The sequence below is a fragment of the Homo sapiens genome, chromosome 12 (assembly GCF_000001405.40).
Source record: "Homo sapiens chromosome 12, GRCh38.p14 Primary Assembly".
Lineage (NCBI taxonomy): Eukaryota > Metazoa > Chordata > Mammalia > Primates > Hominidae > Homo > Homo sapiens.
In genome coordinates, this window is record NC_000012.12 from 66,179,723 (window position 1) to 67,256,047 (window position 1,076,325).

The 1,076,325-nt window shown below is 38.7% G+C and overlaps 3 protein-coding genes, 3 long non-coding RNA genes, 2 other non-coding genes and 6 pseudogenes across 35 annotated transcripts, besides 30 other annotated features; 7 read left to right on the forward strand and 7 right to left on the reverse strand.

Annotated features, from left to right (window-relative positions):
• Positions 9,492-74,900, forward strand: IRAK3 (interleukin 1 receptor associated kinase 3). Of its 2 annotated transcripts, NM_007199.3 has the most exons (12): positions 9,492-9,710; positions 23,989-24,171; positions 29,734-29,798; positions 30,425-30,479; positions 31,724-31,875; positions 37,449-37,513; positions 47,001-47,115; positions 48,530-48,648; positions 64,764-64,962; positions 65,226-65,288; positions 65,376-65,540; positions 67,973-74,900. In NM_007199.3, exons 1-12 carry the CDS (start codon positions 9,578-9,580, stop codon positions 68,447-68,449), a joined length of 1,791 nt encoding a protein of 596 aa, NP_009130.2. In that variant the 5' UTR covers positions 9,492-9,577; the 3' UTR covers positions 68,450-74,900. The 2 variants fall into 2 exon arrangements, with proteins under 2 accessions (NP_009130.2, NP_001135995.1); NM_001142523.2 differs by lacking the exon at positions 23,989-24,171.
• Positions 9,597-9,646: a silencer, noted in NCBI's record as "silent region_4635". NCBI's record gives its function as "represses an Ori minimal core promoter by ATAC-STARR-seq in GM12878 lymphoblastoid cells {active_cell/tissue: GM12878}" and the evidence as "EXISTENCE:reporter gene assay evidence [ECO:0000049][PMID:35858748]".
• Positions 9,667-9,826: a silencer, noted in NCBI's record as "silent region_4636". NCBI's record gives its function as "represses an Ori minimal core promoter by ATAC-STARR-seq in GM12878 lymphoblastoid cells {active_cell/tissue: GM12878}" and the evidence as "EXISTENCE:reporter gene assay evidence [ECO:0000049][PMID:35858748]".
• Positions 43,043-43,544: an enhancer, noted in NCBI's record as "NANOG-H3K27ac hESC enhancer chr12:66616545-66617046 (GRCh37/hg19 assembly coordinates)". NCBI's record gives its function as "activates a minimal SCP1, AML or CMV promoter by ChIP-STARR-seq in naive H9 embryonic stem cells {active_cell/tissue: H9 hESC(naive)}" and the evidence as "EXISTENCE:reporter gene assay evidence [ECO:0000049][PMID:30033119]".
• Positions 43,545-44,044: an enhancer, noted in NCBI's record as "NANOG-H3K27ac hESC enhancer chr12:66617047-66617546 (GRCh37/hg19 assembly coordinates)". NCBI's record gives its function as "activates a minimal SCP1, AML or CMV promoter by ChIP-STARR-seq in naive and primed H9 embryonic stem cells {active_cell/tissue: H9 hESC(naive and primed)}" and the evidence as "EXISTENCE:reporter gene assay evidence [ECO:0000049][PMID:30033119]".
• On the reverse strand, positions 53,294-55,504 carry RBMS1P1 (RNA binding motif single stranded interacting protein 1 pseudogene 1; annotated as a pseudogene).
• Positions 55,350-55,429: an enhancer, noted in NCBI's record as "active region_6615". NCBI's record gives its function as "activates an Ori minimal core promoter by ATAC-STARR-seq in GM12878 lymphoblastoid cells {active_cell/tissue: GM12878}" and the evidence as "EXISTENCE:reporter gene assay evidence [ECO:0000049][PMID:35858748]".
• Positions 55,490-55,769: a silencer, noted in NCBI's record as "silent region_4637". NCBI's record gives its function as "represses an Ori minimal core promoter by ATAC-STARR-seq in GM12878 lymphoblastoid cells {active_cell/tissue: GM12878}" and the evidence as "EXISTENCE:reporter gene assay evidence [ECO:0000049][PMID:35858748]".
• MIR6502 (microRNA 6502) lies at positions 71,360-71,435 on the forward strand. The gene has a single exon (NR_106757.1). It is a non-coding gene; the product is annotated as a microRNA 6502 (primary transcript).
• Positions 92,057-92,682: an enhancer, noted in NCBI's record as "H3K27ac hESC enhancer chr12:66665559-66666184 (GRCh37/hg19 assembly coordinates)". NCBI's record gives its function as "activates a minimal SCP1, AML or CMV promoter by ChIP-STARR-seq in naive H9 embryonic stem cells {active_cell/tissue: H9 hESC(naive)}" and the evidence as "EXISTENCE:reporter gene assay evidence [ECO:0000049][PMID:30033119]".
• Positions 96,211-96,927, reverse strand: PDCL3P7 (PDCL3 pseudogene 7; annotated as a pseudogene).
• On the forward strand, positions 112,961-113,203 carry RN7SKP166 (RN7SK pseudogene 166; annotated as a pseudogene).
• Positions 122,771-163,921, forward strand: HELB (DNA helicase B). 5 transcript variants are annotated; one of them, NM_033647.5, is made up of 14 exons: positions 122,771-123,068; positions 125,009-125,428; positions 126,623-126,792; positions 129,984-130,886; positions 134,264-134,441; positions 135,520-135,661; positions 138,916-139,070; positions 142,226-142,307; positions 143,002-143,061; positions 144,261-144,489; positions 145,261-145,404; positions 151,432-151,923; positions 158,279-158,490; positions 163,734-163,921. In NM_033647.5, the coding sequence occupies exons 1-13, from the start codon at positions 122,882-122,884 to the stop codon at positions 158,378-158,380; spliced, it is 3,264 nt and encodes a 1,087-aa protein (NP_387467.2). In that variant the 5' UTR covers positions 122,771-122,881; the 3' UTR covers positions 158,381-158,490; positions 163,734-163,921. The 5 variants fall into 5 exon arrangements, 3 of the variants coding, with proteins under 3 accessions (NP_387467.2, NP_001357214.1, XP_047285849.1); NR_135080.2 differs by lacking the exon at positions 163,734-163,921 and having other exon boundaries at positions 145,185-145,404; positions 158,279-158,477; NM_001370285.1 differs by lacking the exon at positions 163,734-163,921 and having other exon boundaries at positions 158,279-158,477.
• Positions 122,841-122,890: an enhancer, noted in NCBI's record as "active region_6616". NCBI's record gives its function as "activates an Ori minimal core promoter by ATAC-STARR-seq in GM12878 lymphoblastoid cells {active_cell/tissue: GM12878}" and the evidence as "EXISTENCE:reporter gene assay evidence [ECO:0000049][PMID:35858748]".
• Positions 122,951-123,030: an enhancer, noted in NCBI's record as "active region_6617". NCBI's record gives its function as "activates an Ori minimal core promoter by ATAC-STARR-seq in GM12878 lymphoblastoid cells {active_cell/tissue: GM12878}" and the evidence as "EXISTENCE:reporter gene assay evidence [ECO:0000049][PMID:35858748]".
• Positions 123,662-123,761: an enhancer, noted in NCBI's record as "active region_6618". NCBI's record gives its function as "activates an Ori minimal core promoter by ATAC-STARR-seq in GM12878 lymphoblastoid cells {active_cell/tissue: GM12878}" and the evidence as "EXISTENCE:reporter gene assay evidence [ECO:0000049][PMID:35858748]".
• Positions 123,792-124,101: an enhancer, noted in NCBI's record as "active region_6619". NCBI's record gives its function as "activates an Ori minimal core promoter by ATAC-STARR-seq in GM12878 lymphoblastoid cells {active_cell/tissue: GM12878}" and the evidence as "EXISTENCE:reporter gene assay evidence [ECO:0000049][PMID:35858748]".
• On the forward strand, positions 165,997-166,100 carry LOC124903104 (small nucleolar RNA U13). Its single transcript, XR_007063641.1, has one exon. It is a non-coding gene; the product is annotated as a small nucleolar RNA U13 (small nucleolar RNA).
• GRIP1 (glutamate receptor interacting protein 1) lies at positions 167,709-889,616 on the reverse strand. Of its 22 annotated transcripts, none has more exons than XM_005268754.5 (25): positions 889,328-889,616; positions 417,125-417,205; positions 362,093-362,228; positions 359,356-359,501; positions 350,109-350,192; positions 338,179-338,254; positions 335,897-336,042; positions 285,553-285,700; positions 283,202-283,371; positions 276,465-276,620; positions 275,687-275,842; positions 265,600-265,786; positions 264,862-265,007; positions 252,826-252,906; positions 240,998-241,067; positions 226,561-226,706; positions 214,486-214,630; positions 212,955-213,094; positions 212,586-212,780; positions 199,558-199,714; positions 197,452-197,563; positions 197,295-197,339; positions 191,972-192,205; positions 173,695-173,841; positions 167,709-169,524 (listed from the first exon to the last, which is right to left on the reverse strand). In XM_005268754.5, the coding sequence occupies exons 1-25, from the start codon at positions 889,383-889,385 to the stop codon at positions 169,297-169,299; spliced, it is 3,390 nt and encodes a 1,129-aa protein (XP_005268811.1). In that variant the 5' UTR covers positions 889,386-889,616; the 3' UTR covers positions 167,709-169,296. The 22 variants fall into 22 exon arrangements, with proteins under 22 accessions (XP_005268811.1, NP_001366274.1, NP_001353651.1 ...); NM_001379345.1 differs by lacking the exon at positions 889,328-889,616 and adding an exon at positions 624,331-624,547; NM_001366722.1 differs by lacking the exon at positions 889,328-889,616 and adding an exon at positions 499,128-499,354.
• LOC105369811 (uncharacterized) lies at positions 177,416-192,111 on the forward strand. Of its 2 annotated transcripts, XR_007063352.1 has the most exons (4): positions 177,416-181,645; positions 182,308-182,866; positions 188,214-188,320; positions 192,035-192,111. It is a non-coding gene; the product is annotated as an uncharacterized LOC105369811 (long non-coding RNA). The 2 variants fall into 2 exon arrangements; XR_945040.3 differs by having other exon boundaries at positions 177,416-182,866.
• Positions 228,103-228,603: an enhancer, noted in NCBI's record as "H3K27ac hESC enhancer chr12:66801605-66802105 (GRCh37/hg19 assembly coordinates)". NCBI's record gives its function as "activates a minimal SCP1, AML or CMV promoter by ChIP-STARR-seq in primed H9 embryonic stem cells {active_cell/tissue: H9 hESC(primed)}" and the evidence as "EXISTENCE:reporter gene assay evidence [ECO:0000049][PMID:30033119]".
• Positions 317,295-318,143: an enhancer, noted in NCBI's record as "OCT4-NANOG-H3K27ac hESC enhancer chr12:66890797-66891645 (GRCh37/hg19 assembly coordinates)". NCBI's record gives its function as "activates a minimal SCP1, AML or CMV promoter by ChIP-STARR-seq in naive and primed H9 embryonic stem cells {active_cell/tissue: H9 hESC(naive and primed)}" and the evidence as "EXISTENCE:reporter gene assay evidence [ECO:0000049][PMID:30033119]".
• Positions 318,144-318,991: an enhancer, noted in NCBI's record as "OCT4-NANOG-H3K27ac hESC enhancer chr12:66891646-66892493 (GRCh37/hg19 assembly coordinates)". NCBI's record gives its function as "activates a minimal SCP1, AML or CMV promoter by ChIP-STARR-seq in naive H9 embryonic stem cells {active_cell/tissue: H9 hESC(naive)}" and the evidence as "EXISTENCE:reporter gene assay evidence [ECO:0000049][PMID:30033119]".
• Positions 320,995-321,104: an enhancer, noted in NCBI's record as "active region_6620". NCBI's record gives its function as "activates an Ori minimal core promoter by ATAC-STARR-seq in GM12878 lymphoblastoid cells {active_cell/tissue: GM12878}" and the evidence as "EXISTENCE:reporter gene assay evidence [ECO:0000049][PMID:35858748]".
• On the reverse strand, positions 383,524-389,845 carry OSBPL9P4 (oxysterol binding protein like 9 pseudogene 4; annotated as a pseudogene).
• OSBPL9P5 (oxysterol binding protein like 9 pseudogene 5) lies at positions 383,802-383,972 on the forward strand (annotated as a pseudogene).
• Positions 404,750-404,986: a silencer, noted in NCBI's record as "fragment chr12:66978252-66978488 (GRCh37/hg19 assembly coordinates)". NCBI's record gives its function as "represses an EF-1alpha promoter that drives an FKBP-Casp9 reporter gene in an ReSE screen in both phorbol 12-myristate 13-acetate-treated (for megakaryocytic differentiation) and untreated K562 erythroleukemia cells {active_cell/tissue: K562 | K562(+PMA)}" and the evidence as "EXISTENCE:reporter gene assay evidence [ECO:0000049][PMID:32094911]".
• Positions 448,453-448,592: an enhancer, noted in NCBI's record as "active region_6621". NCBI's record gives its function as "activates an Ori minimal core promoter by ATAC-STARR-seq in GM12878 lymphoblastoid cells {active_cell/tissue: GM12878}" and the evidence as "EXISTENCE:reporter gene assay evidence [ECO:0000049][PMID:35858748]".
• Positions 479,203-479,704: an enhancer, noted in NCBI's record as "NANOG hESC enhancer chr12:67052705-67053206 (GRCh37/hg19 assembly coordinates)". NCBI's record gives its function as "activates a minimal SCP1, AML or CMV promoter by ChIP-STARR-seq in naive H9 embryonic stem cells {active_cell/tissue: H9 hESC(naive)}" and the evidence as "EXISTENCE:reporter gene assay evidence [ECO:0000049][PMID:30033119]".
• Positions 509,370-509,419: a silencer, noted in NCBI's record as "silent region_4638". NCBI's record gives its function as "represses an Ori minimal core promoter by ATAC-STARR-seq in GM12878 lymphoblastoid cells {active_cell/tissue: GM12878}" and the evidence as "EXISTENCE:reporter gene assay evidence [ECO:0000049][PMID:35858748]".
• Positions 514,187-514,481: a silencer, noted in NCBI's record as "tiled region #5579; HepG2 Repressive non-DNase unmatched - State 13:Ctcf, and K562 Repressive DNase matched - State 12:CtcfO". NCBI's record gives its function as "represses a minimal TATA promoter and a strong SV40 promoter by Sharpr-MPRA in HepG2 and K562 cells {active_cell/tissue: HepG2 | K562}" and the evidence as "EXISTENCE:reporter gene assay evidence [ECO:0000049][PMID:27701403]".
• Positions 553,602-556,228: an enhancer, noted in NCBI's record as "VISTA enhancer hs1498". NCBI's record gives its function as "enhancer in: hindbrain (rhombencephalon)[10/15] | eye[4/15]" and the evidence as "EXISTENCE:transgenic organism evidence [ECO:0001131][PMID:17130149]".
• Positions 602,463-602,964: an enhancer, noted in NCBI's record as "NANOG hESC enhancer chr12:67175965-67176466 (GRCh37/hg19 assembly coordinates)". NCBI's record gives its function as "activates a minimal SCP1, AML or CMV promoter by ChIP-STARR-seq in primed H9 embryonic stem cells {active_cell/tissue: H9 hESC(primed)}" and the evidence as "EXISTENCE:reporter gene assay evidence [ECO:0000049][PMID:30033119]".
• Positions 650,599-650,769: a silencer, noted in NCBI's record as "fragment chr12:67224101-67224271 (GRCh37/hg19 assembly coordinates)". NCBI's record gives its function as "represses an EF-1alpha promoter that drives an FKBP-Casp9 reporter gene in an ReSE screen in phorbol 12-myristate 13-acetate-treated (for megakaryocytic differentiation) K562 erythroleukemia cells {active_cell/tissue: K562(+PMA)}" and the evidence as "EXISTENCE:reporter gene assay evidence [ECO:0000049][PMID:32094911]".
• Positions 705,595-706,095: an enhancer, noted in NCBI's record as "H3K4me1 hESC enhancer chr12:67279097-67279597 (GRCh37/hg19 assembly coordinates)". NCBI's record gives its function as "activates a minimal SCP1, AML or CMV promoter by ChIP-STARR-seq in primed H9 embryonic stem cells {active_cell/tissue: H9 hESC(primed)}" and the evidence as "EXISTENCE:reporter gene assay evidence [ECO:0000049][PMID:30033119]".
• LOC124902956 (uncharacterized) lies at positions 721,398-743,521 on the reverse strand. Its single transcript, XR_007063353.1, has 2 exons — positions 727,774-743,521; positions 721,398-727,474 (listed from the first exon to the last, which is right to left on the reverse strand). It is a non-coding gene; the product is annotated as an uncharacterized LOC124902956 (long non-coding RNA).
• Positions 721,460-721,669: an enhancer, noted in NCBI's record as "active region_6622". NCBI's record gives its function as "activates an Ori minimal core promoter by ATAC-STARR-seq in GM12878 lymphoblastoid cells {active_cell/tissue: GM12878}" and the evidence as "EXISTENCE:reporter gene assay evidence [ECO:0000049][PMID:35858748]".
• Positions 887,658-888,164: an enhancer, noted in NCBI's record as "H3K4me1 hESC enhancer chr12:67461160-67461666 (GRCh37/hg19 assembly coordinates)". NCBI's record gives its function as "activates a minimal SCP1, AML or CMV promoter by ChIP-STARR-seq in naive and primed H9 embryonic stem cells {active_cell/tissue: H9 hESC(naive and primed)}" and the evidence as "EXISTENCE:reporter gene assay evidence [ECO:0000049][PMID:30033119]".
• Positions 888,165-888,669: an enhancer, noted in NCBI's record as "H3K4me1 hESC enhancer chr12:67461667-67462171 (GRCh37/hg19 assembly coordinates)". NCBI's record gives its function as "activates a minimal SCP1, AML or CMV promoter by ChIP-STARR-seq in primed H9 embryonic stem cells {active_cell/tissue: H9 hESC(primed)}" and the evidence as "EXISTENCE:reporter gene assay evidence [ECO:0000049][PMID:30033119]".
• Positions 889,967-890,026: a silencer, noted in NCBI's record as "silent region_4639". NCBI's record gives its function as "represses an Ori minimal core promoter by ATAC-STARR-seq in GM12878 lymphoblastoid cells {active_cell/tissue: GM12878}" and the evidence as "EXISTENCE:reporter gene assay evidence [ECO:0000049][PMID:35858748]".
• Positions 897,904-916,562, reverse strand: LOC102724421 (uncharacterized). The gene is made up of 4 exons (NR_120490.1): positions 916,384-916,562; positions 915,008-915,135; positions 911,825-911,906; positions 897,904-898,022 (listed from the first exon to the last, which is right to left on the reverse strand). It is a non-coding gene; the product is annotated as an uncharacterized LOC102724421 (long non-coding RNA).
• On the reverse strand, positions 951,845-952,483 carry RAB11AP2 (RAB11A, member RAS oncogene family pseudogene 2; annotated as a pseudogene).
• Positions 1,008,333-1,008,834: an enhancer, noted in NCBI's record as "NANOG hESC enhancer chr12:67581835-67582336 (GRCh37/hg19 assembly coordinates)". NCBI's record gives its function as "activates a minimal SCP1, AML or CMV promoter by ChIP-STARR-seq in primed H9 embryonic stem cells {active_cell/tissue: H9 hESC(primed)}" and the evidence as "EXISTENCE:reporter gene assay evidence [ECO:0000049][PMID:30033119]".
• Positions 1,057,430-1,057,959: an enhancer, noted in NCBI's record as "NANOG hESC enhancer chr12:67630932-67631461 (GRCh37/hg19 assembly coordinates)". NCBI's record gives its function as "activates a minimal SCP1, AML or CMV promoter by ChIP-STARR-seq in naive H9 embryonic stem cells {active_cell/tissue: H9 hESC(naive)}" and the evidence as "EXISTENCE:reporter gene assay evidence [ECO:0000049][PMID:30033119]".

Consider the following 1,076,325-nt stretch of genomic DNA (forward strand, 5'->3'; position numbering starts at 1 on the left):
TGGGACATCTATGGAAGTAATTAAGGTTAAATAAGGTCATAAGGGTAGGGCCCTGATCCTATAGGATTAGTGTCTTTATATGAAATGTCTTCATAAGAAGAGACATCAGAGAGCTAGTTCACACTTGCCATATGCATGCATCAAGGAAAGACCTTGTGAGGGTGTAGCAAGAAGGGGGCCATCTACAAGCCGGAAGGAGAGCCTTCCCAGAAATTGGACCCTGCCAACACCTTGATTTTAGACCTCCAGTCTCCAGAACTGTGAGAAAATAAATGTTTGTTTTTTAGGCTATGCAGTCTGTGGGATTTTGTTATGGCAGCCTGAGCAGACTAAGATAGGGTTTATTTGGCAGATTTATTCAGTGACAAGGAAAAGAAAGTCAAATCCTTTTTTTTTTTTTTTTTTTTTCCAGACGGACTCTGGCTCTGTCGCCCAGGCTAGAGTGCAGTGGCGCGAACTCGGCTCACTGCAACCTCCACCTCCCGGGTTCAAGCGATTCTCCTGTCTCAGCCTCCCAAGTAGCTGGGATTACAGGTGTGTGCCATCATGCCTGGCCAATTTTTGTATTTTTAGTAGAGACAGGGTTTCACCATATTGGTCAGGCTGGTCTCAAACTCCTGACCTCAGGTGATCCACCTGCCTCAACCTCCCAAAGTGCTGAGATTATAGGCGTGAGCCACCACACCTGGACAGAAAGTCAAATCCTTCAGAGTGAAAATACACAAGATTTATGTTCATTATATGCCAAAGAAATTTTGGATATCTTAAATAATATTTTTATTGTATAAACATTTTTGTAAGTATTTTTCCAATAAATATTGCACCCAGAGTTCTTATGGCCAGCAGCAGTTGTGTCACTTGTAAACTGTAGGAGTTGGACTAGGTCCTCTAAGTCGTTTTCCAGTCTCAAATTGTAAGCAATCTGAGTATTTTAATGAAAGAGAAAATGTTTAGCCATAATCTCAGATTTTTTTTTCCCACATGTCTGGGGTTCCTAGGGGTAAATAAATGTTTGCTTCAAAAACAAAACTTTAGGCTGGGCGCGGTGGCTTACGCCTGTAATCCCAGCACTTTGGGAGGCCGAGGCAGGCGGATCATGAGGTCAGGAGATTGAGACCATCCTGGCTAACACGGTGAAACCCCGTCTCTACTAAAAATACAAAAAAATTAGCCAGGCTTGGTGGCGGGCGCCTGTAGTCCCAGCTACTTGGGAGGCTGAGGCAGGAGAATGGCGTGAGCCCGGGAGGCGGAGCTTGCTGTGAGCCGAGATGGCGCCACTGCACTCCAGCCTGGGCGACAGAGCAAGACTCTGTCTCAAAAAAAAAAGAAAAAGAAAAAAAAAAAAACTTTAGCTAATATTGAAATTATAAAAAGCCCTTGGCTGAAAGTTATTCAAACATAAAAATCAGACTTTTAAAAGTCAGTGGTGACTAGGCAAATGTTATCATAGCAACATACCCTAAACTGAAAAATGCCATGAAAATGGTTTAGAAAGAAAACAATCAAATGAGATCAATCACAAAGTGTTGGAGGAAATTATTTTTTAGAGTTGAGGATTTTCTAATCACAGAGATGATACATAATAACTGTAGAAAGTTTTGAAAACACAAAAAGCCCAAGTAAGAAAATGAAGTACCGAATACTCTTTTCCTCCATCAATCCTAAGAGGATAATTGTTAAAATTTTAGTATATATCATGTTGTGACATAATCGATTTTTAGAAAAATGTTTTTCATGTATTAAATGGGAAAAGATTGAGTTATAAGAGAACACAAACCGAATGCTATTTTAAAATATTATATATTATCTGTGTATATAATATGTAAATACGTATATACACACACATGCATATAGAACTGGAGGAATAATGAGCACATGTTATTTTCTTTTCTTTCTTTCTTTTTTTTTTTTTAAACAAGGTCTCTCTCTGTTACCCAAGCTGGAGTGCAGTGGCATGATCACGGCTCACTGCAGCCTCAACCTCCTGGGCTCAAGCAATCCTCGCCCCTTAACCTCTGAAGTAGCTGGGACTACAGGCACACACCATCATGCTCAGCCAATTTTTGTATTTTTTTTTTTGTAGAGGCGGGGTTTCTCCACATTGCCCAGGCTGGTCACGAACTCCTGTGCTCAAGTGATCCTCCCGGCTTAGCCTCCCAAATTGCTGGGATTAGAGATGTGAGCCATGGCTCCTGGCTACAGGTTATTTTCATGAGGTCATTGTGATGAAAGCCTAAGAAACGTTCAGTTTATTTTTTTAAATTACCAAGTAGCCAGGTGCAGTGGTTTATGCCTATAATCTCAGCACTTTGTGAGGCTAAGGTGGAAGGATTGCTTGAGCCCAGGAGTTTGAGACCAGCTTGAGCAACATAGCAAGACCCCCATCTCTACCAAAAAAAAAAAATTTAAATAAAATAAAATAACCAAGCAATGTGTACCACAAATGTCTTCACACCATTCCCGATCTTTACTCTATCCCTGAACCCCAGTGTATATATAACTCTCTAGGGTAAGGTCATAGGTTATAGGTAAGTGATGAAGCTCAAATATGGGATAGGTTCTTGATCTTTGTTTTGAAATTACTTCCCAAACCAGAAATATCCTCGGTCCCACAAGCTTGAGAGTCTTTTGAACATCCATGCCTAAGGGTGGCTGTAAAAATAGCTACTACCAAGATACTTGTCTCATGTATATTAAGAGCTGTTGTCTGCCTCACCTCATTTCTCCCTCACCTGTTTCTAGATTTCTGAGGATTTGTGCCTGTGCTTAGCTGGGGCTTGGCCACTGATATTACTGTGTATCTGTGCCATTGTCACCATGTCCTTCAGGATTTCCTTGGCATCTCCATTTGTTAGTCTTTGCAGTTCACTGCTCTCTTCTTTCCAGCTGGGATGAAAACACTTTATTCTTCCGGTATCCAAAACTTGGGGGCGGGGGATGTTGGAGAGGATCCCACAGCAAAGGGCTATGTCACATAGTGGAACAGTTTTGTGACTTAACCATAGTCCTCTCTTTTCCGGATAATATGTATGCTGGCATTGGGAAGGTAGGATGGGGTTGAAGTGTCTGGGTCTACATGGGTTCTAGTCCAGTTTCATGAACTTCTAGGACTTCAGACTGCTTCTGCCCATACTGCCAGAATCATTCTTTCCCAACATTTATTTTATCTCAGGGTCTCAGCTGCCTCTGTCTGCAATCTGGTTTTCACATACATCTCACATCCCACTAGATATAGTGTATACATTTGAACTCCAGGTTTAGACAGGGATTAGTTTTCTTCCCATAGGTTTTATAGGTGCTCAACAAACCAGAGAGTATTACCAAGTGCCCACTTAGTGCGTCAGCTAGGATGCGTTTGGCTTCAAATCACAAGATTCCTGGCTTAAAAAGGAAATTTATCTCATATAGTTATAAGACCACAAGTAGGACAGGCTCCAGGCATAGAATGAATGAACTGCTCAATGACATCAGCAAGGACTTGGTTTTTCCTCTCACTAGGTTTTTCCTGTCATGATTCCCAGGGCTTGTTTCATTCTAATATTGATGTCCATGTGGTTGCAAAACGGTTCCCTGCCATGACCAGAGCTGCTACATGTTCTTATTTTGATCCAGAAGAGAGCTATCTGAATGAAATATGATTCCCCAACTCATACATTATTGGACCAATTTCAATCATGTCTCAGCCCCAATCTGAGTGCATGGACCATGGCAATTTTAATTATGGGGGTCTGAGTAGACCTTAGCCATGTGGGAAGAGCATACCAGGCAAGGGAGTGGCAAGTGCAAAGGCTCCAATGTGGGGCTCTCTCTTGTGTGTTCAAAGACCAGCAAGGAGATACTGTGGCTAAAGCAGAATGAACAATGAACAAGGAAACAAAATCAGAGGGCAAAGCAGCAGAGTGGGAAGGGGAGAAAGAATGCAGATTATATAAAGAGTTTGACTTTTATTGACTGAAATTAGGAGCCATTGCTGGCTTCTGAACAAAGGAGAGACACAGATAGGATTTAAAAGAGTCAATCTCACTGCAGTGTTGGAAGCAAGAGTGGAAGCTATCCTTAGTTCAGAGGCTAGTATAACAATCCAGACAATATTTGATGGTGTCTCAAACCAGAATGGCAGCAGTGGAGGTGAGGAAAATTGATTAGATTCTAGACACATTTTGAATAGCCTTGACAGGATTTGCTGGTAGATTGAACATGGGGTCACACTGGTAGCTGCAAATGAGTAGAGGAGTCAAGGATGACTCTATAGTTTTTAGTTCAAGCAACTGGAAGGGTGCAGTTGCCAGGGGAGCATTGTTTGGAGGGGGTGTGTGTGTGTGTGTTTTGAGACAGGGTCTCACTCTGTCACCTAGGCTAGAGTGCAGCGGCACAATCATGGCTCACTGCAGCTTCAGCTTCCTGGGATCAAGTGATCCTCCCACCTCAGCTTCCCAGGTAGCTGGGACTACAGGAGTGTAACATCACACCCAGCTACTAATAATTTATTATTATTATTATTATTATTATTATTATTATTATTATTATTATTTTGTAGAGACAGGGTTTTGCCATGTTGCCCAGGCTGGTCTTGAGCTTCTGGGCTCAAGCAGTTTGCCTGCCTCAGTCTCCCAAAGTGCTTGTATTACAGGCCTGAGCCACTGTACCCAGCTGGTGGAGTTGCTGTTAACCTAGACAGGGAGGAATGCAGGAAGAGTAGGTTTAAGAGGCATGATCAAGAATTCAATTTTGGACATGACTCTAGAATTTAAGAGAGAGGTCTGGACTAAAAACATAAATTTGGTAGTCTGTGGTATATAGATGTATATAGATGGTACCTAAAGCCTTGAAACTGATTAAGATCAGCAAGGCAGTGGGTGCAGATAGAGAAGAACCATGGATTGAGTCCTGGGGTGCTCCAACATTTAGAGTTCAGGGAGAAGAGGAGGAACAGCAAAGGAAGCTGTGGGGTGATCAATGAGGTAAGTGAAAAATATAAGAGAATGTGGTGTCCTAGAAGTCAAATGAAGAAAGTTTCCAAGGAGGGGGTGATCAACTGTATCAAAACTACCAATAGGTCAAGTAAGTGAGGACTGGAAATTAATTATTTTACGTAGCAATGATGTGGACATGTGTGACCCTGAAGAGAATAGTTTTAGTGGAGTAAAGTGGGAGGGGTGCTTCTAATTAGAGTTGGTTTAAGAGAAGATGGGAGGAGAACATTGGACACAGTGAGAATATTCAGCTCGACACTGCAAAGGGGAGCAAAGAATTGGGGCCAAAGACAGAAGGGGGAAGTGGCATCAAAAATTTTGGTTTGCATGGAATACTATGCAGCCATAAAAAATGATGAGTTCATGTCCTTTGTAGGGACATGGATGAAACTGGAAACCATTATTCTCAGCAAACTATCGCAAGGACAAAAAACCAAACACCACGTGTTCTCACTCATAGGTGGGAATTGAACAATGAGAACACATGGACACAGGAAGGGGAACATCACACACCAGGGCCTGTTGTGGGGTGGGGGGAGTGGGGAGAGATAGCATTAGGAGATATACCTAATGCTAAATGATGAGTTAATGGGTGCAGCACACCAACATGGCACATGTATATGTATGTAACAAACCTGCACGTTGTGCACATGTACCCTAAAACTTAAAGTATAATAATAATAAAATTTAAAAAAATTTTGGTTTAAGTTGAAAGAAACAACATCATATTTGTATGCTGATGGAATTGAGGTGGTAAAGAGTGAAAAACTGATCATGTAACAGGGACCAGGGAAAGCATGTGCCCTTGATGCCTTTGAAATGGTAATAGGGATAGGATCCAGTGCACAAACGAAGTATAATGATTTACATAGGACCCTAGATAATTCATCCATGGAAAACACGAAGAAAGAGTATGTTGGCAAAGATGCTAGTAGATAGTTCGATGTAGTAGTGAGATTCCGTGGAAGTTTTTTCCTGATGCATCAGTATTCTCAATAAATATTCTCAAGATAATTGGTGGAGGACAGGATGATGGGAGTTGAGAAAAAAGAAAGTATAGCATAGCTTTCAAGGAGACCAGAAGAATGCATGGGCTAAAGGTGCATAGTATGCTTGTCCAGTGGCATAAAGGACCCACTTGAGAGTCTTGGCCTTGATTTTAAATTGAGTTCAATTAACAGGATTTTGGTTTTCCACCCCGTTCCCCAGCTACACTCAGGTGCATGGGTGTGGAGCCAACTTAGAAAATTGGATTTAATCAGAATTGCAAACTTGCCAAGAGAGCTCAACAAAGTGAGAGAGGAGCAAGGGAATGTAGAGCATATGCAAAGGAGTGAATAAAATAATTGACCACAGACTTAATGGATAAGCAGAAAAGTCAGGATGTCAAGAGGGTGGAGCCAGAAAAGAGGCAGCAAGATTTTGGATTGGATATCTGGTGAAGGGACAGGATTGTTGGGGTCAGAGTACTAGAGGGAATGTGCTAGAAAGACAGGAGGTATGATCAGAGAGTGGATTCATGAAAGAAATTATAGATGGGATGCAGCTATTGATAATGACAAATTCTAGGGGACGCTCATGGGAGTAAGTGTCTGAAATGGAGCATTGGGTGGAGTACAATGTCACCAGAGAAGAGGAGTCAAGGAAATGAGAGGCCAGGGCATTGGAAAGATCACCATCTATTCTACATATATATATATATATATGTGTGTGTGTGTGTGTGTGTGTGTGTATGTTTTAATTTTGTTTCATCAACTTTTATTTTAAGTTCTAGGGTACATGTGCAGGATGTGCAGTTTGTTACATAGGTAAATATGTGCCATTGTGGTTTGCTGCACAGATGATCCCACCACCTAGGTATTAAGCCCAGCATCTATTAGCTATTGCTTCTGATTCACTGCCTCCCCCTACCCCCTCCCCTGACAGGCCCCAGTATGCATTGTTCCCCACCAAGTGTCCATGTGTTCTCATGGTTCAGCTCCCACTTATAAGTGAGAACATGCAGTATTTGATTTTCTGTTCCTGTGTTAGTTTGCTGAGGATAATGGCCTCCAGCTCTATCCCTATCCCTGCAAAGGACATGATCTCATTCCTTTTTATGGCTGCATAGTATTCCATGGTGTATACATACCACGTTTTCTTTATCCAGTCTATCATTGATGGGCATTTGGCTTGATTCCATGTCTTTGCTATTGTGAATAGTTATTCTACATATATTTTAAATCACTGAGAACTAAGATAGGATTAGTACTGGAGAGAGCAACAATGAGCCAGGAGCTAGAGAGTCTAAAAACGAGGAGAAGGAATTGGAGTCGGGGAGATCAGCAGTTGATAGCAACCATGATGATACAACCTGATGATATAAAAATCAAAACTCAAGACAGTTTTAGGAATAGGAAGGCAACATGGTCTGAGAACGACTGCCAACACTGAAAATACAGGAAATTTCACATACTCTAGCTTTCACTTAGGATCCTTGCTTCTTGGTAAATTACAAGATCTGGTAAAGCAGGCCTTTCTGATTGCTTCCCTCATCTGCAGTGATTTCCTGTTTCCTCTGAGTGAGTTTGCCTCCCTGTAGTAGCAATTCAAAAGCTACCAAATAATTAATGGCCTTTTGCCTCTGTTGCTCAGCATGTTCAGGTAGTCCCTTTAAGAGATGTATAGAGGGCCGGGTGTGGTGGCTCATGCCTGTAATCCCAGAACCTTGGGAGGCCTAGGGAGGTGGATCACTTGAGCCCAGGAGTTTGAGACCAGATTGAGCAACATGGGAAAACCCCGTCTCTACAAAAACTACAAAGGTTAGCCAGGCATGGTGGCATGCACCTGTAGTCCCAGCTGTACTGGAGGCTGAGGTGGGAGGATGGCTTGAGCCCAGGGGGTGGAAGTTGCAGTGAGCCGAGATCGCACCATTGCACCCCAACCTGGGCAATCAGAGCGACTAAAAAAAACAAATAAGAAAGAAAGGAGGGAAGGAAGGAAGAAAGGAGGGAAGGAAGGAAGGAAGGAAGGAAGGTAGGTAGGTGTACAGTGTGTACAGATTGACAATAAAACCTTGAACAACGGGATATCGAAATTCTTGCCCACACAGTATGGGCTTTGCCAGTTTTCAGATACATTTTTATGAAGTATTTTCGCTGGCAAAACCATTCAGGTAGGGGCATGAAATGATAGTGTTTCATCACTCGTGATCTCTAGGGGCAGCTATTCCAAAGACTACAATCTGAGAGGTTTCAAAACACCTCTGGTGTTTTCACTTGATGGCCACTGCCCACTCTTCCAGTCACTAAGGCTGAGATTTTTCTCACCACTTTCAAAACAACTTTTTGTCACTGGTAACATGCCTCATGTGACCTAGAAGATTTTGAAACAACAATTTTACTTAAACTCCGTGAAGATTTCAAAACAACAATTTTACTTAAACTCCATGTTGAAGGCAAAAAGGAAGATTGTGTGAAGCACTTTGAGGAAGGAAAAAATGATGGAACGATATTTCATCAAGGAAGCCCATGAGGAAGAAAATTTATTAAAACCAAGTAGGTGTATGGAGGAGAGGCCGCCTCGTGAAGAAAACGAACATAATTTTACGCTGATTTGGTGTCTTTTCTGTTTTTCTCTTGTTGGTATCTACATTCATCTTTTCCAATAATAATCCCATATATGTACATTTTTATCTGTTTAAATTCAGTAAAAGTTGGGAGGAAAATGTGTCAAAACTTTTAGAGTGTGATGGGCTGAGTGGGGTTGTGAGTGATTATCTTCTTTTTTCAGTTTTTTTCTGGGTTTTCCAAGTGTTCCTCGATGAACATGGATAGTTTTTCTGACAGGATAAAAAAGAAGTAGTCCGGGACAGTGGCTAACACCCCGAATCCCAGCACTTTGGGAAGCCGGAGGTGGGAGGATCGCTTGAGGCCAGGAGTTTGAAACCAGCCTGGGCAGCATAACGACACTCCCTCTCTACGAAAAACGAAAAAAAATAATTAGCCGGACGTGGTGGCGTGCGACTGTGGTCCCAGCTACTCGGGAGGCTGAGGTGGGAGGATCGCTTGAGCCCAATAGGTGGAGGCTCCGTGAGCTGAGATAGCGCCACTGCGCTCCTGCCTGGGCGACAGAGTGAGAACCTGACTCAAAACAAAGAAAAAAGGAAGAAAAGAAAGGAAGGGAAGAAGGAAGGAAGGGAGAAGCTTTCAAAAATAAACTTTTGTAAGAAGTAATGACACCGCTAGCCGTCCACACCAGGAGACCGCCTAGCCGTGGGGCACGGTGGGCTCCTGGGAGCTCTGAGCTCTGGGCTTTCTCCAGTTCGCACTCTGCTTGTCTCGGCAGCTCCGTCCCCACCGCAGAGGTGTGAAGGGGCGCAAAGCCAGCGAAGGGAGAACCCGGGTCGGGTAACCCCCAGGCCTGGCCAGGCGGACGCAGGGGCATCTCGGGCGAGGCGCGCCTTGCGTCACGTGGGCACCGCCCCTGCAGTGACCGGAGAACGGCGTGTTCCTAGGGCTCTGCTGCCGTCGTGGAAGCAGGATTTCCGCGGTTGTGTAACGGCCTGTCGCAGGCGTGCAGGGACCTGGACTCCGCCTCGTCCCCGGGGCTCGGGCAGCCGAGCCATGGCGGGGAACTGTGGGGCCCGCGGCGCGCTGTCGGCGCACACGCTGCTGTTCGACCTGCCGCCCGCGCTGCTCGGAGAGCTCTGCGCTGTTCTGGACAGCTGCGACGGCGCGCTGGGCTGGCGCGGCCTGGGTGAGTCGGCGGGGACCGGCCGGGGGCGGCGGGGGAGCCCAGCGCGCCGCGGGGCCCGCTCGGCGTCGCCCTGCATGGCTGGGGTCCCTCGCGGGGCTGGCGCGGCCTCCGGGAAGTTCCCGCCAGGGAGCCGGCCCCCTCCTTTCCTGGGTTGGATGCAGAGACTCCCTGGGACCCAGATGCCTTCCCTCCCTTCTCTTTCAAAGAATTTTGGGTATCGCTGCAAAGTCAAGGGAGCCGAGGCCTGGGAAAGACAGATAACCAGCGTGAAAGCATCTTCTGTTCGTCCGCGATGCCACCCTCACTGGGTTCGCAATGTATGATGTCTTCTGGTCCTTGCAAAATCACCCCAGAACATCATTTTAGTATTGAGACATTTTTAGAACTTTGAGATACTTATCCTTTGGTGTTTTCAATGCATCCCTAAGCCCCTAACTTAATTACAAGTGAAATGCTAAAGTAAACTACGGTTTGCAATGAACGCGGCTCCTAATTTTCTTAATTAAATCTTATTTACCCAATTTCGTTGAATGAAGGTTTATGCTAAAGGGTGGCTTTTTATTTTAATCTAAAAAAATTGGCTTCAGAACTGTATTTTATGCAGACATTGGAAAGTTGAGCAACTGCCTGCTGGAAGTGTTGAGTGTAGCCAGAGATAATTCGGACAAAAATCTTCGTTTTGTTAAGTACAGGCATTTTTGGTTAGATTTGATATTCCACAATGTCATGTTTAATGTTTATTGAAAAGAATCATGATTATGTCAAAATAACTTAGCTTTAATGGTCTGAAATAGGATTTTTCTTACCAGGACTAGCAGAAGGCCTAAGAGGAGAGTTTTCTTTGTTACTGATGAACAGTATGGTGACAGTCTTTGAATTGTAGCAATGGGCTTCTGGTTATACAAAAAATGTTTATATATTTTAAGCTCTGTAATTTTAAGTTATGGCCCTTAAGAAAAAAAAAAAAGTCTGATTTCTAGAAAACGAGATTTCCAGTGTGCATTTGAGGGATTTTGAGGGATAAGGTCACTTCCCCATCAGATCTTTTTGAGATGGATTTTGGCGTGGACAGTATTTATACCCGTTGATTTCCTAGAGTTACTGACTTTGAGAAAGAAAAGTGTTTTTAGTCCAGTTTAATGTTGGTGAATGGGGCCAGGTGGGTGTGGTAAATTAGTGAGGCAGATTATTCTCTCTCTTTCTGTTGATAGCATTGAAATCCAGATATTCATGCTTTACATGGCTTGTCTCATATAACTTCTCCAATTACTCTGTGAGTCATTATCATCGCCAGTGTTTTTTTAACAGGTCAGGAAACTGGTACAAATTGGTTAAGTAACTTGTTCAGGTTCACCAGCTGGAAATGGAAGAGCCAGGATCTGAACCATGGTAGTCTGGATCCAAGGCTTATGTCCTTAACCCCAGCTACTCTACACTTCTCCCCTTACTGCTGTGTTCTTTCTGGCCACATCTAACAGCCTCCCTAAAGTACAGACATTTCTGGCATCAAAGAACAATTCAGTGATCCATTTCAAGCATGCAGCCCTATTTTCCTAGTGGTGAAAATGAATGAGGACCACCCAAATGAGAACAAACAAAAGCTATTTTTTTCAAAGCAAGGGAGCCAGCACCATTGCTTGTGTTTGGCAGAGACTCAAAAGCAGACAGAGGATGGAGGAGGGTGGGAGAAGAAGGCTTCAGCTGTGTCCTGATTGGAGGCTGTTGATATGGGGAAGCTGTAGTTGAGCTACCTAAAAGGGGGTATTTTGTGTGTTTGTTTAGGGGTACATAATTGGCTTTCTCTGGTTGGCCCTAAGTTGGAAGTAGGAGCAAAAATTGAGGAAGTGGTCAGTAATTATTCAAGTCCTGGCCATTTGAGACAGGTTGCTACAGGGGTTCTTGTTTGGCTGCCTGGGCTAGTTGCTACAGTTTAACCCAGTTACTGATAGTTTAACTTGTTAGATACTGTAGACGGTAGGTTGGTTTCTTGGACTGGTTGATGTACATTGCCTGCAGAGTTCTATTTTTATATATAAGCTGGCCATTGTCCCTTTGTGTATTCATTCTCTCACAGGGAAAGGGTCTAAAATGTTTACTCCATGATACTTCAGCTGTAATTCATTGTGCAGGTGGTCATGCCTACTGACTGCCTGGACTACTGAGCTGGCCCTGACCAGGTGCTGCACAAGTTCTTGGCTCAGCAAGAAGGCAAGGCTAGCCCAGTTCAGGGTGTTGAGGCAACTGCCTGTGCTAAACATGCCGAGTTTTCCTGTGGGCACAGCGAAGGGAGAAAGAGGGGAAGAGGTGCAGGTAGGGAAAACTTGACCTTCGAGAGGGGAAGGAGAGTGACAGAGGACTGAATCAAAGAGGCAGTCCTTTGTATGCTCAGGACAGCTGACAGCCCAAGCTTAAATGTAGAAAACAACTGTAATATACTAAGTAAAGCTCTCTCGAGCCGATCGTGATTCTTGATGACGGTGAGTGTCAGGTTATGTTTACAAAGGCAGCTCATATAGCAGCCTATATGATATGACCAGTGTGTGCAGGATAAGGTAAGCCAGTCATTCACAAACACAAATCACCTATGCAGTCTTTTAAATACACAGATGCAGGTCCCACTCCTAGAGCTGCTGATTCAGGAAGTCTGGGTTGAGGGTCCAGCTTCTTTCATTTTTTGTCAAGCCCCAGGAGTGAGTCTGAGGCACAACCTGATTGGTAAGCCATTGCTTAGGCCAAATTCTCTTTTTTAATAGTGTCTTCATATAACAGATATTTTACTACATTCTTTCATTACTTCATTTAATTACTTTTATTTTTAAACATATTCTACATAGTACTCTTCAAATCACTTTTGTCAAGTATTGTTATTAAAAATAATGTAATCACAAGATAATATATTCTGTGGTTATCATTGATGACTTTATGGCTTTTAGTGAAAGCAAGAGCCCAAAAGCCCAAATGAAATATGTTGTTTACGTTACAGACATGATAACGTAGTACATACAGAACCTCTGGAGACAACTCATCTGATTACATTACCATAGATTGGTATTTAAATTAAATTATTTGGAGCAGCTGACACCGTAAAAACCTCTCAACACTTACGATGTACTGAGAAACGCTTTTTGCAAATGATATATAATAGGCTGTATTCAATTTTCTTCCTCTCAAGAAAGAAAAGGGAAATTATTATATAAATCATTAATAATTACTTTAAAAATTAAATGTAAAATCACATTAAGTGTGCATTTGTATATTCAATAAAGATTCAAAATAATAGTAGTAATAATAATAAAGCTACCTCCTGTCAAGGCTTACTATTGGCCATTGTGGTAAGCATTTTACATGGATTATCTCATTTACTTATTACAACAATTCTATCAGGTAGACACTCTTCCTATTTCCATTTTATAGATAGGTGAACTGATTCTCAGAGAATTTAAGTAACTTGCCTTGAGTCACAGTCTTCTAAATGGCACACTAAGATTCTAACCAGATGATCAGACTGCATATTCTATGTTCTTTTTTTCTTTTCTTTTCTTTCTAAATTTTAAATAGATGTGTTTTTTTATGTTATTATTATCTTTTTTTTGAGATGGAGTTTCGCTCTTGTTGCCTAGGCTGGAGTGCAATGGCGCAATCTCAGTTTACCGCAACCTCCGCCTCCCGGGTTCAAATGATTCTCCTATCTCAGCCTCCCGAGTAGCTGGGATTACAGGCATGCACCACCATGCCCGGCTTAATTTTTTTTTGTATTTTTAGTAGAGACAGGGTTTCTCCATGTTGGTCAGGCTGGTCTCGAACTCCCGACCTCAGGTGATCTGCCTGCCTCAGCCTCCTAAAGTGCTGGGATTACAGGCGTGAGCCACCGCGCCTGGCCTAGATGTATTTTTTTAAGAACAGTTTTAAATTTATGGAAAAGTTTAGCAGATAGTAGGAAGAGTTCCCAGATACTCTACATCCTTAGTACACTCCGCACCCAGTTTCCCATTATTAACATCTTGCATGAGTGTGCTGCATTCATTACAATATTGACACATTATTATTAACTAAAGTCCATGCTTTATTCAGACTTCCTTTGCTTTTACCCGATGTCCTTTCTCTGTTCCAGGATCCCATTCAGGATACCACATTACATTTATTTGTCGTATCCTCTGGCTCTTCTTGGCTGTGATGGTTTCTCAGACTTTCCTCGTTTTGAGGAGTATTGGTTGGAACTTATCCACTATTTTGTAGACTGTTCCTCAACTGCGATTTGTCTGATGTTTTTCTCATGATCAGACTGAGGTTATGGATTTGGGGGAGGAAAACCATAAAGTACTGACCTGTATCCAGGGTCGGTACTATTTACAGGAGTTATCACTGCTTATGTTAACCATGGCTGAGATGGCATCTGTCAGATATCTGCCCTGTAAAATTACTTCACTTCCCTCTCTTTCTGTTTCTTACTTTTTGGAAGGAAGTCACCATATGCAGTAGAGCCTGCTTTTTTTGTGTTGCTGTTGTTGTTTTGGAGACGGGATCTCACTCTGTCATCCAGGGTGAAGTGCAGTGGCACAATCACAACTCACTGCAGCCTCGACCTCCCAGGCTCAAGTGATCCTTCCCACCTCAGACTCCCAAATAGCTGGGACTGCAGGCACATGCCACCACACCTGGCGAAGTTTTTGTATGGATGGGGCCAGGCTGGTCTCAAACTCCTGGGCTCTAGCAATCCTCCTGCTTCAGCCTCCCAAAGTGCTGGGATTACAGATGTGAGCCACCGCTCCCAGGTAAGCCTGGTTTTTTGACCACTGTGTTATTTCTGTCACAAGTTAGTTAGACAATGTTATGTCTAGCTCTCACTTCTCTAAGCTAACACCCCACTGCTCTGTTCCTCTTTGTGGTAATATTCCTCAAAAGGGCTATTTATACTCCAGGTCCTCCATTTTTCCTTGAACCCCTCCAGTCAGGGTTTCACCTCCCACCGCTCCATTGAAAGTCCTGTCATCTGAAGTCACTACAGCTAAATCCAATGGTTGGTTCAAAGTTTTGATCTTATTTGATATAGTTGATCACTCCTTTCTCCTTTCTTCTTGAAGTGCTTTCTCCGCTCTAGAACGTTACATGCCCCTGCCGGACGCGGTGGTTCACGCCGGTAATCCCAGCACTTTGGGAGGCTGAGGCGGGTGGATTGCTTGTGGTCAGGAGTCCGAGACCAGCCTGGACAACATGGTGAAACCCCGTCTCTACTAAAAATGCAAAAGATTAGCCGGGCGTGGTGGCAGGTGCCTGTAATCTCAGCTACTTGGGAGGCTGAGGCAGGAGAATCCCTTGAACCTGGGAGGCCAAGGTTGCAGTGAGCCGGGATCACACTACCGTACTCCAGACTGGGCGACAGAGCGAGACTCCTCTCAAAAAAAAAAAAAAAAAAATTACATGCTCCTTGATTTCTTCTCTTCTTATAGATTTATCTCAATGTCTTAGCGTGCCCCTGGGCTTAGTCCATGGACCTTGTCTCTTCTGTTTATCTGCTAAATTCACGTAAATTCAATCTATATACTACTCCCAAATTTCTAGCCCAAGTCTCCCTCTGGAATGTCATCTTCATCCATCTATTTGCCTATTTGACAGACATCTCCAATTTAACAGCTCAGAAATGCTCCCCCAGCCCTCCCAAAGTTTTCCCATCTCAGTAATGGCAGTTCCATTCTTCATTTGTTCAGGCCAAAAATATTAGCCTTTTGTGACTTGTCACTTTCTCTCACAAACCACATCCTATCTCTCAGTAAATAATGCTGCTGACTGTGCCTTCAGGATCTGTCTAATAATCTGACCATTTCTTACCACTGCCACCGTAACCATCTTGGCACCAACCACCATCGGTTCCCACCTCTACTATTTTAGCAGTTGGCTGACTGGGCTCAGACTCCCTGCTACTGCCCTTGACCTCCTTGAGTGTCTTTTCAGCCCAGCAGTCGGCAAGCCTGTGATGCCTGTAAAGCATATGCTATCATTGCCCTATTCAGAACCCTCTGGCGGCTTCCCAGGCCAGTCAGAGCAAACCCTGAAGTCCTGTGTGGCTTTTCTCACTTTCTTCTCCCTCTTGTTTGCTTGACTCCAACCACATTAGCCTCCTTGTTCCTTGAACACGCAAGGAACGTTCTTCCTGCCAGTAACCTGTAGGCTTGCTTCTTCACTTCCTTCATGTTTTTGTTTAACTATTACCTACTCTGACCACTCTTTTGTTTTGTTTTGTTTTTTTAAGACGGAGTTTCGCTTTTGTTGCACAGCCTGGAGTGCAATGGTGCAATCTTGGCTCTCTGCAACCTCTACCTCCCGGGTTCAAGAGATTCTCCTGCCTCAGCATCCCGAGTGGGATTACAGGCGCCTACCACAAAACCAGGCTAATTTTTTGTATTTTTAGTAGAGACGGGGTTTAACTATGTGGGCCAGGCTGGTCTCGAACTTCTGGCCTTAGGTGATCCACCCACCTCGGCCTCCCAAAGTGCTGGGATTACAGGTGTGAGCCACCACACCTGGCCATGGCCACTCTTTTAAAATTGACACCCCCCCCCACCACTCTCTTATGCCTCTTTTCCACTTTATTTTTCTCTATATCATTTATCACCTCTCACATACTTTATGTATGTAAGTATCTCTATGTATATATAAAATAAACTATATATATATGTAAACATATATATGTTTATTTGTTTATTCTTCATCTAGAAATAAGCTTCAAGGGAGCAGGGATATTTCCTTCCTTTGTTTCCTGCTGACTCTCTTAGCATCGAAAATTGTACTTGGCACAGAGCAGGCACTCAGTAAATATGTACATTCTGAATAAATTAATGAATCAACAAATGTCTATTAAAAACCTTGTTGGGTTGTCTATTAAAAACCTTGTTGGGCAGAATCTTTGATAAAGCACTGTAAATACAATGTCCTAGTCCCTGCTTGTAAGAATTTTCCAATTTAGTGTAGGCAACAGACCTATAAAAGTTTAACAAGGGAAGAATGTGTGGGGAAATAGTATTGATATTCACCTGGGAATGAAATTACATAGCTTCTGACTGAAACCTTGGTGTTGAGGGTGAATTATCTCCCAGAGGTAGTTAATGTTAGGTTCCTACCTGTGTCTAGGATTAAGAGAGCAGGACAGACAGAGGGGCACCTGAGAAGTCACACACAGCCCTCCGCAGTTATGAGTCCTACTCAGGCATGGGGTAAAACATACACATGAGCTTAAGTATGAATAAGAACTATTTCTTATAAAATATATTAACTAGTAAGTGTTAATGCTAACAGTCTGGTATGAAGAATAGATCTAACTTATAATTTTGACTTTTGTTTTACTCTTTTGGAATTAAAAATGTCTTTAACCTTAAAAGTTCTTTTAAAAAATTGTCTAATTTTTTGCATGCTTTGTAGAAAGAAAGAGACATCTTTCCTTTTTCCCTTACAGTGTCTAAAAACAAGCTTTGTGAGAATGGAGTCTTAATTTTGCAGGGGTTTTGGCATGTGGTTGTATGCAAATACAAAGATTCCAAATACGGATGTGTTGCATTATTTGAAAAAACCCCTTCAGAGACATATTTGCATATGGAGACGTGATTTCTGCAACTGAAAACAGTCAGTCCTGCACTCTCAAAACAGCCTTCAAGGACTTTTGAGCATCTGATTTCTGAACTTCTTAGGTTGACTTTTTGGCTTATGTGACTCCAATACGACTTTCAACAAAGATTTGTGTTCCAAAAAATGGTTTTAAACAATGCTTAACTAACAGCATGTTTTTCTTAATTTGTATTTTCAGTTTAGAATGCTTTTAACTTTATCAACATAATTAGTCATTGAGAACTTTTCTCTGTATTTTTATTTGATATGTACTGCGAGTAAACAAAGTCCTATATTCTGAAAGGGGACACGTAAGGGAGAGTTGAAGAAAATGATAAATATTGAAGAATGTAATTAACATGTTGAGAGTTTGCATTCCTGTTGTATCAGATTGGAGCTATTTTATAGAATTGGATCTAAATGAAGTATACATTTTATGGATGCTAAAAATACTCTTTAGCAATGTTTCTATTCAGAATGCATCATCATTAGAGAAAAGCTATTAAGGTTGCAGTGTGAATCACCAGTTGGAAAAAGAGAAAACATATTTCATTTCCAGTCCGGAAGCAATCCATGCATGCAGGCAGTATTCATTTTAACAGTCTGGATCAGTTTTTTACCATGAACTTCTGCTATTAGAAAAAATGCCTTTGTCTAATCTAGCTTTCCTTAGATGTGATGCAAACTCAGAACTATATGCCCCGGTCAATGTTAGAGACCCTAAAACCCCAGCTCATTTGGCATCTGTTCATTCATATTCCAGCTGAATCTCAGAAATGTGCTTAAGGGAAAGCATCTGATATTAGCAGTTTCTCAGCCAAGTCACAGGACGGGACATCCCAGAGTCATGGCCTGCTGCACTTTTAAAAGGGAAATTCAGGAATCAAAAAAAAAACAAACAGAGAATGGAATTTATGGAAAGTATGGAATGAAAAGCTGACATTCCCTGGGACTTGAAATGTTAACTCTGGATTTCCTTAATAGCTATAAACTGTGCCTTTCCTACTGTGGCAATTGTTGTGAGCTAGAACATGTTTATACCTTTTTATGTATAAATATTTTATCTGAGACTCCTGCTACTATTGCCACCCGATGCATCTTCCAAAAGGTAAAGCTTCCATCTTTGCATCACCTTCTCAGAAATCTGAATTGGTCCCATTGCTTTCAGAATGAAGTTAAGTTCATATGCTAACACTCAGGGCCTCTGTCTGTCAATCAGCAAAAATATATTGAACGTGTACTATGTGGCTAAGCATGTTTCTGCAGATACAAGGTAACATGGAGACCTCATGGAGCTTGTTCACCTTTTCTTTAACGTGAACACTCTGCTCCAAGCATTCTGGCCTTCCCTCTGCCCTCTTGTGTTGTCTTCACTGTTTCTGGAACAATTCCCCATTTGACATACCCTTTTCTATTCCTTTAGCCTAGTTAAACCTTACCCCACGACACGACACTTCTATTGCAAAGCTAGGTGGTATTTGGTTACCCTTCCTTTCCTTTCCTGGCTGTGGTAGTCCACAAAAGCATTTTCTCCCTTCAGTCTTGTTAAATTTTGTGCATATGTCTTATCCCAAAGTTTCAAAGGGTAGCAGGAACGATTTTAGCTTACAAAAGAAAAATGAAGAAGTCTATTATTTAAATATTCATTACTATGAATTTATATGATACAGGATGCCTAATACTATGTAAATATTAGTCAATTAATTTTCTTTTCCTTCTCCTTTTTTTTTTTTTTTTGTTTTTTGGAGGCAGAGTCTCACTCTGTCACCCAGGCTGGACTGCAGTGGTGCAATCTTGGCTCACTGTAGCTTCAACCTCCTGGGCTCAAGCTATCCTCCCACCTCAGCTACCGAGTAGTTAGGACTATAGGTGCATGCACACCACCAAGCCTGGCTAATTTTTAAATTTTTTTAGAGATGGGGTTTTGCCATGTTGCCCAGACTGGTCTTAAACTCCTGGGCTCAAGCGATGCTCTTGCCTTAGCCTCCCAAAGTGCTGGGATTACAGGCGTGAGCCACTACACCCAGCCTCGATTAATGTTCTAATAGAAAATGTGGAAACCTAAACTTTCCCTTTGCTGAAATTTGATATTTAGAGTTCTCTTGTTGGAATGTTCATTTTGAGAGTGGGAAGTGTTTTAAAGATAAGAGGTGTTATAATTAATTAACAGGCCAGGGAAGAGCAAGAAGATTTATTATATGTATTAGGTGGGACTACAAGAACATTTGTTATTAAGAAGTTTGAGATTGTTCAGTGAGGCTGTGTTTTGCCTGGAGTTGTGTCATAGGTCGATGGCAGTGCCACCACTAAATACATGTGTTCCTGTACTCACCCAGAGGCCCACGGGAATGCTCTGTTTTCACTAAGAACTTTTTTCCTTGGAAAGCAGGATAGTCTGCGGGGCTCAGACTCATTTATTTGTCTTGTTTTCAATCTGAAACTGTAGTGATTATTTTTTCCTCCCCAGGATAGTGTACTCTATCCAATACTTCTTTAAGAATTGGCCTCTCTTTGGAAGTACTCAGTTTTAGACATGGCATAGCTCAGGCTCCAGAAGCCACCCCTCCAGAAAGCCTTCCCTGCTGTTCTCATCTTTAGTTAGAGGCCTGTCTTCATGCTCAAACCACACTTAGTGCATACAATTACTGTATTACTGGCATATAGCAGATACTCAACAAATGTTTGAACTACACTGATTTGCAGTATTTCTCTTAAGAGTTTTTAGAAATAGCTAAATAAAGTGTTTATAAAAAATGTGCCTCAATGATATAGGCAGATTACCTCATCAGAAAGAAATATATTAAAATAACATTACCATATTTGGCTAATATTTTTGCTTTTTAAAGGCTTCCTTTTAAAAATGATAAGCTATCTAAAACATATATTGGCATTTGGATAGTCTTTGCCTCTGTGAAACATCATCTCTTCAAAGAGATGAGGAATGAATATATTCTTGCCAGAACTTGAAATATGGAGGAAGGGCAAAGACATTCTAACTCAATGATGTCAGACATTTTATTCTAGCTATTTTTCTTTCCTTACAGCCTAAACATGCATTGAAATAGAATGTCTCAACTTTATCTTCTCTTGTTTGATATGTAATTGCAAATGCTGCCACTCTATTTAACTCTGTTCTGGTACAAGTTGTAACAGAGTAACAAAATTCAAGATATGACCTTGTGTATATCAGTCAGGATAAACTAAGTTATGCTGCAGTAACAAGCAGCACCAAAAATCTCAGTGGTTTAACATAGCAGAGGCTTACTTTTTGCTCCCAGGAAGAACACTGAGAGTCCAGCAAACTCTCTTCCATGTAGTGACTCAGCATTTCAGGCTGCTTTGATCTTGAGGCAGCCCCCTGTCAACTTGTAGTGAATTGTGCCCTGGTTCTTCAGTGTTTCTGGCTGGAAGAGACACAGAGGCATGCCTAACCTGAAAGGGCAGGGAGATGGAATCCTCTATGATGGGATAGAGGGTTGGAAGTATTGGCAGCACTAGTAATGTCTACCGGGTCAATTTTTAGCTCATAGAAAGAGGGCCAGTCATGGTTTCATATTGTGAACACTTTCAATTTTCAGGATTTACTCACAGCCTCAGTGGGAGCATAAAGTTGAGGTAAATTGAATATTCCAGCAAAGGCTTATACAACGAAAAATTGGGCATGGGGGGGATGCCATATTAAGGCAGAAGATATTTGCCTTTCTGCTGGCTTGATTTCAAATATTATAACTGGTGTAGAAACTCCCTAAGAAATTAATGACCTTTGGACTCTAAAACAGACTTTTGTGTGTTTGTGTGTGGAAACAGAGTCTCACTCTGTTGCCTAGGCTGGAGTGCAATGGCGTGATCTCAGCTCACTGCAACCTCTGCCTCCTGGGTTCAAGTGATTCTCCCACCTCACCCTCCTGAGTAGCTGGGACTACAAGTGCACGCCATCACACCTGGCTAATTTTTGTATTTTTGTATTTAGTCAAGATGGGGTTTCACCATGTTGGCCAGGCTGGTCTCAAACTCCTGACCTCAAGTGATCCTCCCGCCTTGGCCTCTCAAAGTGCTAGAACTACAGATGTGAGCCACCACGCCTGGACCCAAAACAGACTTTTAACAGAAGAAAGTTTCACAAGACTTATCATTTTTCTGAGATCTGAACAACCATTGCCTTTTAAAAGCACATCTGCCTTTGAAGTCTCCCATTGGTGGACAGGGGAGTCCTATCTCCTATGAGACCACCTTGGTTCCTGCTGGAGGGCAGCTTCCACATATTGGTGTGTGGCAGGATGAAAGGATGCTGAGCTCCTAAAGCCAGTTATGGTGGTGTGTCAGGGGTCCCCCGTGACCACCTTCAGATAACAGTGGGATTTTATCCAGAGACTTGCATCCAGGATCCTAAATTTTTTAGTTTCTCTGGAAGGTAAAGTTATGAAAGGATGGTGCCATCACCACCAAAAGCCCAAAACACATTGTTAATTTTAGTGCTCAATATTCCAGATTGGGAATATTATCATAGGAACAAGACCACCTTTTCTGTCATTTGCTTTCTTTCTCCCCGCTTTGCCTCAAAGTACACTTTAAAATTTGGAAGTTGTGCAGAAAGGCAATATAAATTTTTGCTTGAAGAATCCTGTTAAATCAGGGCACCATAAAAACTCATATACTTTCTGTACAGTTTTAAGATGTTTATGCCAAACCTTAATTGAATTATTTAAAGCCTAGTATGCTAGTAAAACATTTCCCTGATTTTACCCAGATATTAGCTTTTAATTGCTCAAAAGTGTTCAATGGGAAGACAGGGGGAACAAAACACCATTTCTCAAACCTTCAACAGCTGAATCTAACTGTATTACGAATGAATAATAACCACACTGAAGGGGTGAGGAAGAAAAGAATTAATCTAAGTACTTTGGAACACAGCATCTTAACTGGATGCGCTTATGCTAAGGACAGAAATAATTATTGTGTTCTGATTTTGCTAATGTGTGTCTCACAGGGGTATGGGTTGGCAATTCTGAAAGCACTTTATGTGCATTGTAGAATTAAACAAATGAGTAAATATATTATCAATAATATTACTGTTCAAGAATAAAGTTACAAATGAGGAAGGACTGAAATATACCCTGTGATGTTGGATTAGAATCAGAAGCATCAGAATAAATTCTTGGTATTTAATATAAGCGCCTACTGATAGAGGAATAGAGATCCACGGATGAGTGTACATACCTACATTTCCTTGCTCTGTGCTCTTGGAGGGCCTAGAAGCAATGGAACCCTGGCCACAATGAGCAATTCTGGCACCAGGATTGAGCTTCTATACACCATTGTCCAATCAAGAAACCAGAGATCATTAGACAAATAATTCCAGTCCTGGAAAGGGGAAAATACAAAATGAGCCTGGAGCACCTTGTAGAGCCAGAAAATAAGGAGATACTCACAAAAAGATAGGGCTTGTCAAAAGAACACAAAAGGCCTGCCGTGGTAGTTCTCACATGTAATCCCAGCACTTTGGAAGGCCAAGGCGGGCAGATTGCTTGAGCTTGATCCTAGGAGTTTGAGACCAGCTGGGGCAGTGTGGCAAAACCCCATCTCTACCAAAAAAGAAAAAAAAAACCCACACAAATACAAAAATGTGCTGGGCATGGTGGTGCAGTGCACACCTGTAGTTGCAGCTACTTGGGAGGCTGAGGTGGGAGGATTGCTTGAGCCTGGGAGATGGAGGCTGCAGTGAGCTGAGATTGCCCCACTGTGCTCCAACCTGGGTGACAGAGTGAGATGTTGTCTCAAAAAAATAAAATAAAAATAAAAGGAAAAAAAAAAAGAACACAAGAGCCAACCAACCTATTGGACAAAGCTAGAATAATTTTAGCAACAAAATTATTAATGATAGTACTGGATTTTAACCTGTATGGTAAAATAAATATCCATGAGCCCATAGATATAAATAAACAACTGGATAAATAAATAAATAAATGTAGGAGAAGGGACAGCTGTTTCTTACCAAACAGTTCATGAAGGAAAAAGGGAAAATAGAAAAATCACCATTAAGCAAATATTGTAGTAATAATTGTGATAAATAAGATCCACTGGTGGATGCAAATATTAGTGGCCCAAATCTGAGGAGAAGCAGAGTATTTCCATAATCTCAAAGTATCTTCCCCGAAATATTTATTAATTATAAAGAGAAAGATAATTTTATAGTAGAGAAGCTCTGCAGACAGTCCCTTCACTGAATGATAAAAATAAACATTATTATTGATAAGACATTGCTATCTTAAACCTCTTGATATTATGCACTGAGAAGGACAATATCATTTCACTGTCCTGAAAGACAAGGAAAGACTGAGGGACCATCATAGATTGGAGGAGATTAAGGAGAAGGAACAATTAAATATAATATGGAAAACTGGATAGGATCTTAGAACAGAAAAGAGGCATTAGTGGAAAAACTAGTGAAATTAGAATAAGGTTTGCAGTTATCACTGATTCTGATCATTGTATTGTGGTTAGTAAGATGTCAACATTAGCAGAAGGCAGGTGAATATATTCCAAATTAGTTCAAAATAAAAGTTATAAATAAGAGGAAAGTTAAAGTTATAAATAAGAGGAAATAAAACATTAGGTACACAAAAACAAGTATTTTGATAAAAGTACAGTAAACAATTCTTTGTTTATATTGCAATTTCCACAGCAGAGAGACTTTCAAGCAGCTGGCTGGATGTTCGTCATATTGAAAAGTATGTAGACCAAGGTAAAAGTGGAACAAGAGAATTACTTTGGTCCTGGGCACAGAAAAACAAGACCATCGGTGACCTTTTACAGGTCCTCCAGGAGATGGGACATCGTCGAGCTATTCATTTAATTACAAACTATGGTAAATGCTGATTCTTATAATGTGGCTCTTAATCTGTAATAGGAACTGTAATTTGTAAATTCGAATATTGCATTTTATCCAAGACATTGACTCATGCTCTGTGTCAGTGTTTCCTTACCTGTGGCTTTTATCTGGAAGGGACTTTCCAGCTTCACATTTTCTTGTGACACTTTCTTCCCTTATCACCTAACTTATACAACATATTTCTTTCTATCACTTTATAGTTTTGTTTTTTTAACTTACTTTTACTTACAAACTACACTTTTAAAAATGTTTCATTTTTAGCAGTTAATAGAATCAGCTCTCTGTCAAAAACTCTGAAACTCTTTGAGTCATAAACAGTTGGAATCACAATATTTGAGATACAGATCATGCTATTCTTTGTTTTACTATATATTACAAGTTAAAAATATAATTGTATTTTCCCCCATATTTAATATTTTATATTGTACCTACCTCCAGAATAATCTGGGGATGTTTCTTTTATCTTCACTGCTGTTTTTACACCACAGCGTTTAACCCTGCCTTACTTGTTACTACCCATTCCACAGTAGCCTAATTCTTCCCTTTGTCTTCTCTATTTCTGGGTCTGTGTCATGCCTTATATTTAGAACAACATGATCAATAAAGTTCATGAAGTTTTCTCCATTTATTCTTTGTCAGTGAAATAATCTAACATCACCTGTTCTGTTTGTTCCACTTAGATGTATTCATTTCAACAATAATGATCTTGGGTCTTATGTTATAGACCCAAGGCTCTTAGATTGGAAACTCTTTTGAATCAACATCTTTATTCTTTGGCTCTTTTCATAGATCGCATTTTTAGTTTTGTGTATTTGCACACATGTTCTTTGGTAATATATTTAGTGCGCATGAGCCCTTGCGCACACACACACACACACACACACACACACACACACACACACAAGGAATCCTGAGAGATTTGTACCAGAAAACTGTAGCTTCACATTGACTTTTATTTTGATCTTTCCTATTATTGGGATATTAGTTCCTAATAGACTTCCACCATGATATTATTCATATAACTTGGCTAATTCCCTTTGTCTTTTGCACATTGTTTCTTCACTTAGTTTAGGGCAGCAGAATACTTCACTGTGAAGTTGACTGAGCAAGTGAAATTCAGTGAGTCCCTGGGAACTGTAAATGCAATGCCTTTTCATTATCTGAGCCTTTCCCAGCCACTGAAACCACCCACATGGCTTGCTGTTCACAATACAAACTTACGCCACTTTAATAGGACACACAGGTATGTTTTATACTTCAGTGTTCTGGAATAAATTTTAGGGTATATTTTCACTCTCTATGTTGTTTATTTGTGCAGCAGAGAATAATGTGGACTGTAAGTAGACAAAAATTCCACATTCTTGGTTGACTCTTAGTCTGTTGCACATGCAACATTTATTTTTCTTTTTTTGATGTGAGATTAGCCGATTGGTAAAAAGACTTTACTGCCCTAGTACAAAGAGATAGGTAAATCTGAAGTGAAGAGGAGGATAGCACCTTACTTCTTTACTAAAGAAAATAGCATTATTTAATTGTAATTGATTGAGTTGATGTTTCAAATTAAATAACAATTTTGAAAAAGTTAATTATGTAGTTGTTAAAAGTGAGATGTGATGATTTGTTGGAAGCATAAGTGTAGCTTGCTCAACAGGCGTTTCCTATCATAGCTACTCATTAAATTAGGAGTTGGAGCTCCTAACTAAAGATGCATAAAATGATTTAGTCCTTCTATGCTGCCACCGTGGACAGATTTATCAGTTATCTAAATAATCAGTTATTGCCCACCTTTCCTTGCAATTTTATTCTGTTTTGTGGAACTGATTTTATTTTAGAAGAATTTGGGGCTTTTATATTCCAGCTTCCAGGCATCACTTTGTAGATTTGGATTTTCCTAGTCATATTGAAATGGGCCTTTTATTTCCTCCCAGGTACTATGCCTACAATTCAGGTTGCTGCTGCTAGGTGGTTTCTTCACATCAGTAAAGCATTCTCTCAGATCTCAGGACATAACAAAATTGCTCAAGAAACTAGAATCTCTATTTTTTGTTATTATATTTCTGGCATGCATGTCCTTATGTATCACATTTTGTATTTATAATTCAATGTTCAGCAATTGTTTTCCAGTTTTGACACAAAATTCGCAGCTTTCTACTGGCTTCTTCTTAAGAGAGACATTTTCAATCTTCCATTTTATATGACAATGAAGGATTCTCTCTCTTTTCACAAACAGCAAAAGAAATAATGACTTTTAGTGCCCATACAGCCCCCAGATTTCACATTTTTTTCTACACAAATTCAGTATGTTTGTTATTTTTTCTTCTTGCCTAGTTGCCCTGGCTAGAACCTTTAGCATGTTGAGTAGAAGTGGCAAGACCAGACATCCTTATCTTGTTCCTGACCTTAAGGGTAAAACATTCAGTCTTTCATGATTAGTGATGTTAACTGTCGGTTTTTTGTAGATGGCCCTTATCATATTGAGGACATTTTCTTCTGTTGGTAGGGCTTTTATCATGATAGGGTGTTGGATTTTTCAGATGCTTTTTTGTCATCTATTGAAATGAACATGTGTTTTTTGTCCTTCATTCTGTTAATGTGGTGTATTACATTGATTGATTTTCAGATATTAAACAAATCTTGGATTCCTGGGATAAATCCCATTTGGTCATTGTATCTAATCCTTACATGCTTCTGGATTCAGTTTGCCAGTATTTTGTTGAGGATTTTTGCATCTATATTTGTAAGAGGTATTGGTCTGTTGTTTTCTTGTAATGTCTTTATCCGGCATTGGTATCAATAATACTGGTCTCATAAAATGATTTGGGAATTGTTCTATCTTTTTCTATTCTGGAAGAATTTGTGAAGGACTGGTGTTAATCTTCTTTAAATGTTTGGTAGAATTCACCTGTGAAGCCATCTAAGCCTCGGCTTTTCTTTGTGGGACGTTTTAAAGTACTAGCTCAATCTCTTGTTATGAGTCCATGTATATTGTTTATTTTTGCTTGAGTTAGTTTCAATAGTTTGTGTCTTCCTAGAAACCTGTCCATGTCATCTAAGTTATCTAGTTTTTTGGCATATCATTGTTCATAATATTCCTTTATAATTCCATTTATTTCTGTGAGGTCAGTATTGATGTCCCCCCTTTTATTCTTGATTTTAGTAATTTGAATCTCTTTCTTGGTCAGTTAAGCTAAAAGATTGTCAATTTTAATGATCTTTTCAAAAAAACAATTTTGGTTCTATCGAGTTTTCTTTTTAAAAAATCTTCTATTTCGGCCAGGCGAGGTAGCTCAAGCCTGTAATCCTGGCACTTTGGGAGGCCGAGGCAGGCAGATTGCCTGAGCTGAGGAGTTCGAGACCAGCCTGGGCAAAACGGTGAAACCCTATCTCTACTAAAATACAAAAAAATTAGCTGGGCGTGGCAGCATGCGCCTGTAGTTGCAGCTATTCAGGAGGCTGAAGCAGGAGAATTGCTTGAACCTGGGAGGTGGAGGTTGCAGTGATCTGAGATTGCACCACTGCACTCCAGCCTGGTTGACAAAGTGAGACTCCATCTCCAAAAAAAAAAACAAAAAACAGCAAACAAACAAAAAAATTCCTCTATTTCATTTATTTCTAATCTTAATTATTTCCTTCCTTTTGCTTGCTTCAGTTTAGGTTGTGCTTCTTTTTCTAGTTCCTTAATGTGAAAGTTTAGTTTACTGATTTGATGCCTTTCTTCTTTTTTTAAGGTAGGCATTTGCAGCTATAAATTTCCCTCTAAGCATGGCTTTTGCTGCATCTCATAACTTTTGATATGTTGTGTTTTCATTTTCATTCATCTCAAGGTATTTTCTAATTTCTCTCATGACTTCTTTTTTAATTCATTTGTTATTTATGATTTTGTTGTTTAATTTCCAGATACTTGTGAATTTCCCAAATTTCCTTTTGCTGCTGATTTGTGCTTGTATTTCAATATGATCAGAAAATAGACTTTGTATGATTTTAATCCTTACACATGTATTTGAGGTTCATTTAATTGCCTAAGGTCAGGTCTGTTCTGGAAAATGTTCAATTTATACTTGAGAAATATGTGTATATTTTGGTTTTGGATGGAATGTTCTATAGATGTCTGTTAAGTCTAGCTGGTTTATAGTGTTATCAAGGAAATTTGTTATTGATTGGTTATGCTTTCTTGCTAGTTTTCTAAGCAAAATAATTTAAGAAACACTAGAAGATAATCTAGAAAGAAGAAAGCTAGACTAGAAAATGAAAGTTTTCTAGTCTGAGACAAAATGTTAGAAATGACAGCAAAATATGGCAGGGTTTTACTCTTTTGTAGGAAGCTACATAAATTACCTCAGTCCAGACAGCACTCTACCACATAGAAGTTATAGTCGACATTTGGGGTGGTAAGTATTTGTCATTGATACACACACACACACACACAAACACACACACACGCACACACACCACCTCCAATACTTTATGGCACAAGATGATATAAAAAAATAAACTAACCCAGGAAGATATAATATCATAATTGTAACATTTAAAAATATATGTGCAAAAATGCTGATAATACAGCTGGGCGCTGTGGCTCATGCCTGTAATCCTAGCACTTTGGGAGGCTGAGGCAGACAGATCACTTGAGCTCAGGAGTTTGAGACCAACCTGGCCAACATGGTGAAACCCTGTCTCTACTAAAAATACAAAAATTAGCTGTGCATGGTGGCAGGGGTTTGTAATCCCAGCTACTCAGGAGGTTGAGGCAGGAGAATCACTTGAACCCAGGAGGCGGAGGTTGCAGTGAGCCAAGATTGCACCACTGCACTCCAGCCTGGGTGACAGAGCGAGACTCTGTCTCAAAAAAAAAAGAAAAAAGGCCCAGTGTGGTGGGTGGCTCATGCCTGTAATCCCAGCACTTTGGGAGGCCGAGGCAGGCAGATCTCTTGAGGCCAGGAGTTCGAGACTAGCCTGGCCAACATGGTAAAACCCCATCTCTACTAAAAATACAAAAAAAATTAGCCAGGCATGCTGATAGGTGCCTGTAATCCTGGCTACTTGGGAGGCTGAGGCAGGAGAATCACTTGACATTCTCAAGTGGAGGCAGAGATTGCAATGAGCCGAGATCATGCCACTGTACTACAGCCTGGGCGAGAGTGAGAGTCCATCTCAAAAAAAAAAAAAAAAAGGCTGATAATTTTTTTTAAATTTTCTTCTTTGTGCTTTAATATTTTTAATGTCTAACAACAATTTGTCTTATTACTTGTTTATTATTTAATTATTTAAATTATTTAAAGTTAATAATAGATTAAGGCAACTACTTATGTTTTAAGTGAACAAAAGTATGTTTGTATAACATTTGTTAATTAGAAAGCTATTTCACAAATATAATACTTCACAAATAATACTTTCACAAATTTATCGTAATGTTGCATGGGAATGAAACTTTAGAAATGAACAATGGCTAGCAAGACATTTATTTTCAGAGTCTCAGAAAGGAAAAACATTAGGGACATAAAATTTTTTTGTATCTACCTTCCCATATTTCTCTTTCAGGAGCAGTGTTGAGTCCTTCAGAGAAGAGTTATCAGGAAGGTGGATTTCCAAATATATTATTCAAGGTAGAGTATGTGTGCATAGAAAATGAGCCTTGAACTTTGTTGCATGTATAATTGAGCATAAGGAATGAAATTAGCAGGCAGAAAAATGCTGGATTTGCCGGCACTTTTTAAAAATCAGAAATGCCTTTGTTCTCTCATTATTCTCTATTTAGTTGAGGATTTAGGAAATTAGAGATTTATAAATATTTGAGAAATTAAGAGCTTTCTGTTCTCAGTGATCTGTCAGAGATGAGACTGAGAACTACTAAGGATGCTGTGATTTATACATTTGTCTTAACTCAGCTTTTAATTTTCCTTTTTTGGTTGGTGTTTTGCATGTCACTGTTAGTTTTTATTAGAGCAAACTAGCAGTGATCATTTTTATAGCATTAAAAGTAATTTAAAATTGACTTTGACTGACTATGACATTGAAACTTGAGTTTTTACTGTTGGTGTGAAAGCCTTAAATATGGCAATGAATGCTATTAAATAAAGTGAAATAACTTTGATTTCTGCTAGCTTTCTTTTAAATTAGGTTGCACTCTGTTGCACTGCATAGTCCCCAGGGAGCTTTGGATTTGTGTTGAGGCTCTGTTCTTTCTAGATGTATGAAATGGAATTACTTTAGTATATATTTCTTCTCTTAGGAAACAGCCAATGTCACCGTGGATAATGTTCTTATTCCTGAACATAATGAAAAAGGTATGAAAAAACCAGTTTTTTTCCAACAATTTTTTTAAAATCATACTTTCATTTAAGTGAATTAAGAGGGAGAAATACCCAATAAACACAATAATCATTTATATTCAAATTCGGTATAAAATTTCATAGATATTAAAATAACTTCAATTTGATTGACACTTATAGTTCTAATAGATGATATGTTATTATGTTAAGGCTCCATTGGCTAATGAAGAATGCAATTGTGGTCTCTTCACACGGGGGATATTTTAGTTTTTTGTTGGTAAAATTTGCTATGTTTGTGTGTCATGGGAAAACATTTTTAAAATTATGTTGAGATTTATATAGTTTTAGAAATGCTCACAGCAATTACAGAAATCTTTCAAGATGATTGTAGAGCAATGCTGAAGGTCAGTATGAAAATCTAGTTATCTTCCATATCAACTTTCCTACTTTATTAGTAGGAAGAATAATTTAGTTCCACCTGGAATCATTCTGATAAATGTTAAAGACTATTTAAGGCTGCGTTGCCTAGTCTTTGCCACTAGATCTGATGCTTCTTTCATTGAAAAAAGAATTAGGAAAGTTAGATAAGGCTTTGGTTCTTCAACAATAAGGTCTAAATCAAACATTAAGTGTCTTCAGAGAGGATTTTGTATTAGCTATGGAAATATAGCCAAAGTTGGGTTCTGAAGGACATAGCCAAACTTTTCCTTTTCAATTTGTATTTGATTCCTGTTTGCATGTTTTCTCCCAATCTCCACTTTGGGTGAGTTTTTAAAAGGCTGAATCATCTTTCTAATTCACTCTGAGGAAGTAAATTAGGCAGTTAGAGGATTTGGCACATGAGAAGTGTTTCTATCAGTCATGCTTGGAGAATATTGCTTAGTCATGTCCATATTTCCACTTCCATAATTTTTTAGTAGTTTTAGGTTCATAGTGGGTCAACAGCAACACATTGACCTAATGACCAGAAAATTGAATCTTGGAAGAATTTCTTCCACTAAGCTCTTTGGCTGATCTCTTTTGAGAGGAGGTAAAAATCACAATGCTGCTGTCCGAAGAAACCCTTTGCTCTGTGGAATGGTGGGAACTAGATCCAAGTAAATGTGCAGAGAGCACATGGTGGTCTTCGGCTTTGGTTCCTGGGCCTTTCTCTACTAACCTTCCACTGGACTCTGATTTGTTTCTAATATAGAAATTTTGGTTATAATGGTGATGTTCCTTCTTAGCTAACTTATCTTCCCCCTACTTTCCTTCCTAAGGAATACTGCTTAAATCTTCCATCAGCTTTCAAAATATCATAGAAGGAACTAGAAATTTCCACAAAGACTTCCTAATTGGAGAAGGAGAGATTTTTGAGGTATACAGAGTGGAGATTCAAAACCTAACATATGCTGTCAAATTATTTAAACAGGTATGGAAAGAATTACTGTCACAGGACATCAGTTCCACTTATTTGTTCATCTTTCATATTAAAATATGTCATTTTTCATCAACATTGAAAGGGGTATTTGAAAATAAAATTTTATAAGTGGAAATAAGAGATATGATTTCAGATGACTGGAGAAGTAAAGACCTGTCTTGCAAGAATGAGGAAGTTAAATGCTTTCCATCCCCAGATGTTATAGCATGAAAGACTTTTCTGGGCTGGGTGTGGTGGTTCACGCCTGTAATCCCAGCACTTTGGGAGCCCAAGGTGGGTGGATCACTTGAGGTCAGGAGTTTGAGACCAGCCTGATCAACAGGGTGAAACCCTGTCTCTACTAAAAACACAAGACTTAGCTGGGCGTGGTGGTATGCTCCTGTAGTCCCAGCTACTTGGGAGGCTGAGGCAGGAGAATCGCTTGAGCACAGGAAGAAGAGGCTGCAGTGAGCCAAGATTGCACCACTGCACTCCAGCCTGGGTGATAAAGTGAGACACCACCTCAAAAAAAAAAAAAAAGACTTCTGAAAAGTCTCCAGGACTTTGTTAAAGAGGGTCAGGTAGTGCTAGCCTGCCCTGATTTTCTTGGATTTTTAGGATGAGCCGGGTCCTCTCCAGGCAGCCTCACAGGCTAAGCCACAGTTTGGCATTTGGTACTGCTTTATAAATTGTCTTCTATCACAACTCAGAAGGGTGGAAGGAGGAGGCTTTCGAGTAGGAACAACAAACCAACAAACAGAGTAGGAGGTCAGAAGACAGTTGATTGACTGCAGCCAATGAAGCAAAAAGGGAATTCCAGGATCAAGCTCAGGAGTCAGTCAGAGATAGGTCCACACACAAACACAGAAGAGCTGCTCTTCGTTTTCTTCATAGTTGGTCAACAATAAGTAAACATTTACTAAACTCTTATATGGACTGGGTGCTGAGCATGTAGAGATGAATAAGGCATAGTTCTGTCCTCAAGGAGCTCACAGTCTCTCTGGTGAAATAGCCAGGAAAACAAAAGATTAAACTGTTGTAAAAGAGGTACTTTAGCGAGAATTGTACAAAAGATCACAGAAGCACATAAAAGATAGCAACTCTCACAGCCATAAAAAAGAATGAGTTCATGTCCTTTGTAGGGACATGAATGAAGCTGGAAACCATCATCCTTAGCGAACGAACACAGGAACAGGAAACCAAACACTGCATGTTCTCACTTGTAAGTGGGAGTTGAACAATAAGAACACATGGACACAGAGGGGAGGGGAACATCACACACCCAGGGCCTGTTGGGGGGTTGGGGGAAATGGGAGGAAGAGTATTAGGACAAATACCTAATGCATGCGGGTCTTAAAACCTAGATGATGGGTTGATAGGTGCAGCAAACCACCGTGGCACATGTATACTTATGTAACAAACCTGCATGTTCAGCACATGTATCCAGAGCTTAAAGTAAAATTAAAAAATAAATAAAAAAGAAAAAAAAAGAAAAAGAGGTTTAATGGACTCAGTTTCACATGGCTGGGGAGGCCTCAGTATCATGGCAGAAGATGAAAGGCACGCCTTACGATGCAGACAAGAGAGAAGTTGTGCAGGGAAACTCCCATTTTTAAAACCATCAGATCTTGTGAGACTTATTCACTGTCACAAGAACAGCACTGGAAAGACCCACCCCCATGATTCAATTAACTCCCACTGGGCCCCTCCCACAACACGTGGGAATTGTGGGAGCTACAATTCAAGATGAATTTGGGTGGGGACACAGCAAAACCATATCAGAAGTCTATCTGAAAAGGTTACATACCATATGATTCCAAGTATATGACACTTTGGAAAAGGAGGAACAATTGAGACAGTAAAATATGGTGTCTGGGTGTTTGGTAAGGGTTAGATGAATAGGCAGAGCACAGATGATTTTTAGGGCAGTGAAACTACTCTGATACTGTAATGGTGGATACATATTATCATATATTTGTCAAAACCCATAGAATATACCACACTAAGAGTGAACTCTAGTGTAAACTACGGTAATAATGATATGTCAACTTAAGATCATTGATTTTAACAAATGTACCTCACTGGTGTGAGATGTTAATAATTGGGAAGCTGTGTGCATGTGTGTGGGAACGCCTTACTTTCCTCTCAATTTTTTGTAAATCTAAATCTGCTCTAAAAAATAAAGTCTACTAATTAAAAAAAAAAAAAAAAAAGATAGCGACTCTCTCCTCCCAGAGGAGGGCTGTGTCTGGCACCCAGAAGAGTATCTGGCCAGAGTAACCACTCAGTAAACAGTTCTCAAAAACAAATGGGGAAACCATCCAGCTGGATTTTGAAGGATGAGTAGAATTTTGGCAGGCAGTAAAGGAGGGGAATTACATTCCTGGTGGAACAAATAGCAGTTGCAGAGACCTGGAGGTGTGTGTATGAAAACGTAGGTCTTCCTCATGAATAGCATTTCATTCAGTGCAGCGGACTGGGTGTAGGGAAGATGGTGAGAAGAGGATGCTGGAAAGATATTAAGTCTGTGGGTGATTTTTAAGTAGGAGACTGAAAGATTTGTGTTGTTAAAATATGACTTAGATTCTAGGTTAGATAGTGGATTGGAAGTTGGCAGAAGAATTGGGGGAAAGATGGCAAGAGCTAGCTGGAGGCAGGCTGGGCATGGTGGCTCATGCCTGTAATCCCAGCACTTTGGGAGGCTGAGGTGGGCGGATCACTTGAGGTCAGGAGTTCGAGACCAGACTGGCCAACATGGTGAAACCCTGTCTCTACCAAGAAATACAAAAAAAAAATTAAAAAAAAAATAGCTGGGTGTGGTGGTGCCTGCCTGTAGTTCCAGCTACTCGAGAGGCTGAGGTGAGAGGATTGCTTGAACCCAGGAGGCAGAGGTTGCAGTGAGCCAAGATCACGCCACTGCATTTCAGTGTGGGCAACAGAGTAAGACCCTATCAAAAACAAAACAAAACAAAACAAAACAAAACCACCAGACTGGAGGCAGAAAGACCTGGTAGAGGGATATTTCAGATGTGCAAACCAAGAAATGGACAGGGTATAAACCCGTGTTCCCAACCCTGACTATATATTAGAATTATCTAGGAGCTTTTTAAAAAAATGAGCCTTTAAAAAAATTGACTTTTAAAAAAATGGGCCTTTAAAAAAATGAACTTTTAAAAAAATGGTAGTCACCAGTATTTTTTAAAAGGTCCCAAGGTGGTTCACATGTGTAGCCACTGTTGAGAGTTAATGCTGTTAGCCTGGGCAAAGTCAGTGAGGATGCAGAGGAGAAAGCATGTCTAAGAGACGAGGTGAAGTGGACCACATCTGATTATCTGTTGGATAGGAGTGGGGAAGAAGGAGGGTTTCAAGGTGATTCCGAGTTTGCAGCTTGCATTACCGTACCGTTTTAAAAATTATTTACCTAATTTCTCCATTTCTCCAAATTGCATTTAGTACTACTTAATTGTACATAGAAATCTCAAAATTACTGAGAAGATGAACAGTCTGCTAAAGAAACAACCAGCTGGCCCAACTATTCAACAAATAGAATGTGGTTGCTCTAGAGGTGGCCAAGCTAAAGCCTGTTTCTTAATGCCAATGTGTCCCTGGCCCCAATTCGTACATTGTCTTATGGTTGAGCCTCAGGACCCCATCCCCAAAGGGTCCGTCCAGTCTACTTTCCTACTCTCTCTGCAGCTGCCACCAAATCACACTCCCTTTTGGGAGTTTTCTTTCCATGAGTCTGAATGGTATTGATTGCTTCTAGAACCCCTTCCCTTTCTTTCTTAAAGAAAGGTGTTATTTCCTGGATTGTCTTTGACCCCTCCAGTGTGGTTTGGGTGACACTCCTATGTGTAGCAATAGCATCAAAGCATTACGTTATTCACCCACCTCTCTCAAAGGACTGGGCAGCTTTTTTTGAAGAGCTCTTATTTGTCTTTGTATCCTAGTGCCTTATTACAGGGCCTTGCCCATAGTAGCTCAGTAAATGTTTGCTGGATAAATTGAATGCAGCATACATACCCTTTTCAAGAATTTAGTTGCTAGTTGTTACGAGTAAAAATACCTGAGATTACCAAGGTGTGTACAAAGTCTTACTGTCTCTACATACATTTTAACTTTCTCTTAAGGTGGTAAATGAAAGTATGGCCGGACTTTGCCCTTCTGCTTTTATCTCCGCCCCCTATTTTAACCCAACATGCACACACACACACACACACACACACACACACACACACACACACTTATCAGGAAAAAATGAGAGCATTTAATGAAGCCTTAGCCACAGAACATTGTTAAAGAAATGCAGTTTTGTAACATTGGTTCATTACCAATTACTTTTCTTAGAGGGACTGAGGTGGGAAATTGTACTAGGTGTGTTAGATCTGTGCTTCTCTAACTTTAATCACCTGGGAATCATCTTACAATGCAGATTCTGATTCAGCAGATCTGACAGGAGCCCTGGATTTGCCATTTCTCGGCAGCTCCTAATGAAGCTGGGGTTTTTTGGTCATAGACCACATTTCAAGCAACAGGGTGTTAGAGTGCTACATTAGCATAAACAAAAAAACCGACTCCTTCATTTTTCAGACTGGAAAACTATGGCCTTAGGGAAGTTAAGTGACTGACAAAGAATCACAAATAGCGAGTGTTAGAGATGGGCGGAAAATCCAACCCATCTGGCTCCCAGGACAATGGTCTTGTAAAATGTAAATTCTGATAAAATGGTCCTTGAAAATGATTTTTTAGCCTGATTTATTGTTTCTGACTTCCTAGTTCAACTTGGAAAATAGTTTCCAAAATTCCTGTTGAATTTCTCTCCCTTTATTCCTGAGGGCAGAACTCCAAAACTCCACCTTCTCTAGCAATTTGCAAATGATAGAACGTTACAACTGGTGAGACCTAGGAGCATACTTAATTTAACTCTTTTGGTAGAAGTTGGAAACCTGAGATCCAGAGACATGCAATGACCTAAGATATATGAAGGCATCAAGAACAGTGCTAGGGACAGAGTAGGTGTTCAGTACAATGTTACTGAACTCATTAAAATATTCATGTGTCAGGCTCTGGGCTATCTTCTAAAGCTTCTTGAAAGTAAAGAGTTATATTTTTATTTGCTTAGTAAGCCCATCTTTTCAAAAGGCAAAGGTAAACTTGAACTGACATATCCAAATAACCCAAGTCATAAACACCAAATTAGTGAAATTTTGTAGCAGAATAGAAATAACACAAGTTGGATTCTTTATAAGATCAAGTTGGGGAGGTTCTAGCTGTCATGGGATTGTCTTTGAATACATAGAATGTTTTTGAATTTATGTAAATGTGTGCAAAATATGATGAAAGAGTTAACATGGCGATACACTGCATGAAAAACCTTCAATTCAAGAACACTGGTTCTAGATCTCTTTTGGGGCTAATGGATTGTTGAAAATCTGTTGAAAGCTAAATGTCATCTCCCCAGAAAAGTGTTCATATGTGTTTACACCAAAAAGTTCATCTAATTTAGGGAGACTATAGACCCTGGGTTAAGAATCCCAGAAACAGATCCTTTCCTTAATTTTGTTCTTGTCTTTCTGTATATGTAGGAGAAAAAAATGCAGTGTAAGAAGCATTGGAAGAGGTTTTTATCTGAGCTTGAAGTTTTACTACTGTGAGTATGTTTTCTCTGGAATTTCCTCCTCTTTGTGCCTGGGTTTCATCTCTGTTCATTTTTTATTTTACAGCACAGAGCTTGGCGTGACATGTAATAAATTTGGGTTGGATGTTAGAACTTCGAATAAATTTTGATATCTGCTTTAGTATATTCCTTAAAGTACATTTTAAAATAGATCATTTACATAATTCACTTGAACATATTTTAACAGGAAACTGTCACAAGGAAGTAGGTTAAATCATGTGTGACTAACATGGCTGAATAGTAATACTTAGAACATTAGAGTGGTCTATATTTCACCATTTCCTCCTTCCTTAGAGAAATTCCAGTCTAGAAGCTGTTTCATCAGTATAACTCTATTCAGGAAGAGAGTTTTAGACAAAGAAATCAAGCGCTTTTGATGTGCATATTATTTTTCTGGAATTCACTCCTGAGTCTGAGAGTCCTTGGAGACAAATTGAAATGACTTCGTTTTCATATACATATTCATATCTGCAGCTGTGCAGCCTTCCTCATTGAAGGCCTCTAACCCTGTAGAGTTCACTTGTCATCCTTTACAAATAGGAAACTTTTTCAGATTTTTTTTTAACCAAGATGTGAAGTCGGGAAGCAGGGAGGAAGCTGAAGAGAGAAGGCATTATACTGAATCCATTTTCTTTTATACTGAAGACCAGAAATCAAAATAGTAGAGGCTAATCATCAAAGCTTACATATCACTTAGTCAATAAAAAATGAAATCCAAAATTGTAATAGTAAAAAGTTTTTACATGTGAGTTTTATTTATTGGCTTATGAAAGTAAGATTCAAACATTGCAAAATTTCAAAAGTACAAAAGCATAGACCAGGAAAAGATTTTCTCCCACCATTATCATCCAACCACCCAGCTGATCTTTCCAAAGTAACAGTATTACCAGTTCCTTGTATATATTTCCAGAGATATTTTGTGTGTAGGCAAATATGTATTTTGTTTTCTTATTTTTCTCCCTTAACACAAGAGGTGACATGAACACATTGTACACATTGCTTATTTTCATATTCTATTATATTCTATACAGTAGTTTACATAACCCACTGTTCACAATTTCTTAGATTTGTTCCAATATTTTATTATATGAAATAATGCTGCAACAAGAAAACCTTGTATATATGTTATTTCATACTTATTTGAGTATATCTGTAAAATAAATTCTCATAAATAAAATTATAGTATCAAATGGTTATGTGCATTTTATCATAACAAATTGTCCTCCAATATAAGTTATACCAATTTACTTTCAAAGCAGTCATATGAGAGTGCCTGGTTTTCCATTGTTGCCAACCTAGTATTTATTCTTACCTCTTAATTTTCGCCAATCTGATAGGTGAAAATAGTTTATCAGGGTAGCTTTTGAAAAAATATTTAATTGACAAATAAAAATTGTATATATTAATGTGTACAATGTGATTTGATATACAGTATGTACACATTGTCTAAAGATCACCACAATCAAATTAATACATCTATTACCACCCATGCTGTACTTTAGATCCCCAGAATGTGTTCATTGTACAATGGAAAGGTTGCCTGCTTTGACCAACATCTGTCTATTTTTCCCAACCCCCAGCCCTTGGTAACTATTTTTCTACTCTCTGCTTCTCTACGTTTGACTTTTTTAGCTTCCACATATAAGTGAGATCATGCAGTATTTGTCTTCTGTGTCTGGCTTATTTTACTTAGCATAATGTCTTCCAGGTTCATCCATGTTGTTGGAAATGGCAGGATTTTCTTCTTTTTATGGCTGAATAATATTCCATCGTGTGTGTGTGTGTGTATGTGTGTGTGTGTGTGTGTCTCACACTTTATTCTTTATCCATTCCTCTGTCAATGGACATTTAAGTTGTGTCTATGTCTTGGTTACTGTGAATAATGCTGCATTAAACATGAGAGTGCAGATATCTCTTTGAGATACTGATTTTATTTCTTTTACATACGTACCCTGATATGGTTTGGTTCTGTGTCCCCACCCAAATCTCATCCTGAATATACTCCCATAGTTCCCATGTGTTGTGAGAGGGACCTGGTCGGAGATTATTGAATCACGGGGGCAGTTTCTCCCATACTGTTCTTGTGATAGTGAATAAGTCTCACAAGATCTGATGGTTTTAAAAAGGGGAGTTTCTCAGCACATGCTCTGTTCTTTTGTCTGCCGCCATGTGAGATGTGCTTTTTATCTTCCACCATGATTGTGGGGCATCCCCAGCCACATGGAACTGTAAGCCCATTAAACCTCTTTCTTTTGTAAATTGCCCAGTCTCAGGTATGTCTTTATCAGCAGCATGAAAATGGACTAATACATACCCAGAAGTGAGATTGTTGGATCTTATGGTAGTTGTATTTTCAGTTTTTTAAGGAACCTCCATTATGGCTGTACCACTTTATATTCCAACCAACAGCATACAAGGACTTCTTTTTCTCCATACCCTCAGCAACTCTTGTATCACTTGTCTTTTTGATAATAGCCATCCTAATAAGTGTGAGGTGATATCTCATTGTGGTTTTGATTTGCATTTTTCTGATGATTAGTGATGTTAAGCATCTTTTCATATACCTCTTAGTCATTGGTATGTCTTCTTTGAAAAACTATCTCTTTGGGTCATTTGCCCATTTTTATCAGGTTATTTGCTTTTTTGCTATTGAATTGTATGAGTTCCTCACTATTTTGTATCTTAACACCTTATTAGATATATGGTTTGCAAGTATTTTCTCCCATTCCATAGGTTTCCATTTCATTTTGTTGATTGTTTCCTTTGTTGTGCAGAAGCTTTTTAGTTTGATATAGTTCCACTTGTTCATTTTTGCTTTTGTCACCTATGCTTTTTGTGTCATAGCCAAAAAATCATTGCCAAGACCAATGTCAAGGTAAATTTTCCCTATGTTTTCTTCCAGATTTGTATGGTTTCAGATCTTACATTTAAGTATTTAATCCATTTTGAGTTAATTTTTGTATATGGTGTAAGACAAAGGTCCAATTTTATTATTTTGTATGTGGGTATTCAGTTTTCCCAACACCATTTATTGAAGATAATTTTCTTCTTCTGTTGTATATTCTTGGTGCCCTTTTCAAAGATTAGTTGATGATATATATGTAGGTTTATTTCTGTTATTTTTTTTTTTAAATTCTATTCCATTGGTCAATGAGTCTGTTTTTATGCCGGTGCCATACTGTTTTTATTACTATAGCTCTGTAATATAGTTTGAAATCAGGACGTGAATGCCTCTGGCTTTGTTCTTCTTTCTTTTTTTTTTTTTTTTTTTTTTTTGAGACGGAGTCTCGCTCTGTCGCCCAGGCTGGAGTGCAGTGGCGGGATCTCGGCTCACTGCAAGCTCCGCCTCCCGGGTTCACGCCATTCTCCTGCCTCAGCCTCCCAAGTAGCTGGGACTACAGGCGCCCGCCACTACGCCCGGCTAATTTTTTGTATTTTTAGTAGAGACGGGGTTTCACCGTTTTAGCCGGGACGGTCTCGATCTCCTGACCTCGTGATCCGCCCGCCTCGGCCTCCCAAAGTGCTGGGATTACAGGCGTGAGCCACCGCGCCCGGCCTGTTCTTCTTTCTTAAACTCACTTACTGTTTTGGGTCTTTCATGGTTCTATATAAATTTTAGCATTTTTCTTCTATTTTTGTGAAAAATGGCATTGGAATTTTGATAGAAATGTGTTGAATGTGTAGCTCACTTTGAGTAGTATGGACATTTTAACAATATTAATTCTTTCAATTCAGGTATGTAATGCATCTTTCCATTTATTTGTGTCTTCTTCAGTTTCTTTCATCAGTGTCCTATAGTTGTTAACGCACAAAATTTTCACCTCCTTGGTTAAATTTATTCCTAAGTGTTTTATTCTTTTTAATGCTGTTGTAAATAGGATCATTTCCTTAATTTCCTTTTCAGATTGTTCATTGTTAGCATATAGACACATAGTTGATTTTTATATGTTGATTTTGTATTATGCAACTTTTCTGAATTTGTTTATTGTTCTAACAGTTTTTTTGGTGGAGTCTTTTGGGTTTTCATCATGTCATCTGTAGACAGAGCCACCTTTAACTTGCACCTTTCCAATTAGGATGCTTTTATTTCTTTTTTATTGCCTAATTGCTCTGGCTAGGACTTCCAGCTCTATCTTGAATAGAAATGGAAAGGGTGGGCACACTTATCTTTTTCCTGAACTTAGAGGAAAAGCATTCAGCTTTTCACTGTTAAGGTATGATGTTAGCTGTGGGTTTGTCATATATGGCATTTATTACATTGAGATACATTCCTTCTATACCTAATTTGTTGAGAGTTTTTATCATGAAAGGATGTTGAATTTTATCAAATGCTTTTGCATTTGTTGAGATGGTTTTGTGATTTTTATTTTTCAGTCTGTTAATATGGTGTATCATTTACATATTTGCACATGTTGAACCATCCTTGCTTCTCAGGGATAAGTCCTGTTTGACTCTGGTATTTCATCCTATTAATGTTCTGTTGAAGACTGGGCACAGGGGCACATGCCTGTAATCCCAGCACTTTGGGAGACCAGGAAGGTGGGTCACCTGAGGTCAGGAGTTCAAGACCAGCCTGGCCAACATGATGAAACCCCATCTGTACTAAAAATATAAAAATTAGCCAGGTGTAGTGGTGCACGCTTGCAATCCCAGCTATTCAGGAAGCTGAGGCACAAGAATTGCTTGAACCCGGGAGGCGGAGGTTGCAGTGGGCTGAGATCATGCCACCACACTCTAGCCTGGGCAACAGAGCAAGACTCGATCTCCAAAAACAAACAAACAAACAAACAAAAAATGTTCTGTTGAATTTAGCTTGCTAAATTTGTTGAGGATTTTTGTATCTATGGCCATCATGGATATTGGCATATAACGTTTTCTCATTGTGTTCTTATCTGGCTTTGATATGAGGGTAATGCTGGCCTACTAAAATAAGTTTGACAGTGTTCCCTCGTCTTTAATTTTTTAAAAGATTTTGACAGGGATTAGTATTAATTCTTCTTTAAATGCTTGTTAGAATTTACCCAGAATCTCTATGGTCCTGGACTTTTCTTCGTTGGGAGGTTTTTGATTATTTAATCAATCTCCTTGGTTGTTATTGGTCTGTTTAGGTTTTCTATTTCTTCATGATTCAGTCTTGGTGGATTGTATGTTTCTAGGAATCCATCTATTTCTTTTAAGTTTTCCAGATTGTTGGCATACGATAGTTCATAATAGTCTCTTATGATCCTTAGTGTTTCTGTGGTATCAGTTGTAATGTCGCCTCTTTCATTTATATTTTATTTATTTGAGGCCTCTCAAAAAAACAAGTCTCATAGTATCAATTTTTCTGAGAGATATTAATAATCCTTTTATATATTTAAGAGATATATTTTATTTTCTATGAAGTAGCTTATAATATTCCTTACCTATTTTTTAAAATTAGGCTTTTTTTAGTGGTTCAAAGGAATATTTTATAATTCCTATTAGAAAATCAGCCTATTTTTATGTTATGAGACGCAAATAATTTTTTACCATACTGTCATTTCATCTTTGCTTATTATAGTTTTGACATGTAGAAATGGTTTTAATATAGGTAATTTCACTCGCGTCTGTGTGAAGAGACCACCACACAGGCTTTGTGTGAGCAATAAAGCTTTTTAATCACCTGGGTGCAGGCGGGCTGAGTCCGAAAAGAGAGTCAGCGAAGGGAGATAGGGGTGGAGCCGTTTTATAGGATTTGAGTAGGTAAAGGAAAATTACAGTCAAAGGGGGGTTGTTCTCTGTGGGGCAGGAGTGGGGTGTCACAAGGTGCTCAGTGGGGGAGCTTTTTGAGCCAGGATGAGCCAGGAGAAGGAATTTCACAAGGTAATGTCATCAGTTAAGGCAAGGACCGGCCATTTTCACTTCTTTTGTGGTGGAATATCATCAGTTAAGGCAGGAACATGCCATTTAAATATCACTTCTTTTGTGATTCTTCAGTTACTTCAGGCCATCTGGATGTATACATGCAGGTCACAGGGGATGCAATAGCTTAACTTGGGCTCAGAGGCCTGACAGTTAAGTTTATCAATGTTTTCTTTTGCGGATTCCAGATTTTATGTTATAGTTTTTGCCATTAAAAGTTATCATGGTTTGAGGCCAGGCGCGGTGGCTCACGCCTGTAATCCCAGCACTTTGGGAGGCCGAGGCAGGCGGATTATGAGGTCAGGAGATCAAGACCATCCTGGCTAACACTGTGAAACCCCGTCTCTACTAAAAATACAAAACATTAGCCAAGCATGGTGACGGGCGCCTGTAGTCCCAGCTACTCGGGAGGCTGAGGCTAGAGAATGGCGTGAACCCAGGAGGCAGAGCTTGCAGTGAGCTGAGTTCACGCCACTGCACTCCAGCCTGGGCAACAGAGCGAGACTCCGTCTCAAAAAAAAAAAAAGTTATCATGGTTTTTGCCATTAAAAGTAAACATTACTTTTTTTTATTTTTATTTTTTTTTGAGACGGAGTCTTGCTCTGTCACCTAGGCTGGGGTGCAGTGATGTCATCTCAGCTCACTGCAAGCTCTTCCTCCTGGGTTCACGCCATTCTTCTGCCTCAGCCTCCCGAGTAGCTGGGCAAAAACCGCAGTAATTTTTGCACCAATCTAATAAAATAATTCTCCCATTTTTTCCCAGTACTTTCATGGTTTCATTTTTTACATTTATTTGTCTGATCCATTTATTTGTCTGGTGAGGTGTTTTCTGTGAACTACAACAACAGCTTGTCTAGGTTTCAAAAATTCTATCGGCATTTTTAATGCAATTTTAATAACTTTATAGATTAATCTGGAGATATTTACAATTTTATAATGTTGGCTATTCCTGGGGTACCATTTTTATTTTGCTAATATTTATTTTGTGTTAGGCCCTGTTTCAAGTGCTTTACATGTGTTAATTCATTAATCCTCATGACCATCCAATGAGATAAATTCTCCTGTTATCTCCATTTTGCAGATGAGGAAACTGAGGTAGATCTTACCTTTTCTATAAGATCCAAGTTATTTCCTGAATCATCTTCTCAGATGTGACTAAGGCAGATGCAGCTTTCTCCTCTTAGAATGTACTATCAGAAATGGGATTGGGAGAGAAGCCCCTAAGTAAACAGACAATTTCAATAATCTAATTTAAGTGATAAGATGAGGAAATACAGAGCACAGAGGAGGAAATGATAACTTGGGGGATGAGCAGCAGAATAGGTTTCTTGATAGAAATAATATCTAAGCTGAGACCTGAAGGATGAGGTTTCTTTAGTTTAATATTAAGGAAATTACCTTAAACAGAATTGTAAACTCCATAGAATGTGGCTTCTGATTCCTTTTTTCCCTCCTTTCTCGAGGGAAGGGGAAAAAGCTAATAATTTTTGTGGACCTGGCTTTTGGCTTAACCTTTTATTTCATTTTCATAAGAACCTTGGAAATAGATGTTTTAATTACTGATTACAGTTAAAGGAACAGGCTCAGAGCGATTAAATAACTTGCCCAAGTTAACACAGCTGTTAAAAAGACCAGAGATTCAATCCCAGGTTAGTTGTTCAAATCTGTTTACCACACCATGGGGTCTGCATCATTTTGTCTGAACAAGGCACTCAGAACATTTGCTGAAGTGATTTTAGAAGGTATCAGATCTGCTAACCTTCTGATGTATATAATCTAAAACCCTACTGATTTAAAAATTTGTAGCAAAAGATTGGGTGGCATGGGTCCATAGGTACAACACCAGCAAACTTTCTCCAAGGTATCTCCATGTTCCATACCTTGGTAACCTCTAAAGTATCCGTTTTTCTGTTTGATCAGTAATACTTAAAAATAAGCACATGTTCTTTTCTCCTCTCTGAGCAAGAGAGTAGAGCACCAGGCCGTGGCTCTGTCTATCTGATGTCCACTATCTACTGCCTTCCAAAAGATTAGTCTCTCTGAATTATTTTAAGTTGCAGGAGAACCAACCAGGTATACACCGACTGTGAAATACACTACCTCAATTTCCTTTCAATCCACTGCTTTTCATTTCATAGATATAGTTGGAATCATAATAGGTGTAGGGATCTTGTATCACAGAAGACTTTGATATATTTAAAAATAAAAACTTCTCTATGTGTATTGTGTGTGTGTGTATGTATACATACACACACACACGCTTCCTTCCTTGAAGAGGAAGAAAAGGAATCAGAATCCCCCTCCCCCGCCACGTACACACAATATATGTAGGAATGTGTGTGTTTATAGGAAAATTTTGCTACTGCAGAAATGAATAATAGGTTTTTATAAATAGAATCTTTTTTACAGATTTATTTTAATATCCCCAAGCCTGCCCAGAACATAGTAGATGTCCCATAAGTAATTTTTGAATTAAACCGAGTTCACAGTATGTGTGAATTTCACATTTTATATTTCATAGTTGTTACCTGGGCTCATAGTGATGGCACACACAATCGAGGAATAGAGTTTTTGTTAATAAGCTAATAAATAATTATTAGGAAAAAAAAAAGCCTGAGAAATGCATACTACACTGACATAGAAATCTGTGATTTAAAATCAATGGTATGTTCTCAACATCAAACATTACTAGTCATATGGATTTAGACAATAATGCAAGCTTTGTGAAGACACTGACATCTCTTTTGAGCTGTGTAGCTGGTATCTAGCACAGTACCTGACATAGTAGTGCTCAATAAGTGGATGAATGAAAATGGTCTTTATTCTTATGTTTTGGTGACTTAAACTTATATACTTAAATAAATCAAGCTAACAATTTTAGTTGCACTGTTTTTACTTAATAAGTCATGTTGTCTTTCATATTGATAAAAATAAGTTAATATTGAATAGTGTTGTCTATCTTTTGTAAACTTTCCAACATTACAAATCTTTAAAAATCTTTATTTTTTTAAATTTTCTGCCTTATATTTGGATGTTTTATTTATATTTACATGATTACAGTCAACCAAAAGCAGTAACTAGTATTTGTTAGAATTTTTTTTTTTTTCTTTTTTGAGGTGGAGTCTCGCTCTTGTCGCACAGGCTGGAGGGTAGTGGTGTGATCTTGGCTCACGGCAACCTCCGCCTTCCGGTTCAAGCAATTCTCCTGCCTCAGCCTCCCGAGTAGCTGGGATAACCAGGTGCTCACCACCATGCCCAGCTAATTTTTGTATTTTTAGTAGAAACGGGGTTTCACCATGTTGGCCAGGCTGGTCTCAAACTCCTGACCTCAAGTGATCAGCTAGCCTCTGCCTCCCACATTGCTGGGATTACAGGTTTGAGCCACTGCACCTGGCCGTTAGAACTCTTTAGACCAATTTGGAAAGCAAATCTGTGTCTGTACCCAATGTGTCCGGCTGAATTTATATTCCGCTTTAGGCCTATTCCCCATCCCACCTTACTACCCCCACACCAGTGTGTTGTTCATTTCCTGTCTGAATAAGCAATTTGATGGCTTTAAAACATCTTTTGTTTCAAGGTTTCATCACCCAAACATACTAGAGTTGGCTGCATATTTTACAGAGACTGAGAAGTTCTGTCTGATTTATCCATACATGAGAAATGGAACACTTTTTGACAGATTGCAGTGTGTAGTAAGTTCTATCTATTATTCTGTCTGATCCTCTGACCCCTTGAATCCCTGGGAGAGCTGCTGAAACCGTCTGGGAGAGTTGGGAGGCAAGATGTGTTTGCATGAGGGGAAAGCCAAGAATGGGTTTCCCAAGGAAGCAGTACTTCTTGGATTAATTTCTTACTTTTAGAAGGCTGAGCAAATACCTGAGTTAACGTGTTCTGTGCAACATTTTGGTAACCATGTTGGGTTCTTACTCATTATATGGTAAGAACCCAGCAAATCTTTTGGCAACCATGTTATATTATATTTGATTCTGTACCTCCAGTGAGTTGGCATCAACTACTCTTATTCCTTAAATAATTTTAATTTGTATAACTTTATTAAAGTATCCTTCAATACAAAGGATCACCATAGCAGTGACACAGACTCTAAAGAGAAAGAGGCAGCCTGGACAACATAGCCAGATTCTCGCCTCTACTAAAAAAATAAATTGGCTGGGCGCAGTGGCTCACGCCTGTAATCCCAGCACTTTGGGAGGGCGAGTTGGGCGAATCACAAGGTCAGGAGTTCAGGACCAGCCTGAACAACATGGTGAAACCCCGTCTCTACTAAAAATACAAAAATTAGCCAGGCACCTGTGATCCCAGCTAATCAGGAGGCTGAGGCAGGAGAATCACTTGAACCTTGGAGACGGAGGTTGCAGTGAGCCGAGATTGCACCATTGCACTCCAGCCTGGGTGACAGAGCGAGACTCTGTCATAAATAAATAAATAAATAAATAAATAAACAAACAAACTGCTGGTCATGATGGCACATGCCTGTCCCAGCTACTTCAGAGGCGGAGGCAGGAGAGTTGCTTGAGCCCAGGGACATGGAGGCTGTAGTGAGCTATGATTCTGCCACTGTACTCCAGCTTGGGTGACACGGAGTGAGACCTTGTCTCAAAAAAAAAAAAAAAAAGAGAGAGAGACAGAGAGAGGGAGAGAGAGAAGGAGGTTGAATAAATGTCATGATTCCTCGTTAGATGTCTTTGGAGGTTAAGTTTAAAAATTGATTCCAAATAGGTTGTTTCAGTTAGGATGAGAATAAAAGCAGATTGTCTCAATTACTCATACTGTTGTACCACAAGTAACTTAAAAATCTTATTTAATGAACTTTTAAGCAGTGTTACCTTACTAGCTATGTTTTGATTAAGCTAATATTGAGAAGTATTGAGTATTTTCGTTGTCTATAAAAGAGGCCTAGAACTGTCATCAGTAGCAGAAGGAAACCCATCTGGAATTAAAAATAGGTTTTGGAAAACCAAAACGTTGATTCACCCACCTCACCCCACCTTGCTATCTACTTCTATTCTGGTGTATGTCTGCATAATGAATACATAGGTAGTTTTTACTCAGAAAGTGCAACCAAACCAATTGCTGTTGTTGTTTTAGGGTGACACGGCCCCACTCCCTTGGCACATTCGAATCGGTATATTAATAGGAATATCCAAAGCCATTCACTACCTGCACAACGTTCAACCATGCTCGGTCATCTGTGGCAGTATATCAAGGTAAATTATTCCAGAGCTTTTGGTTATACCTGAAAGCTTCTTTTATCCTCACATGTGAGTCATACTTCACACTATTCTCTGCTGTAGTTCTCCTGGTATGTATGTGTGTGTGTTAAGAATTCTCATCTAGGTATTTAAAAATCCTATATTTTTATTAATGAAAATGTGTCTACCAAATTTAAAAAGCTATATGTATGTTGCCAAAAAGAGAGTTTACATTATCTTTGGTAATTATTAATGAACAATGTAGGATAGACAATTCTGTGTACAGATGGTCCCAATTTATGATGATTCAACAAAATGATTTTTTTTACTTTACAATGGCACAAAAGTGATATGTATTATGTAGAAATCATACTTTGAGTATCCCCATACAATCATTCTGTTTTTCACTTTCAGTACAGTATTCAATGAATTGCATGAGGTAGTCAACACTTTATTATAAAATAGCCTTAGCACTAGATGATTTTACCCAACTGTAGGCTAATATAATTGTCCTGAGCACATTTAACATAGGCTGGGCTAAGCTGGGATGTTCGGTAGGTTAGGTGTATTAAATGCATTTTCGACTTACCATGGGTTTGTCAGGATGTAACCTCATAAGTTGAGAAGCATCTGTATTTTAGTAATTATTAATGGCACTTTGTGAAATGAACCTGTATTTATGTACTTTTTTTAAAACTGAAGTTTAAAGAAAAATTAAGCAACTTAAATGGGGATTCCTAGCAAGCTGGCAGTAGTAAATAGCAATAAAAATTGTTTGTCCTTGAGTCTCCAGTGTCTTGCTCATCCTACTGAGCCTGCTGTCTCATAACTTTATATATTAACCTATGACAAGCTGAGCAGCAACCCCAATGTTCATTTTTGAGACATGAGAAAATTAGAAGCAACATCTCCCACATTTCTTCTTCTAGACATAAAGAATCATTCACCCAGAGTAAATACCCCCTGTCGGTGAATTTTTTTCTATTTGCCCTTTATCTTCAACCTGTCCAAAAGTACATGAATACACCTTTGCTGAATATCAAGGAAGACTGAATTTAAAAGGCTGCTGCTGCTTCTGAACCATTTCCCAGTATCTTGAAAAAAACTTGTAGTATGCTTTTGACTTGGGCAGAAAAGGAGCTGATTGCTTACTTGTTTTTCTGATGAAATGAACTCCATAGGAAAAGACTCTAGGTTTTACTTAGTTCTAGAGGGGCGGGGTGACCTACCCATAGACGTCTGTGCCTGTTGCAGTGTGGCAATCCAGCAACTGCTAATGGCTTTGTAGAATCAGCATAAAATTAATGCACACTCATGGGACCTGAATATAGAGGGACCATGAGGGTCTTCAGTCAGTGGAGTTATCCGTTGGAATTGCTTTCAAAGGGCTGAGGTGGCCACCCACAACCTAAAACAATCCCTCCTCCACTCAGCTTGCAACCAACACTGAGCACACTAAGTGCTCAAATATATGTTTTACTGAGTAAATAAATATCTGGAATGTTGCTAAACATATTTGTCCTTTGGTCTAAACTTAAAATAAGTATTAGCTTATTTTAAAGCCCCAAGCAGCAATAGATTAATTTTATTAAGTTTCCTTTTGTGTGACTGAGTTCATCAAATCCTTTCCTGAATGCAGAGTTTGAAGAAGAAAGAAAAGAGAAGGTGTTGGGGTTTTGGCTCTTGATGGGAGATGGGGACAGAGGGTCACTAACTGAAGCAAAGGGAGCATCAGGGCAGGGAGGGAGGCAGAGGCAAGCTCTGCCCATGTCCCGTTCTTTTTCACAGCTGAAACTGGGCAAGGTGATTTGGATGTGCCTAACAGTGTCTCTCTGCTGGTATTTGGTGAGAGCACAGGCTTTGGGCCCTCATTTCCACTTTCTCACTGTTGGTTCGTGTCTTCAGGTAGGTCCAGGAAGTGGGCTCAGAAGCACAGATTTACCTGCAGGAGGTTTTTAAGGGAGGGCTCTCAGGGACAGCAAATGAAGCGAGGAAAGGAAAAAGGCAGGATTGGGCAGCTGGAGAGGTTGAGTTGGGATATTATTGTCATAGAGGCCTCAGTCCATGCCATGGGGAAGCACTGAAGCTGGGGTGGCGCATCAAAGACATCCCAGAGGCAGGCAGGGCACTCTGAGCTTTGCACCCCTGCATCTGACCAGCCCTCTTGTGGAGCAGTAATGTGGCTGGGTGAGGCAGCTCCCTTCTACCAAGACAGTTCCCAGACTGTGGCTCAGCTGTGAGCCATCTTTAGCCAACTCTTACTGCTGGGGAACCAGAGCCTCCCTGGAACCCAAGGAGGGAGCCAAGTAGGGTGGGGAAGGACAGGGTGGGGAAGGAAGGGGTCGGGGGGCGGTGTGGAGTCATGGTGGGAGAGTGCACCATGGCAGCCACCACAGCTATGAAGGAAGATTTGACAGGACAGAGTTCTGAAAAATGTGACTCGAAGATTTTTCTTTTTCACATGTTTGCTCCCCACCCTCCTCCCATCCTTTTCTCTTAGCTCAGTGTCCCCTAATGTTTAAATCAGAGAGACCTTCCACTTAAAATGCGATTCTGAGCAAATTGCTTAATGTCTCTAAGCCTCAATCTTCCTCTCTGCAAAATGTTAGTAGTAGAATAATAGCTTCTATCTCCTAGGGTTAAATGGCATAAGGTCCTTGACAAAGAGCACACACATCTTCAGTGGTAATTCCTATCCTGACTGGTTGAGAAGTGGTGGGAGTGGCACAGTGACAGAGGCCAAGTAGTGTGGTGGCCAATCAGTCTTTTTACTTAACACTCTTACCTCTATCGTCAATTTATAGTGTTTGAAAAGTGGACCCACTGACTAAGCTCTAGTTTAAGAAAAATTACTTCTCTGTTAATATGTTTACTGGCCAGGTGTGGTGGCTCACATCCATAATCCCAGCACTTTGGGAGGCCAAAGTGGGCCAATTACGTGAAGCCAGGAGTTCAAGACCAGCTTGGCCAACATGGTGAAACCCCATTCTCTACTTTAAAAAAAAAAAGTGTTTATTAAATATCTTGACAATCCCATTCATCTTACTTCACAAATATTTATAGAACATCTGTTGTGTGCAGAGCATTGTGTTAGACCACAGGGGGAGAGACAGTGATGATAATAGTCTTGTCCTTGAAGGTTCAACCTGGTGATCAGAAAGATAACACAAACACAAAATGTGTAGTGCAATGGTAACTATGCCCACTGAGTGGTTGGTCTGAGAAGGCTTCCTCTCGTTAGAGAGTTCCAAGCCAAGTCTTGGAAAAAGTGGGTCATTGCAGTGGATTGGTTGAAAGAAGCGGAGAGAATATTCCTGGTGGAGGCAATAATTTGTTCAAAGGAACAGAGTAAAGAATTGCCACGTATATAGTAAAAGCAAGAGAAATCAGTTGGTTGGAAAAGAAAGGACAAGGTTGGAGAATAAGATAAGGTGAGACTACAGAAGAATGAGGACTGTGGTGAGCAGGGGATGGAATGCAGCTTTGGATTCTGACTAGGCTGAGGAACTAGGTTTGACAAGCTGGGCTCTAGTGAAAGTCTGCAGCTTGTCTAGGATATAGGTGGAAACTGAAAGGTTCTAGAGTCTCTTAGGTGGTCTCACAACTTAAGAGGAGGCCAGTTCTTCCAGGTCACTATCCCAGGAACTTGTCTGGATGTGCAGAACTATAAAAATCATTTAAGCAACACTGCTAGACAGAATGCCCAACAGGTAACAAAGATACAGAGTACCCAGAGAGATCTGATCAGAAACAAGAATATTATGGAAGAGACAAGGCTTGAAATGCATCTAGCAATGTATTTTATATTTTACTTGGTGGTGGGGCTGCTGACAATTGTTGCCTTTCTGAGTGTTCCAAAGAGTTCAAGGACTTCAATGTAACCCATCCATAGAATGTGCCCACCCAGGCATGTGTCAGGGTATGGAGATCCATGGCTGTGGGCATTTGTTTGAGAACTGTGGTTTCACAAGGGCTCATCAATGTGTCCCTGCCTGTTCCAAAGCAAATCAGTCCCTTCCACGGCCATTGAACTTTTGGCCTTTCTGCTGAGCCTGCCAGCAAAGATGTTAATTAGTGCCAACTATAACAGTAGATTTCCCCCTCGTGTTTGGTGATATGCACACCTGTTCTCTAGAAGCTGGAATGAAACTAACTCAGTTCATTTGGGCCACTGAACACCTGTCAGATGGTAATGACAGTCAGTCCCCAGCAGCCTCGGCCAGATGTGATTGGCTGACCTAGATTACCCTCCTGAATCTCTTTTAAATGAATCCTCCACTGTGCTCTAAACCTAGGCCTCCCTGAGTGTTGGTCCCTCTGTGTGTAGCTCAGTGCTTTTAGGACTGAGCTGTCCAAATCCCTGCCTGTTTTGCCTTTGTCATATTAATTTTCTAAATCTATGTAAGGGAAGATAGCTTCTAGGAGGGATGCAGTTTTATTGTACGGCTTTGATAATTGGCTGAGAAAAGGACATCTCAAAATCTGTGTTAAACAGTGGCCTTTTCCCAGAGTAATTCAGGGCTCTGTTTTTATTGGAGGAGTGAACAATGGAAGATGCTGTTACCTTTATTTTCTTTTCTGTATTTGGGCTTCAGAGTGATGAGTCACAAAAGACTTTATCCTAACCCTTTGATATTATTATTATTATTATTATTATTATTTTTAAAAAGCCAAAATTTCAGCAACTTTTATTGACTACCTTTTAAAAGCCCTATGCTGCTGTTTTACAAGGCATAATAGACCAGCTCATCTGGTCAAAGCATTCTACATCATTAGTTTGAACTAACTTTTACTGAAACAGCTACAGCATCAAAAGAGTTAAGGCAAATTGGAATTCATAGAAAAGGATAAGACACTTCACACTGCATTGAAAGAAAGACAGGCCGGGCGCGGTGGCTCACGCCTGTAATCCCAGCACTTTGGGAGGACGAGGCAGGCGGATCACGAGGTCAGCAGATCGAGACCATCCTGGCTAACACGGTGAAACCCCGTCTCTACTAAAAATACAAGAAATTAGCCGGGCATAGTGGCGGGCGCCTGTAGTCCCAGCTACTTGGGAGGCTGAGGCAGGAGAATGGCGTGAACCCGGGAGGCGGAGCTTGCAGTGAGCCGAGATCGCACCACTGCACTCCAGCCTGGGCGACAGAGCGAGACTCCGTCTCGGAAAAAAAAAAAGGCCGGAAAGCTAAGAAGAGAGACACTGACGGCAACACTGAATTACAGCAACACTCGCACTGCAAGCACAGAACACCATGGGTGAAGTCGGACTAGTTAAACTTCAGAAAGCCCATTTCATACAGCTGGAAAAAAAAAACACAGATTAAACACAAAATGAACAAAACCACAAAAATCCGGTCATGCACTTGGATAAGTCTTCACGGTCTTTGTGCATACCCAGAAAATTGAAGTTTTCTTTTCTTTTTTCTTTTTCTTTTTTTTTTTTGCATCATAACATTTGATAAAAATCTGTTTGTTTGTTTGTTTTACTAAAATAAACCTGTTCGGGGGAACAGCTACTAGATGAATTTAAGGTTTTTATGCACCTTATAGAACTTATAGCAAAAATAGTTTTAGTTGATTTCGTTATAAATAACGTTTTCAAGAACTTGTGCAAAATTGTCAATAATTTCCTAAAGCACAATTGATCAGAAAAATCCATGATTGTTCAGCCTTCACACCCTTCTTCATGTAAGAACACCTTTCTGTACATCTCACAGTTACTTATTAGGTTGAAAGGTATATGGAGAATGGTCATTAGACGTCTCGACAGCCACCTGCTGTTGACCACTTGCCTCCTCAACAGGAGCCGCTGTCGTCTGCATATGTTCATACTGTGGCAAGTAGGCTCCTTGCATAGCTGACGTTGCAGGCATGTATGTTCCGGTGCTGCCTAGTGACAGATGACTCATCTGCTGGGCCAGAGGGCTGATCATTGATGCGGGCTGTAGTGACATGGTGTGCTCCATTGAGGGAGTTAACACGGCACCGGGGTGCTGTAGAATATATGGTTGAGGTTGCGTCCAAGAAGGACTTTGCACCTGGTAGGCAGATACAGGAGATACAATATAGGGTGTAATAGAAGTTTGAGTGATCATTCGGTTTGTAGCAATACTGTATGGTGAAGGATAAAATCCGTTTTGTATAGCAGCTGTAGTTGGGTCGTAAGTAAGTGTCATTCCAGTAAGTCTCACCTCTCCTTCTCTATGCCATGGTCTTCCATTAGGGATGTATTTGTTTGGGTTCTGTCTCTTTTTCTGTCCTCCATCAGAAAACTTACACAATAAAGGTTCTGTGGGGGCAGAAACTCCTGGTGGTGTCTTAATAAATTTTCCATTAAAATGACCAGTAACAGCTTCACATTTTTCTGTTGATTCCGTCCTAGCAAAGCCAACACCACGACTTGTACCACTGGCATCACGTAGTATCCTTGTAGAAATAACTTGTCCAAATGGTTTGAGCATATTTTCTAGTTCTTGCTTATCCATGGAGAGTGGCAAATTAGAAATGTAGAGGTTGGTAGGATCTTGTTCCTGTTGCTTTGCCATTTGAGCTTGAACCCCACTGGCCTTCAGGGCAGACACAGCTTTTTGAGCTGCTGCAGGGCTGTCAAAGTCGACAAAACCATAACCTTTGCATTTGTTCGTTGTCTTATGCAAAATTGCGTTTGTGGAGACTATTTTCCCATATGGTTGACAGAGCTTCACCAGGTCCTGGTCGGTGGTGTGGGGAGGCAGTCCTCGGATATAGAGGTTCGTTTTGCTGAGCTGATCCCATCCTGAGTTGCTGCTGCTGCTACTGTTGTTATTACTGCTGGTGGTGCTGGGACTGGGAGGGGCCATGGGGTGGGCTGGGACCAGAGACTGCTGCTTGCGATAGGGCGTCCGGCAGTTGCTGCTGCCCCCGGGGTTGCCGCTGCTGCTGGGGAAGATCATCGCTGCGGGCCGCGGCGGCGGGCGCGGGCGCGGGGCAGCCTGGGCGCGGGGCAGCCTCGCCGCGAGGGGGAGGACGCAAGGAGGGGGCCGGCCGGGCCCCGGGCCGAGGCAGCTTTGGGAACTCCCTCTCGCCGCGCGGCGGCGGCCGGCGGGGGCTGCAGCTCCGCGCTGACTTCCCCTCCGCACTCGTCTAAAAGTGCGGCGCGGCGCGGGGCGAGACTCGAGCAGCTCGGGCAGCCGCCGCTCTGCGTGCCATGGACGGGAGTTCGCGCGCGGAGCTGGCGGCGTCGCCGACTCTCCCGGCGGCAGCGGAGGAGCAGCGCCGCCGCGTCCTCCGATATTATTAAGTTATGTTTTTAAATAGTATGAAATAGCATGGAACAATGTATATAAAGTGAGATTAAGTGGAAAAGACCAAATTAAAGTAGCGTATAGTATATAATTATAACTTTGTATAACTACAAATTCATGCATTAAAAAAATATTAAAAGTAAAATATACCGAAATATCAACAACGTTTTGTTTGGTTGGAGAACCTATAGCTTATTTTTCAATGGCTTATTTTTTTACTTCTTTATGTTCTTTAGATTGTATTTAAAGAAGTATGTTCTAGTCTAGCAATAACATAAAATTTATTAGACAAAAATAACTTGGCGTCAGACCTTACTGTCTCAAACCAATTAATTGGAAAAAGTTCCAAAAGACAGTCTCAAGTTACTAAATGAAATCCTTATCAGTTCAATCATTCTCTGTAATTAATTTTATCAGTAAAGAAGCTTGATAATCTGTCATTTTTATGGTTTTAAAATAGTTTTTAAAATGAAAGTTGGAAAATCATTATTCAGCAGCCTGGTGCCCAAAGTGTGAATAACATCTTTTGTCTAAAGCAAAGTGAAATGGTTCTCATGTCTTCAGCAGGGAGGAGGGAGGATGAGGATGAGGATGTGGATGTGGGAAGACCACCAGAAATCTGGGTTCAGGCCGGGTGAGGTGGCTCACACCTATAATCCTAGCACTTTGGGAGGCTGAGATAGGCAGATCACTTGAGGTCAGGAGTTTGAGACCAGCCTGGCCAACATGCTGAAACCCCATCTCCACTAAAAATACCAAAAAAAAAAAAAAAAAAAAAAATTAACCAGGCATAGTGGCTTGTGCTTGTAGTCCCAGCTAGTCTGGAGGCTGAGGCAGGAAAATTGCTTGAACCCAGGAGGTGGAGGTTGTAGTGAGCTGAAATTGCATCACTGCACTACAGTCTGGGCGATAGAACAAGACTCCGTCTAAAAAAAAAAAAGGAAAAGAAAAAGAAATCTGAGTTCAGACCCAGGTCTTTTTTCTCTTTCTGTGGCCAGAGAGTGGCCAAAAGTTTTCGCACTTGCACATTCGGAGCCAACCAAGACAGTCTTAAGGTGACCTCTTGTTGCTGTCAAATTCTTTGACATTACACCTGCCTATTTTTGTACTGGGCTCTGTACTCACGAGTCTAGGACTGTTACAGGAGAACGTGACCCTGTATTCTCTTAAATCCTGGTCAAGCTTTACCCTGATCAGCTTCCAAATCAGAATGAGGTCAGATATGTTTAGGGAGGCGCCTCCAGCCACCTGCCCACTCTGGAGCAGGTTTTAGTCAAAGTTCTGAAATGCCTGTTTTTCTGAAACACCCTCTCCCTAGTCTTTCATCTGTCCTTCCCCTTCTTTACCAGCCACCCTAGCGATCTCGTTGTTGTCCCTGTCTCTCATCACTGGTTAAGAGTGTGGCCTTTGGGGTCACATAGATCTCAGTACAAATCCCTACTCCTCTACTTTCTGGCACTGTGATCTTGGGCAAGTCACTTAATCCCCTGAGGCTCAGTCTCTTACCTCATCTGGAACTGGGGTGACAGTGCTCCACCTTCTCCCAGCATTGTGAGGAGGAAGTGAGGTGATAGACTGAAAGCACAACCCAGGCCTGGCAATGAGCTGTAATTATCCCCCCACAATGTGAGAAAAGTGCTTCATCCAACCTGTACTTGAACCCTTGCTGTATGGTGGGCCCAGCATGTTGTGGGGGTCCAGCTCCATTTGGGTGCAGCTCTCATTATTCAGACTTCTTTTCTGTGGAGCTAAAATCCTGTGACTTGCCCATTTGCCGCTGGAATTATCTATATACAGCTAAAGAAAAAGGAGATAAAAGCTCATTTCATTTCTCTTTGAAATCAATAGTCTCTTAGTCTTTCATGAGTAGCTGAGTAAAAAGATGTCTCAGTTAACTATAGTAAATCAAAAGAGCACCAAACAGAAAAATAGTGGGGCTAGGTGTTAGTTCTGGCCCTGCTATTAAGCGGTTTTGCATGGAACAAGTCATGTCAACCCTGTGGGCCTCATTCACCTCCTCTGCAGGATTCTATAGCAGTGATGACAAGTCAGTGTTGTCTCATGTTCCATGTCTGATTGATTGATAATGATTTCCCACATGCAGGGTTGAAAGAGAATCTATGGTGGGTGCTTTCTGAACTAAATTTTTGATGTTTGCCAAGAATATGGGAGGATGTTTTGGGAGGATAAATGTTATGGCAACATTTAAGCCACATATTCACCATTCCTATACTGAGTAGTCTAGGGCTACCCTCAGTTTCAAATCCTCTTTACATAATTGATTATATCAACAAATATTTACTTAGTATCTTCTATAGACTCAACATTATGCTTAAGTAAACAACATCAGGTGGGCTCCCTGTGGGTGTCAAACAATGTCGTTGGAGCTGTACAGCAGGAATTTTGGAGAAAGGAGGAGCACTGGAATTTGGAGCAGTCAAGTGAAAAGTTTATGGAGGAAGTGAATCTTATGGCTGCAGAGAGGACTCAGATAAAAATAAAGCAGGGGAGAGTATTTTCAAGATGAGGGGAACAGAATGGGGAGAGGCCAAGACAGCAGAAAGCATAGTTTGTCCTGACTGCATAGTAAGTACTAATACCTTAAGGGTAGCAGATAGACTGCAGTCAGATGAGAGAGCTCAATGAGAGCCAGAGACTTTTCACCTGGCATCAACGCCTGCTGAATAACTTGTTAGCAATCCTCCCAGCAAGCCTGAGTTCAGGTATTACAGTTATTATCTCCATTTGATAGAGGAGAAAGCTGAGGCTTACAGAGATTAGTGACTGGCCTCTGTCTCATGGCTGTAGAAGGGAAAAGGGAGGTTGCATTCCATGTTTGTGTGAGTCCAATCATCATGCACTTTTTAAGGAATTAAAGGTCTGGGATTAATGGAAGCATGTTGGCGTCATCAGCAGAGACAGGGAAATTGGGAAGGAGAGGAGAGCATAATTAGTGTGCAGAAACTTGGAAATGCTGACATTGGACTCCTGGCAGAAGCAAGAGGCATTGAAGAGGAGATCGGGCCTGGAAAGCGGTGAGAGTAGATAGCTTTCTAAGGAAGAAGCTGTCAAAGACACAGCTCAGAAACACCCACAGGAGAAGCAGTGCCCATGTTTCCAAGGTGTTTTCAACAAGTCTGGGGGTTTATTTAGCTAAAAAATGTCTTAGTAATTTGAACTCTTCAAAGAGAATGTTATAAAAACAAAACCTGCTTCCAGGTGGTGGAATTTGAGAAGGAAAGGACTTAAAGAAAAGAATCTTGAAAAGTTGCAGCCTATATTCTTGGCCAAAGACCCTCACATTTTTATTGGAGAAACGAAGATGTTTTTGACTTACAGGATCACTTAAAAGCATCTGAAGGCAGTAAACTTCCTTGTTATTTCCCTCCTAGCCCTTAGTGAGCTTAATTGTTTTCACATTTATGAACTATTTTAAATGGAAATGCATTTTATCCTTAGCATTTTCCATCCCAGACATTTCATTCCTGCTAATGTTTCCAAAGCAAAGAGATAATCTTGGTGAACATTTCTAATGTTTCCTATAAAATCATGTTCTTTAATCAGTATTGCCATTTGTCTCCTGCCAAGTGAAACAGTCTTTCATACAAGGGAAATGGTCTAGGAAAGAAACAAAGAAGAAGCCATTTGCTTCAAAATGGACTTTTTTTTTTTTTTAATGGAAATTGATCAGAGATGTAAGGTCAGAGTGAGTGAGTGCATGGGTAATTTCCTCTCCAAAAGACTAGAAAAACTGAGTGGTTGGGAAGAGGGCATAGGGGGCCACAGATTGGCCCCTCCCTGCCACCAGGACACCCTTGCCTGAAGACCCAGGCTCCTCCTGCCTTTATCCCCAGACGGGAAGGTTGGAGCCCAGCTCAGTGTTTAACAGGCATGTCAAAGCCTACAGGGAATGCAAAGTGTCTTTCTTTGTTTGACTGATAAGATTCTTTAATCAGTCTCCTCCCTTTCCCTCATAACCCCCTCAAAAAGCCTATTTTTATCTTTCAGAAAAATTTTAGATATATATAATTCTTTTTCCTCAGATTTTTCCTGTTTTCCCCCAGTGCCTCCCCTCTTCTAAAATATCCAAATATGATTTTTTCTAAGGGATGCCAAAACAATTAAATATGACATAAATTAAAATTTCCCCTATTAATTCTATTTGCCACCACTCTAATCCCCAACATTCATTTACTTATATACATAGATACATACACATATGCACGGTACATGCCAGTTTTTTTCTGTCTCTCCATTGTCTTAAAATGTCTGGAAAATACGTTTGCCCAGAACTTCCTGGAACTATTTGAAACTCAGCCAATTTGTTGGCATTAACTAACTGAAGGGTCCTCAGATTTCCAGGGACATCCTACAACCCCCTGTATTTTTGTTCCTTGAGTTGGTGTCTTTGGACTTCTAGAGACATGCAACCAAGCCTTTTGGGATTTTAAGGTAAGGTAATGGACATAGGATGGACAATGGCCAGCCTATATCCTTTAAAGCATACTTTGAGCCCTCTGTGAGTGTCACTCCTTACGTTTTCTCATTTAATACTGGTAAGAACCCCGTGAAGTAAGCAGTATCAGATCTTTATACCAACAGGGAAACAGGCTTAGGGGGGTTGTGCTAGTTGTGGGTAGATTTGGAGTTTCACAATTAAAGGAGGAACACCCATTACTGGGCCTTTGCACCGAGTGCCTAGACTCAGAAGGCACCAACAAGCAAAAACAAGCTTGAATACTGTGTCTCTCAGACCTGCCTAGGTTCAGTGGGGATGAAAAAGAAAGCTCCGCAGTCCCACAGGGGAATAAAGGGTTTCAGATTTGTAGCATTCCAGGCAGGATGCAGTGCACACTTAAGTTGGGGTGGGGTGCACAACTGTTTTAGTAGCCTGCAGGTTCTAGGAGAAACTGAGTCTTGCCTCATCTGGTTAGGGGAGGCAGGGCATCTGGTGAGGGGTGTCTCAGTGTTGCAACAGCCGTAATACAGACAGCACATGTGTGCTGTTGCCTCAGGCTGTCCCAGAGGGGCCGTTGGGTCCTCTTTATCTCTGGAGCCAATCTGTGGCTCCCTGCCCCCTCTTCCCCAGGTCCTTCTGTGGAGTCCTGGCCTTTCCTGAGAGTTTCCAGGCACCCAGGCGCTGGACTGCTGGACCCATATATATACTATATATATACCCACATATATATATATATAAAATATATCGGTATATATATTATATATATGTGGGTATATATATCTCTCTCTCTTTAAAAACCAATCATGCTCTTTCATGCCAAATATGGTATTTTCACTTGAATTCAAATCCTGCATTATAATCTAGGTGGAGCATCTTGTCTTATGTTTAAGGTCCAAGGGATTGAACTTAATTAGGAGATAAACTGGTGAGCAAAGAAAGCAATTCTCATTACAAAGTAGCATTTGTTTGGGGGATTCAGGTCCCCCCGAAAATTGTCCTAGAGACCCCTACTAATAGAGAGATTAAGTAACATCCTAGAGTCAGGTTACAAACTCATCATCTGTGTAGGATTCTCCATACTTCCTCAGTGTACAACCAATGATCATTCTGTTAAAGGAATTATCTGGAGAGGGGATGGCCTCTCTGTTAAGGTAAATAGCCTTGTGATAAAGAGTAGAACAAATCGATTGTAGAAGCATGAAATTGAGGATATGAACCATGGATATGGGTCAAAGATGTCTTTTATCTATCTCTTTGGTGGCCACAGTTGCTTGCAGGCTGCCCTTTTGCATGATATTGCCATGACTGTAGTTGTGTTAGGTTCTTAATTTTGTTAGTTTATTTTCACCCCACAGGATTAACTTACTCAGCTGACCTGCATGGAAGCTGAAGACACTTTGTGTTTGAACATTCTATTTAAGGTTGAAGCAGGGGAAAAGAATTAAGGTAGAAATTGATCGTTGAAGGGCCTTTTGCAATTTCCGCTTTCCTAAAACAGAACATCCTTCTTCCTCAGCTACCGCTAACCTTTATTTAGAACAGAATAAATCACTGGACTCAAAATTTATGTTATACACTAAAGTCAGCTGAAAAACGACTTATCTTTTCACCGATTGTCATTATTCAAATTGTAAATTCAGTACCCTAGAATAATTTCACATCTTGTTGATGGCCTTTCACTGACCCAAAGTCCTCTCTGGGTTTTATGGTGTAAGCATTGTTTGTGGTTACTCAACTCCCTTCTGCCCAACTTTCACAGAAGCTGACTCACCATTTGCTGAAAGCATCCCACCAGCTTTGCTATGGGTCAAATAAAGAATTAGATTGAAGGTTTTGTTGTTATTACTGTTGCTCTTTTCTCCCTTTTTGTACTTAAAAGATTCAGGGTTTTTTTGTGTGTGTGTGTGTGTTTCAAAAATTCAGCTTTTGCAGTCTCATGATTCTGGCATTGTCAATTATAATTCTATGCCTTTTTTTAGAGCTGTGATAGAGGAAGATGTTTAGGTGTTTGACATTGAATATCTGCCATTCAGAACATTCCCACCCTCCCCCTGTGCTGAAATGAAATGGGGCATGCAGAAGTGACTCCAAAGTTGAAGGGCAGAAGGTGGGGTCCTGGCAATGAAGGTTGGAGAACCTTTTTTTCCCACCTCGCCTCCTGGCCCACCGGCAAACTCCTGCATTCAAATGCCCCCAGGACTCTGAAACCCTCAGGGCATCTCCAGGAGCCTCAGACTTGATCTGATCCATTGAAGAGTCAACCTAGGGAAGAAGTGATTATGAACTGACAGTCTCTTCTTATCTAGAGCTGGAGAGAAGTCGGATCTGACTCTAGTCTGTTCCTCATCTGAGGTATGTCAGGATAGTCAACAGTTCTCCAAGTGAGAAAGTAAGAGTGGGTGAGGAGTGACAGATGGGGGTGTGTGAGGCCCAGGCTGGCTTTAGCAGCTGCTGGGTTCTCCAGGGAGAAGGGAGAAGGCAAGGAGAGAAATGACAACTGTGCTCATTGATACGAGCCTTGGGAACCAGGCCTCTCTGACCTTCCTTCCATAAATGCTAAGAGCACACAGCTGATAAGAGGCCCTAGAGCTCAGAAGGTGGGCTTTTTGGATTTTACAATTCCCTTGCCACCCTTAGCGGAAGGAGGAGTGAAATAAAGTTTAAAATGTGTCTTTATCCTTAAAAGACCGCGGGGTCTGGGCGCAGTAGCTCATGCCTGTAATCCCAGCACTTCGGGAGGCCGAGGCGGGTGGATCACCTGAAGTCAGAAGTTCAAGACCAGCCTGGTCAACATGGTGAAACTCCATCTCTACTAAAAATTAGCCGAGTGTAGTGGCAGGCGCCTGTAATCCCAGCTACTCAGGAGGCTGAGGCAGGAGACTCACTTGAACCCGGGAGGCAGAGGTTGCAGTGAGCTGAGATCGTGCCAATGCGCTCCAGCCTGGGGGACAAGAATGAAACTTTGTCTCGAAAAAAAAAAAAAGACCACCGGAAGTGCCTTTGTTTTTTCTGTTGTCAACTCAGCCCTAGACAAAGTCTGGACTAGAATCTTTAAGGCCTTAGCTTCATACATTGAACTGTTTCCCCCAAACTCTCTAAATAGAAGTAGGACTCTGAGTCCTCTGAACAGTAAGAACACTTGCAGTTCAGACCTATGGAACTGGGGCCTGCCCGTTAACCTACCTGTATAGGGATAGCAAAGACTTCTGGAGCTTTTGTAAGATCCAAAATTTGTTCAGAATTAAGAACTTCTTGATATCCCGTGGCTGTTGCTGTAGCACTTTTAGTAACAGCATGTCGTACTACAAATATGCCTCTTGGCATTTTGGATGGGAAGGTGTACTATTAGATGCTTTGGTTTCAGGAAATAAAGAGCAAGCTCTGAAGAGCCCTAAGCAAAGCTGGGAATTGCATGCCTTTCTGTTGGCTGCCCCACCTCCTTCTCAATATCCATCTGTTCTCTTAGAATTGATTACTAATCTTCCTCCTAGCTGCCATTTTTTGAGCATTACCAAGTGCTGGGGAGGACACTATGCACTTCGTTTTCCCCCTGCCAGAGTTCTGTTCTCCTCATTTCACATGAGAGGAGAGAGGGCACTGAGGCTTACATGGCGAAGGAAACTGTGGGTGGTCATGGAGCCAGGGAAAGGCAGAGCTCCTGGCTGTATGCAGTGGGAAATGGATCTCTCTCTTGGCTTATCCTTTCCGGTTCCTGCTTTGACAGCCCTTTGAAGGTAAAAGTAAGCCAATGCCTACCCCCAGCCAAAATGTCAGATGATTCTTAAGGTTTTTAATGTGACAACTGCTTATATTGACTATAAGCACTTTGCCTTTGTCTCTGCAAACATTTGTATTTTAAATAAGACTCAAAGACCAAAAAACAGAGATGAAACCATGGGATAGGGCTGCCATGAGGGCAGGGACTACCAAAGAGTCCTCAAATCATTCCAAGTTAGTGGCTCTGCGCTCATAAGCTAAGCATTTCACAGCACAGCTCTTGCACATAACAGACACATAATCAGCTGATTAAAACTCAGTTCATGTTCTCCGTAAGTGTAAGAAAAGCACAAGGAAAGCTGTTTTGGTTAACTTCAGTTTCTCTTAGTGAGAAAGCATCAGCTTTATCCAGCAACTTCACATATGTATCTTTAAGTTTGAAATGCCCACTGTTCATAGGTCAGGTTTTTATTCTAGGTTGCAGATAACACTTGGATTTGTACATTAAGAAAAATGAAAGAATGTTCTCCAGTTCATGGAAATTTGTTTGGCTTTATTTTGACAGTGTTTCGAATTAACCAGATATGAAGAAGGTGAGTTTATAGTATGTTTGTTTACACTGAAGTGCCTTTATGATATTTTGTCTTGTTTGTCCCTGATCACAATTTTAGTGCAAACATCCTTTTGGATGATCAGTTTCAACCCAAACTAACTGATTTTGCCATGGCACACTTCCGGTCCCACCTAGAACATCAGAGTTGTACCATAAATATGACCAGCAGCAGCAGTAAACATCTGTGGTACATGCCAGAAGAGTACATCAGACAGGGGAAACTTTCCATTAAAACAGATGTCTACAGCTTTGGAATTGTGAGTACCAACTGCCAGTTAACAAAGGAGAGTTTATTGCCAAGAATGTTCTAGATTCTAAGAATTTTTTAAAGAGTTTTAACTTTTGACTCATTGATTTCCTGTTAGCTCATCTTATATATTAATTTTGTGTAATCAAGCAATTAATAAAATATAAAATCATTAATCAGAATGAACTATATTCATAGTCATGGTTAATAGTTGCAACAAATTGTGTGTATATTTTTAAGATATATAGCTGACTTTCTATATATTCCTTGTAGGTAATAATGGAAGTTCTAACAGGATGTAGAGTAGTGTTAGATGATCCAAAACATATCCAGCTGGTAAGAATTGTTTTCATCCTGGCACCTATCTCTTGGTCATTTTTTGATCAAGTTCTCTGTGATAAAATTGTCTCCCTCTCTTCCAAGCGGGATCTCCTTAGAGAATTGATGGAGAAGAGAGGCCTGGATTCATGTCTCTCATTTCTAGATAAGAAAGTGCCTCCCTGCCCTCGGAATTTCTCTGCCAAGCTCTTCTGTTTGGCAGGCCGGTGTGCTGCAACGCGGGCAAAGTTAAGACCATCAATGGATGAAGTGAGTATATACATGGTTTTATTCAAAACTGAGCCCACAGAACCATGGAAAATCTAAACTAGATAAATTGTGTATCTAAGTGAATTATTTGTTAATGAGACAAATCCAGCCTCCAACAGAGAATTCCAACATAATAGTGTTTCCAGGTCAAAAAGCCACATCATTTGGTACTCTGTTAGAGGTCATTTCTAGGTGGAACCAAGACTCCACAAAAAATTTAATGTAAAGACATAAATGAGCAGTTTGCAGGGAATATTTTATTCAATCTTTTTTTTTTTTTTTTTTTTTTTTTGGAGACAGAGTCTCACTCTGCTGCCCAGGCTGGAGTGCAGTGGCACGGCCCACTGCAACCTCCACCTCCCCAGTTCAAGTGATTCTACTGCCTCAGCCTCCCAAGTAGCTGGGATTATTAGGCACGAGCCACCACGCCTGGCTAATTTTTGTATTTTTAATAGAGGCGGGGTTTCACATGTTGGCCAGGCTGGTCTCGAACTCCTGACCTCAAGTGATCCACCCGCCTTGGCCTCCCAAAGTGTTCAGTCTTCATTAAGAGATCTGGCTCATTATAAATGCAGCATATATTTTCCTTATCCATTTTTTTAAATTTATTAATCTATCCATAGACTTAATCACCCATTCATTTATTTGTTTATTTGCACAAATAAACAAATAATGCCTACTCTGTGTGTGCCAGACTTTGTATTGGGTGCTGGGAATATATCAGTGATCAAGATGCAATGACTACCCTCAAGCTCACTGTTAAGAGGAGTCAGATCAGTAAACATAGAATGTTGGTCCAGCAAGAGAAACATGATGATAGACAGAAGGCCAGGTTGCCGTGGAGCATGAATTCAGAATACACACCAGCCCATGGAAGTTAAGGAAGCTTTTTGATAGATATGACGGTTTAGCTAAGATCTGAAAAACAGGTTGGATTTAGGCAGCAGTAAGGATGGAAAGACATCCCAAGCAGAGAGAATGAATACCTGCAAAGGCTCCAAGGTGATGGAGCCCATGGTGCTAAGACCACAGATAATTCAGCATCATGGAGGGGGAGCAGTGAGGGAAAGCCTGGAGTGGTTAAAATAATAGAAGCTTCCATGACAGAGGGACATGAATTCCATTCTAGGAGTTTGGATTTTATCCTGAGTCTATCATAGAGCCATGCAAGGGTTTTAAACAAGGAGTTGACATAATCAGAATATAAACAGCACTGGCCTTCGAGGCAGGAGAGCTGTATTCCAGGCCTGACACCACCCGTGAGAGTTGTGTGGAGCCAAGGGCTCAGGAAGGAGCTATGACATATATCGTGCAGGGACAGAGAATTGGAAGCCCGGAGATCCGGTGTCAAACAGCAGGTCTGTACCTTACTGACTAATGATACTGCTTCCCTTTTCTGAGCCTCAGGCTTTATCATCTATAAAATGAGAATGATTAATGTTGTTTGTACAGGTTAAATGAGATAATATATGTGAAAGCACTTTGTAAACTGTAAAGCTCTCTATATGTATTTTTTTAATTACGTGTGTGTGTGTATATGAAGGTATGTTGTATGGTGTATTAATTACATCAAGGGTTCTCACATCTAGCTGTACATCCAAATCATCCGAAGCTTCTAACATACAGATTCCTGGACCTTCAACACCTTATGTTTTGAATGACAATCTCTATGTTGGGACCAAGGGATATGCACTTTAAAAGAGCTCCCTAAAACTTCTGGCATTTAGTCAGGGGCCCTGGCTCACGACTGTAATCCCAGCACTTTGAGAGTCTGAGGTGGGTGGATCAGCTGAGGTCAGGAGTTTGAAACCAGCCTGGCCAACATGGCGAAACCCCATCTCTACTAAAAATACAAAAATTAGCTGGGCATGGTGGCACGTGCCTGTAATACCAGCTACTTGGGAGGCTAAGGCAGGAGGATTGCCTGAACCTGGGAGGCGTAGGTTGCAGTTAGCCGAGATTATCCCACTGCGCCACAGCCTGGGCAACAGAGTGAGACTCCATCTCAAAAAAAAACAAAACAAACAAACAAACAAAACAAGAACAACAACAAAAAACTGGCATTTAAGAATTACAGGTTGGGCCCACCATTTCCTTATTCCCTTCCAATCTTCCACATATTATGGTTGAAGTAAAAAATGTAGAGACTTGCCCAAGTTCACAAAGCTAGTTGGTGGCAAATCTGAGGCTTAAGTCAGGTCTCTTGGTATTTACTTTAGTGTAGTTTCTTTTATACCTGGTTTTAAGTCACTTAATTTACTCCTCAAAATAAAGGGCGTTAGCTAATCTTTAAGATCCCTTCTAATTCAAAATTCTATAGCTGAACTAATTTCATGAAAATGAAAGAATATTCTTTATAGGTAGAGTGATAAAAGGTAAAAGGAAAGATTATTCAAACTTAATTTAATGTCTGTTTGCTTCTTTGTTATTAGGTTTTAAATACTCTTGAAAGTACTCAAGCCAGCTTGTATTTTGCTGAAGATCCTCCCACATCACTAAAGTCCTTCAGGTGTCCTTCTCCTCTATTCCTGGAGAATGTACCAAGTATTCCAGTGGAAGATGATGAAAGCCAGAATAACAATTTACTACCTTCTGATGAAGGCCTGAGGATAGACAGAATGACTCAGAAAACTCCTTTTGAATGCAGCCAGTCTGAGGTTATGTTTCTGAGCTTGGACAAAAAGCCAGAGAGCAAGAGAAATGAGGAAGCTTGCAACATGCCCAGTTCTTCTTGTGAAGAAAGTTGGTTCCCAAAGTATATAGTTCCATCCCAGGACTTAAGGCCCTATAAGGTAAATATAGATCCTTCTTCAGAAGCTCCAGGGCATTCTTGCAGGAGCAGGCCAGTGGAGAGCAGCTGTTCCTCCAAATTTTCCTGGGATGAATATGAACAGTACAAAAAAGAATAAATTCTACCAGAAGATAAAGAAAAAAGCAAGTATTGCATAGGCACCTGAGCATAGGTATGACCTTGGGAAGACATTGGCTCCATAAGCAATGCCAAGAGAATGATCAATAGTGAGTTTGGGTGATGCAGATAAACAATCTGGATAATTCCATTTCTTTTTTCCCAAACCCTCAAACAGAGTGCCTTAAAAAATTGTTTTATCAGGATAATTGTCTCATGACCAAATCCACGCTCAATTAGAGCCATTCAAAATTCCTTAAGATCATGGGTTCTGACTTCAGCCAAACAAAACAATCAAAACCTACCAAAAAGGGACTGGATTGTAATGTCCTCTCCATCATCCTCAGTGTGAGTCCTCAGAGCCTCCATCTGCCAAGAACATTCAGTTGGATTCCATCGTTTGGTTTAGCTTGCTTGCACGGGTTGTAGGAAATGTCTAATTTGTAAATGTTAATAGATACCTTTGGAAAGAATCACCTTGTTATTCTGATTGACCCCTCTTGTTTTTTGGTTAATCCCTGACTAGCCTGCTTGTCTGAAAATGAGCCAGGTTCACCCTTAGCTACGGCATGCTCTGGGTTGAAAGGGGATTTCTTCCCAAGATCTATCCTAAACTCTTAGGACAGTTTATCCTGTATTGACTATTATTACAGCTTTTTAAAAACAGACTTAGTGACCTATTATATCTTAAGGAGACTATGTGAAATGTCCATCAAGTAATTTTTATTCCTGAGAAAATGGCTGGTCAAGGGCCTAGGTCAGCTTTTTGTTTAATCTACACCTTTCAACTCTGGGCCTTCATTCCTGCTGTTTCTTGGATCTCCCTCTTTTGAAATCCTACCAATCATCAGAGCTCTACAAAACAGCCACCTCCTGGAAGCTTCCCTAATCTCTACAACCAGAAGTACTCCCTTTATCAGTATTTCCACAGCAATTTCTTTGTATTTCTATTTTATATTTATCACTTTCTGAATTATATCAAAGCTGCTTGTCTTATCTCTTTTTTTTTTTGAGACGGAGTCTCGCTCTGTCATCCAGGCTGGAGTGCAGTGGCACAATCTCGGCTCACCGCAAGGTCTGCCTCCCGGGTTCACGCCATTCTCCTGCCTCAGCCTCCCGAGTAAAGGTGGGACTACAGGCGCCCGCCACTACGCCCGGCTAATTTTTTGTATTTTTAGTAGAGACGGGGTTTCACCATGTTAGGCAGGATGGTCTCGATCTCCTGACCTCATGATCCGCCTGCCTGGCCTCCCAAAGTGCTGGGATTACAGGCGTGAGCCACCGCGCCCAGCCTTCATCTCTTTTACTAGGTTGTAAACTCCCTATATTAGTTTTCTATTGTTTTTGTAACACATTATCACAAATTTAGTGACTTAAAGTAACATAAATTAATTATTTTGCAGTTCTGGAGGTCAGAATTCCTTAGCATTCTTTCTGGAGGCTGTTGGGGAGAACTCACTGCCTTGCCTTTTCCAGCTTCTAGAGGCCACCTGCCTTCTTTGGCTCATGGCCTCTTCCTCCGTCTTCAAAGCCAGCAACGTGACATTTCAGATCTCCCTCTCTCTGTCTGTCTCACCGCATCTCTTCACTACCCTCTTCCTCTCATTCTGGCCCTTCTGCATGTCTTTTATAAAGACCTTTGTGATTTCACTGGGCCCACTCATATAAGCCAGGAAAATCTCTGTGTCTCAGATCCTTAATTTAATTACACCTGCAAAGTCCGTTTTCTCGTGTAAAGTAACATATTCACAGGTTTCTGGAATTGGGACGTGGACATCTTCGGGGGACCATTACTCTGTCTGTCATACTCCCTGAGTGTGTAAGGGCCATCTCTTCAGAGCCTAATGTGTCATCCTACACAGAGCAGGTGTTTCCTTATAAATTAAGTTGAATTAAATTACCCCTATGAAGCCACATAATCAATAATTCAGCTATAATAAACATTGCCGAATAAATTAACAAAGGGAGGATAATGACTCCTTATGATGATGGATAGAAACACTGAAGAAAACCATTTTCAGAGGATTTACTGAATTTTCCTCTCCAAGGAGCTTGTAATAGAAGGGTAAACCTCTAGTTTCTTGTCCAGCAGAGGAATAGGCTCATGTCTTTTGTTTTATTTTATTTTTTTGGTGAGTCAGTATGGTTGGGTTAATCATATTCACATTAGATTCCATGTTGAAGAACAACTAATCAAAGAAGAAAATCATCAGGAATCAGGGTGAGATTAACAGACCAAGGTCAGAAACATGGAGTTACAATTTTCCAAAAAAGCACGAAGTGAGATTAAAACCACAGTAAGTCTTAGTCTGACTGACAGGCTTTATACAGGCCCTCGGTAAGCAGTTGGGAGAACCCATGCCCACCACTGCTCTGTACGGTATCTGGCTGCTCAGAGCTCTCTGATTCACAAAAGAGATCATCAAGAATTGACTCTGTGTTAAACTGTTTTTCACTTAGAATATGGACCCCCACCAATACATTCAATGAAGGGTCATTAAGGAAGCTCTGATTAACACCAGGCCCATGCAGTTACTCCGCACATATAATCTGTGGGTATTATGTTGATTTGAACTTGCTTAGCTGACTTAAAGCAGGGTTTCTCAAACTGTAGTATGCATCAGAATGACTTGGAAAGCTGGTTAAAAACGCAGATTGCTGGGTCCACCCAGCTTCTGATGCAATAGGTCTGGGGTTAGAAATTTTGCTTTCTAATGAGTTCCCAGGTGATGCTGATGCCAATGATGTGAAGCCCGCTCTTCACATCCGTGAAAATCGCTGCCTTAAGGTGCTCTTAAATTGTTATAGATTGGTAGATCCTACCTTTCCATCACTGGTATGTTTTTTGAGAAAAGGATCCTTTCTTTTCATTCTGTTATATTCATCCTATTACATAGGATGTTGGTTAGCACAGAGTGGGAGCTCTAGAAAGATTGTTGACCAATCATCTTATTGACTAGACCATCTTTCTAGAGTATAACTATTTTGGACACCTCAAAGATGAAGTCAGATAAGCTGGCAGTGACCTGATTAACGTTGTGGTAAGCAGATGCCACTGTGGCTGGGAAGTACCAAATCTTCTGTTGAGTGATTCAGTCTTCCTGACTAGATTTGCCTTCTAGTGGGTGTATTAATAAGCGTTAGTTGATATGAATTAAATGTTGCAACTTTCTATGGGTAATAAGAGGATACCTTTATAGTTTCATGATGTGGAGACCAAGATACATAAGAAAGCAAGAATGAGTCTCCGGGTGTTCCCTCTGATCAGCAAACATGAATTCATAATTTCATTTACTCTCATTTTTGTAATGCACTCTGAGCAATCCTCCAGGCAGATCCTATTTACTAAGCTTCAGGCTTTTGTCCCATTTTATAATGCCCAAACACATGGAGAAAACATTTTGTTGTTTTTAAAAACAGGTATGGGATTTCTGATATAATCAATTTTATTGACTTCTTGGGAGTTGTAATGATCTGTGACTCACTGCATAATATTGTAGTTTTATAGGGTGGCACATCACCCTGTGTAAAACAACTTTAATGACCTGAGGACTGATGAGTACAGGAAGTGAGGTTTATCATGAGTAGCATTTATTAAGCATCTGCTAGAATCAAAGCACTGCATTAGCTACTAAGGTACAAAGTAAGACACAGTTTAATAAGGAAGACAGGGCATCTACCCAAGTCAACAGTTCAGTGACATCTGTTATTTGAACCACACACCAATGCAACCGAAGTAAATGCTGAAAGGGTGAGAAGAAGGAATAGATTACTATGCATTTTTGAGAGGATGAAGAAGGCTTCTTGGAGAAGGTTTCTGAAAAGAGATACGGAATTAAGAGAAATAGAAAAGAGCACTGACGAAGCACTCAGGATGGCTATTCAAGGAATTGGGGATCCACAGCAGCTGTGCACAACCATCCCTAATGCCAGAAAAATGGGGTAAGGGTGAAGGGAACTGGGTCTAGAGCTTTGCATGTTTTTTTCTGGTTAACCCTTAGAGTCACCCTGAAGGTGTGGATCCCATCTTATAATAAGGTGAGGACACTGAGTCAGGAAACTAACTTGCTAAAATCAAGTCCTCCCAGTCCTCCCATCAGGTCCTTCCAGATCTGGAGGAGCCAGGATTTGAACTCACATTTGTCTGACTTCAAAATCCATGCTTTTTCTTGTGTTCCAAATTGCACAATGGAGTCACTGCCAGTTCAAGCTCCTATGAAAAGGGATGGATGTGAAAAGTCATTTGTTGATTCCACAGATTTTTAGTAGGTACCATGTCTCCTGCCTTTATCACTATCCTACTCCTCTGCTACAACTTCTCTGCTACAGGCACCCACTGCAGTTACTTGATATGAGTTAAATGAATCCATCCATCCAAACTTCCATTCATTGAATAAATACTTAGCAATGGCTTCCTTTGTATCAGGCACTATTCTAGGAGCTGGGGCTACAGTGCAGATGGAAACCAGCAAAGCTCACTGCCCTCATGGAGCTTATATGTAAGTGAATAAATCTCAGGGTGGTTCTCCTGTCATAGGTCCTGGCTCCTCTGCCAGCTCTTCCAAATGGGTTCAGAGAGGTTTTCTCCTTGTCCTGTTGTGTAACTGATAATCCCATGGTGGACCTCACTTTGCTATTCATATGCACTAAGTAGTTTATGGTGTGCTTTGTGGCTGGCAATTGTGACAGATTCTATTCTTCTATTGGTATGTGGTTTCTTTGGGGCATTTGTTTGGATACTGATGGCATCTTCCGGGGGTCTGAGGCACCTACACAAACCTCAGGTCACTATCACGTGATACTGGAGTTGCCTGTTAAATTATATTTCTTCTTCCACAAAACTGCAGGTTCCCTGAGGGAAAGGTCTATGTCCTGCTCATTTTTGGATCCCTAATGGCTGGCACAGTACCTGGTGCATAATATGGTTCAACAAATATTTGTAAAATGAATGAATCAAATAGTCCTTCAAAGCATCTTCAGAATCAAGATTGTCATCTAGATTGCACCCGAAGTTTATCTTTCTAGTATTCAGAATATAATCAATCATTGCTTAAATTATTCCATTTCATCATTCTTGAATAAAAGCTACTAATTTTAAATACTAATATCTGAGATATCTTCGAAAAGAAGATTAGTCGTTGTATGTGTTGCTTATAAATTTTCTCTATGGTGGAAAATATTCCCAAACCATGTCTAAGCAATGAAAAACCAGTGTTCTGGCAGGAAATAAACTGATGTTTGTTGTGTTTTGTATCTGTCTTCCCGTTCCAAATCATTTATATATACTTGATGGTCTGTGGGCTTGACTTGCAAGTATTTTCCTGGGAGACATTTTTATTCAAAAGACCTGTATTGCCTGCCAAACCTTCATTTAAGAGACTCATTATGGATGTCATCTGCATCATTGCAAACTTTTCTGGTCGTCTCTATAAATAGCAAGATAATATTTACAGAGTTTTACATTGGCTCTTGAATTTTAAAATATTCTTATAGACAAACATTAATTGGAATGGGGGGTAAGGAGGTAGGAATGGCTTACTTGCGGAAATGCAGGCTCATTGTTGTGTCTAGTAGGTGCTAGGTGCATTCACACATCTCTTAAGCTTTAAACAACCTATTGAGCCGGTTTCCATTTCCTTGATCTATTAGATTTAAAAAAATGAAGCATAAAGGAGTTGGCTCTTGCCCTAAGTCATACTACTGATGGAATGAGAATACAAACCAAAAACACTTTATTCAAGTCCAGGAAATATCTGCCTTGAAAAAGAATAACTTAAAAATTAAAAGTGTCCTCTATTTGAACATGAAAACAGCTAATAAAGATGTGTTATTTTATTTTATTATTATTAATTTTGTCCTCCCATATTGGCAAAGATAAAGCAATTGACAAAAATGGAATTCTTGTTCAATACTGGCAGGAGTGAAAATTGGTAGAACCTTTCTAGAAGGCAATTTGGCAACATGTATGAAAACCTAAATGTTGATACACCTTTACCCAGCAGTTTGTTTAGGAATTTATCCTAATGAATAAAAGTTGTCCAAGTCTTCAAACATGAGCCCAAAGGTATATTTCATGATGTTTATGATATTAAAACATTGGAAACAACTGAAACATCCTTCAGTAAAAGATGGATTAAATAAATTCCATGCAGTTGTCATTTAAAAATATTTAGATATATGTTTATTGCTATGGATATATGTTCCCAAAATATTATTGAATCAAAAAGTAGACTACAGGATATATGTTGAATATGAGCTCATTTATAACATTGAATATTTTAAGATAATGTATGTTTCATAGAGAGATCTTCACCAAATGTTAAGGATTTTTTTTTCTGGGCTGTGGTATTTGGGTGATCTTTACATTCTTCAGACTCATGTGTGTTTGAAACTTTTTATAATGAACATATATCATTTTTATTAGAAAAGAATAAAGTTTTTGAAAAAAAAAACAGTCATTTTCTACATTTCTACATTTACTTGGCTCTTTGCTTGGTTGTGCCCTTGGTGGCAACTAGCAACTAGTAATAATGCTTCTATTCCACTGCTCTTTATTATTTTTATCTTCCTACCTTAGTAATTGAAGCTATGAAATGGATTTGTCTGGTATCCCTTGAGTAACAAGTCTTGAGAAGGCATGTGACAAAGCAATGCAAGAGGCAAAAACCAGATAAGCTGAAATACAGAAAAGCAGATACAGATCACAGTATACAACTGAGAGTGTTTTGTAATTAAATATTAGTTGATTTTGCTAAAATCTTTTTTAAATTACCGGTAAGATTTATACTTACAAATCCCTACTTCAAGGAGTTATCTGCAGTTAAATGAGAAGATCTTTGCGGACATAAATTTTCCACCACAAAGTATTCATTCTCCAGACTTGTATCCCACTATCCATTTTTAGTTTACATAAAATTTTTACCTTGCTGTAGTTTTAGTTGAAAATAAAACTTGCAACAGTGCAGAGGAAATGTGACTGAATACAGTGTTTTTCTACAGCAGATAGAGATGAACCTGTGTAAGGATGCTAATGGGATTCACAATGCATTAATTATAAAGGGAAATAGCAAAGTATACTCCAGGGTAAAATAGCAACTCTGAGTTCTAGCTGAGGGGACTGTTTTGTGCACATAACTAAGTTACGAAAGTGTGTAAATATGATTTTAAAACATACTTCCTAGGCAGATCCAGCTAAAAGATAAATGAGTGCTGGTTTTTGAGAGCATAAAAGAGCCACAATTTTTTTATGATACCAAATTAATATTTTGATGCTACTTTGTGTTTTCTGGAAGGAAAATGCCGACTGATACAACTGTACCCTCACTGCAAAGAGTTCAGCAAAAGAGAATTTAGGAAATCTAATACATATAGTGTAAAATGGGATCATTTCTAAACGGCACATTAGAGTGAGGTTACTCTAGTAATCTTCTTAATGTTCTTAACACCATTATTCACTAATTATAATTTCATGTCATTCTAAATGTGTATAGGCTAATTATAGTGCAGTTGCTGGACCATTAAATACTGGGTCTTATGATATTTCTTTTTCTTATGATTATAACCCAGGATTTTAAAAAACAGCCACAATGACTTCAGCCAAGGGTAAATATGAATCTATGACCTTTTATTGTTTTAATTTTGTATGTCCTAGGGGAAAATTTAAGATTCTAGCATGCTTACAAAGCCAAATATGCATGTTTATATTAACTCACTGCTGACAGCTCTAAGGCTATTACTTGAGACAGCAGGCAGAGCAATCTCTGACATTTTCATTATGCATTTGTCTAGCAGCTTGAAGAGGGGAAATAATTCATGTGATTATGAATAGCCTATCTTGGTCATTAAAATGAATTTCCCTAATAGAAAAATGATCACTGTATTTTAGAAGACATATTCTGACATGTCTCCATCTTTCTATCTCATATCCCAGCATTATCATTTCTAATTTCAAAAGCAGTTGAATGAACCAAGTAGCATCACTGCCTTCTGTTTAAAAGGTCTCATCAATTACAGTGAAACTACAACTTCATTTCACTTTAGCCTCTATTTCCAAGGCCACACTCTAGACCCTATCATCACCTGCAACTGCTACATATCAGAAATCATAATATTTTTCCATAAACAAAAATAGTATGTTTTATGACCTCATAAAGATCCTATTATCTGATCCATCAGTGTTCTCCAAAGAAACAGTCAATAGCATATATATAGATGGGTAAGAGGAGACTTATTATGGGAATTGGCTCCCACAATTATAGAGGCTAAGAAGTTTCACAATCTGCCGTCTGCACACTGAAGAGCCAGGAAAGCCAGTGGGGTAATTCTGTCCTGGTCCAAAGGCCTGGGAAGGGGGTATTGGGGCACTGGTTTCAGAGTCCAGAGGCCTGAGATCAAGAGCTCTGATGTCCAAGGGCAGGAGAAGATGGATGTTCCAGCTCAAGGAGAGAAAGTGAATTCTCCCTTCCTCTGCCTTTTTGTTCTATCTGGGCCCTCAAGAGCTGGGTTGATGGCCACCTGCATGACGAGGGCTTCTTTACTCAGTGCACCAATTCAAATGCTAATCTCTTCCAGGGGCGCCCTCATGGAAACACCCAGAAATGATGGTTTACCTACTACCCAAGTCAAGCTGACATATAAAATTAACCATCACAGTTGTTTAGGCTTCCTTCCCTGATGGCAGGCACCACACCTCCATTCCTGAAGGGTCTAAGTCCTTAGTGATCCTGCCTTTTTTGGAGTGTTATGATTTTACATCAACATTCATTCCTGGTTGCAGAACCATTAGCACCCAGAAGTCCCTGGATTCCAGACTTAAGCCTCCCTGCTCTCATTGTGTTCATAAATCTGATTTCCTCTTGATAACTGCAATCAATACCCAGAGCCATAGAACGACTTCTTTCTGTCTTCTTGGTTCAGTGGCATGAAGAACCCAAAATGACAGTGTCTCAACTCCCTGGTGCATAAACCCTATTGTGTCCACATGGAATCATTTCTCACTTGAGATCCAAGACCTTTCAATTGGCAGAACTGAGAGTTGAAGAGATAGAAAGTCAAAAACAGAAAACAAAAACAAAACATGACTGGGTACCTAGAAGTAAAAGTGAGAAGAGCCATTTCGACTTCACCCTTTGGTTGCCAGACCTCTGTTTTCTGGCTGTGAATAGAAGAACACCATGGATCGGTCTTTGGTTTAAAGTCTGTGGTCATCAAGCCTCACAGAGTTGTCCCCCAGCTGACAGCATAGCTGAGCTCTTAGCAGGCCATTTCAAAGTTCCATAAAGCCAACTGCTTTATGAAGTATGCAGTAAGACCAGCAGAATTCCATGGGTGCAAGCCTCATTGCCTTATTATTTTACTCTATATTTTACTGTTTTATTTTTTATTTTTTTCTGAGACAGGGTCTCAGTCTGTCACCCAGGCTAGAGTGCAGTGATGTGATCTCAGCTCACTGCAACCTCTGCCTCCTTGGTTCAAGTGATCCTACCACCTTAGCCTCCTGAGTAGCTGGGACTACAGGTGCATTCCACCATACCCAGCTAATTTTTAATTTTTAAATTTTTTACTCTTTTGCAGAGACAGGAGTCTCCCTCTGTTGCTCAGGCTAGTCTCAAACTCCTGGAATCAAGCAATCCACCTGCTTCAGCCTCTCAAAATGCTGGGATTACAGGGGTGAGCCACCAAGCCCAGCTGCCTCACTTATTTTACTATAAAATGAGTTCTGCATCAGAACTGTGTTTAAAGAGATACTATAAACCTACCAACTAAGGTCCTGACAGAGGCACTGTGGGCAGGAAAGGCAAATCCATATCCAGACTAAGCATCAAATCTGGTGAGGACAAATCACTGCTCCCTCCATGCTAGAAGGGCCCACTGCAGTCAACCTGTCACCAAATAACTAGTAGGCCAGTTCCCATGAGGAATGATGCCAAGTTAAAGGCTCAACATTGACTTCTGCTGTTGGCAGCTCAGGCACTTGGCCACAGTGATAACCACATCAGACTTCGATGCAGAAAAGCCCACACATAACTTTCATCCCTGTTGCCATGGCCACCTAATACCCCCTACACCAGACTTAATGCTTCTGGCACTGAATCTGGAACCCAGTTGTTTTGAAAAGTATTGTCTTGTACGACTTCGTATTTCTTATTGCTCTTGGGAGGAGTCTATGAACACAAAGCATTCAATAGGTATTATGTTGCTGGCATAAAGATGGAAAGAAAGGCAAGGGAAATTCCAAGTAGGCTTTGGCAGAATGGAACAGCATAGAAACCACAGATGAGCATGTAAATGAGCCTGAACTGACGGAGGGCAGTTAGAAAATAGTAGAGAATAATTTGGAGAAGTAAGATCTGGTATTTCACAGAGCCCTTTGAATAACACGTTGAATAATTTACACTTTATCTGAGAGGAAGGCCTTAAGCATTTTAATCAATTAAATAAAATATTAGGAATTGATAGGCACATAAAAGTAACCTTGTACACCTTTTGATGAAAGCAGATATCCTCTCTAGAAGGCCTTTTCATGAATTCTCGTCCAGGATGTGCTGGAAAAAGTCCCAGGGAGAGCATTATTTTGAGAAGAGAGGAAGAAGTCATTTTGCCGCTTTCCTGCAGTTTCTTTCCTACTTTTGTGAGGAGGGGTGGAATGTCCTCATGGTGAGAAGGTGAAGGCCTGCCATTTCAGGGGCTGGGTTAGTACCAGGATACTGATGAAGCAGGGCCGGTGCATAGGTAGGCTCTGAGTCTCTCTCCTGGGGATTACTTGCCCCTCACTTCCTGCTGCCTCCTCACCTGTGTAGAAAGCATAGGCTGGACTGGAGGGGAGGTTGTCAGAAGCTCCCATTTAGGTTTGGATCCCGGCTGAGGTCATTGTTCTCCTTTATCGGCAGCGTGGTAGACTTTCTTCCGGCTCCCGTGTCTAATTCTCTTTTGCTTTGAAATCTAAGCAGGTGGATGAGATGTGATTACCTTTCCCAGGTAGCCCACTGCATTAACAGCTATTTCTACCTGGCTGAGAGTTCTCTCAGACTAGACTTAATCCGCTTCCACTCCGAGGCATTCAGAATAAGCCTAATTTTCCTCCTGTGTATATTCCTACAATGATTTTAAAGGGTTATTTTTTCTATTTTTCTTGCATCCTGAGAAAATAGTGGGAAAACTTTTAATTCATCAGTAACCAGTAACATTTGTCATCCTAAATCCAATGTAATACCTTAAATATGCTAGATGAAAAGAATCCTCGTTTATTATGTTATTTAATTTGGGTAGGGTTCTGTTAATTTAGTCTAAGGTTGTGTAAGTGTAGATGCATGCATGCATGCACATGTGCATGTATGTGTGTTGAAGTCATCATTCTGTGCTAGTTCTGACTTTGTGGATCTACCAAGGCCTTGGGGTCTTTTTCACATAAACTGCCAGTAACATCTCCTTCAACCTTTCCTTGTGCAATTGATTTTTATACACTAAAACAGAGCTCTTACATTTTTATTGTTTTAATACTACTCAATTATTTTTTAACGATTTTATCTGCATCATAGTTCAATGCTATCTTGTTTGTTTTCACTCATTGATCCAACTCGAGTTGGATAACTCTCCATTTCCTACCACTTTCCCCTTGACCAGTCAGCTCTATCCACACTCACCTTCTCGCAGACCAAGCTTGTTCCCATCTCAGGACGTTTGTGCTTGCTGGTCCCCTGCCCGGAATTCTCTTCCTGCAGAATGTCTCCCTCTGCTATTACTCTCTGTTGTCTTTTTCATTATAGTGATTTCCTTCACTTCTTTTGTCATGACATGACATTATATTAGATATTTATTTGCTTAATTTTCATCAGCCTTCTTCCTTAGAATATAAAATCTATGAAGTCAAGGTCTTTAACTTTTCACCACTGGATCCCCAAGGACTTGGAAAGTTTCCTGAAACATAATAGATGCTTAATAATCATTGTTTGAATGCATGAATTAAATAGTCTTTTAAATTCTTAATTTGATCAGCCAAATTTTTTTTGGCTCCTCCTTCCAGATTTGTGTCATTGACCACTTTGGTAAAGCTGCTTTCATCATCCACGAAATTGTTGATTAAAAAGTGCTCTACAGGATAAAGGCAATTTCAGAACCACATAGTCCTCTGCCAAATAGTCTCTATCAGGTTTACATCTTTTCAATTATTAAAAAATCTTTCGAAATAAATTCAAGCAACTCTGATTTCATCTCATTTTCCAACATATATTTCTCCATCTTTAATATAAAATATGATCAAAATTCCTTTAAATCACTTAAAGGACCTTCAAAAACTGGCCCCAAACAACCTTTCCAACATTTATATTTCATCACTATCTCCTTTCTACTTCCTTCCCACAGACTTTGTGTCTTTTGTTCTAGTCTCACTAAATGTGTTGTGATTCTTAAAGCATGCCATGGTCCTCATCTCCATGCCTTATATAGGAGTCGCCAGCATCTGGGCTGCGGACCAGTACCAGTCCATGGCCTATAGGAACTGGGCCGTATATATTACCCAGTCTGTGTCATTTTGTTACAGCAGGAGGTAAGCAGCTAGTGAGTGAGCATGACCACCTGAGCTCTGCCTCCTATCAGATCAGTGGCTTCATTAAATTCTCATAGAAGTGCAAACCTTATTGTGAGCTGCACATGTGAGGGATCTAGGCTGTGTGCTCCTTATGAGATTCTAATGCCTGATGACCTGAGGTGGAACGGTTTCATCCTGAAACTATACCACTCACTTCTCAGTCTGTGGAAGGATTGTCTTCCATGAAACCGTTCCCTGGTGTGAAAAAGTTTGGGGACCACTGCCTTAGCACACCTGTTCCAGTTACCTGGAATGCCTCTTCTCTCCACCCTCACCTCCAAACAAATGGATCTATCCTTGATGTAGCATAAATGCCACTTCCTTCATGAATCCTTCCCAAACTTCCCTAAGTGATTAATCACGCCCTCTCTTGTTCTCCCTCTGTAATTTTGATGTTTCTTTAGTATTTTGCCTTTTGTTTCATTATCGCTACCATATTATTTATGGGTCTCTTTCCAGGGATAAAACTTTTATCTCTCCCAGGCTATGGACTTAGATACCCATTAATATCTATCGAATAAAGTGAAAAACATGATGAAATATTTTGTTCACTGTTTGCTGTAGTTTAATGAAAGCAGGTCACGCCCAATGGTACTGACTGACATCCCAGACTGGCTTCTATCAAGGTGGCATTCACCTAGATGAGTTTTGTGGGGTCCATCTTACACTTGCTATCTCAGAAGCCAGAATTTCTGTTTTATTGGAATTGGAATGGGCTTACCTCTCAATGGTAGATTTGCATTGACCAGGTTCACGTAGATAGGTAAAAACCAGAGTACCCGTTATCTACTGCTATGGTTTGAATGTTTGTGTCCCCTCTAAAATTCACATTGAAACCCTACTACAATCGTATTAAGAGGTGGGGTCTTTAAGACGTGATTAAGTATGATGGCTTCAGCCTCATGAACGGGATGAGGTGCCCTTATCAAAGGGCTCCAGGAAGCTAGCTAGGCTTTTTGCTCTTCCACCTTTTACCACGTGAGGACACAGCAACAAGATGCCATCTTGAAAGCAGAGAGTAGTCTGCACCAGACACTGAATCTGCTGGTGCCTTGGTTGTGGACTTTGCAGCCTCCAGAACTGTGAGAAATGAATTTTTATTGTTTGTATATTACCCAGTCTGTGGTATTTTGTTATAGCAGCACAAATGGACTAAAACTTCTGCTTTCTAATGACAAATACAACTCTTCAGACAACTGAAATTCTCAAGTCAAACTATTAGTGCATTATTTCCCTGTAGGCAAGCTATATATCAAGTGATATGCTATGGGACAGAAGAATTACTTGATCTTAAGTATTTCTTAATAAAGGGAGCATGAGACCACCTCCTGCATTAGCGAAATAAGCCCTCTAAGGAAACCATAAGGTTTGAGGTTGGTTAGCCAAGACTACCTTCCATGGACAGGTCCCAGAGGATCACCTTCAACTTGGTTGCTCACACTCCATTTCCTGTACAGTTGTGGTCAACTAACATCTCTCTGCCCAACCAGGATCCAAAGAAATGTCACTAAATATCTGGTGATTGTTATATTCATATTTAAATTCCCATTATTCCCATTCATATATTCATGGACACCCTCCTGGTTTGTTTCTAGTCACATTTATTGTGTAAGAATTTAACTAATTTAACTCCAAGAACAATTACATTTACACCTCATTGTCAACCCTAATTAATGACAAGGCTTAAAGGGGCTGAGTGACTAATCAACTTGTCCTGGTCTTATTTCCATTATACTGTTCTACATGGAAATGCTTAATAATTATTCAAACTAGTTCTTCACTTTTTCTATCTGTTTAAAAGTATTTTTTTAAAAGGCTTAAAAACTTTGATACCCTAGTGACACTTCTATGAATCTATCCTATGAAAATTATCATAGAAGTATAAAAGTTTGTAGCTAGATAGATATCCATTGCTGCATTGTTTATGATAGTTAATAGTTTTTTTTAAAAAAAAAAAACCTAAATGTCAAACAACAGGAAATTTGTTAAATAAATTATAACTAAAATCAGTCACTGATGTGATGTTACACAACATTGTTCATCATACATTGTTAAGTGGTAAAAGGCAGATTACTAAACACTGTAAAATAGGATTCTACTTTTTGCAGGCAGAAAGTTTATGGATACATAATAGGAAAAAGACTAGAAGAAAATAAACAAAAATATCTAAAAGAAAGTGGTGTTAGGATTATAAAGATGTCCTCCTTTTTTTCTTTTTCTTTTCTTTTTTTCTTTCTCTTTCTTTCTTTCTTTCTTTTCTTTTCTTTCTTCTCTTTCTTCCTTTCTTTCTCTCTCTCTCTCTCTCTTTCTTTCTTTCTTGCTTTTTCTTTCTTCTTTCTTTCTTTTTTCTTTTTTTTTGAGACTAGGTCTTTCTCTGTCACCCAGGCTGGAGTGCAGTAGTGTGATCATGGCTCCCTGCAGCCACGACATGCTGGGCTTAAGGGCTCCTCTCACCTCAGCCTCTCAAGTAGCTGGGACTACAGGCATGTACTGCTATGCCAGGCTATAAAAAAATTTTTTTTGTAGAGACAGGGTCTCCCTATGTTGCCCAGGCTGGTTTTGAATTCCTGGGCTCAAGTGATCCTCCTGCCTCAGCCTCCCAAAGTGCTGGGATTCTCTTTTGTTTTTCTACACAGGTTGAGTATCCCTTATCTGAAAACCCAAAATCTGAAAGGCTTCAATGAGCATGTCAGCACTCAAAAAGTTTTGGATTTTAGAGCATTTCAGATTTCAGATCTTTGGACTGGGGATGCTCAACTAGTATTTTCTAAAGTTTCTGCAATGAATGTGTATTTATTTAATTGTTTAATGGTGCCATTAGTATGATGAAAAATTTATTTTTGTAATCTTATTTAATGGTATTTTAATAGGAAACAAAAACTATACGCAACAATATATCAGTATTTTCCTTATGTAACTCTGTATAAGAAAGTTGTTTTATCTCCACTTTACATGTTATTAATTTCCTGTAGTAATATTCTACTGCTGTACTTCTTTAAACTTATTAATCACCTGTATTTCTATTCATATAAAGGCAGACAAGCCTTTTGTTGTTATTTTCTGGGAGAGGTGATTACAAGATATTGAAGATAACGACCCCTATGCAAATATTCAACGGACTAAGCTTAATTTGTACTACTGTAATGTGATATCAATTATGATTTTGTTTGCCGTGTGGAAGAACAGGCAGTATGCTAAAGCTACAGAAGGTACCTCTTCATAGTTCATCCTCTCCTAATGTTGCATTGATTGGAACAGAGACCACAAGAGAACAAGGGTAGATCAGCATGAAATGTCCTTCTGCTGGTCAATCAGGAACACTATGCTTGTATGTGAAGTGCAGGAGCAGTTAGATCAAGGAATGTTAACATTTAATTAAAGAGCAATTAAGTGTTAATTTAATTTCTAAGTTCAAGGAATTTAAAGCCAGTGTGGTTAAAAGTAATGAAATATAAAGTCCACTGGTTCTGTGTATGCTCTTCTATTCTCATCCTCATATACATCTCTTCCCTTTGGAGTTCATTCACTCGCTGCTGACCTCCCTCCCAGACACTTTTACTCTGTCCAGTGGAATGTTCTCTTGCTTGCAAAGAAACTCCACATCATTCTCAAGCTATTTAAAGACTTTTTTTTGGCCGAGCACAGTGACTCTCACCTGTAATCCCAGCACTTTGGGAGGCCGAGGCAGGCAGATCACTTGAGGTCAGGAGTTCGAGACCAGCCTGGCCAACGTGGCTAAACTACATCTCTAGTAAAAATACAAAAATTGGCCAGGTCATGGTGGTGCCTGCCTGTAATCCCAGCTACTTGGGAGAATGAGGCAGGAGAATCACTTGAACCTGAGAGGAAGAGGTTGCAGTAAGCAGAGATGGCGCCACTGCACTACTTGGAGATAGAGTCGGACTACGTCTCAAAAACAAAACAACACAAAACACACTCACACACACACACACACACACAAAACAGCATTGACAATTTCTGTTGTCTTAACAAAACCCGGCTTTCATCCAAGGATACTGCTTGGCTTCCTTTACCACTCTGCCCAGCAAAGGGTGCTCATTCTTCCATGAGCCCAACACCTCTAGGTCTGGGAGGAGTGGGCCAGATCCTCCTAGCTCCACACTGTTGCTCCTACACCACTGATCTCACAGTGCCGGCCTCATGGGCATGTGTCCAGTGCAGTTACACAGGGCCTCGTGCACAGATGCCCCATGCTTGGGGTTTCATACTTTGCAGTTGCCGTCTTGAAACTCTTAACAATTATAGGCTGATTCATGTCTCCTCCAAAATTCTTATAAGGTTGTAACCCTCAGTACCTCAGAATACAGTGACTTAACTTGAAGACTGGGCCTTTAAAGAGGCAATTAAGGTTAAATAAGGTCATTGGGGTGGGCCCTAATCCAATAGGATTGATAGCCTTATAAGAAAAGGTTAAGACACAGACAGACACAGGTAAGACCATGTAAAGACAGATGGAGATGGCCATTTACAAACCAAAGATAGAGGCCTCAGGAGAAACAAAACCTTGATCTCGGACATCTAGCCTCCAGAAATAGATTTCTGCTGTTTAAGCCACCCAGCCTGTGGTACTTTGTTATGATGGCCCTAGAAAATGAATACAACAATTTTACCTTTTATTTTGTGTTTTATCAGTGAGGTCTGATGGGATGCTGGGGCATGCACCAGGGGCTCGAAGCCTTGGCTCATGTGGGCTCCTGCCCCTTGCTGCCTCCCCACCTCTCCAGGTCAGGTTCTTGGCCTCCTGTTCCCTGCCCCCTGGGTCCTGTCCAGCCTGCCTCTTTCTGTCAGATCCTCAGGCAGTGACCAGGTCGTGTCAGTGGAACAAGCCCACCTGTGTTCTGCCATTGCCCTCTGCTCCTGTTGGGAGACTGGATGCAGGTGCAGGTGGGGCAGAGGTTAAGTGAGCATCCTTGGTGGCATCTTTGGGTGGAGCATGGCAGCACCATCTTCCCTCCAGGATGGCAGTGCCACACTGTGTTTGTGGGCAACTTGTCAGGGCTAAGTGTAGTGAATGCTTGTAACTTTATGTTGCCTCAGCATCCATTGTTAAATACAAGTTTAACTTTTTCATTCCAGAAATAAGGCTCAGTCATGCTTGACACAGTTTCCAATACTATTTCTCACTCAAATGGCTCCAGCTGGTAGCCAGAGATAAAAACTGGAAGAATCTCTCACCCAGCAAGCTGGGCTCCCAGCCTTCACACTGCTTTCTTTAAACGAAACATTCATTCTGTTTTTTACTGGTACATAATATTATACATTTTATGGAATACATGTAATATTTTAATACAGGTATACAATGTGTGATGATTCATTGTATACATGTATTTCAAATATTCACACATTGTATACATGTATTTCAAATATTCTCTATTGAATATTTCAAATATTCCACATTCTCTATTTTCTCGCTATTTTGAAATATACAATATACCATTGTTACCCTACTGTGGTATTGAACGCCAGAACTCATTCCTTCCATCTAACTGTATGTTTGTACCCATTAACCAATCTTTCTTTATTTCTCTACCCTGTTCCCCACATGCACCCCCTTCCCAGCTTCTGGGAACCATCATTCTACTCTCTACCTCCATGAGATCAACTATTTTAGCTCCCACATATAAGTGAGAACATGCAATATTTGTCATTCTGTGCCTGGCTTATTTCACTTAACATAATGATTTCCAGTTCTATTCATGTTCCTGCAAATGACAGACCATTCAGACATTGGCCCTCGAACTCAAAGTGACCACCTTTCAGTCACAGCGTGACCTCCTGGAACTAGTACCTGCTTGCTTTAAACCCACCAATTAAAACTCCCTGCAGGAAATCTGTTTGGATAATGCCCTGTACCCAGTAAAGGCGTTGGCCCCTGGGTCCCTTCTCTCTCTGCCTGAGCTTGCTGACCGTGTCGTGTGTGTGTGTGTGTCTGTGTGTGTCCTCCAGGCATGGTGTGTAACCCCCCCAGGGTCTGTATGCACTAAAAACTCTTAACCTTTCACATGATGGTTGTGTCATTGAAGCTTGCATGCAACCCCTAATGGTGAGCCCAAGGAGATGCATGCAAGTGGATCCCCTACTGATGTGCTACTGTCTGGTCTGCTGATGGCTGCTAGAAACAGTAGCTACCAGCCAAGTTGCTAGAAAAACTCAAAACACTTCATTCAAAACAGACAGACTCTTGCCAATACTGATCCAGGTCCCAAGGGCATCCTGATGTGGAGGTTGCCACTCCTTGATTCTTCCCCTTCTGCTGTGGGTGGGGGCGGTGGCCTGTGGGAATGAGGAGGTGGATCTCCCTGTCTCCAGCTGGGGTGCAGCACTTCAGGGGAGGTAGAACTCAGAAGCCAGTGGGCCATGCACTGAGTCAGGGGACAGAGCCCCCACTGGGTGTCTCTGCACTCCCTCTGCAAATATCCCCATGTCTGAGGGAACAAGAAATGAAATATCAAATAAAAACACCATGACAGGTCAAGAGAGAGAAAGACTGCAGAAGGAAACGGTTTCATATTTCAGTACCTTTCATGGCACTATATTTAGGCCCCCCATTTTTGTTTTGCACAGCGCCCATCAAATTACATAGGCAGTCCTGCCCAGCCCCATACAAAACAGTCAACACTTTCAGGGCTCATACAATTTGGTGATTTCACCCTCTGCATCTCTGCTCAGTACCCTTGCTTCTGGACATACAATCTACTCTCTTAGCTAGTATCTTTATCCCCACTCCCAGCTACCATAGTTTACTCATCCATTATCAACATGCCAGCGCATGTACAAAACTAGTTCTCTAAAAACAAAACAAAGCAAAACAAGCAAGCAAACAAGCAAACAAACTAGCTTTCTGTTTTACTGACCTTGAAACCCACTCTGGAAGAACAATTCCCTCTTGTAGGCCACCCTTATCCTTTTCATCACCCAATAGCTCCACCTCTCAGCACTGGAAGGAAATGTGAAGGTTTTGGGCAAGTCAACCAGCTGTGTGATACCACACAAGTTAGCTGCTGTATTGGAGCTTCAATTTCTTCATCTGTAAAGTAAGGAGAATAATATTAACTTTATAGGTTTTCTGTAAGGATTAAATAAAATTCTATGGATGATGTGCTTAGCATGGTGCCAGGCACATAAGACATTCTCAAGAGATGGCTAGCGCTTTCCTCTTCAATCACAAACTCCTGTCTCTGGGCTCTCAGTCTCTTGCCCCCATCAGAACTGACCTCCAACACCAAGACCCCCGGCCCCTCCATGTCTCCATTTTCTGTTACTTTATCATTACACCATCCTCACCTCCACCCTCAGGCTTTATGTCCCTAATTTTTATTTATTTATTTATTTTTAAAATTTTTTTTATTTTAGCAGCATCCTATTTCTTTTCTGCCTTATCTGATCTGCAAAATGCTGGCCCTGGGATCTGCGTTTTCTGTTTCTGTGCCTGGGTGCTGTTAAAGCCACCGCAGCACCCAGCAGACACATGCCACTACATATTCATGGGTTCCCCTTGGGTTAGTTTCTTTCTGCTGCTTAGGGGTCTTTTTGCTTGTCCCAGGCCATCCATCACCCCTTACTCCACAACAGTTGTTAGAAGGCTTCTCTTCAAGCCTCCTTGCCTTTTCTATCCCTCTGGCTCTCAGGCACTGCCTCTGCTTTCAACTGCAGAGAAAAAAAATAGCAGGTATTGGGCTTAACTCTTCATTCCTGCTTTTGCTTATGGACAGATCCACAGAATATGCATTCCTCGCTCCCGCCTCCCGTCCTTATCTTCTTGCCTAATCCAAATGTTTTCTTCTATGCTCTTGATCCCTTTTCTGTCCTTTATTCAATCAATCATCTTTCCTACTTTATCTTCAGCCACTTATTTTTCATGTCTGCTTCTCCTGAACACATAAACATAGCTTTTTCAATATTTAGGAGGAAAACCCCTTCTTTCATCATATATCTTCATGTAACTTCCGCTTCTTCTTAGCCAGGCTCTTTGATAAAGCAAGCTCTGGCTTGCTCCTTCTTTCACTTCCTGTTTGTTCCTCAGCTCCTACATAAAGGGTTTGCCCTCCACTCCATTACCATTTCTCTCTCTCGGAAAATCCATGGCATCCTGGCTGCCAATCATAATGATCAAAATTTAGGCTTCACCTCACCTGATTTCTCTGCGGCATCTGATATTGTTGAGTACTTTCTGGAAGGTCTCTCTCTCTCTCCCTCCCATTCCAGGAGATGGCTCTCCCTTGATTCTATTTCTACCGCTTTGTTCCTTCCCCCTCTACCTTCTTCATTTCTTCCTCCTCTGTTTCCTCAGAGGCTGCCATTCTCTGGGCTTCTATTAGGTTGGTGCAGAAGTAATTGTGATTTTTGTCATTAAGGTAATGGGTTTTACCTCGCCGCTGCTGTGAACAGAGGTGTTATTTAAAGGTAACTGCCACTCCAGCCCTGCTGGGTATTCGTAAGATCTCAACCACATGTGCTACGTCCCGTCAGCTGGGAGTATTTGCTGTAGAGATGTTTGGGCCCACTGGCTCTTCTTTCTATCCATAATCACAACATTTTAAACTGTTGCTTATTCTCTAGTTCCTCTTGTGTCTAAGCCACTTCCCAGTTCTGTCTTTGCTCCCTGACTTAAAAAATCTTCTAGTCTGTCTGACATGGTCTTTCAGAGGGCTGCAAACAGTTAAAGAAGCCCATTTTTATACAATCTCTTGTATCTACGGGAGGCCTGGTTCATCCTAGCATTCTGACTGTGGTTTGAGCAGTATTTGTTACCTCCATTAATATCCAAGAACAGTGTTTGGGGGACATTATCCCCAAAGACCAGATTAAAGACCAGACCCTGTCGCGTGTCATGGCTTGGTCCTTGCCTACTTTTCTAACCCTATCCATTCTCCTGGAAGTGCTCATTCCTCACCAAATAAAACCACTGGCAGTTTCCAGGAGGCACCAAGCTGCTCAAGCTCTTTGTGTGAATGGCCTTTCTCACTTCTACCCTCCTCTGTCCAGCCACCCTACCTCCCTCTCCTCCAGCCCTTGCCAAGTTAACTACTTCCACTCTCTGACTCGTAGCTCTGATCAATCTTTTCTACAAATGCTTGCTTCTCAACTACCATCCGAAACTTCACTTTCAATCATGTCTTTGTCTCCAGAGCCCAGCCAGGCAGCATCTGTTGATTGGCTAAATAAGTGAACAAAGCTGGAGGAATGCTTCATTAGAATTCCACTAGGGGTCACTTTCTCTACATTCCAGGAAGAAATAGTGCAGGCACTTAGCAAATCAACTTTCTGAAAAATTCAGCTTTGTTTAATTTTTAAAGTAATTTGTTGTTTATTTGATGGAAACTGAAATTCTCCATGTTGTACAAGCCTCGAAGCACCGTATGATTGCAAGGTCTTTCTGGTTTTACGGATAATATCAATATTCATGTTTGTGTAAAAAACTGAAATTGAACATGGCATTTAATTTTGCATATTAATAATTCAGATCACTGAATTTATATGAAAGGTGCTTTCCTATTTTTAGCTTAATAGCTTTAGATAAGGTTAATATTTAATTAGTTCATTTCAAACATGTTTCTAAATTATCCCAAATATCTGTTCTAAACCTTTATTTCTTTTCTACTTATTTTCATTTAATTTCAGTTGCAAAATTAATGATGTATTCTTACTGATCATCTTGATCTGCCTTATATCACAGAGATTTTAATAAGGGGAGCTGAAGAGAGGGAAAGTGATTTTACTAGTAATTAATAGCCACTAAAATGCAATACAAAGACATTTAGCACAGACAAAATGTTCTAATATTTCAGTTACTTCCTTAAATGCAAGATTCTTGAGGGGCCTCCAAAGCAGCCAAGGTATTAAGTTTCTGTTTTTAAGGAAAAATATTGTTCTTAGCAACATTAAACATAGCATAGTAAATAGTTAAACACTAAGCTATATTTCCTGTCAAACTTTTAAGACACAGAGATATCAACAAATGATGAACTACCATGAGGTAAGTGTATGGACAGAACATGCAACAGGTGCCATTGGAACACAGGGAGGAATTACGTAAAGATGGTTTCCTGGCAGAGTGGGTTGCAAGGGATATTTCCTGTAAGCTTTGGGCAAACATAACAGAAGCCTCCCTTTCTAATGACTGTGTATAGGCTTGAGCCATTTCTCCAGAGTATGTCAGGGAAACTCCATCTACATTAAGTAAACCCAGTGTGTGTGAGCATACTGCATAGAGATTTTGGTATTAGAGATACTCTTACTACTATGGCACAACCTCAACATTCAGTAAACTGGAGGAGGGCCTTGCTTCTTCACCGTGGTTTTATTTTATTTTATTATTATTTTTTGAGATGGAGTTTCACTCTGTCACCCAGGCTGGAATGTGGTGGCTTGATCTCGGCTCAGTGCAATCTCCACCTCCCAGGTTCAAGGGATTCTCCTGCCTCAGCCTCCCAAGTAGCTGGGATTACAGGTGCCTGCCACCACACCCAGCTAATTTTTGTATTTTTAGTAGAGATGGGATTTCACTATGTTGGCCAGGCTGGTCTCGAAATCCTGACCTCAGGTGATCTGCCCACCTCGGCCTCCCAGAGTGCTGGGATTACAGGTGTGAACCACCACGCCTGGCCATCACCTTGGTTTTCTGCCCATATCTGTGCCAATTCTGGAAAGAATTCTTGGAACAATCATGATCTGCATGAGTTCTATGATGAATCCCTAAAGCATGGGTTTCCCACACAGTTGGAAGCCATTTCTGTGTCCTCTATCTGGAATGCTCCACCTGCCCGCAATGCACTGAACTCTTCCTCTTTTCTGGACATTAACAGAAAGGTGACTTCAGGCTTGGGCTGTATCCTTTCCTCTGAGAAAACCTTCTTTGACCTCTCAGATGAGGTTAAAGCTCTGTTTTAGGTGATCTGTTAGCTCTAGACACTTCCCTTTTGTAGCATTTATCACTGTTGCACTTTGCATTGGGTTTCTGGTCATTATTGAATATCCGTGTCCCAGACTCAGCTAAAAGCCCCAAGAGAGCTCCAGGTGTGTCTCTGCTCACCTGTACCTAGCAGAATGTCAGGCATGAAATAAGCATTCAATAAAGATTTGTTGAATAAATAAACTCAGATATGATATGAATGTCCTAAAGGACGAATAAATAACTATTTAAGCTGCCACACCGATGGGTTGTTCTGGCAAAAGAAAGAACAAATGTATGCCAGCCTTTCTTCCCAGTGAGACTTATGGGAAAGGTGAGCAGAGGTCCTCTGACTTTGAGTTCTGCTTAGAGAAAAAACTCTATCTTCAGTTTCTATTAAATCTTTTTTTTTTTAATTTCGAAATGGAGTTTTGCTCTTGTTGCCCAGGCAGGAGTGCAATGGCATGATCTCAGCTCACTGCAACTTCTGCCTCCTGGGTTCAAGCGATTCTCCTGCCTCAGCCTTCTGAGTAGCTGGGATTACAGGCGTGCATCACCAGGCCCAGCTAATTTTTTTTGTATTTTTAGTAGAGGCAGCGTTTCACCATGTTGGCCAGGCTGGTCTTGAACTCCTGACCTCAGGTGATCCACCTGCCTTGGCCTCCCAAAGTGCTGAGGTTACAAACATGAGCCACTGTGCTCAGCCAGTTTTTATTAAATCTTTCAAAGCAGAGCTCTAGGGTCTAGAGTCTATGTTTTGTTTGTTTGTTTGTTTAGACAGAGTCTCACTCCTATCGCAAAGGCTGGAGCGCAGTGGCATAGTTTTGGCTCACTGCAGCCTTGACCTCCCAGGCTCAGGTGATCCTCCCACCTCAGCCTCCCAAGTAGCTGGGATAACAGGTGCACGCCACCATGCCTGGCTAATTTTCTGTATTTTTAGTAGAGACAGGGTTTTTCCATGTTTCCCAGGTTGGTCGTGAACTCCTGAGCTCAAGTGATCCACCTGCCTCTGACTCCCAAGGTTCTAGGATTACAGGTGTGGGTCATTGCGCCTGGCCCAGGGTTCTGTATTTAGGAAAGTTTTGGAATGGAAAGAGAGGGTCCTGGATTATGATGGATAGATGGGATTGAGCAAAGGGTAGCCAAAATGTTCTACATAATAAAGAAACAGGAATGTTAGCTATTTTCCTTTGCAGCCCAAGAAACTTGTGATTTGTAATTCTAGATGCAGGGAAGAGACTAGATGTGAAAACAGACTCTGTGGGAAGGAATGGGCCTCTAGAATATATCACCAAGTGAGAGATCTAATGCTATTACTCATTTTCCTTCGTCTACTACTACTGGCATCATTTACTACGTCAATAGCTATTCTGTGTTCAAATACATTATTTATGTGATCCTCAGAGGAATCCCAGAAGCAAATTTAGGTTTATCACCATTTTACAAAGGAGGAAACGAAGACTAATCAGTTAAGTAACTCATTCAAGGAGGCACATCCAGTAAGGGGCTACTCATATGCTATCCTGCATTGAGGAAGGAAAAGGCATTTTAATGGTAGTGTTTGTTCCCTGATGGTAATTTAAATAGTTTCTTGTTTTGAGTTTCTTTGACCCATTATCCCCAACTCTTCGAAAAAGGCTTAGGTACCACCAGATGGAGCAGGTTTACATTATCAGTGCTTTGGGAAATAGGGAGAGCTGTGCCTTAGCTTAGGGTAAAGAGAAAGGACAGCAGAGACAAGAAACAAGACAGCTGTGGGGTTGGAGAATTGAGCACAGTAGGAGGTGATGAACACTAAAGACAAAGCTTCCCCCTCTCCCTGTACCCTGATAAACATTGTAGAGATACTAGACTTTCTGCAATTATATGAGAGGGAGGACTGAGTTATTTTATTTGGATCTTACCAGATAGGTCAATCCCCGAAGGCCCGAGGATTTGGGAACACCTATTTCTCCTGTTGTCTCAGAGGTAGATGCATGCCCATTGGTGCTTGACTGCCAGCCCTAATCTGGTCTCTCTTTGGTCTCTGCTGAAAAGACTCTACACCTGGACCCACCAAAGACAGTTCTTCCTTGTCCCCATTTTGCTGCCTTTCTGCCAGTGTCCAAATTCACCTGTACTTCATTTTTCTAACATTCCTCCATGCTACTGAGCCTTTCTTTGTGCCACACTGACCAGGGAGGTTCACCTCCTGCCCAGAAAATGGGCATTTTCTCAGATAACTTTTTACATTTTTAGATCATGTCAAAAGCCTATAATGTTCTGGGCAAAAAGGAAGGTGGTTTACTAACAATTATAGGTTCAGCCTACTATACAGACATAATAGGTCCCTGTTTAACGGGAGAAGAAACTGAGGCTTTCAGAGGTTGGCTGCCTTGCCCAGTTCACGCCACTGGTAAATAGTAGACAAGTAATGACAAAATAAAATCATTAACTCATTCCTTTAGATTTGTTTTAAATTTAAATTTGTTTAAAATCAATATTTTTTGGTATACTTTTATAAATGTTTTCTTGTGAAATAAACATACATACAGAAGATGCAAGAAGCTTGAAGGTACAGCTTAAATTATCACACACAAAAAACCACCCATGTAACTACCATTCAGACCCCAAAATAGCATGTTGTTAACATTTCAGAAGTCTCACAAGTCCCTTTCTAATCAAAATCTCCAGATTCACCCCAAAGGAAAACATTACATGACTCTTATTATAACCAATTTCTTTTTTCAAAAAAACCTCAATTTTTAGCAGCTTTATTGAGATACAATTCACACACTGGACAATTCACTAAAGTTTACAATTCAATGCTTTCTAGTATACTCACAGAGTTGTACAACCACCACTATAATCCATTTTTGTTTTTGTTTTTGTTTGTTTATTTTGAGATAGAGTCTTACTCTGTCACCCATGCTGGAGTACAGTGGCACAGTATTGGCTCACTGCAGCCTCTGCATGCCGCCAAGCAATTCTCCTGCCTCAGCCTCCAGAGCAGCTGGGATTACAGGTGCCTGCCACCACACCCAGCTACTTTTTGTATTTTTAGTAGAGATAGGGTTTCACCATGTTGGCCAGGCCGGTCTCGAACTCCTGACCTCAAGTGATCAGCCTGCCTCGGCCTTCCAAAGTGTTGGGATTACAGGCGTGAGCCACTGCGCCTAGCCATCAATTTTTATTTTTATTTTATTTGTATTACCCCATACCCACTCCTCAGCCCTAGCCAACTACTAACCTACTACCTGTCTCTAGAGATTTGCCTATTCTGGATGTTTCAAATAAATGTTTAATACAATATGTGGTCTTTTGTGACTGTCTTCTTTCACATAATATGTTTTCAAAGTTCATCCATGTTGTAGCATGTATCAATACTTCATTCCTTTTTATTGCTGAATAATATTCCATTGTATGGATATAACACTTTATCTACTTATCAGTTGATGGGTATTTGGGGTGTTTGCAGGGACTTCAACATTGCATAGCTTGTTTGTGAAAGATTTTGGCTATTATGAATAATACTGCTATGAACATTCATGTACAGGTTTTTGTATGGATATGTTTTCAGTTATCTTGGGTATATAACTCAGAGTGGGATTGCTGAGTCATACGGTAACCCTAAATTTAACATTTTGAGAAATTGCTTAACTATTTTCAAAGCAGTTGCACCCTTTTGCAACCCCATCAGCAACGTATAAGGGTTCCAATTTCTCTACATCCTTGCCAATATTTGTTATTTTCTGTTTTTTTTTTTTAAGTATAGTCAACTTTTGGGTGTGAAATGGTATCTTGTAGTTTTGATTTACATTTCCCTGATGAATGACATTGAACATCTTTTTATATGACTGTTGTTCATTTGTATTTCATCTTTGGAAAAATGCCTATTCAAATCCTTTGCCATTTAAAAATTGAGTTGTTTATCTTTTTATTGTTTAGTTGTAACAGTTTTTTATATATTCTGAATACTAGTCTCTTATCTGATACATAATTTACAAAATATATTTATGAGTTGTCTTCATTTTCTTTCTTTTCTTTTTGTGCCATACCAATAACTGGTTTTAATTTTTTTAAAAAAGGAAATGCTATAATTTTTAAGAAGAGTTCCAAAAAATTTAACAGCATTTCCAGCAATGATTATTTCTGAAATAAAAAGATATGAAACATAATTTATACAAAACTAAAAACCAAAAGCATTCCTTCTTGCTTTTTCCTTTTTAAAAAAATCCAGACCATTTGTCACAAGAAAGTTTGGGAAGTTACAGCAGCTGCAGCCTCAGTCACCCTCAGAATTGCTGTCCTTCCTCCTGGGGACAGAGCACCTCACTGAGGACAGCAACATGTCTTCAATCAGTTTCTTAGGGTTTGCCTCCAGGTCTATCTTAGTTGCTCTAGATTCAGTTTCCACTCCAACTCATCTCTCGACAGGTTCATGCCGCCAAACACCAGAGGACTGATAAACTGAGCCTTGATATCTCCTTCCAGGTAAACAAATATCATGGGCAGATTCCTAACAGGTTAATTGGGTATGCAGGTTGTTGAAATGGCTTTGATAAATTTGACACCAGGAAACTTCCTGGCAAGTCCACCGAGGTGCTGATTTATCAGGGCACAGAGGGGAAATTCCTTGTTTTTAAAGGTGCAAGATTACCCGCAAACTCTCACCAGCTTTGGTAACTTCTTGAACATAATCCTTTCCTGAGATCTCCAAAACTTCTCCAGATTTATTCTTCAGTTTAGTTGCTTTCCACTCAGATAGTCTCTGCTGTCTGTACATTTCAATAGCATGTTCATCCTCCTCATTAAATTTGTCTTCATGATCCTCCAGCTCTTCCAAAGTCATATCTTCATACATTTTCACCACTGACTGCTGGAGGATGCGCTGTTCCTCTTCTTCCTTGTTTTCCAATTCTTTCAGACTTTCCTTGGGGGGCAAGATGCCCTTTTTGCGTAGGATGTCATTCCACTCAGTGTCTGTGTTGGGGCCCTACATCTTGTTTTCAATGAGTTGTCTTCATTTTCTTGATGTCTATTGAAGTACAAAAGTTCTAAATTTTGATTAAGTCTAATTTCTCCATTTTTCTTTTGTTATTTATATTTTTGATATATGAAAGCAACCAGTGCTTAATCTAAGAGTGACTCTGATTTTTTCTGAGTTTAATTTTTTCAGTTCTTACTTTTAGGTCTATGATCCATTTTGAGTTAATTTTTGTATATGTTTTGATATGTGTTCAACTTTGTTTTTTTGCACGTGAATATCCAATTATAGAAGTACTTTGTATATTCTGGTTATAAGGCCCATATTGGTTTTATGTGCAGCAAATATCTGCTCTGTGGCTTGCCTTTCACTCTTTTGATGGTGACTTTTAGATAATATAAACTGATAAAGTTGAGTGCATTAAAATTAAGAGTTTCACTGGGTACAGTAGCCTGTGATCCCAGCACTTTGGGAGGCTGAGGCAGGAGAATCACTTGAGTCCACAAGTTCTAGACCAGCCTGGGCAACATAGCAAGACCCCCATCTCTACCGAAAATAAAAGAAAAAAAATTAAGAGTTTCTGTTGATCAAAACCCCTTAGGAGTGGGCCTTCCTGATTGGCCTCCCATATAATATTCCAGGCTTATCTCCTATGTGTACCATCTGTTTTAGCCACAGTAAATTATTTTCCTCTCTCTAAATACATTCTGTCCATTTCCAACTCTGACTCTAACTAGAAACACTTCTGTTTTCACATTTTAAAGTCGTATTCATTGGCCGGGTGTGGTGGTGCACACCTGTAGTCCCAGCTACTCTGGAGGCTGAGGCAGGAGATTCGCTTGAACCCAGGAGGTACAGGATGCAGTGAGCGAAGATCGCACCACTGCACTCCAGCCTGAGCAACAGAGTGAGATGCCATCTCAAAAATACATAAATAAATAAATAAATAAATAAATAAATAAATAAATAAATAAAGTTTTATTCATTTTTAAGGAGAGCTTAAATAATACTCATCTGTGCTAGGTGTTGTTGCTACAAAGGTGGGCAAGACAGAGAATCCCTGTCTTCTCTACATTATAATAATGGGATTAGATAATCAAGAAAGCAATTTAAATGAAATGTTATGAGAACTTTGATAGGAAAACTATGTTATAGGAGCATTTATCTGTTATTACATATGAAGAGCTCAGAGTAGTACCTGGCTTGCAGTGGGCACTATAATTTTTATCATCATTCTTATCATTAGGATAAGTGTCTCTACAGAATGAAAAACTTTTCCTCTAGAGGGATTAGGGAAGGGTCCTTAGAGAAATTTGTACCTGTAAAAGACCTGAAGGCAAGAGAGAACCTGACATATGAGATAATCCACACCAGGTCAGTAGAGCTGGAGCTTAGCATGATGTGAAAGAGGGCAGTGGCCAGAGAGAAGAGAAACTCAGGAGTTATGCACAAGCCAGCTCAGAAAGGACTTTTTCATCATGTTTTCTGCTACGGGCCATGAGAAGCCATTGATGGGATAAATTTTTAGGATGACTCTTACGTGCATTGTGGAGAATGGGTCAGAAAAGCACGAGAAGGGAATCGGCAAGACCTTTTAGGAGGCTGTTCGGGAAGAAGCCATGGCAGCCTAAACTGGGATAGTCCAGGAGATGGAGGGAAGTGGGCAGAACAAGCATATTTTTCAGAGGTAGAATTTGTAGAACTATAAATTCTATGAAGGAATCAAAGGGCAGGTGGGGAAGAGAGAGGCAGGAGTTGAGGTTGCCTCTAAGATTCTAGCCTGAGCAATCAGGTGGAGGAGAGTACCATTCAAGGTGCTAATGAACTCTGTTGGAGGGACTGGTGCCACAGATAGGTCATGAGGTTTCTTCATGACTCCAGCAGTTGACATGGATCATGCCTTTCTCAGGTCTCATTTAGTATGTCATTTCTATTTCTGTCATAATACATAGTAGGGCCATGGACTATTAGAGCTGCATGGGATCTCAAAGATTAGCAACAACTTCATTTCATAGGATCTTCAAGAGTCACGAAATTCTCCAGCCTTCTGTGGTCCCCCTAAACAAAATATCTCAGGAACATATGGTGTGTAATTGCAGGAAATACAATCATGTCCCAGCTATTTCTGAGTGTTCCAAGGAGGATGTTTCCACAGCCAGTTGTCACCTATAAACCACCAGCACTCCTGTTAGTTGCTTAACCCTCTGTCCATCACCTCCTTGCCTCTCCATGACTTTGGGAGTACTTCCATAACTTTGGGAACTCTATCTGGGCTATTTCACTCTTCCCAAACCTACCTCTCCAAGATAAATTCTGCTGTATTTTTCCAATACTATTTTTTTTTTCTTCCTGACATCCATCCTTTATTTTGATGACAGGCTAGAAATCCCAAAAACTTAAGTGACTTCAACGTTGCATAGCTTGTTTGTGAAAGATTTTAGACCAGAATGTTTTTTCCTGGGACTTCTGACTTCCAGTCCAGTATATGTGCCGTACAAGTCTCTCTTGTCTTCTAGCCTGGGAGCTTCTTGAGGACATGGAATGTTCACTAGCTCATCACATAACCTGGAACATGGACTATGCCCAGTGAATGTTTGCTGGATGCGCATGCTTTATCCATATTCCTTCAACATTATTTTAAGCCCAAGCTGTTGGGTTTTTCCCTCCAGCACCAGTGACCAACCATGACCAGCAGAGGACAGCAGAGGTGGAAAAGCACTGGCTCTGGAGGGGCTAAATGAAGTGTTGGAACCAAGTCAAAGAAGGAAACATCAAAAACAGAGACATGAAATACAAAACATAGGGTGCTAGATTTAGCAAATAAAAATACAGGATGCTCTGGGCCACACTTATATTAAAAATTATTCATTGTTATTTGAAATTCAAATCATCTGAGTGTCTTATATTTTACCTGCAACTCTGACAAGTACTACTGCACCTGAACCTGATACTCAAGAAGTGGCAATGGTCCTTATCAGAAATATATTGGAAGGAAATTGATAGGGAAGGTGTGTGGCGAGCTTACAAAAATCAAACATGAGTGCTCATCACACAGGAAACTGGCTGACTAAAGTTCAGCCAATATCAAAGGCTGCCCTGGTGAAAAAGACTTTGCAGTGGACCCTGGAGTGATCAGGGTGACATATCCTTCCTCTCTTATTTCCTATATAAGATACGATCCTTCATGCAAACAATACAACAGATGAAAACAGAGGAAAGAGGCTGGGCAAAATCATAGATTGAGTAATAATTGTTTAATTCCACACTCTGACTGTTATAACTTCAGTTATAACTTGTATCAATCTTCCTTCCTTTTTTAAAAAATAAAGCAAAACAACAACAACAAAAAAAACAGGGTCTCACTCTGTCCCCCAGGCTGGAGTGCAGTGGTGCAACCAACTGGGTCTACAGGTGCATGCTACCGTTCCTGGCTTATTTTTAAAATTTTTTTTTTGTTGAGATAGGGTTTCCCTATGTTGCCCAGCATGGTCCTGTACTCTTAACTTCCAGTGATCCTCCCTTCTCAACCTCTCAAAGAGCTGGGAGTACAGATGTGAGCCACTGTGCCCAACCCAACTTCCTTTCCTTGATCTTGGGGTCTTTTAACTTATGTAACAATTCTATTCCATTCCAGAATCTACCATTTCCACATAATTTTCAATAACACTTTCTCTCCCTTCAGGCTCTTGTTAGAGACCTCCTGCAATTCCACTTCTTAAATGGACTTTAATTAATTGGAGGCCTCCATTCTTAATCCAATGGATAAACATGAACGTTGAATAATGTGAGACATAAATTTATTTCAATGCCCATTTACTGAGTACCTACTGCGTCGAAGAAAGGCTTCACCATTAAGTAACTCATAATCTAGTTAATAAATTTATTAGAAACCAAAGGGAAGATCCTATGTCTTAGAAGCACATTAATCCAGGTTGCCAGAAAACAACTGGTCCCTTCATAAATCATGGGAATTCCTATGAATTCCTTTGGAAGCCACCTCAGGGTGAGAAAAGTCATGAGTGTGTTGCAGTTGGTCTATGAAATTGGGAAAGTTATCACTAGGGCATTTTTTAAAATTCCTTCCTCTTTCAGAGCACGCTTGGCTGCTTCCTTTTTGGATGCAAGCTGAGCTGACAGAGTCTAACCTCAGTCACATGCTGTGTATAGAAGCCACAGAAACACAAACAGAAGCCAGACATGGTGGCTTTCACCTGTAATCCCAGCACTTGGGAGGCCAAGGTGGGTGGATCACTTGAGGTCAGGAGTTTGAGACCATTCTGGGCAACATGTTGAAAAAAATACAAAAAATAAAAAATTAGTTGGTCATGGTGGTGCACACTTGTAGTCTCAGCTAGTTGGGAGGCTGACATAGAGGATCACCTGAGCCTGGGAAGTCAAGGTTGCAGTGAGCTGTAATTATGCCACTGCACTCCAGCCTGGGCAACAGGATGAGACCTTGTCTCAAAAAAAAAAAAAAAAAAAAAAAAAAAAAATGAAGAAGAAGAATTAAAAAGAAAAGACAGAAAGAAAAAAGAAACACACACAGACACATTTGCAGCAGCATGGCTGCAGGAAGAATGAATGGTGATAACTGGCGAGGAGGGCAGGTTTCTAAGAATCCTAAAATGTTAACACTTGAAAGACCTTAGTTTATCAATCTCCTGGTCCAACCTCCTCATTTATGGATGTGGTGTCTGAGCCCAGAATTGAAAGGACTTGCATAAGGTCTCATGCTAAGCTTGTGATAGGACTGGGATGTGAATCCGATTCTTTTTAATATATGTCTCAGATTAGGTTCTGAAGGTCTAAATATGACCTTCTGTGACATTTGGCTAGTGTATTAGTCCATTTTCATACTGCTATGAAGAAATATCTGAGACTGGGTAGTTTATAAAGAAAAACAGGTTAAATGGACTCACAGTTCCAAATGGCTGGGGAGGCCTCACAATCATGGTGGAAGATGAAGAAGGAGCAAAGGCATGTCTTACATGGCAGCAGGCAAGAGAGCATGTGCAGGGGAACTGCCCTTTATAAAACCATCAGATCTCGTGAGACTTATTCACTGTCGTGAGAACAGCACGGGAAAAACCCACCCCCATTATTCAGTTACCTCCCATGGGGTTCCTCCCATGACACATGGGGATTATGGGAGCTACAATTCAAGATGAGATTTGGGTGGGGACACAGCCAAACTATATCAGCTAGTGACCATTTTCTCCTGGAAACTCTTTAGGTCCTTGACTTCTATGACCTTTTCCCCTCCAGGCTGTACCCTGCTCCTCCTGAATGTTCCTTCTGTCTTCTTTGCTAGTGTCTTCCCCTATTCTACCCTTAAAAAGGAATGTTCCTTAGAGTTCACACCCTTTCTCATTCTCCCTGCACAATCTCATCAATTATTATTGTTTTAGTTACTGTAAAAACTACATCTTTGACTCGAAAATCTTTGTCTTTAGTTCTGATCATTTCCCTAAGATCTATATATTCAACTGTTATCTAGATATCTCTTTCCATATGTTCCACAGACATCTTAAGCTGTCTACCTCCGAGCTATGATCTTGCCCATCTTTCCTCCAAACTAGTTGCCCTTCCTGTATTTTATGTCTTAGATAGTGACATTGTGATCCATTCAAATTACCTTGTCCCTATCCCCGTTATCCAGTTGGCCATCAAACCCTCTCAACTCTGTTGTTTAACATTCCTTGAACCCATCACCTCCTCAACATCCTAAAACCTTTGCTTTAGTTTAGGCCTGTAGTCATAGATTCACAGAAAACAAGTAAGACAGGACATGTGTCATTAACAGGGAACAGTTATGACTAGGACCAATTAGAGACAATAGACCTTATTTAAAGGGAGCACAGAGTACTTAGTTTAAACAGACTCTCTCCTGCGAGAACAAAGGCCCAGTATTCCCAGATATTTTAAATTTAAAAGAAACCTACATTTTTAACGTGAAATCTTTTTAAGTGGGGCAAGTAGTTCAATTTTTTAAATAACTTATATATTGAATAGGAAGTAAACATACACTGTCCCTACCTCCAACACACATACATAATGCCTGTGGGCTAGATTGTGTCCTTGGGCTGCCAGTTTGCAATTTCTGTGTAGCCTCTCATTTTCTCTTACATGGACTATTGCAAGTGTTTCCTAAGTAGTCTTCCTCACTCCACTCTGTGGCCAGAGTAATCATCCTACAGATGTAATGACATGATGATGTTGATCATTATAATCACGGTTTGAGAACTCACTATGTGTCAGTTACCATGACATATTTATCCCATTTAATCCTTCAAAGAGCCCCATGAGGTACTATCATGGTCACCCTTTTGCAGAGTAGGAAATTGGTTAAGCACCTCTGATATTCCAACTCCAGAGCTTACGCTCTTAATGACTGTTTTCTACTCTGTTCCTTTCCTGTGGCCTCCCATTTTCTAATCCAGCGGTTTTTATCTTCTGTAGAGCCTCCATCCCCTAATAAATACTGCAGACCTCAGAAAAATCCATACCTAATTCTTATAAATTTTATATGCAGTATCTGGGGGAAATCATAGACCCACATGAAGCTCTTCCATGGTCTCAAAGGTCCATGGATCCTGAGTTTAAAATCCACTGGTCTATAGTACAAAGTTAATACCCCTTAGTATGGCATTTGAGAGCCTCCATAATCCAGGTGCTGCCTGACTTTCCACCTTCCTCTCCCCAGCTCCTTGTAGCTGCTAAAATCATGCTCGCTTCTTCTTTCTCTGTATCTGCTATTCCCTCTATTTGGAAAGCTCTTTCCTCTACCTTGTCAGCTGACTCAGTTTCTACAGATTCAGCTAATAGAAAGCATTGTCTATCTGTAACCTAACCTAGTGCCTCTAACACTTCCTTGCACTTGTTGTTTACAAGGCTGCTTCCCCATTAGACTACGAGCTCCTTCTTGAGGGCAAGGACCATGCTTTGTCCATCTGCAACTCTACATCTAGCACAGTGCCTGAGACATAGCAGGTGATCAGCAAATACTCGAATGAATAAAAGTGGACTGATGAGGTCATAGGAAGCAAGCTAGATGCCAAGGTCAGAAGGGCTAAATGAGTATAGACATTGGGCATGATAATATGAGAAGTTTTAACCAGTGAGCTTTCTGCACTTTCCAATTCATTGACTTTCTTCACTCATTCAGTGCCCTGAGAACTACTTCCCTTCCACAGACCAGGCAGCTGATGTTAAATATCAAATTCTTGGCTTTTGTTTGAAAAAAATCAGTGCAGAAAGATATGAGAAAGCCTGCTGACCAAGCTCCCCCACCACTCTGCAGTGCCCCTTACACAATGTTCCAACACTAGAAAACAGTCTTTTTAGTGCCAGATAGGGGTGGAAGAAGAGAAGGAAAGGAAGCAGGTGAGTTAGTCATTGGCCGGACTTCCTAGAAGGAAGGCAGAGCTCACCTTCATGATCTTAACTCCAAGACAGGGTGGGAGGGTGGCCCTCAGAAAAGTCTGAGGATTTGAGAAGGGAGGACTTGTAGCCTGCTTTCTGTCTGGGATGCTGGAAGGCAACAGCCTCAGGAGAGTTCCCTGTAGCACTGTGGTGCAAGAGAACTCAGGCTGTGGATGGCTGGATGACGTGCTAATGGCAAGATGCCTTGAGGTGGCTCTATCACTTTTCCTGCAGCCTTGAGAATGGGCAAATTTCCCTGAGTCCCCAAGAAAAGACACAGTGTTTGTTTGAGACAAGGATGTGGGCCCCGAAATTGGCATGCATTTGTGACATGGAAGCACCATAGTGAAAAATGGTGTGGACCCTGCAGCCCTGGACCAGATAGGGCCATGGAGCCTTCAGTGGGTACCAGAGGAGAGACAACCATGCTCAGGGTTAGATAAGACTTGTACACCTCAGCAAACGCTGGCACAGGGAAAAGGACAATTGCAGATATTTCCTACAGGGCCATGAATCCATAGAACATGGATGCTACCCCAGAATGAATAAGCAGGAATAAGAAAATCCTGATAGATATTAAACCTGACATGGAAAAAAAAAAAAACACTTTAAACTGACTGAGTTACTTGAATTGACTAGATTTGTTCTTTTAATCAGGAAGAATAGGAGCCTGATACAAAACTCAAGTTCAGCCTTAGCAAAGTAAAGAAAATCATATTTTTGCACACTGAGTGTGTACAAGCCTATAAAATATTACCTTTACAACAGAAACAGTTCTGGCTAGAGCTGAGGAACGGGGGTGAGGAGTAAAGGATGGAGCCAGCAGGGATAAGGAAGATTAGATGATTATCTTCAATATAAACTGAAGAGGAATGTTTCCTTGAATTTCCAAGAGAGCTGATTCCTATAGTAGGTGAGCATCAAGATACAAAAATTAGTAGATTCCTATAGTACCTGATTTCTATAGTAGGTGAGCACCAAGGTACAAAAATTGGTAGATACAACCAGAGTTTAGTGTATAATAAAGGCAAATAGAATAGTAGCCTGACTCTCATTAATCAGGTAGGGTTCTTCTCAGCAACCACTAGTGAGAAGACAAAAAAAAAAGATTTGATGTTAAAATCATTATTTAAACTAAAAAATTAATTTTAATTACTGAATTGTGTGCATGTTAATGAAAAAAACAATACAAAAGTATTTTATGAAAAAGTCAATTATTTCCTACTTTATTCTATTCTATTCTCATATCATCTTGGTGACTGATGTTGACAGCTTAGTGTGTACCCAGTTACACTTCTACCATGGTCTTAAAACAGTTATGCAGACTTTTGTTTTGCTGTTGTTTTTCAAAAAGCTAATAATACTTTACACATTACTCTGCAATGTGCCATTTTACTTAATTAGACAGCACTGACATCCTTAAGCTTCTAACTTAATTCTTTTTAATCACTACATAATGTTTTTTAATTTGATTTACCATAATAAATTCAATAATTTTTCTATTGATGAGCAATCTGATTGTTTCTAGTTGCTTTTGGCCTATGAGAAATAGTACAATAAATATTCTTGCACAGTGGTGCTCTCATTTCTATAGGAGAGATTCTCCAACATGGAAGTGCTATATTAAAGAATGTGTTGATAGATTTTAAAAGACATTATATAATCGGCTGGGTGCAGTGGCTCACGCCTGTAATCCCAGCACTTTGGGAGGCCAAGGCGGGCAGATCACGAGGTCAGGAGATCGAGACCATACTGGATAACATGGTGAAACCCTGTCTCTACTGAAAAAAAAAAAAAATACAAAAAATTAGCTGGGCGTGGTGGCACTTGCCTGTAGTCCTAGCTACCTGGGAGGCTGAGGCAGGAGAATCGCTTGAACCCAAGAGGCAGAGGTTGAAGTGAGCTGACATCGCATCACTGCACTCCAGCCTGGCCAACAGCAAGACTCTGTCTCAAAAAAAAAAAAAAAAAAAGACATTATATAATTAATTTCAAAAGTTTCTAGCAATTCACATTGCCACAAAGGGCCTTTGGTCTGCTGGACAGAGTAAGCCCCATTGAGAAGATGATAATCTTTTTTCTTAAGCAAAAACACAAAGATAGCGAGGGAGTTAGCCACACAGTTCCCTGGGAAAACTATTCTAGACAAAGAGAGGAGACAGTTCAAGAACTCTCTGGGAGAATCATATCTGATGTGTTCAAGGAACAACAAGGGGGCTGGGCCAGTGTAGCTGAAGCAAAATGAGCAAAGGGAGAGCAGGAAGTGAGAAGGCCAGAGAGACTGATGGAAGGGCAGAGCATGTAAGGCCTAATAGGCTTTGCTTTCACTGCGAGTGTGATGTGGAGCTCTTGCAGGGTTTTGAGCAAAGGAGTTAATACAATCTGACCTGTTTCAAAAGAATCATTATAGCAGCTCCACTGGAAAAAAAAAATGCTGTAGGAAGCAAAATTGGAAGCAGGAGGTCCGTTAGGAGATTATTGGAATAAGCCAGCACAGAGAGGGAGGCAGCTGAGACCAGGGTGGGAGCAGCAGAGGTGGTGAGAAGTGATTGGATTCTGGGTATGTTTCGAAGGTAGAGCCAATGAGATTTGGTGATGGATTGTGCATGGGACGCAGGAAACAGAGAAAAGTTAGGATTAACTCCAAAGAGTTTGGCGGGAGCAACCAAAGGATGAAGTTACCATTAACTGAGATGGGGAAGACTGTAGGTAGAGCAGATCTGGGGAGGAAGAATGGTCAGGAATTCCTGTTTGATCCTGTCAAGTTTTAAAAGATATTTAACTGGCGATGTTAAGCAGGCAGTTGGAAGTACAAGTTTGTAGTTTAAAAGTGATGTATAAGGCCGGGCGCAGTGGTTCACGCCTGTAATCTCAACACTTTGGGAGGTCGAGGCAGGTGGATCACTTGAGGTCAGGAGTTCAAAACCAGCCTGGACAACACAGTGGAACCCTGTCTCTACTAAAAATACAAAAATTAGCTGGGCACTGTGGCACGTGCCTATAATCCCAGCTACTCGGGAGGCTGAGGCAGGAGAATCGCTTGAACCCAGGAGGCGGAGGTTGCGGTGAGCCGAGATTGTGCCACTGCACTCCAGCCTGGGCGACAAAACGAGACTCCGTCTAAAAAAAAAAAAAAAAGAAGAAGAAAGAAAACAGTGATGTATAGACAGTGATATAAATATAAGAACCACAACATATAGGTGATACTCAAGGCCATAAGAGTGAATGGAGTCTGGACAGATAAGAGAAGACTAAGGACAGAGTGGTCATGGAAAGTAAGGAAGGCCAAGGAGGCTACTCAGACAGAGCAGCCATGAAGGAGGGAGACAACTGAAAGATCGCGGCATGCCAGAAACCAAGAGATGAAAATGTGTTCAGATAGAAGGACAGATCAGGGACATCAAATACTGCTGACAGGTCAATAAGAGAACAACTGAGAACAACTGTAGTAGGCTAATTAATGTCCTCCCAGCCCCACAAAGATGTCCACATCTTAATCCCCAGAACCTGTGACTATATTGTCTTACATGGCAAGAAGAACTTTGGAGATGTGGTTAATGTTAAGGATCTGGAGATGGGGAGATTATCCTGGATTGTCCATGTGGGCCCGATGTAATCACAAGGGTCCTTATAAGAGGGAGGCAAAAGATTCAGAGTCAAAGTCAGAGAAGGCAGTGTGACCGTGGACACAGAGGTCTGAGGGATGTGGCAAGGAATGATTGTACCCTGGAGCACCCAGAAGGAAAGCAGCCCTGCTTCCCCATTTTAAACTTCTGACCTTAAGAACTGGGTGATAATAAATTTGTGTTGTTTTCAACCACTGGGTTTGGGGTAATTTGTTATAGCAGCAATAGAAAACAAATGTACTAACCATTGCATTTAGCCATGTGGAAGTCACTGGTGACCCTGCACCAGAGGAATTTCAGGGATGTGTTGGGTTGGAAACCTCATTGAAGTGGGCTAACAAAGACCAGGAGAACAAGTCTATCCTAAACACATGCAGGACCTTTTCTAGAATTAGAAGAGGGGCCTGCTTCAGGCTGGCCAATTGAAAAAGGTGGTGCTTCTGGATAAACCAATTTCCAAATGTTTCTTCTCCAACCATGACAAAGTCCTATGTCAAGCTTTCTGCCTGGCAAGCAGAGAATGGAGTAGATATTAGTCTCCATCTGTGCCCTTCTTCTCTACCAAATGCCTCTGTGCAGAGTACAACCGGAACTCAAGCTGAGTCGGTGCTGAAGGAGAGGAGGAGCAGATAATAAGTACAGATAGCCCTTTCAAGTGGTTTTGCTGCAGGAGCAAGGAAATGAGAAGGTAGCTGGTGGGGAGGGGAGGACAAACAAAATTTTTTTTCTTTTTTTTTTGAAACAGAGTCTTGCTTTGTCACTCAGGCTGGAGTGCAGTGGCACGATCTCAGCTCACTGAAACCTCCGCTCCCGAGTTCAAGTGATTCTTCAGCCTTAGCCTCCCATGTAGCTGGGACTACAGATGTGCACCACCATGCCTGGCTAATTTTTGTGTATTTATGTATTCATTCATTTATTTATATTGATTGATTTTTTTGAGATGGAGTCTCACCCTGTTGCCCAGGCTGGAGTGCAGTGGTGCAATCTCAGTTCACTGCAACCTCTCCTTCCTGGGTTCAAGCGATTCTCCTGCCTCAGCCTCCAGAGTAGATGGGACTACAGGCCGAAGCCACCATGCCTGGCTAATTTTTTGTATTTTTAGTGGAGATGGGGTTTCACCACGTTGGCCAGGCTGGTCTCGAACTCCTGACCTCAGGTGATCCGCCTGCCTCGGCCTTTCAAAGTGCTGGGATTACAGGTGTGAGTCATTGTACCTGGTCTAATTTTTGTGTTTTTAGTAGAGATGGGGTTTCTCCATGTTGACCAGGCTGGTCTTGAACTCCTGACTTCAAGTGATCCACCTGTCTCGGCCTCCCAAAGAAAGGATCTTTTGAGATGGCAAAGGCAACTGTATTTTTGTGTGCTGATGGAAATAATTCAAAAAAGAGAAAAGTAAATGATATAAGAAAGAAGGGAGAATTGCTGAAGTGATATCCCTGAGTAGATGAGAGGGGATTGGGTCTAGACCATATCTAATTGAGGACTACAACAGAGGAGGTTATGTTTGATAAAATCAATAAGAAGGAACAAGGTGCAGTGTAAGATAGTAATATATTAATAATACATGTACACTATGAGGTTGATTGACACAAAAAGAAAGAATGTAGAAGTTGTGCAGCCAATCAGGAGGAAGTCATAATAAGTTAGGGGAGAAAGGTATAGAGTCGGGTGTTGGTATGACTCTTACACTGGAGTAAGCAGGGTTCTTAACCTGGCCTCAGGGGACTCCATTCTTTGAAGTGCTTTCCTCAAATCTTCTAAGACTTCCTCTGGTACTTGGGACCAGCTGATATTGGCAGTGCCATCTGGGTGGGGTGTTGCAAACTTGGGTTGGAACCCCATGTGGGCCCCCATCCTTGTTCTTCCATTTGGGGTGCTCTCTAACCCTCTGTCCCATGGATGAGGTCAACCAGATACACTGAGGAGTTCCATGAAGCCTGCCTATACAGTCACTCTGGTATTCTCTGGCCAGGCCCAGGTTTTGGGAGGGTGACCTGGCAAGCCAGTAACTCCCGTTGGGTAATACAGTATGTATGCATATATGTATGTATGTATGTATGTATGTATGTATGTATGTATGTATGTATGTATTTTAAGGTTTCTGTGCAGTTGAGCTACTGAAATGGTATCGACAGATAGATTTGGAATGGCTTAAGCTGTTTACATGACAGAGCACCTGCAAAATATCCCCAGGGATGGCCCTGAATGTGACATGGGGATCGCCTGGGGTGGAGTGCCGTGGTGTGATCTCAGCTCACCGCAACCTCCGCCTCCTGGGTTTAAGCAATTCTCCTGCCTCAGCTTCCTGAGTAGCTGGGATTACAGGCACCTGCCACCATCCATGCCTGCCTGATGTTTGTATGTTTTGCATTTTTAGTAGAGATGGGGTTTTACCATGTTGGCAAGTCTGGTCTTGAACTCTTGACCTCAAGTGATCCACCCACCTCTGCCTCCCAAAGTGCTGGGATTACAGGCGTAAGCCAGCATGCCTGGCCCTCATAGAGATATTTCAGAAAACCAGGAAAAACACAATTCGGGGAGTAGTGCTTAAATCAGAAATGCTTAAATCTTGTGCTTACTGCTGTACTTCAACAATGATATCATTTAGCAAAGAGATCATAGGTGGAGTTTTTGAAGAGTTGGACAAAAGTAGTTTCTCTCAAAATAAAAACTTATGGCCAAATATTATGGGAAAGATGTCAGCCAACAATAATCTCTCCAAAACAGAGCCACCCAGGAAAGAGGTAAAGAACATTTATTTATCCTGTATGTAGCATATATCAGTCTGTTCTCACGCCGTGAATAAAGACTGATTTAAAGACCTGAGACCAGGTAATTTAAAAGGAAAGAGGTTTAATGGACTCACAGTTCCACATTGCTAGGGAGGCCTCACAATCATGGCAGAAGACAAAGGAAGAGCAAAGGATGTCTTACATGGTGGTAGGCAAGAGAGCTTGTGTAGGAGAACTCCCCTTTTTAAAACCATCAGATCTCACGAGACTTATTCACTATCACGAGAACAGCACAGAAAAGACCCACTCCCATGATTCAGTTGCCTCCCACCAGGTTCCTCCCAAGACATGTGGGAATTACAGGTGCTGCAATTCAAGATGAGATTTGGGTGGGGACACCGCCAAGCCATATCAATGTGCTATTTATCTTAGACCCCTGTGTACAGAGTTCTTACAGGCTCATCCAGCAGCAGTGTAAAAAACAAGTAACCTTGCAATTCAAGTTATTTGTCACTTAGAGATGACAAGAGGTTGTGGTAACTTTGCAACTGTTGTGGTTTTACCCTAAGGTCCCAGAGAAGTGTGTATCTGTTTTACAAATCTCAAACAAAAGAGAGGCAACAAATCAAGGAGATTGATACTATGCTGCAGTGTATGCCTCCTCACAGCCCCAGGTTGGTTCCTGGGTGCATGCAGAGATATTTAGAACACAGAGCTGTGCCTGAACATGTAGCAGCAAAGAGCACGGTCACTGGAGCCTGACTTCTTAGGTTCAAGTCATGGTTCAGCCACTCCCAACTTTAAGCAAGTTATCTAACCTCTCAGCAGAAGTTTCCTCATAAGTAAGATAGATGCTTTAATGTTAACTATTTCATGAGGCTTTTGTGAAGAGTAAATGAGTTAATTGAAGGAGAGGACTTTGTGATGTGTGGAAAGCACAATGTAAACACTCAGTATTAGCCATTATAATTGTTGTTGTTTATAATTAAGGGAGGAAGTTAAATATATAAAATTGTTCTGTTTTCTGAGTGTGAAAGCATTGTCTTTGTACTCTCCAAATTCTGGGGTTTTTTTGTTTGTTTGTTTTCAGAAAAAAAACAAAAACAAAAACAGAGTCTTGCTCTGTCACGTAGGCTGGAGTGCAGTGGCACCATCTCCGCTAACTGCAACGTCAGCCTCCCAGATTCAAACAATTCTCCTGCCTCAGCCTCCCGAGCAGCTGGGATTATAGGTGCCTGCCACCACGCCCGGCTAATTTTTTGTATTTTTAGTAGAGAATGGGTTTCACCATGTTGGCCAGGCTGGTCTCAGACTCCTAACCTCAGGTGATCCACCCGCCTTGGCCTCCCAAAGTGCTGGGATTACAGCATGAGCCACCACTCACAGCCTATGTTTTCTTACATCAAAAATAAAATCTCAGAGATTTTGCATTCTTTAATGAATTCTGCATTGTGTAACACGAGTTATTACTGCATTATGGCTTTGTTTTTTAAAGGAGAATTTTCCAACTCTTTTGAAACTCCCCTGCATCTGCTGTCCATATCTTCATCACATTATCTTTCCACATTCTCCTTCCTGTCTCCCTTTCAGTCATTCTTTCCCTTTTTGCTCATCATTATTCCAACCTAGTTCTTCATATCTCACTTTTCTCCAATGCAGGATGATTTTCTCCCTTCTTGGCCAGAAGTGGATGTTGTATATGAAATCTTGTCACAAATGGAGGAAATTTCCAGCCATTTAAAATAAATCAGGAAAACAGACCTGCTGATCTGAATGTAGTTTATCTTTTGCAACAAGAGTGACTCTGTGGAATGCTCAAATATATTTCTATTCCAGAAAGTCAGTCTTCATCTATTGATGATTATAGATTGCATAAGCATAGCACTTTTCACATGTTCCCTGATTTGCATTCCTTCTATTCAATAATTCATTCCATAGCCCATACAACACAATATCTCATTGTCAATTTTTAATATCTCTACCTTGGTTTCAATCCATCATTCTATCTGAAATAGCAAAACCTCACTACAGTCATGCTCTGTGTTAGTTCATTTTTTGCTGCTTGTAACAGAATACTTAAAACTGGATAATTTATAAAGAAAAGGAATTTGTTTATAACTTAGAGTTATGGAGGCTGGAAAGTCTGAGGTAGAGAGAACATATCTGGTGAAAGCCTTCTTGCTGGTGGAGCAACAGGCGGCATCACATGGTGAGGGGACTGAACATGTTAGTTCAGGTCTCTCTTCTTCTCATAAAGCTACCAGTCCTGGATGTGAGGGTGATCTGTCTGTGACATCTGCCACCCCATTGATAGCCCGAGTTGACTTGGCTGATCTGGCCAGCTAGGCGGTTGTCCCCTTCCTCCCTCACCACTCCATGTGTGTCCCTCCCAAAGCTGTGCTCGGTGAAAGAGGATTACCATCCCTGATAGAAGAGGACTGGTCTTCGGTCAAGGGTATACGGGCAACTGCGCTCCCCTGCTAGAACCTCCAAACAAGCTCTCAAGGTCCACCAGTCCCACTCCCATGATAACCCATTAATCCATTGACCCATTAATCCATGAGTGGATTAATCTATTCACGAGGGAAGATACCTCATGACCCAATCACCTCTTAAATGATATGAAATGAATATACCTCATGACCCTCCTCACCTCTCAGTGCTGCCACATTGGGGATTAAGTTTCAACATGAATTTTTTTTTTCTTGAGATAGAGTGTTGTTCTGTCACCCACGCTAGAGTGCAGTGGCGCTATCTTGCCTCACTGCAACTTCCGCCTCCTGGGTTCAAGCAATTCTCGAGCTTCAGCCTCTCCATAGCTGGGATTATAGGTGTGTGCCACCACGCCTGGCTAACTTTTTGTATTTTTAGTAGAGATGGGGTTTCACCATGTTGGCCAGGCTGATCTGGAACTCCTGATCTCAAGTGATCTGCCCATCTCAGCCTCTCAAAGTGCTGGGATTACAAGCGTGAGCCATGCCGCCTGGCCCTCAACATGAATTTTGCAAGAGACAAATATTCAAACCATAGCACTCTCTATCCCCTTTCTCTCTTTTATCTTTGCTTCTGGTTCTCATCATCATTTGATATTACTTTTACTTGCTCCCTGGCTCCTTCTTAGGATGGATCCTTGCTCCTTCTTAGGATGGATCCTTGCTCCTTCTTAGGATGTACAAGGACTTGGTCTGTTTTGTTTACTGTTATTCTCCAGTACCCAGAACAGTAACTATCCTAAAATATGTATTGACTGAATAAATGAATTGTAGTCATCTACTTCTTAGTAATACTTTGCAAATGTTTGCTTTTTAAAAAGTTATACTTATCATATAGGATGAGATAAATAGTTTTCATAAAATGCCTAACAAAGACCAACATGATCAGCTAGAAACTGATCCCCAGCTCCATCTCTCTGTGGTAGCAGAGTTGATGCATTTTTGTTTTAGTGCTCACCTCAACCATGGCATGTTTGTTAGGAAAGGAGCTTCCAGAAAATGTATTTAGGAAAGCAATTCTTTTTCTTTTTCTTTTTCCTTTTTCTTTTCTTTTCTTTTCTTTTCTTTCATTTATTTTTTGGGTTAGGGTCTCACTATGTCACCCGGGCTGGAGTGCAATGGCACAATCGTAGCTCACTGAAGCCTTGAACTTCTGTCCCCAAACGATCCTGTTGCCTCAGCCTCCAAAGTAGCTGGGACTATAGGTTTGCACCGCCATGCCCAGCTTATTATTGTGTGTGTGTGTGTGTGTGTGTGTGTGTGTGTGTGTGTGGTGATGGGGTCTCTCTTTGTTGCTTAGGCTGGTCTCAAACTGCTGGCCTCAAGCAATCCTCCCACCTCGGCCTCCCACAACTCTGGAATTACTAGTGTGAGCCACCGTGCTCATTGGGAGGCAGTTCTTTTGTTTTTATTTTTATTTTTTGAGATGGAGTGTCACTCTGTCACCCAGATAGGAGTGCAGTGGCACGATCTCAGCTCACTGCAACCTCCACCTCCAAGTGATTCTCCTGCCACAGCCTCCTTAGTAGCTGGGATTACAGGCATGAACCACTGCACCTGGCCAAGGTAGTACTTTTTAACGAACATACTCTCCTACAACTTACAAACTCATATGCTGAAACAGAAATATAAAGGCATGAATTTAGCCCTACAAATGTTTTAGCATGGGTAAAAACATACATAATAATGTAAAGTAAATTGAATTGTAATTAAGGTGATTGGGGTCATTACTTTGTAACATTTAAAGGCAAAGGCTCAACACAGTGTCAATTAATTATATCAACATTTCCACTGAAACACACATACTTCCAGGAAGAAGGCATGAATGCCCTATGGAATCTTGAAGTATTGCCCAACCAACCTGTCCCCTCAAAGGTAGACTTACTTTTAAGTTTTATTCTTTACCTTATTCATGTCAATTTTTCATTTTACATAATATATCCTTATTTGTTTTAATATAAAAACAATGTATTGGCTGGGTGCTGTGGCTCACACTTGTAATTCCAGCCCACTGGGAGGCCGAGGTGGGTGGATCACCTGAGGTCAAGAGTTCAAGACCAGCCTGGCCAACATGGGGAAATCCCATCTCTACTAAAATAAAAAATAAAAAAATTAGCCGGGTGTGGTGGCGGGCACCTGCAATCCCAGCTACTCGGGAGGCTGAGGCAGGAGAATTGCTTCAACCTGGGAGACAGAGGTTGCAGTGAGCTGAGATCGTACCATTGCACTCCAGCCTGGGTGACAAGAGCGAAACTCCATCTCAAAAAAAAAAAAAAACCCAACAATGTATTCAGTAATATAATACCAGTCAATTGGACACGAGAATGCGTTTATCTTGAGTCTTTTGTTCCTTCTGGTATATTACCACTTACTGCTAGGAATCTATATTCCCAGTAAGAGAATTATGGAACAGTTATTCACCACATATAACAATGTTTTGGTTAATGATGGACTGCATTAATAGTGGTGGTCTCATAAGATTATAATAACATATTTTTACATAGCTTTCTCATATCTGGATACACAAATACCATTGACCTAGAGTTGCCTACAGGATTCAGTACAGTAACATGAAGTACAGGTTTATAGTCCAGGAATGATAGGCTATGCCATATGACCTAGGTATGTAGTAGGTTATAGAGCTAGATTTGTACACTCTATGGTGTTTGTGCAATGATGAAATCACCTAAGGATACATTTCTGAGAATGTACCCCTATCGTTAAGTGACATGTGACTGTATTGTTTCGTTTTGTTGAGACAGGTTCTCATTCTGTCACCCAGGCTGGAGTGCAGTTGTGTGATCTTGGCTTACTGCGATCTCTGCCTCCTGGGCTCAAGCAATCCTCTGACTTCCCACCTCTCACCTCCCAGTAACTGGGACCACAGTTGTGCACCACCATGCCTGGCTAATTTTTGTAGAGACAGGTTTTGCTATGTTGCCCAGGCTGGTACCAAACTCCTGGGCTCAAGCAATCCTCCCTCTTCAGCCTCCCGAAGTGCTGGGATTATAGACATGAGCCACCACACCCAGCCACACATGACTGTAGTATCAGCTTTTTGTGGCTAGGGCTTTCTGCCTCCTTATATCCCTTTTAGTGCTGCACAATGCTATCACAGTGTTTTAGCATTCAAAGTTCCTCTGAATCAATGCAGTTATCAAGTCCCTGTTTTCATTAACTTTCAATATACATATCTTCTCAATTAAATTATAGAGACTTTTTGGCAAGGGCCATTACTGTTTCCTTATGTCTTTCAACTGTATCCACCAAACGCAACTATTACATGATCACTATTGTGTCAGGAAGGATAGGCTAGGTTCTGATGACTTAAGAAACAATTCCACAACCCCAGTGCATTAAGTGCATTCATACAACAAAGATTTATTCTCATTAGTTTGAAATCTACTGTGGTTCACATAACTCTCCAGGGCAGTTGTTCATTATATGATGACTCACTGTTGAACCTCACAAAGCAAGAAATAATCAGAGGTGGAGAATTGGTCACCCCCAATTAAATGCTTCTACCCTGAAGTGACATGTTGCTCTCATTTCATTGGTCAAAGTAAGTCAGATGGTCATGATGAATTTCAAATAGATGGGGAAGTACAATGCTACTGTGTGTCTAGAAAGAGGAGAATTCACTATCAGTGGATACTAGTACTACATGCTGTTTGTATGTATGTCTGTTGACTGAATGTAATCTAACATGTCTTTATTATAATTTCTACTCTGTATGTAATTGCATCTCTATGGTACTGTGTTATTGACTCATTTGTTGTCTTAACTCTGTCATACCACTTTGGATCCCACTTTTATAAACAAAACAGACAAAATACTAGTTTAAACATTTACCAGGATAAATTAATATGTAGCGCTTTCAATATAACTGTGAAACTGTCATTATCACAACTGCACCTTAATTGCATCCTTTGCCTCATCACAGTAATTAAACAGATTACTAAATCTTATTCCCTCCCCATTCCCCCAATACAATGTTTAGGTTTTGCTAATGATCACTTCACATTGTGCTAATTGCCTTGATGCCAGCCAGGCACATTAAAACAAATATATTTCTGACATGACTAGAAAACACATTATGTAACACAGGAAAAAAATCTTCCAAGTGAGAAGCATTATGTATGAGATACTGAAAGGTATTGCTTCATGATTCAGATTAATTGATTTATTTAATAACAATTTCCTAGGATAACTTTCAAGGGGACATTGCAATGAAAGTTTAGTTTATGGGAGATGAATAGCCACGTTTTCAGAAAAGAATGGTTAAGCTTCTGTTTAAAACCTCTAGTGGCATCTTGCTGACCTTGCCGTGGCCTCCTGAAACACTGCAAGTTCTGGCTGCCACCCACTTCCTACCAGCCTCATCTCACACCCATTCCTTATACCTTCAACTTCAACTTCACTGACTGGCCACCAGCAATCCTGGAATCCCCAATTTTTTCTCTATGACATTGATGTTTTGGAATATCCAGGTCAGTTGTCTTGTAGAATGTCCCATATTCTAGATCCGGTGTGGGAAAACTACAGCCTGTTTTTGTACAGCCGTAGAGCTAAGAATAGTCTTTACATATTTAAAGGGTTATAAAAAAAGAAGAGGGAGAAGAGAAGGAAGGAGGAGGTGGAGGAGTATTATGTGATGGAGACCATATATAGCATGCAAAGCCTGAAATATTTACTATCTGTCCCTTTGCAAAATGAAGTTTTGTCACCTCTGTTCTAGATCTTTCTGTTTCCTTATGGTATCATTCAGTTGGTACCTCACTTCCTTGGATTTGGGGCAAATTGGAAATTCGGTCTACAACTGTGCTGTCTAATATGGTAGTCACTAGACACATGGATTTCGAGTCCTTGAAATATGACTAGTTCAAATCGAAGTGTGCAGTAAGGGTAAAATACAGACCAGATTTTAAAGACTTAGGATAAAAAAAAAAGAATGTAAAATATTTTGTTAATAATTTTTATATTGATTACCATGTTGAAATACTATTTTGGATATTTTGGATTAAATAAAATGCATCATTAAAATGTCACCTATTTCTTTTTTCAATGTGGCCACTAGAAACTTTTAAATTACATATGTGGTCATATGATATATATCTCTATTGAACAGTACTGGTCTAGAGCCTTGATTAAAATCAGGTTAAATACTTTTGGTAAGAATACTTAATAGCTAATTTTATGTATATCTTATTGCGTCATAGCATGAAATACACATCAATTGTGTCCCATTATTGACACTGTGTTTGATAACTTGATTAAAGGGTGAGTGACAAGTATCTTCACTGTATAGGTACACTTTTCCCTTTGCAATTCGTAATCTATTACTGCCAGGAGACTATCAGTTCCCCAGTGATGTTCATATCCTTTGGTGATACTTGCTTGAATCAGTCGTTACTTTAGGGGGTTGGAAAATGCTGGTTTCTATTTTTATAATTTCTTCTTAAAAATTCTTATTAACTGGCATTTCTCTCTCTCTTTTTTTAACTATCACAATTAACATGTGAATTTTTATTTACTCAGCATGTTATAATCAAGTGCAGTCACTATTCCTTTTGATACTATAATTTTCCTTTTTTTTTTTTCATTGCAGTGACACCATCTTGCCTCACTGCAACCTCCACATCCCCAGTTCAAGCAATTGTCCTGCCTTAGCCTCCCAAGTAGCTGGAATTACAGGCACGCACCACCTTGCCCGGCTAATTTTTATCTTTCTAGTAGAGACAGGGTTTCCATGTTAGCCAGACTGGTTTCGAACTCCTGATCTCAAATCATCTGCCCACCTCGGCCTCCCAAAGTGCTGGGATTACACGCGTGAGCCACCACACCCGGCTGGTCCTTGCTTTTGAAAACAAAAAGTCACCCAGATTAAAAAACCAAGATTAGGCTGGGTGCAGTGGCCTGTAATCTCAGCACTTTGGGCAGGGGGAGGCAGAAAGATCACTTGAGGCCAGGAGTTCAAGGTCACAGTGAGCTATGATTGTGAGACTGAATTCTAGCACAACCCTGTCTAACAAACAAACAAACAGAAAATTGAGATGGTGGGTGTGATCAGAGTTACTGGGGTTACATTGCTTTCAGGTTCTTTTGGCACACAGAACTAGATAATACATTTTAAGAAATCACAAGCCCATATTGATATTTTCAATTCCAGTTTAATGTTGTAGGAGCTTTTTTCAACTTATTTTATTTTACATTTGTATTTCTTTCCATGTACATTTAAAACTTTTAATAAAATATGAATACATTTACTTATTTTCTTTATCCTACAATATATAATTTCAAAATTACACTAACAATATTACAACAAACATTAACCATAATGAGTGAAGTTTAAGATCATTTTTTAGATCTTTTGTCTGCAGAGTATAACCTACCAGGGGTGTACAGTTAGAATAACTTAAAATATTTACCCAAAGTATTGAAACATAACTTGAAATGATTATTTTCTCTTAGTGGTTATGCAATTCACTTGATAGATTTGTTTGTTTCTGTTTGTGTTCAATTTTCTGTTTTGCTTTTGTTTCTTTTATTTTTTGAATGTGTACAACATTTACATGATTCAGAAGTCAAACTACATAATAAATTAATCTCAGAGCTCTTGTCCGTATCCCCTTTCTGTCCTATCATGTTTCCATCTCCTCTGTGGGTAACTATTTTCATCAATTTCTTCCCCCTCCACCTCCCCCTCCTCCTCCTCCTTCTCCTCCTTCACCTTCTTCTGGCTCACTGCAGCCTCAACCTCCTGGGCTCATGCAATCCTCTCACATCAGCCTCCAGGGTAGCTGGACTACAGGCACACGCCACTGTGTCTGGCTAATTTATTTATTTTTTTGAGACAAGGTCTTGCTATTTTGCCCAACCTGGTCTGAAACTCCTGGGCTCAAGCAATCCTCCTACCCTGGCCTCTCAAAGTGCTGGAATTAGAGGCACGAGCCACCATTCCTGGCTATTTTCATTAACTTGTGGTTTATCTTTCATGTGATTTTTTTTTTTTTCGTAACACTGACACATACAAATAAAATGATATGCATTGTTTTACATCTTGCTTTCTCTAATTTAAAACAGTATCTTGGAAACTACTCCCTACCAATTTGTGGCAATCTTTCTTTCTTTTTATAAAAAAAATAGCTGAAGAATACTCCATTGTGTGGATGTACTACAGTTTATTTCATTAGTCTCTTGCTGTTCAACATCTCTGCTATTTCCAATAATTTGCTATTACAAAAATCACACAGTAGATAACCTATGTCTATGTTGTTTTTTGTTTTGGGAAGTGTAGCTTCAGGGTAGATCCAGGTATCTCAATTTTAGAACACATCCCAAGTGATTTTGATGCACAGCCAGATTTGAGTACCACTGCTTACTATGTATGGTAAAGATGGTATCCAGAAAGCCAGAATTGTTAACTTTTTTTTTAAAAGAATGAGAAAACAATAGGTAAAGAAGTAAGATTCTTATCATCCTAAATTCCTATCTACACTATCCAATAAAATGCAATTGAACTATATGAATAGAAGCTGAACATATAGTGACCAGGTGCAATGGCTCACGCCTGTAATCCCAGCACTTTGGGAGGCCGAGGCCGGCAGATTACTTGAGTTCAGGAGTTCGACACCAGTCTGGACACCATGGCGAAACCCTGTTTCTACAAAAAATTGCAAAAAATTAGCCGGGCTTAGTGGTGTGAGCCTGTGGTCCCAGCTACTTGAGAGGCTGATATGGGACGATCACTTGAGCCTGCTGGGAGGTCAAGGCCTCAGTGAGCTGAGATGGTGCCACTATAGACCTGTACCAAAAAAAAAAAAAAAAAAAAGGGAGGAGGAGTTGAACACCTGTGCTGTGTAGTGGCTCACATCTGTAATCCTAGCACCTTGGTAGACTGAGGCAGGAGGATCACTTGACTTTAGGAGTTCAAGACCAGCTTGAGCAACACAATGAGACCTTGTCCCCCCACCCCCCAAAAAAAAAGAGAGAAAGAAAAAAAAGTTTAACATCTAGAGATCTAGAGTTGATTCTTGTGCCCAAGTCATCATGTTGGTAACAAGAATATCCCATGTATATACTCATAAGTGACCCAGATTTGGGAAGCCAATGATAAGTTGCAGTTTAGATATGCTGAGTCTTAAGTAGCCAAGGGGCATCCAGTAGTGACTGACAGTGTTTAGGCAGTTGTTTGTATGGTTTGGAGATCAGATTAGGCTGAGTCATTAGCATGTAGGTGAAGGATGATTGAGGAAAGGATTATAGAGCAAGAAGATGCTTGGGATGGAGCCTTGGGGAATAACAGTACTTACAGGCAAGCAGAGGGGTCCAAGACTGTAAATAGCCAGAAAGGAGAAAAATCTGAGAAGGCAAGCTGCAAAAGCCCCGGCAGCAGAATGCTACAAGAAGAAAATACTTATCAGTATCAAATACTGCTGAGAGGTCAGGTAAAACAAAGGCTGAAAAGTATCCACTGGTTTTTGAAACGAAGAGGACAGTAAGTGTGACATTTGTCAGAGGAGATTCAATGTTGTGGTGGAAACAGTAGCCATGTGAATGTCAAAGGAATTCAACCTCATATAGCCAATCCTTGGAAACACTGGTGTTTTGTCAGCTGCAACAGTATTTCTTTTAAAAGCAACAAAAGTGGGCATTTTTCAATTGGTACCCAAAGGAAAAGAAATCAATTTTTATATTTTCTCCTATACATTTTTCTTAAATATTTGGTGCTAGTTGTCGTTTATATATATTTAAATATAGCATCAGGTGCTTTTGGATTTAGTAAATAGTGTGTGTTTAGTTATTTCAGGAATAATCCCAAAATAAACAGTATCAATACAGTAATGTAGTAATATATTTATGGTATTTCTTAAATAGTACCAAGACTTTCAAGTACCATCCTCATCAAGTAAGAGAATCATAGCCCCATAATAGTTTTTAAAACCACGTTCCTTTCTCTTCTATTTCCCTTCTCCTATTCCTGTCTATACTCTGGGCTGCAAAGAGACACTTTTGCCCCACTGTCAGCAGGTAGCAGCCCAGCTTAAATAAGTTTGGGAGACCAGGGTGTACTCACAGAGGAAAGGATAAAAATAACTTTGAATGTTATCTAATCCAGTGGTGTCCAAACCTAGCTGAGCATCAAAATGGACAGCCCGGAATGTACATTAAAAAGACAGAATTCTAGGTCCCTGCCCTAGATCCGATTCCAGAAGGGCATCTGCTATACTTTCGTTTTGGGAAGGTTGGGGTGGGGGTTGCTTTTCCAGGTTCTTCAAGCTCAGCAGAAGTGGACTTTCTCCCCGTTCTCTCTCCGCAGGAGATGCCGTGCACTGGCGGTTCTGCAGGTGCCACGCCTGTCACTCCCCAGCGCTGATTTCGTCCCAGCACCTTCCTGATAATCACCGCCCAGCACCAGGCTCCAAAAGGAGCGGAAGCCCCGCCCATCTCCCAGCCCCTCGCTCTCCCTTCCCCGCCCCTAACCCGCCTTGCCCCGCCCCTTCCACATGCCCTCCCCTCGGCAATTCCTGGAAACTTGGGGCGGAGCTTCGCTGCCTTTCAGGTTTTATGTACGCTGGCGGCCGCCAGGCCGTTCCCGGAAGTTGATGGCCTTACAGTCGTAGAACTGATTGGCTGATCATGACCATGCAGTTAGCCAGGGTTTTCCCGAGTTGTTTGGGTTGAGTTCAGGAGAAGCATGGCCAGGTCGAGTCCGTACCTGCGCCAACTTCAGGGACCTCTGCTCCCACCCAGGGATCTGGTGGAGGAGGACGACGACTACCTAAACGACGACGTGGAGGAGGATGAAGAGTCCGTGTTCATCGACGCCGAGGAGCTCTGCAGTGGGGGCGTAAAGGCTGGCAGCCTCCCCGGGTGCCTCCGCGGTGAGGAAGGCGTCTGCCCGGGGGATGGGGTTGGAGGGTCCAAAGTAGCGCTTCCCATTCTGGCTTTGCCCTGAGCAAGGCACCCAGTCGTGCTAACAGATTTAGCTTATCAGTGGTCTAGCTGCTTCATCCTACCAAGGGTAAAATTATGACTATAATAATAGCAGTGACTTTAACTGGACACATACTATGTGGTTTTTTTTTTTTTTTCTTTTTTTGAGCAGCAGCAAGATTTATTGCAAAGAGCGAAAGAACAAAGCTTCTACAGTGTGGAAGGGGACCCGAGCGGGTTGCCCTTTTTTTTTTTTTTTTTTTTTAAAATTATTCTCATTTTAATGGTCGTCCTTTAATTTAATGTACCTTTAATGTAAGGTAGTTTTACGCTTAAGGAAACAGTGGATGTTGAGTCTCTATTTCCACCCAGAATCGGAACTTTTATTTTTCCTTCTGACCACTTATCCTCAAGTTCTATAGAATGAGAACTTGTAATTATTATCCTATATTGCCTGGAGTCAAATACGTGGTTCTTCCTCAGCTTCTTGGAAAAACAAAACAGTCCGGGCGCGGTGGCTCACGCACTTTGGGAGGCCGAGGCAGGTGGATCACTTGAGGTCAGGAGTTCGAGACCAGCCTGACCAACATGGTGAAACCTGTCTCTAGTAAAACAACAACAACAACAACAAAACTACAAAATTAGCCGGGCGTGATGTCGCACACCTGTAATCCTAGCTACTTGGGAGGCCGAGGCAGGAGAATTGCTTGAACCCAGGAGGTGGGGGTTGCAGTGAGCTGAGATCACACCATTGCACTCCGGCCTGGGCAACAAGAATGAAACTCCATCTCAAAAAACGAAAAGGAAAGAAAAGAAAAAGAAAAACGAAACACAAGGAACACCTCAGTGCACAGATGATTGTTAATTGGTGTTAGTAACCTTGTGGTTCGGGTAAACCTTGTATAAGTAGTTTCCTGTGCTATGAGGTAGTTTCCTGTGCTATAAGTTATACCTGTTATGTATACTTTGTGACTGAGACTTAAAATATTTTAATGTGCCGACCGGTGCTGTTCAGTAGAACTTTCCATGATCATGGCAGTGTTTTATATCTGCACTGTCTGGTATAATAGCCACTAGCCATATGTAGCTGTTTAGAACTTGAAATCCAGCTAGTGTAACTGAGGAGAGAAATTTTAAGTTTTATTACATTTTAATTTAAATAGCCACGTGGGTGGACAGCGCAGATTTAGGCAGAAAAGTTTCAAGTATTTGTGGAGGGCTTAGTCGTCATTCTAAAGTATCATCAACTGGCTAGCATGTTTGGTGCTGGGAAAACCTAGAGAAATAAAATAACAAGGTTGCAGTCTTAATGAAGCTTACCCTCTAGTGTATTAAACAAACATTCTTTAATCACAGAAGTAACTATAATGTTACTAAATGCTTAGAAGGAATGCTAAATAGTGCTTTGAGAGGTTTTATACATGAGATTCAGGGAAGACTTTTCTAAGTAAGTGATAGTTAAGCTGAGGTCTGTAGTAAATGTAGTAAACAGTAAAGGGGAGATCAGTTAAGGCAGATGGAATAACTTGAGTGAAGGGCCATGGCATTTTAAAGAAACTGCATGAAGGCCAGTATTGGCTGAAGTCAAGAGTAGCAGAGAGGGGACTGATTTTAGAAGAGGAACAGCAGACACCTGCTGTGTACTGTGCTTGCGTTTTGGAATACAAAGACAAACGAAACAGTGTCCTGTTTTAGTATTTACAGTGTAGTGGAGGGAGACAGAAAAAGAGGTAGGCAGAATGCAGTGTTACAGGCACCCTACCAGACATCTTTAGAGAGTGCTGTAGGGAGATTAAAGATAGTGGTAAGTTTGATGAAACTTTGAGGAAACGGTTTCTAAATAATCTCCAGAGTTAACTTTTGTGGGTTTTTGTTTGTTTTTTTTTAGTTTCTATTTGTGATGAAAACACACAAGAGACATGTAAAGTGTTTGGACGTTTTCCGATAACAGGTGCTTGGTGGAGAGTGAAGGTACAAGTAAAGCCTGTGGTGGGATCAAGGAGCTATCAATATCAAGTTCAAGGATTTCCGTCTTACTTTTTGCAGTCTGATATGTCACCACCAAATCAAAAACATATCTGTGCTCTCTTTCTTAAAGAGTGTGAGGTCTCCAGTGATGATGTTAATAAATTTTTAACATGGGTAAAGGAGGTATCAAACTACAAAAACCTAAACTTTGAAAATCTTAGGGAAACACTAAGAACTTTCCACAAGGAAACTGGAAGGAAAGATCAAAAGCAGCCTACACAGAATGGTCAGGAAGAGTTGTTCCTAGACAATGAGATGAGTCTTCCTCTGGAAAACACAAGTAAGTGTGATTTTTATCATCAACTTTCAGTGTAATTGACATACTTAATAACTACAGTGTTTAAAATGTTACCACTAGCATAGTATTCTTTTTAAAAATCCATTTGGTGAAAAATGTGTTTATGTTGCTTTTGGAGTATGCCATTGACATTTCAGGTTTCTCATCTGTAGCATGAAGGGATTATATGAGCTGATCTTTAAAATCTTCCAGTTCCTTTCCACCTCTAAAACTGTGATTTTAATCTCTCTTTCTAACTTTTGTATTCACAGCGATTACCTTGAATCATTAATAAAAAAAAATTCAGTTGCTGGCCAGGTGTGGTAGCTGCTCACGTCTGTAATCCCACTTTGGGAGACTGAGGCAGGAGGATCACTTGAGCGCAGGAGATCGAGACTAGCCTGAGCAATGTAGTGAGACCTTGTCTCTACAAAAAATTTTTTAAAAATTAGCCAGGTGTGGTGATATATACCTGTAGTCCCAGCTACTTGGGAGGATGAGGCAGGAGGATCACTTGAGCCTAGGAAATGGAGGCTGCAGTGAGCCATGATTGCACCACTGTACTCCAGCCTAGGTGAGAGTGAGACACCGTCTCAGTTAAAAAAAAAAAAAAATCAGTTGTAAATGATTCTGTTTAAAGAGGTAGAGAAGAACGACAAGGATGTGAATAATACATTTAGGAAATACTTCAGTCCAAAATGGTTTCAAGTAATTTTTAATATGATTTGTTATCTGGATATTCATATATATGGAATATTTCATTTCCTAATTGTATCAAATAAATTTGATGGTACATCAATGAATGATTTCAATGACAAAAGATTATGATTATAGAAAATGATTATGAAGGTTACTATGTAAATTATTTTATATCCTTAGCTTTAAATTTATCTTTATATAATTGAGTCAGAATTTTTATTCTGTTATAGTGCAGGCAGTAGGAAACAAAAGGCTAAGAAATCATTATTTAAGCATTTAAAGAACATAAATTTTGGTGTTAAACACAATGAAAACCATCTCAGTACAAAAGCAATTGTCATAATATGATCAAAATTTTCTTACTGGTTAAAGCAAGTGTACTAATCTGTTTTTGACTTGGGTTTCTTGAATCGGTTGTGCAAAATGAGAAAGTACTTCAAATCAGTCATTCTTTGGGTTCATTTATGTTTTACTTTGTTCCTTTCTGATATCTTGTAGTTCCATTTAGAAATGTAATGACAGCTTTGCAGTTTCCGAAGATAATGGAATTCCTTCCAGTTCTTCTGCCTCGACACTTTAAATGGATCATAGGGTCAGGTTCTAAAGAGATGTTGAAAGAGATAGAAGAGATTTTAGGTACACATCCGTGGAAACTTGGATTTAGTAAAGTAAGTAAAACATTTGCTCAGCATATAGTAATCTTGTGTAAGGCATGGTTTCAGATTTGGCAATTTTCCTTTCTCTTTCAAAGGAAAAAAATTTGTGTGGACCCCAGTATTGATTTATTTTTATTCAAATGTTGCAACTGTACATAAACTTCTTATGGCTATAGCATAAGAAGCTATAGCATAAGAACATTTTATAAGTTGTTATGCAACTTGTAAAGTTGCATAAATTTGTAAATGAAAAAAAATTGATGACATTCAAATTATGGGTATTAATTTAGTTATGTAATTTAATGTGACAAATGTCCTGTAACTAAATTGTCATTTGCAGCTTGAATCTTATTGAGGTCAACAGCTCTTACAAATTTGGCAAGTCCATTCTGCTGTGCAACTCAATTTCCCACTTCCAGTTTGAACTATTGACAATTTTCATTATTCATGTGGTATATCATGGTGTCATTTGATTTTTATTTTGTACACTAACATCATTTACAAATGAATCCGCTTCTGTTCTTATTATTAGAGACTATGAGTAGTAAAGGGGCACACTGAGGCTCCAGTGGTATTGGAAACCAAATGTGGTACTTAATCTTGGTAGTTCTTGCTTATAAGGTGGTTTTGCAAAGAAAAATACAGTTGAGAAACTCTGAGAAAATTCTTGGAACCTCAAGAATGTTTGCAGATGCTGAGTTTGAGAAATACTGGAATAAGGAATTTTTCCCTTACATAAAATGTCTATGAATTCAGTATGCTTTTAAAGATGAGATTCTGGAACATGAGATTATTATATATATTTATTCAGTGGAGAAGAGTGGAAGAGCAATTACATGTAAAAGGCAGATAATAATAGTTTACCTTTTTGTTTAAAAAAACCCTGTAAAATCCAATGTTCTTTATAGAGATATTAAGAAGGGAAGATCATTTTTTAGCTCTTTTAGAGGTCTTTAGAGCCTGTTCACATTTCAAGAATAAATTATATAACATTTTATTATTAACAATACACATTGTGTTAGGCTAATATAATTGAGTAAACATTTATTGAGACCTTACCAGTGTAGAATGGAGATGCGATCAGGCCCTTACTCTCACTCTTGCTAGGCTCACCATCTTCCTGGTGAAGCACAGACCTTGCGTTTTTCTTTTGTGGTCAAGTGAGTTTGAGGCTATGTCTATCAAGATCCTAGGGCCAGCCTTCTTCCTTCCCTGCCACTATCCCTTTCTCTCTACCTCCCCTTTTCTTTTCTTTTTTTTTTTTTCCCACCCAGCCTGGAGTGCAATGGTGTGAGCTCTGCTCACTGCAGTCTCCACCTCCCGGGTTCAAGCGATTCTCCTGCCTCAGCTCCCGAATAGCTGGGATTACAGGCGTGTGCCACCACACCCAGATAATTTTTGTATTTTTAGTAGGGACAGGGTTTCACCATGTTGGCCAGGCTGGTATTGAACTCCTGTCCTCAAGTGATCTGCCCACCTTGGCCTCCCAGAGTGCTGGGATTACAGGCATGAGCTAACACACCTGGTCTTCTACCTCCTCTAAAAAAAAAAAAAAAAAAAAAATTAAAGCATTACATATCAGCTACTGTATTTTCTGCCTTCTGGATTAAGTGAACCCCTGTTTAAGGAGCTGTTGAAGTCCTAGATTCTCTCCCCATTGTGGGCATTAAGTGATTACTGCTTCCCACCCTAGCAAGAGGATAGAGGTTTCTCTTGCCTGATGCCATTCAACTGAGAGCATCCAGGCTTGGGGATACCAGGTGGGGATAAGGCAGAGATTATCTGGTGGTGACTCAGGTTTTTCATTAGGGAACAGTCCCCTCCCTCCCGCCATGTCAGGATCTGGAAGTGTTTTCTCCTGTCCAGTCACTCTTCACAGAGAAGAATCATACGTGGAGATTTTAAGCCTGGATGCAGCATTCTGGGACTCATGAGAAAAGGAGGCCTGAGGTCTCACCATTCAGCATGTAAACTGCTATCCAAGTATTGTATTAGTTTGCTGGGGCTGCCAGAACAAGTACTGCTGACTGGTTGGCTTAAACAACAGAAATTTTTTGTCTTACAATTCTGGAGGCTACAAGTCTGAGATCAAGGTGTGGACAGGGTTGATTTCTTCCAAGGCTTCTCTCCTTGGCTTGTAGATGGTCATTATCTCTTATTAGTTCTTCACATGGCCTTCCTTCTTTGCCAGTCTATGTCCTAATCTCTTCTTCTTATAAGAATACCAGTCATATTAGAGTAGGGCCCATCTCGAGGACCTCATCAATGAGGTGAATAGTCCCATTTAACCTTAATTACCTCTTTAAAACCCTGTCTCCAAATATAGTCACATTCTGAGGATATTGGGGGTTAGGACATCAACATATGAATTTTGGGGGGACACAGTTCGGCCCATAAAAGGTATGGAGGGCTCAGGAGTGATGTCTCCATTAAGAAAAAATGGAGCCGATAGATGACGTGCTCAGTAGATTATAGTGAAGGGAGTTCTGTATCTCTTCTGCAGAGTTTAGGCAGAATTGTTGATAGACACATAGAAAACTAAACAAGTCAAGAAAATGAGGCAGATGTTAACTTCATGATACACACCGAGTTCAACAGAAAACTTAATGTAACAGAGTACATCCTGTCACTCAGCTGTGAATCCTATTTGCATAAGCATAATAAATACCTATTTAACCAAAATTGAACAAAATGTATACTACAACATTTTTCAAATATAGAAACCAAAGAAACACCTGTGGAGGTAATGGTATAAAATAGAGTGACCTTCCATAGAGATAGACTTTCCATAGTAAGGAGTTAATAATGAATATCTAAAATCTTTTAAAAATCAAGGAAAAATATCTATAGTACTTAGAAATATGGAAGTAAATTCTGGAAGAAATAACTAAAGTGTTGGAGATGTTGCCTTTAGAAGGCATGAGAAGGGATAAGGAAAGGATTCATAATTTTTTTGATAAGCCTTATAGTATTATTTCACTTTTAAAACTGTGTGTTAGTGTGATAAAATATAATTTTTATTTAAAAATTATATAGATCTCTAATTACGGTGCAGCCAGTTAGAAAATTAGTGATGTTCTATGGTATTTTCTGTAAATTTTGTTGAAGTTCATGTCTTCTGGGATTTAAAAAATTATTAATAAAGAACATATTCATAAACACTTATGATGTTTATAAACCAACCTGAACTTTATTTCTTAAAGATAACCTACAGAGAGTGGAAACTCCTGCGATGTGAGGCAAGTTGGATAGCATTTTGTCAGTGTGAGTCTCTTCTCCAGCTGATGACTGATTTGGAGAAGAATGCATTAATAATGTATTCCAGACTGAAGCAGATATGTAGAGAAGATGGGCACACATATGTTGAAGTGAATGACTTAACTTTGACATTGTCAAATCATATGTCATTTCATGCTGCTTCAGAGTCTCTGAAGTTTTTGAAGGATATTGGTGTGGTGACATATGAGAAGTCCTGTGTCTTCCCTTATGACCTTTACCATGCTGAAAGAGCCATCGCCTTTTCAATTTGTGACCTGATGAAGAAACCTCCTTGGCATTTATGTGTCGATGTCGAAAAGGTGCTTGCCTCTATTCACACCACAAAACCTGAGAATTCAAGCGATGATGCATTGAATGAGAGCAAACCTGATGAAGTAAGATTAGAAAATCCTGTGGATGTTGTGGACACACAGGACAATGGTGACCATATTTGGACTAATGGTGAAAATGAAATTAATGCAGAAATAAGTGAAGTTCAGCTGGATCAGGATCAGGTTGAAGTTCCACTGGATCGGGATCAGGTGGCTGCTTTGGAAATGATTTGCTCCAATCCTGTGACAGTCATAAGTGGGAAAGGTGGATGTGGGAAGACCACAATCGTTAGCCGTCTTTTTAAGCATATAGAGCAGTTGGAAGAAAGAGAAGTAAAAAAAGCCTGTGAAGATTTTGAACAAGACCAGAATGCTTCAGAAGAATGGATTACCTTTACTGAGCAAAGTCAACTAGAGGCGGACAAGGCTATAGAAGTTTTGCTCACAGCACCTACAGGGAAAGCAGCTGGCTTACTAAGACAGAAAACTGGTCTTCATGCCTACACACTGTGTCAGGTAAAACCTTTGACATTTCATCTGTAGATAAAACATTTGTCGGCCGGGCACAGTGGCTCACGCCTGTAATCCCAGAACTTTTGGGAGACTGAGGCGGGCAGATCACAAGGTCAGGAGATGGAGACCATCCTGGCTAACATGGTGGAACCCTGTCTCTACTAAAATACAAAAAATTAGCCAGGCATGGTGGCACACACCTGTAATCCCAGCTACTCGGGAGGCTGAGTCAGGAGAATCATTTGAACCCAGGAAGCAGAGGTTGCAGTAACTGAGGCTGCACCACTGCGCTCCAGCCTGGGCAACAGAGCGAGACTCCATCTCAAAAAGCAAACGAACAAAAAAAATTTACCTTAAAGACAAACTTATTTCTTAAAGCAATCAGTAGGAATTTATTGAATGTTTCCTGGGTCCCTGTCTTGCAGTAACTGATCATTTAGATCAATGCTTTTCAAAGCAGCAGTCTGTAAATTGTTACCAGTTTGCATGAGAAAGGAGCTAATGGTAGAAGTAAATCAGTGCACTGCTTCCTTCTTTGAGTAAGTCTTATGGAAAAAAAAAAAAAACCTATTGGGTTCAGTGCTGTGGTTCCTGTCTGTAATCCCAGCACTTTGGGAGGCCAAGGTGGGAGGATCACTTGAGCTCAGGAGTTTGAGACTTGCCTGGGCAACATAGTGAGACCCCCATCTCTACAAACAATTAAAAAATTAGGTGGGCATGGTGGCATGCACCTGTAGTTCCAGCTACTCAGGAGGCAGAGGTGAGAGGATTGTTTGAGGCTGTGAGGTCGAAGCTGCAGTGAGCCGTGTTTAGACCACTGCACTCCAGCCTGGGTGACAAAGTAAGACCTTGTCTAAAAACAACAGCAAAAATTCAGTCCCACTAGAGTGTAGGCGTAATGATATAGTTAGTTTAGATCCTGGTACAATATCTGTTTCTCATGGGGGCTGGTTACAAACATGTCACAGTCCATAGACCACATTTTGAGTAACATTGGAAATGGAAGTAAAAGGCCTATATTTTGTAGGATGAAAGTGAGGACTTTGCTCATCTGGAATAAGTCTTTATTTCTTCCACCTAGAACAGTGCCAGACAAATAGTAGTTACATAATAAAAATTTCAAATAAATTAACATTCTTGAAAAAAATAGTATTGGCTATAATTAAGAATCATGGAGTTTAAGCTTGTAAAGAGTTGGAGAGGTTCCTCTAGCCCTAGCCCTGACCTGCCATTTTTTAGATAAAGAAACATGGTAGTTGGAAGATTTCTGAAGAAGGTAATCATTGAATTGGACTCCAAGGAACATGGAGACTCAGGTGAGGAGAAGGACATTGGACTTAGGGGAAAGGCCTTTGCAAAGGCATCGAGGAATATGATCGTAGTGTGCCTGGAGGATTTTGAGGTGACTTCATTGACTGGAATGAAGCCTGTGTCTGACAGAATAGTGGAAATTAAACTTGGGTTAGACAGTGAATTCGAGCTTTAAAGTTAGTAAAGTATTTTGACTTATCTCATTACATCCTTGATAAAGTGATGTTATCTCCACATTTACAGAAACGCCAGTTGAAGTGTGGGGATGTTAAACATTTTGCCTAAGATCTCAGTTAGGTGTAGAACTGGGACTTGAAATGGAGATTTCTGGCCTTCCAGCTTGTTGTTCTTTCCATGGTGTCATTATTTCCTCATTTATTACAGATGCTGTACACTAACAATGAAACTCGAACTTGATCTCTTAGGGAGCCATTTAGGTTCCTAAGCAAGAGAGTGAAAGAAGTTTTAAGGAAGATCATATAGAGTCATAGAGCCATGAGCCACTTATCATATCTTGCCTGTTACCTTTATTTATCACATGAATGAATGGAGACCTAGAGATGTTCAGTGTAGTTTATCAGTGGAAGAGTTTTCTGATCAGTTTATGATCTTTTTTTTGTACTATGCCTTCATGTCTGATTAATCTGAAGGATTGAATTAGAAGGGGACACCCGAAAGGGATCATTACCAAGTTTTATCTGATGTGTCAGCTCTGATTAGTTGGTAGTATCTTAATATCTGCTTGGGATGCTGAGTGAGAGAATATTTCTGAAGCTATGTTTAGGCTCAGGAGAGAGTGCAAGAGCACGGAAAGAGCACTGGAGTGCCATTTATCATCCTTGGACTAGGGTTGCCAGATTTATCAGATAAAAATATGAATAATTTTTTAGTATAAGTTTGTATCAAATAATTCATTGACTTGCTTATACTAAAGTCATTTATTGTGTATTTGAAGTTCAAATTTAACTGGATGTCCTGTATTTTATGGGGCAATCCCATCCTGGGATTGTGTGTGGGGGAACCTGGCTGCAAAGCTATTGGAGTCATCAAGTTGCTGATAGATGGAACCTGTATTGAGCTGGTAGCACTAGAAATACAGTGGAAAATGTCAGCATTTCTAAGATAATAAATTGAATATATCAAATAAGAGAAAAGAAATGGCTAATTCCGAATGTTGTGAGACATGGCTACTGTGAGCATAGGGGGTTTTGTTGAAGGGAATTGATGCATTTGGGTAGGAAATATGAAGGCTTTACTTAATAGACAGTTGAATCTAGTTTTAGTAGAAAAATTAGATGAAGATGTGATATGATACCATTTAGAAAATCTGTACATAACACAGATTGAAAATCTGAAATGCTCCAGTGAGTGTTTCCTTTGAGTGTTATGTCAGTGCTCAAAAAGTTAAGGATTTTGGATTTTGAATTTGCAGATTAGGGATACTCAACCTATAAATGTTCATACTGATGACATAGAAACATTTTTGGGATGATATACACTAAAATATTGAATGTTCTCTGGTTGTAATTTTACAACCAATTTTTTTCTCATCTATATTAAAAAATAATAAATAGTATTACATTTGTAATAAAGAATTTTGTTGTTTATTTGTTGTTGGGGGTGGTGCGGTGGTAGTTTTTAAAAAGTTTTGAGGTGAGGAAGTTTGGAGTACTTGAAAGAAAAAGTAGTATTTTCATAATTCGGTTGAGAAAGCGCTGCTTTTATTCCAGAATGGAGTACTATGGTTGGGAGAAGGGAAGAGCTTCAGTGGCATATCTCAGATGGCCACGAGAAGGTTTATTTGGGAATGGAAAAGAATAGGGAGCTTTCTGTGTTTAAGAACGATGAGGGAAGTGTTGAGATTTTGGAACAATCTGATTTTTTGTTTGTTTGTTTTTAGATTTATTTGGTCTGTCTGTTCTGCATATTCAACCCTATAACTTTTGTGTTTCTTTACTTCCCACCCACCCCTGCCAATTTACGAGTTTTGCCCCAAAATAACTTGCTATTAATTTTTGGTTTTGTAGATTTTATAACCTGACTTTAGGAATGCCATACTTTGCTTGTAGGTCAATTATAGCTTCTATTCATGGACTCAAACAATGATGACCACAAACAAACCATGGAAATTTTCTTCGGTTAGAGTTCTGGTTGTGGATGAAGGGAGTTTGGTATCTGTAGGAATCTTCAAATCGGTCTTAAATTTATTGTGTGAGCACTCCAAACTTTCTAAGCTTATTATCCTTGGTAAGTTAAAATATTGTTGGAATTCTGATGTTTATTTCAAAGTATTGTGGTTAGTTGGTTGTTTACACCATTTAGTTGGTTGTTTACACCAGAATTGATACCAAAGCTACACGAAGATACCAAAGCTACATGAAATTAAATCTGACCACTCTCCTAATCAGCTTGGGTTGTTTTGTTTTGGCCAGGATATTAGCTGGCTGGGATGTGAATGAAATAGGGTTGTTAAGGGCTACTGCTAATCACCTAAATGATGGCTATTAAAATAGTAAAAGTGCCACAGATTCAGAGTAAATCAGGATGTGAATCATTTGGAAATGATAAAAAGTTTGAATTATAGGCCACTTAAAAGTAATTTCATAATGCTAAGCTAATAAATCAGACCTCACCAGCCTCTTAAGTCCTTCCAATTCTGATAAGATTCAGTTAGATTCTCTTGGGTAGTCATGCTCTGTAGACCATATGATTTAATGGAGAAAAAAATAAAATCACAATTGGAGAATCAAGTTGTATATAAAAATTATTATTTTTTTAGGTATTTGAGGATGTCTTTTAAGCAGTTGATTGTATTAATGGCTTAAGCCTTCTCTCTGCTTCCCCCAGTACATGTTTTTCTTATATTTAGGGCTTATTTGTTGCATGCAAAAAATATTTTTAATAGAGCAGAACATCACTATTAGATTACTGGAACGTATCTGTTATCAAATGCATTTATTTATTTGTTTTATATTTTGTACACTTATTTTATCTATTTGAGGCTGTAGATTCTTCCACTTTCAGTAAGACATTGAACATGATTGAAAAAGGGACTAACTACAAATGTCTAAGGCCTGTTTTTTTTTTCCCCTAATATGTTGACTAAAACATATGCCTGTACCCAGTTTCCCTGTGGTTATAGGTATGAAAGATGTTCTATTTAGATTTTGTCACCTTATTGTGTTATTACTATTTTTATATCTTTTACTGTTTAAATGTTGTTTTTTGTAAGGTATTTAACTTTAAACTGTTAAATAATTTTAAACAATCTTGGGGGTATTTTTTCTCAGAGTAAGTCTTGCTACTGTATCTTTTTTTCTTTTAGGTGACATTAGACAGTTACCCAGTATTGAACCTGGTAACTTGCTGAAAGATCTTTTTGAGACTCTTAAGTCAAGAAATTGTGCTATTGAGCTAAAGACAAACCATAGAGCAGAATCTCAGCTCATTGTGGACAATGCTACAAGGTATAATATTACTAAGAGTTTGCATTTTCTGTCTGTTGTATTAGAAATTTAAAAAATGGCCTTTGAATTAGAATGATTTAGTACAATACATTAACTACACCTTTTAGCAAAACTCTTCCATCCTTCAACTATAAACCTTTTGCCCTACAGTTAGAAAAGCAAAGTTAATGTTTTTCATTACTGGTCCAGTATAAGTTATTATTGAAATTTAAAAATGGATGAGGTTTCCTGATTTTAAAAGTATGTATATGAATTAAAATTGTATTAAGCTTAAGGACTAGAATAAGCCCAAGGGGAATGGAGATTTGGAAATAAGTTCATTTACGTGCAAGGGAGAATTGGGGAAGAAATATCCCCTAATTTTTGTGGGAGAAAGCTGAAGGCAAAATAATTGAATGTGGTATTTCACTCCTAGATGAATCCTAGAGGCACCCATGGCATCTTACTTCCCTTAAATAGAAAAGAACCCTTCTCTTCCCTTCGTCTTTGCATAAGCCTTTGGAGTTATCCTCTGTCAGCTCAGACATTTGGTTTCTCCATAATCCACACATATGAAAATCACAATCATTATTATTTCATGACTTTTTTTTAATACAGTCATGCGCCACATAATGTTTGGTCAACAACAGAGCACATCTATGACAGTGGTGCCATAAGATTATAAAACTATAATTTTACTGTACCTTTTCTATGTTTAAATATGTTTACATACACACAAATACTTACCATTGTGTTACAGTTGGGTACAGCACTTGGTACAGTAGCATGCTGTGCAGGTTTGTAGCCTAGGAGCAATAGGCTGTACTATATAGCCTAGATGTATAGTAGGCTATACCATCCAGGTTTGTGTAAGTACACTCTATGCTATTCACACGACGATGAACATTGCCAAATGATGCTTTTCTCAAAACATATCCCTATCATTAATCGATGTGACTGTATTAAAATCTCTAGATATAATGGGACCTTTGAATACTGAGTCTATGTTAGTCATTGTACCAAAATGTATATCTGGTTTTTACTCTTTTTTACAAAATGTTTTGTTGCTTGAACATCTCCTAAGTAGGATGTAGCAGAAACTAGAAGGGTGTCCAGTCTTTTGGCTTCCCTGGGCCACACTGGAAGAGGAATTGTCTTAGGCCCCACGTAAAATACACTAACACTAATGATAGCTGATAAGCTAAAATAATAATAATAATAATAATAATAATAATAATAAGCCAGGTGTGGTGGCTCATGCCTGTAATCCCAGCACTTTGGGAGGATGAGGCAGGCAGATCACCTGAGGTCAGGAGTTTGAGACCAGCCTGGCCAACCTGGTGAAACCCCATCTCTATTAAAAATACAGACATTAGGCCAGGCGCGGTGGCTCATGCCTGTAATCCCACCACTTTGGGAGGCCGAGGCGGGTGGATCACAAGGTCAGGAGATCGAGACCATCCTGGCTAACATGGTGAAACCCTGTCTCTACTAAAAATACAAAAAATTAGCCGGGCTTGGTGGCGGGCGCCTGTAGTCCCAGCTACTCGGGAGGCTGAGGCAGGAGAATGGCATGAACCTGGAAGGCGGAGATTGCAGTGAGCCGAGATCATGCCACTGCACTCCAGCCTGGGTGATACAGCAAGACTCCATCTCAAAAAAAAAAAAAAAAAAAAATACAAACATTAGCTGAGTGTGGTGGTGGGCACCTGTAATCCCAGCTAGTCGGGAGGCTGAGACAGGAGAATCGCTTGAACCCTGGAGGCAGAAGTTGCAGTGAGCTGAGATTGCACCATTGCACTCTAACCTGGGTGATAGAGCGCGACTCCATCTCAAAAAAAAAAAATTGTAAAAAATATAATGTTTTAAGAAAGTTTATGAATTTGTGTTGGGCTGCATTTAAAGCCATACTTGGCCTCATGGCTCGTGGGCCAGACAAGCTTGAACTAGAATTTTCAAAACCTACTTTCTCTAAGCCTCTGTCTACCTTGGACAAAATTGTGGGAGTAGAGGAGGAATTGACAGGAATAGGGTAGACAGTGTGGGTTCATATTAAGACATTAAGAAAACTAATGGAGTTGGATGTAGAATAATCTTTTCCTGTAATCTTTCTGCTTCTACCTAAAGACCACCCCATTTTTGGTAGACGATTAGTCATTTTAAAGTCCAAGAAACGTGGAGGAATCTGAAGCATATTAGCTTTCTCAGAACTCAATTTTATCTGAAACTCAGGAATTCCTTTTAGTAACTTTTTCAATATCATTTGGTTCTAGCTGTGCTCCTTTCATCATTTCATCTTAATCATAATCCTCAAGTATTTATTGACTATGAAGGATCCCTGCTATATACCAGGGAAACGGTCCTGGAGATAGAAGGTGCTACATGCCTTGGGTCAGAAGCAAAACAGGAAATCTATGATGATTCTTCAGGTCCCAATTAAATCTGGGCTATCGCCAGCAAGAACAGCCTCATTCCCTCTCTGTTCCTTTCCACTTTTGTTTGGGAAAAGGTGAAGAAGACACAGTAGGGTACCACCACCTCTGATAACCAGGCTGCTGTTAGTTCTGTTCGAGGAGTCAATCTTCTTCCAAATAACCATACCTTACTCTGTTTTCTGATATGATTTGCTAGCCTCGGAAAATATAAGAATGAAAGAAGGATGAGGAAGGAATAGAAGCAACTAGATGTGGATACTTGGTTCAGTTGGGAAAGTGGGATTATATGTAGAATATACAGAGAAGAAAGGAGAAGAATATAATGTAAACATATGGAAAAGGCCTGAACCAGTTCAAATTAATTTATATAGAAAGGGGTATGGAGTCAAATGCGCCTATTTGCCTCCCAATTCTCCTGTTTTCTATTATTGTGGCCTTGGGCAACCCACTATACTTGACTAAACCTCACATTGTTTACCTGTGAAAAAAGGATAATACCTTCCTTGCATGGTTCTTTTGTGGTCTGGAGATAAATAGACCAGGTTTTCAGAATGGTGCCTAGTAAATCCTCTGATAATTTTTTTTTCCTGATCCTTTTAGTTTGCTAAGGACTGATTGCTAATGTGTAGTACCATAAGTTATTGCTAATGTGTAGTACCATAAGTTTATTGTCTTCTATTATAAAACTCATTTACTATTTATAATGCATACCTGGATGACCTTTTCTCTCTGTTATCTATTAATAGATACTAATTATTATAAGGACATTAGCTCTGATCATATATGAAGACATTTTTGGATGATAATGTTCTTTGTGTGTGTGTGTTATCTTTATTCAAGAATCTCAAGACGCCAATTTCCAAAATTTGATGCAGAACTAAATATCTCTGATAATCCAACATTACCCATCTCAATTCAAGATAAGACATTTATTTTTGTCAGGCTCCCAGAAGAGGATGCCAGTTCTCAGTCATCTAAAACTAATCATCACTCTTGTAAGTATAAACTTCTATGAGATGTAGAGTTAAGTATAACTATTTAAGTTTTGTAACATAGTTATTAAATGACTAGTTACAATTTTCTTTAATGGTAAAGAGAAATATTGCTAGCAAAAAAAGAGACATTGAAAATAAATGAACTTAGTAATCATCAAAAGCAGAATACTCTAGAATTTGGTAAAGAAGTAAGCTCTTGACACATAAATGCTCAGTAAATTTTGTTGATTGAATAGATGGATGTAGATGATTTTGTTTAAAATAAAGCAAAGCCCCAATAATTCAGGTTCATTTAGGACAAAGCAAGTCTTAATTAATGAAGTTTTTCCTTCCTTGCTATTTGAAAAGCAGATACATTTATTTTGAATACAAATACTCAATGCTAATAAAGGCAAATACTTTTATTTTGTTTCTGAAACAAAAATTGTGACTGTCAAACTGTTGCCAAGTTTAATTCCTAATAGTTCTGTTTTATAAAATGGGTAAACGCATGGCTTCTTATTATGGATGTTAGGATGACAATAGGACAGGGTTGAGAAAGAGTGTGGGACAGGAAATCTTCTCCTTTATGTATATGACCTGTGTCATGTCACTTAACCATTTGTAAAATGGGAACCATAGTGGAACTCCCTGTGGAGCTATTACGAGGGTTGAGGGCATTCATCAGTGTGAGACACTCTATAAATGTCAGTTTGTTGTGACTAATAGATGTTATTAAATTAGCTATTGCAAGTGAATTTATTTAAATAGATTGAACTTATCTGTTGATCTTTATTTTCATTATAAACTCACCTAGCAAACCTTTTAAAAATGGTGTAATGGTTTTCTCAAAATTGAATTAGTAAAGGTTTAAACTATTATTACTGAGGACTTTTTGTAGTTGCCACTGTTCTCAAAGGTATATCCTTCCCACTTAACCACTTTCACTGTGTATGTGAAAGTAATGATATACAACTTCATCTGTCAGCCTTTTCCCCTTAGTGTGTGTCCCCAGTCTCACTTCCCGTGGGTTAGTGATCATTTACATGTTACAACAATGTATTTAAATAAATGCGATCATACATAGTGTTCTATAATGTGCTTTTTTGGTTTTTTTTGTTTATTGTAGAAACTTTTTTTTTCTATTTTTCATTCAGCAAATACTTATTGAACTCCTGTTATATACTAGATACAATACAATAGATAAAGCAGAGGAAAAGATTAAAAAAAAATTGTCCCTGAGGTTATTGTGCTTTCATTCTAGTGTGGGAAACAGATAATTAAAAAGTGAACAAATATATTTTCAAACATCAGAGTACAAAGAATCAAGTAAACTTAACTAAATACTTACCAGTGACTGATTAAATTTGTTGCAAGATTGCTTTAGATTGTGGGGGCCAATGATTTGAGAAACAATTTATACTCTTTAAAAAAAAAAGTCAATGATACAGGAATGTTTGAAGTAAGAATTAATGTTCCCTGGTAATTTTCCTTTCTCTTCTTCCCCCAGGACAATCCCATTAAGGTCACACACATAGTAAAAGCTTGGTGTTTATCCTTTTAACCTTATTATATCCATATACAATCATATTTATTTCAGTTTTACATAAATTGGTTTATAAGCTGCATATTGTTTTGTGACTTAGAAATGTATGTTAAATAATTAATAGCTAATGTTTCTTTTCACAGCTTAGTTAATAGTAGGTCCTATTTACAGGTGAGGAAAATGAGACTTAGTTAAATAGATCTCTTTCTTTGCCACTTCACTTAATTCTACCTAAAATATTGTTGGTTTTATTTCTGGTACCCATTCTTTGCATTAATGAGAATGTACTTTTAAAAAAAATTGTCCATTTTAGACTGGTAGCAGAGCTTACCTGATACTGCTTTTCTAAATTAAAAACTTCTGCTGGAAAATTAGTCTCTTCTTCAAGGAAATTGAGTAAATATTCCTTAGGAAGCATATAGTACTTTTTCACTAATTATTAAGTTATTAAGTAAATTATGCCCATTATTACAAAGTACTAAGACCTAAGACAGGATTCATATTTGGGCTAGAATTTCAGAGTTGCTAAAATGTGAGAAAAATGTATATCTTAGAATCAATAAAATACGTTGTACATATTGATCTGCAAGATGTGGGGAAAGTGAAAAAAGGTATGGAACAGTGCCATCCTGTACATGTTAAAAAGAACAGTATGCTGGGAGACCTTTGGAAATTCCTGTTCCGGAAGCCAGGGGTTGGTTGAGGGTGAGCTGAGTCTTGGCTGTTTTCTAGCGGTAATCTTCCCTTCATCTGAAAAATGAAGGGCTCAGCAGGCAGCTAAGTTTGTCTTCCCAGAGCAGGGCATCACAAGGCATGGGCTTTTTCATTCCCTTGTGATTCATCTGCTATTAGGGAAACATACATGGGAAAATGCTTGTACTTCCATGAGCCTTAGTTTTCACATTCATAATATGGATGTCATCAGAAGTCAGACTACCCAATGGCTGTAGGGCATGAGCACCATTGGAATGGATGCCCCCGCTATGCCAGGGTTAACCTTTTAGTTGCTAGATCATGGGGAGGTCTGGGGAGAAGGAAAGAGATGGTTGGGGTGGGGAGTAGAGCATTGTGTTGTTAGGGGAGTGGCTGTTTTCCAGCTAATATGGAAGTATTGCTATGTTTTATACAAGTGTGTGCCAGTTGAATATCAGCTCTGAATATAAGAGCACCTACCACATGTGGGTGTCCTGCATATTAAGTGATATAACATATAAGGCCTGTATATTGTCAAGTTCTAACTGATTACTAACATGATCACAAGGACTTAAAACAGGAAGTTTTACATTAGTCATGCTGTTACACACTTTGTACTCTTGTTTATTTCTTAAATTCAGTGTTCATAAACCATCAGCAAATACACAGTGAGTCTATTACAAATGGGGAACTGTCCTGGCCAGGGGTTGACCTCTCTGTTGAGGGTGGGTTGTCTTGGAACCCTTCTTTCCATTCTCTTTCCTATTGCCCTGGCTGATGTGGGGAATGAGGTTGACATTCCCATGGTGAACTTGTATTCCATTTGGTGAGATATTTTCCCAGGGCCCTTAGCAGGAATCCCAGATTAGTTTCTTCATAGAAATTGTGTTATAATTTGGTGATTTGCTGTGTTAACTTTTTTCTCTTGAATTATTAGGTTTATATTCTGCAGTTAAAACTTTACTACAAGAAAATAACTTACAAAATGCAAAAACATCACAATTTATTGCATTTAGAAGGTAAAGCATTTATAATATTTTAATGTTTTTAATCTAGCTTTTAAATCTCATAACTTATTAATATAGATCCTGTTTGGATGGGAGATTCCAATATTTCATCACTGTTAATTCTCTTTCTTATTTTGGGGTATGTCTTTGTTAGACATGGCAGAGGGCGCTTTCTAAACAGAGCTCTTTCCACCAAGTATTATATTTAGAAGCTCATAGGGACTCTGAATGGAACAAAAGCTTATGCTAAGATAAAAAATACAGGCTGGGCTTGGTGGCTCACACCTGTAATCCCAGCACTTTGGGAGGCCGAGGCAGGCAGATCACTTGAGGTCAGGAGTTTGAGACCAGCCTGGCCAAAATGGTGAAACCCCTCCTGCCTACTAAAAATACAAAAATTAGCCAGGCGTCATGGCACACACCTGTAATCCCAGCTACTTGGGAGGCTGAGGCAGGAGAATTGCTTGAACCCGGGAGGTGGAGGTTGCAGTGAGCCGAGAGCACGCCATTGCACTCCAGCCTGGGCAACAAGAGCGAGACGCTGTCTCAAAAAAAAAAAAAAAAAGATAAAAAGTAGAAAAATACTATTTCCTGGAGAAAGTCTTGGAAACGTTTTGTAGAATCTAGTATGTCATAATTGCTGATAACAAAAGTAAACCTGTAGCAGAGACCATTAAGGTGACCCCTGCATTTTCGTGTGTTTCAGGCAAGACTGTGATCTAATTAATGACTGCTGCTGCAAACACTACACAGGCCACCTCACCAAGTGAGTGTCTTCGAGAACTGAAACTTTTAAGGACAGTCCTTCTTCGATTTGCTGGTTTTTTTTTTTGCTTTGATGTTTGTCACCTATTTACATATATTCCCAAAATAGTTTTTTTTCCCATTTGTGAAATAGAATGATCTCTTCAATTAAATACAATATATGAATACATCCTTGGGAATTGACATTTTAGTAATGAGTGGAATAAGAAGAAAAATTAGGAGTGAAATTTTTTTGGTTTCAACCTTGGCAGCCTTCAGCTTCTCCAAGATAAGCATGGGGAGCTCAGGGGAATTTTAAAAATTATGTGTGTAGTGTTTCTGAGAATCTTAGCAACAGGGTGCCTGCAGAGAGCAACTTAGTGAGTGTCTGTCTATCAGAGAAATATGAGTGTAGACAAGCCACTGTGGTCATACATAGGAAAAATTAATTCATTTCTCTTGAATTGACCAATACCTGCTTTGCACTAAGTATAGACATCCTAGATATGTATAAGGTATAGGTGGAGTGCCTGTCTGCTGAGGGAAGTTACACAAAAATCTGTCAGGTAGCCCAACAAGAGGCCAGAAAGCATGGGCTTGAGGCCATGTACCCAGGGTCCCAGTAACTGTGATGATGGGCCAGGTCGTTTCCCTCTCCCACGTCTATAAAAGCGGGTATGGACACAGAATTTCCCTTACCAAGTTGTAGTAAGAATGAAATGAAATAATGTACCTAAAGCAGTTAGCGCAGTAGCTGGCCTATCACCACCACTTCTTCAGTTTGCTGCTGTTGTACTGATATAGTGCCATAATTATTACAATAGAAATGTGTATAAGTGCTGTAAGACCTCAAATAAGGTAATGATAAGAGAGATTGGAGAGCAGAGGATTAATTTTAAAGGAAAAAAATCAAAATTTGTGTTAACCTTTAGAATATAAGGGGAAAGAGAGACATCAGCATTTAAGCCAAAATTTCTAACTTGAAAAAATTTGACTGGGAAATGTCATTGAGTTTGAGACGTTGCAGGGAGTATGTATAAATAATCAGATGACAGCTATGGGAACCTGATTTCTTGTTGCTCATTGGAGAATGAAAGTGTTGTAAATAAAATGTGGAAATTATTCTGAAAATTGAAACGAGTCTGAGTAGTAGTTAATGTTTGAACAAGTGAAACGGAGACTTTCCAAACTTTGATTATATATTATCATTTTCTATCCCAGAGACCATCAGAGTAGACTTGTTTTTGGAATTGGTGATAAAATTTGTTGTACCAGGAATGCATACCTCTCAGACTTACTACCTGAAAATATCTCTGGAAGTCAGCAAAATAATGATCTAGATGCCAGTAGTGAAGACTTTTCTGGTACGCTTCCTGATTTTGCTAAAAATAAGCGTGACTTTGAAAGTAACGTTCGACTGTGCAATGGAGAGATATTTTTCATAACAAATGTAAGTGAAAACAGAAGATAATATCTTTTAACTAATTAGAGATATGTTTGGTTATTTTATTGTCCTAGGATTCATTCAGAATCTAATGATATCAGTTGACATTCTTGTTTCATGATTTTTTGTTAAGGATTTTTGGCATCCATGTTTATGAAGGATATGGGTAGTTATCTGGTAATGTCCTGTCTGGCTTTAATATCAGGATAATACTGGCCTCAGAAAATGAGTTGGGAAGTGCTTCTTCTTATATTTTCTAGAAGATTTTATGAAGAAACATTTTTAATAAAATCGAAGTACTTGAGTAACAAAAAACAAGGCATAAATGAGACATAGATTTTAAAAAGCATCATTTCCTTTGTTGCTGCTTAAATGTAGAAACTATAGAAGTGGTTGCCTTGTATTTGTTCTCACAGTGTAGATACCCTCACTGAAAGCTGTGAGGAAAAGTAAACTGCAAAGAATCTACTCAGACTTATGTAGTCAATACAAGAAATGAATGTATAGACTTCAAAATAAGAAATAACAGGCTGTTCTTCACAGAGTCAAATTGAAGATAAGTTTCAAAGACTGAAAACTTCTATTTGTGTTTATTAAAATATTTAGGTATAGATATATTGTTTGTGCTGAAATGCAAATTTTAAGCCTTTTGAAATTCTTAATGGTAATTGTAATTCTTATATTTTATGTTTGACCCAAAGATAGAATATCTTTGAACGTATTTGAACGTAGAACATATTTGAAGGTATGCAAAATAGTTCTTTGGTTTGGTGACAGGATGTAACTGATGTAACTTTTGGAAAGAGAAGATCTTTGACCATTAATAATATGGCTGGCCTGGAAGTAACTGTGGATTTTAAGAAACTAATGAAATATTGTCGCATAAAACATGCATGGGCAAGAACTATTCACACTTTTCAGGTAAGAGGAGACTTTTATCAAACCTTTTAAATAATTTACCAACCTTAGAGCGCCTTGCATTGTTTTCGTAAATTTTTGTTGCACTTATTAGCAAACAAAAATTAGGAAACAAAATACACAAAAGTACAGAACATAATAGAGAAGACGCCACCCTTTTGCTCTTTTTTGCTCCAGAGCTCTCTTTATTTTTAGAAACAAAGGCATTATAGGTAAAGTCTCCTCCTTCAGGTCTTCCCCTCCCTGCCTGAGTCTCCAGTATGGCTTGGCATGGCACTGTACTCATCTTATCTTTGGTTAAATTCTGATATTTTGTTCATCATGGATCCTTTTGTGCCTTAATTTTGATTTACAAAACTGTTACATTAAAATGTCTTGATTTATCTTGATTGCTGAGTTTCTTGGGAACCCATTAAATTTTGTACTGGAGGTGAGTTCCTCACTTGCCTTGCCCTAGTCCTGGGTCTGCCTCCCGCCTTCCTCCAAAGTGACTTCTGCCCCGAATTTGGTATATATCACTCCTATTCATGTAGAAGCAATATATATGATTGTTTTCTGTGTTACTGAGGCTTATGTAAATGGTGTAATCATGTTTCTATACTTTTGCAACTAGCTTTTATTTTTTATTTTTTGCCTTATCAACTTTGTGGGGTATAATGTGCATACAGTTTCATTATAAAGTTGGTTGAGTTTTGACAAATGTATCCTCTCTCTCCATCTTTGTGAGGCAACCTTTTATCCCCCCGCCCCCAACTTATGTGGGAATATTGTTAGGTTTACAGAAGAGTTGGAATGATACTACAGAGAGTTTTCATATACCTTTCACCCAGCTTTCCTTGGTGTTTAACATTTTATAACTATGGCATATTTGTCAAAACTAAGAAATTACTATTGCTGTAAGACTGCTAACTAAACTATGCATATTCGAATTGCACCAGTTTTTCCATTAATGTCCTTTTGCTGTTCTAGGACAGCATATTGAGTTTAGTGCAACTTGCCTTTATGCTTTATTTTAATGCCCTTGAATTCTCATCTGTTATTAGTGAGTCTCTTATTTATCTCTTTGTTTTGAGCTTCCTTCTCTGCTGTTGGTATGTTGCTTTAATGGAGAGGTTGCATCAACCTTCATTTTTTTTTTTGAGACAGTCTCGCTGTGTCGCCCAGGCTGGAGTGCAGTGGCGCGATCTTGGCTCACTGTAAGTTCCGCCTCCCAGGTTCAAGTGATTCTCCTGCCTCAGCTTCCCGAGTAGCTGGGATTACAGGCACATGCCACCACGCCTGGCTAATTTCTGTATTCTTAGTAGAGACGGGGTTTCACCATGTTGGTCAGGCTGGTCTCGAACTCCTGACCTTGTGATCTGCCCATCTCGGCCTCCCAAAGTGCTGGGATTACAGGCCTGAGCCACTGCACCCGGCCCAACCCTCATTTTTATGCAGAAAAATTTAGGTCAGCCCAAATTTTCTACTAGTAAACAAACATTAATTAGCATAGAGTTTTGTTTTCTTTTTTAAGTGGGTGGGGCTTTATTTATTAACTTACCCCATCTCGATTCCAAAAAGAATTTGAAATGGCTTATTAAAAATGCCCACAATTCAGCTGATTTTTTTTTTTTAAAGGTAAAAAAGGGTCTGGTGTGGTGGCTCACGCTTGTAATCCCAGCACTTTGGGAGGCCGAGGTAGGTGGATCACTTGCAGTCAGGAGTTCAAGACCAACCCTGGCCAACATGGTAAAACCCCATCTCTACTAAAAAATACAAAAAAGGTAACTGGGCATGGTGGTGGGCACCTCTAAACCCAGCTACTTGAGAGGCTGAGGCATGAGAATCACTTGATCCTGGGAGGCAGAGGTTGCAGCAAGCTGAGATTGTGCCACTGCACTCCAGCCTGGGCAACAGAGGGAGACTTCATCTCAAAAAAAAAAAAAAAAAAAAAAAAAAAAAAAATATATATATATATATGTTTATATAGAAAGGATGTCAAGTGAAAAATAAGGATGATAAAATGGTTCTTGCCAGGGGTGGTTGGAATGCAGCCATGCCCGCTTCCCTGTTTGCTAATGTCGATTGCAGATTTGGCTTTAAGTTCCCTTAAGACCAAAGTTCCCCAGGTAAAGTGAGAGTAAAAGTGTAATATTTCTGGCTCTGGGTCCTGAAGAATTTCTTCCGTGGATCTCTATGATGCCATCCTTCACCTTTACGAAATTTTCTTTTTCTCAGTTTCCTCTGTTCTGTCTCTCTAGAATTCCTAATATGTGCATATTAGACTTCCAGAAGTAGTTACCTAAATTTCTTATCAAACTGTCTTATTTTCCTTCTCATCACTTTGCTCTATTTTCTGAGAGATTTCCTTAAATTTATAATCCAGTTTTTTTTAATAAGAACGAATGAAGAGTAAAGGTGTCTTTATTATTACTGGGTTGAGGTTGGAGTAGATATCTTTCTGGTTATTTCATGGTTGAAGTAGCATCTCTTAGCTCTAAGAACATTCATGATTGTTATATCAACACACTGTTTCTTCCAAGTTCAATTCCGTTCAACAAATACTTACTGAGTGAGACTCTGTTCTTGGTGTTTGGTACAGGTCAGTCTATAAAACAGACAAAGATTCTTGCCATTGTGAAGCTTAAATTTGGTGGGAAAGGGGATAGAGACAGACACAGTCATAAAAATAAAAAAAATAAAAACAAGAAAGAAAACTCTGTGTTATGTTAGAAGGTGGCAAATCCTGTGGAAAAGAGGTGGGAGTGGGTGCAATTGTGATTTTAAATAGAATGTCGATATAAGCCTCATTGAGAAGATAACATTTTATCCAAAGATTTGAAGAAGGAAAAGAAGTTAGTCATGTGAGTATCTGGGACAGGAGCATTCCAGGTTGAGGAATAACCAAGGGCAGGGTTCTAAGGTGAGAGTCTGTCTGGTATAGTTGAGAAGCAGGAATAGCAAGGTGGCCACTGTGGGAGACTGACAGGAAATGAGACAGGAAAATTAATATGAGGTAAAGAGGGCAGGAGGATGGTGGGGCCAGGTCACCTCCTAGGGCATTTGAAGGCCTGCACTATCCAGTATGTTAGCCACTAGCCACGTGTAGCTATTGAGCGCTGGAAATGTGGCTAGAGTGACTGAAAAACTAAATTTTAATTTTAAAAATGGATACTAGGCTGGGCACAGTGTCTCACACCTGTAATCCCAGTACTTTGGGAGGCTGAGGTGGGCAGGTCAATTGAGCCCAGGAGTTCAAGACCAGCCTGGGCAACATAGTGAAACCCCATCTCTACAAAAAATACAAAACAGTAGCCAGACATGGTGGCATGCACCCATGGTCCCAGCTACTCGGGGGTCTGAGGTGGGAGGATTTCCAGAGTCTGGGAGCTGGAGGCTGCAGTGAGCTCCTAGCCCGGGTGACAGAGTGAGACCCTCTCTCAAAAACAAAAACAAATAAACAAAACAAAAGTTACTAGATACAGTCATTGGAAAACTTCTGTATGTTGGAAAAACTATGTTTGGAATAACTTGGGTATGTGAATCTTCTTTTTCAACTACAAATTTTATGAACTCTAGAAATAGATTAAGTATTTCTGATGAAAATTTAGTATCTAAATTGAAATGTTCTGGTTGTATAAAATATAGAATTTCAAAGATGTAGTCTTTTATTAATAACTTAATATTGATTATATGTTAAAATGATGATATTTTGGATATGTTAGCTTAAGTAAAATACAGGTATATTATTAACATTAATTCTATCCATTTCTTTTTTAATGAGACTACTAGAAAATTTTAAGCTGCATATATGACTTATTTTATATTTGTATTGGACAGTGCTGTTCTAGACTATTTTAAGGACTTTGGCTTTTACCTGAGTGAAATGGGGAGCTGTTGAAGATTTTGTGGCTCTTCATACAAGTGGTTGAGTTGTAGAACCAATTTATAGAATAGACATATACATAATTAAAAGTAAATATAGGAAACTTACTTCCTTAAGCAGTTTGACAGTTCTGATTTTCAAGGGAGATTTAAAGCAATGAGGAAATTATTTATAGCAGGTTATCAAGGTGAAGTTAGGTGTCTTACTTTCTGAGGTAGACTTAAGTACCATCTTGGAGTGCAGAATTCCAGGGACAGCAGATATTTGGCTCCTGTAGCATGACATTTTAATTTTTAATCATCATTCACTCAGTGAGGCACTGGAGAAAGAACAGTGAGTAGGATAAAGGTGAAGCTCTGCCTTCATGGAGCTTCCAGCCTGTGATAGAGGAAGTACAGGGTGCTGGAGAGTAATAGATGGGGCGGCTACTCCAGACATGGGCCAAATTGAGGCCATGGACTGAGGAATGCTGACAGGACCTGGAAGTCCCTTGTGCTGGGTGGAGCATGGTTCATGGAAAAGAAAGGGAAAAAAGTAAGGAGAGGAGCAGGGCCAAGCTGGCTCTTGAAGGGCTTTACAAACACATTAAGGGGTTAGGACTTTATTTGGAGTCCCTGCGAGCCATTAGAGGTTTTAAGCAGCATCTAATATGATTGGGTTTGCATTTTACAAATATCACTGTGGCTGCCATGAGGATGATGGATTGGGCAAGAGAAGGTACAGGGAGACTGATAATGAGACCATTAAGTATTAATAATAGTATATCTACTATTATTACTATATTTTTCTCAGTGTTGCTTAATAATTAAGAACTAGGTTAGCTGAGTTTAGGTAGACATTTTCATATTTGAGAATGTACAATATAAAGTCCAAGGTGAAGAGTGGTGCCATATATCTGTGGAAATGTATGTAATCAAATACCATTTATGTCAATTTCTGAGACCCAGCAACATCGGAAAGATGTATTTATCAAACTTTTACAATCTGAGGAGCTGCTTCAAACTCTCTGTCTACGAAGATAGAAGAGCTTGCTGAGCAAGAGTTTATTTGCAGCGGATGTGTATTTTTTACTTGCCCCATCTTGTCAGTTGTCTTCCCACAATTTTTCCTTTGGCAGGAGCAATGTCAGAGCAATGGGGGAGATAATGGTACAAACCACTTCTTTGTCTGTGTTGGCACTGGATCCGCTGACTCAGAATATAGGACTAAGAATAGCCCTCAAACTTGAAATTGTTTTCTTACAGTTACACGGTGATATTGAGTATTTTTCTTGCCTATCCAATTTTTTGTTAAAAGACAAAGGTTCATTGTTTTCTTTTTTATCTTGATAAAAGAAATAAATTGCCCAACAATGGAAAAATACAGACAAGTAGGAGAAAAAAAAGTCATCCATAGGCCTTCCATTTGGAGACATTAATAAAAAATTTGGTAGAATTTCTCTCTTTTTTTGTGATTTGTTTTGTTTCATTGTACATAGCTATGTTCTTTTTTTATATACTTGTTTTGGATCAGAGTAACTATATTGCTATACAGTTTTGACCATTCTCTATGTGTGTGTGTATCTATCTATCTGTCTATATATATATATAGATATATATATGGTTTTTAAAATGTGGCTTTAAAGTATCTCTGATGTTCACAAAATAGTATGTCAACTGTGTATATATTATATATATAAGTATATAATATATATTCACCTATTGCTACTTAAAATTTCTATATTTTATCATTACATGTAATATTTTTATACATATATTTATATATAATATATCTATATGTTTACCTATTACTGGCTACTTAAAGTTTTCATATTTTGCCATTATATGTAATAATGGGTTAACACATTTACACATGAAGCCTGTACCATCATTTCAGTCTTTTATTAGGAAAGGTTTAATACTGCATGCAGTCTTTAAAATTTGCTGCTGGGTTTCTACAAGCCAGTTGTGGACCTATGAAACCTGAACTTAGCAGCATGTTTAGCAGTGTGTTTAGAGTTCTTGGAGGATGAATAAAAATGGAACCCATAAAATGGACACATAATAATAGTCTGGCCAGGTAGAAGTGCTTGAGAGCACTTTGAACACTTGTCTCCTTTCCTTGTCTGTAAACTGTCTGAACCTATTTTATAGCATTTAGTCTTCACACCATATTTTTCCTGCCAGGGGTCCGAGGAGCAAACAGTTGTCTATGTGGTGGGGAAGGCGGGCCGCCAGCACTGGCAGCATGTCTACACCGCCGTGACCAGGGGCCGCTGCCGAGTGTATGTGATTGCAGAGGAGTCTCAGCTCCGGAATGCCATTATGAAAAACAGTTTTCCTAGAAAAACTCGTTTGAAACATTTCTTGCAAAGTAAGCTCTCCTCTAGCGGCGCACCTCCAGCAGATTTTCCGTCCCCACGGAAGAGCTCTGGAGACAGTGGAGGACCCAGCACACCGTCAGCATCTCCACTCCCTGTAGTCACAGACCACGCCATGACAAATGATGTCACCTGGAGCGAGGCCTCTTCGCCTGATGAGAGGACACTCACCTTTGCTGAAAGATGGCAATTATCTTCACCTGATGGAGTAGATACAGATGATGATTTACCAAAATCGCGAGCATCCAAAAGAACCTGTGGTGTGAATGATGATGAAAGTCCAAGCAAAATTTTTATGGTAGGAGTGATGTTTCCATGTTCCCAAGTTTTATTTAAATATCGCTAACTTCGGTGTGCTTATAAATGACTGTGTGCTTTTATTAGTGTTGCATTGTGCTGTTGGACTTAAAAACAATTGTTTTTCTCATTTCTGTCAAATTTCCCTTACCTCACTGTCTGATTTCCCCTTCATTTCCTCACTCCTTTTCTCCTTCCCAGCCTCTAACTGAAGACAACTCCCCAAAGCTCAGTTCTTTTTTCCTTTGAGAACTGACTCATTCTCACAGTTTCAGCCATCTCCTTGGCACCAGTGATTTGGCTAACAAAGTTTTGACTATAGTAACATTTCAGGCACCAGGAATTAGAGATAAGTGAGTGACAGTTCTCACTCTCACACTGATTGTCATGGTGGAGACAGTCGGCTATCAGTAATGTGGTGATTTGCTGAGTGCTCTGGCACTGAAGAGGAGTTAATGAACCAGCTGCCTAATCTGCATCTTTGTTCCCAGAAATTGATTTTCTGGAACCACAGCCCAGAATCTTACTCTCTTTTCCAATTTCTCCATTTCAATCACCATCTTCCTAGTTACATGGCTTAAAGTCTTAGAATCACCATGGACTCGCCTTCCTTTCACTCTCTACCATCTTCTTGGATGATTGGTGACCTGGCTGCCCTCCCCTTTCTTGTTCCCATTCTCGTAATGTAGCATTCCCCCTTTTCCATGGTTTTGCTTTCCAAGGTTTCAGTTACCCATGGTCAACCGTGGTCCAAAAATATTAAATGGAAAATTCCAGAAATAAACAATTCGTCAATTTTAAATTGCATGCCATTCTGGGCAGTGTGATAAAATCTCACACCATCTCATTCCATGAATCCTCCCTTTGTCCAGTGTGTCCACACTGTGGACACTCCCCACCTGTTAGTCACTTGCCACCATCTTAGTTATCGGAGTAAGTCTCAGTGTTGCAGTGCTTGTGTCAAGTGATCCTTATTTTACTGAATTGCTTTATTTTTTATGTTATTGTTGCTAACTTTTTACTGTGCCTATTTATACATTAACCTTTTTTATAGGTATGTATGTATAGGAAAAACCAATACATTTGGGTCTGGTAGTATTCAAGGCTTCAGGTGTCCGTTAAGATTCACTTCTTTGTTCAAAAGCTTCAGAGACTCCCAGGTGCCTACAACATAAATTCTAGACTATTTAGCTTGGCATTTGAGACCTTTCTCAATTTGATTCCAGTTTTCTCAACATCATTTCATTTCCCACTATGCTTTTTCTGCTTTTGTCAAGCTAGTGTCTTCAACTCACTAAAATGAATCAAACTTTTTCATCCTCCTTTTGACTCTTGCTGTGTCCCTCATCTTGAATGCCTTTTTCTGTCTCCTTCTCATTCAGCATTTGAAAAAAACATTTAGCAAAACATTGAAAAAATAAAAATAAAAACCTGCCAGTCACTGATCTAAATGTTAAGGGAGGAAAGCGCACCAGTGCCGGCTTTGTGGACATTATATTCCAGCATAGGCAATAAATACAAGAGAAAATCAAATTTCAGATTAAGAGTCTATGAGGATGAAAAACAAGGCAAGGACATAGGGAATGGCAGGGGGTGTGGTGGGCAGGAGGTGCTATTTTGACCAGGTCATGCCTCCCTAAAAAGGTGACATGTGAGCTGAGCACTGAATGTTACCAAGGAGCAGCATGGGGGCCTCTGAGGATGTAGATAATGCAAAGCCTGGAAAGGGAATGATTTTATTCAAAGAGGAAGGCAGGTTGGCCTAGTGCAGTGCTCATGCCTGTAATCCCAGCACTTTGGGAGGCTGAGGCGGGTGGATCACCTGAAATCAGGAGTTTGAGACCAGCCTGGCCAACATGGTGAAACCCCTTCTCTACTAAAAATACAAAAAATTAGCCAGGCATGGTGGCAGTCACCTGTAATCCCCGCTACTCGAGAGGCTGAGGGAGGAGTCGCTTGAACCCAGGAGGTAGAGGTTGCAGTAAGCCGAGATTGCACCACTGCACTCCAGCATGGGCAACAAGAGCAAAACTCTATCTCAAAAACAAAACAAAACAAAACAGAGGAAGGTTGGCTAAGGTGGCTAGTGAGCGAGGAAGAGGGTGCAGGTGCTGGTGTTGGAGAGATGGGCAGGGCCACGGGAATGAGTTGGGATTTTATTCTGCTTGCAGTGGGAATTCATTTGAGGGCTGGAAGCAGTGGTGTAATATCATCTGATGCCTGCTTAAACATAGTCCCAGCATGGTGGCTCATACCTGTAATCCCAGCACTTTGGGAGGCGGAGGTGAGAGAATCGCCTGAGCCCAGGAGTTTGAGACCAGCCTGGGTAATATGGTGAACCCCCATCTCTACTAAAAATACAAAAGTTAACTGGGCATGGTGGCATGCACCTATAGTCCCAGCTACGCGGGAGGCTGAGGCAGGAGGATCACTTGAGACTGAGAGGTCGAGGCTGCAGTAAGCTGTGATTGCATCATGGTACTCCAGCCTGGGTGACAGAGCAAGAGCCTGTCTCAAAAACAAAACCACAATCCCTGCTGGGTGTGGTGGCTCACACTTGTAATTCCAACACCTTCAGGAGCCAGGCAGGAGGATCGCTTGAGCCCAGGAGTTTGAGACTAACCTGGGCAATATAGTGAGATTCCATCTCTACAAAAATAGTAAAAAATTAGCTGAACTTGGTAGTGCATATCTGTAGTCCCAGCTACCCAGGAAGCTAAGGTAGGAGGATTGCTTCATCTCAGGAGTTCCAGGCTATAGTGAGCTGTGATTGTGACGTCCCATTCCAGCCTGGGTGACAGACCAAAACCCTGTCTCAAAAAAAAAGAAAAAAAAAAAAAAAAAGCAAGGCTAGGCACAGTGGCTCACACCTGTAATCCTAGCTCTTTGGGAGGCCAAGGTGGGCGGATCACTTGAGCCCAGAAGTTCAAGACCAGCCTGAGCAACATGGCGAAACCCCATCTCTACCAAAAATGCAAACAAAAATTAGCTGGGGGTGGTGCTGGGTGCCTGTTGTCTTAGCTGCTTAGGAGACTGAGGTGGGAGGATCACCTGACCCCAGGAGGTTGAGGCTGCAGTGAGCTGTGATGGTGCCACTGCATTCCAGCCTGGGCGACAGAATGAGACCCTGTCTCAAAAATAAATAAATAAATAAATACATACATACAAAATAAACAATCCCTCTGGCTTCTGTGGAGAGGGAACTGTGGAAAGTGAAGGGGAAGTGAGGAGACCAGTAGGAGGTCATCATGGGGAGAGCCTAGTGAAAGAGTGGGGCTGGTAATCTGTGGTTGGAGTGTGGATGCATTTTGGAGATGGAGTCTGTATAACTTTCTGATTAGATGTGATGAGGTAAAAGAGAAAGTAATCCAGGATGATTCCTGGATTTCTGGCTAAAGCAATTTGGGGAATAGCAGTGCCATTTCCTGAGATGGGAAAGATGTGAGGAGAACTCGTTTGGGGAAATAAAGCGTTCTCTTGTGGCGTGCTGTTGTTTAAGTTACTAATTGGAAATGTACCTGGACTTGTTGAGTAAGTCCGTGGTTGGTAGAGGAGTTTAGAGCCTCAGCAGGGAGTAGGGTAGGAAAGGCCCACTTGGGAATCATTGGCATGTAGTGATATTGCAAGGACTAGGTGAGTTAATTTCAGGAGAGACTGCAGATAGAGGAGGGGGCCTGATGACAGAATTCTGGGGTATTCCCAGCTTTTAGAGATCTGGCAGAGGAGGAGGAACTAAAAAGGAGTGTGAGTGAGATAGAAGGAAAACCAGGGCTGTGGGGAGGGAATAAAAGCCTGGACTGAGGGGGCTGGTGAGAGAATGGGAGCTGAAAGGGCGGAGGAAGCAGTGGAGGCAGGTTTTGAAGAGGGCTGCTGAAAAAAGAAGGAAAGGTGGTTGTATCTGAATAGAGGACTTGTGGTCAAGGAAAACTTTATTGGTTTGTTTACTTTGGATGGGTACATTAAGGCATCTTAGTGTGTTGCTAGAATGGTCCAATGGAGAACCAGAAATTCATGATTCAGGGAGAGAGGATAATTGCAGAATTGGAGTCCTGACGTGGGTAAGATGGGAAAAATCAAGAGAATAACTAGAGGGGTTGCCCTGAGACAGGATTAGGGACAGAGGACCCTTTTTCCATGACAACCAGAAGGAATGGGTGTAGTACGTTGGGTATATATAGCAGAGGGAAGATAAAGCAGTTCCAAGCTGATCACCTCATGCCATCCTCTCTCTCTTCTTATTATAATCCAGCTCAGTTTCTGTGTTGTTCCTGAAGGCTTCTTTTTCTCTGAACTCCTGTAGGAGGGCACACACCCCTTCTGTACTGCACCTGTAGTAACCTTGTTTGACTCTGTAAATAAAGCTTCTTGAGGACAGTGTATCATTTTTGATCTGCTAGAACATTTGGTACAATTGCTGTTCACATGGTAATACCTCAAAAATACTTAGTGATCAAAATATGAGTCATGAATATATGGCGATGAAACTTTTTTTTAAAAAATCAGACATTCAGAATATTGTTCTTTCAGGTTGTACTGAAAGTCATACTTTTATTCTTCTAGTGCCCCTCCTTTAGTTTGACAGTTCCTTTTGGAATTGCTTTTGAGGCAGTAAAAGATCCTTTTGAATGTTTATAAGGGAAGCAAACTTCTGTTGAGACCTATTCTGAGTTTAGGAAATAACCCAAAGGCATTTGCTTTCTGGTTTTATGAGTTAGAGGATCCAATTTGGGTAATGGATTTTGTGTTAAAAAGAAAAAAAAAGGTGGGATTATAAGTAATTTCCAAATGTGGTTCTAATAGAAGTGTAAGAATTGCTTTAAGTGCTGGCAGCAGACTTGTTCAGTTGAGTCTTTAAGCTTCCAAGGCTGTAATAAAGGTAAGAAGGGGCCACAGGGGGAACCCAGGGGAGAAAGTGCTGGTGTAACCTGCCAGAACCAGGCTGAGTTGTAAATGGGGAATACTTATATCCTCTGTCCCCATATGGATATGGCACAGGGAAAACGTTCTCTAGGAGTCGGTCTGACACAGGGCACGGTGTGTGGAGTCCTGGCACATTAGGAGACTACAGATGTAGAACAGCATGGCTGGAGCACAGGGCACAGTGAGAGGATGGGCTGCAGACACAGGAACTGGCAGGGAGGATGGACACAGGGTCTTCTGAAGAGGTCGTAGATTCTTCTGATTGCAACTGAGAACAGTAGAAGCATTTTAAGTACTCTGTGAATTGAAATTTATGATGGTGATATTGACTGAGGTTTAGTGGATGATGATGGTTAGGGAGAGAGTAGGGAATGAGTTCTCAGCCAAAAGATTATTTCAGTAACCTGCGTAAAATGAGGAGGTTCTAACATTAGGTAGTAGCAATGGGGTTGGAGAAGAGATGCTAAGGATAGAGCTGATGGGACTTAATGATCAGTTGGATTCAGGTGGGGTTGGGCCTGAGGATAACTCCAAGACTTCTGGCTAAGGCATACAGGTGGATCCAGCACCATTAATCAGATTGGGAAAAGAGTCTGAGGGTCAGGTTTTGTGGGAAAAGTGAGTAAAATGGACATAGTTGAGGGTGGAGGGGGAAGTTTCTTCTTTTTCCCCTCTTGGACAGTAGAATCCCTGCTGATTCTAGGTTCCATTTTGTACCCCAGGTCAACTCTTTGATAGAATTTCCATCTCAGGAAAATATCTTTTTCTGAAATTAAACTTGTCATCTCTTACAGAGGTCCTGGAATAAGGCTTTTGACATGAGCAGAAAAGAGAGGCAATTCCAAAGAAAGACCCTTTTCCTAAAATTGAATTGTGCTTACTCTTTTCATTTCTTTATGGTGGTGAAACTTCATCATGACGATACTGGCCCACTTCAGAATCATTAGTAGCACAAAGAATATGACTGTGGCATTGCAATGTTTTATCTTACACATCCAGAACTGACTTCATGGGCAGGCAACATGGGCAGTCCTCCAGGACTCAGGCCCACACTTAAAAAAAAAAAAAAAAGTTCTGTAATCACCATCTTGAAATTCTTAATTTTGAACAAGGGGCCATCATTTTAATTTTGGACTGGGCTGCCAAATTATGTAGTGGGCCCTGTCTACACCTTTAGAAGTTAGACACACATACTAATTCAGTACATAGTTACTTCTAAATGCCAGACCCAGAGCTGGGTGCTAGAGATACCACAGTGAGCAAAGCAGATGTGATCCTACAAGGAGCTGATAGCCAATTGCTTTGGTTGCTGAAGCCTTTCAAGGGTTGGGGAAGGTGCATGATTTCTTTTTCTGAAGCAGAGGGAATACAAGTACGTAGGGTAGACTAACTACATTTTTACAAAATTAACTTTGTTATTTTAATTGTTCTAACAGGTGGGAGAATCTCCACAAGTGTCTTCCAGACTTCAGAATTTGAGACTGAATAATTTAATTCCCAGGCAACTTTTCAAGCCCACCGATAATCAAGAAACTTAGTTTTATTTCAAATTGTTCCGAGTAACTATGTTTTTCTATTGGAGACAAAATGAACATCGTAACGTCAAAGTACCAAGATAAAAAAAGTTTCCTATAACTGGAGTTTTAAGGTATTTGTGTTAGCAAATGTTTTAAATCCATTTCATCAAAGTATTAATGATTTCAACACGTCATCATGAGAACTGGTAGCACTGGACATAAGTGAAGAGATTAGATATTTTATATACATATATATTTTTATACAATTATGTACATTAAGCCAGGCACGGTGGCTCATGCCTGTAATCCCAGCACTTTGGGAGGCTGAGGCAGGTGGATCACCAGAGGCCAGGAGTTTGAGACCAGCCTGACCAACATGGTGAAACCCCATCTCTACTAAAAATGCAAAAATTATATGGGTGTGGTAGCACATGCCTGTAATCTCAGCTACTCAGGAGGCTGAGGCAGGAGAATCGCTTGAACCCGGGAGGCGGAGGTTGCAGTGAGCTGAGATTGCACCATTGCACTCCATCCTGGGTGGCAGAGCGAGACTCCGTCTCCAAAAAAAAAACAAACAAACAAACAAACAAAAAAAAACAAACAATTATGTACATTAAAACATTGTATTTTTAGGATAATGCCTCGTAACTTTGATGATCGTTGTGTGTTACCTTTGCCAATGGGTTGAAGCAGTGGCAAAGAAAAGGTGTAATTACATCTGTTGATGTTATTGACATGCCTCCTAGGATGTTGAAATGTGGTCATTTTACAAGACTGCTGCTCACTTCATCACTGCTGCCTGGGGCCCAGCCTACCTGGGACTTTTCCTTGGAAGTGCTTTCTGAGTTGGGAGCACATTGTTTTGAATATGTTCCACTTAGGAAGGTTTTTTCTCTCTCAGAATGATTTGATTTTTAAATTTTTATTTATGTTAAATGGTAAAAGAAAAAGTCAAGATGAAAAATATATCTGTTAACCCATTTATGCCTAGTGGTCCATTATTGGGACACTAAACATGTGAGAGTTATTTATATCCCACTGCTCAAAGTCCTCACCAACGTCTGATTGCAAAAATTCAGAAAGTTGCAACCTCAGGCATAAATGGTTAATAGCTTTATTGAGATATAATTCACATACATTTCACCCATTTTAAGTATATAATTCAGTGGCTTTTAGTATATTCATCAAATTGGACAACTACCATTATTATCAATTTTAGAACTTTTTTTTTTTTTTAATGATAGAGACAAGGTCTCACTATGTTTCCCAGGTTGGTCTCGAACTCCTGAGCTCAAGTGATCCTCCCACCTTGGCCTCCCAAAGTGTTAGGATTACAAGTGTGAGCCAGTGTGCCCAACCTGGAACATTTTCATACCCTACAAAGAAACCTCACACTCTGGCCGGGCGTGGTGGCTCATGCCTGTAATCCCAGCACTTTGGGAGGCTGAGGTGAGCAGATCACCTGAGGTCGGGAGTTCGAGACCAGCCTGACCAACATGGAGAAACCCCGTCTCTACTAAAAATACAAAATTAGCTGGGAATGGTGGCGCATGCCTGTAATCCCAGCTACTTGGGAGGCTGAGGCATGAGAATCGCTTGAACCCAGGAGGTGGAGGTTGCGGTGAGCTGAGTCACGCCATTGCACTCCAGCCCGGACAATAAGAGCAAAACTCCGTCTCAAAAAAAAGAGAAACCTCACACTCCTTAGCAGTAATCCCCTGACTTCCCCCATCCCTAGGTAACCTGATTTACCTAGTCCCAATAGACTTGCCTATTGCAGACATGTGGTTCTTTGTTCCGGACTTATTTGACTAGCATAATGTTTTCAGACTCCATCCGTGTTGTACCAGTGATGTGTCAGTGCTTCGTCTCTTTTATTGCCAAATAATATCCCAGTATATGGATAAAGGATATTGAATTTGTCCATTCATCAGTTGATGGACATTTATTTGGGTTATTTCCTAATTTTTGGCTATTATGAAATGCTGCTATGAACATCTGTGTATAAGTTTTTATGTGGACATATGCTTTCACTTCTTTTGGGTATATAACTAGGAGTAGAATTGATGGGTCATATGGTAACTCTATGTTTAACATTTTGAGGCACTGCCAGACTTTTTCCAAACTAGCTGCACCAATTTATATTCTCACCAGCAGTGTATGAGAGTTCCAGTTTCTCCCTATTCTCTCCAACGTTTATTATTATCTGACTTCTTGATTATAGCCATCCTAGTGGGTATGAAGTAGTATTTCATTGTGGTTTTGATTTGCATTTTTCTTATGGCTAGTGATGTTAAATAGCTTTCGTGTGACTATTGGCCATTTGTATGTCCCCTAGAGAAATGTATATTCAGATCTTTTGCACAGTTTTAAATTGGATATTTTTTCTTTCTGTCACTGAAATCTGTATTAGTGAGGGTTCTCCAGAGGGATGGAACCAATAGGATATATGTGGATATAAAAGGGACTTTATTAGTGTATTAGTTAGGGTACCCTAGAGGGATACAACTAATAGGATATATATATGTGGGGGGGGGGCGGGGAGTTTATTAAGTATTAACTTACATGATCACAAGGTCCCACAATAGGTTGTCTGCAAGCCTGAGGAGCAAGGATAGCCAGTTGGAGTCTCAGAACTGAAGAACTTGGAGTCTGATGTTTAAGGGCAGAAAGCATCCAGCACAGGAGAAGGATGTAGGCTGGGAGCCTAGGCCAGTCTCGCCTTTTCATGTTTTTCTGCCTGCTTTATATTTGCTGGCAGCTGGTTAGATTGTGCCCACCAGATTAAGGGTGGTTCTGCCCTCCCCAGCCCACTGACTCAAATGTTAATCTCCTTTGGCAACACCCTCACAGACACACCCAGGATCAACACTTTGCATCCTTCAATCCAATCAAGTTGACACTCAGTATTAACCATCACAATAAGAGAGAATTGGCTCACACGATTATAAAGCAAAGTCCCACGATAGGCCATCTGCAAGCTGGGGAAGGAGAGAAGCTGATAGCATGGCTCAGTCCAAGTCTGAAAGCCTCAAAACCAGGGACGCTGACAGTGCAGCCCTCAGTCTGAGGCCAAAGGCCCAGGAGCCTCTGGGAAGCAATTGGTGCAAGTCCCAGAGTCCAAAGGTGGAAAAACCTGGAGTCTGGTGTCCAAGGGCAGAAGGAGAGGAAGTCAAGCATTCTGCACAGCACAGGAAGAAAGAGAGGGAGCAGACTCAGCAAGCACGCTGCTTATCTCCATTCGTCCACCTGCTGTGTTCTAGCCTCACTGGCAGCCAACTCGATGGTGCCCACCCACACTGAGGGTGGGTCTTCCTCTCCCACTCCACTGACTCCAATGTCAGTCTCTGTCAGCAACACCCTCACAGACACACAGGGGAACAATGCTTCATCAGCCATCCAGGTATCTCTCAATCTAGTTGACACCTAATATTAACCATCACAAAATGTAAGAATTCTTTACATTTTCAACATTTAAGTCCATTATCAGAAACATAATTTGCAAAATTTTCCTCCCATTCTGTGAATTTTATTTTAATTAACCTGATAGTATCTGATATGGTTTGGCTCTCTGTCCCCACCCAAATCTCATCTCACATTGTAATACCTATGTGTTGAGGAAGGATCCTGGTGGGAGGTGATTGGATCATGGGGGTGGTTTCCCCCACGCTGTTCTGGTGATGGTGAGTTCTCATGATAGCTGGTGGTTTTAAAGTATGGCACTCCTGCCCCAACCCCCTTCTGCCACCTTGTAAAGAAGGTGCTTGCTTCTCCTTTACCTTTTGCCATGATTGTGGTTTTCTGAGGCCTCCCCAGCCATGTGGAACTGTGAGTCAATTAAACCTCTTTTCTTTATAAATTACTCAGTCTCAGGTGTGAAAATGGACTACTAAGTGTCCTTTGAGGCCCAAGTTTTAAATTCTGATGATGACCAGTGTATCTGTTTTTGTTGTTGCTGCTGCTTGTGCTTTTGGTGTTATATCCAAGAAACTATTGCCTATCCAAAGTCATGATGATTTACTACAATTTTTTCTTCTAATAATTTACAAGTTTTGGCTCTTATACTTAGATCTTTGATTCACTTTTAGTTAATTTTTGTATATGGTGTGAGGTAGGGATCCCACATTATTCCTTTGCATGTGACAATTCAATTGTTCAGCTCCATTTATTGAAGAGATTATTCTTTCCCCATTGAATTATCTTGGTACCCTTCTCAAAAATTAGTTGACTGTAAATGTGAGGGTGTATTTATGGATTTTAAATTCTATTCAATTGATTCATGCATCTTTTTTTTTTTTTTTTTTCTTCTTCGAGACGGAGTCTTGCCCTGTTGCCTAGGCTGGAGTGTGGTGGCTCGATCTCAGCTCACTGCAAGTTCCGCCTCTCAGGTTCATGCCATTCTCCTGCCTCAGCCTCCCAAGTAGCTGGGACTACAGGCGCCCACCACCATGCCTGGCTAATTTTTTTTTGTATTTTTAGTAGAGACGGGGTTTCGCCGTGTTAGCCAGAATGGTCTCGATCTCCTGACCTTGTGATCTGCCCACCTTGGCCTCCCAAAGTGCTGGGATTACAGGCATGAGCCACTGTGCCCAGCCCGATTCATGCCTCTTTTTTCTTTTTCTTTTTTTTTTGAGATGGAGTCTTACTCTGTCACCCAGGCTGGAGTGCAATGGTGCCATCTCAGCTCACTGCAACCACCACCTCCTTGTTTCAAGCAATTCTCATGCCTCACCCTCCCGAGTAGCAGGCATTACAGGTGCTTGCCACCACGCCTGGCTGATTTTTTGTATTTTTAGTAGAGACGGGGTTTCACCATGTTGGCCAGGCTGGTCTCAAACTCCTGACCTCAGATGATCCGCTTACCTTGGCCTCCCAAAGTGCTGGCATTATAGTCATGAGCCACTGCGCCCGGCCCATATGTCTATTCTAATGCCAGCACCATATTGTCTTTATTATTGTAGCTTTGTAGAAAGTTTTGAAATTAAGAAGTGTGAGTCCTTCAACTTTGTTCTTCTTTTTCAAGTTTGTTTTGGCTATTATGGGTCCCTACATTTCCATATGAATTTTAGGATCTACTTGTCAGTTTCTGCAAAGAAGCAAACTGGAATTTTGTTCAGGAGTGTGTTAAACCTACAGATTTGGGAACTATTGCCATTTTAACAGTATTAAATCTTCTGACTCATGAACACAGATGTCTTTCCATTTGCTTAGGAAAGACAGGCTGGAGTGCAGTGGTGCAATCACAGCTCACTGCAGCCTCTACCTCTCAGGCTCAAGCAGTCCAACCTCTTTAACCACCCCACCTCAACCACTCTTGTAGCTGTGACTACAGGCCTGCACCACCTCACCTGGCTAACTTTTGTATTTTTTGCAGAGATAGGGGTTCACCATGGTGCCCAGGCTGGTCTCGAACTCCTGGACTCAGGCAGTCTGCCCACCTCGACCTCCCAAAGTGCTGGGATTACAGGTGTGAGCCATCATGCTTGGTTCTTCTTTAATTCTTTGTAGTTTTCAGAGTATAAGTTTTGTATTTCTTTTATTAAATTTACAATGCTCTTTGTTAAATTTATTTCAAAATATTTAATTTTTTATCCTGTTGTAAATGGATTTTCTTAATTTATTTTGGTTCATTACTGCTACTGTATAGAAATGCAGTCGATTTTTATATATTGATCTTGTATCTTCCAACCTTGCTGCACTTGTTTATTAGTTACAGTGGGTTTTTAGTGGATTCCTTAGGATTTTCTATATAAGTGATCATATCATCTGCAAATAGAGATGCTTTTAGTGCTTCCTTTTTCATCTGTAGGCCTTTAATTTCATTTTCTTGCTAATTGCCCTGGTTAGAGCCCCTAGTATATTGTTGAATAGAAGTGGCAAGAGTGAATATCCTTGTCTTGTTCATCATATTAGGGAGAAAGCATTAAATCTGCCACCATTAACTGTGTTTGCTGTGGATCTTTCTTTTAAGTCCTTTATTGAGATGAAGAAATTCTCTTTTGTTCCTAGGTTGTTGTGTATGAAGGGACATTGAATTTCGTCAAATCCTTTCTCTATGTATTGAGATCATTGTGTAGTTTTGTCCTTTATTGATGCAGTGTGGTAATTTTTGGATGTTAAATCAATCTTGTGTCCCTGGAGTAAATCTCACTTGGTCATAGTATACAATCCTTTGTATGTGCTGCTGGATTTGGCTTGCTGGTTTTTTGTTGGGGACTTTTGCATCTAAATTCATGAAAGATATTGGTCTGTAGTTTCTTTTTCTTGTGATGCCTTTGTTTGGTTTTGGTATCAGAGTAATAGTGACCACATAGAATGAGTTGTGAAGTGTCCCCTTGTCTTCTATTTTGGAAGAGTTTGTGAAGAATTGGTATTAACTCTTCTTTAAATTAATCTGGCCCTGGGCTTTTCTTTGTGGGGAGTTTTTGTTTTGTTTTGTTTTTGTTTTTTGAGATGGAGTTTCGCTCTTGTTGTCCAGGCTGGAGTGCAATGGCACGATCTCGGCTCACCCCAACCTCCACCTCCCAGGTTCAAGCGATTCTCCTGCCTCAGCCTCCCAAGTAGCTGGGATTATATGCATGTGCTACCATGCCCAGCTAATTTTGTATTTTTAATAGAGACAGGGTTTCTCCACGTTGGTCAGGCTGGTCTCAAACTCCCAAACTCAAGTGATCCACCTGCCTCAGCCTCCCAAAGTGCTGGGATTACAAGCATGAGCCACTGCACCCGGCATGGGAAGTTTTAAAGCTACTGATTAAATTTCTTTACTTGTTATAGGTGTATTTAGCTTTTCTATTTCTTCTTGAGTCAGTTTTGACAGTTTTTCTCTAGAAATTTGCTCATTTAATCTATATTTTTTAATTTTCTGACATACAGTTGATCATAGTATTCCTTTATGGTTTTTTAAATTTCTGTAAGGCTGGTAGTAAAGCCTCTGTTTCATTCCTGATTTTAGTAATTTGAGTCTCTTTTTTTCTTGGTTTAGCTAAAAGTTTATGAATTTTAATCTTTTTAAAGGACCAACTTTTGGTTTCATTGATTTTCTTTACTGTCTTCCTATTCTCTATTTCATTAATTTTAACTCTTGTCCTATTACTTTTAGGAGGGCCTCTTAAGGAGGGGTCGTATGCTGACTTAAATTGAGGGTTGGTCAAAGTTCAAAAGCCTGGGGGAAGGAAGCTTAATATTTTCTCTAGATCAGTAAGTACAAGCAATTCAGCTAAGAATTTGCTTCATTTATGAAGCAAAGAATGGTAATTTTCAGGACAGTCTGTGTCTGATTTTGTTATAAGTAAATGGGGGAAGGGAGATAAACATCTGTGAGTCTTATCTAAGTCACCCGGGGAAGGATGGTTCTTTATAATAAGCCATTTCCTGGAACACGCAGGCGATGGGCAGGGGGGTTACTACAACCTTATAGAAATAAAATTTCTTTAACTCTGCCTATATTTCAGGGTATAGTCCTCAGGTAAAGCTTCACATTGTCAAGAAGAACTTGAAAATACCTTTTTTCCATAAAAACACAATGAAACTAATACTATGTAACGGAATATTCCAAAGCACTAGTTCTTATAAATAACTATTGGCCAAAATACAAATAACTGACCCAATTCAAAATTCTCTAAGATTTCATTAAGATCCTTTTGTAGTTCATAAGCCTGATGCATGGGTGTTCACACGCATGTGTGAGATGTGCCTCCCTCAAACCTTGTTATGGCGCCAGCCCATTACCGGTCTGTCATGAAAAAAAAAATATTTCAGTAAAAGAGGATACTTCTAGTATCCTTTTTAAAATTTGAATTGGAAGCAAATAGTATTTCATCCCAGCATGTTAAAATTGCAAGGGTCACCTACCCCAGCTTACCATTTGCTAAACACGCATCAGTCACCAGTGGAACACACATTTCCAATGCTAAAGGTCTTGACTGCTTGGTGAAAACCACTTTGCAACACTGGTGTTGGAAATTACTTTCTTATATTAAGCTGAAATCTACCTCATTGGAACCTCTGCTCATAAGTCCTGAGTCTCATGTAGTTCAGACCTTGTCTCTTCTGCCCCATCTGGCTACTTATCTCCAGTTTCTCCTGCCAGTCTTCCGGTGGCATAGCCCCAAACCCTTTCATTTCATAGTTTGTCACTGCCCTTTTTAAGAGGACTGGGGTGCTCAGAACTTATTGGCTGACCCTAGCTCTTCCTTTGGCCTGGTCACTATATTTGAAAAGTGCTACCTGAAATCATAAGAGCTTTTTTGTTTTGTTTTTAACAGCCATTTTCTATTGTTGATTCATTTTAGTTTTGGTTACAACTGAAATATCTGTCTTTCACATGAAATATAGCTTCTCATTTGCCTTTCTTCACAAAGTCTGTTCTAACTACACATTTCCTTGGCTTCAGCCTCATGCTTGATGCAGAAGTGAGGAGAGTGCAATAAAAATTTGAACAGTTGCTTGGATTTTTGCAATAATAGATTGTCAGTTGGGGTCATATGACTCTCAGGTGCTAGAAAATACTCTGCCTTTCAGAACGTAACCGTGGGCACACTGAATGCAACTGTATAAAAATGAATGTGAATTTTTAAAGGTAGCATAATTAAAGTTTGTACATTTTAACAGTTTATGTAAATCTGTCTCATAGAATACATGTAATTTTCTCTGAGGTGGATGTTGTGATACTTGATCAATATTTGTCACCTACAGTAAATGTACCATTGGTCTTGGAGGTATTTCTGTGTGTGTTTTTAGCCCATTCTCATATATTTCACTCCTCATCTTCCGAATGATCCTGTGGTACAGACATGACCTTCAGTTTCAGGTAGAGAAGCTGACTCGTGGTGACTAAATGTCATACTACCAATAAGTACTGGAGCCTGAAATCAAACCTGGACTCAATTTCAATACACAGGTTCCTACTCTTCAGTGGTGCTTCTCAGGTTGATAGGAAAACCTCTCACCTTTAGAAAATTATACAAAAATAAACATTGTGGCCGGATGCGGTGGCTCACGCCTGTAATCCCAGCACTTTGGGAGGCCAAGGCGGGTGGATCACTTGAGGTCACGAGGAGTTTGAGACCAGCCTGGCCAACATGGTGAAACCCCATGTCTACTAAAAAAATACAAAAACTAGCCAGGTGTGGTGGCGGGTGCCTGTAATCCCAGATACTTGGGAAACTGAGGTAGGAGAATCACTTGAGCCCCGGAGGCAGGGGTTGCAGTGAGCTGAGATTGTGCCACTGCACTCCAGCCTGGGCAACAGAGTGAAACTCCATCATCATCTCAAAACAAAACAAAACAAAAAAAAATTGTGTAGGACTCAGGCTAGAACATTGAAATATATTCAAAACAACACCAATAATGCATATCCTCTTTATTTGGCTTTTTAAAATCACTGTTTATTCCATTTGGTAGAGGGTTTTATTTTTTTCCATACAAATATTTGAACAATTTTGAATTCCCCAAAACCATACATAGACGATAAATACCATGCTATTAAAGTATTAAATTTGTACAAAAATACTTTACAGTTTAATACTTGTTTGTTACAAATAAAAATACATATTTAAGTGACTCATGATCTTTTTTTCTTTTTTCTTAACATGATCCTGCTTTATACTTTCTTGCCCTGGCGGTTCTGAAATGTGATTGAAATAATATTTTTTTTGCACAAAAAGAAAGGTGATTTTTTTTTTATATTTCCTTAAACAAAGGACACAGTGTTCGAATACTTTGCCTAAGTGGTAGTTTGAATTATTGACCAAAATGAAAATGTTTGGAAAATAATCATTTCAATATGGAGAGTCTACCATCAATATACAGATCTATTTATTTTTTTATGTTCACCAAATAATAACAGTTATTAGTGTAGCTATTCAAAATATCTGAACAAATGAAAACAGTTGCTGACAAACATTTAAAGCAACTGTCACAATTTATTGCTTTGAGGGATGGTAATAATTGGCAATGCATTTGTGAAAAATGTATTTACAATTTCGGTAAGTGGCATGGCTCAGAGCAAAAGATAGTCCAGTGTCATTTTTAAGTACATGTGCTGTACACCCTCAATATTACCAGTTTTCAAAACATGTCAAGCAGTATGAGTTTGGTTTGCCTATCATTAAGATGAACCTCATTTTAATAGACTCTTCATTCTCTGAAGTTCTTAGTCTTGAATTTTAAAAATAAGATAATATAACTAATTCTCATGTTTACTACACACTCTAATTCATTATCAGAGATTTTCAGCTATTAAAAATGTGTCCTTAAAAAAAAAACAGGTCACAAGACATATCCTGTTTGATAATTTGTTGCATAGGGAATAGCATACATCTTAGTTAAAATCATTCCTATACGTGGGCAAAACATTTACCACCACCTATTATGGTCTCCTACGTGCATCATTGCTGAAACATTTTAAGATAACTTAATTTTATACCTGTACCCCTCCCATTGTGGTAGTCCCAGCAGTTTACCAAACACTAGTTCCCCTAGTAGAGCCAGCCTATGAGAAGAAAAGCTTTGTTGGCCAAGTTCTTACATTAATGACTTCATAGTAAGAAACTGATTTCAAAGTGAATTAAGGAAATCATCACAGAGAATATTTTCAAACAGATGTTTCTCTTTTTAAAAAGTGATAGTAAGATGAACTTGTAAAAAATTTCCTCTGATGTTAATTGTAGAGTTGTGGGGGACGGCCTATTTTTCTCTACCGTTGGGACTGGCAGGGCATTGCCCACCATATACCATAGTGGTCACCAAAAAAGAAACCTCTTCAACTTGAAAAGGGAAGTGAACATGAGCCATGAGAGAGATTTAAAAGACCCCTGTGCTTGCAGTTAATGCCACGTTGATTGATTATCTGTGCTTCAAAGGTCACAGAAATCTTAAAGGATTTTTAGCACCATGTAGATATTGTCTTTTGTCCTGCTTTATAAAAAGCGTTGCTATAATGTATTAGTGGGTTCTCGTGTCTCCAAATTACCACCGTGGCTAGGCTGCTGGAAAAAAGCACTGTTCTGTTCACTCCAATCTCCTGGTAGACTCTGTTGGTCTATAGACTTCTGTGAAGCCAGTGGGTTTCTACTAATAACCAGGTCCAGCTTATTCCCGGATTCTGCTATGAGGGGCACAACAAGGCAGCAGTCAAAGTCTCTGGTTCGGACATGATTCACCTGAAAGGTCAAGAACAGCCATTTTGAATTATCGTTGTAACCATAATTCCCAAAACCCGGAGTAACATTTCAGGTGCAACAAGTTGTTTGAAGTCATGAAGGTGCTAAAATGAGCGCCATGAGGTCTATCCTTGTGACTATGCTGTGACATGGCTACTGGCTCAATTGCCATTGTCTGCTAGTAAATTGTAAGACTCTCGAGGGCAAGGAAGACATACACATCCTACCTATCCTCATGCCAAGGAGGTGGCTCCACCCACAGTGGGGGTGCTGCAAGTGCTGAATATTATCCCTAATTTACAGATGAGAAAAGCAAGCCACAAAGAGGTTAAGAGCTTTGCCTTAGATCAGTAGTTGGTAAGGGTCATAGGATGTAATCCCAGGCCAACTGGCTGATCTCAAAGCCTGTGCTCTGAATCACGATGCTGAACTACCTCTCCCACAAGCGAGCTCCACCAGGTGCAGTGGCTCACACCTGTCATTGTGGCACTTGAGGAGAACAAGATGGGAGGATCGCTTGATGCCAGGAGTTTGAGACCAGCCTGGGCAACATAGTGAGACCCTGTCTCTACTAAGAAAATTTTTTTAAAAAAATGAGCTTATCCCCTCTTCAGCTTATACATGCACCCATCTTCTTCCATTTCTCCTTCTTCACCAACACAAGTTTTTAAAATCACCCACATGCCGGTTCTACTCCTTGATCTTCCATTCTCTCCTCAGTTTTTTCAGGTCCTCCCTGACACATTGCACTGCTGGAAAATGACCCTACTTGTCAAATCCAGGAATGTTCTGGAGTTTGCATCCTCCTTGGCGTTTAGCATTTGCCGCTCGTGACACCTCCTCACCCTTAAAACTCTCCTTCCTTAGTTCTACAACCCCACTTCGTTTTGATCCTTTTACCATTTTAACTGCTCGCTTTCAGTCCTTTCCTGCCTTTATTTCTTCCTGTCCTTTACATTTGGTTATTGTGGCCAGGTGCAGTGGCTCACACCTGTTATCGCAGTACTTTGGGAGGCTGAGGTGGGTGGATCCCCTGAGGTCAGGAGTTCGAGACCAGCCTGCCCAAAATGGTGAAACTCCATCTCTACTAGAAATACAAAATTAGCCGGGCATGGTGGTGGGCGCCTGTAATCCCAGCTACTTGGGAGCTGGCTGAGGCAGGAGAATCGCTTGAACCTGGGAGGCATAGGTTGCAGTGAGCCAAGATCACGCCACTGCACTCCAGCCTGGATGACAAGAGAGAAACTCTGTCTGAAATAAATAAATACATAGATACATTTTGTTACTGTTAGAATCCATCCTTGGTTCTGTTCTCTTCTTTGTTATAAGGCCACCAAGGGCAACTTGTCCTAAACCCCACCCTTCAGTATCCTAAATCTTTAACTCTGGCTCTAATATCTCTCCTCACCAACAGATCCAAACCACCAAATGCTTCCCAGACTGCTCTATCACAATGTGCTGAAAATATTAAAGACTCATTAGTTCTGAAAGAGCTGTCTTATCTTACCTACCCCTACCTGGACTCCTTGCCTGTGATCTTCTCCTCCCCAACCCACCTTCGATAAACCCATAATAATATTGTATTGCCTTTCTATGTTACCAATTATATCATTATCCTGCTTAAGAAACTAATATGCCTCCAGCATAAAGTTCAAGAGCTTTACCATCACATTCAAGGCCCTTTATAATCTGAATGTAGTCTACTTTTACAGCCTCAACTGCGATGAGAGTAGAGCTAGCTCTATTTATGGATTAGGAAGACACTCATAGAAGGTAAGTAACTTGTCCATAGTTATTCATTCAGCAAATATTAGCATGTCTGCGGAAAACTAAGTGTCCCCAAACTCCTAGGATAAGACTAATTGTTCTATTGCCATAGTAAAAATCATCACCAGAATTGATTCCAAAACTATCAAATTGATCAGTGACAACTTGCTTCAGCGAACACATCCCTGAAAGCCAACCAATGAGTGGCAGCCTCCTGCTTTGAAAGTCAGCTGTTTGGTGACAAACTGTTTCCAGGTGAGTACACTGCTAAGACTGACTTCAACCCACTCCATTTTCCTGCAAAATGCTCTTCCCAAAAACTGTACATAAGATCAGAAATCTGCTTTCCTAAATAAAACTATACCTGACCTCAATGTTACTATATTTAAAGTAAGCAAGGTTCAGCTTTTTGGTTTCAGATATTGTGAGAGATACTGAGATATCAAATACCACATAATGGGAAATGAGAGAATAAGGTACTATCCCTGCTCTCAAAAAGTTTACAATCTGCTGGGGAGTATATGCAGGGAAACAGGAAGGTGGTTTTTTTTTTTTTTTTTTTGGAAACTCACTCTGCACCCAGGCTGGAGTACAGTGGCATGATCTCGGCTCACTGCAACCTCTGAACAGGCAGTTTTAATAATGTAAATTCTACCAAAAGCAAAAGCTGCTGTTCGATATAGGAGGGGCCCCTAGTCCAGACTTGAGGTAAAGGAGGTTGGGTGGTGTCTGGTGAAGTTAGGCTTTGAAGGGGAGTCCTCTAAACTAGTGGTTTTCAATTTGGCTGCTCACTGGAATCACTGGGGGAGGTGTAAAAACACACCGATGCCGTATCTGTCTCCTAGAGTCGCTGGTTTAATTGGTCTGGCATTTGATTGAACATTGGGATACATTCTCTAGGTGATTCCATTTTTTCAATCAAGGTTGAGAATCGCTGATCTATGTGAGACCAAAAAGTTGAGTCGGAATGAGGCAGGTAAGGCCTAGGGATTAGAAGAGCATTCAGAGAAAGGAAAGAGTATATAAGGCTCAGAGCCAATGCGCTTCTATTCTGCTGTGCAGTACTGAGCACTTTTATGTGACAGCATTGTTCTTGGAACTGAGAATAGAGTGGAGAATAAAATCGCTGCCCTCATGGAGTTACATTCTAGTGGGCAACACAGAATAAGCAAATAACTAGCATCATCTGTGGTTGTACTGCGAACCAAGAAAGAAGGGTGAAGAATGGAGAGGCAGGAAAGGCCCTTTTAGACGGAGTGGTTTAAGTCGCAGCATGTGAGCAGGGACCTGAAGTAGAGGAAGGAGCAGGGAAAGAGCCTGTGCATGTTTAGCAGAGAAGCGCCACAAGCTCAGGGCACAGCAGGTGCAAAGGCCAGGAGGTGGCAGCATACACCATTCCTGAAACAAATCCAGCTGAAGCTAGAGAGTATACGAAGAGGTTGCGCACAGTGGCTCACACCTATAATCCCAGCACTTTGGGAGGCCGAGGTGGGTGGATCACTTGAGGTCAGGAGTATGAGACCAGCCTGGCCAACCTGGTGAAACACGGTCTCTACTAAAAATACAAAAATTAGCCACGCATGGTGGTGTGCACCTGTAATCCCAGCTACTCGGGAGGCTGAGGCAGGAGAATCACTTGAATGCAGGAGGCAGAGGTTGCAGTGAGTTAAGATCGTGCCACTGCACTCCAGCCTGAGACTCTGTCTCAAAAAAAAAAAAAAAAGGAAAAAAGATTCTAACTAACTTTCCATCAACTTCAAAAGGTCCGTCATCAACCCTCCAATTAGTTAGCAAATTGCATTCTGGCTGGGTGTGGTGGAAGGCACCTGTAATCCCAGCTACTTGGGAGGCCGAGGCAGGAGAATCTCTTGAACCTGCAAGGTGGCGGTTGCAGTGAACCAAGATCACGCCACTCCACTCCAGTGACAGAGCGAGACTCTGTCTCAAAAATGAATGAATGAATGAATGAAGAGGCAAGACAAGATGCTGGCAAGGTAAGGAGAGGCCAAATCCCTGGGGCCTTGTAGGTCATGTAGAAGACAAGTGGTAGGAAGGACTAGACTGGTGGTGCCTGGAGTCGGATAACTACGTCATATTTATGGGACTACTGTGCGATGGTGGGAGATGACCGTGGTTGGGTGAAATCTGTGAGATTGGGAAAGATGGCTCTGAGCTCAGTGCCGAAAAAAACTGGTAAGAAACCACAGAACTTTGGGGTCTGGGTTAGAATTTACTAGAGCTGAAAATTCTTTATTCAGCTGTTTGCTTCTACTGATTCCATAATCTTGATGACAAAGGCTGAAAGGGAAAAGAGCAAAGGGCCCCAAATATGCAGGAGGATGTGGAGGAAGCTCCCAGTGAGAAATTACTTGCAAGGAATTAAAATTCCACCTGAGGTCTTACCTGTAAGAGCCTGTCATAGGGCTTTAAGCCACCAAGATCTCCTGGCCCAGCTGGGCGAATATTTTTGACATACACTCCTTTCTCCAGTAAGCCATCTGCTACACTGAACCCAAAGTCCTCCATGTCAGAGTCCTTGTACAAGGTCACCTGAAGAGAGAAAATGGGATGTGAATATTTAGCTGGGGTGGAGACTTTTCCTTCTGCAACTTCTTGATGAACAATCTTTTCACACGAATTTAGTCACATCATGATTTGTAATATCAGCATCAGTCAGCTCCCTGCACCAATCCTGCAGCCTTTTTTTCCCACTCCAAGAATATCTTTGGACTTTATGAATTCCCAACCAAAGCTGAAAAAGGAGGAGAACTGGAACGTCTGGGTCCTCCCTCCCTCCTTTTCAGTCGTCATCAGGGGGATATAGGAGAGAACTTCCTCAAGGCAAGTTGACTTCTACTATTTTCCTGGGGCAACCTCTGGTCAGAGGAGCTGCCCGCAGCAGCCCTTTACAACTGCTGAGATGTTGGGGAATAAGCCAAAGGCCTTTCCTTCCTCCCCACTCCTGCCTGGTGCTCTGCTAAGCACAGTGCTCGGCGTATCCTCTCTTTGGGCAAGTACCATGAAGTTCATCCTTTTATTTGCTCTGGAACCCCCAATGAGCACCATCACAGAACACTATGTAAAAGACCTGAATGTGTCTCTATGACAACACCTTGCTCTGCACCTCGGCTTAACTCGCTCCCTCAGCATTTGTCTAGGGTTTGATTTGGTAACTGAAGGCATCTACCCTGAGTGCTGCGGCCTGCCCCCCACCCCGGGTCTCTCTGCATCTAAGGCCAACCACAGCTGGCTAAAGCCTCACTCCTCCACCAGCCCTCACTCCTTCACCTGACCACCTGCGAGTGTTCATCTGAGGCTAAAATAATCATTTGTATATTCATCAAATATTTATTGAGTTCCTACCATATTGTAAGCACAGCATGGGGTGCTAGAAACAGCAGTGAACAAGAGGAAGAAAAGCCTGCCTTCCAGAGGCACACACATGAATATGTAGCAGTCCCCAAGCTCTCACCGCACTGGGCACTGCGCCCAGCAGCACACTCAGCGCTTGATGCTCAGTTAACGTTTGAGGGGGCCACGGGTTTTACCAAGTTGTGCCAGATGCCCTCCACAAAGACTTCAAGCAATGGTCAGGCTTAATTTTCTACTGTAATTATATATATATATTTGTTTTTACACAACTAATGCATGAATACATTCTTGTAAAATAGTCAAAACAAAAACAAAAACAAAATCAGAGCTATGCAGGGCAAAATGTGAAGGTTAAAACTCTTATAGCAAGTATCTTTGTTTATATCCAGTGATTTTACTTCAGAGGGCTATGGCATTCTGAAGGCAATATGAAAGTGGTCAGTGTGTGGGTTTTTATTTTACTGGACAGACAGCTAAAATATCAAGCTGACTGGGTCAACACTATTCACCAACCAGTCCCAGTGGTTATTGCCATATTAGAGGTGAGGAAATTCAATTTCACTGGGGTTATGTACCCGCTCAAGGCCACAAAGGTAAGAATGGTGGGGACGTGTCTGTGAGACTCCAGACACCAAGTGCCTAATGGTTCTATTCTCCTGCCACTAAACATGCACCTCTCGGCCTCACCACTTTCAGTGTCCTCCTGGACAGGAGCCACCCTCAGGAGCCGGTGAAAATGCAGTCTCAGACCCACCCCAGACCGACTGAGAATCTGCAGAACTAATGTTCCCTGAGACGACCCTCTTCACACGCTCATTCCATCATTGTGTGTGCATGTGTGTGTGTGTGTGCACACACACTGGACACTACTATGCGTCAGGGACTGTTTTAGGGACTGAGGATATTTTTCACAGGATAGAGTGATAAAAAAAGTAGAGCAGTGAGCAAAACACAACCTTTATGAGGACAGCCCAGTGAAGAAATCTGATTTAATCCTTATAACGATTCCGTAAGATGGGTAAGAGTCTTCATTTTAAGAGGTGACAGATATAAAGTTTTCTCAGTCTGCCCTCACTTATACAGGGATAGAGTAGTAAGCCCCACTTTACTACATAAAGGGTGTGTGGGGTTATGTGTGTGTGTAGCCTAGTGACACCAGCACCCCCACACCGGCCCCACCACCCACCGCCCATCTAACATGCTCACTGGTGATGCTTAGGGAGAAGTGGTTAGGTTCACACTGTGTGGTTGAGAGCACCCCTACCTTCCAAAGCAATACTCACCAGGGGGAGAGGGGAAGACTTTGCTGGTGGCCTGGGCTTAGGTTTGTGGCAGATCCCCACTCCCCAGCTCCTTGAGGGGAGTAGGGGTCCTTTTTGCTCATGGATATATCTCAAGCCCCTAAGGCAGCACCTGTCACATAGTGGGGTTAGTATTTTGACGGACAGAAAGGGCTTGTCCTGCACCTTATGAGGCTGAGGATCAACCATGATGTCCTGTGCCTTTATGAATCATTGCAGAGAAAGAGAGTGTGAACTAAGAGAGATTTAATTCTGGAGTTCCAGCCATCCCCCTCACCCCTCACCCAAGGCCATGCTGGGAATCAGGAAGGCTGTCCCATGACAAAGTGGCCAGGCAAGACAAAGCTCCAAGGTCGACACTGTGTGGACACGAGAGGGAGGGCACTTCTGGTACCAGGGCCAGGCCGGCCTATCTGTGGGCTGAGGAGACCCAGATTCCCGGACAGTGAGGAAGGTAGGGGGAGGGTCCTCCAATGGGGGATGCTAGACTTCTTGCTAGTAAGGCCTGTGGATGTTGAGTGAGCAGTTTAGAAAGCAAAGAGATATTACTGTCTCTACCAGCTTGTGGAGCAGATCATATACAGACAGGGAAATGAAAGCTCAAAGAGAAATAGCAACTTGCCCAGGATCAAACTGATGGCAACAGAGAATCGGCTCAAATCAAGGCTTCTGACTGCAAAGCTTAGATCTTGCCATAGCACACTCTCTCCTTGCCTAGCACACAGTTGTTTAATAAATACTCATTGCAGAGAGGAATATTTAGGCTGTTCCACAATTATGTTTTTGCCTTAGGCCAGATAGGAGATTTCTGCTCCTCTTTCCTAAGGAAAGGAAGAGTAAGTCACTGGAAGAAAATATTCTTGGTGAAAATTTCATACATATTCTAGAGTAGAGAGGTTGGAACACCCATCTATTCACCACTCAGATCCAACAACCACCAAGAGCTTGCCATGTTTCCTTCAGCTATCCTTCTCTTCTTCGGGGGAGTGTTTTCAAGCAAACACCAGTCCGCATGTCATTTCACTCCTACATACTTCAGTATACACCTCCAAAAAATATGATCACTTTCTTTCATAAACTCCACATCATTAATTCACTGGCAACAGCAACTCTTCTTATGTGATAGCCACCACTTCCTAGTCCATAATTTCCCCAATTGTCTCAAAAATGATTTTTTATTTTTATTTTATTTTTAATTTTTTGAGACAAGGTCTTGCTCTGTCACCCAGGCAGGAGTGCAGTGGCATGACCTCGGCTCACTGCAACTTGGCTCACTGCCTCCTGGGTTCAAGCAATTCTCCTATCTCAGCCACCTGAGTATCTGGGATTACAGGCATGAGCCACCACATCTAGCTAATTTTTCTATTTTTAATAGAGACAGGGTTTCGCCATGTTGACCAGGCTGGTCTTGAACTCCTGAGCTCAAGTGATCCGCCAGCCTTGGCCTCCCAAAGTGCTGGGATTACAGGTGTGAGCCACTGTGCCCGGCCTCAAAAACATTTTTTTAAGTTGGCTTGCTTAAGTCAGAATCCCAACAAAGTCCACACACTACCTCTGTGTTAAGTCTGTTAAATCTCCTCTTACCTGTGGTGGGTTCTCGTCCTTCCCCCTGTGCTGCTGATCTATTGCTGAAACTGTGTCATTTGCTCTGTAGTATATTCCTCTGTCTCCCACATTTCTCTAAATGGAAGTTAAATCTAGATGCTTGATTTCAGTCGAGGTTAGCTTTGAGGTGGGGACTGGGGGCAGGAACAGTTCATAGGTGGCACAGTGCTTCCTATCACATCATGTCTAGCTGTCCTACTTTGGGTGGGTTCAGGTGATGACAGCCTCATTCCTCTATTGTAAGGGTTCTCATCAATCTTTAATCTAAAGGTTTTATTTATTGATCACTGTCTGAATCAAAATTTCATTAGGGGTTGCAAAGCGATAATCTTTTTCTAATCCTATTAACATCTTCTGTATTTATTAGCCTAAATGATTTTGTAAAGGAGAATTCTCTTTTATCAATTAGTGCTGCTTTGTTACTCTGAAATACAGCTTTTACAAGAAGGGCAGAATGAATGAATGCTAATTCTTTCCTTTCAATTTCAAAACAGGGAATTTGTTCACTAAATACTTCGAATGGTGGCCCAATGAGAATTTGTGTGTGGGGAAGGTGGGGGATGGGATCAATATGAACCTATAAATTTTGATATATTCAATGCATTTTTTGTTTGTGTTTTGAGATTGAGTCTCACTCTGTGGGCCAGGCTGGAGTGCAGTGGCACAATCTCGGCTCATTGAAACCTCCACCTCCTGGGTTCAAGCAATTCTCGTGCCTCGGCCTCCTGAGTTGCTGAGATTACAGGCACCTGCCCCTACGCCCGGCTAATGTTTATATTTTTAGTAGAGATAGGGTTTTGCCACATTGGCCAGGCTGGTCTTGAACTCCTGATCTCAAGTGATCTGCACACCTTGGCCTTCCAAAAGTGCTGGGATTACAGGCGTAAGCCACCACGCCCAGCCTATTCAACGCATTTCAATCAGTTGCATTATTATTCTTTTGGATGCTCAAATGTTCTCATCTTTGGCCACAGGAAGTCTTTCCTGTGGACTCCTGTGTCCTTTTGATAGGATCCATTGGTTTTGGTCGCTTCTTTACTTTCCGGCACAAAATATGACTCACCATGAATAGTTCTTATCCCCGATCTGGAATCAGCTATTCCTCCAAGGAGCCTTCACTGGAGAAAATATTGTTGATTTATATTCTATTCTAGTCCTTTTTCTTTCTTTTTTGAGACAGGGTCTCACTCTGTCACCCCGACTGGAATGCAGTGGCGCGATCTCGGCTCACTGCAACCTCCACCTCCCAGGCTCAGGCGATTTCTCCTGCCTCAGCCTCCCAAATAGCTGGGATTACAGGCGCATGCCACTCCTGCATGGCTAATTTTTGTAGTTTTAGCAGAGACAGGGTTTCGCCATGTTGGCCAGGATGGTCTTGAACTCCTAACCTAAAATGAGCTCCTGACCTCCTGCCATGGCCTCCTAAATTGCTGAGATTACAGGCATGAGCCACCACACCTGGCCTATTCTAGTCCTTTTCCTTCTATCTCCATGCTGCTTTCTCAAAGGGATGAAGAGGAGAAATAGTGAGAGAAGGGAAAAAATGAGAAGGAGGCTAGTAGTTATTAGAATTGGTAATAGATTGACATTCTTCAGACCCTGTTTACTAGTGGGTGAAATCTCTCTGCCCGAGGTTCCTGCTTATGTCCCACTCTGGCTTTATCTGTGGGATCTCTTGCCTTTTTGCCCCTTTTCTGTCTTTGTTCTTAGCCACGTTTTCTCCACATGGCAAGCAACACACCTGGGGCAGGGACCGTCGCCACCATTCCTAGAGGGTGGGGCATCCTCCTTGCTATCTCCATTCCACTTGCAACTAGGTACAGAGGTGCAGTCCTGCAGACTCTGTGCCTACGGCTAGTTGGGAAAGTGCATCAGCTTCTGCTCTGCAGGCCTAGCCATATCCTTGAGGTGCACCCACATGTGAGGGTGCTAAATCTTAAGCTTTCAATGGGAGCTAGGAAACTCACTTTGGTCTTAGATCTGAGGCATGTTTTCCAACATAGTAAACCAGAATCCTTGCATTTGAGGAAACATTTGGTGTGGGCCTGGAATAATAGTGAAGTTCTTCATGACTCTATTGGCCTGTGATTCTTGGGTGTCTGCACCACAGGCCAGAACCCAGGAGGGGCACAAGGAAGAGTGGCACCTAAAACTAACAACACCACCCAATGGTAGTACACCAACCAAAGCATTAGAGATGAGTGCCAACCACAGTGGGTTAGCAGAGTAGCTCATTAACTTCAAGGTCACAGTTATTGGCAAAGAGCCTTGGTTTTTCTGAGCCTCAGAGTTGAAGAGTTGATGGAAAACTCTTCAGGATGAGAGGCTAATAAATAGTTTAAATCTAAAAGTAATCTATTTCTCCAGAGATATCTCCCAAGGTTAAAGGATACTGAATTTCAATAGCCAGCTATATGGTTCTCCTGGAAGTAGCCTAGTAATGGCAAATTAACAAAAATAAAATTATTTTAAAACTACATAAAAGATAAGAGTCTAGAAATCAATAATTAACAAAAATGGGGAGCACAGGGGGCTGTTCTCAAACCAGTAGCAATGAATTGTGCCATATACCCCTGTTTACCTGGATATTGGTAGTGGTTACCTTGGATTTACTTCCTGTGCAAAAATAATTCTAAGGATTCTGAGGTTTAAGTTCATACTTCCCCCTACCCCTGGAAATGAATCTTTTATCCAGTTACTTTCTTACATATGATTGCTTTTGATCTTACAACACCTCTGGGCAGCAAAATCATTGCCTTTCCAAGAATGAGGATACTGAACCTTGAAAAAGTTGATGGACTGACTTGTCCAGTTAGAATGCAGAAGCACCAGGATTCAAGACTAGAATATCTGACCTCGTTTGCTGTGTTCTTTCCACCAAATCATGATTTTTTTTTTTTTCGACATGTAATCTCCTAGCTGGTCAGGCAGCCTTTATTCATTTCCAACTGCCCAACCAACTAAAGATGAATAATTAATCATGCCCACTGGGTTTCTTCTCATCAGAGCCCTTTGTGGCTTTCCAAGAACATCTGCATAAAGTCCTGCTCCATGCTCCTATGGCTCACCAACCTGTCAGTTGGCTTTGCATTCTACCCTAGCCTGTGTAAAGCAAAATTTTTCTTGTAGGGTCTGTCTTTTGTGCTGACTAGAGGATGCCCCCGGAGAACCTGGACCATGAACACAGTTGCAAGGTTTTTCTGTTCTAAAAGAGCCAGTGAGCTTCTCGGAACATAACACTCAGGGCTAGGATACAGTTCTACAAAGCTCAGTTCAATTTTAACTATTTGTCAGCATGTGCTACAATTGCTTCTAACCCTCCTGAGAACAGAAGCTTTCACAGGAGGCAGGGTGGGTTCACCATGATTCACATTCAACCTTGTTTTATATTTCTAAGCAAGTCTACCGACATGTTTGAAGAACATCCTCAAGGCCAAGATCAGAAACCCGATGCTTATGTTTTCAGTTTTGACACATGTGAAAGGCTTTAACTGCAGAGCCAACTCTCCCCACTTGGATTTTAAGGGCAATTGCATCTGCTGTCTTGAGCAAGTCATGGCAATTGACAGCCATCCCAGAAGCAGTCCTCAAGCTCTGACAGCTCCCTATGGCTCACTCCCTTGTCCCAATGGCCTTGAGAACCAAACTGACACCTACTTCTCAGAAACAGTTTTCCCATAAATCACCAGGCATTTTGGTTTACTCATGACAGATACCACTGGGGTAGCCCCATTCCTTTAACTCTGACAATTTAAGTAATGCCAGTTTTGAGGACAATCCTATACTACCTATGGTGCTGGAAGAAAACGAAATAGAATACAGTCTTCTAAACTGGAAGCCTACAGCCCAAGAAGAAGCAATCTCAGTTTATACTACTAGAAACTCAGGGGTTTTGAGAGGAATTGGGTCAGAAGGCAGCTGCTGCCTTCCTGTCTGGGGAGTCTTCTTGGCTGAGGAGAGAAAGGAAGAGCTGCTCCAAATGCCACCTCCTGCTTCATTCTGGCAACAGTGTGGCACCAAGAGCTGGAAAAAATGAGGGCTCAACAATGAGAGAATCAGTAGCTGGGATTTTGGCTGTAAGTATAAGCAAGCCAGGGGCTACCCTGGCCCTTGGGGAGCTGAGTCCCAACCAAAAAAGTTACACAGTTTTTAAGATCTGTGGCAGACTTAGGTGCTGCCTTTCTCATTCATCCCAGAGCACCTTCACACATCTACTGGTTCACATAGTAACAAAAACGAAAGAGCTAGATCATTCTCCAAATTCTCCAAGAGATCAAACCAAGCTGCAAGCAAGCAGCTAGTCCCCTAGTTATTGCCAGCTCCATTGCTGGTCTTTTGCACTTGCCCCAGCCACCACCAAGCTGGCTGGCTGTGGCGGAGTCCCTGTTGCGGGTGTCTTTGCTCAGGCCTGCCTGCTGCCTGCTCACAGCACCCCTCCTGACTCAGCCTCTGCTTTCTAGCTCCCAGCTTGGCTCTGGCCTGGCCCTTCTCCAGCTTTTACCCTTTTCCCAATTCCCTCTGCAACAGATTGACCTCCGTTCCTCTCAGGACCATGTGGGCCTCCTTGACTCAGGAACATCCTGCAGCTCTGGGTGGGTGGCACACCCTCCACCCACCCTCGGGGCCTGTGGGACTGAAGGCCAGGCACACTGTCATTCAGAAAGGATGACAAGTTGCAACTAACCAAACTCCCACTGCACTCAGGGCTAACTGTCTTGATTTTATTTCCCCACTGTAGAAATTGCCGATGCCTGATATTACGAAGAGGCTGGGACAAGGAAAGAGCTCTCTGTACCCCATCTGAGAGAGAGGAAGAGACATGCCCTGGGCTAGAGTGTTACCAATTTAATCTTTTTTTTTTTTTTTTTTTTTTTTTAATGAGACAGAGTTTCACTCTTGTTGCCCAAACTGGAGTGCAGTGGTGTGATCTCGGCTCACCACAATGTCCGCCTCCTGGGTTCAAGTGATTCTCCTGCCTCTGCTTCCTGAGTAGCTGGGATTACGGGCCTGCACCACCATGCCTGGCTAATTTTGTATTTTTAGTAGAGATGGGGTTTCTCCATGTTGGTCAGGCTGGTCTCCAACTCCTAACCTCAAATGATCCACCCGCCTTGGCCTCCCAAAATGCTGGGATTACAGGCGCAAGTCACCGCGCCCAGCCTTCAATTTAATCTTTACTATAGCCTTGCCTGACAAGTCATATGGCAGAACAACAGTGGAGGAGGAGGACGATAGGACTGTTCTCCAAGAATCTGGACATGAGGGAAATGGAGTGACCTTCAGAAAGTACACCATTTGTAAGTGAACATTCTACAGATAATACACAAACTTACATGCTAGAAATACGTACATTTGATCACAACAGAGATGCATAAGGATATCAGGGAGGGATGAATGGTCCCAGACCAGAATCAAACTTAAGGGAAGCTATTAACATTTCTGAAGAGAGGTGGTGGTGGGTCCAGGACAGAAGCGATAAGATGTATGATCAAGCCCTGAGAAATAAGGCACACTAGACACTAGCGAGCCTGCCGCAGAGGCGTCTGAGTCTAGGGGATGGCAATTCTCACTGCTTCTCTCGCTCAGAGCTCAGACTCTGCAAACGTGGATGGCAACTTGTAGAAAAGTGATAAGATACAAATTGAATTCTGTCTGGTAGAGATGCAAATCATTTCTCCCCTCAGAAAAGATAACCTCAAAGGCTTTGATTTTATTTCCCGACAAGTTATTGGGCAGCTTTGATTCCAACTTAGAAAACTTATTCCAACATTTCTTTTCCCCACTGGCTGATATATCACATATCATATATATATCCTACTAACTTTATATATATATACACACACACATATACACACACATATATACATATATATACACACACATATATGTATATATGTGTGTGTGTGTCCATATATATATATATATATATATATATATAAAGTTTCTGTATCTCTTTTTTTTTTCCTTTTTGAGACAGGGTCTTGCTCTGTCACCCAGGCTGGGGTACAGTGGTGAGGTTGTGGCTCACTGCAGGCTTGACCTCTCAGGCTCAAGTGATCTTCCCACCTCAGCCTCCTTAGCTGGGACCACAGGTGCGTGCCACCACATCTGGCTTTTTTTTTTTTTTTAAATTATTTTTTGTAGACACTGGGTCTCACTATGTTGCCCATGCTGGTGTTTAACTTGTGGGCTCAAGTGATCCTCCTGCCTTGGCCTCCTAAAGTATTGAGATTACAGGTGTGAGCCACTGCACCTGGCCCTCCTTATGCCTCTTTAAACAAGTTTTGCCATCCTGTTATCATTCCTTGCTAATGAGTTAAATAAACATTTTTTGACATGAGCCAGTCATTTACATAAGAATTGTGTTTTTCAGGAAATTCTGTCATTTGTGACGATGTGGATGAACCTAGAGGACATTATGTTAAATGAAATAAGCCAGGCACAGAAAGAGAAATACTGTATGATCTTGCTTATGTGTGGAATCTGAAAAAGTTGAACTCGTAGAAGCAAAAAGTAGAATGGTGGTTACTAGAGGCTGGGGTAAAGAGGAGACATTGGTCAATGGGTACAAAGTTGGTTAGCTGGCAGGAATAAGTTCCGGTGATCCACTAAACTGAAAGTTGACTACAGTTAATAATAATGTATATTTCAAAATCGCTAAAAGAGAAAATTTTAAATGTGGTGGGCATGGTGGCTCATGCCTATAATCCCAGCACTTTGGGAGGCCAAGGAAGGTGGATCATGAGGTCAGGAATTCAAGACCAGCCAGTCTGAGACCAGCTTGGCCAACATGATGAAACCTCATCTCCAATAAAAATACAAAAATTAGCCAGGCATGGTGGCATGCATCTGTAATCCCAGCTGCTTGGGAGGCTGAGGCAGGAGAATCGCTTGAACCCAGGAGGTGGAGGTTGCTGTGAGCCAAGATTGCACCACTGCACTCCAGCCTGGGTGACACAGCAAGACTCCATCTCAAAAAAAAAAAAAAAAAAAAAAAAAGAAAGAAAGAAAGAAAGAAAGAAATGATAAGTGGTTGAGGTGTGAAAGGAAAATAAAATTAAAATCTCAGGACCTCAAACTCAGTAAGCCAAAGGAAACAGTGAAGATGGGCACTGGGTCCTGCAAACCTCCTTCCCATTTCGTTCCTACATAGGTAGCTGTATACCTTTCTCATATTTTGCCCACAAGGAAATTCCTGGCGGGCCCTGAGATCTTTAAAGCAGTTCAGTTGAATTTCACCCCAACAAAGTAAATTAACAGTTTATCTTCACAAATATGGGACAAAGGACAGAACTCAAAGTCATCCTTCTGCTCACCTGAGAAAAATGCATATCTGACTCCTCCCTACCTATACTCTATAATTATTTTATCTTATGTAAAAATGCAGATTCACTGAGCTCCAGATAAATATATAATGGATCACTCCTTTCACATGAAAAATGAAATGAGGATGGTCAGGGCTGGATGCCATTATTTATTCAGTGAAGCTAATCAAAAGGCTCAAAAGAACGCAACAGCTTCCGTCTTTTATCCACCCTCTCCCTCTCTTTTTTTCTTTACTCTTTTTCCTTTAAATATTGAAGCCCACAGACCCTCTCTGGAAAAAGCACAGATCACAGATTTTTCCTGTGGTATGTGTCCCTTTTTCCCCAGGGCGTGTCCATAACCTTGGCAAAGTAAAAATGACTGAGACTTGTCTCAGTCATTTTCTCTGACTTACAGAGGTCATGAATATGCTAATTACTCATGTATAGATTCTACAATGTATACATGTATCAAGATATCCCTTTGTACTCCATAGATGTATATAATTATTATGTGACTATTTAAAATAAAATAAAACTTTAATGATTATGGTTTTGGGGTGGGCATGGTGGCTCATGCCTGTAATCCCAGCACTTTGGGAGGCCAAGGAAGGCAGATCATCTGAGGTTGGGAGTTCGAGGCCAGCCTGGCCAACATGGTGAAACCCTGTCCCTACTAAAAATACAAAAAATTACCCGGGCATGGTGGTGTGTACCTGTAATCCCAGCTACTCAGGAGGCTGAGGCAGGAGAATTGCTTGAACCTGGGAGGCGGAGGTTGCAGTGAGCCAAGATCGTGCCACTGCACTCCAGCCTGGGCAACAAAGCCAGACTTCATCCCTCACCTCCCTCCCAAAAAATATTATGTTTTTACATTTAAAATTTGTGTCTTAACAGAATCATAGAGAAGGGAAGCTAATGGAAATGATACATTTTGAGGATGGTCAGGGCTGGATGCCATTATTTATTTAAAGCATACAAGCCAAACTCCAATCCTTGTTCCACAGTTCTATGTTCCCCTGATAATGTTCTGTTTGCTGTCCCTGGTTCTACAGGGAGAGAATTTGCTGGTCAAACTGATAAGTGACTGGTCACTAGACACACATCCACTTCTCTTTGTGAATGGATTCTCATTCTGGTATACAACCTTATGTCTAGGGTGGCTTTATGGCAGCCATCTGGATCTTGTTGAAGTCTGGGATGCTGAAGAAGTCTCACTGTGTGAGTTTCTGACCCTGTAAGGTTGAGGCAAGATGGAATGATGGTGACTTTACCAGAAAAAAATGCTATCTTGTGAAGTCTCCCTCTTCTGATAACAAGTGACCCTGCTCCCTCTTTGGTAAGTGAGGAAACTGTGGCTCATGGAAGTGGCATGGCTAATGCATGGCAAGCGAGGTCTGCCTGACTAGGAAGCCTATGTTCTCTCTAGTTTATCACTCCTTGCCTGAAGAAAGAGAAGCAGATCTAGCAAAGGGTGGTAGACAAAAACAAAAAGTTCATATATTCAATGTGTTGTTTTTAGCTTCCAGTGATTTCCACAGTACACAATTCTACACTAGGTATTTGGAGAAAGTTGAAGCCTGGCATGAGGATTCATTTGATCTTGAGAGCTGACTCCAAATATTTGTGAAGAAAGAAGCATGTGCAAGAATAAGATACATATTTCCATTTCATACTTCCTCCGAGGGCTGAGCCTGTTCCTGACTCAGAGAGATATTGCAAAAGAAGCTGGTATTATACACATTGAAAATGACACTCCTTCTAAGGAGCAAAACAACTTTATCATATCAAGCAGAGCAAAGCTCCCCTCTTGGAAAACTCAAAAATGTTCAAAATGCAAACTGAACTTGGCAGGGGGAAAAGGCGATGGTAGCAAAAGCAGCTGTGAAAAATAAAGAGGTTACTTGTGAGTGACTGAAATGTCCAAGTGTCATGCCACCAGCAGCCACAAATAAAAGCAGATGCTGCAACATTTTTTAAAAGCATTTCTGTAAGAAGATAAAAATGGCTGCATACAATTAAGAAGTATAATTTTATTGAAAAGCATGAATGACAAAGCAAAAGGAAATGTCAATATGATTTTTGTTTTTGTTTTTGTTTTTTAAAGAGAGGGAGTCTTGCTCTGTCACCCAGGCTTGAGTGCACTGGCTCAATCACAGTTCACTGAAGCCTTGACCTTCCAGGCTTAAGTGATCCTCTCGCCTCAGCCTCTTCAGTAGTTTAGACTACAGGTGCAAGCCACCACGCCCGGCTAATTTTTTCATTTTTTGTAGAGATAGGGTCTTGCTACATTGCCCAGGCTGGCCTCTAACTTGTGGGCTCAAGCGATCCTCTTGCACTGGCCTCCCAAAGTACTGGGATTATAGGTGTGAGCCACTGTGCCCAGCCTCAATATGAATTTTATAAAAGTCCAAATGCTCTGCATGTGGAGAACTTTCCATCTACAAAAAATCGTTCTGCCTTAAGGTGTGCAAAGAAGTGAGGCCAGAACTCATTTCAGAAACAGATTAAGTGGACACCAAAGGATATTTAAGCTTCAGAAGGGAAAGAAGGGTTATCAATGAACGGTAGCTGAGATCACAGGCCCCTTATCTGCAAAGAGAGAGAATCTGTGATAAGCTGTAGTACAAACCAGAATTCATTTGAAAGATAAGATGCATAAGATGCAGAAGCTCCAGGGCCTTACTTAGATGCAGCCTCATTTCCTTTGTACCCTGCCACCCAGCTGTTGCCTATGATTTCACTGAAACAGTTATCACCTCCACTTAGCAAAACCTAAGGGAGTGATTCTCAATTTCTATTCTGCAAAAGAATCCACTGAAAAGGTTGCTAAAATGTAGATTCTCGGCCCATGCTCCCTGAAAGTGCTGACACAGTAAGTCTGGGCTGGGCTTAGGAACCCTTATTTTAACAAGCACTCCATGGAAAAGGTCATCAGGGGTTCACACTCCAAACTACTGTCTAAGGCTTTAATCCTCAGACTATTGGTTGAGACCTACTAGTAAGTCTTGAAGTCAGCTTAGTGAGATTAGCATTTGAAAAGAAACAGAAGAAAAATCAGAAAAATGTCAGTGTATACTGTGCAGTCAATTTTTAGTTTCATTCACATATATGAGTGGGGGTATACACGTGTAGTGAATTGTGAGGTACAATATATTTCAGACTGTGCATCCCAGCTGAGAAAGTTGGAGAAACAGTGGCCTAAAGGGACATGAAGATCACTTCCCTGTGACCCATTTATCATTTTCTCCATCCCCACACTGAGTTCCAAATCACTCCAGCTCCACTTCCCTCCCATGTCTACAAAGAGGATATAAGACTGTGTTTCTTTGTTCTCCAGTGTCAGGCATGACAACTGGCTTTTCAGCTTCAGGAATGAATATGGACAACTTGAAGGAAGGCTTGCCAAGATCCCAGTGGAGCCTCAGATGCAGCAGATGATGAGAAGTGAGTGAAAACCCTTTAGATTCTGACCTGGGGACCTTCCAAAGGTCTGGAGGAAGAGAAGTGGTAGGAAGGAATGGGCAGAAAATGAGGGGCAAACTCTGGAGAGTAGGTTGAGACCTCAGAAGATGGAAGGTGAGCCAATGCATTATTCTTTTTGTATGGAGATGATGTTAGTAACCCACCTGCAGGAGCTGGAGTGTTTTTAGCTATTTTTCCTCCCAGCAATGGCACAGATCCTTGTCCATTCGTTCATATTATCTTGATCCAACTTATAGTGAAAATAATAAGGTTTAACAGGTGCTGGTCTAGATATGAACAGGCGCACCACTTGTTCTCCTGCATACAGCCTAACCATGTGAGAAAGAGCCACCAGAAAGATAGCACCAGGAAAATAACGCCAAGCATGTTTAGCCCGGTGTGCTATTCATCTCTCCCAGCTTCCCCACTCTGGTCTTTTCAGCCCCTTGGGAATTCCTCCACTAGGTCCATTTGGAAAAGAGTACCAAGGAGGCTCAGGGGACTGAAAACCAGCTGTGCACTGTGGCTTGGGTTATCTTCAACTTAAGGAAGGTGTTTTTCTCATTCCCTAGCTCCCTTATCCATGCCACCACCGCAAAACAGTACCTTTCCCTAATGTTCACAAAGGTTTAATACAGGCTAGTAGTACCCCAGGGGAAGAGAGCTCCATTCCTTTAACAAGTCACTTGTCTTTTCATGACATTAGGTAGTCTTTCAGTGTTCAAAAGACACCCACATTCAACACACACACAATTACCACTCTTTGCTCTAAGCAGCTTTTGTAATGACCATATCTCCTCCCCAGCACTTCAAAATTGGAGGGTGTGCCTACTAACAAACATCCTGGATGGTCTATCAGAGTAAGTGAATTCCTTAAAAAAGAACAGACACCCAAGATGCGAGCATAAATCACTCCAATAATTCCATAGTATCTGGCCACAGGCATCTCAGCTATATCTTCACTTAACTAGGTCATTTTAGGGGGCTTACAATGTCTAGGACACCACTTATTTTTTAGAGCCTTATTTTGTTGGGGATCAATTCAGAAAAAAAAGTGAAGCTTCATGGGACATGTATGTATTGTCACCATTTAGAGAAAATGACAGAAGTGAAGGAAAAAAGAAGCATCCTACTTATAAGGTCAATTTGGCTCATGCGTGTCTGTGATCTCAGGATCTTACAGTTCACACACTGCCACACAGATGTTCCAACCAGTCCATCCACAGCCATTCATTATGCCAGTAAGTGGATGATACTTTTTTTTTCTTTTTAACAAGATCTTTTTTTTTTTTTTTTTTTTTTTTTAGCAGAGCCATTTTAAACCTCAGCTATAACAACACTTGCACGTCCAATTCATTGTCATTATCTTTGCTAAATGCTTTCAGTGAAGGAGGGATGAGAAAACAGGTCTTTTGTATTCCTGGGCTATCAATAATCTTCTTCCTTGGAGGTAACTGTTTCACTCCAGAGGGAAAAAATGACTCTGTTTTATACTTGCTATTTGTCTATCCTGTATAAGTGAGGGCTGAGAATGTAAAGTACATAGCACTTGCTAGGCACTCATTATGTGTTGATATGGATTCTCTTTGGGGTGAAGGAAGGTGGGTTATCAAGCAGGCTCCTGTTTCTCTGGGGAACAGAACTGCACAGAAGAGGGGAAGGCAGTGTTCACAGGTACCCGAGGGAACCCGCAGGTGCCAGCCGTCTTCTTGGTACAGCAGACTTAGGACTGAATATGTGGTTTCCGCAATTTAATCACCATTGGACTTCTTACAGCCTAATGGTGTATGTCAATTAGTATATTAGGATATGTGACTTACCCATCAGACACATCTATTTAGGGTAACTGGATAAACAAGCTAACCTGTGGCTGGGGCCTAAACCTGGGTCATCATCCTAACATGTCAGAAATGTCTTTGCTTTTTCTCTTAGTCTGTAATTCCTCCTAGCACACAAGCTTCCAATTCTAGACTCTGGTCATGTTAGAATATTTGCATCCCCTCCCTCAGTGCACCACAATCTTTGACATCCCTTTGCACCTGCTTTTCTCTGTGCTTGGAATGCCCACCCATCCTCTACCTTCCTCTGCATAGTCAACATCTACTTCTAGGAAGTCTTTTCTGTCCCCTGATAGTGGGTTAGGGCCCACCCTCAAGGCTGCCCAGGCTTGCCTCTGTCATTGGACTGATGCCATTATCTTCCCACTGTTTCCCAGGCAGTCTCCTCATTAGACTCCGTACTCCCTGGGGAGTTGTAATACGTTCTTTGAGTGAATTAATGCACAGTATGGGTATTAAATGAATGGAGGAGTGAGTGGTGAAAGAATGAACCCAGGATTGGAACACAAAGTTCAGAACCCAACTTCCCATACTATCCTTTCTCTCACAGTATCCTTGTCAGTTGCAAAACAAATAGCTAGGTTTAATAAGGTGGCTAGGGAAATTGAGGTCTTTAGAGGAAAAAAGCGAGTAGCTAGCCTATTGCCTCCTCTGAATCTGACATTTATTTGCTCTTCTGGGTAAGGTAACGAATGTCTAGCTAATAGATTATTAACCACAAAAAATGTCTTGGTTCTCAAGAAAGATGGCATGAGATTGTTACCATTTTATACATCCTTTTATATTAACAAAAAATAAAGCACTCACCCTAGAAAAGGAAACTAGACCTCCATTGCTCTCCTTGGCCCAGGGTTCCACAAACACTGTTACTTACATATGCCTTGGCTAACCCTGCCAGCAAATCTTGAATTCAGCTTTGTGTGCAAGAGTGGGTTTTGTTCCATGTAGCAAAGTGAGGCAACTATGACAATTAGAGACAGAACATAGCCAGGGCTTGCCTTATCCTGGCCCAAGACATCTAACACATCTTGGAGAGAACTCCATGTCTCCTGAACAACATAATCATCTACTGCAAGTCTGTAATGAAAGATTAAGCCTCCCTGCATTGAACCTGAACCCCTTTTTCTGTGAAGCTATGAGTGTATGACATTTAGAAAATCCTTTCCCCTTCCAATGAGATTGGAATAATAAACTAATTATGCAAGCTCCGTGTGACATTGGAGCCTCAAATTTTTGTAAGAAGATTATGGCCATAAATAATTTTTTTTTTTTTTTTTTGGGACAGAGTGTTGCTCTGTCACCGAGGCTGCAGTGCAGTGGCACAATCTTGGCTCACTGCAACCTCTGTCTCCTGGGTTCAAGTGATTCTCCTGCCTCAACCTCCCAAGTAGCTGGGATTACAGGTGTCTGCCATCAAGCCTGGCTAATTTTTGTATTTTTAGTAGAGACAGGGTTTCACCATGTTGGCCAGGCTGGTGTTGAACTCCTGACCTCAAGTGATCCACCCGCCTCGGCCTCCCAAAGTGCTGGGATTATAGGCATGTGCCACCACACCCAGCCACCATAAATACATTTTTGATAAATACATTGCTTGAAAGCTAGTTTTCCCTGCTTTTCAGGATAACCTCCCAGAGATTGTATTTTGAGAACAAAGTCTCTGAAGATCTGTTTTTAAGCTTCTTTGCTTGGCTGAGCCCATAGGAGGATACCATTGCCATGCTTACATCTCGGCGTACATGCTATGCAGAATGGCTGCCAAATTTGACCCTAGGGAAAGAAGAGAAAGCTTACTGACCTTGTGCAGCTCCACAGGAGTTGGAGACATGATCTCCTTTATTTCTTGTTTCATTTTTCTCAGGGTTACTGACTTCCTACCCACATCTGAAGGCAGGGTGTTGCTCCGAGTTGTTTGGCTGTAGTGCGGCCGCGAGCTGCTGCGCTCCTGGAAGCTGGCCTGTCGCCCCAGCTGACTGCGAGGTGTTGGAGCCTCATGATTCAAACTCATCGTGCTCCCCGACATGATTGTTGCCTGTGGCATTGACAATTTTTAGAAACAATTAAGCCATGGACTAAGGAAAGGATTTGGTGCTCAACAGTAAGCACATTTCTCCTTCTGCGAGGTAAAAATACAGTCTCTTCAGGGCAAAACCAAAGGCTGGAAAATGGATGTACTAATTGAACTATGAAAGTCTGGAAAATGCTTTGCAAGTGACATTTATAATGCACATCTCAAATCCAATTTAAGTACTTAAGCCATTGAGTTTATTTAATCAAATACCACCCCTGGCAGTTTTGAGGCAAATTGAAATGCTCTAACATTTGCTTACTGTAAACTACATTTTAAGCATTCACTTTCCACTCAGTGGGCTCTAACAGATGGGATTCATGAGGCCACCTTGAATATATCTTACAGAAACGAATTAAGAACTTCTCAATGGACACCAGGCTGCCTGTACTTGCAATGCTGCCTCTATCTCCAACTGCAGTTAACAATGGGCTGGAAAGGGATGACTGATATAAAGGCAAGGGGTTCTTCCCAAGCTTCGTCTAGACTGTATATTGTCTTTCCTTTGGCCAAGTGGCCTGTCCCCAGAGTTTGTAGACCAGCTAAGTCTCCATATTATTTGATACAGATTAAGTGTTTCTTAGAAATACTCTTTGTATAAGATCCTCAGAGAAAGTAAAAATAATCATTTATTATGTTATTATATTCAACTTTTTGCTCACAAGCAGTAGGACTTGAATTGGATGTTACCAGTGAATTGGGAAGTTTGTTCGGTTTCAAATATGTTCTTCCCTGAATACTTCACAAGCAATGACAAGATTAGATACCAAAGATGAATAAGGCTCAGAACTGGAAAAAAAAAAAAAGGATTTGAAACCAATATCAAGTAGTGGATATTCATTTCTCATGGTTGGAGAATGCTAAAATTCTGAAAATATGCCTGTAGCCAGTTCTGTACTCCTGGGTATAATAGTATAAAGGTAAACTAGCATTGGTAAATCTTCCTGATACCATGGGGACAGAAAACAAGTTCCATTTGCCATGTGATTTAGTTGTTTATATTAATACTGATGCTAAAAGTAACCGCAGCTTAACTTGTTGAGTCTTTTGAATGTAGTCACTCATTTAAGCCTCACAACAACTCTATGGGGTAGGCACTGTTACTTCTCTCAATTTATTTATTTATTTATTTATTTTCTTTTTTGAGATAGACTCTCACTCTGTCACCCAGGCTGGGGTGCAGTGGTGTGATCCTGGATCACTGCAACCTCTGCCTTCTTTGTTCAAGCAATTCTCGTGCCACAGCCTCCCAAGTAGCTGGGACTACAGGCATGCGCCACCATGCTTGGCTAATTTTTGTATTTTTAGTAGAGATGGATTTCACCATGTTGGCCAGGCTGGTCTGGAACTCCTGACCTCAAGTGACCCACCCCACTTAGCCTCCCAAAGTGCTGGGATTACAGGTGTAAGTCACCACGCCTGGCCATTCCTCCCAACTTATAGGTGAGGAACTGAGGCACGAAGAGGCTGACTCACCCAAGGTCACATTGGTAGTAAATGAGCCGAGGGCACTTTATAAAACTATTGATCATGAGGGAATACTGCAAAGTGAGTAGAGTTTTCATCTGTCACGTCTCTAAGATTTCATAGTTCCCAAATTCACCTGGTGTTCAGCTATACACACACTACTAACAAGATCTTTGAACAACAGCCAAGTGTTGGCACACATGTGCATATATCTAACAACTTTGTTGAAAAAGAAATGAAACAAGTAGACTATATCTTGACTAGATCAGTTATCTCACTGATAATTTTGAAAAAGAAAATTATAACTGTAAAAAGACTTGCTGATCACTGAACATTAACATGTGCTAAGTCCCATACAGATTGCATGTAGAATATCATTTAATACATAAGTAACCCTATACAATAGATATTAAAATTACCATACATCCTCATTTCAGTAAAGGAAAGAGATGCGTGGACAAGTTAAGCAACTTGCCCAAGAGCCTGGGCATGGAGCTCTAGTACTCTGACTCCAGAACTCTTTTTCTTGACTGCTTGGTGCTTCTCAGTCAAATGTTAGGTTGAATCATATAAAACTTCCTTTTTAGTAGGTAGAAAGATGCCTAGCATTTAAAAACAAGTGTGGGCTATTTATACAACAGTTTATTTCAGATAAATACCCTTTTTAAGTTGATTGAAACCTTTCTTTACTGGCTTCATTGGTGTCATGGGATATTCTTTATTTTATGGCACTTACTCATGTATATAATTTCTATGTTTTTTATTTTATTTTTTTTGAAATGGAGTTTCACTCTGTTGCCAGGCTGAAGTGTAGTGATGTGATCTTGGCTCACTGCAACCTCCACCTCCCGGGTTCAAGCGATTCTCTTGCCTCAGCCTCCCAAGTAGCTGGGATGACAGGTACCCGTCACCACGCCTGGCTAATTTTTGTATTTTTAGTAGATATGAGGTTTCTCCACATTGGCCAGGCTGGTCTCAAACTCCTGACCTCAGGTGATCCACCTGCCTCAGCCTCCCAAAGTGCTGGGATTACAGGCCTGAGGCACCGCACCTGCCCCATTTCTATGTTTAATCTAGTGTATCTGACAGCACTCATTGGTTGTTTTCTTGCCATGCTGACCATCCATTTATTATTTTTACCTACTTAGACTAGTTGTTTGCTTTGTTAACATCCATTTTTTAATATTCATTTTTCATGAGAATGACAGGACACATGTTGGAAGTAAAACAATCACTACAACTGAGAGACCACAGTTTTGCTTTGATGAGTCTTAGCTGCCATAGAAGAAATTACAGATTGATTTAGAAAAGGTTCTGATGGAAGAAATAAGATACTATCACTAATTCTTTGGTTCGCATTTTCAGGTAAGTATGTGAATCTGTACAGTAATCAAAGTTTGATTGCTTTGTTTAAAATGAACTTTAGGTAGCATCTAAGAAGGAACATAAAAGGTAAAACAAATATAAAAACTAAAATAAAAAGCTAAAAAATAATTATTTTTAATTACCTAGGATTTGCTTTGGTCTCAAGAGTATGTATTACCTGTTTTCATTTGCCATAATTCATGATTGTATATTATTCCTAAGGCAGCCTAGAGTTCTCTATCTGACATTTAGTTAAACCTTCTTCTTATATTATGCTAAACAAAAAATAGTTAAAGCAGTGATCATTAATCAAGAAAGGGCAAAAATACTAATAGTTAATTTTTATTGAATACTTAAGTGCCACATAATTATTAGCTCATTATAATTCCCATTTTTATAGAAGAAATATCTGATAAGAGAGGTTAAAAACTTGTCCAAAGACTCATTCAAATTTCTCTCCTTTGTTAAAACTATACATTTTTCGGTGCTAAAGTTGAACCTAAATTATTGCTAGCAATAGGGGAAATGATTAGTAAATTAATTTTCATTTCCATTTCAATTGTAATCATCTTTCATCTTAGCTAACCTTCTACATTTATTAGTATTATAGTGTGCTTTAACTTTTAATGCTGGATGTAAATTTAATATGCAAGAATCTAGCTCTAATATTTTTTGTATAATAGCATTTCCAATCAAGGGAATGGGGTTCATTTAAACCAATAAATAAATATTCTTTGTGATAAAAGTGTAAATATAACTAATTTATGAATTTGCCAATCATTCATCCTAGTTGAGGATTTAATTTCTCTTTGGCTTATAAATTCAACTCATTTGCTTTCTGCATTAATAATGTCAAGGGCCACATCTGTCTGGAGCTATGTTACAGCAAATTCATAGGCTGTGGCAACATAACATCTACTCTTACTGATGGATGTTGTTTTCATCAGATAACTCAATTTCTGGGTGAAAACAGAACCTGATTGTATCACTTTTTACATCATTTTCTTTTTGCCTAATGTAAAATAAGCTGTTAGAAAAACAACTTTTTTTCTTCAAAAGGGAAATATCAAAATGCACAATGAAAAAGCAGGATGAGCCAAAACATGCTTTCAAAAGCAGGGCTATGTTCAAGAATTGTGAATTGTGCTCGTTACTCAGTTTGGGCTACTTTTCTTCATCATTCTACATGCAGAAGGTGGTACAGGTTTAAATAAGCCAGCTGATACTTCAGCATTCTGCTCTTTTTGAAAGTTGTATAAAAATGAATCATTGCTAACATCTTACTTCATTTAGATTTTATAGGATTATCCATGTCCAGGACCTTTAACTGTGCTCTGAAGCTGCAATTCATGCCAGATAATACTATGATGTTTACAAGTTCAAACTAATAGTTTTCTTTATAATTCTCTTTGCAGATTCACAAACATTAGAATCACATAAAATAACCACACATGCAATTGAGAAGCAAAATAATATAAAGATGAGTAATCATTTTAGAATTGCAAGAGTTTCACCCCATTATGCCATTCACATTCCTTATGGTGACTTGGGGACCTCATAAGACATCAAAATAAAAATGAGACTTTTGCCACTTTATTTTTTACAGCTCAGAAAATTTAAAAGAACATAAAAGGAAACAGTCCAGGACTTCCTAGACTAAAGTGTGAATACCATCAGCAAATTCATGGCTTTGATTAAAGAACTCACCAGGAGTTCAGCTATTACATTCCATCTCGTTCTTCCTTGAATTCACACTAAGTTAATACAGATGGAATCAGGATTTACAATTAACAGCAATGTACTGTGTAATATTTTTGCTGCTTATCAAATAGACTGGCCTTTTTCACCAGCTGCATTGTCATCTACTTTAAGGACAAAACAAAGTAAAATAAAATTTCCTCTTATGTTCCTCTTAACGATCACATTAATTTCTATTCCAGGTACAAATGAAAACATGCCAAAGAAACCTTTCTAAAGCAACTAAGAGAATGGGATGCGCCGCTGCTGGGAGACTTAGCTCGCTTTTTAGCGATTTGGTAGGAAACAGATACAATCAGGGTTAGCAGGGAGCAATGGCAGAAGCCACAAGTCAGTAAGCTTGAGGGGTGGAGATGGGGATATACTTTTGACTGCATTGTATAAAATCAAATTGCTGTCCAGAAGGCAAGGGGGTAGGGAAGGCAGCTTCACAAGCAAAAATATAAACATAAAGGGTAGCTACCAAGAGAGTCATGTTTCTCAAAGACACACGCCTGTCAGCTTTCTCCTGTGGAAAGGGTTAAAGCTTTTAAATGAACTGGTGTGAGAAATGCAAACTTAAAAGGACCAAAAAAAATGAATGTAGAAACAATAAAAGTAAGTAGCAGGACCAAGGCTACCTCCAGTTCTCTCAGAATTCCTGACTGTCCGCAGGTTTCCAAATCCTCCAGCGCTTGAGACCAGAAGTTCTCCTCTTGTTCTGTCTCTGCACTATCGGCAGCCCCTGCAAAACTGTTGTCAAGAAACACAGGCTGGGTTAGGAACTTGCCAGACATTTTTTTTTTTTTTTTTGAGACGGAGTCTCTCTCTGTCGCCCAGGCTGGAGTGCAGTGGCGCAATCTCGGCTCACTGCAAGCTCCGCCTCCCGGGTTCACACCATTCTCCTGCCTCAGCCTCCCGAGTAGCTGGGACTACAGGCGCCTGCCACCACGCCTGGCTAATTTTTTTTTTTTTTTTTTGTATTTTTAGTCGAGACAGGGTTTCACCGTTTTAGCCAGGATGGTCTCGATCTCCTGACTTCGTGATCCGCCCGCCTCGGCCTCCCAAAGTGCTAGGATTGTAGGCGTGAGCCACCGCACCCGGCCTTTTTTTTTTTTTTTTTTGGATTCAGAATATCTCTCCTTCATCTCACACGAAATATAGAAAGAGAGTCATTTTGGATCTGGCTTTCTTCCACCTGTGCCCTCCAAGAGTATGAGCTTCAGCAGAGGGACGCTTTAGGAAATGCAGTGTTGTGAAGATGGAAAGGATGGTCCATGGTCTTACTACCGGATTTCAGACTATTTGTGGCTGCTGCTAAATGGGCTGCAGCCACATGGCCCTGTTGGAATGGGATGGAACGTCGGAAATGTATTTCAGCTGCTATATCTACAAGGAACGAGAAATCAAATTTTTCTCTAAGAGAGAAACATGTGTTTTTCTCACTTATTTAAAGATCATTATAAGTAAACCAAATGCTATCAGTTTTTATAAATTTCCTTAAAATGTTTTGGTAAGGAACAAAATGGTAAAATATACTTTGCTGAAAAGATGGATCCATGAGGTATCTTTTAAAAAAAAAAAAAAGTAACTTAATGTGAAACTAACTTTTAAAAGAAAGGAGAGGGGCCCAGTGCAGTGGCTCACGCCTGTAATCCCAGCACTTTGGGAGGCCTAGGTGGGCAGATCACTTGAGGTCAGGAGTTTGAGACCAGCGTGGCCAACATGGTGAAACCCTGTCTCTACTAAAAATAACTAAAAACACAAAAATTAGCTGGGCGTGTTGGCAGGTGCCTGCAGTCCCAGCTAATCGGGGGTCTAAGGCAGGAGAATTGCTTGAACCTGGGAGGTGGAGGTTGCAGTGAGCTGAGATCATACCACTGCACTCCAGCCTGGGTGACAGAGTGAGACCTTGTCTCAAAAATAAAAAATAGGCTGGGCACGGTGGCTCACACCTGTAATCCCAGCACTTTGGGAAGCTGAGGCAGGCGGATCATGAGGGTCAGGAGTTCGAGACCGGCCTGGTCAACATGACAAAACCCCATCTCTAGTAAAAATACAAAAATTAGCCAGGCGTGGTGGTGCATGCCTGTAATCCCAGCTACTCGGGAGGCTGAGACGAGAATCACTCAAACCCAGGAGGCAGAGGTTGCAGTGAGCTGAGATGGCACCACTGCACTCCAGCCTAGGCAATAGAGCGATACTCCATCTCAAAAAATAAAATAAAAAATAAAAGTAATACAATATAAAATTAAAAAACAAAAATTAGGCACATGTGGTGGCACAGGCCTATAATCCCAGCTACTCAGGAGGCTGACGCATGTGAATCGCTAGAACCTGGGAGATGGAGGTTGCAGTGAGCCGAGATCTTGCCATTGCATTCCAGCTTGGGCAGCAGAGTGAGACTCTGTCTCAAAAAATAAAAAAATAAATAAATAAAATAAAATAAAGGAGGGGGACCTACTTGTCATAAGGAAGGGAGTGCAAAGTTTATAGAAGCAGCTTCTCCCCAGGTGCTACTACTGTTTTCGTTAGGGGAAACCCAGCTCTTGCCCTGTTGTGTGGTGCCCAGGTTGCCACTGGTCAGGCAGCTTTTAGAATCCTGCCATGTGGCCAGCATGGATGATTATGGTGGCTTTAAGAAGCCCATACTAACAATATGTGCTACTGGAAGTACAGAAGTTCAAATCTTGCCCACATGACCATGCAGTCATCTTGGATGAGGCAGCATTGGTTGAAAACCTTACCCACTGGCTGTGGACCGGTCCCAGTCTTCATAACTCAGCCCCACATCTGGGTAAGTCTGGCTTCGAGGCTTAGTGACTGGGGACAAGCTGCCTCTCTGTTTTGGACTCCTCCAGTCATAGGTGTTGAAATTGTATCCTGAGGCCTGAAAACTAGTGCCTAAAATATAAACAAGGTGTTAGCATTGGGCCCAAGGATTACTTAATCCATTGAGAAATGACATTGTTAACCAGTAGAGGAGTCAAATTATAACGGCAATGACAATAACAATAGTGAACACATAGTGTGTGCTTATTGTGCACCAAAGACTTCACCAAGTACTTCATTTTGAGCCATCTTTCTTCTTTAGAGCCATCTTTGGAGGTAGATACTCCTATTATTTGCATTTTACAGATGAGGACACGGACGGCTTAGAACAGTGGTTTCAAGTACCTAAGGCTATTTGCAAACTTTCTTGGGAGTTCAAGTCATAATTTTTGGAGAATCGGTTTTCAGATCCTCAAGTTCTAGATGCACTTCTTCCCCAAACTGGCTTAGCTGAGATCTGCCAGTTAGTGCTCCCTTCTCATTTCCTCTTTCACAACTGTACTCCTGCCACTTTACAAACAAAAGACATATTTCTCATCCATTTCAAATCTTTTTTCTTGAGATGGAGTCTTGCTCTGTCATCCAGGATGGAGTACAGTGGTACGATCTCGCCCCACCACAACCTCCTCCTCCCGGGTTCAAACAATTCTCCTGCCTCAACCTCCCAAGTAGCTAGGATTACAGGAGTGCACCACCACACCCAGCTAATTTTTTTTTTTATTTTTAGTAGAGACAGGGTTTTACCATGTTGGCCAGGATGGTCTTGAACTTCTGACCTCAGGTGATCCACCCACCTCGGCCTCCCAGAGTGCTGTGATTACAGGTGTGAGCCATCGTGCCGGCCCCATTTCAAGTATTTGAAAGTGCTTGGGCCCTGGGATATAAACTCCTAGTTGCCAATTCAAGGGATAATTTGGGAAAGACTTGTTCCTGTGATGAGGTCTGTTGGGAGCAAGGCCTTATTTCAACCAGGCACAAACTCACAGCAAGGCTTTCACCCCTCTCTCTTGTCCATCTCTCATGCTGCCTCAGAGAACTCAGAAGGGCAACGGATGTCAGGGATAAGAAGCCTGCTGCGTTTATTGTTTATTTGAATTGCAAAATGCTGACTTTTTTCCACCAGGGAGTTACATCTGATTAGCCTGATGGGTGAGACAGTGAGGAATGGCTTTGGCAATTATGTTACATAATGGACACTTTCCACAAAAGTATTTCCAAGCTGTAGTTCCAAGATTTTGATAGAAATGTTTTTAAAGCATTTTTACAACAAACTGGAAATTATAGTCTTTGCAAGTATTTACATTTTGTGAGAAAAACATTTAGACAACAACTTTTAGTAGGTGATGGGGTATGTGGTTCTTTAAAATTATTATGGGGGTTCAAGTGGGGCTCGATTGTAGGTCTGATTCCATAGCTTGTGCTGTAATCATCACATACGCCTTCATCCACTACCTCAGGTTGTGACTTGTGTGTGTGCATGTGTATTTACATGGATGCGCTGGCTTGGAATATGGTATGTGTTTCTTACTGTACTTAAATCATTTAATACAGCAAACAGACCTGTACCCGCATTTTCAGGTACAGTTAAATGGCCTGATTGCGTAAGATGATTCTGTCTCCATGATATCCCTGCTTCCTCTTCCCCATTCACTTTCTCTCCACCTGTTGTCGAAGCCTCTAATGCCATTTTTGCTACTAGTTTAAAGCCCAAGCAGAGCAGGATATCTGAAGGATAATACTCTCTGATCAAAAGGATTTGATCTTAAGAACCCAGGGCAATGCCTACCACCACATGATGGAAATACTCTAAGAACCTTCTATTTTAGGACACCAAGGATTAGAAGACCTTGGAGCAGAGGAAATATTTACAGTTCAATGTCTCATTCTCTTTTTCCTAGATAACTGCAAAAGTGTGGTTAGCCATCTGGGAAGAAGTCTTATGAATGCAGTTTTCTGTCAAAAGTGTTGACTTAAGGAAACACAGATGTGTCTTCTCTTGAAGGGGAACTAAGTAGCTGTGAATTTCATCCTGGCTCCCTCTGATGGACTAACCATTTTCCCCTTCTGAACCAATCAAACCAACCCCAAATACATGAAGTCTCAGCTTTTATAATACAAAGAGTTTGGGGAAGCCTGTACCTCACTTAAACTGGTTTCAACCCTCAACCTTTCAAAGAGCCAATGCTAATTGGTGGTGTCTTCCTGGAGTATCCTTTTCTGATAAACATTAACCCCGATGACCACTGAATTCCCTGGTGAAATTTCAACATTTTAGACTGATTTTCTTTCCAACTGTTGTATGTATAATAAGTAGTTCTTGGAGACTTAGGCAAGAGTGCAAGAATGGGCTTGAGCAGATGTGCACCACCATCAGTAGGAAACTGCTAACCTTGAAAGGCATGTGTATCTCTAATAAGGATGCCTTGTCTTAATAAGCACTATTAAATGATTATTGCATTACAACAAAGCAGAGAAAGAAAAGGGGATAAGATTCAAATCTCTGGGTGAAATGTAAAGTCAGAAAACCTGATCCCAGCTCTTCTCTAGTCCGTGCTACGCTGACCCAGAGATTAAAGTAAGAAAAGTTGACCAGGTGCGGTGGCTCACGCCTAGCACTTTGGGAAGCCAAGACAGGCAGATCGCTTGAGCTTAGGAGTTTGAGACCAGCCTGGGCAATAATCCGTCTCTACAAAGAAAAAAAAGACAAATCCCAAACCCCTCAAAATTAGCTGGGCATGGTGGCGCATGCCAGCTACTTGGGGGGCTGAGGCAAGAAGATTGCTTAAGTCTGGTTGTTGAGGCTGCAGTGAGCCAAGTTTGCACCACTGCACTCCAGTCTGGGTGACAAAGTGAGATCCTATCTCCAAAAAATAAAAGTAACTGGGCATGGTTATGCATATCTGTAATACCAGCTACTTGAGAGGCTAAGAGGATCCCTTGAGCCCAGGAGTTCGAGACCAGTCTGAGCAACATAAAAAGACCCTGTCTCAAAAATAAATAAATAAACAAATAAATAAAACTTAATAAAAGTAAGAAAAGACCAAGGTTCAAATCCTAGCTTAGCCACTTCCTCACTTCACAGCCTGGCCAATTAACCTCAGTGTAAAATGGGGATAACAATAGGTAGTTTACCAGGTTGATAAGAAAATGAAGAAGAATGAATGCACACCTTATGAAAGTGCCTAGAACACAAGGAGGTTTTAATGAACACAGATGCCCATTGTTACTATATACTAAGCCCTTCAACCTCTCAAGATCTCAGTTTCCTTATCTTTAAAGTAGGGAGACAAGGAAAAGAGGTAAGTCTCAGCATCATTAATGCAGTAAACACTTGGGTGTCTCTTAAGTATCAGATACTATATATCAGGAACTAAAATGCAAAGGGAAATAAAACTGATTCCTGTCCTCAAAAACTGCATTGTTTGGTATATGTATAGGAGAAGGAGAAGAAAGAGGCATAGAAAGTGAGTTCTAGTAGCATGTGAAAGTGTCATCCTTTTAGTCTTAATGCACTAATATGGAAGGACAGAGACAGGTTTGGGGATTAGAAGGTGGGTCATGAAGGGTGCCAAAGGAAAAATGACATATAAGCTTGCAGTTAGATAGCAGGTCAGCATTTACTAGTTGGAACTGTTGGGTAAGACAGTACATGGTGGGCACAGTGGCTCATGCCTGTAATCCCAGCACTTTGGGAGCCTGAGGCAGGTGGACCACCTGAGGCCAGGAGTTCGAGACCAGCCTGGCCAACATAGCGAAAGCCCATCACTACTAAAAATACAAAAATTAGCTGGGTATTGTGATGCATGCCTGTTGTTTCAGCTACTCTGGAGGCTGAGGCAGGAGAATCTCTTGAACCCGAGAGGTGGAGGTTGCAGCGAGCTGAAGGCATGCCACTGCACTCCAGCCTGGGCGACAGAGCGACACTCTGTCTCAAAAACAACAACAACAACAACAACAACAACAACAACAACAACAACAACAGACAGTGTTGGCCAAGTAGAAGAGAGCCTGGTAAAGGTGCAGTCAGGGTAAACAGGTCCTCGATTCTATCAGTGGGTCTCTGTTCTACTCCTAAGAAGGGAAAAGTATTCCAGGAATATTCTGGGCCCTCTTACCATGTGTACTTATTCCTCCCCATAGGAGGAATGTGATTTACCCAACTGGTGAGTTTTGGAAAAGAACATTGGGCATGTCACTCAGCCCATTCCTGGCTTTCTCTGGACGCTTTCTCTCCCACTGCTGCTGTGCTGTGCGGTAAGCAAGCCTGGGTCACAATCTTGGGGCTCTCTGAGCTTGATGGAGGCAAGAAAAGGCATGACTAGGCAGTTGGATAACCATGGCAGACTACCTGTTGCTCATCAGAACATTCATTCTCTTCTTCGTCCTTAGTACCAGAATACCAGTTTCGGGGTGAGCAAATTATTGCTCAGACTAAAACTATACTTCTTAGCTTCTCTCAAAGCTAAGTGCAACTTAGTGAAATGTTCTGGTCAATGACGTAGCTAAGGGGACTTCTGAGAAGGCTCCTTACATCTTTGCTACTGCTGTCTGGAATGCAAATGAAATTGCTGGAGCCCCAGTAACTGTCTTGGACTATGAGGTGACCCCAAGGATGAAAGTCAAGTGCTAAGCAAAACAGAGCCGAAATATTTAGAAGCATGGGCCTCTGATGACACTGTGGAGTTACATACCAGCTCGAAGTGCCTGTTTCTTTATAATGTAAGTCAATGTATTATTAGAGTTTTCAGTTCTCTTCAGCTGAACCTAATCTCATTGATTGGTAACCAGTTCAGTTATGGTTTGCTGTGTAGATCTGACTTGCGTCTTATTTAAATTTAAATGTCTAGACTTGGGTTGAGGGTAGGAAAATAATTATCCTGATTCTGGCTGCAGGACCAATCCAGCTTTTTCTAGCAAAAAAATAAAATGAAATGCTGATATTTTAATCCATAGCTGACTCTCATTTCTATTTCTCAATGGATTTGAAACCGATTAAGAGGTTAATTAACATATCAAAATACCTAGTGTTATCAAGATACCAAAATGCAAAGCTTGCTTAGAGAATTGTGAGATATTCCGGGTATGTGTACTAAAAGGTACTGCAAGGAAGTGTCAGCAGATGGACTGACAAAGTATTTGGGGACTAGATTACAAAGAACCCTGTGTTTTAAACTGAAGACCTTTGACTTTATCCTATAACAATAGATAACCATCAAAAGAGGGTTTTTTTGGTTTAAGGGAGTGGCATGACTAGATTTGGTTTTGCTAAAGATTATAGATAGAAATGTGGGAAAAGATGCTCAAAGTAAGAAGATAAGTGAGGAAGGAGTTACCATATTTCATCAGGCCTGAAACAAAGGCAGTGGCAATGGAGGGACATCAGAGATGCTAAGTGAGTAGAGGGAGTGAGATACCTGGGTCCTGATGACACCATGGGAAAAATAAATCCTGATGTTGCTTAAATGCCATCACTTAAATTTTGTTTCGTATGTAGAAGAAAATCTTCAAATCAGCTAAACTTGACCTTTAACTGATACAGCTGGCTGGTGATACCATGATTTAAAAGAGGGAATATCTGAGGAAAATTATGTTTAGGTAAAAGGCAAACCTGTTGCCATTACTGATAAAAAGTTAACAGGCTCTGAGGAATATTCCTTTACACCAGGAGTCAAGCTTAAAAGCCAGGGAATAAATGAGGCAGCCCAGGCGTAAGAAAAAATCAACTGCCAGATAGATAATGAAATTTTTTTTGTTGTTGAATGATGGTGTAAGCACATGAAATACACATATAATATTGGAAACTACATTTTAAATTAAAAATTGATAAAATAAATAAGTTGAAAAAAGAAATAATGTTTTTTAAATGTACTGGCCAGGCACGGTGGCTCAGGCAGGGCACGGTAGCTCATGCCTGCAATCCCAGCACTTTGGGAGGCTGAGGCGGGCAGATCACCTGAGGTTAGGAGTTCAAGACCAGCCTGGACAACATGGCGAAACACCATCTCTACTAAAAACATAAAAATTAGCTGGGCGTGGTGGTGGGCACCTGTAGTCCCAGCTACTTGGGAGGCTGAGATAGGAGAGTCACTTGAACCTGGGAGGCAGAGGTTGCAGTGAGCCAAGATCGCAACATTGTACTCCAGCCTGGGTGATAAAAGCAAAACTCGGTCTCAAAAAATAAAATAATAAAAAATAAATAAAATGTATGGTCCTAAGTCATTTCTCCTTTGGATTATTTATTTATTTATTTATTTATTTATTTAGACACAGAATCTCACTCTATCGCCCAGGCTGGAGTGCAGCAGCATGACCTTGGCTCACTGTAACCTCCACTTCCCAGGTTCAAGCAATTCTCCTGCCTCAGCTTCCTGAGTAGCTGGGATTACAGACACACACCACCACACCCAGCTAATTTTTGAATTTTTAGTAGAGACAGGGTTTCACCATGTTGGCCAGGCTGATTTCGAACTCCTGACTTCAAGTGATTGCCTGCCTTGGCCTCCCAAAGTGCTGGGATTACAGATGTGGGCCTGCATGCCTGGCCTCCTTTGGTTTAGAATTGGCAACTTTTTCTTCTTTCCTTCTTTATTTTACATCTGGGTTTCCATATCTGATCTTATACTTTGTATCCTAATAGGAGGTATAAAATTTAGTCCAGATTCCTTTCACTGATATTAATGTTTAGTTTTATTTATTTGCATAATGGAAAACAGGTCTTCATAAAAAATAGGTCTTTATTTGCACAAGTGGAAAACAGCAAAGTAGGTATTTCTGAAAGTAGATGGAATCTTGATAGGATGATTTTTATTTTTAGGGTAACTATGCCTTAGATATTTGTAAAATTCTAACATTCCAACCTTGTAATATTTGGTTTTCTGTACTAATACAGATTAATATTTGTAGCTTTTAATTCATACCCAGCATTAATTTAGAAAAGTGAACTAATCAGTGTGGGTTCATATTCATAAAGTTTAGAATTCAATTTTCGGCCGGGCGCTGTGGCTCACGCCTGTAATCCCAGCACTTTGGGAGGCCGAGGCAGGTGGATCGCGAGGTCAGGAAGATCAACACCATCCTGGCTAACACAGTGAAACCCCATCTCTACTAAAAATACAAAAAATTAGCTGGTCGTGGTGGTGGGCGCCTGTAGTCCCAGCTACTCGGGAGGCTGAGGCAGGAGAATGGCATGAACCCGGGAGGCGGAGCTTACAGTGAGCTGAGATCGCACCACTGCACTCCAGCCTGGGTGACAGAGCGAGCCTCCGTCTCAAAAAACAAAAAAAGAAAAAAAAATAGAATTCAATTTTCATCTCAACAATTTTGGGACTGTAGCTCTTGCCATTACTTTCATTCTTGGAAACCAATTTTAGTACAGGAAAGAGAGCCAGTTAATTCGCTGCCAAATTTGTTTTCTAAAGACCCAGTTTTGTGAAGGATGAGAAAATCAAATCATATGTTTGTGTAACTATTTGTAATTGATCTTGCCAAGAAATATTCAAAGTATTCAGATGAGGCTGTGATCTAAATGTCAATGCAAAGACAGTTCTCTCTTCTCTCAGAAATCACCTCAAGACAAAAAGTAATGATAAATAACAGAATGCAACCTCCATCTTAATCACAACTAGAGTGTTCATGTAATCTCAGACCATAATACATAAGAAAATACATAATACATAAATCCAGTGGAAGTCAAATGGGAAGGGGGTGGTGGTGGTAAGAAGTGGAGAGAAGACACCTATGGCCAGGACTACCAAACTACTCTTTGGTAGACAACTCAGTCTACCAAAGCAGGGGCGGTGGCATGAGGCAAAACTCCAATGCTTTGTTTGGAACACCAGTATGCACTGCATGGCTGGTGGCAGAAAGTACATGTGATCCCATCTGGCATCAAGGTAAAGTCAGGGAAAGAGAACACATGTCACAGACTGAAGGGAGCAATTGCTCAATGAGGCAGGATAGCAGAGAGGAATTCTGTTTTGTGAGCAGCCTGCTGTTGCTGCTCTCTGGTAGCTGGGGAAGAATTTACTCACACATACCATGCTGGAACTGGGGTGTGTTTGGTACCTTGGAAACAGAGCCTCTAGCAGCTTCCAGTTCAGGAAGAACTCATCTCATTCAGTGGTGAGCAGTAATTGAAAAGGAATTGGCATAACATGTATACCAAGTAAATATCAGACAAATGAGAGCAAAGGCATAGAAAAACAAAGCGATAGCAGATGAAGAATACTCATGAGAAAAAGCCTGGTTCAGAGCAAATGATAAACATGACCAATCAGAAATAATCACAAAATTTAAAAAATACACAGCAAAGCCATCACCTCTATAAAACAAGAGATCAAAGCAGAAATATAAGAACTCTAGAGAAATTGGGCAAGGCAAGATGATGATGAAACATGAGCTTGTAGAGATCAGAAGAGAAACGAAAGAGAAAAATAAAATCCTGCTAATGAGTAGAGGAGGATACCATTGGGTTTCTACTCTGTGCTATCCTCTGTATGATTTGTATTCTTTAATGACATTAAATAAAGTTGGACTCTGACTGCACATGTTGGTGTCCTTTCAGTTATCATCCTTATGAAAACACAAAGAAGGAATATATCCTTATAAAGCAATGAAAATAAATAAATCATGCATCCAACTTAAGTCATAAAAGGAATAAAATTTAAAAGGAACTGAATGAAAGAGTAAAATTAAAAGTAAAATTGTACGTAAAAAAAAAAACTAGAGTAAAACTAATAAATAAATGCAAGAGTCAGTTCTCTGGGAAAAAATAAAAACCAAACAAAGAAATCAAATAAACTGTTACTAATCGAATCATGGGGAAAATAATAAAACCACAAATATACCAATTAAGGAACAATATTATGGATATAATTATAGAAACTGAGAAAATAAAAAATTAAAAAAGAGATTAATTATATAAAATACATTTGACATCTGGATGAAATAATTTCATTTTCTGAGAGAAAACAAATGATCAAAATGACCTCAAAAGGGAGAAAAATAAGATAGAAATATAGCTATCTGAGTTGAGAGTCCAAAGTTACAGAGAGCACAAGAGCTATTCAGCCCGCGAGCATGGCAGTCTATGTACCACCACCAATTTGCCAGTCTCCTCTTGTATTGACCTTTGCTAAATCCAAGTAAAGCAGTCATAGGGTTTTCTCAGAGTTAGAAGGAAGAATTAATAAGATGCAAGGAGGCCAAATGCCTAAGATTTTGATAAGGCAGAAGGGCATGAGGCATCTAATGGGCAAGACAATGGGGAGTGAAAGAAGCTGACCTGGAGGCCAACTGGAAGAAGTCAGCCACACAGTGGAACTGAGAATCAGCCCCTTGTGGGACTTCCTTAAACATATCCCTTCTTTCCCCACAAGGTTTCGTCATTCCATTCTATTTCCCTTTTCACTAACGAAGTGATAGGGCCACTGTTTGTTTATTTGTTAACTGACTGTCCCTTCAGCTGGGTAACCTCTTCCATGGGAGCAGAGACCATGTCTCCTTTGTCCAAGAGTGTATCCACATGGTCTATGGGCCTGATATTGAGCCAGTCATTACATACTGGTTGAAGGAATGAATGGAGCAAGCTTGATATTTTAGAGAAGAAGGAGAGAACAGTAAGGAATGTTGCTGCAAAGACATCGATTTCCAGCCCCAGGAGGAAGATGTGCATTATGGAGTCTCCTGGGAACAAGGCAACTATTACAGCCTTAAAGGGAACAGAGAGAATGTGCAGGGGCTTCCTGGAACAAGGCAGAGAGCCTGCTGAGAGGCTGGAGGGACAGGTTGGAGAGATAAGCTGTATCTCACAACATAATATTGAATAGGAAAAATAAAAGTGTGGTTCTATGCCTTGCTTTTATTTTTGTTTTAATTTTTTTTGAGACGTAGTCTTGTTCTATTGCCCAGGCTGGAGTGCAGTGGCATGATCTTGGCTCACTGCAATCTCCGCCTCCTGGTTCAAGCGATTCTCCTGCCTCAGCCTCCCGAGTAGCTGGGATTACAGGTGTGTGCCACCACGCCTGGCTAGTTTTTGTATTTTTAGTAGAGATGGGGTTTCGCCACGTTGCTCAGGCTGGTCTTGAACTCCTGACCTCAGGTGATTTGCCCACCTCAGCCTCCCAAAGTGCTGGGAATATAGGCCTGAGCCACTGCACCCAGCTGTGCCTTGCTTTTAAAAAGTCAACCTCACAAGCACAATCTGGAGAGATGCAGTTTAACTGAATATCACGGGTAAAGAAAAAAAAACACATTCACAAGACTTTGAGATCTCGGTAAACTGTAAGCGCAAAATGAGTGACAGATGTGCCATGACCACTAAAATTCTTATGTTGAGGTAGGTGTCATTGATCAGTTCTCCTGTCTTCAATGATGCCAGTGACCAGCTTGCTTTGCTCCGGGCTGTCGGGCTGTTGTGTGATTTTCCTTTCTGAATGTTACACTTTAACGGGTACACAGGTAAACTGAAGCACATTCGTAAGGGAGGTCCACAGGACGATACAGATACTCGTCAGTAAATTATAGAAGACACAGTTAAAGGAACTGGGGCTATTTTGCTTGGAGAAGGAAAGCCTCAACAGAGACCCAATAGCTGTCTTCGAGTATCTAAGGGGCTGTCAGGAGAAGAGGCTTTAGTCTAGTGCAGAATGACCTTGAGGGTATAGCCGGGACTATTAGGCATACTGCAGCTCAATACAAGTGAGAGCTTTAGAGTCATCAGAGCTACGTGGAGATGGGGGGCTGCCTCAGCACAAGGAACAACCTGTCACCTTGGGCATTCAAGTCCATGCAGCGTGTCTTGGCGTGCAGTGAGGCAGGACCTGGCACCAAGGGCTGCACTGGACATCAGACTAGCTGACTCCTAAACCCTTTCCAAACCTGAAATCCTGCCTTCAGCTCCCATGTTCGTCACAAGAATTAATGGGGATTAGTTATGTGAAAGTGCTTTGTAAACTCTAGAGTGTTCTATATATATAAAGGGTTATTACTATTTTTTCATTACCTTGGAGTACTTCGATTCTATCCTGATTGCCATTGTCTCTACTTATCCCTCAGTTCCCTTCAACCTCATAAAAATGTCTAAATTATAAATGCAAAATGTAATATTATGACTATGATTCAAAATTTCAAAATGCTTCACAAATAGTAAATGGTTTTTCATCTTTTACTAGTGAGGGGCAGGTCCTATATTCAGTTTGCTTCTCATGGTCCTGTGTCTGTGGTTTCAAGGGATGGAGTAGCTAAGGTCTTACAGATCACCTTACAGGGAAGAACTAATTAATATCAATAGCACCCTCACAAAAATCTCTGGTAACAAAAATATCTCTACATTAATAAGCAATACACAAAAAATACACAAATAAATAACCAATACACAATAAATTGATAAATAAACCTGAGTCTACTCTGATAGAATGTGACTTCTGTCCTTTACTCAGTGTCTTCTGGTGGCCCATCAATTCTCAGGCAATCAGAAGGTCTGTTATTTGGTGGCATAGGTGAACTTGTCACAAGGTATTATGACTTGGAAAAATTAATTGCCAGATAAAGCCCCAATTCTACTTAGGTGTTCAAAGTATTTTCCCCACCTAACTCCAGTATCATCTCTAATGAAAGTAACAACTTGACAACTTTGAAATATCATCTCCTTTCATTTTTTTTTCCAGTTTTTTCTCCCTTCCATTTTTGTTTTTTGTTCACCAGAGGACTTAACAGAGAGTGACACAACATAGGCAGGCTGAGAGAAGGAAACTAGGAAAACCAGGAGAGAGCAAACTGGATACAGACACTCCTAAAAAGTACAGTTAACTCAGTGACAAAGCAGCCCTCACACCAATGTGTTCTCTAAACTGTTTATGTGTTTTATTATTTGACTGACTGAAACCCAGAGCAAACAAGGGATTCAGAGGCTGGAATTTACATAGAACATGAGAGAAGGTAAGGCTCAGATGAGGAGAAATACCAAGAAGTTTTGACATACTTCTCTTGTTGATGCTACGGATCACTGGGAAGAAAATATTTTTTAAAAGAAGCTATTAGTTTATGCTCTGTATTCAGTCTGACACCTTTTATGTGTTTATATTCCATGAGTGAGGCTTTTTAATGTAGATAGTATTTCTTCACATGACGATGACACCTATGAAGAAAAATCTACTCTATACTTTCCTATATTGTGATTATAGTGCTCTAATTATAAACATTCAGGGAAAGGGCATGGTGGCTCATGCCTATTATCCTAGCACTTTGGGAGGCCAAGATGGGAGGATTGCTGGAGGCCAGAAGTTTGATACCAGCCTGGAGAACATGACAAGACCCCGTATCTACAAAAATTTAAAAATCAGCTGGGTGTGGTGGTGTGTGCACATAGTCTCAGCTACTGAGGAGACTGAGGCAGCAAGATCCCTTGAGTCCAGGAGTTTGAGACTATAATGAACTATGATGGTGCCAGGGTATTCTAGCTGGGGTGACAGAGTGAGACCCAGTCTCTAAAAGAAAAAAAAAAGTCAGGAGTGTGCAGGAATAAATAGAGTCACAAATCATTGGCTAATCTCTTATGCACCTCTTCCAAACTCCCCAATCCATCTTTGTGGAAAGCTTGCTGAAAAATAAGGCAATGGGGCCTGTATTGAACGAGCCACTTTATTGTATGGTTTGCCTCACATTAATCTAAGCTTGAAGGACAAGCCCTGGATGGGATACTTGGCCATCAGTAGACCTAATGGAGGCCTGTTAGTGTTTGGTAAAGGTTCATGCCTTATAAGCACTAGAAGAAAATGCATGGCCAGCAGAGTGTAAGTATTCAATGTGTTCAATATGATTATGGCTGCACCAAAGCAGACACAAGTTAAAGAAAGATATTCTCCTCATGGAGCAGAGGATGAATCTTGGAGAAGCATGGGCTTCAACAATGACAAGTCCTCTGGGGGACAAAGTAAAGACATACCTTGAGTTCCATAGCTGGTGTCTATTGCAGACCCATCCCATGAATCCACAGCACTGTCCACACTGGGCACCGTGGAGGGGTACATGTCGGAGAGCTTGCCTGGCTTCTGTGCTGGTGAGGAGTCCTCCTCCACATCCCCCAGGTCACTCAAATGGCTAGAAATAGGGAACTTCTTGGGGCTCGATGCTGACTGGGCTTTATAGACAGGAAAGGAGTTTAAGTATCAGAGTAAATTTAAATAAAAATATACCAAGATACTCCGTGGCTAGAGATTTGTTTCCCTAGAATTACACACAGACACTAGCACATTCTTTCAAGGAAGAAAATGCACTGGAAATCCTTAATTGTGGCTTTCAATTCACTACTCACCATCTGTCTGTTTCTTAATTTTCAAGGTGACAGTCTCTCCTGCCATCTGTAACAAATGGATGGCTTCACTCAGAGGCTTCCCTTTCAAGCTGCTGCTATTGATGGCTAGGATTCGGTCTCCTATGTGGATTGCGCCAGTTCTGAAAAGCCAAATAGTAATAGGAGAGGTAGAAATAATCCCTGTATGGTACTGAATATAAATTCCCTGACATACCTTATACATTCATCATAATAAAGACTTGGTAAGGATCTCCAGAAGTCCCTTCTTGCTTTCTCCTGGGCAATGTTATAAGATAACTGCATCTGTTGTGGATTACTTTTTAGTTTCCAATAAAATTTTAAAAATTGTTTTAATTAGTTATTAAAATGAACTGTGTTTTTTAATTCCAAGAAAGCTGAGTCATTGGTTAAGCACCCTAAAAATCCCAAGAAAATGAACAATGTTGAATGACAAATGTAGTGGATAGCATGGAGCATCCTTTCTTTCTACAGATTTTTTTTTTTTTTTTTTTTTTTTTTTGAGACAGAGCCTCACTGTGTCACCCAGGCTGGAGTCCAGTGGCACGATCTTGGCTCACTGCAACCTCCGCATCCCGGGTTCAAGCAATTCTCCAGCCTCAGCCTCCCAAGTAGCTGGGATTACAGGCAAGCACCACCATCCCCAGCTAATTTTTCTATTTTTAGTAGAGATGAGGTTTCCCCATTGGCCAGGCTGGTCTTGAACTGACCTCGTGATCCATCTACCTCGGCCTCCCAAAGTTCTGGGATTACAGGTGTGAGCCACCGCACCTGGCCTGTATGAGCTAATTTCTAAGGTACACTGCAGCTCCAACATTTTGCAATGCTGTGTCTCTATTTTGCTAGCCACTGTTTTCAACTGTTAGCAGGAACAATGCATTTGTGTATTCCTGAGCTAGGTTACTGGAGGGCAGATTTGCTTATAGGGTTTGTTATATGTCCAACAACACATCTCAGAAAGAAATGCAGTTTAGCGGAGGGTGGGGAGTGGGTGTGTGTGTACATCATTGCCAAAGGAAAAAATGGACATTCCAGCTTTTAAGACATTATTAAAATGGGTTATACACTTTGTTTCCCATAATCCTTGAAGATGATGTCTGTATCATCCTTTTCTGAAAACACAGCAGCTAAGTGTGGCACCTGTCAGGTAACAGAGGCTCAGCAAGTGTTTGCTGAATGAAATTGGACAAGCTGTTCAACCTCCCTGAACTTTAGTTTCCTCCTCTCAAAATGGACACAATACAAATCCGCCTTCAGTCAATTGTGGTCAGCTTATACATTTCAGAGAGTAGTATCAATGCTAAGCCCAAGACGTCTTTTACTGCCTGTAAGATGCCCCTCAGAGTCAAGTCGGAACTCTGCCTGAGAGTTCTCAGGCTCTAAGATCAATCCTTTGTGCAGATTTTTAAAAGCCAACAGATAACCACAGAGAGAGGAGCATGTTTTTATGTGGTTGTGAGGAAGGAAGCCCGTCTCAGACACAGGTAATTATAACAGTTACTTCAAATTTTACCTTTCAGCTAATCCCCCTTTAGTGAGGCTTGAAATGATTATAGGATCAAACGGCTCTTCAGTTCCTGAAATTGTGATGCCAAGGGGCCCCCCGTAGCGTTTAAGCTCCACGGTGTAAATAATTGCTCCGGAACTTTCTTGCTCATCTGTAATAAATGCCAAGGAATCATAATTGATTTCTTTGGAAAAAGCAAAAGAGTAAGATGCATAGATTCATACATAAAAGAATTCAAAACATCCTCGTCAAAGTATCATGTCACAGAAAATAATTATTTTGGGAAGTAGCATTTCCTTAGTAGGATCTTACATTCAAATACAGGGATATAATCATTGTCAGTGCCAGGGGAGAGGAACACTGCCTAATGACTTATGTTTTAAATGTGTGAGATCCGCCCAGCTGGGGCTGCAGGACCTTTCAACTGTGTCCATGTCTAGGACAGTGCTTACCTAGCATTTAGTAAGTATGCAGTAAATATCTGTGAAATAAACATATGGCTGAGGAGGCATTATAATATGAGAGGAGAGAGTCACTCAGTAACAAAGAAGACAGACATTGGGTCACGCTGTTTCCGTTTTAAGCTTTACATGCATGCTAACTTTTGATATAGAAAAGTGGATTTTGCGAAGGGTTGGAACAAATAACATATATATGGTTAAGTGGAACTTAGATAAGTAAACTTGAAGACAACAGCAAGAAATCTAGAATCTCTTAGATATCATTCCACTGACTGTCTTCTAATGTGAGTCCTATCAGTGAATTACGGATATTAAAGTGGAGGTTTGAATGATCATCTCTCCTCTTTCAATGGAGTAACAGCTGTTGTAAGCTATGTTTCAACAGCATAGACCAGCCTGCCACACTGTCATAAACTAATTTTGGCTATTCAACATTATTATAGTTGAAGACACTTGTGAATGTGCTCTGCCTAAAGCACTGGCCAGAAAGATATCATGGGCCGCCTTCAACGTGATGGGTATTGTGATGGTGTCAGAGTTGCAAATAAGAAGTCTCAGAATTCAAAGGTTTTATTTGCTTCTGACATGCTTAAAGTTCTTGGGCACTTCTTGTTTTATTCCTTGGGCCTGGGAGCTGTGAATGGTTAAGGAACTGTTTCATTTCTGCAACTAAGGATAAAATGAAATGGTTCAGTGGCTACTTTAGCAAAATAGTCAGCTTTTACAGTCAGACTACATCCTAGTGAAGCATTAACATGGCCACATTTTTGCAGTGAGCAGCTGTTCGTTTACGATATGAAATCCTAAAATAAGGAGGAAAACCAAAGCTTGAGTTAACAATTCAATTATTTGTGTTTGCAGTGAAGAATTATGATGAATATAAAATGAAAGGTCTATCAAGTCATTTGGGAAGCAATGTGTCCTCTCTCGCCAGCACTTACTTCACTTCTGGCCATAGATTGGGAGTTTTGAATGCAGCCATTACCTCCACTTTCTGAGTGCTCTACTCAACGTATTTACTCCACACATTCAGAACTAAAGACCATCCACCACACACTGCAATGCTTAAGTCAACATTTTAGGGCACAAAATCTTCAACATTGGGCTCAAATTTACATTAGCAGCTGAGAAGCTCCCATATCAAGCCTAAAACAGCTCTGTTTGCTGGTTCACAAGTTTCTTCTGGGCTGATGCTGAAGTTGTGGCCAATAGGCTGGTGATGATCTGCTAAGGGCTCCAGAGAGAAACATCAAGATAGAGGGTAACCAAATAATCAGCAGAGGTCAAAAGTCTAAATTTTCCTACAGTACGATATTTTGTCACCTTTCAGAGCTGGCTTTGACCTAAATGAACAGAGTACTATTGGATAGATTACATGTACTTTGCAGCCCTCATCATCAACAATATCCTGGATGAAATTCTGAATGAGTCATTTGATTAGTAGTCCCTGGCACAGTTGAACATTAGTTACTGCTGGACACTCTGTGTGGGCCATTCAGTGGAGGTGTGTATGCCATAGGAAAGACCTTGACCCCTTATTGCTCTCTGCATAAGGCAAGCATGAGCACAAACTTGTCAATGGGTGCCAAGCATTTTGGGTTGGAGCATCTGCTCTTTATGGGTTTTGGGGAGAAGGACAGTTGCCCAGGACCTGGAGACCCAAGAACCAGTGGGAAGTGTCCATTGAAACTGCAGTCAAGATGAAAACAAACACTGGACTATGGAAGGGGAGTTGGGGGTAGTCCCATTCATTGGGAGAAGGGGGGCACCTGGTTCTACTCAGCTCATTCTGCAGAGTGAGTATTCCATGTTATTTTTTGACAATGTAACTTGAGACGCAAAGATGACAAAATAATACCAGAGATGAAGTGAATGGCTTTAGGATAGTCTGTTTCAGGCTGCCTTATTTGGAGACATTTTTTTATTGGCATCTGAGTCCTCACTGACTAGAAGGCAATTGTTAGGTCACCCAATGAGTTTAGATAGTGATGGAGATGCAAATCTGGGAAATGGTACCTCTTAACTAAGAAGGACACATTCCTGTGATTACATTGGGGTGGAAACAGGATGACATGATATTCTATTTAAATTATGACAGAAATGGAAGCTGATTTCTGTTTTCTTTAACAAATAAATTGCCAGAAACACAAAAGAGAAAGGAGATTTGGCCAGGTGCAGTGGCTCACACCTGTAATCCCAGCGCTTTGGGAGGCCAAGGTGGGTGGACCACCTGAGGTCAGGAGTTCAAGACCAGCCTGGCCAACGTGATGAATCCCCGTCTTAACTAAAAATACAAAAATTAGCCAGGCATGGTGCCTCGTGCCTGTAGTCCCAGCTATTTAGAAGGCTGAAGCAGGAGAATCACTTGAACCCAGGAAGTGGAAGTTGCAGTGAGCTGAGATCATGTCACTGCTCTCCAGCCTGGGCGATGGAGCGAGACTCTGTCTCAAAAAAAAAAAAAAAAAAAAAAAAGAGAAAAGGGAGATTTAAGAGACATTACAATCAAAAGCAATGAGTAGATCATTTGGGATTCTAATAAAACCAACTGTTATAAAAAGGTATCTATTGGCCAGGCGCAGTGGCTCACGGCTGTAATCCCAGCACTTTGGGAGGCCAAAGTAGGCGGATCACCTTAGGTCAGGAGTTTGAGATCACACTGGCCAACATGTCCAAAACCCCGTCTCTACTAAAAATACAAAAATTAGCCAAGTGTGGTGGCACGTGCCTGTAGTCCCACCTACTCAGGAGGCTGAGGCAGGAGAATCGCTTAAACCTGGGAGGTGGAGGTTGCAGTGAGCCAAGACTGTGCCACTGCACTCCAGGGTGAGTGACACAGCAAGACACCCTCTAAAAAAAAAAAAAAAGCTATGTGTTTTTCTATCAGATAGATTGCTTTAAAAAAACAGTTGGTTTTAATTAGGATTTTATATATATCAGGGAAATGTGAACATTGAGTGAATATTTTATAAGATTAAAAATATTGCTAATGATGATATTTAGTTATGTGTTTTGAAAGAGTATTTTTTAGGCATACGTTAGTAAAAAGATGGGATGATGCCTGGAATTTCTTCATAACTCCACCGGTGAGGTGGAGAAACCAGACTGAGAGTGGAGATGAAGCAAGGTTGGTTGTAAGCAAATCACTGTTAACACTGGATGATGCATGGTGATTCATTATGCTATTTTTATTTTTGTATATATTTTGAATTTAATAACAAGCCTTTGAAAAAGAAAATAATATCAATTCCCTTAGAAAGCCCTATGTGGATGCCTTGTGTAAACAGATATTTAATTAGTCTGGCTTTCCTTTCATAGACGGTGGTGATGGCTGCCCGCACACAGTCTTTTCCAGACCATATGGCCCGTCTGCCCACAAGACAAGCTCTCCAGGGCATCCCACTGCCACTTGCTCTTGAGAAGGGCCCCACTGTGGCTCTGCCCAGTTTTTCATAGCAATGGCTTCCTCCTAAACAGTTTTCCTGCTTGGGATCCAGCCTTTGCCCCTCCTCCCCACTTCTATTTTCACCAATGCTGCCAACATATAATTTCTTCTCTTTCCTTCCCAGAATATCTTTAAAACATAAATCTGAATATGTTACTCTCTTACTTAAAGCTTTTCATTGGTTCCTCAGTTCTTTAAGAATAAAATACAACCCCTGTGCAAGAGCTGAGCTGGCCCCCAGAGGGTCACGCCATTCTCCCCCATCCCAATCCAATCTGCTAAATTCTCTCTTCATAGAACCACTGCAATTCCTTAAATAGCACTTTTCTAACATCTTTAGCCCTTGCACCTGTTACTCCCTATGCACAAACACCTTTCTCCCATTTGTTATCCTGTAGAATTTCTACTTTTACTTTAAAGCTTGGCTCAGAGTCTCATCCTTCAGAAAGGCTTCCTGGTGGCTTAGCTGGAGGGGCTAGAGGCCTTCCTATGAGACCCACAGCTTCTGTGCATTCTTCTGATGTTTCTAAACTTTTATTTTCATTCTTGCTCTCAAACAAGGAGAAGAGTGAAATTATTTTTAAATTCTCCTTAATGAGAGAAGTTAAATATTAAGGACTAGAATTCCATCAGGTATGATTGAGATTTGGAGGGCCACAAACTATTATAATATAATATCCAAGCTATCACAAGAACCAACTTTTAAGAACCAATTTTTGCCCCCCTTGAGAATGCATGTTCTAGCATATGCCTTTCACTCTATGTTTTAAGGATCTCGCTACTTGGTTCTTCATTAGAATAAGAATACCTTGAAAACAGAGATTTTTAACTCATATCCCCATAACCTAGAACTATGTCTGGTACCAAAGCAAACTCAGTAAATGCTTGAACAAGTGAGCAGAAGGATGAATGAATATTAGCATGTAGTCATTGGTTCCCAGGCTGAGATCTCCAGAAGAGTATTGCGAGTCAGCTTCCCTGCTATGCCAAGGTCTAGTTTCCTTTTCTAAGACATGTGATGCAAACCCAATCTCATTCAAAGTTTGAGAATACAACCTCAGCTGCCATTGTGGGGACAAGCAAACCTAGAACTTCCTCCCTCCACCGTGCCAGGAGCGTTGAGTCAGCTTTAGGGTCAACTGCCAATTCCACCTGCCTTCTCGGGCTTTAACTCAACTGGTGAGGCCCTGCAGCTTAGGAGGAGGGTAATAATTGCCATTTAAGAAGGAATACTCAGACTATTTTGGAGATTGAAGCACTCCTAGATACACTCTCCTTGAGGCTGCTCCAGTGTAGAAGTCTTAGAAAGGAGCAACTAGGGTGTTTAACTAGAAGAGAAACTTCTGAGAAAGAAAAACGTAGAATCACTAGTAAGTTTCAAAGTGAGCCTAAGCAGATGTTAATGATATTATAAACAACTTTTATATCCCAACAGAAGGTTTACAACGATTAGTGAAAGACAGGAAAGGGGGCAAGCCTACTTGTTTGTTCTGCTCAGCTCTAGTTAACAAAATTAATGGAAGCACGGAACAGATGCAAAATTGCTGCATTACTTATCTGCAATGTTATTTTCAGGCTTCTTGAGTGCTGCCTGTTTAACAAAATGAATGCTATCTGGCTTGAATCCATAATGGTAGCTGCTTCTGTGGCCAAATAGGAGGCTTGGATTTGGGAGAGAGCCTTTGGAAGGCGTACATGTGCAGGTCAGTCAAAGTTCACTTCAACTAAAAGTGATGGAATTAATTTTAGAGTACGGCTAAATTTCTTGGAGTCGGACAGGCCTGAGAAAGTAAACCATTTGAACAACACTCTCTACAGCTCCCTTACTGCTGCACGGTCATTTTACATAGATATGTCACAATGATATACCAAGAGATGTCCAAGCAAGTGTTGAGTGTTTCAGAGTAGAATTCAAATTTCTTTGTGTAAGTGATAATTTTAAGTCTCAAAACTAGGTTTGTTTGTGACAGCATTTCTCAAAGTGTAGTTCTAGGACTAGCAGTTTTGGCATCATCTGCAAACTTGTTAAAAATGCAAATTCTCAAGTTTGCATTTGACTGAGAATCCCTACCCCACAGACCAACAGGAATGGGAACTCTGGGAGAGGGGCCTAGTCATCTGTGTTTTAATGTCTTCTGGGTGATTCCGATGTACACTCAAGCTTGAGAGCCGTCCCTTTATGAGATCAAGCATGCAAAAAAGAGAAAAGTACTTTTTATCATAGGTCCTTCTTGCAGCCAGCTTCTTGCCAACACACCTCTTTCCACTGCTCCTAGGACAGCCAAGATCATTCTTGGGAGCTTGGAATGGGGCATCTCTGCTACACCAATACTCCAATCTGGGTTTAGGGGAAAAAGCTACTGCAAATTACTTAGCTTGGCTTAACACTGGTAAACTATAAATATTTGAAGCCCAAAATATGAATCTGTCTTCAAAGGACTAATTTAATCAGTAATAAGGCTGTATAAAGGTTATTTGTTTTGAATAGGACAAGCTGCAGCCTGAAAATGGTTTTTTTTAAACACAGATTACAGCCCATGAAGGTAAAGTATTGATTTATGGTCTCCAAAAATATGCTATATATTAGAGTAATATTCCCCAAACCAAGCGAGAAATCATTAATAGCTGTATATTTGATTGACAAAAAGGTGGTAATACAAAGCCGACTTTTGAAAACTATATGTGATAGATTTGCAAACCTCTATCTCTTCCTACAAATCCCCAAAAGTCTCTACTGCTTTGCTTCAGGGTTTCCTCTCAGGCCCTAGCCAGGTCTTCCAACTCTCTTCATTTACTTTGGACTCAGAAACCATCAAGGCAAAACAATAGATTTTTTTCAAGAGGATTATTTGCATTGCTGATTGGGTATTGGGGATTGGGTAGCAGCCTCAGGAATCCCAGAGCCTTGGACCCACACAAGAACCACTGGACACTACCTGAGTTACATTCCTTCAGTAATGGAAGACGACAAATGCAGAAGCTCCTGAAGGCAGGAGGGTGGCTGAATTCAGAGTGAGGGAGGAAAACGCCTACAACCCCAAGTGTTCCAAAAGATTTGGCCATTGTTAAATAAAGCTGAAATTCACTTTTAAAATATCCAAATACAGTAATGACCACTGATAGTCAACATTCATTGGGCCTCACTAGGTGCAAACTTATTGGTGAGTTATTAAATATATTACCTCCTTTAGGCCAGGTGCGATGGCTCACACCTGTAAATCCCAGCACTTTGGGAGGCCAAGGCAGGCAGCTCACCTGAGGTCAGGAGTTCGAGACTAGCCTGCCCAACATGGCAAAACTCCATCTCTACTAAAAATACAAAAAATTAGCTGGGCATGGTGGTGGACACCTGTAATCCCAGCTACTTGGGAGGCTGAGGCAGGAGAATCAGTTGAACCTGGAAGGCGGAGGTTGCAGTGAGCCGAGATTGTGCCATTGCACTCCAGCCTGGGCGACAAGAGCAAAATTCCGTCTCAAAAAAAAAAATATGTGTGTATATATATATACACACACACACACACACACACACACACACACACACACACACACACATATATCTCCTCCTTTAATCCTTAAAACAGCCATGTAAAGTAAGCATTAAATGGACATTTACAGATGAGGAAACTGATGCTCAGAGAAGTTAATTTGCCTAAATTTCCCAGATTGTCAGTTGTGAAGCCAGTCTGGCATTCTTAGTCTTTCATTCTACTGTTTCCCCCAGCTTGGGCTAGAAACAGAGTTAATTCAGACTCTCTTGAATGGCTCATTCAGCGCTTTCATCAAGTGATTAAAATTAATGGTCACTAACCAAGTCCAGTGGGCCTCATTCCTGTTTTAAGTCCTCTAATGGCCCCCCATTGGTTTCTGGGATAAAATTCAAATTTCTTAACATGATTTACAAGGCCCATAATGACTTGGCTCCAGTATACCTTTCTAGCTTACCTACTACCAAGTCCTTGCACACGTTATGCTTGAGCCATATCTGCCTACTAGAGTGTGCCATGCTCTCCCTAACTTTCTGCACCACTTCACAAATCCCTTCGAGACCAAGGTTGTTAGAATCTTTTCCTTGAGGTCCTCAGGCTGAAATGGATGCCTTCACATTCTCTTACCATTGTGGAATATTTTGTGCATATCCTTATGACATTCATCATATTGTTAATTATTGATTTTCTTGTTTCTCCTATTTGGTGGTAACTGATTTAAGGGCAGGATTGTGTCCCTTTTATCTAAGAACTGGTAGTCCATGGCACATTGCCTGATACTTCATAGACAATAAACGAATGCTGATGGCATGACTGAAAATCGAGGGCTTTAGCAGCATTTGGGAATAGTTCTACCATCTCCTTGGGTAAGGTACACAGCAGGGTAGCGAGACTTGGGAAGCTGGAAGAAATGCTTACATTTTGAAGTAGTATCTGTTAAACCCCAATTGCAGTACAAGCTAGCTTAGGAAACCAAGTTCCATCAAGTATAGTTATAAACTTCCTGTGACCAGAGAGAGAATCATCACTGAAGGATGGAGAGCAGCCAGCAGTTAAAGGACTGGAAAACTCCTGCAGTGCAGAGGGCCCACATTAGTATGAGCAATATTTCTGGGGGTGGAGAATATACGCTGAATATTACCATTCAAAAATATTGAGACGAAGCATGACAACTATTTAATGTGATAGTTCTAATCACCAGCATAATTTCAGATTAAGCATTATATCAAACTTTCAAAATCAGTGACTGTCCAAAGGGTAAATGCTTATTTTCCACTCAGTCATATCTTGATCAAGGATCAGAACGAATGCAGAGAAAGGGATTTCAGGAGGTAATTAGAATACAGATAGTCCCCACTTATTGAGTGGAGCATGGACTGTGCCAGTATTTCCTTCAGTAAGCTACAAGAGCTCCCTGAGATGGGTACTATTATGTAGACATTACTGAAAATGGGACCAAATCTCAGACAAGTTTACCAAGTTGCCCAAACTCTCACAGCTCAAATGTGGTAGAGCTGAACTTTAAACTGAGGTCTGATTTTTTTTTTTAATTTATTTCAATAGCTTTAAGGGTACAAGTGATTTTTCATTACCTGGATGAATTGTGTAGTGGTGAAGCCTGAGATTTTTGTGCACCCATCACCCAAGTGGTGTACACGGTACCCAATATGTAGTTGTTGTTGTCCCTCATCCCCCGTCTACCCTCTCTTCTTCTGAGTTCTTATATCATGTCTGGTTTTAAAACATTTGCTCTTTGTGAAGATTTAGTTTGCCTTTAAATAATCTGTGGTCAGGCTTTACATTTTGAATAATGTTTTTTTTTCCTCCCTTACTTTGCTCTGAATAAAAATGAATTCAGATACTCAAATTATATTTATGATGTTATGAGGGAAGAGGATACTAGGATCATATAAATTCTTCCAAATCAATAACTGAATAATTTTCAAAGAGTGATCTTTTATAAAACCATGTCTGAATGAGTATATATTTCTGTATATCAATATGAGAAAATCTGGTTTGGGTAAGCATATCTCTCATGCCAATATTTATAGTCTTATTTTGGGTGGTTGTATGTTTTTCAATGGAAGGTTTAGGATTTTAAAAACAGAGCCTCTTAAAATTAAAACATATTTAATAAGCACAATAACCATCATAATAGTATACATAGAGATTGTAGGGGAAGGGTATAAAGGGGGAAAATGAGGCAAAGGAAATCAGTAACTGAAAATAAGATCTAGCTCTCCAAGTGCTCAGTTGTTTCAGAAACTCCTGCCAACTGGTAGACACAGCCTGGCTTTGAAACTGGGTGCATTGCCAGCTGTGCACACTATACATATTCATCTCTGGCTTGGCTTTTTCACTTTGCAAGGAAGGTAGCTGACATCTGCTGAGCAGGGCAAATCATGCAAAACAGGTTTCTCCACAGGGCTTTGCCTCTTCACTAGGACAGAACCCAGGCTGATGCTAAAGGCTTCCTCTCTATTTTGAAATCAATCCCCAAAAGAAAGTGCAACTGAAGCAGGCTTGTAAGGAGAGAAATGCAAATGTTGGCACAGAAAATCAGTTGCTTAAGAAATAATGAGTGCAAACCTGTGCATATTTTTAAACATTGGTTATAAAATATATTTGGATATAATCATTATTATCAATTGTACTGATGGATGCAACTATAGATTTTTTTTTACTTGGAAAAGGAATCATAAACACATAGCCTGACATAACCGTGAACTCTAGATCTAGATGACCTGATTAACAAAATCCCAGAACATTGCCACAACTTCATTATTGGTTGCAATGAAATTATATACAGTAGACGTTCTCTTAACCAATCTCCACTTAACCAATTTACTGAATTAATTGTGGCTGTTCGTCTTCCACCATAAAATGTACAGACCAATGCCATGGCATGCTCCAGAGCAATAGGTTTCTTTATGTTGCCCCTCTGGGCTTCTGCTCCTGCTCCTGCTTGAGTTGTAAACTTCAAAATCTAGAGGCAATTATATTTATTCCTAAACCCGTTTATGCCAGCTGTACTTGTTATTTTAACTATGTAATTTAATTAATCTTATATAACCTATGAAATATGAATGTAGTTGTTCTATGAAAACAAAATCCAATGGTTTGGAAAGATTCAATAAGGGTTCGTTAGGCAAAAATCTATGGCCAGGCGCAGTGGCTCACACCTGTAATCCCAGCACTTTGGGAGGCCGAGGTGGGCAGATCACTTGAGGTCAGGAGTTTGAGACCAGCCTGGCCAACATGGCAAAACTCCATCTCTACTAAAAATACAACAATTAGCCAGGAAAGGTGACACACACCAGTAGTTCCAGCTACTCAGGAGGCTGAGGCACAAGAATTGCTTGAACCTGGGAGGTGGAGGTTGCAGTGAGCAGAGTTGGCGCCACTGCACTCCATGGCACACTCCAGCCTGGGTGTGCCACACAAAACAAGAAACAAACAAACAAAACATCTACTGTTAATTACCTAATGGAAAAACTCTACAACATTGGGGAAAACCAAAATCTAGGTGGAGGAAGAATTCAGATTGCTATAAATTCTTTAAAGTCTCACTGCATTAAAAACCAAACCAAACCAAAATAAAACTGGAAATCATAAAATATATATTGTGGATACGGTTTAGGCAAACAAACAAAAAGACTTGTAAGTATAATCAGCAGAACCATATTAATAGGAAAGGCCTTGACTTTACCCACGAGATTGGCAAAATTGTAAATTAAACGTTTACTTTATGGATCCATATCACATTCTGTAATTCCCCACATTAGCTGACTCTTTTGGTGAATGGACACTTTTCAATTGGCTCTATATTCTTATCATAATCAGATAAGATGTCTCTTATTTCAGGGCTACCCAAAGTGTGCTCCTTGCACCACAGCTGTGGCAGCATCTGGGTGTTTATTAGGAATCCAGAATCTCAGGTCCCACCTGGGGTGGTGCCAGGATCTGTGTTTTAACAAGCTCTTCAGATATGATTCTATGCCCTCCTAAGTTTGATTGGAGGGCCTAAAAAATGTGTATAGCCCTTTTGAAAAGCAACATGGGGCATGACTGACTCATCAGGAATCATAGACATTTCCTTTGTATTCTTACTCAGCCATCCTGCTTCTAGGAATATTTTCTTATTTCAAAAGAAAAAAAAAGCTGGATAAAGATATCTATGCATAAAGATGTCTATAAGAGTACTATTTACAATAATGAAACAATTGGAAGCAATATAGTGATTTAAGAAGAGAAGAAAGGTAAATCACAGGCAGTCAATAAAAATGATAGATATTAAGAGTTTATAAAACGATCAAATGTTTACAATGTAAAATTAGGTAAAAAAATGCAACATTCACTTGGTTATAGTTATGCCATATGAATACCAATAAAAACTAGAAAACTACCAGTTTCACTGTATTAGATGATGATTTAGATTTCATCTTTAAAAATTATTTTCATGCAATTATAATATGTTTTCTATAATGAAAATATCTTAATGATATCATTTACAAGCACCATTATTTAAAATTTGTACTACACTCTCAGCACAAAATTTAAAGACTCTTTTAGCTGTGAAACACTGCTGCCACATCACTAGCCAGCTGTTGTATGTAAAACATCAAGATCTAATATCTTTGGTGACAGATGGGCAGTTCGAAAAATCAGTTTTAACTAAGGATGCTCTCAATACCTGAATTATCTTCATCTTTGCGGATTTTGAGCTTCACCAGGTCTTCACATTGCTGGAGGATCTGAACTGCATCTTCCATGGAACAGTTGTCCAGCCGGATATTATCTATTGCGAGCAATTTATCCCCAAGTTCCAGGGTCCCAGTTCTGTTAGTGAATGCAAAGTAACACATGACTAATGATGAGCACTTAACTAGGCCATTTAAAGAGGCATTAAGCATAATGCAGCATTATGGTAGTCTTTAGAGGAAAAGAGGTTCAACTGTTTTTAAATTGTACTTCATTGACAACTCCCTCCCTTCTTCTAGTCTTATTTGGGTTGCCTGCCATGATATTAAATTGCAGAGTATTAAAAACATTTTTTCTTATACTTTTTTCAATTAAACAAGAACATATGTGTCACTCAGGAAGCATACAATTCCTAGGAAGGGAGGTAATGGGCGAGGGTCTGCATAGACCCAGGTATCCTTGTCTTTCTCCATATTGTTGTATTACTTTTGATCCTTGGTAGTCCAGATACTAGGAGAGCATTAAGAGAATGACAGAAGGCAAGGTGTAATAGAGTTAGTGGAAGCCTAAGGCTTGCACCTCTGCTACTTCCACTTGCATCTGGAAACTCACTATGGCCAGAGTAGCATGAAAATTTATAGATGAATCCATAGCTTCTTATTTGGAAAGTGGCCACTGAGACTCTAAAACTGGCTGTGGACCAGGGTAGGTCTGTTGAAAAAAATTTTAAGGTCCATAATGAAACAACAAAAAAAATAATGTGAATGTAGTATGTATATGTTTCTATGTGTGTATATGTATATATACACAGATTTGTAAGAACAGCCTTTTATGCATTATATCTGTGCCAGAGACTGCTAATTGTCTCCCAGCATCCATTCTCCCTTCCCTTCTTTTAAGTTACCCTCTAAAAATGCATGCCCCAGACTCTCTGGGGACCCTCCCCACCTCCTGCCTGTAGCTAGAAAATGGTAACAGGAGGGAGGCGGAGCAAGGTGGCTGAATAAAAGCCTCCACTGATCATCCTCCTTGCAGGAACACCAAATTTAACAACTATCCATACAGAAAAGCACCTTTATAAGAACCAAAAATCAGATGAGCAATCACAGTACCTGGTTTTAACTTCATATCATTGAAAGAGGCACTGAAGAGGGTAGGAAAGAAAGTCTTGAACTGATGATGCCGGCCCCTCCCCCATTCCTTCTGCAGCAGCCACATGGCATGGAGAGAAAAACTGTGCACTTGTGGGAGGGAGAACACAGTGAGGGAGAGACTGCATTGAAACTCAGTGCTACCCTGTCACAGCGGAAAGCAACACTGGGCAGAAGTCAGCTGATATCCACGGAGGGAACATTTAGATCAGCCCTAGGCAGAGGGGAATCACCCATTCCGGTGGTCAGAACTTGAGTTCCAACACGCCTCACTGCTGCACGCTAAAGTGTTCTTGGGTACTAAATAAACTCAAGACAGTTTAAAGCCACAAAGACAGCAATTCCTGGACAAGCCCTGATGCTGTGCTGAGCTCAGAGCCAGTAGACTTGGGGGGCATGTGACCTAGTGAGAAACCAGCTGGGGTGGCTAAGTGAGTGCTTGCAACACCCCTCCCCTAGCCCTACACAGCACAGCTCACAACTCCCAGAGAGAGTCCTTCACTCTAACTGAGTAGAGAAGAGGGGAGAGTAAAGAAGACTTTGTCTTGCAACTTGGATATCAGCTCAGCCATAGTACGACAGGGCACCGGGCAGAGTCCTAAGGCCCCTTTTCTAGGTCTTTGCCCCGGGATAACATTTCTAGACACACCCAGGGCTGCAAGGGAACCTGCTGCCTTGAAGGGAAGGACCCAGTCCTGGCAGCATTTTTCACCTGCTGACTAAATATCCCTCGGGCCCTGAATAATCAGCAGCATGGCTGGGCGCGGTGGCTCATGCCTGTAATCCCAGCACTTTGGGAGGCCGAGGTGGGTGGATCACTTGAGACCAGGAGTTCAAGACCATCCTGGCCAGCATGGTGAAACTCGGTCTGTACTAAAAATACAAAAGTTAGCCAGGCGTGGTGGTGCACGCCTGTAATCCCAGCTATTCGGGAGGCTGAGGCAGGAGAATCACTTGAACCTGGGAGGTGCAGGTTGCAGTGAGCCGATTGCACCACTGCACTCCAGCCTGGGCAACAGAATGAGACTCTGTCTCAAAAAATAAATAAAATTAAATATAATAAAAAAATAAAATCAGCAGCAGTAGTCAGGTAGTACTTGCTGTGGGCCTTAGGTGAGACTCTGAGTTGTGCTGGCTTCAGGTGTGACCCAGCACATTCCCAGCTGTGGTGGCTATGGGGAGAGGCTGTTTCTGCTTGAGAAAAGCAGAGGAATAGTAAAAAGGACTTTATCTTGAAGCTTAGGTACCAGCTCTGCAACAGTAGGGTAGAGTACCAAGTGGGCTCTTGGGTTCCCTGATTCTAGGCCTTAGCTCTTGGACGTTTGTGGACCTGCTCTGGGACAGAGGGGAGCCCATCGCCTTGAAAGAAGAGTCCCGGCCCTGGCAGCATTCGCCACAAGCTGACTGAAGAGCCTTTGGGTCTTGAGTGAACATCAGCAATAGCCAGGCAGTACTTGCCATGGGCCTGGAGCAGTGGTGGCCAGGGGGAGAGACTTCTCTCCTTGAGGAAAGGATGGGAAGGACTTTGTCTTGTGTCTTGGGTGCCAGCTCAGCTATAGTAGAATAGAGCACCAGGTAGATTCCTAAGGTTTTTGACTCTAGGACCAGGCTCCTAGATGGCATCTTTAGACCTGCAAGGGGCCAGGGGGAGCTCACTGCCCTGAAAAGAAGGATACTACCCTGGCTGGCTTTGCCACCTGCTGATTGTAGAGCCTTTGGTCCTTGAGTGAACATGGCCTAGTGGTAGCCAGTAAGGGTTTACTGGCAGCCATAGTTGAGACCTAGTACCACGTTGGCTTCAGGTCTGAACCAGCATAGTCTCAGTGGTGGTGACCAAGGGGTGCTTGTGTCACCCCACCACCCCTCAGCTTCAGGCAGCTCAGCACTGAGAGAGAGACTATATCTGTTTGGAAGAAAAGGAAGAGAACAAGAGTCTCTGCCTAGTAATCCAGATGATTCTTCTGGATCTTACCCAAGACCACCAAGGCAGTATTTTTGAGTCTGCAAGAGCCATAGTGTTACTGGACTTGGGGTGCCCCCTAATGGAGATACAGGTGAAGTGACCAAAAACTTAGATCACAACACCCAAGCCCCTTCGAATACTTAGAAAGCCTTCCCAAGAAGGACAGGTACAAACAAGCCCAGACTGCAAAGACTATAATAAATACTTAACAATTCAATTCTCAGACACCAATGAACATCCATGAGCATCAAGACCATCTGAGAAAACACGACCTCACCAAGTGAACTAAATAAGGCACGAAAGACCAATCACAGAGAAATAGAGATGTATGGCCTTTCATACAGAGAATTCTAAATTACTGTTTTGAGTAAACAATAAAGTTTTGAGTGTGTGATAATACAGATCATAAATTCAGAATCCTATCAGATAAATTCAACAAAGAGATTAAAATAATTTTAAAAAATCCAGCAGAAATTCTGGAGTTGAAAAATGCAATTGACACACTAAAAAAATGCATCAGAGTCTCTTAACAACAGAATTGATGAAGCAGAAGAGATAATTAGTGGCCGGGCGCGGTGGCTCACGCCTGTAATCCCAGCACTTTGGGAGGCCGAGGCGGGCGGATCACGAGGTCAGGAGATCGAGACCATCCCGGCTAAAACGGTGAAACCCCGTCTCTACTAAAAATACAAAAAATTAGCCGGGCGTAGTGGCGGGCGCCTGTAGTCCCAGCTACTTGGGAGGCTGAGGCAGGAGAATGGCGTGAACCCGGGAGGCGGAGCTTGCAGTGAGCCGAGATCCCGCCACTGCACTCCCGCCTGGGCGACAGAGCGAGACTCCGTCTCAAAAAAAAAAAAAAAAAAAAAAGAAGAGATAATTAGTAAGCTTGGAGACAGGACATTTGAAAATACACAGCCAGAGAAGATGAAAGAAAAAAAAAAGCTGGGCCAGGCATGGTGGCTCACGCCTATAATCCCAGCACTTTGGGAGGCCGAGGTGGGCAGATCACCTGAGGTCAGGAGTTCGAGACAAGCCTGGCCAACATGGTGAAAGCCCGTCTCTACTAAAAATACAAAAAAAAAAAAAAAAATAGCTGGGCATGGTGGTGTGCAGCTGTAATCCCAGCCACTTGGGAGGCTGAGGCAGGAGAATCGCTTGAACCCAGGAGGCAGAGGTTACAGTGGGCCGAGATTGCACCACATCACTCAGCCTGGGCATCAGAGTGAGACTCTGTCTCAAAACAAACAAACAAACAAACAAACAAACAGACAAACAATGAAGCACACCTACAAGATCTAAAAAATAGCCTCAAAAGGCCAAATCTAAGAGTTATCGGCCTTAAAGACGAGGTAGAGAGAGGGATGGGGTAGAAATTTTATTCAAAGGGATAATAACAGAGAACTTCCCAAACATAGAGAAAGATATCAATATTCAAGTACAAGAACCTTATAGACCACCTGCAGGAATTTCAGCAACTACAAATGCAAAATAACTGAAATCATAACAGTCTCTCAAGACCACAGCACAATCAAATTAAACCCAAGATTAAGAAATTCACTCTAAGCCAGGGTTTTATGAATAGAACTCTGATCTTCTTGGGATGGAGCCCCTTGCAGGAGGGGAAGCCATGGTCTCTCTTGTTCAGTTGACTTAGCCTTTCCTGCCTGCTGGCTCTGGAGGGTCTGGGTGGTCTGGATGAGGGTGGTTCCCCAAATCACAGTGCACCTGCTCTGTCAAGCGGCAGCCAGACTGCTTTTTTAAGCGGGTCCCTGATACCGTTCCTCCTGACTGGGTGTGACCTCCCAACAGGGGTCTCCAGGTCTCCAGATCGGCATCAGGTCAGTGCCCCTCTGGGACAGAGCTCCCAGAGGAAGGAGAAGGCTCCCATCTTTGCTGTTTTGTAGCCTTTGCTGTCACAGGAGGGATCCAGGCTTGGGGTCTGGAGTAGACCCCCAGCAAACCACAACGGCACTACAGAAGGGGGCCTGACTGTTAAAAGAAAAACAAATAAGCAGAAAGCAACAACGGTAACATCATTAACGAAAAGACCCCACAAAAACTCCATTCACAGATCAGCAACCTCAAAGATTGAGGGTAGATAAGTTCACAAAGATGAGAAAGAATCAACTTAAAACTGCTGAAAACTCAAAAAGCCAGAGTGCTTCTTCTCTTCCAAATAACTGCGACACTTCTTCAGCAAGGGCACAGAACTGGGCTGAAGCTGAGATGACTGAATTGGCAGAAGTAGGCTTCAAAAGGTGGGTAATAATGAACTTCACTGAACTAAAGGAGCATGTTCTAACCCAATTCAAATAAGCTAAGAATCATAATAAAACATTACAGGAGCTGATGACCAGAATAGCCAGTTTAGTGACAAACATAAATGACCTTATGGAGCTGAAAAACACAACATGATAACTTCACAACGCAATCACAAGTGTCCATAGCCAAATAGACTAAGTGGAACAAAGAATCTCAGAGTTGAAGACTATCTTTCTAAAATAAGACAGGCAGACAAGAATAGAGAAAAGAGAATAAAAAGGAATAAACAAAACCTCCAAAAATATGGGATTATGTAAAAAGACCAAATCTATGACTGATTGGGGTACCTGAAGGAGAAGGGGAGAACAGAACTAAGTTGGAAAATGTACTTCAGGATATAATCCAGGAGAACTTCCCTAGCCTAGCAAGACAGGCCAACATTCAAATTTAGGAAATCCAGAGAACCTCAATAAGATACTACAGGAGAAGATCAACCCCAAGACACATAATCGTTGGATTCTCCAAGGTCGAAATGAAAGAAAAAAATGTTAAGCATAGCCAGAAAGAAAAGCCAGGACGCCTACAAAGGGAAGTCCATCAGACCAACAGCAGACCTCTCAGCAGAAACTCTACAAGCCAGAAGAGTTTGGGGGCCAATATTCAACATTCTTAAAGAAAATAATTTCCAACCCAGAATTTCATATCTGGCCAAACTAAACTTCATAAGCAAAGGAGAAATAAGATCCTTTTCGGACATATAAATGCTGAGGGAATTCATCACTATCAGGCCTACCTTGCAAGAGCTCTTAAAAGAAGAGCTAAATATGGAAAGGAAAAACCATTACCAGCTGCTACAAAAACACACTGAAATGCACAGACCAGTGACACTATGAAGCAACCACATAAACAAGTTTGCAAAATAACCAACTAGCATCATGATGACATGATCAAATTAACACATATCAACACTAAACTTAAATGTAAACAGGATAAATGCCCCAGTTAAAAGACACAGAATGGCAAACTGGATAAAGAGAGAGCCAAGACCTATTGGTATGCTGTCTTCAAGAGACCTATCTCACATGCAGTGACACACATAGGCTCAAAATAAAGTGATGGAGTAAAATTTACCAAGCAATGAAAAACTGACAAAAGCAGAGCCTGCACTCCTAATTTCTGACAAAAGATACTTTAAACCAACAAAGATAGAAAAAAAATGTTAAATTCAACAAGAAGAGCTAAGTATCCTAAATATATATGCCCCTAATACAGGAGCACCCAGATTCATAAAGCAAGTTCTTAGAGACCTATGAAGAAACTTATACTCCCACACAGTGACAGTGGGATATTGTAACACCCCGCTGACAATATTAGACAGATCATCGAGACAGAAAATAAACAAAGATATTCAGGACTCGAACTCAGCTCTGGATCAAGTGGACCTGACAGATATCTACAGAACTCTCCACCCCAAAACGACAGAATATACATTCTTCTCATTGCCACATGACACTTACTCTAAAATTGATCACATAATTGGAAGTAAAACATTCCTCAGCAAATGCAAAATAACTGAAATCATAACAGTCTCTCAGACCACAGCACAATCAAATTAAACTCAAGATTAAGAAATTCACTCTAAACCACACTACTACTTGGAAATTGAACAGCCTGCCCCTGAGTGAACCTTGGGTGAATAATAAAATTAAGGCAGAAATCAAGAAGTTCTTTGAAACTAATGAGAACAAAGAGACCAACAACCAGTTCTGAAATTGAGACAGTAATAAATAGGCTACCAACCAAAAAAATCCCAGGACCACATGGATTTACAGCTGAATTCTAACAGAGGTACAAAGATGAGCTGGTACTATTTCTTCTGAAACTATTCCAAACAATTGAAAAGGTGGGACTTCTCCCTAACTCATTTTATGAGGCTAGTATCATCCTGATACCAAAACCTGGGAGAGATATACAACAGCAAGTAAAAACTTCAGGCTCATATTCTTGATAAACATGGATGCAAAAATCCTCAATAAAATACTGGCAAACTGAATCCAGCAGCACTTTAAAAAGTTTATCCACCACGATCAAGTTGGCTTCATCCCTGGGATGCAAGGTTGGTTCAACATACACAAAACAATAAATGTGATTCATTATATAAACAGAACTAAAGACAAAAACCACATAATTACCTCAATAGATGCAGAAATGGCCTTCAATAATATTCACCATCCCTTCATTTAAAAACTCTCAATAATCTCGGTATTGAAGGAACATAACTCAAAATAGTGAAAGCCACATAGGACAAACCCATAGCCAATATCATACCGAATGGGCAAAAGCTGGAAGCATTCACCTTGAAAACTAGCACAAGACAAGGATGCCCTCTCATCACTCCTATTTAACATAGTATATTGGAAGTTCTGACCAGGGCAATCAGGCAAGAGAAAAAAATAAAGGGTATTCAAATCAGAAGAGAAGAAGTCAAATTGTCTTTGCAGATGACATGATCCTATATCTAGAAAACCGCATCATCTCAGCCCAAAAGCTTCTTAAGCTAATAAGCAACTTCAGCAAAGTCTCCACATACAAAATCACTGTGCAGAAATCACTAACATTCTTATACACCAACAATAGGCAAGCAGAGAGCCAAATAATCAAAGAACTCCCATTCACAATTGCTACAAAGAGAATAAAATACCTAGGAATATAGCTAATAAAGGAAGTGAAGGACCTCTTCATGGAGAACTACAAACCACTGCTCAAACAAATCAGAGAGGACACAAACAAATGGAAACACATTCCATGCTCATGGATAGAAAAAATCAATATCATGAAAATGACCATACTGCCCAAAGTAATTTATAGATTCAATACCATGCCCATTAAACTACCATTGACATTCTTTGCAGAATTAGAAAAAAACTACTTTAAAATTCATATGGAATAAAAAAAGAGCCTGTATAGCCAAACCAATCCTAAGCTAAAAGAACAAAGCTGGAGGTATCATGCTACCCAACTTCAAACTATACTACAAGGCTACAGTAACCAAAACAGCACGGTACTGGTACAAAAGCAGACATATAGACCAAAGGAACAGATTAGAGAACTCAGAAATAAGACCACACACCCATAACCATCTGATCATCAAGAAACCTGACAAAAACAAGCAATGGGAAAAGGATTCCCAATTTAATACATGGCACTGGGAGAACTGGCTAATCGTATGCAGAAAATTAAAACTGGACCCCTTCCTTACACCTTATATAAAATAAAATAAAATAAAATAAAATAAAATAAAATAAAATAAAATAAAATAAAATGGATTAAAGACTTAAATGTAAATCCCAAAATTATAAAAACCCTAGAAGAAAATCTAGACAATACCATTCAGGACATAGGCACAGGCAAAGATTTCATGACGAAAATGCCAAAGGAAAATGGCAACAAAAGAAACTTTGATAAATGGGATATAATTAAACTAAAGAGCTTATGCACAGCAAAAGAAACTATCATCAGAGTGAACAGACAACATACAGAATGGCAGGAAATTTTCACAATCTATCCATCTGATAAAGGTCTGATATCCAAAGTCTACAAAGAACTTCACTTCTCAAAAAAAGATATTCATGCAGCCAGCAAACATGAGAAAAAGCTCGTCATCACTGATCATTAGAGAAATACAAATTGAAATCATAATGAGATATCATCTGATGCCAGTCAGGATGGCAATTACGAAAAAGTCAAGCAACAACAGATGCCGGTGAGGTTGCAGAGAAAAAGGAATGCTTTTACATGGTTGGTGGGAATGTAAATTAGTTCAACCATTATGAAAGACAGTGTGGCGATTCCTCAAAGATATAGAAGCAGAAATACCATTTGACCCAGCAATCCCATTACTGGATATATACCCAAAGGAATGTAAATTATTCTATTATAAAGATATATGCACGCTTATGTCCACTGCAGCACTATTCACAATAGCAAATACATGGGATCAACCCAAATGCCCATTAATGATAGACTGGATAAAGAAAATGTGATATATATACACACAGAATACTATGCAGCCATAAAAAGGAATGAGATCATGTCCTTTGCAGGTACATGGATAGACCTGGAAGGCTTTATCCTCAGCAAACTAACACAGAAACAGAAAACCAAACACTGCATGTTGTCACTTATAAGTGGGAGCTGAACGATGAGGACACATGGACACATTGGAAACAACAACATACACTGGGGCCTGTCATGGGTGAGGTGATGGGAGGGAGACCATCAGGAAGAATAGCTAATGGAGACTGGGCTTAATACCTAGATGATAGGTTGATCTGTGCAGCAAACCATGGCACACATTTACCTATGTAACAAACCTGCACATCCTGCACATGTACCCTGGAACTTAAAATAAAATTTGAAGAAAAAAAAAACACGACGAATTTTGTAAACTATGCAGACACATGGAAATGAAACAACCTGCTTCTGAGTGACCTGTGGGCCAATGAAGAAATTAATAAGAAAATTAAAAAATTTCGTGAAACAAATGATAATGGAAACACAACACACTAAAGCCAATGAGATACAGCAAAAGCAGCACTAAGCAGGAAATTTTTAGCTATAAGTGCCTACATCAAAAAAGAACAAAGACTTCAAATAAATAACCTAACAATGCATCTTAAAGAATCAGAAAAGCAAGAGCAAACTGAACCCAAGATTAGTGGTAGAAAATAAATAATAAAGATCAGAGCAAAAACAAATGAATTTGAAATGAAGAAAACAATGCAAAGATCAATGAAACAAAATGTTTTTAAAAAGGTGAGCAAAATGGACAAAGCTTTAGCAAGACTAATAACAAAAATAAAAAAAGGAGAAGACCCAACTAAATAAAGTCAGAGATGAAAAAGGAGACATTATAACTGATATCACAGAAATTCAAAGGATCATTAGTGGCTCCTATGAGCAACTATATGCCAATAAATTAGAAAAGCTAGAGGAAATGGGTAAATTCCTAGACTCATACAATGTACTAACATTGAACTATGATGAAATTCAAAACCTGAACAGACCAATAATAAGTAACATGATTGAAGTCATAATAAAAAGTCTCCAAGTAAGGCAAAACCTGGGACCCAAAGGCTTCACTGCTGAATTCTACCAAACATTTAAAGAACTAATATAAATCCTGCTAAAACTATTCTGAAAAATAGAGGAGGAGGGAATGATTCCAAACTCATTCTATGAGGCCAGTATTACCATGATAACAAAACCAGACAAAGACACACACACACACACAAAGAAAAGAAAAGAAAAAGAAAAAGAAAAAGAAAACTATGGGCCAAAAACCTCTAACGAACATTGATGCAAAAATCCTTAATAAAATACTAGCAAAGTGAAGTCAAAAATATATTAAAAAGATGATTCATCACAACCAAGTTGGATCACAACCCAGGGATTAAAAGATGGTGCAAGCTATGCAAATCTGTGAGTGAAACACATCATGTCAGTAGAATAAAGGACAAAAACCATATGATCATTTCTATTGATGCTGAAAAAGCATTTGAAAAAATTTAACATCCCTTCATGATAAAAATCCTCAAAAAACTAGGGTATAGAAGAAATATACCTCAACATAATAAAAGCCATATACAACAGAGCTGCTGCTAGTATCATACTGAATGAGGAAAAACTAAAAGCCATTCCTCTAAGATCTGGTACACAACAAGGATGCTCACTGTCACCACTGTTATGCAACACAGTACTGGAAGTCCTAGCTAGAGCAATCCCACAAGGGAAAGATAAAAGCGTATCCAAATTGGAAAGGAAGAAGTCAAATTATCCTTGCTTGCAGAAGACATGATCTTATATTTGGAAAAACCTGAAGACTCCACAAAAAACAATTAGAGCTGATTAAAAAAATTCAGTAAAGTTGCAGGCTTCAAAATAAATAATACAAAATCAGTAGCATTTCTATATGCCAACAGTGAACAATCTGAAAGAGAAATTAAAGAAGTAATCCCTTTTACAAGAGCCACAAATAAAATCAAATACTTAGAAATTAATGAAAGAAGTAAAAGATCTCTACAATGAAAACTGTAAAACACTGATGAAAGAAATTGAAGAGGACACAAACAAATAGAAAATAAACTACATGTTTATAAACTAGAAGGATCAATATTGTTAAAATATCCATACTACCCAGAGCAATCTACATATTCAATGCTATCTGTATCAAAATACCAATGACAGTCTTCACAGAAATAGAGAAAAGTATCCTAAAATTTATACTGAACCACAAAAGACCTAGAATACCCAATTCTATCCTGAGCAAAAAGAACAAAACTGGAAGAATCCCATTATCTGACTTCAAATTATACTACAGAGCTAAAGTAACCCAAACACCATGGCACTGACAAAAAAACACACATATAGACCAATGGAACAGAATAGAGAACCCAGAAACAAATCCACATGCCTACAGTGAACTCATTTTTGACAAAGGTGCCTAGAAACATACATTGGGGAAAAGACAGTCTCTTCAACAAATGGTGCTGGGAAAACTGAATATCAACATGCAGAAGAAAAAAACTAGACAGCTATTTCTTGCCATATACAAAAGTCAAATCAAAATGGATTAACAACTTAAATCTAAGACTTCAAACTATGACACTACCACAAGAAAACATTGGGGAAACTCTCCAGGACATTGCTCTGGGCAAATATGTCTCGAGTAATATCCCACAAGCACAGGCAACCTAAGCAAAATGGACAAATGGGATCACAACAAGTGAAAAATCTTTTTCATAGCAAAGAAAAAAAATCAACAAAGTGAAGAGACAACTCACATAATAGGATAAAATATTTGCAAACTATCCATCTGACAAGGGATTAATCACCAGAATATACATGGAGCTCAAACAAGTCTATAGGAAAAAACAATCTAGTAATCCTATTAAAAAATGGCCAAAATATTTGAATAGTCATTTCTCAAAAGAAGACATACAAATGTCTAACAGGCATAAGAAAAGATGCTCAACATCAGTGGTCATCAGAGAAATGCAAATCAAAACTACAATGAGATATCATCTGACCCGAGTTAAAATGGTTTTTATCCAAAAGACAGGCAATAACAAATGCTGGAGAGAATGTGGAGGAAAGGGAACCCTGGTACACTGTTGATGGGAATGTAAATTAGTACAAGCACCATAAAAACAGCTGGAGGTTTCTCAAAAAACTAAAAATAGAGCTACTATATGATCCAGCAATCCCACTGCTTGGGTATATACCCAAAAGAAAGGAAATCTGTATATTGAAGAGATATCTGCACTCCTATGTTTGCTGCAGCACTGTTCACAATAGCCAAGATTTGCAAGCAACATAAGTGTCCACTGAGAGATAAATGGATAAAAGGAATGTGGTACATATATACAATGGAGTTCCATTCAGCCATAAAAAAGAACGAGATCCTGTCATTTGCAATGCATTAGATGGAACTGGAGGTCATTATGTTCAATGAAATAAACCAGGCACAGAAATACAAACATCACATGTTCTCACTTATTTGTGGTATTTAAAAATCAAAATAACTGAACTCATGGAGAGAGAGAGAGTAGAAGGATGGTTACCAGAGGCTAGGAAGGGTAGTGGGGGGGTCAGCGTGGGGAAAGTAGGGATGGTTAATGGGTACAAAAAAATAGAATGACTAAGACCTAGTATTTGATGGCACAACAGGGTGACTATGGTCAGTAGTAATTTAATTGTACACTTAAAAATAACTAAAAAAGTATAATTGGATTGTTTGTAACACAAAGGATAAAAGCTTGAGGGGATGGGTACCCTATTTTCCATGATGTAATTACTGTGCATTGCATGCCTTATCAAAATATCTCTTGTATCCCATAAGTATATATACCAACTATATACCCACAAAAATTAAAAATAAAAAAATGGTAATAACTGACAAGCTGCTGGGATGGCTCCCATAGCCCTGGATTGCCTGCCTATCTCCCAACTGTTATGAGAGAGAAACTTCTGTCTTGCTTGATCCACTGTCTTTGGATGTCTCTTTGTCATAGCAGTGGAGCCTGCACATATATCACCTAAACTCACACAATGTCCTTCCTACTTTTTGAATGTTAAAGTATTTCTTGGGCTGGGTGTGGCGGTTCACACCTATAATCCCAGCACTCTGGGAGGCTGAGGTGGGTGGATCACCTGAGGTCAGGAGTTTGAGACCAGCCTAGCCAACATGGCAAAACCCCGCCTCTAGTAAAAAATACAAAACTTAGCCGGGCATGGCGGTGTGCACCTGTAATCCCAGCTACTTGGGAGGCTGGGGCAGGAGAATCGCTTGAACCCAGGAGACAGAGGTTTCAGTGAGCCGAGATTGTGCCACTGCACTCCAGCGTGGGTGATACAGGTGACACTCGGTCTCAAAAATAAAACAAAGTATTTATTTAATAAAATAATTGTGATAATAGGTTGAAATTTTTTTAAGTCCTGAATTGGAAAATAAAAAGAAAGTTAATGGTCTTATATCAGTATCCTCAATCATTTAAAAATATTTTTATTTATGAAATGAAAAATTTGAGACCTCCTGATTTTGATGGTATATGGGCCAAATAGGTGACATGAACATTTTAAAACTCAAGAATCTTGCTTGCCCAGAGGGGATATTCTGGTAACAGCAAAATTCTTGCACAACTTATCACCTCTGTTTGGGTACCTCTAATAAGTGCTGCTACTTTCAGGGTTTTTTTTTTTTTTTTTTGGTCAGAAAATGAATGGAAGCTGACCAGTGAAGGAGAGCCTATGCTAGATTCATGAAAGACCCTAAGAAATGTTTTCAGCTGTGCAGAAATAAATTGATAAGCAGGAAGAGATCTATGGAGCCACTGGAACTAGGGATGTCAAATATGATCAATTAATAGTGGCTGCTTGGAAGTTTTTGAAAATACAGTGACCCATTAGAAAGGTTTGCTTTGGGTGTGGAAGGTGTCATGTTTACTTAAATTAAGAGAGGCCTTAAAATGAATCAGAAAATCCATTTTCCTTACCTGTGTGCCACACTCCCTTTCTTGATATCTGAAATGACGAGGGGGTCTCCTGGTTTTCTACTGGATGGTGCTGTAATAATGGAGATAGAATAATCACATCTTTATATCCATTATTCACCCCTTACTGTACATTTCCCCTGTTTTATAATAACTTAATGCAAGTAATGTTTGTATGCAAAACAAAGATGGTCAGCAAATGAATTAGGAAGTATGCACATTATGTCTTTACAAATGTTTGTGCTAAAATATTTACAAACATAAAAACTAAAGCAATGCCACTTTAAATTTGTAATTAGAGAAAGCAATTGGATAAGTACCCATTTAATTTAAATCTATTTTAATAAGCAATTCTCAAGAGAGGACCTGAAGGGTGGGTATCTCAGTTGGAGAGTATTAAAATCAATTGGGGGCTCCCCTTAGTTACCCCTTCTTTTATTCCTTTCCAGTGAGGAGACACCACTGTTGATGGGAATATGCCATATATCACTTCAGTGTAGAGTGGGAAAGTGGATAAGAATTACTGATTTAAAGTTCTTTTTTTTGGCCAGGCACAGTGGCTCATGCCTGTAATCCTAGCACTTTGAGAGGCTGAGGTGGGAGGATCACCTGGGGTCAGAAGTTCGACATCAGCTTGACCAACATGGTGAAACCCCACCTCTACGAAAAACACAAAAATTAGAAAGGCATGGTGGCACATGCCTGTAGTTCCAGCTACTTGGGAGACTGAGGCAGGAGAATTGCTTTTACCCAGGAGGCAGAGGTTGCAGTGATCCAAGGATCACACCACTGCACTCTAGCCTGGGCAACAGAGCAAAACTCCGTCTTGATCAATCAATCAATAAAGTTCTTTTTTTTTTCCTCACAAGGAAATCTTTTGCTAGATGGACTCTAAATCTTTAAATTCTGCTCACAAATTCATACTTAGAAAGCTCTTGGAATGTGACTTTTTTTTTTTTTTAGTAAATATTTTGTTGCTAGTTAACTAAATTTTTATATATGCTCATATTCTAAACATGTACATGTAATTTTATTGAGTTTTTAGATAAAACTATTATACTGCACAGTGGTCAGTTTTGGGTTTTTATCAATTTTCTCAGGAATATTTCCATTTATGAGAGTAAAAAACAATTATAAATGAGCCTACTTAGAATTAACCCTAGAAACTAATTATAGTCCATATAAATACAAAAAAAAATCTTGGATTAGAGGTTTGCACTTAATTTAGGAATTGGATCCTTAAAATTAGCCATACCAACATTTGTGAAAAACAATTTGCCTCCAAGAGGAGATATTTTGCCAACCTGAAGGCTGGAGTGGTTTCCTTTTAGAGATCATTAACAGGCCCCTAAAGTAAGATTTTATTATAAACAGTCTGATCACCCCATAATAATCATAGAGCCATATCATATCCCATAATCCCATCTGAATCCCAGGAAAATGTTTATGCACAAGAACAGATGGCTTAATATCTTAACACAACATTTAAAGAAAAAGAAAACGCATATACCGATACCTTACCCACTGTCTAAATTAGTCCATAGTAAATGCTAATGGGACTTCATTTAATCATTATTCTTAGCTTCCAGCAAAGAATGCAAAACATTCTCTTCACTACAATTAATTCATAATTTAAAACTTCATTCAATGATTTGATAGAATGCCTCTAGAGGCATATAAGCATCCAGGATTTCTAGTTACATCATATTTCAAAACTGCAAATTGTTCTGGGCATAGGGCACAAAAACAAAAACTTTGTTATTACCAGCAAGTACAGCTTTTCTAGCATCTGCCAATGAATTGACACAATATTTTTGCCAAGCTGTAGTAACCATCACATAGCACTCAATGTTTCCTTTGGCTTTTTTAAAAAAAATCCATGTTCCACTGAAATGGTCTGTAAAACCAAACAATAGTAGAGGCAACAAAATATATCAGACCTATCTCTGTCATCCTTGAAAGAGAGAAATATAGCACTATAAGGTCTTGGTCAAACCTACACAGCTTTGCAGAGGAGTTTGAAACTACTCATGGTCTACAGACATGTATGGTGGCCATTTTCACATTTACTAGATTCTTCTCTTTCTCCTTTAATGGACTCGATAGGGTGGATGCCCATTGGGATGATGGGGTCGAACCCAGAAGTGTGTCATCCAGATCTGTATGAGATCCTGCCCATCACCACCATGCATGTTAAATGTGGCTATGCATGGTCCGGGGGCCCAGTCATGGTTTGTGTATCCTAGCCCCATGTTTTAATTTTCTACTACCTAAGAATAAATCACAAACCAAGCATGCTTTGCTTGGCTGGTAGTGCTTTAAAAATATTTAGTTGCCAACACTTACAAATTAGTAGATTTTATATAGATACATGGCTTCTTTTAAAAAAATAGATGGGCAATATGGTGTCATGATTGAGAGACAGGACTTGGCAGCCAGAATGGTTGGGTCCAAAATCCTGGCTCTACCACTTATTAGCTATATGTGCTTGAGCACAAAGTACTCAGGTGCCTTAGTTTCCTCATCTGCAAAATGGTGTTCATGAATAACAGTGCTTACCATACAGTTTTTGTTGGGAGGATTATGTGAGCTATTACATGTAAAGAGATTGGATGAGTGCACACATAAGGAATTACATAAATGTTTATTGTTGCTATTATTGTTTAACAACAGTGGACTGTTTCCCACTACCTCCTTTAGATGGAGCCTTTGATTTCCCATTTGCCTCTATCCTCATTGGGCTGATCTCACTCACTGAGTTGCCTCACCCATGAAAGCTTCTGAGTTTGTGACCCTTTGAATGAGAATACACTAGCATTCACTGAGTGCTTGGAATTTGATTGGAGTTCTCCACAGAACCATTCGTTTATTTAGTACATAGTTTTTGAACACCAACTATGAGACAAGCGCCTCTGCTCTGGGCACTGGCTATGAACCTCCAGGGAAGTTGAATAAAAAGGAGAGACAGGGCTGGTTAAATCTCCTGAAGTTATTAGGCATGAAATAGTTTTCTCTCTTCTGTCAAGTGATTCCAAGTGGGAAATCCATACAAACACATCATATGGGGATGGGGAAGGATACTGAATACTTCCAAGAGTGTGGTTAAGAAGAAAAGGGCAATAAAAGCTTATTAAGTTCTGAAACAGAAAGAAAAAACAATACAACTCTTTGAAATTTCAAACTCCTTGAAATTTCAGCTGAACTGGTCGAACACACAACTGAAAGCCTGACAAAAAAGAGCAATGATGCTAAATCCTGTGTTATATGATATATATTAGTACTGCCTCTTTCCCATTCATATTTTATGAAATGATTTTAATTCAAACTCGTCACTTGTATCTCCAATGCAAGTGTTTTTGTTGTTACTAGATTTGCATTATTTGAGTCATTTACAAGCTTGTTCAGAATTCATCGTCGTCATGTGTGTCTACAGCTCTTCTGCAATCCAGCAAGGCGATGTCATTGGAAATTTTATCCCGGATCACAAGAATCCATTTTAATAACACTGCAATATTAAGATTTTTCATGCTGCCTATAGATATACATTCTTGGTACTCACAAGGAAACAACTTACTATATTACTTTTTAAAATGTATTTTCTTTGTACCAAAAATATACATGCATACAATTTAAAGAGTCAAGAATTCTGAAAGAGCCGTCCTCAATTTCTTGCTTCCCCAGATGCTTTCAATTCTTTTGGCTGTTTCCATATTGCTAAATAATATATGACTATTACTACCAAATTATTTTCTGGTGTTAGTCATTTTCTATTTACTTTCTATTATGAAAGATGAAGAGTTAGTTTCTCCCACCTCTAGACCACTAACATACTCATATACCCTTCTTGTCCCCCCATTTTCCCAATACCATTTTGTCATAATTTTTGGTATTTATTGATCAACATTTGGAATTTATTTTAGCATGACTATGTCAACAGCATCCAGAGGTAAGTCATATAGCATTCCATGATTTCTTTCCTTTTCTGCAGAATATGTATTTCCTTTAGTTATCTGATGTCTTGATGTTTTTGTTTGCTTTGTTTTCTTGTGTTTATTATTAATTCAACTCCTCATATTTCCCAGGATATATAAATCTTCTCTCAATGTGTCAAATCTTATCAGGAATTCTATCAGAGTTTGCTAATCTGTCTGGACTGGTTGCTTTCTAGGTTTGCTACACAGATCTTGGGGACTTCCTTCCCACAAACCCTGGGAAACCCAGAGGTTCTCTTCTCTTCTCTCTTGCATCCTTAGATCCCTTGTATCCTGAACCCAACTCTCCCTGTTTCTGGCTTTACTTTCTCTCACTCTTGGTGGTGCACATTCTCCAGTAGCTTCTGAGGAAGAGTGCAAGGGAGAAGAGTTTATTGAGACCTTGTAGAGCTGAAAATGTCATTTTCTACCTTCATATTTGATTGACTACTTTGCTGAGTAAAGAATTCTAGGCTGGCAATCCTTCTTTTAGAAATTTGAAGGCACTTTTCCATTGCTTTCTAGCTTCCAGAGTTGTTGTTGAAAAGCCTGATGCTGAGAAATGCAAATCAAAACCACAATGAGATACCATCTCACACCAGTTAGAATGGCGATCATTAAAAAGTCAGGAAACAACAGGTGCTGGAGAGGATGTGGAGAAATAGGAACACTTTTACACTGTTGGTGGGACTGTAAAGTAGTTCAACCATTGTAGAAGATAGTGTGGCAATTCCTCAGGGATCTAGAACTAGAAATACCATTTGACCCAGCCATCCCATTACTGGGTATATACCCAAAGGATTATAAATCATGCTGCTATAAAGACACATGCACACGTATGTTTATTGGGCACTATTCAGGATAGCAAAGACTTAGAACCAACCCAAATGTCCAACAAAGATAGACTGGATTAAGAAAATGTGGCACATATACACCATGGAATACTATGCAGCCATAAAAAATAATGAGTTCATGTCCTTTGTAGGGACATGGATGAAGCTGGAAACCATCATTCTCAGCAAACTATCGCAAGGACAAAAAACCAAACACCGCATATTCTCACTCATAGGTGGGAACCGAACAATGAGAACACATGGACACAGGAAGGGGAACATCACACACCGGGGACAGTTGTGGGGTGGGGGAAGGGGGGAGGGATAGCATTAGGAGATATACCTAATGCTAAATGACGAGTGAATGGGTGCAGCACACCAACATGGCACATGTATACATATGTAACAAACCTGCACATTGTGCACGTGTACCCTAAAACTTAAAGTATAATAATAATAAAATAAAAAAAGAAAAGCCTGATGCTATTCTGATTATTTGATTATTGTTTGTATTATTCTAACACATTGTATGACACCCCATCATGCCCTGCTGCTCCAGCACCACAACCCTGTAAGATTACTGCTTCGTCCAGTGTTCTCAGATCTCTTGATGACAAGCTTTTCTGTGGGTATTTCCATCCACAGGTATGGACCCACCATTTTGGAAATAAATCCCTTAATTCTAAGACATTTATACAATTATTTCTTTAATGTGTTTCTTTCCTCTTTCTTTCTGTAACACCTATTACTTGGATGTTGTGTCATTTGTACTCAACCTGTATAATTTTCTCATCTATTCTAGATTCTTCACTTATTTGTTGTTCTAATTTCTGAACATTTTCCTTAACTTTATTTTCCAATATTTGTATAGAAGTTTAGTTTTTTCATTTCTCTTAATTTTCAAGGCCCACTTTTTTCCCCCTCTGAATGTCATTTTGTAATAGCGTCCACTCCCTGCTCACCTCATGAATGCAATGTATTTGTTGCTAATGATGTCAATGATAGGTTTCTCTTTGTTTGGTTTGTTTTCTTCTTCCTGAATGTGCTAATTCTCTGATTTCCCCCTTTGTTTCTGGTGACAGCCTCGCATATTAGATTCTTCCTCAAGTGTCCATTTTTCTCTTAGCTGTCTGTTTATATTAAAGAGTGTGGTCCTAAAGAGCTGTTCAAAAGCTTGGTGTACCCAAGTAGGGCTTGTGGACTGTGGGTCTTAAGTGTAAGTTGAGGCCAGGCTGTTTATTTGGGTCAGATGGTCCTGAATTTTCCTACCACTTGAAGGCTATTAAACTTGGCTATCTGGCTTCTTTAAGCTTCCTGGGGGAAGAAGGCTCTCAGTCTCAACATTCAGTATGCAAACCTTCACCTAATTTCCATTTTTAAAGCAGTACTGCTGCATTCAGCTGTGTGCTCTCAGTCCAAAGAACTCTCTATTGCATGCTTTCCAGAGAATAAAACTCCAGGCTTCTGCCAGGGTAGGGGAAGGGTACTTCGGAGTCGGAGAAGGCATCTAAAGACTAAGGTCATTCTTAGCAGTCTTTAAACCAATCCTCCTGCCTTAGGATTTTCCATCAAATGTACTTCCCGAAGTTTCTGGTCCCTGAACCTGTACTCCAAAGGGAGTACAGGATAGAAATTAGGCTCACTATCAGCTTCCCCTCTGCTTCTTTACTTAAATTCATCTTTCTTTATCTTCTTTGCCAAATTTGGTTGCTGTTGTCTATTTTCCTTTTCTTTTTGTCCTTATGAGTTTTTGCCCTTTGAAAAATCTTATATTGTCATTTAAAGTGGAGTGTAGGGTGGGAGAAGAAGTAAAGGCTTGTGTTCAAGCTACTGTCTTTTAGAAACAGAGCAGGGACCCCTCTTAGGAGCCTGCTGAGCACCACCCCCCAAACATAGAAGTATAAAAAAAATAGTATTTTCAAGGGAAATTCCAGGCACCTAGGTAGGCTTGAAAAGTCAATTAACAACCCTATAAGCAAGAAGATACAATACTGAGAACTTAAACAATAGTTTCCCAAGCAAGTCAGCATCACAAAGCATTTTGGTTCCCCATAGAAACTAAAAGATAATATATTAACATATGTTCTTATGTTGTTTTTCAGAAACCTGGACCCACACCAGATGGAAAATGCTGACCACCATTACATAGACCTCAGAGATCTCATGGAGATAAGGAAGAAGTGAGAACTGAACTCTACCATTTTTTGTTCTAAATTTCTTCCTGAGAGACCTGGAGAGAGTCACGCCTAAAGGCCACACCTTAACATTCCTTTTTTGCGGATCCTAAGTTTTTAGACAAAGCCCTGCTTCTTTAACCAACTGCAAATCAAAAAAAATTCTCTGAATCCACCTATGACCTGTAAGCCCCCACTTTAAGATACCTGCCTTTTGGGGCCAAACCAATGTAAAGTCTCCATGTATTGATTTATGACTTTGCCTATAACCTCTGCCTTCTACCTTTAAAAACCATCTAGGCCATCAGGGAGTTCAAGTCTTAAGCATTAGTTGCCCAATTCTCCTTGCTTGGCACCCTGCAACAAATGCTTCACTTTCTCTCGCTGAAAATCCTAGTGTCACTGTTTGGCATTTTCTGTATGCTGGGCAAGTGGACCCAAGTTTGGTTTGGTAACATTTTGACCTCAGAAATTTAAAAACCACTCATCATCACACACACACATACAAACTCTTAATCATTCAGCTTTACTTTAATTGCAACCATATACATCATACATGGTAAGTAAAACAAGTTAATTGATTTGAAATGGAGCAGTGAGTAGAGCTTTTTACTGCAAAGTTGGCAAAATAACAGGAACCAATCTCTTCTAAATATACTTTAAAACTTAGGGGAAAAATGACAGATTTGTTGTGCTTGTCATCACAAAGGCTGCTTCATGATTTTATAAGAAAATAAAGCAAGCCTTTGTTCCTGCAAACAATTCAGTCAGAACTAAAAAGGAAAGACAGTGAATTCACTGTACTCACAAAATACTGTCTTTTGCTTTTCTGATATAGGATATAGGGAGTTTCATCAATCAGATGGTGACAGGGATGAGTGGTGTGGTGAAAATAAAGCCAGTGCTAAGTCAGAGACAATGGGTTTGGATCCCTGCTTCACTTTTTATTAGCCCCTGGTCTTTGGGCAGGTTACCCAGCTGAGTTGTTCTTTCCTCTTTGTAAAATGGAGATAGATGTCACAGAGCTACTTTCAGGATTAAGTAAGAAAACATATAAAACTGCATAGTGCCATGCCTGGTACAAAGTAGACACAAACCCCTGTAATAAAACCTCAAGGGAAAACACCCATGTAAAAAGGACTTTACTGATAATGGGATGTGACAGAGACAATCAGGATTCGCTGACTCGAAAGAGAGGTGGGCTGTGAGGAAGGTGTGAGCTCTGGGATTTCTGACTGGTTAAGGTGTGGAGGCATCAGGATGTGACTTCCAGTCCTGAACTGCATCCTTCTGCTAGGCTGTTCCACTTTATTTGCTACAATAAATCACTCTATATTACAGCAATAACATCAATAAAAGCAATGCCTGGTGCTAATATGCTGCAAATGTGTCATCGGAACTTAAGAAAATTAGTCTGAAACTGCTCACTGTGTCTAAAATCAGACAGACTCATTTCTCAGTCAATTAGGTATGAAGAGTGAGCCGTAAAGGCTCTGCTGGTATGCTTCCAGAGATGAGGGGCTGTTTCTTAATACTTAGAGCTTGCACAAGGTGAAGACGACAGAAAGAGGACTTGGTATAGAGATAATGAGAAGAATCAAGTCCTTGCAGCACCTCGGTTTCACTAACAGTATCCGTGTGTGTCTGAGAAGAGGGTTCCCAGATTTCCTTCTTATGTTGGCACTAGATTTTGTGGGCTGGAGCTGTGCTTAAAATATTTTAGCAGGCATGGTGGCTCACACCTGTAATCCCAACACTTTAAGAGGCTGAGGCAGGAAAATCGCTTGAGTTTAGAAGTTCAAGACCAGCCTGGGCAACACAGTGAGACTTTATCTCTACAAAAATTTAAAAATTAGCCAGGCATGGTGGCTCATGCCTGTAGTCCCAGACACTTGGGAGGTTAAAGTGGGAGGATCGCTTGAGCCTAGGAGGTTGAGGCCGCAGTGAGCCCTAATAGTGCCGCTGCACTCCAGCCTGGGTGACAGAGTGAGATCCTGTCTCAAAAAATAAAACATAAATAAATAATATAATATTTCAAAAGGCTCTGTGTGTAAAGTAAATAATGACGAAGATCATCATCATTAATGTTTGTTAGGGTTCACAATGTGTTTAAGGCATTTTACATATAGTAATTCATTTAATCTTGTCAACAATACTATGAAGAAGGTAATATGTACACCATTTTCTAGATGAAGAAACGGCACAGAGAGGTTGAGGGAATCAGGGCATGAGACAGTCTAGGCTCTGAGTCCTTGCTCTTAATCATTTTCTAAGTCAGTCTTTCTTCTGTCTATGCATCAGCCTTTGCACAAACATTTATATTCATTTATCATCTCCCTTGGAAGCTCATTTCTTGGAGTACATAGTGCTTAGTAAAACATTTGCAGGTAAAGCTTCTTATTCATTCACTCAGCAAATGGAGGCATTATATAAGCACATTGTATGTCAGGAACTGTGCTAGGCCTCAGGATTTTACTAACTCATAACAATGAAAATGGATTCTGGCCTTTTTGTTTTTCTTTTTTTAAAGAGCAAAGTCTGCTTTGTCATCTGGCAAAATATGAGTATTTCCCATGAGGAGACACAAAAGTCAGCGTGGTGGTGACGACTAGTTGTGCAAATGGAGCTGTAGCTCTAGAAGAACTGACAAGCATGTTTGACAAGCTCATGTATCATTTCTCTGTCCGGGAATAGCATAACACTTTCAGCTTCCATGAATGCGTTTGCTTGTGGCTGGCTAAAATGCAAGCCATCTTTATGGGGGTTTTTAGATTGTTGCCATTATTGCTACTAAAACCCATTTTAGAAGTAAAACACTCATGCAAAACAAAACACCATCATAAAGCATAATATTAAATGATTCTTCATGTGGATAAAACAAATATTTTGTAGTTTGTGTACAAGACTACATCTCAAACAAATTAGCATATAAATGTCTACTTTTTAATAAGAAATACACCATAGGGTATTTTTAGATGGATACTTTCTGACTAAATTATATTTTTTATTTATATCAATCTGTAACTAAGAATACATCTATTGTATAAAACAAAATTAAAGACAATATTCCTACTTAAAATTTGAGAGTAAAATAACTGTGTGGCAGTGGTGATAAAGCTTCTGAGGAATAGATGACTTCACAATACCAACCAGCAGGAAGCATCTAGAAGGACAGGGTGTATATTCTTAAAATTTAGCCTAGGGCTTAGAGCATGGTGGACACTCAGAATGCATTTGTTGAGGGAAGGCAGAAGAATGAAAGAATGGAAGTGGGGGCAGGGTTTCTGTGTACAGAGGCAGGTTATATAGTGCACAACTCCAAGACGCACCACTCCCACAGCTAGTTCTGACAGAATAAATGAATGGATTGGAATAAACAAAAGAGAATAACCTTAAAGTTGCATGAGTGTTTGCATGCAGAAGCCATCTTGAGCCCTAAATATGTTTGGAACAGTAAATTCTGATACGCTTTCTTAATTTTAGTAGCCCTAGTTGTTGACACTATAGTGACATACCATCTTTGCTGCATAGTGAAAAAACTGAGAGGCTAAGTGACCCAATTAAAGGAATAAATGACTTTAGGAGCACTTAGGATAGTGCTGGAGTCTCTAAAATCCCATTCCATCTTTCTACTTTTCTCCCACTAGGTCACATTAGGGTTTGGGGGGATCTAGGCTCTCTCCCATACATGTGGCTTCTTGCTCTTAATATTTATTTTGAATTGCAGTACCGTTCTTTTTAGTGTTGCAGTAGATATGTGTGGGTTATTGGTTATAAATAAAATTTCATTTTTCAGTATTAAATTTGTATCGTCCATGTTGAATCAGACAGCACCATTTCATACTGCCCAATTGAGAACTTTTATTTATTTTTTGCCTGAACCACTGACAGAAATGCTATCCAACAGAGTGCAGTGAGGCACTTTTATGTGGCCTCATCACTCTTTCTTGAAGAAACCAGCTCTTGGTCACAGTCATTACCTCTACGTCTCCTTTGGTCTTTAGGCATTTAACATTTGCTTCATTTTCTTGGGACATTTATGGATGCATTTAGTCTATGGATATTAAAAGCCCCCCAAAACCCTCAATTTCCATTCTATGAAAGTCCACTGGAGCTAACACTTTCAAAGTTGTTTTTACCAAAGCAGTTATAAAACTAAAGCCCGAGGAAAGGAGGGAATTGAGTACATTTATATGCTCCACTTTTCTTTCTGGTTCAGTTTTCCAGACACTGTGCACTATGGAGGAATTCAAGGATTTACTTAAAGTAAGAGACATTGTTTTAGTCTTGTGAAAAGGATTATAGATGCTTAGTGGACAGATGGGAAGATAGTCTTAAAAGTAAATAAAGGTAATTTTTGTTAAATAGATTATAAAAACTTAATTCACAATACACTGTGAATTAATATACAATATGCTAATAATATATATTATACGATATACTAATAATTCACAATATAAAATGTAGAGAATCTATATGCATCTATCTCTCATCTAATTATTTATCTAGTTGTGTGAGATACATGTTTATCTCACCAGGACTCATCACTTGCCAAGCACTGTACTAGGTATATAAATATGGATTTTATTCAATAATTAAAACAATCCTATATTTTCTAGCTATCCTTATTTTCATTTTACAGATGAAGAAATATAAGATTGGAGAGAGTTTGAGTAACTTGTCTCATTCATACAGCCAGTAAGTGCTGGAGGTGTGACTGACTCCACATTTTTGTATCATGATATAAAAACTTCGCAAAGACATATAAAACATTTGTTACACCTGCAAACCATTTGACAACACAGTTTTCTAATGCCTTTAAAAATTATTTAAAAGAAATAACTTCTACTTACAACTTATGGTTATTCCAAGTTCCACATTGTGCTTCTTAGGCAGCTTTACATGAAATGTTCCACTACTTGGGATGACAGACTCTAATATCAAAACAAAAAAGAATGTGTTAATAGAACACTGAGGACTGGAGCACCCATCAATAAAAATGCATTAGGAATACTTGTATCATAATCATATGTAGCTAAAACTGTAGGAACTGAAGTAAGATGAAGGCCTTTAAAATCCTAGTAAATTAAGCTCCTGGTGATGAATACACTTCCTATCCACAGGCAACTGTGCATAATTCACACCAACAGTTGAGTTCAGTATTTCTCAAGTGTGATGCATGCACCATCTACATCAAATTTACCTGGAATGGGAGTTACAAATAATGATTCCTGAATAATTCCAATCTATGAATCAGAATCTCTAAAGATGAGGCCTAGAGATCTCTAGGTGAATCTCAGGCATAGTAAAGTTTAAGAACCTTAGGTCCTATTATATTCTTTCCACCCCCAACCATATTTTCCAAGAGTGTGCTATTCAGTAATTCTTCCCCCCACCTCCACTCCTATTTATTGTTTGAAGGTACCTGGGAAAACAGATTTCAGGAGAGATGTCAGTTTGGTGTGATGGTTGCTGATTGGGCAGTGAGAGTGGGTGGAGAGGTGCCTTAATTTGTAATGTGAAAAGTACAATTAAAGAGGTAGAATCAGGAGTGACATTCAAAATATTTCACAACCAAAACAGTACTGGTTATCAATCAAAAAGACTAAAACAACCAATCAAACTAGATGCTGACCACAGAGTTGGAACACAGGGACCCAGCAGATTCCAACTACATTAAATGATCCTTTAGTTTCTGTATAATGAGGAGCTTTTAGAGATTCCAGAGAGGATCACAGGGCACTGGAAGGGAGTGAAAGTGGGCTCAGATACTGGCCAGTCAGTATAGAAGTAAGCTAATATCAAGGCAACAGAGAGAGAACCAGTGTACACTGGCTGAATCTCAACGCAGGACAGAGCTAAGCTGATTTTATCCAGACCTAATTAATGTCTGAGAAAGGAAGAAATTGCTACAGATTCTTAAATATACTCTTCTTAAAATTCCTTAACAGTCAGAAAGACCTTTAATTAATGATAAGGTTAAAATGGAAATATCCATTGAAGAGATAGCATCTATTCATGCTAAGTTGCTAATGACTATAATCCTTTCTGATGGTTTTGGAAAGAAGTGGGGAGAGGCTTCAGGAACAGTGGAAACTTTAGCATAAGCAGAGGATTGTGGGATGGGTGAGCTATCCACTTGGCCGGCTTGGTCAGCTTGACTCAAGGCAGGTGCCTATCCAGCACACAGACAATTAACCACAGCAGAACCATTAGGCACTCAGGCCCTTAGCTTAATTTACTAACCACATAGTTAACACATTTGAGTCTGTGCAAAGTGGAGGTGATGGTTAGGACTGGATTCATGGAAAGAGAGAGAGGACTCCCTTCTTTGTTTGGCCTTGAATTGCTCTTCTTGACCTCTCATCCTTTCTGAGGAAAAATTCAGGTATTAAATGTCTCACAAGACCAGAATCTGATTTTTCAACTCAGAAGTTTTGCCATACAGTGTTAAACTGGAGAGCACAATAGAAATTTGATTTCCCTGGGCCCGCCTAGCTTTTAGAAAGCCACCTATAAAAAAGGATCCCCAGACTGGCCCTCTCAGCATCAGTGGTGCTATGGGGTCTTCCTTCTCTGGGCTCCCTCCTTCGCTCTGGTTTTTATTTACTTCAGAGGGGAGTGAGGCAATCAGCTGCCTTTCCCATTTCCTCCCTCGACCAAGTGAGTGTCACGGACTGAGTTAACACCTTTGACTTCGGGGTTGTCTTCAGCTAACACTCTCATGGGCCAGGAAGTGAATCCACATATATTTATTTGTTTATTTATTCACTAAGAATTTGTATCCTTTCAATTTCTCAGTAGGACTTGAGATAGAGCAAATTATTTCCCACAGGAGATTTGAAAAAGACTGGCTAATCTGAAAAAGAGAAATGAAGTAGGTAAAAAACCACTTAGGTGTGCTTTACTTCCTGACTTCAGGAGCTGCAAATGTCATAAATATTTCCTTACAAAATATTTTCCAATCTATGCCTTTCCTGAGTCCTCCCCATACTGCGCTTTAACAACAAAAGGCTAATTGCCACCTTCCTTCTACCTTCAAAGTGACAGTTTAAGAATTTGGAATTAGCATGCACACTGGGGGCAGAGAGGGCCTTTGGAAGTGGCCAGGTTTTGCCCATATGCACCAGCAGCCAGTCAGCAGAGAGAAGGAAGAAAGAAGCAAGTGTGTATGAGGAGAGAGCCTGTGCCTGGCCTTGACAGCCATTGAAGTCAGGTTCTAGCCCTTCCTGGCTGTGAAACACAGATTGCGCTTCCAGTGAATGCCTCTTCTCTGATTAAACCAGGTGGAGTGCATGTTTCTTGCTGGCAACTGAAAGATCCCTGATGAACACATTGATTCGGTAGAGGAAATGGGATGAGGGCATGCAGAAAGCCTCCACACAAGTGTTTACGGGCATAGCAGAAAAAAATGATTTGATTACTTGGATAAAGCACACAAATGGCCCATAAGTAAATGTGCATGAAGCATCACTATTTGTAGAACTCATTTCACAAACGTGTGACCATTTTTTTTTTTTTTTTGGAGACTGGTTCTCACTCTGTCACCCAGGCTGGAGTACAGTGGCACAATCACAGTTCACTGCAGCCTTGACCTCTGCAGGCTCAGGTGATCCTCTTGCCTCAGTCTCCCAAGTAGCTAGAACTACAAGCACCTGCCATCACGCCCAGCTAATTTTTGTATTTTCTGTAGAGATGGGGTTTCCGCCATGTTGCCTAGGCTGGTCTCAAACTCCCAGGCTCAAGTGATCCGTCCACCTCAGCCTCCTAAAAGGCTGTGATTACAGGCGGAGCCACTGCACCTGTCCTACCCATTTAATATTTTCTGTTTTAAGAAACAGTTCTCTGTGAAAGGGGAGGGGAGCATACACATATTTGTACATATGTATCTGTATATCTGTATACGTATATAGCATCTTGCCCATGATGCTAAGCTTGTGTAAGTGAGGTCTTTGAAACACAAGGGCCAGAAAATGCTGTTCTAGAATAGTTACTACAGCAACATTTTGCTTTTATAAATTTTTAATCCAGGGAAACTTGACCAAGATTAACATTGTTAATGACACTGCAGGAGATATTATCACTTCCTGGAAAACAGTAATGAATCACTTCTGACTACATGAGATTTGAAATATTCATAATGATGAACAAATATCAACTAATAAATCTCTTTGATCAAGCTGTGGCTTCATTTTAATCTTTAAATGCCAACATGATTTATTTTATATTTGTTATTTTTTCTTTATATAATTATTTGGCTGCTAAAGCAAAGGCATATTTAATTTGGGGTTTCTTAAAGAAACACTAGTAAAGAGGAAAAGGTCCAATATTTGGAAAAACAGCAGGTTTAGAGGAAGTACATAGAATCTAAGAACAAATGATGTTTATTTTGTTAGACTCGCATGTAATTATTTTGTACTTCCCTGATTTTGCTTTATCTTTGTTAATGCTATAATTAAAAACACATTTGGGTAAACAAAGGTCTCCTTCTTTCCAAGTGGTCTGCTTTTCTGCCTGAAGCATTCATTGTTAGCACAGTAAGATAACAACCACACCGTAATTCATCAATGCAGACACCCTTTGTGAGGAACGTGAACGTTTAACTCCCACCAATGCAGAGAAAGGCACTGGGGGCTCCATAATGATGGCAAACATTATTTGATAGGATTCTCACCGAGACTTCTTTCCAGAACAAAGATATATATTTTTTTCCAACAAAATAACTTCAGACTTAAAGTAGAAACTTCAGGTATTATTCATGATATTAGTTGGAGATGGGTGTTTAAAAGGCAGTAACAAACAAGGCAAAATATAAATTGTGCATATATTATGGTTACAGCTTTATAAAATTATATGTATGGTAAGGATTTTGGTAAGAAATATAAAAAATTTAAACATATTTATTAGCATGATGGGGTTATAAGCACCTTTTACTTAAAACAATTTCATTAAAGTTACTATGCTGTTTGTGGAGTATAGTACCTATATTTAAAGAGACAGATTTGGGGCCAGGCGCAGTGGCTCACACCTGTAACCCTAGCACTTTGGGAGGCTGAGGCAGGCGGATTGCCTGAGCTCAGGAGTTTGAGACCAGCCTGGCCAACATGGTGAAACCTTGTCTCTACTAAAGATACAAAAATACTTAGCCAGGCTTGGTGGCACATGCCTATAATCCCAGCTACTTGGGAGGCTGAGGCACAAGAATTGGTTGAACCCAGGAGACGGAGGTTGATAGCACCACTGCACTCTAGCCTGGGTAACAGAGCAAGACTCTGTCTCCAAAAAAAAAAAAAAAAAAAAAAGGAGAAAAGGGAGAGAGATTTGGGCAAAAATGAGTCAAGCTTTTTTAACCACTCCATGTCAGCTTAAAATATTTATAAAATAGAGGAATTTGTCTCTGAGGTCCAAAGGTTTGGGAATTAATATCTGGTTGTAAAACATTTCTGAGGCAGAATTTTGGAAACGGATGGCTTACATCCAGAAAATTAGGAGTGAATTCAGAAGTACTGAACAGTCTTGAAACAACTCACATCCAGTGATTCCCCACCAATGTCCCAAGTTCTTGACTGGCTAGAAAGGATTTTTCTGAATCCAGTAGTTTCCAGTTGATACTAGTAGGTTGGTAATGACTAACTAGAGTGTTTTATTGAGGACTATGATGCTGTATCTGGGCTCAGCGGGAGAATATCGGTGTCAACTAGTGATGTCTGTCATGAGGAAGGAACAACAAGATGGGAACATAGCTTTTCTTGCCCTATTCTGTATTATTGCCATCTATTTGAAGTGGGTTACTTTCTGGAACAATCAAGGGCAGTGGGAGATGAACTTAACATTTCCTTTTCCTGTCCCTTATCAAGTAAGCTGGGTACTGAACAAAGTGGGTTTAACAGACACAGTTCCTATTTTTTAGGAGCTCAAATTTAAGATATTAGAGTATCCAATCAACAAATATTAAAATACACACATATATATTCACAAGTAAATACTTAGATACTGCTTATGAAGAAGACTAAATTGTGCTGGTAATTTGACAACTGGAATGTAGTGAGTGGGTGCTGCTGAATGTTCTACAGTGCACACAATGTTCAACAAATCACCTCCCTGCAACAAAGAATGTCAGTAGGGCAGAGGTTTAGAACTCCTGCTCTAATTGCTTCATCCTGGTAACATCTCTTTGAAGAGTCAGTGCAGTGTGATATGGTGAAGAGAGACTCCAAGTCAACCGACCTAGGTCTACGATTCACCCTGCTGTATGACCTTGGGTTTCCCCAATTGAGCCTCAGTTTCCCCATTTATAATGAATAAAGGTATTGGATTACAAGAGACATTTCACCACTAATGTTCTGTTATTGTAGTTAACAATAATTAACCATTAATGTTGTGTTATTGTAGTTATTGTACATTCTGGGGTTGCTGGACAGCCTTCTTTGAAAACCATATCTTCACCACCATCTGATCCATCCTTGAAAAGTCCTACTTGATTCTTCCGTGGTCACAGCTGACTAGAAGGGTAGGATACCAAACCTAAGCTGGGCCATTAGATTCTTTCTCCTGGGAATGAGAAATTAGAACTGGCTGGGTACTTTAGCAAAGATGGGACAATTACATACAATAAAAAGTCAGAGGAAACTTGTCTATAGGGACAAATGGAGCAGATATACAGAAACAAGCAGCACTGACAGACCAGGAACCCCAGAGAAACAGTAGGGATGATCTCGGCTCCTGATGCAGTCTGAAGTTCCTGATCCCAGTTCCTCAGTAGAGCCAACTGCTCTCTACCCATTCGTTCACCGAGTATTTTTTTTTTTTTTGAGACGGAGTTTTTTTTTTTTGCTCTGTTGCCCAGGCCAGAGTGCAGTGGCATGTTCTTGGCTCACTGCAACCTCCACCTCCCGGGTTCAAGTGATTCTCCTGCCTCAGCCTCCCTGGTAGCTAGGATCACAGGCACACACCACCATGCTAGGCTAATTTTTATATTTTTAGTAGAGACAGGGTTTCACCATGTTGGGCAGGCTGGTCTGGAATTCCTGACCTCAAGTAATCCACCCGCCTTGGCCTCCCAAAGTGCTGGGATTACAGGCATGAGTCACCATGCCTGGCCTCATTCACTGAGTACTGACCAAATGACAGCTTCTTGTATTCCAAGCAATACATTGGGTGCTAGGTGTACATTCATAAACAAAACCCACAAAGTCCCTGATTTCATAGGTTTTTCCACTGGAGGAGAGTGAAAATAAACAAATAAACATACAATATAAGGTCAGAGTGTGAGAATGGCTAAGCAGAACCATAAATCTGAGCAAGAGAATAGAGAGTGATAGATGGCCAGGGAAGGCTTCTCTGAGCATGTGACATTTGAGCAAAGACCTGAATGAAGTGAGCCAAACCACCCAAACATGACAGAAAGCATCTACTGCAAAGCTTCTTCTGTGGAATTGTGCTTGGCATGTGCAATTCAGCTAGTTCTTACTCCCCTCCTAATTCTAAGTCCTGCCATCCTTCTGTGAGATTTCACTGCATGGCTGGTCCCTCCATTACACTGTGTTCCCAATTCTCAGATCTCTCCTGGTTGAGGATCTTTACCTCCACTCCACTTTTACAAATCACCACCCTAAGTCTTGCTGGACCTTCTCTGAAATCCTAAACTCTAATACAGCACTTGGGCCTCAATCTCCTAGACATCAGCTCCCTCATTCCTTTCTCTCACTATCCCTTTTTCTTCCTGAAGATCTCTAGTTCCTTAAGTCTTCCCTTTTCTCTCAGTCTATCAGGCTGATCTATTATTGATTCTCATCTCTCCCACTCAGATTCTTTCAAACACAGTAGTGTAGTGTAGTGTAGTGCTGCAGGTGTGGCCTTTGAAGCCAGACTGCCTGGGTTAAAATTCCAGCCTACCATCAACTATGTGTGCCTCAATTTTCTGAGGACATAATCATAGTAATCTCTTCCATTGCTGTTATAAGAATTAAACAATTTGATGCACACACCACGTTTAGAAAGTGACAGGCCACAGAGCAAGCATTTGATAAATATTACCATAATAATTATGATGTTACTATCATAATTTTTCATCTGCTCTCCCAGAAGCATTTTGAACCTCCCTGACTAGTTCTTCTGTTGAACCTTCTCTGGAAACCTCAATCTCTGGCTCAATCTAATCCTTCATTTTCTCTGCTCTTTTTACTTGGCAGCTGAGGTCTCCTGAAAATAAAAAACAACAACAACTTACTCCACTGTGTAGGCTGATGCTGCTCTAAACTTGAAGCTTCCAGACACTGCTTGAATATCCTTTTACAGCTTCTGGTTGGTTTCCTCATGCATTCCTCTGATTTGCTATTCTAAATCTTCATTCTTTTCAACCCTCGAAGCTGCTGATCTTTTCACCCTTGCTTGACAGTTCTTACATGAACCATCTAAAAGCCAGCTAAAAATGTATTTATATTCTCACATCCTTTTCTTTTCTTTTTTAAAATTATTTTAATTTTTGTGGGTACACAGTAGGCATGTATATTTATGGGTTACATGGGATACTTTGATACAAGTATGCAATGCACAATAACCACATCAGGGCAAATGGGGTGTCCATCCTCTCCAGTACCCACACTTTGGGTTTCAAACAATCCAATTATACTCTTCTGGCTATTTTTAAATGTATGATTAAATTATTTTTTACTTCAGTCACCCTGTTGTGCTAGCAAACACCAGGTCTTATTCATTCTTTCCAAATTTTTTTTGGACCCATTAACCATCCCCACTCCCCACTATCATCACTACTCTTCCAAGCCTCTGGTAACCATCTTTCTACTCTCTGTCTCCAGGAGTTCAATTGTTTTAATTTTTAGCTCCCACAGTTAAGTGAGAACATGTGATGTTTGTCTTTCTGTGTCTCACAACCTTTTCTACAAATTCATAAGAGGTCTTCTACCTTCTGTCCTGGACTTCTCTTTCTCATTCCTTTGTGGATCTGATTCCATTATTATCTCTTCTCTCCCTCATTCATGTCAGGCCCCAAACATGCTCAATCTCTCCAATCTTAACAAAACAAAGCCGCAAAACAAAATAACACCCCTCTGAACTTTGAGTCTCTCACTATCTGTTGTCTCTTCTTCTTTCTCTACAGCTAAATTTCTTGACCTCACCAAATGTCCCCTGGGGCAAAATTGACCCCAGTTGAGAACTACTGAATAAAGGATATAATACAATATAAAATAGAGCAACAAGCACATAAGTAAATGCAGAAGTTCTCAAAAGAGGAGCCCACAATGGTGTCCAGTCTCTTTCATCCATTCAGTGCATTTTTCCGGCCAAACTCTCTTCCAAAATCCAGTTCCTAAAGCAGACAGCAAGCAGAGCATCTCTGTATTTGTCACTCTCCACTCATTCCTCAGCTCACTGCAATCTGACTTCCGCCCCTACTTTTCAGATCAATTCATACTATGGCAATGTCTTTCTTCTTAATGGCCAAATCCAAGGGACATTTCCTACCTTATGTTACTTGAATTCTCCATAGTATATTTAAGCTATCAATAGTGACTTTTGTCTTGAAATTCTTTCTTTGGCTTCCAAAATGCCACCTTCTTTTGGTTCTCCTTCCGTTTCTCAAGGTACACCTTCATCGCCTTTGCTCACACTTTTTTCCCTTTAAGTCTCAGTATTCCTCAGGCAGAGTCCCCTCCTTGGTCCCTTTCTTACTGCCACTCTTTCCTTAGGGGTCTCCTTTTTTCCTGTGACTTTAACCATCACTGCCATGTTGGTTATTCCTCGGTCTTGCTATCCAGCCCAGACCCTGAATCCTAGGCTCCAGGGTAATGCCTGCACTACTCTCTCCTGGGCCCTTCTTTCTGCATTCCAGTGGCAACACAAATTTGGCAAGTCTATTCTTACCATTCAGCAGCTCTTTCTCTCCTATTTAGCTTTGAGCTCTTTGAGGATATGGATCCTTTCTATTTTCTCTTTCAATGATCTGAAAATAGTACAGTGCTTAGCACCTAGTAACAGGTGCTCAATAACTGTCATTTGAATTAAGGAAGAGACATGCTTATCTTTTTTCTCTAGTATTAGCAGTGGATTTGCCAACTCATCTCTAAAATAGAATTATTTTTCCTATCTCCAAATTTCCCCTCTTCCAGTCTTCTCAGCTAAAGACATCACTGTCTACCTGACTGCTCACCCTCACACCTCAGGAGCCATTCATGCTCTTCCTTCTCCCTCATCTTCCATATCCAACCCATAAACAAGTGCTATTAGCTCTGCTTCGAGCCATGTCCTAAATTCCACTATCTGTCTCCAATTCCAGCACTACCACTGTGTCAAGCCACTATCATGCCTTACGTGTCCAACTGCCACAATCTCCTAACTGGTTTTTCTGCTTCTGCTATTTTCCCCTCCCATGTCAGAAGGCTCTTTCTAAAACATTCCTCAGATTAGCTCCTCTGCATAAAATGCTCCATGGCTTCATTACACTTGGAATGTGATCTAAATTCCTTACCAGACACTGCATTAGTCGGTCTCTCTAACCCCTCTAACTCCATCACCAAATCCAAACCAAATCCAAACCCAACTCCCTTATATTGTTCCAGGAACAGCCCTTTTTGTTGTTTCTCCAGCAAGCTAATTGTTCTGGCTTAGGGTCTTTACATTGCCTACTCCCTTTCCCTAGCACGCCTCTTCCGAGAGCCTTACAAGGCTTACCCGTCTCAGCTTTCATATCCCTGCCCAAATGTCACTCCTTAGAGCATCAGCCTACAAAACTAGCTCCCCTAAAGTCATTCTCTAACCCTCTATGCTGCTGTATTTTCCTCAGAGCACTTATTCTCTAAATTTATATTTGTTAATTTTAATGAATTAATTTTTTTGAGACAGGGTCTCACTCTGTCACCCAGGCTGGGGTTCAGTGGTACAATCACTGCTCACTGCAGCCTTGACTTCCAGGGCTCAAGTGATCCTTTCAGCTTAGCCTCTTGAGTAGCTGGGACTACAGGCATGCACCACCATGCCAGGCTAATTTAAAAAAAATTTTTTTTTTAAGAGATGAGGTCTCCCTGTTTCCCAGGCTGGTTTTGAACTTCTGGGCTCAAGTGATCCTCCCGCCTTGGCCTCCAAAGTGCTGGGGTTATAGGTGTAAGCCACCACACTGGGCAATATTTGTTAATTTTTAAATTAACTTTCTATATGCTGCTACAATACAAGCTTCATACAATATAAGCTTTTTAAAAAATATAAGCTTTTTTTACTTTCTTGTCTACTATTACATCTACATTGTGTAGGGGCATAACTGGCCCATGGTAAATAGTAAATATTTGTTGGAATAATGTGATCCCTGAGTCCACAAGCATATCTTTACTAATTGGTAAGGGTTATTGGGTCTGTGAGGTAGTCTTTCATTGTGTGAAGACAATTTTCTTAAATGGGAACTAGCACCAATCTCTAAAATCCACACACCTGTTAGCTACTGATCAGGACTCTGCCTGTAACCAAACTTTAGTTTGGCTCCCTGGAGCCCTCTTCTTGATTATGCCTTGTTTTTGGGCTGGGAGCCCAATTTTAGCAAGAATCCTGCTGAGTCAGTTTAGGGAGAATCCCCTTTGCCCCCCACCTTTGATATTTAATCGAGTTCCTTTTAGTAATTTTCCATTCAATGACTCCCTCCTCTTCACTTTGTCCTCTGGCTATAAATTCCCAACTGCTCTGGCTATATTTGGAGTTGTGTTCAATCTCCCTCCCCTACCGCAATATTTTTTTTTTCTTTTCTCTTTCTTTTTTTTTTTTGAGGTGGAGTTTTGCTCTTGTTGCCCAGATTGCCCAGGCTGGAGTGCAGTGGTGTGATCTCAGCTCACTGCAACCTCCGCCTCCCGGGTTCAGGCGATTCTCTGGCCTCAACCTCCCAAGTAGCTGGGACTATAGGTGCCCGCCACCATGCCTGGCTAATTTTTTGTATTTTTAGTAGAGACAGGATTTCATCAAGTTGGCCAGGCTAGTCTCGAACTCCTGATCTCAGGTGATCCACCTACCTCAGCCTCCCAAAATGCTGGGATTAAAGGCATGAGGTACCATGCCTGGCCTACTGCAATATTCTTGACCCCCTACTGCAGTAGTTTCCAACAAAAGTCTTCCTTGTCATTTTTAACAAGTATCTGCTGTCATTTCTCTTTAATATTAAAAACTAAATATTTGCCAACTGGGCTTGTTTAAATACACTTAGGGAATTTTCATTGCTCTCAAAAGAAGTTTCATGTGTTCTTTGCAGTGTGAAGGGTCAAAGAGAGGCTTTACTTGTCTCTGTGACTGAAGAATATGGTTTCTCTAGTATACAGAAGAAAGAAAGAATGAAGGCCACATGATTTATTTTTATCGCCTCTATAGTTGTGGCTATTATACAATTTGTCACATTTATTTTCAGTTGTTCTTGTGGTGACATTTTAAGGAATAATCCAAAACAATGTTCAATTCAAAACGACACCCCAAACCTCCTAAACAAAAGCAGGTTCAGCATATAAAATAGTTTCCTCTTGGCCGGGCGCGGTGGCTCACGCCTGTAATCCCAGCACTTTGGGAGGCCGAGGCGGGTGGATCATGAGGTCAGGAGATCGAGACCATCCTGGCTAACAAGGTGAAACCCCGTCTCTACTAAAAATACAAAAAATTAGCCGGGCGCGGTGGCGGGCGCCTGTAGTCCCAGCTACTCGGGAGGCTGAGGCAGGAGAATGGCGTGAACCCGGGAAGTGGAGCTTGCAGTGAGCCGAGATTGCGCCACTGCAGTCCGCAGTCCAGCCTGGGCGACAGAGCGAGACTCCGTCTCAAAAAAAAAAAAAAAAAAAAAATAGTTTCCTCTCTGCCACATAACCAATATAACTCACATGCAGTCCACTCCTGAGATGATATGATTATACCTGCAACATCAAACTCGATTTCCAGTGTGACCTTGCTCGTGATTGAAGAGTCTCGGAGGAGCTGACTGGCTTCTTCGAAGGTGCTGTCTTCTGTTGGAATTCCATTGATGGCCATCACTCTGTCTCCAATCTGTAGCACCCCACATCTAATTTAGAACCACATGTGAGAGGTTGTAGATGGAGTAAATAATTACCAAGCTGAGCTTGCCAAATCTACCTTGCTTGATCCTTGCAAAATAGCATCATAATTTGGTCTTGCTTATTCAATGCTGTGGGCATCATATAGGTCAAATTCAACGTCGTGTGTTGTTGCAGTTCATGGTTATAATTGTGAGCAGGGGAATCCTGAAGTATCCCAGAGAAGTAATTAATAATTCATAACCATGGTATTGTTAGAATCTGATCCAAACCAATATTTAGTAATGATGAATGTATATTCCCCCATGGCAGAAACTATTGAAGTTGAACTTCAGGATATGTTTATTTTATGGATTTTTCTCCTTTTTAATTAATATAGCTTCTAGTCCCTTGATGGACAAAATCTGCTAGTTAAAGGCATCCATGCTCATTACTCTTTTCAAACCTGATCAAGAACATAAAATTTTATTGTCAGAAGACAGTTCATCATATCTTGCATTTCCTGCATTGAGCAATGTTTCATAATTTACTAGCCATTCAAAGATAGCAGGTACCAGAAACGCAGAGCAGAAAATGATGCTGTGAAAGAAAGTGTCTCACCTCTCTGCTGGGCTGTCAGCTTCGATATAGGAAATCAGAGGTGGAGAAGAGAGAGTTTCTGTGGCAAACACACTGCCCTGCAGTTGGATCCCAAATCCTGTGACAGGATCTGCCGTCAGCACAACCTCTGTGGTTTCTGTGTGAACAACCTGCCCAGCCAATCCTACTGTGCTGGAGGCTAAGGACACTAGAGGAACAAACAGAAAATACTGACTTTAGGTTGGAGCAAGCACCAGGAATACCAGCATTTCCAAAATAGATCATGTCTCTGCATAAAAACTGAATGGCAATGGTGGGAGGTTAAATTATGGCCTCTGGTTTAGCAAGAGTTGAAAAAGATAAATGAATCTCTCAATATTCATCACAATTCTATAATAACATCAGTGTATCCCTGCACCCTGGCTCCCTACTCCTCAAACCAGGGATCATTGTGGGGGCTTTAAGAGGATGGCCTTAGGGTCAGGTTACATGGGTTTTAGTCCTGGCTCTATCACTGAGCACCAGCTGGGGAACCTTGGGGTAGGCCATTTTGTCTCTTTGTGTGTCTATATCCTATCTAAGAAAAAGGGAGTTGAGCTAGCTGGTTTCATGTTTTTTCCACTTTAGCCATTTGCATCTGGGCTTTGTGACTTTTAAACAATCCTATCTTCAGCTTTGAAGAAATAATTAAACTAAATCTGGCCCCTGGCGTGGTGAGGCTGTGCTGGTCCTCAACCTTAATCTAGTGTTGGGTTGGCATGATGACATTGTTTAAACTCTGTACATTCCTCCTGCCGCCCCCCACCACCACCCCAGAGTTTGGTCTCTTCAGTCCTTGCTCTTTCCCACTGGGTTTCTAGTCTAAGTTGTTGTATTTCATTTATTTCCTATTATTTCTCCTCTTTCATTTATCTCTCTGATATTCATCTACACCTTCCAGCAGACATCTCCATCTTATTTCCATTCTGAACTCATGAAAGGGCTGCTCCACTCCTCCATGTCTTTCTCTCAGCCCTGCCCATTGGAGTGTGGCCACCCGTGCTCTCTGTGAGCACAGCCTCTGCCTGCAGGTCCTATGCTGCACTGAGTCTTCCTCCAGAAAGAGTCTGGCCCCCTTTAACTAAAACCTGATAACACCATATACCTCATAACCCTCTTCAAAAGCCATTTTCTTTTACTCCCTCTACAGGTGGCAGGAAGACAGGTTCATAATACTCCTTGCTCTCCACATACGGTACATTGATTCAACTACTCCTATTTAAAATTCCATATTCTGTACTTATTTCTGCTCTGTCTCATTTTCAAGCCCATAATCTACTTTTTCAAAATTCTCCCCCTTTTCTTCATGACTTCAGGACTTGCCTCTTAGTCTGCCTCCTCTAACCTATAGCTTTTCCTTGTCCTCTGCCTCTTTGCCATTATGATGATAACCTTCTAGCAAGCTGGCTTTATGCTTCTTCAACTCTCTTCATGTCAGTTCCTAGCAATACCACCCTACTTCCACTCTCTGCCAGCAGAGCCCTATGGTGGTCTCCATCTTCCTTCAAAATGAATAGATCTTCAAGATCTCAATATCTGAATCCCCCTTGTTGATCACATACCCTTTATTAGCCATCTCTCCCACTTCCTGCAATCTGTCTCCTCTTTATGACTTTCAGTCCCATTCCCTCTCACTTGTCTCCTGAGTCTATTGATTTTAGCAACAGATTTTTCCCCCTTAAAATGAAAACATATAAGGGATGCCTTTGTATTCCAGATAAAAACAGCTACTGTAGTTGATGTGGGAATGGGAGACCCCTGAGGTTTTCCCTGGCCTCATGTGGGGATCTGGTAAGTGCAGGTGGAAAGCCATTGTCTTCGCCCACTGGCTTTGCTGGCATCATTTTCCCCACACTCTGCCTGGACCCCTGGTGAGCATTTTAATAATGCATCTCCTAGGCTCAAAGATTCCTAAACCTCATGGGATTTTCCTATACCCTAATACTTTATCCTCTATGGTAATGCCCGGTCAACTCCACTGTTGTTACTAAGTTGCTGAAGGGTGCTAGGAAAAGTCACTATGAATTCACAATCCTATTAGGTCCTTAAATTATTTGTTGTGTGATATTTTGACACCTTATTTCATTCCACAAAGGATTTGTCTCAAATGTTTCTACCCTAAATCATGGTCAAATGTTACTCCTCATTTCCTATAAGACTGAAAAGATGCAACCCTTTGACGAGAGTTCCTTAAACAACATTCTGTTTAGCCTCAATTTCTCTTTATCATTATTTGTTCCCTCTTCCTTTTTTCCCCCACTACAGGAGGTTGTATCCTTCCTTCCATTTCAAGGCTAATTCCCCCTTTTAGTGTTTTTAATACTATCCCTTTCCACCCCCCATGATTTTGTGCCATGAAAAAATTTGCCTCTTGCTGCTTTTCCAAACTTTTCTGCTCACTCCCCCAGCTTTCTGACTTCTGTCTATAGACGTGTACTGATTCTGAAGTGGCTAAAAACTTGGCTTCTGCCTTCACCATTTACTGAAACTGCTCTCACCAATGACTTCCTGACTTCTAAAATCAGTGGCCTCATCTGCTCTAGCTGGCGACTGGCTTTAGGACCATCCCTTGCTTTCTAAAATTGTTTGCTTGGTTTTGATGAAGGTTTGTTTCGAGTGTCTTACTTTTTCAGCCCCAGCCAGTTGCTTTGCCTCCCTCTGCATTTCAGCGCACAGTTCCATCCTCCAAGTCTTTTCTACTCTCATTCTTTCCCTCATTCATGCCTACATGTCTTCTGCATGTATCTTCTCAACTCTTTCTCTTGTTTTTGTCAAGCTCCAGTAATGGATCTCCCTCCTTGATGGGTATGCCATCCACACACTCTCTCATTGGCTCCTCAAACTCAATGTTTTCAAAATTGAGCGAATCCTCTTCCCTCTCTCATTGCCACTACTATTTCTGTGAACAGGACCATCATTTTTATTGCCCTCTGGGCTTAAAATCTCAAAGTAGCCTTAACTCACAACTCCCCATTGTCTCAAATTCTATCCATTGCTAAATCCTTTCTGGATGACTAGTGAAATATATCTTACAAAAATCCTCTTTTCCCTTATTAATTTCAGTACCTCAATTTGGGCTTTCATTATTTTTTATTTGAATTATTCTAATGTACTTATTTCTGGGTCCTTACATGCAAAATATTCCCCACATATTATTTCCAGATGAACCTCCTGTCAAACTTTCCGGATATGATGAGGCCCCAACTTATTTACTCTGCATGTATCTTCTCAACTCTTTCTCTTTAGTTTCTGTCAAACTCCAGTGATGGATTTCCCTACTCAATGGATATCCCATCCACAAACTGTCTCATTGGCTCCTCAAACTCAATGTTTTCAAAACTGAGTGAATTTTCTTCCCTTTCTTATTGCCACTACTACAGAGCAAGGCCTCATCATCACCAGTGTACAATACTGGATAGACTTCTAACTAGTGACCCTGCCTCTTGTTTTATGCTAACAGCCTCCAATTGCTGCTAGGGTAGCCTTTCTAACATGCAAGGGTAACCCCTGCCCTGTTTTGAATTTTCAATAGCTTCCTGTTTCCTATAGAACAAACTTTTCAATTCTAGCAGAGCACATAGGACCCTTCATCAGTTCCTTTCTCCTGCCCATCCACTCTCCTGTTTCTCTGTGATCCCTTCATGTGCCATGTGCCCCAACCCTCTTGACACACTTTTGTGTCTTCATATATACTGTGCCCTCTGCCACTCAGCTCTTGCTCTGGGTCCTTTTCTCTGTTTTATCCAGGCAGAATTAGGTACTTGCTTTTCTGCATTTCCACATTTCTAATACATGGTCCCGTTTCAGCATTTATCAGGTCTCTATATGCCTGTTTCTCTCCACCTGACCCTGAGTTTTTGAAAGGTTGGAACCAGCTCTTTCAATCTCTGAAATCTTAGTGCCTGGAAGATTCAACAAATGCTGAATAAATGAGGAATGAATCAAATTTTGGGATGTCATCTACATATTCCTTTTAGGAAACAACACTTCTCATAGATGCTGCTGAGTTACCATAAGGAACTACAAGTCATTCTTCAGGGCCCAGGTAATTGCAGCTGATGGGGCAAGGGAGGGTGAAGTAGATCATTTGTCTAGGAGGAGTAAGAAAAAAAATCGACTTTTCCTTAAGAAGCACCATTCTCATTCCATCTCAGCTGGATTAAGGTTAACATAGCCTGCAGTGGGGGGTGAAGATAGCCTCCAACCCTACGCTTCTTACAGGTGGAAGCTTGCAATTGCCAGGTCTGACACATAGACTGTCATGTATTAATTTAGATCACATGTTCTAGTGTGGTTTCGCTGATGTAGAGTGTACCGTGATTACTCTCCAGATAATAATTTTTGCTATCAGTGGCACCAAACCACTGGGAGACACCATTTCCTGTCAATAAGGATCTGGAGAGTATGTTGCATTCCAGTTATTACTCACAGAAGATGAGAGTATCATGTTACAGCATCACCTATTTGGCAGGTAACTTCCACTTATCTTCTAGGTGAAGCTTTTTGGACTTAATCAGTAATCCTTTACTTTCTTTGACTCTTTTATAGGTTCATATTAATTTTTTTTTCCATTTGAGATCACAATTTGATACAGATTATCGGACTACTTAATTGGAGTTAAAAGCTGTTTCAGAAACTTTAAGGCAGCTGTTTACCATCTTCACTAAGAAAGAGCCAAGAGCCGGGCGCGGTGGCTCACGCCTGTAATCCCAGCACTTTGGGAGGCCGAGTCGGGCGGATCACGAGGTCAGGAAATTGAGACCATCCTGACTAACAGCGTGAAACCCCATCTCTACTAAAAATACAAAAACAAAATTAGCCGGGCGTGGTGGCAGGCGCCTGTAGTCCCAGCTACTCGGGAGGCTGAGGCAGCAGAATGGCGTGAACCCGGGAGGCGGAGCTTGCAGTGAGCGGAGATCTCGCCACTGCACTCCAGCCTGGGTGACAGAGTGAGACTCCATCTCAAAAAAAAAAAAAAAAAAAAAAAAAAAAAAGAAAGAGCCAAGAAAAAAGAAGTCAGTTTAATAGTAACAGGTGAGATTATACTAGATATAGTGAAGCCTTCTCAAAGGAAAGACTTGCTATGTTTTTTTAAACAGAGAAGATAGTTGAATAATTTTATTCTCTAGAAGGTTTTGAAAATAAGTACTAATTTAATGTGAATATTATTAAATTTATAAGCTCTATTTGGAGGCAAGTTGAGATGATAAAAATTATTAGAAAATTGAATTTAGGATTTAAAATAAATTTATGTATTATGTATTGGTTTTATAATTAGTTATAATTTATATTATACATATAGCATTGTAGTAAATAATTTATGATTTTATAATTAACTCTGAAAGTCTTCTGACATATTGGAATCTTTTATTTGACAAAGAGCAAAATTTCATTTGAAATTATATGTATTGATTAGTTACACATATAAAAGTTTTGAAAACTATTACCAGATATGAAAAAGATATATTGTGATTTAAAGATAAGGAATCAAAAGAAAAAAACAATCAATATTAACTTGGAGGAGAAAAAAATGAGCTTGATTATCCTGCTTCATTAATGTGGTCAACCAGCAAAGTAAATGAAGGTGAATATTCCCCCGTCATTTGAAAATGTGGATGGTGAATTGTCTCTCTAGTAGCAGATGCTTCCGCAAGGTATTCAGTCGTCATTGCTGCAAGCTACCGGCTTTGGCTGAGGCTTGCCTACTCCTCAAGGTGAAGATGGAAATGACTAAATTGCTGACATCCTAACTGGTGTATGCCGAGGTTGTGTTCAGGATTCGTTCCTGCTCTGTCCTGTTCCCATTCTCACATGGAGGGTTCTGTTCACAACTCTTCAGATTTGTAGGGAATGACTACATTTTTGTCAATTCTTGTTCTTCCTAGTGTAAGAAAGGGCAGGGGGAGCCAAAAACACCTCCAAAAGTTTAAAAATTTACCAAATGCTTATTTAATTTAGAAGGCTGAAAGATTTCCTATCAGCTATGAGAAGCATTTAAAAAATATAGAGAACTAAGGACCCCAAAGATTTATTATTATAATCTGTTTTTTTTTTTTTTTTTTTTTTTTTTTTTTTTTTTTTTCAGATAGGCTCTCACTCTGTTGCCCAGGCTGGAGCATAGTGGCAGAATCTTGGCTCACTGCAACCTCCATCTTCTGGGCTCAAGCGATCCTTCCACCTCAGCCCCCCAGGTAGCTGGGACTATAGGTGTGTGCCACCACACCTGGTTGATTTTTTCTTTTCTCTTTTTTGTAGAGACAGGGTTTCACCATGTTGCCCAAACTGGTCTCAAACTCCTGGGCTCAAGTGATCCACCCGCCTCAGCCTCCCAAGGAATAATGTGTTTTTATTATTGATCCTGTAATCTAAGACTTCTGTCTCACTAAAGTGTCCCACACTATAGTCAACCTGCCATAGACCTAACACATGTGTATCATGTGATCTGGTTCAGGAACGCAGTAGAGGTGGCCAACAGCTCCTTTGTCCAAATGAGGGTGTGAGGACAGTTCTTAGGGTGTCTTCTTCAGGGCTCCCTGAATGGTCACTTATAAAAGCTTACCAGTAGCTGCCTTTATCTTCCATTCTTTGTTCCCAGGTCAATAGAAGGGACCAGAAAAGTTGTTAGGTTTTTTCATTTTCTTTCCTTCAGCTCTTTTCAATGGCACTCTCTCTAATAGTAGTTACTACTGATGACAAAAGCAGCAAAGACCATTCTGGAAATGTGTTCTAACTTCTACTCTTTGCCGCAATTCAGGCAGACTGGGAAGAGACGGAGTCTCTACACTGGCCCAGGGTACAGTGGTGGGGAACAGAAAGCAGGGCAAACTAGCTAGATCTGTTGCTCAGCCATGCTGTTGTTACAGGGAGATGATGAGGTTCTGGAAGGAGACTTGGCCTCTTTGGCAGAAAAAGAGGCAGCACAGGCAGCCAGGGAAAGGGCAGTAAGATTCCAGCAGAGGAGATGAGAGGGCTCCCTCTATGACATGGCTTGGCAATGCCTCCAGGGCTTTGTGACACTTGTCAAAGCCTAATGTGTGCTGTATTAATTATTTTCTCTATGAAACAAACATGACACCTTCCTGTTTTAATACTTGTAACACATCACTATATACAGACTTCTTGTATTTCCTCTTTGATCAGTGATACAGAATGTTTTAATTTTCATGTGAGAAGATTTCATTTTTTTTCTGGGCATCTCCTTCCTTGGCATTGGAAATACATATGAGCATTTTCTGTTTTGCAAACTCTGGCCTCAAGTCATCACCAATACAGCAAAGAGACTTTTTGCCATGATTCACCATCTACACAAATGGCCTGGTTGCTATAGAAACATATGTATTACAAAGGGGGCAGCAAATGGTGGCACAGGATAAAGACATAAATAAAGCAGTGGAAATAAACCATGGTATACTAAGAGTGGCAATAAAACTTTTATTATCAGTTATTTGGGAAGACCTTTACATCTAATGTGACCATACCAAACCTATGCAATAAAAGAAAAGAAAAAAATCCTCACTTAAAAAAAACAAAAAAACCTTTGCAATGCTATCATTTTTTCAGGTCTTTTTGAAGTGTGAATAAAAGTTCATAGCATTTTGGAATTTATGGTTTGAATAAAATACAAAATGTGTGATCTCCTGAGACACATTTATAAACATTCTGGTATGTTTATTGTGAGTGGTGCTCTAGTGGCCAATGTCTACAGCAAACACAAACAACTAGAAATGTATTGAAATAGGTATTTCTACCATGTTGAAGAATAATGTCCTGATTCAAGAGAGAATTTATGCGTTGGTTATGCATATCAGTGACAGCGCTGCCTCAGCTTTGTTTCCTACTACAAAATTTAAGATATGAAAATATCAACCTGAGATAGCCAAACATCATTTGTTTGTATTCACTAATGTCCCTAATCAACACAGCAAGTCTTACCTAACACAAACAAATACTAGCCTTTGAAGCAGAAGTATGAACACTAATGAATTCATTTTAATTGCTCTTCCCTGCTGAGTGCTGTTAGCCTGTTTTTGTCACTGAGGAGTACTACACACAAAGCCATTATCTGTTAAAAAAATTCATACACAAATACCCACCACAAACCCTGAAGGCATTACATAGAAGACTAAAGATCTACGTATTATGCCAAAATGTACCCCTCGTTAAAAAGATTGAACTTTGAGAGCACTGTCAAGAGATTTTCTCATGTGACAATTCATATTTAGGCCGATGACAGTTAACACAAACTATTCAAAATAGCTAACAATTAAATTGTGCTTACTATTTACCAGGTGTTGTTCTAAACACATATACACATGCAATCTCATGTAATCTCAATTACCCAATGAAGTAATTCTTCCTATTTTCAGTCAAGGCATACCTCATGCAGTCTTCACAATTACCCAATGAAGTGATTTTCCCTATTTTCAGTTGAGGCATAGAGAGTTTACAGAAGTTGCTCAGGGTCCTACAGCTAGAAGGTAATGATGCTGGGATGGAACCCAGGTAGCCTGGTTCCAGAGTCTAGGCTTATAACCAGTTCACTGTATTGCATTCAACTAGTTTCTTCCAAGAGTAAATAATTTACTCTAGTGTCAGCTAAAAAACACATGGGACTCCAGGAGTACTTTGTTCTCATTTTGACTAAACTCAATCTTCCACTTTCCTAATTTCATTTTTACTATCATTTTCATATACCAAAGATGACAAATCTCCTTATATGTAAAAGTATGTGCAAGTCTAAATCATGTACAAACCACAGTGGTGACCCTGTCTTATGCAATGGAGTTCACTGTAGGGAAAGCTTCAGTTTCCTGTATCATGAAGAAACTAGCTCCCAGTGTGGGTGATAGCTGGTCTTGGGCACTTAGGGTGGCCCTGGTGAGACTGGAGAGAGATCCTCCTGGGGAGATGAATCTCTTGCAAACAAGCTGAAAAGCCAGTAAGTCCATAACAGCTGTGAAGTATCTGGCTTTGGTTTTATTTAAGTAACTTAAGGATGTTCCTTATTTTTATTCCCATGGTGAGCACAGGAAGAGATCCCATCTTCTTTAAATTTCTCTGTTTAAATCATAATCATGGCCATCAAAAGGGATACATGACAAGAAACAGACTCTCTAGACTATGATTAGGTCTAGTTAGAAAGGTCAGTGTTCTCTTCTTCCACAAGTTATATGATCATGATAAGAGAGAATGATCTTCCCCAATAGAAACGATAAATGTAGGAGTGATTTATATTTCTTTCTTTTTAAGGCATTCAATCACCTTTTTTACCCCTCTATTCAGACAACCAGCTATCCCAAAGCAAGTAGCCAACTATATCTTCCTAGTTTTGCTTAGTCTATATCGTGTTTGGCTGTCCAGATCATTTTTACAAGAATCATGGTTGAAATTCCTAGACTTTAGGATGCTTATTGTAAAGCTGAGCATCCTTCCAATCTTCCTTAGGCTGGAGTGGACAGTAAGAAGTGTATGTTAGATCACTGATTACCAGTGGGGTAGGCTTCTGGAAAAAGTATTGGAGTCTTGGGGAATGAGATATAGTTTAAAAGGGAATGTTCATATTTATCATTGTTTTGGGGAGGAGGGTAACAAAATATAATTTAGTATAAAATTTATGACAACATTAAATGAATGCATGAGAATCTTATATTTATCAAAAGGGGAGCATCGTTTTCACAAAATTTCTTTAGAATGAGTAAGAAACTAAGAACAAAGGTTTCATGTCCAAAGCCACCCAGAATATAATAAAAGGAGTCTTAAAGGAAAAATCATATCTTTGGGTATGTTATGACATCAAAAGAGCAAGAAAAATCTCAAATCTCAAATAAAAAGTTGTAGGCAAAGGTAGTATGAATGAATTCAGTCTGAAGTTAAATTGGGGTGCAGTCATTGCCAAACAGATACTGGGTATCGTGTCAACGGTCTTTGGCACAGAGCTGTTAGCTGCTCAGCATCTACCTGATCACTTAAGCAACTGTGAAACACTCTTCCCACAATTTCGGTATTTTCAAGGCTCCATTGCCCACAGGTTTTTTCCAGGCCAAATGCCATTGGCTGTCATTTCACTTACATGAGCTTTTGAAGTCTTTCTTTTTCAGTCTCCTCCTCATCATGGTTCCACGTGGGCTGGTGGAGTAGAGGCTTCGAGGTAGAGTCCCCATGTTCAGGGAACTCAGGCTGTATGCACTCATGGAGGTAGGAGAGAAGGATGAAGACACCAAAGCTGCTGCAAGAGAGTGAAGACGTTGCACAGAGCACTCTCAGGTGAGGTGTGAGCCCGCCACACTTGTCAACCAGTAACAATCCAGAAAGACACACATGATGCATAGCAATGGCTAGGAAGGACCCCAGCCAGCTAGAGGCCAGCTCTCAGGAGCATGAGACAATGCTTTACAAGAGCCTACAAATGCTGAGGGGCAGCAGGATCTTTATAAGCTCATAGGAACACAAAGAGACTCTGTGAGAATTGCTTTAAACAAACAAAAGAACAACTTTGTCCATGAACAACTCAATGCATCAGATACATAATCTCATTTTCATATTTTCTGACATGAATTTCATAAGTGATTCCACATATACAAAGAAGACCTGAGAACATTGTCTCTGTATAATATTCTGAATTGTTACTTCCTGAGCCACATATAAAGCATTCTGAACATTTACATCCTTTCCTAACAACAAATGCTTTCTGATGGAAAAGAAAAAAACCTAGGAGATGTCAGAAATGATAAATTGCTACTATAAGAAACAGAAAAAACAACATCCATGAAGCCAAAGATGAGAAAAGGAGAGTGTGAGAAAAATATAATTGAAATAAAAGACCAGGAGGAGAAAGCATGGAACATTACGAGGGCTGTTTGGAGGAGGTGCTTTCGGGAATGTCAGGGCTGGTACTCTGCAATGGTCAGGGTGGTACGTGTTATAGTGATGGTTGGTGTGAAGGCTGCTGTGGTTGCTGGCCCAGGAATCCCAGGTAAGTTGCCTGTCGCTCCTCTGAATTTTCACTGCCCATATGAAGTGATGATGAAAAATAAGAAAAACAAACGAACAAACAAAGAACCAAAAAAGAGGAAAAATAACTGAATTGCCCAAATTAAAAGTATAACAAAAAAGAAAGCTGCTTGCAAATAAAAACAAATCTACTTGGCTTTGCCCTTTTCTCAGTGGTCAGCAAAATAGATGATTAACATAAAGGATGTAAACTTTTCATCTTCCCAAGAATAATGCATATCTTTCCTCAGCTCGTTTTTTCTTCTTTTAAGATGACTATTGAATCAATTTCTAATCTCCCTCAGTGCTTTGCAGCTGAGATTAAGAACATTTTTTTTAACTTAAAAGTCAGCCCCTCAAAGATCTATGGCACACAATTAGTAATTAAAGATTTGCAAATCTTGGCCAGTTAGTAGCACTTGTTTTGAGAAAAAGAAAAGAAAGAGCAATAAATCACGTTGGTGCATGATTCAAGTGGTTTACTAGTCACACATCAGAATTTACTGCTCTGACATTTTAATTGCACTACAATCCATCACTTGGACTTGATTTTCCTCAACAATAAACCACTCTAATCATCTATCAGTATCAGAATCTTATCTGTATCTCGACTAATAAGGAGAAGATAAAAGTCTCTATATTTTATGATTTTTTGAAAAAGCATATTTACATTAGAAATAATTATTAAAATATTTCACGTTTTTATATTTCCTTGATGCCATAAAATTTTAATAAAGTTTATTTCAAACTTTATTAAAATTTCAAATTGCCGTCCCTTTTATGTTTTAGAAAATCTTTATCATGTTTCCATTCTAGCTTCAATATTAAGATTTGATATTCCACCCAGTGTTCTGAAATATGAGCAATATAATGTTTGTTATTATGTCTGATATGAAGTTTTTCATTTAATAATCTTAAAGAACTCAAAATAACATATGAACTTATTTTATTTTTCTAGAGATGGGGTCTTGCTGTGTCACCCAGGCTGGAGTGCAGTGGTGTGATCATAGCTCACTGTAATCTTGAATTCCTGGGTTCAGGCAATCCTCCCGCCTCAGCCTCCTGAGTAGCTGGCACTACAGGCCCACGCCACCACACCCAGCTAATTTTTTATTATTTTATTTGTGTAGAAATGAGGGTCTGCCTATGTTGCCCAAGCTGGTCTCAAGTGATCCTTCTACCTCAGCCCTGAGTTGTTGGGATTAAGGCATGAGCCACCATGCCTGACTTAACATATGAATTTATATCTCCTTCTACTTTCATGATTTTGGTGTTAGGTGTCTTACAAGTGAATATGTAGAGAGGTGAAATACTCTATGCATTGAAAGGACAGTCGTTTAGATAAGAACTTAAGTTACATCAACTGTGATGCCAGCTGAATTGGTCAATTCGCATCCTTTCTAGAATGAAACAGGACATGAAAAAAAAAGCACTAGCACGGACAGATCACTGCGGGGTGAAGCAGACCTGGGTTTCAGCTCTGCCTCCAGCCCTTCCTCTTTGTATGACCTTGGCCAGCTACTCAGCCACTCTAAACCTGAATTTCCTCATACGTCAAATGGAGATCATGAAATCATCTACCTCACAGGGATATTGAGAATTAGGCAAATACGGTGCTTAGCATGGTGCTGGCACACAGAATAAAAACAAATGAGTTTAGAGTATATTGATTTGTCTACTTTTCCATTTACGTGCCAACAATAAAGTATCTTTTAAAGGAAATAAATTTATTTTTCACTCAACAAATTTCACTCGTTGGACATTTAAGTTTAGAGAATTTCTCAGAAATCTGCAGCAGAAACTTTCATAGCCACTATAATTTTGTTACCCTAAACCATCTGGTCTGCTCCTTCTACTCAACTGCCCTGTTTGTGGTTTGGATTCCCCCTCTCTCTCCACTTTCCTACTTCAAGCTGCCACCTCCTTCATCTAGGCCACTGTAACACCTTCAGACATGGCTTCCCAACTCATCTCCTGCATACCTACCTTCCACAACATAGCTAGGGTGGCCTTCTAAATATATAAGTTAGATCATGCCACTCCTGTTTGAATAGGTTACTTTTTTTTTCTTTTGAGACAGAGTTTCACTCTTGTCACTCAGGATGGAGTGCAATGGTGCAATCTCAGCTCACTGCAAACTCTGCCTCTCAGGTTCAAGTGATTCTCTCACCTCACCCTACCCAGTAGCTGGGATTATAGGTGCCCACCACCACGCCCAGCTAATTTTTGTATTTTTGGTAGAGATGGGGTTTTGCCATGTTAGCCAGGCTGGTCTCAAACTCCCGACCTCAGGTGATCCGCCTGCCTCGGCCTCCCAAAGTGCTGGGATTACAGGCATGAGCCACTGCGCCGGGCCTGAATAGCTAACTATTACAAAGAGAATCAAAGGCAGCCCCTGCCTATCTCTCTAGTTTCATCCATATCACTCTACCCATCATTTGTATATTTTAGCCACACTGATCTTATGTCTACTCTTAGAACAAGTCAGGTTCCTTCCTGCCTCAAGGCCTTTGCACTTGCTGTTCTTTCCCCAGTTGTTTGTATGACTGCCTCCTTCTCATCATTCAGGTCTCACCCGAGGTGCCACCTCCTCAGAGAAGTTGTTGCTGATCTCCCTGGCTGAAGGAGCTGCCCTCCCCATGCTATCTCATTACTGTTTTACATTCTTCATGGTACTTATTGCTGTCTGAAACAGCTTTATTTATTTAATATATTTTTAATGTTTGTCTGTCTGTACTAGAATGTGAATTCTATAAGAGTAGGGATATACTTTGCCTGTCTTGCTCACTAAATATATCCTAGCAACTAGAACAGTGCCTGGTATATAATGACTAATACATGAATGAATGAATAAACAAATGCATGAATGAACGGGAATATCAGCCAGAGTGTCCATGTGAACACTGCAGCAGCATTTTCCTTGAGACAAAAGAGTATTTATTGCAGGAGATGTCCCTAATGGATTCTCTCTCACCATCCTCATTCTACTTTGGGTGTACAAGAAGACATTTCAGCAAGACGCAGTTATTACTGTGTTTGGCCAATTTACAACCACCGACACTTTAGCGTACTTTTCACAAAGTACCATCTGTGTTTCAAATGAAGCCAGGGTACGGTGAATGCACTTCGGGATTCTACACCCACCTTTTGACCCGCTTCTTCATTGAGAGCTTTGAAAATTACTGGGCATTTGTTAGGACTGTACAGCACAATTAATAAGTCAATAAGGAAGATATTATTTACCAGCTATTGCTTTCTCAGACTGTGCCAATTGCTACAGGCAGGTTAAAGGTCATACCATTTACCTTGACTTTGAATTACTACTGGGGATTAAATCTTCATACATATAAAATAATTAAGAGACAAAAATGATATAAGATAATGCACAAAACTGTATGCCATGGATGATGAATGCAAAAGGTGTTGAACAAATAATGTAGGCCAGAGAAGAGAGCTGCTGCCTATTTTGAATGTACACTCCAAATGTTTTCTGTTTTACAGTGGTGTACTTGATAGGCAAGTATTTCCAAAGTTTAATAATAAGATGTTACATTTTTGGCATGTCCTGTCATTTTGCAAAGAGCACTTATAGACATTCTCTCATTTAATAAAGCCAATAATTGTAGCCTACTTTCACTGATTACTTATTATATACTAGGCACTGTGCTAGGTGCTTTTTCATGGATTAGCTCAGACAATGTTCACAATATTCCTTTGAGGCAAGTATTATTATGACCCCCATTTTACAGATGAAGCAACTGAGGTATAGAAAAGTTGGGTAACTTGCTTAAGACCCCACGTGGTGGAGTCAGAGGTGAAGCTCTGGACACGTGATCCTAAAGTCCCCGCTTCAACCACCAGACATACCGCCTCTTCCTATGGGTATGTCTAAGTCCCTTGTTATGGATAAGAAAACAACACATTTAAAATATTATGGTTCTTGTATCATTCCATGGTGACGTCACTACTGCAGTCTCAAGAGATATATGGCCACAGAAGTTACTTTTCTTTCTTCTTTCTCTAATTGCAGCCTCTTACTCTGTTCAGGATGTTCGAGAGAGCAGACCACAGTGGTTCCAGGTTGCCCTGGAGCTCTCAAATGGAAGGTCCTCCTGGTACTGAATGTGTCGAGTCTAGTGACTCTGGTCACATTTTCCTTTCCAAAACGTCAGTTTCCTTCAATCCAATTATGTCTCCTGAAAACCCTCAGTGGGAAAAATTTCTAACCTCACTGAAAACTCATTTCTGTCAGCTTCTTTAATGCTGCTATTTATCAGTGAAAGGCATAGCTAATCTCTTATCCCAAGTTGAGATATTCATTTCCACACTGGCCTGAAAACTCTGTGGTATATGCTTTACTGCTAACACAATCTGGAAATTTGGGAAGTGTGTTGAGAGACACACTGTTCAGGCATCAGAGATCTTGAAAAAACAATCAGAACTTTCTTGTGGAGAAAGGGTAAAACTATGTAAAACTCCACTAGTCAAAAATTTGAGAATTGTAAACACAATAATAATTTTTTGTTTGTTTTTCTTCTTTACTATGATTTAATTATGTTTAGGAGCCAAAATTTATTTCCTCTTGGAAATCCAAGTCTGATTTTAATGTGCAATATAACGGAAACACCTGCTTGATAAGAAAGACAGTGAACAACTTTCAGTAAACGTAGACGATGGAGTCAGAAGTGGAAGCTAGAATTACTTAAACTTCCTATCAGTTTCCTATCCCTGCAACACAAACGACATCAGGTTTTCCACAATAAAGGCAAAAAATTTGTGCTTAGTCCATATATTTTAGTGTATAAATTAAACTCAAATTGCCTTGGCAGGTTAAAAAATTTAATATTCCATGAGTTGAAAACACTTGAATTATTTATGAATTGTATATAGGGCCAATTAAAGAAAAATAAAAGAGATTACTAAAGATGCTAACATTTTAAAAGGGTCTGGTATGCATTTCCGATTCGCTGATACCAGAATTTAGCAAGCAAAACCCCATGCTGAGAGAGCACTACACAGTGTACATTCTTATGGCTACTGTGCTCCAAATCCAATGATGACTGCCGATTAATTTAAAGAAACTTAAACAGCTTCAGAAATCTCTCCTCTCTGCCAGAGTGCAGGAAGGGCCCACGGGGCCTCCTGATAGGAATGGTGTGCATCCTTGTGAACGGCACCTTCCTACAGCTGTTTGCATTGCTATTCCAATACTGTGATGCTGATTTTCTTTTCATAACCTGCCTATGCTGCATCATTTCTCTACTCCAATGTGTAAAATTAAAATCTGATAAGGGTAATGTTGTACTAGAGATTTTCATTAGCTTCAGGGCTGTCTAAGCTCCATTTAATTAAAAAGGTTGCATCCAGCTGACTGATTTAGTATGAAAATTATCTGGTCCCTCTTTCCCCCCGCCCCAGACTGTGGAGAAGTGTAGTGCATTTTAAAAGGTGGGAGACACAATACAAATGACCCCCTCATAAGCAAAATTTCAATTTCAGAGAAAACTGCACTGTGTCTAAATATACAGAAATGCATTATCCTCCTTCAGGCCACCCTGACAATACTAGTGAGGCCTCTAATTTCAAGGAGTACAAAGGAATGGTGTTTGCTTTAAGGAATAGGGCAGGAGAGGGAGTCGGAACAAATATCCTACTGGAAAACTTGACTTCATTTGATTTGGGGCTCAAAGACCCCTTTCTCATACCAGGTTTTGCCTAAAGGTGCCTAGGTAGATGGTATAAACACCCAGCAAATGTATCTGTGAATTTCAAGGGAGTCAAAATACAGATACCTTCAGCTGACACTTTCTATTGAATAAATGGAGTTAAATATTCTGATTCTCCCAGACAAGATGTTTGCTCAGACAGGTTGTTCTCTATCCTAAGAAAAAAACTCCACTGGCAAAAGACATAATATATTGTAAACCAAGGCTTCATATAACTGGTTCCCTCTGATTCCTGCCAAATATTTGAAGGTTCTGCTATTAAAATCCACTTTACTTATTTATTTTTAAGTGAGAGCTTTACTATTTGCCTTCATTGGCCTTCATCTAGGCTGGAAATTCAAAATGTATACCAGGAAGTCAAATTATTTTCCTTGTCTGCACATTCAATTTGCACCAAAGACTTTTTTAAGAAAAAAATATCAAATAGCACTAGCCTGAAAATTTTTTCCTCGATGTTAGGGTTTCAAGCAAATTATGTGTGGCTTAGAAAAAAGACTTTGGAAGATGAATTAGAGTAAACAAACATAACCTTGTTTTGAAAAGAAATGATGAGTCTGACCAACATGGTGAAACCCTGTCTCTATTAAAAATACAAAAATTAGCTGGGCATGGTGGCGGTCACCTGTAATCCCAGCTACTCGGGAGGCTGAGGTAGGAGAATGGCTTGAACCCAGGAGGCAGAGGTTGGAGTCAACCGAGATCATGCTACTGCATTCCAGTCTGGGGGACAGAGTGAGACTCCATCTCAAAAAAAAAAAAAAAAAAAAAAGGCAGAATGAGACCCAGTGTCTTTCTGCTGTCTAACTCTGCTAGAGGGAGCAACACTGTGAGGGCCAGAGAAAGAGCTTGATCCAGGTGGACCATCTCACCATGGTCGGGCCCCTTTAGGGCCAGCCGGGTCTGATGATGGGGAAGGATCTCAAGCTTGACCTGGTCAGTGGTGTTGGCCAGGAACTGGGTTGCTTCTGCAAGTGTACAGTACTCCATGCTGGTTCCATCGATGGAGAGGATGTGATCTCCCACATGCAATGCGCCACATCTACGGAAAGGAGAAATACTCGGTAAGAGGCAGTGCCTTCCTCTTTGGAATCTGACTTTCATGTCCTTCATAGTTAAAATTTCACAGTTTTTCATTTACTTAAAATAAAAGAAAAGAAAAGTTTGAGTGTTATAGGAAACACCATCTGCCAAATTTTAAGTACCTTGAATATGAACAAGGAAGTAAAACCTTGTGGAAAATAGAGAAAAATTCAACGAAATGTTTTCTCTTGTCTTTCTTTAAAAAAAAAATCTTATTTTGGAGTGCTTGTGTGGAAAGTTGAGGGAAAGCGAGCAAGAGGAAAGGGAAAAACAGGAAAATGTTTCCCCTGGACTTTTGTCTGTGTTTTTTTGTTCTAGGCTTTTCTATCTATAAACATGAGTGGGTAAATCTTCAGAATCTCAAACATGACTCTCAGAATTGGAATAGGGTCTATTTTATGTGTAAAGAAGAATAACTTGGGGAGATTTCAGTAATACTTCCTTGGAATCCTCACACAAACTCCAAGATCACCAGTTCTTTATTATTATGTTATTCTGGAGTTGAACATGTATTAGTATAAAAGCTCTTGATAATGGTAGAAATTATGCAGGAGTCAAGTGAGTAATAAAACCAGGCCTGCATGGTGAGTCAAGGGGAAAGATGGGGGCAGGGAAGGGGCTAGCTGCTACATCTTGCTGAACTCAAGAGCTGGCTACTGGATGAGTTAAGAAAAGCTAGCGCAGTCGTCAGCATCCCCACATACCAGTCAAGTGAACAGCTCCTTAAACTGGTTACCCCCTGTGGAATGGGAAAAAACAGAGGGAGAAAATTAAAGCATCCTGTGCCATTGAACTGCACAACACCCCTGGATCAATGGCTGTCACTGATAAGGACTGAATGTTGGGTAAGACCACAATGGAGATGTAGACTGACCACTACGGGGGGTTGCTGCAGTTCACTGCACCATGGCTGGAGGTGGAAAGGCAGGTTGAGGGGCACGTGGAGAAGAGGGCTGGAAACATACAGGGGAGACTGGTCATTCAGGTGCAGTATATCTATAAATTCCCAGTGTGAATAGTCTACGTCTCAAGACAAAAGCATTTCAAGTCATATCTTCCAACTAAAAACATAATTCCACATTTTTTGCACTTGGAGTGCTTTAGCTATGGGAGATGAGGTTTTTCTTACCAGGAGCTGTAAAATAATTAATTAGATGGAAAGGTAGTCTTTTTTTATCTTCCCCTTTTACCTTACGAGTATAAAATATTAATTAGAAACATGAAATTTCATTTTTATTGTGGCATTGAAGCGAATGATGTTTTAAGACACCCTCGAAGGTTGTAAAATCCTAAGATTAACATGCTATGAGAGTATAGGACTTTTTAAAAGTATTGTAAAAAATATTTTAAAAAGTATTGTTTTATTTATTTAAGAAACAAAGAAATCAGATTTTATGGTAGCAGGATTTAATTGTCAACAATTCAGGAAAACCCATCACTGCTCTGCATGGGGTTTAAGAAAGATCTACTCAGCTACCCTACATTAAGAACAGGCTAGTGCCCTAGGACACAGTAAGAAAACTTGCTTAGTTGCTTGATTTTTTTTTCTATTGCTAAAGGCCACACCAAACATCTGGATGACGTGAAGTGACATCATGGGGTGGCTGACACATAGGTGAATTTTTAAGCCCTGTAACAGTAACTTGCTTCTGTGTGTGAAACCTGTATAAACTGGCAAGAGAACTGTGTGTGTGTGTGTGTGTATGTGTATATGCATGTGTATATGTGTATTACAAGTGTGTGTACATATGTATGTATATATATTTAAAATTGCACACATGCAATTTTGTAAAGGGGCACTTTCTTTCTTTCTTTCTTTCTTTTTTTTTTTTTGAGATGGAGTTTCACTCTTGTTGCCCAGGCTGGAGTGCAATGGTTCAGCTCACTGCAACCTCTGCCTCGCGAGTTTAAGTGATTCTCATGCCTCAGCCTCCCGAGTAGCTGGGATTACAGGCACCTGCCACCATGACTGGCTAATTTCTTGTATTTTTAGTAGAGATGGGGTTTCACCATGTTGGCCAAGCTGGTCTCGAACTCCTGACCTCAGGTGATTCACCCGCCTCGGCCTCCCAAAGTGTTGGGATTACAGGCGTGAGCCACTGCGCCTGGCGGAAAAGTAGGCACTTTCTACAATACTTACCTGTCTGCAATACTTGCAGATTTGATTTTGTCTATGACAATGACTTGTTTGTTACAGCACATCGAGGTAGTTAGGGCAACCCCAAGGCTGGCACCAGGAGTTTTGGCAACTTCGACTAGTAGTGGCCCGGATGCTGTTGCCACAGAGTCTGTCAAAGAACAAATTTTAGAAAACAAAACAAATAAAACAAATAAGCAAAGAGACAAAAGAAAGAGATGAAGAATATTCAGTTTGGTGTTAGCCTGTTAATTTTATCACTGAAACTTAGATTTCCCTCCATATAATATCCCCACAGCCAATAATAAATTCATAGGGCACCTCTTAACACACCTGTTCCATTCAGCTTGTATTGTGTTAATGTATGTGTAATGTTCATCTCTTCAATGAGATTTTAAGCTTCATGTCACTTGGGATAATATCTTATGTATCTTTATCCCCTCCACAGTGCTTGGCACAATGCCGAGCATATACTAGGTCTCTCAGTAAAGGTTTTTTAAATTAATTACTTAATTCAATAAATATCTTAGCACCTACCAGGAATAAATAGACGGATGGATGAATGAATGGATGAAAGGATGGATATAAAAAAGAAAGGAAGGAAAGAAGAAAGAAAGGAAGGGAGGAAGGGAGGAAGAAAGAAAAGAAGGATGGATGGGTGGATAAATAAAAGAATGACAAGAGGGATGGGAGGATGAATGGATGGGTAGATAGATAATCAGAAGAATGGATGGATGGATGATGTCTCTAGCCAAGTAGTAGGAATGTTACACTAAGTTGAATTTGTAAAGCTTAACTTCATATATGCTTTATTTTTGGCTTGGAACACTCTTTGTTCCTTCAACTCCTTCTAACATTTGCATACTCAATGCCAACATCAATTCCTCGGGAAGCCTAAATTGTAATTTGGTAAGATGCTTTTCACATGTGCTTCTACAGCCTGCTCTATTCCTGCTGTTGTAGCATACATCTCACTGGTTCATAGTGGCCAGTACGGACGACATGCCTGTGTTCCTTGCCAGATTGTAAACATGCTTGAAGGTAGAGACTATGTCTTGTCAATCACAGCATTCTCAGTGCCTAGAATAATGATTAGCACATCAGAGGTATGCCACTAATAGTTGTGGAATGAATGCATGAACAAATGAGAAAGCTCATGATGTTGCTTAAAGCTCATTAGAGCCACAGACACAAGGGAAAGAGTCTGGGACACAGAATTAAAACATCTGGATTCAATTCTCATTTTCACAATATTTGTGTCATGGTATCTAAGACAAGACTAGTTACTAAAACTTTCCTTTTTTTGTATTTTGATAAAATTGACAATTAACAATACTAAAACTTTCTAAGCCTGCTTGCTTACCTATACAATGGTATCTTTTCCACAGTGTTTATTAAAACCAAACCAATGAACAAAGCACTTTGTTATACATATAGGATATTTTCATTATTGCTATATTATGACCTCAAGCCTTTGAGTCATGTCATTTTTCAAGACTGCATATTGGTCTGTAATCTTTTTCTAATTTTCAACTGTTCTGATGTTTGACACTCCATTAATACAATTTTGCCTTTCTGCAAGAACATCTTTGTCATCAAGGCCCCACTCAGATATAGTGAAATAGGAAATCTGTATTCCCATTGCTGAAGCTCAGGTAATATGCACTGACTCATGAAGCTGAAAGGTCCATGGGAGAGAGCCATCTTCAGTTTGAGATAAGATACTTATTAAAGTAAAGATGACAATATCCAGGCCAACAACATGCATATCCAGTGCTAAGGATTCTTGTATGTATTAACACCATGTTTCCTAACTGACTGGTAAGATTGAAATGTTAGTCCTTAAAAAGGTTAAGAGACCATCAGGGCCTATATCTCTTCCTGTCAATTCCAGAGCAGAGTTTCATTAATAATATCTGCAAGGAGCCAAAGGTCTTAATTATTAAGGAGAGTTTTTGGCTCTGGGGTATTACAACTACTCCAGATCCTATGGTTGATTTGCCCATAAGCCTAACTATGGTGGATGCTACTCTCTGCTCTCGCTCACCTTGATGTATTAATTCCCCTGATCTCCTGACATCAGACTAGGGCCAATGACAATGTCCTGGCTTCTCTCTCTCCTTCTCCCTCATTTGCTGCTTTGTTTCTCTGCAGAGTCTCACCTGGTCATTGTGCGTCCTGCCTTACTCTCATCTTGGAGTTTTCAGTGAGTGGGCCCCATGGCTATGTGCAATGGTAGTTTGCACATCATGAGCCTTAGTCAGGAGACCCTAGTAAAGAATCCTTGTTAGTCCCCGCAGCCTCTGTTTTAGTTGTCCTTCTATCACTAAGGTGGTTAGTTTTGCCCACCTCTCAATTTTAACAAAGATCTGTGGCTGAGCCCAGTGCACACAATATGATGCCTCTGGCTCCACCCCCAGCAGTCAGCCATCATCCTTCTGTTCCTTAAGCACGCTGCATAGCAACCTTTTTCTGCTCAGCCAAACCTCACATGAGCTCTGGCCTACCAGGGCCTTTTCTCACATTATCTTTCTAGAACTTTAGAATGACTAATTTTGATTTCTCAAACCCACTTTCCATGGTCTTGTTGGATTTTAATAGGTATGTTTGTGGGGTGACAATCACTTATGTTTTTCCTCATGGTTTTGTCATGTCTAAAGATAAATTTATTTTACTTAACAGGTGAAAGTGATAAAGTTTCTATATTACTTATTAATCTCTTTTAGGAATGACAGAAACTGCTAGGTGTTCCCTGATATCTCATCTTCTCTTCTTTTGTCAGTAATAGGGTTTCTAAGTTTTAGCTGAGCAAATGGCTGCCCAGTTAAGAACCACATTTCCCAGCCTCCCTTGCAGCAAGGTGTAGCCATAGGACCAGGTTCCAGCCAATGGGAAGTGAGATGTGACTGTGTTCCAGGATGTGCTCTTAAAAAGAATGGCTGTGCCCACCTCTCCCTCATTTCCCCCTTGCTGGTGGAATGTGGGCTCAGAACTGGTAAGCCATCTTCAACCATGCAGACCAGGGCATCAAGCCATGAGATAGATGAAGCCTAGGTTCCTAAAATCTTCAGGGATTTCTCAAGAGATTGAGAAAGAAACTTCTATCGTATTTATGTGAGCATTGTGAGTTTGGGCCTTTGATACAATGACTGAATTGGTATTCCAATAGGCCTTTTCATTTGAGAGGACTGCGCCAATGTATCTGTCTTGAACTGTTTTTATAAGAAGTGGCTATTTAAAGTAGGTATGTGCAGATGTAAATTTTATAAAACTACAACCAACCATTACCCAATACTCAAACAAAGTATTCATTTTTCTAAAAAGTACTAAATCATGATTAAACATGAGAGTTTTTAAAAAGGTCATCAGGATATTCAAAAGGTGTCTAAATATAAACCCTTAAGTTAGTTTTTTTTTTTCATGGCCTGTATATTTGCCAAAGTATTAAAACTTATATTTTTGTGGTTTTAATGTTCCAATGATCATGAAGAATTAACATGAAATTGTTCTGGTAGAAAGAAATGATAGGAGTAGGAGTATTAAGAAGCTTAGGAAAAGGATGCCAGATCCTCTGCCATCATTAATTTAGAGGGTGTGAGAGAGAGCATCCACAGCTTCTACAGTATGCTTCTGTGACTGGAAACTAGAATAAGTCTCTCTTTAAGTACAACTTGCCCCATTAAGGCTTGAAAAAACAACAGGTGTAATATTTCCATTTGGGGGATGCAAATATGCAATTAATGAATCTTTTTTAAAACTTAAAGTAGAAAGCTTTACAGTTCTGAGGTAAGATTAATTTAAAGTCATGGTTAAGGGAAGAGGCAGTGTGGTGCTACACAAGGCTCAAGGCTGGAGCTGAGGACCAGCTAGAGGGTGGTTCTTGCTATATCATCAACTCAGCATGTGGCCCGAGCCATCATCTCCCTTAGACCTCATTTTCTTCACTTGTAAAATGAAGAGATTTGAATAAAATTTCCCTAGTCATTACAATCTGTGAATCTACAGAGAAATAATGATGCCAGTTAAGTAGCTAGCCAGAGAAAGTTAAGGCAGGTTAACCAACTTTATGAAAATATACAGTAGCTAGAATCTAAATCCCAGTATCCTACAATCAATAGAAGAGATGAGTAGCTAGATAGAAAAGTGATTCTTGATAACTATGTTTATGAAGGTGGGATAAAAATCCTCAGACCTTCAAATATTTGTATGACAATAACAATATCCTTTAAAGACTGAGTTTGGAGGGATGGCTTCCACCTTCAAAGAGACATCACATAATATGAAGCTTCCACATTAAGAAGTTTCCAGGGCACAACTACAACTTTCTAGCAAGATTCTATCATAGTAAGGTCCTAATCTAACTAACCAGAAAAAAAATGATGAAGAAAAGAGGATGTTTATCTCATGAAAGACAATCAGGGCTTATTGACAACAGTCTACAGAACATGAGCTCAGTCTTGTATTCTCTCACCTCAGTAGCCCACAGTTTCACTTACCTCAGTCACTCTTAAATCCAGCACACATCATTCCCCCAAGCTCCTATCTGTCACTTAGAACAATTTTTGGATATCTCCTAGGAACACTGACACATGTCCCAAACTGAAGAGTGAGACCACCCTACTCCACTGCTTCTGCAGGTTTCCTTCTCCAGTGATGGGTTCACGCTGCCCTCCATCACACAGACCAGAAACCCAGGAGCCATCCCTGGCTCCATCTTCTCCCAGATCCTTATAAATTCCTCTTGATTTTACCCCCTAAATAGCTCTCAATTTCATCCTTTCTTTCCATCTCCATGATCACCACCTTAGCCCAACTTACCATCATCTGATTTCCCCACATCCTCTCATGCCCTTCACCTTCCCCAATCCAGAGTGATCCTTTAAATTGAATATCTCATCACGTTAATCCCAAGCTTAAAAGCTTTCCACAGCTGTTCTGGTAATGGAGTACAGGTTCTTAACATGGTCTACAAGGACCTGCATGATCTGGCTTCTGCTTCCTTCACCAGTTTTGTCTTCCACCATTCTGCCCTGCTTCTCTCTGTTCCAGTCCTGAACTCCTATTTTAGTCATTCAAAATGCTGTCAGCCGCTGCTACAGTGCCTTCATTTATGTTGTTCTCTCTACACAGAATGCCCCACCTCTTCCTGTCCCTTCCTTCACCTACTTTTTTTTTTTTTTAACAACTGCTCTGCTCAAATGTCACATCCTCAGGGATTACTGCCCTGACCTGCAAACTATGTCAACCTACCCATTATACACTTTAATAGAACCCTATGTGAATGCAGTGGACACGATGAAGAGGACATTGTTTGGCTCTAGGAGAATCTACCAGACCTGCTCATCTGCAGGGGACTCTGGGCAAATTATGTTGACTGACAGCTGAACAAGAACCATGGGGTAGAGTATGCTGTTTAAGTCAGGGTCCCAGCAAGCAACACATGGTACACTCAAATTAGGATAACTTGAGAAGAGTTTAATAAAGGAACAATTTAGAAAGGTGTGAGAAGCTTATAGGGAAACTACAAGGGATGATACCGTACTCTGGGGGCAGAAATAATAGGGACCATACCCTACTAAGCCTGAAAAGGCAAAGAATAGAATTGCTAGTAGAACCAGGATTCAGAAAAGCCTAAAGTGATGAGGGCTCCTTGACATGAGCTGGGACCTTCAGTCAAGGGACCAGTTTCAGTGAACCCACAAGGACGAAGTCGGGAGAGTAATACTTTTCATCATTGTCCTCCCTTCCTCTGATCGACTGCCATGATTCCCTACTAGCCAAACTCAACTGGAAGCCAGAAGGCTTGAGAGCCCATAGTGTAGACCATATAGGTCATGGCAGAGCAGCAAGAAGGGTGGCAAGTGGCTCTGGAGGTAAAAAGGAGGGTATTCTTATTTGTATTTATCTCTACTCATCTTTACACAAAAATCTTGAGGCTGTTTGCTTGAAACAAAATAAGTAATACAAAGAAACAACCAGGAAGAGTCTACAAATGCCCTACCACAAGGGTTAACAGAGGTGCAGTTTGACTCCACTGCAAGCATGACACTGGACTATAAGTAAATCCATAGGTACAGAAAGTAGAAGTACAATTAGTAGTTACCAGGGTTGCTGGGGAGGGAAAAATGACTGCTTAATGGATACAAGGTTTCCTTTTGGGATGATAAAAATGTGCTGGAGTTAGACAGAGGGAATATTTGCACAACTCTGTGAATGTACTAAGTGCCACTGAATTGTATCTTTAAAATGATTAATTGTATGTTATGTGAATTTTGCTCCAATAAAAAGAATGACTCAATTTCCCAGCAACCTGAATAATAAAGGAAACATAATCAATTATGCAGTTCTCACTATTGGAAAGGAGAAAGTCTACTAGTCTCTATGGTGGAAATAAAGATGATTCTAGCAGAGAGCTCTAAAAGATATCCCTCTCATGGGCTTTTATATACAGATGGTGGTAAATGATATAATGGATAATGCCCTCAACACATTTTATGATAGGATGCAGAGGTAGTTTCCAACATCTGTTCCCTGATCAAGGTTGAGATATAAGATTAAAAAGCAAATCAATGATGGTGTCTCTAGAATGGGACGAGATAATGTATTGGTCAACATGATCTAAAGGTGGATCCCAGGGTCAACAGACTGAATATCTCTTGGGATCTTTGTTAGATGTCAATCTTTTCTCTCACTTAGGTTTTGAAAAGAAGCTGGATATTAGACAATTCAAGGAAGTCCCCTGTGATAAGGCACTCTTATGCTGGCATTTTACATAAGTGACTAGGACCAGATCCATATGCTTTGGGCATCAGATGAATCAGCAGCAGCATTAATGTACTATCAGGAGGCTGGGGAAGCCTAATTATATTCTTGCTAGGATAGAAGTCTGTCCACCTCATAGTCCCATGGAAGTGGACTTTCTAAGTTGTCATCCATTCAACAACATGAACTTAAAAACTATATTTACTAACTGCCAACTATATGCCATGCACATTGAAAGGTAGTGGGGATTCAAAGATGGACATTTACTATTCCTTCTTTCCTTCTAGTAACCCCTTGGGATCCCATGCCAAGAAGGTGGGGAGTAGTGCTGAACTCCTTGATTCCACTAAAGAAATATATTCTATTGAATCTCATGAAGTTTCTAGTTACTTTTTTCTTTTTAACATACTGTTTGCAACTCCTCTCTTCCTGCCCAATGAAATCTTTAATATAGTATGGTCAAAATGCTTACAAAAATATTGAGTTATCTGGTGGCTGGCAAGATGGTCAAATAGGAACAGCTCCAGTCTGCAGCTCGCAGCAAGATCAACACAGAAGGCGGGTGATTTCTGCATTTCCATCTGAGGTACATGGCTTATCTCACTGGGACTGGTTAGACAGTGGGTGCAGCCCATGAAGGGCAAGCCGAAGCAGGGTGGGGCGTTGCCTCACCCAGGAAGCACAAGGGGTTGGGGAACTCCCTCCCCTTGCCAAGGGAAGCCATGAGGGACTGTGCTGTGAGGAATGGTGCACACTAGCCCAGATACTACGCTTTTCCCATGGTCTTCATAACCTGCAGACAAGGAGATGCTCTCTGGTGCCTAGGCCACCATGGCCCTGGGTTTCAAGCACAAAACTGGGCGGCCACTTGGACAGACACTGAGCTAGCTACAGAAGTTTTTTTTTCATACCCCAGTGGTGCCTGGAATGCCAGTGAGAGAGAACCATTCACTCCCCTGGAAAGGAGGCAGGAACCAGGGAGCCAAGTGGTCTAGCTCAGCAGACCCCAGCCCCATGGAGCCCAGCAAGCTAAGATCCACTGGCTTGAAATTCTCACTGCCAGCATAGCAGTCTAGAGTCGACTTGGGATGCTGAAGTTTGGTGGGGGGAGGGGCGTCCCTCAATACTGGGGCTTGAGTAGGCAGTTTTCCCCTCACAGTGTAAACAAAGCCACTGGGAGGTTTGAACTGGGCAGAGGCCACTGCAGCTCGGCAAAGCTGCTGTGGCCAGACTGCCTCTCTAGATTCCTCCTCTCTGGGCAGGGCATCTCTGAAAGAAAGGCACCAGCCCCAGTCAGGAGCTTAGAGATAAAACTCCCATCTCCCTAGGACAGAGCACCTGGGGGAAGGGGCAGCTATGGGTGCAGTTTCAGCAGACTTAAATGTTCCTGCCTGCTGGCTCTGAAGAGAGCAGCAGATCTCCCAGCACAGTGCTTCAGCTCTGCTAAGGGACAGACTGCCTCCTCAAATGGGTCCCTTGAGGGGACAGTGCTTCCTGACTGGGAGACAACTCCCAGCAGGGGTCGACAGACACCTCTTACAGGAGAGCTCCAGCTGGCATCGGGTGGGTGCCCCTCTGGGACGAAGCTTCCAAAGGAAGGAACAGGCAGCAATCTTTGCTGTCCCACAGCTTCCACTGGTGATATCCAGGCAAAGAGGGTCTGCAGTGGACATCCAGCAAACTCTAGCAGACCTGCAGCAGAGGGGCCTGGCTGTTAGAAGGAAAACTAACAAACAGAAAGGAATAGCATCAACATCAATGAAAGGACGTCCACAAAGAAACTCCAACCGAAGGTCACCAACATCAAAGACCAAAGGTAGATAAATCCATGAAGATGAAGAAAAACCAGTGCAAAAAGCCTAAAAATTCAAAAACCGGAATGTCTCTTCTCCTCCAGAGGATCACAGCTCCTCGCCAGCAAGGGAACAAAACTGTACAGAGAATGAGTTTGATGAACTGACAGAAGTAGGCTTCAGAAGATGGGTAATAACAAACTCCTCTGAGCTAAAGGAGCATGTTCTAACCCAATGCAAGGAAGCTAAGAACCTTGAAAAAAGGTTAGATGAATTACTAACTAGAATAACCAGTTTAGAGAAGAACATAAATGACCTGTTGCAGCTGAAAAACAGCTTGAGAACTTTGTGAAGCATACGGAAGTATCAATAGCCAAACTGATCAAGCAGAAGAAAGGATATCAGAGATTGAAGATCAGCTTAATGAAATAAAGTGTGAAGACAAGATTAGAGGAAAAATAATAAGGAACAAACAAAGCCTCCAAGAAATATGGGACTATGTGAAAAGACCAAACCTACATTTGATTGGTGTACCTGAAAGTGACAGAGAGAATGGAACTGAGCTGGAAAACACTCTTCAGGATATTATCCAGTAGAACTTACCCAACCTAGCAAGGCAGGCCAACATTCAAATTCAGGAAACACAGAGAATGCCCCAAAGATACCCCTTGAGAAGAGCAACTCCAAGACACATAATTGTCAGATTCACCAGAGTTGAAATGAAGGAAAAAATGTTAAGGGCAGCCAGAGAGAAAGGTCGGGTTACCCACAAAGGGAAGCCCATCAGATTAACAGCTGATCTCTTGGCAGAAGCTCTACAAGCCAGAAGAGAGTGGGGGCCAATATTCAACATTCTTAAAGAAAAGAATTTTCAACCCAGAATTTCATATCCAGTCAAACTAAGCTTCATAAGTGAAGGAGAAATAAAATACTTTACAGACAAGCAAATGCTGAGAGACTTTGTCACCACCAGGCCTGCCCTACAAGAGCTCCTGAAGGAATCACTAAACATGGAAAGGAACAACCGGTCCCAGCCACTGCAAAAACATGCCAAATTGTAAAGACTATCGATGCTAGGAAGAAATTGCATCAACTAACAAGCAAAATGACCAGCTAACATCATAATGACAGGACCAAATTCACACATAACAATATTAACCTTAAATGTAAATGGGCTAAATGCTCCAATTAAAAGACACAGACTGGCAAATTGGATAAAGAGTCAAGACCCATCAGTGTGCTGTATTCAGGAAACCCATCTCATGTGCAGAGACACACATAGGATCAAAATAAAGGGATGGAGGAAGATCTACCAAGCAAATGGAAAACAAAAAAAGGCAGGGGTTGCAATCCTAGTCTCTGATAAAACAGACTTTAAACTAACAAAGATCAAAGGAGACAAAGAAGGCCATTACATAATGGTAAAGGGATAAATTCAACAAGAAGAGCTAACTATCCTAAATATATATGCACCCAATACAGGAGCACCTAGATTCATACAGCAAGTCCTTAGAGACCTACAAAGAGACTTAGACTCCCACACAATAATAGTGGGAGACTTTAACACCGCACTGTCAACATTAGACAGATCAATGAGACAGAAAGTTAACAAGGATATCCAGGAATTGAATTCAGCTCTGCACCAAGCAGACCTAACAGACATCTACAGAACTCCCCACCCAAATCAACAGAATATACATTCTTCTCAGCACCACACTGCACCTATTCCAAAATTCACCACATAGTTGGAAGTAAAGCACTCCTCAGCAAATGTAAAAGGACAGAAATTATAACAAACTGTCTCTCAGACCACAGTGCAATCAAAATAGAACTCAGGATTAAGAAACTCACTCAAAACCACTCAACTACATGGAAACTGAACAACTTGCTCCTGAATGACTACTGGGTACATAATGAAATGAAGGCAAAAATAAAGATGTTCTTTGAAACCAATGAGAACAAAGACACAACATACCAGAATCTCTGGGATGCATTTAAAGCAGTGTGTAGAGGGAAATTTATAACACTAAATGCCCACAAGAGAAAGCAGGAAAGATCTAAAATTGATACCCTAAATGTGATCTAAAATGACACGCTAAAATGTGATCTAAAAAAGATCACAATTAAAAGAACTAGAGAAGCAAGAGCAAACACATTCAAAAGCTAGCAGAAGGCAAGAAATAACTAAGATCAGAGGAGAACTGAAGGGGATAGAGACACAAAAAACCCTTCAAAAAATCAATGAATCCAGGATCTGGTTTTTTGAAAAGATCAACAAAACTGATAGACTGCTAGCAAGACTAATAAAGAAAAGAGGGAAGAATCAAATAGATGCAATAAAAAATGATAAAGGGGATATCACCACCGATCCCACAGAAATACAAAGTACCATCAGAGAATACTATAAACACCTCTATGCAAATAAACTAGAAAATCTAGAAGAAATCCATAAATTCCTGGACACATACACCCTCCCAAGACTAAACCAGGAAGAAGTTGAATCTCTTAACAGACCAATAACAGGCTCTGAAATTGAAGCAATAATTAATAGCTTACCAACCAAAAAGAGTCCAGGATCAGATGGATTCACAGCCGAATTCTACCAGAGGTACAAGGAGGAGCTGGTACCATTCCTTCTGAAACTATTCTAATCAATAGAAAAAGAGGGAATCCTCCCTAACTCATTTTATGCTCACTTTATGAGGTTAGCATCATCCTGATACCAAAGCCTGACAGAGACACAACAAAAAAAGAGAATTTTAGACCAATATCCCTGATGAACATCGATGCCAAAATCCTCAATAAAATACTGGCAAACTGAAGCCAGCAGCACATCAAAAGGCTTATCCACCATGATCAAGTGGGCTTCATCCCTGGGATGCAAGCCTGGTTCAACATACGCAAATCAATAAACGTAATCCAGCATATAAACAGAACCAAAGACAAAAACTACATGATTATCTCAATAGCTGCAGAAAAGGCCTTTGACAATATTCAACAGCCCTTCATGCTAAAAACTCTCAACAAATTAGGTATTGATGGGACGTATCTAAAAATAATAAGAACTATTTATGATAAACCCACAGCCAATATCATACTGAATGGGCAAAAACTGGAAGCATTCCCTTTGAAAACCGGCACAAGACAGGGATGCCCTCTCTCACCACTCCTATTCAACATAGTGTTGGAAGTTCTAGCCAGGGCAATCAGACAGGAGAAATAAATAAAGGGTATTCAATTAGGAAAAGAGGAAGTCAAATTGTCCCTGTTTGCAGATGACATGATTGTATATTTAGAAAACCCCATCGTCTCAGCCCAAAATCTCCTTAAGCTGATAAGCAACTTCAGCAAAGTCTCAGGATACAAAATCAATGTGCAAAAATCACAAGCATTCCTCTACACCAATAACAGACAAACAGAGAGCCAAATCATGAGTGAACTCCCATTCACAATTGCTTCAAAGAGAATAAAATACCTAGGAATCCAACTTACAAGGGATATGAAGGACCTCTTCAAGGAGAACTACAAACCACTGCTCAATGAAATAAAAGAGGATACAAACAAATGGAAGAACATTCCATGCTCATAGATAGGAAGAATCAATACCGTGAAAATGGCCATACTGCCCCAGGTAATTTATAGATTCAATGCCATCCCCATCAAGCTACCAATGACTTTCTTCACAGAATTGGAAAAAACTAGTTTAAAGTTCATATGGAACCAAAAAAGAGCCTGCATTGCCAAGTCAATCCTAAGCCAAAAGAACAAAGCTGGAGGCATCACGCTATCTGACTTCAAACTATACTACAAGGTTACAGTAACCAAAACAGCATGGTACTGGTACCAAAACAGAGATATAGGCTAATGGAACAGAATAGAGCCCTCAGAAATAATACCACACATCTACAACCATCTGATCTTTGACAAACCTGACTAAAACAAGAAATGGGGAAAGGATTCCCTATTTAACAAATGGTGCTGGGAAACTGGCTAGCCATAGGTAGAAAGCTGAAACTGGATCCCTTCCTTACACCTTATACAAAAATTAATTCAAGATGGATTAAAGACTTAAATGTTAGACCTAAAACCATAAAAACCCTAGAAGAAAACCTAGGCAATACCATTCAAGACATAGGGATGGGCAAGGACTTCATGTCTAAAACACCAAAAGCAATGGCAACAAAAGCCAAAATTGACAAATGGGATCTAATTTAACTAAAGAGCTTCTGTGCAGCAAAAGAAACTACCGTCAGAGTGAAAAGGCAACCTACAGAATAGGAGAAAATTTTTGCAATCTACCCATCTGACAAAGGGCTAATATCCTAATCTACAAAGAACTCAAACAAATTTACAAGAAAAAGACAAACAACCCCATCAAAAAGTGGGCTAAGGATATGAACAGACACTTCTCAAAAGAAGACATTTATGCAGCCAACAGACACATGAAAAAATGCTCATCATCACTGGCCATCAGAGAAATGCAATTCAAAACCACAATGAGATATCATCTCACACAAGTTAGAATGGCAATCATTAAAAAGTCAGGAAACAACAGGTGCTGGAGAGGATGTGGAGAAATAGGAACACTTTTACACTGTTGGTGGGACTGTAAACTAGTTCAACCATTGTGGAAGACAGTGTGGCGATTCCTCAGGGATCTCGAACTAGAAATACCATTTGACCCAGCCATCCCATTACTGGATATATACCCAAAGGATTATAAATCATGCTGCTGTAAAGACACATGCACACGTATGTTTATTGCGGCAGTACTCACAATAGCAAAGACTTGGAACCAACCCAAATGTCCAACAATGATAGACTGGATTAAGAAAATGTGGCACATATACACCATGGAATACTATGCAGCCATAAAAAAAAGATGAGTTCATGTCCTTTGTAGGGACATGGATGAAGCTGGAAACCATCATTCTCAGCAAACTATCACAAGGACAAAAAACCAAACACTGCATGTTCTCACTCATAGGTGGGAACTGAACAATGAGAACACTTGGACACAGGAAGGGGAACATCACACCCTGGTGCCTGTTATGGGGTGCAGCAATGGGGGAGGGATAGCATTAGGAAATATACCTAGTGTAAATGACGAGTTAATGGGTGCAGCACACCAACATGGCACAAATATACATATGTAACAAACCTGCACGTTGTGCACATGTACCCTAGAACCTAAAGTATAATAAAAAATATATATTAAAAAAAGAAAAAGAAAAAAAAGAGAAAGAAACTGTAGCCCTAAAATGTGAGAGATAAAACAGAAAAAAAAATCAATGAATCCAGGAGCTGGTTTTTTGTAAAGATTAACAAAATAGATAGACCACTAGCCAGACTAATAAGGAAGAAAAGAGAAAAGAATCAAATAGACACAATAAAAAATGATAAAGGGGATATCACCACTGATCCCACAGAAATACAAAATACCATCAGAGAATACTATAAATACCTCTATACAAATAAACTAGAAAATCTAGAAGAAATGGATAAATTCCTGGACATATATACCCTCCCAAGACTAAACCAGGAAGAAGTTGAGTCCCTGAATAGGCCAATAACAAGTTCTGAAATTGAGGCAGTAATTAATAGTCTACCAACCAAAAAAAAGCCCAGGACTGGACAGATTCACAGCCGAATTCTATTACAGGTACAAAGAGGAGCTGGTACCATTCCTTCTGAAACTATTCCAAACAGTAGGAAAAGAGGGACTCCTCCCTAACTCATTTTATGAGGCCAGCATCATCCTGATACCAAAGCCTGGCAGAGACACAACAAAAAAAGAAAATTTCAGTCCAGTATCCCTGATGAACATCAATATGAAAATCCTCAATAAAACTCTGACAAACTTAATACAGCAGCACATCAAAAGCTTATCCACAATGATCAAGTAGGCTTCATCCCTGGAATGCAAGGCTGGTTCAGCATATGCAAATCAATAAATGTAATCCATCACATAAACAGAACCAATGACAAAAACCACATGATTATCTCAATAGATGTAGAAAAGGCCTTCAATAAAATTCAACACCCCTTCATGCTAAAAACTCTCAATAAACTAGGTATTGATGGAACGTATCTCAAAATAATAAGAGCTATTTATGACAAACCCACAGCCAATATTATACTGAATGGGCAAAAATTGGAAGCATTCTCTTTGAAAACCAGCACAAGACAAGGATGCCCTCTCTCACCACTCCTATTCAACATAGTATTGGAAGTTCTGGCCAGGGCAATCAGGAAGAGAAAGAAATAACGGGTATTCAAGTAGGAAGAGAGGAAGTCAAATTGTGTCTGTTTGCAGATGACATCATTGTATATTTAGAAAACCTCATCATGTCAGCCCCAAATCTTTTTAAGGTGATAAGCAACTTCAGCAAAGTCTTAGGATACAAAATCAATGTGCAAAAATAACAAGCATTCCTATACACCAATAATAGAAAGCCAAATCATGAGTGAACTCTCATTCACAACTGCTACAAAGTGAATAAAATACATAGGAATACAACTTACAAGGGATGAGAAGGACCTCTTCAAGGAGAACTACAAACCACTGCTCAAGAAAATAAGAGAGTACAAAAACAAATGGAAAAACATTCCATTCTCATGGATAGGAAGAATCAATATTGTGAAAATGGCCATACTACCTAAAGTTATTTATAGGTTCAGTGCTATCCTCATCAAGCTACCACTGACTTTCTTCACAGAATTAAAAAAAACTAGTTTAAATTTCATATGGAAACAAAAAAGAGCCCATATAGCCAAGACAATCCTAAGCAAAAAGAACAAAGCTGGAGGCATCATGCTATCTGACTTCAAACTATACTACAAGGCTACAGTAACCAAAACAGCATGGTACTGGTATCAAAACAGAGATATAGACCAATGGAACAGAACAGAGGCCTCAGAAATAATACCACACATCTACAACCATCTGATCTTTGAAAAACCTGACAAAAACAAGCAATGGGGAAAGTATTCCCTATTTAATAAACAGTATTGGGAAAACTGGCTAGCCATACACAGAAAACTGAAACTGGACCCCTTTCTTACACCTATACAAAAATTAACTCAAGATGGATTGAAGACTTAAATGTAAGACCTAAAATTATCAAAACTCTAGAAGAAAACCTAGGCAATATTATTCAGGACAGAGGCATAGGCAAAGACTTCATGACTAAAATACCAAAAGCAATGGCAACAAAAGCCAAAATTAACAAATGGGATGCAATGGCAACAAAAGCCAAAACTAACAAATGGGATCTAATTAAACTAAAGAGCTTCTGTGCAGCAAAAGAAACTATCATCAGAGTGAAGAGGCAACCTACAGAATGGGAGAAAATTTTTGCAATCAATCCATCTGACAAAGGGCTAATATCTAGAATCTACAAAAAAAAAAAAACAAATTCACAAGAAAAAAAAAGCAACCCCATCAAAAAGTGGGCAAAGGATATGAACAGACACTTCTCAAAAGAAGACATTTATGTGGCCAACAAACATCTGAAAAAAAGCTCATCATCACTGGTCATTAGAGAAATGCAAATCAAATCCACAATGAGATACCATCTCATGCCAGTTAGAATGGTGATCATTAAAAAGTTAGGAAACAACAGATGCTGGAGAGGATGTGGAGAAACAGAGATGCTTTTACACTGTTGGTGGAAGTGTAAATTAGTTCAACCATTGTGGAAGTCAGTGTGGCAATTCCTCAAGGATCTTGAACCAAAAATATCATTTGACCCAGCAATCCCATTACTGGGTATATACCCAAAGGATTATAAATCATTCTACTATAGAGACATATGTACACGTATGTTTCTTGCAGCACTGTTCACAATAGCAAAGACTTGGAACCAACCCAAATGCCCATCAATGATAGACTGGATAAAGAAAATGTGGCGCATATATACCATGGAATACTATGCAGTCATAAAAAAGGATGAGTTCATGTCCTTTGCAGGGACATGGATGAAGCTGGAAATCTTCATTCTCATCAAACTAACACAGGAACAGGAAACCAAACACCGCACGTTCTCACTCATAAGTGGGAATTGAACAATGAGAACACATGGACACAGGGAGGGGAACATCACACATCTGGGCCTGTCGGGGGGTGGGAGGCTAGGGGAGGGATAGCATTAGGAGAAGTACCTAATGTAGAAGACAGGTTGATGGGTGCAGCAGACCACCATGGCATGTGTATACCTATGTAACAAACCTGTATGTTCTGCACATGTATCCCAGAACTTAAAGTATAATAAGAATAATAAATATTGAGTTATCTAATATGATATGATTTCCAGGTTTCCAGAAAAATTACTCAAGCATGTCAAAAGATCCACAGAAGGTGCCTGATGCTCCCTGTCCATAAGGGCTATAGAAAGCAATTATTGTTACCAAATAACTACAACAATAACTGTCAAGGGAATGGCAGTGTCAGTGAGACTTCTAGGCATCTGAGGATGCTGAGCCTGATGAGCTGACATGGCTGGGATGAGCTTATTAGATGAGATAGAATTTGATTGGAATGTTTCTCATTTGACTTTATTTTAATGAGCTCTAGGAGAACAACAAAACTATTTTAGCAACTACTGTTTTCCAGCATTATCCATGTGGCAGTCACTTTCTGCATCACAGAAGGGAATCTACGAATGTTAATGTTTAATTGATCATTAGCCTTTTCTGGCAATTGTTTTCCATAATAAATGTTTCCCCACAACAACATCAAAGCAGCTCATACTGCCTTGTGGTATTAAGCCTGTTTCCCTAGCTGCCACCCAATTCCATTCACAGAGGGATTTATGAAAAGTAGGATTCCAAAAGCCCTGGCTTTATTCCAAGATGTCTAATAAGATGCATAGGAAAATAAAGGCAGGGAGACAGGCTGGATAAATGGGGCACTCTTATTTAAGAAAGTGCAAGAGAAAAATTGGAGTGTGTCAAAATGAGAAAAATAGAGGAAAAATCAGGAAGAAATAATCAAGAGCCCATCCCTAGACAGAAGATTAGTTTATCCTGCTGAAATGAAGCATGGTTGAGAAAAATGGATGATACAGATATAAATTATTCATGGTTAAAGACATCTCAGTCATTAAGATATTTACACCATGAGTGAAGCCCATGCATGCTGGGTTGATTTATGGGCTACATAATTACAGAAGATACGCTGATGACTGTTTGCATGGGAAACACTCTGGATTTTTATTTTGTTAATCAGTTTTCCCACTTCTGAGTCCTGCATTGCAATCACAGTGCAAGGCTTGATTAGAACCTCCCGGGGGTAGTGGAAAGGCTGTGCATGGTAATATCAACTTTGCCTGCCTTACATTCCTTTAGATAAGAAAGTACCTTTTGGGAGCCTTTCAACTTGCTCGTTAGTTAACAGTATTTTTATTAATAGTACCTATTCATATAATGCTATTAATAATTTCAACCCTTTTCAGATAAACCAAACCCCAATACATTTTTTTAAATATTTTTTAAATTGCTGATTTATTTTTTTTCTATTGAAATAAAGTGCTTGGGAAAGACTCACCTAAAAGTGCACCTTCCAATGTTCAAATAAGCTTCGTCTTAAATCCTAACTTTTCCCCAGGGAGTTAAAGGAGACACAGCATGAATATTTATTGTATTGCAAGAAGAGTACAAAGCAAGTGAAACTCGATAATACTTCCCATGCTAACTTGAGTTTGGATAAAGCATGTTTAATTATTGACTCCCACTCTCTGCAGCAGGCTCACCCTGGTAATTGCATTAATTTTGGAATAACTTGACCCCTTATTTTACATGACAGATTTTTTTGGTACCCTGCTTATTAGGTAATAGTATTTTAAAAACTTTTTATGGAAGTATATCAACATGCAGAGAATGCATAAATCACAAGTTTACAATTTGATACATTTTCATAAACTGAATATATCTGTGTAACCACACCAAGACCCAGAAATAGAACATTACCAGCATCAAATAATCCCCCTACTCCTTTACATTGCTCACCATCCAAAAAGTAACCATTATCCTAACTTCTTTTTTTTTTTTTGAGACGGAGTCTCGCTCTGTCGCCCAGGCTGGAGTGCAGTGGCGGGATCTCGGCTCACTGCAAGCTCCGCCTCCCGGGTTCACGCCATTCTCCTGCCTCAGCCTCCCAAGTAGCTGGGACTACAGGCGCCCGCCACTACGCCCGGCTAATTTTTTGTATTTTTAGTAGAGACGGGGTTTCACCGTTTTAGCCGGGATGGTCTCGATCTCCTGACCTCGTGATCCGCCCGCCTCGGCCTCCCAAAGTGCTAGGATTACAGGCGTGAGCCACTGCGCCCGGCCCATTATCCTAACTTCTAACAGGATAAGTTAGCTTTGCTTACTGTTTTCCTTTTTAGAAATACTATTTATACTCTTCTTTGGCTTCTTTTGCACAATATTAGGATTGTAAGAGTCATGCATATTGTTAGGGGTAATTTATTATAATTGCTATATTGTATTTCATGAGGTGACCCATGCTATAATTCATCCATTCTACCTAAGTTTTTCTGGGTTTTGGCTATTACAAATATTTCTGCTATGCTCTGCACAATGGCCAAGATGTGAAATCAACCTAAGTGTCTATTGATGATAGGTGAATGGATAAAGAAAATGTACACAATGGAATATTATTCAACCATGAAAAAGAATGAAATCCTGTCATTTGTAGCAACATGGATGGGTCTGGATGACACTATGTTAAGTGAAGTATGCCACGCACAGAAAGACAAATACTGGATGTTCTCATTTATATGTGGGAGCTAAAAAAGTTGATCTCGTGGAGGTAGAGAGTAGAATGGTGGTTACCAGAGGTTGGAAAGGAGAAGGGGCGGGGGTGTGAAAAGAGGTTGCTTAGTGGGTATAAAACACATTTAGATGGAGGGAATAAGTTCTAGTGTTTGATAGCACAATAGGGTGACTATAGTTACCAACACTTTATTGTCTATTTCAAAAGAGCCAGAAGAGAAGATTTGGAATGTTCTCAACTCAAAGAAATTATAAATGTTTGAGGTGATGGATAGATATCCCTATTACTCTGAGTTGATCATTATACACTCTATGTAGGTATCAAAATATCACGTGTACCCTATAACTATGTACTATTATTATCAGTAAAAAATATTGCTGCTATGAACATTCTAGTTGTCTTTGGTGAGAATGGGTATGCATTTCTGTAGGAACCATAACTAGGTTTGGAATTGTTGGGTCACAGGGTATGCGTATGCTCAGCTTCAGCAGATACTGTCAAAGAGGTTTTCTAAAGAGTTTTATGAATTTGCTGTCCCACCAGAAGGGAATGAGAATTCCAGTTGCTCTATATGTTTACCACCTCTTGTTGTGGTCAGTCTTTTCCACTGTAGCCATTCAGTTGAGTGTGTAGTGGTATCACACTGTGTTTTCAATTTGCATTTCCCTGATGACTAACGTAGTAGAGCAATTTTTCATACAGTTATTGGCCATTTGAATATTCTCTTTTGTGACGTGTCTGATCAGGTATTTTCCCTGATTTTTTATTAGTTGTCTGGCTTATTGCTTTGTGAAAATTAAATATATATATATAATTTAAAAAATAATTAAAATAGTTTTAAAAACTAAAAAATAATTTCAAAATATATATTCTAGTATGAGTCATTGTTGGATATGTGATTTGCAAATATACTTTCCTCCCTCTATGACTTACCATTTCAATGCTTAAAGGTGTTTTTTGATAAAGAGAAGTTCTACATTATTTATATTATGGTTATACTTTATATGTTATGTTTAAGAAATCTTTGCTTACTATAAAGTCATCGTGATGCTCTCATATGCTTTTTTTTACAGGTTTCATTGTTTAATTTTATATTTATATCAGTAATCCTCTGAAATTGATTCCTATGTGTTGTGCCCGGTAGAGTCAAGATATATTTTCTCCACATGGATATAATTGATCCATTATCATTTTTTGAAAGGGCTACTTTTTTTCTCATTGCATTACAATGTCACCTGTGTCACAAATCAGGTGAATATATGTACACAGACAGATTAATATATATATTCATATGTACCACTCATGTATTTATGAATATATACATATGTATATATGTGTGTGTGTTTTCTGGACACTCTGTTCTGTTTGTCTTTTCTTCGTGTGTCAGTACCATATTGTCTTAATTACTTCAGCTTTTTAATAGATCTTAATATCTAGCAGTATGGGTTCTCTCCAGTTCTTTATTGTTCTTTAAGACTGCCCTGACTTTCTTGACCCCTTTTAGTGTGGTTTTACTGTGTATTTAATTCAGCAAAAAGTAAAGCTCAGTAACTAAATAAGTGAGAGAGTTTAGGCCCTTGCCAAGGGAATAATAATATATGAAATAATCATGTTAGAATTTATGTGACAGATTTCAGTATTAAATTTGATAGACTGACATGGTTTATATATATATATATATTTAAAAATACTCTGTAGAATACTAATAAAAGTCTTCCAACTTAAATTTCTAGGGTCTCAATGGTGTCCCATGTAGCCAAAGAATTTTTAAATTTTTAAGGCAGGTGATATGGTTTGGCTCTGTGTCCCCACCCAAATCTCATCTTGAATTGTACTTCCATAATTCCCACATGTTGTGGGAGGAACCTGGTGGGAGATAATTGAATCATGGGGGCAGTTTCCCCCGTACTATTCTCATGGTAATGAATAAGTCTCATGAGATCTGAGGGTTTTATCAGGGGTTTCCGCTTTTGTGTCTTCCTCATTCTCTCTTTGCCTGTTGCCATCCACTTAAGATGGGACTTGCTCCTTCTTGCCTTCCACCATGATTGTAAGGCTTCCCCAGCTACATGGAACTGTAAGTCCAGTTAAACCTCTTTCTTTTGTAAATTGCCCAGTCTTGGGTGTGTCTTCATCAGCAGTGTGAAAACAAACTAATTCAGCAGACAATAAGAAAAAGCAGGTCTCAATTTTTTTTTTTTTTTTGAGTGAGGGTCTCACTCTGTCACCCAGGCTATAGTGCAGTGGTATGATCATAGCTCACTGCAGCCTCGAACTCCTGGGCTCAAGTGATCTTCCCACCTCAGCCTACCGAGTAGCTGGTACCACAGGTGTGTGCCACTGCACCCAACGAATTTTTAATTTTTTAATAGAAACAGGGTTTTACCATGTTGCCCAGGCTGGTCTCAAACTCCAGACCTCAAGTGATCCTCCCAACTCAGCCTCCCAAAGTGCTGGGATTACAGATGTGAGTCACTATGCCTGGCACAAAATTTCTTAAAGGTCTTTCTGAGCTCAGACATAGTAACTGGGGGCACACTTTGTACATACCATCATGGCCCTCATTGCACAAGCTCTGGAAGCCTTTACTTCCATTGTCAGTACTAATGTGAAGATTTTTTAAAAAGGGGCATACAGGTCATCTACAAAGAAACGCCCATCAGACTAACTGAAACTCTCAGTGGAAACCCTACAAGCCAGAAGAGATTGGGGGCCAATATTTAACATTCTTAAAGAAAATAATTTCCAACCCAGAATTTCATATCTGGCCAAACTAGGCTTCATAAGCAAAGGAGAAATAAGGTCTTTTTCAGACAAGCAAATGCTGAGGGAATTCATCACCACCTCAAGCCTGCTTTGCAAGAGCTCCTAAATATGGAAGCACTAAATATGGAAAGGAGAAACTATTACCAGCCACTACAAAAACACACTGAAATACACAGACCAGTGATACTATGAAGCAACCACATAAACAAGTCTGCAAAATAACCAGCTAGCATCATGATGACAGGATCAAATTAACACATAAGAATACAAACTTTAAATGTAAACAGGATAATGCCCCAATTAAAAGACACAGAATGGCAAGCTGAATAAAGAGCCAAAACCCATTGGTATGCTCTGTTCAAGAGACCCATCTCATGTGCAAAGACACACGTAGACTGAAAATAAAGGGATGGAGGAAAAGTTACCAAGCAAATAGAAAACAGAAAAAAGCAGGGTTTGCAATCCTAGCTTTTGACAAAACAGACTTTAAACCAACAAAGATAAAAAAGACAATGGGATTACATAATGGTAAAGGGTTCAATCCAACAAGAAGAGCTAACTATCTTAAATATATACGCACCTAATACAAGAGCACCCAGATTCATAAAGCAAGTTCTTAGAAATCTACAGAGAGACTTAGACTCCCACACAGTAATAGTGGGAGATTTTAACACCCGACAGGCAATATTGGACAGATCATTGAGATAGAAAATTAGTGAAGATATTCAGGACTTGAACTCAGCTCTGGATCAAGTGGACCTGATAGATATCTACAGAACTCTTCACACAAAAACAACAGAATATACATTCTTCTCATTGCCACACAATACTTACTCTAAAATTGATTACATAATTGGAAGTAAAACACTTCTCAGCAAATGGAAAATAACTGAAATCATAACAGTCTCTCAGACCACAGCACAATCAAATTAGAACTCATATTAAGATATTAACTCAAAATCACACAACTACTTGAAAATTTAACAACCTGCTCCTGAGTGACCCTTGGGTATATAATGAAATTGAGGCAGAAATAAAAGAGTTCTTTGAAACTGGTGAGAACAAAGAGACAATATACCAGAATTTTTGGGATGCAGCTAAAGTAATGTTAAGAAGAAAGTTTATAGTACTAAATACCCACATCTAAAACCTAGCAAGATCTCAAGTTAACAACCTAACATCACAACTAAAGAACTAGAGAACCAAGAACAAACAAACTCAAAAGCTAGCAGAGGACAAGAAATAACCAAGATCAGAGCTGAACTGAAGGAGATAGAGATGTGAAAATCCCTTCAAAAAATCAACGAATCTAGGAGCTGCTTTTTTGAAAAAATTAATAAAATAGACCACTAGCTAGATTAATAAAGAAGAAAAGAGAGAAGAATCAAGTAAACACAATCAGAAATGATAAGGGTGATATCACCACTGACCCCCACAGAAATACAAATAACTATCAGAGAATACTATAAACACCTCTATGCACACAAACTAGAAAATCTAGAAGAAATGTATAAATTCCTGGATGCATACACCCTACTAAGACTGAACCAGGAAGAAATTAATTCCCTGAATAGACCAATAACAAGTTCTGAAATTTAGTCCGTAATAAATAGCCTACCAACCAAAAAATATCCAGGACCAGACAGATTCACAGCTGAATTCCACCAGAGGTACAAAGAAGAGCTGGTACCATTTTTACTGAAAGTATTCAAACAAATTGAAAAGGAGGGGCTCCTTCCTAACTCATTCTATGAGACCAGCATCATTCTGGTGCCAAAACCCGGCAGGGATACAACAAGAAAAGAAAATTTCAGGCCAATATCCTTGATGAACATCAATGCAAAAATCCTCAATAAAATAAGTAATGGCAAACCAAATCCAGCAGCACACCAAAAGGCTTATCCACCATGATCAAGTTGGCTTCATCCCTGAGATGCAAGGTTGGTTTAACATATGAAAATCAATAAATGTGATTCATCGCATAAGCAGCACTAAAGACAAAAACCACATAATTATCTCAACAGATACAGAAAAGGCCTTCAACATCTCTTCATGCTAAAAATTCTCAATAAACTAGGTATTGAAAGAATATACATCAAAATAATAAGAGCCATATATGACAAACCCATGGCCAATATCATACTGAATGGGCAAAAGCTGGAAGCATTCACCTTAAAAACTGGCACAAGACAAGGATGCCCTCTCTTACCACTCCTATTCAACATAGTATTGGAAGTTCTGGCCAGGGCAATCAGGCAATAGAAAGAAATAAAGGGTATTCAAATAGGAAGGGAGAAGTCAAATTATCTTTGTTTGCAGATGATATGATGCTGCATTGAGAATACTCCATCATCTCAGCCCAAAAGCTTCTTAAGCCTGACAAGCAACTTCAGCAAAGTCTCAGGATACAAAACCAATGTGCAAAAATTACTAACATTCCTAACACCAACAACAAATCTCTCTGATTTGGCAAGTAGAGAGCCAAATCATAAATGAACTCCCATTCACAATTGCTACAAAGAAAATAAAATACCTAGGAATACAGCTAATAAGGGAAGTGAAGGATCTCTTTAAGGAGCATTACAAACCACCATACAAGGAAATCAGAGAGGACATAAACAAATGAAAAAACATTCCATGTCCATGGATAGGAAGAATCAATATTGTGAAAATGGCCATACTGCCCACAGTACAGTATAGATTCAATGTTATTCCCATTAAACTACCATCGACATCCTTCACAGAATTAGAAAAGAAATTTTTTAATCTGTATGGAACCAAAAAAGAGCCTGTATTGCCAAAACAATCCTAAGCTAAAAGAACAAAGCTGGAGGCATCATACCACCCAAGTTCAAACTATACTACAAGGTTACAGTAACCAAAACAACATGGTACTGGTACAAAAACAGACACATAGACCAATGAAACATAGTAGAGAACTTAGAAATAAGACCACACACCTACAACCAACTGATTTTCAACAAACCTTACAAAAACAAGCAATGGGGAAAGGATTCCTTATTTAATAAGTGGTGCTTGGAGAACTGGCTAGCCATAGGCAGAAAATTGAAACTGGACTCCTTCCTTACACCTTATACAAAAATTAACTTAAGATGGGTTAAAGACTTAAATGTTAAACCCAAAACTATAAAAACCCTAGGAGAACATCTAGGCAATACCATTCAGGACATAGGCATGGGCAAAGATTTCATGATGAAAATACTAAAAGCAAAAATTGACAAATGAGATCTAATTAAACTAAAGAGCTTCTGCATAGCAAAAGAAGCTATCATCAGAGTGAAAAGACAACCTACAAAATGGGAGAGAATTTTTGCAATTTATACATCTGACAAAGGTCTAATATCCAAAATCTACAAGGAACTAAAACAAATTTATAAGAAAAAAACAATCCCATTAAAAAGTGGGCAAAGGACATGAACAGACATTTCTAAAAGAAGACATTCATGCACACAACAAACATATGAAAAAAAGCTCCACATCACTGATCATTAGAGAAATGCAAATCAAAACAACAATGAGATACCATCTCACACCAGTCAGAATGGCGATTATTAAAAAGTCAAGAAACAACAGATGTTGGCAAGGTTGCGAAGAAAAAGGAATGCTTTTACACTGTTGGTGGGGGTGTAAATTAGTTCAACCATTGTGGAAGACAGTGTGGCAATTCCTCAAAGACCTAGAGGCAGAATTACCATTTGACCCAGCAATCCCATTACTGTGTACATGTATACCCAAAGGAATATGAATTATTCTATTTTAAAATACATGTATGTGTATGTTCATTGCAGCACTATTCACAATAGCAGAGATACGGAATCAACCCAAATGCTCATCAATGATAGACTGGATAAAGAAAATGTGGTACACATATACCACAGAATACTATGCAGCCATATAAAATACCAGATCATGTTCTTTGCAGGGACATGGTTGGAGTTGGAAGCCATTATCCTCAGCACAACAACACAGGAACAGAATACCAAATACTGCATGTCCTCATTTATAAGTGGGAACTGAATGATGATTACACATGGACACATGAGGAGGAACAACACACACTGGGGCCTGTCAGAGTGGTGGGGCTTGGGGGAAAGGGAGAGCATCAGAAAGAATAGCTTATAGATGCTGGGCTTAATACCTAGGTGATGGGTTGATCTGTGTAGCAAACCACCATGGCACACATTTACCTATGTAACAAATCTGCACATCCTACACATGCACCCCTGAACTTAAGAGTTGAAGAAAAAAATAAGAGCAAAAACAAAGAAAAAAGGGGGCATAATTCTTTGAGGACCAATCTTTCAGGAAACTCAAAGTTTATCTTCCTCATTTACTTTAAAAAGTGTAAATAGCAAAACCGATCCAGCATTTAAAGTGACAATTACCAATGGAAAGATGAAAATACTTGCCACCAAGGCAAAAAATTATTTGCCCTACCTGTTAAAATGATTTAGTATATTACACATGGTGGCTGCACAATCATCACATTCCCTATCATCATTCTACAGAAAGTCGGATTCCTCCTCAATCTAAAAATAGTCGGGGCTGGATAAGTGATTCACAGGAAAAATGGAATGAATCTCCATCAGGCTCTGCTGAGGCAGAGAAACTGTTTAAGTAGCAGCCAGTGTGTGCCAGCCTGAGAAAGAATTCCTACTACTCATATTCTTAACTTTCCAAGACTGGGAAGGAACAGTCAGTCAGGAAGAGTTAATGGCTCAACAGCAACATGCAAATGCTCTGGCATCTTGTGCTACAGTTGGCTTCATGTTTCAGTTAAAAAAAAAAAAAAGTATCCTAGTTCTTTCAGAACCAGATGTGAAACGAGACAAATGAATACCAACCACTCAGATTTCCTAAAAGCCAATTTACTTGGAAGTTGCCAAAAATATACTTTGAAATATTTAAAGCATCTACATTTCTGACCGACCTCCTTGGTTTTTATAGGAGGTAAACATAAAATTAAAAACCAAATACTACTAAAGTACCAGTCTAAAGATGGGACTAGATTTTTTTTAATAAAAAGAACAACAATTTGATGATTATGTATGAAAATAACCAATGTCCTGTCAACCGGGAAGCCTGACCAGGGAATCAAGAGAGCCAAGGCACTGAGAGGCACCAGCTGAGACCAGCATGACCGCTGTGTAGAAGTAATAAGCACACAGTCCAGGATCTTGAATTCAGTGAGTCCCCAATAAATGTGCATTTATTAATCATAAAATAAATAAAATTTCCAATTTCCAATTAGAAGAATTTGATATAGCTAGAATTTGACCTAGCTAGAAGGGACAGCAAATAAGTTGGATGTCAGAATCAAGGAATTTAGACTGGCTAGGCCAGGCATGGTGGCTTACACCTGTAATCCCAGCACTTTGGGAGGCCAACGCGAGTGGATCACTTGAGGTCAGGAGTTCAAGACCAGCCTGGCCAACATGGTGAAATCCCATCTCTACTAAAAATACAAAAATTAGCCAGGTATGGTGGCAGGCATCTGTAATCCTAGCTACTCAGGAGGGTGAGGCAGGAGAATCGCTTGAACTCGGAAGGCGGAGGTTGCAGTGAACCAAGACCATGCCACTGCACTCCAGCCTGGGTGACAGAGACTCTGTCTCAAAACAAACAAACAAACAAAAAATTAGGTGGGCTAGAATGGTGGGTGAATACTTTCAAATTACTGTTTAATATGCCTTACATTTTTATAGTGAGTTTACAAAGTGCTTACACATACATCATGCCATTTTCTTGCTCACAAAACCCCTCTGGGATGGGCCTGGGCATTTTAAATGCTCTGTAGGTGATTCTGATGTTTGGTAAGAGTTGGGAACTATTGCTTTAGACTGTAGCATTGCTCAGCAGTGAGTTTTCTTTTATTAGGGGGTTCAAATTGAGTTTGGTAAGGAGATCCTGAAGGCCTCCTAGCATTGTAGAGTGGTCCAAGTAAATGATGCTAATATTCAATTATTGTGTGTTAACAACTTTGCAGATCACCATGTCCATGGAACTGTATATGCCTTCAGGAGCATGTTTTGAAACTCGTATTTTCAACTGTGCAGTGAGATAGGTCTTCTATAGACATCTGTTTTTTTGACTAGGTTTTAGACAGCAAGGGTATTTGAAAGTGATAAATAGCACTTTATGCCACTGGAACATATACTACCACTAACAGAAATTGAGGGAACTCCTGAAATACTGTAAAAGACCAAGGTAGAAAACTTTCCTAAAGAAAGAGCCAAATAGTTCTGTGGATAACTTGATCTATGGAATCCAATTACATGCAGAGCACATTCTGCCCATGTCCATAGAATTAAGGAAGGTGAGAGACTTAGCTAAAGGGCAAGAGTTAACAGATTGTTTCATTTTCAAACTTTCATTATGGAAACTTGATTTTAATGATGGCACTGCAGGATCACTCATGATACCTTTATTATGTTAAGAAGTGAACACAGACTCTAAATTGGGAGTAAACCTGTGTTCCTTTTCCTGGGCTGCTTATTCCTCTCCTCTCTCCTGAGGAAAGCTGGATTCTAACACTTCATTATGAAAAATCTGGGCTGCAGGTGTAGTGCCCAGGAATCTGTAAAGATGCCTCTGGGTATATGTAAAAAAAGAGGCAGGAGGATTCCAGGAAAAGTATGCCTCACTCCCTTAGGCTGAGTAGCTTTACCATAACTTGAATCAATAAAAATACCTGAATGATTAAACAAGAGTAGATAATTAATTCATTGTCTCACTTTCTTCCTTCTTACTCAGAACTCTCTTAGGTGCTTAACATTAAATATTTGATGTTCTGGGATTTTCCTTTGGGTAAGGCTCAATAATGTACTTAAATGTACTTAAACCTAAAACTATTATATTTTAAATAATAAGATTCTACTTTTATTTTTAAACACTCTGTTAAGACTTTTATTTTTGTAAGAATATTAACTGAGTCTTAAACTTTGAATTCAAAAATCTTACATTTAGAATATATAAAGTCACATTCCAATATTTGTTCTGCCTTCAAAACTTTTACCTATACTTAAAACATTGTTTCATACATCTGCTATAGTTTCTTTCAATCTTCTGTGAGTATAATGTCAGATTTGTGAGGTTCATCTGGGTTTAATCCTAGGTTTAACACTACATGGTCTGTGTGAATTTGAATAAATTAATTTCTTCAAGACACAGTTACTTCATCTGTTAAAAATAAGGATATTAGGCCAGGCACAGTGGCTCATGCCTATAATCCCAGCACTTTGGGAGGCTGAGGTGGGAGGGTTGCTTGAAGCCAGGAGTTTGAGACCAGCCTGGGTAACAAAGTGAGAGTCTGTCTCTAAAAAAACAAATTAAAAAAAAAAGGTAGTGAGGTATGGTGGCACATGCCTGTGTTCCCAGCTACTTGGGAGGCTGAAGTAGGAGGATCGCTTGAGCCCAAGAGTTTGAGGCTGCAATGAGCTATGATTGCACCACTGCACTCCAGCCAGGGTGACAGAGCAGGAAGGAAAGAAGCATCTCAGAAACAAAGAAAGCAAAAAAGAGAGAAGCTCTTTTAAGACAGAGCATCTCAAAAAAGAAGAAATAAAAAGAATTATAATGTATGTGTCCTAGGGTTGCTATAACTATTAGAGTTAATACAATGTGTAAGGTACCTTGTACGATGCTTGTCGATACAAACTGCATAAATTAATGTTAGTTTTCTTCTCTACTTCTTCCTGGGTTAATCCCAGGGAATAAATAAGGATGCCATCTATGATGCTTAATTAGTTTTCCAGTTGATGTGAAAAATTACTTTCTTTACTTGGCCAGAGAAAGCTAGAGAAAAGGCTCTTAAGCCAAAAAATTAAATTACCTATTCATATGTCCCCAGAACTTTTAAGTTAATGTTGCTTCTATTACGATGCAGTGAAGTTGTTCCTAAAAGAAAGTTATGAGAGAAAGAGAAGGGCGAGCAGGAGGGAGCCAGACAGCTTTCTAGTGTATCATCAGTTAGATTTGCATGTGCCGTTCCACTTAATTAGCTTTGAGTGTTGTGAATTATTTCAATATTACCCTATCTGCAATTTTAGATTATCTACACTGTTATGGATTGAGTTTTATAATCTATAACTAATGAATTCATATCTTGGGCAAGATATTAAAAAAATCTACATGTGGAGCATGTAGACTGTACAAATTACAAAAATGAAACTTTTTTTTCCCACAGGTGGCATAGTTAATATTCCTGCCAAATAGTACCTTCAGCGTGACTGACCAAACTAAAATTTACGTGAGCCCCCCACCCCCGTGCCCTCCCAAGTGTGAGAATTCTGCGGGAAAGGCTGCCAAGCTCCTGCTCTAATTTTGTTTGGAGAGTTAAATGTAAGGGAAGCAGATTCCACAAGGCGAATGTACCACTCAGCACGAAATCGACTTTTAAGGAACTCAACAGATGCACTGGAGTTAAGGAAATCCCTTCTGAGAAGTCAGAGGTCCCAGAGTTACACAAAGCCGTTCCCGGCAGCGCGAAACATTTCAGATGTGGTGCAGTGAAAGCAAAGGAGTCCTCGGCGGCAGGTGAGCAATGGTGATGAACCGAAGCGCGCCAGGAGAAGGCCGGCGGGATTTCATATGAGTGCAGCTGAAATATGACTTCAGTACTTGAACCAATTCTTGTGAGTTAATGATAACCACTCCTTTCCACTCTCTGAAAGAGTGTGTGTGGCTCAGTACCTTTCTTTTTCTAACCTCTTGAGGGCCACAAGCTTAAATGTGCCAGAAGGAAAGTCTCCAGTGAGCTGGAAATGTAGTCTCGATACTTAGCTTGTTCAAATATATGATGTTTATCTGAAGCCACACCTGAACGTGTCTAAGAGCATCTCCTTTTACCAGTACCTGCAAGGTTCAGGCTCTGTGGAAGATAGGGGATATGGCAGGAGCTGGACCACGAATATGGATACCAAGATTTACATTCCTTAAAAGACCCACAGAACACCCAGCTTTCGATGAGCCAAGTTACCACAGCGGGGCACCTTTCAAAAGCTATATAACTAGGGACTTCTACCATGTAGACTCATATTTGCTATTTTGCTCCAACAAGCGTTATCTAAAATAGGAGGGCTGAACACAAGGTCATACAGGCCACTTTGTAGACTGACCCCAGTGCTTCCCAATATTCAAAGAACTGGAGAGAAATGATTTGTCACTGTGTACTACTGTACCTTCTCTGGGGGATGTCTCTTACAGCCCTTCAAAGTCTGAATCTCCAGACTAATATTTACTGTTAGACTCTGGAGCTATAGTGCTCCTGAATCACTAGAAATTGCTAATGAAAATTTGGGTAGGAAGTCATCTCTTGGTATGGGCCAATGAATGGCCTGAAACCCTTCCACGTGGTGCTCTGAGATTCAGGCATCCTGATGCTTTTATCTGCAGCTGGAGGAAATGCTTCTGTAAGGAAAGGGAAGAAAAGGGAAAGAAGGGCAATAAGGGGAGGGAAGAGAAGGGAAAAGAAAAGAAAGAGAGAGGATAGGAGAGGAAGAGAGGAAAGGAGAAGGAACAAAAGAAAAAAGGAAGGAAAGAGAGGATGAATAAGAATACAAATTGCTTACTTAAGCTGTTACTGCATCTTTTACTACTACCTTTGGAGTTCTTCAGGGAAGAGTAAATGTGCACTCTCAATTTAGATGAAACACTGCTTTTAAGCTGTCTGCATTTCATTCAGATAACAAGTATTTAACACTTTTTTGGTGTGTCAGGTACACACTATGCATGTAGTGGCAAAAATGCATACATAATGTCCCTGTTTCCCCGTCCCTGCCCTTCTGGTACTTATTGTCTAATGAAAGAGACCAACAGCTTAGCTTACCAACAAATTACCATTATAATTGTGATAATTACTATGAAGGAAAAGTAAGGGCTCCCTGGGGGAGTAAAACAGGGAGACCTAATCTAGATAGGATGTTATGGAAGTTTGTTTTGTCTGAGTAACAGACATTTAGGCTGAGTCTTTAAAGAACATTGCAAAATAGCTGGTAAAGAATGTGTGGAGGGATTGGAGAATCACTTCTTAGGCAGAGGGAACAGAACTTGGAAAGTCCCTGAGGACATGAACCCGGCATTGGGGAGGAGCTTAAAACAAGAGCATTGGGAATCAAAGGGAAGAGAGCAACTGGGAAAGTTGAACACTGAGATAGGGGTGGCAATTCTGGGTAAAGGGCATGTAGGATTTGGAGGCAAGGCACAGATTTAGTGGAATGGCATTGAATGGAAGTGATGTGAAGAGCAGAGGTAGACACGAGCTGGGAGGTGACTACAGTTCCTTGGGAGAGAGATGGCAGCATCTGTGAGTGAGAGGCACGGACAAGTGTGTGGACAGCAAAAATGGAGAGGAGCAGGCTGACTGGAGAGAGTCAGGGAACTGTGTACGTCAGGCCTCTGAGCCCAAGCCAAGCCATCGCATCCCCTGTGACTTGCACGTATACGCCCAGATGGCCTGAAGTAACTGAAGAATCACAAAAGAAGTGAATATGCCCTGCCCTACCTTAACTGATGACATTCCACCACAAAAGAAGTGTAAATGGCCGGTCCTTGCCTTAACTGATGACATTACCTTGTGAAAGTCCTTTTCCTGGCTCATCCTGGCTCAAAAAGCACCCCCACTGGGCACCTTGCGACCCCCACTCCTGCCCGCCAGAGAACAAACCCTCTTTGACTGTAATTTTCATTTACCTACCCAAATCCTATAAAACTGCCCCACCCTTATCTCCCTTCGCTGACTCCCTTTTCGGACTCAGCCCGCCTGCACCCAGGTGAAATAAACAGCCATGTTGCTCACACAAAGCCTGTTTGGTGGTCTCTTCACACAGACGCGCATGAAAGTGTAAGGCTTGGGTGTCAGTGGAGTGGGACAAATAAAAGATGGTCCAGGCTTTTGGCTTGAGAATTGCTCAAGTGGAGGCACTCATGCCTGAGATGGGGAAGATGGGAGAGGAACAGGCTAAGGGGAGAAGTACTAAACAGTTAATTTTAAGAATTATCATATAAACGTTGTGTTAAAGCTGCTCTGGTTAAATTGCTGTTAAGCAAGGGTTCTGAAATCAGGCATAACAGTTTGAATTCTGGCTCTCTTATTTTCTACCTGGGCAAGTTATTTTATTTCCTCTGATTTCTCAAATAGGGATTCTTAAGTCTATCTCTTAAGGTAAAAATGCAATGTAATAATGTTTATAAAATACCTTGAACATCATAGGAACTTAGTAAATAAAAATTACTATTACTATAATGGCAATGTATTATGTTAGAGAAAAGACTCAGTTTTGACTTTGACACTTATAAACTGTCATACAGGCAAAAAAAAAATGTATTTGAGATTTCTTATCTTTAAAACCAGCCAAATTACCCTCTTTTCCTACGTCATGAAGAATATAAAAATGATAATTACAACTCTAACATTTTTTATTTAGTCTTGAACCTATACCATTGATAAGTGATAAGAGGCCTTGGAGTGAAATAGTCTTTGTACTACAAGGAGGAGAAGATTATAAATATTTATAGCCTGTGACCACAGGAGCTCTGTGAAAAACAGTACTGTAAAGAGAATAGTGCATTGGGGGAAAGGTATTATTTAAGGTCAGTCTCATGATCACTGAGAAGGAGCAAAAAGATCCCTAGGACATCCAAATGTCAACTACAAAGTTCTTACATAATATTTTGGAAATGTAGCCTTCAACATTAAGTGTATGGTGACCATGAAGCCTATTATGCTCTGTATCTTTTGTTTAGAAAATGGGATTTATTGTCCTCTTAAGTTGCAAATGAATTCACTAGCCTTGTGTGAACTGACCTATCACTGTGGAAGTCATGTGGATTCTTCCATTCATCAAAAAGTGACAGACTCCCATGTCATCACAGCCCTTTCAGTCTTTTTCTCAAAAAACAAGAGGTAGCCTGCTTACCTTAAATAGGTTATCATGAGGATAAAATATGATGAAGATTATAAAAGTGCATATTAAACCAAAAGTACTCTAAATATAAGAAATTATTTTGGATATTATTACATTTGGGAGAAAGGCTCAAAATCAAATACTCTTCATTTATTTGTTCATTTATTTGCTTCATCAACCAATAAACAAATAATATCTTTTATGTACAGGGCACAACAGAGGATACAATATGGGTAGAAATAGCTTCTGTTGTCAAGGAGTTTATAATGCTTAGGAGGAGAGACAGTCACACACACAGATAACTATAGTACTACACTGAATGGGGCAGAGACTATAGGAAGCATCTAAAAAAAGATAAGATGGTATGGGAGTTATTAGAATAGAGGTATTTCCTTTAGCTGGGTTTACCAGGATAACTCTAAGAACAGGCTGGGTACAATGGCTCATGCCTGTAATACCAGCACTTTTGGGAGGTCAAGGCGAGAAGATCACTTGAGCCCAGGAGTTCAAGATCAGCCTGGGCAACACAGGGAGACCCTGTCTCTACAAAAAAATAAAAATACAAAATTATCCAGGCATGGTTGTGCACGCCTGTAGTCCCAGCTACTCAGGAGGCTGAGGTGGGAGGATAGCTTGAGCCCAGGGGGTCAGGGCTGCTGTGAACCTACCACCTCACAACAGCCTGGGCGACAGAGCCAAGATCTTATCTCAAAAAACAAACAAAAAACCCCAAGAAACAGGAACAATTTTGAAAGGCTGTAATAGCAGAGTAAGAAAATTAATCTCATAACAACAACAATAATAAAACAACAATAAAAGCAGATTTCAAAATTTTCTATATGTGCCAAAAATGTGTCAAGTGCTTTAAAGGTATTAACAACTTTGATCATCACAATAACCATAGGAAGGAGCTGCTATGACCAATCCCCATTGTACAGACTTAGAACGGTCACACATCCAGTAAGTTGCAGAGCCAGGAAACAAATCTGAGTCCTTTTAATCACAATACTCTATTGTCTCCAGATAGGACGAAAGTCATGAAGAAACAGAAAAACATAGTAAAACCTCGGTGACAAATCATTAGGTGTTCAGTGTGGCTGAAGCACAACAAAAAACAAATCTAGCAGAGGTAGGTCTGGGAAAGGCTGGGTAGAGTCTTAGTGTTAGACTAAAAATTGTGGTCTTTATTTTATAACTAACAGGGAGATGTCTAAATAGGGACGATGGGAATTGTGAGAACAGATGTCAATGTTATGAGAGAGAGTCTTTAGAGACAGAAAAGGTAAAGAGGTTCAGGGAAAAATTTCACAGTGAGTCTCTTGCATTTTACTTGTTCTTAAGTAAAATAATTCAGTAGGAGAGGTGATCTGTGTAATAGTCAATCATTCAATGTTCCATGTGAATGACTCCATTAGATGCTACAGTGATTTTCAGTGAGGACAAGTCCAACCTGTGATGCCCCCATAGAGATCAGGTGAAAGCTTGCTGGCTTTTCCATTTCCTATTTTACTGCTACCAATAGAATGTCTTCAGGTAGTAAGAACTAGGTGTTACAGAAAGAAGACATTGTATATTGGTGTGCTCTCAAAAGAAATTCACATTAAAAGTATGATCTCAACCTGCTTCTGAGAATTTGCAGTAGAGAAACTCTTCTTTAATCTTAAAAGTAAACCAGAGGGTCCTTACCAAAATGCTCTGACCTCCTGACCTCAAGACAGTTTCAGGGCAGTTTCTATCACGGTTGTGAAACCTGTGTCACACAGAAGAGCCAGGAGACAGGGGACTCAGTGGGTGTTACTGTATTGAGCAACTGTACCCTCCTGGGTGATCTCACAGGTGTATCTAGGAGTCATTTTCAGTGTCAAAGTCATAGAAACAAGTAGTAAAATAGTTTATCTCCTTGACAGCATGACTGTTGGAGTTAACCTGGTATTTTAACACCCACTGGTATACCAGAAATAATTCTTAAAAAAATAATTTTATTACATACCAAGTACTGAAGTTAATACTGTTGGACAAAGATAGCTTAAACATGGAGAAAATTACGTCACGCCTGGTGGGGAATATTGTAGTCTTGTTTCTTTTGAAGCTATATACTATTATATAATGGCTAATGGAAGGTAAAAAAGAAGAATATTTTTTTCCCCAGTGAATGACTGGAGCTCATTTTATTAAGAGGAATGTAAAATTAGTATACAATCACAGAGAAAAGTAATCTTAATTAGTACTTAATAGCACTCTATAAAAGATGGCCTCAGACTGACCTTGTGATCAATAGAAGTGCTTGCCTGCTACTCTTCTCAAAAGGAAAAGCCATTCTTGTCTAACTAATACATATACATGACCTCAAAGAAACTCATCACACAAAGAGAGATCGCCTCCCCTGACAGAATTCAGTCAGTTTTTCCTATTTTTAAAATATGCTAAAATTAAAGGGATAATTTTCTCCCTAAAAGACATGTTTCATTTTAGAAGTCCCATATATAATCTGAAAAGGAGGGAATTTTAACCAACTTCCCATTAATTTAGTAAATATCTCAGAATGCTAAGATCAAAATCTTCACAGATAATGGCTTCACAGCAGCATGTTGGCTTTACACCTACTGTGAGAATGCTGGGAAGTAATCTTTGAAAAATTTGTAATTGTCAATGGGACTACTGGGTTTGATGTGATTAACAAGAGAAATGATCAACTTTCCTTCTTAGATAGTGATTTTAGCTATAATCACTTTAAATTGGTTAAACTATTTTTATTTATAGCATTTTTGTTTTGTATTTATGGTTACATCAATGAAAAAAGCAGTGATGATAAATTCTGAAATATTTTAAGAGAATTTATCAGGTCCAGAGACAGAATAGTGGAGCTGGAAGGACCTCTGAGATGATATAGTCTGGTCTCCTTATGTTACGAGTTAGGAGTAGTGGCCCAAAGATTTTTAAAAAACCCTTCTGATTCTATCACAATGGATATTACCTAAAATATAATCAATTTGGCCCTTAGAGAAAAATTTATAAGTTATTTGTCCATGTTACTCCTACTCTGAATCAACTACTCATCACCATGGTACCTAATACAATGCTAAGCTTCTAGAAGGAGCTCCTAAATTATATTCTACAGTATTTTGTATTCTTACATTTGTGTTACTCAGGAATTTGAAAGTGGTTATGAATACCTCTAATATCATTTGGATGTCATTTCCAAATCTCATGTTGAAATGTAATTCCCAGTGCTGGAGGTGGGGCCTGGTGGGAGGTGTTTGGGTCATGGGGGCAGATTCCTCATGGCTTGGTGCTGTCCTCACTATAGTGTGTTCTCATAAGATTTGGCTGTTTAAAATTGTGTGGTACCCTCTCCTTCTCTCACTCTTGCTTATGCTCTTGTCCTGTGATGTGCCTGCTTCCACTTCACCTTCTGCCATGAGTAAAAGCTCACTGAGGCCTTCCAAGATGCCAAGTATATGCTGACACCATGCTTGTACAGCCTGCAGAACTGTGGGCCAATTAAACCACTCTTCTTTATAAATTACCCAGTCTCAGGTATTTCTTTATAGCAATGCAAGAATGGCCTAACATAATCTACACTAAAATCAGACTATCCAAATTACTTCAAAGACCCAGAAATGAACAATTAGCATATTAGAAATTGTTACATGAAGTTAGGCATGAGCAGGGCAGGAGAGGGCTCTGCTCCCCACCTACGAGGAATGTCAGGTGATTATCAGGTGATGGTTTGGCAGTTATCACATTGCTGCTCTAAAAATGATAATTCAGCAGCCAGTGCACCAGGGAGAGATAATCTCCTGACGGTCCACAGCTGTCACAATGAAGTGTTAACTGAATGCAGACACCAGGGAGAGGCAACTTCCCAAACAGATAAAAACACTTAAAATTGGTAATTGGCTTTCAACAGGGTCTCAGAAATTGGGCGAGTGAACCGGGCACGTGCATTAAGAGACAAAATGGTGGACTATGACTTTTGGGGGCATCCCACCAGAAAAGGGAAGAAACCTTCAGATGGGCATGCATACAACTTCCTAAACACACTGCACATGCTCACTTCCCAAGCATAAGGAGGGCACATGCAGGCAGCCCACCCTAAGGGAGAAATCGTGGGAAAGAGGTGCAAGATGCTGAAGGTGGGCCAGCATATAAAGCCCCAGGGTCAAGGTTAAATGCCTGCTTGGGTCTCTTCCAAGTGTACTTTCCTTTCTTTCCCGTTCTAAAGCTTTCTAAAATAAACTTCCACTCCTGCTCCGAAAGCTTGCCTTGTTCTCTTTTTCTGCCTTATGCCCCTCAGTTGAATTCTTTCTTCTGAGGAGGCAAGAATCGAGGTTGCTGCAGACCCATACGGATTCGCCACTGGTAACCTGAATACCTTCTACCCCTAACAGAATGAGTTGTCAGGATACACATGTGCCCCCTGAGCTGAAAGAAACAATCAGAGTGTGGTGAACAGGAGGCTGCAGGCCTAAGGGAGAAAAGCTTGGGGGAGCCTACAGTGGCTATGAAGAGAGAGACTGGGACTCTGCCAGAAACTTCCCATTCCTCCCAAATATCTGTTCTGGGAAATGTGAGGTTAGAAAGAGAAGACTGTTGACCACTTGGGACAGGAACTTTTCATAGGGATCTTTTTGAGAGTGTATACAAGTTAGGCTGTCTTGGAGCTAGGCTGGCTAAAACAAAAAGGTCATTGTGTAGAGCGGGAATCACAAACCCAAGTGCCTGAGGGACAGGCATGATGGTGACTTGCTATAAGGCTGTACTGTCAGGGAAATGATTTGGACAAACTGGTGAGAACATCCCCATCAAGAGGGGCAGTCTGAGAGTCAACTCAAGCTAAGGGTTACATGCAGGAATGTTGGCCCAGTGATGTCGAATTACTAAGAGTAACCCAATATTTAGATTTATTCTAAATACAAAGTCTCTCTTTTTAGGTGTTGAAAGCAAATTCCAACTTCTCAAAAACATTGTGAAGGCTGAAAAATACATGTTCCACAGCCATGCCCTCCAGTTTGTTGCCTCTTGTAGAGGGTGTAAAAAATGGGGATTAGTTACAGTGAAAAGATGACAACAAACTATTCTATTATTCAGATTTATCATATAGAAAGCCTCTGAAACTGAATTAGATATGGACTGGTTCTTTGGTCTAGTGGCTTGAATCTCACTTGGGTCTCTAAGTGGGTGTGGGATGGTAATAAGATGCATTTGTAATCATATGTACCTGTAGTGCTCAGGTAGATGGTGTAGGTAATCACAGTGCTCTTTTCCTTTAAATTTCAAAATCCTTCAAGCCTCAACAATCTTCAAACTGCAAAATCCTTCTCAATGCAGTATTTCAGATGGCCACCACCAGTTAATCAGAGATGACATAAAAAATAGAAAATCATTGACTCCCCCTGGCCTAGATGAGCCTCATATATAATGTACATAGTTTTGTGATACTTTATCATTTATTTGTCCAAGAATATCCAGAGAAAGATAATAAAACATGCTGTAGTCAAATATGGAGATTAGAAAAAATCTCAAAAGCTACTTATTCATTTGTTTGAAAAATATTATTGAGAGTATCCTTTATGCCAGGCACATTGCTAGGCATTGGAGTTGCTCTAGCTGATAACCTCTAAACAATTGGTTAGACTTCCAACTACTGGCATTTCTTTTCTAGTCGGTTCCTGTCTCTTTGTCTTGATTTTGGTGGACAGTCCCATGACAGGCAGAATTTCTGAATTTATCCCCCAAAGATTCCATGCCCTAAGCCACAGATTCTGTTAATATGATGATACAATATATAACTCCAATGACTATGTTATGTCATTTGGCATCAGGGACCTTAAAAGGGGAGATTATGTGGGTGGTCCCAAGGTCATCAAATGAGTCCTTAAAAGTAGAGGACTTTCTCCAACTAGTAGTATGAGAAGAAGGCAGAGGAGAAAGTCAGAGATATATGAAATACGAGGACTCAATGAACCGTTGCTGTCTTGAAGATGGAGGGCCATGTCAGAAGAAATGTGGGTGGTTTCTAGGAACAGCGAATGATTCCAGAGAGCAGACAGCAAGGAAATGAGGACCTTGGACTGACTCCAAGGAATTGATTCTGCCAACAACCTGCGTTAGCTTGGAAGGGATTATTTCCCAGACCTTACAGATAAGAGCTTAGCCTGCTGTCATCCTGACCTAGGCCTTGTGAGATCCTAAGCAAAAAACTCATCCACGCCTGCCTGGATTTCTAACTTATAAAACTGTAAATCACTACCCTTTGTGGCATTTTGCTACAATGTAATAGAAAAATAATACAGTAATGGTGGGAGGGGTTGGTGTGGGGAACCCAAGAGCAACATCTATCTAAATATTAGAGAATAATTTTATATATTCTTCCAAGCTTCTGTGTTTAATTCTTTAAAAAAATTCCAAAAAGTAACCCAAAAGTTTGTTGGAATGTATAGCTTATATGTACCAATTTTGGCATTTATTTTGCATTCAGTAGCCAGGATGAGTTTGTAACACATAACTGAAAAAAGGCTTGTATACACAATATATAAGGAAATCATATAAACCAATAAGAAGAATAGAATTATCCAATAGAAAGAAAATGGATCAGAACACTTGAGCAGACCATTTCACAAAAATATCTATATGGCCAATATTAAAAGGTACTCAACATTCTTATTCATCTGGGAAATAGACATTAAAACCACAATGAGATATTATTATATTCTTTTCAGAATGGTTAAAATGAAAAAGACTGACAATACCAAGTGCTGGTGAGGATGTGAAGGATGTGAAACTGTTAGTGGGAGTGTAAATTGGTGCAACCACTTAGGAAACACTCGTTGGCAGTATCTACTAAAGCATGTAACTGACATGTAACCTAAGGCCTAGCAATTCCACTCTTAGGTATAATCTTATGGAAATGCATACATATGTTCCCCAAAAGACAAATATTAGAATGTTCACAATAGTATTATTTATAGGAGTGGCAAGCTGAAAAATACCCAAATAGTAATCAAATAAGGAAGTATTCAAATTGTGATCTATTCACACAATGGAATACTATAAAACAATGAAAAAGAATGAACTATTGCTATAGACAACAATATGATACAATCTCACAAACATAATTTGGGCAAAAGAACCCAGCTACCAAAGAAATACACTGTATGATTTCATTTATATAAAGTTTAAAGTCCAGCAAAATGAATCTCTGGTTTAGGAAATCAAGACAGGGGTTACACATGGGGAAGGGATGGGAGAAAACACAATGGGGCTTTTGGTGATAATAATTATGTTTCATTTCTTGACCTCGATGGAGAACACATAAATGAAAATTTAATAAGTTGTACAACTAAGATTTCAGTGCTTTTCTCTTTGCGTGTTGTACTATAATACAAAAGTAAATTTTAAAGCATACTCTATTCTAATTTAGTAATATAAAAGTAACTAAAAATTCATAACCTTTCCTAAACTAGGGTAACTCTTTTCTCACCCGCTAGTTTTATCTCCAGAAACATAGTAAGTGGCTCTGAGTTTGAATATGTAAAAGGGAATGAGGAAGGTGGGAGCCAGAGTATTCTGCAAAAATAAACCTTTTTTTTTCCTCTAAAAAACAGAGAACGTATAAGAAAATCCAATTTTTATCTTAGAAAAATAACATTCTAAGTAAAATACCATTGTCATTTAAAACTTATAGACTTCTTTTATATAGGGAAACCCTCTGAACTTCCCTTTAATGACATTTTCCTTGAAAGGAAAGTTAAGTCGGTAACCCACAAGGAAGCTTGTGTGTCGTGTTATAAATACTTTAGCAGCCCTTGGAAAACTGTTTCCAGCTCATTGAGATCACCTGTAAGAAACTGATAAAGTATGGGCCATGCGTGGTGGCTCACGCCTGTAATCCCAGCACTTTGGGAGGCCGAGGCGGGTGGATCACGAGGTCAGGAGATGGAGACCATCCTGGCTAACATGGTGAAACCCTGTCTCTACTAAAAATACAAAAAATTAGCCGGGCATGGTAGCAGGCACCTGTAGTCCCAGCTACTTGGGAGGCTGAGTCAGGAGAATGGCGTGAACCCAGGAGGTGGAGCTTGCAGTGAGCCGAGATCGTGCCACTGCACTCCAGCCTGGGTGAAAGAGCGAGACTCCATTTCAAAAAAAGAAAAAAAAAAAGAAATCAATAAAGTATGAATAGTGGCTAATTTACTCTTGCGACTGGTAGAAGTTTTATATCTTGATATCCCCCCAAAATAAAATACAAACTATAGCCAAGATGCAGTTGTGATAATGCCAATAAACCTATAGTTTTTGACTGCAAGGGAGTTAATAATCTCTTCTGAAGACTCATAGCAGTCTTGATAAAAAGGAATTATTTAAAAATTGCTATTTTATGTTTGCTCAAGATTAAAGGCGTATAAGTAAGGACTACCCATGTAGCTGCTGGGCAAAGATATAATACCATAGGGCATTCCTTTCTTTCTTTCTTTCTTTCTTTCTTTTTTTTTACAGAGGGATCTTGCTCTTCCACCCATTCTGGAGTGCAGTGGTGTGATCATAATTCATGGCAGCCTCAAACTCCTGACCTGAAACAATCCTCCAGCCTCCGCATCCTCAGTATCTAAGACTACAGATGGGTGCTACCATGCCTAGCTAACACTGTAGGGCATTTCTAAGGAAATGATAAAACTTTTCTCAGTATCCTTGGTTTTGCATGCTAGCATAATCTAGGTGATCAAAAAGAAAGGTTTGAAGCTGAGCAAGGAAAGTAACAGCTAAAGGGAAAGACAGAGATTTACAGGAATTCAGAAAAATGTCATAGGTAGATTAAGAGGTGTTGTGATTGAAAGATCCACGATGTCATTGTGCAATGTAAGATAAAATCATGTAGTAACTTCATTTTAAACCTACAGCATAAACATTGATGTTCTGCTACATTCTACACATACCGCTTAATGATGATGATTCATAAGAACAGCTAATCTATGGGTGAACACATTGTTCAATTCACAGTTGTCTTTAAGTGCCTTCTAGGTATGTGTGAGGGCTCCACATTAGGTGTTATGGAAATACTCAGATAAAGATGATTGGTTAGTGTCCCCACAGAGTTTGTAGAACTAGTGGCACAACAGAAAAACACACAGATTATTAAGGTAAAGTAAAATGTAAATACTTTCAAGAGTCACCAGGAAAGTATTACAGAGAGTGCTCCTTCCTCTCTCAAAAGGAAAAATGAGAGATTGAATAATCCAAATAAGAACAGGATGAATGAGGGAGATGGATTTGACCTGGGCCGGTACTATAGTTTTGCAAAGTTTGTGCATAGGAATACTAGATATTGGGCACAACAGTGGGAAAGCTCAGGGCATTTGGGAAAAATATTTTAGTTATTGTTCCATCTTTATTATCAACTACAATAGTTTGTTGGTTATATTTGAAAGCTACTAAGATCACTGTAAACATTAACTGTCTCTCGTTACAATTACTCTACAGTGAGCCTTGTTTTATTCAGCCAGCAAGAATTTCATGGTTACTGACTGCCGTCTGTGGTTCTCCCCAGGGAAGGAAGTTATAAAATAGACAACTATTAGAGAATCATGTAATTTTAAAAATCCAGAGCAAGTTACAAGTCAGTACAGATTTGGCACAATCTTCTACATCTCTTGTCTCTGTAACACCTGCCCAAGGATTGGTGTTCAGAATGATGTTCTTGAGATAATTGTGTGCTCCTCCACCAAAGACTCAAGTACCTAACTTAATATATATTCTCAGGGACATATTTTATAAATATTTTAGCAAAGGTCTAAGCAAAATAAGTATTCCGATGAACTTATAGAAAATAAAATGATCCAGAACATGTCATTTCCAAATATGCTTCCTAGCAACAATTCAATGTTGTCACAGAGTGAACCATCAGCTACATCTTAATTCAGCATAATAGGAGACTTGAGGTTCATTTTAGAGAAGTGGAGCATTAAGAGCCAATTAAATTTCTTGGTATTCACTAACAGTTTGGTTAAGGCGAGCACTTTACATGTATTCACTCACTTCATCTTTTCATCAGTCCTATGAAGAAGTACTACCATCATCCCTATTTTAGAGATGGAAAAGTTGAAGCTTGGAGAGGTTAAATATTGTCCAAGGTCAACAGAGAGCCAAAATCCAAAACCAAATTTGTCTGACTTTAAAAGGCACTGTATTTTACTACAGTCATTGCTTTCAGAACTTTTTTCCTTAGATGTTCATGCTTTCCAAAGACATGGACCCAAATGCCCATTAATCACAGACTGGATAAAGAAAATGTGATACATATACACTATAGAATATTATGCAGCCATAAAAAGGAATGAGTTCATGTCCTTTGCAGGAACATGGATGGAGCTGGAAGCCATTATCCTCAGCAAACTAATGCAGGAACAGAAAATCAAACACTGCATGTTCTCACTTATAAGTGAGAGATGAATGATGAGAACACATGGACACATGGAGGGGAACAACACACACTGGGGCCTGTCACGGGGGCAGGGGAAGGGAGAGCATCAGGAAGAATAGCTACTGGATGCTGGGCTTAATACTTAGGTGATGGGTTGATCCGTGCAGCAAACCATGATGGCACAAGTTTACCTATGTAACAAACCTGCACATCCTGCACATGTACCCCTGAACTTAAAAGTTGAAGAAGAAAAAAAAAAGATGCTCATGCTTTCCTTATACTTTTATGTTACTTTTCCAACCACAGGGCTCTCAGACCCAATCATTTGGTAATATAGTTCAACCATATTGAAGTGGAAGTTTTTCCCATATGCATTTTAAATAATTTGTTCACAATTTATTGAGCACATATGATGTGCCAAGCACCACATATGCATTAACCCTTCTGCTCCTCATAGCAACTTCTGAGGGTGGTAGTGTAATTACTACCATTTTACACAGGAAAAATCTGGCCTCCATGACTCCACGCTTGGCCTTCGTTCACTGTCTCCATCAGTGCATTGGCCTCCTCAATTTATTCTATAGGGCCCTCTACGCATTCCTGGTTAACTACTGGATGGTCTCAGAGCTCAGTCCTTGGGCCTCTCTCTTCTCTGTCTAAGCTTTCTCCCCTACGTATCTCATCTAGCCTTGCAATATAAGTGATGATGACTTAAAAATTTATATCTTCTGCTCTGACCTGTGTACTGAACTCCCCCCAAAATACTCAACTTTCAACTCATACCTCCACTTACATGATTGACAGGCATCTCAGACTTAGCATATCCAAAATTGAACTCTTAATTTTTCTTCAAACTTATTTTTCTCAGTCTTCCTTATTTCAAAAAAATTGTCCTTAAAATGTCAACACAGACTAAATTAAACTTTATTTAATAAAACTGATAGTTTCAATAGCTTTCCTAAACAGACCACTGAATTTGCTAAAGTTTATCATTTGAGATTTACTGAATAAATATATCTGACTCCAGGGTTGAGGTATTGATATCTATATTGTACACACATACACCACACACACACACTTTCTAAGAAATAATTTGTGTACTTGTAATAGTATGTAAATAAATCAAAGTATTATTAATGAAAGTAAAACCAAAGCCATAAGCATGTCTCACTGGCAATGAAAAGGTGCTCCACATTGTTATTCATCCAGGAAATGTATATCAAACTTAAAATGAGATACTACCACATGCTGATCAGAATGGTTAGAATGAAACAGGCAGAGAATACTGATATGGTTTGGCTGTGTCCCCATCCAAATCTCATCTTGAATTGTAGCTCTCACAATTCCCACGTGTTGTGGGAAGGGCATGGTGGGAGGTAATTGAATCATGGTGGTGGGTCTTTCCCATGCTATTCTCGTGATAGTGAATAAGTCTCATGAGATCTGATGGTTTTATAAAGGAGAGTTTCCCTGCACAAGTTCTCTTCTCCTGTCTGCTGCCATGGGAAATGTTCCTTTCACCTTCTGCCATGATTGTGAAGCCTCCCCAGCCATGTGGAACTGTGAGTCCGTTAAACCTCTTTCTTTTGTAAATTGCCTAGTCTTGAGTATGTCTTTATCAGCAGCATGAAAATGGACTAATACAAATACCAAGCACTAGTGAGGATGTGAAGCAAAGGAAACTCTCATATACTATTAGTGGGAATATAATATTTAACACTTAATTGTGTCTTAAAATGGCACCTATTATTTTCTTTGTCAATCCCACATCATCTACTTTGGGAAATTGCTATTTCTCTGGCTTATTCTGTTTGGGCCATTCAACATATGTTCTTGCCTTCCATACCACAGTTGTAGAGTGCACTATATCCCTGGACACAGTGCTCAGTATAGTGATCAGCATTTGCCCCAAGCTAAATCATTAAGAGTCTTTTAGAGGAGATCAGTCTTGTTTCTTTTTCTGGCATCACAAACTCTCAAAATAATGTAGACTTTTGGGTGGTAGGACCATCTTGCCATGACATAGGAGAGCCTTTCTCAGGCAAGGAGAACTGAGAGACAAAACTCCTATGACATTATTAAACTTGTTTCTAAAGCCAGGATATATCTTGGGCTTTTAAGGCTAATAAATTCCCTCCTTAGGCTAGTTGATATAGTTTGGCTTTGTGTTCCTACCCAAATCTCCTCTTGAATTGTAATCCCACATGTTGCTGGAGGGACCTGGTGGGAGGTGATTGGATCATGGGAGCAGTTTTCTCCCATGCTGTTCTCATGATAGTGAGTGAGTTCTCACAAGATCTGATGGTTTAAAAGTGCGTGGTGCTTCCTCTTTCTCTCTCTTGTCACAATGTAAGATGTGCCTTGCTTCTCCATGATTGTTAAGTTTCCTGAGGCCTCCCCAGCCATGCAGACTTGTGGGTCAATTAAACCTCTTTTCTTTATAAATTACCCAGTCTTAGGTAGTTCTTTAGAGCAGTGTGAAAACGGACTAACACAGAAAATTGGTATTGAGAGAAATGGGGCACTGCTATAAAGATACTCGAAAATGTGGAAGTGACTTTGGAACTCGATAACAGGCAGAGGTTGGAACAGTTTGGAGGGCTCAGAAGAAGATAGAAGATGTGGGAAAGTTTGGAAATTCCTAGAGACTTGTTGAATGGTTTTGACCAAAATGCTGATAGTGACATGTACATATACCACTGAACTATTGTTCCTTATCTAATTTAAGATCTTAAGTTTTTAACTGAAATTGTTGTATCTATTTAGCTTTATCTAAGAGTGATAGAAAGCTATTACAATGGAAGTCCATAAATAACTTTGAAGGGAAATAAACAACTGAGAAAAGTTTTTATGAAAAACAGATGACTAATGCCTTTAATATATAAATAGTTAATACAAGCCAATAAACAAAAAACTAAAAGCACCTCCAACTGAAAAATGAATAAAGGACATAAATGACAACAGAAAATGAAAATGACCATATGAAAAAATACTTACCTGCACTATAAATTTTTTGAGTTAAATTAAAATATAATGCAATGTTTACCTAACAAATCAGATATATTAAAAATGATAATATTCAATATTGACAAACCCTGATGAGATGTACACTTAAAGCATTGCTGGTAGTAATATAAAATAGTGCAACTTTTCTGGAAGACAATTGGAATTATGTATGAAATATATTTAACACATTGTCTAAATGAAATGAGAAATACAGACAAACATTTAGGTAGAAAGATATTCTTTTTAGTTATTTATAATAGCAATCTACTGGGAAATGGTTAAGTAAATATAGAATTTATTTTTGGGTGTAATATGAAGTAGGAATTTAATTTTCCCCAAGTGGCTAATTGTCCCAGCATCATTTACTTATTAGTTGAACATTTCTTCACTGATGTTTGACTATACCTCTGGTTCCATATGGACAGTGGTCTGTTTCAGGCATTTTATCCTCTTCTACTGGTCTCTTTATTATCCCATGTTAATATCAGATAGACTTAAGGCCACAATTTTAGAATGAGTCTTGATATTGGGTAGAACAATATTCTCTGTCTTCAGATTGTTTCAAAAATATTTTGACTATTTTTCCCTGCTTCCTTTTCTAACTTCATGTACATTTTAGAAACAGCTTATTCGGGTAACCTCAAAGATGCTTTTTTTGCGATTTTAAATAGAATTAAATTTGTTGATACATTTGGGAGAAATGACATATTTTAGCTATTAAAGCTTCCCCTCCAAGATCATAATATAGGTCTTTATGTATTTAAGTATTCTTTTATGCATCTGTATATGCATATGCATATCTATATCTATAATGGGTTCATGTAACTTCTATAAGGTTTATTCCTTTTGGAACCTTATAATTTTATTGCTATTATAAAGGATACCTTAAAATTTTAACTTTCTGTTTTGGCTGATATACAGAAAGGAAACTGATTTTTTGTATAATGATCTTATATTCAGCAACCTTGAGGAACTCTTAAAATGAGTTTCCTTCCTGATGGCCCACTTTCTCCTATAAGGAGCTGACTAGGAACTCTAGGGTGTGAAAACTGTCAGGTTTCATTCAGAATGTGAGAGTGAGTTGCAAAGAAGGCAAACAGGTAGGGACACCCCATTCCCTCCTGACCCTGGCAATAGTGAAACTTGGAGGGCTCTTCCCTAAAATGGTATCTATCCCAGTGGATGAGACCTTGTCTCTCTGATGTGGAATGCTGCAGCCTTACAGAGACTATTGTCTTCAGTCTGGGAGCTGGTTCCTTCTAAGCCTTTGGGTTTTAACCTGTTACCTCTTCACTGACTGCTCTATTTAAATCACCTGCCAACCCTCACCTGTGCCTGCCCTTATTCCCTATTACAGAATACTGTTCTTGTCCTTTATGGCAACGATCACACTTTATGAGTTTATTTGTTTGGTAATATTCTTGTTTACTGTCTGTTTTTCCTATCCATTGCAAGCTTCATAAGAGCAGGGACCAGGTCTATTTTGTTCACCTTCTTCCTGGTCCCTGCCATTTAGTTCAATAAATGTTTGTAGACTGAATACATGAGTTAGATGTCAAATACCTGCTTCAATTTTTAATGTTAACAATCCACTTGTCTCATCATTTAAAATATACCCTACTTATGTAATCTGATTTTATCTTCATAATTGTCTTTAAAATAGGGATGCTAGTCCCCATTTGACAAATAAGGCACAGGGAAATCAAATCATGTGCTCCAAATTAATATCTAGAAATTAGTAGAGTTGAAAACAGAACCCAAATCATCTAACTCAACATCTAATTAAAATAAAACATATAACAAAAAGAAGAGAGAAAGAAAGGAAGGAAGGAAGGATGGAGAGAAGAAAGGAGAGAGGAAAAAAGCAAGGTGGAAAGTAAGGGAGGCGATATTCATTTGTGAACTTTCCATGTCAAGGGCATACCACATCATTTATCCTTCTAAAAACTCCTTAAGTTTCATACTTTCCCATTAGGAAACCTCATAGTCTCCAGACATTTCAGGCCAGCAGACAGATTAAGAATAGTCTTGTATGACATTGTTATATATGAGTCATACAGTGTGAGAAATAAAGGAGTATGCAGTTATAGAGTAAGCCTCTTTTTCTCAGCTACATTTCACAACATAAAACTAGCTGGTAAAGTCAGGTCACCTAATCGAGTCTGATAATTGTAAGGTTTACTCACAGCATGATTTAAGTTTCAATTTCAAGTTCCAATTCATTCTCTTATAATTTTTCTGCCTTAGTCAACATTACACAAGACGTTGGCTCTCTTAACATTTAAGATCCACATGAGAATATCTTGTCGGTTTTACTATAGGTATGAGTGTAGAAATAGTTTCTTTCTAGTAGAATCATAATTTAAAAAAAGAAAACTGCACTCAAGTTTTTATTTTAATCAATGATACTACATCTCCTTTATTTTTCTTATCCCTAAATCTGATTGTGAAATAAATGGTCGTTTCTATTATTTTGATTAGCTGGCTTTGTACTGTGAAGTTACAAGAAGGAAAGGAATCACCTACTGCTGTCAGTCTCTATGTAATAATAAAAAAAAAAAGTACCAGTCCTTAAGTTAATAATACTATTTTTGTGATTTGGAGGGGAAAAAACACTTTGCTGCCAAAGGGTAATCCACATAGAAGAGCTGATTGCTAGGTGAAACACTGACAGAATGAGACTCTATTATGGAACCTATTGACATGAGAACTCTACATCACTGTAAAGTACAGCCACTCACATATTCCTGAACTCAAACAGAGTAAAATGATATAGTATTTATGAATTCTGTCTGCTCCAGGAGGGCATGACAATACATACTTAATCCAACATGGTTTATCAGGGACAGACAGTGACGTTCTGGTGCTTAGAGATCACACCCTCAGGACCCCAACATACCCATTACTGAGACATCATATTCTATCAGCAGTGCTGCTTCTTGTCCACATTGTTTAAGAATACTCATGGCTTCAGCATGCGTAGTTCCAAGAAGCCGAATTCCATCCACACTGAGCAACCTGTCACCGGGTTTGATCGTGCCCTCTCTGAAGGGAGAATAAAGGAATAGTCTTGATTAATTTAGCATAATGGGGCTTAGTATTAATAGTCACTTTAGCCAAATTCGTTTTGTCACACATATTCTGCCATCCATCTCATTTGCATTCTTTTTAAGCATCAAATGTGACAGTAAGAGTATAAAGAAGTAACCCTGAACAGAAAATTGCTGTAATATGAAAATCAGTAATGAGAAAATAACTACACATTAGCAAAAAAACCTAATTACCCACAGGTAATTCTTGGAGTACAAAAGTAAGAAGGGCACATTTTCCCTTTTTCTAGGTTTTTGCCTGAATGTCTAAAATGGATTTATTGGAGGCCAGAAAATACTATTCACCTATTTTCCCAAAGTCAGGTAAGCAGAAAAGCCTGCGAATTTCATTCAAATCATTACTAGTGAATCCAAGCAGGATAGGAACTGCTGGTAAGAAATCTCCCTTGTCTATAAATTTCCCTACTGATTTATAAGGCCATTTGGCAATAATTCAATTGATTCGATCTCACATTCCCTGGAAGAGGAAGGCAAATGCTATCCTCCCTGCTGTGACCACAGACACTCAAGGCATTGAGAGATGACTCAGGACTTCAGTGACACCACAAAAGTACAGCCAGGGTGGCCCCCAGATAACACTCCCTGCCTCAGGGAGGGGCACAAAAATAAGAAAATCAAATGGTGGGATTATATGTTTAGGATTTGGAAAGAATAATAATGACCTTTGAAATAAAAATGTTTCACCTAGTTCACTCTCTAAGTCTTTTGGCTCCAATTTTTTTCTTAAATTCTCAGATTTCTTTGAGTTCTAAATTAATTTGGTAATACAAGTATGCCACTCACAAGCTCGTAGCCTATGTTTTGACATTTCTGTCAACTCCAACTCTAAATGTTAATAAGAAATGAAAACATTCTAATTTGCTTCAGGAAGAGTGATTCACTAGACACATGAGAAGGGAAAAGGGGAAACTCTTGGACATTTTGTTACCCGCTGCAAAAGCAAATATACGTCAGCAAAAGTAAGAAACCAGTGTTTTCCTATTTTCTAATTTTATATGAAATATCACTTTCTTAAAAGTGAGCTAATCATATGAGTTTCAAAGGAAAAGAAGCCTGAATTCCTCCCGCAGTTCTTTGACTTACTCACTGCCATACTGGCAGTTCTGTCATCTGTAAATGTGGATACAAAGACCTCATGTAGAGGGTGGTTGTAAGGATAAAATAAGATAATGTCCACCAAGCCCTCAGAACAGTCCCTAGCACGTAGTAAATGCTTAATAAATAATGGTTATTATTATTATTATCTCTATCTCTTAACAAAGGTTTTTAAGTTTATCCTGGTCTGAAACAGAGAGACAGGAGGAATCAGTGCATTTTCCTCCTCCCCTTCAACAATCTCTAATGGCAGCAGTTGTGTTCCCCCATCATTATAGAGTCAACTTTTGCTGTGGGAAACTAATACAGAGATGAGTATCTCCAGAGACACCTAAGTTGTGAGTTTACTCGGGGCCCTAATTATAACAGGAAAGTTGAAGGCATTTGCCCTTCACATATTCAAATTAACAAGGAAGAGAAATGCAAAGAAAACTCTACAGACTAATGAAATGTCTTCCATTTTACGGAAAGTCACTTCCATTCTGACCTACACAGTCACTATCAAAGAATAACACTAATAATAAGAATGTTGAGAATGGTAAGAATCTCACCACCACCACCTATCTGTCCAGGCTGGGAGATTAGCAACAGGCGAAGATGCATTTCCAGCATCTGCCTAAATGCTGAGTTCTGTAAGTACCTCCCCTGTGCCATGCCCCCTGCAAGGCATTATATATCTCCAATCTTTGATAAAACTGATCAGCTCTGAAAGGTGGTATTATTACCTACATTTCCAATGGTGGTGGAAATTGACCTCAGTATTAAGTCACTTGACAAAGATATAGTAAGTATAGAATCTAGAGGCAAACCTTTTTTTTTTCTGATTCCATAGTTCAGACTCTCAATTTTCACATTGTAACATGTTTGCTTAATAGCTACATTTTACTGTAAAATTTCTAATTTATCAACTTCTATGTTAAAGTCCCCAGCTTTATTTATTCTATTTTGGATAGTGACACAGAAAGATAAAGTTTACCTGTCAGCAGGCCCTCCAGGACGAACACATGTTATCACAACTGGACGAGATTTATTTCTATCATCATGTGCTCCCCCTAGCAAAGAAAAGGAACAGAGCTTAAAACTGCTTTCATTGTTGGCATTTAAAAAAAATCACCTACAAGATATCAGCTGAGAAATGTCCTACTTGATGTACGGAGGAAAATATGTAAAATTTTCCTTGAGGCATACAAAAGCCTTAAAGGTCTTGCTCATTTTATATAGAATATATTTTTGAAGTCACCATTTCTCCATCTTTCAATAAATATATGGCTGTAACCAGGTAATATATAAAGTATTTAACAACTGGAATGGCAAGAGAATCAACCGATTATATCAAGTACTGGCCCGATTTGAACAGCTGTCAGTTATACAGTACAGATGTGTATATCTGTGCCAATCAAACTGATCTAAAATACTGGTCAGTAGGTCTACAACCTAACATAAAGGAAACAAAAACCAAAGTAAAAGAAAAATCCTAGTACTAAAAAAGAAAGCCAAAAAAAAAAATTCAAGTGACCAAGTGGCTTTCATTAAAAGTGAGATGTTCAAAAATTTGGGGCAAAATTTTCAGACTGTGTCAAGCCAGCTGCAATCCTTGAATGGGAATTTTAACTTTCTGTTAGAAAACTTCTCCACAAGAATTCATAGAAACATAGATGTTTCAAGATGGAAGGTAATTTATTGTAAATTTTCTTTTTAATCCATGACCCTTTTGTACAATTTCCTTAATCTGTGCTCCCCCAGCGTCTGCATGAAATGCACGCGTGCTGGCCTACTTACTAGATGTGAGGCTGCTCACTCCACATTTGGACACCAAGGAGTGTTAGAAAGTTCTTCCTAATATTTAACTGATATCTCTTTTCCTTTAACTTTCATCCACTCGTCTTTGTTCTATGATCCAGAGCAGTAAAATAAAAATGTATGCTCTCTTTTACAAAAATGCTTTTCCGAAAGTTGAAAACAGAGATTATACGCTGGCTAAATCTCACCTTCTTAATGTTGAACAATGCCAGTTTCCTTATCTATTCTTTATGTGACCTGATTTCTTTGCACATCACCATCCTGACTGTCCATCTGGGAGTTTTCTAGTTTGCCAATATCTGATAAATATAAACCTATTGTCAATTATTGCTCCCTTAATGTTTGCCTGCTAGAACAGATGGACATTTCCCAAACCTGGCATAGGCCGAAAGGTCAACTTATAGAAAATAGCCTAAGAGAAAAATTAAAAGGCATTCACAGTTCCTCAGGAAGGCAAATGCTTCTTTTGTGCTCACTTCTACGACAAGTGATTTGTTTAGTGTGATTGATTGGTAAAAGCTCTCATTCAGTATTTTATTCTTGCATTGTGTTTAGCTTCTTTAGAAATTCCTCTTTAAAATAAGAAATTCACCACTTTCTCAGAAAAAAATTTTAAAATAAAAATTTTAAATGTTACCACAAATGCTTGCCCATATTTATGTAAATACTGTTACATAATTTCTCTTTTGCAAGGTGATCATAAAGGATAGGTTTGCTTTTCCCTAAAGGAAAACTGATTGAGAAAAGGATGGGGGTCAAAGATAGCAAGAAATCGTTCCATAATTTTGGTTTGTATTTACAAATTTCAATATGTAATATCGAATGCTTGTTAAAGTGTGAGGTAGTTTTATATTTCTTGATATGTGGCATTTTACTGTTATTTGTAATGAACCAAGTTCCCTGTGTGACTTACTTAGGTTCTGGAAGTTTGCAGCAGCAAGGCCAAACAGGAACCACTCAGAGACCAGTGATATTCTCAATCCTGGTGTACATTAGTATCAACTGGGATGCTTTTTGAAAATATCAATGCCAGGGCCACAGTGCAGACCAAATCTGAACATCAAGCAGCATATGTTAAATGACTAGGCCCACCTACAATTTTACATTTGAGAATTACTAGAGAAGGTTTCCTTGTCTAAAGTGTAAAGCAACTTCATGGCAGAGTGCCTTTCCTATCAGTCCAACTCATCTCTTCTGGCTTGCTTGCATTAACTGAAATTTAACCCTCCAAGGTTTAGGCCAGAACATCATTTTTATTCTATGGATGCAAGCTTCTATTGTTTAGGGAATAAAGGTTTTAGAACCTGTGACTTATAGCATTAGAAATATAATTCCATTCATCAGCTAAAAGCTTAATGTTGCAAGTTCCATTCTATTAGGTTAGAACTTCTCCCATACTAAACAGATATGCTCCATCTGCAATATCTTCTCTTTCCTGACTGTCCTAGTATTTTCTATTGATCTAAGTTTAGCTCAACTCCCATCTATGCCAAAATATCTTATCTGCCATACTAATATTTACTCACAGCACTTTCTCATTCTGATTAACCAGTGATTCTTAAGTGATGGGTAGTGACCACCTTTTGAACAGGGAAAATCCTCCAGATGGACCTCTAACTAATCTAAAAACAGAAATCCTATATTTGATTCTCATTGAGAAATTATTCAAAACTCCAAAAACTTTTATGTTCAACCAACATATTAAGGGAGTTATTAAGGCCTATAAAAATGCGGTCCTCATAAACTAATACTGGCTTATTGTAACTTAAGTTTTTTAAAATCAGTATAATACTATGAAGTCTGATGTCCACACAAATCTAGGCAACATTCAATCATTCACTTATTAAGTGCCTCCACATACCAGGCAGTATTCTAAGCTCACATTATAAAACTCCTGGATATACACACAGATAGTGGAAATTCCTGCAAACTGTGGGAAGGGTGTTTTACTAACATTACATCATCAGTTGTCTTGAGGTGGTTGTGCATTTCAGTTGCTTCTATTCTGTTTATTTCTTGATAATAAATTACTCTTGGTTTAGCTCTTTCATTAGTAATTTGATTCGCTATTGACTAACCATACAGTCACTATCAATGAATATCTGCAACAGCAGTATATTTTGGTACAGTGTTTCAATAATTAGGCTATGTATGCATGTGATTCAAGAACCTTCTCGTTCAGATCTGTATTGCAAAACAGATTTGTATATATCACCCTTCAGCCAAAAATTACTTGTACAGTGACTTTTCACTATATTCATCTAGTTATTTTAAACAGAAATTTAGGAATGGTTAGGGTAAATGATCTTGGGCTCTGTTGCTCCACCTAAAAATAGGCCTTGGTCAGAAAAATGTAATAACTACAAGTCTAAACCTCTCAATGAGTTCCTAGTTCCACATCCTCTCTACTACTCACTTGAGCACTCTATCAACTTTTGTCTTAAATTCACTGGACTGTAATTCCTTGTAGATCAAGGTATTGTCTTATGACTCCATAGTACTTCTTTCCATGCTGACATGTTGACATGTGCTTAATAAACATTTGATTGATTGATTTGTTAAGTGACTGGCACAAAATGAAAGCTACTATTTAAAACTCAATCACTTAAGACAAATCCAAATCTGTACAAGTTTATCCACATCTCTTTTATTCTTTGATGCATACATATTTATTAAGATGTTTAATTTTAATTAATGTTTTAATAATTTTGATAGAATTTTTACTCTGGTGAAGTATAAAATCTTATAGGTGAAGACAAAAACAATCAAGAAATGTGAACTGTTAAAACATTCCTGGTGGAGCCAAGTGGCCAAATAGGAACAGCTCCAGTCTACAGCTCCCAGCGTGAGTGACGCAGAAGACGGGTGATTTCTGCATTTCCATCTGAGGTACCAGGTTCATCTCACTAGGGAGTGCCAGACAGTGGGTGCAGGACAGTGGGTGCAGCGCACCGGGCGCGAGCCAAAGCAGGGTGAGGCAATGCCTCACTCGGGAAGTGCAAGGGGTCAGGGAGTTCCCTTTCCTAGTCAAAGAAAGGGGTGACAGACGGCACCTGGAAAATCGGGTCACTCCCACCCTAATACTGAGCTTTTCCAACGGGCTTAAAAAACAGCACACCAGGAGATTATATCCCGTACCTGGCTTGGAGGGTCCTACGCCCATGGAGTCTCGCTGATTGCTAGCACAGCAGTCTGAGATCAAACTGCAAGGCGGCAGTGAGGCTGGGGGAGGGTGCCTGCCATTGCCCAGGATTGATTAGGTAAACAAAGCAGCTGGGAAGCTCAAACTGGGCGGAGCCCACCACAGCTCAAGGAGGCCTGCCTGCCTCTGTAGGATCCACCTCTCGGGGCAGGGCACAGACAAACAAAAAGACAGCAGTAACCTCTGCAGACTTAAATGTCCCTGTCTGACAGCTTTGAAGAGAGTAGTGGTTCTCCCAGCATGCAGCTGTAGATCTGAGAACAGGCAAACTGCCTCCTCAAGTGGGTCCCTGACCCCCGAGCAGACTAACTGGGAGGCACCCCCAAATAGGGGCAGACTGACACCTCACACGGCCGGGTACTCCTCTTAGACAAAACTTCCAGAGGAACGATCAGGCAGCAGCATTTGCGGATCACCAATATCCGCTGTTCTACAGCCACTGCTGTTCTACAGCCACCGCTGTTCTGCGGCCACCGCTGCTGATACCCAGGCAAACAGGGTTTGGAGCGGACCTCTAGCAAACTCCAACAGACCTGCAGCTGAGGGTCCTGTCTGTTAGAAGGAAAACTAACAAAGAGAAAGGACATCCACACCAAAAACACATCTGTACGTCACCATCATCAAAGACCAAAAGTAGATAAAACCACAAAGATGGGGAAAAAACAGAGCAGAAAAACTGGAAACTCTAAAAAGCAGAGTGCCTCTCCTCTTCCAAAGGAACGCAGCTCCTCACCAGCAATGGAACAGAGCTGGATGGAGAATGACAAGTTGAGAGAAGAAGACTTCAGACGATCAAACTACTCTGAACTACAGGAGGAAATTCAAACCAATGGCAAAGAAGTTAAAAACTTTGAAAAAAAATTAGACGAATGGATACCTAGAATAACCAATGCAGAGAAGTCCTTAAAGGAGCTGATGGAGCTGAAAGCCAAGGCTTGAGAACTATGTGAAGAATGCAGAAGCCTCAGGAGCCGATGCGCTCAACTGGAAGAAAGAGTATCAGTGATGGAAGATGAAATGAATGAAATGAAGCAAGAAGGGAAATTCAGAGAAAAAAGAATAAAAAGAAACAAACAAAGCCTCCAAGAAATATGGGACTATGTGAAAAGACCAAATCTACGTCTGACTGGTGTACCTGAAAGTGATGGGGAGAATGGAATCAAGTGGGAAAACACTCTGCAGGATATTATCCAGGAGAACTTCCCCAATCTAGCAAGGCAGGCCAACATTCAGATTCAGGAAATACAGAGAACACCACAAAGATACTCCTCGAGAAGAGCAACTCCAAGACACATAATTGTCAGATTCACCAAAGTTGAAATGAAGGAAAAAATGTTAAAGGCAGCCAGAGAGAAAGGTCGGGTTACCCACAAAGGGAAGCCCATCAGATTAACAGCTGATCTCTTGGCAGAAGCTCTACAAGCCAGAAGAGAGTGGGGGCCAATATTCAACATTCTTAAAGAAAATAATTTTCAACCCAGAATTTCATATCCAGCCAAACTAAGCTTCATAAGTGAAGGAGAAATAAAATACTTTACAGACAAGCAAATGCTGAGAGATTTTGTCACCACCAGGCCTGCCCTAAAAGAACTCCTGAAGGAAGCACTAAACATGGAAAGGAACAACTGGTACCAGCCGCTGCAAAAACATGCCAAAATGTAAAGACCATCGAGACTAGGAAGAAACTGCATCAACTAACGAGCAAAATCACCAGCTAACATCATAATGACAGGACCAAATTCACACATAACAATTTAACTTTAAATGTAAATGGGCTAAAAGCTCCAATTAGAAGACACAGACTGGCAAATTGGATAAAGAGTCAAGACCCATCAGTGTGCTGTATTCAGGAAACCCATCTCACATGCAGAGACACACATAGGCTCAAAATAAAGGGATGGAGGAAGATCTACCAAGCAAACAGAAAACAAAAAAAGGCAGGGGTTGCAATCCTAGTCTCTGATTAAACAGACTTTAAACCAACAAAGATCAAAAGAGACAAAGAAGGCCATTACATAATGGTAAAGGGATCAATTCAACAAGAAGAGCTAACTATCCTAAATATATATACACCCAATACAGGAGCACCCAGATTCATAAAGCAAGTCCTTAGTGACCTACAAAGAGACTTAGACTCCCACACAATAATAATGGGAGACTTAACACCCCACTGTCAACATTAGACAGATCAACGAGACAGAAAGTTAACAAGGATACCCAGGAATTGAACTCAGCTCTGCACCAAGTGGACCTAATAGACATCTACAGAACTCTCCACCCCAAATCAACAGAATATACATTTTTTTCAGCACCACACTGCACCTATTCCAAAATTGACCACATAGTTGGAAGTAAAGCACCCCTCAGCAAATGTAAAAGAACACAAATTATAACAAACTGTCCCTCAGACTACAGTGCAATCAAACTAGAACTCAGGATTAAGAAACTCACTCAAAACCACTCAACTACATGGAAACTGAACAACCTGCTCCTGAATGACTACTGGGTACATAACGAAATGAAGGCAGAAACAAAGATGTTCTTTGAAACCAATGAGAACAAAGACACAACATACCAGAATCTCTGGGACACATTCAAAGCAGTGTGTAGAGGGAAATTTATAGCACTAAATGCCCACAAGAGAAAGCAGGAAAGATCCAAAATTGACACCCTAACATCACAATTAAAAGAACTAGAAAAGCAAGAGCAAACACATTCAAAAGCTAGCAGAAGGCAAGAAATAACTAAAATCAGAGCAGAACTGACGGAAATAGAGACACAAAAAACTCTTCAAAAAAATTAATGAATCCAGGAGCTGGTTTTTTGAAAAGATCAACAAAATTGATAGACCACTAGCAAGACTAATAAAGAAGAATAGAGAGAAGAATCAAATAGATGCAATAAAAAATGATAAAGGGGATATCACCACTGATCCCAAAGAAATACAAACTACCATCAGAGAATACTACAAATACCTCTACGCAAATAAACTAGAAAATCTAGAAGAAATGGATACATTCCTCGACACATACACCCTCCCAAGACTAAACCAGGAAGAAGTTGAATCTCTGAATAGACCAATAACAGGCTCTGAAATTGTGGCAATAATCAGTAGCTTACCAACCAAAAAAAGTCCAGGAACAGATGAATTCACAGCCGAATTCTACCAAAGCTACAAGGAGGAGCTGGTGCCATTCCTTCTGAAATTATTCCAATCAATAGAAAAAGAGGGAATCCTCCCTAACTCAATTTATGAGGTTTGCATTATCCTGATACCAAAGCCTGGCAGAGACACAACCAAAAAAGAGAATTTTAGACCAATATGCTTGATGAACATTGATGCAAAAATCCTCAATAAAATACTGGCAAACCAAATCCAGCAGCACATCAAAAAGCTTATCCACCATGATCAAGTGGGCTTCATCCCTGGGATGCAAGGCTGGTTGAATCTACACAAATCAATAAATGTAATCCAGCATATAAACAGAACCAAAGACAAAAACCACATGATTATCTCAATAGATGCAGAAAAGGCCTTTGACAAAATTCAACAACACTTCATGCTAAAAACTCTCAATAAATTAGGTATTGATGGGACATATCTCAAAATAATAAGAGCTATCTATGACAAACCCACAGCCAATATCATACTGAATGGGCAAAAACTGGAAGCATTCCCTCTGAAAACTGGCACAAGACAGGGATGCCCTCTCTCACCACTCCTATTAAACGTAGTGTTGGAAGTTCTGGCCAGGGCAATTAGGCAGGAGAAGGAAATAAAGGGTATTCAATTAGGAAAAGAGGAAGTCAAATTGTCCCTGTTTGCAGATGATGTGATTGTATATCTAGAAAACCCCATCGTCTCAGCCCAAAATCTCCTTAAGCTGATAAGCAACTTCAGCAAAGTCTCAGGATACAAAATCAATGTACAAAAATCACAAGCATTCTTATACACCAATAACAGACAAACAGAGAGCCAAATCATGAGTTAACTCCCATTCACAATTGCTTCAAAGAGAATAAAATACCTAGGAATCCAACTTACAAGGGTTGTGAAGGACCTCTTCAAGGAGAACTACAAACCACTGCTCAATGAAATAAAAGAGGATACAAACAAATGGAAGAACATTCCATACTCATCGATAGGAAGAATCAACGTGAAAATGGCCATACTGCCCAAGGTAATTTATAGATTCAATGCCATCCCCAACAAGCTACCAATGACTTTCTTCACAGAATTGGAAAAAACTACTTTAAAGTTCATATGGAACCAAAAAAGAGCCTGCATTGCCAAGTCAATCCTAAGCCAAAAAAACAAAGCTGGAGGCATCAAGCTACCTGACTTCAAACTATACTACAAGGCTACAGTAACCAAAACAGCATGGTACTGGTACAAAAACACAGATATAGATCAATGGAACAGAACAGAGCCCTCAGAAATAATGCTGCATGTCTACAACCATCTGATCTTTGACAAACCTGACTAAAACAAGAAATGGGGAAAGGATTCCCTATTTAATAAATGGTGCTGGGAAAACTGGCTAGCCATATGTAGAAAGCTGAAACTGGATCCCTTCCTTACACCTTATACAAAAATTAATTCAAGATGGATTAAAGACTTAAATGTTAGACCTAAAACAATAAAAACCCTAGAAGAAAACCTAGGCAATATCATTCAGGACATAGGCATGGGCAAGGACTTCATGTCTAAAACACCAAAAGCAATGGCAACAAAAGCCAAAATTGACAAATGGGATCTAATTAAACTAAAGAGCTTCTGCACAGCAAAAGAAACTACCATCAGAGTGAACAGGCAACCTACAGAATGGGAGAGAATTTTTGCAATCTACTCATCTGACAAAGAGCTAATATCCAGAATCTACAATGAACTCAAACAAATTTACAAGAAAAAAACAACCCCATCAAAAAGTGGGTGAAGGATATGAACAGACACTTCTCAAAAGAAGACATTTACGCAGCCAAAAAACACATGAAGAAATGCTCATCATCACTGGCCATCAGAGAAATGCAAATCAAAACCAGAAGGAGATACCATCTCATACCAGTTAGAATGGCGATCATTAAAAAGTCAGGTAACAACAGGTGCTGGAGAGGATGTGGAGAAATAGGAACATTTTTACACTGTTGGTGGGACTGTAAACTAGTTCAACCATTGTGGAAGTCAGTGTGGCGATTCCTCAGGGATCTAGAACTAGAAATACCATTTGACCTAGCCATCCCATTACTGGGTATATACCCAAAGGATTATAAATCATGCTGCTATAAAGACACATGCACACGTATGTTTATTGCGGCACTATTCACGATAGCAAAGACTTGGAACCAACCCAAATGTCCAACAATGATAGACTGGATTAAGAAAATGTGGCACATATACACCATGGAATACTATGCAGCCATAAAAAATGATGAGTTCATGTCCTTTATAGGGACATGGATGAAACTGGAAACCATCATTCTCAGCAAACTATCGCAAGGACAAAAAACCAAACACTGCATGTTCTCACTCATAGGTGGGAATTGAACAATGAGAACATGGACACAGGAAGGGGAACATCACACTCCGGGGAGTGTTGTGGGGTGTGGGGATGGGGGAGGGATAGCATTAGGAGATATACCTAATGCTAAATGACAAGTTAATGGATGCAGCACACCAACATGGCACATGTATACATATGTAACAAACCTGTACATTGTGCACATGTACCCTAAAACTTAAAGTATAATAATAACAAAATTAAAAAAAAATTTCTGACTGTGGAAAACCAAATACTGCATGTTCTCACTTATAAGTGGGTGCTAAGCATTGAGTACACATGGACACAAAGAAGGGAACAACAGACACTGAGGCCTATTTGAGGGTGGAGGTTGGAGGGTGGGAGGAGGAGGAGGATGAGGATTGAAAAACTGATTGAGTATGATGATGATTACTTGGATGACAAAATTATCTGTACCCCAAGCCCCCATGACATGCAATTCCCCCATGTAACAAACCTGAACATGTACCCCTTGAACCTAAGATAGAAGTTGGAAAGAAAAAAAATCCCTGATGTTTATATAGCTCCCTATTGAAGCTCATTGTCATCCTATGAGTTGAGAGTTGTTAATGTAGGCACAGTCTTTAAGGAATAAAATTACTAATGAGAAAATATAATGCAAGATAGAATTATACTTTAGAATTAGTAGGTTTTTTTTTTTTTTTTTTGAGATGGAGTCTGGCTCTATCACCCAGGCTGGAGTGCAGTGGCACGATCTGGGCTCACTGCAAGCTCCACCTCCCGGGTTCACACCATTCTCCTGCCTCAGCCTCCTGAGTAGCTGGGACTACAGGCGCCTGCCACCACGCCCGGCTAATGTTTTTGTATTTTTTCAGTAGAGATGGGGTTTCACCGTGTTAGCCAGGATGGTCTCGATCTCCTGACCTCATTATCTGCCTGCCTCGGCCTCCCAAAGTGCTGGGATTACAGGCGTGAGTCACTGTGCCCGGCCTAGAATTAGTAGTTTTATGATAAGTTGGAGTCACCTGAAATTGTTATTATCAATGCCATACTATAATATGATGACTTGAGCTGAAGCACATAGATACCCAAGAGATTAGAATCTTCGATCCATTTTTAGAAAGCTACAATAACCAAATGTGTTTCTGGAGAAATTTATTTAAATAAAGTCCCTTAATCCTAGTGTATTAAATCAAATCAAGCATACTAATCAACATTTTTCAGTGATATCGAAAAATATAAAAGGAAAGACAAAAGACATGTTGAAAAGTATAGGATGACTGAATTGACAAGGTTTATAAACATTGGCTTTTTGCTCTGTATTAATGAACCAAAAATAGAGCTACATATGGTTTCCAGTTTTATTATCATTCAATGTTGCGTTTATTTAAAGAAGAGAAGATTTTTCTAACCCAGAGAGTGAGAGAAAATCTTTACAACCAATACATCCAACAAAGGACTAATATCCAGAATCTGTAGGGAACTCAAAGAAATTAGCAAGAAAAAACCAAACAATCCCATCAAAAAGTGGGCTAAGGACATGAATAGACAATTCTCAAAAGAAGATATAAAAATGGCCAACAAACATATGAAAAAATGCTCAACATCACTAATGATCAGGGAAATGCAAATCAAAACCACAATGTGGTACCACCTTATTCCTGCAAGAGTGGCCATAATCAAAAAATAAAAAAAAAAATGTTGACGTGGATGCAGTGAAAAGGGAACACTTCTACACTGCTGGAGGGAATGTAAACTAGTACAACCACTATAGAAAACAGTGTGGGGATCCTTAAAGAACAAAAAGTAGAACTATCATTTGATCCAGCAATTCCACAACTGGATATCTACCAGAGGAAAAGAAGTCATAATACAAAAAAGATACTTGCACATGCATATTTACAGCAGCACGATTTGCAATTGCAAAAATATGGAACCAGCCCAAATACCCATCAATCAACTAGTGGATAAAGAAACTGGTATACATATACAATAGAATACTACTCAGCCATAAAAAGGAATGAATTAATGGAATTTGCAGCAATCTGGATGGAATTGGAGACCATTATTTTAAGTGAAGTAACTCAGGAAAGGAAAATCAAATATCGTATGTTCTCACTCGTAAGTAGGAGCTAAGCTATGAGAATGCAAAGGCATAAGAAAGATACAAGGGACTTTCAGGACTCGGGGAAAGGGGGAGGGGGCTGAGGAATAAAAGGCTACAAATTGGGTTCAGTGTATACTGCTCGGGTCGTGGGTGCACCAAAATCTCACAAATCACCACTAAATAACTTATTCATGTAACCAAATACCCAAATACCACCTGTTCTCTGAAAACCTATGGAAATATTTTTTTTAAAGTAGATTTTTCTAACCAACACCTACCTCGAATTACAAAACCAAAGGTATTGCCTTCTTTATGTAATGTGACCTCCACTGTTCGGAAAATAACACTTGATCCTTGCACAGCTGAATAAAGGAAAGAGAGAAGGAAATATAACTTGTAAGTCATCATAACATTTCTAAATCATTCAATGTGGCATAAAATATTACAGATCCCTGTTGCAAATAAGTTTTGAGTAATAAGCAACAATTCCTTTTCAAAGAAAATGTTTAAAAAACTGTAATGACATAAAAATACCATAAAACAGTCATCTGTATAAGTGACTCATATAGATACAAGTGGAAACAAAATCATAGCTAGCTCATTTCCTTCTATATAGTTCGTTTCTAGATAAGAGGGGGATATTTACATTGTTTAAACTCTACCTAACAAGAGAGACAATATTTATATAAGTAGAATTGTTTTCCTTTTGTAAAATGCAAAAACAATATTTTTGTAACACTTGTACAATAACTTCTGTATTTATTTTTATTTTGCAGCTGGCACAGGAAGAAAAATTATCATTCTCAGATTGCTATCAACAATTAGGCTGATGCTAATAGATGTTCTGACATATAAATAGCTATTAAACTAAGACACAGCAACCCAGATGAAACTTAGAGGGCAAAAGAAATTCTAAGTGCATTTAAAATACTACTACTATCTAAGAAACTACAGATTGACTTAATTTTACTTGATATATTATGCTTATGTTGTGTTTGCATGATTATCACTTTCATTTAACAAAATGGAATTGTATTGTCAAGCTGCAATCTCTAGTCACATTACATACATGTATGATGGTATAAGGTATATGAAGGTACATTTACTAAAATATTCTGTAAGATTGCTTACAAGAACCTGTTGAGTCATTCTAGTTGTACTATATACACCATTTCTGCATAAAAAAACCCATAAAACTTCCACAAACTGGTATTTTATCATTATGCACAGAGAAATGTTTTTATTCATAGAGACTTGTAATGTGTAGGAGAATTTTAGATCTTTATTTTGAATTTGTACCTAGTTAATACCATGTTCATTACCAAGTAACACATTTTTTTACATTGCTACTAGATCCTGAAGGGTTTATTAGATAAAACTATCAGCAAAAAGTATACAGTCAGGCCAGGCGCGGTGGCTCACGCCTGTAATCCCAGCACTTTGGGATGCCAAGGCGGGTGGATCACAAGGTCAGGAATTCAAGGCCAGCCTGGCTAAGATCGTGAAACCTCATCTCTACTAAAAATGCAAAAATCAGCTGGGCGTGGTGGAAGATGCCTGTAATCCCAGCTACTTTGGAGGCTGAGGCAGGAGAATCACTTGAACCCGCGGGGGCGGAGGTTGCAGTGAGCTGAGATCGTGCCACTGCACTCCAGCCTGGGTGACAGAGTGAGACTCTGTCTCAAAAAAAAAAAAAAAAAATATATATATATATATATATATATATATATATATATATATATATATATATACACACACACACACATACATATACATATATACATATATATACACACACAGGCAGAATCCAAAGGCATTGTTTAAAAAAACTTTTCTTACAGAAATAGCAAGTAGTTTTAGGCTTTAATTACAATTATTTTTAATTATCAGAAATTCTGAACCCTCAAGGGAAGAAACATGATTAAGAAAAGTACACATTTAAATTCATAAAACTGTCCACTATCTGGCTGGGACATAAAGTACAATAAAAATTTGGATCGGCTGAAAAACAACATAAACCTACAGTTCAAAAATGTTTTGGTATACTGCTGATTTAATTAAATGTCATATTCTTGCTATCAGGGGAATTTCAGCTTAGACTAATCAACTAGGAACAGTACTCACAAACAGATGAAAGTGTTGAGGTACAGTTTTAATTAAACAAAAAAAATTGAGTTCATTCCAAATATTTTCTTATTTCCATGGCCCAACAAGCCACTTGAAGAAATTGGTTAAGAAAATGATTTTTTTTTTGTTCTCTTGGTAAGTGAGGAAAGGAAAGGATATGGAAAGAAATAATTAATAAGAATTTACTGTGTGCTCAGAACTCTGCAAAAATGGTTTACACATATTATTTCATTTACTCAATAAATCAGCTTTCAATGACATATAATTGAATTCTAATTCTGGGCCACCTGTCCTTTTTGGCTGGGTATCTGTTATGGGAATGCAAAGTACTGCAATTTTGATTTTGCTGTAGCTAAATCTTGCTGACTATAAAATCTTACAATCAAATTTAAAGTCAATATAAAGGCTCTGTATTTTCTACAGCTTTAGATTATCTACGCTATTGTTCTCCATCATTTACAAAGATAAATTTGAATGTTGACTGCGTTTTAATACAATTAATGAAATAGATTTGGTCTTTCTTGTTTTTATTTGCATGGCTGGCTCTTCATGATTGGGTTTTCACGTGCAGTACCAGACATCCTGCATTGCCATGTAAATTTTACTAATGACTCATACATATGTATGTATACACAAAGTTCCAATTAAGGTGCTTACCCAAAAGATCAAAAAGTAGGTAGAAACCAAATTCACAATGCAAAAATTCTCCTCGGTCTTTCAATTGTGCTGTTGTCCCTTCTTTCTACATGTGGATATTCATGTACTTCTACACAGTTATTTTCCTATGGTAGATGAGGTTTTTGAAATTACAAACTCCTTCCCTGCCTCCCTATTCCCTGTCTCAATAGGAGTTGTGAACTTTCCTACCTCATTATGCTGCACTTGCCCATGTGACTTACTTTTGCCACTAGGATGTTAACAGACACAAGCAGAGGCTGGAATTGCACTTACATGGTTGTGCTTGCCCTGTTTTCCCTCTGCCATTGCCACAAGAAGAGCGTCCTCCAGGTAGCTGCTGCTCCCTCAAACTGAATCCCAGAGTAAATCACATGGAGGAGACCTGAGACTCTTTCTCCCTCTCTCCTCCTCCACTTCACCACCACCACCACCACCACCACCATCATCTGTCTATTTTAGAACTGAGAAGTCAGAAGGCTGTCAAAGGGACATGCTTTAACACATTTATTTGAGTTAAAAATGACTCCTTAGGATAGAAAGGTCATGTGAGTTAGCTAATGGAGTAACAGTGAAGAGTGCCTTTGCCAATCAGATTATAGGGCAGACTGTTTTTCATTAAATGAAGTAAACCTGTAGCTCCAAGGTTTGCATGAAAACAGAATCTAAAGACAGATAAAACAAACAATATGCTAGGAATTGCATCCTTTCTAACTATTCATGCTTATGATAATTTTAGGTGTTAACTAAAAATGGATGAGAATTATGTAACATTTCAAAATTCTTTAAGAGTTAAGTGACCAAAAAATTTGAAGGCACTGCTCTAGACCAAATTTTTATTTTTATTATTTATTTATTTTTAATTGAGACAGGGTCTTTCTATGTTGCCCAGGGTGGTCTTAAACTCCTGGGCTCAAGGGATCCTCCTGCCTCAGCCTCCCAAAGTGCTAGGATTACAGGTGTAAGCCACCACAGCTGGCCTAGACCAGCTTTTAATACATAAATATCAGGCCGGGCGTGGTGGCTCATGCCTGTAATCCCAGCACTTTAGGAGGCTGAGGCAGGTGATCACCTGAGGTCAGGAGTTTGAGACCAGCCTGGTCAATGTGGTAAAACCCCATCTCTACTACAAATATAAAAATTAGCCGGACATAATGGTGGGCACCTGTAATCCCAGCTACTCAGGAGGCTGAGGCAGGAGAATTGCTTGAATCTGAGAGGTGGAGGTTGCAGTGAGCCGAGATTGTGCCACTGCACTCCGGCCTGGGTGACAAGAGCGAAACTCCATCTCAAAACAAACAAACAAAAATACATAAATATCTAAGATACAGGTTGGTAATATTCTCTCTAAACACAGTCTCAAAGAATCACATAATTTTAAAGTCAGAAAGAGCTTTAGAGCTTATATAGACCAATCATTTTATTTTCATAAAGAAACTGAATCTTAGAAAGGGCCAAGGTCAAACCAGTTTTCTTCTATCAGATTACACACACACACACACACACACTCACACACACACACACATACACACACTCTCTCTCTCTCTCTCTTTTCTGATTCTTTCTGAACTCTGTGGTTAGCTGAGACTCAAACTGCTGTGATCCTGAGATAGCTACCAGTCTTGGCCTTGGGTCGCTTGTCTTTTAGCAGTCAGTTCTCCTTATGGACCTTCAGGTGTGGATGGCCTGTTTCTGCTCTAGCTGTCTGAGCTAAGTGAAAGGGGAACTTATTAATTCCTTCAACCACTCTCAACTCAAGTATCCGATTACTTTCTTCAAATATAGTAGAAAGAGACAGATTATTCTTGGAGAATAGACCCCTTTTGATTTCCGTCACAACAATTCACACTTTTGTGTTTAAAAATATTTTGCCCCTTTTCCATCAGCTTTATTGTATGACAGGGAAAAAGATGGTACTGCATAATGACCAAGTCACGATAGGTTTTAACTCCTAAACATTTCTGATACTCATCTCCTTTAACTCTACTAATGCTATTTTTATTTAGGATATCACTTCTCTTTTGGAAAATCCTAACAGTCTTTGGGCTTGTAGCCTCTGGTCTTTTCTCTATTTTGCCTCCTACAATGATAAATCTAAATACTCAGATCTTATGATGCTGTTCTCCTTTAAGGGCTCCTCACGGCCCACTGGATGCCAAGCTCCAACAATATGGCTTATAAGGCCATATTATACACTATTTAAATTCTCATTTGGTCCTCGTGTACCTCATTGGCCTCATCTATCTCCAAGCCCCCTCTTTCTTTGTCCCTCCTTCTCCGTCTTTCTCCCTCTTTCTCTCTTCCCTTCCTCCCTTCCTTCCTTCTGTCCATTCTTCCTTCTCTCTCTCTCTCTTTTTGAGATGGAGTCTTGCTCTGTTGCCCAGGCTGGAGTGCAGTGGCATAATCTCGGCTCACCACAACCTCTGCCTCCCAGGTTCAAGTGATTCTCCTGCCTCAGCCTCCCAAATAGCTGGGATTACTGGCGCCCACCACCATGCCTGGCTAATTTTTGTGTTTTTAGTAGATACAGGGTTTCACCATGTTGGCCAGGCTGGTCTCGAGCTCCTGAACTCAAGTGATCCATCTGCCTTGGCCTCCCAAAGTGCTGGGATTACAGGCATCAGCCACCACACCTAGCCCCCTCTCTGTCTTTCCCTATCTGTTTGTAGTTTAACTGTGGGCTGGGCTGTCATCTTCCCTTCGCGCTGCACCCTTTGTCTGAAATATTCCTCTTCCCACCTGGCTAGCATGACCTCCTTTAAGTCTTCCTGGAAACGCCTAGCTCTGAATCACCCACAACACTGGACAAATCTTCACTATTAGCCTTTGCCTAAAAGCTATACTTAGAGTTTCTTTTAGGAAGGGGTTGTGTTTTATTGATATTCATATCCCCAGAGGAATACAGATGTATAATCAAAGAGCATTAGCTCTAGATAACTGGTTTCTCTTATGTCTTTGGCAATGGTTTGAGAGAGTAATTTCAAAGCAAACTGACTCATTTAAAGTTAAAAAAAAAAACACAGTACTTTCAGTATAATAATGTAATAATGGTAATAAGGCTAATGTTATTAGTTACTTACAAAGTGTTTGATAATGGTCTCAATAATGATCATGTGATTATAACATTTAATCATTACAAAAATCCTGCAACTACTATAGCTATTTTATAGATTAGAAACTGAAGGCTCAGAGAATTTAAATAACATGCCCAAGGTCACAAAGACAGAAATGAGCAAAGCTGCCATGTAACTGCTGACACAGTCTAAGCCTTTACACTCTATTTTATTGCCTAGTCTTGCTGAAAACGAAAAAATGTTGTAGCAAGGTTTGTGAACATAGTCTTAAATTGATTTTGTTACAAAATGACTACTAAATCTTTGGTGTTAGACTTTATGTGAAGAATACGAACTTGTGACTGATTATGCACATGTTTCCTGAGTACTGGAATCTGATCCCCAAGCTTCGAACACCATCTATATTCCCATTACTCTCAAATGTATATTTACAGTACAGATCTTTCTCTCAAACTCCAAATCATATCTTCAGGTCTTGACATTTCCTCTTGCATGTCAAATAGGCACCTCAAATGTAGTATTTCAAGCCATGAACTGCTGATCTTTCCCTCACAAATCAGCTCTGCCCACATTCTTATCCATTCCTGTTAACGGATACTCTGTCCTTCCAGCTGCTCATGCTCAAAACCTTGGGGTTAACTTTGACTCCTCTTTTTCTGCACAACTCACAAATCCATTAGGTAATCCTGTAGGCTCTCCCTTCAGAACAGATCTGGAATCTGACTGCTTTTCACTGTCTCCACTGCCATCTCTCACATGGATCACTGTAACTGCCCTCCAGCTCATCTCCCAGCTTCTACCCTGGTCTCTTACAGTCTGTTGTCAACACAGCAGCCAGAGAGCCTCTGAAAACAAATCACATCATGTCACTCCTCTGCCCCAAACCATATAGTGACTTCCTGTATCATTCAGAGAAAAACTTAAGGTCCTCCCAGTGGCCTATAGTGATACCCCACCCCCTTACATTTCTGACCCCATTTCCTAATTCTCTTACTGCTCATTCTGCTATAGCCACACTGTCCTCCTTAATGTTTCTATAACAACCGTAAGTATATTCCTGGCTTTTGGTCTTAGCAATGACTGTTCATTCTTCCGGGAACTCTTTTCCCCCAGAAATCCATACAACCAACTCCCTCACCTCCTTCACAAGTCATTGACTAATCTCACATTCTCAATGATGCTGTCCTAACCACCCTATTTGCAATTGTATTCCCACCCTGATCCCAGCACTCTCAATCCCTCTCCTTGCACTGCTTTTTCGCATAGCATTCATAGTATTCATACTGTATAATTATTTATTATGGTTTTATTTTATTATCTGTCTTCTGCTACAATATAAACTCTACTCATGTTCCCCAAGCTCCTAGTACATAGTGGTGGCTGGAACATAGTAAATGCTCAATAAGTCATTGCTGAACAAATGAATTCTACCAACTCTTCATAATCAACCTGAGTTCTCATTAGTATGGAAGAGCAAAAAGCTATCTCAGGGTAGCATCCATGTTCATAGCTAATAATAGGAGAGGTGGTGCTAGAACAGCATAAACACTGGGCAGCAGTCATATATCAGTATACCTCACAATGAATATGCATATGGACTTTGGAGTCTGGCAGCCTGGATTCAGATATTGAATCCAGGCTTTGTAAAATGAGAAAAAAAAATGCCTATCTTGTAGTGTTGATTGCCTTTTTATTGAAAACTTTGATAGTGCCAGGCACTATTCTAAATGTTTTCCAAATACTAACTTAATTAATCCTCATAACAAATCTATGAGTAGGAACTAATAATATTCGCATTTTACAGATGTGGAAACTAAGACATAGAAAGTGTAAGTAACTTTCTCAAAGGCATGTAGCTAGTAAAATGTGGAGCTGGGATTTGAACCTGTCTATTTGATACTAAAGTTCATCTCTGCTATGCTGACACTCCTTGTGGAAAGGATTAAATAATTCAATGCAAGTCAAGTTCTTTGTAATGCCAGACATTTGGTACAATCAAAATCTGTTGGCTACTGCTGTTATAATTACTATTATTACTACTTGACAATATGTGTTCTGAAGCTATTTTCATGCTTCAGAAATGGATATATCATATATATATATATATGTATACCTACTATGTACCCACAGAAATTAAAAATTAAAAAAGAAATTAATGTATCCATAAAGAACTAATATAAAACATACTAAATATGCTTTTCCTAAACCTAGTCACTAAGTACAAAACCTGGATGGTACTTATTGCACAGAACTTACAAACATGTTGAATTAAAATGGCTTAGGTGGCAAACAGAACATGGGCCCTTCATAATTTCATTGTTAGTGATGCCTTTTTAAATTCTTCCTGAGTAGGTTGTAAGTTTTCCAATTCAAATAATTTTTAAATACTAAGAAAGTTGGCTTTGCCATTCCTGTAATGAGATATTGATGGCAAAGGGAAAAAATTCAGAAGCTGATTTTGCTTTGGAAAAACTGGTGCCGCTGTTCTTCCTCTGCGTTATGATTATAGCAATTCCTCCTTATCTGCAGTTTTATTTTCTGTGGTTTCAGTTACCTCCAATTAACTGCAGTCTGAAAATATTAAGTAGACAATTCCAGAAATAAACCATCCCTGTTTTAAATTGTGTGCTGTTAGGAGTAGTGTGATGATAATCTCACATTGTCTGCTCTATCCATCTGGATGTCTGGCACATTCACGCTGTTTACACTACCTGCCTTAGTCACTTTGCAGCCATCTTTGGTATCAGATTGGCTGTTGTGTTCTTGCTGTACTTTTTTTTTTTTTTTTTTAAACAGGGTTTTGCTCTGTCACCTAGGCTGGAGTGCAATGACACAATCATAGCTCACTGCAGCCTCGACCTTCTGGGCTCAAGGAATCCTTCTGCCTCAGCCTCCCAAGTAGCTGGGACTACAGGCATATGCCACCATGCCCGACTAATCTTTTTTTGGTAGAAACATGGTCTCATTTTGTTGCCCAGGCTGGTCTTCAACTCCTGGCTTCAAGTGATCCTCCCGCCTCAGCCTTCCAAAGTTCTGGGATTACAGGCATATGCCACCATGCCTAGCCCTTGCAGTACTTGTGTTCAAGGAACCCTTATTTTACTTAATAATGGCTGAAAGCAGAAGAGTAGTGAGATTGGCATATTGATATAATTATTCCATTTTATTAATGTTGTGTGTGTTTGTTTTTTTGAGACAGGGCCTTGCTATGTCCCCCAGGCTGGATGGCAGTGGCGTGATCATGTCTCACTGCAGCCTCAACATCTTGGGCTCAAGCAATCCTCCCACTTTAACCTCCTGAGTAACTGGGACTACAGGTGTGCACCACCATGCCCGACTAATTTTTCTATTTTTTGTAGAGGTGGGGCTTTGCCATGTTGCCCAGGCTGGTCTCGAACCACTGGGCTCAAGCAATCCTCCTGCCTCAGCCTCCCAAAGTGCTAGGATTATAGACGTGAGCCACCGCGCCCAGCCAGTTATTGTTGTCAATGTCTTACTGTGCCAAATTTATCAATTAAACTTTATCATAAGTATGTATGTATAGAAAAAAACCTGATATATATAGGGTTTGGTATTATGAGCAGTTTTAGGCATCCACTGGGGGTCTTGGAATGTATCCCCTATGGATAAGGGGGGCTACTGTACTTACAGACCGGTGGAAGCTCGTACTCTACTTCAAGAACCACTCTTTCTCCCACATTCTTCAGCAAGCTGATGATCTCGTCATGGCGGAATTTGGCCAGGTTGATTCCATTCACTGCTTTGATGTAGTCACCCACATCCAGCTGGTCACTTCTGCAAAATAGACAATGTTGTTTCAACAGACCCACCCTCTCCATAGGCCAGTCTGACTATATTTCCACTTTCCCTTCATGGTAAGCATGCAAGTGTAGAAGCAAGCCTAGAAGGCTGACAGCAGAAGTCCCTGCCTCCTAGGAGACGGTGGGCCCTTAAGGGTAAGAGTACAGCTGAAGTCAGATGAGAGCCAGGGATCCCTTTTACTCATGCAGCCTGTGATACTTTGGAAGTCCTGCTCTGATTCTGCCACTATCTCTGATTTTTTTCCTTTTTGCCTGTTTTATTTTTAAAAGCACCATAAAACAAAATCAAGAGAAGCTTTTTTTTTTTTTTTTTTTTTTTTCAGTTCTTTGCCCTAAACCAGTTGGTTCTCTGGGATGGGATCCAGATCCTAGACACAACACATGTCTTTTTATTCTCAATCCCTCTTGTTTTTGCTGCCTCCCTTTTGTACATTTCACCTCTTTCAATAACTTCACTGGGAGTTTGTCCAGGACTAAGGAAAGGGTCAGCTTATTTTGCTATTTATTGCTTACAGCAGGATTGATAAGAAGAGTATTGGTGAAGGAGAAATCACAATGCAAATATTGGGTTTCAGTAACATTCTTATCTCTCTATACCACCATAACAGAATATTGGCTGCTCTTGGACTTTAGTCAAACTCCGTTTCTAAACCAAGAGCAGGTAGCAAGACCAATAATAAGAGTTAAAATTCATGTCACTGATAAGGACCTTCAATAACATTTTCTCCCAAAACAGAAATAGCTAATGCATTTATTTTATATATAAATCCAGCTCCAATCATTCCTCCTTCAAAGAGCCTCCTAATCTGCTCCAGTCTGCAGTACATGCATGGCCCTTACCTCACTTTCCTGACACTTATGTCAACTTAACCGCCTAATGCTCTGTAATAACTTCTGTGCTGTTGCTTTTTGCTATCATGCAATGCCATTTTTACTCCCAAATGTTTCATGTTTTTTATGCCTTATCTCCACTAATAGATTGTGAGCCCCTTTAGGGCAAGGATCTCATCTTTAATTATTCTGATTTACTACCTTCAAAATGGTAGTGCCTTTAACAGTGACTATTTGGTGATTTTTAATTCTCAATATAACTGGCACAGTAATACTTTTAATTACAGAATTAATACAACTGAAAATGCTACCCTTTCCTCCATTCACACTTGCCTTAAGGGAGAGCTATAAAGAAGCTCTGGAGACTTATGAACCCCTAGCATCATGAACTGGCCATGATTGTTATAAAATAAAGGAGGTTGTGGGTGTGGAAAGATGCTTCTTAAAAGCCTAAAGAAAGCAGATTGAGGTGCTTGTGTCCACACCAGCCTCCCTTACAAACAATAACTTCTGATCATGGAGGCAATCCACTGGATTAAGTTTATAAATTGTACAAACAGGTTGATCATTAAAATTAATCACAGAAATCACCACTTCAGATGACATTTTATGGGGCAAGAACTCAGATTTAACCTGGAATTATGTGGATATGAATATTGGTGGCCAGAATTTAAGGTACTTTGGCCTCACTTTTATTTTTTATTTTTACTTATTTATTTATTTATTTATTTGAGATGGAGTTTCGCTGCTGTTGTCCAGGCTGGAGTGCAATGGCACAGTCTTAGTTCACTGCAACCTCCGCCTCCTGGGCGGATTCAAGTGATTCTCCTGCCTCAGCCTCCCAAGTAGCTGGGATTACAGGCATGTGCCATCACACCTGGCTTTTTTTTTTTAATTTTTTTTTTAAATTTTTTTAGTAGAGATGGGTTTCACCATGTTGGTCAAGCTGGTCTCGAACTCCTGACCTCAGGTGATTCACCTGCCTTGGCCTCCCAATGTGCTGGGATTACAGGCATGAGTCACTGCCCGGCCTGGCCTCATTTTTAATGAAACCTGATCTTCTGTCCCCTTTTTCTGAGGCAGATTTAGAATGTATCTCAAGGAAGCCCACCCCTGCCCAGTATCCAGGACATTCTGCCTTTGGCAATAACTAGTGGAATTTGCAGTTCATGGAAAGAAAGACAGGTGAGACCTCCTCCTCTAAGCCTTCTGTCCTTTCGGAAACCAACTCTTTAAAATCTCACAGGTAGAAAAGGAGAGAGGATGTGAGATAAACAAAATTTTCACTGAAAACTCAGAGTTAGGTCTCCCATTCTTTCTAGGGTAGCCATGTCCCCTCTCTGGCACTTTTCCCCATTCACATTATATGGGTCATCTGTTTCACATTTAGATGATTGGAGTGTCTCCTTCCCACTGCAGCTTGTCTGCTGTTCAGTGGCACATTTGCAGACAAGATTCACATAGGCTTTTTGAAATTAAAATCTTGTGAGGGCCTGGCAGCTCCTGAGATGACACAAGAACCTCCCTGGGACTGCAGCCTAGGCTAGAACAGCCACATGGGCAGACCTGGGGAACAGCTTCTGAAACGTGCCCCACTGTGCTTCTGCTGGCCTGTGCTGCCTGGCAGATGGCAGCTGTCATTTATTTATTAGTGACCACTTTTGATGGAGCTTTAATTTTTGAATTAATTACACCCTGTGTTCCTTTCAGTAGATTTCCCCAAGAGGCAGTTACCTAGCAGCAATTCCTCCTTGCCGCAGATTAGATACTCTTGGCTTGCCATCCTTATCAATTCCTCCCGATACCGTCAGACCCAGGGTAGTGCCTTCCTTCTTCATCAGCTCGACGACTGTGGAGCCCTTGAATTCCTCTGTTAAAAGAAAAGCATTTGCCTTATTAAAATGAGAGTAGAATCACCAATGTCATTTCTCCTCCCCAGAAGTTCTTTCCACTTTTTCTTTTATGAGAAAAGATATTTATGGCCTCCTTCCATTGTAATTTGAAGAATATTTCATAAAGATGTGCATGCAGGTAATGCTGAGGCAGATATTCTATTAGAGGTTATGAAAATGGGCACTGGTGGGGTATTCACTCCAGGTTGACAATAGTCCAAATTGTCTTATGTACAAATAATATTCACCCTTTATTTTCTGCCATTCTCAGGTGACATTCTCTGGTTTCTCTCCTTGTAACTCCAATGGGAACAATTAAAAATTGTAAAGTACAGAATTAGAACAGAATTTTAGATGATAATACGAACATATATAGCACAGTGGCACACTCCAAGTTCATGGTATGTCTCAGGTTAGGAAGCCAACTGAAAGGAGAAGAGTGCTTTCTACAGGTTCTAGAAAAATATTATTGACTTTACTTTCTTTGTCTTTCAAAAACAAAGTATGATGGCTTATGTAACAATTCATGTCATTCTTGCAGAATATGTCACAGTATGGCAAGGCAGGATTGATCCTCAGAATTTCCAGGTAACTGACATAAATCTTTCATTCTCTGCTTACGAAATTTTAAAATTTCACAGATCTTGTGGGGATAATATCTATATAGCAAGATAGAACTCAACTCTTTTGATTTTAGTCAGAGCAGAAGGTAAGAAAACTGTAAGAATATCCTTCCCTTCAAAAATAAAAATGAGTAGAGTCAATATTTACCTTCCAGAGGCTAATTAGGATAAATGCTGTTTTAAAATTATCTGTGATGTTATTCCCCTATCTGCAAATATATTTTCTTGGTAGGGATGGGGAAATTGTCCAATTTTCCAACTTCTCCTAAATTAAGTTACACATTTCAGGGGTAATGAACTTCTAGAACATCAAAGACGCATATTAAAATGCAAAAACAAACTCGCTCTTTCAAAGTGAAATTTAAAAAAAGATTATTTGCACACCTTAACCCTTTCCCTAATTACAGTTATTTATAATGTTGAAAATATTTATAAATGTGTATCATAAAGGTTTTTAAATTGCTGCTGCTAGTACATTATCCTACTAGCCAATGAAAAAATGAAATTACATTAGGTAAGGAAACAGTATCTCAACTGATCTAGTGAGGAGAACAGAGTACTTGGGGGAAGAAGGCTGGGGACGGCAGGCTACTTATTTCCTCAGCAGCCTAGAGAATGTCCTTCAAGGCAGGGCTTTTGAGTTTGCCAGCTCCTGTGACTTTAACATCCCAGCATACCATCACTGGAATCCTGCCTTTTCATGGCAGTCTCATGACACTGTATACATAAGTCATTATCGTCTTTTAAAGTAGAAGCCAAGGAGGAGTCTGAGCGTGTATGATGTCAGCTTCATCTACTACATTTTGTATGACAGACCAAATAAAAATTGAAATTCAAGAATGAAAATTCTTGTCAAGTGCATGAAAGTACAGGACCTTTTACATCATTTACCAGAAACATCTGTAACAAAATTCTATCACTGTGTGCACTTCCCTTGTGCTACTTAAAACAAAACAAAGCAAACCCCAGAAATCTCATGAAAACATACGTAGATTCAACTGATATTGAAGACATCACCTTAATAAACAATCCCTCTAAACCCTTGCTGGCAGAAGGCTAGGTATAAATTTTTTTAAAATAAAGTTAATAATTAAAGTAACCAAAATGACATAGATGATGACCGTTCATATTAAAGAGATATAATGTGCCCAACAATTTTGCCAACAAAAAGATTCTCTGCATCTTCTTTAAATATGCAGAGTATCCTATATATTTAGACATCTGATTATAGAACTTTACATGTAGAGTTGGAAGCATAGTTTTTTTTAAGTGCTTATCTTAAAGGTCTATCCAATTTTCATGAAGAAGCAACTCTAAAATACTAACACCAGGCATGTGAGAAGTAAGTTTCTATTCATAAAAATTTTCCTTCTACTCCAAGTTTTCAAGGACATGCTTCCTGCATAAAATAGGATGCACGGGTACAGCCTTATGGGAGGCAGACAATGTCATTTTCTCCAGAAGGAACCCAGGTGCTTCCTGGGCTTCCGGCTGAATCCTGAAAATCTAGAAAAGCTCAATTATTTTAGTTTAATTTCATCATTATTAAAATATAAATTCATCGATCTGGCTACTTTTTCAACTGATACTTGTCAATTACCCTATCATTTAAAAACATTTCAAATGTTTTCCTAAGAGCTAATTTTAATAATGTGAAATTGAGAAAATATTCCTGCACCAGTTAATTGAGTAATTTGTGCATTCATTGATTCAAGCACGTATTGAATGCCTACTCTGAGCCAGACAATAAAACTCAAAGATGGAAAAAGCAAAGGCCATTATCCTCAAGATGGGCCACAGCCTAGTCAAAGAGGCAACGTCACAGACCACTGTACCATACAGCATGAGTTGTAGGGAAGCAGCCACAGAGAAGATGGTCCAGGCAACAACGTAGAGCGAAGGCCTGAGATTCCAAATGCACCATCTATTTTACAATTTTGTCTTCTAGCCAATCTGCTGTACTTATCGACCAGGGTTAGCTGAGCAGAGCAGACCAAAGAAGGAATATAAATTAGGCAAAACTCAGGAGTAAAGATAGAACATACTTGCAAGAAAATTTGCTGAATCGCAAGAATGGTAACTGCCAATAAGTATCTCTGGTCCCAGAAGAATTGACTAAATCTTTTATGGATGTTTCTGTAGGGGGTGGGAGAGAAGTGGTCAGGAGAGAAAGGAACCTGCTTTTGGAGTTTGCTTTTGGCTCACCTGAAGTCTCCACTTGGCTAATTAATCATTTAATACCCTTTTTGGTGTTTAATGTTTGCATAGTGATCTAACGAAGACAGAAGAAATGAAGACAGATGCATTCATTTGCATGAGTTCACTTATATATCAAGGCTTACTGAACAAACACTGTGGTAAAACAGTGGAACTTGGGCAAGTCAATATGTACTGATGATTTCTTTCTTTTGTGATTTAAATTGCAAATATCACTCCCTCAATTAAGAGGACCTTGTAGGGAGCACTGTACACTCTTTCAATTAGCAAGCAGCACAGGCAACAGATGATGTCTAACTAGTGAGGAAGGAAATGGTTCTGAATTTGACTTTTTCCTTAATCACCATATTTATTTATCTTAGAAAATAAATGGTATAGGTTTACAGCTATACCATTACTTACTCAACATAACTGAACAGAATCCCACTGATGAAATGAAATTTAGTTGTTTGCTGTTTTTCTTTGTGTTTGTAATTCAATCTTTTTAATTACTGAACTCCAGAAATTTTTAAGAAAAGTAACAGTGATGGTTGGCAAACACAAGAGAATTATGAAAAGTTCTTACGAACAAATAAGAATATTTAAAAACACAGATGGTTATACAATTAATATGCAGAAAACTATATCCTTTATATAGACAAACAACAGCCAGTAAAAGGTTATTATAGAAGAGAAGGCCCCATTTACAATAGCCAAAAGGTAAAATCCCTGGAAAAAACTTAACAAAACTGTGCAACATCTATATGAAGACAACTTTAAAGTGCTTCTGAAGGATATAAGATTAGAATAAATGAAAAGGCATCCCATTCATTCATTCAATAAGAACTGAGCACTTACTATGTGCCAGACAGTGTTTGAGGCATTGGAGATACAACACTGAACAAAATGGATACTATTCCTGCCATCTAAGAACTAATATTCCAGTGGATAGCATAAGTCAACAGAAAAAAGCATTGATTTTCTTTAATCAGTTGTATATCTATATAGTAGCAATGAACATATGTACCTTAAAATTAATAATGAAATATCATATATAATTGTTCAAAAAATGAAATTCTTAGGTGTACAAGTAACAAAACATACAGTACTTACATTGTGAAAACTAAAAAATGCTGTTGAAAGAAATTAAAGAAGGCCTAAATAATTGGAGAGACAAACATGTGCATGGACTGGGAGACTCAGCATAACAAAGACATTAATTCTTTCCAAATTGATATATAGGTTTAATGCAAACCTTATCAAAATCCCAGCAAAATATTTTGTAACTATAGACAAGATTATTCTAAAATTTATATGAAAGGGAAAGGAACAATTTTTAAAAAGAAGAAAGTGGGAGTATTTAGTCTACTCAATTTCAAAACTTACATAGTTAAGAGTAATAAAGACTGTGTGGTAGGCCAGGTGCAGTGGCTCATGCCTATAATTCCAGCACTTTGAGAGGCTGAGAGGGGAGAATCATTTGAGACCAGGTGTTCAAGAGCAGCAACACAGTGAGATCTCATCTCTGCATAATTTTTTTTTTTTTTAAATAGCTGGGCATGGTAGTGTGCACCTGTAGTCCCAGCTACTCAGGAGGCTGAGGCAGTAGGATCACTTGAGCCTGGGAGGTCAAGGCTGCAGTAAGCTATGATCATGCCATTGCACTCCAGTCTGGGCGATAGAGTGATACCCTGTATCAAAAATCATAAGTAAAACCACTGTGGTATTGATGGAGGGATAGACATATAGATCACTGGAACAAAACAGAGGACCCAGGAATAGACTCGCACAAATATGACATACTGTTTTTTGACAAGATGCAAATGCAATTCAATAGAGGAAAGGTAGCCTATTCAACAAATGATGCTGGAGCAATTTGACATCCACAGGCAAAATAAATAAATAAATCCCACAACTTGACCAGAGTTTCACACCTTGTATAAAATTTAACTCAAAATAAATCACAGTCAAAAATGTAAACCATAATATTATAGAAACTGTATGAAATATTTAGAAACTGTAGGAAAACAGGATAAAAATTTTAAGATCTAGGTTTAGCGAAGGGTTTCTAGACTTGACATAAGCATGATCCATAAAAGGAAAAAAAAATCAGCAAATTGGACTTCATCAAAATTAAAAATGAATGCTCTCTGCAAGACCTGCTTAAGATGAAAAGAACATCTACAGACCAGGAAAAAATATCTGCAAACTACATATCCAACAAAAGACAAAAGACTAGTATTTCAAATATACAAGCAACTTTCAAAACTCAACAGTAAAAAAGCAAACAATCTAATTAGAAAATGGGAAAAAGACATGAAATATTTTATTAAAGAGGATATACAGATGGCAGGTAAGTACACACGAAAAAATGCTCAACATTTTCCATTGGGGAAATGGCTCAAATTACTTAAAAATTAAAACTACAATTGATATCATTACACACTTATCAGAAAGGCTAAAATAAAAATTAGTGACAACACCAAATGCTGGTGAGGATGCAGAAAATTAGATCACTCTGACGCTACTGATGGGAATGTAAAATAGGACAACTACTCTGGAAAACAGTTTAGCAGTTTATTAGAAAACTAAATATGCAACCACCCTATGAGCCAGAAATTATACTCCTGGGCATTAATCCTAGAGAAATGAATGCTTTCATTCACACCAAAACCTGTAAGTGAATAATTATCACAGCCTTATTCACAATAGCAGGAAACAGAAACAACCAAGATATCCTGCAACAGGTAAATGGCTAAACAAGTGTGGTTTGTCTATACCACGGAATACTTCTCAGCAATCAAAAGGGTCAAACTAGTGCTACAAGTAACGACCCAGATCAATTACCAGAGAACTATGCTAAGGGCAAAAAGTCAACCCCAAAGATTTCACATTGTGTGATTCCATTTATTTAACATTCTTGAAATGACAAAATTATAGCACTAGAGTATGGGTTAGAAGTTGCCAGGGGTAAGGGCAGGAGGGAAGTGGATGCAGGTATAAAAGAGTAAAGGATTGATCCTTGTGGTGATGGATATGTTCTGTATCTTGACTCCATCCATGTCAATATCCTGGTTGTGATATTACATATAGTTCTGTAGATATTTCTATTGGGGAAAACAAGGTAAAGGATATAAGGAATTTCTATATTATTTTCTACAACTGCATATGAATCTACAATTATCTCAAAATTAGGAGTTTAATTTTTTAAAAAATGTCCCATCAGTGGGTATATGATTCAATTGGTCTGGAGTACGCCTAGGCATCAGTATTTGAAAAGTTCCTCCAGTGGATTCTAACATGCAGCTAGAATTGAGGAACTACTTGTGGTTACTTAAGAGTGAAATGAACATGTGTTGTTCTTTTAGTTTATATATATCTTTTTTCAAATGGCTAATAAGTTGTTAGGATAAAATATGAACTGTGTTGTTTGGACCTAACTACTTAGTAAATTGAACTAGTGGTATTTCATTTGGCCTGGAGGTGCTGTAAAAAATTCTGAGACACTAAAGGCTCTGTGGACTGAGAAAGTTTAGAAACTTCTGCCCTAGGACTTTATCTTGTTTTCATTCAGCTGGTGGAAGGGGAAAGACAGCTCTCTTGAAAGCCATTACTGGCCTGCTTATGTTCACATCCCAAGGGCAAGAACTTATTCCATCCATGTACACACATAAATTCAAAGGAGGCTGAGAACTAGAGTCTAAATAGAGACCCATGCAATGGGGGTAGGGTGGATATGGAGGGACAGGTACTGACTATGCCACCCAGAGGCAACACATGATGGACTAAAATACATCAGAGGCTATGTGGATGACATGGACACCAGACATATTAATGAGGAGGAATTTTCCGGAGTTAGAGACCAATTAGGATGTGGGAAGCATGGAAGTGAGTGAGGATCAAAAAGGCCCCAAGGTTTCCAACTTGTTTGATTGGTGGATGTTGACATCTGTCACTGAGAAAGGGAATCTAGAAAACAGGAAGTTTGTGTTGCTGCGGGTGATTGGAGTGGGGCAGGCACACTATATAATGTCATATAAGATAAATTTAACATTGAAATACCACAGAAAAACTTGGTCTTAAAATACTTTTCATCACACCTCAAAATGCTCTATAAGATCTTCACCACATGGCTGTAGCGTAAAAAGAGAAAGTACAATTTCAAAGCAACCACTAGAGGCATATTCAGCAAAACAGGCGAAGCTCTTTACTTCTTGAAGTACTATTAACTGCAGAGATTTTTAAAAATACTATTAACAGTTAAATAGAAATACTATTGGTGAAAACTCTGTAAAGTAAGTCACAAATTTTGAAATGCTGGTGTCAACAAGAGTGTTTTTTCCCTGCTGTATCTCCAGCATCTAGAATAGTGCCTGGAACATTCACAGGTCCTCCCTGGTAACTGCTGGATGAACGAGCACATCAGTCCCAAAACAGGGAATTATAATGGGGTGGTGAGCATCAGCTTGTGGCAAACAGAATTATTGCTGGACGGTGCAGAAGCAAAATGATAAAGGAGCAGAATCTGAACAGGAGCAGACAGAGTTATTTCCCTAAGCTTACTTGGTTGATTAATTGTACCAATGCCTTAGTAAGGGGAATTAGGGCACGCACCAGAATACTATAGCTATATCTGTGTACTACTATTGAAAAAAATATTATTGCTCATACTACAGTTTTATCTGTATATTACTTTTGGTGGTGCCACTAGGAAGTTTATTCCCCTCAGGAAATAAACAGATGCTTTTTCCAATACTCATTTCAAGCTCTTCCTAATATCCCCTGGTTCAGCAAAGCTGTGGGGATCAAAGCTGGGTTTCTGTGATGAACTGCTGCATTTTCAGTCTCAGTTTTTGCCACCCAGACTAGCAGAGAAAGGTTTTTGGGCATTTTCCACCTCTGTGTAGTGACATGAGGGATATACTAGAATTTTTCTCATCCCTTGGGAGTCTGAACATAAATTTGATCAGTGGCAGGGATGTACAGCACATAAATATTACCTGGCACAAATATTCATGTGAAACAAAATTATGATTGGGATTTATCTCATGCAGTGATGGGAGGGCTGGATTAATATCTGTATGTTTCCTATTGCACCTCCAAAGAAAGGGGATATACAAATATGCAGTGTCAAATACAAAAATATGTGACCCCTGAAGATATGTGATATATGGGTCAGGATTCTTTTAAAAATAGATTGAACAGAGATGTTGACTGTTTTTCTGGCATAACTGATTCAGGTATCAAATGCCTTCTAAAGCATTAAGTTAAAAAAAAATCCCTGCTTTTAAAATATGGCAATACGAGAATTGTTCCAATTTCTACTGCTCCCAAAATCAGTTATTTAATTGTCAAAATTTGCTATTAAGCTTTCCAATGTCAAACTTATTAACAAGTTATTTAGTTTTCACGGGTCTTAGTTTCCTCACATCTAATTTAGGGATAATAATGGTATCTACTTACAGAATGTGGTGAAATTAAGTAATACAATTCTTATAAGGAACTTATGGTAATAACCCACACAGTAAGTGTTCAATATATGTTAGCCAAGGTATTATTGTTGTCTTATTGTCATTATTATTGTTATTTGGATATTGGAAATTTCCAGATATGCAAACTGCCAATTTTCTACTATATTTTGATTGTTATGAATATAAGACAAAAGAATTAACAGTGGTATTTAACTGTTGGTGAAGTCACAGACTACTTTGAGAATTTAATGAAAGCAGTGAACGCTTGTCCCAGAAAAATTGTGTGCATTATTTCAGGGGAATTCATGAATTCCCCCTGGGGTTTATCCATATACCCTACTTTAGAAACTCTGACCTAGAAGATCAGGTTTGAGCAATGTGACAATCAAAGAACAATTTACGCTGGAGTGACATTTTATAATTCGTGTGTATGTTGGGTAGGGGGATGTAGAATAGCAAACAGCACCCACATCTATCAGTCACGTATTCCTACACAATCATCTGATAGTCTAAATAAAACCATGATGCAAGATATCAGAAACAGGAAATGGCTCACCTCAGTGAAACCGCCTCTCTTCCTAAGCATGATGGCCTGAGTGGTGGACATTTAAATGTAAGAGTTGATAAGGGCCAGGAGAAAGCACTGGGCAGGATATCTCGGAATCACACTTGCTTCAAGAGCCTCAGGCAGTTTTCCTTTGGAAAAACTTTCCATCTGTAATTTTCACTTGTAAGCTATTATAAAATCACATTGTTGACATGATTGAAAATCGGAGTTTACAAGTAAAACTGAAGCAATTGGCATGGCTATCTTTGAATTTAATTACTCTGATTTTCAATGTTCCCTTAGATAAGTTAACTACATTCTTACAACTACTTATGGACTGTTTTGTCCTAAAAACGTTTTTAAGCATTTATAATTGCCAGACTCTGTGGTAGAGGCTAGTATTTTGAAGACCAATAATCACTGCCTCTACCTTTCTGCAATTCACATTCTAAATGTCTAAGAGACAAACATCTAATAATTGCAATGAAATGTCGTCAGTCCATAGCATGGCCTGGGAGCCTGAAAGGGAATAACAGCTCAACGTATGCTGCTGAGAAAGTCCTCTATAGGCTACAGATGGCTATTTAGAGGTTTAAGTTCTTCTTTAGATGAAAGTAGAATATTTACTTGCAGTATTACTGTTGTTTCCACTTAATAGAGAAGTGAAGATACCAAGTATTGCTTAGCAAATTAATGAGCTATTTTTGGGAGGAAATCATTTATTTTTGCATGTATTTTTGGGTGTCCTTTTGGCTAGAATCCTTTTTTTTTTTTTTTTTTTTGAGACAAGGTCTCACTCTATTGCCCAGACTGTACTGTAGTGGTGCAATTTTTGCTTACTACAGTCTTAACTTATTGGGCTCAAGGGATCCTCCTGCCTCAGCCCCCTGAGTAGTGTGTGTCACTAGGCCCAGCTAATTTTTTAAAACAATTTTGTTGTTGTTGTTGTTGTTGTACAGATGGGGTCTCACTATGTTGCTTCGGCTGGTTTTGAACTCCTGGGCTCAAGCGATGGTCCTGCCTCAGCCTACCAAAGTGCTGGGACTACAGGCATGAGCCACAGTGCCAGGCAGGGCAGTATCTTATGTTGAATAACTATTTAAATATGAAAATCCAGAACTACTGTGCGGGGATTAGAATGATCAGATGTTCTGATCTGGGAGTCCAGCTGAACAACAAGGGATGGGAGCAGCTGGGTGGATAAAAAGAAAGAACACTCTGGAAGTGAAAGAAGATCCTGAGAAAGATATCAGGTAAGGCTGCACTACAGCTAGTGAGAGCTAGTCATTGCTGAGTTAGGTCGCTTAGTGTTTAACATAAGGGGCCAAATGTTGCATCTTCAAAGACAACTAAGAGGACAAGGCTTGAGGTTCCATTGTGCCTGAAAGGGAAATGGAGAAAGGATAAACTTCAACAAGAAATCAGACTTCTTAAATAATCAGGGCAAAGTAGAACTTAGAGCTACACTCACTTGGCCTTTTTCTTCCATGAATATCTAAGTACCCACGAATCTAACATGAGCTAGGAACCTGACTGAATAGAGAGATTAAAATGAAGAAATTTGTGATACTTTTAAAGACTATCCATTCTTTTAAAGCAGTTTATACTTTTCCAAGTATTCTTACATCCATTCACTAACTTAGCCTTCAGAAAAACTCTGTAAAGAAGGGCATACTACCATTTTATAGATTAGGGACACTGAGACTTGAAAATTAGGGTCCTTTCATTAGGCCGAACTTCATGTCTATTTTACGTACATGAAATTTCCGCCTCATGTAACTAAATGCTACAAAGTTTCAGACTCATCATACAGTAATTGTCAAACAATGGACCAAAAGAATGTATAGATGAAATACTTTTGAGAAAAGGGAAGAAAAGTAAAGCTAGCCTCAAGCAGACTCCAAGCCACAAGGGCACTAGTAAATCAGTCCTCATTTTGTCACAGATGCCTGTGCATCAGGGGCATTTATTTGATTGTCCCTTGTTTGATGAGACTTGATTCATTTCAAATAGAGGAACAGATGGAAAACTAATAGTGTAGTCACTGCAGATCACCAAGAAGCAAAGCATCTGGGGAGCCCTATGGACTTTCCATGGAGAAGCCATGGGCCTGCTGCAGTGAGTCAGAGCTTCATGAGAGCCCTACTCAGACCCACTGGAATTCAGAACTGGAGAAGGCTGTGCTGCCTATATCAAGGACAGCTCTCACACCCTGTATTTGGCTTTCTCTATCCTAACAGGGAGGGTACCATTCTCTCCTGGCCCCTCTCCTGGTCCCTTTCATTTCTTCTGCTCTACATGGGAAACCATTTTCTTGTCACAGAGAAATGTTCCCCATTGCAGTAAGCAGAAAGAGAATGAGCAGATAAAGCAGTCACTACTGTTTCCTCTTTGATGCCATCCATCCTTTTTATTAGTACCTCAATCACCTTATGTAACACTATCTTACCCAAGTATAACTATCTTCTAGCCTCACTCTGAGTTTGAAATGCTTTAGTCCCTCCCTCTCTTCCTCATTTCCTCCCTCCTTCCCTCTCCCTCCCTTGTTTCCCTCCCTATCTTCCATTGAATATCTATTGATAATTTCCTAAATTCTAGGCACTTTGCTATCTAGCAGTAAATGATGTAGACTTAGTCCCTGACCTCAAGGAATTTATATTCTATTAAAAAATACAGACCTTGGGAGGCAGAGCAAGATGGCTGAATAGAAGCCTCCACTGATCATCCTCCCTGCAGGAACACCAAATTTAACAACTATCTACACAGGAAAAGCACCTTCGTAGGAACCAAAAATCAGGTGAGCGATCACAGTACCTGGTTTTAACTTCATATCACTGAAAGAGCCACTGACAAGAGTAGGAAAAACAGTCTTGAATTGCCGATGCCACCCCTTCCCCATCCCGCATGTCTCATGGCACGAAGAATTTATGAGCTTGGGGGAGGAAAAGTGCTGTGATTTTGGGACTTTGCATTGGAACTTGGTGCTTTCCTATCACAATGGAAAGCAATACCAAGCAGAAGTCAGCCAACACCCATGGAGGAAGCATTTGGACCAGCCCTAGCTGGAAGGGAATCCTCCATCCCAGCAGTTGCCATGTGAGCTCCGACAAGCCCCACCACAGTGGACTAAAGTGGTTTGGGGCCCTAAATCTACTTGAAAGGCAGTCTAAGCCACAAGGACTGCAACTCCTAGGCAAGTCCTAGTGCTGTGCTGGGCTAAGAGCCCATTGACTTGGTGGGCATGTGACCTAGTAAGATACCAGCTGGGGTGGCTAAGGGAGTGCTTGCACCACTCCTCCCCCAAGCCCAGGCAGCACAGTTTGCAGTTCCAAAAGTGACCCCTTCCATCTTCTTGAGGAGAGAAGAGGGAAGAGTAAAGAGGACTTTGTCTTGCAACTTGGATACCAACTCAGCTACAGTCAGAGAGGGCACCACACAAAGTTGGGAGGTGTAGCTTCTGAACAAGATTTCTAGACAAAACCTGGGCCAAAACTCACTGCCTTGAAGGGAAGAATCCAATTCTGGCAGGTTTCATCAGCTTCTGACTTAAGAGCTCTTGGCCCTGAATAGTCAGCAGTGGTAGCCAGGTGTAGTACATGCCATGGGCCTTGGGTGAGAATCTGAGACATGCTGGCTTCAAGTGTGACCTAGCATATTCCCAACTGTGGTGGCCATGAGGAAAGACTCTGCTTGAGAAAAACAGAGGAAGAGTGAAGGGGACTTTGTCTTGCAACTTAGGTACCAGTTTGGCCACAGGGGAGTAGAGCACGAAGTGGGCCATTGGGGTTCCCATTCCAGGCCTTGGCTCATGAATGGCATTTATGGACCTGCTTTGGGCTAGAGGGGGGCCCACTGCCCTGAAGGGAGAATCCTGGGGCTGGAAGCATTCATTACAAGCTGACTGAAGAGTCCATGGACCTTAAGTGAACATCGGTGGTACTTTGGCAGTATTCCCCATGGCACACTGGAGGTGGTGGCCATGGGGAGAGGCTCCTCTGCCTGTGGAAAGCAGAGGTAGAGTGGGAAGGACTTTTTATTGTGCTTTGGGTACCAGTTCAGCTGCAGTAGAATAGAGCACCAGGTAGCTTTCTAAGGTTCCTGACTCCAGGACCTGGCTCCTGAATGCCATCTCTGAACCCATCCAGGATCCAGAGGAACTCTCTACCCTGAAGGGAACTCTTCACCCTGAAGGATGGCTGGTTCTGCTACTTGCTGATTATAGAGTTCTAGGGCCTTGAGAAAACATAGGTGGTAGCCAAGTAGTGGTTACAGCAGGCCTTAGGTGAGACCCACTGCTGTGCTGGCTTCAGGTCTGACCCAGTGCAGTCCCAGTGATAGTGGCCACAGGGGTGCATGTGTCACTCCTTCCCCATCTCCAGGTGGCTCAGCACAGAGACAGACTCTGTCTGTTTGGGAGAAAGTATGGCAAGACAGTAAGAGTCTCTACCTAGTAATCCAGATAATTTTTCTGGATCTTATCCAAAACCACCAAGATGATGCCTCTATGAGTCTATAAGAGCCATAGCATTACTGGGCTTGGGGTGCCCCCTAATGCAGATATGGCTGCAGTGACCAAAAAATTAGATTCCAACACCCACGTCCCTTCAAATACCTGCAGAGCTCTCCCAAGAAGGATGGGTACAAACAAGCCCAGACTGCGACGACTACAATAAATACTTAACTCATCAATGCTCAGACACTGATGAACATCAATAAACATCAAGACCATCTAAAAACATGACCTCATCAACTGAATAACATAAGGCACCAGGGACCAAACCCAGAGAAATAGAGCTATGTAACCTTTCAGAGAGAGAATGCAAAATAGGTGACTGGAGGAAACTTGATGAAATTTAAGATAATACAGTGAAGAAATTCAGAATCCTATCAGATAAATTTAACAAAGAGATTCAAATAATTAAAAAGAATTGAGCAGAAATGCTGGAGTTGAAAACATGCAATTGACGTACTAAAGAATGCACCACAGTCTGTTAATAGGAGAAGTGATCAAGCAGAAGGAAGAATTAATGAACTTGAAGACAGTCTATTTGAAAATAGAGGAGACAAAAGAAAAAAGAATGAAAAAGGAATAAGGCATGCCTATTAGACCCAGAAAATAGCCTCAAAAGGGCAAACCTAAGAGTTATTAACCTTAATGAGGATGTAGAGACAGATAGGGATGTAGAGACAGATATTATTCAAAGTGATAATAACAGAGAACTTCCCAAACCTAGAGAAATATATCAATATTTAAGTACAAAAAGGTTATAGAACACCAAACAGATTGAGCCCAAAGAAGACTGCCTCAAGACATTTAATAATCAAACTCTCAAAGGCAAAGGAAAAAGAAAGAATCCTAAAGGCAGCAAGAGAAAATAAACAAATAACATAGAATGGAGCTCCAGTAAATCTAGCAGCAGACTTTTCAATGGAAATCTTACAGGCCAGGAGAGCGTGGCATTACATATTTAAAGTACTGAAAGAAAAAAAACTTTTATCCTCGAATAGTATATCTGGCAAAAATTGCTTTAAGCATGAAGGAGAAATAAAGACCTTCCTAGACAAACAAAAGCTGAGGGATTCCATGAGCACCAGACCTGTCCTACAAGAAATGCTAAGGGGAATTCTTCAATCTGAAAGAAAAGGATGTTAGTGAGCAATAAGAAATCATCTGAAGTTACAAAATTCACTGGTAATAGGAAGCACCAAGAAAAACACAGTATAACACTGTAATGGTGGTATGCAAACTTAAGAAGAAAGACTAAATGATGAACCAATCAAAAATAATAACTATGACAACTTTTCAAGAAATAGCCAGTATGATAAAACATTAAAAAAAAAACAACAACAAAATGTTAAAAAGCAGGGGGACAAGTTGAAGTGTAGAGTTTTTGTTAGTTTTCCTTTTGCATATTTGTTTATGAAATCAGTGTTAAGTTGTCATCAGTTTAAAATAATGGGTTATAAGACAGTATTTGCAAGCCTTATGGTAACCTCAAATTGAAAACATACAACAGATACATAAAGTATAAAAAGGAAGAGATTAAAACATACCACCAGAGAAACATTACCACTAAAAGGAAGACAGGAAGGAATGACAGAAAAAAAAATAAGACCACAAAACAACCACAAAACTAATAACAAAATGGCAGGAGTAAATCCTTACTTATCAATAATAACATTGAATGTAAATGGACTAAATTCTCCAATCAAGAGACACAGAGTGGCTGAATGGATAAAAAAAAAGACTCAACTATCTGTTGTCTATAAGAAACACACTTCACCTATAATGACTCATAGACTGAAAACAAGGGATGGAAAAAGACATCCTATGCCAATGGAAACCACAAAAGGGCAGAAGTAGCTATATTTCTATCAGACAAAATAGATTTTGAGACAAAAACTGTGAGAAGAGACAAAGAGGGCTCATTATATAATGATAAAAGGGTAAATTCAGCAAGAGGATATAACCATTGTAAATATATGTACACCCAACACTGGAGTACGCAGATATACAAAGCAAATATTATTAGAGTTTAAGAGAGAGATAGAACTCAATACAATAATAGCTGGTGACCCTACTTTCAGGATTGGACAAATCATCCAGACATAAAATCAACAAAGAAACAATGGACTTAATCTGGACTACAGACCAAATGAACCTAATTGGTATCTACGGAACATTTTATTCAACAGTTGCAGCATACACATTCTCCTCAGCACGTGGATCATCCTCGAGAATAGATCATATGTTAGCACAAAACAAATCTCTAAAAATTCCAAAAAATTTGAAATGGTGTCAAGTATATTCTCTGACCACAGTGGAATAAAACTAGAAATCAGTAACAAGAGGAATTTTGGAAATTCAACAAACACATGGAAATGAAACAGTATGCTCCTGAATGACCAATGGGTCAATGAGGAAATTAAGAAGAAAATTTAAAAATCTCTTGAAACAAATAACATCACAAACACAACATACCAAAACCTATGGGATACAGCAAAAGCAGCACTAAGAGGGAAGTTATAGCTATTAATACTACATCAAAAAATAGAAAACCTTCAAATAAACAACCTAAGAATGCATCTTAAAGAACTAGAAAAGCAAGAGCAAACCAAACCCAAAATTAGTAGCATAAAAGAAAAGAGCAGAAATAAATGAAACTGAAATGAAGAAAACAATACCAATGATCAATTAAAAGTTGTTTCTTTTCTTTAAAGTTAGTTTTTTGAATAAACAAAATTGATAAACCTTTAGCCAGACTATGAAAACAGAGAGAAGACCTAAATAAATAAAATCAAAGATGAAAATGAAGACATTACAGCTGATACTACAGAAACTCAAAGGACCTATATTAGTCCGTTTTCATGCTGCTGATAAAGTCATAACAAGACTGGGTAATTTATAAAGGAAAAGAGGTTTAATGGACTCACAGTTACACATGGCTGGAGAGACTCACAATCATGGAGGAAGGCGAAAGGCATCTCTTACATGGTGGCAGGCAAGGGCGAATGAGAGAGCCAAGCAAAAAGGAAAACCTCTTATAAAATCATCAGATCCTGTAAGACTTACTCACTACCACAAGAACAGTATGGGGAAAACACCCCCGTGATTCAATTATCTCCCACTGGGTCCCTCACACAACATGTGTGAATTATGGGAGCTATAATTCAAGATGAGATTTGGGTGGGAAAACAGCCAAATCATATGAGGACCATTAGAGATTACTATGGGCAAGTATATGCCAATAAATTGGAAAGCCTAGAAGAAATGTATAAATTCCTATATAAATAAAATGTACCAAGATTGAGCCATGCTGAAATCCAAAATCTGAACTGACCATAACTCATAACAAGTAATGAGATTAAAGCTGTAATAAAAAGCCTCCCAGCAAAGAAAAGTCCAGGACCTGATGGCTTCACTGCTGATTTTTACCAAACATTTGAAGAAGAACTAATGCCAATCCTGCTCAAACTATTCCAAAAAATAAAGGAGAGAATACTTCAGAACTCACTCTACAAGGCCAGTATTACCCTGATACCAAAACCAAACAAAGACACATGAAAAAAGAAAACTACAAGCTAATATTCCCAATAAACCCTGTTGCAAAAATCCTCAACAAAATAGCAGCAAACCAAATTCAAGATCACATTGAAAACATCATTCATCATGACCAAGTGAAATTTATCCCAGGGGTGCAAGGATGGTTTAACCTACACAAATCAATCAGTGTGATATACCCACAACAGAATGAAGGACAAAAACCACATGATCATCTCAATTGATGCTGAAAAAGCATTTGATAAAATTCAATATCCCTTCATGATAAAAAAAAAAAAACCCTCAAAAAACAGGGTATAGCAGGAACATACCTCAACATAATAAAAACCATATAAGGCAGACCCACAGCTAACATCATGCTGAATGGGGAAAAACTGAAAGTGTTTTCTCTAAGATCTGGAACTTAGAAAGATGCTCAGTGTCACTACTGTTATTCAACATAGTACTGGAAGCCCTAGCTAGAGCAATCAGATAAGAGAAAGAAGCAAAAGGCATCCAAATCGGAAAGGAAGAAGTCAAATTATCCTTGTTTACAAATGACATGATCTTATATTTGGAAAACCCTTAAGACTCCACCAAAAACCTATTAGATCTGACAAATTCAGTGAAATTGCAGAATACAAAATCAACATAAAAAATCAGTGGCATATCTATATGCCAACAGTGAACAATCTGAAAAAGAAATTTAAAAAGTAATTCCATTTACAACAGCTACAAATAAAATTAAATAGCTAGGAATTAAAAGAAGTGAAAGGTCTTTACAATGAAAACTTTAAAACCTTGATGAAAGAAATTGAAGAGGACACACAAAAAATGGAAAGATACTCCATGTTCATGGATTGGAAGAATCAATATTGTTACGATGTCATACTACGGAAAGCAATCTACTAATTCAATGCAATCTCTATTGAAATATCAATGACATTCTTCACAGAAATAGAAAAAACAATCCTAAAATTTATATGGACCCACAAAAGACCCAGAATAGCCAAAAGTATCCTGAGGAAAAATAAAACTGGATGGATCACATTACCTGACTTCAAAATATACTACAGTTCTATAGTAGCCAAAACTGCATGGTACTGGCATAAAAACAGATACACAGACCAATGGAACAGAACAGAGAACCCAGAAACAAATCCATACACCTACAGAGAACTCATTTTCAACAAAGGTGCCAAGAATATACACTGGGGAAAAGGCAGTTTCTTCAATAAATCATGCTGGGAAAACTAGATATCCATATGCAGAAGAATGAAACTAGACCCCCATCTCTTGCCATATACAAAAATCAAATCAAAGTGGATTAAAGAATTAAATCCCAGACCTCAAATTATGAAAGTACAATAAGGAAACATCAAGGGCACTCTCCAGGACATTGATTTGGGCAAAAATTTCTTGAGTAATACTCCACAAGCACAGGCAACCAAAGTAAAAATGGATAAATGGGATCACATCAAGTTAAAAAGCTTCTGCACAGCAAAGGAAACAATCAATAAAGTGAAGAGACAACCCACAGAATGGGAGAAAATATTTGTAAACTATACATCTGACAAGGGATTAGTAACCAGAATATATAAGGAGCTCAAACAACTCTATAGTAAAAGTTTTAATGTAATAATCCAATTGAAAAATGGGCAAAATATTTGATTAGACATTTCTCAAAAAAAAAGAGAGACAAATGGCAAACAGGTATATGAAATGGTGCTCAACATCATTGATCAGCAGAGAAATCCAAATCAAAACTACAATTAAATATAATAACATCTCACCCCAGTTAAAAGAAAGGGAATAACAAATGCTGGTGAGGACATGGAGAAAAGGGAAGTCTTGTACACTGTTGGTGGGAATATAAATTAGTACAATCACAATGCAGAGCAGTTTGGCGGTTCCTCACAAAACTAAAAATAGAGCTACCATATGATCCAGCAATCCCTAGCAGCATATACCCATATACTGCTAGGTATAAGCCCTAAAGAAAGGAAATTGATATATCAAAGAAATATCTGCACTTCCATATTTATTGCAGCACTATGTACAACAACCAGGATTTGGAAGCAACCTGTGTTCATCAACAGATGAATGGATAAAGAAAATGTGGTACATACACACAATGGAGTACTATTCAGCCCTAAAAAAGAATGAGATCCTGTCATTTGCAACAATATGAATGGAAATAAAGGTCATTATGTTAAGTGAAATAAGCCAGGCACAGAAAGACAAACACATGTTGTCACTTAATTGTGGGAGCTGAAAATTAAAACAATTGAATTCATGGAGCTAGAGAGTAGAATAAAGGTTACCAGAAGCTGGGAAGTTAGCAGGGGAGTGGAAGGAAAGTGAGGATGGCTAATGGGTACAAAAACATTAGAAAGAATGAATAAGATGCAGTATTTGATAACACAGCAGGTGACTATAGTCGATAATAATTGTACATCTTAAAATAACTAAAAGAGTATAATTGGATTGTTTGTAGCACAAAGGATAAGTGCTTGAGGTGATGGATACCCCATTTACCCTGATGTGATTATTATGCATTGCATGGCTGTATCAAAACATCTCATGTACCCCATAAATATATATACTTACTATATACCCACAAAAATTAAAAACTAAAAAAAAAGAAATACTGACTTAAAGAAATAGAAAATTATAACAATATGGTTAGTTATGATTATTTAGAAAAACAAAGGGTTAATCTGGGGCTAAGTTGGGACAGTCACTTGAAAAATATTTGCAAATGGTTCATTATGCCCTAAAAAACCAGCCCTATTGCCTCGCCTCTGGCAAGTCACTAAATCCTTGTGTGCCCTAATCTCTGAACTGTAAAATGAGAGAACTGAAGTATATGGCTTAAAAAAATATATATATTTTATTGACTTTAAGGTGCCAGCGATCGTAAGGCACACTGTTATTTTATTTGCTGCTAAGAAAGAATATGTCTGGGTTTGGTGGCTCATGCCTGTAATCCTAGTAATTTGGGAGGCTGAGGTGGGAGGATTGCTTGAGCTAAGCAGTTTGAGACCACCCTGGACAACTTGGTGAAACTCTGTCTCTACAAAAAGATTTAAAAATTACCCAGGCATGGTGGTGTGCTCCTGTAGTCCCAGCTACCTGGTGGGGGATGTGGGGGTGTTGAGGTGAGAGGATTGCTTGAGCCTGGGAGGTTGAGGCTGCAGTGAGCCATGATTGCACTACAGCACTCCAGCCTGGGTCAGAGCAAGATCCTGTCTCAAACAAAACAAAATAAAACAAAAGAATACGCTGTCAATCAAATTACAACATAATGCTTATCACTAAGGTTGTTTAAGTATTATACTTATTAAATAACTCAAAGCACATGCATGAAAAGAAAAATGTCAGTGAAATAAATCAGTCAAGGTGCTCCTACAACTTTTCCACATTCACCCTCTGAACCAGTGTCACTGATGTCCATATTTTCTATACGATATTGTCCTCATCACCAGTACTTTGGGCACCAAGAGCACTGTGATGCTGCATTTTTTACAGTGCTCTGTTATTGCCCCTTGGATTTTCTTTCAAGCTGCTGAGGCTCATTTGGCAAGTTTCAATTTTTTTGAAAAATTACTTTATGAAGCTTGAAGAAATATTGAGTATAATTAAACTATAATCTAGGCTTATATACAGCTTAATAATAGTTCAGTTCCAAAAGAAAAGCTATTGCAGGTGAGACCGTAACATTTCCCAACACGATTTTAAGACACTGTGCTGATTTCTCAAAACAACTCTGAGGAACCCATATTTACAGTAGAAGGAGTTTTTATGAAAAATCTGGCATTATGTATCTTTGTTGCATGATTATATATGTATGTACGTATAATACAATGTTAGATGCACCATCACCCCCGACCCCCTGCCGCACAGTTGAAAATCCACATGTAACTTTTGACTATCCCAAAACTTAACTATTAATAGCCTACTGTTGACTGGAAGCTTTACTGACAACATAAACACATATTGTGTATGTTATATGTATGATATACTATATTCTTATAATAAAAGAGAATGTTGTTAAGAAAATCATAAGGAAGAAAATATATTTACTATTTATTAAGTGGAAGAGGATCATCATAAAGGTCTTCATCCTTGTCTTCTTCACGTTAGGTAGGCTGAGGAGAAGGAAGAGGAGGGTTGGACTTGCTATCTCGGGGGTGGCAGAGGTGGTAGAAAATCTGTGTTTATGTAGACCTGTGCAGTTCAAACCTGTGTTGTTCAAGGGTCAACTGCATATGTATGTGTGTATGTATACAGTTATACTATATATACAGTATATACACTATATACACTGTGTGTGTGTATATATACACATATAATCCAACATATGGACTGTATATACACAAACACACACATAATCCAACATCATAAGAACTAGAAAACAGAAGTTGTATTCCTTAACATCAGTATTAGAGTGTAGAGTTTGAGGCTTGGATTTAGAAATGCTTTTCAACATGTAGGGTTTGGAAAAGGAGCAATCATCTTGTTTTCAAAACCTGAAGTTTTTCTCAGGACTTATGACCATAACTGCCACAGAGGAAAAAGGGAAGCTTTTCCCACTGTAATTGTTCATCTGTGTCAGAAAGTCCCATATCCTGTGTAGATCTTATAAATATTTTGCTAGATTTATGGCAAAGAGAGACATTGATGCTGCAACTGAAGCAAAACACAAACTTGAAAAAGACAAACAGAAGAAACCCAAGAAAGGAAGGAGAAGGAAATCCAATGGGAGACAAGCTTATTTCATGAAGATGGAAGATGTTGGGTTTATGATGAATCATTACTGAATTATCTTGGTGCTGCCAAGCATTGGGCTAGGAATTTCTATTTACTTGATTTTTTATGTTGTTGCAAATGGTACTGCTTTTTAAATTTCCAATTATGCATTGTATATAATTAAATACAATTGATTTTTAATTGTAAAAAATAAAAAAACAAGAAAGTCTCATATCCCTGAGAAACCATTGCAATAAGAAGGGAATGAACAGGTTCTCCCAAAGGGAGAATGTTTGTTGCTTAATTATGCTTACTGCCCTGGCCATCAGGTATAAACTTTACATTTCCTAGCCCAAGGCTTGGCAGCACCAAGATAATTCAGTAATAGTTCATCATAAACCCAATATCTTCCAACTTCATGAAATAAGCTTGTCTCCCATTGGATTTCCTTCTCCTTCCTTTCTTGGGTTTCTTCTCTGTCTTTTTCAAGTTTGTGTTTTGCTTCAGTTGCCGCATCAATATCTCTGATTTTTTTTCTTAATATTTTAAGTTCTAGGGTACATGTGCACAACGTGCAGGTTTGTTACATATGTATACATGTGCCATGCTGGTGTGCTGCACCCATTAACTCATCATTTACATTAGGTATTTCTCCTAATGCTATCCCTCCCCCCTCCCCCCACCCCACAACAGGCTCCGGTGTGTGATGTTCCCTACCCTGTGTCCCAGTGTTCTCATTGTTTAGTTCCCACCTATGAGTGAGAAGATGTAGTGTTTGGTTTTCTGTCCTTGTGATAGTTTGCTCAGAATGATGGTTTCCAGCTTCATCCATGTCCCTACAAAAGACATTAACTCATCGTTTTTTATGGCTGCATAGTATTCCATGGTATATATGTGCCACATTTTCTTAATCCAGTCTACTATTGTTGGACATTTGGGTTGGTTCCAAGTCTTTGCTATCGTGAATAGTGCCACAATAAACATATGTGTGCATGTGTCTTTATAGCAGCATGATTTATAATCCTTTGGGTATATACCCAGTAATGGGATGGCTGGGTCAAATGGTATTTCTAGTTCTAGATCCCTGAGGAATCGCCACACTGTCTTCCACAATGGTTGAACTAGTTTACAGTCCCACCAACAGTGTAAAAGTGTTCCTATTTCTCCACATCCTCTCCAGCACCTGTTGTTTCCTGACTTTTTAATGATCGCCATTCTAACTGGTGTGAGATGGTATCTCCTTGTGGTTTTGATTTGCACTTCTCTGATGGCCAGTGATGATGAGCATTTTTTCATGTGCCTGTTGGCTACAGAAATGTCTTCTTTTGAGAAGTGTCTGTTCACACCCTTCACCCACTTTTTGATGGGGTTGATTTTTTCTTGTAAATTTGTTTAGATTCTTTGTAGATTCTGGATATTAGCCCTTTGTCAGATGGGTAGATTGCAAAAATTTTCCCCCATTCTGTAGGTTGCTGGTTCACTCTGATGGTAGTTTCTTTTGCTGTGCAGAAGCTCTTTAGTTTAATTAGATCCCATTTGTCAATTTTGGCTTTTGTTGCCATTGCTTTTGGTGTTTTAGACATGAAGTCCTTGCCCATGCCTATGGCCTGAATGGTATTGCCTAGGTTTTCTTCTGGGGTTTTTATGGTTTTAGGTCTAACATTTAAGTCTTTAATCCATCTTGAATTAATTTTTGTATAAGGTGTAAGGAAGGGATCCAGTTTCAGCTTTCAATATATGGCTAGCCAGTTCTCCCAGCACCATTTATTAAATAGGGAATCCTTTCCCCATTTCTTGTTTTTGTCAGGTTTGTCAAAGATTAGATGATTGTAGATGTGTGGTACTATTTCTGAGGGCTCTGTTCTGTTCCATTGGTCTATATCTCTGTTTTGGTACCAGTACCATGCTGTTTTGGTTACTGTAGCCTTGTAGTATAGTTTGAAGTCAGGTAGCGTGATGCCTCCAGCTTTGTTCTTTTGGCTTAGGACTGTCTTGGCAATGCAGGCTCTTTTTTGGTTCCATATGAACTTTAAAATAGTTTTTTTCCAATTCTGTGAAGAAAGTCATTGGTAGCTTGATGGGGATGGCATTGAATCTATAAGTTACCTTGGGCAGTATGGCCATTTTCACGATATTGATTCTTCCTATCCATGAGCATGGAATGTTTTTCCATTTGTTTGTGTCCTCTTTTATTTCGTTGAGCAGTGGTTTGTAGTTCTCCTTGAAGAGGTCCTTCATGTCCCTTGTAAGTGGGATTCCTAGGTATTTTATTCTCTTTGAAACAATTGTGAATGGGGGTTCACTCATGATTTCACTGTTTGTCTGTTACTGGTGTATAGGAATGCTTGTGATTTTTGTACATTGATTTTGTATCCTGAGACTTTGCTGAAGTTGCTTATCAGCTTAATGAGATTTTGGGCTGAGACGATGGGGTTTTCTAAATATACAATCATGTCATCTGCAAACAGAGACAATTTGACTTCCTCTTTTCCTAACTGAATACCCTTTATTTATTTCTCCTGCCTAATTGCCCTGGCCAGAACTTCCAACACTATGTTGAACAGGAGTGGTGAGAGAGGGCATCCCTGTCTTGTGCCAGTTTTCAAAGGGAATGCTTCAGTTTTTGCCCATTCAGTATGATATTGGCTGTGGGTTTATCATAAATAGCTCTTATATTTTGAGATATGTCCCATCAATACCTAATTTATTGAGAGTTTTTAGCATGAAGGTTGTTGAATTTTGTCAAAGGCCTTTTCTGCATCTATTGAGATAATCGTGTGGTTTTTGTCTTTGGTTCTGTTTATATGATGGATAATGTTTATTGATTTTAGTATGTTGAACCAGCCTTGCATCTCAAGGGATGAAGCCCACTTGACCGTGGTGGATAAGCTTTTTGATGTGCTGCTTGATTCAGTTTGCCAGTATTTTATTGAGGATTTTTGCATTGATTTTCATCAGGGATATTGGTCTAAAATTCTTTTTTGTTGTTGTTGTGTCCTTGCCAGGCTTTGGTATCAGGATGATGCTGGCCTCATAAAATGAGTTAGGGAGGATTCCCTCTTTTTCTATTGATTGAAATAGTTTCAGAAGGAATGGTACCAGCTGTTGTTTGTATCCCTGGTAAAATTCGGCTGTGAATCCGTCTTCCAAAAAAAATCCAGGACTTTTTTTGGTTGGTAAGCTATTAATCATTGCTTCAATTTCAGAGCCTGTTATTGGTCTATTCAGGGATTCAACTTCTTCCTAGTTTAGTCTTGGGAGGGTGTATGTGTCGAGGAATTTACCCATTTCTTCTAGATTTTCTAGTTTATTTTCATGGAGGTGTTTATAGTATTCTCTGATGGTAGTTTGTATTTCCGTAGGATCAGTGGTGATATCCCCTTTATCATTTTTTATTGCATGTATTCTCTCTTTTCTTCTTTATTAGTCTTGCTAGCTGTCTATCAATTTTGTTGATCTTTTCAAAAAACCAGCTCCTGGATTCATTGATTTTTTGAAGGTTTTTTTGTGTCTCTATCTCCTTCAGTTCTGCTCTGATCTTAGTTATTTCTTGCCTTCAGCTAGCTTTTGAATGTGTTTGCTCTTGCTTCTATAGTTCTTTTAATTGTGATGTTAGGGTATCGATTTTAGATCTTTTCTGCTTTCTCTTGTGGGCATTTAACGCTATAAATTTCCCTCTGAACACTGCTTTAAATGTCTCCTGGAGATTCTGGTATGTTGTGTCTTTGTTCTCATTGGTTTCAAAGAACATCTTTATTTCTGCCTTCATTTCATTATTTACCCAGTAGTCTTCCAAAACTGACCACATAGTTGGAAGTAAAGCACTCCTCAGCAAATGTAAAAGAACAGAAATTATAACAAACTGTCTCTCAGACCACAGTGCAATCAAATTAGAACTCAGGATTAAGAAACTCACTCAAAATTGCACAACTGCATGGAAACTGAATGTCTCTGATTTTTAAGTTGAAAGTACATCCTTCTAAAGGCAGTGAGATTCATATTTTTTCTGATCTTTCAACTTCCTATCTTCTTCATTATAGACATCTTCTTGGTATCTACAAAGACTGCATTTTCCCCTGTTGCATATTTTGCATACATTACACCATTCCATTCCCCTTCAGTTGAGCAGAAGGCTTCTCATCCTTTGGAGAAAAAAATCACAGTGGTAATTCTGTGCTTCCTGTCCCCAGAGAAAGGTTCAGTGTGGAAGATGATGTTTGCACTATCACCAGTTTTGGAATAATTAATATTGCATTCTCCTCCTAGTTCCATTCAGAGCACTGCGAGGATAGAACATCCGTAAACACTGGGGAATGTGAGGATGTAATGTTTCTCATAGTTAAAACAAAAGACACAGGGCTTGTGGCCCCACCCTATGTTGTGTGTCCCAATTGACATCCTGAGGAATTTTGATTAGGTCCAGATATCACCAATGAATTGAATCTTTCTGATAAACACTCAGCATAAAAGGCTAAAGTAGGTGGATGATGGGAAATCTGTTCAGCTACAAATTTTACATTGTTTTTGGAAACCCAGGGAACTGGTCCTTCTAAAACTAGCTCTGTGTTCTCTTTGGTATCATTTGGTAATATCCATTGACACTGAAAGATCTTGCTAAAATGACTTTTTGACAATTGATTCTTTCCTTCTTGCATGAAAGGCTGAGAGGTACCATTTCACATTCTGAACCGTTCAATCCCTGGTCACCAATGTTCGCAAAAAGGTTGGATATGCAAAAAATGTCTGCATATGCTTCTAAAAGAGATCCTCTTTCAAGAAAAAATGGTGGAAGATCTACTTTAGTAAGATCCATACTAAGCCTAACCTGTGACAAGAAGTGTGTGGTAACGCTCTTATGCTCCTCCATGGACCCTGCCTCCTCCTTGTCAGGTCTCTCATCATGTGAATCAAGAGTCAGCATCACTTGTTCCATTGGATGTGAAAGAATTAAGTGATTCTGTGCTATCTGGGCACTTTAGTCTGTTTTCCGCACTGCCATGTGTCAAGATTGACGCAGATTCAGAAGAATCTATTAAGTGCTTTGGGGATGAGCCATGTTGATGACATTCATCAGCATTGTAGAATTCATCTTCACTGCTGGAATAAGAGAATTCTGGGATTGTATTTAGAGAAGCCATTGACATGGCTTGGAGAAGTTAGACCGCTACTAGGTGGTGAATGGGCACTGCCTCTACTATTTGGTGTTGGAGTCTAATGATGTCCCAAGGCAATTAGTACAGGTCCAACTGGTCAGGAAGATGAACTCTGCTCTGTCTTATGCAGTTGAGTAGGTTCCAGAGGGAGGTGAGACAGTCTGGGAAGGCATTGTGCTGATCACAGGTTCCCAGGGACTAGGTTGATACACTGCATCTACAAGATTAATAGTACTTATAATTCTATCTGCGTGCTTCTCAGCATTATTCTGGTCTTCAGCAGTCTGCATCAACACAGTGCAGTGTTTCATTGATTCCACCATGCTATTTGCTTCTCTTTGAGAGTTTCAGTTTTCTTTCTCTGCTTATTATCTTTGCAGTTTTGAAGCTTGTGATCAAAAAACTTTAATTGTTCTATCAAGATTTGTAGGTGGGCATCAGTCTCTGGAGCGGTGGCTCACGTCTGTAATCCCAGCACTTTGGGAGGCTGAGGTGGGTGGAACACGAGGTCAGGAGTTCAAGACCAGCCTGGCCAAGACAGTGAAATCCCGTCTCTGCTAAAAATACAAAAATTAGCTGGGTGCGGTGGCAGGCGCCTGCAATCCCAGCTACTGGGGAAGCTGAGGCAGGAGAATCGCTTGAACCCAGGGGACAGAGGTTGCCGTGAGCCAAGATTGCCCCACTACACTCCAGCCTGGGTGACAGAGTGAGACTTCGTCTGAAAAAAAAAAGAAGTTAACTTTCCTGTCAAAGTTTTGGACACTAGGAACAAATCCTGAATCCAAATCTCTGGAGGTGACAAGGAAGGAGGCAAGGAAAGTGTGACATCTGAGCCCATAGCCTGGCCCTGGGCAGGCACCAGGGACCATGGGACTCAGGGGTGGAGGTTAGGCCTCTCCCAGACCCTCAGGGTGTACTCACTCCACAAGTGTCCAGCAAGAAAGTAATTTGCAAGACCCCCACACTCTGTGCCTCCAGGATAGAGAGGGGGCTGGGGGCTGCTTCCGAGCACCCCTTTTCCTTCTCCACTTGATTGGATCCTCATTTGGCAAGTTTTGATACTTGTGCTTCTTGAGCTTATGGGAAAGTATCAACAGAACAGTTTAGACAACAGTACATATTCCCTCCTCAGGTTTATTTCAGGTTCTACTCAGTTTCAGGTTTATTTCCTGAAACTTCAAGAAGTTACATTTATCCAATGATATCACCAGGAACTGCAACCAAGTAAGTGCATGCACAGGCAATAATAATAATATTATGATTATCACATGTCTAAGAACAACTATAAAATGCATCCCAGTTCACAGTTGTTAAAATGTGTATGTTGGGGGGTAGTTTGTAGGCATTGCATGTATGTATGTATGTATGTATGTATATATTAGAGACAGGGTCTTACTCCGTCACCCAGGCTGGAGTGCACTGGTATGATCTAGCTCACTGCAACCTTGAATTCCTGGGCTCAAGTGATCCTCCAGCCTCAGCCTCCTGAGTAGCTGGGAATACAGGTGCATGCCACCATGCCTGGCTAATTTTTAAAATTTTTGTACAGGTAGAGTCTTGTTATTTGCTCAGGCCAGTCTCAAACTCCTGGCCTCAAGTGATCCCAGCCTCTGAAAGTGCTAGGATTAGAGAGGCATGAGCCACCACACCGGGCCTCAACTGAAATTCTTCCAGAGAAGATAGAGACCAAATAGGCATATCTCTAAGTCCTAGGTCCCATCTTCAGTTATGCTAGTCAGTTTTTTCCTCTTATTCCTCCACATAAGATTTTGAAAAGAGGTTTCTACTGCTAAAAAAACAAGTGTGAACCCCTGTCACACTTGTATGGCCATTTCTAGCTTTAGCATTCTCTAAGTCTATAATAATGCTGCACAGGCTAAGTAACTGAGTCTCGAATTTCTGGGACCTTAACTGGCACAGGCTTCTTCCAAAGTCTTGGGAGGCATCCTAGCAATGTATTCACACCACCATATGGTTTTGTCAAATTCGAAAAATGATATTTTTGTATTTTTTTTCTTAAAGAACTCCCTCCCCTCAAATTGTATAAACTTGAGGCGGCACAAAACCTAGATCTTCCTTTGATCATACAATTTTATATCAAGACAGCACTTAAGTTGGCCAGAAGAGTCACATACATTTGATTCTCACAGAAACCCAGGATCCTACAGATGAAAAATCTGAAGCTTTTGAAGGTTAGACAACTTGCCTAAGGACAGGTATCAGGCAAATCCTTTTGTGAGGACTTAAAACTCTAACTTCAGTTCTCATTCCACATCCAGTCTTCTTTCTGCACTATCACTTTAGTTAACATGGGTTGTCTTGGCTTGACCAGGTTGCCAAAGTGACTCTTATCATAAAAGAGTTCTGAATTCTAATTGCAAGTTCTAAGACTATTTTTCTTTTATTCTGAATGTAAACATGAAACTGTAAAACCAATTGTAGCTCAAGTAGCCTGTGAAAGTCACTTTCACACGATGTGTAAGAGAATATTTACCGATTTGTATTGAGTAAACCACCTGCCAAACCCTCACTTGGGAGGCCACACCAGTTCCAGAGAATAACAACTTTGTGTTAAAATTCCAGAAAAATATGCCTGCTGAGTATCTTTTTTGTTGTGTTTGTTTAATCTTTGTTAAGCTCAGTGATATATGCACATATAAGAACATATTTTTCTCATATCTGAAATCTGGATACATACTTCCTGAAAATGTATTACTACTGCCTTTGTTTTTTTTTCATTGCATATTTTCCTTTCACAGATTCATCATGTAGTCTGAATATAATACCCACTCTTGTTGTCAAGCACAAACAGAAAAGAGTACAGTTTCCCTTTAAAAGCACAATGCCCTATTGATGCCTTTAAAAGTCATTAAAGAATATCTCACAAAGCCCAGGAGAGCATTACAATAATTGCTTCCCTTTCCTAGGTGAAAAAGGACATATCTGTCAAATAGAAAAGTGCAGAAGCAATTAACACCTTAATACTCTACTGGGAAATTGCCTGAATTAACAGAGATGCTTCATGGTTATTGTATTTCTAAAGTTTAGTTACTAGCATGACTGTCCTCAGTCATTTCCATTTACTTTCCCCAGGACAACAGGGCTCGGAGTTAGGTATGGGCATGGCAGAGGGTGTATTTGAGTGTTTGCATATGAGGCACACATGGTTCTTCAGTCACATGTTTCAGAGGATGAATGCAGAAGTAGGGCTGGTGTATGCACTTATGAAATCAATACGTAAGGATACATATGTTTTAAATCAACTTCTCAGGCCTAAAAAAACCCCACACTTCTGGATTCTGTGCTGCCCACCCATGGAACTGCCTTATCAGTCCTCTTCCAGGGCTGGGGTACTCAACAGAAAGTTTATATTTACCAGGCCTTCCTCAGAAACAGCGGAGGCACATGAACGAACTGGGGAGTGAATCAAACAGGTAAAAACCCTTGTATATCAGCGGCAAGATCTAGAAAGAGCCTAGCAGTCCAATTCATTATCTCTCCCTCTTCCAGGAGATGTTAGATGGTGTTTATTGAGTACAGTCTAGGCATACCTACCTGGTTAGAATTTTGAGAGACACTGAAAAAGTAAACAGGGCCTGGGTCCCTTTTCCTTAGGAAGAAACAAACCTGTAAATTATAGTAAAGGTAAAGTGTGTTTCCTTCCTCCCACCCCACCCCCAAGCATGGCTATTCTATGAGGGATCAGGGCAACTCTCAGAATTCTCAGAGAAAATCATATGGGGTGTTCTAGTTTCCATTTTTACACAGGTGAAATCAGACAAAAGTGAAAAAAGACAGCATGGAAAAAAGAAAGTAGTAATGAACTCAGGACAATGCTGAAGGAGGAGGGGGCAGTTGGTTCACCTTGTCTGGTGACAGGGTAATCTCAGGTGACCTTCAGGAGCTATCTGGCTCAACGCCTATTTCCATTTGGTTTTCTTTGCTACGTGTCTACAGTCTCCACCCAGTAATGGTCTGAATACCCCCAGTGTGAGAAACTAATCCTCCCAGAAAGCCATCTATGCCTTCTTCAGATAGCTTCCATGGATAATAACTCACATTTATTAAAAACTTTATATGCAGTAGGCCTGACTTGGTATGCCATGGAGGACGGTGTTCTCTATGATCTCATATGTTTTCTATATGACAGTTCTCTATGATCCTTAACTCCTGATGTTCACTGCCCTTAGATGTCCTCTTTCCTTGAGTGTGGGCATGACCTATGGCTTACCTCTAACCAGTAGATATGGCAAAGCTTCCAGATGCATGTTGTTATATATATGCCGACTATGCACATATAACATATGTATATATGTCGGCATATATATGTTGTATATATGTCGGCATATATATGTTATATATATGCCGACTGTAGCACCTATCATGCTCACAGCCTTGTCTCCCTTGTGGGCTTTGAGGCTGGGGCTGAAGGCAGCCTCTGGGGCTGACAGCCAGCAAGAAACCAAAGCCCTGAACTGAATTCGGCCAACAACCTGGGTGCGCCTGGGAGTAGATCCTCTCTGAGTCAAGACTCAGTCGAGACTGCTATTCTATTTGACACCTTGATTGTAGCTCTGTGAGACCCTAAAAAGGACCAGATGAGCCGTGCCTAGAATCCTGACCCACAGAAACTGTGGGATAATAAACGTGTATTGTTTTAAGCTGCTAAATTTGTAGTAATATTGTTACATGGTGATAGATAACTAATGTAAATGCTTTATGTGTATTAACTCGTATAATCCTCATTACACTCTCATTTCACACAATGGGAAAACTGAAGCATGAAACTGAAGCAACCAGCTTAATTCCACACAGTAGTAGGTGGCAGGGCCGGCATTCAAGTAAGGCAGGCTAGCTCCAGAGCCTGCGTTCCTAACCAGATAGGTGTGCTGCCTTCCTATGCTTAGAAAGTTCTACCTTAAGCTGCTTCCTAGTCTGATTCCCTAAAGCTTGACCCCACAGCACGAATCAAACATCCAAACACAGGTGCTAGTCAGAGAAACTGAAAGAAACAAGCTGTGCTGGACACACATGTACAGGGTACGGATGTGAAACAGGGTGAAGAGCAACAGGTGCTGCCTCCCAGTATTCACCAGCCAAACGAGATGCTTCTGTGTTTAGACGGTGACTGCTGAGAGGGGGATCATGCTGGTTGGTGCCCTCTGGCCTATGAGTTCTAGTTCTGCCTCTAAGATCATGGAAAACATGATAATCCCTTTTCCATATGAGCTGAAATATTTCAAACTATTGATCTTTTTTTCCCCCAAATCCTCTATTTTCTCTTACTCACATAAATGGTGAGTTGTTTTTGCTGTTCTCTTTTGCAAATGGTCTTCTTGACACGTGCAGAAACAAATGGTTGTAGGCTCTGTGTGGTATCAGCTGGCAGAGATGCCTCGTCTTCTTCCTCATCTGCAGGGCTGGGTCAGGGATGCCCCCCACCCACCCAAGATATGGTTCTGATAGGCAGCGTCAATTCACTGATATTCTTTCCTGTCATTATAGCGGTTTTAAAAAAATTATCCAGGTAATAAACAAATGCGTTTTAGTGTAAGATTCCAATGAGACAGAAGGATTTGGGGCAAAGCCCAAGGGCACTCCTCTGCACTCTCCTTCTACTCCTCCCATCTCAGAGGAAGCCACTGTCAAAATTTGTGCCAACCTTTCACTCTCTCTTTTAAAACACTAACATTTCACCTAAATTGGATTGAACACCACAAAATGACTTGCTGTTTTCCAACATACCAATATGTCTTGGAGATCTTTTCATGACATGGCCTACAGGTCTACCTCATACGTTTAACAGTTTTATAAACCTTCCTAGAATAATGACATCCTAATTTGTTTGACCATTCCTCTATTGATAGATATTTTAGGTTGCTTACAATATTTCATTAACATCTTCAACATGCATCTCTGTACAGACTGACTTGCTATTATATTTTATACCCAGTTCTGCCCACTTTCATGGTCAACTCCACTCTACTTGTCCTCTTGCAGCTGACTGAAGGAACTCTCTGTTCCCACTTTTCTTTTTTTTTTTTTTAGACGGAGTCTCGCTCTGTCGCCGCCCTGGCTGGAGTGCAGTGGTGTGATCTCAGCTCCGCCTTCTGGATTCAAGCGATTCTTATGCCTCATCTTCCTGGTATAACAGGCACCCAGCCACCATGCCCAGCTATTTTTTTTTTCTATTTTTAATAGAGACGGGGTTTCACCATGTTGGCCAGGATCATCCCGAACTTCTGACTTCAGGTGATCTGCCTGCCTCAGCCTCCGAAAGTATTGGGATTACAGGCATTAGCCACCGTGCCCGGCCTCCATTCCCACTTTTCAACAGTGAATCAGAGTTGGGAGAGGTCCCTTCCTATTCCTGGTGACACCCTCTTCCAAACCAACTGACATTCTCCCTCAGAGGCAGTGACTGATGATAACAGTGGTTGTCAAGTCTACTTATATATTTTTTTGAAGCATTCCTTTATCAGATTAGGATGATTCTAAAAATTCACCACCTTTTATGAGTAGCAAGCACAGTTACATCTTCATGCACAGGTGTGAGTATTATTAAAGGATATATTCCCAGAAATATTGGGAAAAACATACATTTTAAAATATTTTTATTGATGATACCAATGTGTCTTCCAAAAAGTTTATATTCCTATGAACAATTAGAAGTGTTTATTTTTCGGTATCCTAGATAACACTTGATATAATCAGCATTTTAAATATTTACCACTTCATTTATTATAAACTCCTAAAACTTTCTTTCCTTCATTCCTTGTGTCTGAAGAGCAGAAGAAGAGTTCTTGCCACCATAATGACAACCACCTTCATCTGGCCTCCTAGAAAGAATAGATCCTGGATAGGCTTTATTAGCTTATAGGCAATGTTATCCTGCAAGAATGGTAGCTAAAAGGTGTTCAGGACAACTAGAAAATTTTTCCAAGTTCTGTAGTCCCAAATAAGAAGAACATAGGCAAGAAGTCTCTGCTTGTAGAAGCTGGTATAAAGTTACTTTTAGCATTTAGCTGAAATACTGAGCTACTCAGTTCCAATGTTGTACCTCCAGTGGCTTCAAAGGAGAAAAATCTTAAAGTAGAAAGGATTGACTTTAAGGTTAAAAGAAACCTTATGCCAAAGGTAGGCAAAATCATATTAAAAGAATGCCCTAGCTGTTTAGAATATATTCAAGTTTCTAGAGTCAGATAAAGTTAAGCCAGAGAATTAAAATAATGTATAAACATGACTATGAAATGAAGATAAAAATCAAAGGTATGCTGAAAGGCTGGAATGAGCAAGAATCTCAATTTCTATATTGAAGGATGCCAGAAATCTTAGACCTCTGGGATATGTCCTGGCAACATTTTAGAAAGGATTATTATACCACTGAAGAATAAGGAAGGTAAACCACCACCATATAGAAAGATAATATACACTAGTTATGATATTTTAGTATTTCAGTGGGACTTTTAGAAAGATCTCTCATAATAACCTGTAGAGAGGATGGACTACCATGAACTGAGTGAAAATGATACCCAAAGCCTGCAAATCAGCATGCATGGGTAAAAGGCAAGATCTCTGCCGGGGATGCTGCAAAGCTCTGTCCTTGGCACTGCTATGCTCAAAATTGTTAACACTATTTGATGCTTATCAAATTTGAAGCTAATTCATTGCTAAGAAGAGTAGTAGATGTATGTGATGATCAGGAATAGAGACTATTTCATCAAGTTGGAAAGAGAAGCTGACTCACTCGAGAGCTGTGTACATAGCTGAAAGAAGACAGCCTTTGAATTAAGGTGATTCTAAACTCAAATATCAGTCCCGTTGTTGGGTAGACTTGGACAAGTTACCTAAGCCTCTGTGAGCCTTAATTTCTTCCTCCACAAAAGAGGGATAACACCTCTGTTTTTTAAATAAATAAGACTGACATGATTTTTGGTACATAACAGATGCTCACTAGTAGTACTCTTCCTCCTCTCCTCTTCTCAAACATTACTGGCAGAATATAAGAGAAATAAATGTGCAGACAATTGAATGGAGAGTACAGAGTTGCACAGCATTACACAGAGTACTACCCCTCAAGGGTGGAAACCTAGCTCTTAAGAGTGATTCATAAGAATAAGACCTGTATGTGTTAGTTGATGGCAAGTTCAATATAAACAAACATCATTATTTCATTTAAAAATACAGTCATAATCTGCGTTGAGTATTACATCCAGATCAGGTGAGCTAATGGTTTTCTTGAACTCTGTTCTTTTCAGACCAGCAGCGTGGCAAAGTGTCTAGTTTTGGCTGCTCCATGCTAAAGACCATTGACAAACTAAAGAAAGACTAGCAGGATATGGAAAACATGTTCTATAAGGCAGAACCGGAGGAAGGAACATATTTTATCTGGTTTAAACAACAACAGCAACTCAAGCAAGAGATGATAGATGTATTCAAGTATCTGAATGACTGACTTTGGGGAAGCTCAGAAAGATTAGAAGAGCCAGTGGGTAGCGGTTCAAGATAAGAAACTTCAGTCCATCAGGGTAAGGAATGCTCAACAGAGATGTAAAAAAGCAGGGGTTACTTTGTAAGACAGTAAGTTTCCTGTGTCTAAAAATATTGAAGCAGAAGAAATTAGATGTGGAGTTTCCAATAGTGAAAGTAGAACACAAAGGGGAAAATATGTGTATGTGATGCACGCACATATTTTTTTAGGTGTTTATTAGAGAAAGATCAGTAAGAGCACTCCGAGTTCCACTCTATCATTCTATTTCATCATTGTGTAAGGGTTGATTTATAATATTGATGAGATCCTAAGGCAGGTGATGAAAGGAGACTCTTTGATTTGACAAACATGGGTTGCACTCTGCTATGAACACTACTGGGCAAAACTTTGTGGGTGGAACTTTTAATAAAGATACATTTTCAGCTGGGTGCAGTGGCTCACGCCTGTAATTCCAGTACTTTGGGAGGCTGAGATGGGAGGATTGCTTGAGCCCAGGAATTCAAAACCATCCTGGGCAACATGGCAAGATTGTGTACCTACAAAAAAAGTTAAAAAAAAATTAGCTGGGCATAGTGGCATGTGCCTGTGGTCTCTGCTACTCGGATGCTGAAGTGAGAGGATGACTTGAGCCCAGGAGGTAAAGCTTTTAGTGAGCCATGATCATGCCACTGCACTCCAGCCTGGCTGACAGAGCAAGATCCTGCTTTAAAACCAACCAACCAATCAACAAAACAAATAAACATTTTCTTGAATTTAAGGGACTATAACCTTAAATTAAATGTAAGTCTGCAATCCAGGAAAACAATTGCAGAGCAACTTGAAACAGGATGAGTGAAACTGCTGAAAACTTCAATAAAAATATAAAATATTCTGGGACAGGCATGGTGGCTCAGGCCTGTAATCCCAGCATTTTGGGAAGCCAAGGCAGGTGGATCAACAGAGGGCAGGAGTTCAATACCAGCCTGACTAATATGGCAAAACCGCGGTTTTTTTTTTTTTTTTTGTAAAAATACAAAATTGAGGGGAGGAGCAAAGATGGCCAAATAGGAACAGCTCTGGTCTACAGCTCCCAGTGTGAGCGACGCAGAAGACGGGTGATTTCTGCATTTCCATCTGAGGTACCAGGTTCATCTCACTAGGGAGTGCCAGACAGTGGGTGCAGGTCAGTGGGTGCAGCGCACCGTGCGCGAGCCAAAGCAGGGCGAGGCATTGCCTCACTCGGGAAGTGCAAGGGGTCAGGGAGTTCCCTTTCCTAGTCAAAGAAACGGGTGACAGAGGGCACCTGGAAAATCGGGTCACTCCCACCCAAATACTGCGCTTTTCCAAAGGGCTTAAAAAATGGTGCACCAGGAGATTATATCCCGCACCTGGCTCAGAGGGTCCTATGCCCACGGAGTCTCGCTGATTGCTAGCACAGCAGTCTGAGATCAAACTGCAAGGTGGCAGCGAGGCTGGGGGAGGGGCGCCCACGATTGCCCAGGCTTGCTTAGGTAAACAAAGCAGCCGGGAAGCTCCAACGGGGTGGAGCCCACCACAGCTCAAGGAGGCCTGCCTGCCTCCGTAGGCTCCACCTCTCGGGGCAGGGCACAGACAAACAAAAAGACAGCAGTAACCTCTGCAGACTTAAATCTCCCTGTCTGACAGCTTTGAAGAGAGCAGTGGTTCTCCCAGCACGCAGCTGGAGATCTGAGAACGGGCAGACTGCCTCCTCAAGTGGGTCCCTGACCCCTGACCCCTGAGCAGCCTAACTGGGAGGCACCCCCCAGTAGGGGCAGACTGACACCTAACACAGCCGGGTACTCCTCTGAGACAAAACTTCCAGAGGAACGATCAGACAGCAGCATTCACGGTTCACGAAAAACCACTGTTCTGCAGACACCGCTGCTGATACCCAGGCAAACAGGGTCTGGAGTGGACCTCTAGCAAACTCCAACAGACCTGCAGCTGAGGGTCCTGTCTGTTAGAAGGAAAACTAACAAAGAGAAAGGACATCCACACCAAAAACCCATCTGTACATCACCATCATCAAAGACCAAAAGTAGATAAAACCACAAAGATGGGGAAAAAACAGAGCAGAAAAACTGGAAACTCTAAAAAGCAAAGCACCTCTCCTCCTCCAAAGGATCGCAGTTCCTCACCAGCAATGGAACAAAGCTGGACGGAGAATGACTTTGACAAGTTGAGAGAAGAAGGCTTCAGACGATCAAACTACGAGCTACAGGAGGAAATTCAAACCAAAGGCAAAGAAGTTAAAAACTTTGAAAAAAACTTAGATGAATGTATAACTAGAATAACCAATACAGAGAAGTGCTTAAAGGAGCTGATGAAGCTGAAAGCCAAGGCTCGAGAACTACGTAAAGAATGCAGAAGCCTCAGGAGCCGATGCGATCAACTGGAAGAAAGGGTATCAGCAATGGAAGATGAAACACGTGAAATGAAGCAAGAAGGGAAGTTTAGAGAAAAAAGAATAAAAAGAAACAAACAAAGCCTCCAAGAAATATGGGACTATGTGAAAAGACCAAATCTACATCTGATTGGTGTCCGTGAAAGTGACGGGGAGAATGGAACCAAGTTGGAAAACACTCTGCAGGATATTATCCAGGAGAACTTCCCCAATCTAGCAAGGCAGGCCAACATTCATATTCAGGAAATACAGAGAACACCACAAAGATACTCCTCGAGAAGAGCAACTCCAAGACACATAATTGTCAGATTCACCAAAGTTGAAATGAAGGAAAAAATGTTAAGGGCAGCCAGAGAGAAAGGTCGGGTTACCCACAAAGGGAAGCCCATCAGACTAACAGCGGATCTCTTGGCAGAAACTCTACAAGCCAGAAGACAGTGGGGGCCAATATTCAACATTCTTAAAGAAAAGAATTTTCAACCCAGAATTTCATATCCAGCCAAACTAAGCTTCATAAGTGAAGGAGAAATAAAATACTTTACAGACAAGCAAATGCTGAGAGATTTTGTCACCACCAGGCCTGCCCTAAAAGAGCTCCTGAAGGAAGCACTAAACATGGAAAGGAACAACTGGTACCAGCTGCTGCAAAATCATGCCAAAATGTAAAGACCATCGAGACTAGGAAGAAACTGCATCAACTAACGAGCAAAATCACCAGCTAACATCATCATGACAGGATCAAATTCACACATAACAATATTAACTTTAAATGTAAAGGGACTAAATGCTCCAATTAAAAGACACAGACTGGCAAATTGGCTAAAGAGTCAAGACCCATCAGTGTGTTGTACTCAGGAAACCCATCTCACATGCAGAGACACACATAGGCTCAAAATAAAAGGATGGAGGAAGATCTACCAAGCAAATGGAAAACAAAAAAAGGCAGGGGTTGCAATCCTAGTCTCTGATAAAACAGACTTTAAACCAACAAAGATCAAAAGAGACAAAGAAGGCCATTACATAATGGTAAAGGGATCAATTCAACAAGAAGAGCTAACTATCCTAAATATATATGCACCCAATACAGGAGCACCCAGATTCATAAAGCAAGTCCTTAGTGACCTACAAAGAGACTTAGACTCCCACACATTAATAATGGGAGACTTTAACACCCCACTGTCAACATTAGACAGATCAACGAGACAGAAAGTCAACAAGGATACCCAGGAATTGAACTCAGCTCTGCATCAAGCGGACCTAATAGACATCTACAGAACTCTCCACCCCAAATCAACAGAATATACATTTTTTTCAGCACCACACCACAGCTATTCCAAAATTGACCACATAGTTGGAAGTAAAGCTCTCCTCAGGAAATGTAAAAGAACAGAAATTATAACAAACTGTCAGACCACAGTGCAATCAAACTAGAACTCAGGATTAAGTAACTCACTCAAAACCACTCAACTACATGGAAACTGAACAACCTGCTCCTGAATGACTACTGGGTACATAACGAAATGAAGGCAGAAATAAAGATGTTCTTTGAAACCAAAGAGAACAAAGATACAACATACCAGAATCTCTGGGACACATTCAAAGCAGCGTGTAGAGGGAAATTGATAGCACTAAATGCCCACAAGAGAAAGCAGGAAAGATCCAAAATTGACACCCTAACATCACAATTAAAAGAACTAGAAAAGCAAGAGCAAACACATTCAAAAGCTAGCAGAAGGCAAGAAATAACTAAAATCAGAGCAGAATTGAAGGAAATAGAGACACAAAAAACCCTTCAAAAAATTAATGAATCCAGGAGCTGGTTTTTTGAAAGGATCAACAAAATTGATAGACCACTAGCAAGACTAATAAAGAAAAAAAGAGAGAAGAATCAAATAGATGCAATAAAAAATGATAAAGGGGATATCACCACTGATCCCACAGAAATACAAACTACCATCAGAGAATACTACAAACACCTCTACGCAAATAAACTAGAAAATCTAGAAGAAATGGATAAATTCCTTGATACATACACTCTCCCAAGACTAAACCAGGAAGAAGTTGAATCTCTGAATAGACCAATAACAGGAGCTGAAATTGTGGCAATAATCAATAGCTTTCCAACGAAAAAGAATCCAGGACCAGATGGATTCACAGCCGAATTCTACCAGAGGTACAAGGAGGAACTGGTACTATTCCTTCTGAAAGTATTCCAATCAATAGAAAAAGAGGGAATCCTCCCTAACTCATTTTATGAGGCCAGCATCATCCTGATACCAAAGCCAGGCAGAGACACAACGAAAAAAGAGAATTTTAGACCCGTATCCTTGATGAACATTGATGCAAAAATCCTCAATAAAATACTGGCAAACTGAATCCAGCAGCACATCAAAAAGCTTATCCACCATGATCAAGTGGGCTTCAACCCTGGGATGCAAGGCTGATTCAATATATGCAAATCAATAAATGTAATCCAGCATATAAACAGAACCAAAGACAAAAACCACATGATTATCTCAATAGATGCAGAAAAGGCCTTTGACAAAATTCAACAACCCTTCATGCTAAAAACACTCAATAAATTAGGTATTGATGGGACGTATCTCAAAATAATAAGAGCTATCTATGACAAACCAACAGCCAATATCATACTGAATGGGCAAAAACTGGAAGCATTCCCTCTGAAAACTGGCACAAGACAGGGATGCCCTCTCTCACCACTCCTATTCAACATAGTGTTGGAAGTTCTGGCCAGGGCAATTAGGCAGGAGAAGGAAATAAAGGGTATTCAATTAAGAAAAGAGGAAGTCAAATTGTCTCTGTTTGCAGATGACATGATTGTATATCTAGAAAACCCCATTGTCTCAGCCCAAAATCTCCTTAAGCTGATAAGCAACTTCAGCAAAGTCTCAGGATACAAAATCAACGTACAAAAATCACAAGCATTCTTATACACCAATAACAGACAAACAGAGAGCCAAATCATGAGTGAACTCCCATTCACAATTGCTTCAAAGAGAGTAAAATACCTAGGAATCCAACTTACAAGGGACATGAAGGACCTCTTCAAGGAGAACTACAAACCACTGCTCAATGAAATAAAAGAGGATACAAACAAATGGAAGAACATTCCATGCTCATGGGTAGGAAGAATCAATATCGTGAAAATGGCCATACTGCCCAAGGTAATTTATAGATTCAATGCCATCCCCATCAAGCTACCAATGACTTTCTTCACAGAATTGGAAAAAACTACTTTAAAGTTCATATGGAACCAAAAAAGAGCCCGCATCGCCAAGTCAATCCTAAGCCAAAAGAACAAAGCTGGAGGCATCACGCTACCTGACTTCAAACTACACTACAAGGCTACAGTAACCAAAACAGCATGGTACTGGTACCAAAACAGAGATATAGATCAATGGAACAGAACAGAGCCCTCAGAAATAACGCCGCATATCTACAACCATCTGATCTTTGACAAACCTGAGAAAAACAAGCAATGGCGAAAGGATTCCCTATTTAATAAATGGTGCTGGGAAAACTGGCTAGCCATATGTAGAAAGCTGAAACTGGATCCCTTCCTTACACCTTACACAAAAATTAATTCAAGATGGATTAAAGACTTAAACGTTAGACCTAAAACCATAAAAACCCTAGAAGAAAACCTAGGCGTTACCATTCAGGACATAGGCATGGGCAAGGACTTCATGTCTAAAACACCAAAAGCAATGGCAACAAAAGCCAAAATTGACAAATGGGATCTAATTAAACTAAAGAGCTTCTGCACAGCAAAAGAAACTACCATCAGAGTGAACAGGCAACCTACAAAATGGGAGAAAATTTTCGCAACCTACTCATCTGACAAAGGGCTAATATCCAGAATCTACAATGAACTCAAACCAATTTACAAGAAAAAAACAAACAACCCCATCAAAAAGTGGGCGAAGGACGTGAACAGACACCTCTCAAAAGAAGACATTTACGCAGCCAAAAAACACATGAAAAAATGCTCATCATCACTGGCCATCAGAGAAATGCAAATCAAAACCACAGTGATATACCATCTCACACCAGTTGGAATGGCAATCATTAAAAAGTCAGGAAACAACAGGTGCTGGAGAGGATGTGGAGAAATAGGAACACTTTTACACTGTTGGTGGGACTGTAAACTAGTTCAACCATTGTGGAAGTCAGTGTGGCGATTCCTCAGGGATCTAGAACTAGAAATACCATTTGATCCAGCCATCCCATTACTGGGTATATACCCAAAGGACTATAAATCATGCTGCTATAAAGACACATGCACACGTATGTTTATTGCGGCATTATTCACAATAGCAAAGACTTGCAACCAACCCAAATGTCCAACAATGATAGACTGGATTAAGAAAATGTGGCACATATATACCATGGAATACTATGCAGCCATAAAAAAGGATGAGTTCATGTCCTTTGTAGGGACATGGATGAAACTGGAAATCATCATTCTCAGTAAACTATCGCAAGAACAAAAAACCAAACACCGCATATTCTCACTCATAGGTGGGAATTGAACAATGAGATCACATGGACACAGGAAGGGGAACATCACACTCTGGGGACTGTTGTGGGGTGGGGGAGGTGGGAGGGATAGCATTGGGAGATATACCTAATGCTAGATGACGAGTTAGTGGGTGCAGCGCACCAGCATGGCACATGTATACATATGTAACTAACCTGCACATTGTGCACATGTACCCTAAAACTTAAAGTATAATAAAAAAAAATACAAAATTAGCCAGGCGTGGTGGCACATCTCTGTAATCCCAGCTACTCGGGAGGCTGAGGCAGGAGAATCACTTGAACCCGGGAGGCGGAGGTTGCAATGAGCTGAGGTCACGCCATTGCATGCCAGCTGGGGAAATAAATAAAATAAAATATTCTGGGTGTTATAAAAATGATTATGGAAGGGAGAAGTTAGAGGAGAGAACCCAGTGGAATGGAATATGCTATATGGGAATGTCACGGGCCTCAGCATTAGAAGGGTAAGTTTAATTTGTCCCTTTTTAATTTGAGGAGGCAGGGTTTGTAAGAAGGAAGAGGGGTCTATTAGTTAGCGCTATACTGCACTGCAGGGTAATACTCTGACAGTGTCCTAGGTAATCCACTCTCCCAGTCTTTGAAATGATACCTCCTCTCTCTCTGCGCCTTGAACATCTCCTTCCCCTCCATACTCTCTGTGGATGACCTCACCTCTTATTTCACTAAGGAAATAGAGCAATCAGAAGATGACTCACACATCTTCTCAGCAGGGACTGTAGCACCCTCCTGCCTCTATGCCCTTCCACACTGCCTTCCCTCCCGCTGACCCGTTGGTGCACACTGGATGCACCCCTGCCTCTTTTGTTTTTTTATATTTGATTATTTTATTATTTTATCAATTATGATATTCAGATATACTTCTTTTTTTTCCTTCTTTTTTTTTATTATACTTTAAGTTTTAGGGTACATGTGCACATTGTGCAGGTTAGTTACATATGTATACATGTGCCATGCTGGTGTGCTGCACCCACTAACTCGTCATCTAGCATTAGGTATATCTCCCAATGCTATCCCTCCCCCCTCCCCCCACCCCACCACCGTCCCCAGAGTGTGATATTCCCCTTCCTGTGTCCATATGATCTCATTGTTCAATTCCCACCTATGAGTGAGAATATGCGGTGTTTGGTTTTTTGTTCTTGCGATAGTTTACTGAGAATGATGATTTCCAGTTTCATCCATGTCCCTACAAAGGACATGAACTCATCATTTTTTATGGCTGCATAGTATTCCATGGTGTATATGTGCTACATTTTCTTAATCCAGTCTATCATTGTTGGACATTTGGGTTGGTTGCAAGTCTTTGCTATTGTGAATAATGCCGCAATAAAAATACGTGTGCATGTGTCTTTATAGCAGCATGATTTATAGTCCTTTGGGTATATACCCAGTAATGGGATGGCTGGGTCAAATGGTATTTCTAGTTCTAGATCCCTGAGGAATCGCCACACTGACTTCCACAATGGTTGAACTAGTTTACAGTCCCACCAACAGTGTAAAAGTGTTCCTATTTCTCCACATCCTCTCCAGCACCTGTTGTTTCCTGACTTTTTAATGATCGCCATTCTAACTGGTGTGAGATGGTATCTCACTGTGGTTTTGATTTGCATTTCTCTGATGGCCAGTGATGATGAGCATTTTTTCATGTGTTTTTTGGCTGCATAAATGTCTTCTTTTGAGAAGTGTCTGACCCCTGCCTCTTCAAAGACTGCTTTTGCTTTTATCCCCTCTTCCTCCTGCACGATTTTCTCTCATTCCACTATATCATCCGCATCAGCACACGAACATGCTGCATCCTCTCTTATGTATATATTTTAAAGTTCTCCATAGACCACATGCTCCCTCTGGCCACTCTCCCATTTTTCTGCTCCCTTTGATAGAGAAACTCTGTTTAGAGTTGTCCACATTCTCTGCCTGTTACTCAAGTCCTATTCTCACCTCCACCCATTCAAATGAGGCTTTTACTCCCACCTTTTCACCGAATCTATTTTTGTCAGGGTCACCAAACCTCTCTTCTTATAGAATCTTATGGCCAATTCTCATTCATCTCATCATCAATATTTGACCTAGTTTTTCTCTCCCTCTTTAGTGACATGTGGCTCATAACTTGGATTCCAGGGTACTACATTCTCCTGATCCTCATAATCACTGCTTTTGTTTCTTCATATCTTTGGCTGAATCTTCCTTCACTGCCAACCTCTGAGGCTTAGTATGCCCCAGTTTCAAACCTTGGACCTCATCTCAATCTATCTGTGCCACCTAGAAGACCTGTCGCCCACCCTCAAGGGTGTAACTACCATTGACAAACTGAGAGCTTCAAAATTTCTATCTCCACCTAAGCTCTCCTCTGAGTTCCCCACTCCCCTGTTCCACTGATCCATTTCTTCCTGGGTTATTTTCTGTTTCAGTAAATGGCATCAGTATTTACCCAATTGTTAAGAGCAAAAACCCTGGAATTATCCCAGACTTCTCTTTTCCTCTCTCAGCCCACATCCAATTTGTCAGTAGGTTATTTAGGTTCTTTCTTCAAAATTTGACCATATTTTACTACTTCCACCTCTACCTCCTAGTCTAAGCCATCATCATTTCTTGCCTCAAATACTGTGGCAGCCTGCTAACTGGTCTTCTTGTTTCCACTTTTGTCTCCTTAAAGTCTATTTTCCATATAGCAGTTAGAGAAATTAAAATAAACAAAAAAGAAATTACATCAATACATTAACCCCTACAATGGCTTCCTATACTGCTCAGAATAATATCCAAACTCTTACCATGGCCTAAAAGCTCTACAGGACACAGCCTTGTCTCTTCTCCAGACTCATCCCTTACACCCTCAGCCTTGCTTCCCAGTTTCTGGCCATGCTCAGCCATTCAATTTGGCATAATATTGTTCAACCTCCTCTCTCTTTTCTTGTTTCTTTTCACTTATTAGCAGAAGTTTCTTTCTCTGTTTATTTAAAAGCCAAGGTTTTTCTGCCTTCAGGGACTTTGCATTTGCTCTTCTTTTGGCCTAGAATCCTCTTCCTCCAGATCATTACGTGGTTCACCACTCTCACCACTCATTTCAGGCTTACTCCAAAGTCACCAGCTCATGGAGGCCAACCTTGGCCTTTGGAGGCAATGGAGGCCTCAGGTTTTCTATCTGAGCATGGACCCCATAACTTTCTGCTCCCACACTCTCTACTGTTTACACTAGTTCATTTCCCTTTATTGTACATAGCATAGCCTGACCTTAGGCCAGGCATTCAATGTTTGCTGAATGCCTGTTTCAACTGCTAGCCTGCCAGCTCCAGGAGGACAGAGGCTAATAGGCTGGATTCACATCTATATTCCTAGCACCAGGAACAGTACCTGGCACACAGTGACTGCTCAACGAGTAACTGTTGGATAATTACATGTTGAATGAATGTATGAGGGTCAGTTTAGAGGAACACTCAGAATCAAAAAGTGAGAGATCATTTTAGTTATAATGGATGTAGCGAGCAAGTAAAGGATGGGCCAGAGCAAAAAGGAGAATGCAGCGAGTGTGCACGGGTGAAGGGCAAGGGATCAATGTGTCAGTGGTTTACATTCCGTGCAGAAGGCAGAGGGGTTCCAGGGGTGCAATCAAACTGCTAAAGAGAGCAAAGAGCTTTGCCAGGTGCTGTAAAGTATTTCCACCCACATTTTGAAGGGGAAATCTTTATAACATCTGTTTAATGTGTAGCCCAGTAATAGGTTTTAGAAATGTATAAGAATATTTGATTTTAAAAGAATTTGTGTATCACTTATATATTTTATATATTTATATATAGATATTATCAGAGTCAGTGAGTCAAGACTGACTATGATGCCACAGAACACAGTGACTCGTTTCATTTTCTCGGTGTTATTTTACAGCTTTGCATTATTCTGTGGTTTTAAAGGGGAAACATAAAGCATAGTTATGGTGTTACCAGTTTCAGAATAAGTAGTTAAAAGCCTTCTTGGCCAATTTTAATTTTTTTCCTTGACTGGAAAGCTCTGAAAGGCATAAGTGTATGGAACGAACTGTAACACAACCCGAAGCCCTGGTAGTTCGCCTCCTCGGTTTCTCCTGGTACTCAGTTACTTAGAGAGATAATGGCATGAGCCCTGTGACCCCAAGCCATTACTCATTAACCCCCCTCTAATTGAGGGCTCTAGTCAATGAGGACTGAGATGGATGGAGTCTGTGACTTGGATGGACAGAGATCACCCACATTCAGAGGCTTCTGCTCACCTCACACTTTCTTGATACTTCTGAGCAGAGGCTCAACTGGCCTTGAGAAGTCAGTCTTCACATTTCATTCTAAGTAAGGATTCTCTTCACCACCTTTTCCCTTCCCTCACTACTCAGGATTATGGTCAAAATTTATATTTAACTGGGGTTTATCCAAGGTCTACCGTTTTCTAGCCCTGTAATTTTAGACAAGCGACTTTAGCTCTCAGAACTTCAGTTTGCTGGTGGGGTGCAGTGGCTTACGCTTGTAATCCCAGCACTTTGGGAGGCCGAGGCAGGTAGATCATGAGGTCAGGAGTTCAAGACCAGCCTGGCCAACATAATGAAACCCCATCTCTACTAAAAATACAAAAATTAGCTGGGCATGGTGGTGTACGTCTGTAATCCCAGCTACTCGGGAGGCTGAGGCAGGAGAATCGCTTGAACCTGGGAGGTGGAGGTTGCAGTGAGCTGAGATTGCAACATTGCACTCCAGCCTGGGTGACACAGCAAGACCGTGTCCCCCTCCTACAAAAAAAAAAATTAAATAAATAAATAAATAAATAAATAAATAAAAGAACTTCAGTTTGCTCATGTGTAACAGGGGAATTAATAAAACTTATTTTCCCCCGGTGATGTTTCTGAGGAAGAAATGAGATGATATTCATAAAAATGGCTAGTCCAATACTTGGTACTTAGCATGAAATACATGGTAACTAGTACTTGTATAATTATTCCCCTCCCCCACCTTCTCTCTCTCTCTCTCTCTCTCTCTCTCTCTCTGTCTGTCTGTCTCTCTCTCTCTCTTACTCTCGCTCTAGGTTAGGTTACTCCTATGATCATTTCATTCTTGTTATTCCCTAAGCTTTGGCGTAATATTGTTCAACTTCCTCTTTCTCTTTTCTCGTTTCTTTTCATTTGTTAAAAGAAGCCCCCAAAGCCTTTCACTGTCATTCAAATGACATGTTTCTGCACTACAAATCAACAACTACTTACTGACTACTGACAAAGTGAAGTTTTGTGGTTGTCAAAGTCATGTCTTCTGAGAAGCATCTCATTCCAAGTCAGTGTTTCCCAAAGTAGGTGTGTATAAATATTGATGGATGCAAGATGATTTAAGGTGACATAGAAACCTTTGTTTTTAATTTTCAGAGTTAGAAAACATTTATTTATATTAGAAAAATATGATTAGCATATAAAATTACAGAGAGTAAAGCCTACGATAAACCTAAGTAAAGAAGTATACCAATTTAAACTTACTTAAAATAATATTAATTATAGTATAGGTGGAACACAAATATATAACAAAAATCATGAGGATGACATGTGAGTAACTGACATTTGGGAAGCTGTTCTGAGTCAATATAAGGTCAATAGATAAGAAAAGAGTATTAATAGGCCCAACTTCTCTATTCAACAGTAATCTATGTAAGATGCTTCTTCACTTTCCTCAGTGCCAATCAAGCCATACATCTTTTACCCAATTTAATTTTCTGAAGTCACCTACAACCCTAGGTTGAAGGTCTAGCCAAACCCAGGAATGAGAGAATTAATTTTTTTTTCACTGCAAAAGTAATAGAGGGAAGAGACTTTTTCCTTATAGCTCTTATGGACATATCCTCAGTCGGCCTCTAAAATTTTTCTGACACTGGAGGCTGTTGCTAGCTGTCATCAGAGTCACTCCGATACCACATGTACCTGGAGCACAACATTGACCAAGTGCCACCTCTCCTGTGACAAAGGGGTACCCAAACGGGGATTCGGGAAATATCAAAGCACAGTCACCACAAAAAAATTTCCCCTAAATTGCATGCTGGAAGAATTATTGTTTAAAAATCACTTGCTGCATATGCACCACTTTATTGTATTTCAGCCAATGTTTACTAAGGCATGAAAGAAGTTCAAACATAATAGACTGTCATTCCTCCAAATCACTAATGAAAGCTATGGCTCTGAACACACAAATCAAGGTGCTGGTTTTGCCTTGTGCTATTTGAGGAGCACTCAGTATGTACTCCCAGCCACATAGCAAACTGGATCAGTTCTCTGGAGGAGATAATTAATGCGTACCTGCCATAATAAGTAATATGTTCGGCTCTGCATTGCTCTATTTATAGACTAGGGTTTTTCCTCATATTTTTTAGCACTTTTCTACAAGCAGAACATGTGAATGAATCACTCTTATCTTGTCAATTTTATTATTAAATGGTGCTCAACTTTTTCCTAGGGTGTTTTAGGACTGCACAGACATTTTCTGGGCAAACAGAAACAAATGAGGCTGGGGGGAACCTCTGGCTTTTCAAAGTCTCTAGCTTCTGGCTGACCTATATTCCATTCATTAGTCTTGGGCAGCAGGCATTTTGTTGGAAATGTCATGTTGGGTGGAGCTTCAAGGCCAAATGTGAGAATCTGCTGCAGCATACAATGAGACAGAAAACATGTGGTCAACAGAGAACTTGTTGCACTTTTTTTTGTAGGAAAGTATGCCAGTCTTAGGGCCACAGATTCCTCACAGAGAAAATCTACCTGCTGACTTTTGCTTATTCATTCATTCCACAAGTATTGATCCAATACCTAACATTTACTAAGCACTGTTCTATGCACTGGAGATAACAGGTGAACAAGATATAGAGGACCTGCCCTCCTGTAGCTTACATTTTAGCTAGGGACTGAGAAATAAAAAAATAATAAATTTATCAGTTAATTTCATATAGCGATAACTACTATGGAAAACAAAACAAGACATGGGAGAGGGACAGAATCTCAGGTATATTTGCAATGCTATCAGTCTTGACTTTATAATCATAGAAACTTATCTGTAAAGAAGCAATGTAATTTAGCTACTTTCTTAAATATTCAGTAATTTTAACACTCGTAAACATAATTTTAGGTTCTTTCTTAAGGCTGACACTGAATGGCTTTGGCAGAGTACACCCGGCCCTTAGTTCTCATTGTCCTCACTTTGGCCCACTGGGAGCTTGTGAGGATACAGGGACAGCCCAACTGAGAAGCAAAGGTACTTATCCCTTGGTATTTTCCCCATGTTGATCATGTCCTCATTAATAGCAGATTTTGCCTTAGTTTCTTTGGGCAGCAACCGTGTACTTTGTATGACATTTCATACTTGCTTGATTCAACTGACTTTGGTTTCTCATCCCTGAGATGCACTCATTTTTTTTGTTTATTTTTATTTTTTACTTTTTGAGAGGGGCTCTCACTCTGTCACCCAGGCTGGAGAACAGTGGTGCAATCAAGATTCACTGCAGCCTTGATTTCCTGGGCTCAGGCAATCCTCCTACCTCAATGTCCTGAGTAGCTGGGACCACACGTGCATGCCACCATCCCCAGCTGATTTTTGCATTTTTTGTAGAGACAGGGTTTCACCATGTTGCCCAGGCTGTAACTCCCAAGCTGAAGAGATCTGCCCGCCTTGGCCTCCCAAAGTTCTGGGATTATAGGTGTAAGCCACTGTTTCTGGCGTCACTCATTTTTTTGGAGAGTCTCAATAGTAGAACTAACCAGATGAAGCAGAACCAGGCATTTACACACCTGAACAGTGGTATAGCTGTAAAGTCCTAGTGTAAAAGTCACACTATATATCTTCTGTAATAATAAAAAATTACACAAATGAAGCATCTAATTATATGAATAAAAAAGACTGGAAACATTTGGAACAGAGAGGGCAGAACCTTCAAATTCCTGTTGTAGCCTCTTAACTTAAGGTTACCAGCTCCTCCCTGGTGTCAAGGGTATGGTATTATGGGGATTATTTTCCAGACTTTGATTGTTCAACAGATGTTGAATTTCCTGGATGCATTCTAATCAGCTTGACTGTATACATCTTGGGCTACTGGACATTTTAGATTCTCAGCTTCATATTTTTACTACCCACTTCCAAATACCTAAATGTGAGCAACAACAAAGACTGATGTAAACTGTACTCCCTTAAGACCAAATTGATAAGCATTTCTTACAGTCTAGGAGGGGAAAAGAAATCCCACACAAACATTCATGGCATTATTCTGGATACAGATTTAAGAAAATTTCCCTGGGTGCATCAAAGTTTAGAAATGTAATAGATATGAATATTTGACATCTTCCTGCATTTGTCAATTGTCCAGAATTCTTTGGGCAATTAATCAAGAGTGACATAAGCAAAAAAAGATGTCCTATATAGAAAGAGGAGGCAAGTCAAATAAGTAATATACTAACTCTAGGCTTTGAGGTCAAGTGTAGTATCCTGTCTTCCCTTCACAAATGAGACAGACATTATTAAATGCCTCATCTCTAAGTGGGCAAGACCACAAATTATTGCAAAATATGCCAAACTCAAAGTCTGTACAGATTTTCTCTAATGACTTGGACAAACCCTTCAAGTGGTCAAACTTCATTTCACCAGTAATCTGTCAAATACAGGAGAATCAATAGATTCTTTTTAATAAACATTGATATATGGTAGAATCTGTTAGTTCTGAATACCTTTGTCCTTGGAATTTATCTTATTTTTGAAAACTAATGGGGAGAAATGAAATTGAAAATACATCTCCCTAATATTTTTAATCAAATATTAAGTCTCTAATACAAACTTAAACTTTGGTGTCATAGGGACACTCATGTCATTTTTTACTATCATCCATATTAAAATTTTCATTAAACCTTATGGAAAACTAAAAAATCCTTTTATTCTTACATTTAATGCCATATGAGACATGATTAAAATGACAAGTTCCCAAATAACATGAATAATGTATTTCTCCTTTATCGAAAGCAAACGCATTTTGCTCCTAAGAGTGTTTAATCCATTTCCTTTTTCAGGAAGAGGAAAGGAGGGTGATAAAAGGATTTACGGTTAGAATTGGTATTTAATGAAAGACACATATTTGGCTTGTGATTATAAAATAACTGCTGTAGTTATTCTGAGTTTAGATAGGAGTCATATATTTTGACATGAATAAAAACAAATTATGATTCTGTTAACATTCAGATTTACCTCTTTAGGACAGAAATGTTTAAAGTTACTCTGTATTAGTCATGGAAATAGTAGAGTCTATATTAAGAAGCCTTATTTCTGTGTATGTATATAAATGTTAACTTCAGGAAGCACCAGATCTACATTTATAGAATAAGTTTCAAAGAACAGCTTAAAATATCATAAAACTTAGATAGAGAAGCTTAAGGTGCCTTCTGCTACTTTACACTCTTTTTCCACTGCATTCCACCCCATTCATCAGAGAAAGTGCTAATATGAACGGTCAAATCCAGTCATCAACTTTGGACCACTGGGAGTGGAGCTTTAGGGGAGATATAGGCAAAAGCCATAGCTCTGTTAAGATTTCAGCCTCGGCTGGGCACGGTGGCTCACACCTGTAATCCCTGCACTTTGGGAGGCTGAGGTGGGCGGATCACGAGGTCATGAGATGGAGACCATCCTGGTCAACATGGTGAAACCCCGTCTCTACTAAAAATACAAAAAATTAGCTGGGTGTGGTGGTGGATGCCTGTAGTCCCAGCTGCTGGGGAGGCTGAGGCAGGAGAATGGTGTGAACCCGGGAGGTGGAGCTTGCAGTGAGCCGAGATCGTGCCACTGTACTCCAGCCTGGGTGACAGAGCAAGACTCCGTCTCAAAAAAAAAAAAAAAAAAAAAAAAAGATTTCAGCCTCCTTGTGTTTGCTTACTCCCCAGCAGCTGGGACAGGTCAATGGCCCTGGAGCTGCATCTTACTTGGGAGGGGCCTCTGCATGGAGAAGGTCAGAAACTAGTACATTAGCCAAACTCTCCTTTAGGGCTTCTTTTCATTGGTGCACTTTTCTCTAGAGGCATCTTTCCATGCTACCGGGGTGTTAAAAATACCTTGAGGGAAGTAGGATTGGGAGTGAGCACAGGAGAAGGAGACTAAGACTGTAAATGTCATCTAGATTAAGCTTGTCCAATCCACAACCCATAGGCTGTAATACAGCCCAGGACGGCTTTGAATGTGCCCCAACACAAATTTGTAAATGTTTTAAAAACATTATGAGATTTTTTTGTGATTCTTTTTTATTTTTATTATTACTTTTTTTAGTTCATCAGCTATCATTAGTGTTAGTGTATTTTATGTGTGGCCCAAGACAATTCTTCCAATGTGGCCCAGGGAAGCTAAAAGATTGGACTCTCCTGAATTCTGGTGCTTACAGCTCTATATGGTCCAGCTTAGTCCAGGAGTGGTCAGGAGACCACTTCAGGATTTTTCATTTGAAGCTCTGGTAAATAATAAAGAGGATACATTTACTTGGCCTTTTCCTCTGTGCATTTTTCTCTCTCTCATGGACTTAGTGGGGGCACAAGTGGACATGGTAGGTGATTGCTCAAGACTTCTGGATGTTGGGTTTCACCTCTCTTTAAGTTACTTCTTGGCCAAAGATCTGAGAATACTCTTCTTTTTGCCAGAACAAAAGTTCATAGGTACTTTTAAGTAAGACAGTAAGGGATCAGAACTCCATGAGTCATTAGTCAGTCAGGAGGCAATTTCCAAGAAGTTTGTTAATTCTCTCCCTAAAATACTATTAAGTAATAATCTACTGTTAACTACTTTGGTTTCTTAGCCCTCTGGCTGGTGCAATCTTTTTTCTTGAACTGTTCTAAATAACTAAGAAAATTCTGAACACTCCTAATATCTCTGGCCCCTACCTTAAGAGAGATGAACAAAAAGGGTTCTATCAATGGTCAAGCTCCAGGAAAACATCTCGTAAAACTCACCAACAGTTAATGATTCCAGTGACTTTTAAATCTAACATAAAGAGAAGGAAAAAACAAAATTCATGATGAAAAATAATGTGTGCCACAAACCAGGGATTATGATGAACCAATTCTGTGTATTTAACATGTAACTTAAAAAACTACTTTATGACTTTAAGAAAAAGGAAGGCCTTCAAATGTGTTGTCATTTAGAATGTGGCATTAGAGAACCCATGAAAAGAAAACATTGATAATAGCATATTTGCTTAGTATCCCATAGAGTTGTAAGGACACTGGGAAGTCTCCTGCTTCTTCCCAGCAGTGGAATACTCAGTACCAGTGAATGTAGGGTAGCCAAGAAAGAATTGATGGGTAACTGATATTCTTGAACTTCAAACGGGATATTTCTTTAATGCTGACAAGGAGAAAGAGGATAACACAGTCCAGAGCTGACTGTAATAGTTTTTCTAAATGCGACCAGCATGAAGAATGATGTTTTATAGGATAAAATAGAAGACATCTCGGCACTGGGTGATGCCATCTAATTGTAGAATTCAAATTGCTTTAGAATCTTCAAAGCACCAAAACAAGGATGTATAACATATTCATAATATGTGTCTTCATAAGTCCTATACTTTCAAAATGAATCTGAGCCTTTGGAATAAGAGTGAAAATAACCACCTGAAATTTTTATAAAAATAAAGAATAATCATGAAGAGAGTTACTCACAAATGGGATTCATCTTGCTCTTTATTCAAATGGAAAATTCTTCCTTTCACTGACACATTTGCCAAACCATTCCAGTTAATGTAGGAAACACCACTTTGTTTCTCCTGAATTGCTAAAACTATTGTACTCTAAAATCCTGTAGCTGAGGTTTAGCTGTACTCAATTTGCTTGTATAAAATATATAATACATCATTTTACATAAACGTTTAAATGCATTAATGCTTTTAACTCTTCTAAGTACAATTGCTTCCATAAGGAATTTTTCCATGAATTATTTAGTTCAGATTGTTTGAATAGCATTTTGAATTTCCTTTCCTCTTTAATTTCAGAACTTACATGTTTTTGTGTCATTCACAAATCAAAGCTTCAAAATATTGACGTTTTGGGGTAAAGACATTTAAAGATATTTCTTCAAAATGTTTTGTTGGAAAGACATATATATGACTCATTGTATTACAATAATATGACTCACACTTTCCTAAGGAAACAAAATCACAAATTTTATAAGAGCTGTCCAATGGAAGCAAACTCAGGTTCAAAGAGATGAGAAGAAAAGAATAATTTTGCATTCAGCATACATGATCTGTTGCGGCAATTGTGAATCCCTTATTTCTGCCAGCTATGGCTCAGTAAAGAAATGGATGCTATTGTGAAAGTCATCCCCTGAAAATGAGATGAGAGTAAGTAAATGAGTAGAGTTGATACAAATTCAAGTCATTTTGCAAAGGATTTTACAATGATGGATTACAAGATGAATTCTCACAAGTTGGCAAGGTTTTCCAAAGTCTAGCTTTTATGAATATTGTTTGAACAAGTGTTGTAGAATTCAGTCTATGCTCTGTGAAATAACATGATTTATTATTATTATTATTATTTTTACCAAGTTGGAATTATTTAGAATCACCAAATAACAGGATTCAAAAGTAAAACAGCTGAAAAATCCAACAGTCTGGTCTAACCTGGGATGCTCTGTCTCCTCACAGCCAACGCTCCATCAGGCGGCTTTGTCTGGCTGGCGGATTTAGTGTAGGGACTCTCATCTGCAAAGGTACAATGAAGCGTTTGGTTAATTTCCATCCAGTTTCTAATGCAGTGAAGATTTTTAACGGATTGCAATCCTTCTGCGAGAGAGAAGTGGTACAGTACAGTGGAAAGTGTCGGTAGGCCTGGGTCCTATACTTGGGTTAGCTGTGGGATAAATCTTTGAAAATGTTGTGAATATGTTTCTTCCCCTATAAAAGAGAGATAAAATTCTCATCTACTTCTTAGGGTTGTCAGGATCAAAAGCTATAGTGCTCGTGAAGATATTTATGAAACGGTAAGAAGTATGCAAATATAGTATACAAATTATTTGTCACCTACATTTATTGATAAATAAATACCAGTGAATAGGTGTAATGAAGACAAAGAAGAAATAAAATGGTTCAATGGGCACTAAGAATAATCAGGTAGAAAGAAGAACAAAGAAAGTAAAAAGGAAGGTAATATTTCAGATAAGCAGATGACAGAGAGTTAGTATTGCAAGGGAAATAAAGCCACTCAGAGTTAGTAGGTTCCTCCTGGGAGTGTGAACTGGCAGCCAGTGCAAAGCAGAGGGATAGAGATGTTCAGAGGGAAGACCAGAGGAGCTAGGTTGAGAATAGGGAAGGAACGATGGTTTGGCAAAAGAAGACATATATTGCAATGAGCTGGTTTGTGCTCTTTTAGAAAGAGATGAAAATAACTTGCAGAATTATTAAAAGAGCAACTGAGAAGACAGAAGGTCTAAAGCTTAATGTATGTGTGAGAGTTAGGTAAGAAGCTGAATGACTAAAACAGCAGGTGACAAGATCATGGAGACAATGGGTCCATCCAGCTCTAAGTAAGGTGATTTTTTTTTAACCTTGAAAAGGATTTTATCTGACTAGGAATAAAGGAGTAGTAATCTAGGATGGCAAATATTAAGGTTAAAATTGAAAGGACAATTCTTCCTAATTGGGATGGTGGCATTTATAAAAAGTAAAAGAAATGTGAATAACACCCTTAAACATTTCAAGAATAAGATGCACATGGCTTGAGTAAATAGAATGTAAAATAATTATCTAGCATATTCAGTCAAGCTAGATAATCTAAATGTCACTGCTGGCCACGCTATAAGATGTATCGTTGTTGTTACCATTTTATAATAGCAGGAAATCGTTAAAGAATTTAAAGAAACCATACTGTGCATGACAAACTATTACATATAACAAGGATTTATTCAGAACAAGGCCTTATCATCTGAGAATATTAATTCTCCCAACTAAATAGCTTGTGTTTCAAAATTGAGGAACTCATTTCCTCTCTAGGATGAACTTCTGGTTTGAAATGATTCATGATTTCTTCATAAAATTAACAAGGTCTTTATACGCAATGACAAAAGGAAAAGATTAACACTGCTGTAAGTGGCAATTAACTTAAAAAATAGAAGTCACGCTGTTTCATGTTTATATTTAATTTGTCACACAATTTTTTATATTCTTCCAACCATAAAGATAAACTACCAACTTTCAGATACCAATTCAATCAATATCGCTTTTGCTTTAGAAGTGGTATCTTAGGTCTTCGACTCTTCTCTTTGCAAACACCATTTTGAGTATAATTAAAATCCACAAAACAAAATACAAAATGTAAACATTACACTATAAAAGTCTCCCTTTGCCTCACCATTGTCACTTGAATATTTGAGCGCTTTTCTCACAGTGTTAATAAACAGGCAATATGCTTCATTTAGCACCTTTTAAAACAGACGTACTATGTATTAAAACCTGGGATTCTTTATAAGACTGCTTTAAAAATGTATTTCCTTTCATTGTCCAAAACCTTGAAACAGTGTGTTTATGAGCATAGAGCACTGAGCCAGAAAATAATCACAACAACCAGGCTTAGGTACGGCATCTTGGAAGCCTAAAAGATTTCCTCAGTTTTCTATTTGTCAAGATTCCAGCCAATTAAAGTCTTGAATTGAATCCAGTGTTGGATTTTTATAAAGGGCAATAAGAGATTTTCCCAGGAGACTCTGGGGTTATCTGCACTTGATGCTCTATTTTAAGGAGCTAGTTCTTTAGAAATGTACCCAGTTTGCATTTCAGAAGTAGTGAACCCTGGTAAAATGGTTTTCTCATTTATATTTGAAAACAACTTCCTTGATTTAGAACTGAGATAGTCTAGTTGAGCACATCTTTAAAAGGTTGAAACTGAATTATAGATGACCACCTGGCCAGCCTCTCCATCACCACCCCCAACCTCCACTCCTGCTCCCAGTATCAAGAGTGAACTTACTGAGCACAGGCAAAAGTAAATAATTATCTAGAAGCCAAATCTTGTATTGGTTAAAGGATCAGAATGAAAAAGTTCAGTGTTATCTAATGTTGTCCCAAGCAGTGTTATTGCTTTCACCCTCACTGCCAAAGCCAATCAGTGTAAAAGCAATAATTCCTAATGGAAGGGAGGCAGAGGCTTGGCAACATTGATCATCAGAGTTAAGGAGGGCATAGCAGCAGAGCAGCATGGCACAATGTAACACTTGGTTTTTAAGAGACTTTCCTTAAGAGTGTCTCTTTATTTTAAATACCTTAGAGGCACCATGGCCTTTTATAAAAAGCTACCCATCACAGAATAAACACCAGCTCTCTTGACGTGATTTACTGAAAGTCAACTCTTGATTCAAACTTGTTTGAAAATAGAAATGGAGAAAACACACTGAATGAATCCGTGGCTGATGGCTCCACAGTAGGATACTAAAGGACAAGAGTGTCCAGGGTGCATTTCAAACCCTTGAGCGTAAAGTCATGGAGAACTATGGAGGCTTCTATCTTCTCTTGCGTCTCTAAATGCAGCTTTATAGATATATCCCTAGAATTTCATGCTTATAAGGGATAATCTAGACCACTCTTTCATTATAAATGGAACTAAGGCCCAGAAAGATAAATTTATAGAAGGGCACACATCTAAATTGAGTCTAGATGAAATTTCTTATGTTCTTAGTCCCATGTTCTTTCTTCTTTATCTTATTTCCTTTTAGATAGACAATAAGATTTCATAAGTCATTGGGTCCACATGTTGCTGTGTCACAGGAGTGAGTGAGTGGGCACACTGTACCAGCAGAGACCTTGTATGGTGTAAGTTAATTGCTACAGTGAAGCCTTTGAAAAGGAGCCTGAGCCACAGAGCCAATTATTTTCGTGTGTATATAAATCCCATTCTTCCCTCCTCCACATATTTGTTGCCTAAAGCAAACAACACTTACAAATGGTACTACAGAACTAATTTATGCTTTTCAGTTCATTTCCTTGAAGATAAAATTCAAAAGCAATGTCAATATAGCTCACTGATCCCCAGGATGAGCCTTAAAAGAGTCACTGAATTATAAGATCTATGTTAATAATTTTCCTTTGTTTCATTGGAGAGATACTAAATAGGCTTTCAAGTTACATCCAGATATATAAACGAACAAAAAAAAGGTCAAATGACAAGGAAAGAAATCAATCAGAACCATCCCTAGCACATCGTAGGCATTCACTAAATGTTTGCTGATAAAATATGTGAATTAATTATATTCACTTTTTCAAACTAGAGCATTTATTGTAATCAAAGAACCTGAAGAAAGTGAAACATTTGTTATAAAGCTATATTCCCTCCTACTTCTGCTTTTCTTTTTCTAGGTTGATAGCCTATTCCTTTTAAAGTCACATTATCATCCAATAGCTATTAAGTATTGACTTAATGTGAAAAATCTGACTATAAAAATGGTATCTACATATATTTCCTTCCATTTTCATTCAGATTATAGAATGATTTATTGACCAACCTTTAAAATAATGTCTTTAAACAAAAGAATTATGATTTTCATAGCAGACTCTCAGCCCAGACTTCGATGATCATATTAACAAGGGATTCTCACTAAAAGTCACTACGGGGCAAAGCAGACATTCAGCTAGTGAGCTACTGCTCGCTGAAATGAATGCTCCAAGCAATCATTAAGGGCATCTCAGGGTATCAGCACTGCCAGCCTTTTCTAACGACATCTTAGCAGCTAGGTAATCACCGTCACACATGATGGCCCTCCACAGGGGCTTACATGTTGGTCACAATAAGGAAGAACATGGGTCCCTTTAGAGTGACATCTCATGAGGCTAGGGAAAAATGCCCTCCATTAACAGGGAGAATTGACATGGTGACAAAGGCACAGAAAGCATTAGTCAAGCATACACTTAAAGCAGAAGAAGAACAATAGGAGGGACCATCTGTCCCTCTCATTCCCCCCAATTTGGCCAGTCTCCTCATGTGCCAAACACTGGAGGGGCAAACACAGATCATTTGTTTTGATCACATGAAGCTGGTGTTTATAAACTTGGAAAGCAACCAGTGGGCACCTAAGGAGCAATGCTTCACTCTGCATCACAAACTGCCTATGCTGGAGCTGGGAGAATCACATTGTGAGGAAGGGAGTCAGGTCTCCTCATGCTCTCAAATCCTCCAACGTTTGCTTGGTATCAAACAGCATCCTTGTGTCATCAGGCTGGTTCCTGTTTCTCCATTTCCTGAGACTCTCATTTCTCACTCTGGGCTATGCAGAGGCACCCGATATGAATATGGTTTCAGGAATCTCTAGCTGTGTTCAAAGCTTTGCTGAAGAAAGAAAATTTAATTTCCTTTGGCTGAGACTAATCGTCCTATGCTAAACAATTCCTAGCAACTAATTATGCACAATTGAGGCACCTGCTAAGCCAGCAGACCCCCTTAACATCTTGATTAGGAAAAAATAAGGCATTTGGTGCAGTTAAACATTATGACCATTTCCCAGCAGAGAGGAGACAGGCAGGGCATGCCACAGTGTTCATGCATGTCCTTACAAACTTGAAAGAAAAGTCTGGTTTCCATTAATGAACAAAATAAAATCCGCTGTGGATGAAACAATCTGTCCCTTGAATTCAATTAAATGCCACACAATTTAGTACCTACTATGTGCAAACTAAGACTAAAAATACACAAAAGATAATGACACCTTCAGTGGAGTGGTGATGGCAGAATCATTACTACCTACATTTGAGACTAGAACATGGTACTGGATTACCCGACGGGGTGAGTGAGCATGGGCTTAGGGTTAGGTGGAGGTGAAGCACAGGATGAGAAAGGGAGATCCACCATTAGGAATTTATCTATGGTTTTTTAATCAGAAAAGTCAAGAAACAAGCCATTTTAGGCTTTCAGATAACATGGTAGTTTTGTGTGGTGGGGAGCCATAATCTTTTCAGTAACTGGGTCCTGTGAACATTTTATCCCAGTCAGCATGAACATATCATGGTTGCTTCTCTCCCATAGACACCAGCCTTCCAGTTCCATTTGCTTCCCTGGTGGTTTGACAGCACACTTTGAAATTTAAGCAAGATTTCCTGAAGGATAACTGTTAAGGCTTTTTGACAACAGAGCTTAATTATATCTTTCTCTTCTTGCTAAAATGATGTGTAACTACAATCACGGGGGCCCCGCATAATTTAAAGAAATTAAATTGTTCATAATTCCTGATCCAAATAACCCTATTTTTCTAGGGCCAAGCAAAAAGTGCATTCATGATCTCTCCTAGAGTCAGAAGGCTGCCAAGTCCTACACAGGCTTTGGCTCTACAGCTTTGGTATGTGGAGGCTGCAACATTTCATTTCCTTCCCTAATCTGATGGAGTGGTCCATACAGCTAAGTTTACACCAGAAGATTAGGGAATGATCTGAGCTTGATGGCAAGAAGCAGAGGCAGTGTGCTTCCCTGTGATAGTCTCTTTCCTATGAAAAGATGACTTCCCCCTTCTACCTTCCCTCCTCCCTTTTGTTATTTGTTTTGCATCTGCATGGCATTAATGTCTATCCTTGACTCTGCAGGTTTCCTCATTGTTTCATAATTCAGACACAAATGTGCTCTATATTCCTAAAGGGACCAGATCTTTTGCTTTTTTTTTTTTTTTTTTTTTTTTTTTTGAGATAGGGTCTCACTCTGTCACCCTGCCTGGAATGCAGTGATATGATCGTGGCTCACTGCAGCCTCAAACTCCTGAGCTCAAGTGCTCCTCCCACCTCAGCCTCTGAGCAGCTGGGATTGCAGGTGCATGCCACCAAGCCTGACTTTTTTAAAATTATTTTTTATAGAGGCTAGGTCTCACTATGTTGCCCAGGCTGGTCTCAAAAACTCCTGGCCTCAAGTGATCCTCCCACCTCAGTCTTCCATAATGCTGGATTATAGGCATGAACCACCACATCTGGCTTTCTTTTACTTTTGAACTTTGGAAAAAAAAAAACACCCAAACAGAGCACAATTTCATTTTAAGAACAAATATAGAGTGGTTTCTTCACAATGATAGAATGTCTTCTAATTAACCATAATCTGATAAACACTTCAGGGATTAAATATTGAAGCTAAAAAGAATGGCAACAATATAGCTCACATTGTTTTAGGCCTGTGTTATAAGATCATTTCTTCCCCTACTGCTCTATTATCTAACTCTTGCTTCTCAAAATGTGGACCATGGATGAGCAGCAGGAGCATACCTGGGAACTGTCAAAAATGCAGAATCTCAGCCTCCACCCCAACCCAGGGAATCAGAGTCTGCATTTAGCAAAATCTCCAGGTTATTTGTATGCACGTTCATGTTTGGAAAGCCCTGCTCCAACTGATACGACCAACAGCAACTGCACAGGTAGTGAGGATACACCTGTTCCAATGTCTCACTTGGTTGCATCAGAGGCAGCCTACAAAGCAGCTGGCAGAATGCCAGTCATATCAGCAAATTCCAAGAGTATCCCCAGGCCTGCAATGATCAAATTGCTCATGGAATGGTTTCTTCAAATGGAAAGGAAACTGTTGTAATGGTATGGTTTTGAGTGAATTCAATCTTCCCTTGATCCATTTTAAACCTCTCAACAATCCTGAAATGGCTGAATTATAGGAGTAACTAGATCTATCTAAGGTCAGATTCACTGGAGCAAGTGACTGATTGTAATAATAATCTATTAGTCAATTTACATTTTAAGGTGGAGAGAGGAAATGGTATTGAATTACTACCCCTTAGCTAGTAAAGGTCAAATGAAAATAAAAAGTTATATTCTGCCTCATGGCAGGGACATGAGGGAAGAATCTTCCATGGCACTGTCTCCTTAAATTCTTCCTCCTCAGATACAAATTTGCTTCCTTGCATCTGCACAGTTCTCCTGCAACCAGGAAGGGCTCCAGCACAGAACCCAGCCTCTGATCTGCACACAGGGACAAACAGAACTGCGATGGCCCCGGAGCATCTGGACAACCTTGTGGAAGTGGTCTGTGCTAGCTAGTCTGCTCAGTGATGCCTGCAGGCCTTTTGGGAAAGTAATATCTTTAGCCAGGTTAATTTGTAAATCCTCTCTGAAATTAATGAGCATGAAATTGCACATTTTCTGCCTCTGGCATTCCTATTCCTAATGTGTCTGAATCACAAATGATAACTCCTATGCTTCTTCCTAATATTGTTTCCAGCAAGGACAGCTGAACCAGTCTGTTAATGGCAGTCACAGACCTGCCTCATCACCGAAGAATCAAAATTTGTCAAGGGCTGGAATGTATTCCATAAAGTTCATTTTCATGACCATATCAGATCCCAATTAAAAACATTAAAATCTTAAATTCAGTATATCTTTCACATTTTTTCTTTGTGAGAGGGCTATGTGCTTTAAAGCTTTGGTTTAGCCATCAGATTATGCCAGCTGACATTTTCAGTCTCTCATAGGTTCAATAAATGCTTAGCTTTAGAATGACAATTTGGTGCAAAATTTGGATTGCCTCAGCTGACATTTTCAGTCTCTCATAGGTTCAATAAGTGACTAGCTTTAGAATGACAATTTGGTGCAAAATTTGGATTACCTCAGAGTAATGAGTACTGGCTATTTAAAATCACATTTTAAATTCTTGTTTAAAAAGCACACTATTCTTCAGGAAAAAGTATGTATTAACAGGTATAAACTTGCTAGAACATATCCGAGTATTCCTGGAGGGATAAGAACCAGTGTTTGATTTCATGTAATGGCAACTGAGTGGTAGGATTAATAGAAATCAATAATACATTTGGAGTAATTAAGGTTTCTCCATTTTTTTTTAACTAATGAATATGAAATTCAGAAGTCACTTATATATATATATACATATATATATATTCACAATTTGGACTGCAGTAAATTTAGGGGAAAATTTAAAATAGTACATAGGTTTTCCTTAGATAATTCAAGAAAGAATGTTTAAAATGTTCTCATGGAAAAGACTGAAAGTGATTTTTAAACAAATAAGAATGATTAGTTTCAAAACTGAATCATTTAAACAATTATATCTCTTGACTACTTAAATTGCTTCTTTTTTTGCCCCTTGTTTGGAACGTTTTTGGATTTCTAATGTAAACCGTAGAGAAAAAGAGGGAGCTTTCTGTTAAATCAGGGCTCTCAAGAGTCCTTCTTTTACATGACATTACTGCAAAGGTTTCCATATTTAGAAATTTTCAGTATGATAGCTGCTAGAATGAAGTCAAGACTGATGGGAAAACAAGCAGCAGCAAAATGCAATCAGGATGACTTCATTTGAAGAGGTCTAAATCTTGTGCCAGTGTGTGAATGAGCACTGATGTCTAGGAAAATGATCCACATATATCTGTGGGGCGGAGCATTCCTGTGTATGTTTGATTATTGAGAAATTAGCCTTTAATGCTCTCACCTGTTGCTCTGACAATCGGTGACAGGATAAAACTTTATAACTTCGGTAACTTTAAAACCTGGTTCAGTGGCTCACTATGATCTTTCCTTCTTTTTTTCTGTTAATCAAGTGTAGTGTAAATTGATACATGTCAACTGCAGGCAAATTATATAAATAATTGATCAGATAGTCACCACTGCTGAGAAATTTCTAAATAAAATGGAAATAAAAGTATTATCACCACTGTTTAGACTCAGTTTCCAATACACAAAATGAAAATGCCTCTATATCTAGCATCCTGGAATAACAAGGGGACAATGTATAGTATATATTTATAACCTTGAGTAACATTTTGGAGCTAAGAGCACAGATGATTCTTCCCAGGGTCATTGATTTGACTGAGGAACAAGGGCTATGTGTGATTGCCTAGATGTGTGAAAATCACTGTGCAACTCTCAACTCCCTCTCTCGTGTCTTAAGTGTGTAACGGCCTTAGAAACAATGGTCCAAAGGATGTTCCCAATAAGCCAAGGGAAACCAAGATTTTTCCAGGCATCAATTTTCATTAATTTTTAAAACAGTGAAATAGGTGATGGGACTTTGTGGTAATGGAGAAAATGGATTAAGTCAGAACTTATCAGAGTGCAAAGTCGATGGCAGGAAAAGTAAACCTCAGGTTGATGTCCCTGGTTGTATGTAAGGGGTATAAGTTACACGAAGAAAAATGAGAGTTTAATTATAATCATATATTTTTAGATGCCTCTTTCATTAAACAGCAATCCCACTGGTTTCCTCTATAAGTAATCTAAATAATTTCTTAGAGATCTGTTATTTCATTCTGAGTTCAGTTTGAGTGTACTTCAGTCAACCAGAAGCCTTTTTAATGTAAATGATACTAATAACTTTATAAATAATTAGAGCTAATACTTACAGAGCATTCATGAGATGCCAACATGAGTCTAAATCCTTTATATGTATAATCTTATCTCTTCTCACAATAACTCAATAAAATGTAAAATAACAAAACAGATAATTCCATTTTACAAAAGGAGTAGTGGTTTTAAGAAAGAATTTGTCCTCATCTAAATAGGTTGCATGGCAAATCTGAAATGGAACTGCTATTATATTAAAGCCTAGGGCAGGGCAGGCATATTACATGCCTAGCACTCTGCTTGGTACCTCACATACATTATCAGTACTCACAACAATGTAATTGCACAGGTACAATTACATAACTTGAAGTATGGGGATACAGAGGCTTATAGAGATGAAATTATGTGCCTAAATTTACCCTGGAAGCAACAAGCAAAAATGAAGCTTTAACATACGTATCTCTCTTAGCCACCACGATACACTGTTTACCAAAATTTGATTCACATCCTTACTTGGAGAGAGAGAGAGAGAGAGAGAAAGAGAGAGAGTGTGTGTGTGTGTGCACGCGCACATGTGTGTATAAAGAAAGGCACTCCTTCACATAGTAGCCACTACTGTGTATATTCTGCATGACTAAATGTCACTGATATAGGGACTTGGGGCTGCATTTGAAGATCTTCTGAAATTGCAGTTTAGAAAAGAATATATCACCTCACCCAATTTTTAGACATCACTTCTTCATCATGAATTCTTGGTTTAATTTATGATATAAGATGCAAGATTCTTTCCAGCACATAAACAAATCACTTGAATGAATGCATTTTAGCCAAGAAGCTCCAAGCATTTTAGAAGATGAAATCTGGCTGAATTTATTTCTCTAACTCCCACTCTGAGCCAACCATTCTCTACAGATAGAGGATTTATGAACTTGTTCCTATAAATGGTTTATCATTTTAAAATGAATAAATACTGGGACACTCTCTTTTCTCCTTTAGTATTCTAGACAACAAGTTCATGGCCTTCTGCTTACAATATTTCAAACCTTTTATGAGTGTTCATGTAGCCAGAGTGGGGAATAAATCTTGGACCAGGCCACATCTAGCAACACAATGAAGAAAATGGTGGTATGACTTGTGTAGCTGGCAAGGAGATCGCTGAGTCTGCCTTTCCTTACCCTCTGGCTCTCCAGGCTCATCTCTACAAAGAGCCAAGCTCCATGGCAGAGGTGCTGCCACCTCAATTCTCAGACTCAGGAGTAGCTCATGCAGCAGAGTCACTGGGTAGACAGGCATGAATTTTTTGCTAGACTTAAGAATTTTCTGAGGAACTTTTGAAACCAAGGTGATTAACCCACTAGCCATTATTTCCAAGACTGTCATCCCTCCTGGCCTTGGATCATTTCAGGACCTATCTCAGAACTCACTTTTTTATAGACTTTAGTTTTGAAAATTCCCAAATTTAAGCTCAAGTCCTAAGAGCAGGCCAGTGTCATTATACACCATCTTAGAACCAACACCTTCTTGTCTCATGTGGGCAGCAGGTGGGGAGGGAGGCAGGGGCAGAAATCACATTTGGATGCCTTGGGAATAACATATTTCATACACATGACTTGAATTGTCACATATTTTGCTTTATTAATTCATTGCTGGATCAGGCAATAGCAGATGACTGCTTATCAAACAGATGACATGTGTTTTTAATGCACAATTAAAGTAGGATTTATCACGGCTGTCAGAATCCAGGGAGTCTGTGCTTTTTGTTATTCAAAGCTGTAGTTTGGATACTCTCTGGTTTTACAGTGAGATAGTGATTATAAACACAAAACCTCACAAAAGTGTTAGACCAGAGAGAGGTTTTTTGTTTGTTTGTTTGTTTTCAACAGTCTTGCTCTGTCACCCAGGCTGGAGTGCAGTGGTGTGATCTTGACTCACTGCAACCTCCACCTCCCAGGTTCAAGAGATTCTGCTGCCTCAGCCTACTGAGTAGCTGGGACTACAGGTGCATACCACCATGACTGGCTAATTTTTATATTTTTAGTAGAGATGGGGTTTCACCACGTTGGCCAGGCTGTTCTCGAACTCCTGACCTCAGTGATCAGCCAGCCTCAACCTCCCAAAGTGCTGGGATTTCAGGCATAAGCCACCATGCCCAGCCCAGACATAGTTTTTGTATGGACAACATCAACACCATTTTCAACTCACTAGAGTTTTACTGTACTGCATAGCTCTACCACTTACTAGCTGTGTGACCTCGGACAGGTTCAGTTTCGTCACCTATAAAATGGAAATAGTAACGACCACATAGGATTGCTGTGAGGATTGAACAAAGCAGTGTAAATAAAGTACCCAGAGTGGTCTGAGTTCAAGAAGTGGTGGCTCTATTCCTTTATCTGGAATAGATGAGGAAGCTGAGTGATAGACAAGGACCAGTAGGAATCCCACAGTAACATGAAACAAATTATTATTATTATTATTATTATTATATTATATATATATTTTTTTACAGCACTTATAATCCTACCTTAAAATCATCAACCTGCTTATTGCTATGCTGTGAACTCCTTTGAGTAGGGGATTTACTTTTACAATCATGGGTATTATTACCTCAAATTTCACAGATACTAAAACTGAATCTCTGTAAAACTGAATCTCAGTTACAAATCTGTCTAAGGCTATCAAAAGCTAATAAGAATCAGAGACAGGATTCTAACTTAGGTCTGCCTGAAACAAAAGACCATCCTTTTCCCAATGTCGCCACACTGCTTCAATAGAGGGGGTTTGCACAACACACAATCATTAGTGGAAAGGAGAGAAAACTGGGACCTGACCATTATAAACTAATCTTCATGCAACTCAAACCTATACCTAACTTTCTACCACAATAATGATGCAGACACTTGACATACTTTTGGTTTTTTATTTAAGCTATGGGCTATCATACCTGAGTTTTTATGAAGAAATTCATTGACATTAAATGGTCTATTATGACTCAATTTGTCAATGGAAAATAAAAATTAAAACCCCCAGATGCTTAGATTTAATAGTCCAAAGATGACCAAATTATCTTCATTTGCTTCTAAGACAAATTATTCAGACATATAATTTCCTCACAAATTACTTGCTTGTCTAACTCTCCTTGGGTTATGTCTACCTCATCAACTTCACTACTTTCTTCCATAAATCTTGCCTGAACAAAGATTCAATTTGGATAAACAAAGAAAATGCAATTCAATTCCACAAAATGTGATTGTTTAATTTTGAACTGATTTTGGAGCATTATACTCAGGACTCTTCCAATTTTGCAGTAAATGAGTTACTGACATTTACAAACATCTAGAATAAAAGAAACCATTCCTTCCATCACTGTTTGTCAATTTTATTGTTGAATCTGCTTTGGGACACTTCAATCATGAAAGTAATCATGTAAAACTATATTGAATTCTATTAGTAATAATACCTTAGAGGAGGTTCATTTATGATAACTGAAATTTTCTCTGACTCAGTCTCATCAGCCATGTATTTTGCCTTAAGGTATTTTAAAAATCAAGAAGTCAAAGCTTTAGAAGTGTACTCCTAAGGCCTTAACTGAACCCCATTATATTTTGAAACATAATTTTTATGAAATACAATATTGATACGCAAATCAGTCAGAATTTTTGTGTAAACATTGTTTAAAGTTTCTATATCAGTTGAATATCAATGCCTTATGAGAAAATCAGGAAGGAATATATACATATATATACACACACGCATATATATATATAAACACATACACATATATACAGATACATAGATACACACATACACTTATATTCATATATATTTAACAGATGTAGACATCTACATGTATCTATTTATAAGCACTGACAAGAACAAGTATACATATAAACAGTAGATCCAAAAGGACTCCTCAATCTTAAGACATCCCTCCTCTCCTATCCTGCAGGGCAAAATACAATGGGCAAAAGTCGGAAACCACCATCTCTATCTCAGTGACTTCTTATGGAGCCCTGTGGTAGAATGACCAGGAACTTAGAGCCAATGGTAAGAACCAAGATAGTACAGAGCTTCTGTACTATACCAGGGACTTTGAAATTTCAGAAAATGTATGCTAAATTTGTCCTTTATATAATTCATGGACTTTGGATTTCTACATTTGAGATTGCCATATGACATTCAGAGATGCTTTCACAGAAATTGTAATTCAGCTTAGAGACAGCCTACAAATATGAAACATATGCAATGCCAGGTTCACAGCTTGTAAAAGAACAGAAGAATAGCTATGTGAAAAATTAGTTTATCTCAGGGGTCAAAAGTGATAACTCAAGCTCAGCCCAACAGACATTGCAGAGGTGGGAATGAATACCATTTATAATATGTACTATTCATACATCCACTGCATACAGAAATAGCTTAGAAAGGTTATGCATTTGTGTGCAGATCTACTGAATGATTTGGGTACTGATTTTAAGCACAGCCTGCCTTCACATTTCTCCACTGTATAACTATAGCCTTTATTGGCTTCTCTTTTGCTTAAGACAAGCTTAACAAAAAACATTTGACATTTATCGTGATAGAATAAATAACACATAATGGCTATTATGAATACAATAAGGGTCAGATGTTTACTTTTTTAACAATTAGGGATGTATTGCTCAAAATAAGTAAAAGCATTTGTGCATTACCTGAATATCATCACATTTATGTAAACAGAGATCATAAGCCTGAAATATGTAAGTACCACTGATGCCACTCCTGTCAGCATCTTCCCTCTAGGAGATGATTTCAAATGACATTTTTTCTTTCCAAGTATGAGAGACATTAGCTAAAAATCTACTAGGTCAAAAAATTCTTTTTGTTAGACTAAGTAGAAAGCTTTGCCATTATTGTCAAATATCTACAAACCTAATTGAAAAAAGATGTTAAATTTAGTGGAGAAAGACCAGAAAGCCTTAAGCAACTTGCATAATTAGACCATCTTTTCCCATTGCCTTTACCTTTATTATTTTGATCCTAGGAATTCCTTTTTGCATTTCATACTTGTGCATAATTAAGATGAAATATAATGCAAAGGCTGAACTCTCATTCTGTAAGCCCTCAGAAACATTTGAGGAATAGCTGTTCTATGACTAGTGTCTATAAAAATTAAAGATTGATGTATAGCCACTAAATGATCTCTTCTCATTTAGACTGAATTATGTAAACCTATTATAAATTTTATAAATACAAAGAAGGCATACATTTACCACATTTATCTTTTCTGCCATCAGCAAAGATAAGCTGGTTGGAAATGTGAGAGAAGGCAATTCTTTATTTTTCTTCTACGGTTTATACAACAGAGTGCATATATGTATTACACAACATTCACACAATGCCTAATGTTTCTAGGCTTATCTCAAGCTAGTCTTGCTGCAAACAGTTTGAACATAAGAATGAGAGTTCTTTTTGTAGAGAGAGAACATGGCAAGTGGAAGCAGACAGGTTTTATATCATAAAATATTTGAAACTTGGTTCCTCCATTTATTTTGGTCAAGTTACATAAATCTCTAAGCTTCAATTTTTTTCATCTCTCAAATAGGAATACTAATATATTTTTTTCAAACTTGTGCAAATTAACCAATATAATGCATATAATGACCTTGGTCTACAGCATAGGCTGAAAAAACACAGCCATGTGTTGCTTAGTGATGAAGATACTTTCTGAGAAGTGTATCATTAGGTGATTTCTTCCTTGTGCAAACATCAGAGTGTACTTACACAATCCCAGATGGTATGGTCTACTACACACCTAGGCTATATATTACAGCCTATTGCTCCTAGGCTATAAACCTATACAGCATGTGACTGTGCAGAATACTGTAGGCAACTGTAACACAATAGTATCTGTGTATCTCATATCTAGGCTGGGTTCAGTGGTTCTGTGTGTAATTCCAGCACTTTGGGAGGCCTAGGTGGGAGGAATGCTTGAGCCCAGGAGTTCCAGACAAGCCTGGGTAACATAGGGGGACCCTGAGTTTAAAAAGTTTTTCAAGTGCCTGTAGTCTCAGCTACTTGGGAAGCTGTGGTGGGAGGATCACTTGAGCCTGGGAGGTTGAGGCTGCAGTGAGTCATGACTGCCACTGCACTCCAGCCTCAGTGACAGAGTGAGACCCTGTTCAAAACAAACAAACCACAAAACAAAAATAAAAAAAATTTAAATATCTAAATATAGAAAAGGTACAAATATGACACTATAATCTTATGGAGCCACCATCATATAAGCAATTTGTTGCTGACAGAAACCTTGTTATGCAGCATACCACTGTATGATCTTCTCCATGCCACTTTGGCCTGGTGCGATTCCATGGACCCCTAGGGAATTTGATAAACATTAATCGATCAAACAAAATTTTGTAGAAAAAACTCATGCAAATGAAGATTTTTAAAAGAATGTTCTTCTTCATATGTTTCTATTCAATTACCGGGGAAAGACAGCATCCAAACAACAGAGAATCAGAACACTGCTGTTCACATGTAATGATTTGAATTAATTAGAGCTGAGTTCTGCAGGGCTAAAAATGGCTCCTTAAAAGCATAGTTAAATAATCCCCTAAATACACAAGAAACCTATTAAGTATAAAACTTATCTTTAAAATATAATATGGTAAATCCTCCCAGAGGCATAACTTAGTCCCCTAAACCAGACACATCAGGTGGGCACATGCCAATTCTTTCATAGCACGAGGATATCATTTATTAAATTACCACTTTAATAGGGCCCTAGTGGCCCTAGAACTAATGCTCCTTATAAAGGTTTAAGTTAGAATGAGGGGGAAGATTTGCTCACCTGATCCTTTATGCATAATTACCACTAACTGCACAAATCTGGCTTGTATTTATTCCATTAAGTACCTCCAATGATGTCATTTTGTCTGCACCCCAAATCTGAGATGTACTTTCTGTCTAGGCATAGAAAGGTTCCTGTATGTTACAGTTCAGTTCAGAATTTTAATTAAATAAAATGAGAAACAATTGAAAAACAAGGCATCTACAATCTTTACATAATAAGTAAGCACTGGTATCCTTGCTTTACATGATAAATGATGACAAAGGACAGGGTAGTATCATTATCCAGTTTGGCAACAACTATGAAAAAAAAGAACTTTCCGATTTCTGTCTTTAAAATTTTATTTAAAAAGTGAAATACGGCAAAAGATGATTACTCTTGGGTATTACAAATCATCTCCCAGCTAGGAAGAGAGTTCTGTTTGGAGAGCTGGCCAGGGCAAATCGATTTGTTCTTTCCCTGAATCACTATTAGGGTGCAGTCACTTTTTATTCGACTTAGGTTTCTTCTGTGCAAGGATGAAATAAAATGCTTTTGCATCCTGGAGTTTAAAACACTTAAAACACAGTATTAGGTACCATCCACTTCTGGTCAGAAGGTCCACTTGGAAATCATGTTTGAAGACACATCAGCATTAATGCTATTTTAAAGCATTCACTGATCTTTTCATTCTTGACATTTCAGCAGTATTACAGGAATCTTCCACTTGGCTTTGAATACACCATGTGGTTCTGGCTTCCCACCTGCCTCACTGACCACACCTTCTCAACCTCTGTTGGTGCCTCCTTCCCTTTCTCCTCTTCCTTTTTCAGACCTATAAATAAGTATATGCCCTAGGATTCAGCCCCCTTCTTTTATTTATGCCCCTTCTTTCCTTGCTATCACATCTACTTCCATGCCTTTAAATGCTAAAAGCTCTCATGTTTATATCTGCAGCCATGACCTCCCCACTGAACTCCAGACTCAGGACATACAGCCGTCTATCTGGCATCTCTGCTTGAACATCTAAAAGGCATTTTAATCTTAACATGTCCCAAACAGAACTATTGATTTCCCAACAGCCCTCCCCCACACCATAGCATCCTCATCTCATCAGATAATCACACCAAAAACATCTGGATCCTCTCTTGCCCTTACATTCTGCCCTAAGCCCATATGCAAGTTCTGTATGCTCTTCCTTAGAATGTATTGCAAATCCATTCCTTCTCACCACTTACACTGTTACCACCCTGGTCGATGCCACCATCACCTCTTGCCTGCACCATTCGAGACAACCCCTGAAACTTATCTATCTACTATGCATGCATGACTGCTGAAGTTACCTTTTAAAAATTAAAGAAAATCACAGTACTTCCCAGCTTAAAGTTCCCCAGGGGCTTCCATTATACTTAGAATAATATCCAGATACCTGACCATGGTCTACAAGGCCGTCTGTAATCCGACCCCAACCCATCATCTTCACCTTGTCTTGTATCTTTCTCCTCTTCATTCACTGCTTTCCTCCCACTCCTTCAACGTGTCAAGCTCATTCTCACCTTAGAACTTTGACTAAACCTTGCTACTCCTTCTGCCTGGAATATTATTCCCTTATGCCTTGGCATGACCAGCCTCTTCTCAATTATTCTAATCTTACTTAAATGTTATCTCTTAACCTTGATCATCCTTTTCCAAGCTGCTTCTCCTTTCCCAAGTTCCTATCCATTAACTTATTTTCTTCTCAACACTTAGAACTATCTGAAATGTCTATGTATTTACCTGTTTAATGTCTGTCTCCCTTACTAGAGTATAAACTCCATAAGAGCAGGAGTCTTGTATATTGTCTATGTGTCTTGGCACATAGTTGATATTCAGTAAGTATTGGCTGAATATTTTGAATGCATTTCTAACCTGCATACACATATAATGATGTACAGAAATCCTATAAAATAAGCCAAACAAGTAAGATCCTTTATAGTAATTTAAATAATAAAATCATGTTTTTTGTCATAGAGTTCAAGGACTGGGAAGGGTCTTAGAAGTTATAGTGCAACCCTCTTTTTTACAATGTTCTGACGCTCAGAGGAGGGGAGCCACTAGCAGTTCACAAAGCAAGAGAGAGGTGGAGTCAGGCTGACCAGATCCCCACTGCAGCTTCAAGTAGAGCTGGCTGCTCCTTATCGTATATTATACCTGGGTGGCTGTTAGAACTCACTGATTATACAGTACAAAGTAACTCCATTTCAGCACCAAAGTGTATATCCACTCTACATAGCAAGTAAAAATAGGACTTTGAATCATAAATTTCATCTACCTTAAATGAATACACTAGTGTTCCTAATAAATGGCAAACTTTTAAAAAAATTTTATTTTTAATTTTTGAAACGGAGTTTCACTCTTGTCACCCACACTGGAGTATGCAGTGGTGTGATCTCAGTTCATTGCAACTTTCGCCTCCTGGGTTCAAGCGATTCTCCTGCCTCAGCCTCCCGAGTAGCTGGGATTACAGGTATCCACCATCATGCCCAGCTAATTTTTGTATTTTTAGTAGAGGCAGGGTTTCACCATGTTGGCCAGGTTGGTCTCGAACTCCTTACCTCAGGTGATCCACCCGCCTCAGCCTCCCAAAGTGCTGGGATTACAGGCATGAGCCACTGCATCTGGCCTTAAATGGCAAACTTTGAATTAACCACGATGCCTGCATTCAAACGTAGAAGGCCTTTTTGGGGACAATTAAATGATACATATCTCTTAAAAATATATTCAGGAAAGTTTTAACTGATGCTTACAGTTTCTCTTCATAAACATCCCTAAATATCACTTCCAGAGAATCTGTATAGCTGTGTCTTATTATCTGAATGGCTTTAACTAAGGGATATAATGATGTACATAATGCAGCCCCCTTGAGTACCTAGGGCATTCCTGAAAATCAAGAGAGGCCTGGGCCACAATAAATTTTTGGGATTCTTGGTATTCTTTTTTTTAAATAAAAAAATACTGAAATGGTGTTACTAAAATGACAAAATAACTAAAACATTTGTATTTAACAAATTAACATGTTAACCCCAAAAACAGTATTTTATAATTATAGGCTGTTTAAAAAATGCTTAGTCTTAGTGCACTAGAGCCTCTGTGATCTACTGCAGGAACACATATTATACAATTGTACTCCTCATACTTCTGTGAGTCTCTGTGACATGTGCATGCAAATAATGGTAACAGTCTAAGTTTGAGGCTTTTGAAGGGGAGACCTGGTCAAGTGGCCCTCAACACTCATGACAGGCCTTATGTATCTCTTTGTTTTTGTTTTTTACCTCCATCCAGCTGCAAGCAAGCAGTGTGGGGAGAGGATGGTGGGGGATGGGGAGATCTTAGCCTCCAAAAGCCAGCAAAAACTAAGTATACAAAAGGTGAGGGAGGGACAGAACCTTCTCAGTCTCAGAACTTTAAAGCCAACCTAAGCAAAACCAACTGATAACTGATGGGACCTCCTTCATCTTCTCTGAGCACTGCCTCTCTGTTCCTCAGGGAAAACCAAGTAGCTGTTTGAGATTCACAGTGACTGTGGCTTAGCCCAGAACAAGGACCACCTGCTGTGACCACAGCCAAATCCTGACATGCATCTTCCAGATGTGAACGGAAACCAAATCAAAATACCCATCTACTAGAATAAATCACAAGGGCCTCGGGCGTGCAGATGCATGCTCTGAAAGGTCTATCTGTTCCTGAGAGGGAAGGCACAGGAGAAAGGAAACAAAGGTTGTTTCCCTAAGAGTTAGGGAGCAACTTGACAAGCAACAGACGTTTTGTGTGTGTGTGTGTGTGTGTGTGTGTGTGTGTGTGTGTGTCTGCACGTGTGTAGATGGGGGAGGTGAAGAGAGTTATAACTGTAGGTCCCTTTCCATTTCAGAAAATAACCTCTGTGTTGGGACCAAGAGACAACTTTGCTTTAATTATTCAAAAAGAATCCATCTCAGGTCTGCCTGTTTCCTCCACACAGCCAACAAGAAAAAAAAAAAAAAAAAAAAAGATGCTTGCAAGTTACTGCAATGGTGGTCTTATTAGTCTTCTTTAGTGACATTATCCATCTAATAGGCTTTAGTTCTTAATTGTTTTTACAAGAATGATGTTTAATCAAAGCTAATGATATCAGCGAACTTGAATCACCACATGAACTAATTTAGCAATATGAATGCTTCATCACATTCTCTCTTTATTTCTCTCAATATTAATTAGAACCACTTTCCAAAGAAAGTGGAAGTTCCAGGGATGATCTGAATATCCCACTTTACTACCCACAGTGGACATATTCCAAGAGTCTGGCCACAGAGAGACTGGCTTTGATTAGAGCTCAGTTTTTAAGATATTCCAAATCTGGGATATTAACTTATTCTTGATTTTAACACATCATAACCAAAAAACATTATAAAATGGGCTTATGTTATTAACAGAAATTCACAGAAAAAGAAATACTACTGGCTCATGAAAGAAAAGATGTTCAACTTCACTCATAAGAAATGCATATTAAAGCCACAGGAAATATAATCTTTTTCACTTCTTAGATTAGCAAAAACTTGCAAGTTGATCAACATACATGCTTTTCAGGCTGTGGGGAAACTTACTCTCATACATTTCAGGTGGGAATATGATCTGATATAACCTTTAAAGAGGACAACTTGGCAGTATTTATCAACATTATACATGCATATACCATTTGACCCAGAATTCTACTACTGTGATTTATCTTACAGATATGTCTTCCCATGTACATAATAAATATATTCGTTATAGCAATTTCATAATAACACAATATTTGAAATAGCTCAAAACTTCAAACAGACTGGAAACAACTCAAATGTTTCTAAATAAAGAATTGGCTAAATAGAGTAGTACAACAACAAGAAATCAGTAGGTGTAGTGACAGGCACCTGTTGTGCCAACATGCAAAGATCTCCAAGATATATTTTCAGTGGAAGCAGCGAAGTGCAGAGCAGTGTGCATATGCTATATTTTGTTTTAAAAACAGAAAATTACGAATATAAATTTATAGTTGCTTCTATTTGCATAAAGAACATCTGGAAGAATTCTAAGAAACCAATAAAAGTGGTTTTCATTTTGTGTACGAAGTAGAAACTGGCTGGTGGGGGATATGGAGGAGAGTGAATCTTTTCACCATATATCTTCTCATATGTTTTGAGCTTTGAATCATAAGGCTGTACTAGAAACTACCTGCTTTGAATCTATCTATTAAAAAAAAGTAAAAATAAAGCATGATTGATTAGGATGTCATAATTTCTGAATTTTCCAAAAACATATTGCATATATATTACTGAATATACTTAAAATATCTTTTGCAACTTTCTTTGCCAACAAAGTCTAGTAAATATAAAAAGATTAACATTGAAAGACATTTTATTAATACATGTGCATAATGAAATGTTTATTTATCAATATCCACTAATGCATGTTGTGAATGAACTTTCCTTCACTTCATACTTGTAAAACAATTAGGAATTAAAGCTTATTGGATGGAGACTGCTGAAAAAAGGCAAGCACCATCATCATCTATAGTAAAAACAAAAAATGAGATGTTCAGTAGCTATCACGTCATCTTGGTAGGATAAATAAAGAATATATTTATTTATCGTAGGTTTTGAATACTGAGAAATTCGAACTCGTATTATTCTGTTTCAAAAAAGGATGTTCAGGCAGATATGAACCGAAGCAAATACTCAGATAAAAGTGTAAACAACGTTTCCTTCAAGCTTTGTTGTTGTTGTTACAGTTGTTTGAGGTCTTCTTTGTGCAATTAAAAATGAAAGAAAGAACCCAAGGAATGAAGATCAAGATAAGACAAAATAAGATAAACTAGAACATATACATTAAAGTCAAAGTAAACCCTGTGAATAGAGAAATAGTTTGGGATCCATAGGGTGAGCAGCAAGCAGCACTAAAATATGAGTGCTATTTCTCTTTTAAAACAGAGTACAAAGCCTATAAAAGGTACTTTTGGATGGGCACATTATGTTCATAATTCATAATTTTAAAATGACCCATGAGAACCAGGTACTAGACCATAGGGCCTAATGAGTATTCTAGAGTAGAAAAAATGAACATAAGGAAAGAGAGCCATTACGGGTAGATTTCCTTGCCCTCCACAAATCAACCACACTTAGGGACTATTTTCTTTCCTCTTAGTGGCACCTTTGACAAAAATAGCAGCCCACAAAATTTGCACTAAAGGCCCACTTCAAAAATTAGAGCAGTAAGGTTCCAGTGTTGCCATGTGCCAGAAGTAAAAGAAAAAAGGGCCATACATGAACATGGAAATAAAATCAATGAGGGTTACACAATGGCCAATTTATTAAACTTTTTAATTTTTATCTGCTTTGTGCAAGAAAACCAAAAGGAGGAAATAAAAAGATTTGAGGGCAATTATGAAGCAAAAACCTTCTAAAAGTGGTTGCAAAAAACAGATGACTAGATATTATCCATCTAATTTTATTGTCCAGTGAAAGAGCAACATCCAAAGGAAATTCTGCATGTACAGAGGGTTAAAAAGGGTAAGATTTTAAAATACCAGTTACTATTATATTGTTTTTAATTGTTAAAGGGGAAGTAAAAGTAATTGATCCTTTGGGGTTGAACTTACTGCCTCTTAAAAACCTCTAGTAGCAACAACTCTTCTTTAGAAAACATTTCATAATTTCAGTGAGACTTTACATCCATTACTTCATTTGATGAGTCGCTATCATCCATATAATACAGATAATATATGGAGATCAAAGCTCAGAGGCATTAAGCTACCTGCTCAAGTTTACATAGGTAGAAAGTAGTGGAGCAGAGATTCAAACTCAGTTCATGACTTCACAAATTGTGTGCTCCACACATCCTGAAGAATATGAATATGTGCAAGTAACGGTACCCTGGCAGTCTTAGATTAAAATGAGTCATTCAATTCCTCTCAAGAGTGACTAGCTAGGGCCTAAAGGTATTTTGATGATTTCTGCCAATGATCTGCTGAGGGAGCTCTCAAAATTAGGTTCAATGTTAGTTATGAAGACACATGGATGCAATGCCACCATCCAGGACCTTTGATTCCCTGTACCCAAAAGGACAATATAATTTTCAGCCATGAGTGGAGCAATGAATTGATTTTCCTTTGATTCACATTCCTGAGTAGGCTGCTTTAGAACCATGGGAAAGCTTCCACTCTCACCTTCTGGACATTCTACTTCATTATCAGGCTGATGTTAACAATAAGAGATGTTCAAAGAACAATAAACATGGCTAAGAAGCTGGTGGGATTGATTTTACACTCCAGGTAATAGCTCTCTGAGGATACTGTGCCTTTACAAAGCTGCTGATCAGTGCATTCTTTCTCTTTCTTTTTCTTTTTTTTCTTTTTCTTTATTTCTCCTTCCTGCCTTCCTTCCTTCCTTTTCTCCCTCTCGCTCTCTTTCTCTTCTTATGACACTCTTCCCACCCCTCACCCCCCCAACCCCTCCCCCCCAGACTTTTAATGGCCAGGGGAGGAGGGGGAAGAGTGGTGCATAAGCTGCTTCTTCCTCATCATAAATTAAGGGTTGGTTGTAGAAATTCTTTTGAAGACTGGAGGCTGCAGCATGATGATTCACTTTTCCTGCCCAAACTTCCCTAATTCACTCAGGTTTAGACTCTTCCAAATCCCAGAGGCAAAAGATAATGAATAAATTAAGTTTTCAGAAATTACTGTATTTAGAAAAGTTTTAACATATTTTTGGAAAAGCATTTTATAAATTGCAAAGCAGAGCGATTTCATTTACATTTTTTATATTATGGTAAAATAGACATAACACAAATTGTTCATTTTAACAATTTTTAAGTATACAGTTCAACAACATTAAGTACATTCACAGTGTTGTGCACCCATCACCCCTATTATCTTCAGAACTTTTTTTTATCATCCCAAACTGAAACTTTGTACTAATTAAACAATAACTTCCCATTGTCCCCCCACAGTTCCTGGTAACCTCTATTCTACTTTCTGTCTCTATGAATTTGCCTATTCTAGGCAACTCACATAGGGCAGTGACATAATGTGTGTCCTTTTGTATCTGGCCTTTTCACTTAGCATAATGTCTTCCAAGTGTATCCACATTTCAAGATGTATCAAACTGCATTACCTTTTATTGCTGAATAATATTCCCTTGTATGTATACATTTTGTTTATTCATCTGTTGATGGACATTTGGCTCGTGTCCACCTTTTGGCTATTGTGAATAATGCTGCTCTGAACAGTGAGGTACAAGTATCTGTTTGAGTCCCTGCTTTCAATTCTTTGGGGTATATATGTAGGCGTGGAATTGTGGATCATATGTTAATTCTATGTTTAAGTTTTTGAGGAATCCCCAAACTGTTTTCCACAGCAGCTACACTATTTTATATTCCCTCTAGTAATGCAAAAGGGTTACAGTTTCTCCACATTCCTGCTAATACTTGCTATTTTCTGTTTTTTAATAGCCATCCTAATGGATATAAAGTGCTATCTTACTATGGTTTTGATTTGCATCTCCCTAATGTCTAGTATTGCTGAGTATCTTTTCTTGTGCTTATGGCCCATTTGTGTATCTTCTTTCGACAAAGGTCTTTTCCAGTCCTTTGCCCATCTTTGAGTTAGGTTGTTTGTTTTTGCTTTTGCTGTTGAGTTGTAAAATTCTTTATATATTTTGGATATTCTTTGTCAGATATATGATCTGCAAATATTTTCTCCCATTCCATGGGTTGCCTTTTCATTCTGTCAATAATGTACTTTGATGTACAAAAGGTTTTAATTTGGAGAAGTCCAGTTTATCCTTTTTTTTCTTCTGGTGGCTGTGCTTTTGGTGTCATATCCAAGAAATCACTGTACTGATTCCACTTTGATTAACCTATAATACAATTAATTTCTAAGCAGAACCCTTGAGTTATGCTACAAGTCACTTTTGCCCCAAATAAATTCCAAACAAATACAATGTGATGGAGGAGGGAGAGGAAGTGGGGATGGGTAATGGGTACAAAAATATAGATAGAATGAATAAGATCTAATAAGATCTAGTATTTGATAGCACAACAGGGTGGCTACAGTCAACAATAATTTATTGTGCATTTAAAAATAAGGAAATATATTTGGATTGTTTGCAACACAAAAAAAGATAATTGAGATGCTGGATACCCCATTTACCCTAATGTAATTATTATACATGATATACCTGTATTAAAACATCTCATATACCCCATGAATACATACTATGTACCCATTAAAACCAAAAAATATATATACAATGTGAGAGGCTAAAGAGCAAGCATGCCAGGCAACTGAATACTGTTTCCAATTGATCTTAAGGTCCAGACAACATGGCACATGGTTTTCTCTGTTACCTGGTCCCTGCCTACTTTTTTAGTTTCATTTCCCCCTTGCCATCTAACTTCAATGATCTGGAATTCTCTGTCTCTAAAATACTCTTCATTTTCCCTATACCTGCCTTACTCATACTCATCCTTCTAGTCTCAACCCAGTCATCCCCTCTTTCGGGATGTTTCACATGATCTGTTCCTATTTCCACCTACTATTCATGCAGTGAAAGGGTTGATGTGCTAGTTTGAGCTCCTGCGGCACCCCATATGTTGTTTACTACAAGATTTACTATACAGAATTACTGTTTACTTAGCTGTCTCCCCCTCTATATTATGAATTCCATGAGGACATTGAGCATGATTTTAGTTTATTTTTATTACTATATCCTCAGTATCTAGAATACTTCCTGATGAACAGTAGATGCTCAGTAGGTAACTGCCGAATGAATGAATGAATGAACCAGACTAATAGCCTTGCCAAAAGTTTTCTGTTTCTAGAAGTAGTTACAAGAAATATTTTCATGGAGAGGCATAACATTTAGAGATATAGCCTAAGTCTCTCTGCTTTTCTTAATAATTTATCTTCAATGAACTTTATTTCATAAATCTTTAATCAAAGTAGTGTCATAAGCACTTTATAAGTATTAATTCATTTAAACTTCACAATAACTTGATAAGGCATTCTTATCTGCAGTATTCAGGAAATGAAACAGAAGCACAGAGACGTTAAGTAGCTTGCCCATTGTCACATAGCTGCTAACTGGGATTGGGCCTACTTAAAGTTGATCAGTCTGTATCATCTCTTGGTATGATGAGTTCCAACTAAATGGGAAACAATATATACTTGAACATTTCAGTCTTACAAGGATGGTCAAGTTCATGGAATTTATAATTTTTCTAAACTTGGCTCACATCACCCTCAGATTTATGGTCTAGTTTTCCTCCTGGAAGCCCCAAGTTTCCTAACTGGGGCTCACATACCAGTCATCCCTTCCCTCTTTCTGTTTCTTCTCAGAACCTGAGTCACTTCCTCATTTCTTCTGTAGGCTCAGCTGCTGGAAGCACTGGGCATTTCAAGTGCAAGTGGACCATATTTATTTTCAGGATTAAAGACATTTCCTATTTGGTTTTTGATGTCTCTTTGGTTTCAATTTGATCAATGTACTCAAACAACTACTTAAAATGACCATAGGACATTTTAGCTGGTCGTAGCTCCACATAACATTTTATAGGAATATATGAATTTTTTCTTTTAAATTTATTATCTTTTGGTTTCCTTCAATAAAACCAATCTTCAGCTACACTATTATTATTATTGCAGGGAAGCATTTTTTGAAACACAGCTCCTTTATAATTAATTCATTCATTTGTTCATATATTTATTCAGTAATTTCAGGGTGCAACGCACTGTGCTAGATGATGGAAATACAATTTTATCCTCTAGGAGTCAGTATCTTTCCCACCTAAACAGATTTCTACAATAAGATAGAAGTTAAACATTCCTCTGATTTTGAATATTTAAAAACCTTGTAAGAAAATGCATTATTTCAATTGGTTCCTCTGTTTCCATATGCATGTTTGCCCTCTCAAAGGTCTAGATTATGTTGCACAGAGATCAGCACCATTAATTTGGTTTGAATAATTAAACAAAATGTCTTATTTTGGAAAGTGCAAAAATATGTAACAAGATGATTTACAATTTCACGTCAAAATGTGTAATAGGTTGCTATGATTGTGATTAATCCCTAAAGAGAGAAAAAAATTAGAAGTAAAGTAACATTTTAAAGTAAAATAGATACATTAGAAATTCATGATTGGATAGATTACAAAATGTCTCTTGCCTCTGAATAATAAATATAATTTATTGATTCTCTCTGAATGCATTAGAGAAATAAAGCATGTAAAACAATCATTTAGGCTAAGTACATACAGCAAAGAATTGAAATTATCCTCTGCAGCAAGTACTAGGCTGATGGATAATAGCATATACATTCATTTTCATACCTCTTACCCCTTTTAAATATATCTCTAAGGAAAGACAGTGGTTATTTGACTTTCTCCATGTGAAATTTCCCATGCAGTGTAGCACATCTGTAAAAGATGTGTGAAAAGTACATTTTTCTATCAGGATTTTCATTCATAGTTAATTATTTCATTTAGCACGAGCAACATTTCCAATTTAACTTGTTCCAGAGACTGTAATATTTACAGCTAATTTCCAGCAAAACATTTAGAAATGGCTCAAAGTAAAAATTCATTACTGGGTTTTGCCATGTTTTAAAACGTCAAATGCAAATGAAAATCAAGGCAAGACTATACTTTACTTTTAGATCATGTATTTCAGTTCCTTTTTTTTTTTTTAAATAGGTTTGGTGTAGGTGGTAAGCTTGTAATGTCATTCTTTATTTAAAACACAAGGCAGAAAGGTCTCAGGAAGGAAGAGACATATGTTATTATCTGTCATGACCTTATACTTATGAATCTGGGGACAGATTTGGAGAAAGGTCTTCAAGTGACCAGATGGGCTGCCATGTTATTTAAGTTGCATATATTATAATAGCTTCATTTTGTTCTTAACCAATGTAACTCGCATCTTATCATTTACATTATTGTCTTGCTTCCATTATGGATGGTATACATTATGTTTTCCCCAAACTGAACTGACTCCTTGATCTGGGTTATGCATCCTACTTGCATACAGACATATTTTCACATACGTACTTTCCCATATGAATAGATGACCAGTAGATCTTATAACACATTTTTCTGAGAATTTACAGTGCTTTAAGTTACATCAATTTTTAAAGGGACTCAATAAAGTAATAAAATTTACACATTTATATTGAAATACAGTCATTTATACTATTATATGAAAAACCATAGTGAGTATAAGTGATTTTTTATTGTAATTGCTTTCTGACAGTAGGTATAAAATGAAGAAATTCAAAATGATGGAATTACCCTTGAAATTTGAGCCAACATAAGCAGTTTTAAAGTGTTAAGAGTTTAATGAGAAACATCACTGAGGTGGAAAAATTATGCAAACGTAAATTTTAAATGGAGCTTCCAAAAAGGAATAATTTTAAGATAGTCTAGCAAATGTAAGGGGTTGCTATTCCTTAGATGAGAAGTTTGATAAAAATATAAATAGAATAAAGAGTATATAGAGACATTTGCAAGTGTCTCCCATGTAGCATTTAATAAAATATTTATTTTATACCTACTAAGAATTTCGGGTACTGAGAGTTCCAGAGTGGGAGAGAGGAAGCACTATCAGAAAGAGAATGACTCTCTGTGGATGTGACATGGGCTGACACTTAAATGAGAAGAAGGAACCAGCCCACTTCTGGAGGGGAGATTCTCTAGGCAGAGGGAAGAACAAGCTTATCAGTCTCAAAAACACAAAACAGTTTATTTATCTTTCACTTTGGGAGGCCGACGTGGGCAGATCAACTGAGCTCAGGAGTTGGGGACCAGTCTGGGCAACTTGGTGAAACCCCCATCTCTATCAAAAATACAAAAAACAAACAAAAACAATTGGCTAGCTATAGTGGCGTGCACCTGTGCTCCCAGCTACTTGGGAGGCTGAGGTGGGTGAATTGCTTGAGCATGGGAAGCAGAGGTTGCAGTGAGCTGAGACCGCACCACTGCACTCCAGCCTGGGAGACAGAGTAAGACCCCATCTCCAAAAAAAAAAAAGTATATTTACTTTTAAAACCAAATGCTAAAAGAGTCAAACAAAAGTTCAATTAAAAATCAATATATTTATAACTAAAGTACATATTATCTTCTGAATATAAATACTACGTGTGCACAACAAATAGTATAGTATTTCTCTAGAGAAAACTGAGGAAACATTTCTTAAATGTCTTGAATATAAACCACCCATAGCTAGGAGTATCTGGATAACCTATATTCTGAAAGCATTTGCTTAGTTTGCCCTGATAAATGTGCTCTGTCCTTACTTTCTCTTGGCTTCTCTTTCTGCTGGTGTCTTATGTTCTGTTCCCATCCCCAGTAAGCTGGGGAAGGTGAGAAGGCCTTACTGTCTCAATTAAAAGGAGGTATAGTCAGCGTCACCACTCCTCATTTCACAGTTCTGGACACGAGCATAGAATCCTGATGAGAAACAGTCCTGCTTCTTTCTGTAGAAATGACTCTGCAGGTGTCAAGAAGAAAGGGCTCTGAGTCAGGACAAACGAGAACTTGGCACTGATGCTATTTTGCCAGGATTCATGCTCTCATGCTCTCTGACCATCCCTGCATGGTCCAAGTAATTCATTTCCATGGACATTAAGCTCCAAATGTCATTGTACACTGTGCCTTCCCATTTTCTAACCACAGGTGCTTACAGATTAGGCTCTTGCTTAACCTGCCACTGGCTGCTGGGCCATCATCTGCCCTACAAAGCATTATGACAGCTGTACTCATTCCTTTGATGAAGAATACTTAGATGTTCTTTCTCATCAGTCAAGGTAGCTCACACTCACTTTACAAATACTATATTACTATTGGCTCTTCATCAGATGATTTCTTTGTGGTAGATTCCGGTGCCTATCCTTAAGATGTTTCTGTACTGCTAAGGAGACTGCAATCCTGAAATTCAACACAACAACCAAGTCTACCAAATCTCTGGCAGGACTACCAAACAGACTCCTAATTGATTTCCCTGATTCTTCTTCATTTCATCAGAGCTCAGTACACAAAACAAAGTGAAAATATCAGTTCACTTTCTCATTCACTCATTAATTCAGCAAATATCCACAGTATGTATTGAATATTTTCCATGTGTCAAGTATATGTCTGACAAGTGTCAAAGCTGACTGTAGCAGTTCTCACAGTGTAGTTGGGGAGGGTGAGTAAGTTACTGTAGTGGACGAGTAATATTCTTGTCTAATTAGCATCCATTTCTCCCTTTTCTTCTAATAGTATCTGGATTTATCTGAGGATACGTCTTTCCCCAAGTCAGCCCCATGCCATTTGAGTGGAGCTGATTTTCCCTGCAGATTTGAAGAAGGGGTTGCAGAGACCTAGTTCTAGTCAATCAGAACACTGGATCCCCTGGGTGTAGTGACTGGTTCAGAGTCGGGGAGTCATTCCCTCAGACATAGCAGGACTCGACTTGAGGCCCTTTGTTGGAAATTTTACAAAGGAAGAAAATCTCCTTCTGCTAGTCTTGGAGCTGGGATTGTGTAAGGGCTCCCTGGGGAGAAGCCTGCCTGCCTGGGAATGAGGGTGAGAGGGAGGGAGAGCCTGAGAGGGCTGGAGAGCAGGAGTGTGAGGAGGAGGCTAGGGGAGAAAGGGAGAAAGGAAAGAGATTTGTTTGTGAATTCCAATACTTGATCATTTAGATCTAGTTGTGCCCAGAGCTGTAAGGACGATGACAGAAGCACTAACAAACCACAAAATAAGCATCGAGGAGAAATCCCCCAACTCTGCTTGGAGCAGCTGGGGAAAGCCATAGCCACCTGGCACCTGCCCATCCTTCACTATTCTTCAAATGTCATCTCTTCAGAGCAGGCTTTCTCTAGATCCCTTATTTGTTCTAAATAGATTGTGAGCTCACAGATACCAGAGAACATGGCTTGGTAATTTTATATCTCTAGAGCTCATCACTGTGCCTGTTAGAGGGAATATACATTATGCCTTCAATAAAAATTCCTTGAGTTCCCCTGTGTACCTAGGCCTCCAGTGAAAGCAGGGGTCTGAACAGGACCCTAACACTGCCCTGCTTTCAAGGGATTTCCCGTACTAACATGTACAAGGAACCAGCCTTCAGCAGGAAATCTAAACTAGCTTGTTCCTTTTCTCATTTTCCCTCCTCCTCTCCTGCTTCCTCCAGCCCTTTTAGTCCTGTTAACCCCTCATCAGAGTTTAATACAAACATCACCATGCCACTTCTCTGAAAGCTTTGCCAATTTAGGCCTAGTTTTCCTTGTTGTGTATTCGCAAAATTTCTTGTAATTTTCCTTCATATAAATCAGGGCACCTCTCCACCAGGGGTGAATTTGCTCCTTTCCTGAGATTATGTGACAACATCTGGAGATATTTTTGATTGTCACAACTGGGGAAGAGGTTGCTGTTGGCACCTAGTGGTTAGAGGCCGGGGACGCTGCTAAACACCCAGCAATGCCCAGAACAGCTCCCACAGCAAAGAATGATCCGGCCCAAAATGTCAATAGGGCTGAAGTTAAGCACCCCTTATATAAATAATCACAGTTTAGAGTTAGGCATCTATTTTTTACCCCACCAAACTATGAATTCCAAAAGGGCAGGGACTAAGTCTGTTTTGCACCATTGTACTTCCACACACTCACAAGTAGTAGCTACTCAACAATCATTTTTAAATGCTATCATTAAAGGAATGTTAAATCTATTCTCTGAAACACAATACACCATTCAGGTAATTTTTCCTTCTTTATTGCAAGTATGCATATTAGCATGCAAAATTTAATTCTCTGTTTTCATTTATCATATTCTAGAAACAAAAGTTCTGAATTGTATGGCTGGATTTTGGTGTAATTGAGGAGGCTCTATTCCACAAGAAAATATTTGTTTTAGTACATTAGGATATTCTTGGGAAGTTGACAAGACATATTAAAATGAATGAGCCTGGCTGGAGCAGTCCCTCACACTTTGCAGCACATAGTGCTGACAAGCCTTAACGACACAAATGGCATGAAGCCTAACACATGTGATGACCAGCATTTCACAGAGTTATCAGAGTGGCACTGTCATGTTCCTGAAGCAAAAGGTGATACAAGCTCCTATACTTCATCTCCGCTCCCTAATAACAATAAGCTTGGATTCCACTGAGCCATGTCTTCGATGACTGGTAGTTCTAAAGCCTCTAATTATAATCTTGAGTCGTAATATTTGCTTTAAAGCTTTAACTCAAGTGAACATTCAAATGTAATTTTTCCACAGAAGTCAATTTCTGGAAGGGACACAATGTAAAAACACAGGGAAAAGAACGTGGTTAATTATTAAACCAAATCTGAAACAATGTACTAAAATAACACTTAAAAGCATGTTACAAACCACACTGGACCTACTTTCATCCAGAAATGTTTGCTTTCTCCATGAGGGAGTGAATTCTTTAAATATACATAGAGCCTTCATTTGAAAGAATACTAACCCATTCATCTATTACATTCCCATGTTGAAATTTTGTGTGAGAAAATATGTCAAGATTCTAGTTTCATATAGCTTAATTTTACCTTAAAAAGACCCACAAGCCAGTTTTGGTTCTTGTTGTTTTTCCTGAAAGTCTTTGAATCTCGGGTTTTTACTCTATTAAGTATAGGCCAGGGCTTGGGGGCCTTTACACACTTTTTTTTTAAATAATAAATTTTGCAGCTACAATATCCAAGGCTCTTTCTACTAGGTATTGAAGAGAATATAAAAAAATTCAGAGCTGGGTGTGGTGGCTCACACCTGTAATCCCAGCACTTTGGGAGGCTGAGACAGGCAGATCACTGGAGGCCAGGAGTTTGAGGCCAGCCTGGGCAACATGGTGAAACCCTGTCTCTACTAAAAATACAAAATTATCTGGGCATGGTGGTGCATACCTGTAATCCCAGGTACTTAGGAGGCTGAGGCACGAGACTCCTTGAACCTGGGAGGCAGAGGTTGAACCAGGATCAAGCCACCACACTCCAGCCCGGGCAACAGAGCGAGACTCTGTGTCAAGGAAAAAAAAAAAAATCAGAATCCCTGTCCTCAAATCCCAACTCTCAGTCTCTCTGGATGTGGACTTTTTCCTCTGGTCTCTTCCCTCAAGGGGCTTAAGTTCTTATGGGGCAAAAAACATGGACTTTAGAGCTTGATTTGTATAAAAATTTTTTTGAGTGAAAGAATGAATCGCATTTGCCAGGTGAGAAAAGTAAGTCTTGGAGAAGTTAGTTGAAAACAGTTTAAAATGGAGTCTATCTTCCTGGGTGTCTTAAAGGCCATACATTCAAAAGTTAGCTGTGCTATCATTATGAGACTGTCTATGAGGGCATGGACATGAGGGCAGTGAGCAGAGACTCAGAGTGGTTCAGTTACTCTCTTATGAATCAAAGCAATAGTCTGCTTCTGCATCTTATCACATTTTCAGTGCAATAAAAGATGTTTTCAAATAGGTGAAAGCCTCTATTGAAGAACTGTCTATTCTTAGGATTTTACTGAGATTACATTGTAGAGAAGAAATAGCCAGAAAGCATTTCTGCAAAACTAAATCTCCACGTTTGTTGGCTATATTTATTGGGATAATTTTAGTAATAATAGATGAGAAAAATAAAACTTTTTTTTTTTGGAGACAGAATTTCACTCTTATCCCCCAGGCTGGAGTGCAGTGGCATGATCTCCACTCACTGCAACCTCCGCCTCCCAGGTTCAAACGATTCTCCTGCCTCAGCCAACCAAGAGTAGCTGGGATTACAGGTGCCTGCCACCATGCCCGGCTAATTTTTGTATTTATAGTAGAGAAGGGGTTTCACCATGTTGGCCAGGCTGGTCTTGAACTCCTGACCTCAAGTGATCTGCCTGTCTTGGCCTCCCAAAGTGCTAGGATTACAGGCATGAGCCATCGCGCCTGGCTAAAACTTTCTATTACTCCAATGACAGTAAGCAAATCAGGAAAGCTAATATTTTCTTGGGCATGGGCTTGATTGAAAAAAACCGCTGAAGCTGGCGTTATTTCTTATTGATTTTTGTTTCCCACAGAGCATCTTGTACATTATAGGCACTTGATAAATATTTGTTCATTGGCTCTGCTTACTGCTCTGATAAAAGAGATCTTAAAGGTGATATTCAAATAGAACATGAAAACCTACTAACAAAACAATACTATCTATACCTAACTGTTTCATTGAGTATAATAGCACTACTAAAGTCATATAGAGTGTACCCATTTTCATTGCTGCCATTTTCCTCCATTTAGCAAGCATTAAGAAGATGCGAGATTTCTCTCTTTCTCTCTCTCTCTTTTTAATACGATGCCCATCTACTGTCATCATCTGACTTTCTGTGTAACAAAGGGAAAAAGACAAGTGATACTATGCTTATTATTATGGGAGACTGATGACAAATTACAGCATAGTGGTCCTACCATGTGAGTCAGTTGATATAGAAATTTCTATCTAAGCAGAGGATTGTCACAAGGTGAGTATTTTAACGTGACAGAACTAGAGCAGAACATGTAACACTGAATATGTGCCAAGGACTGGCTGCATATTTTATATGCATTATTTTATTTAAGTATCGTATAACCCTATGAGGTAGGTATTTCTTCCTACACAAGCTCATAATGGAAAATAACATATGTGGGACTGTGAAGGGGAGGTGAGAATACTGAGAGGATCTCAGGAGCCTGTCTCCTACCAGGGCTTCCAAGGTGGCATTCAGCTCCTTGGTTATTTTACCATGGTTCTCATCTTTGGGCCTCTCCCTTGTAGGTGTAGAAACTTGCATTATCAGCAAGTCAAGAGTGGCCCCATTTCTCAGAAGTAAGAAATGCATCACCAAACCAAGGGGACTGGAGTATAATGAGACTGGTGGAAGTATAGTAAGACATTTGTTGTCACAGGTATAGAACACTTGCTATAAACAGAACTGCATGGGAGAAAAAATAAAACCAGAAGGTCACAAGGCAAGTAGGGAATGGAAACAAAATAAGCTTTATCTAAAGAGAAGGCAAAGCCATTGTAATTGGAGCCCTTGGAGCTCTCAGCAACAACCCCTCTCTATCTTTACATCAGGGATGATCTAGTTATTGGGCTTGGAACACTTGAAGACCACTAGCTGAGGTACCCTCTCTTCCCTGGATGGTGCCAATGTTTCCTTCTGCCATCCTCCTTTTTCCCATGCTTCCTTCCCCAAAAAGGAAGGTTTCTTCCCTTTTTCCAGTGAGAACCAAATTCCATTCTAATGAACACTTTCCTTATCGATTTGTATAGACACATTTGGTCAGGTCACATTCAGGTCTTGCTTTATAAAATTCTTTGGTCTCATGTTGAGGAAATGGTTCTTAATCTCTTTGGGGTCATAAACTCTTTTAAGAATGTATTGAAATACAAAGACATATAAATTAAAATACATACAATTTTGAGGGATTTCAAGATTCTTAGAAACTCATACTGGAATCCAAGTTTTAAAACCACTGCTTAAGAAAACTGTGCATAATCCTGCTCTTATCCATTAATGTAGTGATAAGGTGTATCAGAGTCTATGAGGGACCTATAATCCTTATGAATTGGGATTGATTCTATTTTATAAAGAAGAAAATTGAAGCTCAGGGTATAAGTGACTTGCTTAAGGCCCAGTGAGGGCAGAATACAGAATATGTCAGTCTCTGTAGCAGATATAAGAATATCTGTAACTTTTTTATTTTTTTGAGCAGGGTCTCTCACTGTTGCCAAGGCTAGAGCGCAGTGACACAATCTTGGCTCACTGAAGCCTTGACCTCCAGGGCTCAAGTGATCCTCCCACTTCAGCCTCCCAAGTAGCTGGAACTACATGTGTGTGCCGCTATGCCCGGCTAATTTTTGTGTGTGTATGTGTATATATATATGTGTGTGTATATATATATATATGAGTATTTTATATGTATTATATATAATATATATAAAAATATATTATATATATATTATACTATACCATACTACACTATACTATACTATACTATATATATATAGTAGAGATGGGGTTTTGCCATGTTGCCCAGGCTGGTCTTGAACTCTTGAGCTCCAGCAATCCTCCCACCTCGGCCTCCCAAAGTGCTGGGATTACAGGCATGGGCTAATGCGCCCAGCCAAATGTCTGTAACTTTTAAGATCACTATTTAAAAATAAAACTTTCATCACAAATTCAAAAAATCCAGAAAGAGAATGTGGAGAGAGAGGGAAATGGCATTTGTAACTTTTGAGTACCTGAAGATGGCCACATTTTTTTTCTTTTAGTCAGTAAAGACATGGATTAACTTGCCACTATCTGCATTTTACAGAAAAGTAGAAATTTCCCGAGGTTAAATAACTTGCCCAGATTTCTTTAACTATAAGTGACAGAACTAGAATTTGAAGTAGGAAACTAAGAAGTTGTATTTCATAAGCTGTGCTCTTACCCCCTCTGCTATGTGACCCCTGGCCACAGCCTAAGCAATTTCTGGCTTCACTCATCTCTATTGGCAAGGTCTTAACTGAAGTTGCCAAAGGCAGTCAAATAACATCCTTTAAGCACACTTGAGAGTGTGATTGTGCAAAAACAGTAAAGCTTCAAGTTCAAAAGAGTCAGAGTCCAGGATAACCCTCAGGTGGATGAGAGGCATATGATTCATATCCTTTCCTTCAGTTTTTCAGAGACATAAAATGGTTTATGTTCGACTTCAAGAATGGTCTATCTTTGCATTTTCTTTGTGTGTTGTGTTATACTTCATTAGGCAACAAAGGCTTCTTTTCTTCTCCTCCAGGTAATAAGTAGTGATTTATCACAATCACCTGTCACATTTAACTTAGCATTCATTCCACGAAAAGATTTCCCATACATTTCCAATGTGAAATTTAAATGTTAATGTCCATAGATAAAGAAGTATAGCAGTATGTGTTACATTTTTTTTCCCACTATGAAAACCATTTTCAGGAATTTAGACTGTTAAATAACCATTCCTTTTATGAGACTAGCTCTAAAAGATACATATAAATTTTGAAATCTATAGTATTACTTGGCAATTTTAGTGCTTTACTTTTTGCAGCCAATCATGGAAGACTTGCTTTTATAGCTTTCTCTGCAGAGTCATCTTAATTATAGGGAAATCCCTTTACAAATGGCTTTCCATTTACAGTGCTTCAGCTAGAATCTAAAGTTGGTTTTATTGGAAATGATAAAAAATTACTCTTCCTGAGACACAGAGTTAAGAATCAGAATTGGAAATGAACTAAGTTCTTTTAGCTTTAGAAAAAAAATTTAAATTGATCATATATTCTTCCCTTCTAAACAGTTTATCCCAAAGAGGTTTAACACAGTAAAATCTCTTTGACTTTCAGACACTTAAGAAAATGTTTCAAGGCAAAGAAGTCATATAGATTATCTAATTCAATCCACACATTTAACTGAATGTGAGCTTCACCCAATTTACAGAACTAGTGATAGAGCTGGGACTAGAACCCCTGCCTACGGGGTATCATTTGTACCATTTCAGCCACACTCTGCTTCCAATGTTGGACTCTTCTTGTGCTTTCTACATAACCCACATGGGTGGGAGAGATCTCTGGACCCAATAACAGAAATTTATTTTAGTCTTTCTTTATAGCATCTAGACAACCTGGCATCATATTATTTGTTCATTTGGCTATTGTTTTTCTCCTTCAACAAATATAAACTCCAGGAGGACAAATAATCTGTGACCTCTAATGGTGTCTGGCACATAGTAGGAGTCAATAAATAACTTGTTAAATGGAATTTCAAATTTAACCTTAAACATTCTTGTTTAAAATACATAGTTTGGGTCAGGTGCAGTGGCTCATGCCTGTAATTCCAGCACTTTGGGAGGCTGAGGTAGGAAGATGGTTGAGGTCAGGGGTTCAAGACAACCCTAGGCAACATAGCGAGACCCCATCTTTATTAAAAAAAATAAAAATTAGCTGGGCGTGGCGATGCAGGCTTGTGGTCCTAGCTACTTGCAGGGGGTGGCTGAAGCAAGAGGATCACTTGAGCCCAGGAGTTCAAGGTTACAGCAAACTGTGATCATACCATTGTACTCTAGCCTGGGTGACAGAGTGAGACCCTGTCTCTAAAAAAAAAAGAAAAAAAGAAAAAAGAAATAAAATTTATACGTTACATTTTACTTCCTAAAATATCCATGTTTGCTTTGACTGGAATTTTAAATAATTAATATCTGAATGTCTTCAGGGAAGAATAATTATTCAACAAGATAAGGAATCATCAAAAGAAAACATCGTAAATTCCATTATATTAAGGGCTTCTACTCAACAAAAAGCCACCATAAAGAGATTGTAAATATCAGAAATCAAGAGAAGAAAATTGCAACACATAAAAGAAACAAAGGATTAGTATCCAGAATACATAAATAACTTCTAAAAACCAGTAAAGAAAATAAATACCAGTTACCCATTAAAAATAGTAAAAGATATAAACATATATTTTAAAGAAGAGAAAACACAATCACTAATGGCCAGTAACGACCAATAAAAGTAAGATCAGCTATTTCACCTCTTTAGTAATCAGGGAAATGCAAACTAAAAACCATGGTAATATACCCTTAGTCTAATTTAAAGCAGGAACTCAAAGAGACATTTGTACACCCGTGTTCATAGGAGCATTCTTCACAACAGCCCGATGGTGGAAGCAACCCTACTGTCGACAGATGGATGAATGGATAAACAAAATATTCTGTTTACAAATAATTTACAATGGAATATTAGCCTTAAAAAAGGAAGAAAGTCTTGTCACATGCTATAACATAAACTTTGATGACATTATGCTAAGTGAAATAAGCAAGGCAAAAAGGGGCAAATACTGTATGGTTCCATTTCTATGAGGCATCCAGAGTAGTCAAATTCCTAGAGACTGAAAGAGAATGGTGGTTACCAGGGGCTGACAGGAGAGGGAACGGGGAGTTATTGTTTAATAGGTAGAGTTTCAGCTTGAGATGATGAAAAAAAGGTCTGGAAATAGATTGTGTTAACGGTTGTACAACCATATGAATGTACTTAATGCCTCTGAACTACGCACTTAAATATGGTTAAAATTGTAAAGTTTGTTGTGAATGTTTACCAACAACCACAATGAGATATCATTTTATATCCACTAGATTGAAAACAAAAATCTAACTTCTGACAATAGCAAGCATCTGTTAATTGCTATGGAATGAATTGTGTCTCCCATCCACCCTAAATTCATATGTTGAACCCTAACCTCCCCCTACCTTGACCATTTCACAATATGACTGCATTGGAGATAGGGCCTTTAAGGAGCTGATTAAGGTTAAAATGAGGTCTTAAGCATGAAGCCCTGATCCAACAGAGCTGGTGTCTTTATAAAACAGGGGGAGACATTAGATCTCTGTGTGTGTGTGTGTGTGTGTGTGTGTGTGTGTGTGTGTCTCACTCTCTCTCTCTCTGTGCCATGTGAGGACATGAAGAGAAGGTGGCCATCTGCAAACCAGGAAAAGGGCCCTCACCAGAAAATCAAATCTTGCTGGGACCTTGATCTCAGACTTTCCAGCCTCCAGAACTGTGAGAAAATAAATTTCTGCTGTCTAAGCTGCCCAGTCTATGACCTATTGTTAGGACAGCCTGAGCAAACTAAGTAACAGTGGAGCAACGGGTGTCACATGCTGCTGATGGGAGGGGACACAGAACAGTCTGGCCTGGTCCAGCACAGCTGCACTGGTGCAGGCCCATAACCCAGCCAGGCCGCTTCATGGTGTGCATTCCAGGGAACCTAGCGTGTGTGTAACATAAGACAAGTAGAGGGAAGTTAACTGGGGCATCATTTATATTGGCAAAATCTGGAAACAACCAAAATGTACACTGATGGGAGAGTAGAAACTGTATAAAATAAATAAATAAATAAATAATAAAAAAAGATAAATAAGTTTAAAAACACAGGACAACCTTATATTTGGGAAGATAAAGGATGATGAAATCTTTGAGGGATATAGAGGGGCTTAACATGGTTACCAATATTCTGTATTTTAAGCTGGGTGATGGGCATGTGAATGTCTTCTTTTGTCTTCTTTTTTAAAACATGTATGTCCATCTACATACTACATACTCTTATTTTACACATCTAGTATACATAGTAACAATTTAAATGAATAAAAATATGCAAACCCAAAAGCATATAGCTTAATTTTATTAATCTTGGTCCAGAAATTTTTGTTAATAATTTTATATCTCTCCTCTTGTTATTTTTGTATGTTTTTTTTTAAATTTACAGAAGATAAACAGTTAAAGTAATTAAGCTCGACTTAAAAATTTCAACTTCTTATTTTATTCATTCAAAATCTGAGCCCGCTGGGAGCCAATTTTCCATAAAGACTGCAGAATCCTCTACTGATCTCCCAAGTCCTCCTAGTCTTGCTCAGCTCCGTTACACAATTTTCCAGCATATCTGTCTATCATATGATAATGCAGGAGAGAGAGAAATGGAAGGTCATAAATAAACAGAGTGTAAAACTTCAAGTTTCAGGGCATAACTGGGACAGATAACTAAGCAAGCAAAATTCTGATATAATAAATTACTTGAACTGCCTGAAAGAGTCAGCTACATAAATCACAATTTTACTGGAAGTGCTACAAAAATCCATGCTGGCTACCAAATGCACTGTGAACACTAAAAATTCTTTTGTACGCTGTCAGCCAAGACTCCACATGGTGTATGTAAAGTCTGAGGGCCATTTAGATATATGCCACAGGCTTCTATACACAATGATCAAGAACAACTTTCCCTCTCAGAATGAGAACATAGTTGTTCTTATGAAAGCAGTTATTTTTGTTATGGCTTGGGGTGAGAGCGATGGCAAGTTGTTAGAAAGAGTGAGAGTAAAAGGTTATGAATATTGAAACCCCTAACAAATACCATATTTTGCATTTTATTCCACAAATTATTTTGAGGGTTCTGATGATGTTACATATAACTGTTTTAGGTGTACTCACATTTATCACTTTATTTAATCTGCAATATATACCCTTGATAGGTATTACTTCTCCCATTTTGTACATTAAATAAAGAGAAAGAGGTTAAATAACCTGCCCAGGGTTACAATGTGAGCAGGTGAGTGTTAAAATTCAAACCTAGTTCTTCTTAATCAAACCCCAGTACTTTGGCCACTGTACTGTTTCTTACTGCCCCACAAAATAGTTTTTTATAATGACAGACAAAATAGTTAACAAGTCAAGAGCTAATCAGCCAGGCTCCTTGATTCTTTCCCTAGTTTAAGCACTTCTCTTACCTTTTTGGCTATATTCCTACTAATTAGTTTTTAGTAAGATAAACAAGAAATAAAATACGAAATCAATTTTGTCAATTTAGGCCCTTCTTTAAAGGTCAGATCATCATGTCTAAGGTGAGTGTTGGGATCTCATTCTCTCTCTCTCTCTTTTTTTTGTCTTGGTCTCAGCTTTACATCCCATAGCTTTACTTGTAACACACACAAAGTGCATATGATATAGTGCTGGCCTACAGCCAGAGTTGTGAGGTGACAGTGCCTGGGTAAAAACCCAGGGACAATACTCAACAGCTCTGTGCCTTTGGGCATTTTACATAAGCTCCTTGTGTTTCAGTTTCTTTGTGAAATGGGGATTAGTTTGGCTACGAGGATTAAACAATATAATGTATTAGGTTGGTGCAAATCTAATTGCAGTTTAATAGCTAAAGCATGTAGTCAATCCTGGCATATAACAAGAGGCTAATAAATGGCATTATTATTAGTAGCAGATATACATATATACATATGTGTAAATATTATATATTTTGTAATATATGCCTAATAAATGTTAGGTATTCCTATTACTATTAGTATACCACCGTTAGTAGGGTACTAATAGTATTACTAATCACAGAGTATGCTACTACTAGCGAACTGAAGTGCCATGTAGGGTGGGAAGAAGTGAGTACTGAGGCAGAAAAGGATTAGGGAGACCTTCTGGAAGAGGCTGAGCTTGAGTTATGTTTCAAAGGGTAAGCAGAAGTTAGCTAAAGGAAGAAGATGTGTGCATTGGGGGAGGGCGTTCCAGGAAAGAGGGAATGGCATTTGTGAAAGCACACAGCATAGAACAGCACAATGTACAGGCTGGATGGGTGAGGGAGAAAATCAGGGACCAATTACAGCAAAGTGGGAGGAGCAGAGATCAAATTTAAGTGGATTCATTAAGGATTGGATAGCAAGTGGAAAATGACTCTTTCAGGTAGGTGGGTTGTGAAGAGATTAAATAGTTATTCCAGGAGTTAGAAAGAACCACAGAAAAGAATGATAAATAATCCAGCATAAAATGTCCCTTTGAACTATCATTGCATTCTTAGTTTTCAAATTTTTGAATCTTCTAGTTAAAAGTCTAAAATTTCAGAGATAAAAGTTGTAAAAAACATCTGCTTCAAATATCCTCATTGCCATTTTTCTATTAAAAATTACCACACATGAAAATGTGCAAAAACTATTCTTTCATGACACATATGAGCAACTGGATGAATTTAGTACAAGCACAGTTACACTAGTAGAATTAAAATAGAAGCTGAGACAAGCTCTGAGGAAACAGAATTAAACAACATCATTCTCTATCCATCCTGAATGACCAACAACCCCTTGAACATATGCTATGCCTTTCCACATACCCACACCTCTCTCTAGAATGTCCTTCACTCCTTTCTTTCTGGCCTGATATTTTCTACTTGGTCTTCAAAATTCAGCTGAAGGGTCACTTCTCCTGAAAGCCTCCACCAACCTTCCAACCAGCTTTAGGTGCTTGTTCTCTTGGTCCCAAAGCATCTCATGCATACTTCCATCTCAGCTCTTTCTACACCGTAGTATAATTGTTGCTGTTATGCTTATTTGAATTACTACTAAACTATGAAGTTTTTGAAGACAGAGATCATAGTTATTCAGAATAGATACCAGGCCTGACTCTATCCCTCTAATTCCAAGCACATTACTTAGCACATATTAGTTGCTGAATAAAAATATGCAATTTGTCAGTTCAACATCAGACAAGCATAGACTGAAAAATAAATTGGTCATCCCTAGAATAACAAGATGTCTTTTAAACAGATTCCTGATTTCTCCATCTCAAAACTACAAATAGATTATATGGCAAAATATCCCAGAGATACTCAAGCTAGAAGAAAAGACTCAAACGATGTCTCTCGAAGTTGATTTTGAGAGTGATGAGAATGTTCTCCTTCTTATGTCCATTAAAACTCCTTTGGTTTCCAGATCAGTCTACCTTCAAATCAACAGTTATGATTTTTCATTCTTGAGAAAGAAGAACAACTCTCACATCCACAAAATAGGCCATTATAGCATTACTGGGCCATTTTCTCCACACACAAGCATAAAAAAACTAAGAGAGAATTATTCAAAGAATTAATGTTTCAAGCAAAAGCCATTCTGGGTTTTGTCATAATCTTTCAAGGGAATTTTCTCTCTGGTTCTCCCAAAGCATATTTTCTGTACAAAGGAAAATCACTTGACTTTTAAAGCAAAAACAGACAAAATACATGTCTGGAAGTAGTTCATAAATCCCACTGGGGGAAAATTCCTTATACAACAAGAACAGAACAACAACACAGTGAATCAGACAATGACAAAATCCAACGCAAGAGTGCCAATAACTTTTTTTTTCCAGAGGATCCCCTAAATTTCTGCACAAATTTCTATGCTAGAGGAGGCTGAGTATTAACTATACATAGTTTAGTCATATTTTTCCTCATTTTAGACAAACATGGCTTTATCTGACATGCTGAGGTAGTAATCCTTTAGGATAATTTGTCAATTTATCCATTCACTTAAGTATGCCAGGCTCTGAGGAAATGGTAGTAACTGAGACACTGTTGATGCCTCACAGAATTCACAGAAACAGATGTCTGCAGTCAAATGTGGTGAGCACAAAGATCTGCACAGGTGCTACCACTAACCAGGGGCAAGGGCAGCTAAGCCAGCCAGTGGGCGCTTTGACAAAACCATGTGGGACATCTGAGGGGAGCTTTAAGAGATGAGCCTAAATAAGTCAGATTGGGGGAGGAAGGGGTGGGCCTGGATCCCTGAACACATTCTTATTTAGTTTTTAAATTTTTGAATTTTCTACCCTAAAAGTCTAAACTTTCAGAGATAAAAGTTGTAAAATACACCTGCTTCACATATCCTCTTTGCCGTTTTTCTATAAAAATTATCACACATGAAAATGAGCAAAAGCTATTCTTTCATGACACATAGGAGCAACTGGATGAATTTAGTGCAAGCACAGTTACACTAGTAGAACTAAAATGGGAGCTGAGACAAGCTCTGAGGAAATGTTATTTCTTTGAGTTAATACAAGTTAATTCAAAAGAACCCTGAGAATTTTGTAAAGACCTGGAAGGATTCCCAAGGGCATTAATTCTGTGGGTCACCTCTCTCTCTCTTACCTTGGCCATGCCTTATAAGGATCGCAGTGCTACCATCACCTAGCATTGTTCAGATCATGTTCCTACTGAACATATGCGAAGTAGAAATAAGCATCACCTTAAAAGTGAAGGACAGAGTAATAGTTTTCATAACAGCCATACTGCCAATAGAAAGGGTATCCTGAATGGAAAAAATAAAGATCATAGTGTTGTAGACTGCTTTATTCTTCAACAGAATTGACTGTGTGCCCTCAGTGCCAAGTTACAATGTGAATTACAATGCCAAACAAGACACAGAGCTTGGACGACCTTATCAGTCTCGTGGGGGAGAGAAGCCAGTGGACAGGTTCTTACAATATAGTGTTAAATGCCATCCTAGGGGATGTTACAGGTGCCAAGAGAAAACACAACAGGAACAACTAAACCAGACTTTGCAGGGAGGAGGGTGGTGTTGGGAAAGTGACATCTAAATCAAGGCTGGAAAGAAAGGTTTACAGAAGAAAAGGGGGATGGAGAGGAGAGAACTCCAGCAAGAGGGAACTCCAGCTAGAACTCCAGCATGTGAAAGGCAGGGAGGCACCATGTGCCTGGTGCAGTCCATGGGCTAGCAGCAGTTCAGGACTGCTAGAAAGGAGTACAGTGGAAGGGGAAAGAGGGTGCATGTGTGTGTGTGTGTGGTAGGGCAGAGAGAGAAATTGAAGCTAGATTGTTAAGTAAGAGCCAGGTCACCAATGAGACTATATTAAAGAGTCGGAGCCTTATCCCCAGGATGACGGGGAGCCATCATGGTGTCTTCAGCACACAAATGACAGAAGCAGATTCCTGCTTTAGGAAGAACCCTATGGATGCCGGGTGGAGAATGGGTTGAAAGGGATCAGTCAGGGCCCAGAAGGGCAGTTAAGAATCTGATCTAAGTAATCCAAAGACTAACATTTGCAAATTATGAACAATGATTCTAAAATCCATTTGGAAGGATAAATGAGTAAGAATAGGCATACCTCCTTCCTAACCCTCTACCCCATCCCATCTAAGATATTCAACTTAAGACTAATGTAATTAAAATACAGTGATAATAGCACAGAAATAATGCAGATGAATCAATGGAACAAAAAGTCAAGAAGCCTAAGTATATATGAGAACTCAGGTTATTACAAGGGAGGCAAGTGGAATTGTTTTTTAAAATAAACTAGGCTTTGACCATATGTAATAACAAAATATATTCTAGACAAAGATTTAAATACGCAAAACAAAGTAAAGGCAATTCATAAAACAAGACAAGCAGATGCAAAATAAACACAGATACCAATTATTACCCAGCAGATTGGCATGGATTAAAGAAGTTCATAATATCCAGGGGCACTGAGATTATGGGGAAATAAGGACCCTTCTCTACTTTGGTAGGAGTGTTTAAATAGGCATGTCCTTTCTGGAAGACAGTTTAACAAAAGGAACCAAAACTTTTAAAATGTGCGTTGGGTTTCACCCAGAAACCCTATTCCTAGAAATGCATCCTAAGGAAATAACTAGACAGCTACCCAAACATGCATGTATCACAGTGGCAATAGTAACATTCTGAATAATAAATATATTAGTGACAACTAAAATGTCTTGAGACAATGAAATATTATAGAACCACTTAATATAAAGATATCAAACTATTTTAATGACATGAAATGATAGTCACAAATATCAGTACATGAATAAACAAGGTTATAGCATAGTGGGGATAGTACAATTCTGAAATACATATTTGCCTAGAAAAAAGGGAAATTTATATAGAATTATTAATAGTAGTTTTCTCTGGTGTTAGAATTATGATTGGTTTTGGTATTATTATTATTATTTTGAAGCACAGTTTTGCTTTGTCACCCAGGCTCTTAGCTTACTGCAGCCTCCACTTCCCTGGCTCAAGCGATCCTCCCACCTCAGCCTCCCAGTAGCTGGGATTACAAGTGTGCACCACCATGCCCAGCTAATTTTTAAATGTTTTGTAAAGATAGGTTCTCACTATGTTGCCCAGGCTGGTCTTGAACTCCTGGGCTCAAGCAGTCCTCCTGCCTCATCCTTCCAAAGTGCTGGGATTACAGGCATGAGCCACTATGCCTGGCCTGGTTTCTGCTTTATCCTTACGTATTTTCTGAAATTGTCTTGCCATATGTATTAGTCCATTTTCACACTGCTGATAAAGACATACCAGAGACTGGGAAGAAAAAGATGTTTAATTGGACTTACGGTCCCATATGGCTGGGGAGGCCTTAGAATCATGGTGGGAGGCGAAAGGTACTTCTTACACGGCAGCGGCAAGAGAAAATGAGGAAGATGTAAAAGCAGAAACCCCTGATAAACCCATCAGATCTTGTGAGACTTATTCTCTACCAGGAGAACAGTGTGGGAGAAACTGCACCCATGATTCAAATTATCTCCCACCAGGTCCCTCCCACAACACGTGATAATTATGGGAGTACAATTCAAGATAAGATTTGGGTGGGGACACAGGGCCAAACCATATCACCAAGAGTACATATTACTCTGATGATCAGAAAAAACATATAGTGTTCATTTTTCCTTTTGTGAAGAACTGCCAAGAATAACATTGATGGTGGAGTTAATAACTTGAGAGAAACTACAGAAAGAGCAATTGCCTGTATCACATTTCAAGTCATTAACAAGTGACTGCTCCACAGCCTCTTCTCTGTGGATTCAAAAGAAAAACTGATACAGAAAAACTTTCTACCACCAAACCTCAAAAGAAGATTGAAAATCCTTATCAGGAAAACCAGCAGTATTATTGAATAAATTACAACATATTTTGCACTTCAATTGCACAGATAATGTAGATACTCATACACCACTTTCACACTCAATCCCCATATCACATCTCTGCATTTATCAAACCATGTCAAATATTATAATCAGATAACTTAGCATAAAGAAACATGGCTTTATCTTACGTAGGACTCTGTCTGACTTGCAAGAATTCTCATTTACTCATTTAATTCTGTTTTTGCAATTATGAAAGAATAAAAAGCTGTTTCATCTATTTTAATTTTGCATATCAAGCACAGCATACAATACTATGGTAAATGTTTTCATAATAGTCTAAAATCAGTAGCAATAAATGCCACCTTAGTTTTGTAATGTATAATTTTTCAATACTCTTGTTTAAATTAGCATACAGTCTTTAAAAGACCATGTTTAGTGGAAGAACAGGCATTTTTACTGGTAGTAATAGTATTTCTACTAATAAAAATGAGTTATTATTAGAGGAATTTATTTCCCCAATGGCTTTATGGTCAATCAACCACAAATTCAGATTCACACCCAGTTTTAGTTTTATCATGGTATCTTTTTCAACTTCTACAAATAACAATTTTTAAATGAAAAATATTGAAATACTGGAATGGGCTAATTGAATTTTTCTGCCATCTGCATAGTATAGAGTTTTTAAATTATGGAGCACATATAGTTCAATCTCCTTATCTTATTGATGAGGAAACTAAAGCCCAGAGAAAGTAAGCAGCTCTTCTCATATCTCAACAGTCATTAACAGATTGGAAAACAGACCTTAGGTCGCCTGACCTCTATTACAGTGTTTTCTTCACTGCGCTACAGAAAGTCTGAGGACCTTATACATGCAACAATTTACAGAATGTTCTCTCATTCATTGAGCTCCCATAATAACCATGTGGAGTATTACTATTATTATTCTCATTTTACAAAGGGATTAACTTTGGCTTGGAGAATTTAAGTGACTTTGTAACACTTTCAGTCATGAAGTCCAGTGCTTTAGATTCCAAAGCCAGAGCTTTGCCACTCAAATCAATGCTGGGATGTGTTTTCCGGAATTAACTCCCATTAAAAGCAATCCATTGCTGGAAAAGTTTTGGAAGTATAAAATTAAGTGTAAAATTATATAAGAATCTTATAAAAAGATTCATAAATTTCAAGATAATTATTTTCCAAGAAAAAAATCTTTTAGAGTATGCATCTTCTCAAAGCATCAGCTTTCTATAGATAATTAAAAATTGAACTCAGAGAATAATGAAAGCTTACCACTATTTGACTTAGCAAGAAATTCAAGAGGACTCTGATCCAGGTTAACCTTTGTATCAATATCAGGAGGCTCATAGTTTAAGTGAAAATCATCAATGTAAGCGTCTAGGGCTTCGGAGGCAGAGAAATACAGCTTTTCTTTATACTGTATGGAGCCATCAGTATTAAAGGATATGCTGTTCAGTATTAAAGTTGCTGGAAGATAAGATTCAGAAGTGCTAAACTGATGTTTCTTAACTGACTCTGCCATGGCTTTCTCACAATGGGCCACAATGTCCATTCATCTTTCAAGAAATTCTAAACACAAAAAAAGGTACGTTAAGTTTTCAGTTAAGTAGGAATGGATAATAATACTCTTGGAATCCTTGCTAATCTTTCATGTGTAATTACTTATTAAAAATGAAATTACTCTTTATCTCCCTTTATGTTTTATGTATACTTGACTTTCAAGCAATGTTCATTGATTGATAGATGATTAGTTTCATTGGCATGACTGCAAGTGTAAACTGTGTTTCAGAAATATATTTGGGGGAAGGGCGAGAGCGGTGGCTCACGGCTGTAATCCTAGCGACTGGAGAGGCCAAGGCAGGTGGAACATTTGAGGTCTGGAGTTCGAGACCAGCCTGGCCAACATGGCAAAACTCCGTCTCTATGAAAAATACAAAAATAAGCTGGATGTGGTGGCGCGCACCTGCAGTCCCAGTGACTTGGGAGGCTGAAGCAGGAGAATTGCTTAAACCCGGAACATAAGCCTTGCTAGGTGACCACATAAGAGAGGTACTGCTTTCCTTCGTTTTCAGTTTTACTTGATTAAACAAGTGTTCTGGAATCTTGAGATATTTTTATTTGCTACGTTAAAAGATGGCAGTCCTCCATTATCACATTCTAGTTTTCATTCCCTTCACCTGTCCCCACCCCATTGATGGGATAAGGAAAGTCACATATAAATTCAAGATGAAAGCAACAGGGGGCCCTGGCATAATAGTGATGGCAAATAGAGACCAGGTAGCAAGAAGAGGTGAGTGCTGAAAGGAGTAGAATTCAGGCGAGAGGGTGTCCTCTCATGTGATACTCTGGCTTTGGTACAGGAGTTCAGCAGCTGTAGACCTCTCTATTCTCACCTTACATCAATCACTTACTCTTTGCAAAATTATAAAAGGTTGCTACAATTAGTACCCTCATTTTCCAGATGAGAAAATGGTGGTACACACAGATTAAGTAACTTGTCCAAAGCTGCAGACTAGGGAAGCAACAGCCAGGCTGAACTCCAGCTGTGGATTCTGAGTCTGAACTTAACCATTGTGCTAGACTCCCGCCTTATGAGTGCAGTAACTGCCCAGATGACCTGTAATCCTCTAAACGTTCACCACAAGTTACATGCATCAATGTCTGCCAAAATTGGGTGCCGAGGTTCTGTGGTTTCCAATATACTTACTCATTGGTATGTGTGGGGCGAAATGCCATTCATGTGACAATAATATACACATAAGTACCAAAGATTAAATACTTACTTTTTCAGCCCTTTGAAATTTAGGTGGACATGTTGTATTTTCAGAATGTTACATTATACGACATCATAATACATAAATTTTGCATCTGTGGAATATTTTTCAGTTTCCTCTAATATACACAGAAGCTTTTGAGAATCTGAAGAAAACTATGAATCACCTTCCCACAAAAATGCACTTTAGCAGACACAGAGGCAATGGGTTCCAGGATTCCTGAGGCTTGTTCATGGTCCTCCTGCATCTGAATTCTAGATTAAGAACTTTTGTCTAAAGAAATTGACAGAAGTGAAAAGAAAGGAAGAGAAAGAAGGCTAACCAGGAAAAGAAAAATAAGACCCTTATTAGGGATGGAACAAACAAATCCAACATCACATATTCTTAGAGATATCATGGTAAAAAATCTTTTGACTTTAGAGGCCCTGCTCAAAAGGTACTTTGTAAATCATGATCGTCTTTTTCCTCCTCCTTCTCTGGATTTGTCAGTATGAATTAATTACTATTACAGATCAGAGATGATGGGTTTTGGAACTAAAGAGACCTGGGTTAAATTCGGTTTATCTTTACCAGCTGTGTGCCTTAATCCCCTCCCTAACATATGATTCCTTTATTTTAAATTCTGCTTAATAATCTTTAGACCTTGTAGAGTAGCTGCATCTGTTTGATTTCCTGCTGCTTTGCACTAGCATAGCCATTTCAGGGGTAAGACATTGAAATACTTTGAAAATAGTTGCTAAAAGCTGCTTCCCTCCACCCACTCTTCCCCCCTCCCTCCACCAGTGCCTTCTTGCTACCGAGGCCCTGGCCCACTTCACCTAGAAGCCTTCAGACCTGCTCATGATCCAGCAACTTAAGGGGCACCATCTGGCTCCACAGATCCCGCTCCTGGCTTGTGGCTCATGCCCATTCTGCCTGGTTGGTGCCTGGCCATATAGATTGTTAAATGTTTTGAATATCATCCCGGAAGGGCCGTGGTATGCAGTAAGTGTTAGTGTTTCTCCCTTCCTCATCCTTTAGTGCTTTGCCTTTCTCTATTCTGCATATGTATCATGATTTGACCAAATGATCACGAGAATATGGCTTCTCCCTTCTCTAAGTTCCAACAAAATAAGGAATGGATGGGTATTTGTAGTTCCCAGCTTACGGCAGTTGTTCAATAAATGTTTGCTGAACTGGACTTCAGCCAAAATACTCCATTCACCATAAAGCATTCCAGTGTGACTGATGCAGTTGGTAAAAATGTTCTGAAAGACGGAGTCTGCTGGGTTTATTGACAGCTGCTGAGAAGCAACAAAATAGGCAAATACAGTAATGTATTCGAGTCACCAATTTAATCAGAGAATGGCTGAATGCACAGCGAGCAAGAAGTTGATGACAGAGTCGGTGACATTATCATGCATGTTAGTAATATTTTTGAGGTTCACTTATGGCAAATCTTTAACACCAGACTGTCCAGTATGCTTCCACAGCTCAAAGTCCAATTTTAACTGGAGATTTAAAGACGTTTTCTATATCCACTTAGTTGCATGAATAACATTGTAAAGGAAAGTTGACAAATATTTCTAAAACAATCTAGAAAATCAATGTGTAAGATACGCCAGTGATCCTGATAATTGAACACTATTTATAAACAAGTTTATTTGGTGACTTTCATTTTATCATGTACGTGGGAAAGTGCAAATTCATTCTCTTGGTTTTTCACCGTATAGGCTCACAGGGGGTTAAGCAAAGAAGAAAGTGAACATTCTTGTAGTTTAAAAAGCAAGAGGACCATATGCAATAGCTTAAAAAAAGAATCTATATATTTCTTAACTGTATATCAAATAAAATTGCAGATTGTTCAGATATTTTCCCTAGCAATTTCATGTTTGAAGTTGGTCTGGCTCGATTCTCTTGATAGTATTTTTAAAAAAGTATTCATCCTATAAAATCCTCAGGGTGCATGCATCTACCAGGAGGCAACCCACTTCCTGAAGAATAGACAATATTTCAAGTAGAGGGACTAGAGAAAGCCATCAGCTCTGTATTTGTTATCACCTTAGGCTAAGTCAAACTCAGTCAGATAAGCTGAGTCCCTCAAGTCTGGGCAGAGAAAAAGGTCCAGAAATTTGTACTAAGTTCAGTTTCTCCCTCTCATTCAATTCAATTAAACACACAATTATTGACTGACAATGTGCAAGGAACCATGCTGAGCACCGTATAGGGATACAAAGATGGGCTAGGCATTATTTCCCTCACAAGGAGCTTGTAGCCCAGTAGGAAAGATAAAAGCAGCACATGAATGTAACCCAAGGAAAGGCATGCTAAATGCCATCGAGCATCCCCAAGAGTGGCTGAAACACAGAGGAGAGGGAAATTACTTCTGTTTGATGGAAATTGGTAAAGTTTCATTTTAGACAGGGTAGTTAAACTAGGACATGAAAAAGACGTAGGTTTCGGATACACGGAAATGAGGAAAATCGATATGTCAGGAAGAAGAAACACAGTTGAAGACATTAAATAGTAAAATCACACACATATGGATGTAGGAATATATCAGATTTCCTTGGGCTCCTTTCCTTCTGTGGAAGAGCAGGCTAGAAATTCTATGTTATGAACCAAAGTGGTGTGTTTTAGGGCTAGCTATTGTATCTATTTTACAGAAAGGGTAAACCGAGCCACAGAAAGTTTTTAAAGGCTCTAGGAGAATGTGTCTAGCGAGTTATAGAGCTCATATTATTTCCACTACACCACAGTGTCCACTTTGCCTGTCGTGCCCAACGGCAGCTGAATGAAGCCAGCACCGTCTCCACTGGCCATTTCCTTCCAAGTGCCCAACGGCGGGTAGCTCCACATCCAAGGGAGGGCATCCCACTCCACCTGTGCAGTTCTCAGAAATCTCTACCTCAGTTTAAGCCACTGATAGAAGAATACTCTTAAAAGTATTCTTAAAAGATCTTATGGGCCCAAGTCCATCTATGCCACCTGTATCTCAGGCTGCTTGGGGGAGACAAGAAGCACCATGACAGATTTATTTCTTAATCTTGTGAGCTTTTTCCAAAGAACTTGGTAAGCAAATAAAGTATGTTTTATGAAATAGATACCATCTTAACTATTCTCAGTCTGACTCAAGAAATTATAAGCCCTTAAAAATCAAGCTGTGAGTATGCTATGTTATGGAATTTGAATTTTAGTAGAATATAGTCAGTAAGATGAGTTGCATAGCTTTCTGGTAGAAAAGACCTAATGGAAATATGTCACACATTATCTCAATCACTGGACACTGTGATCAAGAATACCTTCCTTGAGAGATAACTTACACATGCTGGTCACTATGATTAACTATCAGCATTTAGACCATTAGCTGATCTTAATGGTCACGAATGAGGAATAGAAGAAACCAGTGTTTGAAATACATAGAGCATAGGACTGGCCAACCCTATAATCTTGAGGGTTCAACTCTTCCCTCAAACTACTACCCTACTGCCTCTTGTTTATTCAACAAATCTCTATTGTCAATGTAGAAAGGTAACACACAGTAGAGTTTAGGAGTCTGGCTCTGACACCACACTGACCAGCTTCAAATCTAGCAGCATAACCTTGGGCAAACTAATTAACTTCTCTCTCCCTAAATTGCTTCATCTCCAAAATGAGCATGGTAAAAATATCCAACTCATAGCACTGCTGTAAGGACTAAAAGGGTTAATATGAGTAAAATATTTAAGACAATATGTACATAGTACTACTGTACACAGTTAGTAATTATTATTGCCTGCTATGACCCAGATGATGTGCTAGCTCCTCCTAGTAGAACATTTGTTTCCTATCATGATGCATATACTTTTTGGTTTTAGGGGATTCCAGCCTACCTAGTCAACAGGTGGTATAGCAACTCTGGAATATTAAGCACCAAGAAAAGAAACCTAGAATTTCATTCCCTGTATCCATTTATCTCCTTAAATTTACATTCCATAGTTGAAGGGATTACCCTAAAGCAGGATCAATATTTGGTTTATTTCACACACTGGAATCATCTGTAGAGCTCAGAAAAGCCTGAGGCTGGAGGAGAGGCATCAGCAAAATTTAAACTATTTCCCAAATCTTAAGCTTTGAGAGATACTGTGTTCTGCTCTAGGGACTGCTTTTCTCCCGATGTCATTTAGCTTTTTCCCCAGCATTCTCAATCCTCTTTATTTCCAAATCAGAGAATACTCATGATTGTTGTTCTTTTAACGTGGATATGAGCACTTGAGCAAATGTAGCTGCTGAAAGACTTTAAAAGATTTTATTCACTTTAATACACCATGGCTAATTGGGGAAAAGAGCAAACAAGCACATTAGGATTATATCTGTAGGCCTATAACTGTTTACCGGCACACTGGCAACATGTTAAGTAGAATGTGACAATACTGGGTAATGAGGAAAAAAAATTCATTTGCTTGGGGAAAATCTCTATGGACCTAACTTTGAGGAGGAGGGAGGGGAGCATTTACTCATTTTTTTCTAAACTAAATATAATATCATCCATCACTTCTAAATATTTTTTTTTAATTAAGGAAAAAAATACTAGAATGAAGAAGGGACCAAACAGGCTGCCCAGATCCATTTCCTACCATAATGTACACCATATTTTGAGAGTTTTCTCAGTGGAGGTTGTGGCATCTGGAAATACTTGTGAGAAAAATTTAAATACTATGAAGCAAAGGGGGTTCTGAGGAGTATGTTGAAATTTAATGGAAGAGAAGTATTCTGCCTTTTGGGAAAGGTGATTCTTCTTAATGAAAAATCAAATGACTTGAAACAAATTCTTATTTCACTACATCTCTAGGCAAAGTCCTATAGTAGCAGCTATGGGAGTGAAATGGGTTGGCTGTGTCCCCACCCAAATCTCATCTCAAACCGTAACCCCTATAATCCCCACATGTCGAGGGAGGGACCTCTTAGGAGGTGATTGGATCATGGGGGTGGTTTCCCCCATGCTATTCTCATGATAGTGAGTGAGTTCTCATGAGATCTGATGGTTTTACACATGGCAGTTTCCCCTGGGCTTTTCTCTCTCACCTGCTGCCATGTAAGACATGCCTGCTTCTCCTTCTGCCATGATTGTAAGTTTCCTGAGGCCTCCCCAGCCACACGGAACTGTGAGTCAATTAAACCTCTTTCCTTTACAAATTACCTTGGGTATTTCTTTATAGTAGTGTGAAAATGGACTAATACAGGGAGAAAACAAGAAAACGTAGGAGATAGTGCTTTGCCTTCATGGAGATTCTGATGCTGTGGGAGAGAAGAAAAATGTGTTTGAAAGTTAGCAGTTGGCACTGGGCAGGTCATATTAGTCTGCTAATGACTAGAGCCAACAAATAGAGGTAGACGCTCTGCACAGCGGGTGCTAGAAAGCATTTCCCTGCTGATCTGAGTGGCCATGTCCCCATCACTCCAGGTGCTTTTCCTGCTCTGTGACCAAAGCTGATTTCAATAACAAGAAGTCTGGTCTGGCCTTTTAGAATTCAATAAAAAGTTTCCACTCCAGACACTCTTGGACTTCCATTAGGGCCTGTGTATGCCTTGCATATGGTGGAGAGCCAGATGAGGGTTATGAAACAGACTACAGCTTTTCATCCCTAGCTTGTTTGATCTGTAAAGTAAGAATGCCAGTTGCTTTACTTGAAAGACTCCAGAGGTAGAAAAGACTATCTTAAAAGAGTACAAGAGTAAAGAGTTTAAATTGGTTGTTCTGGGATAAATTCTATTTGCTTACAACTAGATTTTGTCAGAAAAGTCATGGTTGTTCCAGGTGTGATGGCTTTGTTGCTCTTGGTAAGAGTTGAATCCTTGGATTTCTTGATATTGATTTCTAGATCTCAGGCTCTCCGTTTCTACATACAATTTTCACTGAATTTCTAAACTTAAAATAAAAAAAAACCTCTTTCCTACAAGTGTTAATATTTAATCAGTCTAATTACCCCATCATAACTTTCCAAATATCTCTTTTTAGGTAAAATACCAAATTGTTAAAACCAGGGCCTTTATAAACATTAGGTGCCCCTGTAAGCTGAACAGCTCACATTTTTGCAGAATATTCAGGCATTTTGAACTTGCCAACTTATCCCCTGGAAGTATCACCTAGAATGAGAACTATTTGGTAAACAGAATCAGTGAACAATCTCACACCTCTGTATTAGCCATTCCTCCACTTCCTAATCTCATGTAGTAGAATAGAAGCTTTAGCACAGTATTGCCTTATCTTCAGTTTCTTACATGCTTAAATTTGGCAGTTTAGCATTTATGTCACTGTGGGAGGATATCGAACCCAAGAAACTGTTGACGCACACTAGACTAGGAAGAAACTATTTGCTATAAGCATTTGGCAGATGCACTGTAAACCACACCCAAGATAATCGACTGCCTGAAACATCAACACAATTCAGTGGATACCTCCAATAGACTGCTGCTTATGCTTAACACATAGCAATGAAATTTAAAACAAAATTTAGGGGGCATATCTATACTCAAAAACAAGATTTATACCTCTGTGGACCAAACTTTGAACTGAAATATACACAATTGAGTAGAGACCAGAGGTGTCCAGTCCTACTGGGTCAGGACTGGACAGAGGCTGTGATGACCTGATGTTCACAGCCTCAGAGAACAGAGACTAAAAGCCTTTCACATGCAAAAGTCAATGAATTCAGGATCACTGCAGGAACCAGTGGCTGAGGCAGGGCATCCTTGCTACAGAGGCTGAAAACGCTGTGGTCACCACTCAGCACTGTGACCACTGATTGATTGGGGTAGAGGGAAAGAACAAAGCTATCAGGCACCAAACATAGGTGATAGATTGAAACTTTTTCAACATAGGAATAGAATCCCTAGCAGTGATAAGGGAGACAACTACAAAAAATTTGGACAAGAAGAAGTGATCTTAAAGAAAAAAAAATCACAAAATGACTAAAAAACCAAATTAAACCACACTAAAACTATTCAAGATGAACTTGCAAAGATAAGGTAAAATAAAGTATCTAAGTGAATACAACCTGTGCCAAAAACATGATAAGGAAAACAAATATAGGTCAAGTCCTACAGAAGAGGGTTGTAGAGAGGATTTTTGGAAAGGTAAAAAAGGAAGGAAAATTTTGTGAAAATGAAACACCATACGCAAAATCATGGAAGTTGAATGTGGAATGTTGCTTGGTCCCTGGTTAAGTATCAGAGCACTAAGAAAAGAGGAGTTAGGAGTAGTTGGAGAGAGAAATGTGCTTTATAAATTGACATGGGGCCAAACTATGCTGGTATGTAAATACCAGGAAGAGAAGTTGAACTTGATTTCTAAATAATGGCAGCAGGACAAAGGTGTGATAAGCAAGGTGGTAGCATTTACTGGAAGGAGGAGAGGAGGGCTGTGGGGTCCTCAGATGTTTGGGGAGGTGATGAGAGTTGTTAAGATATGACATGAGGATGTCTGCGCCATTATGTACAATAAAGATGGAAAGAGATGTTTTAAAGGTAGAATTCATAAGGAACAGATTGGGTTAGCCACTGGGGATAAACAAGAGGGAAAATTTAAATATTGTAAGTCTGGGAAGCTGGTGCCACTAAAGCAATGGTGAAAATTAGAAAAGACATTCCCCTAGGAATAAAGAAAAAAATCTAATTTAGTCATGCTGTTTTTTACATTCTTATTTTATTTTCATTACCTCTTTAAAGTATTGTACGCAGGAACATGAAGAAGACATGAGATGTTTAAACACTCATCATCAAGATTTCACAAATGTATATCTTTTGTTAAAATTGTATCAGATATTTTTAAAGTAACAAAATGATCCAGATACTACTCTGGATCAACTTCTCCAACTCATATCCCTCCACGTTCCCCCAAGAGGCAACCACTATCCCCAAATGGGGGTTGTTATCCTCCTGCTGTGCACTTTTATGCTTTTCCCACATTTGGATGTTCTTATACACTATTACTTTGTGTGCTTTAACAATTCATATAAAATCATGCTGCAAATCTTTCTGTTTTGTTTTAAAGACTTTTTTATGGTGGCTTTAGGTTCTCTGCAAAATTGAGAAAAGGGTACCGAGATTTCCCATATGCCTCCTGCCCTGCCACATGTGCAGCCTCCCCCACTATCAACATCCCACACCAGTGTGGTACATTTGTTACAGCTGTATCTACATTGATGCCTCATTATCACCCAAAGTCCACAGTTTACAGTAGGGTTCACTCTTAACTACTTTTCATTCTATGAGTTTGGACAAATGTATAATGACACGTATCCACCATACACTAATATTTTTTTGCAGTTTTTTTGTACTTTTTTTTTTTTTTTTTTTTTGAGACAGAGTCTCGCTCTGTCACCCAGGCTGGAGTGCAGTGGCACGATCTTGGCTCACTGCAAGCTCCGCCTCCCGGGTTCACGCCATTCTCCTGCCTCAGCCTCCTGAGTAGCTGGGACTACAGGTATCCGCCACTGCGCCCAGCTAATTATTTGTATTCTTTTAGTAGAGACGGGGTTTCACCGTGGTCTTGATCTCCTGACCTTGTGATCTGCCCGTCTTGGCCTCCCAAAGTGCTGGGATTACAGGTGTGAGCCACCGCACCTGGCCTTCTGTACTTTTATGCTTTGAACACATATATATGTTAATACAAAGAGAGCTAGTGTATTGATATATCATTTGAGGGAAATTAGATATACTGAAGATCAGGTGAAGGACTGGAACTGTAAGTATTGATTTGACACCTATAAATATATAGGGAATAATTGAACTCTGAGTATAAATTTTTTCTCCAGGCATCCAATAGACTCTGAGGTTTTTGAGAGCAATGAGCCTGTCTCATTATCTTTGAAAGCCACATGGTGCCAGTCATGGTGTGATACTCAACAAATGATTGTCAAATGAATAAATGAACAACTTTTTCTCTCTCTGTAGAATATGCAACACAGCTTGGAAACTGGCAGCCACAGGCAAAATTTGAACTATAAGTGAATTTTGTTAGCCAACAGTGTATTTTTTTCAATAGAATAAATCTTTTAAGATTGGGAGATTTCCCATTTTAAAAAAAAACAGATCCTGGGCTTTATTGCAAAATCTAAATATCTGACAACACCTGGCTTGTACTTCAGCCTGGCAATAATCAAGGTGAGTAGCTGCAGCCCTCCTTAAACAGACTAAGTTTCCAGTGTGACATTACCACTTCCCAGTGCCTCTCTGACACCAAGACCAATTGTCTCTTACCACGGATTATTGCTTGCACTGTTGTTTTTCTTATGGTACGGCATATTTCACTGTATCCTAGCTTCTAAGAAAGAGGGAAAAAATTAAAATGGACTGAAAGGTCCCAGTGCTTCATGCAAAACTGGAAATAACATATTTCTTTGCAAAAGTAAAGGCTGTATCCTTAGGTGTTTAATATGCAAACAGTGTATCTAGGTCATGGGGGATGGCACTTATTTATTAATTAAATAAATATTAAATGCCTGGCTCTTGAAGGTATTTCAGTTTGCAACCCGACCTCCTCTTCTCAGATACTTTTAAGAAATGCAGTATTTACATGAACTTTAAAGAAAATGAATTTTCTCTTTGGCTTTTTAGTATTTAGTCTCACTTGGTTTTTATCCCAATAGAAAATTCTAATAACCTGGAAACCTTGCTAATCTCAATTTTCTCTACTAGATTGACCTAGTAGAACCAGCCATGATTCTTGTGTAATTTACTATCAGCAAATATTTCCAAAAATTGAAATCAGTTTGATTTTGATGTAAACAAGAAAAAAAAATGGGAGCAATTCATTTTAACTCTAACTCTAGGATTGCCAGTTATAGGGAATTAATCAAAAGGTTAGATTTGCCTCACCAAATTTTCACCTTTAAATGATGTAAGACAGCTCTCTAAATGACAATTTATCAATCAAGGATACTCATCAGCAAGGGTCCTGAAAGGAAGATGATGATGAGAAGTAGCTGTCAGCCTCTACTGAAGGAGGACCCTCCCCACCACCCTGGTCCCGCCCCATTCGCCGCCACACCACTGCCCAGGTGAGGTTGAACCACTTCTGACTTTGGGATGGGAAGGCAGTGGCTTTAGCACCCAATCCTCATAACTGGACAGAATATAGAGTGTCAAAAAAGGTGGCAGGGACTGGCTGGCTTTATGTCTCAAGTAGGGTGTCCTTCTGTCCTAAACTGAGCCTCTATTCAAGCTTTACTCCAATCATCATCTTAGATAAAATAGATCTTTCAGGTCTGTTACATTAACAGAAGTTTATTTTTATAGAAAACATGGTCTTCTGTTAGAAAGTAATGTTATTAGACTTAAAAGTAGGGGACATCTGAACCCTTGCTGGAGAAGCAGATTCTAAAAGCCACACCATCCCTTATCCCATGTTTGTATGAATTCAGACACTTAATTTCCAGCCCTGACGGGTTTCCTTTCCACTGCATTTTAAAGCTATTCCCGCATATCTAGCATGAACCTAATCGCCATGAAAATGTATGACTCTTCCTAGATGGATAAGAGAAAAACAACAGACAAAGCACGATGGCCGTAATGTCTCCAAGGCGACAGGAGGGATTCTATTTTAGGGGATTTTAAAGTTTGCTCTTAAATGTCTGAAAAAGTCATGTTTCAAGAATTTAACTTAAATTTAGGTTCTTACAGAAACATAAAAGGTATTTTAAACTTTATTAGTCAGTAGTTTACAGTTTTCTCACACCCTAAGAAGGTAAGTCCTGATAAACCCTTAAGGGGGAATTCTCTACATTTAAAGTGTACTTATTAGTGAAAGTAATGGTATGAAATTATTTCAAAAGTTAATAAACATAAATAAACATATATATAAGAATATTTATACAACTGATTTGTTAATGCAAAAAAACCTCTGAAAAATAAAGACAAAAGAAATCAATAAGAATGATACAAATGATACACAAGATTTTTGCTACTATTAATTAGCAAATTACTTTGAGAACTTAATGCAACCTAAGCTAACCGTAGGTTTGGGATGAGGACTCTCTTCGCAGCTAGAAAAGATCCTTGTAAATGTGAAGGAATGCCTAGTAAGTAAAGTACGGTAGTAATTAAAATTGTAGTCTTGTATTCCTGTAATCCATTCCTTTTGGGAGCATCCTTTTGGGGGCATGACTGCATGTGGATATGATAAGCAACCAACTTAAAATCCTTCATCTAGCTGGGGCAGGAGAATGGCGTGAACCCGGGAGGTGGAGCTTGTAGTGAGCCAAGATCGTGCCACTGCACTCCAGGCTGGGTGACAGAGCGAGACTCCATCTCAAAAAAAAAAAAGAAAAAAAAATCCTTCATCTAAAAAGCAGCTCCTGGCCAGGCATGGTGCCTCATGCCTGTAATCCCAGCATTCTGGGAGGCCAAGGCAGGAGGACTGTTTCAGCCCAGGAGTTTGAGACCTGGGCAACACAGGGAGATCCTGTCTCTAAAAATAAAAATAAAATAAGATAAAATAAAATAAAATAGCCAGGTGTGGTGGCATGCACCTGTGTTCCCAACTACCTGGGAGGCTGAGGGGGGAAGATTGCTTCAGCCTGGGAAGTTGAGGCTTCAGTGAGCCATGATCATGCCATTGCACTCCAGTCTGAGCAACACAGTGAGATCTTGTCTCCAAAAAAAAAACAAAATAAAACAAAAACAAACGAACAACAACAACATAAAAGGATAAAAATAAAAAGCGGCTCCTGAACTCCTTGCCTTGCTTACCCTGCTCTAGCAATACTGTGCCCCGTGATGATCCTTACATGCCAAGTTCATTCCTGCTGCATGGCTTTTGTACTTGCTCTTCTCTCTGTGTAGAATACTCTACCCTAGATAGTCATGTGGCTTTCATGTCTTGGCTCAAGTATCACCTAATCAGAGGCTGTTCCTGACTACTCCATTTCAAATAGCGCTTTCCCCCTCACTCTGTAACCTCACACCCTCTGTTAACTTTCTGCATAACATTGAGTGTGCATTTATTTGAATATTTGTTTATTGTTTTACTCTGCCATTAGAAGTGAAGCTCCATGGATGCAGAGACAAGGCCTATTTTATTTGCTGCTGTGTAAACCCTCACCACCCAGAGTTTTATCTCACACGTAGGTGCTCAATAAATATTTGTGAATGAATAAATGAAGTTGTCATTGTGCATTTCTTTTTGCAAACAACTTTGCTCTATTTATTTCATAACAAAATACTTAAAAGTTACATTTCCACATGCATTAATACAGTGTCACATAATCCTTGAGGATGTGAATGTTAAGGTGTTTCCATTTCATAAGCTCCTAAAAAAGAACACATGTACCAGTCTCTGTATTGATTCTAATTTAATATAAACTCTATATGTACACAATCTAATAGAACAATTCTTTTACATTTAAAATTGCTGTTCATTCTGACAGTATGTTTTGTATGTTCTCTAAACATGGACATTTTAAAGATATAGTTCTTGAAGGACCCAGTTTTGTAGCATATACTCACTGATGACTCAATAACTATTAACTCTTGGTGACTTGTTGCCATGCAATTCTCTTGTAAATTCTCTCTAGTGGAAAAGAAAAAGGAGTTCTACCTTGCTTTTAGACCACAGAAATGGTCTTATATAGTATAAACTCCCAAAACGCATAGAGTTAACACACAGGTTCAACACACAAAATAAACAAAGGGTTGTTTTTCTATTAAAATGATTCTATTTGCTGTACCAAGATAGCATCAAAATAAATCAATGTTCATGCTTCTTTAGAGAGAAAAACTAAAGTATCTACTGTTTTCTATGATTCTCATGTTGATGCCTAAATGCATAAAATGTGACGGCCTCAGCCCAACTATTCTCTTGTGAACTGTTAGCTGTCTTTGAAGTAAGGAATCAATATTGTGTTCACGTTAGAATTTGTGACTATCTTCAAACCTTAGTTTGGCTATTAAAATGGTCTATAAAATTCATACCCTAAAATAATAGCTAAATATTAAATATCAAAATCAATATCATAATATATCTCCTATTATAATAATGCACCTACGTATTCAAATGAATGACTGTAGCTTAGTATTGGAATATTTATCAGATTGTTCTTATGTCATGGGTAAACCTTCAATGCTGTTTGAGGCACTGAGGAAAAATGATTAAATTAATGAATTATCCTCTAATTGATATTTAAATCAAGAACTTATCCATCAGCTAATAACAAAGTATCAATTAGTTATTATTAATCAAGGTCTGTTAAACAAGATTTGTATTGTATAATTACAACATCTTCAACATTTATATTTCATGAAACCATAAGACTACATAATAATTGTACAAAATTTTACAAAGCAATTTCACATACACATTTCTCATAAACCAGTTTCAGCCCATTGTTTCATATGGCAGCACATAACACATTTCTGCTGCATGAAGTGATGTTTGAAAAGAAGCCTACGTTATTAGTTTGTCAATTTGCTTTTATTCAGATATTTATATTTATATTATTGATTCCCTGCTAGGTGCTAGGTATTAAGGATACTGAGAGGAATAAGATATGGGCTATGCCCATTAGAGTAGTGGCTATTTTTGCAGAGCATCCAATAAATTTGTGTGTATATGTTTATATGTGTGTATATATTTATGTATACATGTATACATGTGTATTACATGTATACAAATATATATTATACAAATATATCATCTTATCTTTCTAGGATATAAATAGTTATACTCTGAACACATATAAATATTGAAGTTGGAATGAATGTTATCATTTTAGGAAAATAAAAGCATAATATACAGATAAATAATGGCTTTCCTGGAAACGACAGAAACATGCTTAAGTTTCCAGTTGTGATGCACCTAGAAATTGAGAAATACTTGAAAAAATGGCTCCTATACAGTAATCTGAAAGCAGAACTGTCCTTCAGATTAGGAGGCAACTTCCATCGCCAATTTGAGAAATTTCAGGAAGAGCTTCCTATGCTGAATATCAACTGGCCGAAGAGTGTACAGTTCTTCCGTTGGAGATTTAAGTCATCTAAAATTTCCAGTGAAAAAGGCCAAGTCTTTGGAGCACTGAAACAATCAAAATCCCTAGGAGTTAATTTCTCAAAAGAGGAATTACTTCCATCAAACAACAAAAAGTTGGCTCTGAAAGTAAGGTTGTACGAAAATGAAAGCTTTGTTAGATTTTGGCAAAAAAAAAAAAAAGGTGGAGGGGAGATGGGAAAAAAAATAAACCATACTTACTACTATTTTCAATTTGACTTGGGGGAAGTCCTGTCTAGAGAATTTAGCATAATCTTTTTCAAAACCTCAGAGGGCTTCCATATGAATATTAAACACCATGTAACACATATCTTACCCTTGGTGTTGTCTAAAATTTCACTGGAGTTGTAGGAAAGATCAGATAATTCATACATTTTCGTTTTCTCAAGCAAATATTTTTCTGAGTTTTTGTCTAGTTTTACATTTAGCATTACTGTAGTATCATCTCAAGCCTGTACAATGGCCAGTATTCTATTTCTATAGTTATCAACCCATTCTTCTTTCCATCTCTATCCTTAAGACATTTTAAGTCAAATGATTAATTCATCCAGAAGTCTTTGGCACTTAATGTAATCATTTCAAGATTTCACTGTGTACCATTTGGGATAGTAAAATTTTGGCCAGAAATGATTTATATAGAACAAAGGTCTTTTCCTTCTCATACGTAACACTGTAGCCATTCCCACCCTGGGTTCAGTGAGAGAATGGAGCCCTATTATTCTAAAGTATCCATACTCCTGCGCATGTAGAATGATATTAATTGTGTACCAACCTTGGAAGAATTAAGAAAACAATCAATCAAAGCATTTTCAGGGTTCTGCGGTTCAGATGAGTAACCCAGGTTGAGAAAGACCGAGATTTACTCCATTCAAAATGCCCCTCTAGAGAGGTTTTCCCTCTAACTGTGGCTAATATCTATTAATCCTGACTGCCCCCTTGTTATTTTCTCAGTTCATTGCCTGCTGTAGTCAAAAATTCTGCTTCTTTCCTCTCCTTCCTCTGAAGTCTCTCTCTCCACTTCCCCATTCTACACTCCTGGCCCTCAAAAGTCTATACAAGTTAAACACAGTATGGTGGAAATCATGCATAACCTGTTTAACTTCACATCTTTTTATAGTATCATATTCCCTTGAGGGCAAAAAAGGGAACTTTAATATATTTCTGCTAGCAGCTGATGAGTCAAGATTCTTGTGCCTATTATAAAACTTCTCCAAAGGGAAGCATAGAAGCACACCTTTCTTTAGATGATTGGGTGAATTATTTCATGATGCATTTTCCATATTTTGTGGTATACAAGCCCGTCCCTTCCTAGGATTTGGTAAGAACTACTTTAAAAAATTTCTATTGCTTACCTAAATGTTGAAAAAGATCTCATGAAAATAACCTCTTCCTACCAGAATACTTGATATTCTACCCTGTTTCTCTTCATAAAAACAAAGCAATGGTAAGCCTGAACCACTCAATCTAATCTCTTGCATTAAGGAGCTAGTTTTCCACTGTCGATTACTGCTCTACCCTTCCTGATCTCATTGAGATGAGGTTAGACATTTTGTCATGTTCACTGATCTTTTCTGCCTTTGATTCCATAAACAGGAACCATCTATGAGTCAAGCTGTACAATCTTGGATTAAAGCCCAGGCTATCAATGCTTTTTCAAAGGGTGTGCCATAATACTGCTGTCAGAATCAGTTTGGATAAGAATGCTTGTTTGACAGATCAAATTCTAATTCTAAATGGTATAGCATCCCCTTTCTCATTAACCTTTATCACAGCAACTTGATAATGTTCTGAGATCAATTGGAATTATGCCCACAAGCTCTACCAAATTGAAAGATGACTATCATTCTTTATGTCATTGTTTTATTATGAAGTTGTATTAATTATTGTCATAAAGAGCTTAGCATAGATACACTAATGATAAAATGCTTATATTTTGTGAATATTCTCTAATATATAAATAAAAAACTGAACCTCTTCCCAAAAGTTTACTTATTCATCTATATGGGGGGAAGGTACATTGTGTAGAGAATTTAACTTGCCAGGCTTCAGGCTTCTCAGGAAGAAGCTGTATTCAAAAGTAGAGTGTATGAAGGTCATCTACCTCTTTCACCATCTGGGGGGCCAATCAGTAATAGCTGCCTTTTAAATGTTATGAGTTCAAATCATCTCTTTTTGCTTCATGGCACAGAGCTTAATGGTTTGACAGAATTGACTTGAAATGATTTGACAGATTCAAAATGCAGACAGCTCTGCACTTTGGAGGTATGTGTGGGGTGGGTGAAGGAGTCCAATTCAACTACAGACATGTCTGTAGTTTATTTCTGTGCAGAAGTGAGTGGGGAGACTCTGTCTAGGAAAGAACTTGTTAGGCTCCTAAATTTTTGTAACAAAGTGAAAACTTTGCCTCCTACACATATGAACTCTAAAGCGTGTGTGTCTAACTTTGTAAACAATACCAGAGAATACTGGCACAGGAGGCAATTCTCAAAATTCACTGCAACGTTTTCCGTTTGCACCTGCCAAGTGTGCACTTGAAACAACTTGCGTTTGAAAGCCACTGTCTAAGGATCTAAGAATGGCTGGTGCATCTATGCTCCAATCTGTGTTGAGATAAATGAATGCTTTCCAAAAATCTGGTTTCTACAGTGTTAGCGCTACTTGAAGAAAGGTCCTATCACCAAATAAATTGGGAAAATACTGGTTTAAACAAAATTAATTGGATTTATTTTCTATCAAACTTCTAAGGGTCTTTAATATGCTAATATGGTTTTGAATCTACAAAAGGGAGATTACATTTTTTTTTTTTGCATTTCCAAGACAATTTAACTCGAACCCATTTCTGATGGAGTAACTATTCACATCTAGCAGGGTTAGTTTTATGAAGAACAAAGGTTGGGAAACACTGAGCTAGAGCTCCAAAAATCAATATGCTCAGACTCTACTACCTGCATTTCCTGAAGAAATTACTTCCCTGCATTATGACATCATATTGTGCCCTTGGCTTTTGTAGTGAGTCAACAGAGAAAGAGTTTTAAAAATAACTTTATATTTTTGCCACACCATAATTATAGTCTCTAACATACATTAGATAAACATTCATAGTATATATTCCTTCTAGAATTTGTTGCCAGGTATGATTATGTCTTCAGGTTCATTAATGGGCAATGAGATTTATAAACACAGTAAGAGCTTCCCCTGCCTAACCCTCAAATGCTAGAGAACTAAAATGTGCCTTAATACAACAAGAAACATATTCTGGGTTGCTGAAAAATTTTCTTCCTAAATAATATTTTGTGTCTTTTATATTATAATTGGGTATCTTGATATTTAGCTTCCTTATCATTAAGCTGGGTTAATAAATTTCACCTTAATAATTGTGGTGAAGAATGTAAGGTATGAAAATTTAATTGACATAGGTACATAATATACCCAGTTCAGTATCTCAATTATGATAAGCATGAAATAAATGGTAGCTATTGTTATTAGTAATGTTAATATTACTTTTAATCGTTTTGTTTTTCTCTTTTTAATGTTAATGGTACAGGAGAGTAAAAGATAAAAAGTAAAAGTTTTCTTCCTCCATTCTTTCTCTCCCTCATTCCCCTTCCTCAATAGGAATTTTTTTTTCTTTTTACTGCTTCAGTTTCCAAACTTCTGAAAATACCAGAATAAATGTTGCAATTTCTTGGCTTACTAGGTTTTCTTTTCCTTTTTTCTTTTTAGACAGGGTCTTGCTGTGCCACCTAGGCTAGAGTGCAGTGGGGCGATCACTGCTCACCAGTGTAGTCTCGATCTCCCTGGGTGAAGAGAACCTCCCACCTCAGTCTCCCAGGTAACTGGCATGCACCACCACATCTGGCTAATTTTGTAATTTTGTGTAGAGACAAGGTCTTGCCATGTTGCCTGAGCTGGTCTTGAACTCCTGTTCTCAAGCAATACTCCCATGGCAGCCTCCTAAAATGCTGAGGTTACAGGCGTGAGCTAACACAACCAACCAAAATAAACTTTTTATTACAATATGGCATACACAAAGAATAGTACACAATTCAAAAATGAACAACTAGGTGAGTTTTCAGAAAGTGAACATACCTATATAATCACAACTTAGAATAAGAAATAGCAGAGCTCTGGTATCCCCATAAGTGTGTGTGTCCTCCCTGAAGTTAACCACCATCCTAACTTCTACCCTCATAGATAGATTTGGAATGGTTTTGAGATCTGTCATAAATGATATCATACACATTTTTCCTGCTTAGCTTCTTTGACTCAACATTATGTTTGTGAGAATCATGCATTTTATTGCATGGCAGAGTGGTGCATAGTATGCCAATAATTACCACATGTATTTATGCATTCTACTGTTAAGGGATATTTGGGTTGTTTCCAGTTTTGTGCTATTACAAACAGTGCTGCTAGGACCATTCTTGTACAAGTCTTTTGAGTCACGTAGCATGCATTTTTTTGGGTATAAAACTAGGAGTGGGACTGCTGGGCCATCTGATATGCATACGTTCTGTTGCAGATACTACCGAACAGTTTTCTAAAAGTAGTAGTATCAAATTATACTTCTATGAGCAGTATATGAAAGTTCCAATTGCTTTAAATCTGGGCCAACTTTTCATACTGTCAGTCCTTTTAATTGTAGTTTTCCTTACCATGTCAACTTCACATGGTATTTTACAACATATTCTATGTAAGTTAACACAGTTAACAGCCCTATACTTCCCTGCACTTGTCTTTCCCCCACAAACATAAAGCTAGTCAGGTATGTAACTATCTTTATACTGTAAAAACTTATATTAATAACATTTACGTTCCCTTCCTAGTTATAATTTTTATGCTTTCTCTGTACAGATAGAATATAAAATTTTAAATATGAATAACAATTATAAAATGATGATTATGTAAATATTTTTCACTGGAGAATCAAATACTATGATGGAATCCCTAAAGCAGGAGATGCATTCTATGTTCCTAAATCTGTGCTACTCAATGGAGAATCTTCCAAGTATAAAGGTCAAGTTCATCTGCCAAAAATTTTTTAAAAACATGACACATTTTACATTGCTTCATATTTGGATTTTTACCTCTTGTCCAGCTTTTGTCCCCCTTAGGATTTCTATTTGCCTTTCTTGTTCTTGTTGACAAAAGAAAAATTATATCTTTACTTTATCATTAATTTAATACATTATTAAAATTCTATCATATTATAATTAATTTGTCATTATTAAGAAATCCATATTCTTCATCAGGCCTTCTGCCTTGACTCTGATGACTGGTTCTCATTTGGATTGACTGTACTCTACTATATAACTGCTATTCTGGGATATCATTCTGCTGCACTCTTAAATTAGATCCACAGCTTCTCGACTTTCACACTTTCCTCTTTCCTAGATTACTTCTATATACATTTTTGCTTAAGTATAATCTCCAGTCATTTTTTTTCTAAGAGCATGTGTTGGATTTAAATTTTCTGAATCATTGCATACCTAAAAATGTATTTATTTTATGCTCACCCTTGATAGACATTTTTAGGTTTGAAGCATTTCTTCTCAAACATTGAAACCTTTTTTTTTTTTGATTTGGTATTGATAAAAATCTGACACGAAGTTGATTCTAATTCCTTTATAGGAAACCTATTTTTATTTCTCTTGAGAAGTTCTTAGGATCTTCTCATTTTCCACGATGTCCTGGAAGAGGATTTGTTTATGTCTTTGTTTAGTAATTTTGCTTAGAGCTCAAAGGGCCCTTTCAATCTGAAAACATGTTTGAATTTGGAGAATTTACACCAATCATTTCCATTATAATTTCTTTCCCCTTTTCTCGTCTGCTCTCCAAATGCTTTTTAGGTTGATGTTGTACCTATTCAATTGATCTTCTATGTATCTACATTTTTCAAGTATTTGCCTTAACTTTGTCAACTGTTTCTTTTAGTGAATATTAATTTTAGCAGTCATAGTTTTATATTCTGTGAATTCTGTATATTTCTCTTTTGCTCCCTTGTCATTATAGCTGGTCATGCTTTGTGGATGTGATACCTTCTTGAATGCAATATTCACTTGAATGCTTCTGAGGCTACTCATTAGAATTTTTAAAAATCTCTCTTTTGTTCCTGAATCACCTCTTCTTTCTTCAGGTCAGTTGTTAGTCCAAAAGATGTCAATGATCCCTAGTTATCAGTTTACATTTATTAATAAAGAACTAGGTTGCCTAATACAAGTAGCTGGTGTGAGTTATAGCACTATGTTTTCTTAACCACTTTTTCCCCAGGATAACAGGGCATGATCACTGGCAGACTTCACCCAAGGCCTCGGGTGGGAGACAGGCAGCAGGGTGAGCAGGCAGTACACTTGCCTATTCCTCAACTCCACACCAAAATGGGGAGGGCTTTCTTGGGGGGTCATCACTACAGATCCATGAATTTCTTAAGAGACTGGCTTTCTAATTTTAGATTAGGGAACAATAGGGAAGGTGATGAAGGTGAAGGAGGTGTTTAACTTTCTCAGCTGTTCCATCCTTCAAAAAATCATCTTGTTCTCTGCCTCCTTCCTCTGCCTGATTTCCAAAAACCACACAAGTTTGAAGCCTGTCTGTGGTTCCATGGCCAGGAAGGGTGGCTCCTCCCTCTACTTTTCTTGTATTTGCTCTGGATTGTAATGTCTGCTTGGTTTATCCACTTTCCATCTTCCACAAATTTCTGAAAATCTCTTGTTTCTTGATATCCTTTTCTCCTATTTTTAGAACTGCCCTTTTTACTTATGCTGATATTTGGGATGTAGCTGAGGCAAAAGTTTGTGGTCAGTGTGCCTTGAGTCACTAATCCTGATATAGATTTTAACATTTGGAAGGCATACATTTAAAATAAACAAGTAGCATCTATACAAAATATCACAAGGAATTAATCACTCTTGGAAACTATCTTTACTCTGATACTTTCTGAGTCTTCATAGCCTGTAAACCAAATTTATCAACAAACCATTTAGAAAAACAAAGGCAATAAACGAAATTCATTTTTGATCTGTATGAGGTCACCTAGCTTTATAGATTAGAAAAGACTCAATTCAATCAGAAACTCTGTGGGGTCCTAGATATTCCCCAGATTGAATTCAATTGGGAATTTTGTCATGCAGAATTAACAATAGTTTGTCCTTCAGCCTCCAGCTGCCTGGTGCTGTTTCTGGTCCCCTGCCAGTATTTTCCTCCAGACAGCCTTGAGCAGGCTTTGGGAGGAGGAGGGGAAGGAGGAAGGTATGGAACACCCCTCTAGTTAAATAGGAAATTGGGAAATCAGCAGATGTTAGAGGATACTAAAGATCCTCAGAAAAGGCCGAGTGCAGGAATAGCTCACACCTGTAATCTCAGCACCTTGGGAGGCCAAGATGAGAGGATAGCCTGAGCCCAGGAGTTGAAGATCAGCCTGGGCAAACATAGGGACATAGGGAGACCTCATCACTATCAAAAAGAAAAAAAAATAATAATAATACCAGCATGGTGGGGTCCTAGCTACTTGGGGGTTGGGGGAGTGGCAGGGAGGCTGCCGAGACAGGAGGATTGCTCGGGCCTGGGAGGATGAGGCTGCAGTAAGCCAAGATTGCACCACTGCACTCCAGCTGGGCAACAGAGAGACCCTGTCTCAAAAGAAACAAATAAGCAAAAAATAAAAAGATCTTCAGAATATTCCTGGAGCTTTCTTTCCCCATGTGATGTGAAAAATCAAGAACTCTGATGAAAAGAAAAGGCATTATCTGAAACACTCCAAGCCCAAAACAAATGTGTGGGATTGGTTAAGCCCGGAGATCTTTAAAAATTGACATCATTTGGCCAGGCATGGTGGCTCACACCTGTAATCCCAGCACTTTGGGAGGCCAAGGTGGGCAGATCACTTGGGGTCAGGAGTTTGAGACCAGCCGGGCCAAAATACAACAAATTAGCCAGGTGTGGTGATGGGTGCCTGTAATCCCAGCTACTCGGGAGGCTGAGGCAAGAGAATCACTTGAACCCAGGAGGCGGAGGCTGCAGTGAGCTGAGATCGTGCCACTGCACTGCAGCCTGGGTGACAGAGTGAGACTCTGTCTCAATAAATAAATAAATAAATAAATAAATATTAACATTATCCATTCGACAGATACTTATTGGGCATTTTCTTTGTACCAAATACTTTGTACTTGCCAGTGACATAATGGTAAGTAAAGCATGGATACTAATTTTCAAGGAATTCATAGTCTGATGGTTGTATACAGATAAACAAAGAATTATCATCAAATGTAGAAAGCATAATGAAAGCCATCTATACAGGTTTATGAATACACAGAGCAGGAGTACCTATTCAGTGGTGTGCTGGTAAATGTTTAACAAGTGGCTTTGTCGGGGCATGCCTTGATTTATAGCATCCATCAATGTCTCTGGTGTAAATACTCCCACTATGGCCAATTTCAGTCTACCAACTTGATGTCATTGAATGTGGAGTTGCTAAGAGATGTGTGGCACACCATTATAGAGTAGCTCTCCCACATAGATAGAGTAGACTTCAAGAGCACAGAACATAAAATGTAGTAATGATTAGAAAATGATGAATTGTTAGTATTCATTACCTCCGTTTTTAATATCATTTAATTGCAAATTTATATAATTTTAAATGATTGTGTTTACAAGCTAGTTCAAAAAATTCTTTAACATTTAACAATTGGCTCCATAGAAGATGACTTTAACCAATGAAGTCTACTCTTCATTGTGGGCTAGGGCAACAGACTTTCTGCACCATACAAATGAGGGTGAACTCCTTTGCATGAGTAGCTATGTCCATTAGCATTGAAAGAAGACAAGTAACAGAAGAGAAGAGGGAGCAATGAGAAGAGCTGAGATGCTCAGAACATTGCACCGCATACAACCAAAGCAGAAAACTTTATAACCCTGCCTTTCAACTATTTTCTCCATATAATAACCTTCCGCATAAGGGGAGAAGAAAGGGAGAGATCAGTTAGCCCTTAGGTCCCTAAATAGTAAGGACAAAAAATCACATGAAAATTACAATATTCATTTCCATCCCCATGGAACATTCCTTCCAGTCTATGCTGATGTGGACTGCCAAGGAGGGCAGACTTGAAGACTTAACAAAATGATCCACTGGAAATCCTACGTTAGCAGTGGCGCTCATAACTTCATACAGGACTGCAGGCTCAGATTTGCAGGGGTGTTCACACAGTTCTGTGGAATGAGAGCAACTCAGGAGTGGACTCAGCAAATGGTTGAGTCAACTGTCATTTTTAAACTATGTCTTCAAAACTCTCACCAAAATGTATACACACAAATGCGTTATAACCTGTATCAGGCCTCTTTTGATTGCAAATAACAGAAAGACCTGGCTCTAATGGGCTTAGGTGTTAAAGACATTTAATGGCTAACTTAACTGAAGAAGTCTAAGGGAGAGCTCAGAGCTCCCTTAAGGTAGTTCTTGAGCAGGGGCTGAAGTGATGACAGTCAGATATGGTGTCTCTTTCTTTTGGATCCACTGCCATTTTCAGACAGGCTCTGCCCTCAAAGTCACAGGAAGGCTATAGCAGTTTCATAGCCCTTATATCTGCTCAGCTTCTCCCTTCTAGCAGCTGAGTAAAATTCCTGGGCTTGTCTCTGGCTGAAACATATCTAGTAGCATCTCTATGAAGCTGCCAGTACGTTAGGTCCATGGCTCCCAAACTCAGCTAACACAGTAAAGTCACCTGGGGAATGTGTTAAAATGCCAAAGAACAGGCCACACTTCCAGGCAATTAAATCACAATCTCTGGGGTTGGATCCAGGCAACATTATTTTCTTAAGGTTACAAGGTAATTCCAATGGAGAGAAAAATTTAGAAACCCCTGAATTGGGTGCTCATAAAAATAGGAGATTTTAGACTCATCTTCTGATTTACTAAGAAAGTCAAGTTTGATTAATTTCCTTAATGTCCACCTCAAAGTCTTTCTTCCTATGCTTTCCTGTCTCTGTGACAAGAGTGTCCCTCTTGCTCACTCTAGCTGGCTGCCATCTGTCTCGTGGTCTCACACTCACACTGTCTTGCCTGGTTCTAGAGTTCATCCCTCTTCTAGTTTGCATCTTGAAATTTTACCTCCCTACTGGTTCTATCCTTTTAAAAAATGCTCAGATTTCTCCCATCCTATAATAGCCTTCCTTATCCCCCATGACCCCGCCCTCCACCCCCACAGGCTGCTGCCCATCTACAGCCTAACTTTCACCTTCAGACTTCTTAAAAGAGTGGTCTGCCCTTGTTGCCTTTAATGCAGAGAATCCTTATAATCTGGTTTGGACATCAATACCCTGTGAAAACTGTTCTCTCAAAGGTCAGCAATGACCCACTTACAAAACAGAAGGGCTGCTTCTCGCCTCTCCTTCTCTCATCTTTGCTTTGGTTTTTAGATATTACGGTATCCAAACGCTATTTCTCCCACTGTTTTTCTCTCTGCCACCTCTATTAGCTTAAGAAAGCCTTGGGGAAAATGTGTGGGACGTGTATCCTAAACACATTTCTCAGACAATATGTATCAGAAGACTTGAAAGTGAAGATACATGAAGGCAACAATTTAAAGCACAAAATAAATTCTTTAAAGACAATTCAGTATCATGTATTAGACTGAAAACTGGGAAACAAACTAAAGATATATTATCCACATAAGGAAATACTACAGAGACAGTAACAGTTTCCTATGACAAGTGTGTGCTAATGTGCACAAATGGGCAGAATATTAGGAAGAAGATGTAAGACAAAACATGTATTATACATATAATTTCAACTTATTAAAAAGCATAATAATTTGTAAATCAATTTGTTTTCCTCCATTGGTTTCCATTATTATGATGACAACATATCTTTAGTGATATTTAGTTTTACCTTTTCTCCTAATTCATCTGTTTTGAAAATGAATAGAAATTTCCTTAGTACAAATGTAACTTATTGTATTCTTCATATATTCAGCTATTTAATAATGTAGTTGGAATTATTAGTAAGAAGCTCTTTCTCACTTTCTAATACCCCGAGCTTTGCCTGAATTTAGGTGGTCATCATTGACTGAGACATCCAAGACCACTGCTTTTATTGCTTTTTGTAATGGCAAGGTCAAAGTTTCCTTGGTTTGAAGGGTGCAGTAACATCCTTTAAGGAGCTACATGTAATAAATATCTGGGTGCATTTTTTTTTTGGATATATGCGATACTGAAACAAATAATTATTTTAAAAATCTGCAAATAAGATTTTCTTCTGTATATTTAATAAAGCAGCAGTTACTAATTTTAAATTTAACATAATTCTCATGTATATGGGCAAAAAAGTGGTAAGAAACTAAAAGAGAGAAAAAGATGAGTTTCAAACACTGACGGCTTGCCTATCCCTAGAAACTATGTATTTTGCCTCCTCTCAAATAGTGGGAAGTTATCAAATTATATATTTTCCGCCAGAATAAAGTGAATTTACTAATATAAGAATTTCAAATAAATCAACTGTAGTAGAAAATTAAATCATTTTGTTATAGCTAACATGAGTATAAAACAGTTTTCACAAGTAATTTTTAATTTACAGATTAAGAAACTGAAATTTAGTGGGGGAAATTCAGTTTTTTTGTTTGTTTGTTTTTGCCACACAAGTAAAAATAGGAAAGCTAGGAAAGGTTGACATATCTTCTAATTTCTAAGTCTATTCTATTTCCCCTACCATAAGGAATGCTGAGAGATTAGTGTGGTGTTGTCTTGATTAATTTCTCTTTATTATTCTAGATAGGCAGGTCTATGGTTTCTATCCGTTTCTAGAAGAGAAAAAAAATGGCAAAAATGAAACACTGGGGTTCCTCCTGTCCTCCACTTGTGATCTTAGGAATGATTCTTAACTTCTCTGAACCTCTTCTTTTTCATCTGTATGGTGGGGATAATGACGATAATATTGCAAGATTTAAATGAGTTAGTACATGTAAAATGTTTAGAATAGTACCTGGCAGAAAGTAAGTGCTCAATAAATGTTAGCTATCCTTATTTCCATTCTTCCTCCTAAACATTTCCCAAAAGTATATAAGTTAATCGATTAGAATGCCTATCCTACATTGGCCCTCCTTTTCCCAGTAATGAACCAGATATTTCTTCCTAACCTGCTACAATCATATAAGAAGGGTGTAGACTCCTTCTTGTTTATATGGGGTCATACAAGGCATAGCCAAAATTTCCTCTGGAGGATGGGTACCTCCTGGAACGAGGTAAAGTATTTCTAGCATCCAATTCCCATTTGGAAGACAGGGGAGAAATAAATGCGCCATTATGATAATTCTAACTAGTTATATAAACGAAAAGCTTCAGTCCAGTGGAGAGTAAAGCGGTCCAAGCCACTGTTCAATGTAAACTCCCTCAAAGCATGGGCTAGAAGCACAGCAAGAAATCCATCACAATCTGGACCACGAGCAGCACTTGCGCGAGAACAAGACCTGCCTGGGACCCAGCTGCAGCATTCTCCTGTTCAAGTGGGGTCTCTCTATTTGCAAGAGAAATATGCCCCATGCCCTAGCAATAGATGAAACTCCAATAAAACAAGACAGACTTACTTTGTGAAATATCTATTAAGTGCATATTATTTTAAAAAGTTGATAGGCTAGAAAGATAAATACGTTAAATGCACTAGCTTTGATGGCATGAAATGAAGGGGTGGAGGCAAAGCAGAAAGGACATGGTTGCAGGTGAGATTTGGAAAGGGGTGGAAAGTTAACGAGGTGGAGGATACAGTTAAGTTGTTCCAGATGGCAGGATCTGACAGAGAAGGCCAGCGAGGGTTAGCAGAATGGATGAGGATGGGGAGACAGGAGAAATGAGGTCCAGCACAGAGAGAGAGAGCATTCTCAACCCAGATGATGATCAGTTCTGAATCATATCACAGAGTGGATGAGGAATCATTAGAGAAGACTGCTGAAGGAACCACAAGGCTAGACACAGACAGATGGGAAAGAGCAAAGTGACCAGAACAGAAAATCCAAGGCCACCAGCAAAGGAGCCATCAGGTTTGGAACACTGATACTGAACTCTGTGATGGATTCAGAATTCCTTGGATTAAAAGATTCTGCAGATGAGAAAAGATGGGAAATATTTTTCCTCTTCCATTAAGACAAAACATTTAAATGTGTTTCTTTAATTAAGATTACACTTAGGAAATGAGTTTCTAAATAGAAGAACTTTTAAACACAGGATGAGTGTCAGAGTTTAAAGGGATTTAGACGTCACCTGAGTAATCCATTAAAAGTTTATCAGACAAACTGTGAGATTGTTCTTGTCAGAGAGAATTGAGAATAAGATTACTGGTTGTCTGAGATGGTTGAGTTTCAGTTCTCTCTGGAAACAAGTCCTAGACGAATGTCTGACCTTCCCTTTCAAGCATAATGATTCCATGATTGGGGTAAGTGTAAGGAACAATGACTGAAAAAATGAGAGTGAGTGTGATCACAACCCAGCCTTTTAATCTTGCTCAGTGCCAGTGGAGAGAGCAATACCCATACATGCCCAGACAGCAGAAAAGGAGAAAAGATACTGAGGTTGGGAGGAGAAATCAGGAAGAAGAGAGGGAGAGAGAAAGAAAGTAGAATGCACAGCAGGGAGCAGTTCCCTGCCAGCCACAGATGTCTCACTTAGACACCCCATTGGGATGAAGGTCAACGGGGCTGCTTATAGTTTGTTAGTGGGAAAGGGACAGGGAGAGTTAATTCTATTTTAGGCCATATGTGTATTTGGGAAGAGAGAGAAAGTGAAGATAAGTAGAAAATAAAATGACACGTAGGCCAGCTATGATGAAAAATGTTGAAGTCTATACTAAAGTGAAGGCAAAGGTTTCCGACATGAGCTTTGAGCCAGTAGAGAAAAGACAGAGAGAGAGGGTGGGTGGCAGCAAAACAATGAAAGGTGCCCAGAGCCGTGCTCCCTGTGGAATGTCAGTAAATATTAATTGGCTGATGTTGGCATTGGTAGGCAGAGTGAAGCTTGTGAAAGAAAAATGCCATTGCCAGTGGAGCACGAAAGTTCAGATCTCGGAGCTCAAAATGGCAGCACCTGAGCAAGCAGCAGAGTCACATCCCATATCACCAGAGAAAGTGATTCTCTGCATATGAGGCCAAACTGTCTCAAGGAAAAGTAATCACACAATCATGACAAGAGAAAAAGAACAAAGTCTGTGGGAGCCATGAAAATATCTCCCCTTCTCTGAGAACATACTCCCTTCCCCTGAGGTATGGTAGCCCCTAGCTGAGAAACCAGGGCTGTCCCAGGTAAACAGCTGTGAAGGTAGGTGCCAAGAAGCCTAGATTTACCCACTCCAGAAAACCCTTTTGTCAGATGTCTCTGGAAACCTCACAAAATGTTATTTTGGGATTTGGCTCTAAGGTTGGGTAATTGGTAGACTCTCATTCTGGAGGAAGAAAAGAACGGCATTGCTTCTTTAGATTTCAATATTAGATGGGAAACGGAATGCTTTTGACGGTGCTTGGTGTTTTCATGAACCAAAGTTCCTCTCATAATGGCAGGCATGGGCCTTTTGGGTAAAGGTTATTTTCTTGCTCTTGTTCTACATTGGTAGGTACCTGATAAGGCAAAATGATTGAAACAGTGGCTTGAAACATTAATAAGAAAATGACTCAATTCCCAAGTCAGAGAAGTGCTAAGTTTACCTGAAATATATTCTACTATAATACTGTGGATCAGTGTCTATGTGGAGTGATCCAAGGACTTGTCTAGAAATACATGTTTTATACATCTTTTAAAATTACATCTGACCTAAAGAAAAAATATTTATTGTTCAATAATATATTCATTTTAAAAATGCTTTTTACACCTATAAATTGTCCCAGCCCAGAATTCTAAGTGCAAAAATGTCAGTGTCTGGCACATAGTAGGTACTTAATCGATATTTGTTAAGTATGTATTAGATATATGAAGAATGTAAGAATCAAGTAAAAATATCAAGAATGTGGGTGTTTGTAGAAAATTGTTTCCCTTTTATTCCATCATTTTCTCCTTAAGAAAATTAAGAAGAAATTGCAATTGCCATATTGCTTTTTCTTGTGGGTGATATCAACCACAAATAGCAAGGTAGTTTTGGAGTCATGAAGCAAACTTCCCCCTGCTAAGATCTGGGTAAGGTTTTAGCCACAAGAGGCCTAATAAAGCTCTTGAAGCATTTCCTAAGAGCTCACAGAAGATTTAAATGCCCTACTACTTTCAACTAGACAAATCCAATTCATTTTAACAAACAGTTTTGAAGTGCCTACTAAGTGTAATGCCTTGTGCTAAATGTCTGGAAGAGTGAGTGTTAGGTGGAGCCCTCAATGGGTATAAAGAAATATGTATGTTTGGGAGTTGAGGGTGAGGGTGTGGGAGTTGTGTGAGTAGGGAGAATGGGACAAGAAAGAAACTTCAAGTGTATATCCACCCCTGTCCCCAAATACACTCCTGACCCTAAAAGAAAGGTCATTTTAATATTGTAATTACATATGTTTCCTGGTTTTATCATTACAGCTTAAGAAAACAGCACCACAAGTATGGGTGGGGTGCTAGAACTCAATGAATCCACTTTGGAACAAGAAGCATGGGTGGAACTTGAACGTTGTTGGACAAGACTGAAGCAGATGGCAAGGCAAGGTACCGTGTTACTCAGGTGCATTCTTGTAAGTATTTGGACAGCCAGTTAAACACAAAGAAGAACCCAATTATGGCAAATTGATTCTGCAAAGAGATTTTATTTTAATCATCAACTGACAGTCTTAAGTTAAATACCAAATAGAGCAGACATAAAGATTTTGGAAAAAAGTGTGAGGTAGCAACTCCAAAGCAGTTATCAATACTTTCCTCAATTATCTAGATTTTTAGCGACTATCTTAGTAAACACTTAAATCTCCTTTCAATGCAGGAGATCAATGCTTCCATAAAATTCAGAAAACTGAGAAAGTTAAAAATATTTGTAAGAACTATAAATTGCTTGGGTTCACTCTCTTCCTTGTATGTAGTACTTATAAAAGAACTGATACAGATGAATAGAAAATACTGATTGTTTCATGTTTATGATGTAAGAAGACCATCAACTTCTCAACATCAAGATAAGTAAATGCCAAAATCAGGTCAGAAAAGAACTTTTCAGAATAAGGGCCTGCCTTTAAAAGTCTCAGCCAAAACCGTAACAGAAAGGATAGTCTCTTAGTCATGATTTATAAACAGAAATTGTACGTCTGTACCAATTGTAGAGGATAAAGTCAAAACAGAATTTACAGCCTCCTGCTAATAGCCTAATTTAAAATGTATAATCTTCCCTACATTTCCCCCAAAGTACCTTTTAAAGGACTCACTCTGCTATCCAAACAACTTGCAAATGCATTCGGTAAGTTGGTCTACAGTATTTATTCTCTTTCCTGTTATTGACTCAAGATCTATTTCTCATGATTTGCTTTGTGCTCATTCTTCTGCCAGATAAAATATTAATTGCATTTTTAGCTGCACTGCTGGTGATCAAAGAATTCTGATATGTCAAGCTAAACTGACAGAAATAGCATCCATTAACATATTTATAGGTTCAGAGCTTCTAGAACATAATTATATCCATTAATTACTCAACAGTACTCTATATTACAGGCTGAAAAAGAAAGGCATTTGCAACTAAATACTTTTACTCAGAATGAAGTTTTTTTTTAAATAATAAATTTTCTCTAAGGAAGGTTCTATCTAAAGGAAATAAGGCAAGAGAGCTCACATATCTATATGGACACAAGGCAGGATTTTTAAGGCATCCATTTACTAACTTTGCAATAGAATGCTCACAAAGTAAACGAGATGGCACATCCAGAATGGTTTCAAATAAAATAATACCTTAAATATTACAGAGAAATTTAATTACTATTTTAGAGTTCTAAGAGTGACAATCTGAAGCTGGTAATTCTTGATGATAAGATTCCGAGCAATGATTTTTACTTTCAAATAAACTTCTAGTATTACATAGGACCAAAGCATTTGGAATTACATACTTTTCTGAACATGCAATTCTAACACATAAAGAAATTAAAGCTGTCCAGGGAAAAAGCTCTTAAGATGTTGGAAAGTCATAGAACAAACAATTATTCTGTGGATCCACCAGCTGTGCGAGTCCTGAATCTGCCAGCTGCATTTAGTATATGTATCATAGAAAGGACAGTAACACACACTTGACTCCTTTTGGCCAGTTAATCAGCATGCAAAATGACGGTTTCCCACAATAACTTCAGCACCGGACCCAAACACATTCTCTTTTCAGCAAAGAATGAAGTCATTAAAAAAAAAATCACACAAGCTGCTTTCATAATTTCAGCACGAACACAACCGAGATGTAAGGACAGAAAGCAAAGCCGAGTCTACCTGTACATATGTATCTATACATATTTCACTGAGTTCTTTGTTGCCTGACAATAAATTGCAAAGGCAGTCATATTTGAAAGTAAAAACCATTAAACTGTGTTTATAGGATACTGCAACAGACTCGCTGAGGGAATAACAAGGAAAGCACGATACCTTTAGTAAGTCGCCTCAGAATTTGACAACGGCATTTAAAAGAGACAGCTATCATTCTTGCTCACTGCTTTCTGTGGCAAAGTGTACTCAAGGCTCTCTGCTCTGGTGGCTGCAGCAGCAGCAGCATATGAATTCCTTGCGCACATACCAGGAGAAAGGTAGTCCCAGTGGGGAGTGACAAAGCTTAATTCCTCTTGGCTGATGCAGAGGTCCGCTACATGTCATCTGGCAAATCTGTGTCATTCACTACTACTACCACCCCTGCCTGCCACAGCCTCCTCCCCCTTCACAATCACAATGGCTTAGAAAGTAATGCCGTTTCGATAGCAACAAAGCACCAAATTGTACAAAGCAGGGACGACACTGTGTGAGGAGCCATTCCATAAATCTAACGCTAAGCACTGAACAGTGCATTCTGTTTAAGGCAAAAGGCGATGTATCCAGTCAGTTCAGCCACCATCAGCCCCTTTCCTTCTCAGCATCAAGTCAGTGTCCTTTATATGTCTCATTTAATGGGAAATGCAAGTGAAATGCTTACACTCTTACTTTAGGAAGAAATGCATGGGTCATGTACTATGTTCTTTAAACAACAACCAAAAAAAAAAAAAAAAAAAAGGAAAGAAAAAGAGGGAGGGCCGTTTATATTTGGGATTGAGGAAAGAATCACAGTTCTGCCTATAGCGGGGAAGCAGCTCTAGGACAGAGACCTCTTTGGTACTTCCTGAACCTATGAGAGTTAAGGCAGTGTCTGTTTATAGAGGGAATACAAGAAAGGGTTAGGGCTAGGCAGACAATCAGGCAGATGGAGTCCCAGCCCCTTTAATCACCCTTCCAAAAAAGGACTTGGCTGGAAAGCAACACAGTCAAGACTGTTTCTAAAGATACCAGAAATAAAGGCAAACAAGGCCAAGTATTTCTATTTTTAATATACTTTATTATACTATTTCCCAAACAACCATCCCCCAAACCATTCTTCTCATTATGCAAATAAAACGGTCTTGCGACATAGCAGATATTTGTGAGTATCTGCTCCAATGGAGTGAAGAGCAAATTAACAAACCCTTCACAATCCATTCACAAAGTGATAAGAAGGCGGAGCACACCTCCTCATCTGCCAGCAGCAGCCTGCTCGCCATATAGTCAATACGAACTAACATTTGGTAGGGAATTTTAATCAAAATCCAGAATTCTCCCACAGGAGTTAACATAAACATTCAGGACAAAAAATTAGACAGTTGGCCAGGAAGTTTAAGAAAAAAAAAATCAATTAGTCAAAATGAAAAGATATATCACTGTCTAAACTACTTGATTAATATTTCTAGGACTTTATGAATTATTCATACAGTTTTATTCTCTACTCTTCAGGCTGTGAAAAAACTTTCAAGCTGGTTTTTAAAATAACTTCCAACATTCCAAATTTAGTGGTAAAACTTTCTTTTCTTCATTCATAAATTCAATATGAACTCAAACAATTTCAATCCACTGCTATTGAAATGCATATGCTTTGTATTTTGAGTCCAATAGAAAAATAATTTGTGTGTGAAAAACATCTGAATATCATAAGCATCTACTTTAAAGGTTTTTGAAAAGAACAGAATTCTTTTACCAAGGATGGTCTAGCTAAAGCAACCACTAATCAATAGAAAATACTATATTAAATGGACTGCAGTGCAAAATCAAATTTTTATAATTGTTCTGATTAGCATAAATCTTTCTTTGAATTTCAACCCATATTATGTTCATCTCTATTAGGTTATCCCTAGAAATAGTTTAGCCTCCTTGATATTTTTTTGCTTTAAATAGAAATATACCTTAGTACTAGAGAACTGAGTTACTAGCTAAAGTGAGATAAATACTTACAGTTAGCTCTTTCCAAGATTCTTCTCCAAATCTAACATATTTCCTAAAATCCAGGCACTCAGAATACGCAGCTGTCAATTACTATTAGTAGAATCTTGCCTGTGGAACACCACCACCCCAGCCCAGTCTATTCAAATACAACTCAAAACCATACAGGAATCTCTTGCCTTCTGCTATTTTGCAGACTCAAATCCAATTTGCTTTTTCCTTATGACTAAAATGATCAAATATTTTCCCCTTTTCCTAATATGCTTATTTTTTTTGTTTTGTTTTAAAAGCTCTATCCTCTGGTCCCAAGAAAGGTCTTCAGAACTACTAAAATGTCCTATTTCTTTGGCAGGGGAAATAACCCATCATGGAGCTCTTTGAAAGGTTTCTGAGAGCCCAAACTAGGGGATTGTTTTTTCTCTCTTTGAATACTGTGGCTGCCAATCCATATCTATCCTATTAGTCTGCCCAGGTGCAGCCCCAGGAATCTTACAGAAATGGAGCCTCCTGGAGTAATTCTTTTCCAGAAAATGAACGAATTCACCAGGTATTCCCATCTTCTTCCATTTCTGGCCTCGCTAATGCTTGGAGATTTCCTGGGGAGCCACTCCCAGGTCAACCTTCTTGCCCTAAACCCTTTGTCCTCCCTTTGCCTAATGCAAGCTTAGCCTCCCATCCTGAACTCTAGCACTGGTAAAATGCCTTCCAACAATGCAAGCCTTCTATCTCAAAATGTATCGATCTGTAGGATGAAGGTCTCAAATGGCCAAGGCAACCGGTGGAATGTGGACCACAGGCTCCTAACATGAGCTACTACAAGGCAGAGTGACCTACATTTCTTGGCTACCAGATCAATGTAAGCATGTGTCTTTGGGACCTGTCATGAACATGTTAATTATGGTGGCTCAGCTGTCTAGACAGTTCAAACTTTACAACATGCTCTGTGAGGGTCACCAAGTAGGGGTTATGGAAAAAGAAGGCAGGTAAAATTGTACAAAATACAGATTTGATTAAGCCCCAATGTGATCTGAAGAAGAGTGAGTGAGCTAGTTCAAGAGGTTTACCCCTCTTAAAAACACAAACACCTCAATACATGAAAACATGGGTTTGCTGGATTCAGGGCAGACTAGTCCCTTAAGATGATAATTCTTATTTCAGGGTTTCTTTAAAACATTAGTTTTGCTAAGGTGTAATACAAGTGTACCACGTTTACATAGAATTTAATGAATTAGAAGGCACTTTCACACATAATGTATCATGGAGCGACTCTGTTATAGGTTTTTGATGCAGAAAAGGAAAACTGGTTTCAGAGAAGGTGTTTTTCATCAAAGTCATTCAGCTAGTAAGTGGTAAAGAACAGGAAAGAACCATAGCTTCTCACCCCTGGCTAATCATTCTTTCTCCTCTTGTTTTTCACTGCTTCCTTGCCACCAATACAAAATGTGATCTAGTTTACAGGGGGACAAATTCAATTAACAAAGTACCTTTAAGTGCAGTTATCTTTTGACAGAGGGAAAAACTAGTGCCTATCACCTTCTCCCCTCTGAAGCACAGCTCATGGTTCTAGGACCACCCTGACCAGAAGGAACCAGAAACAGGTGACAGTTAAGGCAAGTACCGTCTGGTGAAAGACCATTACGTATCAAGTGTTTACAGGAATCCCTTCTCACTGCATGGTTAGCCCATCCTGACTGGCCTGTGTCATGCTGGTTTTGAAATATTTGGAATATCACCTCCATTGACAATATGGTACTAATTTTATCATAAGAAGGGGGTGGGTTGTGGTGTATGGACAAACAAAACCTTAAGATTGGCTCAAAGATTCCAATATAGTCTCAAAACCAAAGCATTCCACAGCTTCATCAGCAGGTGGCACACATAGCCCCATAATCTTATTCTAATTTTCTCATTTCCTTGATTCTCCGCCATTGTATTCATTCTTTTATATAACATCTCCATCCCAAAAATAAATAGCGCTGTTTGGAGGTTCTTCTGATTCTTAACAAGAAAGAATCATCATAAACCAAAAATGTTCTGCCATATGCCTAAACCTGGAAATTCATTTTGCAAAAAACCAAAACAATGAGGTTAATCCCACAAATACTCAACTATTTTATATCATTAGAATCAATTTGATTAAAGTGCTAAAATAATTTGCACTTTCTTCAACTTCATAAATCTTTCTGTTACAAAATATACCTGATAGATCCCATTTATTTGCTTATTCATTTAACTATTACATTTCTTTTCCTTTGCATGCTGTTGCTTAAAAATGCTTAACATGCTTAGCTCACTATTTAAACAGCATGGAACATCCTGACTTGGCTAGTATTGAATATACTGATCCCCACACCCCCTACCCTGCAACACATACACAGTTATTAAATGTTGTGTATTTCCCAAATCTTCCGGGTATTTTAAAACTCAGTGTTCTCGGAGGTCTTAAAATGCGACTCTCACCCACTTTTTCATCTCCTTACAGACAACGTCACTGACTCATTCTTAGCTTATTATAATCGGCCATTTTTACTTCCCTTTTCAAAGATGCCAAAAGCAACCATGAGCTCAAACATGTTATAATTCTTGTGACCACTGTCTGCTACTTAGTTCAACTAGTGTGTCAACATGAGACCAAACATTAGGGTCAGACAAGGGAGATGTACACTGAACAGAACTCGCCAGTAATGAGCTGTCATGAAGGACTATTAAAAAAGCAAGACCCAATTTGCTGACACAGGTTCTAAGGGTGTGAAAAGTTGGTGTAATTGCCCAAGACAGAATTTATCAGGCATTTTTTAAAGCAAATATTTTATGAGAAAACATTTTTATAGAAGTAATGATGCCCTTTAGGAAGTGTCATTAGGACATACTCTTGCAAATCTGGGGTGATTAAAAAGCACTTAGTAGCTCAGGGCCTCTGGTGTGTTGTGATATAAAAGGGTGGGTATAATGCACACTTCATGTGTCATTTGCTTATCTAGGCAGGGCTCTGATGCCCGTAACAGTGCCAAGGAAAGAAGGTTGCCTCCACTGAACATGAAGAGACCAGGAAAGCTCCTGTGAAGGTAACAACCTTAGAAATTCATCAGCTAAAAGCATCTGGTGGAAAATGTTAAAGATAGAATATGTAGAAATTGAGAAATGCTTGTACAAGAGGAAAAATCTACCAGAAATCATCCTCCTAAGAGCCTAGGTATGTCCAACTGTTTATGGAGGTATTATGTAGGAGAGAATGGTGTAATGGCCAAAAACACAGCTTGGAATCAAATTGCCTGACTTTGACTCTTGGCTTTTGCCACTAAATGGCTGCGTGACCTTGGGCAAGTTTCTTAACCTTTCTGTTCTTCATTTGCAAAACGGTAAAAATCATTTCTAGGCTTGTTTGAATGGTAAACTGAGTTTATCTGTGTAACGTGCCTAGAACAGAGAGCAGTAACAGCTTTTATTAGCCACTTTGTATTTGGTAGGAAATACAATTGTACAATTTGACACTTGCTTACAGAACCCAGACTCTTCCTTAAATTAGCTCCATGTGATTAGTATGGATTGGTTTGGTCAGAGAAATCATAAGCAGGTGGAATTGGGATTAACAAGTAAAACGCACCCTTTTCCACAACATTTTCTGTCATTACAATGGCACGAAGTAATTTCCCTTCTTTGACTCCTGCAACCTCTTCCTGTTCTCATGCCTCTTCTTTCTCTACCCTTAAATGTCGGAATTCCCCCAAGCTCTGTCACAGCATGTTGGTCACCTTCTTCAGCATTTTATCCTCTCCTAGGGCTCCAGCAATGACTTCTTTGCTTTGACTCTCAAATCTCAACTGTCAGCCCAAATTTGCTCCCTCATTTAAAACTCCCTTCCCCTGGCGGGGGACGGTGGCTCATACCTGTAATGCCAGCACTTTGGGAGGCCGAGGTGGGCAGATCACTTGAGGTCAGGAGTTCAAGACCAGTCTGGCCAACATGGTGAAACCCTGTGTCTACTAAAAACACAAAAATTAGCCAGGCGTGGTGGTGCACACCTGTAATCCCAGCTACTCAGGAGGCTGAGGCAGGAGAATCACTTGAACCCAAGAGGCGGAGGTTGCAGTGAGCAGAGATCCCACCAGTGCACTCTAGCCTGGATGACAGAGCAAGACTCTGTCGAAATGAAATGAAATGAAATGGAACAAAACGAAACGAAACGAAACAAAACTACCTTCTCTCATCCTTGAGTCCAACATCTGTGGGCAGCCTTCATGACCATCTCCAACTAGATTTGAACTGTATCAAGCTCCATTTCCTTCCCAGTAGGACACACGTTCCTCTTCCATGAGCTCACTACATCATCACCCTCTTTCTTAAGCTCACCTTTAAAATACCTCTTAATATACTCCCACCTGACTGCCAGCATCCTAGTCCAGACCTTCACAGTTACTGTGCACAGGAGTTTTCTCCTACAGACCTTTACTGATTACCTTGTTCTAGGCACTGAGGTTCTGGGCCCCACACATGGGTTCTTCCTCCTAACTCATCCCAGAATCATTGACCAACACTTGCTTTTATTTGTATGAATGTCTGAGTAGTTCTTTGGGGGCAGGGGGAAGTATTACTTTTCAAATTTTGTAGGGCTAGTCAAATTTTGTTCTTTTTTTTTAAGGGCTAAATTAATAAGTACTTTAATATAAATAATCTCATGGATTTAGGATATCATACAGCTGAGTTATGTCAGATACTTTGACCAACAATTTGCAGATAAAAGCACATTATTTGAATAATAAAGAAAAGTGGAAACCCAATAGGGAGAGGTTCTATATTTATCCAAATTAAAAAGATTAATTTTCAATACATAGACTAAAGCTGTCTTAAAAGAATGTTCATTTTCCACACTCCCAGGATATAGCGGTGGTGGGCTTATGCGCTACTAGGAAGGAAAGAAACACAGCTACTTCAAAAATCCAACCCCAACCATAAGGAGCAGTGATGTGCGCACAGCAGCTAGGTTAGATCAAGGGAAGAAATTAGATTTCTAAAACAGGTTGGATGAAGTAGTTTATTGACAGTACTCCCTCCATACCCAGCTTATCACCCTTTCTTGTTTTATTTTATTCCTATGTCACTAATCACCATCTAACACGCTACCTATTTGGATTATTTTTCTGTTTATTGTCTGCTGCTCCCTGCCCATGGCTTTTTTTAAAACTGAGGGCAGGATTTTTTGGTCTATTTTGTTCATTGTTTAGAACAGTACCTAGCACATAGCGCCAATGTTCAATAAACTTTTGTCGAATAAATAAATGTGAAAGGATTTCCCTTCTAGTGGATTTCTTTTATATGCAATACTGTTTGTAAAACTCTTATGGAAAAGAGGACGCTCATAAATTACTTTAAAAAAACAACAATAGCTCTGCCACTTTAAGAGAAAATTCTTCCAAATAACATGATTCTTGAATGTTAACTGTTTGCAGAGGAGAAAAAGGAAAAGGCATGTGTTTTGTGCCCACCTTTCCAGAGCACACCTCAGATTCATTCCTGGTGCTTCTGACAAGATCATAAGGACCCTGTTGTTCACCAAATATGAAGAAACATACAGCCCAGCTAGTTGTTCACTGAAGTCAGAGGCAGCAAGAGCAACAAAGAAAAAGGCAAAGTAAAGATGCTAAAATTAAAAATTTGTCTTGGTCTGTGTATGAAGGAAATACCAAATACACATTCATCCTGATAGTAGATTCTGGTCTAACATGCATAATTATAGCCTGTCAAGGACATAATGTATCTCTAAAGTAATTCATGCGTCTGTTTTTGGAAGCTCTAGTAATACATTGCTAAAAACTCTGTAATTCCATCTTCAATAGGGCTTTGTACTACAACAACCTCCAAACTAACCTGCTTGCTGTTCCAGCTGCTATTTTGATGACTTTCTTTTTGTGGCATAGGAAGGAGCTAAGTTTTCCATATTAAGAATGCATATATTAAAAACAAACTAACTACAAGACCTTCTTGCTGTTCCAGCTGCTATTTTGATGACTTTCTTTTTGTGGCATAGGAAGGAGTTAAGTTTTCCATATTAAGAATGCATATATTAAAAACAAACTACAAAGCCAGGCCAGTGGCTCACACCTGTAATCTCAGCACTTTGGGAGGCTGAGGCAGGAGGATCACTTGAGCCCAGGAGTTTGAAACCAACATGGGCAATATAGTGAGACCTTGTCTCTACCAAAATATTTTAAAACTCAGCAGGCTCATGTGATGGCACACACCTGTGGTCCCAGCTACTCAGGAGGCAGAGGTGGGAGGATTGCTTGAGCCCAGGAGGTTGAGCTGTAGTGAACCATGATTGTGCCACTGCACTCCAGCCTGGGTGAGACAGCAAGACCCTATCTCAACAAAACAAAACAAAACAAACAGACAAAAACAAAAACAAAAACCACTACAATAAAGCCTCCTCAATTCTAAGACACGTTACTCCTTCAAATAAAACTGTACTGACAATATTTTAAGGTATCCTATCGAGTATATATTAACATAATTATCTTTTCTGATACAATGAAGTGGAAATACTCTGTCACCCCTTCAAGCAATGTGTACTATGAGTCACCAAAACACATGCAATTAGGTGACAAATACTAACACCTAGAATATTTTAATCAAATATCACTAACTGTAATAATGGTGGAAAGTAAGGAAAAGGAAAATTAAACATGGGCAATAGGATGGTAGAGTTGAAAGATGTCTAAGGAGTCAGAAGCCTCAGGTTAAAATTCTAATGTAGTTACATATTGGCTGTTTCATCTTGGGTAAAAGTGACTGAGCACACCCCCTATGCCAGCCACCATGATGGGCCCTGGATGTAAAAAGGTGAAAAAAAAAATACAATTCCTTTGCTGGAAAAGTATATTCACAGGGAAAGTTCTAACTCACAATACTAAACATGTAGTTCTAAATTTTAACTTAAAAGCTACAGAACCCATTTATACCAAAGGTCAGTTAATCCACATGAATTGCTCATGCTTAAACAGCATCAAGGGCTCCTTCCTCTTCAGGGAATAACACCTTAATTTTCTCTTGCGGACCCACTCTCGGTCCATGTGGTGTGCATGGAGCTGGCACTCCCCTACGTCTACCCCTCCAGGTATGGGTATCAAGGCTGACTAAGTGGAACATACAATCCCTTAGTCACGGGGACTGGTCCAGAAATAGGCAGTCACACAAGCCATGCTAATGAGATGTAATCCCAGAACTTTTGTTAGAACTGCTGCAAAGAAGATAGTCTGCATTCCACTGGGAATGGCAGGCTATGTACTTGGAGTTGCTATCTTATCACCACATGGGAAAAGCTGACTTTGAATCATACCAAGACAGAGGAAAATAGAGTCGAGGGATGGAGAGTGACATATTCCTGGAGATGCCATTGGAACATCCGGATTCATCCATTTCTAAATCCCTAATACACCGGACTTAGTTACTTCGGTCAGTATGGTCTCCATTTTGCTAATTTAGTTGGAGTTGGATTTCTGTCACTTGGGATCAAAGAGTCTTGTCTAATACTCTTTTTTAAGCTTTAGATTCTTGATCTGCAAAATAAGGCAGTTGTGTCTCTAAAATTCCTTACAGTTCTACCATTCTGTTACAGTACTGAATTTACCAATTTCACTGGGCTGCTGTGATGATCAAATTAGATAATAAATAAGAAAGCACTTTGTCAATTTTCAAGTGCTTTACAAAGAGTACGACTGGCTATGAAAATAATATTCAAATATATGTGTATTTGTGTGTACACTGAAAAATTAGGAGGCTCCAGAGTCCATTCCATTTGTAATATAGTTATATAAGAAGCATAGACTCAGAAAACAACAAAGAAAAAGGTCTCACTCTTGTGCTTCTCTCTTAGGAAATTCACATTTTACCAAATCTCAAAGGTTTCTGCTCATAATATCTTGTCTTCCTAAGTTCATTACCAAAACCCAGAAGGGTCCTTTTCTTTCACTTAAAAAAACAGTGCCTATTATTTTCCACTTTATTTCCATAAAAATGACATTAAAGTGCTCCTTGGGGATGTTTTGCAAACACTTTCAATCACCAATCACTGACTCTGAAAAAAAAAAAAAAGGAAAGGCATTTTATTTTCCTTCAAAGGAGGAAACAACCCTCTAATAATGTCTAAAGGGGAAAAGGGCTCTATAAAAATGGGCGCCGTGAAAAACCATGGAAAAGATAAAAGAAGTCAGGGTTGAAGGACATTCTTCACTGGGTCTCTTCCTCTCATCAGGCACCTTCTTAACATCCAGGTGCACAAGCCCCCTGCAGTCTAGCAAGTACACCTTCCCTTTCAGGTCTGCACAGCTGCACAGTCAGGCAAGCAGCTACTAGAGGGCAGCAAAGGATCAGAAATGGGAGTGCAGGGCTCAGGCAGGCTGGCTGGGAACTGACCAGACGACCAAATTGAGGCCAGATACTTGAAGACAACCTCGGTCCAGTTTCCCATCAAAAGACAGGAAGGATCATGGGATCCCTCTAAGTTCTTAGATGAGTATAACAAAGCTTGTGTTGACAGTAATCCAAAAATTTAGCACAGTATCTGGTGACAGTAACAGAGGCCGAGTTGTCAAGAAACGAGGGGCACATGGGAAAGCCAAGGGGGAGCCGAAGTCCAGGAAAAGCAGGCGGAAGGTCAGGGGAACCTGGGTTCTGGTCAGAATTCTGGGAACCAATCAAGTCAATCATTGTCATTGTCATCATGATCATCATCAACATGGCTAGCACTCACTTACTTCTCTGTGTGCTAGCCATGGCTTAAGTCTATATATACATTTCAAAAGGCATATGCAGGAGAAACATTTTTACCTAGCTTTACTGAGGTGTATTTGGCATAAAATAAAAATTGTATATATTCAAGGTATACAACATGATGATTTAATATATATATACACTGTTAAATGACCACAATCAATTAACATATTCATCACCACTCAGCATTGATGTGGGTGTGACGGGGGTCATGAGGGTACTTAAGATCTACTCTCTTACCAAATTTCAAGTAAACAATACAGTATTATTAACTATAGTCACCATGCTGTACATTAGATCTCCAGAACTTATTCTTTTTGTAATTGAAAGTTCGTACCCTTTGATCAACATCTCCCCATTTCCCCCACTCCCAGACCTCTGGCAGCCACCATTTTACTCTTTTATGAATTGGACATTTTAATGTATTGTAATTTTAAAATTATTTATTTTTATTTATTTATTTATTTATTTTTGAGACAGGGCCTCGCTTTCTTGCCCAGGCTAGAGTGCAGGGATGTGATCATGGCTTGCTGTAGCTTCAGCCTCCAGGGCTCAGACAATTCTCCTGCCTCAGCCTCCTGAGTAGCTGGGACCACAGGCAAATGCCATCACACATGGCTAATTTCTTCTATTTTCTGTAGAGAAGGGCTGTCCCTACATTGCCCAGGCTGGTCTTGAACTCCTGGGCTCAAGCAATCCTCCTGCCTTGGTCTCCTGAAGTGCTAGGATTACAGGCGTGAACCACCACATCCAGCCAAATTTGACTTTTTTAGATTCCACATATAAGTGAGATCATATAATATTGGTCTTTCTGTGTCTGGCTTATTTCACTTAACATAATATCCTCCAGGCTCATCTATATTGTAGTAAATGGCAGGATTTCCTTCTTTTCATTGCTCAATAATATTACACACACACACACACACACACACACCACATACACCATATTTTCTTTATTTACTCATTTCTTGATGGACACTTAGGTTGTTTCCACATATTGGCTACTGTGCAATTAACACGGAGGGTACAGGTGTCTTTTCAAGATGCCGATTTCATTTCTTTTGGATATATACCCGCAAGTGGGATTACTGGATTGTTTAGTACTATTTTTAATTTTTTAGACCAAGCACGATGGCTCATGTCTATAACCCCAAGAATCTGGGACGTCAAGTCAGGAGAACCAGCTGAGCTCAGGAGTTTATGACCAGCCTAAGCAACATAGCGAGACCTTGTCTCTAATAAAAATTAAAAAAAAATTTTTTCAAAAAATTTTTTTTAATTTTTATTAGAGACAAGTTCTCGCTATGTTGCTTAGAAAAATTAACCAGGCATTGTGGTGTGTGCCTGTAGTCCCAGGTATCCGGGAGGCTAAGGCAGGAGGATTGCTTGAGCTCAGGAGTTTGAAGCTGCAGTGAGCTATGATCCTGCCACTGCAGTCCAGCCTGGGCAATAGAGCAAGACCCAGTGTCAAAAACAAAACAACAAAACAAAAAAACCTCCATACTGTTTTCCATAATGGTTGCACTAATTTACATTTCCAACAACAGTGTAAATAGGTTCCCTTTTCTCCATGCTAGCCAGCTATGCTATTTGCTCAACCCAAGAAATACAAGAATTAGTCAAGGGTAATTTTCATTTTATGAGATTTTTGTTTCATGCTTTAACTTCAGAACTAACCTCCACCACTCAACTCCAGTGCAACCACTACTAAATTCAATGACTTCTAAACCAAACCTTATTTGTCACTTCTCATAGTCAAGGTTTTTCTTTAAGGAATGTGCCTTCAGTCATTTGTATCTGTGGTCCTGGTGGAAGGCAAAAGCACAAACTATTAGAAACATTGGGTTTGTTCAAGTGCTGTGATTTGTGCTTAGGCTGAATAAGAAAAACTATCAAATGAATACACTAGAGGTTTCTTCCATAAAGCAAAGGGAAAAGTCTAAATATTTCATTAAAAATACAACAGGGAGGAATTTACTTTCAAGTTTTTACAAGGAATTAAAAAATACATATACTTTTCCAAAGTTAGATCCATCAACTTTTACCTTTCTTGTTATATAGATCTCTGAATGGTTCTTAATGGTTGCCTACGTTATCAAGCCTGGAATTCGACAATGCTCCCACCATGCCCTTGTCCACTCATTCTTCCGAAAGTTTGGTTCTAAGTCCCAGTGGTGAATGAAAGTGTCCTCTTTACAAGCATCTTTTATTCTAAAGCTACCTTTCTTTTGCCTTTATATCTAATACTTTATTTTTAGAAATGACATTAAAATTAGTCCCTAGGAAGAGAGTCCTTCCATAGATTCTCTCTCTTAACTTGTTTGCGTAGGGAAATGCAGGCGCTTAATTGATCAAAAGGGACTCACAGAAGGATGAACTATTTTGCAGAAGCATGCTAATGGAAATGCACCAACCGCTAAGACCCACTGCTCACAGGAAGCATCATAAAACTGGTGAGCTGATGGAAGTGCAAAGCTGTAAAGTAACAGCCAAATTTATCTTTTTTTAAAAAATAAAAGGTATCTTCCAAGTAGAAAATTAGAGAACCATTTGATATAATTCACTGCATTTGACAGCTTTGGAGTAGATTTATACCCTGCTTTTTTCCTCCCACCTTCAGTTTTCCATTATCAATCTCTCAGCAGGGTTTGGATTTCAGCATTGGCACCAATAGACAGAACTGGAAACAAGTGCATTCTGCAAATCACTGCATGCTCCCATGTCATAATCTCAATTCTCATTCCTCAGATACAGATTCTAGGTTGCAGCTGCAGATTAAAGTCAATTCTCTAAAATTACAACTGTAATTTCTCACTTATTTCAGGAGTTCCAATTGTGTAACCCTGTAGGAAGTTTCACTCATATGAGGAAGTTCAAATGAAACAGAAATTTGAGTGGAGAATTAAGCTGTCCCTTCCTTTTTTGGCACTGCGTCTACATGGCATCTTACAACTCTTTGATTGCTGTGATGACAGGCAGGGCCAAACTAGTCAGGAGACAAAAGACAAGGCCATCTATCACCATTATTTGGAAATTTCATCTAGCAAAGGATTTATGATCTGTTCATTTTGGAGGAGATTTAAAAAAAAACAAAGATTGAATAAAGTATGTCTGGTGATACATGAAAATGAGATGATGAGATGGATTTTACAGAAGACCTGGGGCTGACTGCATTTGGTCAGAAGTGCCACATTGTCATGGCAGAGAGGAGGGGATTTGTCTAGGACCACTGAGCACCACAGCTGAGAGTTCTTTGAAAAACAACCAGTACCCAGAGTATCCCAGAGGCAGTCAGGACAGCACAGTGATAAGAGTGTGGGCTCTGGGACCAGACTGCCTGGGTTTGAATCTAGGAAATGAGCTACGACAAGTTACTAAATATTCCTGTGCCTCAGTTTCTCTAGCTACTCATAGGATTATTACAGAATTATTTCGTAAGTCATGACTTGTGCTGAGGAGTCCTGACCTAGAACAGTACCTAACATATAACAAATGCTGGAAACCACTGTAACCTAACTTCATAGGGTGTTGAGAATGTTACAGGAGTTATGAATAAAGTGTTTAGGATAGTGCTTGATACATAAAAAGTGCTAGGGTGTTAGTCATTATTACTATGAATGTTGTTATAATAGTAACCAATAATTAGTAGTACCAGAGTTCCTTAACATAGTATGTCCCAAGAGAGCCAGGTCATGAGCTTATGAATGACAGGGTGATGTCTAAACTCAGGTTATCAAACTGGCAGCTCCAGGGCCACACGTGACCTGTAAGTACGCTCGTTTTGCCTGAGCTATGTTTAGAAATGTTTTAAATTATTTGCACACTTCAGAAATGTCTATAGTTTATTTAAAGTTATGGGTTTGTGGATTCTCTTTAAAAATCAAGAGCTCATTTCACATTGGGCCTGCATTCCCGCATGCAACTCTCAGTTGGGGCTGGACAATGGTGGCCTCTTTGGATATTTGGGGCATACATTCTCCAGGTCACCCCAGTCCCCACTAGGGTTCCTTCATTCACTGTTATCTGCCTGGCCCTTGTAGGCACCTGAGTTTGCTGTCCTTCTCCCTTGAATCTATTTTAGGCCTTCCGGGGTGATATGCTCTCAGACAGAATTTTTTTAAACACATTCTGGGCCCATCTGAGAATATGATTTTACTGGAGCTCTCCCCGGTAAAATGTACACAAATTTATATGCTCACATGACAACTGCAAGTGGACCACGGACTCCCTAAAGCCCATTCATGAAAAAATTTCCTGTTTTATGGGTCTATTCATGGACAAGAAAATTCCATTAATCCTCATTCTTCATTAGATCACTATTGTATCAAGGCGAATCCCATGATTTTAAAAATAGAAATTATACAGATACATAAAATGAAGGACTATGCTCAGGAAGAGTAAATCCTTTGAACTGATGATAAATTTAGTGGTTGATTTGATTGCACTCAAATTTGGCATCTTTATAACAAAACACCACACCAACTTGCTATCTAATTTCACCTCCTAAACACTTCTCAATTCTGCTACCTCTTCTCCAGATTTCTTAGCACTCTCAGGGCCACTGCCAGCCCAGACGGTACTATTATGAGCATCAGAAACAGCATCTCTTCCTCAAGACATTTTACTGCCATCTGCTGGGGAAAATGTGTCATACTAACTACATAGATTCATCACATCTAAGATGAGAATGCCACATACTAGACAGGGGTCCTTGAGGAGTGCACACCTGCAGAACAGTTTCCAGCATGATTTGAGTTGTGAGCATCCCTGACATGGGCTAAGCATTTCTACTTGAGGCCATTATCCAGAGGAGGCAGCAGAGAGTGGCCATTATGAGCTTTGTAGTTTTGAGTTTTTAAAAAACTTTTTTATTTTGAATTACTTTTAGACTTAATGAAAAGCTGCAAAAAAATGTGGAAACAGAGAGTTTCCACATATCCTTTACCTCTTCCCCAAGGAGATTTCATCCTATAATAATAAAAACAAGGGTTTGAATCATGATTCTGATAGGATCTTGGCAGATGGGCACAGTGCCAGCTCACAGTAAATGCTCAGTACGTATTATTATATGTTGTTATCATCTGCTAGCATCACTTTCCTTAACTATAAATGAAGATAATAAAAATATCTAGTGTGAGGATTATGTTACATTATTAGTAAAGTATTTAGCATAGTGCGTGATAAACAGTAATACTATTATTGATATTGCTGGTGATATTAACTTATTATTTCTGAGGTCTAATATTCTTCCCCAACCCACAGTCACCTAGTACACTGACATCCTGGTTTTCTAAGTATAAAATTATAAGTCATTACTATTCCTGAGATGCTTCCATATCCCAGGGAATAGATGCTGGTAACCAGTTCCCGGATTACCACAGTAGACATCCCAAAGATCAGGAAATACCCAGAGCCTAAGGGCAGAGCTAGTTGCAGGCTGAGGGTATGGCTAAGTGAGATCTCCTTTTGTGTCTTATCTGAGGTCCAACATCTCTCTGAAGCACTAAAGTCTTACTGATAACTGTTGTTGTTATAATTTCATAAAACAAAGGCAAATCTTTTTAAAATAAGGAAGAAAGCTTTTTATTCCCACTTCCAAATCATCTGTCTCTAACCAAGTCATAAAGACCATCAGGCTGCCAGTGCAGTACGATGTGTTAGATGTTCAACAGGAGTTCCTAGAACAGGCTCTACCTCCTCTGGGTGGAGAAGTGGGGCTGACCATGTGTGAGGAGGAGCCTTGCTCATAGGGGGAAGACACTTTTCTCAAAGCACTCCTCAACTGCTGACCCAGCATGCAATCTAACCTGTTTTTTTTTTTTTTATGGCATCTGTTTACACAAATTCTGACCAGGTGGCAAATTCTTCCCCTCTCCTGTCAGCCACAGTATGCTGGACAGAGAACACCTGTTCCAGAAGTGGACTGATTAGCCCAAGGTTGGGATACACAGCACGAGCTATGGGCCACACGAGAGGAGGAGATCCTGTGACTTGTCGGTGGTTGGCTCCACTCCTCCTCTTGGCCCTAGTCCATGTCTACCACTAATGGGATTGATCCATGGGCATAAATCTGAAAGCCCTTGCTAGGCAGGTAGGAGGTTATCTTATCCAAAACTGCTACAGTGTTGTTGCTAGCTGAAAGCAAATGTTTCAAGCACTGGGGAGGGAACTAGAGGTACAAAATTGAGGTTGATAATCTTCGTTTTTAAGGAGCTTCTTGGGGAGGGCATTGGTGAAGGTGATAGAATGGAATAAAAATATCACTTAATGAATATCTTTTCTGCAATGTCATTTACATATGCAGGGTATCTTTAAACAAGTAACAATAATTCAGTGGAATATCAGCTTTATTGATACTATCAGTAGGATGTGTGGATGCAAAAGGGAGAAAACAAATTAGTGAGAAGAATGGATAAATGAGGCAGTAGGAAAGGTTCACAGAGGAGGTGGGACTGGAGGTGGATTGTGAAGGATAACTAAGAGTCTGTCCATGGTGGAGCAGGCAAATATTCCAGGAGAAGAAAGAACTGGTAGCATGGGGCAAATGGGAATGAAGCTTGAAAGAAAACGGAAAAACTAAATGAAGAGGGGAAGAGAGAATCAAATCACAATATAGGCATAAAATGGAATAAGCTAATGATTAGCAAAATTACTATTATCTCAAAACCCCATTTTTTTTTTAAAGGACAACTCATAACACTTACCAGCTGTGCCACTCTTTAGGGTACTTTCACATCTCAAGAATGGTCCTTTGACCCAGTAGACATACAGAAACACAAGTCAACCTATTCATTTCTCTCAATCTACAGAAAACTCTAGCTCTGCAAGCTCCTTGTCATTTGAAGAATTTGATTCCTGATGAGTAAGTTGCTAGCCTAAAGAAAAATACCAATCTAAACATTATTAAGGACAGTGTAACAAAGAAGACATTCTACAAATTCTTTATTCCTGATAGTCATAAAGAGGCTACAAAGAGAATGAGTTAGAGAAAGGTGGAACATACTCAGCATGAAAAAGAAATTTTAAAAAGAATTATGGTTAGGCCAGGCGTGGTGGCTCTCGTCTGTAATCCCAGCACTTTGGGAGGCCGAGGCGGGCGGATCACAAGGTCAGGAGATCGAGACCATTCTGGCCAACACAGACCCCGTCTCTACTAAAAAAAACAAAAAACAAAAAACAAACAAACAAACAATTAGCTGGGCATGGTGGCGGGCACCTGTAGTCCCAGCTACTTGGGAGGCTGAGGCAGGAGAATGGCGTGAACCCGGGAGGCAGAGCTTGCAGTAAGCTGAGATCGCACCACTGCACTCCAGCCTGGGTGACAGAGCAAGACTCTGTCTCAAAAAAAAAAAAAAAAAAAAAAAAAAAAGAATTACTGTTATAGATTTTGTGATCCAAGAGGGATGTTAGGCAGCCTGCACCTAATAGAATTTGGTAGATGCAAAAAAAGTTGCTTGTTGAATAAATGACTGAATGTTCTACTTCAGTGGTTTATAAACTGTGCTTCCCAGAGGTGGTTCTGGGTTCTGTAAAGCACAAAGTAACTTCTGTACAACAGTGAAGTTTCAAACTACTCTGAAGACAAGTGTGATCCCAGTGCCTGACATATAGCAGGTGCTTTATAAACATTTGGTAGTGAATGAATGAAGGAACAAGCAAATGTATTAATGGATAGAGGAATGGAATAGTTTGAACTTTAACAACCATGAACAAAAGGACTAAAATCTAAAGGGAAAAAAGACCAATTTTCCTTCTCTCCTGACCTATCTCAAACTCCATCCTTGCTGTAACTTATTTCCTTTTGCATCAAGGGAAATATAAAAATGACAATGACCTTTCCCTCACATCAGAGAGAGGTGGAAAGAATAAATATGTTAATATGTGCAAAGCTTCCAGACTTCCTTAGAGAGAGCCACTACAGGTATTAATTTAATTATTATGAGCTTCTTGCAGAAACACAGCTGTTACACCTTTAAACAAACCATTTTTGATAATATTTCAGTTATCTTCAAACAGAAGGCAGAATGGGCTAGATAACCATAGGGAAATGGCCGACAACACAAATGCACCTGGCCCTCAGCTCCAGACTCACTTGGGGCTCAATTTGGGGCAGTCACACATTTGAGACTACTTTTTAAGATACTTTTGGTTTTGTGGTGAAGGGCTGAGAAGCGTGCTAACTGGCTGCACTGAGCTGAGTCAGGCACAGGGATGAAACTGATGCCTCTTTCTCTGTCCATAGACAGCTCCAAATCTGAACTAAATTCCAGGAGAGAAGGTGTAAGGAAGTGAAAAGCAACAGATTCGAAAGTATTTTTAGTGGGTTACTCTCTTTGTAGGAAGTTCTGGCCTTATTCAAACTATGTTTCTCATGTCTATATATTAGACAAATGGCTCTAATCAGCAAATGCAAATCAAGACCCCCTCAACAAAGCGAAGTGCAACAAGAATAAAAGCTTATTGATCCTCTTGTTATCGATCTGGACCATATATCTAGATTTCTCTGTATTCTACAACTAGAAAAAATCTTCAGTATGCAGTATTAAATACAGAAAAGAATTACGGTTACAGTATTTGTGATCCTATATTTGTAGAAAGCAATATGCTTTCTACAATATTTACAACAATCAGAGATTAGGAGCTTGAAAAAGAATGGAGCACATTGCTAAATGAGACTTGTGCCACCAGATATGGAGGTTCATGAGATTTGTCTCAAAATTCTTCTCTTCAATCAATATGTATCTAGACTTGAACATGCACTGAAAAGAATTAACATGTCAAAAATGTAACCAGGAGTGAACAAAGTAACTAAGATCACAATTAATTGTACTTAATTTAGAAAGAAAGTGTTTTTTACCTGTCAACTATGGGGAAACATCACTTTTTAGTATCAGGACGCCTTGTGTTTTTAAAAAATATTTGTTGAAGAGTAAAAGCTGTACCTGTGCCTTATTTTCATTTGCACACAGGATGTAAACACTTGAAAGTTCCACCATGAACCCACATTCTACACACGCAAGGCAGAACTTCACAAATGCTTCCCAGGACAGCTCTTTTTCAACTATTTCCTATTTGTCAGTTTGGCCACCAACCCGCAAGTCTCCTAGGCTAGAAATCTCGGCAGAGTTATTTTCTCTTTTCTTGCCTTCCTCCTTCCCTGTTTCTTGTTTGTTCGGTGAAGATAATAATAGTCTGGCCCCCCACCTCCTTTGTTGGCTCTAGGGTGGTCCTCCCACCCCATCCCCTCCAGAGGTTAATATGAATCTACCTATCGTATCTAGCTGCTCTGGAAGCCCAGTAGGTGGAAGCACCACTCAAGTCCTCTACCAATGTTACCATAACAAACTTGGTTATTTCTTTCTTTGACTTTTTAAAGCACAGTTTCTGGAGTAAGAAAAACTGTTCCTACTGTATGATTGTGGGCAAACTCATATTTTCATAAGTGGGGAAAACAGCAGCCTCTACCCTTGCAGCGTTGTTGGGAGGCTTAAGTGAAGTTCTCAGTCATGCAGCAGGCTCAGTAAATGCCAGCTGTTGCTACCATTACTATCATCTCCTGTCTATTCTCTTCTCACATCATCCAGCCCTCATCCACACCCACTTCACACTAGGTTACCACATGTGTCCCACAAGCAGATACTCATGACTAAACACCATCTTTCCCTTGGAGTACTGGATACTGGATACACAAACACAAGGAACAGCCTTTACTCTTAAGGAGGGTAAGTCTAGTGTCCCAGACAGACATATATAGATAATTAAAAGCAAAAATGCAGTAAGTTAGTACCTGGTGGGGCTTCTGTGGTTCAATAACTAACATTTCTTCTTTCTTATCAAAGGTCAGAAACAACAGAGAGTGATATGGCTTGGCTGTGTCCCCACCTGAATCTCATCTTGAATTGTAGCTCCCATAATTCCCATGTGTTGTGGGAGGGACCTAGTGGGAGATAATTGAATTATGGGTGCGGTTTCCCTCATACTGTTCTCATGGTAGTGAATAAGTCTCATGAGATCTGATGGTTTTATAAGGGGTTTCCCCTTTTACTCTTCCATTTGCTCTTGACTGCCACCATGTAAGACATGACTTTGCTCCTCATTCGCCTTCCACCATGATTGTGAAGTCTCCTCAGCTGTGTGGAACTGTGAGTTCATTAAGCCTCTTTCAGTCTTGGGAATGTCTTTATTATCAGTGTGAGAAGAGACTAATACAGAGAGGTATATAATGGAATCAGGCAGATGGCAAGCAAAATATCTCCTTTGTTACTAATAAAGCTGATATTGAAGAAAGTGGCTTAGTATGAGAGTTCAAAGGGCTGAATGGCACATCCTTACTCACAGGGACTTAAGCTGCTAATGTCACTAGCAGTGCTGAACAACCACATCCACCTGCATGAGGCCCGCCCTGTAGAATGAAGGGCGGGAAGGAGTCAAGGAGTACCAGCTCCCAAAGAGAAGAGAGAGGGAGGAACTGAGCATCACAAAGGAACACATTAGATACCTGAGTCCACCTCCTGGGAGGGGCAAGTCAGGGACTAGCATCATGCAGCAAGGCAGGGAGAGCTTCTCTTCTTCTGCCCAATCATTAGAGATTCAGAGTATTGTAGTAGCAGCAGAAGTGAGTATACAACCCAGATTGTGGTGGGGGCTGGGGGAAACCAGAGAAGGAACTCCTGGGGGAGTCTCAAAGGATAAACAAACGTTAGGAAAATAAAGTTAGAGAAAAGGGGAAAGATGTTCCAGGCAGAGGGAAAAGCATCAGTGAAGGAATGGATCTGAGGCATGGTGTGATGTATGCTGGAGCAACAGGTGCTTTGACATTTCTGGGGTTTTACTAAAAGTTCAGCCTGGGAGTGGCAAAGCATGAGGCTGGGGAGGTAGGCAGGAAAGGGATGGGCTGCGGAGCACATAGAGTGGCATGTTAGAGAGTGGGCTTTATCACAGGTGATGGGAACCAGTGCCAGTGGCAGCTTTTTTTTTTTTTTTTAAATTAAGATTTGGGGTTTCACCACATTGCCCAGGCTGGAGTGCAGTGGCTAGTCACAGGCATCATCACAGCTCACTGCAGCCTCAAACTCCTTGGCTTAAGTGATCCTCCCGCCTCAGGCTCCTGAGTAGCTAGGATGACAGGTGCATGCCACTGTGCCTAACTCAGTGAAAGCTTTTACCCAGAGACTGTGTTTTAGACACACTGCTCTGGTGGCTGCTAAGGATAGGCTGGGGGGGAGAATATCAAGTTAGCTTGGAGGATATTCTAGTACTGCTAGCAAGAGATGACAGGGGCCTGAACCAGGATGCTGGTATCAGGGAGCAACAAGACAGGAGGGATTTGAGAAATATTTTGGAGGTATGACTGACAGAACTTAGGAAATGCTTTATTGCTGTCTGAGGCTTTCTGGCTCCATGATGTCCTCTTTCCAACCCATTCTGAATCCCCCACGGGCTGCCTAAGGTCCTGCTATGGGTCAGCCACTATGCTATGTGCTTGACCTACATGTTCATCCTCAGACTAACCTCATGAGACAGGCTAACCTCATTAATAACTCCTGTCTGGCAGAGGAGGAAACAGGTTTGGAAAAGGGAAATCTAAGAAGACCTAGTGAATAGAAGATTGGGTTGGAATTCATATCTAGGTAGTCTGACTCCAAAACCCGTGCAACTAATAAACACAAACCCTCCCTTTTCTACACACATCCATTATGGTCCTACTCCTCTACTACTTTCCCCTATCACTTGAATTCCAAAGTGTTCTTCTGGGACTCCTCTGCCTCACCTTACCCCTTCCTCCTCTTCATAGCTGCCTCTTAGCCATTGCTTACTCTGATGCTTTTCCTTTGAGTAGCTCCAAGCTGCACGAGTACTTTAGCTCAACTACTTTAGTAGAATTACTTTAATAACACAAAAATACATTTATTTTGTCAATAGGAAATATATGTACAAGGTACAAGACATAAATAATGTAACTGGAAATACAGTAAAAAAAAGTAAATCCTCTCCAAGATCCTTTCTCCAGAGGCAACTACTGTTATCAGTTTATGAAATACATCTGGAAAGATGTACAAGAAACATACCAGAATAAATAACTGCAAGCTCTTTAGGCTGCCCATAGAAAGGCTTCTCCAACTTCTACCTTCACCACTTTTTTCCTCCTCTGGATTCCTCCTATTATCCACAGTGCAGTGCCCCAGAATTCAGCACACAATTAACCTCAAGTTGTTTCATAAATATAAGCCATGTCTCCTTAACAGCAATGGCTCTTACATACTAATCTGAGCATTAGACACACAGTAAGTGTTCAATAAATACCTGCTGATCAATTAAGCTTCCTTGAGTTAACCCTACACTTGCTTAAATGGCGTATTTCATGCAAACCTTTAGCTGAACCCATTCAAACAGCCTTTACAATGATTACTTTTGCAGTAGCTATATACTTAATTGGTCCTCACTCTCTTTTTAGAACTCTAACTGTACAAGCAGTTGAAAGAGTGATTTTTTAATGGATGCTGATGTTATAGTGAATACAGTCATTCAGAAGTCTAACACATTCAAGTATCACAGAGCTGGTCATGCAACACAAATTCCAATGCCACTCAGAATTCTGGTCATAAACGATGAGAAAAAGGGAGTAAAAATCCCTCCTGTATTACCCGAAGAACAGTATTATTTCTGCCATTTTAATCTGTTTACACTAGGCTATATACTCTGTTGGGCTAATCTTTAAATATTGGCCTTATTATATTCATGATATTCCATTAAAAGGCAAGCACCAGATGCATTTAATTTACTCTTCAGGGGTATGATTCTCAGATAATCTGTCAGAGAAGGACCAAATGCTTCTTTCACTGTGATGCAATGATATTTCTATCTAATAGTGCTCTAGAATTATATTTCCTCCCCAAATTTGGGATCTCTTATGCTAAATTCTCTGCTTTTGTTCTCTTGACAGTTTTCAGTCAGTTTAAATACCTAGAGTTCTGCTTTCAAGGTAATAGTTTTTTGATTTTTATTTTTAATGACAGCAAAAGTTCTATGAAAGAGTTCATGTATATGGCTTGCTCTGTGTATTTTACAAGCCCAAAGAAAATTACATTTCAGAGAAGGTACATATCCAATTACTAGGAAATGAGTTACAACAAAGTGGCCACAGAAGCAGTGTAATAAAGACAACCTCAATTAAAAAGTCTCCCTAACAAAGCAAAAAAGAGACACAATGCAATGCACATTAATAGCTTACTCAACACCTAAACACAGAGTGGGTGACAAAAAAGGAAACGTCTCTCTGGTACAAGTTAATGAATCATTCTACTTAACAAGAGGAGGTCTAGAAAGGGGTAAGGGTCTTTTCTGCAATCAATAGAAAGGAGCAGTTAGAATTCAAGAGAGAAAACAATACAGTAATCTTGGGAAATATTATTTTAGACAATACTTGTTAATTTTAAATAGTTTTAAAGAAACACCATGAGATAAAAGAAGTTAAAGCAAGCATATGTATTGTGCCATATACACCGTACTGATGACAGACTGAGCTCCTACCTTCACGGGACCTTTGGAAGATGGACATGTAAGTCACTGCAGTGTTGGGACTTCCAGGATAGAGTCTGCAACATTGCTTGAAGCACAGAGAGGAGATCTAATAGCCGGGAGAAAAGGAGTAGAGCAGATGAGGGTTCTAGGCATCAGCAAAGATATGGTGCCTTGACAGGGACTGGCCCACCTGGAGTGTGAATGTGATCTACTAAGGCTTAAGTTTGCTTGCAGTGTATGTGTGTATGTCTGTGTGTGCATGCACGCACATGTGCACATGCAGCAGGGAGAGTGGAATTAAGGTGAAAGAGTAGTGGATTTCTAAGACCTTGCCAAAGAATCTGAACTTCATCCCAAAAGTCATGAACTTCAGAAAGATTTTAAGCCAGAGAAGAGGCATGATAATATCTATATTAAAAAGACAATCAGGTAGCAAGTGTGGAGGATGCATGGGAGAGGGCAAAGGGAGAGGAGGGAAGATCCGCTAGGAGGTGGAGGCAATCATTCCTGCTGTAGGTGATGAGGAACTGAAAAGGAGCAGGGCTCATGATGGGTGGAAAGAAAGTAGAGATCCAAGGAATATGAATGACAGAGGATCAACAGGGCAACTGACACTGATGGGTGTCAGGAGAGGAAGAAAGAAGAGTCCAGGATGATGCCCAAACTTGATGCTTTGGTGACTGGTGAAGGGTGGAACACTCATTCACAGAACAAGAGATAAGCAAGGAGAAGCAGCCAAAACAACACCACAGATATGTAAAATTAAGAGTATCAACTTTAAACAAGAGCCATGGGTTGGGTGACATTATGCCTACTAGACATTAAGATATATTACAAATCCATAGTAATGAAAACCATGTGTGTGGGGTGGGGAGAGGGAAATGAGGAGTTAGTATTGATGATTGCACACCACTGTGACTGTAACAGATGTCACTAAATTATACACTTAAAAATGGTTCAAATGGTAAAAATAAGAAAAAGGGAAGGAAAAAAACACAAGTGACAAAGGTATGAGAAGGTACCCATGTGTCAATAAAAAAGAATAGATAGACCTAAAGCAGATCCCAGAATAAAAAGAATATAGTAGATGACAATAAAAGGATATATTTATATCAAAGATATAGATGGTGAAATTGACTAACTACTCCAAAATATCAATTTACATACATCACACAAACATCAAAATAAACTTTAGTTTGATAAGCATAACATGTAAACCAAAAGAACATAAAATATCTAGAAAAACATTTAGGTGAACATATCATCTTTTGATGAGGAAACATTTTCAAAGTATTAAAGCAATAGAAGAAATTATTAAAAAACAGATTTTTATAATTAAAAAAGCTAATGTTAAAAATTCAAATGTAATCAGAATTGTAAAGAATTTTATATAAATAAGAAAAATGTTAATATTATTCTATAAAGAACACATGTGGATCAGTAAAAAGATCACTAACAAGCAAATGGAAAAAATGGACAAAAGATGTGAAGAAACAGTGGGGGTAAAGAATCAACACAAATAACAAATAAACACATGAAAAACTCTTTAGTATCACAAGTAATCACAGAATTGTGAAACAGAACACTGAGATGTGGTTTTCATCTATTAAGTGTTCCCAAGCACTCTGCAGAATGTGTACCCCTACAGGTGGCAGGAAAGAGGTTAACAGAGTATCACTTTCCCAGAGAGCTTAAGAACCTTAAAAAATGTTTCTTTTCTCTCACCCATTAATTACATTGGAATGATTTATCCTAAAGAAACACAGCCAAGATTTTTCTATATCATTTTTCTTCTTGCTTAAAAATAAAAGCACTTGTTGATCCCTTCCTCCCATTATTCCTCTAGATAATTCCTCCATTTCATTCAAGTCTCAGCCTGTCTCTGAACCTTGATTGCACTGCCATCTCTCTTGTACACTGCCATAGCATCCTGAAGTCCTCTTCATGCATCTTATTATGCTTGTTCTGACAATAGTTTGTCTTTCTCTTGTCTAGATGTCTTATCTAGGCAGTAAGCTCCATGAAGGTCTTCTGCTCTATTACAATATACCCATCAATTAACAGAGCCCTTACTACAAAGTACTTGTTGAATGAAGGGATGCATTAATGATTAGTAAGAAGTAGGGCTGAAATCATTTTTACTTTTCTTTTTTCCCTAAGATTCCATGACAATTTTATGGGACTTTTCTATTAAGAATAACAGCAATGGAAGCCATTCAAAACAGCATCCTTTCATACAGTTCACCCACTGAACTAAAAGTCAATACTCTAAACTGTGAAATAGTTACTATGTAGGTAAAACTAATAAAACTATCCATTTAATGCTACAAAGAGAATAAAATACCTAGGAATACATCTAACAAGGGATATGAGGAGCCTCTTCAAAAAGAACTACAAACCACTGCCCAAGGAAATAAGAGAGGACACAAACAAATGGAAAAATGTTCCATTCTCATGGACAGGAAGAATCAATATCGTGAAAATGGCCATACTGCCCAAAGCAATTCATAGATTCAATGCTATTCCCATCAAACTACCACTGACATTCTTCACAGAATTAGAAAAAACTATTTTAAATTTCATATGAAATCAAAGAAGACCCTGTATAGCCAAGACAATCCTAAGCAAAAAGAACAAAGCTGGAGGCATCATGCTACCTGATTTCAAACTATACTACAAGGCTACAGTAACCAAAACAGCATGGTACTGGTACCAAAACAGACATATAGACCAATGGAACAGAACAGATACTTCAGAAATAACACCACACATCTACAATCATCTGATCTTCTACAAATCTGATAAAAACAAGCAAAAGGGAAAGGATCTCCTATTCAGTAAATGGTGTTAGGAAAACTGGCTAGCCATATGCGGAAAACTGAAACTGGACCCCTTCCTCACACCTTATATAAAAATTAACTCAAGGTGGATAAAAGACTTAAATGTAAAACCAAAACCATGAAAACCCTAGAAGAAAACCTAGGCAATACCAATCACGACACAGGCATAGGCAAAGACTTCATGACAAAAACACCAAAAGCAACTGCAACAAAAGCCAAAATTGGCAAGTGGGATCTAATTAAACCAAAGAGCTTCTGCACAGCAAAAGAAACTAGCATCAGAGTGAACAAGCAACCTACAGAATGGGAGAAAATTCTTGCAATCTACCCATCTGACAAAGGTCTAATATCTAGAATTTACAAGGAACTTAAACGTATTTACAAGAAAAAGACAACCCCATCAAAAAGTGGGCAAAGGATATGAACAGACACTTGTCAAAAGAAGACATTTACATGGCCAAGAAACATAAAAATGCTCAACATCACTGATCATCAGAGAAAGGCAAATCAAAACTGCAATAAGATACCAAGTCAGGAAACAATAGATGCTGGTGAGGCTGTGGAGAAATAGAAAGGCTTTTACACTGTTGGTGGGAATGTAAATTAGTTCAACCATTGTGGAAGACAGTATGGCGATTCCTCAAGGATCTAGAATCAGAAATACCATTTGACCCAGCAATACCATTACTGGGTATATACCCAAAGGAATATAAATCATTCTACCATAAAGACACATGCACACGTATGCTTATTGCAGCACTATTTACAATACCAAAGACATGGAACCAACCCACATGCTGATCAATGATAGACTGGATAAAGAAAATGTAGTATATATACACCACGCAATACTATGCAGCCATAAAAAGGAAGGAGATCATGCCTTTTGCAGGGACAGGGATGAAGCCGGAAGCCATCATCCTCAGCAAACTAACACAATAACAGAAAACCAAACACCACATGCTCTCACTCAAAAGTAGGAGTTGAATGTTGAGAACACATGGACACAGAGAGGGGAAGAACATACACCAGGACCTATTGGTGGGTGGTGGCTGAGGGGAGGGAACTTGGAGGATGGGTCAATAGGTGCAGCAAACCACCATGGCACACAGATACCTATGTAACAAACCTGCACGTTCTGCCCATGTATCCCTTTTTTTTTTTAAGAAGAAATAAAGGAATAAAAAGAAAATAATTACTACCACTTAAGTTTGAACAAACAAAAATCTATTTAAGATTTTTAAAAAATGTTCTTTAGTAGGGAAAAAATAAAAACAAACTCAGCCACCTTTCAACTTGCAAACTGGCTCCCCATGCATAAAGCTGTCCATGTTATGTTCACCCTTCTACTCTGTAACCTTCTACTCTGTCCCCAAAGTCCACATGCTCTTAGAGACTTCCAAAATTAGAAGCTTCAAGTCTTCTAAGCTGTAGCTGTTTCTCTGAGAGCTTCCCATAATTGGCCCTTAGATAGTGAGATCTAAGGAATTATTTATTATTACTGCTGATTTACACACTTATTTTGACAGGTTAAAACATACCATGTAAGTAAGCAACATGAATAAAACGTTGCTTACATTCAGTCTCTAATGTACGATTTAAAATTACAAACACAATCCTTCTTCTCTGAGTAGCAGTGACAGACCTTGTGATTTAACTGTCTGCGCCAATCACTGACTAAAAAAAAAAAAAAAAAAAAAAAAGATGTGGAAAACCTGTGCTGGGCTATTTAGAGACGCTTAATGTCCTTGGTCTCTCCTAGCACTTCAAGTAACACTTCTTTTTAAAAGAGGTAAGATTTTTTGCAAGTGGGGGAAAAGATGGTAGCAACCCCCTCCCTCCACATCCTTCCTGCATATTCCTCTTTTACAAAGTTGGATGTTGGTGAAAGTCTTCATAATTCAACCATTCCTAGAATTATTTTCAATGCCCTGTAATGCTGCGTACTGAAAACCCATCTTTTGCTAGAACAAGGTCCCATCAGTTTTAAAATGTTACATGTTACTGTTTTCCTGAATAATAAAAAAGAAATTACTAGTGTCATTAAACGTACATTTGAAATGAGACACTATCTGGATGTTAAAAAATATAAGAAAGGCAGGACTATTCTAATTATGCATAGTACTGAATGTTAGTCAAAGGTCCATCTTGCGTGGGAGAGGTTATTAACAATTGTTTAAAAGAAATAGAAGAAATATGCATTTCCATAATAGTGTCTATTCTAATAATGCTGTTAATAGTCTAAAAGGACATCTTTTCAGAATTCCCTGTTAATATCTTTTGAATATTCTCAGTGAACTGGTCCATAAAATCTCAGTGCTCTCCAACATAACTGGAATGTCTCCTGGGACACATGGATTTCACAGCATATGCACACAGTAGGGAGAATGGAATGAGGTTGCTCATAATGCTTTTTTACATCAATAATTGATAAACAGAATTAGACACAGCTCCCCAAGGAATCAGGTGTAGCAAATTACAGGTAATAAAAACTTAAAGAAAAAAAAATCCTAACCCCTGTCTAAAATTTTATTTGTTTAAACTCGAGCTACCTAATGAAGAGTGTCTTTAAGGCTGTTAATTCAAGGTGATGGTAAAGTTTACCATACTAGAATTATATTTTGTTAGTTCACTTTTAAGTTCTGTTAGGATATTTTCATTTGTATCTTATTTTCTTAGTTCGGGCCTAGGTAGAAAATTAAAACAGTATGTCAGGTAGAAAAAGAGAATATAGATGAATATGTTTATGCAACCAGACTAATTTTGTGGTCATCTATGATGAAAATACATGAAATTAGGTTATATTTATGTTTAAATTATATGTATATACTTAAAAATTATATGCATATACTTTTTTTATTATACTTTAAGTTCTGGGGTACATGTGCAGAATGTGCAGTTTTGTTACATAGGTATACATGTGCCATGGTGGTTTGCTGCACCCATCAACCCATCACTTACATTTTAAAATCCACAAACTGAAGTTTATATTTACTTTTTCTTTGAATGCCCTCAAGTAAATTTAGTTGTGGTTGACTCCCTCTACTGGCAAAAAATGATATTTTTTGAAAAAAAAATTTTTGTCAAGAAGTTGACACGAAAGAAACATAATTTGTAAGCTATCAGATATATTCTCTCTGATAAATATTACCATGTGACATGATTTTTACAACCAGAGGAAATTAATATAAAAGAAAAGACAGTAGACCATCATGAATTAGAAAAAAAATGAAAAATAAGATAAAAGCTCCCACAGCATTTACTATACAGCAAATAAAAAGAAATACTCAAAATAAGGCATTTTGAAACAAATTTCAGTGCTTATCCAAGTAGTCGTTCAGCTTATTCAAGGACACATAACTTTTTAAATGAATGAAAAACAACATCTTAGGATGTGGTCTGAGATCTGTGAGAAGAAAAATGTTTTTGCTCAGTGTGTTTTTATCAGTAACTTCAAAGAAAACTTCAAAAGCACTCTTATGAAAAGGGAACACTCATGTACTGTTGGGTTAACAGACTCAGAATTCAAAAATGATCTCAACAGAGTGGCATATGGATTGACTAAAGAGAATCCCTTATCCATGGGTTCCAAACCAAAAACTCAAAGTTGTTTTTCATCCTTTTCGTGGCAAAACCTGATCTGAGCTGGCAAGAGGTTGTGAAGTCTGTATTTGTCCTACTTAGTGTGAATATTTTTTCTGTTTCACTGCATTCATGTTAACAGTTTGATGACAGGGAGTTGTTCCTAGGGTTGGGCGGGGGTAGCCTATGTATGTAACATACAGTGAACACTGGGGAAAGGGTACTGTGTTACCTTTCAAAGGCTGATAGTACAAGACAACACATGTGCCTTAAGGATTTCTGATAAGAGATTGTGAACATATAAAAACATGAAACTAAAAAAAGTAAATGTCAGTACTCACCTAAGTCTAACAATTTAGCAGCACAAGTGCAGGAGCAAAAGACTCAGATGAACAGAATATTTAATAAAAGGGGATCCGTTTATAGGAAGTTTATAGGAAGCTGCTATTTTTTGAACACCTACTATTTACCCAGACCTTTGCTATTTAGGTATTTTGTAGAATATCCCTTAACTGGGATTTGTCTGATATTTTTCTCATGATTAGACTGGAATTATATGTTATTAGGAAGGAAACTAAGGAAACGCCATTCTCATCACATCACATCAAGGATGCATACTATAAACCTGACCTTTCACTGCGGTGATCACCTGGCTGAGGCAATGGTTGCCAGGTTGCTCTGCAGTGAAGTTCCTCTTTTTTTCTGCTTTCATACTATATTCATTGGAAAGGAGCTACTATGAGTAACCCACACATAAGAAGTGAGGATTTATGTTCTACCTCTCCAGAGTGTTTTTAAAAGTAGAAGAGGGCTGAATTACATCTTGAAAGAAGAGAAATGGCTCAATAAAATAAACAAAATGCACTCTGCCCTTTGGGAGATTATGAACTACTTTTGGTAACTCTTAAAATAATAAATAGTCTCTTTAAAAAAGTAAGTGGAGCTTCATTGTCTAAACCATTCTCAACTGAGAAGTACTCTATGGTTATCCTTTTTATGGGAAACAAGCAGGTCAGCCATTGTGCTTCTTTCACATCTTGAAAATGTCTTATTCTTGAGGTAAGTTAATATTTATTTGCTAAAATATTTGAATCTGGTATTTACCAACTCGATTGATTTGCTTCAAATCTTTGTATTAACTTTCTCACATCCATTAACAAAATGCAGGAAACCAATGCACTTTCCTTGAGAATTTACTGTTGCTATAACCCCTGAGTTAATGACCTTAAATACAAAGAAGAAATTCAACTCCCCCGCCCATCATGCACTTTGCAAGACCTTTATGATTACAAAGAATCTTAACATAAATAATGCAAGATCGATAACACAGTAAGCCAAATTGCATTTAAAATATTCATGCAATTCTTTAAAAAAATACAACCACATATTGCTATTCAGGCTAAGGCCTCTTAGGGGGAAGAGATACAATATATGAATGAGTTTGAATATCTCTGAAATGCTCTTATAGAGGAATCTTCCACAGGCTTCTGCCTTTCTGGATCACTTCACATAGTATATGATAGTAGTACAAAGCATAGTGTTTCTAAAAATACTAGATAATATGGTATGTTTGGCTCGGATATGGTAGATTTGTCTTCAGGCAATCTGTTGTGACTTCATAGAGAGTATCTTTTCCTTCATTCTTCATATATGGTGATGTAATTTACCAGAGCAATATAGAAATAGCTTTTGGTATTGATTTAGAGCTCAGATGCATAACCTGATTTAGAGCTTGCTTGCTCAGATTCTTGCTATTAGAAAAGTCTTTTCAAAATGTTTGGTTAAAAAATCTACTTAATAACAAAATAATGAGACTATGGGATTTTAATAAAGGGTATCCCTAAAAGCATCCATTTAAAAAGGAAAAACAAACTTCTTAAAAATGAATTCGTAATTGATGCATGTCAGTTGTCATTAGTAAATACATGTCTCTGGGAAATATAATTTTGTAAATTTATACCAAAAATTAAATACTTTTTTAAAATTTATGAGCATAATTAAATCATCAAGAAAGTTTTCTGAACATGATCAATTTTATCTCACCATAGATCACAAAAGGTTTTGACATCAAGAAAGTTAAATTTTGCCTAAGCCATGACATATATCAATAAAGCAAAATTTACTGTGCTCTTAGATATTAAAAAGCCTAAAATATGACAGGTATAACATATATTTATACTCAGCTTTGGGATTTTTTCTTGGTAGAATAATTGAGTGCACAAAGATCCAATCCTTGGTAAATTTATGTGTCTTATAAAGGAAATAACTGTAAATCCAAGAGCATGAGTGCACAAATAATGGATAAACTAAAAATCTACCTACCAACAATATTCTTTAGGGACTCAAAATTGGCCTGTCTGGGTCTGCCACAATTAGATCTCCATGAGAAAGTAGGATTAATAATACTGCTAAGAACACTCAAACAATTACTTGCCAAGCTGCGTGAACACTATGGGTCATAGATCCTAAATGAGTAAATCAAATCTAGATCATTTAGTTGGTACGAAAAGAATCTCAAATGATTTAGGACTTTCATCATTAAAAAGTATATATTCATGCAAAACTACCACATGTGAAAAATAAACTGAATTTAGCTATCCAAGAACTATAGTTTACTTTTTATGTAGTGACAAGTTGTAGAAAAGTGACATTTTTAAGAAACATGGGTGCTATCAAATCTTAAAATATAATACAATCATATACGTTTCTTAACATTCAATGAAATGCATTGTTTCCAAGAAGTTTGAATTCTGATCACAATTTATACTTCCAGATTTTAAGTTAAGCTTGGTATTTACCAACTGGAAAATATTTTATATTAGTAAATCATTATACAAAAGTATGGTACTTTTGGTCAAAGGTAATGGATATAATTTATGCATAAAAACTAATATTCTCAAGACTCATAAGAATTGGGAAAATGGAAAAACCCTTATTTTCAGCATGAAACAAGTTAGGATGTATATATAGGAATGTTAAATGACTTGTGGAGCCAGGTAGTATGTTCACATGGCTCAGGTTTTCTGCTTCCTCTGAAATATCTTTCAATTTTGAGCTTCATTTTCAGGGAATTGAAGATGTTAGTGCATCTTTGTATAGATTTTAGTGAATCTCACACACACACACATCTATATTAAATTTCATAATTTTTGGCATAAACATTAAATGAAGTCAAACATAAGCAAACGGAGAATATGCAGATGAAATGCAGTGAGCAATAATAGTGTTTGTGGCTGGAACTTTATAGAATTGAGGTCAAATTATAGGCTCATCCTTTGCCACTACGTGACCTGGGGTGAATCACTTTCTTCCTAAATCACAGCTTCTTTATCTGTAAAATATTTGTCTTATAAACTGTTAGGATTAAATGAGACAATAACATTTGGAAAGGGCTTGGCCCAAGGCTCAGCACTTATTTTGAATTCCTAGTACTTATCACTATGTAGAATAATGAGTTTTGCTTGCGTGTCTTCACTTCTAGGCGGTGAACTCATTGAGGGCAGGGGCTACATCTTTTTCATCTCTATATTCCTAGGACTATATCAGCCAATGATTAAGTCTAGAACAAATGGTGTCTAAAGCATGATGAGTGAACATGACATACTCAAAAAATTGAAACTTTCATTACCACTTCTCTTATCCTTGTTATAAACTTTTGAGCCAGAAAAGGTAGAAAACAGACCAGCAGACTATTTTTCTTCCACTAAAATAACCTAATATCCTTCCATCAAAAATGTCATTTATTAATTTTTGTCTTTATGACAGTCAACCTTCTACTTTCTCAAAGTAGAAGACTGGGGAGACAGTAAACTTGTTTACTCAGAGCCAAAGCAGAAGGTACTTAAGAAATAGAGCATCTCTTATGATTCAAATGTCTAGCCAGTGATTTTCTTCCTCAACATTTGTTTATTGATCACCTATTATGTGCCAGGTAGTGTGTAAGGTATTAAGAATAGTGATAAGTACAACAATCTCTACTCAAGGAATTTAAAATTTAAGAATGACTGCACTCAGCTAGACTAAGCTCTGCCTGAGAGTCCCCAGGGTGCTTGTCAAAAATGCAGCTTCTTGGGGTCCCCCTCAGAACAGTAGAAGCAGAATCTGCAGCAGTAGAGACCAAAAGTCAAGATATTTATCTCTTGAACCCCCCATTCTTGGTGCCGCTGCTCATGCTGTGCAGCTTATCTGAAATATCCTCCACTGTCCATCACCCACCAGACGCATCCTTTGTTACTCGACTCCAGTGCTACCTCTTCAAGGAAACTACCAACCATTCCTTCTCTCTCATAGAGTTAATTCCTTCTTTCTCAGACTGTTTACTTTATACCTGTTTTTGTTGATCAGAAACTTATCATGTTGTTATACATCTGCTTCCCTTACTGGCCTAGCAGCTCTGTCAACAGAAACTAGGTCCTTTTCACCTCAGTATCTAATACCTAGCACATAGCCTGTATGCAGTGGATGGTCAGCAAACATTTACTAAATTATAAATGGAAACATTTTAAAAGCTCCTTGATAGACAAAGTTGGGAATTTCTTTAGAGATAGGCAAGGGTAAAAAAATTCATTTAAATTCACCCTATTGCTCACTCTGTGACCTAACACAGTCAAATTCCCCACACTGAAGGATTGTTTTAACAAGACATATCAATTCATTATTATTTTAAAATTTCTTACCAGATGTCTTACTTTGTAATTTCTAAGTCCACAACTTGGTATTCTAAACCGATGTGAAACGTTATCTCTGTTTTACTTTTTAAATCCACCCATGATTTCAGTTTGGTCTGATTTAAACCTACTGAGGACTTTTTTTAGAAAATGAAACTACAATTCACGACTTAAGGAGTTGGTATATTTAGGATATATTTGAAGTAAAAATTTTCTATTTACATTTTTTATTTCATTGAAAATGATGATTTAACTTTTGAAACACTCTAAGCACAAAAGACTATAAGAGTTAATGGAAATGCAGAAAAGATCAGTGAAAAATATAAACTGGCATAATGATCAATGTCGTTGCCAGATATGTCTTTTAAGTCTTTCACTTTCTATTCTGCTACTATAAAAGTTTGTGCCAGAATCTATTTAAAATAAATACATTGCATAATCTCAATTTGTTTGTAATTATACTAAATAGCCTCTTTAAGGAGACCAGCACAAAATGTTTACTCCCTTTATAGTTTTTGGATATCAAAACATAACTATTAAATAATCATGGCATTTTCATGCACAATTTACAATGAACATTACCTTCTTCAGTATGCTACAAGAAAATTATGTGTCATTGTCTTATTTGATGAGTACTTATTATGATGACCTCTTCAAAAGCATTATTCATTCTGTACATTTGGTGAATTCTGTTCAAATATTCCAGGTAGTCAAGCCAGAAAATGGGGAGTCAGCCTTGATTCATCCTATCTATCCAATCCATCCATCCAATCCACCCCCCTACCAACTCACCCATCTATCCATTCAATCCACCCATCCATCCATCCATCCATCCATCCATCCATCCATCCAATCCAATCCAATCCAATCCAATCCAATCCATTTATACATCCATCCAACCCATCAGTCAAATCAAGGTTCTATAAATTGTACTCCATAACACTCTCTTACAACTCCCTTCTCCTTCCTATGCCCACTTCCACTGCTCTAGTGTAGGCTTTCATGTCTGCTTTGTCTCTTCCTTCTTCATCGACGGCCAGGGATCCTTCTAACTTCTCAGCTGAAAAATCTTCAACTATTTTCTACTGCCAAGGGCATAAACATTTAAACTCTTCAGCAAGGTGTACAGGGTCTTTCATGACCTGCCTCCCAGGTTAACTTTATATTTGGCCCTGCCCCCTTGGACAGTACTTGCTATACTACTTGTGCTTTCTGGAGCCTGTCTCATGGTCCTGCTCTCCCCAGACAGTGCTCATGCTGCCCTGTCCCTACAACCCTGTGAGGAGAAGTTCCTCACTTATTGGATGAACAAATTCCTATTTTAGCCACCAGATCTGAACTTAAGGATAATTCTGCCACAGCAATGAATTGTAGCTTGATGTGTGTGTGTGTGTGTGTGAGAGAGAGAGAGAGAGAGAGAGAGAGAGAGAGAGAGAGAGAGAGAACTGTCTCCCCTCTAGATTAAACACTGTGGGCAGGAGCATTTCTTTTCATCTTTGTTGCCCCTGTACCAAAAGGAGAGCCTGGCATAAGGAAGATGGCCAGTAAATACCAGCTGAATAAATCAGTGGTTGTCCACTTCACCTACACCTAAGACTGGTCTTGCTCAGACCTGTTCCAGAAACAATAAAAACATTAAAATATGTAGTAATTGGGAATATAGGCAGAGTTATAAGCAGCTTAATTAAAATACAGTGGGAGCTTTGATAAAGACATTTTAGATTTAGAAGTTTAAGAAGGGAAGAAATGGTGACTATTTGAAACCATTTAAGAGGGTTTTCCCTCAGAGGAACATTCATCAGGCCAGCTAGTCTCTAGGTACCCCTTTGACCGAAAGAAGCATCGCTCACCCAGCATGAATATTTCACTCACCTATCTATGATTCTTCTCATTGATGATGCTTTGGAGATTTATTTATACCCATTTCTGCTAAGGAAGATTTGCTGTTGGTGATATATTTAGGATAACAGGTATTCTCTTATGAAAAATGAAGTATCCTTCATTTTCTGAGGTCAATTCCCCTTAAAAAAATTATAATACCCCCTCCTAACTTTCCTCTGTAAGGAAGATCAAACGTGATAAAGTGTAACTACTTTGAGAAGCATTAAAAAAAGATTTATTATTTTTATTCCCAACATATGTGAACACATTTAATTTGCATTTTTTCCTTAGTCAAGTTTAACTGATTTGAGCAAGTAGAATTTTTAATTAGCAGGAAAGAGATTCAATTGTTTTGATGATTGGTTTCCTCACCTGACCATTTATTAGAGGCTCCTGGGGACAGACAAATGTCCAGGCCCCACTGCAGCCCAGGGAAATCAAGACCTCCAGGAGAGAAGCCCTGGGGATTTCTGTGTTAAAATTTCCCCAAGGGTCCATGATAATTAGCTAGGTTGAAAACTGTTACTTTAGGTTTCTTTTTTTTTTTAATTTTAATAAATTTTGAAAAAAAAATTTTTAAATTTTATTATTATTATACTTTAAGTTTTAGGGTACATGTGCACACATGCAGGTTTCTTATCCTTTAAGGATTTCCTTAAAGTGGAGGCATGGGTTAAGAATACAGACATTTGGGCCCCAATAGACTGAATTAAGATCTAGATGGTTAACATCCCCCTCCCACTCACCATGACTCTGTAGTGACAGGCACAACCAGGTGTGTCACCACAGGTGGGAGGCACTTAGGAGTGGCAGAAAAGGGAAGAAAATCGAGGTGGCAGGTGGGAGGCTTAAATTCCATGTTTTGAAACACTTTAATTTTTTGACACCCTCATCAACTCCATGGTCCCCAACTCTTAAGACAGGAAACTCAGGCTTGTTCTGAGTACTCTAGTTCAGCTATTTAAGTGGTCTCCACTCTTCATCCTTCTCATAACCAAACACAGCCCAGGCAAGAAATCAATAAAATTGCTGAGAACCTGATTACTATTTATATAACTCTGCTTTTATAACAGAATATGTTCTGAGTGCCAAAAACCCTAGGCAGGAGTGATCTTTAGAAACAAAACTTATTCTTAGATGGAAAACTCTCTCTTCTGTTACCCTAGAAAGAAAAGTCCAATAAGTTATAGAACATACATATTTATAACAGCCTGTTCTTATCACAGAAGAACAACAACTTATGGCAGAAAATTATTTTTCTTGAATTTTGTAGACAGAGGGCAGTATGTACATGCCAACTGTATAAGTAAAAGCCTATATGCCAATTTTAAAGAAAATGCTTGCTTTATGACATCTTTGTGTAATGGCCCTTTTAAATCTCAAAATATTGTTTAGTCATTTATAATGGGCTTGAATTTTTGCTCACTGTAAAAAAAAAAAAAGTCACCACATGGCCCAGGAAGGTGTTTATTTCTTTGGCTTAGAAAATGTACGCATCTGATGTCACCATAGCTTTGCAAAGGGTGTATACACAGATGCAATGACAAGCATCGTGCCAGAAAACTCAGTGGTTAAAAATGATAACTAATCTTGTCATGCTCTGTCATTATGTAAATCCAAGAAATGTATTGCCAAAGTGATTTCTATTAGTGCCGTTGAAAAGAGAATTAAAAATGTAATCTTCAGCATATCATTGTAAGATTGACTCTCTCTGTCTGCTTAGGCCTTAAAATGGTGATGCATATTGAACAGTCATTGTGTTGGTCTTTTCTTTAACTATAAATGAGATTGCACTTCAATTCAATGTACCCAATTGATAAACAAAATTAAATTAGTGATGTTTAAAAAAATTGATTTAAATCTTACTGGTGTTCTAGAGGAAGTCTCTCATTTCTGTGTTTTGGTTAATGCAGCTATTCTTGGACTACAAGATAACAAAATCAGTAGTTCTCCTCTGTAGGAAACAATGGGGAGATGGCACATCTTGTTTCCTGGGTGTGCCAGGAAAGATGTGTTCCTGGACATAGGAACAATGATCAAATCAGTGCTGTGCAGGGTCATCACAACACAGTTTCCATGGAGATCTATCTCCGGCATTATACTTTGGAGATTGCCCTTCAATTTCCTTCAAATCCCCTAACTAGTCTCCAACTGTAGACTCTTCCCACTACATCCACACAATGGCTGGTCACTCCTCCCCGGCTGCAATGATGTCATTCATTAATGCTCAGGAATTCCTGCCACCACTAATGTCCTGCTGACTCTAAGTCACCACTGGATACATAAGTTGAGGGAGCTTCTGCTGCAGTGATTGCCAAGGTTTGCTCCACTTGTTGAGCCTAAAAACCTCCTCTAACTCCCTCATTTTACAGGCAGAAAAAGAGAGAGCCAGTCTGGTTAATATTCAGGGTAATGTTTCTAACAATTTCAAAAATAATAATAACTGGAAATAAAATTAAAATTATTCTAAGCTAGTTTTATAAAAGAAAGAAATCCAAGCTGTAGTTCTCAGAACATAGGTATTTCCATGATCAATTAAGTTTGAGAAGCAGTTGGATAACCAAAGGTAAGCAGATTTCCTTCTTGCAGAAATGTTCTCTACATGTTCTTTGTAGGCTGGGTGCGGTGGCTCATGCCTGTAATCCCAGCACTTTGGGAGGCTGAGGTGGGTGGATCATCTGAGGTCAGGAGTTTGAGACCAGCCTAACCAACATAGTGAAACCCCATCTCTACTAAAAATACAAAAAATTAGCCAGGCATGGTGGCAGGCACCTGTAATCCCAGCTACTCTGGAGGCTGAGGCAGGAGAATCGCTTGAAGATGGGAGGTGGAGGTTCCACTGAGTCAAGATTATGCCATTGCACTCCAGCCTGGGCAAAAAGAGTGAAACTCCATCTCAAAAAATAAAATAAAATAAATATAAATAAATATTCTTTGTAAACTTATAGGAAGAGTTGTGGTACATATAAATGTTTCCTACATATTTTTGTTCTTTTCTCATAGAGCACCTTTGAGATCTAGACACCTGCAGAACAAAAGTGACTATATCACCTATTGCCCAACTAAGAAATTTTTTAGAATAAAAGGAAGTATCTTAATACTTATTACTGGGAAACAGGCAGAAGCTGGGACTGTCCTGGATGGGGTGTATGGTTACCATATAGAGGCAAAAAACAATACGAAACAAAACATTTTGAAAGCTAAAGATAATAGAAGAGCAGTCATAGTTCTGTTTCTCAACTTGAAGGCTACAATATACAAGAGTGAGGGGTACTATTCTATTTTGCTCTAGAAGATAATAATAATAACGGGAAAAAATTCCCATGGAGGAAGAATTTTGCACAATGTGAAAAGAACTTTTTAGCAAGTACATTTGTCTGAAAAGGGAATGGGTTCCATTGAGGAGATGAGAGATCTTCCATCCCTCCTCAGGGATAGATGTTAACCAGTGAGTGATGGTTTATAAGCTAGGAGTAAATGACTTCTAAGAGCCAACTAATTTTTAATGATTGTATCACTTGACTAATAGGAACTTATTGTAAATCCCTGAGATAGTATCACATTTCAATCCAAATAAACAAGATTGTTTCAGGGGAGGACTCAAAAGTACCTTATAACTCATCTTTTTCCAATTTACCATTTGATGAAAAACTGTATAAAAAATTCACTACCAAACAAATGAAACATCATTAAATTTGAGTAACTGAGCTTCATACAAGTGAAAAAATACTGAACACTTTTGGCCATGAGGCCTTGGTCTCTAAGGAGGCCATTAGATTTATGTAAAAATTAATGCTCTGAAAATGCACAGGGGCAGTGATGCAAGAATTAAACAACTGGAATGTTCGGGCTTATGTACAATTTATAGACGGACAAAGGTTAAAGAGTGGAGGAAACCTTGGGGTCATTCTAATTAAGTTGGTACATTTTCTCAACGGACACAGGCCTACAGATATAAAGTATTCTGCCCAATATCACACAATGAGTTTGGAGCAGGTATTAATCTGAATAGGACATGTAGAGAAAGTTAAAATTATTTTGCCTATTCTCACATACTAAAATAGCATCTATAAACAAATTAAGATTAATTTCAGACATTATAAATGCTGACTTATCTAATTTTATCAAAATAGGTAGATACAGGCATACCTTGGAGATATTGCGGATTTGGCTCTAGATCCCTACTTATTGCAAATTTTGGAATAAATCAAGTCTCAAGAATTTTGGGGTTTCCCAGTGCATATAGAAGTTATGCTTACACTACACTGTAGTCTATTAAGTGTGCAATAACATTATATCTAAAAAGCAATGTACATACCCTAATTAAAAAATATTTCATTGCTAAACAAAAAATGCTAACCATCATCTGAGCCTTCAGCAAGTTATAATCTTTTTGCTGATATAGGGTCTTGCCTTGATGTTAATAATTAGGGTGGTGACTGCTGAAGGTTGGGATGGTTGTGGCAATTTCTTAAAATAAGACAGTAATAAAGTTGGCTGCGTCAATTGATTCTTCCTTTCAGGAAAGGTTTCTCTGTAGCATGCAATGATAGTATTTTACCCACAGTAGAACTTCTTTCAAAATTGTAGTCAATCCTCTCAAACCTTGCCACTGCCCATAAAGTTTAAGTAACATTATATATCTTTCATTGTCATTTCAACAATGTTCACAGCATTTTCACTAGGAGTAGATTCCATCTCAAGAAACCACTTTCTTTGTTCATCCATAAGAAGCAACTCATTATCTGTTCAAGTTTTATCATGAGATTGCAGCAATTAGGTCATATCTTTAGGCTTCCCTTCTGATTCTAATTCTCTTGTTATTTCCACCATATCTGCAATTATCTCCTCTACTGAACTCTTGAACCCCTCAAAGTCATTTATGAGGGTAAAAATCAACTTCTTCCAAATTCCTGTTAATGTTGATATTTTGACCACCTCATATGAATCACAAATGTTCTGACTGCCATCTAGAATGGTGATTCCTTTCCAAAAGGTTTTCAATTTACTTTGCCCAGATCCATCAGAGGAATCACTATTGATGGCAGCTATAACCTTACAAAATATATTTCTTAAATAATAAGATCTGAAAGTCAAAATTACTCCCTGATCCATGGGCTACAGAATGGATGTTGTGTTAGCAGGCATGAAAACAACATTCATCTCCTTGTATATTTCCAATCAGAGCTCTTGCATCACGGTACATTGTCAATGAACAGTAATATTTTGAAAGGAATCTTTTTTTCTGAGCAGATCTCGACAATGATCTTAAAATATTCAGAGTAGATTTAGCATTTAGTAGGAAGAGTAGATTTAGCATAATTCTTTCTTTTTTTTAATTGAGACAGAGTCTCACTCTGTCAGTGCTGGAGTGCAGTGGCAGTATCTCAGCTCACTGCAACCTCCACCTCCCAGGTTCAAGCAATTCTCATGCCTCAGCCTCCTGAGTATCTGGGATTACAGGCACGTGCCACCACACCTGGCTAATTTTTGTATTTTTAGTAGAGAAAGCGTTTTATCATGTTGGCCAGGCTGGTCTTGAACTCCTGAACTCAGGTGATCCTTCCACCTCAGCCTTCCAAAGTGCTGGAATTTAGCATAATTCTTAAGGACCCTATGATTTTTTGGAATGGTAAGTAAGCATTGGCTTCAACTTAAAATCACAAGTGCATTAGCCCTTAACAAGAGAATCAACCCAATCTGTAAAACTCTGAAGCCAGTCATTGACTTCTCTCTAGCTAGGAAAGTCCCAAATGTCTTCTTCTTCTGATATAAGGCTGCTTAATCTACAATGAAAATATGTTGTTTATACTGGCCCCTTTCATCAATTATATGAGCTAGATCTTCTAGTTAACTTGCAGCTTCCACATCAGCACTTGCTGCTTCACCTTGTACTTTTATGTTATGGAGACAGCTCCTTTCCTTAAATCTCATGAACCAACCTCTTCTAGCTTCAAACTTTCCTTCTGCAGCTTTCTTACCTCTCTCAGCTTTCACAGAATGGAAGAGGGTTAGGGCATTGCTCTGGATTAGGCTTTGATTTAAGGGAATGTTGCGGCTGGTTTGTTCTCTCCAAACCATTAAAACTTTCTCCGTATTGCAGTAAGGTTGTTTTGCCTTCTTATAATTAGTGTGTTCATTGGTGTAGCACTTTTAATTTCTTTCAAGGAGTTTTCCTTTGCATTCACAACTTGGTTAACTATTTGGCGAAAGAGACCTAGCTTTCAGCCTATCTTGGCTTACAACATGCCTTCCTCAATAAGCTTAATCATTTTCAGTTTTTGATTTAAAGTGAGAGACATGTAAACCCTGCATTCAGTTGAACACTTAGAGGTCATTGCAGGATTATTAATTGACCTAATTTCAATATTGTTGTGTCTCAGGGAATAGGAAGGTCCCAGGAGAGGGAGACAGACAGGGAAACAATTGGCCAGTGGCATAATCAGAACACACACAACATTGATTAGGTTTGCTGTCTTCTATGGGTGCAGGTCATGGTGCCCCAAAACAATTAAAATAGTAAGATCAAAGATCACTAACCACAGATCACCATAACAGATATAATAATAAAGTGTAAAATATTGTGAGAATTGCCAAAATGTGACAGAGAGACACGAAGTGAACACATGCTGTTGGAAAAATGGTGTTGATAGATTAGCTCAACCATCAATTAATAAAAAACACATTTTCTGTGAAGCACATAGGGAGGCCAATAAAATGAGGGATGCCTGTATGTAGCTTCTGGAATAAATCTCTAATCCTGGAAAAGACAATCAAAATACAGATAATACATAATTAATTAATCTTTTTAGCTTTAGTGTCCTTTGTTAATGAATTTCCTATTTTACAGATGAGAAGGTAAATGATATGAAGATAATACACTAAAATGGTAAAACTAGAATTCTATCCCCAGTCACGTTACTTGAAAGTACAGTAGTATTTCTATTATGCTTGCCTGTCTCCTATAACTTTATTTTGCTAAAGTTATTTTTGATATTTCATAATATTGAAGCCCTTTCATCAAATCAATAAAGCAAAACAAAACAGAAAACTCTACATCAGTGGATCCATTTGTCCTCAGGCCTTTATTCACCCTATACTGATCCATCAGAGCAACTGGCTGAATGCCCAGCCTTTGGGCAGCATTCACCAAATATTTTTTGGAAAAAAAAAAAAGAACAAATGAAAGAAAAAAATCAGTTGCATTTATACACATGGGAATCTTCCACCTAGGGTTTTTCATCTTCTTTTCTTTCTTTCTTTCTTTCTTTCTCTCTCTCTCTCTCTTCCTTCCTTCCTTCCTTCCTTCCTTCCTTCCTTCCTTCCTTCCTTTCTTTCTTTCTTTCTTTCTTTTTTTTTTTTTTTTTTTTTTTTTTGAGACAGAGTCTCACTCTGTTGCCCAGGCTGGAGTGCAGTGGTGCGATAGCAGCTCATTGCAACCTCCACCTCCTGGGTTCAAGCAATTCTCCTGCCTCAGCCTCCCGAGTAGCTGGGACTACAGGCGTGCGCCACCATGCCCAACTAATCTTTGTATTTTTAGTAGAGATGGGGTTTCACTATGTTGGCCAGGTTGGTCTCAAACTCCTGACCTCAGGTGATCCACCCACCTTGGCCTCCCAGAGTGCTAGGATCACAGGCATGAGCCACCACGCCTGGCCTCATTTTCTTTTTGGCTTGAGAATGCAAACAAGGAGTTCTGCACCCACACATGGCTTCACCATGGAGCTTTCTGAGACACTGTAAAGCAACACCATAGCAAGGTATCTACATGTAAAACAGTATGAGATGCTTCATGCCAAGAAAAAGCAGGACAAATACAGAATTAAAAATTGTCTGAGGGAGCTTCCATACAAAGAATTCAAGCATAACTACCAGATTTGGGGATCATTTTGTGAACACACGCCTGATGAACAGAGCATGGTGTTTCAATGAAACAGGTATTTCTTTGATTAGGTCAGTGGTAGAGGGAAAGATGAGTTAGGAAATAATACCCGAATAAAACACAGAAATGGTGTTTGTAGAAATGACAGGTTAGGAAAGCATCATGCCCTTGTGCCATAACATCTTGACATGACTCCAGTCCAAAATAATAGTTTAAGAGTTGAATTAGTACCCAATTACATTTAGGAGACTCTGGGAATTCACGCTTGAGTAATGAGAGAAGATAGTTTGTATGTAGGTCTGCTAAGTTGGAAATAGCTTTTTGGAAAGCCTGTTCTGGTATCCCAGAGTGAGAAGTTCCTGGCATATCTGAACAGGGCTGGCAGTCATTTCTTTACACATATCAGCATGCTTTTCAGCAAACTACCTCTGAGATACTTTCATGAGACAGGAGCAGATGGGGTGCCACTGACACCAAAAGGGGCAGACCACTAGTGTGACTTCTTGGTTAAAGCCAGGGCAGAAGGGTTCAGCGGTGCTGAGCTGCACTGAGCATCATGCTGCATGTTTTGGCTAACTGAGGCACAGGAAATTTCACTGTATCACGGTTCCTTATTTCATCAAATACATCATAGAAGCATACAACATTTCAGTGAAAAGTCAGTCAGCTTCAGCTGTGTTTACCCTAAAAACTGACCTCCTCTTGCTTCAGTGAGGGGGCTTTGCTTATGTGATGTCCAAAATAGACTCCAGAGACAGTGCTAACAATAGTTCATCTTATGGCCTTCATCTGATGACCATGCAGTATTCTGTACCATACGACCCCTCCTTTAGAAATTACTCCATGTTTCTGTGTCCTTTTGTCTTGGGCACATAAATAAAGCAACTCCCACTCACAGTTGACCACATCACCATTTGCTGCTCAGTGAAAAAACCCAGGGAGTTCAGAGAACCTTTGTCTGCAGAAGTGGAAGGGACAATCTGCCTGAGGGCTAACCCGATGTCAGACATGCTAGCTCGATGAGCAGGCTTGTCTATATCTGACTGCAGGTGACTTCTCTCAGCCTGCCCACGGGATCTTTCTCCACTTGGACACCCAAATGAAAAGCCCATCCATTGAAGATTCTTTTTAAAACAAGAGAGCCTTTTAAAAATACATTAAAAAATAGAAGTAGGCCAGGCACGATGGCTCATGCCTGTAATCCCAGCGCTTTTGGAGGCCAAGGCAGGTGGGTTACTTAAGCTCAGGAGTTCAAGACTAGCCTGGGCAACATAATGAAACCCCAGCTTTACAACAAATTAAAAACAAAAACAAAAACAGCTGGACATGGTGGTGCATTCCTGCAGTCCTAGCTACTAAGGGGGCTGAGGTAAGAGGATCACTTGGGCCCAGGGAGGTCAAGGTTGCAGTGAGTCATGATCACGCCACTGCACTCCAGTCTGGGCAACAGAGTAAGAGCCTGTCTCAAAAAAACACAAAAATCGAAAACAAACAAAAATAAAAGTAATACATGAACATTATATAATGTAATGATAAACACTAACAAAATTTTAAGAATACATCATCTAGAGCTAATGTTGATATTAACTTTACAGTTTTTTGTTGTTTTATATATAAATTTACATATTTTAGACCATATGTATACATATACATAAAATAAGTAGGTATATATACTGCTTTTACAAAATGAGATTTTTTTCTCACTTGGTATATTATGAATATCTTTTAAAATCATTAAATCACGTGTGTGTGTATGTACATGTGAAAATTCACAGAATCAAATATTAGAGCTAGAAATGATGTAAGCGATCATCTGTTCCAGCGTTTCTCAAACTTTTGACTACACTTAAACTAAAAAATAAATTTTACATTGCACTCCAGTACACACATTTATATTAATCATACACACTCAAACACACACAGTTTCATATAACAATACTTACTCTTACCATGTAAGAAATACTTTAATTTCCATTTTACTTTGATTTCTTTAATGTTGGTAAAGCTCTTCTGCAAATTCATAACTCACTACTGAGTTGTGATCCCAGTTTTTGAAAAACAAATTCAATAAACCCCTTCTTTTAAAAGGAAAACATGCTCAGAGACATTAAGTGATTTCCCAAGATCACAAAGTGAATAAATAGCATTGTCAAAACCAGAAACAGATCTACTTGTTTTCAGCCCATGCCATCTCTATCTCCTAGCCTCACTGAATCACTAATTATTGGTAGAGAGGTGTGCACATGTGTCAGTGTGTGTTTGTGGTGGTAATGGCACCCCAAAATATATAGCATCCCCAAATATAAAGAAAAATGCTCAACATTTTCCATGAGAAAAATAAATTAATGTAATAGCTGTTTTATGATCCATGAGTTAATTTTCTCACACCACACTGCTTTACAATATTGTAAGGCAGCAGGTCCAGCAATTTCTTCAAATGAATAAAGATCAAACTATTAAAGACACAAGTCACTAGTTTGAATAACTTTGTATTACAAAACTGTAGAATATGTAAAATTATCACTCTATGAGTTGGATAAATATATTGAATTTATGACCTTCAATTGCTTTCCTTATCTATAAAATGGAAATGACTGCCCTAGACGCCTGAAAGAATATAGGGCATAACTCCAACAACAACAACAAAACAAAACAAACACAACAACAACAACAAAAAACAAACAACTTTAATTCTTGTTTCGCCCATTCCAGTATTTTCAGATTGTGATCTGGGGGCATGAACAATACCTTTTTAAAAGGTTAAGCACCTATTTATAATTGATCTGACCTCTATCAACCAATGAAGCAGCCTGTCATGCAGTTGTAATATTTTATGTCCACAGAGGCCCCAAAGTATATTGCAATCATATACGGAAACTACACTCTGTTGAGCAGGGTATTTTTAGCACAGTTCTCAAAGCATCGCTGAGCTGGAAGAATTTGAGGCAGTAAAGTTAGCCACTATCTTCATTCTGCCCATTAAGTAAGATCGGCTGGATCCTAAAATGAAGTGACACCCATTATCAGAGGCAAAGCAAATTTCCTCAAGAGACCAATGTGCCCTTCAGGATATTAGCTGCTGGCCTTCGCATTTAGAATTAGTTAAACAAATGCAGTATGTAGTTCAGTTAACTGACCAAATCATTTATATTGTAGTAGTACAAAATACAAAATCTCTCCTTCTAAATACGATAAAAATAAACATTTCTCTAACACACAGCTCAAATTTCTCAAACAACATATACTCCATCTGGAGTTTAAAGTCACGATTAGAAGATTCTATGTGTATCACATGTGTGTGCACATGTGTGTATGGTTTTAAAAAGAAAGCATATATTTACTCATAATGGTATGGTAGAACTAAGTACTGCTTCAAATTTTTCAGTTTCCTGTAATAGGATAACAGCTCTGTACCCATACCATGTAACTTCACAATGCCTCGCAGTGGAATAGGTGGGGGCAAATATCCCTGCCTTGTTGACTTTGGCCAGTGGATTCTGGCATAAGTGACAGAAAGACAGTTCTGAGGTGAGGTCTTAAAAGGCATCACATGCTTCTGCTCAGTCCTCTTGCTCTTGGGCCAGCAGCCAGTGGAGGAATATGAACTGGGTAGCTGCTGGTTGCAGAAAGAGAGACCCATGGAGCAGAGTGAAACCCAACCTGCATCTGAAGCAAAGCTGCCCCAGTCATCCCACAGACCCAGAGATGAGAAAAACAAATGGAGGCTGTTGTAAGTGCTGAGATTTTGGGGTTGTCTGTTATGCTGCATTAATGGAACAAACCTAACTGACACAAAAGGGAAAAATGCAGAATTAGAATATTTTTATTTTACTTTTTTTCAATGCCACTGAAAATTCTTCATTCTTTAAACACATAGCCTTTTGAAAGAAGGTAGAAAAAGACTAGAAATGCCATGGAAATTAAGGATGGTAGACCTATGAGGATCTATTAACATAAGATACACTGTAGGAGCTAAAATAGATGAAATGGGCATAGAAATATGCATATAAGTTCAGAGGAGCTGCTGCTATTCCAGCCTTCTGTTGGAAAAATTCTACATTGAGAAAGGTTTTAATTTGCCCAAGAGCATGGGCAAGAAATAATTTCAATATTTTTACAGTGCTATCCTTGATGATGTTCATCTTGACCTAAGTCCTTGAATTCAAAAATGTTAATTAAAGTTTGTAAGTGTTGATAGAATTTTATAAAAAAGACCAGATGCTAGAAAGACAAAAACCCCACAACAGACACATTGCCAAAGATAAAAGATCCACCTTGAGGGCTTTCATGTTACAAAAATGAAATGGAGAAAGATAATTCAGATTTTAATGTAGCTCATATTCTACAATCTATACAAATTTCCTTATGTTACTTTTTAGGATTAGGTTTGGCTATAAGTGACAGATTATCCAAATTAATGGTGGCTTAAACACAGTAGGATTTCTTGTCTCTTATAAAATATGAGTCCAGATCTCAAAATTTAGAGGCAATAAATGCAGGGCTGCAACGGCTCATCACAATGCCACAGGCCCAGGATCTTTCAATGTTGTTGCTCCACAATTCTCAGCACACAGTCACCCCTGCTGCCAAACTCTAAGATGGCCTCCTGACATCCAGCCATCACACCCGTATTCAGGGGGCAGAATAGAGGAAACAATAAAGAAGAACACGCCCTTTCTCTGGAAGGGCACTTCCCAGACATCTCATGTGATATTTTAGTTTATGCCTTTATTGGCCAGAACTTAGGTTCACAGGTACTTTTAAACCATTATACTCAGAAAAGAAACTGAGAATTATTTTATCAAAGAAGGAATGAATGGATACAGGGCACCAGTAGCCTCTGCCACAATTCTTACTATGTTGAGAGTGTAACCTATAGGCAAGCAGTAAGCCTATAGGTTATAGTCTCACAGCCTGCTCTAAGTCATTGTGGTACACCAAGACAAGAACTTTACAGAAACAGAAAAATAGCATTTCATTTTGAGATCTAAACAAAACACTAACAACACTAACCCACAGAATCGCAGCATACATAAAACTAAGGTGATGTCTATAAATCCCTCACTCCCCTTCCTCCCTTCCTTTCTTTATTGGTATTGGTTAAAATAGAAAGTCTAGTAATCACTAAAATGATCCCAAACATCCAATCACTCAAATAAAAAAGGAGCTGTGGGTTAACTAGGTTAAGGATACATTCTTCAGACAAAATACGTTAATTTTTTTTTTTTTTTTAAAGAGATGGGTTCTCACTATGTTTCCCAGGCTAGACTTAAACTCCTAGACTCAAGTGATCTTCCCACCTTGGCCTCCAGGGTAGCTGGGACTATAGATGTGCACCACTGAGCCTAACTAAAACATGCTAGTCTTGACTGCTAGCATTAAAGGCCTAAATTTGATGGAAAAGGCACATATTATCTGTTACTTTCTGGTATTTAATTTTAGGTTTTTGGCTAGTATTAAGAAAAACCATACTGACATTAATATATGCAGTTTTATTCCAAATAAAATATGTGACTTATTTGTAATGAAAATATAAAGGCAAATAGTGAGCATAATAAATACATATGTGCCAGGCACCATGTTATGCACTTAACATTACATATTTCACTTAACTCCTTTTTCAAAAGTAAATCTAGAAGGAAGGACTATTATATCTTCCAATTTACAGAATAGAGACTTGAATGGGTAAGTAATTTGTTCATGGTCGCATGCTACTCAATGATGGAAGGTAAAACCAGGATACATATTTTTTTTTGAGACGGAGTCTTGCTCTGTTGCCCAGGCTGGAGTGCAGTGGTGCGATCTCGGCTTACTTCAAGCTCTGCCTCCTGGGTTCATGCCATTCTCCTGCCTCAGCCTCCCCAGTAGCTGGGACCTCAGGTGCCCGCCACCACGCCCAGCTAATTTTTTGTATTTTTTAGTAGAGACGGGGTTTCCCCGTGTTAGCCAGCATGGTCTCGATCTCCTGACCTCGTAATCCACCCACCTCGGCCTCCCAAAGTGCTGGGATTACAAGAGTGAGCCACCGCACCCAGCCCCAGAATACATACTTAAGCCTCTCTGACTATAAGACTCAAGCTTAATCACTGCTTTACTATAGCATATATCTTAAGGAAAATTGTATGCATCATAGCGATAACTAGAAAATTACATATTTGTCTTTATTTTTATAATTCTTCCTTGTCTTATCTTCTATTTAAGTGAATATTCAGAAAACTCTGTCTCCAATGCTTCGCAAAACCAGCATACAGCAGACTGACTCATATATAATAGCCACTTGATAGCTGTAAAATGACTGAACTATGAAATTATTACACCTATTAGTAGTTCTATTTTAATCTACTTTCCAATAAATTTATGCCATACTAATGGTTTTTATTTTACCGTAAAATTTAAAAAGCACAAACATTTCCTAGCGTCATAAACAGCTCCACCACTCTGAATTTCTACTATAAAATAGTATCTATCACTAATGGCTAGTAGTGGTTTTAGAATCCTGCAAATTGTTTCATAAATAGCTATAATTGCAAATGTCTTAATATTTGAATTGTGTGTATGTAGCTTACTTAAAAATTCTAGGAGCAGGAACAATGGTTGAAAAATGCATCATTTATTGCTTAAGTTTATATTTACAATTTCTGTTACTAAAGATCCATAGCAATCTCCTGAGTTTACAAGAATTATAATTATCTGTCCAAAAAAGCTCAAATTTCAAAAATATATGTGAAATATACATCCTTTTCTTAAAGGTAAGTTACCCACAGAAGATATAAATTGTTAACCTAAAATATACTTGCTCTTAAGTACAAGCCCAAAGCCTAAATGGATACTAGTCCAAAAATAAGATACCAAGAGGGTCATCTACAAAAAAAAAAAAAAAAAAAACTCATACATGGTATTTCCCATGCCCAGTGTGCTGGGGAGAAGGTGACGGACCACAGTACTGAACTGTTATGCAGGAAAAGTACTTAATTCAAATTTGAAAAAAAAATGTATATTACCTTTCTCTCTCTCTTTTTATGTGCCTTTGGCTGCCCTGTCACTTTAATGCCTGAAACTTTAATGGCATTCTATCAATAGAATATTCTGTATTCTTGGGAAGAAAAGACACTAAGCAAGTGTGGAAAGCATAATTATTAACCTTAAAATAAAAGCTGTTTTTATCATTGTTGGTTAAATAACAAAGGGAGACTATAAGCCTACTCTTCTGGCTTTGGAGTCATACAGCCCATGAAGTTTTCTAGACACACACATTTATTCTTAGAGAGATCTCATTAGATATTTTCTCTGCCTGTGGATTTCATTATTTTAAGGAGGATTACTGGATTGCTAAAGAAGAAAGAAATAGGTTTCACGGATTCAAACAAAACAGAATGAAATAAAAAAGAAAAGAAGTCTTTGTTATAAGTACCATTAAAAGAGATTAAAGATGAAAACCACTTTTGGACTATCATTAAGCTGGTATTATAACACATTGGGCTGAGAAGAGATATTAAATTGTGTCATAAAATGATTTTTGACATTTGACTTTTTACATGTCTTACATTTAGTTTTAGGGACTGTGGGATGAAGGTGCTATAACCACATAAGATCACTGTGCAATGTTTTGGATAAGAGCATTTACTGTTAAGTAAGATGTTATCCAGTTGTCCAATGAGACCTGTTTATAACCTTTTATACAATATCTGCCTTATTTAATCATTGAAACTATAAATAAACATGGTGGGAAAATGACTACTTGTTACCTGAAAATCTATCTGACTGCACAAACATTACTAGAGCACTACTTGGTGTCAAATACTATGGTAGACAAGAAAAGAATTAGGTCATAATAAAGAAATTTTAAAACTATGGGAGATGTGCAACAATGTGAAGGTGCTTAATGCCACTGAACTGTATACTAAAAGTGGTTAAAATGGTAAATTTTATGTTATGTATATTTAATCACAATTTTAAGAAATCTTGAGAGAATTCTTCATGGCAGAGTAAATTAAGTGGACTATGGCAGGCTAACAATAGAGGCAGGGCCTATTTGTATTGACACATAAAATATGTTGAGGATATGGCTTTTAAATTTTCAAATGTATTTGTAGTAGATTTTAGATTTATAAGAAACTTGTGTTAATTCAAAAAATTGAGAAATGCAATGTTGATGAAATTCATTCTTCTAAGTTGGTACCCAAAGCCTTGTATCCAAATGCCTCTATATCAAATACAATTGACCCTTGAATAACACGGGTTTGAACTGTGTGGGTCCACTTATATGTAGATTTTTTTTTCACTAAAAGTTACACCTGCTCCTCTTGCCTCCCCTTCCACCTTCTCTACCTCTTCTGTCTCTGCAACTTCTGAAACAGCAAGACCAATCCCTCTTGTTCCTTCTCCTACTCAGCCTACTCAACATAAAGATGATAAGCATAAAGACCTTTCTAGGCTAGGTATGGTGGCTCACACCTGTAATCCCAGTACTTTGAGGGGGCTGAAGCCAGAGTATCACTTAAGGACAGGAGTTCAAGACCAGCCTGAGCAACATAGTGAGACCCTGTTTCTAAAAAACAGTTACAAAATTGGCTAAGCATGTTGGTGCACACCTGTAGTCCCAGTTACTTGGGAGGCGGAGGTGGGAGGATCATTTGAGCCTGGAAAGTTGAGGCTGCAGTGAGCTGTGATTGTGTTACTTCACTCCAGACTGGGCGACACCGTCTCAAAACAAACAAACAAACAAAAAAAAAACAAAAGAATGAAGACCTTTTTGATGACACTCTTCCACTTAATGAAAAGGAAATACATTTTCTCTTGCTTATAATTTTCTTAACACTTTTTCTCTAGCTTACTTTATTACAAGAATATAGTATATAATACATATAAAATATGTATCAACTGACTATTGATGTTATCAGTAAGGCTTCTGGTCAACAGTAGGCTATTAGCAGTTAAGTTTTTAGGGAATCAAAAGTTATATGCAGATTTTCTGACTATGCAAGAGGTCAGTGCCCCTAATCCCCACTTTGTTCAATGATTATTTGCAATGTAAAACACTAAAGTAACATGAAAAGGATACTTAAATAACAGAAGATTTGACAATTCAGAAAAGTCATTAAGGATTGTGCTAGGCCCAAATTTTATCATAATAAAGAGTAATTTTGTTATCAACAGGAAAATAATCGCAGCTTTAAGATGACTTTCTATGTTTTTTAAAAAGGGATGGGTTCTTGCTGTGTTGCCCAGGTTGGACTCAAACTCCTGGGCTCAAGTGATCCTCCCACCTTAGCCTCCTGAGAAGCATCCTTGTAGCCACCATGCCAGAATCTAATTATTTATATGCTGAATAAATAAGTATTTACTGTGGGAAAATAACAACGTGGAGAGAGGGGGTTCTGCTGCTTATACTTGTTTTTATACATTGTTGGTTGTGGTAAAGACTGCTAATTGGTGAACTAACATCCCTTTTCTTTTTTTCTAATATGGAACACTGATTTTTCAGAGTGATGGCAATATACTCAAGCCAATAAACTATACATTTTCTACATGACTAAGTCATGGCTAATAAGATATGAGTGGATGTTTCTGGATGGGACTTCTGAGGAAAGTGCCTTAAAGCAGAGGGCTGATGTAGCTGGGATGTAACTCTTTCCTTTGCCCTTCTTCCTCCATGGAACTTGGATGAGATGGCTACAGCTCAGGCAGCCATCTTGGGGCCTGAGGTAACAACCACATGTTAAGGATGTCCAAGCAGGAAAAATGGAAGGCTCCTGGGTCCCACTGGTGACTGTAGCATCACTACACGTGGGCCACCAACCTGTAAAATTCTCATCACAGATGAAAAATAATCAACTAAATTTTTAAAGCCACTATTTTTAGGTCTTTATATCTAGCAGCTGTGTACAATATCTAACCCATCCATCAGTAAAATAGGAATAAAATGGATATGACATCCCACTGAAGTAAGACAGCCTTCTTCAAATTTTAACCAAAACATCCTGTAGGATTTTAACCTCACTGCATAACACATGACAGTTTTATTTCAAGGGAAATCAAAGGAGAGAGGAGCTCCTTTCATGACATTTCAGAGGTAAGTGTGCTAAAGCTGTGGCACTATCACCACAGGGCATTATTCTAAACATGGATGCTTATTGCTTTTTTCAGGAGAGAGGTGGTTTTCTACGTACGCTGCAACTAGGAGAGGCAAAAAGGAAATGTGGGGCCCACACAGCAAAAGCAGCAGGAATCAAAGTTGCTTGCTTTGTAAATCCTGAGATCGGAATGCTACGTATGTTAGGCTCTCAGAGGTCTAGTTTAATAAAATTCCTATTTTAATTACAGCAGCATCCTTAAAGTGCTATCATTAAGGTTGTGTCAGCAATTACTTTTTTACAACCTTATTTTCCAGAGAATAATAAAAATGTGTTTGGCACTGATACCTAGGGCTGAAAGCTGGCACTCAGCTCTCCAACTATGCGCTTTTCCTTGCTTCTGACAAATTGGAAGAGAACCTGTACTGTGCTTCCTTGAAACTGTGAAAATTCTAAATGATCAGACCTCCAAATTGCTTTGCCTTTGATTGTCTGAAATTCAGGTCTATGAACTGTCAGGGGCGATCACTGCTGTCATGTTTCAGGATGAGAAATGTGGTTTCTACAGTAACAACAGCTCAGATTGATTAGGGCTTAAAAATTAAAATCACCCCTCTGAACTGTACTTTAAAGAAGGAAACAAGAGTCAAAATACAGAGGTATTCATTTTCTTAGTATACAGATCTATGATGGAATGATTTGTGAGGAACAAGATATTTTAAGATATTTTAAAATAAACAAGATATTTTAAAAAGGGAAAGAATTAGATCAGTGTGGGAAGATAACTTCAGAAACAGATAACTTCCCTCCATAGATGGACAGGAATAAACATTTGTTTTGTGAATGGTAGGAAGAGTGTTATAAAAATGCAGCAAAAAAGGCAGCATTAGGAAATTCATTCTTAAAAAGAAACATCGCTAGACTAATTGAGGCTTAAAGAAGAGTGGAATCTCTTATAAAAGTGATTTTATATTAAAGGCTGCATATTATGTCAAGCCTCAATTATGGTAATAATATTAAGTCTACGTAATATAATAACTCAAATTTATTGAGCATGAAGTGTGGACAGGTCTTTTGATAATATTTTTACATGTATGAACTCATTTAACATGAATGACAATCCTGTGAGGTGGGTACTTCTATGATGTCCTTGCACAGTTTCTCCAGTAGAAACTGGGACAAAGAAATGCTCAAATGCTTGTCCTCACAGCAGTGATGGGAAGCAAAAAGTGGAGTCCCTGTTGTTCTTCTCAATAGGATTTATAGGAGCGTGATTGTTCTGGATTGTGTGCAAATCTATGGAATAGTAAGTTTTATTATAACAGACTTCCATGGTTCTATGAAAGGATGAGTGGGTTTTAAGATACTCATAGAGAAAGTAAAAATATGCTTATAATGTCGAAGTAAATAATAAGAATTTTCTGAGGCATAGGAAAAAGACTGCAAGATAAAGAGTAATTCTGGAGTAAAGAAAAGTTATAGGAACAAAGTCACTAAAAGAGACTGTGAAGTCAATAATAAACACGCTCACTAGCCCAGTGACAGCGGTGGCAGGGGAATCCAAGAGCATAACAATCTCACAGTCTGGACATAAATTTCTGACTCACTTCTTACTGCCTGGAGTCATTCTAAGACGGCTTTATGACAAAAGGGAAAATCTGATTAAACTTGGTAGGAAGATAAAAAAGTTTAAGTGGCAGCAGGAGGGGAAAAAAAGAAATGGAGGTGACAAGAGAGGAGAAAACCTGAGAACAAAGGTGACAGGAAGGGGAGAGTAAGGTGTCAGGGGAAAGAGACCATCAAGAAGTAGTCTGAGAAAATAGGCCAAATAAGCAGGGCAATCGATCATAAGTGGCGGGACTTCCAGATGCAAAAGCTGCCATTACGAAGACAAATCTCTCCATAATCCCAGGTCTTAATCATTTTCAGCCTGACTCTATCCCAAAGACAATATGCCTCAGCATTAAACTGTATTTACAGGCACTCCCTCCACTCCCCCATGACTAGTGGGCAAAGATGGCCCTTGGGATATCATGCAGCTGAATGAGAAGAGGGATCTTGAGACACATATGAGATGTGGCACCCAGGAGAAGAAGAGAAGGTGAACATAAACAGTTCACCCTTAAACAATGCTGAGGGGTTGGGGAGGGCTGACCCCTGCACAGTCAAAAATCTGTGTATAGCTTTTGACTCCCACCAAACTTCACTAAGAGCTTACTGTTGACCAGAAGGCTTTCTGATAACATAAACAGTCAATTATTATATTTTTCTTCAGAGACAGGGTCTTGCTCTGTTGCCTAGGCTGGAATACAGTGGCACCATCATAGCACACCAATCATAGCTCACTGTAACCTCCAACTCCTGGGCTCCAGCAATCCTCTTACCTCAACCTCCCAAGTTGTTAGGATTACAGGTGTGCACCACCGTGCCTGGCTAATTTTTTTTTTTTTTTTTTTTTTTTTTTTTTTTTTTTTTTTTTTTTTAGGATACAGGGTCTTGCTATGTTTTCTAGGTTGGTCTCAAACTCTGCAATTAACATATTTTTGTATAAGTATTATATACTGTATTCTTAAAGCTAGAAAGAAAATCATAAGGAAGAGAAAATAGATTTACTTTTCATTGAGTAGAAGTGGGTCATCATAAGGGTCTTCATCCTCCTTGTCTTTATGTTCAGTAGGCTGAGGAGCAGGAGGAAAAGAAGGGGTTGATGTTGCTATCTCAGGGGTGGCAGAGGTGGAAGAAAATCTGCACACTAGTGAACCCATGCAATTCAAGGGTCAACTATATTTTAAATGTTTAAATTGATATTCATCTGCTACTAAAAGTCCCTGAAAAAAAGTTATATGAAAAATTTAAAAAGATATTTGGAAAGAATTTCACTAGGTAGATAAATTGATACCATAAAGATACATTGGAACTAGACAAGATCCACTATGACATTTTCTGGAAAAGTAGTCTGCAAATTGAATATACATCAGTGCTTGCTTTGATATACAGTTTGCAAGTCATTTTTTTTTTTTTTTTTGAAATTGTGTTAAAACCCTTACATTCTAACATTCCCTGGGCTCTGCAGACTGACAACTATTCATCAGGGATTTTCAGGTACAGCTGCGAAGCGGCAAAAAATACTAATGTTAGAAGAGCTGGCCACGATCATGTGTGCATCTGGGTGGGTTGAATAAATTATGGGGCTAAACAAGGGTCAGTTTCCTTCCCTTGGATACAGGGGTTACTATGTCATTCCCCTCAGTTGCATAAGATGCTTGTTTGCTTAGGTTGCAGTTCACTGTGACTGACTCGTTTTTTTCTTTCTAGGTTCTGCAAATTGTCCTCTGTTTCACCTCTAGTGATTTCCAGGCTACCCTCTATCTCTTTCTCCTTTTTTCAAATTTGAGATGGAGTCTCACTCTGTCACCTAGGCTGGAGTGCAGTGGCGCGATCTCAGCTCATTGCAACCTCCGCCTCCCAGGTTCAAGAAATTCTGCTGCCTCAACCTCCTGAGTAGCTGGAATTACAGGCGTGTGCCACCATACCCAGATAATTTTTGTATTTTTAATAGAGAAGGAGCTTCACCATGTTGGTCAGGCTGGTCTTGAACTCCTGACCTCATGATCCATCTGCCTTGGCCTCCCAAAGTGCTAGGATTACAGGCATGAGCTCACCTCAGAAAGTCATCTCATTACTCCTTATCTCTCCAGCATTTCCAGCATAATTTCTATCTTCCTCTTCCTCGAACTCAGTATCTCTTTGACAATATTTTTAAAAGTTAGCAATATTGCCACATCACTTCACTGTATCTTGCACTCATTTTTTTTTACTCTTTTATTTTGCCCATTCTTTCCACAAATATTTAATCATTGCCCACCAGGTGCCAGGTGTTATGTTCGACATCCAGGATACCACAAGGAATAAGGCAGACCGATGTTATGCCCACGTGAATTTGAAGTTCTAATTAAGAAGGCAGACATTAGACAGGTGATTGCCTAATACAGTTGTGATCACGCACTGAAAAGAGAAAGGGCAGGCTGCAAAGAGAGCATACTAATGGGAGCTGACCAGATGAAAGGAATCAAGGAAGGATTCACGTGGGAAGGAGGGCAGACAGAAGGGGGTTGAGGGGAATTCACTTCTGGTGCCTGGGACCCCCTGGCTGGAAGGCCTGGGGGCAGAGAGAAGCACAGGTGTTGAAGGACTGGGAAGAAGTGCAGAGATGGGCTGAGAGAAGGCACAGCAGGAGGAGAGCTGGCAAGGCAGGCAGAGGTAAGAACATGGGAGCCTGGCAAGTGATGTCATAGATTTCTCTTTTTCTTTTTTTTTTCTTTTTTTTTGAGACAGAGTCTCCCTCTGTGGCCCAGGCTGGAGTGCAGTGGCTCTATCTAGGCTCACTGCAAGCTCCGCCTCTCGGGTTCACACCATTCTCCTGCCTCAGCCTCCCAAGTAGCTGGGACCACAGGTACCCGCCACCACGCCCGACTAATTTTTTGTATTTTTTTAGTAGAGACAGGGTTTCACCATGTTAGCCAAGATGGTCTCGATCTCCTGACCTTGTGATCTGCCTGCCTCGGCCTCCCAAAGTGCTAGGATCACAGGCATGAACCACCACGCCCACCCACTTATTTCATTTTTTTTAATTGCAAGAAACATATGAAACCATCAGAGGATTTCAAGCAGGAAAAAGAGGTAAGGCCCATTGTTGGTTTTGAGAGATTGTTCCTGTGATGTGAAGAAGATGGGTCAGAAGGAGCAAAAGGGGACACAGGGAGATGAGCTCAAGGCCCCAGTGATAGTCCAGGGGACAGTTGATGGGGGCTTACATTAGCATGCCAGCTGTGAGAAGGAATGGAAATGGGTGGGCATAAGAGAGTTAAGTATGGAGAATAAAGGCGACTCATAAATGCCCTTGATATCCTCCTAGTGCAATGACATGAAGGTGTATATCTGTTTCCAGAATGGAAGCTGACTTTTCTACGTTGCCTCTCCACTCATGCCAGAAGCCATCCTACCCAATTCCTCCTTTACATACTCAGGGTTCTTCTGTCCTTCACTTTGTTCAGAGGTTCCCCAGGAACTTTGATCCTTGACTTGGAGAGCCTTATATATTTGTTCATAGATTAACATGATTAATAAGTCAGTACATTCTCCAGTGACCACAAACACCGGGTCTATAATGTGCTCTGGTCACGATAAAATTCTGGGCTAAAAAGTCATCAAAGAAGTACCTTGTCTACTGTAACTCATGCCAACAGGACAACTAAGAGATTAGATAATAATCATTATGATTAACACCTACTGAGTACTTATGAATATACCAGGTTTTCTAGTTTGATGATGAATGTAAACCTCACAGAACTCTTATGTCCTATAATTTATCTCAATTTTACAGAAGAAAAGACTGAGGCTTAGAAGGCCAAAGTAATTTGCACAAAGAATGTATGGTGGAGCCAGCAGTCTTACTCTGCAACTGACTGACTTATTTGATAAGGTAATACACATCTCACAAGCAGAAGCTTTATCTTCTATGAAGGAATCTTTGGCTCCAAGCCCCATGCACCAGTTAAAGGCATTGCTGAGATATCCCACAGTCTCAGTGATAGCCATATTTGTCAAACTGATTATTGAGATTCTGATTCCCTTAGTGAGGGGAGCATTTAATAGTCCTCCATGGTGCGGGGGCAGGGAAGTGACAGGAGAGGGAGAGCATCAGGATAAATAGCTAATGCATGCTGGGCATAACACCTAGGTGATGGGTTGATGGGTGCAGCAAACCACCATGGCACACATTTACCTATGAAACAAACCTGCACATCCTGCACATGTATCCCAGAACCTAAAATAAAATAAAAAAAAAAAAACCAGTCCTCCATCCAGTCCCCTCTTTCTAACCTGAAACCCAGCCTCCTTTCATGTTCTGAGAATAAGGAATAATACTGAATAAGGAAAAATCAGCATCATGCCAAACTTCCTATAAGTCTGTTGAGGCTCAGTCCTCAATAGTAGTCTCTACCCATCTTCCTCACTCATGAATTCTAGGAAATGGATTAGGAAGCTGAGTCTGTCCCCAAGTCTGCAGCCCAGCAGCCTCAAGACTGAGATCCTCCCCTTGTCAGCTCTCCCCTGTGACCCTGAGTCCTGCCATTTTTATCCAAGCTCTTCTGACAGATGCCCTTAATGTGAACTAAGGAGAGCCTCAGATAGAGCTGTGCCAAGAAACCTGGTGACTGGGTGTGGTCTGGCAATCAGATGTCCTTGTTGCTATGCCATGTCTGTTAGATCACTGATGATGAATATACATCTTGCAAAAATCACCGATTTTTCATTCTGTCTGGCCTTCCTAGCCCCACTTTTACCCTAGATGGAAAAGATCTAATTTCAGGTTTGCCTTCCTCAGCTGGATCTGGCCATCTGAATTTAACTGGACCATCCTCACCCCTGTCCGTGCCTATGAGTCATAAGTGATACAAATGTCAGCATCAGCATCAGTGTACAGTTCTTGACTTCAACAAAGGATGTTAAGACTGCAGTCACTCCGGTTTTTCTCCTAGAATCTGAACTGTGGCCAGAAATAATTTCTGGCTCCTGGCCCATGGCATAGATGGTTTGAAACCTGAGTTCTAACGCCAAAAGTGCTTTTAACTCATTAAAGATGTTGGAAAAACCACTTAGCCTTCTGTTGATTCATCCCATTAGAAGAATACAAGCCAAACTATAGGGAGGTAAATGAAGACTGTATTTAGAATCAAACTTACATCTATAAGAGCAGTTAATATTTATGGAGCACTAATGTGCCAGACACTGTGCTAGATGCCTTGGATAATTATCTCATGCAATCCTCACAACAACTCATGAATATATAATGAGATTATTTAAACGTTATATTTGAGAAAAATTAGGCTTGGAGAGATAAAAAAAAAAACTAAGATTAAAGAGCTAGGACATGCTGGAAGCAGGAGCCAACCAAAGTCCTCTTTCTCAACCCTGGGTGGAGGAGTTCATATTCTCTCTCAGCATAGCCAGATGCATATGTGATATGGGCACATATGCTTTCAATGTATGCACATTTAATTTTCAAAGCTAGAAATTCAATTAAAGAAAAAAAATGTCCAATTTGACCAAGGCTCCTTGAAACGGGCTTGGTTGTGAAGAATGATGCTCAGAAAAACAGCTCCCCTTTCTCTAACAATTGTTCCCAGCTCTCTTTCATAGAAGATGCAACATCTACTCCTACTAATACAAATAAAAGAGAATTATTCTGAAGCAATTTCTTCTCCTAAGTGCTTTTTGTATAGGATATCTATCCATAATCAACATTTGATAGCAGTTCTTACTTTTTAAAAAAGTACTTAAAAACCCTTTATTTCAAAGGGATTGTCTGTAGGGCTTGTCCATGAAAATAATTCTCCAATTATGCTATACATTCTCTTTACTCATCTCCACCTCCTACATTAAAAATAAACTTTCCAAAACAGATAAAACAACTACCTAAAAAGAAATTAACCAACTCAGAGGGAAAATGTGGGGATAAAGTAAGATCGGCATTCAGAAAGTTAACTTGTCGCAGAGATAAAAGATAGTCCCACCAACAGGGTATGGGGCTAGGCCAGCACTATCCAGTAGAAATATTATGTGTGTCACATATGTAATTTTAAATTTTCTGTAGTCACATGTAAGCAAATATAAAAAAATGTGAAATTAATTTTAATAATATTTATTTAATGCCAAAAATTTCCCATTTCAACATGTAATCAATCTAAACGTTATTAAGGTTTCATATTGGGGGGTTGCTAAGATTTGGAATCTGGTATGTATTCTGTACTTACAGCACATCTCAATTTGGACTAGCTACATTTCAAATGCTCTATAGCCAGCCACATGCAGCTAGTGGCTATGGTATTATCAGATAGGACAGACTAGACCATCACTAATCTGTGAATATTCTTCAAGTTTCTAAACATAATGGCTTCCCATCTTTAGAAAACAGCCAGCTTTTTCCTTATGCTTTTCTTTGCCAAGCACTGTTTCTTTTCATTGCTTCCCAACCTCTCTACCAATTCTTCACTCAACTCATACTAAAGAAAACAATTTTCTGTCAACAGCTCACAATACTAAAGTGTAGAATTATACACCACTGTACCTTTTTCTTCTCTGCTTTATACAGTAACTAGGTTATTTCCCTGCTCTAGTATTACTTTATTTTCATACCTCTTGCCTTTGATTTATGAGGGCTGCCAGTTTCTCTGAGGTTTAGTACTGAAAACTCCATAAAGTTTCCTCTCTGAGAGGTCTGGTGTTTCTTTCTGACATTAACTGTGCTGTTATATTTGCATTTTTACTGGAAGCCACCTCAACTCATCTTTCTTTCAAAGAAGTTGGGATATTTTGTTACAAATGAACTAGTAATAAAATAGTTTCCTTAGGAAAACGGAGAGAAACTGATACCAAACAGAAATATTTGCTTGTAATCTTCAAGGAACCAGTATAAATTGCTACACGCAGCTATGCCACCCACAAGGGCATCCTGACAAGACTACCAGCACCTCAAGAAGTAGAATGGATTACTACAGGAAGGTGATTATAAAGTCAAGTAAAAACAACAACAGCACTTCCAGGATCATCTTGAAGAAAGGTTAATTGGAAAGGAAGTGATAAACAGATTTACACTATTTGGATAAGAAGGATCTATGGCTATTTCTGGTGTATCATAATACACTCATTTACTCAGAAAAATGTTAAAAAAAAAAGTGCATTGCAAAGTTGTTTCAAGTGAGAGATAGAACAGGAAATAGAAAACAACATTTGAGGAAGTGGCTGCTCCTTCCCTAGATGATCATATAAAATGGCAAGCTGAGAGAAGAAAAGGGCAAATGAGACATGATGAGGTAATAAAAAATAGAGAATGTCAGTCAAATTTATTATCTATTTTTGACAATTAAAACCAGTAGTTAATTGTAGGCAGTTAATGACTAGCAAAAGTAGGAGGAAAAATAGTCAATGTAAGAATTAAATTCTTATTGAAAAAAAGAACAGTACATACCTCTCTGTCATAAGAACAGGTAGCATTTAGAAAATGAAACTTTTCAATGTACCACAGAAACAGCAGCCTTTCCTGATTGGAAGAGATGTCTACTTCTTAAGACAAACAAGCAGCCGTCCAAAACCCATGGTAGCAATAATAGACATGAAAAATAAATAAAGAAGAGAACCATTCTCCAGCTAGAATGCAAGGACTGCATTTACTCACCTAACATCTACCCCAGGGATTAGATGGCATGCAACAGGTACTCATTAAATATTTGTTGAAAATATTTTTGGGGAATGATTATAGCTGTAGGTTACTAGTAGGTATAGTTGTATTCCCAAATATGTTGGGGTAGAAACAATGCTGAGAACCACTGGGCGAGTGGCAACCTCCCCCAAAGTGGAAGGATTAAGTCTGGGTGGTAGCAGGAGTCTTGCTATTATCCAAGCTGGTGGAGTGACCAGGGAAACTTTATTATGAATCCTAAACAGAGTAGGGGTCATGAGGAGGAACCCTTTCAGAAGCCAAGGTATGACTGATCCAATTAGATCCGTGGATCAAGAGCCAGGGACCTGGAAGAAGTCAATATATCAGCCAGAATAAATAGTGATCATACTTTCCAAGGGACAAGTTGAATCAATGATGTCCATAACGTAAATAGGCTTTTTTTTTGTGTGTGTGTGTGTGGCCATGCACTCAACCTTTACCAGGATCCTGTCCTGGAGTGTCTAGGATACTGTGCAAATCCCCAGATTATAAGATAACAAGGAGGAGGAGGAAAGCCAACATTATCCAATAAAGCCAGACAAAGTTAATAGTGTTAAAATTGGTGTGCCGGTAAATTAATCAATTTTCTATTCAAAAACATCAGTTACCAGTGGATTGCCACAAGGGCTACAGCTATGGAAAGACTGAAATCTTTGTAGAGGACCTTTCCTCCATTACATATTCAAGTGAAAGGAGGCAATTTTCATTGACAGTAGCTTCTCTACCTTCCACTCAAAAATACAGATCCTATAGCTGTACAGAATTCCTTGTCCTTATCTATGATAATAGTAATTTCTTTTTCAGGTTCCTTCAGTGCTTTTCCATTGCTTCCTGTGTCTTAATTAAAATATTATCTTCATACTATGAGCATGCTCTCTAGAGAGCTACCTAGCTCTCATTCTTCCAGGTGCTGCCAGTGGAAAGTTACCAAAGCAAGTAACAGAGTAAGTTAATAAACAAGCAAATGAGTACATACATAAATACATGAAAATGAAAGTAATAAAACATTGCCTAAATCTAATTTAATTTATTATACTGTTTTCCCATCATGCCACACCAGTACATTTATCTTCTATTCCTGAAAAAAAAAGGTTCATTCCTATAAGGATAGGCTTTCTCTTCCCTTTCACGCTTTCTCTAGTCATTACATTTTTTCTGCAATTATTAGCCTGCTCTTTTTAGGACACTGTGCCCGGGAGATAATAAACATAATGCCCTATATGTCCTACACAGATATTTTTGATGAGCTTCTGGTTCCTCTTTCTCCATGAATCCTCAGCTAGATTCCTGCTGCCTGGTCTGTCTTCCTGGGTTTGGGTCCTACGGTGCATTCTGACCGCCAAGATTTGTTTGAATAATAGTTCCTGATTGTGAAGCAATCTGCTCTGGACTGCTAAACTCATTGCAGACCTCCAGCTACATGTTAACCTTTCATTGCCTGGTTCTCCTAGAGGCCTGGCCCATCAGCCCATATATCTCCTGTCTTTGCACATTAGCCCAGCTACTAGTGCTTCAGTCTCAGTACCTCATTCTCTGTATACAACCCAGTGCCGCCCAGCCTTTGACACTACTTAAAGGTTATTTTCCTTCATCCTTTGAGTAACTCATCCATCATAATTTAGTTTTATACACAGAAATCTTACTCAATTATATTACAGACAGTTCTATTAATACTGCTGACATTTACTAAATGTGTAGTATTGTATGGCTATGTTATATATCACAGCAAGAAATTAATGAATTTGGCTTCTGGTTTTAACAATCATTCTGGTCCTATAAAAGGCAAACTTAGGAGTATCGCTTTGCAGGGGCCACTTGAATTTCAGGGACAAACATTTTACACGTCACCTGATGGCCATAACTGAAAGGATTGCTTCATCAGATAAGGTCCATAGATAACAAGCAACACGGAGATTTCTATGGCTCCCTGGTGGTAAAGCTGCCAAATTACCTCAATAGGATGTCAGACTCCAACATATATAAACTAGTCAGTAAAAAGGACTGCAGTTTTGCAGAATCAGCATTTAGGAATGGTCAGTAAAACCCTGAAGAAAATACACAAATGACTTACAGATTATTCATATAGAGAACAGAAAGACTTCCTATGTTTGCTCAAGACTATAGATGAATCAAAGCTGAAGAAAGACAAGGTACATAGAGTAAATAAATTAGAACCCACATAGAGTAAATAATAAGGAAAAACAGGCTGATTAATAAATGTAGTCATTCATTCAACATTTATTCTATGCCCACTAGGTCCCAAATATTGCACTTGGAGTTCTAAACACAAAGATAAGCAAGACAATGTTTTTGTTCTTGAGCAGCTTACCTTCCAGTGGATAAAGCAAATACACGCATGAAAGACTACAATAGAAGATAAATGCTGTAGGAGAATTATGCAAAGCACTTCACAGAGCAGAGAGAAATGACCAATTTCACAGAGCAAGTAGAAGTAAACTTAGAGGAATATCATAAAAAGGATAAGACTTGACATGCAGAAGGAGAGGGATAGGGACATTTCAAAATGTAAGAAAAGGTCAGAAACACCAAAGGAAAGAGGTAAAGATAGTACAGCGTACTAAAAAAGACCTTTTAGAAGCAGGGCACAGAGGTGTCCCAGAAGCCATGACAGGAGAGATGTTCAGTGATCAGAGTATAGTCTGTAAGGTCAGAAGCGGCAAAGCCAGGTCACTGAAGTGCAGGGCCCCTCTGTTCAGCAACACCCAATCAGAGATGGGTGGTACTTTGGCTGCTGTGGAGGATACTGAAAGCTTCAAATTTGAAAAGGATAAGTTGGTGTGCTTAAAGTTAGTTCTCAAATATATTAGCTTAGGATATTTCACAAAATGAACACCATAGGAAGGACCAGTGCAGGCAGAAGACAATACAAATTCTGCATTGGCAGAATTTGCTGGCTGCCACATCGATTGAATATAAAAACAGTGAAAAGGGAAGGAAACATCAGAAATCTTGTTGTTTGAAAAATAAAATAAAGCTGCTGAACTGACTGGGAGAACTTAGAAGAGAAATCAATCTCTATAAGAAGAGCTAAAAGAAAATTTATAAATGAAAGAACATCCAAAGAGCCACTTATTTCCATAACTTATTCATGGATACATTGCATATTTCATAGCATTGAAGCCTGAAAATGTGTTCACAGCCCAGCAGCATTGGCATCTCCTGGAAGTTTGTTAGAAATGCAGAATCTTAGGTGGCACTTCAGACCTGTTCATTCAGAATCTGCAGTTCATTAAGAGCCCTATATGAATCACATGCACATTGACGTTTGAGAGGCACCTTTTTATAGAATTGGGGAAATTGTGCATGCTACAAAAAGGGCAAGAAAGCTGTTGTTAAGGCACTAAGTGGGAACATGTCTTTCTCCACCTTTGGTACCCTCCTGTTGCTCTCTACTCGTGCTGGTCTACCAGATGCCCCCTGGAATGCCTTAGAATACCTGCATTACCCACAGGGTAGCTACTTCCCTATGACTGAGCTTAATTAGGTACTAAGAGGAAAAGAATATGATTATCTCATTAAAATAAGATCTCAGGTACTAAGGTGTGAAAGGTTGATTGGATTAACATTCCCAGCAAGCATTGACATTTTAAGGGAATTTGCTAATCCAAATGGATTTCTAATTGACAGTTTACAGGAAAGAGTTATTTTTCAGCTGGGAAGGCTTCCAGGTATCTATTGTCCCTGCCCACTGCAGGCCACTGCTAGCAGAACAATAAATTGTTAGAATCCATTTATGGGCAAAATAGCATTATAATAAATTAAGCCACATTCATCTGAGTTATGGCAATAATGGTGATGAGAGGTTGAGCTGATTAGCTAAGATTAAGTTACATATTATGATAAAAATAGAGCATAAATAGATAAGGACAGTTTTGGATTTAGGATTAGAAATACCAAAAGAGCCTATTTAGTTGGATGTAGAAAAGAAGTGAACTGAGAAGGAAATGAACATATTAAACACTCTCAAATAAAACTAGATCTCTAGAAAGAATATAAGGGATTAAAAAAACTGAGTAAATAAAATTTATATCCAGATTCCTTGGCTGTATAAACTACTTAAAAATTGAAAACTAAGCTAACAAAAAGGATATTAAATAACTTGACTAATAACCATAGCACTGCTGCCTACACAATCCAAGAGGCAACTGTGTACATGAAAAGAATATCTTTCAGCAGAAGCTTCTAAAATCAAGCAAGCTACACATCCTTGACAGAGACTCAAAATGTAAGTTACATCTGCTAAACATGAAGTAAAAGAAGCATTTCTTTCCGTGCCTTCTGATTGGGATGAAAAACATAGGTAAAGCTTAAGAGAAAAATAAAATGGATTAAAAAGGAATTTTATTTCAGGCCAACAGGGAATGGAAAATGGGCACAATAGCACACAAAGTAAGAAAAGCTTATTTGGGGATGAGGGATAAGTCTGTATTCAGATTTGAGCAAAGGCATATACCCAGCAAGAGCTAAAGTATTTGACCTTTCTGAAACTCAATCTCTTAATCTACAAAATGGGTTTAATAATACCAACATTTTTTTCCCCCAGGGTTGTCTTGTGAACTCTGTGAAATGTACAGAGTGTCTGGCTCAATAAAAATAAAAATAAATATTTGATCTTTAACTCCAAAGGGAATAAAAGATGAGTTACATAATACATTGAATACAATCAACTATAATTCACGTAATACGGATTCAGAGATTATAAGGAAAGAATACATTATTTATGCATATATATAAATTTACATATGTGTAAATGAGATTACAAATGTGGATATAAATATGTATTTGTTTATTGTCAGTGTGTGTGTGTGTGTGTATTTTTTTTTGAGATGGAGTCTTGCTCTGTTGCCCAGGCTGGAGTGTAGTGGCACAATCTCGGCTCACTGCAACCTCCACCTTCTGGGTTTAAGCGATTCTCCTGCCTCAGCCTCCCAAGTATCTGGGACTACAGGGCACACCATCATGTCGGCTAATTTCTGTATTTTTAGTAGAGATGGGGTTTCACCTTGTTGGCCAGGCTAGTCTGAAACTCCTGACCTCAAGTGATCCGCCCACCTTGGTCTCCCAAAGTGCTGGGATTGCATGCGTGAGCCACCATGCTTGGCCTCAGTTACTTATGTAAGAATTTTAGAGTCTGGGTGCAAATCCTGGCATCACCATACATAGTTGTATAATCTTAGAAGTCATATTTAACTCTCTTTAGCTCAGTTTCCTGAATTGTAAAATAAGGGTAATAGTAATCCCTAATCTCACATGGTTCCCATGGTACTTGTTCTTGCCAGGTTGCCTTTTAACTTTCAGTACCAGTGTTAGTGGCATGTATCTATCGTAAGTTCCAACTAACCCCAAGCTGTACTGAGAACACTGTATGTGTCTAGCAGCCTTAGGATGATGTGGTTTAAGGATCTAGAGAGACTTTAAGGTCCAATTCTATATTTGTTGTGCAAACAATTAAAGCTGCTTTCCTTCACAGCCCTGATTCTACACATGGTCTACGATTTCTTGGCTGTGTGGACTTTCTATATGGTCTTTTTTTCTATTTCATTGAGTCTGAAAAGATTGAGTTTATCTTTTCAGATTCAATGTTCTAATTTGTTTGCTGCTACCATTTTTAAACCAATTGTTTAAATAACAGGGATAAAACATGCATTCTATAAAACATTTGTACTATACCTGAGTGTATCCATCCCTAGAGGTAACCATTCTTATATACTTTACATGTTTAAATCCCAGACTTCTCTATATAAACAATAGACAGACAGATCACTACCTAGGCAGGGATAATGCACAGCAGACACTTAATAAACATTTGTTGAGTGCATGCATTAATATGCAAACTGTATCAGAGACTGCTAGTTGCCCGCAAGTATCCATTCTTCCCATTCTACTCTTCTTTTATAGAACCCCTGATTTTAGCTAGGTGTTTTTATTATTATGTTTTAATTAGTACATGTATATCTCCTTCATTAGAATGTGAACTACTCACGAAGAAAAACCGTTTAATCCAATCTCATTTTCATAATTCCAAGGACAACATCTAACACCAACTGGGCATAAAGGAAATGTTGAATGGATGACACCACTTATTGATCCACCTGTTTTTCTGAATTGTTTACTCAGTGTAATTTGGGAAAGAGACCAACTCAATTCTCAATGGCCCCTACCTTATTCACCCCAGTTAACTTGCCTTTTCTCAGCTGTGTACCATGCAATGGCTCATAAGCAAACAATGGCTATGAGCAAACTGATGAGGCTATTTCTGTTCTCTAAATTAATTTTCTGTAAGTAATTTGTATATTTTCTGCAGTGTTTTACTGACTCTTCTTAAACGTTGATTTTGTAAAACTGTAATCCTTTTTTCTAACCGGTATGCAGTAGTTAGACTTCCTGTGGCGGTAATTTGGCAGTTTTGCCACTTGGGAATAAGTGGGGATGACTTCATTTCCCAGCCTCCCCTGCAGCAACTGGATGTGAGCAGAATTCACATATGCATCTTCCGGATGACCCCCTCCCTACTGCCACCACCAACCCTTTTACCCATCCTGCTGGCCAAAATGCAGATATAATGGTGGTGAGGCATCTTGGATGAAGAAAATTCCCCGGAGATGTCAGAGCAGCAGCATAGAAGGAGCCTGGCTCCCTGTTATGGTGGACTGCTTGTGTCCACATGGATACAGAGAGAGAAATAAATTTCTCTTAATGCCTTGCCTAATACAAAAGCAGATTATTTCATCTCATAGTCTTCTCATTTCTCAGGCTGAAAACCAAGTACCACTTGAGGTAATCTGTACTGATTCTGCTGCCTCCCCAAAGTCAACCCCAACAAACTGGAGACAAGGCATTCCAATGTGTATATGTCTACAGTGTACACCATAGGATGTGTTCACACATTTTTCTTCTCTCTAATGAGCAGAGATTATATCAGCTTACTTTCCTTTGCCCAATACTGTCATAACAGGAAAATTCCACCTGTCAAGCATTTAGGTTTGGGGAGAATTCTATGATATCCATGGCATGAGTTTAAAAAACAGGCTTTATTAGGAAATTTATACATGCCAAGGGTCCCTTGATCCTTTCATCATCCCACAGAGAAGCATGCTGGGGCAGGGTGCTGCTATTGCTGCAGTTTGAGTCTGAGTTTCAGTGAAGAAATCCTCCTCTTTTGTGTGTCCCCTTTTTATAGGTAAAGCAGGGGAAGCAGTTGTCAGTGCTTGGTACCTGAGAGCCTCAATATAGGGTGCCAGCTGTTTATATGAATTGTCAGAGAAAGACAAGCCCCTGGCTACTTTAGTCTACCTGTCAAGGGGAGGAGGTCACAGGTCCTGTAGGAAACTGGGCATAGGTATAACCTCACACACTGGGTGAAGGAGGCAACCCATTCTCCCCTACCTTGTTCCACTGGTTTAATCCCAGAGGCAACAGGGTCAATCCAGGTTTGACACTGTGCAGCTTTAAGGACAGAGAGCTGCATTAGAATAACAACTTTGAATAAATCTGTTACATTAGAGGAGTGCCAAAGTCTCTACAGATCACAAAGAGAATTCCATCACACAGATTTAAATGATACATTCTAACAGCAATAGAGTTTCATAAAATAAGCAAAAGACCTGTGAAATAGGGGTTAAGTCACCAAATGACAGATATCAAAGAGAATTTAAAATAAATTATTTACATGTGATCATTAAAACAGCATAGGCAATGAACAGTAATTCATCTCCTAAAGTAATAGGAAGATTGATTTAAACCAATAAAGACTAAAATATTCTAAGGTTGCTATAACTTTATTCTTTTTCATGTTCATATATTTATTATAGTAGCCTACTTTTGGGAGGATAACATTCATTTAAAAAAATTTTTTTAAGTTAAAATAAAAGTAGTGCCCAAGTGAGAAATTGAGAAAGAATTGTAAATGCAGCTTGTGGAACTCTGCAGGGTTCTTATTTTAGACCCTAAGGTAAGAACATTAGAGTGAAAGCCCCCCAAAGTACTTTACATTCCATCATTGAACATTGTATCTCCATCAACTCTAAATGTAATGAAAAGGAAAAGGAGAACAGAAGAATAAAATACTAGGAAAACTAAGACAGATAGAGGAGTTCGGTGAGTAGAGAAGCTAAGAGGGATGTGGCTCTTAACGGATGCTCAAAGTACAGGCAGAAAAGGGGTAACCAGCTATTCTCTCTTCTCATATTCTGCATTCTGTACCCACCCAAACCCAAAACCTCTTGCACACACTTCAGAAATTAAAGGTAAAAACATTCAGGATTGTTTCTGCCAAAAGGGTAAGGTGGAGTCCAGGGCATGATGACTGAATGCTTAGTTTATTTCATTTCTAACCTGGTTCAAAAGCCACCTCCTCCATGAAGCCTTCTCTTTCTGCTGGTGTGAACACCTCAAGGGCAGGAGTTAGGTCTTCTTGATATTCATGACTGGCTCTTAGGCAGATGCTCCATAAATGGGCATTGAATTAAATAAGAATATAGATTTAGGGTGGTGCTTTCATTAACCTCAATGAGAAACATTTCATGGTTTGTTTAGCTAAAATAAATAGATTTAGGTTTGTGTCAAATTTATCTCGCTTATAAACTTGGCAAATCTGCTTTTAAGTTTCACATATAATCTGAAAGTGCTGACAACATGTGTCACAAGCTAATGTCTACATTATGATCCAATGGTGGGAAGTGAAATCTAAAGTGACTTACATCACCTTGCTGCAATTTCAAATAAAAACAAAGCACAAAGCCATAATGAATCACTGTCAATAAGGTAAGCATGCCACAAATCCAAGGGGCCAATGTAACAGGAATGGAGAGAGAGAATACTAGATTATCATTCTCACTGGCAGGACCTCAACTGTTCCACAAATCATTCATGAAAATGCTTCTTGTAGAGAGAAAAGATTTGTCCATATTATGAAACGATATATTTATAACAACAGTCATAACAAAGTATAATGTAACAGTTTATTATTGTTATAAGCTTCCATTTAAGACACAGTGGAGGCTCTGGTTAGGATCATAGCTTGGAATGAATGAAGTGCACTGGTTGGGGTGTCAAGCATTTTTATCAAATACCTACATAGTCCTCCAGCTGTGAGTTTCATTAACCTTCTGTTTTCAAAGATACTAAATTCACATGTATATTTAAAGTGTTTTCTAGTTTGAAGCATAAAATAACATTTAGTTTTATAGTAAATTAAACCAAGTGCATTCTGATACAGAACTGAATAGAGTACTCCTCAAAATATCATATTTTCCAAGGACAGTCATACATTTTGTTTATTTGCAATTTTAAATACCTAGAGAACAAGGACTTGTTCTCACTATTATATCCAACTTACAGCCTTATACATATAGGCAATTGATATATGTGATTTGATGGCATAATACAGAGGCCCCTTAGTTGCTGGTCAGTATGAACTGAATTATTTAGCTACAGTACCATGGGCCAGAGACATTGCTTACCTACACCTATTTAAATAAAAGCCATTTCTGTGAAGCTGTTAGTAAATTATCACCTGGTTAATTAAACACTGGATACCTTTGTGCTTCACTGTCTAGGGAAACTGTAGGGAAATATATAAAGCATTAATGTGACCCTTGACTTCAAGATTATAATCTTACTAAAAAAAATAAGGCTTGAGTTTTTAAAAATTACATTACCAAAATATAATGCCTCAAATAATAGAATAAATATAACATCTATTTCAAAAATAAATTTTAGCCAAGAAAATAAGACAACAATGGAGAACTATAGCTCAAACGCTAGCGGAAACTTCTCAGTAGGGCATTTAAGATCTTCTATAATCCAGCCCTGAACTAACTTTGTAGTGGTATTTCTCTTTGACTCCCCAGCCCCTACCCACCAATGCTGTGTATTCTAGCCAAAATAGAACATTCCTCCCTTCCCAAACTCTTTCATGCTCTTATATCCTAGGTATATGGCTATCCGACCCCATTTCTCAATGTAAAATAATCTCACTAGAGCAAAATTACTAGTATTTACTAACATCTGTGTTCTCTTCTATTTGGGCATATGGCTAAAATATATTTTCCAACCTCTCTTGTACTTAGATGTGGCTACGTATATGAATCATAGAAAATAAAATGTGAATGGAAGGAATGGGGCCACTTTTTGACTTCCATCTGTAGACCACTTATTCTAAGGATCTGGGACATGGTAAAGTAACAGTAGGAAGAATCCAAGGTCCCCAAATCATTCTGTGGCACGCAGTCACCTTCCACCACTGCTGACCTGCTTTGAGCTGTTGACCTGTGACCTAAGTGAAAAATAAATCACCTATGATGTTATGCCACTGAGATTTGGGAGTTTCTCTGTTGTAGCAGCTAGCATTATTTACCTTAACCAATATCTTCATTTATCTTTTCATCATACATCAAGGTTTCCTCCACTCAAAGTCTTTCCCTCTGCCTTAGGCAGAACTAATCACCCTCTTCATTTTGTTCCCAGAGCATTTATTATGTATATTTATTATTCATTGCTGTCTGAATCAGCTTGTGAGATCCTTGAAAGCAGATACTATTTTATTTAACTTTGAATTCTTAACGCCTATCCCATAGCAGACACTCAATGAATGTTTACTGAAAGTGGTTAAATGACTGATAGTATCTGATAAAGCTGCATTAATCTAATAGAAAGCTTATATATGAGTTTGATTTAGAACACAACAGAAAAAGAAAAGATTTTTCATGGTTGGTGAGAAAATGTTACTGTTGGATCCAGCAATGTATTCAATTCACACTTGAATGTCATGCTTAAACAGCATTTCCTTGGATAAACATGGTTCATTTTTTCCCTCTCCTTTTAACACTTAGCAGTGTGAATCATCAAATCCAGCCACAATAAATGCATCTCCTCTTAGTTGCCCCTTAGGGGTTAAGTGACAACCTGCTGGTAAATAATTATGATCTGTTGTGATTTTCCAGAGTAGTTTTATTTTTCCTTTTGACAAAGGAATATAGACGATGGATGTATACATCTGGTATTCATTCAATAATAATCTAGCCACAAGTAACTGAAAAAAGGTCTGCTGAACAAATGTTAAAACTGAAAATCTGCAAAGGTTTATAGTCTATGTTATCAAAAATTGAAACAAAACCCATACATTTCCAAGGTGTTTGTAAGTCTTATGTGCCCACTTCCCTCCAAAAGCTGCAACACACACCGCAGCGTTTCTTGGGGATTATAGGTGGAATGAAGCAAGCACACGTGTACATCCACACACATGCACACACAGGATACAATTAGATTAAGTTGCGGGTTTAAATAACGAGAGAGACAACATATTCTATCTCCTGCAGCTTCTATGAGCCATTCTGACTCCTAGCAAGGGCAGAGAGCCGTCACTACACTGTCTGCTCAAGGTAGGGTCTCACAGGATCTAAAAGCACAATTTTTTCTAAACCACTGCCCTTTAACACTCAGAGCTGATACCATTATTCCAGAAGTAAGACTAACATGGAGTTCTCTTGATTCTCAAGCCAAAATCAGCCTGAGGAAGTCCCCATTTTCATGTAGGAGAAATGAAAACGGGAGGATAGAAAGTAATAAGAGGGTAGAAAGCCCAGATGCCTCTAAAAATAACTGCATGCCAGCATTTTGGGAAGCCAATTTCCCTGAGTCTGCCTGCTTCATTCTGATACCCTTTCATCTAGTTGGCTATCATGAAATTGATCAGAAGGCAATGATCAAAAATCCATTTCACTACACACAAAACTATGCCACCCTTTAGGAAGAAGCAAACGAGTATGATTTTCACATTTTCTAAAATGCCATTATATCTTTTTGCTAGGGAATACTGATGGATATAACTTCCCAAACATAATGATTATTCTAGTAAAACAAAAGAAAGTGGGCCAAAATAAAACATCAGGAAACCTGTGATCTTTATCAGAAAATTTTCCTATTAAAAAAATTCCAGAGTAGGAATTGAGAACACATTTTGACAGTGGTGCCTGCTAATATTTAAAACAGTAAAAAGGCAATGAAAAAACAAGCCTTTAATATTTTTTTAGAAATGTGAAATCTCTTAAAGCTGCTCTCTTTCATTGCATTATGTGATAAATAACTAACTAGGACTCACTTTATTTTTCCTTCCAAAGGCAAAGAGGGCAAAGAATGTGGCGAACTATTTTACATTCATGCTCTACATCCAGCCAGGTGGTCACCATACAGTGGTTTCTAATATGAGGCACCCTAATATCAAAGCCTTTTACATTGTTAAAAAATAACAAAGAAAGGTATAGTAGCAATGAATTCATTAGCACAAAAAAGGATAGCAGTGTGTATCAGACAAAAGTCTTATGCACATCTTCATACTCCCTTGGCTATGCTTCCTCCCACCTGGGGAACTAAGTTTCCACCACCAGCGTCACCTGCTCTGGGAGTGTTGAATGTTCTCTTGAGGCTGTGGCTGGGCAGTGGGACCTCTCCGTTACCCAGCTGAAGTTTCTGGATTCTCTGGCCACTCACAGATGTGGGAGCTGGCAGTCCACACTACAGCTGGAGAGGCCAATGCAACCTGGAAATGTCAGGGAATTCACTCCCCAAGGGGTGAACTCTGCCCTATGAGAATGGGGAGAGAGCAGGGCAGATAAATGCCCTCACCTCTCTTTTTCACTGTTGTGGAGTGTGGTTCTTTTCTCCAGCCTATCCAGTAGAGTTCCATGTGGCAAGTGGGTGCAGCTGCATGGCCAATGGCTGTGTCCCTTGTTGGTCTTGAGAAGCAGTAACCAGCCCTGGAACCACTGCTTCCTGTTGCTTTACTTCCTCCCTTGCCTCCTTCCCCCATCCTTTTAAAAATTATGGTAAAAAGCACATAAATGTTACCATCTTAACCTTATTTAAGTGTACAGACCAGCAGTGTTAAGTATATTTACATTGTTGGGCAACAGATCTCTAGAACTCCTTCATCTTGCAAAACTGAAACCCCATGCCCACTGAGCACCAAATCCCCATTTCCCCTCCCCCAGACCCTGGCAGCCACCAGTCTACTTTCTGCTTCTATGAGTTTCACTACTTTAGACACCTCACGTGAGTGCAATCATATCATATTTGTCTTTTGGTGACTCTCTTCCCTTTTCCTTCATCTCACTGGCCTGAATTTGTATATCCCCAATGAAGCATTGGTATTTCGATCTTTGCTTCAGGGTAGTCTTTAGAAAATTCTGGCTGGGACACCATGTTCTGTATAACTGAGCATTAACTCATTGGCGCAGTGAACCTGTCTCCTGAAAATAGATCCTTGACTTGGATATTAAAACTAGTCTAAAACTTGTATCATGTAATAATGTTTCATGTTATAAGAACTCTTTTTCTGATGAACACCTGGTTCTCACTTCATAGAGCCTCAGTAATGGTGGGAATTAAGGTGGTAGGAGTGATAATGAAGGTGGTAGTGGCAGTGGGTGGTAGAAGAGGCAGTTAACTAGCATTAAGCTCTTTGAGCCAGGCAGCATGCATCATCTCATTTAATCCTGCCTGCAATGAGGTAAATTTCCTTATTGCCATATGATTCATATCATCATTACCAGATGACAACTGAGAATGTCAAGGTTAATCAAGAACTTGTCTGAGACCACAGAGCCAATGAATGGCAAAGCTGGGGTTTGAATCTAAGCCCTTCTGCCTTCAGAGACTGCCACTAACCATGTGGTGCTAGATAACCGCCACTATCTCAGTCAAATCCATCTAAACCCTATGTGCCAGAAACTTCTTTAATTTTTAAATTTTTGTGAGTACAGAGTAGGTGTATATATTTATGGGATACATGGAATATTTTGATAAAGGCATATAGGGACATCATTATCACATGAGGGTAAATGAGGTATCCATTACTTCAAGCATTTATCATTTCTTTATGTTACAAATGATCTAATTATTCTTTTATTTTTAAATGTACAATAAATTATTGTTGACGGTTGTCACCCTGTTGTGCTATCAAATACTAGATCTTATTCATGTATTTAACTATATTTTTGTGCCCGTTAGCCATCCCTCCTCTCTTCCCTCCCACACTGCCTCTCCCAGCCTCTGGTAACCACCTCACGTGAGTTGGATTGTTTTCATTTTTAGCACCCACAAATAAGTGAGAATATGTGAAGTTTGTCTTTCTGTGTCTGGCTTATTTCACTTAACATAATGACCTTCAGTTCTATCCATGTTATTGCAAATAATAAGATCTCATTTTTTTTGTCTGTATAAGTCAATTCTGTGTAAGTACCACATTTCCCTTATCCATTCATCTGCTGATGAACAAAGGTTCATCAGCAACAAAGGTTGCTTCCAAATCTTGGCTACTGTGAATAGTGCTTCAACACATATAGGAGTATTGCAGATACTTCCTCGATATACTAATTTCCTTTCTTTTGGTAATATACCTAGCAGTTGGATTGCTGGACCATATGGTAGCTCCATTTTTAGTTTTTTAAGGGACCTCCAAATTGTTCTCCATAGTGGTTGTACTAATTCATATTCCCACAACAGTGTACGAAGGTTCCCTTTTCTCTACATCCTCATCAACACTTGTTATTGCCTGTCTTTTGGATAAAAGCCATTTTAACTGGGGTAAGACGATATCTCACTGTAGTTTTGATTTGCATCTCTCTGATGATCAATGATGTTCAGCACCTTTCAGGAACTTTTCTCATTGCTTTACATTCATCTTTTTGGTTGTTGGTAAATCCCCAACACAATTCTATGAAATGAAAAGCCTCATTGATGCATAAAAAATCTTATTATTTTTACCCAAATAAATCTAGGAAGAAAATAAAGATCCCATATATTTTACTATAAAAATAAAACAGAAAAAATTACAAAATCTGTGAAAAAAACAACATATATTTACACAATGTAGCTGGTTTAGAAATATTTTTAGAAAGCAAGATGTATTAGTTCGTTTTCATGCTGGTGATAAAGACATACCTGAAACTGGGAACAAAAAGAGATTTAATTGGACTTACAGTTCCACTTGGCTGGGGAGGCCTCAGAATTATGGTGGGAGGTAAAAGGCATTTCTTACATGGCAGCAGCAAGAGAAAAATGAGGAACAAACAAAAGCAGAAGCTCCTGATAAACCCATCAGATCTTGTGAGACTTATTCACTATCACAAGAATAGCATGGGAAAGACTGGCCCCCGTGATTCAATTACCCCCACCCCCGGTTCTTCCTACAACACATGGGAATTCTGGGAGACACAATTCAAGTTGACATTTGGGTGGGGACACAGCCAAATCATATCATTCTGCCCCTAGCCCCTCCAAATCTCATGTCCTCACATTTCAAAACCAATCATGCTTTCCCAACAGTCCTCCAAAGTCTTAACTCATCTCAGCATTAACCCAAAAGTCCATAGTCCAAAATCTCATCTGAGACAAGGCAAGTCCCTTCTGCCTATGAGCCTGCAAAATCAAAAGCAAGCTAGTTATTTCCAAGATACAATGGAGGTACAGGTACTGGGTAAACACAGCCATTCCAAATGGGAGAAATTGGCCCAAACAAAGGGGATACAGGGCCCATGCAAGTCCAAAATCCAGCAGGGCAGTCAAATTTTAAAGGTACAAAATGATCGCCTTTGACTCCAGGTCTCACATCCAGGTCATGCTAATGCAAGAGGCAGGTTCCCATGGTCTTGGGCAGCTCTGCTCCTGTGGCTTTTCGGGTACAGCCTCCCTCCTGGCTGCTTTCATGGGCTGGCATTGAGTGTCTGCAGCTTTTCCAGGCACATGGTTCAAGCTGTCAGTGGATCTATCGTTCTGGGGTCTGGAGGACGGTGTCCCTCTTCTCACAGCTCTGCCCCCAGTAGGGACTCTGTATGGGTGCTCCCACCCCAGATTTGCATTCTGCATTGCCCTAGTAGAAGTTCTCCATGAAGGCTCCGCCCCTGCAGCAAACTTTTGCCTGGGCATCCAGGAGTTTCTATACATCTTCTGAAATCTAGGCGGAGGTTCCCAAAACTCAAATTTTGACTTCTGTGCACCCACAGGCTCAACACCATGTGGAAGCTGCCAAGGCTTGGGACTTCCATCCTCTGAAGCCACAGCATGAGTTCTACATTGGCCCCTTTCACCCATGGCTGGAGCCACAGGGCACCAAGTCCCTAGGCTGCACACAGCATGGCAACCCTGGGCCCAGCCCTCAAAACCACTTTTTCCTCGTGGGCCTCTGGGCCTGTGATGGGAGGAGCTGCCATGAAGGTCTCTGACATGGCCTGGAGACATCTTCCCCATGGTCTTGGGGATTAACATTAGGCTCCTTGCTACTTATGCAAATTTCTGCATCCAGCTTGAATTTCTCCTCAAAAAAATCAGTTTGTCTTTTCTACTGCATCATCAGGCTGCAAATTTTCTGAACTATTATGCTCTGCTTCCCTTTTAAAATGAAATGCTTTTAACAGCACCCAAGTCACCTTTTGAATGCTTTGCTGCTTAGAAGTTTCTTCTGCCAGATACCCTAAATCATCTCTCTCAAGTTCAAAGTTCCACAAATCTCTAGAGCAGGGGCAAAATGCCGCTAGTCTCTTTGCTAAAACATAACAATAAATCACCTTTGCTCCAGTTCCCAACAACTTCCTCATCTCCACCTGAAACCACCTCAGCTTGGACCTTATTGTTCATAATACTATCAACATTTTTTTTTTTTTTGAGATGGAGTCTTGCTCTGTCGCCCAGGCTGCAGTGCAATGGTGCAATCTCGGCTCACTGCAAGCTCCGCCTTCCGGGTTCACGCCATTCTCCTGCCTCAGCCTCCAGAGTAGCTGGGACTAAAGGCACCCACCACCATGCCTGGCTAAGTTTTTGTGTTTTTAGTAGAGATGGGGTTTCACTGTGTTAGCCAGGATGGTCTCGATCTCCTGACCTTGTGATCCATGTGCCTTAGCCTCCCAAAGTGCTGGGATTACAGGTGTGAGCCACCTTGCCCAGCACACTATCAGCATTTTTATTAAAGCCATTCAACAAGTCTCTAGGAGGTTCCAAACTTTCCCACATTTTCCTGTCTTCTTCTGAGCCCTCCAAACTGTTTCAACCTCTGCCTGTTACCCAGTTCCAAAGTCGCTTCCATATTTTCAGGTACCTTTTCAGCAACCCCCTACTCCTGGTACTAATTTCTGTATTAGTTCGTTTTCATGCTGCTGATAAAAACAAACCCCAAACAGGGGAAAATAAAAAGAGGTTTAATTGGATTTACAGTTCCACATGGCTGGGGAGGCCTCAGAATCATGGTGGGAGGTAAAAAGCACTTCTTACGTGGCGGTGGCAAGAGAAAAATGAAAAAGCAAAAGCAGAATTCCTTGATAAACCCATCAGATCTCATGAGACTTATTCACTGTCATGAGAACAGCACAAGAAAATACCAGCCCCCATGATTCAGTTACCTTCCTGTGGGTTCCTCCCACAAAGTGTGGGAATTCTGGGAGATACAATTCAAGCTGAGATTTGGGTGGGGACACAGCCAAACCCTATCACAAGAAATACTTCTGAAAACAGAAGAGTATTATGAATTTAACTGGAGATAAAAATGACTGCACAATGAAGATTACGGAATATGAATATTCCACACATCTCAATTTGATCTGGAACTTTTCTCAGATCAAACTTCAAATTCTGTTAGTTAGTATCTTTTTTTTTTTTTTAATTCCCCAAAAGTAGCCTGGGTCACCTTTGTCTGTTAAAATGACCCAGTGTGTCAGATAGGTAGTGGAATGCAGTGAAAGCTTTGAGCTCTATGGAACCTCCAACTTACCACACAGTGTAAGACAGCATAGCATGTCACCACAATTTCTTCAAATTTACTAGTCCATGCCTCTCAACTGACTTCGCAAAATGGTCTCTGCTTTCTTGCCTTTGTACATCATGAGCACAATCAGACATTTACTTCTATCCCATTCTTTCCTTTTCAGCTCTCCCTACCCCTTCCTGCTTGACTCCACTGTAACAGATCCTTCGCTAAATCTTGCCTTTCCTCTATCCCAAGCATCACTACAGACAAACCTTTCTTAAGTACAAGTCTTTTCTCCACTCAAAAATTTCCACGGATTCTCCCTTGTGTCTTCCAAATTAAGTACATGCATCTTTGTCTGTCATCCAAGCCCACACATCTGCCATGTCCTCCAGCCAGAGCTGGGTGCAAGTCTTCCATGATACTTTTTGCTCCAGCTTATTTCTGCATATTTGCTTATTGTTTCCTTACCTAAAAGGAAGCCCGTACTGCCTCAACCCCAGACTTACCAATCCTTCGGAGACCTTCTCTAATGTTCCAGATCCCACAAAGTCTCATTTCCTTCCTCCATTAAATGTAATTTCTTCTTTTCCTTGTTCCCCGTCACATTGGAATTGTGACTCTCCTATGGCACCCAGTTAACTCTGCCATGCATTATCTCCCTACTCAACTGAAAGCTTCTCAAGGACAGGTATTTCATATTGACCTGTGCCTTTCCTTTGGAGTCTAGCCCACAGCAGGGCTCATTAAATATACTTTTAAAGGAAGTAGAAGCTTCAACACAGCAGTCTCGAGGACTTATGGTGTTAATAAGCTGGGTTCTGAAGAAATCCTAGAGCTAGAAGAATCAAACCCCAGCTTCCTCAAGTCTCTGTGTTTCATTAAGCAACTAAACAAGAGAGAAGCAACAAATGTGGTGCAGCAAGGAAAAGCATGGATTCTGTAGCCATGTGGCCTGGGGTGAGTCCTGGCTCTACCCCATACCAGCTCTGATGTGAACTTGGGCAGGTTACTTATTTCTCTCTGCCTCGGTTTCCTCACCTGTAAAATGAGGATAGTTACATTTCCTATCCCTCAGAGTTATTAAGAAAAATAAATCAGTTAATATTTGTATAGCACTTAACTCAGAGCCTGGCACATAATAAATTAAAATAATGGGAAAACTAGGTCTCCATGGTTTTGCTCTTCCCATGATTATGACATTCAATTTTGAGATACAGGCATTTTGAATTTGGAGACACTTTCTGGTGATTTACACTTGCTCAGTATGAACTTTCCTCAATAGTAAGTGTCAAGGAATAACTGTCAACAAGGAGATTCTAGACTGAAGGCAATTTACCTGGCCCCAAGGAAGACTCCTACTCCACAACTGCATCAACAGTTTCATTTGCCCCTGGTCAGAGGAGGCTGGGAGGACCCCAATCCCTGATCAGAGGAGCCTACAATGAAAAACAAGGGGATGGAGCTTCTTAGTCTTCTTATTAGTCTTCCTTTCCCTCTTTCATTTTCCTGTTACTTGTTAATACTTTTCCTATTTTCTCCTTATTGTTAATTTCAATAATATATGTTGTACAACTTCATATATGCTGTATGATTTAATATATGCTGTACAACTTAAAATTTGTGGCTAAACATCTGCTTAAATCCTTCGGTGCATAGATGCAAAAGTTGGTTCAATTCAATTCTACAAACACCACTAACACCATTCTGTACAAGCCACTGTGCTTATGCTGGGAAATCAAAAAGAAATGAGCCAAAGTCCCTGCCCTCCAGGAAACTCATATTTATTTAAAGGAGACAGACATGAACACACACAACTGCAAGGTAATGTATTAAATGCCTTAATCGGAGCATATACAATGTGCAGTGGTTACGCAGATTGATTCTGCCCTGGGGATTGGCTTTATTAAAACATCTAACAAATTAATAAACAATACTGGTTGATTTCATTTCATCATTCCCTGTGCTTAATGTGTTTTGTATATGAGGCTGTTTGCAGGGGCTATTGAGCTGAAGTACAGAGCAGTCACTGATCATCATAGTCTTGATATTCTGTTTACAGAAGCCATGCCCACATAGTTTGTTCTGTTACTGAAAATGCAAATAAAAGTGATACAATTATAAATTGCAACACTTTTATAAAGAATTATAATTTTTATAAAAAATTTATAATTTAAAATTGGATTATTAGATCTCTACTGCTAAGCTAATCCTTGCTGTCCTTAAAGCAAGGACCTGGTGCATTTGTTTTCCTTTGAACTTCCACTATCAGATTTAGATTCTGACCCTCTAAACTACAAAGGCCACTGGCTGCAACTACAGCTAGAAATCAGACACCCTTGCAATCCATTCTTTCTTCCAAGCTTCCCTCAAAATCAGCTAGTCATTTGCCGGTTTGAATTGATGTTCCATCTAGCCTACTCCTGTACAAGTTATCTAGTCTTAAGAAACAAGCTCCACCTCAGACATGTTTTCCATGTAAAATTACAAACAACTACTGTTCTGACCACAGTCAATGATAATTCCCCAGGACTCAGCTTGACAGGGACAAAGAATGAAGGGAAAGAAAACTAGATGCTTGCCAGTATGACTGTTAAATGTCAGCTATTTTGGAGTTTATCCCCACATGAGATATTTCTTTTGTACTGTGAGGACGATCACTGAAAAAAACATGACAACATAATAAAGCCACGGAAGACAACCCCATCATTACAGCTGCAGGAAATAAAACATAGATTAATGTCACCAAAGCACATGTCAGGAGGGATAATGATGATGTACACAAATGAATCTTCTCATCCTGGACAAAGAACTTAAGTACCACCTAAAACCGGATAATAATTATATACAAATCACCAACGACACTGCTATCTGCTAAGCATGTATTATACTCACACATTTTCAAAGAGTTTGTTTTATATTTTTCTCTCAAAATTCTCCTCAAGTCTTCCCACTTGTATTCAAGTGACACAAATTACAAAGTGGTGCAGCAAGCACTGACATTGCCTAACAAGGCAAATGCAGCCTGCCATGGACAGCTATGAGACATTGTGTCCATACTCTAAGTGCCAAGAGCGAGCTGTGAACAAGAAAGCTGTGCAGCTGTGAACAAGAGCAGCAAAAGTGATGTGGACCATGCAGAGGGGCCATTTGGCTGTCCAAATCAAAACTAGATATAAACAATCATTTGGAAAAATAGGTTCCATTTGTGTTTCTGGTCACAGAAAACTGCCCACAGAGTGAAAAATAATGAGAAAGAATCTGAGGCCAATAGCTGATCAATATAAGGAATGTAAACTCCAGTTTGAATACCAAAGATAGAGGGAACTAGAATTATTTTACCTTGGCTCTAGGCTACAGCCATCTATTAATTAATAGTCTTAATGTGGTTTAGCTACTGGATCATCACGTTCATATCAGCCAAGTGCAACCTCAAGGCAACTGAACTGCTAGAAAACTGCTTTTTCATTTATGATGTTTTCCATAAGAGAAAGCATTACTGAGGAAAAGTTATTATTTTACTTATACTAAGACCTTTGACCAAAATTTACACTCAACTTTTCAGGAATGTGCTTTACTTCATAGTAAGATGTTCACCAATACTTGACAGCAAATGAATGGGTTACAATTACTGAAACCCCATCTATGATTTGTAAATCATGGATACATTCTAGAAGCCTTTATATTTATTAAGACCTATTAAAATTCAGTTATTTGTAAGGACAAGGGGTGGAAAGGGAGTTTGTGTTTTCTCTCCCTTTTTCTTATATTTTTTCCTGTTGGGATAAAGTGTAACCAGCCATAAAGAATGTCACTTGCATTTGAGCAAAGCCCCCTATCTCTTGTCTGTTTTGCAAAGCCACTGCTGTGTTCTCCTACAGATAAGGAGGGCAGCTTAAGTAGTCTGTAAAACGTAACAATAACAACAATATTACTAATCACAGCTAATTCTTATTTTGTGCTTCCTATGTTTCAAACACTGTTCTAAGTGCTTTATGTGAATTAGCTCATCGAATCCTTACAAAACTTTATGAAGTAGGCTCTATTATTATCCTTATTGGATAGATAAGAAAGTTTAGGTATATATATTTTTTCTCATAAGTTTATTTACTTGCAGCTTCAACAGAGTGCAGAACTGAAAGGAGGTAGATTTCCTTATCTCACTAAATATGTACCCTTCATTGAAATCACATTTGGTCTTCCTCAATGATGAGACAGGCCCTTAGCCATAGCCTGTTCATCTGCCTGGTGATGATATTTCCTAGATTCTGAAACTCTTAAAGTTGAAGATGACCTCGGAGTCATTTAGGGCAATGCTGCACCCACTGCAGGAAGCATATTTTTTGAATGGGTTTCTAGCCTTCATCTGAACACCTCTAGCCTCTCTTGTGGATGGAGAGCTCTGGATGTCAAAGCTCTCATCTTCCTTCACACTCATGACAATCTTTGAAATGACTCCTCTTTAGAAGAAAAGATCTTCTTCCTTTGCAGTGTTGCTCTATGCAAGTGAAACAGGAAATGTCATAGTTTTTTTAAATTAGATCTTACTTAAAATCAAGAGTGTGATATTGTGGACTTCCACATAAGGGAATGAAGGGGGACTAATTCTCATCTGTGGGTTGGGATATCTAATCCTCATTCCTAGTGGTCACCCTCTCCTTGCTTCACACTCCATGGTAGCTTCACATGGCTTCTCCACTGTGGAACATGCTGACTTTTTTCTCACATTGCCTTAGGGAAAACCACTAGAAACAAATAATTTGTAGAATTGATGTTGAGCAGGAAGCTCTTGAGAAGGAAAGCTGAAGGAGTATTTTTCTTTTATAAACGGTGTGAAAACTCACCATCCTTGCTCTATTTCAGTGAAAGAAATATACACTAGATTTGGAGGAAGAGGCAGAAATAGAAAAGATGGGGAGACAGGAAGAAGATGGGAGGAGAATGAACCAGGAGGAAATGACTGCAGACATAGGATGTCCTTAGTTAAATAGTGTGTGGGCACAGCTGATCTTCAGAACTTGCAGACCACTCAAGACTGTTCTGGTACCACCATCTAACTTTCTACACCCATGATCCATCCTCCTCCAGGACTCACTACACTGTGGCTCTTGTTTTTTTCCTTTCACTATGAAAATATGCTCAGAGGAAACACATAAAGCTCATCCACACTGTGATATAAGTGACTGGCTGACAACTCGAAACACTAGCCCCATGAAAAGTATATTTTCAACAAGAATTGAAATATCAAATCAAAGGGCTGAAGCTCCAGGTCTTGAATTTCATATATCGACCAGGAATGGTAGAGATATCTGGGGAGTCAGAAGTCCTTTCCAGGACTGGCCTCCATTCTAGGGGCTCCCCTGGCCTTGCTATAAAAGCACACCCAGGTCTTCCAGATCTGTGCATGTGGCCACTCTTCTAGAAGGTGGCTGGTATTCCAGGGACAGCTGGCACTCCCTTCCTTGCTCTTTGCCAGCACACGGCACACACACCTTCATTAAAGCATTTGTCACACTGTACTTTGAGGTCACATGACTATGTCCCCCACCAGACTGTGAGCTCTTGGGGAGCAGACACTGGGCCTTGGTCACCTTTGTGTTCTCAGCACTTTGTATCAGGCCTACATGGTCACCCATTCCTTCCAAATGGCTGCCCTGTGAGGAACCAAACACACTCGGAAGAGCGCTGCATGGGTGGCCTTCCATGTAGGGAGATTCAGTAACAGTACAGGAGGTTCTCACGTTACGAGCAAAACCTTGACTTAAAGATCAACAGTCAGGGCCAAGACTGGCTAATTTTTTCATTAAATTATAAATTTGTTAGTGACATATTTGTGGATTTTATTTAGTGGAATTCCAACCTGCTCTTCCTAGTTCAGTGTTGACACAAACATATTCCCAGCAAGTGAAGTGTTGAGTAAAAGCTACTGAAGAATCCATTCATCATTAAGCAAACATTCCCTATGGATAAGAGAATGAACAAATGGATAAGGGATTCACTGCTACTTCCCCTTTTCCACTGGAATTTTCTACCCATAACAAATACATTAGGTTTGTCTTTAAGTAATAGGAGACTCAAAACTCTATACTACAACGTTTTAATGCATTTATATAAAATCTGAAATGATTTTTTTTGTCATTTTCTGGATTAATTTCTTTAATTTTGCTACCAACCTAATCAGCTTTAAATATCAGAAAGCCATTGGATAGCTTTTGAATGTAAATGCTTTTATTTTATTTACTTTGGAAACTCAGTTTAAAATACTATTTTTTGCCACGAAGAAGCACCTTCAAATATCAGATTGTTTTTCAATAAAGGTACTTTAACAAGATGTCTTCTCTGAGGGATGAAGAGTGAGGAGGAGGGGAGGAGGGGAGAAAGGAAGCAGTTCTCAAAAGAAGCATCTAAGGACAAGAGGCTTAGGAAAAAACAAAGCCACAAAGAAAACCACTTTTATTACCAATACCCTCTTTGGTGAGATGTTTAAAGAGTTATTTCAACTGAAAGGTCTGAGACAGGATTAAAGGCACTAGTGTTCTCTGATACATCTAACTAAACAATAAAAGCTGAAGAAGAAGGCTAGTCACATCATTTTGCCTTCTCAGCAAGTGGCTGTCTCTGTATTAAAAAAAAAAAAAGGCTTTAATCAGTATAACTGACTTTTGACGGTATTAATAGGCTACCAGGCTGATTTCTTGCCGTAGGCTGAAAAACTGCAACCAACATGAGAGAAAATTACATAACCACTGAAGCAGAAGACAAGCAAATAATTTACACGTGACTCAATTGAGATGTAGGACCCTGCCACGATGCTGGTGTGCCTCTCCTTAGCTTTGTCCACCATGGACATAACATACATGTTTTGGTGCCATAGTAAGGCGATATCTTATAACAAGATAATAGCCTCGAGTTCTTCCCCTTTTGAACAACGTGAAGGTACAACAACTCATTTGTAAGGTGCCTTGTTAAAACAACCACAGTCCTCATAGGAAGAGGGGAGGGTTAAGAATCAACGCAATTCCTGTCAAATGTGTATATGCTGCAGGCTTATGAAAGGGAGAATCAATTCACTCCAGCAATGAGTAATAACATCTATGTCCTTGAAGAAGCACTTTGAGAAATGCTAGAGTCACAGAACTATACATCCAGTGACACTGATTAAATGCTCTATTTGGTCTACATTTTATTGAAGGTGGAGGCAGAGCAGCAGATTAATATTGTTTGCTCCTGCTTATAGGAGGAACATTGGGAAACTGAGTAGGCATGTCTTCCACCAGCAAATGCCATTTGAGAATTACTGGTACTTTCTGATGAACTTCACTGAAATTAATATTTTATATAATCTCAGTGTAGCAGGCAACCACTTTCCCAAGTTATATAATTGTGGATCACTGAAGTATCTGCCTACAAATGCATGCTCACATACAAACACATGCAGCTGGAGATGCTACAGATCTTGTTGTCCGGAACTTGCAACCTTGCAAATTGCTTCCGTGGCAATAAAGACTAGAATTGCCAATACAGATGACGCACCTCAGTGAATTGAGGAAGTTAACGTGTGAGAGTGAGTGTGACCCAGTGGGCTCACCAGCAGGCTGAAGGAGTGAAGGCAGGAACAATGTGTCCTTACTACAACCACCTTTCTGATTTTCCCAATGGCGTGGAGGAAATTATTTACCTTTTCCATGCACAGGTCATAGTGTAAGGATATACTATGTAAAATAAATATGTCAGCTAAACACTGGTTATACACAATAACATCTATCCTTTTGATATGGTGATATTTTATTAGTGGTGACTGAGGACAAAAGCAATGCTTAGTTTTTCACATAACAGGGTGAAAAAAAACTCAGGTAACCTGACCCAGAGGACACTGCTGCACATTAGAGTAACTGAGAGACCTCTAAAACAATTCTTGTACTCAGCCCACACTCCAGATCAACTCTGTCAGAATCTCTGGGCATGTGACCCAGTGTTTAAACCTCCCCAGGTAATTCCAACATGCAGCCACTCTTGAGAACCAATGGTATGGGATTCCACAACAGCACTTCGCCTCCCTAATCCAGTAGGTCTTGTGCATGAGCTTGCATGAGAATCATCTGGAGCTCTGTTGAAGAGCAGCTGGTTGGGCCCCACCCCCAGAGTTTCTGACGCAGTAGGTTTGGATTGGTGTTTCTAACAAGTTCTCAGGTGATGCGGATGCTGTGGAGGGACCATATTTGAGGATCACTGCCTCCATCAAAGGTATTCACTGTACGAATCTTTCTCCAAATGGAAATTTTTTTTTTTTTTTTTACTTTAGCCTTTCTGAAAGTGTGTTTCTTGGACCACTGCCATCAGCATCCCCTGGAGGAAATGGAGATACTGAGGCCCACTCAAGGTGAGGCCTCGTAAACTTCAGGTGCCACCCTCCCCACCCTGTGATTATGCTCCCTGAAGTTTGAGAACCACTGTTTTACCTCCTCTTTCTGCATGCTTATGAAACAGTTCTCCCCTAATAACCAAAATGACTCAAGCATGAAAAGGCCACCAGACCCCAACATGAGAAGTGAGAAACAGCGAATTCCCTGTGGTGAGGAATCTTCACTGCATTATTCTGTGGGCCAGGGGACAAGGGCACGGGTACCATTTTCAGAACACATGTCTGAGAAATTAACTCAGTCATGGAGAAAAGTCTGTGTATCCTGAGCACACACACTTCGTTATCTCTCTTATTGCTGCAAATCCTCTGAATATAGGAGGGAAAAAAAAAATCTCCCTTTCCAGCAAGTTCACTATAACAACCAATGGTCTTTTTGCAATATTTGTAATGTCTTTTTGGCTATACCTACTTCTACCTCTACACCTCTTGAACTCACAAAAAATAACAGAGTATTAGGAAAGGAGGATGTTTCCTTTCCCATCCCACCTTGCTGACACTCTCAGGTTTAATAAGTAAGAGCTAGATAATAAGAGAACTAAACAATATTTTATGAGTTTATAATTTAAAAATTAGTAACTTGTTTGAAGGACAACTGTTGGAGCTATTCAAGTATGGCATTTTATCCCAAATCTGCCACTCACCAGGTTGTAGCCTTGGAGGAAATTATTTAACCACCTGTACCCCCATTTCCTCATCTATAAAGTGGGAGTAATAATAAAGCCTACCTCATGGATTATTGAAATGAACTAAAACATATAAAGCATTTGGCACAGTGCCTAGCTTATAGCAAGTGTTCGATAAATGTGAGTTTTTGTTTTCATTTTTATATAGTGGACACAGCAAATGCTGAATAAAGAATGAAATAAATAAAAAACTAGCCAAATGAATAATATCAAAAGCAGTCCTTTAGGACTGTCAAACTTCAAATTCAAACTAAGTTATTGTTCAGGGAACCTAAAATTCAAGAGTGCATGGACAGAGTATAATTCAGTATGAAGTTCACCAACAAAAGTGATCCCAAATTTATTTTTTGTAGATTGGTCAAGACCAAGATTATTCTGTGAGGGTTATTTCTGTCAATAAAAAGAAAAGAAGGATTCAGGTCTTGCACATCATGGGACAGACTTTTTTTAATCTTTTCAAAAAAGATTATGGGAAATAGCAAGCTGACGGTCACCGCTGGGTCAGCACCTGGAGAAGCTGGGGCAAGCCAATGTTAGAGGCCCGTAAAGTGGCCAGACACAAGCAGGGGACTGAGGACCACATGGGCAATGAAGCTTGAAAAGGTAAGCCAAACGGGTCAGGGATCTGTTTAACTTTACTCTGTCATAGAGATTTTCTCCCATTTTTATTTATAAATAAAATAAGGCATACTCCCTATTTCATGGTACCAGTAACCTCCACTTATTTTACCAGACAAGCCCAAAGTGAAAACTTAGCAGTTGGCGGGGTGCAGTGGCTCATGCCTATAATCCCAGCACTTTGGGAGGCCGAGGCAGGTGGATCATGAGGTCAGGAGTTCGAGACCAGCCTGGCCAACATGGTGAAACTCCATCTCTACTAAAGATACAACAAATTAGCCAGGCATGGTGGTGCGCCTGTAATCCCAGCTACTCGGGAGGCTGAGGCAGGAGAATCGCTTGAACCCAGGAGGCGGAAATTGCAGTGAGCCAAGATCACGCCATTGCCTTCCAACCTGGGCAACAGGGCGAGACTCTGTCTCAAAAGAAAGATAGAAAGAAAAAAAAACCCTCAGCAGTTGGCCTATATGTTGTAGTTTATCATTCAGAGACATGCCGAAGACTCAGAATCAGACTCACACTCACAGCCCATTTTATCTTTTGGAGGCTTAATCTCCCACTTAAATTCAGAAAATTCTTAAATTCGTTTTTAATGATGATACTCTTATTCTCATTATTACATTTTTCCAACCTGATACTCAAATGTAATATAGTAATACAATGCACCATTAAGTCTCAACTATATTTAAATGTATATCTTGAGCCATAATCATACAAGACCTTGCACAGACACAACACACACATAGATACAGCAATTCCTATAAAGCCAATGATAAAATTAAAATCAAACCATTGAGTACATCATAAAGTAATGCCCATATGTTGTTTATTGCTATAGATCCATAGGGTATATGTTAAGGCTGAATTAAATTTGGGGTTCATTTTGGTCCAAAGAGACTTGGAGATAATTTACTTTTGGTCAATCCCAGCGCAGAGAGGTCCCCAGGAATGAGTCAGTTCTTAGGCTCACTCAGATCCACAGAGTTACACAAATGACCTGGCTTTTCAGAGCCTACTGGGTCCCACCCCAAGGCCAGAGAGTCTCCTGCTGTTGGTTTAGAAAGAAAGAAAGTTCTTTAAGCCTGTAATGAATAAGAAATGTTATTTTACTAGCTCTGACAAGTGTCTAAGTCCTTAGGGTTTGGGCCACATACAGCCAAAAGTCTCAGATCTAAATGAGGTTACATCTGTGGAGGCTCACTGCAAGTGCCACGGTCTATAGAAAAGTTTTCAACATATTAAAACAGGATCTGCACATACAAATGGTTCATAAAAAGGACCAAAGGACCACAGGAAAATTATAATAAATATGGTGATAATAAAGGCGATAACTAAATAGCCAAGACTTATGGAGAACTTGTATTCTAGATGCTGTGCAGATATTTTACATGGTTATCTCATTTGGTCCTCTAACAGCCCCATGAGATAGGTAAGATATCATCCCCATTTTATAGTTTAGGGAAATGAGGCTTAGTGATTTCAGTTATTTGTCCAAGGTCATGTGCTCATAGATGGCAGTGCCAGAATGTAAACCTGGTCCTGTGATGTCCAGAGCTAGAGCTCTCCATCCCATCCTCATCTGACTTTCAATAGAGAGCGATTAAGCAGAGGACTCCCAGGTGTGTTTAGATCTTAAATGAGAAATTATAAAACACAGAGGAATTGTCATATAATCAAGAAAGAATACTAAAATGTAATCCCAAATGACAGTGCAGGGAGCTAAAACCCCAAATAAACCATATCCTTCAGAAAATTGCTGAAAGCAACACATTTTATTGGTGGAGTCCCTGATTGAGAACATCAATCCTGTTGGTGCCAAGCTTCAGCCACAGTTGGGCATTTTGAAGGATTAATGGGATATGTCTTTAACAGAGGGGTGTGAAACCATCAACAAAATAACATGTGCTAAGGGAAAAAGCTACTATTACTAAAAGACTTGATCTGAAAAGGTAAAGGCCTCAGGTTAGAGGGGCACCTGATTTTGGGTTCATTGGTGTGTGTTACCCCCAACATCTAGGCTTGTGCGGAACTCTGGGGATTGGAGATAGAAAAGCATTCCTTCTTTAAAGCCCCTTAGGCTTTGGTGAGCACAAAGTAGCTCAGCTCTGAGGCCCTTGTGACAAAGTATAGCACAAATGGGAGGGAAAGAGCTTTTCTCATTTAGACTGATTATTGAAACCCACTGGAGACCCAAATTAGGCCTGAGCACAAGCTGGTAGCCATGCCTCAGACCATCAAGAGTGGCAAGATATAAGAGAGGAAACCTTCCCCCAAATGTGGCAGCTGGGAAAATGAAACTTCCTACACCAAGTGGACAAAGGATTTCCAAAACAAGCTGGAGTGCTTGTCTGTTAAGGAAATTCAAGAGGAGGAAGAATTCTGCAATTCTTCAGTGATGGGTAGGGGTCCACACAATGGAATGGGTAAAGGGAGGCAGAGCTGAGAAATGACATTTTCGTAGTTACTGAGGTCCGCATTTACCTTCAGGTCAGTGGGAACTTTGAAAGTTGAGGTTAATGATGTTATGTCTGGTCTTGGCAAGAACAAAGAAAAGAACCAAATCATCGATGGGCATTTGGGTTGGTTCCAAGTCTTTGCTATTGTGAGCAGTGCTGTAATAAACATACCTGTGCATGTGTCTTTATAGTAGAATGATTTATAATCCTTTGGGTATATACCCAGTAATGGGATTGATGGGTCAAATGGTATTTCTGGTTCTAGATCCTTGAGGAATTGCCACACTGTGTGAAGCTGGAAACTATCATTCTTAGCAAACTAACACAGGAACAGAAAACCAAACACCGCATGTTCTTGCTCATAAGTGGGAGTTGAACAATGAGAACACACGGACATAGGGAGGGGATCATCACACACCAGAGCCTGTCAGGGGGTCGGGGGCTAGGGGAGTGATAGCATTAGGAGAAATACCTAACGTAGATGATGGGTTGATAGGTGCAGCAAACCACCATGGCATGTGTATACCTATGTAACAAACCTGCACATTCTGCACGTGTATCCCAGAACTTAAAGTATAATAATAAAAACAAAAAGAAAATAAAAGAACCAAATCACTGCTTTTGTTTTGTGGGGATGGGGGTTAACTGCTGTAATGTTAAGAAAATATAAAAAGCAAACAGAAGTATTAAACTTTTTGGCATGTCTTTTCTTTATCAAAGAAAGCATAATATGCAAAAATATACTATGAGGCAGCTCTTAGTGCTTTAGTTTAAGTGGACTCAAGACTTCACACCCAATGGTTTACATCAAAAGATACAAATGATGAAGATCCAAGAACTGCTGTGATTAATCTCTGCATAGTCATGGGTAAACCTGAATGGTGCTAGAAGATGGGAGTTAAAAAAAAAAAGTATCAAAGTTCAAAGTTCAAAAATGGAGAACAGTATATTTGACAATGAATTCAATGAGATATTGACCTGTAGTAGTAAAAGGACAAAACCAAATGCTTGAAAAGTGACTTTCAGGGCCACCATATACTCATTGTGTGACTAGGGAACAATCTTCCTGCCTCTAATTTGCCATCCATAGAAATGGAATTCATTAAGATCATTAACAGGCTCACTCCACCTCCTAAGGTCTGAGGGAGGCTCAAATGAGATCATGTTTTCCTATGAAAATGCTCTGAAAACCAAAGCTCTTAAAGTTGCCATGCCCAATAGTTCTATCTACAGTTTATATAGACAGAAATAAACTCAACCCAATATGAATGTGACACAACTGAATTAATGTGTTAAGAAGTGACTTAATGAAGATTAATAAAGCACTCAACTTGAACAGTAAGACAAAATCCAAAAGAATGGAATGTAACAGGGACACACTTGTCTTAATATGTAAAACATTATTAATATGCACAGGCCTAAGCAAGTGGGGAGGTGTAGACTTAACTTTGGAGCCTTTGATGTAGAAAAAACTTTGGAGATTTCTTTTTACCACAAGCTAACTATGAGTCAAGAATATGACCTGGATGATAAAAAGAAATGCAACCATAGGCTACACGAATGGAAATATCATTCCAGTAAGATAGAGTGGGACTGGAGCTACACTTGTACTATTGCAGCCTCAATGTACTGTTTGGAGAGTGCTTTAGATACACTGGCAGTCCATGGGATTTTAAGGGCTGGCTTAGAATCCTAATGACCATAAACAAGTTTTCATCAGGAAAACAAAGTATTCAAAGTTCTGAACAGTCAATTTACTAATATACTTTAGAATATAGCTCATTAACAAAGAGGGGGAGGGGGAGAATACAGGTACTTGGGGCTGTCTCTTACACAGAATCACTCCCTCCCCTGTGCAAGCCTCTCATTTCACAGGTGCTTGCTTGCAAAGATGATTTGGAAAGATGGAGGTAAATTAACATATTGATTTCCCAGCACTCTGAAGGCCATAAGCAGACACACTGGGTCATGTTTCAAATGATGGAATGTGAAATTAAATTAAAGGATGCATCTGTGCTCAGCCCCTAATTGCCAGCCTAGTGGATGTTTTTAAGGAGCACAGAGAGGGAGGAGAGAGAATAGGAAGAAGCAAGGTGAATGCATTAGAAAGCCTGAAAAACAAGCTGAAACAAAGGGGGTTGGGACAATTAAGAATTTCTATGTGCAGATTAAAGTTGACAGTGTCTGTTAAATACATCTCCATAATTTAAAATACACGTGAGAGGAGTCATCAGTTGGCATCTTTGACAACACAGTAGAAGTTGTAGAATCATTCCCCTGGCCACATTTCAGGTATCTGAAAATGTAATATAGTTAGAGGAAATTAATAGCTGGGTCTGGTTTTTTAAAATCATCTTCATTTGTCAATTTTAGCTTTAAACATTTGTCATGTTAGCTTTAATCTAACTGGTTCTGGGATGGAATCTATTACAAAATAGATCCTAAACAAAAATATTCACTTCATCTGTGGCCTATTTCTGTGGTCAATCAGCTATAAACTAGCCTGTAACTGGACAGAGACCTTTCATTTGATGAAGATAAAAATTTTAAATATATTTAATAATAATTATTTATAAAGTTATATAATTCACCTCTATTTGGTATAAAATAAAAAGCAGAGAAAAAACAACTGCTCTTTCTCCAACTCTACTGTGCAGAAAATTGATATTCTGTGATATACTGATAGGTGTTACTAGGGGGAAAAATGGTTTTCTGTGGTCAAATCAATTTGAGAAACACTGGAATAAAGAGTTTTCTTTCCCGCAGGGCTTCTCAAAACGCTTAATATGCTTATGTGCAAGGAGGAGGGAGACACAGTATAGCATTGCCAAAATGGAACATTTGTTACTATCTCCAGGGACCCACACGTTCTGGGAACACAGGCTAGGAAAGGCTGCTCAGACTCCTGACCCAGCACACAATCCTCTGTCCAAATCCAGTTGCAAATCACATTTCAAAGATTCTGAAAACTAAGTGATGGTATAGTCAATGGCCTAATGACCTCAGCAGCCAGATGCCCAAGGCTACAGGCCAGAAATTGCTGCATAGTTTCAAGATGACAAAACAGATAGAAGCAAATAAAGCGACAGGACCCTGGTTTAACTGTATTTACTGTCACCTACATAGGTATCCAATTCAGTCCTACTCAGGTTTTTGTATATTTAAAGAAATGCTTACTTTAGGGATTAAAAATAAGAGAACAAATTGACTATTTCTATCCTGAACACTAAAGATAGAATACGTACTTGTTCTCAGCTAGCAGTCAAGAGTAGGTAATACAATAAATCAAAGACTTTCACCGACAGTTGAATAATCACTGAATAACAATAACTTTAATTAGTAAATTAATGACATAGGATTATATAGCATAATTCAAACAGAATTAAGCAAAGTTCTAGTCAAAGGGAGAGGGTGTAAAAAAATAAGAGGTTAGCCCTGCTCTCAAGAAGCTTATAATAAAGAGTGGAACACAAGGACATGCACAAGTAAATACAGAGCAATATTTGCTATAATCGCTGTAAAGTGCAAATCCATTTGACAGCCCAGAGAAGAGGAAGAGCGGGGTAGAATCTACATTATTTATAATTTAGAGTGCAGAGTGATTGCTCAAAGTGACGCCAATAAGAGAATACTTTTGCTTATTAGATTGGCAGAAGTAAAATTGTTGATGAAATGCCATAGTGATAACAGGAAAACAATCACTCCCAAACACTGTGGATCACATACATTTGTACAGCTTTTTCAGAGGCAACTTGGCATTATCTAGAAAAATTAAAAATAGACATTGTAGCTGTCATTATTAGGAATTTATCCTGCACATAAGATCACACACATGTGCAAAGATATGTTGATTCCAGGATATATACACGGTCTTGTAGTTCTGATAAAAACAGGTCAGAAACAACCTAAGTATCCATCTCAAGAGAAGACTGGTAAATACATCCTCTGTACCACAGGATGCTTTGTGGCTGCTAATCAGAACACAGCAGACCTTCTTACACTCAGAGTGAAAGGCTCAGTGGTGACAGGAGCCTTGAAAGTGCAACAAAGTGGCAAAGCCACACAGGATCTGCTGCACTCCCCACCCTGACCTCACTCACGCTGTGTTCCCCTCTCTTGCCTCACTCCAGCCACACTGGCCTTCTGCTCCTCAAATGTGACAGGTACCCTCCCAACTTGGTCTTGGTGCTGCCCTCCTCCTCTTGGAACACCCTTCCCCCTGAGATTCACCTGTAACTAACCCCCTTGAATCCTTCAAGATATTGAGCAAACCTCACCTTCTTAATGAGGTCTACTCTGAGCACCCTATTTGTGATGGAAACTGCCCCCCAACACAGAATTTTACTTTTTCTTTTTATTCACAGTACCTATGACTTTCTAACACACTTGCTATATAATTTACTTACTTAGATGTTTATCATCTATCTCTTGCCTCTAAAATATAGTCTTTGAAGGCAGGGGTGTTGAACAGTTCTGTTTACTGATGTAACCAAGTCCCAAGAAAAGTGTGTGGCACATAGTAGGTTGTCAATAAGCATTTGTTGAATTGAATGGACCACACATATATGTACACATACATGCAGATGCACATGCATGCATACCTACACACACACGAACACACACTTTACCTGAGTACAGAATAACTCCAAAAAGTATGTAAGAAATTGTGTTTGACTTTGAGAAGAAAGACTAAAGAAGGGAAGATCAGAAGCATGCAGAAATACAGGAAGTCTTATTTGCCAATGTTTACCCTATTATATGTTATTACTTTCTTTCTCCCTCCTTCCCTCCCTCTCTCAGTGTAATCCATTATAGTAGCCACTAGCCACTCATAGCTAATGAGCACTTGAAACACGCTAGTCCACATCAAAATGAACTGTAAAATACACACCAAATTTTGAAGAATAATATAAAGAAAGCAAAATACCTTACTAATAATTTTTATGTGGATTGCATGGTAAAATTATACTATTTGCAATATACTGGTATAATAAAATACATCATTAGAGTTAATTTCACCTGTTTCTTTTGGCATTTTAAAAGGTGGCTACAGTAGAATATACAATCATATATGCAGCTTGAATTTGTGATTTGTATTATATTTCTATTGAACAATAAAACGATCTCTCCAAAAAGAAATTTTACACACACACACACAGACATATTATTAAAAGTGGCAAAAAGACTCTGAAGTTAGATAGATAGGCAGTCATGAACTAAAAACCAGCTTTGCTTTTACTTAACTTCTCTGAGCCTTAGTTTCCTTTGCCAGTAAATGGGGATATGATCCCCTACAATATTATAGTGGAAATTAAAGGAGATAAATGCATATAAGATACTTGCTACATAAACGTAAACCATATAATGGTACAGTGCTGGATTTGTTTCTAGAGGAAATAGTGTATAAAGCTACTATAAAACCATGAGCCCTACCACCAAGCAAGCAGTAAGACAGTGTCGTTTTTCTGCATGTTTGTGTAGCCCGTGTTACCTATGACAAAAAAAGAATGTAAAGACACCCTATAAAGAAACAAATCTTGCACAGAAAAACACAAACTGGAGTCAAATGAAGAAATGAATAATTTAATTTTCAGTGTAGTGCTGGAGGTGCTCCAATCTATGACATTTCTATATGTAAACAGTCTGATATATTCGATACGTGCAAAATTGCTCAGTAGTAAAAACTTTAGTAGACATAGGAAAGGGAAAGGGGAATCAATGGAAAGCTGTGGAGCTTGTACCAACACTGTCCAGATGTGACAGGTGATCAAGATACGAAGGAGAAGTCTGAACTGACCTCACCTCTAGCCAAAATTTGAAAATGTGAGGAAGAACTCTATCCCGTTAATGTGAGATTAAGAGAAGAACACATTAGCTGGCCACATAGCTTTGGGAGCACTTTTCCCCAAAAAGAGAAATTCAAAGAAAAGATGGAGAAATCAGAAAACCGGCTCAATAAAGATGAAGTGCTATACTTCAGGAAAATGTCTTTGTTAACATATAATTTCAAGGAGAAAAACTGAAATCAGATTTAAGTTGCCCAAGGACAATTTGTCTTTCCTATTCCAGGTCAATATGGCAGGTTTTCAAATTAAGCTGGACTTTACTATCTGACAAACCACAAGACATCAAACAGAATAATAAGAACCTCTTGAAAATAAAAATCATGTGTAATGTAGTGTAGCATTTATTTTAGTGGCTGAATTTATTTTAATGGCTTTAGAAATGATTTTAGTTCTGTATTCAAAAAAAACCATTAAGAGTCACTTAAATTTTTCAGTTACACTTTACTGCATTTTATGGGGTAGATTTTATGTTATAATACTGGTGAATTTGTGGATACAAGAAGACCTTCTGGGCATATTCCTCATGAATGTCACACGTTTATTGTATCAAAGAATATTAAACATGGAAACACTTCTTAGTAAGCTGAGGTTCACAAGACAAAGCAGCTTAGAGATCATAATGATAGTTATCATACAATCGGGAAACCTGGATTAGTCATTCACTTTTCATTCGTTCATTCAACCTACTAATATTTATTGAACATCTGTGTAACAGGTACTGGGAATACAGTGTTGAACAAGACAGACAACATTCCATACATAATAGTGTTTTGGGGGGACCCAGTAAACAAGTAATATCACATAATATGTGCAGTAGTGAAAATAAAATGGAATAATGTGGTAGAGAATGATGGGGAAGCTACTGTAGACAGGAAGGTCAAGTCTGAGGACATGGCATTTAAAATGATATTTGCATATTAAGAAGTGGTCAGCCACATGACTATATTCAGGAAGTACATTCCAATTGAAAGGCCCTAAAGCAAAGTTAAAGAACATAAAAATTAGTGTGGTGAATGTATCAGGAGGCAGGGAAGGAGCGGGAGATATGGAGTGGGATTTCATTTGGGGTGTACTTGGGTAAGATGTTGGTGGTAGTGGCAGCATAATTTGAGGTTTTCCCAAGTCCCCACATAAAAACAGAGCAACTAGTTGGTCAAAACCCTAAGGACAACACATACATCAAACCCGGAGATGATGTATCTCACAAACTCCAAATTATAAGCAAGTGAGGACAAGCTACCAAGAAGAGCAGGAATCAGTGTTTGTGCAAGAGAAAGCAGAGAGAAGCAAGCAGGCATCTGATGGATGCGGGAACAGGAGAACCTCCAAATAGTCAGCAGGTGTTCACTAGAGAGTGTTACATGCCAGTTTGGTAACAGTGGTTGAAAATACCCAAGTCAAAGCCAGTGAGGGCTATGGGCTCACGGCAAGACCCAAGGGGCCATGTCTGTAGCAGTCTTGCCCCTGTGAACTCTTGAATCTGACCAGGTGGGCTCCCTTCCAGGACAGGACCCCATATTGAGGAGAAACTGCTGGGAGTGGAATCAAAATTAATCAGGACAGGAACAACAGCAATGGAGGAAAGAGAAGATCCAGATGAAAGGAAAGGCATACTTTCCAAAGCAGCATCCCACAATGTCTCCCATGTACTGTTTACAGTGTCACCTTGACACCTTTCCCATTGAGTGATGAGGTCTATATCCTCTCCCTTTGAATCTGGGCTGAATTTTGGGACTTGATCAACAGAGGATGGCAAAAGTGTCTTTATGTGACTTTTAAGGCCAGATCATAAAAATGCCATGCACTGCCGCTTTGCCCTCTTGGAATACTCTATCTTGGAACCCAGCTGTCATACTGTGAGAAAGCTCAAACTAGCCCATGCAGAGAAGCCACATGTAGGTATTCTGGCTCAACTAGAATACCTGCATGTGCTAGAATACCTACAGTTGAGCTGAGGTTTCAGCTAACACTAAGCTGAGGCCCAAGACAGCGTGGAGCAGGCAAACTGTCTGCTGTGCTCCATCTGAATCCCTGACCCATAAAGGCCAAGAGCATGATAAAATGATTATTGTTCACCACTGAGTTCTAGGGGAGTTTGTTACCCAGCAGGTAACGGCGATACCACAGTTTTAATTAAATATTCTGTCTCGTGGTAACATTTATAAGGTACACTTACTTTAAAAGTTGTCTTAATTTTTGGTAAATTATAAAACAAACTCAATCCCAGTGGAAGGGTTCCCCTTTCAAAAGAGTAGCTTAATTGATTGGGGTAGCACAATCAATTTTCCCTTGCTTTCAATGGCATCTCTTGCTAGAAAATGCTTCAAAAACTGTGCCAGGGGAAGTCTGTTTTTGTTTTTCCAAATGAAGCAGTGAGGCTTATTTAGGTATCTTTCTTTCTGTCCTTTTTAAAGTAACTTATTTGCAAATGGTAGAAATTGATTAAGTAGAATGACCACATAATTTATCATCCAAACTAGAAAAAATCATCAAAACAGCTTTATTGAGATACAGTTCATATACCAAAAAAATTACCCAAGCAAAGTATACACAATGTTTTCTTATTACACTCATAGAGTTCTGCAAACATCTCCACAATCTAATTTTAGAATTTTTTTCATCTCCCTCTAACCTAGGACAAATTGAAAATGAAAGGAGCACTAATAATAATTATGCAAGAACAATAGGTATGAATTTGGTATATCCAGAGTCTGTCCAAGGCAAACTGAAGTGAAGCATCACTGAGGTAGAAGATACAGGTATTGGAGAGAAAGCTGTATAACTTAATTCAAAATAGGAGGCTGCATGAAGGTTTTAAAACAGATAATCAGAAACCTTCTTAGGTAGGGGAAGGGTGTATAAATTGGTATAGCCATTTTTGAAAACTATTTGGCAATATCTATCAAAGCTGAACATATGCATGTACTATATGACCTAGCAATTCCACTCCAAAATATACCAATGGAAATGACTACTAACCGTATGATGATTTCATTTATATAAACTTCAAAAACATGCAAAAGTAATCTATAACATTACATTCCAGATCAGGATGGTGGTTAACCTTGGATAAGAATTAGTGACTAGAAGGAGAGGCATAAAGGGAATTTTGAGGTGCTGGCTAATGTTCTACTTCTTGATCTGGATGCTGGTACATGGTTATGTTCACTTCTTAAAAATTCATTAAGTTGTACACTTAGAATCTGTGCACTTTTTATATAAATGTTACACTTCAATAAAAATCCTATATAGAAATGAACAGGTTTGTGTTTGATAAAGAGATATTAGGAATTCGGATTGAGATCGGATTTTCAAGCCCTCCCAATTAACAGAAAGCTATCTTAAAGAAAGCAATTAAGAGCAGTTAGTGTTCACACAGTAGCAAGTGGTTGTTAATTTTCTTCTTAACACCTTTCTCTGGAACTGGAGGCAATGAAGTTCCTGGGGAAATAGAAGTGGTGAAAAACAAAAGGTCTTTCCCTGACATAAAGGAATGTTTAAGTAAAGACTGAAATAATTAACTACCAATTAGAAACGGAGGGGGCTTTTTGTTTTAGTTTGAGTTTTTAAATGCTTCTGCTAACCAGAATAGTATTTTAGAATTGGAAGTAATTTTCAAGATCATGCAATCAATTTCTTTCACTTCTGGTTATGGAAACTAAGATTCAGAGAACTGATATGATAGCCCCAAATTGCATAGGTAGTTAGTGACAAAGCTGGGATCAGAACCCAGTACTCTTGACTCATGAAAGATTTTTCCTATTTACAAAGGTAGTTACTCTTACTGCTTGCTATGTAACAATCTCTGCCTAAGTTTTCCTATTGCTCTCCTCTCCACAAGAGATGATAGATAGGTATAACAGTTATCTCCATTTTACAGAGAAGGAAACTGAAGATGGTTAGAGAAGTTAACATACTTTGACAAAATTAAAAATCAGTTAAGTAGAGATGCCAGGATTCTGATCATTTCTCACTCTGGAGTCTGAGATTTTAACCAAGGGGCAATACTGCTTCTTTGAATTAATAGTGCATTGCCATATTTCTCAGCTGAAAGGCAAATGAGTAAAGGTACTTTTTTTTTTTTAAGACACTCTGTCACCCAGGCTGGAGTGCAGTGGCACAATTTTGGCCCACTGCAACCTCTGCCTCCCGGGTTCAAGCAATTCTTATGCCTCAGCTACCTGAGTAGCTAGGATTACAGGCATGCATTACCACACTTGGCTACTTTTTGTACTGTTTTAGTAGAGACATGTGTTTTGCCATGTTGGCCAGGCTGGTCTTGAACTCCTGGCCTCATGTGATTGGCCCATCTCAGCCTACCAAAGTGTTTGGATTACAGGCGTGAGCCACCATGCCTGGCCACATTGTTTCTTGATTATTATAATGTCATGGGGAAAAAAAGTGCATAGTTTGTTTCTGTGTCACAGTCCAGTTCTCATTTATTCATATCTGAGAAAAATACATCCATTTGACAATGGCTAACCAGTGGCACCCGCATTTTCCTCTTGGCAGCAACTTATAAGTGAGGTGGCTGTGCTTAAAGGTCTAGGAGTTAATCAACACTCAGAGAGATGATCTTGCAAACATGACATGCTTTAATGATACATCTTTATTTCCTTGGCAATGTTCTTAACAACATTTGATAAGCAGGGTTAAAAATTCATGGCCAACACATCGATTTTACAGTTTTCTTCTTAAGTATCCACAGATATTTAAGATAAGGTATTCTAAATAGAGTCTAGGTAACCACTTATACCTTAAAGTGCTAAAAAAATACTAGTTTTGAGTTCAATACTATCTCAAGTATTGAACTCAAGTTTGAGTTCAATATGAAAAAATTCAGATAAGAAATTATATTTGGCAAAAGACAGCTTGCGTTAAGATTTGATTTTCCTCACATTCTTTCTAAATATCTAACCTGTAGTAGAACTGAGACATTTAAGAAGTGCAGGCTCATTCATCATGCATTGCAAAATGCATTTCCTTTCAATTCATTCATATTGTAAGACTATCAAGGTTAACAGAAGAACAAAAATGGTATTTACTTTCCATATAATCGTCATAATTTTAAACTTATATAATTAAGAACAGAGGGACAGCAGGGAAAATGGACGAGAAGGCCTCCAATTTAAGCCAATATTTCCTCTAATTTTTTTTTAAGTTGTAAGTAGATAACTATGTTACATGAAAAGTAAAATAGGAGGATTGAGCATAAATGATCACTTTATCCAGCTATACCCCAAGGATGATAAATACGTGGCCTACTTTCACTCCCACAGCAGACATCACTAATTGATAGGGCCTGCTTTCCCAACAAACACAGATTCCTCTGACCTCAGAATTTCCCAATAGTAACATTGATTATCTATTATTTGCACAGCACTGTACTAACCTCTTCACATGCATCATTTCATTTTTATAACCTCACAATATCCTAATGAGGTAGGTAATATTATATTCTCTTTTAGAGATGTGGACACTGAGAATCAGGAGTTAGTTAGCTTAACAGTTGGCAGGGGCTGAGTGGCATTGAAAGCCAGACTCATTTTAATCCAATGTCCATGCTCGTAATGACTACCCTCTAAAGCCAGCTTCCACCAGTTGACTGCAGTTAGCACCTAATCTATTTGCTATCCTAATTTTTATGTTTACATTCCTGCTATAGCATCACTAACCATGGTCACAGGAAAGATGTTACTGCTTTCAGGAAAAAAAAATCTTTTTTAAAAACTACTCCCTGGTCTTAGCTTTGTTTTTAAGAGTCACACAAAGCATACTCATGGGTTACGCATGTTAGCACTATTGTACCTCCAACCTCCTCTCTGTTATTTTTCTATAAAGTCTCGTCTTGAACAGAATAGACACCTTCTGTTCTTTCAGTCAGGCCATATGCACCTTTCATATGTCTAGTCATTCTTCTCTGGCAGTGCTTCAGTTTGTCCACATCTCCCTGAAGCAAATAACATGTTGCCTGTGAGGTCTGACCAGCCCAGAGTACAGTAGGACTACCACTACCTTCCGTGTTCTGGCTCTCTTTCTTATCACATCTGAAAGCTGATTTTTAAATCAATTTCATACTCCACTGACTTGTACTGAATAATATTTTACTAGGTCACCATAGGCCTTGAACTCCAAATAAAAAGGTAGATATAAGAAGAGGGAAGTAGAAAAAAGTTAAGAGCTACTTGAAGAAAAAAGGTTGAGGGCCAGGCATGGTGGCTCATGCCTGTAATCCCAGCACTTTGGGAGGCTGAGGTGGGCAGATCGCTTGAGCTCAGGAGTTCAAGACCAGCCTGGGCAACATGGTGAAACCCTGACTCTTCCAAGAATTTAACATACATACATACATACATACATACATACATACATACATATATATATATATATATATTAGTTGGGCATGGTAGCACTTTCCTATAGTCCCAGCTGCTCACGAGGCTGACACAGGGGGATCACTTCAGCCTGGGGGATGGAAGCTGTGGTGAGCTCTGATTGTGCCACTGCACTCCAGCCTTGGCAACACAGCAAGACCCTGTCTCAAAAAGAAAAAGGTTGAGGCGATGGAAATATTTCGGGTGGGAGAGGCTGCAAGTTCCCCATATCAAAATGTGTCCTTTTATTTAAGTAGAATATACTTAGCCAAATGTAGTAAAGTGACCCAATCCAAAATTCTCTCTTACTCTGCCTGAAATTCCATCATTTAGAGATTCATTTGGGTTAATAAGCAAAAACAAATAAAATAAAGCCAAACAAAACAAAAACTTCATTAATAATAACTTGGATTATCAGACAATCACACACTTAAGTAACCTTTAAAAGGAAAGCAGGGCTGGGCATGGTGGCTCACACCTATAATCTCAGCACTTTGGGAGGCTGAGGTGGGAGGATTGCTTGAGGCCAGGAGTTTGAGACCAGCCTGGGCAAAATAGAGAGACTCCAACTCTACAAAAAAATTTAAAAATTAGCCGGGCATGGTGGCATGCACCAATAGTCCCAGCTATTCAGGAGGCTGAGGTGGGAGGATTGCTTGAGCCCAGGAGATGGAGGCTACAGTGAGATATGACTGCACCACTGTACTCTAGCCTGGGTGACAAAGCAAGATCCTGTCACACAAAAAAATAAAAATAAAGCAATTTGGTTTAGCAAGTGACACTAAGTTTTTGTATTGAAATTATAGCTTTTTGAATGGAATAAGGGTTGAGGAAAAGGTGAAGACGACTAGGAATTTGGAGTTGGGGGTAGAAAATCAAAATCATTCTGCTAGATGGATATGACAACCACATTTTGCAAAATAAAAATCAATACACATGGTCAGATAGAGGAAAGAGGAATTTGGATTGGCACAGTGGCCACACACATGAGATGCATGGATACCACAGAACTTTGTTGGTGGACAGACCTGGAGGGAACAGCACCGTGTCTTACAGCAAACTGCAAGACAGCAGCAGGGCTGGGGACAGCTTCAGGAGGCAACTTCACCTTCATGGCCATTCAACCTGAGACTAGTTAGGCTGTTGCTTTCTCTTCCTCCCCAACCCAAACCATGTATCTCTGGTCTCATCCTCAGACACTGACTATGGTCTGCTTTTCCCAGCAGCCCCCAGTGCTTTACCCAGTATCTACTGGTGAGCACTCAAGGGTGAATGTTGCTGGAACACCAAATACTCTGCCTGGGAGGTGCTGCAGCTGGAGGGAGAATGATGAGAGCCTTGGTCTATTGGCTCTCCAGACATACTGACTCCCAAGGGTCCTCACATGACTAGGAAGGGGAGAAGCCAACAGTCATTATCGAGAGGAGCCTTGAGCAACACCCAGTTTATATGGGACTGCAGGGTGGAAAACAGCACTAAGGCTTAACAAATGATCTTTGCTTTTGCCACTGACCTAATACAATATAATTTAATCTTAAGAACCATGTAATAATTCTATTTTCTCTCTGAAAAAGAACCACAGCTGACCCTCAGGTCTAATCCTTTTGATACCTGAAAGTGGGGGTGCAGAGTGGGCGCTGGAGAGGAAGGAGAAGAAATCCAAAACAAAACAACAAGCCAGCTGCTATAAAGCTGTGACTACAGCTTATGAGGTTTAAATTTACGCACAAGTAACCTTGGATACCTAGTATTTGACCCCTAAATGGCCCCAGCTGAGCCCAATTACTATCTGTGCACACACATCTGTGTTTTCTGTAAGTCAACACAGTAATAAGGCTTTGTTTTCATTCTAAAGCTCCAGACAGATGAACTGAATTCAGTCCTGGGGATGTGTTCTACTAACAATTAAAGGTTACACAGAAAGTTTAGGACGTTTGTTTCCAGAAGACACACTCATATTGCAAAACTGTGGCTTAGCTTTTGCTATTGATTTTAAACAATATTTAGCAAAAATTCTTACTGAGGAGGAGAATTCTCTTCCCATTTCTGCCATCAAAAGAAGATGTTATCCTGTACATCTTTAAGTCCACCAGTGCTATGAGTTGAATGTCTGTGTCTTCCACTGTGCCCCCTCCCCTGCAAATTCATATGCTGAAATCCTAAACCCTAAGGTGATGATGGTATTAAGAAGTGAAGCCTTGGGGAGGTGATTAGATCATGAGGGCAGGGCACAGCTTCATGGATGGGATCAGTGCCCTTATAAAAGTGATCCCAGAGTGTTGCCTTGTTCCTTCTGTCATGTAAGGACACAGCTAGAAGGCACCATCTATGAGCAACAGACCCTCACCCAACACCGAATCTACCTGTGCCTTGATCTTGGAATGCCCAAGCTCCAGAACTATGAGAAATACATTTCTGTTGTCTATAAGGTACCCAGTCTATAGTATTTTGTTACAGCAGCCTGAATGAACTAAGATACCCCCCAAAAGCAAACTGTATGAGTTAGAACAGGTAGGGACTTAAAGAGTGACAGAAGGGTGCCGTGGGCCTTAGTGATCTGCCTACCATCAGCCAAGGCGCCTTATTGTGGTCACAGCACCTCAAGGTTTACTTTCCTCCACTCTGAGTTCATATGATTTAGATTTTGGCTTCTGTCACTTTCTCCGGGTTCCAGGGGTGGGGAAGTGACCCAGGATTGGTCAACTGGAGTATTTCACACACCCCTGCCATAGGGGTGGTCATGGGGCACAAGACAGATTGATAGAATCCATTCAAGACTATTTAGAAAGCAAAGTTGAGTGCCAATGGAGAACAGAACAGAATTCTGCTGCACCTACTATCGGGACAACACTGAGACTCTTTTTTGTTAAATACAAAAAACACAAAAATAAAATACTTTTTTTTTTTTTTAAGCTAAAGCCAGTTTGAGCTGCACTTCTGTAGCTTTCCCTTAAAAAGTCTGGACACAGTTGAGGTCAGTCTGCTGGAATTTTATTTCTTTGAGTTTACTATGGTTGAACAATAATATTTAACATGAATAAGGTAGGCAGTATTCGGATGGCCCAAATGATTGAGACCTCCTAGTATCCTCCTAGTGTTGAATACTAGGGAGATGTAATCCCTTCCTCATGAGTATAGACTGGACCTAATGACTCTCTTCTAATGAACAGAAGGCTACAGTGATGAGATGTCACTTCTGAAATTAAATTTAAAAAAAAAAACTGTGTTTTTTTTGTCTTGCATGCCCTTTCTTGCTCTCTCTGGCCCACCTATTCTAAGAGTGACCAGTTGCCTTGTTTGAGCTGCTCAGTGGAGAGGGGCATTTGCCGGGAGAAAAAGCCCTCACAAAACTGGTATCTCCATACAATAGCCATCTAGAACTTGGATCCTGCCTGCAGCTACGTTGGTGAGCTTAGAAGGGATCCCTCCCCATTCCAGCCGAGAGATGATTGTAGCCCCAGCCTATACTTTGGTCACAGCCTTCTGAGAGACCATGAACCCGAGTATCCAGCTAAGCTGCACCAGTATTCCTGATCCACAGAAACTATGAGAGAAGAAATGTTTGTTTTTTTAAGCTGCCAAATTTTGGGGTAATTTGTCATGCAGCAAAAGATAACTGATAGAAAGGAATTAAACTTAAATAGATTAACAATAAAATACTTATCCTTTGCCTTTGTGTTATGTTTTCCAAGACAACTCTCAATTACTTTATTTTTAGGACTTTAAAATGCAATTTCAGTATATTCAAGGTCACAGCATAATTCTATTAGGTTGACAGAATATAGTATTTGAGTAGTAAAATTCTTTACAAAAAGGCTCACACTTGAAATTCCATTCTAGTTTAGATGAATCTGTTTTACAAATACACATTGAGAACCTGCAATGTTCTAGGCACAGGAGAATTAAGTCGGATGGGCAGCTTGTTTCAAAGAGCTCTAAGTCCATTCAGGAGAGGAGAAAATCCCATAAGATTTGGAAATAAGTGAATCAGGAGGAATGCCAGTATTCACTAGTTGTGTGACACTGGATAAGCCATTTAAATTTTCAGTGCTTTTGTTTTCTCATCTATAAAATGAGGAATAACAGTAACAACAGCTAATTTATCAACTTATAAGATGGCTAGAAAGACCAAAAAGGACAATGTATGTTATAGCATTGTAAAATTTTAAAATAATATAAAATTATAATTATTGCAATGGTTATTACCAAAACTATAATATACAAACTTTGCTGTACAAATAGATAATGGTCCATAATTAATTTGCTGTTTACTGTCATGTAAAAAATTTTTTCCATTAACTATTTAAACATGTCCTTAAATTTGAAATTTGTATTCTAAACATAGCTGTTTTGATCACTCTTTTCAAAACCATGCAATCCGAATTACTTCTCCCTTGAATATAAAACTCTCATACTTTCATCTTAATTTATTCTCTGTGACAAGATAGTTACAGTAATTGTTTACAGAAAAACTGAATGAAAATTACAAGGAACATGCAAATTCTAATCATTTTGATTAGACCAATTAATAACTTTTATAAGCAGAAAAGTTTCTATCTTATAAAAAGGAGAAAAAATTTTATTTGATGTTAAATTTAAAGTGTTTAGAGCTACCATTTAGAATCCATTAAATGTTATCATTACTTCTATTGCCTTCTCCACTAAGCTTTAATATAATTTGTGATTCATTAGATCAACATTTTGAGGTCACTGAAAAACACTTTATTTTCAATATGCCACTGTACTTAAATTTATAATTCTAGTCCAAACAGCAGATCCCTTAATAAAAATGCACCAGCAAGAATAACTGATTTCATTTTAGGGAAAAGATATCAACAATAAACTGCTTTGGACTGCGCAATCAATGGTTATTGAATTCTGGACTCCAAGCTAATATTTCCAGCTACATAGGTCCTTCAGACTCAAGTTGCCCACTTTGCTTTTAATGAACAAGGTCAGAATCATGAATATAAGTACTATGACAGGAACAGAATACTTTACCTCAAAAAATTTTAGCCTTGAGGCATCGTAAACTGTCAAGTATCTTTCCAGTAGGCCTAAATATTAATATACACTTTAAAGTTGGAGATAGATCTGTCCCTTGAAATCCACTATTCTAGTTGTCTACAGTTTGGTGTGAAATAAAATAAAATTAAACATTTATTAAGCTCTAACTATGGACTACCCCGGGTGCAGAGGGAATACAAAGATGAAGTATAAAGTAGATGAAATAGATAAAATATAATAGAAAACTTAGATAACGTAAGGAATGAGAAATGAATTCAAGGTTCCTAGTTTTTAGAGGATAATGCCTTTATAGCTAAAAGAGAGAAGAAAGGTACTGGGAACATATTTGGGTAGGAGCTAAGGTATTGAGTTCAGTTTAGGAAAAGTCAAAATCTGAGGTAATGCACCACCCAGAAGACAGTTGGAAAGATAGATCCAGAGCTCATTTGTGACATCTAAATTACAAAACGAGGGAGGCGGAGATAGCCCAGGAAGAATTCAGAGAGTTAGAAGGGCCAGTGCTGAACCCCAGAGTTAAGGGGAAGGAGCGGGAGGAAGGAGAAGGTATCAAAGAGAGGCTGGAGGACTGGAAAGAAGATGGGTCACAGAAGCCAAGACAGGAAAGACTCAAAGACCAAAATGATGACTGGTACAGTTGCTACAGGAAGCTCAACGAAGTTAAGAAAGTCTTAAAGACCACTAAATTTGGAATAAGGTGATCGCTGGTGATCTCTGCTGAATCCTTTTCAGTAGAATGGCAGGTGCAGAATCCAGAGGGCCACAAGGCATCGCTCAATCACTCTAAGTGAACCAGGCATCTGCTTTGTGTTTTGGGGACAGGAAAGTACGTGCTGCATAGTGGAAGTTTTTGTAAAAGATATTTGGAAGGTGGGAGAAGCAGAGTCAAGTAAACTAAGAAGTAGCCTCTATCTTCAGTTCAGAGTGTGTTTCCGGATGGGAGGAGCAGACTGGGACTTCAGAAGAGAGGTGCGATTTGGGAATAATTGCTTAGGGAAAGGGAAAGAGAGTGGCTGGAGATAAAGACAAAAGATTGATGACTAGTGTTGAGAAACCAGCTGAGGCTGGAACTCATAAATCTGTAATGTAGCCAACCACCATGGTTATACAGTTTTTTTCTTCCAGTAATGTCAGTAGCAGGAGTGAAGACCACAGATGGTTTGATGGAGCTAAGGTTGAGCATTGGCAGGGTTGTAAGGATGAAGTCTCGAGGAGAAACAAATACTTGAGGGGCCTGGTATCAGGCCTGGTATCAGGGAACTGAATACCTAATCAAAGAATAACTCAACAATACTCTTTTTTGATGTCCTTAATATTAGATATGTATTATTTCAGCTTTTGGGGTACAAGTGGTTTTTAGTTACACAGCTGAGTTGTATACTGGTGCTGAGATTTTAATGCACCTGTCACCCGAATAGTGTACATTGTACCCAATATGTAGTTTTCTATCCCTCATTCCCCTTACCCTCCCTGCTTCTGAGTCTCCAGTGTCCATTGTACCACTCCGTATGTCTTTGCTTAGCTCCCACTCAAAAATGGGAACATGCAGCATTTGATTTGCCATTCCTGAGTTAGAGAAGTCAACAATGTTCTCACATGTGGGGATGACTGGTAGGGAATTGAAGGGCCTGGAAAGTTTAACATTCTGGATTTCTCATGAGAAAGAGGTGGGAAAATGAGATTTTATGAAACTTTTGAGGAGAAAAATAGATACAAAAATAGAGAAAGAACCTGATAAATGTAAGAGCTACCAAATACGCTTAACAAAGCAAAAGAACTGATTTGGAGCTTTTAGAAATGATACACTTTACTACGACTTTTCTCTACAAAGCTTAATATTTGCACTTTGTTCATAACATCAAACAACTCCAAATCATATCAGACCATTTCTTTCTTTTTTCTTTTTTGCAGTGCAGTAGCATGATCATGGCTCACTACAGCCTTGACCTCCTGGGCTCAAGTGATCCTTCTGCCTCAGTGTCCACACCCCCTTCTCCCAAGTAGCTGGGATTACAGGAACGCACCACTATGACTGGCTAATTTTAAAATTTTTTGTAGGAGCTGGGCATGGTGGCTCACACCTGTAATCACAGCACTTTGGGAGGCCGAGGGGTGAGCTTGAGTTCAGGAGTTCAAGAACAGCCTGGGCAATATGGCAAAACCCCATATCTACAAAATAAAATAATTTAAAAAGTAAATTTTTCATAGAGGCAGAGTCTCCTTATGTTGCCCAGGCTATATGGGACTATCTCTGAGGTTTGCTATTACAACTCAAACTAAGAGATCTCTGTCTCATTTAAATAAAATATTGCAATTTCTGATTGAGGAACACTCAACTTTACAAAGTAAAAACTAAAAAGTAAAAAACAAAACCTTCTAAATGAAAAGAAAACATACCTAATTGTCTGAGAAAATTACAACACTCCAAGTAGAACACTTTAACAAAGCCAAGCTCAAACTGGATAACATAAATTACATAACTTGACACTAAGAGTTCCCTGACCACTGTTGCCAATAATCCAAATAATATTCACTAAAAATGCATATATTTTATAGTAAATAATTTTACTCTCTTTGAGAAATATTTCCTATCAGTAAATTTGATATGTAAGTATTTACTTTATTCATGGAAGAGGAGAATATGATTCATGTGTGACTTAGCAATAGAAAATATAAATAAATAAAACTAGTTCCTATATAGTTTTCCAATTCTCATGAATTCTAGATTTATTTGGAATTCCTCAGAGAACTCTCTGATCTTATGAAAGTTTTATACCCACATTCACATTTTTGTTTATATAGATGCATTGGTTTTTTACTGTTCCACTTTTCACAATTTGAGTTCTAGGTATTACAGACACAAAATGCATTCATATTCAAATATTGTGATGGCTGGACATGACACAGGACAATGTCACAGCCCTCCTGCTCTTGTACTACGTTGCTGAGGGATTATACACAAAGCTGAGTCAAGGTCCCAACTCTAAACTGGATCTGTTTGCTCACCTTGGTGATAAATTTTCTTCCAGTCCAAGTATGCTGTGAATTACATACATCAGTCCCTAATTTCAGATTCAGTGGGAAAAAAAACAACAACAACAAAGTCACACTAGAGTGTAAGGTAAATTCTCCTATTCAAAGTATAATTGAATACAAAATAATTGAATGAACGTACTGAGAAGAACATTCACCTCATTACAAAAATGGTTAGTCATAACAGCATGTTGCGTTTGCTGCTTTTTCTCCTTTTGGAGCCGTGGAATTATATCCAAGCTGACTCAGGAGTTTATCAACCCATCACGAGGATGGAGGCTGCCATCATGAAGGCACAGTTGACTGGCAGCATGGGGAAGGATGGCACACAGCACTGCAGTTGGGAGCTGGGATATTCCTGCCATGGCTCTCAGCACATAGTAGTGCTTAATGCATATTGGCTGATAATAGCTAACATACCGACAATTGTGTAACATTGAGAAAATTAAGCTCATTTGGCTCAAGTTTTATCTGGAAAATAAAGATAATAGTATTAGTCTCATGGAGTTGTGTGGATTAAATGAGCTAATGCACATAAATTACGAAGCATAGGGCCTAGCATGCACTGATCTCAGGAGATCAAGCATAATAAACTTCGTAGCATGTGTTGAAAAGAAAAAGGTAGGTCTATAAGAATCTTATAAAGTATAAACACTGCTTTCCCCTTCTATTTTCCTTGCATTTGGATTCTCAAAACATCTGTTGCAGGAGCTGTGTTTTCCTGTGCTACACAGAGTAGTAGATGGAGAGGAATAGCATCGGAATCATTGATATGGCAAACTAAGATTCTTACAGCCAGAGTATGGTTTTCTAAACTTCCTAATCATTTCAAATACACGAATAGTGACTACAAAGTAATGAGATAGGTTTCTGTGGGTGGCTTATGGGAATCAGTCTTCTTCACAGCTTTTTAAGACAGAAACATCTATAGATGGTCCAGGCACTGTCTTAGATGCTGGAATACAAAGATGAGGATATGGCACTCACAAAAGGACACTGTATGTAAGTAATCACAAAACGATGGAGTAATTGGGGGTGCCATTCACATACACAGGGGCTCCAGGGCTAACCCTTGGGAGAGTGAGCAGGGTTGTGGGAAATTTCACATGAAGGCAGTGTTTGAAGCAATGGGAAGTGTATGGGGGAGGATACGATTAAAAATACACCAAGTTCACAGACTTAAATACTTACGTTACTTCTATTCTGAGCTGTGTAATCTTGAGTTAGACATTTTCTCTCTTTAAGCCTTAAACAATTACTGAGCAAATTACTCTGTTGTTAGAGATATTAAATTTATGTAAAATCAGAGGGCTGGATTGGAAGATCCCAACAGTTCTTAGGTTTAAAATTCCTTTTATGCCTGATCATCTTCCAAATAGTGCTAAAAACACCATTACACAGAAGATTTGGAATTTTTAAGAATAAAAGAGAGAGGTGTTTGTTCCTATAAATCATGAAAACTTGGCATTGGTAGATAAAACCAGCCATAAATAACAGTTTTAAGGTGATGGGGATTCCCCAATTCTACTTCAATAATGAAAGACCACTGTAAATCCATAAAGTGGAAATTTACAACCAACTGCTGAGCACCCGTACATCTCACCCTAAATTTTAACAGCTGTTCCCCTAAAAGTGATCACGATTATAAGCAGGGTGAAATGTACTGAGCAAAGTTTTTAAAGGTATAAGTTCATATTCATGTCTTCAAAATACTTGCAGAAGTTAATTTTTTGCAGGCAGATTACAGTTTACAAAAACAAGTATTAACCAGAGCTGTAATCATTTGTAAAACTTTCCACTACAGCAATTTGTTAACCTATATCCAATTTTTAGAATCAGCAAGGATGCCACTGTTGGCGTCACATTCCATATTGCTTACATTTGACATGTGCCTAGTTTTATCTCAAAAATGGGGCTTCACAAATCAAATGTTATTTTCTGCACCTGAAAATTCAGGAACCACATACTACTGCCAGCAGAAGCACAATGTGAAAACATAAGACCAGCTTAGCAGTAATCAAAAGCACCTGTTTTCACAAAATGTTTGCCACTGTTCTGAAACTACACATAAATTTTAAGTTTGTTGGCTAGACTCAATCGTGAAAAGCAGTTCAGATAATTATCAGAAAACAGGAATTTCATCTTACATTAAATTTATTTTTAAACATAAAAGTCCAATCCTCTGAATCATATTTAACACATAGTAAGTTATGTAGAAAATAACTTATTCCAACAAGCAACATACAATTCCCTGTTTATCTATTGATAGTAACATAATCTACAATAGCAATATAAAGGGTCTAATTCTCCACAAAGCACAGAAGATGGTGATGCTGTGGGCTGTAACCTGAAAGACCCTGTACAACTTTGTGCACTTTCTGGAAATAATTTCTTTGACATATAATCTTTCCTTGGACATACAAAAGCCATTAAGAATCTTTATAATGGAGTGCACTTGAAAGACTAGGGAGAAGCATAAAATAATTTTGTTCTACAGAAAACAAACAACGACTATAAAGCAATCATACATTTTAGTATCCTCTGATGACATGGTAAGTGTACTTTTAGCTTAAGAATCATGCTCAATGGATGTTTAGGATCCAAATACAGAGAAGATTATGACACACTTACTAACACTATTCTACAGACAGAGCAAACCATCTTTTCATACCCCCAAATCACCACCCCCACTTTAGACAATCCCTAACTTTGCAATAGTATACTAACAGAAGACTCCTCTATGTGAATAGCAACAGCAGTCCTGCAAAATAAAGGTTTTCTCCAGTAACTATGTCCCCTTTGGCCACAGTCGTCTTTTACCTGTTAGTGACATATTGCAAAAAGACTTTATGATTAGGCCTGGTTTTAAATCTACATTTTTCCTATTCTGAGTGCATTATTCCTAGGAAAAAATGGATTCGGAATTAAAAAAAAAAACTGATTTAACAAATGAATGTCAAAGAAACAAGCCATCCAGAAGATGGCAAGGGAAGTACTGTATTAGAATGAATACACTTTTATCTCTGGAGGCTTTATGCCCCAGCCTCCTATCCAGATTATACAATGACTCCATCTCTTCAATCAGGGTCATCCCAACATCCTGTTCTCCAAGAAGGAACACTGTATCTCAAACGCTCACCCTTCTCAACACCTCCACCACTCCATCCCAAAACTTTGATCTGGTTTTCTTCATTGTACTTGCCACTAGTTTTTCTGTTTTCTTTTTAGCTTGCTGACTCCACTAGGGCAAGGACCTCCTCTGTCTTCTGTACCACGGTATCTCCAGCATGTAGAATGACTCTTGACACGTGCATCATCAAGTAATTGCTGAATGAATAAAAATGGTGGGATGCTTACCACAAATACAATCTTCCTATTCTTGAAAGAATAAAGATGGTAAGAAGAAAATTCAAGCATTATATTTTATTATTTACAATATTATTAATTATGAATAACTTATTTAGTCACAATCTCATACTATTTTGAGCCAGTTCAAATAATTTCTAAAACAGAGGTCTTCAAAGGTTTGGATATCAACTGAAATTCAGCTCAGTTTCTACATATCTATAAACCTACTTGCTGACGTTTAGTTTAAATCTACAGATCCAAATAACTCAGTCCCATGGTTGGATGTTTCAGAAAAGCTTTTTGGTTGTAAGATTATGTAATAGTTAGTGAGATAGTGGGGTAGAATTCTAACACTTCAAATTTTAAAAAGCAGATTAAAAATTCTATTATATTCTAATACACCACTAGGCATGTTTCCATCTGGCATCATGGTGAATGATCTGGTGAGAGGTACATGGGGAAGTTGTGTGTTCCCTCTAAAACAAGACTTAACTCTCTAAATGAAAAGTAAGGGCAAAGAATGTTAAATGCACTGCAGTTATGCTGCTAAGCGGAACGTCATCTGTCCAAATTTGCCCACTAGCTATCCCCTTCTTCCAGCTGTTTGGGATGTATGCTGCCCTGGGGAGACACAGCTCTACTGACTACACCTGCCAGTGATTCCTCTCTCTCTGGGGTCTTCAGCACTCTCCACTGGGATTTAGAACCCCATTTTACAAATAGGAAACTGAAGAAGCATACTGACCCAGGTGATTCATCCAAAGTCACATAGTTTTTTAGTCCCATTAAGAGAATTATATTTTGGGAGGATGGGAACTTTTATGGAAAGAATATAGTTTCCATCGGTGGCATTTATTACTATCAAATGAAAATAACTAAAGAATCATATTTTCCAAATAAGAGCTTACCAACACTATCAAACTTGAAACTAGCTGATCTGAGTTCCAATCTGAGTTCTGGTCCTTTCTAATTCTCTAACCTAGAGACCTTAAGGACTGGAATTAGTGAATACAACCCTGAGAGGAGCCTCTTGATCCTTCATGTCTGTCTCCTTTGGATGTGGGCTTGATTCCCTCCCAGTCCAGAATGGTTTCTCCATGAGCACAGTGCACTGAGTTGAATTTGCAAACTCTCACAGGAGCATTCTGATTGACCTAGCTGTTTATGAACAGACAAATCACTAAAGACTAAAACGTGGTAGTTTTCTATAATTGTAACCCAAATTATCACAGTTTTGATCAATCAATAATGACAGAACTGAAGGAGAAACAGGAGCATTTTAAATATGAACATTGCTCTTCCAAGGGGAATGAAAAAGGAGTTTTAAGGCAGACAAATGATGACCACTACATCATGCAAACAGAAAGCACTAGAATATGCTTTTTATTAAATAAATAGAAGCCTTGGTGATCTTGTAGAAATCAACAAAAAATAAGTAGAAAACAAGAAATAAAAATTACCACATGGATGTGGGCCCAATACAGAGCTCTTCTGTGTTTGTATAGTTAAAACAGAAATAGCATTGAAGGAATTACTCACCTCCACATGCCATATGTTACATCCGTGAAAGAGTAATGTGAATAAAAAGGAGGCATGAAATCTTATTGCACATTAAATTCAATAGAGTCTATGTTTATTTGGGTCAAGATATAGATTTTGAACACATATTGTATTTCTTGAAATAAGCCAGCAACTTAACATATAACTTACAATGTATTTAAAGGAGGCATAGGTTTATTCAGTAACTTGCCTTGTCTGGAAATGAACATGTTCACATTGGAACGATTTAAATGAAAGCTGGATGTCCATATAGCTGGGATATTGAAGAAGGACCTTCTATTTCAGATAGCATGCCGTACTAACTGGACTCCGAAGTCCCTCCTAACTCTAATACTGTTTGAAATAATTATGCCATTTTAAGTCCCCTGAAATAATATTCACTGATGAAGGTAGCTATATTTGCAAACCACAGAGCAAATGACAGGTGACACAGAAAATCACCTATGGTTTTTGAGCCACCGACAATCACTTTAATTAACATCATCTGTAAATATAATATCATATTAATTTGACTTGCAGTATTAAATCAGGAGTTTGTTTTTGTTCAGGAGTTTAAGATAAGATGGCCTACTGTTCAAAAAAATAAAGCCACCTATCAGGGAACTAAGTAGTTACAATTTATATGTAGATGATCCTGGACCTTAAATATCATCAGAAGGCTCATCAGTGAGCTAAAACAAAAGTGGGGATGAGAGGTGAAGGACCAGACCCAATAAGGGAGTCTGGCTGCTATTCCCAGTTCCACGACAATCAGTGGGGACTCCGTAAGTTGATTAACTTGTTTGTATATGTTACTTTATCTAAAAATATACTCAGGTTGACAAAGTAGATTCTAAGGTCCCTTTCAACTTTAGTATTTCTTTATTCCATATAGAAAAAAATATAGCTTGAGACAAGAAAGTTGGTCATACAAAATAACCAGCCCATGGAACATGATAGCCAATCAATTTTCAACAAGACAAATATACTATAGATGGAAAGCAATTCTTAGGGAAGAAAAATAAGCAGTATAGTCATAAAACAAGCAAGTTTGCCCTATTTCTTTATAATTGATGTTTCTTCTAATTCATTCGGGATTTTTTGAGTTAAACTAAATACAGCTAAGGCTTGAATCATTCAGGATTTCACATCCAAGACCTGTCAGTCTGATGATCCCACTATTTTTAACATAGAAATAAATGGCTTCTATGCTTGTAAGCACTAGAGAAGTAAGGACAGCCTATGAAATGTGCTTCCCTCTCTCCTTCCTTTTCCCCTCCCCAGTTCCTTCCTCTTCCCTGTCATCCCCCACAGACTGAGGAAGGCAAGACTCCCTTTGATTATGTGTTCAGCTCTTGCACATATTTCTGCACAAATCAGGCATCTTTCCAAAGTATATGTCAGAGTTCTCACTCTAGCCTTGTGGCACACTTATCAAGAAAGAAAGTCCTAATTAGACGTCAGTTTCCTGAAGCAGAGAGGGTGTGGTTACATGAATTTACCAAAGGGGGAAAACTCTAAAGGAACCAGTAAGAATAAATTACTTATCTAATCACCCACACCACAGCCTAAAAATTATCATTCTACAAATACCACTGTCAATATTGTTTTTCCTCTAAGAAGAACAATGCATCGTGTTTTTCAATGACATGAAAGAAAGTGAAGCACCCTTTTAAAATACGATTTGAATATCTAAGGCACTTTAAAGCCTGAATTGCCTAACTAGGAATTGTAAATGCATACAATGCATCATAAAATAATTTAGCTAACAATGATTTCATACACACACATCACAATTACTGCTGAATATCTATTAGAATAGGCAAACAACAACAACAAAACAACAAATGAAATAATTTGTACATACAAATGACCCTTTTATTCAGAAGGTCTAAGCCATATTCATGTTCCTCCCTCTCTCCAGTTTCCCTGAAATGACCCCAGTAAGAAAAGTTAATTGGTCACTAATGACTGCCCTGAGAGCTTTCCCAGACAGCTTTTCTTCAATCTAGGAGAGTCAGGAAGACCAAGAACAGCAGTTACCATGGAGGAGTCCCACTCCTAATTCCATACTATTACACAGGTGTATAAGATGCTAGCGCTGTACATGAGAGTGGCTCACATACCTCTATTCATAAGAGAGAAACAAATTCTTCTTTCTCAAGTAATTCAGCTGCATGGACAGCAAGAGGTCAGGATTGTTATGTATAAGCACAGTGTTAAGAGATTGCTTCTTTAATATACATTATCTGTCTTATAGCTGGAATATTATCCGGTGTGGCTAAATAAAAATACACATGACAATAGAATCAGACATTTTATTTTTGTATGACACATGAATTAACATATGACCTGCCAGAGCCTATAAAAAGACATTACCATAACACAGTATTTAGCGAAAAACAAAAACACCAAACATAAAAAAATGGAATGTTAGGGTCCTTTTCTAGCTCTTCACTACATTCAAGTTTATGACAGTTTTGTAATCAAAGCAAGTTTTTCTCAAGGAAAAATACCAAATGAATCATCTTTGTGAGAATTTCAAAAAGTAAATGGTGCTTCTTGGTGGATACGATTAAATAAAAAATGCAGTCTCGGATTTACAAACATCTTCAGAATTTCAAAGGTTTATCAAAATTCTCCAACACTACTTAATATTCAGTGATAGATTATGACCCTAAAGTAACAGGAATTCTCCCCACTGAGCATTCCTGTCAGAAAAACAATTCCCTCAGGATATTTAGGTGATTTCTTTTTGCCTTGAATACCAATGAAAATTCTCCAGTCAATACCTTTACCTAAATTGTTTTGGAAATCAAGCAAAGTTCAAAATATATACAATATAGTTCTATAACTGGGAAAAGCTTTAGGGACAAAGCCACCTTGTATCACATTTTAAAAGACTAAAACCCAGAAATGTTTGGTGACTTACCCAAAGCATGCGTCTGTCTAGTTTATTTAAACTCTAACTCTAGAATTATGAAGGATAGATGAGTGATGAAAGCAGTTTTTAAAAAAATCAAACATGGCCATCTCATGTACATTGACATACATCAAGTCAATATAAAGTCAGAGGAGATTTAAAATCATTCTATCATCATTGTCACTGCTAAAACTGAGTTTTGATGGAATTTCAGAAAAGTCATCTATTATTAAAATAACTTCTTTTCCATAGCATTTCACCCTATGGACATTTTAATTCAGACTCTGGCATTTAACAAGATTATAAGTGATGCTGTATTTAAGATGAAGGAATGGGTGGTGAAATTCTAAATCAGAACCCACAATAGAAGAGACATTAGGATAAAATTAAATATCAGAACTGGAAAATGTACTACAGGGAGGACAGACTTGGAGAATTTTCTGGGAGGTTCTTTTTAGCTGACTATTTCATTATTACACATACAAAGTTCTTGTGGCAATCTTCTCTAAAGGAAAAACTGACAAGACAGAGGGTTAAGTTTCTTTCAAGAAGTAAACACTCTAGGGAGAAAAAGAAGAATGACACTTCTGGTTCATCAATAGCATCATTAAGATGTGAACATCATCAGTAAATTCCACCACGTTTTCAGCCTTAATGTAGATAGTTTTTCTAAGCCGTCTCGAGAAACACATGGGGTATAAACGTTTAAATTATGCCAAAAACTAATTAAAACAGATATGTTGTAGATGTAATTGAATGCAACCATATTACCCATTTGAGAGGACTGGTTTTAAGGTCGGTCTCACTCTTTAATGCTTTTCTACAGCTCTAAGATGTAAGTGGATGTCTCCCCTACCCAATTCAGAGAAGCCCTGAAACCGAAGCCAAAAGATGCACTGAGAAGTCATTGTATTATATGACTTATCTTCTTTAAAAGCCCTGGCTATTTGACATTTGATGAAATGCCAAATCCCAAGTGCCTGAGTCCACTCTGACACATTCTGTTTATTATGTAGTAGTTTCAAGTTGGGGACCCAATTTGCAACTAACTCCACAAGTTATATATTACATAATGGGTATGTTCTGATAAATCACAGGAAAAACATGTCAGTTTCATATCTAAAGGAAATGACTTTTGATATTTAACATCTTATCCTTAGCATGGCCTTGACAAATGAGATAAAACGTGATTCTCTTTGAGTTATTTCACTTAATGTATAAAGACTACTTACTATCTTCATTATATAATTGTCCTAACTCTAGTTTGGGAATATTTCTTAGATACCTCCATATATAGTTCTTCTTGTCAAGACATTTTATAAACTTACAGAGTAATTCTATTGTTTTTAAATTCTTACCAAAGCTAGTAGTATGCAGGCATTTGAGAAATATTGTTCAATTCTGTTTCTACAAACATATATCATGGTACAAACCTGAGATGGTATGAATCTGACTCAGTATATATTGACTGCAAAAAATCTGTACAATGTCTACCAGTCTAATTAAAAGTTCATAAGCTCCTTTTATTCAGTTTCTGAGTTTTCAGAATTACACATGCAATCTGACAATATTTTTTGATGTGACATAAATTTTAGTTAAATTCTAGGATATAGTACGGAAACAAAATTTAGGAAACAGAGTGTCACTCTATCAGAACACATTATTCATGTGCACACATTTAAAAGAGAAACATCTCTAAAACCCCGAGGTTACTCAGGTAAAAGCAATACAGCCACATTATTCAAGCAAATATCAAATAATTACAATTTTACATTCTTGTATTATTGCCACCACATGAATTTTCAACCCTCAGTCTTCATCAATCGCAACAGAATTTCTAGCATTTAGAAGGAATTCTCATGGCTTTCAATACCACAGAAATTGGGATTTAAATTATTTATTAGTTAATGCTCAGAGTTTATAAGTGGGATGCATTCATGATTAGACATCAAAAGACCAGAACGAATTAGAATTGAAATATAAGTTTATAAAGATCCTTATTGAAGAAGACAAATAAATAATTTTTAGCTTTTTAAAAATGTAGATCATACATAACTGTCATCTTCCCCCATTTGGGGCACATCATAAACTCAGTGATCTCTGTGCATAGCTGCTTTCTCTCTGCACCCTTAGGCATTTCTGGGCATTTTAAATCTAGTGGGACAAGTCTAAACCTTACCAGAAACTTAAAGCGCTGACAGATAAAAGAAAACTGCTAGTTCTCTTCTATTTATAAGCTAAGTTTCAAATGTCTCAATATAGACATATTACGGATACTACAGGTATCACTGCTTCTAGCTGACAGCAAATAAGAATTAACCTTATTTAATAACAAAATTGTAAACATGCATCAGAGAAAGGTACTTGAACTTCCTTGTACAAACAACACCTGAGATTAATCACAGATAACTGTCTAGAAGTCTGTATCAGGAGCATTAAGCATTAACATCAACTTGAACATGAACAATTATTTCTTCCAAATGAGCTAGCCTTCCCTATTCTGAAAGAAAAAGGAAAGCAACAACTACAACAGAGCATATTCTGGCCACCTACTACGTTGGCTTGCAACTTTTTTGAATGGCTTATTAAAATAACATAATTAATTTCACCTAAAATATTAACGATGTGTACAGACCTTGGCTGGTGACACTGTCTAGATGCTATTATCTAATGGCTGTTCTTGCAACAAATCAAGCAAAACATAGCACTTCAGTACTTACAGACTGCTCACAGAGAACACCATCTGAGAAACCTTTTGCATTTAAGATTAAGGCTCCACACAAGGTTTATTGTTAGCCCCAGCATGCGAGAAGGAACCGGAGGATGGAGAGAAGCGCTTACTTCGAAAATGCTCTGAAGCGTAATAATAGACATCCTCATAGCCCTCGTGGTAATCCTCTTCTGGTCGGTACTTTTTCCCCTTTCTTCTCCTAGATCTTCTTATCGCCTTGACAAAACCCAGGAAGCGGTCCATCTCTTACTCACCGTGCAGCGCGGCACAGCTAGCACAAGAGCACAGCAACAGCCCAGCTGCTCTGCGAGCCGGTGGAGCATGAATGACCAATACCAAACCTGGACCAGGACAGCTACCCTTCTATCTACCTCTGGGCTACCATCAACACGGCGACTTTGGCCATCGGAGGGGAAAGAAAATAATAGCGATATGGGTTTACCTTGACAATATTTCTCATTTAGATCAATAAACTGTCAAATCTGTAATTTTTTTAAAAAAAAAAGAGGAAAAGAGAAAGAAAATGAAATGGTAATAAAAGACTAAGAGAAAAAACAAACAGCAAAGCTTTGGACTTTAAATAGCTTCAAAACAAAGTTCAAGAGATTCAGCTGAGGCAAGAGGAGTCCCAGCACGAGAATTTCACTATCCAATATCTCCATCATCTCATCATCGGGGCGGGGGTATAGGAGAAGGGAGGGCCGGGGAAACACATTAGTCAATGGACTGAACCAAAGTTAGAGACTGAACTGACTTTCCTACCTGCTAATCCAACACCCTAATCCTAGCCCACATTATCTCAAAACATGTGCTTGGGAAACCTCTTGAAAAGCTATTGTTTTGCAATGGGCGTACTGATTAACCCTTTGTGCTCCCTTGCATATCATATTAATAAGCAGCAAAGTGGTTTCATCCATATGCACAGCCCTCTTGCTGACAGGAGTGTGCAGTATGTGTTAATTGGAGCAGCAGGGAGAAGGCTCAGCAGCTGCTTTCAAATGACACGTTTACCCACTGGGCATTAATGTATTCCAATCACTGTTTGATTTAAATATTAAAATGCACTTCACAGAGAAGCTTCTCATAGGCTTAGTAACAGCATACCATAATCAGCAAATAAAGGAAACTGCCTGGTTTAAGGGAAAAGAAATACAAATAATCCAACTCAACTTAGACTGAACTCAAATATAAACCTAGCTCAATTGTTACATTTTTAAAAAAACATGAAAGTAAATGGGCTAAACAGCAAACAAAACTTAATTCTTCTTGGTGAAGACAGTGGAAAGAGAAATTTCATAATATGCTCACATGCTGTTCATCCTTTATCTCTAAAAATCACAAGCTTTAAAAAATTATTTTTAAGAACCACAATCAGAAACACTTCATAGTAGACGAGAGAGGTACTCTAAAGTCTAGAGAGGTCAGCATTAATCATGAATAATTTTTTTTTCTCTATAGCTTCTTTCTTCTTCAGGTCTTTAAGCGAAAGAGAACTTTTAACACCAGGAAAAATCTGATTTGTTTACAATATAATTAATCAAGCATGTCAGCATATTACCTATGAAACTAATGATATACTGCAGCTCCATGTTCCCAGAAATATAATTTTTAAAAAGCCTTCTTACTGAATAAAGATAGTTCAATATCTGTGTAATGTCAAGTTTGTAGGATCATCCCAGAGGGAACTGACTGCACTTTGCACTCTCTGTTAGATTCACAAGCAATTTGTCTGTCTTCTAGATTTACACAGTTCCCTATTTTCAGATATAAATTGATAATGATGGAGCAGGGAGAAATTTACTTAGAAAGGCAAATATTCATCAGCCAAGAACATATCACATCTAAAATATGTAGTTACTTTCAATGGTTCTGTGAAGTTCCTTTATTCCCAGAAGTTTCCCATTTTGTATGCCTTAGGAGTAAGTTTGTGGAAAGAAACACTAACTTAATGATGCTGACAAAAAGATGCTATAAAATGTTTTATGAACATCTTTAAATTAAAAAAATCACTTGTCCTTAGGTTTCTTTTTTTTTTCTTTTTTTTTTTTTTGGTTTCAAATCCTTTATTATTCTGATTCCCTCAACCAAAACAAACTAGAACAATTAACAAATAATGAATGAGAAATTTGAAGATCTGGATTTTAGACCTGAATAGTCACTAAATATATGACAATAATAATACACAATCTTTTAATTTAACCTAACAGCTCTAATAATGAGGTGAATGTCATTATACCTCTATGGATGAGCAAAAAAAGGTTCAATGGTGTTTTAGTGGTTTGTCCAAGATCACAAAGCTAATATTATCATGGCAGGTAGTAGCAGGTATTTTTCATACCAGTTCAGAGATTATTTTGTCTATCTAAGAATTACATGCATTCAAGTTCATTCTTTTCTATGTAAATTTTCTCTTGAAATGGAATTTGAAAAAATTGTCAACTTTCATTTTTAATGGACCAAACATATATCTTGGTTTATGTGATTAATTCAAGTATATGTGTCCCCCAGAGATAATGCAGGCAATAAATTTTACGCAACTACACTTGAATTTTAACTCTTAAATTAGTAGAGTCCATATTAAGTTTTGTAGTTTTAAGCTCCCAGTTCAATCTAAAAGGACTAACTTACAGAAGAGATGGTGCTTTACTCTTTAATACAAAGAAGATCCCTTTTGCATAGAACAACTTAAAACATTTCACTAGAGTTTGATTTTTTAATTTTGGTATTTAAAGGGACTGATTTTCTCAAGCAGTGGTAAGCAACTATTTTTGCACAAGAACTAATGCAGACAAAGTAAAATTATCTACATACCAAACTCTGTTTTCAGAAATAAACAGAAATTGTACATAAGCACCTATTTTTTTTTTTTTTACTTCTGAAGGATTACATTTGTTAACATTTCAGTATCTGTAATGATAGAATTTTTATATGAGATGTGGTTTGGTGGTGCTGGGGAGGAGGAGTTCAGAGTTTAGCCATATATTTGAAGGCATACAGCAGAAGGTGTAAAAGCTCATTACAACAATCAGAGATGCTTGGGAAGCCAGGATAAGGAAGCTGTTATTTAGGGGAGGTCCACTTGGGTCACAGAGAATGAAAGGATGTTGTAACAGATGATGTGAAGGAGGGAAAGCATGAGTATATGGGCCACAATCTGAAAGACAGAAGACTAGACACCGGGTGCTCTGCCTGAGGGGTGGCGGAGGTAAACGAGATCATTTTATTCAATTTTCCTGGGTCCATATTTCTTGATATGGTTTATATCTGTGTCCCCACCAAATCTCATGTCAAACTGTAATCCCTAGCACTGGAGGTGGGGTCTGGTGAGAGGTAACTGGATCATGGAGATGGATTTTCCATGAATGGTTTAGTACCATCCCCTTGGTACTATTCTCTCAGCAGTGAGTGAGTTCTCATGAGATGTGGCCCGTTAAAAATGTGTGGCACCTGGCCAGGCGCGGTGGCTCACGCCTGTAATCTCTGCACTTTGGGAGGCCGAGGCAGGTGGATCAAAAGGTCAGGAGATCGAGACCATCCTGGCTAACACGGTGAAACCCTGTCTCTACTGAAAATACAAAAAAATTAGCCAGGCATGGTGGCGGGCGCCTGTAGTCCCAGCTACTCGGGAGGCTGAGGCAAGAGAATGGCGTGAACCTGGGAGGTGGAGCTTGCAGTGAGTAGAGACCCCGCCACTGCACTCCAGCCTGGGCGATGGAGTAAAAAAGTGTGGCACCTTCCCCCTCTCTCTCTTGCTCCTGCTCTGGTCAAGTGAGATGCTCACTCCCCCTTTGCCTTTCACCATGACTGGAAGCTTCCTGAGGCCTCCCCAGAAATAGATGCCGCTATGCTTCCTTTACAGCCTGTAGAACTATGAGCCAATTAAACCTATTTTTTATACATAACCCAGTCTCAGGTATTTCTTTATAGCAATGTGAGAACGGACTAATACACTTCTGAATTTTTTCCCATCTTCTGCACTAAAATGATCCATGTTTAGCAATAAAGGGCCAACCTAAAGCCCTTTGTCAATTCTTGGTTGTATTATAATAGCTAACTGTTGTTTAACAATTGCTTAACAGTTAGCTATTATAATACAACCAAGAACTGACAGATTAGTAGTGTAGTTCAAGTCCATTCAATTAGGTGTACCACTCTTTGCGTAGAGAGAATGGCCCTTTCACTCCATACCACAAACTCCAGTAAGAGGTGCTATTTATCAGTTATTGCACTCTATAGTCTAAACTGATGGGACAGTTGAGAAGTTGCAAATGGCAGTTCACAGAATGGCAGTTTATCTCCCACAAATACATTTTGTTTGGCTCACATGAATGTTTGTGGTTTTGTTCTTGGTTTTTTGTTTTTTTGTTTTTTTGGAGACAGACTCTAGCTCGGTCACCCAGGGTGGAGTGCAGTAGCACGATCTCGGCTCACTGCAACCTCTTCCTCCCAGGTTCAAGCGATTCTCCTGCCTCAGCCTCCCGAGTAGCTAGGATTACAGGCGCCTGCCACCATGTCCAGCTACTTTTTGTGTTTTGTTTGTTTGTTTGTTTGTTTGAGACGGGTTTTCACTGATCTCAAACTCCTGACCTTGTGATCTGCCCACCTCGGCCTCCCAAAGTGCTGGGATTAAAAGCATGAGCCACTGTTTTTCTGTTTTGTTTTGTTTTTTTTTAAACTGAGCAAACATCTAAAGTCAAGAGATTTCATAAATAAATCAAACGTTTGTTTTTGTCTTGAAATAGCAAAAGATTTGGTAACCTTGAGCCTGATTCCAATATGGCAACTATTGATTAGAGCTGAGTGGTGGCTGCCTGCCACCCATAAATAAACATGTGCTTTCCATTTAGCTAGAGTCCCTCCCCAGGGTCCAATTCAATCATTCAGTTACCACCTGGCCCCTGCAGGCATAAATGTTGTGAACAATGGTTGAAGTACTATCCTGACTAGCCAGTCTCAAAACACTAATTACTTTAAAAGAAATTCCAGCACCCCTATATTTTGATGTAAAGAAAGCAGGCTATTATAATAAATTGGTTATCAGTTGAGCTAAATGTTCACTAAACTATAATATTAAATTTATTAGAAAAATTCGTTCACATGAGAAAATAAAGCAGTTTGAAGTATTCAACAAAATGCATTTCAACCAGCAAGGGCAAATATATGTTAACAAATATGTATTTTTCAAGTACTAATTATTTTCTTTTTTGGGAAGTAGGCAATTGCCTATATAGCATTTACATGATTTCCGTACTCTTCTGAACTGGATTCTTCATCCCCTTTTAGGAAAAAAGAAATGGACCAGCTATTGAGATTAAATCTTCAATTTATAACCTTTCCTAGATCAGCGATTAGGGGGTTCCCTTCAATGCATAATTAAATTGAGTAATGGTTATAGTATTTTTTTTGAGTAACAGTATGAAACACACAGTCTATAAGAGAAATCTTTAAGACATTAAATTAATCTGGCCCTTTTAGATTTCATAGCATCTGCACGCAATGCCAATAATCGCTGCAGCCTTCATGTAGCCTTGGGAGAGATACCCTGACCTACTGAGGATGAGAATGGGAAAGAAAAAAACACTCTGTTCTCTGGCACTAATGGTATTCTCATTAGACCCACTCCTACTTTATTGTAGCAAATGATTTGTAATATCCCTTCTTACTAACTGAAACTCATAGATCATGTAACTCATGAGCACATAATTTAAACACAAAATGTCTTTTTTTTTTTTTTTGAGACAGAATCTTGGTGTGTTGCCCAGGCTGGAGTCCAGTGGTGCAATCACAGCTCACTACAGCCTCCACCTCTCAGGGTCAAGCGATCCTCCCACCTCAGCCTCCTGAGTAGCTCGGACTACAGGCATGTCTCACCACATACAGCTAATTTTTGTTTTGTTTTGAGACAGACAGGGTTTCACCATCTGGCTGATCTTGAACTCCGGAGCTCCAGCAATCTGCCCACCTTGGCCTCCCAAAGTGCTGGGATTACAGGCATGAGCCACCACACCTGGCTTAAACACAAAATGTCTTAATGCTGATATATATATTTAATAATACATATTTCAAATAAATGGATCTGAGGGCATTGCTACAACAGAAAATATAGTTAAATCCTTGCAACCACTTCTAATGAATAATTCTGAATTTGAGAGGGGATCAGAAGCCATTCCATACATCATACAGAAAATAAAAAGGTAGACAGGTAGATATCAGAATAAAAACCAGTATATTCACTGTACACTAAAACTGAAAAATACTTCATGTCTGTATAACAGTATTAGCTTCTAGGCTCAAATAATTATAAATAGATTTTCATTTATAAGAGTTTTTATTGGCCAGGCATGGTGGCTCACAGCTGTAATGCCAGCACTTTGGGAGGCCAAGGCGGGTGGATCACCTGAGTTCAGGAGTTTGAGACCAGCCTGGCCAACATGGTGAAACCCCGTCTCTACTAAAAATACAAAAACTAGCCAGGTGTGGTGGTGCGTGCCTGTAATCCCAGCTACTCGGGAGGCTTAGGCAGCAGAATCGCTTGAACCTGGGAGGCAGAGGTTGCAGTGAGCGAGATCACGCCACTGCACTCCAGCCTGGGCAATGAGAGTGAAACCCTGTGTCAAGGAAAAAAAAGAGTTTTTACTGATAATAGTTATGTGAGGTAGATAGGATGCAGAATAAATTTTCCGTTTGTAACCACGTCTCCCTCATTTTAATATTTCTAGCACTTTCAGCCACCATCCACGAAATGCTAGCAATAATCCCCAATCCCCAGCATTGTGATAACCCAAAATACAGAAAAAAATACTTACTATGTTTAAAAGACTTTTTCCACAAATAATTCTTAATTGGGTCTCTAATTTGATTCTGTCCAATTTCTACTTATTTGTGTTGTTTATTAAAGCATAGAGCCACCTGCCTAAACAGTGATAATATACCCTAAGTTTGCTCATCTGCAAATTGGTGAATAAATTAAGCCAATTCATCCATCTGTGAGCTATTTCAAGGTCGACCCTCCATTGGCTACAAGATTTTGAGTTAAAAAGACAGTGGAGGACAGTGCTTACAGTTTGATAATGTTTGCTTACTGAGCATGAAATGAAATTTAACTGTGGCATGTCTGCATTTGTAAATTTATTGTGGTTGTTTAGACTTCTTGCAAAATGAAATGTCAGGCAGTCATTCTGAGACTGCAAATATATTAGGCTTCAAAGGGCTCAGATAACTGAGGTTATTGAGTTTTCAAAGATTTTTTTCTACTTTTTTTCTACCATATAGAATATGTTCATTCAATAAGTGTAGAATGAGCATAAAAGAGCAAAAGCATAAAAATAATTTCTGAATGTAAAATGCTAAGTGTGCCGTTCTGACTATTATAAGGATTTCAAAAATGTTCATTGTATCGGAACTCATTTTTTCCTGAAGGTGTATGTGTCTTAGGAGGAAAGAGTTGGACTAGAAAGTCTCTTCTAGCTACAAGATGTTATTTTTATGCAGCTAGATGCTTTGAAGTGATGAAAAATATAGTGCTAATTATAGTGTCTTTTAAGGTAATTGTGAGACTTCACGGAATCTATTTAAGCTCAATGTTTGATGGTTCTGAAGAATATATTACCTAATGCCTTCTATTTCCCGGAATTCATTCCATTTTCCTTGTCTCTCTCTGATTCTCTCTCTCTCTCTGACTCTCTCCTCTCTTCCTCCTTCCCTCCCTCCTTCCCTTCTTTCTCCTTGCCAACTTGTTCTTTTCAAGCTACTTGGAGATAAGAAAAGTCTACTTACTTTAAGTTATACATATTTATTTATTTATATTTGTCTCTTGGTTGGTTGGTTTTTACCCAAGTACTGAATTTCTAAAAGCTGAGAATTTTATTTATTCATTTGGCTACAGGAACATTTTCTTGGTATTTAAATTTGTTCCTGTGGTCTCACTTCTAAGCTGTCATAAATAATCTAATTTAAATTTCTCTTCTTTTCCGTCTCTAAATGCATTGCCATGTGATTCATCTTTCCTGCCTTCTCGGCCTTTTTCTCTTAAAGCCATTTCTTTGGCCCCCAATCCTAGCTATGATTTACAAGCAAACTTATTTGGGTTAATAGCAAGTATTTTAAAGCACTTGTGAGTTTTAGATTTTTTAACAGCCATTTATCCAATTTGAGTTATCCAGCATTTCTGCCTCTCCTTTTTACTTTTATTTATTTATTTATTCATTTTGCGATGGAGTATCACTCTGTCACTCAGGCTGGAATGGAGTGGCGCAATCTTGGCTCACTGCAACTTCCACTTCCCGGGTTCAAGCAATTCTCCAGCCTCAGCCTCCTGAGTAGCTGGGATTACAGGCACCCACCACCATGCTTGGCTAATTTTTTGTATTTTTAGTAGAGATGGGGTTTCACCATGTTAGTCCAGCTGGTCTTGAACTCCTGACCTCAAGTGATCCGCCTGCCTCGGCCTCCCGAAGTGCTGGGATTATAGGTGTGAGCCACTGTGCCTGGCCTCCTCTTTACTTTTATTATTGAGCATTTATCTGGTTCATTCGTCTGTTTGTTCATTTATTTACTCAATTGTTCTTCACACACATAATTACATGTTCGATATTTATTATGCGGTAGGTGTGAAACAGAATATGGAGGGAAAATTCTAAGTCATCATTCGCCTTGATAGTAGCTTTAGTTACAAGTTCAAGTAAAGAGTTTAAAACTGTTAGCTTAAATTACACTTTTAGAATGTCTACAGCTCTAAGGATTCATTTTTTTGCCCTATAAAATGTATTTAGTGCCAGTCACATGCTAGATGTTTAATCCATGATGGCTTTGACCAACTTTTAGAACTGGTCCTATTTCACATTCTTGCTGGTTGATTTTGGTGTTTGACATACTTTTTAGGAGGAAAACATTAAAGGCCCTTGAATAATTTAAACAGTATGTTTCCATGAACTATGAAGAATATGTGCTTGTCTCACACTAAATCTGATTCATTTATTCGACAAATGCTTCCTGTGTGTCTCTAGTGCCAGGCACTATTCACACTCTAAAGATAGAACAGTGCATATGAGGGTAACACTCCTCTCATGGAGCTATATTATAGATGAGGAGGTGTGTTAGTCTGTTTGTGTTACTATAAAGGAATACCTGAGACTGGGTAATTTATAAAGAAAAGAGGATTATTTTGGTTCACGGTTCCCTAGGCTGTACAGGAAATGTGGTAAAGGCATCTGCTTCTGGTGAAGGCCTCAGGGAGCTTATGATTATGGCAGAAGGTAAAGGGGAAGCAAGTATATCACACAGTGAGAAAGGAAGCAAGAGAGAGGAAAAGGTGCCGGGCTCCTTGTAAATAACCAGCTCTCATGTGAACTAATAGAGAGAGAACTCACTCATCACCAAAGAATGACACTAAGCCATTCAAGAGAGATCTGCACCGATGATCCAAGGACCTCCACTAGGCCCCACCTCCAACACTGGGGATCACATTTCAACATGAGGTTTGGAGGGGAGACACATCAAACCATATCAGAGGAAACAGATAACATACAGTAAATACATCATCAAAGTAATTTCCAATGGTGAGAAGTGACAAGGTGATGCAATGGAAGTGACTCTGGGGGCTATATTTGAATGGGGAGAGCTGAGAAAACATTACCAGGAGGAGACACAACTTGAGCAAAGACCTAAAAAATACAAGAAGATCCATTCAACCAAAGGTGTGGGGGCAGTACCTTTGATACAGCATGAACAGGAAGGATGACAATACTGAGTTGGCATTGTGCCAGGGACAGGAAGGTGACCACTGTGGAGAATAATAGGAGAGGAAGCTAAAGAGGCAGACAGGGGCCAGCTCACCTCAGGCTTTCCAGGCCCAGATACAAATTGTGGGCTTCTATTCCACATGCATTAGGAGCACATAGAACTCAGTGCACAGTGTTAAATAGGGAAGTGACATGATCTACATTTAAGATGAATATTCTGGTTGTTTATGGAAAATGGGCAAGAGTGGAAATAGGGTTCTCAGAAAGAAATCAAGCATGATTCTTTGACTTTTGGTGTGAATAACTGGAAGGATAATACTGTGATAGTATTACTATGATAGGAATAATGGTGGAGATACAGGTTTAAGGGTTGTGCCTTAAACTATTGTCTATATTATGTGTATATACTTTATATATAGTTATAAATTTTATATATAGTTACATACTTTATATATAGTTATAAATCTATGAATTTTATTTTAGAAGTAAATGTACCACCTTCAGCTGTGCAACTGTGAGCAAGTTAAACTCTCTGTACCCCATTTCCTCATCTACAAATGAGGATAAACAATAGTACCATATTCATAGGATTGCTGTGAGTATTAAATGAGTACATGAAGCTCTTGGAGATTGGTACATAGCAAGAAAAATTTAAATGTATTGTTATTGATAATAAGGGTTAATTTACTGAAAGGAGCCTTCTTTTCATTTTCATTCACTTTATTATAGCTGCTTCTTATGAAACCTTGTAATTATCTGCTTATTTAACTGTGAGTTCAAGGTAGAACTGTCCTTTTTATTGTTACATTCCGATAGTCTAACATATATTTGTCCCTTTATTAATTCAACAAAGAATTTACTGAATACTTATTATGTGTCCAGCTGCACTAAGTACTAGTGATACCATAAAAAAAAAAAAAAAAAGCAATGACCATGTCTTAATGAAGCTTACATTCTGGGGGGAGAATGAGTTTATAGAAAAATTAAATAAATAAATCAATAAGGTATATGCATTAGTTCTGTCACACTGCTATGAAGAAATACCCGAGACTATAGTTTATATTTAACAAAGAGAGAGAGAGAGAGGTTTAATTGACTCAGTTCTGCATCGCTGAGGAGGCCTCAGGAAACTTTCAATCATGGCAAAAGGCAAAGGGACCTTCTTCACAGGGCAGCAGGATGGAGTGAGTGTAACCAGGGGAAATGCCAGACACTTATAAAACCATCAGATCTCATGTAAACTCACTCACTATCACAAGAACAGCATGGGGAAACCACTCCCATGATCCAATTACCTCCACCTGGTCCTGCGGTTGACAAATAGGGATTATAGGGATTACAATTCGAGATGAGATTTTGGGTGGGGGATAGCCAAACTATATCAGCAGATCCATATTAGATATTTATATCCTTTATATGCATATAGGAAGCGTTTCATACAAATTTGTTTTGTTTAAGGAATAAAGCAATTACTATGTAACTAGATCTTCTCCTGGAATATTACCAACAAAGGACAAGTCAAATCTCATGACGAGGTAGCACATTAGTGACTCTCATGGATGAGGGTGGTATCATAAGAGGGGAGAGTCAGAATCACCTGGGGAAGAGTTTTTTCCAAATCACAATGATCCTCCAAAACCTAGCTCAGGAACTCCATTTTTCAGAAAACTCTGCCTGATGATCACCTCCCCCATGCCTTCCAAGGGGTCTAGGCCTGAGACTTACAGCATCTAAGGATGACTCTATTAGTTTGGATACTAGTTCAGGTGCTTTAACAAATTAGTAAGAGTGGCTTACACTGAGCACAGTGACTCATGCCTACAATCCCAGCACTTTGGGAGGCTGGGGTGAGTGGATTACTTGAGCCCAGGAGTTCAAGACCAGCCTGGGCAACATAGTGAGACCCCATCTCTACAAAAAATAAAAGAAAAATTAGCCAGGCTTTGTGGCACACGCCTGTGGTTCTAGCTACTTGGGAGGCTAAAGTGGGAGGATTGCTTCAGCTCGGGAAGTAGAGGCTGCAATAAGCCAAGATCATGCTGCTGCACTCCAGCCTGGGCAACAGAATAAGACCCCGACTCAAACCAAACAAACAAACAAACAAAAAAAATGGGGAGTGGCTTAAACAAGATGAAAGATTTCTTTCTTTCTTTCTTTCTTTCTTTCTTTCTTTCTCTCTCTCTCTCTCTCTCTCTCTCTTTCTTTCTTTCTCATATTAAGGTCTGAGTGGTGGGAGAGAGGAGGTTGAACTGTTACATGAGGTCATCCAGGGATCTGGGTTCCTTCTGTCTGAAACATGATAACAAGAAATATTGTCCTTATATTCATGAGTGTGACTCAATACTGTCATGGCCAAGTTCTAGCACAAAGGAAGAGAAAAAATAGTAAATTTTTCATCTGAGAACAGGATCAGTAAGTTGCACCTGTCACTTCTGTGTAGATGTCATTGTCTTTTGGTCACACCTTACTGAATTGGAAGAAGGGAAATGTGGTTTCTCTAAATTTGAGAGTTTCTATTAGCAAAGAATGGGTAAATAGACCCACTGGAGGACAATTATTTGTCTCCCCTCACTTACTTTATTGCAGCACTATTATTCTCTGTTGTTATTAAGACCATTTTGGCTTTCCCTGAAACTGATCTCCAAGCTTGCTCAGCAAAGAGCCAGTATTTTATTCATGTTTGTTTCCCTGGTACCTTGCATAGAGCTTGGCCTCTGATAGGCACTCAGTTCCTGTATATTGATTGTACTAAAGGCTCTATCAAAATTTAATTTTCTTCTCACAACAACCTAGTAAGGTAACCATAATAATCTCATTTTACAGGTGCTGATATTTATAAACTTATCCATTAAAGATTCAATAAATTATGGACACATTATTTGTAACCAACCTTATGTAAGTCCTCTAAGTCCTTACTCTTTCACTAAACCACACTGGTACATTTTAAGAAAACACAAAAACTTGAGACTACCATTTTAAAATATAGCCTCAAAACCTTAAAGAAGTATTAGAATTTTCAGATGACTAACAGCCTTCTTTTTATCCTATATCAATGAAAATTTTCTGAATGACAAGAAACAAGAATTCTAACAGTAGACTTTGAACTTCTTACAGAATCTTAAAGTCATTTTGAAAAAAACAAAACTAGATCCTCAGTCCCATTTGCTCATGAAATATGTTCATATATTTGCTTCATGATTAAGGTTGCCCCCTTTATATTTTATACTAGAGAACTGTGGGGTTTATAACATTTTAACCTACTCAAGGCACTAGATCTTCAAAACAAAATGTAAATAAAGCAGTATTCGCAAAAGACGATTCCTCATGAACATCCTTTCCTCAGAAAACAAATAAGATTTTATCCAAGAGCCTGAGAAATACCAAGTCAAACAAAATTAAGCCTGTTTTTCAACTGTAAGACTTCTAAGTGCTTTTATGACACTCTTATGCCAGTATGACTCTCTGACAGGCAGCAAACTTGTTTCATCACAGTATATATATATACATAATTTTCAGTATGCACACACACACACACACACACACACACACACACACACACACATATATATTTCCCACGGACTATTTCATTTTAAAGCGTAAATTTTAAATTTGGTCTCAAGACCCATCTGCTCTTTAAAAAATTACTGAGGACATCAAAGAGCTTTTGTTTATATGAATTTTACTTATTGATATGTACCATATTTGACACTAAAACTGAAAATTTTATTGTATTTTTTACTTTTTGGGATGGAGTCTTTCTCTTGTCACCCAGGCTGGAGTGCAGTGACATGATCTCAGCTCACCATAACCTCCGCCTCCCAGATTCAAGCAATTCTTTTGTCTCAGCCTCCCGAGTAGCTGGGATTACAGGCACCTGCCACCATGCCTGGCTAATTTTGTATTTTTAGTAGAGACGGGGTTTCACCATGTTGGTCAGGCTGGCTGGTCTCGAACTCCTGACCTCGGGTGATCCACCCACCTCGGCCTCCCAAAGTACTGAGATTACAGGCATGAGCCACCATGCCTAGCCTGAGAATTTTAAAATATGTTTATTACTAATTTATTAAGCAACAAATACATCACATGTTAATATAAGTCAAATATTTTATGAAAAATAACTACATTTCTCAAATTAAAAAATGCCTAAGACAGGCATTGTTTTATATTTTTACTTAATCTGTTCTATATGTAGCTTAATAGGAAGAAGCTACATTTTAATGTCAGATTCTACATTCGATCTGTTGCAATATGTTATTTGAACAGAGTATAGAAAGAAAATCTGAAATGTAGTTGGAAAAGGAAGGAGTATTTTAACAGCCTTTTCAGATAATTGTGGATATTCTTTGATACTATACCAGGATTCAACATTAAATATTAGTTATAATGTGGATCTGAAACTATGTCAAGGAACTGTTTGTACTCTATCACATTAATATCAGTTGTTCTTTCTTACATCTAGAATATATCTTGACACATCATGCATTTGTTAGTTGGAAAATATTGGTTCACTGAGTTATGCAGGTCTTCCAAATGTTAATACATTTCATGTTTCATTATACAATATCAAAACATCACATTCATTATCTCCACAAATCTCATCCAAAAAGTCAGTAAGTATATTAGGAAGCTGCCAAGTTCATAATGGTAGATACAAGTTTTCCAAAGTTCCAATTTTCACTTAAAAGCTTGTATTTTATTATTGGCAACAAATGTTATCTGTTATCCTTGAAGTAACAAATGAATTCATCTTGTTCATTTTTGAGAAAATGTCTGCCAAATACCCAAGTCTGAATAACTACAATTTGCCTGTTCATTCTTTCAATAAAAATATTATTCCATTGAAAAAGTAGCTAATTCAGTTCACAACTCAAACATTTCATTAAGTGTTTTTTTGGATACAGTCATAGTACTTTGGTATGCAACAGAGTGCTTTAAAAGTACGTCCCATTTTGTTAACACAGAATATTAAAAAGATATTTATTATTTCTTTAAAGGCATTCATAGGTGAAATCTGCTTTTTGTTTTTAATTGCATGTGTGTGGTGGCAAAGAATATACTACTACTACTAGTAAACCTTGGTGCCACTGTTTGGGTACTAAAGCTCCAGAGGTGTTACCCACTATTGTGTAAGCTCAAATAACATGGACCCCCAGGGGTCCATAGACTATACTTTGAGATCCACTGCTGTACAGAACCACTAATGAGTAAAAATAGAGAAGAGCCTTGGTTTACTGTTATTTTCTGCAAATTCTAATAAAAGGTGTCCCAAAAAATCTTAATGCAATTTAAAGCTTTAATAATTTCAGAAGTACAAATACTAACAATGTACTTAAATGTCTTTTACATGTATTTAGTTTAGTGCATTTGGGAGGATAAAATTTTATTTTAACATTTTTGTTTCCCAGTATTCCCAAATGGACTGCCAAAGAAGCCCTTTGCCTGGTGACCTCAGTCACCTGATCTGCCTCTATTACACTTTTGGTAGGTAATATCCAAACCGATGTATATTTCAAAACCTTTTACTTTTGTTGATTTTAAAGCTAGAATAATGAATTCAATCCTTTCAGCTAATAAGCTCAGTAGATGGAAATTTTTACAAAGTTTTAAAATCAACTAGAGCAATATAATCACATAAGATGGTAGTTATGTTGAACTGTAATAAGAAATATTAATGTTTTAAAATGTTAAGTAATTTTCAAATGCTGTTTTCTGTAAGTAATTACACTATATTATTCTTAGGTTACTGGTGTCACAGGAAATCATGATACAAATACATGAATTAAACCATTGCCTAACGTTAATAAATATTTATTGAACTACTATTATGTACCAGGAATTGGGCTAGGCACAGCAAAACATACAGCAAAATTTTTAAATAATATGCATTGCTACATTAAACCACTTTTATAATGCCAGTACAAGGTGGGTTTTAGTTTTATATGTCAAAAGGTCTAACTAAACTGATAATTTTGAATAGTTACTGTCAACATTCAAACTAAGAGTTCCAGTTTCCAGTTCAGCATCTAAGGAGCATGAGCATCACTACTCTATCCTAATAACAAGTGAAAGGCTAACAAACTGAATCAACAACTCTTCTTGAACCCATCAGAGATGTGATATCATAGGGCAAACCACTGCCCACAAAATTGAAGACACAAACAGGTGAATCAGAGAATCACTACTCTTACTGGAATGGAAACCAAAGCATAAATTTCTGTGGGAACTGATGCTGGGCTAGGAAAGCCTGTGCTGCAATTGATGAATTTCTGGAGTGTAGATAAGCCTGAAAGATAAAAACTCCAGGGAGACTCAGTTATCTGGAGGCACCTTACTTTAGTGAGCTTTACCTCCTGAAACCTGCTGAGGTTCTCACAGTGAATACTGAAGAAATATCTCCTCCTGCTTTTGGCAGGAAGAGGGAAAAATAACCATTTTGAAATACGCTGGGCTGGGCACGGTGGCTCACGCCTGTAATCCCAGCACTTTGGAAGGCCGAGGTGGGCATATCACGAGGTCAGGTGATCAAGACCATCCTGGCTAACACGGTGGTAAATAAGCATGTGAAAAGATGCTCCAAGTCATATGCGATTAGAGAAATGCAAATTAAAATAGCAATAAGAAAGCACTACACACCTATTAAAATGTCTAGTGTCCACAACACTGGCAATACCAAATGCTGGTGAGGATGTGGAGCAGCAGGAACTCTCATTCATTGCTGATGGGAATGCAAAATGGTACAGCTACTTGGGAAGACAATTTGGCAGTTTCTTAGACAACTAAATATTCTCTCTTAGTATTCAGTCCAGCAATCATGCTCATTGGTATTTACCTAAAGGTATTAAAAATTATGTCCATGTACAAACCTGCACATGGATGTTTATGTCAGCTTTGTTCATAATTGCCAAAATTTGGAAGCAACCAATATGTCTTTCAGTAGGTGACTAGATAACTAAACTATGGTACATTCAGATACTGGAATATTATTTAGCACCAAAAAAAATGAGCTACCAAGCCATGAAAAGAAATGAAGGAAAATTCAATGCTATTACTAAGTGAAAGAAGCCAATCCAAAAAGACTACATAGTATGATTCTAACTGTATGACATTTGGGAAAAGGAAAAACTAGGGAGACAATTAAAAAAAAAAAACAGGGGTTGCTAGTAATCAGAAGGAGGGGTGGATAAATAGGTGAAGCACAAAGGATTTTTAGGACACTGGGATTATTCTGTGTGATACCATAATGGTGCATACGTCATTATACATTTCTCAAAATCTATAGAACATACAACACCAAGAGTGAACCTTAACATAAACTATGGACTTTGGGAGATAATGATATGTCAGTATAGGTTCCTCAATTGTAACAACTGTACCACTTTGGTGGAGGATGTTGATAATGGAGAATGTTGTATATCTATAGGGAGGTTAGGGATACATGGGAACTCTGTGCTTTCTGATCAATTTTGTTATGAACCAAAGCTACTCCAAAATATAAATTCTATTTAAAGAAAAAAAATCAACCTAGCCCTTTTCTAGTATATATAGTAAAATTATAAACTTGGTAGAGACAAGTTAGCAAATTTAGAAAATTTTATTTAACATTGTTTTTTAGATTTACCATTAATGAGTGCTATGAAAATGGAGCTAAATATTTTGTATCACAGCAAAAATGTGGAAAGCTATGGATGACTAAAGATCTTCATAACTGTTATATCTTTATGTTACCATGAGTACTCAAGTCCAAAACACCCTGACATGCATAATCGTGGTTTCCCCCTAACATCTTGCTTTGTGATGTAAGAAATAAAGAATACTTCTTTAGATTTCTAGCTTAGGTTGAGAAAAGGTTAAACAGATGTCAAGCTGCAAAGATAAAAAAAAGTCCTTGTCAATGCAATTTAGTTGAAGTTTATATTTTAATTTTTAGTGGCATTAATTAGTCTCCCTAGAGAAATCGAGCCAATAGTAACTATAAATCTCTCTTATACATACTCACACTTCTGGGTTTTGGAAACAAACCATTGAGATCACCAGCAACTCCTTTCTTAAGTAGTCTTGTAGAAGGAAGTGACTTAGGAGGAAAAGGAGTGGAACTGAATAAGAGATTTGGACTTTCATCAGAATAGGGATGGTGATTCTGTATACATTTCATCACACAACAAAAAGTAGAGGCCCTACTGCGATCAAGTCATATCTAATAGGGGTTTTGAGTGTCACATCCTTGGCCGACTACATTATCTCAGGAAGAGCTCCTAGATGATGAGCATACCTTGGACCAGAAATAGAATAGGGGCCAAGTGATGGAGCCACTTCCATCTTGTGTGTGTGTGTGTGTGTGTGTATGTGTATGTGTGTATGTGTGTTTCTTTCTTTTCAATTACCTGGTATTCAGAAAGCATCATGCAGTTGAAACATTCAGGTGAGCTAGGAAGAAAGGAAAGAGCTGACTGTGAGAAGCTTATAAAAGCCCAGAAGCCATATTGCAACACACGTAGAAGCAGAATCCCTGGTAGAAGGTGGCTTCGCCAATCTGTCTTCTTATTTTCACCTATGTTTTATGACTAACAGAACCATATACTTTCTCAGCATACTTGTGAAAAATTCCAAAACTCAGCATGCCATTCCTTTTATAAAGCCAAAACAAGATTATTAAAAAGTTGAAAAACAATACATGCTGGCAAGGCTGCAGAGAAAAGGGAATGCTTATTCATTGCTGGTAGGATTGCAAATTAGTTCAGCCACCATTGGAAGCAGTTTGGAGATTTCTCAAAGAACTTAAAGCAAAACTGCCTTTTGACCCGGCAATCCCATTACTTGGTATATATCCAAAAGAAAATAAATTATTCCATCAAAAAGACACATGAACTCATATGTTTGTCACAGCACTTATTAACAATAGCAAAGACATGGAATCAACCTAGGTGCCCATTAACAATGGACTGGATAAAGAAAATGTGGTACCTATACACCATGGAATACTATGCAGCCATAAAAAAACCAAAATGATGTCCTTTGCAGCAACATGGATACAGCTGGAGGCCATTATCTTAAGCAAAATAACACAGGATCAGAACATCAAATACTGTTATGTTCTCACTTATAAGTGGAAGCAGAACATTGGGTACACATGGACATAAGGATGGAAACGGGGGAGGAGAAAGGGAAAGGAGCAAAGGTCAAAAAACTGTTGGGTACTATCCTCATACCTGGCTGATGAGATCAATCATACCCCAAACCTGAGCATCACATGATATGCCCACGTAACAAGCTTGCACATGCACTCCCTGAATCTAAAATAAAAGTTAAAATTATAAAAATAGATTAACTAAAATAAAGCCAAAGCTAGTAACACAGAAATAGGTCTTCAACTGAAAACAGACCTAGTAATTAGTTCCAGCAAACCCTACTAACTGCATGACCTTGTGCAACTTAACCTCTCTAGACTTGTTTTCTGATCTATAAAATGAGGGGATTGCACAATATGATAGCTTATGTGTTTGGAAGCTCTAAAATTCTATAATTATCTGATTACATAATCCTCAGACATGTAAATATCTTGAATATCAAAATTTCCTAGGAAATTAAGATAGCATTGTAAAGAACTGTTTTTTTATAATTATGTGTTATTTGGTACATGTTGGTAATGGTTCTCAAGTTGCTGCCTTTGTATTTGTTTTGGGAGATTAAAATTCCTTGAGGATAGAGATCTCTAGATTTCTATTTGGTTGATTACCCAATAATGTCTAGCAAAGTACTTTGCACATTAACATTTTCATGATAAAAATGATCAATGATCATTTACAGCTTCCTTGGTTTATTAAAACAATTAAGATTCATCTTTCTCCTTCATCAGTATTTAGTACATACTCTGGCACCTAATACACCATATCTATCTCTATAGCAGAAAAATTAAGATTTTGTACTTTGATAAAAAAAATCAGAGACATTTAATAGAAGCAATATTGGAAATCAAGAATTTACTCAGTAAACACCAACCATAATACCAGGAAATCATTTCTCTATACAAATGATTTCCCAGGCCTGAGAATCCTAGCACTTACACCACTCACAGAATTCAAGGAAAGAAAGAGTTCTGATTTGGGGTGACAGCATCATCCTCTTTGCCTTTCTCTCCCACAATATAATCCCAACAGATAACCACACGCTTTTTACTGTCATGTTTGGGCTAAAATTCTTATCAATTGAACAAGATGTAAAACAGAAAATCCAATGCCATCCTCAAACTCTGAAACAGACAGCCTGATGATTCTGAAGTGTAACCAGTTCTAACTCTATTAATAGCTCTATCCTTTCCAGGAGAGTACACAGAAACAGGCTGCAGCTGCCACAAGGCCCTAATGTTTCATTCTTTGTACAAGTCTGACAAGTTTTCAAGTTTAATAGCATTAGCAATGATGTGATGTAACCGTGGCAGAGGTAGCCTGAGTCTGCCAGGATTTTTGAAAAGGTGGGTGGGGCACAATCCCTAAACACCTAATGGTTTGGGATAAGGCATTTTAATCATTTAACCAAAAAAATCAGACATACTAACAACCCTCCCCATCAAGGTGGAGTGCAAAGAAGCAGTAGTTACTGGTTGAAAGGTGGACGGTTTCAGATATATGTGAATAAAGACATAGCCTGTGCTGTTGAAGCTCCAGGCCCAGGTCATGCGTCTACACTAGGACTGCCTCATATGATGAGTCATTCCTTGCATGGCACTGGATAATTACTCCATGCCTGAAGCATTTTACTGGGTCTTTTTGATGTGACATAGCTCAGAGGATTTTACAGGGCTTTGGCAACGCAAATGGCCTACTCATCATGAAGCCCAAACACCACCTCCCTCCCCACCAAGCCGAATGCCCTTTGCATAACCTGGACAAGTGGTTGTCCATTTCTCCTTCAATGTGTCTATTGATGAGAAGGTCACACATTTAAATAACTGTGGTTTATATAGAGGAAGCACAGGGAAACTCATGATTCAAGGATAATTATAACCAAGAAAAGGCCACTCGAAGTGAATTCACTTAGAAGCTAAATTTCATAGTTCAGAGCAGAAATAAGAAGGCTAGAAAAATGAACAAAAATGAATACTATATTGACTTTTATCTTTTTTTAAGAGGGGGCATAATTTTTTTAAATTACTGGAAATGTATATGATAGCACAAAATCATATAATAAAAAATTTAACATCCTTTACTTCATGTTGGACTTTCATTAGCTTAGTCTAAAAGAGGCCATTTTGGTAAAAGTTTCCAAGAGCTTTTTTTTCCCCAAAGCCCTCTCTTAATCCCTTGATAAACAAATCATTCTCTTTTGACATGTTTATAGTACCACTATTGTCTACTTTTCATCTTCAATTTTTAACTAGTCCAATTCTGTCCTTATATTTGAGCAGTCTGTCTGCATCTCATCAATCTCATTAAACTGAACCTTTCTGCAAGATTTTCAATTTACACTATTCTTCATTGCCAAGAAGAGTAATCAGTAATAGCATGTATTTGTGGCCTTTCCTAACAATTCATAGGGTCAAATTTTAAAGTAGTTAGTTTATAAGCAAATTTTTTCATGCCATAAAAATTTTTGCTTCGTAATTCATTTAATAGAGATTTCCACATCGTCATTATTACCTTTCTCCATATGACTTTACACAAAAGGCATGAGAGGTTAAATACAAAGTCTGCCAATATCACGCATGATCATATTATTTCGTACAAAGGGCATTAGCTGCCTTCTCACCAGGGAAAGTAGTTTGATATAGATATGCCTTCATCTTATCCTTAGGGATTAGTAAGTATAAAATCTTAGGTTCACTTTGGGTGCCATCCTACTTTGCCCAATGACTATATCTGAGACTTCAGGCAAGGCACTTAACCTGTTTATCCCACAGTTCCCTTATCTGTAAAATGGGCATAATATAGTACCTTCATCCCTAGCTGCTTCCAGGATTAAATGAATGTACAGTGCCTGGCAAGTAATCAGCACCTAACAAATGTCAGCTTTTCCTCTGCTGCTGCTCTTATTGTAATAGAATGATGAGAGTGCCCTTTGAATGACTAATAGCAAAGTTCTTCCTTTTCAGGGCATAAAACTACATTTTAAAATGCTGAATGCATCCTATATCAATGGAATAAAATTTTTGATTAAGGACTGGAATACTTTGACACTGTTGTTGGGAGTTAAATTAGTTCAACCGTTGTGGAAGACAGTGTGGTGATTCTTCAAGGATCTAGAACCAGAAATACCATTTGACACAGCAATCTCATTACTGGATATATACCCAAAGGATTATAAATCATTCTACTATAAAGACAGAGGCACACATATGTTTATTGCAGCACTGTTCACAATAGCAAAGACTTGGAACCAACTGAAATGCCCATCAATGATAGTCTGGATAAAGAAAATGTGGCACATATACACCATGGAATACTATGCAGCCATAAAAAAGGATGGGTTCAGGCAGGGGACATGGAAGAAGCTGGAAACCATCATTCTCAGCAAACTAATGCACGAACAGAAAACCAAACACCTCATGTTCTCACTCATAAGTGGGAGTTGAACAATGAGAACACATGGACACAGGGAGGGGAACATCACACACTGGGGCCTGTCAGGGGATGCGGGGATAGGGGAGGGATAGCATTAGAAGAAATACCTAATGTAGATGACGGGTTGATGGGTGCAGCAAACCACCATGGCACGTGTATATCTATGTTATAAACCTGCATGTTCTGCACATGTATCCCAGAACTTAAAGTATAAAAAAAAGAAAGAAAGAAACCAAGTCTTCAACTACTACTCAGAGTTTCTATGATCCCAAAATACTTACAAAGAATTAGGCAGATTGAACTGAACAGTAAGCAAAATGTTATTTTATGGTAATTGAATCTAAGTTCTATTTCTACTTCAAGTGCTGCTGGAATTAGAGATTCAAACATCATCTAGAGAAATCTCTATTCTACATAAATTAGATGAAAATAAACTCATGAAAAAGAAAATAAACAATATATTAAATTCTAGTCAATGAAAAAATGAGTGAAAAAGGAGTAACTTTTCCTCCAAAGCACAAAATTCTAAATGCCATTAAACTGAATTAAAATTGGAGTGAAGGCAGGAAGAATTCTCACATCCTAAATAGATCACAGGCTCAATTCCTCTTCTTTTCTAAATACTCACTAGGTATATTCTGTATGTATGTTTTTTTAAAAAATGCATCAAAGAGAGTATTGGTAGAGGGAAATCAATAATATACATCCAAATATGAGAATATTTAATATTTTTCAAAGCAGCAGCTTGCCTAATGTCTAAGATTTCTCTCTCTTTCTTCCTTGAAGTCAACTTTTGGAGGTAGAAAGAAAAATTCAAATCATTGTATTAGCATCTTTTGTCACATAAAAATATTACTAAAATTTAGTGGCTTACAACTATACACATTAATTTTCTCCCAGTTTCTGTGGGTCCGGAGTCTTGACAAGGCTCAGCAAGGTTCTCTTTGTCGGATCTCTCAAGGCTGCCATCGAGGGGCCACCTGGGCTGAGTTCTCATCTGAAACTCAACTAGGGAAAGAGTCTACCTCTAAGCATACTCAGAATGTTTGCAGGGCTTCAGTTTCTTACTGGCTATTGGCTGGGGCTTGCCCTTAGTTTGTAGAGGTTGCTCACTTACTCAAAACCAGGTGTGTGTGTGTGTGTGTGTGTGTGAGAGAGAGAGAGAGAGAGAGAGAGAGAGCGCACAAGACAGCGAGAGCAAGAGAGTGCCAAAAGGACAGACACTACAAATTTATACACTAATCACATAATTAGGTAGATGTAATCACATATATCCTCTCACCTTTGCCCTGTTCCATTGGTTGGAAGCAAGTCACAGGTGCTATCCACACTCAAGGGGAGGGGATCACACAAGGGCATGAATGCCAGGAGACAGGTGCTATGCAGGCCACCTTAAGAGTCTGTATGCAACACTCATCTATTTTAATGCTTAGAAGATTCAACTTTAGTGCAAGAATGACAATGTTGATTTGAAAAACATGAAAAAAATTCTCCCTTCCACATTTGCCTTTTTTCCCTACCTCAGTAAACAAGCACTGGCTCTTTTGAGGTATCATTTTGAAATTACTGCAAAAATTAGATAGACATGTGTCTATAATTCAAACTTAAAAATAAATTCTTTTTCATAAAAACATATCTTGCTTATAGGGCCACTACCGAATAAGTGTGTCAAGTTCTAGTTTTCTTAGTGCTTCATTGGTGGTTGGAAGCTGCTGAGAAGAAAGTACGACACTGTCTTTCCATGGTTCTTTCACTGCAGCCTCCCACAGGAAGGAGATACACATCACTGTCAAATCCTGGACTTGCCCTAATTTGGGGACTCCCATGCCTCAGGGTCCAAAATGGACCAAATACTAGTCCCAAGATGACATAAATTACCAGCTTTGTGGTGAGGCAATTATTTTATCTTAATTTAACATTCACACACTACCTTTTCTACAGGCTTTAATAAATTATAGAATTGCAGGCCTTGTGAATTTTAGATATAATCATAACTATAGATGATGCCATATGTGATAGTATTAGGTTAAAGAGAGCAAGAGACTGCCAAAGGCTAAACTAAAAAAATTAAAACTAATGAATAGGCATGATACTTGGAATTGTTGACACTGAGTTCACCTTTCAAATTTTAAGGCCACATCATCCATTTATTTTCTACCCTACTGCCATACAGTACTTCAATAATATGATTTGAAGATTACTAGTAGTATTATGAACCAACAGCTCACATTCCCTATCACTTTTACATTTTCAAAACACATTTATAACTGTTATCTCATTTTAGAAAAGTAAAAATAGAATCAAGTATGATTAACTCCCATCATTTTTCAATAGACATTTTAGGTAAGTAAAAATGGAATCAAGTACGATTTACCCTCATCATTTTTCAGTCTTTCTTATAAAGAAAGTTTTATCTTTCTTTTGCAATAGACATATTAATATTAACACCTTCCCTTCAAAATTCAGCTCCAACTCCTTGGTCAGGCGAGGAGGCCTTCTGAGAGTCGCACTATACTTGCTGCCATATCCCTCTGCAGACTTAGTTGTTTTCAAGTGTGTTTTATCTTTCATTTGCTTGATGAGAATCTCATTAAGGGAAGGGATTTAACTTATGTTTATTTTTGTTGGTATTGCTCCTGTAATGCCTCATAAGTGCTGTTGTTCATAGAAGCATTCAACAAAGACAGCCAATGGTCCGACATTTAGCCACTGATTGAAGGATCTTTATCATTTCAGAGAGACTTCTCTTTATACCCTAGAGGCAGACTGAAAAAATGCCCACCTCCCCAGGATGAATTCACTTCTGAATCCCCAGAACCCGTAAATATTATCTTTTATGGCAAAAGAGTGACTATTACCATATATGGCAGAAGAGTGACTATGACCTCTTACATGATCTTGAGAAAAGGAGCTTGTCTTGAACTATCCAGGTAGACCCTAAATGCAATCACACATATTCTTGTGAGAAAGTGGCAGAGGAAGTTCTAAAGCACAGACCCACAAAAGAGGAGGAGAAAATCTGTACATGAGGGTAGAGACTGGAGTGACATGGCCACAAGTCAGGGAATGCCAGCAGCCATCAAAAACTGGGAAGGGAAAGGGACAGATTCTTCCCTAAAGCCCCCACAGGAAATGGGACCCTGCTGACACTTTGAGGTCAGCTCCATGAAACTGAGTTTGGATTTCTGACATCCAGAACTCTAAGAGAAACAATAAAATTTGTGTTATTTTAAGCCACCAAGCTTGTGGTAATAACACGACAGCCACAGGAAACTAATACAAGCCCCTAACCCTTGATCCTTCCTTTCTCCAATCAAAAACAGGAAAAGACACTGTGTCTCTCCCTCCACTACCCACTTGCCCCCAAATCTAGTTAAATTTTGTCTCCATGATGAATGTTTTTGTCCAATAAGAAAAAAATATCTTTGTAGTAGATTCCCATTTGTGTGGCATTTTATAGCTCAAGCGCTTTCCCAAACCATTTGATCCTTCAACCATACTGTGAGGTAAACAGGGCAAGTACTATTACCTCTCAGTTTCAGGTTAGGAAAGCCTGCAGAGAGAATAAGTCACCCTAAGTTCACAGAGCTGGTTAGGAAAGGAAACTAAGACTTCCTGAGGCAGCCACAGTCTCATCATAACATTGTGAGGTAGAGCTCACTGTTTTACAGATGTGGAAACTGGGCCTCAGAGAGGGCAAGTTACTTGTCCAAAGTAAAACAGGCAGTAAGTAAAGGGATACCTGGGTCTATTTCCCAAGCCCATGAGCTTTCCACATACCATGCTGCAGGCTAGAATACAGCCAGGTTATTGCCATAATGAAAATATACTAGAACAATAATCACATAGCTAGTATGTGCTTGGCCCTTATAACACATCAGATACCATTTTAAATGTGTCATATCCACTAACATGTTAGTCCCTGCAACAACTTATCAGGTGGAGACTATTAGTTATTGTAGTATGCTGAATCATCCACTGCCCCGCGATGCCCAGAACCTGTGAATATGTTACCTTACATGGTAAAAGGGACTTGTAGATGCCCTTAAATCAAGGATCTTGAGAAGGGGAGAATATCCTGGATTACCTAGATGGGCCCAAGGTAATCACAAAAGTTTACATGAGGGAGGTAAGAAGGTGAAAGTTAAGAGATGTGACCATGGAAGGAGAGGGTCAGAGACAGAGTGAGCCTTGAAGATGTTACACGCTGGCCTGCAGACAGATGAGGGGCCGAAAGAGGAGGCATGCAGGCAGCCTGGAAAAGCTGAAAAAGGCAAGGTCTCTTGTGGCACCTCCAGAGGAAGTGAGGCTGTGCTGATACCTTGATTTTGGCATGATGAAACCCCTTTCAGACTTCTGATCTCTAGAATGGTGAGATAATAAATTTGTGTTGTTTTTATAAAGTCACTAAGTTTGTGGCAATTTGTTACAACAGGAATAGGAAACCAGTATCATTATCATCCCCATTTTACAAATGAGAAAACAGAAGCACAGGGAAGTTAAATAACTTGCTCCAAGGTCACACAGCTGCTAAATGGCAGATCCAGGATTCAAATCCAGGTAACCAACTCCAGACCCTGGTTTTGGTATCTGAATTTTTTTTTTTTTTTTTCTGTTTTGATTTTGTGAGACAGGGTCTCACTCTCTCACCCCAGGTTGGAGTACAGTGGCGTGATCATGGCTCACTGCAGCCTTGGCCTCCTGGGCTCAAGCAATCCTCCCACCTCAGCCTCTTGAGTTGCTGGGACTACAAGCATGTGCCACTACACTTGGGTAATTTTTTTATTTATTGTAGAGATGCGGTCTCACTGTTTTCTATGTCACGCAGGCTGGTCTCGAACTCTTGGGCTAAAGCAATCCTCTCGCCTCGGCCTCCCAAAGTGCTGGTATTACAGGTGCGAGCTACGGCACACAGCTTCCTCAGGAACCATCTGAAACTATTGCTCAAAAAAAGTAATATCTGAATTTCATTGCCACCAGCTACACGGCTATGTAGAAATGCACAATAAGCTGCTGTTTTAACTCTACAAGGTGACACTAGGCTCGTTTTTTCCAGGAATGCTGATTAGTTCATGCTGATTTATTCACATTAGCATTATGTTAATGTTATTTATATTTTTATGGACTTAGAGATATCTTACATTAGCAACTTCTCTCAAGAATGACAAGAGAATGAATGATTTGACTCTTGTCAGCCCAAGATTGAAGGTAAGAGTCATGAAGCTCTTCTCCAAATGTCATATGTTGGCCCAATCAAGTTCCCTGGACATATTTCAAAATTATAACAGCTAATGAGTATATGCTTTATGTGTGTCCTCACAAGCAACACTTCAAAGCCGGTATTTCATCTTCCATTTACAGAATTAAAAACTGAAACTCTGAGAGGTTAAATAACTTTGCTGTGGTCACACAGCTGGAAAATGGAAATGGTAGAATCATATATCACTGAGATGTATAGTATGCTCTTTCTAGATTTCACACCAAGGAGTCATGTTGCCCTTTGGGACGAGCACGGTACAAAACCCAGATTTTCCTCTTACTTTCTAAGTTACTTAATCTCCTGACGCCTTGGTATGTATAAAACCAGGATAACAATAGTACCTACCACCTAGACTGCAGTAAAAACTAATTGAGTTACACATGTAAAGTGCTTGGCAAAGTCTCTGGAATAAAGTAAGATATTTATTTTAGTACGTGTTTGTAACCATTTTTATTATAGATTTGACTTATAAGTTAGACTTTCCTCAATCATTCTGCACTACCTCATGTTCCATCCAGACTCACATTTGGAAAAATTTTAGGTTCTGCAAAAGATCAAGACAAGTTGTGAATTGAGACAAGTCACTTCTGAGGCTTGCACTGGGTACACTTAAGACCTGTACACCTTGCTACTAAATCATTTTCATGCTTAGAAAATATCAAGAGGTCATTCAGTTCATCCTCAAGTTGTAGCCTGGTCCCTTCTGAAATTCTTACCTTAGTTTGCAATACCTCTAGAGAAAAATATTTTATAGCTTCCTGTGGTAATCGATTCGAATGTCAGACTTGGAGAGATCAAAAGTCATGAGCACAATGCCTTATGTTTCACTTCAGGTTGGAGGTCAGAAAGACATAAAATGCTATCTACGACCCTCCTATAGAGACCTGGGTTATTTACAAAGGGGTTTCTTAAATTTCAGCTGACATTCATCCTTCTAAATCAATGCTTAATATTGTATTCATTCCATCCTTCCTGGGAACCAACGAAAATCTCAACTTAAAAACTGGATTTTTTGTTTATGAGAAAAAAAAATACTCTGCTTTTAGAACTGCACAACTTAGTAAGGAAGTGATTTAGTGATTTACTACAGAGTGATCCCTGGTAATGCAGTAAGTTGGGAGGAGGGGTACTAAGCTGGTTATAGTGAGGTGTTGAAGAAAATATCCAAATTATAAATATGGAGAAACAGATTCTACATCATGCTTCTTTATTTTCTGTTTCTCTGGCCTTAGGCAAATCTTTAAAAATGGAAAACTAACAACTAACCCGCTAATTGGACAGGCATATTATGACAATCAAGTGATATCCTGGTAAGTAAAGTGCATCAGTGACTGTAAAATACTCTCTAACAGGTGGTTCCCAGTGGAAGATCTTTGATGCTATCAAAGTTAAAGTCTCTGACCCATGATCCTAGCAACATGAACACAGACACCTAAACTTTCTGAGTTCTTTTCAGCCCCTGCAGCATGGAGTTTGTGTTGAGATGTGTTCCTCCTGGTGGCTCTTTGGCTTACAGAGACTCAGTGATGGAACCTACCAACTTAGGGCAGAATCTAATCCTAGAATTACCAATTTCATGAAGCCAGTTTCTCCTGTAAACCTGGAGCCCATCTCTGCAGGATGCAGCCACCTCCCTGCTGCTGCCACAAGACATGGTGTTAAGGAAGGTGTTTGATTCAGTCTTGAGTGGTGCAAAGGTTGTCTAGTTTACAGGGGCCCCCGGCTACGGTTCTAAAGTAGGGTGTGTACTCTACAGTGGCCCTTCTGGAATATCCAGCTTCCACCACTCTCTTTATTCTGGCATAAGCATGAGGTTGAATTTGCTTTTCTTCAGAAGCATTCCCATATTTTTAGCCACTCTTCCCTGGGCTCCAAATGAGAAAGTCCCCACCATTCCCCAGCATACAGATCCAGGTCTCCTCACATTACTCAGGCATTCTGCTCCATTTCTCTTATTTAGCCCTGGGCTGAAGAAACCAATGGCTACTCATGGGGTCTGCCTTTCTCCAGGGGAAATGTGACTCTCTTCTGTGCCACTGGATCCAAGTATCTACCACTTCCTCTCTTCTTCTCCCCTCAGCATCCTGAGTTCACTCATAACCTTCAGACTTGTACCCCTTCCCCACCCAACACTGGACCCTTATCACCAACTTCAAACTGAATTATTTTGATTGTTGTCATCATTAATATTGGAATTTAAAAATCAGCATGAATTTGGGTACTGTGTGTAGCCAAGTAAAACAAGTCACAACATTATTTATCTATCTCTTACATTAAAAAAGAAAGTGTAAGAATTGAAAGTAGAGGGAAAAGCCTTAATAGATAAGACAAAATATATCAAAGGCTTACAAATGTGCTAGCTATTAAAAAAAAATTTAAAAGGATTATGTTGGCCAGGCACTGTGGCTCACGCCTGTAATCCCAGCACTTTGGAAGGCCAAGGCGGATGGCTTACTTGAGGTCAGGAGTTTGAGACCAGGCTGACCAACCATGAAACCATGAAACCCCGTCTCTACTAAAAATACAGAAAAATTACCTGGGCAAGGTGGTGTGTGCCTGTAATCCCAGCTACTCCGGAGTCTGAGGAAGGAGAATCGTTTGAACATGGGAGATGGAAGTTGCAGTGAGCCCAGATCGTGCCACTGCACTCCAGCCTGTGCAACACAGCGAGACTTCATCTCAAAAAAAAAAAAAAAAAAAAAGGTGGGGGGATTATGTCATTTGATCCTCATACAGACTAATGAGTTAGGTATTATAACAAGTGATTACACTGAGGCTTTGAGACATTACCTTCCCACGTGTTACACAGTTACTGAGTGGCAAAACCAGGACTCAAACCTTTATATTGTACTGCGTCTGTGACAAAATCAAGCAATCAAGCAATGGTCTTTCACTCCTCGCTGATAGCTTAGTATGTGCATGAGAAAACAGTGACTCAATTAATACAGATACAAGATAAAGCACTGTAAAGGCTTAAAAACTCTAGGGGAAAATGAAATTAAGGGTCGCCCTTAGGATCAAAGAAAATCCAAGTTTTACTTAAATAGTTAATTAATCAATAGTACAGTTAAAAGCCAATATGTTATCATTTTCGTATGTATTTCCATTGCATCTGCTTCAAACGTACTTTAAAGTGCCTGAGGTTTGCCAATGACTTACATAATTGTAGAAGAGGCATGCAATTGGCTGGAGTGTATGGATAATTAAAAACAGCCCTTTTATGGTGATTTTTTTGGATACAATACCAAAGGCATGATCCATAAAAGAAAGAATTGCCTATAGTCCATAAAAGAAAGAATTGCCTATAGAATTGCCTTGGGAGGCTGAGGCAGGAGGATTGCTTGAGCTCAGGAGTTCAAGGCTATACGAGCTATGCTCACACAACTACACTCCAGCCTGGGTGACACAGCATGACAAGACTCGTCTCTTTAAAAAAAAAAGGGGGGGGGGCAGGAGTAGGGGAGGAAAGAATTGATAAGCTACACTTTATTAAAATTAAAAATTTCTGTTCTGAGAAAGGCACTGAGAAGAGAATGAAAGGACAAGCCACAGACTGGGAAAAATATTTGCAAAAGACATATCTAATAAAGGATTGTTATCTAAAACATATAAAGAATTTTTAAAACTCAAGCAGAAAACGAACAACCAACCAACCAAATAAACAAACAAACAAAACAACAGATACTTCAACAATAAAGATACAGAGCAACAGGAACTGTCCATTCATTGCTGATGAGAATGCAATATAGTATAGCCATTCTGGAAGAAGTCTGGATATTTCTTACAAAACTAAACATACTCTTACCATTTGACATAGCAATCCCAGTCATTAGTATGAAAAAAAGTTGAAAACTTATGTTCACATAAAAACCTGCACATGGATGTTTATATCATTGCCAAATGTTTATATCATTGCCAATTGCCAGAACTTGGAATGTTTATATCATTGTTTATATCAATGAAATGTTTATATCATTGCCAATTGCCAAAACTTGGAGGCAACCAAGATGCCCCTCAGAAGGTGACGGGATAAATAAACTGTCATACATCCAGATACTAGAATACTATTTAGCACCAACAAGAAATGAAGTATTAAGCCATGGAAAACCATGGAGGGAACTTAAATGCATATTACTAAGTGAAAAAAGCCAATCCCAAAAGGCTGCATACCATATGATTCAAACTGCATGACACTTGGAGAAAGCAAAACTAAGGACAGTAAAAAGAACAGTGATTGTTGGGTGTTGGGGAATGGACAGGTGGAGCACAGGGGACCTTTAAGGCAGTGAAATCATTTTGCGTGATACCCCATTGGTGCATACATGTCATCATACATTTACCCAAACCTACAGAATGGACAACACCAAGGGTGAACCATGATGTCAACTATCAATTTAGGTTCATCAGTTGTAACAAATGTGCCACTCTGGTGGGAAATGTTTATAATGGGGGAGGCTGTGTGTGTATAGGGGGAGGGAACATATAAAAACTCTCTCTATACCTTCCACTTAATTTTACTATGAACCTAAAACTGGTCTAAAAATAAACTCTATTTTTAAAATAATAGCTCTTTTATGTCATTCTACGATTACTGTTGGTAAGGACGTAAGGCTCTAATAAAGTAGCAAATATGACATGATTGTTTTACCCTCCTGCTGTGTTTCAGGATCTATGATATAATCATAGACAAAACCCACCTATGATATAATAAGTAAGCCTTCCTTATGGACAATGTTGCTCAAAACTCAGCATCTCTAAATGCTTGGAGAAGAGTTCAAGCCCAGGAACCTCACAACCTCATCTCCCTCAAGAAGATGCCTGCTTCCCCCAGGCCTTAACTGGCTCCCATACTTCCCGGGCCTTTATCCACAGCCCTTTTATATAAGCCAGCTACTTAGTTCATGGGAGCTTTCAAGCAATGACATAGTGGCAATTTACATTAGCATGCTCTTCTATACATCTTTTAAAATAGGCCATAGCTCTTGGAGTAGAAAGGTCACTAAAAGAATTCCCCCAACCACCCTCCCTTAAATTGATTTCACTAAATTTAGAGAGAAAATACACAAGTGTGATACATTTTTTCTGCCTGTGACTCTCTAGGCTTACACATATCTTTTAACTTGTACACAATAAAATAATGAGAATACCTTCACTAGAAGGATGAAAGACTGGTATTGATATAAAAAATGCTTCCATTAATAACATGGATTAATGGCCAGCAGCAGTACTTGGTGTCCTCCTTCTCTAGTGTTCACATTTATGAACTTGAAATGAGTACTATCATTAATAGGCCTCATTTACAGGCTGGCAGCAGGTTGCCCCACCAAAAGCAGAAGTGATGATTAGTTCATTTGAAGAGGAGGATGTTTAGAGCTCACAGAAAGCTGGACTATCAAAGAAGCACACCTCTCTTTCAAAGAAAGGAAAGGTACATTCATGTTGTTGTTTTTTTCCCTCTTCAAAGCTTGTCTTTCAACTGGAGGTTGGAGAGAAGGGAATGCAGGCTTTTAATCCAAATGATAATTGCTGTCAAACAACCTAGTCTGAAATCATTTTCATTATGCACTGAGTCATCAGGATCTGTCATTTCTATTTTTCCCCTAAACTTACTGCTCATGGCTTTTCTCTTTCTAAGAAAAAGTTAGAAGTCTTTATTTCTCATTCAAGTTAATTTAACTCACCTTTACTGAGTACCCACTATGAGCCATAACAGGCCTGCGGGATGCAAACATAAATAAGACACTGTTCTAATCTTTGATGCCCTCACATTAGAGTAAAGGAGAGAGAGATTTAGAGAAGAGTTGCATTAACAAAAGTATCTAAAACCTACAGAGACAGAACAATGAAGCAACTGATTGACTCTATTTGGGTGAGTCAAGAAGACTTCAGAGGGGAGAAGGTGTCTCAGGAAACCATTGATGTGCACTCGGTATGCTTTCAGAAAAGGAGGGCATTTCTCCAGACACAGCAACATGCACCAATGCCCACAGGCCTACTGTAATTAGCTCAGTGTGGTATGTGTGCAGCAAAAGTGAAATGAGGCTGGGGAAGTTGGCAAGGGAAAAATAATGAAAAGGCATATTAAGGAATTTATATTTTACCTTGCAAGCAATGAAAGGCCATTGAAAAGTTTCTAAAAGAAAAATAAGACAAATCTATATGACTTTTAGGAAAATTACTCTGTTGGTGGTATAGAGAATAGGCTGAAGAAAGTCTGTAGGGAGGTAGTTAGAAGCCTATCGCAATGGTCCAGGCATAGTTGAATGAGGATGCGAGCAAACACTGTAGTGGAAGGGTAAAGGAGAAAGGTCAAATGTTTAAGTCTTAGTAACAGAATAAAGAGGAAGGTGTCAGGGATGAGTCTCTAGATTTTACTTGGGCTATTTCAGAATGGTGGTTAAAAAATCCAGCAGGAGGCTGGGCGCGGTGGCCCACACCTGTAATCCCAGCACTTTGGGAGGCCAAGGTGGGCGGATCACCTGAGGTCAGGAGTTCGCGACCAGTGTGGCCAACATGGTGAAACCCTGTGCCTACTAAAAATTAGCTGGGTGTGGTGGTGCATGCCTGTAATCCCAGCTACTCCAGAGGCTGAGGCAGGAGAATCGCTTGAACCCGGAAGGCAGGGTTGCAGTGAGCCGAGATCAGGCCACTGCACTCCAGCCTGGGCAGGTGACAGAGAAAGACTCCACCTAAAAAAAAAAAAAAAATCGAGCAGGAGAACCAATTTTGGGGTAAAGGCAATGAGTTTATTCTTTCCAGAATGGCAGTGGGTGAGTTATATTCTCCATTACTCTATCATTGGGTACCATTTGTTTCTATGATTTTTAGAGTACCAATTCTAATAACTTTAAAAATATTTCAAGTGTTTCAAAGTGAAAAAGCTCAGCAGGTGATTGGTAAAATAGTTACCAAATACCAAGATGAGGTTGGAACATCAAGATTACACTAATAAGACAGGAGTCTCTTGCCTAGAGTAAACACAGGAGACGCAAAACTCTGATCAGACAAGAATCTTGCCAGCAGCAGAGGCACAACACGCTCATTCACGCATGTGAACAAATCAACTTAGACATAATAAAGCCAAAGAATCTGATGAGGAATGTTTGGGATCAGTGACTGGGTTAAAATAATAGTAGAGAAAAAGTACAAGGACAGAGCATCACCCGATAAGGGGGCACAATGTACTTTGATTTGGACTGATAAAAATAGGTGAGTTGATTCAGGTAATTCTTTTTGGTTTGGTAGCAGTGGTGACTGGGCAAGAGAGAAAATGGAAGAGGTTAAAAACAAGAAAAGCCCACCAAGTAAGAAAGGATGACAGAATAGGCACAAGGATCACAGAATTGTCAGAGTGAAATATTGGGGTCGGAGATAAAGGCAGACTTCTATGTAGCCAATTTTAAACTTAGCGCTGAAAAAGACATTTTAAAGGGCAAGTCAGAGTAGGGGCAGAAACAATGAGCTGCCTTGATCACAAATACTACAAGATCTCTACCACAGACTTGAATGTTTTATAGCAAACAGCAATGAAATCAAGACACTAAGGGCTTGTCACTGCAATACTGAGCATTATCATAGCGACTATAGCTATGAAAAAAATTAGACTAATTTGAATTTAATTCCCAACAGATTCATATTTCAAATAAAAACACAAAAGGAAACAGAGAAAAAATGAAAAAACCCTGCATTTATTGAACAGAAAAACATCCTACCATTTGGTGTCAGTAAAAAAATGGACATTTGAAATAATTTAGCAAGCAAAATTGCCCAATCAGTGATTCTGGAGTCCCTAATGAACCTATTAGGGACCATTATGGGAAAATGAGTATACAGATGCAGATGACTCCTATGTCACCTACTTATGAGGTCAAACTGTAATAGACATAATTCTATGAGAATTATGAGAATTTTCAAAATGATTTAATTCTGCAAGTTAATTGCATGCAGTATTCATCTGTGAGTTTATTTTATAATTTGCATACACACACTAATGCCTCAGTCTATGCACATGCTAATATATATGATATGAAGACTCACAATAGTATTAAGAAACACCTGAAAAATTCCACTCAGTCAACTGAGTTTCGGCAGCTGTGTAGCATGAAAAACAATGAAGAAAGATATCCCCAAAGGGATAAGCTTGGGCTTCAAAGGCCAAAAAAGAAAATAGGAATTGATAGCACAGTGGATTCCAGAAAAGCATATTAATAGTCTGCTAAGTGACATCTTATTTATGAGAACAGGTATCCTACCTGGTCAGTCTGGGAGGGTGGACAAAGAGTTCAGCTCAACAAGTATTAATGGCACTTACTCTGTGCAAGGCACTCTGCTAAGCGCTTCAGATTAACAGAGAGCCAGATGGATTACCATTCATTGCCCCTCTGTACCAATCTCTCTTATCTCCGTATTGTCACCATTTATATTTGATAAGTGTGTTTAATAGATACTATAGGTAGCCATTATAATCAATAAGGTTGCAAATTCAATAATTTAATCCTTGACCCAAATGGGAAATTATTTTAACTTGGATATTTGTATTCCCAGGCTTTGGTCCTGCACTGCTGTTTCATGGTTTAGGCTTATAAATTCAAGCCCCATTCAAGCCCATAAGTGCCTCAAGCTGCAGCTACAGCTACCTCAAGCACACAAGATAAAATGTCCCATCAACATGTAATTAAAGGAAAATCTCTACTACTTGGGGATTTAAAATAATAATAATAATAGGCTTCTGATATTGATTGCCAACTGAAGCAAACTTGAGGCTTTCCATCTCCAAAGTTATTATTTCAAGTATAAAGCAGTGGAGGTTATTCTTATTAAGGAACAATAATGAGCTATCAGTTTGGGGTGGTGGCTTTTAATCACTAATACAATTGTGAAAACCCAACATTTTTCTAATGTTAATCTGCTGGGGAATGACTACAAAACAACGTAAGAGGCAACTTTTAAAAAAGAAATATTTGTCCTAGACAAGAGCAGGGAAGGAACAAGATCATTAGACAACGACAGTAAGGGCTGCACTGTTAATGAGGCATATGTAAAAATTCTCCTAGCTGATTGGTTGACATTTTTCTTGCCAGTGATGTTATTATTCACCTTATAAAGTGAATTCATTTTACATCAGGGCATAATATTAACTCTGAAATACCTAAGATTTTCACACTACTGAGCAATCTATTTAGACTGAAACCTACTGAACTCCTACTGTGTGCCAAGCTTGATAGAACAAGAGTCCCCAAACTCTCTAACTGGTCATTTGGGCTGCCTGAGAGGCAGAAGAGAGTAGGAGTTATGTCAGCCTCTGGCCCTCTATTGCCTGACTGACAAGGTCAAACATGCACAGACAGCCCAGTGAGCCTCTTTTTGTTTTTAAAGGGCAGGTCACTCAGCTACTATTTTCTAACTGGCTAACATATTTTTAAAATCCTTTTGAAATTGAAAGAGTTTCCAAGTAAAATAAAAGACACTCATTTAAATGTGAATTTCAGGTAACGAGGAATAATTTTTTAGTATAAGGTTATTTCAAATACTAAATGGGATATACTTCCATTAAAAAATTATTTGTTTTTTCTGAAATTCAAATTTAACTAAACATCCCATATTTTTATCTGCAAAATCTGGTACAGCTGAGGTCACAAAGATATAAGGAAAATCCTCAGGGTGGAAGTGGGAAGCAAAAATGAACGAAAATCTGAAAATCTGAGTGACTGGCATAATGTAGACCCTTCCCATGTGTTTGTTTCCTCTTCCCTTTCTCCTTCTCTCTTTTCTTGTGCCTCTGTTAGTCCTTCAAGGGATACCAAGAAGTGTATGTCCTTGTCCTCAGAGAGCATACCATTAATAAAACAAATACAGTCATGTAATAAAAGATGATATGTGCTAGTATTGAGGAATAGGCTAGAAGCAACTTTCTATAAAAAGAGAGAGAGAGATTAAGTATAATTAAACATATATCACCATCTAATAAGCAAACATTGTTTAAAGTAATTCTAAAACACAAAGATGTGAGATGAAGCAGGGCACTGCACAGCATTTTTTGATTATTCAAGGCATTCTTCAATACATATTTTTGAGGCATGCTCTTCAATTCCCTACGTTATTTTCTATAGGTATGAGCTCAGTCTCCTGCCTTTGTAAGCTGGGCTCAAATCTCAAGTCTCAAGTGGGGTTTCATGAAATATAAAGGTGTGGCCATAAAGGTGGCCACAGTTAGCTGACAAAACAAAGCAACACCACCAGAAATTGAGGAGCCATACCTAGAACCTAAAGAAGCCTTTATCGCTTCACGGGGGCATCTTGGGGTAAACATCCTCCTTTCACAAATGCCTAGCACAAGGCTTATATTTGCCTATTCTGTAAATCACATTTACAAAGGCAAAGTAGGCAAAATACTTAAAGACACACATAATAAAAATACAGATTTTAAAAATAAAACATAGGACCAAAGTTTTCTATAAGCTTCATAACCCTGGCTATTTTCACTTGCCAAAGTAAGATCAGCAATGATTTATCTACCCTTGCCCCTATGCCCTCCCATTATGGAGATTAATTTCAAGTACTTTGATGTCAGTCCCCTTATTGAGGACATATATATTGTATAAATTCTTTTTCTAAAAACTAAAAGTATATGCCCATGATAGAAAAACATTTTAAATGAATAAAATTACCCAGAAAAAAACAAACATCTATAATACCTGCTGATAACATTTTTGTATTTCCTATTAGTTCTCTTCTATACGTAACTCATATAATCAAGATCTTATTGTTATGTATAATTTTATATCCTATATAAAATTTTATATATACAATATAGAATAAATGTTACCAATACAATTGTATATTGGAAGGATATATCATGATTTGGTTAATCAAACTTGTTCATTTTAGTAAGATCTGTTTCTGGAGCAGACTGTCTGCTGGATCCCAGCATCTCCACTCACTGTTGTGTGGCCTTTAGCACTCCCTGCCTCAGTTTCCTTTGGGTGTTGTTATGAGTCTTCAATGAGTTAACAGTAAGTATTAACACTTACATAGTGCCTGACACACTATGAATGCTCAATATTTGCTATTAGTATTTTTGCTATTATGAAAACATTATTTTGTATATCTTTTGGGGATAAGAAACTAGAAAAGTCATAACAAAAGTATAGATAAAACAAAAATGCCCAATGGGACTGATAGGGATGTCTCTGATACTGTAAGAAATAACATTTTGCATCAGTTTCCAGTGTTGAGCATATAATGGATACTCAATTGATGCTGAATGAATTAATTAATGAATCAATAAACCAATGTTTTTGAGTTTAGGGTCAAAGATGCATTTTTATTTATTTCCATGTGTAAGGTGTGTCTCTGGAAACTGAAACAATAAAGTACAGGAAGCCATCAGCTGCTTACGTTTTTAGGATCAAAGAAAAGGTATAGTCTGTAGGACCCCTTGATATAATAGAATGAAGGTTGTTAAAGTTGTCAAAATATCATATACATCTGTATTTGAAAAGAGATTAATTCATCTGTTTAAAAGAGCTTTAAACTAAAATTGTCAAGAAAACACCTTAAAAGAACCTGAGAAAATATCTAGTAATAGTGTAGAGAAAACAATAGCAAAAAGACTGAAGATCAAACCTCCTAAGCCAGTTCCTGAAGAGTATACTACCATTTCTCAATTAATAAAAAATGCTTAAGGATAAAGAAAACAATTCTACTTATAATAACATCAAGAAGAATAAAATGTTTAGAAATAAATGTAACCACTTGTACACTGAAAACTAAAAAACATTGCCAGAAGAAATTAAAGAAGACACAAATAAATGACAAGGTATCTCATATTCATGAATTGAATATGAGAATGAAATTGAATGTGAGGGTTTATTTAGGAGCTCCTTATTCATGATTGTTTTGTCTATTTTGGGTTCTTTGATATTCCATATGAATTTTAGCATGGATTTTTTGGTCAAATTCTGCAGAAAGCACTGTTGATATTTTAATAGGGATTGCATTAAATACAAACAATCATGAAAAGACTAACAAATCTGAAGATCTCACACTTTCCAGTTTCAAAACTTATTACAAAGCTACAGTAATCAAAACAGTGCTAGCATAAAGAAAGACACAGAGGCCAATAAAACAGAATAAGGAATGCCCAAATAAACCCTCATATATATGACCAAATGATTTCAACAAGGGTGTCAAAACCATTTCATGGGGAAAGGAAAAACTTTTTAACAAATAACATTGGGAAAACAATATCCACATGTAAAGGAATGAAGCTGGACTCTTACCTTACACCATATATAAAAATTAACTTGAAATGGATATAATATTTAAACATAACAGCAAAAACTATAAAACTCTTACAAGAAAACTCAGAGAAAAAGTTTTATGACATTAAATTTGAAAATGACTTCTTGGATATGCCACCAAAAACATAAGCAATAAAAGTAAAAATAGATAAAATTGACTACATCTTAATTAAAAGCTTCCATGCATGAAATAACACAATCAACATATTGAAAAGTCAGCCTTTGGAATGGGAGAAAATATTTGTAAATCATGTATCTAATAAGGGGTTAATACCCAGAATATATAAAGAATCCTACAACTCAACAACAAAAATCAACCTGATTTTAAATGGGTGAAAGACTTGAATAGACATTCTTCCAAAGATATACAAATGGCCAATTAGCACACAAAAATATGCTCAACATCACTACTTATTACCCAGAATATATAAAGAATCCTACAACTCAACAACAAAAATCAAACAACCTGATTTTAAATGGGCAAAAGACTTGAATAGACATTCCTCCAAGGATATACAAATAGCCAATTAGCACACGAAAATATGCTCAACATCACTACTTATTAGGAATACGCAAATCAAAACCATGAGATACCACCTTGGACCCATTAGGATGGCTACTATCAACAAGAACAACAACAACAACAAAGAAACAGAAAATAACAAGTGTTGCTGACGATGTGGAGAAATTGGAACCTTTATGGATTGCTGGTGGGAATGTAAAATGGTACAGCCACTATGGAAAACAATATGACTTCTCCTCAAAAACTTAAAAGTTATTATGTGCTTCACAATTCCACTTCTGGGTATATGCTGAAAACAATTGATTGCAGGGTCTTAAAGAGATATTTGTTCCCATGTTCACAGTAGCATTATTCACAATGGCCAAAAGATGGAAGCAACCCAAATGTCCATCAATGGATGAACTGCCAAATAATATGTGTACATAGATACTTAGATATGATGAAATATTATTCAGCCTTAAGAAGGAAGAAAACTCTGACAGATGCTGTAACATGGGTGAACCCTGAGAACATTATGCTAAGTGAAATAAACCAGTCACAAAAAAAGAAATATCACATGATTCCATTTATATGAGGTTTCTAGAATAGTCAAATTCATAGAGACAGAAAATAGAATGGTGGTTGCCAGGGGCTGAGAAGTGATGGGAATGATGAGTTAGCGCTTAATGGACATCGACTTTCAGTTTTGAAAGGTGAAGTGTTCTAGAGATTGGTTGTACAACAATGTGAATATACTTAACACTATTGAACTGTACACTTAAAATGGTTAAGATAGCAAATTTCATGTTATGTATTTTACAATTAAAAATAAAGAAAGAAATGCACAATAAAAATGTTTAAAGATCAATATAGGGTCTGGGCATGGTGACTCACAAATATAATCCCAGCACTTTGAGAGGTCAAGGCGGGTGGACCACTTGAGGTCAGGAGTTCAAGACCAGCCTGGCCAACATGGTAAAACCCCAACTCTACTAAAAATACAAAAATTAGCCAGGCGTGGTGGCACATGCCTGTAGTCCCAACTACTCGGGAGGCTAAGGCAGGAGAATCACTTGAACCTTGGAGGCAGAGGTTGCAGTGAGCCGAGATCAGGCCACTGCACTACAGCCTGGGTGACAGAGTGAGACTCCTCTGTCTCAAACAAAACAAAACAAAAGATAAATATAGGAACATTTGATAATACATGCTTTCTGGTATTAATTTTTGCATTCCACTTCTATTTAAATCATTTTAAAGTTCTGTCTTCCCAAGAAAACTGTAATTTTTGTGGGCTCAGGGACTGAGTTCTATGATCTGGGTACACTGCAGACTTACAACGTATCTTTGATAGCTAACTGAAATAAAATTAACATAATAATGTTGGACTAATCTTTTGAGCCTCAAACATTAATACTCTTTATACTAGCTGAGTATAATCAGTAGGTCAAGGAGAATCTCTATCTTGCAGGAACATCTATTCTGAAAGACAGAAAAGCCTGAACAAGAGGACTCTATATAATTCTCTTAATGAAGTGCACAAAGGACTACTGGCATGTAATAAACTCCTTACCTACCAGTCCTTCGAGGGTGGAATAATTTGGTGTCTAGGTAGTCTAAACCTCTACTCCTACTCCTCTCCCAGAAAAACTGTCTGTTTCCATTAAACTGGAATATTCATCATTGTCCAAATTTGCATCACACATTGTGCTTCTGAATCTTGATTCACACTATTTCTCATGCCCGCTATTCTCTTGCTTCAATCCAACAATGCTCACATCTCCCTCCCTGCAAGAAGTATTCCTCATCAAGAGGCTTTGAAGACTGCCATCTTTGGTGATTACTATCATTTATAATTTTCACTTGCTAAGATTTTTAAAAGTCTACTCTATACCCTCCTTCTTCAATGAGATCTAGTCACCAGTTCTAAACTGTACATTTGATTGTCTCCTTGACATTTTCCCTTGAACATCTCAAAGTCACCCTAATGTCAACATGCTCCGAATTGAAATTATCCCACAATCCAGGGCCTCTTCCAGTTTTGTCTTAGTGAATGGACCCTTTTAGACAAGCTAGAAATATGAGTCATCTTCATCCCCACATTTCTCTTATCCCCAGTATCTGTCATGGAATTCTGTTGATTTTATCTCCTAAATATTTCTGCATCCACCAGTTTCTTGCTGTCTCATCACTAACCTGGTCCAGCATTGTTTTAATAGGCTTTACGATTATTTAGGTATGGCAAAGCCAAAAGATCAGGAGATGACTAACACCGAAAAAATAGTTCATTTTGGAGGCTATGAATATGTTTCTTACCTTGATTGTAGTGATAGTATCACAGGTGTGTGCACATGGCCAAAATCATCCAATAGTATACATTAAACAGGTGCAGACTTTGTGTATCAATTCTACCTCAATAACATTGTAGTTTTTAAAAGACAATTTATTCTACTTATAATTCCCAAGAAAGGAGTACATGTCACACCACAGGGGGCCATGTGGGGAAACACCTGGGTCAGCCACGGGGCAGAGGAAGAGGGGGGACCTGTAGGCAGGAGCCTTTACTGTGGTTTCCATAGGAAAGGATGAGGGAGGCAGGCTAAAGAGGCTTAGGACTGGCTAGTTTGAATGACATCAGTGGACTCTGGAGCATAGTGGCTTCCCTGGTTGTCTGGCATCTGGCCCTGGCATAAGTAGGGTAGGTGGATAGTAGTCCAGAGTAGGAAAGTCCAATAAGGGAGAAGGATGGAGGCGTGGAATTAATCAGCTGCTCCATAAGGGGAAACCACTGACCTCTAGCCACTGCCTCAAAACCAAGGCAAAACAGCATTTTAAAAACTGTATTACAAGCCATCTGAACCTGCACTGTTGACTTCAATAGCCTCCTAAAAGTGTCCCAGCTGTCATTCTCTTCCACTGTCAACTCCTTCACCCCTGCTTCAAATCCTTTAGGGGTTTCCTGTTTTCTTAAATACAACATTTTTTAACAGGGCTACAAACCCCTGAATGATCTGGTCCCTTCCTACTTTCCCAGGCACAGCTGCACCTTGCTTCCTCTAGCCACAGACCTTAGGTCTTGTCTATATATGTATATAATTTGTTATTTACTTCACAAAAAGGTACTTCCTGCTGAGAAGATATTAGTTGTAAGGGGCTTGATGAACATCTTTAATCAATTCCAGCTATATGCTTTAATTTTATTTGGCAAATTGAATAATGTTATTTAACTTGTATTAATCAGATGTTGCTATCCATTACACATATAGTACTTATGTATGTCATTAATGTGAACTTTGAAGGTAAAATGGCCGATTTCATATGAAGAGTAGGTTTCAGGTAGACATGTTAAAATTTGATTGAGTCTTATAATAAAAATTTTCTGTTCAAAAAAATCCCTGTTCCTAGGAACTTTATGAGTGAATATAGCCACAAATTCTGCTTTAGAATGTGTCTGACACACACATTAGATTCATAAACACCCTCAAGACCCAATGGTGGCTGGGTAAATGGTAAAATGGTAGTTAAAAACTCATTTCAAGATGAAATTCTTCCTACAGCATTTAAACTGCAGATACTGGATATGAGTATGTGTTTTAATTTCCTTTTTGTTGGCACATTATCATTGTTTTAGATAAAACATTTATTTAAAAGGCAGCAAGTGATTTTGATTCTTGCATTGGTCATAATTTCTCTCATTAACTTGAACATTTTGATTTATGTTACTAGGGGATAGGACCAGTCATAAGCATTATGCTTTATATCATATCCGACTTTCAAATACCGTAATGCTAACATCATATTAAATCAATAGTGGGCTTTGTAGAACAACACAAAGCCAAGTTGAAATTTGTAATAATCTTCAGTTCTTTCATTTCTAAATCTTTAATCATTTTTCCTCATTCTTCTTCCCTCCTTCCCTTTCTTTTCTCTCTCTCTCCCTGGCTCTTTCCCTGTCTCCCTCTCTCTTTCCACTCCTCTTCTCTCTCTTCTTTCTCCTAACATTAATGCATTAAAGTGAGTCAGTCATTCAGTACTTCAACAAGAAGTTACTGCACATTTCCTCTATGATGAACACTATACAGGGCCCTAGGAATAAAACAGTGAATAAGACAGAAAATAGTCCTATCTGTGGGGAGCTGACAATCCAAAGGAGTGGCTGACCATCCAACAATTACAACCCAGCATGGAAAATCTATGGTAGGTAAATTCTGGGGTACTCTGAAAATACATAGGAGGGTAAAATAACCTGAATTCATGGGTCACAGAAGGTTTCCTGGGAGAAATAATATCTAAACTATGGCATAAAACAATGAGCTATATAGACATTTCTATTCATTTAGTCAAAACTTTAAATAAACAGTAAAACCTAATTCACTGCATTCTCAAATTACAACTCCCTACTCAACTTTTAAAATTCATTTCAAAGGCACTTTTTTCCCTAGGTTCAAAATTTTGTATTTCTTTAAATGAAAAAATAAGAAAACTGATTGAGAGTCAAATTATGGGTATTCTGACTCTACCCAGTTCCTTCACCAACCTCTGTGTCATACTGAGGAATTCACATCAACTTTCTTGGTCACAGTCCCAAATTTATAAATGAGAGGATGGCAATTGATGGGCTGCTTTCCGGGATGGGATTCTGATTGCAAGTCTCTGAAACTTTCTAGGCCCAGTCTTCACTATTTCTTGCATTTTATCCACCTAGGTTCTCCCAACTGTACTCCATCCTGCATATTGCTGCCAGGTTCATCCTCCTAAAGCACAGTTCTGTCACTTTTCTGCATCCAGCATATTAACAGCCCGCAAGACAAAAATCTGAACTCTTTCTGCAGCACCTCTTCTCCCTGGCATGAGCTTTCTACCTTGGACAGCTACAATTCATACCTCAGTGCTGGACTCACTCACACTTGCTCCTTCCTGCTAAGGAGACCTTGTCCTCTTCTATCTGGCCATAACCATTTCTTCCATCTCCTACAAGGCTCATCTCACATCCAAACCTCCTCCGTGAAGCCTGCACAGGTCACTCCAGCCAGCATCAATTCCTTTCTCTCTAAACATCTACTTCATCACTTATTTTGAAACATCCTTTTTATTATCTAACACTGCAATCCATGTTATTTTTCACTACCTAATGATACTGCAAATTCTGTTAGATCTTAAAAATCCTTTTGGCTGGGTACAGTGGCTCATTCCTGTAATCCAACCTACTCGAGAAACTGAGGCAGAAGCATTACCTGAATCCAGGAGGTCAAGACTTGCAGTGAGCTGTGTTTGTGCCACTACACTGCAGCCTAGGTGACAGAGCATGACCCTGTCTCAAAAAACAAAAATGAAAAAATCCTTTTATTTACCTTCCTTCCTCACCCCCACCTCAATAGCAATGTGAAGCCCATACTATTTGCTGAATCAAATGAAATAAATACATAAATGTTTACCTGGTTTCTAAAAGGCATGTGGGCTAGCCCAAGAGTAAAGAGACCTGACCTGAAAGAAACAAAATATTTCCTACATCTTCAATCTGTCCCCCTTCTTCACTTTCAAGGACCAGCTACCTTTTGGCTGGTAAACATATTCTAGTGGAGAAAGCACATGAATAGGAGCCCAGTTCAATTTCTGGCTCTGTCGGTCTGCAGCTGGAGAGCTCCAACCCAGTTTCTCAGTCTTTCTGTGCCACAGTTTCCTCTTTCCTCATCTACAAAATGAAGGATATCGGTCCAGAAAATATTCTTAAGTCCCTTTTCCATGTTTGACTTATGGAGATACTTACACTTTATAACCCAGAGCACATATAGCTAAACAGAACGGTAATCGGTTAAAGAGAAAGGCAAAGTGAGACAAAAGGGGAGATGAGTTATATTACAAATCTAAGAGTCAAAAAAGAATTTAGAAAACGATTTTAAGGGTAAGGTAACAGCTTATCCATTGAATACATTATTCCTCTAGGAAGCTACCTACACCCCTGGGCAATCATGAAGCAATTTAAACTTTAGTTCTTTTATACAGTGCTTCTTATGAATCCAGATGTGGGTTCCTGAGGTGGGTACATCATTTTCAAGATGTTGGAATACTTCTGGATTAGAATGTTCCTCTGTTGAATAATGAAACTGTATTGTAAGACTTAGTAAACCATCAACTTACTGTATTTTCAGGTTGCAAAGTTTTTATGTTGTTTGGTTTTAACACTTTATAAGAATGGACCTCACATTTTCTATCTTGAAGTCACATATCTTGATGCAATATTGGCCTTAAATGGGAAAGCCATGTAATAGAAACTAATTGAACATTTTCACTGAAACTAGAGGATGTTCTTAGGAACACCAAGAGGTACCTCTTAGATGTGTAGGACATCAGATACACTCCTACAAGGGGCACTACAGTTGACCAACAAAGAAATTCAGAGCACATTTTCTCAAAAGTACATCTTTCTGATAAAAAAGTAAATATATTTATTTACTATTTTCAGATAGGTATCAGCCAGCATGTAACCACATACACACACGGCTAATATATCTATCAACTGATAGATTAGTTTGTTCTCATTAATATGAATGTGACCTCTCTCCTGGTAATGTCTCCTCTTTTGGGCTTCTTGGCTTTTAAATTTCACTCCCTCGTTTAACATCTCTGAGCCTGGACTTTCTTATCCCAATAACTAATAATGCAGCTAAGGTATCTAGTATGATATCTGGGATCTTTTATTGATTGAATGATTTATACTGACTTCATTCCAAAAGTGATTTGAGGTAAATACTCAGCAAATAGTAGGCGCTGAATAAATGTCAGTTTTCTTCCCCTTTTTCCTTTGCTTAAATCACCCCTAATTTTCTTGAGAACAAAGGATAAGCTGAAAGGCAAGAGAAATTTGGGAATAGAGGCCATAGAGGTAATATGTTAGTAAGCATTAGCTGTTCCTTTTCAAAAGCTTCATCATCTGAAAGACGGCATCCTTTACAACACCATTACCTCCTACACAGGACATCTGGAAAGTGGAGACGGGGCTGCACAGTAAAAGCACGAACATTGGTAAGTACGTTGCTCTACTATAAAAGAGGAAGTTAGAGGCAGGAAAATGCTATCATGGCTAGAACAGCTGTCTATCCAAGAGCTCAGCAGCCCAAAGCCAAAATATAGAGTTTTATTACAATTACATTTGAAATTTATATAGCCTTTTTATACTGCAAACAGCTAACCAAATCTTCATCGTGCAGGTTTCAGTGCTAATTTGTAAGATTTTACCAGCTGGACCTTTCTAGAAGTAAACATGATGCCATGGAAATCAGAAGGCACAGTCACTAATCAGTTCAGTGACCTGGGCATGCCAACTTTACCTCTCTGAACTCAGTTTCTCCATTTTACAAATTGGCTCATTTAAGTGTCCTGTCAGCTCTAAAATCCCACAATTCCATCTTCTTAGCTGTGGAAACTGGGTAACTTAACCAAGCCTCTGATAGTGTATGGCTAAGCAGGATCTTGGATCCTCATTTCTTCATTCTCTGAATTTTAAAGGTGTTTCTTCTTTGTAGTAAATAAGCAAAGTGTTAAAAAGGCTGAGCACCTTTTCTTTTATCCCAAATCACTTGTAATTTTTAAGTTCTGTCATTTTTACAGATCATAAAACTTTATCAAAAGCCAACCTGTCATGATAGTTCACAATATTTACAATTCAGATTTTGGCACAATTAATATTCCTTTTCCTCATCACATCATCATCCATTATAGTTGTAATCTATAAATTGATGGGATAAAATTTCAATTAAAAAATCCAATTGAACTTTAGGGGTTTACAGTCTTCTATAAATAGAGCTTTTGAAGGGGACTGAGTTAAGGCTGTAAAGAAAGATGTCTATAAAAATACAAATTCATTCTTCCATTTCTGGAAATCTTTTTGTACCTACTTTAGTCATAAAAATTATATTTTACATTAACTGTGCCAGGAAATTTTTTTTCACATACAAATTTGATATCTTTCCAAAATTGCATGATTTGCTTTAAAGCAGGAAAGAGGCCAAGATTTACTCGGTGTGCTCAGTTAGCAGCCCTCCCAAGAAGTTCAAACTGAGGTCAAACTTTTTAAAAATGTCATTTAGAATGAGATTCGAGTAGAGTATAATCTCTTAGTACCACCTGAGTTTAGTTAGGAAAGATTTTTAAACACCCCAAAAAATAAAAAAATGATTAGACACACTAACAAAGTGTGTATATATACACACATATATATGTGTATATATGTATATGTATATATGTATATATGTATATGTATATATGTATATGCATACAGGTATATGTATATATGTATATATGTACATATATAACATTCCATCAATTAAAATAAATCTGGATTTCTTCAAATCAGTATAAATTTACATATATTTTATAAATATATATTTTGATAAAATGTATTTTCCAAATGCCAATTAAATAGAGATGTCAACTCTAATGATTTTGAAACATTTACTTGTTACATTATTAATGGGAAATCTGGGCCAATTCCCATGTATTTCTCCTAATGCCAAAAGATATAAAATGATTCCATTTATAATTCAGAGCCTGGAGTCACTGCAAGTAAAACAGTTTTACTGTTAAATATTGCAAATCATTAGTGCTATCAGCATATATGCCTTTGGAGAATAGACTCACATTCTAACACAGACCAGCTTCCATTTATTGCAAGCATAAGAGTAAGTAAAACATGCCAAGCTAGCAGAACACATCTTAACCCTCTCAGGCAATTATTCTCCTTGTTTAAGTTTCCCTCAATAAGCATGAAAAGTAACAGACAACCAAGATGTTATGAGCTTGGAGTGCATGTCTCATAAACCAAACGTGAGGAGCTTTTTCTTCCGACTGTAATTCTCAAGCAGAAGAGGTTTCTTTATATGAACACCAGGAAACGGAGATTTTAAATCCCTAAGTTGCATGGAGCTTGTGAACTTTCAGGATGCTCCAATAGTTCCTTAAATACTCCCAAATCTTTCTCATGTGGGGCAAGCTTTTTTTTTCCTAAGCCTTTATCATCTGTCAGCAGCCAGTGATGCATTAGATATACGGCTTCATTTCTATAACAAATGTAAAAGACATACCCAAAATGAATTATAGAGAAACTAGCAGGGCAAACTGTTTGACTGAACTTCATTTTTGAAAATTTATCTTTTTTTCTCCTTACATAATCAAAAGCTCAAGTATCTGAGGGAGCCATTTTAACAACTCTGCTCTTAAGTAATAATTAAATCTGCTGCCGCACAGGAGTTCTGCATCTTTATAAATGTCAACCCCATTCTGAAGAATCCAAGCTGCTCCCCAGCAGTTTGAACACCACGTTTATAAAGATATAAGATTTTGAAATGTCTTTTTCTCACTTATACATTTATAAATCATGAGCCAAAGTTAAATCCCAAATCAAGTGTGTACCAACAATTACTGGCATGTATTCTAATAAGAGAACCCTTAGCAAATTAATACGAGTAAACACTATATTGAGGCTGCAGAAAGATATAAATATCTGAAGTTCAGTTACACTTAATTTTATAAGGATATAATTTGACAATTCTTGAATATGATTGGTTCCTATCAATGAATTTTTCAAACCTATACACAATTATCTTTTTAAAGAATAGATACTAAAAATAGGTTATTTTTCTGATTCACAAGCTCACTGAAATATGTCTGACTCTATTAAGGTTAATAAATAATGAATCTTTTCACTCTCTTTGGGTTGATGGGCATAAGAAAAAAATAAGGTAAGGGAGAATTTATGAGCAGGAGATTTATTGAGCACTTTCTAGATGCCAATTGTTAAACACTAGGAATATAAATAAGGTACAGTTTGCACCTTTAATGTGCAATCTTGGGAGGGGACAGACAGATAAACAGACTGTATCAAAATGAAAACGTGCGACAAGACAGAGGACACACAGGCGAGGGTGAGGAGGAGACAGGGAAGGCCTCCCAGAGAGGAAAGGAGTTGCAGGATGGAGCAAGCAAGGGCATAAAGGTCAAAGGAGAGGTAAGTTTAGGGTGACTGATTACAAAGATGAGAATGGTGGTGAGGGACTAAATTAAGCCAGCTCACAGACAGCCTTGTACGCCTCAATAAGGAGTTTTGGATTGAGGAAAATGAGAGCTTCTGAAGGATTTTCAGTGTAATTTAGATAAATATTTTATGTTAGTTACTCTAGGAATGGTGTGGAGGGGGGCTTTGCTGGAACTAGAATTTAATAAGCAGCTATTATATGCCAGGTTCTTATAATCTCATTGAATCCTCACAATAATCTTAGACTTCATTATCTCCAATACATGGCTGAGGAATAGAGACTTAGAGAAATTAAGTGATTCAGCAAGATTACACAGTTGGTAAGTATAATAGTAAGACAGGAATTAAAATGCTGCCTGGTATGCAAACCCCAATTTTTCCAACTATATCACCATGTTGCACAAAATCCAAAATGAAACGTAAACAACCCATGCTTCATGACTAATACATGGATGCTCTTATAAATTAAGATAGAAGTCAGTGTTGATATAAGAGGAATATGTAAAATGGGGCCAACATTACTATACACACTACCCTATACAGCAAATAACATAGAGAAACCCCAAATACTTTCACTATTGAGTTCATATCCCATGGCTCTTTGTAAAGAGAAACTACTTACTCTTAAATTACAGTGTCCATCTTTGTCAACATCATTACTACTTGAAGTGATGTTTTCATGCTATTCTTCCTTTTCTATCTGCTTATTATTTATTTATTTATTTATTTATTGGCGTGTGTGAGGAGTGGGGAGCTGTCTAGCGGAGAAACCAAACTAGTAATCAAATGTCTCAAACTACATTACCAGGTCATTAAGCCTAAGTTGGAAGTATTAGGCTTTATCAGCTGCTATTGTACACATGAGGCACATTATATAACCAATCAAATGCTATTAAGTCACTTTGAAGGACATCACTATTTTCTCAAAATCAAACTACCCTCTAAGCAAGTTGGTTAGAAAAAAAATAGTCTTCAGAGTGTTATAGCTGGAACTATGTAGAGCAAGAATACATCTTTGCATTGTTTGTTTTGTGTCTGTATGCCCACTTCAGGGATTCAATATTCCCACTTTATAGATGAGAAAACTTAGGGTCATGAAAAGGAACGACAAGTACACTTTCACGGAGTGTGTGAATCTCAGACTTGGGGCCCTTGCATCCAAATCTGTTGATTCATATCACTTAATCCTTTCTCTTTATGCTTTAGAAAGATAAAAACAATAATTTAGAGTGTATTTTCAAAGATCAAAGCATTTATAAATCAACAAGGCAATAGAGGAAGCCATTTTTTCCATGTTTTTACAAGGATATTGTAGATCTTTTAACTTTCTAAGATAGCAAAAAATAAAAGCCTGTGGTTCTCATTATCCCCAATGCTAATAACTAAATATAAACATATTAATAACACAGTGTGCTGGAGACATGAACAGAACTACCTAGATTCTGCCACAACAGTGTTCTCCAAAGTGGGTTCTGGGGAACACTAATCCCATAAGATATTCTTTTATTGTTCCTATAAGTTTGTGAAACACTGAATATTTTATTCTCTTCATGCAGACTTCTAACCTCTCTGACATATAAAAGTTTTGATACATCTTGCAATGCAAAAGACCTGTTTAACCTTATTTAAATCAGAGTTTTTCTAAATAATAAAAATTAAAAAAAAGGGATAGTTGAATCTCAGTGATTGTGAGCCCAGAAAATTTTATAGCATTTCTAGATTCAACTCCAACAGAATACTTAAATCAAAAGTGAAACCATCTTTGACAAACCTGACAAAAACAAGAAATGGGGAAAGGATTCCCTATTTAATAAATGGTGCTGGGAAAACTGGCTAGCCATATGTAGAAAGCTGAAACTGGATCCCTTCCTTACACCTTATACAAAAATTAAGTCAAGATGGATTAAAGACTTACATGTTAGAACTAAAACCATAAAAACCCTAAAAGAAAACCTAGGCAATACCATTCAGGACATAGGCATGGGCAAGGACTTCATGTCTAAAACACCAAAAGCAATGGCAACAGAAGCCAAAATTGACAAATGGGATCTAATTAAACTAAAGAGCTTCTGCACAGCAAAAGAAACTACCATCAGAGTCAACAGCCAACCTACAGAATGGGAGAAAATTTTTGCAATCTACTCATCTGACAAAGGGCTAATATCCAGAATCTACAATGAACTCAAACAAATTTACAAGAAAAAAACAAACAACCCCATCAAAAAGTGGGCGAAGAATATGAACAGACACTTCTCAAAAGAAGACATTTATGCAGCCAACAGACCCATGAAAAAATGCTCATCATCACTGGCCATCAGAGAAATGCAAATCAAAACCACAATGAGATACCATCTCACACCAGTTAGAATGGTGATCATTAAAAAGTCAGGAAACAACAGGTGCTGGAGAGGATGTGGAGAAATAGGAACACTTTTACACTGTTGGTGGGACTGTAAACTAGTTCAACCATTGTGGAAGTCAGTGTGGTGATTCCTCAGGGATCTAGAACTAGAAATACCATTTGACCCAGCCATCCCATTACTGGGTATATACCCAAAGGATTATAAAACATGCTGCCATAGAGACTCATGCACACATATGTTTATTGCGGCACTATTCACAATAGCAAAGACTTGGAACCAACCCAAATGTCCAACAATGATAGACTGGATTAAGAAAATGTGACACATATACACCATGGAATACTATGCAGCCATAAAAAATGATGAGTTCGTGTCCTTTGTAGGGACATGGATGAAGCTGGAAACCATCATTCTCAGCAAACTGTTGCAAGGACAAAAAACCAAACACCGCATGTTCTCACTCATAGGTGGGAACTGAACAATGAGAACACATGGACACAGGAAGAGGAACATCACACACCGGGGCCTGTTGTGGGGTGGGGGGAAGGGGGAGGGATAGCATTAGGAGATATACCTAATGTTAAATGACGACTATGGTATACATATGTAACAAACCTGCACGTTGTGCACATGTACCCTAAAAGTATAATAATAATAAAAAAGTGAAACCAAAGCTTGGATTTTATTATTTTAATATAATTTTCACATTAAAAATAGTAATGATTAACTACTGTGAGCCAGGTGTTTTGTTAGGCCAGTGGTAGCAAGGAAGTTGAAACTAATGTGTCACTCACAGTGAATCTGTAGTAAGCAGCTATCTCTAGGGTGGAGTTCAGAAATACTATGGGGCTCTGGCTAGTCTCAGGAAAAAAAAAAAAAAAAGAACAATTTGCAATGTTTTCCTCAAGCACAGAATTGAAGAGTGGAGGCATAAGTTAAGTGCTGGGTATTTTCCATCTATGCTCTAGGCACTGAGGATATATAAATGAATAAAATGTGGTTCCTGACTTCAAGGAGCTCATTTTGAGGTGCAGGGAGGTAAGGCATATCATCATATAAATTCAAAATAGGGAGACAAGAATAAGAGTAGTAAGCTATCATAGAAAGAGGAAAAGAGATGTGATCAGTGAGCTTCAAAGACTGGAGGACACTTGAGCTGAGTCTTGAAGGATAAGTACAAGCTTATCAAGTGTGCAGAGATGATGGAGTGTCTGAAACTACAGGTAAAGCCATATTAATGTCGAGCACAGAAGTGTGAACTGGTGCAGCACCTTGGAGGCTTTTGGTAGCTCAGTATCTCAGGAGTGTGAGGTTTATAGAGGAAACACTGCCTACCTTTCCTTTGATCATGCTTTCCAGGGCAAGTCTCTCAACAATATTCACCATGTTTTTTTGTTTTGAGGGTGGGGTGTTAATGTATGTCTTCACTTTCAGTACTATGAAGTTATTCAGCATGGTAAAGGAATAGATATTCTCCATAATTTAATAATATGGTTAGGAGATTACTGTATATATAAGAGATCATTTTTCTAATTTTCCAAATGGTCTGTATGCTCTTTACTAAAACAACGCTATAAAAGTATAGAAAATTATATATATAATATATGGCACTCTTACTGCTTCTTTGCAAGAATTTACTTTCAACACCATAGGTTTCATAACTCAGTTTTTATGCTTAAGAAATTAAGATGAAAGTGAATCTATTGTATGATATATCCTGGAACTACTCTTAAAAATATAAATTATTCAAAATCACTCAAATTGACTTGTGTTTCTTGGCATTTTTTGACTTTTTTTTGCAGATTCTAGCTACTAAAACTCTCCCCCAGATGGAATACTAGGTAATAGTGTCTACTGTTTCTCTAGGAAACACTTCATTTTCCTATAAAGAAAGATAAGGGTAAAACTTTAAGTGGTCAAGAGTCCACTTTTGAAAGTGTGTTGAGACAATAATCCAACAGAATTTATAATAGGCTTCTTTCGGAGTTGCTATCACCTCACCTCTATCCTCTTTGCATTTAAAAGAAAATCCTCTACTCCAAGGAGACATGGAAGTGAAGCAAAATTAAGAAATATTAAGAATTAAAGATGAGCTAGTGGTATGGGGGGAGAGGGGGATATGAGGGAAATACTAATTGAAGTGGAGAAAAATATCATCCTGGAAAAAAGATCTAGTATTTTTAGCATTAATTTGGTGACTTTTTTGTGGTTGTTGGTTATGGGAAAATTTTGATGTATCAGAGCTCTTCCGTTAAAGAATGAGATAACTTTGCCCATCAACAAATGATCACTATACCCATCATGACTAGGCTTTTTGGCTTAGTTTTCCTATTACATAATCCCTATGAATCTGTCCAGGTATTTTTTCCTAACAATTTCTACCATACCCTACACCACACTTTGCACATTTGGGAATATGAGCCATATGAAGGAATGTGAATTCACCATTGATATCAGCCAAATAAGCCAGAAGCAAAACCATTTTTGACTCTAAAATACTAAACGCAACAAATTGCCAGGAAATAGCAAAATGAGGCCCAAAAGACTAGCATATTCTCCACATTTTCTGAAAAAAAACAAAAAAACAAAAAAACAAAAAAACAAAAAAACAAAAAAAAACCAGTATTAGCCATCACAGAAATAGAAGCTATTTAGTTCCTTTAGCATTTGTGTATGGTCCATAAGTTCCTCACAAGAAGCAAGTTTCATTTTTGCCAACTGCACATGATTCTGCTTCTAAACCATTATTCAAACTCGAATATTAATTTATGCTTTCAGGTAAGTACACTACATAAATAAATAATACAAGTAGAAAAAAAAGTGACTCTGAATAAAATAATTTTCTCAGACTGAGCAACAATCCTCCTAATCTACAGGAACAAAAAGTAGTTGCCATCCCTTATCTTACTGGGATGTCTAATTCCATTCTCTATGGGAGACTCATCAAATGAACTTAGACAAAACAAGCAGTATCATATAAGTGTAGGTAATTACAACTATATTAACCTCAGAAAATGGTTTTGAAGAGATCACTGTCAATCTGGGCAATTCCTAAAAATAGTGCTCTGTGGGTGCTGCAGGGCTGTGTTATTCAACATCCTGATGAACACTAACTAGCAGGCAGCACCAGTTGCACTTGGGGGAAAATACTTGGCTTCTTAGTCCTCCTCAGCTCAGCATTAATAGATAGTCCTGTCCTATTACTAATTCTTCATCTGAAGGTCCCCTATCTGCAGCCAGTTTCTCCTTTCCTAAGATGGCAGGGCTCTGTTTATATTTCCAGGCATCCTGATGTAGAAACTCAGATGACTCACATGCAAGATATAAGTGATCATCACCTTCAGTCAGGAAGTCACCTTAAGTGCTTAACTTACAAACTTTCCAAAATTTACAATTTAATATAAGATCCTCAGATCCTTGGTCCGGAAATCAACTCTTTCCTTTGTTATCTATAGCAGGGGCTATAAGGATAGATAACTTATCGGAAAAGCCTGGGCTTCTAGGAGGCAGCTTCTTGAAGAAGCTTGGGCTTTCGAGTCTGACCCAACTAGGTGGAAGCTTTAAGTCATCACGTGCTTGCTGTGTGAATGCTTTGCATAGTTTCCTTTCAGGACAGTGGTATCTATCTCTTAGAGTTGTTACAAAGATTAAATATGAACCTCAGCATAATATGTACCAAACACGGGCACTTGGAGCATTCGTCTCTTAGCCCCTTTTTGAAAGTGTGTTGAGACAATAATCCGATACAATTTATAATAAGCTTCTTTCAGAGTTGCTATCACCTCACCTCTATCCTCTTCACATTTGAAAGGAAATCCTTTTTGCTGGATTGTACTTTTTTGCTGAAGTGTACTTTTTGTAACATGCTGCCCATTCACCGAGTGTAAGTTCCCCGGTGGTAGGTATCCTGACTTGACCACATCTGCAACACAAGCCCAAGTCCACTGCTTGGTGCAGATTAGGCTCTCAACACCTGCTTTACATTAAAGATGTGGAGGCCTTATGGTCAATGCATCTCAAACTTTAATGTGACTATGAATCACCAGAGAATCTTATTAAAATGCATATTGCGATACATAATGTCTAGAGTGGGCCTCAAGATACTCCCTTTTTTATAAGCACCAGATAGACCCATGCTTCCAGAACCACACTTTGAGTGAACGACATGCTAGTTTTCTTTCCTTACTTTCTGACTGCCACTATATTCCACATTGTGGCAACAGAAAGCAGTTTGTGGACATTTCATTCAAGGCCATTACACTATGCTCAACCATGTCCCTTCCTCAACACACAAAAAAGGGGAGGGCTACCCAGGATAATATCAGTGTGGAGACTATTTGCTGATATATCTCTACCTTATTAGGACAAGCTATTAAGTGAACTCCAATATTTATCATCAGAAAAATAAAAAGGTCCTTAAGGAAACATTAACAGTTTTACTATACCTCTTCTAGAGGGTAATGATACATAATAATATTCTGGCATATGATACACATTTATAAATCATTGGCATTTAATACCTTGTATTTCAAAAAAGTGTCATACCCTACGCTGTAATGTTAACAGAATGAGTATTTATAAATATACATGCCAGAAATGCAAACAGCCACATTTGCAAAGGCAACTGTCATCTGGTTACCACACAGTGCCATCTGCTGGACAGCTGCTGATGTGCAGCAGAAAAAAATGCAAGATGCTCTCCAGGAATAATAAAACATTTCCTGCAGCTTTTCAATGAGATTTACACAAACGAAGGCAACTTACACAGTTCTGCACTGGCTTGTTCAGAAAGAAGATTTTATAGCCCCTATGCTCTTTTGCTTAGAAAAGTAGAACAATTTTATAGAGATACGCATATTGCTGTGGGGCTAAAGGCTGAATACAGAAATCCCACATGGCCATGGAGAACAAAGAACTGTTTCTTTCTTCTGAAGAAAAATCTAGTTTTCTTATTACCACTGAAGTTTACATGAGTATTGTCTTCATCAATAAAATAATAGTTCACACTATTTTGCAGCACCTCTCACAAACAACAAATTGATATTAATAAAATAAAAACTATAATTTTCTAATCTATTTCACTTCTGAAAACAGGCTCCTCTTGAATCCTAAAATTGGTCAAAATTCTTTAGCACAAATGGTAAGAAAAGAATAAGTGGAAAAGACATAAGTCCTATGTAAGTCCTTATTGATATCTTTCATGGAAAACGCAATTTGTTCTACCATAGTAATGCTGTAACTTGGAAATGATTTAACAATTTCCTACCTGAATTAGTACTCAGTCTAGTCACAAGAACAGATCATTTAGGTCTCAGGTCTCATGCAGTCTTCAATTAAAAAAAATTAGGCAGATGTGTGGATTTAACTGGACACATTAAAGAATAATGATGAGTGCTAGGAAATATCTACTTTGGGATGTTAGAACCAATATATGTAACTAGGTCCTGTTAAGCAATTTTCTATGGAGGATCACAAAGGGCATTACTAGTGTTCACTCAATGACTCCTAGACTGGCTCTACTGAGGTTTTCCTAAGATTCTGAAGTGGAAAGTATGAATAAAATATGGATCAATAAAGTATCTTATAGGTACTTTAGAGGAACATTAAGTGAATTGCCTTAGGTCACAAAATCCTAATGGTGATGAAAAAAGAACCTGGGACTCCCAGCCCCTAGCTTAAAACACCTAAAGTACTTCCTCCCATGGAATACTTCTTGGAGGCCAGTTTCATAATTAATTTAAACAGCTTTCTGGGGCACATTAATTATGTAAGCTCTCTGTAGACTAGGCCACTACAAAAGGAGAAAATAGATTCCTCACTACCCATGAATGGGACTGTTTTCTTCTTTGTGACACCAAGGTGCTCTGAAAGCCCCTAGGAAGGAAACAGCACAGTGCCCACAGGGTGAAGAGCATGGCGGGGTGAGGGACACAGATTTCTCTTCTGGCTGTCTTGTCTCATTTTGTAGGATCTCTCAGTAGTCTAGGAAAATTGACCTTTCCAGCTGTCAAAGTCCCTCCCCAACAGAGCTTTATCAACCTCCGAGGGATGAATCCCATCTATAAATTTCCATGCCTAAGGGCCCTGCTGTACTGGCAGAGAGAATGCAGTCTAGATTCCATCTCTCTATGTGGTTAAGGCAGCATTACTCTTCTCTTCCCATATCCATATGAATTTCCAATGTGCTGCAGTTTCAGGGGAATTAAACCACAGTATTGTGAGCAATCTCTTAAATGATATAATGATGAAACTTAAAATATGAAATGTTGTACTATTATTGAAACACCGAGACAAAACAAGTACATGTAAAGTTGGATGATAACGTAGCATCTGATTAGGTTCAGAAAAAGGAATAATGTTCTTGGCTCATATGCGTTGAAGTCTAGGACCAAAATATGGCTTTGCCCACTTAAACTAACTGAAACTAAGGCTGACTGAAACTCCTTCTCTTTTTCTAAGCCAAATTACTTACGATTCCCCAAAGTGTACCTACATTTTTGAGCCCCATTGGAATTCATTGTTCCTGCCATTTATTCATTCATGCAGGCATAGAGCAAGTATCTATTAAAGCCAACTATGTGTAACACACTGTCCTAGGTGCTAAGAATATAGAACATTGAAGATAAATAAGTTCCTGTTCTTTTGAAGTTGATTTCTAATAGGGTAAGACAGGCAATAAATAAATAAATCTATAAATATATTAGTACTTAATAACTTGTAAGAAGCAAGATAAAGCAAGGTAAGAAGAGTGGTGAGTAAGTGTGTTTAGTCATCAGAGAAAGTATTTCTGATAAGATGACATTTGAACAGAGATCTGGAGGAAGGGAGGGAGAGAAAGGTGCATTTATATGGAGGAAGTGCATTCCTAGCAGAGAAGCAAAAGGAAAAAGTCGGTGTAAATGTTCTGAGAAGTGTATGCTTGGAGTGTTCAAGGAATAACTAAAAGGCCAGGTGGTGCACCAGTGGCAATAAGGATAAAAATGATAGGAAAGGAGAGCAGAAGATGCAGTGGGAATATCATACAGGGCAGTGTTCCTCATACGCCCTGTGTTAAAGAACTGGCTGTTTTTCAGGATCCACTGCAGATCGATAATTTTATAAAATGCAATTAAAATGTCAGTGCAATAACTACTGCTACAAAAAGCTTCTGAACCTGTCTCCTCACAGACCCATAGCAGTTCTCAGAGGAGCAGAGATCCAAGGACCACACTGAATTGTACTGAGAGCCCAGTAAGGCAGGGTGAGTCTGCTGAATTTTATTCTGAGGGAGCTGTGCCACCACTAGAAGGTTTTGAGCAGAAACTGCTGTTTCTTTCAACTGGCATGCCCTTCCCTCTCCAACACTTGGCAAGATCTTGCTTAATCACATGAACCATCTCCACCATTGACAAAGAGTATCTTCAACCAGGGGCCCTCTAAGCACTTCACATGTGTGGATCCCGAGTGGATCTCATGGCTTCTCTTCCACCCCTGCCAAAAGTGATGATACTCAATTTTTTTTCTCTTTTTCTTCTTTAAAATACTCTTCATGTCCTCAATATACACCATGATTTTTGAGTACATGTCCTATCCATCCAAACAGTCTATAAACTCCAAATATCAGAGACTATTTTATAAATCATTATACTTATTAACTTGACACTCCATAAATATTCTTGAATTGAGATCTACACTAGGTCGACAAAGATCAGTCATCAATAATATGATCTGACCATATAAAATAATTTTTAAAGGTCTGTTTAGGGCTGGGTGTGGTGGCTCACACCTGGAATCCCAACACTTCAGGAGGCTGAGGCAGTAGGATTGCTTGAGCCTGTAAGTTCGAGACCAGCCTGGGCAACACAGTGAGACCTCATTTCTATTAAAAATAAAAAAAAAATAGCTGGGTATGGTGGTGTGGGTCTGTGGTCCCAGACACTTGGGAGGCTGAGGCAGAAGGATCACTTGAGTTTAGTAGCTCAAGGTTGCAGTGAGCTATGATCACTCTAGCCTGGGTGACAGAGAGAGACCCTGTCTCTGAAAAATAAAATATAAGACCTGTTTATAGCATTTTAGAAAATGCTGACCTTTATCAAACTCCCTGTTACTCTGCAGATCAAATCCAGAAAATTATTGCTGCCTCAAAGGCTTTTGTAGTTCAAATCTCTTATCTCTGGCATATTTCTTGAAATACATAGTCCACTGGCTGGAACTGTTGACCATCTTAGTGCTATACAGATCTCTCTTCTAATGAAATGTGTTAGGATGCAGTTTGAACTGTAGAACTGAAAAATTTAAATGTTCCCTTAAAAAGTCAGTGACCAAGAAGCAGCATTGTTTGTATATGTCCCAGACCTATAGTTAATTTTTAAATTAGAAGTAACGATCTGCTGTGTTAAATGAGTAAGAGAATAATTCAACATCTGGATAAGGGAACTGTAAGATGAAAGCCCAGCAGCAAGTTGAAAATCTGACTTTCAGTATTTTAGCTCAAGGAAGCACGGCAAGAAGACCATTGCTCTAAAATCCAATATGAAAAAAGTTCATGTTGATTCTACCTCTATTTTTACCAGCAGAAACAGAGTTGGCTGTATATTCTTAAGTATTTGTATCTTTGGACTAAATCAAGATTTACTGTGATGAAATTCCTGATGTAAAAAAGAACAGTTCCTAATCAAAGAATCTTATTCTTTTTCTCAAGATTATAACTTTTTTCTTTAGACAATGAGGAAAACGCTTTCCTTAAGAGTAAGAAGCCAATAAGACAGACTATCTAAATAGAGCTAGCAGATCTTTGTGGTAGTTTTTTTTTTTTGCATGGATAGAAATATGTTATTTTCTAGCTGCAAAGGGACCTCCAAAATTTTGACACATACTGTTTTAAAAGGTCAACAACACATTCTGTTCATTACTCCATCCATCCATGCATCCATCCATCCAACCATCCATCCATCCAACCATCCATCCACCCACCCATTCATTCATCTACCCACCCACATTCTCATTATCTCCCCCTCAGCTTTTTCTATCTCTATCTTCTTGTAATCTTCAGAGTGAAACAAATAATCTTTTCCCCTCACGATTTAATGTTTTAAAGCAAAACATACAAATGCAAATACAAATCTGTATGCTTTTCTTCCTATATTTTTAGATTATCTCTCTTCCACAATTTTCCTACTTCTGCTTATTTTCCAAACTCACTTTTCTCCTTTTCCTAAAGTTAACCTTTTCCTTCTATATGTAACTCTCCATTTCTTTCGGTCAACCTACAGAAGAAAATTGAGATTAACCTCAAAACTATCACCCAGGGGTCTGTGTAAAGCAAGAAGAAGACAAATAACCAAAGCCTTACTTTTCCTGGTCTTTCTGGACCACCCAACCCATGGCTGCGACTTTTATTGATGTCCCCAATTTGATGGCTTTGAAACACAGATTTAAAAACCTATCATCATATGAAGAAAAGCCTATAACAAATTAGAGAAACACCTACTCTTAAATGATTTGCTTTTTAAGGGCAGGCTGGGCACAGTGGCTCATGCCTATAATCCCAGCACTTTGAGAGGTCAGGATGGGAGAATTGCTTGAGGCCAGGTGTTCATGACCAGGCTGGGTGGCATAGTGACACCCTATCTTAAAAAAATAAAAAATAAAAAGTTAGCCAAGTGTAGTGGTGCATGCCTGTAGTCCCACTTACTTGGGAGGCTAAGGCAAGAGAATCACTTGAGCCCAGAAGTTCAAGACTGCGATGAGCTATGATCGCACCACTGCACTCCAGGGTGGGTGAGAGGGTCAATTGTCAGGTCAACTGTAGAACATGGTGACTATAGTTAACAATATATTCTACTCTTATAGTCAGAAAGAATGACTAAGACCTACTAATTGATAGCACAACAGGGTGACTGCAGTCAATAATAACCTAAATGAACATTTTCAAGTAACTTAGAGTGTAATTGGGTTGTTGGTAACTCAAAGGATAAATGCTTGAAGGTATGGATATGTCATTTTCCATGTGATTATTATGCATTGCATGCCTGTATCAAAACATCTCATGTACCACACAAATATATACATACCTACTATATAGCCACAAAAATTTAAAAATATATATACTGTACTCTTGAAAAATGAGTAAGAGAGTAAGATGTAAAGTGTTCTCACCACAAAAACAATAATGTGATGTAATGCACATATTAGCTAGATTTAGTCATCCCACAATGTATATATACTTCAGAATATCATGTCGTACACAGTAAGTATACACAATTTTATCTGTCAATTTTTAAAAGAAAGAATAGGGCAGTTATTTCATATTGTATATTTTATTTATTTTTTATATCGAGACAGACTCTCACTCTGTTGCCCAGGCTGGAGTGCAGTGGCACAATCTCGGCTCCCTGCAACCTCCACCTCCCAGGTTCAAGTGATTCTCCTGCTTCAGCTTCTCGAGTAGCTGAGATTGCAGGCGCAAGCTACCACACCTGGCTAATTTTTGTATTTTTAGTAGAGACGGTGTTTCACCATGTTGGCCAGGCTGGTCTCAAACTCCTGACCTCAGGTGATCCGCCCGCCTCAGCCTCCCAAAGTGTTGGGATTACACATGTGAGCCATAGTGCCCAATCTCATATTTTATTAAAAGCCCATGACCAAAATTTGATGTTCCTGGACAGAAACTGGTGACTCTTGACTGAAATGACTTAATACCAGAAAAGCGTGAAACTTTAAAAATTAGCATCATTGTTTTCACTTTAAATTTAAAAATCTATAATTTAAGCTTCTAGGAGTTGTCATTAGGCAGGGTTAGGACAGGCAAAGTGTAGGCAAGGGTCCTACGAAAGATTTCAAATATACTTGTTATGTTTGTTTCTTAACTGGTTGGTAGAGATACACAGTGCTATTTTATTCTTTATACCTTACATATGTTATAATTATCTTGTCAACATCTAATATATAATAAAAACAAAATTATTAAATACCATTCTTTGAAAATAATTGTGATTGATAATGTTATCTGTTTGGAAAATGGCACTTTAAAAACACCCATTTTTCTAAGGTGCTTTTAATTAAAAATAAATGCACCAGAAAACTACATGTCAGTTGAAAGAACTTTATTACTGATAAAGATACTTCACAACTTTCTGTAGGGTTATGAGTGAGTCATATACGACGGGTACTCAGTGAATGTCCTTGCAGCCAAATACAGACTGTTGAGCAGGGAACAAAAATCTTCTATAGAAAGACGTGCAGAAAAGTATTTGTTTGGTATTAAACAACACTAAATTTTCAATTCTATATGAAGGGAAAAATATGACACTTTATTCTGACGTAAATATGGGAATAGCAATTGGGAAGTAACGATTGATAAAAGATGGAATAACAACAGGTATCACATACTTAATCTCACTTATGGGCTATAGAAGGAAAGCTGCTTAAAAATTCAGCATGTGGTTCACTCAAATTTAAGCAAAAGAAGCTGGTAAAATACAGAACCACTAGTTAAAATTTTACATTAAACATACCTTATCAGAAGACCAAGGGGGAAATGCATGCTGTTGACCAGATAAAACAGAGAGTGACAGGGAAAATTTGTACTGGCAAACAGTGAAGCAACAGAAGCCACCACTGAGATAGAGGAGAAGAAAGACAGTCCCCTTAGAAATATTATCTAAGTCAGGAAGATAAACAGGTAGCGGGAAGACTCAATGAGACATCTTTTGGCAGGCATTTTATGCGTCATCTCAACGAATCCTCTCAAAACTACAAAATGTAGATGTTATTATCCTGTCTGGACAGATGAGGAAATTGTAGCCCCACGAACTTAAGAATGTTACCCACAGAGACACAAAATGACAGCAGGGATTCAAATCCAGAGATTTTTTACTCCAAAGCTTCTCATTTTTCTACCGTGCCACTCCAAGAACAGAAAAATCTACAAAATATAGTTGGGGTGGAGGGAAGAGAAGGCAATCATCTGCCCCTCAAAATGGTAAAACTAAAGAATACAAAGATTAAAATTTGTATTTGAGTCCTTACTGTGGCCATTATTAAGGAAACCTGAAGGCTAAAATAAGCAGAGAGGGCAAATTAATGTGAAGAATCCATGATGTTCTCGGTCTAATTGACATATTGGACATAAATAAATCCCCAGGAGTGGTTGGAATACACTTGAGAGTCTCAAGGAACTTTAGGATAAAACAGCGAAACATGAGGACAAAATGTACAACTTGTCGTTTACAAAGTTATCTTTCACAAGGAGTCTGGAGGATGTTTAGAATAATTCTAACACAGAATATGGCTGCAGAGGTCTAGGTCAGTAACCTGAACTTTCATGCATGGCTGGCAAGTAGAATCTACAAGTACAGTGCTCTAGACACACCATAGAAACTCTGCATCTCTCGTACATCTTTCTACAGTGGATTGCAGTTATGTATGTACATATCTTATCACCCCTAACTAGATTTTAAGATGCTTAGCAAGGGCTATTTCTATTCATCTAGTATTCCCTGACAGCCTGGCACACTGACCTGTACTTAATAGGTACTCAATATTTCTTGAATTGAATCAACTCCTCACCACATAAGTAAGCACCACTGCTGGGTAGAAAGGCAACTGTGGCTTCTGTTGGGGGAAATACTGCTTCACTCATCTACTAGAATTCAAGAGGCTAAAATCAGTTTATGGCCAAGAGGAAGTTGTGACATACCTTTCCAAGTGAATTGCATGGTGATTGGTGAAACGTTTGATCAAGGGAAGGAAATCAGTTCAAAACTATAAACAAGAATCAAAGATAAAAGTATAATTCTTCTAAATGAAAAGGAGTTAACATGTCTCTGTTGCAGCTGACCTTAATTAACATGTTTAACATGTAAATAATTTGGCTGAGGAAGCCATAAAGTATTCCAGACTGTGGGTAAGTGTCAAGGTGATGAGCATAAATGGCAAAGAAAATGGCAAAGAGTTGAGTGAAATGAAAAGTGACAGATACGTATCATTGAAGACAAGTACAAACCAATGATTAAAATACAAAAGCACCATATAGGATGATGGACTGTGTGCCATTAGCAACAATTTGGGGCAGTGATGAAGGCACTTAAGCTCAGGTATCTTGTAAAGATACAAGACAAAAACTTCCAAGTATCATGAGGCAGCATTTGGAAAAACAAAAGGTATAATTTTCCCTTTGCACTAAATCCAAGTTCTTTAACTGTGGCTGATGACAACACACAGAGTAAGACAAGATGCAGAGAGACACATCTAAAGGCAGGGCTCTCAACCTCCATGGTCTGACATTATGGGCCAGATAATTCTTGGATGTTTGGGGCTGTCTGGTGTGTTGCAGAACATTCAGCATCATCCCTGACCTCTACCCATTAGATGCCAGTAACACCTTCCCCATTGTGACAACCAAAAATATCTCCAGACATTGTCAAATGTCCTCTGGGTGACAAAATGATCTGGATTGAGAACCATCGCTTTAAAATGATCAGCAGACTCTGCAGCAGGAGAAGGAATCATAAGCATATGACAGAAATAAACATACCATGAGACAGTTGGGGCAAATATGCATATACTTGCCAAATTCCAGGTCTATGGGTATAGCTGAAGGGAGGCATTTTTAAGAGAAAAATGATAAAGTTATTACTAAATAGAATGAAAATTTGTGAATTTAATTTTATCCCAAGATGTAAATCAGGGTTGAAAAAAATAGGTTTAAGAAATGTTTGGTAATGTTATGTGTTGACATACTCCCCAGTTTTTTAATGTAATCTCTTATAGAGCAATGCTGTTTCTCCACAGAACATCCCTTGGTGCAAAGAGAGAGAATATCAATATAGTCTGATGTGGTATAAAAGCTTAAACTGTTAGACTGAAGTCAGTTGTATTCTTTAGTTCTAGTTTTGAAGTGTTATTTCTATTCATTCTGAATGCACCTAATCTAAATACAGAAATTATTTCTTGTGTGAACTTCGCCAAATTTGAGCACGGACATGAAGATGAAAAGGAGGTAGAGACTGGGTTCATGCTTCTGACAGGATTATTGGTAACAAGTGCTATCACACTGGAAAGACTGGTACATGAACAACAGGATGTAAACTGTTTGTCAATGCTAGGATTTACAGTCATGGCCTTCGTATGTTACTACTTCATTAAAGGGCCACTCCATTTCAAAGCCTACATGCCAATTTGGTCTCCCTGCCACATTGCTTTATGGCCTTATCTCACTGTGCTGAACTACTGCATTGCACTGGAAACTTTAACATTATAGCTCTCGCAGTAGTTGAGAATGTGAGATTTGCACTCAAAGCCTAATTTTTACCATTTATAGCCTGTGTGACCTTGACCATAGTATATGATCCTTCTGAGACTTACTTTTTTCATGTGTAAATAAAAGTGTTAATAATGAAAATCTCAGCACTGATGTGAGGATTAAACAAAGTTAGAGGTTGGAACCCTGCTATTAGAATTGGTGTAGGTTGGGAAGAGGGGTCTTCTGGCCTTTTGCTTAGGAATTAGGGTCTGGAATGCAGACTGTTGAAGGATTAGGCAATGCTGCGATTTTCTTGCCTGTTTCTACTTTTTCAAACATAATCACCTGATGAAAATACGTGATAATTGTTTTAGAACACTATTTTTTCCCAGTTATATATTTCTAGCATTCACTCAGACATAGAACAGCACGAATAGCAAGAAACCTACTAAAATCTCTATCAATGCATAAGAAAGAAGATTTAGTATCAGACTACCTAGATCCACATTGCAGTACTGCAACTTATTAGTTTTATGGGCAGTTTGTGCCTCAGTTTCCTCATCTGTAAAACAGGATATTACCTACCTTATAGGGATGTGTAAGATTATAAAATAATACCTATGAGGTGCTTAATGAAATACCTGGCATATAACAAAAACTCAATAAATGTTGGTATCATCATCATCTTCTTCATCTTCATCATTCTCAGTTCAAGATCATACTGGGCCAAGAGACAGGAACTGATGGGCAGTGGATGCCTACTCCATGCTCAGCCTAAAGGGTAAAGACTGCAGAGTTAAGCTGATTTATTTCATCTCTTCTGATAATATTTTCCCCAATCTCCATATTATGCCAGGTAGGGATTTTGTTGAGAGAGACTTGAAACTAGAATAAGATTGAGTAAGGTTGTGCTGGGGCAAGTGGTTTTTCTTGACCTATATAAATTGGTACAGAGTTTAACATCTCAGCCTGGAGGCAGAACCGAGTACTCTATCAGCTGACTCTAGTTTTGCTTTTGGGCACCATCTTCATTGTTGTGGCCAGCCAGACTTCTGTTTGTCTTCTTTTAATACAACCCAGCTCATACATAACTGTCAAGTTTTCAAGGTACCCAGCACCTTTTTACACCCTTGCTATATTTGGGAAATTTGCAGCCTTCTTGATTTGGCTTCCTAACAGCAGAATCTAGAAAACTCAAGTTCCAAGACTCCCTTCCAGCTAGGATACATGCACCTGCAGGAGGTTTTGCCAGTTAGTCAGTTGCTCCTGAATCTTTGGTTTGGAAGCAAGAAATCTAAGAAGACAAGCTTTAGGGGGAGTCCTAACTATTTTGCTGGCATTGGTGGCAGCAGAGGCATCCAACAATCAGGGACAGTCAGTACAGGGATTTCCTTTATGTTCATCAGGCAACAGCACAGGTTGCAGTTTTTTCTCATCAGACCAGTTCTAATGCATGGTTCTAGGATTGTTCCTGTAAGTTTACACTCAACTGTTCCTATATTAAATTCCAACCCTCCCTGACAATTCTGTGAGCTATAGAATTTATTTATTTATCCTATAATAAAATCTCTTCCTGGCTGATCAGGCAAGGTTTGTGTTTCTTTCAACTAAAAATCTGGATATATTCCAGGAAGCCAGGGATTCGTATCTACTACAAAAGGTGGTACAGGCACCAACCAGTAACAGTAAAATATATATAAAAAAACATCTGGTGCTTCAAAGTGACAGTTGCTATAATGATGCCTACTCTAAATGTGTAAATTTATTCTCTAAATTTTTCAATAAATACTGCTTCTACGGAAAAGGAAAGGCTTTGTTCAGGCCTTTGGAGCCGACAATAATGCTCTGTCATTAAAATGTCAAGTTTACCTTATCAATTTGTCCAGTTAACTATGCTGTGAAACAAACTATCCCAAAACTTAATAACAATGATATTATTATGCTCACAGACACAGTGGGTCAGGAAATTGGATGGGACACAGAGGACATATGTTCTTTCTGTTCCAAAATCTGAGACTTCATCAGGGAAGAATTGAAGAGTGACTTATGGCTGAGTTGGAATTATCTGGCAATGCTTCTCACTAAATCACATCTGTTGCCTGGGCTGATAAGACTCAAAGACTTGGCCTACTCAATAGAGTACCTACAGGTGGCCTCTCCTGTCTTGGCTTTCTTACAATATGGTGGCCTCAAGGCAATCAGATTTGTTACTTGGTAGCTCAAGGCCTAGGGCAAGTATCCCAATAAAGAAGGGGGAAGACACATTACCATTTATGACCCACCTAGGAAGCCATGCAGTGATAATACCAGCATACTTCTATTTGTCAAGGCAGTCACAAGAGGAGGGAATTCAAAAGGAAAGGAATTAGACTCTACCTCCTGATGGGGAAGTGGCAAAGTCACACTGTAGAAGAGCATGTGAGGTGAGAGATACTGTTCCATCCATCTTCGGAAAATAAAGTCTGCCACAGTGATGCTGGTAAAATTGATTTAGAATTCAAATGTTCATCCTAAAGATGTCTAGGAGTTGCAGAAGTTCAGACAGCCAGAGTACTTTAAGTCTTGATACTATCAAAATACTCTACATCTCCTATAGATCTCGAAAGGGTATGCAGACATTCTCAATTTGCATTCTATTTTTCAGCCATCAGTATATAATTTGACTATGGAATACTCATCTAGAAAACCTGGTGACTATTTATATTCTGAATACTAAAATCTTTTAGTTACAGTCAAAGCTATTATATAGTTTGTATTTTCTTCCAGCTTACCACAAGTCCCTGGTGCTATGACTCCTCTGCAAAATAGAGATCTCTTGAAAAATCTTGCATTTGCTTTCAAAGCACTGTCATAAATATAAAATCCTTTTGATAAAAGGATTTTTATCATGTTCATGTATTTCCTATAGTTTTATAGATGAAAGATGGTGTTGATAATGGCATAATTTTGATCTTTCCCACTGAGCAGATCGTTGCAGCTGAGTTTTCCCTTGTAAAATTCAATTACGTTTCTCTACATCTTATCATCACTGCCAAAAGATGTACTGAAATCTTTCCTAACTCCCTTCTGGCAAAAACAAGTTCTGCTACAAAGGGTCTCTTAAGATTCTTGAAGGACATCTGTCTTCATCAGCATGTGATCTGGTGGAGATACGTGCTGTTTTAAGATACAGGTTCATCAGTTATTCTTTTGGCAAATTTAAATGCTATTACTGTGTGATTGCAAAAGTAAGACCTGAGAGCTATTAGTCAAAGTACCAATCCTTTTCAGAAGAAAATATACCCAGCATCTTTTAAAATGGAATGTGTATTTGTTTTTCAGGCCAGGGCTTTGGACTTATCCATCGATTCTGCCCCAGTACATTTACATAATTGTTGCACAACAAGTGTCTGTTGACGACAATCTTATGATTATGCATTGCTTCCATTAATATATAGTTCATATACCACAGTGCTGATTCTTTTTATATCTGGCAGGTTTTAGATTTTTTTTTTAACTTCTGAAGACTTATGTTTCATGATATGGTGTATTAGTCCATTCTTGCATTGCTATAAAGAAATACCTGAGACTGAGTAATTTATAAAGAAAAGAGGTTTAACTGGCTTATGGTTATGCAGGATGTACAGAAAGCATAGCAGCTTCTGCTTCTGGGGAGGCCTCAGGAAACTTACAATCATGGAAGAAGGCGAAGGGAGAGCTAGCACTTCACATGGCCGGAGCAGAAGGAAGAGAGAGAGAGACGCGGCAGGTGCTACACATTTTTAAACAACCAGATGTTGTGATAATTCACTCACTCACTATCATGAGATTAGCACTGAGATGGTGCTAAACCATTCATGAGAATTTTTCCCCCATGATCCAATCACCTCCCACCAGGACCCACCTCCAACACTGGGGATTACTGTTCCCCAGTGGGAAAAACTGTTCCATGTTCTGCATGATTTACCAAACGTTCCACCATTCCTTCAGGTGTTAAACTCTTTCTAAAATTATCTCAGCTTACACATTAGCAGCCTTTGTACATTCTAAGATATATTACATTTCATGTATACATACCCTGTATGTATGCTATAAAAGTCAAACCCATCAGAATTGGTAGTAAGACACATAAAGATAGGAACCATGTTTTATATTTTCTTCACCTAGCACAGTGCCTCATACAATGTAGGCATTTAATAAGCATTTGTAAAATGACACAATTATTAAATAAAGAGTGATAATATATCATTGTTAGGTCACCTTGTCTTGTTCATTCATTATCTCATGAACTTTAACAGTCTTATCCTAAAAATAAAGTTGGTAATAAACACATTGTTACAAAATGGGACCTCAGTTTCTTCAGGAAATAATTGGTTCACATCCTGCACTGCCATCATCAGAAAGAAGTCCCTTTCACCATCAAAATATGTAAATTTGAGCTAGGTTTCCAGAAATGATTCTTGATTGTATTAAACAATTGGATGTTCTGCACTGATGTTCTCTGTTAAGTGAACAGGAAGTGACCTGGATGAGGTTACATAGCTGCAAAATCCCATCTTCATGCAAGTTCCTTTGTGGTTGCTAGGGCTCCATCATTCCACAGGCTGCTTCACAAACATCCACCATAAAAATAAAGCCTGGTATCACTGCTACTCAGTCAGTAATTAAATTCCATGCACATCCAGAATTTTGCTTGTATGTACATTTTAATAATGAGGTTGTCTTCAAGGCTGTTGAAAGGTGGTAGAAGACTTCATTGCTTAACCAAAATCTGCCAATTATCCCTTAACTTTGCAGTTTTACTAAGATCAATCATCCAACATATTGTGGTGCTTTAACTGGTTACAAATTAAACAGAAAAAGTAATAAGAAAAGAAAACCAATTTTCCTAGACTACCTTAAGCCTGCCAAGCATAAAAATGCACTTAACTCAGAAAACTGCTGAGAGATTAATATAGAATTTGTGTGCTACTAAAGAAATCATTAAAGCAGCTAAATTCTGGGAATACAGCCTCTGCAAAAGTAAGGGAAATATCTTATTCAAAAATAGTGGTACAATTAAATTTAGTTATTTATCCTGTACCAATGTAAAAAGGATTTTATTAGTATAACTTCATTTAAAGCCACATATGCAAATCTTCAGAGTGAAGAAAAGATTTCAACTGTTAGGCAATTTAAATTTTAGTATTAGACAACAAGAAAAGTATGAGCACTTAAAACAAAAAAATCTGCAAGAGCGATAATGAGGATCAAACTGGAATGAAAACTACAAAATTTGGCAGCTTGAAGAAAAAAATTTATAGTTAAGTTAGAAATAAAATTTAAAATAAAGAACTTGAATTTTATCTCCAGTATAATTCTTTACTGTCATTCATGGTTGTCATGATTATTGTTATAATCATCTTCATAGCTCTCCTCTAAAAAATGCTTATTCTATTACAAGCACTTTATACTCATTTTCTAACTTAATCATCAAAACAACCCTATGAGTTAGGTACTACTACTCTTAGTGGAGAAACTGAGGCTAAGAAAGGTTAACTAGCACACATTACTGGCCTAAACCTAGTAAATGACAGGTTAAAACCCCAGGCAGTCTTATTCCACATTTCCTCATAATTATCATCTGTCTAGATTTTTTTGACAATAGATCTGATGAATATAGCAGCTACAGACATAGCAAAGCTGTCATGCAGCTCATGAGCTGCATGAATCTTAACTAGTTGAGTGACTGGTTTCAGGTAACAAACTTTTCTGGTTCTCAAATTCCTTAAGGAGGTGGTAGGACTAGGATAGAGATGCACAACTGGGGCAGCAACCACCAGGGAGCAATGTGTCCATTTATGGGAAGGCAGGATCACAATGATTGTGGACCACTATTGTGGGCATTTGGTAGGCAAAGTTCAGTCACAGAGGTGGAAATGAGTGGAACAATTCCATCAAAGGAAAAATTTTTTCATGTTCTGCATGATTTACCAGATGTTCCACCATTCATTCAGGTATTAGATAAACTCTTTCTAAAATTATCTGAGCCTACATATTAACAGCTTTTGTACATGTAAACCCCAAGTATTTTTTTGTTTTGTGCTATTTTAATATATATTGATTTTTCCAGGAATGCAGCCTCAATATGCATATCTGTGTAACTGTGTGTGTATGAGTGAGCTTGCTTCATTTGGAACTTTATCAATGACGGGTTACCATCTGGGAAAATCATAGCATTGATATAAGGTCAATTACGGCATCTGAGTTGCCAATACAACACACCTGTAACCGACAGCATTTGAGGCTGCCCCATTCATGATGATTCTACACACATGTGCACACATCTGACTATTTCATTAGGTCTTCCAAAGAAGTCATGCTTTAAGCATTTATATATTGATATTGACATATGTATATTTTTATATATCTTTTGTATTTCAGTCAGGGTGTTAAACTATTGATTTTTGAAAATCCATGTATGTTGATATTGTTGGTAAAATGTATTTTAAGTCACTAAAAGGCAGTGTTATTAAATTTTTGTCAGGAAAGGGTGTAACTGTTCTCATACAATAAAGAAATTCTGGAATAGGTAATATCTAACATCTCATACAATTTTAAGATTCTATTTCACCTTATTAAACACAGCCATAATCAGTGATCTTTCTCCACAAAAGTGATTGCAGCCAAAAATCAAAAGTTAATTACACATTACCTCTTACTTAGCATTATTGCTCACAGAACACACACTTATATTTCTGGAAATTCTCTAATTTGCACATTTTTTATAATGGGAAATGTCTTTCCAAGTCTGTGAGGCAGAAAATAGCATTCCACATACACCCCACATATTCATTCTTTCCTCTTATCCCACACATAAAACATATCTGGCAGAAAGTCAGATTAGAAAATGGAATGGGACTATGCTTATAAATTCATTTTAAGTTAAAAATAAAATTAAAAAATGAGTGAAAGGAGTCACAACAGAAACAATGGATGGAAAATGAAAGAAGTGATGCGGAATTAAAATAATTTGATCATTCTATACTGTGGGCCAACATTACAGAAATAGAGAATTATAACAAGGTATGGTAATTTTAACTCAAGAAAGACATAAGGTTTCCTCTGCTTTGCCATGTAGAGGAGTCAGTCAACAATGATTAAGCAAGAGTTCAGAACTCTTTACAAAGGGATATGAATGGCTGTTCTGAAGTCCCTTCTCACATTCAAATTCAAGTGATTAAACAAAGACAGACTGAGCACCCACTGAATAGATGGGCTGAGGACTGGGCTGGCTGCTATGGAGTGGGATGGAAGTGAGATTCCTACACTCCATGTTCCTGCAGGACATACACACACAAATAAATCTGAAATAAGGATGACTATGAAACAAGTTATAAGAGAGATAGTAAGTGCTAAAGGAACCTGGAAGAGGGAAGAAGACTTATTTCAACTAGGGGAACCGAGAAGGCTTTTTGGAAGAGGTAGGATTTGAGCTAAGCTTGAAGAAAAAGAAGAGCTTTCATAAGCAGAAATGAGTGTGAGAGGGGAGGTACTCCAGGAAGAAGAAATAACTGGAACCAAAGCCTGGGAGAGGAGAAAATGGAGGGCAGATTGGAGTGATGATGTTAGGGTGGAGAAGGGAGACTGCAGAGGCAGGGGACAGGTAGGGGAGAAAATAAAGGTCAATGTGAAAGCCACACTGAGGAGTTGGGACATATTCTACATATTCAACATTCATTAAACCAATGCTACAAAGCACCTACTATGTATCAGACTCCGTTTTAGGCAGCAGGGAAATAGCAGAAAACAATGCAGATAAAAATCCCTGACCTCATGGAGCTTACATTGTTAGCTGGTAAACTACAGAATAAGATAAACAAGAAAGAATATATAATATGTTATAGAGGAAGAAGTATCGCGGAGAAAAATGAAGAAGGGAAGAGGAATAGAGGTGACGCAATTTTAGAATGTCCAGAGAAGGCCTTACTGAGAAGGTAACATTGGAACAACAGCTTGTAGGAGGTGAGAATCTATGTAACAGGGATTCAGGAACAGATGGTGAACGACTTACAGAAACAGAGACAATATGGACACTGATTTGAGGGGGGCATTGAGGGGTTGGTAGCTAGGGGCAGGGAGATGAAGCAGCAGCATAATGCATTGCATACTACATAATGTTTATGATTCCCAGCTACACAGGAAATGTATACAATATGTATATGAATGATAAATACCATGAAAGGAGGGAAGGAAAGTGAAAAAGGTAATATAGGAAAGTGTCCTCAGGTGGCTTTTACTATCTTGTTATTTTTGTTCTTAAACTGGGGCTGCACTCATAGGTGTTTGCTGTGTTAATCTCTATTTTTATTTGCAAGTCTGAAGTAGCTTGCAAAAAGGAAAAAAAAAAGTGGAGGCAACAGTTTAAATAGTTTACATATAATTATAATTTACTACATACCAGGTGCTTAGTGCTACACAGGAACTCCCTCGATGAATCCACACAACAACCCTGTGGAAGGGGGTATTATTTCTATCATTCATTTATAGGTTAAATAAATAAATAAATAAGGCACAGAGACTACGTAATTTGGACAAGGCCACATACTGAGCAAACCAAGCCACATAGGCTACAAACCAAGGCAGCAAGACTCCAAAGACCATATGTGAAGCCACTCTCCAAACAGCACTCAGAATCGCCTCTCCAAAAATAAACAAAAGCTTCAGCTGGAGGAAGCTGAACAGCAAAGGAGGGAAGACAAAGATAGTAACAGAGTTAAGAGGCACTGTCAAGGCAGAATGAATTGAATGGCAACTAGTTATAAGATTCATTCATTCACTCCTTATTTTTTCACGGCTCAACTTGCAGTGCATATTTTTTAAATTTCTTAAACCGTATGTGCCAGTCACTGCTGTAGGTACAACAGTATAAGAGTAGATAAGGCAGAGCTTATGGGCAATTGAAATACAGTATAACTAGCACTATAATAAAGGTATGCAAGGAGGGTATGGGAGCCTATGGCCGGCATGTCTAAGGTCCAGATGCCAGAGTCAACTGCAGTGTAAGAAAGAGTGAACCCAATTAAGCAGAGGTTGAGGTGTCTACACACAGTAGGCAGTGTTCATGCTAAGGCCTACTGGGAGAAATGCAAGTGATTAATATTGTGCAGGGGCGAGAAGGAAATGAGGGTAGCTGATGATGAGGCACAGAGAGTAGGTAATTTGTACAAGACCAGATAGCTTGAGGTTCAGCAGAGGTCAGCCCATGACAGCCAGATGTAGAATGACCAGCCATGCAAAGAAGGGAAGGAGCAAAGGACCGATGTGTTTAAGAGAACTGAGTGCACAAAGGAAGGAGCAGATGGAGCCCAAGAACCTCACTAGGATTGTGGGTGGTAAGATCTGCTAAAAAAAGGGAGTTGGGGGGATGGGTGAAAACTTTAGGATAATGTCAAATACAGCCATGTTAATTAAAGTGACAGGAAATTAACAATGGATTCAAAAGAAATACACCATGCTAAATGGAGGATGTAGTAGAGGTAAAATGTCTTGACGTTGAGTTCATTGGTCAACACTCACATTGGTCAATATCATGATTGGGAGATCCCTGTCACTCCTCAACATGTGGGTATGGGAGCAGAGAGATTGCAGGCATAACCAGAGGATGAAGACAGAGTGATGGACTCTTTATTTATTTTAAAATTATTTATAAGGATTCAATGGCTAGTACTAAGAAACACAGACTACATTGTTTCCAACTTATAATTGGATTTTATAATAAAATTGGAATAGAGCAAAGGCACAGGAGGAAAACACCAGCCATGGAAAATAGTGGGAACATGACATGATATGTATAAGCATTCATATTAACCAAAGATTAGTCAAATGAATCCCCAAAGACTGCTGAACTGATTAACCGACCTGTACATTTATATAGGCAGACCCTTAAAAATCAAACATACTTTTGTTAATGTTTCCTAAGGTTCATTTAATCTGTGTTCCCTAGAAACACAATTTCCAAGTAAGTGGTGAGGTGAATGAGGAAAATATCTCTAGTTCTCACCAGTCAGCAGCTCAATACTTGAAGTCAGGTTTTCAGGTAGAATTTCTGTTACTCTTCTGTTTTTTTTTTTTCCTCTCTTTCAAATACCAGGTGTCTCAGGTAAGTAATAAAAGGAGGACTAAAGGGAGTTTTCACTTTTTTCCTTTCATTTATTAATTTCTGCACATATTTCTCCAAATGGACTATCTAATGAATGGTAAACAGAGTTCCTTTAAAGAAAAAGGCCCAGTGGACAGAAACGCTACAGAAAAAGAGAGAAAAAAAGAGAAAAAGGTTTTGTGTATGGTATTGGAGGGTGGCAGTGTAGAGCTTCCTTTTTTTCTGGACGCTAATACCAGAGGTCAGTTTTAAGCCTTAGTTTGTAAAGATGCGATGTGAGGTTCACAAGGGAAGTAAAGGGTAAAAGGCTTAAAGCATAGCTGGAGAAGCTGAAGCTGCTAATTGGCTCTAATGATCTGAATGCAAATTAATAAATCTCTGTGCTAAAAATTACATGCACATATAATTATGACTTTTATAACTTAAGAGCTCTACTTAACCCATTATTCACATTCTTTCTTTCCTGAGACCTGGTAGGAATGGATAACTTTTTTTTTTTATTACCTCTCCAGCTTCATCCATCACATGCACCATTGAGCTTTACAGCCTTTGAAGGTCTTATTAAAACAATCCAAGGATTGCAGAAATGAAACTCACAGACATTATTACAAAGGAGGGGGAAAGGGTCAAGCTCAAGGCTGTGGAAGGCTGAGTAGCTTGAAAATTTCCAGCAAAGTTATCTACCCAGGACCCTTGGACTAGGCAAGAAGAAAAATCTGAAATCACAATATGTGGCTGTGGGCTGTTGGGAATAAAAAGACACATAAAAAGAAAAAGAACTCAGCTGTAACAAAATGGCCAGACTGCATTTTCTTCCACAAAGAATGGAGCAGTTGTCACAATAACTGAGATAATTAATATTAAGAGGTTTAATAGAATGCCTGGTACAAACCAAGTATTTGAAAATTTCCTTTCAGTCATTCAGAGAGGTGGCATCTAATTCCTATTTCTAGTTCCTATGATTTCACTTTTTCCTATCCCCTGTTCTGTATGTTCCTCTCTACTGTGTACTTGCTCCTTTCTTTTCCCTCCCATCTCCATCTTTCTCTTCTCATGGCTTCTATCACATGAATAGGCAGGCAACCACTTGGTTCCTCTGTCATTAAACATTCAACAGAGACTAAACCCTTGAGCCCTATTGCCCGTGCCCCATGTAAACACATAGTGTGCCATCACAAAAAAAAAAAAAAAAAAAGACCACTCTTCTATCAACACGATGTTACAGCATCTGAGCCAATGCAATGCTAGGGATAATTTTAAAAGGGGACTTTGCCTAGGAAGCTGGTAGATGGAACAGTGTACACAGACAGAAGACTCCAAGATCACCAGAGAAAAACTGGATGCAAACTAATACCTGTTTTGTACTTGAGATCTGACAAGTGTGGAACAGGAGAAAAAAGAGGTAAGAGGAGCCAGCCGAGCTGAACCGAAGCCAATTTTAGCCAATTAAACAGCTCTGATCTTGAGTAATTGCTTAACTTCTCTGTGCCTCAGTTCCCTTATCTGTAAAATGAGACTATTGTGAGAATTAAATGAATCAGTACATCAGAAGCAGTGTTAGGAACATATTAAGGGATATGCAGTCATACAAATAAAGTATTATCTGCGAGTACTACCACCACTGCCATCATCATCGTTTTATTTCAAGACAAGTCCAAACCAAATATTATAAGCATTAATATTAATCACAATAATAACATTCTGCTTATTTCATATTTTGCTTTTCAGTTCCAAAAGCACCTTCCCCATGGTCTCCTTTTAGCTTCACAGTAGCCCTGTGGGCCAGAAGGATTATTATCTCCTCCTCGCAGACAAGGCAGACAAGGCAGCCAAGGCTGCTTTAAATACTTGGTCTGCTCTGCCGTTCTTTGCAAGGTTCATAACCAAAGAGACACCTTTAGTGGATTCTGGCTCCAGAATTGGGGAAGAAAAACCACACAAGCAAAGTAAGAAACAAAACTGGGAGGAAAGGTCTTTCCCTCCCACCCCTCACATTACATCCATCTCCAAGTTATGAGTCTACTACCCACTCTGCTTTGTTCATTTCTATTCTCTCCACTCCATCCTCACAGCAACAGCCCTTATCACAGGACAACTGCAACTACCAGTTAATGTCTCTCTGGTCTCTTCCCACATGAAAACCCATAATGCCACTCTCCTTTGGGGCTCCCTCATCTTCCCCTTTCACATTTCCAGTCGTGATCCCATTGCAACTGTGCACCCCTTTCCCTTTAGTACTGCCCATTCCTTAATTTTTGGCCTTAGTCTTCACACTAGATTATAAATTATTTGAGGGCATGGATCATGTTTTTTCATCTTCATTTTCACAGTACCCATCAAAATACCCAACCCATGGTGCTCAATAAATCTATATTGAACAAGCAAATGAAAACTCTATAATATAAGTAGAGAGGGACTGGGGTACAGCCCTGACCATGTTTACATTGTATTACATCAGTAGACACATTCATGGAAGGCTGCCCCTTCTGAGTGAAAACTGAATCTGATTAGAGACTAAGGACTTTCCAAACTTGGGGAAAGGACCTAAAAAGGACCCCCAGGTTCCTCCTTTAGTGTCTCAATGATCAAAAGCTCTCCCTTGAGAGGGTTTATAGTTAGGGTGAACATACGTCCTGGTTTGCATAGTAAAGCCCTGATTTATAACTGTCATCCCGATGTAAATAGCAACAGTGTCCCATTTCACAAAGACATCCCCGTTTGGACACTATACTACATAGTGGAGAAGAGGGCAGATCGGGTTTCAGCTCTGTTGCTTTCCAGCTGTGGGACCTTGGTCAAGTTGTTCAACTTCTATAAATTTCTGTTTTTACATCTGCAAAATGGGCATCTACTTCACAGCATTATAAAGATCAAATGAGATAATGCATGCAAAGTCATTAGCATAATGCCTGGCACATTGTTCAAAAATATTAGCTACTATCACTGAATTAGAGAGGGTGATCATGCCAGTGCACATGCAAGTGTGAGCAGAAAAATTACACTTACTAAATGTTAGCTCTCCAAGGCATTCTGGCAACAAATTGATCAGGTTTTTACTCAAGCCATATGTGAGTGCCTTTTGTTTAACATTACAATAGCAGTTTTAAGAGCACAGAAATGGGGAAATGCAGAGCAAAAGGCTGCATGCTTAACCTACGTATTTTGTTAATAATTTCAGTGAGACCGCTTAGCGCTTTTGCTAGCAACAGGGAACTGAGATCCGCACTTCCCGCTGCTGTGTTAGAACTCTTGCCAGCCACAAGGGAATAGAGAGCTATTTGAGAAATTGCCCTCTCCAGCCTCTAATAATTATGTAAAGCGTATCATCGAGGACCTGTAATTGGTACAGAAGGCTACGGCTAGAAAACGAGACTATTACTCTCTACAATCTTCTTAGGATAAATGATACATTTATCTTAAAGGAAAGAGAATTGTAATACGCACGAACAGGATGTAAAGGAAAGCAACTTCCTTGAATGGAGGATGCAGCTTAAGATATTACTATTCAGCAGAACTGACACCAATTGGAAATGAACAATAATGAAATGTAGAAGTTACAAGAAACAAAAGCCTTAACAGAAAAAAATGTAAATGGATTATAAAAAGAGAAGTTGCAAGTTTCACATAAAGTTTAGTCTTGGATACAAGACCTACCCAATGATTACCCACAAACAATTTCTTGGGCAGAAAGGCAAAGCAGAAAGAAACAATATATAAAACAGAAAAGAACAAAAAATAATATGACTTACACAGGTGTAGAAGAATATTTTGAAATGCCATCTAAAATATATATAATTCCTGGCAATTTTGTCTCAAAATTCTCCACTCTTTGAAGCTGAGGCATCCATTTCTTAAATGAGAGGACAGGGCCAGGAAAGAAAAAAGAAGCTTTTGCCCACCTTGGACTTCAAATTAGAACTGTTTCTATAAGGACTATGAAAACCTTGATTTTCCCTTGTAAGAGCTGGGCACTTAGAGGTTTTCTGCTGAACTCCAAAGATATTATTTAAATAGCAAAATGAGCCTGAAGAATTGACTATCCATTTCTCCAATTAGCCTGGTGGATCCTGCAAACTGAGATCAAAACCCCAGAAGGGGAGGCAGAAACTTTCCAGAGACTCAGCACCCATAAGCTGAGGAGACTCATGATCCCTGTTCAACCGAAACTCTCAGTGGTGCCTCACGCCCACGAAAGAAGGCTGCCACAGAGAAGAAATGCCAGTGGGCGGGTCTCAACAGAGGACAAGCTGCCCCCGGTGCGCTTCACACCAGTTCCCCTTGGCACCTGCAGAGCAGGGAGGGGAGCTGGAACATCCCATGGCCCCTTCAGAGAGGCTTAGAAAGGGGCTGAGGGCTGCCGGCCAATGTGCTATTCTCTCAGGATGGTCTGAGACAAAAAAAATCTGTAGCAAAGGCTGTGAGTAGAACAAAGCCAGGAGTAGATGGAGGGCGTACCTGATTCTCAGAGAAAATTCAGCACCAGGAAAAAGCCAACGTGATGGTGAAGTCAGCAGAGACAGGCCTATGCTAAGATCAGATCACAGATCACAGATCACGGACACTTTAAGTAGCAGATGGGGTGAGGGCAGGGGCTCGTGCCTGAAGACCAGGTGGGATGAGATAGCTCAGCAACAGCAAGAACAACCAGATACAGCTGGTAAGCCTGCCAATCTCTCTCCTCTAAAGCCTCAAGTCTGCATAATCACCAAGCCGCCTTGCCACTCAGGAGGAAGAAGAACTCTAAAAGCCTCTATCTTTCTGCGAAAGAAGAGTGAGTCAGCCTGGAACTGACCTTGTTACCTTGAATGGGCAAATTACAAGGAAATGGGGAAATGGAGATTCAAGAGCTACATGGAATTCAGGTATACAAAAATTAAGCTATCATATGTGACTCTAAGTTAAAAATCCTCCAATACATTATACAGTATATCCAAGCTATGAAAAATTTATGGGTGCAGTGGTTCACGCCTGTAATCCCAGCACTTTGGGAAACCAAGTTGGGTGGATCACTTGAGGTCAGGAGCTCGAGACCAGCCTGGCCAACACGGTGAAACCCCCATCTCTACTAAAAATACAAACAAATTAGCCAGGCGTGGTGGGGCACGCCTGTAGTCCCAGCTAGTTGGGAGGCTGAGGCAGGAGGATCATTTGAACCCGGGAGTTGGAGGTTGCAGTGAGCAGAGATCATGTCACTGCACTTCAGCCTGGGTGACAGAGTGAGACCATGTCAAAAAACAAAACAAACAAAGATTATCCCCAAATCCTATATAATTGAGGCTTTTAAGGTAAAAATGCTCATGAGAAACATAATAAAATGACTAATTTTAAAAGTGAAAAACTGTGCATTATAATTGATAAATTAACAATGATCTCATATCTTGGAATGTTCCTAGATTTCAATTTCTGCATATCCCTGAAGCCCAGTTACAACCTGCCCCATCTCTTCTCTCTCTGCAGTCAACATTTTCTTTTTGAAAGCAAATCTAACTGAGCCGTTTCCCTGTTGAAAATGCTCTCATATTCCCAAATGTAAAATCTCCTAACGACCCATAAGAGGAGACTCCTGAGCTGGGCTCCCATCTACAGCACCCATTCATCCATCCTCTACCAACCCTGGACACGTGGAACCACTTTTAGTTGGTGACAGTACTAAGCAAAAATAAGATAATAACAGTAACAATAAGAGCAAGATAAAATTAATTTTAAAGATTAATATCTATATATCATCATACCACAAAAAGCACTCCCTAACAAATACCTTATTTGATCATGACAACAATACCGTGAAGAAGTGATGGCAGATACTGATATTACTGTTGTTAATTACTGTTATTACTATTGCTAACCCTATTTTATAGCATATAAATTAAGTCTCAACAGGTATAGGAATTTTTGCAAGATCACACACCTAAGTGAGAGCTATACGAGAGGTCTATGTCTCCATGTGCCCTTTTCACTCTATCTCACCATCTCCCAGTATCACTCTTTAGATAAATGAATTTCAAATCTGGAAAGTTGGGGAATCGAGAAAGTAAAGCAATTAAAACTGTGGTGCATGAACCACTTGATCTTATGCTTTGTTTTTCTGGCTTTGCTAACTGCGTCAGTGTAGGAGATAAAGTTGTTTGAAGACTTCGCCTTCTGGCTTTGCCTTAGGAGTAAAACAAATTTTAATGAAAGTTAGCTTTTCAAAATATAGCAGTATTAGGAAATAAGAAAGACTGCTGAAGCATAGAAATGTTTGAAAAAGAAGGATTAATGTTCAAATCATAATGCCTAATTATAATATTTACAAAATATTTATAAATGCAAATTTTCTCCCTGTGCCTCAACGTCCTCAGGGGTAAAATGGGATTAATAATGTACCCACTTTACAGGTTGTTATGAGGATTGAATGAGTGTCTGCCTTAAGGCACTTAAAATACTGCCTGGCATATAAGGAGCCTATTAATGTTAGTACTGTTATCATTTCTAGTGACATAATCATAAACTATAGATATCTCCATCTAGGTCTTTTGTGTTTTCTTTTCTAGAGGTCAAGAATATTTACAACAGATATTTATTTGACCTTTTAAGTAATTTGAACATTCTACACATGCTTTGAGAGTGTTTAGAGTATGTCTCATGTATTTCTATTCTAAAATACAAAATCTCTTAAGAAACTAACCTCTAAGAAATGATTATAAGCTTACACTTTTCTTTAAAAACTTTGAAGTTCAATATACTAAAAGAAACAGAGAGGTGGATCCCATGTTAAAAGTGCTTTTCCTTAGCCAGAGAAGATATTTATTCCTAGATGCACCCTCCACCAAAAGAGAAAAAAATGCTACTGTAGTTAAATATAAATTAAATTTAGATAACAATAGGCCCAGATCAGCAGCTGTCTGTCCTTGGTGTGCATCAAAATCATCTAGGCTTCAAAAAGCTTTTAACAAACACAGAAATCAAGTTCTAACCCCGGTGATTCTGATTCAACTGGTCAGGGGCACAAACCTAAGAAATGACTTTTTTATTCATTTTTATTTTATTTTATTTTATTTTGAGACAGGGTCTCTCTCTGTTGCCCAGGCTGGAGTGCAGTAGTGCAATCACCACTTACTGCAACCTCGACCTGGGGCTCAAGTGATCCTCCCACCTCAGCCTCCTGAGTAGCTGGAACCACAGGCGCACACCATCACACCCAGCTAATTTTTTTTCATTTTTTTTTGTGGAGATGGGGTCTCAATATGCTGCCCCAGCTGGTCTCAAACTCTTAGACTCAAGCAATCATCTTACCTCAGCCTCCCAAAGTGCTAGGATTACAGGCATGAACCACAGGGCCTAGCCAAGAACTGACTTTTATTAAGATAGAGTCTCTCTCTGTCACCCAGGCTGGAGTACAGTGGCGCGATCTCAGCTCACTGTAACCTCTGCCTCCTGGGTTCAAGCAATTCTTGTGCCTCAGGCTCCCAAGTAGCTGGGACTACAGGCATGTGCCACCATGCACAGCTAATTTTCACATTATTTTTAGTAGAGACGGTGTTTTGCCATGTTGGCCAGGCTGGTCTCAAACTCCTGACCTCAGATGATTTGCCTGCCTCGGCCTCCAAAAGTGCTGGAATTACAGGCATGAGCCACCTTGCCCTGCCAGAACTGACATTTTTAAAGCCTGTTTAGGTTACAGGAATGTGTAGTCAGGGTTAGGAACCACAGATCTAGAGAATTTCAAGTTCCTATTTTTGCTAACAGGAGCTAAAATATTGTGAGTTTATAATATGTTTTTCTACTGAACACAGTTGCTATCATCAAATGTGAAAAGCCACATTTAAATAAATCAAATATCATTGAATAAATAAATAAAAATAAATAAATTCAAATCTGAGTAAGAGTGCCCTAAAAATATTTGAAGACTACATTTAAATAAACATTTTGGCCTTTTATAATCATAATGGGACATTAATAAAGAAGCAATGCTAGAAGACAGAGTTGAACTACAAAAAATTGAAGCTCTAAGAAGTTACATGATTTGTCCAAAGAAATAAAGTCAGTGCCAGAGTCCAGTCTCAAACTTATTTTTCCTATCTGCCACCTTTCTCTATTGTAAGTCTAGTTGTTTGTCTGTGCACGGATGTGGTACATACATTCCTTTTTAAAAATAATTTCAGGCCAGGTGCGGCAGCTCACGCCTGTAATCCCAGCACCTTGGGAGGCCGAGGCAGGTGGCTTACCTGAGGTCAGGAGTTTGAGACCAGCCTGGCCAACATAGTGAAACCCCATCTCTACTACAAATACAAAAAATTAGCCAGGCGTGGTGGCAGGGGCCTATAATACCAGCTACTCGGGAGGCTGAGGCAGGAGAATCACTTGAACCTGGGAGGCAGAGGTTGCCATGAGCCAAGATCACACCATTGCACTCCAGCCTGGGCAACAAGAGTGAAACTCTGTCTCAAAAACAACAAAATAATAATAATTTCAAAGACTTTTGGAGAACTATAATCCAACATTGCACATTATTAAGGTTATATATGTTGAATATTTTAAGATTTGTTTATAAAAGTCAAAGTAACTATGCCAAATAATCAGTGGTGTAAGGTAAAATTCATTCCTTGATCAGGATAAACAGCTAATTGACTTCCAAATTTTGATCAAAGTTAATATCAATTTTCTTAAGCTCATAGTTTATTCTATTTGCATAATTTTAAGGCTTAAATGTGTAACACAAATGTCATCATGTGTTAACTGTACTAACCTGCTATATTTCACATCATTGAATTTGGAGCTACATTTCTAATAGTAATAATAACTGCCACTGATCGAGTGCCTAATATATGCCATGCATTGTACTATTTTACATATATGGCCTTTAGATTAAATTTCATAGAGAGGTAAACGGAGGCTCAGCTACTGTTTTTTTTTGTTTTTTGTTTTTTTTATCTTACAGGGTCTCACTTTGTCACCCAGGATGGAGTGCAGTGGTGTAATCACGGCTCAATGTAGCCTTGACCTCCCAGGCTCTCAAACTGTCCTCCCAACAGCCTCCCAATAGCTGGGACTACAGGTATGTGCCACCATGCCTGGCTAATATTTACATTTTTAGTAGAGACAGGGTCTCACTATGTTACTCAGTCTGGTCTAGAACCCCTGGGCTCAAGCAATGTTCCCACCTCAGCCTCCCAAAATGTTGGGATTACAGTTGTGAGCCACCACACCCGGCCAGCTCAGAGAACTTAAAATGCTCGTGAACATAGCCATTTGGTGGCAAAGTAAATTTCCGATCCAGGTCAGTTTTGCTCCAAAGGCAATGCTTGAACCACAAACATATTTTACCTTATGACGATTAGAAATCTAAGCTTAATCTTATTGAATGCAAACCCAACTAAAATTAAAACTTTTAGGTAAAACTGATTTTAACTATAATTTAGGTTTAAAAAAATTGCCTGTGAAAACACTGATGCTGTTAACATGAACACAGGTGAACACAAGTCAAAACTGGATAATGCTGAGTAATGCTGTTAAAGAACTTACTTGTTAGTCTGGGTGTCAGAGAAAGATGACACAACATTCGAAAGTACTACAGCTGCAACTAAATACTATTCTCTGCTCAGTATCAAATAGTTAGCATCAGGGAATATAAAATTAGGGGAAAAAAGAATAGATAAAATTTTAATAAATGTAAATAATCATAACTGGAACACAAATGAGTTTATTATACATACTGATGGGTTAACCATCTTTAGATCTGAAAAAGAAATTATCTGCCTAAAGAAGAATTTTAGCAAGAGGGTAGAGAATGTGACAGGGTAACAGGTGTGCTGTGTCTAGAAAGAACTTCATTAATGCCAGAATTGAAACACAGGCTGTGGATCTTTTATCTTGCAGGATCACCAGTGGATGCTCAATGACTTTATGAGGTCTTCCTCAGAGACTTAACATCACAGAGAACATATGGATTTGAAAGGGAAATGGGGAAAGTAGTAAAGTGTTGCTATATTTTAATGTTATTCTAAAATTACATAGTGCATTTAAACAGCAATTTTATAATTGTTATAAAGTAACTAGAAGTCATGTATACTTCAATAAGGAATTTGTCTTAATGAAGTAAAAGTGAAAAGATCTCAAAGCAAGGTAAAGCTTTTATATTTTTTTCCACCATGAAGATTTAGTCCATATTTAGACAAGCACTAGCAAAAGTCCCAACCATTTTGGAGATAATGTCAAGAATGATTAAAATTCATACAAGGCCTTGCATAGCCTTACTATGAAATATTAAGTAGGTTGCAGTTGGGACTCAATGGTCCAGAACCTCTCAAGGGCTCAAGTTTTGCGTATCAAGAACCTAGCAGAGCAGCTACCCCTGGGAAAATGTTCATATCTGGCCACAAAGCACATACTTTCAGAAGGATGGGACAGTGGATGGCCTGGCTGCAGTCAGGAAGTAACAAGAAAGGATTTCTCTCCCATCTGAAGGTTGCACCAGAAGGATGTGGGCTGATGTGGTGATTTTAGAATGATGACCGAAGAATACAAAGTAGAAGAGGAGTATCTGCATCCTCCTCATCACAGGGGCTAAACACTGGGAGGGATGAGCCTCTGTTTGGTGTTTCCCTCCACAGAGCATTGAGGTAGCCATGCTCCTTAAAGACGACAAGGATAAAAACCATAAAATTAAATCAGTAGGAAGAAAAATGCTTTGACATGGAGATTTCCTTCCTTCTCTCTCATGGGAAAGTACCTTGAGAAAGAGCTGACAGATGAGGAGATGCCATTAGAAAATATGACTGAGGCAAATTCTTCCCCTATAAGGAGGAAAAGGAATTCGAAGCCTCTTAAGAAAATTCCACCATGTTTCCTGAGACAGAGGAGTGAGAAGAGCAGACTATGACATACCTCCAGTGGGACATAGCGAGAAATTCCAGTTCAAACCAGACAGCAATCTTCTTCCTAATGGATGGGCAGAGGAAATACAGCTTAGATAGTAAAAATCAAGGGCCTGTGATGGCTCAGGGCAATCCTGGCAATAAGGAAAAAGAAACTCATGGCATCTCAGGGGAAGTAGCACCCACACTTGCTGTGAGGAGACACAAGGGCAGAAGTGGTGTCAGGGTGAGCACAGGTGAAATATGGGGTCCAGAGATGATAGTAGGGATGGTGACAGGGTAGTGACAGCTGGAGACTCTGGCTCTTAAAGTTGTCCCATTGCACAGCCTGGAAGGGACAGGTAGGAATTCCATCACCAATTCCACCTTGGTCCCAGCCACCATCATCTCTTACCTGGATGACTACAGCAGCCTCCTAATTGGTCTCCCTGCTTCCCCTTTGTCCCTTCAGTGTTGATTCAACATAACTTCCAGAGAGAACCTTTTTTAAAAAATGTTTTATTTAGAAATAATTTTAGACTCACAAGAAATGGCAAAAACAATACAGAGAAATTCTGTGTATCCTTCTCCCAGGTCTCACCAATGAGAGCAAGTTACATAACCATAGTACATCACACAGCTGGCATTGGTACAATACTTTATCTAAATGAGAGACCTTTTCAGGAGTCTACCACTCTTTTCATTTACTCACTTATATATATATATACACATATATACACATTTTTGCTATGAAATGTTATCACACATATGGATTTGTGCAATCATTATTACAATCAGGATACAAAACTGGAATGGATGTGGTAGCTCACACGTGCAATCCCTGCATTTTGGGAGGCCAAGGCAGGAGGACTGCTTGAGCCTACAACTTTGAGGCAAGCCTAGGCAACATGAGACCCCATCTCTACAAAAATTTCATTTTATTTTAAATAAGCCAGGTATGGTGGTGCACACCTGTGGTCTGAGCTACTTGGGAGGCTGAGTCGGGAGGATTGCTGGAGCCTAGGAGGTCAAGGCTACAGTGAGCCAAATAGCACCAATGCAGTCCAGCCTAGGTGATAGAGCAAGACGCTGCCTCATAAACAAAACAAAACAAAGACAAAAACAAAAAACAAAATGGATGCAGAACTGTTCCATCACCACAAAGAAACATCCTATGCCACTCATTTACAGGTATACCCTTCCCCAACCCTAAACCCCAACAACCACTGATCTGTTCTCCATCACTATGATTTTTCCATTTTGAACATGTTATATAAGTGGAACCATACAGTATAAAACCTTTTGGAATTGGCTTTTTTTTTCAGTTAGCATAATGTCCTTGAGATCCATGCAAGCTGTTAAATGTATTTGATATCTCTTTATTTTTATTATTTTTTGAGAAAGAGTCTGCTCTGTTGCCCAGGCTGAGTACAGTGGTGCGATCATGTTTCACACAGCCTCCCAGGCTCAAGAGATCCTCCCACCTCAGCCTCCTAAGTAGCTGGAACTACAGGTATACACCACCACACCCGACTAATTTTTTTTCCTGCTAGAGATGGGGTCTCACCATGTTGCCCAAGCTAATCTAGAACTCCTATGCTCAAGCAATCCTCCTGCCTTGGCCTCCCAAAGTGCTGGGAATACAGGTGTGAGCCACTGCACAAGGCTGTTTTTATTCTTGAGTAGTTTTCCATCATACTGATATACCAAAGTTTGTTTTTCCATTTACCCATTGAGCACTGAAAGACATTTGGGGTTATTTCTGATTTGGGACTATTACAAATAAAGCTTTTATGAACATGAATACATAAGATTTTGTGCAAACATACATTCTTATTTCTCTAGGATAAATACCCAGCAATGTGATTGCAGAGTCAAAGGGTTAATGTACGTTAAACCTCATTGGAAATTGCCAAATATTTTCAAGATCATTTTAAATCAAAGGTCATGTTAAATCACCTCTTATTCAAAACCCTCCAATGGTTTCAGCATCTTACTCAAACCAAAAGCCAAAGTCTGTCATTCAGTCATCCCAAAGACCCTATACAACCCAGCCCCTGATCCCGCTCTAGCTTCATCTCTATTCCTCTTCTCCCTGATCATCCAGCTCCAGCCACACTGGTCTCCTTTCTACTCCTCTCACCAGCCAGGCCACTCCCAACTCAGGGCCTGTGTACTTGCTGCTCCTTCTGCCTGGAATGCTCATCCCTCAAAAGTCCACATGCCTTGCTTCCTCATCCATAAGGTCCAGCCTTTCAACTAAAGTACCTCCCTTTCCTGTTTTATTTTATCCAGAAAGGACACATTTAAAAGTCTTTCTCCAATATCTTCTGTAAGTACCCATTGGGGTTCATGGAGGAAAGCCCTAGAGAGTACACGCACTCCCACAATTCTGTCTCTCCTCAGGTTCTTCAGTTTCCTATCAGTTCACTCTCAGCCTCCATCAATTTACCCAACAGCGTCTACCCCCTACCAAGCCAGCATGTGTGTCTTGTCTCTTTCTGGAGGCCCCATTCTCTTCTTAGATTCTGAGTCAGTTGGTTGTCCTACAACCAAGGTCCTCTATGAGTTCCAGACAATTCATAACTTATAGTTTGATACACTTTTTAATTTTTGCATTATAAGAATAGAAACAATGCTCCTTCTAGCTGCCTATGCCCCAGGAGGAAAGCCAGGGTCTTCTGTATCCCAGTGTGTGCTGAATGATGTTCTATGATCACTGGCCCTGACACATTTCCCTGACTTTGCCTTCCAAGGTCCTCATATGCCCAGGACTGCCAAGGCTCCTGAGCTAATCATGAAAATGGCAAGAATTAGATCAGAAGACACAAACTGCCTCCCATACACAGACTTAGGAATTAAATTGTGCTGTCAATCAGACCCTGCAAGGGACAAGCAGTAGAGGTCCCTCAGGCCTTCCAATGGCAACTTTTCCAGTTACTGTGTTGAAACATTTTTTTCCATAATCTTTGTGGACATGCTGACCAATAACTTTGACTCCTTGTAGGACTAGAACCCTAGCCAAAGACCCATCTAAGCCCCTCTCTCAGGGTCTTGCTGCCATCCTCCGGTCAGTGGTTGCCATGCTGCTGTGAAGAAGCAGGTGCCTCTGCTGTGGATTAGCTATGCCTGACTTTGCACTCTGTGCTCCACCTGGAACCCCCAATGTGCCAGATTGTCAGCCTCTGGTACCATGTGCCAGATTGTCAGCCTCTGTTACCATGAACTGCCTTCACCACACCCATTCTTGGGATAGGTCTGTGGATTGTTCAGATGCCCTTTGATATGGTTTGGCTGTGTCCCCACCCAAATCTCATCTTGAATTGTAGCTCCTATAATCCCCACATGTCATGGGAAGGACCTGGTGGGAGGTAATTGAATCAAGGGGGTGGGTTTTTCCCATGCTGTTCTCATGATAGTGAATAAGTCTCACAATATCTGATGGTTTCATAAAGGGCAGTTCCCCTACACACGTTCTCTTGCCTGCTGCCATGTAAGATATGCCTTTGCTCCTCCTTTGCCTTCCACCATGATTGTGAGGCCTCCCAGCCACGTGAAACTGTCAGTCCACTAAATCTCTTTTTCTTTATAAATTACCCAGCCTCAGGTATCTCTTGTAGCAGTGTGAGAACAGACTAATGCACCCTTATAGTAGTCAACTGTCACAGCCTCACTTGGTCTGGATCCATTCTCTCCCCTTGTTTCTACCTGAGCCCTGTACTGAGGTATGGGTAATGTTCTCTACTGGGCACCATTAACAAGCAGAAATGAGATTTGATTAGCAACCACTGCCTTATTCAAGAATTTCTCCCCAAAGGTAAAGCTGGCCGCAGACCCACCACTACCTCCTGCAGTTAATGTAACCAGTGGTACTGGTTTACTTTCATATTAATGTTCATTTACCAGAAGATGAGGAAGTTATATACACTCCATAGTACACTGTGTTTCTTATCATATTTTTAAAAGCAACACTAATACATTTTTGTTACTAGTTTAGCCTAAATAATAAATGTGTTTAAAACTCAAAATGACTATGGCCACTTCTTATATCAGAGGGGAAAGTTAAAATTCCTGTCATTGAGAAAAAAGTCACTGCCAGTTCTGCTATACTGGTAAAGAATCAATGGTCATTTTGTTTAGCAAGATATTAACAAATTTTTAGACAAAGGCAGGCATGAAGTCAAATAAGGAGTTGCCAGCTAGACAACTGTGCATAAAATGCGAGAAAAACTGTATTTAAAGTATAGCTAGAACTGGAGCAGGATGAAGCTGCAAGAGACTGGAGCTTGCTACAAGGGTGACCTAAGAGAATTCTGTGATGGGATGACTGGAGGACATTTAGAAACAGAAAATTCTAAATTCAGTTTGAGGTTGTGTTGTGGTGATGGAACTGCTAACTGATCCCTGTTGCCCCAAACATTCAATAAAGTCTGTTATACCTAAAAATGCCTTGTGTGTGTGCAATCCACAGGGAAGTCTAGGAGGAGAAGGAAGCCAGGTATGGGTCACTATGGAGCATAGGGAAGCAGATGGCAAGGGAGATCAACACTTCAATGGGAACTGAAAGTCAAAGTCAGAGTGACTGTGAGAATATTACCTCTGAGGAATTTGAAAAAAAAAAAAAAAACTTTGGTGGGCCTGAATGCCCCATTGGATGTAGAAAAGAGGGTTTTTGTCAGTGTTTTGTGAATCCAGTCAAGAAGGGCTTCTAAGGTGTCATCTGTGATATGCTTTTGCATATGAATGGCTACCCCTTCCAGAGATGTGGTTGTGGTATAAGTTAATGTCATGGTGACATAAAGAAAGATGTGAAGGGGTTAAAATACTGCTGCAAAGAACAGCTCTGGCAGACTGAAGAATAAGTCAGGAAGCTGTTTTTAGAATCAAGAGAGTTCTAAGTTAACCAGCCATAATAAATTCTGTATTCGAAGTTAAGTGTCACGAAACAAGAATTAAGAAGATAGCTTGGCAGTTTTCTGGTTCCAAGATTTCAAAAACATTCCCATGATAAAGGAACAAATAATTAGAATGTGTCAAGGCATTTTCCAGACACTCTTCCGAAGACCTGTTCCGAAGGCAACACGAAGCTGCTCTGAGAGGCAGTGTCACACAGTGGTTACACGTGCAGGCTCGGGAGCCAGTTTGCCTGAGTCCAAGTGCTAGCTCAGCTGTTTGCCAGCTGCGTGCTCCTGGGTATGTTGCTTATATTTGCTGTGATTCCATTTTCTTATCTATAAAATGTGAACAATAATAAACAGTTAGAAATTCACAGTGTTGTCGGGAAGATGGCATGAATCAATGCATGGGAAGCACTTAGATGGGCACCCACCACCCAGGAGGCACTCGGTATGTGTCAATGCTCTTTTCATGAAAGAGCTATAAGCGCTCACTGAAAGTGCCCTAAAGCCCTGCCCCAAGAGCTAAGAATCACACTCCCCTACTTAGGGAGAAAGCTTAAGGTCACAGTTTTGGAGTCTTCCATGGAGGTGAGAATCAAGACAGAGCAACTTTCAGAGTTTCTGCCTCCTTATTAGCCTCTGAAAATACAGAAAACTCCACTAGTTTAACAACTGCACATGCTATAATACCATTTAGGTCAGAAAAATACAATGTTCCCTTAATTAAGACCCAGAGGTTACAGCTGAGGAAGGCAATCAGCCGCTTCAGAACATATGCTTCAAAGACCAACCTACAAATGCATGGGAGGCAGTCATGATGGTGGCGGATGAGCTAAACAGACAAGGGTTTTCTCTAAATAGAGATTTTCACAAACAGTTGATGAAATGGCAGTACACCAGGTAACAGATCCAATTATGGCAAAACAGGGGAAATTAACGCTATGCCTCAGGCATACCGTGTTTAGACCAGTGATTTCTTTTTGTGAATTCTAATATGTATTTTTTACTGTGATTTTGAAATACCTTTCTAATGTTTCCTTGTTCAAGATGTAAGTGTGAATCCAAACACATGCATACACACCAGTTATGGCTTTGTAAAACCAAGTAATAATAATCCGCCACAAATTGCTAGGATCCATTTTTCAATAAAAAATAAAAGCCAAATCCTCGCAAAACAAAGAAAAATAATCAGTACTGACAAGAATACATTGCCTAACCTGTGTACTGTAAAATCTCAAGCAACAGTACAGTAGTTAAAGGGGAAAATAATGTTTATTTATCACCTTTATCACCTAAATGCGTGTCCAAATACTATGTTCCACATTCCCCAAAAAATCTACAAAGTGGAGGAATTTTTAAGATCCTTTTATTTATGTTAGCCGAGGCAAGAACTGAGATTCAAAAGCAGTTCTGTCTGAGTTCAAAGCCTGTGTTGTGCCCACTACACTAATATCCCGAGACACAGAGTCCTTAGCCTTCCTCAGGAACTGGTTATAGCTTATGGCATTTTTTTCTTTAATGATGCTCACTCCTAAGAAATGTTTCCTAATATTTAATCTAAATCCCTCTCTTCTCTTCCAGTTTAAACAATTCCTTTTATTTGTGTCCTCGATGGGGAGAGAGAACATTGGTCAGTGTCCTCCTTAATAACAGCTCTTTAACAGTTATTAAATTGCTTCTACTCCAGGCTAAATGCATCCAACTCCTTTAACCTTTTGTTAAAGGGCCAATTTTCTAACCTATTGATAATTGCATTTGCTCTTCTCTGGACCTTTTCCAAGCTCTGGATGCTGCCCTCAAAATTCATATATATACACTCCTCTTATCATGAAGAGCCTATGCCAAGTAAAGCTAAAATAATCCTTCCCAGTTCTTTCATAAGAGAAAGAGATTCTTAATTTTAATAAAAGCTTTATTTTGTTAGGATATTCGTTAGCAATTTACAATCCCTTATCGTTACAGATTTCTTTTTATGACACTCTTTCCTAGTCCAGCTTGTGCCCAATGTAGTGTGTTTATTAGCAACAATTACAATAACTACCTTGAAATTACTCTCTAAAAACATGCCAAGTGCTTTGATGCCTAGAGGGATAGCAGCCTGTGCTGACAGGGATTGAGTTGTTGAACAGGAAAGTTTATGTAAGGCCTCAACACCAAGGATCCTGGCAGTAGCAAGAAGAAACAGAGCATTATGACAGAGCATGCATGTGACAGCATCAGTATCTTCTTACAGCAGGGGCATGTAGCACAGAAAGGGATCAGGTTGTCTTGTTTTTCTGGTGTTGTATCCCTAGCGCTTCTCTTTGCATTTCTGCCTGGGTAACTCACTCTAATTTCTCAATTTATGTCCATATTGCTTCTTGGATCACTCTTTTAATTCACCCCAGACTGAACTTGATCTCTATCTTCTTTGACATTAGCAGTCCCATAGAAAGTTGCAGGAAGGCAAGTAAGAGTACCCAGGTCCAATAAAGGCTTAAAGGGAGCTCTCTCATTCACTAGTCAATGAAACACTCATTCAGTGAAATGCTGCTGTCAGGACAGAATGTACTTCCTGTAGACATCATTGGAAAGAAACTGTTCCTGTCCCATGTGAAAAAAAATTTTTTTTTTTGAGTCAGGGTCCTGCTCTGTCACCCAGGCAGGAATGCAGTGGCACGATCATAGCTCAGTACATTCTCAAACTCCTGAACTCAAGTGATCCCCCACCTCAGCCTCCTGAGTAGCTAGGATTACAAATTCACGCCACCATACCTGGCTATTTTTTTTTAATTTTTTATAGAGATGAGGTCTTGCTATATTGTCCAGGCTGGTTGAAAACTCCTGGCCTAATGCAATCCTCCCATCTTGGCCTCCCAAAGCACTGGGATTACAAGCATGAGCCACTGCATCCAACCCATGTGAGATTCTAACCTCATACAACTCATCTTTTGCTATGGGGTAGATACTAGACTTCAATTGCTCATGCATGCAGAACTACTCTGTCCTATACTTCTCTATCCCACAACTACTGCAATGAGTGCTGCTGTGAAATGTCTCTGGGCCTCTTTGAAAATCTCCATATTCACAGGAGAACAAAGAAGGGAACAGCAGAAATAGCTGTGAATACATTCTCCATTCTTGGGCAGGACCAGTCTATATATGTGATTTTCAGGCAGGCACTTCCTGCCTGAAAATGTCCTCTTGAATGCTAGCAGAAATAGCTGTGAATACATTCTCCATTCTTGGGCAGGATAGCATATGTGATTTTTAGGCAGGCACTTCCTGCCTGAAAATGTCCTCTTGAATGTTAGAAATAAGTGGAAAAGGAGGAAATTAGAGTTGGGAGAAGTAAAGAGATTGGTGAAGCAGGAATAGATGTTTTTGTATTACAGTCATGGAAAAGGTAAAGAAAATAGTATCAGGTGTGATTAGGCTTGTCTGTATATAATAGAAACTCCCAATATGTGGCTTAAACAAGACAGGTTTGTTTCCTCTTCAGATAAATGAAGTAGAGATGTAAGCATTTGTTATGAATGTCTGTACCCCTCCAAAATGCAAAAGTTGAAATCCTAACCCCCACCCTTATAAAAGAGACCCCAGAGAGCTCACTCTCTCCTTCTACTATGTTAGGACAGAGGGCAAACACTGCCATCACATCTATGAAGCAGGAAACAGCCCTCACTGGACACCAAATCTGCCAGCCTCTTGATCTTGGACTTCCTAGCCTCCGGAACTGTGAAAAGTAAGTATCTTTTGCTTAAGCCACCCAGTCTTAGCCTGAACTGACTAAAACAGACACATACACTGCTATAGCAGGTCCAAAGTCATCAGGAACTCTAGAGCCTATCTTTCTACATAGTTTCTATCTGCAAGGCCTAAGGTGGCTATAGTGCTTCAGATATTACATTTCAGGCAAAAAGAGGAGGAAGAAGGGAAGGGCCAAAAAGATTTCCCTCTCAACTGAGTCAGCCTGCTTCACATAGCCTTCCCGAAAGCACACCCAAGGACTTCTACCTAATCTCATTGACCACCCATGGGAAGCTAGGAAATAAGAGTGTGTATCTGGGCACATTGCCAACTGGAAAAACATCAGGTTTCTAGGAGTAAATGGAGAATGGATATTGGGTAGGCAACTAGCAGTTTCTAAGCTAAAAGCTAAGACAAAATACTTTCGGTCTTGGCTCTTAAATCCTGCATGTTTTTTGAAAGTAGGAAGGGAATGCACTGCTATTTCCCTAATTTGACATTTCTCCCATGGGAGTAGAGATACATGAATGAAAATGAACCAGAATATTTAAATCAGCTGCATGGAAATTTATCACTCACATCTTCCAAATTATTTTTAAGTTTAAAATGAAAGGAAATCTTGATTACATGGGTTAAAAGAACAACTTTATTATATCAGAGGGAGCTATTCAAACTGAAATGTACAGCTTTGTTTTGAAAACAAAAACCATCCATTAGAGGGGGAGTTAGTTCATCAAAAGAAAGAATGAAACCAGTAAACATCTGCAATTTCACATGATGAGGGGAACAAAATATAAAGCTCAGTTATTTTAAGCAATAGACAAAAGAAAAAGTGAAAGCAGAAGTAGGCCTAAGACTTGTCACTCTTGCTGCCACAGGGCATACCACTCAATCACTCCGTGTGGACACATCTGGTGGAAAGGGAGGCCCTCCATATTTCACTCAGTTCTGCTTATGCTTCTTGAGACCCTCCAAATAGAAAAATCACATTATATATTTTGACAAGAGGCTTTCTTGTTTGCAAAGGTATCAAATAGTCTTACAAGGGAAGATGGCACACATTAAGAGATCATTTTTATGATGAAGAATAAAAGCCCTTCAATTCAAGGCTATGTCAGGAAAGCTGGGATGTACAGTAGCCTTAATAAACTTGGATTGACCTTTACAATCAGGAACTATAAGACTCTACCTGAGACTTACTGTTCTGCAAATGACACCTAAACCACAGGTCCAAGTCTCATATCCGGTCTGAGGGAAACCTGGCATCAGGCAAGAGACACGGAGCAACAGGAAGGGCAAAGACCTGCTCTTATTTCCTTGTTACCTTCTCACTGCCATAATGAACTAAAGTTCCATTGAGTGTTCCACAATTGTATTGTAATGTTTGGGAAGCAACGGCATACATAAAGTCTTCTCAAAATTATAATGCATTCAGCAACAAAAAACTTTAAGTATTTCTTGCTGAGTTGATCCTTCAGATCATGTGCATATGGGCAGAAAACATGAGCTTTGCAGTCAGAAATACTTGGTGGAGAATTAAGACCCATGATTCACTGGGCAAGGGTAACACTGGGAAAGCAATTAATATTTTTCACATGCAAAACTGGGGAACTAGTTCTTTACAGTGGTGTTGCAATGATTCAATGAGATGATACACAGCAAGCACCTGGCACTTAGCAGATATTCAACAAGTGTTAGAATCTCTCCCTCTCTCCCACCTCCCCAGACTTCTTTCCCACTCTCAACAATTCACTGTTTTGGATTTACATTCACATATTTAGCAAAATTTGATCATATTAATATATTATGAGGTTAAATGAGAATGCCAATCATATCACCAACATGGATTAAAAACTTTTGTTCCTTTACAATGTGACATTAGTCATAGACCTCCAAGAAATAGCTGGCCTGAGGGATGGTTTCAGGCAAAGATTCTGGGATGGTGCAGAAGTATGTGAACACCACCAGCTTCAAATCTCAGATCAGCTGAGCAGTCTCCCAGATGTCATTCAGCAGTCTTCCTCCTATACTCAGTCCTTTGCTCCAGGACTAGAAGACAACTCGTGAAAACTGCCAGTTTCATTCATCAGCTCAAAGTTGAGGTTACCAAGTAGGCCACTTCGGAATATTGCAAAAGAGATACAGGGAGAGATGAAAGTGAACTGGAATTTTTCATACCAATGACTTAATATGGGAAATAGTGACAATCTTCTGGGAAAATTCACTTAGACATCATTTAATATATTTGGATATAGACACAGAAATACTGATGTTGTTGTTTTAAGAGCTTGTATTTCGAATGAAATATAAAGACCCTTAAATGCATATTGTTGTTAGCGCTTTTGAATTATTGAACAGTAAAGATACATGTTCTGCGTGAAATGTTCATTTCTTCAATGCTTGGAAGTGAGGTACTAGGGAAAGCTTCACATATACGTGACAAATTAGTTGCTAAATTCTGTTTTTCAGACCATGGAGTTCTGATTTGTTTATTTTTAAATACATTATTTATACAAACACAGTTTTTTTTAGAGTAAATGCAAGAGAAGGGTATAGAATTAAATAACTAGTCAAATTCTGAAATAAGACAAAACTACCCATTAAAATACTTTCTTGTTAATTCACTTTAATGACTGGGAAATCCTTGACTTATTACTATGCTATGTAAATCAACATGCAAAAAAGCATTAAAAAAATTTAGAGCACTACACCGCAATCCATAGTTATTTATTTTGACAATTCTAGTTGTTTTAATTATTCATTATAGTACTTTATGGCAGAGTGTAAACGTGCTGCAGTATTTTTTTTTTTTTTGTAAGTTTAAAAGTCTGTGTATGGCAATACTTCAAGAGCGCTTTTTTCCTCCCATTAAATGTTTTGTATAATCAGGAAAGAGACTGCCTTTTAAGTAAACTTTCAAGGTTATTAACCAACACAGTAGAATAAATTATGTCCTACTCCTCACCTACTTTTACAATTTGAAGATTTTGAAGAAAGATAAATTATTTTTTAAAGAATATCTCCAAAAAAAATATTGTGAGCTTTGCCTAATGAAATTCTTGAGGTTAAGTTTTTAGTATTTCAAGGCTTCTGTTTGAAGGGGAGGTAGGAAAGAAAACCACAGATATCAAGTAATCAAAGAAAGATTTTAGGAAACACTACATTTTCTCTTTAAAGTCTATTTGTTGAATGTAAAACAACATAGACACAGAAGGGCTTAAATCTATAGATATTGTTCTTTCCCAAAATGATATGAAGGGAAAGAATATTAACAATAGACAATAAAGATTTAGAGATCAAGGATAATTAGATATCACCAAAGGCATCTGCACTTGCCACACTTAAGAATAGGGTTTATGGACTGCTGCCTTCTGATGGAGGATGAGGAAGAGAGATGGAAGTTAAACTCTTCTCTACTTTTACTCAGCCAAGCAAAGGTTTTCAACAGAAAGTCCCTAGACACAGCAGTGCAGTGTTTCTGCACCTGTTGACACTTTAGGATACTGGGTATTTCTTCAGCAAGAAGGCACTGACTGTTTAAGAGAGTAATTTTATGTGTGCTATAAGAAAGCAACTTTATGTCTGCCTTTTAGGAAGTATGGTATTTAATAGCAGGTTCATACCCTTTATATAACAAATACTGTAATGTGCCACTAGAAATGAACAGCAGGAAGGGGAAACATTTTTCTCCCTGCTATATAGGCTAGAGGGCACTGTAGTATAATCTTAGTAGAGACGTTTTCAACCTTTCTATAACCCAGACTTTTGCACATCAGTTATTGAACAAATATTTCAAACCCCTGCATGGTGGTGCTGCCCTGCCCACTGGCCAAGAACTGCATGGAAAAGTGGAAGTAATGGAAGTATTAATTAGTCAAAATGATAAGAAGCAAGGATCACAGATGGAAAATCAATTGATCTGAGAGTTGGCTGATGGTGTTTTCAATTATGAATTTAAAAAATGAAGGTTAGAAATGTGTATGAAATTCTGGGAATTTATATTCTGAGACTGTGTCTAAAAGACATATCTAATTGGGGAGTTCATCATATATTAGTTATTTGCTTATGAAACCCCATTCCTTTAAATAGGAAGCTTGTTAAAATGTTCAGATTGGGCTGGGAGCAGTGGCTCACGCCTGCAATCCCAGCATTTTGGGAGGCCAAGGTAGGCGGATCAAGAGGTCAAGAGATCAAGACCATCCTGGCCAACGTGGTGAAACCTCATCTTCTATTAAAAATACAAAAATTAGCTGGTCATGGTGGCAGGTGCCTGTAGCCCCAGCTACTCGGGGGGCTGAGGCAGGAGAATCGCTTGAACCCAGGAGGCAGAGGTTGCAGTGAGCCAAGATTGCGCCACTGCACTCCAGCCTGGTGACAGAATGAGACTCCGTCTCAAAAAAAAAAACAAAAAAAAGTAAGCTTTGTTTTTGTTTGTCTTTTTATTGGTAAAGCAAAAGAGAGTTTAAAAGATTGGCTACTTCTATGGTGCTGCGGTGTCCTCAACAAAGGAGATTTCACCATCCCAAGTCCTTAGATACAAGAAATATTGCTGAGTCTCTATGCATGTTGACTCTGTAAAAGCATTTGTGATACCTCACAAAGTAGATAGCATTTGGGTATTCAGTAAACATTTTCAAAATTGTAATATATAAACAAATGGAGGCTGTTTGTGTTTCCTTTTTACTTTAAATTCTAGTTCAAATTGCCCCATCCAGTTACCCATTACTATAAGTTGAAGGAACATGAATGTGGCAAGTTGCCTGGTTCTTGTTTTATAAAAATGTTCATTGTAGGAAATCTCTGCTCCAAGCTCCTCACTTTCCATATGTGGATGTTTGTGTTTGTGAGGTGTGAGTGCCTAGTGCCTAGATAGAGATGATAGATGCCATTGGAATTACATAGGTCAGTAGTTGGGCAGGGCAGAAAGCCCCAGGGGAGGATACTGAGAAACAGACAAGAGGGACTTTTCTTTGCTAAGATAATCTTAACTCTGTTGTTAGGAATACATGGTTTATGAGAGCAAATGACAATTCAGGTATGATTGAAATGAAATATTCTGTGTTTTCAATAGGAAATAATTGCAAATCAAAGGTTTTATGAGCAAGGGGAAAATAACTACACATCGACCCAAAATTTATATAAAGGATTCAACCTTTAAAAAACCTTTCTTGAATTTTCAGCTGATTAGAAGGTCTTATTATAGCTCATATTAATTACATGTGTTATTATATAGTCATTTTAAAGTGACAGACTAAGTTTAGAATGCTCTTGGCAATGCTCAGTGAGGATTTTACAAGAGTTTCTCAGGTTTTTAAATGATTTTTTCAACTTTCGCAAGTTACCTTAATAAAAGCCATAGTGTTTTCGATTTCTACTACAATGTAATAGGATAAATATATCCTTTTATATCTTTAAGACATTTTAAAGGAACATTTTCTGCACAAAATTTGAGAAGAGATGCTATTAGTAAAAAGGTGGTCAGTTCTCGATGTGTAAAACAAAAAAAAGGATGTATTAAATCATAAGAAAAAAAGGATGCTCAATTGAAAATCTGACTGGACTATCTAGGCACGCAAATATTAATAAAAATTTTAATTTCAAAGGCAAAACTTGTATCATTTAAAATCAAGGTAGGGCTGGTGCAATGGCTCATACCTGTAATCCCAGCACTTTGGGAGGCTGAGGTGGGAGGATCACATGAGGCTAGGCTTGAGGCCAGGAATTCAAGACCAGCCTGGGCAACATAGCAAGACCTCATCTCTACAAAAACAAAGAAACAAACAAAAAAATTAGCTGGGCATGGTGGACACACTTGTAGTCCCAGCTACTTGGGAGGCTGAGGTGGGAGAATCACCTGAGCCCAGGAAGTCGAAGCTGAAGAGTTGTGAGTGCACCACCGAACTCAGCCTGGGCAACCAAGTGAGACCCTGTCTCAAAAAAAAATAAAATAAGGTAGAAAAGAGCCCAGATTTCCCACTTTCTCTTATTATTTTATATATCTTCCTTATTACTCTCAGTACTGATGAAAGCAAGTTACCAATACATAGGATGTATGTAGTACAGCATCATTGCCACAGAAAGGCAGGATACTGGCCTCTCAAGCATATGCACTCTGGGACTAGGTCATCCCTAAAGGAGCCAAGCTGTTGCTAGGTAAGACCAGAACGGGAAGGCACAAAACAGACTGCAAATAACCAAAATGGGAGCAAGCAAGGGTAAATTACTTTGGTGTTTATTGGGCACCTACTAGACTGGACACCATCAGGGGCTAGAAATCTACATTCTTAAGATATACTTTGTCTATAGAAAGCTCCTAGTTGGCTTTTCTTTTTAACTTTTTATTTTAAAGTAATTTTAAACCTTGAGAAAAAAATTGAAAATTGTAGAAAAGGTTCCCATAGACCTTTCCCCCAGCTTGCCTTAATGTCAATATCTCACATAACCTTCATACCAATGACCACAACTAAGGAATTGACCTTGGTACAATACTATTAACTAAACTACAAACTTTGTCTCACCAGTTTTTCTACTATGGTCCTTCTGTTCCAGGATTCACTCCAGGATCCCACATTGCACTTTGTCATCATGTCTCTTTAATCGCCTCCATTCTGGGACAGTTCCTCAGTCTTTTCTTGTCTTTCAAAACCTTGTCATTTTTTGTTAGTTGACTTTTAAACAATCATGATGGAATGTGTAAGTTCTATGAGAGAAGTACATTTTTGCTAGTGGGGAGGAGAACTTTAAAGAAAGATGACATTTGAACTGGGTCGGGGAAAATAAAGTAAGATTTTGCCAATTTAGTACTTCTATCTCATCTGTTCAACTCAACATTACTTATAGTAATAGAACATTAGGCATTGGAAATATAGCATTGAACAAGACATAAATGGCCTCTGCTCATATGTATTTTATGAATATTAAACAAGCCACAACAGGTACATTAAGCATAACAAGGAAGAGATAAGAAGGACTGGGTTACATTCAGCAAATGAATCTCACCTTAGCTAAAGGGCCAGGAAAGGTTCCCAGGAGGAAGCAGAGGCAAGTTGAGATCTGTGTGGTGACCAGGGGTTAGTGTCAGGTAAAAGGAGGAGCAAGAGTGTTCCAGGAAGTGGGGGGTCAGCATTCCAAAGACATGGGGACAGCAGCACTTGTCATATTCCAGTAATTTCAAATGCTGTACCAATGAGATGACGATAGAAGGGGGTAGTGTGAAGAAAGACTACATGAGGTTGGAAATATGATGAGAAACTTCAAATAACAACAAAGAAAGGGGAGAAAACAGGTAGAAAAGTAAAACAGAAAGAGATTCCTACATCAATTGCACAACAACAAGTTCCATTCATTTTTCTGAATTATTTGAGGGGAGGGTGGCTGGAACAAGGAGAAAGGGTCATGCCAACCTAAGAAGAAGACATGCAAAGTGACAAGAACAGTGTTGGATTGCCCTTCAAGATGACAGAGATTAGGGCATTAGCAAAATTGGGTTACCCAAAGTGAAAAAAAATAATAAAGGTATTATTTTTCCAAAGAAGTATCAGCATCATGGAAATTTTAAGAACTTTGTTAAACTTCCTTAAACTTATTTTAATGACTCCATATTGTTTTTATTTTGAATTACATCAAATGGAAGATATGATTTCCATTTTTATGGCTTCTAAATGTCCTAGTCTTGGCCGAAAATACAGATGCTAATGACATTCCATCTCAAAACCAACAAGATGAGATGAATAAGAGAGTGCAGAACACAGCTTTTTTGGCAGGAGGGCAGAAGACCAGGCAGAGTGTGGGTGGCAGGCTGAAAGTCAATGACAATCTGATGCAGGCCTAGCCAGAGAACAGCAAAAAGTCCAGGAAAGTCTCTGTCACAGAAATCAGGGAAGGAGAGGATTTCAAGAAGGAGGCACCCCTTTCTACAGAGAGGTAAAAAAGGATAAGTGCTGAAAATGATTCATGTAAGATCTGGCCCTTAACAGGTTAGCTGTCATGGGTGACCTTTGTTAGAACGGTTTCAGAATGGTAATGGGGTAGACACTGTATTAAAATAAATTGAGGAACAAATATGATCTGAAGAAACAGTGTTGCATATTAAACACCCTCTTGCACAGAGTTTGTTTATGAGGAGTGAGATTGGAGTGCATGGTATATAGGACATAGAAAATATTTTAATGGAAGATGTTATATTCCTAGACCAGAGGGAAAAAATGATATGGAACTTTTTGCTGGAAGAGGACTGTATATCTTCAGGGATACTGTTTTGATGATGGTAGCTGCAATAATTTTTAGCCATAAAAATGTCTTCATTGCAGATCTAAGAGTAGTGGAAGCAAGATGTCTGCCTGGAGAATGACTACCTTGAACTTCTGATCTGAAAACAACCCTTGGATTTAAGAGGAGCCAAATGAAGCCTGCATTGCCATCAAGACTGCCTCAGACATAGTAACTCTATCTATCCCTCAATGGAGGAGCTTAGACTTCACAATGCACCCAGCACCAAACACCTCTTTCTTCCTTTTCAGCACATTCCTCAATATTTTTGTTATTATGCTCTCTTTACATTTGTGATAATACCATTTATTACTTATTTTAAATTTTTTCTTGCTAATTCACTGTTTTTAATCTTTTTGAAAAATCTCCTTCCTTCTCTCTATCCTTGTTATCATTCATGTCTTTGTTTTGCTATTTTTCCACGTTAGTACATTATGATGCATTAGTTCCTAGTGACATGAGCTCCTAGTACTTTCCTCACCTCTATCTCAAATGGCCTCTTTCACACCAATCATCATATCCTTCCAATGTTCTCTATGAATAATGAGAGAAGGTCATATGCCAAAGACTGAGCAATGCAGGTGGAGCAGAGAGCTTGGGGTGAATGCTAAATTCAGAATGGCTCAAACAAATAGGTTATTTACCTGTTGAAGACTGATAAGGGTTTTGAAAAATCATTGCATATGCAAAACTAGTTTCAATGTAAATCCTGTATATAGAACATTTCAACAAAGATGTTTTCATTATCAGCTCACGTGGTCAGTTTAAGGCTTCTTCCCTGACCTTGCTGCCTTCACACTCTACTCTTTTACTCCTTTCCTACTTATAGCCAATTAGAATTTACTAAGTGCCTAAAGAATGTCCTCATTGAGTTACATAAGTAATTATATGAAAGCTGCTGTAATGGAGGTAGAGACAGTGTGTGTGAGAACAAGGTTTAGATGATTTTCTTCTAAAACATCTTTTGGCTCCTTTTCTTTCTCTTTAGCCCCTCCCCTACCTTCTCTTTGTCTTTACCCTAGCTATTTCTCTTCTAATATGTCTAAAATATCATCTTTAGTTAACTGGCTGAACACAATAAAATAGTTCCAAGTTACTGCCATAATAATGTCAAATCTACTGAAAACTGGATCAAAGGCCTTTCATGCTATTTTGGACAGCATCCAAACTATCTCATTCCCACAACTTAAGTTTTTTTTATCTCATCTAAGCAGATTATAATCAATCACAATACTCTTCTGTCTCTGGTCAGTGCATTTAATCAAAGTCTTCTTTTAATGGACTTTCAAGGTTGAAGAGCACTATCACTAATGACTATACAGGTAGTACATGCAATTTCAGACACAGAAGCACATGAAATATGAATTTCCCTTGTTTGGAAGCAAGACTTAGGCTCAGGACACATCTCTTCCTAGCATTCATTATTCTCCTTCCTTCTGTCTTTCTGGCCAGTTTAATGACTACTTCATCACTAGCCTTTCTCCCCAGTTGTCATTCTCTCTCTGCCTAAGTACAAAAGATGAAGCAGGGTGGAGGGCCTATATCTATCTTCAGAGATGAGCCTTCCCTTTACTTTCTTCTCCTGCATTCTATAAAATGTAATTCCACCTTTGGGGAGTGACCATGGGCTTGCAAAACTCCTGGTTCACCCGTAATCAGGGACCGAAGCCAGGACACTGAAGCCATGGTATGACCACCAAATCTGTATTGAAACCAAAAGGCTGCAGCAGAAATCTTTAAGCAAGAGCTGCAGAATGTGTCAGTCATACAACCTTTCCAGCTTAAGAACTTATGAAGTTGGGTCTCGGTGTGAACATAACCACAGGCCCTTCCTATTTAGCACACCTTCTCTTAACCTCAAAAACATTTTGAGGACAAGGAAAAGAAATAGTGAGTGTGAAAATGAAACCCAGGAAACTTGAAATGAAGAGACTGAGAATCAAAGAATTAGAAATCAAAACGCAAATCAAAAACGTTTTCTAAACTTGACTTTGTAGACCAGTGATTCTAAAACTATGTCCCTAGAAGTTCTTCAAAGGTGCTTCAAGGACTCAGAGGGTACGTCCCTAGGCCATAGAATTCCACTTAACCAGAACAGCTCCATCTTTATCACTTTTACATACTGGATCTCCAGGTCAGACTTCAATTTGAAGGACAGGTTCTACAACATGAAGAAAACATTTTTCAACCATTATTTCAACTGCAGCCGTTCATACCTTCATCTATTCAGTAAACATTTATTGAGCATCTACTACGTGCCAAGCATTGTGCTAATGGATGGGGATACAAAAATAAGTAATATATGGTTGTTACCCTCAAGGGGCTCTCCCTGGAGATGGGTAGAGAAGCAAATTATGCAAAACTCAGAGCATGGTGATTTATCAGGTGCTACAACAGTGGGAGAAACTGGAGCTTTGAGATCCCATAAAACAGGTGCTTTAATATCTGGAAATTGGCTTTGAAGCTCTACTTAAATATATCCACTGGGGGGAAATTCTACAAAATGGTTGATTATGCTTTTAACACTTATAACTCTTAGAAAAAAATTTTTAAAGGCGGAAATCTATGTTCTGAAGGCTTCAACCCATTGGCTCTAGTTTTATTGCAAAGTATACACAGAGTCAGTCCACTAACCCTTTCCACAAGATTGCCTTTTAAGATTGGAGTTCAGTCATCATTCTCTTCTCCTGGCATTCTACTCTCTAGGCATACCCTTTGTTTATAATTATTATATCATGGCTCCATGTAACTAAGAAAAAAAGGGAGTATATTTTGGGAGAGAGAAGGTTTGAAGAAATGACTCCTACTATGTGAGAGCTTTATTTGGGATAATTGTAAGAGCAGTTCCTGGTGCTCTCCTAGAATCAAGAAAATAGTATGTAGATGAAATTGGATATAATAAAATATAACCACAGATCATTAGGGCTCATTTTTCTTCCTTTCTTATCATGCAAAATTAATGAAAATATAGAGGGTGTCCAAAAACATACAAGTATATTGAAATATTTTACTGATGTTACTTTGTTGGCATGTTCAATGTGTCATCCCTTATTAACAATACTTAGTTCAATGCACTGAGCAACACTGGAGTGAACACAGTGTGCAACCAGCTGCCATCAATTCCTGGCACCAGCATCTGAGATATGTTGCCTACAATAACTATATCTCTGGTTTTCGCTGAATAAACCTGCATCTTCAGCTTACTCTAGAAAAAGTAATTACATCAATCTACATTTTTAAAATAAAATAATATTACCTACATCTCTGGATTTCATAGCCAGCATCTATGTTTCATTACATTTTAGTTTTACTTTGTAATGATTACAACTTTTAAAAAATGATCAGTTTAAATAATATTCCAAAATGTTGGCATACTTAATTTTATAAAACATAGGAGTATTTCTTTTTTAATCATAATTTCTATGTATATATTACAAAGCTATTACTGGATTAGGAAGCTCTGAAGGCCAGTGTGAAATCTAACACACATATAATGTTATATCTATGAAAAAATGTATCCATTCAAATGGTTTCAAGATTAATTTTCTGGACACAGACTTTAAATATTAAGTATTTCACTTTCACTACAAAATTTAAGTACCAAAGGAATTGAAGAAATACAGAAGCCTGTTTTCTAAAAAAAATGTATAGATATTACTATGATGTTTGATGTGTATTAAATGTGACTTTGATCTTCCTGGCAGCCTAGGCAAAAAGAAAAAACATGAAAAAATATTCAATTATATTTGATTCATATCTGATAGGATAAAATACTTTTTAAGGGAAAAACAAATATTTTATTACTATATTTCAAACAGACTTTATCAAGGAGTATTAATAAGGGGAATTTAAATAAGGCACATTTAGTAATATGTCTTCAACAAAAATATGCAATAGAAGACTGAAAAAATAATCCTAACAATGTTATGTATTACATATATCTTCAATAAAATTTAAGAAAATAACATTAATGTCATCTAGTGAGGGTATTTTTGTGGGGGCTACAATCGAAGAAGTCAAGGAATATCTCTCTCTCATGAACCATGATCATTAATTTATGAGCGGAACCTAAATTAATAGAAAAGGCATGACTATTATTTTCTTTCTCTACTCAGGTGTGGCTGTTACAGGATATAGATGGAAGTTACCTCAAGTTTAAACTCTAATGAAAAAACCCATAATGCAGGTACCACGTGTTCATGCCTGAAAGAACTTCAAATACCAAACATGAATGTGCAAAATTAACACTCCATTATAGAAGCTGAAAAACTGCCTACAATCTTCACCTGGATAAGAGGTTGCCAAACAAGTCGGCCGCCACAGCATCTAGGGCAAAAATTGGCCTCAAAAAGCAGCTTTGGATCTGCTTTAGTACCTGAAACAAGTGCTTGAAACTCCAAAATACCATAACAAATAATACTCTTTATCCATGTATTTCTTTACTCCAAAACTTCTCAAAGCTTTTAATTAGCTCACAAGCAATGTGGACCTCCCAAAGTAGGCACAGCATGTGCAGTAAACTTATCTAATCACAATGTCCCCATTTATTGGAGCATTTTGCAAGATTAATGTCTTATGGAATACAGTTTAGAAAATATCACCAGAGATGACACAAGCCTGAATATCTTAGCAACAGGTATCACAACCTCAGAAAAAAACAAAACAACAACAAAAAAAACCCTCAGTAATGTTCCAGTAAAACATCTGGTTTTCAGCAGCAATAATGCATCAAAGATCTTCCAACTGAAATTAACCTTAAAACATTCTCCCATACACACAACTAAATGAACTAGGCTTCAGGAAGGCATTGCTTATCATTGTTGGAGAATTATTTTGTTATTTTGTTAAAATAACAACAGCTTTGGCATACTTTATATTAAGCTGCTCTTTAAAATAATAATGTGACAACATAATCAGCTGCTTCCTGGAGGTGGAAATAGAAATTCAATGTCTTCAGTCTAAAGAGGAATGTTTTTCTATTCAATTATATCAGGAGGTCAATCAAGTCATAAATCTGAAGCTTCTAACTTAAGATAAATGAAAATGGAATGACATTAAAATATTATACTGTTCATATCATTTAATGTTAAAAATAGTCTGTTAGTAGATAATTCCTTTTCATTCCTGTCATCAAAGAAGTATTTAAATACTGATTTTGAAGTATCATCACTAGCCTGGACTTGATAATGATAATACCCAATAATTACTGCACCATGTGTAATAGTATACTCTTGTTAAAGTCATTAAATTCTTATAACAATCCTATGAGATCAGAATTACGCTATCCCTGTTTAACCAATGAGGAATGCTCTACAGACTACAGAAGGACACTATGAGAAATAAGGAGACATTTTCTTTATCTGTAAATTTTAACCACTTTTCTCACGTGCAAATAGCAAATTCTGGGAAGGTAATTGTTTTTAATTTGACCTAAGATATCTAACTCAAAATGGGGGGTAGGCACATAATCAATAATGCCAGCCCCAGGATTAAGAGAAATTCTTCTAGGTTTGCTACCTATTTTGCTGTTGTTAACAATATAGGTAAAGTTTATAAATACTCTTCATTTGGGCATTTACATCTTTTATTCATTCAGGTTGTCTAGAAAAAAACATGTAATGGATATGAATTGTGTTATTGCAAATTTTACTTGCATCATCTTTTCTGCTTCATTTTGCTAATCATAACTGTGATGTAGATATTACCATAATTAAAAATGGCCAAAACATTAGCACATCAGTAATGACTACAGTGGATTAGCCATTCCTAGTATGTTAGTTTCAATTCTACCTCATTCTCTCAGGTTTTAAGAAAGCATATCAGAAAGAAATAAGCATTATGATAGGGATACATTTGAGTCTACTTTAAACTACATAAAAAAGGAAAAACTGGCTCTTAGCCTTCCCTGTTTGGCGTTTCTCTGGTGAGGGGTTTGGTGGTTCAGAGTACATAAAGTTTTAAAGATCAAGAATCCGAAACCTGAAAATCAAAGAATCTGCATGTACCCTGGCAGGAGAAAAACAAATATCAAGATACTGTAGATGAGTCTAATCAGGGAGCTGAATTAAATCAGACTAAGCCAGGCATGGTGGTGCATTCCTATAGTCCCAGCTACCTCAGGAGGCTGAAGCAAGAGGATCACTTGAATCCAGGAGTTTGAGTCCAGCATGGGCAACACAGAGTGACCCCGCCTCCCCTCGCAAAAAAGACTAAACCCCAGAAAGCAACAAGCTTCTCTATTTTATGGACATAAATCATGTCTCTGGATGTCCCAGTTTTGTGTCTCCCAATTTACCTGATCTTGAGGGAATTCATTTCCTAAAATCTCAGTCTTCTGCAGACAAATAAAGTCCACATATTGGACAGAAAGTCCAAAAGAAAACTTGGGAGACTGGAATCTTGCTTTTGAGATGTTGCTTCTGACATGTTCCAAGTAAAGAGTTTTAACTCTAAAAGGAATAAATCTCCCAGAGAACTGACTAAGTGAGGAAAATGTTGTCATTTTCTTTCTAGAAAATGCCAAACTGTTTGGTAAATGCCTATTAACTGGAGTAACACCATGAGAGTTAGCCTGATTTAATTGCCTCTGCATCTTGGGGTGGTAGTGGAAAAGACTGTAGGCTTCCCAGACAAAGCCATCTGGAGATGAGGGAGGGAGCTGTCTAGACAAAGAGCCAGCTAGCTTTAGAAAAGAAGAGTGTATGGTGACAAAGGCGAGTGAGACGGAAACAGGGTGGAATCACACAGAGTGTGTTCTCAGCAGGCATCAGACGTGGGTGGGAATCAAGCAGAGTGACGGAATCGACACTGCTGTCTGTCATCAGCCACTGCAAATTCCAGATTTGGCACAGATCTCCTAACTGTGTAGCTTTTGCATGTGAGGCTATCTGTTGAGAAGAAAGATATTAAACAGGGTGGGGCCTATGTCTTGTATGCTGGGCAATGAACTTGTGAGGCCTCAAGCCTGACTTTTCAGAATTGCTTTCAGGATTACTTCCTGCTGCTGCCTAAACAAATATAATGAGTGACAGCCAGACACTGAGTTAGACATTGGGGATGAGACGAGGAAGAAAATATAGTTCTCCCTTCAGGTTGCTGAGCACCTATTAACACTCAGCCAAAATTGGAAGCAAAGGGAGAGGAAGTGCATTCAGAATATTCTTCTCACAGGAGGTCTCTGTGAGAAACTCATCATGCCAGAAGGCACCTGGCTGGTCCTTGAGAAGGGCTGAAGCATGCTTTTGTTGGGGGCAAGGGCAGGTGGGCTAGTGGCACTCTGGGCATGTGCATGCACGCATGTGTGGGCACACACAGAATGGTGCATATTGTGGAGCCTATGGGTCCTAAGTATGCCCACCTCTACCCTAAATATAAAATGATTGTATCAGAAAGCCTAATAAAAAGGAAAATGGCAAGTATGTTTTTAAAAAAAGTTCAAAATTAGTGGACAAAAAGTCCCACATGCTATTTTAGGTTGGGGCCCCTGCAAATAACACGGAGGTATCTGTACATCAACTCCCTGAGGCTGGAGTACAGCAGGAAAGCCAAGCCCTAAGGGGCTGGGATGCTCCTATCTGGAGAATTTGAGAGAAGAACCTGGTGTTCATGCTCCCTTCCGCCCACACACAGTTTATGCCTAATCAGGTTTAGGCATGTAGAATTCAGCTCTCCTGGGAAGTCCTGAGTTTGTACAGACAACAGTCTCAGCACTTCGCCTTCCAGCAACCCCTTTCAGAAGCCACCAGTGTGCTGTAAAGTGCCTTTCATGTTTAAAAAAAGAAAACCCAAATAAAACCTCCAAATAAAAAATATTAGAAGTATTATTTTTTTAAATGCAAAATGTATCTACCATTACTTCAAAATCTCATATTCCAACAGGTTTCTTAGGGGGGTTAAAAAAACGATTATTCAAATATTTTTTCTTCTCCACTTTTTGCAAAAATATTAAAGGAGGCACAATAAGAAAAAAACAGCCAAGAAAGTCCAGGAACTGAAGCCTCTAATAGGAAAAAAAAATCTTAATACAAAACAAATTTCTTGTATTATACTCTTTTGCCTAGGATTGAAAGGCATTTACCCTACCTAGAGGCCTGATATTCTAAAACAAAATCACTTGTATTTCCATTGCTTTGTTAAAATTAACTGTGTTCAATATAAGATAAACATCATATAGCAGTAGGAATACATCTTTATAAAATAAATAAGATTAGACATTTTTGTTTGTCTGGTTAAGCTAGAAAATATTTGTTTCCTTACAAATGTTCCAAATTTTATTATCTATTTTCTGGTGATCTCCAACACATTTCTCAGATTTACTAAATTTAATGTAAAGAGGGTTTTCTCCGTCTACCATAATCTTAAAATTGCATCCCATGTATTTAAAGAGTATTTTAAGTTCTTCACTGCATGTTGTAGCTATGCTTGTTTTTAACCTTTCTATACTTTTATCAGCATAGCCCTAATTTAAAATACATTCACATGCTGCCACTCTAATCAATAACAAAAACAACAAAACTCAGTAACCAATAATCTCTACACTTGCCTAATACATTTATTTCAAATACAGTCCATCTTACATAGCAACAAAGAGTTGTTCTCTACACATTGTGAGCACACTTCCCTCAATCCAGGAATGAACTGCTGATTGCCAGAGATAGAGAGAAAAAGCCTTATCAAAGAGCATCTATTCTTAATTGTTTATGGGAAAACTATGCCACAATGTGTATAAAGAATAAATTAGAGTTTAAAACTGTGTATTTTTCATATTATAATTTGTGTATGACATTAATTGATAAACACAAGGTAAAGAAATAATTTCCTTTTATCACATGCCAAGTGTAGTGCTTCATTTTCATTATTATTTATCCAACACCTAAAATATTGCAGAGGGGAAATTTACTGCATTAATTTCAATCACTAGACATTTAAAGAATGTTCTGAGACACTTTAAAAACATTATTTTAATTTCCTCTGTTTTCTCAGCATCATTCTGTTTAAATCAGATATTCTAGAGAACATTAAACTGGACAAATTAAGTCATTTTATATAATGTTCCCTCTAGTGTTCATAATTTTCAAAATGATTACACTCCGCCATCTATCTCTTTATATCTCTGAACCAAAACTACTGAGTCCTAGTGTATCAGAGTTTTCCAAAGCAAGAGAACCAATAAGAGATGTATAAACACACACACACACACACACACACACACGGAGAGAGAGAGAGAGAGAGACTTATAAGAAATTGGCTGACACATAAGAATTGGCCCTCAACTGAGTGGATGAAGCCCACCACATTAGTTATGGAGAGGCTATGCAGTCCCAAGATCTGCAAGGTAAGTTGGTGAGCTGCAGACTTAGAGGAGCCAATGATTCATTACAGTTTGAGTCCAAAAGCCTGAGATCCAGGAGAACCAATGGTATAGTTCAAGTTTAAAGGCCTGCAGGCTTAAGACCCAAGAGGAGCCAATGGAGTCCAAAGGTAGAAAAAAAAAGGTGATGTTCTAGTTTGAAGGCAGTTAGGCAAGAGGTATTCTTTTATTTCAGAAGAGTCAACCTTTTTATTCTACTCAGGCCCTCAACTGATTGGATGAAGCCCACCACATTAGGGAGGGCCATCTTATTTTCTCAGTCAGCCAATTCAAATGTTAACTTCATCCAAAACACCCTCATGAGAACACTAGAATAATGTGTGACCAGATATCTCAGCACCCTGTTGGCCAGGCAGGCTGACATATAAAACAAATGATCACCCCAACCAATGATATTCCCAAATGTACTCCCTTTTGTTCTGTACTTGCTCCTAAGTCTCCCAAATTCCAAAGATTTAGGACATTAAAATATTTTCAAACAACCTGTATTCAAAAAAACCATATCAACAGGAAGTTTTCTTCTCCAGAAGAAAAATTATCCTTCTTTCTCACATTTACAAGAGCTCCCTGTTATTTATGTTAGCTGCCCCCATGAAAGAGTAATATCATCAAAATAAACTAAAAGAAAACATTAAGCCTAAGTTCAAATACCAATCTTCATTTGGCAACTTTCTCCAAAACTCCAAGAATATCATTAATTCTACAACATTAAAAACATTTTATGAAAATATAAAATGAAAACTAAGGGTACATGAAAAAATTATATTTTCATTTAAGCTTTCTTTATGCCTTGAAATAACCTTAAAATGAATAAGAAAAAATTAATGCACAAGTACTGAACATTCATCATGAATGGTTCAGAAATGAGTAGGGCCAGAGGTCATTTGAGCTTCAGTCCCACAAAGGGCTGTCATTTTATAACACCATGACTTTCTGCAGTTTCAGAAAAGCAGTTTTGTTAGGTTCCCCCAGGCTGTAACAGGTATGAAAGAATGGATTTACCATAGTCCAATAAGAAGGAAATCTATGTAAATCCCAAATTATCAATTTTTTAAGTGGAAGACAGTTTTTGACCCAAGAACTAGGAACACATCTGCATGGGACCTGTCCTTCTTTAGGGTTGGGAAAGAGGGAGGGTGTTCACCTGAAAGCAGAGTTAGCAACTGGCAGTTTGCTTGGTGAGAACAGAACAGAGCTAAGATTATTATACTCCTTAGGGAATCTGAACAAGGTACCCCAAGGAACTGCCCTTCTCTACTTTGGGGATCTTTCATGTAAAGAGCAAGGTGGATTCATTAATAATCAAAACATCTTCCCTCTGAGCAGTGCTGGGGAAAAATTGCAAATTCTTTCTCTGCAACTCCATTTCCTTTTCTAGACTACACGGGGACTGGTTTGCATTCATCATTACATCATTCTCCCTTATTTTTGGCTTACATAAATAGACTGTTGTCTGCTTCCTAATGACATAAAGGGAGGCACCTCAATGACACCAATGAAATGAAGCAAGAATTTGGTTTGGGGCTTGACTTTTTTCCCCCAGATAATTACCTCAATTATCCATTCCAATGGGAGGGATAAGGAAGTGAGGTAAGCCAGAAAAATGTGTCACAATGTATAATATTCACTTGCACCTTCACTAAAGTAGGATAAAGCAGACACTCAAATAAAGAGCTGGAGATACGTTAAGGCAATATTATAAATTTTTGTTAAATGCCTTACATACAAAATGCCTGAAGCAAATTTTTACCTTGGTAAAGTTAAAATATTTATAGATGTACTTATCTGTACATTGAATATATTATATAATCAATTTATATAAGAAGGGCTAAGAAGGGCAGATTAACTAGAAATATTTAAAAAGCAAATAATTGTCAATAATATAAACCCAATAGAATATTTAAAGGTATACCAAGAAAATGTATGTAAAGAATAGGTTGTTAATAAATTTAGTTTTGGCAATAAGTCAATTTGAATAATAAAACACATAGAGATTATCAAGAATTAGTATGAGTCAAGAAAAAAACTACCCAAAAAATGCCTGACTTTGACGAACCTGTATTAAATAATAAAACCTCAGCTGTCCAGCATTGTTGAGCAAGGTTCTCTTCCACCTAATTAACAGAGTATGCCAGTGGCTTTCTCTGTACTTCCTCGTGCTTTTACTCTCCCGCCTACCCAGCTTAATGTCTCCTGGCCCACTGGTATAATCACTCCTTTGCAGTCACCCCTGGTCCTTGCCATCAACCTGATTAAAAAACAACCACCTGATTATATCCACACACATGCCTTCTATCTCCTTCAAGCAGCTGGATGTTGTGAGAGATACGATGACAAGACACATGTCACATTCATGTCCCAAAAGCTCAAGGAGTAGTAAGCACTGTCCAGTGACTGGAGGGAAAAGGACCATCAAGGAAGTTATAGAAGGAACCCAAGAACTAAGGGGACCTTTTGATGTCTGATGAAGAATAACCTCTTCCCCACCAGGTCACTGATTACTCTTAATATTTTTATGTGTCTAGGAAAGAAAGTTATGTAACTCAGACATAAATCAGGCCCATAGCCCAAAAGGCTTTCCTTAAAACTTTATCATCTTGGGGGAATCTCTACTCGGCTTACCAGTGTCCATGAGGACCACTGCTGCCCTACTAAGACTTGTACTTATTTTGAGTGTAATACTCTCCACCTCCCTAATACCTCAATCCCAGTGCCAAATAATGGGAATGCAATCATGTGATCCGTTCATCTGCAGTAAGGCATAAACGGACTTCTCTAATGATCTTCTGGCAAATTGTAACATGAAATGAGGATGCATCCTGTCATTCTCTTTCATGTGCCATGGCACAACCCAGCCTCTGAACATAACCGTCTAGGAAATGGTGACAGGAAATTAAAGTCACTACTGGGAAATGAGAGGTCCTGATGTTACCATTAGAGGCAGGTGATACGTGAACCATTGTTACCAGTCATGAGACAGCACTTCTCACCTAGATGGACATAATAGATGACTTCAGAAGCCCTTCAGCTCAGAGAACTGTTTACAACAGCAAAGAAAATGCTATGATAGCCTCCGACCTAATATGTTGTCCTGGCAGACACAAAATAGCAAAGAAAACTATTTTCCATAAACCCAACATGTGTCAACTGCCTAAAGCCCCAGGCAAGATTCCACACAAAATACACAGGAAAGGGACTGCTCCTGGCTCCTGACATGTCAATACATAAGATCAGTACACAAGAACAAAAGCCTTATCTGGATCATTGAAAGGTATCTGGGCTACCTCCTAGCCAGACTCTTGAGCAATTTCTTGGCCTTGTTCTTTACTTCTATTAAAATATTTCCCAGGTGAATCCACCTTCCCATTTCTGGGCCCCATGCATGGATTTCTCCTAGTACTGCAGGCTCCTGCTTTTGAACTCAGCATAGTAGGGATGGGGCACCCACAGGTGGCCTGACATCACTGACTGCACCCACTCACTCATTTGTACACTGGGGGTAGAACATTATACTAAGTTAAACATGAACTAGCAAAGAGCTAGGACTGAACACACAAATCAGGAAGAATTGTTCCATCTCAACCTGCTTAAAACCATCCAGAGAAACTGGAATCTCCAATAGGAAGCATGTAAATGATTGAAGAATCAGTTCTATAGATCTAAAGGCATTATTTTTCCCTCCACTCTGAATGTTCCTCTTTTACATGACTTTATGAATTCAGGCCATCTTTAACTTCTTCTAATCTTTAACTTCTCCTAATTGTCACTAAAAAGTAGCTACAGAGGCTACTGCTCATTTTCCCACCTGCCTGCTATCTGCAAGGAAAGAGGATTAGAAAAAGGGGAATGTTGCTTCCATAAACAGAGACATGAAAAATTATTAATATGAAATAAATCATGCTTGTTTCAAAAGTGTTTATTTCACCTTATCTATTTGTAAAGGATGTAGCTGGTTTATATTTCATTTAGAAACCAACGGTTTATAAGAAGAGCCAACAACTGTGAAATTCTCTTTGGGAAAGAATGAGGAAAACCAATTAATAAATACACAAAACAATCAGCAGTAAACACTTTTTTAATATATCCAGCTTCCCTGGCTCTAGAACACATCAGTAACCCCCAAAGCAATTTACATGGTGCAAGGCTTGCCCTGGGGTGGGAGTGAGGAGGTAGAGAGGAAGCATCATTGCCCTTCACCCACCTTCTATAAAACCAGGACTCCGTGTTCTCTGTCATCTTAAAGAGAAATCAGTGGCAGCTATTTACATTCTTAGCTTGTAAGAAAGTTTCACAATGTACCCATACATTGTCAAATTTTAAACTAAGGTTTCCAAATGTTGGATGTACAACAGATTTCTGAGTAGGAAAGTGTTGCAGACTGCAAGTATTTATGAAATATCCAGTCTTTTTCTTAAAAAGCAGGTCCTTATACAGTTACAGGCAGCAATGTGCTTGAGTTAAGAAAATAAAAACCAAACCCATAATTCCTGAATTCCTTTGTGCTTAAGAGTATCCAAACAGATTTTAGCAAAAGTCATTGACAGGCTTCTGGGAAAATACTTCAAAGGGAACTGACTCAGTTGACTGCTTTTACCCTTCCCCCTTTTCTCCCTCTGGCTATCTGGAATGTGGGCATGATGGCCAGAACTCCAGCAATTATCTTGTGAATATGAGGTGGTCTTGAGGATAGAAAGCCTGGCCTAAGAAAAGTAGATCAAAAAGACAGGATCTCCCTCTGAGCCTGGCACACAGTGGGCATATAATAAATATGTGCTGAATGCACTATACATTAAACAAATTCCATTTAAGATCTAGCAAAATCCCTAGAAAAAAATATTGATATATATGATTGAGCCCATGCTGCAGGTAAAGCTGAGCCACTGATGACTGTATGAATATCATACAAGCCCTTCGCTACCTACCTCAACATTTATTTTCTACGAGAGAAAGATGCACCTCTATCTTAAATGACTAGTAGCTTGGGTTTACAAGCAGCTGAACCTAATTGCAATTGATATAAACAGTTATCAGGTTGTATGACTTCCTTTTTAAAAAACTTGTCTTAGGCTGACACAGTGGCACATTCCTGTAATCCCAGCATTTGAGGAAGCCAAAGCGGGAGGATCACTTGAACTGGGAAAGTCGAGGCTGCAGTGAGCTGAGATCGTACCACTGCACTCCATCTGGGCAACAGAGTGAGACCCTGTCTCAAAAACAGACAAAAAACTTGTCTTGCCATACTGCACATTATTTGGCAGTTAGATATCTCACTAAGTCATAGTCCAGAGCATCAACTGATTCCTTGGGAATGCTCAACAACCCATTCACTTTCCACCATCACCTCACCCTCCTACTCAACAAGAGTTCTTCTCAACTCTTCACAAACTTTTAACCCCTTTATCTACCCCCACTCAAATCTAAGCAGAAGATCTCAGAAAAAATAAAGTAGAAATCATCAGATAAAGGCTGCCACAGCCGCCTCCACCAAATCCTCAAACCCACTTGTACTTTTGAGTCAGTACAGAGTAAGAACCCAGTTCCAGATTCAGAAAGACCTGGTTGAAATCCCAGCTCTGCTATCCACTTGCTGAGAAATCTTGGGAAGATCCCTTACCCTAAGTTTCAATTCCTCATCTATAAAATGGGAGTAATTGTTGTATTTATACTCCCTGAGCTTTCAAAAGGATTAAATGAGATAATTTTTCAGCATTTTTTTTTTTATTTCTTGAGATGGAGTTTCGCTCTTGTTGTCCACGCTGGAGTGTAATGGCGCCATCTCAGCTCACTGCAGCCTCCGCCTCCCAGGTTCAAGTGATTCTCCTGCCTCAGCCTCCCGAGTAGCTGGGATTACATGTATGTGCCACCACACCCAGCTGATTTTTATATTTTTAGTAGATGTGGGGTTTCGCCATGTTGGCCAGGCTGGTCTCGGACTCCTGGCAGCAGGTGATTCACCCCCCTCGGCCTCCCAAAGTGCTGGGATTACATGCATGAGCCACCATGCCCAGCCAATTTTTTGGCATATTTTAACACAATGCCTGGAACACAGAAAGCACTGAAACAATTTTAGTTCACACTGTATTTAAGTCTACATCATATTACACTATATTTAAGTCTATATCATCATATCTGTCAATATCACCACAATGCAAAGAGCCTGGCACACAGTGGGCACATAATAACTATTTGCTGAAGGCACTATACATTAAACAAATTTCATTTAAAATCTAGGGGAAACGCTAGGAAAAACTATTGATACATATGTTGGGGCCCATGCTGCAGGTAGAGAGACAGAGATGTGTCTGTGCAACTTCCTTAGAGTCACATCATTAGCTGAAAGAGGCAATCACATTCTCTGAATTCCTGTTGTCTTCTCTGGGCATAGCAACATATTATAGTATAATTCCTTAAAACTTGGTATGGAAATGCACTAGTTAGCTGATTTTAAGAGTTATCTTGTTCTGAACTGGCTAACTGAGAGAACATTGAGAGGTACCACAAAACAAACGATGCCTCACTCATAAGAGAAGCCAGATAAAAATTAATAGAGCGGCCAGGCACGGTGGCTCACGCCTGTAATCCCAGCACTTTGGGAGGCCGAGGCGGGTGGATCACAAGGTCAGGAGATCGAGACCATCCTGGCTAACACGGTGAAACCCCGTCTCTATTAAAAAAATACCAAAAAATTAGCCGGGTGTGGTGGCGGGTGCCTGTAGTCCCAGCTACTCGGGAGGCTGAGGCAGGAGAATGGTGTGAACCCGGGAGGTGGAGCTTGCAGTGAGCCGAGATCGTGCCGCTGCACTCTAGCCTGGGCGACAGAGCGAGACTCCGTCTCAAAAAAGAAAAAAAATTAAGAGAGCAAGATAAGAATTTATTCATTCAAAATATAAATACATTATATTAGTGACATATCACTTTAAAAGAAATGATGAGACTCTGGCTCTTGTAACAGAGTTGGGGCACTTGAGATAAGATTCATAGGAAGAGAGTATAAGTAAGTAATTCCACAGGACTCTGCAGAGAAGTTTTAAGAAACAACACGAAAAGAATTTTTAAAATCACCCTCCCATATACAAAGTCAGAGAAGATAAAGATCTATACATACACACTCATGCCCAGAAGTGAAAGCGAATAAGGAAGTACCAATGAAATGGGGTTCAGGCAGACTGCAAAGCAGCATGCACTCCCCAACCCTTCCAGGAGTTAAGCTGGGCAATTGATAAGTATGCTAAAAAAGGCAAAAGGGCATAAAAACACATGCTCAAGTATGTATGGCCTATGAGAAGTACAATACAACATGGAGGGAATGAACACAAATGTAGTTCTCATTTGTCTGAAGTCATGTAGAGGGATGCAGAATGTCAGGAATTTCTTACCATATCTTGTCACTTAGTAAAGAAAACAAACAAACACAGAATGTCAGGAATTTCCAAACCTGGAGAATATACTACGAATATAGATTATACTATAATCTACTACAATATACTAGATTATAGTAATACCTGTTTTTTTGTTTGTTTGTTTTTTCAGACGGAGTTTCACTCTTGTTTCCCAGGCTGGAGTGCAATGGAGCGATCTTGGCTCACTGCAACCTCCACCTCCCCGGTTCAAGGGATTCTCCTACCTCAGCCTCCCAAGTAGCTGGGATTACAGGCATGCGCCACCACACCTGGCTAATTTTCTATTTTTAGTAGAGACAGTGTTTCTCCAAGTTGGTCAGGCTGGTCTCAAACTCCTGATCTCAAGTGATCCACCCACCCCGGCCTTCCAAAGTGCTGGGATTATAGGCGTGAGCCACTGCGCCCAGCCAGTAATACCTGTTTAAGAAAATTTCTGAAAAATAAAAAGAAGCAGTATGAAAGAATGAATTCTGATTAATAAATAAGCTGTTTATTAGATATTTTAATCCAAGACTAATGATAATAGACATACTAAGAGGTGAATGGACAGACTTTCCTCAACACAGGCGACTGAAACATTCTGCAAGGAGTGCTTCTTTCCTCAATGTTAGCAAAGTCATTACCCCACAAAGTCACTGAGGAGGCTTTTGTTTAAAATTCTCAGTGTTCTACAGTCAATGTTACCAGTTCCTCTGACAATAACTTCAGTTTTTTACGTGTAATAATGTTCTCCACCACCTAAGGAGAGATTACTTTAAATTTTTTCTCCCTATTCCAAATAGCCCATTAGCAAAATAAAGGCCTGTTCAGGACTTACGATACCCCCATAGCTCGAAGCTAGCTACTGCCTAAAATCAAACTTTTAAAATAAGCCTGCTGTTCTCAATTATCCTTAATTCCTCGCCTGCTGGAAGTACTGCAGTGAAGCTGAGAAACCTGAGTTCGAGTTCTGCCTCCATCATTTACTGTCACTGAAATGACAGACCACTGCCCTGCAAGTGTGGCTTCAGGTTTTCCCAGTTATGGAACAGAAGGGTTAGGCTGGATGGTCTTTCAAGTCCTTTCTAAATGTGCTGTCAAGTTATGCTATGTGACTTTAGTCTTCAATTTGCATATTTGGTTAGTAGGCCTTCAAGTTATTTTCCTTCAGACACTAAAGAGGGCAATTTGTGAGGTGCCCAGTCTATGCCGTGTGCTACACACAAGCTGACTCTCATTCAGCATGGAATAGTGAGACAAGGCACATTTCACTAGGCCACATTTTTCCACTAGAAATATAACTCTATTAAAATAACAAAGCACTAATAATATCACAAATCACACCACTAAGAGCAAAGAAAAAAATAAAAGCATGCAGGCACAGTAGGATATGAACTACTTAATCTAATCACAATATTCTCCCAAATCTAATTAGAATGCTCATCATTCATTCATCAATGATTTATTAAATGTGCACTATGTGTTAGGTGCTACGCTAAGTATTCTTAGTGAGTGAAAGGGCTTCTACGACATAGACACCACTCCAACTTGTTACATTATATCATGGTTTCACAGCTTTTCTGACATCAAAAATCCTTTATTACTTGTCTATACCCTCCAGGTGAGAAGGAATTAACTGACCTCCTTAGATTTCTTACCTTAGAGAGCCATCCAAGTATTCAAGCCTGTGAGCTACTGTTATACATCCCTTTATTATTGCATTGTCCTTTCAAGAATCATTAATGATTTTGGCTCCAAGAAATATTACTTCAATAAGTATGTGTGGTATGCTCAGTGTGTGTCAGGCAATGTGTCAGATGTTAGAGATACACAGCCAACAAAGCAGCAAAAAATGTCCCCACTCCTCTAGAGCTTATAATAGAACACATATTGATTGAAGATAAATAAGATCAATAAGACATGTCCCTATGCTCTTCATCATCCCTGCCTTATCATTCATTTCTGTGACCAGCCCATGGGTTTCAGTTTTTGAAACACAGTAGGAACACCGTCAATATTTTCTAAGTGAAAAGTTTCAGTCCCTCTCTGTTTCCAGCCACGGGAAGGAAATTGCCACTCCATAGAACTTGGGTGCAGCCAGTAAGGAACAAATTAGGACTCATGAATAAAATATCTCTAGTTGTTTCTATAGACTTAACATGTAAGAGGGGTTACCCACCTCGTATCCACCCTCCCTCTTCCTCTTTTCTAATGGAGACATGATTTAGTTCAGGCTTCCCCTCTACAGTGCAGCCTATCATTCTCAGGGGGAACAATCCTATTCCCAAACCCAATGCTAAGTCCAGATAGCCTACTTTTATCATGATCATTTTATTAGCCTTGGTGATAATGGTTCAGGAGTGAGTACATGACCTATGTTAGTCAGACTGAAGGAAAGAAAAGATTTTTAGTCTCTGATTGGAGAAGATGTTCTTTCTCCCACTGCAATTAGGGACAATTGCTGCTGCTGGCAGCAATTATCTTGTGACCAGAGTGGAAGCCAATTTAAGAAAAATGAAGACACAGAATAGAGCAGAGCTGAGGTCCCAGAGAAATGGAGCAAGGCACTGTCTGCGCTCCGGACTTCAGTTGTGTTTGATCACATCCCTGTTTATTGTTTATGCCAGTTTTAGTGGTGTTTTCTCTTACTTACAGTTAAAGTATCCCCATATAAACCTCTGGTAAATATTGCTTGAACTCCAAATTAGGAGAAAAGAAAATGTGCTTTTAACACAGGTACATTTTAAAATGTAAATTCTGATCAGAAGGAGAGCATATATCCTCTAAGACCCAGTCGGAGAGTAAAGCATCTGTGATTATTGTTGGGAAAGGAAAACAATATTTATCACAATTAATTTATAAGATTCTTTTCCCTCTCTCTAACCTTTGTGTTTAATATTCTCCAGAACACTTAGAAGTACTTTACTTTTAAAGCCCTTTCTTTGAATTGACCAGGAGTTTCCTTGAATTAAAAGCAACATAAAATAATCTACTTTGGACAATTCATTCATTCATTTAAAAAAAAAGGCTAACAATAAATCATTCAAGAATGAAGAGCCTTTAAGAGAATCATGGATCACAAGCCCATGGCTAAAAAATACCTTACAGATTGTCTACATTAATGCTTTTGAAAGTTTTCCACTGAAATTCATGTAGGAAGCGTTTCTATGGGTGTGGAAATAGTGTCTGAAGTAGCTTGTCAAAAGCATGAAATATCTTGGCATTTGACTTTTTAATCTTAAAAATGCAAGAGGAATTTGTATTCTAGTGCAGAATATTATTGACATATACATTTTCCCAAACCCTTAGTGAAATTAATAATCCAGGAAGCTGCACAATATCTGTCTATACTGTGGCTCTGGGTTGACGTTTACTGGGACACCACTGTGTATCCCCAGGGAAAGATGGTATGTTTACCCAAGTGCAAGTGTACATCTCCAGACCATTACCCTCATGTCATGGACCAGAGAACTGAAGTCAAGAAAGGTTAAATAACTTGCCCAAAGTTCTCAAGATAGTTATTGGTAGAGCTGAGAACAGAACCAAGCCTCATTCTAACTCCCAAGAATAGCAGTCTCTCCAAATGCTTCTTCCAGTCTTTGTGTGAAAATAAGAACCCAGATTAGAAGTTTAGCTACAGCTCTAACCACATATGTGAGGCTACAGATCACTTCTTGAACATGCCCTGCACCTCAATGCCTTTGTTTGCTTCTCTCTAAAGGCTCTTCTAACTCTGCATGGCTGGTTTCATCCTATCACTCATGTCTCACCTCAAACATCACTTCAGAGAAGCCACCCTGACCACCCTACCTAACTGGGGAATCCCCCAACTCCAGTTTCTCTCTACCATATATGACTTGGTTCCTTCACAAGACATATCATGATATAAAATTACCTTATGTACATATTCATTCCCCTGTATATTGTCTGGCTTCCTCCCTCTTGAACACAAGCTCAGTAAAGGAACAGATCATTTCTGTCTTGCTCACTGTTCAAACCAAAATTGGAGGTTCACATATGGAAGATGATGCAAAACATTTTTGAATCATAAGTGAATACCCTACACTCTCATATCTCTCCGTCCTGATCCAACCTGCCACTCTCCTAGAATACCTTTCCTCCTTCATATTTGCCTGCTCAAGTATTACCTGTTCTAAGCACAACTGAAATCTTATGTCTACCAAGAAGCCTCCTCTACATCTATGTATCTGACTACCTTATGAGGATACTGACAACAAGAAACTTGTCTTATTCACATTTGCATTCCTACATCCTGACATAGGTGGACCTTTGAGCTCAGTCCTTCACTTCTGTCACCTGCTCATCTGCCTTCCTTATCTCAGTGCCTTTTTTCTCTGTGTTCCAGAAGACTATTTTATGAGTATCCTACTTATGATTGACTACATTTTTCATTATGCCAATTCTGTTCCTTAAACACTCCAATGTAAATTTTAATTCGCCATTTCATTTGCTTGGCTTATTTTTTCCCTTGCCATCTTTTGCTCATGTTGCCCAGTTACCCAGGTTCTCTCTCTCTCTCTCTTTTTTTTTTTTTTTACGTCAATGCATACTTTCTTTTGGCCTTTATACTCTTTTTTTTTTATTATTACACTTTAAGTTTTAGGGTACATGTGCACATTGTGCAGGTTAGTTACATATGTATACATGTGCCATGCTGGTGCGCTGCACCCACTAACTCGTCATCTAGCATTAGGTATATCTCCCGATGCTATCCCTCCCCCCTCCCCCCACCCCACAACAGTCCCCAGAGTGTGATGTTCCCCTTCCTGTGTCCATGTGTTCTCATTGTTCAATTCCCACCTATGAGTGAGAACATGCGATGTTTGGTTTTTTGTTCTTGCGATAGTTTACTGAGAATGGTGATTTCCAATTTCATCCATGTCCCTACAAAGGACATGAACTCATCATTTTTTATGGCTGCATAGTATTCCATGGTGTATATGTGCCACATTTTCTTAATCCAGTCTATCATTGTTGGACATTTGGGTTGGTTCCAAGTCTTTGCTATTGTGAATAATGCCGCAATAAACATACTTGTGCATGTGTCTTTATAGCGGAGACTCTCCCCTCACTAGTCAATTTAGAATGTCTGAAGTTTATCTGAAATAGCATGTTATTTCCTGCAAAAGAATATGTATGTTCAGAAGTACAATCTTTTTCTAATCCTTAAGCTTGATGACTCTTTCCCTTAACCTGCCCTGTTATTTTATGAGCCCCAAATTTAGGATTTACTCTGTTTTCATCCTAGAGGGAGGAGAGTTCTATCCAGACTCATGTGTTGACCAAACAAGTGATTTAGAGAGCTCTTAGCCTCTAAATCTGATTGCCAGGGAGCAGATTGAATCCCAGACTTAAAGCAAAGGGAAGATACATGTGCTGTATCTATCTTGGCTCCAGGATTCTAGTCTAATTTAGAGTAGTTTAGATGGTTAGGTGGGATCCTCTCCTAACTCATCAAAGAGCAAAATATTTTTTAAAATGCAATGCACTCCCCAGCTAGCTCTACACTTTGTTCTGCCCTGTTGTTTTCCGAACTTACTGTCTTCAACTAGATATTGACTGTCAAGAGGACAGAATTAAAGCCTCTTCACAAGAAAGAAAATAAAAGGGAAAAGCAAAAGGCTAAGAATTGAATCTTAAAATTGCTAACTTTAAGAACTAGAGGAAGAGAGGGAAAGGAGAAGCAGTCAGAGAGCATGATGCTGACCAGCCCGTGTCACAGGGATGCCCTGAGGCAGAGGGAGCACTGAAATACTGCAGAGGGACAACCATCAATGCCAATGATCTCATCAAGGAAAAAGAATGAACACTGCGTGATTAGGAGGCCCCTGACATCCTTGGAATTATCAGAAGAAGAATAACAAAGAATATCACTCTGGCAGGTGATTAAGCAATGAGTAGAATAATGAAGAAAGGGAAACTAGGGCATGCTTGTTGAGGAAGACGGACAGAGAAAAACAAGGGAGAAATAGATCGTAGTCATCTAATAAATATGAGAGATGTTAAAATCTACATGCACTATTTAAATCTCTAAGCAAAAATAATAGGCATTATTGCCCTTTTTGAGTTTGGAAAAACTATCTCAGGCTTAGAAAATAGTGAAAGCAACCATTATGTAAATCCTCTTTTAAATAAAGGGACACAAGAGAAATGAGAGGGGATAAATTCAACCCCAGAAATTAGAAATCTGAGAATATTAGATAAAATACCAGAGAAGAAACATTATGACTCAAGATTCCGTGATTTTTTTAACACTATCCAAAAATGTCTTTCTTAACTCTGCTGAATCACTGTGAAATTTCAGGACCTCTCTTTTTAATATTTTGTTAAATTTTTATATGGCCCCAATATTGGCTATGGGTTATGTGCCAATTTTTGAAGGCTTCTTACAACCAAACAAACATTTGTATGGTTTGTGGCTAAGCATTATCACAGACATTGAAAATTAAGATTATGGTAGAATAAAAGTAAAATTCTTTTGAATAGTCGTAAAAATATATGTATTTTTACAAGTAATAAGCCATTAAATATTTCCTTTCATATCTCCATCAAAGATCTATTCTTATTAACTACAACCCAGCAATATTAAATAAATATAAAGGCTCCTGGCCACCAATATAAAGGCTCCTGGCCACAAATTTGAAAAAGGTGGTAGGACCCAAGAATTAAGTGTATCATGTATCTCAGTTATGAGCTACAACCCCAAAGAAAGCCTCATGATGTTCTTCCATCCAGGAGCAACAAAAGTTGCAACCACAGACATTCATCCCATTAGTCGAACTGTTTATTAATACCTAACTGATTTTACTCCATTAGTCATTTGAGAAAGTTAATAAACTAGAAACCCTATCACTCTATGAACTAATTCCTAACCTGCAAAGAAATCATCATGATCATACACCAGCTGCTTCAATATTTTAACATTACACAAGGGATTCACTGAAAGAAGTATTTGTTGAGGGCTCCTCTGTGCCAGGCTCTGAGACTTAAGCGAATAGGTCACTTAATTGGACATCAACCCTGAATTGAGTCTCTTAGTCAAGTGAGCAGAAGGATAGGATTATTTAAAAAAAAAAAAAAATTCCGAGGAGCTAAAATCAGAGGGAAAGACTATAGATTATCAATGTTTTTTGTTTTTGTTTTTTGTTTTTTTAGATGGAGTGTCACTCTGTTGCCCAGGCTGGAGTGCAGTGGCATGATCTCGGCTCATTGCAATCTCTGCCATCTGGGTTCAAGCGATTCTCCTGCCTCAGCCTCCCAAGTAACTAGGACTGCAGGCGCCTGCCACCGCGCCCAGCTAATTTTTGTGTTTTTACTAGAGACAGGGTTTCACCATCTTGGCCAGGCTAGTCTTGAACCCCTGACCTCGTGATCCACCTGCCTGGACCTCCCAAAGTGCTGGGATTACAGGTGTGAGCCACCGTGCCCAGCCCAATATCAGTGTATTTTAATGGCAATGAAACTAGCAAGGAATGATATTGTTCCTATAGGTAACGAGTTCCATTTTATTAACAATCTTTCATATGTGTAATATCTTTCAGCCTTTAGCCTAATTTTTCTTCTGGATACTGGACTTACTGGCTGAGCATAAATTTCCAAAGCAAACTAACTCTTGCTGATGTAATGTAACTTCTTTCTTGAATACAGTCAACACAAACTGAGGCTGGCACCACTTTTCCAAGTTTTATCCCAATATAAAGGCATGACTAAGTATGTACCTCTTCCCAGAGGAGCTGCATAGAGGTTCAGGATCATCAACACATTAATTCTCCAGAGAAATCCACAATAAAAGATGAGATCACTTCTGCACAATTAAGCTAAAAATAAATTGTCTTATATGGAAACCACTGCTGAGATTTTTCTAAAACATAACTCTAGTCTTTGGGTAATATTAGCTTAACATTTTGTAGATTTTGAAATGTATTTACTATACTAAATGCAGAATATCTATTATTAAGCTTTTTCCCTTATACAGTTTAACCAGGGTATACATGTTATTCATATTTAGTTCATCCAAAAAAATTTAATTGAGGGGCTACTATATACCAGGCATTTTTCTAGGCTCTAAGGACACAATAATGAAATGAAATGAAAAAAGCCACATCTCTGCCCTCAGGGAGCTTATATTTTAGTGAATAGATACATAAATGTACATTCATACCCATAAATAAACCACCTACATATATAGTACAATAATGTTTATTCATGTCAAGCTGGAATTTGCTTCCCTTCTAAACTTGCAAATATTTGAATAGGGATCTAAACATGTCACTAAGCAGCCTCTATTCTGCATAATATTAAGCTATAGTCCAGATCTAAGTATTCAGATTTACATAATAGTACTCAGGGAACCCTTTTTTCCTAGAATAAGTTGTTTTTTGATAACCTTTACCTTGTTACCTCTAACAGAATCTCTTTTTTTAATTCCTAACTCTACTATCCTCCCACAGCAGCATTACTCATTCTCCTAAAGTGTACAAAACATGTTCTCTCACAATTCATATTCCCACAAGAGCACCTTGTTTTAATGGTACTTTCTTGTTGTTCTTGATCTCCTTTTTGAAAAGACCTCCAAGGTCTACTAACATGGCACATGATGTGATCACTTCTTCTTTTTTTCAGGTCATTTCTTACAACTCACTTGACAATCCACAGAACTGCTTCTGTTTCTCAAGCACATCATGCAACATCTCACCTCTAGGTCTCTGCTCATGTCTTACTGACTGCCTGGAAAAATCTTTCATTATGCCCTTGCCCGGAAAAACATCTATTCATCCTTAAACACTTTAGTTCAGACATTATCTCCTCCAAGAAACTTTCCCTGACCCAGTATCTCTACTCCCTGGGGTTCGTTTAAGTTCTCTTCTGTGCTTCCACAATACATGAGAAATAACTACATCACTTAAACTTACCACACTGTACAGTAATCATTTAGCTGCAGATCTGAAAGGGGCGATACAGTCCTGGTCCTGTTTGTTAGCATGGTTTCACACAATGCCCTTCACATGCCAAAGACACAAAAAACAGGTTTGCTGAATAAACACTTGAATGAATTTTTAAAATACTTCAATAAATTTTTAACAGTAAAAATAGCAAGTGAAAAATACTTGTGAAATGATCAAGTTCTGTCTACCATGGAATATTTAACTCTCTGTGCAATGTTTTTCTTCTTTTCCAACCAAGCTATTTATTTAGCTTTTTAACTAGATATCAAACACAAGTAAGTGCTTGTTTAAACTTGAAAAATCCTACAGGGATCGTGGACGATGATGGAGGAGACACAGTAAGCAACTGAACAAATATCTGTTGTGAGATTTACCCTGTGCCCAGGAGACACCAGAAAGAACTTCATTAGCAAAGATCTTCCTTCTTCTATGAGGTAATGAAAGGGGAATTGCCAAAGCCCTCGAGCCAAGGAATGGGTGACATCAACTTTATCCTCAGTGATTTAAATGTGTCTACAATGCCATGTCTTCCAGAAAAGGCTTGAATCAGAAACATGAGTTAAACACATTTCATTTATTGTTCTCTTGTATCCTCAGCAGCTACCTCTCTAACAAAGAGATGAACTTGTGCTTTGACTGTGAAGATTTTCTTCATAGGACTTTTTGGCCTCAATTAGTTGCTATATTCCTATCTCTGGGCCAGCATTCCTATAATAAAATTTATAAACCAAACAGTTTTTAAGTTTCTGTTTGTTGTATAAATAATGTGTCTGGTCCTCATCCCAGGTTCCTGGGATGAAAGCTTCTAAGCCCTTGGAATTTCTAAATTGATAGAAGTCTCCATTATTTCTGGTAGATTCTCAGACCACACGTAGGTTCCACAATATGAGTAGCTAAATGAGTAGCTAATGAAGCTACTCATGGTAGGCCCCTAGATAATTTCAGGATGGGGGCTGCCAAGCTAGAAAGACCAATTATGTGATTAAAGGGTTGGGGCTTTGAGTCAGGTGATATTAGCCCTACTTGTGGGGAGAGGAAAAGGTCTAATGATTGAGTTCAGTCGTGTGGCTAATGATTCAATCAATCATGGCCATTGATAAAAGAACTTCAGCCAAATTAAATTTAAAGGAGTTTAATTGAGCAATGAATGATTCACAAATTGGGCAGCCCTCAGAATCACGGCAGATTCACAGAGACTCCAGGGGTGCCTTATGGTCAGAACAAATTTATAGACAAAAAAGGTAAAGTGACGTACAGGAATCGGAAGTGAGGTACAGAAACAGTGAGATTGGTTACAGCTCTGCCTTTGCCTTATTTGAACACAGTTTAAATATTCAGCAGTCTATGAGTGGTTGAAGTATGGCTGCTGGGATTGGCCAACACTCAGTTATTGTTAAAGGTGCATACTATTAAGTTAGGTTTTCAATTTTGTCTGACTATTAAGATAGGTTACAGTTCATCCACAAGGATTCAAATATAGAAGTACAGAGACCTTCTCAGGCCATATTTAGTCTGCTTTAACACCATGTAATGAAACAAACAAACAAACAACAACAACAAAAACTCTGAACACCAAGTCTCCAGTGAGCTCTCTGGTAGGTAGGTGAACACATTGATGTGCCCAGGGGGCAGTGTGTCCTGATCCTAAAGGGAGAATAAGCTGAGCCCCTAGGCTCAGGCTTGTAATCTCAGAACTTTGGGAGGCCAAGGCAAGAGGATCTCTTGAGCCCAGAAGTTTGAGACCAGCCTGGGCAACATAGTGAGACCTTGTCTCTACAAAAAACAGAAAAACAAAAATCAGCCGAGCATGGTGGCATTCACCTGTAGTCCCAGCTTTTCAGGAGGCTGAGGCAGGAGGATCACTTGAGCCCAGGAGGTAGAGGCTGCAGTGAGCCATGATCATACCACTGTACTCCGGCCTGTGTAACAGAGCAAGACCCTGTCTCCAAAAAAAAAAAAAAAAAAAAAGGTGGAGAGAATACATGAAAGTTCTGTGTTCTAGACTCTTCCAGACCTGGTCCTTTATGTCTCTTCATTTTATTGGTTCTGATTTGTATGCTTTATAATAAAAATGTAGCCCTAAGCACAGTGCTTTCCTGAGTTCTGTCAGTCATTCTAGTGAATTATCAAACCTGAGGGAAACCCCGAATTTGTAGTTGGTCAGAAATGCAGGTGGCCTGGGCACCCCTGAGCTTGTGACTGGCATCTGTAGTAAGGGTGTTCTTGCTGGGGTCTCTGTACTTAACCTAGGGAATCTGTCTAACTCTTAGGGGAATTTAGCATTAGAACTGCATTAAAGCATTACACCATGCCACCAGGGTAACCACAAAATTAGCATGCGTATTCAGCATGAACAAAAAAATGGCAGGCCTAGAGGCAGGATACCTGGGTCCAGGGTCAAACCTCCCATTTTAGAGCTTGACGTTGGGAAAGCCACAAAACTGTTCTGAGTGTCAATTTTCTCATCAGTGAGTGGGGCTGGACTTGGTGGCTTCTGCCATTTCCTGTTTTATTACTGCTTCCATTAATCATCTATTTGGAGGAAAAACCAATTATCACTTTTTTCTCTGGACGATTTTTCTCTGTTGGCTTCTCATATTAGCAAAAGCTTGAAGGTAGATTTGAGGCCTTCGCACTTGCTGTTCCCTCTACCTGAAACATTCCTCCCCGAGATACCTGAGTGGCTCACTGCCTAACTTCCTCCAGTGCTGTGCATAAATGTCATTTCTCTGCTGATCCTTGTTGGCCATATTATCTAATTTTAAACTCTACCCCTGACACTTGGCCACCTTTCTCAGCTTTATTTTACTCCATGACATTTATCACTGACTGACATACTACATGTGACAATGGCTTTTCTCATCTGCTCCGCCAGTAGAACGTAAGCTCCATGAGAGCAAGGGTCTGTGTTGTGTGTCCACTGCTTTATCCTCAGCACCTAGAAAAGTGCATAACAAATAAATAGCTGATGTTTAATAAATATTTGACATATGGATCAATGGTAGTTTTTCTGAGATCTGGTAGGCACAACAATTTAATTAAGTAATACACAAGCTCATACCTAAAATAACTGTAAAAATGATTCCCCCCAAATTCAAAAAAAATTGGAGAAAGGGTGTGAGAATAGATGATAACAGAATGCTATTCATCACAGTCAGAGGAAAGAATTATGGGGCTTAAGAGATTTTAGAGTGGAGATGATATTATGGTGATAGGTAAAGTGGAGATGTGATAAGACATTGAGAGATCACAATCTCTCAATAGATATTAGAGTTTCCAAAGATGATAGCAGAGAAAGGGGCAGTTGATGCTACAATAATTGACAAAAGTGAAAAATTATCTTATTGGTCATAGTAAAGATTACAACAAACAGGTGGTATAAGGGAAAGGCTCTGAAATATTGAGAAATTGCAGAGGAAACATGATTTAAACCAGGTGTCCAATATAGTAACAATTAGACATAAGGGACAATTGAGCACTTGAACTATAGCTAGTCTGAATTGAAACATATTATTGAAGTATAAAATAAATACCAGATTTCAAAGATTTAGTATAAATAAAAGAATAAAACACAACCTGTTAATTTTTATATTCGTTTCATGTTAAAATAATTTTTGGCCAGGCACAGTGGCTCATACCTGTAATCCCAGCACTTTGGGAGGCCAAGGCAGGCGGATTGCAAGGTCAAGAGATCAAGACCATCCTGGCCAACATGGTGAAGCACTGTCTCTACTAAAAATACAAAAATTAGCTGGGCATGGTGGCACACGCCTGTAGTCCCAGCTACTTGGGAGGCTGAGGCAGGAAAATTGCTTGAACCCGGGAGGTGAGGTCACAGTGAGACGAGATCATGCCACGGCATTCCAGCCTGGTGACAGAACGAGACTCCGTTTCAATAATAATAATAATGATAATAATAATTTTTGATGTGTTAGGCTAAATAAAACACATAATTAAAATTAATTTCACTGTTTATTTTTATGTTTTAATACCACCAATAGAAAATTCTAAGTGACATATGGAGGCCAGAATTATATTTCTGTTGGCAGCACTAATCTAGAAGGGTTCGAGGGGTATGTAAGGAATTCTGCAGATTTGATACCAGCCCCCAAGAACCTAGAGAACTAAGAGAAGGCAGGGCCTCCACTAGAAAGGTTTGCCAGAGAAGCAGTATCTTCCAGAGAAAGCAGAGTTTCAGGCCAGGCATAGTGGCTCATGCCTGTAATCCCAGCACTTTGGGAGGCCAAGGCGGGCAGATCACCAGGTCAGGAGATCAAGACCATCCTGGCCAACATGGTGAAACCCCATCTCCACTAAAAATACAAAAATTAGCCAGGCGTGGTGGTGCATGCCTGTAGTCCCAGCTACTCTGGAGGCTGAGGCAGGAGAATTGCTTGAACCTGGGAGGTGGAGGTTGCAGTAAGCCGAGATGGTGCCATTGCACTCCCACCTGGGCAATAGAGCAAGACTGTCTCAAAAGAAAAAAAAAAGAGAGAAAGCAGAATTTCAACACCAGGGAGCAGGTAAAGCGGCTGGAGGAAAAAGGGGGTATAGTTGAGGTATCAGAGGCAAGTTGGTAGATCAAATCACAGGAGAGGTAGAGACTTTGAAATTCATCTGCCCTATACTAGTTCTAAAGCTGAGAGCAGTTCCCTTAGTTAAGACCAGCTTTATCTGAGAAGATGGGGTGGATGAATAAGTTGTCAGGTGTGATACAGTTAATTGGCTGGGCATGGTGGCTCATGCCTGTAATCCTGGCACTTTGGGGAGACTGAGGTGGAGGATTGAGACCAGGAGTTCAGGGCTGCAGTGAGCTACGATCACATCACAGCACACTAACCTGGGCGACAGAGCAAGACCCTGTCTCAAAAACAAAAACAGTTAATCAACAAACATTTATTAGAGACTCTGTACATCCTAGGCTCTAGGGATCTAAAAATGAATATGTTCCTGCCCTCAAATTGTTCTCAAAGTAGCAGGAGAGGTAAGTATATACAACTAGATAAATTCAATACATATCCTGGCAAACACAGTAACTAAGTAAAAGTTAGGCCCTGAAGTCAGAGCCAAGAGTGAGACATACACAATTTATATCCTGTATGCTATCATTCCAACTGGGGCATGGGCTGTAGAAACAGTTCATTCAGCATAATTTTCATTCTAGCTACAAAAGAGTCATGCCATCTTTTACTTAAAAACATTAAAGCTTTCGTCTGCCAAAAAAAAAAGTATTCCCATGAAACCATGGAGTTCTCTAGGTATCAAGGGAAATATCTTAGAGTTCACAAATGTATTCCACTACCTCTCATTAAAACTGTAACTATACTTCATTCAAAAACTTCAAATATACCAGTATACATTCTCCAATGTTATTTTTAGATGCCTTTATATAAAACAAAATGTGCATATGACACTACCTCCTTTCACTATAATAAAGTGAAACAAGATGCCATATGGTTACAAGAGACTAACATTTCTTTTGTTTTCTTGATATCTTTCAAAAAATACAATATAATTTATTTAGTATAGTTAATTTCTAAAAGGTATAATATGAAACAGCAAAATCTTATTAGTAGAAAAAAATCAGACTATGTATACCTTTTGGGTTTTTTTTTAATCATCTCTTCAATGGCACCACAACAAAGGTGAGGATAACAATGATAACAACCTGTGTACGTGTGTGTGTGTGTTTGGAGCTCATGCCGGCAAGAGGCACTGGTCATTCAAATAACAGAAATGAAGATACACATCACACTCCTATTGCTTATTAAATTTGGGATCTTGGGCAAGTCAATCCACTTCTTAGAACTTCAATCTCATCACCAAGATAACAGGGATAATATGCACCATGAAATTAAATGAGAATTCTGGCATATAGTAGGTGCGCTCAGTGAGTGTTACTATCTGATCCCTTTCCTTTCCTCCAAACCCCACTGCACTCCCAACCTAGTCACGGCCACCTACACCCAAAAGAATGACAAAATTATACCAATCAGCACCTTGTAGACTGCTTCTTGATATTATTCTCCTAAAGGTGGCAGTGCATCAGTAAAGGCAGCCAATCATATACTATGTATTAAAATGAAAGAACATGGTTTTCAGGATAAAATTCTTATTAGTTTCTATTAAAAGTTAACTACTTGAGGATTTTCTAGCAAAATTAATCCAAGCTACTTGAATGGTCCTTGAAAGCAGGAAAATCATCAGGGTCATTACAGACTATTGATTCATTTTCTACAAAGTTAAAAAGCAAATTATAGAAAGTTTTGATGAGAATCTTGTCCTTATCAGCATGAGTAATGGTTCATAAATTTCGCCCACTAAATTCCAACAATCTAAAATTCAACAGGAGAATGTCTTCTAATAACACCACAGGGTGTGTTTTCAACAGAAAAATAACCTGCTTTAAATTCTTTGTGGAAAAAAAGTGAGCTATAAATTTAATATATTTTATTTAGTAAAATTTTCCATTTCTGATATCAGTTTTTTTAGTTGAATAAGTAGAATTTCCACCAAAAAAGCTCCTAAAGAAAACAATATGCATTTTATTAAAATAAATCACAATGCTAAACACAATCTCCAATGAATAGGGCATTTGATGAATGTGCAGGAAATGAAAAATAGTAAAAGCAAGTAGGCCTTAACAACACGTTCAATGAGACTGTATATTAATTCATGTGATTAAAAAAAAAAACTCCATTCAGGGCAGGTGGTTTAAGAGGCCCTGAGAACAGTGACTTGCCCAGGGTCACACTTCCTAAGTGGCAGAGCCTAGACTGTAACCCAAATCTGTAGATTCATTTCCCCACCTTAAAAATCAGTATTGAAACACCCCATGGAGGTTACAATTTCAGTCTTCTAGGCCACACTGGAATCTTATCAATAGCATGAATGACATGTGGTTATTTAGTCTCTGTTTAACAGTTCCAATGACTCACCCCTTTTATAAGGTCACTGTTGCCATTTCTGAAATGTCTTCTTTACGATGAATCTAAATCTTGTCTCCAGTTAATGTTGTGCTTTGGTCCTGAGCTACATAGCATAAATCTAATCCACAAAAGAGCTGGTCCCCTAAAGCTTTTTCTACTTCAAAGCTACACATTCCTTCAACTCATGTGGCTTTACCGTGAGGAGCTGCTACAGGTGTCATTTGATGCCTGAAAACCCTTGCTCATTTCTTCCTTCCCATTACATCTTCCCACCTTTTCATTTTCATTTCATACCACCCCTGAGATATCCAAAACAGGATCATAAATATACTGATAATTAAAAGGATGTACAATTAAATGGCAGCCAGTAACGTAATCATGATCCTCCTGAATTATTCATTGTTCTGACATATCTAGCACTATTCAGTGGAGGATTGTTTACAATCCATATCTGTAAATTTATCAGATCTCTTCAGCTTTGACATTCATCCAATCGCACAGCAAACATTTATTGAAAACTAACTACATGTCACATCTTAACCTAGGCCCTGTTGCAGGCACTACCCATAGAGGAATCAATAAAACAGAATTTCTACTCTGAAACCAGGGAATGTTATTATATCTGCTAGCTTTCATAGAACACTTACAGGCACAGTTCTAGGTGCTTTGCATGTACTAATTCATTTAATCCTGACAATGACTATAGATAGGTATTGTTGTGTTCATTATTTTCTGATAAGATAAATGCATTCCATCAAGGTTGAGGAATTTATGCAAGGTCTCCAAGCTAGTTGTGGCTGCCACTAGCGGATCAGGGATGAATTCCAAATTAAGTGGTTTTTCTTTCTTTTCCCATCCCTTTTCAATTTTTCTGTTCTTATTTTTTTTTTCCTGGCTGCCCAGTGTCTTCACTTATGCTAAGTAATGTGAGGTTTTCTTCATTCACAAAACTACATTTGTGTGTAGATGACTGCCAAGCATAACATTGCTACTTCTGTTCTTCTTCCCACTTTCTTTGATCCACTTCCTCTCCCGTACATACAAATGACCAAGGTCAGTAAAGGGGCACCCTAACTTTGACTTGACACACGAACTGAACAATAAGGTATATTTTAAATAGTCTGTGGGTGTGATATCTCAGAGCACCTGTTACTAATCACACCTGGCATCCTTCATTTCATGCAGCATGGGTTAGTTGGGAGGAAGGGCGTTTCAGAATAAGCAGTGTGTGCTATGATACTGAAGACTTCAATTGTAAGTGGTGCATTGTGAGCCTGTGACTTGGTAAAGAGGGGGCAGTGTAATGGACTGCATGTTTGTGTCCCCTCAAAATTTATATGTTGAAATCCTAACCCCTAATGGCATGGTATTAGGAGGCGGAGCTTTTGGGAGGTGATTAGGTCATGAGAGTAGAACCCTCGTGAATACGACTGTGCCTTTATAAGAAGAAACAGCAGAAAGCTTGCTACTTCTCTCTCCGGTCTCTACCGTGTGAGGATAGGAGAAGATGGCCATCTGTAAACCAGAAGGCGGGCCCTCACCAGACACTGGATCTGCTGCCACCTTATCTTGGACTTCCCAGGCTCCAGAACTGTTGAGAGTTAAATATTGGTTGTTTAAGCCGCCCAGTCTGCAGTATTCTAATAGCCCCAATGGACTAAAAGAGGTACAAATGTAAAAATTTGGGAGATTCTTTTGTTGCTAATTTTGTCTTCTAATCTTATCTAGAATCTATTCATCTTCTAATACACATCTTCTAATGAACTAATCTTGAATTTTTCTGGTTAACTCCTCAGCTGAAGGGGTTAACCCAAAGAGAGAATGGTGCAGCTTATAAGTAGTAAGGGTCTTGAACAGCAGGGGGCCTAGCACCTCTCCAGAGAGCCAGAGATGGGAAAGCTTGAGAAATTCCAGGAACAAATGCCCACTTGGGATGAGGAGAGAGAGCACGGTCAAGGAAGAAGTTTCTGTTGAGAGGATATTTGAGTGATGTGAGCAACTACAGTGTATGTAACAACATAACTGATATTTATAAATTAATTTCTTTCTATTTAAATGGATATAGGCATTAAAGACATCCTTATTTAAAAGACAGCATTAAAAATACAGTTTCATGTTTCTCTTTTCTGTGAAATTGCTTCAGTTGATAACAAACACAAAAGGAAAGAAAGGCAGTATGCATGCCTCTATTCAATTTTTTCAAGGAAAGCAGCATTGCAGTAAGTACATTTACAGATCATTCTGCTTGTGAAATTTCATTTGATAGCTACCACAATAATCTTTTAAATCTCTGGACCATAGAATAGTTGGAAAGTTTTCAGGTGTGTTTGCTTTTTAATTAAAAGGATGTCCTGTGGTCCCTAAAAATGCAATGTAACTAAGAATGTACTAAAACGGTGTGAGAATTTGATTCAATATATTTGACTCAATATATTCTTAGTTGCTAAGTTCCCTCTGTATCAGTTAGAAGCAGGCAGCAGAGTCCTATATAACATTCTCATAGGTTAAGTATTTTCTTAAGATTCACTTGACCCAGGTAAGAAAAAATAATATTCTTTAAATCTATCATCTCTAATCTTTCACCGATGTCCTGAAATAATCAATAATTGTAACTGCCAGGGTTTGCAAAGGTTGCTATAATGACTTACATTAGCATGAATTTTTCCAAATAAAACTTCAGTGGGTACAGGAACTGATGCCTTTCTCTAATGTTGTTGACAGAAAGGACTTTCAGAGGTTGCTGTGTTGTGAAACAGTACTCATTTTAGCTGGGGCATCTCATTTACCCTTCAGGCTTTTGATCTGCTAATAAAGGGACTCGATAATCTCAAAGGTCCTCCCAGCTCTCATACACTATGATTCTGTGACTTGTGCATGACTTGGTTTCCCCCTTTACAGAGTTAGAGCGTGACTGATAGCCTGATCCTGAGGCTGCTACAAAAAGTCTATCTTTTCAGTGTAAAAGGCTATATGTCCTTTTAAGTAAATGTGACATATGGCTTGAAATTCAAGTTGATAGGATACTGATCCACCTTAGTTAGAGCATTTTACATTTTTGACAGGGCACTTTGCTGAACAGAATGTCAGTATATTCACTGCAGCAGTGAAGAAAACGTGGGGGTGGAGGGGTGGGGGTGCCATTCTGAGGGAAAGAAGGCACTTAAGGAACTCTGAGATGTGTGAGAAAGTCCTGCAGCCTGAGGAGCTGATGGAAAGAGGGTAGGGGTGAAAACAGGAAGGTAACACATAAGGTCCGAAAGGGAAAGGGAACAGCCTGATGTAATGCAGAGCCCAGGAAGTCACTCAGAGGACTGCTACTGGGCCATTTCACACCCTTTCCTCACCAAAAGTTTAAAAGGCAAATTACGCAGGTGTTTTGTTGTTTGTTTTGTTTTGTTTTTTGAGACAGAGTCTCACTTTGTTGCCCAGGCTAGAGTACAGTGGCACGCTCTTGGCTCACTGCAACCTCTGCCACCCAGGTTCAGGCAATTCTCGTGCCTCAGCCTCCCGAGAAACTGGGATTACAGGCATGTGCCACCACGCCCAGCTAATTTTTGTATTTTTAGTAGAGACAGGGTTTTGTCTTGTTGGCCAGGGTGGTCTAGAACTCCTGGCCTCACGTGACCCACCCACCTTGGCCTCCCAAAGTGCTGGGATTACAGATGTGAGCCACCGTGCCCAGCCTAAATTATGCAGGTTTTTAATATGGAATTGCCATTCTCTTTTGTTTTCTTTTTTTAATATCTTATTTACTTTTTCAAAAAACTTTTATGTTAGGTTCAGGAGTCCATGTGCAGGTTTGTTATCTAGGTAAATTGTGTGTCGTGGCAGTTTGGCGTACAGATTATTTTGTCACCCAGTTAATAAGCACAGTAGCCAACAGGTAGTTTTTTAGTTTCACTACAAAAACATTTATGTAACTGCTGTAATAAACACAGAGCCTGCACTAACCTGTTCTTGTGTTGCTATAAAGAATTATCTGAGGCTGAGTAATTTATAAAGAAAAGAGTGTTTAATTGGCTTACGATTTGGCAGGCTGTGCAGGAAGCATGGTGCTGCCACCTGCGCAGCTTCTGGGGAGGCCTTAGGAAGCTTACAATCACAGCAAGGGGAGAAGTCCTCTCACATGGCAAAGGCAAAAGCAGAAGCAAGAGAGTGGGAGGGGGTGGGAGGTGCCACATACTTTGAAACAACCACATCTTGTGAGAACTCACCTACTATTGCAAGGACTGCCAAGCCATGAGGGATCTGCCCCCATGACCCACACACCTCCCATCAGTTCCCACCTCTCACACTGGGGATTACATTTCAACACGAGATTTGGGAAGACAAATATCTAAACTATATCTGAGCCCAGGTGTCCTCGTCAACCATGGAATCCTTTAAAGGAGAAGTTTGGCTCAAACCTCCATTCCACATCCTATGAAAAAAATCCAATATCCTCCTCAACATTTTAGCAAACGTTGGAGTCTTAGGTGCTGTGGCCTCTATTTCCCACTTCTGCTAAATTCTCATCCATAGCTCAACACTGAGCAGCTATTTTTTTCATGAACCTCAGCAAAGGCCCAGATGCCCAATTCCTCAATTCCTCCCCTTCCTTCTTCCTGCTACACAGTTATTTACAGCTCTTGCACTTAGCACAAAGCTTGGTGGTGAGCAAGAGAGGTTACTGCCCAGCACTGCCCAGTCAACAACTCAATGTTTTCTTAAAAGACCTTTCTATTTCTTTCCTTTTCAAAAATTCTGACATGGCCATTCCACCTGGGTCCCTCACTATTTGCTTGCTCTTCTTTCCCCACTCCACTTCCCAGAATGTGCAAGAAAATTCTAAATTATTTTACTCTCTTATTTAGGGCAATTCAGTTCTCTCCAGGCCTGTCTTATCAAATCAATTCCAGGCCCAGCTTTAGATAACCTAAACCCAGTAGAGGTCCTGAGATTGCAGACTATCCTTAAAAATGATCAACAATCCCTAGGTAGCAGTTGTGGTTCTAAATATTGATATTTTTCTATTACAAATATATTCAAATATATTCCCTAAATGATGAACATCAATTTTTAAACAAGAGTTAGGCTAAATATATTACAATGACTTTCAAACAGTGGTACCAGGAGTGTATTATTCTTCATATACTTTAATATAGTTATTCTCAAATTTTAGCTAGCATCAGAATGGAAGACTGGCTAAAACACAGATTGCAGGGCCCCCTTGCCAGAGCTTCTGTGTCAGTAGGTTTGAAAGACTGCACTGCACACACATCCCAGGTGTTGTCAATATGTCCCTTTAAAAACCAATGCTTGGGCTGGCCATGGTAGTTTACGCCTGTAATTCCAGCACTTTGGGAGGCAGCGGGGGTCGGGGGGTGGGGTGGGGGATGGGGGGGGTGTGGGGGCTGGGGGGGGCGGCATGGATCACTGGAAGTCAGGAGTTCAAGACCAGTTGGCCAACATGATGAAATGCTGTCTCTACTAAAAGTAAAAAAAAATTAGCCAGGCGTGGTGGTTGGCACCTGTAATCCCAGCTACTTGGGAGGCTGAGGCAGGAGAATTGCTCGACCCCAGGAGGCGGAGGTTGTGGTGAACCGAGATCGCACCACTGCACTGCAGCCTGGGCAACAAGAGCAAAACTCCATCTCAAAAAAAAAAAAACCTGCTTAGCAGAAGTTCTCATCCCCATATCCCCATCACCTGAGGGAGGCAGGAAGCTTATCTCCGCACTTTTAGACGGAGGCAGACAGGAAGCTCATCTCCTCGCTTTTATCATATAATGGCTGGAGCCTTCTGCTGAAAGTGTAGGTAGCAAATACTTTCACCTGTCCCCTTTCAGCCCACATATGGTGATGAATCATCCTGTTCCCAGAGATTCTACTTCTACTTCCTGTAAGATCTACTGAATGAGGACTGGTGTGGTCTGCATATTAATCATCCCTCCCAGACCCCTGTCATCATAGTAGCCATAAGGATATGCTCAGCCCTTACGTTGTAAATGTGAAAGTATTTAGAAGATGATGCTCATTTTCCAGTCCCTTGGTTTCTCCTTAATCACTGTGATTGTTGCTGATTAATCCCAAATGCTGGTGGGAGAGAATATGTAAAAAGAGTAAAAACTTTGAAGGAGATGAAAACAGTTGATACGGTACATGCTGCTTCATGAGTTTAGCTTGTGGATGTGACAATAATTTTTGTACTCTTCTGAGCAGGTGGCAGATGGGTGACTTCTGGCATAGAAAAGATTAATGCTCTGATTTGATGGCTGCTTCCGCAATACCATCAACAAGGCATTGTGAACAAGAATTCTAACCAAAATTTTAGCCGCTGTTCAGCATCTTTTCAATAGTAAAACTTCTCCTGCGACAGGCTATTTCTGCAGGATTCCTTAGATTTACCAACCTGATCAATAACCAAGTACAAGACACAAAACCACAGATAGTGACAGGCTCTTTAAGCAACATTTGCAGCTGAAATGAAGGAACCATCTTCATGTTCCAGGGCATGAAGGGGAGTTGCTCCTGCACTATCTTTTTCCTGCCTCCTCCATCACATATTTAGTTATTTTCAGAGCCATCCTTGAGGATGCAGGACCTCGCTGCTTATCAGACTCCTTTATAAAGTGGGTTCATCTGCTCGGCATGTCAGATCACATCAAGATATACAAGCTGTTCCCACTGTAGCAGAGAAAGCTGAAAACCTAAAACCGGATGATGTGTTTATTCCCAAGGCCAGGGTTTAAAGAAAGTTTACATTCAAAGAATGATCTAGAAAACTAATTTTATTTTAATTTACTAGAAATATTTTAATACTTTAAACTGCCATTATATATCCTTCTGGAGGAGCATGGACTTTTAGAGTCCCTCCTTAAACATTTTTTAGCAACCTTCTCAGACACTGGGTTTGTTAGATATCCATTTGTTCCTTCTTCTGTTCATTCTTCTCCACTTCACTTAGCTAAATGAGCTGTGGCATGAATATGCTTCAGAATTCTTGACATGGAAATTTATTATTCAGTCATCAGATGTTATTGGGAAGATACTGTGTCTTAAGGACTGTGTTATACAAAAAGATACTCAAGATGAATGAGTGATGAAGAAGCTCATGGACTGGCTCATAGAAGAAGATTATGAGCTGCTTCTTCTGTCTTGAAGAAGCTCATAGTCCAAGGAGGGGAGACAGATATGTGGCAAGATAAGCTACTGTAAAGCAGGATGCAGGAACAGAGGAATAAATATGGCACACAGGAAACATGAGGCAAGGAAGGACTAACTTTACCTGGTAAAATGAAGAAAACTTCAAATGGAGGCTTTGAACTGGGTTCCAAAGGATACATAGGTAAATGGAAGAAGAGAAAGAAAAAGGAAAGACCCCTATAGAGATTCTATCTTTTCTTCGATTTGCATTAGGAACAAATTCCTAACTTCCTACCACAGAAAAATGAAGCTGTAGAATTTTATTTTATGAAATTTGTTGTATGTCTAACAAATTGTAGAGTTTTATTTTACGCCTACTTTCACTCTCATTTTAAACCAATGTTAGAGAATCTTGGTTATAAATTACTAAAGATGTGTTACAGCTAAAAGTCTAAACTAAAAGCATATAGTGGAGCTGACACGGAGAGGAAATTAAGGAGCAAAAGAACCTTACCTCCAATTAGCCATTATTTCCCATTTTTCCTACCAAATTACCTAATAAAACTAATTTAAACTAATCAAAAAGCAAGCAATTGCTTAAATTTTGTTGAGAATGTTTTGTGTATGAAACTTCGGATATTTAAGAAAATAACTCGAACACATAATTATGGGAATCCTATATAATAATTTTAGATTATTCACTATTAAAAAAAAGAAGCTGTTGGGCAGAGGGATGTATGTTAACCTAGTTGCACCTGATTCCTAGAGAAAAAATTTTGAGAGTTTTCTATAAAGGTGTCATTCTTCTGATTGGGAGTAAGTCATTATTCTGCAGTTTTACTCTGAACAACTAAGCTGAGAAGTCAAATGAGAGGTCTGTGTATAATTAGCTCCGATAGCCTGCATGATGTGAATACAAATCTGTGGCTAAGATGAGACTTGGCAGGCCCAACAACTAATGGTCACAGGAAATAAATAAAGGATGAATTAAAGATGAATTAAAAAAGTATCTATTTTCTCTTTCTTTTAAAATCTTTTCTAGAAGAATGATTTGTCTTATTAAACTGTCTTGATGACAAATTGTCTTATTTTAAAAAGTAGACACAAAAGTGCATTAAAGGTAATCACCCTTTTCTTTCTGATGGGCCATGGCATATCACTGATCTGCACCCCTCAAAAGTTGACTATAAATCTAAGATTATGAACTGATAACACTGCATGCTCCTCCTTTTTTTTTTTTTTTTTTTTTTTTTGAGATGGAGTCTCGCTCAGTCGCCCAGGCTGGAGTGCAGTGGCGTGATCTCGGCTCACTGCAAGCTCTGCCTCCCAGTTTCATGTCATTCTCCTGCCTCAGCCCCCCCGAGTAGCTGGGACTACAGGTGCCCGCCACCACGCCCGGCTAATTTTTTGTATTTTTGTATTTTTAGTAGAGATGGGGTTTCACTGTGTTAGCCAAGATGGTCTCAATCTCCTGACCTCGTGATCCACCCATTTTGGCCTCCCATAGTGCTGGGATTATAGGCGTGAGCCACCACGCCCGGCCACTACTTCCTTTCAATGTTCCCACTCTCATATTTGTCTTTCTCTATTCAGAACTCCATCAAATAATTATCAAAAACTTTGTGATCTCCCTGACTTATAGACTGAAAGCCAAATTTAATGACCATGTTGCACTCCATGATTTTAGATACAAAAATAAAGGGAATTCCAAAACAGCTAATAGTTCTCAAAATTAATATTTCAAAATGCTAGCTAGTGTACAATTTATACTAACGTACAATTTACAATTGTAATACAATTTAGTGTATTAACTTTCCTATATTCTAAATAAGTATTCTAGCCCCTCAAAAACATTGTTTTTGTAGTCAAAATAATATTCTTAAATTAGAAAACCTATATCCACTTTTAATCAATTTATTACTCAGTTTTAACATTTATATCTATTAAAAGTCATAGTTCTAAAATATTTTCTAAAATAAATTTTTCACAGCTGTGAAATTAAATGAGTTCTAACCAATATTAATAAATAAAATAGAATAGCATAAAATAGAAAAGATCAGAAGATGACAGAATAGAAACCAGTAGAATATACTGCATGTAGCAATGGAAAATATTAAATTCCTAAAGTTTGTGTGTGTGTGCGTGTGTCTGTGTGTCTGTGTGTGTCAGTACTAGATCACAAGGTAAACCAGGTTATAGCCAAAAATTTGACACATTAATATTCAATTTTATTACATTTATTAAGAAAAAACTGTTGAATATTAAAAAGTACATGGTCATTCATTTCTATATATTTGAGACAGTGGCCAATGTGTAGGTTGGTCATTATATTCATCCTATAGGATAAAAGCTGCTTCTGAAGAAAGTGCTATGATGTGTTGCAACAAAAGATCAACCAGCTCAAATCTGCCATCTGGAAGACAAATCTGCAAATGTTTTAGTATTTTTGGTTTTCATTTAGTCATGTGACCTTTATTTATCTAGACCTACTTTATACAAGCACCATTTTAGGCAATGGAAGGAAAACAATGAACAAAAAGTCATGTTCCCACTGTCAAAGAGCTTATAGTTCCGCAAATCTTAATCAAATAAACTTATAAATAAGGCTGAATTTTAGCTGTGTTAAATGCTATGAAGTCTGATAAAAACATAATGAAGACTCAACTATATTAATAGCAGAATATAAAATCTTGTGATATAGTAATATTTTACTGATATTAACAATATTTAAGTGGTTTTAATTTCTTTGAGGATTTAAACTGAGAACTTAAGGATGAGAAGTAGTTAACTAAGCGGAGTGAAGTATGGGCTGGGGAATGAGAAGAACATTTCAGGCAGAGCAAATAGCAGCACAAAGGTTCTGTGGCAGGAGGCAACAGGGCACATTTCTGAGAACAGAAAGAATGAACATGTGGCTGTAACAGAGACCATGGGGAGAAACATCTTGTGACATGAGGTTGGAGGGGTCAGTGGGAGCCAGACCGTACAGGAACGTGTGGCCTTGTTAAGGATTTTTACTTAAAAAGGGGAACAATACACAATCAAATTACTGTTTTAAAAAGATTGCTCTGGCTGCACTGTGGACAATGGTTAAGTGAGGATGTGAAAAACTAGTCTGGAGATTATTCTAGTCCCTAACAGCAATCCTCGTTGTAGTCCATTTGCAAGACTCTGCTAGCTTAGCCTTGCGTATCTGGAGAGGTACATAAGTGGAGAAGAGACTTGGACAGATTTGACAGCCATCAGGGAGTAACATAAACAGGCGACTGGATAGACTTGAAAGGGTAAGTAAAAGAGAGGTGCTATCAGGTTATCTCCTAGGTTTCTAGATTACAGACCTGATGACAGTGATGATGAGGAAGAGGGTTTTAAATTGGCAATGGAGCCACCCTAGAGGCAAAGGGAAGACATTTGGATAGTCAAATTTGGTGTTCAGAGAAGATATCTGAGCTGAAGATTCTAATTTTGAAATTAATAGCATATTGCAGGAAATTGATGATAGATTGAGGCATAAACAAGATGCTTTAGAAAGAGTGTAAAGTGAGAAGAGGAGAGGGCAGGGAAGAAGCAGGGAAGGAAAGAAAGGTCAGAGGAGGGGAGGGGAAAAGAAAGAAGCAACGGGATTGAGCCTTGAGGGACTGCCAGATGAACAGCTGAGCAGAGCAGTCAGAGGAGCAGCCAGAACATTTGAGGGAAAACCATGAGCCAAAGTCAAGAGAAGAGCCAGTTTCAAGAAGGGAGTGGCCATCAGATAGAATGCTGGTGAGAGACTAAACAAGAGGAAGACTGAAAAGTATTCTTTGGATCTTATATTTTGAGGTTATCAGAGATCCTGGTAAAATATAAATATAAATAGATTATGTCATTAAAGCACTAAGTTTCTCCGTTATAAATGTCAAGAGTTTTAAAACTTGAGATTATAAATAAAAATCACATGCAGTATTGTTTACAAATGGCTTACTGAGACCCAATTAAAGAGTAAACAATAATCTCTTTTTATAACAAAAGTATAAACACCACCACCAGAATTTGTTCATTTTTCTCCTTATTGATCATATCACCTTGCTCTTAGCTATGGTAAAACAGGACTTAAGAACAAAATATGAATGGCAGAAAACACTTACTTTTTTTAACACAAAACATGATATTTCATCTCAATAGAGTTCAAATTTCTATGACTCAATATATTCAACATCTTTCATGACCACAATTCAATCTGATTTGACTTCTCATTAAAAACATTCTCTATTTGCTGCTGGATGAATGATTTCATAAATTGCATACATGATCCAGGCCTAGAATACTGAAAGGAACATGATTCTGATGAGTAAACATATTCTGTTTTTAGTCCATTTTTATTGTGCACACTTGCAAAATTATTCAAGTTTACGATTAGAGCTACATGAGGACTTTTAAAAATATGCTATATAGCTTGACTATGCCACACATAGATATTTAAATTCCAAAGTTTGTTGTGTATAGCTGCAACCCAAATCAGAAGGGAAATGTTATACTGAAGTAAATTTTTTAAACATAGAAATTGTACCATATATACAAAGAAATCATTCAGCCAGCAACAAATGGAGAATGCCTTTTCATTTAAAACAAGAACAAAATAGTCATGTATTCAAGGATTCATTTTATCAATATTTATTGAGTGTCTACCATTTGTCACAAGTGTGAAAAGGACAGATACAACCCAGGTGAGACAAAAACTACGATTATGCAAAGGCTATGAAGGAAAAGGATAAGGCAGGCAGAGGTAAACAGCTGGAGAGGCCAGAGGATGATGATAGTAATGGTGACTCTAGCAGCCATCATTCATTCAGGACTTAACTACTTAGCCAGGCACAGAGGCAGCACCCCATAAGAATTATCTCACTTGATCCTGGCAGCAACCTGTGAATTGGGTGGCAATGTCTCATCTCCATTTTAAGACAAGGAAACTAAAGCTTAGAGAGGCGTGTTGTTTTTGTTTGTTTTTAGTGTAAATCACAATGCTCACAACGGTTATCCTTGAGACATCTGGAAAATATAAATTCTGCTCAGCAAAATAATAGAGAAGGCAGGCTTTTAGAAATGCTATCACCAAAGTATGGATATAATTCTCTTACTGCTCTGATGCTCACGGGTATTAGTGGTTTCTTATAAGGACTCCTGTTCTCACCAGGGATGACAGATTAAAGAGGCAGCACTATAAAAGATTAGGAAAAATGTAAAAAAAGAAAAGTAGACAAAACTGAATAACACTGAGTAATTCTGTATCAGCTACTAAATGACAAGCCAAAGAAAGAGTGTGTGTCAGACACACACACACACAATCGATAACCTAAATAATAAGGATACGGTCTTTCTCAGCTCCTCTAGTAAAACTTCATACTCAAAATCTGGTCTCCTGTTTAGCAGATTTCAACAGTGCTTTCCGACCCCCCAAAACTGTTAAAAAATATTGCCAAAACCCATCTTGTTTGCAGCTGTCACAACATTTCTCTGAGAATTCTCCACCGACTCCTCTGCACAGAGTTTGCATTTCTCCTACTGGGTTTCAAGGCTGTCTCTTCATGTGGACGTTGCCTTTATCACCTCTCATACTTTTATTTTCCACTATCAGTGGATCTGCCTGGTCCATCTAAATCCCTTCTGTCTCATCTCTTCCCTTCTGCTAATTCTTTTCCTCATGACATCGCTATTAGGTTCCATCTTCTAAGAACAACTTTGTAAATCTTAACTGCTGCTCTCACCAATAAAAAATTGCTGCAGAGTTCAGCAATATTTGGGAAAACAAATTCATTTGTACTAAATGGTATAGAAAAATGAGTATCAAACTCTTTTAGCTACACAGTCCTTTTGTGTGTGCAATTTCTCCTAGAATCCAGCCACTTAGGACTAGATCCCTAGGAGAAAGATGAATGTCTGGTTGTGGCCAAGTGTCCTGGAACCCCATCCCTGTCTCAACCACACCAGTAAGCTGGTGGTTCTGGGGTGGGGAGACCATCAGTCAGTACCAAAAACAAAGCCTAATTAAAGAAACTTGTCCTAAGTCAAATTAAATATGCAGAACCCCAAAAGTGCCTAAAGAATAATTTGTAATCCACTTTCATCGGACAGTAATATCAACCATTCGATGTGGAACAAACATTTGTTAAGTGCCTACTATGTGCCAGGCACTGATTTTAGCACTTGAGTTGCATCAGTGAATGCAGAGATTCCCTTCCCTTGATAAGTTACAATCTGGCAGAGGGACACAGACATTTAAAAAGCACATAATGAATATATAAAATATATAATTTATTAGAAGGAGATACGTGCTATGGGGGAGGCAGTGGGGGTGCAAGGAGGGGAGGAGAAAAGAAGATTGCAAGTTCCAGGAAGAAGGACTAAAGGAAGAAAGGCAAGTTGCATTTGCAAAGAGGGTGGCCGCAGAAGGCCTCATTGATAAAGTGCCACTTGAGCAAAGCCCCAAAGGAGATGAAGGAGTTAGCCATGAAGACATTTAAGGGGGTGGTGATATCTAGTCTTAATTGATATCTTTTCATGAACAACTTACAATGTGTCATGTAAATTGCTAAATTGGTTTGCATTACACACATTATACATAAACCATCAGAGGTTGGCATTATTATTGTTTCACCTATGAGGATACTGGGACTGGAGCAGTGGAATCACCTTGAGGGCTTGTTAAAACACAGATTGCTGAGCCTGATCACCAAAGTTTTTAATTTGCTAAAACTGGGTTTCAGCCTGAGAATTTGCATCTCTAACCAGTTCGTAGGCCCTGAAGCACACACGGAGAACCACTGATTTAAAAGAGATAATCTCTGCAAGACCTTTCTATCTCTAAAACTCCATATTCTCATTTAAATTATATACTTCCTCTTTCAAATAATAGCACCTTCATCCAAATATTTCCATTTATCATCCAACTGAAACTTATAAACAAAATATATATTATAGTATATATTACTTTTTTGGTTTTTTTTTTTTTTTTTTTTGAGTCAGAGTCTCACTCTTGTCGCCCAGGCTGGAGTGCAGTGGTGCAATCTCGGCTCACTGCAACCTCCACCTCCCAGGTTCAAGAGATTCCCCTGCCTTAGCTTCTCCAGTAGCTGGGATTACAGGCGTGCATCACCATGCCCGGATAAATTTGTATTTTTAGTAGAGACAGGGTTCCTCCATGTTGGCCAGGTTGGTCTTGAACTCCTGACCTCAAGTGATCCACCCGCCTCGGCCTCCCAAAGTGCTGGGATTACAGGCGTGAGCCACTGCACCCTGCCTATACTACATTATTTAACAAAAAAGGATCAATTGGTGAGAAAATGAAAGCTCTACAAGGGAAAGCATATTACCTGTTTTATTCATTGAGTATTCTTAGCACACAGAAGAGCTTTCGAGTGAATTAATGCTATTATATATCCTACATTTTAAAACCTATTTATTTTAAAATAAGTTTGGATTTACAAGAGTTAGTTGTGCAGATAATACAAAGAGTTTCCATATGCCCTTCAAGCAGCTTCCTCTAATATTGCCATTTTAAGTAACAGTTATCAAAGCTAAGAAATTAATATTGCTATAATTCTATTAACCAAACTCGGCTTTTTTTGGGTTTTGCCAATTTTCCCACTAATGTCCTTTTCCACTCCTGGACAGCATGTCGCATTAGTCATCGGGCCTGTTTAGTGTCTTCTGGTCTTTCCTTTTTTGTTATGACCTTGAAACTTTTGAAGCAAATTGATCAGGTATTCCACTGGAGGTCCCTCGATTGGGGTTTTCGCTGTTGCTATTTTCATTAATAGGCTGGGGTTATAGACTTTGGAGTGTGGTGAGGTAAATTACCCTCTCATTTCAATATACCAGGAGTAGATGATATCAGCAGGATTTATCACTGGAGATGCTAAACTTGATCAGCTGGTTAAGGTGGTATCTGCCAGGTTTCTCCACTGTACGGTTCCTCCGTTTCTCTTTCTAGAAGAGTGAATCACTAAGTACACACTTAAGGGACAGAGAATTGAGCTCCACCTCTTGGAAAGAGGCATATAAATGAGTGTAGAAAGATGTTAAAGCCACCACACAATTAATAAATGTTTAGGAGAAGATACATTGAGGCTATGTACATATCCCATTTCTCCTTAAATTTTCTCCCAGGATGATGTCCTATTTTCCCTGTCCCAGTGCTAGAAGCAGTTATTTCTCCTTTTACTAGGGAATGGTATTTAGAAACAATCTGGGCACTAGGCATGTTTGTCACTACTACTGGGATGTCACTGCATCAAGGCCCCCTCGGCATACAGAGCTGTGCAATATGTGCATATATATTAGCTGACATAACATATCTATATTTATTTCTGTTATCTACCTGTATATATGTATTAAACTAAACATGAGTCCCCACTGATACCTCTGACTCAGTCAACACAGGGTTCACTCTAGCCTTCCTCTGTTGCTTATTTTTAACTTCTTCCTCTGATAGTAAGAAACCTGGTGCCAAGGGCTGAACTGTGTCCCCCACAAAATTCATATGTTGAAACTCTAATCTGCAGGACCTCAGACTATAACCATATTTGAGATAGGGTCTTTAAAGAGGTAATTAAATTAAAATACGGTCACTAGGAAGGTTCCCAATCCAATATGACTGGTGTTCTAAAAAGAGGATATCAATACAGATACATATGGGGAGAAGATACATGAAGACACAACGAGAAGATGGCCATCTATAAGCCAAGGAGAGAGGCCTGGAACATAGCCTTCCTTCGTGGTTCTCAGAAGGAACCAACCCTGCCAAACACCTTGATCTCAGACTTGTCACAATTATAATTAAATAATCAATATTGATACATTATTGTTAACCAGAGGCCATACTTTATTCAGATTTTCTTAGCTTTAATCTAATATATATATATATATATATTTCTTTTTTCTGTTCCAGCGTCTCATCCAGCTTTACACTCTGTACTTAGTCACCATGTCTCCTTATGCGACTCTTGGCTATGGCAGTTTCTTAGACTTCTCTTGTTCTTGATGACTTGATGAGCTTGAAGTTTTGAGGGTTACAGGTCAGGCATTTTGCAAATGTCCCTCCATTGGGACTTGTTAGATGTTTGTCTCATGATTAGACTATGGTCATAGGTTCTGAAGAGTAAGACCACAGAGGGAAAGTGCCATTTTCATCACTTCACATTAAGAGCACCTACTATCAACATTAATTATCACTGTTGATATTGACCTTGATCACATGACTGAGGGAGTATATGTCAGATTTCTTCACTGTAAACTTATTTTTCTCCTCTTTCCATACTCTACTCTTTGGAAGGAAGTCACTATGTGTAAACCATACTTAAGAAGTGGAGATTTATAGTCCATCTCCTTGAAAGTGCAGTATCTGCATAAATTATCTGGAACTTTTCTGCTTGGGTGATTTGTCTCTAGCCCTCATTTATTTGCTTATTCAATTATGTATTTTAGTACACACTCATAAATATTTATTATATATTTTGGATTATGATTATAATATAAAATTGTTTCATTGCTCAAATTGCCCCATCTTTGGTCATTGGGAGCTCTTCAGTTGGTTCTTGTGTCTCTTTGAATGAAATACATGGATTTTGCTTGCTTATTTATTTATTTACTTATAGACAGGTCTCACTCTGTCACCCACGCTACAGTGCAGTGGCACAATCATGGCTCATTACAGCCTGGAACTTCTGGGCTCAAGTGATCCTCCCTCCTCAGCCTCCTGAGTAGCTAGGAGTACAGGCAAACACCACCACACCTGGCTAATTTTTTTATAGAGATGGAATCCCACTGCGTGGGCCAGGCTGGTCTTGAACTCCTTACCCAAGCGATCCTCCCATCTTGGCCTCCCTAAGTGCTGGCATTAGAAGCGTGGGCCACCATACCCAGCATTTTTCGATTTTGAAGACTTTCTTACTTTGTGGGAATAAAAAAATGCTCCTCATCCTGTTTCCTGTGCCAGCACCAGAATCAGCTGTTTCTCCAAGGAGCCCTCATTTCTTTTATTGGAGAATGGTATTAGGAACCAAAATTTGGGTCCTAGGTATATTCTACATTTTTGACCTAACAATCTAGCATAAATAGATCTTCATGTGAATAAATTTAAGATATCATTTTCAAAGTGCATAATATTCCACTGTGTGGATAAACTGTAATACCATCTATTATTGATGGATACTTATATTGCTTCTATGTATTTAGGTATTATAAACAATACTGAGATAAACTTTCTGGTGTCGAAATCATCATACTTGTAACTGGTTATTTCCTTAGGATAAATTGCTAGAATGGGAAATAGAGTTTAGGGCTTTTGATGCATATTACGAAAGGGGCTTCCAGAGTCCCATCCGCAGAGAATGAGTGCCCAGTACCCCACACACTCTCCAGCATCAGATATCTATTGTTATTGTTACTTTTTAAAATAATTTCCTACGTAATAGATAAAACTTTCTTTATAGTTGTAATTTATTCCTAGATGGATGAACAACGTCTTAAATAGGTCTTTGCCATCTGAATCACCTTTTAAAAATGTTAGTCTATATTCTTTCCCCATTTTTTAATTGGTATACTTTTTAAAATATTTATATGTAAGAGTGCCTGTATATCAAAGAAATTAACTCTTTGCCTGTTATATATTTAACCATCTTTCTCCAATGTGTCATTTATCTCCTAATTTTTTAATGGACTATTTCCTTTTTAAACAATAACTTTCATATTCCATATTCTATAATTTAAACTAATTTATAGTTTTGTTTGGTTTTTTGCTTAAGCCACATTTACATTTTGCAATTTTGCACATGAACTAAAAAATGTGTTTACTTTCACAGTTTTGCATTATGTGAGCCAATCTAAAAAAAAAGCGGGTGATGTATTATTGATTCTGACACAGTCATGAAAGCACAGATTATGCATCTATTAAAACTTATATTTTATGACATGTTTGTCAGGTTTAATTTATGACTCATACACATTTCTGGCTCGGTAGCCACAAATTATCTCCATTTGAATCTTTATGATACAGTACATTTTCTTGCCAGAGTATTTTTTCAAATATCTTGATACATTGTAAAGAAAAACAACAACAAAACCCAGAAAACAGGCACCAAAAATTGATAAATAGAAAATATCATTTTAAAAAGCAGCTTCAAATATATATGTATCTCTTTCCACTTTCTTATTTCTTAGGCTAGTTTAATTTTTAATTTTTTTAAATATTTTAGGCTAGTTTAATATTTTTACAAATACATGATCATTTTTAGAAAAGTATGTACATAGATATTCATGTTGTCATGTTTAATTAGCTTAATATAAGCATGCATACACAAAAATATGAAACCGATGTCACCATCTTCATTATAGTAGCATTATAATGTAAAATTTCAAATGAGGAGAGAAAAAAATATATATATATCCTTAAGTGTAGAAAATAGCTCGGAGGGTGATTGGGAGGAGGTAACTGGGAATATTCTAGTCATGTGCAGAGACATGGATGTAGGAAGAAATATATGGTATGTTTAGGAAACAGAAGGAAGGTAAGTAGCCACATCACATAGATTATCTAGTCTTGTTAAGGATTTGGGTCCTTAACCTGAAAACAGATGGAAGCACATGCAAGTGGCTTGTTGACATTTACTGTTTGACAAGACCCTCTGAGTCATGTGGGGAATGAACTGTACAGAAGCAAAAGTTCCTGAAGTTTAGGGTGGGGCTCACCAGTTGTCCAGGCATTAGATGATGATGGTTTGACCTGAAGAGGTGAGAGCTGTACATACGGAGAGAAGGGAAGAGATCTGGGGTAGGGTTGGAATGCAAAACCAACAGCACTTAGCAATTGACTAGACACATGGAGTGAAGGAGACAGGTAGATGGAGGTGCCTTATTAAGACATAGGAAACATCGAGAGCAGCAGTGTGGTAAGATCAGCATTTGGACTTTTTTTTAGCTTTGCAATCTCTTTGAAATATCCAAGAAGACATACCACTGGTGCTCAGAAATTAGGTCTGAACTGGGTTCATGAGCGTGTTAACATATAGGTCATAATTAATTCAAAGATTGTGGATGGGATTGCTTAGGGAAGGAGTATAAAGCAAGGGTCCTCGGCTACAACTTGGGGAATTATTTTGCCCCTCAGGGGATATCTGACAATGTCTTCAGACATTTTTAGTTGACACAATTGGGGGCATCTAGTGAAGAAAGGCCAGGGAAGCTGCTAAACATCCTATATACTCAGACCAGCCCCCACAGCCAAGATTACCCAGACCAAAATGTCAGTAGTGCCAAGGCTGAGAAGCCCTAGTAGAGACTGCAAATGAAACGCGAGCTTTTAGGAACTTCACCTGAAGTCTTCCTCCCTCCTCCTTCCCTGGCTACTCTGACTCCCTCTTAATCAGTAGTCAGCTCCCTCCCCTGTAAGGAAAGGGCCTGAGAAATAGAGAAATCTAGAAAAGTGATCAAGGTTGGAGTTTAATGAGAAGTGCTGCAAAATTCCATCTGTGTGTCCATAAGATATACCTATTTTGTGGCCTGTTGAAAAATAACAGGTTTATGAATATTTTAGGAGAATTTATAAAAAATATTTTCCATACAAACTAAACTCTGAACCAGCATATACAATACTCCCTTTTGCAATACCAGCACTTGGCACTGTTTGTTGCTCATGTTCCTGAAGAGCAGAGACGGAGGAGGAGCAAACAAAACAGGGAGGAACACCAGGGGAGACGGGTGTCAGGAACACCAAGAAAACAGAGTTTTCAAAGAAAAAAATGAGCAACAAACAGTGCTAGGGAAGTAGGAGGCGGGGAATTTGGGTAGGAAAAAAAAGGATGAATCACTTTACATAGAAAAAAGCAAGCCCCACCTACAAATATGTTTCCAAATGACCATTTAGAGTTTGCTATTTGGATTTTATAAGCAGCTTGCTCCAGAAACAATGTTATAAGAAGTAGTTAAGTTTAAGGAAGAAGTAGTTAAGTTTAAGGAAAAACTACAAAAACCGGTTTAACCTGTATCTGTTGATGTTACAGACCAAGTTATAGAAGGCCATGAGTTTGGGAAGTTCAGAAGGATTTTTTTTTTGTTTTAATCAGCTGCCTTTCTCTTTCTCTTGGGAATACCCTTGGCCCCAATTTTTTTAAAGCTCATTTGTTCATCAAATATTTATTGAATACTTACATAGGCATTTGTTTAGTGTCTGTGTCCCCACTAAATTCTAAGCTCCATGAGGGCAAGTGCAGGTTTACTCTGTGCATTTCTGAATGCTACCACTACCGCCATTAGTGCCTGGCAGCCAGAAAATAATCATTGATTAACAGCTGAATATTGATCAAACGAACAAATATATTGCTAAAAAACGTTGTTTGCTTACTCTAATGTATTTCAAAAGGGTGGATTTCTATGCAGAGTTGCCATAAAAACTTTTTAAAAAGTAGCCTAGTAGTGTAGAGAACGATGTTTTGAATCAGAAAGGTGATCCATAAATAGGCCAGTTTTGCCTGAGAGCCTACCCTTGAATTCAGCCTTACTCAAATAGCATATATATATTTATAGTTCTATATTTCTTCCTCTCTTTGGGATATTAAAATCTTTCTATTTTTACCATGGCTGTGGTAGTGGTGATGCAAGCATAGCCCAAGCTAACAGTTTTAAAGTTTAGAAAGAAACCAGCCTATTTCCTTTAATAATAAGAGGAAATCTTCAGGAGACGGAAGTTTTTGAAATGGATGGAAACCTACTAACAGGATTAATATATTATCGTAAACAATTTTATGCAAAGAAACTTCCACATTGAACTTCAAAGGGGAAAGGAATCGAGACAGGAAAAATGGGTCAAGTGGAGAGGCCTTTTCTGATTAGAAGATAGTAAGTGGGGAGTCTTTTACAGGCCCTGACTGAAGCATGAGGCCTTTGCAACGTGCCTGTCTTATTGCTAAACAGTGCGACTTAGACTAAATAATACTAAAAAGCGAAAGTGGCCTCTCTGCAACAAAAACAGGCAGGAAGCAGTAAGAACTGGGCACCCCCTATGAAGCCACGGCATTAAGGCGTCAATTAAAGAAGACGACAGATAAAAAACTGCAAACATACACTTTAATGAGCCAGTAAATGTGCAGGGGTCCAGGACTTTTAAATATTCGAGGTCCTAAATAAAGATCCGTCTCAAAACAAAAAAGAAAAGAGTAAGATCCTGATTAAACAACAAATAAGACTTAGTCAATAGCCCACTTAATTTTACTCTGAAGTTTTTAAGTGTTGCCTTAAGTTTGTAATCAGCAATACATAGGTATATTAATAACTTAATATTAATTAAAGTTCAATGTGTATTTTAATAATTATACACATACATATTCAAAAACATAGCATTAAAAAGTTCTCTGTCACACTTAACAATCCACATCTAGAGATCCATGGTTGATCTAGAAAGCTGCAAGCACAAATGTTCATAACTGGAAACTTACTAAGTTTATAATCAAACTTAATAATGAATGTTTAGGCCAGGCACAGTGGCTCACACATGTAATCCTAGCACTTTGGGAGGCCAAGGTGGGCGAGCTGCTTGAGCCCAGAGTTTGAGATCAGCGTGAGCAACATGGTGGGACCCCACCTCCACAAACAAACAAAAAAAAACATTAGCCAGGTGTGGTGGCATGCACCTGTAGTCCCAGCTACTTGGGAGGCTGAGATGGGAGGATCACCTGAGCCCAGCAAGTCAAGGCTGCAGTGAGCCATGATTGCACCACTGTACTCCAGCCTGAGCAAGAGTGAGACGCTGTCTCAAAAAAATAAATAAATAAAAATAATGAAAGTTTAAACTTAATAATTAAAAATGAGTGAACAATTATTGAATGCACATTCTAATACTAAAGGCTTTACATGTATTTCATCTAGCCCTCACAACATATCTATAATAAAGGTAGGGATTATAATTGGACCCATCTTAGAGATGAAGAAAAAGAAGGAATAAGGAGGTTAAGTTACCAAGACTACAGCTTCAGAGCTAGAATCTGAACTACATATTTGTTTTAAAGTTCTGTAATGTAATGACAAACATAACAATAAGGAATTCAAGAGTTTTTTGGAAGTGCAGTAAACTTTTCACTGCTTATTTTGATTTCCTGTTTCTATTTTCTTCTCTCAATACTCCTTGTTCTCATCTTCTGCGTCTACACCTTCTACTTGAACAACACCATCCATTTCTACAGCTTTAGGTTCACGTCTAAGTTGAAGATCCAGCCTAGACAGCCCCCTCTCAGTCACCACCAAGTAGACATCTTGATTTGGATGTCATTCTGCTACCTGAAGCTAAACATGACCAACACTGAACTCAGTACCTCCAACCCAGACCCAAAGTCTACTTTTCTTTGTATGTTTCTTACCTCAGAAAATAACCCTATCTTTCTGTCAGTGCCTACACCAGGAACCTGGGAGTGACCATTCTCCTTTAAGCCCTATAGACAATCACATTACAAGTTCTCTTAGTTCTACCTCCTGAGTAACTCACCCGTTAGCTGAGTCTTCTCATCTACACCTCCACCGTCAACTTCAGCGGGACTATTGCAACAATCTCCTAACAGTCCTGCTTGAGGCCACATTCCAAATGTTTCCCGCAGTGCTGCCAAAGTGATTTTTCTAAAGAATAAATCATGCAGTTTACTCATTTATTTATTCAGCAATTTTTTTGTTGAATACCTTCTGTGTGCCAGGTACTATTCTAAGTAGCCAGAAATATACCAGTTAACAAAAGAGACAGAAAGGGCATCAAAGGACTTATGTTCTAGAGGAGAGATACTGACAGTAAACAAAATGAGTATAAACACATGTGTGTGTATAGATGTGTGATGTGTGGGTGTGCATATGAATGGTAATAAAAGCTTACTGCCCTAATGCCTAATCTCACTAGTCCCCCATTCACCCACACCCTAGAATTCATCCCTATTGAGCTACTTTTACTTTCCCAAGCATGCCATGCCCCTATATTCAGGCCTGTGTACATTCTCCTCCTTCTACTTAAAGTTCTCTTCCCACTGGCTTTTCACCAGGCTAACACCTACCCTCTCCCGGCCAGTTTTCCCTGATCCCCCCAGTTCTTATTTTGCTCTCCATCATGAGGCTCCCAAAGCAACTAAACCTTCCCCAGAGAGTAGATAACACATACTCCGATTATGTGATAGGTATTTGTATGAGTTTGCTCTGGTTGCCATAACAAATTACCACAGACTGGTGGCTTAAACCACAGAAATTTATTTTCTCACAGTTCTGGATGCTATAAGCCTAAGATCAAGGGATTGGCAGGCAGGGGTGGTTTCCTCTGAGGCCTCTTTTCTTGGTGTGCAGATGAATGCCTTCTCAATATGTCCTCATATGGTCTTTCCTCTTTACACGGATGTTTCTGGTGTCTCTTTGTGTGTCCAAATTTCCTCTTCTCATGAGGATAACAGACCAAATTAGAGAATACCCTAAAGGCTTCATTTTTAACTTAAGCACCTCTTTAAAGACCCTGTCTTCAAATACAGTCACATTCTGAGGTACTGGGGGTTAGTTTAACATGAATTTTGGGAGCAGGGGCAGGGGGCACAAGTCAGTCCCTAATAATATTCTATAATCGATTCATTACCAATCTTTTTTTTGCCTGTGGCCCTAAAAAACTCCCCATTCCCATATTATTTTGAAGAAAATGCAAGATACCATATCCTTCAATCAGTAAATACTCCTTCAACATCTTTAGATAAAGAAAATATATTTTACTCTCTGGGACTAAAGAGATGAAATCTACTTAAGCTCTCTGATTACTCTCTAACACCTTTTCTGGTTTTAGGACATTTTCTAAAAAGATTCTGCCTTTTTGGAAAATATTTTCCCTCATAATAATCACTAACAAAACAAATGTTTTAAACCTTCAATATGGTAGATCTTCAGTCTACACTCCAAAGATGGAAAAGGAGGTATCTATGAGGGGGTTTTAGTTGAGGTTTAATTTTTCTACATGCTTCTTAGGCTACTGGAAAAGAAACATTGTGTGTGTGTGTGTGTGTGTGTGTGTGTGTGTGTGTGTGTGTGTGTGAGATATTATTACTAAAATGGGACTAACGGATTTTCAAGGTTCATTTTGAGAATCCACACAAGCCACTCCATGCATCATCAGTGAGACCTAAGAAGCCAGGCTATTTTCTCTTTTCATTATGGATGCCCTTTACACATCTCCTCACCTCCTAACAGCTGTCATGGCAACATTCTCCTCTGTCAGATGAGAAAGCAGCAAGACTCATCCTCTTAATGCATGAATGAACCACAGAGGCTTCTGAATAACAGAATTCCCCAGAGTTTGGATGACACTATTGCAAAATGCAGTTTTGCAGTTTCTGCCAGACAGTCTGCTTTCAAAGTAATGCCTTCTCCATACTGACACTTCACACTGTGATGACAAAATGAGGAGGAGATGAAAGAGATGGTTCTTCTTTACTTTCCATTTGTGACTCTATGTATTTTGTCCTTAAATAGCAGGTTGTAAAAAGACAATGAATAACATGGGTGCTGAAGAATATATGGACTATATAAGATTCTAACAACTAAAGGACACTGTTGTTCTTGCATATATTTATAAGGAGAAATCAAAGAATTGCTGTATTCCAGAAATAAACTGAGTAGCATGAATACCAAAAGTTTTATTCAGCAGAAATTATTGAAACTGGAAAAAATGGTTCGGCTAATAATTCTACAAATGAACACATGAGTAGGTATACTTACATTGATTTTTCTAAAATAAAATGTATTTCAGCAGTTTTAGATTTATAGAAAAATTACAAAAATTGCAAAAATTACAAATATTACAGTTTCACCTATTTGTTTCATCGCTCCACTTATATCAACCCAGAGAGTTTCCCCTATTACTACACGTTCTAAGTGCACATTTGCTACAACTAAAGGACCAATATTGATACATCATTATTAACTAAAGTCCATACTTTATTCAATTGTCTTCATTTTACCTAATATTATTTTCTGTTCTAGGACCCCATCCAAGAAAACATATTTCATTAGCTGTCATGTTTCCTTACGGTCCTCTTGGCTCTAACAATTTCTGAGATTTCCGTTGGTTTTAATGACCTTAACAGATTTGAGGAGTATTTATCTTTGTAAAATGCCATCAATTAAAATTTGTCTGACGTTTTTCTCATTATGAGACTGGAGTTATGTATTTTGGGAAGGAAGACCACAGAGGTGAAGTGTTATCTTTATCACATCATACATAATAGCAATAGTGCTTATCACTGCTGATGTCTTGATCATCTGGCTGTGAGTAACTACCATAAAGTCGCTTCCTTGCCCTTTCCACACTATACTCTGAAACAAAGTCACTATGCATAACCTACACTTTAAGGAGTGGAAAATTACCACTTTCTTGAGAGTGAAGTATCTGCATCAATTGTTTGGAATTCTGTAGGAGATACTGCTTCTTCTCCTCCATTTATTTATTTTTTGTATAGATACACCACAATTTGTTTATTCATTTACCTATTGAAAGATATTTTTGTTGTTTCATTGTTTCTTCTTTTCTAATGTAAGCATTTAGTGGTATCAGTTGTTCTCTAAGCATTGCTTTCCTTGCATCCCACAATTTTTTGTGTTTGTTTTTGTTTTATTTTGCTTTTAATTGACAAATAATAACTGTACACATTTATGTGGTACAGTGTGATGTTTTGATACATGTATACATTGTGTAACAATAAAACCAGGGTAATTAGCATATCTATCACCTCAAATATGTGTCATTTCTTTCTAGCTACTTCAAAATATATGCAACATGTTATTGTTAACTCTAGTCACCATACTATGCAATAGAACATTAGAACTTATTTTAGGTGAAGTTTTAAATACTAAAATTATTTTACGAAAATAAGCACAGCCATTTAAGTATGTTATTCACAGTTGTACTGCTACTGCTAGTATATGGCAAGACAGGAGTTAAACTCACAATTTTTTATAAGTTATATTTTAAATTTTATTTTATTCAAAAAATTTTTCAAGTGCCTGGGTCTCACTATGTTGTTCAGGCTAGACTCAAACTCCTGGGCTCAAGAAATCCTCCTGCCTCAGCCTCCCAAGTAGCTGAGACTACAGGCTATTCAAAATACTCTTAAATTTATCTTGTGACCTCTTCAGTCATGTGTTATTGTGAAGGGTGCTGTTTAATCTGTAAATATTTTGGCATTTTCCAAATATCTTTCTGTTATTGACTTATAGTTTAATTTCACTGCAGTCTGAGTACATACTTTGTATAATTTCTATTCTTTAAAATTTGTTAAGGTATGTTTTATGGCCCAGGATGTGATCTATCTTGGTGAATTTCCATGCAAGCTTGAAAATGTGGATTCTGCTATTGTTGGATGGAGTGTTTTATACATGTCAATTAGATCAAGCTGACTGATAATGCTATTCAAGTCAACTACGTCCTTACTGATTTTCTGCTGGCTTGATCTATCAACTAGTGAAAGAGGGGTGTTGAAGTCCACAGCTACAATAGTCAATTTGTTATTTTGAAATTGTGCCTCTTTGCAAGTTCATCAGTTTTTGCCTCATGTATTCTGATTCTCTGTTGTTTGGTGCATATGTTTTTATGATTATGTCTTCCTGGAGAACTGATACTTTTATCAGTCTTAATGTCCCTATTTATCCCTGATAATTTCCCTTGTACTGAAGTCTGCTTTGTCTAAAATTAAGATAGTGACTCCAGCTTTCTTTTGATTGGTGTTAACATACTGTATAATTCTCCATCCCTTTACTCTTAACTTGATGCTTTATATTTAAAGTGGGCTTCTTGTAGACAATAAGGATTTGCCTACGACTCTAGGTTTCCTATGTTTTATATATTTTTTTCTTATTTTGCCTTCTCTTGCTTTAATTCTCCCCTCTTGTTCTTCTTTCTCCCGTTTTAATTGAGCGTTTTATATAACATGTTATCTACTCTCTGAGCATCTCAATTATATTTCTTTTAACTTTTTTAGTGGTGGTTCTAGAGTTTGCAATATGCATTTTAAACTAATCTAAGTTCAGTTTCAACTAATACTATGCCATTTCATGTGTAGTTCAGATAACTTAAAGTATTTCCAATTCCTCCCTCCAATCTCTTATGACATTGTTGTCATTCATTTCACTTAACCATATGCTATAATTATCTAATACACCGTTACAATTATTAGTTTAAACAAAGTTTTCTTTTAGCTCAATTAATGAGAAAAGCAAAAGATTTTACTTTACCTTAAATTTATTCCTTCTCTGATGTTCTTTCCTTAATGTTGATCTAAGTTGCTGAACTATCATTATTCTTTTCTCTGAAGAACTTCTTTTAACATTTTATAAAGAATAGGTATGCTGTGCTAATAATAAATCCCCTCGGTTTTGCTTATGTGAGAAAGTCTTTATTTCTCCTTCACATGTGAAGGATAATTTTTATGGATTTAGAATTCAAAGTTGATGAGGGTTTATTTTTCTTTCAACTCTTTAAGTATTTTTCTTCACTTGCATAGTTTATGATGAGAAGTCCACTGTAATTCTTATTCTTGTTTCTCTATAGATATGGTGATCCCCACAACCCCAGGGCTTCTTTCAAGATTTTTTCACATTCCGAAGTTGAATGTCATATATCTAAGTATAGACTTTGTGGAATTTATTCTACTTTGTGTTCTCTGAGCTTCCTGGATCTGAATTTAGGTTAGATGTCTGTCATTAATTTTGGAAAATTATCAGTCATTATTACTTCAAATATTTCTCTTGTTCCATTCTTATTTCTCCTTCTGATCTTCCAATTACCTGTATATGTATGTTTCACCTTTTGAAATTGTGCCAAAGTTCTGAGTTCTTGCATCTTCTGTTGTTTGTTTGGTTGGTTTTTGAGACACAGTCTCACTCTATCAAGCAGCCAGAGTGCAGTTAATAGCTAACTGCAGCCTCCACCTCCCAGGGTCAAGTGATCCTCCCAATCCTCCCACCTTAGCCTTTTACCATCTCAAGTAGCTGGGACCACGGGCATATGCCACCACGCCTGGCTAATTTTTTTTATTTTTTTAGAAACAGGGTCTCACTATGTTGCCCAGGCTGGTCTGGAACTCTTGGGCTCAAGCAATCCTCCTGCCTCGGCCTCCCAAAGTGCTGGGATCACAGGTGTGAGCCACCATGCCTGGCTCTTTTTTTTCCCATTCTTTTATTTTTGCATTTCAGTTTGGGAAGTTTCTATTGACCTATCTTCAAGATTACTGAGACTTTTAAAAATCGTGTTAAGTCTTCTGAGTGACCCTTCAGAGGCATTCTTCATTTCTGTTACTGTGTTTCTAATGTCTAGCTTTTCCTTTTGATCTTTTCTTAGCTCTTTCATCGCTCCACTTACATCACCCCTCTGTTCTTGCATGTTATCTACTTTTTCTATTAGAGCCCTTAACATATGAATCATAGCTACCGAAATTCCCTGTGTGATAATTCCAAAATCTGCGTCACATCTGAGTCTGGTTCTGACGCTTGCTTTGTATCTACAGGCTGTTTTTCCTTGCCTGTTAGCATGCTTTGTTGAGACAGGGTCTTACTTACTCTGTTGCCCAAGCTGGAATGCAATGATGTGATCACAGCTTACTGCAGTCTTGACCTCCTGGGCTCAAGTGATCCTCCCACCTCAGCCTCCTAAGTAGCTGGGACTACAGCCATGCACCACCATGCCAGGCTAATCTTCTTATTTTTTGTATAGATGGGGTTTTACCATGTTGCCCAGGATGCTCTTGAACTTCTAGCCTCAAGTCATCTGTCCACCTTGGCTTCCCAAAGTGCTAGAATTATAGGCATGAGCCATGTGCCCAGCCTCATCTGTGTAATTTTCTGTTGAAAGCTAGACATGATGTATCAGATAACAGGAAATGAGGCAAAAAGGACTTCAGCTTGAGGCTTATCTGTCTAAGATTGGGTTGTATATAATGTTTGCTATAAATGTGGTTGTCAGAGGTTTCAAAGTCCTCTAGTGTCTTTTTTTTTTTTTTTTTTCATCTCTCCTGTTGTCTTTGGACTTTCCTGAGACCCCCTCTCCTTGGCCAGCCAGTGTCTGTCTGCATCTTGCAGCTCTTTCAGCTGTAATCCACTGTTATTATAAGGAGCCCTGTTGCTGTGGTGGTAAGGAGTGGGGAAGGGAAACATTCCATTTTCTTAGGATTACATCTCAATCTTTTGGTGGGCCTATGTTGCTGTACTGTGACCTTTACAAATGTTTCTTAACCTTTTTCCTCCTTCCTTAGTTGACACAGGAATCTAGAGGTGCCTCGAGTCAGAGAACTATCTTCTCCCCAGATGGGATAAGACTCTGGTAAAGCCCTTTTCCTTGGAGAGTAAGTCTTTATCATAGAGAACATTCTGAGCGCACTTCAAAGTCATTACTTTCCCCTTCCCTTTGCCAGAGCCAGGACAGGGTCTATCTTGGCTCTTTGCTGTGAAAACCTGACGGGTTTCCGGGAGGTAAAATCCATGTACGTGTGAGACCCTTTCTCAGACTCCTGCGCCTAGGAGTTCCACTCTCAAGCTAGTCAACACTTAGCCTCCAGCAATTCATCAAAATTACTATTTAAATGGCCCTTCTAGTCTATGGTTCCAGTTGCTTCTGCTGTAGGTAAGCAAATCTTAGCTGTGACTGTCTGAATGTACCTATTTCTTCAGATTTTGGGGTGGCAAGTGATTTGCCCTGAGATTGCTGACAGTTCCAGGAAAACTTACCAAGTTTTACTTGCTCAGGTTTGGAAGGGAGTGAGGACTCCCAAGCACTTTACATGCTGGAGTGCCTTACTTTGTTTTTTTCATATTCCTATTTTCAATACTTACTTTATAGAAACAGAAATGTTTGCTTAGAAAAGTATTTATTGAGAATTCATGGCAAACTTAAGGAGAATAATAGCATGCTTGGGAAGAGAAAAATTGATTCACTCATTCAATAAATATTTGTTGAGCACCTATTATGGTGCTAAGACACTTGCTGGATAGCAACTGGATAGTAAGGTATGGTGAAAAAGACAGCTATAGTCCCTGCCCTTGAGGAACTTATATTCTAGTGAGGGAGACAGAAAAAGGATATATGCATGAAAATAGTAATCACAGTCTTTAAGAAGCTCATCAAAGGGATAAGACAAAATATAATCATCACAGAGAGTATAAATGTCTGAGTGCATTGTAACAAGGTAGTTTAGCAAAGAGAAGAGATGGTATGGGTTTGAATATTCTGAGACCTGAGGAGAAGTTAGAAAATAAGTAGAATTAAGTTTGTGAAGAAATGTCACTTTGATAAAGGGCAAAGCAATAGCAAAGACGCAGAGGCAGGAATCAGAATAACGTATTTCAATATAGCCAGTTCAGCTTGGCTGCAGTGTAGTTTTCACTGCAGAAGAGTGGGAGAGAATAAGTGGAAAAGCTGGTGAATGCCAGAAGCGGAAATGTGTTGCTCAACAAGAACCGCGAGGACCTTGTTGTTAAAACATTAGCCAATGGGTGGAATGGGAAAAGTACTAAGCTAGGATTCATGAGGACAGCTAGCATTTGCCATTAACCAGTTGTGGGTCTTTGGGCAAAACTGTCTGACTCTGAGTCTGTGTCTTCATCTGCAGTAAAAGAAACATTGAATTGCTGAGTCTTCTTCCCACTTAAACACCCTAAGGTTCTGGGTAGGAAACTCTTCTACATCACTCCAAAAAGTAGGAATCTAGTCTCTGTCTGAGTACTTCAAATGACAGAAAGCTTACTATTCTTTGAGGCAGCCAGTTCAACAGCTCTGGCACTGAACAGTTAAAATTAATAGAACAGTTTTGTTAGAAATGAGCTGAAATCTGCCTTGCCATAATTCACTCTGTTGAAAGTTCAAAACTTCAGAGCAGCTCTGCCCAACAGAACTTCTTACAAAGATATAACAGTCCAATTCAGCAGCCATGTGACCACTGAGCACTTGAAATGTGCCTACTATGAGTGGAAAGCTGAATTTTTTATTTTATTTAATTTTCATTTAAATAGTCACATGTGACCAGTGGCTACAGTGGTGGACCACCTAGCTCTAAAACAACCCCAAATAAACTTCTTCCTTCCACATAACAGCTCTTCAGATATGTGTGACAGTTCATTAACGACCTGTCCTCAAGCTTTTCTTTTTCTAGCTCATCACAGTGAAATGCTCTAACTATTGTTCATATGGTATATTTTGCAGCCCCATGTTCTTACTAATGCATTCTAATTCATGCACACTCAGCTAAGGTCCAAAGATGCTTTCCAGAAACCATGAAACCCCTAAACTTACATGCAAATCTGTTGTGTATTTGCACATTATTTAGAGGAGAGCTTTTAGGGCCGCCTTCACATTCTCAAAGGAACTCCTGGCCCCCAAACAGGGTCCGGGGTGAAAAGAGAAGATGAAAGAAAAATGGGATACAATGGCAGTATTAATGATAGCCCTGAAATGTAACATAACAAATGAGAGGCTGAGATGAAAGCAGACCTTAGGAACCCTAGTGCCTAGGCTTGTTTCTATTTCAACACCACCTGTGTATTTTCACACAAGAGTTGCTTCAATGTCTTTTTAAAACACAGCCACCATTTTTTTCTATAAACACAGTAACATGTAATTTTTATAAATCTATATGTCATGTAAAACTGTTATTTTTTCAGTAGAACCATTGTTGAAAAGTATTTTTTAAATATTAAAAACACTCCTTAATACAAACAAAAAAAACCCACATTATGTAGGTTATTCAGGGGTTTGGGGTAGGTTTTTTTCTTTAACTTTTTTCTCTTTTGACAGGAAAATGGTTATTTTTTCCCTTTTTTCCTTTTTCATTCTTTTTTTTTTTTTTTTTTGAAGGAAAATGTACTTCAAAACCCCTCTTTCAGCCTGTTAAAACCATTTGTAATTCCCCTGGTTCAGATCCTACCGCCTCCATATAGGAGAGTGTATTTTGAAAAGATCTTTGAATTCTGAATAAATTCATCTTACTAAATCAAAAGACCTATGTATATCAAAAAATCTGACCTCTATTGGCTTAAATCAAAGCATCACAACTCTGCCAGTATTTATCCTATTTTTAAAGAACTCTAGGAAAGATAATTCTGTTACCTCAAATGGTAATTCATTCCAATGCCATCCAGTAAAAGACCACATATAACATGACCCTAAAGTAATTTTGTAGGTACCATATTGCCTTTACCAAGAGTACATATCAGGTACAAGTGCATCAGCTATGTGATGGTTGTAGCTTCTCTTTACTACCATCCTAATGTAATCCAGGCATTAAAATTATATAAGAAGACCCTTCAGCATATTGAATATTGAACTCTAGAGTTTTCCTAGAATACACAGTTAGAAGGCTTTTCTTTTCTTTTCTTTTTTTTTTTTTTTTTTGAGTCAGAGTCTCACTTTGTCGCCCAGACTGGAGTAGTGTAATGGCGTGATCTCGGCTCACTGCAACCTCCGCCTCCCTGGTTCAAGCCATTCTGCCTGCCCTAGCCTCCTGAGTAGGTGGGGATTACAGGCGCCTGCCAACACGCCCAACTAATTTTTGTATTTTTAGTAGAGATGGGGTTTCTCATGTTGGCCAGGCTGGTCTTGAACTCCTGACCTCAGGTGATCCTCCCACCTCAGCCTCCCAAAGTGCTGGGATTACAGGCATGAGCCACCGCACCTGGCCTGGTCTTTACTTAAGTATTACCTTCTCTGTGAAATGATCCATCTAAAATCTCAACCCCCACTCCATACACATACATATTTCTTACCTCCTTGCTTGCTATCTTGTTTCTCCTTAGTACTTATACCCATCCAACATGCGATAACAGACTTATTTATCTTATTTGTTAACTTATTTATTGAGTATCTTGTCCAACTAGAATATAAGCTTCATGAAGGCAGGAATTTCAACATCTAGAACACTGCCTAGCATTCACTATGTAGTTGTTGTATAAACTGCATAAATCCATATAAAAGTTGAAGTGAAAAGATGAAGTAAAAATGAACATAATTTTGACATTGTCTAAACTAAAATTCCCATTTAAACACGGATATTGTTCTCTGGAATTTTTAAATAAGATATAAAAATAAAACGCTCATTATAAAAAGTCAAAATGAAGTTCTTAGCAAGGTGTCTGGTGTACAGTAAGCGTTCAACAAATGTTTGCTATTATTGATTTTTACTGCACATTTTCCTTATGATAAATTCTTAGAAGTATCCAGGTCATAGACAGAGGCACATATATTAAGTGCCTAATTAAGTGTAATTTTCAGGGTCCCTCATTTCCTAAAGCTTCTTCCAAGACGTAAAAGGGATCCTCGAAATGTGTTCAATGGCTCTGCTTTTGTAAAATTTGTAAAAATAAAATATTTCAACTGGATCTGTTATGACTGCTGTTGCCATCCACTGCAATTTTCCTCTCATCAAACATTCCTTTAAATTGACTGCACTGAAGGAGACATGGACATTTTTGGAATCTGGGGGGTCAAACTGACTTTGGAATTATACTTTATTTTGGTTTAGTGGCTTTTTTATATGGATTTGGGGTCACCTCCAGGGATAGGTATTGATAGCTGTTCCAGACTAGAAAAAAAGGCAGGAATATTCCTACTGCCCCTCATTCCATCTCACCCTGCAAGGTCAGAGGTCACATCACAATGAAAACACCTCTTGCCAAGCCTGGCACCAGAAATATATGAGTAGTGAAGGAGAAACAGCATGTAAAATGTATAGAGCCACAAGCTAGTCTGTAGAAAATTCTTCCAATCATCAGGTATCTAAAATTGTAAACAAAGGATTCAGTTTCCATCAGTGGCTAGACTAAACGAAGGCTCTCTCCTGTCAGAAACATATTCAATAATGCAGTATATGCAATTACAAATGCAACAAACCTGTGGCAGTGCTACAAATAGCAAATTTGTGTGCGTGAGAATTTTCAGGTTTTATGCAACTATTAACAATAAAAAATAGATTTCCACCTACCATGATAGAGGACTTATCTTTCCTGTCTTTTTGTAGAAAATAGTACAAAACCATCGTCACATGAAAAGGCAATCAAAGAGTAACCAAAATAATATAATAAATAAAATAGAGGAGTGTCAGAAAGTCAATTACTAAAAAATGTTAAAAACATAATACATGCATTCTGTTCAAGGGCAAAATACAGAGACCAGTTAGGAGAGTGTTCCCATGATCCAAGAGAGACACGATGGAGGTTTGGACCAAGGCACTAGCAGCAGAGGTGACAAGAAGTTGCAAATGTGTTTTGGTCTGTAGTAGTCAATGGACACAGATGAATGATACATTCTGAGGCAGTCAGAGCACAGCTGTTAAGAGCCATGCCCTGGAGCCAGACTGATTCCCAAGTTTGCCTCATAGAGATGGATTTTGTGATGTTTATGGTATTTACCAATTTCATAAAAATTTGTTGTGATTTTTTCTCATTCGAACTAAATATTTAATGTCATACCTAAATTTGTATTTATAACTTTGGGATCCTTTTTTAAAAGAACTCTCTCCCTTCCCCAGTTGCATAGGCTTGGGCTCCACAAACCCTGTATCTGCCTTTGGTCACAGAGTATGTAGATTTTAAATTTTGACATGCATCGCTTAATTTCCCATTGGAAAGATTATGCCCATTGCCACTCCTGATTTCCTTAAAACTTAACCAACATTGGCTATTATCAGTTTTTCTCAATTTGGCCAATTTGATAGGTGAAATTTTAATTTGTGATCCTTTGATTACCAGTGATACTGAACATATTTTCATGTATGTATTGGTGATTTATATATCGCTCCTCACAGACTGTCCAATCCAGTCCTTTGTCATTTTTCTGTTAGAAAGCTGGTCTTTATTATTTGGCTGGCATACAAACAAATGCAAAATGTATCAAATATTGTTACTGTTACTGTGTGTGTATTTACACCACTTATCTTGTACATATATTTTCATTTGAACATTTCACCTCCAAATGCCTTGTTTCTCCAACTAAAGGGTAGGTTCATGCATGACAAGAAATGTGACATGTATATCATATCATATCATATCACCTGGCAAAGAACAAAAGTATTTTAAATGAGTGATATTTAAAGCAAAATCTACACTCCTTATGCTACTACCACTACCACTACTTCTACAGTGTGAACAGCTGAGTCCATTCAACCAACAATTGAAGCTAAATACAAAGGTTGAGTAAGTATGATGTGTCTGGCCAAAAGAGTATTTCATCATCTTGCTTCTGAATGACTATCTGAAGACTTCTGCCTTCTAATGTCATTATTTCTACTTATCTCTACTCTTCCAAACTCTTCTTTACTGCCTTAATATTCTCTGTCTCTCTTTTTTGTCCAATCCTCAGATTCCTAAAACTCACATACACACATCCAAGTTTATAAACTGCCAAGCTAATGAGAAATTTGAGAAACGAATTCTATGTTCTGAACTGAATATAAATTGTAGCTAATTCTGGTCCCCGCTGAGGCCTTTGAACACACTTATATGATTGAAAATACAATTTCGGAAACAGAAGCAGGTTGCTAATTACAAGGAACATCAATGGATAGCTCCCAGAGAAAGATTCATCAATTTTGGTGTAATTATGAAAGTATATATATAAACATTAGCATTCCCAAATCTGCCATGATTAAGATTAGGTCAAACTTTTTTTTTTTTTGTCAAATCATTTTCTGCATTTCTTTTTTTTCTTTTTTTTTATTATTATTATACTTTAAGTTTTAGGGTACAGGTGCAGGTCAAACTTTCAAAAAGACACATCATAAGCTCTAGAACTGACTATAAATTTACATTTCTTTAGGATAAAATTTTTCTAAAGAATGCACATTAAGTTCTATAACATAACTCTTTAACTTCTTTTAAAATGTAACATAAAGGTTACAGAAAAGTGTACAAATGATTAGGTGAAGAGTATGATGAACACAAAATGAACACACTCAAGTTATCAGTCCCTAGATTAGGAACTGGCACACTACCAGAAGCTGGCAGACCCCATGGTGCCCCTTCTCAGTGTTTACCTCTCCCTGAGGTACACCACAATTCTGACTTTCAACACCATAGATTAGTTTTGCCCATTTTTAAGTTTATATAAATGGGAATCAAACAATACATACTTTTTTGTATCTGGCTTGTTTTTCTCATTGTTATGTTGTTGCACGTAAGAATAATAGCCAATGTAAGATATAACACCCAAGTTTTATGTCACTAAAGAATGTCTTCTTTTTATTACTATAGTCAGTTCTAGAGCTGAGCATTTTTTTTTTTTTTTTTTTTTTTTTTTTTGGCTCTTGCTCTTTCATCCAGTTTGGAGTACAGTGGCACAATCATACCTCTCTACAGCCTTGAACTCCTAGGCTCAGGTGATCCTCCCACCCCAGCTTCCCAAGTGGCTAAGACTACACGTGCACACTACCATAACTGGCTAAGTTTTTTTTTATTTTTATTTTTTGTAGAGATGGAGTCTCACTATGTTGCCCAGAGTGGTCTCAAACTCTTGAGCTCAAGCAAAGCTCCCACCTTGGCCTTCCAAAGTGCTTGGATTACAGATCTGAACCACGACACCTGGCCCTGGGCTCTACTTTTCATAAAGTTTCACATTTTAGACTTTAAATCCAAACCCAGAAACTATCTCAACAAGAGTTAATAAATAGACTCAACTCTGGGAATTTTTAAGATTACTTTTTGATACGTAAAGTGCATAGTCACACATAGAAGCAAGGAATTTTTTTTATTATACTAAAAAATAACTAAAAAGCACTATTCCCTAACATTTTTGAAACTTTGACTTAAAAGCACTTCTACAGAGATCAACTGTAAGTGGTCTGAATCATAAACCAAAATGAAAAGCACATACATCAAATTGAAAGCATGTAACTTTGATTTACCTATTTTTGACCATATAATTTGAAATGACCACTCTCTCTCCCTGCTCAGCCTTTGTCTTAAGTAATTATGTTAACATCTCAAGTCTCCTTCAAACTGTCAATATTTTTCCCAAGGAGGAAATGCTACTGCATAGCTGATGATGCCCAGGCATCAGGCTTCTGCATTCCTTTCTTTCATTGGTCTCAGATTAGCTGTCTTCTTTTTGTCCTAAACATTAAAAGTTACTAGATTTCAGCCAAAAAAAGAAGTATTGGCGTCAAAAGCTAAGACAAAAAGTAGATAAAAATAACTAATGGAAAACAAACAAACAAAAAACTATTTTAAAAAATGCTCCATTTCCACCAGATTGGTCATTTTCCTTTTGTGCAATGACATTTCATTTTCTTTCACTTGATCTGACTTCTAACCAAGTTCTTTCTTAAATTACAGGCAGCTAAGCCTTTAAAATTTTTATCTGCAGCTTTCAGGATCCACAGAGACAAATGGCAAAGTGGTAGACCGTGACACAGCCACAACCCAAGCCCACAGAGGCCAGCCAAGCTTTATGCCTCCAGCAGCATGCCTCAGTCTCTGTGCTAGGTCAGTAGCTCCACACCATCTGGGTTCCTCCCCCAGGATATATGATTTACTAAACCTGCTGAGATCCCATGTGTGACCTTTTTGAAGAATTAAACAGAAAATACACTTTTTTTCCTGTATAGCAATAAATCCCAAGCATTTTGATCCCCATGACCCCACTTGAGGATTTATATAATATCCCCAAGCCACAAAACTTCTCTTCTTAAAAAAAAAAAAAAAAAAAAAAAAAAAAAAAACAAGCCCGTCATCCTGCAAGTACCATTACCACTAGATAATTCTGAAATTACTTTTCCTCTTATATGAATTCACACATTTTGGCAAGGTGAAAAAAAAAAACAACTCAATGAGTGAATGCAGGAGTGAAAATGAGTTGGCTTCCCTAGTTTATATGGTAATAGCCCATATGAGCCACCATGAAAAAGTTAGAGCACTACAGCTGCTGTCTTCACGAACCCGTCAAAACACCTCTCAACCCCTCTGAGGGCTCCAAGCCTCAGGGTTTTGTTGTTGTTGTTATTCATATTATGGCCATGAACCCACATTGAACAAACCTCAGTTCTGAGAGACACTATGTTATGGGTTAAGTTGTAACCCCCAGAAAGACGCATACCTGTATCTATGATGTGAATGTGACTTTATTTGGAAATAGAGTCTTTGCAGATGTAATCAAGTTAAGATGAAGTCATTAGTAAGCCCTAATCCAACATGACAGGTGTCCTTAAAAAAGGAAAATGACATACGAAAAGACACACAGGGAGAATGCCATGTGATGAGAGGCAGAAACTGCAGTGATTCAGCTGCAAGCCAAGGACCACCAGGGGTGGATGGCCAACCTTAGAAGCTAGGAAGAGGCAAGGGAGGACTCTGCTAAGAGTCTCAGAGGGAACCTGGCCCTGCTGTCACCTTGATTTTGGACTTCTAACCTCCAGAACTGAAGGAGAAGAAATGTCTGTTGTTCTAGGCCACCCAGTTTGTATAGCCCTAGGAAGCAAATACACACTACAATGATTATGTTAGGAGAATGCCAGTGAGGCTTCTGCAGCACCCCTCTTTCATAAGACTTCAGACAGCCAGAACAGAAGACTCACAATCTGGTACCACGCACTAAGTCTGTTTAATTCTCAGTTACCTATGAGGACATGAAATGCTACAAACAGTTCATCTCTCTGCCTCTGAAAAAGTATTTTGTACTTCTATTTGAATGTGAGTGACTAGCATTCTGGAAATTTACTACACTTCAAACAGCAATGACAGCTTACACATATTCAGAGCTCACCACTCACCAGATGCTCTTTTAAGAATTCATATATGTGGCTAGGCGTGGTGGTTCACACCTGTAATCCCAGCACCTTGGGAGGCTGAGGCGGGTGAGTTACAAGGTCAAGAGATCGAGACCATCCTGGCCAACATGGTGAAACCCTGTCCCTACTAAAAATACAAAAATTAGCTGGGCGTGGTGGCACACGTCTGTAGTCCCAGCTACTTGGGAGGCTGAGGCAGGAGAATCGCTTGAACTCAGGAGGCAGAGGTTGCAGTGAGCCAAGGTCACACCACTGCACTTCAGCCTGGCAACAGAGCGAGACTCCGTCTCAAAAGAAAAGAATATGTATTACCTCATTTAATTCTTACAACAACTCTGTGAAATAAAATATTATCCTTATTATATAAATGAGAAAATTGAGACAAGAAGAAACTAACTTGGCCAAGCATCAGAACCACAGTTTGATGACCCCAGGCAGACTGATTCCAGAGCCAGCTTCTTCACCAGCATGCAATAGTGTCTCTATTACAAATCCACACTGGATGTAGTTTCGATTATTCAGTTTATTCATGTTACTGTGTCTACTCAGCATCTTTCATCTTCCTCTGCTCTTGTGACTTGTTCTCCATTTCCGTGTTTTGAGCATTGGCCAAATTACCACTAGACAACTAAAGGACCCATGTTTAACATAGCTGAATCCCTTCTGCAAATGTGCTGTTTCCTACTTTTCCTAGGGCAGAGAGGTTAAGTATTTTGATTTAAAAGGCCTTCTATTCCAATTGAATTATAGTAATCGAAGCTCCTATTTATGTTAACCAAGCACTTAAGCAAAGAAGGTGACAATGTCAGCAAGTCTCTTTCAAGAGCTTAATGTGCATAATCTCTAATCAGGAGTTGGCCATGCAGTAGAGCAATCTTCCTTATGATCTACAAGCTGGAAGTGATCCATTCCTCTCTCGAATTCTCCTTAATACTTAATGCTTATTATGACTTTTTAAAGAACTACCTTCTTATAATTATTTGTGTTCATTGTTACTTCTCTTTTCTCATTGTAAATTCCTTAATTTCAAAACTACATTTTTACATCTGTCTCCCTCAGAGCAACTTCCTTGGTTCCTTGCATAAAGCAAGTGCTCAAAATATATTTTTGAAAGAATAACTGGACAAATATAAATGACTATAATATTAAACAACTGATCCTGTTGTAATAATACACTGAATTCTAAAGATAGATTATTCAGTGTAATCAAAGTGACATAAAGGAATTTCACCTAAAGAATAAGTTCCTATGTATTACCAAAACTGTAACTTAGACTTTAGGTTGAAAAGCAGAAAAGAAAAAATTTAGCTTTACAGCAAGGTTCTGATATACGTTTATCTAACCCAAAGACAGTTTATAAAGATAAAGCCTCTACTTAAAAGGATAAACAAAAACTACAATTTTTCAAAAATAAAGGAAGTCACACTGTTCAATTGGTGTAGGTATTCCAACAGCACAGTTGCAGGAGGACTCAGCTTTGCTGTACATGAGTCCTTCACATTTGCCTACATGGTGAGACAGCCTACTGGAAAAGAAAGTAGTTTCTAAATGAGAAAGCAAAATGCCTAAATGTTAGGCTTCTACACTCTCAATTTTAGAATTAATATGTCTGGGCTACATTGTGTTACACTGAGAAAAATCACTGCTGTTACCTTTGAGGAAACTGAATTCTAGTTGCAGCTCCACTACATAGTAATGGGAGAGCCACCTTTCATTGAGAACTTATAAAGAACACTGTTATACTATCTTACCTCATTTAATTTGGATAGTAACTCTGTGACTTTGTTGAGAAAACAGAAGGTCAAAGATGTTAATTAACTCATTTAATAGGTAGCAGATCTAGCACTGAAATCCAGTTATTTCTGTCTCCAAACTTTGTACTCTGCATTCACTCTCTGAGATAGCAATGGCTAACAGCATACCCAATATCCAATGTCTCCTTCTTGATTTTGTGTGTGATGGGAACATAAAATCATTCACCTTCCTAGACTCCTGTGGTAGGCAACTTCTAGGATGGCTCTTAATGTTCCCCACCTCCTGATATTCATGTCCTTATATATTCCCCTCCAGTTGAGCATTAGCTGGACCTAGTGACACCTATAACAAATAGAACAGGGCAAAAGTGTTGTAACTTTGCTTCCAAGCTTAGGCTGAAATAAACTGGCTTCCATTTATTCTGCTCTCTCTCATTCTGTTGCTCAGTGGGAGGGAAATCATCTACCATGTTATGATCTGCCCTGTGGAAGAGGCCCTCATGGTAAGAAATGGGGAACTTTACCCAACAGCAAGTGAGAAACTGCAGCTTTCAGTCCAACAACGCTTTAGAAATTGAATTCTTCCAACAACAGCATGAGTGAGCTTAGAAGTGGGTTCACCCCCAGTCAAGTCTTCAAATGAAACTACAGCCCCAACTGATGCCCCGATTGTAGTCTTGTGAGAGACCTTGAGACACAGGCACCCAGCTAAGCTGTTACTGGATTTCTGACCTGCAGGAACTTTTAAATAATAAATATTGGTGGTTTTCAGCTGCTAAGGAAGGATAATAGGTTATGCAACAATTCCTAACACAACTTCCTTTGAAGTTTGTAGGGGCCATATGACTTATAAGATGTAAGCAGAAGTTTAATGAATATGGCTACTAGAAAAGCTACAGTTTTCTTGATAAAAAGGAACAAAATCAGCTTTCATTAGCTTCTGGCACTTTTCCCTCCACCTTTTTCCTTCCTGAAATGTAGATGTCATGCCTGAAGTTACAGCCATCATCTTATATCCATGAGCACAAAACCTATATGAACTTGGGTCCCTTATGGCATTACGGCAGTGCCACCGCAACACTGGACTGCCTTTCTCTTGACATTTTGTTACAAAAGAAAAAGAAACATTCTTTGAGTCCTGTTATTTATAGCCAAGTGGAATTCTAACTAATTTACTCCTTTTCCAGCTTTGGCTGGAGCAGTTTTCTCTATAAATTAATAAATTAATAACAAAAACTATAATTTTCCTACTCAGCTGTGTTGAAGTGCTCTGTTCTTATAAAATGCCATGTAAATATAAGGTATTGTTATTATTATTTTAAGAAATCAAAATATTATTAACATTTAATGACAAGACCAGTTGTAATCTTACTGACAATGAATGGACATGTTTAAGTAATTTTAACTCTTAGCAATATTTTTTTAAAAAACCCAATTTACTAGTAAGTTTTCTTCACTAAAATAAAGTACTTTAGGTAATTATTTTAATAACTGCATCTTGATAAAGCTTTTTTATTTACTGTAACTTAATAATAAAACCAACATAAAGTTTTAAATATTTTCCCTGTGTTTTATACATATTTGATAGAGTTGTATCTATGTTTTCGAAATAATTCAGAAAACACCTGAAATTAAAGCCCAATAAGTTAAATTTTATGCATACACTTCATCAGCCAGTATCATCTGTGTAACCTACAGGGTACTGTGCATGAAGTGATTAAATAGTATTGCCCTTGGCTGCTGAGACTGAGGGTATACTTAATAGTGTTGCCCAGGAATTATCCTGGTGTCTGTTTTTGCACAATGGCATATCTATTTTCAAATCTGACTCCAGGCAGGAAGCACCTCTTCCCACCAAGGGAGATTTAAAACCCGACTCCTATCTTTGCAGCACACAGAAGATGTTGATCATAGCAAAGAAAACAAAGATGGGGATGTTCAGGTTAGAGATACAGCATTTCGTGACCACAGCCAGCAATTTGCAGAACAAACCCGGGAGAAGCAAAGCCACACTTAGAAATCCACAGACAAATTAAGCCTCTAGTCTATACTTAAAGACTGTATTTCAAGAGCATAAGCAAAGAGGAATACATAGTTATAATGAGCCTACAGCAAAACCTAGACATCCCAGCAACTGCAAAAGCACAGAGAAAATACAGTCTGGACCAGAATTACTTCCCTGACCCCACTGATTAAAGACTCTCATCAGAGCATCTGACGAAGATAAATCTGGAACTAGTCTCAAAAGCCATGCTGTACAGCCTGTCCAATTTATCATATGTAAGAACATGTAGAAAGCTACAAGGTAATCATAATCAGTTGTGGGTTGATTGCTCTCAACAAATCTTTAGATTGTCTTCATAAAACATCAGAGGCATAACGATGCTGAAGTATCTTACATTTATTGAGTGCTTACTGTGTGCCAGGTATTCTTCTAAGAGCTTTACATGTACTAACTCATTTAATCCTCACAACAACTCTATGAGGTAATTATATTATGATTATCCCCATTTTATAGATGAAAAAACTAAGTAACTTGCCCAGGAACTAGAAGGTGAGAGAGCTGTGTAGATAGTCTCACTCTCGACCATACTAAAAACCCAATCAGATTGTATTATCTGTTGACTAGATCCCATGAACTTTGTTTGGCTATTAGAGTCAAGATATTCTTCTCTAGTGTGCTCAGTCAAAGTAAACAGCCCCTCTTATAGAGATGTTATTAATAAGGCTTATTTATGTCTGGATATGCTAGCCATGCATTCTGGTTACCTACTGCTGTGAAATAAACCATCCTAAACTTGGTTTTAAACTACAGCAACCATTTTATTTTACTCATGAATCTGCAATCCAGGCAGGGCTCCTCTCTTATCCACATATTGTCAGCTGGGGTGGCTAAAAGACAGTGGGGAAAGGTGGTTCTATGCCTTAGAATCATCTGAAAGCTTACTCACTCTTTGAGTTGATGCTTGCTGCTAGGTAGGACCTTGGTTTGGGACATCAGCCAGTATACGTACAAATTTTCTCACAGCATGCTGGCTGGCTTCCAAGCAGCATGCCTAAAGAATAAGGTAGAAGAAGTACATGGCATTTTTATGACTTAGCTTTAGAAGCCACATAGTATCACTTCCAACTACTGGCCAAGGCAGTCACAAAGGCAGCCCAAGTTCAAAGAGGAAAGGCATAGGCCCAACCAATCGATAGTAAGAATGTCAATTTATATTGTAAGATGAGCTTGCAGTATGCGATATATTGTGGCAGCTACCATTGGAAAATATGTCACAAGAAGGCAATTAAAGCTGTTCAAAATCTAAACATAAAGAACCTACACAATAAATAAATAAATTAAATAAGTGATATCAGCAATGTCCTACTATAATTAAACACCTCAGGAATTATTTTTAAAATAAAATTTTTACTGTTTAAATTTCCTTCTATCATAGAGCTCTAAGACATTTTGATTTACAACTTAATTGTATCTGATCCAATTTCAACTTCCTGGGTACCAAATTTGAAGCTAAATCACCCTTCTATTGGGAACAGTTAGAGAAATAAGGACTGATCATTAAAGATTAAATTTTTCTCTCATCATGTTAAAGTGGAAAAATGAGCACTGCCACTCAGGTTTTCAAAGATAAAATGATGTTTTCAGTAACACCTACTACCTCTGAGACATCTCATCCTGCCCTAAAACAGCACTGTAAATCAAAATCTTGGTTTGTTTTATCAAGATGGCATGTCGTTTGTAGATCCTTCACTGAGGACACTGAAAAACAACTCCATCACTGTAATTCATGTGCCTCTGGTCAACAGGCAGTAACAGTTATTGATTTCATTCTGATTAAAAGTACTTAGTAGTTTTGTGTCTAAAATTCAGGGTCATCTTTTTTAAAATGTGCTGCTTACTTTTTCTCATCCTGATTTTCGCCCTTGAGATATGCTGTTCTCCAGCCTAGAATGCCCTGCCCCTAATGGACCTAAATCTAATACATTACTTAACTCAACCACAAATCTTGATTCCTATGCTCCTTCTGAATGCACATCACAATCCAAGCAAGTGATACACTTGTGTGGCAAAATTCTTATCTAAAAATCATTCAGGAAACGACAGGTGCTGGAGAGGATGTGGAGAAATAGGAACACTTTTACACTGTTGGTGGGACTGTAAACTAGTTCAACCATTATGGAAGTCAGTGTGGCGATTCCTCAGGGATCTAGAACTAGAAATACCATTTGACCCAGCCATCCCATTACTGGGTATATACCTAAAGGACTATAAATCATGCTGCTATAAAGACACATGCACACGTATGTTTATTGAGGCACTATTCACAATAGCAAAGACTTGGAACCAACCCAAATGTCCAACAATGATAGACTGGATTAAGAAAATGTGGCACATATACACCATGGAATACTATGCAGCCATAAAAAATGATGAGTTCATGTCCTTTGTAGGGACATGGATGAAATTGGAAATCATCATTCTCAGTAAACTATTGCAAGGACAAAAAACCAAACACCGCATGTTCTCACTCATAGGTGGGAATTGAACAGTGAGAACACACGGACACAGGAAGGGGAACATCACACTCTGGGGACTATTGTGGGGTGGGGGGAGGGGGGAGGGATAGCATTAGGAGATATACCTAATGCTAAATGACGAGTTAATGGGTACAGCACACCAGCATGGCACATGTATACATATGTAACTAACCTGCACATTGTGCACATGTACCCTAAAACTTAAAGTATAATAATAATAAAATAAAATTTTTAAAAAATTTTAAAAAAATAAAATAAAAATAAAAATAAAAATAAAAATCATTTGGAGACATTTGGAATTCCTACTAGAAATTCTAAGAAGCTCAGAGACATCATATAAATCTAAAGAGACAGTATATAAGAACTTTACCTGTTTAGGGTCCGTTGGACAAATACAGGATTCAGCAAGAGTATGTGTGCCTTCTGGCTTACAATAAAGCCTAATCAGGGGTCAGAAGAAGGTGAAATACATGGGAATAGAGCTGAACTCCTGGAGCTTTCTAGGAAAGGGTGAGGAATAAGAACCTAGAGAGAGGATATCAAGGGAGCAGTTTGGGAGGGTGAAACATAATTCATTGTCTCCTGCTACCAGAATGTAAGTTCTGTGAAGACAAGGGTTATTGTTGGTTTGCTCACTGTGATACCCCAAACACCAAGAACAGTGCCTGACTGGTAGTGAATACTCAACCAGTACTTGTTGAAAGAACCAATGATACTGATAGATGGCAATAATTTTGAGATAAAGTACAATGAGAGATGGGAATCCAGGCTTTTACTTTTCTGACAGCAGAGGTCCTTTAGACCTTGCCTTCTTATCAACCTACTCATTCTCTCTCCTTCCACACAAGTCTCAGCCAGAGTAGAATGCTAAGCTTCTCTGCTGTCTGGAGAACAAGAGTGCAGAGTAGTGTCTCCCCTTACAAATGTAAAGGAACAGAGATATGTCTGCCAGAGAGAAAATCTACCCATATCAACACCACAGGTCATCTTTGGAGTCCAACTGCAAGTATTCCACCCCAATCAATCTTTTCCAAAGGAGCATTACTTGAGCCTGGTTTTTTCAACAGCTTGCTAAGCTGACCTTTCATTAAGAGAGTCATAAGGCCACAGTGTGTCACCAAAGAGTAGTACTCACTCATTTCCGATTCTCCCTGAGCCCAGTGAAAATTAGCAAGTTAGAAAACATCCCTTCTCAGCCCCTCTTTTCTCTGTCACTCTTATCAACCAATGCTTTCAGGAATGCCCGGTCAACAGCACTACAAGAACACGTGCAAAAGCCTGGGAAAGCCACGGAATGAACGCTTCCCCTTCCTTTGTGCCCTCAGTAAATGTAGCCTGATTTCCAGGTCTGCCTCAGTCAATAGGTAGTTACCTAAGGTCAAGTCATTTAGCCCCCAAGGTCTCTGTTTCCTCATTTATAAAACCAGAGGTCAGGATAAAAGAAACAAGTGACAAAAGAAACAATAAATAAACTTAAGAGTTTCTTCTAGTAGCAAATTCTTCAAATCAATAAGTAATTAAGAAAGGACTCCAAACAATAATCTTTCTTGATAGTGTGAAATAATAGTGCTAGTTAATTCTTTCTTTTAATCTAATAGTGCCACTTATTCCTTGATCAATAGATATGCAAATATACGGCCTGGGTGATGGGAGTGAAACTCTGTCTCAAAAATAATAATAATAAATAAACAGATAAACATGCAAATATTTACTAGGCATTCACATAGCCTTGTGCTACTTCTCTGATATTCTAGAAATTCTTTTTTCTTTTTCTTTTTTTTTAGATGGAAATTTTACTCTGTCATCCAGGCTGGAGTGCAGTGGCACAATCTCGGCTCACTGCAACCTCTGCCTCCTGGGCTCAAGTGATTCTCCCACTTCAGCCTCCAGAGTAGCTAGGACTACAGGCATGCACCACCACACCTGGGTAATTTTTGAATTTTTTGTAGAGACGGGGTTTCCCATGTTGCACAGACTGGCGTTGAACTCCTGGACTCAAGTGATCCCCGTCTCGGCCTCCCAAAGTGCTGGGATTACGGGTTTGAGCCACCGCACCCAGCTAAGAACCTGTATTTTTAAATAATACCTGGTTGAGTTTGGTTCCATGTTTTAGGAGTTTTCAGTTCTTGTTTCAAATTCTGATATATAATATGGTTTTTTCATTTATCCAGTTACTCAAGAGGGAGTTAATTAAGTTAAATGCTTATTGATAAACTCTCAATAAAGAATGATTTGATGGCTTTATAATGGAAGATGTTTAGTTTTGAGATCGGCTAACATGCAAAACTCTTTGAACCAGAACAATGGATAGGCAAGCTAAATGCTGATCATAACTTACATCTACAAATATTTCCAGAAACATAATTTCTTCTTAATTACCACCTGCTGAGCATTTACTATAGAACAGTGCAAAATTCCACCTTCTCAACAGTCCCCTAAGAAAGATATTATTAGTCTCATAGGACACCTTATAAAAGAGACAGGAGACTGTGGAAGACTATACTGTGAATCACACAATCCTGGCTCTAAAGCTGTCATTCCCAAGGGTCACAGGAAATTTCCAACCAAAGTTCTAACATTTCCAGATTTCTGTGTTAATCTGATACTCTTGTGTGTAAACTTGCTGCAGCTTCACAATTAAAATCCAAGCTTATTCACTGGACACCTTCTTCTTTGTTGCTACTCTGGGTAGCCAATTGCAGCACAGCATGGGAAGTTTTTACTGAATGAATGTGGTGAGGTTTCTTGCCTTGTTGAAAAGCGTCAAATTTGGGAGTTATCACAGTGAAGATCACTGTGTCCTTGGGAAGAGGCCATGGCTGTACAATTCTTCCCTAAGCAATTACGGGGGCGTCTCGTCTGTGCCTTCAGGGTTTGGAGTAAGACCCATCTGTTTGTGCCCATATACAAGTGGCCTGATGGCAAAATTATCTTCAGTTCCTCAGATGAATCCATCCGAATAGGTTATTAATCATCATTAAACAGAAAATCTTTATTTCACTCATAGAGACTTTTTTAAAACCAAATATGGTCAGATTAATATATAATGTTTCTAAAGTTAAGCTTCAAATTGGCTTCGGAACAACAATAAACACTGTCACTACACAAGGAAGAAAAATAATGGAAGATATTAACTTGTTTATAGGAAATGGAATCCCTGGCTCCAACATGATCTGGCTGACGGCACCAAAACCTTTAATGGAATTTGAGTTACAACTGCAGAAATAAATACAATCAGCTCTATTGACTGCTGCAAAGTGAGAGGCAGGGAAGAAAAGTGTAAATGATTTAAAAGGAATTATAAATTCCAAGGAAAAATGATAATATTACAAATAGACAATTCAGTGTTGCTTGTTAAGATTTCACAGAATTAAAATAAATGAAAGTGTTAATGCTAGTTCTAAGATTCCTAGAAGGCGGATATTCCTGACTAGCAACATATTAGATATAATTCATTAAAAGGGATGGTACATAAGAAGGATGAAGAAAATACTGTCTCAAATTCCAAAAAGTTAGAGATCTAGGGAGGTGGGATTTGTTCTGATGATCAGGCAAAGGTTGTTACTAGGCACTCACTATACGCATAGCTTTCTGCTACTTCTCTGATGTTCTAGAACTTACATTTTTAAATGGTATCTGCTTGAGTTTGGTTCTATGTTTTAGAAATTTTGGTTCTTGTTTCAAATTCTGATAAATAGTATGGTTTGTTCATTTATCCAGTTATTCAAGAGACATTTAATTAAGTAGTAATGTATTTAATGTATTTAACACTGACTAGGTTCCAGCTCTGGCTCAGATTTGAAAAATACATAGGTAATTAATATAAAGCTACTAACATTAAGGCACTCATCTACCAATGGAAAAGAGAGAAAAGAGGGAAGAAGGAAGCAAACAAGTGTTGAGTATTCTGTGTACCAAGCACATTACTAGTCGCTTTCTAGCCGTGAGGCTCATGTAATACTCACAACAACCTGAGGAAGGCAATTTATTCCCCGTTTTACATACACATATCTGTTCTTCTCACTAAGCAATCAAATGTATCTAACTGTAACATACAACAGTCTAGGAGGGAGGTCTGCTTAAAGGACAAACTACTTGGCAGGGCGCGGTGGCTCAGGCCTGTAATCCCAGCACTTTAGGAGGCTGAGGTGAGTGGATGACCTGAAGTCAAGAATTCGAGACCATTCTGACCAACATGGAGGAACCCTGTCTCTACTAAAAATACAAAATTAGCCGGGCGTGTTGGCACATGCCTGTAATCCCAGCTACTTGGGAGGCTTGAACCCGGGAGGCAGAGGTCGCGGTGAGCCGAGATAGCGCCATTACGCTCCAGCCTGGGCAACAAGAGCTAAACTCCGTCGCAAAAAAAAAAAAAAGAAAGAAAAAAGGACAAACTATCTGTAATCCCAGCACTTCGGGAGACCGAGGCAGGCGGATCACGAGGTCAGGAGACGAGACCATCCTGGCTAACAGGGTGAAATCCCGTCTCTACTAAAAATACAAAAAAATTAGCCAGGCGAGGTGGTGGGCGCCTGTAGTCCCAGCTACTCGGGAGGCTGAGACAGGAGAATGGCATGAACCCGGGAGGCAGAGCTTGCAGTGAGCCGAGATCACGCCACTGCACTCAAGCGTGGGCAACACAGCAAGACTCCGTCTCAAAAAAAAAGGACAAACTATTTAATGAATTATCAGCTTTTAACTCAAGTTATGTAAACTCAACATAATAACCTAAAATAGGAAAAAATCAAATTAGTAATGATTAGAGACACGGCTTCATTTGCAAATTCAGGAGAATAAGGCATTGCCACAGCAGGCAGGAGAGGAAAGAAATATTTCTTCCCTATAGCTGAGTAAGGAAAAATCAAGTAGTTATACATAAATATGACAATGGTCAAAGTAAAATACAGAATAATCAAAATACTTTATTCATTTCTGCAAACATCCATCATTTCTGAGTAAAAGAATACAAGAAAACATAGAGAAAACTTGGGCACAGCCAATTTTTCAATAATGTGCAACATATTCACATATTACATTATGAAAGCCAAATGATTTATTAATAACAGTGTTGAAATAGAGACAGCTGGATATTTAATGGTGATATAAAAGCAGTGTAAAAAAATTTAGTCCACCCAAAAATATAATTAGCAATAAGTATATTTTAATCAATAGTAAACTATATCAGTGAAAACCCTGGCATTTGTCAAACTGAACAATTTTTTTATCCTCTAGAGTGTATTCAGCCAGACGCCATCTCAACTTGGATTCCAAATTTACAACACTAATGGCTTCAATTTTAGTAGTTTCATAAAAGAGAAAATGCTTTCACAGAACAGGACACATTGAAACACCACTCAAAATATGACTTAAATAGACAGGCATTTCATGGTAGTGTTGAGATACTCTTACAATCTTCACATTTCCAAGAATGTTCTGGGTATGTTTCCTTAATAGGCATAGATTGCACTCTGTTGAATCTCGAATCCCATTCAGAGGAAGGGCTATAGCCTCCAAATGCAGATATCCAGAAACAATTGCAAAAAATTAAAGCATAATTTATGAACGTCAAAATTTGTGAATCTCCTCTAAAACTGTGAATTTATCCTCCATGTGCAGCACAATTCTTAGAGAAGCAGTAATTGTATTGATTTTAAGATAATTCAGTAACAGAACATGAAGAAGCAGGCTGCATTTGGCAATCATATTTCCCACTGGAAGCTAAATACCTGTACCCTAGAAAAACAATGTGAAGGTTTAGAAAAAAAAAATTTTTTTTTAAATACAATTCCAATATCAGTGTGTTTGGAACCATGTCAATTCAGGAAGAAAGTATAGAGCCAAATAGGTAGGTGGCTTTTTCAGAGGTATTTAAATATCAACAAGTCCTGATTACAAAGCTTGGTAAATCTATTTAAAAAGATAAGACATGTGCTATCAACTAACTAGACCTAACATATATCTATAGAACACTCTGCCCAACAATTACAGAGTTACATTCTTCTCAAGTGCACACAGAGCATTCTCCAGGCTAGACCATATGGTAGGCCATAAAACAATCCTAAAAATATATTTTAAAGAATTGAAATTATACAAAGCATATTTTCTGACCACAGTGGAACAAAATTAGAAATCAACAACAGAAAGAAATTTGGGAAATTCACAAATATGTGGAAATTTTAAAAACATACTTCCAAATAACCAATGGGTCAAAAAAAGGCCAGGTGTGGTAGCTCTTACCTATAATCCCAGCACTTTGGGAGGCCAAGGCAGGCAGGCTGCTTCAGCTCAGGGGTTTGAGACCACGCTGGGCAACATGGTGAAACCCTGTGTATTCCAAAAATACAAAAAATTAGCAGGGTGTGGTGGCATGCACCTGTGGTCCCAGCTACTCAGGAGGCTGAGATGGGAGCATCTCTTGAGCCCAGGAGGCGGACATTGCAGTGAGCTGAGAGGGTGTTACTGCACTCCAGCCTGGAAAACAGAACAAGACCCTGTCTCAAAAAAAAAAATATCACAAAGGAAATTAGGAAATATCTTGAAATTAATGAAAATTAAAATATACCAAAAACTATGAGATATAGCAAAATCAGTGCTTAGAGGGAAATTTATAGCTGGAAACACCTATATCAGAAAGGAGAAATATTTCAAATCAATAACCTAACCTTCTACTTTAAGACACTGGAAAAAGAAAAGGAAACTAAACCTGCAACAATCAGAAGGAAGAAATTTCTAAAATTAGAACATAAATTAATAAAATGAAAATAATTTTAAAAAGAGTAAAAACCAAAAAGCTAAAAGTTTGAGCTTTGAAAAGACCAACAAAATTTACGAACTTTAGGCTACATTGACCAAGAAAAAAAAAAGACTCAAATTGCTAAAATCAGGACTGAACAGACCAAGCACAGTGGCTCATGCCTGTAATCCCAGCACTTTAGGAGGCCGAGGTAGGTGGATCACCTGATGTCAGAAGTTTGAGACCAGCCTGGCCAACATGGTGAAACCCCATCTCTACTAAACATACAAAAATTAGCTGGGCATAGTGGTGCACGGCCATAATCCCAGCTACTCGGGAGGCTGAGCCAAGAGAATCACTTGAACCCTGGAGGCGGAGGTTGCAGTGAGCCGAGATCATGCCACTGCACACCAGCCTGGACAACAGCATGAGGCTGTCTCAAAAAAAAAAAAAAAAAAAATCAAGACTGAACAAGCAGACATTTCTACCAATCTTACAGAAATAAAAAGGACTATAAAGGAATACTATAAAAATACTATGCCAACAAATTGGATAATTTAGATTAAATGGACAAATTCTTAGAAAGATACATACTACCAAAACTGATCCAAGAAGAAACAGAAAATCTGAACGGATCTATAACAACTAAAGCAATTAAATTAGTAATTTTTAAACCTCCCCCAAAGAAAAGCCCAGGCTTAAATGGCTTCATCAGTGAGTACCAAACATTTAAAGAGGAATTAATACTAATTCTTCACAAACTTTCACAAAGAATAGCAAAGGAAGGAACACAACACAACACATTTCCTGAGGCCAGTATTGCCCTGATATCAAAACCAGACAAGTGGGAAAAAAAAAAAAGCTATAGACAATTATCCCTTATACAAAACTCTGTAACAAAACACTAGCAAAAAGACTCTAAGACCACGTAAAAATTATTATATCATGACCAAGGGGAATTTATCATAGAAACGCAAAGTTGATTCAATATCTGAAAATCAATTAAGGTAACATATTATATCAATAAAATAAACCACATGATAATGTCAACAGATGCAGAAAAAGTATCTGACAACATAAAATACCTTTTATGATAAAAAAAAAAACACTCAATAAACCAGGAATAGAGAAGAATTTCTCAACCTAATAGAGGACATCTATGAAAAACTCATAGCTAACATCATACGTGATGAAAGACTATATACTTGCAATAAGGAATCTGAAAATGGAATGAAGAAAACAATTCCATTTACAGAGCCTCTAAAGGAAATAAATTACTTAGAAATAAATTTAACAAAACGTGTGAAATCTACATTCTGAATACTATAAAATGTTGAACGAAATGAACAAAGATCTAAAAAATAGAAAGTCTTCTGTTAATGAAACAGAAGACTTAATATTGTTAAGATGGTAGTAGTCTCAAAATTAATCTACAGATTTAAAATAATCATTATCAAAATTTCATCTCTATTTTGCAGAAAATGACAAGCTGATTTTAAAATTTATATGGAATTTCAAGGGACTCAAAATAGCCAAAATAATCTTCAAAACAAAGAAAAAAGTTGAAGGATTTAGACTTCCTGATTTCAAAACATAATGCAAATCTACAATAATTAAGACAGTGGAGTGCTGACATAAGGATAGATATGTAGATTAATGGAGTAGAATTATGAGTCCAGAAATAAACCCTTACGTTTATGATAAATTTATTTTCAATAAGGATGCCGAGACATCTCAATGGGGAAAAAACAGTAATTTCAACAAATGGTTCTAGTACAACTGGATATTTATATTCAAGAATAAAGTTTGACCTACCCCTTTTTCATGCCATCTAAAAAAAAAAAAAGACTCAAAATGGATCATATCTACATGTAAGAGCTAAAACTATAAAACTCATGGAAGAAATTATAACAATAAATCACTGTGACACTAGGTTAGGCAAAACCTTATTAGATATGACACCAAAAATACCAAGTGACAAAAGAAACAACAAATAAAATGAACTTCATCAAAATTTAAAACTTATTCTTCAAAGGATACCATCAATAACGTGAAAATAACATCCAAAGAATAGGAGAAAAATTTTGAAAACCATATATCTGATATTGGACTTATATCTAGAATGTACAAAGAACTATTAACACTCAATAACAAGAAGACAAATAATAAAAATGGGTAAATAATCTCAACAGACATTTCTCCAAAGAAAATTCATAAATGGCAAATGGCTACATGAAAAGATGCTTTACATCATTATTTATCAAGGAAATGCAAATCAAAGCCACAATGAAGTACTAGTTCACATCTACTAGGATGGTGGATAATAAAAACATAATACAAGTGTTGGACATGGAGAAACTTATACATTGCTTGGTAAGAAGATAAAGTGGTACAACTGCTTTGGAAAACAGTTTGGCCATTCTTCATGAGGTTAAACACAGCTACCATATGACACTGCAATTTCACTCCTAGGTATATAACCCAAGAGAAATGAAAACATATGTCCACATAAAATCTCATACATGAATATCTATACCTGCATTATTCATAATAGCAAAAATGTAGGAACAACCCAAATGTCCGTCAACTGATGAATGGATAAATAAAACATAAAATGTGGTATATACATACGATGGAATATTCTTTGGCAATAAAAATGAAATAACACTAAGTGAAACAAGCCAGTTAAAAAAGACCACATATTGTATGAATCCATTTATATGACATGCTCAGAATAGGCATATCTACCGAGACAGAAAGTAGATCAGTAGTTGTCTAGGGGTAGAGACTTTTAGAGTGGGGAGGGGAAAATAAGGAGTGACTACTTAATGGATACAAGGTTTTCTTTTTAGAATGATGAAAATGTTCTAAAATTGATGTGATAATGATTGCACAATTCTGTGAATATAATGAAGTCACTGGCTTGCACACTTTAAATGACTGAATTGTGTGTTACGTAGATTATATTTCAATAAAGCTATTAAAAATGCGAACTAACAATTTGAAACTCTTTCACAATTAAAAAAAAAAAAAGACAAAGTACCTGACTGCACAAAGAGGTTCTAGAGGTAGCCAACACCTGAGCCAACACAGCAGAACTGAGACACTCTGACTGTCTCCATTGCCTAAGGGCCTTGGAGTCTAAAGAGCAGTGCCAGAGAATCACCTCTTCTACATCACAATTATCTTCACTTCATCAATTGCTCCTTTGCTACACAAGGGAATAGAGAAACCCAGGCCAAACCCATTGAATCCCCTCTCCCAAACCACAGGGGTAAAAATGGCATGTAGAGAAAATGGAGCAACTGGTGCCAGGAAGATAGAGATTGACCCATCCTGGAAGACAGAGTGATGTGAGATTGGAATTTTACCAAAAACCATACCCCATTGTTTCCACTTTCCTGAATATTTAGGAATTATGTGGATCCCCCTCACCCTTTCACTTATTCACATGAAAATCTACCTACTGAAAGAAGTTCTTACCATCCCCACATCTCAGTCCAAACCTGAGGAAAACCTTCTACACTTCCAGAAAGATCTGCCAGAGGCTGCTCACTTAAAAGGAAGAAGGGAGAACCAGCACTGACTTGTCATTTCTCAGGAACTGGGGCATGAGTTCCCCACACAGCATCGAGCTGAAGACCTCAGAAGATGCATTTGGCAACCACTGGACAGAAAGACTAATAGAGAAAAGGGTCATGCTTAAGTTTCAGCTATTCTCCAAAACCGGACCTGGTGAGTTCTACATTTACTGAACAGTTTTAAAAAACGAAACTTCTGACCAAATCTGCAGCGTAAGAGTGACATTTCTCTAAGAATTTAATACAAAATTACAAAATCCTCCTCTTGAGTATTTTTACAATGAGGTATGTCATACATAGAGCATATGCGTTTGCTGCTCCCACCAAGATTCAAGAACACATTGTCTCCATTAAATAAGGACAGGAAAGCTGGGAGCCACAGCACATGTCTGTAATTCTGGCTACTTGGAAGGTTGAGGTGAGAGGATCGCTTGAGCCCAGGAGTTCAAGGCCAGCCAGGGAAACAAACAAAGTGAAACCCTATCTCAAAAAATAAGAAGAATAACAGGAGAATAAGAAAAGTAGGTAGTAAAATTAAAAAGTGCTTTAAAATAAATTAAGTTCTCACCAACGACAATATAAAACAGACTTTACACAACAGAAAATGGAATAAGAATGATGAAAAAACTTGAGAAAACACCCACAAGAAAAAATAAAGAGAGGAAAAGGACAAGAAGCTTGAAGCCAGTCAATATGAAGGTCTGATCACAACTCCTGGCTATGAATAATGGATATTGTTGACGCAGAAACCAATGCAAATGAATTGGTCAAGACGGAAAAAGGAAAGAATCCTCTATTTTGACCTGATGACAATCTAGCAGGAAAATAATTGTGAGAAAAGTTAAAAACTTATCCAAAGGTCACACAACTTATAATTTGCAGAGCTGAGATAAAAACCTAGGTATCTATGGCCTCTAAATGTATGCTTTTGTTAATCACATCACACAGCTTTCAAAAGATATACTAAAAGAAAACTTCCAAAACCTGGAAAAGGGCTGTTGATTTTCATGTGTTCAAAAAATTTCATTTAAAAAAAATCCAAAAGCAATATCCATAATTTGCAAAATTTCAAATTTTTAAAACCAAGACAAACTGAGTTTGAATTTTCCCCTGTAATAATAAATGCCAGAAACCAGTGGGGTAATGTCTATAACTGTGATGTCCAAAACAGTAGCTGCTATCCATATGTGGCTATTTAAGCAATGAAAATAAAATAAAATAAAAATTTTGGTTCCTCAGTGACACTAGTCATATTTCAAGGGTTCAAAAGCCGCATGTGGCTACTGGTGACTGTACTAGACACAGAGATAACAAGATATTTATGTCATTGCAGAAAGTTCTATTAGAAAGGCTGGACCACAGAGTTTTGAATAAAAGATCTTGGCCAAATAATTTCATAGGGAAGTTGGAATTTCTGTTTGAAGGTTAGAAAAAAATACTTTTCAGTTATGTACAAACTGTAGAAAGTATACTACCCAGGTACTTTTCTGATAAAAAAAAATATATATTTGTTTATGCATACAACCCTCCTGGCTAGCTCTCATTTTAAATTCACGACCACAAATCACAAATGGGCACTAAGAATTGCCTGGAATCCCACTGCAGATCCCTGATAGGTTCATTTTACTTATTCTTTTCTCTTGCCAAACTTTCAAACTAGCCTCCCATACACACACTTGCCCATCACCCCACTCCCAATCACCAAAGACCTCATCTCATTCTTCAAAGAGAAAATAAAACAGGACAGGAATCTATCTGCATCAGATCAGGCCCATATTCTGTCTTCTCTCCTTACAAGTTAAGAGTCTCAACTTCTACAAACACCAACCTTTTTAGCTGCCCTGGCTCTCTGTCCATTTCAGAAACAATACTTCTGCCATTATTTCCTCTCTTCCTGGCTGCATTAACATCTTCCTCTTTACTGAATTGTGCCCACTAGCATTAAAACATGCTCCAATGCCTTCTTTTAAAAAGTACGAGCATTTGAGCCTAAGTGCCCTTAAACTATAATGATCTTCTATAATTTTTCTTCTCACCTCATTTGAGTCTAAGCTCAAAAGGACCCCCCTCCTCAAAGTACGCTTTGCTGACCACCCCATCAAAAGCTGCCCACACCTCACATGCCCTCAATTCTCTACCACATTCAGACATTTTCTTCATAACAATGATAACATCAGGAAAAAACAGTTCCAAGACTGAGGAGATCTGGTCTGTCTTGTTCATACCTACATCTCAATGGAGCAAACAATAATAAAAAATAATAAGAGTTTTAATGTGCTGTAGTCCAAATTGGGTTATCTTATCAATTTTCACAGCACTGAGAAACATGTGATTAATATCTTATTTTATAGCCCAAAATAACTAAGACCCAGGGAAGTTATGCAACTTGCCCAAGGCCACCCACATAAGGAAGTTGGAATTTCCATTTGAAGGTTAGAAAACCCTGGTGGTAGAGTCTTACTAGTGGGGGTAGAGCCAGGTTGAAACCCAAGCAGACTATCTCCAAAGCCCATGCACTCAACAATTATACTTTGCTGCCTCTCTATATAATAAACGCTATTCAAACACACTTTTTGTTAATTGAATGAAAATTTTGACCAAGTTATGAAGAAATAAAGCAAAATTGTAAATCAAGAAAGAGAAGATTAAGTAAGTGAATATTAAAACCAACTAGAAGTCATAAAGATAATGGCAAAGGGTATTAACCATCACCAAGGAAAAGTGTAATACAGAACTATCTAAATAATTAATGTACATATGAAAGCACAAGGAGAAGCCTAAAAATGCAAAAGAGGATTCAGAGTAAAGACACCAAAAAGAAAAACAGAGAGAGAAGATATAATTATATATCATGGTTCCATCTACTTATACTTTTTGTTAATCCTTGGTCATAGTGTGAGATATTTTGGTAACAGATCATCACACCTGCTACACTGAACACTCATTCCCCTGTTCATTTGTCTTACACCTTCCTGCACTCATAATTTTTCTCACGCTGTTCTCCTTTCAAAGCCCCCAATTTTTCTTCTTCCCTCCCATTAAGTTGTTCCACATTCAGGAGCTCAAAGATTTCTCTTTCTTGATTTCAAAATCTTTGCTACAGCTCACAGAGTGACAGATCATATGACAGCACAAATTTCTGTCAGGCATTACTCTTTTCACATGTTTATTGTCACCTCGAACTAGGCAAGGACCTCTCGAGGGAAGCAACTCTAACTCTGTCTTGTACATCTCTTTCTCTTCTCAGGGTCTAGCACAGTATTTTATAAATAAATTAGGTAAGTACTACAGGGCAAAAGGAATACCACATGTGTTCAATCTAATAGGGCCATATCACATAATATCTAGGACCATATCACATAAAAATCAAAGAATACCATGTTTCTATGAAACAGATCATGTTAAGATTTAGCTATATTTCTCCGAATCTTCATTTTTTCTAGCTAAATAACAGGAAAAATATTAGCTGCTACTACTATCTAATCACTTACTCTTATTGTGTATCTGCTAATGTGTCTAACCAACAATTTCTATCTGCCTCCAAAACATCTTTCAAATGCCATCCCTTTGGAGAGCTTTCAATTAATTATGGAGAGGCAATTGAACTGTACTCTATAAACTTCCATCCATGTTAGCTTTGCACTCTAATTTAGATTGTTCTGTCTCCTCACCTGCAGCAGTTCTAGTAAAGAGGATTTTAAAATTCAGCAAGTTCATTAGGATACTTCAACATCAGCAAGTCCACGAGGATACTTCAACAGCAGACAACCAGTGCAAACACTGTTGAAAGGAGCTGTTACAATTCTTCTCTGTTTTCTGGCATATAGATTTTGGATATTGTGGCTTGACTCTGAATTTTCCCCAAGTTCATGATATAGGGTTGTCAAGATTTAGCAAATACAAAAAAAGTAAGATGTCAGGTTCAATTTGAATGTTAGATAAACAATGAAAACTGTTTCAGGATAAGGATGCCCCACGCAATATTTGGGTAATATACTCCATAAGATATCCTTATCCTAAAACATTATTTGTTATTTATCTGAAATTCTAATTTAACTGAGTATCCTGTATTTTATCTGGCAACTTATCCTAGTGGGTAGAAATCAGACTACCTATATTTCTGAAACCATCTTCACTTAGCAATTATGTCAGACTGTCTGAACCTGTGCTTTTGTAAAATGCTTCCAGGCCAGTTCAACTTATCCCTGTCTTACTATACTTGTTTATACTAGCTCTGGTCCTACCAGATATTTTTGGAAAGAGTTCTGATTGTCTCTCCAGATTTGCTCTAGCTCAGCTCTTTGCCTTAAAAGGGCCAACCATCCACCCGTGCTTCCCCACATAAATTATACTGAGAGCTTGTGGGCTATCTAAATTCTGTTCATAGGCTCCAAGAGTAAAAGAAAGAGGGGAAAAAAGCATCAGGATCCATGCACAATCACTGAGAAGAAGGCAATGGATGCAAGGCAATAAATATTTTCTGTGAGACCCTGGGGTTACAGAACATTTATCAGTACATTCAACCAGTGTAGACCAGAGGTCACAAGCTGACAGTCCCAGACATGCATTATTTGGCTCACATCGTGTGATCCTCTGTAGTCTTTTTAAATGTTTTCAATTAATTATCCAAACATAATAATCAGGATACTACCTAAAGGCTCCCTCTGTGTTTTCTCTTGAGTAGGAAGACCCAGCAACTCTGTGCCTGCATCCCTACATGGTAACTAGAGATTGGAGCTAAACAGCAGCTGTCACAGGATGGAGTACTCGTGTATTCTCTCAAGACCCCCAAAGACCCCACCACTCACTCTTGTCTCACCTGCATCCCACTGTACCTATAGCAGCCTTGGAGTCTGTGACTCTCTCATAGACACCCTTGGCTTTTCACAAGTCCACACAACCAGCCAACTCGGTTCCTCCTTTCTATCTGCAGACATTTCATGAGCATGTCCAGCATATCACACCTGACAGGTCCCAACCTTCCATTGTCCCTACCAGTCATTTATACATTGTTCCACCCAGAAGAAGAAGAGTATGTTCACCCAGATGTAAAACCAAGCTGAATACAACACGACATAGAGAGCTTTGCACATGGAAAAAGGAAAAAAAAATCCCAAAGAAAATATGCACCCAGTTGTAAATCCAGAGAAAAATGTGAGGATTAGAGTCCTGAAAGTACTGTATATTGAATAAACAATATTAGATTCAAACTCAATTGTAGGAAATGCAGTACTTTCGCTATTATTAGAACAATGATAGATGCAACTAATTTTTATTCAAAAGAATTGTAGCACAACTATTTTTTCCCACTCAAAACATAGTGTTTGTGAATTATACAATCTGTCAAAAACTGAAGACAACCTGAAGCAACACATTTGAATTGGCAAATCTTCATGTTGAAATTCACTGACCTAAATATTAAAGGATGCAAATGACACACTGCCACAAACTATACCAATAGAATAGGTAGTAAACACTGCACACCGGTAATGGAACACAGAATGCTGGTGTAGTGCATCAACTCACATTTATTCTGCAAACTTCCTCAACTTCTCACAAAGGTTCTGTTATGCTAAATAGGAGATAATATTGGCCTTTTCCACAAGGCAATTCATACAACAAAGCACACTAAAATTCTCTAATCCATTTAAAGAAACAAAAACAATTATTTCCCTTTCTTACAACAGCCACATATGATTAATTGGGTTCATGATTCAGGACATCTATTTTCTTTTCTCATTTTTAGATAGTCATGCAATCATTTCTAAGAGAACCCAGACATATCCAGTAGAATTACACCATGGTTTTCTTCTTTCCTTTTCTTTATCTACTTTTATTTTTTCTTTCCTTTCTTTCCTTTGCTTTTAATATTTAACTTCAGAGACTTCTCTAAGTAAAGAAGTCCTTTGTACTTATCAGGATGAAATCAGAATCACAGTTGGCTTTTTGCCATAAGGGAAGGGTATTTGGAGAAGAGTCAACCACCACTCATGCCTCTCCCCTGCCCAGCAGCACCTTGGATTTTCCTGGCTTTATGCCTCCTGTTTCCCCTGGCTGAGTAACTGCAGGCATTAGGTTCCTCTACACACGATATATTACAGGGAAATGGCAGCGATGGTCTGGAAGGGCAACACTGGCCTTCTTTCCTCCTGAGCACTAAAATCCTAAACATGCAACTTAAAAAAAAAATTCTAAATGTGAACACCACCTTTCAGTAATTTATATTAATGTATCATCTCACCCTCTTTTCCTCCTCTTCCAACGCCCTTCTTTCTACCCAAACTCCAATATACCAATTTGTTTGAACAGTTTTACATTCTAAGTGTCCAACTATTGCTAAAGGAATGGATAAATTGTTGTACTTAGACTATTATGTTTTTTCATTTATAGTATTAATACTTTTCCAATTAACTTCCTGATTAAGTAATTCTACACTGTTAATTCTGTAATACATTTTGACATCTTAAAAATGATCATTCTGGCCAGGTGTGGTGGCTCATGCCTGTAATTCCAGCACTTTGGGAGGCTGAGGCAGGCAGATTGCCTGAGCTCAGGAGTTCAAGACCAGCCTCAGCAACGTGGTGAAATCCCATCTCTACTAAAAATACAAAAAATTAGCCAGGCTTGGCAGTGTACACCTGCAGTCCCAGCTACTCGGGAGGCTGAGGCAGGAGAATTGCTTGAACCCAGGAGGCGGAGGTTGCAGTGAGCCGAGATTGCGCCATTGCACTCCAGCCTGGGAGACAGAGCGAGATTCCATCTCCAAATATAAATGAATAAATAAATAAAAATAAATAAAAAAATAAATAAAAAAATTCCTACCATTTTCCCTCTTTCTCCTATCTATTTTTAAATGAAATTATCAAAAGAAAGAAAATAGACATGCATTAATTTCCTGATGCTACTATAATAAGTTACCACAAATGTGGTGGCTTAAAACAACTTTATTCTCTCACAGTTTTGGAGACTAGAAGCCTGGAATCACACTGGGCCACGTTCCTTCCAGGTGCCCTTGCAACTTCTTTCAGCTCCTAGTAGCTGCCCTGGCATTCCTGGGCTTTTGGCAGCATCATTCTAACTGATGCCTCCGTCTTCACATCACCTTCTCCTCTGTGACTCTCTCTCATAAGGACATTTGTGATGGCATTTAGGGGCTTACCTGGTAGTCCAGGGTAATCTCATCTCAAGATCCTTAACTACTAATCTGCAAAGACTCTTTATCTAAATAGGGTAAAATTTACAATTTACATGAATTAGGACTTGATCTCTTTGGGTGACCACTTTGTACCACAAAATGAGTACAGTACGACACTTAAAATGTCTTAATTGGCTGAAAAGCACCAGCCGGTTACTCACTAGCTTTCAATTATATAGCACATTTGCAGGCAGATACTACATTTTTACCGGACAGGCCCCAGTTGTAACAGTCACCCTGAGAACTTGGTAGGTGAAGGATTTGAGATTCTAAGTCTGGAAAATCACCTGGATGGCAAAGTGAGTTGGATTAAATTAATAAATTATTCAATGATTAAAATCATGCCCCTCAGAACTTGATGAAGACCTAGTTTGATGAGGACTCCAGGAAAGAGATAGAGTTCCATTGTTACAAAATCATCAACAAGCCTGGCCATGGAAAGGAGGAGAGTATAGAAAGGAAGGAAGTACAACATGCTGAAAGGCAATCCATCCATGACCCTGGTTGGATGGGAATTAAAGAAAAGAGGAGTGAAAAAAATAACCTTATTGGGACACCACACAGAAAAAAACATGAGTTAAATGTTGAGCACCATATGACAGCAAAACCCATTACAAATAACTTTTTTTAAAGTTTAAAGGGAAATAAAAGTATTATAGAGTTGGGAACGGAATTCATTTTGAGAAAACTGAATGAATATAGAGTATATGACTTATTTGGACAAGCTTATCTAAGATAAGGCACAATCATGAACAAATACTGAAATGTATGCATAACAGAAAGAGCAAAAAATTTAATACACTATAAAAGAAATAAAAGCAATGGGGAAATCCATCTTCCAGTGCAACCATGAGAGCATTTTTCAAAAGTCATAAGATGAACTTTGTTGCATTAACTTTAAAAAAAAAAAAGACAAAAATAAAATATCAACTTTTGTCACTGTGGGCAGGAAATATGAAATAACTTTTACCTTTCTATAAAGATCTGACCAAAGCAGTGATAAACAGGAGGTAGAAAGTAGCCTTCAGACCACATGGAAAATTTACAACTTGCTGCCCTCTCCCCTTCATAACATTCAAATACCTTAGAAAACAACCTCAAATATTTTAAAAACTAGTTTTCCATCCCTTCTTCCATAGCTAATCTAAATTTGGAGCATAGAAAAGGAACAATATAGTGGTAACATCTTCCAGCCATCACAGATATGTTGTTGATATGTCAAAAACTACGCCACTAGCAAATTTCTGAAATATAAAGACAGTAAGGAAATCCACTACAATGATAATATCATCTGACATTCACTGTGTGCTTATGCTTGGCTAGGCATTGTGCTGAGCACTTAACTTGGGTGATCTCTTTACAACTCACAAAAATCTTAAGAGGAAGGTACTATTTGCATAGAAATTTTATAGTAAGAGAAAAATGAAGTCAAGCTACCAGGACTAGAAGTATCAGAGCCAGGATTCAAACACAGGCAGCCTGTGGAACACCAACCATGGCCACTGCTGTGTGATTGCACTTGTCGTTGCTGAGTGCCCACTGAGTGCCAGGCACTGCACTAGGCATTCTCACTCGTGGAAGAAGAGATTCCTCACGACCTTCCTGGGAGGTAGGTATCATTATCAAACCCAGCTAAGAAAACTGCCACACAAAAAGATTATCCATCTTGCCCAGAGTCACAGAGTTAGTAAATGGTAAATCAGCATTAAAACAGAACAAGGAAGACCTGAAAGTATACTTAACAACTACACCAATGGTAAAGACTAGTGACTTACATCACATTTAAATAAGACTCTTTGACCAAGTACAGAAAAGGAATCCAATCATCTAATCTGCCCGTTAAACCTTAAATCTCCATTGCCCTGAACTTCCATGCATAATATCCACATACCAGCTCCTTGGCTTTTCAAAGGTGAGGATTGGATTAGGTAGCATCAATGCTTTTAATACATCTTAATGGGAAAGACAGTACCAGTTTTCTTAAGGACCTGACACAGTAAGCGTAAATAAATATATAGGGAAAGGGGTAGAAAGAGACATCCAGAAACAAGTCAGAAAAAAATACAAGCATCAAAGGCAAGTGAAAAACCACTTTCCCAACAGCTGCCTGTGTCCAGTCAAGTAGGCTGCTAGGCACCAACATTAAACAAAAAAGCCAGGCGAGGCATGGTAGCTCAAGCCTGTAATACCAGCACTTTGTGAGGCTGAGGCAGGAGGATCACTTGAGCCTAGCAGTTCAAGACCAGCCAGGGCAACATAGTGAGACCCGTCTCTACAAAAAATTAAAAACATTAGCTGGGTGTGGTGGTGCACATCTATAGTCCCAGCTACCGGAGTGGTATAAAGGTGTGTAGGGGAGGGGCTGAAGTGAGAGATCGCTGAAATCTGGGAAGTCAAGGCTACAGTGAGCTGTGATCATGCCACTGCACTCCAGCCTAGGCAACAAAGCGAGATCTTGTCTCAAAAAAATAAAAAATAAACATTTTAAAAGTCACATTGACAGCCTTCATCTGAGGGTAATTTCTAATGCACCTACGAGGCTACTGGCTGGCACAAACCTAAGGACAGAAGGGAGCAGGCTCCAAAGGGAGGGATGGAGGAAATAATTTGGCCCAAGGCAGAGAGAAGCAACAAAAAAGGGCTTTTGTTTGATCATGGTGTGTGTGTTGCTTTTCCGTTTACCCATGCACAAAGTCATAAAGACAATCTGTTGCCTTGGTTTCTACAGCAAATACATGCATGGGCAATGTTTCCTCTAGTTCTGATGAATTCAGAGCTTAAGTAGAGTTTGGCCAATCACTGCTCACCTTCAGTTTCCCTTGAATGTCTAGAATGGGAAATAAAACTACAGAACAAAATCAATCATCATAAAAGCTTCTATAACATAGGATAATATACATGTATTTAAACTTTTCTTTTTGACAAAAGACAGAATACCATCAAATCCCACTCTATTCATTGAAAAGTTGGTGCCAGTCTAAATGCTAACAACTTTCACTAGAGAGGAGAGCACAGTGGTGATGGGCAGAGGGTAGAGGGATAAAAAGTGCCTTAAATAACTCATTACATCATTATGATTTTCTTCCTGTTGTCACACATACACAACCACTCAAATACACAAGAAGTAAAAAAGAACACTCCGTACCAGTGTTCAATATGTATCTCCCAAAATTCACGGCAACAAGATTCATATGCGGGGGATAAAGGACTCTAACTCAGCATTTATTCAGAAAAGTAATATCCACAATATGTGTATGAATAGATACAACCTGCCTTTCTCTTCAATACTTTTTAATAATCCATTGCATTTCTAATAAGGGCAGAAAGGTAATGCAAAGAAATAACTCCCCTCATCCCCCCCAAAAAACAAAGAATGAGGCAAATCAAAGACAAAGGAAGAAAAAGAAGAGTGATGGGCAAATATGATGTCGGTGTTGAGACTTTCACATGCAATTGTTGTTTTAATAAATATACAATGTCTAAGAGTTTATTAGACAGATGAGTTCACTACACATCTGTTGTTCCTCTTGTTACTATTATCAGTCATATGTCACTTATTTCCAATGCCATCCCCACCAACATCCCTGCCACCACAGGAAAATCATGGTCATGGTGTGACAGCAGTCTTGCCACACAAATCAAAGATAATTTTCTTGCACAATCGATGCCTTTGATATCTATACTATCAACTTGCGGGAATTTAACTACAGTCCACAATCATTAAATTTTACAAACAGCTGTGTTCTAGGCCTACAATGTGCATCAACATCTCTGAAATAATATTGCCTGTATAAGGATAAATTTAACAACAACAAAAAAAAATCATGGCATATTCAGCTGAGGAAAATGAAATAGGAACCCACAGAGTTTTTGCAGAAATAACAACTCATGAATAAAGCATCTGCACAGTATACTGCTTCAGAAGGAATCAATCATAATAAAAGCTTCTATGACATAGGATAATATACATGTATTTAAACTTTTCTTTTTGACAAATGACAGAATACCATCAAATCCCACTCTATTCATTGAAAAGTTAGTGCCAGTCTAAATGCTAACAACTTTCATATGTGCACAGGAGATGCGAGGAAAAGGGGGTACTGCCCCGTTCATGCTCAAAGTACAGTTATACCCAGAAAAATGAAATTAAAAACTGAAAGAAAATATGCAGAAATAGCTGATTCTTTGGGGAAAAAAATGTGGAGTTTGGATAAGCAAGTCTCAAATCCATCCACCATATTGCATGTAAAGGTTTATCTTAAAGACTTCCAACAATAAGGCTATGAATTCACTTTAACAGAAGGCCACTCAATACATCATTATTTATATTCTGCTTACTCTCAAAAAAGAATGTTATTTAATGTACAATAAAAGACACATAAAATTAGAGATTATAAAATAGCAGTTGGGCACAGTGGTTATGAGCCCAGACTCTGGAATTAGAGAGGATGGGATCTGAACTCCATCAACACAACATACTAAATATGTGACCTTGAGCAAGTTACTTAACATCCCTACCCCTCAGGTTTCTCACCTGGAAAACTGAAATGATAATGCCTTCCTTTTAAGGGACTGTGTGATATACAGGAAGTGCTAGCACAGTGTTCAAACAGTAAGTGCTAAAGAAACTATAGATGCTATTAATTTTGTAACTAATAACAGCAAAAGATTCTAGAAGAATCTACAAATGTAGATTGTCCTTAGTAATAATTTTTTTAAAAATCCATATGCTTTCACTAACAATATGTGCATATTATAGTCATAAAAATTAAAGTATCTGATCCCTTCCTTTCTCCAGGAAAAAAAAAGTCATTTCACCTTGACACAAAAGTACACTATAAGAAAACCTGCAAATGTGAGGTAAAATGTGTTTCAAGAATTAATCTTGTATTTGTTTCAAGGGCCTAAGCAATTGAGACACTGGAGTTTTATATCAAAATAGGATAGCAATGACTTTGGTCTGAAATATTTTAAGTGCAGGATCAAGACCAGCTGGCTATTTTAATCATGATTTTTATTTTAGAAAACCGCATCCTCTTGTGTCCCCCAACTGAATTAGCTAAAGATTGTTTCCCCTGGGAATCAAGCAAAAAAAGTAATGTATTTGATATTGTATATGTAATTGCTGAAGATTTTAAGAGGGGATTATTTAGCTTTCTTTTTGAGGGTAATTAGCCACTGGTTTCACCTGCTTTGCTAACAACATGGAGGAAGATGCTTATCTTTCGATTAACTTTGACAGGAGGCCACGCATTCAACTCATCTGAAGGCTGTATTGAGTTATTTGGTGCTGTTAAAAAGCAAAACAGCTAGGAAGCAGTACTATCTTTTATCATTTAGGAATAAAATTTTATCTACAAAGAGCACATTTTTACCCACTATCATTCTCAGAGTGATTTAGCATGATGCAGACTTTAAAGAAGTATTAACACCTGCAGTCCATGCTGAATTATAATTGGCCCCAAAATGGTTTCTGTTTGTGGATTCAAAGACTGACCATAGACTGCTCAACACTGTGAAAGTCCTTCATTCCTCCTGAACATATTATTCAAATAGACTACAACCTGTTAATCCTCATCCAAGACAAATCATAGGACTCAATTAGAGCTACTCAATAAAGTCTGTGCATTTTTAAATATAGTAAAAGGACAGATACATGAGTGTGGGAAACCAATAGCTACCCTCTTTAAGATAGTATAAGCTGCATTTGGAGTCCACACTGAAGAAATTCTAGCTAATATAACAAATATCAGGGCCCATCACATACACCAGCATTTCAACAGTTCTCATCCCAATTACTTCTCTTTTGACTTTCAAATAACATTTCCACATTAAGCTTTTACTAAAGAGAGAGGTGTAATGAATGCAAGGGCGTATTTCTAGGCAGCTGAACCACTATCCTAAGAGGGTGTTTCTTAATGATTTGGTGTCAATTTAGGCAAGATTTCTATAGGTATACCATGGGACTGTCTCCAAACTCTAATTTTCTATAGATTTTAATCAGTGATTCAGATGAAGACAAAAGGATATATATTTATGAAATTCATGAGTAATACAAAGCTAAGAGGATAGGTAATATAAAAGAAAAAAATTTAAATGAATGAGCCAACACATAGTAGATTAAATTGAATCCTCTGTTTCTGTGTTCAAACAATTGACTGCACAAGTGTAAGATCTGACCTAATAGCAATTCGAGTTTAGAAAGACATAGGTGTTTTACTTGCCTTCACGCTAAATCTGAGTTAACAGTATTATATACAGCTTCTCCCAAAAGCCAAAGCAATCTGAATTCACATTTAAAAAAAATAATAATGACTATGGCAAGAAAACACACTAGTCCCTTTCTATTACGTACAACTATGACTATACTACGAATTAACGAGTTCAGTTTTAGATGCCACTTTTAAGAAGGCCACTGGCATGCTAGAATATACTTAGGGAGAGTGACAAGAATGTTAGAGAGTTTCAAAACCAGATATGAGAAAGAATAGAAAGAAATAAAGATGATTAGCCAGAAGAAAAAACTTTGAAAGAATAGGCCAGTGAGATTGTGTTCACTTCCTCATTGTAGCTAACCCAAGAGCTGTCAACAAGATCTGAGTGCAGAAAGCGGGGACACCGAGCCCCACACCACAGGTCCTGTGCAGCAGCATGGACATATAAAACCAGCCCTCCTTCCTGAAACACTGTCTCCCCCCCAGCGCAGGAACACCCAACTCTCCTAGGTTTCTGCCTACTCCTTTGACTGCTCCTTCTCAGTCTCCTTTGGAGGCTTCCACTCCTCCTCCTCCCAAACTATAAATGCTTGAGTTCTCAGGACTGAGGCCTAGTACCTTCCTCTCTGTACTCGTCTCCCTAGGCAATCTCACTTATCAACATGGCTTCAAAGAACTGTAAATACTGATGACTTTTAAATTATACCTACTACCCATATCTTTCCTCCAAGCTCCAGAGTGGCACATCCAACCGTCTTCTTGACATTTGTACTTAGCTATCTCATTGGCACCTCAAACTCAACATCTCCAAAACTGAAATCATCATCATCACCTATGAATCCTGCTTCTCCTCCGGAGTTCCCATCTCATAAACGACATCTCCATTCACCCCACTGCTTAAACTAGATGACTGGTCATCCCAGATTCCATGCCCTCTTTACTCAACACATGGAAGCAACCAGTCCACCAAATAGCTAATGCAACCACTCCTCCCCATCTCTACATAATTGATATAAAATGTAAATCTATTTAAAATGCTTCAGTATTGTCCTAGTGACCCTAGGAAAAGAACGCTGTTTTTAGAAGGCCATGCTTGACCTGGCCCCTGCTACCTCTCTACCTGAACCTCAAACCACTCACCTTCACTCCTCCCTCAGTTGCAGCTCCACTGGCCTTCCTTTATTTATTCAGATATGCCATGTTCTTTTCCTTCTGCAGAATTCCATGCAGGTCATCCCTCTGCATATTTAATCCTCACATCCATATCCTCTATTTTTTTTTTTTGTCCTTCAGGGCCCAACTTAAATCCTACTTTCTCAAGAAGGTTTCACTTACTGCCCAGTCTAAATGAGGTTCTCCTTCTTATTCTTTCACAGCATCTTGCACTACAGAAATTTGAAATCACATATTTATTCACATATTTGAGAATTTAATATTTACCTTATCCACCAGGCAAGGGGTCAGCAACATTTTTCTTTAAAGGGCCAGACAGTAAATATTTTAGGCTTTAAGCTCTCTGTTGCAACTACTCAACTCTGCTGTTGTAGTACAAAAGCAAAAGAACAGGCCTTGCTGTGTTCTAATGAAACTTTATTTACAAAAACAGACAGTGAGCTGGATTTGAACTGAAGGCTATAGTCTACAGATCTCTGTACTAGACTCTAAGCTGCAGGAAGGCAGGGACAAGACTGTTTTACCCTCACCACTCATGTCTGTTGTCTAGAAAAGTGCCTGGCACATAGTAGTCATACAATAAGCAGTTGTTGAATGGATAAAATCTGAAAGACTATCACAGTGAAATTTGTTCCATATATCTCTGTGGATCAATAAGTACAAGCTGTAGGAGAGAAGATTTGTATTCATCATAAGGAAAGCTTCCAAAAGTTCTACCAACCCTACAGAATTATGATACAGGTCAGTTAAAATAATGAACGTAAAAGCATTTCGTAAACCACAAATAAAATGTGTGTTATTATCATTAAGAATTAGAACTGACCAAAAATATGCACAGACTGCCTTCTGAGACAGTGGGATCCCTGGGTTATCTAATGAGAGCCTAAAGATCCATCTTCCAGGAGTGTTCTAGGACAAACTTTTGCATTGTTAGGAGGTTGAGCCAGAACATCTCCAAGATGCCTTCCAATCTTAGGTTTCTAAGCCATCACTTAGGACCTGCCCATTAAGAGCAACAGCATATTTATTAACTCCCTATCTTGTGACAAGAGCTTCATATGCCATGATTTATTTAATTCTTGAAACAAACCTTCAAGTTTAAATGGCATTATCCTCAGTTTGCAGATAAGCAAGGTGAGACTCAGGACTGCTAAGGTAAAGAGACAGAACCAGAAGCAGAAGCCAGCTAGAGCTGTGAATTGTTTTCTTATCACAGACTGCATAGCCATGCTCAGTTATATCAGTCCCTTTTCAGGCATCACACCTAGAATCCCAAATTTTCTAACATGCCCCTATATGTTTAGGACTGAGAGATAAACCCCTCAAAAGCAATCTGCATCAAATTCATTATAAGGTTCTGATGGAATGATGAAGAAGTGTGTCTCTGAAAACAGTCATTTTTGAAAACAATTTTCCTTTGAGATATGCTGAATAAATATAACAGCTTTGTAAATAGAAAATAATTTATGTCTAAAAGAAACATTTTCAACTTTTTGAGAAAACCTATTATTTTCAATCTGCATTTCACAGAAGGAAAAAACAGGTAGTTGAAATATCAGTCAGGCAATATTATAAATTACCAAGTCACATAATTTGGGTAACATTTGTTGAGGAAAGAAAATATCAGGTGCAGCAGAAAATAAATATTGCTGTTTCTAATTTTCAAAGACACAATAGACTTGCCATTTCCATACAGAAATACTTACATAAAAATAGGCAATTTTTATTTCAGAAGGGGGTTAAAAATTAATCTGGGTTTTAAGTCAGAGCTATGAGATTACAAATGCTCTTCATTATCTTCAAATAGGTTATCTATCTTTTCTGTTTTTTAAACAATGAACATATATTACTTGTGTAATAAAATGGTCAAAAACAATCTGATTAGAGGATGTATTTCTTAATATTTTCTCAGTAATTTATTGGCCAAATCCTTCTTAATTACCTCATCTATCTACTGCTCAGTCATTTGGCCTCATCTATCTAGAACACAATTGAAAATTAGGAAGAAAGCAGAAAACCTCTGAATATCCCAAATAGATGTGACAAATCCAGTATTCATGCACATTCATTACAGGAGGGCCTTTTGAACACTTGTTGTTATTTTACAGGGAATTCTAGTTAACTTGGATAGCTGGTTGCCAAGTCTCCTACAGAGCTGAGGAAACAAATAAAGAAGGGATGTATATTAGAGAATGTGGTTGTCTGCCCAATATCCATTCTATCCAGCCTCCAACATGTAGCAGCCATTTTATCTGGATGGGATAGAGTCCCACCTCCAGGGATATTTTCTGTCAACCATGGTAATAGCAGAGTAATCCCATCTCCATTCCTCACTAATTGCTGCAATATATCCAAACCAATAAGGACTTGGAATTCTTCAGGCCTTGGCGATTGGTTTAGGAGTTTGTCCAATCAGCGCAAGCTCAAGATTTCTACTAAGAATTCTGGGACAAAGATGCTCTCTTTTCTGCTGACAAACTGTGCAAACTGGCTGGCAAGATGTAAAACTTAAAAATACTGCAATTATTTTGTACCATGATGGAGACCAGCCCAAAGATAATCTGTACACATGGAGACAGGTAAATGAATCCAGATCCCTGATCAAGCCATAACAGCACCCAGTCAGCCTCTAAACTTTTCATTTACGTAAGCCAATAAAACGCTTCTACTATTTATATGAGTTTGTATTAGATTTTATATTAGCTGTGACAATTTCAGTTTGCCCTGGAGAGTCACAGTTTACAGCTACTACTCCAGCATAACTATTAACAAAGTTCTCTTTCACTTCCAAAAGTATTCTGGTTTGAATGATAAATTATATGAGCACCTGTATCATAACTGGTGGGGGCTAAGGGGATGGTATCAGGCAGTTAGGAGAAACCAAAGCACTCACAATGACAAATGAAAACTGCAGAAAACAAGAATATGTAGAAAATGTATTTTAAAAGGAGACAAAAATTCAGCAGCAGTCTGGGGTAATTCAAAATAGAGGCAAATAATCCCATACATATTGATAGCCTGAGAGGCTACCACATTAAAGCAACTTTTTCCCAAAAAGTTCTAAAGATTTTCTTCAGGAATTATAACAAATGTAACACAAAGGGGGTTCTGTGGTCCATTATATTTGAGAAAACTTCCATTCCATAACCCCCTGCAGAGACTCAAAATACACATTCACATGGTAAAGGCTCAGAATAATCTGGGAAAAAAAAAGAAGGCTGCCTAATTTTGTTTACCTAGTATTTATCCAATTTACTTGATCACAGAAAACTGTTTTTCTAAAGATACCTATAAATATGCAGTAGGTAACTATTCTGCTGACATCGATTTCAGAAAAGTTGCAGTCAGAAATTAAGAACTGAGTCATCAAAAAAAATCAAACCACTTTTAGTGTGTTTAAAAAGTAGAAAAATATTTATTCTAGAAAGATTTCCTTCCAGAATGGTTAAATGTTTTAAGTGTAAAATAAGTGAAGAAATAAATAAATGGAAAAATAAATATTCACTTCTCCTAGTGAACAGCAGAAAGAATCTCTACTACACAACTAAAATAGCACTTTCTAAGACACTATGACTTTTTGAAGGGTATAGGTCCTATTACCTGAGAGAGAAAAAAAGCGAGGAAGACGTGCACATACACATCAGAAATTCTAGGTAGAGTCCTACTCTGATCAAGAAATGTGTACACTGATATTCTGCAGCACATTAAGATGTGCATTATCCCAGAGGTCATATGAACCATAATGACTTTACAAGGGACTTGAGAAATTGCAATCTTTGCTATATAAATTCTTAGCAAGCTTAGGGGGCTCTTTCACGCTAAAATATAAACATGTGCTCAGGAGAAACGTGCCTAAGTATATTTCACTGTCCCCAAGAGGGGTTCTCTTGACTCTGAGCAGAATAAAACAAAAAGCTTCAGAGATGCTTTAAAATAAATCCTGCTATAGCAGACAGACTGGCATCTTCACTACAACTTGGGCCTGGTGAACTCTTATAATTCAGGAAGTCCTCAGAGCTTTGGAGAAGCACTCTAAAAAGACTTCTGACAGGAATTCCATGTTGAGCATCTGAAATGGAGAGAGTGAGGAGGGAGGGAAAAGGAATGATTCGAATAGAGCATCAAATACCCAAAGCGATGCAAGGAAGGAAACAAATAATCCTGCGATGGAGGCAGAGTGTAAACAATCCGGCTTAAGGGCTTCAACCATGTTGTGATGGTGAGAGAGCAATTTCCCTTGAATTTCTACAGGAGGAGGGATACATGATGCATCACTCAGCAGAATCCTCAGCAGCTGAAAACTGAGCAGTTGGCATGAAATCAGAAATATTATCCCCACATGAGAGACAACAAGAAAGTAGCATTAGAATAGAGTGTGAAGTAGAAATGGCCCTGCTGGTTAATGACAAGTCCTAGCTTTGGCCCCACCTCCAGCACCATCACTGTCATCTGCTTCTGCAGACCTCTCAGGTGGCTGAAGCAAGGATTTAAGGACACAATAGCATTTACTTAATCTGAAACCATGTAACTCTGGGTTATGGGGATGCCTAAAGTCCTTCATGTCATTTGTACTGCAGTAGTTTTAGCTGTCTATATATTTGCTTAAGATGCACTGACACTGTTCTTTGAGAGAGAAAAACACTCTGCTTCATAGCCTGTGCTTGTGTAAAATGTAAGAAATAAAATGGTTCCTTTCTCTAAAAAAGATAGAAATTCCAAACGCTTGAGAATTTAAAGCACTGAGACACAAAAATTCCAGCTCCAAATTCATATAAACACACACGACAACAGATAGACAGACAACCAAATACCAGGCAAAAAACCATAGAACAGATAATTCTGAAATAATCACTAATATCATGACCTTTATTTATAAGAATAAATAAGACCCTTTATTCTTATTTTAGAAGGATTTTTCATATGTATTCAATTTGAGTCTCACACTAAACCCTTGGACTGAGTAGGTGTTATTTCATTTTAAAGATATGAAAACAGACTCAAAGAAGCTCAGTGCTCACATGCTCAGCAGTCGACGGAAATGGCTGGGCTGAGACTTTATCTAGTTACTTCTGACCTGCTGTCCCCCCACTTTATCTTAACTAGAGTTAAGAATTTTGGAAAAAGGGAATTAAAGTCTGAACTTCCACTAAAAAAGCGATGGATGAAGAAATTATCTGGACTGCTCAATTGGAGCCGTTTTTAGAAACAAATAAATTGAAATAATATCATCTTGTATCTGTAGAAGTATTTTTGCATAATATTTCAAAATGTTTGTGCATACATCATTTCCTTTGCCCTTTACAATATCCCTATAACATATGTAACACAAGTATGATATCCCCCTGTTTGAGACAAAGGAACTGCATTGCCTAGATGTTCAATCAAAGGTTAGTAAAAGATGTATAATTACTAGTACTTAGATCCAGTGGAGCTATTCAATTCTATAAGACATTTTTAATAACCTAAGAACATCAGTGCTGGTGCTTCTGTCTTCCACTCTCTTCTCCGATTCATAATTGAGCGCTTACTCAATTGCACTATGCCAAGGGCTCTGGGAAAGGCAAATAAGACAATGAATCTGCTTTCTAGGAATTTACATTTTAGGAGAGCTTTGACAGTTATTTGCACTCAAAATACTAGGAAGAATAAAATGTGTACCATCAGAGATAAGAACAAATTCAGTAGAAGGGAAAGATTGTTCCTGAATAGAAGAATCAGGGAGAGACTCATGAATAGTTATCATAAGTCCCCATTTGCCAGCAACCATCCCAGTTTATGCCTGTTGTCCTCTCGGTGGCCCCTTTTACTCTTAAAGCATCCCCTTTTAAATGATAAATTATATAACCAGCCTTTTCATGAAGGTAGTGGCATTAGGTTGGGCCTTGAAGAATTAGGTGTATTTTAATGGGTGGAGAATTAGGAAGAGACTATTAATAGATAGAGGAGAACAAGAAAGCCAAAGACAGAGGCAGGAAAAATAAAGTGTGGCAAATTAAATATGGTAGATAATCTACAAAGGTGGCTGCAAATGACTTTCCTCTTCCCTATATGTGCATGCTGTTCTACCAATCAAAAGGCGGACTCTCTTTCCCTTGTATCTGGGCTGGCCCTGTAATTTGTCTTGACCAAGAGAATGCACTGGAAGTAACATGGTGTTGGCCAGCTCCAGGTCTAGCCCTTAAGAGGCTAGGAAGCTTCTGCTTTTGCTCTTGGAAGAAGCAACCAAGAAAGCCAAAGACAGAGGCAGGGAAAAAGTATCCCCAAAACAGCCTGCAGCTGTTCCAGCCAGCCCCACTGGGGTGCCCGTTATATGAACAGAGAAGCCATTGGGGCTTTTTTGGCACCAGCAGATACCACATAGGATCACAGAACATCCCGGATACCACATAGAATCACAGAACATCCCAGATGGCTCCGGTTGCAGAATTCTGAGAGATAATAATTGCTTATGTGTTAGGCTACTAAATTCTGAGGTGGTTTGTTACACCACAACAGATACCTGAAATACTGAGTGAGTTAAACATGAGGATTTAAGTTTGGCCGAGGTGTGGTTGGTTGGTGTCCTCTGTCGTCCTGGTCTCACTTCAGCTTTAGGAAAGCCCTGGCTCCCTGTATCTCAGGGCTGGCCTTTCTCAGTGGGTTCTGTCCCTTGTGTGGTGGTAGAAGACCCCCAAAAGTCTGGGCCCAAGACTGTTTCCTCCCCTCCTCCAGGCTTACACCAGCAAGACAGGCTTTCCCAGATCTCCCTCTCTGCCTCCAGCCTTTCTTGTGAGCTCCCAGGGAAGCTCATGGAGGAGCGCCTCCAAGTGGGCACTAATGTCCCTTGTGTCTGCGACTCCCATTGGTCCTACACACTCACCCTCTCGCACATGCACCTTTAGCAATCTGTTAGCCATTTTATCTGAATTCAATTTACCTGTGTCTATGGCAGCTCTGCCTTCCTCTTGAATTCCGCAACAGATAACCCAAGGCCTGCGTTCAGTCTTTCTTTGTAGGTGCCTGGTTTTCCTTGGATTTTAGGCTAGTTTCCCTGAAACATCAGCTCTCTGATGGGTTCAAGAAAAGTTAAGATGTTGGATATTACTTCTTGTGTCAGGTTCCTACAAACCAGGCAGAAACCAGAAGTCCATAGTTGGCTTTCAAACTGTGGTCCACAGAGGTCTCTTGGATGGTCTCTGGTGGGGAGCCCCCAGGAAAAGGAAGGGTGAATAAATGGGCCTCTGAACACTCCATTTCTGTCTCAGCCAGTCAGCTCCATTTTGTAAAACCAATTTTAGATACTGAGCTTCAGCATAATGGGATATGTGACTAAAAACAGTTGGAAAACCACGGACCCACAGCATGATTTCAGATGCATCAAGTAAGTACTCCCTTCCCCCACCCTCTTCCTCTCTGCTTGTTTCCCAAAACCTAAAATCCAGCTAGGAAAGAAAAGCTTTTCACACCACACTCAGGGATACAGTTTAAAATGCATATACTTCAGGGAGAAGTTGACTTAAATTCACATTATTAAATGGGGCTGATAACAGGTTTTTTCACAAAACAGGTTTTAATAAGAACAACAGAGCACAAAAACCGTGGGTTGAGAAAGGAGTAAAAAGGAGCCTTGAGTTGGAGACAGAAATGACTGCCAAAACGATCATTCAGGCGCAAAAGGCAAACTTCCTACTTCACAATTTTACCCACAGCTGGCACAATACACACGCACGAATATGCGTCTACAGGAGAAACAGGCAGTCCAAGAATCTGCTTAGCAGCTGCACAATGCAAACAGCCATAGTTAGGACCTCAGGAGGCCTGCATGGTGCCAAGATGTAAATACGGACGCTTCCTTCTCAACCAGCTCGCTTGGGAGCTGTAGGTGCACAGAGGCTCAGCCCCACGGCTGGCCCTGACTGCACAGAACTGTAATACAAAAGGATGCAATATGAAGGAAGGAAGGGCAGTATGTTAAAGATGTACATCGTGAAAAATAGTCACTGAAAAGTCACTCAAAATAAGAGTAGTAAAAAAGGTAAATGCTTCTTCAGAAAGTACCTTCAGTTTCTAAGCTTTACATGAATCATCTACGGAAAATCTTCCCAGCCAGAGAGATAATATCTAGAAAAATTGTTAATATTACTGAACGTTACTGCCATAATTCCAAATGAGGATGACTAGGCCAGAAACAACATTAGCAATTTTCAAATCAAGTCTTAGGTAAACATGTTAAAAAAGAGAATAAATGTAGAATTTATCCTATAATCCATATATGTAATTACTAAAATAAACAGTAGATTTATAATATATACACACACACACACGCATACACACAGGCACATACACACACGAAAGATTAATGTAAAAACCCGAAATAAGAGAAATCATTATTTTCTGCAGAAGGAATTTGGATCTCTCAATTAATACCTCAAAAGTTAAGACTTATAAGAAACAAACATTAACAACCATACTCTTGAACTCAGTTAAAGACTTCCTTTAGTTGTTAATTATGTACATAAATCTCAGCTTTGTAATCAAAATATGAACCCCTCTAGAAGTTTGCTTTTTTAGTAACTTCTTTTTTTGCACTTTAAATATTAAGTGAAAAGCACTTAATATATACTTGAGGAACAAATGAATAAATGTAGAAAACAGTTTTCAATACTACTACAAAGCAGAACATCACACTCCACTTTTTATCATGTTGTGCAGAGAAAGTTTTGATTTAATGAATCATTGATCTTGCTTTATTTCACAGTCTGTGTCATGAAATTTTGGTCCTTCGGCATTTGCATCATTTTTTAAGCCTGCATATAACAAACATTTAATGTCTAAAAACATTTAAATGTCACTAACACTAAAGGAATTGTCAACTTAAACTGTCACAAAGTGTTAAATGAAAAACAGACACTTAAGCACTCATTCATTCATTCAGAGACAAGGTCTTGCTCTCTTGCCCAGGCTGGAGTGCAGTGGTACAATCATAGCTCACTGCAGTCTTGGACTCCTGGGCTCAAGTGATTCTCCCAAATCAGCCTCCTGAGCAGCTGGGACTAAAGGTACAGGTGGTCTGGCAAATTTTTTAAAATGTTTTGTAGAGATGGGATCTCTCTAAGTTGCCTAGGCTGGTCTTGAACTCCTGGTCTCAAGCAATCCTCCCACCTTGGCCTCCCAAAGTGCTAGGATTATAGGCAAGAAAAGCACATTTTAAACCAATAAGAGTAAGCCCATATTATTGATTTAAACATAATATAATTTTTATTTTTCAACTATATAAAGTATTGTTGACATAAAATAAACTCCACATATTTAAAATATATAATCTGGGCCCAGTGCAGTAGCTCGCACCTATAATCCCAGTACTTTGGGAAACCAAGGTGGGAGGATCACTTTAGTCCAGGAGTTCAAGACCAGCCCGGGCAGCATGGTGAAACCCCATCTCTACAAATACAAAAATTTAGCCAGGCATGGTGGTGTGCACTTGTAGTCCCAGATACTCTGGGAGCTGAAAGAGGAAGATTGCTTCAGCCCAGGAGTTCAAGGCTGCAGTGAGCTATGATTGTACCACTGCACTCCAGTCTGGATGACAGAGCAAGACCGTGTCTCAAAAAAATATGAAATAAAATAAAATACACAATTTGATAAGCTCTTGGACATATATACACCCAAGAAACCATCACCACAATCAAGATGGAATTGGATATCCAATATGTAAAATATGTGCTTCATCACTCTCAAAAATTTCCTTATTTACTTTTTGTTGGTCTCTTTTCTCCCACCACATCCCACCTTCCATCCCTCCTTCTTCCTGTCCCCCAACAACAACAAAAAGATCTGTTTGCATTTCTTGAAATTTTAGGCAAATGAGATCATGCAGTAAACATTCTTTTTGAGGAGGTCAACCTTGTTTAATTCAGCATAATTATTTTCAGATTCATCTCTGTTGTATCATATATCAATAGTTAATTTTTTAATTACTGAGTAGTGTTTGTTGTATGGATATACTACAATTTATTTTTTATTTAATTGACACATAATTGTACATATTTATGGGGTACATAGTAATGTTTTGATACATACAATGTATAATGATCAAATCAGAGCAATTAATACCCATCATCTCAAACACTTATCATTTTCTTGTGCAAGAAACATTCCAAATCCTCTCTTCTAGCTATCCAAAGATATATAATAAACTATTGTCAATTATATTCATCCCACTGTGCTACAGAACACTAGAATTTATTCCTCCCATTTATACTTTCTCCTAGCTGTTATTTTATATCCTTCAACCAATCTCTCCCTATCCCCCCATTCCCTTTTCCTTCCCAACCTCTAGTAACCACTATTCTAGTATCTACTTCTATGAGATCAACTTTTTTAGTTTCTGCATATGAGTGAGAACATGCTGTATTTATTTTTCTGGTCCTGGCTTATTTCACTCAACATGATATCCTCCAGACTCATCCATGTTGCTGTGAAAGACAGCATTTTATTCGTTTTATGGCTCAATAGTATTCCATGGTGTGTATGTACCACATTTTCTTCATCCATTCATCTGTTGATAGATACTTAGGTTGATTCCCTATCTTAGCTATTGTGAATAATGCTGCAATCAACATGGGAGTGTTCTCTCATACGCTGATCTCTTCCATATACTCTATAGCTATCTGTTCCATATACTGATTTCCTCTCCTTTGGATATATATCCAATGGTGGGGGTTGCTGGATCATATGGTAGTTGTTTTTGCAATTTTTTGAGGAAACTCCATACCATTCTTTATAGTGGCTGTGCAAGTTTACATCCTATCAACAGTTACACCACAGTTTATTTATGCATTCACCTATTGCTAGACATTTGGGTTGTTTGCAGTTTCAACTCTTACAAATAAGGTTGACATTAACATTTATGTACATGTATTTTTATGTACACATGCTTTTATTTTCCTTTTATATACCTATGAGTGGAATGGTTTGATGATTTAGTAGGTAAAATTTTAACTATTCCAGAAACTACTATGTTGTTTTCCACAGTGCTTGTACCATTTTACATTCCCATCTACAATGTTTGGGAATTCTAGTTCCTTCCTGTCCTTGCCAACCCTTAGTGAGGTCAATCATTTTAATTTTAACAATTTGAATAGATTTGTATAGGTAGCTCATTGTGAGTTTAACCTGCATTTCCCTAATGACTAATAATGTTGAGTATCTTTTTTTTATTTCAACTTTTATTTTAGCTACAAGGGGTAAAGGCGCAGGTTTGTTACATGGGTATACCACGTGGTACTGAGGTTTGAGGTATGCATCCTGTCATCCAGGTAGTGAGCATAGTACCCAATAGGTAGTTTTTCCACCCACACTCCCTTCTCTCCCTCCCACCTCTAGTAGTTTATAGTGTCTGTTGTTCCCATGTTTATGCTTATGTATGCTGAGCATCTTTTTATGTGTTTGTTACCCATATATATTCTTTGCTTAAGTACCTGTTCAAACCTTTTGCCCACTTTTAAAATTTTGGTTTATTTATTATTACAGAGTTTTGAGAGTTCTTTATATATCTAGATACAGGATCAGATATATGTTTCACAATTATTTCCTCTCAGGTGGTGGCATATCTTTCAAAAAGTTGTCATTTTTAGTGTTGAGAAAGTCTAATTCATTAATTTGTGTGTGTTTAGATTATGTTTTGGGATAACTTATCTAAGAAATTTTTGCCTAACCCAAAGTCATAAAGGAGTTCTCTAGTTTTGTTACAGAATTATTACAGTTTTAGATTTTACATTTAAGTCTATGATACACTTTGAGTTAACTTTTTAATAAGATATAAAAGATAAATGGAAGCACATACTTTCCATAGGGATCTCTAATTTGTTTCCACACCATTTGTTAAAAAGATAATCCTTTCTCCACTGAATTATCTTTGCACTTTTATCAAAAAGTAGTTACCCGTAAATGTGTGGGTTTATTTCTGGATTCTCCATTCTGTTCCTTTGATTTATTTGTCTTCTTGATGCTGATACCATACTGTCTTGATTATTGCAGCTTTATGATATATGCTAAATCAGTTACCTTTGTTCTTTTTTTTTTCAGTTGTTTTTGCTATTCTAAGTCCTTTGCATTTCCATATGAAATTTATCATCAGTTTGTCAATTTCTACTAAAAAATGTCTGCTGGGATTTTATTGGGATTACATTGAATCTATAGATTAAGCAGTGGAATCCAAAACTTCCACTCTCACCCTTTCCTCCCTCCCTGTCACCCTCACACTAATAGTGGCAGATTCCAATGCCCCAGGCTCCAGCGGACCAGGAACTAGAGGGTAAGCTCAAACCAGGGGCACAGTGTCTCCTGCCAGTATATGTTTCCATGGGGACCCAAAGCTAGTTCCCTCTTTTATATTTTCTCTTCTTTTTCTTTGCTTTTCTTTGATTTTTTTTCTCTTTTCTCTTTCTTTCCTTCCTTCCATCTAAGCAGATTACAGATTAGCTCCCCCGTTTTCTTGCCACAGTCAATACCAGGACCTTCCAGCCAGGGTTCAAAGTTTCACAGCTGTTTCTCAATTCTCAGGTCCCTGCAGCAAGCAAAAAGCCCTTTTCAGACTGTTCACACTTGGGGATCTTTGAATCCTTTTTTAACAAATAGTTAAAATTATCAAAAAGAAAAAATGTTTTCCTTCCATCACTCATCACCCTCTTTTTCTTTACTTTCTATGACTCTTGAGAAAGATGAAACACAAACAAATAATCAAGATGCCCAACGCACTGCAGATTCGTGTGTATTTCTGAAGAGGAAACTGACCCTAAGGAGTTCTGGCTGGGTCCACGTTAGGAAGAACACAGGCAAGGATCTGCGGAGGGAGGACAGACCTGCAGCCATAGACACTGGGGGAAACACAACAAAATCAACTGAGTATGAAGAGGGAGAGTGTTTTAAATCAGAGCAATGAAAGAAAGTGAAGGAGAAAGAGGGGGAAACCCGGGCCAAGGCAGCATGTCTGAAATAGGACTTACTGGTTTTCTGATCCTAAAGGCCATTTGGCCGTTTACTGGACCTATTTGTAAGTCAAGGCCTGCCTATGTAATAAAGTGACTACTAAAAAAAAAATCCTACCATCTTATTTGTGTTCTAAATGCAAAGTCTAAATTATAAATTGTAGATAGGAAAAGTATTACGACCGTGATCATTTCACGTGTGGAATTCTAAACTCTCTTAGAAACTTACAAAAGATCACTAATACAAATGGCTACTCTTCCATATTTAATTTTATTTAATTCCTGGTACAATGACAAAAAAAAGATATACACACACATATTTTAGTCAAAAGATCTTTACGATAATATGTTTGTCATAATTATTCCTAGTCAGTAATTCCCCCACTAATAATGTTTAAAAACTTATCTCAATTTAAAGAAATCATGAGATTTTTCTCACTGCCATTTGTTTTTCTTTCATTTAGTCCAGGAGATCCCTTCAAAAGTCTTGGCTGAAAACTTATGCCAATTTTTGAAAGGGCTCATCTCTACTTAACTATTAGCATAAAACCCTCTATGTAGGAATAAGCAAAAAGGGCCAGGCACAGTGGCTCACACCCTGTAATACCAGCACTTTGGGGGGCCAAGGCAGGCAGATAACTTGAGGTCAGGAGTTAGAGACCAGCCTGGCCAACATGGTGAAACCTCGTCTCTACTAAAAATACAAAAAAATTAGCCAGCTGTGGTGGCAGGTGCCTGTAATCCCAGCTACTTGGGAGGCTGAGGCAGAAGAATTGCTTGAACCTGGGAGGTGGAGGTTGCAGTAAGCTGAGATCACGCCACTGCACTCCAGCCTGGGTGACAGAGCGAGACTCTGTCTCAAATACACACACACACACATACACACACACAAAGAATAAGCAAAAAGAACAATCACACAGCCTATGAAAAAAACTGCAATTTGGAGAACAGGAAACTTATTAAAAACTAAGAAAACAAGAAACTTTAAATTCTCTATTTGAATTTAAAATTATTTTGTCTTCCAGACAAGCTTACACTTTGGCCTTCTGTTTCCATAGAAATATGAGATAGAATAAATAAACGTGCATTACAGAGTCAGTCCTTTCATATGTTCATTACCTTTAGTATCTCCTCATGGACTTGAATTTCTAAGGCTAGACTATTGCCCCAGGTTTCTCTCCCCCCAGGGTTTAACTCGCAATTCCTACACCTGCCACCAGATGGTATCTTGGGTCATGACGGCGAGGGTCCTCAGCTAGGTTTACCCCAAGTGTGGATAAATGGAAGATAACAGGATCCAGGCAACGAGGCATAATATATTTAAAACAAATAAATAATTTATTAAAATTAAAAGCATAAATTATTAACTAACTTTTAATTATCATGTATAACAGTGCTTTCTCAGCACTTTAAAGTGAATTCTCAAAATACTCCTAACTAGCCAGTGGTGTTCATTTTCCTCGGGCTTTTTTTCTTCTTCTTCTTTTTGAGTTGGAGGAGTGAAGGTGCATAGTCACAGTGCTTCTTCAGCAGCATGAATCTCTCTGCTCTATTTTCCCAATTAGGAGGTTAACTCCCTGTCGGGGCTGCTTCACTCTTGTCTACTCCCTGAATACTGCCTGTAATGCAATTTAATTTTCATTGAATTATTTAAGATTATTTATTGAAAACCTTAGATGCTCTCTGTCAACTATGCTCTTTGTTTAAAAAAAAGCATTTTTCAAAAAGTTCTTATTTTAAAACATTGAAAAACATAAAGAAGAAAACAAATGTCATGCCTAATCTTACCATTCAAAGATAACACCATTAAAAGCTGCTATAATTTTCCCCATAGTTCTCATATTCTACATTTTCAGCCTTTTGTTGGGAAAATTTTTTCTCAAGCTTGTTTTCTACTTCCTTACTTTTGACTTCCATAGTGTCCCATTTTCTATTCACTCCCCTACAAAGGTTTCCTAAATGAGGTTAATAACCGTATCTCCTCCCTCAAAAGGTTGTCCTAAGGATTGAGTTAAAACACGTAGGCCCTTAGAACAATGCCTGTTACCTAGTAAGTAATCAATAAATGTTAGCTCCTGTCATTATTTCTATTGAAGCTGGCTTTCCAGCTTTTCGGCTCTCTGTAATCCTTCCTCTTCTTCATTATCCTGATGGCCTGTTTAGCTGACTGTAGTCTCACACATGTTAACATGCCCTCAAGTGCTGTTGAAAGCAGAAAAACATATTTCTAAGATGATCTCATATCTCATGGTCAATCTATTACAGAGGAAACAACTCCTCAGAAGCCCCAGAAAAATGGTGACCCCTTTCTTTTGAATAATATAATCTCTTTAAGAACCCATCACAGAGCCTTATTTTATGACAAAATAATTTCCTAATAGAGTTGTGCAGAATTTGTTGTGAATTCCCATCCAAATCTTTGCTTGTTTGTGTGTTTGTAGTTTTTTGTTGTTGTTGTTTAAAACTGGGTATCGCTCTGTCATTCAGCCTGGAGTGCAATGGCGCAATCACAGCTCACTACAGCCTCGACCTCCAGGGCTCAAGTGATCCTCCCACCTCAGCCACCTGAGTAGCTGGGAATACAGGCACACTCCACCACACAAGGCAACAGATCTTTCTTAAACAAACATTCTTGTCTGGATTGAAAGGAGAGCAGGGAGGAGGGGGAGATATCTTATCAGTAAGGACATCCAACAGCTTGCAGGGACAGTAAAGCAACCAGTGAGCACCTGAACTTCCAATGTGGATGCTATTCCTTGGGAAATGCTCAGTTTTCCAAAACCTCTGCCTGATGTGGCACCCACACTGAGAGCAACCTGCAGCACTTTCCTATCACCACACGTGGTCACTGGCTTGTGATAGTTGTCTGTGCAGGAAGCAAATGTTAGAGGTACCTTACGTAGCTGTTGAAATACAAATGCAGCCACCTACCAGTCCGTCCATCCATTCATTCATTCCATAAATATTACTTACTGAGTGTCTAATATGGGCAAAATGCCATGCTAAATACTTAGGCTATAGTGACGTGCAAAACCAGATACCATCCTGTCCCTGTAGAGTTCATAGTCTAATAGGCGAGACAAATACTAAACAAATCAGCATCAAACTGGCTATGATTAGAAGCACAGAGTGCATGAAAGCATAGATCTTTGATGATCCCTAAGGAAATAAGGAAGGAGTCAAAGTCTTCATAACAATTAGGAATTAACTAGAAAAGAGGGGCAAGAAGAATGTCAAGGCAATAGAACTAGTTCAGGGCCAGTGGTGCACATAAGGTCACTCTGGCTGCAACCCAGAAGGCATGGCATGACAAGAGTCTGGCGAGATGGAGGGGTCCACGTTCTGGACATCTGCCTTGACCTTAAAAAAACAGTTGAAACCTCTAGAAGCATTTAAGCAAAGGAAACACATGACCAGATATGCCTCTTGAAAAGATCATTTAAGTCTAGTGAGGGGAAGGAATTGGAAGAGGGCAGATGGATGTGGGTGGACCCAGGAGGCAACTCAATCTCCAGATGTGTAGGTAACATACATACTCACCAGCTGACCCTCAATCCACCCTCACCTCCAAACACTGTGTCTCTCTGGTCACCTGGATATTTTCTGGACCCAACAATATCTTCCAGGGGGAGGCATTTTTGGATGTCCTTCAATCTGGATCCACTGAGGAACCCCTATCCAAAATTCCCCTCACTTTCAGCCAAAGGGACTGTCTCCATCCCTGGTTTCTCTTATTAATACTGATTTCCCCTCCTGTTATATCCTTTTAGCAATTCCACTGGGAATTTGGGGAGAACTGGGGTTTGTGTTCACATCAACTACCAAACCCAGAGGTTTCAAATACTGCTTTTTAAAAACTGAACATTAAAATTAAAGAACAGTGTTTGAATAGAACGACTTTTAAATAGATGTATTTTTAGTAGTTTCTTCATGAGCATATTTTGGATTGAATGGATACCTGTAATTATATCAGCAATTTTCTGCATTCATGTAAGTAGAAATTGTGAAAAGATTGCTGGAAAAGGAAACAGCATCCGTGCCCATATTATTTAGTATAATGCAGAATATAGCTAGCATATCCTATAGACGTTTATGAATAGTTTTAAGAATGCTTTTTATTCAATAGCCTCTGCCTCTTCAGTATCTTTTACTAATAAGATTAAATGCTGTGATTCCCTCCTCCTTTTTCTCTATGTTTTTCGTGGCAATGATTTAAGAAGTAATAGATCTCAAAATCAGACAGCAAGGAGTACTCAGGGGAATCCCTGTGGTAACTGTATACTACAGTCCTAGGAAATGTACTTTTTACATTTTACCATACCAGCACTTTACAAATCAATTTTTAAATTAATTAAGTCAAGAGCATTTGTGGAGAACACTGGTTATAAAATTTCTCAAATTTTTATAATTGTTATTTACTGCAGCATCTAAGCACTAGAGACTTAGCCACCGTGAAGTCAACAATGAGATTCATCAGTATTATAATTTTATAAACATGAAGTCTTGGGCTTCAATATTTAATAGGTTTACATAAAATTTGATAGAGATGAAGCTGAGGTTGCAGAATCACTTGAGGCCAGGGGTTCAAGACCAGCCTGGGCAAAATAGTGAGACTGTCTCTACAAAAAAAATAAATTAAAAAAAATTTTTAGATAGGGTCTTGCTCTGTCACCCAGGCTGGAGTGCAGCGGCACAATCTCAGCTCACTGCAACCTCCGCCTCTCAAGCTCAAGAAATCTCCCACCTCAGCCTCCCGATAGCTAGCATGCCTAGCTAATTTTTTGGAGTCATGTTGTTGTTGTTATCGTTGTTATGTAGAGATGAGGTTTTGCCTCATTGCCCAGGCTAGTCTTGAACTCCTGGGCTCAAGCGATCCACCTGCCTCAGCTTCCCAAAGTGCCAGGATTACAGGCGTGAGCCATTGTGCCTGGCCAAAAAATTTTTTAAAACTGGTCAAGCATGGTGGCGCATGCCTGTAGTCCCAAGTACTTAGGAGGCTGAGGTGGGAGGATCACCTGAGCCCAGGATTTTGAGGTTGCAGTATGCTATGACTGTGCTATTGCCCTCTAGCCTAGGCAACAGAGCAAGACCCTGACTCAAAAAAAAAAAAAAAAAAAAGCCAAATAATGAACTTTTGGTAAATCCAGAAGTTGATACATTTTTATTATTAAACCAAAATCTTGGCAACGATATAACATTGCTTTGACTTTTCCAACTGTTTTTGGAATAAAAATCCCACAAAAGCAATAACGGACATGTGCTAGTCATGTTGATGGAAACCTTAACTAGTGATACTGCAGGCAATATCTAGCAATGGTGTTTCTATTTTAGTATTTTTTTGTATTTTTGTATTTGAAGACATTCAAGTTCTTCAAATAGGAATTGCTTAGATGTTTTTATCTACTAATGTCCAATAAAAATAATATTAAAAAAAATCGGCCTGGCGCGGTGGCTCACGCCTGTAATCCCAGCACTTTGGGAGGGCCAAGGCGGGTGGATCACGAGGTCAGGAGATGGAGACCATCCTGGATAACATGATGAAACCCCGTCTCTACTAAAAATACAAAAAAAAAAAAAAAAATTAGCCAGGTGTGGTGGCAGGCGCCTGTAGTCCCAGCTACTGGGGAGGCTGAGGCAGGAGAATGGCATGAACCCGGGAGGCAGAGCTTGCAGTGAGCCAAGATCGCCCCACTGCACTCCAGCCTGGGTAACAGAGCGAGACTCTGTCTCAAATAATAATAATAATAATAATAATAATATTGAAAAAAATCAAAATCTACCTAGAATCTTACTATAAACATTCCCTAAGACATCAGAAAATTATTGCCATAGGGAAATATAAGTTATTATCAATAAAGACATGCACAGGAGGTAAATTTTAAGGCAAAATGCAGATACATCCCCATGCAGCACAGATTGAGAAGCACCCATCTCTCTGCGGCAACATAACTCAAGCAATGAGGTCTGTACAAGAAAGATCAAAAATAGCCACTTAACACGGCTTTTTATTGTCAGATAGAAAAAAGTTTCCAATCTGGAATTGTACTTTTAAAGTATTGTTTTCTCTCTCTGATTCATAAAAATCTGTTCCACTATTTCCCATACTCCCTCAATAATAAATATTAAAATGAAGCAGTTAAGCCTCAGGTTTCACCAAACCTTCTGAGAACAGCAGATAAAAATAAATTTAAATTACCTTGCTTCTAACTGTGAAAAAGTGCTAGGGTGAGTTTATTTCATTTTAACCCCCTATCATTTCTAGTTTATTTATTTTACCAAAAACATTCTCTTTAGCCCAAGCTGCATAAGGGCAAGTAGGACAAGTACTTAGGGTGGCAGCTCTTAGATTCTCAGAGGTTTGAAGGAGAAGAAATATGGACAGCAACAAAGTTAGTTAGAAGCCTAATTACTAAAAATTTCTTCCTGTCATTTTTTTCAAGCAACTGCTCGGTTAGCTGTTTTCTTAAGCCCAGAGCTGGAGATGATAGGGATTATAATCTCAATTTCTTTGTACATATATAACCGCTCACCTCACGACAGGTAAAGTAATAGATACATCCTCAATGAATATCTCTTGGAGGAATGAATGATTCAAGAGAAAGAATGTCACAAAATTAGTGCTTAGTCTCCCAACAGAGGCTTCTGAGACAGTCTGGGCTGACAGGAAGCTGCCTGTCCGCTCCCTCATTTCTTATAATCTGCACTGCATCCCAGTTACTAGAAGCTACCAAAAACCTTCTAATGGTGAAAGTCAAAGACTAAACACTTTCAGATTCATCCTCTACACTGTAGAAGCCTTCTCAAAGCAAACTTCTCTTAACTTCTGTGATGCTAAACTACACAAAATCCTGTTCCTGTATCTTCTGCCACATCCTCACACTTTCACTGACTTCTCTTCCTCTTTTTCATCACCCGAAGACAGTCACACCTAAGGGCATATCCTGGCCTTCCTCACTAGACACCATCTTCCGCTATTACCCATTCTCAAAATGTCAGAAATTGCTCTTTTTGAGGTGACTCCAATATCTGTAATCCTTATCACTCTCTTGACCTCCAGATCCAAATCTCAGGGGCTTTCTCCACCTCTTTATTACATGGATAATTTACCGCACACTCCACAAGGCAATCCTGAACCCATCATCTTTCCATTTACCTGACCGCTCTCTCTATCCTTATTAATGTCTTCAGACACCCATGTTGAAAACCTCAGGATTATCTTTTATTCCTTCCTCTTTTTTATTTGCCTACATCAAATCAAATGTCTATTCCTACGCACTTTGCCTCTCTCATCTCTTCTTTCTTTTAATCTCCCCATCTATTATAAATAATCTTAATCTTATTTGTTTTTGTTTGTCTTCTTTTGTTTGGGGTTTTCATTTTTTAGTCCATTTCCAACTGCTTCCCATTGAGATTCTACCCTTTCATCAACTTGATTATTAAAGACTCCAAACATACCCTGTATCTTCCCTCCTCCGTGCCTTGGGCCATGCTGTTCCCTTTGTTTTGTATGCCCTTCCAACATCTCCACGGACTGCTGTCCTGTCCATGGTTAGGGATACACTTCAGACAGGATGCTCTCCATAAAGCCTTTCCTAATTTTCCCCACCAGACATGGTATATTTTCCTTTGAAATCTATAGGCTTTTCGTTGTCTTAGAAGATAGTATATTTCTCATGCCATCTTCTACTAGCCTGCAGGCTTTTTGAAGACAGGAAATCATAGTTATTTATTTTTCTTTTCCCTGTAGAAGCTTCGCACATGAACAGAATTCAATATTTGTATATGTTTGTATATATACATTTATTCTCCCCTCATCTTGTTCCAGAAAGGATGTGTAGTCACTCAACAAATATTTGTTAAAATGCCTAGGAAAATCTATTGCCTTTATGCTTCTTCCCCAACTGTCTCTAATTTCCTTACTCTTACCTACAATAATAGACCCTCTTTAATGTTGTTAAATACTTATTCATTCTAATATTTCAAATCAAATTAACCTAAAAGGAGTTTTTGTTCCTAATTTTTTCCCCTACTTCTTTCTGAATATCTATACCAGGAATTCTCAACCTCAGCACTACTGACATTTTGGGCCAGATAATTCTTTGTTGATGGGGAAAGGGACTTTCCTTTGCACTATAGGACATTTAACAGCATCTCTGACTCCTACCCACTAAATGCAGTCACATGCTCAGTTGCGACAACCAAAAATGTCTCTAGACATTACCAAATATACCTTGGGGGTGCAAGATGTTGGGGAGTTGCCTCTGGTTGAAAAGCACAGATCTCAATCAGAACTGTCACATCAAAATATAATGAAAGGTTCAAATGGAAGCAACACGTATAATCTTAAATATTTCAGGAGCTACATTAAAAAGATAACAAGAAGCAGATTAGTTTTAATATTTTATTTAACATTTCCAAAATATTATCATTTTAACAGGTAACCAATATAAAAATGATTATTTAAATAATTTACATTATTTTTTCTTACTAGTCTTTGAAATTCAATGTGCATTTTATATGTACAGCACATGTCAGTTCAAACTAGTCACATTTCAATTTCTTAATAGCAATATGTGGCTAGTAGCAATGGGTATGGGTTGGACAGCTCAGATCCAGACAGTTTTTCCTAGGCTGAGAACTCACTTTTCAAGAAAAATAAAGAAACCTCTTTCTTGCCGCCTAATTATTCCTAGCTATATATAATCAAACATAGTGAGATTCAGGAGGAGACATAAACCCAGAAATTTCCAATGTGATGGGTGGTAGGAGACCTGGGATCAAAGACTACATGTATATATATATATATATATATAAAGACAAATTAAGAAATGGCTGTAAGAGAATTCTACTCCACTTGCTCTGCATATTTGATCATTAGGTCATATAGAGATGTCAGGTTTTACTTTCTGTCCACACCCAAAATTCTCATCCCAGTAATAATATACATCTATATACCTACACAAGGAGTTCTCACAGTGTGTACAAAAACAAAGTAATGTTCATTCAGTATGTACCTCTCTCAAGCTTCCCCTAGGTCACACATCACAGAAGTAGCAAAGAAATGTATTCCAATCTTCTCATTCTAACCCCTTCACTCTCCAAATGACGAAACTGGAGTCTAAAACAAGACTGAAAACTGGCCTGAGATTCAGAGCTCATCAATGGAATTTTAAGACAGAATCCAAGTTCTCCAAGTCCTGGTACCAAGTTCTCTCACCCACCCCATCCTAGCTGTGCAACTTTCAAAGAGTAACTTCACCTCCTGAACCATTGGTTGTCTCATATCTATAACACAAGCAATGATACCTGCTTTGTACATTGTTGTGAGAATTACTTTAACTGAATTAATATATGTAAAAATATCAGGCACAGTGTTCCTGCCATCCTAAATGTTTGTTGAATCTGAAAAGAGTAGCACATAATACAGCCAGGAAAAGATAGAAAGCAACTTGGAGATTTATTTTAATCTGTGCTTACCCCTCAGGAGTTCTAAGCCTAATCTATCAAGGCTGATGAAAAACTTAAATTGTTATTTAAAGGCTGTAAAGAAATGATTGTAAGACCCCTCTCAGTAACACATTCCAATAAGGGACAACACTCTTAATTCAAAACTTTTCCTATATGTTTTCAGGCAAGTCAAACTTTTCAGTCAATGTTTCAAGAACCAACAAAGAACTTAATTATTAGCTTCAAACCACCTGGGCAAAAGGAACCTGCTGGAGGGCACATGTCAATCTTAAAGGAAAAATTCCCTTTACCTAGAACTGGGTTAGAGTCATAGCCTGCTTCCTGTACTGAAACTCACCAGGGGACGAAGGAATGACTTCTATTTCCTAATCATAGTTTGCATGGCTTAACGACAGGGATAAGTTCTACGAAATGCATTGTTGTGCAAACATCATAGAGTGCATTTACATAAACCTAGATGGTATGGCCTGCTACACACCTAGGCTACAAACCCATACAGCCTGTTACAGTATAGAATACTGTAAGCAACCATAACATAATGCTAAGTATTTGTGTATCTAAACATAGAAAAGGTACAATATAAATAGAATATAAAAGATAAAAAAAATGGAACACCTATGTAAGGCACTTGCCATGAATGGTGCTTGCAGGACGGGGCCTTGAGCCAGGTGACTCAGTGAGTAAATGATGAGTGAATGTGAAAGCCTAGAACACGACTGTACATTTTTAACACAACTGGCAGAGCAGTAGGTTTGTTTACACCAGCATCACAACAAACACGAGTAACCCACTGTGCTATGATGCTCTGACAGCTACAACAGCCCTAGGCAACAGGAATTTTTCAGCTCCATTATGACCTTGTGGGACCACCATTGTTTATGCGGTCTGTCACTGACCAAAACCTCATTATGCAGCACATGACTGCATTCCACCTTTGCCGGTTTGGGTAATAGGAAGGCCTAATGTGCCAATAATATAAAAAACCAATTTGTCCAAATTTGAACTTTCTCAAAAAAAGCACAAATCCATTCACTCCAGCAAATAGAGCTTGCCATTACTTTCCATGTGATAACAACATGACCCCTTCAAATATGTGAAAAGCATCATTAAATTATTCCTCAGCCTGATTTCCTTGGAAAGTTTAGGTATTAAGTTTCGGGTGCTGTGGAAAGTTGGAATTTAAAAACATCTCGTACAAGTATTCTGTTGTACTTTTGTCTGATTTGAATGTAATACCAGCCTACCACTGGATAAAGTAGAAAAAAAAACGTGTTTCCTCCATGCAGTTCCATAAAGCTCGGGCTTCGCAGAAGCTCTTTTATCTGAGGATATCCCTTTGAATTAGACACCCCCTGCCTCAGCCCCCCTCAGCAGGGTGTGCATGGGGGAGGGTTCGCAGTTTGGAATTCAGTCCCTTAAGTTAGGGAACAAAGTCTGAATCTGCCTGTCCTTCAGGACACAATGAAACAGCCAGCTGTTTACTTAGACATTTGTCTGAGTAGTATTTTATCAGGCTATTATTAGTTTTAATGTTGTAATTAGATGTGCAAATGTACCCTGAGGTATGTTTGGATGGGAACATCATACAAATCAGAATTGACAATGATGAACACAGCTGCATTTCTGCCAATGATTAGGTATTTAAATAAGTGCTCATGATGCGTTTGCAGGAAAATGTGATTCCATGGAGTGGAGAGGTTAGCAATGATATGAGGCTGCCAAGAAGACATCAAAAATACATAAAAACAAAAGAGAGAGAGAATAAATTAGATTCCACTTGGAAATTGGAAACTAACTTCTCTAACTACCATATCTAAAATAGCCTCTCCTCCATTATTATTCCCTAACCTAGTCTTTATATTCTACACATCATTTATCTCATCCTGACAAACTATCTATTTACGTGCATTTTTAACTTCTTAGTGCTGTACCTCCTTCCCAAAGAGTAAGCACTAAAAAGTGAGGAAAAATGCTACACCCTCAGCACTAGAGCAGCACCCAGTTCCCCCACAGAATACATTCTAAAAAAGTATCGCTGAATAAATAAATCAGTTGCAACATGCACTGGAAGGTTGATGTAAATATGACTTCTCTTCATCTAAAATTTACATCAAAATTGTTTAATATTTACAGTGGGATGACATCAGGTTCATCACCATTGTTTCACCATTGCAACCAGAGGCTTGGGTTGGGTAGGTGATATATCCAGAGTCTTAAAATTAGCTTGAACTCATCGACAAAAAAACTTAGTAGCCGAGTTTGCATTTCACGATAACTTTTACTTTTATGAGGGTAACCATTCTGAGAATAGATCACAGTTCTTTCCTACTTACCTTAACTGCTTCTAAATGAGTATAATCATAAATAATAATACAGAATAAGGATGTCTTTTTTTTTTTTTAGACTGAGTCTCACTCTGTCACCCAGGCTGGAGTGCAATGAGATCTCGGCTCACTGCAACCTCTGCCTCCCAAGTTCAAGAGATTCTCCTACCTCAGCCTCCCAAGTAGCTGGGATTACAGGTGCCCACCACTATGCCTGGCTTTTTTTTCTTGTATTTTTATTAGAGACAGGGTTTCATCATGTTGGCCAGGCTGGCTTCGAACTCCTGACCTCAAGTGATCTGCCTGCCTCTGCCTCCCAAAGTGCTGGGATTACAGGCGTGAGCCACCGCACCCAGCCAGAATAAGGATGTCAACACTTTTGTACCTTCATAGCCCTCCTTGTTGTGGCTTCACAATTAAATCTCTTTAATACACTGCTGGCCCCTAAAATCCTCCACTCCTCTGGCAGCTTCAAATTACTAAACCTACCCATCCATGGCTTCTACGACTCCTTCTACTTATCCCATCAAGTCCTGAAGACTTGACTTCTCCACAACATCTCCAAGTTGCCTCTCAACCTCCTCCTGCCCCTATACTTCTTCAAAATTATAAAAATATGAATTCAAAGATATAAACATACCGAGAAACATTACATCTATTTCTTGAAGCATGAAAAACCCGTGTGAGTCTCCGACAAGTGTGTAAGTATGGTTTGGGGAATACACATGCATACTTAAATACTGCACCAATGATCTCTGAATAAAAATATAATACTCAGGCCAGGCGCAGTGGCTCACGCCTGCAATCCCAGCACTTTGGAAGGCCAAGGTGGGTGGATCACGAGGTCAGATCAAGACCATCCTGGCTAACACGGTGAAACACCTTCTCTACTAAAAATACAAAAAATTAGCAGGGCGTGGTGGCGGGCACCTGTGGTCCCAGCTACTCAGGAGGCTGAGGCAGGAGAATGGCGTGAACCTGGGAGACGGACCTTGCAGTGAGCCGAGATTGGGCCACTGTACTCCAGCCTGGGCAACAGAGTGAGACTCTGCCTGAAAATAATAATAATAATAATAATAATAATAATACTTAAATACTAAGGCTATACTAACATAATGTAATCTTCCTTTGGAGAATCAGAAGCCAATTCTTGAAGTGCCTGCAGGGCATTGTTTCAAAATGCTTTCTCAACTAAAGCATTTCAAATTCTGCATACATTGCTGTAAAAAAAATAAATTATTTAAGCTTTTAGATTTTGAATAAATAGAACTTTATAGCATTTTGACGAAGAGGAGTTATGACGTTCATCATACTGAAGCAAAAGCAGACATAAAGAAAATGAGCTGTATTTCAAGCAAAAACAGTTAAATTAGGTATTTATCATTTCTTTATATTAAAAAAGGACTAAATCTAAGTCCTAAATCATTAAAAGCATCATTCCATTTGTCATGGGTTATAACCAGAAAAATTTATTCAATCATTTGTTCTCGAGCAAAATGTTAAGGTTATAAACTTCATTCTGTATTATATTTAGTCTGTCAGTGGGACATTAACCTAGACTACAGTGTGTTTGGTCTAGATTACTTGAAAGTAGACCGTGCTTCAACTTAACACAGAATTTTCTTTTAAAAAACTTTTAATCCCAGGGAGGGCGTGTGTGATTAATAGGACTAAAACTACTTCAAACTATGCATTATCCTAAATATACTGAAATTGGTAAAAACTACTTATCAACTTCAAATATTCAAGCTGATGACATACATAAGTCATCTATATGATCTACACTGGCTATCTGATGTCTATAACTGTTGTCTGACTATCCAATACTGAATCAGCTTGTGAAGGACTAACCAATGACTTTTAAAGCTTCCTATGCTGTTACTAAAAGCGGGGGACTTCCAAGGAGAGTCCATAGAAGGCAGACAATGGAGAAAGGGAAGAAATTGAGCAGAAACACTGGCAGAAGCCCCAATAAGGACGTGGACAGGATCCTGATGGTTTTCTAGCCCATCCATTCCTGTGAGCCAGCTCCATTCCCACTGCCACATTCCACAAGGTATCTCTGAATTCTTATAATAAATTCTCTCTTTTAAACTGAATTCCAATTGGTGTTTGTGGCTTGCAATAAAAACACTTGACTACTAAAGCAGTATACCCCCTCCTCAGAGTTTCACAATGTACATTGATATAAAATCATCTGAGAACTTCCACAGGAGTTTTAAAACTTAGTACACCATTGAAATGTTTGGGTTTGTTTGTTTGTTTTTTCCTAATGTCTACTAACTGCCTTTGAGTTAGTGCCTCTCAGAGCCCCTTTTAAAAACTAATGATGTTTACATTTGTATAAGCTTAACATGCGCTTTCTTAACTAAAGCATTTCAAATTTAACCTCAAAACATGATTGTGAAAGGAAAGGTTTGAGGAAGAAATTCCAGAAATTTTATCACTCAGGCATCTGCCCATTCCATCTGAGCAAAGGCAGACTCTATACAAATCAAAAGGGAATTTTTCCCCTCATAATTAGTTCAATTGCCACAAATATACATTTTATCTTAGATGATCTACAATTGACTTTTAAAAATATGATCAATCAATAACTTAGCGCAGCATGACTCTGTACTCACTGCAGATCAATACTATACACATGCCCTAAAGTACTAGGCAAGGCCTAAATACGTACCACAGCAATATGACCAAACCCATTCCCAAATCCCTATATGTAATAAGAAATAGTCACAAATAATAAACACACACACACACACACACACACACACACACACTTAGCATTTATTCCCAAAACAATTTTTAAATGAAAAATACAGAGGTCCTGAAAATCTAAGTTATAAATAAACTTACTGAAAACCAGGAGTGAGACAGATTTATATTTGTGGTCAGGTGGAATATTATATTTTTGACTATTTGGGAATTTCACCAAAGCACAACTGGCAAATATACCACTTAAATTCAATTACTACTTAAATACCTTGCTTATCCTCAGACATCTGAGGAACATGTTTAGGTAAAAGAAAACAGGCCCTGAGTCTTTTTCACATTCCATATACTATCAGAAATGGGCACACACAAAAAAAATTCTAAATAGTGACTCTTCCATTAAAAGTATATGAGATGAAAATAAATTTGTTTCAGATAGGATAAAAGGCAGTCAGACTAGCCACACAGTCAGTAGGAATTTTGGTTCTAACACTGGAAATGAATTCTGCACAGCTGGGCTCTCTAACTCTATTTAAACTATAGCCAGTATGGGTGCTAGTCAAAAGTCAATTAAGGCCAAAAGCTCCATTTCCAGAAAGAGTACTGCAACATTGGTTCTGTACCATCAGGTGGAATTCAAAAGAGTCTCATAATAATAATGACTGCTTCATAAAGACACCTACTCAGAACCCTAGCTGCCTGAAACATTATGAGGAGACTTCTTTCTAGATAAATGAAAACCTTTAAGCACCAAAACATCTTACTGATTTTCCAAGGGATCCTTGCATGCACAGTTCTAGGCCTTCTTGAGTGCTCAAAACCTGATTTGTACTCCTGGTGACTCATTATAAATAACAATTATCCTATTGTGTCAAATGGTCTTTGGTAGGAAAAGATGTTTTAAATTTATACTAAATGGACCTCCGTTGTGGCATATTTTAGGTTTGTGTTTGCTTTTATTAAGCTTCTTTTTCCACCTAGTCTAGTCAACCAGGTATTATTTCTAACTACTCTTAAGCTGTTCGCTCTCCTCCCCATTTCTAATTGAAAAATCTTTCCTCCAGTCCCACTTTTTAACTGACAGCCTCTACGCTGCTTTCGTCTTAGAAACTAGTGTTTCAGGTAAGACCACAAAGGCCTCTATGCCTTTTTCACCTACTTTCTGGTTATTAGCTGAGTTCCAGAGTAGAGAGATAATCATAGTGCCTGCAGATCCCTCACACTACCCACCCCCACCCCCCCAGCAAAGTGTCATGGGTGAGCTCTGGCATCGTGTGGGCAGGTCCTACTCCAGCAAGTTTCTGAAGTAATCTTCCACTCAATAAGAGAAAGTATCTGTCTCAAACTCAGACACAAGGTGCATATGTTTTAAGTTCTGTTTCTTAGTCTAACAATAACATTTTCAAGTGATCTTTCTGTGCCTTGTCCTAGAATTCTTCCCACAAAGACATAAATCCCTATTAAAATCACTGTAGTGGAAATAAGCCATGAGTTCAGTAAATAAACAACTTGCAGTCACAGAGAGTCCTTTGAGACTCCACTCAGGTGTCCCTTCATGGGTCACCTAATTTGTCGTTTACGTGTTTAGACAGGGAGGTAAGAAACACGAATCCCAGCCCCACACTTCCTTCCTGTGTGACCTTGAGTGGGTAACAAATCCACTTCATTCCTAAGGTTTCCTCAGCTGGGGAATGGAGACACCCAACTGACAGAGATAATAAAAAAATTGAATGAAATTATGTTTGGAAAGAATGTCGCACAGGGCCTGGCAGTCAGAATGTGCTCAATAAAGGTTGGTTACTGTCATGGTTAGCTCTGAGTCAATTTGGCTGGACCACAGTGCCCAGATACTCAGTCAAACAGTTTTCCTGGATGTTTTTATGAAGGTGTTTTTTGGCAGGGGCTGAGATTTGTATTTAAATTGGTGGACTGAGTAAAGTAGATTACCCTCCCTGATGTGGGTGGGCCTCACCCAATCAGTTAAAGGTCTTAATGGAACAAAAAACTGACCTCCCCCAAAAGCAAGGGGGAATTCCACCAGCAGACTGCCTTTGGACTCAGACTTCAGCTCTTTCCTGAGTGTCCACCCTGCAGGCCTGCCCTATTGGATTTTTGGACTCATCTCCATAATCCATCCTGTAAACTACTTCCTTAAAATCAATCTCTCTCTTTCTCTCTCTCTCTCTATATGTACACATATACAAATATACGTGTGTATATATACACATACATATGTGTATTATATATACATGTATGCACATATATGCATATATACATGTGTATATATCCATATATACACACACAAATATATATACACATATATTTATATATACACGTGTGTATGTGTGTGTGTATAGACACACATGTATAGACATATATTTATGTGCGTGTGTATATACACATATATATGGAGAGAGAGAGAAGAGAGAGAGATGGTTCTGATTCTCTGGAGAACTGTACTACAGTTACTTTTATTATTATTTATAATCATCATCATTACTACACTATTAAATCCAATGAACTTGGTTTCCTCTAATTTCAACTACAAAGGAGACAGAAAGGAAGACATAATTTCCTCAAATTTCTTCAATCAAAAAAGGAGTGGGTGATCCTCAGCAAAATCAGACATCAGTAAATGCTTCAAAGTAGTTCATCTAGCAGACAAGTATGTCTTGGTATCACTCTAGACCCATTCCTAAGTATTGTAAATAAATTTGACAACTTTTTTTTGGAGGGGGGCGGAGCTCTGTTTTAGAAGAAATTTTATGAAAGAAAAGCCACAGGACAAAAAAAAAAACAACCCTGTAATTAGAAATTGTTTCATATGTTTTAATGCTGCATTTGTATAGGCTGTAAGTTCCTTGATGGCATATACAAACCCATAGTAATGTTAGCCACATGATTATTCACTTATTGCTGCTATGGTTTGGGAATTTGGGAATGTGTCTCCCAAATTTTATGTGTTAGAGCCTTAATCCCCATTTTAACAGTGCTAAGAGGTGGGATCTTTAAGGGGAGATTAGGCCATGAGGGCCTCACCCTCATGAGTGAATTAATGCTGTTACAGCAGGACTGAGTTATTGCAGGGGTGGGTTCCTGATAGAAAGGATGCATTCAGCCCCCTTCCCTCTCCCATCTAGTGCAGGTCACCACGTGATGCCTTCTCCCGTGGGATGACTCTCACCAGATGCAGCCTCTCCATCTTGAACTTCCCAGTCTCCAGAACTGTAAGCCAAATACATCTCTTTTCTTTATAAATTACTCAGGTTGGGGATTCTGTCATAGCAACAGAAAACAAACTAAGACAATTGCCTACTGATTTTGTGGGCATATGCTTATAAGACTGGGTTTTGCTCATGAAGCCATCATAAAATGAGACCCCTTTTTCTATATAAGGTAATAAAATAAAGCAACTTCATACCTTTGAAGTATGAAATTTTCCACAATCTCTTTTCAAATTTTTTTCAGCAGAAGGTCAAAGGATATCCACAATCCCTGTAATTTCATTCTATTTCAACTCACAGGATACAAATATCCTTATTTCTCTGCCAGGCATTCTTTTTCTTAACTTGTTCATGTCTTATTGCTTATGTGTCCTAAATTTTCAGTCTCTTATCTGGTATTTGAATTTAAATATCTTTACATTTTTAATCTGCAGAAACAAAGCTCCATGAGAGGGCCAGGTTGCCAGTCATCAAGAGGCCAGGACTGAGGACAATTTAGTGGTGAGAACAATTAGAACAGTACCAGATTAGAAGCAGAGACTGAAGGGACAGCTCTGATGGATGGGTGTGTATCATGACTATGAGTCATCAGGATAAGAGCAAAGCCAGAGCAGTGGGAGCTGGGACAGAGTTAAGCACAAGGATTAGACTCTAAGTATGAGTGTCCAGAGGAACAGGAGCATAATACATCTTCCATGCAAGTTGCAACTGAGTAAGCAGAGAAGAGCTTCACATGGGACAAATGGACTTGTCCACATGATAGCACAATTTGGAATGACAAAGGATCCCAGGGTGGTGCCATCTGCCTGCAGCCCTGGCTCTAAATGGCCTGGAGAGTGTGAGTAGATAAGGGCTGGCAGGTGTGTGCTGTTCACTGACAAAGGCCAAGGCTGGCTCTGCAGGTGCGAGGGACTGCAGGCGAGAGTGAGGTCCTCTGGGGAGCCCTTGCAGTTCTATGGCCATCATTGAAATTGATGTAGCACCTACTCTTCCTTTGGTTTTCATCCTCCTGAAAGCCACGAATTAAGTATTCATCTTTATTACACAGAATTCTCTTCTGGAGCCTGCTGATAGGAGGAATCGCTAAACTCTAGAAAAAGTCCTAAAGTCTGTTATTAGGACTTGGGAAGGATCTGAAAGTCTTCCCAGTTTCATTAAAACTATAACCGTTCAGCCCTCAAATATCATTTTTCTTCTGAGACCGCAAAAGTGATCTACAGCTCTTAACCAAAAGCAAAATATATCAATCAGCTCCTCCTAAAGATACAACCAAAAGTCTTCAGGCATAAAGTCAAAGATTTTTTCCCCATTTTCTCAAAGATCAAGAAAGAAGGCTTAGCCCAGAGCAAAAGAGATAATTAAGTGGCGTTTGGCTTCCATCACCCAGCTTTTCTTCTACGCCCCCCATTCTCACAGTTGGGGCATCATCATCATCTTATTCTCCCACCCCTTCTCCCAATAACCAAGAATCATGTTGCTCTCTCCCTTATCAGTACTATTTAAGGCCAGAGAAAAACCCCATAATCCACAAAAAAGTTTATAAACTCACTAACACATTACTATAAGCTACTGCACATTACTAACATGTTACTCAATATATTTATTACTTAGTTATGCTGAGATATTTGCATTTGTACAGAAGATTTGAAACTTGAAGTTTATTTTTTTTTTTAAAAAGGAGAATCTCTAATGTGGAATTTCAAACAGTGAATAGATAAAGAAGCTATTTGGAGGAAATCCAAAGGCATTTCTCAGCTGCTGAACTGAAATATCTAGGGCCCATTCCACCCACGGGTAAAGCTGACCCTGAGAGAACCTTTTATAATAGAGCCATGAGTTTTAATCTTAAGATAGGTGCCTATTAATTCTGAATATTCAGTTTTAAAAGAACTAGAAAACCACACTAATGCTTAGAGAAAAGCTAATAATGCTTCCCATTTCTCCCAAGAACTATTTCTACCAGCTCATTCCCAGGGGGATATAGAGGAGTAGGGGCATTTCTTCCACCAGTTAAATATCTTTGCAAAAGAAAATCATGTTACATTCACCTAAGGGATTTAATCCCAAGAACTTTTTCCCCTAAATTTAATATGCGAATTGCTCCCAACTTGAGAGAACTAGGATTTGTAGATACTAAAGAAGCAAATCAGAAATTAAGCTGCTTGGATTTACCAGTTATTGATCTGGTATTATTCCCTGGGGAAACTACTCAAACATTTTCTTGCTCACTCTCACCTTCTATAGAAAATAAAAGTGCTAAAAAAATTTTCTTACAGATTTTTCTAAGTGGCTGTACATTTCCCTTAAAAATCTTTGAAAGATAAAGCTACTGTGAAAATCTAGTACAACTGTTGTCATAATCATAATTACTGTAAAATTCCTGTTGATTCCCAGGGTGTATTATGTATAACAATTGCTTTTTATCTCATTCTGCTGCGCTCAAGCTGACACCAGCTACTTCTAATTCTCCTCTAGTGACTGTCATAATGTTTCCATTTTATAATTTAAACACATTCTAATCCAGAGTCCTATCATATGCTGTTCTACATTAAAAAAAATTAAAGAATTGTACAAAATATATGCTCTGGGTACATGTTTTTCAATGCTTTTGCAATGTACTAATCCAGAAGGAGAGACTGAAATAGCCAGCACTATAGTAATTCTTATCGAGAACTATGCACAGAATGCTTTATATATGTTAGTTTATTTAATCCTCACAATAACCCAAAGAAGGTATGATCACTAATCTCCATTTTACACATTAGCAAACTGAGTCACAGAGGCTGTAAAAGATGCACCTAAGTTCACATAGCTAATAAATGGCAGAGCCAAGATTTGAATGGAAGTAGGTCATCTCCAGAGTGTATGCGCTCAACACTACTTGAGCTAAGCTGCAGAAAATGTAACACAGCACATTGGAGATGGGATTCAAAATCATGTTTAGAAAAAGATAATCAAGATTCCCAAGTTACCCACTGGGAAGAGTGGGTAACTTTATTCTCTGATTTTTTCAATGAAGTAATTAGTCAGCAAAATCCTGTTGATTCAGTGTCAGGTAAAGAAATAGGGATAAGGACAGGAAGGGAGGGAGACACAGAGACAGAGAGAAATTCTACATGAACTTTTGCTGAGTTTTAAGAAAGCAGGAGAATCCTGATCACCCTGTTACTCAGAGCTCAAATAAATTAGCTGGAAATCCTGTATTTATTACTCAAGAACATCTGTGCTATGTTGCTCCTCCAACCCAATAGCATGTCTGTTACAGGAGGCAACTTTCCTGTAAGGGCCATAATGAAGGACATGTCTTTCCATTTAGTTCATGGATGGGAAACAAAGTCACTTGCACACTGTCTTGGCCTGAGGAAGGCAAATGATACACTGGGAGTAAATACCTGAGTAAGCCAGTGTGAGACTTAATGGGATTCTAAGCACACTAAGGAATTACTCTGAAGTTTCAACTTACAGTTGTAGCTACCTTAAGAAAAAGACTGAATAAAAAGATGCTTGGAGTGGCAGTGGGGCAGTCCAGACCACCCTGGAAGCTGGGCCAGCACACAGTAAACCTCAAACTGACTTAAGTGTTTTGTCCACGATCTCCAACACAAGTCAAATGCTGGTGACAGGGCCGGGGCTGTCAACACTTCAACCACATGCCATGAGAGTGATCAGACCCGCAACAGTTAAAGAGACTGCATCTGCACTGGCTGGGCCTGAGAAGGCGGATTCCTTAGAAGGGGAAATTTCACCTGAAACACACAGAACAAACCTTCCCAATTTGGGGGTGCAAATTTTGATGTCTGAAGCACATCATCAAAGTAGCGAGATGAGACTGGCTTTACTAAGCACCTTAAAGAGAAGAGCATCTCACAGAGAATACAGCTGCCATTTTATTTTCTGATAAAACTGTAAAGAAAACAACCTGAGCCCTCTTCAGTTGACCCCCACTTCCCGACTGAGTTCAGCCTCAAAGTCAAAGCCAATAATTCCTCACCTCCTGCCCCTATGAAGCGGGCAGAAGCCTGTGTCATCTGAAGCAAAGGGCAGTAGCTGCTAGAGGCAGGAGGAGCCCTCCCCTCTGCCTGCCATGTGACCTCAGGAAGATCCAAAGATCTCCATGATCAAATCTCAAGTGAAAAAAAAGGATTCTGATAGTACCTAATTCACGGCGATTCCCTTCCATACAAGATTCCTGACATTGCTTCAGTTCCCTAGCTGGGCTTTTTGCTCTACTAGTAACACTGACATGACTGAATTTCATGTTAATTTTAATAATTTTGAGTCCTGGATTTTAAATCTTACAGTATATTTACATAGAACATAATAATAACCTCTGATATAATCAAAACAAAACTTTCTGACCTATGTTCAACATTTTAAGCTGTTACTGAAATCTTTTCTAATTTAAAATTAAATTTAAAATATCTGTATTTTTAATTCAAACCTATTTTCAAGCACAAAGTATAAAAACAATCCCTAAACTTAAAAGAATCTATCTAAAACATTTCAAAACACAAGCCAATTACACAAAATAAATTTACATGTAAGTATGGAACATAATTAAAGTTTACTTAGAATCACAGTAGTGGGATCCTTCACTCTAGAAAATAGTGCTTCAATGGAAATTTAAATTCCCTCCTCCTACTTTAAAAGAGGAAAACGGAAAAAAGCACTATTATCCTACGTAGCCATTTTTAGAACTTGAATTATATATTACTGTACTCTTTATGGCATGTAAAATGAGAAGTCGAAAGGATTTCTAGGCTACTAAATTTGCATTTACCTAATCAAACTGACATTGTGTTGGACTTTTTGATCTGTTGAGTGTAAGTTTTTATCTGTTCAATACACAATTACCATTTACTATAGAAGTGTTTTAATGAAAGCAGCGTCTTAACAGTTTTAAACATATCAGTAAAACCAAAGATGTTTTAGAAGCTCAATAAAATCACAAATTCTGGTAGTTTTAATTATATTAAATTGTCATGGTTGCTTGGATATAAGTTCCAATTTTCCTATTTAAACAGAATTTTGCAAACATATAGTAAATAATGACAATTGAGTTTAATGTTCACTTTACTAACTTAAAAAACACATTCTTATTATAGAAAATTTGAGACACAGCAAAAAATAATGTTTTTTTAAAATTTATCCACAATCCAATTGCAAGATAACTTAATATTTTCATGTATTTCCTTTCAATCTTTTTTCTGTTTTATTTCACACTGTTGAGGTCAATATGTATACAATTTAACATTCCCCTTTTTATACCCAAAATTTAAAGTCAGCATTTCCCATGTTATGCAAATCTTTTAAAAAATCATTTGGGGAAGAGATTTTGTCTGTTTTGTTCACTGTTGTCTCCTCAGCATCCAAATAATGCCTGCACAGTTTAGGCACTGAATTAATATTTATTGAATAACTAATAAATTCTGTAATTGATTACTGATTGCCATTACCCCATTACCGAAGCACTGCACATTTAGGTTGCTTTCAATTTTTCACAATTATGGGCAATGCCATATTCTATCTTTGTGGAAAAGCTTTTTCAGTATTTAGGATTATTTACTTGGGATCAAGTTCCAGAAGTTGAATTACTGAGTCACGGTTTGTATAAACAATTTTTAGACATCCTATACCTATCATCAAATTGCTTTCTCCAAAGCACTACCTGTTTCAGCACACCTTGTGAAAGCACTGGACAGCCTCTTTTTTATAAAGCTTTTCTAATCACATAAGTAAAAAACAGTTATTTCATATGGTTCTATTTGTAAGTCTTTAATTGCTAATATTATTTCCCCAAATATGTATTAGACATTTACATTTGTGGTTCTTAGTCACCTGGCCATATCATTTATCAATTTATTTATTCACTCTGTATTCCTTGGGCCCACAGAACACACTGTTCTATTCCCTGCATGAGCTTCCTCTAGTCTTATTTTGGGAAAAAAAAAAAAAGGTATTCCTGTTAACTCTTTCATATAGATTTCATAATACTTGAAATTTGTTTACATACACTCAGATCACACACACACACACAAACGTGACAAGATTTTTAAAATATTGTTGCTTATAACAACATATACATTGTAGAAACATTAGGAAGTACAGATTAGGAAGAAAGAAAAGTTAGCCAAACTCTCAAAAGTTACAGATATGCACCGTTCACACTTTAGTACACGTTTGCAAATTTTGCTCTATGCATATACCTTTTTAAAAATTTTATATATGTAAACGTATACATATACGCACACACATACATTTTTTTTTTTAAAGATGAAGTACTGCTCTGTCATGAAGGCTAGAGTGCAGTTGCTCAATCATGGCTCACTGCATCCTCAGCCTCCCAGACTTAAGCAATCCTTCCACCTCAGCTCCCAAATAGCTGGGACTAAAGGCACTGATATGGTTTAGCTGTGTCCCACTCAAATTTCATCCTGAGTTGTAACTCCCATAATTCCCATGTGTCATGGGAGAAACCCGAAGGCAGGTAATTGAATCATGGGGGTGGGTCTTTCCTGTGCTGTTCTCATGATAGTGAATAAGTCTCACGAATACCTAACAGTTTTTAAAATGAAAGTTTCCCCACACAAGTTCTCTCTTTGCCTGCCACCATCCATGTAAAACGTGACTTGCACCTCCTTGCCTTCCACCATGATCGTGAGGCCTCCCCAGCCACGTGGAACTGTAACTCCATTAAACCCTTTTTTCTTCTTAGTCTTAGGTATGTCTTTATCAGCAGCATGAAATGGACTGATACAGACATGTACTCCCACACCTGGCTAATTTTTTTTATTTTTTGTAGAGACAGGGTCTCACTATGCTGCCCAGGCTGGTCTCAACACCTGGCCTCAAGCAATCCTCCCACCTCAGCCTTACACAGTGCTAGGATTACAGACACAAGCCATTGCACTCAGAACCATGCACCGTTCTTAGAACATACGTGGGATCATATATGCATACTGTTTTGTAATTGTTTTTACTTAATTCTGTTTCATAAACAATTTCCCATGTCATCAAATATCCTTCATGACATTTTTCATGCTAAGAGAATACCATAGGAGGTAAAACCATAGACTTTGAGGACAGGTCTAAGCCCAAATTTTGCCTCCGACATCTTAGCTATAAGACTTAGCTTATTTTGGCACATATACACCATGGAATACTATGCAGCCATAAAAAAGAATGAGTTCATGTCCTTTGCAGGGCCATGGATGAAGCTGGAAGCCATCATTCTCTGCAAACTAACACAGGAACAGAAAACCAAACACCGCGTGTTCCCACTCACAAGTGGGAGTTGAACAATGAGAATACATGGACGCAGGGAGGGGAACTTCACACACCAGGGCCTGTCAGGGGTTGAAGGGGATGGGGAAGGAGAGCATTAGGACAAATGCCTTATGCAAATGGGGCTTAAAACCTAGATGATGGGTTGATAGGTGCAGCAAACCACCATGGCACATGTTTACCTATGTTACAAACCTGCATGTTCTCCACATGTATCCCAGAACTTAAAGTACAATTAAAAAAAAAAAAAAAAAGACTTAGCTTCTTTAAGCCCTTTGCTCATTGATAAAATGAGGATAAAAATACCTATTTGAGATGAATTGTCACTTAAACTAAGTGAAATAACATAATTTATAAAACAATTAACAGTATGGTGATAATGGATGCTTAGTATTTGTCAAATTAATAAATAATTGGTAAAAAAAAGTTGTTTTGTTTTAATTGGCATTTCTTTGCATTTTTTGCGTATTTGAATTTCTTTTTTTTTTTTTTTGGTGACTTGTCCTATGTCAAATGTTTACATCTTTTCCTGGGGTGATTTTTTCATTGCTTTGAATTCATATATGTATTCATTCATTCAGCAATGATTTACTAAAAGCTACTATGTGCTTATTTTATTATGATATTAAACTTTTGTCTTTTATGTTACAAATGTTCTTCCAAGTTTACTATTTGCCTTTTAATTTTGTTTATGGTAGGTTTTGATGTATAGAAATATTAAATCTTCACGCAACTTATCCTATTTTCTATTTTTTTATAACATGCTCAGAAATTCCTTCTTTGCCCTAAGGGGATTCTTCATTATTTGGAGTGGAAAGAAAATAAAGCTGTCTTAGGCCTGAAATGAAGAAAAACAAAATAATTAGATTGATATAGGACCAGCTTTATAAAAGGTTCATTTTACACTGTAATTCATTGTTTAAGGGCAGGCCTACCATATTCACATTTGTGTTTCCAGCAACTAGAACAGCATATGACATGTAGTAGGGCCTCAATAAATGCCGAATTTGCTCAATTGGAAAAAAAAGAGCAGAGTTTAGAGGAAAGATTTTAATTAGAATAACACTACAGAACGGCAGAGAAAACATCAAGAAAGTTCAAAATCAAACATTCTAAAGCACTGATGTTCTTCTGTTGTTGAGGGAATTATACCTGCTCTTAAGATTTTTTTCAAGTCCCAAATGTCACTACTACTCTATGGTAGCATTTCTCCATGCATGTTCTGAACTACATTACCCTACAAGATGCTCCAGTAGCAAAGGTGTCCTATAACCAAATAAATGTTGCAACCTCTGCCCACTGCTTTACCCCTTTTCCTCAACTCACCCACAATCAAGAGGCACAATGAACTTTCATATAAACAAACACTGAGGAATTCTGCAGGTACCAGTTTTCACAGAACCTAAGGTCAGAGTTTGTCTGGCATGTCCAGAAAGGTAAGAGGAAACTACGGGAATGTCAGGACCTAGTAAAAAGCTAAAATCAGTATCCTGAGACTTAGGCAGATACTGAACAAAGCATGCACTTGGGACATAGTAAAAGAACAACGGAGGAGAGACAGACCAGCAGAAGACATTCAAAGATGTTGGCAAGACTTAGGGTATATGGTGTTGTGGGCAAGAAGTAAATGTCAGCATCCTGAAAAATCAGGTACCAGACACCAGGAACATAGGCAGAGCCTGAACATGAAACGGAGGGACTTGGCAGCAACATCAATCCCAACCACCAAGATCGGGGCTGGACTACAACCTGTGGGATGCCCATGGATGCTAGTCACTTGCTTCCTAGATAGGCTACTTGTTCAACATTCATCTACTAGAGGTAGGGTCAATGCACTTTGCAGAGAGATTTTTTTTAATGTCCACTATGATAGAAGAAGTTTTACATGAAGACTTGAATTAACTAGCACCATGTTCCTAATTTTTTTCAGTAATGTGTAGCACCCATGTAGATTGATACTCTGGCAAAAGATTCCGTAATCCTACTGTGACTGAGACTGAGTATCAAATGGAAGAAGCCATCAGCGAAGACCTCAATAACAAAGGAAGTTCCCCAGGAAGGGGTTCCCTGTATATTTTGTGTTGAAAGATTCAGCTGAACTGGGCTAGACAATAATACAGTGGGGTCAAAGAGGTAAAGCTAGTCATGAGTGGAATGGAAGCCAGGGAGCTCCTAATGGCTGTAAATAATGCAAGTTTCCAGTAGCAGAAGAGATCTGAGCTGGCAAAACGCATCCCGTCAGATCCCAGGTTAGGTTTGCCACAACCTCAGATCAGAAAGAAGCTTTGCTGTTTTTTGTTTGTTGTTTTTATTCATTAGCCATTAGTTGAACTGTTGAAACAAAATCCAAATCATCACATCTTTGCAGGTTCTCTATACTGAAAGAAAATAGTTTAGTATCTTTATTGTCTTGGTTTAACATATATTGAAAGCCTCACATTGCACAAAGCTATTCATCAAATGAAGTCACTGACAGGAAGAGAACTGGAAAATTGTGACTTAAAGAGCCTGAGGTCAGGCTGAACCACATATCAGTAACAAAGCAAATGGAGGCATATTCTTTAAAATCAATCCTTTATCCAGGTATGTATTATTCTATGACACGTTTGGAGGCCTTAAGTCTGACACAGATTAGCCTAGATAAATTTCTGGGTTATATTCATAATCATTTTTTCAAATATTTTTAACAAGAAGTTATTGTGTTACCAAATATTTATTTTAGCATGAGAAACTGGCAAATGTCCCCCTCCCTCAACCATCTTCATGAGACACAGGGATCTCCAAACATCCTGGAACTCACCTTCTAAAATGACCCTCAGGTAACTGCATCATGTGTAATAACAAGAAAACCTGGACATTGTTTTGTATAGGATCTTGTAATTACTACATTATTGTCTAAATTTTACTATTCTATATATAGCTATCATTACTGGTGGCCCACTCTTGACAGGTATTTTTACAGGTAGTCTTAAAATCTTTACAACAGGCCGGGCGCAGTGACTCATGCCTGTAATCCCAGCATTTTGGGAGGCCGAGGCAGGTGGATCACAAGGTCAGGAGATGGAGACCATCCTGGCTAATACAGTGAAACCCCGTTTCTACTAAAAATACAAAAAAATTAGCCGGGTGTGGTGGCGGGTGCCTGTAGTCCCAGCTACTCAGGATGCTGAGGCAGGAGAATGGCGTAAACCCGTGAGGCAGAGCTTGCAGTGAGCCAAGATCACGCCACTGCACTCCAGCGTGGGTAACAGAGCAGACTCTCTCTCAAAAATGAAGGGAGGGAGGGAGGGAGGGACGGAGGGAGGGAGGGAGGAAGGAAATCTTTACAACAACCCTGAAGAGTAGGTATTACTATGGTTATTTTACAAAGGAAGAACTTGAGAAGTCAAATAGTATGTTCAAATCTATAGGACCACTTAGTGTAGGAATTAGACTTAGAATCCAATTCAGATTCTTAAAGCCCAAATCTCTATCCTAAAATCAAGCTTCCTAGATTGTTTTCCCATAACAGAAGGAAAAAATTATATCAGTGAATATTCATTCTTCATCCACTGCATATATCCCAGATCTAACTGACTAGTTCCATGATGAGGAATCCATGAGGGGCCTTTGATTCATTCAGGAGTCTCCCTTAGGTTAAATAGTCTGCAGGAGGAAGGGGTAGATCACTCAGTCAACAAGTATTTAATGAATGCCTGAGGAATGCTGTGCCAGGCATTTAAAAAAATGTAGTAAAGTCATAAAATTGTTATTCTGATATTCCAAAGCTGGGGGATAAGGAGAGAAACCAAGCAGATACCTTGGGAATATAGAAGTATAGAATATCTCTTTCCTGCCCTATTGTTTAAAATGTAAACTCATTTTATCCCATTTACTCATTCACTTAACAAATATTAAACATCTACACCATGTCTTGACCCATGGCAGGCAATGTGGACACAAATAAGATTATGACACGATTGCTAACACAAAAATCATATGTCAGAATAAATATCGAGACAAAGATTTTCACTACAAAACATTCCTCTACTGTTTTTCTGCTTTAAAACATCATGTGTATCCTTGGGCCGGGCGTGGTGGCTCATGCCTGTAATCCCAGCACTTTGGGAGGCTGAGGCGGGTATATCACCTAAGGTCAGTAGTTCAAGACCAACATGGCAAAACCTCATCTCTACTAACAAAAAAAATACAAAAAATTAGCCAGGCGTGGTGGTGTGTACCTGTAATCCCAGCTACTTGGGAGGCCGAGGCAGGAGAATCACTTGAACCTGGGAAGTGGAGGTTGCAATGAGCCGAGATCGCACCACTGCACTCCAGCCTGGGAGACAGACAGAGACTCCATCTCAAAAAAAAAAAAATAAATATAAATAAAAATTAAACAATTAAAACATTTTTAAAAATCATGTGGATCCTCAACAGAGGTATATTTTAGCAGAAATAATTTGAAAATTTAGACATTAAAAGGCAGTTTTCAAGGACCACTCTATAGATTTCCAGTGGTGAAAGAGAAATTCACTGCTTACCGGCCATCTACCTATTTGTGGCAGGAGAGGAGGTAAAGTTTATTTAGGTCCCCAATTCTTCTTCATCCACAATGGGAAGACCAGGCAAGATATGGAATATAAATTGTTCCTGATTCTTCTTCCCCTGAAATCAAGATGCTTAAAGCTCAAATGTAAACCCTAAAAGCAATGGAAATCTTAAAAGTGAATGCAATTATATCATCATCTGCAAATCATTTCTCTTATGCTCTTAGTAACACAACCTGAGAGATTTCATTTATTTAACAGATATTTACTAAGCACCTACTATGAGCCAAGCACTCTTCTGTGTGTTGGGGATACAACAGTAACGAAACAGATAAAAATTCCTGCTTTCAAGTGGCTTCCATTAACAATAAACAGCAGGCATATAAAATACACAAATAAATGAGTAAAATATATAGTTTGTCATGTGCGAAAAAATAAAAATAAAAACACTACAGCTGGGGGCCAGGTGCAGTGGCTCACACCTGTAATCCCAGCATTTTGGGAGGCCGAAGTGGGCAGATCATCTCAGGCCAGCAGTTCAAGACTAGCCTGGCCAAAATGGCAAAACCCCGTTTCTACTAAAAATACAAAAATTAGTCAGCCATGGTGGTGCGCACCTGTAATCCCAGGTACTCAAAAGGCTGAGACAGGAGAATTGCTTGAACCCGGGAGGTAGAGGCTGCAGTGAGCCAAGATTGCACCACTGCACTCCAGACTGGGTGACACAGCAAGACAGTATTGAAAAAAAAAAAAAAAGTCAAACCCTATAGTACTCCAATATGTAGAAATCAGGGGCATGAGGGAAAAAACACCAACAGAGACCAAGAGGGAGTGGCCAGTAAGGAGGAGGAAAAGCAGCATAATGTGATAGACCAGAGGCCAACTGAATAAAGTACTTCCAGTAGGGGACTAATTATCTCAAATGTTGCCTACTAGTCAAGTAATACGTGATTGGAAATCGGCTACTGGGTTTACCAATGTAGAGGTTATTGGTTCTCTTCATAGGAAATAGAATAGGGCACAAAAACCTAACTGGACTAGGTTCAAGAGAGAATAACAACTACTATGGAGTTAATACAGGCAAATCTCTCATGGAATTTTGCTATTAAGGGAAGCAGAAAACTGGAGCAGTAACTAGGAAAATTGCAGATAAAGAGATGCCTGTTTTTAAAGTAGATGAAATAACTTCATGTTTGTATGCTGGAAATAATCCAGTAGAGAAGGCGACCCTGGTCATGCTGGAGAGAGGGGAGAGTATGCTGGAGCCGCTCCTGGAGTGGGCCAGAGGGAATGGGATGTGGTGCACAAGTGGAGGGTTAACCTTGGGTAAGAGTACACCGTTAGGCTTCACAGCAGTGAAGACAGACTATATGGCCACAGGTGAAGCAGAAGTTGTCTTCTAATTTCTTCTACTTTCTAAGTGACATAAGAACAGGATGCTTGAAAATGACACAAGACAGGGTTGTAGTTATTGGTAATGGTAAAGTCTAGGGCAGCAGCTCTCCGACATTTTGGTCTCAGGACTGCTTTACATTGTTAAAAGTTACTGAGGACTCCCAAAAGTTTTTGGTCATGCCTCTCAATATTTACCATATTAGAAATTAAAACAGAAAAGTTTAAAATGCAAGAATATACAAGTACAAATTCCTTTAGTGGCCTCTGAAAAACTAGTATGCACTCATAACAGAATAAAAGTCCAAAAGGCAAATAATGTTTTTATATGATTATGAGAATAGTTTTGGTCTCACAGACCTTCTGAAAGTATTTAGAGACCCCCCAGAAGCCACTGGGCCACACTTTGAGGACAGCTGGTCTGGGGTGTGTCTACAGAAGTGAGGATCCCAGGTATAGCCAGATATAACAAGTGAATGACAGGACAACATGGAACTGAGAAACCAAGAAATTGGAAGGACAATTCGTATGAATATTGAAATCACCAGAATGATCTGTCTAAGGGGGAGCTAAGTTTCAGTTACAGCAAGAAGGTGAGGGGGAAGTTAATGGAAGGGGCTGAGGATATAAGGGATTTTGCTGATAACAGACAATGAGTTCTTGATAGTATAGTAGAAGGGGGGATAAGGGATCCAAAAAGGAGCCATACCATGTCTATTCCAGTTACTCTTGCTGTGTAACAAATTATCCCAAAACATAGCTTCCTTTTAAGAACCATTTCATTTTGCATATAAATTCCATGGTCATGAATTCAGACAGGACACAGTGAACATATCTAGCATCTATTGCATGATGTCTGGAGCCTTAGCTATGAAGACTCAAAGCTTGGGGTGGCTCAAAAACTGGGGCTTAAAATCATCTGAAGGCTCATTTAACCACTTGTCTGGTGCCTGGGCTAGGAAAACTGGAAGACCAGGACTGTCAACCAGAGCACCTACACATGTCCTCTCCATGTGAACTGGCTTCCTCACAGCATTGTGGCTTCAGTGTAGTTGAAAGTATGGTAGCTCAGGATTCCAGGAACAAGTGTTCCAGCTAGCAAGGGGGAAGCTGCTTTGACTTTTGCATACCAGCCTCAGAAGTCATACAGTGTCACCTCCAGCATTTTCTACCTGTTAATCAGCCACAAGCCTGCCCAGTTCAAATGGAGGAGACATAGACACTCAAGGGGAAAACTCTCCCCCAAAATTTTGAAAGCCATATTTTAAAACCAGCCCATCATCATCTGTTCAAAAGGATCAATTTCTAAACACTGAGAGATGAAACTTGTAAGAGCATTACATATGCCACTGAATAATCTTCCTGTTATGGACTGAATGGTTTTGTTTTGTTTTGTTTTGTTTGTTTGTTTGTTTGAGATGGAGTCTCACACTGTCACCAAGGCTGGGGTGCAATGGCATGTTCTCGGCTCACTGCAACCTCCGCCTCCCGGGTTCAAGCGATTCTCCTGCCTCAATCTCCCAAGTAGCTGGTATTACAGGTGCCCAACACCACGCCTGGCTAATTTTTATATGTTTAGTAGAGACAGGGTTTCACCATTGTTGGTCAGGCTGGTTTCTTTTGAACTCCTGACCTCAAGTGATATGCCCACCTCGGCCTCCCTAGGTGCTGGAATTACAGGCGTGAGCCACCGTGCCTGGCCGGACTGAATGTTTATGTGGCCCCCAAATTCATACATTGAATCCCTAACCCCCTGTGTGGTTGCATTTGGAGATTAAAGGTCTCTAAGGAAGTAATGAGGGCTAAATGAAGTCATAAGGGTGTGCCCTGATCTGACAGGATTAGTGTCCTTATAAGAAGAGACACCAGAGAGCTTTCACTCCCCTCCCCGCTCTCTCTGCACTACACCTACCAAGAAAAGGCCATGTGAGCACACAGCAAGAAGACAGTCATCTGCAACCCAAAGGTAAAGCCCTCCAGGAACCTGGCACCTTGATAATGAATTTCTACCCTCCAAGAACGTAAAAAAAAAAAAAAAAAAACTCCTGTTGTTTAAGCATATAGTGCTTTACTGTGGAAACCTGGGAAGACTAATACACTGCCCTTCCTTCTTTTTCCAGTATGATCATTAGGGTCTGGGAGGGTAAGGGTCTGAGTAAATGCAGTTATTGAGTATAGAGCCAATGCTATTATCATAATTTTATATTACTGTGAGCAATAACAACAACAACAACAACAAAACAGGGCTACCCTTTGGTGGCAAGTATCTTATATGTATATCAGCATTCAGGCTCACTAACAAAGCCAGATGAGGCGCTTTCTCAGCAGATGCAGCACTACAGGTGTCTGATTCTAGCCTGGCAAATTTTCATTTTCATAACTAAAATTACAGGGAGAAAATGTGAAATGGTAACAAAGAAACTAAACTTATATTGCCTTGTTCAAGGTTTTCATTTAACGAAAATGTGCTCTGCACATACCAGAAAATTATACGTGTAAAAAGAAACACTTGAATTCATCTGTAAAATGCAATTCTAAATGCCACTTTTTTAAATCAACAATCCTGACACGAAGAGGACAATGTGAAAATCCTTACAACTATCAAAGTTTGATTTCATGAGGATATTAGTATATTCCTCTCAGTGGTTTACAATGGAATTTGTGAGTATCAGTAATAGTAGATATAAATATCAGACATCAGAAGATATGACGGAAGGAAACCATTCACAGATTATATACCAGAATAAACAAATAAATACCTATCACATTACTGTGTTATTCTCTACTGTTTTATCATCATTGCTTTTTTAATGTACCAATAGGTGAAAACTACATTCAGTACCTTTCTCAAATGATGAACTGTGCCTTAAAAAGACATAAATCCTAGTAATTTGTGATGTCAAATTGTGTATCAGATTTTCAATTGTCTATATTCAGACAATAAATGAAAGTGAAAAAGAAACACTTCAACAGTAAAAGGAAAAGACTTATTAATTCTAACATAAATTCACACAAGAAGTCTTGAGTACATGTAGTGATCTATTCTAAACATCTTTATTCAAAATACAAAGTACACCTTAACAACACATCAACACCTAACAGTAAATTCACACTGCAATTACACTACTGACTATGAGAAGAAATATGTCGGTTCTTGTGTTCATACGTTTGCCGATAAAATACAAAGGGCAGATTTCTAGTAAAACTATTAAGTGAGAAAAGTTTATGTGCAAGGAAGACTAGTAGAAGGTGCTGTTCAAAACTACTTGTCAGCCTCGAGCGATGTCATCTCTAAGCTGTTTAACCATTTCTATTTCTTTCTTTGCTGATGTTCAAAACATAAGAAGAGTCCACCTGGCAAAGGAATAGGATTCTTGTTTTCCCCTTTATCATACAGTCACCCTCCTTATCCCTGCCCTTTACAGTTTTAAGTTTTCAAGAAACTTAAACCACTTCAGATAGGGAACAGCAAAGAAAGAGAAAAAAGGAAAGGAGGAGCAAAAAATCAGATGTAAGTGTCTGATACTCTTCAAGGATTCAAAACTCCTTGACGAGTACAAAAGGAAAGAAGAACTAACATCTGTGTATCTTTGAGGGATTTAGAGAACATTGTGGCCAATGACCCTTATCACCTAGCATGAAGGCCCCCTATGTGGCACATGCCACATTCAACATGGCATTGGACCATAGAGTGGTAATATCTGCAGAAGGTGACTAAGACAGGTGGAACTGAGCACACCTCCCAAGATCCCACAAACTCCATCATGATTCAGAGAAAACAGTTAAGCACTCTCTGGCTGCCAGGAGAGATACAGAAATGCTGATAGGACAAGTACCTAGAAAAGGCCTCGGTAGAAGGTCACAAACCACAAGGATCTCACAACTAGACACAATGGTGAGGTCCAGGAAGTCCAAATGAGCTGCCAAGATGACATTCAAAGATCAAATAGGAAAAGTCTCATTTCAGTGGATACCAGGGCACAACGCCCAGCCACCAAATGTGCCAAGTCCAGAGCAGTAGACACAGTGAGGGTCACACAATGAATGAAATGCCCTTCACCCAGGGCAATAAGAATACTAACCTTTCCCCTTTGCTCAAATGTCATCTTGGGAGCAAAGGAAGGGAAAACCCTTGAGAAATTAGAGAACCCAAAATGATTTTTTAAACTAGAGACTAATGTGTTCTTAATTGACAAGATCTAATTTTTTCCTTTTCAGTGGGAATGGAAACTTGAAGGCAAGGTAAAAGCAGTTATGGGAAACAAATTATGTTTCACTTGTATATCTTAAAAGTAGTGTGTAAATTTGTAGGCACACATACACACACGCCCATCCTTCTGAACCATTATCTCCAACCCCAGCTATATAAGTATACTCTAAACCAGTACTATTCAAAATGTGCTCTATGGACCATGCCAGTCAAGAAACTGTTTATTACCTGCCCAAGGTTACATAAGTACTGAAAATGAGAGTGGGTGTTTAGAAATACTATAGCAATTTCACATTGCCACATCCAAGTCTGTGACTAGCGAGTTTATCTCATTGAAGAGGACAAGAACAGATGCAGTCAAACTTAGGTAGTGAGTTTCACCCTGAGCATGGTGCTATGGAACCCCATGCCTGTGACAGGAAAAAAAACAGCTCTTCATTACAAAGAGTGTAAGAAGAACAAATGTAGATCTGCATGTAACCTAATACCGCCACCACTTTCAGTGCTAATACTGGGTTTTGTATTTAAGATCAAAATGGTTTATAATAGACCAATAAGAAGAGAGGACTTCCCATGTAAATGATGTGTTCATGCCTAGGAAAGACAAAGTGATATCAGACTGTCAAACCAAGATTCCCTAAGAGTTTGACTAGAAAAAAGTGGTGTTATTACTTTCCACAGCAGCAAGTACCATATTCACACTGCAAGAGGGAATTTAGTTTCAGGCAAATAATATCAAATCATATGAAATCAATGTTGTTAATTTGCATATAACTGATTTTGGGGGTAGTTTTGTTTTTCTTTTGTAAAATCTGTTTTGGCTTTGTGGTTGTACGAGAGCTATAAGCATCAGCAGTTTACATGTAGTTATATGTTAGTACATATTTAAGTAGTATAATAAAAACAAATGATGTTGGCCGGGTGTAGTGGCTCACATCTGTAATCCCAGCACTTTGGGAAGCCAAGGCAGGCAGATCACCTGAGGTCAGGAGTTCGAGACCAGCCTGGACAACATGGTGAAACCCCATCTGTATTAAAAATACAAAAAAATTAGTCAGGTGTGGTGGTGCACACCCGTAATCCCAGCTACTGAGGAGGCTGAGGCAGGAGAACTTCTTGAACCCAGGAGGTGGAGGTTGCAGTGAGCCGGGAACCGCACCATTGCACTCCAGCCTGGGCAACAAGAACGAAACTCCGTCTCAAAAAAAAAAAAAAAAAAAAATGTGTTGGCAGTGGAGAGCTGCAAGAATTTTTTCTCCCTTCAAAAGGTTCCAAACATCATTTTAATTGAGAATAATGATCTTTTGGATATTGGGTTGTCAGAAGCCTGGACTGAAAGAAGCAGATAAGTAACACCAGGGAGTGGCAGAGCCCACTCAGTATTTGAGCTGGACTTTTCCAGCTGCAGCCAGAAATGAGGCTGCCTTGGATAACTGCAACATTGTATGCATTGTAACTTTGTTGCATTACTTGAGTTATTTTGTTACAAATGGGAGTCCAAAGGGGAACCTCATGTTTGAACTTCATTTTGGAAGACTACGGATTGAAATTTTTTAATAAAAATTTCCAATTTATGAAACACAAGTTATCCAAATAATGCCTCCATCCAGAGATGGCCTGCTAATAGGCAAATGTACCTGAAGACCCTCTGTCTTTCACAATTTCTGGCCTTTGTGATATAGTAACGTTACATTAATAGCTTTCACCTCTAAGTATAAACCCCAAAGGTCAGTATGCCAAGAATCATCCTTACTTTACAGATGAGAAAGCCACAGTCAAGATGGTCGGTCTATACCTAGGCCAAATAGCCAGGGAAAATGGCTAAGAGACAGAAGACTTAAACTCCAGCTTTCTGATTTTGAGTATAGTACAAGAAGTATATTAAAACTTTATTCACAGAGTACTTAGTTGTTTTCAGAAAATAATAAACTTAAAACCCTACCCAATTGCATTACCAGGGAAGATAAATCTAAAAAATAAATACAGTACAACCATTCCCTCTCTTTCAGCTTAAAAACTCATGTAAAATTCTAAATTAGTTTTAGGAGATAAATGTACAGAATAATTATTTTTCCTTTAAGAATAGGTAATATAAATTGTATATAAATAAAAGAAGAAAGCTATTGTACAATAAGCTATCATCATGGCACAGTCTGGTAGTCCATCACTTTGGTGGTTCCTTATTTTTATATTATTCTACCACATTATGTTTACTTTTTCCCCTACATTGACCGGTGGAGTGAGGCAATAAAAAAGGCAATATGTGATAGAAAAAACACCAGGCTCTGTATCAAGATACTGGGTCTCAATATACAATTCTGATTCTAATCAGTACTTGAACCAGAGATCTACACTCTTCATGTTTCCGACATTTACCTGGTCACCAAGTCCATCTCCTGAGTAGCTGCACGGCCTGAAACAGAGCAGTAGCCTCCCACCTGCTTCACTCCCTTCCAAGTCCCTCCCTTTTCAAATGTTTCCTCCCTGCTGCCAAGATGAGCTTTCTAAGACAAAAATCTGATCCTGACACTCCTCTGTTGGAAGCCTATCAATTCTTTATCGCCTGCCAGATGCAATCAAACTCTTTAACCTGGCATACGAAGCCCTTTCCAATCTGGCCCTTTCTAGTCTAATGCTCCCATCCAGCTCCATTCCTCATCCCATAGGGGAAATGAATATTTATATTCTATGCTCATAAGTATGTTCATACTCTACACTCCATCCCCTTTAAGAAACCAGTCATGGTTCCCAGAATGTCTCATTTCACAATGCTTTGGAACATACCATGCTCCTTGCCTGAAATTCCTTTCCTTCTATCCCCTCCCAACTCTCTAATCTCCTCCCCTTCCTTCAAGTCTTTTAACACTTCCTCTATGCCACCTCCTCTGACAGCTGTCTTCAGAAACTTCTTTCTTCCCACCCACCCCCAGCACAATCAACCCCTCTTCTCTGCTCCCTCCGCATTAATCTGTACAAGAGTAGAGAAGCTGTCCTAGAGTTATCTGTCATAGCCCATGACTCTACAACTATACTTAATAATCTCCTTTAAAATGGAAACCATTATTTTCTCATCCCATCATGGCACTTTGGCAGTTGGTACTCAATAAACATTTGCTAAGTGTATAAAATGTGGTCTTGGGCACATTTCTCTCTCTACACTAGATTCTTTGTTTTCATGAGAGCTGGGCTAGAATACATCAAAGACCTTGGCTGCATCAAGTTCTATGTTTCAGTGTAGTTTTTCACAAAACATTAGACTTTTTAAAAATGTTTTATGAGGTTCTTAAAGAATAAAAATTATTGATTGATTGTTTCATCATCAGGATATCCTAAGGTGTTAACAGACCTATATAAACATACCATTAAAATGGTAGTTGCCATTACTGAACTCCAAACCATCTGCAAGGTACTATCATACATTCCTCCATATTTGTTAATTTCATTTAATCCTCACATGACATAGATATTTCTTGTCCTCATCTTAAAGTAGAGAAAACAAGGGCTTTAAAAAGTTAAAAAGCCCCTAGAGTTAGTAAGTGCTGGAGTGAATTTAAACCCAATGCCATCTGGACCTCAAATATCTCCTCATCAACTACTGTGCTGGCACTTAAGGAATCTATCTAGTACACAGACCATATCTTCTTTACATTGTATTCATCACCTCACTTGGTGCTTAAAGTTTAGTCGCTGTTGAAATGAAAAGTGGTAAGAAATTAAATCAGGTGCTTTTAATATGCAGATATACTTGAAGAACACTAATTTTCCCATAAAGCTGATAGCACCCTTTGGCCACTGACATACCTAAATGAGTAGGCTTCTTGAATAAGAAAATTTGAATAAGTAGATTTTTTATATTTATATTTAAGAATCTTTTCAATTTCAGAAGAAATGAACTTTAATAAAAGATAAAACAAGAGATTCAAACCCAGCATTTGGCTTCGCATTTGAATTGTTCTGTTAGACATGTTACTTTTTATTACTATCATTCTTGTATTTTGTATTACTAACTACTATTATAATTTAATTGAAAATAAATGAATCAAATCCTAAATGCCTTTAATAGTTTGCCATCTGCAGCATTTAATATAACAGTTTTAAAACCCATAAGATTCAATTCTCAAATTCTTTTACTAATATCAGTTGAAATTTCTTTTTCTTCATGAACGAAACCAATCAGTTGCTGCAGAAGAAAGTATTAACTGAAGCCTCTTTGTTTGACCACTGGGCTGTCTGTTAGGTAGCCAGAGTTCAGATTTTGGCTTTAATTAAATAAAATGTCGGCAAAGGACAAATATACAATGGCTGTTAACAATACAATCATTTCCCAGTTTTTCACAGTAAGGAAGAACATTCAATTCTTGTTAATGCTTGCCTTCATGGCAAATACGCTTTGAAAAAAAAGGAAAAATATGCAATAATGGCAAGTCTTTGGTGGAAAACCCATTCACTTAAATGAGTTACTTAAAATGTAGTCAAATAATTCAACTTAAAAATATGTTGAGGTTCCAATCCTTATTGTTAGAGTTAATTAACACATCTACCTTGCAAAAGCCTTGTCAAAAGTCCAAAATATACTGTAGAAGTGTTTTCCCAGTATACATAACTAAGCAAACTCTCTAATGAATTCCTAATGAAAGATTTGATGGCAGTTTATTAGAATTTTGTCCGAAAGGGAAAGATGTTACAATGTTAATAAAATTCTACAAACTTCACCTCAGGAAGTGTAACTTGACTTCTTTTTAAATATCTCTTTAGAAATAAATGCCCTAAGTCTTGGCTTTATAAGTTCTGGCAAATTCATTAGCTCTCTGAACCTCAGTTTCCCCATCTGACAGGGTGACGAATAATAACACTTACCTTACAGGCATGTTATAAGACTGTACCAAATAATGCATGGGAAACATCTAACATGGTGCCTGAAACAAAGCAGGCCCTAGATTTCTTTGCTTTCTTCTCTTTTACCTACTTTGTTCCTTGGGAAAAAGTCAAATTCCACATTGGACTTTTTGTTAAGGAGGTTGTGGGTGGGGTCACCAGATCTCCTCGATATGGGTGATTTGGGAAATGAAACAGGCCAAGTTTGTAGTAAAGGTCTACTCCTTAAGCTCCCTGTGCTTTCTCATAGATATTTTTTTATTATTATTATACTTTAAGTTTTAGGGTACATGTGCACAATGTGCAGGTTAGTTACATATGTATACATGTGACATGCTGGTGCGCTGCACCCACTAACTCGTCATCTAGCATTAGGTATATCTCCCAATGCTATCCCTCCCCCCTCCCCCCACCCCACAACAATCCCCAGAGTGTGATGTTCCCCTTCCTGTGTCCATGTGTTCTCATTGTTCAATTCCCACCTATGAGTGAGAATATGCGGTGTTTGGTTTTTTGTTCTTGCGATAGTTTACTGAGAATGATGATTTCCAATTTCATCCATGTCCCTACAAAGGACATGAACTCATCATTTTTTATGGCTGCATAGTATTCTCATAGATATTTTATAAAAGCTCTTTATTTATATCTAAAGGGGTCCAAATATCCACAAAAAATAAAATTCAAAAAAAACTAGCCAGCCATGGTGGTAACATGTCTGCAGTACCAGCTACTCAGGAGGCTGAGGCAGAAGGATCTCTTGAGCCCAGGAGGTAGAGGCTACGGTGTGCAGTGATTGCACCACTGCACTCCAGACTGGGTGACAAAGTGAGACCCTGTCAAGAAATAATAATTGCTAAAACAGAAATCTAAAGAGAAGTTCTCAGTTTCATTTGTAGACCTCCAAAACTTGTAAGAGGAAAAAAAGGCAAGGGGGTGAAGTGCTATAAAAAATGCATGTGTTTTCCCCTGGTGAATGTATATGCTAATGTGAAATGCACTTAACACACCTATATAATTAGATTATATATATTTGTTAAATCTAAATATAAAAGCAAAGGAAATGAGAAAATACAAATTAATATTTTTCTCTTTTCCTCAATAATAAAAATGCCAAAAAGTATGTTTGCAGAAACAGATAATCTTTCCAAGCATTATGGTTGATTTTCTATCCTAACTACACATTATTAAACACAATAAACATTTACTAATCAAAGGCACACAAGTAAGAAGGTATGGTACCGGCAAAAGAAAAGCATCATTAATTACAGAAGCATCTATCTCTTTATACTAAGAATTTTCTCAACAACTATTTTCTTATTACACATGATCAGCTAATAAGCAGATGTAAAACAATGAATACATTACTTAATTTAATTTGATTGGAAGAGATATCAAACAGGACAGTTTTCAGAAACATTTCTCTTCTCCTAAAACATTTACCCCAAAGTGTATTAAGTGGCTTCTAAATGGATTGGGTTTAGCAGATCAGGCAGAAAGTCAGGGGTAGTGGGTAGGATGGAGAAATGTGTTCTGAATTTTAATAGTATGTTAGCGTACATGGGTGAGTCTTAACATGTCATTTTGGAAGTGACTGCATTTACTGCAACAACCCATATGTTACAGTTTCTCTGCTCAGCATTGCATGCCATAGCAATAGCTTCATCTTGACACAGGCCTTCGAGATGAACCCGAGTAATGAATGGTGTGTAGATACGACATGAAATTACATAGAACAACCAAGCCTCTTTTTGTATGCGGCAATAACACAAAAGCATGTTCCCTCAATCTTTGAATTGAGATTGGCATGTTTTTCTTCTTTTTTAGGAATAAGGCTAAGATACATACTCCTTCAAATATGCGGTCCTCAAAGAAGCTAGCATCTTGTATTAATTTGCGTTACATCTCAAGAAGAGATTTTACTAAATAAAATCTACATGAAAAAAATGTTATGCTAGAGTAATCTCCATAATGGGTTTTAGAATGTTTACATGTAGATTGGGGTTGTGGGGAATGTGGAAAGCGCAGTGGTTTAGATGAGCACAACCAACCTTAGAATTTAATAGTAAGATATTCGAAATTGACCTTTTGGTTAATGTTAATCCAAGACAAAATTTAAAATGTATTTGTTCCATGTTCATTATTTTCCTGACCAACCTGACAGTTTAATCTTTTTGTTTATATTTAAAAGAATCCAATTCAACGTTATTTGAATCACTTAGAATTTCAAGGGTCAAGGGAAAAGCTTAACACAATTTGACCTGAAATACAAATAGAAAACATCTCTCATCTCTTTACACTGAAATTCATCCAAAAGGATAAGCCAAGCTCAAGCAATGTCCTCTGATATATGCATTACAAGTCACATAGGCAGCTCAGTTTAAATATATATTTATATATATATATATATATATATACACACACACACAAACTGAAACACAAACACCAGTTAGACAGGAAATTGTGAAAGAAACAAAACCATATATTTGTCCATTCCAAAAGAAGCAGGACTTCAAAAAGAAATGCTACAACCAAACAAAAATATATACTAATTATTTAGAAAAGCATCTCTTAATTAAAGTGAGAAAGAAGAAACCTTTAAAGTGAAAAAAGGCAAAAAGTAACAAACATTTTTTGTTTTCTCCTATTGGGGGAGATAAGGCAGAACACTCAATTTCTTACTCAGATTTTTATGCTCTGGAGGAATTTCAGTCTTATCTCCACCAAGCAGATTAGACAATCATCTTTCAATGTTACCATATATTTCCAAAAGACATACAAGTACATTTCGTGACAATCCAAAAATCTACCCACTTCAGCATTCTGATAAAACTTGTCGGAAGCATGGTGATTTTTTTTTTAAGCAAACTGATACATTTAATGCCAAGTACATTGTGACATTTAGTTGATAGGACAGTCACTCCATGCTTGACAGAATGCTTTCATGTAGTGCTTTTACCTGGTTATAAATTATTGGTACTGCTATTTGCAACTTTAAAGATATGATTTACTAAAGGGAGAAGCAGAAGCATTCCTAAAGCAGGGGTGCCTTTTGAATGGGTAGACGTAAGGTCACCTGCCAGAAAGTGTGCTGGAAAATGAATGCACATATCTAATAAGGAGGTGCTTAAAAAGGGATGAATTCCCTGAGTCATTAAACAGGATACAAACCAAAGACAGGTTGTGCCACCTAGAGAAAAACTGGAAATTGTACATTGGTTCTTCAGTAGTAAGTGTTATTCAAAAGCTTGAAACTTTTAACATGCCCAATAACCAAGCCACCGTCCATACCAGCTCACCAAACTGCTGCATTAAGCCCCCTTGACAACACTGCCTTCTCCACACACCAGACTGGCCGGCCTCCTCTGGCTTTCCTCGCCCACCTACCCACGCTGCGCCGCTTAACCTCAGCACCGGCTGTTTCCCACAGCCCATGGAGCCCCTGCATCCTGAAACCTATCCGGTTCCAAAGCACCTTCCTCGAAGACAGGACAGGACAGGATAGAAGAAGCAAAGGGATAAACCCTGGTGGACCTTGCCAGCCAGCGTTCCTCTGGATGCTAGCAGAGCCACCGTGCACATCCCTCTAGCCCCATGGGGCCTGTATAGGAAATTCTGGTGCACTCAGTACATCATATCCAGGTTACCAAGCTGAACTCCCTGGCCAACCTCTGCACCATCCAAACACCATGAAATGACCTCAACAGAACTAAGCCTTGAAGGTGCAAAAGGCCTTCAACTTTCCTCTCCGCAAGTTACTTAAAAGCAAAGTGTCCAGCACACTTGTCAAGCTGAAGCACAAAAGGGCTGCAAGGCACCAGGCAGAGAGCCGCCTTTTGCAAAGAAAATAGACAGTAATTAAGAAAAGCCCGCAGTCCTGCGGTATTAAACTGACAGCGGGGACTGCGCTGGGGCATAACTCATCTCCAAGCAGTCACTCCCAGCCCCAGACCCTGATCGAGGGGACAATCTTTCCCCTCCTCTCCCCTTCTAGAGACCTGCGGCAGCGCCCCCTTGCCTCCCCTACGCTCTTCCTTCTCCTCTTCCTTCTTTATGAATCTCCAGCAACTTTGGGTTGGCAATGCCGTCGCAGCCCAGCCAGAGGCGGGGACAACGCGAGGGTGGCCGCGGGAGGTGGAGGAAAGTTTGAAAAGTCACTTAAAGCACTGCAGGAACCCCCCTCCATGCCCACCATCACCCCCCAGCACCCACCCCACAGACGGCCGCTCGGAGCTCCACGTGCGAGCGGGCCCTGCAGAAGCTGGAGTTTCCCCTACATCCTCGCCAGAAAAAATCTTTCCCCAAGCGAAAAGTTCCCTGCTGCAGCACCACCCCTCTCCCGCTGCCCTCTCATCCCGCCCCCCCCCCCCCCCGCAAAAAAAATGAATCAGAGTTCGCAAGACGCCACCTGGATTCGCCCGCGGGCCCTGAGGGCGCGGCGCCCCTCCCCCGTCGGCGGGTGGACGGGTCGGGAGGGAGCCGGGGAGAGGGAGGCACCGGGCGGCCCCGGCCCGGACCCCTGCCCTCCCTCCCCGGCCCCGCCGCCTGGCTCACCTCTCTCCTGCTCCTCTGCCTGCAAGCAGATAGGGATATTCTTCTTCCAGCCGGGCATGGTGTCGCTCCCTGCGCTCGCTGTCGGGCTCGCTCTTTCTCGCTGGCTCTCTTTCTCCGGGGCTCTCCGCGCCTCCTCGCTCGTCCTCTAGGGCAGCCGCGCCGGGGCTGTTCAGCGGGGCTGGGGCGCCGAGGCGGCTCCCGGGCACATTGAAGCGGCGCCGCGCGCCCCGCGCTCCCCTCAAACTCGCCGGCGGCTCCGGGCGGCGGCGGCGGCGGCGGCGGCCGGGCCGGGCCGGGCCGGGCCCCGCCGGGCAAGGCTGGGGGCTGCAGCGGCGGCTGCCGCGGTGTGGCCGGGAGGCCGGGCCGGGCCGGGGGCGGGGAGCTGGTGCAGGCCGAGAGCGGGGGGCTGCGGAGCCCCCGGGAGTGGGCGCCGGCGAGAGGAGTGGGCTGGCGCCGCCGCCTCTTTCCCCTCCTCCTCCTCCTTCTTCCTCTTCCTTGTCTCTCCGCCGCCAGCAGGTGGGACTCGGAGCCGCCGCCGCACAAAGCTCCGCCGGCGGCAGGACTGAGGCTGCGGGCTCCCCGGGCGCCTCTCGGCGGAGCCTCCCCCGAGACGCGCGCGAGGCTGAGCGGGCACGGAGGGGGCGCGCGCGCTCACACCCTCCGCGCCCCGGGCGGCCTGCGAGGCGCGCCCGGCCTGCCAGGTACCGAGCCTGGCACCGAGCTGCTGGTGCGGAGCCCACGCCGCTCCACCGCGGCCGCCACTCCCTCTCCGCCTCCCTCCCCGAGCCCAAACTGGCGGCTCCTCCGGCTTAGGCGACGACCTCGGTGGAGTAAGGGGCAGTGTCCTTCCCTCTAGTCCCTCCTCCGCGCCGCTCTCCCTACGCCCTGGCTGTCGCCCCCTCCCCCAAGTTGAGACTTGCAGCTACGGATTTGCTAACTTCGCCCTCAACTGAGGGAAATAGCAACTTTTGGGATGGTCAGCGCTGGTCCCAGGAATACGTTTCCTGGCAGGGTGGGGAGGGCGTGAATGGAGACTCTCTTTTGTTTTAAATGATGCAGGGAGACCTTGGCTGAGTGAATATGTAATCGCTGTCTTCAAGCATAGGAAGGGCTTTATGATCAGGTTTTATGATTAGTTTCTTCCCCTTGTCATAGGCTCATAGAAAATCGGTGGAAAAATGAGTCAGGTGGGAGGGAGACAGCTTTGTGATACAGCCTGGAAGATTCTGCCCAGACATGGGACTCTTGCTTGTGGTTTCAAAACGGTAATGCTAGGAGGGGCTCCTGACAGTGTTCCAGGTGACATTCGGTGACTGTCCTGTGGAGTATGACATCTGCCTCTGCCTCAAGGCTGGGGGCTGGCTAGAAAATACCTGTCTGTCCCTCCGGAGTATCTGATGTGGACCGAAGAATTTAGGGCCCCTGAGGCTGTAACTACTGGTTTGTGGTTGTTGGGGCCCAACCACTGCACTGCTATGAATGACTCGGTGTCCTGCAGTTTATTTTGGCCTCTGAAGGAACTGCAGTTTGCTCTCCCGAATTGAGGACATTGGCTCACACTGGCCTTCTCTCCCTCTCCTCTTGGAAACATAGTAATACTGCCAGAGAAATATATTAATTAGAAAAGGCTGAAAGATAGAATCTTCTTTTCCTCTGCCACTGCATAAGCGGTCTTATCGGGTGAGGACGTTTGCCTCTGCTGCTGTCCCTGGCCTGGGTGGCTGTCTGTCATTACAGAACTGCCCAGCTGCCAAAGCAAATGGCTATCTCTCCTAAGCACTGGAGAGGCTCAGGTCCAGAAGCTTCAAGGATAGAGGAACTGAAGGGCTAAATGAAGGGCAGAGTCAAACCATCCCAGGGGGTTAGCAGTAGAAATCCTGTCTGAGCTGTTCAAATCTTCTTTCCAGACTCTTTGAGAAGTAAAATCCAGAAAATCAATATGAACGTCACACCTGTCACCTTTAAATGGCCCACCCTTCATCCTAAAATGAACAAGACTCCTTGGGTACTTTAGTCTGCTCCTAACCTTGTTTCAAGGTCTAGTCCTGCCAATTTTATATAGAGAAAGGCATTTGCCATTGATTTCCCAAAGGGACAAGGACAATCAGGCCATAACCAAGACATTTGATGTATGTATACAAGCAAAGACCTAGGTTTTGACAACAAAGAAATGACCACAACATTTTACAGCAGCTTATATAACATTTATATGTCCGTAGTGGGTCTAACAAGTATCGTTCTGGAAAAGCCACGCAATAAATGCCTTGTGTGGACTGAATCATACTCATACAGTTATAGTGCAATCAGCAGTACACTTGTCCTGCCAAGGTGAGTGATGGATTATAGTGCAGAGGAAGTTCCAGCTTACACCTGTTAATAGTATTTTAAGCCACATAGGCAAAATTCCTACAATGTGGTAGACTCTGGGCTAAAAGCTAAGGATACAAAAAGAAAATTATGCTCATGCCTGTAATCCCAACACTTTGGGAGGCCGAGGTGGGAGAATCACTGGAGCCCGAGAGTTTGAGATCAGCCTGAGCAACATGGCGAGATCCTATCTCTATCAAAAGTAAAAGAAAAAGAAAAAAAATTAATTAGCCAGGCATGGTGATGCACATCTGTGATCCCAGCTACTCGAGAGGCTGAGGTGGGAGGATCACTTGGGCCCAGTGAGCTGTGATTGTGCTACTGCATTCCAGCCTGGGCAACAAAGCTGGATCCTGTCTGAAAAAAAGAAAAAGAAAAAGAAAGAAAGAAAAAAGAAAAGTATAGTTTAGTAGGGAAGATCAAGTTAATGCCTTCTTCTGTGTGTAAGGGTCAGATATTATTTTATGTATTATACAAGTGAGATTGGTTAAAGAACCTCTTAAGGATAGATTCGTATCCTTCCCATCACAAAATACTTATTGTCTAAACACTTGTTCACCAATATCCAATGTCTTGTGTCATCATTGTACGTACACCAAAGTTATCAACGAGGCCCTAAGTTCTCTCAAGAGGAACCATGGCTTAACTCTCTGCATCCCCAGAGCCAGAGACAGTAAGCATTCAATCAATGTTAGTTGATGATGATGGTATTTAACCTCACTTGAGCCACACATAGCACATCACCACAGGGAAATAGCCCTTTAATGAATCCTTTTCATGATACTGTTGAGATCACTCTATAATATCAGACCAGAAAAAAAGAATGAAATCACTGAACTAGAAATACCATCTGACCTAGCAATCCCATTACTGGGTACATACCCAAAGGTTTATAACTCATTCTACTGTAAAGACACATGCACACATATGTTTATTGTGACACTATTCACAATAGAGAAGACTTGGAACCAACCCAAATGTCCGTCAATAATAGACTGGATAAAGAAAATGTGGCACATATACACCATAGAATACTATGCAGCCATAAAAAAGGATGAGTTCATGTCCTTTGCAGGGAGATGGATGAAGCTGGAAACCATCATTCTCAGCAAACTATCACAAGAACAGAAAACCAAGCACCACATGTTCTCACTCGTAAGTGGGAGTTGAACAATGAGAACACATGGACATAAGGAGGGGAACACCACACACCGGGGCCTGTCGGGGGTGGGGGGCTAGGGGAGGGATAACATTAGGAGAAATACCTAATGTAGGTGACAGGTTGATGGGTGCAGCAAAACACCATGCCAAGTGTATACCTATGTGACAAAACTACACATTCTGCACATGTACCCCAGAACTTAAAGTATAAGAAAAAAAAACTTAAGTCTGAAATACTTGGTTTTATTGTCTAAAATCATCTTATGTTCAAAGCACCATTTATAAAAATCTATTCCAAGGAAATCATAGCACTATTTGGAGCTTTATGAGGAAGATATCTACCAGCCAGTAGGACATAAGATATATTCTTTTTCTCCTTTACTAAATTTGAAAATCAATATCCTTTAAAGACTGAAGCTACAACTACAGCCACTGTTTATAGACATCATCTCACTTATATTAAGAATTTGTGGTCCTTATTTGAACACAAATTCTTCCTAGTTATTTGTGTAACTTGAAAGGTTTTGCAGCCTGGGTTTATAGAATTCAAAATTTAGTTTAATTTGTTTTACCTTAACCAGTGTGCATAGTTGATTATATAGGCCAAGAGACGTACTCTTAAATGTGGCCTCACTTGATCTCCTTTTCCATGTAAAATTTTCAAAATAAAGGGGCAAGAAGACATAATCTCCTACTCCTAGTACCTCCTTCACCTGGTAGGAAAGAAAAGGAAAAAAAACCCTGTAAACTAAAAGCTTTAATTTTATTGTTTGATCATCTTTTTCAAGCTTGCATGGATACATTCAGTCTATTGAAGAGCTGAAAATGTGTGTGATAGAGAGAAAGAGCAACTTCCCTTTCATTTCCTTTGTACTCTGACAACTGAGCTTCCAATCCCCTGCTCACAGGGCTTTCATACTAACAGAGTGTTATGACTTCTTGGGACTGAATTTCATGAGTTTGAGGAGTCCCCCAGGAGAAGTAAAATCCCAGCTGTTATTCTGGATTTGCTCCAGGGCCTAAAAACATCCACAATATATTTTTTTAAATCGTGCATTGACTTTTTATGAACACACACACTGCATACTAAGCAGGCACCTGAAATTTTCAATAGTGCTACCAAAAAACAGCACTTATTTTCCATTGCATACAGTGAATTTGAAAACTATTTTAACACCTGATATGCACTCCTAGTGGGTATCTGTGGATTCACTTTTACCTGACAAATCCTCTTTCAACATTCAAAATGAAAGAAACTTCCTTGGACAGTTTATCATCTTGGGGAAAAAATAAAGAGAGGAGAAAACAAAGAGAATGAATTCAAGTTGCTTTTACTTTAAAATCTTCAGTTAGGAGAACGTAATGGGAGGAAGAGGAAGCATAAGAAAAGAAGCAGCTCTAACATGGATAATTTAAGTAAGGTGTGTTTGAAAGCAAACAGCAAGTTCACCTAGGAAAAAAATATTACAGTGTGTTTTAAAAAATGACAGTATAGGACACTGCAATTGGGGCCAGAGAGATTGTGATGATTGATTTCATGTGTCAATTTCACTGATCCAGCAGGCACCCAGATATTTGGTCAAACATTATTTTTAGTGGGTCCGTGTGGGTGTTTGGGGTAAACATATCAGTCAAATCAGTAGAGGGAGTAAAATAGATGGCCCTACCCAACGTTGGATGGGCAGTCGGTGGGCCTCATCCAATCAGTTGAAGGCCTAAGTAGAACAAAAGGGTTGACCCTCCTCCAGGTAAAAGAGAATTCCCCCTGCCTGATAGGGCCATATGCTTTATCATGCATTCAGACATGAACTGACATGTCGGCTTTTCCCGGATCTCACACCTGTTGCCTTTGGACTGGAGCTGCTCCGTTGGCACTCTTGGTTCTCAGGCCTTTGGGCTCAGACTGGAAATATAGTATCAGCTCTCCTGGGTCTTTAGCTTGCCCACTCACCCTGCAGAGCTTGAGGCTCCCTAATCATGTGGGCCAATTCCTTATAATAAATCCCTTGCATATTTATATGCATCTTATGGGTTCTGTTTCTTTGGATAACCATAATACGGAGACCTAAGCTCAAATCTTGGTTATACCACACACTAGCTCTGTGACCCTGGGCAAGTCTAACTCCATGTCACCCATGTTTGAAATGTAATGCCTACATGGAAATGCTGTGGGGAGGATTAAATGAGCTAATATAAGTAGGGCACTTAGCACAGCATCTGATGTGCAGCTAATTATAGGTAGAAAGAAATTAATATATTGTTTTAAAAGAGAAGTTATGCAGAGTAGATTCTTGGGATTCATGAGCTTCTAAAAATATGAGAACTCCCTAAACTTGTATGCAACATTTTCTGTGGCTATTTATGATCCCCCCAATTACACACACACAAACTTGAGGATAAAAGAAGTTCATAGCTTTCATCAAGTTCTCAAAGAAATACTTAATCCAGAAAAAAAAAAAATGAAGGTTTCTGATAAGCATGAGAGGAAGACTCCATAATATACAATTAACTTTGGGTTCTGCTAAAGAAAGAAAAGGATTAATCCTAAAGAAATTCACTTTCCTAATTGAGCTTTAGGATTACTGACCCTGAAACTCTCCACTCTCTCTTTGCCTTTGCATTCAAACTTTTCAGAAAGTCAACTATACCCCTGACATCCAAGTTTTCAACTCTTGATTCACACCTAAACTAATTGCAGTTTCTCTGTGCAAAGGCATTTTCATCATTGCAGGTCCCTGAGGCAAAAACATGAGGAACATTTTGACTCAGTCCCAAATCCCCAATTGGCTATCAAATTCTTTCAAATCTACCTTTGAAATAATTTTGGAATCTCTCTCATTCTTTTCCATGGCATTGCCCTGATTATTGACCTTATCTTTCACCTGGACAATCCCAATAGCCTCTTCCAGGTTCACTTCTTCAGTCTATTCTTACTCCAAACTGCACTGCAGTCAACCTTATTGTTGTTGTAATTGTTTTCCTTTAAGTAAAATGACAATTCATTTTCTGCTGTCTTCAGGTCTTCCAAGAATTCCTCATACCTATTCTGTCTTCTGCCACAATTATTGTACACGAGCACACACATGTCCTTTCTTCCTTCCTTCCTTGAACTGTCCCTAATATCCCCTTAAACCTGCTCTACCCTATATTACTTCCATTCCTTAAACGTGTCGTGTGTTTCTACACTTTATACCTTTGCTCATTAGGACTAAAATAAGTTGAGTGCCTGAGGCTAGAGAAGTTGCCTTACAACTAATATGTGCTGGAGCCAGAATTTGAGTGCAGGGTGTTGGACTCTAAAGTTTATTATCTTTCCACCCCACATTGAACTACTCACTTGCATTTCTCCCCAACAAACTTTTACTTCTACTCACTTTCATTTCTACACAACAAACTTATTCTACCTCTTCTTTGCATCTTGATTTCACCCATTTCCTCTACCCCCTGCACTACCATGTCCTTGTTTAAAGTATTTGAGTGAATCTTATACGTAAATCCGGTCTACCCTACTATTCTCTAAGCTCTATAGGAAAGTACGTAGAAGTAACCTGATTCTGGAGTCAGACAGTCTAGGTTCAAATCTCAAATTCTCCATCTGGGTGATCCTGGGCTTCTCCCTGTCTTTGTTTCCTTATCTGTAAAATGGGGCTAATAATAGGACCAATCTCATATCATTGTTGGGTGGGTTAGATGAGTTAGTGCATGCAAGCATTTAGACCCAAGTCTGATGCATAAAGAGAATCCAATAAATTTGACATATTATTATAGGGCCAGGTATGTGCCTTACATACCTTGGTATTATCACAGGCATTAAGCATTGCACCTTATAAATAGTGTGAGCCCAGTGGATGCTTGCTGAAAGGATGAATATTAAAAATAGTTTTAATTTCCTACACAAACCTCCTGTGATCAGAAAGACTTGGCCCATAAATATACTAGAGATAGAAATCTTGCTTATTACAAGGTCTGACAATATTTCTAAAAGGAACCTTTTAGGTCAGAATGGAGAGCAATGACTTCATTATCCCGAACAAGAGAAAAATGACTAATTGAATAGAAGACTAGACATAAATAAGCATTTCATCAGGAAAATTAAATAGAAGGTTCCTACCTTCATGACAAAAACCTGCTAATAATAAATTCAGGTTTAGTCCCTTGAGTATCTAAAAAAATTAGAGCAATGAAGTGATTAAGAAAACTGATTTCAGAGGAAAATTAAGGTGGCTGGTTATATCTAGTATAGATTGGGGAAGCAATGACTAAGAGCTTTCTTGGTGGAAATTCATAGGATCATTAAAGGAGTAAATACCAAACAGGAAAAGGAATTATTTATCATGTTGGAGGTGATAAATAAAAGTAAAGGAATAAATGAAAGGAAAGTGTAAGCTCGTCAAGAAGCAACATTTAATTTGTATATAGGCTGAGGAGTAGTGAAAACTACTGGTTAGAAAATATTGTGTGCATACATCTTCTACTGGTTATTGATTGATTCAATCATTTTAGGAAGCAATCTGGCAATATATAGAAACTGCAAACCACATATCATTTTACCTAGGCTGAGCCAGGCGGATCACGACATCAGGAGATCGAGACCATCCTGGCCAACGTGATGAAGCCCTGTCCCTACTAAAAATACAAAAAATTAGCTGGGCATGGTGGTGCACACCTGTAGTCCCAGCCACTTGGGAGTCTGAGGCAGGAGAATCGCTTGAACCCAGGAGGTGGAGGTTGCAGTGAGACGAGATCACACCACTGCACTCCAGCCTAGTGACAGAGCGAGACTCCATCTCAAAAAAAAAAAAAAAAGAAAGAAAGAAATAATCAAAGATGTGACCAAAGGTTTATGCTTGAATATGTTTATCATACCTTTATTTATAACAGCAAAAAGTTGGAAAGGTTCTAAATGTTCAATAATAGAGGTTTGCTTAAATAAGTTAAATTGACTATTGTAGAGCCTTTAAACATCATAATTTAAAAGATAGTAGTAAATTCTCATGTTATAACATTTAGCACAAAAAAGGGTTACATATACCATACTTCACAGATTCTAAGAGGCATAGTTTTAATATTTTTACATATCTAAAATCTGAATATTTCTTGTCATTTCATGGCATGTCCAAGTGTATTAAGACTTGCAGGTGGGGTGAGGTCAGCTTGAAGCCAAGTTCTAGAAACAATAACAGAACACTCTTTCAAGAAATGCTGTCTTGCCAATACCCTAGTTGAAACAGAAGATATTGTGTGGAAAACCACAAACATTGAAAAGTCTGAATCATAGAGTGAATCATAAGACTTAAAGTTTAAACATGAAAAAGTTTTAGTAATACCTAGACAATTAGTTTCACTTATTTTTTATTATGTAAGTAAAGATATTTGATAAAACCTATGTCTAAAGGATTTCTTTCAACAAGTATAAAATAATAATTCTTAGTCGTTAAGCATTGTGTCATAGTACTAGCATAATTTTTGTTTATTTTGTAGTAGTGCATAAAGTATTGATGGATGTTAATAAAGATGACCTCCTAGATTAACGAAAACCAATATGTATATATAGTATGAACCAAACTTTTCTTAGAAGGGAAGAGATGCATCAAAATGTATCCTGTCTATTAACATTATCTGTGAGTTTTATTCTCCTCTTTTTATACACTTTAATATTTTTCTTAAAAAGCAATATTACATTTCAATACAAAAATTTTAGTAAATATTGTTTTTAAAAACAATAGAGAAAAAAACGTAGACTAAGGTTTTTCTAGACTACTCTAGAATTGGTATATCTATCAGCCATTCTGTAGTAAATAGGCTAAGAAATTGAAGTAGAGAAGTTTGAGTTCATTCTTGCTTCTGTCAATGTAACCATTTACAAATGATGTGGTTTTCTAAAATTTTCCTTTGCCCCTGTGTAAGAAATACACAATAATGTTCACCAGCCTATTTCAAAGTAACAGTGACTGAACATCTGGAATGAAACAAATAGATTATATCATAATTGCAGGGCATCTCAGTAAAGAGTATGAACACAAGCATTTTGTAAAGACAAATCTATTTTCCCTTTAACTTATCACTAAGTAACATTCATCTCCACACTGGTTATGGGGCCAGACCATCCAATCTATTGAAATCCCCAGGAACATCAACCTCAGATCAGTTTGTCTGATGTACCAAACGATTTTTTTAATACCCCTTAGGGATTTGTAAGCTTATTTATTTTTACAACCTGCAAACTTCAGTCTCGGCAATGAACATAAAGTGCCTGACACATATGTATTATGCATGTATGAGCATTTGTTTATATTATCTTTGACTTTTTAAAATCTGTTCAATGAGCCTTTTTATTCCATACTTGTTATATACGATGTTTCATTAAGATCCATGAAAAGAGTCTCTCCTAGTTTATATTTATATTATTTAAGCACTACAAGTGATATTTGCTACTGGTTATGTAAATGGAAAATAACTTATGAGATTTATGATGTTATTTTCTTTCCTGCACTTGGTGACTGGGTTGCCTCTTGGTTTTTATTTATGTCATGAATGATAATCAGCTCCTTCTGTTTGCCCACCCGCACAGTTGCCTGAGCTTTAGGTGTGGCTGGAAATGATGGTGGGGGAGGAATAACTGCACTCAGTTCAAATGATAATAGCCCGCTCCTTCTATTACAGCAACCGTGAGGCAGATCAGCTTCCAAGAAAGAATGCCAACCTGCTTTCTGTAGGTGAAGAAGTCCCAGGGCTTGACTCAGAAGGTCCTCTAGCACCGCACTTTGCAGTCAGTCCTGTGGAAGATGCAAAAAGACCTATCCTATGGAAATGCCTATAAATGATTAACAGGTAGACAAAGGAATTAACTCAAAATTGTAAGAAAGAGTAGATTAGATGAGCACCAAGAAATGTGACTGTCTACAGCCACCTTGAAATCTAACAGGAAACAGGCCAAATGGCAAATTAGACTGTTTAATGGTTGTGTGTGAAAGTGCCTCCTCCTCATAAAGGAACTGTAACAGATCCACTCTTGTGCAAAGAGAATGTTATAAACAAGATAATGAAGCTTCGAGATAGCTTCCCTAAATTCACTAAGTCATTAAGTAAATTTTACATTATAATCTAAGTGAAAAAAATAAACAAACCAGAAAAATCAAAAACAAACCAAAAATAGACCAGAAAAGCCTGAACAGGTCCTAAATGAAATGCCATGAAGGTCTCCTCTCAGAATCACTGTGGATTCTCTCATGCTCCGGATGAAGCAGATTGTATCAAGCAACAACATCACTGAACTTTTATTGAAAGTGCAATCCATATTCTACAAATGAAACTTAGAGTTTCCTATCTGTCTGCAATTTAGTTCTATTTTTAACTCATTTCACAGCTCAATTAATATTCCAGTGTTTTATTCTTCTTCACATATTCAGAGCAGCCTGAAATAAACTTTACTTTGAAGCTACTTCCAGCCTTTGCAAATCCTTACCCTTCTCAGAACCTTCTTTTCCATCACTGCTATTTGTTCTTTCTCCCTGGAGACTTCCTTGTTGTCACTTCAAGATACAGACCTTGCCACCTGCTTTCCACCATTCCAAACTGCACCTGTCCCAATTGTAATCTCTGCTTTCTAAGTGCAAGTTAAGTAATCCAATACATTAATGTGTGCTAATGTATTATTGGTCATTATTGTGCAAATGAAAGCATGTTAATTTCCTATCCTCTTTTCCCTTCTGGGAATTTTTACTATTTTACTATGGCCTTTTGAAAAATGGCTCATTTCAAAGAGGTGGTATTGGCAGTGGGAATTTTTAGGTATCAGACCTATGGAGGGAAGTAGGACAATCATGTGTGTGTGTGTGTTTCCTCAAATCACAACATGGAGGAATGGCATCACGTGGGTAGTAGCTGATGCATTTCACTGTTACATTATGGATAATTCTGCAACAGTTCTGTTCAGAGCTGCTGTAGACTCAGCATTAGGTTAAACTCTAGAAATATGCCATGTAAAGTGACTTGCATTTTCATGTCTATTATAAAGGTTAAAACATTTGAACTTTCTGTTTAATTGGTATATATTTAAACTTCTCTTGCAATGGTCAAAGAAAGACTTTTTGGCATTAAACTGCTGCTGTGTAGAGCCTAAATGTCTGAAAAATTCATTAAAATAGCACTTTAATTTTGACAGAGTTGAACTGCTGGGAAAATTAATTGATTGTTTCTCACTTGAGCTTTGGAGAAGTCATTAAGGTTTTTATGGTTTATGGAAAATTGAGAATTGAAGTACACTAAAATCAATATGTTATCTGATGTACAGAGAAAATGGCACTTGAGATGAAAGAAAGCATAAACAATTCCTAAGAGCTTTTTCTTTCTTTCTCTTGATTCCACAGGCATATTTGCATAGAGCTTCTATATTTACTTGTATTCAAAGTCCTTTGTCAGTCGTTTTTATTGTGATGCACATTATGGGGACAGAATAATGAGGTCAGAGAGATGAACCACTGCATTTTAGAAACTTTTCTGTTAATTTCAAAAAAAAAAGTATTAAGAACATAATATAAAATACCAGAAATAGTCTGGGCATGGTGGCTCACACCTGTAATCCCAGCACTTTGGGAGGCTGAGGTGAGCAGATCACTTGAGCCCAGGAGTTCAAGACCGGTCTGGGTAATACAGCAAGACCCTGTCTCTATTAAAAAAAATACTAAAATACCAGAAATATTCAGATAGGTCTGTATATTTTGAAACAACCCTTAACAAGAAAGTTGTAATTAGGCTAACATGTTAGGAGCAAGGAGAAATACTTCGAGGTTTCTATATATATTGGGCTTATATGCATTATGGAAAAAATCATCATGCCTTCTGCAAATAATGGGTAATGAACTGGATGCTGGCTGGTGCTGCCAGCAAGACTTAGAAGCCCACTCTGTTATATTAACCAAGGATAAGAACAGAAAAAGAAAGAAGGGTTGTAACAGAAAAGATCATCATGTAATTTAACTTTATTCAGTCCTCTGAGTATGTCCTCTCTGACCATCCCTTCTTCGGATTATACACATCAGTAATCCTGGGGGGATTTGACCATATTCAGATTATGCAAAGCCTGGATGGATTGGGGATTTTAAGAGTAGCCACTTCTGCATTTATCCACTTCTACTATCTCTATTCCAGAGAGAAAATGATATTTTCCTTTTTGAATATTCATTGCTGCTTCCAAACTCGTTCAGCCTCAGACTGACTCTTTCCTTTCTTGGGTAGCTAACATCACTTCTAATTCACTCAACTTCCTACAAAGTCATACCCACAGTAGCCCATGCAGGCGTGGGATATTCTGGGAGACTGGTGAGATTGTTAGTGATAAAATACTTGTTAGTATGAGATTTGTCTCAGAAGCACTAAGTAAATCATGTAACCCTATAGGTAACAGATTTATCGGTTATCATTGGATACTTTAAAACTCAGGATAGTTATCTATTAAGAATTTACCCTAGAGCAGGTATTTTTGAGATATTCAAGCAGTTACATAACAAGACAAGAGTGTGCTCATTGAGTTAGCATTTGATACTTGACATGTTCAGATTTACTTGCCCATAGTTTTATATTTTATCCAATTAACCATTGTTTTCTCTATTGGGAAACTAATCCTAAAGGAATATACCACAAATAGAGAAACTCTTTAAATCTCTTTTATAACTTACATACTTAACCTCTTTCTTTGCTTTTGTAGCATTATTATCAATGTCTGGAAAATTCATAAAGTCATTAAGAAATAAGCACCCACTCAAACCAAGGCAGGATGCTGGTTCATCTTATGGTTGTCAGCCTGGTGTGCAGCCCTTTACCTTGTCTTTATGCTGCCAACCTGTGAGTGACTAATCCTTGCCTTCTTCTCCCACAGTCAATTTATCCTATTATATGTTCTCATGATAGGCATCTCTGAACATGTTCTAACAACTTGTTCAGAGGAAGGCTTTCAGTTGAAATGGAAGACGACTAGCAATTTTCACTCCTCCAATAGTTGTTCATAAGAATATAATTTATTAAGCTATATCTACTAAACTAAGAATAAAAATGTCTTGTTCATGATTATGCTACAGCTCTAGATTTATTGAGACACAAAGCGGGGGAGGATAACCTTTTACACTGTAGCATATATTCTTTTTTTTTTTTTTTTCGAGATGGGGTTCTCACTCTGTCACCCAGGCTGGAGTGCAGTGGCACAATCTCAGCTCATTGCAGTCTCCATCTCTCAGGCTCAAGAGATCCTCCGAGTAGCTAGGACCACAGGCATGTGCCACCACTCCCAGCAAATTTTTTGTATCTCTGGTAGAGACAAGGTTTTGCCATGTTGCCCAGACTGGTCCTGAACTCCTGAGCTCAAGCTATTCATCCTCCTCAGCCTCCCAAAGTGTTGGGATTACAGGTGAGCCACCGCGCCTGGCCATCATTTTTTTTTTTTTTTTTTTTGAGACTCAGTCTCACTCTGTTGCCCAGGCTGTACAGTGCAGCGATATCGGCTCACTGCAACTGCCACCTCCTGGGTTCAAGCAATTCTCCTGCCTCAGCCTCCTGAATATTTGGGATTACAGGCACGCGCCACCACCCCCGGCTAATTTTTGTATTTTTAGTAGAGATGGGGTTTCACCATGTTGGTCAGGCTGGTCTCAAACTCCTGACCTCGTGATCCACCCGCCTCAGCCTCCCAGAGTGCTGGGATTACAGGCATGAGACACCACGCCTGGTCACATATATTCTTTACACGGGGGAATCTGTTAACTAAAGTACAGATTGGAGTCAAGAGACTTAAGTGTTATTATGGTTTTTGCATGTGATCTGTTTAATAATCCCAATTATTTGATATGTTCTTTTCTGAGCAATAATTTTTTGCCTCTAAATTTAATACCCCAGGACCACAGGGTGTTAATCCACTGTGGTATTGTTTTTTATTCCATTTTATAATAAAATACATTTTCTATTATGATTACACTTCTCTCTCGTAGAAAGAGAATCTTTGAGTCAAGACATGGTGTCCATGAAATCCACATTAAACCATACGTGGAGTATGTAACATGTTAATGTATTAGCATCAGTCATAACATAATCAGAGATGGGGTCATTGCATTGTAACCAACTAAGAACCAGCTCAGCAGGTAAAAATTGCCAGGAGACTAGAAAGATGGTGGAAATCAGATATGGAGTTGTTTTTCAGAAGACAGACTTACAAGAAGGGAATGGGAGGATCCCTGGACAGGAGCAGGAAGACACTGCCCAACCAGCAAGTAGGGAGCCAGCTAATACTGAAGGGGCCTCTAGAGACAAATCCCATCTCACAGAATTCTCTGAAGCTGCTGTTGCCCAACTAAATATTTAAACAAAATATTCACGTCCACAGTGAAAAGGACAAAAATTACCAGCCACAATATTACATCTCTCTTTTTTTTCTTTCTTATAGCTCTATTTGCAACCTTGGAATTAGATTTGATTCTGACAAGGATATTAGTAGACTGCCTGACTTCTTAATCTGATAAAAATCATTGGTATTTACTGGGACCTGGATCATTCTGAAAATCAGCAACCTGATCTTTCTTGGTACACTCTGATATCACTGATGAGAAGACTTTCTTTTCCTTGAAAGTGCAGACAGTAACAAAGACAGAAAACACTCCAGCCCTCATTGGCGAGCAAATAAATTCAAGGGATCAAGGACAACCTCACTTCTTTCTCATACAAATCCTTTCCTGCAACACAACACCCCCTTTTTTAAATTGGAAAGACTTAAAGTCAGGGAATAGAAACTTAAGTATAGAAGGCTCACATCAAATGTATAAATATGAGAGACAACATAGTGTAGTGGTTAGCAGCATAGAATCAGACAGAACTTTGCTGGATCCCCAGTTTCATCACTTATAATCTGTGCAAATTCAAGTAATCTTGCTGAGCCTCAGTTTTCTTGTCTGTAAAATGGGGATAATAATACTAATTACTTTGTTGAACATAATAAGTATGCCATGAATTAACTGTTAATAGTTTTTTAAATTAAATATTGTTCTACTAGAATCTACTTCTGAGATATACAAGTTTTCTAATAATATAATTATAAAGATAGCTACCATTCAAAATTTTAAACAAATACATTGTGATCAAGGAACTATAGGTCTATAAGGTATCCAGTGCTGGAACAGGTGCTTTATGAATACAAAAGAATTATAAATTCTAGCTTTTAGGGAGAAAATACTTTTTTTTTTTTCTGAGATGGGGTCTCACTCTGTAGCCCAGGCTGGAGTGCACTGGCATGACCTCAGCTCACTGCAACCTCCACCTCCCAGGCTCAAGTGATCCTCTCACTTCATCCTCCCGAGTAGCTGGGACCACAGGTGCACAACACCATGCCCAGCTAATTTTTTTGTATTTTTGGTAGAGACGGGGTTTCACCATGTTGCCCAGGCTGATCTCAAACTCCTGAGCTCAAGCTATCCGTCCACCTTGGCCTCCCAAAGTGCTGGGAATACAGGCATGAGACACCATGCCTGGTCTGAAAGACTAACTTATAAATATATAATCATTAGTATACACAAGTGGTATTAAAAACAAAACACTGCAATATTTATTTTACAGCTCCATCTTTATCGTCAAATCACATGTAAATGGTTATGTAACATAGTACTTAGTTTTCCAATGCCTCGAAACAAGTATAGATGGTAATAAAATAATCTATAAAACAAAGTCAGAAATTGTGTAAAGTGGTAGCCCATTCAACTTTGCATTTCCTGATTTTACTTTCTTCATTGCACCAGCTGTTGGAGTATCATTTGAACCTCTGTAATGGGTAACTGAAGAGCTGTCCCTGTGGTGCAGTGAATCCAGGCTGAAAGGGATGAACTCATTTCCATGCTTTCTATGTCAGCTAAATCCTCAATGTTGGACAGAAACTCTCAAGCATGGCCAGACTGGAAGAAGGTGATTCTGCTAGCTGATTGGAGTTGAAATGTGCAACTAGACAAAACCCCATGTTCCACTCCTACAAGGTAGACAACAGAAACAAATTTCCTCTGTTTCCCTTCCTTCCACATCCCTCAAGCCATACTTAGTTATATGATGATATTCAATATCTATTTGGAAGTAATTATGACCACATTATAAACAACAACAACAAATGTTTATTGGCATCTAGGAACTGCCTTGGCTATCATACTACTTGTAAGGTGAGGAGAGAAAGGAGCTAGTAGAACTGGATGTTGACACAGGCTTACTTCTATGGCAACATTTTCCTTTTTCCAAAATGAATGCTGGAATTGCCTGACCGCCTGGGAGTTATTTGTTTCACGGTTCAAAAGTTTGTTTACTGAGCTTTTGTTCTGATAATGATCTGAAAGTGAGTTTTGCTTTGGAATGAATGGCAAGTCTAACTTGAATTTTTTTATTATTGGAGCTGTGCTGCAAGAGGTCAAAAATGACCATATCACTGATCCATGGAGAAGGACAGAGATACTCTCTTTAGAAGGTTAACCTTATCTACAGTTTAAAGTAACCTTTTAGGAACACACACACACACACACACCACTTACTCTATCTTTGTCTACATATTTTGCTTCACTCTACAAAAGTAAAGAGGGGAGGGTAATTTAAAACAATTAATAATTCTTATCTAAATCAGATCAGTCAATTTTTCCACATCTTTTTACTTTGACAAAGAACGTAACAGTCTTTCCCAAGAGTAAACAATTTCCAATGAATGCTGGCTCCTTTGGTTAGGACAGTGTAGGGAGATGGGTGTTGGTTACAGAATAACTCAGGTCTTCAGAAGCGTGACTACATAATAAGACATGTTTTCAAGGCCAGCTGATGAAATTTCTGTAACTATTTTTGTAGTCAGATCTTCTATTGATATGTCATATCTTTAAGATATTTCATATGTAAATAAGTCATATTTATTTACATGTGATAATGACTTCAAAATTATTGGCTATTGATGTGCACCATTCCCATATAATAGTTAAAATATTATTTCTGTTAAAATAAACACAATGATGCATTCAGAATTTGTATCTTACTGCGGTTTAAATAAAATTTTATATTATTGGTTTAGTGTTCTGACATACAATGCAAGGACATAGCATCTGGTCCATTTAAACCCATAAGTGTCTGTACAGCATATTATAATTATATTTTAAAATTATTGTAGGGGAGAAGAGGATCTTAAATCCAAATTTTGAAAAGAAACTGATTGTGGAATTCTTTATTTATGTTCTCAAAATAATACCTCAGAAGATTTCATGCAGCCAGGCATGGTGGCTTATGCCTGTAATTCCAGCACTTTGAGAAGCTGAGGTGGGAAGATCACTTGAGGCCAGGAGTTCAACACAAGCCTGGGCAACATAGAGAAACCCTGTCTCTGCAAAAAAAAATTTTTTTAAATTAGCTGGGCATGGTGCTCTACCCATATAGTCCCAGCTACTTGAGAGGCTGAGGTGGAAGGATAGCTTAAGCCCAAGAGGTCAAAGCTGCAGTGATCATGCCACTGCACTACAGCCTGGGCGACAGAGCAAGATCCCGTCTCAAGAAAACAAACCAAAAGAGATGACACTTTAATGGTTATTCTGGTATCATCTAGGGATGAACACACACATGCACAAATTTTAAGTAGGTGATATTTCCCTAAGAGATATTCCTTAAAATAGTTGTCCCATATACATTATTTTGAATAATGTGTTATGTTTAAATGTTTATTTTCAAATTTACATTTGTATTTATTGATGCTCATCTAGCCTTTCCTTAAAGAACATGGATCACATATCTAGAAAGAAACACTGGTGAGGAGTAAGCTCCAACATCACGCATGAACTTGCCCTAAAATACTCAGTCTTTCTGATGAAGATTACCTTAAGAAAGTGAAAATACTTTCAAAAGTAATATTTTTAACCATTAAATGTGACTTTTGGGGGACAATTTTGAAAAAGGTGCTTTCTTTAGCTGCTGAAAGTGGAAAACACCCGCTGAAATTAAGGCTATGACCATTTGTCATAATGCAGGCCATACATGGTCACAGCATTTTAAGTGGAAACATACTATGTCTGATAATCTTTCTGTTTTTTTAGAGGTCTTTATATTACTTTTACAATAAAAGAAAGAATAATAGAAGCCCAAAAAGTAGCAGTTTTTAAAAACACAAAATTTCTATCTTCTGTTTAAGGATAGGTAAGTGAAGCTATGTTTAATAAAGAAAAATATCAAGGAAATATGATCTTACCCAAATTTACATTTGAATTTCTATCTCAGTTAAAAAATACTTCTGTATTCATGCTAAATCCTGGTCTCAGTGCTAATATTTTAAATACTGGCTTGAAACTACCAATTCTAAAAATGGAAATAGTGTAAGCAATCTCTAATTTCATAAAACATGAGAATGCCCATTGCAAGGAAAATTCATAATGGTTGTGAGTTATGTTTGTTTTTCTTGTTACTTTTTATTGCTAAAACTCTTTCACCAAGCTAGTATTTCTTTTATGTCCAGGAGGCAAAAGAGCTTGGCATTCTGTTGAATTTGTTCATCTAAATGTCAACTTTTTAAAAATGGAATGAGGATTTTGTCTTAATATTTTCATTTAAGACTACAACTATATGACCTTTAAGATCCTCTCTTACTTTATAATCTCTGATGATTTTATTACACCTTCCCTTAAAATTAATGATAAAAATCTTTACAATCATTCTTAAGTAATATACATTGTTATATTAGCCTAAGACAGAATATAAAAATATTCTGTCATCAACTATGCCTTTCTGTAAGGATAGTACAGATCTCAGACAGTCTCCAAAGAAGTTTTCTAGTGTCTTTGAGTTGCTGCCTGAGAAAAAAGGAGCACTGAAAGACTTCTTCTCCAGAGATTACATTCTTGAACCCAAGGCCTTTCCTCCTTCTTCTTCCCCATCTTTGTGTTACCTCGCTCTTCTGTGAGTATCTCTGAAGTGTGCAATACATGCCCAGCAGGACTGCATAACAATAGAGATAAGACTATCTTTGCATTTATAGTAATTCAGTTTGCCAATGTACAGATGCACAGCAGTTTTTGCTTAAATTAGGTTGCTGTTTAGTTTAACTCCTTACTCTGATTCAAAAACTGTCTCTCAAGGTTCCCTGTTGGGTTTGCTGGCTCATATTTCTCCCTTTGATCCTGGGTTCACTCTGCCTTCCTCACCAGCTCCCAGAACTACCTGTTTAGTTCCAACTAAAAGTACTCTTACTGCAGTTGCCCAGTGCTGGCTCCGTAGTTCTGTATTCTCTTCAGTCTGCCCATTACTCATCAGCCTTCCACTGCTCCCTGAATGGGTCTCCTTTCTCCCTGGGCAGCTCTAAACAGTCCTTTTTGCTCTGTTTAATGTTTAACTTTTCATTTTTTTTTTTAGAAGCATTGTCTTGCTTTGTCACCCAGGCTGGAGTGCAGTGACACAATCCTAGCTCACTGCAGCCTGGAACTCCTGGGCTCAAGTGATCCTCCCACCTTGGCCTCCCAAAGTGCTGAGATTACAGGCATGAGCCACTGCGCTGGCCTTCCATTACTTGTATTTACATATCCATACCCATGATTTAAAGAATGCTATCTGTACAGAAATATTAGCATTCAGTATGATAAATTAAATATGTTTAAAAATACATGTGTTTATAATGACACTTAAAAATGCTCACTACTCACCTTTTGGAAACTGGTAACAAAAAGGAGGGTGAGGGGAGACAGAATCAACCATTTATCATACTTTTCCCATAAGAACCATGTTTCAGCATCACCGAATAGTTGATAAGGGAAGGCTTTTTGGTTTGTTTTTGTTTTTGTTTTAAAGAGTTGCAGCTAATAAATGCAGAAGGCATAATAGAATTTACATGTCACCATTTTGCAATCCCTAATGAAATAAAGAATTTGGGCAATGACCCTCAATGGCTTCTAAACCATTAGATAAAAAACTTACTGAGGAATTATATAAAGAATGAATCAAGCTGACAATACCAGAACACACTGATCAAATTTAACATTACAAGTAGGGAAACAATCATACACTCTATGCCTCATCATATAACGTGAAAGAAAATACACAACACAAACTATTAAATATTTTTATAGAAAATTGGCTACACAGGAAGCTGAGGCAGGATTGCTTGAGGCCAGGAGGAGTTCAAGGCCACAGTGAGCTATGAATGATCACACCTGTAAATAACCACTGTACTCCATCCTAGGAAACACGGAGTGACCCAGTCTCTTTAAAAAAAAAAAAAAGAAAAGAAAAGAAAAAAGAGGATTGAGCAAGATTCTTATTGAGCTCTCTATCAATTTTATAGGAAATACAGGAGACAGGATATCACAGGAAGGCAATCAGAAAAATTCAGAATGTGGGAAATTTTACAGGACAGATTATCTACTTTTTTCAACAAATTATGAGAAAGACAAAGAAGAAAAATGTGCGTATATATCAAAGGGAACTTTAGTGACATATTAACGTGTAATGCATGCATTTTGGTTTCTGATTTGAACAAAGCAATTGTAAAAAAACGATCTCTTGGGAAACAGAAAAATCTGAAGACTGAATATTGGATAATATTTGATAATATTGAATTATTAATTTGGGGGTGTGATAATAGCATTGTGATGTTTTTTTTGAAGAAAGAATCCTTATGGTTAAAAGATATATATAAAATATTCATGGATAAAGTGATGTAAACTCTGGAATTTGTATAAAAATAAGCCAGGACATGGGAGAAGCAAATGGGGTATAGACAAAAGAAGATTAGCCACGAGTTTTCAATTGTCGAAGCTGGTGATGGCTATGTGATGCTTCATTATACTATTCTATCCACTTTTGTATATGTTTAAAATTTTTCATAATAAAATGTTTTAAAGGATTTAGTAACTAATATATTTCTTTGAAGATGTAATAGGAACTCTACTGTCAAGAGAGAAGCTGATTCCAGAAATGATAGCCTGTGAAGTGGAATCTATTCTATAGGATTGTAGTGATACTCTCAATCTACCCTCTTTTCTCCTTTTCTCCCCAAACCTTCAGAAAATCTGGTACTGCCTGTTAAAATGCAGGCATTGAATGACCACAGGAGGGGAAAAAAGGCGTTTCCTAGGAGAGTAGTGGTTTATCTATTCGTTTTGGAAAATCCCCACTTTGTCCTCACCACTCTAGAGAGGAAAGTGGTGATCCACCCAGGTGAGTTCAAGCCCCTTTTAATGCCCAGTGAAGCTAGCAAGTGCCCTAGGGCTACCTGTGAAATGATCTTGGAGCCACAGCCATGTCACAGGCTGGTAGTTTCTTGCTAGACTGGAGTAAGCTACTGCTATAGGAGCAAGGTTGGAGGAAACTAAGAATAATCTGCAGTCTAAATCAGGAAGTTCAAGACATGGAAAGCACAGTTCTAATCTTGACCAAAAATGAAAACGAAGTAGATTGGTGGTCAGATGCTACCATGAAGACTTCTCAGGCCCATCAGGACTCGGAGAAGAGGGTCAGGGCCATCTGATAACCAGCCTTGGTTGCAGAAAAGGGTTCAGCTCTAAGATAGACTTGGAGTGTAGACCAGGAGTCAGGAACATACACTTTGGAGAAAGGTAGTGATTTAGTGGAGAGGCTGTAATCCATAGATGATGTGGTCTCCTAGGAGTCTGATGTCACATGCAACCACACCGATCCTGGCAGTAGAAACCACTCAGTAATAGTGGAGATGGAATTTGTATGTTGCTTAGTGTTGAAGACCTGTTGCTTTTCCATTGCACACTCTGCCTCCCAGCTCATTGAGCTGACTTGGCATATGGGAGAGTCCTTGGGCAAGCAGCTCTGTTCTCTCCTCTTGGTGGTGTTCTCATCTTGGCATCCCTCCCAATCCCTGTTAAATGCTAATCCTTTGCTTAGGCAGCAGCAGAAGAGAGCCAATATGACACAGAAGAAAGAAGAGGGAAGAGCCAGTGGGAAAGTCTTGGACTCCGGAGGCAAACTCACCTGGCTCAAATCCTGGTTTTATTTCTTCCCAGCTCGCCATCTTCTGGCAAATTTCCTGATTTCAGAGGGTTTGTTTTATTGTCTGTAAAATAAGCAGAGCATTATCTACTTTGAAGTATTGTTGGAAAGGTTAATGTAAAAGGGGCTATGAAATATGAAATATTAAAGTAAACAGGAATACCACCTCCTTTATAAACTTGTTTTGGCCACTTGGGGTCCTAGGAAAAATAGAAACAAGGGACTAGGGGACAGCAGAATCTTAGGAGACTTTAATAGTATTTGGTGTTCCCAGATGCTGAACCTGTCTAAACTTGACCGAGGAAGAGTGGTTTTCATGAAAACCTTATGAGTCAAATATTACTATACATTGCCCAGTGTTTTAGCAGCAGTAGCCCCATCCCATCATCACAGGAGTAAGGGAGCTGGAAGGAAGTTTCTTGCTGATGCTTTCTTGTCCAAAGGACTTATTTGTTTTTCTATTCCATGATTTTCAATACTATCAATAGATTGGACATCAGACTTCCAAGAAGCAAGCCGCCTGAATGACGCACACCAAAACAGTTGATTCCTTTGGGCTAGGGCAAGGATGTCAATCTAAATCAATTAGCTGAAGCATTACATCAGGGAAAGTCTAAGATGTTTTTTCAAAGAGATCAAAAATTACAGAGAATTAGAGAATAGGGTAATGTGTGAGGAGTTTAATTTCTCTCATACACTGTAGTTCATAAGTGAACAGTACAGGTTGAGGGATGGTTCTGCTCTATGTGAGCTGTAGTATGTGGAGATAATAGCAGATAACGGGGGAACGCAACAGATTTTTAAATCTTTTGCTCATCTATCATAAAGCTCTTTATGCTTTTTAATATGATTTCTCAATATACAGACATGGCTTACTAAATCTTAACTTTGTTCTTCTTTCCATCCCATTCTATATCAAGTATATTGAAGATAGCTAACTACTGATAATTTTATGAAGGAGCTAAAGAAATTTAAATGTGCCAATAATGCTTTACACTTTGCCAGCGTAAAAAAAAAAATAGCCTTACTTTGCTCTAGAATAGTCTCTAGACTTATTATTGGCTTTGACTCATGGGTTTTATGCATATTTTTAATAGGGGAATCACTGCACTCGTGTTTAACAGAATAGATCAACATCATTACATTTAATTTTAAATATCTTGTACTAGATTAGCTCTTGAAAACTCTAGATTTTGGCCAGTTCAAAACAAAATCACCAATAGGTAAAGATACAGAATTTAAGAAACTAGGGAAAATAAATATTCAGCCCAGTAACCCCTTTAACATCCTTTCAAGATGGTCTTTAATCAACAGTCATCAAGAAAAAGTCTCTAACAGTTTGGAGGTTCCTCATAAAACTGAAAATAGAACTACCACATGATCCAGCAATCCCAATACTTGGTATATAATATACCCAAACGAAAAGAAATCAGCATATCAAAGAAGTGTCTGCACTCCCATGTTTATTGCAGCATTGTTCACAATAGCCAAAACTTGGAAACAACCTAAGTGTTCATCAGCAGATGAATGGATGAAGAAAATGTGGTACATATACACAATGGAGTACTATTCAGCCATAAACAAGAATGAGATCCTGTCATTTGCAACAACATGGATAGAACTGGAGGTCATTATGTTAAGCGAAATAAGCCAGGCACAGAAAGACAAACATTACATGTTCTCATTTATTTGTGGGATCTAAAAATCAAAACAATTGAACACATGGAGATAGAGAATACAAGGGTGGTTATTAGAGGCTGGGAAGGGTAGTGGGGGGATGGGAGAAGTGGGGATGGTTAATGGGTACCAAAAAATAAAAAGAGTAAATAAGACCTAGTATTGAATAGTACAACATGATAATTACAGTCAATAATAATTTAATTGTACATTTAAAAATAACTAAAAGAGTATAATAAAATTGTAGCACAAAGGATAAATGCTTGAGGGGATGGATACCCCATTTTCCATAATGTGATTATTACACATTGCATGCCTGTACCAAAATATCTCATGTACCACATAAATACATACACATACTATGTACCCACAAATATTAAAAAAAAATTTAAAGAACAAGTCTCTAGAAGGTTGCTGTGATTTTGTTGACTTTCAAGTTAAGTTGCTAAAAATATTTCTCCTGTATTTGTTTTGTTTGTTTGTTTGTTTTTGTTGGAGACAGAGTTTTCACTCTGTCATCCAGGCTGGAGTACAGTGGCGTGACCTTGGCTCACTGTAACCTCCACTTCCTGGGTTAAAGCAATTCTCCTGCCCCAGCCTCCCAAGTAGCTGGGATTACAGGTGTACACTGCCATGCCCGGCTAATTTTTGTTTATTTGTATTTTTTTGTTTTGTTTTGTTTTGTTTTAGTAGAGATGGGGTTTTATCATGTTGGCCAGGCTGGTCTCAAACTCCTGACCTCAAGTGATCTGCCCACCTTGGCCTCCCAAAGTGTTAGGATTACAGGCATGAGCCACTGCTCCCAGTCTGTTGTTTTTACTTTATAAATACTTGTGTGTTATCAAAAAACCATATTAGGCCCTCCTCTAACATTAATCTTCCAAAGCCATTCTTTGGTACAAGTAATTAAGACTTCTCTTTTTCCTGGGCTTATGGGACTTATTTCAGATCTACTGAATAATTTTTATTATGATTAGATTGGATGGGTTTACACTACTATTCCTTAGTGACAAAACCTTATGGAATATATTTTTCCACTAATTGCATGATCCCCAAATAGCCCAATGAATAAAGAAACATTAGTTGGTCAGGCACGGTGGCTCACGCCTGTAATTCCAGCACTTTGGGAGACCAAGAAGGGCAGATCGCCTGAGGTCAGGAGTTTGAGACCAGTCTGGCCAACATGGTGAAACCCCGTCTCTACTAAAAATACAAAAATTAGCTGGGAGTGGTGGCGGGCGCCTGTAATTTCAGTACTCGGGAGGCTGGGCAGGGAGAATCGCCTGAACCCGGGAGGCAGAGGTTGCGGTGAGCCAAGATCATGCCATTGCACTGCCGACTGGGCGGCAAGAGCGGAACTCCATCTCAAAAAAAAAAAAAAAAAAAAGAAAGAAAGAAACATTAGTTATCTCGGCATTTTGTCTTCCCAACACAAAATATCAGGTAAAGGGTTTCATCTGGAAAACTAAAATTTTCCCCACCTCTTACCTCATAGGTGATGCCTTGTAGACACAGCTTTGGACAGTAGATGGAATGAAACGTCAGACTGGAAGGATCATGCTAGTTTCCCTGAATTCTGGTCAATGTCCCAAGATTGAAATGAGTTGTTCCTAGAGCTGTGGGAGTGGATATCTGAAATTACTTCTTTAAAAGCTGCAGGAGGCTTTGGGACTATGAAATGGTAAAATGAAATGGTAAAATGTCAACTTGCAGGAAATTAAACGTTTCAAATCCTGAGCTTGACCTTGGAAAATGTTGATTCCTGAGCAACTACAGGAAGGAAAATCACAGCCACAGTGGACTCGGGCAAAGAAGGTCATCTAAACACAAAGCCTAAGAGCTCTCCCAAACAGTAGAATGCTGGAATAAGGAAAAAACAGGACAAATAGGTCTTAACTCCAGTGCTACTGGATCCTAGTCACTCAAATTCTCTAAAAGCCATTGAGCCCATATAATATAGTGATTTAGCATCTGGGCTCTGGACAGTCTCGGTTTCTAGTGCTGGTTCTATCATTTACCACTGTGTGACCTCAAACTCTCTACGCCTCATCTGTAAAATGGGGCTAGCAATAGAACCTAACACTCAGGATTGTTGTGAAGAATCAGTGAGTGAATATGTGTACACTTGGCACATAGTAAATGCTCAATAATAGAGCTCCTGTTACTATTCCCATGAGCTGCTGTGAGAACACCTGAGATAAAAGATGTGAACATGCTGTGAAGAACACAAATGGCCACACAAATTCAAGGTGTTGCTAGTTTGTTTAGTTTTCCAGTAGACCTACCTTGGTAGCTCACCAGAGATCTGGATGAAATCTCAAATTGTATTGGGAAAGAGTATGCCTTCTATAATCCTGGTAGTACCTGCAACTTGTGTTTCCAAAAGTTATTTCTTCTTTGTATGTGTCTGGTGAGATGAAGGCCTAATGCTGCTGGCAGCCATGCCCCTAGCCTGAATCATTATCAATTATTTTAATAAGGCACAGATCCATTCCTCACCCTTGCAATTGAGAAATGCTGGAAAGGACACAGGAGTAAGAGAGTTATATTCCTTACTTCTTCCTTATTCTACCTTAGACCCTACCCCTCTTAGGTTCTCTGGCCAGTTGATTAGCTATACTTTCAGTCATTCCATAGATTTATGATGCCTATTCTTACATAATCTAAATGACAGAACCAGCACTAGAAACCTAGACCGTCCTAGTCAGGAGTTACAAAGACCAGCTTTCTGCCTGTGCAGAGATTAAACCTAGTATATGGGGAATTGGACCATTAATTTGGGTGGTTTAATTTGAAATGAAGTGGATTCTGCTACTTGAGAAATATTCTTGGAAGGAAAACAAAAACCCAAACATTCTACTCACTGTGAGAGTGTAGAACAGTGTAAAAGAATGGGCTTATAATTTGGGAGATGCTTTGAGTTTCTGCATGAAAGATGTTATCAGAATCCAAGAATTTTTGCTACTCAATAGCAATCCTATCAGAAGGCAGGCTTTTTCCCAAGGCCTGGTGGCATCAACCAGCTTAGAGTCCAGAGAAAAAAGCATTAGAAACAAGTTTTCTGGATGAAATGACACATGGAGTTATATAGAGTTAGCAAAATACATGATATTTTGAAAAGTACTCCTGAAGCCGAGCTCCGGCTTAAGAGAAGAAATCAACAATGAGTAAGATTCTATGGAAGGAATTCTGAAGAGTTCTGAGAATATTTTCCTTTTCTCTTAACATGGATGACCTTGTGTGTGTATATACTATCATTGACTTCAGTAAACATTTATTGAGTGACTACTTAGTCAACAAAATAAATGTACTCCCCTATCTGTATCCCTGTAAAACACTCATCCTCTTGCAGTCTCTGGGGAAATCTCAGCAGAGGGGCATTTTGCTCAACTTAATCCTCAGAGAAAATCTGAAGATGCCCTCATGTACTTTCTTGCCCAAGAAAGGCACTGTCTAGCAGCTTACATCCCTTTTGGCCTGATGACTAAATCACAGCAAAAATGGCCCATATCCTTCTACACTGCCTTCTCCTGCAATCCTCTAAAGGGGAAGAGATGATGGATAGGGAAATGTTGGGCTGTGTGTAGGAAGAGATCTTTATTCTGTTTTTAAATTGTCCCTCAACTCTCCAGTACCATGTCACAGGTGAAGATGAGTAGGTGGACAAAAATCTGTTGATTGGAACGTATTTGTACCTGTTTGCAAAGCATTAGGAAAAGTACATTTTGATCATGAACTGCAATAATTAGCAGCAAGCATTACACTCATTGTTAATGTTGCCTCTATTCCAGGCAGAGGTCAACATTGCCTCATGAATGAGTGACTCAGCATTACAAAATAGTGAGGTGTCTCCTCTGCAATTAAATTTGGCCTTCTCTGAAGTAAAGAAAACAAAGTCCTCAGTAGGAAAGCAAGGTTGGAGAGTAATTTGGCAGGATATCGTAGTGATTATCACTATTTCATAATCCTTGTGGTGGAAACTGCTAATTGTCAACCAAAATCTTCTCTCCTTTTCCTCTGGGCATATGCCACATGCCACCCTAAGATTGCATTTTCCTAACTCCTTTGAGACCAGATACAGTCATGGGACTATATTCTCAAAAAGGGAATGTGAATACGGTACAACTCCTGGATCCTTTGCTTAAAATGAAACTGATGCTCTGAATCTGGTTTCTCTTACACCCTAATATATCCAGGATTCATTTTTGACCACACAGATGAGGACAGGGCTCCTTCTGGGGGGTTGCCAGAGTAACAAAATGAGAGAAACAAGAGTACTTGAATGTCCATGTAAATTCAAGCCACCCCTGAACCTGCTGTGCTCACTTAAGGACTGTAATTCAGGAGGGAAATACATTTCTCATGCATTAGATTATTCTCAATTCTCTCTATTTTTGGATCTCTTTGAGAAAGCATCTTTGACTTTACCCTGATGCAATATATTTTTATGTAATATAGTCATGCACTGAAGAACAACTTTTCGCTCAGTGATGGATCACATAAACTATGATAGTCCTGTAAGATTATAATGGAGCTGAAAAATTCCTATTGCCTAGTGACATTGTAACCATCATAATGTTGTAGTGCAATACATTGCTTATGGGTTTATGGTGATGCTTTGCAAACAAACCTACTGTGCTGCCAGTCATATAAAGGTATAACACAGGCTGCACGCGGTGGCTCACACCTGTAATCCCAGCACTTTGAGAGGCCAAGGAGGGTGAATCACGAGGTCAGGAGTTCGAGACCAGCCTGGCCAACAGGGTGAAACCCCATATCTACTAAAAAATACAAAAAAAAAAAATAGCCGGGCATGGTGGTGGGCATCTGTAATCCCAGTTACTCGGGAGGCTGAGGCAGGAGAATCACTTGAACCCAGGAAGCGGGAGTTGCAGTGAGCTGAGATCGCACCATTGCACCCCAGCCTGGGTGACAGAGCAAGACTCCATCTCAAAAACAAACAAACAAAAAAGGTATAACATTAAAGTATGTATAGTGCATAATATTTGATAATAAACGAATGTTACTGGCTTACATATTTACTATACTTTTTATTGTTATTTTAGAGTGTACTCTTTCTACTTACATTAAAAAGTTAACTGTAAAACAGTCTCAGGCAGGTCCTTCAGAAGGTATTCCAGAAGAAGGCATTGATAACAGTAACATGCATGGAGATGACAGCTCCATGCATGTTACTGCCCCTGAAGACCTTCCAGTGGTATAAGATGGAGAGAGAGAAGACAGTGAGATTGATGATCCTGACCCTGTGTGAGCTTAGGATAATGTGTGTTTGTGGTCTTTGTTTTTAACAAAAAGATTTGAAAGTTTAACAATTTTGTTAAATAGAAAAAGTTTATACAATAACATATATGAAGAACAAAATATTTTCATACAGCTATACATGTTTGTGTTTTCAGCTACGTGTTATTATAAAAAAGTTAAAAAAAATTAACAAATTAAGGTTTATAAAATTAAAGTCTATGAAGTTACAGTAGGCTAAGGTTATTATTGAAGAAATAAATTAAAAATAAATTAAATGTAGCCTAAATGTGCAGTGTTTATAAACTCTCACCACTGACTCGCTGACTCACCCAGAGGGGCTTCCAGCCTGGGAAGCTTCATTCATAGTCACTGCCCTATTCAGGTGTACTGAAGACCAGAGATTTTTACCTCAAAATATGGCACCCTGGTATGCTGATTATTTTAAATTAAAAGCCACTGGAGACCGGCAGGCGCTAGAAAAAGCTTTACTCTGATACTCCTTTATCTGCCTAAAATCCAGATCCACTAAAGAAGAAAACAATTACATGTGTTTCCTTCCCTGAGTTCTCATTAACTTAGCTCATATCGCAGGAAAAAAGACTAAAGTGTGTCAACACATCTGGACAGACATTTTTCACAAACCATGATCTGTTCTCCAAGCCCGACAGACTTTGTCCAAGACCATTGTATGTTCTCCAAGTCTATTCACTTTCCCCTAAAAATCATTTATAATCCCTCAATTACCACATTTCCCCCATCTCTTCTTCTCTTATGGAGAAGGTTATATAAAGATCTGAATCTTATTGGGTTATTGGATAATCATTCTCATGCAATTCCCCTGTATTATGCACATTAGAATATATTTGTATGCCATTTTCTCATATGAATCCTCCGTTTGTCAGCTGATTTTCAGTGAAACTTCAGAGGCAGAAAGGTTTTCCTTTGCCTCTACAGTACTATTTTTTATCTCTTATATCATATTTTTACTGTACCTTTTTAAAGTAGAGTATATATATAAAGTTTAGATATACAAATACTTACCATTGTTGTATAATTGCTTATAGTATTCAGTATGGTAACATGCTGTACAGGTTTATAGCCTAGGAGCAATAGGCTATGCAATATAGACTAGGTGTGTAGCAGCCTATACCATCTAGTTTTGTGTCAGTACACTCTGTGATGTTCACACAATGATGAAGTAGCCTAATGATGCACTTCTCAGAAATTATCCCTGTCAATAGATGACACATAACTATGTATCAGTCCATATACTATAATGTAATTATATATATACACTTATATTCATTTTCTATAGCTGTATCACAAATTACCACACACAGCGCCGTAAAACAAGACAAACTGGTTATCTCCTGTGTTCTGTAGGTCAAGCTCAGGTGGGTTCTCTGCTCAGGGTCTCTCCAGGCTGAAATTAAGGTGTCGACTGGGGCTGCTATGTCATCTAAGGTTCAGGTCCTCTGACAAGCTCTCATGTTGTTAGCACATCATTTCCTTGCTGCCACAGACTGAGATAAGTTACCTATTTTCGTGCTAGCTGCAGGCCAGCAACCACTCTAGGTTCCTGACGGCTGTATTTAGTTCTTTGTCAAGTGGTCACAGTAAGTAATTCACAACATAGTACTACTTCTTTCAAGCCAATAGGAGCACATCTCTGGCTTTTTTTTCTCTGTAAATATCTGGAGATATTATTGGACCTCCCTGATTAGATCAGGCCCACTGTCAATAATCTCCCACTTGCCATATTAGGTAATATAATCACAGGAGAGATCTATTGTCATATTCACAAGTTCTGCAAACACTCAGGGGAGAAGATTATACAAGGCTTGTACATAAGGGAGTGGGATTCCTGGGGTCATTTTAGAATTCTGATACCACAATCATATGTTAATATACATATGTGATATTAACACATGTGATACATAATATAATAACACAATAATGATGACTTATTACTGAGTGCTTACTATGTGCCTAGGAACCTACAAACCATTTTATCTGCATTTTATTATTTAATCCTCATGACAAATCTATAAGAGATAATCATAGTTCCTATTTCACAGAATACAGGGGTAACTGAGGCTTAGTAAAGTTATTTGGCCAAAGTCACATAACAAGTAAGTGGCAGAATCTTGATTATATCCAAGTCTGTTTCTAGGCAGCGTGGACTTTGGAGTTAGACGTACCTGTTGTCCATGTTCCTACTGTCCTGTATTTCTTTGCAGCACTTGTCACAATCCTAATTAAATAACTATTGTGAAGTAAATTGGTCATGTTTGTCTCCCCAGATAGATATAAACTTCATTAAGACAGTTGTATCAATTTTGAAGTACATTCAGCTGCAAATAACAGAAAGCCTGGCTAACAGTGGTTTAAACATACAAACATTCACCTTCCCCTTCTAAACAAAAAGTTCAGAGGTCTTGGTTGCTGGCAATGTCTCAGAAGCTCAACCGTATTAGGATATCTCTTTGACTCTTTTGATCTTTATTTACTTAATGGGTTTAAGATGGCTACTGCAGCTCCAGCCATCACACGTAAATCAAGCTGGAAGAAAGGGAAAGGGATTAAGATAACCATATCTCTCTAATTTTAGCAGGAAAGCATTCATATATCTGTGGACATAAATGTGTTGCTTAGAATTTCAAGCTGCAGGGGAAGCTGGGAGAGTGAGATTTTGCACAATATAATTGGGGGAAAAAGGTAGAGAGGGTACTTGGTAAATGAAAAATAGTGTCTATCATAGGCAGGGATTGTATCTGTCTTGTTCATCATTGCATTTCCAGCATCCGGTTTAGTGACTTCTATATAATAGGCTTTTATTTTATTTTACTTTTTTGAGACCAGGGTCTCACTCTGTCACCCAGGCTGGAGTGCAGTGATGCACGGATGGCTCACTGCAGCCTCTACCTCCTGGGCTCAAGCAATCCTCCCACCTCAGCTTCTCAAGTAGCAGTTGGGATTATAGGTGCATGTCACCATGCCCAGCTAATTTTTTAATTTTTTGTAGAGACGAGGTCTCACTATACTGCCTACACTGATCTCAAACTCCTAGGCTCAAGTAATCCTCCTGTCTCGGCCTCCCCAAAATGCTGGGATTACAGGTGTGAACCACTGTGTCTGGCCAATAGGCTTTTATTTATTGTTGAATGAATGCCTGTGAAATAATGCATGTGTTAAATGTTTTCCACAGTGCTTGGCACACACTAGGTAGTAAACAAATGATGACTATTGGTAACTACATTGTTTAGAGACCCCAAATTTGTGTGTGTGTGTATGGCATATGGAAGCATTCCAGCACTACTTTGGTTGGTTCAAGAATAAGCACTAACAGCTAATGGTTCTACTGCCCTATTAGACACAGAAGGGCTTGAGTGGGGCCTGCTGTGGGGTGGAGAGGTGGGAAGTGAGAATCTCTGTATTAGTCTGTTTTCACACTGCTGATAAAGACATACCTGAGACTGGGTAACTTATAAAGAAAAAGAGGTTTAATGGACTCACAGTTTCACATGGCTGGGGAGGCCTCACGATCATGGCAGAAGGCGAAAGGCACATCTTACATGGCAGCAGGCAAGAGAGAATGAGAGCCAAGTGAATGGGAAAACCACTTATAAAACTGTCAGATCTCATGAGACTTATTCACTACCATGAGAACAGTATTGGGGAAAACTCCCCCATGATTCAGTTATCTCCCACCTGGTCCCTCCCACAATACATGGGAATTGTAGGAGCTACCTTCAAGATGAGACTTGGGTGGGGACACAGCCAAACCATATCAATCTCCTTCTAGCCACCCTTGGTGCTTTGCAGGCTAAGGCTGGCCAGGAGGAGCTAGCTCTGTAACAATTGCTCAGCTGCAGCTGGTGCAGCTCGGTTTACACAGCTAGTGGGAAGGGTGAATGCTTAAAGCTTGCTTTCTTTGGGTAAAGAGGAAAAAAAAAAACCTGCCCTGATGTTGGCAAGACTTACTTGCCTAAAGCTGAGAAGGGGAAAGAACTTTAAAGCCTCTTTGCCACCACCCTCTTCTTGGCAACATTTTGACAAGTTTGCTGATCTTCAGCTTACTTTTTCTTTCTCCCCCTCCCTATCCTCCTCCTTGCTCCTTTCCTTATTCTTCACTCTCCCCCTCCCTCTCTCTGCATCTCTCTGCCTCTCCTTCTCTCCACCCCGAGGCCAGGCAACCAGTTATGTTTAGATTGTCAAGTGAAATATACATTCCAGATTCTGCTTTCCCTCCCAGACCTAGAAGTTGGACACATCGATGTGGCAACAATGCAAGAGCTACATACAAGCTGCTTCCCTCCTCCCTAAACATCCAATGTATGACCTGAATCTCTGGATTTGTTTGCTAGGATTGCCGTAACAAAGCGCAAACTGGGTAGCTTAAACAACAGAAGTATAGTGTCTCACGGTTTTTGAGGCTGGAAGTCCAAGATCAAGGTGCTGTGAGGGAAAGTCTGTTCCATGCTATGTCTTAGCTTCTGGTGGTTTTCTGGCAATCTTTGGCATTCCTTGATGAGTGGGTGCATCACCCTGATCTCTGCCTCATCTTCACACCGTGCTCTCCCTGGGAGTGTATATGTATCCAATTGCTCCTTTTTATTAGGACATAGCCACATTGGATTAGGGCCCATCCTGATCACCTCATCTTAACTTGATCATCTGCAAAGACCCTAAATCCAAATAAGATCACGTTCACAGGTACTAAGTTAAGACTTCAACATCTTTTTGAGGGACACAATTCAACTTGTAACAGTTGGAACTGTTTGCTTTGATTAAGCAAAGACCCAATAGTGATTTTTCGGTCTCCTAAAATACTAAGATTACTTCCAGGATCTCAAGCAAGAATCAAGACCTATAAAGAAAGTGTATATATAGCCTCTACCTGCCAGACATTGTATTGGAAGTTTAGCCATGGCGATACTGCTAAGTAGATGTTAATAGGCTCATTTTATGGATGAAGAGACTGAGTCTCAGGATAGTCAGAGACCATACCCAAAGTCAAGTTCAGCTGGAGAGGGATGGACCCAGGATTCTAATCCATGTATGTCTGATTCCCAAAACTGTTACGGCATGTGGTGCATTTTTTGTCTCAGAAAAATATCATCTTCATACCTTTGTGGCTCAAATCAGCTGTACAAATTACAATGGCTGAACATGAAAAAATGAGACTCTGGACAAACTGGAATTTCAATAAAAAGAGAAAAATGTGACCCACAGTGCTGAAATGGCACTTCATTGATTTGCTAATGTTCAATTCCATCAGGTACATCATGGTTACACCTGAAGTGAGTAGGCAGTGGTAAGTTTCAAATGCTGTTAAGAAAAATGTGGGTTGATGTTTTAAATAACTCTTTAAGACTTTTAAATTGTGTATTTTTGCCCTTTGGGGGCACTTGCAGATAAAAATTAAGGAAGCAAAAAATTCGAGCCTTGTCTACATCAATACTAAACACACTTTAGGAAAAGGCAGACGTTATTGAGATTTTGATAATAGCAGTTTTTTTAAAGTGTCATTTGTTTTAAATGACTCTTGTGGTCTAGAAAATGTAGATTTCTCATCAAACTATTTAATTGAAATCTTCTTAATACCCAGGTTAAGTCACATTAAAGAGAAGACGAAGAATCTCTTTAAATCACTTTGCTGTAATAGGATTTTGTGGATAAGGAACTAATTTAAAATAAATGGGCCATTGGCTAGATTTAGACATTTCTGTCATACAAATTTCTGTTCCATATCTATTTGCAGTAACGGGTTTTGATCTGTTGTCAAATGGTCAATTGTTTTGGACATTGTGCTTTGTTTCATGCAGGTCTAGTAAATGATGAGCAGTTTTTGGAAATTTTACTAATTACCCGTGGCCTGTTTTTAATGATGTTAAAGTGAGGGAATTTAGACAAATGTAAGATCTGCTTTAAGCCAGTAATTGCTCCTCATACTATTTCTCCCCAGGGCATTCAGATGCAGAAGCCTCACATGTTCATTCAGCAATTATGTATTAAACACCTACCATGGTCCAGGCACTGTTTAGGTGATTAAGACGCATCTCTAGACAGACTGATAAAGATCCCTGCATTGTGGAGTTTACCTGCTAATAGGAAGTAACAGGCAATGAACAATAAACATAATTAAAAAGTCAGATGTGTCAGAATAAAACAGTCCAAAAAAGTGAGAAGGTGGTAGTGCTATGAGAAAAAGAAAAAAGGAGAGCCAAGCTAGAGGCATTGGGAATATTGACAGGTGACAGTACCATTTTATTTTATGTTATGTTATGTATGTATGTATGTATTGAGACAGAGTCTTGCTCTGTCACCCAGGCTGGAGTGCAAAGGCACAACCTCAGCTCATTGCAACCTCTGCCTCCGGGTTCAACTGATTCTCCTGCCTCAGCCTCTCATGTAGCTGGAATTTCAGGCACCCACCACCATGCCCGGCTAAATTTTTTTGCATTTTTAGTAGAGACAGGGTTTCACAATGCTGGCCAGGCTGGTCTCGAACTCCTGACCTCAGGTGATCTGCCTGCCTCGGCCTCCCAAGGTGCTGGGATTACAGGCATGAGCCACCATGCCCGGCTGACAGTACGGTTTTAAATAGCATGGTCAGGGCAGGCCTCACTGTGAAGGTGACAACAGAGCCTCAGCCTAGAGAAGCTGGAATTCAGTTTTCAACTACTTAAAATTGAGCGGGACTATGAAATGTATAGTGCATGAATACCGTAAACAGGGGTGTGGGTACCAATGGGGTGATAGAGCCAAAGTCCAGCTGAGAAGAGTTCTGGAGAAAAAACACGTCCTACTTTCTTCCTCCCTTCAACTTAGTCCCATATTTTATTTTACTTATTTATTTTTATTTGTATAAATTTATGGGGTACAAGTGCAATTTTGTTACATGCATAGATTGCATAGTGGTCAACTCAAGGCTTTTAGGGTATCCATTATCCAAATAATACGCATTGTGCCTGTTAAGTAATTTCTCATTATACATCCCCTCACCCTTCCAAGTCTCCATTGTCTTATCATTCTACTCTCTGCATCCATGTATACACATTTTTTTAACTCCTACCTATGAGTGAGAATGTGCAATATTTGTATTTCTGTGTCTCATTTGTTTCACTTACGATAATAACCTATAATTCCATCCATGTTGCTACAAAGGACATGATTTTGTTCTTTTTATGGCTGAATAGTATTCCTTTGTGTGTATATAGTGATGAATGATATATCCAATCATCTGTTGATGGACACTTAGGTTAATTCCATATCTTTCCTATTGTGAATAGTGCTGCAATAAACATACACGTGCAGGTATATTTTTGATATATTGATTTATTTTCCTTTGGGTAGATACCTAGCAGTGGGATTGCTGGATCTGGTAGTTCTATTGTGGGTATGTGGTAGTTTCATTGCGGACATGATAGTTCTATTTTTAGTTATTTGATAAATCCTCATATTATTTGCCATAGAGGTTTTACAAATTTACATTCCCACCAACAGTGTATATGAGTTCTCTTTTCTCCACATCCTTGCCAACTTCTGTTATTTTTTGACTTTTTAATAATAGCAATTCTGACTTGGGTAAGATGATATCTCATTGTGATTCCAATTTGCAATTCTCTGATGATTAGTGATGTTGAGCATTTTTTCATATACCTGTTGGTGATTTGCATGTCTTCTTTTGAAAAATGTCTATTCATGTCCTTTGCCCACTTTTTAATGGAATCATTTGTGGGGGTTTTGTTGTTGTTATTGAGTTGTTTGACTTATTTGTATATTCTAAATATTAGCCCTCTATCAGATGCACAGTTTGTAGATATTTTCTGTCATCTCACAGGTAGTCTGTTCACTCTGTTGATTATTTCTTTTGCTTAATTTGTTCTTTCACTTTGACTTTAGACAGTCTGTTTTTAGTAATTCATGGCTAAGTCCTTTTTGCAATGCATTTTCCTATGGATTGCTAAACCTCTGTTCCTGGATGTCTAAATAACATGCTAGACTTTGGAAATTTTCATCTGCCATTTTGTTAAATAGCTTTTCTAAGTTTTTGTTTGTTTGTTTGTTTGTTTTTTAAATCCCTCTTCACCTTCGGGAATTCTGGTAATTCATAAAGTCAATTACTTTATGCAGTCCGAAATGTCTTAAAGGCTTTGTTCATTTTTTTTCTTTATTTTTGTCTGACTGGATTATTTCGAAAGAATTTTCTTCAAGTTCTGAGTTCTTTCTTCTGCTTGGTCTATTGTATTGTTGACACTTTCAGATGTATTTTGTATTTCTGTCAGTGAATTTTTCAGATTCAGAATTTCTGTTTTGTTTGTTTGCTTGTTTGTTTGTTTAAGATACCTATCTCTTTGATAATTCTCTCATTCATATCCTGTATTGGTTTTCTGAGTTCTTTGTACTGGTTTTCAGATTTTTCTTGCATTTCATTGAGTGTCTTTAAAACCAATATTTCAAATTCTTTATCTGAGATTTTGAGGATTGCTTTTTGGTTTTGAGCTATTGTTGAAGAATTATTGTGTTCCTTTGAAAGCATCATATTACCTTGCTTTTTCATGTTTCTGTGCCTTTATATTGATCTCTGAGCATCTGGCGTAACAGTCGCTTCTTCTTATTTTTGGATTTAGTTTGTTGGGGAGGACTTTTTTCCTGAAGATATGACTATGATGATGGTTGGGTAGGGACTTTTGGTTTTACTTCTGGGTGTATGCAGTGTTGAAGACTCTGTATGATTTATTTGGCTATAAATAATGTTAGTGGTATCTCTGGTTTCCCCTGTGTATTAGGGTGAAGCTATTGGTGGAGGCTGTGGTGAAGTTGTGTTGGGGACTGGAAGTGGTGCTGTCAGTGAGCCCTTCTTTAGGTTTCAGTGGTAATGGTGGTGGGTTAAGCATGTCTATCTTTGTGACCTGGCATATGCTGGCACCTGTGCTGGCGGTTTTAGGCAGGTCAGTTCTTGAGCCTCTGCATAGCTTTTTTGGATGTTGGTTGTACTAGTGGTATACTGGTTGAGTGAGCAGGTTCTTGAGCTCCTGGCAACCAGGGTGGCATGGGTGATGGCAGCAGCAGTGGTGGTGAGATACTCTTTTAGTCTCCAAGTGCTGTGTTCTTGTATTGGCAGGGGTTGCAATTAGCTGTATGGGCTGGCCTCCAGGTCAGTAGGTGGTGTTGGTAGGAAGGAGCCAGCCAAGAAGGTGGTGGTAGGGGGTTTATGCCTAACCTCTGTCACCCAGGAGGACAGAGGTCAGGCATAAATGTTTGGCTGAAGAGTGCTTGGCTGAGAAGTGACTGCTGCCACACTGAAGTCCTACCACAGGGAGTGTGGGGGTGGTCTCAGTGGCCACAGCTTCGGCTGACAGGTGGGGGACTTATGTTCCTTTTATGCCTTAGTCCCAGAGGGAATACCTCCCCTATCCCAGCTGTTGCAGCTATTCAGTCAGACCAGGCAGTTCCTGCCTAGTCCACATCTCAGCCCTGGGGTGTAAGTGGCCCTGCCCAGTGCAAGACCAAGCCTCCATGGCAACTCTCATCCTGCTCAGATCCTGGCATGGTGCCAAGTTCTAGTGTTGGTGGCTGGAGCTCATGCCACACTTACTTCCCAGTCCTCAAAGGGTCAAGGCACACACCTGTGGCCTGGATTGTATGATTCTCCAGTGGGAAAGTGGACCACATAAAACACTCACCCTCTTTCATACTGGGGACTTACTTCTGGCTCCTGGTCAGTCCTGGCCACACAAGCTGACAGTTTCCTTCTCTTTTCTCAGTTTTAGAGTTTCCTTTCACTTTTCTGTTGAACTCTGGTGTTCCCTTTTGGATAATGTATTCAAAGTGTGTTTGTCTATACACTGTTTTGGTTCTAGGTGAATGAAGCATGCTCGAAATGCTTCTAAGCAGCCATCTTCTAGTCCAATATTTTAAAACAAGTATGCATGGAACAGAGAAGTGAAATCACAGAATTTTTTTTCTTAGAGATGAAGGGAGCAGAGACAGAGGTAAATAGTAGTGATGATTGTATATTGGGATGCAAATTACTCAGGAATGGTATTCTAAAATCAGCTCAAGACAAAATGGAGGTGTTCAAAATTGCATTTGAAAACTACCCAGGAAGGCACCTGATGCAGATGAGCCAACCATCTCTTACGAAGCTCAACACTGCCAGGTTTTCTTTGGTTGAGCAGCAGATAAAATAATTTATTTGCACTGCAGGGGCCACAGTGAACTTTTAAATACGGCTACGTGCTCACAAGGGATCTGAGACAGACTTGGGTCATGGCAGATTTCTGTCTCTTGTCTCAGTCTGGGGAGGATAATCATTGATGGGGACAGCAGGAGAGTACTATTTTAACATCTCTCGGTTTCTCTAAAAAGCAGGCATAGTTTAATTTGCATGAATTATTTAAAATAATTATTTAATGCAATGAAACACTCTACCAAGCAGCCTCAGTTCTTGTGTTTATTAGCTGCTGTCAGTGAGCCTCCATCTCCCTATATCTGACTCATTGAGTGACCATCTGACCTTCATTTGCCTGTTTTCTTTCTTTCTTTTTTGAGATAGAGTCTCACTTTCTCGCCCAGGCTGGAGTGCAGTAGTGCAATCTCAGCTCACTGCAATCTCTGCCTCCCGGGTTCAAGTGATTCTCATGCCTCAGCCTCCCAAATAGCTGGGATTACAGGCATGCACCACCACACTCAGCTAATTTTTGTATTTTTAGTAGAAACAGGGTTTCACCGTGTTGCCCAGGCTGGTCTCGAACTCCTGACCTCAGATGATCCACCTTTCTTGGCCTCCCAAAGTGCTGGGATTATAGGCATGAGCTATCGTGCCTGGCCGAGTTGCCTGCTTTCTACTGCTATGCACAGTCACCAAAGTTTAGGAGCTTTGCGAAGTCACCAAAGTTTAGGACCATGTGACAATCACTGTTATTTTCTGTCCAATAGGGTTATCTCTTCTAAGCTGCTGAAACAAGGACTGTCACCTGAATATTTTTCTCTTGGTTTGTTTCATTTGGTTAAATAAAAATAAGTCAAATTAGTTAAAGAAAAAACTTACACAGAATATCACAATTCACATCTATACACTTACTACATATAGACAAGATCCAAATTAAGAGAGCTGCTACCGACAGTGTCAGAGTTTAGGGAAAGTTCACAATATCATAAAGCTTGAAGACTCCTAGTTCAGTTTTTAGACAGGATTTTTCTGATTACATATGCATAATCTCCTTGGGGATAAAGAATAAGAAGATTAAGTTGTCTTTGTCTAAGCAACACATTACCAGCTTAACCAAGATTAGCTGTGTTATAACAACTAAGATTATACATTCAAGATTCCAGTTTCATAATTCAGATGTCAAAAATTGAAGCAAACTTCTCAAATTCCCCAAATTAACAAACAAACAAGCTTGAATCAATTAAACACAATTCTAAATATGTTTTTTTTCTTTCTTTGGTGGGTAGGGATATAAAAGGTATAGGAAAAGTGACAGAAATTTAGTTTGTCTGCCAGTAGAGTTCCTGATGTAGACATTTTAAAAATATTCAAAGGCAATTATGTCCCTCAAATTTCCGTTTTGGCCTCAATGAGAATATCACGAACCACTTAGGGAGGATCTTTGAGAAATCTGTAGACTTTAGAAATGGGTAACGTAGACTCTATTCTATGAGAAAAAAAATATAAGAGCTTTAAAATGTACTGCTTGGGCCCAGCGCAGTGGCTCATGCCTGTAATCCCAGCACTTTGGGAGGCCGAGGCAGGTGGATCACTTGAGGTCAGGAGTTCAAGACCAGCCTGGCCAACGAACATGGCGAAACCCCGTCTCTACTAAAAATACAAAAATTAGCCGGGCATGATTGTGGGCACTTGTAATCCCAGCTACACAGGAGGCTGAGTCAGGAGAATTGCTTGAACCCAGGAGGCGGAGGTTGTGGTGAGCCAAGATAGCACCACTGCACTCTAGCCTGGGTGGCAGAGTGAGACTCTGTCTCCAAAAAAAAAAAAAAAAAAAAGAGTACTACTTTTTCCTGGCTGACTGCCAAGTCTCCAACTCTTCAGTAACTTTTTCTTAAATGGGATAACCCTTACTAATAACTAATTTTACTTGTACTTAGGATAAAATAGTTTAATGGATTTACTATCAAGGATTAGTTGTTTAAATAATTTAAAGACTACTTGAAATTACTTTATTTAAATAAATAATTTAAGGACTACTTTTAAAAATAAAAGCTTAGAAACGAACTAGCTTTCTAAACTCTTTGATACAACCTGAAAAGATTCCAAACCCACTTATAACTCTAATGTGGCTAAAGGGAGTTGAGGGTAGGGATGATGGGGTACAGAGAAATTCATTAGAACACTGTTCAAAGTGACCAAAGGGAGCCGATGTAAAGCAATGTATAGCAGTACTCTAGAGTGAGACTAGGGTCAAGTAGGCCACTGCAAATCCTAATATTCCACTAACGTGTCTAGAGGATTAGCAGGGCAGTCCTGCCTGCTAAGGAGTTATTTGCAAGAAGAATCATGGAACTTTATGGGAGGGAATTGACCTAAAGAAGGTTGAAGTGTGTAAGCTTGGTCCAAGGACAATGGGTCATTGTCAGAGGGGAGGGGTAATTCTGAGATTAACAAGGTTTATATGCTCAGATTTCTCTATGGCCCTGGTTTTATCCAGGGAGGAACATGTTCGATAAGAAGCTGATCGTCAGCATTGTAAGACACAGGTAAGGCAGGGTGGCTCCGTAGCCTGTAATGGAACATAACCCAAGTGTTGGGTGGGGTAAATTCCTCAGTTCAGCTTGAAGGCAGTCAGCACATGTTGCAGCAGTTACACACTGGAAATGCCATTGAGATCAGCCACCTGGGATCCCCTTGGCAAGTGTGATATGTGTGACAGAGGTAAGACTGTGGCCACCTGGTTGCTGGATATCTGCACAACCACCTGGTATCTGAGCAAGTACGGTGGGAGGAGGGGAGGGGAAGGACTCCCATGTCACTGCCAGGAGGATTAACTCTGGGAGCCTTCTGAGGATTTCCTCAGTGACTCCAAAAGTCCTGGTAGGGGGCTGGAGCTTCCTAAGAGGAGCCAGATCAGGCATTCTTGTGAAAAAACTCTTGGTCTATTGCCTGCCTAGGCTCCCCAAGGCTTATGTGGCCCTGGGAAATACAGGTTAGGTTTCCAAGTGACTTTTATTTAAAAAGCCCAGCTCCTCTCACTGCTTCCTCTCCTCCATCCCCCACCCACCCTCAACACACAAGTGTTACTTCAAAAGCAATAATATTTAATGTTCACCTGCAGGATTCAGTATGGGTACCAACAGCACTGAAAGAATGGTTCTTATTATAGAACTGTTTAATCTAGTTAGGGAGACAGCATATGTTTAAAAATGTAAAGCAGAATGAAACATGAAATACATATTAAAATAAAGCATTCTAGACCAGGCATGATGGCTCACACCTGTAATCCCAGCACTTTGGGAGGCCAAGGTAGGTGGATCACTTGACCCCAAGGAGTTCAAGACCAGCCTGGGAAACATGGCAAAACTTTTTTTTTCTTTTTTTGGAGATGGAGTTTCGCTCTTGTCGCCCAGGCTGGAGTGCAATGATGAGATCTCGGCTCACTGCAACCTCCACCTCCCAGGTTCAGGCAATTCTTTTGCCTCAGCCTCCCGAGTAGCTGGGATTACAGGCATATACCACCACGCCCAGCTAATTTTTGTATTTTTAGTAGAGACAGGGTTTCACCATATTGGTTGGCCAGGCTGGTCTCGAACTCCTGACCTCAGGTGATCTGCCCACCTCAGTCTCCCAAAGTGCGGAGATTACAGGCATGAGCCACCACACCTGTCCGAAACCTTGTCTCTATAAAAATTAGCTGGGTGTGGTGGTGTGCACCTGTAGTCCTAGCTACTCAGGAGGCTGAGGTGGAAGGATTGCTTGAGCCTGGAAGGTTGAGGCTGCAGTGAGCAGTGATTGCGCCACTGCACTCCAGCCTGGGTGACGGAGCAAGACCCTGTCTCAATAAGTAAATAAATAAATAAAACATTCTATATAGCCAATGTGTTACAATGAACAACATAGTGGATTCATTCAGGAAAGGTTCTTGATGAAAACATTGAGAGGAATGTTTTACTGTTTCCGCTTGTGAAGAAGAAATCCCAGTCCCCTCTGGGAAACATTACTTCAGGCAGCAAGTCAGATACACTTATAGATGTGTGCACAGACGTTCACACACACAATAAAAGAGAAAGTTATCTGAAGCGAAGCAAGGTCGTTGAACAGCACTTTCAACAATTCCCCAGGGCACAATTCACAGTTCTGTTGCCCTCCTCGCAAGATGACAAAGTAAGTAATAGCCATGAAAACCTTAAGTGCCCATATTTGAATCTCCTGGGCACTGTGAAGAGGGAAGCAGACCCAAGATACATTCAAAATTCATTCCATAAGAGCTGAGCACCTACAAAGTGGGAACTGGAAGCAACCTGGTTGTGTAAGTAAGGCATTCAGGTTGAAAACCAAATCTTCCCCTGTGTGGTCATGAAGAAGGCTCTTACGTTTTCTCTGATCATGGGTTCTGTCCTCATCTGTAAAATGGGGATAATAACACTCACCTAAAGAATTGTGAGGATGCAGTGTATGTACACATACATGTAGAAGGCATCTGGCATATGGAAAGCACTCAATACATTAGGCTTGCAGTTCTGCACATGGAAATGGGTGTCTCTGTAACCACAAAACTGGGAAAGACAGTAGTGTGTGGTTACAGGAAACATACAAATTCAGTAAAAACCAAAAGTTCCTGGCTGGACCCAGAAGAATCATTCTGGAATCCAGGTTCCCACCCGTTTTCCAATGCTGGACTCGTGTGTGTGTGTGTGTGTGTGTGTGTGTGTGTGTGTGTGTGTGTGTTTTAAATCAAGGGATAGATCATTGCAGTCAAGAGTTGATGTCAAGGTCAGTTTTGCTGAACTAAGTGCCTAGAAGCCAGGTATCTGAGGAACCTCTACTTCCAGAATTGTCCCTTCTTGGGTACTGTCAACATTGCTGCTGCTCTGGGGCTGGGGGCTGCTATCACTCCTTCTCTGTCTTTGATGCTTCTCCCAGTCAGGGTTAATATTGAGTGCTGGCCACTACTGCTGCCAGTCTGGGCCTGGGGACTGATGCCAGGCAGGGTTAGGAAGAAAGAAGGAGGTGTTTCCATCCTATGTTGGGCTCGCCTCTCTTGGTGCTGGGCTGGGGTCTGGTACTGGGACACCTTCTCTTGTCTCTGGTGCTTCTTGGTAGCCCCAGTCCTTACATTTCCTTGAAAGGAAAAATGTGTGTTTCCAACTGACATAGAGAAAATCCTGGAATGTCTGTGTGGCTTAATCTACCATTTAATTCTCTAATGTACCATTTAATCATGCTTTGAAAATTATATCATTTAATCCAAACGGCAACATTGGAATGTGGACATTATTTTCCCCATTGCATATATGACAAAACTTAAGATCAAACAGGTAAAACTCTTTCATAGCTAGTTGAGGGCAGAGTCAGGATACAAACCCAAGATTTTCTGACACCAAAACCCCTCTGCTTTCCATACCTCTATAATTACAGATGAAGCTCTTGAGGGGAAAGACCTAATCTTATGAATTTTTGTATCCCCAATATCTTAATAGTTGCTAACACATACAAAGTGCCCAATTATAATTGATGAATAAATGGATGCATGAATGAATACTGAGTGCAAGCACAAGGCATTAATGAATCTACTCAATGATAATAGGGCTGTCCCCTTTTGACAAACAAAGTTCAGATGCAGATAGCATGTTGTTTATGAATGATGGAGGCTCCGATTAATTTTGCAATGCGTGGCAGAAGGTGATGGACAGGTGAATCCTGGGTGTGATGACACATCCAATCTAGGACACAATATGCATCAAAGACCTGACCAAAAACAGATATGTCTTTGCATGAGTCTGCTTGAACATGAGCCTATGATGAGAACAAACAGGAATATCAGTGGCAGGCCAGCCTGACAAGTGGCTTCTGCAGTTACACGCACATGGATATTAAACAGTGCAAGTAAGCTGAAACAGGCAAAGGGAACACGTTAAATATTAGAGAGGAAATGAAATATCCCAGAGGAAGGGAAACGTAAGCAGAAAAAAAAAAGCTCATTTTATACGAAGGAAGAAAAGTTAATAGATTGTTGTACAGATCAGGAAATGAAAAGAAATTCTTTTCAGAAGCTTCTGTTCCTCTGTCCACAATACTAAGAAAGGATAAGCTCTCCTGAGCATTGTGGACCCTGCTTTCTCTCTGCACCCCCTCACCCTGTAAATTTCTTTTTTGTAAAAGACACTCTAACAACAGCTTTAGAAAGCACAAGTGTTTCTCCACCAACAGAAGACCCGCCATAAGAGTTGGATTACAGGCACAAAAGAGCTCAGGAAAAGAACCCAGAAATCTAAGTAACATGATAAAAAAGAAAGCACCATATTATCTGTGGTAATTGACAGTTGTGAGTCATAAAATTTCACCCTATTTTGTAACATTGCAACTCATTTACAAATTCATTCACTCACCAGTATTTAGTAACTCTTACCAACAGACATAAAACCGGGAGCTGGGGACTATGTCGCACTGTTCGGCCTTCAATGAGTTCACATTCATTGGGGGATGAAAGGGATATGATTATATATCTTATTAGAAATAAGGTATATACGCTGGGCATGGTGGCTCACACCTGTAATCTCCGGACTTTGAGAGGCTGAGGCTGGCAGACCACTTGAGGTCAGGAGTTCGAAACCAGCCTGGCCAACATGGTGAAACCCCATCTCTACTGAAAATACAAAAATTAGCCTGGCGTGGTGGCATGTGCCTGTAATTCCAGCTAGGGGAGGCTGAGGTAGGAGAATCGCTTGAACCTGGGAGGCGGAGATTGCAGTGAGCTGAGATCATGCCACTGTACTCCAGCCGAGAGACAGAGCGAGACTCCATCTCAAAAAAAAAAAAAAAAGAAAAGAAAAGAAAGAAAGAAGATATATAAACACTCTGAAAGCCCTGTCTAGAGGATGGGTGGGAATGGGACTGAAAGTTTTCACAGAGGAGGCTATCTGTGAATTACGTCTTAAATAATAAGTGACAAAAGTGGGTAGTGGCAGATCCTGACACAGGGAACAGCATGAGTTAAGGCTTGGAAGCCTGCTTAAATACTATAAATAGCATAAGGGGCAAATCCAGACAATGTAGGGCCTGGAGATTCTGTTTTTGGGGGGACTTCATTAATAAAAACAATAAAAAATATAAATATAACATTAAATATTAAAGTGAAGGTTTATTTAGAATAAGAAAGTAGAACACAACAATTTACAAATGTAAAAGCTGACAAATATCAGAAACTTCACAAAATCCAGAAAAATGAAATAATATTGAATTAATTATCTACCTAACAAAACTCTATAATACTTTCTTTCCAACAGTTTTGGGGGGCTTTTACTCTTTGCTAGCCTCTTTATATGACAACAGTTTTACCCTATAATATGTATTTAAAAAGAAAGATAACATTGCTTTCTCTATTATTATTGGCAAATATTGATTTTTATTATTACCTGTTTGGAAAAATGTATATCAATTTCCAACTCTTTGTTAGCAATGCCATGTAAATTTTTAGGAGTGTTATTAATTTGGGGAAACATCTATCAGGTGTCTTTTATACATGAGCTATAAGATTTCAGGCCATTACAAGGTTTTTTTTGGCAGTGATTAATTTCAATTCTCTTTGAATTAATGACATCATTAGCCTGTTGTCATTAATGTTTTCATTTTGGCGGCATATCATGTATTTTATTGTATCTACCTTAATGTCAGTTATTTTGTGTCAAATCAGCAAGAAATTTAATATTTTTTCATTATATTCACATGCTTTACTCTTCTTCATTAATTGGGTTATCAAACAATATCCACAAGCCTTTTTATTAGTTTTATTCAAAATTTATCTCTTCTGAATGAGTGGCTTTTCAGTGTCAGAATAATTTCTATAGATTTTATCACTTTTTAAATCAATTTCCTATTTCATTATCTGAATTTTTTAATATTTCTTTAATAAATAGACTTATACATGCTAAAAGGAGATATCTTTCATACACGTCCAAATCAGGAATCTATAAATTATCATTTGTTCTATTGAAATGTTCATAAGTGACTGAGAAATTATGGTTAAATATGATTTTTGAGTTTCATTAACTGTTCAATAAACTTTTTGCATCATGTTTGTATCTTTGTTGCAGACCTTGAATAGCTTTATATATGGGCAAATCAGAATATTACACCTAGAAAAAAAAATCCTGGTTGGTATATGTGTTTAAATAATCCACTTGGGAGATGAGCCAGAAAACATACATCTCTCACAAAATATCAAAGTAATCCACAACCTCAGGAACCATGGGGCAGGATTAATCTCCAGCAAGATTAAGGAATGGGATGTACATGGCTCATAGTCTGCGAACTTATTAATGATCTTTTTTTTAAATTTTTTTTTATGTTTTCTTTTTTTATTATACTTTAAGTTTTAGGGTACATGTGCACATTGTGCAGGTTAGTTACATATGTATACATGGCCATGCTGGTGCACTGCACCCACTAACTTGTCATCTAGCATTTGGTATATCTCCCGATGCTATCCCTCCCCTCTTCCCCCACCCCACAACAGTCCCCAGAGTGTGATATTCCCTTCCTGTGTCCATGTGATCTCATTGTTCAATTCCCGCCTATGAGTGAGAATATGCGGTGTTTGGTTTTTTGTTCTTGCGATAGTTTACTGAGAATGATGATTTCCAAGATCTTGGTCCTCACTTTTCTAAGAGTTGTGTTGTCACAACCTTCCATTGAAAATGTTGCATTGTGCAGATTACAGTTGAACAGATTTGTTTCATGTCGTTAAAGTCACACATGAAGGCTTTTCATTCAGCAAAATAGTTAAATATGAATATGATATGTATTCCATACAAATGTATTCCACTATATCCAAACTATAACTCCAACCCAACTTTTTGTCTGCATCGCCAAAATGGTTATGGTCACCCCAATGCCGCCCAACACAAGGGCTCATGTGACAGAGGGGAGGCAGAAGTGGGAAGAAACAGTATCCTTAATAATCTCATAGTTAAAAATATCTTGCTTTTCCAAATTTATGACAACACCAATACCCTTATTTATAAAAGCATAAAAATCCCTCCCTTCCTTCCTTCCTTCCCTAATTCTCTCCCTCCCTCTCCTGTTTCCTATATAATTTAGTCCAGAAACCATTAGTCAGGACCAAGCAAGGCATGTGTTTCTTAGGGGGTAGTGGTGGCAGCAGATGCCCAGCATGGAGTAACAAAGTCCAAATGGGGAGAAAGAAGAGGGCATCTGTTGTGGGGGCAGGGGGAGGAGAAATGGATAAATGTGGGATGTTGAACTCAAGAAGGATGAAAAGTTTATCCATGAGGCCCAATGCACAGTGTTGGAGTCAAGAGTGGTAAAGAGGAAGTCTGCTCGGGGTAGGATGGGATGGGGTGGTGGTAGTTGTTGCTGAGAGTAGTGTGTCAGAGCCCAAATAAGGTGAGAAGAAATCCAGTGCATGGGTGAGGGGGTGTCTGGGCATGGGCCGAGGTAGGCATCTAGGTAGCTGGGGTGAAGGTGGGGGAGAAGTTTGACAACATAAAGGGAGAATTGATCTAACAGGTAAATAAATTGAGGTTTTGGTAGGCAAGTTTCTTGCTGTCAGAGAATGGAGTTATAATATGCTAAGGAGACAACTAAAATGAACCTTGAAGTATTGAATTGGAATTGGAGGTATCAGTGTGAATTCCTATGTAGAAAGGTATGAACACAAATACAGATGTACATATGTATAGATGCATATATTCCCTAGTTTCTCCACTGAGAGGGCCTGAGAATAGGAACAAGAGGGCCAGAGGAATGAGCACACTTCATGCCCAGCTCTTGGTTTCTCAATGCCATTTCAGATTTGAAGCAGGGAAAACAAACCTGGACATTGTGTTATTTTGGAAAGCAAAATGTGATCAAAGATGGGGACATGACAAAATTCAGAGAAGCCAGCTTGAAGGGGTTCATGCTGGCCAAATCTGGGACAATTTGAGATCAAAATAAAAAATGATAATAACACATTATCACTCATTGAATAAAATAAGAATCATGAATCCACACTGATATGTTAATAAATGCATACATAAATTCAAAGAAGGAAAATCTTTTACTTACAATAGAATACAAAATAATAAATGTAGATGGAATGAGGGAATTAGCAAATCATTTTTTGGCAACCATTACAGTAATAATTCAAGTCATTAGTGAATGCTAAAACTAGTGGGTAAACGTTTGATAGGGATTGGAATATTCAGTTAATCTCAAAATACCTCCTCACAGTTCAAGACCAGCCTGGGCAACATAGTGAGACCCTCATCTCTAAAAAGGAAAAATTAGCTGGGCATGGTGACATGCACCTGTAGTCCCAGCTACTCAGAAGTTCAAGGTTACAATGAGCTGAGATGGCGCCACTGCATTCCAGCCTGGGTAACAGGGTGAGACCCAGTCTCAAAACAAACAAACAAACAAACCCAAAATATTTAAACAACAACAAAAGAACCTCCTCACAAAGTACTTAAATTACAAAGGGAGAAAGAGTAACTTTAAACTACAGACACCTGACAAACACCACCTCAATCACAATCAAAGTTAATATAACATTAACAGGACAAATGAAAATTATGTACCACCTGAGAAAATGCAATGAGACCACAGCATTACTTCTGTGATCCTGCTAAAAATGCATAAGCTGAATCGAATCCTGAGGAAACAGCAGATGAACCCAAATTGAGGGACAATTTTAAAAATAACCAGCCTGTAATTTTCAAAAACATTGAGGTCATAAAAGTCAAGGGGAGACTAAAACACTGTTCCAGATTGAAGGAATGTAAACAGACCAAAAAGTAAATGCAGCACATGACCCTAAATGGAATCACCTTGCTATAAGCACATTATTGGGATAATTGTCAAAATTGTTTGGTTCTCTGGATTACATAGTAATAATGCATCTATTTTTATAATTTTCTGTCACTTTAAAATTATTTTTTCTAAAAAAATTATCTATACAGCCACATCAAAGTATAGCTACAGCCCCTCCATTAACCTCAGAGAGGACCTGTCCTGATAGGGGTCCTTATCCTTAAGCTTGATTAGATTCATGATAAATCTGTTTCTGCCTGTAAGTACATGAAAATGAGATGTATTTCTAGAAATGAAAGTACTATCTAAAGGCCAGGCGCTGTGGCTCACGCCTGTAATCCCAACACTTTGGGATGCCGAGGCAGGTGGATCACGAGGTCAGGAGATCGAGACCATCCTGGCTAACATGGTGAAACCCCATCTCTACTAAAAATACAAAAAATTAGCCGGGCGTGGTGGTGGGTGCCTGTAGTCCCAGCTACTCGGGAGGCTGAGGCAGGAGAATGGCGTGAACCCAGGAGGTGGAGCCTGCAGTGAGCTGAGATCGTGCCACTGCACTCCAGCCTGGGCAACAGAGCAAGACTCGGTCTCAAAAAAAAAAAAAAATACTACCTAAATAAGTATAAATGGGATATTAGAAATTTGGGGAACTATGTTTTCAGTATCATGCTCTTGCTATTTCTTAATTGTCTTTAATCCCTGGAGTTATGATGTGTGTCCAGACTAAACATCTTCTAACTTAAATACTAGCTGGTTAATCCTTTTGATCTGCAGTAACATTTATAATGCTTTTCAAATGTCAAGGGACTTTCATCAATTCTCCCTAATTATCTGATGATTGCCACTCTTTATTTTTCCATGATCTCCTTGAAGTTTCCTTGACCTCCTTGGAACCTTCATTTTAAGTCCAGGTAGCCATTTTTCCCTTTGTTCCTTTGAGTTCAGTCCAGGAATTTAATGTGTATACCTTCAGTTAGCCATCATAGGTCCAAACTCTTTGCCAGATCATGAAAATAAATGACAAGAGAGGCCATGAAGGCATAAACCATACACAATGCAAAATAGACACAACTTAGGAAAGCACATTGAAATCTCATTGACTGAAAGCACTTGGCAGCATTTGCAGCAAAGGAAAATGATATATTAACAGCATACTGTAATATATAATAAAAACAAAAATCACTAAACAAATCATTGTTACATGGGTGGGTCTAGAAGGATTTCACCTGGTGTGACTAAAGTGTGGGGAACAGTGGGAGGTTGGTTGAGGTCAGAGTATTGAGAGTTTTGATTGACATACAAAGCAGTTTAACTTTATTCCGTGAACAATAGAGTGTTTTTGTAGTTATTTTAGTAAATCAGGGTTGTGTCTCAAAAAGAACCCAAAGGTAGTGTGAGGAACAGAGTGAAATAATAAATGTCTAGAGACGGAAGACTGGTCAGATGCTGTTATAAGAGTCCAGATATCAAAAGATCTGATCTAAGGCAGGAGCAGTGGGAATTGAGATAAAAGAGAAGGCTTGTTAAATCTTTTGCAAACTAAATCACTGGGGCTCAGTCTCCTACTGAATATGTCAAATGATATGAGAAAACAATTAAAGGCATTTGGCTTCCAGCTTGGATGGCTTGGGGGAATTTTGAGAGTAGCAGACATTATTAGCTACCTGTACAATCATTCACCCCATAGCAGATTCGCTGGTTATCTCCCAACAGACCTTGTTCCTTGGGAACAAGGCCCTGCACAATGTATCAAGCAAAAAATGGCATTAACCAGCCTCCTTTGCAATATAAGCAGAAATCTTGACTGGGACATCCAGGAAGCCTCCTTAAAATAAAGAATTTGAGCCCTTCTCTCTTATTTCCTTAATCCTACTTTCATGTCACAGCCTAGCAGGTGCAATGGGCTGGACTGTGACATGGAAGCCTCATACAGAAGAACAGAAAACTGATAAGGAGCACAGTTCTGTCTTTATTCATGGAGCTAAGACAATTGTCCTAGATTGTCTGCCTCAGAATTTCTTTGTATATATAATCCACGATTGAATTAGGTCTTTGTTAATATCAGCCACATCTAATCATAATGGATTCAACTACCTTCTCTCTTTTCGAACAGAACCCTGACTCTACTCAGACACCCTCCTTTCTCAAGGCAACCATATGGTGCAACAGAGGCAGGCTTATCACAGTGGATAAGCCTTTCCATTTTACAGTAGATGGTTTTGCAAAGTGCACTTAACACAATTCTGGCCAATGGAATGAGAGGAGAAGTCTTCTAGAGGGTTCCTGGGAAAGGATTTCCTTGCTGATATGAGACACAAGAAAAGAAATAGCCCCTCTCTTCTTCCAATGGACACTGCCTTGTCTGGATGTGATGCCTGGAACTGCAGCAGCCATCTCATGAGAGGCTAGCCTGAGGGTAAACCAATGGGCTGAAAATGGCAGAAAGTGAAAAGAAAAAGAAGCCGTATCTTGCCTGATGTCATTTATCCTCTGAATCAACTAATCAAGGCAGTGGCTTATTTCTAGAATGCTGATTATGTGAAGCAATACATTATCTTTATTGTTCAAACCAATTGAGTCTGGGTTTTCTGTTAGGGTGGAAAGCATCCTCACTATGTTATTAACCCAAAAATGGATAATCAGTTTGGGAAAGGGATCCAGAAAATAATTTATTTCTAAAATGTTGACTTTGATGATTTGTTATGACAAGTATAAAACTTGAAATAGAGGTGGTGCACAACTTGGGTATTTGGGGAACACAGATATATAGATAGTAGTTGGAGTCACGATTTGGGAGAACTCCTCAGGAAGCACATGCCTGTTGGGAAAGGGGTCATGGATAAATGCCTGGGAAGCAACTTAATTTAAAGCATGAACAAACGAGTGTCAGAGAAAAGGACAGAGAAAGAAGAGACAAAAGTAAGGAGGGAAATCTCCAAACAGCAGTGATTTCAGGAAACAAGAGGATGGAACTTTAAGAAGGGGAAATTGCTGCAGATAAGAGGCTGTGGGATTTATCAGTATGGAGTTCATAACTTTTGAGACTAGTTTTAGTAAAGAGAGGGTGCAGGAGCTTATTTAAAGTGACCTGAGGAGACTGGGAGTATTGGGTGCTTCAGTGTTTCTCAAACATTCAAGTAATGTTGTTTTAAAAGAAAAAAAGTACAGATTGCCATACAGATTTTGATTAATTAGTTCTGGAGTTGAAGTTCAGAAGGCTGCATTTTAAACAAGGACTGTAGTGTGAGTTGTTCATGAACCACACCTTAAGGAGCCACCACTCTTTCATGAATTATTTATGAAGGATGGAAAAGGAGGGTGGCAATTTGAGGCCAGGCAGGGTTGATGGAAGGCATCTATATTGGGGAAGACTCAAGCATGATTGAAAGGATATGAGAGGGATGACAGACAGAAGATGTAAGAGCTGATATCTGGTAACATAAAACCCCAGAGAAGAGGGTGGTTGGTAAAGGAGGAAGGATTCCCCAGAACAGAAAAGAGACAGACAATCGGGGTGTCTTAGTCCATTCAGGCTGCTGAATGTGTGGCTTATAATCAACAGAAATGCATTTCTTATTGTTCTGGAGGCTGGGAAGTCCAAGATCAAGGTATTGGCAGATTCTGTTTCTGGTGAAGGCTTACTTTCTGGTTCATAGATGGCACCGTCTTGGTGTGTCCTCACATGGTGGAAGGGGAAAATGAGCTCCCTTGGGCCTCTTTTATAAGGGCACTAATACCCTCATGAGGTCTCTGCCCTAAGAATCTAATCATCTCCCAAAGGCCCCCGCTTTCCAGCACTATTACCCTTGGGGTTAGAATTTCGACTTACGAATTTGGGAGGACATAAACATTTATATACCATAGCAGAGGGGTAAACCTATCTACCCCAAACTACTTGCAACTAGGCTTTCTGTGTGTTTTCATGCACTGCTCTTTCTGCTTTCTCTGTTCACATGGGGTTGGTCACTCCACCCTCTCTTCTGGAAAGCCTTAGAGTTACCACGAAAGATTCTTCCAAATTGTTCCCTCCTCAATAAACACACAAATGAATAAAATGCCACAAATGGAAATAGACAGTTAAAAGATATTGATTCAAAATAAAACATTATTTTAATCGATTAAATATTTTACAATGAAATGGACTACTTCCAGAGGTCATGATTTCTTATGTTATAAGATTTCAAGCTAGAAAATATTCTGACAAATGTTGCAGGCAGAATTGATGTACTGGAGAAAAGTTTGAACCAGATGAGTTCCCTTTCAACTCTGAGATTCTAGGATTCTAGGTAATATTGGAATATAAGAACCTCCATAGGGAAAGAGAAAAGGGCAAGTCAGGGATAGAGCTGGGGAGAAATTTGGAACTTTGGACAGCATGAGAATACTGGGATATGATAAAAGTAGAGGACAGAAGCCAGGTGTGGTGGTGCAGACCTGTAGTCCTAGCTACTGAGGAGGGTGAGGCCTTGAAATTGCTTGAGCCCAGGAGTTTGAGTTCCAGTGAGCTAGGATTGCACTCCAGCATAGGTAACAGAGCAAGACCCTGTCTCTAAAAATAATAGAATAAAATTTTAAACAAATTGCTCCCTTAAAAAAAAGGCTGGGTGTGGTGGCTCACACCTGTAATACCAGCACTTTCGGAGGCTGAGACAGGAGGATCACATGAGCCCAGTGGTTTGAGACCAGCCTGGGCAAGATGGTGAAACCCTATCTCTACAAAAACAATTTTTTAAAAATTAGCTGGGTATGGTGGTGCACACATGTAGTCTCGCTACTTGCGAGCTGAGGCAGGAAGATCCCTTGATCCCAGGAGTTCAAGGCTGCAGTGAGTTATGATCACACCACTGTACTCCAGCCTGGGTGACAATGCAAGACCCTGTCTCTCTCTCTAAAAAAAAAAAAAAAAAAAAAAAAAACAGCAGCAACAGCAAGAAGGGTGGCATTCAAAGTAGGTTTTACCTTCGATATGATTTTTGTCTTAGGCTGGCTGAATATTTTTCTAACTCCCAGCTAACTGATGGTACCACAGTTTGATGTAAATTTCATGTCAAATTTTGAAACTGCCTCAGGCTATGTCTATGCCTCAGTCTTGCACTAGAGAATTCTCAGTCTGTCACTGAGACTAATCCTAATGATTTCAAGGTGGATTAATTGTTGCATAAGGCATGAAAAAGATGATCAAATGTTGTTGGCTTCCAAATGCTCAGCTTTTATAAACAAAAATGGCAACAATTATCAACAGCCAATATATTAAGGCATGGCAGAGAGTAGAGATTGTTTTGGGAGGATTTTTTTTTTCCAAAATGAATTCATTTAATAACTGGTGATGATTTTTTTTTCTTTGAGATGGAGTCTCACTCTGTCGCCCAGGCTGCAGTGCAGTGGTGCAATCTGGGCTCACTGCAACCTCTGCCTCCCAGGTTCAAGCAATTCTCGTGCCTCAGCCTGCTGAGTAGCTGGGATTACAGGTGTGCGTCGCCACACAAGGCTAATTTTTGTATTTTTAGTAAAGATGGGGTTTCACCATGTTGGCCAGGCTGGTCTTGAACTCCTGACCTCAAGTGATCTGCCTGCCTTGGCCTCCCAAAGTGCTGGGATTACAGGCATGAGCCACCACACCCGGCCACTGGTGATGATTAATGTGTTGCTTTTTCCATGAGTAAAGTATGTATGGCTGATTATCACTAAGTGAAAGGCTAAATGCAAGTAAGAAAAAAAGAAACAAAGACAGCAGAGATGCTGTGCTCATTTTGAAAGACAAAATTGTTGAGTACTACTAATTATATTAATTAATTGGCATGAATAATGTAACAGGAAAAGGGACTGATTAATATCATTAGTAATGAACTTGAATTACATAAAAATCTCTTCAAGGCATTGCATGGATTTCAAAGACACTCTTTTAGGCACACACAACCCTTGAGTTATCAATTTCTAGTTCATAATGGGAAAAGCAAGTGTGGGTGGGCAGGTGACTTGTGATAGGTCATGTAGCAAATAGCTTGAAGAATCCAATCTAGGAACAGAGTTCAACCACTGTCCTGTCTAATCCTCCAAATATTGATTTGTATCTCAAGCTCTTGTCAGAAAGGATTGTACTGTTGGAAGAATATAAACATTTGGCTGAAATAGGAGTGATGGAAATACTTGAAATGACTTCACAGTGACTGAAGGAGATTATTTCCTGGTGGAATGGCTTGTTGAGATAGTGCTGAAAACGCTTGGTTCGAGTTCTTTCCCATCATTAATGGTGTGTAGCACAAGTGCATAATGGGCACGGTTGGACTCAATCTATTTTATGCATCCATGCCTGACATTACAAGGGACCTAGATACTATTATTAGAATATGTTTCAAACCCTCTGGTATACTTTTCTATCTCAGTGGATTTTAAACATCTCCAGAATTCTTGAGGGGTTCACTGATGAACTTCCTTGGAGCAAATGATTGTACCTTGGAACAAGTCCAATAAGTTACTTTGTAGATTATAGACTGCTGTGCAGTGGTGGCTGAGCAAGAGAACTTGAAATGGGTTTAAAGGATACAAGCCAGTTGGCCCCAAAATTTCGTTGATAGGGAATAGTGAAAAGCTCTCAGTGTGGAAATATTTGGAAATATTTGTCTGTGGCTCTGCAATAGGAAGGAGAGAAGGGTTCCAGGGTATGCATCTTCCTAATCTGAAGGAAGATAGTGATTTTTATAACAGTGTAGAGTGTATTCAGCACAGAATGGAGTGCATTTTGGTTGAAGAGCAAGATATTTAAGGAGAAGGAGAAAATATACATTAAAAAAATGTAGGTGAGATAAAAACATGAAGGGTTTGGAAGCAAAGAAGAAGTTTGGACTTCATTTCCTCCAGTAATTTTCCTCTGATCCTCCAAGAGCAGCTTAGATACTTCTATTAAGTGCTTACATGATATCTTTTATCAAACAGATGTCATGTTTATTGTTGTTATTGCTTCTTCAATTGTGTGATTTCCCCATTAAACTCAAATTCTGCGAGGCAGGAACTATGTCAGTCTTGTTCACCTTCCTCTCCCTAGGCACCCAGCAAAGACTCTGGTACATGGCAAGTGCTCAATACATATTTGTTAAATAAGTGAATGAATGAATAATGGGAAGCCATTGATGACCACTAAGTTGGGGAGGCCTATGGCTTAAAAGAATCATATGGCAATGAGATGCACCCCACCCAGGCAATAAGATTCAGGAGTCTGCTACTCCTTAACTTTATCAGCTGCTGGGCTAGGAGTATATCTCACCTGAATTCAAGTTACTGAATTGTCAGTGCTTGTCACTTAAGAGAGCTGCCAGGCATGCTCCTTCCAGCTCTTCCACCACTGAGGAACTTCACTGTGATCATGTCATGACTTGGCCTTAAAATCACAGTTGAGAAATTGAGTCTCAGGGGACTTTGTGATTTTGTGAGGTTCCATGGTAGTTTGTAAGGAGCAAAGATGACTAGAGTTCAAGTTCCCCAATTCCCACCCAAGAGTACTTCTTGATATGCCTTTCTGCAACTTTTTTTTTTTTTTTGAGATTGGGTCTTGCTCTGTCACCCAGGTTGGAGTGTAGTGGTGTGATCTCAGCTCACTGCAACCTCCACCAGCCAGGCCCAAGCAATCCTCCCACCTCAGCTTTCTGAGTAGCTGAGATCACAGGCACACACCACCATATCCAGCTAATTTTTTTGTATTTTTGGTAGACCTGCCTCAGACTCCCAAAGTGCTGGGATTATAGGTGTGAGCCACCATACCCAGTTTAGAAAGAGCTTATTGTTTTGACATTAGGTTAGACTTAGAAGAAGAGAGGCTTAGGGAGTAAAATGAGTGAAACTCCTAATTCCAGAGCATCTGCTGTGTCAAGAAAATGATGGTTTTGATCCAATATTCTTATATAACAATGGTAAATATGGATCTGTCTGTTTAACAAAGTGTTTAGGATGAAAACTCTAGTACGAAGAACAGAAAGAAGGGCAGGAGAAAAATGGGAGATTGTGGGTTGAAGAGTAGAACATCAGTGAGGATGACATAAAATGCTAATTGCCACCAAATAGTTATTCCTTTTTTCTCTTTTATAAAAGAATTCTGAGTTTTAGCTAAGCAGATTACTACATAACAAAAAACTATATTTCTCAGGCTCCCTTCAGTATATGTGGCTATGTTTTGTGTAATGAGATTTCATTACAGGCAGCTTCTGAAATTGTCCCCAATGACCTCTCTCTCCTGATACTCACCTGCTTGGGCAAATCCTCTTCTTGAATATCAGCTGGACCTAGTGACTCATTTCTAATGAATAGAATAGGACTAAAGTGAGGGATGTCATTTCCAAGATTAGGTTAGAAAGAGATTTTAGCTTCGTCTTGGGGTACTTTCTTTCGTTCTTGTTATGAGGAAAGCCAGCTGCCATGTTGTGATCTGCTCCATGGAGAAACCTACGTGGCAAGAAATTGATGTATCCACACAAGAGCCAGTGAGGACCGGAGGCCTGCCAACAGCTTTGTGAGTGATCTCAGAAAAATATCCTTCCCAGGTGAGCTTTCAGATGACTGTAGACCCTGTCAACACTTCGATTGCAACCGTGTGGGACACCCTGAGCCAAGAGCACCCAACTAAGTTGCGCCTGAATTCCTGGCCCACAGAAACAGTGAGATAATAAGCATTTGTTGTTTTAAGCTGCTAAGTTTTGGAATAATTTGATATACAGCAATATACAATTAACACAGATATAAAGGAAGTGCTATGAGGCACCTACGGAAAGTTTCCAGACAGGAAGAAGACAACAGAGCCACCATGCACATGGCTGTGCTGGTTGAGCTCCATCAGCCATCTTGTATCACAAAGTCAAGAATACCCTCTAGGGGTGGCAGACTTTTGAGTTAGAAGGACCTTAGTCTTCTGAAGACCTTGTGGAATTCCTTTACGGGTCATGGACTGTCTACCTTCAGATTCCTTGACTTAAACTTCCCCGAAATGGCCAGTGTTATTGCTTTCTGGTATTAGGTCAGTGCAAAAGTCATTGTGGTTTTTGCCGTTTAATATATTGAAGCAAACCTAATCCTGACTGATATAGATGGATGGTGATAGAAATAGGGATCCTATGAGTGAAAGGGAGTGTGAATCAGGCTGTATGAGAATGAATGGTGGAGACTGGGACTCTCACAGGACGAGCAACAGATTCAGGGATATTTATTATAAAAAGAAGAAAAAGGGTGGGCACAGTGGCTCACGCCTGTGATCCCAGCACTTTCCGAGGCCAAGGCAGGTGGATCACCTGAAGTCAGGAGTTCGACACCAGCCTGGCCAACATGGTGAAACCCCGTCTCTACTAAAAATACAAAAATTAGCTGGGTGTGGTCGCGCATGCCTGTAGTCCCAGCTACTCAGGAGGCTGAGGCAGGAGAATCGCTTGAACCTGGGAGGTGGAGGTTGCAGTGAGCTGAGATTGCACCACTGCACTCCAGCCTGGGTGACAGAGCAAGATTCTGTCTCCAAAAAAACAAACAAACAAAAAAAAAAAAACTGTCACTAACTGCTATTGTAAAAGATGGCCTGAATAACACTAGCTCAGTGACAGTTAAAATATGGGTTCCCAAATCCCCTAGGCAAAAACATTATTAAAACCTTTCTTTCAAAATAAAGAAATACAAAATATTTTTGATATTTAAAAACAACTTAAGTTCAATATAAAAATTTTGTACATCGTGCCTGATACCTCTTTCAGTTCCATTTTATTGGACAAATATTTATTGATTGTCTATTATGTGTTTGGTAATTAAAATATTACCATTTTATCATTATCAGTATTTTTTTTGTTTTTTAGTTGTAAATTTCCTCTACAATAAATTATTATTATTAACATTATTATGTATTCATTGCTTAAGCAACTTACAATAGTTAATACTCTAACCAATAACACACCAGTAAATTCTATGTCGACTTTTCATTTCTAGCAGAGGAAAAAAGTTTCTTCTGGATATTGGCAAATCAATGGAGGGTCAATATGTCTGCACCCTTAATCCTATCAGTGCTCCAAGAAAAAAATTAAAACATCACTTTAAATGCGACACTGGCATTAAATCAGCTATCACCAGAAAAATGCATTCTTGACAAGCCTTCCTGATAATTCTATCTGCCAAAGGCAAGGAAAGCAGAGAAGGGAAAATGCTACTTTGGATCTACTCACAGCCTATAAGAAAAAATGTGTTGAAAAAGTAGAAGCACTACAATTTTGGAAGAATAAAATGATGTCCAATATTTTGTGATAGCCAAGGAGGAGAAAACTGGACATAATCTGCCATGATTACTTTTTTATATGCTAATTGTTTTTTATTACAAAATAGCTGTTCATTGCAGAGAAATGTAGAAAACTGAGAAACTTAACAAAGGAGAAAATAGTAATCCAGAGACAACAATGTTAACATTTTGATTTATATCTTCCTGGCTTTTAAATACATGTATTGTGTTTCTCTTATTATATAATTTGTATTATACTTTACATAAAATTTTATACTCTGCTTTCTCCCATTCACCATAGATCATAAACATTTTTACATTTTAGTACATGGTCTACTGAGACAATATTTTAGTGTTTATGTGATACTGTATTAAAGGAAAATACTGATAGTTAATTTTCATTGGCACTATGTGCTAGATACTATATAATAAGTGCATGGTTGGATTATCTCATTTAATGCTCATGACAATCTCCATGCTAAGTACTGTCAGGATCCCCATTTATATGGAGATTTAGGGGAAATAACTTGGCCAAGGCTCTAAAGGTAAGAATTAAAAGATTCAGATTTGAATCCAGATAATTTAAAACTAGAGTCTGTGTTCTCAACTATTACATTATAGTATTTCTCTTATTGTAGGAATTTGCAAAAATTTACTTCACCAATTCCCTATTGTTGAACTTCTAAGGTGTTTCCATTTATAGGCTATTATAAATAATGCTGTTATTAGAGTTATGACAACATAATTCTACTTAACACAATATAACACAATATAATGTTATAACACTTAACACAATATAATATGAATAGTAGTTAATAATTCTACTTAACACAACATAATTCAATTTTGGCCACACACTTTTGTGAATATCCATTGTCACTGCATTAAGATAAAGTTATGGAAGTGAAATTGCTAGATGAAAAGGTATACATAATTCTGAGACATTCAATTTGATTAAAAATATATTAGCCAATTTGATAGAAAAAATCTTTATTTTAATTTGTATTAAAATAATCATCATTGTATTAATGATATATTAATAGTATATTTATTGCCTACTCAGATTTATTTTTAAAATCTCTGATATATTTTTATCCAATATATTTTGTTTTTTCGTTTCTCTTATTTTTTGGGACAGGCTTTCACTCTGTTGCCCAGATTGGAGTGCAGTGGCGCAATCACAGCTCACTGCAGCCTTGACCTCCAAGGGCTCAGGTGATCCTCCCACCTCATCCTCCTGAGGAGCTGGGACCACAGACATTAGCCACCATGCCTGACTGACTTTTGCATTTTTTGTAGAGACAGAGTTTCACCATGTTGCTCAGGGTGGTCTTGAACTCCTGGGCTCCAGTGATCTTCCTGTCTTAGCCTCCCAAAGTGCTGGGATTGCAGGTGTGAGCCACCTCATGTAGCCAAGAATTCTTTATATACTCATAGTTGTCAAAATTTATCATGAATTTTGCAAATTTTTCTTCTAAAATTTGCCCTTAAATTCTATTTATGGTGTCTTTTCATAGAAAGATTTAAAATTTTTTGGTAATATGTCAATCTTTAATTTTTTTTATTTGCTGTTAAGTTTAGGAAGGCTTTGTGGCTTTGTGTTCTCTGAGTTTGCACAAATATTTAATCCTATTTTTGAGCAGTTCTTAATGAGTTTCTTTGGTAAATTGGATTGATTTTTAAATCCATGTGAATAGCTTAAAAAACGAATTCAATTCACTAAAGAAACACATAAATATGTGACCTGGTCTGATTTGTACGTCACATATCTAAGCATACGATCTGCAAATCAGACCATACTCAGCATTCTGGGGTAGATAAGAATTGCTCTATATGTTATGACCTTATTGCATATTTGACTTTTTATTAGTGGATGTTGAAACACAATTAAGGTAATATTGTTTAGATACAGATCATTTTAACATCTTTCATTTGTTTCTGAGAAAAAATGTGATATATCCCTGAAAGGATTTCCTGTAAAGCAGCTCTAACCCTCTGCAGTTTAGAGTGGTTATCTCAGTGAGTGACAGACCATTCTCTCTTGCAAAGTCTCTTGCTTTATCTACTGGGATTACCTTGGGAGGAGGTAAATAATTCCTATTGTTCACAAACATTACGGTGTTTCTATTGGCATGATCTTTTCATTCTTTCAGCTACCATTCTATATTTTCATATATGATATATTTAGCATTATCATAAACCACAAAGCACCTACTTCTCTGCAGTGGTTTGCTGATATTACAGCCCAGCATTGCGGTTATCCTACTATATCCCCTCTCTGTATCTTTCTTGTTTCCCTATCAATCTGGATGTGTCTTTTTGGAACTTTCTTCCAGTTTCCAGAGCTGACTTGATTTCCAGATTAAGAGCTGTTAATTTCCAGATTAAGCTCCTTGATTTCCAGGGTAAGCTCCTTCAAATGAATTGAAAGAGGACTCTTTTGTCTATCAGAGTTTTACTCGTTGTCATAGATGTCAGCAAGTGGGATGGTAGCGGTGTCTGTGCTGAACTGGTGAGACCAGGAAAACTGATGCAACAATAATTGGAAGATCATGCTTTCCGAAATTTAATTTTTTAATAAATCTGAAATTTGTTTTGGTGTTTGATGTGAAGTGAGAGTCTAACCTTATATTAATTTGCTTAAAAAGTAATTTACTTTCCAGTGATTTCAAGTGCTACTTCTTTTTTTATCCCCCCCAAGACGGAGGCTTTCTGTGTTGCCCAGGCTGGAGTGCATTGGCAAGATCTTGGCTTACTGCAACCTCTGTGTCCCGGTTCAAGCAATTCTCCTGCCTCAGCCTCCCAAGTAGCTGGGATTATAGGTGTGTGCCACCACGACTGGCTAATTTCTGTATTTTTGGTAGAGATGGGGTTTCACCATGTTGGTCAGGCTGGTCTCAAACTCCTGACCTCATGATCCACCCAACTCAGTCTCCCAAAATGCTGGGATTACAAGTGCTACTTCTTTCATACATTAAATTTATATATGTGTATGGATATATATATATGTATACATATGTGTGTATACATTCTGTAGATTTTACATATCTTTTTGGTCTCTCATTCTATTTATCAATTTCTTTAGTCTTGTGCCACTCCCATGTTGCTTTTATTAATATAGTTTTAAAGTTTATTTTAATATTAGATAGTAGTGATTCAAATCATCTTCTGTGCAACTAATCAATTTATTGTCTCTCGGCTCCAAATTTACCCTTGACTGAATGCTCTGGGAAAATTGAGCTGAGTCCTTTAACTATTTTTCTTTGCCAGCTGGGTGTGATGTTAATCTTTGTCCATAAAAGACAATAAAGAGTAATTGCAAGAGGAAGGTGCCTTCTTTCCTGGTTCTGGTGTGCAAGCATGGCTTTCTCTGCATGGCTTCTCCAGCCTGCCTCTTGCAGGGCACAGTGGTCAGTAGCACCCAGAGGTCAGCACTTTCCCCCAGCACTATGGAATACACATTTCAAGCAAGTCCACTAGTGCAGCACCACAGTGATTTCTCTGTCATTTAGTTAGCCACAATCGTGCCATCCACAAGGTCTGGATCTGGGGTAAAGTGGGGAGTGGAGGGAGCTCTTTCTTCTAGCAGCCTTAGAATCCATGGCTGCCTATTATATGTGCTCGCTTTTTTTTTTTTTTTTAGGCGAAGTCACTCTATCACCCAGATTGGAGTGCAGCGACGTGATCTCGGCTCACTGCCACCTCTCCCTCCCGGGTTCAAGCGATTCTCCTGCCTCAGCCTCCTGAGTAGCTGGGATTACACGTGTGCACCACCACGCCCGGGTAATTTTTTGTGTTTTTTAGTAAAGACAGGGTTTCACCATGTTGGCCAGGCTGGTCTCAAATTCCTGACCTCAGGTGATCCACCCATCTCAGCTTCCCAAAGTGCTGAGATTACAGGTGTGAGCCACAGCGCCCATCCTATATATACTGTTCTTATATTTTCTAGCTTGCTTTACTTCTTACTAGCTAACCCCTTATTACTCCAATCCCCCTTTATGGTTAATAATTCTTTTTGTTGTTGTTGTTGTAATTTTTGTGAGACAGGGTCTCACTCTCACCAAGGCTGGAGTGCAGTGGCATGATCATGGTTCACTGCAGCCTCAACCTCCTGAGCTCGTGATCCTCCCACCTCAACCTCCTGAGTAGCTGGGACCACAGGCACATGCCACCACACCCAGATAATTTTTTAAAAAAATTTTTTTGTAGAGATGATGTCTCACTATGTTGCGCAGGTTTGTCTGGAACTCCTGGCCTCAAGCAGTCCTCCGACCTCAGCCTCCCAAAGTACTGAGATTACAGGCAGAAGCCACTGTGTCTGGCCTAATAATTCTTAATATTAAACTTTCATTGTTTAAATTATTGTTTTGTTTCTGTGTCCTGATGGAACCCTGAATCTTTTTCAAAAATTTTATAAAATCTTCTTTTTACTTTTCCAGATGAATTTTATAATTAATATGTAATGGAAACCATCATCACAGCAAACTAACACAGGAACAGAAAACCAAACACCGCATGTTCTCACTCCTAAGTGGGAGTTGAACAATGAGGACACATGGACACAGGGAGGGGAACATCACACACCAGGGCCTGTCGGGGGATAGGGAGCAAGGGAAGGGAGAGCATTAGGACAAATGCTTAATGCATGTGGGGCTTAAAACCTAGACGACGGGTTGATAGGTGCAGCAAACCACCATGGCACATGTATACCTATGTAACAAACCTGCACGTTCTGCACATGTATCCTATGACTTAGAGTATAATTTTTTAAAAAAATCTTTTAGATTTTTCATTAGAATCTCATTAATTCTATATACTAATATGTGAAAACTGACATATTTTCAATATTGAACATTTCCTTCTAGACCAGCCTTCTTGTATGTTCTTCAGAAAAAAAAAATCATTTTCTTTATTTAGGTCCTACACATTTCTTGTTAATTCCTAGATATTTTGTTGGCTCTTTTTATGAATGTAATATTTTCCATTATATTTTCTATTTGGTTCAGAAGCAAAGGTTAATTTGACTGTTCTCCTGCAGTCTGGCTGTAAGAGGATTGGTCTTCTGCAGAACTCCACAGAACTTGGATAAAGCCAAGCATTAAAATCAATCCTGGCATAATATTAAGGCGGCAGATCAGGCCACTGGTAATATAACCTATGAATGCAAGACTTAAACTCGTGTCTCAGTTCTAGTTTCTATGATTGCAAAACAAATTAACCCCAACACTTAGTGGCATAAAACAACCATTTATTATGCCCATGAACCAGGAATTTTGGTAGGACATAGCTTCTCTCTGCTCCTTGATGCCTGGGGCTAAGCTGGAAGACTCAAAGGCTGGAAACTGAAATCATCTGAAACCTCATTAACTTTCATGCATGGCAGTTCATGTTTGCAGTTAGCTAAGGGGCCTGAGTTCTTCTCCACATTGGCCTTTACATGTCGTCTCTCCACATGGGCTAGTCTAGGTTTCCTCACAGCATGATGGCTGGTTTCCCCAATGCAAACCTCCCAAAAAGAAAGAGCCAGATGGAAGCTGTGTTCTATTTACAAACCAGCCTTGAAAATCACATGGCAGTACTTCCTCTGTATTCTATTGATTGGAGAAGCCACAAGTACAGTGTAGTTCAAGACTCTACACTTGATGAGGTATGTTAAGGTTCTAGAAGAATATATGGAATCAGAAATGTTGCTGTAACAATTTCTGGGAAATATAGTCTGTCATCGTCCCCAAAAATATCAACGGAAGGACTGATGCTCCTCAACCCATGAATGCTGAGGTGATAGCAAAGGGATGAAGAATAGTCTTTCTGTCATAATCTTGATCACGCTTGGTGAGCAACTGCTCTTTCCCTGGGGCCATGATACCTCTCCTAGTGTCTGACTCCTGGCCAATCACATAAATCTCTATGTGCTTTTTCAGAATGTGGTAGTGCAATATAAAACTCAGATGTCATGCTACCGCTTCAGTCGCTATGAGTCTCCTCAATAAATGCTATCTCAGAGGTCTGTTTGTAAGCGAGTTGGCAATTTGCTTTTGTTGCTCAAAGTTGGACTTTTCTGCCATATAAAAATCTAATTTTTAATGATTGCCATTCTAACTGGTGTGAGATGGTATCTCATTGTGGTAATAGGAACACTTTTACACTGTTGGTGGGACTGTAAACTAGTTCAACCATTGTGGAAGTCAGTGTGGTGATTCCTCAGGGATCTAGAACTAGAAATACCATTTGACCCAGCCATCCCAATACTGGGTATATACCCAAAGGACTATAAATCATGCTGCTATAAAGACACATGCACACGTATGTTTATTGCGGCATTATTCACAACAGCAAAGACTTGGAACCAACCCAAATGTCCAACAATGATAGACTGGATTAAGAAAATGTGGCACATATACACCATGGAATACTATGCAGCCATAAAAAATGATGAGTTCATGTCCTTTGTAGGGACATGGATGAAATTGGAAATCATCATTCTCAGTAAACTATCGCAAGAACAAAAAACCAAACACCGCATATTCTCACTCAGAGGTGGGAATTGAACAATGAGATCACATGGACACAGGAAGGGGAATATCACACTCTGGGGACTGTGGTGGGGTGGGGGGAGGGGGGAGGGATAGCATCGGGAGATATACCTAATGCTAGATGACGAGTTAGTGGGTGCAGCGCACCAGCATGTCACATGTATACATATGTAACTAACCTGCACAATGTGCACATGTACCCTAAAACTTAAAGTATAATAAAAAAAATAAAATTTTTTTTAAAAATCTAATTTTTATTTATTTATAGTCACATTATTGAACTTTTTATTACTTGTAAAATGTTTTCAGATGACTCTTTTGGGTTTTCTAGGTAACAGATGATCCAATTGATGACAGTTTTGCTTTCTTACTTTTTATTGTCTCATATTGGCCAAAATTCACAGGAAAAATGGTAAATAAGAGTGCTGATAGAGGAAGTCTTTGTCTTCTCATTACTGTAAGTGACAAAGCTCTGTGTTTAGCCATTAAAGCATGATATTGGTAGTGGGTTTGAGATATACTTTCATTATAATTTTAAAGAAACACCTTCCTAGTCCTTACTTGCTAACAGTCTTTTTTTAGAAAGAAAATCACATCAAATCTTCTTTTTAGCATCTGCGGAGATTATTTTTCTTCTTTAAGCCTTTGGTGTAAATGTTTTATATTAGTAGATTTCCTTACATTAAGTCATTTTGGAATAAGCTCTATTTGGTCTTGGTGCATTTTCTGGTATTAAATTCAATCAGCCATTAATCTTTTGCATACATATCTTGCAGCATCCCGTATTTATTATATGAAGTGTTCTCATTGTCATTACAGTGCATTCCCTTATCTGTGGGGGATATGTTCCAAAACCCCTAGTGATGCCTAAAACTGCAGACAGTACCAAACCATATATAGCTATACCTTATATATACTGAACATATATATACTACTTTTTTTTGTATACATGCCTAGGATTAAGTTTAATTTATAAATTAGGCACAACAAGAGACTAACAACAACAATAATAAAACAGAACCATTATAGCAATATGTTAGCATCACTCCTCTTGTACTTTGGAGCCAGTATTAAGTAAAATAAAGGTTACTTGAACACAACACTGCAATACTGAAACAGTCAATCTGATAACTGAGAGGGCTACTAAGTAACTAATGGGCAGGTAGTGCCTAAGTGCGGATGTGCCAGACAAAGGATGATTCACACTCTGGGCAGGACTTAGTGGGATGGCCCAAGATTTCATCACACTGCTCAGAATGGTGCACAATTTAAAACATTCATTGTTTCTTTCTGAGATTTTTCATTTAATATTTTCAGACTTAGGTTGACTGTGGGTAGCTGAAACCATGTAAAACTAGGATAAGGTGGGGTGGGGGACTACTCTATTTTCTAAATAGTTAGTAATAACATTGTTTTCTTTTCTCCAAAGTTATTTTGGAGAGGTTTTAAGACATTATTGCTATTTCCCAGTGGTTGACATTTCTTTGAAATATTATTACTACAACTTAAATATTAAGAAAATGTATTTGTTTGTAGAAAATATGTATGTTATTTCGGAATGTGTTAGTCAGATGAAGCAGGTTAACAAATTAATCCCCAAATCTCAGTGGTTTTCACACAACAAATGTTTATTCGCAGTTACACTACATGTTGAATGGCAGGTTGGTAGGAAGCTCTGCTCTAGGACTCAGATTGAGGGAATGTCCAAAATCACTTAATGCTGCTATCTTACCTTGTGGTTTTAGCCTTCCCTTTAACGGCAGAGAGAGTGAATGGAGAACCTACTCTTTTTTTTGAAACTCTTTGACCCAAAAGCAACAATGTCTCTTCCATTCATAGCCTATTCATTAGAGCTTGTCACGTGGCCCTGCCTGAGTACAAGGATATGTGGTCAAGCAAATGAAAATTCAGAGGACAGTAAATACTGCTAAAATGCCCGTGAATCTAAACGGAAGATGGTTTAGGGGTATAATACTGAGATTTACAACGAAGTTAGAGTAAATGTTAGAATGAGCATTTGCACAAATGTTTTACTGTAAATGAGGAAGACAAGTGGGAGGCATCTAAAAAAGACCAATGTGACTGTGGAGAAACTCCTCTAATTAGCTAAAATGTGAAAAGAACATTTTTAAAATATGAAAGAAAGGATGGAGTACAGGGACTGGAATTACTCTCTCTCTTTAAAAAACCTAACGAATGGGCAAAATCAATGAAAAAGCTGTTTTTAAGAAATTGGACATCAGGCAGCTAATGACAGTAATTCAAGAGAGATAGGTAAAAAATGAGCCAAGCCATATAATTGCTCCAGATTATTGCCTTGAGAAAGTTTCCAGTCTCCAGCGCAGGGAAGGGGAAACCAGGTCAACTCTGAACTGAGGAAACAGATTTCAGGATCTGAGAGACAGAAGATGCCTGGAGTTCATAAGACAGAATACCAGACAAGAGAGATCTGCACAGAGATTGAACTCTGGAGGTCTGCAGAGGGTCCCCCTCTAGTATGCAGCAGAGTACTGATAAGCACATATTTGTGATGACATTACTGGAGGCTGAGGAAAGAACCATTCAAAAGGATTAGAGGTAATACTGCCCAGTGCTAACATTGGGCTGGGAATAGTGCTTATTTCCATCAGCCAGAATGGAAAACTTTACAATTCACAGGATGTTAGTAGAATACTCAGGAAGGTTTGCTTCTGCAATGAGAAATAATCAGCTCTGGATTAAAAGACATTCTGGTGCTGTCTAACAAATCTTAAAAACCAGACCCGAGGGATCAAACTCTTTACAAGTAACTTAGCTGCTTCCCAGAATCAGGCTCAAGAAATAGCTATAAGTATACAAAAATATTCAGCTCCCAACAAGGTAAAATTCTTAATATCTGGCAGTCAATAAATAATTACTAGGCACGGGTCAGGTGCGGTGGCTCACACCTGTAATCCCAGCACTTTGGGAGGCCGAGGTGAGCAGATCACAAGGTCAGGAGATCGAGACCATCCTGGCTAACATGGTGAAACCCCATCTCTACTAAAAATACAAAAAATTAGCCGGGCGTGGTGGCACGCCGCTGTAGTCCCAGCTACTCGGTAGGCGGAGGCAGGAGAATTGCTTGAACCCGAGAGGTGGAGGTTGCAGTGAGCCGAGATCGCACCAGTGCACTCTAGCCTGGGTGACAGAGTGGAGACTCTGTCTCAAATAAGTAAATAAATAAATAAATAAATAAATAATACTAGTCATGAAAAAGTGGGAAAATATAACCCATATTGAGGAGGAAAATTAATAACTGAAACTGACCCAGGACTGACACAGATGTTAGAATTAGCAGACAAGGACATTAAAAGTTAATGCAGCAGTATTCCTTGTGTTCAAGACATTAAGTAGGCATATGCAAGGTATAAAAAAGACCCAAACCAAATTTCTAGAGACAAAAATACAATGTCTGAAATAAAAAATGCCCTGGATGGGATTAATTAACGGTAGATCAGACACTGCAGAAGAAAAGTTTAATGAATTTTAAAACATAAAGCAATGGAAACTATTCGAAGTGAAAAACACAGAAAGAAAAAAGTTTAAAAAGAGAACATAGCTTCAGCGTATTGTGAGACAACTTTAAGCAGTTTAATATATGTATCTCCAAAGATAAGGAGATGGAAGAAAGAAGAAATATTTGAAAAAAATGGTAGAAAACTTTCCAAATTTCATGAAAACTGTAAACCCATAAATCCAAAAGTTAAGTAAACCACAAACACAAGAACCATAATGATAACTACACCCTGGCACATTATAATAATAATTATTTTTAAATAATAATCTGGGCTGGGCACAGTGGCTCACGCCTGTAATCCCAGCACTTTGGGAGGCCAAGGCGGGCAGATCATGAGGTCAGGAGATCGAGACCATCCTGGCCAACACGGTGAAACCCTGTCTCTACTAAAAATACAAAAAATTAGCCGGGCATGGTGGCGGTCGCCTGTAGTCCCAGCTACTTGGGAGGCTGAGGCAGGAGAATGGCGTGAACCCAGGAGGTGGAGCTTGCAATGAGCCAAGATTGGGCCACTGTACTCCAGCCTGGGCAACAGAGTGAGACTCCGTCTCAAAAAAAAAAAAAAAAAAAAAAAAACAGCAAAAAAACAGCATAGACCAAATTACATTACCAGAAAGACAAATGGCCATAAATAATGGAAGCTTATAAAAAATAACACAGGGCACTCGTTAAAGCTAGCTTAAGGAGAAGAATAAGAACAGATTGATTTTACTTTATATTCTCTGTGATGGATATTGACAACCAGACTGGAAATATAGATTAGACATTGATCGGAAAGAACTGAAATCCCACCTAGATTAAGAGTTATCAGAGAGAGCTTACTTTCAAGTAAGTTTAACCCTCTGGGACTAATGGAATTAATTCTCAAAGTACTATTACTATGGATTAGATGGCAGATCTTTAAGGAATCTTGCAAAATATGAGAGTTCCTAAATATTTGGAAACTGATAACTATTATCTTTAGTTTTATAAAAGAAAAAAAAGTAGAATTTGCATGATTTAAGATACCAGTACTAAAAGAAATATGTAGAGTCTCATCTGATTAGATAAGGGACCCCCAATATTGGTGCCTGGTGGAGTACTACAGGATTCGGCTGTCAGTTTATCCTGTTCATGATATAGTTTGCAACGAACACAATAAAATTTAGTGAGAACATATGTGTTCACATGAAAACAAGTCATATGAAATCATATGGAAATAATGGAAATAAATAGTCTAAATTATATAAACTGCTTATATACAGGATTGGGGATAGAAGGGTAAAGTGTAGTATGTTTGGAAAAATGTAAATGTATGTTAGGTCTAATATGGCATAGATTATTTAAATGGCAGGAAAAGTGATTTAAAAAATATATTTTAGAGCTACAAATAAACAATTCCACTTTAGAGTGGGCAAAAACTACCAAGATTATCTCATCAAAGCCTTCATTTTACAGTTGTCAAAACAGATGTCAAGAGAGGTAAAGTGCCTTTCCCACCCTCCCAGCAAGTTAGCTGCATGATTTAATTCTTTATCATCTATCATGTTGGTGTTCTCTCTCCCTCTCTCTTGATTACTGTCTTTCAGGATCCACTCTTCTGGGAAAGGATGAGGTTTCCTCTGCTGAATGCAATTGATCTTTTCAGAGGAAAAATATAGTCACTGCCTTGGACTAAAACAGGAATTTTCAACTGGATTGAGGATTTCTGGGGAAAGAAAACTAAATCAATGATTGGCCCAGTCTGTCAGACTATTGGTGTCATTTGATCCCACACTTGGCTCTCTCTAAAGAAGAAAAACCCTGCCCTGTGAGCTCTACTCCCTCCTCCTGCAGAAAAGGCATCCTCCTATCCAGATGGATCCTCATCCGCCTGCCTGGTCTCTCTGACTTCACCTGCAATAAGCCTTCCACCATTCACTATGCTCCAAAGACACTGGCATTCATTCTCTTCCTCCAGCAAAGCTGTCTTAGAAAACCTTTCTCTATACATGCTGTTCCTTTGCCTGAAAGCTCTGCCACCAAGTCTTTGGATGACTGGCCAGAGGGTTCAGCTTAGCTGTCACCTCTCCAAAGAAGTCATCCTTGATGATTCATCCTAAAGTACCTGCCCACCTTCTTGACAACTCTCCATTCCATTATTGTTTTACTTCTTTCATAGAATTTTTCACCATTTGAGACTGTATTTTTCTTTTAATTCATTTATGTATTTATTGTTTGTCCCTCCACACATTCTAAAATGAAAACATCAGAAGAACAAGGTCCTTCAACAGTGTTTACTGCTGGATCTGCAGTGCCTAGAAGAGTAGCTGGCTCATGGGAAGAGCTCAATAAATATTTGTTGAATAAATGAATGAATGAAGTTGCTGCTTAGACTGTCTGTCCTTTTTAAGTTGGCATTATAATAGTTGGCTTTATTTGAGCCTCATATTATGTGCATACATATAAGAACCAGGAAGAGTAAAGGGACTCCTCTTACTAAACTAGCTACTATTTAACGACTACATATCTTTGTACCTGAAATAGAAGCCAGAATTTCAGGACTTGAAGAACGTCAGGAATCATGATGATGATGATGATCATGATGATGATGATGACAATGATGACAATGATGATGATAGATAACTGAAACCCAGAGGAGTGAAGTCACTAGTTCAAAGTGACACAGACATTTTCAGGTGAAGTTGAGACATAATCCAGGCTTCTAGACTTCCAATAACATGCTTTTTCTATTGACTGAACTCCCTCTATAAACTAAGAGACTACATGCCAACTAACAATGATGGAAAGGATGACAGATGGTAGAAGAAAGTCAGAAAAAAACAATTGATTAGCAATGTCTGCCATAGGTACAGAATCAAGAAATGGTGATACACACTAACTCTAGTCTAGAAGGGGGGAAGAATGTCCAACAGCTTATAATATCATAAATCAGGAAACCCTAATGGAGCAAAGTTATTACAATTATAAAGGGTATGGGATTTTTTTCCTCAGAGGAGGACAGCCATAAGCCTCCTATAGCAAAGCTATCCTGTATGAGAAGCTTTGAGGGTTTTTGTGGTTGTCCCATTTATTTAGGTAAATCAAATCAATTTTCGATGCTCATGGAAGATCTCCTCCTAGGAGAAATGTGATGCAAATGTAAAAAGCCATGGTTTTTCACAACTGTCACATAAAATTCTGTCTTTTGTATGCATGTCAGAGTTATAAAATTATAGCTAAACATGGATATAGGACTGAATTCATTCAACATGACTTGTGTAGAGAGGATGTTATTAGATAAGACAGACACATGTACTCTGTAAGAACTCTATGCTCTAAAATTACTGTTTTCAAGTATCTCAAACTACCTTCAAGAAGTAACATTCTCATAACTTGCATTTTTGGCAGGGCTTTTTTAAGTTCGTAAATGATTAAACATGGAATATTTTTTATAATATTTTGTAAAGATGGAGACTGTATTTACATTTATGCCATACTTTCATTAGCTCTAGAGTGGTATGACTGTCTTCAAAATGATAAATTTCAAAGTGTTACTTGCTTACCACAGCATTTTGGATAGAAATTGAGGAGGAGAGGCTATATTATTCAATAGAAGCTTGGAAATAGAAAGCTTAGTTCTCTCAAACAGTACATGTATAGGTGTGGGGTAAGCTGGGAATTCGGTCATCATATGGATGTGGAGGGAACCCCTTGCTTCCCTCTATATTGTCAGTACTGAGAGAAATGTCCAGCTACATTCAAGGACAACAGTGCAGTTTTCTGAGAAGAAAGTGAGAAGCAACATCAACAACACCAGGCATGGAATTTTAGATCCTTATTAGCAATGGCAGCCTGAAATAGTCATTTAACTTCTAAGTATATTGATGATAATGATAATGCTCTGGCTCTCTCTGAAGGTTTTTATGAGTATCAAAGGGGCTAACGTTCGTGAAAGTGCTTCATAAACTACAAACTACTATATAAATGTATTTTTGTATGAAAGAAAGACCTGGCTGGGTATACTGGGGTCAAGGTTAAGAATTCAGACAACTTTCAGTATAACTGACAGGGAGCCCTGTGTGTTTGTTTAATTCTGCTCTTTCAGAATTTTATATATATAATGTCTTAGTTTGTTTGGGCTGCTATAACAGAAATACCTTAAACTGGGCAATTTATGAATAATAGAAATTTATTTCTCACAGTTATGGAGGCTAGGAAGTCCAAGATTAAGTCTCCCGCAGATCTGGTGTCTGGTGAGGGCTTGCTCTCTCTTCCAAGATGGCGCTTTCTTGCTGCATCCTCACCTGAAGGAAGGGAGGAATGTGGTATTTTCACATGGCAGAAGGGCAAAAAATGCAACAGGTACAAGCTTGCTGCCTCAAGCCTTTTTATAAGAGCACGAATATCATCCATAAGGGCAGTGCCCTCATGGCCTAATCATCTTGTAAAGGCCCTCCCTCTTAATACTGTTGCATTGGGGATTAAGTTTCAACATGAATTTTGGACATTCAAACCATAGTATGTATGTGTGTAGAGATATATATATATATATCTGTTCTTTGAAAAGGCTAGACTCAAGATACCCCAGTAACAATGAGCACAACTAGGGTCCAAATTTAATTTCTAATATCATTTTCCACTAAAAGGAACCAGGATACTTTGGAGAGATGGCTGATTTCAGAACTAGGGCAGAGAAAATAAAATGTAAGCCTGGTACATCTTATGTGAGAAGGTAAGGAAGTAATTACGAGCCTTGTCAAAAGGACACAGAGGCAGCTTGAAGGGACTTCCACTAGCCAAATTTGGGTAAATTGATCATCAAAATAATTAAAGAAAATGTACTATCAGTCATTGAAAAACCATTCGTTGATATTGATAATACATAGATAAATGGGGAAGAAGGAAAACATGCTCTAAAGCCCATTATTGAGAAAATTGACAAAATTGGAATATGAACTGTAGATTAGATTATTGCATTCATGTTAAGTTTCTGGAATTTGTTAATTGTACTGTGGTTATGTAAGGATATATTTCCTGAGGAAAAACACACTGAAGCATGAAGGGTTAAAAGGCATGGTTTATACAACCTACTCTCTCTCAGTTCATATATATGTGCACATACATATATATACACATATGCGCATATATATATATATATATATGTACATGAAAGAGCCTGAAGTGTTCTATTAGAAAAGCATGGACATGGGTTTGTTTCTTGGTTTTAACACTTATTCACTGCTTTAATTTTTCCCCTTTCTGTTTCTTCTTCTGCAACCAAAGTACAAAGGGGCAGGTAAAATGGAGGCATAAGAGGTAAAGGGGGTCTATATAGAGGAAAAATTCTCTTTAGATAAACTTTTTTTTTTTGAGACAGAGTCATGCTCTGTCGACAGGCTGGAGTGCAGTGGCGCAAACTTGGCTCACTGTAACCTCCGTTTCCTGGGTTCAAGTGATTCTCCTGCCTCAGCCTCCCGAGTAGCTGGGACTACAGGCATGCGCCACCACACCCAGCTAATTTTGTATTTTTAGTAGAGATGGGGTTTCTGCATGTTGGTCAGGCTGGTCTCGAACTCCCGGCCTCAGGTGATCCACCCACCTTGGCCTCCCAAATTGCTGGGGTTACATGTGTGAGCCACAGTGCCCGGTCTAGGTAAACTTTTAAAGTATAATAGTCATACATAAAAGTACACACTCAATAAGTGTATAACTTGATGAATTATCAAAAAGTAAACCACCCACGTGTCGCAGCATCCACATCAAGAAATAGCAGGTAACATCACCAGCTTCCCAGAAGCCACTATTTTGCACTCATCCAATCGCTGCCCCAACAAGAATAACTACCACCCTGACTTCTAACAGGATAGGTTAGTATTGCCTGTTTATGAACTTTATATAAACTATATAAACTACTAACTTCTTTCTCTCCACGTTACGTTTGTAACTTCCATGTTGTGTGAACTTGTGGCTCATTTATTTCTTTGCTGCATAGCACTGTGTTTATACACAAACTACAATTTGTTCTTCATTTTAGTGATGATGGATATTGGGTTGTTTCCTGTCTGGGACTATTGCAAATAGTGTAACTAAGGACAGTTTTGGACATGTCTTTTGGTAAACATATGCATTTATTTTAGTCATATACCTAGGCTAAGATTGCTGAGTCATAGGATGGACACACACACACACACACACACACACACACACACGAGTGGGTTCTCGAATAATGTTGTTTCATTCTACATCATTTTGTTATAATTTTTTTTGACACAGAGTCTCTCTGTGTCACCCAGGCTGGAGTGCAGTGGTGTGACCTTGGCTCACTGCAACCTCTACCTCCCAGGTTCAAGCAATTCTCCTGCCTCAACCTCCTGAGTAGCTGGGATTGCAGGTGCATGCCATCATGCCCGGCTAATTTTTGTATTTTTAGTAGAGATGGGGTTTCACCATGTTGTCCAGGCTGGTCTCGAATTCCTGAACTCAAGTGCTCCACCCACCTCAGCCTCCCAAAGTGTCGGGATTACAGGCATTTTGTTATAATGTTGATGAGAAAAAAAGTAGATTCCTGGTTGGGGCCACTGTCTGTGTAAAGTCTGCATGTCCTCTTTACATTTATCTGGGTGTTTTCCAGGTACTCTGATTTCCTCCCACATCCCAAAGATGTGCACATTCAGTGAACCAGTGTTTCCACATAGTCCCAGTCTGGGTAAGCGTGTGTGTGTGTGTGTGTGTGTGTGTGTGTGTGTGAGAGAGAGAGAGAGAGAGAGAGAGAGAAAGAGAGAAAGAGAGAGTGTGTGCCCTGCGATGGAATGGTGTTCTGTCCAGGGTTGGCTCCCACCTGCACCCTGAGTTGCAGGGATGGGCTCTGGCCACCCATGACCCTGACCTGGAATAGTGATTGGAAAATGAATGACTGAATTGAATGAATACAAATTGTTGTCAAATAAAAATTTGTCAAGTATATGATAATCATACAAATGCATGGCAATAAAGGATGTGGTATAAAAGTGCTCAGTGAGTCTGCCATGTTTGTTATTGTTTGTTTTTGAACTGCATTGATGTGCTATTACTATTTTTACTTTGCAAAGAGGTGGTGTGTCCTTGATTTGACCCACCACCACTAAAACTGCCATCAGTCACTGATTCACCAAAAGTTAGGTAAATAATTCTCTTACTTGTTTTTATTAATCTTTCTTAAATGTATGTAGAGCTCCCATTTATTTCAATGTTTAATATTGAAAATCTCTTGGGTCTTTCTTTAGAAATTTAATGATGTTTTTGTGACCAGAAATATGTGGCAGGAACTTAACTCTTGCTTATATCAATTAGCCTGTGGTGAAATTGGTTTTCTTATATGTCATTTCACTTAAAGTCACAGTTTCTAAGAAACTATCAGTGATGTTAAGTGAGCATTTACTATGCGTGTGTGTGTGTGTGTGTGTGTGTGTATTATTTTTTGACAGATGTTGTCAAATAGTTTTCTGAAGTAGCTAAACCAATTTCTACCCTCTTTCACAGTGCATGAAAATTCCAATTATTTTACATCCTTCCTAACACTTGGTATTGTCTGTTTCTTTTTTGCCATTTTAGTGAGTGTATTACTTTTCTATAGCTATATAATAAATTACCACAAACTTAGAGGCTTAAAACAATCCACATTTATTATATCACAGTTTCTGTTTATTAAGAGTACAATCTAACTGGGTCCTCTGCTCACAGTCTTCCAAGGCTACCATAAAGATGTGAGCTGGCCTGGGTTCTCATCTGGAGGCTTGACTGGGCCAGAATCTGCTTCCAGGCTTATTCAGGTTGCTGACAGAATTTATTTCCTTCCTGCTGTATGACTGATGGCCCTAGTTTTTTTGTGGGCCACTGGCAGGAAGCTGAGTTCAGTTCCCAGAAGCTGCCCACAGTTTCTAGATGCCACCTTCAACTCCTTCCCACATGGGCTCCCTTAAAATGGCTGCTCACTTCATCAAGCTCACAAGAGTCTCTAGCTTCAGTGTGCTAATACAGAGTCTTATATAAGATTACATTAAATAGGAGTGACATCCCATCATCTCTGCCATATTCTATCAGTTAGAGGCACATCACAAGTCCCGCCTGAAGTCAAGGCAAGGCAATTACACAAAGGCATAAACACCAGGAGGCAGGGTTCATTGGGGGTCATCTTGGATTCTGTCTGACACAGTGAGCATATTGTGGTATTGCACTGTAATTTCAATTTATACTGAAAGACCATTCTTTCTTCATAACTAATCAAAGACAAAAATACTGTTTACTTAGGAAATTTGTTCTGAAATATTCAAATTATTTTTTCTTCCATGTTGTGAATTAAATTCCCTCCATTTTGCTTTGCTAGTGTGGATATGGGCCCAAAGTCCAGGTTTCAGCTTTCCCGTCTTAGATAAAGTCTAGCTTACATAAAGGTTTAACATTCTGCCAGCTCAAGTATCCATGCCATTTTAATTGGACACAAAGGACAGAGACCTGAGTCATAGCAAGAGGTAGTCCAGAGATTTTGGGTACATTTCTGAAATGTAAGGAATTTTTATTCATTTGCCTGGAAATGAGACTTGGCCTCTTCTTTCTTGCTTACTTCCTCTAAATGCGTGAAATATCACTCTGCACTATTAAGCAATGCAATTTCACCCTAGGGGCAATGGTACTTGAGGAGTGAATACTGGGATCTCTGAGGTTTGTTTATCACTTCTTTTAACTTTCTAAAGTGGTTGGAACATTCCCTAGAAGGAAGGTACTGAGTAACTATTAAGCACCATTATGGTTAATATGTTTGCTGAATCACACATTATAATGGAATCTTCCATGTTGATCACAAAGAAAAAAGGTGATCCTTATTCCTTCAATATTAAGAATCTTAAAAGTCACCCAACTAGATAAGAACTGCATTTTTAAATATTTATTCACCGTAGAAAATACTGTTGGCCAGGCGCAGTGGCTCACACCTGTAATCCCAGCACTTTGGGATGCTGAGGTGGGTAGATGACTTGAGCTCAGGAGTTCGAGACCAGCCTGGGCAACAGGGTGAAACACCGACTCTACAAAAAATAAAAAAATTAGCTGGTTCCAGCTACTTGGAAGGCTGTGTCCCAGCTACTTGGGAGGCTGAGGTAAAAGGATCGCTTGAGCCCAGGAGGTCAAGGCTGCAGTAAGCTGTGATCACACCACTGTACTTCAGCCTGGGCAAGAGAGCAATGTTAAGTTCCCATTAAGTCCCTGTATCAAGAAAAAAAGAGAGAATACTTTCATAGATTAAATAATATGACCAGTTGTAGTAATACACAATAAAGTGAGAGTTTTTGAATCAAATAATACCAAGGAGATTTGAGAAAATAATTGTTTGATTGAGCTTAAGGACTCAATGCTGCTTTCCTAAATCTAGAAAACATGAAAGCTCCTCTCTATATATATTTAACAAAGATATGCATATATTTATATATATATATATTTACCCAAAAAGCTCCTCTTAGAGAGATATATATTTAGATGTATATATTTAGAGATACATACATATTTAGATACACATATATATTTACCTCTAACAATCTTTTAAATTTTTGATAACCTTATTAACAGAAACGTATAGAAGGAAATTTACATTGTGGGAAACACATTCTCAACTATAGCAATATATCCATAGGAGAGTGAGTGCATCTAACAGGGAATGTCACAAGAATAATTCCACCTGAAGCTGTCTTTGAGTCATCTTTATAATAAGACTAAAAGAAATTTATTCAGATTTGAATTCCCTTGTAAGGAAGTGCAAAATATATGTCAAAATATCCAGAACTCTGAAAGAAACACCTGAAAATTATTTATAATGAAAAAAGTTCAACTATCTTAAGCAGTAAATTGGAATTTCTGCTGAATATGGAAAATTATTACTCCCTAAATCTGATTTTAGAAGCAAAAGTCATAGGGAACAAACTGAAACAAATTCATGCCACAAACTGAAGGGGTAATAAGTGATGATCAAGTTCTATTGTATTTATGAAAACTCAAGGAGTCAATCCATTCTACATTACCTGTTTCCAGCATTTATTTTTGCTCCTTTGAAAAAAGGTCCTTGGAAATAATTTTTCAACATGCATTTGTTCTGTTCTGCTGGGTGTGCCCAAAGCTAAAATTTTCCTTTGAAATAACACTGTTAAGCAAGACTATAGTGATAGAGTGAACAATTTTGAATTAACTGGAAAAAAAAAGTTATCTCTCTGGAGAGTTAGATAAATGCCAAATAAGCAACTATAAATTTCTATTTTAAAATAATGATGATTTTCATTAACTCTGGGATGGTATACCAAGAGCTGTGGCATAATGATATGGTGGCAGAAAATGGGGCCTAGGAATTTGAATCTCCTCACTTTATAGTTTAAGGCAAACTAATGTAAACCACCCCCAATATGCCAGGATTATATATATTTTCATTTATTATATAAATGTATTCTGAAATCCTCTTAAGGATTTTGCAAGATGATATTATTACCAATATAGTAAATATTATTATCTCTATTTGCTAAAATAAATAAATAAATAAACAAACACTAAAGCTTGAAAGCCCCAGGGTCACATGACTGACCAGTCAGTGATAGAGCTAGAAGCCAAACCCTGCTGTGTGTGGTTCTAAATCACAGTGTCTTCCACTGTTAAGGAAGCTCTTTATTTCATTGTTTTATGTCAGGTAACATTCTGAGACGGTCATTCTTCCCAACCTTGACTTATCATCCTATTACTAGAAGCCTCTGTGATTGATTCAAATCAATGAGTATAGATTCTAACATCGTTAAAGTGCAATCAGGGTGAACACCTATCCACAAGGTTTTTGAGGCTGGGCTGTGCTAGAGGACCTCTAGACAGGTGCCAATCTGGCTTTGCAAGTGCTCTGCAATTCAGCTCTAATTTCTCTAACCCCTATTTAAATTTAGTGGATACCATGTCTGTCACTAGTCCTGAGAGCAATGCCAACACTTGGTCTAGCCTCTCTCAACACTTTTTCTTCTCCCTTCCATTGCTTCTCAAACCAAGGTGCAAAATCCAGGCAAGCAGTTGGATGATGATGTGCCAAGATGTAGTTTTCTTTGTATTCTTATTGGTTTGGATTCACTAAGATTCCATCTTTTTCTTAATTTAAAAAAAAATTGTGTGAGTATGTAGAAGGTATATATATTTATGAATTCCATTAGATATTTGATACAGGCATGCAATGCGTAACAATCACATCAGGATGTGTGGTGTATCCATCACCTCAAGCACTTATCCTTTGTGTTACAAACAATCCAATTATACTCTTTTAGTTATTTTTAAATGTGCAATTAAATTATTTTTTACCATCGTCACCCTGTTGTGCAAGCAAATACAAGGTCTTATTCATTACTGAGATTCTCAAATCTATGGACTAATACTTTTTACCAGTTCCAGAAATTGTGCAATGATTATTTCTCTCTACATTACTACTGCCACAGTCCCTCTTCCCTCCTTTTGGGACTCCAATTACATTTATGTAAGGGTTTCTGGCTTACTCTCATGTAATTCTTAAACTCTCTTCTGTTATCCTGTTATTTAAAGAAATTCTCCTTGTGCTCTATTTTGAATATTTTCTATTAACCTGTCTTGGTGAGTTCACTAATTTTGTCATTTGCTATACACTCTATATTAAAATTAAAAACAACAAACAACTTTATTGAGATATATTTCACATACCATAAAATTTACCCATTTGAAGTTAAATCAGCTAGGGGGAGAATGCAGTTTGAAAAAAGGGTCTAGGAACAAGCCACAGTCACAAGCATATCTTGGAAGGCTGAATTAGCCAGTGAGTCCTGCCCAGCAACACATTCCTACTGCTACGTGCAGAGTCCATGTTTCTTGTGCACTTCCTGGTACGTTCACCTTTCTGATCCACCAGGGCTTTTTGTTTCTGGATGATGCTTGCTTTAAACTTAAATCTATCCCTATCTGCCTTGCATTTCAACACAAGATACTTTTTTTCCCCAGATCTGTCTCCCCCAAGGATCTTAGGTGGCAAGCGAAACTAGTAATTGATTCACTTAATGTATTGATATAATGTGTTATACATTATACATTAATATGTATATATTGCTCTGGCTGTTTAGAATGCAACAGAAGATTCCTAGAGATGAAATACCATAACCTATATTTTCTCAAGGAAAGATTCATGGACCATTTTCTTAAGGAGTGCATGTAAAAATGCTCATGTCTGGGCTTCATGCCAAATCTACTAAATCAGAATCTCTTGAAATGAGGCTCCAAATCTAAGCTTTTACAAGCTCTCCCCAGCTAGTTCTTATGGACCTTAGAGTTTGAAAACCAAAGCTTTAACTCATAAACATAAATCTCAAATATCTATGGATTTCAAGCCCAGGTCAGATGGGCACAATGTAATTGCAGAGGCCTCTAAGAGTTTCAGCTGTGCCACTCCGACTACACTACGGCGCCACCACCAATTTCAACATCAAGCAGAACTAATCTAGTTTTAAGTAAATGAATATTTATCTAATATATGCATAAAATTCAACTGTATATGTACTCCTAGGGGACAGATGTGGAAGCAAGTGAAAATAGTCCTTAATATTTGAGTGGTAGAGAGGATCTGTAAGACCAACTTCTATTCTGGTCCAAAACAGATAGAGAAAGAAGTTTGGAAGTGATTAATTTAAAATGATACATCCATTTCGAGTCTCAGCTGAGAGCACTGATGGAGTGGCTGGAGAGCATTATCACACTGAACATGAGTAGGGCTGGAGCAAGGCTCTTGTCAACTTTGAGCTCCTGAAAAGTTTTCTACACTGCTCCTTCATTCTGTGTTTAACGCTATCAGGCTAGAATTCCCTTAAGGGAAATTAAAACTAATCTTAGCATGACTTAAGGGCTATCTCCTGTATTGCTGACCTCTAGTTAAATAAATATGTCCAACATGTATGTGGGGAGTGTTTGCATGTGACTGGAAAGGCTTTAATAAGGGCAAGATAATGTGTCTACTAGGTACTTTGTTCAGACTAAAAATCTAGGCTAGTTAGTTTGTGTTATTGGTCTATTTTGGTAATCTGCCTCTTTGCTTCTGGTGTCTTGGTGATGTGGCTCTGCAATTTCTTTTTTTGTTTCTTTGAGATGGAGTCTCACTCTGTCACCCAGGCTGGAGTGCAGTAGCACAATCTTGGCTCACTGCAACCTCCGCCTCCCAGGTTCAAGCGATTCTCCTGCCTCAGCCTCCCGAGTAGCTGGGCTTACAGGCACGTGCCACCACACCCGGCTAATTTTTATATTTTTAGGAAAGACAGGGTTTCACCGCGTTGGCCAGGCTGGTCTCGAATTCCTGACCTCAGGTGATCTCCCTGCCTCAGCTTCCCAAAGTGCTAGGATTACAGGCATGAGCCACCCCACATCTGGCTGGCTCTGCAATTTCTAAATAGAAAACTCTGGTACCTTCATTGTTGGTAAGCTAGCAGCCAGGAAATAATGGAAAGCTACTATTGCTGTAATATTTTTCTTAATTTATTTTTTAATCATGGCCTATATAGTATAAACACTGAAATATGTAAGAGAATACTTTAAACCTCTTAGGACAAAAAAATAGGATAATATATTTATGACTTCAGGATCGAAAGGAATTTCAATGAGGCACAAAAAGCCTAACTGATAAAGGAAAAGCCTAATAAATTAGATCCTATCAAAATTTAAAACTTCAGCATGATGAAAGACACTATAAACAAAGGCAAGTGACAGGTTGGGAGAAGATATTTGTGACACATAATACAAAGGTTTAGTATACAGAATATGCAAAGACAGCATACAATTCAATAAGAAAAAGAACCCGATAGAAAATGCACAAAGGCATTCTCATTGTTCGACTCCCACTTATGAGTGAGAACATGCGGTGTTTGGTTTTCTGTTCCTGTGTTAGTTTGCTGAGAATTATGGTTCCCAGCTTCATCCATGTCCCTGCAAAGTACATAAACTCATCCTTTTTTTATGGCTGCATAGTATCGGGAGGGGAACATCACACACCAGGGCCTGTTGGGGATGGGGAGCTAGAGTAGCGATAGCATTAGGAGAAATAGCTAATGTAGATAACGGGTGCAGCAAACCTCCAAGGCATGTGTATACCTATGTAACAAACCTGTACTTTCTGCACATGTATCCCAGAACCTAAAGTATAATAAAAGAAAATGCACAAAGGCAGTTAGCAAGCAATTCACAGAACACAAAATTAAAATGACCCACAAAATTAAAATGACGCATAAAATTAAAATGACCCATGAAAAAGTGACTAGATTCACTAGTATTGAGAGACATGCAATAAAAGCCGTAAGATACCACTTCTCATCCATCAAATTTAGGAAAAATAAGAATATCTGAATAGACTGAACATTGCAAACTACAGAAACCAACCACAGTTAAACAGAAAATCAATTTATAAAATCCTACCAGCTAACAGTTACTGATTGCTGACTGTGTGCCAGCCACCGTTTCAAGTGCTTTACAGGTATTTGCTCATTTACTCCTCACAAAAGCCTGTAAGACAGGTGCAATTATTTCCCACTTGTAATAGAGGAGGAAGCAGAGTCTCTGAGAGGTTAATTTGCCCAAGGTTATGGAGCTAATTTGTCAAGAAACAATGGCTTCAACATAGGCAGCCCATTTCCAGAATTCTCCCTCTTTAGAGCTGCACTCAACTGTCTATTAGAAAACTCACAGAGTCTATGGGAAGACGAGGAAACACACCCCAAATAACATCATTCAACACCACTGAAACTCCACAACTGTCAGAAATCCTGACTAACGACCACTATTTGTGTCACCAGTACCAGCACCAATACCAGAATGTTGCTTCTGGAATCTCTCGTCTCTGAGGCCTCCGAAAAATGGATGCAGCTACTGCCAAGAGTGGCCTCCAAGGAGCACCTGCTTCCTGTTAAGTCACTGGCTTTCCATTCATGATCTGATTTGGGTGAATCTGATTGGTGAAGCCTAGGGAGGGTAGGGAAGAAACTCATGTCTGTAGTGGAAGGTGGGGACTCATAATTAGAGATTCTCCAAATATGGAAAGCATGGTCAGCGTACTGGGTAGCCAAAACAAATGACAAATATTTACTACATTGACAATGCTACATGCTGAATAGGAGGCAGAAAGACAAGAACCCTGTGGTAGAGCTGTAAGTGGTACAGCTGATGCACAGAGCATTTTGGTAATATCTAGTACAACTTAAAATGTACCCGCCTCACAGTATTTCTAGAAAAAAACTCCAGCACATGTGCATAAGAAGATACGTAAAAGATGCCAACTGCAGCAGTGTTTAAAATAGCATACTATTAGAAGCGACCTAACTTCCCATTGGTGAGTAAGTAAATTGTGTTATGTAATTGTCTACTGAAAAATTACACAACTTATAAATTTAGAAAGGAGACTTTCTTTTTTTTTTCTTTTTCATTTTAAAAGACAAGATCTCACTCTGTCACCCATGCTGGAGTGCAGTGTTGCCATCCTAGCTCACTGCAGCCTCAAACTCCTGGGCTCAAGTGATCCTTCCACCTCAGCCTCTTGAGTCACTGGACTACAGGCATAGGCCACCACACCCGGATACTTGAAAAAAATTTTTTAGGGACACAGGTCTTGCTATGTTGCCCAGGCTGGTCTTGAACTCCTGACCTCAGGCAATCCTCCTGCCTTGTTCCTTGAAAGTGCTGGGATTACAGGCATGAGCCACTGAGCCCAACCCAAGACTTAATTTTTTGATAAAGGGCTACAGCCTGCAGGGTAGCAATTCTGACAGGCTGGGAAGTGTAGCCTCTGACAGAGATTGTTAGAAGACACTTCAAAGGAGGAGGGATTGGGGCAGGAGCTTTATGCCAAACAGTTTGGCTAAACATACATATTCAACAGATTATAGGAGGAGCTATGAACATTCACAAAGGGGAGACTGACACACATGTATCGAACAAATATACATGTTACATGAGTCCCATGTTCACTTTGAGGGGAGGCTTAACATTAAAATGCATTATAATTAGGCCCTATATGTCCAAAGGGGAAGCAGGGACACAGTGGCACTCAAGTGAACAGACTCTATAAACCAGCCAGAACCAGTCCATGGTCGGTGGTTTCCTATCAGGAGAAAGTTACTGAAATCAGTCTCTTATCCAATCAAAGCTGTAGTTATGGGTTGTGGAACAGGATGTCAATTAGTCAGTGCCTGGCAGCAGTGGATGAGCTGCAATGGTTTTTTGTTTGTTTGTTTTTTGGGTTTTTGTTTTTTTTTTTTTTTTTTTTTGAGACAACGTCTTAACTCTGTCATGAGGCTGGAGTGCAGGGACTCGATCATAGCTCATTACAGCCTCAAACTCCTGGCCCTGAGTGATCCTCCCACCTAAGCCTTCCAAAGCACTGGGATTACAGGCATGAGTCACCATGTCCACCCATGCAATTGTTTTAATATCGCTCATCTCAAGGCCAGTGCTTGTTTGGCTGCTAGAGAAAGAGAAAAACCTTGTAGCAATTAGAACACAGTGTATTCTTTAAGTGTGGGGTTGGGTTGTCCAACGTGGCTTTAGGGGCTGTATAATTTGGTATCTTATTGCCGTAGAGTCTGTTCTATCAGTCTTATGATCTCTATTTTAATATTAATGCTGGTCAGCTGTTGCATCTAAACTGCAAAATGGAGGGGATATAATGAGGCATGTCGGACCTCCTGTCCCATCGTGGCCGGGAACTCAGTTTTTAAGGTTTCTCTGGGGTCCCCCTGGCAAACAGGGGGTCCATTCTGATGGCTGGTGGGGGGGGGGGCTTAGGATTTTATTTTTAGTAATTGATACAGCTAATGTGGAAAGCATTTTGGTAATATCTAGTACAACTTAAAACATTGCCGCCTTACAGTATGTATTTCTAGAGAAACTCCAACACATGTGCACAAGAAGATATGTAAAAGATGCCTACTGCAGCAGTGTTTAAAATAGCATACTATTAGAAATGACCTAACTTCCCATCAGTGAATATGTAAATTGTGTTATGAAATGAAATATTTTATAGCAGTTAAGTGAATGATGTAGAATATGGTTGTCCTTAATAACATGATGGTGAATAAAAATGATTCAGAAATTAGAGATACCATATGAGAGTACTTAAATTAAAAACAAAAAGAGCACGTAAATGACACATTACATTCACGCTCATTGATGCAGGAGTTGCCTCTGGGAAGGAAGAGAGAAGATTGGGACTGGGGAGGGAGACAAAGGCTAAGTTTTAACTTCATTTGAAATATTTTATTTCCATGGCTGGGTGCGGTGGCTCTCGCCTGTAATCCCAGCACTTTGGGAGGCCGAGGCGGGTGGATCATGAGGTCAGGAGATTGAGACCCTCCTGGCTAACACGATGAAACCCTGTCTCTACTAAGAATGCAAAAAAGTAGCCAGGTGTGGTGGCGGGCACCTGTAGTCCCAGCTACTTGGGAGGCTGAGCCAGATAATGGTGTGAACCCAGGAGGTGGAGCTTGCAGTGAGCCAAGATCAGGTCACTGCACTCCAGCCTGGGTGACAGAGCAAGACTCCATCTCAAAAAAAAAAAAAAAAATGAAATATTTTATTTCCTTTATTAAATTTAAAAGACAGAAGCAAAAATGTTAAAATGTCAACAGCATTTGTTGATTTTTGATGATGGGTATATGGAAGTTGGTTAATTATTTTTCTGAATATTTATGATTTTCTGAAAAAAGGGAAAAATCATGGTTATTCAACTATATTATTTGAGTTTTGGGTTCCAGCTAATTTAATCCAATTTTTCCAGAACTACTTTATTCTGTTTCATAGGCTCCTCTTTTAGACAAGAGCACAACTTTTTTTTATTAATACTGAAGCTATATAATTCATTTAAGTAGCATCCCATTTTGATAACTACAGAGATTTGTGCATTTTCCAGGATATTTAATATTAAAGGTTCAGATATAATCTTTCTTGAAGGTATACTCTATATTTAACTCTTTGTTCTTTGTATAATTTGCCAAATGTGAGTTATCTGTTGCCTTCTGGCTGATGAAGATAGAATTCACCTGGCAGCAGAGAGCAAAACCATTTTTCTTTAATGAATGTAAGAAAAAAAACACTTTTAGAATTAGTTTTATTTCAATTGCAAGAGTATTGAAATCAAACATTATTTCATTGAAGGATTTATTTTAAGCAGCAGAAAATGGAGAACATTTGCTTATAAAACATGTGTTCAGAATATCCTTGAAGCTGCAGTGTTAAAGACAGATGTTGAGATACTTACCACCTCCCTAGGTATTCTATATTATTGATCAAGTTATTTGAAGAATTTGACATTTCAGTAGGATCGACAGTCTCTAGTATGGAGAAAATTTGGTCAATTCCTACTAACTTTGTAACCAACAATATGTTATATATGCAATCACTTAAGGTTCCTCAGGAAAGCTGATGTAAATATCCGTGAGATCCCGCTTGGAGATTAACCTATTAATAGACTTTCAGAACCACAGAGATATGAGGAAATAAATCTAATCTTCCCGAGAGAGGCTCAGACTACCAAACAAATATCACCTTGATATAGGAACTGATTACAGTTCTTATGGCTCAAACTTTTCGCAAAGAAAATATAAAGTAATTGTATACCTATCCACACTGGTGAAGAGATATTCTCACAGATTTTAAACAAGTTTTCAAACTATATTGAAGGGGCCACGTCAGATATGGAGAGCAAGTGTTCTCTATTTCCACGAATGTTACCCCTAGATTTAATTGAATTAGTTGATCCTAGTTAGAATTAAAGTTAAACGTTAAGAAATCATTCAGAGAAATGATAGTGAAAAGCTGGAAAACAAAGATTAAGAGCTACTACTTACACTAACTCTCTTCTGGAAGGTTTATAAAACAAGATTAATAGTTATCAGCTTCAGATAGCATGGTACCATAAAGGATAATTAAAACTGGTATTTGGTGGCATAAAAAATATATTGGAATGGTAAACAGTGATTATCATTCTGTTCATGGTAACAGTAGTATTCTACAGTGATTAACTCTGGAGGACCGGAAGAGGAGGCTAAAGGGAGGGCATATAGAAGACTTTATTTGTTTGATAATATTCTGTTTGACCTTGTTAATAGGTACATAGGTGTTTGTTGTAATATTCTTTATGTATTTTGTCCGGAGTGTTTCATAATCATTTTTTAAAAGAAAGAAGCATTTTGAAGTCCAAGAAGAGTGTGTGCTATTCTGGACATCATACTTACTTGAGGAGATATTTAGACAAACTAGAGAGTATTTAAAAGTTAATGACCCAAATACTTATGAGCCTGGAAACCCTGATAAAAGAAAAAGTTGAATGAATCTCCCCAGAGGTTTAGCCAGAGAAGACTTGGAGGTGAAGGGGATAATTTTGCACAGCAAGAACCAGGGGACAAAAATATTTGAGTAACGGTGAGGTCCAGAGAGGGAATGGCTGACATCTCCATACTGGTCATGTGAAAAGCTGTCTCAGAGGACTATCTGATGTGACTGTCATAGAAGAAATCTAAGCAAAGTTGAACTACTTCAGAGTTTTTCAACACAACTACTTTTTTTTCAAAATGGTAAACTATATACATTTTTCGTGTGATTGGCACCTTCCTTGGTGGGGAAGCTGTTCAAAGAATTGGTCAAGCTAGTCATTCCCACAATACTGAGGGTCTGACAATGTGACTTAGCCATCATCAAGGTAAGTGATGTCTGAGGACAAATGTCAAGATCTCAGAGAAAATGCTGGTCTAGACAAATTATGTTGTTCAAAGGGGTTGTCGGAGGATATATATTTAAACAGAAGCTAGAGAACAAAATTAACTGAGTTACTGATCAGAATGCATTACATAAGACTAAGCCAAAGAAATTTCAGCCATATAAGCCAATGGGCTTTTGTTCACCTAATGCCTGGTTACACAGCTAACTTAAGCCCATTTGAAGGCCTCATGATAGGGTGAAGTAACTATTCTGGAGAAAGAAACAGAACTTCATTCTCATCACTAAGGAGTAGAATGGCTCTGTTAGAACAGCCAACACAATATTTTATGGCATTCATAAACATTGACCTTGGTTCAAATCCAACATCCTCAAATTACTAGCTGCGTGACCTTAGAAAAAAATACGTATTCGAGTCTTAATTGCTTTACCTGTAAAATGGAATATTACTTTTACATATCTCTTATGTTAAGTGAGAAAATGTATATAAGTATACAGAAATCTATCAGCTTGCTCCCTGGCACTCAGCTTGCTCCCTGGTGCATAGTAAATGCTCAATAAATGGGCTCAAAACTGGGATGGGGCAGTAAGCAGGGAGAATTACCTTTATTTATTGATGTATTCTCAATGCCTGATACGTTCTAGGTATTCAATCAATATTTGAAAAATAAATTAGTACTAAGACTGTAAACAAAGGTCCATAGATGTGGTTCAGGTAATTAAGCACCAAGAGATAGAATGTGGACAAAATAACATGGTTGGTGTTGTGTTGGACCAGGAATCGCAGAGGTAAGGCAGAAAAATAAATGTGTCATTGCTGAAAGAGGGGTTCTCACCTATGAGATGCAGTTGTGGCTGGGGAAAAAAACTAAGGCTAAAAATGAAGGGTGATGATGTTGCAGACACATTTGCATTGGTGAGCAAGTTCAGTGGTTCCTTGACCTATGATGGATATGGCAGAGAGGGCTGTGCTGGAGGATTTCAAATCAAATGAGTGGCCACTGAAATGGTTTTTATGCCTTAGGCCTATTTGGTCTGGCTGTAGAGCTCATCAACACTCCGTGACTCAATGACTATCCCTGTGTAGAACTGGATTTCTGCTGCTGCCATTGCATATCATCTTCCCTAGCTACGCTTGTGTCAGAGGATTTCCTGGGGTTGCAGGTTTCTTCTGTCCCCTGACATTCTGGTTTTCAGAGGAAGGTCATGCAGGTCTTTGTCCAGCATGTAATACATGTATTAGCTTAAGTGGTCCATTTCAGCTGCCATGAACTGAGTCTGTAGATTTCCCTCGGCTATTCGTGGTTGCCTAGGAGCACCATGCAGGGTCACTTAGGAAGATCACCACATGTTTCAAATGTGGCTGTGATGCCTAATACCACTTGTTCTCATATAGAGTAATTGGCCTGGGCTGTGATTGCCTTCTAGAAAAATAATAAGAAACAAAGCCTACCCAAACTTGGGCGTGCTTCTCAAAGAATATGCTTTCCTACAATGATGTTTGAGGTATCATCAAGGTTAATGAAGAACCAGGTTGGGTCTGAGTAGGTAGGGTTTGGAGCTGAGATGAATGAGATTTTCAATAACTGTGATGTCTGTGTGCCAGGAAAACCCTTTTTCCACATAAAGATTTCAAGAATAGTCTGGTTATAACACTGGCTCTCAAACTTGAGCATGTATAAGAATCACATGGAGGGCTTTAAAAGCTCAGATTACTGTCCCCTGCCACCAGGATTTCTGATTCAGTAGGTTTGTGGTGAGGCCCCAAAATGTGATTTTCTAACAAGCTCCTAGATAATGATGCTGGTCTGCGGAATACACTTTGAGAATCACTGGGTTACGGAAATAAAAGATAAATGACCAGAAAACCCCAGAAACCACCTGTAACTAGAACAGTTTTGGAATAACTTGGAGTTCTTGATTTTGTAGAGCACTTTCACATTAAAATTGTGGTCACTTTCTTTGACATCATTGGATTGTCTTCCACATTCTCAGATTTGGCCAGGAGGTGGCACTACAATAAGCAGTCCATGAACCATGAGCTTATTGGAGGTCATATGCATAAGGAAACCTTTCCGGCCTGGCATGGTGGTTTATGCCTGTAATCTCAGCATTTTGGGAGGCTGAGGTAGGAGGATTGCTTAAGCCCAGGGGTTTGAGACCAGCCTGAGCAACATGAGCCAACCCCCTGCCGTCTCTACCAAAATTAAGAAATTAACCAGATGCGCTGGCATGCACCTGTAGTACCAGCTGCTACGCAGGAGACTGTGGTGCAAGGATAGCTTGAGCCTGGGAGCAAAAGACTGCAGGGAGCCATGGCTGCACCACTGCACTCCAGTCTGGGTGACAGTGCAAGACCCTGTCTCAAAAAATGGAAAAAAAAAAAAGAAAAAGAAAAGTTCCCATCTAGAAAGTTATCAAGTCATGGAACATCCCATTTATAACTCATTAGAAGATGACAGAGATATTGGACAATCTGAAAATTATCATTAAATACTTGAACTGGTTGAGATGGTTCTCTGAAGCCATTGTTACTTATTACCCTTTTTGTTTTGCCCAACGTTGTAGATTTTCTGAAAGTCTTATTTCATCAAGCCCAAATTTTAAGGAACTGGTCCGTAATAGGGATTAGTGAGAGTATCTAGTTATCTTGAATGGTAAGCATGTTAGACCACAGCAATTTTCACGGAACCCTAAGGTGCTGTGGGAGGTTGTAGAGGGCTGGAGGAACTACTACCACAACGTGGTAGTCCCTTTGAACTTGCAGAAGGCCTTGGTTCTGAGCAATAAGAGTGACTATGTCTGCTAAGACCCAGGTGCTAAATCAGGTGAGTTCAGCTGACTACTTTATTTCACTACAGAGAAGAAGGTCCCCTTCCTCTTTGTTGCAAATTTACATAGGCTTTAGTGAATAGGAGAGGGGTAAAGTGGAGACTTGAAGAAAGTCTAAGCAGTGCTGGTGGCAGAATTTCTTGGAGAGAGGATATGGGATACATGGCTCTTCAGTGACTTATTTTACAAATATTTATGTGACAGGCTCTTTTCTAGAAGCTAAGAAAAAACAAGCTGAAGTCTCTGCCCTCAAGTGGCTAACACTTTTAAGTGGAAAAGGCTGAGGAGAATGAATAAAGGTCATGAATAAAGAACTCCATTAGTCTCTTGATATCTTGACAAGCTTTCTAATATAAAGCCCAGCAGAGGGTGGTTATTCATTTGTACAGTAGTGGCACTAGGTCAAGTGTGCACCCAAGTTGCCTGAACAAGGGCATGATCCATGAAACTACATGATGTCCCTGAATTTATCAGTCTTTACCTGAAGGTAGGAGGGAGCCAGTCTTAAATCAATTGAAACAAAAACATCTCCTTTTTCCAAGGGATTCAACATGGATATGGGAAGCAGGGGTAGAGTGTTGGACAGAGCCAGAGTGGAGGCGCATGGTGCCAGAAAGCCAATATCGTCACTGTGTCCAAGAGTCGTAATACGTGTCCAGCATGAAAGATCAGAATTGGAAGTAAAAATCAAGAGTGGAGCTGTGGAGTACCCAGTGGGGGTTGTGAAGGAAGACGACAATAAAGATTTGTGTGTGGAAATGAATACACTGGGGTATATTCTGGATGAATGCCAGAGACAAAAGCAAATAGCCAAGGCTAATTTTTATATGCTTTTAGTACATTCTTACTTGGGCAGGGAGGATCCCTGTAAGGCGGCCAAAATGGAGCACATATTTTCTGACATATATACTAGAAATAAAAGCAAGCAGAAGTATGGTAGCAGAATATAAAACAGTATTCAGTTACTGCACTGAGAGATCAAATGAATGTATATTTATTGAATAATTAATATATTCCTTGACTGTACTAAGTGCTTTAGTTCATTTTAATCCTTCAGCTAATATGGAAGCTTAGAACTACTATAATCTCTGTATTAGTTACAGTAACACCAGGTACTATAAAAGTAGACTTAAAATGAAAATTGGCTTAAATACAATAGAAGCTTATTTCTCACTCGTGTATCAATATAAGGCAGAGTTTCTGATCAGCAGACAGCTCATCTATCCTTTGGTCCCATCATCCTCCAAGTCCTTATAATTATTCTCTGCATCTAGGCAACAGAAGGGAAAAGAAGAAGAAAACAAGACACATCTATTTCTTACAAGCCTGGCCCAGAAATGACACACATGATTTTCACAAACATTTCTTTGGTGATAACTAGGCACTCAACACACCTTGATGTAAGAAGGGCTGAGAAAATAGTGTGCCTTCCTGGAGACATATCCATTCTCTGGAAAAGGGAGCACAGACTTCTGTCTTCAGCGAGCTCTCTGCACAGCCTGCCCCTCTAGCACTACATATGTGTTCACCCTTCTTTGCACCCAAAAGACACACTCACTCCTCCTTAAGGGAATTAAGCATAAGTACCATCTGCTTTCTGCAACCAGATCAAACTCTATGATCTCTTGATGATTATTGTCCTCCTCACTCAGGCCAAAAGTTCTTCTTTTGGTCTGGCCACAAATTAACTGAAAAAGAAAATATGGAATGATAGAGCAGGGACAGATCCATTCAGATGAAGAAGGAATGGGAAATACATAGCTGACGCAGCACAACAGCAGGGATGAAATCCTACTGAGAAGGTCTTTTCAAGAATATGTACCTTGGAAATGAGGGAAGTTCCTTAATTAGACCCCAGTTCTGCTCTCCAGGAGGAACTCCCATGTTCACCTTTGGATCTCTTCTAGGCTTTTTCTCTGCTTCTTACCTTCCAGGGCCACATCTGAAATAACTGCTGGGGAATATGCCATTCTTGGGGGCTGTTCAGCTTTCATGGCCCTCTTCCTGTTCATGCAATTAAGGGGTCTGACTTTTTTTTAATCTCAAACAATCAGTTTCGGGTCAGGGGTATCATCTCTTTAGATATGCGTTAGCTCTAAGTTTTACTGTGTTAATAAATAATACTGAAATATCAGTGGCTTACAAAATAAAGGCTTAAATTCTTGCTCTCACTAAATAGCTGTAGCTTGTCAGCATTTTGTTCTAGGTGACTTCTTCATTCTAGGATCGAGACTGAAAGATCAGCTCCTGTTGGAATTAGCATAGCCATGTAATGGCTTCCAGGATGTATGAAAGAACAGGGTGATATTTATTGCTGCTTCTTGCAGTCCATTGGCAAAAGTCTGATATCAGTGGAGCAGGGAAGTAGATTCTTCCTCAAGGAAACATTGCAAATCTTAAGGCAGTGGATAGAGGTTTAAAAGGGGGGGATAATAATACAACCTACCTTTGACAATACAGGTCTCTCAGAAACTTAGACCTTAGTTTATTTGCTTCCAGCTATTTCCATGTGTAATCACACCTGAGTTCTTTCCTATAGATAGCTTTCAATTCCACTTTGTTTCTTTGCTCTCTTTCCCATAGGCATTTATCTCCCAATTTAATGAGACTCTCAAAAGCCACAGGTTAAGGTGAGAGGGCAACACTCTCAATTGTACCTTTGCTCTAGGGTTGAATCACTTTATTTGAGGAGTCTCACGACTGGACTTTTGTCATTCAAGGCCTCCTTGAATTTTTTTTTATTTAGTTTTTTGACAAGGTCTCACTCTGTCACCCAGGTTGGAGTGCAGTGGCTTGATCAAGGCTCACCGCAGCTTTGATCTCCTGGGCTCAAACAATCCTCCCATCTCAGCCTCTCGAGTAGCTGGGACTAAAAGCACTCACCACCATGCCTGACTAATTTTTTTATTTTTTGTAGACATGGGGTCTCACTATGCTGCCCAGGCTGGCTTTGAACTCTTGGACTCAAGCTACCCTCCTGCCTCAGCCTCCCAAAGTGCTGGGATTACAGGTATGAGCCACAATGCCCAGGTTATTTCCTGTTGCTTAAAGTCCAGAAGCATTCTTCAACACTGAAAAGCTTTACATTTCTGGACTCTTTCCATTCCCTTTTATTTCTTGCTCTCTAATCGACAATCTTTTCCTGAGCTCATCACTTTCTTGCAATATCTTACTAAATGCAGCAGCCAAGCAATTGCTGACACACACTAATATTCTGGCTTTTTTCAAACTTCTTTCTCCCCAGATCCCCCACACCAAGTGTTACAGACCCAGTAGGCATTTCATCTTCCTTCCAAGAGATTGCAGATGATGGTTTTGCTAAATGTTTTGTCATTTCATATCTCTGTTATTCTAGCATTAGATATATTTCCTTAGTGCCTACAATCCTCCCTGTACGCCAGCACCATATATTTTAGTTTTAACATAATGGCGGCATCACACTTCAACTTGTTAGATGGGATGACACTAGGTGCTGCAACAAATAGCTTTTCTTTTAAGAAACATATATTAACTCAAACTAAATAGAAATGTATTTATCATGCAAGTAGCTATCCAAAGTGGATTTCCTGTTTGTCAGGAGACTCTCTTCCATGCAATGATATAGATATTTTGCTTCCTTCAATATGGTGCCTCCATCATCCTTTACTGCATAGGTTGGCAAATTATAGCTTGTGGCCAAATCTGGCCTGTGGCCTATTTTCGTGAAAAAAATCTTATGGGAACATAGCTATGGCCACTAATTTATGTATGATCTATGCTGCTATTGCATTACAATGGTAGATTTGAATAGCTGCAACAGAGATATTATGAGCTGCAAAGCCTGAACTATTTACTACTTGGCCTTTTACAGAAAAAGTTTGGAGACATCTGCCCTAGGATCAAATTATCATTTGAATTTAGTTGGGAAAAGGAGAAAGAGAACCTGGAGAAGGTGCAATGCTCTTTAAAGCCCTGGCCCGTAAGTATCACACAGACTTGCATGCAAATTCCTCTCTCACATGGCCTCACCTAGATGCAAGTGGGGTGAGAAATGCAGTCTGTTGCCAGGCAGGCACTTTGCTACTTTTCAACAACAACTCTATATTATGCAAAGGGGAGTAAGAATTTGGGTGGACAGCTATTCATCTCTGTCATAATGCCCATCTTGTAGATTTTTTTTTAAGTTAGGCTTTTAAGCGTTAGTAACTTGATTAATGACTTTAAGACCTGTTTGAAGATATTATATCAAAATGGTTAACAATTCAGTCTCAAGAATCATAAAGACCTGGGTCTTTATGATTAAGAAAGACCTTAAGAGTAAATGCTCAATAAATGTTATTAATATATTCTTCCCTCTGCAATACAGTAGAAGCTCTTGCTAGACAGGTAAAAATTTACCTTCCTTGTCTGTAGCTTGGAAGTTGCAAAACACTGGGCTAGAAGGTCCTTAAGATCTTTCCACCTCAGAAATACTTACTTCATTCTCTGTCTTTCACTTGGTCCCTCCTGTGTACCTGAAACTGTGCATGGTAGTAGAGTTACAGAGAAGAATGAGGCAATGAGGCCATATGAGGCCATATTCCAGCCGTCGACGAAGTGGCCCAAAGAGGAAAACAGACATGGCATCAATTCCTAACCTTAATACCTGGGAGTGGAAACACTGACCTAGAAATATTCACAGAGAGCTGTGAGCCATGGTAATTCTTCCCTGTCTGACAAACTTCAACCTGAACTGCTAAGCACCTAGACCCTGCTGGGCATACCTGTTAACTTCTCCCATCAGTTGAGTCTTTAAAATACATTATTTGTGCGTTCGTTTAAATATGTTTGATCTTTGACTCTGGACTTCCTCTTCGTTTAAAGTCTTTGCCATAGGAAACTCTCTTTCTCCCTATATTTATTTTCCATGCTTACACCATACCCCTCTTACAACTTTGTTCTTATTTTTAAAAGAAATTAAAAGTGATTGACAATTGATGTTTTATTCCAGGAAGTTTCTGAACACCTCAAATCCTGCTACAAATGTGTGAAAAACTTTTTAAAAAATGAATACCTCAAATCCTTTGTATTTCATTACTCTTCTTCCCTTCACTAGGCCCTATACTAGAGTTTCAAAAACTGGTGTGTGGAACTCTGGAACTGCACAAGGGTGTTCTGCAGAATTTTGATTTTTGGCAAAAGCTTTTTAACTTTACGTTTTTATTTCATTGATAAACTTAAAAATTAATGTAAATGTATTCCGGCTTATCAGATTTATTACCTTATAATTGATTATGCATTGTAATCCTAATGCCTGAGCTTGTGTTTATATTTATGATTGTGTTTGCATCAAATGACATTGTGGAGCGCTGAGTGGCCAAAGGTTTCAAAGTTATAAGAACAGAGGAAAGTAGTGGAAGAATTGGGTCATCACATGGAATATGATGGTGTAGGCATTCAGACTTAAAAAAGGAGAAGGCAACCTATCTGTTGTATCTGGTATCATCCTTATTTTGCAAGTGGGTCTACTGTTCAGATACTAAGTAGGAATAATTCATTAACAATAAGTATACTATGAAGTATTCATTATTTTAATAATTAAATTAAATACCCATACACATATTTTAAAGGCCACAATGTCAATTTTGTAAATTATTTCTAAACAATTTACAAAGTTGACACTTCAAGAAAATTACTCTAGAATCAATATTCACTGGAAGACTTTCGATTCTATTGGAAAGCCATTTATTCTGAACTAGTAAACAAAATCATACTTAGGGGAACACATTCCTTTCCTACATTACTGTTATCAAAATGAAACTATAAAAACTATTTATAGACCTTGACCTGAGGCTGCATCCTTATGTATTAAACCCAACATCAGTAATGTAGTTCCAGTAAACATCATGTATCACATTAAATTAATGCTGTTAATTTGAATTTTAATGGTGTTGCAGTGTTGTTAGTATTTAATTTGTAAATTTGCTTTTTAGTTGGATAGAAGCATATACTTCTTTTACATTCAAATAAAATATGTGCATATTTATTTTATATTATAATAAAATGATGTAAGACTACACAGGTCAGGGAGCAGAAATCTCTGTGAGAGTGCCTTTACTTAAAAATGAGAATATGCATTATTTAAGCTGTAGAAATACTGCATGAAACAGCTATCACTCACAAGAGCTCAGAAGTTCTAGTGTTTGAATTAGCACGGACTGCTAATGAAGACTTGATGTACTCAAGAAAAAATGGGCAAAATAAGGACAATGAAGTAAGTTTGGATGCTACTAAATAACACTACATTTGAAAGAATGTCTATTAACTGACTATTCTAGTTTTTTGGAGAGCTATCATTGTCCTATAAAATGTCAATGATAACACATGGTAGGCTTATTTAATGCTTTTACTTGCCAAAAATTTTATTGTAACATTTTTCATGACATTCCAGAACTATAAACTGCTGATTATCATGGTCCTCTGCAGCCCACTGAAATCTCTAGCTTTTTGTCACTAGTTTTCTGGCACCGAAACCACCAACATTTCAGAACTTGCAACCTCAGGTGCTTGTAGGCCACACAGAAGCTTGTAAACCAATAATAACAAGACAATAAATTGTATTAGTTTGTTCTCCCACTGCTATGAGGACATATCTGAGACTGAGTAATTTATAAAGGAAAGAGGTTTAATTGACTCACAGTTCTGCAGGGCTGGGGAGGCCTCAGGAAACTTACAATCATGCTGGAAGGGGAAACAAATACACCCTTCCTCACATGGAGACAGCAAAGAGAAGAATGAGCGCCCAGCAAAGTAGGGGGAACTCCTTAAAAACCCATCAGATCTCGTGAGAACTCACTCACTGTCATGAGAAAAGGATGGGGGAAACTGCCCCCATGATTCAATTGTCTCCATCTGGTCCTTCCCACAACACGTGGGGATTATGGGAACTACAATTCAAAATGCGATTTGGCTGAGAACATAGTCAAACCATATCATAAATTTCTTCTTATTTGTAATTGGAACTCATTGCTCAGTGAACAGAAACAAAATAGACTAAAACAGGGAGTCTTAAAGTCATAATTATTTTTTCTCACTTAATATAAACCAATGTATATTCACCAATATTTTGATGGAGAGTCACAAAAGTATGGGCCATCAATTGGTGTTTAAACCACATTCAGTTTCAAATTATTTAAAGCAGACAGGAATACGGCACGTGCTATCAATCTAAGTGCATAATCCTGTCTGATTTCGTTGCTCAGTTTTTTACAGCTGTGTTACTTATATCTATTTCAACAGGGTTTTTTAGTGGCTTGGTTTCATTAGTAGTTTCTAAATCATGCAATCTTTTTTCATAGAAATGGCTTCCTTTTATCTTTATTTTATTAATATAATATTTCAAATACATAAGTGTGATAACAAGTACAGTTGGATTCAAGGATTTTGGGGACCAGCCCAAGTGACTCTTGCTCAGCAAACAGCTTGACTGGTGTGAGTAGTATGAGGGCACATTGAAGAGTAGAATCCTTAAGCAATAAGTGCCGTGAGCCTCAGTCAGCATGTTTTATAGAAGGAATGGAGAGCATCATCTATTTTGGCAACATGGTTAAATGGATGCCAGTTAAAAACAAACTTATTGCAAAATGTAATGAGTATGAAAAAAACATAAGTACAAAATGCTATGAAAACTGAAGGGAGGAAGCAACTAACTGCCTATGATTCCGGGCTTCTTCAACCCTTGATTAAACAACAGCAGAAATTAAAATAACTTTTAAAAATGTATTTCTACATTTTCACTATTTAAAATATTAGTGGGTTATTCCAACACAAAAGTTTAATCTGAGTTGATATGTTTTCCCTTAAATTTGGGGGATAATCCATACGATATTTTTTCTCATTGTTTTGAATTGTAAGTAATTGTTATGTCAATTGCTATTTTTAATGATCTGATGTCTTGAGTTGTGAAGAGTTAGAATTCCCCAAAAAAGGTTTTTTTATTCTCATAGAAAGGACAAATTCTGTGCTCCAACCACACAGGGCTCATTGCAAATGGTTTCTCCTGATGACCTATCCAGTCACCTTTCTTCCATGTACCCATTCTTGGTGCTAATCAAGTCTCATCCCCTGTTCTCTTCTCTTGGCTTCAGTCCTTATTGGTCTTTCCCCTTAGCAGAACTCCTAGGGCACTGTGGCATTTAATGATATCCTCTCTTGGATCACTCACTACCCAAAGGATCATGTCCTGTCCCTCTAAAATAGACTGCAAATCTCTTGATGAAGGATTGCCTTTCCCTTGCCTTTTTTCTGTTCACAGCATCTCTCTATCACAGGTACAAATAATTGCCTGTTGAATTGAATTTAAACAACCAGCAAGCTGCCAGAAGAAAAATGTGGGCATGTTTAATAAATGGACTAGATTTTCTGAGCAATAACTAAATTTTATTCTATAGTAAGTGCCATAAAAGATAAGTATAGCGGGTATAGCACAGCGAAGTTGGTAAAATTTAAGGGGACCTTAATGAAATATAAAATCAAATGGTTCATTTGTCTACCATTGTACCTTAAGTGCTGAAAAAAAATTGCATCCTGCTTCTACTGCATAAAAAAATGTAAGGAAGGCATGTCATGCTTCTTATTCAGTTAGAATAATGCCTGACACATAAAAAATGTTAGTTATCATAAAAAATGTTTGCTATCACTGTTGTCATCACTACCAAAAATATAATGAGAGCATCAATACATTAGTTGATTATTCATTGTTCAACAGCAAGTATGGTTGAGCTAGGATTTGGGATTCACAACAAGAACAAAAAGTCTAAATAAAATTTTTGTAATGAGAAATCCTTTTTGCAAATTCTTTCTCCATCTGTTTCATTTGTTTGCTGAAATAAAAAGGATTTGCCTCTAAATTTTTCCTTTTCTGCTGCTTTTTTCTTTCAGAAGCAATTTTCTTCTTGTAGGAACATTGTGTAATGTAACCTAGTATATCTTCAATGCAAACTTCAGGGCTTAATAGGACTTTCTGATAGAAAAGTTCATTCCCTCCCTTCTCCCCGTTACTCTGTAAAGTGTTCCTATTTCTTGAGCCATTTCTAAGACAGTTGCCTTGTTAATATTTAGGTATTCTGGCTCAAAGTCACTAGGCATACTAATACACAAGGAAGAGAAATACACATTTTTCTTTCTGTTTTCCTTGCTCTGAGTATCAGAAACCAGCATAATAATTTTATTGCCTGTTTCAGACCAAAGCTATGTAGCTTTTTTCTCTGGATAAGAGTACCTCTGGGAAAAACATTAGTGTTTTCTTTGGAGCAAGCGCTAAACATCAGTGTTAGTCTAATGCTAACACATTAGTGTTAGTCTTTGGAGCAAGCGAGTCATTTGATCCTGTGGTAAGGTGGCACTATGGTTTAAATGTGTCCCCGAGGTTCATGTGTTGGAAACTTAATCCCCAATGCAGCAGTGTTGGGAGGTGGGGCCTAATAAGAGGTGATTAGGTATTGAGGGTTCTGACCTCATGAATGAATTAGTGTCATTATTGCAGAAGTGGGCTAGTTATTGCAACACTGGCTTGTTATAAAAGTAAATTTGGCTCCCTCTTGCTCTCTCACTGTCACTCTCTCTTACCTTCCTGCGTTTTGCCATGGGATGGTGCAGCACAAAGGCCCTCATCAATATGAGCATCTTGATATTGGAATTCCCAACTTCCAGAACTGTGAGAAGTTCATTTCTTTTCTTTATAAATTACCCAATTTGTGGCATTCTGCTACAGCAGCACAAAGCAGACTGAAGCAGGAGGCGACTTATTTTTAAGGAAGAGACAGATACAGAAGCCTAACAAGAGGTGGGTTTCCCCATTTTTAAGTCATTCCCACATTACTACTGTTGAAAACTCTTCCCTAATGGGAAGAATGTATTGAAGACTTAGACTACTGGAAAGGGGATACCTGTGGGTGAACATAGAGGATGCTCCAAAGGAGGTATCAATGAAGGTCTCTCTCCTGACTGCAATGAGAAATATAGCTCACAAAGCTCCTGTACACAAAAGAGAATAGAGGTCATTCAAAGGCAAAAGGAATGGTTTATAGGCATGGATCTGCTTCATGGGACTTCCCACTGATGACCCATAGGTGCTCAAGTATCTGTGGATGTTGACTTCTGTTTCCATCTGGCTGTCTAGTTTTGGGTCTTTGTAATTGCACCTCCTCTAAGGTTCTGTAAGATAATCTTTCTCTATATAAGTTAGGGTTCTCCAGAGGAACAGAGCCAATAAGATGTGTGTCTGTGTATATGTATATAATATATAACTTATTGGAAGGAATTGGCTCATTTGAGACTGGCAAGCCTCAAGTTTGGTCTCAAGCTCTGCAGGGTGAGTCAGCAAGCTGGAGAGCCAGGAGAGCCAGTGATTTAGTGCTAGTCCAAGCCTGAAGGCTTGAGAACTGAGAGAGCCAATGATGTAGTTCTCCAAAGACCTGCAGATTGGAGGCCCAGGAAGAACTGATGTTTCAGTTTGAGTCCAAAGGCAAGAAAAAAGCCAATGTCAGTATAAATGTAGTCAAACAGAAGAAATTCTCTCTTATTTGGAAGAGACTCAATCATTTTCTTCTATTCAGGCCTCTAATTGATTGCTTGAGGTCACCCATATTAGGGAGGGTAATCTGTTGAAGTCGGTGTAACAGTTTAAACGTTTTCTCATTCAAAAACACTCGCAGAAACACCCAGAATGTTTTACCAAATATTCAGATATCCCAAGGCTCAGCCAAGTTGACACACAATTAACCATGACATTCCTTCATCCCCCCACTAACACACAGGCTTTCTTCTCTTTTCCTGACCGAGATAGTCTCATCAGAAATTTCCAGTGCCAGCATCATCTACTCCTCTCAATTTTGTCCTTTTTGCAGGTGAGGTTTGAAACTGAGTTAGTGGGCAGAATGTTTATTAGGAGTGCTCCCTTGGGATCCATACCTGTGGCAAGAAGGGAAGGAGGTAGGATTTGGGCAGAAAGAGAAGTCTAACTGTGATGCAGCCTTACCACAGCTTGGCTGACTGCACAGGGAGCTCTGAAACTAAAATGATCCTGTGTAGTGGTACTGAGTTGGGCCAAAGGGGCCAGGTCTTTACACTCCCTCCTTTATCAGCCACTGGATGTGGGTCATCTTGTAAATATCACAACCTTGGGTGAGGCAGATAGCTCTCTGCAGCTAGGCTGTCTCTGAAGAAGGTGACAGCTGATGAGTCTCTGCCAACAGCATCCCCGTCTGCTGGGGCAACAAGTCTGCATTGGAGGGAGCTGTGGGGGTGCTCTCACGTCCATCACAGTGGTTATGGTTTAAAGGCTGTGTCCTGTTTTTAGGGACTTCTTTGATTCTCAACATTCTCTTTTTGAAAGTTAAAAAAGAAAAATTAAACATTTATAATTTCTCTTTATATCCATGCCATAAAAATTCTTTTCAAGGAAGTATGAAGATCTCTTAATGACTGGGGGTTGGAAGGTGTGGAGAGGTTTACATAAGGATGTGCTTTGAAAAGGCAAAAATTGACCAAAGATCAGAATTTCAAAATTGCATGAAGAATCATTCTCTTTTAGAGTTGAAATGATTTGACTTAATTTAAGTACTAGTTTCTTTTATTATTTTGTATAATACCTGGTTTGCTATTCCTAGGGCCCTGATTTGGCTTAATTTTCATCCCAAACTATGAAAAATCCAAGTTTTTGTGCATTTACCCTACAGTCTGTGACAGAACTGAGAGTCATGATAAAATTATCTCCATCCTAGAAAGAAATCTAATCTCCCCAAATAAGAACTTTCAAATCTTCAGTTTAAAAGTGTTGCCTACTTCCAATGCCAGAACTGACCTGATTCATGAGCAGACTAGATATAGGTTTCAATTCCAGATATCCTGCTTGGTAGCAAAAAAAGAGATCAGCCAGCTGAATCACATTTTAATATTTTCTCTTCGTACTGAATACTTTGAGTCTAATAGCAGAGAATAAAAACCCAACTCAGCTGAAATATGAACTACCATTTGTTATTATCAATGCTGTGTTTCATCATTACCAGCCTCATATTTCAAGAGGACAGCTGGCACTTCCAAGGTCAATGACAGTTTTATATAAAAACTCCAAATGAAAGGACTGCAGAGATCAAAGATTTGGGACAATCATACGGAGAAAGATTGCCATAAGCTAGCTCATCCATTCCAAAAATTGGGTTTTTATTTTTGGTACCTATGATAAAGGGGCAGAAAAAGATTTAAAAGGAGGATTTAATAAAAGTTATCAAGATGAGACTATACTTTCCAACATAAGTAAAACACTCCACAGAAGTTAAGGAGAAATGCACGCCAATAATTGTTACTGCTGAATGTCCACTCCCTGTTGGTGAATCATTGTGAGAAGGCCTGATGCTAATCTGCAACAATTTAATTATACAGCAGGATAGTAATGATCTTGCAGACAGATGAAAACAAATCAAAATCAGCTCAGTGGTACCAAAGAATAGAAATAGACATGCTGTGTTAGGCTTTCAGTGACCTTGATGCGTGTATTTACATTAATGGAAGAGGGAGGGGTACCAAGTTTTCAAAGTTGTTGATTTTCGTAAATAGGAATCAGAATTATTCTCACTTTTTCTTGCTTCAGGGAATACTGGGATTATTATGAGAAATTATCGAAATCCAGAATATTCAGGCCGGAAGTTGCCAGCATCTACTGCAGTGACCTTGATCCTGTCCATGAATGAAGTAGAATGAGACCCGTATTTGGGAGCAATGAAAGGAAACACAAGATGTTCCCAATTATTTCAACTTTCCATGCTACCTACCTCACTCATTTGCCTTCATTTTGAAGTCATGAGTTGAAGCTGTTTGGAAAATATTGTGGAGAGGAAAGAGTGACTTCTAGCTACAAAGATGGAAAACATTGCCGGGACCCAGGAGAGATGTGTATTAAGCAAAGTTTAACTTCAAGCCCCCAGTCTTTCTCTACTGAACATTTTCTTGCCTCAATAACCTCTGGCCCCTCCTTTCAGGCTTCAGCAGTATTTGTGCTCATTCTTTGGTCCTCCCTGCCACCCTGACCCCATTTTTTGTTATCAAATTATATATTCTGGTTTACCAAGAAATTGGAGGGATTCACATAGACAAAAGTCTGTTTTACTTATGAAAGCAGTATTTTATTCAAAATATCGAACAAAGGTTGAAAATAAAGGTGTTATTCCCAGTCTCATGTCAGAGACTCACCAGTCCCAAACCCAGCTGGACCTGCTCTGGATTACGGCAACGTCATTATCAAGGTTATGACTGTCTTTGGCGCAAGTCTTCACAGTGGGATCCGTGAGCTCACGGCAGAAGGTAAGTCTGGAGTTCTCCTACATATGATGCATATCTAGGAGATATGAATGGGCTGCATAGAGCCCCTCTGCAGTTGACTGAAAATAAAATGTAAAGTTAATGCAATTCCTCACCTTAGACTTCATTCCTAAGACTATATGGAAAGACATAAGAACTGATTTTTGGTGTTGCCATCAGCAGCGGAGGGTGCTGCATTAGGGGGTTGTGGAAGGAAAATTCTCATGCACTTCTCTTACAAGTTCTAGATACTCAGCAAATAAATGTGTGTATTCTTTCTGGAAATGTGTGGTGTCCTTGCTGGGGCTGGGATTGAACCTGATGCTGAAGCAGGGTGTCCAAGTTTACTCTGAGATGATCTGAAAGGAGGATGTGAAAAAGAGTGGTGGGAAAGAAATTGTTGCAGGGTGGTAGCGTGTCTTAGACTGTTTGGGATGCCATAACAAACAGCAGTTGATGGACTGGGCGGCTATAAGGGATATAAACAGCATGCATGTTCATTGATGGCAAGCAGGATATGTCTTTGTTGTTTTTCTCCTAGGTGCTTGTCTAACATGCTACACATATTTTACTGCCATTTATCTACCTTATTGTCCATGTCTCTACTGGAATATTTTCCCATTGCCTACACTAGTGCTTGGCACATAGTATGTGCCTGATTGAAAAATTTGAGTCCCCCCCACAATAATAATGGGAGACTTTAACACCCCACTGTCAACATTAGACAGATCAACAAGACAGAAAGTTAACAAGGGTATCCAGGAATTGAACTCAGCTCTGCACCAAGCAGACCTAATAGACATCAACAGAACTCTCCACCCCAAATCAACAGCATATACCTTCTCAGCACCACATTGCACTTATTCCAAAACTGACCAAATAGTTGGAAGTAAAGCACTCCTCAGCAAATGTAAAAGAACAGAAATTATAACAAACTGTCTCTCAGACCACAGTGCAATCAAACTAGAACTCAGGATTAAGAAACTCACTAAAACTGCTCAACTATGTGGAAATTGAACAACCTCTTCCCGAATGACTACTGGGTACATAACGAAATGAAGGCAGAAATAAAGATGTTATTTGAAACCAATGAGAACAAAGACACAACATACCAGAATCTCTGAGACACTTTTAAAGCAGTGTGTAGAGGGAAATTTATAGCACTAAATGCCCACAAGAGAAAGCAGGAAAGATCCAAAACTGACACCCTCACATCACAATTAAAAGAACTAGAGAAGCAAGAACAAACACATTCAAAAGCTAGCAGAAGGCAAGAAACAACTAAGATCAGAGCAGAACTGAAGGAGATAGACACACAAAAAACCCTTCAAAAAATCAATGAATCCAAGAGCTGGTTTTTTGAAAAGATCAACAAAATTGATAGACCACTAGCAAGACTAATAAAGAAGAAAAGAGAGAAGAATCAAATAGACACAATAAAAAATGATAAAGGGGATATCACCACCGATCCCACAGAAATACAAACTACCATCAGAGAATACTATAAACACCTTTACACAAATAAACTAGAAAATCTAGAAGAAATGGATAAATTCCTGGACACATACACCCTCCCAAGACTAAACCAGGAAGAAGTTGAATCCCTGAATAGACAAATAACAGACTCTGAAATTGAGGCAATAATTAATAGCCTACCAACCAACAAAAGTCCAGGACCAGACAGATTCACAGACTAATTCTACCAGAGGTACAAAGAGGAGCTAGTAACATTCCTTCTGAAACTATTCCAATCAATAGAAAAAGAGGGAAACCTTTTATGGAGGCCAGAATTTTATGAGGCCAGCATCATCCTGATACCAAAGCCTGGCAGAGACACACACACAAAAAGAGAATTTTAGAACAATATCCCCGATGAACATTGATGCAAAAATCCTCAGTAAAATATTGGCAAATTGAATCCAGCAGCACATCAAAAAGCTTATCCACCACTATCAAGTTGGCTTCATCCCTGGGATGCAAGGCTAGTTCAACATACGCAAACCAAACCAATAAATATAATCCATCATATAAACAGAACCAAAGACAAAAACCACATGATTATCTCAACAGATGCAGAAACGGCCTTCAACAAAATTCAACAGCCCTTCATAATAAAAACTCTCAATAAACTAGGTATTGATGAGACGTATCTCAAAATAATAAGAGCTATTTATGATAAACCCACAGCCAATATCATACTGAATGGGCAAAAACTGGAAGCATTCCCTTTGAAAACTGGCACAAGACAGGGATGCCCTCTCTCACCACTCCTATTCAACATAATGTTGGAAGTTCTGGCCAGGGCAATCAGGCAGGAGAAAGAAATAAAGGGTATTCAATTAGGAAAAGAGGAAGTCAAATTGTCCCTGTTTGCAGATGACATGATTGTATATTTAGAAAGCCCCATTGTCTCAGCCCTAAATCTCCTTAAGCTGATAAGCAACTTCAGCAAAGTCTCAGGATACAAAATCAATGTGCAAAAATCACAAGCATTCCTATACACCAATAAAAGACAAACAGAGAGCCAAACCGTGAGTGAACTCCCATTCCCATTCACAATTGTTTCAAAGAGAATAAAATACCTAGGAATCCAACTCACAAGGGATGTGAAGGACCTCTTCAAGGGGAACTACAAACCACTGCTCAACGAAACAAAAGAGGACACAAACAAATGGAAGAACATTCCATGCTCATGGATAGGAAGAAAGAATATTGTGAAAATGGCCATACTGCCCAAGGTAATTTATAGATTCAATGCCATCCCCATCAAGCTACCAAAGACTTTCTTCACAGAATTGGAATAAACTACTTTAAAGTTCATATGGAACCAAAAAAGAGCACGCATTACCAAGACAATCCTAAGCCAAAAGAACAAAGCTGGAGACATCACACTATCTGACTTCAAACTACACAAGGCTACAGTAACCAAAACAGCATGGTACTGGTACCAAAACAGAGATATACACCAATGGAACAAAACAGAGCCCTCAGAAATGATACCACACCTGTACAACCATCTGATCTCTGACAAACCTGACAAAAACAAGAAATGGGGAAAGGATTCCCTATTTAATAAATGGTGCTGGGAAAACTGGCTAGCCATATGTAGAAAGCTGAAACTGGATCCCCTTCCTTACCCCTTACACAAAAATTAATTCAAGATGGATTAAAGACTCAAATATCAAACCTAAAACCATAAAAACCCTAGAAGAAAATCTAGGCAATACCATTCAGGCCATAGGCACGGGCAAAGACTTCATGACTAAAACACCAAAAGCAATGGCAACAAAAGCCAAAATTGACAAATGGGATCTAATTAAACTAAAGAGCTTCTGCACAGCAAAAGAAACTACCATCAGAGTGAACAGGCAACCTACAGAATGGGAGAAAATTTTTGCAATCTACTCATCTGACAAAGGGCTAATATCCAGAATCTACAAAGAACTTTAACAGATTTACAAGAAAAAATCAAACAACCCTATCAAAAAGTGGGCGAAGGATATGAACAGACACTTCTCAAAAGAAGACATTTATGCAGCCAACAGACACATGAAAAAATGCTCATCATCACTGGCCATCAGAGAAATGCAAATCAAAACCACAATGAGATATCGTGTCACACCGGTTAGAATGGCGATCATTAAAAAGTCAGGAAACAACAGGTGCTGGAGAGGATGTGGAGAAATAGGAACAATTTTACACTGTTGGTGGGACTGTAAACTAGTTCAACCATTGTGGAAGACAGTGTGGCGATTCCTCAAGGATCTAGAACTAGAAATACCATTTGACCCAGCCATCCTATTACTGGGTATATACCCAAAGGATTATAAATCATGCTGCTATAAAGACACATGCACACGTATGTTTATTGCGGCACTATTCACAATAGGAAAGAATTGGAACCAACCCAAATGTCCATCAATGATAGAGTGGATTAAGAAAATGTGGCACATATACACCATGGAATACTATGCAGCCATAAAAAGGATGAGTTAATGTCCTTTGTAGGGACATGGATGAAGCTGGAAACCATCATTCTGAGCAAACTATTGCAAGGACAGAAAACCAGACACCACAAGTTCTCACTCATGGGTGGGAATTGAACAATGAGAACGCTTGGACACAGGGTGGGGAACATCACACACTGGAGCCTGTGGTGAAGTGGGGGAGGGGGAGGGATAGCATTAGGAGATATACCTAATGTAAATGACGAGTTAATGGGTGCAGCACACCAACATGGCACATGTATACATATGTAACAAACCTGCACATTGTGCACATGTACCCTAGAACTTAAAGTATAATTAAAAATAAATATATAAATAAAACAAACAAACAAAAAATTGAGTCCCACCTGTAATCCCACTTTGTGAGGCCGAGACAAGAGGATCACTTGAAGCCAGGATTTCAAAACCAGCCTGGGCAACATAACCATACCTCTATCTCTATTTAAAAAGAAACTAAAATTTTGAATCGTTTGTATGAACACTACAGTTTTACCTGTACCTTTGTCAGTGATCTGTGTTGTAATCATATTTTCCTATGCTGCACTCATCTTATCATTGTTTTTATAGCATCTCGGTAATATAAATTCTTTTAATATAGTTGTATTTAAATTATTTTCCTTTATAGTTGTTGCTATTTATATATAGTTAAATAAGTTCTTCTCTCTTCTAAAGACATAAAGATACTCTCCTCTTAAGTGGTTAAGGCTTTAGAGGAGTTACATGTCTTTTAGTTGACCTTATTTCTGAGTACTCAAAAATTTGGAAAATTTTACTTTTTGTTCTTAATGTCAATCTTAATTGTTATTACTTACAATAATTTAGTTTTGCATATTGTGTATGCAGCAACCTTGTTAAATTCTATTCGGAATTCTAAGAGTTTACGTATAGATTCTTTGATATTTTCTATGTATACAGAAATTTCACCTGTGAAAATTACCATTTTTATTATCTCTCCTAGTCTTTTCACTATTACATAATTTTCATTTTTACTGTGATATTGAAGACCTTTATTACAACGTATCACGGAAGTAGTGATAGTGTGCATCTCTGTCTCATTTCTAATATCAAAGCAAAGCTTTTCATGTGTTGCTATTAAGTATGATATATTCAGTAGGCATTTTTGTAGATAACCTTCAGTCGATTGACAAAGTCCCCTTTTATTTTTAGATTGCTAAGAATTTTCATCATGAAATAATGTTAAATAGTATTAAATGATTTTCTTGTTTCTTGGTATGATGGTATAATATTGTTTTACATAATGCCAGATTTGGTTTGCTAACACCTGTTTTTTGCTTAGGAGTTTTGCATATTTTTCATGAGTGAAATTGGTCTGTAATTTTTTCTCATCCTTTTAGATTCTAGTATCAAGGTTTTGCTGGCCTGACAAAATGAGTTGGGAAGTGTTTCTTCTTTTTCTGTTCTCTGTTAGTGTTTATAGAAAAATGGACTATTTATTCTTTGAGTATTTGAAAGAACTCACCAATGAAACTATTTGGCCCTGACAAATTTTTGTTGGTCTGTGTAGGAAATTTGACTACAGATTCAATTCATTCAATAGTTACAGAACTATTCAAGATTTCGACTTCTTGAGTCTGTTTTTGTTCTATTTTCATGTGAGACGTTACCAATTTTGTCACAGAGTTGCCTGTTGAATTCAATTTATTATCTTTTAAAGATGTCTAAGGCATCTGTAGTGATACTCACCTTTTCATTCCTGAGATTGTTCCTGATATGATTAACAGTGCCTTCACTATTAATTTCTTGATCATTTTCACAGTTTTATAATCTAATTATTATTCTCAGAAAACAGCTTTGGCTTCGTTGTTCCTCTCTACTGTATGTTTATTTACAATCTCATAAATTTCTGCTCTTCATTCTATTTCTGCTTTCTGCTCCCTTTGAGTTTTATTTTGATCTTTTCTAAATGTCTTCAGCTGGGTATTTAGCTCAGTGTTCACCAATTTTTTTTCTCTAATATTTGCTTGTAAGAGTATAAATTTCCTCTTAGTACTGCTTTGGCGATATTTTACAATTTTTGATATGTAATATTTTTATTATCACTTAGTCCAAAATATTTTCTACTTTTCATTATGATTTCCTGTTTAACCAATATAGTTGTTTTAGACACATATTTTTTAAAATTTCCAAACATACGGGGATTTTATAGTTATCTTCTTGGTTTTTACTTCTCGCTGAATTGCAAGATAGCCAGAGAATATATACTATGTGATTTCAATCCTTTGAAACTTGATGGCTCAGGAGTCAATTTCATAAACTTTCCTGTGTTTTAAAAGGAACATGTATTCAGCAGATATTGATGCTGTGTTCTGTATATAACCATTAGGTCAAGGGTGTAAATTGTATTGTTCAACTTTTCTATTTCTATGCTGAACTCTTGCCTCTTTGTTGAAAAAAAAATCTTTAAAGAGTGTTAGAAAACTTCCACTATGCTCATAAATTTATCTATTTTTCTTATATGTTTATCAATTTTTGATTCATGATTTTTGATACCATATTATATATTTTATACAAATTTGGAGTAGTTATATTTTTATATAATTATCTTAATCTCTAGTATTTTTTGTCTTGAAATCCATTTTGTATAATATTATCTTGTTATACCTGCTTTTGATGGGGGAGTTATAGTATTTAACTTCATCTTTTTTTCAATCCTTTTAAACTTTCTATATTTTTGTGTTTTAGCTCTATGCCTAGTAAACAGCATGTAACTGAAATTTTTTGGCTATCTTTGTCCTTTATTTAAAGCATTTACTGATGCATTTAGTTTTGTATCTACTTTATTGTTTTAAACAATTTGTCCCACCTAGTGTGTTTTTCTCTCTGTATTGCCTTACATGGACTTGATTTTTCTTCTACAAATTTGTAATGTTATTTACTTTGTTTCTATTCATTTAGTTGTTACACTAGATTTGCTGTAGTGTGTGTACTTTAATTATACAAATATTAAGCTAATAAATACCTTTATTTTGTCATTGATTTTAAAATACTTCAATTCCATTTAGCCCTCCCATAATTTTATTTGGTTGTTTTCATGTATTTTAATGACATCATTTTATTCATACCTCATAACATTATTACTGTCGCTTATAACATTCAATGGTCATTTGGATCAATCCCATATTTAACACTTTCTTTGCTCTTCATTTCTTCTTGGATTATAGACTCTTTCTCTGGGATTATTTTCCTTCTGCCTTAAATACTCCTTTAGAATTTTCTTTTGACAGGGTCTACTAGTCACACACTCTCTCGGTTTTCATTGGACCAAAATTGTCTTTATTTTACCTTCATTCTTGAAAGATCATTTTGCTGTGTGTAAAATCTGTTGATAGTAACTTTCTTGTAGCACATTGGATAGGTCATTCTCCTGTCTTCTGGCTTTCACTTTTATTCTTGAGAAGTCTGTCAGTAATTTTCCTTTTTAAAATTTGTCTGTTTTAAGATTTACCTTGCTTGGGTTTCTGAGATTTTACTGTGGTGTGTTTAGATATAATTTTCTTTTTATTTAGTCCATTTAAGAATCACTGGACTTCTAGAGTGGGTTGATTGGTATATTTCATCTCTAGAAGAATTTCAGATGCTATCTATCCAAATATGCCTTTGTCTCATTCTCTGTCCTTCAGAACTCCAATTAAATACATATTTAACCATCTCTCTTTATTTCCTATGACTCTTTACCTCTCCTCTATATTCTCCATCTTTTGCTGTCTCTGCTCTGCATTTTGAATAATTTCTCTGACCCATCTTCTAGTTTAGTAATTCTCTCCTCAACTGTGTCTTGTCTCCTGTTAAATATACCTATTTTTTTTTCAAATCTGCTAGTTCACTTTAATTATCTGTTTCTTGCTGATATTTTCAGGTTTGTTTTTAATTTCTTTAACTATAGTAGGTATAGTTGTTTGATAATCTTTTCTAATTTATCTTTATGCTAAGTGTGTAGTACTTTGGGATTCCAGTTTTGTAGAGAGATGGATAGGTTCTAGGTGCCCCATCTACTTCCCTATGGCATTCAGGCAGTGAAAGCTGCAGCTCATTTTCTTCTGTTTAAGCAAATGTCCTCAAGACAAAAGATTTTGTCTTTGGCTTTTTAGTCAGTTGCTTCTTGTACTTAAATTTTAACCTGGTAACTATTTATATCTCATTGGCTTTTATGTGCTCTTGAGGTTTTTTAAAAAATGTTTCATCCAGTATTCCTAGTTTTTTTTCAACAGGAGAGTTGGTGTGAACAAGCTACATGTTATCAGAACACACATATACACATCTGGGCAGCTTCAAGATTCCCATCTTTTAATACCCATGCTCATTTATGTGGAGTCAGGAAAATTGTGAGGGTCTTTTATGCCTTACAAGGCATCTAGAAAACAGGAATGGGGTAGGAATTGGATCACTGTTCTTCCCAAGTACCTTACACTCAAGCATTGCTTACATGGCCTTCCAAAGAGGGTCTCCTACTTTCAGAACTCTCCAGAACAAGTACATTCCCCAATCTCAGGGGTCACATAGAAGGAGCAAACATTCTTTTCTCCATAGACATAAAGAAGTGCTTAAAATCACTCTACCATGTCCCTAGATTTTCAGCACCCCAAATCCCTTCCTAAGAACTCTCTCACTATGCCCTGCTGCTATACATGCCCAAGCCTTGGGGGACATATGGAAGAGCAAACGTTCTTACCCTCAGAGACATAAAGAAGTGCTTAAAATTACACTCCCATATTCCCAGATTCTCAGAGCCACAACTCTCTTCCCAAAAACTGTCTTGCCATGCTCTGCTACTATACAGGATGCATGTATGAGAATCTGCCCTGAGCCAGCATCCAACTGGAGAAAAAGATGCTGGTACCCTGCCTTACAGGCACCCTAATATTTAAGGGGGATTCTTTTGAAGTCCTCTCATTCTTATTCAGGGAAGAGAAAGAAATCTCCTGCAGAAGAAGAGGAAGAAGAAGAAGAAGAGGAAGAAGAAGAAGAAGAAGAAGAAGAAGAAGAAGAAGAAGAAGAAGAAGAAGAAGAAGAAGAAGGAGGAGGAGGAGGAGGAGGAGGAGGAGGAGGAGGAGGAGGAGGAGGAGGGAGGAGGGAGGAGGAGGAAGAGAGAGAGGAGAGGAGAGGAGAGAAGAGGAGAGGGGAGGAGAGGGGAGGAGAGGGGAGGAGAGGGGAGGAGAGGGGAGGAGAGGGGAGGAGAGAGGAGGAGAGGGGAGGGGAGGGGAGGAGAGGGAAGGGAGGGAGGGAAGGAAGGAAGGAAGAAAGAAGAACCAAAACACTATATTCCCAACAGTAGTCAACATCCTTCTGCCTTTCCCCTTCATCCTATGTAAACTGGTGGGTGGGTTGGAAGTGGCATTAGTGCCTGATATTGTACTGGAACTTCCCAGCAAGCCTGCAGGAAGAAGTCTGTCCCCAGGGACTGAAAGTCAGAGTGTGAAGTAATTAGTCCTCTTTGTCCTCAACTGGCCTTTGCCTCAACTGTGGCAGAAAAAGAAGAATCTAACTTATTATTCTGTTAACAATATACATATTCTTAATGGTTATTCTCCCAGATGTCAATAGTTGCTTTTCTATTCCAGGGTGCTGGGCTCTTGGGTGATTTAAAAATATTTCTTCCCTGTTTTCTCTCTCCTCATCTATGTTTTCTAGTTTTTCTGCAGTAAGCACACATTCGTTGTATAATTTTAAAAAAATAAAGATGCTTCTCTGGATGCTCCACCTTTATTAATGGGCAATTGCTGTTCTCCCTTAAAATATTCATCAAATTATTACCAGTTGCATTTTAGTTTTCTGGCAACTTGCTTTAATTCTCAAATGTAGAAATGAATTTCTTACCTTTTGACTCTTTCTTTTTATTTTTTGTACACTTACTCTGCCACATGATTTTGTTGTGACTTTCAACTCATACTTTAATAAAAGCAATTTCTGTTTCAAGGCTCTAAAAGAAATGGGAAATTACAAATTAAATTAATTGTTATATTTAACCTCTGACTTAACATGAAAATATCACCTCCAAAGAAGTGATAGGTGGAAATGATAATTGTTCTGTAAGAGATATTCTAAGGGGTAATTTAAAACATGTCAATATAGGCTTCTTCTAAGGTGGTAAACTCAGCTTTTGCCTCTCTCAGGTGGAAAGAAACTCACTGGCATTAAGCTGAAGTGCTGCTTTGATTAGATTGAATAAATTCTTTGGTCAGGGAAGGAAACAGAGAACTTGGAAATGGTTCTTGACCAGCCTGGTATTTTTCCATTTTGTCTCTGGCTAGCTGTGTGTTCTTTTCCGTTGTACTGGTTTGTCCCAGAACATTAGGTTCATTGGGCAGGCACTTTAAATTTTCAGATGAAAATTCTTGATTAAATATCAGTTGAATGTTTTTTATGGTGGCATCATGACCTAAACATGGCAAGAGTTTTCAATTACGTGAAGCATGTACTAATTAGGCATCTTCTCTGTGCCCCATTCTGTGCTAGATTCTGTTGGAGATTGAAGAACAGGAGAGGGATCCTGAGTTATGCTGAGTTTAAACCAACAAAAAAGATATCTTTATCTGTCTCATGTCTGTTGATATTACTGAATGTTCCTTAAATATGTTACTTCTCTCAAGGAGGTAACAGTTTTGTACAGAGGATAAGACTTATGCATATCAGACAACTAAAAGGAAGATAAAAAGGAAATTATTCAGTGCCAAATAATTTATTATAGATAATTGATAAGGGAGTTCAAGTGGGGAAGAATCACTGTAAGCGGCATTTATGGGGAGTGGTTACTATGGACTGAGGAAATCAGATGAAATTTGAAGAATGAACAGGCTTTGGGTAGACAGAGAATAGAGTGAGGACCTTTTGTGTGTGAAAAGTAACAGGATAAAAGGTGCAGAGTAGAAAAACAGTAAGTCCATGCACACCTGATCCAAAGAGAGTGCAAGTAGAACAAGAGGAGAGTTTGCAATAATCATGATATGCACATATGGAATAATAATATCTTGAGATATTTATCAATGTTATATGCAGGTGAAAAAATGAGCTAAAATGGCAGTGTTTTAATCTGAATTGATATTCCAAACATTACTTATTTACTCCATGATTAAGTCTTTTATAAATTATATAAAGAAAAGATAATAGCACATATATGGACTCTTCATAAATATTGTTTCATGTAATGTACATAGCAATTCTAGGAAGTAGGAATTGCATTTGGTTATTGGTAAAAGAGACAGAAGAACAACAGACTAAACAAGAAAGAAATTTATTTTTCTCTCACATTTGAAAAAATCCAAAGTTTGTCAATCCCAGGCCAGCTCCACGGCCATCAGTTACCCAGGTTTCTTTCATCTCTCTGTTTATTAGACTTAGTGAATGGCTTCTAGCCTCATGATTGCCTTGTGGTGGCAGGAGGGCCACCATAGCTCCAGCTGTCATATCCATGTTCCAGGTGGAAGGAGGAAGAAGGCAGTTAAATGCAGAAGGGCACACCTCCTAGCTGAGTCAGCTCTCTTTTAAAGAGATTTCCAAAAAGCTCAGTACAGTGACTTCTGAACTGTGATCTCACCCTTATCTGTAAGTAAGGATAGGAAATGCCCTTTTAGCGCATTGTTGCTTTCAACAATACAGAGATTCTGCTAGCAAGAAAGGAGAGGGGTAGTGGGGAGAATGTACATTGGCTAGGCTGCTAGCAGTCTCTGTCAGAGTAAGCTTACTGCCATTTTACACCGAAGGGAACTGATCCTCAAAAGTGCTAAGTAAATGATCCCAAATCACACAGCTATATTTTAAATCGAGCTCTATTCACCACTCTGTGCAGTACTTGTGCCTGAAATTCTAGGCTTTCTTTCTGTAGTGTTGATCTCACGCTTTCTTTTGTGCATGTTGAATTATTATTCTCCTCTTGGAATTTTATTATCACTGCCTAGCTGCAAAGAGATGCTTCAGTATCATTAAAAGGACAGGGAACTTGAACTAAACAACTTCCCACATGTTTGTATTGGGGCTGATCTTGCTGAAGTTGACTGAAGTTTTTGTAGGTACCATTTGTAGAAGTCTTGGGAAAGAAGCTTCTATACAATCTCCATGTCTTCTATCATATGTGTTTCATTTCAGCTCTACTGACCTGGTCTCCTTCTTTATCTCCTCCCATTTAACATTTATCCATTTGCCATTTCTTCCCAAACCACCACATTTTTGCCTCTTTCAGATTTGTCACCCAGTTACTAACACTGTTCTCAAGAGAAATTGTGAGCAAAAACATGCACAGGGCAGCATTTTGCCTAGACTCAATTCTTAATCTACAAACAAGTTATTTTTTGAACACTTACTTTGTACAAATCACTTACCAGGTACTAATGGGTTTACTATGAAACATAAGGATAATCATGCTTAACCTCAATTTAATTGGAGAAATGAAATGCATATACATTAAAGGACAGTTAATGGTGCAAGGCAGTATATAAATGCAAGCCAAATGAGGGATAGACAGTAAATGCTCTCAGTGTTAAGAGTAAGGAAAAATCCTTTTCAGCTAAAGAGGTTAGGGAAAGCTTTGTAAGACAAGAGGAAATGGATTTGATTCCTGTGGGACTTAGGAAAGTTGAAAGGAGATGAAAGGTTTCCTTAAGAGAGGAAATGGCAAGATCAAAGCCACAGCAATGAAATCTATTGAATGTGTTCAAGAGATTGGAGTGGATGGGTCTAGCTGAAATAGTTGATTAGTACGGGAAAGAAGGGAAGAGGGAGGCTAGAAAACTGGTTTTGCCTGAGATGATGGAAAGCTGTAAATACCATCTAAGGAATGTGAATTGGATATACTTTTAGACTTTATCCAAATTGCATATAGGATTTAGAGCAGCACTTAATGAATGTCCTGACTTGAAAAGAGTAACTCCAAGTTACTGCATACCCAATTTTCTCCACCCTGGAATTCTTTCTCTGATCTGTATTTAGCTGGCTCAGGCCTCATGGCTTCCCTTCCTTCTCCTGCAGCCTGCTTTTCATTTGCATTGAACCCTTCATCAGTGCAATTATAAAGAAGAGAGGAAATGGAACTTACACCAATCTATTTTAGAGTTAGATTTTACTGGTTCTACTAAAAGATTTAGAGAGAAAAATCTAAAAGCAATCTCTAGAATGAATATGATCTTTGATTATTAAAAGATTGTGTCTAGGAAGACAAACAAGTAGCAACTTTAGGAGCAATGTAGGTATGGATTGTTCATACTTTGGGAACTAGGAGAGATGTAGTGGCCCTTTTCTGTCATACATGACTTTCTGTCACTCAGTCTTGCAAATCAGGCAGCTTGCAAAATGGCAGTGATGCTCTTGACTCTGCCCAGTTTCAGGAAGAGAATTAGGTAATGAAATTAGTAGTAGTTTCTCTTCCCAAGTCAAATTCCCTCAAGAAAGCAAATGACATTATCTTATTTGGGGTTACCTAGAATATTTCCGGGTTGCAAGTAACAGACAACCTAACCCAAATAGATTTAAACAAGAGAGGAATTTACAGTACTAGAAGAAAGAAAGAAAGAAAGAAAGAAAGAAAGAAAGAAAGAAAGAAAGAAAGAAAGAAAGAAAGAAAGAAAGAAAGAAAGAAGGAAAGAAAGAAAGAGGGAAAGAAAGAAGGGGAGAACTTAGTTCATACACACAAAAAAGGAACTTACTAGCTTATGGGGTGATGTCATCAGGACACTGTCTCTTCCCATCTCTCAACTCTGTTCTCAACCATGTTGTGTTATTTCTTACACTCTCAGGATAGCAAGATGGCCATCCACAACTTCAAATTTCAAGGTTCAAGTCCAGCAGGAAAGAGCACATGCTTCCTCTCAACAGTTGCAGCAAAACTTCACAAATTGAATCTCATGAGATCTGATGAAATATTTGATTTTCCAAGCCTGAATTTCATGCCCCTCTATGGAGTTAGGTGTCCAGTCAACTCAATTCAAAAATCCATGGACAATGGATTGTGTCCATGAATTCTGGACAAAATGGAAAAGACAGTACTTTCCATGGCACTTTGCCAGAAGAAGGGGGAATGGATACTGGGTGAGGTGGGGAATAACAAATATCTACAACTCTTACATACAAAATGCCTGTCTCTTAGTAATACCTTGCACAATTTCCCCCATTCTTTTCAACTTTCCAGTACCATTGTCCTGTGACATTTGTAAGAAGAGAATACATAGAGCCCAAAAATGTACAGTGCCCAAGAGTGGACTACACTTTATTTATTTATTTGTTTGTTTGTTTATTTATTTATTTATTTATTTTTGAGATAGAGTCTCGCTCTGTCGCCAGGATGGAGTGCAGTGGCACGATCTCGGCTCACTGCACCCCCCGACTCCCTAGTTCAAGTGATTCTCCTGCCTCAGCCTCCTGAGTAGCTGGGATTACAGGCACTCTCCACCATGCCCAGCTAATTTTTGTATTTTTAGTAGAGACAGGTTTCACCATGTTGGCCAGGATGGTCTGGATCTCTTGACCTCGTGATCCGCCCGCCTCGGCCGGACTATACTTTTAATTTAGAGTAACGTTTTGGGCACATGGGCAACTAGCCTTTATGGAACAACTGTTCCATAACAAGGGATTCACTTTCACTATAATAGGTCATCTTCACAACATCCCTTTGAAATAGGCACATTGTTATTTTTTGATAAAGAAACTCCAGCTCAAAGAGGGTAAGCATCTCACCCAGTATCACATAGTTTAAAAAGAATGTGCATTGGTATTGGTGCTGGAAATCAGGGCTTTCAGATTCAAAAAGCACTGCTACTTCCACTATGTTGCCCCAAGTCTGATTTCTTTTGTAGGGCCTGTTCTCATTTCCACAGTCATAAAATTACGCTGTGAATTATCATGTCTTTTTCTCATTAAATTCCAAACCACAGCCTGTTTGTGAAGATAAAAAACCTGAGAATTCAACCACTGGAAGCTGAAAGGGATCTTAGAAATAATCTACTTCAAAGCTAAAATTCCTGCTTCAAAAGATGGGAAAGCAAGAGTTGGTTGTTCTAGATCATAAAAATAGAGGGTGGCACTGGTGAGGGAACCTGCGTCTGTCGGACCCAGAATCATACCCTGTCTCTTCCACTTTCTTTATCTTGCTTGAATGTGAGTGACCTTGGGAAAGTTAACTTAACTCCTCTGAGCTGTAGTGTGCTCCTTTGTAAAATAAGGGCCATGTTATTGAATTTCATTGAATCCTAAGTGCACATAATTTCATAGTTTAGCTCTAAAATCTAAATGTGGCTTAAAATGGAAAGCCAATCATAGTTTATGCTTTTACTTTCTTAGCAATATAAAAAAAAATCATGTCTCATCATCAATGGTGTCTTAGATTCGGTGAAATATGGAAAGACATTGCTCATATGGGGTTGTTGCAGACATGTACTAAAATAACAAAGATGTATCACTTAGAATAATATCTGGCACATAGTAAATGCCCAGTAAGTGTTAGTTGTGGTGGTGGTGGTGGTGGTAATGGTGACGGTTGCGCTGTGTATATAAGAATATGTATAAATCTTGGCTGATGGATTCTTTTTAGGAGATGAAGGTGTTCCTGAGCTTGGTCACCATTTACAGCTTTGTCTCCTTGGCTTGTGGGCAGCATAGTGGTTTTCCTTTCTTATCCTGTATTCTTGAGTGTTATATTTGGTTTCCTGGAACCAAACCATAGCCTCTCAAATCTATTTGAACTGAATTATCTAAATAAGTCTTTTTCTTTTGTTTAATCATAAGGTAAAGTGACCAATTGTCACTCATGTTTGTGTTATATAGATACAGGGTATATAGTTTGGACTGGTTTTCCTTATTCTTCATAGTCAATTGATAAAAGTGGTTTCTACAAAGAGTTTCACTCAAAACTATCAGTCTCATCTCTTTATGACACAAAAATGCATCAGAGCAGGCAAATTGACATGATATGGAGGGTTGGGTTTTTGTGGTAGAGATATATATGTACGTAGAGTAGCAGCTATGGCTTTCTTTATTAGGAAGGGAAATCTGATTCTATTCAGTTGTAAGCTTAAATTGGCATAGTATCAAACTAAGTCAAGTTTTATTGATTTCTGAGACAAATTTCTAATTTTTTTCATCCTATTGCAAGGCATAACTTCGAAAGGCACAATATTCTTTAAAAGATAAGACATTCATGAAAATGTATTGTGTTCCTTTCCTCAAGTTTCCAAAATTTCACTGCCTATAGATTTGAAATCAAAATAGGTAATATCTTTACTGATCTTGTTATTCAAAATTCATAGCTTTTCATAGTATTCTTCTATTCATCATTTTCCTTGTCTTTCAGAATGTCTATAAAATGATGGGTTATTATTTCCGCTACTTCCGTTAGTGTTTATGCCAGCAGGGGAACATTATTTTATTATTTTTAGAGAATAGAAGCTATTTCTTGAACCAGGAAATTGAACTTGCTATTTAAAAAAATAAAGCAAAGGCATTTGTCTCATCAGTCCCTATTTGATTTCCTCGGGGGTAATTTTCATTCCCTAGTCCCTAAAATTACTGCCCCCTCCACTCGTAAACAAGAGCCCTTTACCATTGTACACTGTGCAAATCTCCGTTATTTATTTTCATGGTACGTTATAATATATGGTTCTATCTTCTTTTTAAATAGGTGTTCCTCCAGAACAGGGACTGTGGCCATTTCATTTCTGTATCTCTATAGCTTGGAGCACTAAATTAAAAAGTATGTTAAACAAAAAAGGTCTAACTTTGAAAACATTCTTGTACTCTGGGGATAACCATGCATTCAATTTTAAAACATGTGTTTACCCATTGGATAGGAAGATTCATCACCAAAGTAGATTTTCGTTTCCCGGAGCTGCACCTGCAAAGTTGCATGCACCACTTTAGGTAATAATCTAGCTAGAGACACTTATAGGCACATATTTACTTAATATTAAGCTGGGCTAGAAAAGAAACCAATTTGAAATTGCTTCCTCAGCTGAAAGCTCTATGCTAACAATAAAGTTTAATTTCAGCAGCTGTAGTTCTCAAATCAATAGACTGCAAAGAGGGTGGCAGAATTTCAGTTTTTGGTTTTGAATACTAACCAGGTCAGAAGTTGCATTATTTAAAAACACATTTACTGGATTTAAAACACAGCTTTTGGCAAATTAGCTATACGCATTTATATATTTTCAATAATAATCTAACTTCTCAGAGTAAAAACAAAGTGTCCAATCATAAGCCATCATATTTTACATGAATTACATGAATAGGAGGTTTTTTGAGCATTTGTGATTTCAAGAGAAAGACATAATAAATCTGTAAATGATAGATATTAAATCACATCAGACAATTGATATTCTTACCTGATAAAGAGTTGCAGGGCATATTTTTAGTTCTTTGTTTAAAGCAGAAAACACTGTAGTAATACTTCCTGGTAACCAGACTGTGCAACACTAATATCCAACTAGTTTTACCTTTTAGCAGTATGTGCTCCAGGGTGTGAACACATTTGTGATAAATATTGACCAGGTCATGGCTATATTGGCCTTTTTACCTTGATCTTGTTTCTGTAAGTATGTTGTATTGCCTCATCTTTTAATAACTAATTGTGCTGGTAGTCACAGGGTCATAGGGCTATCAAATCATGGATATTTTTATAACCAAGAAATCCAATTTGAGAAGTATAATTTAAATGTAAATAAATTGGTCTGGGGGCAGTGGCTCACACCTGTAATCCCAGCAGTTTGGGAGGCTGAGGCTGGCGGATCACTTGAGTTCAGGGTTCGAGACCAGCCTGGCCAACATGGTGAACCCCCATCTCTATGAAAAATACAAAAAATTAGCCAGGCACGGTGGTGTGCACCTGTCATCCCCACCACTCAGGAGGCTGAGGCAGGAGAATCGCTTTAATCCGGGAGGCAGAGGTTGCAGTAAGCAACAGAGTGAGACTCTGTCTCAAAATAAAAAAAGCAAATAAATTAATTGGTCCTTAGAAAAAAAGAATGATATTAAATCTTTCCAGGGTTAACAATGCATGCACTTAAACCAGAGTGTTCCAGGCTCCCTGTTCTTGGTGTTTGTAGAGACAGCAACCTGCACCTACAAAGATTTTCTAAGGTAAGGTTGTATTGGAAGGTCTTGAAGCATTCTGAAATAGTAGGTAAGAGTTGTCATCATTTATGAAAGAATGTTAAAGGTCAAGATGATTAGTGTTTAAAACAGAAACACAGGGAAGGAGACAGGGCAAGAGATGGTGGTGAATGGGGTCAGGACCCTGGACAGCTCTACTAATCCTGAGCCACTGCAAGACTTTTCTTCTTGACAGCTTTTGGAAGCATGACCCATCTCATTCATAGGCTTTGCTTCTGATTAAGCTGTGGAAGTTTCAATGTCATAGTCTTGCTATTTTATGCTCTTTTATTTGGGGAGGGTAATAAAGAATAATTTTCATCTACCTTTTATATTCACTGTGGGTGATATGGATCCTGGCCTGACTGAAACTTCAGCACTGTGAAGGCAATATTTTGTTAACTATGAGTGGCGTAGAGGTAGGGGGTTATAGATTACCCTCATACTTTAACCTATTTTCCTACAATGTATTTTCTTTCCTCAAAGGTAAGGATTGGCTCTTGAGCATAGACTATAGATATAGCCCAAAACTATTTTAATAAATGATGTCCCCAGTTCAGTTTGTGGAAGACTTGGAATAGATCCACTTAAGCATTTGTTTTTCTCTCTCATTAACAAGAAGAGAAAAACCACAAGTTTTCTCTTTTTAATAATTTTGTGTAATTAAACTCCAGGCTTTTAGATGAGATGCATGCTAATAAATTCTCAATGGAATCTTTCAGAAGTAAAGCACAGCTGTTCAATTCATGAATTTATTTTGCACTGTCTTAATAGAGTGTTTTTCTCAAAAGGAATTTTATTCTTTTCATGGCCCAGATGACCTTCTGTTTTTTAATCTTCTCTCATCTTTTATTTTTTCCCGATTCTATTTGTGTAGAGATGGGTCTCAGTATGTTGCCCAGGCTGGTTGTGAACTCCCTACCTCAAGCAATCGTCCCACTTGAACCTCCCAAAATGCTGGGATTACAGGCATGAGCTACTGTTTGCCTAACCTTTTCCTGATTTTTGATAAAAAATACTTGTTACCCTTAGAAAATTTATATGTCTTATGTCAGATCAGTTATTTCTATGCCTTGTTTAAGATCCACTATTTCATTTCTCTTCTCTGTGCTAAAGATTATAACGGTTGTAGAAGCCTTTAAACTCAGAGAATTTAATTGGAATTTTATTGAAGTATATGATCTGACATTATTTTCTTAACTAAGGTGTTTTACAGGTTAAGTTCAAATCTGGGTTCATGAACTAGGCAACAAGATGATTTCTGATTAAATATATGGCTAAAAACAGGGAAAGAAGGAAACAAGTATTTAATTTGAATGTACGAGAACAACTTTTACCACCTTTGTTCAATACCTGACTAACTTAAAGCAGGCCACATTGATAATAAAAATTTAATTTAAAAAAATGTAAAAATTGTTGGCTGGGTGCAGTGGCTCATGCCTATAATCCCAGCACTTTGGAACGCTGAGGTGGGTGGATCACCTGAGGTCGAGTGTTCACGACCAGCCTGACTAACATGGAGAAACTCCATCTCTACTAAAAATACAAAATTATCCGGGTGTGGTGGTGCATACCAGCTACCCGGGAGGCTGAGGCAGGAGAATTGCTTGAAGCCGGGAGGCAGAGATTGCAGTGAGCCAAGATTGCGCCATTGCACTCCAGCTTGAACAACAACAGGAAAACTCTGTCTCAAAAAAAAAAATGTTAAAGACCTCTCTCCTCCAAGATGTACCAAACAACACTGGATTGACCTAAATTCTTTGAATTTTTGAAAACTTTCTCTCACATCCCACTTACATGATCTTAAACTGTTCCCTCACCTCATTTTCCATCAAGTGCTACTATTGACCACTGTCAATATTGATCTTTTGTACTAACTAGAGAGAAGGTGTTGGTCAGGAAAAATGGGAGAAGGAGTGAAAGGGTGGAGAAGGGGAAGGAAATGGAAGAGGAAGACTGATAGTAAGCTTAGAACATGAGGAAGGCTGACAGTAAGCTTAGAACGTGGCCACTATGTACTCTTCATTGTATTCTATGTGAATTTCCTTGGCAGCCCTATTTGGGAGTATTATCCCAAGAAAAGTACTTGGACAAATTTATAGCAATAAAAAAAATCCCTAAACAAGATAACATCTCGTTTCATTGCTCTCTTAAATAAATCTCTCTCTCTCTCTCATGGCTGATCAAACCTAGTACTGAGTTCAACTGACCAAGACAAATGGAGATAGCTCCAGTACTTTGTCAGAAATCTAAGGATGTCCTATCAAGGTGTCTCTAGGCTTTAAAAATGTAAAAATACATTCTGATATGTTCTGATCAAAAATCACCCCTTTCAATACTCAGATGACTTTTATTCAGGGACATTTCAAATGAAACTTTTTGAATTAATCACTAGAAAGAGAATGTCAAAAGGATAAATAAAAGTGTTCAATATTCAGAAGGGAATACCTGAAGTGTGAGCATCAAAGATTCTAGAAACAGAAAAATCTTTAAATAGAAAAAGCCCATACCTTGTCTGTTCAAGAGATTAAAATAAAAAAAAAATTTCTGTGTTTCCTACTTAGAAGGAATTTGGGTTGCAGCAACACTTGTCCCAGCCATCTGAGCTCCTTTTTGGCCTCTTCGCTTTTTTGTGTTTCTTTTCTCCTTAGATTTATTTAGATAGCACCCTTACTCGAAGGAGCTTAAAATGGTAGCATTACATTCTCAACCTTTGAAACATATTAAGAGGTAATTAAAAGAAAAATGCTCCTGATTTTTACGTCCCACATCAGATGATATTTATTCTTTGATTAGCAGACATGTACCAATAGCATTTTGCTATGGTAAGCAAGGTAGTTAGATCCTGGCCTCAAAGCACTTATAATTTAAAACCATCAATAAAGATAAACATACTGAAGCACATGCCAACAAGTAAGAAACTGCATAATAAATCCAGAAGTAGAAGCCAGAGACAAGCTTCTAAAGAAAACAGTATGTAGAGTTTTAGAATTAAAGAGAAACACTGTCTTTACTTTTTACAAAGTGTGGGAAGAAGGAATTACAAGCATACTAACTTTTCTAGGGGATGCTTTTTTTTTTTTTTTTTTTGAGACAGTGTCTTGCTCTGTTGCCCAGGCTGGAGTGCAGTGGTGCAATCTCAGCGGCTCACTGCAACCTCTGCCTCCCGGGTTCAAGCAATTCTCCTTCCTCAGCCTCCCGAGTAGCTGGGATTACAGGCACCCACCATCAGGACTGGCTAATTTTTGTATTTTTAGTAGAGATGGGGTTTCACCGTGTTGGCCAGGCTGGTCTCGAGCTCCTGACCTCATGATCCGCCCACCTCGGCCTCCCAAAGTGCTGGGTCTAGGGGATGCTTTTAAGCAAAGGTATGAAGCTGCAAATTATGGTCACCTTGGCCTCTCATTCTTCCCCCTTTTGTTGTGTCCTTTAACTCCTGACACTCAAGCCATAAAGCGATTTCTGTTCTCTATCCTCTGCTACCCAGATCTAACTAGACCAGTGATTTCGATCTTGGAGTTCATTTTACTTGTCGAATTTCCTTCTTTCAAATGGCATGTGTCCTTTAAGTCTCATCTTTCTTGTGAAATAAAAGACTTTACTCCTTGTTCATAGAATTTTAAGCATCAGTAAATATACATGAAGGTGTGGGTAGTATTTGAGGAATAAATATGCTGTCTTGGATTACTGAGATTATAGCACAAAGACTACTTTTTCTTGTAAGGTCATCCTTTTTCATTTCTAAGCAACTGAGAAAGGGCTTTTCTTTATGATTTATGAGTATCTGAGTAAACTTGCCAGTATGATAGTGGTGATGGTGATGGTAATAATAATAGTTATTCTAATTGCTTAGAGTGTCATCAGGTAAAGGACTCTGAAGTTCATTTTCTTTCAGAGAAGTATTGTATGCAAAGATTTGGAATCTACACATATAGGATGCCGTTTGAATGAAGACATATTATCAGAAACCTATTAGGAAGAAATCATAGGAATATCACTAGTATTTTAGTGACAATTTTCCAAATATGAAGAACAGCAGAGAAGAGGCAACATAGTAACCTGTGTTAGGAAGAGTTGGGCTTCATTATGATCTTACGCAAGTTACTTATCTCTATAAACCTCACCCTCTTCACTTGTAAAATGGGAATAATAAAGCCTACTCTACAAAGATATGGTGGGACTAAGACCCCAGCCCAGTAAATCTTACTTTCCTATTCTTCCCATGTGAAAAAAACAACACAAAACAAAAAACCTTAAGCCTAAATGCAATACACAAAATGAAACCAACAGTGACCATAGCGAGAAAACTCTTGCATACTATATGTCAATGAATACAAAATGTCACAGATATGATACATTGCTACTATAAAATAGCCACAGTTTTGAAACTTACCTTGAACATATGAAATATGAGAGGAGAATTCAGAGCAACCCCACAAAACTTTATAGAAACAGGATCGATTTTCCATTTCTCCTGTGGGAGTTTCTTCTACTGAGCCAAATTTTTCCTCTGATAAAACTTTGTGGGATGTGGTGGAGGGCACCTGTTATCCTAGCTGTGTTGGGAGGCCAAGGATTGCTTGAGCCCAGGAGTTCAGGACCAGCCTGGGCAATATAGTGAGATCCTGTCTCAAAACAATCAAACAAAAAACCCTGCAAAAAATTTATTTCTAAGTCTTTCTATAATAGTTATACAGAATGTGACTCAGATTATTTTAATTTTTTTATTATTTATTTTTGAGACAGAGTCTCGCTCTGTCACTGAGGCTGGAGTGCAATGGTGCGATCTCAGCTCACTGCAACTTCCGCCTCCTGGGTTCAAGCGATTCTCCTGCCTCAGCCTCCCGAGTAGCTGGAATTACAAGTGCCAGCCACTATGCCCAGCTAATTTTTATGTTTTTCGTAGAGACAGGGTTTCACCATGTTGGCCAGGCTGGTCTCGAACTCCTGAACTCAGGTGATCCATCTGCCGTGGCCTCCCAAAGTGCTGGGATTACAGGCGTGAGTCACTGTGCCTGGCCAGATTATTTTAATTCTTATGTGTACACATGCTAACAGCAAAATTTACATGTTCATATGCTTCTATTAAGTCTTCCCATGTATTTGTTATGCCAGGCTCCCAAACATTTCCATGTGAATTGTAAGAAACTTGAGGGCCAAGCCATTGCTGCCTTTTAACGTTCACTAAATACAATGTGCCCATTTTAGCCTTTATCTTGCTTGACCTCTTGGGGCTGTCTGTCACTGGTTCCCACTTCTTGCAATAGTGTCCTTGGTTTCTGTGATTCTGTACTAGTTAGAGCTAGCTTTTCTGTCTCAAGCTGTACTTCCCAAATTCCATTTTTCTTCTGATAACCTCTTAGAAGTTGATGTTCCTTGGGGATCTACTCTATTGTTTCTTCTCTCTTCATTCTACAAGTGCTCCCTATACTACTTCATCTGCTCCAGTGGCTGCAACTAACATGCATATATCCAATTAATATCCAGATCTGGAGTTCCAGTCCTTCAGACCTTCAGGTGTATATTTTTTAAAGTCTACCAGACATCTCCTCTTACATATCACACACCTCAAATCAGCATTTCTAAAACCCAACACATCTTTATCCCCCTCCCCAAATGTGCCTTCCCTTCTTATATTCTCCTCTCTTGGATGCATCTCCACCTGCATCACTGCCCAAGACAGACACTAGGGAGTCATCCTTAATTCAGTGTCTCCCATACCCAGTAATCAAACAGATCTACCTCTTAAATATCTCTTGATTCTCTCCACTTCTTTTTATCACCACTGCTACTACTTGGTCAACAACTGCCAAATTTTTGCTGAATTACTGGAACAGCTTCCTATTCTCTCCTGGTCTCTTTACTATGATGCTTGCTTGCTTAGTACTGCCCTCATTCTCCATATTGTAGTGAAAGTGGTCCTTCTAAAAGGCAAATCTGATTTAAGTCGTCCACCTGTTTAAAACATACAAATGGCCTTCACAGCCCTGAGAATGTATAAATCAATTTTTCTTAGCAAGGCCAACAAGCTCTTCATAGACTGCCCCTTTTCTGCCCAGCTTCATCGCTTGCCACTTACTTTCTCCTTACCCCTATCCTGAATGATTTGAAGGTCTCCAAATGTCACATTTTCTCTTGCCTGTTTGGCTTTTGTGACCACCCCACCCCTTTACTCTGCCTTAAGAAATTTCCCTCTTCCCACCCTTAACTAAGTTACGCAGAGTATCATTTAAGAATGATGCAGTTGCAAGCAACTTCTCCTCCCCTTCCAAAGTTTAACAATTCACCTTGGAAAAGGTCAGCTTTAATAGAAAACAGCCTATAAATTGAGTTTCCTTCTGATGTACTCATGTTAATGCTGCTAGAATGTAACTCTATAGAAAGCTACAAACTGCATTTTTTAAGATCACTGGTTCTGGATGTAGATACCACCTATTTATATTTATGTGACAAATACTTACACAGTGTTTACTATACACCAGGTATCTTACCTGTAGTCTTTTTTTTTTTTTTTTTGTAGTTTTTAGGGATGGAGTCTTACTATGGTTGCTCAGGCTGGAGGGCAGTAGCCATTCACAGGCACAATCACAGTGCAATGCAGCCTCAAATGCCTAGACTGAAGCAATCCTTCTGCCTCAGCCTACCTAATAGCTTGGACTATGGGCACACTGCACCATGCTCATCTTACATTAACTCTTTAGTCTTCAAAACAGCCCTAAGAAGTAGATAGGGTTGTCATTTATCATTACTATTTCACAGACAAGGGAACCAAGGGAACTGAGACATTAAGGATCATTGTCCATACAGTTAACTAGTAACAGAAGCAGGCTTCAACTCAAGCAAATTAGGCGCCAAAGTTCAGCTCTTTAATCTTTACACTAAATTGCCTTAGCACAGTTGCTTTAGCTTTAGGAAGAAAATCTTCAACAGGCTGAACTGAGGGGTTGGGGGATTTTCTTTACTACTATTGGTAGTGAACAAGCTTGTCTGTCCTTCTAAATCTACTCAAAAGATGGTACAAACCTAAATTACCTTCTGGATGCTGTCAAGTCACCTCAGCTTATCCTGTTTTCTTCCTAGAGGACTGGGATTTTACGAAGCAGGCAACTACGCACACATGAAGCAAAGAGCTCTCAACAGCTGCCAGGAGACACCCCATCCTCTCTCTCCCAAGCCAAAATATTCAGGTCTAGAAATGTCATTGAGCTTAGCATCTTTTACTCGAACAGCATAGTGGTTTTGACAAATGTTTGAGCATAACTTATTTAACACAGTACATACACAGTCAAGATTGCCCACACATACCAAAAGAAATCAGCTTTCCAGTCAATAGGCTGTGACATATCTCTTTGTTAGTCCCATTTGGTTTCCATCATAATAAGCAAATGAATATTGCTTATTTTGTGTCCATGTGATCTGAAGTCATGTCTGAAGGCCTAGGCAAAATACTAAAGATTAACTTCACTTCACCAAAATCCTAGTGTTGTTTGAAGAAGGCCCTTAATTGCAAGGCAATTGTCCAGCTGTAATTTGAATTGGATTCTCATAGCCTACTCTTCTGCCACTAGATTCTCCTTTATATGTTATTCAACACTTTTTCCATGAGCATTTAGTACTACTAGTTCATGGGAGATGGGTTGAGGCACACATTATGAAAATTAAGTTCATTATAGAAGGGACCAAGAACACCAGTCAGAAACATTAATTACATGAGAATTTGACCCTCAGAACTGCGTATGATAATCTAGATATTATATAATTACTGCAGGGAGGAATCAAACCTTTTCCACCCTCATCTTGGACACCATGCTTTCTAATCATGCAGCCCAAGTTTGCAACACTACACCTTTAATTCACACCAAATTTTCAGTCATTAAAATCCTGCACCCTGTCTTCCATGAATGGTGGTTAATTCAGTTCTCCTGTGCCTGCACTTTCACCATTGATTTTTTTAAACCTATGCTTTAACTTTCTAGTTTTTCCCAAACACATTTTGTTTTAATAGTTTTAAACACTTTTGCTGGCCCGCTCGTCTTTGATGGCTTCACTAAGAAGAATGGCCACTCATTGATTCAGCCCTCCTTCAGAATATTTTACCTCAGGACGTTTACATCAGGCTAAATTAGGACATTCTGAAATGATGTGATTCCAAATGCCTTTAAATGTTTTGCAATCAATTCCTAGGAATGAAGTAGGGATGGGGAAAAGAAAAGAGATGGAGGATAGGAGGTAAGAATAAAGCTCCAGAAGATGAGTGAATTTTTTAAACATTAGAATCAAGAAATTCATTATACGTATGAAAAACACAGCTGTAACTGGGATAGGGAGTGATTCAGCCTTCCATCCTGGCAGCCTTTTAACTCTGGCAGCATGAATTGGACCTGAAAGACTTCCACTGCTTTGAGTTCTGATTTTCATTTAGTCCTACCAGCAAGAAAAATCACCCTGGAGCAATGAGCATGCTGATTTTGTTAATTCCCTCAAACATGTCCCTTGTTTAAATCACGGCTGATTAAACATTCGTGACATCTTTCCTTTCTCAGTGTGTCATGACTCATCAGGTGATCACAGTGGAATGAAAAAAACAAATTGTTTTTGTTTTTTAATGTTTACTGAAAGTGAGCAATGGAAAAAAAAATAGCTGCTAAAATGACGAATGGCTGGTGGGCTGCACGTCTTTCACCTTTTGGTGGTCTTTAGGAAACAAAATATTATCTGTATGAGAAGATCACCAGAACCCGAGTCAGACCATAGACTTGATCTACTGCAAACCTGGGCTTCTGCTGCCAAACAAGCCATTTCCAAGTAGGGTTGATTGTTCTGCTGCTATTCAAGGTCATTTAGACAGAGGTGATCATTTTGGCTGTGATCGTGGATTTTCACTTCACCTTATCATAAACAATGTTTAAATTCACTCCAATATTTGATTCTCTATTTACTCAACAATCTGAATTTTAGGATAGTGAAATCACTTGCCGCAAAGAAACCAGGCCCATGTAAAATGTTGTTAACTGAAAGTTCAATTGTACTAAGCTACTTTTAGCATAGCAGAAGTTACACTTTCTGTTTCACATATGACAATAACAAGAAGAGGATGTCTACCACAGTAAATTACTTACTCCCACCTATCTAATAATCTATCAAGCTCTGGCAGTCGTATTAGGGGGAGAAATGATTATATTGAGTGTGATACAGTTTAAGGATCCCTGCGCTGGGAGTTAGGAGAACAGAGTTTCTATTCTTGGCTGTGCTCACAAATTGTGTGACCTTGAATAAGTCATTTACAATCTGTAATCTTCAATTTCTCATCTAGCTAGACATCAGACTAGAATAAATCTTGGATTTTATATTCCATGCTAAGGCTTCCCTCATCTGAACAAGAATTGTTTTCGTGGAATATGTTGCTAGGATTTTCAATGTATACCTAATTCAGTGCAGTCTAGGACATTATTTAGTTATTGCTTAAATAATCTGAACAAAAGATCAGGTGACAAATCATATGTTTTTCTTTTTTTTTTTTTTTTTACCTTTGGTAACTATTTTTCTTTTTATTATACTTTAAGTTTTAGGGTACATGTGCACATTGTGCAGGTTAGTTACATATGTATACATGTGCCATGCTGGTGCGCTGCACCCACTAACTAGTCATCTAGCATTAGGTATATCTCCCAGTGCTATCCCTCCCCCCTCCCCCCACCCCACCACAGTCCCCAGAATGTGATATTCCCCTTCCTGTGTCCATGTGATCTCATTGTTCAATTCCCACCTATGAGTGAGAATATGCGGTGTTTGGTTTTTTGTTCTTGTGATAGTTTACTGAGAATGATGCAGCCATCCCATTACTGGGTATATACCCAAAGGACTATAAATCATGCTGCTATAAAGACACATGCACATGTATGTTTATTGCGGCATTATTCATATGTTTTTCTTCTGCCAAGAAAGACCCTATTTTAGAAGTTTGATTTTGCTGATTTCAGGGGTCATTTTAAAAAATGCATTTGACTAGAATGTCACATTAGTGTTACGTGCAGAACTGCTGAGGTTGGGAATGGAGAAGTTCTAAATGCTATGAGCCTCATTCTGAGATCAGCCACTAACTCCCTTCTTGTATTCTGGCCAGTCACCCAACTTTTTTGTATCTAAATATTTTTATTTCTATCTTAGAGTTAATTATTTAAGCTTGACTCAGTAAACTGTGACAGATAGAAATAAAAATCATTTGGGATCACGATGTCCGTGGAACAATATCAGAAAAATGTTACAAATTTAAAAGTAATTAAAAGACTAAAAGTTGCTTCCTTCAAGCTTTGTTATTGACAATATAAGGGCCTCATGATTTGGAGAACTCTAATATTAATCTGTCGGTTGTCATGGCAACAGCTACTACTATGACCAGCCTACCTGGAAGGATCCAAAAGTAAGGAAATAATTCAAAAGTCTTTCACCCAGCCATGGCTTATGAAGTGGTAAATATTTTCTTCCTCTGGTCTGTATACTCTTCCTATTTCCCACTTTCTGCTGCATCAAAGACCATTTTTTTTTACTCTGTATTTGTCTTGTTCAGAGCCACTTGGTTCCACTGGCCAATGGTATGGGAAAATTTTCTTTTTCTTCTTTGGCAGATCTAAGAAGGGTTACGAACTCAGGGGAAATGAAGGTTGAGTCATGGACTGTATTTTGCTTGGGGAGAATTAGAAGGAGGTTCTCTTTTCCTCCAATTAGGGCTAGGAAATGGAAGCCTATGAAATCAACTTCATGTAACACAAAGGTAACTAATAGAGTAGCTTAACTCAAATTTGGCTTCTCATTTTCAGGCAAAAGAGAAAGAAATGTGGATTGGGGTTAGGTGTTTACAAGAGTTTACTATATTGTATTTTCACGTATCTACTTAGGCTGTTTCTTTTTATCTTTCCTGTTTCAGTAAGTTCTGATGACCTCCAGGTCAAGATAGTAAATTAAGCCAATGTTAAACTGTCATCTTCTGCTCAAATACACACATAAATCACAGGTAAGATATATGTTGTATGTTGAAAAAGCACATGGCCATATTCAAAAACAAGAAGGGGAATATATGGTCCAAAAACCAAGATATCATCCCAAAAATGGCAAAACAAAGCAAAACCTGACAAAAACATATCTGCAAGCAGCTGAAGCCATGGGCCTGGCATAATCTAATAGGAGCTCCAAAATGAGAAATAGGGAAAATGGGTGCAAAGCAAAAGCACAATAATTAATACCTGGAATTTCTCAGTATTAAGGAAAGGAGTTTTCAGATTGATAAATTCTACTATGTGTCACATGGGATAAATATACTTCAAAAATTCATATCTAGACATATTGTAGTAAAAATGCAGAATATTAGGATAAAGAGAAAATTCTACAAAACAAAAATAGAAATCAGATTAATTGTAAATTTTTATCAGCAAAAATAATGCCTTAGGAAATGGATTAATATCTTTACATTTCTAAAAAATAAATAACTGTACTATAACTCCCTAGACAAGTTATAATTTATGAAGATGTTTGTAGGCATACACACACATCTAAAATAAAGAACATAATTAAAAATTGGAAGAATTTTAAAAATCTGTTTTTCAGTCAAATAAATAAATAGATTTACAGAATTAGAAGTAGTCATGTACAAGAATCAAAGTGAGCAAAGAATCAGGAAACCATATTGGAAAATGCAAATATATGTTGTTTGTAAACAAAAACAAAATAATATTTTTATATTTAGTACATGATGTGTCTATAATTATAGGCAAAAATTATATGGGAGTTGGGGGAAAGTTTGAAAGATATTAAACTGTGCAAAGACGATTGTCTTCTTCGGAAAGAGAGAGACTGATTAACCCAGAACTTTGTTTTTAAAATGCAAATATATGCATAAATATTAAAATTTTAAAGGTCAAGAGTGAAAAAATATGCCCGGTGCAGTGGCACAAGCCTGTAATCCCAGCACTTTGGGAGGCCAGTGCGGGAGGATTGCTTGAGCACAGGAGTTCAAGACCAGCCTGGGCAACATGGCAAAACCCAGTCTCTACCAAAAATGCAAAAATCAGCCAAGAGTGGTGGCTCGCTCCTGTGGTCCCAGCTACTCAAGAGGCTGAGGTGGGAGAATAGCTTAAGCAGGCTGCAGAGAGCTGTGATCATACCACTGCACTGCAGCTTAGGCAACAGAGTGAGACCCTGTCTCCCAAAAAAAGAAAAAGTAAAAAAGTAGAAATACAATACACAATTTCTATTGAACAAGTAGAGCAGAGGAGGGAACAAAATCTTGACCAGTTGAAGAGAAAACAAGAAAAGAAAACTAGAAAAAATTAGCAAAGAACAAGTATGACAGATAAAAAAACACAAAATGATGTGGCAAACACAAGAACAAATATGCCAGTAATCATAAAAATCATCAGTTATTTTCTAAAAGGGTTGCTCAGCGTTGATAAAAATAAATCCATCTATGTGCTGTTCCCAAAATTACCCAGAAATGCATAAAATGAATGAAAATGAATAATATATATTTTGATGAATGGAAACATAAAAAGCCTTATATAGCAATATTCAAATCATAAAAATAGAATAACTTGTTATTAAAAAGACAAAAAATAACAGATGCTGGTGAGGATGTGGAGAAAAGGAAACTGTTATACACTGTTGGTAAGAATGTAAATTAGTACATCCATTATGCAAAATAGCATGAAGACATTTCAAAAAACTAAAAATAGAACGACGATACTACCCAGCAATTTCACTATTGGGTATTTATCCAAAGGATAGGAAACCAATATATCAAAAAGTTACCTGCACCCCCATGCTTATTGCAGATCTATTCACAATAGCAAAGATATGTAATCAACCTCAGTGTCTATCAACAGATGAATGCATAAAGAAATATGATATATCTATATACAACGGAATATTATTTAGCCATAAAAAGAATGAAATCCTGTCATTTGCACAACATAGATGGAACTAGATGTCATTATGTTAAGTGAAGTAAGACAGGCATAGACGGACAAATATCACATGTTTTTGCTCATATGTGGGAGCTTAAAGAGTTGATCTCATGCAGGCAGAGAGTAGAATAATAGTTACCTGAGGCTGGGAAGAATGTGTGTGAATGTGATGTGGGATTAGAAGAGATTGGCTAATGGTTACAAAACATACAGTTAGAAGGAATAAATTTTAATGTTTGATAGCAGAGTAGGGTCACTATAGCTAACAAAAATGTATTGAATTTTCAAAATAGCTAGAAGGGAGGACTTAAAATGTTCCCAACATGTAGAAATCACAAATATTGACGTGATAGATATTCTAAATACCCTAACTTAATCATTATACATTCTGCGCATGTTACAGAATATCATATGTACCCTAAAAATATGTATAAATATTATTTGTCAATAAATTTTTAAAAACAGAATAGTTTGATGAACATTTAATGGGTCAAAAAATGTGATACTAATCAAAATAAAAATTCACAAAAAGATAAACAATATGTTCCAGAATGTATTTTTCCACATATCTACTCTGTGATCTCAAATTTAATTATGCAATTTAATTTGTTAGATCATTGGTATTCAACTTTTAAGTAGAATTTTTGGAATGAAAAAACTTTTAAATGATAATAATTAAATATATAAACTTGCTCCTTAACACAATGCCTATATATTTTAATAAAATTAAGCAGAAAATGTATTACCTGAGAAACACTTCAACCTGATCACATTATCTTCAGAATATACATTCCTGATACTCTATTATCCCACTGAGTTATGTATGTTATAAATACATAATAGGAATGTTTTTCTTACCTGCATAATTCCAAAGTATAGGTAATTGAACAAATTTCAGTGAATTTGTCCAAAAGTAGCTTTATTTTAATTTGTAGACACCGCCTGCTATTTATTTTGTTCATTCTTTTCCCCAGTAGGAGGATGTTAGAGTCACCATTAATAAGGATTTTGTTAAATATTAAATTTTCTTTATTAACGCTTGTATATAATTAACAATTACTTCTCAATTCTTATGTTTAGAAATATGAATAAAATATTCACAATAGTTTACCCAGTATTCCTCTTTTCCCCGTAATTAGAATACAGAAAAAAAAATCAAGGTGATATATAATTAGAAAGTAGAAGAAAATCAGAAGTCAGGACAAATTAAAAAGTTTACATCATTGTAATAATTTAAAAGCACATCTGATATAAGAGGAATTATTGACTGAAACGTCTTATTAATAAACTGCGTTAATTGTCTTCTTTGATTAAGATTACATAGGAATGCTAGCTAGGAATGGAAAGAAATAATGGAAATCTCTGTTGAGGAATATATCTATAGTGGGAAGTTCGTGATTGTTTGGTGTCAGTATATGGTTTTGGATCAAGTATTGCTTTATGACTATTATGGCTCCAGGTTGGAACTGGGCCTGGAGAACAGTTTTTCTTTTGATCTTACACACTCCTCTATTAATCAAGGCATCTTGTCTCCTGAGATTGATGTTGAAGAGCAAAAATTTACTCTATGGCTTAACACAAAGCAGGAGAATGCTAATTTAATGTCATTCCCTTAACACCTCATGAAAAGAAAACATGCCTTTAACATCCAATATGCTTCCCCAATGCCTATTTCTTGTCAACAGACACAGTCTAATCTTTGAGAGGCAGATGCACACATCTTTTGGCTGAAAGTACAGAGAGCAATTTTATACCAAGCACATCAAGGGGGAAATTGGGAACAGTTGCAACACTCTATCGCTCAGTTTTGGAAACCCTTTTATAGTAACGGACAAATACTGGCCTCATGCCGGCTCCCCAGATTCCTCCTATGGAGCATAATCTCTTGAGAGATTTTTCGTTATTGTCTTTACTGCTTAGATCAACACCAGGAAGACTGAGTGAAAATGGCCCTTCAAATCCATTTTTAATCTTTTGAACAGGCAAATTAGTTGTGAATTATTTATCAAGAACATCCAGGTGGGTGCTAATACAATCAAATCAGCTTTCCGCTTTCCTGTTACCTAGAGGTTTTGAGCCTTGAAAATACTGCTGTCATTCCAGTTCTTTTCTCTTGCCAATTTTCAATTTGCTTTCTAAAAATAATTTGACATGCTATCAGAGAACTGAAAGATGTTTGCTTCTTTATCCCGTAGTGACACAGTCAAATCGCTGAGAAAAACTTAACAGTACCTGGACCCACAAATGTTTACATTGTGAAGAAAAACGCAAAAAGGGAGTTGAGGTAGGAAAAGTTGCAGGAAAAAATAAATGTTTTTAAAGGAAGGTTAAGATGATAATAACACTTTTTGGGATATGAATGCAAAGTGTGCACTATACTAATCCTACTATACTAGTCAATTGACTTGTTTTAAGGAAAGAAAGAGTCAGTTAAAGTGTCTTGATTTGCAACTTTGTGAAGTCAACAAGGATTCTGTCTTTCCCTTGCTGAACTAAATGTTTTGCCAACCCAAATGGTGCCACCTTGTTTTATAGTGCACAGACATGTGTAAACAATAACAAGTTTTATATTTCTTTTGTTTCTAATATATAGGCAAACTTTCTGACTGTTTCACAGCCTGAAGATTATAAAGTCTTAGACAAAACTGTAGAATTAACTCAAGCAAAACCGAGGCATGCTTGGGATAAAAACAAGGAGGAAATGCTCTATTAACAGAGTAATATTATTTGTCTACTTGGAATTATTATGATGCTATTAAGTAATAAGACAACTTTTAAAAGATGGACCTAAATTGCAAGAGCTAACTCTTACTGAGCACTTACATATGACAATTAATCCTCATAAAAATCCAAAGAGTTAAAAGCCAGTAATGTCTCCAGTTATTGAAAAGGAAACCAAAATAGAGCCAGAATGAATAGAACAGCTTGTCCAAATTTCCATAGTTAGCAAATGTGACATAGGAAGGACTTGAACACAGACATTCTGCCTCCACAGCCCACCACTTTAATTGCCTGACATTTGGCCTCTCTTCCATTCACTATATCTAATATTACTAAAAATATTCTTGAAAAGCATTGGCATGATCCTTTACCAAAACAATAAAAGTGACTTGAAAGTGCCCTGCACAAAATTTGCACAGAACACTTACACTATTTGCAACTCTCATGGACGTAACAAAACTGATGACTGCGCCCTTCTCACAGTGTTCCTTTCTGCTGTGTGTGCTTTCTGTTCAAGTTGATATTAAATAATATTATTTGGGGGAGGGGAAGAGGCCAAAAGTAGAAGATGGAATAAGGCAGTGGTGGTCAGGGAAATTTGCAAAAACATGGATCAGAAACCTTGTACATTTTAAGATTCTACCAGAGAAAAGCAACATTAAGTTTAAAATAGACAAAATAGAGTAAAAAAACCTCTTAGCATCTATGATGTACAGCATACTTTCTTATGTGAAATTCACTTTGTTCTCCTAATATCCCTGTGATAGAAATCGTATTACCTTTTTAAAAGGAGAGGGTCCTAAACCAAACTAATGCAATTCAAACCCAAGTATTCATCCATGTCCGTTTTATCTTCTGCTCTGTTACCCTGAGACTATGAAATACAGTGGTAGATATCAGATGTAGGGTCAGTTCAGAATCCTTGATTTCCAAATTATGATACTTCTGCTTACTGGCTGTGTAACCTTGAGCAAATTAGTTAACCTCTCTGCAGCCTGATTTCTTTATTTGTAAAATGGGAATGATAATGACACATAAAGAGTCGTTGTGAGGATTAGTGAGCTGATACATATAGAGGTGCATAAAAGAATGTCTACCGGGCACAGTGTAAAGGCTCGATAAAATTTTGAAAATATAATCATTGTTGTTCTTGTTTTTATTATTATGAGCCACTGCTGCAGTAGTACCCTTGGGAACAAAGCAAGAATGTTCACTTTCACCTCTTCTATTCAACATTGTACTGGAGGTCTTAGCCAGTGCCACAAAGCAAAAAAAAAAAAAAGAAAAAAAAGAAAAAAACAAGTTATACAGATTGAAAAGGAAAGAACATAATTGTCTTTATTCACAGATGAAATGGCTGTGAGTGTTGAAAATTCTATGTAATTGACAGAAAAGCTACTAGAAGTAATAAGTGAGTATAGCATAATCATAGATTCAAGGTCAGTATGCAAAATCAATTGTATTTTTACACTAGCAACACAAATTAAAATAAAAAATCAGTTATAGTATCCTCAAGAAAGCAAAATTGTTAGGAATAAATGTAACAATATGTGTGAAAAACGTGTACACTAAAAACTACAAAACACTGCAAGGAAAACTTAGATAGAAGAAAACAACTGGAGAGATATACTACAGGTTGAGCATACCTAATCCAAAAATTCAAAATCTAAAATGCTCCGAAATCCAAAACTTTTTGAGCACTGAGATGATGCCACAAGTGGAAAATTCTACACCTGACCTCATGTGATGGGATCATAGTCCAAATGCAGGCACACAATGCACAGTTTATTTAGCTTGCCTGGACAGCACGCTACCAGCAGTGAAGAGAGGCAGAAGTATGGAAGGTTTGCAAAGGAGTTCGGCATGAGGGATGCTGTATATGCTGTTGCCAACACTTGGGACACAATGACTAAAGACACAGTTTGCGCATGCTAGGCACAACCTGTGGCCTGTGACTGTATTAAGCAATGGTGACGAAAAAGGTGGTGACTTTGAAGGATTCTGTATGTCAAGTGAGAAAAAGTGATGTCTGATCTTCTTCACTATGCCAAAAAAAGTACCCCTGCAGGGTCAAGCAGTATGCCGGGAGAAGCAGAGAGGGAAGAAATCTTTAACGTCCATAATGAGGCTTCAGTTGTTCATCCATTGATTGATGGTGAAACAGCCAAAATGGTTCTGAGTCAAGGTGATTGTGATGATTGTGACATTAGAGAGAATGAAGATGACATTTTAACACTGCAGAAAAAGTGCCTATAGGTGGCATGGTGAAAATGTGTGATGGGTTTACTGAAGGACTAGAGCAGTGTGTATTCATAACAGAACAATAAATCATGTCAGTTTGTAAAATCAAAGGGAGACTTCTAAGTTAAAAACTGTTGTTAATGAGGCAGAGGAACTCTGGAGGAAACATCTTAAAAAGCCATTTAGCAAAATGCCTCCTGATACCTAGAGGACCCACTTTCTGGTCCCTCAACAGCTTCTGCTATTTCTCCTCACTCCCCAAAATAAAATAAAGTGTACAGTAACCTTTTAATCAAAACACAGCATTATAGGTGGAAACGAAAAGGCTGCTGTTGTTTGCTGCTGTTGCTTACCAGCTGACACAGTTATTCTGGGGATGTTCTGTGCTGCTTAGTAACCCTGAACACATTATTTTTTCACTGTATTGATGGTATGGCATATTTTTTACTGTTAAGTACCTATGTGTAAATAAGTGTAAGAAATGATTGCTTATCAGTAGCATATGCATTCAGAGTAAGGACTGATGGTGATGTCAAACAACCATGGATTTTTTACATGGGTGGCTGCGATAGTGACACTTTTGTCTTCTATCGTCCAATGTAAACAAATGTTGTTTCATGCAAAAAGTTATTTAAAATATTACATAAAATTACCATCAGTCTATGTGTATAAGGTATATATGAAATATAAACAAATTTCTTGTTTAAACTTGGATCTCATCCCCTAAATATCTCATTATGTGTATGCAAATATTCCAAAATCTAAAAAATCTGAAATCCGAAACACTACTGGTCACACACATTTTAGGTAGGGTTACTCTTCTATCTACTTGGATCAGAAGATTCAATGTTGTTGTCAGTTTTTTCCTAATTGATCAATGCGATCTCAATCAAAATCCATGTAGACTTTTACATAGAAATCAACAAGGTCATGTTAAAATTTATATGAAAATCCAAAGAAACTGGAAGAGCCAAAACAATTTTGAAAAAAAATTAAGAAGGGCTTACATGTTCTCAAGACTTATTGTAAAGCCATATTAATCAGGACAGTGTGTTATAAACATAAGAATAAACATATATCTATCTATGGAAATGAGTGGAGAATCCAGAAATTGGCCCACATATGTGGTCAATTGATTTTCAACTAATATGTCAGATAATTCAATGAGAAAAGGGTAGGGTTTTTTTTCCCCAAGCAATAGCATTAGAATAGTTAGATATCTGTACAGAAAAAATAAATTATATGTAGCCCGTACTTCATCCCATCATAGTAAAAAGTAAACTCAAAATGAAACACAGAGAAAATAAGAGAAAACTTGTGTGATATTATGGCAGAAAAATATTTCTTAGAAAAAGTAAACTGATAAATTGGACTTCAACAAAATTAAAACCTTCTGGTGTTGAAGAGACAGCATTAAGAAAACAAAAAGGTAAACTATACACTGGGAGAAAATATTCACAATACATGAATCTGATAAAGAGCTTGTAAACAGAGCATATAAAGACCTCACATATTATAATAAAGAGAAGACAAAGAACTTAGTGAAAGCAAGGTAAACAATTTGGACATTTCACCAAAGGTATTAAACCACATGAAAAGTTATTCAACATCATTAGTCTTCAAAGGACTGCAAATTAAAATATCCATGAGATACTTCTACAAATTAAAATGGCAATGCAATAAGTATAATTAAAAAGATTGACTATGTCAAGTGTTCGCAAGGATGAAAAAGAACTGGAACTCTCACATATTCGTGGTAGGAATAGAAAATGGTACAACCATGGGAAAAATACTTTGCAGTTTCTTCCTCCAAAGTAAAATATACAGTTAACCATATGACCCAGCAATTCCACTCTTAGATATTTTCCCAAAATAAACATATATGTTCACAAAATGTGATCATGATTGTGCATCAATCATAGTTTCATGCTGGAAAAAAACCCAAATGTTCTTTGATTGGTGAATGGATAAACATTCACCATGTATTCATAAAATGTGTTATGTATCAACACAATATAGAACTTCTCAACAATTACAAGGAATTCATTACTGATATTCACAATAACATGGAAGAATCTCTTGGATTGAGGTGCATGCAAACATACACATAATGTATTATTCCATTTACATGAAATTCTAGAAATAGTAAATCTAATCTATAGTGATAGAAAGCAAGTCAGTAATTGTCTAGGATTAGGAGTGCAGGCTGGGGATTGACTGGAAGGGGCACAAGGGAACCTTTTAGGATGACAGAAATGTATATTTTGATTGTGGTATTGGTTTCATGGGTGTATACATTTGTCAACTTTTTAAATCTGTACATTTTAAATGAATGCATTTTCTTGTATGTAAATTATACCACAGCAAAGTTATATATGATATATTACAAAGCTCCATTAATTCTCTCATCATACTGTTACTAGTTTGTAACAGCAGTTACAAGTATGCGTGCAAACATACTATAAAACAAGCAACACAAATTAGTAGGGGAGGCAAAGATTATTCAACAAAAATATCATGAACAATTAGCTGGCTATTTGGAAGAAAATCAAGGTTTAGCTGGATATTACTCCACTACATACCAAAGTAAATTCCAGGAATATCAGAGTAAAGTGTGTATTTATAATGCAATGTTTTAAAAGAGAAGAAAATATAAATAAATATTTATTGACTCCTTTGAATGCAGAGGACTTTTAAGCCTGGAAATCATTGGAAGAAATCATAAACAAGAAGACCAAAACATTTAAGTATTTTAAAATTAAAAATGTATTTAAAAAATACCATTCTGTTGGTCTGTTTTGCGTTGCCATAAAGGAATACCTAAGACTGGGTAATTTATAAAGAAAAGAGGTTTATTTGGCTCACAGTTCTGTAGGCTGTACAAGGATGACACCAGCATCTGCTTCTGGTGAGGCCCCAGGAAGCTTCCATAGTGGAAGGTGAAGGAGGAGCAGGTGTGTCACATGGCAAAAGAGAGAGCAAGAGTGAGAGGAGGAGGTGCCAGCCTCCTTTAAACAACCAGCTCTTGCATGAACTAACAGCTGAGAACTCACTTATTATCATGAGGAGGGCACCAAGCTATTCATGGGGGATCCTCCTCCATGACCAAAACATCTCCTACCAGGCCCCACCTCCAACATAGGGTATCACATTAACATGAGATTTGAAGGGAACAAATCTCCAAATCATAAAACATATAAATGTTAAATAACAAATTCGAAAAAATCTGTAATATATGACTTTATAAATTTATATAAATATATCAAGAATTTTACATACAAAGTACTTTTATCAGTAGATAAGAAAAACACAAAGAATCTTTGGCATAAATGTACAAAGGATATTAACATACAAAGCATGAATAGAGAGTATTAATATAAAGTATTAATTGTACTAATACAAAGTAATTAATACAAAGTATTAACAAGACTTGATTTCATTAACAAAAAATGCAAACATGAACACAAATGAGACATTTTTTGTCCATTAAATTTGCAAATATTTCAACGGTTATAATAATCATATTAGTGATTTTACAGTGAAATCTGTAATTTTTCATAACATAGGTGGTAGAGTAAGTTGGTATAAAGTTTCTGATGAACTGAAAACACCTAAACATCTAATATTAAGGGTAGTTATATCAGTTATAATATAATCACACTATCCAATATCATATAGTCCTTAAAATAATTTACATGAAGATTTTTTAAATTACAGGTGAACGATGTTAGGCCAAAGTTATATTACATAATGGTAAATATGTAAAACATGACCTCATCCATGGAAAGACAAAAATACAGTGCTAAATGAGTTGAAAGAAATATGTAACTATGTTTAAATAATGGTTATCTCAAGAGGTAACCAATTAGGATTATACATTTTTTTCTTTGGTTCTGTATGTATCTTTCAAATTTTATATTATGAGCAGATAATCAGGAAAATAAGTTTAAATTTTCTTCAAATGTTTGATATACAGATTGGATTAGGAGGGAGAGTGAATTATCAGTTGGGGGCAATATTGCTCCCATTGGCAGTGTCTGTAGAAACTTTTAGTTTTGCAATTGAGGGGAAGAAATGCTATGCCATCTATTTCTATTGTACAGAAGTCGTGGATGCTGTTAAACATCCTACAATATACAGGACAGCCTCCTGTAACAAAGAATTATCTGGCCCAAAATATAAATAGGTTAAGAAACCCTGAGTTAGGCAACCTCTTTCTATGTGCTCTCAAAATGCCCTGCACATATCTCTGTAAAACTTACTATATTGCTAATATTTACTATTAACAAGCCTGTGTCACATACAAGACTTTGAGTAAATTGAGAGCACTTTGCTAGGTGATAGCACATCGTAGGTGCCCATTGTATGTTTCACTCTTACAACTTATTCACCTGGCCTTTATGGCGATTCTCCCAGGTACTGGACTCTGCTAGGCTCTAGGTCACAGAGATGAACAAGATTTTTTTAAAAGTCCTAACCTCATAAACCAAAGTTGTTGTCAGGAAGACAAATGTTAATTAAGTAAAAATATAAATAAACAAGATCATTACAGACTGTGATGAATCCTATAACGGAAATAAAACAGACGAGGAGATACAAGGTAACCAGGGTAGGCTACTTTAGATTGGATGGGCAGGAAAGGCTTTTCTAAGTAGGGGGAGCTTCAAGCTGACAACTGCTGGAAAAGAGAATGAACCAGCTTTACAAAGAAACTTGAAGAGGAGTATGCTAGGGAGAAAGAAGAGTAAGTGCAAAGGTCTTGAAAACTTTGATGAATGTATGTTTTACAAATGAATAAATGAATAATATACATTGGTTAGCAATATTTTAATGACTATTTACATTGCAATCTACACTACAACTTTCTTGATATTCCCCTTTAAGGTGCTTTTCTCCATTTACCAACTGAGAACACAAAATTCTTTGCGCATTTTCCTCCTTTAAGAAATTGTGTTATGTATCTGTCATTTGTACACATAAATTCATAACCAGGCAAGCACTCCTTGGCGGTCCTATTAAATTGTGTACATGTGAGTTATGAATGACTTTGTTTACTAGGTCTAATAATTACACATATCTTCAGGGCTAAGAAATTCTCACGGAGTCTCTGCCAACTTCACAAAATTATTGTCTTATATGAATCCCCCAAGGAGGGAGAAGGGATTATTTTATCATCCCTGCACTTTTTCTCTAGCATATAGTAAGCAATTGCTGCTAGAGCTGCAAATACTAGAGAAGAAGAAAATTGATAAAAATAACATCCACACTCCATAGATTTTTTTTTTTTTGCTCAGATGCTCAGAGAACTATGTTTAAAATGAAATGTAGAGGTGACATTGAGAAGTTGGATAAATGAAGGAATTGAAGAGCTTGTGAGTGAGAGACATGCTAGATAATACCTGTGTCTCTACCTTGACTGGTTACATGTAAATGAATCAATTGGACATGGAAGTCTGGTCAGCCAAGTGTATTCACTGCAACATTATCAGCTTCCCAAACAGACGAGGGAGAGAGAGAGAGAGAACAGTTTTAGAGAAAAGCTTGAAGGAAAATTACAGGTAAATGTTAGGATCTCCTCTAGATATCGCTCCATGGCTCTAAATTCAAGACGGAGACAAGTTGATGAGCCATATATTTGTATATTATCTATCTAAAAACAAATCTGCTCAATTAGTTGAATCCATCTTTCCCACTTGAGTGCAGGTTGGCTCCTATTCAGATGGAATTTTAGCAGGGCCCCAAAAAAACCCAGATTTTAAAAAAAATGTTTAAAACCACTGCTAGAACTTTATTTCTTTAGATGAAAGCACTCATCCTTGTTAACATGAAAATTACCCTAGTTAATGAGTTTTGGATCCCTTCTTGAAAGCAATTTTTAATAACAAGGAGATAAAATATGTGAAGGCACTGAACAAATGAAATGGTGGGAAAAGGAGGAAAAGACAACAAATGGCAAGATCTTAATCACCACAAGCAAATTTCCCCTACCTTAACATTTTCTCTCTGGCAAGTTTTGTTCCTAGGTTTTGATTAAGGTTTCCGACAATTTGACAAACTAGATATACGAGTACAATGATTCAGAGCATATACAGAAAGCTTCCAAGACGGAACACAAATGAGGTGGCTCTAGGATTGGCCCCAACTTCCAGCCCTGGGAGAGTTTCTAGGTCATAACACCAGGAGGGAAACCAAGGCACGTCCTGGTGGATGCTGTGAGCTGAAGGGATGAAGCTGTCTGAGAAGACCCAGACCTCTAGGGTTTGCAGACCAGAGCACTAGAGATGAGAGAGTTGCACAAAGACAGAACGCGGGACACCTGCAAAACCCCTTTCAAGCATTTGGCAGACTACTCATCAGTGCATCAAAGTGAAGAATTATCCAAGGTTAGGGTAAAAACCAAGTAAAAGCATTAGAGAACAGTGTCTGGCACTCACAAAGGGCTGGCAGTAGTGCTTGTTTGCACCAGGCAGACTGGAATAAAACATAATTCACAGAGCAATGGGCAATAACTTCAGGAAAGCCTTGCCTCAGTAGTTGAGAATAATACAATTAAGCACTACTCTGGATGTGTGAAACAAATCATAAAAGAATCAAATTGTTTTCAAGTAAGTTAATTGGATCTCAGAATAAATCTCTAGAATATTTATAGCAATACAAAAATATACACCTAACAAGCGGTAAAATTCTAATATTTGGCCTCCGATCAACTAAAAAAGTGAATTTTGCAAGATTGCAGAGTATAATATAACATGCAAAACTAAATTGTATTTCTATATACCTGTTGTGTACAACTAGAAATTGAAATTAAAATACCATTCAAAATAACATAAAAATTTGAAATACTTAAGGTAAGTCTGTCAAAAGATGTAAAAGACTTGTATAGTGAAAACTGTAAATGACTAAATCATATGACCTGAGTGGCAAAGAAGCTTGCATCTTAGCCTGGACCTGTTACACAGCCCTCTGTTGCTGTGAGTCTCTTCGAAAATGGAAGCCTTCTGAGTGACTAAATAGATGAGTTAAAGCAGTATTCTGTATTGCAGTACATATTTCCTCTGAAGCCCAAAGAGGTCTACTAAGCATACTGCTTCTTTCCTTGTGGCAGGAAGTGTCAAGTGCAACAATATATTCTTCATCTTAGGGGAGGATATCCCAGTATTGCCCACTCCCGTGACTCCAGAAAACAACATGGCAGTCCTCTGAATCTTCATGGGGCTTATCTCCTACCATTTAGTACTAGGGAGTCATCTAGGGTACTTACCACTTCTTGCTCAAAAGATCCAAATAACATGATGTTATCAATATAGTAGGCCAGTGATGTTCCACGAAATAACAAGAAAATCAGTACTATGCAGGCACATTATGACAGAGAGCAAGAAATGTAACACAGCTCTGGGTCAAGACAATAACTTTGTTACTGTATAAAAGCAAACTCCTTTTGATTCTTTCTACTGATTGAGATTGAGCAAAAACACATTTACCCAATTAATAGTTGGATATTGAATACGAGTGACTATGTTGATCTGTTCCAATAAAGATACCACATTTGGCATGGCAGCTGCAATTGGGGCTACTACCTGTTCATATTTATGGTATTCCAATATTACCCCTCATTATCCATATGGTTTTTGCAGGAGCAAGAATTAAACCTTGATGTGATGGAGACCACCATCCCTACATATTTTAAATCTTTTACACTGGTACTAATCTCCACAATTCCTCTCCATTGGTATTGCTTTTCATTTATTATCTTGGCCAAGAATGGGTAGCAGTTTCAGGGACTTACACTTGCTACTCCTAACATTTTGGACTTGACTTTATAAGGGCAAATGTTAAAGTTCTGTTTGTGTCAAGAATTTTTATTTCAGCTATATATTCAGGATCAGGAAAATAACCACAAGATGAATCTGTGGAACCACTGGATCCACTTTAAGATGGGCTTGGGCCAGGACTCCATTTATCAACTACTTACATAAATTTTACTTTTTCCCTGGCCCTCCAAAAGCCTGTATATTTTCCTTTCTCCAGTTGGCAGTTATCCTGGAAAAAAAAATGACAGATTCCTTTGGGAAATGAATGGACAAATAGATACCTATGATGACATTACAGGGTACTTCCTCAAGGGTACACAGCCTGTGTTTCAATCAGTTGGCTCTCAAGACTATAAACTGGCTTAGATCTGAAAAGCAAACGAGATATTGCAATTTTCTATTATAATGGCTGACATCAGCCCAGTACTCACCAGCTTTCATTTTTAAAAAGTATTGTTGTTGTCACTGTTATACAAATCAGGTAACACCTTACTCCATTGTTCTCTTGTTTTGACTGTAGAAACACTATGATCTAATGGCCATCACCCTAAATCCCTATGGATCAAGGCACCTTAATTGCCACTCCATTTTTTCTCTGTTTATAACTAGGATAACCAAAGATTGATTGTGAAAACCAGGACACTTTTGAGAGTGAAAGCTGGCACTAGTAATAATATGCTGGGAAAATAGGCAAAAACAGTCCTGTGCAAACTATAACATATGTTGACCTTACTCGTTACGGCAATTAGATCCAGCTTGCCTCTGATGATTCAGTGCTGCCACCTGGCTTCTGCCACTTCATACTCATGAATCCGTTCATACTCACGATTTCCCAAAATCACAACTCCATGGCAGCATCACACACCATCAGCTCCAGCCTCTACAAGACAGCCAACATGAAACTTCTTGAAGATGTTGATGACACCTTCATGGGTACATTGTTTGTTGCCTTAAGAAAGGGAATATCCTGTGGGACCAGTTGGGTGGCGGGTCCTCAGGTATTATACAGTAAATCCTTTCTAACATTTCCATATCCTTGAGCCTTCTGAACTCTTTCCCAATCTTATGCCAAAAAAATTCTGGCATCTTCACTTCATTTACTATAAGCTACTGCTGTATCCAAATTTCAAAAGGCCATCCCAGCAGACTATGAAGACTGGTTCCAGGTGTCTTTGCCAAAACACTGAATCCTGAGACATAGATGAGTGTCTCCATCAGTAAATTCTCTTCTATCTAGCCTTATATTTCACGGTCCTCCCCAGTTCAGTGTTCTCCAGGTGTGGTCCCTCTCATGTTCCTCTGGTTCATGATTGTGCATATGATCCACATAATTAAATTCCCTTGACATGTAAGCTATTTCTTTTTGGAGCAGGGTATTTCCTTATTCAACTTTGGCTAAAATATGACCCTAGTTATGGGGGTCATACTCCAGGTGAGCCTGGATTAATGAAGGGTAGAATCAGTATGTTAGTAAAAGGCACCATTTCATGAGACACTTGCTACAGCTGAGATCATTACATAGTCTCCAAGTACAGGAAGACCTCTCTCCCTGGCAAGTAGAAGGGTCTGCTTTTGCTTGCCAGAGGGTTTAGAAGAACTTAGGCATTAAAGATTCTCAGGCTCATCTATCTAAATGCCCTAGTTCCAGATCTCAGAGCCCTATTTTGTTTTATATCGAGGTCCTATCTTTACACAGGAAATCTGTCAAGTTTGCACAGTCATTTTCCTTTGAAGCACTGCCACCCTTAAAATCAGATCCAGGGCCTGGTTTTCAGCACAATCTGCCATGTGGCGGCAGGAGTAGAGCAATAAGCTGTATTAGCCAAGGTCTGAGTATTTCCTTTCTATTTAGCAGTCATTATAGTAAGTGAAAGCAAAGTCTCTTTAATTAAAACTTGGAAGAAGATTTATAGTATATTCTTGTGGCTGAATTGCAGGGTCCTTTCTCAAGGGGCCTACCTTCCTCTTCAATCAAAGGTATTTGAGTTTGTGAACTGGTTTAGATATTCAAGCTAGACAAGGGGCTTTGACTCTCCATTGTGGTGACTCAAGTCCACTTTCTGGCCATGAGACCTAGATTTTTTTTAAATCCTGTTATAAGGATCAAGTAACATTTTACTATAATGTCTATCTATTTCACTTTCCTAGCTGATGGCCAAACATTCTGATTATGCCTTTATCCCTCACACTCTTTACTATAAATGTGTCCTCATTGTCTTTGGCAGGTAAGTGCTACCATTTGGCTCTGGTATGCCAGGATCTTAGCTTCTCCATTGAAATCAGGGGACCAATTGCAGTGCCAGCATCTTTCATCAACCCTACTGGCCTATAGAGGACAATAAGGATTCTGGTGCCCTCTTATTAATGTATTTCTTAATGCCGTAGTGAATGAAGCGTTTTCAAGGTACCTAGGATGATGTAGTGAGAATGGGCCATGGGGTTAGTGTACAAGTCACTTATGATAAATCAATTCCAACATCCCCATTCTAAACCTTTAAATTTCTTCCTCTGCCTTACACAGGGAAAGATCCATCTCCATCTCAGTGAATGTGGGCCATGATGGAACCCAAGTTCTCTCAAACAATCAAGTAAACTTGGAACCACTTGCAGATGTGCAAGGTACACATTACATCTGTAATCTCTGGAATGGATGGAATGGATGTCCATTTCAATATATTAGACTCAACCCAGTCATATAACAGAAACAATATATTAAAGGAATTGGCTAAACAGATATTAAAAGACTAAAAAGGCAAAAGGAATACATTGAAATAACAGAAAGAATAGGACAGAAAGAAGCTACCATTCCAAGGGCTGGGAAGCAAAGAGAAGAGGTTGAATTTGTTGAAACCTAGACTCTTGGAGAGCCTCCATGTAGCAGGAACTGAGGCCCCTAAGAAGGAGCACTGGAAGCTGGTATCTCTGAAGGGGTGATGTTGGCAGTTAAAGAACATACATCAGGAAAGAGCTAATTGTTTCTCCTTCAGGCTTTCAGTCTCCCTCTAGTGTTTTCTTTTGGGAAAACGTAACAGGGAGCCAGCTGCCAAAACAGGCTTGTAGAGCGTCACATAGCAAAGTGTTGAAAAATGAGGTTTGCACAGAGAAACAAAAGCTGAATAAACAGCATGGTGCCTCTCAGATGATCGTAGAGGCAATTGGCTCACTATAACCTTATTTGGGTTTTCCAATGCCATTAACGGTCCAGCCTCCTCCATCATCCTATGCTTATAATTATCACCATGTCCTCTGAGGCATGAGATGTGCTATAGCCATAGTACGTGGCGGTGCCTCAGTTTCCCCTGCATCTCATCTCAATTAACCCCCGATGAAATCCTTAGTGATTCTGATACTATTTCAAGCAGGAGTTATCGCCACCCCTACTTAACCGCTAGTAACACGGTCCCTATTGGCATCAGGCTGGAGAGAAACGCAACTCCAAAATCTTATCCTGAGGCATCTGCTTTCAAAGGTTTTCCCTAATTCCAGCTGTCTTGGCCTGAGTTCTCCAGAGTACAGAGCCTAAGGCAAACACATTTATGTCTTGCTACTTTAGCTGAGAGTTCAAGCCCAAGAAAGCAGGAGTGAAGGAATGAGGGGAAAGAGGCGGGAAAATAGGGGGAGCCAACACAAGGTATATTACTGAGACTGCTACAACCTGCTACCAAGCATAATTCATGGCTTGATCTGGCAGGATTCTAAGAGCCTATGAACTATTGCATTTCAGGATAGTCTGTGGGATGGAGGGAGAAAGAAAGGGTGAATCATTTTTCTGCCGGCTCCCATCGTTCTAAGATTCACTCTCTTGTTTCTGTAAGATGAACTTTCCTGCAATTCTGGTTGAATGTGTGGGCGTCAAGCATGTCCTAGGACTTCTCAAGCCTCAGTAGCAACAGAGGCACCCTAAGGCAGGAAGTGAATGTCACATGTCTTGGGCAACTGTCTGGGTGAAGTGAACCTTAGCCCTTACCCTGCTGGGCTGGTCATCACAGCTGCAGGTGGCAGTGATAGAATGGGGGCAGGGCAACAAAAAAGGGCCTGGTGAGGCTGAAAAGATTTAAGTGGTGTCTGTTACAAGCATCATTTATATTGACAAAAAATAAAAAGAAACCAAAGGACTATCAAAAGGAGAATGATTGAATAAAATACATATAATTATATGCAATTGTAAAAAAAAAAAGTTACAGAGCATTTTAGGTTCTGTTATGGAAAATCTATAAAATATATTATTAAGTGAACAAGAGGTACAGATGAGCATTTATGATATGCAATCTTTCACAAGAAAAGTAGGAAAATTAAACTACATTTGAATCCATTAGTATATACATAAAAAATTCTGGAATGATGCATATGAAACCATAAACAGTACTCATCTACGGGTAGGAACTGAACTTATGGGAACTAATATGAGAGGACAAGTTTCCACTGTAAAACGTTTTATGCTTTTGGGCTTTTGAACCATGTGAATATACTAGCTAAGTATCCAATATAATACTATGGGGGAGTGGAGAAGTGTTAGAGAACACCCAGAAAAACAAAAAGTAAGAAAATACTACTTATGCCACAGGCAGAAAACTATGAAATAAACAAAAAATGACAATGACAATAAAATTAGTGAAGATTTTTAAAACCCCAGAACTTGTTCTTCAAAAACTTTAATAAGATAGTCATGTAAGACTTAGTAAACAAAAAAGAAAATGGAAATAAATAAAATGCAGAATGAGAAAAGGAATAGTAATGCAGGCATAATATTATAAACAAGTATATACTGACTCATTTGAAAACTTAGATGAGTTGAAAAAATTCAAAGAGAAATAAGATGCTAAAATTAAAATTTGGGAATTTGAAGAAAACACTAAGAATTTTAAAAAAATGGAAATGGTAGCAAAAAACCTCCATTTTGCCCCCCCACCCTCAACCCTCATCAAATTCTCTTAGGCCTGAATGGCTCTACAGTGAATTCCACCAACACATCAGGGAAGGTTAGCACTTATGTAATACAAATGGTCCCATGGGTGGAACAAAAGCTGCCTATATCATTTTATAAGTCCAATGAAATCTTGATTCCAAAAACATAAGGACAGTACAAGAAAAGAAAACTACAGATCATTTCTTTTATATATAAATGCTACCTTCAAAAATACAAGCAGAATCTGACTACTTCTTACCTCCTCCTTAAATTCCAAGCCATCATTATCTTTTGTCTAAACCTTTTGCAACAGAGCACCCTGTTTCTACTCTTGGCCCAGTGCCGTCTCTTCTTTACAGAAGCAAGAGTGGGTTTTTTTTGTTTTTTGTTTTTTTTAAAGTAAGATATCATTCTCTCATTCCTTTCACATACCTGCCTAAAGATCTCTGATAAAAGAGGCCTTCATTTTCTTCCATACCCCATCACCCTTTATCCTCTACTATACATTATTTTGTTTTACTTATTATCATCTTATATATTTTGTTCATGCTTTGTTGTCTGTCTCCTCACTTAAGAACTAAATTTCATGACAGCAGAGATTTTGTTTTGTCACTGCTGTTTTCTCTGCACTTAAAAAGAGTTGTTGGCACATAGTATTATAGATTAATAGAAACTTAAATATTTGCCAAGGAATGTCATTTATATAAGCACAACAACATGGAAAACAATCTTGTATTTTGTTTAGAAACATATGGATATTCCTAATGTTGTGCCTAGGCATGATAACTACCAAATGCAGGAGAATGGTTACCTCTGGGGAGAGGAAGCAGATGGAGGAGAATCTGATCAGTACATAGTCATGTTTTGTTTCTTATCTTGAGTGGTAAGTTTATAGGTATTTGTTATAGTATTTTCTTACCTTTTTAAACAATGTAAACGGTCAGTATGTTAACGGTCAAATATATAGACTCAAGAGCCTGACTAATTGGGTTTGAATTCTGTCTCTGCCACTCAGAAGCTGCATGACCTGAGAAATTGTACTTAACCTCTCTGGGTTTCAATGTCTTTCTCTGTAACATGATCATAATAATCTGCATCTTATGAAGAGGAGGATAATCAATATATGCAAAGTGGTTGGTGCATAGTCATGTGACATAAGACTCTTCCTTATTTCACACTATCGAGATCAAATTCAAAAAAGGATTCTACTCTGAACAACAAAATAATAACCCCCCTTAGCATGACCCATTCTGTAATGAGTACGGAATAGAGGAAAGAAACACATCTATGTTTAGATTTTGGTCACAATACTTACTAGTACTCAACACTATGGAATCGAGATAACAAATGAATAGATCCTACTCTTAAGGAACTTGTCCTAGTAGTGGAGACAGTAAGATACCTAGTTAATTATAATGCAATGTGAAAAATTCAGCACTAGAAATAGCGTAGAGAAAGGAGTGTTTAAAATATGACAGAGCCGAGGGACAGTAGTACAAAACCTGTATTGTGCCAGACTTACAGTAAACAATAAATCTTAGCTGTTTCTACTCTCTGTTCAGTGGTCTGTGGACATTAAAGGTGAAAAAGAGACAATGGGAAGCAATTAGTGATTGTGATGTGTTTAAGAATGAGTTTTTAATTAGAAAGAATATTAATGTAAGCTACCATGAGGGGGGATTAATATTTATTTTTCTTTTTTTCTTTTTTTATTATTATTTTACTTTAAGTTCTAGGGTACATGTGCACAATGTGCAGGTTTGTTACATAAGTATACATGTGCCATGTTGGTGTGCTGCCCCCGTTAACTCATCATTGACATTAGGTATATCTCCTAATGCTATCCCTCCCCCATCTCCCCACCCTCCAGCAGGCCCCGGTGTGTGATGTTCCCCACCCTGTGTCCAAGTGCTCTCATTGTTCAGTTCCCACCTATGAGTGAGAAAATGTGGTGTTTGGTTTTCTGTCCTTGCAATAGTTTGCTCAGAATGATGGTTTCCAGCTTCATCCATGTCCCTACAAAGGACAGGAACTCATCATTTTTTATGGGTGCATAGTATTCCATGGTGTATATGTGTCACATTTTCTTAATCCAGTCTATCATTGATGGACAGTTGGGTTGGTCCCAAGTCTTTGCTATTGTGAATAGTGCCACAATAAACATATGTGTGCATGTGTCTTTATGGCAGCATGATTTATAATCCTTTGGGTATAGACCCAGTAATGGGATGGCTGGGTCAAATGGTATTTCTAGTTCTAGATCCTTGAGGAATCGCCACACTGTCTTCCACAATGGTTGAACTAGTTTACAGTCCCACCAACAGTGTAAAAGCGTTCCTATTCCTCCACAACCTCTCCAGCACCTGTTGTTTCCTGACTTTTTAATGATCACCATTCTAACTGGTGTGAGATGGTATCTCATTGTGGTTTTGATTTGCATTTCTCTGATGGCCAGTGATGATGAGCATTTTTTCATGTGTTTTTTGGCTGCATAAATGTCTTCTTTTGAGAAGTGTCTGTTCATATCCTTTGTCCACTTTTTGATGGGATTGTTTGATTTTTTTCTTGTAAATCTGTTTAAGTTCTTTGTAGATTCTGGATATTAGCCCTTTGTCAGATGAGTAGATTGTAAAAATTTTCTCCCATTCTGTGGGTTGCCTGTTCACTCTGGTGGTAATTTTTTTTGCTGTGCAGAAGCTCTTTAGTTTAATTAGATCCCATTTGTCAATTTTGGCTTTTGTTGCCATTGCTTTTGGTGTTTTAGTCATGAAGTCCTTGCCCATGCCTATGTCCTGAATGGTATTGCCTAAGTTTTCTTCTAGGGTTCTTATGGTTTTAGGTCTAATATTTAAGTTTTTAATCCATCTTGAATTGATTTTTGTATAAGGTGTAAGGAAGGGATCCAGTTTCAGCTTCCTACATATGGCTAGCCAGTTTTCCCAGCACCATTTATTACATAGGGAATCCTTTCCCCATTTCTTGTTTTTTTCAGGTTTGTCAAAGGTCAGATGGTTGTAGATGTGTGGTATTATTTCCGAGGGCTCTGTTCTGTTCCATTGGTGTATATCTCTGTTTTGGTACCAGTACCATGCTGTTTTGGTTATTGTAGCCTTGTAGTGTAGTTTGAAGTCAGGTAGTGTGATGCCTCCAGCTTTGTTCTTTGGGCTTAGGATTGACTTGGAAATGCGGGCTCTTTTTTGGTTCCATATGAACTTTAAAGAAGTTTATTCCAATTCTGTGAAGAAAGTCATTGGTAGCTTGATGGGGATGGCATTGAATCTATAAATTACCTTGGGCAGTATGGCCATTTTCATGATATTGATTCTTCCTATCCATGAGCATGGAATGTTCTTCCATTTGTTTGTGTCCTCTTTTATTTCGTTGAGCAGTGGTTTGTAGTTCTCCTTGAGGAGGTCCTTCACATCCCTTGTGAGTTGGATTCCTAGGTATTTTATTCTCATTGAAGCAATTGTGAATGGGAGTTTACTCATGATTTAGCTCTCTGTTTGTCTGTTATTGGTGTATAGGAATGCTTGTGATTTTTGCACATTGGTTTTGTATCCTGAGACTTTGCTGAAGTTGCTTATTAGCTTAAGGAGATTTTGGGCTGAGACGATGGGGTTTTCTAAATATGCAGTCATGTCATCTGCAAACAGGGACAATTTGACTTCCTCTTTTCCTAATTGAATGCCCTTTATTTCTTTCTCCTGCCTGACTGCCCTGGCCAGAACTTCCAACACTATGTTGAATAGGAGTGGCGAGAGAGGGCATCCCTGTCTTGTGCCAGTTTTCAAAGGGAATGCTTCCAGTTTTTACCCAGTCAGTATGATATTGGCTGTGGGTTTGACATAAATAGCTCTTATTATTTTGAGATACGTCCCATCAATATCTAATTTCTTGAGTTTTTAGCATGAAGGGCTGTTGAATTTTGTTGAAGGCCTTTTCTTCCTCTATTGAGATAATCATGTGGTTTTTGTCTTTGGTTCTGTTTATATGATGGATTACATTTACTGATTTGCATATGTTGAAGCAGCCTTGCATCCCAGGGATGAAGCCAACTTGATCGTGGTGGATAAGCTTTTTGATGTCCTGCTGGATGTGGTTTGCCAGTATCTTATTGAGGATTTTTGCATCGATGTTCACCAGGGTTATTGGTCTAAAATTCTCTTTTTATGCTGTGTCTCTGCCAGGTTTTGGTATCAGGATGTTGGCATCATAAAATGAATTAGGGAGGATTCCCTCTTTTTCTATTGATTATAATAGTTTCAGGAGGAATGGACCAGCTCCTCTTTGAACCTCTGGTAGAATTCGGCTGTGAATCTGTCTGGTCCTGGACTTTTTTTGGTTGGTAGGCTATTAATCATTGCCTCAATTTCAGAACCTGTTATTGGTCTATTCAGGGGTTCCACTTCTTCCTGGTTTAGTCTTGGGAGGGTGTATGTGTCCAGGAATTTATCCATTTCTTCTAGATGTTCTAGTTTATTTGAATAGAGGTGTTTATAGTATTCTCTGATGGTAGTTTGTATTTCTGTGGGATCAGTGGTGATATCCCCCTTTATCATTTTTTATTGCGTCTATTTGATTCTTCTCTCTTTTCTTCTTTATTAGTCTTGCAAGCAGTCTATCAATTTTGTTCATCTTTCGAAAACCAGCTCTTGGATTCATTGATTTTTTGAAGGGTTTTTTGTGTGTCTATCTCCTTCAGTTCTGCTCTGATTTTAGTTATTTCTTGCCTTCTGCTAGCTTTTGAATGTATTTGCTCTTGTTTCTCTAGTTCTTTTCATTGTGATGTTAGGGTGTCAATTTTAGATCTTTCCTGCTTTCTCTTGTGGGCTTTTAGTGCTATAAATTTCCCTCTATACACTGCTTTAAATGCGTCCCAGAGATTCTGGTATGTTGTGTCTTTTTCTCATTGGTTTCAAAGAACATATTTATTTCTGCCTTCAATTTGTTATGTACCCAGTAGTCAATTGGAGCACATTGTTCAGTTTCCATGTAGTTGAGTGGTTTTGAGTGATTTTCTTAATCCTGAGTTCTAGTTTGGTTGCCCTGTGGTCTGAGAGACAGTTTGTTATAATTTCTGTTCTTTTACATTTGCTGAGGAGTGCTTTACTTCCAACTATGTGGTCAATTTTGTAATAAGTGTGATGTGGTGCTGAGAAGAATGTATATTCTGCTGTTTAGGGGTGGAGAGTTCTGTTGATATCTATTAGGTCTGCTTGGTGCAGAGCTGAGTTCAATTTCTGGATATCCTTGTTAACTTTCTGTCTTGTTGATCTGTCTAATGTTGACAGTGAGGTGTTAAAGTCTCTGATTATTATCGTGTGGGAGTCTAAGTCTCTTTGTAGGTCTCTAAGGACTTGCTTTATGAATCTGGGTGCTCCTGTATTGGGTGCATATATATTTAGTATAGTTAGCTCTTCTTGTTGAATTGATCCCTTTACCATTATGTAATGGCCTTCTTTGTCTCTTTTGATCTTTGTCGGTTTAAAGTCTGTTTTATTAGAGACTAGGATTGCAACCCCTAGGATTGCAAATGTTTTCCATTTGCTTGGTAAATCTTCCTCCATCCCTTTATTTTGAGTCTATATGAGTCTCTGCACATGAGATGGGTCTCCTGAATACAGCACTCTGATGGGTCTTGACTCTTTATCCAATTTGCCAGTCTGTGTCTTTTAATTGGAGCATTTAGCCCATTTACATTTAAGGTTAATATTGTTATGTGTGAATTTGATCCTGTCATTATGATGTTAGCTGGTTATTTTGCTCATTAGTTGATGCAGTTTCTTCCTAGTATCAATGGTCTTTACAATTTGGCATGTTTTTTGCAGGGGCTGGTACCGGTTGTTCCTTTCCATGTTTAGTGTTTCCTTCAGGAGCTCTTGTAAGGCAGGCCTGGTGGTGACAAAATCTCTTAGCATTTGTTTGTCTGTAAAGGATTTTATTTCTCCATCACTTATGAAGCTTAGTTTGGCTGGATATGAAATTCTGGATTCAAAATTCTTTTCTTTAAGAATGTTGAATATTGGCCCCCACTCTCTTCTGGCTTGTAGAGTTTCTGCCGAGATATCCGCTGTTAGTATGATGGGCTTCCCTTTGTAGGTAACCCAACCTTTCTCTCTGGCTGCCCTTAACATTTTTTCCTTCATTTCAACTTTGGTGAATCTGACAATTATGTGTCTTGGAGTTGCTCTTCTCGAGGAGTATCTTTGTGGCGTTCTCTGTGTTTCCTGAATTTGAATGTTGGCTTGCCTCGCTAGGTTGGGGAAGTTCTCCTGGATGATATCCTGAAGAGTGTCTTCCAACTTGGTTCCATTCTCCCCATCACTTTCAGGTAGACCAATCAGACGTAGATTTGGTCTTTTCACATAGTCCCATGTTCCTTGGAGGCTTTGTTCATTTCTTTTTACTCTTTTTTCTCTAAACTTCTCACTTCATTTCATTCATTCGATCTTCAATCACTGATACCCTTTCTTCCATTTGATCAAATTGGCTACTGAAGCTTGTGCATGCATCATGTAGTTCTTGTGCCATGGTTTTCAGCTCCATCAGGTCATTTAAGGACCTCTCTACACTGTTTATTCTAGTTAGCCATTCGTCTACTCCTTTTTCAAGGTTTTTAGCTTTTTTGCGGTGCGTTTGAACATCCTCCTTTATCTCGGAGAAGTTTGTTATTACCGATCATCTGAAGCCTTCTTCACTCGACTTGTCAAAGTCATTCTCCGTCCAGCTTTGTTCCATTGCTGGCAAGGAGCTGCATTCCTTTGGAGGAGAAAAGGCGCTCTGATTTTTGGAATTTTCAGCTTTTCTGCTCTGGTTTCTCCCCATCTTTGTGGTTTTATCTTCCTTTGGTCTTTGATGATGGTGATGTACAGGTGGGGTTTTGGTGTGGATGTCCTTTCTGCTTGTTAGTTTTCCTTCTAACAGTCAGGACCCTCAGCTGCAGGTCTGTTGGAATTTGCTGTAGGTCCACTCCAGACCCTGCTTGCCTGGGTATTACCAGCGGAGGCTGCAGAACAGCAAATGTTGCTGCCTAATCCTTCCTCTGGAAGCTTCGTCTCAGAGGGGCACCCTGCCTTATGAGGTGTCAGTTGCTCCCCTACTGGGAGGTGCCTCCCAGTTAGGCTACTCAGGGGTCAGGGATCCACTTGAGGAGGCAGTCTGTCCGTTCTCAGATCTCAAATTTTGTGCTGGGAGAACCACTACTCTCATCAAAGCTGTCAGACAGGGATGTTTAATATTTATTTTTCAACATTTAAAACACAGAAGGGAAAATTCAGATACCAAATGAAAGCTATTACTGTGTACATATTCTACTGAGTGTCATAAATTGAAATTAGTCCTAGGAACTAACAATGTACAAAAAGCATGTCCTGCCAACTCTGTGGTTATATTTAGCTCCTCAATATAAACCAAGGAATTATTTTTCCACTGTTTTCAATTCCTCTATGTTTCATACAAATAATTCTCTAAAAATACACATTTCAAAGTATCCTGACTCTAAAAATGCCACTCAAATGACCTTTCATTGAAATTTTAAGTCTCCTACTGATACTAATTTAGACTAAAAAAAAACACAAAGTTGTAGTGTTGGGAAATAGAGAAGGCATTGAACCTTCCTGAGAGTTTATCAGCTAAGACATTCATGGTATTTGTAAAATTTCTATCTTTCTAAGCCTAAAATAGGATATAACCAAGCACAATTGCAAATCAAGTGAAGTCTGTCTTCATAGCTCCTCTTTCTAGTAATTAAAGTCTAGTATGCTGAAGAATTCTGCTTGTCGTACCAGCAAACTGAGCAGTGTTGGAGACTGGAATGGGATACTCGAGGGCTGAGGTTGTATCTAAAAGAAGTGACAGAGTTCTGTACTTAAAGATATTTTGCAGTATCTTAAGATACATCCTTTTGAGAAGTTGACCATAGACTCAAGCAACTCTTGAGGACTAAGATCTGTACAGATAATGAATTTCTGGAGAAGCCAAACACAGTGGTTAGAAGTGTGGGCTCTAGAGAAAGATTGCCTCACTAGAATCTTAGTGTTACAACTTGTTTGCTGTGGACCTTGGGGGAAATTATTTAAACTCTCTGAGCCTTGTTTCTTCATTTGTAAACTTCAATGATAATAATACTTATCTTTTAGGGTTGTTATCAGAATTCAGTGAGTTAGTGTTTGCAAAGAGTAATAGTGCCTGAATCAAAGTATGTGTTATTTAGGTCACTTAAAAATAAGTAAGTAAGTAAACCAACCATCCAACTAGTCTAATTCTACTTCTGGTAATGACAGATGAAGTTATTGCTGAACATAGCTCAAGTAAGCCAGAGGACACTTTTGAAAAATTCTTCTTAGAAGCACTGAAGATTTAATCAGATAGTGATGAACTACTAGGCTGATATCTAGGTAGTGGAAGAAATTCAGAACTATGGGCCTGGGATTTGATGCCAATTTTTCAGAGTCCAGAGCTCAGTAGATGTGGAGACTCTTACCACTCCTTCCTTGTTTTGGGATTCCTCTTTGTGTAAGAATATAACCAAAATAAACCGGCCCTCACATGGAAAAATGCCTGGTTTTAGGTCATCTGGGTATTCTCCCAAATCCTGAGGCTTAAAAAAGATAAAGAGTATTATTGAAGTGCCTTCAGACACCTCACAGAAAGAATAAAAAATATCCAAAGGAAGATAGAATTATGTAAGTCTTCAAAATTGTCTTTTAGACATATTTTCAAAGAGAATGACTAGCACATCCTTAAAGACAATAAGCCACATAATGACACAAGTCAGATAAGTGAAATAGCAGAAAGAAAACCAAGAGGACTCCAAATGCTAGAATTATCAGATAAAGACTGAAAAACCATGATGTCTACAATGCTCGTTTTATGTTTATTTCAAATATAAAGACCATGTTTGAAGATTTAAGCAGAAAACTAGAAACCATAAGAAGTTATATCAAAGATTTAAGAAAGAATTAAATAAAAATTATAGAATTTAAACATACAATAACAAAAATTAAGAACTTGAAAGCATTAGAAAGCAGATTAGATATAACAAAAAAGAAAATTAGTGAACTAGAAAATAGAACAGAAAAATATCAAAATTAAGCACAGGGGAACAAAATCATGGAAAATAGAGGAAGTAATGACAAGACACATAAAGGAGAGAGATTGTCTAATGTATAATCATGAACTGCATAACAACATTTTGGCCAAGGATGGACCTCCTATCCAATGATGGTCTCATAAGATTATAATGTGTATTTTCACTATATCTTGTCTATATTTAGATATGCTTATATACACAAATATCATTGTGTTAAAATTGCCTACAGTATTCAGTAAAGTAACATACTTTGCAGTTTTATAGCTTAGGAGCAATAAGCTATACCATATAGCCTAGGTGGCAGTAGGCTTATATAAACTAGGTTTGTGTAAGTACACTCTATAATATTTGTAGAGTGATGAAACGACCTAATGGGGAATTTCTCAGAATGTGTTCTCGTTGTTAAGCCATATATGACTACTTAGTTAAATTCCCAGAAGAAAAGAAAAAAAAGATAATTGAATAGAAGCAACTTTGAAGAGATAATGGCACAGAATTTTCAAAATTGGTGGTGAAAAACAGAGATTTATAGATTTAACAAGTCTAAAGCACCATGAGCAGCATAATTTTTTTAAACCCACACTTAGATATACAATAATGAAGCTGCATATAGTGGCAAAGACAAAGAGAAAAATCTTACAGCAGCCAGAGAAGGAATACTGCCTTCAATGGAAACAATTATATGGGTTGTTTCCAATACCTTTCACAGCTATAAGAAAAACCAGAAGACAATAAAATAATATTATTTCAATGAATGGAAAGAACAAAACTTCTGAGTAAGAATTCCATACCCAGCAGTAACAACTCAAGAATGAAAGCAAAGTACAGGGTCACAACTAGGGTGAGGCAAGCAAGACACTCAGCATGCAAAGTTGAAGAAGGAAATCACTGTCAGAAGCCAGTCCTGCAAGTGCACAAGCTTGAGAGTGCATGCCTTCTTATATTTTACACACTAGGCAACTCGCTTGCCTTACCCTAGTGCTTTCACTGGCAAACTAAAGGCATTTTCTTTTTTTGGTCTTAACTTTTATTTTAGGTTCAAGGGTACACATGCAGGTTTGTTACATGAGTAAACTCATGTCATGGGGGTTTGTCGTACAGATTATTTTGTCACCCAGGTACTAAGCCTAGTACCCAGTAGTTATTTTTTCTGCTCCTCTCCCTCCTTTCACCCTTTACCCTTAAGTAGACCCCAGTGTCTGTTGTTTCCTTCTTTGTGTTCATAAGTTCTCATCATTTAGCTCTCACTTACATGTGAGAATATACAGTATTTGGTTTTCTGTTCCTGGATTAGTTGCTAAGGATCATGGCCTCCAGCTCCATCTGTGTTCCCACAAAAGACTTGTTCCTTTTTATGGCTGCGTAGTATTCCATGGTGTATATGTACCACAGTTTCTTTATCCTATGAAACTTCAGGTTCAACCTCACAGGGATAGTTTATAGAAGTAAGGTTCAAGTTAAAATTATCCAAATTTTTGAAATTGGACTAAAGCAATACCATATTCCTAGTGTCTTTAGCTGCCTATAGAAGCAAATTTATCTCCATTCTGGGGGAAGATAATATTTTCCTAGATGCCACATTATTTTTTATAGTTTTTTGTATACAATGTTCTGCACACAAGCAAAAATAACCAAACACACAAAGAGACAAGACAACAGAAATAAAAACAAGACAAACAATAAAAAACAGAAACATAACCACAGGGGAAGAAGTTAATAGCATTATCCAATGTAAGCTTCAAAATAACTATCCTTAACATATTCAAGAAGATAAAAGACAAAACTGAGAATTTTGTCAGAGAAGTGAAAAATTATAACAGAAAGTAAAAAAAAAATAACTAAAATTAAGGACTCATTAGATGGGTTTAACTGCAGACAAGATGAGTCTGAAGAAAGAAGTAGTAAACTGGATGATCAGTCAGGAGCAGATATTTAGGATGAAGCACAAAGAAGTGCATGGATGGGAATTGCAAAAGAGAAGGTAAGAAAAACAGGGAACACAGTAAGAATATCTAACATACATGTAATTGGAGTCCTAGAAGAAATAAAGACAGAAAATAGAACAAGAGCAATATCTGAAGAGAAATTAGCTGTGAATGTTTCCAAATCTTACAAAAGACATCAAGCCAAATATTTAAGAAGTTCAATGACTCTGAAGTCAAATTAATTAAAATAAATTCAGATTTTGCCACATTGAGGTGAAATCCCATAGAACCAAAGAAGAAAAATCTTAAAATAGTCATAGGGCAAAAAAATACAGTCAACTCAAAAGCCCTACAGCTGGCTACTCAACAGAAACAATGAAAACCAAAAGACTATGAAACCGTATCCTCAAAGAGATTAAAAAAAAAAAAGACTAACAATCTAAAATTCTCTACCAGAAGAAAATACCTTTCAGCAATGTAGGTAAAATCAAATGACATTAAGACAAATGAAGGATGAGTCATCTGTCACCAACAGATCCACACTCATAGAAATACAAAGAATGTTCTTCAGGCCAGAGTAAAATAACCACAGACGCTCTAAAGTGTAGGAAGAAATAAGAACAATGTAAAGGAAAATGTCTAGGTATATCTAAATGAACATTGAGAGTATAAAATAGTAATAATGACTTTTTTTTTTTTTTGAGACTAAGTCTCACTCTGTCTCCCAGGCTGGAGTGTGGTGGCATGATCTCGGCTCACTGCAACCTCTGCCTCCTGAGTTCAAGTGATTGTCCTGCCTCAGCCTCCCAAGTAGCTGGGATTACAGGCAAGTGCCACCATGCCTGGCTAATTTTTGTATTTTTTGTAGAGATGGAGTTTCACCATGTTGGCCAGGCTGGTCTCAAACTCCTGACCTCAGGTGATCCACCCACCTCGGCCTCCCAAAGTGCTGGGATTATAGGATGTGTGCCACTGTGCCTGGCCATGATAATGAAATCTTATGATGATTAAAAATTATATAGAGTTAAAATACTTAACAATCAACATGAAAGTTTGGAGGAAATTAAATGGAATTAAATTTTTCTAATGACCTTATATTTTCCAGGAAAAGGAAAAAAGTATCAAGTTTTATAAGTCAAGGAAGCATGTTATAATAATTAGGGTCACCAATAAGAGGAATACAAATATGTATAACTACCAAACTAATAAAGTTGCTGAAATGGAATATCGAAAAATTTGGTGTAACAAGATGGGCAAATAGAAAACAAATAGAAGATTAAATCCCGTATCCAATCAGGAGAAAGGAACGACACCGTATTTTGAACAGGGAAGGTTTTATATAAAGAATATTTAACTACTGAATAGAGAGTACCTACTGAACGGTAAAGGGAACCGTAAAGAAAGTCAGAAGAGTAGATGAAGGGAATATCCTTTACCTCTAGGACTAGAGGCCGGTCATTCAAAATACAAAAATATCTGGACACTCTCCCTTTTCCCTAGGGCTTAAATCCAGTCTCATTGGAAAGGTTGTGGGCATGGCTCACAGGATGGCAGACAAGTTTGGTAAGGTGCCCCAATAACAGGTCTTACTGGGAAGCCTCCCCTTAAGTCCTAGAGAAAGCTATTCCCGGGGAGGTGTTACATATTTTTGACCTCTTCATCCTCCTTTGTCTTTCTAGTGGCCTTTACTGATAAAATGTAGCACTCTGTCTACCAGTTGTCAGAGAAAAAATTTTCTAATGTCACAAGCATGGCAGTGAAGGGTGGCTTTGGGGCAGAGAAGCTGCTATGCTTAGGATACTTGTCCCCCCAAATCTCATGTTAAAATTTGATCACCAGTGTGGTAGTGTTGAGAGACAGGGCCTAATGGGTGGTGTTTGGGCCATGGGAGCAGATTCCTCATAAATAGATTAGTGACTTCCCTGGGAGTGGGGGATGAGTTCTCACTCTATTAATTCCTGTAAGAGCTGATTGTTAAGAAGAGCCTGGCACCGCCCCTACCCCTCTTGCTTTCTCTCCCGCTGTGTGATCTCTGCACATACAGGCTCCCCTTTGTCTTCCACCACGAGTAGAAATAGCCTGAGGCCCTCACCGGATGCCCAATATTGAACCTTCCAGCCAGCAGAATCATAAGCCAAATAAACTTCTTTTCTTTATAAGCTACCTAGCCTTAGGTATCCCTTTACAGCAACACTAAATGGACTAGAACTGAGGTGATGTAACTGGTGTAAACTAATGAATCAGTAATTGAATTGAATATAAACAAAGTGATCCCCTTAAAAGGCAAAGATTTTCATGAAATCACAACTAGATGCTACTTGCAAAAAAGTACATCTAAGAAATAAAGACATAGAAGATATAAAAACAAATGTATGTAAAATGATAAACTGAACAAGAATCTAATAAATGGTGGCCTTACCTCATTAATACCAAACAGATACTTAGACATACTATTACTAGAAATAAGAGTAGACATTTCACTTTGATAAGTTCAATTCACAAAGATTGTATAACAAATAAAAAATTGTATGTATCTAATAAGTTAGCCTCAAAATATATGGATGCAAAAATTGATGAAGTTACAAAGTGAAATGGACAAATCCATAATTATATTGTAACATACATTTTCCAGTAACTTATTAAATTAGCAGATAAAAATCAGTAAGGATATAGAAGATTTGTGGGTTTGTTGCAACGATAGACACATAGGTCTCTGGAACCATAAAGAGAACTAACATACCCACATGTATACTAACACTTGATTTATCACATACATAGCATTGGAGTTTAATGAGGGAAAGATGGTTTTTTCAGTAAATGTTGTGGAACAAAGAAAAACACTAATGTAAAGAAAATGAACAATACAGTGGACTAATATTAAAATTATGAACTTCTGTACATCAAAATACATTAATAAGAGACTAAAAGACAAGATACGGAGTGGTAGAAGTTATTTGCATAGCATTTATATTACATATACTGATGAAGAGATTAGATCCAGAGCATTATAAAAAAGACAACTAAATAATAAAAGGTCCAAAATCTTAAACACATAAGAAGAAAATCTTTCTTCACATAGGAAGAAAAGCAAATGGCTGATAAAAGTGTTCAACCTTATTAGTAATTGGGGAACATGTGATTTAAACTAATGTGAGATACAAAATACCCACTTGAGTAGCTAAAATTAATAGTCTGACAATAACTGAAAGTGGTGCAAAAGCAACGGTCATTCATTGCAAATTAGACTGTACACTGGCATAACCACTTTGGAAAACAGGTGTGATCTAGAACGAATGAAGATACATAAGTCGTATGACCCAGTTGAATACCCAGTTGTTTTCTTTCCCTAAGTATCTACTCTATAGAAATGCAGACTTACTTGTATCAAAAGATATACATAAGAATTTCCAAAGCAGCATTTTGTGTAGTAGCCAAATGTCTATTAATAATAGGGTGGATTTAAAAAAGAAAATCTGACATATTTATTTAACTGAATGTTATACAGTAATGGAAAGTAATTAACTACAACTCATATTTACAATGTGGATAGTTGAAATAATGGAATGATGAGTAGAAGAAACAAGCTAGAATAGAATAACATAAAGTTCAAAACCAGGCTAAATGAAACAATAATGTTTCGGATGCATACTTTTGTAGTTTATATATATATAAATAAACTACAGTTTATAAACTAAAGTTTATTAACTAAACTTTATAACTAAACTGTAGTTTATTTATATATATAAACTACAAAAGTATGCATATATATATATGAACAGCAACAAAATGAAAACCGTACAAGTCAAGAATGTGGGAATGCCTTAGGGAGGAAGAGGTTGTGATTCAGTGGAGCATCTGGGGATTTCCGGGGTGATGGCAATATTCCATTTCTATATCTGGGTAAGAGTTACATGAATGCTTTTTAATAATTCACTTAGCTGAACATATATGTTTTTGCACTTTTCAAAAGGTATGTAATATTTCATAACAAAACAGCTTCAAATCCAAAAAATAAACAATTCTAACATAGTGAAGTAATTCTAACAAAGGTGACACATTGTGCTGGATATTTCCCGTTTCTTCTCCCTTTTAATGCTGATAAAAATACTGCAGTTCGCATAATCATATATTCCAGCATTACCATCTCCATTTTAGGGGTATGAACTATTTTTTTGGTCATTGTTATCTTCCAAAACCTGGCACTATGCCTGGTATTCAGTAGGAACCATATATGTTTGTTAGTAAACAGGGGTTCAGAGATGTTAAATGCTTTTCTTCACAAGGGAACGTGTTATACATGCAGCGGAACCTGCAAACCTAGGTTTTCTTAGTCCAAGCTCCATCAGGCATGCCACATCTGCCTCTCCACGTTTCTGCTGTGGCAAACAGAAGCTCCCCCTGATTCTGATGGCCAACTGCACGCACAGCTAAATAGAAAACCTATTTCCAACCATGGACTGTAAATAGCTTGCAAGACTAAAAGGCAACTAGAAAGCTAAAAAACAAAAAAAAAAGCCTTGACTACAGAGCCTGCCCATGATAGGACAAAATGGGAATTGTGCACCTTTTACTGCTGTGATAAACTGACATCAGATAGGGAACTAGCATCCCTTCCTCCAGGCGGCAAGCACTGTCCTTTTGCCCTCACTACAGTATTTGCAGGTGTTATTCTGGAAGCAACAGAAATAATATTAAAATTGTATTTTTTAAGTATTTGAAGTTCCCCCATTTTTTCCCATTGCCTACAGTATGTTTAACTAGTTCATCAGAAGATAGTCAAGGAGTATTGGTGTAATTATTTCAATACAATTAAACAGTCTTTAGGCCTAGTTCCCTGAACATGTTTACATTGTGATAGTAATAAAAATGTGTTTCTTACTGGTTCCTGACATACAGAAATTATACAAAAGTCTAACAGAACAGAAAGGTTTTACCCTGTGCACTGACAGTGACAAACTCAGCAGATTCTCAAGTAGGGGAGCAAGCTCTAGGGACTCTCATGAGAAGGGGTTTTTCAAACTGCAGGTCACAATCTGTTAGTAGGTCCCAACCATTTAGAAAAAAATAAAATAGATCAGAAAACACTGGAATGCATTGCCCCTAGTAAGAGTGAATACTGTTTCATGAAATATTTGTTTCACATTACATATTTATGTGTGCATGCATACATATGTATGTGTATATGTATCTATAAATTTGCATGTACCAAGTTGTGTTATAAAATGTTTTTCTTAATATGGGACCTGGTAAAAATGTGTCTGCAAAAAGCTGATTTGGTGCTATTTTCTTCTATATTCTATAATATATGAAAGGCCTATGTAAGTGTTCACTTTTGTGATAATTAAGATTGAACAAAGAGTCTTCTATATTCTATAATATATATGAAAGGCCTATACAAGTGTACACTTTTGTGATAATTAAGATTGAACAAAGAGAAATTTTGGGGCAGTTAACTGGTTTATCATCACATGTGACCTAATTAATCTGAATCTTGATAGTGACCCAGAAACAAATGGCAGCCAGGTGACCAGCAGGCGCTAGCAAATTCTGTTACACCATTAAGCTAAAGCAAGAAACAACTGTTAATATTCTGCACTGTTTTTTAATCTGGTCCAAAGGCAACAAAGTGAGGCATGACTGAGTCCCTGATCGGTGCCAATGTACCTGAAGACTAATCCTCTAACTCTTCCTAGGTGCCACCAAAGACTTAGAACCAATCAGGTTATGGACGTTCAATAACAAATGTCAACTGAGTTGCCTCATGACAAAGCATGAGGTTGTCAACTGAGTTGCCTCATGACAAAACATGCTTCATGTTTGAATATTTCTCCTTATTTACTGCAACTCCTCCTGTTTTAGTGTTTTCTGTTTATGTTTGTCTCTAATAGGACAGGATTTAGTTTCATTTCATATATGAAAGAGATTATAAAGCTACCTCAATTCAGAATATTTATCTTTTTGGCATAATGGCCTTATTTAGATACTGAATTATTTGGGGTATATGAAAAAAAAACTTTTATCATTATTAGAGCAAACAGACTCTGGAGTATTCAGAGGTAAGTCTACCCTGACAGATTATATGCAAATAAAAGTTTGGTTAATTGACTATTTTACTACAACTGCAAAAGCATAGACATACATTTTGAATGAAGATTTGTGAAATGACTTGGTAGAGATAGAAGTAAAGACATTTTCTTTGCGAAGATAAATAGTCTAGGTCTCTTTCTAATTGCATGATGAGTCATGCAAGAGCATGCAATAGCCTGGTTGAATCCTGGACACAGCAAACATAGTTTGGAAAGTAGTAAGAGCCGAATTTTGTGACTGATTCTAAAATAATCAAATACACTTGATCAGTATGACTTATTTTCCTCAGAGTTTCCATGGGATCATTGGTGATAATAAAACATTTTAACTCATGAGAACGGTTTGCTCCCTTTCTGAGCTATGGGGGTGAACACAAGTACTAAGAAGACAGTAAACGTTTGAAAGGGAGATTGAAAAAAGATTTGTACTTTTTTCAAAATACAAACACTACTGCTAATTCCTCACCATCTTTCTCTTACTCTCAGGAAGAGAGTACAATCCTGTTTTAACACTGTTGACAGTTTAGCACAGCCTCACTGCTAGTAACCCTTTCTGTTAGAGGACTTACTGATGTGCCAGGTGCTGGGCAAAGTTTTCTATACATGTTTCCCTTTTGTCTTTACAACAAACCTGTGTACTAGAGACTGTTATCCTTAAATAAAACAAGGCTCATGAAACTCCAAAGCCTGTTTTCTAACTTAGGACTTTCTATCCCATTCCAAATCCTTAACACTGCCATACACTGCAGTTTGACAGCATTTTACTTCTATCTCCTAAGATGCTCTGTGTTACCAAAAAACAAGAAACTTCAAGTAACTTAAAGGCAAGATATTTACGTCCCCAAATAATGAAATTCTCACATATAATTATGTTTTTGTGGAAGGCCATCTTGTACAGAGAGCTATTATTTATAGGCTGTACAATATACATGCAATGTATATATTTTAATTTAAAACAAGGGTTTTCAGATAGAAATGGAGTCTCACTGATGTTGCCCAGGCTGATCTTGAACTTCTGGCTTCAAGCGATCCTTCTGTCTCCATCTCCCAACAAGCTGGGATTACAGGCATGAGCCACCACACATGGGTAGTATTTTATATTATTGCTCAAAATTGTTGTTAAACCCCTCTATTCTTATACTGCTATTCTCATGTTGTCATACTAGTCCCACTCTTCTAAGAAAATACTATTAGGTACATCCAGGCTGAGGTTTGGTTTACTCTTCAAGAAAATTTTAGGAAAGACTAGCGTCAGCCAACTCTCAAACAGTGCCATAACAAATATTGAAATTACAACCTTAAAGTTTACCTTTTAAAGAACAAATGCTTCTTTCTAAAAAGACGAGAGGCAAGTGTCATGGCCCACCACTACTGAGAACCAACTGTAAATCATTACTGTGTGTCTCACTCATTGAAGAGTAGATGATAAACACTTTCATCTTCGAGATTATGTGTACTCAAGCTGTGGGCTTATTATGTAAAACAAAGTTGACAGCATGTGTTGGGAGAAATTTGAAATCAAGAAGAAAATTAGTTTCCTTTATCCCTAGAATTTCCAAACACTTGTGGCTGTAGGTGTGTTCTCTATTTTTTATATTAGGGAATTCCTATCTTTTCTGGTTGAAAGAATATGAGAAAATTGCCTCGGAATCTTTAGTGCTAAATTTCCAAAGAAAAAGTCAGAGAACAGAAGCAGAAAGAGTATGACCTGTTTCATTGGGCTAAATAATTTATTCTCCTGAGATGTATTTTTGAGGGACTGGCCACCCAAAGGAGTGCTTAAAGTAAAACCAAAATTAATAGATGACCCAACCCCCAATTGACCAGAGTCTTCAATTTAACCAAAATGGCCTAACAGTGCCCTATTTTCAGAGAAAGTGGTAGATGGCAAGCACATGATGCCAACTTAAGTATTTTGTGAAAATAATTCCTAAATGTCAAGTGTTTACTTGAGGTTAGTGTTTACTTGAGGTCAGCACACACTGTTTAATCTTCCATTGCACACTTCTAGAAATTGAAAGTTGGTATGAAGAATGACAGCTCTGCTTCCATTCAAATCCTTTATTAGGAAAAAAAGGAGATTTAATCATCTTTACTGTAATGAAGTGCACAATAGCATCCAAAGTCATTTTTAATATAAAAGTTGAACAAAAAGCATTTTTTAAATTAAACAAAATTGACTCAGAAAAATAATCAACCAAAGCGTTCCTCATTCCTTTAACGGAGAGGTTCTTTCATTGAGCCCTTTTTTCCGGAGGGGCCAAGGGGGTTCTGGAGCTTCACATGAAGAAAGTTAATAGTTTCTACATTGGAGAATAAGTTCTTTATCTTCTGGAGCCGTAACGGGCACTTTATGCCATTATCCACTACGTTTTCTGTGAGATCCGAAATAATTCAATAGATGACATTTAATTTCATTATGAAGTCACTATTAATTATTTGCTATTGTCAATCTCAAGCTGATAAATCAAAATAGTACTGGAGCCAAGGGATATGGAATACTTTTGCTCTTTTTTTTTTTAAATCTTCAATTGTGAAGCAAGTATAAAATCCAAATCTGACATATAATTGCATCTATTCTCTGATGGAAGATACAGTAAATGACATTGTGGATTTGGATTATTCCTGCTTTATAACTAACCCCGACATAGTGCCCAGAGTGCAAAAATCAAAGGGAACTGATTCTCCTTATGCAATATTGCAGGGTTGTAGTAGCCTTTTGACAAGGGTACTAGGTGATACTCACAGACCCAGAATGAGAAAATTCGGGTTCTCTTGGAACTGATACTGGCACTCTGGGATGTGTGAAAAAGTGGGACTGATGTTTTCAAATATATTTTGAAAATGTTTAACTGTGATGAGGATAGACTTCAAAATACTTCATAAAGAAATGGAATTAGAGAGGGACCTTTAAAGATGGGTAGGACTGCAGAAAAAGGAGCTCTGGCAGGGCCAGAAGAAAAAGGATACTTCTTGATTTTGCTTTCAGACCAATGTTTTCAAATATTTTAATTGCTTGCATACCCTTAACAGTTAAAAATAATTGAGTGCCTTCCCCAAGATATGATGTTTAATTTATTTGTAAATTGTAGACATATATTATCATTCTAACAAAGTATGTACACATACAAAATAGAATTAAAAAATAAATATAAACAAAAATTCATACATTTTCTTGCTAAACCTCAGTGGATAGTCTTGAGCAACCCCTGGAGTACACCTTCCATGTCCCCTTCTCTCTCTCTCTCTCACACACACACACACACACACACAGAGTGCACCACTGGTCTAGACTCAACTGGTACAAGTAGGCCTGGCCTTACTTTTAAAAACATGAGTCCCCTGACTGGCAACAATCTTAATGCATTTAACTTCTAGAAACATGATAAAGGAACATTTGAAAAAATCACTATGTTTATTCAGGAATAATGTTTCTAGAGAGATTGTGTCCAATGGTGAACAAGAATTTCCCTGGTATCTAAACTATTGGTTGCATTGTGAAGTATTATGCTTAAAACAGAATTAAACCCAGTTTGAGAGGAGTCAACAAAACAGACTTAAGTATTTGCAAGAATTTAATACAAGTTTAGTATAAAGTTTAAACTTTTATTGCATAAAGTGGGTATTATGTGTAAAAATTCCTTGATTATTTACTTTAAAAATCATTTTTGGTTAGCTCCGTAGAACAACTGAGTTTAAAAGTATGTATTTTGGCATATATTAGATTGTGTAACATTGTCACAACATATTCACTTGAGTATTTTATAAAATATAAGCAAAAAAGGCACATTTACATGTATCAATAAAAATGACATTTATATTAATTAAATGTTTAAGTCAAATAATCAGGCACAGATACTTTTAAATTAGGGGTTTACCAGCCTGGGCAACATGGGCAAGAGATGCTGCTCAACTCTACAAAAAAAAAAAAAAGTAGCTGGGCATGGTGGCACATGTCTATGGACCCAGCTACTCAGGAGGCTGCGGTGGGGGGATCACTTGAGCCTGGGAAGTCCAGGCTGCAGTGAGCAGTGTTTGTGCCACTGCACTCCAGCTTGGGCAGCAGAGTGAGACTCTGTCTCGAAAAAAAAAATTGGGGGTGTTTTATTTTAAAATCAAGAAATTTCCTTTTTTTTTTTTTCTGGCCCCACCAGGGCTCCTCTTTCTGCTCTCCTACCCATCCTTAAAAGTCCCTCTCTAATTCCATTTACTTATCAAGTATTTTAAGTCTATCCTCACCACAGTCAGACCTAGTCATTTATCTGCAGTTTACATATTGCACGTTGCGGCACTTTCCACCATCAGTCTGATAATAATAACAGCTACTTTGTCCAAGATCATAGTTTGTAAATGGTAGCTAAGAAGAGCTCCACTCTGTCTGACATCAAAGTCAATAGCCCTCTTCCATATTGCATTTTGTAAGTTATAACAACTAGACAGCGATCTGCAAAGGGTTGGGATAGTATCAATAGTATCATGACATCTAGCACAGCACTGTGTACAAAATGGGTAATCACAAATGTTAGTTAATTTGAAATGATAAATGCAAAACAGTTACTTTGTGGGTTTCTTTCTACATCACATATCATCAAGCAAAAACAGTTACTTTGAACATACATATTGAAATTATGTATATTAATATAAATTTAATAGGTCATTTTATTGGCCCTTAAAATTCATATGTTCTTTAAACATAGCTTTGTGTTTTTTTAAGGAAAGGAATATGGGAAGCAAACCAGTGGACTATAATAATGTGTTATTCTGAAGTAAAATATTAGAAAGCAAGATAATATAATACTATTTAAGTTGGAAAATTCCACTGAAAAGAAAATAATTTTTTTACAGTTTCACTGTGTTGCCCAGTCTGGAGTGCAGTGGTTTGATCTCAGCTCACTGCAACCTCCGCCTCCCAGGTTCCAGTGATTCTCCTGCCTCGGCCTCCTAAGTAGCTGAGACTACAGGTGTGCAGCACCATGCCAGGATAATTTTTGTATTTTTTAGTAGAGACGAGGTTTCACCATGCTGGCCAATCTGGTCCTGAACTCCTGGCCTCATGCGATCCGCCCACCTCGGCCTCCCAAAGTGCTGGGATTACAGGCATGAGCCACCATGCTGGGCTGAAAATAAATTCATCACCTGAGAGAAAATGTTCACTTTACAATCTATATTATATTTTAAATTTTTGTTATTATTTGACTTTTCCAAATTCACAGTAGATGGTTAATGATGCACATTAAAATATAGAATAATTCTACAGAGGAAATTCACTGGTGCACAGTAGTATTTACATACCCTTCTCAAGAATTCTATGATGTCGAATGGGCCACAAGAAATCCTATTTGACTGAGCCATCCCAAGAGAAATTATGAAGATCCATTTGTCCAGATTTTGGGGATTGCTGGTGGAAGAGATTGTAAGATACTAGAAGACACCTCGGAAGACAGGAAATTCCTCCTGAGACAGGAGAAAGTCACATTGTGGAAGATGAGTTTGGAATTGAGAGACCAGCTTCGATAGAAAATGACCCTTTCAAGAATAGCACCACTCTAACTGGTGTGAGATGATATCTCATTGTGGTTTTGATTTGCATTTCTCTGATGGCCAGTGACGATGAGCATTTTTTCATGTGTCTGTTGGCTGCATAAATGTCTTCTTTTGAGAAGTGTCTGTTCATATACTTCACCCCCTTTTTGATGGGGTTGTTTGTTTTTTTCTTGTCAATTTGTTTGAGTTCTTTGTAGATTCTGGATATTAGCCCTTTGTCAGATGAGTAGATTGCAAAAATTCTCTCCCATTCTGTAGGTTTCCTGTTCACTCTGATGGTAGTTTCTTTTGCTGTGCAGAAGTTCTTTAGTTTAATTAGATCCCATTTGTCAATTTTGGCTTTTGTTGCCATTGCTTTTGGTGTTTTAGTCATGAAGCCCTTTCCCATGCCTATGTCCTGAATGGTATTGCCTAAGTTTTCTCCTAGGGTTTTTATGGTTTTAGGTCTAACATTTAAGTCTTTAATCCACCTTGAATTAATTTTTGTATAAGGTGTAAGGAAGGGATCCAGTTTCAGCTTTCCACATATGGCTAAGCCAGTTTTCCCAGCACCATTTATTAAATAGGGAATCCTTTCCCCATTTCTTGCTTTTGTCAGGTTTGTCAAAGATCAGATGGTTGTAGATGTGTGATGTTATTTCTGAGGGCTCTGTTCTGTTCCATTGGTCTATATATCTGTTTTGGTACCACTACCATGCTCTCTTGGTTACTGTAGACTTGTAATATAGTTTGAAGTCAGGTAGTGTGATGCCTCCAGCTTTGTTCTTTGGGCTTAGGATTGACTTGGCAATGTGGGCTCTTTTTTGGTTCCATATGAACTTTAAAGTAGTTTTTTCCAATTCTGTGAAGAAAGTCTTTGGTAGCTTGATGGGGATGGCATTGAATCTGTAAATTACCTTGGGCAGTATGGCCATTTTCATGATATTGATTCTTCCTATCCATGAGCATGGAATGTTCTTCCATTTGTTTGTGTCCTCTTTTATTTCGTTGAGCAGTGGTTTGTAGTTCTCCTTGAAGAGGTCCTTCACATCCCTTGTAAGTTGGATTCCTAGGTATTTTATTCTCTTTGAAGCAATTGTGAATGGGAGTTTACTAGTGATTTGGCTCTCCGTTTGTCTGTTATTGGTGTATAAGAATGTTTGTGATTTTTGCGCAGTGATTTTGTATCCTGAGACTTTGCTGAAGTTGCTTATCAGCTTAAGGAGATTTGGGGCTGAGACGATGGGGTTTTCTAAATATACAATCATGTCATCTGCAAACAGGGACAATTTGACTTCCTCTTTTCCTAATTGAATGCCCTTTATTTCTTTCTCCTGCCTGATTGCCCTGGCCAGAACTTCCAACACTATGTTGAATAGGAGTGGTGAGAGAGGACATCCCTGTCATGTGCCAGTTTTCAAAGGTAATGCTTCCAGTTTTTGCTCATTCAGTACGATATTGGCTGTGGGTTTGTCATAAATAGCTCTTATTATTTTGAGATATGTCTCATCAATACCTAATTTATTGAGAGATTTTAGCATGAAGGGCTGTTGAATTTTGTTGAAGGCCTTTTCTGCATCTATTGAGATAATCATGTGGTTTTTGTCTTTGATTCTGTTTATATGCTGGATTACGTTTATTGATTTGTGTATGTTGAACCAGCCTTGCATCCCAGGGACAAAGCCCACTTGATCATGATGGATAAGCTTTTTGATGTGCTGCTGGATTCAGTTTGTCAGTATTTTATTGAGAATTTTTGCATCGATGTTCATCAGGGATATTGGTCTAAAATTCTCTTTTTTTGTTGTGTCTCTGCCAGGTTTTGGTATCAGGATGATGCTGGCCTCATAAAATAAGTTAGGGAGGATTCCCTCTTTTTCTATTGATTGGAATAATTTCAGAAGGAATGGTACCAGCTCCTCCTTGTAAATAGGAACACTTTTACACTGTTGGTGGGACTGTAAACTAGTTCAACCATTGTGGAAGATAGTGTGGCCATTCCTCAGGGATATAGAACTAGAAATACCATTTGACCCAGCCATCCCATTACTGGGTATATACCCAAAGGAATATAAATCATGCTGCTATAAAGACACATGCACACGTATGTTTATTGCAGCACTACTCACAGTAGCAAAGACTTGGAATCAACCCAAATGTCCAACAATGATAGACTGGATTAAGAAAATGTGGCACATATACATCATGGAGTACTATGCAGCCATAAAAAATGATGAGTTCATGTCCTTTGTAGGGACATGGATGAAGCTGGAAACCATCATTCTCAGCAAACTATCGTAAGGACAAAAAACCAAACACTGCATGTTCTCACTCATAGGTGAGAAGTGAACAATGAGAACACTTGGACACAGGAAGGGGAACATCACACACTGGGGCCTGTTGTGGGGTGGGAGGAGTGGGGAGGGATAGCATTAGGAGATATACCTAATGTAAATGATGAGTTAATGAGTGCAGCACACCAACATGGCACATGTATACATATGTAACAAACCTGCACATTGTGCACATGTACCCTAGAACTTAAAGTATAATATATATATATATATATATATATATATATATATATATATATATATATATATATATATATATATATGAATAGCACCAGAGGGAGTTTCCGGAATGCCCTCCAGGATAGCTATTGAAAACTTGTTCTAAATTTCCTATGGAGAGACTTCTAAAGCTAAGGTTACTCTTTGGAGGCTGAAAATGTTGTATCCATCATTTAAAGTCAATTCAAGGTTTTCTAAGAAAGAGAAAAAAACAATTTTTCCTTATTATTGAGTGTAGTGTGTATTGCACACTTTGACGCCTCTACAGTAAGGTTAGTGAACTTATAACCCACATGGGAATTCCATCTAGCCATTTGCTTTTTATAAGGCCCATCAGCTAAGAACAGTTTTTACATTTTTAAGTGGTTTTCTCAAATTAAAAAATAATATTTATAATATGTGAAATGTATATGAAACTTAAAAATTAAGTGTCCATAAATATAGTTTTGTTGAAACACAGCTACACTCATTTGTTTATGTATTTCCCGTGGTTGCTTTTCTGCAACAATGGCAGAGTTGAGTAGTTACAACAGAGACTGTATAGCCCACAAAGCCCAAAATATTTACTGTCTGTATCAATTTACAGAAAAAGTTTGCCAACCTCTGATCTACAATGATGAAGGAGCAAACGGGAGATACATAATGTGATTAATATGAATGCATGGAGAATTCTCCAGTGAGTTAATATCTTAGGAGTCTTGAGAAAGTTTGAAAAGAAATATAAGAGAAAGGCTCATAAATAATAATTTTAATGAGAAATAATTTGGAGAAATAGCAAGGAATTCATAAAAATGATATCAGTGAAGCTAAAAGCTCAGAAGATTCTCAGGCTTGTGAAAATTATTTAAGCAAGAAAAAAAGTTTTATTTGTGAGTTAAGGAAACAAGAATGGCATAAAAGCTACAGAATGGGGTAAATGGCACAATGCTACCAAAAAGAAGAAATTAAGTTGAATTACTTAACTCTTTTTAACTCAGCTAACTCCTTAAGCATGTTCTATATTTTCTGTGGAGACATCATCATGTAGAAAGAGCAAAATAAATATTAGCACAAAGAAATGAGAGACCAAGAGAATAAAATAGTAAAGAAATATCCATCTGTTTTAGTTTATCTCAAGGCCTGAATGATCAATATCTCAAGGTGACAGAAAGATTGGCATCTCAGTCTATCAAAAGGCCATTGACTGTTACTAAGTGGCTATCGATAATCTTTGAGAATTTGGAGAGAACCGAAGAGGGGCTTAAAATTTAGAGTTAGAAAAATCAAACCTCCAATTTTTTTTTTTAAAAAAGAATGCTGCAAACTGTGGGATTGAGAACTTGATATGACTCCCAGTAAGACTCTAGGGTGAATTATTGAGTCTTTAAGCGCTAAGAATGGAAACTTGTGATGAGGAGGAAACTGAATAGGTTTATTATTTTTTAATCAAGCCAGAAAAAGCTCATATTTTTAGATAGAGTTATAACATATATCTTGATGTTAGGAAGTCCTTTGACAGGTTCTCTTCCTTTGCAGAAGATATAGAAGGAATGATGTTGCAGATTAAGAAGTATCATCAAGTGCAATTACGTTGATTTGTAATTAGAGTACTTTATTGATGATATTCCCCAAAGTGCTGATTAATGAATTAATGCCACGTTATGGCAAATTCTCCAGATGTAAGTTACTCTCTCTCTCTCGCTCTCTCTCTTCTTTTCACCAAATGATTTGGTTCAGGATATTGCTGGCATGATGCTCATGCCAAGGAGTAGCTAACATCTCATGGTAAAATCAAGATCCAAAATGATCATCAGAAATTGAAACAAAGCTATACAATTAGATCTCAAACAAAACAAAGCAAAACAAGAACAACAAAACAAAAGCCAAACAAAGCACATTTGTGGTTCTCAGTGCCAGTTGCACATTAAAATTATCCGGGGAGACTTTTATTTAATTGGCCTGGGGTGCAACCTGGGCATCAGCATTTTAAAAACACATTCCAAAGGATTTCAAGTTCAGTGAGTGTGGAGAATCACCTATAATACACTAACTATGGAAGTAGAGGAAAGGGTGGTAAGTGGAATAACTATAGCCCAGTGCATGTATAGAAATGTTTAAAGGATTCTGTGGGACTGTAAGATCGATGAACCAATGATCCTGTGAGATGTGGCAACTGAAAAAGCTAAAATTATCCTTAGTTGTAGATACCAAATAGAAAATTAGGAAATAGTAGGTTGGGCGCGGTGGCTCATGCCTGTAATATCCCGGCACTTTGGGAGGCCGAGGCGGGTGGATCGCTAGAGCTCAGGAATTTGAGATGAGTCTGGGCAACATAGCAAAGCCCATCTCTACAAAAAAGTACAAAAATTAGTCGGGCGTGGTGGTGTGCCCCTATAGTCTCAGCTACTCAGGAGGCTGAGGCAGGAGGATCGCTTGAGCCCGGGAGGAAGAGGTTGCAGTGAGTGCCACTGCACTCCACCCTGGGCAACAAAGTGAGACCCTGTCTCAAATAAACAACAACAACAATAAAAACCAATTAGGAGATAGTAAAAGCTTACTTTCATTTGTAAGTAATTACTCTTATAAGGCAATTACTCTTGTATTATGCACAGTAAAAAGGATGTTTAGTGCATCATACTGTTTAATCTTCACATTAACTTTGTGAGATAGATATTATAATCCCCAATTTGTGGTGGAGAAAACTGAGGCTTAGAGAGGTTAAGTAACTTATCTAAGACTTCCGGCTGGTATCTAGTTTGGCTAAGGTTTACTGAATTATTACATGAGTAATGAAGTGAAAATGGCCTGGAGAGACCAATTGAACTGGGAATTTATTAGAAAGAAAAAATAATAAATGATATTTTAATGAAGAGTTGGTGCTTAAGTGAATACAGATAATGAAGAAAATACAATGTCAAATATTTTCTCAAGATTTTCTAGCCTAGGATATTGAAATATTTGTAGACCTATGGAAAAAATGTGCCAATAAAAAAGAGGGCTTATTTTCTGGAGAAAAATAATTTTGGTTTTTAATAATACAGGAAATATTTATAAAGTACTTACCTTCCACCAAGTATTTTATATTGATCTAATTTAAGCCTTATACAACCCTATGAAATAGGGACTATTCATATTATTCCCATTTAGAGAAGTTTCCCAAGAGATTACAGCATAAGTGGTATAATCAGGATTTGAGCCCAGGTCAATGTGAGCGAGAGCTGGCACTCTGAATTGCTCCACAGCCACTCATGTTGAGTTTAAGGTGACTGTGTAATATCCAAGCAGAAATATGCCAGAGCAGTTGGAAATAGGTCTAAAGCACAGGCAAAATGATTAATTATAAGCGTAAGTAGTTAATAGTTTATAAATATATCTAGTAAGTAATTTTAAATGGAACATTAGCACAAACAGTTTTGTGTGTCATAAATATTTTATCACTAGTTGCTAAAAATTCTTGAATGGGACAGATATGCCCTATTTTATACAATCCCTGGTTCCTTCTTTGTAATAAATATCTCTTGCTCATCAGTGATGACAACACTGAGTTACTCTTCTTGTATCTTAGACCAAATACTCTCATTCTGGGAGGAAACTAAAAAAAAAACTAGAGTTACTTTGACTCTTGCATTCTAAATAAGTTCATTTGTATTTAAACCATTTAAAAAATGGTTTCTATTTTTATTATTTGAAAGCTTTATTGAGGTATAATTGATATCCAATAAGCAGCACACATTTAAAGTGCACATATTGATGAGTTTTGACATATATACACACAAGTAAAATCATTACCACAATTAAAATAGCAAATATTTCCATCATTCTAATCTATTTGGGAGCTCCTTTATGAGCCCCTTAATAAGAACTCTAATCTATTTGGTAGTCCCTCTCTCCATCCTCATCCCCAGGTAACCACTGATGTGCTTCTTGTCTCTACAGATTAGTTTGCAGTTCCTAGAATTATTTATAAATAGACTCATAGATTTTACTTTTTATTCTTTTTTTGCCTGACTTCTTTCACTTAGAATGACTTTGAAATACATCCATGTTTGGGTGGACACTATGGCCCACTTTGGGAGGCAGCACTTTGGGAGGCTGAGGCGGGCAGATCACTTGAGCCCAGGAGTTCCAGACCAGCCTGGGCAACATGGTGAAACCCCGTCTCTACTAAAAAACACATTTTATATAATCAGCACTTTTCTAGAATGGAATATGTTTACTACTTCATTTACTAGTATAAGTAGTAACGATGGACTAATATCATTGCATAAAATATCCATTGCTAAAAAAATCTCAGTACTATTTCATCACATTTATTTTCATTAAAATTCCTATTTATTCAGATTCATTTTATCATAATTTTTTCCAGTCCCTAATCCTTTGGGTTCATAATTTCTCTCTACTCTTTAACATCTTTTTTTTTTCAAAAATCAAAACTTGCATTTGGTATTGAGCAGAATACCTTTCAAAGCAATAGGTAAGTCATCATCAGCACAACATCTATATTTGAAGCAAATTGCAGCATTTGCTGAATTCTAGCACTTTTTTCTGCATCCTTCTGTCAAAATTGATAACCATCTTTACATTATAAAGTTATATTTTTAGTTGTCTGAAAATCCCGGACAGTGCACTTATCAATTCGTATCAGAAAATGTTATTATCTTTAAATGCCAGATGATGGATAATATAATACCATCATAAAAGTCAAAGGTAAGAATAAAACTAGTAGATATTCCAAAGGAAGTACCTCTGTGACATAAATAATTTTTGTCATTTTCTCTAATATGCTGCAAATGTATTTCTAACTCTAAAAAAAAAAAATCCTTTCACAGAATCAAAATTACATTTGATTTAGAGTGCCACTAAATATTAACCCAGACCTTCTAGCAGTTGTTTAGAAGAGAGGAGATCACAGGAACATCTCTAGCTGTTGGGTTGTTTCCCAACAATTGGAAATAAATCTCCTCGAGATTAGTCTTATGTAGCATTTACTTCCTTTTGTATCCAAATTGTGTTCAGTATTGATAAATGATACATAACAGGAAGCATTTTGTGTCTGTTCGAGTGTGAAGCTGTCTACACTGAAACATAAATCAGAACTGCCCTTTTCTCCCCATTAACATATCAGCTTTTTTTTTTTAACTGAGAAAATAATTTATTTAATTGTAAAGCAGGAATTTTATTTTTAAAAACCATTTAAGAATAACCATTAATGCCGGGTGCAGTGGCTCAGGCCTGCTAGCACTTTGGGAGGATGACGCGGGTGGATTGCCTGAGCTCAGGAGTTCTAGACCAGCCTGGGCAACACGGTGAAACCGTCTCTACTAAAAATACAAAAAAATTAGCTGGGTGTGGTGGCGTGCACCTGTAATCCCAGCTACTCGGGAGAATCACTTGAACCCAGGAGGTGGAGGTTGCAGTGAGCCGTGATCGCGCCACTGCCCTCCAGCCTGAGCAACAGAGTGAGACTCCGTCTCAAAAAACCAAACCAAACGAAAACAAACAAACAAACAAAAAGAATAACCATAATTACCATTAACGAGATCTTGAATTTGTCCATTGGAGATTTAAATTTTAGTGAATTTTTTAAAAATCAAAAAATTGACTCCGAAGCAACCCTTTTCTCTAAACTTTCAGGCTAGATAATTTCTTTGGTTCAGGACTTAAACCATTAAATTCTCCCTACTCCAGACTGGATCCAAGACAACTTGAGTAATAGAGAAGCAAGATTCTTAACTGATGTGTAGTCTACTTCTTCTCCTTCAAAGCTCACTAATTCAGGATTTTTGTGTTTTTTTTTTAATTGTTTTATTTTATTGGATGTGAGATTTTTTTGGCAAGGATTGAAATAGGAGACACAGTGAAATGGTAGAGAAAAATGTAAATTTCATTTTATCAAAGACGCCCACTGCACTATACATCAAACTAGTGCAATGGCTCTTCAAATAAATTGCTTGGCAATGGAAACAAATAGGCCAGATGCGGTGGCTCACGCCTGTAATCCTAACACTTTAGAAGGCTCAGGCAGGTCAATCACTTGAGTTTAGGAGTTCGAGACCAGCCTGGGCAACATGGTGAAACCCCTGTCTCTACAAACCAAACAGCTTAGCTTCAAACCAGGTTTTAAAACCTTTTTTCCTTTCCTCTTTTCTCCCCAGTCTCAAGATACAGTTCTAAAATAAACTACACGTGTTTTATACCCTCAAAATATTTTCTTTCCTCTGTTCTCCCCAATCTCAAGATATAACTTCGAGACGAAATACATATGTGCTTCCTTTCCTCTTAAAATACAGCCTCAAAATGTATTATAAACCTCCACTCCCTTTCTTTTCCTGTACTATACTCCCATGCCTTCTGCATATTTATTTACTTGAATGCTTCTTAAGTGCGTGACACACTCACATATCTGGTCATATATTTCCTTAAAAGCTTCAGAGGCCAGATCCTGATATGGACCAGATACCTCTGAAAATCTCTCCCC

Excerpts from the sequence above, each read along its gene's own strand:
- IRAK3 (NM_007199.3), top strand. The coding sequence starts at position 9,578 with ATGGCGGGGAACTGTGGGGCCCGCGGCGCGCTGTCGGCGCACACGCTG. Across the intron at positions 29,799-30,424 it reads TTCCAAATATATTATTCAAG|GAAACAGCCAATGTCACCGT; the intron begins GTAGAGTATGTG and ends TTCTTCTCTTAG. Across the intron at positions 48,649-64,763 it reads ATCTGTGGCAGTATATCAAG|TGCAAACATCCTTTTGGATG; the intron begins GTAAATTATTCC and ends TCACAATTTTAG.
- HELB (NM_033647.5), top strand. The coding sequence starts at position 122,882 with ATGGCCAGGTCGAGTCCGTACCTGCGCCAACTTCAGGGACCTCTGCTC. Across the intron at positions 123,069-125,008 it reads CCTCCCCGGGTGCCTCCGCG|TTTCTATTTGTGATGAAAAC; the intron begins GTGAGGAAGGCG and ends GTTTTTTTTTAG. Across the intron at positions 135,662-138,915 it reads ATTGTGGACAATGCTACAAG|AATCTCAAGACGCCAATTTC; the intron begins GTATAATATTAC and ends TCTTTATTCAAG.
- GRIP1 (XM_017019098.2), bottom strand. The coding sequence starts at position 466,365 with ATGGACATTGTGGCCCATTGTGAGAAAGCCATGGCAGAGTCAGTTAAG. Across the intron at positions 338,255-350,108 it reads CTTTGGTTTTGTAATTCGAG|GGGGAGCACATGATGATAGA; the intron begins GTAGGTGTTGGT and ends TTTCTTTGCTAG. Across the intron at positions 199,715-212,585 it reads CACCAGCTATGGAACTCAAG|GCACTAGTTTTCAGGCCTCA; the intron begins GTATGTCTTTAC and ends TTTATATTTTAG.